General features: G+C 41.2%; 4 protein-coding genes across 9 annotated transcripts in view; 2 read left to right on the forward strand and 2 right to left on the reverse strand.

Annotated features, from left to right (window-relative positions):
* Positions 1-34068: 34068 nt before the first annotated feature.
* A1CF (APOBEC1 complementation factor) lies at positions 34069-73669 on the reverse strand. 4 transcript variants are annotated; one of them, XM_063132937.1, is made up of 13 exons: positions 73598-73669; positions 61582-61726; positions 59347-59481; positions 55307-55437; positions 53242-53480; positions 52555-52719; positions 50429-50526; positions 48402-48678; positions 45260-45444; positions 42681-42817; positions 41416-41549; positions 35897-36475; positions 34069-35722 (listed from the first exon to the last, which is right to left on the reverse strand). In XM_063132937.1, exons 2-12 carry the CDS (start codon positions 61678-61680, stop codon positions 36324-36326), a joined length of 1752 nt encoding a protein of 583 aa, XP_062989007.1. In that variant the 5' UTR covers positions 61681-61726; positions 73598-73669; the 3' UTR covers positions 34069-35722; positions 35897-36323. The 4 variants fall into 4 exon arrangements, with proteins under 4 accessions (XP_062989007.1, XP_062989006.1, XP_062989009.1 ...); XM_063132936.1 differs by having other exon boundaries at positions 45260-45468; XM_063132938.1 differs by lacking the exon at positions 34069-35722 and adding an exon at positions 39087-39187 and having other exon boundaries at positions 36390-36475; positions 45260-45468.
* Positions 73670-212943: 139274 nt separating this feature from the next.
* PRKG1 (protein kinase cGMP-dependent 1) lies at positions 212944-918736 on the forward strand. Of its 3 annotated transcripts, XM_063132952.1 has the most exons (18): positions 212944-213254; positions 263867-264033; positions 470438-470551; positions 653605-653710; positions 697322-697385; positions 738952-739029; positions 741662-741756; positions 794941-795006; positions 814623-814697; positions 871413-871509; positions 898784-898923; positions 900349-900438; positions 904733-904874; positions 906346-906509; positions 909599-909721; positions 909963-910025; positions 911291-911357; positions 915563-918736. In XM_063132952.1, the coding sequence occupies exons 1-18, from the start codon at positions 212944-212946 to the stop codon at positions 915659-915661; spliced, it is 2061 nt and encodes a 686-aa protein (XP_062989022.1). In that variant the 3' UTR covers positions 915662-918736. The 3 variants fall into 3 exon arrangements, with proteins under 3 accessions (XP_062989022.1, XP_062989024.1, XP_062989023.1); XM_063132953.1 differs by lacking the exons at positions 212944-213254; positions 263867-264033; positions 470438-470551; ... (4 more) ...; positions 794941-795006; positions 814623-814697 and adding an exon at positions 870755-871311; XM_063132954.1 differs by lacking the exons at positions 212944-213254; positions 263867-264033; positions 470438-470551; ... (4 more) ...; positions 794941-795006; positions 871413-871509 and having other exon boundaries at positions 814692-814697.
* Positions 918737-941917: 23181 nt separating this feature from the next.
* On the forward strand, positions 941918-945068 carry DKK1 (dickkopf WNT signaling pathway inhibitor 1). The gene is made up of 4 exons (XM_063133284.1): positions 941918-942145; positions 942289-942451; positions 943709-943846; positions 944805-945068. Exons 1-4 carry the CDS (start codon positions 941918-941920, stop codon positions 945053-945055), a joined length of 780 nt encoding a protein of 259 aa, XP_062989354.1. The 3' UTR covers positions 945056-945068.
* A 153007-nt stretch (positions 945069-1098075) lies between these two features.
* PCDH15 (protocadherin related 15) overlaps positions 1098076-1153433 on the reverse strand; it is a 451284-nt gene continuing 395926 nt past the window's right edge. The window contains exons 31-40 of the mRNA XM_063132951.1: positions 1149916-1150004; positions 1143304-1143480; positions 1134073-1134291; positions 1129645-1129653; positions 1128090-1128200; positions 1111103-1111124; positions 1109894-1109932; positions 1105268-1105341; positions 1104559-1104694; positions 1098076-1098889 (exon numbers count right to left, since the gene is read on the reverse strand). Of these exons, the coding sequence (XP_062989021.1) occupies positions 1098338-1098889; positions 1104559-1104694; positions 1105268-1105341; positions 1109894-1109932; positions 1111103-1111124; positions 1128090-1128200; positions 1129645-1129653; positions 1134073-1134291; positions 1143304-1143480; positions 1149916-1150004 (1428 nt within the window). The 3' untranslated portion in view covers positions 1098076-1098337. The remainder of the gene's footprint in view (positions 1098890-1104558; positions 1104695-1105267; positions 1105342-1109893; positions 1109933-1111102; positions 1111125-1128089; positions 1128201-1129644; positions 1129654-1134072; positions 1134292-1143303; positions 1143481-1149915; positions 1150005-1153433) is intronic.

Here is a 1153433-nt window from a genome sequence, read left to right on the forward strand (position 1 = left end):
TTTTTGCAGCCACTTCCGGTTTCACTTTTGGGAGACTGCAGGCTGGTGGAGGATTGTCTTGGAGAGAAGAGGAAGTGGGAGGGGAAATTACAAATGGATTTCTTTTCTTAGTGTGGCCAAAAGGAATGCATTTCCATGGAAAGAGAAAAGTAAGTAAATGTTTTAAAAACGGCTACATTTTAAATCGTTCAAAAACAAAACGTTCAATGACTGTAAAAACAACATTTCATATACTAGTGTAGATCCCCTCTGAGAGAATCATTCATACTGATTGACAGATCACCGAGGGGTGAAGAGGGTGAGGAAAATGAAAAAGCTATGCTGGAATCCTGTGCAGGCTTAATCAGAAGTAAAGTATTCTGAACATATATTAAGAAGTACAGGGACATATCTATTTATTTGTACACATCTACTTAGTTAATGAAACCAGGAAAATTCAATGGTAGATTGAAAAAAATAATCCATTCTGTGGATGTTGTTTGTGAAGCTGAAAACCATGTTGTTCACTGGCTTGGAAATAGCTTATGCATTCAAAAAGAGTTGAAGCTTTTCTGGCTAGTTTGATTAATCTCTGAAAGTAGAGTAGGTTTTCAACTTTGGGAGATTCGAGAGAGAGAGAGAGAGAGAGAGAGAGAGAGAGAGAGACACTATGTAACTCAGGAGTGGACTTTTTAAGCCCTGTATACACAGTGGATCCAATCCTACAAAGTTCAGTGATGACTAAATCCCACAGAAAGCAACAATCCCACTAAAAGCATAAGGACATAAGATCATTATGTAATCAGGTGGATCAGGCCAAGGGTCCATCTAGTCCAGCATTCTGTTCATACAGTGGCCAAGCAGTTGTTGACCAGGAACCCACAAGCAAGACACAGTGCAACAGCACCCTCCCACCCATGTTCCCCAGCAACTGGTGCATATAGGTTTACTGCCTCCGATACTGGAAGTAGCACATAACCATCAGAACTTGTAGTTATTGATAGCCTTCTCAAGGAACTTCTGCTATACAGCAGGCAGCTACATCATGGTTCTTTCCATACCTATTGAATTTGTGTGTTGCAGATGGGAGGAATTTTGTTTTAGTTCATTTTTATAAGGATTTTGTACAATTAGAAGAAGATTTTAATATTCAGAAGAGAAATAATTTGAGATTTCAAACAATTTGAATGTGGGATACAGAATACCACCATCGATCGGTTGAAAAGTATTGTTTGGTTTTTTAAAAAATAACCATATTACATCTGTCTTGAAACATCTACATTTACAATTGGTTTGATTATGGGCCCAGCAATTCCTTTCCTTCAGCATGCAGGTTATATTTCCTGCTTATCCTGCTTGCTATCCCAGCTTTTAAATTACAAAACGAGATGGAGTTTTCTTTGTTTCATATGCATAAAAATGTATGTAAAAGCCCGAGCTGTAATGCACTGGCTAGGAAAGAACCAATCTATGAAACCTTAATAGTTGTTGTTGCTGCTGTTGTTTTTAAAACGAGACCCACATGCACACCTGACCTTTCACAATCCTTGGCTGTGGGTTTATTTTGTACATAGGGATGCACAATCAGTCTGCCTAGGGTAGTCACTTACACCTTGCCAAAAAAATGCATCACAAAGAAAAGCAAACGAAACAGGACGCAGGTTTGCATGCCATTTGCATATGCTAATTTGCATCATTACGATAATTTAAACAGAAATAGAAATTATATCTTACCATAGTTGTTAAGAGAGTGTGAACAAAGGCACTGTGTGAACATAGGACCATAGGAAGCTCCCTTATGCTGAGTCAGACCCTTGGTCCACCTAGCCCAGTATTGTCGACACTGACTGGCAGCAATGGCTGTCCAGGGTTTCAGGCAGAATCCTTTCCTAGCTCTACCTGGAGATGCCGGGGATTGAACTTGGGACCTTCTCATGCAAAAGCAGGTGCTCTACCCCTGAGCTATGGACCTTCCCTGTGCCTCCTCAAGTCTGATGCCCAGGTGTTGACTATGGATGGGTAACTTCAAGGCCCCGACTCTCCCATTTTAGAGTTCTTTATCTCTCAGACTTGGACTGGGCAGTCTTTCCAAAAGAGGACACCTTCAAATCGAAGACAGTCTTCTGACATCCTTTTTTCTGGAGGACATGGCCACCTTAAGCGCTATGTGTTAAATTTGTAAGTTAACTTAGTTATAAGAAGAACCTTATTTGTAAGGGGATTTTTCTCTTTTACAGGGAAGAAAATTGGCCAACGATGACCCACCTCCTCTTATTGCAACTTCACCCTTTTGTTAGCAGTATTTCCAGGCCCACTGGCAAATCTTTTCTTCATATTTACAGGCTCGGGTCTATTGTAAATTGCTTTTAGTTACCCAACCCATTAAATATGGCAAAACATACAGTGGTGTAGCTTATTATGTCTGAATGGGATGCCTGGTTGTTTGACTGAACGAATGCATGTGCATGTTTGTAGTGGGGGTGGCTGTAGTTTTCTGTGAGTTTGGGGGATGATTTGGAGGTGATGTTCCTATTAAATAATGCATTTTAGACTCATAGACCTTTCTTTCCAATTTGTTTGCTATAATTGGCATGACGTATATTTTGTAACAATGGCGGACAATTGTTCATCCTTCTTAAAGAAACTTAAAAAAATTAACAGGGTTTGCTATCATCATCATCATCATCATCATCATCATCATTTCACTCTCTCTCTCTCTTACTTGTGGTGGTTTTTCTAGATGAACATGATGGGCTTTGCCAAGTCATGCTGTCTTTTACTGATTCAGAAATGTCCTGACTATTGAACATTTAAGTATGACTGCTTTCTAGATGTTGGTGTGCATGTATTTTGGTAGGCCTAACTTCTGAAGGTTTTCTGTAAAAAAAACAATGATGTCATGCTGGTGACTGATGTGACTAACAAATAATTGTTTCCTGTTGCCATAGTTCTTTAACTTCCATAGCCAGTGGTGTATATTTCTCTCTCTTTTCCTCTTCCTTTTCTGCAACATTTTTGTCATTAGGTATTGCAATTTCAATGAAGTAGGTGTGTTTTTCTAAGTTGTTTTTGACTGTTATGTCTGGTTGAAGTTGAAACCAGCTAAGAGGTGGTAGCCTTTAGTCCATTTTGTTCCATGGCTAACATTTACAGGCTAATAGTAGTTCATACTGTTTCTGAATGCTTGGTTGTTTGTTTGTTGTATACTTGTCAACTTCTTCATTTGTTCATTGGTAGCAGTATGCAGTAAGGTGATGGGGAAATGGTGTTAAATGTTAGGAAAGGTTAGACTATGGTAGAGAAAAGCCAGGAGCCACACTACTGCTTTGTAGCAGTATTGAAGTGTACTGACAACTGTTGGGGCCCATGACACATACCATATACTGCTTTCATACCACTTTCATAGTGTTATATCCTGCTTGGTGTAGATGTGTCATGGGTCCCAACAGTTGTCAGTGCACTTCAGTACCACTATAAAGCAGTAGTGTAGATCCTGCAGTGCAGTTCAATCCCTCTATAAAGTAATAGTGTGGCTCCTGCCTTTTATATACCGCTTTCATAGTGGAATACCCTGCTTGGTGTAGCTGAGCACACAGTATAGCAAAAGCTTCAACGTACAGCAAAAGCTACAAAAGTAGGAATGAGTGAAGTTTATTTCAGATACATTGAACGTCTCACTTATACTGTATTCCAGTGATTTTAACATTAAGCTGTTACGTAGAACAGGTTTGTCTTAATTGTGTGCTGTGAAATCAGACCTGTGACCAAGGCCATGTTTGGGTGGGCACGCCCCTTTGGGGGCTGGACATGTTGGTGGGCACGCCCCCTTGGGGGTTGGACATGTTGGTGGGCACCCCCTCATAGGGCGGCCATGTTGTCCTCCTTTTTGGTTTCCAAAATATGGTCACCCTAGTATACACTTACCTGGGAGTAAGCTCCATTGAACTCAGTGGGGCTTGCTTCTGAGTAGACATGTATAGGATTGCCCTGTCAATTATTTTAATTCCATTGAAATCAATGGGAAGAGTTAGTGTTGCTTTTTTACTAGATTTGTGAATGAAGCAACTCAGTCCTGAAATATTTATGTTAAATAAAGACCATTCATGTATTTATAAGCCTGCACAGTTTTATGAAGCATAAGATTAAAAGACTAAAATGCATTTCTAACGAAGTCTGCTGAAATTCTGCATGGGTGAGCAGATCCATTTCAAATATCACCTACAGATTTCCAAATAGCAAACTTACTCCAGATTCAAGACCGAAAGCAAGCTGGTGTCTGCCCCAGCAGGATCCCTGTGGATGATGCCTTCGACCACCTGGTAATTCAATATAACAAATGGCATCCTGCCTTATGGGCTTTGTCTCTGCAGCCCGAAGGCCAATTCAATTCCAGAGACACCCTTGGGGACGTCCACCACCAAATAATCCATGCACAGTTGAAAGGGCATGGGACCAGGGGAAGGGGGCATGGACACCTGGGGAACCCCAGAGGGCCAGATTAGGCCCGTAGGTCTGAGGTTCTCCACCCCTGCTGTAAAACTATCTGGTAATTTGAAAAGCCCATATTGATTTTCAGCCAGTCCCACTGTTCTCTTGTTATATCAAAGATCTACTTAGAATTCATAGGGCTGTTCCTAATGTCTTCTCCAGAGTCAGTGAGCTAACTAGTTAATTATTCACATTAAGGGGACTATGAAAATCAACAACATTTGTCTTCTGCGTCATCTGGATACAAAAAGTAACACTTATCTATACTGATGCTGATTGCAATCTTGGAAGCCAACAACAGATCTAAACTGGTGAAGTACATTTACAAAGTCTGGAAACAGAGGACTGAGGACCTTCGCACTAATTACTGCGGGTTTGAATTATTATTTCCTTCCAATCTGTCAAACAGGCAGAAGGATTTATGCCAAGATGTGTGTTTTGCACTGTTATACAGGAAGTGTAAAAAGAACCCTCCACCGCTATTTGGATGTGACTCTCAGAAATTCCATGGAGAATGTGCCAAGTAAGAATCTAATATGGAGTGATGAATTCATCAGCTTTCTTTTAACCATCACAAGAATCATTATTCTTCCATCTAAGGAAGAAATGGACATGCAGGTTACTTTCATTACTGAATGTTGTTGTTTAACAACCTTTTCTTCTAAAAGAATATTCAGATTGGCTAACAGCAAGATGATGATGATGATGATGATGATGATGACGATGACAACAACAACAACAACACTCAAGCAGTCAGCAGAATAATAGGTTTATCAGCCTCCATTAAAAAGCTTGCCTAAAATAGGGTGACCATATTTAGGAAACCAAAAAGGAGGACAACATGGTCGGCCCCCAAGGGGGCGTGTCCAGCACCAAGGGGGCATGTCCAGCACCAAGGGGGCGTGCCCACCCGAACATAGCCTTGGTCACATGTCTGATTTTACAGCACACATTTAAGACAAATCTGTTCTACATAGCATCTTAATGTTAAAATCACTGAAATAAAGAACAAGTGAGAGATTCAATGTATCTGAAATTAACTTCACGCACTCCTACTTTTGTAGGTTTTGCTGTACTTTGAAGCTTTTGCTATGCTTTGTGTGATACAGTCTCCCCTTCCCTAAAATATCTTTTCTGACTGTGTCTTCACTCATTGCAAGCTGCTGTTGTTGTTAACAGGGTTTGCTACTGGCTGGCCGGATGGCTGGCTTTTTTTAATTTCAATTTTTTAAAAAAGCTTGTGTATAATTGTCACAAGTTTCTCTACTCTAACATTAGGGTGGGTGTTGTGGCAGTTTACCTAAAGACTGGAGATCCCCTTAATGCCAACAGCTGAAACTGCTCAATATGCAAAACCCCAAAGAAGAGGTTTGACAACCTGAGTTTGAAGGATATGACTCCAGCAGTTTTAAAACACAATAATTTTAAAACTTTGAACTTTTAAAAAAATTCTAAAAAAACAATGCATGAACAGATCTGATTCAAACCTGGCATGGCTAAATCTCTCCTTAAGAGCTATCATGGTGCCAACTTTCAGACCTTTATCTTTTAAAAATGTCATTTTAAAAAAAATAATTTTAAAACCTCAAACTTAAAAAAAAAATCCTAGAACTCAATGGATGAACAGATCTGTTTCAAACTTGGCATAGCTAAAGTCCTTGTTAAGAACAATCATGGTACCAAGTTTTGTATCAAATTTGGTATAGCTGAAGCTCTACCTAAAAGCTATCATGGTGCCAACTTTCAGCTCTTTATCTTTAAAAATGATGGTTTAAAAATAATAATTTTAAAACCTCAATTTTTAAAAAATTCCTAAAAAATCAATGGATGAACGGATCTGTTTCAAATTTGGTATGGCTAAAGCTCTACCTAGAAGCTATCATGGTGCCAACTTTCATCTCTTTATCTTTAAAAATGACGATTTTAAAAATAATAATTTTAAAACCTCAATTTTAAAAAAATTCTAAAAAATCAATGGATGAACAGATCTGTTTCAAATTTGGCAAGACTAAAGCCCTTCCTAAGAGCTACCATCATGCCAAGTTTCATGTCTTTATCTTAAAAAATGACAGAGTTATAAGCATTTTTGTTAATTCCCATTAGAGCTGTTCTTTGGAAAAATCCGGATTTCCCCTCCCGGATTTGTCATCAAAAACCGGACAAATCTGGACAAATCCGGTCATATGGCCACCCTAGGCCAGGTCAACAAGATGGCTGATGGAAAATAATGAAGACAAACATCTGCAGTATCACAAAGGAGAAGATTTTGCCTTTCATGCTCACTTTTCCCACCTCAGTTAGAGGAAGGCACCAGAACAAGACCTCTGCCATTGACTGAAGTTCCTAAATCAGGACAGGAGGAGGTGGCTCAAGAGTACCCAGACCTGAAACCATTAGGGCTTTTGTTGGTCAGGAAAAACAAATCTTGTCTTTTGTAAAACAGATTTCCTTGGAATAATAAAAAGGAAAAGTTTAGTTTAGTGTGTGTGTGTATGTGTGTGTGACGTTACTTCAGCCAAGAACACAAGAATAGCCCTCCTGGGATTAGGCCTATCTAGTCCAGCATCCTGTTTCTCACAGTGTCCAACCAGATGCCCCTGGGGAATGTACAAGTAGGACACGAGGGCCTTTCCCACTGTTGTTCCCCACTGACTAATAGTCAGATGCATGCTGTTCTTGTTAGCCTATAGCCATCATGACTGGTAGCCACTGATACTATTCAATAGACTTATCCTCCATGAATTTCTCTAATCCCCTTTTGAAGACTTCAAAACTTGTGACCATCTTCAAAGTTGATTCCATGATGTAACTATGGGTGGGGGAAGAACTGCCTGTTAATTTTCCACTGCTCAGCTTCATTGGGTTCTCATAATACTGCTCCTGGGTGACCCAAGTGGCAATGGGCATGGTGGGTGGAACCAAATAAAGCATAAGTGGGTTCTGTAGGGCCCCAGCAAATGCCCTAATATTCTAAGTGATGACACCCAGCCTGGACTAGCCTTTGGCCTGCCAAGTTGTTGATTCTGTTCTCTTACTACTGTTTGATCTTTTTTAGTTTACTTGACTGCAGCTTTATCTGCTCCAAAACTATGTGCTTGCTTTTGCGCTTAACAGTTGTTTTATTGCATTTTATTATTGAAATCCCTCTCTCTCTCTTTTATTGGGAACCATCCTGCCAAAACATGAGGTTTAAATCCAAATAATAAATTAAGAATATGATACAAGCATTAAAAACCTGGTAGCAAAAAAATAGGAGAATGCTGAATTAAAACCATAGAAACTAAGGGTTCAAGCTTATATTTAGACAGAAAAAAAAGCCCTACAACTCCCAGCATTCCTCAGCTAGTGTGGCTGGCTGGGGAATGCTGGGACTTGTAGGCTTTTTTCTATCTAAACATACATAGGATTGTGCCCTAAGACTATTTTGTTTTTGTTTTTTCAATGTCAAAAGAGCCAGAAGAATGGATAAATAAGATCTGGTATGTTATTTTAATATGTAGCGACCACCAGAGTGCTTTTTGAAGAGATAAAAGAAGTCATTTGTCTCCTTTAAATAACTTTATAAAACATGTATCCTGTCAGCTCACAAAAGAGTTTAAAAATACAAATATTACAAAACAGATTCCAGAGGCGTGGCCAGGTTAGTCTGTTGTAGCAAAAACAATGAAGAATCTTGTGTCACCCTAAAGACGAAGGGTGTTTTTACATGTGGCATATATTGTGCACTTGAGGATGGAGTAGGCTTTCCACTTGGCTGTCACTCACCTTTCTTATTTATTTATTTATTTATTTATTTATTAAATTTATATACCGCCCCATAGCTGAAGCTCTCTGGGCAGTTTACATTAAAAAAAAACATTAAAAAAGTATACAAAATTTAAAACCATCAAAAATATAAAACAACAGTATCCATTTAAACAACATTTCTGGGGTCCATTAAAAAACAAACAAACTTAGCATATGTTGTTCAATGCTGTTCAATGCCTGGGAGAAGAGAAAAGTCTTGACCTGGCGCCGAAAAGATAACAATGTTGATGCCAGGTGAGCCTCATAGGGCTAGAGGCGAGCATCCTATGTAGGTCTGAGAACACAGATAGATTGATGTGGTCCAGCAGATTCCTGGGTCCTACGCCACAAAGGGCTTTAACGGTAAGTACCAACACTTTGTAAGTACTTTGTAAGTACCAACACTTTGGCCCCGTTCAGAAGACTCCTTAAACCATGGCTTTAACCACAGTGAATAAGGCTTTTTGCCTTAGTCACTAGGGATGTACTCCGCTTCTAATCGGACCGGCGAATTAGAAGCGGAGCGGGGTGCTTCGTCTCCCCTTAAGGCGGAGGCGAAGAGGATTGGGGGGCCGGCGGAGCGTGGCGAAGAGGATCAAGGTGAAGGCGGATCCTTCGCCTCGATCTGGAGCTCCGCCGGAAAGGTAAGTGGGGTTTACCGGGCCCTGCCGCTGTCGCTGTCGCCCATGCGGCAGCAGCGACAGGGCCCGGTAACACCCCCTCTCCCTTACCTGCGTCCGTCCGCGGTCCGTCGGCTTCTTCAGTTGAGCCCGCAGTTCAACCAGGAAGTCTGGGCCGCAAGTGCACTTGCGGCCCAGACTTCCTGGTTGAACCGTGGGCTCTAATTGAAGAAGCCGACGGACCGCAGACGGAGGGAGGTAAGGCCCCCCTCCCCCTTGTTCCCTTACCGGGCTCTGCCGCCGTCGCTGCATGGGCGGCGACAGCGGCAGGGCCCGGTAACCCCCCTGCCCTCCTCTCCCGGCCTTACCTGGCGCCATACCCCCCCACTGCGGAGCTCCGATTTGGAGCCGGAGCTCCGCGGCGAAGAGGAGCAGAGTATGGGTGGAGCGGCGCGGAGCGGGCCGATCCAAAATTTTCGGATCAGCCCGCGGGGCGGAACGGGGGGTCCGTGCACACCCCTATTAGTCACCATGGTTAAAGCAGTGGTTTAAGGTGTCTTCTGAAGACACCCTGGCTTTCTGGCTTAACCACCGTGGTTAAGCCATGGTTTAAGGTGTCTTCTGAATGGGGCTGTTGAATTCAGCCTGAGAGCAAACAGGGAGCAATGAAGCTATTTAACAAGATGTGACCACCTCCTGTTCCCCATCAGCAATTTAGCAGCTGCATTCAGAACTGCACATTAATAGAATGACCTTGCCATTTAGTTTCTGACGGGTTCTATGAATTTGCTTTCCTGACCGATCTCACGTTCCTTATGGTAGAGAAATATATGTTGACACTCCATGAAATAAACACATATTGTATAATGATGCACCAAATGAGCAGCTCTGAGGAAAATTCCTGTATTCAAGAAGTCTTTAATCTGCTAAGATTTTTTTAAAATGGGGTGGGGGTGACACACACACACACACACACACACCGTGTCAAGCCCTGCTTTCCCTGTACCTGATAGTATTAGAGAAGGGAAATACACCCTTTTGTGAGAGGCATCATGTTACCTTATAACTACTGACTCAAAATGACTTTTCCTTGTTCTAACACTTGGGAAAGTCCCCTTTGGCCTGTTTTTCCTGCTACCCAATGATAATCATCAGTTGCATATGTCTTTGCAAATGTTGGCTTCATATTTATATTTTTAATTTACAGTCCTGGGAGGCTGGATTGCCCTGTCACAGCGCATACACTTTGTTGACACCCTTACTTGTCTTTTTATACCTAAGCATTCGCTTTCTGTTCCTTCATTTCAGACTAACCTGCCATGTATTTCTTGACTATCCAAGTTTTAAAGCAGCATTTAAAAGATGTGTGTCCTATCTAGCAAGAGCACTTGAGTCTTGCTAGGCTTATGCCCAACCCATGCTAATATGAATCTGAATACTCATTTGAATCCATATGTTCATGCTCAACTGGGCTCCATTAAACTAGTTGGATACATCTTTTGATGCACATCCATGTTCCCATCCAAAGAACATAAGAACATAAGACGTGCCATGGTGGATCAGACCAAGGGTCCATCTAGTCCAGCACTCTATTCGCACAGGGGCCAACCAGCCATCGGCCAGGGATGAACAAGCAGGACATGGTGCAACAGCACCCTTCCACCCATGTTCCCCAGCAACTGGTGCACACAAGCTTATTGCTTTGAATACTGGAGATAGCACACAACCATCAGGGCTAGTTGCCATTGATAGCCTTCTTCTCCAGGAATTTATCCAACCCCCTTTTAAAGCCATCCAAATTGGTGGCCATCACTACATCTTGTGGTAGTGAGTTCCATAATTTAACTAGGCGCAGTGTGAAGAAGTACTTCCTTTTATTTGTCCTGGATCTCCCACCAATCAGTTTCATGGGATGACCCTGAGTTCTAGTATTTTGAGAGAGGGAGAAAAATGTCTCCCTGTCCACATTCTCCATACTATGCATAATTTTGTACACCTCTATCATGTCTCCCCTTAGTCTCTTTTTTTCCAAGCTAAACAATCCCAGTTGATGTAACCTTCCCTCATAGAGGTGCAACTGATAGTTGCAGAAGAGTAATGCTGGATCCCTTTCTCCAAGTTCTGCATGTTTTAGATTATTTTTAACCTTATTGTAGAGTACTTGGAATGGAAGATATTTTGTAGATGATGATCATAATGTCGGCAGCTTTCTGCTTTTTGGTGTATCCTTAGAGAATGCAAATAGAATTCTTGGATGTTATCCACAATTTTTTTTATGGATACACATATTTTCTGGGGACAAGTTACTAGCTTAGCAGAATATTTAATTAGCCATTTTAAATTCAATAACTGAAGAATAAACAGGATGATTAAAGGCAGTTCTACCTATTGCCTTTATGGATGAAGGAGAGATGTTTTCTACCCAACCGATTTGGGGCTCGGCTCTTTGACACACATTCCATGTGAGAGGACCATCATAAAAGCCAAGAAAAAAAATGAGAGAGAAACAAGCCATTCACCCCAAAAAGTGTGGAGAAAAGAAAGGCAACAGGGCACAGTTTGGATCTGAATGGTAGGAGCACTTAAAGGATTCAAGCGGGCCAAACAAGATGTTCTCCATGAGATGCTCCCCACTCAGATTGCAAGTTGGACCTCCTGACAGAACTTCTACAACGCTGGGAAAAATGTACAGGACTCTGATCACATTACTTGGCTGAAATGGTATCAAAATTACCAGGCTGCAGTGGGCTTGATGGTCAATTCCTGTTTAATGAGGATCCTACACATATTAACCAGCTGCATTACAGTAGCTTTTACAACTGTTGGCAATTTGGCTGAAATAATGCTTGGTTTATAGCGTTTGGACTCCCATTCCATGTTAAGCAGTTCTTGAAGTTTGAATAAAGCTGCCATAGGCTTGGTATGTCCTCACTAGTAAATTTGTTTGTTTGTTTGTTTGTTTTATTACATTTCTATAACACTCAGTAGCCAAAGCTTTCTTGGAGATTCACAAAAATTAAACCACAAAGTACAGCCTAAAAGCAGTATAAAATACTACCTGTACCTGGCGTAACATACGCAGTTGTAGCATATCAGCCTTGGGCTGCCCGCCCAGATCGCATGAGATTAGGCCGAGGCCTGGGCTCACAGCAGGCAAGCAGCCTCCCACCTGGCCACCAAGGGCCCCGGCCGTGCCTCGGTCATGATCAGGACTGTGGCGCTGCCCCCTTCATGGGAGGGGGAGCGAAGAGGCAGAAAGGGGGGTAGGATTACCTTGGAAAACCCGGAGGAGTCAGGGGAGGGGCTTAGCAACCTGTATCAGCTGACATTACACATTGTTACTGTTGCTTAGCAACCTGTATCAGCTGAAGCCTTTATGGAAACATACCTAAGCGTGTGTGTGTGTGTGTGTGTGTGTGTGTGTGTATAATATAAGAGCATAAAAGAACTTAAGTATAACAGTGCAAACAGCTTTAAAATGCAATAACAGTTTTAAAATAGCAAAGTTAAAAGACCATACTGCCAAAATACTGGGAAAATAAAAAAGGTCTTTATCTGGTGCCTGATAAGAGTACAATGTAGGCACAAGGCACACCTCTCTAGGGGGTTCTTTCCACAGCCAGGGTACCACAGCAGAGAAGACCCTCTTCCTGATAGCCGCTCACCTAACTTCCTTTGGCAGGGATTCCCAGAGAAGGACTCCTGAAGATGATCCTGACAGGTACATATGGCAGGAGACAATCCTTTAGATAATCTAGTCCTAAATTGTTTAGGGCTTTGAATGTTAATACCACCACTTTGAATTGGGCCCAGAAATGGACTGCCAGTCAGTACAGCTGAAAAGTATTGGTGTGATATGATCATGTCAACTAGTCCCCGTTAACAATCTTTCTGCCCTGTTTTTGACCAGTGAAGTTTCTAGAATGTTTTCCAAGGCAGCCCCACGTATAACGCATTGCAGTAATCCAGACGAGAGGTTATCAGAACCTGGATAACTGTAGCTAAGATATCTCTGTCCACATAAGGGTGTATTTGGTATATCAGCCTAAGCTGATAAAAGGTGCTCCATGCCACTGAGGCCTTACCTAGAACTAAGGATTATCCCAGGCAAATGGAGGGGTCGTCCCTGCCTGCTCCCGGGATCCCCTGTGTGTCATTTGGATGCACAGGGATGATCACAGGATATATGCCTGGTCTAGCCATGGCCTGAGTCCACCTGTGCCTCAAGTGGCAGGTCTGGGTCCAAGAGCACTCCCAAACTACCTGATCTTTAAGGGACGTGCAATCTCCACCAGAACATCACCTAGCCAGGCAGATGAACCACCCACTCTGTACCTCTATCTTGTCTGGATTGAGTCTCAGTTTGGTGGCCCTCATCCAGTCCCTCACCATGCCCAGGCATTGATTCAGAAAAATACAACAATGCAGAAGGCAGCAGTTGGAATTAACACAATGGGAAAATGCCAGGGAGCTTCGACTATTGGGTGGTATAAAAATGCAATCAATCAATCAATCAATCAATCAATCAATCAATAGCACACAACTGTTAAAATGTTAAATGATATCAAAACAACTGATATCAACGTGGTCAAGATGCACGTTTTTTGGCTGAGGATCTAAGTCAATCCTTTTTTGGACAGGTTTCTGATGCATGAGTTTAAGGCTGGAATTGCATCTCCGAAAGGGAAAAGAGATTTCCAACCCAGCCTTTCCCTTTTCAGGGAAAGGTAGGGGTGGAGAGACCTGCAGGAGAAAATTGGCAAGCAGGAGGTGGTTGCAATCCACTCCCATTTGTTTGTTTTTAAAAGCATTTCCCCCTAGTCAGGCTCTGAAACATTGTTGGGAAACATTTACTGGTGAAAACTGGTGTCAGGCCCCCCTTCCATATAAATGCCCTTATCCACCCTTGAATTTGCATTATTTCTGCAAACACGAGTTTGGGAACCTGGGTGTGGTGAGATAATGTGTGCAATTCTGCTCCACACCTTTCTGTTCAATGGCCTCTTTAGAGTTCTGACTGGTTCTAATCAAAACCTGGAGTGGATTTAGCACCCCACTGACATCAGTGCCCCCAGCCTCAACGTTCAGTGAGGCAAGACCTGAGGTCAATCTTACATATAATGGAGGTTCTCTCACCATTGGATCGTAGAGTTGAAAGGAACCGCAAAGGTCATCTGGTACAAGCTGCTGCCGATATTGGAAATCCACTGCTACGCCATCCCTGATTGGTGGCCATCTAGCCTCTTGTTCTGTACAGCACCATGAAAATTGATGGTGCTATATAAATAAATATTATTATTAATAATAATCTGCTTCTAGCCCTCTAATAAAATAGAGTCCATCAGCTTCTGAAGCAGATGGACTGATGGCCCTCATAGTACAAGCTATTCCCCAGTGGAATGGGTCCACTGGGGAGCAGCTCATACCATCAGGAAGAGCTTCCAAACGTATAGCCAAATCTCGAGCAACAGAAAACAAATTTGCTCCATCTTAGAATAATCATAGAATCATAGGCAGGTGGCTACTAGGAGGAGGGCTTTCTCCACTGTGGCACCCCGGCTGTGGAACGCGCTCCCCAGAGAGGTCCGCCTGGCGCCTACACTGTATTCTTTTCATCGCCAGCTGAAGACCTTTTTATTTTTTTAGTATTTCAACATCTAAATTTAAACTTTGCTGTTTTAATTCTGTATTTTAATCCTATATCAATTTCTGCTGTGTGGTTTTATCCTGGTTGTGCTTTTTATGTTGTATTTTGTATTTGGGTTTTTAGCTTGTTGGATGTTTTATTATGTTCCTAACGGTTTTAATTTTTGTGACCTGCCCAGAGAGCTTCGGCTATTGGGCGGTATAAAAATGTAATAAATAAATAAATAAATAAATAAATAAATAAATAACAGAGTTGGAAGGGGCCTACAAGGCCATCAAGTCCAACCCCCTGCTCAATGCAGGAATCCTGCATTGGCAGCTGGACAACAGATGGTTGTCCGGCTGCCTCTTGAATGCCTCTAGTGTGGGAGCGCCCACAACCTCCCTAGGTAACTGGTTCCATTGTCATACTGCTCTAACAGTCAGGAAGTTTTTCCTGATGTCCAGCCGGAATCTGGCTTCCTGTAACTTGAACCCATTATTCCGTGTCCTGCACTCTGGGAGGATCGAGAAGAGATCCTGGCCCTCCTCTGTGTGACAACCTTTTAAGTATTTGAAGAGTGCTCTCATGTCTCCCCTCCATCTTCTCTTCTCCAGGCTAAACATGCCCAGTTGTTCCAGTCTCTCTTCACAGGGCTTTGTTTCCAGACCCCGATCATCCTGGTTGCTCTCCTCTGAACATGCTCCAGCTTGTCTGCGTCCCTCTTGAATTGTGGAGCCCAGAACTGGACACAATACTCTAGATTTGAGGATGGCTGTCATATTGCCTCTTAATCCTCTCTGATCCAAGCTAAACATACCCAGCTCCTTCAACTTCTGCTCACAGAACTTGGTCTTCAAGCTCCTCACCACTCTTTTCACAGTCCTTTGGACATGTTCAAGTTTGTCCATTTCTTCCTTAAACTGCAGTGCCCCAGAACTGCACACAGTAATCAGATGAAGTACTTATCATGATCTGGACTCTGTACTTCTGTTGATGCAGCCTAGAGTTGCATTGGTGTTTTTAGTGGCTGCATCAAACTGCTAGCTCATGTCCTTCGAACCTTCTGCATCCCTAGTTTGTTTCCACATAATACCTTAAAACATTCATTCTGTGTTCATTCCTGAGGCTGTGACCTTCAATGCTAACCCATGTACCAGGGGTAGACAATCTTGTGCACTCCAGATGCGGTGCCTTCCAGCTCTCATATGCCCCAGCCAGCATGGTCAATGGTCATGGATTATGGCTGGGTGCCAGGTTGCCTACCCCTATCCTATGCCCATGTCATGCAGACTATATTGTGCCATAGCGACTCCACATAGCTTCTGGTACATCATATGCATGTGGCATGCCTCGTGGCATGTGGCTATGTTTATGGCATATGGATGTGGCATGTCCATGCACAATCCTATGCATGTGGCAAGGTTTGTGGCACAATCCTATGCATGCTTACTCACATGTATTTCTGGCTGTGTTAAATGGTGCTTCCTCCCAGGTAAGTGTGCAGAGCCTCGCAGCCTTAGTCATTACAACTTTAGCAGAGTAGCAAAACAATCATCAGTGGAGAAACAGAAACTGCACTGCTCTGAGTAACTACAACTGTTAATGTGTCAACACAGCCTCTTCTTTGGTTCAGCTTTGCACAGAAGCAGCAAAGGCAGCCACAGTAGGCAAGTAGATTTCTGCCATTAGTGGCTGGAGAGTTATTTTAAGCCCTTATAGAGCATCAGTTGTGTTTCAAGACGACTGTTTTATGATTTCTAGAAATGAATGGCTGTTAGGCATCTCTGGAATGCACTTTGGCACATTTTTAAAAAGTGACTCAAGGGGGTTAATGCTATCCTAAGACTGTACCAGTACGAATGTTACATAGCAGCTGTGCATTATCTAGTTCATTTATTTAGCATTTTTATCCCACTCTCACCCAAAAAGGCTCCCACAGCAGCTGCAATCAGTAAAACGTGACAGTAGGAAAATCACAACTGTTTGGGAGAATGTTGTCTGGATTTCAGGAATAACTGAATGAATAAGTGTCGGTACTGAAGGCAAGGTACCCTCTGACTCTCAGAGATGCACATAGACAGCTTTTAAAAATAAATGCTACGCTGTAATGAGCTCTGTTAACCACTGGGTGTCACTGCCATTCCACATAAAACCCAAACCCTTCCTAAGACAGCAGAATAGCAAGGTTTTCAACAGAAGGGCACTGTTGCATGATCCTTTTGAATAGCTGAGGAGCCTATGGCTTAAATAAACCTGTATTTTCCTCAAAGCATCTGAAAAGGGTCCTGCAACATGGCACGCAATAAGTCTGGATAAGGGAAAGATGATATCAGGGCATTTAAACCAAGCTCCCTTGGTGTGCCAGTCAATCAAGTCCAATTGAATACCTTTTTATGTGAAACGCTGGTTTTCTTTATGCAGAAAGTGTGTGTGTGTGTGTGTGTGTGTGTGTGTGTGTGTGTGTGTGTAGGTTCTCCTTCCCCCTCTTCCAGTCTGATATTGCACAGTCCAAAACAGGTTTACCACCTCATTGACTTGCTCCAAAGTCCAAAGGCCATGAGCCACGCTAGCCAAGGGAGAAAAAAGTGTCATAGCTGTTCTAGTGAAGGAAGCACTGTTCTGATTGTCAAGCTTCTCTCTGGCTATTGACATATGGGGTGCTGGCAGGACGGTCAGTCTGGGGATGTGCTAGAATCATGTACCTCATTGTCTAGCACGCATACAGATTTTGGATGTGGGCGGGCAATGGTTTTTCCTCTAGTTTCCTTGGCACCAGCTGAAATGGTTAACTACACAAGGTATAAAGGAGAAAATTAAGTTCCAGCACAATAAATGCTTTGGTACATTATGGGTGGCAATAGTTTAATGTATGCCCACCATCATGGTTCTCAAGTATAGAAACATTGGTGCATCTGGGCTTCATTTACCTTTCTTACAGGGCAATTGTTATATATGCGTATTCAGAAGTAAGCCCCATTGAGTTCAATGGGACTTACTCCTAGTTAAGTGAGTGTAAGATTGTAGGCTAAGGCTGCAATCTTACGTGCAGCAATTTGGGAGTAAGTCCTGTTGAACTGAATGGAGCTGGCTTTGGAGTGGACATGTATAAGTTTGCCCGTTACTGTAGTTTTTGCTGAAACATTGTACACTTGCCTGTGGGTTGTGGATAATCTGAGAGCCCTTAGGGTACGCTGAAAAATGCAGCACTCTATTTTACACTCTCAAGCAAACCTCTTAAGCAGCCCTCCTGTGCCCTGCAGGGCCATAGGGATGAAAGGACCTGACTTAATCCTTCGCTTTTTGTTCTCTGTGTGAAAATAAAACCAAATTTCTGTACCCAGGCAATTCTAATTCTGTGTCACCCCATGCTGAAACCCATGATCTGCACAAACTACACATACTGAGCAAATTTGCCATTTCTCTTATTCTGCATAATCCGTATTTTAAGTTTTACTGTTTTGCAGGGTAGCAGTGAGGGAGGAGCACCATTCGGTCCATGTTCTGTCCCCTGAAGATAGGCTCGGAAGTGTGTGGGCAAAACCTGCTAGAATTCCAGAAGCTAAAGGTGCCTGGTTAGGATTTTCAGTTGATGGAGGGATTCAGGGTATCCTTGCTGATCCTACAATTAAGGAGTGTTGAAGCATGCTCAAGGACCTGAAAGGCTTTGAATCCTGTGGATCCAAGGCCTCATCTAATCAGCCCAAACCATGCCTTCAATCTGCCCCCTTCACCTCTCCCCATGACAGAGTGATGCAGAACTTTCTGAGGAAGTTGACTGAAGAGGGAGGCTGCGAGGTCAGATCTCCTCTTCCAAGGACAGAGCTCTCTTTCCAAAGGCCATGGAGTTGCACCCTAAATTAATACTAGTTTTTATTTTTAGAATTTGTAGGCCTCTTTTCATGTGCATTATGCCACTGACTTACAAAAGTGGAGAGCCAGTCCTGCAGAATGTGTTGGACCTCTTGTTCATTCTATTGAGTGAGGGCCTAGTCTTTCTGCTCCAAAGTTCTGGCCTGGATGCACCACTGGGATTTCCATGGCAACCTAGAGAACGAGACTGTGTATTTACATTCCCTGGGGCAGCAATGGTTTTTCCTGCTTAACTCTCCCCCAGTCCTGTTGTTAGATCAATGTTCTTTTCACCCAAGGACGAGATCCAAACAGCCCTTAAGCACGACTCCATCATTCCAGCGACAGAGGGTTCAAAAGCGCTTTATTGATTAGTAATCAAGGCCTGGTCTCTTCAAAGGGAGCAATCAGACCAAAGACATAGGGAATATGGTACAGTATTAAAGCTTTCAAGGGGCAGGGCCCAGTAGCAGCATTAACCAATCAGAACATAACACTGAGGCATAGCTAATTATGCTAAACAGTCCTGTAAACAATACCTTTGGCCTGACAGTAAGTTACAGAGAGTTAACTTCGACACAGACAGCTGGAGCCAGGACTCTTGTTATATTAGTAATCAAGGATGCAAGGACGCACACAAGGAGACATTCTCATACAGGGCATTATGACATTTTGCTTGGTGTGCAATGGAGATTTACAGTTTCCTGTTAAAATGGAGGTGGTTCTGCTAACACTGTCACCCACCTTTTCCCACCCTCAGAGCTCACAATACAGCAGGTGAGGGAGGAGTGACTGACAGGACCAGGAGAAACAGACAGGGGATGCCACAAGAGATGCCACAGCAGCCATCTTATCTGCCGTATTTCTGGGCTTCGGCCTAGCAACCCTATACCTCCTATATGCCTCCTATAGTGATTTAAGTCAATGTAGGACTGAAATGTGGGAGCCACGTGTCTTCTTTTTACTGAACCCAGTACTCTGTTTGAAGGGCTCTCCTGTCCAATTCAAGTTAAAAATAAAGAACTATAATCAGAACTGTTTCCCATCAACTGTTAGCACCTGAATAGCAGACTGAACAGACAGGTCCATAGGTCACTGGGTTATCGTCCTCCAAACTATGCTGAGACATACTGTATTTCGATTTAAATTATGTGAATCATGTCTAAATCTGCATCTATACATATAAATTACCATATGCAATTTTTATGCAAATTTGCATCTTTTGTTTTGCGGGGTTGGGGGGCGATGTGTTTCCTCTTTTTTGGCAATTCATAAGTGGCCACGCTAGCAGGAAATCAGTTGATACTGTTGAAAACTCTCCGGTTGGCAGAGAACAGTGAATCCATCATAAATAAAGCTACCTCATTAAGGAGGCAGTGAGAACCTAATTTTAATGCTACCTGTTCCTCCCACTGGGAAGCTAAACACAACTTGGTTCACTGCAGACTTTGGAATTAATGCAAGGACGAGAAGCTATAAATATTCAGGTAGGTTAGAACATTCCTCAGCCTATTTTCTTCACTTAGATAAGAATGGGGGCAATAAAACAGAATTTGCTTGTGAAGGGATTATGTAGGCAAACCCCCTGGATCCAAAGCTTTATTTGGAATTGCATCCCACTTATTTCAGTGTGAATTTGCTGCCCTGTCTTGCCATTCACTATTTCCTTCCACATCTTGCCATTTCTGTACATTAAGAGTAATGATTGGCTGCTCCCTGCTCAGCATTTGGCAATTAGGGAAAAAAGAGCCTTCTAGGGCTGTCCCCCTCTGAAGGGCCAGTGCAAATGTTACCACGAAATGGTGAGGTCTATGAGGCTCAGTTCCCAGCCCCTGCCAAGAAGTTGGCAGTCTGTCACTCTTTCTAATAGTGAACCTCAGGTGGTAAGTGCTGCCAGTATTGGAGCCAAGACAGGTACACTGACAAACTAGAGGAATGTATCAGCATGCTCAGAGGAACTCCAGGATTTGCAGAAGTACAAAGAATCTTTCAAAAACACAAGGCAGCAGCCCCTCCACTCAAACAGGCGATGAAAACTGAGCGTGTTCAGTAGCCGTGGAATATTGTGAGACAGTTGGGAAAAGAAAACTGGAAAGGTCTGGTGGGCAAGAAATGGAATGCCCTACCCTGGGGGAGGGCATGGCTGGCTGGAAGCCTGAACTGGAGTACTGTTATGAGGAGGTGAGGACACACTCCTGCAACATATTGTTGCAGGTCTCAGTAGTATTTCTTTAATACAACAGCCCATAACTCTGAGGCAGTGCTCATGCTTTGAAATTGAAAAGTACCAGAATCAATACCAGGGTGACCATATGAAAAGGAGGACAGGGCTCCTGCATCAGTGACCAGATTTAAAAGAGGGCAGGGCACCTGCAGCTTTAACTGTTGGGATGAAGAGGGAATTTCACTAGGTGCTGCATGCATACAAATGACACCTACTGAAATTTCCATTTCAATACAACTGTTAAAGATACAGGAGCCCTGTCTTCCTTTTCATATGGTCACCCTAATCAATACCCAACTTTTCCAGTTAATGGATCTTGAGTGGCAGGGCTAGAAAAGTCCTCTGTCCTTGAAGAGCTGCTGCTGGTCTAAGCTCTTTATTCTATTAAGAGCAGAAAAATACTCACAAGGTAGGTATAGTTTCGATGTCTCTGCCAATATGGGACTGTAGGTGTTTCATTGCCTGATGCCTCCCTACTGCTGATCCTCACAAATTTCCAGTTTGATCCTCTGCTTGGGCCCATTGACTGGTCTTTGAGTTGGATATTTCCAAATGCATTTAAATAAGACACAATGGAGCAGCCATCACACAAAGAAAGATTCAAGTGGTATTCATGTGGTGTTCATCCTGTAGGTAGCTGACTGTAGAGAAAGAGGATGTCTTTGGTAGTCTTTAGAGCTGGCCACTTATGAATTGCCAAAAAACAGGGCATGCTGCATCACCAAAAAAGAAGACAAAAGCGGACAGCAATGTGCACAATGGCCTAAGTAGCTCTTTTCAACTCTATGATTCCATGATCACACTTGCATAGGTTAATTTATACGTATAAATGCAAATTTTGAAATAATTACTATAATTGAAATGGAAATACAGTACATCTCACCACCGCGTGGAATACTGTGAAGAGCTGAGGCATGCTGTCCCAGTGCTGCTGATGGGGCACTTCAGTCCCCTGGTCTCTTCCTTCTGCTGGTTCTTAATCTTTAAAGTGGACTTGGCTTAGTCTGCCCTTCAGATAGGCTGTCCTCTGAAAGCTCTTCAAATAGAGGACTGTCCTCTGTGAAGTCCTTGGTGATGTACCTGGTGGGGTAGAAGTAGGGTGACCATATGAAAAGGAGGACAGGGCTCCTGTATATTTAACAGTTATATTGAAAAGGGAATTTCAGCAGGTGTCTGTGTATATGGGGAACCTGGGGAAATTCCCTCTTTATCACAACAGTTAAAGCTGCAGGTGCCCTGCCCTCTTTTACATCTGGTCACTCTAGTATAACTCCTGCAGCTTTAACTGTTGTGATGAAGAGGGAATTTCACCAGGTTCTCCATATGCACAAATGACACCTGCTGAAATTCCCTTTTCTACGCAACTGTTAAAGATACAGGAGCCCTGTCCTCCTTTTCATATGGTCACCCTAGGTAGGAGTGGTGGTGATAGGTTTGAATGTTCCATCATGTAAAAATAAATATCACACACACACTGAAACTTGCACTTCAAAAGTAGCATGCCAGGGAGAAGGCTAGAACTTTCTCTTACATGTCAGTTTTGTATGTGCTGGGAATGGGGTAGGAGCATTTTAATGGAGCACTCTGGAGTTGTATAATCCAGAAATAGGGACATCACATGAGACTGTTGATCATGTAGCTTGGCTTTCAGAGCCAAGCTACACATGAAGGTGAGTAGCTTCCCTGAACTGTGCCACTTCAGACTGCAAGGGTAGACATTTCCTGTTGCAAATGCTCGTAACTGGTGGGAGAGAATCTTCCTGCATACAGAAACCTAGCACATCAGGGAAAAGGCAGGCTAGAATGCCAGTCCCTGATGTGCAAATTTCCCCTATGGAGTGATTATGGGCTTTTTTTTTTTTTTTTTTTTTTTGCAGGGTGGGGTGGGGAGAGGAGCATTGAAAGAATCTCCTGCCCTGCAATCTGAGATGGTGCAGTCCCAAGAAATGTTGCTGAATGTGTGTGTGTGTGTGTGTGTCTGCGTGCGGTATTCGTTTTTACATGATGGAACATTTTTAGTCCCTCCCCCACAAAAAAAGGGGGAATGTCCACACTAGAGCCCTACAGCCCCCAACATCCTGCCTTATGTCTTGGGTATCATTGTTTCTTTCCTTGACACCTCACAGTAACTAGGTCATTCTTTCTAGTGGAAATTCTGGCATGCAGGGCAAGGTTAATTGCGCTGTGCATCAGCATTCATTAATAGCCTGGGGTTATCTTTAGAGGCGACTATGGCAATATTACCATTGGTCGGCACAATAACTTTCATTGGGCATCATTTTACTCAAGATAGCAAATGTTAAAGGCTGGTGTGGAAATGATACAGAAACGTGAACTTTGGCATTTTTGAATGAACTGCAGCTTTCAGATGTTGGTGAAGGGCTTGTCGTTGGGGGCGCATAGTCTCCTGGTGAATGAATAGTTATTTGTTTTGCTGCTGTAAATGGGTGACATTAAACTCTGTAAAACAGGCCTTGGCAGCATGTGGCCCTCCAGATGTTTTGGCTGAAGCCATTCCAATCTCACTTCAACATTGGCTCCGCTGGTTAGCACTGAAATCCTAGGGACTGACTTAACAATGCCAAGATGTCGCTGTTCCATCAGCAAACCCAGTGGTATCGCTGCTGTGGGTTGGTGGCAAATAATCCCCACTGGGGAGGCAGTGTGGACTTTCTGGTGGCCAGTAGGCTTGTTGGGCCCTCCCCCTCCCCCTCCTGCAGCTTCTGGCAACCAATGTGAGGTCGCCTTTCACCCAGGAATGCCCCTAGTGCAGCGCTGGAGTGAGGACAGATGGCAGAGGAGCTGTGCTGACCTTGCTTGGGCAGGAAAAATCAGGGTAAGTCCCCGCCTTTTCTGCCGAGCATCTTCGGCTCTTTGCCCTGGGGTGGCTCTGAATCGGAGGCTGTGTCATATAACCAACGCAGTGCAGATTCGGAACCACCCCAGGCAAAGGCAATATGTAGACAGCCCTGTAGTTGCAGGCTCAAATCTCTGGAGGACCACAAGTTGCCCACCCTGATGTAAAACTTTCCCCTGGACAGGATTTCCCCCCAAAGTGAATCCAGTCATCTCTTACAAACCTGAATGCAGTTGCAGCTGGCAATTACAAATTTTCTTTGAAAGACACAGCTTTTTGTATTTAATCCATATAAAACATACAGAAAAAAGAGTTCACGTGTCATAAAACAAAGAAGAATGATCAACGACAACATTCACAGGGAATTAGATGGCATAGAATCAGTAAATCCAATTAGAAAATTTCATCAGGGGCATTTAGTACTTGAATATCATTTACAGTTCATTCCCATGGCCAGCTCAGTCCTAGCGAACTGTTTATCTCTATTGTATTTACCTTCTCTAGCCAAGTACTTCTGCTTATTTATACCACTGGTCAGTGATAGATGGTACACTGACTTCTGTTCTTTCTTTCTTGTAATATTAGTCAATTTTAACTGGTCTAATTACTTTTGCTTTGGTTCATCTGTCTTCTAGTGGTTTTCTTTCCCAAGCCAAACATTAGTGTTAATATTATTTCACAGCTATATTGCATCACCAGCACATCTTAATCAACTGCCATTCTTGCATGCTGCAGCAGAGATAGGAGGACTCCGCTCTTTTTCTTTTTCTTTTTCCTTGTTTGTTGTATGCTGTATATTAGAGATGAAATGAATTTTCTTCCAAAATTATCCTTTGCAAATTGTTGCTACAGAGCATCATCAGACGGGGGGAAGTCGCAGTTCCCAACTGTCACTTCTCCGCCCTCGCTCCTGTCCCATGATACTTCCTCTTTCTACCTGGAGAAGAAAGAGGAAGTAAACAAAGACCCTGTGGCCCATTCTGGGGCCATTTTTATTGTGCTGCTTTTCCTGCACACAGCAGGAAATGGCATCTCATTCCATTAAAAAAAAAGTCAGTTTAAAGGGGGGGTCCATTTTGTGATGGAAAACAAGCAAGAAGGGGCAGGAGGCACACAGGAGGCTGATGGCGTCGTTGTCTAAAGGATGCACGAGCATCCATATGTGGGCGGTAGTGAGCGTACAATAAAACACTCATCTGATTACGCTTATTCAATATTCCACAGATATTATCTGAATCACATTGAAGTATTCACTGGTTACATGATGTGTATTTGACACCCTGTGGTATCGGAGTGCAGTGTTTGATATTTGACAGCATTTGATAGTGGCATGCAAGAGTACTGCATCTATGACAAGTGTTTGATCATTAACTCATGACGGCATTTAGTCTATGACTACATTTTATATTTGCAATGTAAGGAAATTTAGCATTTGATATCAGACAGCTTATGAAATTGCATATTGGAATGCCTGCCGAAACAATCAAGAGATGCCAACAAGACATAGGGCATGTTTACACCTGCCAGATATCCCAAGGTCATCTCCAGGTCATCCCTGTGCATCCATATGACACACAGGAGATCCCGGGGCCAACCCGGGCCAACCAGGGACTTTCCCTAGGATATCTGGGACCATGGATTTACTGATATTGCCACGGTCCCGGGATCATCCTGAGGAGTGTGGGCAGGGAGGCTCCATCTCCATGGGAGTGGGGAGGGGAGCAATTTTGTCATCTCTGGGATGGGGCGGGTTGGGTGTTTTTTTTCCTTACCTTTTTCAATGTGACTGGCTCCTCTTTAAAAAAAATGGTGGCTGCGATGCCCCTCTTTCCTTCTGGGACATCGCACAGCTGTCAAGATGCTGGGGGTGGATCGTGGAAGCAGGTAGGTCTGTGATCCTCTCCCCTCCATCCCTCTACACTCTTAGGTGTAGACATCCCCATAGATACACATTACACACAGAGCAAGAGCAACAAACTTCTGTTTGCCACACAGCCTCCCTACTTGGTAGGGAGTTGGAATCCATCATGACTCTCTGCCAAATATAAGTCTGTGCTATGTTTTCAAACAGTCATTTGTTCACACTCTGTATTTCTAGATGTTGTACACTGGGCCAGCCCTACCATGAAGCATTAGGAAGCAGGAACAGCAGGCAGTGGAGTATGGGAAGAATGGTTCTCTCCACCTCCAAAGGGTCTGCTGCTTCTTGGTTCTGCTGGCTGCCTGCATGGCTGACCATCAGGCAGCCAGCAGGACCAAGAAGCAGCCGCTCACTCACCCGTGCACCTTTGCACGCACGCCTGCTCCACTTGTGCGCTTCTGAACCGAGCTGGCGGCCAGTGAGCTGGCTAACTTTTCCTGGCCTGGATATGCATGCCCACCTCACCACTGTGCTTCCTATGAAGTGTTTTCACCTTCAGGAGCTGCATGGCACCTGCGCAAGATTGGGCAAAGTATCACAAGAAGTCCCGGAAGTTCCAGGATCTCTCTTGATGCTTTGCCGGACGGGCAGGCCCTGTGCAGCTCATGAACATGGAAACACCTTAAGCGCAGCATGTTGGTGAGGTGGCACATGTATCTAGGCCAGGAAAAGTAAATTAGCTGGTGGACAGGTGTGCTGATCTGTGGGGAGGAAAGCGATGGTGGCAGGTCCCCACTTCAGGAAGTGACCTGCCTTGGGCCAGGCCAGGTTGTACATCAGGGGTTGGCAATTGCAGGAGGCCTTCTGGGGAGCATTTTGCCTCCACAGACACCATCCCCAGAAGGCTGCATTCTCTCCCTGAAAATCCCCAAATATCAGTGGCTTGCCTCTAATGACCCCGCCCCCCAAATTTCTTAAAAGAAAGTAAATGGCACCCAGAGCACTATTATTTATTTTATTTTATTTATTTTTCTTTATTACATTTATATCTCACCTTTTTTCCTCTTGCAACCCTGTGAGATAGGATACGCTGAGAGTCAGTGACTGGCCCAAAGTCACCCAGTGAACTTCATGGCTAAGTGGGGATAGAACCCAGATCTCCTGAGCCCCAGTCCAACATTCTAACTGCTACACCACACTGGCCATGATGATCACATTGTTTTTGTTTTTCTGCCACCATTGTATATGGTGTGTGTTGCCCGCCCTTGTTGTACACTTTAAAGTATAACATGTGAGAAGCCCAGGACACTGCTCGTAACAGTTCCCAGGAGGAGCTATCATAAGGAATAATGGAGATATGATAGATAAGACTGAGGCCTTACTTTGGCAAGTGGCAGTAATCAAGTTCCTAACATAGTTTCTACAACTTCATTCTCTCTTTTGTCAAGGGGGGAAATGACCCAATTTCTCCACTAGATGGCACAGTTCGAATTCATTTTGGTCATCATGATGTACAGTAACAGAGATGTAGAGTCCATATTCCATCCATTTTGGCCTTCGACCCAATTCAATTGAATTGCTTCATTTGCTTGCTTGTGGCACACCTTAGTGTACAGTAGAAACCTGCCAGTGTCCATCAAAAGAGAACGTAGCAATTGCTGACTTAGACAGAAATGGATGCTTACAGTTGACTCTTGTACCTTGCAATAAGCAAGGGATTTCAAATATAACATTTCATATTTCTGCTTTGAAAATAGTATCAGCAATTGCTTTTTAAGAACCAGGCGTTCAGATAGCCCTGGGTGTCCTGCTTGGGTGGCAAACACAGAGAAGAAAGCCAAGGGACAAGGGCCAGACTCAGGAACAAGGTAAAGCTAGCAACCCAAAACCAGAAATTTCTAGGTGGGTTCGGGTAGCTGGGTTCTACACAGTAGAGGACTTGTGTTGTTCCAGCAGTGGATAGATCAGAACTGAAGGGTTCTGTAGCTAGTCTTCAGAGCCCCACCCAACATCTGCTGCAAACAGCCCAGTCCTCCAGGCTTCTGGCTCCTGAGGTAGGGTGCTCATTCCTCCTCTTTTACTGAGGACAGTGCTCTGTTTGAAGGACTGCCAAAGGACTATTTTCTGTTTTGAAGGGCATCCAGTCCAAGTTCGGTTGAAAGATAAGGAACCATGAAAAGGAAGAGCTGGACCTATCAGCAGCACCTGAGCAACACACACGTCACCTGGTCAGTGTTGTCCATACTATGGCGGGATGTACCGTATTTTTATTTCAATAGTCATAATTGTTCCTTAATAATAATAATAATAATAATAATAATAATAATAATAATAATTATTTTGTAACCCACCCTACATCTCTGGGATCTCAGGGAAGCATATAGATAAAATCAGCATATGCAAATTTTATGGAAATGTTATGGAAACCAGTGTTCTCTTTGACCCCTTTTCAGGTGATGCACCACCTGCAATAGTGCCTGATCTGGGCCCTGGCACTGAGCCTGAGTCCAGTAACCAAGGTCTACCAGAGTCTGAGACCCCTGAGCCAGGACACCCAGGGATTGCAGCCCCTGAGCCTGACACCACTGAGGAAACAGCATCCTTGTCCCTAAAGTCCTCAATACCTGGGCAGGGCCTAGGGATGGAGCCCAAGATAAAAGCATGGTCAGTGACTGGGAATAATGGGACTTGTAGTCCAGCACACCTGGAGGGCAGCAGGTTGGGGAAGACTGATCAAAGATGTGCAGCCATCACATGTGCTTACAAGGTCCGTGCCACTAAATGATAGCATTCACACATGATATCAGGCCGCTACAATAATAAATTCAGTTAATACCATATCAAATAATTAAACATGGTGACTCTTTGGTGCCACTGCTGCTAATGTGCAAAAGCAAAGGTGAGCATGTGCTCGTTGCTCTGAGCAAACTAGCCAGGGTCCACCTCCCTGTTGTTGCTAGTGGTAAATACTCCCCTGTTGAAGATGCTGGTAATGTCACTGCAAGATTTTAAGAATGCTTAGGGGTCCCCAACCTTTTTTGGGTTGGTGGGCACATTAAATATTGAGTGTTGTGGGCTCTCTTACAAAATGGCTGCCATGGGGGGCATGGCTGGTCACAGAACTCTCAATTCCAAGAAGGCAAACTGGTGAGACTAAAAGGAAAATGATTTGCCCAAGAACCTAAATACAAAGAAGAGGTGGCGTCTGAGCTCCAAAACACAAAACATACAATAAACAAGGTGCTGGAGGGTAGCCCTTCACTTTGCAGCAAGCCAGCTTAAATTTTTTTAAAAATCTTAAGAAATATAATAAAAACCAGGAGGACAGAGAGCCTGGCGGGTGGCAAAAGTGAAGTCTGTGGGCACCATGCTGGAGACCTTAAAAGAGTATTTGAAGTGTTTTTCTTTAAAGAAACTTTTATGGATGGTTTACTAGCATGCCTGTATATGTTCAGGTGCAATGTCCTTTACTACTTTTGCATGGGCTGGTGTGCATGGATGCACATACTCCCTTCCATACTTCCTGAGATCTTGAATCTTTTTGGCATTCATAGCTGCTAGGCTGTAAGTGACCCCAGAGAGATCATTCAGACCAACCTTAAACCCATAACATACTTTTGAGTTCCAGCCATTCTATAAGAAATACAATGAGGCTGCCTGTGGAGCTGCCTGTGGGGCTGCCTGTGGGGCTCCGTGTGGCATTACGTTGGTTATATGATGCAGCAGCCACTGCAGAGCCATCCCTGGGCTTTTCCCCAAAGCTCCAAAGTAAAAAAGTTGGGGACTTACCCTGACTTTTTTCTCCGGAGCGAGGCAAGAACAGCACATCTGCTGTCAACCGCCACTCCGGAGTCACAGTGAAGGTGTGACCGGGCAGATGGCGACGTCTGATTTATTGCTGTCCACCCAGGCAGGGGGTGGGCCAGCGATCCAAACGGCTGCTGGAATGCCCTTGCTCTGCCTGTGACATGAGGAGAAGAGTCTCTCTTTTGCTGGTAAGTTCTCTGTTCCCTTTATGAGCTGGCTGTCAATATGCGGGGAAAGCCCAGTGAGGTAAGGCGGAAAAACCCAGGGAGGGACGGGCAATGGTGGCATCAGTTCTGATGATCGATGAAAACCCCACGCTTGCTCCCTGACATGGGGATTACCTGGCGCTACCCCGCCGGAGTGAAACTGTGGGGTTTTGAGGGTTCGCAGTGCTAAAGCGCTGTCATCAGGACAGCCCCTGTGACATAAGACATTCTATGAAGCATTCTTAAATGGGATCTTTGAAGGAAACCTTTTTGGACAGTTTACTAGCACATCTGTCTAAGACGTCAGTGCAGAATAGGATACTGAAGAGTAAATAAATGTAGCATTTAGCAAGTAGAGAAGAACCTTTAGCAGCATAAAATAGTGGTGAGGGCAGGGCATGAGGTCAGCGATTTTGATGTAAGAATGAGTCAGGTATAAATACACAAGCATTCCCATTCTCAATGGTGAACTGCTGGATCGCATGGGTTCAGGTGTCAGGACAGAGAAAACCAGTTCGTATACAGATGAACAGAAGCAAAGATGGTTACCATGGAAGTCGAAGCAGCTGTAAGTACTTTGGTAGCTGTTAAATGTGTAGAAAGAATAGGAATGGCGGAGAATTTAATTTGGCCCTTATTTTGAAGTGAAACAACCTAATTCACACTTTCCAGACTAATATGTGGATTGGAACATAGTTCTGTTTTAGATTGCACACTTTAATTTCTGCAATACAGTTTTCAGCTCAGAAACTGAGTACAAAAATGTGCACATTAGAGAAAGCAGTGTACAAAAATGTACATATTAGGGAAAGTTGAGTACAAAATAAATTCTTACACTAATGTGGAGACTGGACAGAACAGACTTACAATTGTAAACATTTGAAATTGATAGACAGGAAATAGCTTGCTTCATCTATCTCTACGGGATTTTTTTTAACAATAACCTTCAGGCCAAACGCTATAAAGGGGACGACACTTCTACGTTATTTTAGGAAATTTAATCATTTCTTAACATCCATTTGATTACACAAAACAACTTCACAGAATTTAACCTGACATTTTTTTCTTAATTCATGATTCACAATTCAAGAGTTGCCAGCATAACCACGTCCTCAAAACAACTGGTTGTTCCAAATAAAAGTAGTTACATCTGATTTCACAGCGCTGCATTTCTATACAAAGGTTGTACTACAAGTACGAAAAATATAAGTGCTTTTCATGCACACACTTCTTAATACTGTTTCTGTGTCTTTGGCACCTGTGTTATCTTACTTTCTATAAATAGCTTGTGTCGGGGAGGGGGAGTATATTGCTAAGAAATCAAAGTAAGACATGATTTCAACCAAATGAGTTGATTTTCAGTTTGCAATAGATGTGTGAACACAGTTATCCTGGGCAACTTTTACAAGTGTATAATTAACAAGAATGATTTAGGTTGAATGCACACATCAAGGCTACTTAAAGACAGACCACATGCCATCTTTTGCCGCACGGTGAGGTGCTACATTAGCAGCTCACCAGGGCAGATTTTCTCCAGGTCACTGCAAACGCGCTCTGCGCTCTGTCTCCGAATTCTGGGCAGGCAAGGAGAGAAGCTCCCAATCCACCTGGCGATTCCACTGTGCACAACGGGATTAACCTGTAGGGAGGAAATGGCCTTTACATAATCACAGCAACGTGTGTGTTGAAGAAGGATGGGCACACCTGTCAGTTTTACTTCCTTCCACATTCGAATTTTTAAAACTTTTAAAACTATGAAAAAGTTGCGAATTTTTGTAAATTCTTCTAAAAATGAACTGAAATTCGGACTCATCTGAACTGGCCAAATTTGACAGGTCCAGCTGTTCCCAGCATGGAGAGGACCATGATGTATTTGCTTGCCATGTAGCTATTAAAGACAAGGAGCTTGCCAGAGAATGAAGAGATGGCAAGCCTAATTCAGCCCTAACATGGCTGAATACAGAGGGATTCAACACCAGATTTTAAGAGCTGAGGGTTCAAAACCATCGGCCTAGATGAGCAAATCTTTCTATTTCAGTTTCTTCCACATTCACATTTTTAAAATCTCGCATTCTTTTTCTCCCAGTTAGGGAGAACTTTGTGAATTTCATTCAATTCATATCAAACCGAAACTGAAACTAAATTCTCCCCCATCCTTAGCATTGAACACAGTAGGAATGGGGCAATGGTTTAGTAGAAGAGCATGTGCTTTACATGCAAAAGGTCCCCGGTACAATTTGTGGCATCTCCAGCTTGGAAAAAGGGTCTTGGGTGGTAGGAATGGGAAAAACCTCAATCAGAGCCTGGAGAACTACTGCCCGTTGAAATGAGCCAGTGGTCTGACTTGGCAGTTTAATATATTTAAACACAACAAGAGAAAGTCATGCAATACTGCTTAAACCCCTCAGTACAATGACCAAGATTTTCCTCTGTTTTGTGTCAAAATAAAGAGTGCTGAAATGTCCAAAAGGGTGTCAGGAAGGGAATGCACAATGAGTTAAATTCAGTACAATCTAATGAGCAAGGAGTTTAGGATGATCTGGTTATTACAAAGACATACTTAGGGTGCAATGCTATGCATGCTTAGATAGAAAAAACCCCTACAACTCCCAGCATTCCCCAGCTAGCATCTGTCTAAACATGCACAGGACTGTGCCTTTAGGAAGTTTTAACAGCATTGGGATAATGCTGAGAATACATAGTATAGCTGTTGTACATCTGGGGTTGGTTCCTGCTTGCTCCAAGAATGACTGGTCACAACCTATCCCAAGCATGAGTAGTCAGGACTGCAGTATTGATTGATGCTGAGACTTTAATGTATTTTTATATTCTGTATTCTGCATTACATAATAAATCCTTGGGATTTATTAATTATGTGTGGTTCCTTGGATCTGACAAATAACTTAAGACTTGAGAAGTCTGGATCTAAATATGGAATTCCTCTTGTATGTGAAATAGAATTGTGAGGTTATTTACTATGCTTATGAAATGTTTAGACAACTGAAGATCCCTATTTGATCTGTCTTCTTCCTTCGGTTTATATCTGATGCTCTGTAAACATTAAATAGGACTTAAATAAGCTAAGTGAGCCCTATTTCTGTCATACATTCAGTTCATGCACTGAGCACCATAATGGAGAATGGGAGCTCAGAACCCATGTTACTTTAACCTAGTGCAGGCAAATCAGAGGTATGTGAGGCACACACAGGCTTTCTTTACCTCATTTATTTATTTATTACATTTCTATAATGCCCAATAGCTGAAGCTCTCATAATGCTCTGTGATGGCCCTTATGTGTCCAACCATCCATGAACACTATGGGTTATGAGGAAAACCATGGCCCCATTATGTTCCATGGGAATTCAGTGGACTGTTTTGAGCCATATGCATAGCTGCAACATATATGGTGGCAGCTTTTCAATAATGGGCTCCATAACCTGCTGAAAAATAATACAGAGATATCATCAGATCTCCCAAGCTTTCTTTTCTGAGAAAATTCTCTGCCACAGAGCAAGAACAAAAGTTGTCTGGAACACAGTGTAACATCAGACACGTGCTCTGCATTGTGGAAAGTGCATATTCTTAAATGGTCACATGTTACAGATAGGACAAGAATCCTTTACTGTGGGCAATAATTGGAAAAAATTATGTGGTGGAGGTTAAGGTTACCAGACCCCACATAGGAAAGGTCTCCAGTGGCTTTAATGGCTGTATGCAAAGAAGCGGGTGCAAAGTCCCCTCCCCCCTCTGCAGTGGAACCCTACTGAAAATCCCTTCCTACACAATGATTAAAGATGCAAGAGTCATAACATAGGGTGACCATATGAAAAGGAGGACAGGGCTCCTGTAACTTTAACAGTTGTAGAGAAAAGGCAATTTCAGCAGGAGTCATTTGTATGCATACAGCACCTGGTGAAATCCTCTCTTCATCACAACAGTTAAAGATGCAGGAGTCTTGCCCTCTTTTGTATCTGGTCACTCTAGTATAGTGCCAGCAACTTTAACTGTTGTAATGAAGTGGGAATTTCACCAGGTGCATACAAATGACACCAGCTGAAATTCCCTTTTCTATACAACCGTTAAAATATATTAGCCCTGTCCTCCTTTTCCTGTGGTCACCCTAAATTAATAGTCTAAAGGACATGGTAGCACATCTCAATACTTATTATCTTTGGATCACCAAAGTGTTACTGAGAAGCTGAAATTCTCCAGAATCTGCTTAAAAACAGATACTGTCCACACCCTTTACTGTTCTACCATCTTAGTAAAAAAAGAAGAGGAAGAAAAAAAAGATGGGATGTTCTATTCAATCAATAAGATCATTCATTTGCAAGAACAACATGCAGATGATAGCCAAGAACATGCTAGATATTCAATAAATGGTGCACTGAATCTGTGCCAGAAAAGCAATAAACAAGATTGTCTTGCTTTGATTAGAAAATCACTTTGATATTACAAAATGGCTAAGCCTCCCTTCTTTCCCTGTCTATTCCTTTGCACTGCAATCCTATACCCACTTACCTGTCAGTAAGTCCCATTGAACTCAGTGGGACTTACCTCTCAGTAGGACATTAACAAGATTGTACTGTTAATGATGTGCAGTGGGGTGGTGGTGGTGGAAATCACTGTACTTTCTATAACATGGGACCTTCCAAGAATATATTTTATGAAGAAGCAAATATGAGATTGATGGTCATGTTTGTGCTACACTGGATGGTACACATAAAATGTAATAATGGGACATGGGAGTGATTTGTACCAATGGGTTGTATCCAGTGTTAGCCTAAGTCCCATTCATTTCAATGAGTCTACACTAAAAGGACTAATATTGGATGGATACTACCCATTGTGTCCAAACAACCTTAATTTCACTATTACCAAACTTGCTTTGACTTTCTTTGAACTGTATTACAATGGTGTTTTTTTTTAATAGGGGGGAATCGATATTATCCTCCTTGAAGTCCACTATTAAATCAACTAGCTAATGGGTATTTGTGAAATGCTAGGATCACTTTTTATTCTGATAAAAGATAGAAAGCAGAACTGTTTTATATCATATGTTACATTTTAGTCTATGTAGTGTTTCCATGTGGTTTGCCAAAGTTTATAAAAGCGAAAACACACACACCAAAATCCAATTAAAAATAACTTATGATAGCAACCTAAACTGCAATCCTATTTACATTTACTTGGGAGAAAGCATCTTTGGACATAATGGGACTTGCACAGGATCAGGCTGTACAGCTTGCTTGAATATTTGAAGGAAACAATTTCAGAATAACTACTGAGCCCCTAAAAAATCATAACAAGAATGAGATGCCCCTAAAAATCCTAAGAAGAATGAGATCTGAATATGAACATGGGGATGCATTTATTTGTCTTTGAACATTGTTCTCATATTTCTAAGATCCTCTCCTCCCCTCTCACCCCATGAACTGCAGTTCTCAAAACTCTAACAGAAGATAATGCTTTGCAAATGGCACATTCCCCTTTGTGCCTTTGAAAATCTTCCCTTTTTTAGGTTGCAATCCTACAGATGCTTATGTAGGACTAACATTGGCTACTACCCTTAGGCTCCTAGGGCAGAATGGCTACAATCCAACATAGAGTTAATTACACGAAAGCCCATCTATTTCAGTGAGCTGAAGCACATGAGCTGCAATCTGATACACACTGAGCTGAGATATGTCATACTCAATAAGTTTTACATCCAAATGGACATTTGTAGGATTGCACTGTGGATGTTTGTAGTCTGTGGATATGGCTGCAAAGGTTACTAAGGGCCAAACTACATGCAGCATTATGTATTTAATGAGCACATGTTTTTTTTTTTTTTTTTAAATGCAATAACAGTGCTGGGGGAAATGGATAATTATAATTGCAGCTGGTAGTGGGCCGGGGGGGGGGGCGGGTTAGCCCTTTCTTCCCAGTTGGAGAGGTGCTTTCAACCAGACCGCAGCAGGGAAGAAATGGGCTAAACACCTCCCCTCATTGCTTGTAGCACCCAAGTAGCTGCTATTTACCTTTTAAAAAAACAAACTAACTACATTAAATGCATTCAAGCATTATTGCATCTAGCTTGGCCCTAGAATTATTATGGGAGTGAAGAGCCTGGGGACCAAATCCAGTTCTCCTAAGGTCTTAATCCAGCCTTCTGGAGTTCCTCAGATGGCCTGCCCCCTTTCTTTGGCCCCACCCCTTTCCCCACCCACCAATCATTTGGTGGTTTCATGGCTTTTGCGAATTCCTGCCCCTTTCTAAAAGATTGACATGCCGCTCCTGAGGCTTAGTTACTGGCAGTAAGCTACAATGGGCTGGCATTTTGGGTATTTTAGCCCCACCCCCTTTGCCCCACCCACCACTGGGATGCGGCCCCTGAGAGCTTTTACAAAATGGAACACAGCCTTTAACCCCCTCTGGATTTTGGCCATCACACCATCCTATGCAGAACTCTTAACTGTATTAAAATCTTTACAGCAAGAAGATCGTAGAAACAGAATAGTTCCACAGCTTCAAACATCTTTTCACTATTAAAAAATACCCCCTGAAAATGGCCACAAAGGCTCATTGTTTGTAAATACAAACCAAACAATGCACACAAGAAGTTTCTATTTCCTTCCAGGGTATGGTTATTTTCCCACCAGTATAAAAAACATACTTTAAGGTATATATCAATCAGTGTCTACCATTATGTACCATTATTAAACCGCTAATCTAAAAGTAAAGAATTCTTACCACGGCAGAATTTGCCCAATCATTAATTCTAAATCCTGAAGTCCAACTAATCATTAGCCTGAAGTAACTCCTGCCCCCTGCCACAACTTGATTAAAGGGAAAACATTATTTAAATAACAGGATATATATATATATATATATATATATATATACCGTATTTTCCGGCGTATAAGACGGCTGGGCGTATAAGACGACCCCCAACTTTTGAGAAGATTTTCCTGGGTTAAAAAGTAGTCTTATACGCCAGAAAATACAGTATATATATATATATATATATATATATTAAAAGGTTCCATAGCCATCACTACGAGTAGCTACTGCAAATGCTGGATAAGCTTCGTATGCTGCGTAGGTTGCCAGATCTTGTCCAAGAGTCACTGCTTGCTTTAGCTGAGTAGCTGCTACCGTTGCAGCAGCTGCATTAGCAATGTATCCTGTAGGGAGATGCAGAAAATAAAAAAGACTGTTTTACTATACTGCAGAGAGTGACAAGGATGTTTTATTCTTGTTTTTGTTCAAGAACAGCATAAACATTGGTGTACAAGTACCCTAATTTAACCGAGTATGTGGAAATTTAGCCCAATTGCAGACACTTAAATGTGGATCCAATTCAATGTAGTTATTCATAAAATAGTACCATAAGGGCGCAACCTATCAATTGTGCCCTCACTGTTTAAGAGCCCCCAAACTCAGAGGCTTCCGAGTTTCCTATGCCCTCCCAGGCAGAAGCCAGGAGGACAGGAGGAACAACAGGGTTGATCGTTGCCTCCCCATCCTCGGATCTCTTGTATTTTCTCTAGGCGGACTTTTCAGACGATGTAATGCAGATGCTTCAGAGGGAGACTGAAGGACAACTCATACCCTGGCCTCTCCGATCTCCTCTCCTCCCCTCCAACTGGAAATCCCTTTTCCTGAGGCTCCAAGTTCACTTTCCCAACCTTGCCAACAGCAAAGCAGGGAGGAGGTGGGGCAGATCTCCAGCTACACCTTCCAAGCTCAGAGGACTGTCTTCGAATCCGGAGGCCTGGTTCAGACAACACGCTAAACCATGCTGCTCCCTTAACCATTTTGTGGTTAAGCAGCATGGTTTAATGTGTTGTCTGAACCAGGCCGGAGGGGTTTTACGAGCCATTCTATGTTCCCTGAGACACTCTCCCAGGGACCATGGGACTGCTCTCTCCAGTAACATCTTTTGTATGTTATCTGCTTTATGTTTTTATGGGTCTTAAATATTGTATATCTGTTTTCTTAAATGTTCAATGTTTTTATCTTTTGTAAACCACCTAGACAGCTTCGGCTATGGGTCGGTATATAAATAACAACAACAACAACAACAATAATAATAGCTTTCGGCTGCAATCCTAAACACTCTTTCCTGCAAGTATGTTTTATGAAACTCAATGGGGCTTACTTCTGAGTTGACACACTTTTTCCAATTAGCTTTGCTTCATCAACAAATATGTAGACATCTCCAATCCAAAGAGAAGGACGGAGGGAGAGAGACATAGTTTAGAGTGATGCATTTTATATTAGCTTTGGCCAGCATAAGAGACTACATATTACTGGACTAGCAGAGACACCTGAACTGGAATAGACAAACTGTATTTCTCAGCCTTCCAAGTTATAATATAATGGTAGGTGAAGGTCATTGTAATTAAGCAGTAAATGGCACTGGGTTCAATAAAACATCAGTGTGTCTTACATAGTGCGGAAGCTTGAACAAGCCTAGACAAATTGATTTTTCTCTGTGGCAGGAAGCTGGATGGATTTTACATTTTTTTAAAAGCCCTGATGTTCCTGAATAATTCCATATTAATCAACCGTACTGATTGGTGTATATTTCCAGTAATGTAAAAGACAGCAACTTATCATCAGAGAAGTATAAAAACAGTGCAGAAAGTTTTAGTTATACCAAGAGGGAATCTACACGTCGTTGTGAGGGCGCTTACATGCGCACCCAGTGCGCCCCCACAATGACTGTGTAGACCGAGAAAGAAGAGACGGAGGAAGAGGCGGAGGAGGAGGCGGCTGGGGAACCGGCCACGTCCTTGCCGCTGCCGCCTCCTCCCCGCTGGCCTCCTGCTGCCGGGGTAAGAGCCACCCGGGTCGGAGAGCTCGGCTTCCGCTTCCGCCGAGCTCTCCAACCTGGGTGGCTCTTAGGCCGGCGGGGAGGCGGCGGCGGCGGGAGCAAGGATGCGGCCGGTTCCCTAGCCGCCTCCTCCTCCGCCTCTTCCTCCGTCTCTTCTTTCTCGGTCTACACAGTCGTTGTGGGGGAGCACTGGGGGAGCATGTAAGCGCCCTCACAACGACGTGTAGATTCCCTCCAACTGTAAATTGGATTTATGTCTTGGCTCCATATATCCCCTTTTTTCAAAATCATGCTTTCTGTACATTAATAAGACTCTAAGGTATATACTTAAATTCAGCATGCTCTTCTAACCAATTCATTGTTAAGGGTGTAATCCTATGCATGTTTAGACAGAAAAAAGCAAGGCTGGCTGGGGAATGCTGGGAGTTCTAAGACATGTCTAAACATGCATAGGATTGTGCCCTAATTTGATCCGTGTGCTAACAAATATTCAGTGTACCTACAGGATTTATTCATATGGATGTTTCTTTTCCATGAAATCACCCAGCTTTTCCATTCAGAAGAGAGAGTGACACACAGCACCAGAACTCTTCACTCATTCCATACTGGTATTTACAAGACTACTTTTTTCTTATTATTTACAGAGACACAGCAGTGTCCCTGTAGTTCAGGTCGGAGAGTAGATAAAGCATTCTACCATTATAAAGGGGTAATTGGGGTGATGGTCATTCTAACATTCATAAAATCAAAAATGTTTCACCAATCTTTCTGAAATTTACGTGTGCCAGAAAGAAATGCTGGTGTTACATACCCTGAAAATGTCAAGATGATTGGTGAAAGATTGAGAGAAGGAGGGGAGTTTAAAGCACAACCCCCCTCTCTGAATCAAAATGGTTCTGATAATTTAGGCTGGCGATTTTTTTTATCCACGAAATTTGGAGTATTCAGCCCCTTACCTAGTGGTGGTGTTTTCTTCCTCCTTAATTGTAGTTGGTGGAATGGCTTTTCTTTCTTTTTTAATTCCCTTCAGTTGATTTTTAATCAATATTTATTCATCCTATTAGAGTGAATACAGAGGCCTTCTTCAGGGATAACGCAACACATGCTCAGTAGCATCGCTCTCCCCCTCCCTTAGAAAGATTAGAATGTTGAAAATAAAATGGGCATCTGCTTCCTCGAGCACAGACATTTTTTTGTAGAATCACCAGTGTCTTCTCAGAAGTAAGTTCCATTGAGTGTAATGGTCTTACTCCCAGGTAAATATGTAGGGGATTGCAGCCTTTTTAAAACTGCCTGGAACCTTGGAAGGGGAAGAGTGAAAAATGTTACTGAGAATTTCTTCTCCTTCCCAGCACAATAATTCTACAATTAACAATTTGCTTACAATGTGTGCATGTGTGTTGCCCCTGCTAGAGGAATCCTCCTCAGAGGAGGAAGCAGAGCACCTACAAAGCAGGGAGACACATCAAGTACTGGCACCAGACCGGGAAGGGCCTGGGCCTTTAGGGGAGACAGCCCCAGGGCCTTCCCTGACAGGGGGAATGGACTCTGACTCTGGAGCAGAGGCTGAGCAACTCCCTGACCCTTAGGAGCGCCGTCACCTCAAGCGACAAGCCAGTAGGCCTGTAAGAAGGATTGCTCAGTTGCAAAAAATGGTCTCCTTGGGAGAAAGCAACTCCTCCAGAGTAGGGCTCTGGTCAGAGAGATCTGATGGACAGCAGCTGAGACTAGGTGGGGCTCGGCAGCCTTTGTTAATAAAAGCCAGCAGTGAGAGCTTGCTGGTTGTTGGAAACAATGTCTCACCAGCTTCTCTTGTTGCCTCACTGAGCCATTGTGCTTTGTTCTTGGACCTCTGCTTGACCCTGCTACTGGACTATGTATGTAATGGACTGCTTCACTGTGTTTGACCCTTTGCCTGTTTGATTACTTCTGCATTTGCCTGTACTTAAAGCTTGTCTTCTGGAACATTGGTCTGGGGTATTACCGGTCCTGGTGGTCTGCTGTATAACCAAGAATGCTACAACAGTGCAGGACATTCTCTCTCTCTTTGTGTGTGTGTCTCTGTGTTCTTTTATTCTTCATTTGATTATTGCTGTTGTTTATCAACCTTCCTCCCCCCACCTGCATTTTTTTAAAAAATTCCATGTATTTGATTTTTAAAGATTATTTCATTTCTTGACTTCATATTGTGATGCAGCCACTTATGGAGCCTTGGAGCTGGTCAGAAGGGAGGGGTGAGGGGTGCAGGAGAAGAGCCCCATTGCATTGGGAAAATGGGTGGGAAGGAGGAATACTGTGAGGAAAGTTTTCCCCTCCTTTGCCCACCCTACTCTTCCCAATCCAGTCTGACTGGGAATCACAATATGAATATATACTGCATGGTCTCTTATTAGCTATGATGGGTTTTAATGTTGATAACTGGGGAGGAAGATATGCATTTGCTGGGCACTGGCTGCCTCAGGGAAAAAACCTTCCCTTTTGTAGAAAAGACAATTGTCTTGCTTAGTTAGAGAAGTTTTAGTCTAGAGGAAAGTTCCTAGTGTTTAAACTCTGTTCAGGTGCGAAGAGATGTTTGTTTGCTGAATAAAGTTTTGTAGATTACTTGGCAGACCTCTTAATTGTCTCGCATTGCAGTCAGAGGGCTTGGAAACATGGTACTGTGGTCCAAACCCAAATGAAGGCTGCACACACCTGGGGCCAATCTACACCAAGCAGGATATAACACTTTTTAAATGGTATGAAAATGGTATATGTAATGTGTCCTGGGCCTAAACAGTTGTCATAACCATTATAAACCGTTATAAGCAGTAGTGTAGATCCTGCTGTAGCCAAAATTAAGGAAAACTATCATACATAGTTATACCATGCATGATCAGCAGAACGTTTAATCCTGAAATACCAGTGAAAATACAAGAGTTCAATTATGTCTGTCACTTTTCTGCCTTTAACATGTTGGCAGTTGTATTCTTTCTTTCTGTCTAAACATGATAGGATTGGTCCTTTAGTTAACTTACCTTAATTTACCTAAGGAACAAAACAGACATTACTCTAAATCTGGAACCAGCAGCTGCATCCTCCCCACACATGCACACACACATAATTATTCTAGAGTAGGTACAAGGTGCTCCATCTGAATCAAAGCTCCAGTGTGGCAGGTAGGGCCCCCAGGCTTTTAACATCTGGATAGGGGCCCCTACACCTGATTAAGAGTAAATATGTGAAAAAGACATAGCTGCTATACACAGATTTAAAGTAATGTCTGGGCCCTTCCGAGCCAGTACATACCTGGAAATGTTGCTGTAGCAGCAGGGGTCTCTGCTCCCTCAGTGGGAATGCCAAGGGTCTGAAGAGTATATTCTGCTGCATATGTTTTGGCTTCGTCTACATAGGCGCTTAGCTTGGGCGGTGTGAAGGGTTGCCTATAATTCAGTTGTAAACATTAATTGATTTCATTTGTCTAAGATTGGCATTTTGGGAAGCATACAGTTAAATCACTGACACTGCTTAAAATACTACCTGTTAGCAAATTCTTGTTAAAAATGGAGAGGGCATGGTTGAGGGTTAGAACAGTAATGCTTCAAGGATGCTATCCTAAACACACTTACTATGGATAAAGCTCCATTGGAAATGTGAACTTCTGATTGTAATATTTTCACTAACTGAACAAAAACAGTAGGCCAAAGGAGAAGGTTGTGGGTTGGGGATTTGCACTGAATAGTAACATTAGATGTGAAATAAGATGAGTGTCATAACATCAAGGATGACCTGACCTGAACCTGAGTTTCCTATGATTGCCTATGAAACAGTCGATGCTCCTATGGGTCCTACCTTGAATGTTTCCTTCCATATGGGGAGCCTTTACAGATCTGATCCTCAGGATGAGGCAAGGGTGGGCGACATGCAGCTTGCAGGCTGCAAGTAGCCCATGCTGACCCCTATGCAGCTCCCCAACTGCCCCTGAACCTTGACAAAAAGGTTTTTTTAAAAAAAGGCTTGATGAAAATAATGGCATCCGGAGCACTACTGAGTGCGAAAAGTACCCTTCTAGGCCCCCATAGCAGCAAGGGCAAGACACTCAGAACAAGTGTCATGTATCTACATTTAAGTAAAACAAATTATTAAAGCCCAGCAACCTATGGACTCATTTTCTTTTCATGGAACTTACACAGACATAAAACTTAATTTTTTAGTATGCGCAGTTCCTACCCTGGTGATGAATACAATTTATATTTATCTATTGTAAATGTTTATCCATATCATGAATGTTTCCCCCTTGTTGCCAAGTTGGAAATAAATGATAAATAATGCTTTGTATAACTGTGGGATTAAGGCCGGGTCTACACTACTGCTTTAAAGCGCTTTATAATACTTTTGAAAATGGTATATGGAGTGTGTCCTGGGCCCACCAGTTGTCAAAACTGTTATAAAGCACTTTAAAGCAGTAGTGTAGATCCTGCCTAATAAACATGCTAAATAAGGTTTTCCATCCCCAGGCCCCCCAAAATGTCCCACCCCGTGGATTAAACCCAGCAAGTGCAATAGTTACATACATAGTAGGATTTTGACTGGCCAAGGCAGGAACGGTGATTTTATATAAGAATAGCTGTCTTTGGTCTTGTCCAATGGTGGAATGAAGTTGATAGACAGGATGCCCCCAGTTGTTCTTCTGGCAGACCTCTTCTAATATCTAGTATGAACAATGTATTCAGTGATGACAGAAATTATAATTACAGTCTTGAAATTCATAGTCTAATATTCCTTTAATAGATTGCACAGACAATGTATTTTGGGTTACCAATGCCCTTCTTTAGTATAGGATCTGCATTCATGAGATAAGCAGCTGGTGGTCGGCTCTGGATGCTTCCCTGACCCTTACCTTGGTAGGTAGTTGGACAATGAGGGCAGCGCTTTTTCTGTGGTGGCACCTTGACTATGGAACCCTTCCCAGGAATATCTGTTTGGCACCCGCTTTTATTACCTAAACACCTAGGGCATGGCTAGATGGGGCGATATCCTGGGGATCGTCCCTGTGCATCCACATGACGCACAAGGGATCCTGGGAGCAGGGAGGGACGATCCCTCCCTTTCCTCAGGATATGGCCCTACCCTTCTATCCCGACTTTTCCCACGGTCTCAGGATGATCCTGAGATTGTGGGATGTGTGGGTGGCTGTCCCAGTTCTTCATGAGTAACCGGGCATGGGCCACGGAGCTCCATGCCCATAGGGGGTGGGGTGGGGGGAGCGGGAGGGTTTTTTTTAATTAAAAATACTTTTGCACAGGAGCGCTCCTGCACTCTTCTTTGAATCAAGAACCCCCCAAAATGGCAGGCGCGATGTCCTCTTTCTCCCTGGATGTCGCGCGCCATGTGTTGACTAAGGGGGAGGATCTTGCGATCATCATATCGCGAGATCATCCCCCTCCAGCCCCTCGTCTAGGCATGCCCCTGGTGAAAACTACTGTTTATTCTCTATCTTTTGATTATTTACATTCCAGTCTCTTGTTTCATTTATTGTAGATGCTAGTTTAGTTTGTTAACTTAGTTTTCTGGCTTAATGGAGAGGAGAGTGGCCCAGAGAAGAGTCCCTATATACTGTAGTTTTCTTTTAAAAATCATTTGATGATGGATTGTAAGATGCCTTGAAGACCTTGGGATGGAAGGGCAGTATATAAATCATGGATTGGATCCAAAGGGATCTTAGTGCTGGAGGAAGGCACTTCTGGTCATTCAAGAGGGGAATCCCTACATCTGCAACCCCTGTGCAATATCCCATGCCATTTCTGAAGTCACCACCACCACCTCAAGCCTTAGGATCAGCATTTTGGGAGGTACAGGGACCTGCAGCAAAGAGGAGGGGGAAGGATGTCCTGTTTTACATGCAAAGTTCCAATCACTGTTTATTGGATCCAAGCCATTTAAAATTATTTACTATAGTAATTTGAGAGGTTATAGGTTATGATGATGACTAAGATTACATAAAATATCTTAAACCTATCTGTTTTTGTGGTCCTCCCCTGACAAATCAATCTTGAAGTCCAAAGTGGGAGGAGGGCAGGTCTACATTGAAGTATAGCAAAGGTTGCTTAACCTGACTCATCAGCTCTCCTCAACTTAATGCTGAGTTCTAATCTGCAGAATCTTTGGTCGGGACACACTGTCCTCCTTGGCTCAGCCCTACAAACAGTATTTATGTGTTTTGCCATAGATTAATAATAATAATAATAATTTATTTCTTACCCGCCTCTCCATTTTGATCGAGGCAGGGAACAACGGTAAGTATAAAATACATAAAATACTGATGAAAAACATAGTGCACATTGTTAAAACTTCCTAAAATCATCCTAAAATTCCACTGCATAGCCGTACCTGATGAGATCAGTCTTTATACCTTTCTTAAATGCTAAAAGACTGTTAAGTTGACGAATCTCCTCCGGCAGGCCATTCCACAGTCTGGGAGTAGCAGAAGAGAAGGTCCTCTGGGTAATACCTGTCAGCCTAAATTTGGCTGGCTGAAGGAAATTCTTCCCAGAGGACCTGAGTGTGCAGGGGGGATTGTATGGAAGAAGGCGATCACACAGGTAGCCTGGACCCAAACCATGTAGGGCTTTATACTTTGTCCGAAAACTGATTGGCAGCCAGTGAAGAGATTTTAAAACTGGTGTAATGTGGTCACCCCTAGGTGTGCCAGTGACCAGCCGGGCTGCCATATTTTGAACTAGTTGAAGTTTCTGGACTAGGCACAAAGGTAGCCCTATGAAGAGCGCATTGCAGAAGTCAAGCTTCGAAGTTACCAGCGTGTGTACTATCGTCTTTAGGTCTTCTGACTCTATGAAGGGGTGCAGCTGGCGTATCAGCTGAAGCTGATAGGAGCCAGACCCTCCCGTTCTAGTGGATTTGTTTCAGATGTGAAGTGGTATATAAATATTGTAAATAAATAGAGTAGGGGAAACTAACCTTCTCGTGATATAACTATCTTAAAAAACAACAACACCCAACTGTGTACAATCTTAAAAGTGCTGTTTCAGAATTTGGCTCTGAACAGTTGAGCAGAAGAAACCATCTGAGTCACAATGTGTAGCAAAATCCCACAGCTATTTGTCAAAAGTGGAAGCATTTCTGTTCTACCCACCTGTGGAGCAAGTTTAATTCCTTGCGGCTTTAAACTGACGTGATTCATTGGCGTAAGTTCCATTCCTGGCAAAAGGTCATAGAGTTTTTCCTCCACTCTTTTTTCTCCTTTGAGCTGGTATCCACGCCCCAGGGCAGGGTTAGCCAAGTAGCCACGGCCTCCTAGTCCTCTAATTCCGGCAGCCCCTACAGGTACATTCATGTAAATTTCTAGGAATGTAAGAAGGCATTAAACTGAATCAAATCACAGGAAAATCTCCCTGATTCTTACTGTATTGGAAGGCTTGAACCCATTCTGATACTTGATTCAGAGATTGGAGGGAGAAACCCTAGGTGGATAAAATTCTACTGGGCATGGCTGGCACTACTGTTAGGCAAGGTGAACCAGCTCTGTCAGCAGGTTTTGGCAATACTGGGTAGCACAGTTGTAAATGACTTAGTTTATTATATGTTTTCCCCACCATATCCTTTAGATTTTATGCCTTAGACATTCATATTTCTTGGGCTGTCTCTGCTGCTTCGTGTTCATAGAACATAATTCACTGAAAAGTAGCCAAACTTGGAGCGCAAAAATCCCTTTATTGTATTTCAAGTGAAGGGCAATAATGCCCATGGTTATGTGCAAGGACCGATAGGACTGTATTGTTCTAACTTTGATAGTACCTTGTGGGCTTCTTGTTATTTTTAATATCTGCAATTTTAGCCTACGAGCTTCAGGCTTCCTAGGTTTCTTTTTTTAAAAAAAAATGCCTCAGTCTAAAAAACACGATGAACCAGGGAATTGCAGTCCGCTGCAGTGTATATCCACAAGATTATCCTTCCAACTCTATTGCTTTTGCATTAAATTCCAGCCCATTATTAATATCAGCCAGGTTTGGGGCTATCTTTTTTTTCCTGATGTGCCTGAAGATGCAGTACCTGGAAAACCCTGATTAATTCTCAATTACTTTCCCCGTTTCCTCTCTTCTGTCCAGTTTACTATGAAGTGTAACTTTTCATTGAGTTTGGGCATAGATTACTTTGATTGGGGGTAAGGACATTTCTAAATTGATTTCCATTTAATGGATAAAGATCAATAGCGACAAATTGGAATGATCAATGTCCCCAGGTATAAGTTTAAGCTTTCCATTTCTGGTGTATACATTTAACCTCATTTTTACCAACATTACATATATACATTTATTTATTTGATAAATAAATGAACCAGAAACCTTTGTTCTTTACCAACCCCATTCCTATCACACATTCCAACTGATTCACTCCAGTTGGAATTATATCTGGTAAAGAATTATGGGATGTTCACACCCTCCTGTACATCACTTGATATTTCATCCCTGAATAACTCAGCACCTGACAGCACTCAACAGAATGTATGATCTGATTCCACTGAAAACCATGGGTGACATTAGGGTGACCATATGGAAAGGAGGACAGAGCTCCTGTATCTGTAACAGTTGTATCGAAAAGGGGATTTCAGCAGGGGTCTTTCGTATGCATGCAGCACCTGGTGAAATTCCCTCTTCATCACAACAGTTAAAGCTGCAGGAACCCTGGCCTCTTTCGCATCTGGTCAAGACGACAGGGCTCCTGCAGCTTTAACTGTTGTGATGAAGAGGGAATTTCCCCAGGTACAGCATGCATACAAATGACACCTGCTGAAATCCCCTTTTTTATGCAACTGTTAAAGATATACGAGACCTGTCCTCCTTTTCATATGGTCACCCTAGATGACATGAATATTCTGTCTGCAATGCTTGATCAGTGATAATGCATTTAGGTAACACTTTGATGCTGCAGTACCAAGCTGCATGTATGTATTTTAATTTGTTCATTTTGTTGTTTATTCGTTCAGTCGTTTCCGACTCTTCGTGACTTCACGGACCAGCCCACGCCAGAGCTTTCTGTCGGCCATTGTTCATACTTGAACTCAAATCTTTCCCATCAAAAGTGCATTAGTGGAACTCTGGCTTTCGCCATGTTGGATGCTTAAAGTAAAGGGATCAGTATTTTGCAATATAAATGGTATGTGTGGGGAGCTCAATCTGGATCAGGGCCACAAAGGGGTAGGGTAGGGTTAAAGTCCCCCTATCTACCACACTAGGGACCAGATTAGGGCCTGTGTACCTACACTAAAGTAAAACTGAGAAACAAACAGCTATGTCTTTAATATTTGCTTTGGATGAACTATTGGGAGCTAAATCTTAGTCATATGTTGCATAATCTTTGTGCAATTCTGTTCTCATTTGGTTAAAATGGGCACATGCCATTTTAAAAGAAGTGGAACTAGTTTTAATGTGGACAACTAGCAATAATGACAATGACATATTTACTCTGTGTGTGTGTGTGTGTGTGTGTGTGTGAGTGACAGAGAGAGAGAGAGAGAGTGAGACATGCACACGCAGAGGAAGGGTGTGGCAAGGGTTAACTTAATGACAACATGCTTTTGGAACATTGCACAAATCCAAAACTGCAATGGTCTCATCTTTTGCCCCAACACAGCAATTCATGTGAACTGGTTCAAACATTCACTGCACAACCATTATACACCACATGCTGCATTCAAAGCAGGACGTTGGCGCACATATCCAGGGTCCCAAAGAGCAGAAGGAGCAGGAGGCCCCCAAATGCATCAGGGCTGGTTTGCAACATTTTGAAGGAAGTGGAATAATGAACATGATCACCTAAAGAGCCGGCTTCCCACTAGTAAGACCGTTAGGTTCAGATTCTAAAATTTCCTAACTGCACCACTGCTGTCACAATGCAGATCCACTGTGGGGCAGATAGCTATAGAAGTGAAACCATTTTGGTCAGCTTTAACCATGACCACGTTGAATTGTGTTCTGTTTCCAAGCACAATTCAAAGTGCTGGTGCTAACCTTTAAAGCCCTATATGGCTGGGACCTGGAAGAATGCTAGTTCCAAGCTGCTGGTACACTGAGGTCATTGATGGAGGCTCTCCTGGACATGCCCTCACCATTTGAGGCAAGGCAGGTGGCCACCAGGGAGAAATATGACATATTTGTACTTCCAACAATTGACCTACTTGTCAAGCTATAAAGGGTTTAAACAAAACTACCCCCCCCCAACTTCAGCTGGGAAATACTCTATATTCATAGTGAACAAGAACTGCTCAATAGAATTACCTCTAATGGATGGAGGCCTAATTAGGCCCCTATTGGTGAGATGCCCTTTAGCAGCAGCAGCAGGAAAGTGAAGATTGGGAATAGCAGCATAGGCTTGAGGTGCATAGAATACTGGGGCTCCCAGGTAGGCTGTAGCAGGGTCATATACATGCCCAAAAGTATAGGTATACTCTGGCAACACGGTTCCTCGGCCTCCTGTGCCTCGGGTATATCTGACGTAACTGTCTTTGTCTACTGGCTTGGCCAATGTGACTTCAATGGGAGAGCCATCCAGCATCTTAAGACAAAAAAGAGGTCCAGGTGGAGAGAGAGAAATGAGATATATTGATGCATCATTGTCATCATTAGATAGATTTATATCCCAATTTTTCATTAGAATTCTCAAAGGGAACTCAGCAGTCCAACTGGAGCAGGCTCTGATGTTCTCTTTCCATAAAAACAGCCTACATTTGTGTGATAAAGACTGAACTCTCCACACCTGGGACAAGAGTACTTCAAAGAATGTTTCCTTCTGTAGGTAGCTCCCAAGGATACAAGGTCATCTATGGAGGCCCTGCTGCATTTCCCGTCTCTAGTCACCTGTTTGGAAGGCCGCTGACTCTATGTAACAGCAGGTACATATGGGTATATACCAAAGGGGAAGAAGAGACAAGGGGGGGGAGTGTTATTCTTTGAAGTTGCTCAACATCTTTCAAATGATTCATCTTGGAGACAAAGCCTCCAGAGATACCTGCAGGCATTTTTTTTATAGAACAACTGACCACTGAAAAAGGCCCAGAAATCTGATACAAGGCCGAAACACATTGGGCTACTTCAAAGAATGAAACTACATCTTTTCTCAGCTTAATCTAAGGGCTAATCTACACCTGCAGCATTTTTGCTATGGAAGAGGGATGCTTCCGATTGTTCCCTGCTTCAGCGATTGCCACTCATGGGGCACACCTGCCCACGGGGCAGAGGTTGGTTTTTTTAATGACATGTGAGGCACGCAGACCACTCCATCAAATATGCTGCGCAGAGTATCGTTGTATGAAACACCACCAACAAAAAAACCCCAAACACACCTGGCAGTGAAACATGCTGATACCCATGGACATGCCCCTAACAGGTGATTGGCTGTTTGCTGAGCCCACAACTCCCGACGAACAGCGAACGGGAGCCACACCACACACGTACTTCAGAATGGAAGCGAGAGAGCCAGAAAAACTGCAACAAAGGCAGTCAGGGATATTCCAGTATAACTGAGAGGTGAAACCAAGATCACCGTGGAAGCAGGTGAACGTCATGTGCCCTGTTAGGGATGACTGCGCTACAATCCTGCAATAAATGGCTGGTGTAGACTCACCCTTTGTCTCTTCATTCCCTTGGCATAGTTTGGATGTTATCCAGTTGTGTTTGACACCAGCATATGGGTATATAACTTTTGAAAATCTCTCATCATGTAGATAACGTGGACATACACAGTTTCCATGCCAGCCCCATCCAATCTGGGTATTGCTGACATGGACACTGTCCACATGATTAAGTGGCAATCAAGTGCTACGTAGACCACAACACACACTGGAATGTTCTGGGAATGGGGAGATGGGGGTCATAATACAAAAACTGGCATATTATTTCCTGAAAACAAATTGCACAAGATCGAAGTGGAACAGTTTAGGTTTGTACTTTGCTGTTTGAACATTTATGGGACTATAAATAGCGAGCAGGCTTTTAGACTTACCATAATGGTGTGCCAGATGACTTGAGATCCAAACTTTAACAATGTATCACAAATTTCCATGACCAGAAAATCACTGCAGTGCAAACCAAAACCATTCAGGTCAAACCCTCTGGCAAGCCTTTTATTGCTGGCACGCAAACGTGCACACACACACACACACACACACACATGCGTGCGCACACACACACACACACACACACACACACACACACACACACACACCATCATTATGAAACTTTATTATGCTATATACAAGCCACTGCCTACATGCCTTCCAGCAAATACAAAACTAATCCTGCATTACCTTCCCATTTAAGATTTTCATGGCCTCCACTGCGTCTTCTCGGTTATTAAAGTGCACAAATGCATAGTCTCTGATTTTCTTTACTCGCTCCACTGATCCTGTAGAACAGATTTAGAGGTTAGGTCTGTCATGGATATTGCTAGAGTGGAAAGCTTGTGCTTGTGTTCTGTCCTTGGGCATTGATATTCCACTCTAATTCAATTATTTTGTTATTCTATGATAAATAAATATTAGGTTCTGGCACTTCAGACCATGAACCACTTAATTGTTCAATTTGTATTTATTTATGCTGGCTTGGCGATGTGCACTTCTGAGCTTCTTTTTGTCCGTTGGTCTGTTGATGTGGGATTTTGAAGTGCGTTACTAAGAACGGGTATGATGAACCTTTTTACACATGTCCTGTTCTGCATGGTGGAAGGAAGCACCATGAAGATATAAAGAATCACTGATGTACACGTGCAAAGCAGCCCCTATTCATAGTTTATGTGGTTCAATTGTTTGTAGACCCTGCCCTGGGGCAATTAGCTTAAGGAAGGCCAGGACTTAACTTAAATGCAAAATATGATCTGGTTCACACATAATGACAACCCAGAGTATGGGTTTTGCCTGTACCAGAGTATACCCATGATTTTTCTGCCATATGATTGTGCAAAGCACAGTTGTTTTTCAATTGGTGCATTGTTTCATTTGCTTTGCATGCTCCCTCCCTATATCCCAAATGCCTTTGCAGTGCTAGCATGTAGAATGGTCAAGATTTCTTTTTACCACTCTTCCCCCTCCCCCTATCACCTCTGTAGCCTAGCAAAACAACTCATGAACAACCCACGGCTCTGGATTCGCACATAACAAGAACAACCTATAGTTAAAACAACCCAACAATAAACCATGGGGCAGCGTTGCATAATCATTTTCAGCCACAGTGGCTTAAATAAGCCACTGTGGTTTGTGGCACATGCTTGGGACCAACAGGTGCCCATTCTGTAAGCCAACCTCCACTAATAGCTTGTCATGTTGTCTGGATGCAGAAAGGGTGGGTTGTTGGTGAGGTTAACATACCACCCAGAACCCATGGTCTTTTAGGGTTATGGGTGGTTTATTAATCATGCCAACAACCCACCCTCACCAGGCTCAGATAATATGGCAAATAATGTACCATATATTTAAATTTTCTCATTTGAACTTGAGCTGAGTGTCAACCAGGTTACTGAACCTCTATTGGCCTAAACCGGAACCAAACCAGAACAACTTCAGTTGTAGCTGTACCTGAAATGAATAATAATAATAATAATAATAATAATAATAATAATAATAATACAAATAAAAAAATAGGTTTGACTCCCTGATTCCTTTGCTGTCTAATGTTCCCGATTTTCTTCTCAATATTTTAAGTCTGTTTTTTTTCCTGGCTGTGTGGAAATTTCAAAGGGCAGTCTCCAAAATTAGTCCTATGTAGAGAAGACCTATTGAAATGAATGCAACAGTAAGTCTTGACTAAGTTAAGTCTCCTTCATTTTAATGGGTCTACTTTAAGTAGGACTAGCATTAACTATAACCCTAGGTCTTCCACTGGCCCAAATCATCACCCTGCTGATATATAAGAAGCAGGAGCTGCCAGCAACAAATCTGGTAGGTCTCATTTCAGTTTATTCAGGTCCGATACAGAATAGTAGACTAACATGTGTAGACTACTAAAATGGTAGAATTGGGAGCTGTGAACATTTTGTGTTTATGGTTCTGATTCCTAAGGTAGCTAGGTGTCCTACTTTACAGAAGACTGTTCTCTATTTGAAGTTGTCCTCTATTTCAGAGGTGGGCAGAAAGTAGATCTCCAGTTGTGCTTTAGGTTTCAGCTCTCAGAATTCCTGACCATGGGCCATGCTGTGAGAGGCTTCTGGGAGTTTAAGTCCCAAACACCTGAAAATCTATACCTTCCGCCCAACCCTGCTCTATTTGATGGGCTCAAGTCTGGTTTAAAGTCAAAGAACTGTAAGCTACTTTGTCTCTTTTCCTGACATTACTACTAGTTAAAATATTACACCCAGAATTACTTTTTCCTAGTTCATTGTGCACCCTGTATTGGTTTACTGACAAGCTCTGAGCAAGCTGCCGTTTCCCCAGTCTTTTACCTGGTTTAACGTTGTTGAATTCTTTTTCAATTGTCTCTTCAGTGGTTGATAACATAAGATTCCGCACATAAAGTATCTTAACTGATGACATTGTGTCTTCATCAACCTCGACCTCGGGTTCTGCCCAGTCAACGGCTATAGGATGTCCCCATAATTGTATCCTTCCTGGGTGAAGCCATTGGAATTCCATAATTAATTAAATATATATATAAGAAGTGAATGATTTTAGAGGGAGGAGAAGAGGGAAGGCTTTCTCTATGGAGATTTGTGGCTAAAATGAATATATCCTTTGCTCCAGAGAAGCTAAGACATAATGGAGCCCTGTTCACGAGCAATTGTTACTTTTATAGATATAGTATCCTGACATCTTGTCCCCCAAATCCATTTTGTTCTGCAATGATCATGCTCTACATGGTCGCTGCAGGGCCTGACAGTGGAGGCTGGTGGCTCCGATTTCAGTGGGGCTGTAAATCCATTCTGGGTTTTAGTCAGAACCTGCCAGAACTCTAAGGATCTATCCAACCTTGAATAGATCCTTTAGAATTCTGGTTGGTTCTGACTGAACCCCAGAATGAATTCATAACCCCACTGAAATTGGAGCCACCAGCCTCCACTGATTGTAGATTGCTGGCCACCTACTGCCCCCTTTCTATTTTATAGAACATGATAGAATTTTAGGCCTGTTACCTGGCAGCAGTTTGCGTCTTGCCATGGCAGCTGCCCGATGGCTTCCATATTCCACAAAAGCGAATCCACGGTTTTTGGCTTTATCGGCTGCACTGGGATACACGATAACATCGATGACCCCGTCGGTAACTTTCCTCATCTCTACTAAAATTTCTTCCCTTTTCTTGGTTTTCGGGATTCCTCCTACAAATAAACGGCAGTTGTCTACACTGGCGCAAACCCCTAGGAGACGACCATTCCTGCATACAAAGAACAGTTCCATTTTTTGTGGTGAAATAGGTTTAGGTCCTTGAGAAATCTTGATCACGATTACAATTTAGAACCTGTGGCGTCTAGGCAGCTGACTGATAAGTAAACCAGCCTTAAGTTATAAAGGGCTTCATATTTCCAATTGTTAATTATGACTTAGCAATCTGATTTGTGGATGAGGTGATATATTAGAGATAGGTTATTCCCATCTAAATTTTTAAGGTTTTCTATAGAAAACGTAAGGCAATCAGGATTTGGTTATGCATAACCAATATGCATGTTTTTTTTTGAGTGAGAAGAAATTCACGAAAGCACTCACCTTCAATTTTTGGGATCCTAATTTCATCATCATGATCATCTTAATCATCCTCATGACAATAAAGTCCTGGATACCAGTGATGCTTATTGGTGTGTATTTTGTGAATTGAGTCAGGGGTCAACTACTACTCCCAAACTGCCCTTCTATAGGGTGACCATATGAAAAGGAGGCCAGGGCTCCTGCATCTTTGACAGTTGTATTGCAAAGGGAATTTCAGCAGGTGTCACTGGTATGCATGCAGCACCTGGTGAAATTCCCTCTTCATCACAACAAATAAAGCTGCAGGAACCCTGCCCTCTTTTGTATCTGGTCAAGAGGGCAGGGCTCCTGCAACTTTAACTGTTGTGATGAAGAGGGAATTTCAGCAGTTGCTGCATGCATACAAATGACACCTGCTGAAATCCCCTTTTCTATACAACTGTTAAAGCTACAAGAGACCTGTCTTCCTTTTCATATGGTCACGCTACTTCTGGAAAATCCATTTGCGACAAATGTCACTTCTCTTCTATAGCTTTCTCACCTCAAACTGGCAACTGTGGGCCCTGAGGCGAATGGATCTGGCCCTGGGGTTTTCATTGACTGACCCATGGCATAAACCCTTGTTATGCTGTGTGTGTTTGGTTTCCTCTTTAGTTCACTGTTTCTCCATCTCCTACCCTCTAGCCTTGCTCTTTTTCTGCCTACCTGGCTGTCTGCCTGCTCCTCCCTTCCAGCCTCGAGCCACTATTTCTCGGCCTGGTCCCTCTTTAGCTCACTTTACACTAGCCAGGCCCCATAGCAGCCATTATGTGTCTAGCCACATACTCCGTGGGAGCCATTTTGTAGTGGTGCCCACAACAATTTCTCAAATTCCCAAATGTGTCCTTAGGTCCGAAAAGTTTAGAGACCCCCTGATCTACAGTATATGGAGAAGCAAGATGATTTCCTAATTTGATTTTAATTTTAGGTGTATATAATACCCTCTATAGTACCCCAGAGCTTCGACTGTGGGGCGGTATATAAATGTAATTAAATAAATAAATAAATTCCCTCTTCTTGGGGAAGAAGAACAGCTGGAATGCCCCCTGCCTTATAGGGTCATGTACAACCCAACTGCATTGTAGGAAGAAACAGGAGAGAGAGGGAGGCAACTCAGGGTAACACCAGGGGCCTGTGCCTGCTCCAGCTATCTGTCAGTGTAGACCAACCTTGCCCATCTGGCAGCTCCCAGTTGTCTTGTACTACAACTCCCACCATCCCTAACCAAAATGGTTGGGGGTGATTGGAATTGTAGTAAAACATCTGAAAATCACATTTCAGAAGGCTGGTGTAGGGCTGACTCAGTATTATGCAGTTTCCTATGTTCTTCCCATTGCTTTTGTTTTGTTTTAAGTGTATCTTGAGAGTATGACTTTTATTATATTTGTTGCATTTATTAATATTGGGAGCCACTTTCAGGACAACAGTCAAAAAGTGGGACACAAATCCATTAAACTAAAGTAAGTAAACTCGGCTTACCTGATTTCATAATTGTTCAGTTGCCTGATTGCATTCTTGGCCTCCTGTTTGTTGGAGAAAGTTACAAAAGCATAACCCCTGTTGTTTCCATTGAAGTCCATCATCATGCGCATTTCATAGATTTGACCAATCTTTAAAAACAAAGGATAAGCTCCATAAACCTCCTAGAAAACTTTTGTCTGCATTACAGTACATCTCTGGACAAAGTTCTGTTGTTCTTGCAATTTTGTTTGGTGCCTGTTTTCACTCCAGGGTAGCTTGACCATTGTCCTTGAGCATAAATCAGAGCACGAGATCTGCTTTCTGACCCATGTAGGCAGTTGAAATAAACAGAGGCATATGTCGAAGTCCAACCCATGCTGAGCTAGCACAGCTGAGCTTGTTAGCAAGGTAAATAACCTCTGTTAACACACTCTGATAGTACCTTGTCTGAACTTCAGTGCTTGTCTCAGGAATCTTAGTGTGCACACTTTCAATATAAGCAATAATTACTTGTACTGATTTTTTTTCTTTTTCTTTTTTAATTCTATTTCCATTTATGTCGAGAACAACAAGGATCAAAAGCTTCCTAGTCTGCTGACTCACATGGCAGAAACTCAACATAGTACAGCTTACTTGAATGAAAGTTATTGACTGGGTTCACACAACACATATAATTTGTTGTTGAATCATGAGTTGTTTTCCATGCCCGCTGAACATGCTCAGTCTTCACTGAGCTGGTTTTTTTGGGGGGGAGTCCCATATTTTTTTGGGTGTGTGTGTCCCATATTTTGACATATTTTGACAACCTAGGGGTGACCATATTACACCAACTATTATATGCAAGCGGTTTCATGTTCTTCAGGATGTGTCATTGCTTGCTTTTAATTGTTACATTAATCTGAATAATGTTCATTGAATTTATTTTATTTATATATTATTTATTCCAACTTGATTGTTGATTTTTGAGCCCCTGTTGCTATAACCCCAAGGAGAATCCATAGTTTTCTATCTATCTATCTATCTATCTATCTATCTATCTAGTTATATCCTTATTAGCATTATTCATAATCAAAGGAGCTAACACTCTGGTTGAAAACTCTATCATAAAACACAGACATTATGGAAAAGATTTAAAGTATTCCAGTCTTGGGCTTCTCAGCTCCAGGGATTATCTAGATCCATTTCATTCTGGCTTCAGGCCTTTTTATGACATCTCCAGGTCTCAGTGGTGGCCAGGAGTGTGTTTGCATAGCTGAGGCTAGTGTGCCAACAGCACCCATTCCTAGACATGTCAGATCTGGTCACAGTCACACATGTTTTAGACCCTGTTCAGATTATAGGCTAAGCCAGGGCAGTTAAGCATTTTGAGCTAAACATTATGGCTCAGCATGTCATGTGAACCATGACTTAACATGGCATGTGAACCATTTCTAACCCTGGAGGCTACATAACCACAGTTTAAACACTAACCGTTTGCTGCAAAAGGCCTGGCAGCCTAACCATAACTTTGTGTGTTGTCTGAACAGGCCCTTACTTCCGTTCCATTGTGACTACCGTAACATTTATTTATTTATTACATTTTTATACCGCCCAATAGCCAAAGCTCTCTGGGCGGTTCACAAAAATTAAAACCACAGTAAAACACCCAACAGGTTAAAACGCAATTACGAAATACAGTATAAAAAGCGCAACCAGGATAAAACCACACAGCAAAATTGATATAAGATTAAAATACAGAGTTAAAACAGTAAAATTTAAATTTAAGTTAAAATTAAGTGTTAAAGTATTGAGTGAATAAAAAGGTCTTCAGCTGGTGACGAAAGCAGTACAGTGTAGGCACCAGGCGGACCTCTCTGGGGAGCTCGTTCCACAACCGGGGTGCCACAGCAGAGAAAGCCCAAGAAACATGCTCTACAAGGGTCTGCCTTTGAAAACTGTTGAGAAAGTTCAGCTGGTCCAGAATGCTGTAGCCAGACTGCTGACCAGGGCCAGTTACAAGGAGCATGTGACTCCCTTGTTACAGCATCTTCACTGGCTACCAGCCTGTTTCCAGGCAGAATTCAAAGTGCTGGTTATGACCTATAAAGCCCTATACAGCTTGTGACTGCCTCTCTGAAAGACCACCTTCTCCCATATGAGCCTGCCTGGTTCTTAAGATCTTCTGGAGAGGCCCTTCTTTCAAAACTGCTGTCTTGAATGCTGGCAACCTGAGAGAGAGGGCCTTTTTGGTGGCCTTTCCCAGACTGTGGAACTTCCTCCTAAGGAAGGCTAAGTCTGCTCACTCTCTACTGTCCTTCAGCCAGCCAGCAAAGGCCGCTTTATTCAAGAATGCCTTTGGCTTATAAGTAGGATGCTACCCATATATTGATAGTAGTTCGAGATCAACAGCTGGATAGCCACCGCTCCCTCCCTCAGGCTTAATGAATTAATGTTTCCAAATGAACACGCTTCAGTGAATGTATCACTTTAGCATAAAGAACAGGTGGAACCACTGGTCTTTTTACGGATTTTTATAAGTGGCGTTGAGAAGGTGTAACATCAGAAAGTTACAAAAAGATACCCATGTCGGTCTGTTGCAAGAAAAACAGTGAATCCCGTGGCACCTTAAAGTCTAACAGTTTTACTCTGTACAGCACCATGTACATTGATGGTGCTATATAAATAATAATAATAATAATAATAACATTTATGGCAAGATGAGACAAGAACAGACAAGAGTCTATATTTCATTGGATGGAAGTTACCATTTGTGCAAAATATGCTCAAGGCGTTTATATAAAGCGGTGGAAACTATTATAAGTATTTGTCATTGGTTCCAGCTACTTGGGTGAGGGATGACTAGCTGGGGAATGCTGGGAGTTGTAAGGCTTTTTTTCTATCTGCACCTTTAGTAGCGGAAATGCCCATAACTTCAAATGAAAAGGGAACACGTGCACCATAATTACAATGGACCCCAGAACTGTTGTTTTTAAATGGATACTGTTGTTTTTATATTGTTATGTTTTTGATGGTTTTAAATTTTGTATACTTTTTTTTTTTTTACTGTTTACTGTTTTTAACTTTTGTAAACTGCCCAGAGAGCTTTGGCTATGGGGTGGTATATAAATGTAATAAATAAATAAATATTCAATTAAAAACTGCTCTCACTTCATTTCTATATCTCATGAACAACACTTAGAAGTGTTCAAGACTAAAAGGTATTTGTAGTATAATTTGTGAAATCACCCTTAAGCACTGCATACACAAATTTCTCCTGATAAGACATTCTTAGCTGAGTCTGTGGATTGTATCCTGGATTTCCCAAAAAACAGGGGGCTTACATGAGAATTGCATTTGCAAATTGGCTAGCTCCAGAAAGTGCTTAAAAACAGGTCAGTTCTTAAGCAAATTATCACAACTTAACTTTAATTTTCTTATATTTAACCTTCCTCCAAGGAGATCAGTAATATTTTAGCTCTGCAGGAACTACATAACAATTGTTATGCTGAAACATAGGACTTGCACAAAGCAACCTAGTTATTAGTATAACCAACCAGGGGTTTGGCTGTGGACTAATTCAGCACATGTATAGCCAATCAGGGATTTGACTATGGACTTTCCATTCTGTATATCCAACTAGTCATATTTATAGCCAATAAAGGATTTGACTATGGACTGAATATCCGAATAGGGATTTGACCCGACACTTCCAAGGCTACTGTATAGCCAATCAGGGATTTGACCCTGGGCTTTCTAGTCATCTGTATAGCCAATTTGGGATTTAATGCTGGGCTTCCAAGCCAGCACACTGGCTATTTCCTATATAACAGTGTCCCTACCTGAGATATTCTCCATCCTGGAAAATATGTTTATCCTAATGTACATAGAGGTCTTAGACTTTTGCCACCCTACTTCTCCTGAGAGATATCTCAGCCTGGTGTCATCCACATGGATACTGCACATAGTCACTCATCATTTTGACAACTTTTCCTTTTTCCTTTAGACAAATGATTCTTGCAAATAAACCCATTCCTAAAATATATGCAAGAGAAGAAAACCTACTAAATTTAAATCATTACTTTTTCACATAACGGTATAAGTTCATCTTCAAAGAGGTCTCGGGGTAACTTTCCAATGAAAATCTCACAGCCTCGTTCTGGCGGTGGTCCATCCCATCCTGGTGGTGGCCCTCCATACTTTCTTTGGCCATTTTCCTGAGTTGAAGAGAATGAAAGAGATGTTGAAGTCTGTGTTAATCTCAGCATAGCATGTCTCTTTAGGTACTGTATGTCACTGGATTTTCCTTGCCTGGTCCCGTCTTTTCCTGTTCTTGAGCCTTATCCTTATTTGGCAAGAGCCCTATTCAAGTACTCACCTTGAACAAGGTCGGAATGTGAGTGCTACTCATCATTGGTTCCAGCTACTTGGATGAAGGATGTTTGGATGTGATTAGAACTCTCCACACAATCATGCATTATCTGGGTTCCTGATTGTGTGGTAAATTCTACTCACTTTCAAGCAAATGCAAGTAGAATTCTCTTAGTGATTTGACATGGCAAGGTCGAACTGAATGGGACAGGGGCAACACTCCCGGAGATGTATTGGGCAGGGTCAGCACTCTCTAATTCCTTTAAGCCCTCACATGTTCTTTATTCCACTAGACATGTCTCAGAACCAAGGCCATGATATTTGGTGACCTAAGAGAGATTATGGGATTAGGGGTGGCAGCACATACAGCTGCCAGGGTTAGGGTAGGGATGAGGTATGGATTTAATTCAGTTCCCATTTCTGTAAGAAAGAACTTACCATATTGGCCCTTTCTGAATCAATATTTAAGTCAGATTCGTACTTCCTGGAATTTTGCAAGGCATTTTCCCAAAGCATAAAATACATTGACAAGTGCATAGAATAAGGAAAAATGTGGACGATTGCATATGTTGGCAAAAGCATTCAAAAATACAGGTAAGTAATTATTTTTAGGCCACCTTTAAGGGCAGAAGCCTTAAAATACATATACTAGGCAAAATTCCATACAAAAAAAGTGTATATTAGGAGAAAGGTGCATGAAGATTCATATGAATTTTCACAGAGACCTTTGTTTTAAGTCTCAAGATGATGCAGGAGCAGGATAGAATGAACTGAGGACTAGAAAAATGAGACTGGGCCCTTTCTACACCTCCTACCCTTCCGGGAGGGAGGGAGGGGAAGGATCTCACGATATTCTGCTCACGAGATCCTCCCCCGGGATCCATATGCACACACGACATCCTGGGAGGAAGGAGTGATGTTGCGCCCGCCATTATTATTTTTTGAAATAGAGGAGTTGAGCGCAATTGTGTTCCAAACAAAAACGTAAGTTTAAAAAGCAGCAACCCTAAACCCGCTCTCCCCGATGGGCACGGAGCTCCCGAAGACCTCCGTGCCGCGTTGCCATTTCCTGTCTCCTTGCATTTACTCATGAGGAGGTGGGACGAAGCTGGGGCAGGTGCCCACACATCTCCTGTGTTCCTGGGATGGTCCTGAGACTGCAGAAAAACCAGGAACCCCCCCTTTTTAAATTTTTCCCAGGGTTTCCCTGGGGTTGTCACCGGTTGACCCCGAGATCCCCTGTGCATCATTTGGATGCACAGGGATGATCCCGGGGGAGAACAATGGTGTAGAAACGGCCATGGAAAGAAACTAAAATGAACAGATCCATCCTTCTCGAGAGTTGTGTGCTTGCACTAGCCCTTTCCTGAGCTGCTGACACCATTGTTCAGATAGCAATGCTTGGGTAGTATCCAATGTTAGTCCTATGTAGAGTTGACCCATTGAAATGAATGGGGCTTAAGTTAGTTACAACTAACATTGGATACTGCCCCTCCTTGAGTGGAGAGCTTCCATGTGAAGTTGTCAGTTTATACAAATACTGCCTCCACCTTATCTCAAACAGGTTGTTGGAATGAAAACCTATTGGCATAGCCCATTTGCTCCTGAAGGTGCTAAAATGGGGACTGTATGAAGTAGGTCAAAGTTTTTGTGAGTTTCCTTAGGTGCAGCACAGCAGAAACCAAATGTCCATTGCATATAGTGCCATAACTTAAAATTTTCTAGGTTTTTAATACACCTTGTTAAAAAAAAGATGATTTACTTAAGAAAGAATCTGCCATTGAACAAACCCTCACTAAGCTGTTTCTTCTACAATCCTATAAATATCTGCTCAGATGTCAGTCCTGCTGAATTCAGTGGGACTCATTGTGTCTAGGACTGCAGCCTTAATTTACCTTCAAATGAGTAGTCTGAAAGTAGTAGTCATGTGACAGGGAAATGCCTACCTGAATCAAACTATATCCTGTGCGCTGAATTAATGTGCGGAGGGCAGCGTCGTTCTGTGTGCCAGCCAATCCATCCCCGGATTTTTGATTTGATTCCATTGTGAGTGATTATCACCAAAAAATCAGGTTAATTACGGGGTGCTCACTGCAATCAAATTTAAGATTTATTTATTTATTTACAATTTTTATATACCGCTCCCTATCCGAAGATTTTGGAGTGGTAAACAAATAGAACAAAATAATAAAAACACCATTAAAGGTTACATTTTAAAAGAACAAGGTTCAGATAAAACCGTGGCCAGGGAAAGTTTCTTGGAACAATAATGTTTTCAGGAGTTGCTGAAAGCAATACAACGTTGCCGCTTGCCTGACCTCCAAAGGCAGGGAATTCCATAGGAAGGGGGCCACCACGCTGAAGGCTCTTCTCTTGGTGGACTCCATTAATTTAATAGATAAATTAGGTAAATTAATATTTCTGTAAAGGAAAGCTCCATAATATTAGTGAAAGTACCATACATGAATCACCCAAAGTAATTAGAAAGCAAAACTAGAAAACCCAACACCTCCACAAAGCAAAGATAATCAAATGAGTCCCTTGGCACTGAAATAGATCTTTGTGGAAATCATTCACAAACTTAGGGTGCAATCCTATGCATGTTTAGACAGCAAAAAAGGCCTAATATTCTCAGCATTCCCCAGTCCTGAAAAGTATTACAACCAGAGCACATCTGCTAATGTGTGAATTTGGCCTTAGTGTTTAAAAAACAAAACTGAACTGAAGGTTGTATTCTCACCATAGAGAAGACTATGTTCACCAGTTGGTTGGAGGGTGCTCTTACACCATGTCCTGCTTGTTGGTCCCTGGCTGGTTGGCCACTGTGTGAACAGAGTGCTGGACTAGATGGACCCTTGGTCTGATCCAGCATCAGGGCACTTCTTAGGTTCTAGGTGACTCAGTCTGTTATCCAGGTGCTAACTGTGGATAAACAATTTCAAGGCCTCAGCTGTTCTCCCTCCTTATGACTTCACACCAGACTTGGATTGGACAGGCCATCAAATGGAGGACTCCTTCAAATAAAGTAGAACACCTGGCCATCCTAGTCACTAGCCCTCCTTCTTTACAAGTGCATGTTTTGGGAAAGGGGGGAAGTGATGAGCAGTAGGTAGCACTGCTGAAGGACAAGCTGGGTCCAATCTGTGGGAGGTCTTTGACTCATTATTTCCTGATCTTGGGGAAATTTGTTCCTGAATTCCCCTGCCCTGAGTGAGTACGACATTTTAGCACCATTGCTATTAGTGCTGTCAGGTTCTCCAAAAGCTCTGTCTCTGACCATTTTGCCTGATTTTACGCATTTTGCACATGAAACTAGGACCCTTGTGTTACGACTGCTAATGCCTAGCTGACGTTGTCCTAAGCAAGGAGGTGGAGACAACCTAGGCAAGGCTAATGCTCCATGTTCCAATTGGACGCCAATTTAGAAATTGCTACATCTCACATGCCCTTCATCCTTTGCCCTGTGACCAGAATGATAAGCGTAAGGTCTGGAGCCAAGTCAAACATAGCATAAGTGCATAGCAGGGTGGCCACTTGCATGATTAAAAAAGAAGACAAAGAGGATGCCACCTTGGCGAACACTGAAACCAGGTGAGCCATGTTCCTGATAAACCTGCTGTTGAGGTGCTAACTGTTGATGGGCCATTTTGAAGCTCTTATGGCTTTTCATTGTTAAAGTGGACTTGGATCAGGCAGCTGTTCAAACAGGGCAGCCTTCTCCAATCATCCCAGAGTGCAGGACACGGAATAATGGGCTCAAGATACAGGAAGCCAGATTCCAGCTGGACATCAGGAAAAACGTCCTGACAGTTAGAGCAGTACGACAATGGAACCAGTTACCTAGGGAAGTTGTGGGCTCTCCCACACTAGAGGCATTCAAGAGGCAGCTGGACAACCACCTGTCATGTATGCTTTGACGTGGATTCCGGCACTGAGCAGGGGGTTGGACTTGATGGCCTTATAGGCCCCTTCCAACTCTACTATTCTATGATTCTAATTTGGAGCCCACCAGATTTTTTCAACTAAAACTCTCATCATCTGTGATCATTGGCCATATTTGCTGGAGCTGATAGGATGTCCAAAACATCAAGAGGGCACCAGGTTGAGGAGGGCTGAAATAGAGGAGGCCTTCAAACAGAGCAGGGGAGGATAGAAAGCAAATCTCCTGGTGTTTTGGACATTGGGTAGAAAGTAGATTTCCAGTTGTTTTGGACTTTGGATCAAAAGTAGATCTCCAGATGTTTTGGAGTTTGAGTAGAAAGCAGATCTCCAGATGTTTTGGATGTCAACTCCCAGCATTCCTGAATATTGGCCATGCTGCCAGGGCCTCTGGGAACTGAAGTCCAAAACATTTGGAGATCTACCATCTGCCCACCCCTGAAATGGAGAACTGTCTTCTGTAAACTAGGGCACATGGTCACCCTAGTGTGAAGTTTTATCTTTATCTCATAATTCAGGCAGTTTGATCATTGTAACTTAAAACCAGGTCTGTGCAACTTCTGGGTCACAAAGTCAAATGCAGTCTGCCAGCCACATATAGCAAGTTACCAGGGGTTGATTAGCTTCCTGATTTTGCTACCTGCTTCAAATTAAATGTAAAACAAGGCGAGATGACAGACGCTGGCCACAATACACCTGATTGCGTTTGTTCCCCATTTGGCTTGGTAGGCCTGTATAATTGGTGACATGCTCTTTATCTCTTGCTTCCCTCACAGTAGCACTTAACACAAAGAGATTAATAAAGCCAAAGAAAATAAAATGACTTCTTGGAAATCTCTGTCTGCCAGCCCATTTCTTCAAGAGACAGAAGCTTGGCCTTTTTTGCCCTAGTAAGTCTGTGCTGCTTTGGTTTAAAACTAATAGCAGATGACAGAAATCATGATGATGACGAGCTACACTAGATTGCCAGCAGGTCTTGAGAGTTGAGCATTTAAAAGGGGCTCTAGAATCTAGCAGCTCAGTTCTCATTGAAATTACCTGGCCTTCCCAAACTGCTGTTAGTAGTGTTTAGGATAGGGTGACCATATTTGGGAAACCAAAAAAGAGGACACCTAGTGTGTGTGTGGGGAAGCAGCTTTCTGAGTCCTGCAGAAAGTACGTTATTCCCCCGCCACCTTAGAGAACCCGATTGGAGTGGAGGAGGGGAAAGGATTTCATTCTGCACCACCACCATCCACTCCAATTGGGGCCTTTTCTATAATGTCCACGAATGACCCACTTTCCCCTTTAAGATCTCAATTGGAGCTCGGGGTGGGGGAATGATGTGCCTCAAGAAAGCATGTCATTCCCTCCTGCCATGCTAATGGCAGCCTTAAAGAGGAAGGTGTGTCATTCCAGGACATTATTGAAAATTATAGAAAATCCCCCCTGACACCATGGAAAGAACAAAAACCAGGACAAATCCGGGGAAATCCTGACAGTTGGTCACCCTAGTTTAGGAGCTCCATCATACAAGCAGTTTAACGCACTCTTGCCACGTCTGGTATTGCAGCATGGGACTCACATGATGTCATCCCTGTCTTGCACTCATCTCACCTCTTTTCCTCCTGTTTGTGTATTATTTTGGTGCAGGGAAAGCCTGGATTATTTCCCCAAGTGGATTTAATGCACCCTTAAGCCTCCATGTATTACTGTCCTCTTGCTTTTTTCTTTGTTTTGTGCTTTGAATGGAGTCTTGCTGATGAAAGGGGAGGGCAGAGTGCTTCTCCTCCAGCAGGTTGTGTTGAACAATGGAGAGTTATGCTTAGTTTACTCTTCCAACCCTACCCTCGTTGCCTGCAGAAACGGAGCCCAGCCGATGAAATGTTAAATCAGTAAATTGCTACACAACAAAGCCAGAGTGAGCCCCCCAATCCCTGAGCATATCTCTATTTTTATGAACTGGAGATGCACAGCTGTGCATTATCAAAGTAAAGGAAAACAGATCCTCCACAAATGAAAACAGGTAGAATTTCTCATTGGTGGAGTATCAGGAGAATGGCTTGAGGGGGATTTTTTCTTTCTTTTTTTCTTTTCTTTTTTTAAAAAAAACACCTTAGAAATCAAGGCATGAACAGATCTGATCCAAACTTTGCATGGCTAAAGCCCTCCTTAAGACCTATCATTGTGCCAAGTTTGATCTCTTTACCTTTAAAAATTATGCAGATGTAAGCATTTTGGTTACCTTGAAGCAAAGGAGGGGACATGTCCACCTTTACAAAAGAAATTAGTTAAAATGATTGTTCATTTGCCCACCCTTTGAAATGAGGGGGGAAAATTAACTGTAAGGAGAATGTAGAGGGCAGGATGGGAGATTTCACCAGCATGGTAGCGTTCCATGTGAAAAGATATATGAGCTGAAAGAGAGCAACAATGCACAGAAGTGAAGGTGCCTAGTGCTCTACTTGCTAAGGAAATGGAGGGGGAAACTGTGGATGAAAACCAGATAAAAACAGTAGGTTTGATGGAACCCTAGGAAGCCTCAGTGATGCTGACAAACGTAGTGGGATCCAGGATACTCAAAAGGAAGAACTCTGCTATTTAGGGATCCCCCTCTCATCACCACAGCTCACCCCATTCAGCAGGGTCACCTGACTCTCTGTGTAGCATTCCCCGGGGGGTGGGGGGTGCAGAGGGATGCTGTGTGAAGGATGGGGGAAAGGAAGTCCACTTCCACCAGTGCAGATGATCCAATGTAAATTTGGATTCAATCCTGAGTAAGTTATTTATTAAATTAATTATTTAAAATATTTTCATCCTTATGGATAGGAGGGTGGTATATAAAGGGCATGACCAAACTAATCTTACCAATGTAAAATACAATCATGAAATACAAATAAAACATTGGATGGAGCAATCCTATGGCCCCTAGACAGAATCTGGGAGGCCGTGGATATTTCAGATTCCTGGATCAGAGGTCAGAGCCAGCGCTCTGATCTCGGACCCAGGAATCCAAGCTCCCTGCCTCCCCTCTTCCTCCCGCTTGCAGCTGGTGTGGAGAGAACTGCATCAACTCCCTCTCTGGGATCACAAAAGCAACCTTGGAAGAGACGTTAAGTAGATTGACCATATGGAAAGATGGGCAGGGCTCCTTTCCATATTGTGTAGAAAAGGGAATTTCAGCAGGTGTCATTTGTAGGCATGCAGCACCTGTTGAAATTCCCACTTCATCACAACAGTTATAGCTGCAGGAGACCTGTCCTCTTTTGTATCTGGTCACTCTAGTATAGCTCCTGCAGCTTTAACTGTTGTGATGAAGAAGGGATTTCACCAGGTCCTGCACACACACAAATGTATTTTTCTATGACTAAATTTGTGTAAAATTCCAGTAAGCAAAAAAGCAAAACAGTCATTAAGGATGTGGAAACGGTGTCACTCAGGGAAAGCTGATTTGCTGCAGAATCTGCAGGTCTTATTCATAGAAATCCAAATTCATTTGATTCTGTTGCCGATTTCTGTGACCTCCTAAGGTGGGACTATAATGCTGATGGGCATTACAGTCCAAAAGATCTAGAGATCACCATGTTGTCTGCCCCTGATCTACGCTGACAGTGTTTTTCACCAGTGTAGTGGTGTCTCCTATAGGCTCCTAAACTAAGCCTGTGTGCACCAGTTGCTGGGGAACATGGGTGGGAGGGTGCTGTTGCACCATGTCCTGCTTGTTCATCCCTGGCCGATGGCTGGTTGGCCCCTGTGTGAACAGAGTGCTGGACTAGGTGGACCCTTGGCCTGATCCAGCATCAGGGCACTTCTTAGGTTCAGGTGCCATCCTGCCAGTGGAGCAGCTCCTCTTCAGGGTTTTACAGCCTGTTGGAGTTTTGCTGACAGGTTATAGGGTTACAGCTCCAAGATTGTGGAGCAGTGAACAGCAGATAGGAATAACAACAATTTAAATTACAATTTTTTTTTTGAAAGAAACAGAGTTCTTATAGAACTGCAGCAAATTACTCATTTCTTATTTATCTCATTTCTTCTAAGGTGGATTCTGTTAAACTTTGGGAACTACCTGTGTTTGTAAACAGTTACAGGATGAATATTATCCTTTCAGAGTGCTTAAAGTATTTTACTTCCTAATACTATTACAGCTCTGAACTGCCAGTGCAGTGCACTAACGAAAGCAACTCTACTGGCCAGTTCTGTTTAGAGCACCTTTTCGTCCCCATTCAAAAGGTTTTTCAAAATGGGTACCTTCAATGTTGTTGTTGTTGTTGTTATTGTTATTATTACTATTTTTATCGAAGAGGTTTTAATCTTCTAGCTTTTTAATATAATTTTGATGCGGGCATAATCATTTCATGCACAAAGTTATATCTATATCATATTGAAGCCGCCTTTGTCTAGACATAGATTCAATTCCATCTCCGAGAAATGTGTCTCTGAGCTTTAACCAGCAGTGAACTTCAGACAATGCACATAAAATGAGTCTAAATTACTTTGCAAATGTAGCAGATTTGGATTGGCACGCGAAGGAAAAATCCTACTGAGACTATGACGTCACCTAAAGCAATGTTTGCCAAAAGACTGTTAGCAGAGCACACTCTTTTTTTGGAGCTGAAGTTGGAGACAAATTTTACTCTCATCACATTAAAAGAAAATTACTTTTAGAATGGGTAAAGGTGAGAATTATTTCTCAAAGAGGAGCCCACGCTGTGTGTTTCTGCCTGACATGCTGTTAGAAAAAACCTAGCCCAAAGCCAAGACTTGAGCAGAGAAGCAGTAGCCGCTTCCTTGGTGGGCTTGATACTTCACAATAGCAGGAGCCTTTAATTATTTACTACTTCTGGATCACCACCAGTTATCTTGTGAGATGCCTTTTAACATGGTTCCTGAATTTCCAATCTAAAGGGAAGCTTAGAAAAAAAGGCAAGTAAGTGGAGAACCATAAAATCATGCATGGTGTGGAAGAAGTGGATAAGGCGATGTTTTGTCTGCCTCCGTCACTATACTAGAACCTGAGGTCATCCATGAAGCTGAATAATGGGAGATTCAGGACAGATAAAAGGAAGGACTTCTTCACACAGCACATGTGAATTCAACAATGGAATCCACTACCACAAGATGTAATGATGGCCACCAATTTGGATGGCTTTAAAAGAGGGTTAGGCAAATTCATGGAGGAGAAGACTACCAATGACTACTAGTCATGATGGCTATATATTACCTCCAGTATTTGAGATAGTATGTGTCTGAATAGCAATCACTGGGGAACACATGCAGCATAGTGGTCATATCTTGCTTTTGAGTTTCCCATGGGTATCCGGTTAGCCACTGTGTGAACAGAATGCTGGATTAGATAAGCCTTTGGACTGATGGAACACAGCTCTTCCTATGTTCTTATGTTCAAATTATTTATTTCATATATTCCTTTACCCTGTCCTTCCTCCAAGGTCTTCAGTGTGATCCTCCACCATTTTATCATCACAAGAATCTTGTGAGGAAAGTTAGGCTGGGAGATAATGACTGGCTGAAGGTTATCTAGTGAGCTTCATGGCTGAACATGTATTTTAGTCTGGGTCTTCCTGCTCTAAGCCCAGCACTTTGGCCATTAAACTGCAATTGTTCTCTTTGTACTTATATGACATCAAAATAAAAGCATTTTGCAAGGAAACTGTGAAACTCTATTTCTTATTGTTCAGTGTGGCATTCACTTAAGAATAGGTAGGTGGTGGGTTATTATATATTTAAGAACATAAGAAGAGCCCTGCTGGATCAGACCAAGGGTCCACCGTCCAGCACTTTGTTCACACAGAGGCCAACTAGCCGTTGACTAGGAACCCACAAGCAGAATACGGTTGCAACAGCACCCTCCCACCCATGTTCTTCAGCAACTGGTGCATATAGGTTTACTGCCTCGGATACTGGAGGTAGCACATACCCATCTAGTAGCCATTGATAGCCTTCTGTTTCAGGAATTTTTCCCAGCCCCCTTTTAAAGCTATCCAAATTGGTGTCCATCACTACACCTTGTGGTAGTGAATTCCAGAGTTTAACTATGTGCTGTGTGAAGAAGTATGCCGTTTTATCTGTCCTGAACCTCCCACCGATCAGCTTTATGGGATGGCCTCGGGTTCTAGTATTATGAGAGATTTCTCCCTATCCACATTCTCCACATTATGCATAATTTTGGACACCTCTATCAGATCTCCCTTTAGTCTCCTTTTTTCCAAGCTGAACAATCCCAGCTGTTTTATCATTTCCTTAATAGGGGAAATGCTCTAGTCTCTTGATCATTTTAGTTGCTCTTTTCTGCATTTTTCCAGCTCTACAATATCTTTTTAAAGGTTTCTCTAACAGTATGTAATTAATTCTGCATTTTACTTAGTTTTGCTTTACCATTTTTAAAGAAATATTTGATTTGATTGCAGCATTAGATTATATGAAATTACATCCTACAGAATAATAGTGAGGAACCTCAGAGCTGTAATCTTTTCCATCTTGACCCCTTGCAGCTCTTACTTATGAACATATAGGACAATCTCACTGCACTGGTTCATAACGGAGATCATTGTTAGAATGGGAAAAGCCAGGGCTTAAAACAAGGACTTCCTTCTTGCACTGTTATGGCCCTTCCCTCTTGGGGTATATTAATTTGGTGTCAACTTCTTTTGGTTTGCACCACCATGAGCTAACAATGGGATTGTTCAGACATGCTAAACCATGGTTAGGCTGCTAACCCTTTTGCAGCAAATGGTTAGTGAGCATGTTTAAACTGTGGTTATGTAGCCACCAGGGTTAGGAATGGTTCACATGACATGCTAAGTCATGGCTCACACAACACCCTAAGCCATAATGTTTAGCTCAAAATGCTTAACCACCATAGCTTAGTGTGTTGTCTGAACAGGGTCAATAATATCAGTGCTTCCAAAATAGCTCAATCTCAACAAGCCACACTGAATATTATCCTTTCATTTTGATGTCTGGTTCTTGGTACCATTTTATGGTCTAGATGATTCATAATCTTTCACCATTAAGTATCTCGCAGGTGTCTTTCCTCCCCCCGCCCAACCATGGCCCCATCTGCAGGCACATTTGTCTTCGCTGTTCGAAGATCAATGCACGTTGCAAAGATAGAGATCGTGGAATTTCTTAATCTGATGGAAACACAGGTTTCTAGTGTATTCCCTTTCCCTCCAGCTGTGCTTTTGCTTCTGGAGATTGCTTGTTAGCGGCGCTCTCTGTAAGCTTAGTTACTGTTTCCATGAATAAGATAAGAAAAAAACGGTGTTTGTCTTCTGCAGATCAATAGAGCAACTCACTTGAAAATACTGAGTTGCCTGAGACGCTTGTATTCAAGCCATATTGAAATGGTAAAGAACAATCAAGTTTGAAAACAAGTCAAGAAACAGCCCTTTCATCTTTAAGTGAACTAAATGTGGAACAGAACTTAAAAAGTTCTGAACACTTCATAAACTGGATTCCATGATATGTGGGATTTCTACTACTCTAATGTCTCTGTAGATGTCAGTAAATAAGTAAATATTCCTTGGGCCTCAGGAAAAATTACTCGACCCCTAGGATTCTTCTCAGGGTGAGATTGGGAGTGAGCCTCAAATTCGTGTACATTTGCTCTATCCTCTGCTCCACTTCCATTTCCTTAAGTGTTGGGAGAAGCTTGCCAGAAGATCCCATCTCTGATTCCTAACGATGGTGGCTTCATAACCATGGTTTAAACACACTCACTAACCATTTGCTGCAAAAGAGTTAGCAGCCTAACCATGGATTAGAGTGTTGTCTGAACAGGCCCTATATTATATTTATATATCTGTATGTATCTCTCTCTTTCTCTCTCTTATAATGTGCTTGTCACTGTCAGTACTTTCTGCATTTAATTTCCTTCTGACTTCACAGTTTCCAGTTCCCCTCCACCCTTCACTATATACTGTACACTCTCAGTAACAACCCATACAGCTGATGAAGTGGGCTATACCCCAGAAAACTTATGTCAGAAAAAATCGGTTAGTGCTAAAGGTGCCAAAGGACTCTTGGTTGTTTTTGCTGCCATAAACTAACACAACACCCCTTCTGAAAATGTTCTGTTATTTCTCTCTCACATGCAAAGCTATATGTAAACAATGTAAGTTGTCACAAGGCACAAATTATTCAGGGCTGTGCAAAATCCATTTCACGATTTTTTTTTGGTGGGGGGGCTATGCTGATGGTTTTTGGCAGCCAATGGTTTTGTTTTTGGTATTTTGGGGTGGGATATCTGGATGTCTGCAGCCTTCTTCCATGTTCCATCTTAAGACTGCAATTAGACACAGACTCCATGGTTGGACATCAGCTACACTCTACCCCTTTTGCTTTGTTAATGTTTATCATCTTGCCTGATGCACCCTATTTTGTGAGCTTTCATTGACCTAATAAAGGTATTGACCAATTATGGATTATGGGATTTTCCTTATGTCCAGCATGACCACTTTTGCTTTTTTATTACCTTTTACTAACTCTGGTGTTTACTGTTGTTTTGTTTATCTTGTAAGCTACCTTTAGAGAGTCTTGTACTAAAAAATAAGGTGGCCTAAAATATTTTAATTAAGTAAAATAAAAAATAAAAAGTACACTCTGGCTTCTAAACGTATAATATGAGATGAATGTGGTTCATGGGAACAGCATAGTTACATGTTGCCCTTGGCTGCCCATAATGCTACAACTTTAGAGAAAAGCAATGCATAATACACAGAGGCAACATGAAGACAAAATATGAATTCTCTCCCATGAACTCCGTTTCTCCCCTTCCCTCTATACACACACAGTCTATACAGAATTCTTATTTGCAATTGTTCTTGCAATGCTTCTGTATTAGTTGCACAAATATCTTCATTCTCTTTCAGTCCTTGCTTTCAAAGGTGTAATATACATCATCCTCAAAAGGTGGCCCTGGGAAAACGCACTCATAATTCAATCAGACAACAAAATTAATTGGCTGAACAGATGCACTGGCTTCATGGTTTATGGCCCATTGCAACAACCTGCCTTATACCATTCTCACAACACAGACCCTTGCAGTGTCTTGATCCTCTTGTTTCTCATTTACAAGTATGTCTACGACTACACCATTCTCATGAAATGCTGAAATATGGGAAATTTAACATGGGTTTATCTTGTTTATTTTGGTATTTAGCTCATCTTTTTGAGATCTAAAGCTGACCTCAAGAGGCCAGCAGTAATCCACCAGGATTAAAAAATACTGCTTGTTGTATCTTGTATTGCATTCCCCTCCTTTTAAACTCAAGCGTATTGAAAACTATGCTGGGTGGTTAATCTAACCATAAACCTTAGATAGCTAGAAGAGGTGATTGCATGCAAACCAGACATCTATGGATGCTGATATAAACGAAGAATAATGCCTGTTATAAAGAGTGGCTGCTGTGTACGTGAAACATTCAGACACATGTAATGATTAGCCTCAGCAAGTTGTGCTTTAACAAATCTAAAGTGAATTGGAGGAGGAGGACGAGGACGAGGGCACCCCTTTTATTTCCCTCTCACTTCTTTATAAAAGAAACAACCCATTTTTCTCAGGTGGCTGTTTTGCCTTGCTGTCTTTCATATACAACTGGATGCAGGGTCTGAATTTGGCATCTAAAGCTATTGAAGAAAAGCTAGAGAAGGCAAACCATGAAAACCAGTTAAACAGCAAAAAGACAACCCTCTAATAGTTGTTGCTACAATGTTGATCTCAGCAACTGCCCATCTCAAATACAGGATAAAAGCCACAGTCCACTTCCCAACTTTACAGCTCTCTAGAATTATTACCAGCACCAGAGGGCTTGTATAGTAAATGCACCATTGCAGATAATGAACTCATCTACATCCTATAAGTCGCAGAACTCTAGACATTGGATTTTGACATTTCAAATGCCTCTCTTGTTCAAACGGATCTGAGATTAAGACCTCCCTGACAAGTTCCTACATAGCAAACATTCACAAGCCCTAATTTTAGAAAACGATCAACAGGGGGGAAACAGCGCAGACGGACTGTACCTGAGCAATTTCAGAGACCACCACCTGGAAAGGTTCTCCTTGATTATGCCGAATTTGCGACGTGTCAGTCAGGTTATTCCCTAATCATCATATCAAACTCCAAAGGTTCAGCAAACCCAGGTTGGTTTACAGTTGTTTGGGTTAAACTTTAACTGGCCCTATCTCTCTGCTCCGTGCAGCCCTTTGGCCGGATAGGTAGGTCATTGCAGCTCACTGTCTACACAAGCGACATATGTTTACAAAAGTCAGTGGTGGTGGACCTGAATAAATGTGCACAAGGTGAGAAGGATATCATTTAAAATTGGTCAGCTAGAATAGATGATATTTTTAAACACGTTAGGCACAATATTTTAACCCAAGCTAATCTACGCTATTACTCAGCTGAGCAACCCCTTGTAACTTGTCTTCAGAACTTCCGTCTGTTCTGATTGCTGGCTCTCTATTTTTAAAAATATTTTTTCTCCTGAGTAATCGCCTGTAGCATTAAATTTGCTGGTTGGTGTATGGCCAGATGACAGTCTCTCCTTTTCGCTTACTAAGAACTTGAAATATAAACAGAATGGCATAATCTTAGAAGCGGGGTGGGCGGATGAATGCATCTCAGTATAACAACATTATGTGCCTTTTATTAAAGCTGTTTGGAAATGGCCTCCTGTAATTCTCCACCTTATCTGTAGAAAGAAAAACTGAGAGGATCATTTCTCTGAATTACTCTAAGAAGAGGAGAAGTTTTCCAACAGTCTCTTAGGATGGGACCCACCATTAGCAATGGCAGTAGTACAGCCTCCCTTCTGTTTTCCTAAGGTTTTTCTTCCTTTTTTATTTTTATTTTTGCTGTTGCTGCAATTGGCTGCAACTGTGCTGGCAGTCTAGACACAATTTAGCCATGCCCTTAATGCTCCTGCACCTAGTGTCATACTGGGGCACTGTGTGTGTGTAGAGGAAGTAGTTGTCACCACAGAAGAGTAAGTGGAGAATTATTCTAAGAAAGTTCTACAAAGTGACCTTTCCCACCCTAGTTCCTGGGGTGTGAGGAAACGGAAAACCTCCACAACTTTCTTGTCTTCTGAGAAGTTTTAGCTCAGCTCTAACTTATATACCAGTTTTAAAAATTGCTTATCTCTAAGAAGAATTATACAAAGCTGTATGATGAACTGAATAGCATAGAGCACTTAGACCTGTATCAAAAATAAATAAATTGTGCTTTTTTTCTAGAGCATTACAAAAAAATATGTTTTAGTTAAACACATTCATTATATAAGGAACAGAGAGTGCTGGAAATCCAAGGGGCTGTCTATACACTCTGAGCTTTATCACACCAGCGTTATACTGTGCAATCACTGAGAATTGTGTGCAAAGGACTCCGAAGTTTTCCAGCTTATAATCTGCTTTTATTGTGAAGTACTCTGAAGTTTTCCAGTTTATGATCTGCTTTGACTGTGAAGTACTCCCATGCATCCTGCTTTAATTGTGCTATAAAGGGAAAAGAATCAAGGTATTTTGCTAGTAGTTTTCGACCGAATCATTTGTTGTTTTCCGAGCAGCCACTGGGGCGCAGGAGCAGGATTTGATATGTTTAAAGAAAATTTAAACAAATGCTTACATCTGTGTAAGCTTTAAAGTTAAAGACATTAAAATTGGCACAGTAATAGATATTAAGGAGAGCTTTAAGCATACCAAATTTGAATCAGATTGGGTCATCCATTGATTTTTTAATGATTTTTTTACATTTCCCCCCTTAAACCCTTTGCAAAGAATCTTAGGAGCACTGCCACCCAGGGTGTGATTTAGCAACAACAACGCCAGCTTAGCACTGTAGGGGATAATTCGAGGGAAACAGGTACGTGGGATGAAGCTTTTTGGTAACCCAGGGGTGGCTCCGAATCAGTGCTGCATTGGTTATATGACACAGCTACCAATTTGGAGCCACCCTGAGGCGAAGAGCTGAGGATTCGCAGCTGAAAAGTCGGAGACTTACCTGACTTTTCCAGCCCGAGTGAGGTCAGCAAGGCTCTTCCCCTTCTGTTCTTGCTCGGGTGCTGTGCTGTGGGGCATTCCTAGGTGGAAGGCAACCTCTCATTGGCCACTGGAAGATGCAGGAGAGGGACGCGCAGGCCCGACAAGCCTTATGGCCACTGGAAAGCCCGCTCTGCCTTCCTACATGCAAAGAACTTGCTGCCACCCCACACCAGCGATACTCCGGGTTTGGCAGTAGAGTGGCAACAACTTGGCATCGTGAAGACAGCTCCCAAGACAACCACCCTAGGCAATCTTATTCTTTTTCAATTTCTTTACAAACATGAAGGGGAAAATGTTCCACTACAACCACCAATTCAAAAGTCCGAATAACTCAAGCATTCAGTTTACATGAAAGCAAAAGAATTTTATTAAACTGACATAAATCGTATTGACTACGATGTTGGCAAACTGCTCGGTAGTAGGGCAGGCACGGCAGAGTCTGTAGTTGGCAACTGTGAGGCGATTCCTTTAAGAATTCTTCACCTTAACCAAGGCAGGAAAAAAATATAGCAGGGTAATCCTGCTTAACAGCTTTCCAAGTCATGTACTCAAGGTCAGATCTAGCAAAACTATGTCTACTCAAAACTGCAAATATTTAGTACAATTACGATGATGAAATGCTAGTGTAATTATGTTTGCATTTGCCAGCCCAAAGTGATTTCCCAATGCTTTATCAAATCACAGTTCAGGTGTAAGACCAGGAAGTTGTCAATGTTTCGAAGAAGAAGAAGAAGAAGAACCCTTTTGCATATTTTGCTCATCCCAATATCACTCTCTTTCACATTTGAGATGGCTCTGACAAGATGTTGTATCAGCCCTCTTGTTTTAACCCAGAATTGTGGCCACCTGGAGAAATCTTTGTGTTTTTGTCACAAACTTTTGTCCTTTTGAAACTTTTCTTTGAACAGAGTAAGAGCTCCCAGCTCCAAGCATGCAGGGTGGTGGCTTATTAGATCAGTTCCATCATAGCTGTTGGACCAGTATCGTCTGGGACCATGCTATGAAACCAGTCTCCTGGCCAACCCACTATTTGCAAGAGTTCCATTCAGTTTTCAGAGTAGGATGAACTCCAGAGTCCAGTAGGGAAGCCCAGAGAGAACGGGAGACTTCACCACTTTTTGCCCCGTCTCATCTGAGTCTGGCTGCTTAAATTCTCAACTCAATGCAGGCAGAGATCTGCTGCAGCTCCTTTTGAAATGGATGTATTTTCCTCTTTGACCCTTCATGGCCGCCGTAGTTTCCAACATTCGATTTACAAAAATGGAGAGTCCCAATCTTCATTAAAGATAGCGGTTCTCAGGGAGGACAGACAGCTGCTGGGTGAGAGCTGCTGGGTCAGTGAGTCCCAGCCACTTGTGTGGCTTGGCAGGAAGAGGGCAGAGGATCATCATCGCCCCAGATCAGACTGAAATGCTCAAAAGTGCTTTGGGCCACTCCAGTACCAATCTGGATGTGGTCTGAAGTGGCTAGAAGTGGTCCACTTTGGTTTGGGATTCAGATCGGGTGCACAGCTGTACTACAGTGTTTCGTGCTTTCATGCTTTACTGCTTTAGCACTTTGGCAATATACCATGGCTTCCTATGTGCAATATTGCTGTATGGTTCTATTTAGCAGTACGGGCATGGGTGTCTCCTTTCTGTGGAGAAAGACTGGCAAGCACACTTGTTGGTGAGATATAGAGCTCCATCTGATGAGCGTTTTATTGCACACTCATTACTGGGCACTCACGGAGTTTGCTCAGGTCCCTCCCATGATGTCGTCTGACTCCTGTGCACCTTCCGCCCCTTCTGGCCTTCCTTGCATGACAAAAACTCTCTCCATAAAGTCCAATATATTTTAAACGTGGAAGTTGCTGCTCTCTCCTGCTGTGTGCAGGAGAAGCAGCACCATTAGAACAGCGGATCCAATGGGCCTTGTGCTAGTAGTGTACTTCCTCTTTTGAAAGAGGAAGTAACTGAGCAATGAAAACATGGGCGGAGAAGCGTGCTCCCCGCAACCCCCCCCCCCCCAGTGTGATGGAGCTCAGTGAGAAAGTTCCAGACAACAGGCTCTGCTCCTTTTCTCTGGATGCCTGATATCCTTTACAATATATTTCATTTCCCTGAGCAGGGTAAGGTGGGGGGCGGGGGCAGGATTAAGCCTCTCATTGATGACACTTCATTTTGACTGGCGAGGCTCTGCCCACACCACCCCAAAGTAAGGCAGATTAGGTTGCCTTGTGACCTGTGAAAGCTGTTGTTTTGGGAGGGGTATAGTCTGCTTTTTCCAGCTCTTTGTGTTGCTGATTTCAGGAAAAAGTGGAGAAATGCTGAAAGCACACACAATTTCAGGGAAAAGGGTAGTCACTGCAGCCCTGCTCCCCCTCTCACCCAATGTGTGACAGCAATTTCTGGACATTGCTAGTGTAACCCTATGCATGTCTACTCAGAAGTAAGCCCCACTGAACTCAATGTAAATCAGTTTAAATCCAGATATTGATTGATCTCTTAGTGTATACTTTGCCTCTTGGCCAGTACATTACTTCATTTTCTTTACCTGGTGGTGGGCATCTAAACATAAGCGCAACATGCCTTAATTACCATGTCAAAGATACTTTGCATGTATTTTTAATCCAGTCATCACAACAGAGGGAAAATATACACAGTGGTCATGGAAGCAAATAGAACAAACTCTCATTGTAGCAAATAGAAAAAAGCCCTCATGGTTTGCTGGCCTCCTGCCACTAAAATCTCTTTGACATGCATCCTTATCAATTTCAGCTAAGAAACAACTGTGTTTAGGATAGGAGAAGATAAGACAATTCAATAGGCAAATCTCACTGAACAGACTTAAAATAAGTTGAAGAGAGTATTAAACGTATTGAATATTATTATTATTATTATTATTATTATTATTATTATTATTATTATTATTATTTCTATACTGCCCCATAGCTGAAGCTCTTTGAGCAGTTTACAAAGGTTAAAAACATTAAAAATTCAATATGCAAAATTTAAAAACATAAAAAACATAAACAGATAATATACACAGATACAACATACATATAAAAACAACCAAATCAGCCAAATCACAAAAAAAGTCCAGGATTAATTAAAACTCATAATGTGTTACCAAATGCTAGGGAAAAGAGAAAAATCTTGACTTGGCACTGAAAAGATAACAAGGTCGGCGCCAGGTGGGCCTCATTGGGGAGATCATTCCATAATTACGGGTGGGGGGACATCACCAAGAAGGCCCTCTCCCTTGTATCAATAGTTTAGATGAATACAATATGATATATAATCTTATGGAGTATTACATTTATGTTCATTGATTTCAGCAGGAGCTTGACAGCAATTGACAGGCTATAGGATATTTTGGATCCTATAGTTGACTTCAGAGGGAAGAATTAGAGCTGGCTGATCTTTGAAGGTGATAACTTGACCTTGGAGAAGGGTCTGTTTTGGTGGGTGGGAACAGGAGGAGACTGGGCCAGGATTTGTCCGGAGGTCTCTCCAGCCTCCTTCCCTCCTCCTCTGAAATGCCCCAGCTAGACAGGCAAAGAAGACTATCTAGCAAAAAAACTGCAAGGCAGGAGGACAGAGAGACAAAGTTCATCCCCACCACTCCTCCCACTCTGCATAGATTGATCATAACCCATAGGATTGTGTCCTAAGTCTATAGTGGACTGTAAAGTATAGATCTGGTATCTTCTCAGCAGAACTTAATGTGCACTTTCTTCACTGAAATAAATCTTTGACCAATGTAAGATCTTGGAAATGGCTCTGAATTTCCAAAACCAGCAGGGTTTATCACTGAAATCTCTTGTCTGAGCATTAAGCAATGCAATTACATGTTTGTGTTTTCAGGAACCAGACATAATTTTTATAATTTATTATTGCATATTTATTTATTTATTTTACAAAATACACACTGATGGCAAGACATGCAAAACAGAAGAGAAAGAAGAAAATACAGATCATTAAATTGTACATCCCTTGGAATTAAACTTAATGGGTCGGATCCAGATTTAGTCATACTTAGAGACCCATTAAAATCAACAGGCGGTATCCAATGCAGTCCATGCACTAGCATGGCCCAACTGAAGTAAATGCTTACCTCTGGGACAGGCCAGCTGAGCTCCCAAAAAGGAGTTCCAATAACCTGTTCCATTCTGCAAATTAGCATTTGACTCATTTCCAGGGTCGCTCTAGGACGCGCTAAGTTCCTGTTGGACTAGCAGTGGGTCCAGTGGCACAACATAATCAGCACTGGCACATGGGCAATGTTGGCTACTGCCCAAAGGGATTTAAGTTAGGCCTTAGCTGGACCTAAGGATTATCCCAGGCAAATGGAGGGGTCATCCCTGCCTGCTCCCGGGATCCCCTGTGTGTCATTTGGATGCACAGGAATGATCCCGGGACAATCCCGGGATATAGGCCTGGTCTAGCAATGGCCATAGTCATGGCTAACTCAAGCCCCATTGATCAGGATCCAATCCATTACCTTTAGACACACACAACCCCCACCCCCAAACACATTATTGTATCTATTTCATTAGTTTCAGAGAAGCAGGCTATTTTTATAGGAAGGTTAGATAATGGAAACTCAAAGTGAGCAAAATCTATTTTTGTCTTAACATAAGAATCTGGTTTCTTTTTGTTCATGCCTTACATTGTACTTTGTAAACAGGGACACTGCATCAATTGGTAAACAGGGCACAATGTTAATGGATTGATCCCTAGAAAACAAGATGACTTTCAAAATTAAAGATTCTCTGACGTTGTCATAGCATTCTTCACAAAGATGGGTTTGTGGAGGCTCGCAGTGCCACCCAATGCATGTTTACTTGGAAGCAAGTCTCACTGATTTCTGTGGAACTTACTTTCAGGTTCCCGTGGATAGGACTGCAAGTTCAAACAATGTTTATCCCAATGCCTAGTGCTAGACACATTCTCATAGTCCCTCTTCCGTCAAGCCATCTCTCTTTCTTCTGCTCCATGATACTTCTGAGTAGAGAATATAACTATGCCGGCTCCAGGTTTTTTGAGACACTTGGACAAGTCATCCTCAATGAATTCCCCCTCCCCCAGTGAGTCTATCTTCTCCCCACCATTGTCGCTAGCAGCTGTTGTTCCTCGCCTTTTTCTCATCATTGATACCACTTGCTTGCTTGACAGGCAGAAATCCAACGAGCAAGTAGGCAGGGGGATCTACTGCTCCTCCTTCTCACCACCACCATTGCCTGGGCCAGAGCAAGCAGGCTGAAGTGAACAAGCAAGTTGCAATGGTGGAGAAGCAACTTCAGGGTGCTCTTGCCAGCAGCCCCTGCAGTGGTGTGGTCCCTTGCAGGTGCCGAACCATGCCTACCTGTGACACTGGCCCTGCAGATCAATATGTTATAAGCTAACATAGAGTTAGGTGCAACTACTCCAGTTGAAATGAATGGGTCTAAGTACAAATTGTACTTGTGTTGGATTTGGCGTATGCCTAGGGTTGATACCGTGATAATAGACCCTTTCATTTGACAATGCACTAATGCATCAAGAAACAGCTGTCTGATGGTGCCCAGTAGAGAGTCCAGCCCTGGACTATAGAGCCAACTTTTGAGACATGGCTTTGGCATTATTTTGATTAGATTTCTTTCCTGCCACCCTCAAAGAGTCAACCTGGCTACAATACATGATCGTTTCATCTTCTACTGTAAGCCAGTAGAGTAGGTCAACAGGACCATGAAAGGCTAGCTCTAGATTCGAATGTATACAGTACAGAATGTATTGGGTTTTGTTCTGTTTTGTGGGATCTAAATGAAGGCTAATGTTTATATGGTTTGGGGACCATTAAGGTGCATCCTGGGGTCCCTGGAAAGGCATCCCAAGGGCCATAAGGTACTGCAGACGTACTCTTCCATAGAAGTCTTCCTACCTGGTGGTGGTGTGGTGGTGGTGGTTTCCACTGCCACAGCTGCCCTGCTGCCAGTGCTTTGCCAGTGGTAAGGACAAAGGGGGAGCATTCCATGGGCATCTCAGGAACAGATCAGGAAGGCTTTGGATGCACCAGACATGAACCCAGCTTAGGGTAGCCTTCCCCAATTTATTTGTACTTATTTATTACTGCCCTATAGCTGGACAACTGGTCTGTTCCAGATGTTTTGGACTTCACCCCCATCTGCCTCTGCCAGCATGGTCAATAGCAAGGAGTGCTGGGTCTTGTAGTCAAAAGTATTTTATTTATTTATTGTATTTATTATATTTGTATCCCACCTTTTTTCCTCTTGCAAGGAACCCAAGGTGGCTTATATAATCTCCCCTCCACACTCCATTTTATTTTCCCAGCACCGCTGCAAGGTAGGTTAAGGTGAAAGTCGGTGACTGGCCCAAAGTCACCCAGTGAACTTCATGGTCGAGTGGGGACTAGAACCCAGGTCTCCTCAGTCCCAGTCCAATGCTCTAACCACCATGCCACAAAACATCTGGGAATTTGGAAGATTGCTGGCTTAAGAAGCGGCCTTTCTTCCGCCATGGAGTTTCCCTTGACTGCCCTTATGGTCTTCTCTGTTAGGGTTTAATCCTTGAGTCTTGATAGGAAGAAGCCGGAAAAAAAATGTTCTGGGAATGGCTCTTGAAGATAAATAAGCCATTTTCATATCATTTATCTAACTAGCAGCTGAATCATCATGGTTGTAATGTGTCTTTTTGGGGAGGGGGTACTATAATGGGAGACACATGGAAAATCTGTGCTGAAATATATTTGTCAGAGCTCAGGAATGCATATGATACATTCTGTTTGAAAAAAGGCCTGGTGGATATTTTAAGCAGGGCCCAGCTTTCCTACGAAGCAAAGTCAAGTGGTGGCTTTCGGGCAGATTCTGGGACGGGGCTCTGCATTCCTGCCTCCAGCCTGCACACCCCTGCGTGTGTCATTTTGCCAAAGAAAGGACTGAGGGCTGTGTCTTGCTTTGACATTTCAATTTGGTACAGAAATGTCTATGGGTTTTAAGTAGGGATGTGCTCCGCTTCTAATCGGACCGGCGAATTAGAAGCGGAGCGGGGGGCTTCGTCTGCCCTTAAGGCAGAGGCGAAGAGGATTGGGGGGCCAGTGGAGCGTGGCGAAGAGGATTGAGGTGAAGGCGGATCCTTCACCTCGATCCGGAGCTCCGCCGGAAAGGTAAGTGGGGTTTACTGGGCCCTGCCGCTGTCCCTGTCGCCCATGCGGCGACAGTGGCAGGGCCCGGTAAACCCCCCTTCCTCTCCCTTACCTGCATCCATCCGCGGTCCGTTGGCTTCTTCAATTTTGCCCACGGTTCAACCAGGAAATCTAGGCTGCACTTGTGGCCCAGACTTCCTGGTTGAACCGCGGGCTCAATTGAAGAAGCCGACGGACCGCGGACGGAGGCAGGTAAGGCCCCCCTCCCCCTTGGTCCCTTACCGGGCTCTGCCGCCGTTGCTGCACGGGCAGCGATGGCGGCAGGGCCCGGTAACCCCCCCCCGCCCTCCTTTCCCGGCCTTACCTGGCGCCACTCCCCTCCACTGCGGAGCTCCGATTCGGAGCCGGAGCTCCGTGGCGAAGAGGAGCGGAGCGGGGGGTCCGTGCACACCTCTAGTTTTAAGATTGCCATGAGGCAATGGTCTCACGAGGCCAATGGCGGTGCCATTAAAGTGGCGGTTTCCTCTTACTTAATGCATTGTTACCATTGCACTGCATGGGAAAACAACATCACTGTTGCTGTTATTTGCCTCAGGCAGTCAGACATCTTGAGCCAGCTTGAGTTTTCTAATTTAGACTCAAGGGCAGCCTTCTCCAACTGGGTGCTGTCCAGATGTGTTTGACTCCAACTCTCAGCATCCCCAGCCGGCCATGGGCTTATATATTTACCTACCTTAGGAACATAAGAAGTGCTGGATCATGCTGGATCAGTCCAAGGGTCCATCTAGTCCAGCACTCTGTTCACACAGTGGCCAACCAGCCATTGGCCAGGGACCAACAAAGCAGGACATGGTGGAACAGCACCCTCCCACCCATGTTCCCCAGCACCCAGGCTTACTGCCTCAAAAACTGGAAATAGCACACAACTATCAGGGCTAGTAGACATTGATAGCCTTCACCTCCAGGAATTTATCCAACTACCTTTTAAAGCCATCCAAATTGGTAGCCATCACTACATTTTATGGTAGTGAGTTCCATAATTTATCTATGCACTGTGTGAAGAAGTACTTCCTCTTATTTGTCCTGGACCTCCCACCAATCAGCTTCATGGGATGGCCCTGGGTTCTAGTATTTTGAGAGAGGAAGAAAAATGGGCTTATATGTTCACCTGTCTTCAAGTAGAAACTGGACAGCCATCCAACTTTGGATTTCCTGCATCAAGCAGGATATTGGACTAAAAGGCCTACAAAGCCCCCTCCAACTCTCAATCCATGCCTCAATTTTGGTAAAGGATAAAGGACAGGACAGAACTGTCACACTATTGGAAATTCATCAGGGAACTGCATCACTCCTTTTTATCTTGTTTTCATTTGTCACATTGCACATTTTGATAACAGTCACCTTTTTTTAACTGAAAAGTCAGCTTAGGGCACATACTCCAAGACTTTTTAAAAAACAGAAAAGTGGGAGATAATATACATTCATACATGCATCCATATTTAAAACTACAGTATCCTTTGGACAAATTCCACATATTTATGTAATCTTTCAGCTTTGAGACGTATTCTTAAATCAGCTGGTTGCTCTTCTGTGTAGCTCCACCACCTGGCCTTAGCCATTTTTACCTGACCTATTCATATTTTATTTAAAGAAAACTGAAACCAGTGAATGGATTTCAGCACCTAAAGATATTTTTAGAAAAGCCATGTCATTTTTGTTCCAGCTTAATCATTAGTCAACAACAACAAAAAAGCCCCCAAGATAGAATTACTACTAAGCAAATCAGTGCTTGACCTAGAAAAATATGATGGATTTACAGAGCCTTCTGCAGCTGAAGAAGGCTCAGACTGTGTGACGCTGAGCTTAGACCTGCACTGTGGAGACCAGGGTTTGAATCCTCAATTCAGCCATGAAGCTCTTTGGGTGACCTTGAGCCAAATCACCATCTCTAAGCCTAACCTACATCTTAGGGTTGTTGTGAGGAGAAAAAGGAGAAAAAGTATGCTGCCTTGTGTCAGATAATATTAAAAATAAAAAGACCCGGGTATGGGTGTGGGTGTGGGTGTGGGTGTGCATTTTTAAATGCACCTCTGTGGAGATGGGAAAGTCTCCCTGCACTTAGAAAACTGGCACATCAGGGGGAAAGCACAGCCTTTGCAGAAAATGGCAGATTACACATAAAATGACTGCCATGCTTCAGAATTCCTAATCCAAATCTTGCACCGCTCTAGTGTGAAGAGGGGAAAAGGTCCTATAGCTCTCAGGATGCAGCCAATCAGACAGCAGCATTGCCTTCTCCATGGCAGTCATGGATTAAGACTGTGAGTGATGCGGTGTCATTTAGAGAATGGTGGACAAAGCCTTTGTTCTCCTTTAAGAATACTTTGCTGTCATTTAAGAATGTGCCCCCGTTTCCTTGTGCAGGTTGTTTACTTTAAATGAGAAAGAACATGTGTTCCTTATCTGCAGTCTACAGCCTCGTGCTCTAGCACTTTCCCCTCCTATCGCTGTGGGTGCTGTAGGAGAACAGGTACGATACACAATGGAGGAGGCACTGGAGGCTGGTGGCTCCGATTTTGGTGGAGCTGCAATTCTGCTCTGGGTTTCAGTCAGAACCAGCCAGAACTCTAAAGGAGCTATCCAAAGTGCTCAACTCATTTTGGGGATAGGGTAACCATGTGTAGAATCACAGCCTTAGAGTGTTTCCAGTTCCAGATATTCTAGTACGTTATCACTCAGCAATCAGACCAATCTAATAAACTCATAGACCAGAATGCAATAAGCCTACATCCACACAAAAGAGCTCAGTTGGATGACTCCATGCAGATAAAGGGCCTCACCACACCAGGCTGAAATCCAGCTGCTTTACCAGGGCTTCTACTTCTGGAATCTTCGTGCGATGAAGATTGGCTCCATTACATGGTCAGACACATATTTTGAATTGAGGAGGCCCTTTCTTAGTAAATTTTGTATGTTTTCTATGGGCATGTCTATACCTACTGGCTATCGGAGTGGGGATCCCCCTTCCGGGATCGTCCCAGTGTGCACACGCCAGCACAATGTCCTGGAAATAAGGAGGAATGCTCTGGCACCATGGTTTTTTGTTTTTTTTAAGAAGGAACTGGTCGCACAACTGCACGGGAGTGATCCTGTGCAAAATGTAAGTAAACAAAACAAAAACCACCCAAAACTCAGTGCTGAAAAGCGCCAGCAGCCATCCTGGTGATGGCGAAACTGCTGCCTCCCCCACATGGGCACAGACACACACATCCTGTGCAGCTCCATGCCCATTTGCAAAGCCCCACTACTTGCGGAAAAGAGGGAAACCCAGGAGCCTGCGTCACTCTGCTCACGGTCCTCGGGGTTGTCCCGGGGCCGCAGGAAATACCGAGATAAGTGCCATCCATTTTATCCTGGGGAAAGTGAGAGGTTGTCTCCAGTTGACCCTGGGATCAGCTGTGTGACATTTGGATGCACAGGAATGACCTTGAGCTGACCCTGGGATAAATGGATGGTGTAGACATACCCACTATGTTTCATTATACGGCTGCTAGATGGCACTGCCAATATTTTGGATTATCCTCATCTTGTTAACCCCAATCTTTTTGAAAGCAGGATAAAGGGGGGAAAGCGTGGCAAACATCCTGGAGGTTGAAGATGTTGTATAATGGACCTGCAAATTTCTGTGAGTGACCAAGCATGAGTGTGCAATACATCACTCATGTAGAAATGCACATCATGGTGGTGGGGAACAATTTCTTCACCATCACAGAGTACGCCTTCAATTGAGCTCTAGCCTGTGTTGAGTTGGATTTGCTCTACGTTTTCTGCTATCATTCTAGTTACAGTTGCACTCATTTCATTGCCCCAGCTCCCTTGAAAACCAGGGAGCTCATATGGATCTACTCAGTGGGCGAGGATTCTTGGGAGTGGCCAGACCATTTCCCCTTCCAACAGGAGGTAAACATATTTTAATTCAGGCTGACCTTTGGCATGCAAATTGGTCTGCTGCTGAAGAGGGCGAGGGGGCAGATTAACCCATTGAGTGTGATTTCGTTTTATTGCTCTGTTTTTAATTGTGTTTTTAATTGATTTGTTTTTAATGTTGTTTTTATTGAGATTGTTTTTAATCTGTGTTTTACTATTGTTAGCCACTTTGAGCACCTTTGGGTGGTGTGGGAAGAATGGAAAGGCTGCATAGATGTAAAATAAACTTTGATTTAATAGCTTTACAAACCAGTTGCTGTCCAAGTGTCAAATAACTTGATACGGGTTTGTATGGCAATGAGCAAACGCACAGAATGATCTCTTTCCAAACAGAGATTATCAGAGATTGGTTAATCTTAAATGAATGAGAGAAGAAAAACTATGATGAAAGCAAGGTCAAGAAATAAATAGAATGCGTAAAGCTGCAATCCTATGCACGTTTGGACAGAAAAAAAGGTGTACCACTACCAACATCTGGATGCATGCTTAACCTCATTTTCAACAGGTGATGGTTTTCCTTCTGTACACTCAAATGTTGGGTGGAACTGACAAGGTGGTTCCAAGCCATTTTGCTGCCTCAGGTAGAGCAGCAAACCTCCGCCACACTGCCAGCAACAAGTCAAGGTGTATAGTAGCCACGGATGGGCAAGGTATTTTCAAAATCCCACCTCTCCTCATCATTGGCCGTTCAAATAAATTAAATAACTAACAATTTGTTGCAGGATCCATTCCAAGAGCCAGCTAGTCCAAATAAATAAATAAATAAATAAATAAATAGCCAGTGATTATTCTGAGGTCTAAATTGCAGTAAATTCTCTGTTTTTACCTATTAAATAGAGAAATCAACCTGGAGTGAATATTATGCAGGGACTGGATTTTAGATGTGGATGCATATCCATTTTAAATAAAATAAAATAAAATAAAATACCAAGACACATAATTTACTGTTCAGAGAAGAATCCAAATGTTTCTAAATGTTCAGGAGAATGATTGGTTGAGTATTCTGGATTTAGCCCAGTACTAATAGTAAGTTGCTTGTGATGCAAGAGCAGTGACATTTATTTTTAGGTGTGTGCATAAACCACCAGTGTAGCCAGTATTTAGTATAATGGGCTGCAGCACACAGAGTAATCTACCTCTACTGTGGGCAGAGCAGTGTTATTCCATGCTCTTAATGTCAATGTTTGCTTTACATTTTTCCCTTCAGTTTAGGTGACTATGAAATACTATTTAGCCTTCATACCATCCAAATTTGTTCTCTCTTTTCAATCCGAATGTTAGAACTATTGGTATTTTGCCACGACTGCCATGGCATAATGATGTTTGGGAAATGCTACTATTTTCAAGTGTTGACTTTTAAAACAAACTAGGTGTGTGTGTGTGTGTGTATGTGTGTGCGTGCGTGCGCTTTTTTTAAAAAATAAGAGCCAAGTTTAGACCTTAAAAGTTTCCTTGTTTTTTTAAAAGAAATATGTGTTAGTTTAAATAAAAAATCCCACATCTGTGAGAGTACTTTTCCAGTCCTTTTTTCCAAACTGTAAAAGAAAGGCAATTGAAGTCATTGAACCAACATTTCACATTCATTAAAAAAACACTTTTTTTTTTAATAAAATTGATTTGCAAATAATTTTTAGAGAGATCTATGAAGCTGTGCTCTTACAGGTTTTTAGTGCATGAGAAATTCAGTGAAAATGAGGAGGCAGCAGTTGTGTGCAAACACTTTCAACACATGCTTTCAAAAGTTAATTTAAATGTTACCATTTTAGATGTACATCTAAGAATATATATAATATACCTAACAGCACAATCCTGTGGGATTGATGCTCTTTAGATGGAAAGGCTCCAAGATCGGAGCCCTCCGCCCATCCAAAGCCCTGCCAGCAAGAGCCAGGCAGGATGGAAGGAATGAAAGAAACCTTTTCACCTCCCATTCTGCTTTTTGTTAATGTGACGTAGAAAGGCATCATGGCCGTCTGGCTTCCTTACTGTGCTGTAGGCAGGGACAGAGACAGAGAGGCTTGTAGATACAGTAGATCCATATCTATCCTCTCCCTTCCCCTCCAGCCACCGTGCCCCATTTCCTCCCACCCCATCTCTCTTCTTTCGTGGCTGGGTAGGACATTCCTGCTCAGATTTCCTTCCCCAAAGTCATAGCTGTGTTTATGACCTGGGGTGAGCAAACTGCCACACCCTATGCTTCCTGCAGTTCCTTCTATGGAACCATTGGACTGTTCCCTAAGGGCACAATCTTGTGCATGCTTAGACAGAAAAAAGTCCTTCAGCATGCCCCCAGCCACTTCAGTCACTCTTGCCAGGGGACTCTGTAGTCACTGAAAATAACCAACTGTGTGCAACAAAGGATTGCACCCTAAATATATTAAGTGTTGGGTATTACTTCACTACTGTTATGGGCTGCGGACAACACAATAGTCAATGATGGGTTAATAGTCAACTCCATGGTTGATTAGTGAGGGGGTACACCCCACACGACATGATTATAATCAACTGTGGTGTGGATTAAGGCCAGCGTCGAGCTGACTATTAGTCAATGGTGTGTTTGATAGACACATCCCCCACCCTCTCCCTGCCCTCATCCTCCCGCTGGTATCTCATCTGCCATTGTGAGTTCTGCCGGCTGGACTAGAGTCGCAGCCACCACATCAGTCGCTCTTGCCAGGGGACTCTGTAGTCACCGAAAATAACCAACTGTGTGCGACAAAAGAGTCAACTCTGCCCGACACACGACACAATAGCCAACGGTTGTACAAATAATCAACTCTGCACAGTGTTAGTTACTTGCGTTGGTTATTTCAGCCGAATAACCAACTGTGGTGTGACAAAGTCTTGACAGATAACACAATAGCTCACCTTTGATTATTTAACTGACCATTGGTGATTGTGTCATCCGAACCCAGTCATTGTGTCTAAATATATGAAGTCATGGGTCTTTCTTCATTGCTGCCATAACTACTTGGTTTCCCTTCCCCTTGCATGTTAAATCCCATGAGAAAAAAAAAGAAGCAAACCAAAATGTTCCCCAGAAATTTAGATGTCTCACATTGATCCTAAATTTTGTGCTTTGCCCTTTGTGATAAGAGATTTATGTTTTTGTTTTTTATTTTGATGCTCTGGTACCTCTTTTATTGGCGTGTATTTATTTTATTTATTTATTTATTTATTTATTAGATTTTTATACCGCCCAATCGTCGAAGCTCTCTGGGCGGTTCACAAAAATTAAAACCGCAATAAAACACCCAACAGGTTAAAAACACAATTACGAAATACAGTATAAAAAGCGCAACCAGGATAAAACCACACAGCAAAATTGATATAAGATTAAAATACAGAGTTAAAACAGTAAAATTTAAATTTAAGTTAAAATTAAGTGTTAAAATACTGAGAGAATAAAAAGGTCTTCAGCTGGCGACGAAAGCAGTACAGTGTAGGCGCCAGGCGGACCTCTCTGGGGAGCTTGTTCCACAGCCGAGGTGCCACAGCGGAGAAAGCCCTCCTCCTAGTAGCCACCTGCCTCACTTCCTTTGGCAGGGGCTCACAGAGAAGGGCCCCTGTAGATGATCAGAATACTTCTATAGTGCTTAATATAATAAAATCTCTAAGGAGCTCACACTACTCTGCATATATAACATAATATAAAAACAGTATAAAATAATAAATAATTACGTTGCAGCAAACACAACAATAAAGCGGAGCAGTGTCTTAGCCCAAGAAGACCAGGGAAAACCTGTGTAAACAAATACATTTTCAAGAGGCATTTGAAGCTTGCCACATTTTCTTCCTCTCAAACCACACATGGGAGAGTGTTCCAGAAGGTAGAACCAGACAGCGTTCCAGAGAGTGGAATTTATCTTTTGGTGGTTCTGATCTAATTTAGGTATGTTTCCTTTGAATAATGGATTTCAAGGTGGCTCCAACGTTTTGGCATCCCTCGGCACAGTGCTATCCTTAGCATTTGCAGCTGCCATCTTAATCTTCCTGAAATGCAGTGGGGTGGAAGTTCTGGTTCTGGTGCACTATGGGTAAAAAGCCATTGTCTTCATTATACAACCAACCAGCCACGGCAGCTGCCATGACCTTGGCTACAACAGAAAGCATGGGTTTTTTTTTGTGATGGCAGTCATGGTTTTTTTATCCATAATGTACCATAATGCTATGCCTGAATACATACTACATTTCAGAGAATTAAGGGTGGATTCAGACACAATCTTATGGCCCCTGGATAGCAGCTGGGGTGCCATAGTATCCTATCCCATAGCTCCAAGGCTGGAGACAGTGTTCTGACCCTGGAGGAGGAAATTCACGCTTGAACCACCTCCCCCTTGCAGCCAGTTTGGAAAGAACCATACTGGCTGCCTCTTCAAGGTCAGGAACCTGACCTCAGAAAGGGGGTCTTTTGGTGGGCCAGGAACGTCGGAGAATGCAGAGCTATCCCAAGGCCTCTCCAGCCTCCTTCCCTCTCCCCTTCTTCACTGTTAAGATGGTAGCTTGGGCTGCTGAATGAACTGGGTCAGCGTTCAGGCACCACTAGCAGCATAGGCTCTAACCATGCTATCTGTATTGTGGCACTGGGTCTGATGGATGCTATTGAACTATATACTTGACATGTAACTGTCTTGTTTTCATAAAGTTGAAGAAGCAGTATTTTTTTAAAAAAAGTAAAATGTGAATGCAACAAACTTCTGTCTGTAAATGTATAATATACTGTACTTATTTATTTATTTATTTATTTATTTATTACATTTCTATAACGCCCAATAGCCGAAGCTCTCTGGGCGGTTCACAAAAAAGAGAGAGCTACCTGCTGCCTCTAAGCATATACTTGGTGACACATCCAGGCTTGCCTGTGTTTACTATATGAAATAGGTGTGTGCAGATTCAAATATTATTCTCTCCCCTGGTGCAACGATACTTGCAGTAACAACATAATGCAAATCACCAGAACTTCAGGAGTGTCAGAATGAGTCTAGTAAAAGGTTCATTTGTTTTTAATAGTAACCATCTATGATCCATTACATATGCATGTCACAGTGTAGTGCATGTGACTTCCATTGTTGGCTATGACAGAAATCACATATTGGGCACTTTCCCTTTCATAACTGAAAATGGGATGGAGAACAGAGTAGACATGTTAGATTGTAATGTTGGTTCACAGCCCAGATGTATTTATTCTTTATAAATAAGCATTCTGTGATACTCAGGATACTTTTGGTGTCTTTAGTACCATTACTGAGGTCTTAGAATTACTGATTTGCTTTTGAGATCTCAGCTACCTTGTTGTGTGAGCAAGTTCTCCGAAGCAAAATCTACATGAACCTTAAAAGTGTTCATTACTATGATCTTTAATTCCTAAAGCAGATACTTATGAAGAAAGTGTTTTAAAAAATTAAGAGCATTTCGAGAAATGTTTTGTCCATTATTTGTGGAATGTTAATCATAGGATAGGAGCATATCAAAAATTTATAGGGTGGTTCCAGATGAGGGTTTTATTGTTCAATTGCCTTGCCTTGTTCATGGATCCAGATGACTTCTGTCTTTTATCTTTCACAGAAAAGCTGTTAAGGCGGAAAAGATGGAATAGCTACACAATGTATTTTGATTGAAAGCACAAGGAGTCCTCCATTGGAAGCGCCCGTATTCTCATTCATTTCAATGGGAGTGATACATGGTTAATTAAAGGTTGTTAATATTGGCTGGATTATGGCCCTAACTTGTATAAAGAAACGTTTTTTAAAATTAATTTATGTACATGAACTTGGATTTCACTCTGTCCTTTTTCTCCCCCCCTTTTTTATATCCACAGTGACATTCTTGCATTTAGAGTGATTTTCATTCACATACACACTCACACACAAATTGTTCACAAGGATTCCCATAGAAGTAGTCAGAAAAAGCATCATATTTAGCAGACTTTCTCTCTCTCTCTCTCTCTCTCTCTCTCTCTCTCTCTCTCTCTCTCTCTTTTTCTGCTAATACTGAAAGTTTTGCTTAAAAAAAAAAGAAATTAAAAATTACACATTTAAGGTGTGGTTCTGCCTTATTCCTTTGATCTTCCCTCAAAAAACATTTTTGAATCACAGATGTACTTTGTAATAAATAAATAAATAAATAAAACTTTTATGGCTATATTTTGATCTCAACCACACTACTGCCATAAACCCAATTTACTTAAAATGAAGAATGTCTGCTAGTAGAGTCAACAACCTCTATTTCATAATTCTAAGACTTGAAACAACTTGACTTTTTCACCAAGAGAAAGAATGCTGACATATTAAGACTTCAGAAAGACTTTTATTCAAGCATTATTGGCAGGTCTGACAGATTCTGGTCACCTGCTCCTATTAAAATAATTCATACTAAATTTCTTAGCATTGCTGAAGTGTCTCACTTTTCCCATCTCCCCTCCTATGATATCATGCTAGTGAAATGATAGAATGACAGAATTAGAAAGGACACACTGGATCATCTTGTATGAACTACTACTCTTGAAAAAAATAATCCTATATCTGAAGCATTGGTGTAAGTGATCAGGGCTTCACACGCTATGGAAATGAAGTGGGATAATCCAAGGGCAAAAGTGTAGGTGTGTTGGAGCTTTTAATCCCTCCCAAACCAACTGCTTTTTTCCACCAGTCAAACTGAACATCGTCAACCTCATATGAGTGGGTTGGTCCCCACCCTGCTCTTCCCCTTGTTCGGGGAAAGGAAACGTATTGTGAGGGATAGAAAAGGAGCAGAGCTTTTTATCCTGCAATTTTCCTACATCCCACCAACAAGTGTGCTTGCCAGTCTCTCTCTACAAAAAGGAGACTTCCATGTTCCTCCTGCAAGATGGAACTATACAACAATATTGTGCATACAGAGCCATGGTATATCTCCGTATCAATAAAGCAGTGAAGCATGAAAGCACTAACGCTGCTAGCCATTGAAAATGATCGCAGGGAAGATGAGGTAGGAGGAGTTGTTAGGCTGCTAAAAGTAAAAAGGTGTAAGCAGGGAAGGGAGCTGCAGGAGAAAGCCCCAGGTGCCAATTCCACACTTTAGCGCTATAGCGATTTAGCTGTATGTGACTTTAGCAGTATAGCAAATTAGCAATTTTGTGATTTAATGATTTTGGAGGTTTAGTGATTTAGAGACTTAGAGATTTAATGATTTTAGAAAATTAGGCAGCTAAACCCAGATTGTTTACTTCAGAGGGGTGGAGAAGGAAAGAAGAATAAATTACAGTGAGTGGTGAAGTACAGAAACCTGACCTATATTTGCCCAGGTTACCGTGAAATGGTGGAAAAACACAACAATGGGGGAAAACATAGTTGAAAAGGCTCCAGCTCTTGATTGAAGTCACAGACAGGAAAAAAAAAGCACCCCTGGGCATGTCCATCATGCCAGATTTAATCCGGAAATGATGCACACAGCAGCTGAATCGTATGGGAGCCACATTGGGGGCCGAGGGTGGGGGGAAATGGACTAAAAGTGCTCTGTGAAAGTGCATCTCTCCCCAAGGCAATCTGCAGGATTGCTGCGGATTGGTCACTATGTCATGTGTTGCAAACCACCCTGAATTATCCCCCCTCTGCATTAAATAGGCTGTGTAGATTGGTCCATGGTGTGTGTTTGTGTGTCTAAGGCTGCAATCCTCTGCACACTTACATAGGAGTAAGTCCCAGTGAACTTAATGAGACTTATTTCTGAGTAGGATTGCACTGCTCTTTTTATAAATAACACAGGCCATAGCTAGACCTAAGGTTTATCCCTGGATCATCCAGGGGTCAAACCTGTTCATCTAGGTGACACACAGGGGATCCAGTGCTCAGGCAGGGGCGAACCCTGGATGATCCCAGGATAAACCTTAGGTCTAGCTGTGGCCACACACACACACACCCCTATGTAAAAAAATTGATGCTGTCTGGTTTATTAAGCTTTACAATAACACTTATATCACATTCTCAAGCATATCTGAATGAACCTGAGGGCAAGAAAACTGTTATTCACAACATCTACATAAAATTATATGGGTGACAAGGAAAAGCCTTGAGGATTGCATTTGGTCTGAAAGTCTGTTATGTTGGTGTAAGATTTTAATTGTAGAGGTGCTAATATATGCTTGAATTGCATTCCAGTATTTTAAATTTCACAGATTTTTATTTGGTATAGATTCTTAATGTTTCCTATTTAGCCTCAAGGCCCTTATTTCCTCTTCCCTCCACCATGTATAAATTATTTTAAGCAGTAAAATCATATTAATCTGATCATGCACCTATTTATATCTAAGCCCAAACTGGAACTGAGGCATTTTCTCTTGTGCATCAGCAAACTGCATGATGTAGGAAAACTGAATCCACTTTATTATCTTCAGGTCCATCGGTTTCTATAAAATGCATACTGTATAATGTCTTTTTAAGGAATCAACAGCAGTAGGCATCGCTTGCATGCTGTTATACAACGGACTGGAGTAAGACTCCAGGAAGATATAATTATTTGTATAGGAAACAGCCTCAAGCACATTATGTGTGGTGTTATGTCTAACTGGATCATTTTAGTGAATAGCAGTGTGTGTTTAACAAGGGTAAGGAGCTATGTGAAAGGATTATAACTAGGGGTGTGCACGGACCCCCCGCTCCGCTTCACTTCCAGATCCGCGATTTTTGGATCGGCCCACTTCGCTCCGCCCCCGCTCTGCCCATGTCCGCTCCGCTCCGCTTGGAGCTCCGGATCCGGATCGGAGCTCCGTTTCCCCCCCCCCCCATAGGCTTGCATTAAGCTAAAAAAGTATACAACTTTTTTTTCTGTGAAAGTTAGAAACCTCAAGTTTGGCACCATGACACCTCATGGAGGTATACACACGCACGCCAAGACTCAAGGCAATCCCATCATTCCCTGATTTTTGGGGAATTTAGGAAAATCCAACACCCCATTCACACCCCTTTCCATAGCTCCGTCAATTTGCACGTTAGAAACGTCAAACTCGCCACCATGACAACTTATCCAGGGATACACATGCATGCCAAGACTCAAGGCAGTCCCATCATCCCCTGATTTTTGGGGAATTTAGGAAAATCCAACACCCCATTCACACCCCTTTCCATAGCTCCGTCAATTTGCACATTAGAAAGTAAAACCTCAAACTCACCACCATGATAGCTTATCCAGGGATACACAAGCACGCCCAGACTCAAGGCAGTCCCATCATCCCCTGATTTTTGGCGGGGCTTAAACCTGCAGACATCTCAATGGGGCCATTTCAAAGGAAATCCCAACATGCCATGAATTGGGGAGTAGAGATAAACCTATATGAATCTTCTTCCACACTTGAAAAATGGATTTGGAACTTCCAAAACTCCAAGTGAGCACAGGAAGGACTTCTCCCCTGAGTCAAAGCCAGACACACACAACATCCCTGCAAGGCGGGCAGGGGAGGAGAGAGGGAAGGCAGGCAGGCAGGCAGCAGACATTTCTGGGGGCATAAGGAAGTGAGCCAAGGATAAGCCAGTAATGCATATAAAATGGAATAAATAAATAAATAAACAAAGGAGGGGTGGAATTAAAAGCAGCAGTGTTGCTGAATAAACAACAAGAAGAACTTTTTTAAAAAGGCTATATCTGTCTTTTACCAGCAATAGGGGGACGTGCCCAGGGGAGGGGGAAGCAGCAGTTGCCAATTTGACTGGTGGTCAACCAGTCTTTTAAGAAGCAAGGCTGTCAGTTCAACTCATGAAAGCCATTGCTTCACAACAGAAAAGTGGAACTGTCACTTCAACTCATGATAGGCATTGCTCCACCACTAAGAGAAGTAGATCGCTCACTTCAACTCATGATAGGCATTGCTCCACCGGGTTACTCTCTTTGGAAGGCTCTAATGGCCCTCCAAGTACAGGAGAGAGTGGGGGCACATCCACATGGGATGCCCTAGGGGAGCTCATCCCTTGCACCACATCTCTTCAGTTGTTCCCCAAAGTTAGGGTGGGTAGCAGTCCTGTGTTTCTATCTCTTATTCTTGGCTTAGTATATGATTTCACAAGTTGTGTTTGTGCATTTGGTGGGGCTACTGTTTTAAAAAACACTGGGAAAAGTCCGTTCAGACTAAGAAAGAGAAGTTCCCAGAATCCCAAGTTACCCGTTTTGCCTATCCCCACCTCCAACTTTGGGATCATGTGATCATGACCGGGAGTTGACTCTGCCCCTCAGCCCTTCGGAAAAGGTATTTTTCCCGCTGGTTTTTTTAAAAATTCTAACGCGCGACCCGCACCACGCAGAGAGGTGAGAGTAGTCTCAAAATGACCCCCATCCACGAGTCTCCAAGCACAAGAATTTTCAGAAAGATAGCATCAAAAACAACACAGTTATCCCCCTTTCTTTTCCGCAATGCAATCCTATGGGCGAAATGTTTCAAGATGGCGATAGAAGCGGAACGCGGAAACCGGAGCGCTCCAAAAATGGGTGCTTCTCTTCACCTTGCTTCTAGGGGTCCGCGGTCCGCTTCTACTCCGCCTCTGGGCAAGGCGGAGCAGGCCAATTTGCTCCTGCTTCTGCGCTTCTAATCGGAGCGGAGCACATGCCTAATTATAACTAAAATACTAGAGATGAGGATTAGTTACAAGGAAACATTGGATTAAAGTATCTTGTAAATACTTTAGTAAATACTAAAATAGATCGTCATATGATCTATTTTATCAAATAAATGTTATCAGTGGATTCCAAAGCACTTTTACTCAGAAGTGAGCTCTACTGACTTCAGTGGGATTAACTTCCTAACAAATTTGCTAAGGATTCTAGCCAAAGCAAAGTGGCCATACAATTGAAAAAACAATCACATTTATTACATTTAAAACATTTCCTCCAATGACATCAAGACAGTGTTGATGGTTCTCATTGTCCCCCATTTTATCCTCTCTATATAACCCTGTGAGGTAAGTTAGTCTGAGAGTCTCCATTTTCCAGCCCTACTTGCAGCTGGCTTTTCCCTCTCCGATTCCCACTTTCTACACCAGAAAGAAAAATAAGTTTTGCACCAACTCCAGAAGTTTATTAAGTAAAGAAAGAAAAAGAATAAGTTGTGAAGGGGAGCTGCTGCAGGGAAGGAAGAAAAATCTAGTCTGAATTTCTTTGGAAGAGAGGGAAAGATTTTGGCCTTAGCTAGACCTAAGGTTTATCCCAGGATCATCCCTGGGTTGTCCCTGCCTGATCCTGGGATCTCCTCTGAGTCATTTACATGAACAGGGATGACCCCGGGACGATCCCAGGATAAACCTTAGGTCTAGCTAAGGCCTTTGTTTTCTAGTCTTTCTAACCCTGGTTTTGAAAGCATGTTTGCTGTGCTGTGTAGCAGCCTGTAGAGAACCCAGGTTTATGGAGGACAATGCCATCTGAAGTATTAACTCTTCTTAATCTTACAGGAGAGGCAGGCTGCCACTTGCATATGTTCAGATGCACATTTGCCACATTCTTGCTGCCTAGTAGAAATATTTTTCATAGCCCTCAGTTCTGTCTCTTGGGCCACAGCTAGACCTAAGGTTTATCCAGGGATCATCCAGGGTTTGCCCCTGCCTGAGCACTGGATCCCCTGTGTGTCACCTAGATGAACAGGTTTGACCCCTGGATGATCCAAGGATACACCTTAGGTCTAGCTATGGCCTTGGTCATGCTGGTATAACACTGAACTGCTCTCCACAGGCCAATTACAATAGCCATTGTACATTTGGATTTCAGAATCATGCAACTCTAGGTCAAGAATTCATGAAGTAACTGGTTTATTTAATTAGGTTGGTGAATACAAAGGAGAGGGCCTTTTCAGTGGTGGCACCATACCTCTGGAATCAGCTCCCATCAGGGGTTCATCATATCCCTTTGTTTGCAGGTCTTCAGGGATACTCTGAAGTCCCATCTAGTTTTGCTGACCATTCCATAATCTGTGGGGAGGGAAGGTTTTCTTGGTATTATCTATTTTTAAAATGTTTTTGTTATACCTTATTGAATATTTTTTGCTTTTCTATTTGTTTTTGCATATTTTTTGCATATTTTGCATAGTTTTAAGTCTTAGAGGGTTTTTACTCTTAAAGGTGGCCTAAAATAATTTCAAATGTAAATACTTAAATGTAAGCACATGAGCACAACACATTTAGCAATAAACAGCTAATAAAAGCACATTCAAGGCAAACTATACCTCTCCTATGTAGATTATGTGTTTCCCTCTGGCTTAGCCAGGTGATCAGTCTTTTATCCCAGTAGCAGATAAAAAAGATGGCTCTGGTCGTCTCAGTATCAAGGAGGTGGGATCAGATACCCACATCCATGTCTCCTCTTTGGTTTCACAGCACTGGATAGAACAGCAAGCCAAGTGCCTATGATCACACGAGATTTTTTGGAAGATGACTGAGTTTATCTGCTTCCCTAACTCTCTGACCTGGCTTCAGTCCAGGCTGGTTCTTATAGGCAAAGGATCCCATATAGGGCAACCTAAGTATGTGTAAAGGTCAGTAGCAGCTTCCCCCATGACAACTTTCACAAGTACCTTCAGCTGGTGTTTAAACAGGTCTAGCCATCCTGCTTGCTTCAGATATGATACTTGGTGCACTTCTCTGCTTTCTCTATGACATCTTTCAGGTATGCTTTAAGGTGGATTCCTGCATTGAGCAGGGGGTTGGGCTCCATGGCCTTATAGGCCCCTTCCCACTCTGCTATTCTATGACTCTATGACCATCTTATCACACTGTCTATTAGAAATTGTTCAACCCCCTTGATCCCTCTGACATGGCTGTTTTGTTTAGATCTTTAGCCATATGCCCAGACATTGGCCACTTATTCCAGTGCCACAGTTTGGGGTGGGTGGGGTACCATTGTGCCATAGTATGACAAAATGTTGGGAAGTTACTTGTGTGTGCATGTGTGTGTAATTCTTTCATGCAGAGTGCGGCTGCAATACTTTATTATACGTAGGGCAACCTGGACACCAAAGTTATCAAGGAATTTATATTACTTTCAAATTTTTAACAGAAGGCTGCTTGTTTTCCAGGACAGTTTCATCTTTCATTGTGAATATTGCCAGAAGAACAGGATATGGACACTCATGAGTTAAATTTTCACAGTTCATTTCCCCCTGTAATATAATTTTATAAATTTGCCATAAACCAGGAAAAGGAGAAAACTGTGCTTTTTTTGACGAGTGCAAAGGTATAGGGCTTGTTCCCTTCTCTGTTAGTTTTGATTTCTTTGAACTAGCAGCTAGCTTGAAATATATCTGAAATTCAGCAGCGATTCTTTTCTGTTTGATTCCTGGATTCCAGCTGAGTTTTGGCAGCTGAGTGCTCCCTGATCCTACTACATAACATTTTTGAATTGGAAAGATTCCACACAGAAATCCTTGCGAAGTTCTTGACATCACCTAATTACAACGAGAACTTTAGTTCTAAATTTAGACAGCTGAAGTGATCAAATCACACAGCTTTGGTATTATGCCATCATTCTTTCCTGGCAACTTTCCGTGCCTCCAAACATTTCTTTTTAAGTCTTTTTACAACAAAGCAATCATATAAAAAACAACATATCCATGCAAAATGGAGCAACACCTGTGTTTCAGCGACAGCATGGCATTCATAACTCTGTGCTGGGGTGAGGTAGTGGAAGTTGCAGAAGTCATTAAATAATTGGCCACTAAGTTGATTCTAATGTACTTGTCATGTTCGTTTTTAAAATCCACACATTCTTTCTAACTCTTAGAGCCTGGCAGAGGTGGTTTGCATTGGAACGGAGTCCAATGTGTATTCTCCAGCTCAGGGTCCATGAGGTCAACAGTCGGAGCAGAAAACAGAATACGCTGCACTGTTGACCAGGCAAATGCTGAAAGCTACGCTCCTCTTCATAGGACAGGCCAATCCAGAGGCTTCATGCTGCCTGCCAATCAGAGGGGCCAATGCCTCACATCCCTGTTTTTTACATGGAAAGGCCAGAGCTTCATGGGAAAGCAGAGAAGAGAGAACATAGCAGAGTAACCCTTTCCCCTCTGGCTCTTTTTCTACATAAAATCACTCCTGCATCAGTTAGCTGTATCTTTACCACTACGGCTTATATTTTGAGTGAAAAAACAGGTGAAAGAACGAGTTAAGCAGCACCTCCTCAGCTTTTCTCTGATCAAGCTGGCAGTCTTCTGTGGTGGTGGTGGTGGTTTGTACTTTTTTTTAAAGAAAAATGCAAACCAATCGTTACAATTCTCTCCCATGTAATTTGGCCCCAATGGAAGTTCTAAATACAGCCCCATCTGTGGTTGCTCTATTGAGCTGGCCCCCAGCCTAAATAACTGAGGATCTCACTAACAAAATCAATACTCAGGATTCAACAAATGATTTTGGGTGCTTCCAGACAGAGGCCTTGTGCTACCAATCAGAAGGCATGGAGTAACTATTCCACCTTTTATTTTTCTTAACAATTTTCTGTGGTTAAAAAAGAAATGATAGAAGTGGTGGGGAAACATGGGAGGGGTGCAAGTGAACATCATGGTTTGGACCCCCTGGGTGGCCCACCCATGAAGCTGGAAGAGGGGTGAATTGCGTTGATCTCCCAAATCCACCCCAGAGAGCCCCCCGCCACCTCCTGCAGGTGCTCTAGAGAGCTCCACCAGCTACTTTCCCATGGTGCTTTTGGCTACAGCTCCTATCAAGCTCATGGCCACTGGTCATGGTGGCTGGGAAGTATGGTAGTTGCAGCGCAAGGCAACTGGAGGACAGCAGATTGTTGAAGGCTGCTGAACAAGATGAAAATAACACAGGCCAGTATAAAAACAAATCATTTTCATAAGAGAGCCAGCCTTGCATTGCATACATGAGTCTACACAAGCTTGTCAAAATTACAATGAGATTTGCACCGGAGTTCTTTCAGGTGGATTGTGCCCATAGATGTCTGGCGGAAGTGGAAGTGGAGGGAGGAAGACCTTCTGTAGTAAATGCCAAATGAAAGGAGCCGCCTTGAATCTTTAGTGTTGGTAAAAATGCTTGATTTGTGAAAATAACTTCCTATAAATAAAACAAAGCAAAAGAATTGAATGGGTTGTAAAAAGACGTTATATTAAAATAGCTTTCTTTCCCTTTGGATAATATTTCTTTATTTTCTTCCAATACAATAGATCTGTTGCTAGGCACGCACCAACACTTCTAAGAGCCAAGTTGTCTACTATTTCTCAAACCCTCCTGGGTTAGGCAGGCTCATTATTAAAACCACATCGTTCAATCCTTTCTTCTTCTTTTACTGTTGGAGTCATGCAACCTGATCCAACATGTTGTGTACAGGTTGGTCTGCTGTGGGGAAAGAACTGACCCTCTTCTGGTTCAGCCTCCACAGAAGAATGCAGGACAGGGAAAACCCTGCATCCAACAACTGGGGTGTGTTTGTTTATTCTGTTTTCTGCATTGTTCAATTGCATCTGTTTTCCTGTTTGAGACTCAGAGAACAGAACCTAAGCATTGCTTTGGTCTCCTCTTGCCCCAACAAGGAATCAGTACCATCAGACAGCACTAATTCTCTGTGAAGAGGAGGCAGAGTTCATGTGTAGAAGCAGTTACACCACTCACTGCCGTATTAGGATGTCTAGCCTCCGACTCGTCCTGCATTGTATTAAATTGTAGCAAATTCCTTTCCTTTTTTAAAAAAATAATAATTCCAGGTGCTCTCAATAGATTATAAAATGCCATGACATATCTGCTACATCTGTTACTCCAGTTCAGCTATTGGCTTGAGGCACAGCACACAGAGCTCCAGTCTCTGTACAACAGCCACCTCAGGTTAGAATAGCTTAATGAATGGCTCTGAGGCAGCACTCCAAATAAGGAACTGCCCCAGTTCAAGTCTCATCTCTGCCATGCACTGACAAGGTGGCAAGTCTGTATTGTCTTGACCTCTGTCTGCAATATGGGGATAATAATAGCAGGCTACCTTACAGGGTTGTTGTAAGGTTTACTGAGAGCTTCTCTACATTAAGCAAAAATACCTGTATCCTTACCAGGGCTTTCTACTTTCTGTTTCTTCGCAAGATTATGGTAGATTCCTTTATACAGTGGACATGTGGTTTGAATCAAGGAAAGTCCTTCCTAAGCAAGTTCTGTATGTTTCTCTGTGTTTCAATTTATGGCCTTTAGATGATTTTGTCATTCTAACACATTATAGTGCTGGTAGATTGGAATAATGTCCCATTTTGCATTATCTCCAATCTTTTTGAAAGCGAGATAAAGAGGGAAAAGTGCAGGAGATGTCCTGGAGGTTGACAATAGGGGTGTGCATGGACCCCCCGCTCCGCTTCACTTCCAGATCTGTGATTTTCGGATCGGGCTGCTTCGCCCCGCCCCCGCTCCGCCCATTTCCGTTCTGCTCCGCTCGGAGCTCCGTTTTCCCCCCCCCATAGGGTTGCATTGAAAGCTAAAAAATTAAACAACATTTTTTCAGTTCAAGTTAGAAACCTCATGTTTGGCACCATGACACCTCATGGACGTATACACACGCACGCCAAGTTTCAAGGCAATCCCATCATCCCCTGATTTTTGGGGAATTTATGAAAATCGGGCACCCCATTCAGACCTCTTGGGATAGCTCCGTCAATTTGCATGTTAGAAACCTCAAACTCGCCACCATGACAGCTTATCCATGTGTCCACATGGACGCCCAGACTCAAGGCAGTCCCATCATCCCCTGATTTTTGGCGGGGCTCTAACCTCTAACGCACCACCCATAACCCTAAGTCACGCCCCTTTTGATAGCTCCGTCAATTTGCACGTTAGAAACCTCAAACTCAGCACCATGCTAGCTTATCCATGTGTCCACATGGATGCCAAGTTTCAAGGCAATCCCATCATCCCCTGATTTTTGGGGAATTTTTGAAAATCGGGCACCCCATTCACACCCCTTTCCATAGCTCCGTCAATTTGCACGTTAGAAACCTCAAACTCGGCACCATGATAGCTTATCCATGTGTCCACATGGATGCCAAGTTTCAAGGCAATCCCATCATCCCCTGATTTTTGGGGAATTTTTGAAAATCGGGCACCCCATTCACACCCCTTTCCATAGCTCCGTCAATTTGCACATTAGAAACCTCAAACTCGCTACCATGAAAGCTTATCCAGGGATACATACGCACGCCGAGACTCAAGGCAGTCCCATCATCCCCTGATTTTTGGGGAATTTATGAAAATCCAACACCCATTCACACCCCTTTCCAATAGCTCCGTCAATTTGCACGTTAAAAAAACCCCTCAAACTTACCACCATGACAGCTTATCCAGGGATACATACGCCGCACGCTGAGACTCAAGGCAGTCCCATCATCCCCTGTTTTTTGGCGGGGCTTAAACCTGCAGACCTCTCAATGGGGCCATTTCAAAGGAAATCCCAACATGCCATGAATTGGGGAGTAGAGATAAACCTATATGAATCTTCTTCCATACTTGAAAAATGGATTTGGAACTTCCAAAACTCCAAGTGAGCGCAGGAAGGACTTCTCCCCTGAGTCAAAGCCAGACACACACAACATCCCTGCAAGGCGGGCAGGGGAGGAGAGAGGGAAGGCAGGCAGGCAGGCAGCAGACATTTCTGGGGGCATAAGGAAGTGAGCCAAGGATAAGCCAGTAATGCATATAAAATGGAATAAATAAATAAATAAATAAACGAAGGAGGGGTGGAATTAAAAGCAGCAGTGTTGCTGAATAAACAGCAAGAAGAACTTTTTTAAAAAGGTTATATCTGTCTTTTACCAGCAATAGGGGGACGTGCCCAGGGGAGGGGGAAGCAGCAGCTGCCAATTTGACTGGTGGTCAACCAGTCTTTTAAGAAGCAAGGCTGTCAGTTCAACTTATGAAAGCCATTGCTCCACCGCTAAGAAGTGGAACGGTCACTTCAACTCATGATAGGCATCGCTCCACCACTAAGAGAAGTAGACCGCTCACTTCAACTCATGATAGGCATTGCTCCACCAGGTTACTCTCTTTGGAAGGCTCTGATGGCCTTCCAAGTACAGGAGAGAGTGGGGGCACGTCCACAATGAGATGCCCTAGGGGAGCTCATCCCCTTGCACCACATCTTTTCAGTTGTTCCCCAAAGTTAGGGTGGGTAGAAGTGCTGTGTTTCTATCTCTTATTATTGGCTTAGTATATGATTTCAGGTTGTGTTTGTGCATTTGGTGGGGCTACTGTTTTAAAAAACACTGGGAATAGTCCATTCAGACTAAGAAAGAGAAGTTTCCCAGAATCCCAAGTTACCCGTTTTGCCTATCCCCTCCTCCAACTTTGGGATCATGTGATCATGACCGGGAGTTGACTCTGCCCCTCAGCAATTGAAAAGGTAACCTTTTCCCGCCTTTACCCTACTTTTTAAAAAAATTCTAGCGCGCGACCCGCACCACGCAGAGAGGTGAGAGTAGTCTCAAAATGACCCCCATCCACGACTGTCTAAGCACAAGAATTTTCAGAACGGTAGCTTAAAAAACAACCCAGTTATCCCCGATTCTTTTCTGCAATGCAATCCTATGGGCGAAAACCGCCGTTTGACCCGCGCTGTCCCTTTGTTGACCCGATTTTTAAAAATATATAGCACGCGACCCGCACGACGCAGAGAGGTGAGAGTAGTCTCAAAATGACCCCCATCCACGACTGTCTAAGCGCAAGAATTTTCAGAACGATAGCTTCAAAAACAACCCAGTTATCTATGGGCGAAATGTTTCAAGATGGCGATCGGAGCGCTCTGCGGAAAGAGAAGCGCTCCAAAAATGGCGCTTCTCTTCGCCTTGCTTCTAGGGGTCCGCGGTCCACTTCTACTCCGCCTCAGGGCAAGGCGGAGCAGGCCAATTTGCTCCTGCTTCTGCGCTTCTAATAGGAGCGGAGCACATGCCTAGTTGACAACATCATGTAAAGCATCCACTAACATCTGTGAGTGACCAATCATGAGCATGCAATAAATCACTCATGTAGAGAAGCCCTGAGATAATGTATGTGAAGGTCTTTGAACACTCTAACTCAGGAGTGGGAAACACATGACCTGGGAGGCAGACGCAGGTTCTCCCTATGGCCTTGAGTAAGGTCCCTACCACCTCTGTTGCTGCCCCACACTACTGAAATTCAGCTGATGTGTGCATGAGGGAAAGGAGGGGGGAGGGGAGAGAACGGCTCCTGAAACCCAAACTTTCTGATTTGCAAAGTTTAAAAACAAGATAGAATGAATCTAATTTGATGAGAAGCCTTCTTTCCACATAACTAAGCTTTCTCAAAAAGGACAGAAATGGGATTAACGAGGTAGGGTTCTACAAGTCTTCATACAGAGATGAGAGCTAGATCTAAAAGGCCAATTAACACATTCTAAACTCTGTGCAGTTTGTGAGCTCTGTGAATGTCATCACTTTATAAAACAGAATGTAAAATAATATCTAACTGGCAGGGACCCTTAATAGTTTCCTAGACATCCTGCTTCTCCTGTAAATCAAACTGCTTGGTTTCTAACCTTGGATAACTGTGAAGTCTCTCTGTTCAACCATGCGGAATAGGTCCTTAAACTGTACATAATGGTATTTTAAAATAATTCTATTGTCAGCTGTTAAGATAGGATTTATCATTCTGTTACATTGTACATGAGAGCTGGACGCATAGGGAAGTGTCCAATATTAGTCCTACGTAGAGCAGACCCATTGAAATGAATGGGACTTAAGTTAGCCATGACTAATTTAACTCTCATTTAACTCTCATTCATTTCAATGGGTCTACTCTACATGGGACTAACATTGGACACTACCCATAGATTTGTGCAGGGAACCTCAAGTGCGCCCCTTTCTGCACAGTTCAGAAAGAAATGCTTTGGGTCTCCCCCACTTTTATGTAGGGGCTCAAACACACATACCTTTGTTGACTCTCAGCATTATTCATGAACTGCCAGTTAATTGCAATGGGATTGCAGGAAAATAGTCTTTCAGGCCATTGCCTTGTCCTTTTCTGTCCTATAAATGGCTTTAGGTTATTTTGAGCTTGGTATACAGTATCCATAGTCTCCAAAGTCACTTAGTGATAATGCATAAAAGGACACGGTTTCTTTTGTCATTCTGCATTTTATATTGCAATGGTCATTTGCTTTTGTTCTTTGAATTGGCATAAGTGTGATAAAGGACTGCCAGTTTAGATCAACTGAACTTTATAGAACCCTGTACCTGCATTTGAGTGTCCCCCCCCCCTTGATCTATCATTTATATGAAACCTGTGGGTCGGCCCTTAGGGCCTCCTCTCCACCCAAGCTTGAACAGAACAGGAAATTTCTCCCAATGCTTTTGGAATCCAACAATTAAGTAGAGCAACTGGGTTGGGTACACTGGTGACAATATATACAATAGTCATAATGATAGTAATAACAATAGTAATATAATTTTTTAAAAATTATTTAACATTTCAGTCTAGTTAAAACATGTGTGTGTGTGTGTTGTGTATAAAAACAATGGAAACAAATACACAATATATATCGGACCAATAAAAACACAATATTGTATTATTTAATAACTATCTTTTAAATATTACAATAGTTTTTTAAATATTACAAAATTGTGTTTTAATTGGCCCGATATATATCGTCTATTTGTTTCCTTTGTTTTTATACATCAACTAGACTGTAAACTTAAATAATTTTTAAAAATTATATTACTTTCGTTATTATTATTGTATATATTATCACCAGTGTACCCAACCTAGTTGCTCTGCTTTATTGCTCCAAAAGACAAGATTACAAATGTGTAAAATGCTTTTGCTCATGCTTATCTCTTGTGGCCCTTGGCTCAGCCATTCCTTCCCATCTCTTATTTCATACTGCTGGCTCTTCCTTCCCTCCTCTTCTTATGTTGTTTCTCCTACCCACAGACACTGGCTTGGTTCACAGAACATGCTAAACCATGCTGCTTAACCACAAAATGGCATTCCCTTAACCATTTTGTGGTTAAGCAGCATGGTTTAGTGTGTTGTCTGAACCAGGCCATTGTCAAAATGTATACAATAAGCAGCATGGAGCAGACTTTTGAGGGCCCTGGGCAAGATACCCTCAGTGGGTCCCCCTTCTTCAGAGAGTCTATTTTCTCACTGCCATTGTCACCAGCTGCTCTTGCTCCATCTCACTGCTGCCATTTGCTTGTTCAACAGATGTAGAATGAGTGAACAAGTGGGCAGAGGCATCTACTGCTCCTCCTTCTCACCATCATTGCTGCCTGGGCCTGAGAGAGAGGCAGGTTGCAATGGTGAAAAGGAGAAACAAGTCCAGGGGTTCTTGTCAGTGGGTCCTGTGGCGTTACCCCACAATTGAGTATCTTGTATACATCTAGTTTAGTATGTCTGGTGAGTATGAAATGTTAGAAATGAGTGGGTGCGGTTTCTGATGTAATAGGTAGGGTGGGGGAAGGAGTATATAAAGAGTGACTGAGGGGAGGAGACGTGTTGTTAGGGAGTTAGGTTGTTGTTGGGAGTGGAGATTGGAATTGTTTGTGGTGTGAGAGGAGATTAATTACTAGGGATTTAGGATTGCTGTGGAGAGAGAGAGAGAGAGAGAGAGAGAGAGAGGTGGTTGGTGTGTATGTGGGGTTTGGATTAGGCAGGATTGGAAGCATTATATTTTCATTTAAAGCTTTTAACATGACAATAAATTTATTATTATTTTGTTAGCTACCAATTACCACGTGTCAGCTTGGCATTGTTTACCTGCCTCGCAGTTATCAAACACCCTCACCAGAATATACCCACAGTACGTTTAAAAACAGATCCTATATATAAACTGTTTCCCTCATAGCTAGGGGAAAGGTTTTATTTAACCCTCCCTCAGGTTTTCAAGTGGTGATGCTTGGCCTGAGAAGGGTTTATGTGGTGGGCCTAGAATAGGTGTAACGTCCCAGGTCCCTCCTTAGGAACTGGCCCCTTGGTTGGGGCCCAAGCATGCCAACCTTTGATGCTGGCCCTGTGTTTTGCTTATGCTATCTAGGAGGGGGTCATCTTCACGTACGGCTGTGAAAGACCCCTGTCTGAAAGAGTGGAGAGCCGCTGCTAGTCAGTGTAGACAACATTAAGCTGGATGGATCTAAAGAGTGACTCCAAACAAGGCAGTTTTCAATGTTCCTATCTAGCATATATTGGTAGTACTATATACATGAACAACAAATAAAATGTATTGTCTTTCTAATTGTATAATAGACAAATGCCTTCTGGGCATCAAAACATCTCTGAAATACCAGAGGTCATATTCAAGATATTCCTTGTAATGTATAGCATTTTGATTTGAAAATCAAGGTGTAGAAGAATCAAGGTATATACTGGGGAAAGGGAGGCAACTCCAAGAAAATAGAATTCTTTGCATTGCAGTCCATTGATTTCCTCTGCCGCCCCCCCCCCCCCCCAATAAAACCCAGCAGTATCTTGAATATTCTGCTAAAGCTACACAAAAGATTTACTGGCATGGTAGCTAAATGGATAACTGCAGCCACGGTATGAGTAATGTCTGTGTGCTTCTGTCTTGTAAAGTGATCTCCTTTCGTCAGAGGAATTTCTCAATGAGAAATGAAGGCACCCGCTCTTCCTGGTTCAATAGCTGCCAAGCCTTTGATATCTACTATCTGCAGTCTCTTTTCTGTAGGGGTGGGTCAGTAGGTAGTTGTAATGCCATTAGGAGCAGAGACAGTGTTCTGGTAATGTCGGCTGCCTAATCCTGTGAGGCTAATGATCAAAACAGCCACAGAGTTGTCACCCCTAAGCATAACCTGTGCTCATCTTCTCTGAAAAGCAGGGAGAACTGTAGGCTATTTTTGCAGCCCGGGGTGTAAGTGGGGGAAGCCAAGGCTAGGATTGAGGCTGGAAAATGCCACAGCTCAGAAATCTGTGAAGGAGCCACTGATCCATTCATGCTGCCTTTCTCACTGTGCACTGGACTCTTTGGAAGCGCACAGCGTGAATCTTTCTTATAGTGCACCAAACATCAAAGGAGCCAGTACAGAGTGAATTAGGCTGCACCCAGAGTCTTTTGTGCATTGCACAGGAGTTGGGGAAATGGATGCCATCTTCATGCTGGGCTGCCAGGAAGTACACAATGGTAACGTGTAGACCTGAGGATGGAGCAGCAATGTTCACACCTTGGAAGTGGTATCAACAGTGCCGGATCCAGGTTTTGGAGGGCCCGTGGGCAAGGCACTCTAAATGGGTTCCCCTTCTTCAGCAAGTCTACCTTGTTGCTGCCATTGTCACCAGCTACTATTGGTCCTCATCTTCTTCCTTGCCATTGCTACCGCTTGGGTGCTTGACAGGTAGAGAACCAGTGAGCAAGTAGGCAGTGGAATCTGGCTGCTTCACAGGCAGGTGAAAAGCAGGTTGAATGGTGAAGAGGAGCGAGTCCAAGGGGATCTTATCCATGGGCCCTTGCTGGGTGTGGGCCCTCAGCAGGCGCCTGCCCATGCCTACTCTTGACACCAGCCCTGGCTATCGATCTCCCTCATGTGTGTGAGAGAGAGACACTGTAGGCCCTCCTAGCAGGGGAGCTTACTTTGTGGAATTGGGACACCCTTTGATTAATCACATGTATAGGCCCTGAAAATTAATGTCATTTGTTGCAGTGGTTGTTATTTTGCAACCATGTCGATCTATGGCCACGTTGGGTCATTTGTGGAATACAGGCTTCTGGGATCTTGCTGTTTGCCCGTCTTATTTGATGGGCCTTAGCTCAGTGGTAAAGCACCTGCTTTGCATGCAAAAAGTCCCAGGTTTAATCCCTGGCACCTCCAGGTATGGCTAGAAAAATCAGAAATCTTGGCGAGATGCTGCCAGTCTGTGTAGACAATACTGAGCTAGATGGACCAATGCCCTGACTTGGTATAAGGCAGCTTCTTATGTTCCTAGTTTTCAATACTCCAATACAGCAAACAGTCAGAGAATAACAAAGCACAAAAGTTACATGGGCAGGATCTACACTACTGCTTTAAAATGGTTTATAACAGTAGTGACAACTGTTGGGGCTCAGGACACATTCCAGCTACAGTTTTCAAAGTGTCATATCCTGCTTGGCCCTGATCAGACTTCCTCAGTATGGTGAGATGGACTGTATTTCTGTTTAAATTATAATAATTATTTCTAAATTTGCATACACACCACACACCAGCATATGCAATTCTATGCAAATTTGGGTCCTCTTATGTCCTCTATTTTGGTGATACATGTCCTCTTTTTCAGAGATTCATAACTGGCCACCTTAACAGAAGTCTTTACGGGATTTGAACAGACCTGAACAACCTTACCCTTGTATTGTAGCCAGTTAGGTGCTTGACAATCTCCCTTTTTGTGTGTGTTTTCAAGAGGGCGGTAAAGCTATGACTGTAACAACAGCATGATGGGCTACCATACATAGCTGGCAACCTGGATTGGACTTGGTGCCTCACAAGCTGTGGAAGCCTGAACTTGAATAATGTTTGAAGGGTGAAGAGAGAGGTTGCAGTGTTTTCTGCTAGGCTCAGTTTAGCTCAGGCATTTATTCTTCTTTATGTTTTCATTAAGGGTGCCTCAGAGTAAGACAATGGATGCTCCATACATGAAGGGCTCTGAGAATATTCCAGAAGACAATCCCTCTGACACCACACTTAGGGCAGTTCCATGATCAAGGAGATGCCCTTTTCTGACTTTGCACATCAGGGGATTTTAAATAACTGGTCTTTTTTTAAAAAAAATCTACTTTCCATTTCCATTATAAGTTAATATACTTTAAATTAAGAAAGCTGTTTCAGTTTCCATGCCATGGTTAACGTGACCTATTAAGATTATAACCGAAAATAAAATGTCAAGTAGGAAAAGTAAAATTGTTCGTGTACTACTTAGATCGTACAAGATCATTCTCTGAGGGGCAATTAGGAATGAAATATTATGCCATGTAGGTCCTAAAATAACAACTGGTCTTGTGATTGTTTCTACCAAACTAGGCCAAGCATACACTGACTTCAAGAAGAGCAGGATAGAATCCAGTAGTTGGCAAATCAGTTCTCTACCAGCCACACCATTTAAATGTATTACACGTTACGGTGTACACGTTACGGTGGGAGGCAACAATGACCAATACTAACAAGTAATAAGACCCCCAGGGCCAGAAAATTCACACCTTTAGATTAAAGAAAAATCATGTTTGCTTACTGTCTCTTTGCTTCCTGCTTCTCTTATTATTTATTTATTTCATTTATTACATTTATATCCTGCCTTTTCATCCAAGGAACACAAGGCGGCATACATAATCCTCCTCTCCATTTTATCCTCACAACAACCCTGTGAGGTAGGTTCGGCTGAGAGTCTGTAACTGGCCCAAAGTCACCCAGTCTTCCACATTTGAAACCAGCTGAATTACATGGGAGGACAGCAGCGACCACATGGTCTGTAATTCAAAACTTCCCAGCTCGTATGGTTGAATGGGACAGGACCCTCTATTGGTTGTTTTGTAGTGCAACTTTGACTGCACACAACAGGAAATCTGAAGGTAATTCAGACAAATCAGGTTTTCCAAGGTTTATTTTTTAAGTGGAATAACCGAGGGAAGGAACAGGAGACATGTAGGAGGCTCACAACATAGTCAAAATGGCCCAAAAGGTTTCATGAGTGGCCAGTCATGAGCATGCTATAAATTGCTCATTTAAAGAAGCAAGGAAGGAAGGCCAAAATTGACAGCAGGGTCTAGCAGGGTCCGTGGCTTTTCCCGGCTGCTCGCTTACTTGCGAGTAGCCAGGAGAAGCCATGGACTGGGCACAGCGCTCATGGGAGCGCTGTGCCCATCAGGCTGGGGGGGGGAATCACAGAGGGGGGGAGATAGGGGCCGGGGGAAAGGCCGGACCTGGCAGGAGAGGGGGGGAAGAACAGGCACAGGCATCGGGCATGGCGGACAGGGGATGGGGCGGGGGAAGAAGAACGGGCACGGGCATCGGGGAAGTGGGGGAAATAAGGACAGGGGACAGGGCATCGGGGAAGGGGGAAAAGAAGGACGGGGACAGGGCATCAGGGAAGGGGGGAAAGAAGGATGGGGGACAGGGCATCGGGGAAGGGGGGAGGACGGGTGAGCGAGCGGGCAGGGGGGGCATCAGGCATTGTGTGTGGGGGGGGAATCAGGGGCAGGGGGAGCAGGGACCCTATATTTATTTTTTAAAAAACTTACCTTTTTGGTGGTGCGCTCCTGCGCACATGGCCCTTTAAGGGGGGGAACATGGAGCGTGCGACAGGGCTTTCCCTTGCCTCGTTGCATGCTGACGTCTGGAAAAGGGCAACGGCGCACGCTAGCTGTAGCGCGCCGTCGCCCGACTCCCGGCCGGATTATCCGGCAGGTCTAGCAAGGCCCTGGGTCTTTTAAAACACATCCCTTCAAATTCCACACCATCCTTCTCTTTTAATATCTTTAAAATACCCTACTCTTTAAATACATTTAAAATTTAAAGTTTAACTGCATTTAAAACACTCTTATCTCCAATCACTGCTTAGAGATAAGAACCAGGTTCCGCTACTTCATGTTTAAGACAGCGTCCTTACCCCTCTGCTGCATTCACCTCAATCTGGATCACTGCCTCAGCACTGCTCATAGCAGCTGCCTTTTCCCTTGGTAGAGGCTACACAACCCATAATGGTCCACAGGGTCTGAACTCCTGATCAAGAAGCAGCAATTCTGGGGAGGGGTGATATTTAATCTTTCTACCATTTCTCTGATCTAAATCCCCACCTCCAGCAAAGTTGCAATTTTGCCACTGGTTTTCCCATGGGAGAAAAGATTGAGCATGGTGAAAAAGTTTAGCCCTGACACAATCCCAGTGCTCCATTAAAATTTAAAGTTACCCCCGCCCCCATTGCTTTATTGACCCTGTTTGAGCTAAACATTATGGCTTAGCGTGTTGTCTGAACAGGTCCAATATAACAATGATACCAGAACAGGCCCAATATAACAATGATACCATTGGGAAACCCAATGGGATTTTCCTCCAAGAAAACATGCTTAGGAAAAGAATGCAAGTATGCTAAACTGTATGAATGACACTCTTATTTATTTATTGCATTTTTATACTGCCCAATAACCGAAGCTCTTTTTAAACTCCTTAAACTTGATGCTAGAAAATTTATCTTGCCTAACCTGTTGATTGCTCTTATCTTGCAGAACATAAGCATTGGTAATTACTCGCACTAGGATTTAATCACCTGATATTGGGATAGATATATAACTGTACAGGCACTCAAAAATAAGTAACAATAGATCCAGAGAGAAGCCTTGCAAGACAATCCTATGCATGTTTACAGTCACACTGTGTCCAATGGATTTACTCCGACATAAGTGTGCATAGCATTGCAGTCTTAGGCCACGGCTAGACCAGGCCTATATCCCAGGATTGTCCCGGGATTATCCCTGTGCATCCAAATGACACAGAGGGGATCCCAAGAGCAGGCAGGGACAACCCCTCCATTTGCCTGGGATAATCCTTAGGTCTAGCTAAGGCCTTAATCACTAAAATAATTGTTCCTCAACACTGGAAATCCTGGAAAGTCCCTTTGATTGAACAATGGCCCTTAATATTGGAGGAAAGTAGAATATGCTAGGTTTCGCACCACAGTAACTTTTGACTTGGTATGGCAAAATTTGTTATTAAACGAATCTGAACATCATTAGAATTCTAAAATGCAAGGTTTGTACTTAGTTTCGTTCTGAGCTGATTAGTTACTCTGTAGACTGTAGGTCAGGGAAGGGGAACTGCTGGCCTGTGAGGGTTCCCCCATCAACCTGTCAGCTTCATCCCCAATTCCTTCTTCAAAGCACTTACCTCCCATCAGCTGATTGGAAATAAGAGCATGCTTTTATCTCTAATCAGCTGCTGATTGGAGCTAAGAGCTTTTCTCTGCAGGGCAGGCCCTGGAGAAGAAGCTGCAGAGTGTGTCAATCCTGCTGACTTTTGAGATTTTGTCCTGCAGAAGCTTGCGTCTGACTAGATATGCTACTCTTACTTACTAGAGATACAGAGGTTTCTTATTTAGGAAGTGATTTGAAAGTGCGGTGGAGTGATTCAGTCCTGCTTACATCTGAGTAGACATGCAGAACCCTTGTCCTGCTTCTTCCAAGTAATAATCACACTTTTGCCCCATCCACTTTGCTTTTGTTCCTGCCCACAGATGAAATGCCCCCCCCCAAAAAAAAACATTCTCAGATTGAAATTTGGCTCATGGGCTAAAAAAGAAAAGAAAAAAAGGCTCCCCATTCCTCTTGAAGATGGATATGGGGGAAATCATGCAAGGACAGATACATAAACCCCTTTTTCCTTATCATGGATTCTAAAAGCAACAACATTTTGACCTAGAATGGAGAATTGATAGTTATACAATGACCCTGTCATAGATTTAATATTTTAAAAATTGGTTCTTATTAAACTTCACTTGCAGTACTGCTGCTCCCTAGTGATTCCAGATGTGTTAGATTACAACTCCCATCATCCCAGGGATGGTGGGAAGGCTAGCCTGTGTGATACCACCTCTGTCTGTCTTCAGCCTACTTCTCAAACCCCAACGTTTCCAGTAAACCAACTTTCCCCCACCTGGTGTCCATGAGATGATATGGATGACATCTTCTAGCATTCCTCACCATTTGCCTTACTGCCTGGGGATGATTTTATTTATTTTTATTTATTTATGACATTTTTATACCGCCCAATCGTCGAAGTTCTCTGGGTGGTTCACAAAAATTAAAACCATAATAAAATAACCAACAGTTTAAAAACACAAATACAAAATACAGTATAAAAAGCACAACCAGGATAAAACCACACAGCAAAAATTGTTATAAGATTAAAATACAAAGTTAGAACAGTAAAATTTAAATTTAAGTTAAAATTAAGTGTTAAAATACTGAGAGAATAAAAAGGTCTTCAGCAGGCAATGAAAGGAGTACAGTGTAGGCGCCAGGTGGACCTCTCTGGGGAGCTCATTCCACAGCCGGGGTGCCACAGCGGAGAAGGCCCTCCTCCTAGTAGCCACCTGCCTCACTTCCTTTGGCAGGGGCTCATGGAGAAGGGCCCCTGTAGATGATCTTAAGGTCCGGGCAGGTACATATGGGAGGAGGCGTTCCTTCAAATAACCTGGCCCCAAACCATTTAGGGCTTTGAATGTCAATACCAGCACTTTGATATGATGGGAGGAGTGCTGATGGGAGTCGAAGTCCAAAATGTGTGGAGGGCGCCAAGCTGGGGAAGACTGCACTTAACTAGGGTGACCATATGAAAAGGAGGACAGGGAATTTCAGCAGGTGTCATTTGTATATATGGAGAACTTGGTGAAATTCCCTCTTTATCACAACAGTTAAAGCTGCAGGAGCTATACTAGAGTGACCAGATTTAAAAGAGGGCAGGGCACCTGCAGCTTTAACTGTTGTGATGAGGAGGGAATTTCACCAGGTTCCCCATATGTACAAATGACCCCTGCTGAAGTTTCCTTTTCAATACAACTGTTAAAGATACAGGCACCCTGTCCTCCTTTTCATATGGTCACCCTAACTTAACCATTAGGGATGTTGGGAGTTTTAGGACTGATTTTCTTTCTAAGCATGCATAAGATTGCGCCTTTAAGTACAGTCACACCTATACATAGAACTACAGTCTTCTCCTTGCCTCTATCTCCCTTCTTCTCCTTCTTTTGTGTGCTTCTCCCCTAAAAACTACATTGTAAGCTTCTCAGGGCAGGGGCCTGTCTTTCTTCTTCTGTTACTCTGCTAAGAGCAATGGGGCCCGTATAAATAATAGTAAGAATAAGCATTACAAAGTCTTCCTTCCCATTCCATCACCTCGGTTAAAATCATCGCTAGCTCTGCAAATATGCCCTAAAACAGCAGGCAGGCTTAGAAAACTAAGAACATCCCCAGCCAGAGAACCAGTTTAGATCACTGCAATGTCAAATACCTTTCACCAAGTATCATTTTAGGTTTGTATTCTGGGACCATGACCGGATTCCCCCCCCCACCACCACCACACACACACATATCTTCCTCAATGCCTCAAGAAGCCACATTCACACACAAGAGGGCGCCCTTTTCTTTTTCATTTTGTTATTTTATTACTTTTTTTAAAAAAAGGCCAGACAAAGCCTTCAATCACTTGCCAGTAACATAGGATTCAAGATGTATATGCCTTTAGGGTTACTTTCACTTGGGGAAAACCAAAATGTGTCCCTCTCTCCCTCTTCTAACCAGGCAGGAGCTGAGCACCAGCTTAATTCTTTAGTTGAAAAATAGGCTTGACTTAAAATACAATTTGCCAGGATTGTATCCCACAGATTTGGGATTTTTAGAACAGAGTTTAAAATATCTAACTCTGACGGGGTTGACTCCTCCAGCCTATGAAGAAACCATTTTCTATGGTTAGGTAACCGTATTTTAAATAGTTAGAAATGCTTTCAACTCATCGTTTTAGAACAGATTCTTTTTTTTCCCATGAGAAGATCATTTTTTTTAATAAGCTCTCCTTAAATAGCAACTTGAACTTTCTTTAAATAAATCTCCTGCCTTCTCTCCACTTCGTTTTTGGCAATTGCCTGAGAGCAGCCCTTCTCAAATGACTTAGCCCGCACCCCTCAAATCCCTCTCCTTGTACCAAGGGTGGAACTGCATGCTATGTCGGCACACACAGGTTGTCAAACACAAATTTGCTTGGATAACACGAGTTTGAGGGCCAAAAAGGCACTTGTAGAGTAAAATAAAGACAGGGTTAAGTATTGCTTAACCTTTTCTCCTGCACCTGCCAGTTCCCCATTTGAGCATTGGTAGGGTGACCATATGAAAAGGAGGACAGGTTGTATAGAAAAGGGAATTTCAGCAGGTGTCATTTGGATGCATGCAGCACCGGGTGAAATTCCCTTTTCATCACAACAGTTAAAGCTGCAGGAGCCCTGCCCTCTTTTGTATCTGGTCACTCTAGCTGAAGAGGGCAGCTCTCTCTCTCTCTCTCTCTCTCTCTCTCTCTCTCTCTCTCTCTCTCTGTGTGTGTGTGTGTGTGTGTGTGTGTGTGTGTGTGTGTGTGTGTGTGTTTAACATGACCCAGAAATATTTGTGGGGAGAATTGGTAGGGAGGGAAGGGTTAAGCGCCCCTTTCCTGGTTCTCCCTGTGTTAGTGTTATACCAAATTACATGTTAAATTTTTCAGATTCATCTTTCTTAATGAACCAAATCTTCCACTAAAAGAAATTTCCAACTGAGTAGACAAAAAAAGAAAGAAAGAAAGAACCTAAACATAACTTTGTACAACAGTGTTATAGCTGACCACGGTTTTCCCCATTCCCCCATAACTTCTTTCTGCAGATCCATAAAAAATTGTGGAAGGACTTCATTCTGGGCTGAATTCCATTGTTCCTTGTGAATCAGTTCCTTGTGAATCAGAGAGTTGAGTTACCTGCTTGTACCGACACACCCAAATCTGCTTGAAGCAAAATTTGAAACATTTTTAAAAGCTGTAGAATATTTGCTCTCTCTTTGCTCAATAACATCTGGTTTTCTTTATATATTAAACATATATATATATATTTATTCCAAGGGACTCAAGGCAACATACATGGTTCTCCTTATTTTGATCCTCACAACAACCCTGTGAGGTAGGTCAGGATGAGAAATAGTGACTGGCTCCAGGGAGCTCCATGGCTGAGTGTAGATTTTAATTTGTCTCCCCCCAGTCCTAGTCCAACATAGTAACTATTACACCGCATTGGATCAATAACTGCAATTAATTGGCAATTGCGCTTCAGGAAACTGCAGGGGACAATGTTACCTCTTCTTCCATCTGCCACATTCACCATGCAAGCCTCTCTTTTTTTGCCGGGGACAGTGCTTCATCCATTCCCTACTTGCAACTCCCCCCACCCCTGCAAGGCAGAAGCCTATTCCTGTGCTCTTAAAAACAAAAATCAATGCAATTCAAAAGCAGTAACTTGCAGTCCCTTCAAGGCATAAGCACATATTTATAGGGAGCTGTCAGAATAGTGGTTTAAAAAAACAATTTAATCTAGTCCAAAGAGCAATCATGAAAGCAAGAAGTATATATGTACTGCAGGGGTGCAGAACTTCCAGCCTGAGGGCCCAGTGTGGTCCGGACAGCTCTCAGAGTTCCTCCAGGGGTGGGGCTTTGGATGGCCTGAGCCTGGGGTGGCAGGAGGAGCCAGCCTTCCCCATTTGGGTGAGTCCAACTGGCCCCCCAACCCTGTTGCTCTCTCCAATCGGAGTTTGGAGCTAGCAGCAGGGATGCAGGGTGGCCTGGGCATTAGGACTCACCAACGCCAGGAATGTGAGCGCTCTTCACCATAGGTGTGCGCATGGAGTGTGCCAGGTGTGCCCAGGCACACCCTAACATCCCAGCTTTTCTGTTCCCCCTCGAATCAGGGCTTTTAAAGAGAATGGGAAAGCACTTTCCTGAGCATCTGGAAAGTGCATAATTCCCCCCAGGCATGCTAATGGCAGCCGCCATTAGCATCCCTGGGGGAACAACGCAAGCACTGGAGGGGCGAGAAAGCGCGCTTTCCCCTCCTCCACTCCAATTGGGGCCCTAATGAAATGAGTTGTGCATGCCTATGCTCTTCACCATGCATGGGCAAGGTCCAGGCCACCCCTCACTCTACAGCTAGCTCCAATCCAGATTGGAGATTGCATTGGGAATGTATGGTAGCCTGGGTCTCTTTCTCCATGCTGAGAGGATGCGTCATTCCAGGATGAAGGAATAAAAGGTGGGTGATGTCCAGTGGCAGGGCCACATCCCCTGATATGACATGGCACTGCCAATAGGGAACATTGGCAGTGCCATGTTCCCTATTGTCCTCCAACCTGCAGGGGGTGGGAGCAGTCTGACCCTCCACCCCAAAATAGTTTTGCACCCCAGGGCCTTCTCAGTGGTGGCCCACAGCTACGAAACTCTATTCTAATTAACTTATGCTTAGCCTCTTCAGTACAGGCTTTTAAGAAAGCCTTGAAATTGCATATGTCCACCACTACCTTTTCCTAAGAATGTAAATAGCTTGGATGACTTACAGCAGCTTCTCATAATAACGGTACAATGATCTGATGTGCCTAATGTAGTTTATAACATTAGTACTATATGTTACTTTGTGAGGGCATGGCCCTAAAAAGTGGCCTATAAACACTTTAGTTACTGTTAGTCACAACTTACTTAAGTCCCATTGATTTCAATGGGTTTACTCGGAATATGACTAACCCTGGATCCAACCCAATATTAATTGTAGGCTGTTTGTGAATGGCTGTTCCAAATAATTTGGCCTTTCTGGAAGGTGCTAAATATGGTTGAGAGGCAAGCAGCTGAACCTTTTGAGTTGATGAAAAAGAAATGTTGTACATGAGTGACTAGTAGGAAATAGTATAATTATAACTACACAAAATAAGACTCATGCATCATGCTGTAAGGTACCTTTATAAATTGCTGATGAAACATAATTGGTTTTATTTTGAATTATTTATCTTTCCACTTAATTGCATCATGATAGTTTCTTCACAAATTGATATGTTGAAATTATTGATTTTTTAAAAAAATTAAAGATCAAGCAAGGCTAAAAAAAAAAGTCTCCATTTAAGGTTCCAGTGCTATTTAGAGGCATCTGAGTATTTTTGCCAAAAAAATAAATGAGATGTATTTCTTTTCAAACATGAAAACATCAAAGAGTACATTGAAAACAGTGCTACAGCGTGGCTGGTTTTTATAAGCTGGCAGTGATAGTATGAGCAGGGATTTCAAAGTCATGATAGCAAATCTACAAAGATAACTCACATATAATCGGAATGCCTGTGGGCATTCTTTATTTGATGCTATGGAGTTATTGATAAAAAGAAACCAAGGTAATGGGACAATCCTTACACAGCTCAGAACTCTCATGCCCTGGCTGTAATTCTTGAAAATTCTAGCAGTCAATCAAAAGTCACAGCCATATGTTTCAGAACTACAGTTTACAACCACTATTTATTTATTTTTTTATTATGAGTATGGTCACATGCACATGTCAAAGTATAGCGCCTGCAAACATTAAGTGATGGCTTCCATTTGTGAAGTGGTGATCAGAAACCCAATGCTATCAATGGTGCTTTAATCATGAAGTATCACCGTAAAGACCGTACCGTTCATTGGAGACTATAATTCATGGGTTCAGCAGCAAATCCATGAATGATCCAAATGTGTGCGAGCCAATCCAAAATCTTCCACTCCAATCTGTAATGTAGAGGTACAGAATCTCAGGCCCAGAGCCCAAATCTAGCCCTCCTGGGGTCACAATCAAGCTCTCTGGGATTTCCCAGATAGCGATGCTCCTTCCCCATGTCTCATCCTTTCCTTCCAAATAACAATCATTTGTTGTTTCCTGGCATCTGTGCAGTTCCTCCCCCAAATCTCTCTCCTAAGGTTTAGTTACTGCCAGTAAAAGCTTTAAGCTACAATAACCTGGTATTTTCACCCCTCCCCCTTTCATCTCTGGCTCCACCTACCAGAGGCATTGCGAGGTACTTGAAAGATCCAGGGCATAGGCCCATGACATAATGTTTCATGTGCATGCGTGTGTGTGTGTGTGTATGGGTGGATGGGCAGCTATGGGAGGTCTGGTGGGTCTGCCCACCAGGGGACCCCTCCCTGCTGTGGTGCCAAAAATATATATTAAAAATGGTGTGCAGGGTGGCCTCAGAGCATCAAAGGATCAAAATTAGTTTTTCCCCAATGGTAGCTGCAGAGCACTCAAATGGCCAAAAAGGCCACTCTAGATGTTATTTTTTTAAATTGTTTTTTTACTATTTGGGGCGGGGGTGTATGAGCAAGGGCCACATGTGGTCCATTTCTTGCACATTGCCCACCTCTGGTATATGTACATGTGTTTGTGTTTGTGTGTGTGTATGCATGCTAATTTAGAATTTATTAACATTTCACTGTTAGCAAAAAATAATTGAAATAAAGAGTGCCTTTGAGTATATGCAGAATGCTGTTCTCTCACCACTGAACAATTGCATCTTACGCCTCCTCACACACCTAGTAGTGATGGAATATATCCCATACAGATGACAGTATCAGCATTCCCTTTTTAAGGATTAAACACATGCCCAGGAGTTTTACTGTATAACAGCGCCCCCCCCGCCCCCCTGGAATGCAGCCCTTGGCCTGAAAGAGGTTCTCTACCCCTCCTGCACAAATAAGTTGTATGCTTCTGTGTTTGCTTTTCTTGCCAACAAGGGCAGAAGCTTACTTTCAGTGATGTTCCACAACCATAAGCTCAAGGCCATAGCCAACCTTTTTCCCTAGGTGAAGCTACCATATTTCCAGGGGAGGCTTCAAAAAAATGAATGAAAACTAGTGGTTGTTAGCATCTGAAATATACAAGTTGAAAAGTTCGGTGGCTTTTACTGACTCATAACAAGCACCTTTCTTAAACAAACGACAACTTCCTGTACTGGTACTGCAATTGAGCCTACTATCAGTTTTATATTATTATCTTGTATTATTCTTCTGATTGTGGTGAGATGGTGTATGGACGTGCTATTTTGGTATTATGTTAATATGTTATTTTGCTACTATTTTATTTGTTTGTGAATGGCCTAGTTGGCTAACAAGCAATAAAGATATTATATTATAACTTCCTGAAGGCTGCAATTCTATACCCACCTATTGAACTCAATGGGACTTACTTCTGAGTAGACATGTAGAAGATTGCACTGATCCACATTGCCCCTTAGCCCTTTAAACACCATGCCATCATGTTCACAATCACAGTAGCTAAAGGCGGATTTTATTTTCCAGGATCGCTTAAGTATGATCAAGGTGATGATGATCTTGAAAAATCCACCAGGTAGAATCTTGGGTAGGCAGAGCAGAGCTGAAAGGGTCATGTGGGTAGAGTTTGGAGCAAGGCCAGTTTTCTGTAACACCAGATGCCACTGATTCTTTTGTTCCTCTTCCAAAAATGTTTTTCTTTAAATGGAAATATTAAAAAATATATACCTTGGTTTGAAAACAACAACATACATTGGGTGAATCGGTGCTTCTGGTGGGTCCTGCCCCCCTGGCCCTACCCAGACTATACCTCTTGCAATAAGTATTGGAGATCTCTGGAAGAGCAGGTATCTTTCCTCACATGGCCAACGTAGGAAGGAAGCCACCCAATGAGCTCAGGTGGAACACACAATGTTTCAACGATGTACATTAGGGGGGCACATTGGACTAAAGTGGCCTGAGTATGTATAGTGGGGATTGAATTTGTTCCAATGTTTTATGCCAGCATAAACCCACATCTAAACACAGTTACTTGGACTGGACCCCATAGATTGTGTGGTCTTTTCAGCACAGGTGAAGACCTTCTTATTTTCCCAGGCATTTTACTATTCCATTTTCTGTTGTTTTTAAATCTGTTTTTGCATTTTTAACTCTTTACACTGCCACTGGTTTTTACTTTGGTTTTATACCATAGTTTTAAGTTTTCAAAAGTGTTGTGTTTTATCATGTTGGTTTTAACTGTTGTGAAACATCCAGGGAGCTTTGGCTATTGGGCAGTAGAAAAATGTAATAAATTAAATAATAGAATCATAGAATAGTAGAGTTGGAAGGGGCCTATAAGGCCATCAAGTCCAACCCCCTCCTCAATGCAGGAATCCAACTCAAAGCATCCCTGACAGATGGTTGTCCAGCTGCCTCTTGAATGCCTCTAGTGTGGGAGAGCCCATGACCTCCCTAGGTAACTGGTTCCATTGTCGTACTGCTCTAACAGTCGGGAAGTTTTTCCTGATGTCCAGCTGGAATCTGGCTTCCTGTAACTTGAGCCCATTATTCTGTGTCCTGCACTCTGGGATGATCGAGATGAGATCCTGGCCCTTCTCTGTGTGACAACCTTTCAAGTATTTGAAGAGTGCTATCATGTCTCCCGTCAATCTTCTCTTCTTAAGGCTAAACATGCCCAATCATTTCCGTCTCTACACATGTTTAAGATTCAGGCACATGGCCAGAGGAATCTTCTGGCAAGCAGGCCGAAGGAGATAGGGAATCTTAGCAGAATAGCCAGAACATAAATATAGGTAGCTTAATAGGCTTTAAAAGTTTTTAATTGATTACCTTTTTCTTAGTAAGCAACTGGATAGAATAACGCTTATATGCTCTTAGACATCCACAAATAAGAGAGATAGAGCAGCCTTCAGCAACCTGGTGCCTCCAGTTGTGTTGATTACAAATCCCAATGGCCATGCTGTCTGGGGCTGATGGGAGTTGTAGTGCATCTAGATAACACCAGTTTGGGGAAACTGGTGTAGGGTCATGGGTGGCTTTGAGTTGACAAGTCCTTGATTCCAGTCTTACTTCAGTCGTGAATTCAACAGAGTGACCTTACATAGTTAAAGAGCAGGAAGCAGCAGGTAGGAATAAATTGACAGTTAGCTTTTCACAACGGAGGGAAAATAAGCAGTGTTGTTCGCAAATGATCTGGAGTGAGTAGTGTTTTTGCCAAGTTTGTGGGTGGCACCACATTCTCGATTAGGAAATCCAAAGCAGACTGTGAAGAACTGCGGAAGAATTTCTTCAAGTGACCTGAATGGGCAGCAGAATAACAAGTGAAGCATAAGATAAATAACATGAATAAGTGTGTAGTAATGCATATGGGGCCAAAAAATAAAATGAAAATGTTAACTTCATAGATATGATATATACGAATGGGTTATGAATTGGCTATGACTACCCAGGAAAGAGTTATGGCGGATAGGTCACTGAAAATGTCAACTCAGTTTGCAGCAGCAGAGAAAAATACAAACTTGGTGTCAGGATTTATTAGAAAAGAGGTTGAAAAGAAAACTGCTGCTGTTGCCAGCTGGAGGGTTTAGGATGTGGTGGAGGTGACCCTCTACTAGCCTATTCTGGCAGAGGGGTTCTGTTGAAAGTGGGGGTGGAGAGTGGGCTCCACTGCTTTAGGGGTCCATGCTGCAACTGCCAAGAGCTGGGGAGGGAAATTTTTCTCTCCAGCAGTAACTGGTTCAAAGATCCAAAATAGGATGTTCGAAGGAGGCACCATCTTTGGACCTACTGGATTCAAAGCTGCTCCGTTCCCCTGAGATGTATTATTTATTTATTGTACTATTAATTTGATATATATTTAACCTGCCCAATAACAGGGGTTTTTTTGGGGGGTGGATTACACAGAGCTAAAAGAATACAACATGATACAAAAACAAACAAACAAACCCAGCAACATCACAGGAAAAATAGAAAATATATAAACACAGACAATCTATAATGTCTGGGAGAAAAGAAAGGCACCAAAAATGAAAACAGTGGAGGTGCCAGGTGAGCATCCTTGGATAGGGTATTCACAAATAGGGTGCCACAGCCGAGAAGGCCTTCTCTCTTGTAGCTACCCACCTCACTTCCTTTGGCAGGAGCACCCAGAGGGGGGTCTCTGAAGATGAACTATGGATCTGAGCAGTAGCCATCTAGGCCATCAGAGGTGTCAACCTAAAGCTCGCATAGCTAATAACCCACCCCTTCCCCCATTGCTTTCAATGGAAATTTTTTTAGGGCGCAATCCTATGCATATTTAAACAGAAAAGGTCCTACAACTCCCAGCCATGCTGGGAGTTGTATGACTTTTTTCCTGTCTAAACAAGCATAGGATTGCATTCTTAAAATACAAAGATCTATCAGCTATTCTCCTGCATCTGCAGGGCTTGGGCTGCCACAACAGACTTACCACTCCTTCGTGACCGCCAGTTAGAATTGCTCTGCCAATGCCCTTATACAAATCTATACACACAGCTCCATTTATTTATTTATTTAATTACATTTTTATACCGCTCAATAGCCGAAGCTCTCTGGGCAGTTCACAAAAATTAAAACCATAATAAAACAACCAACAAGTTAAAAACACAAATACAAAATACAGTATAAAAAGCACTGGAACACTGTTGTTCGTTTCTTATCTCCCCGTCTCAAAAAGGATATTGTAGCCCTGGGTGAGATACAGAACAGAGCAAGCAAACTGATCAAGCGGGTAGACAAGAAAGGTTTGGCCTTTTCTTACAAGAAAAGGCTAAACTTTTGGAGATTTTCAGTTTGTTTCTTTGTTTGATTGTTTGTTGAGGGTAAGAGATGACTACAGGGAGAATGACGTACGTTTCTAAAATTATGAATGGTATGGATAATGTGTATCAAGAGACATGTTTCTGCTTCTATCATAATACCGGTAGTTAGGATGATCCAAATAAATTAATCGGTGGTAGGTTCAGAAATAAAAGTCGGCAGTATTTTATACTATGCACAGTTAACTAATGGAATTAACTGCCTCAAGTTGTGGGAATGGCCTATAGCTTAGATCAGCTTTCCCCAATCTGGTGTAATCCAGATACCTTGGATTACAACTCCCAGCATTCCTGGTCATTGGCCATGCAGGCTGGGGATGATGGGAGTTGAGCTCCAAAACACCTGCTGGGCATCAGGCTGGCTTACATGATTAAAAAAAAAAAATGCTTGGACCATATTTCTGTATGGAGTACAGGTCTAACAATGGCTATCAGCTACGATTGCTCATTGTCCAAGTTCAGAGACTGTATACTTTGGAAGAGCAGACATTGGGGACCTACATGTGAGGATGGTTGTTGTGTCTGCTTGTAGACTTCCTGGGAGTTTCAGGCTGGCAATTGTTGGAAACAGATGCTCAATCTAATCCAGCTATGTTCCTCTTACAGAAGAATATGAGGAGCAGTGCTGGATCAGACCAAGGGTCCATTTGTTGCAGCATTCTGTTCACACAGCGGCCAACCAAATGCACATGGGGAACCCACAAACAGGACATGGGTGCAATAGCACCCTCCTACCCATGTTCCCCAGCAACTCATGTACATAGGCATACTGCCTCTGATACCGGCGGTAGCATATAGCCATCAAGACTAGTAGCCATTGACAGCTTTCTCCTCCTGGAATTTGTTCAATCCCCTTTTAAAGCAATCCAAAGTGTTGGCCATCACCACGTCTTGTGGAAGTGAATTCCATAGGTTAACCATGTGCTGCGTTAAGAAGTCCTTCCTCCCACAAATCAGCTTCGTGGGATGATCCTGGGTTCTAGTAATATGAGAGAGCGAGAAAAATGTTTCCCAATCCACTTTCTCCACACCATGCGTAATTACGGTCTTCCTATGTTTGTATATCAGGCAAGTCACCTCAGTTCTAACAACAACATGCAGAGAGTAATAGTGAGTCACTTTACAAGACTGTTGAAAGGTTGATTGAGAAAGTGCACTGGAAGAATATGAAACCCCTTGAAATACTCCCATCAGTGTTGTCAACTTGTCAGGTTGGGGAAAGCTGGTGCAGAGAATTAAAAAATAAACTAATTCTGGTTACAGGGATCTGTGTCACTCTTGAGGTCACGTAGGGTAGTTTCCAAAGTTAGCCCTGCCTAGAGTAGACCCATTGAAATGAATGTGGCTTTGGTTAGTAGTGGTTAGCTTAAATCCCATTCATTTCAATGGGTCTACTCTAGATAGGACTAACATTACATACTCCCCAATTGCTGCTGTTTTAAGCCTCACATCCTGAAGAGTAGCATCAGAGGGTGTTTGTTCTTTTACCCTTTCCTCTTCCTCCTGTGTTGTATGTAACACAGAACTATGGAGTGTGTGTGATGGAGAGCGAGCTCTTATCCTGCGCCCCAAGCTCAGGACCTCTGGAGGTGCTAAGGCCGGCTATTCTTATCATACCTCTTTCCACCAACCTTCCCTTCTTTTTCTTCTTCTTCTTCCTCCTCCCCCGAGTGAATCCGGTAGGTAGGTATCAAGGGCAGCAAGCCACAGCAGTGGCGGCAGCAGCAGCAGCAGGAGGGTAGCTCTAATTGCTTTCTCAATGAAAGATAATCACCGGGTCCCAAGAGAGGCTACCAGATTAGCACTCAACATCGCTTTGCCTCCAGTGATCTCAGCCCCTCTCATCCTGCTGCCTCCATTTACAGCCCATTCAGCAGTAAGTGGATCGAAGAAAGCCGCTCACCACCACCCATTAGTGACAGCAGATCTCTCCCCGCTACTTTGGACTTACTTTTTTTCCCCTCTCCCTCTCTCTCTCTCTCTCTCTCTCTCTCTCTCTCTCTCTCTCCCTCCTCTCTTTCTTAGAGGCTCCATTCACTCCGCGCTCGGCTGGGTCGTTGCCGCCGCCGCTCCTCCTCTGCTCCTTACGGGATACCAAAGTTGAAGCGCAGAGCGAGAGCGGATTTTTTTCTTTTCTTTTGGGAAACATGAGCGAGCTGGAAGGGGACTTTGCCAAGCTGCTGCTGCTGAAGGATGAGCGGATTAAAGAGCTGGAGAGGCGCTTATCCGAAAAGGACGAGGAGATCCAGGAGCTGAGGAGGAAGCTGCACAAGTGTCAGTCCGTGCTGCCCGCGCCCACCACCCACATCGGACCGCGCACCACCCGGGCGCAGGGCATCTCCGCCGAGCCCCAGACCTATCGCTCTTTCCACGATCTCCGGCAGGCGTTCCGGAAATTCACCAAGTCCGAAAGGTGGGAACGAATCGGAGATGGGGTGTGAGGAGGCTTCTATTTGGGGGGCGGGGGTGATAGGGTGTGTGTGTGTGCGCGCGCACACGCGTGAGTGTGTCACATCTCACACCCGTGTCTCCTTCAGCCCTAAAGTCTCCTTAAAGCTGGATGGCTGCAGCCAAGGGGAGGGCGGAGTGCTATGTTCCCTCCTCGCTGGGTCTTCTTCTTGCAACCCCCCCTCCGCCCCCAAGGTTAGCGGGGTGGGGACAAGACTTCCAAGGCTGGGGATGATGAGGATGGGGCGAAGGGAAAGCCCTGCCGTCACGTGCTGCCCGGGAGTTGTGGCTGAAGGTCCAAAACAAAAAGAAAGACCAGCAACAAACCGCCCCTGCCCTCCTTTCCCCGGGATCACCACCACGCGCCTCCAAAGCAAAGTTGCAAAGTTCTTGCAGGACTCCTTGGGCTGTTTTGGAAGGGCGTCCGCCCCCCCCGCCCCCCCCCCCTGCAGCTCTCGCTTTGCAAGCCCCAACCCGGGCGCCGAGAGCCTCCCTTGCTCCCCATCACCATTTGGCAGTTCGGCTGCCCTTCTATTTTTGATGAGCATGCCTGGACGGCCGGGCATGCTCAATCGCGGCCTCCGAAGCCGCTTGCCCTTCCTGCCTTTGCCCTTAAGACTGTGCAGCTCTCCCACAACGGGAAAAATGGAGGGGGGGGAGGCGAAGAGTGGGAACTCTTGGCGATGGGAAGGGAAGAGGAGAGACTTTCTGGGTTTCAAAAAAACGGAGGGGCGAGGCGGTGAGAAACCCAAATCCCTCCTTCTTCCTCCAGCGCTCCCCCCACTTTCCCGCAAGCATCACGCCTGCCCCAACCCTTCCCTCTCTCCAGTCTGGCTGCTGCTGCTTTTTGCAAAAAAAGAAAAAAAAAGTCCCGGACACCAGAGAAGCCCCATCGATCGGCCCCAGCATTAACCCCCCTGTGGACATTAGCGAGAGGAAGTGCAGAGCGCATTATATGCTTTTAAGTCGCTGGAAGCGCCGAGCTCCAAATGCACGTTGCAGGATATTGAATATCCCATTAAACTGCGACTCTCTTCCTCCACCGCCACGACCCCGCCCTCTTGCATCATCATCATCATCATCATCTGCTTTTCTCTGCCTGGTTTGAATGTTCATACCTGGGCGGGGATGGGGGACGGGGGTGCTTGAGGAACAGAGGTACCAGGCGCACGCAGGATATCAAAGCAGCATGCGATTGGAAGAGGCTAGGAAGAGGGGGGGTGGCGGCAGTGGTGGGGAGAGAAGAAGTTTTGGGGCTTTGTTTTCCTTTGGGGTGGCGGTGGTTCATTGCTGTTTTCATGCCGAATTTCCCAGTATTTAAGGGTTGTACCTTTGTGACAAATCTCCCCATAATATCCTTTAATGTTTTAAACAGGCACCTAGATTGTCTTGGGTGTGTGTTTGTGGGGGCGGTGGAGATCCTCCTTTTGCTGTTGATCTTGACAAAATGTTGATCTGAGGTTGCCATGGCAATGAAGGCTGGCAGGAGAGAGAGAGAGGGCATTGGAGTGGTCAGTGCTCAAGGCCTGAGCAAGCTGGCAGCTGAGAAACACAATTCATTTTACAACTCCTTACAACTTTCAGTTCACTTCTATATTATGCTGGCGATGCTGCAAAAGACTTCTGTCTGCTTGAGGAGAGAGGCTTTGGTAGTTTTCCTTTTACCATGCATGTTTATGATAGGATCCTGCATCACTCACTGCCATTGACGTTTAATTGTAGGCTCCTTGGAGCAAGGGCCCGTCCTATTCACCCTGTAAAGCGCCGTGTGCACACTAATAGGACTATATAAATAATGGGCAGCATCCAACAGAGTCATTCTGCAAACTCAAATAGCAGTAGGGGAGCCCCACTGAATCTTTCCATTGGTCAAACATAGCTTTAGTTGGATTCTCCTCTTGTGAGCACAGTTCAGAACCTAGTTCCCACTCGCACAACATCATTTGGATGGTACACAATAACTATCATTACTACTAGTATTTTTTAAAAATGTATTTTTTTAAAAATTAATTTAATGAATCCTATGAGTTTTAATTGATCTGCACATAAAAGGACAATAGTTCTGATGGGAAAGAAAGGGGGGAGGGGAAAGCGTGTATGCTTTGTTTGTAGTTGAAGCATCATATATTATTCTCAGTACCATCTCAGAAGAGGCATCTTGTGCATGAGAAAAATGCTGATGGTAAGATGGTGCCATGACATTTCTAAGTACTTGTTTTAAAAATAATTTAAAATGCTACTTTCAGGCATCTTTTTAATCTATCAATGAAACATTGCGGTCCTTTTAGGCCATCTGTACTTAGCATCAAGAAACTGCCTAGAACAGTCGGATCTGTACACTTGAAAGAATTACTATCTTCTACTTAAATGGCAAGAGAGCCAATTTGGAATGCGAGAGAAGAGGATGAGGTTGGCTGGATGAAGGGTTGTTACTGTTAGAAAGAAGGTACATGAGCGACAAAATTACCCAGTGGTCTCTATAAAACTGTGTAAGACACATCCCATACAAAAAAGCCAGAAGGGTGTGATTAAAAATTGGCTTCCTCACAGTGTCAACTGTGGCCTGAATATATGCATGTGTGTGGGTTTGGTGCAGCTTCTTAGGCTATTTCTGGTTATGGCGTCTGATCCCAAACTCCTAGAGTTTAGGAGGTGGGGTTGGGATTAGGGCAGGTTGTCAGCAGCTTTCATACATCCAGTTCACTGACTAGAGGCTTTTAAAAATGGGCGCTCTCGTCTCTTTGCTGCATTTTACCTTTTAAAAAAACCCTACTTTAATGACTAGGGTTAGTTTATGACTTTTGAAAGTCCTGCTTTCGAAGCCAGAGATTCACTTGAAAGAGAGTACTGTAGGTCTTGTGTTAAAATTAAACTGGTCTTGTAAATACAGGATTTTAAGTTAGGGGTTCCATGAGCCTGATATTCCCACTGGTAACGCCTTTGAAAGAGGCTTCGCGAGGAAGTGTGACTGCACCCCTCCCTGCTCTTTCCCAAACTGGGAAACTAGGGGGTGGGATGGAGAGTTAATTCACAGAGCCAGATTTATCTGTTCCATCAGATGTCAAGAGCACATTTTTTTCCTTCCAACATTCATTGCAACGATTAAGTCCTGACTTCCTCCTCTTTGTGGTTTACACTAGGACAGAGGGTAAACTCCCCCCCCCCACTCAGCGTTTGGACTCCTGCTTTCAAATAGAAGCCATGAAGTTTATTTTCAGCACACTGACTCACTGTAGCAGGGAGTTATGACAAGTATAATATATGGAGATAGTAATGGTTGGAATTGAGGGTGGGAGAGATCCACTCGAACATTTAAAGAAACAGAATGTCTTTTAATAACAATAGTCCGGGAGCTTTCTCTCACTCCTCCCACGCTGCATTGAGTAGATACAATGTTTGGCCCTTGGGAGTTTTCATAACTCCCCCCCCCACACACACCAGAAGTTATCTCAGTGGTATGACTTCCTGATATAACCCAACATAATTTTATACGCTCCATCTTTTGTAATGAAAACTATGGCTGAAACCTTAAACGTACGTTCAACATTGAGGCTGCAATGCTATGCCCATTTATCTCAAACACAGTAGGCCTTACTTCCAAGGAGACATGTGTAGGATTGTTCTGTAAAGATAAAATCCTAAACCTACTTGCATGGGAGTAAGTCCTATTAAAAACAGATGCTTCTGAGTAAGCATGTTTAGGATTTGAGCTACATGTCCAATTACATTCCATGGGATGTATTTCTGAAGTGATAAGATCAAGCTGAAAGGGAGTTTTCCTTGGATTTTGTTTGTAAAATATATTGTTAATGAAAATTATAATTAATAAACAGTGATGGATTTAGTACTGGTGACAGAGAGATGTACTGAAGATTCTGGTAGCTAAAATACATAACCTGAATAACAGTGAGCTAAGGGCCTCCCGCATCAGGGGGAAACTTATATTTCCAATTAGATATTGGAATCGCACAACAAGAAACCAGAGGATGAGGGAAAGGGGAGCACATCCCCACTCCTGATTTATTGTAACTGCATGCCACTTGAATATTTTAATTCTTCCCCTAAATTGCTGTAATACTCAAGCACAACTTTTGTTGTGCTGAGATTTCTTTGCTTACTGATAGATGTCTATGAAGTATTCTGAGAAGGTGAAATGCAGGATTGTTATTGTTGTTGTTGGTAATAAAAGAAATATATAAATTTGTTAAAGCCTTCATTTTGAATTATCTCTATGTGTCAGCCTAGGATATGCTAACAGTTTCTCTAAATATCCCCCCAAAATGAAGATCTGAAACTGATATGGAAAGTTGATGGTATTTTTTTTTTAAGAATGTGACTACATTATTGAAATAGTACCTCTTCCTTTCCCTCCCACAAGAGCCCAAATGCATTACTGAATAATTTGGAGCCCCTTTGGCAATGCATAGTACAGATTGGGCAGATTGCTTGAAAACCATAGTGAGGAGTCTGAATCCAATAATAGGAGCTGATCTGACATTCGGGCAATGTGACAGCTGGCCATTTAAGGTGTGGGGAGAGATGCTAAAATCTGCAGAGACAGTGAACTCCTTAAGTAATTTTGCTTCATAAGAATTGCTTCTGTAAAACACACACAAAAGGATTTGAAAACAACATTTCCAAAATCCATATCACCATGATAGCTTTATTAGGCCAACTCACAAAATACTCTGCAAACTTTTGAATTCTCCAGTACTCTTTGGCAAGCAAGACAGCAAACACAGTAAAAAAAAGAGAAAAGGAAGGAAGAAAAGGTGTTCACGCCATAAAGCCTGCATTTAGTTACAGTCCATGTACAGCTAACAATGGTCAATGTAGAATTAGATGCTATTTGATTATTTTCAGCGTTTAGCAGTCATGTTTGGTGACATCGACAGTCTGAGACTCTATCCAATTTATCATTCATGTTCACCACTTGATGACTAGCATCTTTGAATGAGCCATTACAGACTAACACAGACAAGACTTTTCCTGTAAGATTCCTCTGTAAGTCAGTGTGGATGCAATTCTATGCATGTTTATACAGAAAAGAAGTCCTTCAACTCCCAGCATGGTGGTTAGTTGTATGACTAATTTCTATCTAAATATATATAGGATTACACCCTTAATCATTTAAATTTATCTATGACTAAAAACAATAGTTCTGAAGCACATATACAACTTTCTTTCTTTGTAGATGATACACACATACTGTTGTCTTAGGCCAGCGGTTCTCAACCTGTGGGTCGCGACCCCTTTGGGGGTCGAATGACCCTTTCACAGGGGTCACCTAAGACCATCGGAAAACATATTTCCGATGGTCTTAGGAACCGAGCTACATAATTTTGCTACATAACAGTAGCAAAATTACAGTTATGAAGTAGCAACGAAAATAATTTTATGGTTGGGGGTCACCACAACATGAGGAACTGTATTAAAGGGTCGTGGCATTAGGAAGGTTGAGAACCACTGTCTTAGGCCCTTTCTACACCTAAGAATTATCCCAGGAAAATGGAGGGATCGTCCCTGCCTGCTCCCAGGATATAGGGCTGGTGTAGACATTCCCGTAGAACAGGCATGGGGAAGCCTCAGTATTTGGCCTACTAAGCTTTTTCCTGAGACCTGACCCCCTTTTGCCTGCCTCAGCAGTGAGAGAGGAAAAAGGCCTTCTCTCTGATCTTCCTCCTCCTCCTCAGAATTCTAAGATTTAGAAGAAACATTTCCTCCTATGTGAAATGGGCTATCTCTTTTAAGATAGTGATTGCCACCTGCCATTTTTATAAGAGAGTCCATATAACAGTGTGTCAGATTATGAGCAAGGAGACCCAAGTTTAAATTCCTGCTCAGCCATAAAGTTCACCTAGTAACTTTTATTTAGTCAGTCCAATCTCAGCCTAACCTACCTCACATGGTTGTTGTGATAAAGAAAGTGGGAAATTATGACCTCCTTGGAAGGCTGCAATAAAATTATTGTTATTTATTAAAAATAATAAAACATTTTTTAAAATTCTGCTGCTTGATTAAACAGCTCATCTTTTTAGTCAATCAAAAGTTTTAAAATATATTTATCTAATAGAATAATCAATGAAACAATACAGTGCTAATGTTCCTAATCTTTCACAAATTGCTTGGCTTAATTTAGCAATGGAAACTTTGCAACACTCTCCAACCCTAAAAAGCAAAACCACTTGCAAGCTTTTACTGAGGTTCTCCACCCAAATTCTCATCATAACTGCAGAGAAGTTTGGAAATGTAATGACAAAAAATAATCCCACAAAAGACCTAAAACTAAGATGTAAAGTAAGAGGTGCCTATATTCACTATTTTTCAGTTATTAACATTTTTAATTCCCTATACCAAAATTTCAAAGGGTCAGTTCAAAAGATTTCCATCTTTCAGGCAAAGAGATTCAGAATAAAAACACTTTAGGAGAAAACACATGTCCACAAGTATAGTTTGCAGTTCACCATGTTGGAGAAAATAACAAAATTATGTTAGACATGCGAATGAAATATGAAAAATATTTGTGACAGTCATGATGATACATATCTGTTGCATACCCCTGGATTAGTTCTTTTTAATATGTTGTACAGTTGGGCATTATCGTATGACAAGACATGAAATTCCAAAGATGAAGCATGTGGTGTGTGGGGGGGAAATACTTCCTTTGTTTGTATGATAGTGTTGGACATCCTCACTTCTGGTATTTGTGAAACCATAAACAAACACATAGTTTTGTAGTTTTTTTTTCATGTGGTGATGTTGGATGTTTCTTCCTTCTGGCAGTTGTGAGACCATAAGCCAAAGTATTGTAATTCCTTTTATCAAGACATAATTGACTTTAGATACAATTATCATATATGGTCAGTAGCCATGTCTGTTTCAGAATGAAGAACTGTAATCTGCTTGTTCTGAAAAGTTATGCTATATTGTTTTCCAAGTTATTTTGATCCCCTTTGTTTCCCAAATGTCTGATAGCTGAAGCACTTTTTTTCCTGAATGGAAATTGAAGGTACACCATACTCTTACACCCAGAAAGCTTTTCTATTAGTAGGTGGGCTGAGGTGGTGGGGTAAACCTCCAAAATGAGCCCCGCACTATTAGTGACATTCCAGAGGCATTCTGAAGCTCTGGCTACCAACTACCCTGCAACAGATGGCATTTTTTAAGTGTAAAGAGGATAAAAGTGCTGCCACCATGGCAGGTGCTTTCCTTTAACTGTTAAAGGAGAAGGAGAAAAAGGAAGGTGCTGCTGCTTCCACAATAAGCTCTCTCACCTCCTCTTAAAACATGTAAAATAGGCCATCACTACCCAAATTGTGCTCCTAAAGTCACACACAGACACACACAGCAGATCAGGAGAACTAGCAACGAGGAGGTTTGCTTCAGTTCTAATCTATATCTGGTGAATGGTAAAAACACACACACACACCCCAACGTTACCACTGTCAGGATAAATAGATGAGTAAAATGCAACCCTTTCCATGTTTACTCAGAAGTAAGTCCCACTATGTTCAATGGAACATACTCCCCCAATTCAGGGTTCCCCAACTTCTTTGGGTTGGTGGGCATATGTGGAATTTTGAGAGTGCCATTCTCACAAAATGGCTAACTTGGTGGACAGGTCCTGTCACAAAATACTAATTTCCCAAACTGGTGGCACTAAAAGAAAGGTAGCTACCCCAATACTCTAAGTACAAGGCAGAGGTGGGGTCTCAGCTCCGTGTATGAAGCTACTCTTTCGAACCAAAATAAAGGTGGTCCTGAAGAGAGCAGCACTCTACTTTGAATCATGCCAGCTTCCCAGTTTAGAAAAGAATGACTAAACAACCTTAAATAAAATAAAAATCAGGATAGGCAGGAAGCTTGGTAGGTGCTAAAAGGTGTCCATGGGTACATTGGTGCCCTGAAAACCAGGCTTTGTGCGGATGTGCAGTCTATTTACACAATTTTGATTTTATTTGTTTGACATGATTTCTAGTGTGTCCTTAAATACAAAACTCCCAGGGCAACATACAATCAGTAATAAAATTCCAGTTTGCATACTAATTTTCTCTATTGAGGTAAAGGTTGTAAAGCTCATTTTGTTGTTTGGGACAGTCAGCAATCTCTTTAAGGAGAACGTTTTCAGAGCATTTGTTTTATTAAAACCTTGTGGGTTGTTGTTGTTTTTAGCAGTTTGGCATAAAAATAAGGACATAGCTCATTGAAATTCTCTCTGAGCATCCTTTTTGCTTGAGGACTTCACACTGGGGAGATTTGTCTCCTTTTCTGTTTTGCCAACAAGTTCTGGTCAGGAGACTCTCTCTTGTAGCAACTTTCATCCTAACCAGAGATAATGGAAAGTATCATTTGACTATGGCCAAGCACAGTTAATCAAGAAAGCCAGTAGAGGCCGGTGGCTCTGATTTTGGTCGGGTTCTGATTCTATTATTATTATTATTATTATTATTATTATTATTATTATTATTATTATTATTATTATTATTATTATGCCAAAGAGTGTTAAATGTGCTTATGGGGTTTTCTGCCTCAGGTGCCAAGTTAGCTGTGTGTAATGTGCACCTGGACTTGTGTAGGCTGAGGTTCCAGGATTAATCTTGGAGACATATCTTTTCAGAGATCTCTGCAGACATTTTTTTTTAAAAAAATTAACCCCTGAAAAGCCCCCCAAAATACGATGCATTGGAGTACTTCGAGGAATAAAAAATTATTGATATAGCGCCCCTAACAGCTACCATTCAAGTCACATTGCATTTCCATGAAATAACAAGATCACAAATACACATTCAAATAAATTTTTAGAAGGGAAATAAAGCAAACTTGATAGAAAATATGTTTAAATAAATAAAATTTATTTTTATGTTTAAATAAATAAAATATGTTTAAAATATGTTTAAATAAATAAAAATCTCTAAATAAAATATGCTTAATAGTGGATCAGTGGATCTCTAAAATCAACAAACAAAATATGTTCAAAAGTTTAAAACAGAGCTGTGAGTGAGTTGTGCACAATAGGACATGCTTTAGCCATGCCACAGTTGCCCACTCAGGTGCAGTCATGGGAGTCCCAAACAACAGAAGGTTTTCTGAATGCAGATTGCCTCCAAGGGATTCCTCCTATTACAGCTTATTGTCCCTTGCTGGGGCTTTATTCACTATCCTTTCCTAGGTTCAGATCTTACTCTGGGTAGCATTCCAAGTGGTTAGGTCATGCAAGGGGATAATCTCCGCCCTTAGTCAGACACCTCAAAACACCCCCCCCCCAAGCCAAATTATATACTAAAGCAACTTATTAACATTTAACAAACAAATAGGGTAAGGGAGTAAACAAAAGATATACTAAAATGACAAACAAAACCTGCAAGCTGTCCTCTTAGCTAGCTTTTGTCTCTGTCACCTACATAGAGACTAAACGTTCCCAGGGAGGATCCCCTGCACCTTTCAACTCGGCTTCTGGTCTGGAGTGATGGCATGCCAACCTGTGCTGCAGCATGGGTAATTATATAAATGATGAGTATGTACATGGCATATACTGGGCAGGAGCCAAAACCATGATGGCGTCTTTTACCTCCCTGATTGTGCAAATGCAGTCTCCGTATTGTCATATTCTATGATAAGTATTATCCTGTATTAGGCAGGAACTCAAGAGAGAGCTTTCTAATTGGCTGTTCTCATTGGAACTCCTTGTCAAGTGAGTCCCATTTAGCCGCCACCACCTGTGATCTTCTGCCAGTGCGAGAGGTTGAGTCGCAGTGTTAAATGTTTGTTATGTTTTAGAATAGCTTTGGGTAAAAGTGGGCAAGGGACCTTGCTGGATTTATGGCTGGTGGGTGGTTAGTGGGGAGTGAGTGTGAATCCAATTGGTTTGAGTGTGTAAAGGGTGAGGGTGAGATATTAGTCCCTGCCGTCCGGAGTGTGTCATTCCTTTGTCCGTGTTTTTCCCCCAAACCTATTACGTGTCACCTTAATGTGTGGACCCTTAAGGAAGTGTGTTTGTGTGAAGAATAAAAGTGTTTGGTCCCTATCTCCTGTGTGGTGTCGTTCCTTGAGAACCTAGACTCCCAAAGGGTTAAAAGCGGCAGTGAAGGGGCATGTGTCTGGGCTGGCTGAGCCAGCTGGGGAATCGCTGAGTCAAGCCTGGCGGTTCCATCACAACATTGGGGTAAGAATCTGGATTAGGGGCTCTTTGGGAAGACATGCTTGTTTGGGAAATGTATGTCTACACATCTCTGGTCTGAACCTTATATTCCATGTTTGGGGAGTAAGCCTCTCATTAACAAGGGGTGATGAGCTGAATTCCTCTGGGGCTAGGGGAAACTCTTCCCCTCTAAGATCCTAGCTCTATTCCTGGTGGATGACAGGCTGCTGTCAGTCCAGTAGAGCTGATTCAGAAACCAGCACATTGCCAAATTTACAGGAGCACCGTGTGTGGGTAATGTTAGGATTTTGGTCTAAGTAACAGAGTGTCTCCATAAGGTTTCCAGAGAGGGTAACAAAGCTGAAATTCAGGACTTGATCCAGAAAGGAGTTTTATGAAATGGAATTGGATTCAAATCACAGTTATGTTACTGAAAGCTATCCCAGATAAGAAATGAAAGGAGAGAGAGCAGGGCAAGCAACAGAGAGCCAAGGCAGCTACATGGCTGAGCCTAGACAAATGGAAAGAAAGGAGATAACAGAGCAAAGGGAAAGAAAAGGAAGGCAGTAGCCTCAAAAACCAAGGAGGGCTGCAATAAGAGAGGGGGAAGGAGAGAAGCTTTTACATATAATGAGAGGGAGGGAGGGGAGAAAGATCCTCAGCAGCAGGTCAGACTGTTTGTCCATCTAGCCTAGTACTGACTATTCTGACTGGCAGCAGCTCTCCTGGATTGCAGACAAGGGTTTCCCCCCATCAACTGGTACCCTGGACCTTTTAACTGGAGATGCTTAGGACTGAATGTGGGACCTTGTATGCTGAGCATGTGCTTTCTCACTGAGTTATGTTACCTTTGCCCGAAGACTAGATTGATATCTGGAAGGATGGGAAGGTGGATGGAGTGGATGGAGTGGATGGAGTGTCAGTCTTGGACCAGTCAGGCCGAGTTTGAATCCCTACAAAGCAACAAAGTTAATGGGATGACCAATAACTATCCCTCAGCTTAACCTACTTGGTCCACCCAGTCCAGTACTGTCGACACTGACTGGCAGCAACTCTCCAGGATTTCAGGTGAGGATTTTTTTCAGGCCTATTTTGAGATGCCAGCAGTTGAACAGAAATTGAATTGCGAAGCATGTACTCACTGAGCCACGGCCCTTCACAGTGTGGTTGGGAGGATAAAATTGTGGAGCAGGGCGGAGAGGGAAATACAGACTGCCTCAAATTTGATAGAGGATGAGTCTACTTCCAACATCGACTTTGTTTGTTCAAAACCGCATTCTTTTATGTCTCTCTTAAACTTTTCCGCAATTTATAGGTAACAGAACCACTGACATATATCGCCATCCTTTAACAACCCTTCTCTTGTTTTTAGTTTGTACTTCCCTTGAGATACTTCCAATACGTCGCCGTACCTCAAACATTTGTGCCCACTAGACAGTTCTCTTCTATGGTAGGCCTCTTGGGCCAATACCCACATTGGTGTTTTCTGACAGAGTCTAGGTTTATATTTATTCTGTTAGATGACGAGTCTGATAAAACCATTCTCTAGTCTTTCTTGGGACTAGAGCCAAAATAAAGTTCTTTTACTGGTCAATGGGAATACAGAATATGAATTAGTTGACCGGTAGTTTTTGTAAACGTTTTATATTCAGTTAACTTTGCAGTCCCTGCTATTAGGAAATATTAAATGTCATTTTGTCAGAAGTTTGAAAATGCTATTTAAATGTGTCATCATCAGAAGCAGAATATATATATGACAGATAAAATACATTTGACAAGGCATCCTTATGATTATAATCAGTTTTATTTCATGCGCAATTTAACAAAGTCGTTTAAAACGCTTTATAAGCATTTTGAGAAAACAAGGCTAAAATGGAAGAGTATTGTTATTATATTCCATTTTTGTTTGTTTTATATAGCCTGACTTTTTTTTTAAAGTGGATTTAAACTTCACCCCATACAAAGGACTATTATATTCCTCTTGCTATATTATTAGTGTGGGATGGGGGGGGCGGCGATAGAATCTCAAACCAGGGTAAAACAACTAAAATCTCAACCTCCAAACTGGACTAAAATGGCCTGTGCTTCTAAATCCATCTTTGTACCTGGAAACACAGCTATACTGGTGGCCTTAAGATGGTGGCTGTATTCCTTCTTAGAGGAAAAGCTAGCCACGCCAGCATTTTGGATTGACTATTGCAATTCACTTCATAAGGTGCTGCCCTTGAAGACAACTCAGGCCTTAGCTAGACATAAGGTTTATCCCGGGGTCATCCTTGCCTGCTCCCTGGATATCCTGTGTGTCATTTACATGAACTGGGATGACCCTGGGACAATCCCAGGATAAACCTTAGGTCTAGCTAAGGCCTCAGTATCTTCAGTTGGTGCAGAGTGCCCAAGCACACCTCCTTAAAGTGTGGAAGTGGACACATGTTCAATCAATTACTACTGTGACTGCCAGTTACCTTCTGGGTCCCATTCAGTGTGCAGTTTAAAAACCCTTTACCTCTTGGGACTGACAGACTTCCAAGACTATCCTTGCCAATTAAGATCTTGAATGAATGTTCTGCCTGCTATGCCATCATTGTGAAAACTTAGTAAAAATAGCCTTTGAAAAAAGCAGAACATTCTCCATTTTTATCCCAAGGTTTGTACCTTAAAAGGACACCTGAAAATATTGTAAATAAAATAAATAAATAGGTCAATCAGAGCAAAAGCTTACATTCAAGATAGGGGTGCATTTGGATATTATTGCAGCTGATGACTTCTGTGCTGGATGATTGAATTTTGGCTCCTTTTCTGTTCTACTTGTTTCTATGGATTTTGATATTAAAATGGTGTTGTAAGTTGCCTCAAGTGTAGGAGAAGCAGGACAGAAGTATCACGAATTAATTAATAAATACACAACTTAAACAATTATTAATCTCTTAAAGCTTATATCATTATGGGTATCATTTTTATGTATAATGTGGTTTACTACAGTAGGAATATGAATATACAAGATGCCATAGTAGTGATTTTTTGCCAGAACAAAAATACCAGATACCAGAACATCTACCAACTTCATGATAGCTGGTGTTCTTATAATGTGTAAAGCATATGTTTCTTGTACACAAGAATATGGCAACACAAAGAAGAGTCAACACCTGATCACAGCTTCTCATGTACAGAAGCAGGCTCAGGCTGCCTATATTCAACAGCACATTAGGATTTCATTCAGTGAGCAAACTAGAACTCAATCAAAATTTCTCCGAATCTATGTTATTGAGAAAAACTCTTGAGATTTTTCATTTTCTCAAGAAGGCCAGAAATTTCTCATAATATTTCTAACCTTTTTGTGTGTATGTCTCTGTTTCTCCTTCTTCTCTCCCCCTCACCTCAATGCACACAATCTCTCAAAACAATGCTAGATCTGGGGTATTATGGAGAATGCAAAATGTTAGCCAGGGTGCCAATACTGCTGCAGTTGCTGTCACACCTAGCGAACACCAAAACAAAACAAAAGTCATCTCATCTTAGGCAAAAAGAAAGAATCTGTGCTACTGTCACTGCTAATGGTGAGTTCCGCATCTGAGAAACTGTTGGAGAATTTCTCTTCCCTCTGGAGAAATTCAGTGAAATGACCTCCCCAATTTCTCTGATTACAAATAGGGTGGAGAATGTTCAGATCCCATCTGCACGCAGCTCTAGAACAAACAGATCTCTTTGTGAGCACTGATCTGGTCAAATGGACAATTGGTGCCTGTGGCACTTTTGCAACCACATGTCATGCATCACTCTCGTGGCTACATCTACATGCTCAAATAATGTGGTACAGCCTTCCACTTTTCAGAATACAGAGTACAGGGAAGGCACAGGGTAGTCTCAATCCAAATTGGGAGCACTAGAATAACCCTCAGCTACAGGCTATGCAATTAGCTCAGCTCTCAGTGTGTGCATTCTTGGTGGAAGAGGAATTGCAATATCCCAATTACTTTAAAACCTTGAACGTTTGACAACTGAAGTTCCTCCCAAATGGAAGGAGTTGCTTGGAAAACCTTCCTTGAATCATCTGCAAGATTTTATCAACATCTCACCATTCTCTGTATTCAAACACACACAATCTGAAAAAGCTCTAAATAAGGGCCAAACTGGATATGATGTTAACTTGAAATTTCTTTGGTTGCTTTTTAAAAATTCTTTTTTACAGTTAATAACCATCTTTTCAGTCACTAATGGAGATTTCTGGCCCAGGACTAATAGCTGGGACCACTGTGGGGGGAGAAATGGTTAATTGCACACACCATAGTCCCTGGAGAAGACCTCTCCCATGTTGACTATTAAAAATAAAGCACCAGTGCACACACAGAACTTGAAAGGACACGTTTAATGTATCACAAATAAGTGAGCCCTAATAGTGAAAATTAATTCCTTAAAAAGTTGATCAACTTGCTACACTGGATGTAAACGGTGTATCATAGAAAAGTGCAAATCTTCGCATTTATTAGCAACATTTCATTGTTTTTAAAAGGTTAGAGTTTTGGAAATGTTGTGGTGAATAAATTGTGTTTAGACTTCACATTCCAAGAGTCCATAATTTCCCTAAATAAAGGGGGAGGGGAGAATGTAAAGAATGCAGCAGATCTTGAAGTAAAATTGGATAGAATGTGGCAGTGATGGTTGACAGGTTTTGCTATCCTGACCACAGTCAGTTGCAGAATCTATATTCTCACAGAATCCGCATACTCTATAATGATCTCTCTCTTGCTTCCCCATCTTCTGTTGCCCTTCGGATGGCCAGATAATTTTTCCAACATGTATAAATACGTTGTTTTAAAGCGCTAAGGTTAATTTCTTACTGGGTTGTCATACAGTTAGCCACAAGATGGCAGCGGGAGTTAAGGTTTAACATACATTGCTGGGGTGTTTTGGGCTTCAACAACAGACTCCAGCCTTTTTGACTTTCTTTTTTCAGGCAGCGTTCTCTTTGGTTAGGCACACATGAAGCAGACAATGGTTAAAAAGATTCTCAGTTTGCACTGGAAAATTTTCTGATGCCCAAGATTTATCTAATTTAGCATTTGTATTTTACTTGCATTGAATAAAAAACAAAGCTTTAAAAAGTACCCAGTGTTAATTTTTGGCCCCAATACACCACTAGTATTTGATCTGAAAAGTGTCTGGGGGAAAAATAATAAAGTACACTTAATGTGATTTAAGTGTTATATTATGTAGACTTTTTTATTGGAATAGCATGGCAATAGAGAGCCAGTGTGGTGTAGTGGCTAAAGTGTTGGACTGGGAGTCGGGAGATCCGGGTTCTAGTCCCCACTCAGCCATGGAAACCCACTGGGTGACTTTGGGCCAGTCACAGACTCTCAGCCCAACCCACCTCACAGGGTTGTTGTGAGGATAAAATGGTGAGGAGGAGGAGGATTATGTATGCCGCCTTCAGTTCCTTGGAGGAAAAATGGCGGGATATAAATGCAATCATAAAAAATAAATAAATAGCATGTACTTCCGTTACATTGTTTGAATTAAAAAAACATGCACAAATGTACTGAGAATACACTATTAATAACACACTAATTAATTTTAGCAACGCAAAGAACTGTGTATGATATGCTGACAACTACTCATCTGTTTCAACAGAGTTCAACTCTCTTCCACAAAGTTTGTTGAGGTGCCTTCAGTTTCGCTGTTACTGTTTATTAGTTCTTTTTCATTTTCTCATGCTTTTTCGAGGGATAATCCCTTGAAAAATATTAATGGCAACTTTGAAACTGCCAAGTTTTCCTACATTCATTTTTATTAATGAATATATGAAATTGAAGTTTTCCATGGAAAAATAAAGCACTGGAAAAAGTGTCAGGGAAAATGTTCTGTCCCATATTACTGCTAGTAAGTGTGTTTAGGATTGTAGCCCAAGTGACTATTATTATAAATTGAATGGGCCTATGTACTAGGTATGCATACCAAAGGAACAAATTCCTTTGCTTTAAAATAACCATTATATAAGCAGCCCACAAATGTATTGGTTTGGATCCAAAGGCAGAATTGGTCAGTGGAGACCCAAATTCAAATCCCTGCTCAGCAATGAAGCTTATTCAGTAGCATTGGGTCAGTCACTATCGCTCAGCATACCCTGCATCACATTCTAAAAATAGATGGGAGAATCATGCATGCCACCTTGAGCTGCTTGGAGGCAGGGCCAGCGCTACCATTAGGCCAACTAGGCAGCCGCCTAGGGCGCAGACCTCAGAGGGGCGCAGTGCTGCCCTTTAAGGGGCACAGTTTATACAAATTAGCTGTTTTAAGAAAAAACCTAATAAAAGGGAAATATAATAGTTCAGAAACTCTTCTTGAACAGCATTTTTGCAGGGGGGTGCAAGCAGCTCGCCTTGCCTAGGGCGCAAAATAGTCTGGCACCGGCCCTGCTTGGAGGAGAAGCGGGATATCCATGTAATAAACAAGTAAATCAAAGTTTGCCTTCCATTAATAAAGGAGGTATCCCTGCTACCTGGTTTTCGATGACATGACAAGCCATGGCTGAAACTTGAATAGACAGCTTGGCACTTATGGGCGCCACAGCTCAGCATGAATAAGCCTCGGTGGGCTGTGGTGTTCATGCAAACCAGGTCACTGAGTCAGGCCATTTATCCCAGTATTGATGACACTGACTGGCAGCAGCTTTCCAGGGCTTCAGGCAGATTCCCCCCCCCCCCAGCCCTATCTAGAGATGCTTAGCATCAAACCTGGGACTTCCTTCATGCAAAGCATTTGCTCTTCTACTGAGCCCCTCCCCTTTCCTTATTCACAACACTCATACCATAACACAATCCCGGATGCATTATAGTCCTGCACTGTAAGAACACTCTTCCACTAAGGCTTTCCCAAGAGTTCATCGAACAGTTCTATTTCTCCTTCCACTCATGGCTCTTTGGATCCAAACTGTTATTTTTGTGGTTCTGAAGTTTAACCCACGAGCAGCCACTGAACGTTCTGTGAATCTCTCCTCTCCACTGAAATATATTTTCCTCCCATTAACCAAAATCTGATCTAGGGCTCCTTAGTAGGCATCAAGTTGTGCAATAGCCAGGTAGTAAAATCAGTAGGACTATGTATCGTCCAGTTCTCCTTCATTAGTTTGGTTAGAGGTTCAGCAACTTCGAATGGTTTTGTGACTCAGTTCAGATACATTTTTAACAAAGTCTCTGATGTAAAACTTGTATAATTGCAGAGTGCTGCTTATACTATAGAACAGGGATGGACAATTGCAAGAGGTCCAGGGGCCATTTTCAGCTTAATAGAACCTTTCTGCGCAAAGGCAGTAAATGACTGAATAATCAGATGCTGGGGACAAAACAATGGTTATGCCCAGCTTGTCAGTTGATTTGACTTACAATTCATGGAAACAGAAAGGTGAACCTGACACACAGTAGTTTTGTCTAGCAAGATGATTCTTACGTACTGATTTTCACTTTTACTTTTATTGAGAGCCGAAGTAGTTACCATAACTATCACCAAGTAGTTATGGCAATACTGGTCAGTATGGGTACCTCTTTCTTTCTTTCTTTCTTTCTTTCTTTCTTTCTTTCTTTCTTTCTTTCTTTCTCTTCAAAAGCCAACAGCTTTGGAGTTGGAAGAAGGTTAGAAATTGGGAAAATAGCATGGGAGAGAAAGATTACGCCCCTCCCCTAGTACTAATGACTCAAGCCCATGTGCTCCCATCCCAATGTGATTTAGGCAAAGCAAGAATAGTTGGAAGATCAGATTACAAATCTCCCACATCACATCTAGTTTGGCCCATATGAACACCTGTACATTTTGCTCCATGGAAGTGAAGGGATTTCAGTCAGAAAAACAGCATGGCGGGATGGGGAAGAGTCCCCCAGCATCATAGTCCTCATCTGAATAAGTCAGTTTATGGCCACTCTGATGTCTAAAACACAGACATGAGAGATCTCACAGATGTACCACATCATGTGTGTACTTTGGTCCTTCAGTGAATCTGGATAGCAACCAATATATTTATTGGCCTTGTTTTGACCTTGTTTCTTGGAGTTATAAATACTGTGAGGAATAGCTCAAGAACATAAGTCCTAAGAAATGGACTTTTACATCACAATGTTGCTTTTGCATCTTCCTTGTAGTGATTTTCTCTTATTGTATGCTTTCCCACCAAAATGTTATTTACTACAATAAATAAAGTCAATGAATCTTAGCAGTGGTGATGCTGTGTGTATTAAGGTTGTCCCAATAAACATCCTACGAAGAACTGATATTGTGATCTCTCTTTTCTCACTTGTGGCAGTTTTTCTAGATGGTCATGATGGCCTCTGCCAAGTCATCTGTCTTTTACTGATCCAGAAATGTCCTGACTATTGAACATGTTTTAAGCATGACTGCTTTCTGGACGTTGGTGTGGATGTATTTTGGTAGGCCCAGCTTCTGAAGGATTTTTGTATAGTTCTTTGATGTGATGATGATGATGATGATTACCAGGGCACACCACATTTATGCCCTGCACATGAGCAGGGACTAGATCTTATAACCACTAAAAATCATCAGGAAAGTTAAAGGAGTATCCATTTTGCTTCTCTGAGAATATGTGCCAAAAGAGATGTTCCATCTGATTTTAGGATACTAATGCTGCAGGGATTTACACACTCAGGAAGATATCTATGTGTGAAGATAGCAGTGCAAATGATGTTGCTAAATTTTCCATGTATGCATCAAAGACAGAACAAAGCCTTATAAAGTCTCTCTCAAAAAAGTGTGTGTGTCTAGCAAGCTCAATTTGCTATTTCGTTGCAAGAAAAAGATCCATTTTCCAGTGATGAGGTACCACAGTAGGAAATGAGATATAATGAGGTCATGTCTAATTGACTACATTTTCTGAATCAATATTCCCTCAGAGCTTTTCCATTCAGCATTTTGCAAGGGGCAATTTCATTCAACTGTACCTGCCTGTAATCGCATTAATCCTCCAGAGGCTGGAAGTGAGGTAATCTTTTCTGATGTCATGGCTTGCATTTTATAACACTTGGTATAAATATTCTACAGTACATTAATGTACAAGCCTGGCATTGGAATTATGCTAAGGATAGGAATACCTTTTAGGGCTCCTCTAATCATGAGAGTTGCTTCCCCATATTTAGTTGGTTCCCGGCTTATCATTTATATTAGTTATGTGTAAACCACTCAGATGAGCTGAAAAAGCAGCCAATTGTACTCTGCTAATCAGACCTTTGTCCTTATGTTGCATTGGCATATAGATAAAGTACGACACAAGCAGCAAATGAAACAACAGGCATTGTTGTATGTACGTGAAACCTAATACACTTATTGCTTCATTTGGTTTGGAATGCTTTCATGGCAAGAGCCCGCTTTGTCAGGATACATGAATTAGTCACTTAAATGGGTAGGTGAAAAAACACACTGGGCATTGACCAGGATGCTAATTTGCATTACAAACACAACTATAATCACATTTCCACATGAATAGCATACAAAAGGCTCAAAGACAAAGTAAGGATCTCACAGAGTGTTTACTCCAACGCCTCCATATATGCAAGCACACCTAGGTGACCCACACTGCTTCTCAAAGCTGTTATCTTCCTGCACTACAATAACGCACCCTGGACTATTTCAGATACCGCGGGTCCTTGCTCAAGAGCCCTCAGGAGCTAAATTTGTAATTGGGCCAGAACTGTGTGGACAAAATGGTCGTTTGTTTGGTTGTTTCTTTACATAAATGGCCCAATTTCTTTGGTCTGATGGTAGTTACAACTTGTTGAGCCACTACATAGGCGTTGAGCTTTTCATTCCAATAGTATTTGTGGGGTGGGGTGGAGCAACATGGGCTGAATAATATGGAAAAGTCTTTGCTACAGAAACACCTTCAACTGTAATGGTTATGTTTATTGGGTTTTCTTTGCTATTATTATTATTATTATTATTATTATTATTATTATTATTATTATTTAGATATACTTGTCCAATTCCGCTGGACACAAATTGAAATAGGTCCAGAAAGTGAAGAAACATTGGAGGAGTTGGGTATGTTTGGCCTAGAGAAGAGATGGTGATGATAAGGCGGTATGATAGCCACCTTCAAATATCTGAAGGACTGTTGTATAAATGTTGGAACAAATTTGATAGAGCACATTTGTTTTCTGTGGGTAGGACTCAAATCAATGGGTTCAAATTACAAGACGGGATTTTGAAGAAAGACTACAAGAGCTTTTGCCTAATATCGTTGGAAGCTGTTGAGAATAATGGCTGGTGCACAGATGAAAATTGCTTCCTTTTTTCATCCTTGCCATCCCTCCTAATCATCCATGGATATAGGATCATGTATTTGCATTTTGGTAAATTTTTTGAGCTAAGCATTGCACTGCAAAATTTGAAGTGGTGCAAAATCTGAAAGATAACTGCATTCTAATTGCTCATTGTCCCAGGAGGTGCTGTTCATATCACTTCATATCATAGCTCACCAAAAAACAAAGCTGAGTTCCTGAAGTATCCCTCTAAACCAGTGAGAATGTGTCCATACATAACAGATAACCCCTGAGCCTTGCCTCAACTTTGCCTGTTTTAGCCATGGGATGGCTAGTCACAACCTGTGGTCCTAGTCTAGGCCTGAAACATTTTTTTTAATTTGGTTCCAGACTGTCCCTCTGTTCTGCCAGTTTATCTGACTGTTTGCTACATGACTGATTGTCTCTTGAATGTCTACCAGCTCTTAAATTTGAATGTGTAATAGGATTGGGAGAATTTACATCACAGACCTAAACTGTTTGAGTAGTCTTACCTTAGCCCTATTCAGGCATTCTCAACCTGAATAGAGAAAGTGCATGAGGAGAGAGGGGCACTTCAGACCTGTCCCCTCTGTCATCACATTTGTCACTCTCAACTTGTGGCGTCAATGAAAACGAGTACTTGCTGTATCTGAGCAAGAACCCTTATTTTCCAGAGTTCTTGCTTGCATGGAGAGCACTCCTCTTCAGACTGTTGCAAATATGATGGAGAGGGGTGGGGCTAAAGTGCACCATTTTCTCTCGTGTTTGCTCTATTCGGATTTGGAACATGTGAATAGGGCTCTCCTCTGCAGAGAATCCTGGGAAGTGTAGTTCTGTGAAGGGGGCTAAAGATTTCTAGCACAGAATTCTCAGAAACCCCACTAAACTTTAGTTCACTCAATTCTTTTAGGGAAGCCATGACAGCTAAAGTGGTTTAAAATCAATAGAGATTTGCAATACACTCAGGATAGTGATCCCAAAGTGACTTATAGTCTTTTGCTGCAGCATCACACATCTGCTTGCTTAAATCATGTGAGCATAATTGGTTAAACATACCTCTTATAATACCGTTACCTCTGGGACTGGGGACTTTCAGTCCTTACTGTCTACAGCAAGAAACCTTCCCTATTTCCTTATGCAGGAGCTCAGAACATAGGCAGCTGCCCAAGTTTCTAGCCCAGGTTTTTTTTTTAATGTGCAGTTAGACACAAAATGTGCAGTTGCGAAAAAAATGTGCAGTTGGAAATCTGATAATGTGCAGTTGAAAAAAAAATGGTGGAAAAAAAAGACCCGTGTTATGTGTATTTGTTTATTAAGAACTTAATAACAGACAAAGCCAGGGATGGCTTTTAACACAAATTATATAAGGATGTAGGTGAAAGAGCCCTTGATGGTGTGACTGATGTTGTTGGGTCCTGGGACAGTGTTGCCTGAATAGATGTGGAGGCAAAGCTGGCACTTGGGTCTATTACGTGGTCTGGTCCCTCTGTGTCTCTGTCCTGTGTACTATTGCTGGGTTAGCATCTGCTTCAGGTTGGGAGGTTGTCTGTAGGCCAGGACTGGTCTGCCTCCCAGGGCTTGTGTGAGAGAAGTGTCTGTGCTGATGATTGGCTGGAGTTCACTGATGATTTTTGCAGTGGTTTCAATTGGGGGCTGTAGGTGACAACCAGTGGTGTACTTCTCTTGATCTGCTGTCCTTCCTGGGTATCTGAATGGCCCTGTCAATCTGTCTTTAAGTTTAAGGTGTTACTAGTGTTGGTGATAATCTGTCCAGTCGTGAAAGAGAAATAATGTGTTTGGCTTGGGCAGGGGCGGCAGTGTGCAGTTACTGAAGTTGGAAAATTTGCTTTAAAAAACCCCTATTGTTGACACTGGCTGGCAGCTGTTCCCCCAGGGTTTCAGGCAGGAGTTTTTCCAGCTCTACCTAGAGCTGCCAGGGATTGAACCTGGGACCTTCTGGATGTAAAGCAGGCTCCTCTACCCACTTGGCTAAATCCTCTCAGATCTTTTAAATGATGTGTGGATTTTTAGCCCATTTAAACCTTTTTTTTCATTTTAGTGTTTTTTGAATTTACCAACTGCCTCTCTGGAGAAATCTCCATCCATGAAATATACAATAAAACCCAACCTCAGTAAAATACTCTCTCTCTCTCTCTCTCTCTCTCTCTCTCTCTCTCTCTCTCTCTCTCTCTCTCTCTCTCTCGAGAGAGAATATAGTAGAAGAGAATTGAAACATTTAATTACATCACTGGATCATATACAATACATATAATTTGATGATGGCAAGCTGGGCAGCATAATACTATGCATGTCTACTCAGAAGTAAATTCTGCTTAATTTAATTAAGTTCTGACTCCCAGGAAAATATGTATAGGATTACTGCCTCACAGTGCAATCTTATACATGTCCAATTAGAAGTATGTTCCACTGAACTAAGTGAGCTTTCTCCCAGGTAAGTGCATATTGGATTACTGACTTTGTCTTAAACATACCCTAGGATAATACAAAGGTTATAATGTTGTGTTTGCCCATTTTTGAGAGTAAAATTTAAATGGCCATATTCAATCAAGGGATTTTATGCACCTGAGTAATTATTATGCACTTAATCCAGTGAAACTAGGCATGTGACAGATACTTCCAAGAATCACAGGAAAAATATTTCATCCTGCCCATCCCCCAGATAAAACAGGATTGTTCCCAAGAGTATATGGTAAAATGCTTTCTTCTTACCCACTTCCAAATGACAGAAATGATAGGAGTTTCCCTTGAGGGAGTAATCCATAGTCGGCTTGATTTCACAGGATTTGAGATATTACATTTTAATGCAATGTTCAGCCTGCAGAGATTTTTCATGGCTTTGTTATGATTTTTTTGAAAATATGGTTATCCATAAACCTTAAAAATAATGTGGAGGTGCTTTAAGACAATGCTGTGATAAACGGCTTCAATTTCTCACATCTTTCATATGAGCTCATTTTAAATATCAGGAAAATGCATTATCAGTTCTCTGTATTATTGGCAAAGATAGCATTTGGACAGCATAGAACTCTATAGTAGAAGTCACTCTAATATGAGGTGAGGGGATGAAAAAGGATAAACATTGTTTTGAAATCTTCAGACCAGAGCTAAAATGGCTTTGTTAGCTCTGTCTAAGTACGAAGGCAAAAAATGCTGCGATACCTCCTTCAGCAGGATTCTCCAACCCTTTGTGAAGCATTTTCAGGGCTTTGGAGAGGCTGCCATGGGGAGGAAGGTTCCACCATCCCAGTTGCATGCATCTAAATCTGGATCTAAACCCAAGGGTATTTCTATAGGCTTCTTTATCCTGACCTAAATGCGCAGATTCACATTTCAGGACACATGACGCAGCTGTCCATTTGCTGCAGTGCTGGTTTTTTAACCCAATAATGAGCATATTTGTAGTTGTGATTTACCGTGACTTTTGGATCAAACTTTGAGTTTGCACCACATTATAGTTATGTGTTCTTGGGGGAGTTAAATCACATTTTGAAATGTAGGCATAACTTTGAGGGCAGGACAGAGTGAGTGGCTGATTTCCCGCCTTCCCACTTATTGTGTCCTCTGGCTGTCTCGTTCCTTCCTGCTGTTTTCATGTTGAATTATATGAATCTGCGGAGGTCCACAGACAGAGCTTTTAAAATGAAAACAAAGAGGGCAATGAGAGGGAGGAGACATGTTCAGTCCCCCGCTTGCATCCTCATCTGCTGCCTTGTTCCTTTCCCCGCTCGGTTTTCCTCCTATATGGGGAATGGGCAGATAGAGCTTTTAAAATTAAAACAAAGAGGGGGGAACAGGCAGCATGAGAGAGGAGACATACTCAGTCCCCCTCTTGCATCCTCCTCTGCTGCCTCCTTCCTTTTCCCCCTTGGTTTTCCTCATATATGAATCTGCGGAGCTCCGCAGATAAAGCTTTAGTGTTCTGTAGCCTCGTATGTGCATATGTGCACATGAATAACTGCTGCAGTGTGACGCTCTTTACGTAGATTTGTGCCTATAAATATTCAGGTTTATATTCAATGAGGAGCAATCTGTACGCTGCTCTGAGATCTTAATGATATAGGGTGGGATATAAATGTTTTCCTGTTGTCATATAGATGGGGGCCAAATGTCTCCCCCCCCCACTGTTAGAATTTAGGGTGCCCTAAATTGAATCTCCTGATCAGATAAAAAATGACCCAGAATTCAAGTTTGACAGGTATGTATGCCATGTGCCACTGAGAGGGAGGTGAGGTTGTCAAAATGACAACTTTGTAACTAGAAAAAGTCAGTGCCTGATATAATTTTAGTCCCAAGAAGAAATGACACCAGTTTGTTCCCTAAAGACATTCTCTAATTTGGATACTTTTTAATTGCTTTGGGGGGAATGACAATGAAATATTTAAACAAATCCAAACTCAGCCCACTGGTGGACCTCAGCATTATATTTCAGAATTTAGTTATACTGAAGATAGTAAAATGGGTTGAGTTCTTTTTCAAATATTACATCCCTGATGTGTGTCTCCCCCAGGAATTGCACCCTGAAATAAACAAGTTGTTTTTTGGAATCGTTGTCTTTGTAAAATACTTTTGGAATATGTGAAAGATTTTTATGTGCCTAAAAATAAAGAACTGTAAAGAAAACAGTAAAAATAATTTTCAAAAGTGTTAAAGAAATCAATAAGTTATACTCTGATATGAGCATGTTGATGAGATTGGGTATGAAACCACAGCCTAGGGATGGATGAATCCTACCATAATGGGCAGATAGAGTGGTCATGTTCCTTCTTCACAGGGATCAGTCCTCTATTTGAAGGACTGTCAGATGGCATTCCTCTATTTGAGGGCATTGTCTGTTTGAAGGACTGTCCAGGGACGGTAAGCCCTCTGGCAACTTTTGGTGATTGTCTTATCTGGAGGTCCTGCTCCTCGGGGCCTGTGCAGCTCTCGTGTCAGGATATAGTTTGCCTTTGGGGATCCTCCTAGCTCATCTACATGGAGCTCTGCAGCACTGAGTGGGGATGACGCAGACCGTTCCCCCCATACACTGAAGTGTAGCTTGAATAAGGGGGCAGGTTTACCCGGCCCCTGTGTTCAAGGGAGTGGCTCGCCCTTATTGGCAGGCTACGTGTCTAATAGATTCCCGCACTTTCACATGCAGATCCAGAGAGGGGTGAAGTTCCCTTATTTAAATGAAGAGGCCCTAGTTTATCCCAAGCTCTGGTGTCTGTGTCTTTATTCCATGCTTCCTTCTCCGCTCACAAGTAGATAAACCAGTATGATGTAGTGGTTAGATGGTAGAATTGAGACTGACCAGACTGTGGTTCAAACCCCCAAAGACCCATGAAGCTCACTGGGTGACCTCAGGCAAGTCTCTGTTTCTCAGTCTAACCTACTTCACAGGATTGCTGTGATGATAAAATGGATGTGGGAGGGAATTATGTATGCTACATAGGGCTCCTTTACATGTAATAAATAAATAAATACATTTCACGGTATGGCATGGGTGTTTAAAGAATTAGTAATTCCCTTGTTCTTTCTGTACGTGTGTGTGGATTGACTGGTGTTTCTAAATTGTGTTTAGAGCATGGTGAGCAGGGATTCAAATGTAGTAATTATTGTGAATTAATTTCTATGTAATAAAAGGCTGTGATAATGAAATACTTTGGTTTCATGCCTAGAATTCTAGTGCTTTCCATCCTTTGTTATAATTCCTCTAAAAAAATTAGCCCCACCTTTTTTCTCTTTTTTCTTTTCTTTCTTTTCTTTTCCTGCCTTCCTTTTTTCTTTCTTTCTTTTTTGTATATAGATTCTTCTGACAGATGTGACTTGATTCTAGCCTGGAGATAAGGTGGATGATTATAACACAAGCAGAAAGGAAAGTATGAAGCTGAAACAAAGCATAGTAGTTTTGCACAATAGTAGAGAGGAATTTCACTTCTGCCAATATATATATAAAAGGCACCATCAATGACATTCTCCCCTGGGGAATTTTGAGTCGTTTTTGCTATTGGTCTTCTAGCATTTATCACTGGTGGGCAGTGATGAAAAAGAGCAAAACATTGGATAAATAATACATAAAATGGTATGGATTTCCATTTTTCTCTTATGACTTCAGTTCTGTTTATGCTCTGCAAGTCGTACAAAGCATTGATCATTAGGATAGGCTGTATTTCAAAGCTGGCCTGGAGCCTGTTGGATCTTTACTTATTTAACAATTTCATCATCACCTGGAGCTTGTGGGGCTCCATCTGTGACAGCATGAAAACCACATAATAATGGCTAGAAGATGGAACTGTCATTTTTTTTCTGGAGACTTCTGTGTGACTTTGAGCCAATTGTTTCTCCTTGATTTTTTCTCTTTCTTTTTCTTTCTTTCTTACATTTCTGAATGTTTTATTTATTTATTACATTTACATCCCACTTTTTTCCTCTTTAGGGAACTCAATATAGTGAATGTAATCCTCCTCTATTCCATTTTATCCTCACAACAACAACCCTGTGTAAGTTGGGCTGAGGTCTGTGACTGCCCCAAATTCACCCAATGAGCTTCCATGGCTGAGTGGGGGCAAGAACCCCAATCTCCTGACTTCTAGTCCACTATACCACATCATTGCCACTTGGTTCCTGAATCTAAGCACCATTGTTCCAAATGGGCAATAGCAACAGTCATGGGTAGCTTCCAGAAGGCATTGATGAACTTGCTGGGCGTCCATCACACAAGTTCACGAAGCTTTGCCTGGCTGGCCCTGTTCCAGCCAGCCAGCTCGGCTGAGCGGTCACCGATGCACATGGTCCAGGGCCTCTGGAAAGTGTGCAATTCCCCCGGCATGCCATTAGCATGCCTGGGAAATTGTGCATTTTCCAGAGGCCCCAGAAACTGTGCTTTCCCTCCTATATGAGCTTGCCTAGGTTTAAATATTTTCTCAGGAGGCCTTTCTCTCAGTCACACCACCATCACAGGCATGTTTGATGGAGATGCAAGAGAGAACCTCAGTGGCTGGTCCCAGAGTTTGAAACTCTTTTCCAAGCTTGGCTCCTTCCTGTTGTCCTTCCACTGTCCAACAGAGACATTTTTCTTCATGTAGGACTTTGGCATGTAACCTGGTCTTCTGAATGGAGTTTGAGTTGGTTGGGATGCATTAATAGAAGTATAGCTTCCAAAGCATGCAAGATCCTGGTTCCTCACTATTCAGCACAGGTTAGGCCTCATTTTAGTATTGTGTCCAGTTCCGGTTGCCACATTTCAAGAAGGATGCAAACAAGCTGGAGGGGGTTCAGAAGAGGGCAACGAGGATGATCAGGGATCTGGAAACAAAGAGCTGCACATAGGGTTGGGGGACCCTCCTGGATGAAAAGGACTGACACAAGGGGCTGAGAGAGTAGTGGAAGAGACCTGAAAATTGGGTAGAGGCATCTGATACAAGTGGGGAGCACTACCCATGGAAGGTGCCTCCAGGACTGACTTTGATTTCTTGGCCTTCATGATTCCATCACAAATAAGCATGCTTGCTCCCCAGGAATGTCTCATGCTTATTCATGATAGACTAAGGTGCATGAAACAGGATGGTGGACAACCAACTGTGATATAGATTGTGACTTTGCACGGTCAATAATTGTGATGAAGAATTTTTTCTGCTGTGTTGCTACCTGCAATCTTTTGCCTGTAGTTCAGAACCTACAGCTCCATTATCCCCTGTGTAAAGTGTTAGCGATGAATAGAGTAAAATTCAATAGGAATTTAATAGGAATACAAAGCCACCTTGGTTTAGTTTATTAAAGAAAAATAATAATTTCTCATGTGTGCTCCCTCCAGCCTTGATTAATTTAAAAATAAGTTGTCTTTTTTTTCTTTGTTTCATGTTCATCTGTTTTTATTGTTGTTCCTTGACTGGAAGGGATTTGTGATCAAGGTTTTAGAATCTTGAGTTTCAGGAAATTCACTTACTTGGCCTCTGTTACTAGATCTCAAAGACTGTAAACTGACTACCGCTCTGCCAAAGCTTCAAGAGGGCATACAAGGTGAATAGGATTCAATGTTCATTTCACCCTCCATCAACCTTCATTGTCAGTGTCGAGATGAAAAAGCATCCAGAAAGGCAGCTTCTCAGGGCATCCTGGTTTTTAAAAAGGGCTTCATCTTCAGGAGAGTCATCAGTAAAGAGAGAATTTGGTGTATAATGTACCAGATTTCTGTTGCATCAACAAGCACCGCTGTTCTTCTGCAGCCACTAAGGGTTGAGGCACAAAGCTTGAATTACAGTCACCGGAAGGAAAAACAACACCTTCAGCTACTGCCAGGCCAAGACATTTTTGCTGCCTGAAGTGGAGCCCAAATGGTGTTCCCACAGCCCCACTTCCAGGGCCAACACTTTAAAAAGCATTGCAGAACAATGTACATCCATCCTTGTGGTTTCTTTCAGCATTTCCTCTTCTCTGCAGAAAATTTCGGTGAAGCTCGAGTAAATATATTATTATCTTCTGGTTTCTTGGGTATGTTTTGTTCTGCCAAAGTTTGCCAAAATGTGACTGTCTGCTCCTTGTTGCTTGCGTGTGACCCTCTTGGTGGACTACAAAATATGAGGGTGGTTGTTTGTTGGCTTTTGAGCATTTGTGTGTCATTGCTAGAAGAAGTTCAAGTTTATCGGGTGAATTTCACTCATTATTATTATTATTATTTATTTATATAGCACCATCAATGTACATGTCAAGAAATAGTGGGAGGAGACTAATCTCTATTTGGAGAGAAGCAACTAGTGGCAGTTCAGCCATCTGAAAAGGACAGATTCAACTCTTGGATGAGCTATGCATGGGATCAGTCTTTCAGCCTATTCCATTCGAAATTTTAATTATTGAAGGAAGGCATATGCTGATGATATTTTCAGATGATACAAAGGGAAGAGGCACTTGACCTTTTCTGATGTACTGCTCAGAGGCTACAGATGGGACTCTGGAAAGAGATTATGTGAGCACATCTATGTGGGAACATTATGTGGTAATTCACTTTTTAATCATCCATCAGGTACTTTTAAAAGGACTGCATCTAGGAACATGACACGACAGAAATCTGGGATCTTGTATGCTGAGGAAGGCAACTTGGTGTCCTCAAGATATTTTGGACTACAGCTCCCATAAACCCCAGCTAGGATGCCCAATAGGGATTCTGGGAGTTGTAGTCTAAAACATCTGGAGGGCACCAGGTTGCCTACCCCAATGTACACAGATATATCTGAATAATGTTCACCCCAACATATATTTCCAAATGGAGATGCTTATTTATTTATTTATTTATTTACAATACTTACATACCGCTTAATATAATAAAATCCCTTAATGCTCATGTCCTTTTAAAAAACAGTCTATCCAAGAGTTCCGCAATTATACAGAGAAAGAGCTGAAAATCAAACAGAATGAATCAGATTAACTTCTGTACTTGAGAAATAGAAGGGCTGAACTCCAGTAGTACAGAATACAAGGTCAAGCATCTGGAGACAAACATTTGCATCATTGGGTGGGAAAGAAGTTCATCAGGTGGAAATTATTAAAGGGGAAAGAGATTTCAGTGCATGGGGATTTTCTTTTTGTTAAACTAATCCTTCAGTGAGTTTGATGCCCACTACAGAAATTAAGACTTTTGTCTCTGGAGATGGTCAAAGAGCTTTATTGCATTATGGGCCAAAGTAGATCTGATGCTGGAAATTTGTGGTTTTTACTGTTTGTGGTATTTCATCCAAAACAGGCACCTGCAAATTAGATCAGAACAATGGTACTGTGGGAGGAGGCCTTCAACTCTTTCCTCCAGCACCATTTCTCCAATCTAAATCAGCCCCACTAGGACTAATAGCAGCTTTGTTGAGTACTGGCAGCTTCAGGGAATACTAGCACCAAGCACTGAGAAAACTGTGTCTGGCATACTATGTCCAGTCTGGGTCATCCAACTTGACAAACAATGGACTGAAGCAGGAACAAGTGAGAAAGAGCAACTAAAATGATCTGAGGAGTAGAAATGTTATTTTACAAAAGTTACTTAAAAACCTTATTCTGCTTAGGTTAGGGAGGAAAAGACAATGAGTGGTATATAGATAGCACTCCAGAAGCACATTAGAAAGGCAAAAGCAAAAAAGAAAGACCTCTCATTGGTTTTTAAATCCTCTGAGTGGAGTCCAGTTAAGTCCTCCCACTGATGGCATGAAAGGGGAAAGTCACCTTCATCCTTGTAGTCCCCTGTGCATCCTCAGAATCTGCTCTGGAGGGTTGAGGGACCCTTCAAAGACAATTTGGGGAATGCACAGGGAATTGCAGGGGGAGGAGGGGATGAAAAAGTCCTGTTGTGCTAGTGGACATCGGTTTGCATGATGCTGGACTTCATTGATAGATTTAGATTTGTATCAAAGAAGATTTTTACCTGTTAGACATGTACAATTCTGGAACAGTGTTCTTGGAGCACTTGCAGAAGAAAGGACAAGATTGCAATCTACCCCTCCTTATCTTTGTTACATGAATCTGAAACATTACATAAGCACTCCATCCAGAATGACTGGGTTCATACAACACACTAACCCACCCAGTGTGGGTTGTTGTTGAACCATGGCTTATCATGTTATCTGAATGCTGCACTTTTTCTGCAGGGTGGGTTATCATGTGCAGTGTGACTTGTTAACCACCCTGAACAACCCAACAACAAGCCATGGGTTCTCAAGGTGGCTTGTTCTAGAAATATAAACCAGAATGTACGGTTAACAAACTATCCTTTAGAAAATGTGCTGCATTCACACAACACAATAAGCCATGGTGGGTTGGCATGTTGTATGAACCCAGCCAATGGACTGTGAATGTCCATTGAAGGTCACCTGACCAAGATGAGAACTCTCTTGCATTCTCAAAGAACTTAATGTAGTTGCATTATTAACAACAACAACAACAACAACTTCATCTCTGTACCAGCCCATAGCCAATGGTTTCTGGGCAGTTTTCAACAATTCATAAAAATATTACAAAATGCAACATAAAAAAACTGTTTAAAATTTTTAACACAGAAAAATTAAAATAATGTAAATAGCTAAAAGCAATTTAAGTAAGCAATATATTTCGCAATAGAGCTGTTCAAAAACAGCAGATATAGATGCCTCATCATATACTATTAAATGCCTCGGAGTACAGAGTGGTCTTTACCTGGTGCAGAAAAGATGCCAGAGCTGATATAAATTTAGAGAATGAATTTATTCTTTAAACATCCTCCTCTGTGGCTTTATTGTTACAGCAGAAGGTCCTTCTTCTTCACCAAGGTGCATTCATATTTTAAGTACTTGAGCATACAGTTGTTGTGTCTGTCTGTTTATTTATTTTAAAAAGGAAGCTCTTGAACCTGAACTGTGACTACTCCATCTTTTCTCTCTATTTTTTACTTTGCTAAGAGATTTTTCTTTGCCTTGATATCTATATGCAAGCTAGAATTAATTTTACAATTACAACAGAACACTTCCCTTGAGTGTGATGTTAAGAAGAATAAATAGTTGCGAAACTCTGTTCGTATAAAAGTACAATAACAGAATTTAATTCCTGAGGGCATATGAGAGTTCCCAAAATAGAAAGGTTTAGAGAGAGGAAGAGCCCATTCCAACGGTCGACTCCCTTATGTATACAGCTTTCCACATTTCATGTACTCTGTTTCTTTATATCAGCTTGTATAGTGACCTTCCTATATGCTCATTGCAATGCCGTCTACTAGTTTGAATAAGGGTGCAATCCTATGCATGTTTACACAGAAAAAGTCCCATATTCCCCAGTCAGCCATATCCCTCTTCTCTTCTCTTCTCCAGTTGGCTTAACTCTGGTCTCCCTAGTTCTTCTTTGGCCAGTGAAGGGAGTTGGTGCATAAAATGAATCTCTGCTTGACATGTCAGTCAGTCCACCTGTTCAAATGGCACTGCAGGTTGCAGTCCAAGCTGCAGGTAGGACGGCTGTGTGGCCTACTTTAGAGAGGACAGTGCTCTGTTTGAAAGCCTTATTGTTCCAACTCCAATTTGAATATAAACGACCAAAAGAAAGGAGAGCAGGTGCCTTAAAGTTGCCCATCAATGGTTAGCACCCAGACAGCTGATTGAGGTGGCACACAAGCAGGCCTGGCCCAAGGCAGGTCACCGCCTGAAGCACCAGGGACCTGTTGCACCCCCAAGAAGAAGAAGCCATTCGGTCACCTTGCCTCTCAACCCTGCCCACTGCAACGTACTTTTCACAGTGTGGACATGAAGAACTGCATCGCCAGCTTGCTGCCTCTGTAAGGTCTTTCTGCCTTCAGAAGTCACGCACCACCTGTCCATCCAGCCCGGCTCCTGAAGGCAGAAAGACCTTACAGAGGCAGTGCGCTGGTGAAGTGGGTGCTCATGTCCCTGCTATGGAAAGTAAGCTGGCTGGCTGACAGGGTCAGGAGGCATCACATGGCGAGGTGTACAGGCAACAGAGTGGCTTCTTCTTCTTATTTATTTATTTTATTTATTTATTACATGTTTATACTGCCCAGCTGCCTAAGCTCTCGGGGAAGTTTACAACTAAAACCATAAAATCCAAATTAAAACTTTAAAATCACATAAAACCAGAATAAATTACAGTCCAGGGAAGGCTTGTTTAAAAAGATATGTCTTTAGGAGGCGTTTAAAAGTTATTACATTTTCCGCCTCCCGAACTGCACAAGGGAGGGTTTTCCAGAGGGTTTTCTTGGGCCAGTTTGCTGCCTGCATGGCCAGCGAGAAGCAGCAGACCCATTGCAGGGGGAGAGCACCACTCCTCCCCTTGTCCTCCTCCTGCTTCCTTCTCCGTAATGGTAGTGCCAGCCTTGCACATAAGTCACCTGGCCAGTTTTCAAAGTATGGTGAGATGTAGTGCATTTCAATAAAAATCATAGCAACATGTAAACCAAGACATGCAAACCTGTATCAACTTTTGTCCTTCCTATGTTTTGGCAAAGCATTTCCGCAAGAATGTAGGCTTCTATAGGTGGGAATAACCTTCTGGATATAGGCCATCTCCCTCCAGTTTTCCCTCCGTTTGAATATAGGGAGATTTTACCCAATGCAGGATAGAGTTCATTATGCTCCCATTTGAACCATAATGTGTAGTCAAAGCAAGGTCAGTTTGAATGGGAACTCCCAATTGTTAGCAAAGGGTGGAGAAAGGGTGAAGTTTTTTGCAGACTAGCTTCCTAACAGCATAGCAAAGGTTGCGGTGAATTGAGTCTACATAATGGGTAAGCAGACCTTACTCTTGCGTGATCTAATTGAAAAAACAACAACCTGGAATCCACATAGTCTGCCTATGTGTTTTAAAGTTACAGATCTTTTCACAGTTAAGGCATAACCAATCAGTTGTCAAGGCATCCTGAATCTTAGGCCTTAACTAGACCTAAGGTTTATCCTGGGATCATCTCAGGGTCATCCCTGTTCATGTAAATGACACACAGGATATCCTGGGAGCCGGCAGGGACAACCCCGGGACGATTATGGTATAAACCTTAGGTCTAGCTAAGGCCTTAGTTAAGAAAATAGTAACTTGCTGGAACAGTTCAAGGTCATCTTACCCCAATATTTATCAAATTTTTGCAAGAATCCCACTAACTTCCAAGCAGTTGGTAGTCCACCAGAAATTGGCTAGTGGCTGCCCACAACCTAACTTTTTGCCCAGTGCGAGTCAAGTTTAATGTACATTGCAACAAAGTTCTTGCCCAGATCTTTTTAAAAATCTGCACAGATATAAACAGCAACTGGATCCCCAGTGAGGTGCAAAAATTCCATGCAGCAATAGTTCTGTTTGAGAAGTCAAGCTTTAGTTACTAGTGATTGCCTTTGTCCTTTTCTTTGTTACAGATTCTCCTAAAATTCTGGTGCAGTTATGCACTGTACAGTATTTGCCAGTCCTCTCCCATTTGGCATGTGTCTGTAGAGAGGAACCCATAATCTATGGAAATTTCTAAAGCTGATTGACCTGCTATCTCTATTTTTATTTCTCTAAAGAGCTGGGGGAAATTGCTGATCCCTTATTACAGTTGAAGAAACAAGACAAACCAAACAGAAAATATAGAAAATATATAAGGAAACAACAACAAGCAGTTGTGCAGAAAAAGACAGCATCTTTTATCTTCGAAGCATTTTGAGATATAACAGTAAGGTGCTCCCAGATGAGACTTTTATTGTGCAATTGCCATGCCTCCTCATGGAACTTTATGTGGGCCCAGATGACATCATCTTCCATTCCTAACCCTCCTGTGTTTTTTCACCACTTCTTCCATCTTTTTTCTTATCACAGAAAATGTGTTAAGGAATGAAATATGGAATGGCTGCCCAATGCCTTTTAACTGTTAGTGCTAGGACCCCTCTGTCTGGAAGCATTCCTCCTCTTTTGCAAGAAAGAATAGTTGGATTCAGAGTAAGTTAGTTGAACTGAGGACATAGATAAGATAAGTTAGTGATGACTTAAGTTCCATTGAGTCAACTAACTTACTCTGGATCCAACTTATAGTCTTTACAATTAAAGTATGGTTGTTTTGTCTACTTACAACTAAAGATGCCTTATTTGAAAGGCATCCCATGTTGTTTTCTTGGGTGGCAGAGGATCAGAGATTAAAAGTGCAATTCTATACATATCTCATCAGAAGTAAACACCATTGAGTTCAATGGAATTTACAAGTAAGCGTGCTGAAGAATAGCAAAATGATTTCAAGAAACAAAATTGGTGGAGAGGTCGTTTCAAAAATTCTTTCTCCTCAAATTACTTGGATAGGGTCACAAAATGTTGTTCAAATAACTGTTTTTACCCAGCCCTCGTGGAAACTGTTAGCAAAAACTACCAAATAAGCAAGTAACATTTGTAACACAATGGGTTTCTGTGAATACAAGTAATTGCATATAAATGTGGAACCATAATAGATTGTATAGTTTATTTTTCCCCATTTGAAGATGTGATGGTATTAAGCAAAGGAAATGGGAACAAACACTGCATTTACTGAAGACAAAATAGGCACAGAGCAAAACATTGTCAAAACGTCTTGTTTGTGTGTGGATATTTTTGAGGAACTACTTCATCTTGATGTCACAATCCTTAACAAAACAACTGCCTTAAAAATACGTTGCTACTTTTATAACTAAATTGAGATGAAATGGTTACTGGAGAGTCCAATAGTGAGTCCAGCACCACCTCAAATAAGCCCAAGGCACCTGAGTGCTTTGGTACTGACCCGCTTTGTCCTTGGTGTGTCTCAGGCTAACCAGTACTGTTTTGTATTCAGGCCCAGGCCGGCCAAATTGGCCCACCTCAGCTCAGATTTGGGGCTTTAGCCTGAAGCAGTGCACAGCCTTATAAATAAACTGGACCTCAGAAGGCATGCTCACTGGTTGCACCAGCTCTGGCTAGGTGGACTTCCCACAAGCTGCTCCTGGGGCTGTGACCAAGGTACTCACTGCTCTGGCCATGATTGTACTAAAATGACATGGTTTTATTACTGTGAATCCAATACACAGAATATTACTTGTAACAGTGAAAATTATGGTTTTCTCACTGTTATATTATTATTTTCCTGCATCTGCTGTTGGAATTATGAACTGGCCAAATAAAATAGGTATATGAAGATAGCTTTTTCATATCTGATATTTTGCCTGAAGTGTTTTGTCATAGCAGCTTAGCAAAATTGTTTACTTTCTCTCACAGTTAATGTGACTCCCAAACGGGTAGGGTATTATAGCTACATGCTTCATATGCTAGGCACATTGGCACATAGTCACTTTGGTACAAGAAGCAGACCGCTTAAGCATTAGCCTTCATTATTGCTGTATTTTAGAGTAGATGTGAGAGAATTATTTAGATTCAGGACAACTGCAGGCGTAAGAACTATTGGCTATTAATGACTGTACATTGGAAATCAGAAGGCAATCTTTAGCAGTTACACTGACAATTAAACAAAGTTTGCAGTGCTGATTAAAATGGATTGTACCACAAAAGTATAAAATTATGGAGCAGTCTCCCTAAGATGGTTGTAGGAACAAAGAACCTCTTAAGTATAAATACTGCATTTGGATCCCTTTATGAATGCTCTGTACTGATGTGTGTGTGTGCGTGTGTGTGTAGTTTTTAACCTTGCATTTAACTTGTGCCTCAATTGGATCAGGTAGGGATCCTCTCACTAATATATTTAAGCATCTTCTGTGATAGAAAAACAGCCTATACATTTAGGGTGCAATCCTATGCATGTTTAGACAGAAAAAAGTCCTAAATCTCTCCCAACATTCCCCATGCTGGGAGTGGAAGCATTTTTTTCTGTCCAAATATGCATAGGATTGTGCCCTTAGATATTAATGAAATAAAGAATTAATTAAAGAAATTGCTTTGCCCAGTGTGTGTTGTTTGGGTCATCAGAAGCTGCCAGTTTTGCATGACCGTAGAATAGTGCAGCTGGTCTACCCTTGCACTTGGACCTTACAGCCTGGGTTATGTGGGTTAATTATGCTTCAAAAGTACAGGATCTTTGGGACAGTAAGTAGCAACATGATTACCTACTCGTCTCTTTTGATTCTCTGATTCAGTAATTGCTTTCTAATTACCCCCTGATTTACCACTTTTCTAGGACAAGCAGTAGAACCTCATATATGTCTCTGTCCAATATAAATGGACATTCATTCCACCTTCTGTTTCCCCCCTTTTGTCGATAAACACTTTTCTCTCATAAAGAACATTTAGATCCTTTTAATAGTCTCAAGACTTGTGCATCTACACATATAATTTTTCACTGTTTGATTTCAGCTGACAGAAATATATGCAAAATAGAATTTCTGTGCACACTTAATCTTGGTAGCAATCCCCACAGAACATTGTGGAACTTACTCCCATGTAAAAATGCAGAGGATATGTTAGATCGCTTTATTTGATATGAAATCCATACCATTGTTCTGAGTTTGAGATTGGGGCCATTACAAAAATTAAAACTATTTCCAATTATGTCAAAGGGGTGTCAAAGAAGAGGGCCTTCTTGGTTGCCATGGGAGGCTGGGTTCTCTCCCTCTCTGCTGTCCTTCAACCAACAGGCAAAGACCTGTGTGTAAGCAGGTCTGTTGAACTGGATGTTGTTTCAATTCCGTTGTTGTTGAGTTCTCAATTGTTTTTAATTGTGTTTTCATGTATTTGCTCATTCTTGTAAAAACAAGGTTGTAAGCTGCCTTGAGTGCCATCAGATAAATAGTAAAATAAATCAAATAAATAGTAAAAGGTTAGGTTACATTAAACCAAGGGTGGACAACTTAAATCAGAGATGGTCAAGTGGCCTTCCAGATGTTTTGGTATACAACTACCATCATCTCTAACAGTCATCTCATGTTGTACCCCACTGCTATTGAAGAAATGATGTTTTCTCAAGGGCAGGATTCTAGGAAAGCTGAGATTCCGTTTAACAGGAGAAGGTGGAAGGCTGCTGTGCTGACTTAGAGCTCCATCAGACAGGTGCGGGAGTCACGCTTCCCTTCCGTCGTTTCTCTGCCTCCGCTTTCATTGCTTGATACTTCCTCTTTCAAAAGAGGAAGTAAACAACAAGCACATAGCCTATTCAATGGGCTGTTCTGATCGTGATGCTTCTCCTGCACACAGCAGGTAAGAGCAGCAACTTCTGTTTTAAAAAATATAGCAGACTTTCTGGATGTCTTTTTGTGGTGCGAGGAAGGCCAGAAGGGGTGGAAGGCGTGTGGGAGGCAGACGTCATCATGACAGGGACCCGTGAGAATCCGTGAGTGCCCAGCAATGAGTGTGCAATAAAATGTTTATCTGATGGAGCTCCTAGAATGAAAAAAGAGCAGTTTAATATAACTTCCCCGTGATGCATTGGGAAAAAAGATTATTGTGACGTCAGTCTGGCGGCAGTAAGTTGGCTATTTATGAATAATCAAAACATGACATTCATCACTATAAAAAGAGGATGAAAGAGGACACACATTCGCATAAAATTTGCATATGCTAATTTTATGTATAGATGAAAATTTAGAATAATTATAATTTAAATAGAAATACAATACATCTCATCCTAGTGTGGAAGGCTGTATTCATCTGGTACTGAAAAGGTTGAATATTTTCATAGAATTTTGTAATGCAGTTCTAAAAAGAAAGTGTACAAACATTCATATATTAAGGAAAGTTGTGCACAAAAATATGTATATTAGTGAAACTAAAGTAGATAGCCAATCCTATGTTTGAAGAGGTTTTTCTCTTTGAGGGAGTGTTGTACCAAGCCTTGCCAAAGGAAGAGTGTAAGATTGTCTATATGTTGAGCGTTTGCCCACAGTGGTGATTTTAATGTTCCATCATGTTAATGGTTGCCATTTGTCTGCCGTTGAATAAGTTATTACAGACCCATAGTACATATGGGATGTGTCAGCTACAAAATGTCTATTGTTTTTGAGGTTTGATCTGGTAATTCTGGTTGAGATAAAGGCATACTGGTTACGAATATTATAACAGTGCAGCCTCATTACTGCATATCCCTCAGGAGTCTTGAGAGTTTCAGCACCATTGCCAGTAACCAGCCAACAACAGAGATCTCTGACCTTGTCCACAGCTGGGAACATTTGAGAATGACACCAATAAGGCACCATCTGGCCAACAGAAGGGGTGGCAGGACGAACATGCAGGAGTATCACAGAGTGCCATGGTGTTCACGATTTCCACACTGACAATGGAAGATGAGGATTAAAATTTACTGTGCTCATGACAGTTGGGCTCAGACTGGATGGGAAACGTTTCCAGATGGAGCTTGCATCTTATAGACTTGTGGTGATGTTCATGACTCAGGAAGTGGCAGCTGTGAGAGGCCCATCCCTAAGAGGATGGAGAAAATGGACCTTTTCATATGGCTTCTGAACCCCTACATTATCAAAGTGACATAGAGTAAAGCCACAGGGGTATGATAACTGCTCTTCCCCTAGGTGCATGATGGGAATAAGAATTAGCATAACTGCATGATGGGAAATCTAGGTCAAAGCCTGTCAAAAGTGCTCTTTTCTATTTGAGACAAAGGTGCAGTCCTATGCATGTTTAGACAGATAAACATCCTACAACTCCCAGCATTCCAGAGTCATCATGTTTAAGTAAAAGTTACAGTGTTATTATTCACATTCCAGCTTCCGCCACACTACTTATTAATTCTTGGATGCTGTAATGGGAATAAATCATGGTCTTGTCTTATGTCTGAACGAAAGAGATGAAATGGCTAGTGTATCTTGGCCTTTGGACATCCTGATAAACAAAACATGTTCTGCGATATTTCTGTGTTACCATCAATAAATTGTACTTCCTGTGGTGTTCCTAATGTGATAGCAACACTGGAAAACTTAAAGAAAAAGGTCAGGTTCTTGGACTTTCATCTCCTAGCACTCTAATATCCTTTGCCCCTAGACTGCCTGATTTACATTATATTTATAAAATTAAAGAAGCCTGCCATTTTATTAACTAGAGTTACTGTTATCCAGCAAGCCAAGTGAAAATCTATGAACTTTAAATAACCTTCATATAGCCAGCCATCTGTTTCAAATATTATTATTGCTGTGCTATCACAACTTCCTTTGTATTACAGTTCCTGGTTACCATCAGCTGTGTTTATTTCACTGTACTTTTCTGCCACATTATTTATGCACAAATGACCATTTATGGCCCAATCGGTAAGTTCTGTAGAATGACTGGTAGGTTCACAGTAATGAACATAGGCATATTTTGTGTGTAAGATTTGCTTTTGCTAGGGTCTTACTGGAAGGTGGAGCACTATGATCATCATTACCAATATTCTACTGTGCAGCTAGCTAGCTAGCACTTCAAAGAATCAGCCTATGACGCACAAGAAAGTCCCTTGCTTTAAACACAGTATAACGTCATGGGTGGGACACATGTCATTCATAGTCAAAGTTCGAAGCTACTTTGAGTCTGAACACAGCTGTCTCTTTATAGTTCAGGAAAAGACTAATGAATATTTTAACTATGAATATCAGAGTACTGTAAAAGGTTTTCCCATTGATTTTTAATGATACATTAAGAAAATAAATATGCATATATTACAACCTGAAAGATAAGAAATCTGTATACATTTCCATTTGTTGTGAATCTTTTCAAACAAGGTTTTGTAGTTGCATTAACTCCAGCTATTAGGAACAGATATCTGTCTGAGATTATATGAGTGGAGCCAGATCTCAATTTATTGGGCCCACAATCAAAATAAAGCGGAGACTTCTCAGACCAGAAGGACTGAGAATATAGGGAAGGTCAGGGTCTCCCACTGTAGATTATTTATGAACAGTATCTGGGAAGCAGGTTCAGGGTTGCTGCTTGCACATCAACAAAAAAAGACGATATGGGGTTGGGTAAAACTTTCATGTCCTAATTTATATGTATAGATGCAAATTTATAAAGTGTTGTTATCATTTAAATAGAAATGCAGTGCATCTCACCACAATGAGGGAGACTCTGACCAGGTTGACTTGTGCGCCTACTCAGTCTTCTACCCAGGTGCTAACTTTTGATGGGCAACTTCAAGGCCTTCTTCTCTCTTCTGATTATGGTTCTTTATCTTTAAACTGGACTTCAAATAGAGGGCTGTCCTCTATTAAGTAGGACACAAGGATACCCTAGGAGCAGTGGTGCAGTAAGAGATCGAACCTTGGGCCCTGCAGTACAAGATCCCCTCAGATGGCTGCCCAGAGAGTGGGAAGTGATGAGTTAAAGGGATAACATGGGTAGCAGCAGCACCTGGGCTGCCTTGGGCTTATTGGGGAAAACACATACACAAATGTGTTTGAGTTTTCGTGCAGATCTTCTGCCAAACAAATTGCAAACCAATGGGGGAAATGGGATGGAATGACCTTGTGCTTCAAATGGTTTGAAAGTTGTAGAAATCTAAATAGAGAGAGTTGTCCATCTCTATGAAGCCTTTAGAGTGGCAAAGACTGGTATAAATACTTGGACAATGGTCTTCTGTCTTTGACTGACTGGCCAACAGAGCAGTGACTTGTTTGTGGTATTTCAGGCTCTAATAGTCAGCATCTCCTGCTTAAGTGACAAATCTCAGGGATCTTCATCTGGAGAACACAACAAACAGGTCTAGATTTACATATGATGGGCCACAGTCCCAATATGGCCAATACCCCAGATGCAATTCAATATAGTAAAATTCAATACAATCACCTTATATAAACCATTTTGATACATGCCTATCAAAATACATTTTCAAATATCTAACTGCAAATACTATAACATCTTTTCTATCAAAGGCTAGAGAGATCAAGTATGTATTTAAAGACATTTTAAAAGCACCCACAGATGTAGCAAGCAGTATATTTCTTGGGAGGGAATTCCACAGAGTAGGGATGCAATGAGAAGCCCCTGTCTCCAGTGCTTCCTAACCTTATTGTTCTTCATGGCAGGTCAGTAAGTAGGGTCTTCAAAGAAGGTTGAAGACATTGGTGCAAATTACAACTCTGTCCATAAACCAGCTGAGTAACATTATGTTATAAATGTGAATGTACCTTTTGGGACTGCCAGGTTTCCCACTGGGTTGAAAAGGTTTCAGTTATCTAAACTAGTGTATAGTGTGCGCTCAATGGAGATACAGATTATTAGCCAACATTTCACACTGAGAAATAACATTCCAGAGCAGTAACTGATCAGTTAAAAAGTTAGATTAAATCACAGGCATCTGTAGAAAAACACCACCATGTTTGGATTATGATTCTGGACACTGGATTATTATTATGGCCATGTACTTGGATTATGCTCAAACCAAAATTATGTGGTTGGGACAGAAGGAGGCAAACCACTATGTAGAGAGGAAAATAAAACATGTCAAAGATCAATCAAGTAGAAATTCATAGTAATTTTGCTATAGCATTTTTGGTTAGACACAATCCTTAAAACAGTGTAATAGACAGTTCACTGCTAGCTAAGTGGGTGGACTGGTTTGTGGTGTTTTCCGCTCTGAAATGATAAAAGTGCCCTCATGAAATTATGTAAAAATAATGAACCCCTTGTAAACAAAATAATGAATATCAATGCTCTAGATCAGTGGTCTTCAACCAGTGGGTTGCGACCCAAAAGTCACAAGATCAATCCAAATAAGTCATGGCAAAGCTCTTGCTACCATGTTGGACAATTGTGAAATCGTGAAAGTGGGTCCCATGTTGCAAGTTAGGAGTCCAAGGTGGGTCTTGGGTCTGGACCAGTTGAAAACCACTGCTCCAGATCCATATTTTTCTAACACAACAGTGCTGGAGATGACCAGAAACTGTTATTTTTATGTTTCAGTCCATAGGGATGACCTGTAATTTGATGGTGCAACCCTAAAACAGCCTATGGGTTCTGGCTGGCTTGTCAACCACTCCAAGAAATGACCTTCGCCAAGTTTACACATAATGAGAAGCTATGGCACTTCCCCACTGTGCCCAGAATATTCAAAATAACAGCAGCTGCTGCTACAAAAACCAACCAACCAAACGAAAAAACTGCAGGGAAATTCACTCACAGTGGCTTTTCATTACAGGCAAACCACGTCAGTGAGAGACAGACAAGGAGAAAAGTGGAGTTTTGGACTTTGAAAGAATTTGGAGGGCTGCCCTTCTCAGTAGGTCTGTCATTGTTTTTGCTATAGGGAGTATTAAGCTGTGTGCCACCACCTATGCTCAACTGTACATTTGTAATTAAACTCATATTACAACATGCCAGTAAGCTCCCAGTGACTTTCTTCCAAATAAAACCAAACCTGTGTAAGTGTTGTACTCCTGGACTTTCTCACCACTTGAAGACGTTGGGACAAATGTAAGGGTATAATAACTACAGACAGATCCATTGTGAGTTTAAACAGCCTTACAGTTAGAAAATAAACATTAAAGTCTAGAGGACCCAAAAGTGTGAAGTATAAGTTAGAAGAAATAAATAAAGTAGGAAACAGTGATGGTAAAATAAGCCAGTGCAGAACAGTCTGTTGCAGAGTAACTGAATATGGTGTACAGCAGGCAGAAAGAACAGCCTTCAGCAACAGCGTGTATGTGGAAATTCTCTGACAATGATCAATGATGTGGCAATAGGGCTTTTATAAGTATGCTAGATTGTGCCTAATTTAATCTGTGATACATTAAAGGATATGCAAAATCACTAGCTCTAAGTATAATACATGACATGGGAAAATGTCTTCCACGTAAAATTATTTAACAAGTTACAGCAGTTTGCTTTTATTTTTTAAAATGATTTGAATGAAGATTAAGAGTTTCTAGAGGAAAAGCATAACATTTAGGCAAGAGTCAGAGAGGGCAACCCCCCCCCCCCAATGCTATGAATGAAAGGGGCTTTTAAATTTGGGGATGCATGTTGTGTTTTCTTTTTTCTTTTTCTTTTTAAAAAGAGCCTCAGAGAATTCTGAAAGACCAGATTTTCAAATAAGGTTTTTGACTGGTGCGCGTGTGTTTTAAACAAGCTACAGTACATATTCAGAGGGTCAAATTCTCAGTGGCATAGATATAAACTGAAGGTGGTGTCAGGCCTGGCAAGTGGAATGAAAAGCTTCAGTGTTTAATCACTGGTATTTTTATCAGTTCGAACCCTAGAGAAGAATTTCTGTCAAATCCACCCAACCGGGGGCGGGGGGGACGGGACCCAGCACAAATGTTAGGTATGGAGAAGCTTCTGAGGCTGGATTCCAAACAGAATTGGAATGCAATAAATACTTTTTGCTGCTGTCAGAAAGCTATATACAGAGTATCCGTTTTAGATGGCTGGAGTATGTCTGCTGAGACAGAAAAGTTCAATCACATAAACCTGGGGCTGTAAAAGTGTGAGGTGTGAGCCCCTTCATAGAGATGAAAGCAGTTGCCAGGGGAAATTGATGCTCTATCCCAAACCCCTTTTCTGACTATTACTGTGCAGCAACATTGGAGAAGGGTACAAGGTAGTGATTGTAACGCAATGGTAGAGCACATGCTTTGCGTGAACAACGTCAGGTTCAGTCTCTGTCATCCCCATTCAAAAGGATCAGGTAACAAGTGATGGGAAAGATGTTTGCCTGAAGTCGTGAAGAGTTGCTGCAAGTAGATAGTACAGGAAGGGTAGCCATGTGCCCTCCTTTACAGAGGATAGTCTTCTATTTGAAAGCATCCTCTAGTTGAAGGATTGTCCAATCCCAAGTTCAGTTTAAAGGTAAAGATTTCTAAGAAGGGAGGGACCGGAGGACCTTGAAACTGGCCATCAACAGTTAGCACCTGGACAGGAGACTGAGGGGAGGCATCATACAGGTGACCTGCTCACAGTATTTTCCACTGTGACAAGATGTATTGTATTTCTATTTACCTAAAGCCATTATTTTTAGAATTTGCATCTATCTCTATAAATTAGCATGAGCAAAGTTTATTCATATCTTTGTCCCCTTTTTTGGTGACGCATTTCCTCTTTTGTGGTAACGAGTAAGTGGACATCCAAAGGACAGGGTTGGATGAACAAATAGTCTGACATGACATGAGGCAGCTTGCTATACTTTTACTTCTGCAAGATGTAGTGGGGTTGTGAACCTCCGATCCAGGACAGAACTTAGAGGTGGAGGAGGGAGAGGCCAGATCTACACCAAGCAGGATATTGAACTATGAAAGTGTTATGAAAGCAGTATATAAAAGACAGGAGCCACACCAAGCAGGATATAGCACTATGAAAGCAGTATGAAAGCAGTATATGGTATGTGTCAATGGGCTCCAACAGTTGTCAGTGCACTCCAATACCACTATAAAGCAGTAGTGTGGCTCCTGCCTCTTATATACTGCTTTCATATCACTTTCATAGTGCTATATCCTGCTTGGTGTAGATTAGGCCATAGAGATATGTTCAATTTTAAAATTACATTTCTGCAATATTATCACATTTCTAGAGTTGACCATTCATTCAAAATTCAGGAAGATCTAAGCTAGATCAGGAAGGCATTGCATTTCTTTTGTGCATGCACTTTATGGTTGTGAGATATCCTGTGTTTTTACATACATTGTATACTTCAGAATGACCTCTGCTTAACATTTACAAACAGGTAATGAACTTAGGGACATCCGTCAAGTGTTGGATGTGGCTGTGAATCTATGGGAGATGAGACGTCACTGGGCATTTTATCAACTGTTCATCCAGCCTTGAAACCCTAAACAATGTGCAAATATATCTGACTAACTCCACCTGCATATTACTTAAACAACTAACTTAAGTCTAAAATGGACGAGCCAACATTCGTGCAGTTAGCAATTGTGTCAATGGCATTTTGTCCACTTTAGTTTTTAGGCTTTAATTTGGGAAGTGCAGTTTGCTTAATATTGTATTGTGCTTTTCCCTGACTTTGGGAAATTCTCTGGAAACTTAGTTGGATGTTTGTAAAATTGTAAAATATGTCTTCATGGTAAGAAAGAATAGTTGAGTGATGGAACAGCTTTCCTGGGTCATTCCCGTTGCTGAAGGTTTCATTGAGGTTGTAATCCTCTACTCATTTATCCAGGAGTAAATTCCATAGAACTCAATGAGATTTACTTTTGGGGAGACTTGTACAGGAGACTTGCATTGGTGGAGCCATCTGTCAGTGGAGATGTTAGGTTTAGGAAGTCTTGGAAGTGCAGAAGTTAACTGAAACCACTGAAGTCCTTTCCAAGTTTCTCTTCTTAGGCAAGCAGAGTCCTCTTCAGGTGTTTGCCCAAGAGGGTTTAACTGTCAGCATGGAGGGAACCAGGAGATTTGTGCTCTAGCCCCACCCCCTGAGCTCCCAACCTCCTTGTGTGGATGTGGAAAGTCTGCATAGGGATGTTAGAGAAATCCGCAATGGAATCAAATGAGATCAGTATTCTATGAATCTGATCCACAGATTCTACAACAGTCCATCTTTTCCTGAGTCACACAGATTTTGCAGACTTGCGGACCTATTTTTATACTTTCCAGAATTTTACACAACTTTAGTCATAGTAAAATACATAAAATAAAATACAAATTATCCAAAAACTGTGCATTTAGGTTAAAATGTGAAAATGCACATTTTGGAGGGATTTGCACATCTTAGGGATTTGGGCATTTTGGGGGGTTATGTGCAAATGCGAATTCATGCAAATTCAGGAAATTGGGGGGGGGGGAGAAATCCAATTCTGACAATGAGGGAACGATGGCCTAAAAGGCACCTGACAGTCTGGGAAACGCAGATGGTACACCCTTAGCTCTGCAAGGGCCCATGTAAATATGTTTGTCTCAATGCCCTTACATTGTCCCATGTGACTGGGAACTCTGGCTTATCAGGTTTCCTGATTACATGGAGCTTTGCATCCATGTTTGAGCCATCTGAGGGAACAAATGGCTGCTTTGGGCAGCTGAGGGCTGTGGAGCTGGAGGAGCGAAAGACACAGGCAAGGATTGAGCAGAGAAGGACACGAGGCAGCAAGCAAATGTCTCCTTTCTTTGCATAACCTTTCTTTGATGGTCAAAATCCTGCCTTGCCACCACTCTTCTGTCATCATGGCTAAGCCCCCTCCCTCATGAAGGGTGTAGTCTACCCTCCTGAGGCGACACTTGGCTCTGTCTGCCAAGCCTAATAACCGCAGCTGGCTCCTCATAACTTCCTTGAATGAAATAAAAAGGTTTAAATAATTAATATGCCATCAATAAGTAATGCTGGAAATAAGAGTGCATGAATTTAGCAAACTGACCATGATAATGAGTAATTATCTTTAATTAACCCATAAAGCGCACAGTTAGCGGGAAATTGCATCTGTTTCCAGTACTTTCCTGTTCTTATGAAAGTACACATCATAGTGTCAGCTGAAACTGGGTTTTTAAATATTGGTTCGGCAATATGAGGTATTATTTTTAAAAGACTCAGTATTATTTAGAGATGACTTGTGTGTGCACAAAGGAAATCCTTAAATTAGACTATCTGTAGTTAATTATTATTATATTTATTATTATTATTATTATTATTATTATTATTATTATTATTATTATTATATTTATTTGTATCCCGCCTTTTGCCCAATGCTGGGCCTCAAGGCAGCCTTACAAAGTTTAAAATATACATGGGGGGGGGGAGGGAAACAAAACCATAAACAATTAAAAAATACACAACAAAATTATAAGACATTAACATAGATGGAGGGCTGGATTATTCTCCAAAGGCCTGCTTGAACAAAAAAGTTTTAGCCTGCTTCCGAAAGCCCATCAAGGAGGGAGCCAGCCTAGCTTCCCCAGGAAGAGAGTTCCAGAGCTAAACTTTCTATGTCCATGTTAAACTATGATAACTGGCTCCATTACTTCTGAACACTTACACAGAAACCATATAAGCAAGGAAGCTATTTCTGAGGAATGTGGCTTCATTTCTCCCTCCATCATTTTGCCCACACAGACCAGTATGAGGAGAGCCCAGAAATATTTAAAAATCAAAAGCATGATGAAGCCAAAGTTAATAATTTTAAAGCCTGTTTGAAAAATTAAAGCTAATATAGAAAATATGTTTAATATAGCATCAGAAATAGCAACATTCAGAAACCAGTAGAACACTTCAGCCTACCAAGGCACTCTATCATAGATTTTAAAGTGGCCATTGCAGAGAAAAGGAGCTTCAAAGAGAGATTTCAGCAAGAAACTGCTAAGTTAGCATTGATCAACAGATTCAATTCTCTTGCAAATGCTTGAATCAGAATAATGGATTTTTTTTTATCACAGTCCATTTGTTAATTGAATTACATAGTGCCAGTAGTTGTAAGCAACATTAATAATGTGATTATCACCATCATTACTTTATGCATTGAAATTCCTTCTCACCTCACAATTCTACCCTGCCCCCCCCCTATAAAAAACCTGAAACTCCCCTTAATACTTTATGTGTTTGATGAAGTGGTCTATAGTTCAAGGAATCTTATACCAGAATAAATGTGTTCATTTTGAAGATGCCACATGACTCTGTTGTTTTTACTGCAATAGACTAACACAGCTACCATTTGGAAATAAAGTCCTCCTATTCATTTTAGTGCAAGAGAGATAAGCATATGCGTATCAATTGATTATCTTCTTTGGATTTTGTGGGCCAGTGGACAAAATGTTAGACCTGGGAGAGGAGCGTTCAGCTCTCTAACAGCTTTCTCTGGGAAATGAATCATTTCTGCAGGATGCAAACTCTACAGGGTGGAGATGGATAGATGAGGAATAGGCAGGCAAGCAACTGAACAAGGGATAAGATAAAGCCAGGTCCATTATGACAGTATCGATCCAGTGGAGGCCATGGCCCTAACAACTGCAATTTTCACTGTCTCCATTCTCTTAACTGCAGCCCAATCTGCTACCTCTCATTCCCATGAGCTTTGGAGCTTGAAGATTTGCAGAGGGTCAGGAACAGGATGGATAGGTTAGAAGGCTATTATGGGGATAAAGATGGAGAAAAGCTACCACTATGCAATTACTGGTAGCAGGGCCAGTGCCAGACTTAGGCATGGTGCCTCCCCCTTCTCCTCCCCATTCACTGGAGATCGCCTCTTCCTGCTTTCCCCAACTGTGTGCCTCCACCCCTCCTCTTCCATCCCCTGCCCACTCAGCTGCATCCTTCTCCTATCTGTCTGTTCACTTCCCTTCTGGCCATCTCCCACCAACTCACCAAAACATTTTACTGGCAAGTGGTGGTGCAGGGTAATCTAAGATCGCAGCTCGTTGGTGCAGAGCAAATCTCAGTGCCAGCTCAACTCCCATTCAAAAGTACTGACATGTGTGTGGGGGTGGGTGGGTGGGATATATGGCTCCTGTGGTGGGGAGTGGCACATTTGAACAGGTGTTGACCCAGCACTCAGTCCATTCTGCATCTGCTGCCTCCATGTTATGAATCGGGATTATCGGGGATGGTGTCCTATTTCTCAGAAAACTCCTGCTTTCGATGGGAGGCAAATGACGAGGCTTGCTAAGTAATCCACAAAGCTTTTATTAAGCAACAAACATCTCTTCTACCTGAAGAGAGTCTAACCTCTTGGAAACATCCCCCTGTCCGCTCAAGAAGAATAGGAAGCCACTTCTCAAACGCCCTAACTTCAGAGAGCCTGGTGCGGAGGCAGGTTCTGGCATAATCGAACTGACTTTCTCATGCCTTCCTTCCGCCCCGTGTGTTTGAGCTTCCGATGGACCCTAGCATAAGCTAGCTTGTTGGGATGCTCACCTCCGGAAGAAAGCTCACTTCCCACTGAGTGTGTAGGATTTGGCCTTGAGGAGATAAGCTCTGGAGAGGGCTGACTCCCAGCTTGGGTTTCGCCCGTGAGAGCTTCCTCCCCCACTGGTACAGGCTGGCTGGTGTCTGGTGTTGCATTTTCTAGTTCTGAATCTGATTCTGATTGATTATCTGAAACATCTTCTCTTAAAACAGGGGCAGTAGGGTTAGACATGACAGATGGGCCCTTCTGAGCCCCTGGGCCATTGGCAGCAGCCTAACTATGCCTACTCAATGCCAGACCTGACTGGTAGTAAACACATCTTTTAAGGAGCAGACAATACTCAGCATATGATGTTAACTGCCTGAGAGAAAAGTCTCGACATGGTGCTGAAAAGATAACAATGTTGGCGCCAGGTGAGCCTTGTCAGGGAGATCATTCCATAATTAGGGGGCCACCACTGAAAAGGCCCCCTCTCCCTTGTTGCTGTCCTCCGAGCTTCCCTCGGAGTAGGCACTTGGAGGAGGACCTTAGATGTTGAGCGTAGTGCACGGGTAGGTTCATGTCGGGAGAGGCGTTCTGTCAGGTATTTACTTGCAATTGTGGAGTTTCCAATTACTGTTGTTTTTTAGGCGTGAGAATGTAACATTCTGAACCTGATTAAAGCAAACATGGAAGGAAAGGGAGTGCTTCATCCCCACCCTGTTGTCCTCAACTCATGGGGGCAAAGATGTTTTTATTCAAACATGTATGCAGGTCTGCTGGGTTCCATGCTGTTTTTATTCTGTTACTGTTTTGTTTTAAATTGTGTTAAATTTGTGTTTTGAAGATGGCCCCGAAATTTCAGCTGGTGGAGAATGCAGATGCCTGAGTATTGTAGCGGCGGGACAGTAAGAGCATATAACAACTATACTTGTAAGGAAAATGGTGGAAGCTGTTTTATGCAGCTTCCTATGCACCACCAGGGGGTTTCTAGCCCACTCTGAAGCTCCTTGGTTAAACAGGCAAAATCACCCATCTATCCAAAAATCCAGCATGCCCAGAATATGGAAGAAAGGATCACATCTCCATAGGGTTGTGTCATTAGTTTGGCCCTTGAAGTGATTGTCCTAGTTCTTTTGTATGCCTTGAACATGTGCTTTGCAGATGTTCACCACTGTGAGCCAGCACACTGGTCACCCAACTACATAGTACTAGCAATACCAGGAAAATCTAGACACTGTCTCTTGAGCTTACTTTACTATCTTAAAATTGGAAAAAATATACTCAAGACCACTCTTACCTCTTGTTTTAGGCCCTAATTCTGAAACAAGTTCTTGAGCCACTTATGGGCTCAAATTAAGCTGTGTTGGGGAGCACATAAAGGGGGGATATACTGCAAAGGTGCTTAATTAATAAGTGAATGTAGAATTCTTCTAATAATGCTAATTGAGATCTAGAACTTACTAATGGCTTACTTATTCCTTCAGTAGTTATCTGCTTTATTCACATCTGTTGATGATTAATGGCCAAAGTCTTGCCTCAGGAAAACTGACTATTTTATTGAAGCAATATAAATTGGTATTTAGTATCTCTGGATGAGTTATGCTTTTATTGAGGCTGTGTTATGCTTTTATTGAGGCTGTGAAAATACGCCCAAACTTACTCGTTTAAAATACACAAAATACATTTCTTTTCCCACCCTCCCCCTTGCCTCTCTCTCTTTTTGGAGTAAAGGCACAATCCTTTCGGTTAACTAATTGACCACCCCTGTTCCTACAGGGGTGGTCAATTAGTGTGAAGCTTAAAAGGCAGGGACAAACAAACATTCCAAGTGGTCTGGAAGTGGTTTGAATATAGATTCTCTATCTTTTTTAAAAAAATGTTTTCTAATGCAGCAAATATGTATTCAAACCACATTCATTATACTTTAGAATATTATGCCCACTTTCATTGTATGGGGACTTAGATCTGGATCTCAACTAGTAGAGGTTTCTAGGCCATCTCTTCTGTGTTAGGGCCTGGTGGCTGAGATCCTTGAGTGGCATTCTTGTTTCAGAGGGTGTCATCCCAAGTATTCCTCCCATTTGTGTTAATTAGTATTGGTGGCAGTGATTTTAGGAAAGAACCATCTATGCCTTGAAAGCTACAGCAGTGATTAAGACCTTGGAGGCCCCATTCCTGTGTAGTGCAACTTGTGCAACTGGTGTTATGGTAGTCATAGTTCCCATGACTCCTCCAAGTGCAAGATATACCACACCTGCACATCCATGGCCTAGGTGAAGCATATGACTACCAAGTGAGGATAAAACTCTCTTACTCTTTCCTTTGTTTCTGTTGAGTATAATAATCAGAGGGTAGTGGGAAAGGCCTTGTTTGTGGTGGCATACAATAGAGCTCAGCATTTAATCCATGGTGCATCAATGATGACCTCCTCACCATGTGCCAGGAACTCTACCCTTATCTGAATCTAATTTAGAGTGCAGATTGATTATCTGCATGTTAGGAAATGATAGTTACTCCAGATTATTTCTGGAGAGGGGTCCACTAATCCTTAATGTAGTAGTATTAATATTAGGGTGACCATATTTGGGAAACCAAAAAAGAGGACACCTAGTGTGTGTGTGGGGAAGCAGCTTTCTGAGTCCTGCAGAAAGTTATTCCCCTGCCACTTTAAAGAACCCGATTGGAGTGGAGGAGGGGAAAGGATTTCATTCTGCACCACCACCATCCACTCCAATTGGGGCCTTTTCTATAATGTCCACGAATGACCCACTTTCCCCTTTAAGACCTCAATTGGAGCTCGGGGTGGGGGAATGATGTGCCTCAAGAAAGCATGTCATTCCCTCCTGCCATGCTAATGGCAGCCTTAAAGGGGAAGGTGTGTCATTCCAGGACATTATTGAAAATTATAGAAAATCCCCCCTGACACCATGGAAAGAACAAAAACCATGACAAATCCGGGGAAATCCTGACAGTTGGTCACCCTAATTAATATTCTAAAACATTTTTAGCCTGCTTAAAGGTTAAAGGTTCCACTCATCTGTAATGTGTTGTTGTTATATGAAGCATTTTCACCCTGCTTTTCATTCAAAGAGAGTGTGGTTTAAATGTGATCAATAACAAGCAAGACAGTCCATGCCTGCAGGTTTATAATTTAAAAGATACAACAACAAAGGAGATGAGAAAGTAAAGTAAAACAAACAAAGTGAGTTATCAATACTTAAAGTTAAATCGTAGTTATTATCTTGACCAGCTGGAATGGAATCAGTTCAGCTAAAGTAGGAGGCTGGTAGAGCTGGTCTTCCAGTAAAGCCAATGGAATGGCCCTGCTTCCCATCCCTCCGTCTGCTGCAGCCTGACCAAAGAAGGAAGCAACAGGATGTAGAGACATTGTCCAAAACGGAGGTGGTGATTACGGTGACAGAGGCTTGAATGACTGATTCTACTTGGTCAGGTAATCTGAAATTAAGCCATTAAAATATATTAAACCATTAATGCCTTTTGGTATTTCTACACCACTGAAAACATACGAAACTCCTTTAAAAACACCACACAGCTATCTAATGTGTTATCTTCAGCAACTTGCCTTTGCATTTTTCTGTCACCCACCCCACCAGATTTTGAACAGATACATTGCATGCTTTTACTCTAGATTACATCTCAGTTCAGGTTTGACTTGAAAATTTACCTTGTTTATTCCTAAGGCGTTTTGCTATTAAAAACAGAAAGTGGAAAAACTGCAATTGAATCAACGTACAGATGATTATAAGCTACTACTAGCTAGTTCAATTGCACTCTGTTGAAAACCTAATTAGAAAAAATAGAAATTATATATGGAGGGAGGGTACAAAAACCAAAGCCCCAAGAATGAACTTTTTTTAAAAAAAGGTATAGGTGTACAAAGAACAAGTCAAACATTGTATGCATCTGTGGAGAAAACCTGAAGCACTTCTCATATTGACCTGATTTGCACAATCGGCTGCGCCCATGTGGCTTAAATAGCAATGGTGTGTTGCAGCACATTCTGGCCACCATTATGTATATTCAAGCCATGGCAGGCAGTTGCTGCAGATTATTATGATGTGCAAACCTGGGTAAGGTAGCTCGTTGCTGTGAGTAACAAGGTACCCAGAACCCACGGGCTACAATACGCTTCTGGGGAGGTTTGATAACCACGGCAACAAGCCTCCCTGCCCAGGTTTGCATGTCATAATAAGCTGTGGCAAGCATCCACCTTGGCTTGAATATTCACAGTCGTGTATGACACATGCTGCAACACACCTTGGCTTATCATGCAAACATGGTAAAGTAGGGTTTGGCAACTTGTGGTGCTTCACATGTTTTGGTCTACAACTGAGGAATGATGGGAGTTGTAGGCCAAAAACATTTAGATGGCCACAAGTTGCCACCACTATAACTGACTATGAGTGAGTGATAAGAATGTTCTCTCTATATTTCCTTGCTCTTGTTTGTTTTCCCAAGTTTATTTCCCCAAGTTTTGCATGTGTTGCGATGAAGCCGCTACCCAAAAGTCAACCACCTTGTCAAACATAGACTAACAGGGATGGTATTTATTCATTTATTTGAATTATTTGATTTATATCCTGCCTTTCTACCAAGGAAATATGTCTGATGACGGCTAACAATAATAAAGACCAAAAGTTCAAATAATGATTGAGGGGCCCAGTATTGACATAGGAGTTATAAAGGTAGAGGTATCTTTATGTGTGTGGAGAGTCAGATGGCAGCTGAAGATGCAGTATAAATATGGTGTGGGGGGCAAATATGTACATAAATGGAAATTATTTAGGCATATAGTTGTGAATTGCAGCTTAGTTCTAAATATGCAATGTGCCTTTTAAAATTGCTCAGTGCTAAAATAGAAATGAAATGTTATCAAATTAATTTCATAAAGAGTTCCATCTTTATGACATCACAGACTTCCACCTTCAATTTCTTCTCTAGAAAAAATGCCTATTTCTTTAATTTTCAAAAGGTTTCTATGAATGAATCAAATCCTAAAACTAGGTTTGTGCTTTGTTTATTGAAGTATTGTGATGGCTCAAACATAGCCATGGAAAACAAGACGCTAGAGGGCACAATTGTACCTTACCATTCTGCATTTTTTTCCATTCCCAAAAATTAATGCTAAGAAAGAATCTCATGAATGTGATGCATGTTAAAGCTACAGTCCATTTAAGGAAAAAGATAAAATGCTAAAGAAAGAAAGACATAGGAAAAAGAAAGAAGGGGAATTAACTTTCAGTTTGTTTTATGCTAAAATAACTGGGCGGGGGAGGCCATCCACTTACTAAAAGGCTAAAAATACAAGCTATTTTTGAACAAGGTTAATGTATTCACAATAGAATATTGACATTTAAGAAAATGGCACAGAATTTACACTTTTGAATTTGAATGGCAGAAATGCATTGTAAATCTATTTGCCATTATCTAGCCTATCATTATGAAAAGTAGCTAGGTTTTGCAAATAATGGCCTTTCATGGTGTTATATCAGCAATATGACCAGTAACAAAATGTTTAGTAACTAAAGTGAGATAGCGTTTTTGACTTTGCCGATCTGCAGGTCTTACAAAATGTCATCAGAGCTATTTGGAGCAAAGAATAAGAAAGCACCATGAAAATAGGATGCTTGCTTTAGTTCTGTAACAGAACAGCATATTTTATCCTAAAAAAAGTGTGACCGGCATGATCCCTAAGCCCAAAAATTTATACTATGAAAGAAAAGTAAAGCCTTTTAGGAAGATCATTTGCTAAGAAGGTGCCACTTCATACTCATTAGAATATTGAAGGATGTCATCCATCCAAGGTAAAATTTTGGAACTGGAACCTGGGTAAAACTACATTTCAGTTGAATACATACTATCATCCTGGGAAATAGGCAGAAGGTCCACGTTGCAGGAACCTTGTTGAAACTAAATGGGTCAGGGTCTGGTCAGTGCCTAAACAGAAGACAGCCTGGAAACCATTCCATTTCCATGGAAGAAAGGTGAGATATAAATAATGTTGTTGTTGTTGTTGTTAATTATACAAATAATTATACAAATAATTATATTTGTATCCCACCTTTTGCCCAATACTGGGCCTCAAGGCGGCCTTACAAAATTTAAAAACATATACATTTTAAACCTAGGAAAAGAAATGTAATTTTTTTTTTTTACAATATTAAAACATAAACAATTTTACAAGTCCTTCAAATAGATGAAGGACCAGATTATACTCCAAAGGCCTGCTGGAACAAACAAGTTTTTGCCTATTTCCGAAAGTCCATCAAGGAGGGACCCTGTGCAGGACTGGGAGATTGCAGAGCAATGGAGAGATATGTAATAGAAAGAAAAACACACTACCTTCGGTCACCTCGCAATGATTAGGTATGGGGGGGGGAACATGAAAAGAAATTCAAAATATATTATAAAAAGCCCTGAGAATGACGCAGAAAAATTGAAGCATCTTTCTGGGTGGGGGGAGAAAACTTTCAGGAAATTGGACATTTTGGCACAGAACTACCACTACCACCAACTCTTCCCTGGAGGTGGATGCAACACTGCGCCCCCCCTCATTACAGGGCTTGCAGGGAAGGAGTAGTATCATAAGCATCTGCATTAGAGACAAGAGGTATCTAAAATCACTTCTCAGAAATGTAACATTTTGAAAACCACGGGGAAAGGTGCCAAACTCAGAAGAATGATAGCTAAAGCTGCCCAAAATTTCTCAGAAGACATTTTTCTCAGAAAAGAGCTGATTTTTTTTCTTTTCTCACCCAGCTAGAAATAAAAAGCCACATTGCAGAATTTTCTTCAAATTTTCTTAACCATTTTTGTGTGGTTTGCCCCTTCCCCCAATGCCCTGGAATGATGCTAGGTATGTGGTATTGTGTGTGTGTGTGTGTGTGTGTGTGTGTGTGTGTGTGTGTGCAAAACGGGGGCCAGACTGACAACAGAGTTCATGCTGTGGCCAATTGCAGTTTTGCAACATCAACAACAAACCCAAAAACTTTTAGGAAAAACAGGAGGAAGAAGTTGTGCTGCAACCCTTGCCAACGTGAGCCCTACCTGCGAAAAGTTGTTGGAGAATTTCTTGTCCCCTTGGAGAAATCTGGTAAAATTGTCCCCTCAATTTCTCTGCCCACAAATAGGGTAGAGAATTGGGAGAGGGCATTTCTGCATAGCTGTGCCAACCCTGCCATTAGGTGGTTTGAAGCAGCCCCACTGGCAGCTAATTTGGAGTCCCATGAAAGAGCAGCGAATTGTTATTTAATTTGTTGTTGTAATTTCACTGTAAAGGTGGTGGGGAATGCTTGTGGAATTTCTGCCTCTGGAGCCAAAATAACTTTCTGGCCTGGGTATTACGCAACTTAACTTGCGGAATGGGATACCATTTGCTGTTTTGCTTTGGGCATAAAAACGTCTTGGGGGTAAGCAACTTCTGGCCCTCCAGATGTTTTGGCCCACAACTCCCATGAATCCTCACCATTGGCTGTTCTGGTTAGGAAAGATGGGAGCTGCAAACTAAAATATCTGGAGGACTACAATTTGCCCACCTCTGATAAAAATGGATACCAATAGAGTCCATGGTGCCTCATGCGGAGTCCATGGTGCCTCATGTTAGAGAAATGGGGTGGGGGTGGATAAGAACAGTCACCCTATTAATTTTGCAATTCTGTCTGTTTCTACACCTGTCCTCCCGGCACCCCCCGGATCATCTCTGTGCATCCAAATGACACACAGGATCCCGGGAGCAGGCAGGGATGATCCCTCCACTTTCCTGGGATAATCCTTAGGTGTAGAAAAGGCCTCTATTCTTCCCATTATGGGTTAGAGTGACACTGAAATCTATTTTGCCCATATTGCCCATGTAATGAGACAGGTGGTTTGTTGTTAATCATCTCCTTCTCTGTGTTAGTTGGGCTATTTATACTGAGAGGCTGGCTTTTGATAACCTTATAATATAATTCATGTAACGTTGTTACATTGTCCCCTCCATTGCCCTTCATGCACACCCTCACTTAAATGAAGACACTTTGTGTTTTTAATCTTTTCAGATCGAAGGGTATCTAAATTACAACTAAAACCGAGGAGGTATATGTTGCTCTTTGCTTTCTCTTTCTATATAGCGGGAGAGGAGAAAGAGACAGATTTCACTGAGGAATGTATACTATATGCTATCTGGTTTAACATCTGGATTCTGAAACCCAAAGGGGAGAGACTGTATAGCTGTTTATTGTTGGGATAGGCAGAGACATCCCTCTGTCTTCTCTCCAATCTCTGCCCATCACAACAATGCACAGCTATACTATCTCACCCCTCTTGGTTGCTGTGAGGAGGAAGCAGTTGGTGCCCATCCTGTTCTCTCTCTGTCAACCAGATGCCCCAGGCACTATGTGCAACAACTCTGTAGAAGAAAGAATATGGCCATGGCTAGACCAGGCCTATATCCCAGGATCGTCCCAGGATCATCCCTGTGCATCCAAATGACACACAGGGGATCCCCGGAACAGGTAGGGACAACCCCTCCATTTGCCTGGGATAATCTTTAGGTCTTGCTAAGGCCTATGACTGCCTCAACAGAGTTTTCTTCAGTTGTTCCCTTGAGGTTGACTGGACATGTTGGTGGGGGAAGTTTCTGCCCTCTGGGGTCTCTGAGGGAGGTTGTGGGGAAAGGGTTTGCTTGGGACAAAAGGATGGATTGTGTCCGTAGCTCCAACTGGAGCTCAGTTAACAGCCATTCTGGTCTCTGTGTGGCTTTGTTGCATGTTGCTTCCACTCCGCTCCTGCACAAGAGCACATATGTACAGTGTGTCTTTCCTTTTGTGTTCTTGTTACCCAAATGATTTTTGTACTTCTGCAAAGCCTAGACCATCGATCCCTTCCTGTAGTGCGTGGATGGTGCTGTTTCACTACATAAGGACTGGAACTCACCCATGAACTTCAAAACAGAGGATAAGTGGGACCTGCAAAAAAATAATAATGTTGCAGCATGGAGTGCTCGGTTAAGTGTGTCAGCCAGTTAGCCAGCCATGTCTTCTTTCTGGATACTCTGTTTATTTATTTATTTATTTATTACATTTTTATACCGCCCAATAGCCAAAGCGCTCTGGGTGGTTCACAAAAATGAAAACCATAATAAAACAACCAACAGGTTAAAAACACAAATACAAAATACAGTATAAAAAGCACAACCAGGATAAAACCATGCAGCAAAATTGATATAAGACTAAAATACAGAGTTAGAACAGTAAAATTTAAATTTAAGTTAAAATTAAGTGTTAAAATACTGAGAATAAAAAGGTCTTCAGCTGGTGATGAAAAGAGTACAGTGTAGGCGCCAGGCGGACCTCTCTGGGGAGCTCATTCCACAACCGGGGTGCCACAGCGGAGAAAGCCCTCCTCCTAGTAGCCACCTGCCTCACTTCCTTTGGCAGGGGCTCACAGAGAAGGGCCCCTGTAGATGATCTTAAGGTCCCCTAGTTTTCCATTCCTCCCCCTGCCAAAAGACACATAGTATTCTGTGTCTACTTACCATGCTCAGTCTTCATTAGTCTATTGAGGCATGCGTGTTGCCCCATAGGATAGCTTTAGCTATTAGGTGGCATAGAAATGTAATAATTAACAATTAACTCAGCATTTGAGTTTGCTATTAGTATATACATAATGATGGCTGCTGACTTGCCAGCCATTCCTTTGTTAGGGAAATTGCTTGCTAATGCCCCAGGGTGGGTGGCGGATAGTTTCTCAAAGGGGTCTAATTGTTGGGAGATACCTGAAGATCACTCTCCTATATTAGCCATCACAACTTTTGACAAGCTGACTCCCCTACCAGGCCATGAGCCAATGGTCTGCTTATTAGTAAGTAGCCTTAGGACTTCTGCACTTGAAATAATAAGAATCAAAGTCTTCATAAGCAGTTTCTAGACTCTATGATTATACACAAATACTTGAGAACACAACTGCAAGATAGGCAGAAAGGGAGAAACCCTTAAAATATAATCCTATTTTAAAAGTTGGTAAAACTCAGTGATTTATAGGTCATTTTTGCTGAATATATAGGAAAGTAGTGGCAGTATAAACAGTATAATATAATTACAACATCTTTACTTGGATCTGGTATGTCAGGACCAAGGAACATTGCTCATTGTATATGCATATACACAAGAATGTTATGTTAAATGTTGCCAAATTTGGAATTTTGTGTAGGTGGAAGACAGAAGGAGATGTTCTTCTTAATTCCAGGACACTAATACAAAGAATCCTGGGGTGGGGGACATGCCTCTTCTGGTTAGTTGCAGCAGCCCTCTTACGTAAACAGTAATAAAGTCAATTCTGCTTTTTGTCTGGAACATTATTTTTTATGACTTCAGGATTATATGCACATTTAGAATGCATTTTCATTAAAACTAGCCAGGTTAAGAGTCTGACCACTTAAGTCAATTTACAACATCTAATATTTTTAACTTGTGATCAGAAGAATTAAAATGAGGTAAGGAGAAATTCAGGGTATGTATATCTCTTGCAAATGTGTGGTTAATCAAGACATGGAGGTTAAATATACACATTATAATTCATAAACTCATAACTGCCTTGCTGTTAATAGCATTTCTTAGTCTTGTGCACTGCAGCTCTTTCTTGATTTACCTTAGTAAATTCCTAGCTCTATGACCTCCACCAGCATCAGCCCTGTGCATATGGTGCTGTGGCCCTGTATTATCTTTACCCAGTGTCATTCTCATGCAGCAGAGAGAGTTGCCTAGCAACCACAATTCCTCTGCTATTTTCAGGCCAGCAACATGGCACAGGGAGGAATAAAACATTGGCTTAGCTGCTGTGATGTCACAGAGGTACTGGACATCCAGGACCAATGTAGCTGACTGCTTAGACGCGGTTAGGCAGAAAGTATATTGGGATCTACTGGTGCAGATCTGTGTGACTAGCAGGGTTTCTGATCACAACTGTTTAACAACAGCAACAATGAAAAGTCACACCCACACCCACCTTAAATTAGGTTGCTGAAATGAAGAAAGCTTGGGAGAAAACCAGGAATAGATTTGGGGGTAAGTGGATTGTAAACTCAGTTCTGGTAGTAAAAGTAAAATTCTTGGACTGAACATATTTTAGAGAAGGGGCAAGATTCAGAGCATTCTTCTTTTACAAGAAGCAGAACAGAAGTTTGCCTTTCCTATGCAAATGCATATATTTTTTGTACTCTCACCACATGAGATTTTTAAATGCAGGACTGCAATTTTGATCTCACTAATACCCTATTAATTTATAACATATCCACATTCCAGTTTAAACCACCTCCTCTGAAGACTTCCTATGTAACGCATGGGTGTAGCTGATTATAAATTATAGCAATGTGGAATATTGCTGGCAGGAGATGATAAGATGTTCAACTAGGCTTAGAAGGCTATCAAATGAGTAGACGGAACTCCAAACACCAGATGTTCATAACATAGCGAAGACTGTTGGTACTGGAAGCCAACAGGGGCAAAAGCAATAAAATATAAAATGTGTTATAAATAGAAAAATGACTAAGGAATCCATTTCCTGATATGTCATATGCCTTGTTGTTATGAATTGTGCTGTTGTTGTTTTTTTTAAAAAATAATGCTAATTTTATTTGTTTTATTATATTGTCTCAGGGCAACACACACACATATTGGATTTTATGAGAATTGCTGTAGGCTTTCAAAAATGGAAGGTGACATTTCTGGTGTTTTGAGATGTGTTACATTGAATGCAGATGTTTGATCTTAGCTGCCATAGCAAATAATGCCTTGAAAGTAAACAATGCCACAGTGGTAAGTTGAAAGCTAGTGTGCAAATACATTTGATATATTTTACTCAGCTCTGCTATAACCCATATTTATGCATGAGATTGGCTAACATGATATTAAATGGTGAATGTGATGTTTAAAAGCTGAAGTTTAAAGGTTTAGGAGCATTATGTTCTAGAGGGGGTTGCCATATAAGTTTATTTCTATTTAAATAATACTCTAAATAATTTGTAATAATAAAACTAACCTAATAATATAATATATATTTGTTTAAAAAACTTCAATATCATACAGCCAATATCAACACAAAACATAGCAGGTTCTAAAATAGGTTAGAATTAGTTAAAAAAAATAGGTCAAGCACCAAAGGCCAGGTGGAATGTGAAGTTGTTGACCTTCCTCTTCAATGAAAGTGTTAAGCACAAACACACAGTTGTTCCATGCCTACGTTGCCTTACATTTTTTTAAAAAAAATCTAATTGCCTAATTGCCTTGCAATTAAAAAAAGTCAGGGAGAAAAGGCTATGGAAGAATCAGGGGAAAAGGAGGAGGAGGAGGAGGAGGAGGAGGAGGAGGAAAAAGGAAAAACTGCTTTCTATTTATGCCATTTGGCATAAATTTGGATTCATTCATTAATGATGTTACAACATGCATCCAGATGATTATGCAGTGCTGGACAGCTGTGATTGCATTAATTCTGAAAATATTTGGAGGGATCTCTCACACTGTCCACCAACTTGTCACCATCTTAATTCAGATTTGTAGTGTTATTGAATACATGAGGAATGAGGTCAGGCACTTTGAAAACCAGCATCAGATGATGAGGATCTCCACCATCAAGAGTACCTCAGAACCGGTCTGTCCAGAAAATGCCTGGGCCGTTTGGCTCGAGGTACCTGCTCCGTAATCGCTAATGAAGCACCAAAATATCTGGATTCCCCTGTCATAGTTATGTCAAAAGTAGTGACCCCAGAAGAAGTGACTATTTGAAATGACTCTCAGCACCACCTTCACCATAGCCACCTGACACATTTGTGAGACTCAGCTCCTGCAAAGCCAGGCTACAATGTCTTGGGATCGAGGCAAAATAGGTGTATTGGCTCAAGTGAGGCAACCACATCCCAACCCAGTGGGGCCAAGGAAAAAGTGATGTACAGCAATGTATCCAAGCACAATAAGGGTGATAACACTCAACCACAAAGATTCACTTAGAGATGTAAAATAGACGCAATATATTAGAGATATAGGTGATATATATATATATATATATATATATATATATATATATATATATATACAGTTTGTAATCAATCTACAGAACAATATCTCCTAGCTGGTACATGTTCTTAAACCCCTTTAAACTGTTGGATTTGTTTAAAGGGGTTTAAGAACATGTACCAGCTAGGCGATATTGTTCTGTAGATTGATTACAAACTGTATATATATGTTGTATATATCACCTATATCTCTAATATATTGCGTCTATTTTACATCTCTAAGTGAATCTTTGTGGTTGAGTGTTATCACCCTTATTGTGCTTTGTTAATTCAACCACAGCCTTCTATCTACTTTATTCAGCGATGTCTCCAAGCAGCAGCAAAGTCATCTTTGTTGCTCAGAGCAGAGAGCAAACAGACCTCAGATATAGGAGTCAGGCCTTGCCACATGACCCGCTCCAGCCAACTGCTGACCAAAAAGCTTCTTTGCAAGACCAGTTTCTGGCCCTGCAGTCCTCTGTATTTGGAAACTTTGAAGTAGGGCTTGGGGATGGAGCACAAGATGAATTCCTACCTGACCGATTTGCAGTTCAAGGCCCATTGCAGTATTGGTCTTGATATGGTGGCAGAGTGTACTCTTTTACAGTTCCCTATTTGAAGAGCTGTCCTCTATTGTGAAGGGTCATCAAGTCAAAATTCACATTAAATATAAAGAACCATCAGAAGGAAGAGCTGGCCCTTGAAGTTGCCTGTCAACAGCACTTGGACAGCAGACTGAGAAAGGCCCACAGTCTGAAGTAGTACAGTCCATTTTTTGAACTTTCCCATCTCATTTTGCTACAATTGTAAACAAAGCCTTAGTGTCTGTACCTTTAAGAAATTGCAAGAACTTAGAATGGCAGAGCTAGGAAGGATCTATAAGTCATCAAGCAGGCTTCTTCTCAGCCGACTTGTAACTAATTCTACTGCTCCAGCTTTCCATTGCAGCTGGATTATACCTTCTCCAACTATGCCTACCTCCAATGTTCTATACCATATACAACCTAGTACCTAAGAGAGAGAGAGAGAGAGATCCTTAGAACAGACTAATAGACTTTTCTTGCAAGTCAGAATAAAGCAGTCTAGTATTATGCTAATCTGGAACCACATTAGCTTTTTTCTTTTTCTTTTAATGTACTAGCCTAATAAATGTGTTTCAAAACAGGCTACACTCAGTAAGTCGCAAGGCTTCTGACTGCATAAATTGTTTGGCTTAATTATCTCCTGTGTGAATGTCAGTATCTGTCTGTAAGACTTCTTTCATCTCAGCAAAAAAATAAAAACAACGCCCCCTGAAATCTGCATGAGGTTTATAGTTCTGTTCATGGCCCATTGCTGTATATTGACTTTTATCTCTTTCTCAATGACTTAGGAATGAAAATGGCAACATTATTAATTGTCTGGATTTGTCTTTTTAGGGTTGAGTTGAACATGTACGTACATAATTCAGTGTTGCATAACTCAACTGTCACTCAGTGATTTGGAAACACAAGAGGTTTCAGCACTACTATGTGGGCCCAACAACTCTTTACTTTAATATAGTTTATAGGTATCACTGACAAATAATGCATTTTTGTGAGTTGAAAGATGGGCAATGAGATACAAACTATTCAGAGCAACTCCCCAGCGTGAAAGATTACATTGGACAGAAACATGGATGAAGATCTTAATGGCATCAGCTTTGAACGATCACACTAAGGAAGGGCTTTGGCTGGATGCTATGGTGACTATTAAGTGAATAAGTCTTTGGTACATTTGAAGAATCCTGTATAGCCAGCTAAAGAATGACTGATGGTTTTCTAGTAATGCAAATTGTTTTGGCCTTGATGGTGTCTTATTAGGAATAAGGCCAAACGTAGAGGGAAAATAATTCCTATATTTTCCCTTTAAGATGGCTCAATCTCAAAAGATATTATTATTATTATTATTATTATTATTATTATTATTATTATTATTCAGAGCAAGGAATTATGGAGAAGAAGAAGTGATTGTATAATTTTATTTGCTAATTCAGTAATGTCTCAGTTTCAAATTGCATGACTGCCATTCACTTTTGCTGTTCTTACATTGACTAATGAGATTTAAAAAAACTAAGTATATTACCAATTATAGCGAAGTGCATCATTATTTTTAGGCATTGCAGCAGGTGTCTTTTTCCTATTATTAGCATCCCCTCTTCTCTTGTGTGAGCCATCTGCTTTAAGTTATCTAAATCTTTCTTGTAGCAGAATAACTTCCTTGGACAGGTAGCCTGGAACAAGTCTATGCTCATACAGTGCTATCTCTAAACGTTTTGTCTTGAATTAAAATAAAAATAACAATCCATATATTGAAATGAAATTCAGTTTCCTTCACACACTCATATACAATAAAGATTAATAAATGTGCAATATTACGTGCCTTGTGTTACTTAGAAATTGGTGAGGTTGACAACACAGTATTTAATACAAAAGCTTCAGATTTCTGTGTCAGTGCTTATCCTCTTTCTCTCTCATTACCTCCCAAAGGAGAGATGAGAACAAGCAGCTTTTTCTCATGTTCTTGCATTGGACGTTAATTTTTAGATGTTGAACAGGTAAAAGGTGAAACTAGCAATGTCTAGCATTTATTTCAGAAACACTAGAAAGGCAAAATTCACTCCATGCAATTGCAAATGTGGCATTAATCTTTGTAATTGAATTGTCTTGCCTAGAAAAATTTCCATGACGCAGTAGTCATAAAAGGCCTGCTGTTGACTTCTATTGTTGAGTTCATCCTTCATTCCTGAGTCTATCCAATAATGTCAAAATTGCACAATAGGTGCTTCACAACTAGGAGAGGGTGTGGAGAGGGTTTTTTGAGCTTGAATAGTAGCTAGAAACAGCCTGCCAATGCAAAATACAAGCAGGGTTGGAGAATAAACTCAGAAGTGACAACTGCTAAACTTCTCAGAAAAATGCTAAGTGTTCTTTATACAGCCATGCCCTTCTGAAAAGGCGTATGTGCTGGGAGGCTTACGCAAAAGCTACAGTGTAGTCAATACCACTTTAATATATGGTATGCCATGAAGACCTTGTGGAGTGGAGTTGCTGTGAGTCAGGCCATTCCTGGTTTGAATATAATTGCAGTCATGTCTCACTAGGATAGTCACCATTTCTTCAGTATCAGCCAGATATTTGCAATGTGAAGATAACAAAAATGGCCAGTCTTGGAGGGAAGTTGTAAGGATTACATAAGACAATGAGTTGGATCCAAATTTAGTCATACTTAGAAGTCAATGGGTCTAATCTAAATATGAATGAGTTTGGATCCAATTCAATGTATGTGAAAAAATTTAAACACTATAAATGTGTTGTGAACAATTGCTGTCATTATGTATCTACTTTTTCTCATCTCATTGATGTAGAAGTGCACTCTGAACAAGCAGAATGTTGCTTTCGTAGTTGTTCAACAGATGGCTGCATGATTCCATTCCCAGTGACCCTATCCAAGCTTGCCCGTTTGTCAGTTACGAAGAGCAATTTGCAAACTGAAGATGTTGTCCTAGCATAACATTGTTAAATACATCATCACTGCCAGGGTGTGAGCATATTCAGAGGATGTGATATATATTCAGAGCAAATGAAAATATAAAGTTCTGTACAGGATTAAAAAAAGAAGAGACATTTTACTTTTAAAAGGCCAAATACAGATCCCTTCAGTGATCAGTACAGATCTGATGGTGTGGAAGAGTTGAGGGGTTGTTATGGCTCTCACCAAAGGACTGAAGAGCACTCCATATGATATTCTAGATGCTGGATATTTTGGTCAGGGAGAGATTAAGAATGTGAATTCTTAACAAAACAAGAGGCTTTGATTACTGATCACAGCTAAGTTTAGCAATGCTTTTTCTCTAGCTTTCCTGCCAATTCCCTGCCATGTCTCCTGTTTCTTCTGCTTGATCATGATAATGATGTCAATGTGTTACACAGTGAGGAGCATTCAAGTAAGGCATAATTAGATTTTTTGCTTAAGCCTCCATGTCCTGATTTTAGAATGCCCATTGGTAGGGCACTTGTTTTGCAAGCAGAATGTACCTGGTCCCATCTCCAGCATCTCCAGGTAGGGCTGAAAAATCAGCCTAAAACTTGGCAAAATGCTGCCAGTCAGAGTTGACAATACTGGGTTAGATGGACCAATGGTCTGACTCAGTTTAAGACTGCTTCCTATGTTCCCAGATGCAGTGTCATAAGTGCAGTGGAGCCAGGGCTCACAGGGTCAAAGTGCCAGGACTTTTTGATAAGCCGGCATGATAATGTCATCTGTTACCTCAGGCAGACTTCCCTGTTTCATCACAGTACTGTAGGAAAATGGATTTTTTCCAGCAACAATATATTGTTGGCAGCTATGCCTGTTGTAATGTGAAGTACATTGGGGTGGCTTGGTCTTGAATGGGAAATAAAAACCCATTCAAAGATCTCCTTGTGATGGAAATAAAAACTGCTAGACCTGGTTTATCGACTATGACATAAAGCGCTTCTCCCTGGTGCAGGGAAAAGAAAATCCTGGAAAAACTGAGTACTTGTAGGCTGTTTAGGGATGTGTTGTTTCTCTCTTTTTCCTTTTCTCAAGGAATCCCAGGTTGCTTCAGCCAAAGTCCAAAGTATCAGCCACATTTCTGTAGTGTGAAGATCACAATAATGGCCAACCTTGGAGGGAAATTGGAAGGATTATGTGGGATTATGGGTTGGATCCTTACTTAGGTCTAATCTACACCAAGCAGGATATAGCACTATGAAAGTGGTATGAAAGCAGTATATGGTATGTGTCAATGGGCCCCAACAGTTGTCAATACCACCATAAGGGCGTTTCTGCTGCGCCCGGCAAGGCCTGGACGCGGGGAAGCTTTTGTGGGTGGGCGGGATGAGCACGAGACATGCCCATCTCTCATTGGATGGACACATCCAGGCCTAGATGGGAGGGTGTGTTGTGGCTATATGGTTTAGCCTTACCCCTCCCACCTCCTCTTTTGCTGCACGGCTCCCTCCCTCCCTCCCTGTAAATAGTGTGGGGTTGCCTTGTTGGGGGCCAAGTAGGAATTTTTTACTCATATACTGAATTGTACGTGAGTTTTTTCACCTACTTCACACTATAAGACAGTTTGGGAGCTTAAATAAGTTGATTTGCTAATTTGGTCACATTTATTTGGTGCTAGGTACAGGCATCCATAGGGATTCTGAACTGGTGAGCATTTAGGGGCGCTATTTAAAGTGATTGGTAGTTCCGAGGCTCCCAGTTTTGAGCCCAGCGGCCTAGCTAGGGAGATAAGACCTACCTTTGGGGCCAACCCTACTCACCCACTCTGAACCGGGCGGTCTGAGTTGGGGGTGACAAAGGAAGGCTCCCCTACCCCGACAGGGGAGGCCCGTGGGGAGACGCATGGCGTAGTGCCTCTCCACGGGTCAGGAATGACTCGCCCAATTGAAGCGGCCTGAAACAGGCTAAAATGGATGCCCGATAGGTTGCAACCCCCTCTTGCAGATCGATCAATAAATAAGTGGCCCTGTTTAAACCCACCTATGTTGTCTGTCTCGTTATTTATCCACCTACACTCCACAAAGCAGTAGTGTGGCTCCTGCCTTTTATATACCGCCTTCATAGTGCTATATCCTGCTTGGTGTAGATCTGGCCCTAGTCATAATTAGAAGAGGTGACCATTGCCCTGTTCACTGTTCTATGACTGTTGACAGATCCTAATAAATTCTGTATCTATGTGTGTATACGCAGAAAGATCAACACAGCATTTTTGGATTCTCCTTAGGAGTGTGGCTATGGCCCTTTCTCCAGGCAAACAGAGGGATAATCATCCCTGCCTGTTCCCGGGATCCCCTGTGTGTCATTTGCATGCACAGGGATGATCCCGGGATGATCCCTAGAAAAAAGGCAGGTGATGTCATGATTGTCATGATGAGTGCTTGCACATCAAAATTGACAATTAATATGGGGATGCTTTATGTCCCGTCTTGTTTTTGCTGCCTGCCTGCCAAAAATGGAGGCAGGATGAGGTTTGTCAAGTAGCTAGGAGGCCACAATATGTGGCTAGTAGGCAGCACGTGGCTTCATGGATAACAGATTGTACAGGCCAGAATGCCTGAGAAAATACATGGATGTTGATTTTTACCAGCTGTTAGCTGAAGTCATAAAAATGTCTTTTGACCCAAATAGACAAACGCAGCCCACAGCACACATGTCTGGCAACAATTTCTTTAGTTGTGAAATATTAAGTCTTTACTTGTAATCAAGATTTGCTAGAGTAATGTTTTTGCCAACCTGGTGTGATGCTATGGAGCAGCTTTCTGAAAAAGTAGTGTTGCATGTATTACTGTGGAACCCTCTAAAGTAAAAGCATATGGGCAATTCTAAAATGCTATATAAATGCCAAGTATTGTTATCTACCAGTATTATTAGTATGATTGTGCAACATTTCTGTCTTGGCTAGGTTTCTTAATCGCAGTGTATATATGCATTCATGTATGTACGTATGTATGTATGTACAGCATAGCAGGCTGCAAAGAAATGTTTATAGGCTAATAAAGCATGCCAGGAGCACCTTTCTGGCTTAAACCACTATGTGACACCAGCTCATGCCAACTCAAGAGATTTTTCAGCCTAAAGTACAGCCAAATGCCACCCCCCACCACTACCCCATGATCAAACTTTTTCAAAAGTCTTGCCACACCAATTTCTCCCTTCATCTGCTCCCATAATGCTGCCTGAAGAAGTTGCTTCACACTCTTGCAGGCTAAGGCCTGCCCTGCAAAAGCTCTAGGGCCACTGAGACATAGGAAAACGTATATACTAGTAGTTGCCATTGGCTTGGTTCCTAAGCGAAGATAACAATATGTGCTGGGGTGCTGGAGCCTATTTGGGGAGGGAACAATTTTTCCTTTTCCAACAATCTCCTGCTCTTCATCCCACATTATTCAGGAGACTCCCCCCTCCAAGCTGCTGGAGAGGTTTTTGAGGGGATGCAGGGGGCTGAAGGAGTAGATAGGGGCAGGACATCCCCCCCCCCTAAACTTCCTTAAGATAGGAAGTTTCTTAGGGTATGAACCCATGTGTTTTCCTCTTTATTATAGATGCTCATTTTCAGAATCTTTGGAAACTAAAGAACCAGCATTCTTATGGATTTGTATGAGAATTATAGATTGTGTGAGCTGTATGTGAGCAAGTTTCTATACCCAGAGCTGTCAATTAGTTGTTACCGAGCACCATAAGGGTATATGATGTTTCATAAATCACATCAGTCCTGACCTTCTATGCCTCTTATGGGATTATTGATTGAAAATAATATTTTTGGCTTTTTTCTTAATTAATATTCAGGAGACCCCACAATAGAAAATGCAGTTTGAATAACTGTTTGAATAAATCAATATATGATTATTCTTGGGGGTGGGGGGAGAAAGATACGGAATCAAGATAATATATGCACTTTGCAGCAATTGTCTTACATTTGGTGAGTTTTCCTGATAAATATAAAAGTAATTACTGTTCGGTGTGTGAGCATCATATGTAGAGAGAGAGGGATGACATGTTGAAAGGAAATATGGTCACTTTTATAGCACCTAGTTCTTTAGCAACAACTTTCTTGTGTGAGTGTACCTGAAGGAACTGACAGCTGCAATCTGGCAACCAATTTTAAACTGCTATACACACAACATTTTGTGAGTTTGCAGTCCCATTGTATTTGTGTCTCCAGCTTTTGCAGGTTGAATGGGTTTGATTTCATGGTGGAAAGTTTTTATACAGAAGTTAAGTATTTCTTCATCCATACACTATGGCCTTAATGGCAAACCCCAAACTGGGCAAACTAAATCCAATTTGGGGGCAATTTCCCTCCTCCTCAGCAATTCTCTGTACCTCACCTTTACAAAGGATTAAAAATGTATGGGGGTGGTGGAAATGAACACAAATTGCCAAGAGTTAGGACTATGAACTTTCAGAAACCTGGACATCTTGATTTTACCCAAGTTGCAGCACATTCTAGCCTTAACTAGACCTACTAGTTAGCCCGCGACAGAGGAGGGAAGATCTCACATTGTGTTTAACGCGAGATCCCTCCTCTTTTTACATGCAACGTGTGACGACCTCAGAATGAGAGGCGTCACACCCAACTTTTTTTAACTTAAAGGGGCAGCAGTGCACAAATGCTCGTGCGCATATGGTAAGTATTTTTTTTAATTTAAATTACTTTCCCTGCTCCCCCCACCCTATCCCCAATGGGCGCAGCTCCTGGCTCCTCACAAGGAAGCATGTGGAGCTGGGTCAACCTGTGGCGCCTGGCCACACGTTCTGTGGTCTCGGACTCAGCCCGGGACCGTGGAAAAACCGAGGCCAAAGGGGAGGGCGATATCCTGGGTCAAGGGAGGGATCATCAATGTACATTGATGGTGCTATATAAATAAATAAATAATAATAATAATCTCTCCCTGATCCCGGGATCCCCTCTGCGTCACGTGGACACACAGGGACGATCCCAGGGATCACCCTGGGATAAATCCCCATCTAGCTATGGCTTCTGTTGTCATGATTGTAATGGAAACTAGGGAGGGAAAAGTGTCCCTTGAGAAAAGTTGGTCAGAAAATGAAACCTTCCTTTTGAGCTTTAAAGACAGCTTAAATCTTGACCTATTCTTTTGTTTTGTTTAATATATATATTTATTTGCAAATATAACAACTTAAATATTAACATAATACAGAAACCATACATGCAAAGAATAATAGATTACATATGTTTTTTTTAAAAAAAAGAAGAAAGAAAATGTTACACAATCCAACACTATAAACACAAAGTACAAATTATTTAACATTGGTTATGACCTATTCTTCTGCAAGGTTTTTTTTTGTGGGGGTGGGTGGGTGTATGGGAGCAATAGAAACTCATTTTAATATTTTGAATGAAGGGTTTGACTTTCTTGTGTCTCTTATTCTGCCTGAAAGGAAATAGCTTTCAAGCATATTGTGTTGTTATGTCAGAGGGTCATCAGACGAGCATTTTATAGCACCCTTGTTACTAGCCACTTACAGATGTTCACAGGTCCTTTTGATGATGCTGTGCACCTCCCACCCAACTCCTACTCCTTCTGGTCTTCTTTCTGCAACAAATAAGATCCCAATAAATCCGATTTATTTATTTATTGGAAGCCATATGCAGGAAAAGCAGTGTGAAAAAAACGCCCACTGAATGGGCCACATGGTCATTGTTTACTTTTTCTGTCTTCTCCTGTGTGAAGAAAGAGGAAGTATCATGGGACAGAAGCAGGGGGAAAGTGATGGTAAGAAAATGTGATTCCTCCCCGCCCCCCCAGTCCGATGACATTCTAAGCCTGGTTGGAGACACTTCACTGCTTGACTCCAAAGATATGGCTGCTTCATGGCCCTTTGGCTCTTTCTACACCTAAGGATTATCCCAGGAATGCATTTTAGATAGGGCACAATAGTGAAAGCAATAATTTAACAATTTTGAACTTTTTCAAGCCTTTGGGGAGTGAAGAGTCTCTTATTCTTACCAGATGACTGATGGGTCACAGCATGCTACCACAACTGCACCAGGACACTACTGCACTAGCACAAGATGGTGCTCATTTCCTACACACATCACTGTGGCCTAATCCTTCCCTGCTTCCGCAGTCAATGGCGCAATCAAAGAAGCATTATGTCACACTGACGTGGAGAAGGAGGGTCGGGCTGAAAGGAGAAGGGTCGGGCTGAATCAATATTCTTGCACAGAGGCTTCTCACGCCAACTGTCCAAACTTCACTGATCCTTAAATTGCTCCAGATACTGCAACGGAAGCAGCGTCTTCACCTTTCCTTAGACGTTGACCAACTTTGTTGTTACAGTCCTTCTTTCAGGACTGTAATTTTATCGCGATAATATTTGCTATTTGATTTCTAACCTGCTTTCATTCCTGTGAGCGAGTTTCCCTTTAATATGCTGTGGCTGTGCAGACCCAATGCTTCCAGTGATTTCCCCTCCCCCGCTGCAAGAACTCTTTTCTGGGAAATCGCATTCAGCTTAAGACCTCATTGTTTGTGTGTTTGTTTTTATTCAATCATATCCCACCTTTCCACATATAGCACCCAAAGCAGCTAACAACAGTAATATCAATAAAAATGTAATTAATATTTTTAAAGTCAATTTTTTTAAAGACGTCTGTAAAAACAAAAGAAGAAGAGATAAACGCAAATGTTACAGAGGTAATATTAAAACATATTAAGATGAGGCATGAATCAAAAAATCAATCAGCTTAGCAGGCCAAAAGCCTGTCTAAATAAAAATACCTTCACCTGACAGGGCAAGGACATCAAAGAGGTGGCTGAGCAGACCTTCCTCATTAGCATATATGTGAAGTTAGATTTTGTCCCCAAAGTACATCACTTGAACGCAGTTTCATCCAGTTTGAAGTGATTTATTTGGAACTCTTCACAAATCTGTTTAGGATTTTACCATCCTTATTAATTCAGTGTCATCTGAAAACATGGCTCATTTAATGGAATTGTTTAATGGAATTGTTTTATATGTTATTGTAAAGAGCCTCAATGCCAGAAATGGTGAGGCGGCGCTATAAAAATGCTTTAAATAAAGAAATAAATTTATGAAAAATAGCCATACAGATAATTTAAGGGCCACACTTATTGCCCTCCATTTTGGAAACTGAGTATCCCTGTCCTCTGCTTCCTGTTCTTTTAAACAACAGCCAACCCATAGAAGGATCTATCCACTTATTCCATAGATGCTAACAGGGTGGCCACTTGTGAACTACTAAAAAAAGAGGATGAGCTTCATCAAAAAGAGGACAAAATCTGTGAAAAATCTGCATATGCTAACATGTATCATAGCAAATTTAGAAATAATTATTATAACTCAAGGAAAAATATATCCCACCACTATGGCCTGGTGGCCTATGTGCCTTGTTCAGCCTTCTGTCCAGGTGCTGTTGATGGGCAGCTCCAAGGTCCAGCTCTTCCTTTTGATGGTTCTTTGGACTGGCCAGCTCTTCAATTAGAGTACATCTTCAAAATAGAGAACAGACCTTTTGCAGCCCTTCAAACAGAGGACTCCTCTGTAAAGGACATGGTCATCATAGCTGCCATATTTCCTCAAGTCTCTTTGGTGCGGGACTTCTCAAAGGCTTTTTAAAAGTCTACAACAGCTATTCCCAGCCTGATGTTCTCCAGATGGGTTACACTACAATTTCCAGCATCATAGAGGATGCTAGGAGTTGTAGTCCTACCCATCAGGAGGACATTGGGTTCAGGAAGATTGTTCTACTAGATTACTTACTCTCTCTATAAAGTATATTAGACTGGCCCCCATCTACATACTTACTGTCACTATTAAAAGCTATTAAAAGCATTCTAAAAGATGGGAAATTGAGATTATTACAAGTTGTTAAGAACACTCACAGACGATTTTCATAAAATGTTTTTCCCCACATGAATACACATGAAGTAATAAATTTTCTTGGGAAACCATGCAGATGAGCACTTGGAGTACTTCCAGAGGTTGTAAGCAAGTCATTCAGAGCTTGAAACAAACCTCACGTTACAGAGGTTTACACAAAATAGATTTAATGTTCTTTTACCGCCCAAAATGAACCCACAAAGCTTGCATTTGATAGCTCTGTAACACCACAGGATAGCTTCAAACTAACTAGTGGCTGAACATGCCTTTAGAACAGGGATGTTAATCTCAGGCTGGCAGGCCAAATTTATTCTGCCTGGGCTTCCAGTCCAGTCCTCCGATTTTTCCCAGATGGCCACATCCACTTCCTGTTTCCCTTGGCTGTCAATCATTTGGTGGTTTTCTGGCTTTTGCAGTCTTTTCCTATTCCAAATGGCTGAAATTAGGGGTGTGCACGGACCCCCCCCCCATCCGCTTCTCTTCCAGACCTGCAACTTCCAGATCGGGTCCGCTGCGCTGCGCTCCGATCCACCTATAGTCCGCTCCGGTTTGCTGCGAAGCTCCGGATCCAGATCAGAGCTCCGCTTTCCCCCCCATAGGCTTGCATTGAAATCCAAAAAAAGCCTACAACTTTTTTTCTGTTAAAGTTAGAAACCTCAAATTCGGCACCATGACACCTCATGCATGTATACACATGCATGCCAAGACTCAAGCCAATCCAAGCCTCCCCTGATTTTTGGGGAATTTATGAAAATCGGACACCCCATTTTCAGACATGGACTGTTCTCCGACATTTTGAAAGATAAAAACTTGGAAGCAGGCACATCCACATTCATGGCAAGTTTCAAGCAGATTCCATCATCCTCTGATTTTGGGGGGGCTTTAACCTCCAACGCAGCACCCCTAACCCCAATTCACACACCCCTTTCTATATCTCCGTCAATTTTCACGTTAGAAACTTCAAATTCGGCACCATGACACCTCATGCATGTATACACACGCATGCCAAGCCTCAAGCCAATCCAAGCCTCCCCTGATTTTGGGGAAAATTTTGAAAATCGGACACCCCAGTATCTCAGGGATTTAAAGCTGCAGACAGCTCAATGGGGCCATTTCAAAGGAAATCCCAACATGCCATGAATTGGGGAGTAGAGATAAACATATATGAATCTTCTTCCACACTTGAAAAATTGATTTGGAACTTCAAAAAGTCTAGGTGAGCGCATCCCCTCAGACTTATCCCCTGAGTCAAAGCAAGACACACACAAACCATCCCTGCGAGGCGGGCAGGGGAGGAGGGAGGGAAGGCAGGCAGGCAGCAGACATTTCTGGGGCACAAGGAAGTGCGGCAAGGATGGCTTGTTTCTTTCTAAGCCAGCAGTAATGCATTGCAAACCAACCCTGCGAGGCAGGTGCAAGGAGTGAGCAAAGGATGGCTTGTTTCTTTCTAAGCCAGCAGTAACGCGTTGCAAACCATCCCTGCGAGGCAGTCACAGAGGAGGAGGACAGGCGAGCAGAGAGCCAGGCAGAGATATGCCATAGATCTAGTATGGGGGAGTCAGTCCCGGCAGATGCCCCACCACCGCAGCTCCCCGGGGGGAAGGCAGGCAGGCAGCAGACATTTCTGGGGGCACAAGGAAGTGAGCCAAGGATAGTTTCAAAGCCAGTAATGCAAACCATCCCTGTGAGGCGGGAGCAGCACAGAGAGATGCCTTTTCTTTTGCATCCCATAACTAGGAGGCTAGGAGGATAAGAGTAAAGCTTTGTGATCCTTGCTTCAGAGTTGATTGACTGCACTGTGATGATCACAGCCATTATTAAACAACAACAACAACAATAGCAATGTTAATAATAGCAGTACTAATTAATATTAATAGCAACAACAACAACAATAAGGAGTTGAACCATAATGAAAGCCTGCCTGACTTCACTGAAGAGGAAAAGCCAGGAGAGCTTGGGCTATGGGGTGTAATATAAAATGGAATAAATAAATAAACAAAGGAGGGGTGGAATTAAAAGCAGCAGTGTTGCTGAATAAACAACAACAAGAATTTTTTTTTAAAAGGCTATGGCTGTCTTTTACCAGTAAGAGGAAAGTGGACGTGCCCAGGGGGAGGGGGATATGCCAATTTTTGACTGGCCCTAAGTAAGTACCAGTCTTAAGAAGCTACCTGTCACTTCAACTCATGACAGGCATTAGCTTCAGTCTCTCCACTGGTTACTCTTTGGAGGGCTCTGATGACCCTCCAGGGTGGGAGAGTGTGTGCACTGGGCACATCCACATGCCCTAGGGGACCTATTCCCCTTGCACCACATCTATTCAGTTGTTCACCAAGGTTAGGGTGGGTAGCAGTGCTGTGTTTCCTATCTGTTATTTATTTGCTTAGTATATGATTTCAGGTTGTGTTTGCGCATTTGGTGGGGCTACTGTCTTAAAAAACACTGGGAAAAGTCCGTTCAGACTAAGAGAAGTTTCCCAGTATCCGAAGTTACTAAGTATCCCGTTTTGCCTATCCCCTCCTCCAACTTTGGGATTGGAGGATGCTTCATCAGGTGATCATGACTGGGAGTTGAATCTGCCTCTCAGCACTTCAAAAAGGTACCTCTCCCGCTTTTTTTACCCGCTTTTTAAAAAAAATATAGCAAGTGAACTGCACCATGCAGAGTGCTGAGAATAGGCTCAAAATGACCCCCAGCCATGACTCTCTAAGCACAAGAAATTTCAGAAAGATAGCTTTAAAAACAACACAGTTATGCCCTAATCTTTTCCGCAATGCAATCCTATGGGCGAAATTATCCAAAATGGCGGGCGGATCGCTCTGCGAAAAGAGAAGCGCTTCTCCTATGGCCACTTCTCTTCACCATGCTTCTAAGGGTCCCTGGTTCGCTTCTACTCCGCCTCTGGGCAAGGTGGAGCAGGCCAATTCGCTTCTGATTCTCCGATTCTAAGCGGAGCGGAACACATCCCTAGCTGAAATGCCTTCCCTAAGGCTTACTTACTGGCAGAAAGAGCTTTAAGCTAAAATATGCTGTTATAAAATACGCTGAAAGGTGGCATTTTGGCCTTGATGCTTTTGCCTTTCTGCCCCACCCACCACTGGAGTGCTGGACCCTGAGAACTTCTCCAAAATGGGATTTGGCTCTCAATCGGAAAGTGGTTCAACACCCCTTGCTTTAGACTACGCTCATCATTCCAAACCTCTCTCTACCAGAGTTCACTCTACAACTTCCTTGTTGTGAAATGCAGAGTTTCATTGATCGATTTCTTTAGCCCATTTTGTATCCCACATTTCTACTGTAGCACTTAAGGGAACTAACAAACAAAAAACAAAAAAACAAAAAAAATCTTATAAATAATAATACATAGGCTAAAAATAATCGAAAAAGAATCTCAAAGAATACCAAAGTAGAACTAGTTAAACTTCGCACACCAGAAATTTCATTCGCCAAAGGCCTGCACAAATAGAATGGTTCTGGCTTGGAATAGGAACAAAAAAGAAAGAAAGAAAAGGTCTGTGTGTGAACCTCTTTGCCCACCAAAGATAGTGTTCCAAAAGTCTGAGCTCCACCACGGAAAAGGCTATGTAATTGATTGCTACCTACCTACCTAATTGCTAATAGCAGGGTTAGCTAGAACAAGGCCTCTGTATTATTATTATTATTATTATTATTATTATTATTATTATTATTATTATTTACATTTATATACTGCCTCATAGCCAAAGCTTTCTGGGCAGTTTACAAAAATAGTGTTGACAAATTGCCCACCCCAGCCCTACACCTTGAATTATACCTGGAAACAAATGGGAAGCCAGTGTAGATCCTGAAGATCTTTGGAAGAGTGCACAGGTTTCTGGGCTGACAATAAATCTACGTTTTTCTAATATCCATTACAACCAAAGAATCGACACAGGGAAAATCTACACTAGCCGTTTATTGCAGGATTGTATCAAGGTCGGCACTAACAGGCCACATGACGTTCACCGGGTGACTGAACCTCCATCTCTCACTTTTACTAGAATATTTATTTATTAATTAATTACATTTCTATACCGCCTAATAGCCAGAGCTCTCTGGGCAGTTCACAAAAATTAAAAACATTCAAAGTATAAAACAACAGTATAAAACCATAATATAAAATACAATATAAAAGCACTACCAGATAAAAACAGCAGCAATGCAAAATTACAAATTTAAAACACCAAGTTAAACTTTATTTATGGACTGTTAAAATGCTGGGAGAATAAAAAGGTCTTCACCTGGTGTCTAAAAGCTTATAGTGTAGGTGCCAAGCGAACCTCCTTATCCCTGACGGCTTTTGTCACAATTTTTCCAGCTCTCTCGCAGCCATTCCAAAGAACGTTTGCAGTGTGGGGCCCCCTTGAGAGGTCGTCATGAGTTCTGGGCTGAGCGAACAGCCAATTAGCTGTGAGGGGCCTGTGCATGGGTATTAGCATGTTTTACTGCCAAGTTTTTTTTTAAAGTATATAAACATATCTCTGTGCAGGAGCGCATATTCAACAGTGTGCATATCACCCCCACGTGTTGCTATGAGTCTGCGCTCCTGCGCATCCCTCAGGAGTCAATAATTTTTTTCCCTGTGCCCTGTAGCCATCTGCCTAGCCCTTCCCACTTCTACTGCTACACATTTGGAACTGCTGTAACGGGGCACACTTGCTCCCACAACGGCCCACCTCTAATTGCAGTACAGATCAGTCCCATGTGCCCCGTGAGGGGTGATTGTAGAAGCGGGGAACCTTCGGGAGCATGCCTCTTCCGTTGCGAAAGGGCTGCAGGTGTAGATTATCCCACAGTGGGAAAGTATTTAATTGCATGGAGTGTGGAAAGAGCTTCAGATAGAATGACGGTGTTACTTTGTTGATGTTTTTAATATATATTTGTAACTGAATTAATTATCATTTGGTATTTTATCTGTATTTCATTATTGTTAGCCACGTTGAGCACTATTTTTAGTGGAAAGGCAGGATATAAATTTAATATATCCAGAGCTGGCAAAACAACAACAACCACAGCCGTGGAGACTACCTGATCCACATCCAAAAACACCCAAAGCGCATAATCTAAGCTTTCAGGGGATGTGTAACGGCATCCCAAGCTGGCAAACATCACCTTTCTTGTGCAGATTGAGTGTCTCGGTTTATTAAATCACATTGAGTCCATTGCTGACTCCAGAGTTCAGGGTTTCCATTGCATTTCCTTACATGGATCCACAGCAAAGGAGAAATACTAATATTCCACCACCACCACTTGACACCTTCCTTGTCAGGTAGAAACAGAACTGCCTCCAATGCCCCCACATGCACACAGATGGTAGTGAGACAAAATCCATGTTATTTCCAGTGAGAGGAGGAAATTGGCTTTATTTTCCCATTCCCATTGGGTGCTGAAGTTATCCATGTCCTGTGTGGTTTAAGAAGAGCGAATGAAGGTTATTCCCATTGGTTTCTGCAACCTGCCAGTGATCTCTTCTGCTTCTCATAAGTGAGAGATTGTGCCTACTTCTAGTGTAGTTAAAAGGCAGGGAATGAAGCAGAATTGTAGTGTGTGAGAGTGTGTGTGAGTGTGATGTGTGAGGGAGAGAGACTGCAGTGGTCTGTCAGGGTTATAGCTTTTGCGGCAGAAGTCAGCAGAATGAGAAGGAGGGATCCCAAAAGCAGCAGAGCTGACTTCTCATATTTAAAGGTGAAGTAATGCACATTACCATCTAAAGGAAAAGGCGGGCATAAGAACATTAACTCTGGAATCTAAAATTGCCTAACTACAACAGTATATGAGAGAGAGAGAGCGAGAGAGAGAGAGAGAGAGAGAGAGAGAGAGAGAGAGAGAGAGAGAGAGAGAATAAGCTAAATTCTCTATGGAAGTGCTAAGTTGTTTTTGAGGCTGAAACTAAGCATGACATGCAGTTGCATGTAACTTCCCCTACGTACACACACAATTTTAAAACCATGCTGCAATCTTGGATAGAGGATTATAGAGGGAGGATAGCTGCACACATGTGCGCGCGTGCACACACACACACACACATGGTGGGAAGGTAACTATACATTCCCCTCTTCCTCTCCTCCCCCCCAGCCCTGTGGGGAGTAAAACCTGCTGGGGTATGATTTTAAGAATAAAAACAGCTGGAGGATATCAACCACTCTTCTTATTGCTGGCCATCCATCCAAGGGTCTTTTTATTTAAAAAGAAACTAAACAAAACATGCATACATGCGTCATGGCCTCAAGAGTCCAGCATTTTCTCAGAGGTCTCCAATTTTTTCACCAGAATGCAAAAACAAACATGGATCTTTCTGTGCAAGATAGATTTGTAGGAGGAGATTAGAATGCTGTTCAGTCCTGCTCATAGATCTTTCCTGCACAATCCATGTCAATTTTCCATTTCGATGTGACATTTTTCATGAGAATTCCTCCATGGAGGAAAAACATCATACCTCATTGTGCTTCTGTTCTTGATAAAACTAGGAGCAAAGCTGCAGACATAACTACTTTGAAGTGTTCATTTCTTCACTAGGGGCGTTATATTTCCACTCAACAGCCCTCTCTCCAAATTTGTCAAAAGAAACAACACACTGACACATTGTGGTGTTTAGGAGTCATATGCAGCGATCATTATTTCAGTACATCAGACATTCTTGAGATGTACACAATAACTGGCTTAAGACAGAGAGAAAGGGAAAGTGCTCACCCCTAAGAACATAAAATTGCCTTGCTATATCTGACCAAAGGTCTATCTAATCCAGTACTGTCTCAAGCAGTAGCTAGCCAAATGCCACTGGGGACTCATAAGCAGAGAATGATAAACAGTCATCCCTGTTATTTCCCCATAGAATCTGGAAATCTGGGTATCTTACCTGTCAGGACCAGCCTTATCATTAGGCAGAGTGAGATGGCGGCCTTAGGCAGCAGTTGCTGAGGGCTGCAGTGAATAGTGGTGGGGTGTTGAGGACAGAGCTGTGTGTGCCACATGGCCCACTGTGACACACTGTATATGTCTTTGCTGTGTTAAATAGAATCCATGTAAGTTAGGGTTCATTGTATGATAGAGAGTGAAAGGTGGGAGGGGCTTGTGTGTCTGTGTCTGTAGACTGAGTTTATATAAGGGTAGAGCAGACAATCAGATAGATAGGGCCTTAGGGAATGATGAAACTACTTCTAGTTAGTGGGAGTTAGAAGGGGAAGAGTAGGCAGGGTAAGACCAAGAACTGAGTGATTGATTATAGGACATAACATCTCTTGAATTAAATAAATATGAATTTGTTTTTAAAATATGAAATCCCACAAATTGTTCATCTCTCTGCACTACCCATAGTCTTCATATTTCCTGGGTACTTCTCCTGTTCGGGTATATTGGGTGTCTCCTATACCTGTGAACAAAGGGTTGAAGCTTGTGGGTCAGTGAGGATAGCTGACCCAAAGTGGAGATGGACGGACCAGAGGGCACACAGGACACATGAGTTTTGAGATAAGATTCAGCTGCCAAACCACTATCTCTGTATGTGAGATGTGTTGAGGGCACCATCGTTTGCCTCAAGCAGCAAAATGTCTTGGGCCAGCCTTTCTGTCTCTGTTCTAGGAGTTTCCATGTTTCGCTGTAATAGCTACTGTCAGCAGATCTCTCTCTCCTTGAGATTATGTACTTGTCTCAGACTGCCAGGTCTGCTTCCCACATGCATGTACATCACTTGATTTGTTTACATTCCATGAGTGGTCACTGAATGTGACCATTGAAAAGGATTTTGTTTGAAGTGATGTGAGGAGACATTGGGAGTTCTGTCTGTGGTGATTTATCTGTGATAACCCATTCACACATGCAAGTGATCACATTAATGTTGCAGTCACTATTTATTTATTTAAAACATTTATATCCTGCCCTATATCAATAAGATCTCAGGGCAGTGTACAGATAAAAGCATACAGTATAAAACAGTAAATATACACAGCTAAAAACAAATTAAACCATAACCCAAGTTAAAACAATATATAATTTAAAAGCAGTAAAACTATTAAAAGTGTTAAAACAATGTGCCAACTTAGTGAATTCAACCATCAAAGGCTTTGTTAAAAAGCCATGTTTTCACTTGGCGCCGGAATAAAATCAGTGTTGGTGCCAGTCGGGCCTCCAAGGGGAGGGCATTCCACAGTCGGGGTGCCACAACAGAGAAAGCCCTCTCCCTTGTCCCATCATAGCGAATGTGTTGTGCTGGTGGGATGCGGAGAAGGGCTCCTCCAACAGATCTCAAGTCTTGGGCAGGCATATATAAGGAGAGGCGCTCCCTCTCTAGGTGAGGATCAGATATGTATCAATCTGCCCTTAGAACTGTGGTTGTAGCAGGGTTGGTGGATTGAGTTTGAATGTTCAAGTGTGTTCAAGAGCAGCTCCTCTTTTAGGCATGTGGTGGAATTTAAACTAACTCTAATACAGAGCTGGCAGGATTAAGATAACAGATTTGCAGTTTGAATTTGCCCATAAATGCACAAAGCAAGGTTTAAAAGATGCATGCAAGACCTGGGGGTGGGTGGGTTTGTACAGTGTATGTCTTAAAGCACCTGGCCGTGAGATGCATTGCACACACACTCCATACCTTGTTTGATTGCAGTGAGCGCTCTTACAACAGCATTTCCTTTCCAGGGATGGAATTGCAGGTAGGAAATAATACTGGCTAGACTGAGAAGGATCCAGGTGCTGAATCTGAAGCCATGCATCAATTGCTGGGGAGGAAAAGCATTAGTTTGGATCTTGGTGCAGAATTATCACACTGCACCTGTTTTCTCTGATTACACAGTCTGAAGGACTGAGGCCAAACCCCAGGAAAGATCCAGGTAGATGAAGCTCTTACTTTTCAATCCCCCACCTTGAATCAAAGAAGATAAGATGAAACCCTACAGTCAGCAGCCTTTTCCAGTGAACTAAGCAAGGTCCCTTTTAGCCCCCTCCCCAAGCTATTTAAAATGTTAATACTTCCCACCCATCCCCAGCCAATCAGTTGTTTTCCTTCTCAGATAACTGCCTTATTTCTTGTGGCTGTAATGGGCAAATAAGCTTACTATCCAACTGAGATAGAGAGGGACAAACCTTTGACTACCCTGAGAAAATTGGATGGCTAACACACACACACACACACACCTAATTATCTTCTCCAGTTCTCAAAAAATGAAAGTTCAGGTAGCTGGAAGCAGAGATGGAAAACCCTGGAGGTTGCTTTAGGCAGGTTGAAATGGTCTGGTAATGGTGGTACAATGAATATTTTAAATGTGTGTATCTATAACTGTTAGTGCATTTTGTCTGTCCTACAGAAGGAGCTTTGCCTAAACCTGGAGGTTGCATTGGACAGGCTGAGAAAGTCTGTCGAAGCTGTTACTAAGGGATGCTTAAAGACAATTTGGAGGAGGAGCCATTTCTTTCTCTCCAACCAACATGTGAATTTAATACAGAGAGTGTCTCTTGGCATGTGCAGAGTGCCTTGCCCTCAGTGGACACAGTCAGTCTCCAAACCTCTGAGGTTAGTTAAGGATGCAGTTCTTCCAGAGAGTGTACCTGCTAGGTAAATTCCTCCTGTGACTTCTCACGTTTGAAATAAGCCACTAGTTGCTGGGGACGGGGGTTGGGGGTTGGGATGCGCGCGCGCGCGCGCGCGCGTGTGGATGTGAGTATCCAGTGGAAATGGAACTTCGGCAGCGAGCTCTGGAGGTTGCCCGGGGCCAGCCTGAGACGGTCTGGCAAAGCGATTTACTACTACGGTGGCTCTTGAAAAGGCGAAGTAGGCGTCTGCGTGCGTAACTCTGAATGTCTACCCGCCCTACAAATGAAAGTGTCCTAAAGGCGGCACATTCCTTTGCAAACGTGGCGCGCCATTTCAGCGAGAAGTGCCTGGAATGCAACAAAGCCCACCCACTCACCTACCTCTGCTGGCGGCGGGAGGGGGGGCGGAGGAGAAGAAGAACTGCTGGCTGTGTAGTGGAGCGGAGTAGTAGCCCTCCAAAGAGTGACAGAGGGAAAGTGCATGTGCTACGGCATGCTGCAGACGCCCCTTGCTCGCTCGCTCGCTCGCTCTCTTTCCTTCCTTCCTTCCCTCCCTCCCTCCGTCTCCTCTCTCTTTCTCTCTCTCTCTCTCTCTCTCTCTCTCCAGTCTAGCTTGACGCAGGCAGATAGAAATCACTGTTAACAACCCAGCCGTCGGTGGAGCGGTGCCGATGGGGCACCATTTCAGAGGATGATGTTTCGCCTCCTCGCCTAACTCCCTGACCGCCGCGCCACGCCGAAGCAGCCGACCCTAAGCAAGCCAGGCTGGAGGCGTGCGTTAAAGGGCTAACGGGTTCTGCCGGCGGCGGCGGCGGCAGCAGGTCGATCGGAGCAGAAATTGGCAAAGTTGGCTTGAAGTGGGACAAGCGGCAGGAAGAGGAGGAGGAGGAGGCTGCGGCGGCGGCTACTTTGTGGGGCGGGGGGGAAAGTTGCAACGAGCGGAGAGGGGGGCGCAGGCAGGAGCTCCAGGGAGGAGGAGGAGGAGGAGGAGGCGGCGGCGGAGGTGGTGGTGGTGGTGGCGGAGGAGGAGGCGGAGGTGGTGGCGGTGGTGGCGGAGGTTGAGGATGGGGACGCTGCGGGATTTACAATACGCCTTGCAAGAGAAGATCGAGGAGCTGAGGCAGCGGGATGCTCTCATCGACGAGCTGGAACTGGAGCTGGACCAGAAGGACGAACTGATCCAGAAGCTGCAAAACGAGCTGGACAAGTACCGCTCCGTGATCCGGCCCGCCACCCAACAGGCGCATCAGCAAAGCTCCACCACCTTGCAAGGCGAGCAGAGGACCAAGAGGCAGGCCATTTCAGCCGAGCCCACCGCTTTTGACATCCAGGACCTCAGCCATGTCACCCTGCCATTCTACCCCAAGAGCCCACAGTAAGCCAGGGGTTAAGCGTTGTGTCCGTCGTGTGGCGTCCCTGTGGTGTAGCCTCTCTCCCCCTGTCTTTGTCTCTGTTGCCCGCGCTGCCCATCCACTCGCCTTGTGGATCCCCGTGCACCGCCTGCTGCTTTCCATCGCTTTTCTTCTCATCTTCAGAAATTACTCCCCCCACCTCCTCGCACCAGTCTGTTTTCCTTCTCTCTCTCTCTAAGCCCTAAACTCTTCTATCTTCTGGGCTGCCCACATTCCCAAAGCCACATTAAACTGCACACACTTCAGCATTCCTCTGTGGCCTTTTCACAGATTGATGTCAAGCCACCCCAAACCCCCTCGGAAGGAGGGGAAAATAGAGTTCCTAGAGTGTGAAAATATGTTTGTGGGGGATCCTCTCTCATTTTATGCCCTCCCCCCATCTCCAAATTATCACAGCAGTAACAGCATCATCAGACTGTCTCTTTCCAATGTGGTATGTGTTTCTGTCTGGGTTTATTTTTGTTTTCGTTGTGGCTTCTGCCCTGAATTTAACATTTGAACCATGCGAGCCGAATCACAGACATAAGCATGGGAAAAAAGTGCACTCGTTCTATCCACTAGGTATTTATTTATTTAAAGAGAGGTAGGGGTTTTGTTTTCTTTTTTTTTGCTAACCTGTTTTCCTGTGGATCTCAATTTCTTTGGCAGGCAGGCAGGCAAAATTATTTAGGGCAGGGCTTTTTTTAATCATCCCAGGCAACATTTTTTTTAAAAGGTGATCTTTTTCTGTGGGGTATATCTATGACTTAGTTGCTTTCTGCAAAAACTGCTTTGCACCTTTTTTTTTTCTTGCCTGCAACGCTAGCTGCCTCTAAACTGACTGTTGCTGTTATCATAAGACAGTTGTTAGAATGTGACTTAACAGCTTTCCCACTCATCCACTTTCCCCTTTCATTTCCCAGCAAGAACAGAAAGACCATAAAGATTTATACAACCTTTCATTGCCCTGTCAAAACCCAAAGGATAGGCTTTGCCTTTCTCCATCTCAGAATGCAGAAGTTTCTTCTTCCATTTTGAGGAAGAGTTCAGCTTTTGTTTGATCTCTCCCACCCTCAAATCCTGAGAGGTGGAAGGCTTTGGAGCTCTTCACTCTTTTCTCCCAAGATTTCCCTGCTATTCCTTACTGGTCTCATGTGTGTTTCTGTGTGTGTGCGTTGTGGGAGGAGGGCTGTAAAGTGGCGGAGGAAGAGCAGAAACGCAGCAGAACTGACCTTAATTCCACAAAATAAAGGTGCCAAGGTGCCTCTGGCCTCAGCACCCTTACCCCTTCATCCCAGATATATACCTAGACTTGTTGCGATTATTTGGTGGTGAAGGAAAGACACTCTGTGAACACTTTGCATTTATTTGCTGCTACATCAGATGTGCCAAGGCTCAACCTTAGCGCTCAAAATGTATGCTGTGGCAGCCCCATTCAATGCCGCAATCTACTGAGACAGGACTGTGGGGTTCTCTGGGGAAATCTCCATTTCTTCTGTCCCCTCTGGCTGACAGAAGCAGAGAGGTGTGTGTTGCATTTTTGCTGCCGGTATTTGTACACATGCGCTTGCAGGGTAGGCTTTCCCCGCACATACTTTAGGGTGTCCCTAGGGCACAGCATCACCAATGCAGGACTTCCTTCTGGTCTCTTCCCCGTTTGCCAGTGTTACTTCTACCCCACATTTCTCTTGAGTCTCTTTGGAGAAGTCTGGTGCACTTCACAGCTCATCAAGCCTACTGAAGGAGTCGAACCAACAAGGCTTTTTAAGGGAGGGCAGGGAGAAGGTGGCTTTTTGCTCTTTTTGACAACTGAAGATAGAAACTATGAGGTGTCACCAGCTGATGCTGCCAAGTGCACACATCCTAACAGTTTAGCAAATTTGAAGCAGCACGTTTGCTTCAAAAGAAGTAAGGTATGGGTTACAATGGTAGTCAGATATTGTGGATTCAGTTGGACGACTAAGTCCACGGAATTCAGTGGGACTTACTTTCATGTAAGTGTATCTAAAACGGAGTGTGATGGACTTCTGATTAAAAATATTAGGATTGCTCCACACATCATATACAGAAGAGCCTAGGAAACTGTTACTAATACAAGGTGCTTTTTAATGTTCTCATGGGGGATCTACACGACTGCTTTTAAAGCGCTCTAAAGTGCTTTGAAAACGTTTTGAAACCTGTATAGGCAGTGTGTCCTGGGCCCCAACAGTTGTCAAAACTGTTATAAAGCATTTTAAAGCAGTAGTGTAGATCCCCCCATTTAGTTTCAAATTATTTATTGGATTCACAGGGTTTTCCTGAGCTACAAAGCATTTCTTTTTCTGGTTCAAGGAAAAGGTTTGATGCAACATAAGCTGTGGTCTTCAAGACACATATTTTGGTGGAAATAAGGAATTTAAAGCCAAATTAAGGGTGCTTTATTATTGAGTAAATGTTTATAAGAACACACACACATACAATCAGGAACCAAGATTACACCACATCAACTCGTGTCACTTCGTTCAACACTCATAATAATTAACACAGGCTAGAATTGCTACTCCAGACAAAGGGCTGAATTGAAACTCTCAGAGGAATCCACCTGTGTGAAACACAAACAATTGTGTCAGAAGATAAAAAGTGTGTTAAATGATTTTGAGATTTCAGCTCTGGGTTCTTGTTGCATTCATACCATGCTTGTAAGCTTCTCTGGAATATTTAGCTAACAACAACAGGAAATCGAATGCTTCACTGGGTAGACTTTTGTACCCCCATCCAGTAGGCCTCTTTTTATGTTGTACTAGCACAACATTATGGCAAACTCACATGTGTATTTCTCCTTTGTCTCCCCACTTCTTTCTCTCTCTCTCTCTCTCTCTCTCTCTCTCTCTCTCTCTCTCTCTTTCTCTCTCTCTCTCTCTCACACACACACACACTCATACAAACTTCTGTGGCTCAAACTCTGGATGTTAAAGATGCTTCTACACAAATGTAGAATTGATTCCAAGATACAAAAAATGACCCATAGTTTGTGGCAACTATTGTGTGTTGGATCTGACCATTTTGGAAGATGGGAAACAAAATTTTATCAAGTCACTCCATCTTTGTTCTATTGCTGTTCAGCAAACAATCTGAGTAAATTCTTTCATTAGCTTTCTGTGCAAGTTCAGGCAATCTGGGTGTACAGTGGAGCAATCCAACAATTGTTTTGCCACATGGTCATCTGGAAAGTGTATTGAGCTGGCTTACACACTGAGCATTTAGTTTTTGTCCCATGTTAGGTTATCAAAGAGTCTGAAAGAAACATTGCAATTAATTTATCGACATGCAAATTAAATCACTGAATTGTAAAGGTTCACAGAGTTAACAAAACCAAAGATTTTTCTCACTTCAGTGTTATGTTCCACTGAGAGTACAGAATAAGTAAAATTCTGTTAGAACAAATGTCCCAATTTACATTCCATTCCACTGAGACATGAAACACTCAGGGATTACAACACTATACATGCTTCATCATCATACTCAAGAATAACCAGGGCAAAAAAGCCCAGGGGACGCAAGAAAAATATCATTTTGTTTCCATCTCCACAATTATCTTAATATACATTTTTTTGGGTATAGCGCTATTATGACAACCTTCCTTTCTTAATGTGTCTGAGAAAACGTTCTTCTTGGGACTCTCTTATATACCTAATGCCTACTGCCTTTCTGAATGTAATAGGTTCATGGAGGATGCAAGAGGGGATATAAAGGAATTGCTTTACTGCTGACCCTTTTTTATGCTGTAGACATGCCAATTAATTGGATTCACTGGAAGTCATATCCAAGACCACAGAAAGGGCAGTATAGTATACCTGTTGTGTATGGGGTGGGTGGGTTAGAGTTCATTTGGCCACAGCAGTCTTTCCCAAACTGGTGCCCTCCAGATCCCATCATCCCCGACACTGGCCATGTGGGCTGGTAATGGGAGTTTTAGTCAACGTATCTGGAAAGCACTGGGTTGGGGAAGTTTGATCCAGAGATTTCCCCCATCCAACTGGAGTTCAAAATTGAAATAGTGTATCAGGCCTTGAACATACAGACATGGGATGCTCCCTTATACACTTTTTGTCTCTCTAGACCAATATTTAGTGGAGGCTGGTGGCTTCAATATCAGTGGGGCTGTGAATAAGCTCTGGGTTTCAGCCAGAACCTGTCAGAACTATAAAGGAGTTTTCCAAGATGCTGATCCCAATCTTCAAAATGGGGTCACCGCCTTAGATAGCTCCTTTAGAGTTCTGATTATTTCTGATTGAAACCCAGAGTGGATTTACAGCCCCACTGAAATCGGAGCCACCAGCCTCCACTGCCAGTATTTTATATCATTCTGACCTCTTCCCAATATCCTTCTATCTGGTCCTTTTAGCTAGAGATGCTGAGGATACAATCTGGGAGATTTTTCATACAAAGCATGTGCTCTTTTGCTGAGTTATAGTTCCTTCAGAAGATTGGGCTGGAAGCCGTGGTCATCCCTATTGTTCGAATAACATTTCTGGCCTTCTACATATATTCAGGTTTAGATAAGGAAAAAGTTATAAACTGCATCTGTTTGTATGGTTGATAGTTTTGTGGCAACCTGCTGGATTTATGGCTTGCTTTGGAGTAATAAGTGATCAAGCAATAAAACGTAACGAATGACAAAATGGAAGGAAGGTCATGACCAAATGTTCTGGAGGGAGATGGGGGAACTAAAATACCTGTCGTAAAACAAAAATCCTGTTGCAGACAGGCAATAGGAAGCTGGGGAATGTGGGGAGCTCCTTACTGCCTGACATTCTTTGGAAATCAGGGAAGATCCATTGTGATGCAGATATGGAGCCTGAGCGCAGCAGCACACAACTTCCATCTGGCACATACTCAAAGAAATGCCCTGGCTTTCCTGATCTTGCTCCACTCTGTGTTTTTGAACGTCTTCAAAGGAGGTAGGGGGTGGGCAGAGTCTTGCTTCTGAACCTTCCCACTGTGCTGCCTTGCTTGTCTAGAAAGGACATATTTAAAGGACAGTTGTAATAAATCTTACTTTGAAGCATTTAAATAAATTTGAGGAAAATCATCTGTTCTTGTTTCACACTTGCACAAGTTTTTAATGGAGAAAGCTAAACCTCTGAAGAAGAAATATAGCATCGTTCACATGGCACTTAATTTCCTTTCATGACTGTCTTATAAATCTTCATGTATTCAGTTTGGTAATCATGAAAAAGTATATATGCTTTTTTAAAAAGAGAAATTCATGGTTCATGTCAAAACATACTATATGGTTTTATTTATTAGTAACATCGCAATTGCTGTCTGTACAGATATTTTTGCAAATACAGTTCATTTTGACAGATTTAAATGCAACATTCAGTACTCCCATGAGGTGAATAAAATACCTGCAGGGGTGAGAAATCTTCTAGAAGATATAATATATAGCCTAAGTATTGATTCTTTGAACACAATATGACCGTCAATCTTTTTTCTGTTTGATTTGGCTCACTGTTTAGCCATTTGACGTGATCATCTGTTTTGGGCTCATGTACAACCATTTAACTTCTCTCTCTTTGAGAGTTAACATTCAGAATCTTTGTTTCTATGGAATGGCCCTTTTTCCTGCTTATGGTCCCTTACAATTAACCATCATAGGCCAGACAGAGAGAGGGGCCTCATTGTATCAAGATTGTCTAATGTTTATGAGTAACATTTCCTTCTTACAGTATGAGCAATTAATTGGTACATGAAAGCAGCTTCTCAGTAGCCTGGATTGTAAAGAGTTATTAGGATTGTTATACATTAGCTCTTACTTCCATGTGAATACTGTAAGACAGCACACATGTTGCTCCATCTGTTTCATGGCTGGCCCTACCATTAGACTGAGTGAGGCAACTCCTTCAGGTGGCAAATGCTAGGGGGCAGTGGCGGTAGCCACCTAGCTGTTCTTCAGCCCCCTAGCTATTCCCCTGTGGCTTGTCTTGGACCTCCTGAAATTAGTCTTCTGCCTCAGATGCAGTGGTGGATGCTATTCCATCACCAGCATTGAAGTAAGATTCAACTGCCACTCCACTGAGCATCTGTACATGGAAAGGAGCATGAATGGGAGGGAGAAGACCCTCCTGTCCTTCTCATGAGGCAGAAAAATGTCTTGGATGGTCTTGTTATGTTGGTTGAGTCATGTAATTATTGCAATCTGGTTAGCCTGCATGCACTTTCCTATAGAAAAGGTGCAAAATGTTCCTGCAACTACATGGCAATATGATCCAAAAGGATTATAGATCACTATACATAGCTATAGGCATTCAGTAAAATTGCAAACTCTACCAGCTGAGATAGATGTTTAAAAATGGGATTTGACTTCACTCATTTGTTTCTCATAAGTGTCTGTGATAAAACAGAGATAACTTTTTAAAAAAGATTTCTATTTTAAAAAGATTCTGATGAATATACTCTTCTTCCCTCCCATAAAATAATGAAGTATTATTCATTATACTTTAGTCCTATTAACCATGGTTAATTAGAAGAAGTCAGTTCCATTAATTTAAGTGAGGCCTACTTCCAAGTAAATATACAGGCTACGTTGCACCGCTTTAGTCCCCTTAAAATCTATTGAACAAATATGTCATGATGAACAAGCATCAGTTGATTTTGTTTCACAGTTACCATTGTTCTCATTTGGAGCACTTTGCTGATATTTTATTATTAGGATGGATTTTGCCCTCTGACTAACCCTTAACTTGCAAACAAACAGAATGCAAAATGATTTTGAAAATACTCATTATGTACCTGCAGATGTCATGCAAAATGTTGGAACAGACTATAGACTGATTTATATGAATAGGGGGCATGGGAGGGGACTCAAAGCATTTGCATAAAATACATTTGTATTTACACTAGGAGAATTTAAATATCTGACAGAGGTGGTGAATTTGCAGATAGCTAGGGTCAGGGTTGGCTCAAGAGCTTTTGCTGCTGTGGGTGGGAAAGGATTACGAACAGGGCACATAGCAAAGGGTGTTCCAGAATCCAGTATCACTGAGGGTTCTGGGATTTGGCTTTGGGCATGTCTGAGAAGATCTGAGGGATGCCTCATGATTCCTATTTCTGTGCTACTGCTTTTCCACAACACCCCATGGTGAGATGTTCATGCTGTCCCATCAGGAGCACATGTATTCTCCACAGAGTGAAATGTGAGAGTTCTATCTGGAATGTTGTGGGGAAGTTTCCCTGTAGAGACAGTTCAGCCAGAGGTAGTAGGTGAACCTGAGCTTGTACACTGCTTCCAATATGATGGAACAAAACTTGAAACATGCCACTTCAGATGGCTGTCGGAATAGTTGAACTAGTCCAACCTTAGCCATCATGTCTGGGTGATTCATGGGAGTTCTACTCTATAAATGATAGAGGTATACAGAATGTAAGCATATATCTGTTTCTGATTATTAGACTTTCATTCTGAACAGTAGTACACAGACAGTTCAAGCCCAGCCACAAGAGATTTAACCAGAGGTTTAATTCACTGCATTGTACAGAGAATGAGAGTAGTTTGATCATTTCAAAGCATGTTCCTTTGCCAGTATCTTTCCATTTAAGGAATTCATTTAGAAATAATGCACTTTAAAATTGTTTTAGGCACTTTTTGAGCAACATTAAGAATGGGAGACAGTTGACAATTGTTTCATAACACATGGAAAAACTTCTATTTGGAATGCCTGGTTATAAACATTAGCAAATTTCAGAATATGGTTACAAAACAGAGTTATGTTTTGTGGAACTATGGCTTTTATTCTCTAAAGATTGTGAAGACTCTTATGAAGGAGTCGGCTATAATCAACATAAAGGAATATATTTCAAATATTTCTTTGTTAATAGAAATAACTATTGGAATTTGAAACAAAAATACAAACATTGCCATAATGTGGAGAATTGGTGTGCTCTTGTTACCTTACAAAATTGTAATGCAGTTTCTCAGCGCTGCAATTTTATACGGAGTTGAACGTGACTTAACTGGAATTTTGCAGTTCATCTTTTTGCATAAATAACTACTTATTCCAGAAGAAAATAAGCAGGTGTTGTTGGTTTTTTTACTCATCGGAGATTAAATCTTTAGGACATTGATAAGATAACCTCTAAACGCTCTTTGGCTCCAAAAAAGGGCTGGAGGAGATTTGTGTCCTAGAAAATTGGCTTTCAAATTGGGAAACTGACAGACCCTTAACTAGAGGCCCAGTGTCTGTTCCTCTAGAATATGAATCATCTGTCCTCCCCCATGTCTACTGAGTAACTGTTTCCAGGTTTATTGTGCATGTTATTTCACTGGAGACTGGCATCACTCCCTAGTAGAGATGGGCAGAAGGAAGCGGCATCTCTCTATTGTTGCTGCTGTTTGCTTATAAGGCTTAGGCACGTTTTTGTTTTGTTTTTTAATTTCTCCCTTGTCTGCTTAGCAGTGGAGGGTCTCCACAGTATCCTAGCAACCACAGGCTAAAACGCTTGGCTGCTGGTCTTTTTGCCATCTCTCTCTTTCTTTAGCCGTCTTCACTGTGTCAATGAGGTGGCAAGACTGGTGCTTTGGGTAACTCGCCTCAATGTTGAAGGGAGATCTATACATGTGTGATGACAGGCCCCCTAGTTTTAACAGTATCAAAGACTGTTGCAGAATCTGAAAGGTGCTGTTTACTGCCTAATTCCTTCCTCTTGCCTGTTCTCCTAGCATCCACTTTGGTGAGAGCTCAGCTGTATACAGGCTATTGGGCAGTGCAAGCAGGGGGCTGTCTCCTTAGATTTGACTTATTTCTCACACTCACTTCAGCTTAGGCCCACATTGCACATTACGGCTGCTGCATTCCTGCATCTTTAAATCCAGGTTTGTTCTCCTTAACATGCAAAAATGAGTAAAGTGAGATTTGGGCCTTAGCTAGACCTAAGGTTTATCCCGGGATCATCCCGGGATCATCCCTCTTCATGTAAATGACACACAGGATATCCCGGAAGCAGGTAGGGATGATCCCGGGATAAACCTTAGGTCTAGCTAAGGCCATAAAGGCCCAAGGCATCATGTGAGTGGTAGGGGGTGGAGAACCCTCTTTTCCCTGCCTGCTGCTTTTATCCCACAATTCTTCCCTCCAAGCATATTTCTTCAAGACACATTTATTTATAGTATTGGAGCCTTGCTGGGGTAGAAGTACCAAGGGCAGGAATTATGGATGAAGAGAGTTCAGCCACCCAATTTGCATGGCTTTTTGTTGCTTTCAGTTGTGCACACCTCACAGTCTGCTTTATGCATGAATAAGGCAGACATGTGTTTAAAGACTGTCACAGGTAGTTTGACCCTCAGTTCAATTTAACCAAAGCTACCTCAGAATTGGATTACTTTCGTGCATTTTATGTGGGGCTGCCCTTAAGGTTTCCCTCCCCAGAAGCTGCAGTTGGTGCAAAATGCCACAGCCAATTTCGTAAAGGGAGCAGCTTGTTGACAACATAATACACTGAGGGAACTATACTCACTGCCTGTATGCTACCAGGGCCATGTCTACACAGTGTTCCGAAGGCGCCCCGAAGCCCCTTGAGGGCGCCCCAAAAACGCTCGTGTAGTACGTACCTTAATCGTCCCCAGAAGAGGCGGAAGAGGAGGAGGCGTGCTTCGGCAGCGCAGACTGCGGGCGGGCCTTCAGTAACATAGCGTTCACTCTTTGGAACTCTCTATTCTACTACTACAAATTAAGCTTATCCAACCCTTTTAGGTTTTTTATGCCTATTGAAAACATACTTTCCCAACATGTATTCCCAGGAAGGTGATTTTGTCCTCTGTATGAAGACTTTTTAAATATATCACTTAGACATTTCTTTAACATAAGCATTCCATAATCATAGTTAAATAAACAAACAAACAAACACTGCTTTCTTGGTATGACAACATGTAGAAGTCTGATGGGCAGAATAGACTGGTAAAGCCTGTTTTGGTTGACAACTTTCTGTGCTACTGATGGTTAACACTTTTGTGTCAAACTAGAAACATAAGAAGCACGTCAGATGTCTCTTGCATGGGATAGCGTTCTTCTTCTGAAAATCCAAAAGCTAGATGTGCAAAGTGTAAGGCTTTGAGATCTTGGATGCCAGAAGAGAAGAAGGACATGCACAGCACTGGTACCTCCATGCACGTATACTTCAGGGTTTGAAAGTACATCAGAAACATTTTTAAATTCTTCAGAAATCTCTGCTTGGTTCTCACTAGTAAACCTGGACAATACCAGTTCAGATTGTAGATGAAGGCCACACAATTGATGCTGTTCCACACACACACAAATCCTTGCACGCAGAAATCTAGATGTCAGGGAACAAGGCTTCTAGCCTCACCTTCTGTCATCAAGTTTTCTATGTGGAAGATTTGTGCTTTGCATGGAGCAACATTTATTCATGTGAGCTTTCACATGCAAAACGCAGGTATATTTACCAGCTCAATGGGAGATAGGCTTAAGTGGTTATGGGGAAGGTTACAACAGCTGGGAGGGTTTAGCTTGGAAAAAAGGAGGGTAAGGGGAAATATGGTAGAGGTATACAAAATTATGCATGGTGTAGAGAATGTGGATAAGGAGATATGTTTCTCCCTCATAATACTAGAACTCAGGGTTATCCTATGAAGCTTATTGGTAGAAGATTCAGGACAGAAAAAAGGAAGTACTTCTTCACATAGCACATGTTAAACTATGGCAATCACTACCTCAAGATGTAGTGATGGCCACCCATAGGATGGCTTTAAAAGGGGATTAGATAAATTTATTTATTACATTTATATCCTGCCTTTTTTCCTCCAAGGAACCCAAGGTGGCATACATAATCCTCTCCATTTTATCCTCACAACAACAACCCTGTGAGGTAGGCTGGGCTGAGAGTCTGTGACTGGTCCAAAACCACCCAGTGAGCTTCCAATCTAGAACCCCAATCTCCTGACTCCCAGTCCAACACTCTAGCCACTACACCACACTGGCTCTCGATAGTAAGCCTATACACACCAGTTACAGGGGAACATGGGTGGGAGGGTGCTGTTTGTGGGTTCCTGGTCAACAGTTGATTGGCTACTGTGTGAACAGAGTCCTTAAGGGCAAGGTAGTTAGATCACTTTGCTTAGAAACTCCCCACAGGTTTGGACATGCACTTATTATGCCAAAGACCATAGATTTTTGAATGTAGAGTAGTTCCTTCCATAACTAGAAATCTATGTTTGTAGTGTCCTGCTTTGTCTGAGGACCGATTCATACATGACTTGCTGCCGAATGTGTGAACTGGCTACATGAAAATGCATTAAATTTGAGGGGAAGTCAAATATTGTTTGATCTGTGATGGTTCATCTACACATGTGAGCCATCAGTTGATACTACAACTTATCAACATGTATATATGAACCAGTCCTGAACTAAGCAAGCTAAGATTCATACACTTTCAGACTGCAAACAGGATTCCTACCTCCACTCCAATGCAATATATAACACCATTCTTCCAGTAATTTTCACTTTCCTTTGTGTCATCCTGAATCTAATATTTTTAATTATGTCCTTATTGGTTATAAAGGCCCTGCATTTCTTGGAAGCCGGTGTTTCCCTTACGAAGCAGTAGGACATTCACAATTGTGACTAAGTTGATCTAGACCCCATAATCCATTCCTTTCTGTGTCTCTCGACTTTCTTCCTGTCTTTCTAACTTGCAGAAGTTTATTTCCACAGATATTTTGCCCTTTTAAGGCAAATAGTTTGATCAGCACTGTGTCTCAATTTTAAACAGACTACACTAACAGTGACTTGAGTACCAGGATGTTAAAAGAAAAAGAAAACATACTTCATTTCCTCTATCCCTCCCCTGCAAACATCTGGCTTTCTGTATAAAGTCACTGAGCCGGGCAATGCTACTGAAACTGTTAATCTACAGAAGAGTACAGGACTAGGGGAAGCAGGCTAAAAAGAGATTGGGATGGATAGTAAAATGGGATTTGCTGGGTCCTTCTCAAAAGATTTCAGTGGTTTCTACCCTCCTTTTTAGTCTTTATTCCCTCCAAATTCCCCAAGAAAACTTTTCAGTTGTCTGCAGAAGAGCCAAAATTAAAAAGCCGAAGGCTGTAATCTTATGCACATTTACTTAGGAGTAAGCCCCACTGAAAACTTATTTTGGATTTAAGACTTATTTTGAGAAAACATACATAGGGTTGCTCTAGTCTGCACACCACATTTTGAAAAATAGGGTTTAGAAATACGTAGATACGTTCTGGACGTATCACTCACAATTGATCCATATGCAAACCTTGCAGCAGACACCTTCTCCCATCAGGGGCTGTGCTCTAATTCCAGTCTTAATTCAGTAGTATATTCCCCTTAAAAATGTGGAGACTGCCTTCTGTTTATTAGTAAATTTACACAATATTGGTAATTTTGTGTGGTAGTTAGTAGGGTTTAATTTGTAAGTCTGCTGCCTAGATCTCTCTGTCCATCCATCCAAATAAAATAGTTTGTAGAAGATGAAAAGTATTTACTGCATTTTTTAACAAAATCATTTCAGTTGCAGCTGTGTTTTATTTCACCTATTTATCCATGAAATGCTTCCCTTTAATCCACTCCCTAGTCAATTCATACCTCTTCCCCACCAAAAATGAACATGCTGCCTGAATCTTCTACTATAAAAGTTAGTTTTAAAATGATGATTGTCTTTTTGCATAATAACACATTGTATATTTAAGACTTGGATGCAACAACTCCACTATTAGCTCCTCAAATGCCACCTGTCTTTCGTTCTCCACTCTGTGTATCTCTTTCTCACTCTCTGTTGTATATTAACAGGCCTGCACAGTTTCTGACCCATCAAGCTGAACAAATCCACAACCTTACACTGTGGCTTGCCAGGTTCTTGAGAACATCTCCTCCTTTGTTTTTGCAGTTCTAGGAAGGCAACATAAATTATGCCACTATACATATGGGCTTTATCTGACTTGATGGAGCACACATAGGTGGGCACAAAGGGTGTGCCAGGTGTGCCCAGGCACACCCTAATGTCTCAAGCAATAAGAACTGAATTGAGGGGGGTCATTGAGCACGGATCCAAAGGTGGATTCAGACACAGTGGGAATGACCCTCAGGCTGCCCTCAGGCTGCCCTGCCTCCACGCCAAAGAAGCCCTGCCTCCAAGAGAGCATCATTGCTCCTGGAAGCAGGAATGAAAAGGCCAGTGTCACCACAAAGCCCCACCAATGCTGAGGCTTGAGCAGGGCCGGTGCCAGACTATCTTGTGCCCTAGGCAAGGCGAACTACTTGGACCCCCACAAAAAAATTGCCAACTTCGATTCACCTGTTCAAGAAGAGTTTCTGAAAAATTATATTTTCCTATTATTACGTTTTTTTCTTAAAACAGCAAATTTGTATAAAACTATGATGCTTAAAGGGCAGTACTGCACCCCTCTGGGGCCTGCACCCTAGGCAGCTGCCTAGTTGGCCTAATGGTAGCACCGGCTCTGGGCTTGAGAAGCACCCCCCCCCCACCTGCAACACCCGTCTCATGGTCGGGAAAGCTGAATGCAGATTAGGGCATCAGTGTCTACAGTGTTTAATAAATAAATGAATAAAAATAATGTCCTTTATGACAGAATATTCAATAAATGTTCATCTTTTTTTAAAAAAAGAAATCCCTGGGTGCACACCCTAATGAAATATGCTGTGCACGCCTATGGGAGAACAGTTGTTCAGGTCTGTTCTTGTACTTTCTAAAATTTTACTAGTAGGTCTAATGCTTCTGAGCTAAAGTTCTCAGTGTTGAAAGAACAGTTACAGCTGCGCTGACTAAAGGATAAATAGTCAAACGTAATCCTTCTAATAGTTTGGAGAATATGGAATATGCTCAAGGCTTACAAGCTCCCTCCTCCTCTTGTTTAGTTGGTTATTTTTGGCATAATCCTATGCATACTTTCTCAGAAGTAAATTCCATTTAGTTATACCCAAGTAAGTATGCATAGGATTGCACTGCTACTATTTAAGCCAAACTATACTTTGCTATAACATCTGAACTGGTGATTATAATTTGTGCTTGCCCTCCAAGCTAGAATTGAAATTCTAGAACAGCTTGCTATTCTAGTTTTCAGGGCAATCACAAACAATCATTTGCTAATTCAGATATTATGAGAATTGAAGATTGTGCTAAATAGAAATTAACTCATTGAATCTGCCAAATAATGCCAAACCAGGGTTAGTTGTATAAACCAAGACATACAGTGCTTTGAGATGAAGCTTTTATTGTGTCATCACCCTGCATCGTTCATCTTCAATCTGTAACCTTCCCATGTTTTCCCACCACATCTTCCATATTATTTTCTTATGTGAAAGAATGCAATATCACAGATATAACATATACAGCCCCATCTTCTTACATTGCAATGTCTCTCAAAACTCCTAAATCTTTTTTCACATGGTCTCAGTAGTCTATTTACAGCACAAAGACCTGGTTCGCATGATCACCACAACTTAAACAAGCCATGGTTGTTTAAACAAGCCTAGCTACAGTTATCCATGCTCTGATAACCTCTCGCTTGGATTACTGCAATGCGTTATACGTGGGGCTGCCTTTGAAAACGGTCCGGAAGCTTCAACTGGTGCAAAACAGGGCAGCAAGGTTATTAAAAGGGACTGGCTGGCGAGATCACATCACGCCAGTCCTTTTCCAGCTTCATTGGCTGCCAGTCCAGGTCCGGGCCCAATTCAAAGTGCTGGTATTGACATTTAAAGCCCTAAACGGTTTGGGGCCAGGTTATCTGAAGGAACGCCTCCTCCCATATGTACCTACCCGGACCTTAAGATCATCTACAGGGGCCCTTCTCTGTGAGCCCCTGCCAAAGGAAGTGAGGCAGGTGGCTACTAGGAGGAGGGCTTTCTCCGCTGTGGCACCCCGGTTGTGGAACGAGCTCCCCAGAGAGGTCCGCCTGGCGCCTACACTGTACTGCTTTCGTCGCCAGCTGAAGACCTTTTTATTCACTCAGTATTTTAACACTTAATTTTAACTTAAATTTAAATTTTACTGTTTTAACTCTGTATTTTAATCTTATATCAACTTTGCTGTGTGGTTTTATCCTGGTTGCGCTTTTTATACTGTATTTCGTAATTGTGTTTTAACCTGTTGGGTGTTTTACTGTGGTTTTAATTTTTGTGAACCGCCCAGAGAGCTTCGGCTATTGGGCGGTATAAAAATGTAATAAATAAATAAATAAATAAATAAATGGTTGCTTGTTTAAGCCAGGCACATGCCAGTGTGTGCTGGGTGACACCTGATTACCTGCCAAGGCATGGCTTGTTGTGTCATCCAAACCCAGACAGCCAGGCTTGTTTGAGGGGGAAACAACCCTCAAGCCACCCATGGCTTGTTTAAGCTGCAGTGATCATGCAAACCGGGCCAATCTCCATGACAAAAAATAACATTTAATTCTACCAATTTATACCTTATTTATCATATATCATATATATTAAAAGTGAACTCAGTCTCTGAATGTGGATCCATATGTAGTCCAAATGGCACCATTCATGCACAAGAGGGAGGTATCAGCAGGCTTATGGGAACTCCAAGATTTGCAGAAGTACAACAATTAAAAATCTGTAGAAAACCCCCCAGAAACCCATAACCACTAGGGGTGTTCACTCCGACCCAGAATCATCTGGTAACCACAAACATCCACAGAGCATTCGATCTTCCAGAGTGGAGATTAGCCGTTTCTAAACTCATCAATATCAGAGTGGAGATGGCCCAATCAGTGCTTCTAATGTCTCTGAAAATTTTCAACCATTTTGTGTGTATGTGTGTGGTGTGTCTAATTGAAAACCTCCCAATAAGGAACATGGGGTGATGGGGTGGGGCAGTATTGAGAACGGATATATTATTGACATCTCTGGCTAACCAATTAGGAATTGCTACTGCACTGTCCATGAGAGTGTTCTGTTCTCCAATCGGAGTGATCAGAATTTTGTCATGGTCCTTGATTCCACATACTCATTGCTGTTCTTGGTCTTGTGGCATTCGTTTTGGTCAGGGAGAGATTTTTATCTTTGCATACACAGTGCAAAGAGATGGGGTGTGTTTGTTTGTGAAGTGAGATTTAGAGGAGGAGAGAGAGGAGGGAGAGAGGGGACTCTCTTTCTTTGCAGAGAGAAAAAGAGAGAGAGAGCGACCTGTTTTACCCCCAGCATGTGCGTGTGTGCCTGCCTATTGTATTAAAGATTTTTTCCTCCAACGTGTCTGCCCATCCTGCCTTGCAGGGCTGGGTTGTGCTGTATTATTATTATTATTATTATTATTATTATTATTATTATTATTTCCCCTTAATCGTTTGATGTGCTTTATCTCTTCCCAGCAGCACTTGGCTTCAAAGTTACAAGTGTCTTCTTCTTGTACTTGTATATTTCTGTGTTTTAGGGTTGTGCAATACACACAAGCAGTACACAATTAATAAAGCACACTTTGATAACATTCCATCATGAGTCGTGGGAAACACTGACTGCTGCTGCAGTGCTGGTTCTGGCCATGGGGGAAGAGGAAGTGAAGGGCTGGTTGGTTGGTTGGTTGCGCCTTTCTGCTTGGACTCATAGACGTCAGCCACAGTGTGAAAGTGCTGCTGGACTGACATCGTCAACGATTAAGCTTCTACACCTGAGTCAGGCATGCTTTTTTTTTCTCAGTTAAACTATTCCTCCTATTGGCTGGCTGGACTTCCACTGGAGGGGGGGTTGTCATCCTCCTTCTCCTCCTATGTAACCTCGTATGAGGAAGCTGTTGTTGTTGCCTTGACTCGACTTGCTCCAATGTGCCCGACTGACAGTGGGGGAGGCATGCCTCCTCCTCCTGCAAGCCTCCTGTCCTCTCTGAGGTCGGGCAAACTGTGTGCTGCTGTTGTGGCATTTATTAATATATTTACTTATTTGTTATTGCACTAAGCGCTTTCCCACTGCTTCGTTTCTCTCTCCCCCATGAGAGGTGCCTGAGAGAGGACATTTTAGTTTAGCCTTTAAAAAATTTGCTATAAATCACCACATGCAGGGATCTGCTCCAACATTGGCATGCCTAAAGCCCTCTTTAAAAGCTGCTACAGTGCCAATTTTCATGTTTTTATCTTTAAAACTGAGGGAGCTGTAAGCAATTCTGTTAATTCCCATTGACGAGAATGTACCGGTTATCCCAAAATGGAATGGTTCTTCAGTGGGTAATTTGAGAGGTGGAGAGCGGGACCCGCTCTGGAAATCGAGGTGGAGAAACACCTCTATGGTGTTCTGGATCGAATTTCGAGGTGGAGAAGACCCACTTTGCACACCCCTAATAACCACCCTGTGATGGCTGAGTATGCTCAGTGGTCATGGATGCTGACCCACTGTAGAGGAAGAGACTGGAAAACTGGGCAGAGGGGAAATATAATGGAATATTCTGGAAGAAGACAAAGCTGGCACTCCATACTATAGGTCCCAAGGAATTTGTTGGAATCCAACAATAGACAGCAAAGTTTATTGAAATTGTACAAGCTGTCCTTTAATGGTGTTTTTTCCCCTTCTCTGAAATGCTGCTGTTAAGTGTATTTAGAATGTAGCAATATCTCAAAGATAGTTATGGAGAAGTATAATTTCATTAATTCTTTTATCTGATGGAACCAATGGTTATAGTCACTCTGGTTCCAAATTAGGCCAAGATATTGGGAATGTATTTTAACCATGGGATTCCCACTCCTTGTCTACTACATTTTAATGAGGCTGCTCATCAGCTTGCTACCCTTAGGCTGGCACCCCATCTAGACCCCCTCCCATTCTTGTAGCAGTAAACGTTTTGGTTACATTTTACTAATTGTTCCTGATTTGTCAATATCAAATTCCAATTATTATGTCTTGGGCTAAGATTGGCAAAGTGGAATGCTTAACATGCAGGATGAATGTTTAATAGAATTTCAAATGTATATTTTTTTAATGAAAGTAAGCTTCATCTAATCAGTGTCAGTGACAAGATATTATTTTCATTCCTGGTTTTAAAATATGAAAATGCATTCTGGAGACATAGAGCACGCAAACACATTAAACCTAATAAGAATTATTGAAGAAACTGGGGTCTTCATTACAGGGAGAAATTAATAAAAAATAAAAAAACACTTCCATTATAAATACATTATTATGTCATAAATCTGCCTATTACACTTAAATACCTTGACTGACACTCCAGTAGACACTGCAGATGAACAATCACTACTCAGTAAAGTGCAACTTCTACAGGGATCCCGTCTTTCCTTAGAAATAGATTCAGGCTACAGTACTTGTACTGATGTATTGCGCACTATAAGAAGAATCCTATATTGAAGAGGGAAAGGGCCAATTAACAAGACTTCTTTTACCTTTTCTACTTTATGCCATATTTGTGCAGAGGAACGGTGCCTTGTTTTTGACTACAATGCCCATCATCCCCCAGACAGCATGCTGGCTGAACGTGATGGGAGTGGTGGCAGCCCAACACATCTGGAAGGTTTCAAGTTGGGGAAAGCTAATACACACAACACACATTTCTAAAAGTCAGCTGAGCAACAGTGCAATACTATGCATACGTACTCAGAAGTGAGTCCCATTGAGTTTAGTGGCGCTTACATCCAGGTAACTGGGTATAGGAGTGCAGTCTAAACTTTAGTTTATGTAAGCAATGGTTTTGAAATACTCATATGTGTATTTGAAAATAAGGAGAGCTGTGTTCCTACCGCAAACATGTTAGAACAAAAAAACTATTAATGTGAAAATAAGTGGGTAAAACGTGGCCTTAAAAGGATGACTGTGAACGGATTAATCTGTTAACCTAGCCTGGGATGAACTCTGTCATTGCCGTTTGTAGTACAGAAAATTATTTTTAGACAGCATGCTTCAAGACTGTATCCTTAACAACTGCCACACTTTATAGGGGCTCTTACCCCCACTTTTAACTATGGGAAAGGTCTATTCCTTCTTTAAAAATAATGTTTTCCTTTCTGATGGGCAACAGCTGCATGCATTTTTTAAAAAACTGCACAGTATGTCCATGTAGAAATCACAAACTATGCTGGGAATAGACATTTTACGTTAAACAGAATAGAGCTATTCTGTTTGCATTTTGTATCTGGTCCGTATCCAGTTCTCTCCGAGAGTTTAGTGCTATTAGTCACAGGGGATACAGGATTTTACCTACTTATTTAAGCATGCATATATATCCATTTGTTTGTGTGTGCAAGGAACTTACAGGAGACTAGAACATAATTTATAGAGAATAATTTGACAACAAGAAAGTTGACTTAGTTTACGTTTTGCAAAGTTTTTATCATGTTGTGAATATAAAATTAAGAAATCAGACAAAATTCCGATGTTGGGGTATTGAACAACAGAGAATCTTGAAGCAGATAAAAAGATGCTGCAAAAAAGGCAGTTTTGGAATGTAGAGGAAGGCTGAAATCGGAAGGGTTGAAGGAAGGTTCAAAAAGAGAAAGAAAACGCTGCTTTTGGGAGAAGCTGAATGCTTGGAAAAGCTGAAAACACTAACTGTTAAGGTATTGCTGGGAAGATAGTGCTGTATTCTTAAAGAAAATAGTAACACAGTCTAGTTATGAATAAGCTGGTTTCCTAACAATAATACTTTTCCAGTAAACTTTTAAAATGTTGTTTAAACCTTGTGATCTCATTTCTTGTTGGATTATGCACCCTACGTCTAGAAACCCAGAGACTTTTAAAGTCTGTTTAATGGAGGTAGTCAAGGAAAATAAAGAATCCCACCTGGTGGCAGCAGAAAAGTCATTAGAAGTAGGGCTATGTACCACCTCAGGTCCAAATTCAAATCCAAGCCAAAATGGGCCCTCAGTCTGCTTTTCACAGATGGTGGCCTGTATTTTATGGTTTAACTATTGTGAAAGTTTTTATTTCAAATAATGTTATGCTGCTCTTTTAGTTAGATTTGAAATGATTTTATTCTGCTCTTTTAGTTAGCTGTAGTGTGTGTGTGTGTGTGTGTGTGTGTGTGTGTGGTTGTGTTATATCCTTCCTGTTTGAGAAGAGTTTTACCTTTAAAGATGCTATGTAAAACTGTATATAATGAAAAGTAAATTAGAACTTTTCCCTTTGATTGCAGATTAAGAAGTATACTATACGTTATGAGTTCTAGGGACCTTATTTGTTTATGAAATTTATTTCCCACCTTTCCACTACAACTACCACTCAAGGCGGCTAACAAAAAACTAAGATAAAATACAAAGTTGTAATTAAAATATAGAGGCAAATCAGTTAAGAATCTATCAGCAAAAACTAAATAGCACATACCAGATAAAAGTTACTTCAGCAAACAGCTTAAAAGTCAAACACCTTTCTGAATAAAAACATATTCATTTGCCAGCTGAAGGACAACAAAGATGGAGCGAGCTAGAATGGCCTTCCTTGGCAAGGAGTTCCAGAGCCTGGGAGTAGCCACTGAGGAGTCCCTTTCCTGCCAAAATGTGCCTCCAGTTATAGTGGGACAGAAGGACCTCTCCTGAGGACCTTAAACCCCGTGCAAACTCACTTCAAGACATCTCTTTAAAGACATCTCTATCCCATTGGTTCTTGCAGTTGCTCCACATGCCAGATAATCAAGTTCAGCCAAAGTAATTAAGTTTGGCTGGAGAGCTAATCTGTGGTTTATGTAGCAGCAGACTGCATTAGAAGAGGTAATGAAAGAAGTTGTACCTCCCGTAGATACTTGCATGCCTCTTTTCCCATCTAGAGTGCATACAGAATTATCCTACATGTAATAGACAATGCCTTTGAACAAAAAATTCTTCAGCTATAAAAGCACCAAGAGCAGAGCATATGGACATATAATTTCATCACTGCAGAATTTCCAAAATGGAGATAAGGGGAAACTTGTGGTGCATCAGCAAGCACAAGATTCCCCCCCCCCCATGCAACTGCTCGTTTCCTAGGAAACTGGTGCATAAGAATGTATACCAAAACTTTTAACACTGGAGCTCGGTTTCAAAACATATCAACAGACAATAGGTGTCAGAAACAATTATCTTCTATTGGATTTTTATGAAATTATTTGCTAGAGATGTTGAAATTTATAAAACTGTTATGACATTCATATTTTTTTTTCCAGATCAATTTAACTTTTTGCTTGCCTGGTACTAACTGTTATGGATATGTAACAAGCCAGTAAATCATGTATGTATGATAGTCAATTAAAATGGAAGAAAGATGTAAACCTAAAATTAATCTTGCTAGAACAGATGAGCAATCTAGTCCAGCAATCTGCTTAGCAGTTGCCTGTGGAAGTACTCAAGAAGGGCAAGATGGGTTTTAGTCCCCCCCCTCCCCGGCAATAGTATCTGATATCAGAGGTATACCACCTTTAAATAAACAACTATTTATTATTAACATTCTGCTAAAAAGTTACCAAGGCAATATACAACAACGTAAAACAATAAAACCATAATACAATAAAATAAGAACATTCAAAACAATAAAAACATTAAAACTACATAGTTTAAAAGGCTACATCAAAAAGATGCGTCTTTAAGCCTTTCTATGGGCCAAGAGAATGGAGGCCAATCATAATTTTTGAGGGAGTGCTTCCATAATTTGGGGGCAATACAAGAGAAAGCCTTGCCACGCATGCTCTACAAATGGGCCTCTGTGGGTAATGGTACCCTCAAATTTATTATCACTCCATTTCATGACAATACTTTATAAATTAACTCCATGAATTAGTGAAGAATTGTGTGAAAATATTCATGGTGTTCGCTATCCTCAGCACTTTTCCATTCAATTTCATTATAATAAGATAAAGAGCTTGGGTCTTCAAGAAAGGCAACAAACGGTGATATTAGAATGCAATGAAATGGAATGGAAATGGTTTGAGGACAGAGAAAAGGAAGTATTTCTTTGTACAGTGCTCTGGGTCATTTTAATTGCTCCCTTTGACAAATGTTGACAAATGCACTAACACTGCAATTCTCTATCCATGTTTACTAAAAAAAAAAAAGCCTTATTGTGTTTAGTGGGACTAATCATAAAAGCAGATTTTATGATTAAGATATCAGGACAGTTCAAATATTTATTTGCAGTTGAACTTGGAGAAAAATTGCATGCAGAGGAAACCTCTTTAATATATGTGATAGATCTTGTTTATGGAGAAAATGGTCATTTCAGTGGCAAGAAAAATTAATTGTAATTTTACAAGTGTGTGTTTGCATTGCATCGATTTAAAAATAGCACACATACTGTTTTGGATCAACATACTAAATCATTACAGACTGATGTAACAGAATATATACAAATATGTGTCTGAACAGGAATTAGTCTTTGGATGCAGAAACTATATTGGTTTCTGCAGCTTGGCAACCACAGAGTATAATTGATAGTAGCTTAGAAAAAATTAATTGCAGATGTAAAACACTGACTTGAAATCTTCTTCTCATCCCTATCACCTCACAATAACAGTCCTATTGTGTAAGTTGTAAAATGCTTATCACAACTTACACCATGAGATGTGGACCGGGTACAAAACTCCACCAAGGAGAACAGAAATTGATTTGCGAGTTTATGACCTAAACATAAATGAAGAAAAATGGTTTCATGGAAATGGGCACTGTTTCTTAATGGATAGATGAGATGAAAATGAATTCTGTGTTTCAGAAGACATAAGAACTTGAGAAGCGCCACGGTGGATCAGTGCAAAGTCCATGCAGTCCAAGCAGGACGAGACTGCAACAGCACCCTTTCATCCAAGCCCCCCCCCCCACATAGGCATACTGCCATTAAGTGTTTCGAGGATACCAACCTGTGTGCCATTCATGCCAAGTGGGTCACCATCATGCCCAAGGACATCCAGTTGGTTCACCGCATCTGCAGAGAGAGGGCTTAATGTGCCAAAACTCAGGAGTTTCTTAACCTACAAACAATATCAAACTTTCATAATGCCACAAGTGTCAACATACAATTTAACTAGTTATATCAGTATAATTAACTACCTGAAGGAGCATCTTCTTCCATATGTTCCTGCCCGACTGTTAAAATAATCCTGCCTGGATGCCGCCGCCCTCAATGATGCTAAGGGTGGCTACAAAAGGAAGAGCCTTCTTAGTAGTGCCCACCCACCCACCCACCCCATCTGTGGAGTATCCTTTCCCGGAGATCTGCCTGACATTCTTAACTCAGACACCATGCTCCAACCTTCTTCTTCCAGCAGGCACTTAATCTTTAACCTGTTGCTCTGATTATTAACTTTATTGCTGGCTTTTTAATATGTTTAATGTTTTTAATATGTTGATATTTTAATTAGTTCTCTTATTGTGTTGGTTGTTACTTTATAGTTGTTTGGGTTTTTTATGATTTCAAACTGCCCCAAGGACATTAGTTAGTTGTATGGAATATAAACTTCATACATACATTTGTGTTAACAGAAAAAAAGGCTGCTGTCCTGTGGCCCCTGGGATGTTCTCTTTGTGCCATAGGATGTGTCAAATCTCCCCCTCTAAGAACAGGAGTTGATTTGACCTTGGAACCCCCTCTCAGTTTTTTTCCCCCATGGTAAAATGCCTGATCTAAAGATATGGGTACCGCTCATGCACTTTATGGATGGGGAAATACATGAGTTTCTTCTTTAGAGGTTATACCAGAAGTCATAAAGACAGACTGTAATCCAAATTGTCGCCTCTGCAAAGCAGTAAAAACCACTAGTGGACATGGTACAACAACCATAATAGTTTGTTTTTCCACAGCGTTCCAGTTTTCAGTGACAGTGAATTATATTGATGAAATATCATGATACAAACATAACATTGACAAAAAGTCATGCTGTGATTTAATGTCTTTCTGCAAAACCTCTTATAATGAAGAGACAATTCAGGGCTGAAAGCTGCTGTTACAAATAAATTAATCATTTAGGACCTGATTCACCAAGGCATGTGACAATGGGCTGGTCTACATGGTTGCAGTGAGGGAAGTAAGGCAGTGTGGCTTGTTTTCCTTGCTTCACATGCCAGTCAGATTTCCCTAAATCTGAACCCAGTCATCATGGCTTGCTTGAGCGGGGCAGCAATCCTCAAATAATCCATGCGTTGTTGTTGGGTTATTTGAGGGTTGCTGCTCCCCCCAAACAAGCCAAGCTGCTTGGGTTCAGATGACATGGCAAGCTGCACCAGCGAGGGTAAATTGGGAAACCCAGCTGGTAGGAAACCAGCACAAGCCACTGTGTCTTGCTAACCATGCTTCAGTCATGTCATCCATGTCTTTTGGGGTTTATTTATTTTATTACATTTATATACCACCCCACAGCCAAAGCTCTCTGGGCGGTTTACAACAATTAAAAATAGTAAACATTAAAAGTATACAAAATTTAAAAACCATCAAAAACAGTATAAAAACAACAGTATCCATTTAAAAACAACAATTCTGGGGTCCACTAAAAACAAATTTAATGTTGTTAAATGATGTTAAAACGCCTGGGAGAAGAGAAAAGTCTTGACCTGGTGCCGAAGAGATAACAATGTTGGCGCCAGGCGAGCCTCATCGGGAAGATCATTCCACAGTCAGGGAGCAACCACTGAGAAGGCCCTCTCCCTTGTTGCCATCCTCCGAGCTTCCCTCGGAGTAGGCACTCGGAGGAGGACCTTAGATCTTGAGCGCAGTGTACGGGTAGGTTCATGTCGGGAGAGGAGTTCCATCAGGTATTGTGGTCCCAAGCCATGTACAATTGTGGTAGTTGAACAATTTGGTTTCTTCTCTGCCTACATTTCAGTAATCCCATTGTTAGTATAAATGGAAGCAGCAAAGGCAGGAGGAGAGCCATAAGCCTGAAGAAGAAAACAAGGAAAAATGCTGTATCATTTTCTCGAAAATGTAAGCACCTGGATCCTAAGATAAGTTAACTTCAGGAAGTTCACAGAAGGGAAGTTTCTGATCCTCTTTGCCCCCTGCAGCCCCCTGTGTCCCCCACCCTCTTTGGAAGTTTGTGGCACCGGGGTTCTACTGGGGGACAGGGGAGTGTTTTGTTTTGTTTTATTTATTTATTCATTTATTTATTGCACTTTTTATACCACCCAATAGCTGAAGCTCTCTGGGTGGTTTACAAAAATTAAAACCATGGAACCATTCAAAATATAAAACAAACAATATAAAAGCATAATATAAACCATAAACTTTCCTTCTGTGAAATTCCTTTAGTTAATGTATCTCAGACCAATCCAGGGGTAAATCCCCCCCCCGGGGTCCCCCCCAGAGCCTAGCTCATATAGTTTAGAAGGGCCCCATTGCCTCCAGAAAGCTTTTGAGGTGTGGGTTGCAAAATGGGGAGGTTTCTTCTGTGAACTTCCTCAAATTAACTTCTCTTAAGATACAAGCTGATATAATTAAAGTCAGGTTTGTTGGGTTGTTTCTGCTCCATATGGGAAAGGAAGCCTCAAAAGGTGGTTCACTTGCAAGGGGCAATAGGGCTCAGCCAGTGGTGTCTCCTTGTCCTAACATGGGAAAGGGCACTTCTGTAGAGCTCTATTATTTTTGCTGCTCTACATGAAGGGGCTACTGTGGGATGGCAGCGAAAAGCCAGTGCAGCTTGGCTGGCATAGTAAGGCTTTCTAGATCACAGATCCCATTCAATTATGGCTTAAATAGTAGCTTTTGAGAACTGGTATAACAGATTGATCTACCAGTATGCTCTCTATTAGTATTCCTTTTGATATACAGTTTTATTTCAGAGTATAAACACGTGCTGCCCTTTGCGATTTGAAATCAGGTTTCTCACAATGGGAATAACTTTCTCATTTTTTGGCCTTCCATAATAATGAAGTGGCTTAGTGGTTCAGGTTTTGTTCTTTTTTTCTTTTGTCAGTTGCTGGCATTGACATGGCATTTGGTGCCCAGAGATAATGTTGGCAGAATAAGGTCTTGTGTCATTTTAAGGAGAGAAATTGTCAAAGTCTAACACTCTCTCATACGCATTCTATTCTGTAGCCGTGCATTCTTTTTCAGTTGAAAATCTCCAGAGAATGAGGCTTTTCTGAGCTACCTTTCCCAAATCATTTGATAGATTTATTAATCTGGTCGCCGGAAGGAGCAAGGCAATAGGGCATAAGTATTTAATTGGGGAAATATGGCAAGGCTGCAGGACATCATATTTCAACCAGCAGTCACAAGCCTGGTCCTTTTTTCCTGTGCCACAATTGTTTGTTAGATATCAGGCACAAGGGGAAACTAGCTTTGATTCTCATACTGCCAGATCCTTGCTGCTACTAAGCACAACATCTGCTATACCTTCTGCTTTTCCAAGTATCATTATCTTCCTATCAACCATCCTGGTAGATTTCTTCCAAACAGCTGCTATGCCAAGACCAAGAACAATCTAGCTGTCCTTCATCACAACGGGCTGCAACTTTTATGGTGGTCTTCTGAAGTTTCAATTAGAGAGTGGGGAGAGGGAGAGAGGTTTGTGATGCTTCAAAGCATCAGATATTGCAAAGAACAATATTTGATCTGAGAAAGCAATTACAGCAACACATATTGTAAGCCAGGTAGGGAACCTATGGATGTCCAGATGTTTCTGGACTTCAACTCCCATCAGCCCCAGCCAGCATGTGTTGAGTCTAAGAACATCTGGAGGGCCAGATGTTATAAACTCTTAAGTATAGATTCTGCTAGTCAGTATATCAGTTGGTAATATCATACACAGTGAAGGTAAGATTATCCACTGTCAGCAATGGAACTGTTGTGTAGTGCCTTCTGAAACTTCAGCAACACTCTGAAATGCTTAATGGAAAAAAATGCTCATACCCTCTCTGGGGTAGATGCTATGGTTGGCAGGGATGGCCAAAGATATTTTGGTGCTGGAGGTTGAACAGCAATTGTTGCTCCACCTCTGCCTTCCCCCAGAAGTCATTGTGCATAATTCTCAAGGCTGGACAAGTTATTCTGCTAGCTAGTATATCAGTTGGTGATATCACACACAGTGAAGGTAAGAATATCCAATGCCAAGCAATTCTCAAGGCTGGATAAGTTATTTTGGTACCTGAGGCACCTATCCTTCTCCCTAGCATTAAAAATGCAATATTAATAAATTAAATAAATCATTTACTATCCATTCATGACTGCAAAAATCGCCTGCCTAAGATGGCTGCTCTACTCTGCCTAACGGTAGAGCCAGCCTTCTACAGAGGGTATAGTACTATCACAGGACATTCCATTATGGCCATGTTGCTACTATAGCTTAAATGACGTTCAATTGCTGCAGCTACAGGATGCCTTCAAGGAAGGGTGGCCAGGTGTCCTTCTTTACAGATGATTATTTTGGAGAGCTGGCAGAGGACGGCATTGTGGAAGAAGACATAACTGGAACAGTGAATAGGTACTCTCCACCCGGCAACATTTTGTTGCAAGTCCCTCATATATATCCAATATTTCATCAACTTTTATAATACTATGGGTGTTACTTTGTTGCAATTTGTTTAAGAAGCAAGCAAGGCTTCCATGAAGTCTGTCTGGTACACCCAAGGAAATAGTGTAAAATTTAACTTCCAAAACTACATTGCCCTAATCACTACAAACAAACAGACACAATGTTTTACTTTTAGATGCCACAAGGATGTATATCTTCAATTTGTCACACAAATCTAGTTTTTACTCACTGATTTTTTTTTAAAAAAAACTTATGTCAAGAGATTAATTGTGGACTGTACAGTATTATTAAGCAAGAGTATAAGTTTCCAAAGCATTGTGAGTAAGGTGACAATGCCTTTTTCTCCTTGAGTAATCACAGCTAGCAAAGGCAAAAAAAAGTATTATAAAGAAATCACTGTCTCACCATACTCATTCAGGAAGAAACAGCTGCTAATCTTAGCCAAGAACAGCGTATAATTTAGCTATTTATTTTAAATGATACAGGAAAGCTTCCTTATGACGTTCCTACAAGCTCTTGCTCTTCCTGTGATGTTTTTACTTCCTCTTCTGGACCCAAACTCTTCAAATACTTGCTATGATTGGATTCAACATTGTTTTGAAAGGATTGTATATGTGAACCAAAACACATCATGTCTTAATAAGGTCAAGACAGATGTGAGATCTATAACTGACAGTTATTATTTAGCTGGTAAGCAGCTGTGGAGGTTGGCATGGGCCTTGAGAGGAAGATATTTAATAAACTGCAAGAAAACTTTAGGTTATACAGAACTCTTCTTAGGGCTTAACTGATAGCAATTTTGAGTCTGCTGTGTACCCCTCTAGGCCTTATGCTTTAAGGGACTAGCAAGCAGATAAAGCAAAGTTGGGGAACTAATAGCTCTCCAGATATTTTTAGACTCCCAACTTCTATCAGCCCCAGCTACCATGGTGAATGATCAAGGATGATGGAGGTTGTTGTCCAACATCATCTGGAGGTCCACTGGTTCCCCAGCCCTGAGATCAAAGTTAGCTAAACACAAACAGGCTCTGTGTGGTGTCCATATTAAATCAGGGATGGCAGACTAATCTTTGCATGCTGTCTGTTTTTCATTTTTCTAGTTTTAAATTCTGTATTTTGATTTTTAATGTTTAATATTTTAATCTTTTGTAAACCATCCAGAGAGCTTCAGCTGTGGGTAGTATAGAAATGTAATATATAATAATGTAATAAATAATAAATCATTCCGTTTGCATTTTAATCTCAACTTACCCAATTTTGCTCTTTCAAACCTATAGATGAACTGAAGTTCAGTTATCCTTCAAAATTTGCACTCTCTAAATTTTGTGTATATCAGGGAAAGTGCATACAAACATGTGCATATTAATGAAAATGATGCTAAATGCATTACATTAGGAGAAATTGCTTGCAACACTGCATATGGTGAAAGCCAGTGTGGTGTAGTGGCTAGAGTGTTGGACTGGGAGTCGGGAGATCCAGGTTCTAGTCGCCACATGGCCACAGAAGACCACTGGGTGACTTTGGGGCAGTCACAGCCTCTCTGCCCAACCTACCTCACAGGGTTGTTGTTGTGAGGATAAAATGGAGAGGAGGAGGATTATGTACGCTGCCTTGGGTTCCTTGGAGGAAAAAAGGTGGGATATAAATGCAATAATAAACAAATAAAATATATTAGGGAAGATTGTATAGAAGAATGTTTGTATTAGGAAAAACATGGATAAAAATGCATATGAATTTTCATATGAGCTTTTTTAAATAAAATTCTACACTGCTGTAGAAACAAGACAAACTAAACTTAAAATGGAAAAAAATAAAAATTTGGGGAACCCAAATTGGCAGATTCATCCATCCCTTTTTAAAATCATAGCACATTATTTTGTGCTTTTGCCAAATGCAGAACACAGTCTGTGTCTATGGAAGACTTTGGGGACCCCAGTTATGGGATGCCCTCTGTAGAGAGGCTGACCTAGTACCCACATCCTGCTCTCTTCAGCACCAGGTGAAGCCTTTTTCTTTCTTTCTTTCAATTTTCCCAGGCATTTCAATTCTAAAACCTTTTAGTGATCTAGATCTTTTGGGTGTTCCTAGAGCTTTCTGTTTTGTGGCATTTTGGTGCCTCCGTAAGCTTTGTAATATTGTTTTTATTTTCTGCTCCTGGTTTTCTGTTGTATTAAATTTTGTGCTTTGTTTTATTTTATGGACCATATGGTTTTAAATTTTTATGATAACCCACCCAAATAACTTATGTTATTGGATGGCATGTAAATATCACAAAGGTGATCTCTATATAGTGACCCAGCATGCAGACATCCTATTTTCACCGTACCTACAGTATATATTTGCTTCTCTGCTTAGTCCATCACTCCAGTTAAACTGGAGGCAGCTTCTGGATGGTGTAATTTAAAGTGTCTATGACACAGGGGCCATTGAGGTGCAGCTACTACCAAGGTGAGATTGAAGGCAAGGGTGGCTGTATCCAGATTTAGACCTTCTAGTTTGCGGTCCTTGAGCTCAGTGTCTTGAGCTGGAAGGTGAAGCTTGAAGTGCAGCAAACAGAAAATGCTGCTCTGTTGACCAGTCAAAGCCCCAAAGTGCCAAGTAGAAATGAAATATGTCCTTTAAAGCGGCAAAGGTTCATTAGTAGCTGCTTTTCTGTTGTGAAACTCTCCTTTAGAATGCTGAAGTCAGGACTGTCGTTATAAAGTAAGTAATTCTGAGGAGACACATTTCAAACTTTTAGAATTGGTATAGAAACATGCGAAATCAAGATGATTGGTAATTAGGAGAAAGGGGTTGGGGCCCTGGGGAAGGGGGCCTGGACTTCTGCAGAATCCTAGAGAGCCAGATTGGGATCCCAGGTGGGCTAGAAGTGGCCTGCATGTCTTTGGTTCCACTCCCTTGGCCTAACATTGCAATCCTATATGCTAGGGATGTGCTCCGCTTCTCCTCAAACCGGAGAAGCAGGAGCGGAGCGGGGGGCTTCGCCTGCCCTTAAGGTGGAGGCAAAGAGGATTGGGGGGCCAGTGAAGCGTGGCAAAGAGGATCAAAGTGAAGGCGGATCCTTCGCCTCGATCCAGAGCTCCGCCAGAAAGGTAAGTGGGGTTTACCGGGCCCTGCCGCTGTCGCTGTCACCCATGCGGCGACAGCGGCAGGGCCCGGTAAAACCCCCCTCCTCTCCCTTACCTGCCTCCGTCCGCGGTCCCTCGGCTTCTTCAATTGAGCCTGCGGTTCAACCAGAAAGTCTAGGCCGCACTTGTGGCCCAGACTTCCTGGTTGAACTGTGGGCTCAATTGAAGAAGCCGAGGGACCGCGGACGGAGGCAGGTAAGGGCCCCCTCCCCCTTGGTCCCTTACCGGGCTCTGCCGCCATCGCCACACGGGCGACGACGGTGGCAGGGCCTGGTAACCCCCCCGCCCTCCTCTCCCGGCCTTACCTGCCGCGACTTCCCTCCACTGCGGAGCTCCGATTCGGAGCCGGAGCGCCGCGGTGAAGAGGAGTGGAGTATGGGCGGAGTGGCGTGAAGCGGAGCGGGCCAATCTGAAATTTTCGGATCGGCCCGCGGGGCGGAGCGGGGGGGGGGGGTCCGTGCACACCCCTACTATACGCACCATAAAAATTCCCTTTGAACTCAGGGAGCCTTACATCTGAATAGACATAGGGTGTGTCTATACCACAAGGGTGTAGGGGGAGGATTGCGGACTTACCGGCTTCCGCGATCCTCCCTGGGTGTCTTGATGGCCGCACGTCACGGCCACCATTTTTAAAAACAACAATAAGAGGAGTGCACTCACGCTCCACCGCAAAAGGTAAGGGGGGGAAACCCCAGACCCCGCTCCCCACCCCACCTCCACCAGGGGCACGGACTTCCGCAGTGCAGCTCTGTGTCCATTTCAAGTGCCCATTTCAAGTGCCCATTTCAAATTATTGCTGTTGTTTCCTGCCTTGATCCGGCCGGAGAGGCAGGTAAGAAAATAACAACAACAACTACTACTACTACTCATGGAGAGGACAGGACCACTGTGTGCCCCACTGCTCCCGGGTCAGGTTTTCCGTGGTTCCAGATATTCTGTGGTAAGTCCTTGCTCATCCTGGGTTGCCCCCAGGATACCCTGTGCATCATGTAGACTCACGGGGTTGATCTAAGGACCACTCTGGGATATAGGCATGGTGTAGACATGTACAAACGACTCATTTGGTATTCTCCATAGTAACTCAGGCCTTAGCTAGACCTAAGTTTTATCCCGGGATCATCACTGGGTCATCCATGTTCATGTAAATGACACACAGCATATCCCGGGAGCAGGCAGGGATGACCCCGGGAAGATCCCAGGATAAACCTTAGGTCTAGCTAAGGCCTCAGTTTCATGCAGTGTCATCCTATGCATGTCTACTCAGAAGTAAGTCCTAAATAGTACAGTAGGACTTTCTTCCAGGTCAGTGTGTCTAGGATTGCAGCATTAGTAAAACATGGTTTACTAAAGGAGACTTTGCATTTTAGTGTCAAGAATTCAGGATGCCTGTCTTGTGCTAATTTACGTCAGTTTCTGATGTCTTGGCACTTGGCTGTATTTGTTCTATTTCATTCCAACTGAAGAAAGTGCCAAATTGTTCTTTTCAAACGGCCAATTTCACTTGAACGTTTTGCCAAAATGGATGTAGGCAGAATGGTCATCTTTAAAAATCAGACAGCTTGTTTTTATCTGCAGGAATGGAAGTGAAGTAGTCTACACTCACTGAGCAAAGATCTGTTGCATTTTACTGCTGACCTAAGTACATACTTAAATTTTTGTAGGTGTTTTTTGTCCTGTTCTTTGTTCAGGCAGATTCATGTTCTTAAATTTTAACCTCATTTGTAGAATGAGAAGCAAAGCATGCAAGCATGGTGTCTCTAATGGTGTACTTGTGATTAAAAAGAAAATGACCAAAATGGCTATTTTCATTCTTTTCAGTAAGTCATGTAGTCTGCAAAATTTTATGTACTTTAATGCATTCAGTGCCAATTAGCAGATGTTTGAAAGCTTCCAGCATTGAAAAGAAAAACTTGCCTACAAAGAGGCTCACAGCTGACAGAAAAACTGTACATTTCTTGTGTGGTGGTAAGATAAAGCTCTCACAGGTCTGCAAAAAGCAACTACTTCATTGCCTGTGGTGAGTATGAATCTCCTCCTGGTGGCCACCCATGTGTCACAAATGGTTAACAGGTATGTGTTGGCAGGCAGGTTAATAACAGAGCATTTTTATGGGCTAGCAACTTCTGTGGTCTCATTTGCAAGACTGCAGACGCAAATCTTGCCGGGCTTCTAAACACAGCTGTTAATTCATAACTATAACTACAGAAATCCCTGGGCTCAAGATTGTCTTGAAGCTGCCTGCTCAGATTTGGAATACATGATCTTTAATTCCAGATATGATTGCATGGGCAGTGGTTAGCTAAAGTGAGTGGAATAACACTCACCTGCTCAGAGGAAACCCTTCCTTATTATCATTGCTCATATTTCAGCATGAGTCCTGGCATTAAGAACTGTTTCTGGACTGGAATCCTATTGAATGCTGACTAATCCACACAACTTTTGGGTGTCTGGAGTACATTTTAGTGCGGAGTTTGATGCTTGCTGTTAAAACGTCTAAATTTGCAAACTAATTAAGTAACTAATTAACCAGCCAACCAGCCAACCAACAAGCAAAAGCCTTATTCACCGTGGTTAAAGCCATGGTTTAAGGTGGTCCCTCTGTGTAAACATGCAGAGGACTGAGATTGTAAAGAATGATTTGCAAAAAAAGAATCGTACTTGATTGATTCAGATTATGTGGTCTGGAAAGAATGTGTCAGCTTCTCTGCTTCTGTACCTGGTCACTTACACAAAACAGATCCAATATTCTCAGCAAGGCTATGCATCACATTGGATCTGAATCCCAAATCTGAGGTGAATTGGGGTGATTCAGAGGGCTTTGAAACAGATCTGAATCAAATTGAAACAGGTCTGAAGCAGTCCGAAGTGAATAGGCATGATCCGAATCAATTCAGATTGATTCAGACCTTTTTTCAAGCACAGATAGACATGAAAATTGGTACCATGATAGGGCTTCAGTAGGGCTTCAGACTGCGAAGTTTGAAGTACATTGGTTCATCCCCTGATTTTTAGGATTTTTTTTAAAATTGAGGTTTTAAAATTATCATTTTTAAAATACACTGTCATTTTTAAAGATAAAGAGATGAAATTTAGCACCATGAAAGCTCTTAAGTAGGGACTTAGGCTTACCAAGGTTGAAGCATATCAGTTCATTCCCTTGTTTTTTGGGGGGAATTTTTAAAGTTCAAACTCAAACCTCCTCATTGGGTGTAGCACCTTGAGAAGTAACCAAGTTTCAGGGGGGAAATAAAATTATATATAAATACATGAAAATTAGCACCATGGTAGGTCTTCAGTAGGGCTTCAGCCATGCCAAGTTTGAACCAGATCGGTTCAACCCTTGTTTTTTTATGGAAATTTATAAATGTGTGCTTTATTATTATATACTGTTTATGCACAACACACAGCAGAGACACACGTGCAAAGTAGAAGACACTGAGAGACTAAACAACACAGAACTCACAGAGGAGGAGGAGGAGGATTGACTGTGCTGCTTACAGTGAAATAAGATGGACCCTGAAACTATCCTCCTCCTCACCTCCTATTAAGGGGATGCCAAAGCATCTCTCACTGTCTATGTTTTGAACTACCATGCCCGCCTCACAGGGCTGGTTTGTTTGCTTTCTGCCAGCCTGCCTCTCTGCTCTCCTGGTGATCTTAAATTGTTAATGCAATTGGAGGGAAACATAAATATAAACTAGTATATTTTGGATGCCAAGGTCACAGTGTTTCCACTATGGTGAGATGTCTAGATTTTGGTCCAATTTCAAATGCACATCTACATATATAAATTAGTATATGCAAAATTTATGCAAATGTGCCTCTTGAGCCTGGCCTATAAGCCCATGCTCCGAATGTTTTAACTATCTAGTAACACCCCTGGTTGTAATGTTAAAGAAATTAGAAAGAGAAGAAATCAGTATCTCAGGAAATTTACGTCCCCCCCCCATGAACCCATTTATGCTAACAATGATGGCATGAGGGATGTATGTGCCAAATTGTGCCTCACTTGGGGCACCAAAATACATTCAGATGGCTCTGCCTGGTGCACCTGCCTAATGGTAGGGCCAGTTGTGATTGATTTCCTTTTCGGCTGAAGTTATTCCCTTGAACTTTAGAGAACCTGTACCCAGGAGGTTGGGGCTGCTGAGATGAAATAAAATGGCATATATATGAATACATATCAAAATGTGCCTCCCTAACTTGTACCCCAAATCTGTCTTCAACCTGCCTCGTGATTGTGGTGGCCTTGATTTTCTGAGTTAGATTAAACATTGGGAGGCAGATTGAACCAATGAAATGTTTAAAAAAGTTAAATACTAGGAAGTAATAATTTTGCCATAGTGATGGTATATAGTTCTAATTAGGGATGTGCTCTGCTTCTCTTCGGTTCAGAGAAGCAGGAGCGAGGCGGCCTAATTCGCCTCCGGAAAAGGTGGAGGCGAAGAGAGTCGGGGGCTGCGGATCGAGGCAAAGAGGATCGCCTCAATCCGGAGCTTCGCCTGAAGGTAAGTGATGGGGAGGGGGACTAATCTGGCGCTGCTGGTGCCGCTATCCATGTGGCGGCGGCGGCGGCAGCACCAGGTAAGGGAGCAGGGAGGAGGGACACTTTCTTTCATCCATCGCGGGCTTCAATTGAGGCCCCGGATGAAGCTGGAAGTGAAGGCCGAGGCCTCTTCCGGCTTCAATCGGGGCCTCAATTGGAGCCCGCGACAGAGGAAGGTAAGGGTGCAGGGGCGGGGGCAGGGGTGGGGGTCTGGCCTACCTGGCGCTGCCGGCGCTGCCATCCATGCAGTGGTGGTGGCGCCAGGTAAGGGAGCAGGGAGGAGGGGTGCTTACCTTCCTCCATCGCGGGCTTCAATTGAGGCCCTGGTTGAAGCCGGAAGTGAAGGCCGAGGCCTCTTCCGGCTTCAACCAGGGCCTCAATTGAAGCCCGCGATGGAGGAAGGTAAGCGGGCAGGGTGGGTGGGTGGTTTCTCTTGCGCCGCCGCCGCCGCCCATATAGTGACGGCGGCGAAGCCGGATCTCGCTCCGCAGAGCGGAGCAGCGCGATTTTCCGGATCGGGACACGAAGCGGATTGGGGGGTCCGTGCACACCCCTAGTTCTAATAGCCTCATTGCAGTTGATTTTGAGAATAACATCTCTCTGTGCTCAAGTCCTAGAGAGTAGTGTTCTCATTCTTAGCCTCTTTTGGCAATAAGAAAGATGTCAGGAGTCTTCTCTCTCTCTCTCTCTCTCTCTCTCTCCCACCCCTCTCTCCTCTCTCTCTCATGCCATAAGCCTCCCAAAGACAAGCAACCTCCTTCCTGTATCCCTATAACTTGTTACTTTTGTCCTTCTTCCCCCCAGTTAAATCTTGTCAAGTTGTTTTACAGTCATGTTGTTTACACATTTCATTCTTGAATCTAATTCTTTTGCACACAAAAAATTGATTCTGCTGGTTTAGTATTGCAATAGCCACTGCAAAGTAGTGCTTTCCCAATCCTATTTGGGACAAAGGGAATCTGCTGCCACAAAGCATTGCTGTGTATTCTCACCTCCTTACAGGTGACGCCACACAGCCATGCCCTCTTCTATCAGTCGTTCCATCCCCCTTTGTCTATTTTTCTTTTCCAGATGACAGTCAACATTCCTTATTTACTGAGCATGCTCAGTACTAATTGGGCTGTATGGGGGTGGTGCCCTCAGGTTTGTAGGGGAGAGGTTTGTATTTCTGCAAACCTTGGGGCTCCCTCAAGCACACTGATATCTCATCTTGTTTCTCAGTGGCCTTCCTTTGGCTTCATTTCCACTGGCACTCACAAGGGGAGTTTGCTATTAGAGAGACCCTAATTGCTCCTGACTCTTCCTGCCTAAAATGATGCTATTTCCCCTATTGGCTCAAGTATGGTAAAAGAGTAAATTCTTTAGCTTGGCTAGTTCATGTTTTGTCCAAAATTTCATGGCACATTTGCCCCAGTTATCTTAGAAGTCCGCTTTCTTCTAATATTTATATTCTTCAAGTAATGGCTCTATGCAACTTAGATTTGTAGGATGATGGCAGACTCATTTTCATGGAGGTGTTTCTTCAATTCCGAACCCACTTGCCATATTTTCTGATACCAAGGAATGCTATCTTTGGGCCAAAGTACATGAAATCTCTTATATGACCTTAATCATATATATGAAGCAGGTACAGAACCTGCTTCCCAGGAGCTGAATGGAACACCCCAAAGCCTTAACTGAGCCTGCACCCCTGCTTTTTCTGCACCCTTCCCCCAGTGCTCCTGCTACAGTCCACTCTTTCCCCACTACTGTTAACACTGAAGATAGAGTTATCTTTCTGTGGGAAGAGGTGGAGAGAAACTTTTCCATTCTTTTTCCTCCCAGCCCTGCTCCAATGATCCTCATCGCTCTTTCTCCCCGGCTTCTACCTGCAAGGAAAGAGCTTTATGTATTAGGGTTGCTGATACTGTATATGTGTCTATGTGCATACGTGCATGCGCCCCCCTCCAGAGCTGCATCACATGCAGCCCTCAGGGCCAAAAAGGATGCACACCCCTGCTATAACAGTAACCCTTCAGAGTAAGCCGCACTGAACACAGAGTTAAGTCATATTAGATCCTCAGCTGGACCAAACTATTTGGTCATGCCATGCAAAATAATTTTTTGACAGATCTAGTCAAAATTCATGCTTGAAAAGCAAACTTTCAGATAAATACAAAGCTTAGCATGTCATGTGAATCATTCCTAAACATGGTGGCTAGGCTACATAACCATGGTTTAAATACACTCACTAACCATTTGCTGCAAAAGGGTTAGCAGCCTAACTATGGCTTAGTGTGTTGTCCGAACAGGCCAATATAATTCAGGCTTAGTAAATGTTTCTGTTTGCTTGCTGCAAATGATGATATATGTGTTTTTTATCATTTAAATTTAGATCACATTCTTTAAATAGAGGGAAATACAGTGCAACTCTATGCATGCATAGGATCGCTTCCTTAATGATGTTGTCTGAAAGCTTGTCTTCAGTACAAACTTCCCATTGACTTTTGGTGGGGAGAATTAGACCAAACTCTATTTTAGACTTCCCCAACCTGGCCATGATGGCTGGGAATGATAGGAGTTGTTTTCCAACACACCTGGAGGACACCAATTGGGGAAGGCTGCTGTCTATGGCCTTAGCTAGACTTACCTTCTATCCCACGACACAGGAGGGAAGATCTCATGTTGTGATTAATGCGAGATCCCTCCTCCGTTTACACGTAAGGCATGACGACCTCAGCAGGAGAGGTGTTGCACCTACCATTTATTTATTTTTTGAAGAAGATGGAGCACATGAATGGTCTTGCGCAAAAGTAAGTTTTTTTTTTAAAAAAAGAATTAACTTAATTTCCCTGCTCCCCTCACCCTACCCCTGATGGGTGCAGCAGCTCCTGGCTCCGTGCAAATAATTGCACGGAACTGGGTCAAGCCACGGCAACGTGCCACCCTTCCGCGGTCTCAGGCTCAGCCTGGGACTACGGAAAAAGTGGGCCCAAAGTGGAGGGTGAGATCATCTCTCCCTGGTCCTGGGATCCCCTGTGTACAGGGACGATCCTGGGGTTCACCCCGGGATTTCACCCGGTCTAGCTAAAGCCTAAGTTTGATACTCTCTGGATTAATCTGGAACTTCTAGTAGTGCTACAGAAACTGTAAATGAGCCTTGTTCAGTTTGAGAACTGCTGAAATACTTGTTTTTAATAAAATGAATATCTACTCTCTCCAGGTTTAGGCTCATATCAAATTAAATTCTCATTTGCAATAGCTGAATGCTATTTCTAACATAGTGATGTTAATTATATAGAAACTGATGACTGATAAAGTGGTTGGTGTATAACTTATTACAGTCACAATGGATAGTTTTAAAAACACACAATAAGATACATATCTGAAGTAGAGGTCTATCAGGGGAAATTAGCCATGATAACTAAATTTGTGCCTTGTTTGTGGATTTCCGGAAATGTTTGATGAGATGGGTGAACCTTCAGCTGATCCAGAAAGGCAATTCTTATGTTCTTAGAAGGAGTGATATGGCTGGATCTAGTAAATAAGTGAGAAACAGTGAACATGTTGCTATCATATAACGTAACATATTGCAAGGCACACATCTTATTGGATTGAGAGTAAAGCACTTAGTTTATCACCAACTTCTGTGTTCCTTTTATACTGGAACATGTTTATTTCTTTTAACATCTGGAGCTGCTAAAGCTTGAATGAAAGACGGGCCATTCACTTGGGCCATGGGTAGGCAATCTGGTGTCTTCCAGATGTTTTGACTACAACTCCCATCAGCCTCATACAGCATGGCCATTTCCCAAGGAAATGTTGTGTTTGCAAACATCTGGAGGGTACAGGTTGCCTAGCCCTAATTTAGACTATTTTGCTGTCGCTCCTCAGATTTGTGAAATATGAATTCCCATTCTGCAGCTGTGATATGGCACCAGTGTGTGAAGATATAAAACTAGGGTTTGCCCTGTGCTGGATACCAGGAGAGATGGGGCAGGGAAATAGAGATTCCCCCCCCCCCCCACAACACTCATACAGATTGTGTATCAAATTTCATGTCAGTGCTAGTTTAATATTTGCATCATTTTAAATGAACAAATTGGGAAATGAACAATGGCTATATTTACACTCTACCATTATGAAATGTTGTCAACCTTGGCATTTGTGCAGCCGTTTACAGTTGGTCTCAGAGGATTTTGTGGTACAAAACCCAGTTGAAATTCAAGCTCTGTTGTATGTCACTACACCTTATGCACCTCCTGAGCTGCTAAAGTCTGAGCTCCTTAACATGCTATATACTCATCAGGTGTTCAATCCATTTCTGAAGTTCTAATCCCTGCTCTTTTATGCTTTGTGATTGATTTTTGAAAGAGATGCTAATTAACTTTTGTCATAATGTTTATTATATGCGATGGATGCTATTAACCCTACAGGCAATTAAAAAGTCTACATTGTCCAAATGTTTTCAAAAGACAGTTCCATAAACAGTAATTGTGCTCTATATAATATATGTATTACTGGCAGATTAACTCTACTCAATCACCAGACTGTGAGCAAATTACCTGCTAATTATACTAGTCTGAACTGCTCTTGTTTCACTGTAGAGTACTTAATGGTGTTCTATATCAATGATCACAGTAAACCTTTCGAGTTTAATGAAGGGCAACAACAACAACAAAAGGTCTTAAAGGCATAATCCTATGCATGTTTAGATATAGTTGGCTGGGGAATGCTGGGAGTTCTAGGACTTTTTTTGTCCAAACATCCATAGGATTGCACCTTAAAGCTGCCTTTTGGTATCTTCCTTCTATGACCATGATCCTAAGAATATTCACTGGGAAATATGCATGTATGTATGATGTTAGCATTTTAAAATGGCTTTAAATTATTTTAATTTCTCTCTTAATTGCATTTTGATTCTGTGTGAAAAGACTTGGAAACCTGTTTGAAGGGCAGAGTATAAATCTCTAAAATAAATAAATAGCCATGGGGTTCACTTATGCTGTATTTTGTGGTTTTGATTTTTGTGAAACATCCAGGGAGCTTTGGCTATTGGGTGGCAGAGAAATGAAATAAAGAAATAAATACTTCCAAGTAACTTTATTCAGGAGTATCAGCTGTAGTGCAGACATGGTACCCATATTTATATGAGTTTAAATTCCTTCTTACATCCTTTATCAAGATACTGGGTTTATGATAATATTATGCCCAAGTTAGAAAATAATAATAATAATAATAATAATAATAATAATAATAATAATAAATTGTTTCTAACCCGCCTTTCCATTCTGATCGACGCAGGGAACAACAGCAAGTATAAAATACATAAAATATTAATCAAAACACAGTATATATTATTAAAACTTCCTAAAACATACTAAAAGCATCCTAAAATTCCACTGGATAGGCCTGCCAGAAGAGACACATTTGAAAGATTTACTAAGAACTAACATGATCCCTGATAGTTTCTTCTCAGAAACTGGTGACTGCTTATTTCATGACCCTTAGGGCTAATTCACACTTTATATCAGGCAGGTGCATTTGTGCCCACAGGCAGGAGCGTTGTCAGAGAACAACTAGAGTAAATGAGCTTCTGAATGATTTATGAAAATTATTAGGTGCAAGTGGATGTGCAACATTGCACTGTGGCTGCAAACAAAATGGTATGTCTTGTTCAACCACTGCCAAGTCAGTGGATGTGACAGTGGAGTATGATGGCACTGACTGTGATGAATAGGTTCATTGGATCTGCTTTGCCTGGAAGACATTTCATTATTTAACTTAGTTGTATTTGTTTATTATTTGTTGGATATACCGAAGCCCTCACACAAACTTCTACTAGTAGGAGATTGCTTTGATGTAAGACAAAAATCCCAAGATCAAAGGCCAGTCATGATCCTGGATAAAATTCTATCCCAGCAGCACCATAGTAATGTGTAAAATACCAGTGTAGAATTGCCATAAAAAGAAGAGTGTGGGTAGGTAAGAAGCCAGCTGTGAAAAGCATTCTCCTATATCTTTCCTGAGTGGGAAAGCTCCTGGTGTCTCCTCCCCATGCACCACTGCCTGCTATGGTCAAAATGAACCCTCCCTTCCTGTCAGATCAAGGACCCCAGGTTGCACTGGAATATGTTGAAGAGACACACAGCCCCATTCAAACACTGGATACATGGTAGGAATTCATAGTCAGTCCTGGTTCTTCAACAGATGCCTACAAGTGTCTTCATGTGTCTTTCCTTCACTCCCCTTGACACTTTATGCATTACTCCAGGAGATCCTGGGTATAAATGTGGCAGCTGTGCCTGTTGCAGTGAAATATTAATTAGGTATTATTTACAATTGGTATCAGAAATGTTCTGAAGCAAACTGGAAGGTAGATTTCTTATAAGATAACTTAACTCTTGTATCAGAGTTCAACTTGCAGGATGCAGTTTGCTCTTTCCCCAACCAGGATATGGTGGTGTATGTGTGCTCTGGTTTGTTCCAAATCCTACTCAAATCTGGGAGGTATATAAAAATACAGAAAGAAAACTATAAGTTGAAACCATCATTCAACCCCCTTGCAATATGTACACCTCATTTGTTTAACAAAGAAACTCCTGTAGTACTCTGATTTGGAATTATTTTGTCTCTCAGGTGAGAACTTGAAGCCACTTTCTCTAAAGGCAGGTCTGGTGGCAATTATGCCCTGAGGTGTTCAGTAGAAAAGATGTCACCTGACAGTGAGAGTCAACATCAAGGCAAGAGACACTGCAGCCCTCTCTCTTTGACTAGCTGTTCATATAGATGCTGCCAAACTAGATGAGATCTGTGTCTAAAGGATTCGTCACAAAAGCATATCCATCTTAAAATGGTAAACTTGTTTACTAAAGATAATCTCCCAATAGCTGAGTGATTTAGAATAGGTAAATCAAATACCTTCTTGCCTCAAAGAACAAACGAAAACCCAATAATGGAAGGTTCTTTGATTTATACATAATGAAAGCAAATAATTTAAATAATTTCATGGTTTATTTCATAGTTAAATGGAATATTGTGCGCGGGGGGGGGGGGGACTTATGGCTGCCCATACATGCTGGCTTGCAATGCCCATTTCATGGCTCACCATTGGCTATGCTGGCTAGGAAGCTGTAGGCCAAAACATCTGGAGGGCCAAAAGTTGACCACATCTGGAATATTGTAAAAGTTAAGTGCAACTATAAGTTTGTAGTTAATATAGCATGGAACCTAATATGGGGTCTAATACTTTCAAATTTGTCCCTAATCTTTTTATCTGTAGAAACTTCTAAATTGCACAAAACATAAACTGTGTTCTTTAAATGCCCTAGAGGAAATTAATCATAACTATTTGACAGGTACCTGAGAAAGAATGTTTATATGTGAAGGAAGGTTTGTGATGATGCTACCCTGACAACTGTTCTCATTGTCTTTGTAGTAAATTAAACATCACCACAGATGACAACTGTGTACTAGTAGTATTTTAATAAGTTATCAGCCTATGTGTGACTAAGGCAAAAAGTCACTGAGGGAAGATGATGCCATTGTTTTATTGTGCTGCAGCTGTTGCTGTTTTGGTTTAATTAAAATTTGTTAGTAAATGGTAGGATAAGAGCATGAATAAACTGAGCAATATAAGGTAGGGCCTGAGGAAGGAGCGGGACACACACAAACATCTGAAATTCAGCCAGGTTTCACAATAGTGCTTTTTAGACTTCCAAGGGTGAAATTATATGAAATCAAGATATAGGAATAGTGACTGCATGGCGATTCTAAACTGTTGTATAAACTTGATCAAAAATAGAAGGAGAGGGGTGTTGTTGATGTTATTGATGCCAGCTCTAAAAACAGTTTTGTTTTTTTAATGTGGAAATTAAAAGGCAAATATCCCTTTGAAATGTAATTTGCTGCTGTGAATTTTGAGGGGAATTTGAAGTTTAGAATTAATTTTAGGAATGCATTATTATCACTCCGTGCTACTGGGCTGGTTGTACGCAGAAACGATATAATTCTAGCAGTTCTACAAACCACTTGCATAGACCTATAGATTTTGGCAGTGTGACAATCATTTGGTACATTGTATGTAATAACAATTTTTATGCAGTATTCTGTGGAAAAGTACTTCTAACTTTTGTGTTTGTCGCTGACATGAAAACCAGCATGATTATTTTATTTTTATTTTTTTACCAGTGTAGTGTTGATATGCACTGTGTTTTGGAGATATGTCTCCTGTACTAGCAGAAATTGTGGCTACCATGATCTAGGGTTGCTTCCATTTTAGACATCTGGGAACTATCAGGTGTTCCAACTAGTGGTGTTCTATCCAGCTTTGTAATTTTAAACCCTGGAGCTATTCAGCCATTCCCAAACTGATGCTCTCCCACGTGTTGGATTACAATTCCCAGCATCCCTGGGCCAGCTGGGCTGCGGGACCCTGGACTTCTGCCTCAGTGTCCAACTCCAGCTAAACTGCTGGTTCAATCCACTGAAAAATGATCATTTCGAAGTTTGTTTTATGTTAGGAGGAAGTGTATGAAAATACTGTGCAAGTATATACTTGTGGGGTTTGTCTCTGGTGCATATGTCCACTCCCAACAGAACCATTTTCCCTATGAAACATATGTTTTTATTGTGGTCATTTTTAATGGACCAAGATTTGTTTACATTCCAGGTTTACAATCCTGGCTTGCAGAGCTACCATAAAAGATATTGGCAGAGTGCAAAGGCAAGCACAGGAGGGGAGACTGTAAGCCCAAACCTCAAGAGAGTGCCAAAACCTCAGCAGAGTGCTAAAACATGATATATGTGTGAACTCTAAGGATGGAGGAGAGACTTGTTTGGTCTACATTTTGGAGCAAACATGGGGCATGTCTAGACCTAGGGAGGGGAGGAGGAGGATCTCATGATATGGTGATCACCCCTCAGTCCAAATGTGCCGGTCAATGTCCTGGGAGGAAGAGGATATCGCACCCGCCATTTCACTATTTTTTAAAATTGAAGATGGGCGCACGAGTGCTCCATTGATTAGGTAAGTTTTTTTTTTAAAAAAGACCCCCCTCCCCCCTGTTGCCCGGTTCCTGGCTCCTTGCATTTACTCACGAGGAGCCGGGATGAAACCGGGACCGCTGCCCACACATCCCATGGTCTCAGGAAAAGTTGGGATTAAAGCCGTCCTGGTTATCCCAGGGAAAAGGAGGGATCCTCCCTCCCTGCCCCCAGGACGCCCTGTGTGTCATGTGGATGCACAGGGATAATCCCAGGGCGATCCCTGAGATAACCCCTCTTGTAGACATGCCCATAGCTGATTTGCACCTCCCAGACCCATGCTTGGATCGGACCAGAGATATGTGGATTAGTCCACCATTCTGGGAATGTTTCCACAGCTCAGTTCAACTACTTACAGTTAACAAGATGGCCTGAGGGCTGCCCTTTAGGATTTCCCTTTTTTATGCGTTCAAGCTGATTGAAACAGTTAGAAAGCATGGCATTTGCCATGCATGTTAAAGATGCTTGTAAAAATGCTCCGGGAAGTGGCCTCATGTCATTATTACATGCTATATCTTCCCGGATAATTGCACGAAAGGTACCAGTGGGAAGTAGCCACGTTCTGATTTATTTTCCTATACATTGCCCCTGGCCCTTCCTGTATCATTTCCACAAGGATTTTCAACTCAGGCTAGAACTACACTTTGTGTTAAATCATTATGAATGTGGAATAAAAAGTAGGATATAACACTATGAAAGCGGTATATGAAATGTGGATTGTGGCCCAACAGTTATCAGTGCACTTCAGTACTGATATAAATCAGTAGTGTAGATCTAGCCCCAGGCAGCAGGCAATACATTTTGTAACTTCTCAAAGAAAGTTGAACTTGTTAAAAAAAAAAAAAAAAAAAGGGGGCAGCCCTCAGATCACTATGTGATTATTATAAATTTTAACTAAACAGTGCAGATTTGTTTTACAATTTTCTTTAAAATCCAGATAGAAATGGGATAAAAAAGACGTAAGGGTGAACACATGTGAAACAAGCATAAACTAGATCTATTTCACCCCTACTTAATTGAGCCACAGATAGAAATATCGATGTTAGATCAGGGCAGGCCAAGGTTGCAGAGAGTAAAATGAAATGGAAAACTGTATTTGATCAGAAACATAAGAGAAGGCAGTAAGATAACTGAGAAGAATTTTGATGTGGTCAGCACAGTCAGCAGGCAAATAATCCAATGTGAGAGGAATGCAATAAAGAGAGGGAAAAGTTCCTGTATTAATGAGGAAACATTACAGGAATGAAGACTGAGGCTTTAGCTAGACCTAAGGTTTATCCCGGGATCGTCCTGGGCTGGGGTCATCCCTGCCTGCTCCCGGGATATCCTGTGTGTCATTTACATGAACAGGGATGACTCCGGTACGATCCCGGGATAAACCTTCAGTCTAGTTAAGGCCTGGAATTCTGACAATATAGGAAAAAACAGATCTTGGCATTGTGGCCTTAGCTAGACCAAAGGTTTATCCCGGGATCATCCTGGGATCATCCCTGTTCATGTAAATGACACACAGGATATCCCGAGAGCAGGCAGGGACAACCCTGGGATGACCCCGGGATAAACCTTAGGTCTAGCTAAGGCCTGTCTTACTTGCAGGGTGTGTTGTTAAAATGCCAACAGGCTGACTGGTATTGTGGCATGTAAGCCAGCAAGCAGTTCCCAACATAAAAACAACAAGAAATTAGAGTTTGAAGGACATTCTTGCCTCATTTATACTGATGAATCCAATGACCAGTTTCATCAGATGAATGAAGTAACAACAATGAAGTATAACAGATGAAAATGACCCTGGAAGGAAAGTTGACCCTGAAAGGAATAACTGAAACAGTTACTGCATACATTCTTCATAGGTAAGACAGCCATCCTAAATTCACTTACAGGAGAGTAAATCTCATTAAATTTAGTGGGACTTGCTTCTGAGTAGAGACATAAATAGGAGTGTGCTGTGTCTGTGGCCATAGCTAGACCTAAGGTTTATCCCTGGATCATCCAGGGGTCAAACCTGTTCATCTAGGTGACACACAGGGGATCCAGTGCTCAGGCAGGGGTGAACCCTGGATGATCCCAGGATAAACCTTAGGTCTAGCTGTGGCCTGTATTTACTATTAAAACACCTAAAGCGGTATCTTTTATCCTAATACTCAAAAGCAGTAGGGTTAGTAGTACAAGTAGATGTCTTTATATTTATATTTTCTCCACTTTAGATCTGCTATATGGGAAGCACAGCAGCAATCAGGGTTTACATATACTGAAAACTGCATATAGATCTCTGTGGAAGCACACGCACTGAAAGTTAAGCTAAGAACTGTAGCTTTCTTGGACTAGGTTAATGAGCACATATTTTGTTATGGAAAGTGGTGATCATTGTATATCATGCAAGTAAACTGACAAACCTTGCAGCAATACAGTGCTGAGATCGGGGTGTGAACAGCTACCATCCTGCTTCTAATTTTCATGACATTTATTATTCCTGTTTAATTTTGTTAGGACAGATTGCATATCATTCTCTTCTTCTTCTCCTCCTTCTCCTTCTCCTTCTTCTTCTTCAGATTGCTATCATAATGTTAAGAATCTCCATGCTGCCAAGTCCTACCAAACATAGCTAATGGAGGTGAAGAAAGAGATACACAGGCTGCATTCACAGTATAAACTATGGTTTAGCATTATGAGGATGTGCCATGAGTTTCCACTCTTTCTTTTCCTGAACACTTTCCCTCCCCTTCCCCTTCCCTGGTGGCCGGGAGATGTTAAGAAGGTATTGCTTCCATTTTAGTTTTATGTGCAGGTGCAGTTTGTTATGATGTCCAAACCTGGACAAACCATGGTTAATCTTAATGTTAACTATAGTATGTTGGAACAAGGCAACTTCAAACCATAATAGATGAAGCTGGCTTGTTTCAATGAAACGTAATTAGGATTACCCATATTTTAGTGATCAGACATCACAATATGCTGTGTAAGTTTTCGATCTTCTCACAGCTATATCAGAGGAGCAGGGAAGCTTGACATTCTCTGCAACTTGTCATTATAATGCTGAACTAGCTTTGGCTATATAATAAATAAACGGAATAAATAAATACAAATGCAGCTAATATGCAAGGATGATCAGTGTAGCAAGTAGTTCTACCTGGTATGCAGCCCAAAAACACAGCTCCACGGCAGGTTTCCTATTTACATGGGATGCCGGCAGAATCACAGTCAAATCACAGAACAGATCCGTGTACACAAATGTGGGCTATGATTTCATGGTGGTTTGTGGGGATGAGGGATGTCTTGTAAAATCCATAAGGAAGCATGCCTCAGATCCATATTTTTGTGTTATGGCAGCACTGATAAATGCAGCACCTGTGTTTTTTTTACCGTGCGGTCTATAGACATGAATGTATGTTTTATTGTGATCGTTCTCAGGAGGGAACCCCATGTAAAATCTATGCAGATTCAGGAGGATCCATTTTAATTCTATAGGAATCAAGTTTTACCCAGACCCCATGGAAAAGCAAAATTTGTGTCTGTACCCCACCCTGTCTCTCTCACACACTCTTTGTGTATATGTGTGTGGGTGGATGGTCTGTGTGTTTGGTTTGCTTTCTCCGTCCCTTAGCTTTTTTTTAACAATGCAGATCGCAAGTAGCACTTTTCACTATCAACACTTTTCACCACAGGTAAGCTGTGGGTTCTGTCTCTCTGTCTCTCTATGTGTGTGTTTCCGCTCTGTCCCTCTTGGGTTCTCTCTCTCTCTCTCTCTCTGTTACTCCACTTCTCCCACCCTGCTTTGCTCTGCAATGCATTGCCCAATTTCAACAATGAGTATTGCATTTTAGCGATCTAAGCTAGTCGCCACCTGCCATTGATGGGAACCAGGCAACTCCCTCACCAAAGCATGCTGCTTCTTGCTTGGGTGAAGATGTCCTGGGCCATTTCTACACCTGCCTTTCCCCCCGGAATCATCCCAGGATCATACCTGTATGTCCAAATGACACACGGGGAGCCCAGGAGCAGGCAGGGACAATCCCTCCATTTTCCTGGGATAATCCTTAGGCGTAGAAAGGGCCCTGGAGAATGACTGGAAGCAACAGGGCTGAGGGGGCAGTAAAAGCATTGTGGGTGCTATGGCTTATGCACCGGCACTGCATTGGGGAAAAGCAGTCTATAGGTTTTTTGAATGGCTGAAGGCAGTAAAAAAAATAAAAAAACTGGCCTTGTCACTTGCTGTTTGGATAACTATTCCCAAAGCAATAAAACTGGCTGTATTTCCCCCCCCTGGTTGGCTGAAGACTCTAAGGCCGGATCTACACTACTGCTTTAAAGCACTTTATAACAGTTTTGAAAACGGTACATGCAGTGTGTCTTGGGCCCCAACAGTTGTCAAAACTGTTACAAAGTGCTTTAAAGCAGTAGTGTAGATCCGGCCTAGGAAAAGGCTGAAGTTTTTGCTTTACATGTGACATAGGAAGTGCCAGTTGCACACACACATCCTCTGTTGTACTTATTTTAGTGTTTGAAACTGCCTTGACATCCTGATCAAATATTTATTTGGTATGTAAATGGCAATTCAAAGCAGTTTTTGGCTTTTGTTTTGGTAAAAACCTAGACTTTCACAAATAGACATGAATATATCTTTTGAACGATGCCATTTTAAAGTGATGTTCCTTAAGCCTAGGTTTGTTCACATTTACATTTTTCAGGTGCTCATCCCCACAAAATCCCTTAAGTAGCTTTTAAACAATTATTGTCTGTAATCTTTATGTTGTTCCTTGAATTATCAGATGGATAAAGATAGATTTGATAGACATTCTGGGGGGAAATTCAATATGTAAATTATGATGAGTAGAGCACTGTTAACATTTGCGCCTGAGTGACTCAGAGTAGGAGATAATCCTTCAAGTGTTGTGCTGATGCTTCATTAACAACTTTGTAAGACATTATGGAAAACAACAGAACTGTTCCCACCTGCATTGTAGAAATACTGCGCTATAGGGACTTTTGAAAAGGTTATTCAAAAGTTACAGAACAATTACAAGTAACATAATTGAAGAACCTGGCCTTTTAATGAGTTTTAAATGCATAATTACAAAAGGATATGTGGCTACTAACTCTAAAATATTCATTACATTCATTAAAACCAGAAAGCCTGAGGCCTTTAAAGTTTTCTGTAGGACGTAGATACTTATATAATTTTTTGATACATGATTTATTTATTTATTTATTTCATTTATATACCACCCCATAGTCAAATCTCTCTGGGCAGTTTACAAAAGTTAAAAACAGTAAACATTAAAAAGTATACAAAATTTAAAAACCATCAGAAACATAAAAACAACAGTATAAATTACAACAGTATCCATGATGTTCCTCAACATGATGTTGAGGAAAGTACTTGGGGGAAGAAAAGTCATGAGTTTCCAGAGAAATATATCAGGGCTCCAATCCTGTACATGAACCTTACACAACCCAGTGGGGATATGTTGGTCTACAACTCCCATTATCACTAACAGCCCTGCTATTAGTTGTAGTACAATATATTTGCAAGGTGCCAGGTTGAGTAAGGCAAGGAAATGCACACCGGTAGTGAGCCTGATAGAATTCTTCTTCTTCTTCTTCTTCTTCTTCTTCTTCTTCTTCTTCTTCTTCTTCTTCTTCTTCTTCTTCTTCTTCTTCTTCTTCTTCTTCTTCTTGCGACATGGTGCTGTACATAGTAAAAGAATAAAACATAGTAAAAGAATAAAACAGCAACACCCTGCCACATAGGCTTACATTCAAATGGAACTTACTGCTGACCAGACATGTAGGATTACACTATGAGGTATTGCTTTTTATAACAATAATATTGTTCATTTTGCAATGTCCATGCAAAAATAATTCCAAACACCTTACTACAAATTCTATATTTTCTCAATTGGTTATGATATTAATTATTCCGTTTCAGTGTCTCCTTTGTGGCTGATGTGCGTAGACCAAACAGTGAGAATGTTTTAAATGATTGCATGTTTCTCAAGGTTTATAAACATTTATTTATTTATTGTTGCATTTATATCCCACCTTTTTCCCTCTGAGGAACCCAAGGCGGCGTACATAATCCTCCTCCTCTCCATTTTATCATCACAACAACAACCCTGTGAGATAGGATGGGCTGAGAGTCTGTGGCCCAAAGTCACCCAGTGGGTTTCTGTTGCCAAGTGGGGACTAGAACCCAGATCTCCCAACTCCCAGTCCAACACTTTAGCCACTACACCACACTGGCTTATAAACTGGGAAAAAAACATCCTTAAAAATACATGAAAAAACCATCCTTAAAAGTCAGTTTTGAACATACAGATGTTCAGCATCTTCTACTTTTTTCACTTCTGTTCTGTTGATATTGTGTAAGCAATGAAATCCCTCTGCTTAAACACATCAGTGAGCATGCGTAAAGTCGTGACATTCACATATGCTGTTCATGAGGGTGTTACTTAAGACATACAGATATATCTTTCCTTTCTTGTCATAGGTCAAAGGATCTAATAAAGGAAGCTATCCTTGACAATGACTTCATGAAGAATCTAGAACTGTCTCAGATCCAGGAGATTGTGGATTGTATGTATCCAGTGGAATATGGCAAAGACAGTTGCATCATCAAGGAGGGAGATGTTGGGTCACTCGTATATGTCATGGAAGGTATGTTTAACAGTTGGTTCTTTGAAAGCTTTTAATATATATACTGTATGCTTTGCCCTTCACTGCTCTGGTTCTTCTCTAGCTTCACTCTGGCTTTGTTCACTCTCTCTGGTATTTTCCTCTCACTCTTTTATACCCTTTGCCCCCAAAACAGAAAGTTCCCACTTTGAGGAAATGAAACTTAACCAGAGAATGATTTGCTGCACTCTTGCTCTGAATAGTCCGAATGAAATGGGAATGTTGCAGGTCACATTCACTTTGCAGATACTATTATCATGCTTATATGCAGATTGGGTACTGGGCAGAGTAAATATTGAGTAGGTGGGTTGGATATGTTTTGGAGAACATCTAATGCTGAGTTGTATTGATGCAGATACAAGCTGAGATTGCTTCCTGCTTTACACTTTAGAGGATTGTTGTTGTTCTGTATATATCCAGCTCAGAGAAAGACACACATATTGTGCAGTTGCCTATGAAATTTCACTTTGCATATGTCTTTATCTAGATTGCATTTTAAATAATATTTGCATGATATTTTGGACATAGAGGTGATTCTCAAGACAACATCTCTCTTGTTCAGTTCAAATCATGTTTTTGAACTCTTTTAGTATTTATTTTCACTCTTTTATTATTTACTTTTACCTTCTTTTTCTTTTTCTTTTTACTTTCACTTTCTTTTACTTTTCTTTTCTTTTTCTTTCTTTTAGTATTTACTTGTACTTCCTGTATTTACTTGTAATCCCATTGTAAAATTACAGCATAAGAAAGGAGAGAGCATTGTCTTATGTGTCAAAAGACTAGAAATCTGAAGACTATGGCCACAGCTAGACCTAAAGTTTATCCTGGGATCATCCAGGGTTCGCTCCTGCCTGAGCACTGGATCCCCTGTGTGTCACCTAGATGAACAGGTTTGACCCCTGGATGATCCAGAGATAAACCTTAGGTCTAGCTATGGCCTAAATGTCTATATCTCATTGATTTCAGTACTCTAAACATGACAAAGGCCTTAGCTAGACCTAAGGTTTATCCCGGGGTCATCCCTGTTCATGTAAATGACACACAGGATATCCTGGGAGCAGGCAGGGACGACCCCAGGACAATCCTGGGATAAACCTTAGGTCTAGCTAAGGCCTAAGTCTGAACTCAACCTATTGTTTTTATTTTTAATTTTTGTTATATGATGTGAGAAGTTTTATCATTTTGTCACTCACAGCAAATATTCTAAAAGAGGAGACTGAAGAGACCTTTACAGTCTCAACAAATGTAGTTTTTAATCATCTGTAAATAGATAGGTTTAATATCCTATCTGTAGCCTGTGTAACAATTTAATTTCAGAGGATATGACGGGCTTTCAAGATTTGGCTGTTTTGTCTTCGTATTTTCACCAAATTTTAAAGCAGCTAGTGGCAAAGCTCCTGGTCCTGTATTTTTACATCTTTTATTTTGCATCAAGGGGTCTAATTTATAGATGTTTGTATCAAATGTTTCTTGCCTCAGTAGTCAAACATAGCACAGTACTACATTTTCTAATCACAACCTATTTTATTTGTAGGATATGAAAGGCTGCATATCTATGGGCTTAGAGACTTTGGCCTCTATTTTGTGGGCAGGGGGAGGTGTCACAGCCTCTCCTAAGAAGCCTCTAGTGTGCTGGTTTAGTGTGGGGAAACTAGAGCTAATGGATCCATTACAATCCTGGGAAGAATTCTGCTTGTCTAAATCCCGCTTCCAGAAGATAGGAGCATGATACAACCAAAAGTTATGCATTTTTAAGTTCAATTATTTCAGTGTGAGAGATTTATTTATTTATTTATTTATTTATTTATTGCATTTATATACCGCCCTATAGCTGAAGCTCTCTAGGCAGTTTACAAAAGTTTAGAACAGTAAACATTAAAAACAAATATACAAAGTTTAAAAACATAAAAAGCATAAAAACACTGGTATTGTATAAGATTTAAGCACACGCTTAACTCACCCACTGAAATCAGTGCTTCGCTTTGGCTGAATCATGCCCATGTATACCTTAAGCGTTTATTCCTTGTTTCAGTTGTTGAAATAAATAAAAAGAGGCTCAGAGCTGCAATTTATGTTTGAAATGTAATTTTATTCCCAATGCTCTAAGGTTGCTCTGGAAGTATGTTTTTTTAGGGGATATCCTAAAACTGTTTGTTTTTCTGCCATTTGAAGGCTAAGCCCTTTTTGTCCAAAAGGAATTCTCTGTTGTTTTGTTTTTCTCTTTGACTAGAACAATGTTGTGCACTATGAACTGATGACTGAGGGAGGTCACTGATCTAAGCTGTTTTTCTTATGTATAGAAGCAATAGCCATTTTAAGGTTAATGCTGCATACAGGAAGCAATCACTGCAAAACGTTCATTGCAATAATGTGTGAAGACGGAACTAACTACACATTGCGAGGAAAAAATGGGAGTACCTCCAAATGAAAGTGTTGGTACTTAGGAGGCACTTCCAAAAGAGAACTGGATGGCAAGTGGGCGGGCTTTAACCCAGCCTCTCAGGGAGGGGACATTTGCAAAGAAGAGGAGGATGCAGGGGGGTTAAGCTGCAAGTACTGCTCCCCAATTCATGTTATATTGATAAAGACGGGTTTAGGGACACTCAACACACACATGTAGCAGTAGCTAGGCAGAAAAGCAACTAATGTTTCTTGCATGTGGATGTACTAAAATTGAGGAGCATGTTTCTGTATTTAGACACCTAACTTTCAAAATGCACAGTTCCTAAAACTTGTGCTCTGCTGTTCTTTTCAGGGCAGAAACCAGCCAAACTTAAGCAACTTTTTAAAAAGTGTATTGATTTATATGGGCAAGTTAAGCACACATTTACTTAAAAGTGCTTAAGCTTTGTTGGATAGTGTGCATAGTAAATAGAGAACCTACAGCTCAGTCTTTATTAACAATATAAGTGTCACCCACACTTGCAATAGTGGTGGTCAGTGAGATGGTACACAAAATCTATGACCGAGAGGGAGAGGGACCCTTACCAGAGGGCATTGAAAGCTGGTGGTAGAGGCATTGGGATTGCTACATCATTAATGTGCAGGCACACCACTGTTGTTATGGTCGGCAACTGCAGTGCTGGGCAGTGCTTTTCAGTCAGCAGCCTCTCCAATACTTGTCTAGCTATGTTTCCTTGCCTTGCAATGCCTGCCGGTAAGTCGTGTCCCCTGTCCTTTCTTCATTTGCAGCAGTTTCTTATTTCCTAGTCCATCATCTTTGCACCTTCTGTAGACCCACAAGAGGAATTTCTGAGATATGTGGGCATAAATGGGGTGAGGTGGGGGGACATTTCTGCAGATATCTTGTTAAGAACTAAGGACCCTACGAAGACAACCGTATCCTAAGGAGAGTTGTGCTGATCAGGAATGTAAGAATTCTGGTCTATTGACTTCATAGAGTTATGAGTTTCTTATAATTGCAGCTAGTTGTTACTTAAGAATACAGCCCAGTCTGTTGACAGTCATCAGAACTGATGATGCCGAGAGAACCTTCAGCTTCTCGAATGTCTCTGGTTCAAACAGTTTTTGTTTGTCCATGTACCAAAGTGCCTTATATTAATAAAACTATAAATGAATTAAATATAATGTGACTTTAGACAATGTAATAGATAAGGAACAACTGTGTTATGACAGTAAGATCAGGTGCTTGATTCAACTAGTTGTAGGCATTTTCCTTTCAGTAATATAAAGCCCAATTTTCTTCAGAGTTTATTTGTGTTGATGCAAGAGGTTATTCATTTACTTACAATAGAGCAGGAATTTAATTAACTCACATATTTTGTTTCTCAATATTTGCATGTAAACTTAGGGACACTTCCATAATGCTCCCCTTTTCATATATCTTTTGTACTACCTGTGTGTGTGTCCCCCCGGATGCCCTCACCCAAGCAGAAGAAGCCACTTTTGACTTATCAGTGATCAAGGGGCTGGAGCAACTTCCCTATGAGGGAAGGTTACAGCAGCTGGGATTGTTTAGCTGGAAAAAAGAGCAAGTAAGGGAAGATATGATAGAAGTGTACAAAATTATGACTGTGTGGAGAATGTGGCTAGGGAGATGTTTTTCTCCCTCTCTCATTACTAGAACCCAAGGTCATCCCCTGCAGCTGATTAGTGGGAGATTCAGGACAGATAAAAGAAAGCACTTCTTCACACAGCGAATAGTTAAACTTTGGAATTTGCTAACACAAGATGTACTGATGGACAACACATTGGTCAGCTTTAAAAGGTGATTAGACAGATTCATGGAGGATAGGTCTATCAATGGCTACTAGTCCTGATGGCTGTGTGCTACCTCCAGTGTACAACAGTTGCTGAGGAACATAGGTGGGAGGGTGCTGTTGCATCGTGTCCTGCTTGTGCCACTCTGTGAACAGGATGCTGGACTAGATGGACCCTTGGTCTGATCCAGCATGACTCTTTTTATGTTCTCATGTTCGAACGTGATCCACCCTTCTATTGTCCCAGGTGAGATGCTAGCAATGATCCACAGAGACACTATACCAGACTAGCACACTGTGTCCAGTCCTTTTTGCTTCTTTTACAGTGCAAGACATGACTTCAGATTATTATTATTATTATTATTATTATTATTATTATTATTATTATTTTGAAAAACAATTACTTTGAAAAATATTCTGCTGTTCAACTGTAATGGAAAGGAATCAGTGCATAGATGAACCTTTTCTTTTGCAGCCCCTAATGAATTTTCCTCAAACAGTTTTAGAAATCTGTATGCAGTTTGCAGTATATGTAAACCCTGATTGCTGCTATGGAGTTTACAAAATCCAAAGGCGTAGCTTACAGACATTCTAAGCTCTGAATGCTAAAAAGTTTATGATGTCCACTGCTGTGACTCATTGTGCAACACTTCCAGTTAATAAAGTATATATGGGAAATTACACTAGATAGACTCTGTATGCGATCACATAGGGGAGAACTTGTGTGTTTTATGAAGTATTGTAATGGGATAAAAGATACCTCTACTCTAACCCTCTTTTGCGAAGAAGGACAACCAGTGTGGTGTAGTGGCTAAAGTGTTGGACTGGGAGTCGGGAGATCCAGGTTCTAGTCCCCACTCAGCCATGGAAATCCATTATTATTATTATTATTATTATTATTATTATTATTATTAATAATAATAATTTATTTATATAGCACCATCAGTGTACATGGTGCTGACTTGGGTGACTTTGGGCCAGTCACAGACTCTCAGCCCAACCCACCTCACAGGGTTGTTGTTGTGAGGATAAATGGAGAGGAGGAGGAGGATTATTATGTATGCCACCTTGGGTTCCTCAGAGGAAAAAAAGGCAGGATATAAATGCAGTAACAATAAAATAATAAATAAATCAGCCTCCATACACATCAGCCCACACACCCGAGGTGACAGATTTGTTATTGTTAAAGAGCTGAGTCTACTAATATGGCTGATTGGCCTTTGTGATCAGATAATGGGCAAGATGTGGCAATCCCTTTCAGAGATGGCATATGATGGGAGTGTCCGTTTGTCTTTGGGCCTCTCTGGTCCTCACATCCAATGAGGCTGACAATGTCTGCTGCTATTTTTAGGTGCTACCGATCAGTATCCTATAGAATCCCCTCTTTCGGCTCTTTCCTATTGACATTCCAAAAAAAGTCATCTGTCAGCCAAACTACATATTCTGCCAATCACAGAGGTTAGCTGACCCTGCAATTTTTCTTTACTACAGTGTAAGTAAATCTCCCGATCTTGGGGAGAGAAGGACTTAACCTTCCCCCCCCCCACCTGTCTCTCCCCCCACCCACAAATTCTACACATGCACACACACATATACTCACCTTAGTGGTGTCTTTTTTAAACCCCACTGCAAGGGTGTGCATAGAACTTCAGGGGTGAAAAACCAGGTAGGAAATGGAATTGGGATGGCATACACTTACACTGGAGTAAAGAATAATATCAGGCTCAGCTACACTATTAGCAGAATGTGTAGTTTGGCCCTGTGTTTACAGTTCAAACTCCAGTACAAGTGTCTAGCAATGGAGAGCACTTCCCTGCATGACAGTGACACTAATGAATCCCTTCCTCCGGGGCTTTCCCTCAGATGTTTTTATCTCACTGGATCCTGGCTGGGAGGTACTTTCCATTTCGCCAGTGATGTCTCCTAACTGACATAGCGACTGTCAGTTCAGCTTCCACCCCTGCCTCACCTTACCACTCTCCAGGCATGTTTGTTTTTCTGTGCATCTAGAGATTGTGCAGTTTCATTTAAGCTCTGAACTGAACCTGCATGACCCTAGTAAGTGCCTCAATATCATGGCCACAAATAACATAGCTATTAGGATGTAGACATATTTTCCATACTGGTTAATACAAAATGAGAACACAATTTACCCTGCTGGAAAAGCCTTTTTCAGTTTAGTAAATGAGTTCCATCTGATATAATCTCCATCTGAACCCATTGTTAGTTTTGTTTCCTCCATGACCATTTCCCCTTAACATGTTTCACATGTGTACTGAATTTCCTATGCTTTATTAATGATTTTGTTTACTTTCTAGTGGATCAGGGTTCAGGAGTTGGTTATCCATTCAAAAGAATGCATGATGTACAAAAAGAGAATATTTAGATTGAGGTATGGTATACATTGTATTTATATTGCAAAACTTCCTGGATTTTTCTTTATTATTGTCTTGCCCCATGGGTGTTCGCAACTTTAAAAAGCAACTTCTTTTTTGGTCAGTACTCATGTTTCTAGATATAAGAGTATTTCTCTAACTGAGAAATTGCTGAATAACAGCAAAAGCAACATTTTAAATCTATTGGGCTAGAACCAGACTAAATTATTTATTTACAATAATTATATACTGCTCAATATCTAAAACAGATTCCAAAGTGGTGATCATAGGTATAAAAAGTAAAAAGAAAGAAGATTAAAAAAGCAAATTAAAATGGCTCAATTTATAACAATGGAACTAGAAAAACAGCTAAGGAAGGCTTCTTGAAACAGAGTTGTTTTCAGGAGGTGCTGGAAGCAGCCTAGTGTTGGTGCCTGCTTGACCTCAAGGGGCAGGGAGTTCCACAGAGAAAGAGAAGAAGACACTGAAGGCTCTTCTTCTGGTGGATTTCAATCAGTCCATAGTTCTATGTAAATTAGTCACATTTTAACCACACTTCAGTCCCATTGAGATCAATGGGACTAAAATTAGTCACAATTTTAACCTGGTTAAATGGGACTAATACATGACTTAGTCAGGATCCACCTCAATGTGCTTTTCATGGTTATTCAATCTCCATATGAGTAATCAGTTAAAGGGCAAGGGATGTCTTAGCATGAATTCCCAGATACATTTCCCCCCCCCATCCACTTTTCTCCACTGCCCAGCTGATTAGTTATTAAGGTGAGGGCAGAAAACACATCGCTGGAAGACTGCGAAAAAGTAAACTGCATCTTGATCACTGGGGAGGGGGGTTAACCTTGACTTTCTCCCAGCAATTCTGATGAAGAGATCACTGTTTCATTGTTCTGGATCAGGCTCATCATCACTACGATATGTGAAAAAGCTTTAAACTCTCCAGCCCAGTGATGCCATCCCCTGATTGCAATGGGTAGTGAGGAGGTTTAGACCTCACCATCCCTCCATACTGAGAAGTGGTTGAGTGGTGGGAAGAATATGTACGTGTGCACTTGTATGTGTATGCATGCATGTGTGCCTTCTCAAATCTCTTGTGTCACATGCTCAGGGCCAAAAAGATTGCTTACCTCCTTTCTAGACAGGATTCAGAATTGGGGAAGGGCCCTTTAAGGAACACTGCTAACTCCTTCAGGGACATGGGGCCTAATGCAGAACAAGTCTTGCTTCCCTTTATAATGCTCAGATGGCTTCAGCACCCTATGGAGGGAACATTGTCCAATAGGTCAGCCAGCAGGGTGCATTGGGAGCTTTCCAGGGTCCTGATTTTTGACCTGCCTTGACTTTCACGTGACCGAGCCTCCAGCCTCAGCAGCACAGACTACTCTCACTGATTCTTTGCAAATTTCCCCTTGACTTTTCACATACCCCAGGATGTTCCATGTTACTGTTATGTGGTGCCAGACATGTGCCAAGCCTCTCATAAAGCCAGGATGTGACGTTGAAAAGTTCTTAGAAGTCAGACAAAAGTAGTCATGCAAACCCACTCTTTCTCCCTAATAGGATTGGCAACACCATCATGGTATGTAGCCATGCACAGCCCCTAACCATGGGCATTAGCTGCATCACCCAGAGCAGAGTAGGAACAGCCATGGGATGACAGCAATTATTCTGCCAGAAAGGTTGTAATGTTAATGAGTGGAAGGAGGTATCATCTGTCCCATTGTACTTCAGCAATGTGCTTTAAAGTAAAAGGTAGGATGCTGTACTGTAGACAGACTAGAGAGCCAGATGTTGGGTATGAGCAAGAGGTATGAGTCTCTGACACTGAGGCCTGATGGGAATCTAAGAGGCAGGGAAACAAGAACTGGAGTGAGCAGCCAGGTCGGTAAACTCCATTCTTACCACTGTCCAGGCAGTGCCCAAGTCTTTTATGTCCTGTCAGTTCAGGAGAAACCAATAGGCTGCCTGTGTAGGTTGTGTCATCCTGGATCCTGGGAGGACTTCACTCCATAGTTTGAAGCCCTGCCCTCAGAAAGCCAGCAGGACACAGTTCTAAAGGTCCCAGGTTCTCACCCCAGTGGCTCCTGACAGTGAGAGGTGTGATCATCCACCCTCTATGGGATCATCTGTCTACTCCAGCTTTATTCTTCTGCAACTGTTTACGGGCATAATAAATCAGTGTACAATACTTACATTGTGCCCAGATGTGACACCTGTCAGGTACGGTTTAAGGTAGATTCCTGCATTGAGCAGGGGGTTGGACTCGCTGGCCTTATAGTCCCCTTCCAACTTTACTATCCTATGATTCTATGAATGAGGATTTCTAAACCAAAGGTATTTCCCAAAATATTATGGAAAGCTTGGTTTATTTCTGGGCCAAGTTAGCTTTGAATATACACACCCTGTGTTCCTACAGCTGCTTCTTATCCACCCACCTACCCAGCCCCCTTTTACACTTCCAGTGACTGATCTCCCTAAGCTCTTCTTACTTTTCATCGGACCCCACTAGCTGGGCAGCCACTGTGCTTTTGCGGCAAGCAGAGAAGCTAGAGAGGTTCATCCCTCTCCTTGCTCTGGTGCATGGTGTGTTGCCATTGCAGTAGCAAAAATGCATCTCCCTGCCATGTCTTGAAGTGAGCCTTGTAAGGTCCTGAGATTTATTTTTCCAAGTGCGACAATATGCATCTTGATGACATCACTATTTAGGTTCCAAGGCAAGAAATGGATTTTACTTCCAAGACACTGAAAGTTCAGGGCATTGAAGGCTTTGCAGTTGTGGAACAGTTGGTTTTACTTTCCATGCTCCAACTTCATTGTTAAGTCAGTACATCCCATGAACCTGAGCAATACCTGGAGGTTACTTAGCAACCATGTCCTAGGTAATAAACTATTGGAGGAATTGTGTGTGTGTGTGAGTGTGAGTGTGATGTGAGTAAATGTCCACTAGAGACTGCTTGAAAGCATCAAACTAATTCACCATGACCTCTCAGAACAGCTGAATTCTACTTGAATGCTGAAACTAATAGAGAAAAGAGAGGGGTGAAAGAGAGGTATTCAAACAACAGGAGACAACAAATCTACTTACACGGTCTGAATAGTCCAGCACCTACTCGTTTTTTAGCTGGGAATAAAGCCAGTCATCCTTGCCACAAAGAACCTAGAAAGTGTAAATAAGTCTGGCAAAAAACATTGTTACAGTATTCTAATAGCGTTCTTTGGCTAAAACAGACTTTACTTTAAATCTGTGTCAAGTAACTACATCCTGTATCAATTTTACTATAGTTTTACTCTAGAAGGACCCCAATACAGGTCTTAACAGCCCACTTATTCCACCACCACCCCATGCTAGAGCCTTGATCCAGATCAGGGATGCTGCACCCATTCTACAGTAAACATTTTTTTTAAAAAAAATGTAGCTGATAGACACAGATCTAAAATAACACCTGTTTTGACCCTTAAAGCATTGTATTTCTGTTTATTCTAAGATACTTTAAAGAATCTTTTATGCAGTATTCAAAAAATCATGTTTCCTGCTACAAGGCAATAATTTTGGCTCTGTGTGATGCTCAGAGCTTACTGGTAGAGCTTAATTTTGTAATCGTAATGCAAAGCATTCAGTCTCTCTTATGTTCTGCTTTATTTGTATGCCTCCTTTGGCTAAACAGGTTCATCTTTCTGCAATCATTATTTTTAATTAAACTATTCACAAAGGTCATTATGAAAAGACGGCGCAGCATTTTAATAGTGCCAACCCTGCACTGGGTTAACAGGTATCAGATGTGTGGGTGTTGTCTCTTCTTAATGAGGATCAATGTGTTATTTCACAATTTGGAACTAGAAATCTTTATTGTTTTGCTCTTTCTTCCAATGGTGTCTGCATTAGCATGCCATTATTAACAACTGAATTATCAGAAAAAAGGAATTTTCATCACAGTATAATTGATAATTTCAATGATAAATGTTCATGTGATAAGCTATTATATTAATACTATTATTAATATAACGGCAGGGTATTTTTTGTTTTTTAACTTTACCAAAAATTACTGTGCCCATGAAATATGGGAACAAGAAATTAAATAACATTTTACTTAGCAATGGATGCTTTTGTAAAGAAAAGTCCCCCAACTTTTGATTTAAAGCAAATCAGATCCCCATATTGCATCTACATGGACTGGAGGTATCCAGATGATATCACATGAGACTTGAGCACATAGCCTTCAGGAATGTAATCAAATGCCTGTTCCATTTGGTCACCAAAGTCTACTTGTCTGTTTAGATTGCATCTGATCTTGTTTTTATATTATATTGAGATCCTTGTAAACTGCCTCGTGAAGTTTTCTTTTCTTTTTTAAAGTGGAGTCTAGATCAATAATTAATATTCTTATCCTCTTATCTGAAGATTTACTTACCTTTAAATAAATAATTTGATGAATCATTAAGACTTGATTCCAAGCATATCTCTTAGCTACTCCACATTGTTATGAAACCTGGTTTTAAAGGCTTTGAGTTACACCCCTGTCAATCTGGAAATTCCTGGTCAATGTCCAGGTTTTGTGGGAGGAGCTTGAGAAAGACAGCCTCAGTAGTCCCACCTCTTTGCCACTGCCACCTCTGGCCATTTGCTTGTCCTCTGCCTTTGGATCCAATCTGCACCATGCTCATAAGGACAGGGCAGGGCAAATGGAAGCACCTTTTCCTCCTTGCTCTTGTCACTGCTGAATAGGGCAGCTGAACACGCAACAACAGCAAGGAGGAGGGTGAGGAGCAAGCCATAAGACCTTGGGGTTTGGGGCCTCTGTTGGGTTGTGGTCCTTGGTGAGTACCCAGTGATGCCAACCCCTAGTTTGTTTCTGTAGTCAATGGAAAATCAAGTAAGGACTTCAATCAGCTATGCATGCTTGTCCAGAGCTAGCCGTGTCTTGCAGCAAAAAATGCTCACCTGCAAAGTCACTGCATCACTGCTGCTCTGCCAGTCACTGACTGTATCTCACCATTGAGAAGGCTGCAAGTGGCTATATGCAGGTGAGTTAAGCTTGACCTGGTTGTCTGAGATTCTCTGTAAAGTGTTTTCAAGAATATATCTTTTGCTGAACTGTAAGTAGACTTGTTAAAGAGAAGATGATAATCTAGAAAGCAGCCCAGCTAGACCACAGTGCAGAGGAATAAGGGCTTATATTTCACATTGTTTTGAATACCATTTCTCAATTTGAAGTCCAGAGATTGAGGATTACAATGCCCAGAGAATGTGAATAGAATTAATTTTATTTGTTAATTTCTTAAGACATTTATATCCCATCCTATATCACAAGGATCTCAGGGTGGCATACAGATAAAACCATACAACCAATATAAAACAATAAATATACACAGCTAAAAACAAATTAAACCATTAATAAGCTAAAACCAGTACAAAACTTAAAAACAGAAACCAACTAAAACAATTAAAACTATGTATAGGCTTGGTGAATATTAGCCAGCAAAGGCTTTGTTAAAAAGCCATGTCTTAACTTGGCACCAGAATAAAATCAGTGTTGGTGCCAGTCGGGCCTCCAAGGGGAGGGCATTCCACAGCTGGGGTGCCACAACAAAGAAAGCCCTCTCCCACCTCACACCATAGCATATGTCTCATGTTGGGGGGACGTGGAGGAGGGCTCCTCCAACAGACCTTAAATCTTGGGCAGGTTCATATGGAGAGGCGCTCTCTCAAGTATTGAGGTCCCAAGCCATTTAGGGCTTTAAACGTCATTACCAACACCTTGAATTCTGACCGGAAGCATATGGGCCGACAGTGCAATTCTTTTAAGACTGGTAAGTGGTCCCTGTAAGATGCACCGGTCAGCCGTCTAACCGCTGCATGTTGCACTAGCTGCAACTTCTGAGTCATCTTCAGTACAATGTATACTGTGTTTTGATTAATATTTTAAGTATTTTATACTTGTTGTTGTTCCCCACTTTGATCAGGATGGAGAGGCAGGTTAGAAATAAAATTATTATTATTATTATTATTATTATTATTATTATTATTATTATTATTATTCAAAGGCAGCCACATGTAGAGTGCATTCCAGTAGCCTAATCAGGAAGTTACCAGTGCGTGCACTATCATGGCTGGGTTATCCCTGTACAGAAAAGGCCATAGCTGATGGATCAGATGAAACTGACCCCAAGTACTCCGGGCCATGGAGTCCACCTGGATCTCCAGTGACATGGATGGATCTAGGAATACTCCCAAGCTACGCACCTGCTCCTTCAGATGGGAGTGCACCCAATTCCCAGACTCCGGAACCACCACTCTGCAGAGCTTCCATCTTATCAGGATTCAGCTTCCATTTATTAGCCCTCATCCAGCCCAATACAGCCTTCAGGCACTGGTCCAGCACCTTCACTGCCCCAGCTGACTCCAGTGACAAGGAGAAATAGAGCTGAGAAACATCAGCATACAGATGACACCCAACCCCAAAACCCCTAATGACCTCACCCAGTGAGTGGCTTCATATAGATGATGAATAGCAAGGGAGATAGAATAGAACCCTATGGCACCCCACAGCTTAATAGCCATGGGGTGGAACAAGAATCCCCCAATACCACTCTCTGGAATCGGTCCTGCAAGTAGGAACAGAACCAATGTAACACAGTGCCTCCTACTCCCATCTCACAGAGCCGATCCAGTAAAATACCATGATCAATGGTATCAAAAGCCACTGAGAGATCCAGGAAGATCAACAGGGTAGCACTACCCCTGCCTTTCACCTGGAGCAGGTTGTCAGTCAGAGCAGCCAAGGCTGTTTCAGTGCTGTAACCTGGCCTGAAACAAGACTGAAATGGGTCCAGATAATCAGTGTCCTCCAAGAAGGTCTGAAGCTGCCCAGCCACCACACGCTCAAGCACCTTGCCCCCAAAGGGATATTAGTGATAGGGTGGTAGTTCTCATACCTCTGGGTCCAGGGAGGGCCTCTTCAGAAGAGGGTGCACTACAGCCTCTTTCAAGGCAGCAGGCACCACTCCCTGACAGAGTGAAGCATTTACCACCCCCTGAACCGACCCAATCACTCCACCTCTGCTGGATTGAGACCACCCCAGCCAGCTTGGGCAGGGAGACTGCTGGGCTGTGGGGTGGGCGGTACACCAGCAGCATGCCTGTTCTGTCTGTTTGGCCCAGGACAAGGTGCAAACCCTCAAAACTGGTTCTAGGACAGATGGGCTTCCTTGTGAGAAAGATGGATTTTTTTTTTATTATGGACTGAAATCACAAGTTAAGACTCAAATCACAAGTCAGAGTTCTGTGATTCTTCTCCTGTATTATAAAACACTTAAATTCACCTTGACAAATGAGGAATCAGAGCAGAAAAGACCTGGTGGAAAGAGGCTGCTTCACTTTTGTTCTCTGAATGCTTTTTTGGCTCAAAATCACCTTCCCCGAACAGCTTTTTTAATCCACCGAGGGGGAGATCCAAAATTGTAGTATGTCTCCATCCTATAGTAATCTTTTAGTCAACTGTTTCAGCCAAACTCAATGGCAGGATTGGATTCTCTGTCCGAGCTGCAAAGATTGTAAAGTAATTTAATTAGTGTTCAATTCAGCTGAAAGCCTTTTTAGTAAATAACTGAGAATAATATTTCCTAAAAGAGCAATACACTTTTGTTGTTGTGTTGCAGATATATAGTTAATTCCAGAGGATATTATACAAGGTGAATGGAAAACCAACAAGTGGCCCATGTTCCCCAGCAGCTGGTGTACATAGGCATACTGCCTCTGATACCGGAGGTGGCATATAGCCATCAGGACTAATAGTTATTGACAGCTATAATGCATTTTGGGAATTATTGCCATATTGGCTTGCCTGAGAAGGCCAAGCTAAATGTTCAGGTAATTAGGCATAGTGAGCTATGTGTACTAGTTTCTTTACCTTAGTGTAAGCTCATGCAGCCTCAATTTGGATTGAGACCATTGTGCTCTGGGAACTCTTCCCCCTATCCACTTTCCCCATGAAATTCCACCATGAGGGGGTTAAAAGAGGGGGGGAGCCTCCATTGGCTGACGGACGTCTGTCTAGTGATTTCATGGCTTAAACAAGATTTTAACTAAGGACTTTCTATCTTACACTTCTAGTGACTATTTGAAGGTCTCTTAGGGCATGGCTAGACAAGGGGGGTGGAGGGGTATGATCTCACGATTTTATGATTGCGAGATAGTCCCCCTCGTCTACACACAGCGCGCGATGTCCCAGGAGGAGGAGGACATCACGCCCGCCGTTTTGGTTTTGTTTTTTCATCAGAAAAGAGTGCAGGAGCACTCCTATGAAAAAGTAAGGGTTTTATTTAAAAAATAAGACCCTGCTCCCCCTCCCACCCCCGATAGGCACAGAGCTCCTGAGGAGCTCCGTGCCCCATGCTTGGTTCCTGGCTCCTCATGGTTACTCACGAGGAGCCAGGACCAAACAGTGAAGGTGGGCCAAATTTCCCGCGGTCTCAGGATCATCCCGAGACCATGGGAAAAACTGGGATAGAAGGGTAGGGCCATATCCCGGGGAAAGAGAGGAATCATCCCTCCCTGCTCCCAGGATCCTCTGTGCGTCATGTGGATCCACAGGATGATCCCGGGGCAATCCCTGGGATATCGCCCCATCTAGCCGTGCCCTTAGATCTCAGTTTGTGTACTTGTTTACCGATTGAACTTACAGAGATTTATTTTTGAGTAAACATGTATAGGAGTGCACTTTAAGTTACATCATTCTTTTTTTTTAAATTCTTTTTTTTCTACAATACTTAAACATACACAATAACAATTAAAAAACAACAACACACTACATAAATGTTGAATAAATGTTGAATACATAATATCTTATCTGAATAACATAATCAAACTTAACATACAAGTGCACCCTCCACCTCGGGATCTCATTCCTGATTCCAAAATCTCATACTTTCTTCTGCTGGTGGTTTCCCACTTCCCTTAGAAAACACGAATATTAGGAACTGTTTCCAGATTCCTTCAAAATCATTTATTTTAGCTATACCTCTTCTCCATTTAATATTACATGTCAATTTATCATTAATAGCTATATCCCATACTTCTTTATACCATTCTTCAATAGAATATTCCCCTTGGATCTTCCAGTTCCTAGCTACAATCAAACTTGCTGCAGTCAGCAAATTCGTTATCAGTTCCTTAATTTCTTTTTTACATTTTAAATCTTCAAATAGTGACAGTAATGCAACTTTTGGTGTTCGTTCTATCTTCATTACCACAATTTCTTCAATCTCCAAAAACACCATCTTCCAAATTTTTTGTACATAGTTGCAATCCCACCACATATGTAAATACGTTCCTTTCCCCCCACATCCTCTCCAACAGTTTGCTGATTGCTGATTATTTATCTTGTTTAATCTAACCGAAGTTAGGTACCACCTCCATATAATTTTAATTTTATTCTTACTGACATATTTCTCAACGCCCTTTGTTTCCATAGTCCCTCCCAGCCCTGTTGTCCTATTTGTACATTCAAATCTGTCTCCCAAACCATTTTACCTGAAGTATCCATCAACCCTTTCTCCACCAATATTCTATATATTTCACTCATCAATCCTTTTGACGCTGTTCTTTTCCCCCTATCATTTTCAACTATTAATTCCTCAAACTTCATCAATTCTCTACAATCTCCGTTGTCTCTTACCCACTTTTTAGTCCACTGTTCTAATTGCCAATAATTTAACCAAGTTAATTTTTTATCTTTAAGGACCTCTTCCATATCCTCTCTTATATTCATTCCTCTTAACCATTCCCTTAATTTCATTTTATTTTTTTATATTAAAACTTTACTTAATCTACTCTTTAATTCCTCCAGGAAATTTTTTAACATTATTACCGGTGACAAAGGGGAGCTGCTCGGAAGCAGCTCCCCTTTATATTTGCTCCAAATTTCCTAGTGAAACCTTAAGAGCGGGTTACCTATGCTTTCTACCCATTTTTTTTCCTTCCCTGAAAAATACGTTTTCCAGATTGATCTCTGTATTACTTGTAGTTTTATCCTCCAACCAATCTAATTCTCCTATTCCTATAATTGCCTCCACAATATGTCTTAGTCTGTTAGCTACATAATATAGTTTAATATTTGGGAGACCCAATCCTCCCTTTTTTTGACTTAAATACCATTTACTTTTATTTACCCTCGCTTTCTTATCTCCATTACAATAATTATTTATAATACTTTGCCAACTTTTTAACTCTAATTCTGAAATTTTTATTGGTAGCATCCTAAACACAAAATTGATCTTTGCTAAAATCTTCATTTTTATTAATGCTATTCTTACAAACCAGGATAAATTTAATCTTTTATATTTTTCCAATTTTACTAAAATCTCTCTTTTTTAAAGTATTTAAATTCTCTTTCTCTAAGCTCTCTAAATTCTGTGTAATTTTTATTCCGAAATATCTAATCTGTTCCTTAACTCTCATTTCTCTTCCCTTTTCTTCCCAGTCCTTCTCTTCCTTTTTAGTATAATTAAATAACATCATTTCTGATTTGGACCAATTTATTCGTAACCCAGTAATATCATCAAATTCTCTCAATTAGTTACATCATTCTATAAGTGTGTGGGCACTAAGCATTTCCATATGCATAGTCATAGGACGTTGTGAATGAAAAGAGGGAACTCTCTAACACCATGATGATGAATATGATGGTTACATTTTTCTGGGCACTTTACAAACATTAAGAAAAACAACACATTCCCTGCATGCAGGCTCACAATTAAATAGACAGAATACGAAAGGAAAAGAGGCTGTGGAAGCAACAGGAAAAACAAGCAATTTCAGGAACTAAGTTTTTGTAAAAGTGCACAAATGTTGAGTCACTAGGGCAGGGTATATTGCTTTAAAACAGTTTATAACTGTTTTGACCAATGTTGGGGCCCAGGACGCACTCCATATACAGTTTTCAAAACGTTTTCAAAGTGTCATATCCTGCTTGGTGTAGATCTGGCCCAGGTGGAATAGCCACCAAGGAAAATGGTTCTGGGAGAAGAAAGGAGCCAAAAGGCAATTGCTCCCGCCATATGGATAGAATGGGCCATGCTCACCCATCCCTTGTGCTATGATGACTGTGATGGTTGGAATGGATGAGGCAGTGTCCTGTATGCAATGTTACATGTGTAGCAATGCATTTTTTGAGATAATATTGAGGTACATAAAATAACGTTTTGTTAGTATTGTTAAGTCGCAGTTAAAATGTGTCTCCGTTACTCCCCTTGTAACACAAGCATATCTAAAAAGAAAGAGAAAAGACTTTCCCTGTGATTTCAAGCCATTGGCTTTTTGTTAATGCAGTGCGAAAAGCTTGCAAGAAAAGAAAATCACCATAAATTATACATTAAGTGAAAGTAGTTCTACGGTTCCAGCAGTATTCCCTGAGATTTGGTACAAAAAGAGACGGCATATTTTGACATGTAATTGAAGGCCTTGTGCATATAAACAGGGATTTTTGAGGAGTGGGGTGGGATTTAGAAGTCAAATCCATCTGAGTGAAGTCAGACAGAAAGCCCTTTGTTCATCAAACAGCCTTGAAATAAAAATAAAAAATCGAAACATTTAGAAAAATTTGGCACAGCACCGTTTGCTTCAATCTGACATTTCTATTGCAAAGGTACAGTAGCTTGGTGATCTGTTGCTAGAAGTCAGGAAGCTGGTGCATTTTCAAAAGTGATTCAAATGTATTTACATTAATAATCTACAGATGCTGGTTTGCTTCTTTTTTATTATTTTATTTTATTTTGTAGAGCCTTCAGTCACCATGGATCATTTTTTCAGTAAAACTTGGTATGTGCATGAGCACACACACTTATTGGAAAGGCATCCAAGCAAATCCTTTGGAAGCAGCCTGAACTCCCAGCCTGCTTCTAGCAATCATCTGAATTGTTCATATATATTAAAGTGAACATGAAGGGAGTCTCCTCCACAAGGACAAAAGCTTTGGGAAAACAGGTGCCCCCTGACCTTTTCTTTCTTTTTCATTTTTACTTATGTAATGCTATTTTCATATTCAGTACAGAAAAGTTAAATCATCTCTCAGCTTCACAGCCACTTAGGGCGAGTGTTCCCATACTGTTTCAAAGAAGCTTAATGATTATGATTCCTCAGACGAATACTTATTAGAGACACATTTGTGCTAAATTGTGCTAACTTATGAGAACTGGATTGTCAGAAGAAGTAGAATACCTTCTGTGAAGCAGATCTGAGCATGGGGGAAGAAAAGAGCGCTCCTATGTATCAGGAACTATTACTTTTTTCAAGGCTATATGAGGGGGGAGGAATTGACTTCTCTGTAGGCTGCAAGTAGATCGTCTTACTCTGAGGCCTTCAGAAGTGACCATAGTCTTTTTATGGGCAAAAGAAGAAAAAAGGAATCAGGAGGGGGCTTTTTCCTTGAAGACTTTCATTCTTTTCTAATGTCTTCTTCTGAGGAATCCAGTATTGCCACATTGGTGTATGAGATGTTGGGTCAAATGCTTGGGGGCTATTTATTTATTTATTTATTTATTTATTTATTACATTTTTATACCGCCCAATAGCCGAAGCTCTCTGGGCGGTTCACAAAAATTAAAATCATCATAAAACAACCAACAAGTTAAAAATACAAATACAAAATACAATATAAAAAGCACAACCAGGATAAAACCACGCAGCAAAATTGATATAAGGTTAAAATACAGAGTTAAAACAGTATAATTTAAATTTAAGTTAAAATTAAGTGTTAAAAAAGGAGTGACTGCAAAAGTAGATCCTACAGTCTCTCTTCTCAGGACTCATCTACACCAAGCCAGATATTCCACTATGAAAGCAGTATAGAAAAGTCAGGAGCTAAACCAAGCAGGAGATAGCAGTATGAAAGCAGTATATTGTATGTTAATGGGCCCCAATAGTGATCAGTGCACTTCAATACCACTATAAAGCAGTAGTGTGGCTCCTGCCTTTTATATACTGCTTTCATAGTGGAATCCAGTATTGCCACATTGGTGTATGAGATGTTGGGTCAAATGCTTGGGGGCTATTTATTTATTTATTTATTTATTTATTTATTACATTTTTATACCGCCCAATAGCCGAAGCTCTCTGGGCGGTTCACAAAAATTAAAATCATCATAAAACAACCAACAAGTTAAAAATACAAATACAAAATACAATATAAAAAGCACAACCAGGATAAAACCACGCAGCAAAATTGATATAAGGTTAAAATACAGAGTTAAAACAGTATAATTTAAATTTAAGTTAAAATTAAGTGTTAAAAAAGGAGTGACTGCAAAAGTAGATCCTACAGTCTCTCTTCTCAGGACTCATCTACACCAAGCCAGATATTCCACTATGAAAGCAGTATAGAAAAGTCAGGAGCTAAACCAAGCAGGAGATAGCAGTATGAAAGCAGTATATTGTATGTTAATGGGCCCCAATAGTGATCAGTGCACTTCAATACCACTATAAAGCAGTAGTGTGGCTCCTGCCTTTTATATACTGCTTTCATAGTGGAATATCCTGCTTAGTGTAGATGAGCCTTCTGTTAAACATGCCGTTTTCTCTTTTTTCTACCCCTCAGTCATTCTTAACTATCCTAGTTCAAATACAATGTAAATGCATCCTTCCTACATACATTTTGAATCAGTTCTGAATGAGCCCTCGTGGCTAAATTCTGAAAAGTCGATTTTCATCCAGCCACATTTCATGCCAAGGCTCCTGGACCTTTCTGCCCAACAGCTTTGCCTACACACACACACACACACACACCCCTCCCAAAAGGCCTTTGAATCCTCCTTTGCTGCTGCTTTTCCTGAGCAGACAAAGCATGTGACTTCCATCTAATCCATGCAGTGAGAAATACCCTGCCCCATATTATTAGGTTTCTCCTTGGATGTTGAAGACCAATCATCCCAGTTCTGCCTGGCTGTATATTAATGGCACTAAGTATGTTGTTGTTGTTGTTGTTGTTGTTGTTGTTGTTGTTAAATAATGTGCAGAGATGCAACAACAAACACTAAACATTATTAGTCTCCATTATTTAATCAATGGATTCATAAATGGTCTATTGATGTAGTTTTTGATAACCAGGGCAGGATCTACACTACTGCTTTAAAATGGTTTATAGCAGTTTTGACAACTGTTGGGGCCCAGGACACACTCCATATACCATTTTCAAAGTGTTATATCCTCTTGGTGTAGATCTGGCCCAGGTGGAAAAGATATGTGGTTTAAACTCCTTTTTCCCTACCCTACCTTTTCTTAACTGGAGTCTGAAGTCTGATGAGACTGACGTGCACCAATGAATAAGAAAGTTATATAATGGCACAGAGGGCTGAACTGTTATTTTTTTATGCGAGTTGATTGAGGCCAAAAGGGAGACGAGGATATACTCATCGTGGGTTTTATGCATTTCAGTTCAAGGAGGTACATAATGAAGAGCTGTACAGTTCCCAAACTGTTATTGTTGTAACTGAAGGAAACACATCATGAGTTTCAAAGTTATTTACGTTTTCAGAGGGGCTTAATCATGACTTCAGTATGGATCAATTGAATCAGGAGGGGGCTTTTTCCTTGAAGACTTTCATTCTTTTCTAATGTCTTCTTCTGAGGAATCCAGTATTGCCACATTGGTGTATGAGATGTTGGGTCAAATGCTTGGGGGCTATTTATTTATTTATTTATTTATTTATTTATTACATTTTTATACCGCCCAATAGCCGAAGCTCTCTGGGCGGTTCACAAAAATTAAAATCATCATAAAACAACCAACAAGTTAAAAATACAAATACAAAATACAATATAAAAAGCACAACCAGGATAAAACCACGCAGCAAAATTGATATAAGGTTAAAATACAGAGTTAAAACAGTATAATTTAAATTTAAGTTAAAATTAAGTGTTAAAATACTGAGTGAATAAAAAGGTCTTCAGCTGGCGACGAAAGGAGTACAGTGTAGGCGCCAGGCGGACCTCTCTGGGGAGCTCATTCCACAACCGGGGTGCCACAGCGGAGAAAGCCCTCCTCCTAGTAGCCACCTGCCTCACTTCCTTTGGCAGGGGCTCACGGAGAAGGGCCCCTGTAGATGATCTTAAGGTCCGGGTAGGTACATATGGGAGGAGGCGTTCCTTCAAATAACCTGGCCCCAAACCGTTTAGGGCTTTAAATGTCAATACCAGCACTTTGAATCGGGCCCGGACCTGGACTGGCAGCCAATGAAGTTGTAAAAGGACTGGCGTAATGTGATCTCGCCAGCCAGTCCCTGTTAGTAAACGGGCTGCCCTGTTTTGTACCAGCTGAAGCTTCCGGACCGTTTTCAAAGGCAGCCCCACGTATAACGCATTGCAGTAATCCAAACGAGAGGTTATCAGAGCATGGATAACTGTAGCTAGGCTATCACTGTCCAGATAAGGGCGCAGTTGGTATATCAGCCTAAGCTGATAAAAGGTGCTCTTTGCCACTGAGTTCACCTGTGCCTCAAGTGACAGTTCTGGATCGAAGAGCACCCCCAAACTACGGACCCGATCCTTTAGGGAGAGTGCAACCCCGTCCAGGACAGGGCAAACATCACCTCGCCGGACAAATGAACCACCCGCTAACAGTACCTCCGTCTTGTCTGGATTGAGTCTCAGTTTGTTAGCCCTCATCCAGTCCATTACCGTGCCCAGGCACTGGTTCAGAACAGTCACTGCCTCACCTGGGTTTGATGAAAAGGAAAGGTAGAGCTGGGTGTCATCCGCATATTGATGACACCTCAGTCCACATCTCCGGATAACCTCCCCCAGCGGCTTCATGTATATGTTAAACAGCATAGGGGATAAAATAGAGCCCTGCGGAACCCCATGGCTTAGGAGCCACGGCACAGAGCAATAATCCCCCAGCACCACCTTCTGGAATCGGCCATCCAAGTAGGAGCGGAACCACTGCAACGCAGTACCTCCAACTCCCAGCTCAGACAACCTATCCAGAAGGATACCATGGTCGATGGTATCGAAGGCCGCTGAGAGGTCCAGGAGAACCAACAGGGTCGCACTCCCCCTGTCTCTCTCCCGACAGAGGTCATCCCACAGGGCGACCAAGGCAGTTTCTGTTCCAAAACCAGGCCTGAAACCCGATTGAAATGGATCTAGATAATCCGTTTCATTCAAGAGTGCCTGGAGTTGTCCTGCAACCACCCGCTCAAGCACCTTGCCCAGGAAAGGGATATTAGCCACCGGCCTGTAGTTGTTAACATCTTCCGGGTCCAGATTAGGCTTCTTCAGGAGTGGTCTAATTACCGCCTCTTTTAAAGAGGCCGGCACCACTCCCTCTCTCAAGGAGGCATTTACAACCTCCTGGACCCAGCCGGCGATCCCCTCCTTATTTGATGTAATGAGCCACGAGGGGCAAGGGTCAAGCACACAGGTGGTCGACCGGACTTGGCCAAGCACCTTGTCCACATCCTCGGGCCTCAATAACTGAAACTCATCCAATAAAACTGAGCCGGACGGCGCTCTGAACGCCTCTACTAGTGGTGCTGCATTAAGTGTGGTGTCCAATTCATGACGAATCTGAGCGACTTTATCTTCAAAGTGCCGTGCAAACTCGTCACAGCGTGCTACCGAGGGTTCAACTATCTCACGCCCTGGCCCAGAGTGTAACAGGCCACGAACCACTCGGAAAAGCTCCGCCGGACGACACCGAGAAGACGCAATGCTGGTGGAAAAGAACTGCCTCTTTGCCACCCTCACCGCTAAGGAAAACTTTTCCTGGAAAAGTCCAAGCAGATTTCCTTTTGTGCTGAAGTTTAGTTTATTGCTAGCATTGGGATCATAGAAGATTTCCTCTCCCCTCGTTGTAAATTTGATTGTAAATTTGGGGGGAAGGGGGACAAATTTGGGGGTGAGATGTTATTTCTTTTCTCTGTAGAATGGAACACAACTTCTTTTTCATGAGCTATCTGAATGCACGTAACAAGCATCTTGAAAGACCCATTTCTTGATTTGGCATGAACAAATCCAGTTTAATCTGTCCAGTCCGTTCTTATAGTTACATCATGCTGAAGTTACAGAAACACACAGTGGGAGTAGTTGGAAGCCCAGTTATAAAGCATAAAATGGGGATGTACAATTTAATGAACAGTTCTTGTACAGAGAGATTAATTTGGGCATTTCTGTGTTACATCATAATATTCATATGCAATAAGTCATGGAATAAAACTGCAATGTATCCTGTTTAAAACTGTTTAAAAGACACTCCTTTTTTCTGGAAACACTTCATTAACCTGTGAAGCTTCATTGACACAAGATATCATTGACTCAAAGAGATTAACAGGATTAAAAAAAGGATTAGCCATTAAGGAGAACATCCGCAGTTATAATAGATGGGATTAACAACAAAATTAGGGAAACATCCTCCATGCTTCAGGGTTGGCTAGGAGGGAAATAAGGCAGGTTTGAGTAAGAAAGGTGAACAGCTAGAGGTGACGTTTGTTCCATCTTGTGTAAGTAAAAAACACACATCTACAAATACTATTGCAGTCATTATTTTTAGCAATTCTTGCCACTCTTATTTCTCCCAGTTTGTTTTGTTTATTACTTGTTTGATTTGTCTTGCGAACCATCAGAGAGGTTGTATTATGGGGTGGCTGTATAGGATACTTGCTATGTAAGTAAATAATACTCATCTTCCTATCTGCAGGGAATTTCCATTCTCTTCTTTTTAAAAAATGAAAAAAAATCCTGTAAATGCATGGAAGAGAATCTGTGCTCAATCTGTGCAAATCAACAACACCCATTTATGTTTATAAAATGGGTGTGCCATGTGTGGATATTCAAGGGCCCTAAATGAAGAGAGGGCAGGGCTTATTCCAATACTATTGCAGAAAAGAGCAGGGAGTGTAAATATCCCCTTACATCACCACACAGAGCATGACCATGTTCACTGTTCCCATGCTCCAAGGAATCAGGAGAGTGTGAGAGCTCCAACATGGTGCCCATGGGAATCAATGTGGCCACAGACACCACTTTGATGTCCACCAGCCTTCCTTCCCCTCCTGACTTTTATATTATTTATTAAGAAAAATTAAACTGGGAGGGTGGCATACTGCAATACAAAGTGGCATCCTTGAGTAACATATATATATGGGTTCAAAATTGTGGTTTTGTGTTCTTGGGCAAGTTACTTTTATTTTAGCCTCAACCAGTTTGCCTTCTGGAAAGTGAGTGTTTTGCAAACAAGCCTTCCACTATGGTAGTCATTTTATGATTGGGCAAGTTCCCCATGGCAGCCATTTTGTGAGAGAACCCATGACACACTCTCAAAATTCCAAATATGCCCATCAATCCAAAAAGGTTGGGACTCCTGTCAGGTACTTGTTCTCAGTCAAACAGGCCTGCAACTTTGTGTGGCTGATGGGAAGGAGACAGCTCACTGCTTGCTTCCCTTCAGCCTGGTGCGAAACCCTGTGAAAGCTTATGGGCAGAATTCAGGGATGCGTAATCTGTGCCTTCAAGTGTCTCATGATCGAGAACATTCTGAACTCAATAAAAATTCCAGAAGGATGCTTTCGTTCATGAGGGGGACCGCCGTGTTGCTGCTTTAAGGATCAACAAAGAGGGGGGATTGGGCTCAGAGAGCACATTGCCTCTGACCCTGCTTGTTTCCTCTTCACCCATAACCTCTCATGGGTTCCTACTTGTAATTTTCTAAAGCCATCTAGTCTTACCCTATTATAATATATGAATAGGAGCACTGATATTTTTCTTAATAAGGACCAAAATGTGAAATATCCACTACTTTGTTAAAGTTTAGCAGACTGAATGTTTCTCACATATTTCAGGCAACATTTGTTTGGCCTCCTTGATATTCATGGGTTATTGGCTGCTAAGTTGCTCCTTTGATTTCACTTGAACTTATATGTGACTACTTCTCCATGAACTGGGCTTTTTGACTTCTTTGAGATAATGTGATGGCAATCAGTATCTTCCTATCCTATATGCACTAGGGACTATTGAGAGACTGGCTGCTGATTTATTAATATCTGACTGCACTAGAAAGTTTTGGTTTATCTGACTGTGGCTTATATTTTAACAAATGATGCATAATATTAGCTGATATTAGCTCCATTCAGAAGACTCCTTAAACCATGGCTTTAACTATGGTGGTTAAGCCAGAAAGATGGGCTGTGTTCAGAAGACACCTTAAGCTGTGGCTTTAACCATGGTGCATTAAGCAAAAAGCCTTATTCACCATGATTACAGCCATGGTTTACGATGTCTTCTGAACATGACCTGGCTTTCTGGCTTAACTGCCATGGTTAAAGCCATGGTTTAAGGTGTCTTCTGAACGGCCCCATTATGTTTTAAGACTTGCTACTAATATTATTGAAATGAACTGTTGTTTGAGATGTTACATTATGGAAGAACAAGGAAGCAAGACACTAATGTAAAGATCTTTTGCTAAAAATAAAGGCAGTGCACTTCTTTCATTAATTACACTTCAGTTGTGTTTTAAGTTTTATTTAAATTCAAGCATAGACTCCTCTTGACTTAGTGATGAGAGGATGCATTTTTTTAAAAAAACACAACCTCAAGCACTACATTTGTTTAATAGCTAATCCACTCTGATAAAAGTGTCAATGAACACAAGTGTGGTTAATGAAAGCTCAGTGGTTCAAGTTCTGGAGGAAACAATTCAAACTCTAATGATATTAATGAATATGATATTAAAGAATTGCCCTGCAACCCAATTAATTATTAATATAGAATTTTTTGCAGTAAGTAAATCTAGGAAAGCAGGTCTAAAATTGTGAGTAATAGAAAAGCCAAACATTGATATAATACTGTTTTCCCCATATACTCCATTAAACCTGAAGAGGAAAGTCCTCTCTTGGGCTAGGGTACCATCGCTGGTGGCAAACATTGAAATGCAGACTTTAAATTGCACTGGGGGGTGGGGCTAGCCAATCTCTGAATCATGTACAAAAATGACCTGCAGATTTTGGCAAAGTATTAATAATGTACAAGTGATACACAGAGTTTGCTTCAGGACTTGCTGGAATTCACATTCTTCTGATTAATCTTGACATTTTGCCCACCATGTCTTTAGCTTTCTTTGAGATATTAGCCTCTTGTTCCTTTCCTCTGCTTAAAGGTTAGGACTTCAACATGCAAGAAGAAGAAAAGAAAGATGTAAGGATGGCATGAACTCCTCCAAACCAAAAACGGACTAGATCAAACTTCTAGTTTCAGGACATGCTTTCCACATTGACTTGTCCGTCAAGGAACACCTCCTCATATACCGTGGAATTGTTCTGAGTAGCAGAGGATTCTGGGGTGTTTATTTTAGGGCACGGACTTAGTTCATGCCAGGCCTCCTCATTCATTGCACAATGAAACCATTCCCACCACCACCACCACAACAGTGCATTTTAGGAAAATATCAACAGTGCTAGGCAATTTGTCCACCAATACCATCAGACGCATTGAGGAACCTGCAGAACACAGTGTGGAAGACACTTTGCTGAAAGAGTTCAAAGTATTGACTATGTATTTGCTCAATGGTGCTTGTGCTACTATGATATACCTTTCTAATTAAAAACGATCAAACTGATCTGGCTGCATCCTGTTAAAGGGTTTTTGAAACATAATTAATTAGTTTGCCAGCTTTCTTTTTTAAGGAAAGAAAGTGTGACTTATGTGTTTTTCCTCATTTTACAATCGTGGTTGATGTTGCGCACCATTTATTTATTTATTTATTTATTTATTTATTTATTATTACATTTTTATACTGCCCAATAGCCGAAGCTCTCTGGGCGGTTCACCATGTCATTGCCTCCATCTTTCTGAGCATTATGGTCTCAAACAAAGCTTTCTATTATCAAGCAGATCAGTTAAATAATGGGCTCATTTATTTTCATGGGGGAGAATAGAGTCGCAAGAATGTTTCTTATTGTCAGTCCTCCTTACCGCACTACTCCCACTGTATAGCCATTTATTTAAAAACAACAACAACCCAGTTGAAATCTAATAGAAAACAGACTTCATAGTGGCAGATTACAAGAACATGTAAGCGTTCCTCTCATTGCAGTGTGTGCGTGTGAGAGAGAGGGAGGGAGGGAGAAATTGTGGACCAAAAGACACAAGACATTAATTGCATGAATGCAATTAACATGCCATTTTTTGTTATGTGAATAGCAGCTGAGGGGGAGTGTGACCAGCCTGGGAACCACATAGGGGTTTTGCGTGGGAAAGGGGAATCAATAGTTGATTCAGAGACCACTGTGGCAAGGAGTGAAAGAGTTAACTTTCCTCTTCCCATGGTTCTATTTATGCAACAAAAAGGGTGTACTGATAATTGCATACAGACCATGAACCTCACCTCCAGTTTAGCCCTGGGCCTTTAAATCCCCCAAGGCAGCAAGAGATAAGAGATGCTCACCCGACTGCGATCTCTTATCTCCTGTCTTCTCTTTCCTGCTGTTGGACAAAACAGGAGTCTTGCTTGTGCCCTGCAATTCAGTGAAGCCCAGAAACATACAGTGGAGAAAACTGTTAGTAGGGGAATTTAAAGATGCATTGCTTGCAGCCACTCTTCCAAAATAAGAGAGGCAATTAGAAGAGGTTTTCTTTAATTCTCTTTATGCTCCATTTAAAGCTAATTTACACTTACTATGTTGCATTTACATCGATGTTGCATTCCAATTATATCTAATTGTTGCCAAAGTTTATTAGATGTAAATCCAATCCCTAACATGCATGAGTTCAAAGGGATTTCTGTGACTATCAGTATATATGGGGCTACGTGTGAGTGTTTTGACTCTGCAGGTAGGCTTCCAGACGAAATGTTACTGGCCTTTCTGCGTGGAAGCCTTCGTAGTTGTCCCGAAGCCTTCAAGATGGACAGAACTGCTGTACCCAGTGCTGTTCCTCTACTATTTCCCAGCTCACCAAAGGGAACCATAGAGCAGTAGTGTTGCTATTTGAGCAGAGCAGAGCAATAACTCACTGGGCAAGCATTTGCTTTGTATGCTGAAGTGTCCAATTTCAGTCCTTGGCATCTCCAGGTGACAGGAGCAGGACTTGCTGTCCAAAGCCTTGGAGAATCACTGCCTGTCAAAATAAACAATATTGTTTGTTTATTTATTACATTTTTTAATACTGTCTGGGCAGTTCCCATTCATTAAAACTATAAAATACTAGACAATGAAATACAAATGATAAAACACAATATAAAAATAAAAATAACCAACAGAAGCTTGCCACAGTGTAAATTTTTTTAAATATAATACCATATATATATATATATATATATATATATATATATATTTAAAACTGGGAGAATAAAAAGGTCTTCACGTGGCACCGAAATGAGCACAATGTAGGTGCCAGGCGGACCTCTCTGGGAAGTTCATTCCACAACTGGGGTGTCACAACGGAAAAGCCCCTCTTCTTAGTAGCTGCCCTCTTTCAGTACTGCCCTAGATCAGCCTTCCTCAAACTGGTTTCCTTCAGACGTGTTGTACTAAAAAGCCCATCATCTTCAGCTGTCTGGGGATGATGGATGTTGTAGTCTAGGGAAAATCTGCCCTAGATGAAGCAAATGGATTGACTTTGTCTAAAGCAGCTTCATGCATTTACATGGATCACAGTTCTGTACAGAAGTCCCAGTACGATCATCCCTGTCCAGAAAATGTGAAACGTAGACTTGAATGAGTTTTCCAGAAAGCAAATACCTTATAAAATACTAATTGGTAATGATTTTCATAGCACAATATTCTCAGAAATAAGCCCCATTGAATCCAGTGGGGCTTACTCATAGGTAAATGGGACCTTATTGATTTTTTTTGTATATTAAAAATATTATAGATATATTAAGATTTGTGTCTTTTAAAATGTAGACAAACACGAGATTGAATCTTGACTCCGCAGGTTATGTACCAGCTGTTCTTTTTAAATGAGCTGAAATGTTTTTGCATTCAGAAATGAGTCTTTCTGTGAGATAATTGGGAGCTAGCACTGATGCCATTGTTTTAGAATAAAGAAAAACCAAGTGGGATCTACAACGAAATGCTCAAGTGTGTACTCATGTCTTAAGAGGTGCTCTTGTTGAGGGCCTCAACTAGCCTGGTATAGGAACCTTGCAGTGCAGTTCAGGCCTCTGAAGTGGTGGTGGTGAGTTCTAAGAAGAGGAAAGTGGAGAAAGATACTTTTTTCTTTCCCACTCCCCTGGTTTTTTCCCCTGCCAGCACAGAACCTGAGTAATTTGTAGCTATATAGCAGTGGGTGGGGTGGTTCTGGAGAGTGGGAAATGGAAAAGGTGTTCTTTTGTGCCTGATGACCCCCCACCCACCCCGCATATAGTAGGACAGGGCTCCTGTATCTTTAACAGTTGTAGAGAAAAGAGAATTTCAGCACGTACCATTCGTATGCATGCAGCACCTGGTGAAATTCCCTCTTCATCACAACATTTAAAGCTGCAGGAGCCCTGCCCCTCTTTTGTATCTGGTCACTCTAGTTATACCAGGTGCTGCATGCATACAAATGGCACATGCTAAAATTCCCTTTTCTCTACAGCTGTTAAAGATACAGGAGCCCCATCCTACTGTGTGTGTGTGTGTGTGTGTGTGTGTGTGTGTGTGTGTGTGTGTGTGTTCATCAGGCACCCTACTAGTAAGGCACCATTGCTAGTGGAGACCCACTGCTACACTGCCTCCTCCCCATTTAAGATTCAATCCTGGCTGGGTGCATGCAAGGACTTGTAGGACTTTTTTCTGTCTAAATATTCATAGGATTGCACCCCTAAGCTCCCAACAAGTCTGCATGCTGGGACATGGCTTTGCACATATCTGCGTAACTATTTGCTGCATTGCACAATGCTTCACTACATAATCAAGTTCATTATATACACACACCAAGGCATGCACAGGTGGAAAACATTAAATGTTCCCCATATCTGTCTTCAATTAAAAACACGACAATGAGTGACAATAAAAGGACACCTTTGGATTAACTGGATTTTTTTGCTGTTCTGCTTTAGCTTCTTATAAAATACTCTGATTGCTTTTTGCGTAGGATGGAGATTAGTAGTAACTTCAAAAGGGCTTTTCTTAAGACGAGGAAAAAATATTTAGAAACTGTTTTCAAGAACTGATTCACATATGGATGTAAGAGGGGAAATAATTATTTATATTCTCTTTTAGTTCACTCTTACTATCATTAAAGTAAAAATTCACACAACAAAATTGGTCTATTGAGAATATGGCTGGAATGACATGGCTATACAACTGCTTCAACATAAGCTATATGTTGCCACCATTCAAAGCATTCCTATAACTATCTAAGCTGGCTTGGAGTTGTACCTGTCTGTGCTGTGTGGGTTGTAGGCATGCTGGCACTGGATTCAGCTTGGATTGACTTTTTCCATGCATGGCAGAAACTTAAAGTGACACAGTTCGGGGTGGGTCTGTAGCTCAGTGGTAGCTCAGTGTCAACATGCCCATATTAAAAGTTAGAATCGGCTTCTGCCATATTGTCAAAAAAGGAGTCACTTGCACCTTCCATTCAGTGAGATGTGTGAACTATACCCACATCTGTTCCCTGGTGATGGGGAAGTATGTGGTTACAACTTCAAATATTGCAGTGGGAACGCAAAAAGTAAGTGAATGAGCTAGTTGTGCAACAACGCTTATTGTTGCTCCATAGCAAATCGTTTCTACTTTGGGATTCCCAAATGCGATTGAATTACAGTTCTAATGATCCTACAAGCTACTGCTCTTTTGTTTAAATACTTTTGTTTATTTATATCCATAAATAAATACCTCTCCAGAACTCAAGAGAGAAACCTCTCCAGCTGGTTCTTCTAAACCAAGGAATTTTGTTTTACAAATTTAACTTCCACAGCCTTAGTGTATGTTTCAAGATAGGTAGGGAGCACAATGTATAGAGTTAAATAAATAATCTATAAAGAAATGTGTTAGTGATTGATCTTCATGTACCTATATAACACCATTCTTACTTTAGTTTTCAACTATCAAATATATTTTGTGCTTAACTAGGGACACGGTCACAGGACCCTTCTCAGTGCATGGCTGCCATTAGAAAGTACAGTGTGTGTCAAGTTCCAGCCTCAGCAGCATGCACTGAGAGGTGTTCTGTGCCTATACTAACCCATGCTGAGCTCTACAGTGATGGGCTTTTAGCACCTTTCAACTGGACGTGTTAAAAGCTAATCTGTGTAGTGAACAGAAGTGGCAATCACACAACACCTCTAGGAACATAACAGGTATTTTCTGGAAGCAGACAAAGGCTGTGATAGTTATGCGACTGGTCTCTGATTTAGCCCAAATCTATTAAAGGCAACTCTATTAAAGGCAGTGGTAGTACAATATAGTATTCCAGTGGTCTTTGGGATAAGTATGTTACGCTCACTTCTATGCGCTAGAGCAGCCTTCTTCATTTTAATAGATATGTTGGACTATAACTCCCGTCATCCCAAGCCAGCTGGTGTTTGTAGTCTAAGGGCTCATCTACACCAAGCAGGATATTCCACTATGAAAGCAGTATGAAAGTGGTATATAAAAGGCAGGAGCCACACTACTGCTTTATAGTGGTAAAGAAGTGCACTGACAACTGTTGGGGCCCATGACACATCTACACCAAGCCGGATATAACACTATGAAAGTGGTATGAAAGCACTATATGGTATGTGTCATGAGTCCCAACAGTTGTCAATGCACTTCAATAACACTATAAAGCAGTAGTGTGGCTCCTGTCTTTTATATACCGCTTTCATACCACTTTCATAGTGGAATATCTGCTTGGTGTAGATGAGCCCTAAGACTTCTGGAGGGTGCCAGGTTGGGGAAGGTTAGCCTGGAGAGTAATCAGAAGAGTCTGATCCTACGCTCTGCTTGCTAGCACCAGTATAGAATAAGATGTGATGGTTGGCCTCACGCAGTTCAAGGGAACACTTGCCCTGGACCAATCAGTTAACCACATCTCTGCTTTGGTGTAATCTCTCTGGGAAAGCTCCTTCATGGTACATCAGCTTGGGAAAGCGCTGTGTGGCTTTTGTGGGAGAGAAGAGTGCAATTGAGAGGAAGTGGAGGAAATGGTCTATGATGTGACCGGTGTACGAAATGGTCTACACTGACATGACTGGTATCAGCAAGTTCCACTTTCCAGGAATTGTGAAGATTTCTAAAGGGAAGGATGCCGTGCTAAGCTCTTTGACAGCACAGTTGTTTGCTTGGTCCATGGCAACTAAAGCAGGGGAGATTGAGTTGAGCTGCCTGAAGGTTAAACCTCACTAATATATTGGCCTATTTATAGTAGAGAAGAAAAATATTGGAAGAAAGAAAATGGAAAAGAATACATGTGTAGGGTCTTTCCAAGCAAATGTCAAGGAAAAATTGGACAAGTTCACTATTAAAGCGAATCAAGATGTTAAATTAGCAATAGCACTCGAGGAATATGACATTTCCTCTCCAATTAACAGCTTGCTCGGGATAATGGCTAGCAATAGCCTCTGTGTATCATTAATGCTGGAGAAATGCCAATCTGATTTTTCTCCTAATTCTATTTTTGCTAAGGATTCTCAAATACCCTGATTCTGCCTTTCTCGTATATCTTTATTATTTTCCCATGAGCTGCACTGCCTATAAAATGTTCCCATCTTTTAGTTTTATGATAATACGTTCAACATCATGCTGTTACTCTATCACACTAAAGCAGAGGCATGGGAATTGTTAGCATTAGTCACATGTCGTTTGAGGAGTTGATACTTATACATTCATGGTGCTGTTTTACATTTAAAAGAGTATTTTACTGCAAGTTCCTTTTGGCTGTTTGAACCACAAGCCACGTTTCCAAGGAAGAACTGAATCATAAGCAGGAGCTCAGGACTGAAGCAGGAGCTCAGTTTCCACAGAGTGAGCAACGTGCATCAGGATAGTATGTAAGAGAAGCTGTGAATGTTAAGCAGCTTGCTGTCCCACTATTTCTGATCTTCATATAAAGTTGTGGGTTTATACATCATTCCTGATGAAGCTCAGCCATGAGGCTCACTGGCTGATCTTCGAACAGGAACTATCTCTAATCATAATTGAACTCAAAGGGATATTGTGAGGACAGCATGAAATAAGCCATGGGGTAGTTCTACATAAAGTAGGGCCATTCATTTCAATGGGTCTGTTCTGTGTAGGAGTTCCAATGGATATGGACCATGATTTCTTTGGGGGAAGAAGTTGTCATTTTTATTTTAAAAAATCATGCCAAAAATTGTGGCTCTGATGGTGAGAACAATGACAGTAGATCATCAGTGGGTGTTCTGAACCTCCTTTCTAAAAAGGTTAGTTCTAAGATTTGAGAGCGGACCTGACCTATTTGCATCCAAACTGACTCTTCACTTAGAGCTCCAACATGCTTTTCTAATATGTCCATCAATATTGGGTGTCAACCAGGTATCTGTCTCTCCATAGAGCAATGCTCTAGAACAAATGATAGCCATTACATTGGAAAGTAAAATAGGCATGTATTTTGTGATATTTTTAATGCACATTCATAGGTATTGGTTTCAAAATGTTTACCTTCCTGAAAACCTTTCCATATCAGTTTGTCTGTAGAGGATCCACTGACCAGGCCTAGGGATGGATAAATCTGTCAATTTCAGTTACTTGCAGTTTTGTTTGTTTCCATATTAAGATTCACATGAAAATTTGTATGCGTTTTGGGAGCCTTTCTCCAAATACATGCTTTTGCCCATGATACACATTTTTTTCAAGCAATTTTCCTAATATGCATTACTGAATATTATTTTTGCGAATAATTTTATTTTTGTGCACATTTTTTCCTAATCTATACATTTTTGGATTGGAGAACTCCATCACAAACTTCAGAGATGTGTGAATTTCAAAGGAAAACCCTAGTTCAGATCACGTATGGTTTGGAAAATGTGAAATTAGGTAGTTTAACACAATTCTTCCCCATCCCTAGCCAGTCTTCTTGAACTTTGCCATTGCTCCACATGAACTTAGAGCATACTCTGGAGTACAACCAGCACCTCTCTGCATGGCACATTTAAAGGGAACAAACTGTAGCAGCGCGGGCAAGCTACAGGGACGCATGTCTGACATTACCATTCTTCTTCTTAAAGATCCACTAATAAACTACAAGGAATCCCAGCAGTCAGCCCAAGACTTTCTGCTGCCTGAGGTGGAACAGAAAATGTTCCAACCCCAGCTCAAGGTGCAAATAGTCAAAGCTGGCTAAGTTATTTTGGCACCTGAGACAGAAAATCCCCGAAGCGCCTCTCCCTGGGAACACAATACAGTAATAACAAGTTAAGTAACTAACAATGTGCTGCCTTTTCATGACACCCTAAATCAGCTGTGTAAGGCAGCTGTTACACTCTGCCTAACGGTACTTTGAGCTCCAGGGTACTTTAAAACACAGCAGCTGAGTTCGGACAACATGCTAATCAATGGTTGTTTCCATTCTGTTCCTATTAACACGCTCCCCGCACCCCCCGCAGTTGATTAGTATCATCTGAACTCAGCCAGCTTGTAAAACCCACTGTTTTAAGAATGTTTGTCTGTAAAGAAGCCGCACAATGTTCAAATCAACCCATAGCTTACATCAGAGTACCAGCCTAAGTTTTGTTTTTCAGCATGTATAGGTTTAATCTCCACTAATTAGGTCAAACTTCATACTTGCTGATATTTTCAACATGTACCATATCATAGAATGCGAGTATCTTCTTTGTTGAAGCAACAGTGCTGAAAACTTAAAGGCTGATATAAAAACTATAGCAAGCCTTGGGATGTCAAATATTTTGTAATCTATGATTAGCTCTGCCATGTATTGCTATAATATAGAAGAATATAAAAAAGCAGATATTAATATCAGCAAACTGGATTTCCTAGGAAGTGACTTATATAAATGATATTTATGTTGCTATCAAACATTCTTACCTTGGTTTTGATTATAACTTTGTAATAAAGGCACACTGCAGTATAGGCTACAGTGTAGAATTATATTCAGAACGGAGCATTACTCAGCCAGAAAACTACTTCTATTCACAGTGAGCACTTCACTATTTTTATGCTAATCCATCCTTAGGTATTTAAAAAAATGCTGCCATATTAGACATTGTTAAGAAAGTATCGAACAAGGTTGAGCACTGCCTCTGAATGGCATAGTTGTCACTCCTACTCATGTGCTGTGCCAACAGCTTTAATGTGTTTAATCTATAGTTCCTCTCAAAGGAATACCATTTTATTGAGGAACATACATTAAAGTTCCAATGTGCGGAACTAATATGGCCTTTATTTTACTCTTATCCATTTGTGAAAAGAATTAGAATCTATAAATCATGTCATTTATAAGTGTCACTTAATTCCACCTCCACTTTTAGTCTGGAACATGGGTTGGTTCCAGGGCTATGTCGATGAGGCTATTTTGTCCTCCTCCATGGTTGTGAGGAGGACTTCTGCCAAGTCTACTTTCAGTTTCAAACAGTCTTGGCTTAGCGTTGTGTACAAACCATGGATACTAGCCAGCTGGGTCGTAGAGGTAACACTAATGATGTTACAGTAGTATAAATCACCACTTGAACTCGTGTTTGCTAAGGCAATGGGGAAAAAAGTGGCAATTTGCTGCAAAGTTTTGGTACCGCTGCTGAAATCTGGCAGCAGGTCGCTGCTTTTATCCAATTGCCCTAGCAAGCATTCATTATATTGTACTAGTATTTGTTTATCCAAGTGTGACATCATTAGCACTAGCGCCGCTCCAGTGTTGAGTACCAGTCCAAGAATCAAGGATATTAACCCAGTGTGGGATACTAACCCAAGTATCAACCCCAGAATCAAGATTAAAAAACCAAACACCTCTGATCAGATAATCATCATCATCAATTTGTACCCCCACTTTCTTTACACCAGGAAGCCCAAAGCAGCTAACAACAACATAAATACAAATCACAAAAAGATGAAAAGATGAAAAAAATATCTGACAGCAAAAATTCTGCAATTATTTTATTTTATTTATTTATTTACAAATTTTCTAAAATTAACCTATAAAGAAACTTTCAAATGAAGACTAATAACCATTTAAGTCAATAACTACAATATTAAAGCAAGAGAAAAGTAGGCACAATCAATGTACAAAGAGCCACCATACTGCATCATCCACCACCACTCCCCATGACAAATCTGCCTTCTCACCGCAGGTGAATAGAGACCAAAAGAGGGGAGGCAGTCCACACTGTCATCATACCATAAGCCAGTGGTGCACTGTCTTCAGGTTGAGGAGCAGAGACAACAGTGGCCTGGTTCAGACAACACGCTAAACCATGCTGCTTAACCACAAAAAACCATTAACCATTTTGTGGTTAAGCAGCATGGTTTAGCGTGTTGTCTGAACCAGGCCACTCTCAGCCACTCACTAGGCTTGCAGTTCCAAGCAGCTCTACTCAAGAGTCAGCTGGTCTCAGATGAAAGGGAAAGTCAGAGCAGGGTTTACTAAAACATGGGTTATTTTTTTTTTTTTTACATATATAATGTTTTCATTATTGTGTGATTCTGGTTACAAGGGTCAACTAATGTATCACATATGTACATTCAGAGTCAATATATATATATATATATATATATATTTAATTACTAAATTATACAAATTTATACAAGCCTGGGTAAAAATATTTAAACATGGGTTATGAAGATGGCTGGTTTAACGAACCATTGTTTTAATCCAGGATTCAAGATTCATACATTATCAAATGCGGTTCTTTGAAACTCAAAGTAAATTTTGCAGGATTCCTCTTCCAGGCCCTGTAGGAGAAAGGGAAGGGGAAGCATGTGAACCCAATTCTTTGCTCAGGTTTGCTCAGGCTCATCCATGTAGCACTAAACTATGGTTTAGTTTTATATGTGAACTGGCCCACTGTATATTACAGACATAGAGCAAGAGCTAGCAGGGTGTATCACAAGCTTCACCTGGATGTCTGTACTAAGTAAGACTAGCCTCTGAGTGACAGGGATATGGTTTTAAACTGGAAAAGAATCCCCCAACCATAATCTGGCCATTATTTTACTACAAAAATAAAAAAAATAAAAAAATTGTGAGCAGGCATGTTCATAAATATCTGGTTGTGTTGGGATGTAATGATCAATCATAATTTAACAAGCCTTGGCAACATGATCCCCCTTCCTTTCATGGGCGAATTTAATTACTACATACGTAAAAATGGTGTAACTATAATAACAAGTTATAACACAGCGGGCCTTCTCCGCTGTAACACCCCGGTTGTGGAATGAGCTCCCCAGAGAGGTCCACCTGGCGCCTACACTGTACTCCTTTCATCACCAGCTGAAGACTTTTTTATTCACTCAGTATTTTAACACTTAATTTTAACTTAAATTTAAATTTTACTGTTTTAACTCTGTATTTTAATCTTATATCAATTTTGCTGCGTGGTTTTATCCGTGGTTGTGCTTTTTATACTGTATTTTGTATTTGTGCTTTTAACCTGTTGGTTGTTTTATTATGGTTTTAATTTTTTTGAACCGCCCAGAGAGCTTTGGCTATTGGGTGGTATAAAAATGTAATAAATAAATAAATAAATAAATACAAGTAACAATGGTCATGAACCCACATAAGAGTTAGGCATAAGCGTGCCTGACTTTGGCCGTGTTCAGACATCGTGCTAAGCCAGGAATCCTAGCTTAATAAACCATGATGTGAACAACAAGCAACATGCTGGTTCATTCAGCCCATTTGCTCTCATTTCACTTCTTCCTTCACCTGAGCAGCCCTGAGTCAGGTATTAAACCCCCATGCCTGTTACTCAGTGGGCCTGTTCACATGATCATGATGGGGAAATTAAGTCATGGTGGCTTATTTCCCTCACTGCACGTGCTGGGGGATTTGCATAATTACCCTCGTCAGCACAGCTTGCCATATTGTTTGAACCTAGTGGGGCTGGCTTGTTGCCATGGTTAACAAGCAACCCAGAAGCAATGGGGTTCTGGTGTGGCTTGTTAACTATGGCAACACCCCACCCACACTGGGTTCACATGAAATAGCAAAATGCGCCAGCAAGGGTAATTATGGAAACAAACAAATAACAAACAAAAATACCAAATATGCAGCCACTATGGCTTCTTTCCCTTTCCATGATCATGTGAACACAGTCAGTGTCTAGGCCTGAATAAATTCAGCTGATGGAAAGAAACCTGTGATTCCTTATTACCTGTCCAGAACAGGAGGTGTCATGGTGTTCATGCTGAAACTCTTTGCATATACTCTTCTGGGAAAAGCAATCCAATACCAATGTATACAGGAAATAAGCTGTGTATCTTGTTGAATTTTGCAGTCACCCCCCCCCCAAGCTTTTACTTTAGTCCTTTTTGAAGGGGGGAGTGTTGCTGCTGGTAATGATAAGATTTTAAAATATCTGATTTGTCTTTATACTTCCAGCTCGGTTTACAATTATTGATGGGAAATAAAGAAATAACTTGGCTGATGAATGGGACATAAAATAGTACACCATTTCTATTTATGAGCCGCAAAAGGAATATGCTACAGAGTTGCATCATATTGCTTGTGAATAGGATTACTATATTTGCTACTGACCCTGCTCCTGCACCCCTGAACATAAGCCTAGCACCTAGAAAACTCTTTTCCTGCCATTTATCTCCATGTCATTAAAAGCTTTGCCATCTTAATTTCTCTGTATGATGCCGCTACTAAAGGCAAAATAGCACAGTCAATAGAAAGCTACTTATGCAACTGGGGAGCTAATTCCCGTTTGATTGGATTGCAGTAGCATTGGCCTGTGTGTGTGTAAGAGTAAGGAAATACAGAATCACTTAGGGCACAATTCTATGCATTTTTGATCAGAAGGAAGTCCTGCAACTCCCAATACTCCCCAAACAGCTGTGCTTCTGAACTCAGAACTTCTCCTCTTCCCCCACTTTGAGTGTGTGTATATATGTATATGTATATATACACACACACATACACACACCCATGTAGGATAATATTTCATGCATCTAATGAAGTGGGTTCTAGTCCAAAAAAGCTTACAGCAGATTTGTTTATATCTTTGAGGTCCTACAAGATTGTTGCTTTTGCACAGAACGGAGTGATCCTTTGCCTTCTTTCAGTATTGGGAATGGGATGAATAGGAGCTGAGGATTCACAAGTCATACCCTTGCATGTTATTGCCTTGGTTTAGCTTACATGCAAAGCAGCAGGGTATTTCATGTGTATTTCTATAGGTATCAGGAACTGCACATGTAAACAGGTGCTGCTTGTGTGGTACCTTAAGCCCTTCGGCCGTGTGTTGCCCCAGTTACCAGATCATTGGCAGTAACATTGATCATCAGTTTGGGTGCTGAAAGGGTTACATTCGCCTCACTTTACCTCCATCCCAAATGTATGATTTGTGATACTTTTGATGATTGGGCCAGGTCTGTTGCGTTGGATTAATGACCATGTTCTTTTGGAAACTTGCTTGCATTTTTTAATGGCAAGTTGGTCTGATGATGTTGTTTCACTTGCTTTGTTTAAGTACTTCTTGGATTAATTCCAATTAATAGCTTGCCACCTTGTGTGGCTCCATAAAAATATTTTGTGTTGGCTGATCCTTTGCAATATGGCTTACTAGTCATGTTTGTGGCATAAAACACACACACACACACACTGTCATAGATATGACATTGTCTGACTCCCAAAAGGCTTTTGATAAAGTCCCTCACCGTTCCTGAGGAAACTTAGCAGTCATGGAGTAAAAGGACAGGTCCTCTTATGGGTCAGTAACTGGTTAAAGAACAGAAAGCAGAGAGTAAGAATGGTAAATTATTCCAATGGAGGGAAGTAAATAGCGGGGTCCCTCAGGGATCAGTATTGGGACCAATTCTTTTCAACTTGTTCATAAATGATCTGGAATTAGGAGTCAGTAGTGGCCAAGTTTGCCAATGACGCAAAATTATTTACAGTATGTAAAATGAAAAAAGGATTGCAAGGAGCTCCAAAAGGATCTGTGCAAACTGGTAGAATGGGCATCAATATGGCAGATGCAGTTCAATGTAAACAAATGCAAAATGATGCACTTGGGGGGGGGGGAATCCCAGCTTCAAGTATAACCTGATGGGATCTGAGCTAGCAGTGACTGACCAAGAAAGAGATCTTGGGGTTGTGGTGGACAGCTCGGTGAAAATGTCCAGCTGCTATAAAAAAAAGGCTACCTACATATTAGGAATAATTAGGAAAGCAATGGAGAATAAAACAACCAATATTATACTGCCCTTATAAGGTCTATATTATACTGCCCTTATATAGTTGGAATACTGTGAACAGTTCTGGTCACCACACTTAAAAAAAGATATTGTAGAATTTGAAAAATTACTGAAAAGGGCAACTAAAATGATCAAGGGACTGGAGCATCTCCCCTATGAGGAAAGGTTACAACAGCAGGGATTGTTTAGCTTGGGCCGGATCTACACTACTGCTTTATAAAGTGCTTTAAAGCAGTACTGTAGATCCAGCCTTGGAAAAAAGGAGGCTAAGGGGAGACCTGATAGAGGTGTACAAAGTTATGCAGGGGCATGTGTATGCCATGCATATATCCCAAGGTCATATCTAGGTCACAGGGGATCTTGGAGTCAACTGGGGATGACCAGAGACTTTCCCTGGGATAACTGAAACCATGGATGTCCCGGTTTTTCCACATTCCCGTGACAACCCTGAGGACTGTGGCTGATGTGGCACAGCCTCCCGAGTCCTCAAACAGACATGGAACTGCGTGGGGTGGCTCCGTGCCCATGGGGGCGCGGGGCAGCAATTTCTCCATCCCTGGGATGGTGGGGGTAGGTGGGCATGGAGTTTGGTGGTGGTGGGGTTCCTTACTGTGCATGGCTCCTCTTAAAAAACAATGGTGCCTGCAATGTCCCTCTTCCCTTCCAGGATGTCATGCAGCCATATAGACATTGGGGGAGGATCACAGAAGCAGGTAAGTCTGTGATCCTCCCCCCTCCCTCCTGCTACACCCTTAGGTGTAGATGAGCCCCATGTTGTGGAGAACGTGGACAGGGAGATATTATTCTCCCTCTCCCATAATACTAGAACCCATTGTCATCCCATAAAGCTGATTGGTAGCAGATTCATATAAAAGGAAACACTTCTTCACATAGCACATAGTCGTCGAACTATGGAATTAACTACCACAAGTTGTAGTGATGGCCACTATTTTGGATGGCTTTTAAAGGGGGTTAGACAAAGTCCCGAAGGAGAAGGCTATCAATGGCTACTGGTTCTGATGGCTGTTTGCTACCTCCAGTATCAGAGGTAGTATGCGTATGTACACCGGTTGCTGGGGAATATGGGCAGAAAAGTGCTGTTGCTCTCATGTCCTGCTTGTTGGTTTCTTAAGAACAGCTGGTTGGCCACTGTTTGAACAGAATGCTGGACTAGATGGATCCTTGGTCATATCCAGCATGGCTCATCAGGAATATAATAAGTTTTTTAAAAGGCATAAAAACACATTCGCTATGCTTTTGATCTGCCAAGAAAAATAAACGCTCACCCATCAATAATGGATATAAAAAAACAGTGCCGTCTAATTGTTTTTCCTTTAATGTGACCGCATGCCATATTTGCTTAATCATAGCAGTGATGCAGACTGAGCAGCCGAGACCCTAAATCTGATCTCAAAGGCTATATGAAAGGAAAATGAGCTGCTGTGAAAACAGATGACTGCTGAAACATTTAAAATGTACTTGCCAATATCTGCAGTTTGCCTTATTATAAAAGCCCTTTGTCATAAATTTGGGCACGAATGTGTCTGAAAATTATTTTTTGCCTAGCAGTGTTTCAGTTCTAAAGTGTCATGAAGTCAAGTGGATTAGAGATGTGAAATTGAGTCCCGCTCACCAGTTTTGTTGCTGAATTAGAATTTTTGTGCAGCTCTATTTCAGCAACTATACTTAAAGAAGTTTGTAACACCATTAAAGAGGCCCAAACTGCTTGTGAGGTGCATATCAACTTTTAAATGTTTAAGGCTATTTACCGCCTTTCTTCTCTTAATTCCAAGTGTGTGTTGTCTTGCTAATAGAATTTGTTTCAGTACTTGGAAACAAATAGGCAAATCAAACACGGGGCAGTTTCTGAACCCTCTAGTTCAGTGGTTCCCAAACTTTTTCAGGTAACCGCCCCCTTGGTTCCACAAACTCATCCCCTGTGCCCCCTGCGTGCAGTCCTTTTAAATGGGAAGCACCCGCCGCAGGCTTATTGAGGGAGGGAGGGGGAAAAAAGAGAATGCCTCTGTTTTTCTGCCAGCGTGGCAGGGCACACCAAACAGGGCATGTCTCTTCATTAGCATTTTGGTGCTTTTGAATCATTTCAATTCACTGTTAAAAGGACTCTTCTTAAATGGTATTAATACATGTGTGGATTCTAACCCTATATAGCTTGGGACCAAACGACCTTCTCCCCCAAAAATGTCCCTGGGTTTTTATTCTCCTTGTTTTCTTATGTCTAAAGGCACTTGTTAAAACACAACTTGTTTTAAGCTTCTGCAATTTGTGGACAATTTTTTTTTAAAAACAAACAAACCCTGCTTTGGAGACCTAAGAAGCCTTACTCAGACTCAACTTCCATTTTTTCTAAAAGGAATTATGGTAGCAGTAGTAGCTCAGTGCCGGGCAGGTGTGTGTGAGAGTGTGCCCCCAGATGAGCAATAGAACATAGGAACATGTGTGTGTGTGTGTGTGTGTGTGTGTGAAACCTTTCTCACACTGTATGTCACTCCTGAACTTCACTACTATAACACTAGTACTATAGTGAGCTACCACACCGAAGCCAGTTGAAAAATCAATGGGACTTAAGTAGGCATAACAAACCTGAGTCCCACTGATTTCAGTAGATCTACTGTAAATCGGACTCTTAGCTAGACCTAAGGTTTATCCCGGGATCGTCCCTGGGTTGTCCCTGCCTGCTCCCGGGATATCCTGTGTGTCATTTACATGAACAGGGATGACTCCGGGACAATCCCGGGATAAACCTTAGGTCTAGCTAAGGCCGAAGTCAGGATTAATACCATAATGTTTGCTTAAATATTTTTTCTTTCTTAAATGTTTTTCTTTTCTTTTTTGGTGGTACATGTTTTACCCCGTCCCCACAAAATGATTTTTAGTGGTATAAAAAAATAAGAGGTCAGAAGAATTGTCCTGTAAGAATTAAATGGTCAGTTTCAGGCTGCCATCAATGCACACTTACTTCGAGAAAAACTCCACTGAACTCACTTGGGTTTACTTCTGTTTAAATATGTGTGGGTTTGGATCCAGAGTTCCTTTTCATGAACAGAAGAGCTCCTTTTATTGATGGATGGGACTGAGTTCCAGTGGAGACTTTTGCTGGTGAAAGAGCGGGAATACTATTTTCACTAATGCCTCCTTTCCCCTGTGCTACCTCCTATGCTGTTCTGAAGAGTTCTCCAATCCTCTGGCACAGCTTTTTTTTCACCACCAAGTAGCAGAGTTGAAGTTGGCAAAAATCAACTTTTTTTTGGCATGGCCCAGAACCAGGAACCCTCAGAGGCTGAAGCCTTCAGTGACAGGACTTCTGGGGAAGCATCAGTTCCTGGTCCTTCTGAAATGGGCCCCACTGCCTCAGACACCATGTTTTATCCATGCAACCCCCAGCAGGGGCCACTGTCCCTGACTCTGAGGAGTGGACCTCCAACTTCTCTAGTGAACAGGGATTCCCTGAGGAGCTGCTCCCAACTGGCTCCTCCCTCCCCCAGCCTTCCTTCACACCCCAAGAGAAGTCAATGTTTGCAGGAAAAGTCTGCTAACCCTTTAACATCCAGGTGCAGCACTTGAGGGGATGGATTTTCCAGAAAGACTTTCTTGGCCTTCCTACAAAACCATGCCCATTGTTCCCAGACCCTGCTGGGGTAACTTGTAGTTCTGTAGATTCAAGATGGCTGACTCAGGTCCTGAAACTAGTGGTAGTTCCAAATGTGACTCGGCCACATTGACCACCTTGTGCCTCCTTGCCTGAGTCATTGCTCCAGCCAGATGATGGATTCCCCGATGGATCATGACACTCCCTTCCTCTGGTAGGAATGCCCTATGAACACAGTTCCACTTGGAGGAGCTCTGGATCCAACCAATTGGATTGGGCTGTCCCAGCTTCAATGAGAGCAGGTTCAGATGTTGCAACTTTCTGCAAAGAGGGGAAGGGTACAAGAAACATTATGCATTAAAAAAAGAACATGGATCTCTATCTTTCAGCCAAAGTGTAATCAAGATGCAGCTGGCTGCCCCATGGAAATAGTGTCACATGAACGGGCTATGTGTACTAACAATATACAGGGTAATGCAAAGTGACTCTCAGAAGATTGTGGCTTCTCTTCCCATCTTGCTTTATAGAACAAGGGCTTAGTAACTAAAATTGCAAATGAAGACTTAGTTCTGTAAAACTATCATATGCCACTTTTCTAATTGTGGAGGTGCTGCTGAAATCTTCACAGCCGATCATATGCACATATTTGCACAGGTAAGCTGTCTTCAGTAATATCTGGGATTGGCGCTTGTAGCAACCACTTCATATTTTAATCCCTTTGGCAAATTAATATAGAGCAGATACATTCCCCCCTGCTCAGCTTTTTCTTGGATATGGAGCAAAGTGCTGGGCATACGATTTGAATGTGCTTGTGGATAAATGAATGAATAGGTCAGTGTACAGGCTTCAGACATAGTGGTGAATAATTGAAATTCTCTGGTTTGGTTTGTTGCTAATATGGGTTAATAAAATATCCAACTGGGCTCTATAAACAATATGCTGAAGACTCCTTTCATGAGCTCTGTTTGCATTTTGCAGGCTGCAGGGCTTGTTTAGTTTGGCTGTGTATACAGTCAGACGATTTGACACATACCCTTTAATTATACTTTTACGTGAGTTTCTCAGCAAAGTTAGTGCAATGCCAAAGTAACTTTTCTCTCACAGTCCAGTCTTCTAATGCCAGTTCTTTCACTTATGCAATAATATTCACAGAAATGATAGCAGGATAATTTTCTAATTAGCTTAGGGAGGGAAATCTAATTGATCATCATCATCATCATCATCATCATCATCATTTATATACCACCCCGTAGCTAAAGCTCTCTGGGCAGTTTACAAAGATTAAAACTCATAACTTTAAAAACAAATATACAAAATTTAAAACCATAAAAACAGATTAGATACAATATCCATCTATTCTGGTTCAGTTAAAAACTCAACGTAATTAGGTTGGGGAAATGGGCTGAGCCTCAAATTCTTTCTAAAAGTGGAACTGTGTGCAAATGGTTTCTCAAAATTCTCCACATTCTTTGTAGGTAAAGAAATTGGTAATACAATTTTACCAGATTTGTCCAGGGGAAGGAGACATTCTCTAACAGTTTCTTGGGGGTGGGGTGGGGCTCAGCATTAGCAGCAGCATCTTTGTCTCCTCTCCAAAATTTCCCCCCACCCTTGCAGCTACTGTGTTAGCAGCCTGGCAACCGTTTTGCATCCTCCTTGACACCCTGGACATGGTCCCATTCCAGGGCTTTCTTCTTCTTCTTCTTCTTCTTCTTCTTCTTCTTCTTCTTCTTCTTCTTCTTCTTCTTCTTCTTCTTCTTCTTCTTTTATATAGCACCATCAATGTACATGGTGCTGTACAGATAACACAGTAAATAGCAAGACCCTGCCGCATAGGCTTACAATCTAGCAAGCAAGGAAAAAACTTTACCTCTTTTCTGAGAGTTTCCTCCAAGCTTATAATGTTCGTACATTTGCACTGATAGTCGCATAGTGTGCTGTAGCAAAATACCTTACCTCCCTCCAGGAATTGTAGCTCCCAGTACCAAGGAAAAAAGGAGAGAGTAAAATTCTGGTGCTATAAGTATTTTTGTTCTTAAATCAGTTCTTCAATGTACTCAACGCATTTCGGACAGTGTCCTTCGTCAGGAGCTACGTATGAAATAAGTAAAACTGCCAATTAGACACACATTAACTTGAAAATGAAACCTCGAACTGTTCAAGGTTGAACATGTAAAAAAAAGTCTGTCAATTAAGTACATAAACCATTTTGAAAATGCAACATTGAATAGTTTAAGATAAAACGATGGACAACACCCATATGAAATAGTGGATCATCTTTATACAAAACCTAAGCTGACATCCAACATTAGAAACAAAACATTTGCCCATTAGCCTGAAATCACAACAAATGAACTGACCCGAAGAAGGAAATGGAGGAGAAAAACACTAGACTGTAGTACTTCCATCTTCAGGTCAGTTCATTTGTTGTGATTTCAGGCTAATGGGCAAATGTTTTGCAAGGCTCCTGTCACAGCGCACGCCTCCAACAACGGAAAACACACTTAGGGAAAATAATCCCGACTTTAGGAATTCTAGGGAAAGACAGAAAAGGCTGGGGAAAAGGTGGGGTGTAAGCAGGACAGGCATGACATCATGTGAGTACCGTGCTGCAAATCTGCACACCAGGCATGGCAAGAATGCACTAAATCACTGGTGTGATGGAGCTCTTAATAACATTGACCCAAATAGAGAAGATACTTACCAAATAAAAGGCTGTTTGGTTGGGTTTGTCTTGTCATGTAGTTTCACAGCAAAAGGCAAGGAACTTTTTCTGGGGACAGAGGCTGGACTGCCTCCCTGCCCCCCACCCACCCCATGGGCCATATGGGGTGGTTCCTGGCCAGAGCCACAACTGGAGTTCTACTTTACTCTGTGTGGGCTTTTCTGAATTCCACCTCGATGCTCATCCCAAGCTAGTTCATGTTCCTATCAGACCACAATCTTTGTTTGGTTTTTTCTTCGAATGAAAATTTGTGCATCTTTTCATGCATTTTTTCAATTGTGTGCATTTTTGAAATGTACACATTCTTCTCCCGTCGATTAATGCATGTTTGTGCTTCCCCCCCTTTTTAAAAATATATGCATTTTTTCATGCACGTTTTGGAAATGTACTCATGTTGTTAAAGTCATTTGGAGGCTGGGACTGCTAATCAGATTGCATGCTTGGAAATGTACAGACTTCAACTGCAGATTGCATTTAAGTCCCTGTTCAGGTCCAAGAGATGTGAATTGGGTAAATTCTGCTCCACAATTAACTGAGACAAATTTCTCATATATCCCTAACCAGGAAGGAATAGCAATCTAGGGCCTTAGCTAGACTGGGCGAAATCTCAGGGCGAACCTTTTTATACTGTATTGTATATTTGTGTTTTTAACACAAATACACAATGTTTTATGATGGTTTTAATTTTTGTGAACCGCCCAGAGAGCTTCGGCTATTGGGCAGTATAAAAATGTAATAAATAAAATAAAATAAAATAAATAAAAATAACCCCCGGATCATCCCTGTGTGTCCATATGACGCACAGGGGATCCCAGGATCAGGGAGGGATGATCCCTCCCTTGCCCCAGGATCTCGCCCTCCACTTTGGGCCCACTTTTTCCATGGTCCCAGGCTGAGCCCGAGACCATGGAACATGTGGCCCGTTGCTGCAGCTTGACCCAGCTCTGCGTGATTACTCTCGCGGAGCCAGGAGCCGCTCACGGGGGGCAGCGCTCCTCAGGAGTGCTGCACCCATCGGGGGTAGGGTGGAGGAGCAGGGAAATTAAGTTAATTTTTTTTTTTAAAAAAACAACCTTACCTTTGCACACTACCATTCGTGCTCTCTGTCTTCTTTTAAAAAAATGGCGGGCACGACGCGTCTCCTCCTGAGGTCGTCATGCCTTTCGTTTAAATGGAGGGGGGATCTCGCGTTAATCACAATGTGAGATCTTCCCTCCTCCGTCGTGGGATAGAAGGTAGGTCTAGCTAAGGCCTAGATCTACACTAAGCAGGATATAAGACTTTGAAAACGTTTTGAAGACTGTATAGGGAGTGTGTCCTGGGCCTCAACAGTTGTCATAACTGCTAAAAACCATTTTAAAGCAGTAGTGTAGATCCTGCCCTAGAGAGCCAGTGTGGTATAGTGGTTAGAGTGTTGGACTGAGGAGTCCTCATTCCAGTCCTCTCTCGATCATAAAGCTCACTGTGTGACTTTGGGCCAGTCATTGACTCTCAGCCTAACCTACCTCACAGGGTTGTTAGGATAAAATAGAGGGGAGGAGGATCATGTACATCACCTTGGGTTCCTTGGAGGAAAAGGTGGGATATAAATGTAATAAACAAACAAACAAACAAACTATACTAGCCTTGCAGTACATTTATAAGGGGATCCCTATATATCCTAACAGAGGGTCCTAGCCACCAGTATTTGATAGTAGAGGAATCGGGGAGGGTGGGTAGTGTTTTAGCACCTTTTTGACTTGTAATCAGTTGTACTTTTCTGGGATATGGACTATACTTTTAAAATAATTGCCATGTTAAGTTAGAAGATTTGCCCTGTGATTCTGTCCCCCCCCTGCTATGCTTTGGGATAGGATTCAATGGACCCTTTGCATCCTATCCTTCCAAATCCTATTTATTTATTTATTTATTTATTTCATTTCATTTTTATACTGCCCAATAGCCTAAGCTTTCTGGTGGGTCACAAAAATCCTAGCTTCTCTGTTAAAATAAACACCTGGTAGATGTTACTAATAGGAAAGTGTAGCTAACAGGAAAGTGCAGAGTTGGGTGGTGACACTGTTCCTTGGTTTGAAGAAAAAAAAGAAGAAAGTCATTTGATGTAACATTTGAAAATATTGCCTTGTTGTCCCTGAAAAGGTCTTGTTACCTGTGATGTCAGCCATGATTGTTTGGACTCTTGAGACTCTGCCTTCCCGTGGAGCTGTGATCAAACGATAGACTTCTGAGGACAGATGTCTGAATCTGGTTGACTTTTCCTGTGGTTTGCCTGGTTCTGGTGGAATATGTTACTCCCACCACTTGCCTATCCTTCTTTAAGACTTATTGTAGCATCAAGCTAATGGCAAAGCATCAGTGAGCCTTCTAGGCTCCCATGGGTTTCCTCCTTTTGACATCTTGTTGGCTGAAAACCTGAATACTGTCTTTGATTGCTTGTAGCTATTAAACCCAAACACTGGCCCTGTAAGAACTGTCAGCTCCTCAGACAAGGGTATGTGCTGGCAGTCCTTTATTTGTAAGGGAAAGGAAAGCAGTCCAGTTTCTTTTGTTTCCTTTTTCTTTTGTGTAAAGTTCTTTCTTTCCACTTTAGGGTATTTGAAAACAGCATGGAAGACTGATTTTGTACGTGAAGGAAAACATCAAGATATCTCAGACAGGAGGGCAAGTTCTTCTTTATACAGTGGCTGCAATCCTGCAGTGAGCTAGGCTGCTTAATTCCCATTGACTTCAAGGGGAGTTAAGTAGCATTAAGGTTGATATTTAAAAAATTGCTGAAGCATCCTTTAAAAAACAACAACTTTACTGTTGGCTGTACAGGACAAAACTCTCCCACCCTCACCCACATTTGCATAGGTTTCTATATCTTTGGTGAATATTTCTTAGGATATAATATTCCACCACTTTTATATTAACTATCACTCTTTCTATCGTATTTCAGATTATCGTATATCAACAGCCCACAGGCACTATAATATAATTCATTAAACAAAAAAAAACTATGGTTTACAAAACAACATTAAGGCTCTACAGTTTTCAACCAAGCACCAAAAAGCGGGGAAATTGGGAGTTAAGGCTCACCAGCCTTAACGCCACATCCTCTCTAAGGAGGCAGAAAGTGCCAGTGAAATTCTCATTCTCCCAAAGCAGTTAAACTATGAGGACAGGATGGAGAATATGGTATGCAGAAGTGACTATGAGGTTGTGGAAAACTGATGACAAACAACTTAGGACCACCTACTTCTCTTTTTTTGTTTTGTTTAGAGCAGCTCTTCCCCAACCTGGTGCCCTCCAAAGGTGTTGGACTACAACTCCCATCATTGCAAGGTGGAATTGACCTGAGAATTAACTCATGAGAAAATGAAATGGGCTGGATATAGACTGATCTGTCCACCTCTAACTTCTACCAAGAGACATTTTAACCAGTCAAAACAGAGGAAGACCCTTCACTGGGACAATAACATAACCTGCTTTAGGGATTATCTTCAGATGTCAAAACATGAATTTTAATCCCAGTGTTTGGTGTCTGACTCTTTCTTAAAATAAGGAAGTCTAATATGACCCTGTACGTTTCTGATCAGATTAAGCTGCAAATTTGAGGGTTGTAGAAACTCTGCTATTTGTCAATTTTGACACATGTTTCAATAATTTTGTATTGTAATTAAGTATCAGTGAATTGGATCCCAAGCCCCCTGAGGCAAGCTAGCTGCTATTAGCATTTGAATTGCTTTCTTGAGACGGACCAAACTTTAATTTTCAGTTTCTCAATACTTCTGCCTTCAAATTAATCAAATGAATTAAAGATGAAATGTTGATGGCTTAGTTTCTATAGTTACGAGAATCACATTTCTGAAACCTAAAGGCAAGGTCAGCTGCCGACTGATGTTTCAGTAGTCTGTGGTATTAATGTGCAGGTTGCAATATAAACGACAAGAGAGGTCAAATCTTTACAAAGCAGAGGAAGTATGATTAAGATCACAGCGTCTTGGAAAGAGGCTCTTTTCTTTCTGCCTGTGTTTATGGTTCATTGTCGAAAACGGCATTGTGCTAAGCAAAGGTCTCCTAGCACACTTACTAGGAAAAATGTCAGTAATAATGATTTGACTGGTGTAAGTGATAATCAGGCTGCATGTTATGGTTGGAGTTGTACACAAATGGACTTGCAAAAACATCCACTCTATTTTTGAGCAGAGAAATTGGAAGGACAATGGGTAATATCCGATGCTAGTCCTACTTAGAGTAGACCCACTAAGTCCCATAATCTAAGTAGGACTAGTATTGGATACTACCCCATTTCACCAAATTTCTCCAGAGGGAGAAGAAATTCTCACAGGTAGGACTCACCTTTGGCAAGGATTGCAACACAGCTTCTTCCTTTTTTGGTATTTTGTGCTGGTACTACAAATGGCAACAGCATCAACTGTGCTAGCCGCCTAGCCCTCCACAATGCAAATATGAGAAGGAAAGTGCTGTTATCTAGCTCCAAGGAAGAGGTAGAGCTAGTGCTATGTCAAAATCTGCCCTCCAATTTCCTTAAAGTCCTCCCTGAAAGAGGCTTCCAATTTTCTGTCTTGTTCTCAGGGTGTTTTATAATTTATTTTTAATTTCTTTGCTGGTGACTTTGATCTTACCAAATCAATGGAAGGTGGCTGAGGGTGGTTTCTTTCTATTGCACATCTCTGCAGACTCCCAGAAGGGCCGGCCTTAGGATAAATAGTGCCCTGGGCGAGGGCCTTTGGTGCCCCCCTGGTCACCTTTGCAGGGCTGCCCAGAAGATTTATGGGGCCTGATGCAAGTGTGATGTTGGTGCCCCCCTCAATGCACGTTGGCTGCCCTCCTTAATTCTGCTTGGTGCCCCCTTCAGCTCGGCACCCTGAGCAGCTTCCCATCTTGCCCACCCTAAGGCCAGTCCTGCCTGTCAGGTTGCGCGCACTTCCTGATCTGAAAATGCCCTGTGGGAGAATTACATCAGGATTTGTTACCCAAGGCTTTAATTCAATGTGGAAAGCCAAAAAGACTACAGGCTGCCAGAGAGATGTCTGTACAATGAAAGACAAGACACTTGTGCACACTCTTTGACCCCGTCCTAAGTAAGGTAAGCACAAGAATCCCGAATCTAAACCTGAAAATTTCTCTGAAGTGTTCTTCTACTTTGAATTTCTTTTTGAAAGCAATGTCTTTTTTATTTTTATCAAATTGGATGGGAATGGGGGGAACAAATCAGGGGGAAATGTTTGGCACAAGCACTAGTTGTGCTTACTGCATACCATGCAGCTATATATTTTGTTTTTCCTTAGAAATTAGAGGCATGGGGAGGGGGGATTAGTATTCTGATCACAGTATATGAGGATAGGAAATTTATTCCTTCCCTCCCCAGCAATGTTCAGGATGGAAATCATACACGCATGCACACACATAATTATACACACATGCAGGTACATGGCTTTGTAAAAACGTTCCCATCAGCTCCAAGCTATGCATTACATATAACATGTAGTTTGACTCTTAGGATGCAATCCTATACCCACTTGCCTGGGAGTAAGTCCCATTGAAGTGTGGAGTAGTCATGTATAGGATTGCATTGTTCATCTGGTTTTGATCCTTGTGGGAAGTAGATCTTTTTCATCCTGTTTTAGCCTGTGTTAACTGCTTTCAATCGTTTTGTTGTATGATTTGCTTGCTTTGGATCCATTAGTGCCCTTCTGCAAGCAGAAAGCCTCTTCCGCTCATGCAAGCACTGCTTGGGAGAAAATCCAGTTATTGTCTTTCCATTTGCACAAGATAATTTGTATTTTCCCCTTCTGGATTCTGTGGGCAGTATCCAATACTGCCACTGTGCTCTGCTTGATATGCTCCACAAGCGGGCCCCACCACTCAGGCAACCGAAAGCCAGCAGTTCAAAATGCAACCCTGGAAAGAAACGGAAACACTTTTTTCCAGATAGGGACAGGTCAGCAGAGCTTCCTTCTGAAAGCTCCACAGGCCTCCTCCGTTCAAGAAATGAGTGTTTCTGCTCATTTTGGGTTGCTTTTGCTCATTTTGGATTGCTTTCCAGAACCACTAGCTCCAACCAGCACTAGCAATGGGTCCCACTGGTGCACAGGTTTAACTGTGCAGAGTTCAAAACCATCTCACATGTGCAAAGGCGGCCTTAATGGCTGTGGCACAGGCAGTTCCTCCACTGCAAAGCAAGGTCCATTGCCTGGGATACAAGCTGTTCTGCAGTGGAAAGCACCTCAGCACGGCCAATGTAAGTCACCAAGCCCAGAGAACAAACAACACCTTCTGCTCCAGTGGGGAACCATTTGCATTCCAGTTGCATGATGCCTTAGAGTTCTATGACACAGTACACTTTGTTACATGGAGTTGGACGTTTTGTTACACTTTCTCACTAGCACTTGCACAACTGTTCAAATGAACTTGCTCTGCTTATAATTGAACTTGTTCTCCTTATGCTTCTTTGGATCCAAGTCATGATGTGTTATTATTTTTGTTCATTTCATAAACTGTCCTGAGAATGGAAACATTGAAGGGTGGGATATAAATAACTTGAATAAATATAAACAAGTTCTTGGTTGTAAGCAGCAGAAATTATATCTGAGAGCTAATTCAGGCAAGATTTTTTCACAGTGGAGAGTGACTTTTTTTCCTTTCCTTTTTTTGGGGGGGGTAGTTTGCATTGTTGCGGATGCTGTAACACGTGCTTAGGTTATGATTTTCTGTGTCCTGGATAACCTTCCTACAGACACATATAGAAAGATATGCTGAGTTCACCAGACCACTAAAGAGAAGGAGTGTGTGTGTGGGGTGGTGGTCAGATTTGTATATCTTGGGAATCCTGGCAGTGGTTAGGTCAGAGGCAAGCCTAGAACTGCAGCTTTTTGTGGAAATTAGCATAGAGAATAAACTGAGCAGTGGGTTTGAGCTGCACATTACCTCATTGACATCAGGGGTGGCACAAGCCATTTTGTTGCCAGAGGTGAAGGACAAGATGCCACCCATCTGTTCTGTGTACAAAAATCTGACCAGACTTCTATGACGCCTATTTCAACACTAGCAATAGGACAGCATCTTCTATTGCACCTGAGGATAGCAGGCTAGCTTAAGAGGCAAAGGGCAGGCCATATGGCCCACACTGCTCCAACATCTCCCCACACACTAGCATGTGCTGCCTGAGGCAGCCACCTCACTCTGACTAATGATAGAGCCGGCCTTGATTCGTATGTTTTCAAATCACTTACCAAGGCCAGCCCTACCATGAGGCAGAGTGAGGCAGGTACCTTGGGTGGCAGATGCTAGGAGGCAGAGAATGGCAGCATGCTGCTGGAGGGGTGTGTGCCATGTGGACTCTCCTGTGCCCCCTAAGCTAGCCTGCTGCCTTCAAGTACAGTGGAAGGCACTGTCCCATCACCAGTATTGAAGCAAGACTCAACTGCCAGTCTCATCAGGTCCTGTACAGTATCATCTTGTCAGAACAAATGTTGTGGGCTCGCCCTGCCACTTACTTTCTCTTCCAGGAATGCTTTCCTTAAGACCACCACTCCTCTCTGCATGTTTTCATCCCTTCCTTCCCTGAAGTGTACTCTTTTCCTTTCTACCTCAAAGGAAAGAGCCTTCTGTGAAGCGTCATTGTTTGATCTTTGCACTTGGAACATTGAACATACCACAATCATGCCTGAAATCAGCTGCTGATGCCTTGATGCTGGCAAGTTGGAGTAACTTGACGAATCCCGGCCCCATCCCTGAAGTGGGCATATTAACACATATTTCTAAAGCTACAGTGTTGTTTCAAGCCCTGACTGTCTGCAACCATATGAACATTAGAACATAAGAAGTGCCATGCTGGATCATCAGACCGAGGTCCATCTAGTCCAGCATTCTGTTCACATAGTGGCCAACCAGCAGTTGGCCAGGAACCCACAAACATTACTTATCTGCACAGTTACTGCAAGTTTGAAAATATATATCGTAGTCCTTCCAAATGCTTAGGATATCAGTAATACCGTAATGCATCAGACCAAAAGTTCAACATGACTGAAAGGCTGAGCTCGGACAATACAATTATCAATGGTGGGTTAATAGTCAACTCCACGGTTGATTATCCACATGACATGATTATAAACAACAGTGGTGTGGATTAAGGCCAACATCGACTTGACTATTACTAAACGCTGTGTTTGATTGACACATCCCCTGCCCTCTATCCCCCTCAATCTTCCCGCTGATGTATCCCATCAGCCATTGCGAGTTCTGCCATCTGGACTAGAGCAGCAGCCACCACTTTGATTGCTCTTGACAGGAGAATCTGTAGTTGTTGAAAATAACCAACTGTGTGGGACGAAATAGTCAACAGTGTCCAACAGATGACACAATAATCAACAATTGTCAAAATAATCAACTCTGCACATACGAACCCAGTCATTGTCACCAGTGTAGATGCTTCAAGAGTACTCTTATACCTAGGACACGGGTTATGTAGACAAAGAGTGTCCTCCTTGAAACAGTTTTACTAGCATTGGATGTAGCATTGGTAATACTCTGGAAGCATCTAGCACTGCTAACTTTCAGAAAGGATGAACTTTTTCCCTGACTTATTGTGGCTGATGGGTTTTTCCCGTATCTCTCTCTTTTTAAAATGCATCTAGGATTACCCACCTTGGCTTTAAATATATAAACTCATTAATTTAGACATACATTTTGTTTATTTTGTTAATTTAGCCAAGAGCCATTACACTGTGCAAATAATAATAATAATAATAGTAGTAGTAGTAGTAGTAATATTTTTATTTATTTATTTATTTGTTACCTGCCTCAGCCTCTGGATCGAGGAGGGGTACAACATAAATGCAAATGCCATAAAATACATATAATTAAGCAGCACATTATTAAAAGGCATCTTAAAATTCAACTGGGTAGCCCTGCCAGAAGAGATCAGTCTTTATAGCTTTCTTAAAATCCGGAAGACTGTTAAATTGACGAATCTCTCCTGGCAGATAATTCCATAATCTGGGGGCAGCAGAGGAAAAGTTCCTCTGGGTAATAATTGTCAGCCTTGTTTTTGTTGACTGGAGTAAATTCTTCCCAGAGGACCTGAGTGTGTGGGGCGGATTGTACGGGAGAAGGCGATCCTGCAGGTAGCCTGAACCCAAACCATGTAGGGCTTTAAAGGTGATAACTAACACTTTATACTTTGCCCAGAAACTAATTGGCAGCCAGTGAAGTGATTTTAAAACTGGTGTGATGTGGTCCCCCCTAGGTGTACCGGTGACCAGCCGGGCTGCCATATTTTGAACTAGTTGACGTTTCCGGACTAGGCACAAAGGTAGCCCTATGTAGAGTGCATTACAGAAGTCGAGCCTTGAAGTTACCAGTGCGTGCACTACCATCATTAGGTCTTCCGTCTCTAGGAAGGGGCGCAGCTGGCATATCACATAGCTTTAAGTGAGTAAGAAATGGAGTAACATACAAATGAAAAATTCAGGACATCATTTTGTGATGTGTCTTATTGACTTAGTGGTATTCCATGCACTTAACAGCCAGTGTGGTAATAGTTATTAGTGAGGCAGGTAGCAGACTTATTAATAGACTTTTCTAGCTTTCTTTGCTGTTGGTAATAGCTCTTCATTATTCAAAAAGATTTTGCTGCTTAACTTTCCCCTCCTTGTTAAAAGGCATACTGATTAAATAACTTCCTGTTGAAATCTTCTTCCCCTTTAGGAAATAGAATTATTTGCGCATTTGTCACAGGCTGATCCTTTTTAGTTGACAATTTACAGTTGTTGTCCTGGTTTGTCTTTCTCGAACCTTTCATTCCTTTAAAAGGATACATGTATTTCATTCCTGTAAATTAAACAATAAAACATGACCTAGAGAATAGCAGATAACACAGGTCATTAATTGGTGTGAAGATTGTGTAAAACAATGGGCTACATAAACCACCCTTGTGTTTCGCTCTTGTTTTAGCTCCTTTTGTTTTAATTTGTTCACTCTGATGAGACATAAAATCAATAGAAGGGACTGTACAGGCAGAAGTTTATGTGAGCCTTTATATATTTAATGCTGAGAAGAACCTTAAAAATATGCTGCTGAATTGAATGCTTCATAATATTATATTAATATAAGAACATAAGAAGAGCCATGCTGGTTCAGACCAAGGGTCCATCTAGTCCAGCACTCTGTTCACACAGTGGCCAACCAGCTTTTGACCAGAACGTAGTGCAACAGCCACTCATACTCTCCAAAAACTAGTATATACAGGCTTACTGCCTCTGATACTGGAGTTGCACTTAGTCATCAGGACTAGTAGCCAATTTATCCAACCCCCTTTTAAAGACATTCAAATTTGTGGCCATCACCTCATCTTGTGGGGGTGAATCTCAGAGTTTAATTATGCCTTGTGTGAAGTAGTATGACCTTTTATCTGTCCTGAATCTCCCACCAATCAACTTCATGGGTTCTAGTATTATAGGAGAGGGAGAAAAATGTCTCCGTACCCACATTCCCCACATGTCTCCACAAGAGATATGTCCGAGGAACTAAGGGGTTTTGCATTTCTTCCTCATTTCTTACCAAGAGTTAGATATACCAAACTTTGTTACAATATCAATTATAAAGTATTTTGCTAACGAGACACACCAATATAACCTTGTTTGCACCCATAGGTTGTTCCATCCCCTGATCCAGAAGTGAAAACTTTCTCCCTTTTAAATTAGTGCTAAGCCAAAATCAGGGCCCTTTATCAGAGGGCCTGCAAAATCCCCTGAAAGTTTTGGGTCGCAGAAGTAGCACAGATGTTTTTAGTTATTTATTTAAAACGTTTTTTTAGGTAGCAGTGGCAGCAGTTATTCCAGGCTTTGAGTCAAAACTGGTGATGGACTCACATGTAATCTCCAGAGATCCATTGAAGTGGCTTCTAAACTGTTGCTTTGATGAAACCCTTCAACATAACAAGCATGGCTGTGTCTCCATTTCCTGGTGTGGGCCAGCCTTTTAGATCCAGCAGCACAAAGTATAAAAAATTGGCCTACTATCCCCACATATTTTTGCAGATGTAAATTGTCTTAAACCAAAGAAAGTGGTTTGTGAATTACTCATTTTTACTATTCTACATCTACATCTCTTGCAGAACAATGCTACACACATTTACTCAGAGCTAGTAAGTTCTATTGTGTTTAAAAGTGCTTATTCCCAGGAAAACATGCGTAGGAAGCACAGTTATCCTTCAAGCTGGTTGAAAAAATGGAAACTTTAATCTGATCTAAACAATATCTGCAAATAGAAGGAAGTGAAATATTTTAACCAGTTCTTAAAAAAGAAAAAGGATGTTTATATTCGTTATAATATCAGTTTATTTTCCATAGATGTTTCCAAGTTGTTAAGTATGGAAAAATTATGAGAACTGGTCAACTTGTACAATAACAGGAATCAGTTCCTAATAAAATCAATATATTCTAAGGAAAGTACAAGTGCATTGTTTACATTTAGCAAGGTTGCAAAATTGATAAAATAACAATTTCCATAGTTACTGTTAGATTTATTCTCTCCTACATTGTGCCTGTGGCATACTCACAGAGGTTTGAAAGAACAACCCAATGTGTGTCTACTCAGAAGTAAGCCAAAGTGAGTTCTGTGGGACTTATTCCTAGGTAAGTGAACATAAGATTGTAGCCTTAATGTATTTCTATTGAACATAACTGTATATTGCCTGTCAAATAGTATGAATCAAAGGTCAGTACGTGGCATTAGCATACCAGTATCAAAATGTATAGAAATACTGAAATAGCTCTGCTAATATTTCCTTTGCCCAAACACATTCTATTCCAAATGGCAGGCAGCTGATATCAGATACGTGATTCTTCTACATTCATACTTACGTTTGACTTGGGAATGGTATGATAAAATGTTAGACTGCAAATATTTACTTCTTCCTGTCTTTCTGCCATTGTTTAGATTTTCATAAATTGTTAACATTATGGAAGACCGCCCCCCTACCCAAATCTATCCTTCATTTTAACATTTTGACTGAGTGCTAGATGCAATCATTTATCTCTATCGGTAAAGATTCATTGTAGAGAATGACTATGGGCTCCGTCACACATATTTCCCCCCCTTGCTTTGTGTCCGTGTTTTTTTTTAACCTCCGATGCTCTCACTTGTTTGCTCTTCCACTCCACCCCACCTCTTCTCGTTCTCCCTCTAGTCCATTGGTTGCTCCTCCCCCCCTTAACAAGACAGGTTCTATCAGATGAGTACTTCAACCAGGCTGTCTTTCTGCCCAACAAAAATGGAACGACTCTTTAGTCTGGCTCTTTGGGGGCATCAAGGGAGTACAATCCTGTCTCTGCAGAGATTTGGGCATTGTACAATTTTAAAAAACACTTTCGAGCCTGGGATGCAAGGTTTGGGTTTTATATTGAGGCTTGGAGCCAGCTGCTGGGAGAGATCGCTTTTCCCTGCCAGGACCTGATGCAATCCATTCAAGCCAACAGCAAGGCTCCCATCACAGCACATGCCCCCAACAAAGGAAACTGCACTTAGGGAAAATAATCCAGACTTTAGGCATTCTAGAAAAAGACAGAAAAGGCTGGGGAAGAGGCGGGCGTCCGTAGGACAGGCACGGCATCTTGTGCGTACCGTGCTGCAAATCTGCTCACTAGGCATGGCGAGAGTGGACTAAATCACTGGTGTGATGGGGCTCTATGTCTCCCTTGGTTTTGACACAATTGGATTACACGATAATGCCCCACTGGCTTGGTATGATGCATATGTTTTATCTGAGGTTTATTAAATAAAAGCTATAAACTAGAGAACTGGGTTATTGTTCACACAAGTAGCTAATACAATTAGTTTCCCAATAAATGATCTACTCAGGAAATGTCTATTTATAGCCATGCTCTGTAATGGAAGTCTCATTTTGAGGATAATTTACATGAGGGAATGCTTAGCCTCTCCAAAGTAAATCAAATCAGCATTCTTCAGATTTATTACTACCAGAAATAAATGAAGATCTGCTAAGCTTTCAAGCATTTGGGAATTCCAATGAGGTAGATTCACGTTATTTATCCTTGAATGAAGCCACCGGGCTTCCTTTACTTTCCGGGCCAGAAGGATGGGTGGAGGAGAAGGAATTCAGCTATAGATGTTCTCAGGCCCTGATGACTAGAGGCAGGAGGAAGGCAAAGTCTGCTCTGCATGGCCATGCTGACTAGGGGACAATGGAATTTGTAGTCCTACACATCTGTAAGGCACCAGGTTGGGGGAGATTGAGCTACTTCTTCATCCCTCTGTCTCAGTTCAATAAACACAGGCATCACAATGTGGACTTTAGGGATCCATTTTGCTAGGGTTCCCTCTTATCCCATAGGATGATCTAGTGCTGCAGCATTCAGCCCTGTCTTAAGGCTTGGTTTTAAAAAAAATTCGATGAGGTTTTGCTGAAGTTTCTTTTACCACTATTCATGTTGATAAATTCTCTCTTCAACTATATCATGGCGAGAAAGGCTAGGAAATGGTTGTAATTTCTCTGTTTCCACCATTAAAAATGAGATTTTAGCACAGCAAGATTACCAACAGTGACCACAGAGGTTCTTAATGGGAGATATAATTGGATCCTTTACGAGGAACCCACATGTCCCTGTGGCTCAAAGGAATTTGAAACATTGGACCATATCTTAGTTTTGTGCTCTGTTTGTAAGGAGGGTGGTAGTTTGGCCAATATTATTGATAAAATGGCCAGAAATGAAGACTGACCAGCTCATTAGCAAGAAACGCCCCTGGGCGACATCCAGTGTAACTTTATATATATGACAGATATTGCTAGAGTTGCTTTTCTGGAAGCAAATTATCTAACTTCAGTATGACATGGAGTAATTTGTCAGAATTTAACAGCTTGACTATTTTAACCTGTTGTTACTTTAAAAGATGCTACTGAAAGTGTTCTACTGTTTATGCTGTGATGACTAATTCACAATCAGCCACAAATAATTCTATTGTTGCTTTTAATCTGATTTATTTTATGACTTTTTAATGGTTGTATTGTTTTAGTTATGATTTTTTAATTATTATTAGGAACTGCTTTTGGTGGTACTGCCGAGAAAAGCACCTAATAAAGCATTCAGTTAATCAATTTGATAAAACATGGGAGAAGAGAAGAGTGGTAGTTCAAAAAGTACCCTATTTCTTCGATTCTAAGACACACTTTTTTCCCCATCTAAACATCTCTAAAAATGGGGTGTGTCTTAGGTTTTTTTTTTCTGTTGGTGGTACTGAAATTAGTGTGAATCTTATAATCAATGGCATCTTACAATCGAAGAAATACGGTAAGTAAGAAGGAGGATGGGAATAGATTTATGTTCACTGCATTCCTGACTTTGGTGGTAAGCAGGTATTCTGAACATTGTACATGTTGTTGGATTCCAACTTCCATAAAACCATGCCAGCATGACCTATGATCAGGTATGATGGGAGTTGTAGTCCACAGGTTCCCCATCTCTTGTTAAAGAGGGGTATAAGATCATAGGAGACTCTGACTTGAAATCTAATGGGTTTAGCATGGCTCAGGTGAAAAAGTCACCCCAGAGTAGCTGCAGCACCTGAATCAATTTACTTAGACATAAGTCCCTCTGATTTCAATTAGGGCTGTGCTCCACTTCACATTGGGGCGTAGAAGCAATAGCGAGGCGACCGGATTCTCCTCCAACAAAGGTGGAGACGAAGCGGATCGGGGGGGCTGTGGATCGAGGTGAAGAGAATTGAGACCAAGCGGATCCTCGATCCGGAGCTCCAAAAAAAAGTTAAGTGGGGGCATACCTGGCGCTGCCGCAGTCCGGTGGCAGCTTCAACTGAGGCTGAGGCTCAAACCGGAAGACCAGGCCACAACCGCATCCTGCCTTCTGCTTTGAGCCTCAGCCTCAGGTGAAGCCACTGCAGGAATGCAACGGACACAGGTAAGGGGGGAAGAGGGAGGGGGCCTTACCTGGCACTGCGCCACTGCAGTCCATGCGGCGACGGCGGTGGAGCCAGGTAAGGGGACAGGGTCTTACCTGCGTCCGTTGCGTTCCGGCAGCGGCTTCACCTGAGGCTGAGGCTCAAACCGGAAGACCAGGCCACAACAGCCTGGTCTTCCAGTTTGAGCCTCAGCTTCAGGTGACGCTGCTGCTGGAACGCAATGGATGCAGGTAAGGGGGGAGGAGGGACGGGGCTTTACCTGGCACCGCGCCACTGCAATCCATGCGGCGACGGCGGTGGAGCCAGGTAAGGGGGCAGGAGGGAAGGGACTTACCTGAGTCTGTCGTGTTCTGGAAGTGGCTTCAACTGAGCCTGAAAACTCAAACTGGAAGACCAGGCTGTTTGAGTCCTGCCAGACCACGACGGATGCAGGTAAGGGGGGAGGAGGGAGGGGGGCCTTACCTGGTGCCATCCCCACCGAAGCGGAGTGGACCATAGGCGGATCAACGTGGGGCAGAGCGGGCCCAATCTGGAATTTGTGGATCGGGTGCGGAGCGGATCGTGGGGTCCATGCACAGCCCTAATTTCAATTAGAGGTGAGTGAATCTAGGGCGGATCCACACTTAAGGTTTGGGACACCCAGACGGCGCATTAGGGCGTCCCGAAATCGATAATGTGTACCCTACCTTCAGCGTTGCAAGAAGAGGCGGCGGCAGAGGAGGAGGAGGCCGCCCCTAACGGGGACGGGATAAAGAATAAACCGCGCCCGGCGCCTTCGCCGGGCAATCAGCTGCCGCCCACTATCCGCCGGCCTCCTTTGGCCAGCGAAAGAGTCACCCGGGGCCCACCCGGGTCGGAGACCTTCGCGGAACAAGTTGCCGCCGGCTTCCGTCCGGGTCATAGAGCTTGGCGGAAGCCGGCGGAAGCTTGTACCGCGAAGCTCTCCGACCCGGGTGGGCCCCGGGTGACTCTTTCACTGGCCAGAGGAGGCCGGCGGGTAGTGGGCGGCAGCTGATTGCCCGGCGAAGGCGCCGGGCACGGTTTATTCTTTATCCCGTCCCCGCGAGGGGCGGCCTCCTCCTCCTCTGCCGCCGCCTCTTCTTGCAACGCTGAAGGTAGGGTACACATTATCGATTTCGGGACGCTATAATGCACCATCAGGGCGTCCCAAACCTTAAGTGTGGATCTGCCCCTAGTCTATTTCTGGTCTATTTGCAGGTGTTCACCCATAAGTACACTCTGTCCCATTTCCCAATCAATCAGTATTAAAAAAATCTGCGTGAAAACCAGCATTTTAATACATATTTAAGTATGTATTTCTAAATAGGCTTGGATCCTAACATAAATTAACTTTAAGAAAGTTTATGGAAGGAAAATTTCTCATCCTTTCCTCTCTCCTGGAAGCCCGCATGCCTCATCCCACATTGTTTAGGAGGGTCCCCCAATCATCCAGAAGGGATGGGGAACTCTTTCCACGCAGGAGACTTTCCCAGTTCTACCTAGAGATGTCAGGGATTGAACCTGGAACCGTTTACATGCAAAGTATGGCCATAGCTAGATGGGGCAAAATCTTGCGGTGATCCCTGGGATCATCCCAGTGCATCCACATGACACACAGGGGATCCCGGGAGCAGGGAGGGATGATCCCTCCCTTGCCCTGGAATCTCGCCCTCCCCTTCGAGCCTGCTTTTTCCATGGTCTTGGGCTGATCCCGAGGGGTGCAGAGCTCCTCAAGAGCTCTGTGCCTATTGGGGGTGGGGTGGGGTCAGCAGGGAATAAAAACTTAGCTTTTGCGCACAAGCGTTCGTGCACTCTTCTTCTTTAAGAAAAACAAAATGGCGGTTGCAATGTTCTCTCCCTCCAAGGTTGTCATGTGCCACATGTAAACAGAGGGGGAGATCTTGCGATATAAATATCGTGAGATCCTCACCGCTCCGTCGTTCTAGACCGGTAGGTCTAGATGAGGCCAGAGTCCTCTATCACTGAGCCTGAGCCCTTCTCCTAAATAAACCTAAAGTACATATTAGATTCTGGCAGTGCCTAATATGTCTCTTATTCTAATATGGCAGCCTTGCAAGCTGCTTTCAAATAATACATTTGATAATTGCAGTAAATCAGAGCTTCATTAATCATTATTTGCCTCTCTGTTTATCAGAAGACATTTTCGAAACTGAACTTCTCAGCTCCTGAACCAATTGTTTCCTCAGCTTTCTGGCGCTCATGGAGAATGAAATGTAATACTTGGGTTCCCACCTCCTAATAAATTAAGTGGTTGTCAAGTACTGCTGGTACAGTTACCAGAAGTACTTCTTCATCCAGTTATAGTAAAGACCCAAGTTAAGAACTTAGGAATGTAAATGCTTTGATTGCAAGAACACGAGCGAAACAGATCAGGAGAAATTCATGATCTGTGGGAAGAAGCAAGAGAAAGAAAGCTTAAATGCAATGGAGAGAGGGGGAGAGCGAGTGAAGAGAACACACACTTATTTGAGAAGACCGAACATCCTGATAAACTATTATTGGCTTATAATGGGGGTGGGGAACCTCCGGCCTGGAGTCCCAATCCAGCTCTCTGGGAATCCTCACATAGCCATGTTCCCTTCTCATGGCCCCACCCCCTTTTCCCCCAACCACCAATCACTTGTTGGTCTCCTGGCTTTTGTGCTGCAGTCCCCACCCCATTCTAAAGAGTTGAAATGTCTCTCCTAAGGCTTAGTTACTGGAATTTTTGGTATCTTGGCCCCGCCCCTTTTGCCTTCAGCCCCACTTGTCATTGTGTGGTGTGCCCATTTGACATAATTTATGATAAAGGAATACTGTATGTACTGGTAGGAGCTCTCCTATGACTCATCTGTATATTGAGACACAGGGCTCATCTACACCAAGCAGGATATTCCACTATGAAAGTGGTGTGAAAGTGGTATATAAAAGGCAGGAGTCACACTACTGCTTTATAGCACTAACAACAGTTGGGGCCCATTGACACATACCATATACCGCTTTCATACCACTTTCATAGCGTTATATCCTGCTTGGTGTAGATGTGTCATGGGCCCCAGAGTTGTCAGTGCACTTCAGTCCCACTATAAAGCAGGAGTAGATTCTGCAGTGCACTTCAATACTGCTATAAAGTAGTCCTGTGGGTCCTGCCTTTTATATACCACTTTCATATCACTTTCATAGTGGAATATCCTGCTTGGTGTAGATGAGCCCGCAGGCATGCTGATGGAAGGAGGCCGTTTTTGCTGGATTTCCTTCCTCTGCACAGCTCCTTGCATCCCAAAAATCTGCTCCAGAGAGTTAGGTGACCTCTGGAACAGTGGGGGGATGCTCCAGGAAGCTGCATAGCGGAGGAAGAATCAATTCAAATGATCTCCATCTTTTCTTTCTCCAGAGGAAGGCTCCGCATTTGCTTCCATGGAATAAGCTCTTCCATTCACAGAGTATTAATTCAGATCCATGCCTATGTAAACCTTCTGTAAAAGCAAAACAAAACCCATGCTATAATTTTTTGTTTTAAAAATGCTCATTCCCCTAAATCTGCACAACATATTATAAATTTGGACACAAAATAGATGTATACAAAAGCATTCTTAGATACGCTACTTAATTTTTATAATATTTCCCTACACTACATTTGCCCCCCCCCTCTCTCTCTCTTTTACTGCCTCATACCTTGAGTGGATATTTTCGATGAGCTTCCCACATACGATCTATTTCAGCCAATCTTTGGATACCCATTGGCATACATGAGAAGTTAATTTTGTCACATCATTGCAATGGGTTCTGCTCAATATAGGGACATGTGATAGGAGAGCTTCATTTTGCAGTGCCTGTGTTTCCTTTCACCTCAAAGTGTATGATTTTTTTTTTTTAAAGAATGCTTTTAGCCTCCTTGGTGGTGCTAATCCATTTGTCCTGCTGTGCTCACAAAAAGTGCTCTCTCCCTCATGCAGTGTTGTTGACTGTCGACTTTTGAGGAAAAAGCACCCTGTGTGGATCCAGCGAGTCAGGGTGGGGGTGGGGGTGGGGGAGAGAGAATGAAATCTAGTTGAAAATACATCAGAAAGTATCCTACCGTGAAAGCGGGGTATTTATTTATTTATTTATTTAAAAGTGAGTTTGCTAAAGCAGTATCCTGAGTCTCCCCAAAATGTGCCAAGTTTTCTGGTAACAGTAAGAATGAAAATTGTCAGGCTTTGTACTGCAGGCAGGTCTTACTTTCCATCCAGTTCGTGCTACGCTGTAGTTAGGAGACAGAATGTCAATAGGTTTGGCCAAAGAGTTAGCGGCTCTGAAGACGTTTTCTTGCCAAATAGATTTCCTGCTACTTGAATGACATGTACAAAAGCCTAGGAGTTCCAAAAGCCTAGGAAACCAAAGTGGGAAGAGTTTTACTTGCTGTAAAATTGAGGAGCACATGCAAACTTTGAGTTATGGTCTGTAAACCTATCCTTATCCAAAGCACGTATCACTGTCAAAAATGGACCCTTATCCAAAGCACAAAGTGTTAGCAATACATTATTATTATTATTATTATTATTATTATTATTATTATTATTATTATTATTATATCCCGCCTTTTTTCCTCCAAGGAACCCAAGGCGGCGTACATAATCCTCCTCCTCCTCCATTTTATACCCACAACAACAGCCCTGTGAGGTGGGTTGGGCTGAGAGTCTGTGACTGGCCCAAAGTCACCCAGTGAGCTTCCATGGCTGAGTGGGGACTAGAACCCGGACCTCCCAACTCCCAGTCCAACACTTTAGCCACTACACCACACTGGCTCTAAAAGTTTCGCAAGTATTTAGAAGCATGGATGCTTAAACACTTATTATTAACATTTATATCCCATCTTTTTTCCATCAAGGAATTCAAGATGGCTATATGTGGTTCCTAGGTAGTATCCCCTCCAAGCATTGACCAGCCCCAGCCCTACTTAACTTCATCAAGGTGGCTGTCTCATGTGCCTTTGGACCATGCCCTGGCTTTGGATTTCTGTTCCATCGGCTTATCTGGAGAGAGTGAGTTCACTGTCATAAACATAAAAAATACAGTTCCAGGCAGCAGGAGCATAGCGAGTTATGGCTTCTCTTTTGATTCTCCCCACTACCTTTTGTGGTTCTTTTGCTCTACTTTTTGTTTCTGGTTCTCCTTTGTTTCTCTGGCCAATTGGTCACCAATCTTGTCCATATATGGATGCTTTTCATCTTCAGGCTTGTTGAAAGCAGGTGCTGATAAGCGATAACAGGAGACTTGCAGTCAGTCACAATGACATACCTGATGCGAGAATCCCTGATGGAGATTGATACCTTGGCTCTCCTGTGCAAAGGCCTGATGTATTCAAGTTAGTGTAAAAGAGCTGAAGACACACATATTCACCTGACACAAAATGCACAGTTGGCACAAAAGCAATGTTCCTTGTGCCTTAGCACACAATATAGGATAGCATGGATGTTTGGAATGCGGTGGTGTGTTGAGGGAATGAAGAATTGTAAAGGCTACATTTCAAATTTGTTCCAGCTCTGGAAGTTGTATTATTAACATTAAATAATTAACAATATTCAGCACCAAAGCATATAGGTACTATGCCTAAAGTTTTGGCAGAGAAGGACATGAATTAGGTAAAGAGATTTTATTTATTTATTTATTTCATTTTTATACCACCCAATAGCCGAAGCTGTCTGGGTGGTTTACAAAAATTAAAACCATGAAAAGCATAATAAAACAACCAACAGTCTAAAAACACAATGACAAAATACAGTAAAAAAAGCACAACCAGGATAAAACCACACAGCAGAAATTGATATAGGTTAAAATATGAAATTAAAACAGCAAAGTTTAAATTTAAGTTAAATTAGGTGTTAAGATGAGTGGTAGAAAAGATTGCCTATGGCAGTTTCTCTTACCCAGGGAAAAAATTATTGGGCTGAGTTTTCTGCCTTACTGAGAAGAAATTGGGGAACAGTATCTGATGATTCACCAGGCTGAAGAAAATCTGGCTCCAATTACAGGTTTTAAGGCAAGATCCTTCAAATCCTGGGAGATTTTCCTATATCATTCAGTTTGTCATTGGCCACAAACAAATGGAAAGAGTTACCAAATGAACCAGAAGAGAACAAATAGTTTTACAAAGCTTAATATAGGTTACTTAGGCATCATTACAGGAAATGTTGAAGCAGAAGAATGCTCACTGATGGATACAATTCATTCTTAAGGCGCAATCCTATGGGATGCACTTTGACTACTCAGAAGCCTCCAAACTCGGAGGCTTATGAGTATCCTATGCAGAGTGGGAGATGGGTAATTTTTAGCTAGATGGGTAATTTTGCCCATCTAGCAGAGACTTCATGGAGGTGGAGGGAAGAAGGCTGGGGATGGCCGGGGATACCTTGTATTCCCATGTCTCCAGTCTCTTCCTCTTCTCACACCCAGAAACGCCCGGTTTCCTCTCCTATGAACTCACATTTATGAGCTCATAACACCAGCCACCTGTGGTGTTGTCTCCGTGCTGTCTGTGAGGGGTGAGGGAGGAAAAGGAGAGTGTGGTTCCTGGTTCTGGGCTTTGAGCCCTGGCTCTGAGCTTGGATCCAGGAAACTGAAATATCCTATGTCCACCAAATGCTATCTAGGGTCATAGGATTGCTCCTTCTATCACATATGTAACAATGGAACAGGATATGAAGACAACAGCTTATGAAGTTGCATCTTCCTGCCTTCATTATTGGGAAAAAACACACCTTGTAATTTACTTATTCATACAATGGATGAATTAAGCACAAGGGCTTTTGGATAATACCGTATTGGGCCAGTATGGGTCATGGAACTTAAAACTAGCTCACAAAAGTGGTTAGAAATAGTGGTTCCTTTCAGCCATTGTTCTTGCTACTCTCGGCTAGGGCTCATTATTCCCATATTTACTGCTATAGCTACAGTTTCAATAACCATTTTGAATGCATTGTGTATAATAATAATAATAATAATAATAATAATAATAATAATAATAATAATAATAATTTATTTCTTACCCGCCTCTCCACTTGGATCGAGTCAGGGAACAACAGCGAATATAGAACACATAAAAATGGATTAAAAACATAGTATACACGATTAAAACATCCTTAAAACATCCTAAAAACATTCTAAAATTCCACTGGATAGGCTTCTGGAATAGATCAGTCTTTATTGCTTTTTTAAATGCTAAAAGACTGTCAAGTTGACGAATCTCCTCTGGCAGGCCATCGAAATGAATGGAAGATACTTCAACCACACAATGCTTATCCCATTCATCTCAATGGGGCATATGCAGGAGAAATTCTGGTGGATTATGCCCCAAACGTACACGATCATTGCAAAAGAAATAGAAAAAAAGTTGCAATGCAGTTTCTATATTTACAACCTTGTTGCCTTGTTTTCCCTAATGTATAATTTGTTTATTTATTTTAGAGTATTTATATAGTATTACCCATTTTTAAAATCATGAAGCAACTTACCACAAATTATAAAACGATACATCATTATAAAAGCACAACAACATTTAGAGAAATTACCTTGTTTACCAAGGTAAATAAGAAAGTTTTTAATAATTGCTGAAAGCACATGATTGTCAGTGCCTGACCTATCGCAGAGAGATCATTCCAGAGGGAGGATGCCACCACAGAGAAGGTCCGCTGCTGTTCAGATGGGACTATGGCATGGACAACAAGACCTCCCCTGAAGATCATAATAGTCTAATATGTCACTATAGGGGAAGATGATCTTTCAGATAATCTGGTCCTAAGTTGTTTAGGGCTTCATATGTCAATAATAATACCTTGAACCTGGCTAGGTAGCAAACTGGCAGTTTTCAAAGATTACTTTGTAGGAACAGTCTTAAAGATTGTATTACTTTGCATGTTTATGAAGCTGCCTGAGCTGCAAAACTAGCATTTGAGGGCCTGCATCCGGTAAAGCCACCACTAAGAGCTATGAGATTAGCGGCCACCAGATACAGATTTTTTTTTGTGATAGCCTCACATCTCTGGAATGTCCTTCTCCAGGAAGTGTATATAACTCCTTCTTGCAGCCTTTGGGATTTAGTTATTCCAATTCACATTTGATTAATTTTAGTATACTATGCTTTTAAGAGAGGTTTTATCTGCTGCTGTTATTTTATTTGTTATATTTTATTTGTTATTTTAATTATTTAGATATTGAATATGGTTTTTACGATTTATATATTTGTATTTTTAATTACAAAGTTGTACTCTTTGAGAGGGTTTTTTCCATGAAAACTGGGATATAAATATATTTATCATAATCAAAAACAAAGAATTCACATTTTATATTTTGTTAATTTTTATATTAGACTATAATCCTGAGCAAATGTGTGCGAAGCATTTTCCTTTAGCAATCATAAATGCTTTTAGGACTGAAACTAGTAAAATTTATAGGGTGGAATCCTTCCTTAAAAGCAATAAAGAAAAATGAGCATGCTAGGGACAAATATGTATGTTTGGGGTAGTATATAGTTCTATATAGAGTAAACCCATTGAAAGGAATGAGGTGTGTGTTAAGCATGGCTAATTTAAGTCCCATTGATTTCAATGGGTCTACTCTACATAGGACTAACATCAGATGCTACTCTTTATGTTGTTAGTTCTAAGGACAAAGTGAATACAAATTCACCCAGTATTTGTACAGACTTTTGCCATATGGGAAGCAATATATTGAATAATGTGGAAAGGACTTTTATTTATTTATTCATTCATTCATTCATTCATTCATTTATTACATTTTTATACTGCCCAATAGCCGAAGCTCTCTGGGCGGTTCACAAAAATTAAAACCATGAAGACCATAAAAACAACCAACAATTTGAAAACATGAATACAAAATACAGTATAAAAAGCACAACTAGAATTAAATCCACACAGCAAAAATTGATATAGGTTAAAATATGGAATTAAAACAGCAAAGTTTAAATTTAAGTTAAATTAAGTGTTAAAATACTGAGAAAATAAAAAGGTCTTCAGCTGGCGATGAAAGGAGTACACTGTAGGCCCCAGGCGGGCCTCTCTGGGGAGCTCATTCCACAGCCGGGGTGCCACAGCGGAGAAAGCCCTCCTCCTAGTAGCCACCTGCCTCACTTCCTTTGGCAGTTGCTTGCGGAGAAGAACCCCTGTGGATGATCTTAAGGTCGGGGCAGGCAGATATGGGAGGATTTGCCAGTTCAAATGTCTCCTGCAGTGCATATGGATTAATGCAATAATGTAAACTTCTGTTATATAAGGATTCAACTTTTAACGCTGAAAAGTAATATAGAGGAAAACATGAGTGGTGAATAGGTATCTACATAATTAAAGTAGGTATGAAATCTGAATGTGGATCAGGTACCTCTTAACTTACATGATATTGTGACTTCTCTGTCAGCTCTTCTTTTGATATCATGAAAACAATTATGAACTTCATTTATGAGTTCATTTGTTAGTCTGTAGCTTCAGAAATGTGAATCTTCTCATACTTTAAAAGATAAATAGAGACAGTGTGGTGCAGTGGCTAGAGTGTTGGACTGGGAGTCGGGAGATCCGGGTTCTACTCCCCACTCGTCCATGGAAACTCACTGTGTGATTTTGGGCCAGTCACAGACTCTCAGCACAACCTACCTCACAGGTTGTTGTTGTTGTTGTTGTTGTTATTGTTGTTGTGAGAAGGAGGATTATGTATGCTGCATTGGGTTCCTTGGAGTAAAATGGCAGGATATGAATGCAATAAATAAAAATAAATAAATAAAATATATTTATTGTGGCATGGTCTTTCACAGGTAAGAATCACCCTGAGGTTCAGAAAGTGAACATGCTTAATGGTCTTAAATGTAAAATGAGATTATACATTTAATGGGTATTCAGAGGGCTTCTCTGCATTGAAACATAAACCCTGCACCCTTACCTGGGCTTCTCCAGATTCTTTGTGGGATTACGATTGGCACAATACATGCTTTGTGTTGTTCCCCCTGCCACTCTTTTTTTTTTGGGGGGGGGCATTTGCTTGTTGGGCAAGTTCTATATGTTTCATTTATACAGCCAGTAGATGGCGATGTGATACTGCACAATTCTAGAAATATTACTGCATTTTTGATAAGTTAAAAATGGCAGAATAAGGCTTTAAAAAATGACACAAAAGGCACAAAAGGTTCACAATGTCATGAAAAGGAGCTGCAAACTTCTGTGAGTGACTGACCATGAGTGCACAATAAAAGCCTCGTGTGAACAGAGCTAGAGACTTGTAAGCCACATTAAAAAGCTGTTGGCAGTTTTACATGTATTTATTGTCCCCTACCATGATTAGCAGATTTCCAGAGTTTGCCTTTGGATGCTGCTTCATGTAGAACTAGCAAATGGGCCTGTTGGGAATACTTCTTACGTTGATACAGTGAAGAATGCCAGCAGAGTTGGACACAATATGTCAGCCCTGAGTGAGTGAAACTATGCCTGGTCCCTGCCATGGTGCTCCCCTACAGCCCCCTGAGCAAGAGATCTTTCCACTCCATTCTCCTGAGGAGGAGGAGGAGGCCTCACTGAAAGGGAGAGATAGCAGGCATATAGCTCTTCTCCTTGGCCTAATAAATAGTCCTTCATGTGATACAGAGAACTTTACAAGCCATCCTACATAGCTGTCAGAGAGCTGGACACATTGTGCCCATCCCATCTGAGTGAAGCCATGCCCACATGTCCCCTAAAGGGAATGGTCTGTCTGCTCTATTTCCCTGAGATGGGGCTGCCCCACAGCAGTGGGGCTTGGCATACTAATCTTCCTGGCTTCAAACTGAATTGACTACAAAATTATGCACTGGTTAGGAAAATTGCCCCTAGAGACTGAAATGTCGGAGGTGTCTGTCCACTCCATTCCTGGGCGGGGGGGCTGCCCCACAGCAACAAAATGGGGGAAGGTCTATACCTCCGTCTCTTGACCTACTAATCTCCCTAGCTTCAACTGTATGGAGTAGGGATGGCTGAACTCACAGCTGCTCACGCCATGTGCCACTTACCACTCGCCCTGCTGGCCATCCAATCCTGTTCACTGTGCAAACCATTTATGCCTGTAATTTTACATAAGTGGGCCTCTTTATGGCCACCGTGTAAGGAAAATTGTGATTTATGGAAAAGGGTGAGCCATCATTGTGCACAAAATGGCAGCTCATTGGTGCAGCAGGGATCACTTCCCTTGCCCAATTCAGTGTGTGCCGAGTCGTGCAAATGCAGGGGTCTTTGGACTCCAGCCAGGGTGGCCAAGTTGGTGGGAACCCACCAAGCTCGAGCCCCCAATTGGATACTCGTGACATCTCTAGTATGGACTACAAAACCATGTGCTGGTTAGGGATGTCTGCACCTAGTGGCTGAAGATTTACTGCAGACTTCAACCACATGGACACATTTGCATTCATTAAAAGTAATTAGTGCACTTTAAAAACAAAATAACCTTGAGGTGCACATCTCTGGGGTCCCCTTAGCATGTATGCCAAGTTTCAGATGGACACATATCCTCTTTTATTATTATAGATACTGCTTTAGAAAAAAAAATAACATCATGTGTTTGTGTACCCACTAAAGTGGAATGACTTTACTACATATTTTGGAGGCTACAGGCAATCAAATTAAATCTGGCTTTAAATTAGTTTTCTCTGTAAACATGTTTATTTCAAGGTAAGATTTAGGGCTTTTTTGTTAGGGTAAAGGTGAAGTTGTGTTGTCCCCTTGGGAACTGTCTCTGGTTTTGATAATGAACAACCTCTGTCAATAGCATGTTAATTATACTAGTTAAATTCTCTTTGTTTCAGAAGCACTCAGCCTCAGAAGTTCTAAACAAAAGTCACCATCTGCTGCTAAATTATTTCAAGTAGCATCACATCTCAAGCCTTGATTGCACTGCTTCCATAGGTTATTTTAGTAATTGCTGTCATGGGCCAAGCATCTTGATAAAATATGTGTGCAAACAGACACAGATTCAGAAAATACTGTAAGTTCATAAATAGTAATTCATCTGGTCACTTGTAGTGAGTAAAAATTGTATTCAGGCCACTAGACCCAGACATTTTACAAAATTTGGGGTTCTTCTGTCAGCTCCTTTTTAGACCACAAATGACCAACATAGTGTTTGCAATCAGGTGGGCTAGTAAAAATTAGGGCTGTGCTCCGCTTTGCTTCGGATTGGAGAAGCAGAAGCAGATCGGGGTGCTTCACCTCCCCTTAAGGTGGAGGCAAAGAGGATCGGGGGCAGCGGAGCGTTGCGGAGCAGATCAAGATGAAGGCGGATCCTTTGCCTCAATCCGGAGCTATGAATAAAAGGTAAGGGGCCCTTACCTGGAGCTGCCGCCGCCCATGCAGCGGCAGCAGCAGAGCAGGTAAGGGGGCAGGAGGGACGGGGACTTACCTGGTCCGTCGCAGCCCATCGCTGGCTTCACTAGAGCCCGCGGCTCCGGGTTGAGCTGTGGGCTCTAGTGAAGCCGGTGACGGGCTGCAACAGACAAGGTAAGTGGTGTATGCAAGGGGGGGTTTACCTGGCCCTGCCGTGGCTGCCGCCCATGCAGCGATGGCGGCAGAGCCAGGTAAGGGGGCAGGGGGGAGGGGGTCTTACCTGCGTCCGTCTGCGGTCCGTCCACGGCTTCAACTGAGCCCGAGGACTCAAACCAGAAGACCAGCCTGGTCTTGCGGTTTGAGTCCTCTGGCTCGGTTGAAGCAGCCGACAGACCACGGACAGATGCAGGGAAGGGGGGAGGAGAGAGGGGGGGCCTTACCTGGCGCCACCAGCACCGCTGCGGAGCTCCGATTCAGATCCGGAGCTCCGCAGCGAAGTGAAGCAGACCACTGGCAGATTGGCGCGGGGCAGAGCGGACCTGATCCGGAAGTTGCGGATCAGGATCCGAAGCTGATCGGGGGGTCCATGCACAGCCCTACTAAAAATGTTTGTTGATCGATGACTTGGGGATGAGCTAATGCATGTTTGTCCTTTCCATTGCCTTTTAAGACAACTCTTCAATATATGGAATGTTTAAAATTCTTCAGTTAGTTCAGCCCTGACCTGGCACACTCCAGATGTGTTAGACTATGAGCTTCATCCCAAGTACCTGTTTCCCTGGAATTATCCCCATAGTGTAAAGCTGCTGCTGCTGCTGCTGCTGTTGTTAGCTAAATCACACCCCAGGCGGTGGCACTTCTAAGATCCTTTGCATACTAGGAAAAGGGTTTGGGGGGGGGATGTAAAAAATCATAAAAAATCAACTGATGACCCAATCCAATTCAAATTTAGTATGCCGAAAGCCCTCCTTAATATCTATTACTGTGCCGATTTTGATATCTTTGTCTTTAAAACTTACACAGAAGTAAGCATTTGTTTAATTTGCAGTTTAAAAATATCAAATCATCCTCTTACACCCCCAGTGGCTGCTTGGAGAACAACAAAAGATTCGTTCTTAAAGAAGTCCAAAATACGTCGGTTCTTTTGGCTAAGAAGCACAATTAAAGCAGGATGCATGGGAGTACTTCACAGTCAAAGCAGGTTATAAGCTGGAAAACTTTGGAGTCCATTGCATGCAATTCGCAGTGATTACACAGTATAACGCTGGTGTGCTGAAGCTATACAACTCCTAGAATCCACAGGCAATGGACTACAACTTTCAGCATTGGCTGAGGATTCTAGGAGTTGTAGTCTGACACATCTGGAGTGTGCCAGGTCAGGGCTGAACTAACTGAAGAATTAAACATTCCATATAATGAAGAGTTGTTCTAAAAGGCAATGGAAAAGCCAAACATGCATTAGCTCACCCCCAAGTCATCAATCAAAGTTGTAGTCCAAAACATCTGGAGAGGGCTGGGTTGCGGAAGCTTGAGTTAGATAAATGATCCCAGTTTGCCAGATCTTTGGCTGCAAAGGCTGCTGCCACCATCACATACCTTCAATCCCTCTCAGTTTGGAACAATGCTCTGGGCTTGGTGCAGATAATGGTGGTAGTGGGTGTCTCTCTCTCTGCCCCCCAATTCCCAGCAAGCTTAGTACTCTCAGAGGCCAGAATGATGAGTCTCCAGTGTTCCCACCTCCAAACAAAAACTGTTCCTGTAAAACTGCATTGCCGCTTAGGGAAGGGAGAAACACCAGATAAAACTATGCAGAAAAGGGCATTGCCAGCATAACCACCCTCTAGGTGTATTTGCTTCAGAAGTTACTCTATTTCAATAGTTTGTTCCTTGCGTTGTAGAAAATAACTGTAGATTTGTCATCCTGCTATGCTCTTAACCAATTTCTACAAACTGCCATTCCAACAGCCAAACAGTGACAAGTAATTTTGACAGAATAGGTTTTTCCTCTGCACCTGAACAGTGCTGCAAGATGGCAATAATTGACAGGCACAGAAGGAAAGGTGTGCATATTAACCAGCTCTGTGAGGGAAGTGCTGAAGAAGTGTCCAGCTGAACTGTTTCCAGAAGGTGAAAAGGTGTGATTTATTGCCGGCAACGCACTTCTGTCTAGACTCTGCCAGCTTGAGAAGAGAAACCTAACGCATGGGGCCATAATGGATTACGCTGACACCTGCAAAGAGAGAGAAAGGCCACATCCATGCATGGTTGTGAATGGTCTCCTTTTTTTAATTGAGAATGATAGCCAGTTTTTTGGAAACAGCTGTTTGCCAGATAGCCAGTGCTGCTGCCTGAAATTCTGTCTGCATGAATGCAGTAGGCTTTACAGTGCAAAGAGTGTTTAATGAGTTGAATATAATATAATTTGTAGATTGATTTCATTTCTGAATGGTACCCTCCGCCTAACAAGTGCCTGGGGTGGTATACAATAATAATAATAAAAAACCATTAAAAACTTCACACCATAAAACAACAGACACAGGAGCAGAACCATAAATAAGATAAAATCTGTGATCTACAATTAAAATTAGAATTAGCAAACAAGATAAAACATCAAAAGCTTGACAGAAGAAAATGGCCTTTACTGCTCATCTAAAATATAGCATTATGCTATTTGTATAATAAGCTGCAAACAAATCCTGTGTTACAAACCGAAAGTACAGTTTCGTTGTTAATAGAAAATGTGTAAGAAGCTTTCAACCAGTTGTGCAATTAGCCACTTGCAGAAATAAGTAGGATTTGCTTTGGAGTGGCATGAAAGGGAGCATGACATCTCTATTGTTGATGTGCCTCATGGGCCCTGTTATTTCATAGAGGAGAAAAGAAAGAAAAGAAGAATTTTACACTATTACAGTCAGTGGAAGGACGCTTGAGGATTTTGGTCTACATTTTTAAGCAAATTGACCTGATTCACATTCCCAGAATAATATGTGGATTGGAACACAGTTATCCTTCAATTTTCACACTTCTCTGAATTTTGCAACACAATTCTGAGTTGAAAAGAAGTATCAAAATTATATAGAAAATACATACAAAATGCATATATTTTGGAATAAAATGCATATAAATGCATATTTGTATGGCAAAATGTGTATTTTGTGGACAAATGTGCTCAATACAAATGTCCATATGTTTATTTATTTTTTAAAAAAATCACAGATTGGTGAAGAAACAGGATGGAATTGATTTTATGAACACATGTGACACTTACCTAACTATTTTTTCTTAAATTATAATTAAAGTTTGGAGTTGTCGCTACATCACATTCTAGTTTGGTGGGAACTATAATATATTGGTGCTACATAAACGATGATGATGAATGTTTCACTTTGCAAAAGACAATTCTAATTTTATATCCAAACTCATAAGCAAATACAATGAAGAAACAATATCGAAGGGCCGTGCAAGCGGTTGCTGTTTTCTTCTATTGCATTCTCTTCCCAGCTGTTCTTTGCTATGAAGTTACATAGAGAAACACCTGTGTAAACATATACATAGCCACAGCAATCTCCCAAATAGCAGGATTTTAATTTTATTTTAACAGCCGTCATGGTAATCACAATTGCCATCAACTTTCTCTTGTTGTGTACAACGCTGTTTGCTCTTGAACAACCCCTCATAACCTACTAGTCCTGATGGCTATATGCTACTGCCAGTAGTAAAGGCACTATGCCTAGTACATCAGTTACTAGGGAACATGGGTGGGATGGTTATCTGCTTGTGGGTTTCCCCACGGGCAGCTGGTTTGCCACTGTGTGAACAGAATGCTGGACTAGATGGATCTTGGTCTGATCCAGCATGGCTATTCTTATGTTCTTAATCCATACAAAGGGATGTCCATGATAAGTATGTGTGTCACCTGAATTTGTGAATTGACCCTTAGCAGTATCAGTGCTTGGAAATAGTGGTTCATTATTTTTATTTATTTATTTAATTAATTGCATATTTTTTTTCCTGAGGCCACCCAGTGAGCTTCGTTGCTGAGTGGGGATTTGAACCTATGTCTTCTCAGTACTAGTTCAGCATTCTGGGTCTAGCCACCACTAACATCCTTCTTGTTGCACAAATGCAGCTGTCTTTTGCAAGGTTACTTAGATTTCCATTCAGCTCAGTGCTAGTTAATTTCAGGTAAATGTGCATAGGATTTTGGCCTCAGAACCTATTTGGATAATTGTATACCTGTTTATTGTTTATATGTGGTGAGCATCAGAAGTCATTGAGCAAATGACATTGTGCAGCTTTCCCCAAACTGGAACTTTCCAGATGTTTTGGACATCAACTCCCATCAGGCCCAGCCAGCACGGTCAGTGATCAGGAATGCTGGGAGTTGAATCTAAAACATTTGGAGTGCCTCAGGGTGGGGGAGTCTGGCAAAATGTGCACACATTATTTCCAAAAGTGTTTCCAGGTTTATGTAAGGTTTAGAGGATCATGAAAGTTGGGTGTTCATGGATGCTTATGCAAATTTTCCACTTCACATGATATTTCAAGTATATGGTAGGAAGTTGGGTGTCAGATGGGTCTTCCGCCTTATTATATTTGTGACATTTCAAGATTGTCTGAACTGTCCCTTATTTATAGCTATACTGAAATTTCTTGTTCTTTAGTTTTCTTTCTCTTTCTTTATGACATCAGTTCACAGCCTTCAAATTTTGTCAGCTGAAACGTTTCAGAATTTTTAGCCCTTTGGAGATTCAGAACATCAAAATTGCATTACAGCAGTAGCCTGACAAGTGCCTGTTAGTGAAGAAACTACGGAGAAAATGGCATGAATTTCATTTGAGCATCATATGTATAGCACGAATGTCTAGATTCTAGACTCATATGGTTTACATGCTCAACACACTCGTGCAGAAGAACAAAAAGCAATCAGAAGGATTTTTTTTTCAAATATCCCCTTGATATAATTTGCTTTAGACATATTGTTAACACTGCTGCAGATCACCTCACTCTTGTTCTGTACTGTGCATCTGTAATACTGATGCTCTACCTGCTTCCTGCCACAATTGCTTCCATGGCACAGCTCTTGGATCTCCCCATCAAGGATTTAAAAAAGAAGAACTTGATTCAGCCCACATGGCACAGACAAAGTTGATTTAGGCCAAGGGGCATCTGGGTTCAGCCATAAAGCCCAATATATGACTTTGGACCAGTTATAACCTTTTGGGGCACAACCTTAGGCAAGTTTAGAATGAAAAAAGTCCTACAATTCCCAGTGTGCCCCAACCAACCATGCTGACTGGGGCATGGTAGTGTAGGCCTTTCTTCTGTCTAAACATGCATAGGATTGCGCTCTTGATATAGCATACCTCACAGGATGGTTGCAAGGATAAAATGGGAAGAGGGAGAACTACGGAAAAACTTGGAAGAAGGGGAAGAGTTGAAATCTAATCAATAAAATGTAGCCGGTTCAGTATTGTCAGTGCCAATGCTGTCATTGTTACTAAGCAAGTCTGTATCTCTCTCTTGTACCTACTTGGCCCAGGCAAGTGATAAATTATAGGACTAAGGCTGGTGCCAAGGGTTGGTATTATTGGGCACCTGCCAAGGTTCACACTTCAGCAGGGGTCCAACTGTTGACCATCAGAGAACCCTGGCCCTGTTGCTGCTCCTTTTGCCATTGCTTCCTGTTTATCAACTCTATTCCTCTAATCCAGAGGGAGGGTGCCAGCAAAAAATGTGAGTGCCCCATCTGTCTGAGAAAGGGGCTACGTATACAGCACAGGCTTGCTGATGCCTTAAACAAAACCTCACACTTTCTCTGCAGTGGGGTGGCGATGGCTAATCCTGATGCAGAGGGAGGGTGTGGGGTTTCCAGCAGCCACTGGCCCGCCGTGCCCGCCCCGTGCCCTCTGCCCAGGAGGACGGCTACCAATTAGGGTGCGCCATCTGCCCAAGAATACTTCCATTGCAACTCCAGAGCAAGGATAGACAATGGATGTGCTGTACTTGCCTCGCTCCAGGGGAAAAAGTTGGGGTAAGTCCTTAACTTTTTAAAGTTGCAACTTCACAGGAAAGCCCCGCAATGTCTGTGAGGTAGTTTCTGTGTTGTATAACCAATGCAGCACCACTGTTCACATACTGTGGGGCTTTCAAACCATCTAGGCAACCCTTAAGGGTGGTGACTGGGCTCAGAGGCAAAGCAACAGCAATTTCAGGGAGGAGGAGATGGGCCCACTGAGAGCTTCTCGTTCAAAGCCCCTCTTCGTGACCAACCTGGAAACTGCACTGTACACTAGATTATTATTATTATTATTATTATTATTATTATTATTATTATTATTATTAATTTATATAGCACCATCAATGTACATGGTGCTGTACAGAGTAAAACAGTAAATAGCAAGACTCTGCCGCATAGGCTTACAATCTAATAAAATCATAGTAAAACAATAAGGAGGGGAAGAGAATGCAAACAGGCACAGGGTAGGGTAAGCAGGCACAGGGTAGGGTAAAACTAACAGTATAAAGTCTGCACAACATCAAGTTTTAAAAGCTTTAGGAAAAAGAAAAGTTTTTAGTTGAGCTTTAAAAGCTGCGATTGAACTTGTAGTTCTCAAATGTTCTGGAAGAGCGTTCCAGGCATAAGGGGCAGCAGAAGAAAATGGACGGAGCCATAGAGGTGGATGCTGTACACTGAAACCTTAGATACATGCTGCAGTTCAAGGAAATACAGTGCTATCAGTAAAATTAAGCAAAGTTTGCTTAACAGTGTCCTAAGAATTTGTTAGTTCAAAGGTACATAAGTTAACTTTCTCTGGATGGTACCCATAATGTGCTAAAAAGCTGTGGGTTGGATTTTTTTTTTAAATAGCTGGCAAATGTAATGCAAACAACAGCAAACAGAGAAATAAAGTAGTTCACAAAAATAATAATGCTTGTACATAACCATTCTCATCTAGTACATCTCCACTTGTCCAAAGAATCCAATTCGAACACAATTCCATTGCAATAGGCTGGACTTTAAAAATGAAAGAGGTTCCAACTATAGAAGAATACACAACACACATACACCAAAGCAAATAAAAATGATTTCCTTTATATAAGACTAAGGAACAACAAGAAAAAATCTGCATAGTATGTATCTCCTTTCCACGGAGAGTCCTTGACTTGTGAAAAATAACAGTATTTGAACTTTAATGCTTACTGGAAAATTGACTGTACAAACATAAATTACAGTGCCAATAGATAGCTTGCTACAATGCAGATAAATGAAAACACTGACCTATTTTTTCTCTCTCAACTTATGTAGGACACACAAAGATGTGCAATCTTTATTAATATGCTTTGGCAAATATTTCATTAACTTCAAAGTTGAGGCAGAAGGTTAGGACAATTTAAAGGCTGAAAGGAGCAGTGTGGAGGGACACCCAGAACATCCAGGAAGGATATGCTGTAACATTTTGTTGCAGGTCCCACTTGTTCCCTCTAATAGCAAACTCAGGTGATTGAGTGCCTATTAGTTTGGAAACAAAATGAACCCACTCAAACAAAAGGCAGTGGCTTCTACATACTCAAAGGATGCCTCTGGTTGGAGAAGTAAATACATTTATGTATTAAAAGAAAATGACCTTTTAAAAACCCCAAGGAGTGCATGACAGGATCCTTTGAGCTTACACAATGTTGATGGCAGTTGAGGCTATATGGGCTGCAGGGGTCAGGGAGGATGTAAAGAAAGCAGGAATCAGGCAGCCTGTGTAAGTCTACCAATCAAGTCTATGGCTAAAACCAGTTTGAGACACAGAAGGGTTGTGTGTGCCATTTGAAAACATCACCCTCCCACAAAAAGCGAAAAAAGCATAGGCAGAGGCACCTATAGTAATTTATCCTGGAAGGGAAGAATTAAGGTTGTGGGGATGTCTAACATTTCCAGAACTGCATGACTCCATCCCCTGCTATATAGCTATAAAATTTGGGGTCAGCAACCTTTTCGTATTATACAGTATACTATAGCAGGGAAGGCTCAGGAGTTTGTGGAGAAGCAAATTGTCCATTATCCTGGATTGTTAATTGAAAGCATGTGAGTGGATGGGAAACAGTGGGCTTGCTCCTCCCCAACCTCCACCAATTCCAGGGTTAAACAACCTAGGAATTGGCTGTGATGTGTGAACCTGGTCAGTATGAGCTCTCTTTTCCTATTACATCAGTTCTTTAACTTCAGTTCATTGTAGCTTTAGTTCCTGGAGTCAGGAGCTAAAGTTGACCATTGTAGCTTTAACTCTTGTATTCAGTTCACTAACCATAGACTTCAGGACAAATCAAATTGGCAGTAATGCTATTTGTATGATGGAAAGTCTTTTAAAATCATGGGCTTACTGCTATTAGACTTTTAATAAATAAAACCCCGTCCTGGTAAAATGTATCTTTTCTATGTTAACTGCATCCCCCAGAAGCTAAAACTCTAATTCCCCATCAAGTTAAACAGAATGATCTAGGATTTTTCATTTTGTTTTATTTGTATAATCTGCCTATTTTGCCAACCATATGAAAAAATGTTACATAGAATAACCAGAGTCAATTATCTTCATTTCACGCTCTAGTGATTAGATCTTTCAGAAAATTTTATATTTTTAAAAAAAATTATTTAGCAAGATGAAAATAGAGGCTCCTTAGATCTACTCAAACAAGAATTAATTTCTTTCCACAACCAATGAATTGGATAGAACATGCTGTGGAGATTAAACTTTGCTGCTTCTGGTTCAGAAATAATGCAGTTTCCTATATACCTCTAATCCTCCTTTGGCTTAACATTTGCAATATCGACTCAATATAGAATTCACTCGAATTGTTGTCTTCATTGTCACACTCCAAAGTGAGTTTCACTTTACCAGAAGGAAGGAGCCAATGGTTTATTTAGAAACAATATTTTGTGCCATGGGTTGAGATTACATAGAAGTACATCACACTTTTATCATATATACTAATAGTGATCTCAATTATTATGGTGCAGGTCCTTTTGTAACTGAAACAGCACCACATACATAGGGTCGGCATTAAGAGTAGGCATGGTTGGGCAACTGTTGAGGGCCCATAGCCCAGTAGGAGTCCACTGACAAGAGCTCCCTGGAGTTGCTCCTCATCTTCACCATTGACACGTGCTTGTTCACCTGCCTCTCATTCTGTCCCAGAGTGATGGAAGTGAGAAGGAAGATCAGTAGATGCCACGGCTGCCTTGCTCCCAGGCTCTCTGCCTGTCAAGCAAGAAAGTGGTAGAAATGATTAAGAGGATGGAGCTAAGGGAGTACTAAAGGAGGACAGGGAGATTGCAGAGAAGCTGAATGAATTCTTTGCATGTGTTCACTGCTAAGGATACAGGACTCATTCCTGTGCCTGAGCAGATGTTTTCAGGAAGGCAGTCTGAGGAACTGAGGGCATGGCTAGACCTACTGGGTCTAGCGTGATGAAGGGGGGAGGATCTCGCGATATGGTTATCACAAGATGTCCCCCTCTGTCTACATGTGGCGTGTGATGTCCCAGGAGGAAGCGGACATCACACCCACCATTTTGTGTTTTTTTTAAAGGAGAAGGAGCGCACGTGTGCTTGATTGCAAAAGGTAGGGTTGTTGTTTTTTTAAAAAATCCCAACTTCAAGTATAACCTAATGGGATCTGAGCTGGTGGTGACCAAACAAGAAAGAGATCTTGGGATTGTGGTGGACAGCTTGATGAAAATGTCCACCCACTGTGCAGCCGCTGTAAAGAAGGCAAACTCCATGTTAGGCATTATAAGAAAAGGAACTGAGAATAAAACTGCTAGTATCATACTGCCTTTATACAAATCTATGGTGCGACCACATTTTGAATACTGTGTACAGTTCTGGTCACCACACCTAAAAAAGGATATTATAGAGCTGGAAAAAGTGCAGAAAAGGGCAACTAAAACGATTAAGGAACTGGAGCATTTCTCCTATGAGGGAAGGTTACATCAACTGGGATTGTTTAGCTTGGAAAAAAGGAGGCTAAGGGGAGACATGATAGAGGTGTACAAATACATGCATGGTATGGAGAATGTGGATAGGGAGACATTTTTCTCCCTCTCTCAAAATATTAGAACCCGGGGTCATCCCATGAAACTGATTGGTGGGAGATAAAGGACAAATTAAAGGATGTACGTCTTCACACAGTGCATAGTTAAATTATGGAACTCAATAACACAAGATGTAGCGATGGCCACCAATTTGGATGGCTTTAAAAGGGGGTTGGATAAATTCCTGGAGGCAAAGGCTATCAATGGCTACTAGCCTTGATGGTTATGTGCTACCTCCAGTATTCAAGGCAGTAAACCTATGTACACCAGTTGCTGGGGAACATGGGGGGGGGTGCTGTTGCACCATGTCCTGCTTTGTGGGTTCCTGGCTGATGGCTGGTTGGCCACTGTGTGAACAGAGTGCTGGACTAGATGGGCCCTTGGTCAGATCCAGCATGGTACTTCTTATGTTCTGATGTTCTTAAGATGAGGAGCAATAGCAGCTGATGACAATGGCAGTGAGAAGGTGGAGTCACTGAGGAAGGGGGCCCATTGAGAGTGCCTTGTCAAAGGGTTCACAAATATTTGGAGGTTGCACTTGGGGCAACCCCAGGGTGCGCAGAAGTACAAAAAAATCCTTAGGGAAAAAGCCGAAGGGAGCAACCCTCCTGCCAAACAGCCCAATGAAGGCTGAACATGATCATTGGGCAAGAAATGGAGTATGACAATTTGAGGGGATGAAATGGAGAATTGGTGTGGGGGAGCCATTGGAATGGAGTGTCTGGAATTCTAAGAAGGAGATCTCCACACTACAACGTTTTGTTGTGGGTCCACTTGTACATACTAGGACAATGTCTGTTCCCCAAGTGCTGGTCCTCGTGTAACCAAAATGGCACCATCTAAGCATAAGAGTGATGATGTATCAGTAGGCTCTGGGGAACCCCCAGGTTTACAGAGGTACCAAAAAGAAAAGAAAAAAACTCGGGGGTGGGGGGGGTGGACAGAAAGAGGGGGGAAACTCAAAACTACCCAAGTATGTGTTAAAAGTGTTATGAAAAGAGAACCAGCTAGCTGTTTTCTTTTTAGCAGCAGTGGTTAAAGTCTCGTGTGTTATATTAACAGCAAAAAAGGGGGAAGCTTAGGATTCAGCAAACCTATTAAATCCCTCTATTTTCTATCTTTTTGGAGACCCAGGTTAGTTCATTTCCTGTGCGGGTTTTCATGATAAACTGTAAGCTAAAAGTAAAACTGCCCTTTCTTCCAGACTTTTAGCATAGGGGTGGACACTTTGCAATGCTTTCTCTCTCTCTTTTTAATTTTAGCCCCAGGAAAAAAGTCTTGAAAGCTACAATCAGATCCAAGAGCAATACGCTCTCTTGCCTGTGTTTTTGCTCAGAGCTTTTAGTATGCTTAAAGCTGTGATGAATGCTGGAAATACTTGTACTCCCAGGAAAGATGTGTGTCTTGAGGTCTAAGGGTCAAACTACACATTATGTTCATTATGTAGCACATAGCTGAGCCTAATCACTTTCTTTTCTTTACTGTAACTGTGAGCTGGCATAATTCGAATTGGGACCAGTGTGGACTTGGAGGAGGGGATTAAATTCCCCTCTTGCCCATTTTCTTCCTGAAATTTCACAGCCCACAAAAAGTTTCCATTGGAGTCAAGTCTTCAGATGTTGTTGGACTCCAAGGCCTATCAGACCCATCCAGACCCATGGTAAATGGTCAGGGATGGTGGAAATTGTAGTTCACAACATCTGGAGGGCCACAAATTCCCACTCTGCTATATATGATACACATATGTAAACATATGTATACACATTGCTGCCTTTAGCCTCCTAAACATATGCTTAAAATAAGCGTACAACTTAAACACATAAGGTATGAAGTGGTCCTTGGATTCTTTGAATTTTGACACATTTTGGAAGTGCTGGAAAATAAAGTTCAGTGGTCAGGTTTTTTGTTTTTTAAAATTTGTAACTTAAACATGGATTAGGCAATATTCTGTTTTAATGAAGTATTCTCTCATGCATTTTTTTCTTATTACAAAAGCCATTTCTGCATTTTCTTTACAGAAATGGACTTGAAAATTCATGAACTAAGCCATGCAAAACAGATGGCTTCCATTGTAGATAGGGAAAGAAATCAAAATGTTCATGAACAGTGGCCTATATTTTAAAGTAATTATCTACTCTGCCAAAGGTGTCATAGGTCAGTTTCTCTGCTTCTGATGTGAGTAAAGTTTATCCTTGCCAGTTTTTTTCTATGAATAAGCTAAATGAAGATCAGCTACTTTAAAGAATATGTTTGGTTATGTACACGAGACACAGTTTTCAGGTGAGCTGGTGAGCCTCACAAGTGAATGTATGGTAAGCTTCCCATCTATATTAGCATGCTTTGTAAAGGAAAGGATGAATTATAGAATATATATATTTATATTTGTGGTATATATGTATTTTTCTGACATGTGAATCATAGAATCACAGAATAGTAAAGTTGGAAGGGTCCTATAAGGCCATCGAGTCCAACCCCATGCTCAGTGCAGGAATCCACCTCAAACCATCGCTGACAGATGGTTGTCCAGCTTCCTCTTGAATGCCTCTAGTGTGGGAGAGCCCACAACCTCCCTAGGTAACTGGTTCCTTCGTCATACTGCTCTAACAGGAAGTTTTTCCTGAGGTCCAGCCGGAATCTGACTTCCTGTAACTTGAGCCCATTATTCAATGTCCTGCACTCTGGGATGATCGCGAAGAGATCCTGGACCTCATCTGTGTGACAACCGTTCAAGAATTTGAAGAGTGCTATCATGTCTCCCCTCAATCTTCTCTTCTCCAGGCTAAACATATGCCCAGTTCTTTCAGTCTCTCCTCATAGGGTTTTTTTTCCAGACCTCTGTTCATCCTCGTTGCCCTCCTTTGAACATGCTGTAGGTTGTCTGCAACCTTCTTAAAGTGTGGTGCTCAGAACTGGACCCAATACTCAAGATGAGACCTAACCAGTGCCAAATAGAGGGGAACCAGTACCTCAAACGATTTGAAAGCTATACTTCTATTAATGCAGCACAAAATAGCATTTGCTTTTTTGCAGCCACATCACACTGTTGTTGGCTCATATTCAGCTTGTGATCTACAAGAATTCCAAATTGTCTAAATGCGCATAGACTAATACATTAAGCAGATCTAACCAGACTAAACACTGTCCTCGTTTGCTTGCTTGCAGCTGCTTCTGTACCACTTGACATCCCAGGATTTCCAAGCAGTTTACATAAAAACACATGCAATAGAATATATCAACCAATATAAAAACCATATTAAACAAACCGTAAAATAGAGCGGTGGCATGATCATTCAACTCAGGAAAAGCCTGAGCAAAAGCATTTTCAAGAGGTGTTTGAAGCTTGCCACGGTTTCTTCCCCTAGAGTTTCACAAGTGAGTGTGTTCCAGAAGGTGGACACCACTACCAAGAAGGCCCACTTGTGTTCCATTACCTGACAATATACTGTTGGTTGTGGAGTAGCCAATAAGGTCTCCTTGGAAGATCTCAGAGGTCAATTTGCAGTATGTAGGGAATGGCAGTCAGCTAGGTATTCTGGCCCCAAGGTGTTTTGGGCTTTGAATGTCAAAAACAAAACCTTGAACATGACTTGGTAGCTAATAGGCAGCCAGTGTAGTTCTTTTAACACAGGTGTAATGTGTTGCTCTACTGGATGCTCGCTGAGCATCTGTTGCTGCATTCTGCACTAGCTGCAGCTTCTGAACCAGGCACAAGGGCAGCCCCACACAGAGCGCACTAAAGTAGTCTAATTAATCATGAGGTTATCAGTACATGCATCACCATGGCTAGGCTATCCCTACCCAGGAATGGACAAAATTGGTGAACCAACCAAGGTTGGTAATAGATGTTTCAGGCCACTGAGGATACCTAGCTTCCAATGACAAGGATGGTTCCAAGAGCACTCCAAAACTACATTCCTGCTCCTTCAGAAGAAGTGTAACCCAGTCCAGAACAGGTGAATACCCCAGTTCCTGGACCTGGGAACCACCCACTCATGGTGTCTCTGGGTATGTCTATATCAGCCATTTATCCTGGGATCGTCCCGGGATCATCCCTGTGCATCCTGTGACACACAGGAGATCCTAGGAGCAGGCAGGGATGATCCCTCCATTTTCCTGGGATAATCCTTAGGTTTAGAAAGTGCCCCTGTCTTCAGTTAATTAGCCTCATCCAGCCCATAAATGCAACCAGGCACCAGTTTAGAATGTGCATAGCCTCTCCTAATTCAAATGTTACAGAGAAATAGAGCGGGGTGTCATCAGTGTATTGGAGACATGTTGCCCCAAATCTTCTAATGATCATCCCCCAATAGTTTCATCTAGATATTGAATAACATTAGGTATAAAATTGTGCCCTGTGGCACACACACACCCCAGTTCAAGTGTCAGATGGCTGAAGTACAGACATCTAGCGTTTTCTGGAATGGACCCCATAAGAGCTGAACCACTGTAAGATAGTGCCACCAACTTCTGGAGGCTGTCCAGGAAGATACTGTGGTCAATGGCAGCAAAAGCCAATGAGAGATCAAGAACAGGGTCGAACTGTGACTCTTCAAAAGAAGACAAGCAAAAAAATGACACTCTGCTCCTAATATCTTACCTATATTCTGGTCCTGGTATTTGCTGTGTTTATTTTAATTTGGCTTCTGTTAGAGTTTTCTGGAAAAGGATACTTATAATATTTCTGTGTGCCATTTAGAATGATCTCTACAGCTAGTCAATGGATTAATAGACTCTGATTAATTATCTGCTTTAAATAACTTTAACAAGAGGGTGTGAGTATACAGTTTCTCTTACCAATCCTTTCCCCTTGTTCGGTGTTTATCTGCATTATGCCTTATATATTTCTCTTAAGGTTCGGACAAGGAGTATAAAAGAAAGGAGCACCTTTAGGGAGCAGTCCACCAAGACAGAATATTGACTGTTCATAAGTTTGCTGGAGGACCAGCCAATTGCAATGAGGCCCCTACCATTAATTTAGTCACCTTTATTTGATTCCCGGTTGTAGGGAGGGGCATGCTAATGAGATAATAAATAAAAGAAGATGGGGCTGAGTATTGTGTTTTCAATGGGTAGAGTACTACTGTCAGCTGAGACTGCACAAGGCTGAGAAAAACCATCTATTGTTATCTATCACTTTGTGGACAACATGCCTATATGGACACTTCAAACTGGAGGTGTGTGGCATTTGACAAACAAAATGGCATTTGCTTAGGTATTACTGACTGGAAGGATGATCTTTAAACCTTAAAGTAGATCCATATCCCTGCCACCCATTTTGTGTGGAGAGAAGGCAAATGAATTGGAAAGGGGAGAGTAAGGAGGGAAAGGGTGAAGAAAACAGATGGCAGGTGGGTGACGGAGAAACGATAGAAGTAGAACTCTCCCTCACAGTGTGTACCAGCCTTTGCAACTCTTCTCGTCAAATGTGGGCTGTTAGGTAATTCAGTATTATTGTAAATTGAGGTTTTCTTGCATGAAATCTCTTCCATATAAAGTGACTAATTGCATTAACTGTCTCAGAAGAATAAGGTTTTGCTGATTTTATTTTTTTACACCTTACAAGTGTTACGTTACACCTTATAAGTGCTACTTACTGACTGGTGAACGGATGTTTAATGCATAGTTGCTGTTGAATTGTTAATCACTGAAGCCCCTCTCCAAGAGAGCAGATGCTTGATTATCTAGCTTTATTTGCATGCTTAAATGTTAAATGCTGTTAATCTTGTGCAGCACATGGGGCTCACAGATAATAGCAAACACTCCTCTTTGTGCCTTTCAGTTAAATCCAGGTAAGGAGGAGCTCCACAAGTTGCTGTGCGTGGTGAGGCCTGAGGCTGATCTGCATTATGTTGGGAAAGTAGTCCTTCTTGCCCTTGTGCTCTGCTGCTGCTGCTATCTCTCGGAGAGACATCATCATCAATTTTAAATACTGTGTATAAATACTATGCATGGATGTATCTGGACAAAGAACATAAGCTGTCCTTTAATAAGGGTCATATTCTGTTAGCAAGAGCAACTGCCTCACCTTGCCTCATGGTGAGGGTGGTTGGGACTGTGGGCAGTGGTACCTGGGGAGAAAGTGGCACATGGAACATGGATTTTCAGTGTGGACTCTTCGGACTACGTTTCTGTACGTCTGCAACCCCATTTAAATGTGATGACTGCTATGTGAAGCACAAATCAACTACACTGAAATATTGACCAAAACAAGAATCAAAGCAGCTATCATAACAACAAGGGGACCTGCAACTATATGTTTTCTTAAGCAAATATCTTATAACAGCTGTGGGTAACTTGTGGCTTTCCAGATGTTGTTGGATTGCATCTTTCCTCACCCCTCACCATTGGCTATGTTGGTTAAGGATGATGGGAGTTGCAGTCCAACAAGATCTGAAAGACCACAACTCCCATTATCCCACATCTGGAGAATCACAAGTTGCCCATCTCTGTCATGACCTCTATGAACCGCCATGAGGGAGGAGGAACAGTTCCGTACCTCATTGGAAAGGGGCATAAATAATATGTTTAACAAATTTCACACAGCTATTATCTTAGTCAAACTACTGTCTCCATGATGATTTCAGTGTTGGATTTCCTCAGCGTAACTGATGGGATATGGCCTAGAATAGGTTATTTTAGGCCACCCAAAAACTGTTCTGCTATGAGTCAGTATCCAGATTGCAAAATATTTAAGCTTTGAAAGAAGAATGTGGCTACAATGATCCCAAGGGTTCCAGCTGTGTTTAATTTTTAAAACGGCTTTCCAGCCACTGCTCATCAATTTCCAAGAGATTAAGCACTTTTTGGTGTTAGGTAATGTGATTCTGTTGGGGTGTAAAAACCTAAGACAATGACATTTGAAAACAGGATTATAGCATCATTGTTGGAGACATGCAAATGACCATAGCCATGTGCTTACATACAGCATAGAAAAATAACAATATTTTATGTCATTTCTGCAGTATCACATGTCTTGGTAAATCTAGGCATGTAGTTGGACAATTAAGGGTTCAATCTGGCTGGGGAATGCTTGTAGATATAGAATTTCCCCCCCTGTCTAAACATGTATAGGATTGTGCCCTAAATGAAAGGTCTGCTTCCCTGTCTTATCTCTCGGGGAGGTTCCACATGGTGATGCTTGGGGATAGCTGCTCCTCAAAGAAGGAGCTGTCGTATGGTGTACTACAAGGTGCCATCCTATCCCTAATGCTGTTTAACATCTACATGAAACCGTTAGGAGAGATAATCCATAGGCATGGGGCGGGGTGCTATCAGTATGCCGATAACTCCCAAATATACTTCTCTATCCCTTCGACAACAGTATCTGCTAAGGATAGTGTGTCTCCTCTGAATGAATGCTTGGAGGCGGTAATGGGCTGGATGAGGAAAAACAAACTGAAGCTGAATCCAGACAAGATGGAGGTGCTTACCATCAGAGGCCCCAACCTGGGTTTGGAAGTGTGTCAACCAGTTCTAGATGGGATTACACTCCCCTTGAAAGATTGTGTTCACAGCTTGGAGGTGCTTCTGGATCTGTCGCTCCAAATGATAGCCCAGATAGATGCGACAGCCAGGTGTGCCTACTATCAGCTTTTGCTGATATGCCAGCTGTGCCCCTTCCTAGAGTTGGAAGACCTACAGATGTTAGTGCACACATCTAGAGTGCACACATCTAGAGGCTCGACTTCTGCAATGCGCTCTACATAGGGCTACCTTTGTGCCTAGTCCGGAAACTTCAACTAGGGCAAAATATGGCAGCCAGGTTGGTCACCGGTACATCTATGGGTGACCGTATTACACCAGTTTTAAAATCATTACACTGCCTGCCAATTAGTTTCCGGGCGAAGTATAAAGTGTTGGTTATTACCTTTAAAGCCCTACATGGTTTGGGTCCAGGTTACCTGCAGGATCACCTTCAGAAATACAATCCACCCCACACACTCAGGTCCTCTGGGAAGAATTTACTTCAGCCAGCAAAAACTAGATTAACAACTGTTACCCAGAGAACCTTCTCTGCGGTTGCTCCCATACTGTGGAATGGCCTGCCGGGAGAGATCCGCCAACTCAATAGTCTTTATGAATATAATAAAGTATTAAAGACTGATCTCTTCCTCCAGGCCTACCCAGTCGAATGTTAAGATGTCTGGCTCTTATTTTAATAATGTAATTAGTTTTTATATGTTTTAATCAGTTTTATGTATTTTATAATGTTTTATATTTATGTTGTTCCCCACCTCGATCCAGAGAGAGAGGCGGGTAATAAATAAATATATTATTATTATTTATTATTATTAATGCCATAGCAGGGGAGCAACTTGTAAGTCAAAACATCTGGAGGGCCACAAGTTGTTCACCTCTGCCATAGAACAAAGCTGCATGAAACACTGCAAACACACTTCTAGAGAAATTACATGTGTTTTACAGAAAGCTTCCCTCTCTATGAAACATGTGGATGTTGTATTGAAAACATCTCCTAAAATCTATTATTTTCAGGGTCGAGCCAGACAAGTCATTAACTATGTCTTTAAATCTCATGTGTGGGATTCTTTTCCCAATGGCACAGAAGAAATGATTTAATTCCCTCTAGCCTGCATAGTGTTCCTGATCTGGATTGAGCCCCCTGAGGCTGCTGTTAGATTTTAAAAGAACTACAAACAGTGTGGGATTTTAAAAACTAACTCCCAAAGCATAGGATTTTGATCCTCAGAGAAGACATGCAAAAAACCAACATGTACTGCAGCACCATGGAGACCTACTGCTGTAATAGTGGGATTTTCTTTGTACTCTACACATTTGAAAGTGCCACTGCTCCTTGTATTGCAAGGGAACTTGAAGGTTCCGGGATTCCTGCTAGGAATTAAAGACTTTCAGGTAGTCAATATAGGCTACGGAAGGATTGTGTCTTCTTCAAATTACAGCATCAATGATAATTGATCTTTACAAACATATATTCCTTTAGCCATCCTTTCTGTTCTCACGTAATTACATTGTTTGTGCTCAAATAATGGTTTCTTCTGTGGTCAACCACTGAAGTTATGTAGCTAATAAGCAAAACAGAGAGCAATAGGTATTTGGTTTACAGGGCTTACCAGACACATCAAGTATATGTATGTTACCATGACACAGAAACATTTTGGATTCTGAAGACTGTGAGTAAAGGATACTGCTAGTTTGAAGTCAAATGTTTATTTTGTCACATTTACCAAGGTAACAGGACTAAATGTATGGGACCTCCGAGATTTAAGTCTTCCTAGATGGCTACTGCTAGGGAAGGAAGAGTTCCTTGTAAGACATTTCCATGTAGTGAAGTACTGCTGCTTAATGGGAAGTGATCCCATTAAACTGGAATCCATGTAGTGAGCCTGATGACATCAAAATGTCACATAACCAGACATGATGTTGTCACCAAGCCAATTCAGAGAGAGAGAAATTATTTCTGTCCTACCTCTGAATGTGCCAATATGTTGATCCTTATTTGAAGAATCCTCCCAAAATAATTAGTGAGGGGTACATTTGCACCTGACAAAAGCTTTCATGGAAAATGCCCCAGTTTTGGCCCAGCCGTAGTTCTTAATGACCCTATTCAGCTGACACACTGGTTAAGCATTTTGAGCTAAACATTAGGCTTAGCGTGTCATGTGAACCATTCCTAACCACAGTGTCTACACTTGCTCACTAACTATTTGCTGCAAAAGAGTTAGCAGTCTAACCATGGCTCCGTTTTTGGCCACCCATTTGGAGACAGTAAATTGCACAGGCATCTTGGCATTTTTTGTGTGGAGAGAAATTATTCTAAATTTCTAGGGAAGTTACTGATGCATAGGGATCTCAAACCCCACCCATTTATTTATAAACGCTCCAGTGATATCATTGACCTTTCTAGATCAATAGTATCTTTCCTAACTCTGCTACCAGGGATTCTTTGGAGAATACAGGGGTTTAATTTGGGATTTATACATAAAAAATCTCTGCAGTGGTCTTTCCTAAGGATGGTGCTGTAAATTTTTTAACTTTAATCTCTTAAATGAGCTCAATTGGCTTTCATCTCAATCCTCTGAGACCCAAACCCTTAAGTACTTTTGCAGAAGGTTTTCTCTAATTATTAAAGGAAAATGCAGATTTGTACCAAATGTTGTCAGTTACCGTATTCTTACACAATTATTATCAACAAACAATTTCCTTTACAAGCATTAGATCTCTCAGTTCTACCCAGAGAAAAACACACATACTCAAAGCAAGGAATACTTTGGAGGGAAGGGACACATTTTATCCAGCCCTGAGTGTTCAGTAGGACCTGGCCTGGGTTACAAGATTCCATATGAGAGAAAAAAAATAGATTATGTTTAAGGATATTCATGCAAAATTGTTGATCATGTTTAAGGATGTTTATGCAAATACATTTCTCTATATCTCTATGGGGTGGGGAGCTATATCTTGCAAGATTTGCTGGAGCCCTTCAGTAGCAGGGTTAGAACACAACCATCAATGTTACAAAGAGTGAGCTACTGGCACAGATACACCTCTAGAGGATGAGAGACACCCACTTCTACCGGAAACTCTAAAGCTTCATCCCACCTACACTTTTTTTCTGGATCTCCCTCGAATTATCCCATAGCGTATGAAAGCTGCTGCTGCTGCTGCTGCTGTTGTTGTTTTGCTCCATCACACCAACCTCCGTGACTCTGCCTTGCTCCGGCGCACGCCCCAGGAGGGCTGGGCTGGGCTGGGCTCCGCAGTGCTCGCTTGGGGGCTGCCGAGGGAGGCCCTGCTCCTCGTCTTCCTGCTCCAGCGCACACCCCGGGAGGGCTGGGCCTGCTACAGGCTCCACAGTGCTCGCTTGGGGGCTGCTGAGGGAGGTGGCTCTGCTTCTCCTCATCCTTCTGCATCCCCAGTGGCCGCTCAGAGTTCAAGAAGAATGGCACTTTCCGAGGGGCAAAATACATTGCCAAGAGGGGGGTAGAACCACAATCACAGCAGGACATAGTCGACGTCATCTGAGTCCTTCGCCGTGATAGCAGATTAAAAGGTGAACATCATGGGAGCCTTTTGCATGAAAAGCACACTATCAGCCTGGTGTGATGGAGCTCTAGGACCCATCATTTGCAACCTCTTGTCCCTGCCATGCTCTCTGTAGAACTACAACTCCCAGAGTTCTGCACTTCCTACTGGAATTACTTGTGTATAGTTAGTAGGACCAAGTAGGTGCAGCAACTGACAGTAGCAGCAAAGTGGGGCAAGTACCATAATAATCAAGAACATTTTGATCCCAGGGAACATAGCAGGTAGGATTTACAGGTCCCAAAATATATGTGAGTAAAACAGCTAGGTGTCCAGCCTCCACCATAAAAGAACTGAGTCTAGAACCCACAAAAGGAAACAGTGTGTGTGTGTGTGTTTGCTTGCATCCACGCTATACTGCTATGCCTGGCTATAAATACAAAACAGGCAGCCAGAAATGTGAGGAGCTTAAATAAAAAGGTGAAAAGAAGCTGCCAAAGGACACTGATCAATTTCCCAATATTTTCAACATAGCCAAGGCCTTTCAGGGAGAGGAAAGGAAGGCCCCCTATGTTACAATGTTGCACTAGGTCCAGATTTTTTTTGCCTGGACACTGCTTGGAAGTGTGATGCAGAGCTGTTTCTGTGTTTTATTGGGTAAACGCAACGGCCAGAATAAACAAAATAAATAAGATCAATAGTAGAAAAGAACTAACGGATGAAAACCTGGGGAGGGGCAGATTTTCCCGTTTTAAGTGAAGTAGCTTTAATATACATGAAGAAAAGGTCAGCGATTTTCATTTGCACTACTGATGGGCAAAATTAAGCAAAATTTAGAAGGTTGTGAATCCATTGTTAAAAAAACAGCTTGGTAGCTATAAACCAGAGTAAGCCTAACACTTGAAATGAAAATTGCTAAATTAGAGATGGCTTCAAGTTAAATATTACCCTCTTAAAGGCCAGCACAATCCTATACCCAGAAATCCATAGATCATTTCTGAGGTTCGTGTGTTGCTATGGTTATCTTTTGTGAATTACTTTCTGGGAGAATAGAATTTTCTTTCCACTTGTTTTTTATATGCTATAAATAAAGTTAACTTACTTAAGAGAAGACAGGGAAAATGGTGAAAGAAATGGATGCTATTTTGTTGCTTTAATTTAGAGTAAATAATTAAAGGAATAGGTTGAAACTAGAGTTAAAATGCATGAACAGGATGAAGGTTTACGTGAGACATCAGGAAGCAGCTGTTTTAGGTAGTGGATTCTATTTTACTGCCCCCAATCCTCACCCATTGGGTTGTCAATAATTGTGCTCTAGTTCAAAACAGGTATGCCATGGAAAAATCATATATCTTGGCTGAGCCTACCAAAGCATCATATAGATGGATAATTGTGGTCAGACTATCCCTGTCTAGGCAAAGTTTCAGCTAGTGGCAGGAAAAGATTCACCTATAGGTGCTTTCCCTGGGCCAGAAGTTAGCAAACATAGTTTTGTGCCTTGTCCCACTATGACACCATAGCTTGGCACAGGTCGTTTATTTGAATCACCTGTACCTGTGTGCTATTCAAGCAGTGGTATTTGAACATATTTGAGATATTGTAGAGCAGCCTTCCCCATCCTAATGCCCACTGGATGTTTTGGACTACAACTCCCAGCATTCCTGTCCATCATCCATGATGGCTGGGGTTGATGGGCATTGAAGTCTAAAACATCTGGACAGCACCAAGTTGGGACAAGAGGCAGTTAATCCCTACTAAAAGCAGTCAGCACGGCGCATGTACGACCTGTGAAGAATGAACATTTCAAATTTTATACATGTCAGCTAAAGTGTGACAAAATTACCTTTTGCAGTTAAATATCAAGGGTTAGGTGATCAAATGTCATAACCACTGGTGACTTTTTGAGATGATGGCTCTGCTGTTTTAAACTCCCTTCCCTTCTCCAAACCTAGATGTCTACTGCATTTAGAGAGAAAGGGTGACCATATGAAAAGGAGGACAGGGCTCCTGTATCTTTAACAGTTGCATAGAAAAGGGCATTTCAGCTGGTGTCATTTGTATATATGGAGAACCTGGTGAAATTCCCTCTTCATCACAACAGTTAAAGTGTAGGAGCTGTATTAGAGTGACCAGATTTAAAAGAGGGCAGGGCACCTGCAGCTTTAACTGTTGTGATGAAGAGGAAATTTATTCATCACAACATATATACAAATCACACTTGCTGAAATTCCCTTTTCAATACAACTGTTAAAGATACAGGAGCCCTGTCCTCCTTTTCATATGGTCACCCTGAATTATAAGACCCATTCAAGATCTGGCCTTCCTACTGAGAAACATCATGGGCACAGAGAAAGAGGTTATATTAAGCCCGCTTCGGCTTAGCTTTAGGACCTATTTTCAGTTCCATTGCTCAATGCTGCAAATGACAAGGAATCTTTGACTGTGTGCAGAGAATTAGGGTGAGCATATGAAAAGGAGGACAGGGCTCCTGTATCTTTAACAGTTGTATTGAAAAGGGAATTTCAGCAGGTGTCATTTGTATATATGGAGAACCTGGTAAAATTTCCTCTTCATCACAAAAGTTAAAGCTGCAGTTGCCCTGCCCTCTTTTAAATCTGGCCACTCTAGTATAGCTCCTGCAGCTTTAACTGTTGTGATGAAGAGGGAATTTCACCAGGTTCTCCATATATACAAATGACCCCTGCTGAAATTCCCTTTTCTATGCAACTGATAAAGATACAGGAGCCCTGTCCTCCTTTTCATATGGTCACCCTAAGAGAATGCTCATCACTGAGTAACCACATTTACTGAGCCTCCATTTCTACGGAGTTATGGATAACATCTTCCAGTGTTTTTTTGGGGAGGGGGTATGGGAATAAGGTGTCAATATGATATGCAAACACACCCTACAGACAGAGCCAGGGTAGCCTGAATTATCATGGGATTCACTCTGTCACTCTACAAGCTCCACTCCCTCTTGAAGGGAAAGCTGGCTTGAATCTTAACTGACATTTAAAACAAAAGAAATAAAGAAGGTGAAGGAGTAGTTCAACTGTATCTTCCCCCTTTTGATCAGGGGAGCTCTGCCTTTCGCCCCATAATGGTGTAGCTACCTTGGCTCATAACAGTATTAAAATCTCCTTTAAACAGCAAGAAAGGTGAATATGAATCAGTGCTGTATAATGAAGCAACTGATAGACTGAGCTATTGAGTCAATTACTATGGAAACAGGTTTTGTTTCTGAGTTACAAGTAGGACTATCATTGATTAAAATTTTCTCAAAAAATACCTGCAATGAGAATTTCATAGATGAATTTACATTAAGCTGTTGGCTGTGGTGAAACCTTAGATTATATTGATCATAGGGGTGTGGTTATACGAAGAGTTCAATCACACACTCAGATCAGAGCTGGGCACATCACTCAAGGCAGTAAGCCTGAATACACCAGTGTTGACTCGCATGGATATTGTATAGATGACCTGTGATGGCGGTGGCTTGAAAAAGTGCCTCTGCCATTGGAGAGATTACAAGTGGGACCTGCAACAAAATGTTGCAGTATGGAGTGCACTTTTTTGTGTTTGTGTATTTCCGCAAACCTTGGGGTTCCCCTGAATCTGCTGATATTCCCTTTTGTACATGCCTGTTGTTATTTTGGCTACAGAAATGCAGGCACTCTCCCGAAGATCAGAAACAGAATATAAGATACAAGTGGGGTCTTGCAAGAAAATAGGGTACACGTGTTACTTCAGCCTGTGGCTAAGAGGCTTGAAAAATAAAAAGTTAGCATTAAACAGGGGATTCTTTGCTCTAATGAGCCTCGAGTGGTAAAGCAGCAGTTTCTGCAGCTGAAACTCTCCCCACGGCCTGAGTTCGATCCCAGAGGAAGCTGGTTTCAGGCAGCCGGCTCGGATCGACTCAGCCTTCCATCCTCCCGAGGTCGGTAAAATGAGTACCCAGTTAGCTGGGGGAAAGGTAATAACGGCTGGGGAAGGCAACGGCAAACCACCCTGCTATAAGGCCTGCCAAGAAAACGTCAGCGAAAGCTGGCGTCCCTCCAAGATGACTCAGTGCTTGCACAAGAGGTTCCTTTCCTTTCCTTTCCTACTTTGCTCTAATACATTAGAAAGACTAATGTAAAACGTTAATGGAAAAATGAGTTAGAAAGAGAAGAAACTCTTCCCTGCTGTTCTCTTTTGGTGTCTTTGGGGTGGGATATGTGGAGCTCCTTCATGTATATAACATGTGAATGGGGTTTGGAACTATTCCATTTCAGTTTGCCACAGGTCGTCATGATATATTTAGCTCAGAACATATATTTTTTACCATGGCACCTTATGATTGTTGATGTCTATTCCTCATCTAAAACTTCAATAAAAAAAACTAGCTTTGAAATATTCTTCACAAAGACCAAGGCTGTTTCTACACCTGCATTTCCCCCAGGATCGGCCCTGGATCATTCCTGTGCATCCAAATGACGCACAGGAACGATCCCAGGAGCAGGCAGGGACGATCCCTCCATTTTCCTAGAATAACTCAGGTGTAGAAATGACCCAGGAGGATATCAAGTCCAGCCCCTTTCCCCAAGGCTCAGTCTACCTTGCTTAGATTATTCGGTATAACTGAGACACTAGCATGCCACCATGAGAGAACAGGGATTACCATTCCAAACTGCCCACAGAACATATCACTCTAGGCAGCTCAAGCATGTAAACCAGGCCCTTCTCCAATTGCCAGCTTGCGTTTCCATACTTTGCACTGGAAATGCAATACTCACAATCTACACAATCAAGTTTTGAACTTAAAAAGTAGAATTTTCATGACACGGTGCAAGAAAATAAGAGGTAAATCCCATCCATTTCAGTAGAAGAATGTAAAGTGCATGCCTAACTTTTTCCCTTTCACACCAGTGATTTTTTTATTTTCATTTTGACAAGATCCTGGCTACAGTTATTAATAGTTCAAACTGTTATTAAATAGTTTGCATTTTAAAACTTTGAATTGCCTTCAAATTTGTTTCACCACTACCAGCTAGTAATAATTGTGGAAGAGTTGCTGACAGCTATACAACAGACTTAGCCCTGAGGTACTGTATATTACTTTGCTACATTATTGAATTATTAAAGGATACCAGATATAAGCACTTTTTACCTCAGCAAATTTAGGAAATCACTTTCTTAGAAGACCTGTGGGGAATGTACACATTTCCCTGTCATCTGTTCAATAGTTCAGGAATTCAGACTTTTTTTCCAATTGAAGTGCCCTGATAATTAGAATAGATCAGATCATCCTTAAGAAAAAGAATTCTAGGTAACAGATCAGTGATTTGCACCTGTGTTTAATTTGGTACGATGACTTTCAGGACAAAAATCCCCCCCCTCTCTCGATTGTTAAGAAGGATAGACAGTGGAGCATTCATTAAGCTATTAGAACCCAGAACTCAGGTACTTAAATGTAAACATGCATTGTAATAAAAGCTACACTAATACACAGGTGTGGACGAGGTGGGGTGCAGCTGACCATTAATTTGCTTGACCCTTCATTGGTTATTATTACATCGAGGAGAAGAAGAATGTTTGGCTGGGTCTAGAAGGGGACTAATGGCTCTAAAAGGAGGTAGTAGTGAGATGATTCCTAAAGAAACTTTCCTCAGATCCCAAGGATTGTAATAGGTACAGGCCTAAATCCAATGTACCATCAGAAATTGCTGTGCAAACGTTCACTGCCTTTTCCCATTGCACAAGTGGCTGCACAAGCTCCAGTGAACCACTTTGTAAAACTAACATCTGTAAGCAGTTGCGCAAAAGGAAGTTCAGTTGGATTCTTTGGTTGTGCACACTTTGGGACTTGGATTCCATTAGTACAATGGCATTTACACCAGGGGAATGACACCATTGGATACAGCCCATTGGCCGGTCACCAATATTATCTTCTTGGCAAAGTGCTTTGGCACAGAGTCTATCTTGTTTGCCCTGGTGGATAACCTATACTGGGAAAAGAAATGGGATGTAGATGGGCCAAGACGCCAGGCAAATGGTGGTAGTGGAGCCTTCTTCTCACCACTGTCCAGTTGCTTGTCCCCTCTAAGACAGGATTAAAGGTGAATGAGCAGGGGGCAGTGGCAAAGCAACAGGGGGTGGGATGGATGGTCAGGCTGTTGGTATCAGCCCTGAAAAGCCATCAGCAGGTGCTCATCTGTGCAAACCCCTGACCCTGGACCTCTGACCAATGCAGGCTTTTGCACCGTATGGTTTAGAACAGTGGTTCCCAAACTTTTTCAGGTAACCACCCCCTTGGTTCCACAAACTCATCCCCAGTGCCCCCTGGGATTCCAATGGGGTCAGGGAGAGAGGGGGAAGGGGTTAACGATGACGGCAAGCCCCGTGCCAAGGAGCGCTTGGCGGGGCCAAAATGCTGCTGCAAGAGAACGCATCTGCTTAAAAAGCAGGTCAATCACAACAGTATCCTAACTTACTTTAAAAAAAAAATCTCCATGTTTTGCAAACCTCTGCTAGGAGGAGGCACTCTGAGGAGGGTCTTAGATGATGAGTGTAGTATATTTGGGTTGGGTCATGCCAGGAGAGGCACTCCATCAGCCCAAGTGGTCCAGAGCCATGCTGCCAACAAGACTCTCCTCAATCCACACATGTATTAATACCATTTCAGAAGAGTCCTTTTAGAGGTGAATTGAAATATTTCAAAAGCACCAAAACGCTAACAAAGAGACATACCCTGCTTGGTGTGCCCTGCCACACCACCTACAAACAGAGGCGTTCATTCTCTTTTCCCTCCCTCCCTCCCTCAGCAAGCCTGGGGTGGGTGCTTCCGAGCTCCTCTGGATCCTGCTGGTCTGGGCTGAGCAGCGGCAGTGGCGGCCGAGTGGAGGAGCTGAGCTGAAGAGTTGAGAATGAAAAAGGGACCGTACTGCACGCAGCCCTTTTAAATGGGAAGCACTCACCGCAGGCTTGCCGAGGGAAGGAGGGAAAAGAGAGCGAACGCCTCTGTTTTGCAGTTGGCGTTGTGGGGGACGCCAAGCAGGGTATGTCTCTTCATTAGCGTTTTGGTACTTTTGAAACATTTCAATTCACCGTTAAAAGGACTCTTCTTAAATGGTATTAATACATGTGTGGATTCTTCCCTTATATGGCTTGGGACCAAACTACCTTCTCCCATAAAAATGTCCCTGGGTTTTAAGACCTTCTGGAGAGGCGCTTCTCAGAAAAGACCACCTTGAGTGCCCCCCTGCTGCCCCTTTGCCTCTTAGTGCCCCCTGGCCTCTTAACGCCCCCCCATGCAATCCTACAACCCACTTTGGGAACCACTAGTTTAGAATGTTCTATCTATTTTAAACCTTATCTGCAAAAAGTCAGAATATTACATCAACGAAAGGTCTTAGCAGTTTCTGAGAAAACTAGTAGTCTACATTTCAGTGCAGATAATTTGCATCTGCATTTATACATCAGTTAACACCAGCCATACAGTTATGTATGTAAGCAATATTATACGCTATACAGTGTGTCTCTTTCCCCTTCCCATGGAGCAGAGAGAAATAATTTGAAATGCAGACTGTGCTAACGCTTTACCAAATGTATGCCAAGGCAATCTGGCTTTTTAAGAGGGCTTAGAATAGGTTAACTTGAATTTCATAAAACATTGTGATGTTTATCACCAGATCCAAGGTGCTCATTTTACTTATTATCATTATCTGAACAATTCTAAAATATGCTTCACTGAGGCTTCAGTCGCATACACACATTCCTGGGAGAGGGTCTCATTGAACTCGATGGGACTTACTTCAGAGTAGACATGCATAGGCTTACACAGTAAGCTAACCTGTATGTGACTTGGAGCACACTCCCACCTTGCTTGTGGTCATCTGACTTGTTCACCACAGAAACTGGAATTTTGCAAATTACCACAAAACATCTTGAAGCAGAATGAGTGGTATTATGGAATATTTCAATTTGTGCAGATTTAGTCAGATGTGGTGGTGTAGTGGAGCAAGAACACTGGGGAGTGCATCTACAGTACTTTTTTTTCATCTGCAGGAGTAGTATTTGCTGGAGTTGTAAACTTGGAATTAGAACTTGCTTTTCTTCACTATATTAGAAGTCATATGCAATAATATGTAATGTAAAATGTTCTTTACATTACAAATTGATTAGAAAGTTGCACTATTGCCCTATAGCCTGTAACAGAACTCAAACTGAGCCTCACCTTCATTGTGAAGTGGCAAGCTATGAATTACAATGGTGTTCATGTGTTACTTGAGTCAATGCTGTGTCAAAAACTGCCCTGCAATTTCTTGAAACAGTTCTTCCCTATGAAAGAGGGTTTCATTTTTCTGCTTTATCTCAGGGTGTTTTATAATTTAATTTGAATGTCTTTGGTGGTGTTTTTGAGCTTACCTACTCATTGTAAGGTGGCTGAGGTTTTTTTTTTCCATTGCTGTGCAGTCTCCCAGGAGGCCTGCACCTCCTGATCTGAAAAAGCCCTATTGGAGGATTACTCATGATGTCTTTCCCTGGGAAGCTGAGGAGGTTACAAGCTGCCAGAAAGATAATTATATAATGAAAAACGGGACATCTGTGCACACTCCTTGGCCACTTCCTGAGGAAAGTAAGCACAAGAATCCTGACTCCAGTTCTGAGAATTTCTCTGAAATGTTCTTCTCCTTTGAATTTCTATTCAAATAATTATTATTATCATTTATATACCGCCCCATAGCCAAAGCTCTCTCAGTGGTTTACAAAGATTAAACATTAAACATTAAAAAACAGTATACAAATTCTAAAACCATAAAAAGCATAAAAACAGATTACAGACTAGGACAGACAATATCTATTTAAAACAACTATTCTGGGGTCAGTTAAAAAATTCAACATTTGCTGTTAAATGCCTGGGAGAAAATTCTTGATCTGGTGCAGAAAAGATAACAATGTTGGCACCAGGCGAGCCTTGTCAGGGAGGTCATTCCATAGTTGAGGGGGGCACCACTGAAGAGGCCCTCTTCCTTGTTGCCATCCTCCAAGCTTCCCTTGGAGTAGGCACCGGGAGGAGGACCTTAGATGTTTAGTGTAGTGTACAGGTAGGTTCATATCAGGAGAGGCATTCCGACAGGAATTGTGGTCCCAAGCTGTGTCAGGCTTTATAGGTTAAAACCAGCACCTTGAATCAGGCTCAGAAATGTACAGGCAGCCAATTGAAGCAGGCCAGAGTCAGTCTTATATTTATTTGTTTATTTATTAATTAATTACATTTCTATACCGCCCAGTAGCTGGAACTATTGTTCAAACCTTCTGATTCCTGTTATCAATCTGACCGCTGTGTTTTGCACAAGCTGCAGCTTCTGAACTGTCTTCAAATAGAGCGCATTGCAGTAATCTAACTTGGAGGTTACCAGAGCATACACAACTGAAGCCAAGTTATCCCTGTCCAGATACGGGTGTAACTGGGCCACCAACCAAAGTTGGTAGTAGGCACTCCATGCCACAGAGGCCAGCTGAGTCTCAAGTGACAGAGATGGTTCAAGAAGAACCCCCAAACTACGAACCTGCTCCTTCAGAGGGAGTGCAGCCCCATCCAGAACAGGTTGCGTACCCTCTATCTGGTCAGAAGAACCACCCACTAACAGCATCTCAGTCTTATCTGGATTGAGTTTCAGTTTATTAGCTCTCATCCCATCCATTGTCACAGCCAGGCATTGGTTCAGCACATCCACAACCTCACCTGATGAAGATGAGAAACAGAGCTGCGTGTCATCAGCGTATTGATGACAACACACTCCAAAACTCCAGATGACCGCACCCAACTGTTTCATGTACATGTTAAACAGCATGGGGGACAAGACTGACCCCTGAGAAACCCCATACTGGAGAATCCACGGGGCCGAGCAATGTTCCTATCCGCCAAGTAGGAGCAGAACAACTGCAATGCAGTACCTCCAACTCCCAACTGAGCCAGTCATCCCAGAAGGATACCATGGTTGATGGTATCGAAAGTCGATGAGAGATCAAGGAGAATCAACAGAGTCACATTCCCCATGTCTTTCTTCCGACATAGGTCAACATACAGAGTGACCAAGGCTGTTTCCGTGCCAAAACCAGGCCTGAAACCTGATTGAAATGGATCCAGATAATCAGTCTCATCCAAGAGTGCCTGGAGCTGGCAGTTTCTTTTCTATTAAATTGAATAAGAATCGTAGGAAAAAATGTGGGAGAAATGTTCAGCTCACCACTAAGTAAAAGTGCTCCTTTTCAAGTGATTGGGAAATTGTGGACTTAAAGATATATATTGATAAATGCAGTCATCTTCTTTAGTACTTTTTGAACAAACAGAGCTCATTGACAATACTTGTACAGACTGTACTCCCCCCTTCCTTTTTTGTCTATTGCTTTGACCTGGCACTTTTATACTCAGAGAATGGATCTTTAGATTTACTTTCAAGGTACATCTGTGAGGTGCATCTGTAAAGCAGTTGTTATTTTTCTTTGACGTTTTAGCATATATACTGCTTAATCGTAGATATTATTGTGTTCTAGGAGAATGATAAAGGTAGCTATGTCTTTTTTTCCTTGGGATAGAGGGAATTGGTAAGAGGCTTATGTTATCCCAGCTGACACAATGTGATGTCTGTTAGAAACAATATCAAATGTAATTCTTAAGATTTGCTTGCGTTTACATGGCAAAGTGAACTCCCAAGGTGAATGTCTGTTGTCGACAACACCTGCCAAATTTAATATTTTGGAGCGTGGCTAAGTTAGTTTCCCCACCCCCACTGGAAAGGTTGTTTCATGCTGGTTGATAAGTCAGTAAGATGATTCATAATATTGTATATACAGTAGGAATATTATTACTCATTTTGTTTTTGATTAACTAAAAGAATATATAATTGGCCACTGTTTCTGGGAAGTGTGCCAGAAATCAAACATGACATAGTGCCAGTCTATTGCATAAGTATAGTATGTATGTATCTCCACTGTGCTTGGGTGTGAGTTTTCCTCTAGTTCATTGAGCCACAGGTAAGAGGCAGGAATGCAGCTCCCCACACCCAATCCTTTGGGCTCTCTTGTTTCAGTGTAGGAGTGGCACAACCTGCAATTGTGTGTGCCGCTAGTCAGTTAGTCATCCATGATCTATGACATCAGTACCAAATTTATTCAGCAAAGCTCCACCATCTGTTAACAACTTGCAAGACTATCATTAGTCTGATCACTAGTCATAATTAACCTTTTAAAAGCTAAGATTGGACAGGTCAGTTTTTGTTCTTCTCCTTCTTGGATGGCTTACTCTCTTATCCAAGTTAATTTCTTACATTCCAGTTGTGTTTCAACAGTGGTGCGCACTGAATTTATTTATTCATTTATTTATTTTATTTATTGCATTTCTATACCGCCCAATAGCCGGAGCTCTCTGGGCGGTTCACAAAAATTAAAAACATTCAAAGTATAAAACAACAGTATAAAACCATAATAGAAAATACAACATAAAAGCTCAACCAGATAAAAACAGCAGCAATGCAAAATTACAAATTTAAAACACCAAGTTAAAATTTATTATAGACTGTTAAAATGCTGAGAGAATAAAAAGGTCTTCACCTGGCGTCTAAAAGCATATAACGTAGGTGCCAAGCGAACCTCCTTAGGGAGCTCATTCCACAGCCGGGGTGCCACAGCAGAGAAGGCCCTCCTCCTGGTAGCCACCTGCCTCACTTCCTTTGGCAGGGGCTCGCGGAGAAGGACCCCTGAAGATGACCTTAGGGTCCGGGTGGGTACATATGGGAGGAGGCGTTCCTTCAGATAACCTGGCCCCAAACCGTTTAGGGCTTTAAATGTTAACACCAGCACTTTGAATCGGGCCCGGACCTGGACTGGCAGCCAATGAAGCTGGAAAAGGACTGGCGTGATGTGGTCTCGTCGGCCAGTCCCTGTTAGTAACTGTGCTGCCCTGTTTTGTACCAGTTGAATCAGATGCATCCATTTGTTTTAGCACCACAAGTTGCAGCAATTTGTGTAATTGCTTCATCAGTAGAAACTGAGTCAGAGGCTGAGTCAGAAGTATGACCTCTTCCTAAATGGAGCGATAGGACGGGGGTGACAGACACCATTTAGTACTTATAATCTGGAAATGGTGAGAAGAAAGAGAGATATAGGGCATGTCTAGATGGGGCGATATCCTGGGAATCACCCCGGGATCGCCCCTGTGCATTCACACAGGGATCCCAGGGGCAGGGAGGGATGATCCCTTCCGTGCCCCGGGATATGGCCCTACAGTTTAATTCTGTTTTTTCCTGTGGTCTTGGGCTCGTCCAAGAGTACGGGATGAGAACATGGGGCATGGAGCTCCTCAGGAGCTCCGTGCCCATCGGGGGTGGGGGTGGGGAGCGGGAGGGTGTTTTTTCCGCTCATTTTTGATTAAAAAACAAAAAAACAAAATAGTGAGTGCGATGTCCTCTTCCTCCCGGGATGTTGCTCGAGCGTGTAGACAAGGGGGATGGTCTCACGATCATAAAATCGCGAGATCATCCACCTCCACCCACCCCTTGTCTAGACATGCCCATAGTGGAGGAGTTCTCTGCCATCTCAATATGGTTAGGTTATTTATTTATTTCTATTTCTATACTGCCTGATAGCTGAAGCTGTCTGGGTGGTTCACAACAATGGCTTCATTTCCAAATCTTTTGTTAAAATGACATTTCCCCCTCTAAGCAGACCCCATCTAAAACATTTTGCTGCTGGAAGCAAAGGACAAACTGCCCCCCCCCCCCCCATTCCCTCTCCTTATGACTGGAGCGGCCGTTGAATCTTACTTCTGCCTGCAGGCCACATAGCATCCTGCACTACACCTCAGGTAGCAAACTAGCTTAGGGAGTCGAGGGTGGGTTGTGTGGCATAAACAGCTCTATCCATCAACAAAAGCGGAGTAGGCCAGGGGGGTCAGGAGGAACATCTGGCAGACTGCCACTGCTGCTTCCCAGTATGTAGGGTGGTTGCCTTACTTTGCCTAATAGTCGGGCTAGCCCTGTCTTTAAGTACCCCAGTATTTGACTATGAACTCTGGGTTTGTTCAGCTAGACTAAAATAAAATAAAAGATGGGCACTTCTGCCTGGCCATTAGGTAGGAACCAGATGCAGCCTTCCTATTCTATCAAATACTTCTCTGTAGTAGCCCCTAACTTTCCCCACTGCTCTTTAGTATGTGGAGAGTGGCAGTGGGAAATCAAGCAGGTGGTCCTGATAAGCCCTGTGCATTTGTAGAAAACTGTGCTCTGGACCCTACTCAAGATGTTCATAATATGTTACTGAATCAGCAGTTCTGCTTTAATGTTATTACTCGCAAGAAGGACGGCAGTGATATATATATATATATATATATATATATATATATATATATATATCCTCTTCCAGTTTTGCAGGCAAGATCATCAGTCAGAGGAAATCCTAAGCGTACGCACTAGAGAGTAAGAACCATTGACCTCAATGGGACATAATGCCAAATAAACCTGCTTAGGATTGCACTGTGCAGTACTGCTGTTCCCATTGGTGGCTGGTGGCTGTGATATCAGTGGGGCCACCAGCCACCAATGCTTTGCACTTTGAAAAGCTCCTTTGGAGTTCTGGTTGAAGCCTGGAGCGGATTCACCACCACCCTGACATCAGAGAGATCAACCTCTACTGGACGTTCCTGTATATAGGTATTTCATGGAAAACAACATGGATTTTGTTTGTTACATTTTTGTTCTTCTGACAAGTAGCCTTGATTTCTTCAGACCACAGCATTAAAAGTGGAATTAAGCAACACAGAATAGCTTTTTATTGTGGAGTTCCTTCACACATATGTACAATTTACCACACCTTATTTCTCATAGCATCCAATCTTTTCAGAAGGACTTTTTCAAGTTAAAAACTTTGATTGTTCTTTTCGCTTCCGAATACCATGTTAAATTTAAAATATGAGCTACGGCGGTTGTGAGTGTATTATACAGTATGCATATCCTCCTTGTCATCTGGCTAATTTATATAAAAAAGAGCTGCCTTGAGAATAAGTGTCAGGTTAATTACCCTACATAACTCTATTATAGTATAGATGAGAACTTGAACTGTCCTATAAATTGAAAGTGAGCTGATTGTGAAAGCTAGCTAATTTCAATGAGCACTCAAATTAATTTAATGTAAAACTGCGCACCAGTTTTTAACCATCAAATTGCTCATCCCTTCTACAGCTTGCAAGCGAAAGATAGAGCTGAAAGAATGAGTGAGAGATTGTCAGCCTCAAATAATAGAGATGATGATTTGTGTTACATTCAGGGAGGAGTAGCAGCATGGCAGCCATTCGGTTACAACAAAAGTTAGATAAAATTAAATGGAAATGCAGCTAATCATAGTAATTATTATTTTTTGTAGAAGAGAGTTATTCCCATCTACTCATATCACTGATCTGTGCAGTATTAAAAGAAAACACTTATGGAAGTTGGAGGTTGACCTAGTATGTAGGCATGCTGTCACTTGTAAATCTGTTATTACCACTGGCACAAGAAATTTATTTTGCACAGGCCACATTTAAATAAATACAACCAGAACAAAGATAGTTGCATATTTTCCATTCAGTCCTGGTGGACATATCGGATCTACTCCAGGGATGTACTGCCTTAAGCCAAATCTGGCCTGCCTGGAGTCCCACTCCAGCCTACTGGGGTTCCCCCTCTCCCTGACCAGCAATTATTAGGTGTTTTCCTGGCTTTTGTGCAGTTTCCCCTGTTACTAAACGGTTGAAATGTCTCTGCTAAGGTGTGCTTACTGGCAGTAAGAGCTTTAAGTTAAAATATGCTGGCATTCCCCCCCTCCCCCGTTCCTTTTGAATTTGGCTCTGCCCACCACTGAAATGCAGCTGCCCAGAGCTGCTCTGAAATTGAATTTGGCCCATAGTCTGAAAAAGGATCACTCATGATCTACTCCATACTACCTTTTCACTCACAAAGTCCTAATTCATTCATTCATTCATTCATTCATTCATTCATTCATTCATTCATTCAACTTTTGAGTCGCACTATAGCTTTCACAATGACATATTTAAATGCAAAATAAAAGCGTTAATCAATAAAACCCCAATTAAATACATTCGAAGTTAAATGTAGCAACACTGAATATCTGTCCCTCCAGATATTGTTCGACTTCGTTTCCCATCAGACCTAGCCAGCATAGCCAAAGTAAGGGGATGATGGGAGCTGCAGCCTATCGAGATCTGGAGGGCCACAAGTTGCCCACCTCTGTCCTAAACAGTTTCCCTCTATAACATTTTCAATATGTGTTTCCTCTTCTCCCTCATCTTCTTATATATACTCACCTTTCCCTGTAGCCATCCGTCTATACTGCTAATTTTCCACGTCACTGTATGCACTTGTGTTTTCCCCTTTTCTTTTGCTTCTATCTAGTTCTTTTAAAAAACCTTTCACTCTTGCCTTCTTTCATCTCTGCATATTCCTTTCTACTTTTTGCTGTTCTCTTCTGGCTTCTTCCTCTTCTGAGGCACTTTGTAATTCAGAAACCAGGTTTGACAAGACTACCAGGTCACTGAGTTAAGCGTTTGCTGTTATATGGGACTTTCTATCTTCATAAATGCATTGCTGTTGTCCAACTTTTAGTTAAAGGAAAAGGGGTGGGGGAGACAGCTCCAAACATAAGGAAGAAAAAAAAAAAAGCAAAGGAGGTACTTCAAAATGGTAATGTAAAATAGTAAAATATCTTTATAACATAATGCATTTCAGCTCAATGCATTTCAGCAAGTGTCCTTCGGGGACACCGAAAGAAAAGCATACATATGAATAAATGAATAATATAGCAACCATAATACAGAGTATTATAGAAATAGTCACTAGTTATAATTGAACAATCCATAGGTGGTAAGACTTACTGTATATGGAACATACCCTAAAACAGCAACCCTGAAGTAATCCTAAACGCAAACCAACATTAATACATCTAGTATATTTGTACACCACAATAAATAAATAAACCCTCAATTTTCTCATTAAAATGATTTGCTAAAATGATAAATCCTTTTATATGTTTAAATCCCTAAAAGAAAAGGAATTGTAATAAATCACAAAGGTAATCTCAAGATGGTGCCCGCGGGCTGCAATGTATCAGAATTGAGAGTAAGGTCCCTGCAGTCTCTGGTTATTCCGATTCAGAGTCAGAACTAGAACAGTTATACCAAAGAATAGGGCAGGAAACTCCCTGAGACTTAGGGAAAAATCTTCCCAAGGCCTTGAGAACCAGATGGCCTAGGCTGAGACACCGCCTCCCCCTCCATGGAAAACCTAGTCCCTTCCAAGGACAAGAAGTGGGGGCGTGACTTGGTTGATGCAAGGGCACGTTATGGTCTAAGTAGGTGGAGTTAGGGCTTGAGACGCTCTGCCAGAATAGCCTCTCACTGGAGCATACGCAATAGGGAGCCTCCCTAAGGGAGGACCTTAAGCTGCCTTTGAGGTTCACTGTAGCTGCCTGTCATCAATTGGGTGGCAACTTCTTTACCTTGCAAAAGCCTTTCATAATAGAGAGCTCAGGGTTAGCTATTTAGTCCTGGGGGCAGTCTGTGAATAATGAAGTGGTATTGTGGAATTTCTTCCATTAGCATATTAAAAGCCATGACTAGCTTGAAGTTTTGAATCTCTGTTATGTTGACTGTGTAGAGGGAGGGGTATTGATCCTGACACAATGTGACCCCAGACACCTTTCTTGGCATTCACCAAAATGCCCTACCTCTTCCACTATTTATTTATTTATTTGTTATATTATTTATTTATTTATTTATTTACACATTTTCTTACCAGCAGCTGAGATTGCTGTGAAAAAGGATTCTGTTGGTGTTGAAAATTGTCAGTTCAGAGGAGTTTAGTGTGTGGGGCTGTGGACGTGATCCAACAGGGCACCTACGCCTCCACTGACTGCAAGTAGGACCCATGACTTGCAAAAGGAAGATTAAGCGTTTGTAAGTAGGGTGACCGTCTGAAAAGGAGGACAGGGCTCTTGTATCTTTAACAGTTGTATAGAAAAGAGAATTTCAGCAGGTGTCATTTGTAGGCATGCAGCACCTGGTGAAATTCACTCTTCATCACAGCAATCAAAGCTGCAGGAGCCCTGCCCCCTTTTGTATCTGGTCACTTGGTAGGGCTCCTGCAGCTTTAACTGTTGTGATGAAGAGGGAATTTCACCAGGTTCTGCATGCCTACAAATGAAACCTGCTGAAATTCCCTTTTCAATACAACTGTTAAAGATACAGGAGCCCTGTCCTCCTTTTCAGATAGTCACCCTACTTGTGAGGCAACTGGAAACAAGTGAAAACACTCATTTTTGTGATGGGAAGTTGGTGGAACTCACATAAGGGAGCTCTGCTGAACTGTCCTAATCAAGAAATGAGCATTTCTGCTCATTTCAGGGCCCCTGGGAAGGACTAAATTGTATTGCCGAAGCAGTGTGTCCCACTCATGGAATGGAATTGACAGGACCTACCGCTTTTACAAGAGAATCAGCTTGGCGCAAGAGAATTGGCAGAGATGTAAGTGCCCTGTTGGATTCTGGTTCTCAGATTCCACTTCTGCTGTGTACTCAATATTTTGGGCCGGTCACTTGTCCTTTGCCACACTTTCCTTAGCAACCATTTTGTGGTGGTGCCCAGGACAGTTTTGCAAATGGCCAGATGCGCCCACAACCCATAAAGTTTGCCTTCCCCTGATGTAGAAAGTATGCATGTAGACTCTGTGTACCAAAGGGAGCCGCAGTTTCTCAGCGTTCTTGCTGGCGTGGAGCACCTATGCGCCTAAAAGTGTATACATAGTAGGCCTCCTTGCCAGCATCCCACAGAATGCACAAACATTGGGTCAGGGTAAGGGGGTACACAAATGCTGTGGGTAGGGCTGGCTGGGAAGTCACCCTGCCCCTCTATGTATTGGCTGTATGCATGGTGGGGGTCTCTTGTGAACACCCCTACAACGCTGGGGTGGTTTCCTGGCTTCTGTATTCATGTCATGTTTGGAAGTCGGCATTTCCAAGTGCTGAATGTCAAAACACAAATCTTTCATTATTTGCTAGAAATGAATACAGAAAAAAAATTGCCATCTCTGCAGTGACGTGATGTGAAAATGGAAGTCCAAGCTAACAGCTTGATGTTATGAGCTGGTGATAGGATATGAAATGGCAGTGAACCACTTAAAGCCTTAAGTACATGTCCAAAATATCCTTGTTCTTTCCTGCAATAAAAAGAAAAGATCAGGGATAAAGTAAATTGTACCACTTACAGTTCCATGCATGCCATTTGTCTCATTCTGGTGGGTCATTCCAATTGTTAGTTCCATTTAAGGAGAAATGCTTGAAGTTCATTTCTGCTCATTTTCATATTGCATTTTTTAAATCTTGTCTAGAAAGCAAAGGCTAAGTGGTGATGCTATTTTGGAAGAAAGGCTGTCTGAGAAATGAAGAGACTTACAGCCAGGAGGTGGATTTGAGGCTTCAAGGTACTTGACAAGAGTCCAAAAATGCATTCAGCTAAGCACTGCTGCTCTTCAGCCTTCATTAATCTCATGGTTCACTGCCCTTGCAGACTTCTGCTAATACTGGATTGTAACCGTCCAATGCTGTCTTTAAACCAAGTCTGTGCAATCTACCAAGTCAAATGCAGCCCAGCAGCCCTATAGCACTGGCTGTACATATATTACCTGTCAGGTGTTCGACAATCTGCTTTTCACAATCACAGGCCGGCTGCAAAATCAGGAAAGTTATCAAGGGGCTTAGTGAGTTATGACTTACACTGGCCTGCTACAGACTTTCCCCCCTGCTGAATGCTTATAAAATTTGTGAAATGTTTAAAAAGTGATGTTAAACCACTTTTTGGACCTCCTTAACTTTTAAAAAGATCCTGATAATGGAAGGCAATTTCAGTGTGGAGGGAGGTTTGTTTTCTGCTGGTATTGCAATCAAATGCTAAGCACAAACATACAAATGTTGCTTCAGCAGTTTTGGTTTGCCTGAGCTGGGCCAGGCAATACCAAGCATCATGCAATGCTCATGGCAGATAAAAATATTAAGCTCCTCTTCTGAGTTGGGCCAAAAGTTGTTGCATTGAATAAACTATGAAATTTGATGAAGGTCCTCAAACGTACCTTCTAATTCTGCCATGGAATCTCTTAAGCCATTGCACCTTCAGATCTGCCAGGGCGCGTTTCTAAAGACGGGAGTAAAAAGTGTAGTATTTCTTCTACACTGAAACTTGCAAATGAACACATGGTATGTGCTAATGGGAGTTAATGAACTAATCTTGTATTCTGGCTGTGTGTGACATTAGCTTATTTCCACCCCCACCCCGAACAATATCTATACTTCTATTCACTTCTCATCCACTGTGCAGCTTACAAAGGCAGCTCTATCTTTCATGTATAATTAGCTGACCTCGCTTTCCCAACAAGTCTGAGTCAGAGGGCAAAAATTTCCATTTCAGATTATTGTAGTCACTTTGCTGATATTATTTTATGAGGTAGACCATAAGGAGATAAATATCCCAGGTTCTGGGGCGGGGTATTAGAGGCAAATTATACTTACTTCACCTACATATAATATGAACTTATTTCACCTACAAATCTCATTTGTTTGGCCTTTGTACTACAGCTGCTATTTATGTCCCTTAATGAGGTGCCAGTGCTTTGAGTTATTACAAATAAGCACTATTAATTTTCAGACAGCGTAGTAGCTTCGTGTTATTTGCGAGGATGAGGTAGGTGTAATTATTGTTCAGGTCGATTGAAATGGTGGGTATTTTTCTACCTATCATTCCATGAATTACAAAGAGGAGTGGAGTGGAATAAGGTCTGGCTATTGTTTACTTTTATTTGCCCCCCACCACCACCAAAAAAAAATAGTTAAAGTTACTGTGAGAAGAGGAGGAATAAATTCTAGTTGTTTCCAACAATGCTGAAAGGACAAGATACAAGCTACCACTTAATTTTAATGTCTGTAGAAGCAGCTATTTTGTGGAGAAAAGTGAGTGTAGGAACTATCAATAGAAGCAGAAAAAAACTTCCTTTCTTTATTTCCTTTCTGAAAGCCTTCTGAAAAATGATGAGAACACTATATTAGTACATTTGGGATGGGCAACCCTGTCAGTTTCTCTTTCTCCTGCAATCAAATTTCTTTAACTCTCAAATTATTTCTCTCCTGAATATAAAGAGCTTTGCAAATGTTGATGAATTCTGATAAAAAATGAGCTGAAAAGAAGTTCATACTCATCTACACCAGCTGTATGTAATACGTACAGCTATTTGCAGCATGGAGAGGATTTGCCTGGCATATAGCAGTTTAAGATGAGGAGCTTGTGAGAATAAACTTCAACTAGTTCAAAATGTGGCAGCACAGCTGGTCACCAGTACACCTAGGGGTAACCACATTACACCAGTTTTAAAATCTCTTCACTGGCTGCCAATTAGTTTCCGGTATAAAGTGTTGGTTATCACCTATAAAGTCCTACATGGTTAGGATCCAGGCTACCTGCAGGATCGCCTTCTCCCGTACAATCTGCTCCGCACACTCAGGTCTTCTGGAAAGAATTCACTTCAGCCAGCCAAAATTAGGCTGACAGGTATTACCCAGAGGACCTTCTCTTCTGCTGCTCCCAGACTGTGGAATGGCCTGCTGGAGGAGATTCATCAACTCAACAGTCTTTTAGCATTTAAGAAAGCTATAAAGACTGATATCTTCCGGCAGGCCTATCCAGTGGAATTTTAGTATGCGTTTAGGATGTTTTTTTAGGATGTTTTAACAATGTATACTATGTTTTAAATCAGTATTTTATATATTGTATACTTACTGTTGTTCCCCGCCTCTATCAAAATGGAGAGGTGATAAGAAATAAAATTATTATTATTATTATTATTATTATTATTATTATTATTATTGGTTGCAACCCTAATTAAGCACTTACATGGTGGAATACACAAGGATTCAGAGCCAGATCTTTAAGAGCTATAAGCCTCAACAGCTCATCTTGGCCTCAGTGGAAGAATCTGTCACTTTTGGTTTATCTCACATTCACATTCATGTTCTTTTTGTCCCAAATATGGAAAACTTTGGAAATTTTGGTAAAATCCTATCAAAACCAAACTGGAACAAAATTCTCACCCATCCCTATTGGATTGTAACGAAGGTATATAAACTAGATGTTCATTAGAAGCCTTGAATCATTTGTTTATTATTCATTTATAATATTTGTAGGCTGCATTCAGAGCAAAATTTCCTCATGAGCTGGCCTCCATAAAAGATCACAATACATTATGCATAATAGAACATATAAACATAAAAAAAATTGAATCATCATTGTAATAATAATATCCATTAACTATAAAACAAGCATTAAAACTGGCTAAAACATTTAATACCATTTCAGTACCAGCTTATGCTAAGAACCATATTTTGTAAAGAGTATCCAAGAAAAACTAGGGAAGTTCTGAGCACTGCCATGTTTCTTGCGCCTTCTACACTGTAAAATGCATCCTCCACTTTGCAGCTGTTTGGGTGCAACACAGATTTCCAGACCTAAGTCTTCTACTGAAAGTTGACCCTCAGCAACTGGTCATTTTCATCATTGAGAAGGTTGATTAATCTCAGGGAGTGGTGAATTAACGTAATCTGGGCTCTTCTTTGCTCTCCACACAGCAGCCTGGAAGCCAGTAATTTATATTGCCACATAAATTGACCATGCTACAGTCTGTCAGGCTTAAAGTTGGTGCCATGAAGCAGAAAAAGTTGCTACATGTATGGAGTACTGAAAGCCAAAACAGGCATTGCATTAAATACGAGTCTAGCAGATATCTGTTCATTTCTAATCTGGGCCCTGATCCGTATCTTAAATCCCCCATAATCCCTAGAGTAAGGTTTGGATTGAAAGCTCTACACCTACTCTAGGTACAAATGAAAAAAAAAGAAGAAATCATAGCTGCTAGGCACACATTTAAAGGCATTTCTATTTTGGCCCTCAGATATTCCTAAGAGAGGTGTGACATGAAATGGAGTATCTCTTTTGTTACGATTAGGATATATTTTCATTTCCCTTATGAATAAAACTGTGGGCAAGCTTTCTGCCACAGCTTGATAAGAATTTGATAGTTGTGCCAGGAGGACAAGATAAAATTGCCTTAGAAGGTGCACCTGATTCACAGGATACCTATCCTTGATTTAGTTGATCTGACTAGCTGAGGAAGTGTTCCATTTCTCCCACACTGCTCTATGTGTGACCTTCCTGAAGGTGTGAGCACTGTGTAAAAGGATAATCATTATAGACCGAAGGATATTGTGCTTCAGTCAAGGGTACACAATAACTATACTGTTCTGGTAAAACTTCCAAATAAGTTCAAATAACTGGTACCCTATCTCAGGGCAGGGGTCTTGATCTTGATGACACAGCTGATATAGTGAAGAGCAGTTCGCTGATTTGCTGTATTTTTTTATTTTCGCAAATAGAGATTTGCGCAAATGCCAGCTGAAATTCATGCAAATTACAGCACTTGTGACTGCCATTTGTGCAAATCTCTGTTTGAGCAATTTTTAAAAAAATGCAGAAAAGATTCCCAGATTTTGGGAAAAAACTTTGGCACAACACACAAATGCAAGTTACATGGATGGGCAGCAGGACTCCAGATTTCGAAGTGATCGACAACCCTAATTGCTGCACTAGCAACAGATATTTATCAATTAGATGCTTAGGATTTATTTTCCCCCCAGCTTTTTTGTAAGATTCACTATAAAATAAATAGGAAGCACAAACTTATGTCAATCAACAGTTCTCCCATTTCAGGCTTGTGAAATGGAGTGATAAATAAAGTTCCACACAACTCCTTGTTTGCATAAATAACTAGGACTTGCATAATGACACGTTTATCTTAGTTATCTAAGTATCCATATTCAGTTGTTTGCTGGGTTATGATGCCTAGCAGTCCACAGAGCAATGGTAAACTCAGTAAAAAGAATCATCTTTCAAATTAAAGCCATGTTTGTCCGACCAACCTTGACAGAGTAATTTTAATTTGTATGCAGAAAATGCTTGTAACCCTCGTAGTCCTTGAGAGGAAATGGAACAGGATAGAATTTGCGATACATTTAATTGGTAGTTGGCATTAAGTGGTGCATCTTTAAAGGTTCAAAGAAAGATTCTTATCTTCATTCGTCACTTTTTTGGTGTAGTTTTCCTCTAATCTCCATATTTCTCTTCTGCTAATAAATATTAAGGGTTGGATCTTCAATAATATTAGAGCAGCCCCATTGAAATCAGTGGATCATATGATTAATTGTTCTAAGTATGAGTTTAATCCCATATTACGGAAGTGGGTTTGTAGTCATGCACCAGGAGTTTTCCTTCCTTTGCCCTGCAGCCTCCCGCCGCCACCCCCTGCCCCAAAATTCCTTGGAGGTTTCCCATCCTTCTGGAGAAGTTTCAGGATGTTCATGAAGGGGAACAGGGCAGGGGAAATTTGATCCACCAGCCGTATTTCTACTGCTGAAGGAAGGACACCATTGGAGCCAATGCTATCCCTAAATATGCAGTCAGCTCTAAGAACTGAATTAAAAGTGTTAGGGTTTTGTGAATATTGCTAAGTACACAGAAATCACAAAGTTATTTTTTAAAAACTTATTTATTTATTTATTTATTTATTACATTTTTATACCACCCAATAGCTGAAGCTCTCTGGGCGGTTCACAAAAATTAAAACCATAATAAAATAACCAACGGGTTAAAAACACAAATACAAAATACAGTATAAAAAGCACAACCAGGATAAAACCACGCACCCAAAATTGATATAAGATTAAAATACAGAGTTAGAACAGTAAAATTTAAATTTAAGTTAAAATTAAGTGTTAAAATACTGAGAGAATAAAAAGGTCTTCAGCTGGCGACGAAAAGAGTACAGTGTAGGCGCCAGGCGGACCTCTCTGGGGAGCTCGTTCCACAGCCGGGGTGCCACAGCAGAGAAAGCCCTCCTCCTAGTAGCCACCTGCCTCACTTCCTTTGGCGGGGCTCACGGAGAAGGGCCCCTGTAGATTATCTTAAAGTTCAGGCAGGTACATATGGGAGGAGGCGTTCCTTCAAATAACCTGGCCCCAAACCGTTTAGGGCTTTGAATGTCAATACCAGCACTTTGAATCAGGCCCGGACCTCGACTGGCAGCCAATGAAGTTGTAAAAGGACTGGCATAATGTGATCTCCCTGGCCAGTCCCTGTTAGTAAACGGGTTGCCCTGTTTTGTACCAGCTGAAGTTTCCAGACCGTTTTCAAAGGCAGCCCCACATATAACGCATTGCAGTAATCCAAACGAGAGGTTATCAGAGCATGGATAACTGTAGCTAGGCTATCTCTGTCCAGTTAAGGGCGTAGTTGGTATATCAACCTAAGCTGATAAAAGGTGCTCTTTGCCACTGAGTTCACCTTTGCCTCAAGTGACAATCCCTTTTGTCTCCAACCTTTTAAAACATCTTGAGCAATTTTTGAGACCAAGTAAGCACAGCAGAAATGTGAGAACATGACCAGAGGAGGCTGCTGACTCTGATTTTGGTGGGCTGTGAATCTATTATGGATTTCGGCTAGAACCAGGGACAGGGTACAGTACCTTGGATAGCTCCTTCAGAATTCTGGCTGGGTCTGACTGAAACCTGGAATAGATTCACAGGCCCACCGAAATTGGAGCCACCAGCCTCCAGTGAGTATGTCTGCATCCATACGTAATGTGAAATCATAGTTTAGTGTTAACATGCATAAATGGAAAAGAACCTACACAAAGAACTTAACTCAAGAGTTTCCCCTCCCGTCTACTTTTTTTCTGTATGGCTGGGAGAAAGAATAAGCTAGGATTCAGTTTAGCTTTAGCTAATCCCTGGGTTGTCATTATATGTGTTTTAAAGCAAACACTGGTTTGTTAACCAGTCAGCTAAACAAGCCAGGGTTTGTTGTAGGTTAATAGTTAGCAACTGTCTAGAGTTTATTTTTTAATCCTGATTCCACATTCGCATACAAGGAGAAGTCCGGAATTGGGCAAAATGAAACTGAATGCTGATTTATTCTTCCTTCTGTAAGTATGAGAGCAAGAGAGGGACTATGTGAGCATAAAGCTTTTCTCAGGCTCCAGTGTTCATGCATGTCACCCTAAAGAATAAACTGAAGGCCAGTAAACTGAAGCTGAATCCTGGTAAGACGGAAGCCCTGTGGGTGAGTAGTTCCCAAGTCTGAGAAATGGGCTCGTTGTCTGTTCTGGATGGAGTTGCACTCCCTCTAAAAGATCAAGTTTGTAGTTTGGGGGTACTCCTAGATCTATCATTGTCACTGGAGTCTCAAGTGACTGTGGCAGCTTGAAATGCTTTTTACTAGCTTTGGCTGGCCTGCCAGCTATGCCCTCTTCTGGACATACTGTATTTCTTCGATTGTAAGACACCATCGATTTTAAGACGCACATTAATTTCAGTACCACCAACAGAAAAAAAAACCTAAGACACACCTGCGATTCTAAGACGCACCCCATTTTTAGAGATGTTTCTATGGGGAAAAAAGCGTGTCTTAGAATCGAAGAAGTAGGGTAATAATAAATAACCTAAACCAGGGATGGGCAACCTCCAGGGATCAGGGGTTTCATTACCCCACCAGGAGTCACATCCCAGCCCTGCCGCAAAATTAGCGCAGCCAAAATTGCTGTCAAATTTGCTGTGGCAGTGTCAAAAAGCATGGTGGTTTTGCAAGGAAACAAGGAGTGTGGGAAATCTTCTAGGAGCACAATTCTGCTTACCTCTGTGCACCTTGTTTCATTGCAAAATCATTGATTTTCTTTGCTGCTTCCACTGCAGCAACAAATGTCTCAGCAGATTCAGGGACACCACGAAAACAGCCATGGGCACATGTTGCCCAACCCTGTGCTAAATCATGGTTTGACAGTATTTGCAAAACCTCCCTAACTTCATGAGAGTGAGCTACTTTTTATTGTCCCTGTCCTATAGTTTGATGGTAGCAGCCTATAAGCGCACTGGTTCTCCCCCTTTCTGTGGCTGGTGTTCGGGGGGCAACTTAGTAATGTCCTTGGCACAACAGGTAGTTGCTTATAATTGTATCTTGCTATTCCATAAATATCAAAAACAAGTTTGAAATGTAGCCTTAATCCTCTGATGCAGGTCTCTTTATCTGTGTAAAGCTAAATATGAAAAGTGAGCTACACTCCTCCACCAAAAACAGAAGAAGCTACAATAACAATGGGCCCATTCAGAAGACACCTTAAACCATGGCTTTAACTATGGTGGTTAAGCCAGAAAGCCAGGCCGTGCTCAGAAGACACCTTAAACCTTGGATTTAACCACAGTGAATAAGGCTTTTTGCTTTATTCACCATGGTTAAAGCTGTGGTTTAAGGTGTGTTCTGAACACAGCCCGGCTTTCTGGCTTAACCACCATGGAAGCCATGGTTTAACATGTCTTCTGAATAAATATAGAAATTAGCTTACATTCATATTTATGTTTTGATCTTTGGCCTTTCAATGAAAAAAATGGCTATACTTGCATTTATGATGAGAGGAAAATCACAGATGAACGCGTACATCATAGTGTTGAATAATAGCTCTTGTTGTGGAATTTTTGACCCATGTAAAAGAAAGGATAACAGACAATATTTCTGAGTTGAAAAGTATGGCTTTTGCTACTAATTGAAATCAATGATTCACTGTCTTCTATTTCTGCTGTCAAGGTTGCCGTGGGCAGTGTACAATCTGGACAAACCAACCCAGAGAGCTGTTCCTAGCAGGTTATAGGATGGATAGCCTTATTTTTAAAGCCTTTTACAAATTTGGCTTTTTAATCTGCCATTTCTTATTTAAATCTATGACAGCTGATTTTCTGACAGGTTGTTAGTGTTTGAAAACAAGTAGCATTTTGCAATTGCTTTCATATGCATCTTGGCAGGAAGTGAATTAAAATGTTATCTGAATAAAGATATTTGAAAAAGTATAAGAGCTAAGTTAACTAATGTGATATTACTTTAAATAATCATTGGATTAGATCCAGACTTAGTCATACTTAGTATTGATCCAGTGGGTGTGCTCTAAATATGACATTGGCCCTGGTTAGAAAACATGCTAAACCATGATGGTTAAGCATTTTGACCATGTTGTGTGAATCATGACTTAGTGCATAGTATCAACCATTCCTAACCATGGTGGTTATATAACCACGGTTTAAACACATTCACTAATTTGTTTAATGGCCTAACCATGGCTTAGCTTGTTGTCTGAACAAGCCATAAGTCTGGATCCAACCCATGGAATATCTTCCTTTCACCTATATGAACAATTCATCCAATATATGGTTAGCTGTTTCTAGTTGGAGCTTTCTATGAGTCAATGGATGAGGTATGGGTGACATGGGAGAACGGGTGTCTTTATGTCCCCAAACAATCAACTCTGAGGTTATTATTAAATAGTATAGTGCTGTACCATCTTAGTATGCATATGCTTCAAATTAATACTTTACCATTAACAAGAAACAGTGTGATCTTTGTATTTTCTTCTGGAACTGCCAACCATGCTATCATATCACAAATTCGTTTTCAAAGTCAGGTACCCAAGTTCCAAAATGCTTTGCCTTGTGATTTGGGAAGTGTTTGATGTTTCGGAAACACAAACCTACAGGCAGACTGGACAGTTCTCTAGATTGTGTCCATGGTGTACTGTCTATTTCCTATTTCCTATTTTTTTCCAACTTTTCCATTTATACCCCTACCAAAAGTAACCATTTTAGTTGATAATTGTATGGGTAACATGAACAAATGTTAGGTCTTCATATACTCTAGAATTATGTTTGCCTTATTAACAGCTATGTCAGATTGTTCACATTTATCGTGTGATTACCTAACAACAATTAATATTTCTTTGCGGTAACTAGATAGGCTTTTGCTCTAACTGATATTATAACTAGAGATACAGAAATGGATGAAACAGCAAAAAGTGGAAATACATAGCAGAATATTTTGTCGTTTGCATGTAACTGAACTCTAGCACTTTATTTAAAAACCTCAGTCACAATTCACTGAGGCTTCAGAAAGTGAACAGCTTACTGAATTGATGAAGCCCTATCAGCCACAGAGCTGACAGAGAAATCACCAAGTCAATATGGGGTTCTGCTTAATGTACAGCATTAATCTTTTTTCACAATTTGACAAAGCTGGAAGATTCTGGTCTTTGAGAAACATTATGCAAATACCATTAGATATCATTTTATTTGATATAATATCATCAGATGTGATTTTTTTAATGTCTAAACAGCCAGAACTAACATATTAAGGGTTGAATAAAATAAATAAATAAATAAATAAATAAATAAAAAATAACAATGAATGAGGAAATGTTACTACATTGCTTCATGTTAAAATATTATGTGATATTTATTTATTTAATACATTTTTATTCCGCCCAATAGCCGAATCATTCATCCAATGATTTTGTATTGGATGACTCAGCACCATGGAAATGATGCCTAACTAGTAGGAGGACTCGGAGAAATGTCACACTCTTAAGCATAAACTAGATGGATTGCAACATCTTGTTATGGTGCATCACAGAGATTCACATGACAAGCACTAGAGCAACTGTTCTCTCTGGAATTACACTCCAAATGATAAGCATTTATCAGGCAGATGGAAACAACCCGTGCACAATAAAATGAAGAGGAAATGAGATTATGCGGGGATCTGTGCTAGAAGTGTTAAGTAGATAATAAAGTATCTTCTGGGGAAGCAAATAAACACAAAATTAGTGAATTACAACGGTTTACATAGATTCCCATGAGTACATTCGCAGTTAAGAAACTTCATATTTTGTTCCTGCCATTCCTTATTTTCCTTGGTGTACAATGCATATACATCATGGCAGAAATCAGGGGATGGGGGAGATCTTTTCCTTAATTCCTCTCAGGCGAGTTTCAAAACTGAGAGAAGAAGGGTTTTTTCATATGGACTGGGCATTCTCCCAGTGCACTACTTCAAAGGTTATTCTGCAGGATACATTTCTTGAATGAATTATTTTGCTTTGGACAGCATTCCATTTTCTTAAGTTGTATTGATCATTGCTGTTGTTCACCTGTGATGAGCTGGCATGGTCTTGGATGTAAGTAAGATGTGGCAATTTAAGAAATTGTTGCTCTCATGATTTGTTGTCACTTACACAGGTACTGTGAGCTGCTTCTGACATGCAAGTGCATCACTTGATTTATCTAAACTTGATTGCTTTGTACTTGATGTGTGAAGTGATTTTATTAAAAAACAATGTTGCTTGTAGTGAGTTGTAGGTGATGTGAATGTTATTTTATGATGACAGATCTTTGGTGGCCTATTCACACATGCAATTTATTATTAATCAGAAGTTAAAGTGATAGATATGCATGTGTGAATCAGCCCTATGTTCATGATTGCAATATTGCCAGTACACTGTATGGAAGCATATACAGCAAGAAACTTGTGGTAGCTGGAGCAACCTGAGCCATATAGCCAGTTCAGATGTAACAAACTCAGTTTACTAAATCATGGTCTGTTAAGCCCCTTTGTCTCCTCGCCCGGCCCTTGCACATTGGCTTGAACTCTTCATCCTGTTTAGTTTATATCAATTTCCCACTACAAGCACACTAGAAAACTGGTTTAATCTTGGTTTAGATCCTGGTTAATAACCAAAATTAGGGCAAGAAACACTGTTATAGGAATGGAAAACAAGTTCTATACGGAAAGTTTGAAGGAACTGGATAAGCAATGACAGAGGAGATGTGATAGCATTCTAAAAATACTGAAAGTTGTCATATAAAAGAAGACAAAGACTTGTATTCGGCTCCCCAAGAAGGCAGGACTTCATCACATGACCTTAAGTTAGAGGGGGGTAGATTTCAGTTGAACATTAGGAGAAATCTCTTAACTTTAAGAGCAGGTTAACAATGGGATTGGTGTGCTCTCCTTCACTCGGGGTCTTCAAGCAGAGATGTTACTTTAGCTCCATATTTCCTGAATTGATCAGGGGATTTGGACTAGATGGATTATTATTATTTTATTCATTCACAGTTACTTGTTTTGATGTAGTGAAACTAACTAGGTTAGAAGTGCTGAACAGGGCACTTGAAAGGGAGGGGGAGGAATGTATTCTCTCCTTCAGAAACCATACATTATTAGACAGAGATCATTATGTCTGAAACAGCCCACTAAAAAAAGAAAGAAACACTTGGCGATGAAACGCACCAATGCCCATGCACACATCCCTCACAGTGGATTGGCTGTTTGCTGTGCTAGGAGCTTGCTCCGAACAGCAACAACTTCGTGAAGGGTAGGGGCACACCAGCCATAGACTTTGGGATCATAGCAAGAGCGCCAAAAAACGGGACAAAAGCAGTCAGCAATATTCCTGAATAACTGACTGGTTGCCCCGATATCACTGCGGGAGTTGGTGAATGTCATGTGGCCTGCTAGGGATGACTGTGATATTATTCAGGAATAAATGGCTGGTGTAGACAAGGCCTATGTCTTCACAAGAGAAAGTGTCGGTACCAATGCATCTGGTATGAAAGGAATGCACCTGAAATCTTAATGTGTATAGATAGTTTTGAATGGCATGTGGTTGAAGGGTGAGGTGCGTTGGGCAGAATTTTAAGACCAATGTAATATTTGGTATGATTAATTGGTATGAATACTATTTGGTATTCCTGTTTGGAATGCAAAAAAGGGAAATTAGTTACCTCTATAACTTCGCCAAACTGGGGCCTTAGCTAGACATACCTGTTGTTCCGGGGGAGAGGAGGGGAGACCTTGTGTTATGAATAACACGAGATCTCGCCCTTGTTTACACGTAAGGCACGATGACCTCAAGTAGAGAGGTGTCGCACCCACCATTTTTTATTTTTAAAGAGGCAGGAGCGGTCCACCGATCCTGTGCAAAGGTGTTTTTTTAATTTTTTTAATCAACTTTCCCCGCTCCCCCCACCCTAGCCCTGATGGGCGCAGTGCTCGAGTAATCACATGGAGCCAGGAAAAGCCATGGAAATGGGCCACACGCTCACGGTCTTGGGAAAAACCGGGTCCAAAGTGTAGGGATGCATCCCGGGGATAAGAATCCCCTGTGCATCATCTGGATGCACAGGGGCGATCCTGGGTATCAGCCCGGGATAAACGCTGGTCTAGCTAAGGCCTGGGTCTCCAGGCAGAATCCTGAATATCTTCCTAGTACATTTCTGTGTGTTTTCAGCTTTGGAAGTATCATCTACCAATTCTGAATTAGCCTTTGCACATATCTGTGCTGCTCACAGGAATCTTTGAAAAACGATGTTACTTAGAAGTGCAAAATGTTACATTGCAAGAGCTCTGTTGGCTAGGTGTGCATGTAGCCAGATACATTGCTTGCTCTGACAGGGCGATGTTAGATGAGGATATTGTATTGCTAATGACAAGAATCTCCAGCGAGCTACAGACGGTGATTTATTATGTAACGAGAGGTTAGCAGCAGCAGGATTTACATCTGTTCATGTAAAGCAGCCACACGAGAGAGGATACATAAAATCTGCACTCCCTGTTCTCTTCCTGAATGATAGACAATTCATCTACACCCGCCTCTCGGTTTTCTGAATGATAAGCAATCCAGTGAGTAACTCCTTTGTGGGTGCAATCTGAACTATGAAAACTATGGGTCTCAGACAGTTTACTGTGGATTAAAGCTCTAGTGAAGCCTCCCTTGAGAACTCATGAGTTCCAGTGTTCATGGAGAGCTTCCCTACCTGTTGTTGTTGCTTTTTTTGTTGTAGTCATTGTTGTTGTTGTAATCTTATCTGCTAAAAAGCCATCAAGGTAGAATACAACGATCTAGAAAATAGAAACAAGAACATTAAAATCATTTCCAAAGGCTAGATTGAAGAGATGCGTCCAAGAGAGTAGGAGCCAATCATAGTTCTTGAGTGAGCTCATTCCAAAATTTGGATGTGGCTACAGATAGGTGGCCTGCAAATATTGCTCCCATAATCTATTTTTAAATCCACAACAGGGTGTATTACCAGAAACTGGAATCAGCTAAGAAGAATGTCAGATACACTTAAGTCAGCTTTCCCCAACCTAGTACCCTTCAGATATGATAGACTACAACTCCTGTTATCCCCAGGCAGAACAACCACTGCCCATGCTTGTCAGACAACATGGGAGTTGTAATCCAACACATTTGGAGGGCATCAAGTTGATGGCTGGATTAAGTCATTGCTTATACTTTGGGTTCTGGGAAAGGAATGAAGAACAAAGGACCTGAGTGACTCATGCTCCAAACTGCTTGGCTTTTCCCCTGGTTAAGTGTTCTGCTTTTATAAAATATTAAGAGAGAAGATTTCAACAACTTATATTAATTATCACAAAGCCCCATGGTTCATACTGATAGTTTTTATCAAGCCCAACAGGAGAGGAAATGAATAGTTATCTATATACCTAATAACTCTCTCTATATGCTGCTTATTAGAAACACTTACATTTGAATAAATATCACAGAGCTTAGGTAGGATTTTCTTTATTATGATGATTCTAGAAGTGCTTTTGGAAACTTTTTTTAACAAACTTTTTTTTTTAACAATTAGCACAGAGCTAATTGAAAATATGAACTTTGGTGTATATCAGAACTGAATATCAGAAAGTTGCTCTTGAAACTCTGGCCATAGCTAGATCATGCCTATATCCCGGGATCATCCCGGGATCATCCCTGTGCTTGCAAATGACAAACAGGGGATCCCGGGAGCAGACAGGGACAACCTCTCCATTTGCCTGGGATAATCCTTAAGTCTAGCTAAGGCCTCAGTTCTTTCCTGCTCCTCAGTCGGTATAGAGCCAGGTAATATAGTAGTTGTTTACTATATGACCAAAACAGTTGTTTTCCTATACTCAGGTTTGGAGTCAGATTGAAACAGATCCTGGGCCGGAACTACACTACTGTTTTAAAATGGTTTATAACAGTTTTGACAACTGTTGGTGCCCAGGACACACTCCATAGACAGTTTTCAAAACGTTTTCAAAGTGTTTTATCCTTCTTGGTGTAGATCCGGCCCGTGGCCCACAGCCTGGATGAGTCACTTCCCACTCCACTCCCAGAAATCCATATACCAAACACTCTTTCCTCGCTGGGAACAGCAGCAGGGAAAGAGCAACCTGTATCAGAATGACTGGTGTGTGCAAGTCGGGTGTGCACCTGTGCACATATATGTGTGCACCCCTTATCTAGATAATCAGTTTCAGATAGGAACAGGAGAGCATGGAGCTGAACAGCCACCAGCTGTTAACAATACCTCAAATCTAGAAAACAGAGGTACAGGTTGATAATTGCCTAGTTTAGCTTTATGCGTATGCTCTAGTCAGGACCATGCACACTTGTCAGGGAGCCAGGCCCTGTTGTGACCTCTCATGATGGCAAAGCCAGGTTTAATGCCATGGAATCTATGAAAAAGCTCAAAATGTGTCTCATCCCTAGTAATCTTGCGCAGCCTGCTAAACGCTGCAGCGATACAAGAGTGAAATAAGGTGTTCTGTGTTCCAACAAAACTACCTCCTAAAAGTAATGAATGTACTTTACAAGAATGAAGAAGCTGAATAACGCAGAGTGACATGGTATCCAATAATATGAATGGGATTGCTATATTATATATGCAGACGGTAAGACACAGATGGAAAGTGGCTGACTGCACACACATTTCCAATGAAATTTGCTGTGCTCTGGAAAATTACAGGTCTCATTTTTCTATGGAAGAAAGTGTTAGTTCTCTCTCCATGGGATATTAATTAGCAAATTAAATCTGATCGTTTAGTAATGTGTTGCAGTGTCATGCCCAGATCCTTGCGAGAATGAGTTTCAGGCACTTTTGTTGTCTTACTGTTGGCTTTTGAATGTTGTTTTTGATAACATTATTCAAATATGATGCTTCAATGGACATTAATCATGTATATTGATATTAATTAGTCATTTAAATGCTTGTATTACATGATGCTTGAAGTTGTGATGCAGGGAAATTACAATGTGGAAGCTACAACACTGATAAAATACTGGTAAATTATACTTAATATGGCTGCATTCCTCCACAGGAAATTGAACTCAGACATACTCCTTAACAGACAAGGAGCTGAAAATGGGATACAGGTGGGGGGGGGGGCTTGTGCTTAATAAAAGATAGAGCTGAGCTAGTTAGTTGACCAAACTTGTAAAAATCCAGCCAAAGAGGCCTTTTTCATCACATTGCTAACTACAAAATTCGTTTTATCTGCTTTATTCTGTTTTGATTGGCTTCTGAAGCACATAGGTTAGTGAATTGATAATTCTGTTTTTGTTTATGTTATTCTTAAACATTTACCCTGTTTTTCATATCTCTAGGGTTTAAGATTTTTAAAATGCAAGAAGGATGCTTGATAGTGTACTTGGTTGTATTTGTATAATAGTTGCAATTCAAACCTATTCAACAATGTATACTTTTGGGTGGGGGCGGGGGGAGAGAATGGTCTATATGTCAGGGGTGCAGAACCTGAAATCACCAGATGGCCACAATCCCTTCCCCTAACCCCACCCTTTGACTACCAATTGTTGGGTGGTTTCCTGATGTTTGTGCAGTCCCCTCCCAAATTCTAAAAGGTTAAATGCCTGTCCTAAGGCTTAATTACTGGCAGAAAGAGCTCTAAGTTGAAATATGCAGGCATGTTTTGGTAGTTTGGAGGTTTGCCCCTTTGGCCACACCCCTTTCACCTTCGCCCCTGCCCATCTCTGGAATTTATTTATTATTTATTATTAAATATTTATACTACTCTCTGGGAAGTGCACAATTGAAACTGTAAAACTCAACAAGTGTCAGATAAATTTAAACCATTAAAAGTTAAAAAAAGGCAATATAAAACCAGCTAAGTTAAAATCCCAGGAAAGCCTGTGTAAAAAGGTACGTTTTCAGGAGGTGTTTAAAAGATGTTATGCCTCCCAAACCACATGGAGGTTGGTTTTCCAGAAGGTGGGTGCTGCTACAGAGAAGGCCCTGCCCCCTACAGCTTTTCCAAACGGAATTTGGCCATAGGGCTGAAAGAGGTTCTGCAGCCCTCCCATATGTGCACACATAATAGAAATATAAAAATAAGGTCTATCCGAATACCTTCCCAAAGGTGGGGTGGAAGGGCCATAATGAATCACAACGGGTACCTTGTAAACAGGGAAAGTTGGAGCATATAATACTCTCCTTTTATGACATAAACTTGCTGCTGTTTCACATAATATTATCATATTCTTAGGAGACCTGCTGGAATATACAGCCCATATGTCTTTCATGATGCAGTGACTTTTAAAATTTCTGTGTTAGCCAAGATACAGCTGAGCTTAGAGTAATTAATTGCACAGGGATTTGGCATAGCCCTTTTATGAAAGCAGCAAACAATTGTAAATGGCCCCAGTGCATTCTACGATTAAACAGAGCTTTATGACAAAACAATGTCAAAATAAAGTATCTGATTTATCATTGCAACATCATCAGCCCAGGAAGGGTTGAGAGCCAAAAAACAGGGAAGCATGTTTTGTTTCGAATTTCCCTTTATGACCATAACATTTTCTAACTTCAATGCTTGGGTTTTTTTTCTTTTTTTTTTGAAAAACTCATCCTGTGTAGAAGTGAATGCGATGGGACTAATAATGTATATTTTGAGTTGAGTAATTGCCATAAGCACAAACTACATGGCAAGCAAAATCTCTAGCTGGTGAAATGGATTTCCAAAAAGTTGTTTGCCATTATATTTCCCCTCCTGAGCTGAAGACTGTGAAATGTTGTTGGTAATCGAACATTTTCTAGAGCTAATATTGCAACTCAAAAGTTCTCCTACTTCTTACTTATGATTTTTTTTTTCATTTCCTTTTGCAATTTCGGCAGTCTACAAAGACACTTTTAAAGCTTTTAGCAACATTGGAAAAGGATCCTACCAGTACATTGTTGAGGTTTACCGGAAATGTTGCTTTGTTAAGGCATCAAAAGCGACACACACAACACTTTCTTGTGTTTATGTGTGATAGCCTGGCTTAGCAAGATTGCTTCCAAAATTAACTTGTAGCATCAAAGAGCTCAGAATGTTAAAGGTATTTGATGAAGTAAAATCTATTGATCTACCAAATCAAAATCTTCTGTGTGGTTATTTTACTTGATGTAGATTTTTGGCTTCAGACTTATGCAACTTGTAACTGATCAAGGTGAATACAGCCTTTCATCTAATCTGGACCAATCTGTAAATTTCAGTTTCTCGTTTTTCCAATCCTGATTTTTTTTAAAAAAAGTTTCCACATCAGTTCGCAATTTTTTTTGGGGGGGGGAGTCTGCATGAGCACTTGTATACATTTTAATCCACATTTTCCTAGTATATGTATTTTTGTACACAATTTGGCCCAATATACACTGCTTTTGAAAGCTTTCCCCCTGATCATTATATATTTGTGTATTGCATTTTTACTAATATACACATCTTTGTGTGCACTTTTGCCTAATATACCCATTTTTGTTTATATCCTTCTCATGTGCTGTCCCCCCTCATTTTACCCTCTGTTGTAATTATGCTGTTTAAATAAATTTCCATTGGTGCCACTCAATTATGTGGGTTTTCCAGAAAATTTTGAATTGGAAATTTGCATAGGGTCATTTGCATATGACAGTTTTCAGTTTGCATCACAAAATATTCTGATACCCTATGGCAGGGGAGAACAACTTGTGGCCATTTATGTATGTATGTATGTATGTATGTATGTATGTATTTCATTTCTATACCACCCAATAGCCGAAGCTCTCTGGGCAGTTTCTCAAAAAAACTCTAGGTGTTTCTTGCCTACAATTCCCATTATGCCTCACCATTCGCTATGCTGGCTAGAGCTGATGGGAGCTATAGGCTTAAACATCTAGAGGGCAATAAGTTGCCCACCTGTGCAAAATTAAACCACACTTAATGTGATTTAAATGGATACATTGAATTTTTAAAAAGGAGACTAGCATGTACCTCCCTAACATAGTTTAAGAAAAACAACAAAGGTATTGAGAACTATTGACACAGTAATTAATTTTAGCACCCAGAGAAATGTGCATATCCTAGGGTGACCATGTGAAAAGGAGGAAAGGGCTCCTATATCTTTAAGAGCTGTTTGCAAAAAGGAATTTCAGCAGGTGTCATTTGCATGCATGCTGCACCGGGTGAAATTCCCTCTTCATCACAACAGTTAAAGCTGCAGGAGCTATACTAGAGTGTCTAGATACAAAAGAGGGCAGGGCTCCTGCAGCTTTAATTCTTGTGATGAAGAGGGAATTTCACCAGGCGCTGCATGCATACAAATGACACCTGCTGAAATTCCCTTTTCTGTAGAACTGTTAAAGATACAGGGGCCCTGTCCTGCTTTCCATTTGGTCACCCTATCAGATATCCTGACAACCACTCATCTATTCCAAGGGTGCTGTGAAGCCCCCTGAAAATCACCCCCCTGCATAGTAGCTAGGCTTTTAAAAAAGCTTTGATTGGCTCTATGAGAACCTTTGCTGTGTGCGGGTGTGTCAACAGAGGGGATGGACAGGGAGAAACAGAGAGGGGGCTGGGAGAGAGATAGAGAATTGTGGGTGGCTGTACTGCTACTGATTTTGGGCACAGGCCTCACCAGCGGTAGTATCTGTCCTGGACAGATTCCCTAGAGTCTGGGAATCTGTCCTTCTGTTGGGGCAAAAGGTTGTCTTCCCTTCTTACCAAGGGATGCGTCTGTGGACAGCAAAAGAAAGGGGACAGGATTTTACAAACAGATATTTTCCATAAAATGCAGAAAATAGTGAAATGTCTGGGGCTTTGCAGGGAGTGTTCTTTTCCTCTTGCCCTTCTGCACTCAAGTAGAGAATTACTTTTAAAGCAGTGTAACCATGAACAACTAAAGGGATATATGGCTTTCTAGTTGAAGTGAAATTCACCTGAACACATGTGGATTAATAACTTGAGATCCTGCCTGAGGGAACAGACGCTGGTGGCCAGATTCACCATTTCTCTATGAAAAGCAAAACTGTATATTTCTAAATATATTTATGTATTGCTGTTGTCAGGGCTGAAACTTTGAGCATCATTAACTCAGTTGATGTTTTTCTGATATTATCTTTTTTTTTCTGCCAGTGTTAAGGAAACAAAGTTATACTTTTCTTTTCTTTGGTTCATTAGCAACAGATTAATAGTAATTTGATTGTCTCAAGAGTTAAAAATGCAGTAAAGCATTTTGTGGATAAGTATAGAGTTCTAAATATTATCCGGATATGCTTTATCTCCATCTTCGGACTAATAAATGCCTTCCTTCTTGTATGTGAAAACTACTACTGGTTGTGCCTAAGCAGTATATATCTGTATGAGATCAAACAAATGCAGAAGGGCTTTGTTTTCAAGAACAAAGAGACTAAAGAGACTAGGAAAGCCACTTTTCAGAAATTTATTGGCTTGCATCTATTATTTACATCTTCTTTTTTGCAATTTAGTTTCTCTTCCATCCTTTACAGAATTTCAGTTAAAAGGACTGCAGTTCTGTTAAGTAGTAAGAAAGGGCTTTTCCATCCTTTGCCCCTCCCTGTAAAAGAAGGGAGAGTTTGAAGAAAGTATTTATTTATTTATTTATTTATTTATTTGGGTGACCATATGAAAAGGAGGACAGGGCTCCTGTAGCTTTAACAGTTGTATAGAAAAGGGAATTTCATTAGGTGTCATTTGTATGCATGCAGCACCTGGGGAAATCCCCTCTTCAACACAACTGTTCAAGCTGCAGGAGCCCTGTCCTCTCAGCTAGAGTGACCAGATACAAAAGAGGGAAGGGGAAACACCTCCATATGGGGCTACATATTTTTGTGCCACTCTTTGGGGGCCACATGCCAGAGAGGGTGAGGCCAAACGAATAGGTGGGTCCAAAGCAATACTCACTTATTTCCCTTCTCTCTCTTCCCACTCCTCCACATTTTCCATACATTCTCTTCTCTCCCCTTTTCTCTCCTTGTTTCCTGAGAAAGGTGCTTCCCTTTTCAGAGCCCAGAGAGGAAAATTCAGTGATCTGACAATGCAGGGAGAGACCGTTTTCTCAGCAAAATATTGCCACTTGAGCAGTATTGCCTTTGAACAGTATTGCCTTTGAATGCACTGACATTGCAGCCCTCATCACATGTTATGATGATCAGGGCAATTGAAGCTAGTGGCTCCAAGGTCAGTGGCATGGTGTATCTGCTTTCGGTTTCAGTCAGAACCAGTCAGAACTCTAAAGGAGCTGTCCAAGGTGAAAAATGCCTTGGTTAGCTCCTTTAGTGTTTACTGTAGTTTGTATAAGAACAAACATGTTAATCACCTCACCATTGCAATTATGCCTGTGTTATCAAACAACACAGAGCCTCGTGTGGCGCAGAGCGGTAAAGCAGCAGTTTCTGCAGCTGAAACTCTCCCCACGGCCTGAGTTCGATCCCAGCAGAAGCTGGTTTCAGGCAGCCGGCTCGGGTCAACTCAGCCTTCCATCCTCCCGAGGTTGGTAAAATGAGTACCCAGTTAGCTGGGGGAAAGGTAATAATAGCTGGGGAAGGCAATGGCAAACCACCCCGCTATAAGGGCTGCCAAGAAAACATCAGTGAAAGCTGGCATCCCTCCAAGAGTCAGTAATGACTCAGTGCTTGCACGAGAGGTTCCTTTCCTTTCCTATCAACCAACAACAATTTGAGAATGGGTAATGATTGTTAGGGTAATGATCACTGTCTGTAGTTTCTCCATACACAGTTTACTTTTCCCCCAGCCAGTGTATATAAATCTGCCAATCTGAGGTTAATACTTCATTTATCTGATGATGTGGGTAGTGCCCATGAAAGCTTATGCTAGAATAAATGTGTTCATCTTCAAGGTGCCACAACACTCTTTTGGTTTTTGGTTTTTTTTGTGCTATGAAAAAGTAACATGGCTGCCCCTCTGAAAATTACACATGTACGCTGACGGGCACTTTCACAAGTTAGACTAAACATGCCTAGGAGGTGGAAGTGAGGACAGCAAGCATAGTATCACTTCCCTCTAGATGTACTATAACTTGTGGATCAAGGAAACAACTCACACTGCTCTTAGTAATCATCTATGTTTGCCTTTGGAAGGTTTGCATCACACTTCAAATCTCTGCTTTAGCGTGTTTCCTTTATGGGTTTACTGCTTGTGTGTAGGTGGGGAGAGAATAAACAGCAAGCCTGAACTTAGGGAAGCATATAATTAGCTAGCAGGAAGTAGGGGGAAGCAGGGAGAATTTCATATTGCATATGTTTGGTTGCTTTCAGTTTCAGGGTATGTCATTCAAACCCATAATAATTATACTAGTAGTTGGCTTCAGAATATATGCAGCCATCATTGTGACTATCACGTTGGCACTTTCTTTTTGCCTGTGTTTTCCGAAGGAACCAGGGCAATGCCTACTAGAAGCACACTGCTGTGTTAGGATTTAAGCTTCCTTTTGTGGTGTTAAACAGCTACATCTTAGCACTTCCTCCCATTTTCAATATGGCACGAACATCTTGTCTAAATAATACTCTCTCCCTCCCATGCTGCTTTCTCACTGCTTTCTAGAGCTGTGTTTGGAATTTGCAACAAATCCCTCCAGCAGGGGAAAAAAACACAAAACCCCTAATACTTGGGAAATACCATATAATATATATATATATATATATATATATATATATATATATATATATATCCATCCAAATCTGGGCTTGGTTTTTGCAAAACAGAATAATCGGTCAAAGTAAGCTTTCAATAAATAGTTTGAAAAGGTGTGTGATCAAATAGTGAATATTCATTAAGTCAGCAGTGCACAACCTTTTCAGCTGCCAGAGCTGCACCAAGTGTCTGCCAGGCTGCCATGGGCTGCATAGGTGTACATGCATGCACACATGCATTACAGTAGTCTGAGCTGGACTACTATAATGTGCAATACATGGGGCTGCCTTTGAAGACAGTACAGAAATTTTAGCTGGTGCAGAGGTTGATAGGGGGTGAGGAGATTAGATCATATAACACCTATATTGCACTAGCTGCAGTAGTTAGTCGTTTGTTTCTGAGCCTAATTTAAAGTGTTTGTTTTTACTTTTAAAGCTTTTGCCTTAGCACTTCCTCCCATTTTCAATATGGATGTGTGATACAATTTCTCAGCAACTGCTGGATCTATGTAATTTAGTAATGTATGTATGTGTTTGGGGCTGTCTGTTTGTTATTAATGTTTTTATTGGTTCTGGTCAATGACCCTAATAAATTTATTCAATAGGGCACGAACATCTTGTCTCAAATGATACTCTCTCCCCCGACTGTGGAATGCCCTCCCCTTGGAGGCCCGACTGGCGCCAATGCTGATTTTATTCTGGCGCCAAGTGAAAACATGGCTTTTTAACAAAGCTTTTAATGGTTGAATTCACTAGGGACATTGTTTTAACTTTTTAAATAGTTTTACTGCTTTTAAATTATATATTGTTTTAACTTGGTTTATGGTTTAATTTGTTTTTAGCTGTGTATATTTACTGTTTTTATACTGTATGCTTTTATCTGTACGCCACCCTGAGATCTTATTGATATAGGGTGGGATATAAATGTTTTAAATAAATAAATAAAAGGTTAGGAAACTAAATTACTTGAAGGACTGCCTACATCTATATCACCCTGCCTGTACTTTAAGATCAGCAAGGGAGGCCTTCCTCCTCTGCCCCCTGTGAGAGCAGTTAGGTGGGCATCTGCATGAGAGGGGTCCTTTCTCACAGTGTCCCCCTACCTCTGGAATGTGTCGCCATTAGAGGTTTGCCAGGCCTCATCATTGCAGGCTTTTTAGGAAGGCCCTGAGGACTTGTTTACTCTGTCCTTGCCCCAATGATGTTTTATCAGACTCGGATAAAACTGCAATTGTGCTGTAGGTTTTGTCTTACGTTGATGTTGTATTGTGGAACTTTTGATACTTTCATTACCGCATTTTTTTTTTTTTTTTTTTTTTGCTATTATGAATTTTATTGTATACATTTTATTGTTGTATGTTGCCTTAGGAGGACTCCCGCCTTGAAAGACAGCTTATCAATATTTCAAATAAATGAATAATAAATACATGGCATGCACACATACATTCATTCATGCCCATTCACTCTCTCTCTCTCTCTCTCTCTCTCTCTCTCTCTCTCTCACACACACACACACACATTTACATTCACATTCACATTCACAAACACATTCCCCACAGACATACACACCCTCTTTCCCCCTTTGCCCAGACTGCTCTCTCTCTCTCTCTCTCTCTCTCTCTCTCTCTCTCTCTCTCTCTCTCTCTCTCTCTCTGAGATAATGGGTTTCTTCCTCTTTCCCTAGCCAGCACTAGTATATGTGAGCCATGTGGGCCAAGGGTTATGCATCTTTGCATTAAATTAAGAAAAAAAGAGAATCTCTAAATAAATAAGGTTATTCCAGCGCATAGTAATTGTTCCTGATATCAGCCAGCAGTAAGCTGTCGAGAAGCAACTATGATTTTTTTTATAAGGTATAATGTAAGTTGAATGCAAATGAAGCAGCACCTTCTTAGAGTGTATCAAGTGTAGTGAATCAATTCACTTTTCACATTCTCTCACATATCGTTAATCACTTCCTTGGGAAATCCTCAGCAACTGCTGTGTATTTCTCTGAGATTACAGAGAAATGAGTCAGAAATATTTCCTTTTGCCCTTTTTAATTTACATGAACAAAATATTCTCAGCTTCTATCAGCGTGATTCACAAATTATTCAGGCTATTGAACTTAGTCTGAAGCTCCTAAGAAGGGTTTCCTTTGAATCATCCTCATCCTCATCATTGAGAAAGTGAGAGGGAGAAAAAGAGGGAGGGGGAGAGAGAGAGATGGAGAGAGAGAGATATGCTGGAGCTTAAAATTCATTCATTCCATACTGAGAAAACACTTGCCCTCCCAATAAACCCAACATTGAATTACCAGGCTTATCATCTTGATTCGTTAACTGATACTAAACAGGAAAATCTAGTTTAATGCAAACCAAGGCCTCAGCTAGGCTTACGGGTCTCGTGCGATAGAGGGGTAAGGATCTCGCGATGTTTTTATCACAAGATTTCCCCCTCTGTTTACACGTGGTATGTGATGGCCTTGGACGAACAGACATTGTGCCCACCTTAAGAAACAGAAGGAGCGCACGAGTGCTCGTGCACTCAAAGGTACTTGAAAAAAAAATTTCCCCACTCACCCCACCCCACCCCCGATGGGTGCAGAGCTCTTCAGGAGCTCTGCACCCCATGCACGGTTCCCAGCTCCTCACAAGTAACCTCAAGGAGCCAGGACAAACCGCGACGCCCGCACACACGTCCGTGGTCTCGGGATCATCTTGAGACCGTGGGAAAAGCGGGCTGAAACGTTAGGGCCATATCCCGGGAAAAGAGAGGGATGATCCCTCCCTGCTCCCGGGATCCCCTGTGTGTGATGTGGACACACAGGGATGATCCTGGGGATCACCCCGGGATATTGCCCTGCCTAGCTATGGCCTAGGAATGAAGCAGGTAAGGGGAGGAGACAGGGCCAGCTCTACCATTAGGCAGCATGAGGCAACCACCTGAGTAGCAGATACTGGTGCGCAGCGGAGGCTGCCTCCTGAGTGTTCCTTATGAATGCTCCATTGTTTCAGGTCAGAGCTGTATCTAAAACACAACCTGTCCTGCCCCCTCCTACTACAGGTGCAGTGAACAACATTACGTCCAGTGAAGTAAAATTCAACTTCCAGTCTAGTCAGCTTCTGCATGTGGACTGGGGAATGAGCTCCATCTTGTCCTTCACCTCAGGCAGCTGAAGAATGCGGCATTTGACTGACTAGGTGTATTAGGATAAGGAGTGAGACCACCAGAAAGGCCAGGGGAAAGAGAAGAGGAGGGTCAGGGCAGGGTGAAAGCAGAGCATATGAGCTGTAGGCTTGTTCCCAGCTTCATAAACTGAAGCCAGAAAAGTGTGCTCAAACTGGGTCAATAGGATTTCAAAATATCTGGTTACGGAGTGAAATCAAGGGATTTGAAGGTTTTGCTCGATGGTAGGAACGTGGTAATTTTGAGGATGGACTCTGTGGTGTTTTTTTTAAAATAACAAAACCTTATCAGTATGATCTATATGTTGATTTTGAAGTTGTGGTATGGATTTGAACAAAAGCTTCACTCATGACAGCTGTTGCTTTGAGAAAACTGTCTTGTTTGGCAATATGCAAACTATCTGTCACCATACACAAAAGTATAAGAACATAAGCATTGCCTTGGTGGATGATTGGAAACACTGAAATCCTCCCCACCCCGTAAAATTACATAGGCAGAATGTCCAAGTAATGTACTGCTTCTAGTGCTTACCTAGCTGCAGGTTACTGGGGCACAGCAGCCAGGCAAGCTGCAGCCTAGTCCCAAGCACACCTGCTTCTGGAAATTTTAGTATGCTTCTGACTGTCTGTTGCAGGGGAGCAACAACTGGAGGATCTCCTTTGGACTTCATTGAGATATCTGGTTAGCCGACATGGATAACAGGCGATAGTAACCTCAAGATTAGATCACTATAAGGGCTACCATTAAGGCTGCTCCAGAAGTTGGAGCTAGTGAAGAATGCAGCAGCTCAACTGTTGTTGGGAGCTGCCCGTTTTCAGCATGTAACTCCTTTGCTGAGGGAACTGCACTGGCTGCCTATAGGCTACTAGCTAGGTTTAAAGTTTTGGTACTTGTGTACAAGGCCCTAAACAACTTGGGACCAGGACAGAGCACCTTTTCTCTTACCAACCTTCCCGGTCACCAAAGTCATCAGGGGGCATGCTCCTGATGGTTCCACGTGGACATATGGTCCGATTGGAGTCCACTCAGAGGAGAGCCTTCAGTGTGGCGGCCCTTTTCTTTGAAACTCTCTGCCCCTGGAGGACAGGCAGGCTCCAACGCTGTGTTTCTCCTGGCGCCTCCTGAAAACAGTGGTTTCAAGAAGCATTCCTCAGTTGACCAGCAAAGTTCTTTATTGGCATTCTGTTTTTAAAAGAAACGTTGATATGGTATTTTAATCTCTTTCATCTTTTTACTGTTTTACCATTATGTTCATTGCTCCAGAATCTGTTTCAGATATGGAGTGGTATACAAATAGTGTAAATAAATAAAAATAAATAAATAAACAAGAGTATGATGGGCTAGTTCAGCCTTCTTCAAACCTGTGTCCTCCAGATATTTTTGACTTCAACTCCCATCAGCCCCAGCCAGCATGGCCAATAGTCAGGAATACTGGGAGTTGTAGAACCAGTGTGGCATAGTGGCTACAGTGTTGGACTGGGAGACGGGAGATCTGGGTTCTAGTCCCCACTCGGCCATGGAAGCCCACTAGGTGACTTTGGACCAGTCACAGACTCTCAGCCCAACCTACCTCACAGGGTTGTTGTTGTGGGGATAAAAAGAGGGAGGAGGATTATGTACACTGCCTGGGGTTCCTTGGAGGAAAAAAGGTGGGATATAAATGCAATAAATAAATATAAATAAACTTCAGGTTAGGAAAGGCTGGACTGGATGGACCTTTGCTCTGATCCAGAAAGACTCTTCTTACGATCCTTTTTTAAAATCCTGTGTTTATTTAGAGCTGTAATTCTGCTTCCAGTTATTGTATATCTCTGCTTCTGTCATGTGCAGTGCCGACATACCCTCTGACATACCCTCCAACACAATTTTCCGTTTAATACACAGAAGTCACTTTCCATATTGTAGTTTCTACCATAGCTAGTGGGCTGGCTCAGATGAGATTCTAATTGAGTAGAGTTAATGTAAGGTGGGAAAGCAGGAACATGTCCACCTGCTGCACTCCTTGGACATACATGCCCCCTCTCTGAGCCTGCTGGATATTTAGATGTGCATTGACCTGTGTGTATAAATACACATAGGACTAAATGGGCCTGGAGATTATGCATGATCCTGGAAAAGGGTGACCATATGAAAAGGAGGACAGGGCTCCTGTATATCTTTAACAGTTGTATTGAAAAGAGAATTTCAGCAGGTGACATTTGTGGCATGCAGCACCAGGTGAAATCCCCTCCTCATCACAACAGTTAAAGCTGCAGGAGCCCTGCCCTCTTTTGTGCTTTTGTAATATCTATTTGTATGTGTGTTTTACAAGTATATATAACTTGACTAATGGAGGAGTAGACAAACATCCAAACAGCACTGGTAGTAGTGCTAAAGTAGCATCTGGCTGTTATTTTAATAATGTATTAGTGTTATATGTTTTTAATCAGTTTTATGTATTTTATAGTATTTTTGTATTCGGAGTTGTTCCCCGCCTCGATCCAGAGGGAGAGGCGGTATATATATTCCTCAAAAGCATGAGCAGGTCCTAAAACTCCTCCAGACAGCTTTTTACCATCTATCTCTAAATGTTAGTCTCTTTCTCTGTCTGTATTCAAACTCTCAAACATCAGCAACCTCCCAACAGGTAGAGAATATAATGCAAACTCCAGTGAATTGGAATAGCCACTAAGAATGCAATCCTATGCATGTTTAGACCAAAAAAAGCCCCTTTTTCTGTCTAAACATGCATAGGATTGCACCTTAAGTTTCAAACGGCTTGAACCAGGACTTCATCATCAAGAATAAAGACCCAGCTATCCAGAAAGCTAGATAGACAGGACTACTTTACATAACCAAAGACCATGCTTACCACCATATTTCTAAGACATATGGGGTGAGATTCACAGGTCTGAGTCCACAAAATGCTAACACCAACTGGGTGTTTACCGTGTGACTTTGCTTTCAGATGTTATGAAAATGTCAGAATTTTAAATGGCTTTAGATACGATGTTCTTGTGATCCTGCTGTACCAAGTCCGTTTTCAAATAACTGTTCAGGATTAAGCGGCATGGCTCCTATTGACACTAATGGGAGTCATATGGCTAAATCCAAACAACTCTTTGAAAACATAAGGATTACTAAATCTCCTTTTATCAGGAAGAAAGACTGTTTCTTCTCTTTGTATTTTCTAATCTTTTTTTTTTTTTTAAAAAAACCCCACATTAATCCACACACCAAGTCCCACAGTTAGGATATTGCTAAAGAGGATGCAGATTACATTACTGGATGGGAAGGACGGGGAGGTGGAAACACTTGCAGATTAAGTCGGAAGCATTTTTAACTTTATTTTTCTCAAACAAATAAGAATAATAGGTAATGGTTCCTTATATAACACACAGTACATATGCAAGAGGTAATGGTTCCTTATATAATTCACAGTAATTATACAGTTCTACAAAAATACATTGAGGAAAATAAGAATTAAGGAGGGTAATACAGTAAAAATTTATGTGAAATCCTATGTGGATGGGTTGGCAATGTTTCCTGATGAGCCCCTGACCCCGCCCCCTGCTAAAGTATACTTAGGAAATATCCTAATTATATCCTGCTAGATATTATATTATTAGGATACATGTCTTTATAATAGCCTGATAGGACCCCACCTTTTACTTTTAGCACAGCATTGCAATCTTGTGCTTGTCTACTCAGGAGTAAGAACTACTGTGTTTGATGGGGCTCCCATCCCAGATAAGTATGCAGAGGAGTGCAGCCTTTTAACTTGTGCAGATACAAGGAAAAGCATAGAGGCAGTAGTCTCCAGTTGCTCACAAATACAACTAAATAATGTTAAAAGCTATAGGCTACTTGTATTTATGTTCTGGCAGTAGTGCAATGATTCATATACCCCTCAGGCATCCTTACCACTTCATTTTGGTTATGGGTCTACCTTTTTGGCCTTCAAATTAACCCAAAGGCCATCTTACCCTATAGCCTCTAGTGTCACAGTGACCATGGCTAGACGAGGGGGTTGGAGGGCAACGATCTCATGATTTTATGATTGCGAGATCATCGCCCTTGTCTACACGCGGCGCATGACATTGCGGCCACCATTTTGAATTTGTTTTTCTTAAAGGAAAAGGAGTGTATGAGTGCTCCACTGAAATCATTTTTTTTAAAAAAACAAAAAACTTGTGCTCCCCCCACCCCCGGATGGGCACAGAGCTCCTGAGGAGCTCCATGCACCATGCACTCGTGATACTCACGAAGAGATGGGAAAAAACTGTGACATTGGGCCACATATTCCGTGGTCTCGGGATCCCGAGACTGCAGAAAAATAAAAATGAATCTATAGGGTGATATCTGGGGAAAGGGAGGAATCATCCCTCTCTGTTCCAGGATGCCCTGTACGTCATGAGGACGCACAGGGATGATCCTGGGACAATCCCCAGGATATCACCCCATCTAGCCATGCCCAGTGCCTTTAGCACCTCCTGCTGACAGCGTAACAATTCAGCAGGAGTTTTACTGTAATTCTCCAGATGGCAAGGGTTCTGGAAGAGTCATGTTATTTCACAGCAGCAAATAAAAGACACCTAGTTATTACATTAGATGCATGAAGTAGGCTGAGAAGGTGGTGGGGATTCGGCAGAGGATGAACCATGTCACTGGTGTAAGAACTAACAAAAAGAAAACGTAAAGACTGATAACTTCATTGTGAAACATAAGTGCAATAAATAATGTAAATATCTGTGAATTGCTAAAGCCAGGCCCTTGAAGCTTACAGTTAAAAAGACTAGTTCAGTAGGGGTACGTTTTCCTTTCAGTTTCATTTGCAATATGGGGATAATAATACCTTCTGATTTAATTTATAGGATTGTTGTAAGGACTACTAAAACAAAAGACTGGATCAAACAGAACAAGTTCATTCATTAGTGTAATCCATAAATTGTTGTGCAAGCGATCGTAGAAGCCTTCCTACAACAAAGTATCTGGAACTGCATCGTAGTTTGCAAAGGGATTGCAAAATTAAATGTCTGTACATGGGGTACATGCAATTCTCTGCTGCGAAACAAGGCCTAATGGCTAGAGCTCAAAGAGTTTCTTGCTGCAGTGGAAGTCAGTTTTACTTTTTGCTTTTGGAAGGGCACCTTTGGATCCATGCTCAGGTGTTAAAAACATCTTAAATGTTGAAAAATGCTATTTAAAAATTGAAGTATGATGATTATCATAATTTATTATGTGTGAAAGCACATAAAATAGAATAGGCACTGTACATAAATGGGGGGAAACACAATCTAAATAAAATACACAACCTAAATAAAAACATGAAAAAAGGGAAGGGAACTGGGAGGAAGAAGGAAATAATGATGAGAGGTGTACTAAAATGCAGCAGAGCCACTTATTATGACCGTCACTATAATGTTCAAGTTTTGTGTTATGCTCCATGGTACTCCACTGCTATGTAAATACAATCATTATGGAAAGTGATCCTTGTCTTTGTGCTAAAAAATAATGCTGGCGAGATTGCTTTAAAATCTTTCCTTTTTATTTTATTTTTGCCATATTTATTTACTAGATTTTCTGTGAACAGGGTTCTTTCAAATCATTTCTGGCCTTTGATCTAGGCAGGACAACACTGTAATACCATAAAAAGATAGGAGGAAATGAATTTGTAATAGAACTTACGTTTTGAGGAGATATGTCATGTATGCCATCATTCTTCTGCCCCTCTCTGTCACTTTTACTTTGCCTTCCCATTTTGGTTTGGTTTATTTCTTAGTGAGAACAAAACAAACATGCCTTTTCCCCACACTAGAACTTCTCTTCTAAAAGAGACTAGCTAGAGCTAGATTCAGGGATCAAAAGCTTCAACGAAGAAACAAATGTCTAAACAAAGTAAGAATGAAGATACACATCATTAGGTGATATCTGTTTTTCATGATCAGATTCAACAAAGGGATGTTTCTTGAAGTCAGGAAGGACAAGGGTCAAGATGGTACATCGTAGGTGATGAGATAGAGTTCGAACACCGCAACCGCTATAGGCAAGGGCTCAATTCTGAAGACTCCTAGGCCTAATCCACGCCTGCCATTTACCCCAGGGTGGTCACGAGGTCATCCCTGCGCATCCAAATGATGCACAGCTGATCTCAGGGTGAACCGGGGACGAGGACTCAGTTCTCCTGGGACAGCTGGGACTGCTTTTTTCCTGTTTTTTTCCACCGTCTTGGGACCATCCTGAGTTCCGCAGGTGGTGTGGCTCTCTGTCACAGGGCCCTCCTTCCCCACGAGTAGCATGGATCAGGAAACGGGCACGGAGCTGTGCGGGGGGAGTCCGTGGGCATCGGCGGTGAGGGGGAGAGCATTTTTGTCAACTTTGGGATGGTGCTCGGCATCTTCCAGCACCAAGTTTTTTTTTTTTTAAATCTCACCTTTGCGCAGGATTGCACCCGTGTAATTGTACAAATGTCTCATCTTAAAGAAAAAATGGCAGCCTGGAACATCCCTCTTTACTTCCGGGACAACTTGCTGGCGTGTGGCCCCTGAGGGACAATCCCGGAAGTGGAAAACTCCGTGATTGTCCCTCCCCACTCCCAACACCTGCAGCTCCCCAAGGGCTGCAGGTGTAGATGAGCCCCAGAAGAAATTCTACAGGAGCTGACTATAGGGCCTGAGACTGAGAGTTAACTGGTCACATAAACTATTTCCAGAAATTGTCATTAAGAACTACTTACATGCGGATGATCCATATAGCATACGTCATATGGTGATACACCCTTGAACAAGCATCAAATCAAATCATTACGTAGTTCACAAAGTACATTCTGTGCTTAAAAGTGTTTTAAAATCTAGGAGCTTCAGTGCAGAGCTACTGTAGGGAACAGGATGCTGAACTAGATGTACCCCTCATCTGATCTATCAGGGCCAACTTATTTTTGTCAAGAGATACGCTTCACAAATTCACAATCTAGATTTCTGTTGTAGAATGGTTCCATAGCACCACAGTACTCAGCTTTCTCAGGGAACCAGCTCTCTAGATGACCTCTAGCCAAACGGGTATCTCCACAAGTCGTGGTGCTAAAGTGAGAGGGACCATTTAGGAAGTGCAGGCTGGAGCTCTCCATTGTCTAAGGCTTAATTTGATTATTCCTTAGCCATATCATTAGCTATTATAAGGTATATAAGATTGGGTGTTTTGTTGTGTCTTTGATTTTTGTGAACCGCCCAGAGAGCTTCGGCTGTTGGGCGGTATAAAAATGTAATAAAAAAATAAATAAATAAGTAAAATATACTAAAACTACTCTGATTTGTAGAATTTGAATGTTGAAAAGTAGGTCTTTGAACCATGCTGAAAACATGTGGTGTGTGTTCCCCATTCCCCCACCTTGGTAACCTGAAATGGTATCTGTGGCTAAAACACCTACACCATAGAGCATTTTTAAATCAGTCAGTTATTCAGTTGAGCATCACAGGAGATGACTGGGCAGAGCTTATGCTTTTCCACTCCGTCTCCCCAACTAGGAGCTTACTGAAGGCCTAGCCAGTTGCCTTCAGGTTCATGCCTGTTATCAAAGATTTGGTACCAGGCAGGCAAATCAGTAGCAGTAACCTCTGTTGTCTCTTGAAGAGCATGATGACACTTCTGGTGAATCTTCAGAATGTTAAAGGCTGTCAAGGATGCAAACCTTTAATGGATGGTCTCTGTGCCCATCTGAAGCACTAAGAAGATGGATAGAATTAAATTTCTATACTGTAGATACTGAGAAGAAAAGGAGAAAATACTAAAGATTACTCAGAAAGAAATGACAGGAAATCTTCTTCAACCTCAAAGGGCTGGACCTGCAAGCCTTGCTGATAGCAGGGCTTCCCTTAAAATTACAGCTCCATTTTGCCTTCCCAGAACTCTTTGAGGCCTAATTTTAAATGCGATGTATGGTGGGCCAAATTGCTCACTCATGTGGTGTCCCAAGGGGAAAACCACTCCAGCCATCTACCAACAACTATACTGTGTGAGACGTGGCAAACAAGAACTTTATTAATGATTTTTTAAAAAAGTTACTTGTAAGCTGCCTTGGAAGAATTTATACCTTGAAAATCAGGACATAAGTCATTATAATAAATCAATAACATAAAAATACTGTTTACATTCAGCTGTTGTGTGTGTAGCATTAGCGTGCTAAATGTGCAGTTCTATGCATGTTTAGAGAAAAAACAAGCCTTATAACTTCCCGGCGAGCCATGATAGTTCGGACTTTTTTTCCGATTTAAACACGTATAGGATTGTTTCCTAAGTGTGACATCTGACAAGGCTAGGGATCTCTGGCATGCTAAGACTAAACCTGAGAGTGAAATTTTAATGTTCAGCCAGCTCTGAGGACCATCACACGGCTAAACAAGTTTAGTTACCCAGTAGCTAAATCCTGCCTCAGCATTGTGGTGAAATGCTTAGTATAAACTGACTATTGCCCATAAAGTAATGCATTATTGTAGACAACAAAAGAGTGCTTCTCCCTCTATTGTGATTAGACTTCCATTCCTTAATCTGTATGGCAACATACGGCAATTGCTCTGTTTTAAAAATACATTTTTTTTCCTGTGGGGCAAAGCTGCCCAGCCCTTAATCGAGGTGTGTGTGTGATCTTTTCTGCCATTGAACACTTAGCTTTCATCGCTACCCTGTCATTTTTCCTTACTTGTGAAATATCTCTTGTCTGATTTCTTTGTTTCTGCACAAAGATAATAACACAGCCTCTGCAATGCAGTAAGCTTCAAAGATTTAGGTTGACACTTGCAAGCGAGTAAATTTGTACTGTGGCTAATGTTTCTTTCAAAAGTGTGTCATCCTTTTCCTTCCACAAGGAAAAGCATTCTTCCTTTTATTTATAAAAGGAGGGATTTATTCATAAATTTTATTCAGGTAAAGACTTAGCAATGGATTATAGTGGACTCTTGTCCAGCTAGCAACAGCCAAAAAACATGTATATTTGGACTTTGGCCTTGCAAGCCAGTTCTATTTATATATGCTTACTTGAGCATCATTCCCACTGAAGTCAATTGGGTTTACTCGTTCCCAGGCAGTGGTGTAGCAGTAAATTCTGAAGTGCAAGCACACATTATGATAGTGTCCATAGCCACACCCCCAAAGAGAGTCCAACACTGCTGGCAGAACTAGGAGTTTTCATCTGCTAGGAGCTGGTCATTACCCATTCAAGATCAAACCATCCCAAAATACTTTTCTTTACAAGAAGGGACAATATATTGATGCTGGGAAGATTCGTCCCCCCTCCCCCCAGCTACTGTGGGGATGGCAGCTAAGCTCAGAGTCAACAGGGAGTGTTAGATGATTTTATTATTATTATTATTATTATTATTATTATTATTATTATTATTATTATTATTCACATTTATATCCCGTCCTTTTCCTCCAAGGAACCCAAGGTGGCATATATAATCCCCCTCCTCTCCATTTTATCCTCACAACAACAACCCTGTGAGGTAGGTTGGGCTGAGAGTATGTGACTGGCCCAAAGTCACCCAGTGGGTTTCCATGGCTGAGTGGGGACTAGAACCTGGATCTCCCGACTCCCAGGCCAACACTTTAGCCACTACACCACACTGGCTCTCTCATGATATCAGTGTTCCTGGTAATTAAAAGTTCAGGTGCTATGAACCCTGGCTTTATTATTTTTATTATTATTATTACTACTACTACTACTACTACTACTTCTACTAATTTAATTTCTATACCATCCCATAGCTGGAGTTTTCTGGACGGTTTACAACAATTCATAAAAAAATACAACAGTCTACACCAATGCTCCCACATAACTTTGCATAGGATTGGTTTGATAGCAGCCGTATGGATATTTTGTTATATAAAAGAACAATAATAATGTTGAATCACTGGAGAAGAAATTGTTTAATTCATGTTTCATTCTTCAGGAGCTTTCCCCTTCCCCATGAGGCTTATTTTTCCCATCGTTCATTTTTATTTACTAAAATAAGCTAGTAATAGGCAGCTCTAGTTATTTTGGTGCCCCAAAGAATGCAGCTGTGTGTGTTTAAGAAGATTCCAAATTAGGAAAAGTCAGAGGGAGGCCTGAGAAGAAGGTTTATGAAATGCAGAGGGAGGGGAGAGGAATATTGTGGATAGCAGGGACTGTGGAGCTGCAGTGAGATTGTGCTTATTTGTAGGGGTCCCGACCAGATTCCTTAGCAAGCCGTTGACCATCCTTTATTGTACAAAGACTGGCACTTTGGACTACCCTAACTAAATGTTCTAATAATTTGGCTTGGTCTGCCATTTTACTTTGATCAACAGAAATCTGGTAAATTATCTAGCCCCCTCTATCATGTAATCCATCAGACTTAGTTCAACATAAAAGGAGATAGCACTGTTTTTGTTATTTTAAGAGCCTGTAACTGGGGGAAAAATGAAGCTATAAATGTGCATTTCAGATTTTCTCAGTGGTTGTCTAGGCTAGAGCTTTTATATTAATAACACTGATTTTTTCCAAGTGTCCTGCTGGCACAATACCTTTTGCATGATTATGCTTAGGAAAATTAAATCATCTACCCCAACTTTGGGTTTCCCATGTATGCATACCCAGTGTTTTTTGCAAGTAAAACTGTTCACTAACAATTAATATAAAAAAAATGTTCTGAGGCATGAGGCCTCAATAAATAGGAAACAAATAATTCTAATTCAAATAATGCTTTAATTCAAATCAAACTCTCTCATTTGAAGAGAAGAGAGCTCGTTTGAAGAAAGTGGTTAAAAAATTAATGACGTCTATTAATAGCAATCACAATTCTCCAAGTGCCAGAACAGCTCCATACATGCACAAGAAGGGAGGTATCAGCAGACTTTGGTAACTCTAAGGTTTTCAGAGGAACAACAAAAGCATCTTTGGGGTGGGGGTGGGGATGGGAGAGGGGGAAACAGAACAGAAAGCACCCTCCCCACAAACAGCTCAATGACAATTGAGTATGCTCAATGGCCACAGGATGCTGATTAACCTGGGTGGGTGGGTTTCAAAATGGGGGACAGGCACTCTGCACTGCATTGCACCATTTTGTTGTAGGTCCCACTTGTATATTTTTTAATATCATAGCCTCTTGGGCAACTTTACTGGGTTTCTTTCTAGGCTAACACTGTTGAAGATTTTGTAACATTTTGCCACAATATTGTTTTTATCTTGTTTGAATTACCGGTAATTTATTCAGCATTTAGTTATCTAGGCAAGTATAGCCAAACTTCTATTTTGTCTTCATCCCTTCCCCTGCCATTTCCACTTGTTGTGTTTCTCAAGAACTCTTGCTTTCTTGGGAGACAATACAGAGGCCTACTAAGTAAAGCTTTATTCAAGCAATAAACATCTCTTCCCGCCTGAAGAGAGTCTAATCTCTAGGAACTTTCTTCTAGGCAAAACTATGCAAACTAAGCTAGACAATTGTCTTTTCAAGAAGAACGGAAAGCCTTTTCCCAGAATGTGTTAACTTCAGGGAGACTGGTTCTAATACAGCTTCTGAAGAGATGCTAGCTGGGCTGACTGTCTCTCACTTTCTTTTAGCTCCACCCATTTTAGTCTGCAGCATACTCTAGGATCTGCTAGCCTCTCCATGCCCCCCCCCCATGGAAGAATACTGATTTCCCACTGACTGTGTGTTGTTTACCCTTGAGGAGGTAAGCTCTGGAGAGGGTTCAGTCTTAGCTGGTGAAGAGCCCGTGAGAGCTGCCTCAGCCTCACCCACTGGTATAAGCTGGCATGTTTCTGGCACCATCGCCTCTACTTCAGAGTCTGATTTTGATTGATCGCCTGAAACACCTGCCCCCAATCTAAGGGAAGCAGGGCTAGACATGACACCACTATCTCTCCTGATCCCTATGTTTAGGCTGCAGTCCTGTTCACACTTACATGGGAGGAAGATCCATTGAACTAAAGTCCCACTGAACTCAATGGAGCTTACTTCTGAGTAAACATGTATAGGTCACTTAATTAGATAGCTCTCTGTGTGTGTTCAGCTTTGTTTTCTTTCTTTGAAAATTCATCTCTTTCCTCCTTCCCTTGCGTCTTTTTTGGATGTTCATGCACCATTTGAGACAAATGTGATTATTTCTCTACCCTTTCGTTTGAGTCTTATCAGGAATAAATCTCTCTTAGTAAACACAGAGAGGTTGCTTTAATCCTGCAGGTGTCTGTTTAATTGAAAATCTAAAAATGAGTTGCACCTCATGCATTTTTCATTTATCTAGTTTTGAAAGACGTTATTCTCAAAGAGGTGATAATCTGGAGAAAGAAGAACTGAATTGAGGCCATGACACTGTTGTTTGACTGTTTCCATAGCAGATGACTAGGTTGCAGATTTATCCTGTATTTGCGTCATGGCCTCTGTCTTGTTCATCTCTGGCCCTCAATCAACAGATTAACTGATGCTGTCTTTTCAGGATAGCTTGAGCTTTTAATTAATTTTTCTGGTGTTACATCCCCTTTGCTCTTATCCCTATTTGAATAATAATAATAATAATAATAATAATAATAATAATAATAATAATAATTTTTACCTGCCTCTCCATCCTGATTGAGGTGGGGAAAAACAGTAAGTATAAAATACATACAATACTGATTAAAAACATAATATTCATTGTTAAAACTTCCTAAAACCATCCTAAAATTCCACTGGATAGGCTTGCTGGAAGAGATCAGTCTTTATAGCTTTCTTAAATGCTAAAAGACTGTTAAGTTGACAAATCCCCTCTGGCAGGCCATTCCACAGTCTGGGAGCAGCAGAAGAGAAGGTCCTCTGGTAATACCTATCATCCTAGTTTTGGCTGACTGAAGGAAATTCTTCCCAGAGGACCTGAGTGTGTAGGGCGGATTGTACGGGAGAAGGCGATCCTGCAGGTAGCCTGGGCTCAAACCATGTAGGGCTTTAAAAGTGATACCAACACTTTATACTTCGCCCGGAAACTAATTGGCAGCCAATGAAGAGATTTTAAAACTGGTGTAATGTGGTCCCCCCTAGGTGTACCGGTGACCAGCTGGGCTGCCATATTTTGAACTAGTTGAAGTTTCTGGACTAGGCACAAAGGTAGCCCTATGTAGAGCACATTGCAGAAGTTGAGCCTCGAAGTTACCAGCGCGTGCACTACCGTCTTTAGGTCTTCTGACTCTAGGACCCGCAGCTGGCGTGTCATCTACATTATAAAAACACCTCTTTTCTAGTTACTCTTTCTAGCCCCTGCTTTGCCCCTGACTTTAGTTTCTACTCATATCCCAATTGCTTGCAGCAACGATATGTTAGTCTTTCTATGGGAATGTTGCCAAAACCAAACATTCCTGCTGCAAATTTTAAATCTTCTTCTCTCGTACAAGCTATAGGCGTTCTTATTGTGTAAAGTGCAAACATGATGTGTAAAATAAATAACCATGCCTGTCTTCATGCTCCTGGTAGCCAATGGTGAGGCTGGAAGCACTAGTGAAGGAAGAAGCACCAGGCAGCAAGAGCAGCTAAAATTATAGCTCGCAGGAAAGCTGGAGAAATTGTCATTGGAATGCTGCTGAGTAATATGTATTCTGGTTCTCATTGAAATCTTGGGTCCATATTTGGAACTTGACTAGTTTTGATAAATTAGTAGCAAAGATGTCAGGGCAAGGACGGTAAACATGAATCCACAAATATTTTGGAGGCATCACACCTGGTAATTCATATCTGATTAGATTTTCTCCATAAAATGAAGATTGAGTTCAGCTAATACATTTTCTAAGCTAGAATTATCTAGTGATCTAAATTTACTTGCTGCCACCCACACAGTTTGTCGGTGTAGCAACACATTTGTTTCAGCTGAACTTTTCAGTGCCTAAATGTATTAGATGTCCATTCTGCCATTAAAAAACCCCAAGATGATCCATACCACAGATACTGTATGTGTAGGAGTGTGGACAGAATATTAGCAAGTACTGGCCCCTTGCCTTTCTTTCTGTTCATGCAATATGAGCTTCATAGTTTTCCATCTTAGAGTCCAGTCATAATGAGACTGAGCCCATGGATACGTGTTGGAGGAAGCAGGTGGCCGTGGCCTACAGCAGTCTAGAGTGAATGGGAAGAGCAGGCATAGACTGCATGATCAATTAGCAGGTTGAGAATTAGAATTCAGAAACCATCTTGGTTAAAGATGGGCCATCCGGGACTCTGGAAAGGTCCCAGAGGAAATGAGTTGTGCTTGCTCAAACTCTACACACACCACAAACATGCTGTTGTTTTTATACTGTTGTTTTTGATGGTTTCAAATTTTGTATACTTTTAATGTTTACTGGTTTTAACTTTTGTAAACCGCCCAGAGAGCTCCGGCTATGGGGTGGTATATAAATGTAATAAATAAATATAAATAAATAAAATACAAAACTTTCAAGGCAGCAGTGGACAACTTTGGGAGATCTGGGGATCATTTTCACCCCCTGGAAAGCTGCCCCTGTGGCATGCAGTCTGCCAGGTGACTCAAAAATTAATTTAATAATAATAATAATAATAATAATAATAATAATAATAATGAAAAATGGCATCTCTAGCCCCACATTCAGATTTGCTGCTGTGTCTATTTTTTTGCCACATCAGTTTTTATTATGTGAGTTTCACTGTTGTAGAGTGCCATGGGAAGGCTCCTGCACAGAAAGGTAGTCAAGAAATTATTATTATTATTATTATTATTATTATTATTATTATTAGTTTGCTTGTAAGCTCAATGTGATCATTTTGGGGCTCGTTAGCAGATATGGAGCCCTTAAAGTGTCAAATTTAGCTTTCAAACAAGCTAAATTTGATGCTTTGTAGTCCCACGGAGTTACTTTTTGGATCCAGGCACTCTGTTGCCTCTCCATTGTCTTTTGACAGTTACACAGTCTGTGTTGGTGAGCAGGCTCTGTGGAGCAGGAGGCCTTTGGGGGCCGTGATGCCCTTCAGTGGCATCCAGTTCAGTCACTAGGGGACTTGGTTTGTGCTTCTGGCTTGTGCATCTGGCTTGTGCATTTGTCTCTCTGTCTCTCTCCCTCCGTGTGCGTGTGTGTGCACGCACATCTGGGCTGCTGTTGGTATTTTGGGATGAGTCTTTTCCTTTTCCTTGTAGTTAGGCACATTTCAGATATCACAGCCAAACTTTGTGGTGGTGATGAGGTGTTGGAAGAAAGAGCTGTGTGTGCCACATGGCGTGCCCTTCTAGTCTGCCATCTTCTCCCATAACTACTGTTAAAGCAAGGTTAATTGGCAGTCCCAACAATTCCTGTGCAAGGAATTTGAGGGGGGCACCATCTTGCCCTCCTTCTTAGGCAACAAAATGTCTTCACCTGTTACTGGGCAGGTTACTAGTGCCCCATTTATTTATTTATTTATTTATTTATTACATTTCTATACTGCCCAATAGCCGAAGCTCTCTGGGTGGTTCACAAAAATTAAAACCATAATAAGACAACCATTGGCACTATTGAGTAAGACTGAACTGCCAGTTCAATTGGTTTTGTACATGGAATAGGGGGAAGATATTACTTCAAAATATCTTGGGCCAGCTCTTGTCCCAGTGATCAGTTTTCAAACTGATTTGGCCATGATCATTTCAATTTAGTCTTTTAAAATGTGTAGTTTTACAGTTTACTATTTTTAACATTCTTGTTTTTATTGTAGCAAGTTTTTGTTGTTTTAAATTGATGGTGTTTTAGCAGACAAGGCAGAATTAAAGGATGATGGTGGTAATAATTAATAATTACCATTCCACTGTAATGTAATCTAAGGAAATTGTGAAGCAACTGCCCTATGGTGCTCTTAACGTTAAGAAACACATGGAAAGCTCTTCATTTTTCTCTATATAAAAAGGTCAGAGGATAGTGCAAAGTCAAGTAGCAGTTGCTGGCAAGAAGTGTGTTAGTACTTTGTGAACTGCTGTTGTCTTTCAATTTCTGGAAATTCAAGGTCCACATGTGTTAAAAAAAGGAGCAAACAAATTTAACTTTATGAAATGTCTCTGAGCACATTTCAGTGTTTCCACCTTTAAAAATGCATTATTATTATTATTATTATTATTATTATTATTATTATTATTATTTATATAGCACCATCAATGTACATGGTGCTGTACAGAGTAAAACAGTAAATAGAAAGACCCTGCCGCATAGGCTTACATTCTAATAAAATCATAATAAAACAATAAGGAGGGGAAGATAATGCAAACAGGCACTGGGTAGGGTAAAACTAACAGTATAAAGTCAGAACAAAATCAAGATTTAAAAGCTTTAGGAAAAAGAAAAGTTTTTAGCTGAGCTTTAAAAGCTGCGGTTGTTCTGGAAGAGCGTTCCAGGCATAAGGGGCAGCAGAAGAAAATGGACGAAGCCGAGCAAGGGAAGTAGAGACCCTTGGGCAGACGAGAAACATGGCATCAGAGGAGCGAAGAGCACGAGCGGGGCAATAGTGTGAGATGAGAGAGGAGAGATAGGAAGGAGCTAGACAGTGAAAAGCTTTGTAGGTCACTTGCTAATTACAGAATTCTGGTCACTGTCAAGGGCAAGGCATGGTAACGACATGCCATTTCTTCCCTAATTTCATGAGAAAGTACCTTTGAGTATTTTAAGTTTTGGCTTTCTCTTTTTCTCCTGAGTTTGTGCATTTGTCTATTGCTAAAAATTTTGGTACACAGCCAATCAAATTCTTTCCAGCCACAGTTACCTAGCAACAAATACATAGCTAGAGAAATACAAATTTAAAGTACTTGCATCTTGATCATGTTTGAAATGCTATATGAATATGAGCGAAAACACAATATTGTTTGCAAAATAGATGGGAATGGGCTAGCAAACTTGATTGGCTCTAGTTCCATTAATTATCAATGTTATAGACAGCAAAACTAAGAATGTAGAAAATAGTGGTGAATACAAAACTGAGAATTGATATAAGGGCACAGATATAGCTAAAGATCCCAGTAAACCAATGGAAGAAATTAATAAAAACTAACTTAAATCCCTTTGTTTTCAGTGGGACTCAATGATGACTAAGTTTAATTAGATTGGGGTATGAGGTGTTGATAGTGATGCCAGAATGCTACAAACAATGCCCTTCTGCAGTATTCTAGACATAAGCATTAGGGTGACCATATGAAAAGGAGGACAGGGCTCCTGTATCTTTAACAGTTGCATAGAAAAGGGAATTTCAGCAGGGGTCATTTGTATATATGGAGAACCTGGTGAAATTCCCTTTTCACCACCACAGTTAAAGCTGCAGGAGCTATACTAGAGTGACCAGATTTAAAAGAGGGCAGGGCACCACAGCTTTAACTGTTGTGATGAAGAGGAAATTTCACCAGGTGCTGTATACATATAAATGACACCTGCTGAAATTCCCTTTTCAATACAACTGTTAAAGATACAGGAGCCCTGTCTTCCTTTTCATATGGTCACCCTAGAATTATATGTTCAGTTTCATGGTGTAAGCCAGGCAATAGCTTAGTGGTAGACACAGATGCAAAAATTCCCTGGTTCAATCTCTGGCACCTCCAGGTAGGGCCAGAGAATACTAGGGTGACCATATGAAAAGGAGGACAGGGCTCCTGTATCTTTAACAGTTGCATAGAAAAGGGAATTTCGGCAGGTGTCATTTGCATATTTGGAAAACCTGGTGAAATTCCGTCTTCATCACAACACTTAAAGCTGCAGGAGCTATACTAGAGTGAACAGATTTAAAAGAGGACAGGGCACCTGCAGCTTTAACTGCTGTGATGAAGAGGGAATTTCACCAGGTTCCCCATATGTACAAATGACCCCTGCTGAAATTCCCTTTCCAATACAGCTGTTAAAGATACAGGAGCCCTGTCCTCCTTTTCATATGGTCACCCTAGAGAATACCTCTTCCCAAACTCTGAAGATACATTGCAATTCAATGTAGACAATACTGAGCTATATGATCTGAGTCAGTATAAGGCAGGCTTATATGTTCAATCATGGCCTGATAGCTTATTTAGTCAAGCTGTAAAGTTCTGGGCTGATTTAAGTGATCCCTTTATATCTGTTGAACTCAACAGGCATCATTCAACTTTTTCAAAGTTTTTCTTCTCAGAAAGTGCTGAATTGTTATCTGGACAGATGATGGATGAAGCATTTACAAGGATTGGTTGACCCCACCAAAACCATTGGAGAAGTCAAGTCATGGTGACATCAATCTAAAAAGCAGCCATTTGGATTGGCACTTAATAGCTAGATGTTAAAGGCAGAGCAAGTGACAGACATTTAAATGGTGTAGTTATTGTGAATTAGTTTATTGACCTCAGTAAATCTCCACTGGATAACGTGATATGGAGGCTTGGAGCATTTGATTCATAGAGCCTTAAAAAAAAGTCTGCTTACTGACATCTATTACAGTTTTTAGATAACTTTACAGTTCATTCCCATTTTTTAAAAAAGCAATACTGTGCCCACCCTGCCACATATTGCTCATTTATGCTTGTGAATGATGTAAAGATGGCAATACTTGGTGCCTATACACACTTACCTTGGAGTAAGTCCCATTGAAATCAATGAGACTTACTTCTGAGTAGAATGCACAAGATTGCACTCTTAATCTTAATAAAGTGTGTGTCACACTACAAAATGGATTTGGAATTATTAACTCAATTAAGGCAATTACTTCCATATTTCATACCATCCTCTTATTATACATTCATTTTTATGTTGACAAGACAGCATACTGTGCTCAGAACATAAAAAGCATTCATTGATCATAACAAAGTAAGGGTAAGCAATCTGTTTGACACTAGGAATTACAATGGGAAGCATCTGATACTCAAATTTACCTCTGCAACTAGAGCTAGAATAAGATTTTACCAAGCAATTTATTTACAGTATTTTAAAGCTGTTTTATGGTTATGCCACCACAAGGCAATTTACAAAAAGAAATTTGAAGTGAGTATACGCAATACATTCCCTTAAGAAAAGAAGCTTTACATAATTTAAAATATTTCTTCTTAATGAATGGATTCACCCAGATTCTATTTTTATTTTTTATTTTTTAAAAAACCATGTAAAATTTATTTGAGTTTTGTGGGTAAACTTCAGCATGCAGAAGGACAAAGATAATTTTATTTGTCCTCTGGGGGTGGGGTGGAGATGTTTGTGGATGAGCTGCCCAAAGAGAGTTATGGACTTATTTTTGTTTCAGCCTGGTCTGAAAGATACTGTTGTCATATGTCTGCTAAGCCTTCCTGCCTGTGTGCTTCAGTGATATATTATAAAAATCACTTATCTATAGACATTGGGAGCCTGAAACCTGTATGGCCCTTAGTTTTTCATGGTCTTTGCAGGTCACCATGTGACTAATGAAATGACAAGGAAAGAGGCTCGAATGATGATGGAGGAAAATGCACTCCCAAGTCAGATTGATAATAGCAAAGAGGATTTTTATGTTCTAGTGCTGGGAGGGTGACAGAGACAAAGAAGTTGTTCTTTGCTCATGCTGTGACAACCAGCCGAACAGTTCAGAATAATGGGAAGTTTTACAAAAATCTAAATTGCCTTTTCTGTTCCACACAGTTAGGCTTTCTTTGATATCACGACATTTTGCAAGTGCATAGAGACACTTGTGATTTTGCAAGGAAGGAGGCACCAACTTAGGTCAGGGCATTGGCATTTTGGGTTTCATTGCTATGCACAGTACTTGGTTGGCCATTCAGTGTTTCATGAGTACAGCTGCAAGTGCCTTTATCTGTCTGTCTTCAGTCCCTTTCTTGTTTTACATTGGAAGTAGGTGTGACAGTACAGTTGCTCTTTCTCAGCCTCAGAAGCTAATACCTGAGGCCCTGCACCTCATGGGCTGTGTTTCCTCTGTTTTTGAACAGGGTAAACACTGGTATGGGAAGATATTCAAGTGTCTTCTGTCATGGCTTCTGTCATTAATGTTGTGGTATATGAAGAAGCTGTGCTGTAGCACTCCCCCCTGACACCAACAAGATGTGACAAGGCCTAGAAATGCTTGATTAAATGGTGGAAATGTTACCATGGGGTTCACTGTTTGCCTTTGCATTGGAGAGCCAATTCCTGTTCTTATACCATATAACATGGGTGAGCAACTTTGGGAGGTCTGAGGGTGGGAATGAAAAAACCCAAAAACAAAATGACACCCAGAGCTGCCATGGAGCACCAAAGAAACCCCAAAATTAGTTTGAGGGCCACACTGGGAGGCTGTGGGGGCCATTTGCTACCTGCAGACCACGTGTTACTCCCACCCCTTCCATATAAGGTAGTACTGTGAGGAAATGCTGGGGGAAAGTGGGTTATTTACTCCTCTTGGAGAATGAGTTGTTGCTGCAACTCATTGCAGGATATGGAAGCCATAGTGCTCTTGAACAGTGACGGGGAAAATGTGAATCATCTCAAAGATTTCCTTGATGAAGAGCTGACAATGGCCTGTTGGTTTCCTACACTCGCCAGAATCAATTTATTCTTCTGGATTTGTGGCACTACACCCTTCATTTGTGATAATTATTCATTGTGCCATCTTCTAACCTATGATTGTAAAGAAAATGTATCAATAAAAATAATCTCTACTCTAGTCAGTGGCCCAGGGCAGACATAGCATTGGTTCCCTGCAAACTTTGGGCAGTATCCAGTGCTGCCACTGCACCTCCACTGTTTGTGTTGCACCGGTGGAACCCACAACAGGCACAATGAGAAGCTATCACTTCCTAAAGCAACCTTAGAAATGAGCCGAAATACTAGTTTCTGGAATGAACAGTTCAGCAGATCTCCATTCCATTCCATAAATGAGCATTTCGGTTCATTTCCAGTTGCTTTAGGAAGTGCTAACCTCCCATTGTGCTAGTGGGTGTGACCTGCTGGTGCATGGGGAGCACTGGATACTTCCGTCTGGTTTGAAAATCAAGAACCTGCCTGTCCTCTCAAGTAGGGTGACCATATGGAAAGGAGGACAGGGCTCCTGTATCTTTAACAGTTGAATAGAAAAGGGAATTTCAGCAGGTGTCATTTGTATGCATGCAGCACCTGGTGAAATTCCTTATTCATCACAATAGTTAAAGCTGCAGGAGCCCTGACCTTTTCTGTCTCTGGTCAGAGGGCAGGGCTCCTGCAGCTTTAACTGTTGTGACGTAGAAGGAATTTCACCAGGTGCTGCACACATACAAATGACACCTGCTGAAATTCTTTTTTCTACAGTACTGTTAAAGATACAGGAGCCCTGTCCTCCTTTTCATATGGTCACCCTACTCTCAAGCATACAACTTGCCTTACTGGACTAAACCATTATTTATTGTTAATGCCTGCTCCGATGTTAATCACAGTTAATTTTAACTATGCTTCCCATTGTAAGAAGGATTTGAAACGGAGATTTGAAGAAGGGTTGCAAGTTGTGGTTAAGAGGGAGGCCAGTGAATGCACAGAGACCGTGGTTGGCGTGCAGTGGGCAGGTAGGGGTGGTCTCAGCCATTCCGAAGCTTATTCTTGTGCTAATGTGTCCTTGCTGGTTTATTAGATCTAGTCCTTCAATAATATTCGAAAATTTGCTCTTTCGCAGAGTGATCAACAACAACAAATACATAATACACATTCAATCATCTTGTGGAAGTTCTGCATTTCGATTTCACTTTTCTCTTTTAATGTGCATGCATGTCTGCCTTGGGGTAACACCATTCTAATTCATGTAATGTTCAGGAATCTTAAAAGGCTCTGTTGAAACATCAGCAGTAAAAACTACCTTATGTAACCAGCTGGATGTTTGCTAGATTTTGCAGTAATTGCTTCTTTTAACTCTTCTAAGTACTTGTCTTGGAATTTTATAATTGCAGAACATTACTGTTTGTCAAACATAAAGGCTTCTTTCTGTATTAAATCTCTGTAGTACTATGGGGATGGCTCCTAGTCTTTTATTCCTTGCTTACATTGAGTGTTATCTATGATGTAAGGAGAATAAGGCCTTGATAAACAGATTGGATTGTGTTGTTGGGGAAAATAGCATTTGGAATTTCCTCAATAGTATTGAGCCCAAGTTTTCTCCATTCCACATGCCTTCAGAAAGGCTGTATAAATTGAAGGAACTAAGATGATGAAGAGTCCTATCAGCTCTTCAGGAAACCTGTTCAGTGGGACTGTCTGCAAATAAAGGAGACCCTGATAAGTGAGCTTAAGTGCCAGGTGGGTACTGCAAGATGGAATGTGTGGTTTGACCATAAGAGAGTTGAGTTCAAATCTTTGTTTAAACATGAAGTTTAACTGGGTGCTTTGACTAAGTACAAGACATTCTAACATATCTCACAAGGTTTTTGTTTGGGTGAACTGAAAGAAAGGCTAAAACAGGAAAGAAATTAAAATACGTAAAGTTTCCTATTGATTTCAATGGGTGTTAAGTACATTCACTGAACGTGAGAGTGTACCCATTATCTCCTAAGAGCCATTTTAGTTAATTAACCTTTCTGTGGAATTCAATCTCCTCTGATTTATTAAGTAAAAGGAAATCAACTGTAGCAGTAATTAGGCAAAATTTGAAATGGTAAAGATTTGCAATTTTAAAGACTGTGCGCTCTTACCAAAGCAATTGTTTCTCATTTCAGTAATTCCTAGTGCTCATTTGGTCTCATTATTCTGGCTCCTTTTTCTGCTTTGGATCCTTCATTGTTGCCACACAGCAGCTGGTGGGGATAAATCTTCCAAATCCCAAAGATGCTGATATGCACAGCACCTTTTAAAAACAAGGCATGTATGGGTGAAAAGAACCCTGTGGTGTATCAGAGCATGAAAAATGCCAGCTGTCAGAACTCATACAACAAAACTGTTCTTGCACCATCAGGATTCTCTGAATTCTTTCAGCTTTTCAGTAGGAGGAATGGTTAGCACTAAATAGTGAGTATTTTTTCCACCTGGTAATCTGTTGTTATATACCATCAAGCACTGTTGGAACGATTAGCTCCATTATCACTTGAAATGAATAATTTCGCACATGCCTTGTTAGAAAAGCGCCTGAATTTTGATCTCCACAAGTACTGCTGTGTTGGCTGTCAGCCTGTTTTTGTAAAAAAATCCAGCAACACGAAAGTAAGTCACTGAGAGGTACTTTTAAGTTCTTGAACTGTATTGAAGCTCAATAAGCTCTGGAGGTCAGGCAGGCTCCAACCTTGTACTCCTTTCGGCGCCTCCTGAAAACATCTTTATTCCAAGAAGCCTTTCCTTAATATGCAGCCTTGAATCTCTGATTTTGCTTCTTTTAAATTTTGTTTTAACTGTTTTATTCTGTTTTTATTTTCATTTTATTTTGTACACCGCTCTGAAATTTTTCAATGGGGAGCGGTATATAAATATTCTAAATAAATAAATAATAAATAAATATTGCACCAATATTCAGGACTGTCCATTTAAAAGTTGGATAAAATGGTGGTAACAACTGAGTAGCTTGGTGAATTGCCTCTGCTCACAATATATGATAGTTTTCTTACCTACTTTTCATTGTTTTTTAAATTATGTTTTATAAATACAGATGGCCCAACACAGAGTCATGTATTCCAAATACAACATGCGCACATACCCATGGGTACTGGTTTCTCATACTGTGTTTCATTCTTGGAAGCCACTCTCCTTGATGTTAATGTAAAAATCCCTGCATTGGCTACTGCAAAGATTTTCCAAGCCAACCTTTTATTTACTTCTAACATTTCTAAACCACCCTTCATTCACAAGGGATCCCAGGGTGGTGTACCCAATATGAAAAACAAACAAATCTAATACCCACCCCACAAAATACATTATACATTAAATGACACATTAAAGCAACAACTCTTCAACCAGCAAGTATTTTTGCCACTTTGCACTAACTCTAAGCCTTGTACTGATGTTCCAATATCCTTTATACATATTTTCTTTAAGTCACATATACTATTTCTGTCTTCTCATTGATCCAGCCACATTTCCTTTCTCTCAGTCATAGATGTGGACTTCCATTCTATAAGTTAACAAACAGTCACCATTTCGGACCCTTCTCTGTGCTTCCTCTTCTTCCAGTATCTGTTCACACTCTCTTCATCAGTTCTGATGTCATTTTGTGTATGATCAGAGACCAGTGGATTTCTCCCATTTAGTTCCCCCCTCACACACACACAGGGGTTGCTCTGCCCTGAGTTCTACTCCTGACTTCTAATTTAACTGGCAACATTTCTAAAAGTTAATACTGGAATTAGAACATAATCATTTTGCCACAAATTCTAGGCTTCCAGGTTCTCGTCCCAATTCGGCCTTGAAACGCATTGGGTGACTTTGGGCTGCTCATTGAAAATCAGCCTAACCTACTTCACAGGGTTGTTATAGAAAGGAGGACCATGTAAAAAGCCTTGGTTCCTTGAAACAGGAACATAAGTGGTATATAAATGTAAATAAATAAAAACAACTTTCATTTTCTTCCATTCATTTGCATCTTCCGCCCCCCATCTGCATTATTCATGTGCATATGTGCAGTGATAAAATGCTGTAAAAAGTAATTTCAATTCAATTACCATATATTGGCAACCAGATTATATTTTGTAGTGTTTTACTGATACATATATTGCTTCTGAGCACTGGTAAATACTGTACAGGTCATATTGTTTTATTAATATGTTGACTAGAGATGATGGATGAGTCTATTTCCAGTCTGTGTTAGCTTCTCATGTAGTCATTCTTAAGTCTTTTCTGCTCCATTTCCGCATCATACTATGATTTTTTTTACCACATGAAATTTGCATCTTTAAGGGAACAATTCTATATGTTTTTAAACAGAAAATAGTCGTACAACTCCCAGAATTCACCAGCTAGACATGCTGAGAGTTGCAGGACTTTTTTCTATCTAAACATGACCTTAAATGTATTTGTATATTTATGTATGCAAATAATAATAATAATTTCTTACCCACCTCTCCCTCTGGATCGAGGCGGGGAACAACATCAAATATAAAAATACTATAAAATGTATAAAACTGATTATAACATATAAAAACTACTACATTATTAAAATAACAGCCAGACATTTTAAAACTCGACTGGGTAGGCCTGCCAGAAGAGATCAGTCTTTATAGCTTTTTTAAATTAAGAAAGACTGTTGGCGGATCTCTCCTGGCAGGCCATTCCACAGTGTAGGAGCAGCAGAAGAGAAGGTCCTCTGGGTAGTGGTTGTCAGCCTAGTTTTCACTGACTGAAGTAAATTCTTCCCAGAGGACCTGAGTGTGTGGGGCAGATTGTACAGGAGAAGGCTATCCCACAGGTGGGAGGCGATCCGCCAGTCTAGTGACATGGCAGATATCACAGCATGAAGATCCTCACTGAAGGAGGAGTCCAGTAAAAGCCTATTGGGCACAGCAGGAAACCATCTTTTAATTGATAAGCAGCAACCTTGCTTTGTTAGGCTAATTAAGCTTAGAGGATAGCTCCTAGCATTCACACTCCTCTCAGGTGTGAAGAGGTGTTATTTATTGAATAAAGGTTTTATGCATTGTACAGCGGACCCCTTCATTGTCTCACATCTTGGTGGGAAGGCTTGGAATCACAACAGTAGCAGTCTCCAGAGTTTTCTTCCACCTTTATAGTAGAGCTTCAAATTGAAGGGTCCCATTCCCAAGCTCTAGAATCAAAATTGATTATGCAGCTATTCTGTCTCCCTCCCCCCCCTTAATATTATTTTTGGGGAAAGAAAAAATTCAGAAGTAGCGGTGGGAAAACACAGGAGCTTTACAAATAAAAGAAAATGTTGTCTAGTTCCCTCATAAAATTCTGCGAATGAGGCACAGCGAGTGCACAATAAAAGTATCAACTGGAAGGATAAAAAATACATGGAGGCAAGGGGGCAATAGAGCCATAGCCGATTTGTGGGAACAGTGTGGAGGAGACTGTTTCCACGTAACGTTTCACAGTAACCAGTCAAAAGTTGATCTCCTGTTACTGTTAACACTGTAAATGAATTTCAATAGATCTCAATTTTCCAGGCTCCCTAAGCCCTGGAAAAAAGAATGGAATCCAAACACGGCACAGTGGCTCGTGGACTGGTCTTTATCAAATGTCAGGTTCTATGGATTCCTTTAGATTTTCAAAGCATTTCAGAAATATTTTCATGTGTTAGGTTCATAGATTGATATTATTTTTCCTCCATTTTGCTGACTGGTTGGCATGGCTCGTGGAAGAGGACAAATTGTTCAGTTGTATTTGCCAGCAGAAGCTGTCACATAGAAGTAGTGTCTGTTATAATAGCTGCTTTTACTAGAGCAGTCACAGTAAAATTCACTTTTGAAGTGCTGGGTTCATTTGCTGACTTCATTTATCTAGCTAATAGCACAGAAGGCTGCAAAGAAACCCATTCTCTTCCATGTGTTCTTTTAGTCTAAACATCAGAGAGCCTCCCATTAGTTCATGATCTTACTCTCCGTGGCTAAGGTCTCTGGCTAGTTTTAGTGTATCATTTTTATAGCAGTTACTCACTGTAACTAGAAAGGTAGTAACTAAAAAGGGGGAAATCTTGTGTTCCTTGAAAGATGCAAACATATTAAAGCATTTTTGGGGCTTCTGCCTTTAATCTGCATTTAAAAATTAGCCCAACATGTTTATTTATTTATTGAATTTGTATACAACTTAACTGGCAGGTGCCTTCAGGGCAGTTTACAATAATTTTAAAAAACACAAACCAAGGATATTCCCTGGTTTGGAAAACAAATAAAAGGTTTGGAAATTAACTTGAGTTGAAAATGTGGCCGCTGTCAAATAGAACTGTCTGTATTGTATTGTGGTTGTGGCAGTGAAGCTTCTGACACGGGTTGTTGAGCCGATCCACAAAATTCCAACTGTTCAGGGAACAAGGCTCTTTGAATGTTTGCAATCCAGCTTCTCTGAGAGAAGTAAAGTTGTCAGTCTGTCTGTGATTAAAATGCCATACATGTTTAGGACTGATGATAAGCTTTGCGGGACAGACAGGAGAGTTGAAGGAGATATCAGAAAAATAGGGAAGTGTAAGTGTAGGGAAATGAGGCACCCGGTAGAAAGAAGAGGGCAGAGTAGGCAGTGGTCTCATAAACTGGAATTTGAGGGACTGGTAGGTAAAGGAGAAGTGTATGTAAAGGAGAAGGATGGCTGTGGAAATGGCCAGAGGAAATAGGAAACTGAATCGGCTAATAAAAAAGAGGCGCTGAAGACATCTCACAGTTCTTAAGGTCAGGATGAAATACGCAATGGCAGGGAAAGGGGGACAGGGCTCCCAGACTGTGGAATGGTCTGCCGGGAGAGATTCGCCACCTTACAGTCTTTCTGAATTTAAAAAAGCTATAAAGACCGATCTTCTGGCAGGACTACCCAGACAAATTTTAAGATGTCTGGCTGTTATTTTAATAATGTATTAGTTTTATATGTTTTCAATCAGTTTTATGTATTTTATAGTATTTTTGTACTTGATGTTGTTTCCCGCCTCGATCCAGAGGGAGAAGCAGGTAAGTAATAATAATAATAATAATAATAATAATAATAATAATAATAACAACAACAACAGTCTGCCAAGAAGCAGACTGCATAAAGGGACAAAGTAGGATAAAAAAAACCCAGAAGCTTTGGGATGCAGCAGGTAATAGACACACAGAGTTGAAGAGAGTAGTATTCCAGGAGTGAGTAACAGTATGGCAAAACCTCACAGGCAAAACCTGTGAGCTATCGTGAACAGGAATGGCCAACTAGTTGCCTGGCAATACATGAAGTAATTGTCCTGGCCTCATTGTTCAACCAAGACTTGTTTCATATAATGAACAGAGATTCCACACTTCGTTATTACATCAATATTTTCAATTTTTTAAAACTGAAAATAATGTTCATCCATATATGTCATTTCATGCTTAAGTGCATGTGCTCCATAATTGTATTGCTGGATGGGACCCACTTTATTATTATTGAAGGGAGACCATGGCTCAGTGGTAGGGCCCTTCATTAAATTTCCAGCATTACTAGTTACAAGAATCAGGTATCAGGTGGTTGGAAATATCTCCTCCTGAGACCCTGGAGAGGCACTGTCTCTCAGAGTAGACAACATTCTGCGAGCTGAATGAGTAATCGGATCAGATCTAAGGCATCTTCCTATATTCCTCCATGAAACTGGCAATTAATGCCTCCCCTTCCCCATGACCACTGTCTGGAAAAATAGAACAGTCATGGGACTCTAGACATTGTTATCGCTGCTCCAGACTCTAGAACCTGGAAAGTTTGGTGTCCCTTTTAGAGTTTAATAGAAGAACACTGACTGCTTTGGCAACAAGATCCAAAGAGCAGGGGTGGCAATGAGGAAGGCTGGCTGGATTTCACATATTGATTTGAACTAGGCAGCCAATTTCTAGACTTCTAGTTTGTTTAATTGTAGTAGAATTACAGGTTTTATTTCCCCATGTATTTCTCATAGATGAATATGGAGGGTATATACCTAAGTAATAAATGAATACTGAAGCAAAATGCTGCTCAGAAGCAAAATGAGAAGCTTGGGCATAATGCTAAGAGTTCCTTAATTTCTTTTCCCTGTTAATTTATTGCCTGTCATCTTGGCATCTTTTGATGCTGGAATGCACACGTCTTTTAAAGGCCATCCTGGCAGATTACCTGGCAAGAGATTTGAATAAAGAGTCCAACTGATACATGCCAATTCTTCAAAGTGCCAAATGCTTAGATTTAGGCTCCATTCTCTAGTTCATTATTTACAAACCGAGTAAAACCAGGTCAGGTATTCTGTTACTTGTACTCAAAGTAAGGTTAAGAAAGCAAAAGACAGTTCATATTGCCCTGTTCTGTTAGCCCTGAGTCGTTGACAGTGGAGTGATTCAAAGTGAGGAGGAGGAAGGCAAAGGCAATCCATGGCCCACAGGGAACAGCAGAAGAAAATGTTGCTCTGTATATATGTCAGGGAGTACCAACTTGATCTGCTAGGTTTATTAGTTTAAAAAGTCTACCTTGCTGGTTTGGGTGGCTTCATTTCAATACCATTGTCTTCTCAGAGCTGGTTAAGTACACAAGAAGCTGCCTTATATCAGTTCAGTCCATTGGTCTGTCTAGCCCAGCATTGTTGATACTAAGTGGCAGTAGCTTTCCAAAGTTTCCGACAGGATTTTTTTCAGCCCTACCTGGAGATGGCAAGGATTGAACCTGGGACCTTCTGCATAGAAAGAAGGTTCTGTGCTCTACTACTGAGCCACAGCCCATTCCACTGAGCCATAGTTAGTGGTGCCCACATGCCTACCACTGAGCCATAGTTGGTTGCCTCAACATCTGATATATTTGATTCTTTAAAAACATCCTGATGTCTTTTTTGATGTAAGTTCTGAAAGGATTATCCCTGTTAATATGATCCATAACTATGGTGACTTAGCAGCTCTGTTTTCACAGAGCTTATTATGTCTAGCCTGTTATCAATAGCAAAGTTTGGGAACACATCACAGAAAGAAAATGTGCATGTTGAGGTGCTTTAGGTCAAACCACTAAAAGGAGAAGCAAGGGAGTAGGCAAGATTAAAAATGGCATACAGATGGATCAGTTAGACCATATCGGTCTACTGATAGATTTGGCAGATCTTGACTGTTGCTGCTTACTCTGATATCCAGAGATATAGCTTCAATAGTACACATTCTTCACTCTTAAAAAGTGGAACTAGTGTTCCTGATATGGACCAGAGCATTCTTATAACATGTTATGCACACTGTTAGATGATGATGCATTCACATACATTAAAGCAATGGGCACCTTTCTGGTATTATAACGTATGTATGAAATGGGCTCATCAACATCTATATGTGTATCATTTCCTAGGCTTATAATTGTTTTGATACAATCTTTTATACCATCAAAGAGATTTAAATGAGTAGGGATATTATTTAGGATTATCAGAGTTCATCTTTATGTATTTAATACTGCAGGAATTTTGTTCTTAGTTAGAGGTTATAATCTGTGTTTGTTTTTCCACCAACCTAAATTAAAACAAATGGTGAAGATAATTGACTAGTCATACATCCAGATGTTAAGATACTGATGGATGCTTTAGAAGTGTATTAATCCACACAATTGCCCTCTGCAGTTATAATTTGAAAACTTTTTCTAAGTTTGGATGACAAAATATTGAACATGGAATTGCTAATGGAGTTTATTGAAACAGCTTCACTAGAAAGGCATTCTGTTTGATCAAAACATCAATAAGGTCCCTAGATGAATTATAGTTTGATAGATTCCATTATTCTTTTTCCATCTGCAAAGAACAAATGGGAGGAGGAATCATTTTGAATGAAGGCTTGATGTGCTGAATTAAACTTCTTCCCCACCCCACATCAACTCAATGAGAGAACTCATTCACAACGAAGAGTTGCAAAAAAGCATTCCAGATTATAGAATCATAGAATAGCAGAGTTGGAAGGGGCCTACAAGGCCATCGAGTCCAACCCCCTGCTCATTGCAGGAATCCACCCTAAAGCATCCCTGACAGATGGTTGTCCAGCTGCCTCTTAAATGCCTCTAGTGTGGGAGAGCCCACAACCTCCCTAGGTAACTGATTCCACCGTCGCACTGCTCTAACAGTCAGGAAGTTTTTCCTGATGTCCAGCCGGAATCTGGCTTCCTTTAACTTGAGCCCGTTATTCCGTGTCCTGCACTCTGGGAGGATCGAGAAGAGATCCTGGCCCTCCTCTGTGTGACAACCTTTTAAGTATTTGAAGAGTGCTATCATGTTTCCCCTCAATCTTCTCTTCTCCAGGCTAAATTGTGCAAGAAGCATTTTGGGGAAGTAAATGTACAGATTTCTTAGTTATGGCTACTCCATCTTTGCTGATAACCAAGGATTTTAAGTTTGTTTTAAAAACTTCAGTTCAGCTCTCCTATAAAAACCCTGTGATAATATTTTGGCAGTACAATATTGTGGCAGTGCTTGAGCAAGCAGCAAAGCTGGTGACTATTACTATAGATTGCAGTGCTGAAAGAATCAATTATGTCTCTTTGCATTCCTGATCCTCTTCTTTTTCTTCTTTTTTTTTTTTTACTAATATGTAACAGGTTATAGGACTGTGCTGCAAAATGTGTACCATTGCAGTTTATCTAGGGTGACCACATGAAAAGGAGGACAGGGCTCCTATATCTTTAACAGTTGTGATGAAGAGGGAATTTCAGCACCTATCATTTGTATGCATGTTGCACCTGGTGAAATTCTCTCTTCATCACAACAGTTAAAGATGCAAGAGCCCTGCCCTCTTTTGTATCTGATGACTGTAGTATAGCTACCAAGTGATCCAGTATAGTGATGAATTTTCAGCAGGTGCTGCATATGTACAAATGACACCTGCTGAAATTCCATTTTCAATACAACTGCTACAGATACAGGAGCCCTCTCCTCCTTTCCATATGGTCACCAAGGCCATAGTTAGACCTAAGGTTTATCCCTGGATCGTCCAGGGGTCAAACCTGTTCATCTAGGTGACACACAGGAGATCCAGTGCTCAGGCAGGGGCGAACCCTGGATGATCCCAGGATAAACCTTAGGTCTAGCTGTGGCCTAAGTGTTGACAGCTGGTCTTTGTTCAATTTGTTATCTGTAATCTTGTTGAAGCTTGAAGAGGGGTTCCCCCCTTTTAGGGAGCCTCAGTATGGCCGTGTTTGAGAATCCCTTCTATAGGAACATTGAAATGGCTGTGATTGTAATTTGCACACATTGAAATCACAATCCTAGTTATAATTACTTGAGAATAAATCCCACTGTACTTTCAGGCCATAGCTAGACCTAAGGTTTATCCCTGGATCGTCCAGGGGCCAAACCCTGTTCATCTAGGTGACACACAGGGGATCCAGTGCTCAGGCAGGGGCGAACCCTGGATGATCCCAGGATAAACCTTAGGTCTAGCTGTGGCCTAAGTTTATCCAGCCTATATACTCACTCTTAAACCATTATTGAGGCTCATTTGTTTGGTTTGTTATGCTCAGATTCAGTAGTAGTACTGAAGATTTTTCTCAGTTCTATGAAACTGAGCTAAGTAAGTGTAACAGTCATCCTAGCTCTCAACATATTTAAGGCATGTCTACTCTGAAGTAAGTCCCATTGAGTTCAGTGGAGCTTACTCTCTGAAATTGGTATAGATTGTAGCCATAAATACTTGTTTTAAAAATGCATTAAATTAAGGCCTTAGCTAGACCTAAGGTTTATCCCGGGGTCATCCCTGCCTGCTCCTGGGATCCCCTGTGTGTCATTTACATGAACAGGGATGACCCCGGGACGATCCCGGGATAAACCTTAGGTTTAGCTAAGGCCTAAGGGTCTGGGCTTCCCAAATGCAAACACCAGTGATGTTTGAAATGGATGGTGATAGGTGGATATGCTTGTTTTCCATGCCTCCATCACCTTGCCTTATGAGCCTGCAATACTGTGGCTATGCGCTGCATCAGTCCTGCAACACACTGCATCATTTCACTTCAAATAACGCTGGGAGCAGAGTGGAAGCAGCCAGCCACATTATCTCGGCTCCCACGCTGCTTCTGATAGCATGGAAACATGTTTGATTACCCAACACATATTTGCAAAAAACATATTTGCACGTATTCGCCGGATACTGGATACAAGATGCATTAAAGCAACATCACAATCTGTAACTATAAAACAATTTACCGTTTTACAGCTCAAGAAACAAAATGATGCAAATTTATGCAGTATTTTTTTAAAATAACAATTCTAATAGGAACGGCTGGGAGATATGCCTTCCAATGGTTTCCCTCCTCTTTCATAATAGCCATCTGCTCTATTAAATTATTTAAACATTTAAATATCTTTTAGAACAAGAAATTTCTTTACATTGTTTTGGAGCGTGTTTCCTAAATAACAGCAGGAAGCTCTTGAAACCAAGTGAAACATTTTTGGTTAGCAAGTCAACATTTTTTTTTTATTTTCTTCTTCTATTTTAATTCTTAAGTGTCTCTTAGGATTAAAAAAAAAATCACCATCAATTGTGAAAAAGAGGTTTGAGGTACTGCTGTTTGTAAGTTATTACACAATTCATAGTGAAGGTCTGTTTCTTTTTGAGCTGATTTATACATGCATGTTTGTCTCTTGATGGCTGCACATGCAAATAAGCCATTGACTAGGACACACCAAACATAGAATTTTCAGTTCACCACACGTTGCTCCAAACATGATTCTTTTAAACTGAGCTGCATTCAACTGATAGTCATCAAAGGCTGAATAATCACAAACCCCCATCTGACGCATGAGAACCACTAAAGCATTTTTCATGCAGCTCCAAAAGTTCAGTGTTAAGTGGGAAGAACTGGTGATGCAGCTACTTTCCAGGCCAATGTTTCCCCTCCCAAGAATTGGCAACAGCTGGCACAGGAAAGATCAAAATTGTGGGGGCTTCCTACGGTTGTTGAAGGATTGGGTTGAGTTCGCATTTTTAAATGAATCAACCTAATTTGCACTTCCTGGACTAACATGTGGATCAGAATGCAGTTGTTTTTCAGATCGTGAACTTCTCTGAATTTTGCAATATAGTTCTTAGCTCCAAAAATGCATACAAATATGCCTATGTTTTGGTGTCAGGGGGAGGAGGTGAACAATTTAAATGTGACAAAACTTACGCTTCAACATATGCAAAATTAGACTGATCCATCAATCCCTAGTTCTTCCATCATGGCCTTCAGCCTTTCAGAAAGGCACAGGAAGGAGGTCATGGTGCAGTGATTCCTACTGCACTGAGAAGGAACTCCGTGTTGAGAGCTCAAATGGTGTCAATGCATCTGTGAACTTATTCATAAAATTGTTACATTTCTACATGTACTGTATATCCACAGCAGTTGTAGTGCATTTTCAGTATATTACACTATTAAAGGATAACCTGGATGTAACATTTTTACTATGAATGTTCAAAAGACGTAATCTACAGGAGGTGCCAGTATTGAAACTTCCTGAAACTTTGAAGGTTGTTAGATAAAGCATTCAGTCTGTGCACAACCAACTATCTCTAACCAGAGGCTGCAGGGAGATCAGCCACACCAGCAGTGGCCAATAGGTGATACTTCCTGACCCCGATAAAAGCTTCCATGTAAGGTTTGCCCACTAATCTGAGCAACTTGGGGGACTCTGCTCCTGCCAGGGATATTTAAAAGGTCAAAAAGTAAGCCCGTCCATGTTTGAAAAGTTGTAACCCATTATTTTATGTCTGGCTCAGATCTACCCAATCTGGACCAGACTTGAAACTGGGCTCACTCCCTGCCCCACCTACTAGCCCTGCTCTGCCAGTCCTCTCCCCTTCAGCAAGCAAGCAAGCAAAGAAAGGCATCTTTTTTTACCCCTTGCATGCAAAGATAAAACCCTTCCTTTTGCAAAGGACAGGATAGCTGGCAGCTGGAGAGATTCCAGCTCACTAATCAACAGACCGGCTGTCCTGCATGCTTGTCTGATTGCAGAAGTTGAAATGCTTCTGAAATGATGCAGGATGGACAGCCTATATCTACTAGTGAGCCAGACTTCCTTCCAATGCTGGTTATCCTGCTACTTTGCAAAGCTAAGGGTGGTGGGCAAAACTACCTGGGTTTTGCAAGCATTGCTTACAGATACTTGGAAAATCCCTCAGAGTAGAGTTTCGCCATCCCTAACTGGCTACAGATCCTCTGCTGCTGTTTTGGCTTTCCTGTGCTTCATCTCTGTCCTGTCTTTCTCTACCCAAAATTTGACAGCTGCCATGTCTAATAGTTAGGATTAGTGTATAAAGTTAAGTACTGTTGACTTTCCTATAGATTTTTGCTTCCCTCCTTCCATTTCATGTATGTGTCCTGTTTTCCTGTTCTTAATTCTTTTAAAGAAGCTCCCGAGTTAACAGATCAATGAGAGGGTTCAGTTACAGGTGGGTGTCATGAGGTTCCCACTTAAGCCCCAGTTCTCCAGGAGAACCCCAGGGACCAGTTTCCCGTTACCAGAGGAGATTGCATTGCTGTCCTTGGATTCTGAGGACTCTAGATTGTAAAATAACAGAACACCACAGCCACTTCCATGTTGCAGTCCAAAACTGTGAAACAGACCAAGCCCCTTTAAGGTAGAAGGCCTCAGTCAATAGGGAGGCGGGGCTAACTAGCCTTAAGGAAGCCAAAGTCATACATAAAGCTCAGTTACAATCTGTTTCTTGTTGGAGCATTATGCAGGCAAGCTTGTCTGGCATCCAGCCCCACCACCACTCAGAGCTCTCCATTTTGTTGCTTTATACCTATTTCTGTCTTTCTGGGAAACCTGATTCATGCTTGGTCAAAATCCACTGAAACAGACTTGCCCCAAGATATCACTGTAAACTGGACCTCATAGTGCCCAACTACAATAGGCCTAGTCTACAATAGGGCTTGCTGTCAGAAAGAGAACAGCACTTCCTTTTGATTTTTTTCTGGTCTTAAAATAAGCAGTGGTGGGGAGTGAGTTGGATTGAGCTTTGAGGGAGATTAAAAAAAACCTGCACTGATTACCCAACGCGAATCTACCCATGCTCCCCCATGACTGCTTTTAGTCACAAAGGGCAAAACATACAAATACAACATGAGTTCCTGTATGTTTTCCCCGTCCACTTCTAATAGCAGCTTTAGGAGAGAGATCTGATCATAGATCTGTGTAATATGCAGTTTCACCTTGACTGAGTAGGCCTTTCCTCTATGTAAATAGTGCTAAATCCTTTATTTTCATTTCATTTGTTCTTATTTCCTAATATGCTTAATTGGATATGTTCGTACAATTGATGAGTTGTTTGAACTACTGAAAATACCACCATGATAATGGAAGTCACCAGATGGTGCTGTTATACATAGTTTTATTACTTTTGGGGGGTAGTGCATGAAAATGATATCATCTGTAATGAGAATGTATTTTTATTAGTTTTCTGGGAAGTTCTACTGAAAAAAAACTTAACAGCATTTATTCCCTATCTTATTCTCTTAAGTTAGATGAAAATCTGTTTTCCCTAGAAAAATGCTTTAATGACCTCTGCAGCCCAAACAAAACATGATGCTGGGATTTGTATGAAAAACTTTTGCATGTAAGTTTGGCGGAAGGTGTTCTGTTTAAGGCGGCTCTCAGCTGCTGTCTGTGCAGCGTTAGAATTCTAGTATGGCACCTGCCCAGCAACAGATACTTGGGACATGCCTAGATGGGGCGATATCCTGGGGATCATCCCGGTGTGTCCACATGACGCACAGGGCATCCCGGGAGCAGGGAGGGATGATCCCTCCCTTTCCCCGGGATATCGTTCTACACTTTTATTTCAATTTTTCCTGCAGTCCCAGGTCAAAAGTGAAACTGTGCTGGCTGTGAATCCTGATTAGAACCTGTATGTATGCATGCGTATAGAATGTATATACACAAATTGTAGCAGTACATTTTTACTGCTGTATCAGTCCTCATCAGGCATTAATTCTCAGGCCTTGGTCAAAGCCAAAGATGACTGACTGTACCTAGAACTTGAGAGTCTCCATTTAAGGTTCTTTAAGGTTAAGGGTATTGAGCTGAAGTCTGAAGTGTAGCTGGAGGAAGTCACTGCTGAAGAGGCAAAACAAGAAGGCAAATATTTATAGCAGGCCCTCCAGAGGCTGTCTGCTAATCACAGGAGCTCATGTTGTAAACTTCTATTCACTTTCTCGTCTGAAGTGAGCTCTGAACATGCCATAAGAAATTTGATAAGTCCCATCCTCAATACCACGAGGGATCTGATTAGGAATGTATGAGAAATTTGCTTTGAGATTTTTGACGGATTTACCAGTTCTCACTTCCTGGACCTGAACCAAATTTGCAGTTGGAAATCCATACATTTCTGAGCTTGCAATACATCCCCCCCCCCCCCCACAAAAGGGTTCAGCAAAATGCACACCTTTGAAAAATGTGCCAAGAAAAGGGTGCACATGTTTAAAATGCACATGAATAAGCTTTAGTCAGTGGGTGATTGCATCCAAAAATCTGTGTATTTAAAATTGCACATAAAAATACATACACTGTGAAAAATGTATATGAATTTCTGTATAGATATTTTTTAAAAATGCAAGCTTGTGCAGAAACAGGTCAGAATGATATTCTCAGTGATGCTAAGTTTGATAGATCTGCCCATCAGTAGTCCTGGTTCAAGTCCTAGTATCCCTGACTGTCGTGAACCAAGATCCAACCTACATCATTGGCAAGCAGAAAGAGGAGAATAGTATTCCTCCAGATCCCTGAACTGGTATTTTTTTGTGGGTTAATGCTTGTCATTTTTGTGGTGGAATCACTCGGTTTAACTCAGCGATTCCCCGGCCGGAGAACGAGGGTCTGACTCAGCTAGCCCAGACACACGCCCCTTTACTGCCGCTTGTTAACCCTTTGTAGTCTAGGTTTTCAAGGAAACAATGCCACACTCCAGAAATAGGAGCCAAACGCTTTTATTCTTCACACTACACACTTCCATAAGGTCCACACATTAAGGTAAACACATAAGAGGTTTTGGGGGGAAACACGGACAAAGGAATGACACACTTAGGACAGCAGGGACTAATACCTCACCCTCAACCTTTACACACTCAAGCCAATAGAATTCACACTCACTCCTCACTTAACCACTCACCAGCCGTAACTCCGGCAAGGTCCCTTGCCCACTTGAATCCAAACCTAGACTAAACCAAAACAAACATATAACTCTGTGACTTAACCTCTTTGTTGCTCACTCCAACTTGTCTTTACACCACTCGAACTAAGACCCTTTCCCTCAGCGGTCGCGTGGAGCTTCTGCCATCCAGCCGGCCCGGCCTGGATGCTCTAACTTACCACGCACATGCTGGACTCCTGACACCCACAGGAAAGAGACTGGACCCTTAGCTGCCTAAGCCTTTTATCCTTTTCTGGGACCCCCTTGTCACCAGATGCACCCTTACCAATAGAAACCCCATAGCAACCCACACCTCTCCCGAAGGGAGGGGGGAATGCTTCCAGACATTGCATAGCTGCAACTTGTTACTCTCCCCGGTACCAGCCCGGGGAGGCATTATCAGATGCCAGGCACTTCTCGCCCAGCGTGACCTTGGCATTTCACTTGCTACTCCCTTTTCAGATACAAAGAAACCCCTCTCCCTCTCCCTTGGATGAAGCAAAATATGTTCTCTTAAAGGAACCATGGGCTTAGCCCATGGCAATTTTATTTATTTGGTTTTCCATGTTCGGGAGCTGTAATGGCTGAATATTTCATTGGTATGTTGCAATGTTTTCTGTGTTCTCCACAATGGACAGTTTGGCCCTGGCAGCACTACAAAGCTGGGATAGTAATACTAGCATGGAATACATGCTCTTGATGCCGTACATATAGCTGTAGCTCTGTTTTACACTTCAGCTTTAATTATCTGCTGAATTCCAGTGCAGAGCTCTTGCTGTATGTGTGTAGGGAGAAGATAAGAGTTGATGAAGAAAAAGCAGTCAATCTTCCATGACTTCCTTCAGTGGAAATCTGAGGAAGAACAACAACGCAGAGGCTTAATTTTAAAATCTTTCACAGCATAAATAAATAAAATGCAACTTTGACAAAACAATAAGCCAGAATTGCTGAGAATTATGGCTTATTGTTCAGAAGCAGCATGCTGATGCACACTGCCTGATTGCTCCTTTTTGACTCTATCTACCTGCAATGCTGTCTAAACTAACTAGGAACTTTCCAGGCAGAAAAAGCATAGTATCACATCCGAACCTGCCTTGTTGCTCCCAAACAAGCCAGAAATCATAAACAAAAAACAAACCCTGGTTTGCAATTCTGGCTTGTTGTGGGATACCTGAAATGTTCTTTGTTATTTTAGTTCCTCCAGCCAGTGGGAGGAGCCAAGCAGGAATGTTCAGGCAGCATGGAGTGGTCAACTTATCCTGAGTGATAAGCTAGAATTTTCAGCAATCCTGGCTTATCTCTACATCAGCCTTACCCAATCTGGTGCTCTTCAAATATGTAGGACTATAATTTGCACCACTGACCATGCTGGCTTGGAGGGCACCTATGGGCACCATTTTCAACACCTATGGAGGGCGACAGAGTTAGAATGGAAGTACTATATATTATTGTATGGAAGAGCCATGATAAATGGTGTTCCTGGATCCCACCCTCATTTACTTCATTCATCCACTGTAGAGTTTCATATGTTAACAGAACATGGACAACATGTAGTATACCAATATTTGTTGGAATCTGCTCCTGTAACATGCATGATTCATAGTGTAAACAAAAAAAATAAATCCAAGCACATACAGGGAAATGTCTTGCTTTGTTTCTAAGGCTGGTACAGAACAAATGTGTTTTCACAACAGAAGGGCAAGACTGCATGTTATGGAAAAGACAGGCCTGTCCCAGAAAATGATATCCATATTTCAAGTTCTTTCCTTCTATAATGTGTAACGAAACCTATCCTGTATCGTATTGTCATGTACGTCAGAAAGTTGAATTTGGTTTGTAGTGTGCTATCACATTTATTGAAAAAAATGCCCATTATCACAAAATGTTATATGTAAATCGTATTGTCATGTACGTAAGAGAGAATTTGGTTTGTAGTGTGCTATCACGTTTATTGAAAAAAATGCCCATTATCACAAAATGTTATATATAAAAAGAGATTTGTACCTCAGGGTTCCATTGCTTATTTTCCAATGCATGTGCATACACAGGCAAAATATTATCTGCATTTGCATGTCATGATAAGCAAGATTTCCTGAGAATCCTGGCTTATGGTTCATGAGCAGTATGCTTGTGTATGCTACTCAATTGCCCCTGTTTGCAACTCCCACCAGTAGGGGGAACTGAAGTAATCAGAAACTAATCAGGAAGCAAAAAATGCTTAACATTACATCCAAAAAAGGACTCCTGGCTTGTCAGTTCCAAACAAGCGAGGAATCATAAGCTAATTATAAAGGAAATGAAAAAAGAGAAGCTTGATAGTGAAACTAAGGCCGTAGCTAGACCTAAGGTTTATCCCAGGATCATCCTGGGTTTGTCCCTGCCTGAGCGCTGGATGCCCTGTGTGGCTCTTAGATGAACAGGTTTGACCCCAGAACAATTCTGGGATAAACTTTAGGTCTAGCTATGGCCTAAATGGATAATTTGGAAAGTACACATTCCGGGAGTGGATCCCCCACTGTTTTTTAAAAGTTTAAAAGCAGTCACTGAGGATGGGGGAATACAGTTGGGCCTACAGTGTTGGAGGGGGGGTTAACCCTCTCTTGTCATACTGTTTTCACAGGGAAAATTTCCTCCCCACCTCCAGCTGCTATTTGTCCCACAGTTAAGTGACGGAGGCTGCTTTGTTCACCTTGGTGGACGATCTACACCTTAAGCCCAGGTTAACTCTTATCACAAGAGCCAAATACAGATTCTTCTTCTTCTTTTAATATTTTATCTTTGCAATTTACAGTTCTGGTTTCATAGGTTAAATATTTCATCATATATATGCATTCATTTTCTATACAAATATATAGTCCTGCCTGGATTAAATGTTATATAACATTCACAAATTTAAGGGTGTCCCGGAATTTGATTTCTTTACCCATACCTATGCTGTCCATATCTCTATATATGCTGATGGAGGTGTTCTCCTATCTTTTTCTTTATTAACAAATTCAATAATTTTCCTCCATACCCCCTCAAATTTGTCTTCGCTTTGTTGTCCCTGCATTTTCCTCAATTTTGGGGTCAATTTTTTTTTCTAAAAGGGCAGTCTGCCAAACCCTTTGGTACCAATTGTCAATATGAAGCCCTTTACCATCTTTCTAATGCTTGGCTATCAGCCATCTAGCTGCCAATAGTAGATGGCTTATTAATTCCTTATTTAACAGCTTGCTGTTCACTCCTTTGAATAAATTTAACAATACAGATTCTTAAAGTCCATTTTCTCAATCCTTCTGGCATAGTATCCATTACTCATGGTGGCAACTGCTACTCTGAGTGAAGATGATCATATAGGAGGTGTTGGGAGATGCAGAACTCTGTATGCAGTATTTGTTAACATGCCCCTGAAAGTGGTAGAATCCTGACTACTTCATTCTATTGCATATGCTGGGTGGGCAATATTTTATACTCCATGTAGTAGAGTTATAATTTGCATGTACAAGCATGCTGTACCACATCATATTAGAGGAGGAGGGGGACATTTTAATGCTTTCTTATGTAAAACAAACAAAAACAGTCACCACAAGTTCATTCCAAGTAAAACAAACAAACAAACAAACAACAACACACTAGGGGAAATGGTTCTGGCATTCTCCCTACAGCTTTCTACTTGCAGGGTTGTTGTTTTTTACATAAGGACATTCTACAAATGCATGGTCTACTTTAGGAAAGAAGCCTTACTGACATGAAGGAGGCTCAGATCCACACTGAATCAGCCTTATGCAGGGCTACACTAGAGATCAATGCACACAATGACATGTATGTGTTGTTGCTCAAATGACTACTGCCACTCATGGAAGCATGACCTGTGGCTTCAGTTGGGAGGAAATGTTCATGAAAATGAACTCTTAATATTAAATAATATACTCTGCATAGGATGGCCATGCTGCTTAGGAAATCTTGTGATCAGATGGCCCAGTGTCTTTATTTTTTCCTTTTTCCTTAAAAGCATTCACAGGTTCAGAGGGATGAGAAATTAGTTCAGTTTACATAATGCGAACTTATCCAATTCGCACTTCCTGAACCTAAACATGAATCTGAACATAGACTGCTACACAAATAATACACAAATCCATCCTCTGTGTACATTTCAAAAAATGTGCCCCCAAATGGGTATTCTTACAAAAATGCATGCAAAAACGTTTTAGGATGGTTTTTTTAAAAAAACTGCATAAACATATGTCTAAATTTTCATGTGAAGTCCTTGAATTGGATGGCACAGCAGCAGTGGGCCTTCTTAAGCCTTTGGCCTGCTCGCACACAATGCACTGCTTTTCTGATCCAATTCCAAATTAGTATTGCTGCAGAAAATACATAGGTTGGCCTACATGGTTTCCATAGTGGGGTAAATAGCAGTTGAATTTCAATTGATGAAAGGATATAAGCATCCTTCTCCAGCCTGGTGCCCTATAGATGTGTTAGACTATGGATTCAAGTATTAAATTCCTTACCCACCTCCTGCCCCGTACCACTGTTCCAATTTTGTTTGGGGTTCATGTAACTGCGTTTCAGTGAAACTCAAGCTGTTAGGAGATCTGATGCAGGAGCTCTCATGTAATGTGTAATTTACCTAATTTCTTTGTCCCCCTTTTTTGGGAAGAGGTGATGAATGTCTCCTTTGGGGGCCAAAAGGATGTAAGATAATTTTCTGTAGATAGGCTCTATGTACTAACATGAAAGGCTTGTGTAGGGTTGGGATAGGAAACACTGGAGCTCTTTTTCAATTCCAGTGTGCAAAGAACGATGGAGACATTTGAATGTCTACCACAATTGGGTAGTACTTACCTGAAGCCCTGGTACTCCTGGAGACCTGCTACCAGTGGGATGAATCCTGCTTGGGTGTACACATAGTCCAAAAGGTGCTGCCTACACTTGATCCTGCCTGATGCTGCATCTTTGTTTTATGCAGAAATATTTATAGCAACATATTTTCTTTGATCCCGAAGTGGAATTCAGAAGTGTCATCTCTACCATTAACATTTTCTCTCACAATGATATCGGAGAGTCTTTCATCTGAATGTTACATTTCTCTAGCCTGTTTTGATCGCTGCTTTATTTTTTAAGGAGGCAGCCGAAAAAAAACAAAAACAAAAGTAAGTTTGAATGGGTTATGATAAAATTTCTGCTGCGAGCAGCATTTCTTATCTTGGAATTCTGAGATATCACTGCAAAACAAGATGGTAGAATAGTAGGTTAATTATGCTTCCTGTCCCCGTCCCCCCACAGCTAAGTTGTTCAATGACATTTATAGTGGGAAGGTGCATAGATTAACATTTCTATAATCTATATAACTATATCTATATCTATCTATCTGTCTACCTATATATGATCTCTATCTCTACATATGAACTCTGTCTCTCTATATGAACATGTACTGTAGCTCTTTCCCACATGTACGTGATAAATCATTTGCAGAGATACATGTTCTTGATTTTCCTTTGCTTTCTTGTCCTTTTCCACATGTTCACCCCCTACATAAATAGATTTTCTGAGCTTATTTCTGTTTCACTCCACTAATCTAATTCAGAAGCAGACTGAGATAAAAATTGCAAATGAAGAGCGATACACATTGACATGCTTTTGCAGCTCATTTTGGATACTGACAGTATGCTAGAAATGTTGAAGCAACTAATGTCTAAATGTTCATCAAAGGATTAAACATTTCTTATCTTTTCAGATATCTCTCACAGCTTCAGTTTTCTGTCAGTGTTAATCACTTGTTCTCATTCATTCAAAAAGAAAAAAGAAAAAAAAAGGAAGCATGCTCCTGGCCCTCGGACAGCTATTTATACAAATCAGACGTACATAAACAAATCAGCAACAAACCTATTATGGAATTACAGTTTGACTAACTGACTCGGGTTGCAATCCTATACATGGTTATGCACAATCCTATACATGGTTATACTCCATTAAACTCAGTAGAACTTATTATGAGTAGACCTGGCTAGGATTGCGCTATCAGGCTTCAATCTTGAGCGCGTTTACTGGGCAGTAGTTCCCATTGAAGGATTGTGACCATAAGTTCTATTATAATGGGTGACCTTTATAGGAAGAAATGATTGAAAAAAGGCCTTTGCATATTCTTATAGACAAGGTTTTTAAAAGTATGACCCATCAAACAAAACAGGAGGAATTAAGCCAGGAATATGAGATCTATGCAGAGAAAGACAGAGGAAGCAATTTCTAGCAGAGGCTACTTTTTGTTTTGTTTTTTGCTGCTATGGGGGAGGAGGTAGATGATTTAAACAAGATTGGAACAAAGATTTTGTTGCATTTACAACCCACCACGATTAATTTCTCCAGGTACCCATGATAAAGAATGGAATTATTTTTTTTGGACTGTATCAAAACTAAGAGTTGCATCTCCTTCTAGTTAAAAGACCTTCCCGGAACCATGTTATTTTGGAACTGTTATATGTAATGGTTGCACAGTTGGAACTGGAACAGTTGGAACAGTTCCACAAATATAACCATTTGGCAAATCTCTACTGGCTCTGCCTTCCTTCCTGGAACGTACCAAAGGTTTCCAATTGATACATCACTCATAGTAAGCATCAACACAGTTTACTGAAGCAGTGGAAAAAAGGCAAACTAAATATTGGGCAGTATTAGGAAGAACTGAAAGCACTAACGAAGATAATACCACACACAGTATAAGAGTGTGCAGAAATAGCTTATATTCTGCAATCATGCTGCCTCAATCACTGAATTGTATGGTAAATCCAGATGATATTGCCTTCAATTTGTAGCCTTTTCATGTTTTCCCTTTGTTTCCTCCATGATTTTTTTCTTTCCAAAAGAAGCCCATTCAGGAAGAAATAGTTGGAATGATGGCTTTTCAATTGTCATTGACAGGAGCCTTCTGTCCGGAAGCACCCTTTATCTATAGTGGGGCTGCCCATTTTGAATACCAGACTGGGCAGAGTTTCTGGTAGTAGATGGTTCATCAGTCAAGTTAGATGGTGTTCAGCTTGCTCTAAATGAAGCTGCAGTCCCCAAGGAAAAAATGTTACCCAGATACATATACAGATGTGGTTGAGTGGTATTTTGAATATTGGAATCCTTGGTCCTGCACACTTTTCCTGTGGCCTTTGCTTTCTACTTTGAGGCTGGAAGTACATAGGATTACAGCTATGTTATGATGACATTAGCAGTGGCCACTGATGAAATGGGACCCACAGGATTGGCCTGTAAGGGTCAGATTCCATGTTAAGAGGAAAACATGAGGTTTGCATTGTTAACCCTAATGCTGGTGATGGTGTGATGGTGATGGGGTAGTAGTTGTGGGGCAAATCAAGAAGCAGGAGAGGGTCCCATCTTGTCCTCTACCTACCAGTTCTCCCCTATATATCTCCCCCTGCTCTGCGTTCAGATGCACTGGCAGATACAAGTTGAAGAAATGTGTTCTGGGGGTTACAATCTGTAATTCAGTCCTAAAATGGGTGATTATGTACATTTCTAAAATTATGAATGGCATGAAAACACAGGGCCACTTAAGCAGTCTAAGCAGTCTAAGCATTCAAACATTATACTGAATAAATTTGTTCTGTCACTTAATGAGAAAAATAGGTTTAGCATTGGGGCATTTGGGGGAATATTTACCACAGCAGTGTTTTATTTTTTGTCCTGTATGTTGTCTTTCTAAATTAATAACATTTGAATATCAGATTGGATCAGTTTTTTTAAAAACCCAAAAGCAAAACATTTAGGCATCATTGGGCAGAATCACGCCAATGTATTCTTAAAGTTGGGAACACCGGACATTTTATATATCTTAACAGTGATAAATAATAGAATTTGGGTAGCATATTCCAGGCTATAAGGGAAAATAACAATTTCAGGGTTGGTTTAAAACGAGAAATAATACTTTGATTTTTGCAGGTCAAAAGCAGTACAGCATTGCTAACACATTACATGACATTTAGAAACCAATAGCCTTGGACAAAATAAAGTACGCAGCAATACCCACTGATAATTACATTTACAGCACTTCTGGGTAAAGTGTTTCTGAATGCCTCAGTGTTGGGCACCCCACACAGGAGACACAGAGCTAGTAGCATCAACATGGATGAAACAATGCAATGGAGATGGATCCCTCCCCTGATGCAAGGTGGCCCTCTTCTTTAGATCATTTCCCCCCACCTATGAGTTAGCATTACATCACTGAATCAGACATAGGGGAAGTATCTTGGGAAGAACAATTCTCTGGGGTGGGAGAGGGAGAACCCAAGGTGGAGAAACACCCTTTACCTATGACCTGCTCCAGTATTGGTGTAGTTTCCCTCTGTTTCAGGCGTATATTGGGGGAGTTTGTGCATGCCCTGGCAAACCTTTTTTTTGCCTTCTCTATCATTGGAGGAGCACCAGGTGCGGACCTTTCTGCAGAGGTTGCTTACAAGGTTGGGCCTCGGTTCTCTGCAGGTGGACCTCAGTTCTTGGCCCTCCCAGGGTCTGTAGAACTGCAGTCTAAATATCTGAAAGTCTGCAGGCTTAGTACATTAGCTCTATTGTGATGGATAAATAGTGTCCTGTGTTTTGATGATCTCAAGTGCTGTGGCAGCCAACAGTTTATTGTGTTGTGACATAGCTGCCACAACGTAACAGGGAACCCTGTGAATTAACCAGGGATTATTATTATTTTGTCTTGCAGGAGATAGCCAGAAATCTTCTTATTAACAGTGGAATGTGACATTTACATTCAGTTCCTAGCTTCATGTTTAAGCTGGCAGTACAGATAGCTTCTTCCATCCATTTAAATTGGCAGCAGTCCCTTCTTTATTCACAGCTAGAGAAAGCATGGTTAGCATCCCTTTGCAAATGTTGAGTCCCTCAGTTTTCACAACATGTTCGACTTCTTACCTGTCATAACTTATGTTTCTTTTCTCTTATTGTTTGGCCGTCCTTTCTTTAGGATGTTTTTCTTCAGAACTTCCATTATTATTTCACATACTATACTGTAATAAATAGAACAAAACTTTCCCTTGATGTTCTTGAAAGTGGTATAGGAGCTCCAGCTAGTGTGGAATGCTGCAGCCTGCCTCCCAGCTGGTTATGGAGAGACAGGAATATCAGGACCAGGACTGTGGCTGCTGTTTTTGCTTCCAGTTAGTTCCCCAGTGCAAGGGAGAACTCTTACCTCTCAACATCTCCCATAAAACTGCTCAGTTGGAAACTAGCTTTTGCTGAAACAACAGGTCTATTCAGACGACACCTTAAACCTTGCTGGTTAAGGTTTTTGGTTAAGCAGCAGGGATTAAGATGTCTTGTGCGATGTGTTTTGCTTAACCCTGCTCACTCACTAACCACACTCGTGCTATCTGCAGAGAGGTTAGTGGCTCTAACTGTGGCTTAAAGTGTTGTGTATGACAGCATGGCTTGTGGTTAGTGCCCAGAGAACCACAGTTTCGCTAACCACAGAGCCTGAAGTGTCGTCTGAACAGGCCCAAAATCTCTCTTATTGTGCTTTCTGCTGGACAACAATTCTGCTAGCCTGACCTTCATGATAGGAATGGCAGGGATGGGAAAGGGATCAAGTCAAGTCATAAAAAATATGACAATTTCTCCAAATGAGGATTATATTATTAACAAATGATAACAATATTTGTAATTAATTAATACATTATTTGAGAAGAATGTATTAGAGGGGTTTCCTCTTGCAACAACAAAAAATCAATTGCTATTTTTCCAGAGAAGACAGTCTATATCAAGAATGGGTTACAACACTTTGGGCAAAACAAAAAGAGAATCAGGAAGCCCAAAGAGTATTGTTTATGGGTTAGAAGGAATTGTAGCATCATCTTATTCAGAGGATTCATATTGTGTTTTAAAGATTTCATTCCTAGGGAGTATTACCTATTAACTAAGGGAATATTAGCTATTAACTACTCTTGACACCATTGCTATCTGATATATACTCTCTCTCTCTGTGTGTGTGTGTGTGTGTGTGTGTGTGTGCGTGTATGGAGAGAGAGAGAGAGAGAGAGAGAATCTTCACCAGGTCTGTATAATTTAAATCAATTTCAGTAGAGTGAGATAATATATTTTGTTGTCTTGGTATGAGTCTTCTAGAATTTTAACATTCAAGTTTTTCACTTCAATGTCAACATTTTATATCGCTCTGTTTTATTACATGCCATTTAATTCAATGGGAAAGATATGATTTTCTTAAGGTATAGTTACTACTGAAAGTTGTGACATGGTATTACTTAGCAGAGGACAAGTTACCGATTTTAAACAATTATTTGTGCCATTCTTAAACATACCGCTTTTTCACATTTATTACAATCATTCCCACAGTCAAGAAACTGAACAAAAAGGTAACCTGTCAATCTTTCCATTGTTTAATGCCAGTGGTGTTTGGCTCTGTATGGTGTTTTCAGAGTCAAATATCATGTTTGATCATACTGAATCAACATTACAAACAAATAAAAAGAGAGTAAAAAGTACATATTTCAGATATTAAATATCTAAGATATTGGATTAACTAGCAATATGGCAAATCGCAGCTTTATTGGTATAAATGTTTGCTTAGTGACATCTGTTCAATGTATACTGGATTGTACATTGAATTAATTAAAAGTGGATTTGTCTTTTTGGTTCCCGGGAAGATGTTCAGATACCTGATTGAATACTAGTATCCACTAGGCACAACTGCTATTCTGCAATATAAATAATAACTTTTCCATTTATTTATTTATTTATTTATTACATTTTTATGCCGCCCAATAGCCAAAGCTCTCTGGGTGGTTCACAAAAATTTAAACCATGAGGAACATAATAAAACAACCAACAATCTACAAACCCAAAAACAAAATACAATATAAAAAACAATTTGACGTATCCTGTTGCTGCTTTTCCAGTCCCTTGTCAGTAAAGAATGGTATCCTTGCTACAGCTCCCCCTGGTGGGTGGGAAGCTATTCATTGTAACACCAGTGCGGCCACAGCATCTCATTTAAATCTTCCCTTCCTGTTCCATAGCTTGTAACAGGCTGTTTTCTAGAATGGCACACTCTGGATCAAACAAAATATTTTTGTAATTGTGTATAGCTGAGTTCATTTGCTCTAGAGTAAGTTCCTGCAGCCCTGGTTCAAATCAGGGTAGTAGTCCTCTGGTGTGTGTGTGTGTGTGTGTGTGTGTGTGTGTGTGTGTGTAAGCTCCCTCCTATTTTCATTTCAATATTCCATTCTCCCCTGTGGGGGTGGATTGAGTTAACCCTTCTCCCAAAAACCTTTTCATTTACTTCAGTGGAGGTGTTTTTTCTTTTTAAAATCCCCTTTGGGGGGAGGGGAATTTTGGGACAAAGATGGGTGGAGGAAGAAGCTTAAAACACACACACCGCAGAACGCCATGGTCCCATTCGAATCAGGACATACACACTTACTCTGGAATAAATGAACCAATCACCCATAGGTCAGCTATGTGTGATAACAAGAATAGTTTGTTTGGCACTCTGTCTCATAAACACAGGTTTAGCTTACTAAGTAAACTTCTGCTTTCCCCTTTTATGTGAAAATGGTATTCAGTAAAGGATCTTCCTCCTTTGCATATATTGTAAAGGGACAAGGTGGGGGGCAGGCCTGACATGCATGGTTCACGTTTGACATGTGACAGATGTAGGTTGTTTCACATTTTAAAAAATGTATCACTCGGAAAGACAATAAAGCCCAACAGTAGTGCTATTCCATCCCCCCACCCAAAACCACATATTGAAAATGATTTGTTGAGCTCAGTGTGGGTGACCTTGAATAAGTCAGTTGTAGTCTCTCAAGGTAAGGATACATAAGCCAAGTACTGTTTTAAAAAAGCAGTTTGCATGCTGAAAAACTTAGAAATAATTGTGAAGAAGCAGACCCTTGAGCAAATTTTGGCTGCATACCAAACATGTTGCCTGCTTCTTTTCTTCTAATTTTTTTCCTGGAGAGACTGGTTTGGAGCAGCTCCTGCATGGTTTGTTGTGGGATGAACATGGAAGCCTGTATATTTTAGGATAACGAGTTTACTGTATAGAGTGCTAGTTTCCATGGAAAAAGCGTGTGAATACAAATATAATAAATGAAGTTACATCTATGTAAAGCAAAAAAAGAAGCTGCAGCAAAACCAGGTTATGTAACTCTAGCACATTTATTATAGCATCAGCTTTCCTGGAATAGAATCCATTTCATCAGATGTACGATGGTTCTGATGAAGTCGACTCTGGTCCACAAAAGTATGTGCCATTAAAAAATGTTAATTTTTCATGTAGTACTTGACTCTTTGTTGTTGTTTTGTTGAAACAGAGTGACAGGGCTACACCACTGGAAGTTGTTTTAGCAGCCAAGAATTTCATAGCAAAGATGCAAAATTCAGCAACAACTATAGATTTTTGTTCTTTTTTTCTGTTTATGTGCTAAGTACTAAGGGGAGTATGAAAATAGCGGTGCTCTTATTACACTTGCTTTGTCTTTTCTCCCTTTCCCCAATGACTTTTGAATTCAGAAAGTTCTACCTGTCATGAAGAGAACTGAATCTGTTGTGCTTTTATTACACTTTTGATATGTTATTAATGTCTCAGATATTGCTTTTTGGGGAGATGACTTTTTGGATTATTTCCAGGGAAATAGGGAGTCAGGTTTGGTTAAGCAAGTTATTTGCCAAATACTCTTTGAACAATGTTATGAAAATTAAGCAGTTCAACTCAATGCTCTTTTGTCTAGTTGTCTAGAGTTGTGACTGTTATTGTAGTCTTTTAGGCATGGTGTCATGAGCCAGTGGTCTCAACTAGGACCATGATAGAAGAAAGAATGGCTGGCTGGATCTCTGCTGCACTGCATCACCATCACTGCATTTGGCCAGGGGTGATACTGTATCTACCAACTCATAGGATCCATGTGATATAAGAGCCAATACAATTTCCACTAGTATTATAGAAACCTGATGATTCTGGCCCGGCTCCTCCATCAGACCAACTTGTTACTTAGGCATAGAGCTACTGAGATGCTATCGGACTGCCATACTCAGTAGATGAAGCTATTGCATTTTTGAGTCAGTACATTTTCTCCTTGTTGGGTAAACTTCTTTACTTTAAGTGGGGGTGAAAATGGGAAAATCTTGTTTTTCTGTTATAATATATCATTTCCTTTTATCCAATAAGTATTATTTGTTACATTTCTTTTATTTTTACTAGTTTATACATAGCCCAGTTAAGTAGGAAGAGGCATTAGGAGATTTGTCCTTCATACCAGCCAGCCCTTACGATTGGAGCAATTTATGAATGGCAGCCAAAGTCCTATCTATCTCTATGTCCTTCTGTGACATTATGGCAGTTCAGCCTATAACTGCCAGAGTTGTAATCTCCTTTTCCACCACAGCCCAGAATCTCTTCTTGCATGGAAATGCAGATGTTGAATATGTGGCAGGCTAAACATAAACTTTATATCTAATGAAGCGGCATCTGGAACAGAGCTTTAGAAGAAAAGATAGTAGTTGTATATCTGATGACAGGTTGGAGGTCACATTTGAGCCATTTGCTTTTGTGTGAAACTGTTCTAATAATTCTTTTCAGCTGAGCATTATTATTATTATTATTATTATTATTATTATTATTATTATTATTATTATTATTATTTATATAGCACCATCAATGTACATGGTGCTATGTATTGAAAATATGTTCGTAACAGTAAAGATTATTTAACCAGATATGTATTTATTTAATTAGCAAATTTAGCACTCTACTTTTCAACCAGTCTCTCAGATTGGCTGACATAGAACTTAAAATTTAAATACTAAAAGAATAGAGAAAGATTGTGTCAGGAAAGCCATCCTGGAGAGGGAGTCCTAAAGACCGTGATTAAAATCCCATTGGAGTGTAAAACCTTTTAAACTTTTGAATAAGTAATAATAATAAAAAGTAGGGAAAAGTTAATTTAGTTTCAGGACTTTTTCCCATCACAGCAGGACTGTGATGGGGTGAAGGTATACCAGTGTTATGTCTATCTTCTTCCAAAAGAAACTTGGCCTTCATGGAATTTGGCCTGCCTATATATAAAACCTGAAAATTGTGTAGTTACCTAGATCCATTTTTTTGGCCATTGTTTTGCCATTTTTTTTCTTTTCTTGGTATCTGAGAATTTATGCAACCCCCCCACCCCCAAACAAATACATATCTACTATAAGATAAAATATAATCATTATTCTGCCAACATGATTGCCCATGAATGTGTAGAGGATGTCCATTGTCCTTGTCAAAGGGATAATTACAACCTTTGCCCATGTCTCATTGTCTCCCTTAATGAGAGATTGCAATGTGTTCTTCCCTTTTTCATTCAGAACAGTGCATAACAAACATGTGCTTCATTGTCACAAAATGAATTAATTAAAGTTGCTGTGGCTGGTCAGCTCTAATATTTCATGGGGTTATTATTTCTAATGCATGATTTTTTTTAATATAACCTTGGAAATATTTATAAGACACCTTGAAAAGTCAGGAAATGAAGAGCATAAACCAGAAGCTAATAGAATGGGAATTGTAGCTAAAATATAAATTTAAATGGTATAGTCCAATGAATGCGCAAAATGTGTCTTGTCTTTACAATCTTTATCAGAGATACCAACAATAGTGTTCAGAAAAGAAACTGATCTCCTGAATGGAAATTTCTGAAACAATTCAGGAATCCAATAGTTTCAAAATGTTTTTATTTCCTGAAAATAACACATAGAGCTAGTAAAATTGTGAATAGTTAACAAAGATTTTAATCAAGGTCAGATCAGGGAGCTAAAATGAATTGTACAAGACAAGTCACATAGAATCCATGTTATCAATTAGAAGAAGAGAGTCCCAGTCTTGGTTTCTAAGTAAAATAGGAATAGCAAGAGGAATTGCTCGGGTATAATAGGTTTATTGTGATGCTTATTGGCTTGGATACCACAAAGTTTTGGGTTTACATGGGGCCTTGCTAGACGAGGCCTTAGTGCGCTTTGAGGCCCGGTTTCCCTGCTGTGCATCCAGATGACGCACAGGGGAATCCGGGGTCAAGCCGTGTTCAGACCTCCCTTAGCTTATGGCGCGCCTTTAACTTCTAGCAAAGTCTGTGGCTTTTTGCAGCTACTCGCTTACTCGCGAGTAGCCGGGAAAAGCTACGGACTGGGCACAGTGCTCACACGAGCACTGTGCCCATCGGGCTGGGGAGATCCCAGGGGGGGACATAGGGGGGAAAGGCCGGACCGGCAGAAGAGGGGGATGGTGGAGGGCGACACGGGATGACACGGGATGACACGGGATGGCGGAGGGTGACACGGGATGACATGGGAGGGTGACAGGATGACACGGAAGGGCAACACGGGATGACACGGGATGGCGGAGGGCGACACGGGATGACACGGGAGGGCAGAGGGTGATACAGGATGGCAGAGGGTGACACAGGGGACGGGGACAGGGAGGGAGGGCGGGGAAAGAGTGGGCAGGAGGCATGGGAGGGTATCAGGTGCGGATGGGGGGCTTAATTAAAAAAAACCCCACCTACCTTCTCCGGAGTCTTCGGGGCTTACGTGGCCCTTTTAACAACAACAACAACAAAAATGGCCGACGCTACAGGGCTTCCGCAGTCCCTGCGCGTCGGCCGTCTAGGAGGCGGGGTGGCGCACGCTAAAGTTAGCGCGCCGTCGCCCCGCCTCCCTGCCGGATAAGCCCATGATCTAGCAAGGCCCATGATCTCTGAAAATAGTTTCTCCTTTTCTCGCAGGGCTGGCCCTAATATTAGGGTGAGGTGGCCACCTTAGGCAGCAGATGCATGGGCTAGGAAGTGGTGGTAAGGTGTGAGAAGACATAGCTCTGTGTGTGTGTGCGTGCCACATGGGCTCACCTGAATGCCCTAACCTATCCTGCTCTAAGATTCAAGATTTGGCTGCCAGTCTGAATGGCTTTTGTACATGGATTGAGGACGCACTGTCTGCAGCTCATTTACAGATAACTGCAAAACTGCCTTGAAGACTGCATCAGGGAAAGGTAGACCAACAAGGAGAAAGGCTGCTTTGTTTTTTCCCCTCCCCTTGTTATGTATTTATCTCAGCCTGGCACATCATCAGTTTGGCTTGTGTGCCTGGGAAATGCTGGGAGTTGTAGGGCTTTTGTCCAAACATGCACAGGATTATGCCCTAAGTGGAAAAATGGCAGGAAGGAAAGAGGTTAAGCAACAGGTTTCCATGGCTCTTATTAAAGCTTCCAATCCTGCTTTTGAGTTTAAATTTATTTATATATTTAAAAAGACTCAGCTCTTTAAAAAATGGAAACATGGGCTAAAAGGGAATGAAAATTGGTAAATGCTAGTTTTTTGTGTAGATTGAAAATTACTGAGTATATATAATTGTTTAAGTGTCTGCTTCTATTGAAATTTGCATTAAGAAATTCTGTTTTATGGAAGAAAATAGACTGCAGCATAAACAATTGTCATCCGTTTATGGCAACAAGCAGTTCAGATTGAGAACTGATCTGTTAGCGTTCTGGTTTTGCTACTGGGATTTTGAAAGGGTCACCATTTTTACCTCCTTGTTTGCTAGCAAAGCCTTATATGATTTTTTGAAAAGTGTTTGTACTTGTCAGTTTGGGTGACAGACTAGAATTTTAAAGCTCCATTGCATTCCTGTTGCACAGAGAGATGATAGGTTACAATATTACAAATAGCCAAAACCATTGAAGTGGAAAAACATGCCAGATTAAAATCTTAATGCAGACCTTTTTAGATTCAGTAACGGCCATATTTAGTCTCCATACTTTATTCATGTAGCATTTATTACCATTGTTCACTGCCTTGGCCGTCAGTCCCAGGATCGCCAAGCAGCTTAGAACCATTAAAATCAACAATAGCTTCAAAAAGGATTATTATTAAAACCAAATAGCTCAGCATAAAGAAGCAGATTACAGTATGGCCTGAGTAATCTTGCGTATGGCAGTTATGCAGGAGAAAAATATGCTGCCATTACTTTGGTGGGTTGGTTACAATATCCTGAACTTTCTCAGGACAGGATTGGAGGGGTAAATGCAAATCCAGAAATTGCAGAGTGGTACAAAAATAGTAGCCATGCCCCCATTGTCCTTGGAAACACCACCAAACACCTCCCGGGCAAATTCAGAAGCTGTGTTGATGACAATGCCCACATTACCCAGACAAGGAGGGAACCAATGAACTCAGCTCGAACAAGACATGTCCCCAGGATACTTCCCACCATCACAGCACACACAACAATGTCACACTGGAACAAGTAGGTTGGCAATCCCACATAGTAATCTAGGAGCATCCTAGTCATTCCTGCTGGACATGGTGGGATGGGCATCCCTTATGGCCTGCATAGAATGGAGTGTGGGAAAGCTGCCTGTAGAGAGAGAGGGGACACACACACGGACACGGACACACACACACACACACAGTTCTGAAGGACCCTGAAAGATTGTTGGAAAGAGGTATGTGTATTTGCTTCTTTTTTCTGGCAGAAACTGGGCTCAGCCTTACTTTTTGGCTCAGCCTTACTTAATATAGGCTGGTTTGTTTAATATAGATGAGTTAGGCTGGCTCAGGGGAGTATTTAATCACAACCTTACACAAATATGTGCCTATAGGTTGTTGTCATTGCTACTTATACAGGCTTTTGAAATATCAGTATTTAATATCAACATCTGTCAGTAAATGCAGGAGATCCCTGATCAGATTCGGTTGTAGTGCCAGTAGGCATCCTGCTGACTCCAGATGTTTTTAACTTCATAACCAGCATGTCCAATTGCTAGAAATTTGGAAAATTATAGCACATAACATCCCAAGATCACCAGCTTGCCTACCCATGTGCTAAACTATGGTTCAGTGGTCTTGTTTGGATGTAATACTCAAAATGGTTTAAAATTCTGTAAAAGAGCCTCAAGCTCATACAGTCTTCTCTCCCTGCCAGCATGTAAATGCTAAATCATAGTTGAGCGTTACATTCGAATGAAGCCGTTGTGGCATAGGACTCAGTGTTATAAGAATGCACCAACCATCTTTTTGTTCCTTTTTTTCTTGAGAGTCCACGTAATTAGATAGTCTTCTTCAAACTGATGCCTGAGAACATCTTTTACTTCTGGAATGAACTCAGGTTTACCTACTTTGCTTACAGGAACAGTAGTGCTGCCTTATTACTTACTCTGCAATGTTAATATAATGCTCTCTGCATCACCTTTTTAAAAAATACATATAGTGTGCTTTGAGTATTCTTTTCCCACTCCCGATCTCAAATCATATAGGCAGGATCTACACTACTGCTTATAACGGTTTATAATGGTTATGACAACTGTTCAGGCCCAGGACACATTGCATATACAGTTTTCATACCATTTTAGAAGTGTTATATCCTGCTTGGTGTAGATTGGCGCATAGTCAACACACTTTTACTGCGGTGTGGAAAGAACTTAGGCTGTTGCTAGACAAGGCGTTAGCCCAGTGTGAGGCCCGGTCTCCCTCCTGTGTATCCAGATGCACAGGGGATCCCGGGGTCAGGCTGGGCTAAGTCCTCCCTTAACCCGAGATAACCGGATGCGGTTATAGCCCGGCTTCTCCGCAGCCCCGGCCTGAGGCCGGGGCTGCGGAAGGTGTAGCAGGGTCCTTGTCTTTTCCTAGCTGCTCACTTACTCACGAGTAGTCGGGAAAAGCCACGGACTGGGCACAGCGCTCATAGGAGTGCTGGTCCCATCAGGCCGGGGGGGGGGGGGAAATCACGGCCGGGGGCGTGTGGAGAGGGCATTGGACATGACGAGCAGGCAGGGGGCAGGCATGACGAGCGGGGACGGGGGACGGGCATGATGAGCGGGCATGATGAGCAGGCAGGGGGCGGGCATGACGAGCGGGCAGGGGGCGGGCATGGCGAGCGGGGACGGGGGACAGGCATGATGAGCGGGCATGATGAGCAGGCAGGGGGCGGGCATGACGAGCAGGCAGGGGGCAGGCATGACGAGCGGGGACGGGGGACGGGCATGATGAGCGGGCATGATGAGCAGGCAGGGGGCGGGCATGACGAGCGGGCAGGGGGCGGGCATGGCGAGCGGGGATGGGTATGGCAGACGGGGGAAGAAGGATGGGGATGGGCATGGCAGATGGGGAAGAAGGATGGGGGACGGGTATGGCAGACGGGGGGAAGAAGGATGGGGACGGGTATGGCAGACGGAGGGAAGAAGGATGGGGACGGGCATGGCGGACGGGGGAAGAAGGACAGGGACAGGGCATGGCAGATGGGGGGAGAATGGGTGAGCGAGCGGGCAGGGGGGACATCAGATATTGTGTGTGGGGGGGAAATCAGGGGCAGGGGGAGCGGGGGACCCTTTATTTTTTTTAAAAAAACCTACCTTTCTCGGAGGTGCGCTCCTGCACACATGGCCCTTTAAGGGGGGAAAAAATGCCAGACACGACGGGGCTTTCCCTTGCCCAGTCGCGTGTTATGTCTGGAAAAGGGCAACGGCGCGCGCTAGCTGTAGTGCGCCGTAGCCCCTACTCCCCACCGGATTATGTGGTAGGTCTAGCAAGGCCCTTAGTTTAAGTGCTTTTAATTCTGCTTCTAATACAGTCATTATTCAAAGTGTTTTGCTGTCACCCAAATACTTTTCTTCACCTCTCTCTTCAGCAAGCTAAGACTTCTCATCTGGGCTTTGCACTAGAATTTTTCACCTAGCAAGACCATTTTAACTGCACATATATATTTCCAGATACTGTCAATCTTCCGTTATGTGCCCCAGGCAGCTACTTGCAGATTTTGAGGCTCAGCTCTCCTGTTGCCTTTATATATTTTGAATCTTTTTTCGCCCTCTAGACTTCATAAGGGTAGATCTCAGCTTTGTGTAACCTTCAATAATATAGCTTTGGGGCTCAAATTCAGGAATTGTTACCTCTTAAAAGTTTCAGGCCCCAGAGACTGTGTGCGCCTTTAAGTTTTCTTAAGTGAACTCAACATACCAAATTTGAAATGGTTTTGAAACTTCATTGGACTTCTCAATTCCTGCTTAAGTATTAATGATGGATGAGGAAATGAAAATGGAGGCAACCTAAAGGTACCTTTTTACAAAGTGGAAGAAGTTTCGGAAATAATGTGCAACGGGAATCCAAGTGTCCTTAGTGTTTTGCTGGAGGTCCTGAGAGGAACATATCCAGGAATAGGTCTAAAAAGGCCCAACGAATCAGGGCTGAAATGCTTTGGGCTACATCAAAGAAAAAAGGCTAAATATTTTTTCAACATCCTGAGACTCTCTTCATTCCCACAGGTCTAGGACAGCCTTCCCCAACCTGATATGGCCATTGGGAAGGAGGCCATACCAGTTACAGGAGGTGTCATGAGCACATTTCAGAGAATGAAACTAGATAGGCTTGTCAGGAATGTTTGTAGAATCTACTGGGACATAGTGGAGAAAGCTACACATAGAAGCTACACTTAGTATTCTGATTTGTGAGCTTTGCACATGCAAGGAGATTTTAAGGTGGAAGTATTATTCAAACATATGATCCTCAGTGCATACATAGGAGGTGGAGTTCATAAGATTTATATTAGCTTAGACTATTGGTCCATATCTTTTTCAAACAGTGTTTTACATGTAAAAATAAAAAGATTTCAACTTTGAATTGTGATTATTTCAAGGGATCTTCATGTTTTAACTCTGCTATCTTTATTAGGCTATAGGTTTTAGAGTGCTTTAACAATGTTAAAACAAAATAGATTTTTCAGAGTAGCAGTGCTTAATTATACAACTACAATAGTTAATACATTATGGTTAATATAGAGATGCTATAGTGCCACCATTTCCTAAATGGTTTTAAAATTCAGACAGTTTGTTGAAACTAAAATAGGTACATTGAGCCCCATCAACTGGACAAAGATCAGGCAAATCCATTGGGAAATGCCAAGATAAAGCAATTTAAAACATTTCCCTTTTTTGTATTTCCTCCCTCTTTGCACCTCCCCCCTAAACATGTCCCTTACTTTCCCCATACTTCAACAGACTCTCTTTCCCCTTTAAATCTGTCCAAAAATGTGGTAAACAAATTTGCCTGCCACCAGACTAAGGAGACTTTAAGTGCTGAAGCTGGTAGGTTATGGAGAAGAAGTAGTGTTGTATCTGTGTGTTGGGTAGGGATGTCAAAGAAATCTGCAATGGAACCAAATGAGTTTGGATTTTTATGAATCCGACCCACAGATTCCACAGCAGACCAGCTTTTCCCCTTTGGGAATTTTATACAAATTTTGTCATAGAAAAATACACAATAATAATAACAATAATGGCCAAAAATGCACTTTTCTCCCATAGGCTACAGCATGAATATGTGCATTTGGGGGGAATTTGCACATTTTGGAGGAAATTGTGTATTTTTGCAAATGCAAATTTGCCCAAATCTGGAAACAAAAAAATCTGATTCCGTCAAGGGCTGGATGGCAGAACCAAAGGTGCCTGACAATCCGTGAAACACAGATGGAACAGATTTTACACTATCCGTACATCCCTAATGTGGGGTAGTGTAGTGTAGTGTAGTGTAGTGTAGTGTAGTGTAGTGTAGTGTTGAGTAGTGTTGAGTGTATGTAGTGAATGGGTGTGGTGTGAGCATGTGTGCAAGAGAGAGGGAATCTGAATGAGAGAAGTGCTTGCATGTTGTGTGTGTGTGTGTATTGTTTGTATATGAATCTATAGTCATAAGGAATTAGTTTCCATAGTGGAAAATATGATTGAACATTGCATATCCTAATATAAAAGCTGAGCAAAGTGGGGCAAACAAATAAACAAAAAATTGAAAACTCAAGCTTTAAAAAATGTGCCTTAAGGGATTAAACATTTCTAATTCCTTCCCTGTCTTGATTGAGACTACAAAGGATAGTGGGAGGGAACTCCCTTGTGAATGAATCCCTTGAATGTGCATCTCATGAGGGTTGAAGTGTTGGCAATGCAAATATGGGACTGCCTTGTGTAATGTCACACCGTTTTCCTTCCTTCTTTGCATGGAGAAGGATCCCTCCCCCCATTTCTAAGAAGCAAAGTGCCAAGGCTCACACCGGCAAGGAGACACTGTTCGAAGTTCTGGTGGGGGAGAAGACAGACAGCGATTATTTTGGAGATGCAGCAAACATACTCTACACATTATTGTCCTGTTACTTTGCATATTTTAATGTTCAGTTCTAGTGTTGCAAAGAGATTGGAGCACTTGCACAATTTAGGCTCTGGGGCAGAGAAGAACCTACAAATTGTTGCATACGCAGAGATTGGATTGACATTTTGTAGGTGCAATGACTTTTAAACCATTTTTAAAATGTTAGTACTTAAGTACTTCCGAGAGGTACCAGCTGTCTTGGAGCCCATTACACCTCCTAGTCCTGGATATTAAGTGTGGTGAAGATGTGGTTACTCAGTAATGTGGGAAAGACACTCTACACATACCGATATGATAACTTTGCATCTGTACTGCATTAAACGGTTGGTGCCTAATGGTCATTCTTGCTGTAACTTTGCTTCATTAAATTGCTTGCATCTGCCTTGTTCCTGTCATTCTGCATAGCTTGTTGGGTTGATGTAAGGATTATAACGATGATGCTTTTCAAAATAAACATCAACGAAGACATTCTTTTTAATAAATAAATAAATCATTATTTAGGCACTTACAAATTCATTCAGGCACCAAAACAGACTTAAGCTGTAACCAAGTGCAATATATGAGATTGCCAAATATGTTCACTGCTTCTGGCGGCCAAAGCAGCATTATTTTCCATTTTTACTCTGGTATAAACACAAGAAGAGTGAATTCAGGTCAAGATCCTAACATGAGCGGTATGGTGGCATTAACACACACACCCCCGGCTGACTGAGATCAGGGGACCCACGCCAACAATTTAGATTACAAAATAGTGAGCCGCTTACATTAATAGATCACTGTTTTGCAATACAAATTGCAGCCCCCCGCAATCCAGTCCTAGTCCAGGGTTAAAGCTCCCCCTTCTACCCCACCATCCTAGGGTCCTGACCCAGAATCAGGGCCATGCTATTACACAAGAGTGAGAAATGGGGGTGGGGGAGACATAGTTGTTACCCATGTCTTGTAAAGTAATCTACTTTGCTCTAAGGCACAGACGTTAGATCCAGGACACTTGGCTTAACTTCTGTGAATTCGTAGGTACTTTTAACTTTTTTGTAAAATTTATTTACAATAATCCTTCAGGGAATTAAGAATTCTCTAATGCTACATTATTGTATGATATCATCCTGATTTGCAATAAAACTTGACAGAAGGCCTGCATAATTTGTGAGCGGCCAAGCATAACACAACCCTAAAGCTGTGATTGGTGGCCTGCCGGCACGCCATGAATTTTCTTTTTTTTTAAAAAATTACAAATATACTGCATAGTTCAACAGAGGACTTAGGGTGGTTTATGTTAAAACTATAAAACATAACAAAACCAAGCACAAACAAGTACAATAAAATCCAAAAGTGCAGTAAGAAAAATAAATGGTTATAAAAATAGCATAAAATACTTCTCAAAAGATTTATTATTGCTAGTTCTATCAAATTTCTCCTAAGATAAACATGCCTTAGCTAGCTTCCAAAGTGTTAAAGCAATAGAGACTGAAGAACTTCCTTCAGAAGGGAAATCCAGTGAGGGTGCCATTACTAAAAAAAAAAATAAGGCCCTGTCCCTTCTCTGAACTCGGAAGCAGCATTCGGAGTAAGGCTTCACTCAGATCAGAGTGTGGGCCTGTTCAGACAACACACTAAGTCATGGTTAGGCTGCTAACACTTTTGCAGTAAATAATAGCTAGTGAGCATGTTCACACGACATGCTAAGTCAAGGTTCACACAACACGCTAAGCCATAATGTTTAGCTCAAAACGCTTAGCACGTCATCTGAACAGGGTCTATGTGGGAATGATGTTTTGTTTGTTCGTTTGTTTTGCAAAAATGGGAAGACATGGTTGTCAGTCATCAATCAAGCAAGTGATAGCTGATAGACTTCATCTAATGTTGTATTTTATAAGTAGAGAAGTTCAACCCTAAAGTGCTGACAACAACAAATGTTTAAACTTTTAAATCCCACCAGAATTAAGAAGATATATAGTGTTGAAGGTGCCTCTGAATTAAAATAGCCTGAAGAAGTTTTTTGGTTCCATAAAACTCTATTAAGTGTAAGCAGCAAAAGTGGAAGCTAGTAATAAGCCATTAGATTATTGGCCGTTACAAGAATTACATGGAGATTGACATTCTTAGAGTTGGGCTAATCTGTTTTTATCCCCATGCTCACAAGAAACAGAAAATGATCATTTAATTACTGGGAGGGGGAAATATCCTTACAATAAATGGGAACATTGCAATAGAGCTGTTTAGTTTATAGCCCAATTTATTGGAGAAATCCAAGTGCAATTCAGCTAAGGATGTTATTTAATTTTTAATTGGATGGACTCTATGTGCTAAAAGTACCAAATGTTCTTACCATAACACAAAAACAGCCTTTAGCTTATTTTCTCTTTTATTCTGGAGCACAAGAGAATGTGTGCCCCCCCAATAATAAATGGGGGTTTTGAGGCTCAGGGCTTGCATTCAGATTGATCAAGGAGAATCGAGACAAGAAGCAAGGATCCAGCAGCTTTCACCAAATGGAGTGTAAACTCAAATTATTAGACATGTTGCTTTCCATGATATTTGCAGGCCCCTCAGAACACCCAACCAGGCAACTAGCAAATCGGAAATGAAGGTGCAGCTGTCCTCCATTACTGTAACTCCTAACAGCCAAAATAGACAAGACACTTGAATTAGTCATCTTTTAAGGTTCAGAAATCAGCATATGCAGGGCTTTTATAAGGACATTCCAATTTACCCTCAAATTTTCACTTTAGGTGAAACCTGGTATCAATTTGGGGAGGAATCTAGTCCTGTTAAAATGATTTGCTTTCTTTGACATTCCTTGGAAGTTTTGCCAAGCAAGAACTTCAAATTTGCCTCAGCATTTCACAATAGGCAAAATTCAGCGGCAACTCTGCTTGGGACATTGATTCTAACATAGGCACTATTATCTTCCTTAATGGAAATGCTCATTGTTAGTCGTTTTTGACTGTATTGCTATTTGTTCTTTCTGTAAATGCTGCTCAGGCCTGTGTTGTCCAAAATTATTCTTACAGGCTCTTGACCCAGTGAGTTAATGACTATATTTATTTGTTCCATTGTTTTGGTAGTCTTAAACAAAGGAGTTATTTATCTGTTGTTCCAGATAAAAAACAAATTCTGTTGTTTATTTGGAAAGGCTAATGTATGGATGCTGGCAATGAAATTCTCCTCCCAACTGTGCAACAGCCGTACAGCAGTTCTACTTTGGTTGTTTTACTTCTGACAGGTGTAACATATTTTTGAAACTGAGAGAATGGTATGTGATAAATAAGCTAATGGGGATTTTCTAACACTTTGTTTATACAGAAATGCAGGCTATTTTACCCACAGGCATTATTTTTGTTGCATATTTTAAGAGATGAATGCACTCCAAATTCTAACACTTGCAACTGGTTAAATGGAGTGCTTTTAAACTAGTTTTACAATCACTCTCTATGTACTGAATGCCTGAACAGTAAAACCCTGGTGAAGTTTTTGATTCATATAAATACATATATCTATAATCAGGATTTACTGTGAGGATATTTAGGCATTCAATATATAGTGACTGTGTGAGAGAGAGGGGGTGTCAGGAGACTTGCCTTCCAAATTATGTACTCTGACTACAGTGCAAAATCCCTCAGCACACACAAAATGCATAGGCTCAGTATGAATGTATAATATGTAGTTAACGTTTGTGGGACAGGGTGGAGACAGCTGCTATGGCCCTTCATCTCACCTGTGTCCATTATTCATGCATTGAATGACTAAAGGATCTATTGACATACTATATCTTAAGTGTGGCGTCACCAGCCTCTGTGATATCTATTTAAGCCTCTCCTTCGCTGCCAGCCCCTATTTTTTTATCTTCTGAAAGAATGAGGGAACAATAAACTGTCTTGTGTGTGAGTGTGCATGTGTATTGTCCAACTGAAATAACGCGAGTGGCTGAGCAGACATGGTTGAAATAATGAAATAAAAGTATACTTTATTTATAAGGTAAAAGATTTTAAAAGACACTTGAAGTTTGTTCTAAATTGTCCACATAAATCTACCTCCCTTCACCTCCCAGGGAATACTAACCACCTCCAAATCAATAACCCCACTTTCCTAATACTATCCTGATGCAAACCTCTACTAAACCCAACCCACTCCTACATTCACTAACTCCTAATCCTGACTAACTCTCTAACTAACTACCAAATTGTCACTTCACTCCTCTCTCTTTCTCTCTCTCTCTCTCTCTCTCTCTCATCAACCACCAATCAGACAAGACCATTCACACTGCTCACCATTCTAACTTCCCTCCCACTTAACCATTTCCTGAAAAAGAAAAGAATTGGCTGCAGCAAGTCCAACCCTGAATAAACACTTAAATGTACACAAAGAAACAATAACATATAATACCATTTTGTCACAGTAAGTCATAGAGGTAGGGAAATGCTTGCCAAATTACCATGCACACACGAGCCTCCAAGTAAGCATTGGCTAGCATCATTCAGCGCAGGCCCAGATGGAGATTCCCATGTGTGACCATCCCTGATACTGCACTGTGTGGAGAAGCTTTTGTACGTGCGGATGTTATTTGTGCATATTGGAGATCCCTGAAAGAACCTTTTGGGTGAAGGACTCAAATGTTTGTAATGGTTCTAAACATGTGATTTAACAATTCAAGCCCTATGCACGATCGTTAGGATCCACAGTGGCCACGTCTACCCTACTGCTTATAATGGTTTATAATGGTTATGACAACTGTTCAGGCCCTGGACACATTACATATACCGTTTTCACACCGTTTTTAAAGTGTTATAGCCTGCTTGGTGTAGATTGGCCCAGTGACATGTTCAGACCACTTTCGTGCAAATTCACTGTGCTAATGTTTTTGTGGTACCCAGTGACTCTTCAAAGCTGCTTTTAAAAGTCAATACATTCTCCAGCGTGGCCTTAGATGTGTTGTAAGAAGCTGCAGTACAAAGAAGAAATCAAGGAAGTCCTGGTGCAAAAATAGAAGCATGGAACTCAGATGGGATTCGTTCGATCTTGCCCACTTCTCTGGAAATAGGCATCATAATAATGATCATTTCCTGACTGAACAGCATTTTTAACCATTGGTGTTGTCAATAACCAATAAATGTATTATTTGCTTTATTGCTATCATTAACTTGCCTTTAATTATATGGTTGTGGTGTTAGAAAACTAGAATATTCACAGTACGTTCAGCATTTTACAAATCAGAATCTCCAAAATCCTCCCTGTGTAAAATCCTGTTCCTATTAAATGCCAAAGCAACAGTAAAGAAGAAAGCTACCTTGATAGACAATTTCTTTAGAGAAATCAATACTTCTGATGGTTTTAGTTTAGCTGATGAATACTCACTTCCCTTTTTATAATGCGTTTTGGTAGCATCATAGAAGTTAGCCTTAGGTATATTGTTCCTTATATACTTGTGAAAATCCTGTGTTGCCATGAGGGGTAGAAGTATGAGAATGATTAGATTAAAAAAAATGTTTCCTTGTTTCCCTTACAACTTGAACAACTTTACACATTTAAAAGAAATATACTACAAGTAAACGGCAAAGGTGAAAACAAAAAAAGTTTTGTTTTTTTTTTAAAAAATATATTATTTACCATTTCTTGATGTTTGAGGATGAAAACACGTGACATAAGATATTTCTTTGTCTTCTCTCTCTGGTATCCTTTCAGCTCATTCTCCTCAACTTCTTTTCCTCTTCCCTTTCCAAACTGCCCAAAGTTTGAGCTTTGAATTTTTTCAAAGCTTCAAAAATGTTTGCATGTGTAACTGCTCAAGCTTCAGTTTAAAACAAGAATGAGCAAAATCGGTCTGGTAGATCTCAAGTAATAAGCTTTTCACTACCATATTCTTACATAAGATAATATCAAACCATTTCTCAACCAGTGTGTATTTAGTAAAAAAACTGTATTCATTCCATTGCTTTCTTATGATATCTTATTAGCTAACACACCCTGCACCTCCAACATTCAGCTAGTATTGATTCCATGGAAGGAAAAAGGAAGGACAAAAAGAAGGAGGGTAAAACAACAACAACATGAAAAGCAAAAGTAAACAACTGTGACTAATTAAAATAATTAAAGTGAATGTATCAGTGCCCTCTCCACTGCATGTAATCAAGCGTTGACTTGTATGAGCAATGTCAAATCTAAATTAAGTGTGTTAAGAGGGTCCCTGGGGATCCTTGGCATTAAACATGCCTAGCACATACAAATGTCCTGGGATCTCATGTCATTTTGAAGAAGAGAAATTGATCATGGCTTATTCCCTCCCTCAGCTTGATATGGAATGCCCCCTTCTACACATATGTGAGTGGTGTTGATTTTTTTTTTTAAAGGGACTTACTGAAGTAAATTACAATTTTGGGGAATGTAAAGCTACTGCAAAAATGCAAATTGTGTAATGGTGATGGGTCAAAATAAATTATTTTGACAATAGTTGCTTTGTTATAGGTGAAGGTATTCAGTGATTAGGATTTTTTCCCCTTTGAAAATGAGCAAAAGTTGTTCTTCAGATTACTATATAGGCATGCAATTTGGCAAGCTGAATCATGATTGTAAATTAAAAGGGTTCATCTGTAAGATCTGTGCACTCTAAGTTAACGTTTTATTTCTTAAGGAGCTTTCAGAAAACACGTTCGGAAGTCAATGTCAAATACCCTCTTGGAATTCCAATGACACCATTCTTTAGCAGAGTTTTAAAAGTTGATTTATTACTGTATAAGCCAGCCTTTCCAAACAAGATGCCCTCCTGATGTACCAAACCTGGAGCTCTGGCTTGTTGCTATCCTTACAAGCCAGAGTTATAAGTCAAGAAAAAGCCTGATTTAGGACACTAGCTTGTTAGGAGAAGGAAAACCCGACTTCCGGGTTCCGACATCATGTTAAACAAACCACGGATGTAGAGCCCCTGGCTTGTTTAGCTACTGCCACTGGCAGGAGAAGCCAAGCAGGAGCAAATGAGCAGTGTGCATCTAAAGAATTCCGATTTATCGTTTATCTGCAAACACCAGGCAAGGAATTCCCAGAAATGCATGTTTAAAGAATGCTGCTAAGGAACATTTTTATACAATATGAAACATTGGTGATAAAAAAAACCCCTATGTTCTTTTTCCACAGATGGAAAGGTTGAGGTGACAAAGGAAGGGGTAAAACTCTGCACCATGGGGCCTGGAAAGGTATTTGGGGAACTCGCTATCCTTTACAACTGCACCCGGACAGCCACTGTCAAAAGTAAGGTTATTTTGGAGTTTTTGATCATGATGTAATGTTGGCAAATACTGAGGTTGGCAAATAACTGGACAGAATTCAGTTATCAGTGTCGGGAAGCGTTCATATTTTTAAAGCACTAAACTTTCCACTGTTACCATTTTATCATTCATATTTATTCCATTCAAGCTAATATTGAATAGTGTATCATGGGCATGACATTTGCGTTTTGTGTTCCAGGAGAATGGACTTTTTACAGAAAGTGGGTTAGAAATACATCATTTTACAGCATCTGTTAGCATCTGTTAGCCAGTAAATGTTTTTCTTCAATCAGGAACCTCAAAAATGTCTGTAGCTGATATCTGTAGTAGGTGAAATAAAGGAGCTGGTGGAAAATGCAAGACAATGTGTTGATGGAAGAAAGGGATAGCTTTTCACTTATTGTATCATTGCTCACTTTTATATGCTCTTCATTTCCAGTTACCTAGGGCAAACAAACTGAACAGAAACCGTTAACGTGTACAGCTAGCTGCTTCTTATCCCTATTATTCCTCACACCACGTCCCTTATTATTCGCCTTCTTTCCAAGATGTTTTGTGTCTGGTTTTTAACATCGTCATTCTTTCCTCATTAAACTGGAGCGATGGTGAGGTCAGAACTATTGTTATCTTGAAAGGAGAAATTCTGGAGAGAGAAATAGGTGGTATTTATTAGTCATTTTTTCTTCCCCCTTCCCTACCATGGGTGTTTAAAACGCATGGCAATTATGCATCTTCTTCTGTAGGCAGCGGCTTTGTGCATAATGCTATTTAGAATGCTAACAAGTGACTTCAGTGTAATTTCTTTTGCTCATTAATGCATAAATAAGTGAATGGCAGTCATGATTGTAATTAGCTTTATATCCCTTCCAAAGCAGGCTGACAGGGGAGGTCACCAGTTAGCATTTCAAGGCGTTTCAGCTAGATCTAGATAAACACACTCAGTTCCTTGAAGTGCAGAGAGCTATTTAAGAAACATCATTAACTAATAAATTTAAATTATTACTATTGCCTGTGAAACTCTGATTGGAACATCTGTTTTTTCTTCTGTCTGCAAGATAATTCGGCTTACTTGTTGCAACTCTGGAAAGGCATATGTTAGGAGAAGAAATGGCCGTGGTGTGAAAACAATGATAATGTTATGTAATCAAGTTTAAAAACAAAAGCTGAATACTCTTTAAAAGTTTGTCAGTTCTGACGAAGCTCCTTATCTTCCCACTCTTGCCAGTTTAAAATCTCCTCTTAATTTTCCACAGGGATGAAAGGTGTTGCAAAAAGCTAGGCATTTACAGACTTGGCGCTCATCAGTGCCTCTGCTCAGTTTTGCAGGATCACCCCCTTTTCCCTTCCACCACTGCTCACCCCATTCTGACTCTCAATGGTAGCATTTTGGGGATAATAGTAAAGAAACGTCCACTTCAACCAGCCCATGTGTATGTGCCTAATTTGGATCCAAATCATTGTATTTATCAGTGACAAAACCTGTGGTGATTTGTGAGTTATGGTTGAACTGGGAAATAATTTTTCCAACCAGCCTCCTTTCAAAGCACAACACACTTTGGGCGAAGGAACCAGCACGTGTGTGGCAAGTAAAGAAGGCCAGTAGCCCATTAGGGTGGACACATGACTGTTGAACCACAGGGCTCTGGGGCCTATCAATCAACAGCCTGAATGCTCGGACCTCTGAGATATTATATATGCCAAGTCAGAGTTGCCCCGTCATGTAACTCAAAAAACACCGTTGGTTTTGCCACTGCACAGGTCTTGTTAGGAAAGTTTTTAAGACACTCTTGCCTCCCCACAAGTATTGCAGCACAGATGTAAGACCATAAAGGCATGAGGAGAATCTGGTGTTTATCAACACTGGGAAGATTTCCCCAAATTTAAGCATGGGGATATACCAGCTGCCCCCCCCAATGGATTTGCTAAGAAGAATATTGTAATCACAACTGATCCCCCCTCCAAGACCTAGTTCATGCTGGGGGTTGGTGCTTGGGGGTGAGAGTTCATGCCTGGGTAGAGGTCTGGAGGTTGGAGCTCTGGTTAGGGACAGTAGTTTGTGGAGGAGTCATGCCTGGGCCTGCTGGGCAGGGGCTTGTGCTAGGAATGGGGTTGGAGCTCATGCTGGGGGTGGGTATCAGAGGAGGGGGTTCATGGTGGGGAGAGCTTGGTTGGAAGCTCTAGGTTCGAGGAGGGCAGATGGAGGCACAGATTGGAGGGGTTGTAACTCGGTCTCTGAATTGGAAGCTCATTCCTCAGTGGGGTGATGTCTGGGATGGGGCCTCAGGGGGGTGATATATGGGGTAGGGGATAAGGGGCTAGGGTTGGGTGCTTGAGTATGGGGGGGATAGTTCATGGGGTTTTGTGACCCCTGAAAGCTCACCACACAGATCCTTGCATGAGCACCCCCAACTGCTCTCCAAACCTACCCAAAGCCTGGAGCTCCCACCCTGAGCCACCATCTGTAGACACTCACCCTGAGCACAAGCTTCCACCTGTGATCCCCCCCCAGATACCAAATTCCAGGTGCCCGTCCCTCATATGAGCCCCCACTGTCACACTCACTGTCACTCCACACCTTGCATGACACCCAACTCCTGAGCTCCTTCCACATGCATCACCTCCTGAGACCTTATTCTTCACACACAGGCATGAAGAATAAGGTTCCTCCCAGCTTGGACAACAGGAGCTTAGCTATGCCCCCAAAACTAACTTTGAGGATTAAACAACCTTCAAATAACCCTAAAAGATAGCATGGGATATTTGAACTTCATTTGGGTTGTTACCAGGTGGTTTGGGTTATTTTTTTGATTATTACCAGGGCAAATCATAGCCTCCAAATAACTTAAAAACAATAACAAAACTGTTAAGTTGTGTGTGGGAATGGGGATATTGAGTCAAAATACAAAACACATAGTCAAAATTCGTAATGCTTAGTCAATACTATTTGCTTCTTTTTCTTTCTTTTTTTTACGCTGAGAGAAGCAGCAGTGGAATTAACTAAGCATTAACAAAGTGTTCCTGAAGTCCAGTTCCTAAAAGCTGTTGAAAATTAAACAAGCCTGCTGTGTGGGATGGGATAACCTTTGTAGGATTTGCTGATTAAAACATAAAGCCGGATGAATGACTACATGTACAGCGAGAAAAATGTGGAGCCTTTACTGTTTTCCAATAACATTTTTTTAAGGTCACAAATTGGTGCAGGTAAGAGTTTGATGTCACAAATTAAGTCACATGGGATAGTCTAGATGAAGAATGCAAAATAAGGTAGCTTGAGCTGTAGGGAAAAGTGACATTTCCACAAGAAAACTGCAACCATGAAGGGTTGGGCATGTGTGGGCAGCGTGCCTTGAATGAGAAAACAACAACGGTACACGTGCTGTCCATTTTTGACATGCTAATCAGTTCTACTGATCAAGATGAAATGAGCTCAGATTACTTTTTTCCCCCTTTCAATCATGATTATTTGTTCCGGTATGAAAGTCTTCAGCTTGTTCATTAGGTCATTAGCTCAAGTCATTAATAACATCTCATCATGATAAGCTTCTGAAGAAAAACGGTTTTGAGCTTCAGAGAGGGAAAACTCAGATGAACCGTTTATTCTGTTCTAAAGATTAAACAAAATACTTTAGGCGTGTACGTACAAGCAAATAAGTAATTAGTTTGTTCAGTTTCCCTTTTGTTCCTGCATCATAGAAGGTTGGACTCAAAGCATCAAGTACTGGGACAAATGGCTTTAGTTATAGTGAAATAAACGAAATACCCAGTTTTATCTAACCGGCTCTTAACAAGACCTCTAGAAATCCCTCCTTCTTCTTAGACATGGATGCCATTCAATTCAGTGTTCTGATCACCCTTGGCTGTCCTACTTAGTACAGTGGAGGCTGGTGGCTCCAATGTCAGTGGAGTGGTGAATCCTCTCCAGGTTTCAGTCAGAAACAGGCAGGACTCTAGAGAAACTATCCATGGCCCACACATTGGATAGCTCCTTTAAAGTTCTGACTGATTCTGACTGAAACACAGAGGCGATTCACCATCTCACTGACATCGAAGTCACCAGCCTCCACTGACCGAGTGTGTACAAATTGGAAGAACCCAAGTCAAAAGAGAATCTCTTTGAAAGTGCATGTGGAAATCCAAAAACTGAGGGGTGTGGGTAGGGAAGCAGGAGTACCATTTAGAGGACAGGGAAGGGGGCAGCAACTTCTCCTAGTGTTTCTGACCACATGGCTTGGGAGAATCTCTATTTTTGGCCTACTCATTGGTTGTATTCATTGGCACTTACTATAAACATGTGAAGTGTCCTGTATACTAAATATGTTTGACAAAGACACAAATCTTTCTGCCTCCCCCACCCCACCGTGGATGACTATTTGTCCTGTTTTGATAATATTGCTATTACATTATTGTGAGACTAAGAGGACTACAACACAGTATTGAATTTCTATCTTGAATTTTAAACCGTTAGACCTCCCCACTTCTGCCCCCACGATCTTCCTTCTACTGAAATCTGAAATGTGTTCCTGTGGGGAAGTGAAGCAAACTGTATGAATAGAGCTGAGTCTAGATTTTGCATAGATACGGTACATCATGCCTGTTGTGCATCAAAAAAGGAGGCCTGGAATACCGTGAAATATTGTACAATTGATAGTACATCTCACTTGTTGGTAGTACATCTCACAGTTTGGCCAGTAATAGTGGTACCTCCTGAATAATATTGTAATGACATTTAGAATGTGAGCAATCCGATTTTGTGCCCCAGAGGTATTCACTGACTGATGTTTGCTTTTTAAAGGTCACTGCACCTAAGAAACTTTCTTACTCTTGGCATCCTGCTCTTCAGAAACCACTAGATATTGATGTTTCAAATCATCTTTTGCATTCCCGTACACGGCATTTGTAAATGTCTGTATTCATACCTGCAGAGTATGGCACCTATTCAGTATTGCTGTGTCTTGACTGGCTTTGCACAACTTACCATTCTTTTCTTTGCAAATCAAATAGTGGCCTATATGACAACGTTATTGTTGCACGTTGTATTGATTCTCCTTTCCAGTAATCAGATGTCCAAAAGCAGGCCTGCTTTCTAAACAAAATGAAGAGTGCCTCTTGCAGGGTTCAATAGTTAGTTACCTTTAGAGCCAGTTTTTACACTTGACAGCTCCGTTTGTTCACATTGAGCGATGGGTCACTGGTTCAAATTCAGTATAAAGTAGGCTCCGGGTAAACATTTTATTACTGAAAAGCCATTCTCTGGCCCCTGAGAAATACGATATTAATCCCTTTCTTGTTAATATCTGATAGGTATTCTAGTTGAAAAAGCCCAATGTCATTACTCTGAATAATTTTATCGCTGTCAGATCCAGCAAAAGGGAAAAAATGGTTATGATGGATATGATTTACAAGATTGCCTATTTATCTCTATAAATACTTACACTCATCCTTCTCCAAAACCCTTCACACTGCCAGCTGTGACCAGCTGCTGAGGCTCGAGAGCAGTCAGGCCCAGGCCTGTCCTGGCACTGGGCATGTCCGATGGCTGATTGGCCACTGTGTGAACAGAGTGCTGAACTAGATGGACCCATGGTCTGATCCTGCATGGCGGCGGCGGCGGCGGCACCACCACCTCCTCCTCCTCCTCCTCTTCTTCTTCTTCTTCTTCCTCTTCTTCTTCTTCTTCTTCTTCCTCTTCTTCGTAGCAGTTTAAGTGCTAACACTTCTTTAGAAGATTATTTGCATTTCTAATTAAAGGCTAAAGGGTGCATCACAGCCTTTGTTAATGCTCTCAGTGACTGTTAGGGTTTGCAGATCAAAAAACAAAATCCTCCCATTTCCCCAGCCTTGTTTTTAATCTGGGTTCTGTAGTTGCTCCAGTTCCCTACAGACAGAACTCTTATCTCTACAACTTTTGAATTTGAGCGAATCTGTTACAAACATTAGTAAAACTGGAAAGCCTTGTTATGACTTCATTCACTTGCCAGAAAACAGACCTAATTCATTAACCTGGGAGTGGCTTGTCAAAGCCTATTATCAGTTTTAGTTAAATAATACAATAATTCAGAAAAAAATGAGATGTTTGTACATCTAGATACAACTAGTTGGTTATGCAAACGTTAATAAAGAGTTTCAGTTCCTTATGTTTCCTTATGTTCTTTCATTTTTTCTTAATTGTACGTTACTAGTGTTCATTGTGCATAGACCCATATTTTAGCTAATCTGTCTTTAATTGGTGGAACCTTTGGTTATCTCCAATATTCAATGTAGACAATTTTCACTGCTGTGACAAGCATTTGTACACAATTACCTAAGCAGTTAAGAAGAAACAACAATGCTTCTAGTTGTGTAGAATATCCTAATATAATTTTCATGACTTTCACCTTTTCCTAGGTTTGGGTTTGGGGTGGGGGGGAAACATCTAAAATGACCTGTAGGCTCAACTCTAGCCATGTTGACATTCCCCAATACTTGTGGAAGCAATGTTTCTTCCTCCTCCCATGGACAGATGCCAAAACCGGAACTAGAAAGTTAGGAGTAAAAGTTCTCGCTGTTGCTTTGCTCCTCAGTCATCCTGCATAATTTATACCTTTTCCTGGACCTTTTAAAAGAGATGTTTTGTGGTGGTGGTGGTTAAAAGAAAGGTCTTCACAGGCTGGCATACAGTTTAGGTTTGAGGGCTTTAAGAACATTAGAAGACTTGTGCTGGATCGGACCAAAGGCTTCTGTAGTCTAGCATCTTGTTTGCACAGTGGCCAACCAAATGCCTATGGGAAGGCCACATAGCATCCTCCCACTCCCCCAGCAAGTGGTGTACAGAGGCATCCTGTTTCCGATACTGAAGTTAATATATAACCATCATAACTGGGAGGGAACTCTCTCCACCCCTGTCGTCTTTGTAGTGCCCTTGATGTTTCAGAAGCTACCTTCTACAACCCCGCTTTCTTCCTTAATAGCTGCTGCCTTCCACAGAAATGCTGACAGTACAATACAAATGCTGACAATACATTTCATGTATGCAATGAAATTAAAACAAAGGTGGAAATGGTTAGCAGCAGTAGTGGCTATGGAGTACTGCCATAGCCACATAAGAACATAGGAAGCTGCTTTTTTACTGAGTCAGACCTTTGGTCCATCTAGCCCAGTATTGCCAATATTGACAGGAACCCAGTGTTGTCAACACTGCCTGGCAGTGGCTCTCCAGAGTTTCAGGCAAGAGTTTTTCCTGCCCTATCTGAAGATACCAGTGATTGAACCTGAGACCTTCTGCATGAAAAGCACGTGTTCTTCTCCTGAGCTACACCCCTCCCCTCTTCAGAAGGTTCAGGACTCATTCAGATAGTAACATGGTTGCTTCAGCAGGCAGTTGCACACCTTCTTTGTGGCCAGATTCAGCTCAGATATGGTACACTAATTCGAGTCTACATGTACAGGTATAGTGAAAAAGCTGTGTCTTTCTGCTTGTATGAGGCACAAAATGGCAAATAAAAAGTGTCCTTCTGCAGCTCCTTAAAAAAGGCAGAATCAAAAACAAAGTTGAACAACATAAGATGTTTATGAAAATATTAAGTTGGATATGGATGGTGCAGAGGAGAGAAAACAGAAACCAAGGCAGATGATTTCCTTCCAAATTTTGCATGCAACAGGCATGAGATTTTGTGATTGAAATGGTTCCAAATAATTATGGAAAAGTGCATGCATTCCACAGTCTCGGCAGAAAAAACAATTAAATTATAAATGTGACCATTTGCTGTGGTTCCAATAAAGTAGCATGACTGCACTATCATACTTACTTTTCACCACTCTAGAGAAAGTTGATAGATTAAACTCCTGTACTAATTGTAAACCTACGCTCAGTCTAATAGGAAACTAAAACAGGACTCTAGTGGGGGTGGAGATAATCATCTCTTATTTCCAAGCAAAGCTCTAAAATTTACTGTTGGGAGACAATTTACGGCTGGGGAGGGGAAATCAAACAAAACACTCAGGGCTCATCTACACCAAGCAGGATATTCCACTATGAAAGTGGTATGAAAGTAGTATATAAAAGGCAGAAGCCACACTACTGCTTTACAGTGGTATTGAACTGCACTGCAGGATTTACACTACTGCTTTATAGTGGTACTGAAGTACATTGACAACTGTTGGGGCCCATGACACACCAAGCAGGATATAACACCATGAAAGTGATATGAAAGTGGTATATGGTATGTGAAAGCAGCATATGATATGGTCCGTTGTCAGTGCACTTCAATACTGCTATAAAGCAGTAGTGTGGCTTCTGCCGTTTATATACCGCTTTCATAGTGGAATATCCTGCTTGGTGTAGATGAGCCCTCTGTTAATCAAAATGGAATGCTTGCTGGATAAATTTCTGAAAAGGGCAGAATTCAAATAGAAATAGTGTTTGATTTAGGGAAATGCAAAAGGGGCTCCATTAGGAAATCCACTGGTACTTTTCCGGCTCTCCTTTGACTTCCTGGCTACATGAGAAGCAAACCTGAACATCTACCTACCTCATAAGGTTGTTGTGTGGATAAAATGGAGGGGAGCAGGGTCATGTATACTCCCTTGTGCTCCTTGGAGGAAACGGTGGGATATAAATGTAACAAATAACATAAACCTCCTCAGTTGATTTTAAATATACATTTCTCACTGAAATATTTACCTCTGGCTGTATACAGCTCAAACACTTGTTGATGACAAAGCTTCTAGGTAAGAACATCTTACTCTTCTCTCCATTTAAAAATTCTTTTCTCAAAAGGATGAATCATGATTAAAGCTGTGAATTTTATCTGCGGTAGGGAAGAATCCATTTTTAAATGATAGCTGATATAATTATTTAAGACTGCACATTTATTTTCAAACATGACATCCATTTCAGAATTCTTTGCTTAAACGTGGCAAAGGTGTTGAGCCTTGTGGTTCCTATGTCATCGCAGCAAGGTGCTTACTGCAAAGTACAGACAAATCTTAGATGGATGAGAAGCCATAATCAAAGAATGAAGCAGTCTGGGGTGGGAGGGTGAGTTAAAAAATTGATAGAACATCTGGGCCGATTGTCTATGAAATGCATTTAAGGAATTATTAAATGTGATGGCACAGAGATCAGAACTAGACTGGAGGGAAAACCTATGCAGAAAAATTAATGGAAATGATTCATGAATTAAAAATTCATTATTGGCAAGTTATTTATTTATTCATTTCTATTCTGCCCAATAGCTGAAGCTCTCTGGGCAGTTTACAACATTTCATAATACTATAAAATACAGTTAAAAATGCAGCATAAAATACAAATGTCCAAAATTTAAAACAATTTAGGCAGCTAAAAACAGTTTCAATGAAATACTAGACCTGTTTAGAGGATTAGCATAAATGGCCCATCATATGCCATTAAATGCCAGGGCAGTCTTAACCTGGCGCTGAAAGGATGACAATGGTTGTGCCAGGTGGATCTCTGTGGGGAGCTCATTCCATAGTTGAGGCGCCAGAAAACATGCAGAGAATTGGATCCAGAATGTGCCTTCCGTGAGAGGAAGGGACCTTCAGCAAGAGGGAGGTCTCCACACACGGAAGGTCTCATTGTCCAATATTTGGGGATTCCTCTTTCCCCCCACACCACAACTCACCCCATTTAGCAAGGTAAGTTGACTGTATAGCATATTGACAGGGCTAGAGGGCTTACAATGGCAAGGATGGGATAGGGAAGTCCACTTCCCTCAGATCACTTAATTTATTTTAAAATCAAGATCTAATCCTATATTTTGATTTGAAAAACATTAGTCTTCGAATTAGAAAATGCTTAGTCTTATTTAATGATATACTAGGTGGGTTTGGATATATGACTACCCCATGGTTTGGCGTCACATGAATGAGCATTAGGCCTGTGTGCTGCCCCCCTTCCCATCTTTCAGGGCTGCTCTGACACAATCAGAAGCTTTCATTTCCATTTTCAACTAAAATACAGTGTAGAGTTACATCCAAACCTTAAATAAGGGTTAATCTTAACTGTGGTTTATTAAAGCAAGTCTTCTTCATGAATGATACATCCAAATTCAAAGCTGAAGTCGACTTTTTTCAGTAGGTTATAGTTAATACTATCAGTCAATCAATCAACCAAAGTTTATTGAATAAGTTGTCAGACCGTTTCACACACAGTAAACATGTGTTAAGAACAAACAATAAATACATGAATTTTAAAACCTAAAACTAACTTTTAAAAAGTCTAAAATTGAAATAATAAAATATTTTTAAAGATAAAAGTACATATAACTTTTGGGGAAATGAGATTTAATGCTCCTATTGAGGCCCCACATGAATTAAAAGCTGTTATCTGGCTCATTTAATGAGACATTTTCCGTTTCCCTTAAACTGGCTACCTTAATTGCAAAAAGGGCAATTCTCTGAGGCCATGGCTTGACTAGGCCTAAATCCTGGGATTGTCCCGGGATCATCCCTGTGCATCCAAATGACACACAGGGGATGTCAGGAGCAGTCAGGGACGACCCCTCCATTTGCCTTGGATAATCCTTAGGTCTAGCTAGGCCTGAGTCCCAACCTGGTTAGATCCTTGTAAGAGAAAATTCAGCTTGTCCTCAGCAACCCAGTTTCTCATATGGCCAAGAAATGGAGACAAATAATGTTCCCTACAACTGGAATAGAACCGGCATTCCAGTAAAGAGTGGGCCAGAACTTCCACTTCAAATGCACCATGTATGCAAAGTCTATCTTCTATTGGAATGCCCCAGAATCTTCTTTGTTGCATCATTGTGTCCATTTGCTCAAATCAAAGATGGACAGAAATTGGGCAGAAATTGGGTTTTAGCCATCACCAAATACTAACAGCAGTTTGTTCAGGTTTGGACATCATTCTAAACTGGAGTTAGTTAAAAACTGAAGCAAAAGCATCCAATCACCTCCCTGCGACAGAAGACGGAGGGGGGCAGCTGATGAGCCTGAGCCTCAATCACATAATGCCACACTATAGTTTAGCATGAACATCTGAGGAAGGGCACTAAAAGCAACTAAAGCATTTTCTTTATATGTTGCATATGGCAAATTTTACTTAAAATGCATGGTCTTTTGAAATGGGTGGAAATCCATGCTAATGCTGTTTGTTTTCCACGTGATCTCAAGGGCTTGGTGTATGTTACAATGGTGGGATGGAAATTCAATTGTGTTTCTTATAACTAGCTTTCCTGCTAGTAGGCATGAATGGTCAATCGGATGAATTTGAAGCAAGCTGAAAATGTTTGCACAATATTATTTATTCCATTCCATTCCATTCCATTCCATTCCATTCCATTCCTATATTTCCCAATAGCTGAAGCTCTCCGGGCAGCTCTCAAAATTTACAAACCATCAAATACGAGATAACAAAACGTAGTATAGAAAATTTAACATACAAAATTTAAAACTATTTAAATAGCTAAATTATTTCAATAATACAAAGCATAGAAATAGCTTTTCATTAGTTTCTGATGACTAGGAGATATTTCTTTAATGAGGACAGATGACTGGTGGATATTTTGTGACACACCCCTCATGCCTTAGAGATAGACAGAAAAAAGTATTGTGCAGAAATGATGCCACACCCACTCCCTCATGATACATTGTTCCAGGGGATTCTGGGGGAAGGTGGCACTAGGAGCGCGGCGTGCGATGTCCTGGGAGGATGGAGGACATTGCGCTCACATTTTTAAAAAAATTCAACACGAGCGCAGGAATGCTCCTTCATAAAAGTAAGTTTTTTAAAAAACAACAACACGACCCTCACGCTCCCCCACGATGGGCATGGAGCTTCTGAAGAGCTCCATGCCCTGGTCCCAGCTCCTCACAGTTACTCTCAAGGTGCTGGGAGGAAAACGGGATGCCCAGCCATACCTCCTGTGGTCTCGTGATCATCCCGGGACTGTGGGAAGAACTGGGATTAAAGTGTAGGGCTAGATCCTGGGGCAAGGGAGGGATCATTCCTCCCTGCTCCTGGGCTCCCCTCTGCATCATGGGTGGGTGGGTGGTGGTTGAACACGCTAATAAAAGCTTGGGGCAGCCTTTTTTATTTTTGCCAAGGGATAAGAGACAGCTGTGTAAGCACGGGGTTCACTTTTAATCTGCTGAACTTCAAAGAATTAGATAGATATGACAATCCCCAGGATATTGCCCCGTCTAGCCATGCCCTAGGAGATGATTACAGACGTGAACTTTTGTTGCTGCCATTCTCTGTAGCATCAGGAAGGAAGAGAGAAAAAGAAGACAGACAGACAGACAGACAGACAAACAAACGAACAAAAAGCTTTGATTTTGCTGATAATGGTAAGCTCCCCAAAAGCTGCTGGTGAATTTTGGCACTCCCACTGCATTTCTGCACTCCAGATTTTACCTGTCCTTCAAAATCAAGCTTCTCCTTAATAAAAAAAAGAGAAGCTTTTGTTGTTGTAAATAATATGCTCCAGCATAGTAATGTATTTTACCAATACATTTATTCGATTGGCAGTAGAATATATCTTACATTTCTTCTGGGTTCCAATATAGATGGCAAGAATGGTTGCTGCACTCCTACTGCCCATATAAATTATAGGCTTCTACACACCCCTGAACATTATTTTCTCTATTGAAAGTCTTTTATAGCAGTAAAATGAGTTCTGAAATTGAAAATCATTGTAGCGATTATATTAAAGAAAATGGGTTTGGATTTCCTGCTTCTCCAAATTAGCACCTGATGTTGGAAACTGGTATTTCCACCTGGTGTATCAATTAAAGGTGGGCTGAAAATCCCTTCCCCTTTTGTGGGACAATGCACTGCCTGGCTTTTGTGGGGTGCTGAAGTATCCCGAAATTCTCAGCGTGTTTGTGTATTAGATTAACTTATATTAACTTACAAGGTGGATGAAGAGGTCCCCCTCTTTTTAATTCAGCTTTTAAAAAGGCTCACAGCTGCTCACTGCAGCCTTCCAGGAACGTAGCATTGCAACATTCCAGGAAACAGGCATTCCTGGAGTTGAGACTGTGCCAGGAGGCTGCCAAGCATCCCTTGTGGATGCAACAAGAAGCTGTGAGGCTTTTTTTAAACTGCAGAAAAGGGGAGGGGTGGAGAAAACTTCTGACACATTGGAAAGTTAATGTAAGCTAAGCCAACACATGCAAACTCCAAAACATTTCGGAAACTTTTCCCACTTTCCCTCATACACACACACAGACGTACACACACACACACACACACACACACACACACACTCACTATTTTTTTAGTTTTTTATTGTGAAATTACAACAAAAACTAAAGTCGTAGCATGGTGGAAATGTATAATTGCATAGTTCTTCCTTTTTTCTTTTCTTTTTAAGGACCATGGGTGAGTGGGAGAGACGCAAAACCAACCCTGTCCATTTATCATAGTGGAAAGTGGGGGGTGGGGTGGGGGGGTGGAACACACTCATAAAAGCTTGGGGCAGCCTTTTTTATTTTTGCCAAGGGATAAGAGACAGCTGTGTAAGCACGGGGTTCACTTTTAATCTGCTGAACTTCAAAGAATTAGATAGATATGAATGCAGCACAAGTCCCTGCTGCATTTATCGTGTAGGTTTGAATTGTGGTACAGTGCACAGTAGATAAGCCCTTCGTTTCATTGTTCCATCCATGCTATGTCTAAAAGTCATCTCTCTTTTTTTCCCAGAGCAATTTTTAGTGAATACGTAATCCTAGACTCTGTATCACAGTTGGAGCTCATTAGGACAGCTGATGCCCTCTGGAAGAGCGATGTGGCTACTGAGGCTTACAATAGCTCCTCTGTGGATACAATAATATCCATCTCTAGAACTCTGTAATTCCATGAGCATTGCACACACACACACACACACACACACACACACACACACACACACGATATCCAATGCGCGCGTGTGCACACACACACACACACACACACACACACATTGTCCCTCCTTAAAGTATCCTCAACTTTTCCGGAAAGCGAAGAAGCAGAAAGCCATTGCTGAACTAGAGTACAGTATTATAAATTATTGGAAACCTCCATAAGGACAGCAGTGAATAAAAAGAAAAATCATAACCATGTGCCTGTAGCTCAGAGCAAGACTCTTAGAAATGCTGGCATTCATTTCAACTTGTATCTTCCCCAAATATGATGTCAGTTCATCACTTACTGTCATAGTCCAGGAAAGTGAACACTTAAGTCATTATCTCTTTGCAGTTGCGTAAAATTCCAAAGGAATTCAAAACTTCTATGAGAGTCAGATGAACTAGCAATCACAGTGTGCATTTTTCATTATCTTCTGCACGGTTTTCAAATCACAGTGCTGCAAGGCGGGGAAACCCAGAGGAATTACATAGATGAAGAGACTATATTTTAAAAATTAGAAAATGTCAAGGAAATTCACAGAGATACCGTGGATAGACAAACACTTCCAACTCTTAATAGGCTGGTGTTGGAGACTAATTTTACATTTGGGTTTATTACTTTTTAGAGTGGCTACATGCTGTTTTGGTTTTGGTTTTAGCTCTGCAGAAGACATGTAGAACAGAAAAGCAATGGTTTATAAATTTCTCACCGAGACATCGCTTAGGATCTGGAGCTTGTCTGGTTGTACACCAATGCAGCGTGTGTGCCTATAACTATGCTCGATAATAAAAATGATTACCTTCTGGATGTAATTTCTATGAATATAATGGGTTGCTGCTAAATTATTTTTCTGTGCTTTGAAAAGCATTATCCATTTCACTTTGTGGGGAAAACAGTACAGTACCCTCATCTCTAGGCATTAAACTTGTAAAAATATTTATCAGCACTTTTATTATGCCAAAGGCAGCTAAAGTTTGGGAAAAGTTTGTGAACCGCCCAGAGAGCTCCGGCTATTGGGCGGTATAGAAATGTAATAAATAAATAAATAAATAAAAGCAGCAGTAATTGATACAACATACCTTTGTTCTTTCTAGTATGAGCTTGTTAATAAGACATTTTCCCTTTAGATAATAAAATCAGCAAAAGAGAGAAAGACTAGCTGTTGTAAAACTCTTGTAAAATTTCCCCAGAAGACGATTGCATGGATCCAAACTGCATTGGGAATTCTGGAATAAAAAAATCTGTTTTTCAGTAAATTAGCTTTGATCTTCTGTGGAAGTACGTAGGGATGTGAAAATAAGTAAAAGTCTATATTGTCAAGGTTCTCAGATTTCCACCTTGAAACATGTCCCAATTTATATCCATAGCAGGTTGTGAATTTCTTTTTTCATCAGCAAAAAAACTCACGTATTTTCCATATGCGCACATACATTTTGCGCATTTTTGAAAGAGATGTTGCTCTTTCCACTGTGTTACAGTGTTGACATTGATCATCGTGGCATAGAATTTTCTTATTTAATCTTACTTGTCTTCCAGCCTCCTCCCTGTTAAAATTGATATAATGGTGCATATCCTGTCTTAGTCTATGAATTTTATACTCATTATTGAACACTTAGTATGCCTAAAGGCTAGCAAGTACTATAGATATTAATATTAAATAAACAAACAAATAATGGGTTCTAGTACTTTAAACGTTGCATGTGAAAAGTTTAGAATAAACTTTTTAAAAGACTGAGAAAGGAAGGATATGATAGACCATTAGTCTTCAGCCTTTTCAGACCCAAGATCCACTGTTGATATCAACCTACAATATGATACTCACTCTTAAGTTTTGCTGTATACATTCGTCATCCTCATGCGACTACTTCAGAAGTAACTACCTCTACTGAATAAACGTTTGTTTCTTACACTTAGAATTAACATTGTACCCCAGTGCTATCCCTCCTCCCTCCTCTATGTATCTGATTGGTACTCTGATATTAAATGCTGTTTTTTGAGTTGGATGTAATGGGAATCTGTGATTTAAACAAACCACAATAGAAGAACCAAAGCTGTTGCACAAGGAGGCAATGCTTGTGAGTGAGGGGGAGCACACAGACACAATGTTTATTTTTAGCTTAATGAATCATGGTTTATTAAACCAAGATTGTTGTGTATGTACTGAGCCATTTTCTGTCATTTCCCCTCCTTTTTCTCTCTGCTTCTGCTCCTGCTCCTGCTCCTCCTCCTCCTTCGAAATTGAAAGAAAAATGGTAGTAGTGCCATTGCTTTGATCAGAGTTAGGTTTGATAAAGCCCATTTGTGGGTGTCAGGAACTGATGAGACTGCCTTAAGTGGTGAAGCACATGTAACCGCAGGCTTTCAGTGAAGTGTCAGGAATGGCATGCAGCTGCCGCATGTGGTGAATCATAAACTGAAGAAGGTAGCTTCTCAGCAAAGAACCTTCTAGACCTAGGCAGATTCTGCCTACCCGGACTGGCCATTGGATCCTTTTGGGAAGGAAGCAGGATAATGGGCTTCCTGTGGCAGCTGAACGTTTCTTACACAACAAAGTTGACCAGAGCCTCAGCATATCTTGTGTTTTTAGCCTTGTTCTCTAGATCTGCCTTCTAGTTTTTCCTCTCATCCAGATTGCTCTTTGGTCCTGGCTCCTAGTGATTGTGTCCACACTGCTGCCCATAGCCCAGCCCTGACAGAGGCTCATGAATATTATGACAGATGTTAATAACATTTTGAATGGAGTGAAGAGTAATTTCTCCTCCATTCTAAGCACTCAAACTTTAGGTCATTAAATAGTACTGAAAGGCCATAAATTCAGGCTAGACAAAGGCAAATACTCTTTCACGCAATGCATAATTAATTTATGAAGTTCTCAGTGACAGGACATGATGGTTATTAGCATAGAGCATTTCAAGAAAGGGATAGGATAAATTCATGAAGATGTATTTCTATGTCTGTTAGCCACAGTAGTTATGGGCTGAAACTCCATATTCAAAGACAGTATACCGATGATAATTATTAGATGCCAGAGTTGGGTTACATGGGACTTTGTTTTAACACATCATGAAAGACTTGGGGCAGATAAGGAAGTTGCATTATTTTGTTCTTCCACAATTATCTTGTTGTTAGTTCCTAATATCATTTGGGCAAGGAAATCTCTTTTAAAGCACACTTTGTATTAAAAAAATGTTTCATTTCTTTCCGGACATAGTTACCATGCATTTGGCTAATTGCTTCCGTTTTCAGTCAGGATTTCTTTGCGTGTCTTAAAGCCGAAAAACAAACAAATGTAAAAACAACCCCAAGGGTTGCTCTTTCTTAAATTGTCAAAATTACATTGTAGCTTAGTTCCCTTTGTGTATATTTGTGCTTAACAAAATCCAGTTTCCCCCCCAGTTTTAACTTTAGATTTTCTTTTCCTCTTGGGAAGCGTTTGGGTTTGTTTTTTTGTCTGTGTTTTATTTGTCTTGTGCCTTTACTTGAGTCATTTGCTGTTGTTCAGTACTCATTATTAGAATTACTTGTTTGCCTCTAGCATTTTCAGTGTTCCGACTTCTTGGCTTGTTTCATGATACAGTGAACAGTTTCACTTAACTTTATTACATTTTCATCCTCTGTGCATTTTCTGTTTGCTTGTTGACCTCTCTTCTGTGTGGTCTATCTTTCTTATTAAGTTTCCCTTCCCCTGAATGTTGTGGGTTATATTTCCCAATTTCCATAATTGCAAACTTTTAATAATCCAGCGCTTAACGAGGGCTACAGTCATATGCATATTTACCTGGCTGTTTAATTCAATGCAGCAAAGAATGGACTGGATGGTTAGGTGTCAAGAATTCTCGTCTCTGATCAGTGAAAACTAATGAAAACAAGGTCAACATTTAAATTATTCAAGTCCATATTTCTAATCCAGATAATGTATTCTTTGTCTATGGATATACCAAGCATAATGTAGTGATCTGAGTGGCTGCAAATACTCATAGAATCATAGAATCATAGAATAGCAGAGTTGGAAGGGGACACAAGGCCATCAAGTCCAACCCCCTGCTCAATGCAGGAATCCACCCTAAAGCATCCCCGACAAATGCTTGTCCAGCTGCCTCTTGAATGCCTCTAGTGTGGGAGAGCCCACAACCTCCCTAGGTAACTATTGTGGCAGCACTTTTTCCAACCATCACGGTAATGACAATTGCTTCCTATTGTGTTCTCCAAACCGTTGTTCAGATGGTTCAGGAATTAGCTGTGTGCACGCATGTTCCCTCCTTCCCCTTTCCTCATTTGTTTGGCTTAATACACATCCTTGATTTGTACCAAAAATAAACCTTTGCTGTGAAATCTGAACTGCTAAAGTGGTTTGTGCAGTCCCTCAGAATGTGGGTACCTTTAGTATAGGGAGGAAAAGAAAACCATGGATAGGAAATAAAATGGTGTGATTTTTCCTTTTTGCATCCTGAAAACTCACCCCCTCCCTCTGAGCAGAACTACAAGGCTCTTGTTCTGTGCTGGCTGCAGCCCTGAAGAAGAAGCTCAGTATTCTTGGCAACCCAGCATTTTATTGCAGGGCCGTTCTTGTCTATATCCTATGTCCGAACTTGTCATGCGCAGATGATATTAATGCATTTACTATTATTGCAGAGAACTTATTTAGAGCTTTAATGAAAATGCATGCTCTGTGTAATTGTGCAGAGAAATTAGCGTTGGTTCAAAGTGTGCCCATGCGGAAGACCAAAATGATGTTTCTAAAGGAGAAATAACTCACGTTTCTGTCTTCCATTGATTTAAATGAATATGTACAAAATCTGAGCATTCGTCCTTTATGCAAATCTGGAATTTCTAAGGTGATAGGGTGTGTGAGTGAGTGAGTGTGCATGTGAGAGCATGGCCTTTTCTACACCTAAGGATTATCCCAGGACAATGGAGGCATCATCCCTGACTGCTCCTGGGATCCCCTGTTTGTCATTTGGATGCACAGGGATGATCCCGGGGGGAAAAGGCAGGTGTAGAAACGGCCATAGATAGAAAACTGACATTTACAGATGGGTCTTTAACATGTCTACTTACTTCCTATGCATTCCTATACCTAGGAATCCAACCATAAGAGCACAATGATACACTTAACACAATCAGAATGTGGGAGCAAGAAGAGCCCCAGGAGAGTCTATGGTAATGAGAATGGGAAACTCATCGAACTAAATGTGTTAAGAAAAAACGCTCCTGTTATTACCATTACTAAGTAACCACTACTATAAAACAGGTTATAAAGCACAGAAGTGAAACTATGGTCAGAACTCAAGCCCAACTAGAAGGCAGATATCAGAAAAAGCAACTGCCCAATGTCAGCTTGATTCAGCATTAAAAGTATGTAGGCAGGAGAGAAGGAGCCAGATTTCTTTGATGACTTGGTAGAGTTCAGGAAGGGTGGCTGTATGCTAAATTGGCAGCATCAATGAAGCCTAAGGTTTCCTAAAACACAGATTACGGAAACCCGCTGTCAGATGCTTTTACAGCCATTTTCCTGGGTTTTAAATGACTACTTCTGCAAGATAAGTTCTCCATTATGTGGGAGAGAGGCCTTTGTATGTGTGTTCCCCTAAGAGGCCTCACTAGATCACAGGAGGGAATTAATTTATATTTTTGGAGATGCTCAAGCCATTTTATCAGATGAAGGTGTTACAATCCAATTTAATGGCAACAGTGAAAAGAAGATGCCCATAGGTGCTTTGTGAGACTCATTGGAAGTTTAAGATGCAATTAAAGCTATTTGCAGCATTCCAGGGAGATGAGGGAGCAGGAAATTGAAGTTTTAGGCCCTTATGATGTGTCTATTTTAAGCAAGTGAGACCTCCTACTGAAGTCAAACTGAGTGGCTTCATTTGAACACTGCATGTGCTTAAAATTAACCTATTACTTAAATACCTAACTCATTTAGGATCTGAAAAGGGGTTGTAATGTGGTTTCTTTCCGTTTTTCACCAGTTGTCTTTTAAGAGATGAGACTCAACAAAGCCTATCATTATAGACATGCATTTTAAATTTAAATTATACGGTGAGCATGTAGCATTATAACTTTTATGGATCTTATATGGTTTTCTCTCAGGCCATAGCTAGACAGAGCAAAATCCCAGGGCGATGTCTGGGATCGTCCCTGTGCGTTCACATGACGCACAGGGGATTCCGGGATCAGGGAGGGATGATCCTTCCCTTGCCCTGGGATCTTGCCTTTGAGCCTGTTTTTTCTGCGGTCCCAGGCTGATCCTGAGACCATGGAAAGTGTGGCCAGGCGTCGCGGTTTGTCCCAGTTCCTCGCAAGGAGCCAGGACCCAGGCACGGGGCGCAGAGCTCTTCAGGAGCACTGCACCCATCGGGGGGGGGAGCATGGATTTTTTTTTTAAAAAAAATACCCCTGACCTTTTGCGCATGAGTGCTTGTACGTTTCTTCTCCTTTAAAAAACAAAAACAAAATGGCGGGCGTGACGCCTCTCCCTTTGAGGTCGCCGCGTGCCACGTGTGAACAGAGGGGAAGACCTAACAATAAAAATATCACAGGATCTTCTCCCCTCCGTCTTGCTAGACCAGGTAGGTCTAGCTAAGGCCTCAGTACTACTAGGTAATGCTAGACATATATGTTAAGAGTTATTATTTTAAACAAATATTCCTGATTGCATTGCTCATGTTACTGTGTTATGGAATTTGTGGCATCACTTACTGAAAAAGCTCAGGATTGAAAAACTAGTTCAGTTGAGCAGCTTGTTCCTATGGTCCTACAAAGATGTCCTTAGTTGCACCTAGTTGGTATCTAGGTATCTTACACTTGGTCATCAGCAACTTGGGTTAATAACTATATTTATTTATTTTTAAAGAACCTGCTGGTTTAAGCCAGAGTCATGTTGGCTCTAGCTCCACAAAGCTAGGAAATTGGAATCTAAGATTGATGCCTTAACAGACATGCCCCCCTGATCAGTAATGATGTTGTGCAATGCCACAAGTTGGGGTGCAATACCTTAGAGGCTTGCAGATTTCAGGCATGCTGGCTCAGCACATTAGATACCTACAGCTCCATCCGTCTGGAAGCACTCTTAGGAATGGAGCCAATGGTATCCTTCTGTCAGTGGAACAGAAGGACACTATTGGCAGGCTGGTGGCAGACTGAATTTCCTTATCCCAACCCAAATCTGCTCCAGAGGGTTGTGGGGCAGGGGGTGGGTGACATCTCCAGCACAGTGACCTCTGCACTGATGATTGCATAGTCCAACTAAACAATGGACAGATTAAACCTTTTTGTGCCTGTCTTTCAGGAACTACATTTCTCCTCACCTAACCCCCATACCCACACTTTTTGTTTACTGTGAAAATCCCTGGGGAAAGCTGGAGGGGATCTACACTAGTATATGAAACGTTGTTTTTACAGTCATTGAACGTTTTGTTTTTGAACTATTTAAAACGTAGCAGTTTTTAAAATGTTTACTTACTTTTCTCTTTCCGTGGGAATGCATTCCTTTTGGACACACTAAGAAAAGAAATCCGTTTGTTCTTTTTCCCCGTCTGCCAATTTCCCCTCCCACTTCCTCTTCTCTCCAAGAATCCTCCACTTACAAACGATCCAGCAAGCAGCCTCCCAAAAGTGAAACTAAAAGTGTCTGCAAAAAAGAGGCTTGAAAGAAAAAAATGGCTCCAACTTTGGGCGCGGAAATTACATAAACATGCCCCCCAGGAATGCAATTGGCTAATTAAGAACTACAGGAAACCCATTTAATACAATGAAATCGGCCACATCATACCAAATAGAACGACTTATTTCAGAGAAGTTCAAAATAAAAACCGGAGAACAGACAACAATAAAACATCACAAACTGAACGTCATGTGGCGAAATACTACCAAACACACACTTAAAAATGGTAAGACATGTTCTAACTTGACTAGTGTAGATCCCCTCCTGCTGTTTGAATAGAGTTATTCAAACATAGTGTGAATTCCCTTCAAATTAATGGTATTTACGGTAATTTGTCTGGATTGCACCTGTGTACACCTGTGTAGTATGAAATAGCTATATCTTTTTCATTTTGCTACAATTTACCATTTCTTATAGATATAGCTTTCCCATTAACAACAATTTTATCTGTTTCGATGAAGCCATAATTGTTTCAAGCCATATAAGCTCTTGTGCTACGTACAAGTATTTTTTTTAAAAAAAGTATGGTTAGATAGCTAAATAGAGCTACGTTTTCATTCAAGCCATGAAGAAATGCTACTATATCTGTAGCATAATTCCTCTACAGGAGTAGCATTTTCATCTTTTATCAAGGGTTTAAACAAGATAAGGCTTGAGTAGTTTTGATAAATGAGAATTCTGAACTTTGGTCAGATATCAAATATTTGCTTTAAGCAATCTCTGACACATAAGAAGATTCAGTGATATATGCCTTTCACATTATGAACGTGTCTTACCATTTTTAAGTGTGCATTCGGTAGTATTTCGCCACATGACGTTCAGTTTGTGACGTTTTATTGTGTCTGTTCTCCGGTTTTTATTTTGAACTTCTTTGAAATAAGTTGTTCTATTTGGTATGATGTGGCCAATTTCATCGTATTAAATGAGTTTCCTGTAGTTCTTAATTAGCCAATCGCATTCCTGGGGGGCATGTTTATGTAATTTCCGCGCCCAAAATTGGAGCCGTTTTTTTTGTAATCGTTGTAAACTAAATAGAGGACAACAGGCACCCTTTCTATCATTATAATTTGCTTCTTTAGATCATTTAAAGTGTACTAATTGCTAATGTCTTTCTGTTCATATTTTCTCAAGAAGCTATTATTATTATTATTATTTATTTATATAGCACCATCAATGTACATGGTGCTGTACAGATAACACAGTAAATAGCAAGACCCTGCCGCATAGGCTTACAATCTAATAAGTTGTAGTAAACAATAAAGAGGGAAGGAGAATGCAAACAGGCACAGGGAAGTGTAAACAGGCACCGGGTAGGGTGAAGCTAACAGTATAGAGTCAGAACAAACTCAATATTTGAAGGCTATAGGGAAAAGAAAAGTTTTTAGCTGAGTTTTAAAAGCAGTGATTGAGTTTGTAGTTCTCAAGTGTTCTGGAAGAGCGTTCCAGGCGCAAGGGGCAGCAGAAGAAAAAGGACGAAGCCGAGTAAGGGAAGTGGAGGTCCTTGGGCCGGCGAGAAGCATGGCATCAGAGGAGCGGAGAGCACGAGCGGGGCGATAGTGTGAGATGAGAGAGGAGAGATAGGCAGGAGCTAGACCATGAAGAGCTTTGAAGGTCAGCAGGAGAAGTTTATATTGGATTCTGGAGTGAATTGGAAGCCAATGAAGAGATTTCAGAAGTGGAGTGACCTGGTCAGAGCGGCAGGCCAAGAAGATGATCTTAGCGGCAGAGTGGTGGACAGAGACCAGCGGACTGATGTGAGACGAAGGAAGGCCAGAGAGAAGAAGGTTGCAGTAGTCCAACCGAGAGATAACCAGTGCGTGAACGAGAGTCTTGGCAGAAGAGACAGACAAAAATGGTCGAATCCTGGCAATATTATACAGGAAGAAACGACAGGATTTAGCTACTGCCTCGATGTGAGGAGTAAAGGAGAGCGAGGAATGGGTTTATTTTGACTCCTTAAAAGAGACTGATATAGCTTCTACCTTGCTGTAACCTTATGCTGGTACTATAATAGTAAATATATCCTTGTCCAAACCGAATAAATGCCTCCTTCTGAAATCCCTTTTTCCGGTTTATTTTCTGAAAATATTGTTAGGGGAGCAGCTAGAAATGGCTGAGAAGTAAGTTTGCAATTTGCAGAGTCAGAAAAGATTTTAGAATGTGTGGAGTCTGAGGAAGCCTTCTGAAGCTTTTCTGCATAGGGCGGGTGGGGGTGAGGTCTGAAGGTGGAGGATCCACCATACCCATAGCTCTGCTGGGCTAACACTGGCAGGGCCGAAGAGAGAGGAGCTGTGTTTTTCCAGTTTTGTCCCTCTCTTCAATTCTCCCTCACTTTCTAAATTCCCTTCCATTGATTCCAGTGGCAGGGAATTAATCAATGGGAGGTCCAAGGCTAGCATAGATATGCTGCTAGTTTGGAGGCATGCCAGGGGAACAGGAAGGTTTTCAATCCAAGACTTCCTTCACTTCTCCACAGCACACACATGGAATGCCGCCTTTTTGCCATTATTGACGTCAGACCTCCAATCTATTTATTTATTTATTAAATTTATATTGCGCACCATAGCCGAAGCTCTCTGGGCAGTTTACAAAAGTTAAAAACAATGAACATTAAAAAAGTATACAAAATTTTAAACAATCAAAAATATAAAAACAACAGTGTAAAACAACAGTATCCATTTAAACAACAACAGTTCTGGGGTCCATTAAAAAACAAGCAAACTTAGCATATGTTGTAAAATGCTGTTAAATGCCTGGGATTTAGATGAGGCAGGGGCCACGTAGGTTTCTGCGGGACTGAGATCTTCCCCTCTGAGGACAGACTTCTCTCTCTGTCCTCAGGGAGGGAGTGACCGAACATCCTTTTTCCCCTAGGACACCCCTCGAAGGATCATAGGATCGCAGCCTTAGTTTCAATGACTTAAAAAAGAAGTGCATATGTTTTAAGTTATTAATAAATTGACTACATCATATTAATAAAATTAGTATGCATATTAATAAAATAGCATACTTTGTTGTTTGATTATGTATTGATGTATATATGTGTCATAGAAGGGTAGTACTATAGACAAAGCAGTGCCTTCTGTGTAAAAGAGAACAGAGAATGATGATCCTTCCAGGATGGTGCCTGACATCTACAGCTTTTTAGTAATTATATACTTTTTTTAAAAAAGTATTGTCTGAATAATTGGTGACATCTTTTAGGTTTATCAAATAATTTTCATTTTATTAAGCTAATAAGTTCATCAATTTAACAATGCAGCCCTAGGAAATACATTTAATGAATAGACTTGTATCCTGGAGACTACCTAGCAAAAAGAGCAGTCTTCCACTTTTGTCTGGCTATTTCTCTTAACTTTCATACTGAGCCTTTAGCTACAGTCCAGACCACACCCTTGAACAGACTCCTACACAATTATTTTGAGTTAATGTAACGGATATTTTGTGGGATTTTTAAAAATGATTCCTTCCTTCCCCTCCCAAATTTATTTTGTACTAATCTTACCTAGGCCCTTTTTACACCTAAGGATTATCCCAGGAAAATGGAGGGATCGTCCCTGCCTTCTCCTGGGATCCCCCATGGGTCATTCTGGATGCACAGGGATGATCCCAGAATGATTCTGGGCTTGTTATTGGGGTAAATATTCCTTTTCACCATGATTTTCTAACATGCCAAAAAAATAAAAAATAAAGTTGTTGTATTCCTTCCAGCCCATACACTTTAGTTGTGCAAACATTGGCCTCAAAAATATTTGCATTTTCACAAGTGTCATCTTCAATTGCAGATCAGGGTTGCTCTCATAATTTCACATGATGACAATAATGATGAGTCCCTTTTCTTACATTAGGAATTCTTGTGCCCTAATGTAATTCTGAGTGTGAATAGACTTTTCCCCATTGTTCTGTGACTCAAGGAAACTTAAGCAGAAGTCCAGATCAAGTCCGTCTGCACACATGTGTGTATCCCTGCCAGATCATAGTGCTAATCATTGGATAGATGCTATCACAGATGTCATTGATTTTGGCTATGCTTATAAAGCCCTTGGTGTTGGATCAAGCTAAGAATCATGTACAACATGCTTCTTCATTCAGCTAAGATGATTTCTGTGTAAGCCTGCTTCAAAGTACTTATGTTGCTAGCTCAATCAGGGTGAGAAGATATATCATCTAGACATAGATTGTGCCAGTCGTCTTAAGTACCAGACTGTGAAAACTAGCTGAACTGGAGCCTAATGAACTGCAAAGGGGTTTCAGATCAATACCAAAAAAAAAGTATATATATATATAAAAAAGAACAAGTGGACATGCCATCTGATTCTGTATGTGATGACATTGTACTACTGGCTGTACAGCATCTGAACTGTACCCTGTGGGTAAAAAAGCCAGGACCAAGCAGGAACCAAAACATCATAGACTAATGATGACTGTAACCTATTAAACACTGAATACCAAACAGAACTGTTTGCATGGTAGTTACATGAGCCAATGGTGCTTACTTAGAAGTAAGTGCCACTGAGTTCAATGAGACTTACTCCGAGATAGAAAAGAAAAACAAGAAAAAAATCTTGCACTAATCTTCTCTGCTGCTTAGGAGCGTTTTCTGATTATGTTGCTTCGTATGTGCAAGCTTATTTACTTTAAATGAGCTATTTCCCCCTCCCTGCTTCTAGAGAAGCCCTTCAACACCATAAACAATTAGCTTGAAATGAGCTTAACCCTTAGTTTCATGCATATCTTCTTTAAAAAAATTATAATTAAATCATGTCTGAATAAATTCCTTTGTTCTCTTTAGTGTTCATTTGAATTATTTTAAGCCTTAAAGTTAACCTCCTCCTTTCCCCTTGCTTAGGACAATATCCTTTGAGGGGTAAGCAAAATTTGTTTGCAGTACCACATAATGGGCAGCTTCGCATGTCAGTTTAAGGCTACATGGCTTAAAAAGGGGGTTGGATAAATTCCTGGAGGCAAAGGCTATCAATGGCTACTAGCCCTGATGGTTGTGTGCTATCGCCAGTATTCGAGGCAGTAAGCCTGTGTGCACCGGTTGCTGGGGAACATGGGTGGGAGGGATGCTGTTGCTCCATGTCCTGCTTGTTCATCCCTGGCCGATGGCTGGTTGGCCACTGTGTGAACAGAGTGCTGGACTAGATGGACCTTTGCTCTGATCCAGCATCAGGGCACTTCTTATGTTCTTATGTTCTTATATTATTTATGTATTATTTATTTAGAATATATACCGCTCACCATTGAAAAATTTCGGAGCGGTGTACAAGATAAAATGAAAATAAAAACAGAATAAAACAGTTAAAACAAAATTTAAAAGAAGAAAAAACAGAGATTCAAGGCTGCATATTAAGGAAAGTCTTCTTGGAATAAAGATGTTTTCAGGAGGCGCCGAAAGGAGTACATGGTTGGCGCCTGCCTGTCCTCCAGAGGCAGGGAATTCCACAGGAGGGGCACCACCATGCTGAAGGCTCGTCCCCTGGTGGATTCCAATCGGAGGATGGATCTAGGTGGAACCACCAGGAGCAGGCCCTCGGATGACCTCAATGACTGGGCAGGTTGGTAAGGGAGAAGGCGCTCTCTCAGGTATCCTGGTCCCAACTTTGTACACAAGTACAAGAACCTTAAACCTGGCCCGGTAGCGAATGGGCAGCCAGTGCAGTTCCCTCAGCAGAGGAGTTACATGCTGGAAAGGGGCAGCTCCAGTCAAGAGCTGAGCTGCAGCATTCTGCACTAGCTCCAGCTTCCAGAGCAGCCCCACATAGAGTGCGTTGCAGTAATCCAATCTTGAGGTTATCAATGCCTGTACCACCGTGGCCAAGCTATCCCTGTCCAGGAGAGGCCGTAGTTGGCGAACCAACCGTAGATGGTGTCTGTGATCCATCTCACAATTGGGCAATTGATCTCTGCAGTGTGGTTTATTTCCACCCTTGCCTTTCCTTCCTCTATAATCCTCATGCTTGGCCAGAAGGGTATCCCACTTCACTTTGCAATGGATGCCATATCCTGCTTACCCTCACACTGAAGCTACGTTCCTCTCTCTGATTGGTCATCTGTGTGCTAGGTTCTCCCAAAAGTAAGTGTATATAGGCAATAAAACAAAAAGACAACCCTAAAAAAACTGGCTTCCAGAACAATATACACACAAGAGTGGAGTAAAGGTGATAAATGCATCCACCTCTTAAATTGGGAGTGGGAAATGCTCTTGACATAGGTATCCTGGCTGTGTGCATTGCAGCTGTATTGAGAAATTTTGTGTTTTTAGTTTTAGGAAAAATCCGGATTTCCCCTCCCCCTCCCGGATTTGCCATCCAAAACCCAGGCAAATCTGGTCATATGGTCACCCTAGTGGTATAGAAATGTAATAAGTAAATAAATAAATAAATAAATAATAAACAAGCTGTGATTAGTCCTTCCCCAGAAGCGCTTCCCCTCCACGTATTGCCTGCTCACCTGTGGCAGTGGCACATGCTGTGTGGCATCCCGGTCAGCTTGCCTGACATATACTTGGCCAGTGCCATCTTCTCAATATTGCCAGTCCTGCTCCTGATCAAGGGCAGGGACAGCATAATTCAGTTGGTGGCACCAGTGAGTACAAGATAGACACATGGGGTGGGGTACTTTGCTTGGTACTGCTGCTGGATCTGCTCCCAGCCCCTGCTGTGGATAGCAGGGAATGCAGAGGTAGTGTGTACTGAGGAGCACACGTGTGCTCACAGATGTGCTCACCTGAATTAAACCAGTACCGATGTATTTGTGTCGGAAGTAGGGACTGCATAATTCAGCTGGTGCCAGTGCATTTAGGTGCACCACATAGGCCTGTTTTTCCTTCTGTCCCCACTGCCACCCAACTCAGCCACTGCAGTAGGGGTGGACCCTGGCATTTGCCTAAGTATTCGAGTTCTTGTATCAGGCACTATATGGTGCAAGTACACACATATGGTATAATAGCTGCATTAAATAGTTTCTGCCTAGAAAGAAGTAAATGTAGAAGGAATGTGCAGAAATATCCTAGCTTAGCCTCAGGAAATGATGCCATTGTTCAACTTCTAAATTAAACACTTGAGTCATTAAAACTAAATTTTCTACAGGCTGACAAGTTTTAGGATGAAAGTTTCTTGTCTTAAAGATCCTCGGGTATCAAATTATCATTTCTTTAATTTAAAATTATCTTTTAACAATTCATATGTCAGTGACCAAGTGGTTTAAGATTGCCCTTTGGCATGCAAGTATTTTATGTCATTGCATTCTGATCTACAGTATAGTTAAATGAAAAGTAAATTATGTATATTTCAGTTAAAATAGCTACACCTTTCAACTGAAAATATGTTCCTCTTCTTCTATTTCAAAAAGACCACATTATGAAATTGGTCTCATACTGTAGGTATAGTTTACTGGAGTGTATTAAAAATGACTCAAATAAATGAGAAGGAACTGATAATGCCTATGTATTATGTCTATGTACAGTAATAAGGAGAAGGTATATATATATAAGCAAACCTTGAAATAAGTTAGCCATGCCACTCTCCATTACCCAAGTGTCTTGCCATATGGAAGAAAATTACATATACACTTATTTCTGACTAGTGTTCAACACACTGAGATTGTTAGAGTAATGTTTAATATTATGCAGGAAGTTGAAGCACGGAGACTATTATTGCTTTCCACCATGTCCCATGTAAATCAGTAGATAACGAAGTGTGTACTATGCAAATTTAGATATGTGAATAATTTACCCGAGGGGTGGGGGGAACTTGAGGCTATTTTATAGCCAGTCACTTTTTAGGACACTGTCATTTTACTACTATAATATTTTAATAATGTATTCATATCTGCAGTGCAGGAAGAAGAAAATATTTTCTTTGTGAATTAGAAGTTGGAAATTGTGAAGTAACAGTAATGCCAGTTGGGGGTCAGAGCAAGTTGTACCTACCTCAAGGGGCAGATCTTGAGCATAACAAAATTGTTAGTTATTTAATTTACTCTTGTATGTTTACCAAGGGTGGAATGCTGGATTTTCTTTTATTGGACTGTCTCTGCTTGAAGAAAGGGTATCAGATTCTCTTTTGTTCCAAAAAATGTTTTGGGTTTACTATTAAGCTGGTCGTAATGAGCCTCCTTCAGTTAGGAAGATAACTGTCTGAATCCTGGGGGCAAGTAGATAAGGACTCCTTGACCGGGGGCTTGTGTATACAGCTTCTTTACCCCAACTTAAATGTGCATATTCACATTTTAGGTTACATGACGCAGCTGTCCATTCGCCTCAGCGCCGGGTTTTAACTACAATAATGCGTATATTCACATTAGCGATTTACCGTAACTTTTAGATTGGGTCTGAGTTTACACCTTGTCATGACTATGTGTCTTTGGGGGAGTTATGTCAGATTTTGACATGTGGGCGGAGCTTTGAGGGGAGGATAACGTGATTGGCCCATTTCCAGATTTTGCACCAATCCGCTGCCTCCTTCGTTTGCACCGATTTTAGTTTGAGGTCTCTCTGTGGAGCTCCACAGAGAATGCTTCTTAAAACAAATTTATTCATATATATATATATATATATATATATATATATATATATATATCTAATTTCTGCACTGCCCAATATGCGAAGCTCTCTGGGCGGTTCACTAAAAGAAAGAGGAGGAAATGGGCAGCCAGACGAGGAAACGTGTTCTGCTACTTCCTTCCTTTCCCTCTGTAGCCTCGTCTCTCTATTCCCCCCCTCCCCACTCCTGGTTCGTGGAGGCTGTTCATTTGAATTTCCTTACAGGGTTTTGCTATTTACTGTGTAATCTGTACAGCACCATGTACATTGATGGTGCTATATAAATAAATAAATAATAATAATAATAATAATAATAATAATAATAATAATGTGACAGGAACAGCTATGGGAACAAAGTGGGAAACAGGCAGCCAGCCTCGTTCCTTTCCCTCTTTGGCTTCTTCCTCCCCACACCCCACACCCCGGCTCGGTTTGTGTGTTATATTAGTCTGCGGAATTCCGCAGATAAGATGTATAGCTTCATTGGCTTCAACTCTTTATCATCATATATGGGATAATGCAATAATGCGCATTCATAACTCACTATAAAAATAATAATTCAAGAAATAAATCGCTGTTGCTGCTGCAGTGTGACGTTCTTTACCTACATTCGAATCAACAAAAAATCGGGTTTTCATTTAATGAGGAACAATCCCGCTGTTGTATAGATGAGGGCCAAAGAAAGGATAGAGGACAAGGGAAGGGAAGTTTTTTCAAGGAAGTCTGAGTTTGAGAACAGTTGAAGCATGGAATGTTGGGGTGTCAGTTGAGGTGAGAGCAGGAACAAAATGGTTGGCAGGGGCAGAGGAAATTGTTTTGATCAAACCCCCAACAGCTGGGGAGGGGAATGCTTGACATGCAGTTACCTTTCTCCACTGTACAAGGATATTTTCAGAAAGAAAGTGGGGGAAGGGCACATCTTTTCTCTTTCCCATTCTCCAAACACCATCCCCTCCATACAACTATCACATGCTTACATTCTTGGCTAAAGTCGCCCTCTAGCACTATATAGCATAGCAGAGGAAGACTATGTGTGTGGGGTTAAGTAATAAGAAAGGTGTTTATCCTTTCCCTCTTTCTCCCCTTTCCCACGATAAGGTTCCCATTGTAGGCTGCCTGTAGTTCTGATCAGATCACTCCTCTGAGAGGAGCTGAGAGGTGAGAAGGGCTGCTTGTTCCATTAAATAGCACATCACAGATTCACAGAACTGTATGTTGGAAATGCGCTCTCAGGACCGTGAATTATTGGAAAATGAGAGTGGTACAGGTTAATGTGTGTAAGTCAATACCTGCTTTTAAAATTTAAACAATTGCTGTACTCAAAAGCATGATTCCACTAAACTCCCAAATTCTGAGGAAAGGTTGTCGAGGGAAATGCAGTATGTGTTTTCCATATATTGTACTGTAATACCAGGTGTGGTTTAGTGCTGTTGCAATTTCTTGCACTGAAACATTAAGATAGGAAATGTATGAAAAGCCCTTTAGAGTGTGACCTTGTGCATGTTTAGACAGAAACAACTCCTATAACTCCCAGCATTCCCTATGCTGGCTGGGGAATTCTGGGAGTTGTAGAACCTTTTTCTGTCTAAACCTGCATAGGATTGCATCCTAAACCATCTTGTGAACTGCCCAGAGAGCTTTGGCTATGGGGCGGTATATAAATTTAATGAATAAATAAATAAATAAATAAATCTTAGTTTATCTGGCATTTTTTTTCAAAGCTTACAGCTACTACATGCTGCTATAAGAGACCCCTTTTTAAAGATTCTTTCTTCTTCACCACGACTCTTTCAGATCACATACTTAATATGATGATGATGTTCTATTTGCATCTATTCAACTGGTCACTATAAATAAGGAAGGAAGAGAAACCCATCCATGAGGCAAGTGGACTCCCTAGTCGTGCCATGTTGTGCTGATGTTTCGTTGCTTGTCAGGGTTGCGTAGGAATATATTCACTTAAGTCCAGTTTGAGTCATGCATAGGTACTTGTGATTAACTGTAGTAGTGGTGAGGTGGATTTGGATGGGCATCTGAATGCATGTCCTATTGAAACCACAGTAACGTGCTGCAGATGGATGACATCCAGGGGCATATCCTTATTTACATTCTGTACCAGCTAGGCATTACAGAACTATGCATGCCTGGATGAGGGCAAGGTAACATCAGTGAAGTTGCTGTGATAATAACACCCCGTCTTAATACTAAAATCCACAAACAAATACATCATTTTTCTCTGTCTCTTGCAAATATTCTATCAAAGGTCTCCATTCCAACATAAACATAGTTGTTGATCTTTCTCTCATTATCGCTGTGAGTTTTGCCATTTCTGCCAATTCCAGCATCTTCAATATCCATTCATCCATGGTTGGTATTGTTGGTATTGTTTCATTTTTCCAGTTTTGTGTGTATAACAGTCTCGCTGCTGTACAAAAATAAAGTTCCCCCCTTCTTTTTTAGTTGTTTGTCCATTAATCCAAGTAAGAAAGCTTCCGGTTTCATTTCTATATTTGCTTTTAATATTTTTTGAATTGAAGAACGTATTTGGGTCCAAAATACTTTGGCTTTTTTACAAGTCCATCAAAGATGATAAAAAAGTTCCTTCTTCTTCCTTGCATTTCAAACATTTTCCTGAGGCACACTTATACATTTTAGCTAATTTTGCAGGTGACATATACCATCTGTACATCATCTTATAAAAAATCTCTTTAAGTCTTGCACATAATGTAAATTTCAAACCCTTTCCCCACATACTTTCCTACTCACCAATTAAGACATTATGTCCAAAATTTTCCGCCCATTTTATCATACATTCTGTCCCAGCTAGGTGTTACAGAACTATGCATGCCTGGATGAGGGCAAGGCAACATCAGTGAAGTTGCCAGGGTAATGAGGATGCATTTCTTGTTCCTCCCACAACCTTCCCCTTGTGAACACATTTGCACTCTTTCACAATGGAATTTGAAAAATGACAGAAAGTTGGGACAATCACTTTGATTTGCAAAATGCACACGCACACACGTATGCATGCATACACACACAGAAGTATCGAGTGCTTCTCTATTTTGAATCAGCAGCTAATACCTTTTCTTTATTTGCAGTTTTCGCCAAAAAAAAAATGTGTCTTGATAGGTTAGATTTAAATCCCTATGAAGTGAAAGCCGTTAAAAGCTCTTGGATATAGGATAAATCAATAACACATCAAATAGACTTTTGAATAAAAATAGTTATTACCATTGCTAGAGAGAAAACCTCATTATGTTTCAGGAATTAGATCTCCTTTCTGAAGGTAATTAGAATGGAAAACTTTTATTTGTCTCACGACAGCTTTCAAGAACCCCTAGACGATAGACTTTGACAACTTTATTTGTTTCTTGATGATGTTTTGGCAAACCTTTACATCTGTGCCGAAAAGCAATCAGTACTTCAGATGTGCTGAAGATGGTTTCCAATCTCCACAGCCCCTGTACCATATTACATAAAATGAAAGGAGACAAAAACATTATATTATGGTAGAAATGGCAGGCAGAAACATCACAAAACCCGTGCATTGATAATACTTTGCTCACTATGTGTGATTGAATTTAAAGTAGTATAGACTTTACCAGCATAGACTGAAAAAAGACTATCTGGGATCCAAAGAGCTACCTAGGTTCACAAAAGACATTTGTTTTTGCTGAGTGGATTTTAAATTATAGCTTTGGAGAGCTGCCTCTCAACTCCACTATATTACATAAATCTTAAATATATAATTCAATGTAGGGAATTAGGTGGTCATCCCTTTCCCCCCTTTTTTTTATAACATAATTTTTATTTTCTAAACTTTCAAACAATACAAACAATACACTATAAAACACTACTCCATCATACACAATAATACATACTAAACAATTTAATAAACATATATTTTAACTGAATTTCATTTAATCTAATCATTGATTAACATTAACGTGCTCCCTCAACCCTGGGATCTTATTCTAATTTCCAAAATCTCATTACTTCCCCTGGAGGTGTTTTCGGTCATCCCTTTTTGACCCCCTTCCCGTTGACTGATTCTCATGAAACATACTTCATTGGAAAGCTCTTGACATGCAGATTCCACAAATAAAAATAGTTTTCACTATAATTCAAAGTTGGGAATTTACTTATGTCTATCAGCTTTAAAAAAAGATTTTGGCTGTCTTCTATAACAATGTATATAAAGTTTTATTTTTTAATATAAACAAATGTCAAGTATAATGAAACAAACATAATTAATTGCAACTTTTAGCAAAATGAAATATGAACACAAAAAAGTCTCTGTACACCTTTATAAACACAGCTGCAGGCCAAAGTACAATGATACACTAAAGCATACGGCCTGTAAACAAATTATCAAGGGGTTAAGGGACACCTACATTTAAAAGTAACCTGGCCAAAGTTTAGTTATCGCTCAGAAAGGAAGTCTCCAGTTGTTATATTTAATGAAACAGCATTTAGAATTCTCCGTTACTCTTAGTTAAGTTAAAACTTTCATTAGACTTGATTTTTGCCCATGAACTGTGTTCGCAGGGAACCAACTGGTGGTTCTTAAAACTCATCCTAATTTCTAAAAAGAAGGGCCATAGCTCAGTTGTAGTGCACAGCTCATGCTTTGTATGCAGAGGGTCTCAGGTTTAGACCCTGACATCTCCAGTTAAGGCTAGGAAAGAATTGTGTCTGGAACCCTGGAGCCACAGCCAGCCAGTTTAAACAAGCGAGACAGACCAATTGTCTCATTTGGGCTAAGGCAGCTTCTTGTATTCCTCAAGGGGCTTCTGTTTTGCAAAAATGAGTCTAAAGTCATCAGCCTAATCTATACCAAGCAGGATATTGCACTATGAAAACTGTATGAAAGTGGTATATACAAAGGCAGGAGCCACACCAAGCAGGATATAGTGGTATGAAAGCAGTATATGGAATGTATCAATGGGCTCCAACAGTTGTCAGTGCACTTCAATACCATTATAAAGCAGTAGTGTGGTTCCTGCCTCTTATACACCACTTTCATACTGCTTTCATAGTGTAATATCCTGCTTGGTGTAGAGTAGGCCATGTTCGGCCTGCAAAATTAGTTTCATGCTTCTTTGAATCCTGGGACTCATCTACAACAAGCAGGATATTCCACTATGAAAGTGGTATGAAAGCAGTATATAAAAGGCATGAGCCACACTACTTCTTTATAACAGCACTGAAGTTGACTGCAGGAGCCACACTACTGCTTTATAGTGGTACTGAAGTGCACTGACAACTCTTGGGGCCTATGGCACATCTACACCAAGCATGATGTGACACTATGAAAGTGGTATGAAAGCAGTATATGGTATGTGTCATGGGCCCCAACAGTTGTCAATGCACTTCAGTAGTGCTATAAAGCATTAGTATGGCTCCTGCCTTTTATATACCGCTTTCATAGTGGAATATCCTGCTTGGTGTAGATGAGCCCCTGGCCAACATTTCTAGGAAACTCATGTCAGAATTTCTTATCTGTCTCTCTATCCTCACCTGTTCCAGGACATCAAACTTTGGCAGTGTTGAATATTTTGCTAGAATGTGCTACCTCTGCTCTAGTCTCACCTATGTGCAGTAGAGACAGATGCCTTGCTAGAAATTGCTAGCTTGAACTCTTCCAGGATATCGAAATCCAGCACAGGCAGACATCATGTCATGATGTACTGCCTTTCGCCTCCATTCTACCCTGGTCAGGTGTTGGAAGCCTATAGCTTCCCTCCTAAATTTTATTGTTTCTGGACCATGACTATTTAAAATTACTCACATTTGTTTTAATAGCTTTTACTTCCATGAAAGTATGCTTAGGACTGCAGCATTAATTAATTAATTTTACATTTTTAAAAAATAAATAAATAGTATAATCACGTCTGAAACGGAGAACCTCATTTTCAACTTCATGGCATAATCTCTGTATTGTAAAACTTGGCATGAGGGAACTTACTAGAAATTGAGCTGAGTGATTCCTAGCATGACAGAAAATTAATGTGGAACATTTAGAGTGTGCACTGAGCCACTCAGTGACAAATCTTGTTTCCTCAAAGAGAGCTTTTTTCTGGACCTTGCTACGAAAAACACATATCCCTGATGGGCAAGAATGAAAATTACATTTATGAAACCAAAGTATTTGAAGCACTACAAGTGCTCTCAGAGAAGTAATTCTGAGTGCCAATATCAAAGGCATGTTGCGCTGTTCTGGTAATGCAGTGATTTGTATCCCAGTACCTTTAAATTCTTCAAGAGAGCAAGAGTTTATATTTAACATAGTAGTTACAAGTTCAGTTGCTTACCTACAAGTGATATTTTAATATACATAGAGATGCTGCCAAATATAGCTATATATTTGTATGTCTGTCTATGGTAGTACCGTTGTTGGTAGACAAGGGGGTCTACCAGAATCTGGGAGTACTGGAAGCTATCTATTTCTTTCTCTCTCTTGATTTTAAATGGGGTAAAAGTGAGCTATTTAGTGGAATGATTTGTATTAGGAACTACAATATTTGTGTTGAGATCAGAATTTATAGTTTTAGAAATTGGCTCTATCATAGAATATTCTATCATAGAACATTGTTTTCCCATGCCTACTGTTGCCACCATTGTTAATTTAATTGAAATACATATGCATGTGAAAATAGCCGCATGACTGCAATACACATATATACAGGCTAGGTTAGTTATGATTTAACTAAACTTAGTTAAACTATGGTTTGTATAACGGTTTGGGGCCAGGTTATTTGAAGGAACGCCTCCTCCCATATGTACCTACCCGGACCTTAAGATCATCTACAGGGGCCCTTCTCCGTGAGCCCCTGCCAAAGGAAGTGAGGCAGGTGGCTACTAGGAGGAGGGCTTTCTCCGCTGTGGCACCCCGGTTGTGGAATGAGCTCCCCAGAGAGGTCCGCCTGGCGCCTACACTGTACTCCTTTCGTCGCCAGCTGAAGACCTTTTTATTCACTCAGTATTTTAACACTTAATTTTAACTTAAATTTAAATTATACTGTTTTAACTCTGTATTTTAACCTTATATCAATTTTGCTGCATGGTTTTATCCTGGTTGTGCTTTTTATATTGTATTTTGTATTTGTATTTTTAACTTGTTGGTTGTTTTATGATGATTTTAATTTTTGTGAACCACCCAGAGAGCTTCGGCTATTGGGCGGTATAAAAATGTAATAAATAAATAAATAAATAAATAAAATATTAATGTCAGAAACTGAACCCATCTTCAGATTAGAGATGGCCAAACCTGTCAGTTTTGGCTTCTCTTAGATTCTCATTTTTTCAGTCTTAAGTTTGATTTATCCTGAAGTTAGAGAACTTTTTAAATTTCTCAAACGTTTATATACATTTTTGTGTGCGTTTTTCCGAACACATGCATTTTGTATGAAATTTTGCCTAATATATACTTTTTGCAAGCATTTCCCCAGTATAATGCTTTTACAAATTTAGTATACACATTTTTATGTGCACATTTCTCTATTAAAACTATTTTTGCACACATTTTTGATTGGAGAACACCTTTGCAAAATTCTGAATAGTGTGAATTTTTAAGTTATTTCACTTTGCATATTGGTTTGAAAATGTGTCATTTGATAAATTCACCAAACTAATTCCCTATTCCCCATCCCCACCACTGAATAGTTTATTTGGAGCCAATGAAGAAGGATCTCCAACTACGGTTTGAAGCTGGTTTCCAAATTGTAGTGTGTGCTAACTGCGATTTGCTCTAATGTCTGAATTCACAGACTATGGGCAAACCACAGAAAGGCCATTGCACCACCTCAAGAGGTTGTTCCACCATGAACATGAGAGTAAACTTATAAAGCTGAGACCTGAGATGATGGGAAACAGACAAGGAGACAAGCAGCACAAAACCATAGTTTTCTTGTTGTAACTCTGGCTGTATTTATAATTAAGAACCATCAAGCGGTGGTTCTTAATTATACTTAGCACAAACTATGGTTTCTGACTACATCTGAACCTGGCCACATAGACAAAATCCATTGTATAGCATCCTTAGTGATATTCTTAATGCTTTTCACAAAATAAATAAATTACCAAAAAGTGATAAAACATCTACAATTTTAGATAAGTCCACAATCCTTGGTGTACTTTTCCCTTCACATAGTGAATTTCTCCCATTTAAAACAAAAGTTGCATCTCATTTATACTTCATAGAATACACTTTTGCACCCAGGAATGGTTTCTAGAATACAGGCAATCAATCAGCTCTTCATTGCTCTGATCCACTCCCACAAAACACGCTCTTTGGTCATGCCAGCTATGTTATATATATAATTCACATCTTTCTCCTTCAAAATGTATTATTATTATTATTATTATTATTATTATTATTATTATTAATTACATTTATATACTGCCCCACAGCCGAAGCTCTCTGGTTGGTTTACAAAAGTTAAAAACAGTAAACATTAAAAAGAAATATAAAAAATTTAAAACCATAAAATACAAACAATATCCATTTAAAAACAATTAAGTCATGACTGGGAAAGATTTGGGCTTCCACTTGTGTATTTTGAAGGAGAAAAGTTGTGACTTGTGTACATTGGTCCCTTTCATAAGTGATGGCACATGTATTTTGTCCATGGGTGCAAAAACTGTTGTATGAGGCAGTCTTGAGTCCTATTAATTAATTTCTAAAATCAAATCACTCAAATATGATTCCAACCCACCAAAAAACGTTATATATGGTAGGACAAGTGTCCCTAAACAGAGGTGTCTTCATTTTCTAGGTTATGCTTTGAGTTAAGAGTTATAAATTATATTATTATGAAATTTATCAGTTTTGGAAGGAAAGTTGAGCTTTGCTTTTGCAATTATAATTGGAAAATAGAAGAAGAGTTTGTGTCATTGAATGGCTAGTAGCTACTGGGCCTATTCATACTTCTAGAGTGGCATGAAAACCGTGGTGGGCAGGATCAGCTCCCAAACAAGTGGCAAAGACCTTCATAGTTTGCCCAGCCCATGGACTTCTCATAATCACATATACATATCATAGTGGTATTCGATCACATCACACATGGAATTGTGAAAAGAGTCATACTATGAGTTTTAAAGTGGCACAGATAGCTGCCTTGACACAAATGTTTAGGATCAGCATTACTTGGGCACTTGCAGGGAGCAACTGTTTTAATTTCTGTTTTGACCTGTTTTAGCATATAGTTTGCGCTGTTCCGGTATTTCAGTGAGGTACTTTTCTTGCCTTTTTAACCACTGTTAACAATGGTTGAGATCCATTTGAATTGAAGAATAGCTAATTAAATATGTGTCATGTTCTAGAGATCTCTAAGTAGAAGCAAATGGCCGCTGGAATTTGGTAACATATTTCAGGCAATGCTATTTTTTAAAAGGAATGAATATAATACAGAAATTGCTGGGTGGTATTGGCTGTACTTGGCTGTGACGTATCTGATGATGGCTACTTTCAAAAGGAAGAGAATATGTTGAAAGGATTATTAATTTGTGTGTGTGTGTGTGTGTGTGTGTGTGTGTGTGTGTGAGAGAGAGAGAGAGAGAGAGAGAGAGAGAGAGAGAGAGAGAGAGAACTATAACATGTCAGTGCTGTGCATGTAATTTTGTGAACAGTGCAGATTTAACCTGCTGTTTATTTTGAGAAGGTCCTAAATCTGCATTCATTATTTAATGCCTTTACTGTTATTTACAAATCATGGAACTTCTTTTTATGAAGAATGAACTGAAGCATAAATCATATAATATAACTTATACAATATCAGTGTAGTGGTTAACTTTGAGGCTTTTCAGCTATGGAAGGGCTTTTAGGGAACAATGTTAGGGAAAGTCAAGGTCCAGAATTTCCAGAAGTCAGCACAAATGGATTTTCAGAGCCCTTATGGCAGCTAAAAGATTGACATTATGATATTGGAAGGATAAATGTTTACCTCCCATAATACAATGGACTGAGGACTTTACAAAGCTATCAATGTTTGAACGGGTGCTATATAGATGCCACTTGCAAGTGGATAACTACATCAATATTTGGTCTGCTTTTCTTGAAACCTATGCATAACTCACCCTCCCCTCTTTTTTTTTTTTGGTTAAGCATGGTGTATCTGATGGGAAAAAATGATGACAATCCTATGTATGTTTGTTTGTTCTTTTTTTTCTTTTCCATGATTTATTTTCGGTTCTGTTTTGTTAACTTCACAATAAAAGGGGCAGGGGGAAAGATCCAGAATTTCATGTTTATACGTAATTGTTCTGGTCTCCTTTACTGGAATGTGTATAAGATCCTTACCCAGTCCATCCAATAACTAGTTATTTCTCATACTAAACCTTGAAATTGGAACTTTAAAATGCTTAAACTTAGGTGGATCGTATCTTGTTCCTTAAAAGCATGGGCACCGTTTTAGGGCTCATCAGATTTTTCTGTGATTTAAAATTATGTTTTAACACAATTTTGAAACCAGAAAGCACAGCAATGAGTCTTAGCTGCTTAATCAACTGTGCAAGGATCATTGTGGTGTGATGGTCGATAAATAAGGAGACAAGACAACAACAGCTGGATTTAAACAGGGCCACATGTTATTAAATGATCTGCAAAAGGGGGTGAATCCTACCGGGCATCCAGTATGGCCTGTTGCCAGGCCCCTGAAGTTGGGCGAGCCATTCGTGGCCCAAGGGTAGGTGCTGCGTCTTTTGCCTTCCCCTGGGCCTGCCCCTTGTGGGGTCGAGGGACCTTCTTTTGTCACACCCTATCTCAGGCTGTCCAGCTCTGAGTGAATGAGTAGGGTCAGCCACAAAGGTAAGTCGTCCGCCTAGCGCCTACACTGTACTCCTTTCGTCGCCAGCTGAAGACCTTTTTATTCTCTCAGTATTTTAACACTTAATTTTAACTTAAATTTAAATGTTACTGTTTTAACTCTGTATTTTAATCTTATATCAATTTTGCTGCGTTGTTTTATCCTGGTTGTGCTTTTTATACTGTATTTTGTATTTGTGCTTTTAACCTGTTGGTTGTTTTATTATGGTTTTAATTTTTGTGAATCGCCCAGAGAGCTTTGGCTATTGGGCAGTATAAAAATGTAATAAATAAATAAATAAATAAATAAATAAATAAATATCTCCCAGGTGGGCCATGGGGCTAAAAGCTGGGAGCCTCAGACTTACCAGTCACTGTGAACAGTGCCATGTGAATGCTCACCATTCCCACTCTGGATGCCCGTACCTAGCATCAAATAGCAAAATGTGACCAAATTAGATAACAGATTAACCTAATTAATACACCCAGACTGTCTCACAGTGTGGAGTAGGCAAAAAAACAACAACACTCCTGCACAATTCAGTACAGGAGTAAAAAATTCCTACTCGGCTCCAAACGGCAACCAGCAAGCCCACACTGCCTACAGGGAGGGAGGGAGGGAGCCGCACAGCAAAGAAGGTGAAGGGAGGGAGAGCCCGCAGTTTCTGGGTTCCTTAACCCCTCCCCCATGTGGCACCATACCAGCACTCAGCCAATGCTGGCTGGGCACATCTCCTATCTCCCCCGCCCACAAACGCCTCCCCACGCCCAAGCTATGCCGGGCATGGCAGAATGGCCAAAGTTGCCAGAAAAAGGTAGGACTGTTATGGCTGAGTTTTTTTTATGGAATTGATTGTCTCCTGTACAAGACTAACATAAATAACTATCATAAAGTTACAGGGTGACTGCAACATAAGTGTTATAGCAAATCATATCAAATCTTGATTCTCCAGTATTCAAAACATTGTTCTGATTTTATCTGTATGACACCCTGAGAGCCCAGTGATATAGGGTGGGATACAAATGTTTTAATAAATAATAAATACAATATAATTCTATTTTGAAATCACATTCACAAAAGGATCTTCAACAAACTAAAGCTGTAATCCTATGCACACTTACCTAGGAGGAAATCTCATTGAACCAAGTTGGCTTCACTTCTGAATAAACTCATGGAATTTCCCTGTGTGGCTGCAGTTGTAAAGGCAATTTATTGGTAGTCCTCCAGCTATTTATTTTGAGCTTATCCTATCAACAGTTATAGAAATACTCCATAAATAAAGAATTACTGAGTTTAAGTCCCTTTTGAAGATCTTATGAATTAAAAAGGTTTTGTTTCTGCATACTCAGAATCACTTATAATAAGTCCCTTCTTATTAAATTATTTTATACTGCAGATGGGTGGATTTAATTATATTTAATTAGGTCCCATCCATATGGAATTACTACTCTGTTTTCATTCTTTGGAAGACCCAGTTCACTGTTGTAATAATAATGTTTAGCTTCTATTTAAAAAAAGAGACACTTTGTATGAATAAAGCTCCACTCACACAAGGTGCTGAAGACCAATTATGGGCAATTCTTCCTTTTTCCCAGTAGTCCCTTGTGATATAGCCCCTGCTGTTCAACAGCAGCTTTGGAGGGCTGCAGAGGGGAGAAGGGTATGGAAAAATCCAGTTCCCTGGACCTTCTTCCACCCACACATCCTAGGATCCAATATCCTTATAAAGTAAGTTTGGTCAGTGATATTTTCCTCATATTTTTGATGAGCAGCTGAGGCTAAGGGAAAGTGGTTTTCCTAAAATGAGATCAAGGCCTTAGCTAGACCTACCTGTTATTGTGTGACGGAGGGGTGAAGATCTCACGATGTTTTTATCATGAGATCCCCCCTCTGTTCACACGTGGCACATCATGACCTCAGAGGGAGAGGTGTCGCGCCTGCCATTTTAAAATTATTTTTAAAGAGACCGGAGCGCACAAGTGCTCGTGCGCAGAAGGTAAGTATTTTTTTTTAAAAAAAAATTCCCTGCTCACCCTACCCCACCCCCAATGGGTGTAGAGCTCCTGAGGAGCTCTGTGCCCCATGTGTGGGTCCCGGTTCCTCGCAAGGAACCATGAGGAGCCGGGACAAACCGCGGTGCCTGACCACATGTTACGTGGTCTGGGGGTCAGCCTGAGACCGCGGAAAAACTGGGCCTAAAGGGTAGGGTGAGATCCCGGGGCAGGGGAGGGATCATCCCTCCTTGATCCTGGGATTCCCTGTGCTTCATGTGGACGCACAGGGATGATCCCGGGGATCAGCCCGGGATTTCGCCCCATCTAGCTAAGGCCTAAGAGAGAAGCAATATTGAAGCCAGGAACTTCCTGATTTATAGGCCTTAGCTAGACCTAAGTTTTATCCCGGGATTGTCCCGGGGTCATCCCTGTTCACGTAAATGACACACAGGATATCCCAGGAGCAGGCAGGGACGACCCAAGGACGATCCAGGGATAAACCTTAGGCCTAGCTAAGGACATAAACAACTTTCTTAATCACTTATAAAATGGGTAAGGGTAGAATAAGAAATGTAGTTCCTCAAGTTGTAAATGGAAAGAAATGTTTGAAAATGAATGATAAAAGCATTTTTGAAAGAAATGAATTCCAGAATAGAAGTAACTTCTTGAAGATGTAGGCTTGATTATTATTATTATTTATTTATTATTATTTATTTATATAGCACCAATTTTAGGAACATAAGAACATAAGAAGAGCCATGCTGGATCAGACCAAGGTTCTAGTCCAGCACTTTGTTCACACAGTGAGCAACCAGCTGTCAATTAGGGACCCACAAGCAGGACATGGTGCAACAGCACCCTCCCACCTATGCTCCCCAGGAACTGGTGTATATAGGCTTCCTGCTTCTGATACTGTAGATCAATGTCTTGGTGCGCATTCTATGCAAGTTTATACGAAAATGTCCTACAACTTCCAGAATTCCCTAGCCTGCATGGCTGGCTGGGAATGCTGGGAGTTGTAGGACTTTATTTTTTGTCTAAACATGCATAGGATTTCATCGTTAGAGATTCTAATACATAATAAATGCTCACTATCTTCTTTGTTGCAATACATGTGAGCTTCCTTTCAGATCTGGGACATTTCTCCTCTTCCAAACAGCAGGAATGATGCCACAGATCTTTCTGTCCCATTGCTGGCTGGATACAATAACTGCATTTGACACAAGATCCCTGGAGTGCATTGTGTTCAAAATATTTTACATAGAGGTTTTCTGCAAACCTGTAGCAAACACCTTCAGATAGTCAGCTTGGAGAAGCTTTCTTGAGTTCACTCATCATTCTGTTCCCTTTGGAACACAGAGCTTTAATACTTTGTAGAAAGGAAACCAGAAAATGTGTAGCCTATGTATCTAACATTTCAAGGCATATTTCCCCCTCTAATATATTTTATCAAAGCTGTTGAGAACGTGGGCAAAGATGAAGTGCTGTATACAGCTTCCAATAGAAACAATAGGGTTGTCACTAATATCAGCAGTTCAGACAGTATTGATTTTACAATATATATTTACCTATTTTTAAACCTCTGCCATTTCTTTAATGTGCTACAGATGTAAGTTTCAACAGTGGCTAGTAAGTAGAGACATTTGTTCAAACTGGCAAATGTATGTAAAAAAACAAGTACAAACGTATTTTAGATATTCAAACATATTATTCCGCAGTAATATGTATGTATAAAAATTTAATGATAGGTGAAAATATTACATTATGTAATTCTATTTACCAGCCGCAGCTTTATTACTCCAGTATACACATAGACATGTAGTAATTAGTACTTAATTTTGTAACTATGTGTATCTTTCCCCAAGCAGTATGAATAAAAGTACTAATCCCATTATTTTATTAAGGGTGCAATCTTAAACATGCTTCCTGGAGTCCCATTGAATGGATGTTTGAGTAAACATGCTTGTGATTCTACTGAGGAACTAGGGCCTCAGCTAGACCTATGGGTCTAGCGTGACGGAGGGGTGAGGATCTCGTGATATTTTTATCATGCGATCTCCCCCTCTGTTTACACGCAGCACTTGACGGCCTCAGAGAAACAGGACGTCACGCCCACCATTTTGTTTTTTTAAAAGCACAACAACAGAGGGAGTGCACGAGCGCTGAAAGTTTAGTTTTTTTTGTTTTTTTTTTAAAAAATAATAATTTCCCCACTCCCCACCCCACCCCCAATGGTGCAGAGGTCCTGAGGAGCTCTGCACCCCATGCGTGGTTCCCAGCTCCTCGCGAGTAACCACGAGGAACTGAGACAAACCATGATGGTGGGCCACACTTCCCATGGTCTTGGGATCATCTCAGGACCATGGAAAAATGCGCCTAAAGGGTAGGGTGATATCCTGAGGAAAGGGAGCGATCATCCCTCCCTGATCCCGGGATCCCTGTGTGTCATGTGGGTGCACAGGGATGATTCTGGGATGATCCCCAGGATATCACCCCGTCTAGCTATGGCCTAGATTTCACTGAATATGAAGCTGGCACTTGGGCAAACCAGACATGACAAGGAGATTTGTGGAGTGTTTTCTGACAGTGACTTAGTACATAGTGCTAAGTCAAGTTTTCTGGCTTGTGCTAATATGTGCAGACCATTCACCCCCCGCATTGTTCCTCATGTGAGCACATAAACAAACCAGAAATGGAAACTTTCATGTCACATATGTGACATGAAACTGTTTGTGTTACAGGATCCTGGTTTGTTGCTCCAAAGCAAGGCAGGATCACAGGTCAGCAATGGTTCAGAATGTGTAGTTGGCTTGTTTGGGAGTAACAAACCAGGATCCCAGATTCAGACATAATACAAAGGTCTCAATTTCTGGTTTATTTGACTGTGAGTTTACCATTATGGGTGAATGTAGCTTGATTTGATTTGATTTGATTTATTACATTTATACAGCCCCATAGCTGAAGCTCTCTGGACGGTTTGCAAAAGTTAAAAACAGTGAACATTAAAAAGTATACAAAATTTAAAACAATTAAAAACATAAACAGTATAAAAACAACAGCTTGTGTTTCTTTTTAATTTAAAGCAGCTGACAGGACTAAAACTTTATTGGAGAAGCAGTGGCGAAAGGATAACTCTTTCCTGGCGGGCTGTGAATCACCCACAAACTGCTTTCCTCCCATCCATATAACTCACATCTTTGTTATTTTGCCACTGGGCAAACCTCACTGTTTATTTGACTGTCCATTGATGCATGTATAAGAGAAAAATCCCTTGCTGACTCATTAAAGACATATGCCAAATGGTCTGTTCTTCAACAGATAGATGACTTGCTTTTCAATAATGACTCCAGGATACAGAGCTCCAGTTAAAGTTAAGAGGGCTGGTAAAGAGCTTGCACTTCTTTACTGGCTTGAGCCAAAAAACCAGCATAATTTGTAAAGACACGTAATGGGTTGTGTTTCAGATGTACGATGGCCCTTTTAAACAGCTGCTTCTGTTTTTAAAGGATTTCTGAGGGATGTGTGTTTGTGTAATAGATAATGGCTATACCAAACTTGGAACACACTTTTTTCCCTACATGGGAAAATATATATATATATATATATATGTGGATCTTGTAATTTTTTCCAGTAAAGGGAGAAAAACAGATTATTGGGGATTTAAATGACCTGCAGCTTCTCCAGTCAAATTTACCCCTTCCCCAGCTGATTTAACATCAGAAGAAGAAAAAAACTGCCAGTAGACACTCCATATGTCTCCATGTCATGGACTCCCAGTTCTGCATCTCCAGTCACATTTGCCCCACCACCACCAGGTGCTTTAACGTAAAAACCAAAACTGTCGCAATGTACTCCATATGTCTCCATGCCATGCATAGTTTAGGCCTTTAGAAGGCAAATTATAGAAGGCAAACTGGTTAAAACTTAAAAGGTGGGCATTCAAACTTTTAGGATGAATGATCAGATAGATAATTTGGTCATGTGCGATAAGCAATGCAAATCCCATAACCATTGACCTGTGGACATATTTTGCATGCACGTGTTTATTTTTAAAGACTTTAGATCCCCCCCCACCCCACCCCACACACTTATGTTCTGTTTCTTTTCATACATTTTCATTCTGTGATTTCTGGATTTAAGTTCTGAAGGAATTTTCTTCCTGACCACACATCTTTTTTTCTTGGTTCTGAATAACATCTCTTTTAAAAAAAATCATTCAGCAGGATCCTTTTCCTCTCATGCGGACACCTTTTGCATATATAGAGGGAATCCTCTCCTGCTGAAGCCTCCTCTTCCTCTCTTGGTACTGAACAGGACTTGCTGCTGATGTGCAGATGCGCCAATTCATTGACAGTTCTAAGAGTTTTATGTACAAGCAGAATTCCTGTACCCATATCCGAATGATCTGCTCTTTGGTACGTGTGCTACATGTTGGAAGAGGCTATGCATTATAGGCCTGGACAGGCTGGACTGCAAAATGCTTTTTTCATACAGAAGATCTTAGGTTCAAGCCCTAGTATTTCCAATTAAAGTTAAGAGGGCTGGCAGTTCCTTCTGCCTGAGAATTCCAAGCATCACTGCCAGTCCAAACAGACTGTGTTGGGGTAGATAAGCCAATGGTCTGACACCTATTAGGCAAGTTCATATATTCATGTTCGCTTAGGAGGAGGGGAGGAGGATAAATAGATCCTGTGCTAGGAGCAGACTGTGTCTTTTAAACTTGGATTTAGTGTCAGTTTAAGTCATTGTTCGCATTATCTGAAAGTTTATGTGCTGTGCACGCAAGCCTGATTGATGGGGGCTGAGCACCCAGAAGCCTGATTGATGGGGCTGTGCACCATAAAAACCATTTTTTCTTATTATTTTGTCAGGAGCTTCTACAACCAAAGTTTACATCTGAAGAAGAATTTATTCTCTGCCAATAGCTGCTCTTATAGTCCCTTCATGTTCTTTGTTATTAAAACGTTCTATTTTTGGTCTCACTAACTCTGCTGCAAATATTACCGTATTCTAAGACACCATCAATTGTAAGACGCACACTAATTCAGTACCGCCAACAGAAAAAAAGCTTTGATTCTAAGAAATAATAAACGCACCCGCGATTCTAAGACGCACCCCGTTTTTAGAGATGTTTATATGGGGGGGGGGGAAGTGTGTCTTAGAAACGAAGAAATACAGTGCTGTAAGAAGCAGCCCACAGTCTGGAGAAAGAATGGGAATAAACTGGCTGCTTCTTTATCCTCTCTGCTCATAATCACAAATATCTCTACCAACAATGAAGAAAGACCAGGAGACACTAGCCCGTTTCAGGTGCTCTCTCCTCCAGTGCCATCACATGAGAATAAGAGTGAGGATGAGCTCATTGGCCCAGATCCTCCCACACATCGCTGTTACCATTCCTTCTGCATGTTGGTGACTGAATATCGGCTGCAGGAAACCTTTCCTATTCATGTAGAACTCCGGAAGTTCAGGGTTCTAAATTGCACTGGGAGAAAAGGCTTCCCAATGCAGAATTTCAGCCTGCTGTGTTACAACAGGAATGGGGAATCTCAGGACCAGGGCCCAAATCCGGCTTTCCTGGGGCACCAAGCCAACCCTCTGGGGTTCCCTCTCCTGGTACCACTCCCTTTCCTCCAATCACTGATGGTTTTCCAGATTTTCTGCATCCCCCCTGCCCCACATTCTAATAGGTTGAAATGTCTCTCCTAAAGCTTACCGTATTACTTCGATTCTAAGATGCCATCGATTCTAAGGCGCACCCCATTTTTAGAGCTGTTAATTTAGTGGAAAAAGTCCTTCTTAGAATCGAAGAAATACGGTAGTTACTGGCAGCAAAAGCTTTCAGCTACAATACACCAGTATTTTTGGCCTCTACCCCTTTTCTGTTGGGGTAGATAAGCCATGCCCCCTTGCCTTTGGGGGCACATTCCAGTAGTGGAATGTGCCCCCCCCAAATCTTCAAAATTGCCTATGAATGTATGAACCACCCCCTCTCCTGGAAAACGAATAGAAAGTCTTTTTTCTTGCCTTGAATTTCTGCAAGTATTTCATTTGAGAAAGCCCCAGATTTGGCAACTACCAATACTTTCATATACTCTTCATTTCCATATTCCCTTCAAACCCTCTGTGGCTACAGCAGTCCCTTAATGACAAACGCTATGTTGAGGCCACCTGCGAACCGCCACTGGCCACCGTGGGCTGCCCAGCAAGGCTGACAATGGATACCACCCTATATATTTAGTTAGTGTCCATGTCCATGTACTTGAATTTTGGGTGTGTATGTGTTAGTTTTAATATGTTGCTGAATTTTTAGGATCTCCACATTTGTTGCCCTTTTACATTCTGACATTTTCTTTTGTGATATCCAACGGATACTCATCATTTTGGCAAAGATTGCAGCAGGTGTCAAAGTCTTGAATGCTTGTTTCCACTATAGGAAACACTATTCTAGTTAGCCCTACTGGGCAGCTGTTGTTTGTGTATTAGCAGCTCATTGTCTAAAATTTGTTTGTTTTTGAATCTGACTGGGCTCCAGGAAAACATAAATAGACATCAGATATATTCTAAAAAGATATAATTCCATCAAACCTTGAACCATATCTTTAAGCTTTCAAAAATAAAATAAAATGTAGAAATCATATTAAAAGTTCTTTTCTCAGACATTTCCCTTAATCTTCCTGAAACCTGTCATTAGTTTAAATAGCTTTGTTCATCAGCAGAGCTATTAATAAGCAAAAGAAAAACAGGGCAAGAAGAATGCCTATTTAGCATGTGGTAGGCAAGAAACTCCGAGACATGAATGTAATTGCCTCTGTTAAATCTTCAGCAGGACACACATTTGCTAATGAATTATTCCAGGAAAATGGATGTGCTGGGTGAGTCTTCTGTGCAATTTGAATGCAAGCTCAGTCTGTGATTATTTGTGACATTGACCATAAAAATTGTAGTTTCACCAAAAGTAATAGATTAAGCATAAATGCATTTGGTGACATATGAAGAAGACACTAGAAGCGAATGAAGGCAAGCTGATTTCCCCCAATTCCTAAGGCCAAATTTTCATTCCAACTCCAAAGATTTGTTAAGAATTGCTGGCTTAAGTATTAGGTAAATTGTTATTGCTCTTTAGATAATGTCATCAGTATATATGGTGCTCTATATAGCAGCATTAAAAAAACAAATGAACGCCATCAGGTCCTTGCTCCAAGGAGCTTATTACCCACATTTTGACAGTGGGCCATACAACAGACAGGACAAGAGAAAGCCAATGAAAGGGAAAGACGAGAGATAAATGTTAGCTACTGTTCTTAAATGTATTTAGTTGAGGAGAAGCAGGAAGGGAACTTAATACAATTGTTAGTGAAAATTCTGCCGATGGATTGCGGCTTCAGAAAAAAGAATGTGACATAGGCCCATTCTACATCTAAGGATTATCCCAAGGAAATGGAGGGATTGTCCCTGCATGCTCCAGGGATTCCCTGTGTGTCATTTGCATGCACAGGGATGATCCCAGGACAATCCCTGAAAAAAAGGCAGGTGTAGAAATGGACATTGTTCAAATGGAAAACCATCTGATTGAAAATAAGCTCAGTTTAAATAGAAATTGGCCACTTAAATCACAGATGGAGCAATCTTATGGCTGCTAGATTGCATCTGGGAGGCCATGGATATTTTGGAATACTGGATCTAAGGTCAGAGACAACTCTCTGGCCTCGGAGCTAGGAATCCATGCTTTCAGCCCCCAACCTTTGCAGCCGGCACAGAGAGAACTGCCTCTCCAAGGTCACAAAAGCGACCTTGGAGAGGAGGTGACGAGTGTGTGTGCTTCTTTGGGCGTGGACAGGACAGAACTGGAGAGGCCAGCGAAACTGCAGAGCAGGAGGAGCATGGAGGCGAAGATCTCACTGGGAGGTTTTTGCGCATCAGGATAGGATTACGCCCTTATATCAATTAATGCAATCATTTACTTACCGCAGTAATTTCTAAAACACATACTGCAAAAGAAGTGTAGTGTGTTGCAGAAGAAATTCTAGTGTCACAAGGAGTCAATCAATTCAATTCAATTTTATTGTTTATGATCTCAGGTCAGCAAAAAACAAATACTCTTGTGAGTCCAAAGTACCTATGTCTAGCAAATGCAGCCTGCTGCGTCTCGTTGTTTCTTTTGACCTTGTCTTGTTCTAATCGGCCTCTTCTTGGAGTGGTAAGGAGGGTGAGAAGTTTGTCCTGTTGGGTTTTTAATGCAAATATAATAAATCCACACCTCCGAAGCCAATGTGCGAGCTGAGGCAGAACTGCATATCAAAATCCATTTCCCCCCCAAGATTGGCAATGCAAGTCATCGGGGGGGGGGGGAGTGCACACAAATGTGCGTATTATTGAAAAGTGTGCACAATATGCATATATTTGGTGCAGTTATGTACTGAACTGTGGTACGCAAATCAAAAGTAGTGTGTACATTAGAAATAGGCCTACAAAAATTCTGTTGATTATTGGAAGAAATGTGCACAACCCCCCACAAATTTCTACATGGACTTTAAAAAATAAACCAACTCACAAACACAGGTGGAAAAGGCATAGAATGAACTTCATCCTGAAAATCCAACAATTTCTGCGAGAACAGGATGGTCAGTTCCACCCATCCCTAGGAAATGGGTAGTTCTGCCCCATGTCTACCTTAGGTGTAATCAATCCCCATAGCAGATAAGCAACAGCATTATATGCCCACTGAGGAGGAACAATCAGAACAGTGAGTCATCTGGAAAGTGAATGAGTGGGAGGACAGCAATACCGATTCTGACGCACTCAGAAAGAAACACATTTGGGGTGTAAAAAGTGTGCCTCCAATTTTAATTCAGGGGGGAAAAAATCTATCAGAAATACCATACAGCATTTGCGCATGCATTAATTCCAAGTTAAAGGTGGAGCAAACAGTGCAGCATGAACCAAGTGAGATGGAATGAGCAGTTCTTTGAATGTATATCAGGTGTAGGGCTTTGGCTTGAGACTTTCTCTGAACACACTTGATTCCAGTTAAGGCAGCTAAATTCCACAGGTCTTCCATTTTCAAACATTAGGGAGAGTTTAATCTGCTTGGAACAACGAATCTCGTACAAGAGTCACTGCCCAAAGATAATCACTCACAGCCGAAGGTATAAGGCCATATTAAAAAGATTACAAATGCAAACTTGGCTGATCTGCTCAGAGTATGCTATAGTTGGAAACCAAGCTGAACTAAAACAGAGCCTATCAAAGTCAGAGATTTGAATAGCTTCTCTTGGCAGTGTGCTGCCATACATTTCTTTCCAAGAAATTCAAAGGAATCCAATCTGTATGAAAAGGGCAGGCTGTTATTTGCAGCCAAAATAAACAAGCTTACTTGGTGGATGTAGTGAGTTAGTTAGTGAGCAAAATTGTGAACTTCACAGAGTTCTTAAATGCTGGTAGTAGACTTGTATAATTGGGCTTAACTAGCCTCTTCAAAATTAATTGGACAGGCCTTAATCTATGGCTTTCACCTTGAAGTTGTTTTGACCAGCTGTATGATCTCAATGAAGTGAAAGAGATGAGAAAGGGAGACCCCCTGCTTCTGGGAGGCTCCCCCTCCCCCGTCAACTTCTCCTGAATCTGGCCTGTCATCTCCTCAGCTTAGGAAGAGAAAGCTATAAAAACTAGGGTGACCATATGAAAAGGAGGACAGGGCTCCTGTATCTTTAACAGTTGTATTGAAAAGGGAATTTCAGCAGGTGTCATTTGTATATATGGAGAACCTGGTGAAATTCCCTCTTCATCACAACAGTTAAAGCTGCAGGTGCCCTGCCTTCTTTTAAATCTGGTCACTCTAGTATAGCTCCTGCACTTTAACTGTTGTGATAAAGTGGGAATTTCACCAGGTTCTCCATGTATACAAATGACACCAGCTGAACTTCCCTTTTCTATGCAACTGTTAAAGATACAGGAGCTCTGTACTCCTTTGCATATGGTCACCCTAATAAAAACAAGCAGGCTAGTTTTTGTCTCCAGTCTCGCTTCAAGAGTAGGCCTAGTGCTAGGCAAGTTGCTGCTGAAGCGACTATCCAATCTGTGTGCCCGCCTGAGAGCTTAATTTTTCTGCCCACCTCGCCAGTGCACCTCCTGTCAGGGGTTTCCATCTTCAGGTGTTGCGTGGCACCTGCACGAGATCGGCCAAAGTATTGCGAAAGGTTCCGGAAGTTATGAGAACTTGATTAGCTGGAAGGAGGTGTGAACTTTATTTGCATGTGTATATTCTGCATCCATTTTCTATCAATAAACTGTCATCCTTTTTCACAAGTAGCTTGTTTCATCTTTGTAATCAAAAGAATCTGATTGATGACTGAGATCTGACAGAATCAGGACACCAGATCACACAGCGAATATCAAAGGATAAATAAAATCTCTCTTAATAGATATGTCATTTAACAAACAAACCCCCCAAAAAACACTGGCCACAGCTAGACCTACCAGTCTAGCGTGACGGAGGGGTGAAGATCAAGTGATATTTTTATCGTGAAATCTCCCCCTCTGTTTACATGTAACGCGTGACGACCTCAGAAGGAGAGGATGTCATGCCTGCCATTTTGTTTTGTTTTTTAAAGTGGAAGGAACGCTCGTGCGCAAAAAATTTTTTTAAAAAAAATTACCACTCCCCCCCACCCCCAATGTGCAGCTCACAGCTCCTCGCGAGGAGCTACGAGGAGCTGGGACAAACTGTGATGGTGGGCCACGCTTGCTGCGGCCTTGGGATCATCCCGAGACTGCGGAAAAAGCAGGCCTAAAGTATAGGGCCATATCCCGGGGCAAGGGAGAGATCATCCCTCCCTGATCCCGAAATCCCCTGTGTGTCATGTGAACGCACAGGGATGATCCCAGGGATTGCCCCATGATAAAGCCCCATCCAGCTATGGCCATAGTCAAGGGCAGAGTTTAAAAAGTTAACTTAGCGCTGGTTCACACAAGACTTTTTTTTTTTTTTGTATTGCAAGCAATCGGTCTCTGAATTGAATTTGCATAGAACAAAACATAATGTATATACAGCAGAGTGATGAATATATACTGAGTAGCAATTACTATCAGGAAATGCCAGCATGATAATAGGAATCACTGCCATCCATTTCTGTGATCACCTGGCTTGCAGTTTAGATTTATTCATGTGAGTACTTGCTCTGAATAGTGAGTATTGCCTGCATGTAGAACTAAACAGGTTGTCTGCACCACTCAACCCCTCAGTGACTGCAACATCCTTTGAAATTGATTGATTAGGAAAGAAAAATCAATTAGTACGTTAGTAATTGCTCTCTTCTCCTTATGATCCCAGTCAGGTCTTCCATAATATCTCTCTAGTGTATTCAAACTATAACTTTCCTCTTCTTCCCAATTATCCACTGTAACTGTAGTCAACTTTCTCTTAAATCTCCAACTATTCCTTCTTTGATTCTATTGTCATACAAACATGACTTCAGTAATCTACCTTTTTTTTTTACTTTTTACACAAGCTGTGATTGTGTTTCTACACTCACTCTGCCTCTGTTTGCTTCATCCTGTAATTCCTGGTTCTTTCTAATCTTTAACACCAAATTCCTCTGTTTTGAACTCATCCTTATGTGTAAAGATTTCTTCTTCTTCTTCTTCTTCTTCTTCTTCTTCTTCTTCTTCTTCTTCTTCTTCTTCTTCTTCTTTTTAAAAACAACAACTTGATTTGGTGTTGTCTTTGTCAAGATAAGTGTTTCACATTTTTGGTTTGTCAGTGTTGATATAATAGAGGTACAAAGAAAGTTAAAAGGAATGCTTAGAAGAGCTAACACAAGAAGAGTTTGGCTAGATCAGACCAAAGATTCATCTAGTCCAGGATCTTGGAGCCAACCGTCTTATCCAGATCCTGGGGCCAAACTGAGATTCTTGGTTTGTTGCTCCCAAACAAATCAAGAATTGTAAGCTAACAACAAACTCTGGCTTGTAATTCTGGTGTGTTGATGGAGCAGCAAGCCAGGAATCCCAGTTGGACAACATAGGAGGAGCAAAGTAGGAGCAAATAGATGGAGTACACCAGTGTGTGGCTTTTCACAATAAACCAGGAGGGGATCTACACTAGTCAAGTTAGAATGCGTCTTACCGTTTTTAAGTGTGTGTTTGGTAGTATTTCGCCCCATGACGTTCAGTTTGTGACATTTTATTGTTGTCTGTTCTCCGGTTTTTATTTTGAATTTCTCTGAAATAAGTCGTTCTATTTGGTATGATGTGGCCAATTTCATTGTATTAAATGGGTTTCCTGTAGTTCTTAATTAACCAATTGCATTCCTGGTGGCATGTTTATGTAATTTCTGCGCCCATTGGAGCCATTTTTTTTTCTTTCAAGCCTCTTTTTTGCAGACACTTTTAGTTTCACTTTTGGGAGGCTGCTTGCTGGATCATTTGTAAGTGGAGGATTCTCAGAGAGAAGAGGAAGTGGGAGGGGAAATTGGCAGACGGGGAAAAAGAACAAATGGATTTCTTTTCTTAGTGTGGCCAAAAGGAATGCATTCCCACGGAAAGAGAAAAGTAAGTAAACGTTTTAAAAAACTGCTACGTTTTAAATCGTTCAAAAACAAAACGTTCAATGACTGTAAAAAAAAAAATTCATATACTAGTGTAGATCCCCTCCAGAATTCTCAGATTCTGGCTTATTGTGCCATGAAAATGTGGCCATTAGTAAACAAACATCAGAATGTAGATAGTAACATGCCAAAATCAAACCCTCCCTCTTAAAACTGTGACACTATAAATAAGTTTCATTATAGCTGTTATAGTTTTGAGAATAAGTTAACTGTCTTGTCACTGATTAATTTACTACACAACTTGACTCATCAAGTGAAATGCAACCTTCCAGCCATATATGAAAGGCCATTTCATACTTAGCCTGCAAGCTCACTTCCCTGGAAGTAAACATTATGTAACTCAGTGGGACTTACTTCTGAGTAGTTATGTATAGGATTGCACTGTTAATGAGCCAGCTGATTCTGCTGCCTGTCTGGCACTGTAAAAAGTGAGGTTATCAAGAACCTGGAATATAATTAGGAGGCTACCTCCAGCTTCATGGGTCACAAGTTATGCAGGCTTGATTGGTATTAAAAGTCAACTTAATTTCCTACTTATGTTCATTGCTTATTATAAGACTAATATTATTGTGCTTCACCACATGGTTTTCTTTTTTCATCTTCTGTAAGTGTTGAATGCATTCCAGAGACACTATAAACCGATAGTTTTAGAGTATATTATGCAAGTAATTGGTCACCTCTTTGGAAAAGACGTTCATACATCATGTGTTTGACAGCTGTGAACACAAACGCAAAGCAGATGCAAAAACCATTTTGCTTTAAATTGCTGAGATGATTCCGAGAGGATAAGATAGATGATGGATGTCACTGAAATGGCTGTACCTATCTGACATCAAGTCACTCTTTTCCAAATCTAACTGTCACTTAGCAACTTCTAACAGTGAGTAATGCCTTGCATGTTAAGATGAAATAATACAATTACTGGCATTGCTACTGTTGATATAAAATAGTGAACTACCTGCCTTGATTTTCTTCATAGCATAGCAGACTGGTATCTGAAGAACAAACAATACTTGTTGCATTATATGCTTTTTTTTTCTGAAGAAGGACCTACATGTGGTCTGCAATGGGTTGGAGCCTTTTTCTTTCATTGAATGAAACATCCTTTTTGCTTTTGGCTTTTTGGCCTTCCTTGTGGGGAATCCTCTTTTTGTTGGTTTTTGAATTCTCCTTTGATCTATGTGTTGTTAAGCATGATTGGTCTCTCACTGCACTTGTCATAGTGATTGTGAGGTCAGTGGCCAGTCCCTGAGCTAGGGCACAGCAGGGTCAGAAGCAAATGGCATGCTCCAAGGAGGCCAATAGTCAAGGTCCTGAACAGACAAAGTGCCAGAGGCAGATGTTGTGGTCTAAGATGGGCTGGTGGTCAGGTTGTAAAGGTGACGGGGGCCATAGCTAGATGGGGCTTTATCCAAGGGTGAACCCCAGGATCATCCCTGTGCATCCACATGACGCACAGGGCATCCTGGGATCAGGGAGGGACGATCCCTCCCTTGCCCCGGGATCTTGCCCTCCCATTTGGCCCTGGTTTTTCCGTGGTCCTAGGCTGAGCTGGAAACCACGGAATGTGTGGCCCGTTGCTGCTGCTTGACCCAGCTCCTTGCGCAATTCCTTGTGCGGAGCCGGGAGCTGCGCACAGGACGCAGCGCTCCTCAGGAGCGCTGCACCCATCGGGGGTAGGGTAGGGGGAGTGGGGAAAATAATTTAAATTAAACAAAACTTACCTTTAAAAAAATTTAAAAATGGCGGGCGCAACACCTCTCCTGCTGACGTTGTGTGTAAACGGAGGAGGGATCTCGTGTTAAACACAACGTGAGATCTTCCCTCCTCTGTCGCGGGATAAAAGCTAGGTCTAGCTAAGGCCAGAGAGATAACAGAAGTCTCTTTAGCATCTTCTCCAACACACTGGGGATCTAGGCCTCAGACAGTTCTTACATAAAGCTAAGAGAGTCCTTCCAGTTGTCCTGGGTCCTCTGGGCTGACTGGCTAGGCTGCCAGTCTCCATTCTACCAGGGGCCTGCTATGGAGCAGCAAGGCTGAGCTAAGGCAATCGTCTCTGCTGGCAGAGACTAAAGGTGCCTGGGCTTCCTGCCTGAAACCCGCACCAAACTTCTGCCAGTGCAGCAAACCCAATGACACCTGCAACTTTCTTATTCCACATGAAAGAAGACTTTCCCACAGTCCAACTGCCCCTATTTACTAGGCCCTTTCCCTGTTTTCTGTGATGTGCCCCTAATAAAACAATATCCATATTTTGCCCTTGTAGGGAAACACACACACTACAGTTCTTTCAGTTCTCTAAAAATTAAAGATTTTAGGGTGGTGTGAGGACAGATGCATCTTTACTTTAGCACATTCACATGGGTCACAAATTGCTTTCTCTCTATTGTAGTAACCACCTCTTTAGATAGTAAATGTTACTGAGAGTATTTGAGTTATTATTATATTTTTATTTATTTATTTATTTATTACATTTATATACCGCCCCATAGCTGAAGCTCTCTGGGCAGCTTACAAAAGTTTAAAACAGTGAATATTAAAAAGAAATATACAAACTCTAAAACCATAAAATACATACAAAAACAGAGTTACTCAGGTACAAGCAGACCCATACAATGTCATTACAAAGGAGCAGAACTCCAAAGTACTGGTGTGGCCTGTCATAATTACACCAAGGAGTATCAAAAGCATGTGAGCCTTCTCTAATTAATTGCAATGCCGTTTAAAGAAAAGGAAATGCACCTTGACCGTTTCTACACCTGCCTTTCCCCCCAGGATCGTCCCGGGATCATCCTTGTGCATCCAAATGACACACAGGCAGGGACAGTCCCTCCATTTTCCTGGGATAATCCTTAGGTGCAGAAAGGGCCCTTGTGTCAAGGAGCCAGGGCTATTGGAGAGGGATTGAATACAACAGGTATAGAATTCAGCTGTGTGTGTAAGAGGTGGGAAGAAGAAGCTCAGATGGGAATACAAGCCCTTCACATGTTAGTTCTGTGTAGAATGAAGGCTCATGGGGGTGGACTAGCATCACACTGGCTGGCATACCCTGCCCCTGCCCTATACATATTTGTTGAAATGTTTGTAGAGATCCCTCATGCATGGGATGATTTGGGCTGAGGGCTTTCTCCATGCAATATTGCCGACTTGTACATACGGGGGGGGGGGGATTTCACTTGGTTGCACATTGGTTGGAGGAAGATACTACTACCATGATGCCAGTCTCCTTTACTTACACATAAGCGGGCTTAGTTGTGGGCTTAGTTGTGTAGGGTGACCATGTGAAAAGGAGGACAGGGCTCCTGTATCTTTAACAGTTGAATAGAAAAGGGCATTTCAGCAGGTGTCATTTGTATGCAGGCAGCACCTGGTGAAATCCCCTCTTCATCACAACAGTTAAAGCTTCAGGAGCCCTGTCAAGTGACCAGATCCAAAAGAGGGCAGGGCTCCTGCAGCTTTAACTGTTGTGATGAAGAGGGAATTTCATCAGTTTCTGTATGCCTACAAATGCCACCTGCTGAAATGCCCTTTTCTATGCAACTGTTAAAGATACAGGAGCCCTGTCCTCTTTTTAATATAGTCACCCTATAGTTGTGTCAAGTAAAAGAGTCCCTTTTTCATTGTGAAATGTTGGCGAATATGGACACACATGAGAATGAGCAACCAAGGTGCTGATATTTGCAATTCTGGACAAGAGATAACATACATTAGAAACTTCTAATCCACAATACACATTGACAAGAATGAAAGTTCCTTTCCTGCTTATTTCAGGAAGCTTCATATAGGACAGTGGTGGAGAACATGTGGCCCTCCAGGTGTTGTTGAAAGTGTAATTCATATCAGTCCCAACAAGCACAGCCAATGGTGAGGGATGATGGGAGTTGGAGTCCAACAACATTTGGAGGGCCACATGTTTCCACCCACCCCTCTGGCATGGGAAGAGCCTCTTAAGAATGATGCCAAATAAAACTCAGTTTTGATCTACTTCAGAATCATTTTTGCTCTCTCTCAAAGTGGGATTCCATCATCTGACTCATCTGAAAGAAAAGGTCCAAGGTGAAGTGAGGCTCAGCAAACGTACTGAAAGTCATAACAATCTGGTCATCTGAATCCACTTTGAATTACATGATGCTGATTGGAACACAAGGGATCAAGAAAGTGGAAATGGGATAAATGACATCACACAACATGATTCACACAAATTAATCAACATTTTATTTTAAATAAAATTTTCATGACGTTAATATTGGGAAATGACCTTATGAATCATACCTCAATAAACAATTTAGACTGTTGCAAAATGAAACATGACAATATTCCTAATAGTATTTCAAAAGCACTGATATGTTCCCAGGGAATTATTCTCTTTTTTTATTTATAAATAAGCAAAAGGGATTCCATATTCCACTTTCCTTCAAAGCATGGGACGGCAACTTGTGCCCCTCTAGATGTTTTGGCTTACAACTCCCATCAGCCCTTGCCAACATAGCCAAGGGTGAGGGATCATGGGAGTTGCAGGCCAAAGCACTTACGTTGCCCACTCCTACTTTAAAGAAGCTGTAGTAGTAGTATATGGTGCTTCTAATAGAATATTTTAATCTTTATCCTTGCATTTAATAAAAAAATTATTATGGAGGAGCAGAACTCCAGACCACTGGTGCAGCTTGTCATAATTATACCAAGGAGCTTAAAAGGCATGCAAGCCTTCTCTAATTAATTGCAGTGCAAGTTAAGACATGTGTAATGAAAAAATTAATAATTAACTGAATAACTTCCCTTTCTGCATTATTTTGTCTTTGCTAAGGCAAGGAGACATTATCCATGTTTAATGTTTAAGTGGATAATGAGTGGCTAGGGTAACTGTACATTAACCATATTTCTCGAAAATGAAGCCTCCAGAACTAGCATCCACAGGTGGCTCTACAGTGAATATATTATTCCAGTAAATGCTTTATTCTGTTCCAGGTGGCCTTGAAGTTCTCCAAGAATGCTCTAGAGATTTTAGTGAATAATGCGATTAACCTATGAAATAAACATGTTCGGATGGAACTGGTAACAGCATTTCGAATGCTTGCATGGTTACAGTTGAAACACTTGTCATCAAAGCACCACTATATCTGGTTGTATCATTATTCCTGTTCGGTAGGCAAATGCGCTTCACAAATATAAGCCAATTAAGAACTCTCCATGTGCACACATGTTTGCAGGGAAGAGAAGGGATAAATCATATCTACTCATCTTTTTTTCTTTGTTTTGTATTACATTCCTTTACTAGCACTACCCAACTTTTTTGAAAAAAATCAAGGCAGTTTATGACAGAGAGATAATAACAATGTTAAACTGCTCATACAGAAGGGTCCCCACAATGGGGCCTGCGGACACCATGCCCCCCCCAGAGGGCCTCCAACAGCACCCACAAAGATGTCCCTTCCCTGCCCCCTCATCAAAAACATTATTTTAAGAAAAGCCTTGGAAAATGTTAGGTAGGGTGACTATATTTTGGAAACCAAAATGGAGGACAACATGGTTGGCCCCCAAGGGGGCGTGCCCACCAACATTTCCTGCCCCAGGGGGCATGTCCAGCACCAGGGGGTGCCCAACCGAACATAGCCTTGGTCAAGATAAAACATGCTTGTAGGGTGTTTTAGGTACGGACATCCTGTCATTAAAACCTGAAATTCAGAAAAGAAATGTGACATTCAGTCTCATTTGTACTCAATCTAGAAATGCTGTCAAGTCCGCGCGTGCGCGCGCGCACACACACACACACACACTGCACAAAGTATTGCCTGCCACTGCTACCCTGGTTTCCCCAGCCAGCTGCAGCTACTGCCATTACCATCCATGTACAATTGAGTGCTGTCAACACCTTGTTCAGAGGAAGACCCCTCAGGGTGAGGCTTCTGACTTGGCAGGCACTCCAGAGAGCCCTGTTCACTGTTTTCTTGCAAATGCAGCAGCAGGAAAGCAGCTGGTGTGTCTCTCCAGGGAGCCCCACCAGGTCCAACGCCTTACTTTAAAGAGTCATTCCTCAGAGCAAGGTATTGTAGGTGAGGTGGCTTCATAGACTTCCTGCGCTGCCGTTACTTTTCCACAACAGCAGCAGATCCCGCTGAGTTACTTCAAAGTTTAAAGTTATTTTAAACAGTATTTTGCCACCATTGCAACAACGAATTAGCTGCATAGGTGGTTGGTGTGGCCACCTTGTCCAAAATGCATTGCTCTGAGGAAAGACCTCTCAGAGTGAGGTATATTGATGGACAACGTTGCCCATGCTGTCGCCAGAAAGAGGTGGCAGAGGCAACAGTATTCTACGGTATCAGTGTATACATTGTCTTGCACCAGCCCTGTACATGATTAATAGACAAAATCTTGCCATTTTAATTGAAGTGAACAAATTTAACCATATCTGTTCTGTTAAAAGCTGTAGGCCTTTCCTATTTAATACATGTAAGGATTAGTTAGAGCTGGGCTGGCTCTGCTCTTTGAAGCTAGCCATTTTTCTCTCACAATACTCTGACATTTAAAATCTTTTGGCAAGAATCTCATTTATTATGCATTGTCAGCCTAATTCATTATTTGTGTGACTTTATAGGCAGAAAAAGAAATAATGGATTATATCAACTACATGACACTTAATGAAGATAAAGAGTAACTTAATTTCCATATTAATTTCTCAGACTAAAATGACAGTAGGTAGTAGCATAACCTTTGGGGTCAAGTTAATTGTTTCAGTTATGGGTGTCTAGACAAAGAATACTTTAAGTTTTCACATGCTCTGGATCCATATTATTCCCCACCCCTCTTCTGAAAGTCAATTGGGGAAAGAATTTTAAAAGTTGAAGGGCAGCGTTTCTTATAAGAGCAATTTCCTTTTGCCATAGTGATTTAGGAGAATGTGCACGTTAGAGAAATATTGTAACATTGGTTTCAAAATGTCAGTTGTGGTGTGAAGAGTCCCTAGGGTCAATTCTTCTCTTTATTCATATGTGGGTTCTCCCATGGGTCTCTTGTTGCCTTAGAAACAGTTGTAAGGTGTTTTCTTCATGTTTGTTTTTATGCTCTGCCTTTTCTTAGCTTGCAAGCGTTAAGGGTATAATACAAGTGTTCCAGCGTTAAAGCTAGGGTGCCAACATTTCTCATTGGCGATATACATACAGAGACTTTGTAATCCATTTTCTTGAATTAACTTGCAGTTTCCAGACTTTTTCATCCATAGGAATAGTGGCAGTATTAGTAGATTCAACAGACCTTTTGGGCCTCTGAAGAATACTTTATCCTCTGCCAACACTCCTAATGAGAGCAAAGATAGTGTTGACAACATGAGAAACATAAGCTCAGGCTAAACCATCCCATGGAACAGAGGGAATAAAAAACAATCCCTTTGGGTTTCTCATTGTATTTACCTGTTTTCAGCTTTTTAAACAATCATATTTTCAATGTCTGTACAACAGCTACAATTTTGTGAAATGTCTGTACAAAATACTAATCACATAGTGTTTAGCTATGCATTATTGTTGTATTTACCGTAATGTAAATACATGTGGCAACGATTCAGACCATGGACCCTGGGACTGGAGGATTAAACCTTCCCATCCCCTATCTGTTTTCTGAAATTTCCTACCGCCGCTCCACCCCACTGGGACATTAACAAAAGGGGGGAAGGAAGTCCTCTAGTGATGCCAGTGGAGATACTTGTTCTTGTAATTCTTCTCTACCCCCTGAAAGCAAATGGCAGATGGTGCCTGGCATGGTTTAATCTTCCTTTGTGGAAGTGCGATGTTTCCAATCTGAAGCAGGGTTGTGCATGCTTACTCTAGAGTAAATATATAGATCGTCCTGAGCTACTTGCTACATGATTAGCATAACTTGTTGTTTGGCTAAGGCTGCCATCCTATGCATTCTTACCAGGGAGTTCTTCCAATTGAACCTGTTGGCTTATTTAAAAGGACATTTGCATAGGCTCAGGTAATATATCTTTTAATAGAATCCATGATCTCCAAAACCTTACAGGCCAGCAGGCATGCGGGATTTATCTGGTTTCATTCCCCCCCCCTTTTCATTTGGGTTTTAGGTACAGTAGCACTCAGCACTGTACTTAATGGGGATGAGGGTGAACTTTAAAGTTAGTTTGGTACAGAGAGGAGCTGCAATGAAAGTGAAGATGGTGGTTGAGAGCTCACTTGTGAGATCTTATGTATGCTGCTGGATCCTCAGCCTTGCCCAATCTGGCATCCTTTAGATATTTTGAACTACAACTTACACCATTCCTTGCCACTGGCCTAGTTGGCTGAGGCTGATGGAAATTGTAGTCCAACGCATCTGGAGAGTTGTGTTCTCTGGTCTAGATGATTCCCCAAGATGTCTAGCAGCTGGAAGTTTAAAGCAAAATAAATAAACAAACAAACAAACAAAATAACTTTACATAACTTTAGGATTGAACTGATACATAGGCAATGTGATGTGTGTGACATGTCACTCCAAACTACAATAAATGACCAGCAATCGTACATCCAGTTTATAATTTTTTACAAGAAATTATTTATAAGAAACAGATTTTAAAATGTGAAATGTTTGGAATAAAATGCCAACTTCAGTCACCAGTTCACAAAATAATTTGTGTGTGTGTGTGTGTGTGTGTGTGTGTGTGTGTGTAGGCATGAGTGCGTGTATGATTCTTTATCATCGCTTTTGGTGACTACAGTCAAAATTATCTAGAACTGCTTTTCAAACTTCCACCTTCAGAGAAATCCTTACCACAACATTTAGTCTGATGAGGAACCTGTTGCAAAGGATTCTTGGTGATATATGCACACTCATTTCACTAGATGTTGTTGCCCTATTGTGCTGAGAGTGCCCATGAAATGTACTACACATAACGTAGTATAACAATTGTGAAAAAACTGAGTTGTACCCAATATTAATCTAACTTAAGTCCCAGGGTCTGTCTACATGCGGGGAAAGCCCCATGATGGCTATGGATCTGCATGGTGTTGTTTAGTCGATGCAGACTCAGCTTCACAGCCACCGTGGGGCTTCCTCACAATGCTCCAATTTGAAAAAGTTAGGGATTTACCTTGATTTTTTCAAAGGGAGCAATCTCAACACAGTGCTTTCACCATGTAACATCGCTCCACAGCCAGTCCAGGGCCAAATCCAGGGCAGAGCCTGGTGGAAGGCAACCAGCAATTGGTCTTGTTCCACCAGGAAGAGGGTGGAGGCATCTCTGGGCCTGGATGGCCCCCCACAAACCTTGCGTTCCCTCCTCAGTGTCGGGTTTACCCAATGCATCCTAGGAGAGGAAAGTGTGGGGTTGAGAAGGGAGATTGCACCAACCTGGCACTGTGAAGACAGCACCCCATTCATTACAATGGTTCTACTCTAGGTAGGACTGGCATTGGATACTATCTTCTATCTACTACCTTCTATCTTTCAAGGATACTTGTTCACCCTTACTGACCTCCTTGATGAGAACTCCCTATTAGATTTCTAAGGAATCCCAGAGTTGTCCTAAACCAAGTTGAAACACCACAGTTTATAGCCATAATCCAATCCAAAATTGTATGCCTATAAGATCCAATGATTTCATTACCATCAATTTTGATTTGTTGGAAAGAGTCCCTGGTCCCATCCACTGCTGCTCAGATACCCAACTTATCACTGAGGGAGTTTAATTATACCAGCCTTCCTCATTCTATTGCCTTCAGAAGTGCTGGATTACAAAACCTGTCATCCTATAGCCATGCTGGGTAAGGGATGATTGGAAATTTATTCCAGCACACCTGGAGGGCAACAGTTTGGGAAGCCTGAATTAGACTGTGGTTATGGACTTTTGGGTTGTGATCCATAACAAATTGATGGCCTTTAAACCGGGCAATTTTTGTAGTAGTATTTTAGTGTGATAGCCCAGTCTTAAAGTAGTAAAATATCTCTTAGACTTTATCCAAGTATTTATCTTGTTCAGATACTTAAATATAACATAGCTGCCTTTTTTCTCCTCCTTGGAGTTTCCCCCCTCCAGGACTTGCAGGCAATAAAATGTAATTTAATCTTATCAGCATATTCCTTGCTTTAGGGACAGAAAAGAGAACTTTTCAAACATTTGAAATTTGTCTTTTTCTTTTCTTTTCTTCTTAATTTTCTGGATTTTGCCTTGGATTCTATCACCAAAATTTGAATGTAAATTTAATTATATTTGATTTTTGTTGTATATAGATAGTCACATGGAAAAAAAATGCCTGCAGGCCTCAGAGCAATTCCAGGAAGAGAGAAAGGCTCTCTGTTATCAGTAGCTGACAGTTCTATCCACAGAGCAACATTGTCATGGGTCAATGCTACAGAGTTTATAAATACCGGAAATTCTAATAAGCTTAGATTATGTCACTGTTTTGTTTTTCATTCTGCTCAAGAGTAGCAGTTTTGCAAGGCCATTTAAAATATGTCTCCAATGTGAAAATGGCATCAAAATATCTGTGCAGTTATGTACCATCATAGGAATTTAACTGTTTTCCCTGAAAGACTGATTCCACAAGATCCCCTAATGTGTTGTAGTAGATTTTGCCGTTGGCATATTGTTCAGCTTGGTAGGATCAGATCCAAAGCAGGAGATTTAGTAGGCTTTGATTCTAGGAAGGACATCCTTCTTGGCTACAAGAGAGAGACACCTAGCAAGTCATAAAAAAAAACACCTATTGATAGTCCTGCCTCAGTTACTTTGTGCCTGTAAGATGAGCGCCTCCTCTGGTACTGTCAGTTGGTGAAGTATATTTTCTGGGGTGACATGTTGATTCTGGAAGAGGGTCCCTAAAGAAATTCAACTGATGCCAGCACTACAACCTTTTTGATTCTAGGCAACACATTTCTATTTGCCCAGGCATTTTATATTGGTTTTATTGCTTCAGTTCTGCTTGGTAGTTTTTACGGTCTTATTTATTTATTACGTTTCTATACCGCCCAATAGCCGAAGCTCTCTTGGGTTATGTTGCCTCTTAGTTTTACTTTGTGGAGGCTAGAAGTATGTGTGTCATTGTGCTTTTATTATTGTACATTGCCATGCAATCTCTTAGGGTCTAGGCTGGGTTAGAAAATGTTGAAATAAATAAATCCATCGTTATTTATTTATTTATAATTTTCAAACGTAGCAATAACAAACAAACACAAAAGGGGAGTGGAGCCAAGAAAAAGAAAAGAAGGAAGGAAGGAAGGACATGTCATAAAACATATCAAATACACAATCATGATTTACATCATCCTTAATAAAAAGAAAAAGAGGGGAAAGGAAGGATTTCAAATACGTACATTAATGTGATACTTAAAATAAATAAACTCATACTTCTTCCGTGATTCATGTGTTATGTACCTTCTAGAGCCAAATGGCAAAAACGGCTGGGAAAGCTTACCAAATGTCTAAGAGTATGTGGGTCTCACAACTTGACCTCACTGGTTGACTCAACACTACAATTGTCAGATTTAGTATGGGCCTCCAATAATTAATAAAATCAAGTATCAGATAGATATCATGCCAAGCCTATTACACTAAAACACGTCCATGATTAACTTAGAGTGCCATAGGAACCAGGAAGAATTAAATTCCCAAGTTACCTGAATAAGTATGCCAGTTAATGTCAACCAAAATACAATTCAGTACCCCTAAGAAGGACTGTTTCATTAGTTTAAAATTTGTACAGCAGTGCAACAATGACAGTTTCCCTATACTTTAGCTGACATCAGAAGTATGTGTTAAGGCTATCAATATTAATTTTATCTGAGAGTTCTTTTTCTCATTACTGTGGGTTTATTCTAGAGATGACATAAATTGAAAGACAGAGTGGGATAGGGAACATTCATTGACTGTAATTGGTTGTGAAGGTACACTCTTCTTCACCACTACATTGTGAATACTGCTCTTCGCGTGTTATCAAAGAGAAATTTTCTTTTGCTTGCTTCTCAACTTCCTTGTTCTTTGAAGATGGAAAGCAAAGGTCTCAGAAGGGACACACACACAAATCACAAAAGAAAAAGTAAGCTTTCTCATTGTAGTGTGCTGATCAACGCACCATCCATGACATTCCTTGAGGGCCAGAGGGATTCTGCAACATAGGCAAACTACAGTAATCACATACGGGTATGTATAATGCAGCCCTGAATTTTTATTGTTGTTGCTGGAAAACGGCATCAGGCAGCTGAGCAGAGAAATGGCAGGAATAGTGAAGATGGGAGCTACTAACCCTTTCCCTACCAAGCATTTTCCATTCACAATTGCCTCCCAAGCTGCCCTCCCCCTGATTCCACATGCTCAATACTCCTTATAAATTCACATAAATATCCTTGTATCCTTGTAAGTACATATCTTAAACCATGTGGATGTTTGAGTAGGGGAACAGACACAGAACACAACAGCAGGTTTCTGTGCGTGTGCGTGCATACACACAAAGACACACTGCCCCTTCATTCAAAATGGCAGCTTCCTGAAGCTGCTGTATAGCAAGAAAAACAGGGGCGGTGTGACACAGATTGGCATGTAACGTGTAGTTTCCTGGTGGTAACACAGATGGTAACACAGATTCATAGGCCATGGCTAGATGAGGGGGGGTTGAGGGCGATGATTTCACGATTTTATGATCGCAAGATCACCCCCCCAGTCTACACGCAGTGCGCAACATTCCAAGAGGAAGAGGACGTTGCACCCGCCATTTTGTTTTTTTTTCATTGGAGAAGAGCACACGAGTGCTCCTGTACAAAAGGTAGGTCGTTTTTTAATTAATTCCCCCCCCCACTGCCCCCATCCCACCCCTGATGGTCACAAAGCTCCAGACAAACTCCACGCCCTATGCCCAGCTCCTCGCGGTTACTCACGAGAAGCTGGGACAAACCAACCCCCAGCCACATATCCCACGGTCTCAGAATCATACCGAGACTGCAGTGGCGAAAGGTTATGATGGTATCCCAGGGCAAGGGAGGGATCATCCCTCCCTGCTCCCAGGATTCCCTGTGCATCATGTGAACGCACAGGGACAATCCCGAGGCGATCCTCGGGATATTGCCCCATTCCATCTAGCCATGGCCATAGTTCCTTCAATCCACCATTTGTGGAGGGGAGGGGATTCACGTTTCTGTGGCGAGTTTAGAGTGCTGAAGGGATGCTGGGGATTATAGCTTTTTTTCCTACATAGGATTGAGCCACAAGGATTGATTAAGTGATGAACATGCTAGTGTGAACTACATGTTTGATTGCCTTTAATTAATGCTTGCTAATGCACAAAGCATCGGGTTTTCCTTGGAAGCAGTAGGATAATGGTGTAGAAAGTAGAGCTATTTCCTTAAGGTATTTTGTCTGGTTTATACTAACTGATCAGATCAGTATTAAATTTAACCAAGTCATATCTATAGAGACCGGTAATGGCTCTTTAGGTCTCAAGCAGAGGTGTATTTTAGCTCAGCTATTACAAGTGGGACTTACTTCTGAGTAGACATGCATAGGATTGCACTGTAAGTGATGGTGTTTGCGATTAAATCTGGCCCATACAAAATATGTGCTCTACTAGGGATAGAGCCCACAAATTTGCCCGCCTCGGTGGCTGTAATTCAGGAGAGTAACCTGGGATCTGAAGCAGTTATAGCCTGCGCACATATAAAAATGAAACATCCTACTTTCAAATGTAACGCCTCTTTAAAGACTTGTAAAGACGAACAAAACAATTAAAAATGTGTGGCATTTAGTCTCTGAAATAGGCCGTGACAGTTGAACCTTTTAGTAGATGAGCACGATCATTATGACTGATTTAAATTTGCTTAGCCATAGCCTTTCAAATCACTTTTAAATGGAGATTGTATGTAAACGAAGCACTTGCCCTAGCAAGCTCGACAGGACATAATGGGGCTTTCATGGAAGTGGTACTTGGTGGAATACACACATTAAAGGTGCAATCTTGTGGGAACTCCGTGAAGCCAACACGGCGGGAGGAGCAATGGTGTCTATTTTTGCCTCCCTGTCGTCCAGTCACTTTTTTTTTTGCTAGACAGGGTGTGTGTGTGTGTGTGTGTATGTAACAACAACACTTTACAGGGGAAGGAAGAAGGCTGGAAAAGGCTCAGGATACTTGTATCCCGGCCTGACTAGTCTCTTTCCCTCCCCGCCCACCAAAATGCCCCCTTTCTCTCCTCTCCGAAGTTGTTTTCCAACCCTGGAGGCTAGCCAGTGCAGTTCTTTCTGCACAGGCTGTGAGGGAGTAGGGTGGAGGATCATCTCTGACCTCCGAATGGGGGAATCCCGATATCTTATGGTCAGTGAGACAGTGACTGGGTTTGTATGAGATGCTAACATATCACTGGTGATTGCCTATGATAGGTTAGTGTGTCGTGCGACTCTGGACCATTCTTAACAGGGTAGGTTGTATTTCCCAAGCAGCTCTGATAACCCGTGATCTGCAGTAGAGGGCATTTTATCCATGATGGGTTGGCGTGTTGTGTGAACCCAGACATACCAACTTATTGTGGGTAAAGGGCATATGGCAGCAAGCTGCTTGGCAAAAGCAGCAGAACCCCCTGCTGCTCTTGATGAGCAGGGCTATGATCACCATTCGCAATTGTGGCCAAGCCACTGTCTGTGCCCATTTCCTCTTGACAGTGACAGCCCAGCTGATTCTTCCTTCCTGGCTATGATCGCAATCCTGGATGGAGCCCTTTTAAAACAATTTCCCCAGTCCTGTCTTTGCGCACAAATGGGACCTGTAAAATAACCCAAAAACAAAAACAAAAAACACATTTCCCAGTGTCCAGGGAATTTGAGCAAATGTTTCCCCCTTTTAAAAATATTCCCCCTCCTGTTTCCTGCTATTATGCCATTCCCCTTCCCCTTAAAGTTGTCAAAACCATCTTTAGGGTTGAGTAGAGATGTGTGCCAACTTTTATAAGAAGTTATGGGGAGGGCGGGATGCCAAATGGGAATCCCCCAGGTAAGCAGATAATTTTAAAACTCCCCTCCCACTTCCATCATCCCTCATCATTGGCTATGCTGACTGGGGCTGATGGGAGTTGCAGTCCAACAACATTTGGACTGCAGTCCCCTATACGTTGCCCAGTCCTCTTTTAAATGGTTCCTATATCACTGGATTTTTTATGCTGACCTGATTTGAATATTTTATTATTTGCTGCATTTTTATTGTATGCCGCCCTGGGGATGAAGAGTGAGTTAATAATGGTTACAAATGAATTACTCACATCAGTTACTCAGAACATGGTAGGACATTTATGGGACGACATGGAATTACTAAAAATTGTGATTGCACTGTAAAAGATTTGTGAGAATAACTGAGAAGACATAAAATGATACAGCAGACATTTGAAATCACAAACTTAACTGCTCTTTCCCAGCACACCCTGGCTCCAGAAGCAGCTCAATAAGAAGGACTTCAAAATATGCTGAGGGTTGGGCTTTTGTTTGTTTCTGTGTGATGGAGTTTCATACGTAGTGTTGTATCCAACACTGGCCCCATTCAGAAGACACCTTAAACCATGGCTTTAACCATGGTGGTTAAGCCAGAAAGCCGGGCTGTGTTGAGAAGACACCTTAAACCACAGCTTTAACCTTGGGGGTTAAGCCAGAAAGCCTTATTCACCATGGTTAAAGCCATGGTTAAGGTGTCTTCTGAACATGGCCTGGCTTTCTGGCTTAACCACCATGTTTAAAGCCGTGGTCTAAGGTGTCTTCTGAACAAGGCCATTCTCATTCCACTAGCACAAATGATCTTGCAGAAACCAAGTTCTGAGGTATGTGCAACCACTTGCACAACCACTTGGACAACTGCTTGCAATTCTTAAATTTACAAGCTGGTCCACTTGCACAATGGGAAAAAGAAGTAGATCCACTGGTGCAGCAGTTTCTTCAGCTGATGGTACCCTGGATTTAGGCCTTACGAAGGAAAGCATAAGATTTTGTTCAGATTTTACGAAGGGAATGAAATGTGGCTTGTTAACTGTGTAGATTTTGTCAGATTACCTCAGGTTAACTATGAAATTAGTGGCAAATTCAATTGGTTTTGTTAATAGAATATGTGAAAATGTTTCATTGAAGGGAGGGTAATTCTCATATAAAATCTCTGCCAAAAATAATGGGTTGTGTTATGATTAAGAATCAATTTTACATTCTCCATGTATCTATAAACGATTTGCTGCTCCACTGTAGCATGGGATTATTTAGCTGTCATGTTGCTGTTGCATGTCCATAATATTCTTTGAGAGTGACAACTTGATTTGCACTTTCCTGTTCATGCAAACAAAAGTAATTTGTTCTTGTTGGAAGGGGAAAATAAAAATACCAAACAAAACACCAATAAAAAACAAACAGCAACAACAGTCAATTTGTGAATATGAACAACATTGTGGACAATATTCAATCCAGCATTTTCAATATGGAGATAATTACTCTAGAAATATCTGTGGCTAGTCAAAGAAGAAAATAGTTGAGGTAATAAAATATGTAAAACAAATATGGGGGCTCGTTTGGGAAAGGGGGTGGTTAAAGCCCTTTTAAAACCGCATTATGTGTCTGAGTGCTTGATCTTTCCATGTCCAAACCCGATGATTTAGTTTTATGGTACATAAAAGTAGATTTGTCAAGTTAAACAGAAATTATTTCAGTCATAAAATAGCTGCAGAATAATATTTATTTTCCTGCATATAGATCCAATATCAACTGACTATGTGGATTTATTTTGGACAACCTCATTAGCACCTAAACACCATTAGAGGTCATGCTGAGTGTACTTCTTTCTCATTTTGGTCATTTTGTGCAAAATTCACATGCTTTAAGTAAATTCTGAACGGCATTTGATTTTATTATTTGATTTATATATACCCAGCATGACTTTTTCCACCCATATGATTTTTCCAGTTCACCTTACTAGGAAGACATGGCATTGTGCCTACCTATCTTTCTGTCCTCATTTTTCAGTACAAGTTTGCTTAGGATTTTCCTGTTTCTATGATCCTTCGCTGCCTGAAAGTTTTGTGCTCTGTTAAACAAATCTGTCCAATAGTTTAGATATGATTTTTGTAAGCAGTTCTTAGAAATTCTAGTTTCTGACCACTAATGAATATACCTGGTGTACATTTTGTTACAATAGTCACTTAAAAAATTGCTTCTGACATTACAAAGAAAAGAAGTGTGGCGACGAATTCCAAGGTCATTGCTTCTTACAACACACACATGGTTTCATACTGCTGAAGAAATTGCTTTAGCACAACTGGTATTTTTCCCAGCTGTGACCTATGTAAAAATTGCTCTCTTATTTTCCTCAAATGGATCCCCTACTATATTGCTGGAAATACACATACCAGTAGGAGGTCAGCATCATAAAAACCAACATCTTTGATCCTGACGAGAAGTCTGGAAAGTTAGATGATAATAAAATGTTCTTTTCTTAATATTGTCTGAACTAAGGTTTAAACTGATCATGTAAGAATTTGTGCACCCCCCCCATTACATTTTATATGTAGGAAAGGCATCACTGTCCCAATTTAGTGATTGTGCTTCATTGCTGACAAGCTCTGACATGCTCCTGTCTACTGAAGTGAATGATCAAATCGTAAGCATGCACAAATTCCCAGAAAATACATTAACACAGGGCTAAAATTGTACCCTGTCAAGCCTCAGTATAGATTATTTGTTTTACATTTTTTAAGTGAATGCTCATTTTGTTAATTGTTGGACCTGCTGAAAAGCACTGTCTAAAAATAAAAATTGTAGAGAACTTTGAATTTGTGCCATAACTCTTTTCAAATCTGTCATTTCTGATTTTTTTTACAGTTAAAAGTAACTGTCAAAGTTAGGGAGATGAAAGTTTGACTGTAAGTATTCTGAAATAAGTTTCTAACGTTTACCGTCATCTTAAAATATCAGATTTGACACTCCTTCCTTCTGCTATATAGTGGAGATGACACATGGATCTTACAAACACCTGCAGATCATTACAAGTGACATTTCTAAGCAGGCCAAATAGAGATCTCTCAGCTGAAAACTGCTGATGGTGGCTTGTGTGCACTATATCTTACTCTTGAAAATATCAAGGGATTGCTACCAAATACCATCAACTTTGGGAGTCAATAAAACAAACAAAAAATGTCTCCTTTCATGTAGGTAGGAGACTTGACATCCTTGATTAACTTTCTCACAGGCGATTTTGGTTTCCCCAGAATGTTCCTAACAGTCATAAGTCATGGATCTGTAGGACTACAAAAGATGAACTTTGTCCACCAACACAGCACTTATGTCCTGAACATTACTGGATACCAACATCACTTCCTATATGTCACTCCAATCGTCATCATCATCTAGATAATAAAACCTATTATTATTATTATTATTATTATTATTATTATTATTATTATTATTATTATTATTTACATTTCTATATCACCCCACTCTTTGGGTGGTTTACATAAGATTTAAATAATTAAAAGCAATATACAAAATTTTAAACCACTAAAACATGAATCTAAAAACAACTATAAACAACTTTAAGCTATGAAACTAAGGACAGATCCGGGATCAGTGAAGCTCATCACATATTGCTAAATGTCTGGGAGAAGAGAAAAGCTTTGACCTGGCGGTGAAAAATAGGAATGATGGATCAGGCAGGCCTCATCAGGGAGATCATTCCAATGTAGGCACCTGGAGGAAGACCTTAGATATTGAACATAGTGTGAGTAGGTGCATGTCAGGAAAGGTGTTCCATCAGGTATTGTGGTCCCAAGCCATGTAGGGCTTTATAGGTTAGAACCAGCACCTTGAATCAGGCTCAGAAACATACAGGCAGCTAATACATGTGGGCCAAAGTTGGTCTGACATCTGTAGTTAGTTCCTCAGATGGGAAATCTGGTTCCCATTATTAATCTGGCCACCGCATTTTGCACAAGCTGCAGCTTCTGAACCATCTTCAAACGCAGCTGCGCGTAGAGTGCATTGGAGTAATCTAACTTGGAGGTTACTAGAGCATAGACAAGTGAAGCCAGGTTATGCCTGTCCAGATAGGGGCGTAGCTGGGCCACCAACCGGAGATCAGTACAGAAGTAACATTGATCTTTCAGTATGCTGCAGAAGACTTGCGAAGATGAGTCTTAAGTTACTCCTTCAGGGGAGGGTGGGCAGTACTCTATTCAGGGCCATTTTAACCAGAAGATGTAGCCCTGCCACCCTAACTCAGATGGGTCCTTGGCAGAAACTCTATCTCCATGGCCTTGTACAAGCCTAAGACTGAAAAATCAAGTGAGGACCTTTTAACAACCCAGTCAGCTCCTCCAGAAAGTGGAGAGGGGCTGAGGAACTAACTACACATGTCAGGCTACATAAAACATCAGTTGATTTAATCCCCTGCGGTAACAACATTCTCCTACTGTCTTAGCCGTGGAAAGCTTCAGCCAGCAGGGCTCATTTGTACGAGATCCTTGTGATATAGGGCGGGATACAAATGTTTTAATAAATAAATTTGGGGTTATCTGTGGTCTATTTTTAATTGGAATAATGTAAGAAACCTCAGACCATGTGGAAGGAGTCCATATCTATGGTTTCTTTTCACTTCAGCATTGGCCTTCCTTGTGTCTGCAGTTTGTTACATTACCTTTTCGCCTTACTGCATAGCATGGGAAGCGACAGAGTTTCGCATGCTGGTGTGAGTTGTGGCATGGAGTCTTCCCACATGGTTAGGAACTTCTGACATTAGCCCAGCAACATGGGGAGATGCATGTGCTGCAGTAGCTGCCGCTCGGGAAATTGCCTTCTGTAAACTTCTCTCAACAAGTACGTTGAGTCTACTGGTGTCGGTGCCCTCCATGCACTGTGAGCCCAACCACTACTCTGTTTCTGCTGCCCTACCTATTCTATTACACAACTAGGGACCACAATACCTGGCGGAACACCTCTCCCAACATGAACACTACGCTCAACATCTAAGGTCCTCCTCCGAGTGCCTACTCCGAGGGAAGCTCGGAAGATGGCAACAAGGGAGAAGGCCTTTACAGTCCCCCCACCCCAATTATGGAATGATCTCCCCGACGAGGCTCGCTTGGTGCCAAGATGGTTATCTTTTCGACTCCAGGTCAAGACTTTTCTCTTCTCCCAGGCAGTTAACAACATATACTAAATTTTTAACTAACCCTAGAATAGTTGTTTTAAATGGATATTGTTGATTTTATTATTTTGATGGTTTTAAATTTTTATATTTGTTTTCAACGTTCACTGTTTTTAACCTTTGTAAACTGCCCAGAGAGCTTCGGCTATGAGGTGGTATATAAATGTAATAAATAAATAAATAAATAAATAAATGCTTTTCCTTGTTTTCCATAGAATCAGGTGTGTGTAATACATATTTGTCAGTCTTTGAAGTGCCACAAGACTGTGTGTGAGTGTTTTCATTGATGTCTTGTACAAGACAGTGAATGCTACCTTAACATATATTTTTTTAAAAAAAGAAGGATCTCTCATAACTGCAAATGAGATTATAAGTACCTAAGCAATGAGTGCATTTATGCATAAAAATTAAAATACTTCTTAGAGCTGTGAAAAATTATTCTTCATATCTTCTGCATAATGTTCCCAAGGTAAAGTGGCAGATGTTTGAGTTATTAAATCTATTCCCTAAAGCATGATTAACGTAAAAATTAGGAAGGTTTCCCTTCTTTTGGATGTGTGTAGATATCGAGAAGAGCTCACATACTCATTTATGAGAAAATTAACTCCATTTAAACCAACACAGCAGTATTACAAGGTGTTTTCAGCTGTGGAAGTATAATTTGTGGGGTCAGGAGGGTGTGTGTGGAAAAAAGATGGCAATATGATGGAATCAGTCATTGGAGTGTTGTTTACATATATTGATAAACATCTTATATACATGTTATCATTTGCTAATCTGACTGTTGTTAGATGCTTCTTGGAGGGTGTATAATTGCTGATTACTTATTATAATTGTGAAAAACTTTCTCTGCCTCTTTAATCTGAAAATTACAGCACAATAGTATGCACGTCTACTCAGAAGTAAATCCCATCCTGTTCAATTTGCCTTATTCCCAGGAGTTTCTATATACTATTGTAGCCTTATATCATCATTACAACTGTAGATGAGTCACTTAGAATACAAAAAGTACATTACAGCATATTAAAATGGTTGTAGGAGAGGATAAAAATGCCATATTTTATGGTAGCCACAAAGTCTGTCTACCGTTGTATTTTCTGCTTGAAGATAAGCAAAGGTGGTTATTGTTTTTAATTAAGATTTGCAGGCAGTGGTGGTGTGGCATATTCTTCTCTTTGTAATGGAAATATTTAGTTATGTAATATTTAAGTGTGCATAAACCTTGTGAACATGGCACCTCTATAACCAGATAAATGAAGCTGGGCTAAAACAGGACTTGCTGTATAATCTGACCAGACCAAAGTTCTCCTGGATCAGGATGTCAGGTGAAACTACAGAGGAAGGGCCAGCATCAAGGGTAGGCATGGTTGGACACTCTCCAAAGGCCCACAACTCAACAGGGTCCCAGTGGCAAGAGCCTCACTCCTCTGCACCATTGCAACCTGCTTGTCCTTCTGCACTCCTCTCCACCATTGCAACCTGCTTGTTCTCTGGCCCAGACAACAGTAGTACTGAGCAGGAAGAGCAGTAGATACCACTGTCCACTTGCTCACTAGCTCTTTGACTATCAAACAAGTAAGTGATGATGAGGAGCAAGAGATGATTCACTGAGGGAGTGTCTTGCCAAAGGGCCCTCAAAAACCTGGAGCTGACACTGCATAGAGCCAATCCATTGCCACTTTCTGATACAAAGTTCTCATATCTGTCTGGGGAACTGTCTCATATCTGTCATAGTTCCCCTCTGTCTGGGGAACTAGATGCAGATGAAGGTCACTAGGTTTTGCCACTGGGCCACAAGTCTACCATCTGCTTGCCTTGCTTGGACCTGTGTGCCTGGCACAATCTGTTCAGGACTTTTCTAATTAAAAAGAATGAGTCGAATCTGAAATTAGTGTGATCATTAGCATAATAAACAAAACTTTCTTCAATACATTTCATCTCCCTCACCGAAAGACAGAAATTCCCGTTGATTCCATTTCCAAAGAAACAGTATCCAGTCAATTAAATAATCTGCTATGTCTAAGTACTTTGCTTTCTTTACATTTCCAGGGACTGCCTAGATGTCTTCAAAGCCCCACAGTGGGTGCAAATCAGCGCTGCATCAGTTACACGACACAGCCGCTGATTCGCAGCCACTGTGGGGCTTTTCCCCAAAGGTGCATGTTTGAAAAATTGGGGACTTACCCTGACTATTCCGTTCGAGGTGAGGCATCAAGATGGGGGGCATTCCAGGGCAGATAGTGACTGGTGATTGGTTGCCAGAAACTGGGAAGAGGGTGAGGGAGGGGTAGGCACCAGTACCTGGATGGTTGCCAGGAAACCCCGCGCTCCCTCCTGGTGTGGGGATTTCCTTCTCCCGCCCTGCAGCAGGGAGACCACATGTTTCAGGGGAAAGGAGTGGCAAAGCAGCCCTGTGAAGAGAGGCCCCAGGATGAACAACAGAATGAGGTTTTCTCACATGTTTCCAAGGAGGAGAAATGCTAATACAGATCTTGATATCATACTACTTTTTATTAATGCAGATGAAAACATCCCTGTTAGCGCTCCTTGCTTAGCGGGGGACCAGGGATGGAGGCTCGACTAATAATTTTATAAGGAAACATCTGTGTTAATTTTTTGTTTTGTTTCTGAGCTTTTTGAAAACATGTAAGCGGTATGAAAGACAGGTTCTGTGTCATAGATATTTAAGAAGGTTATTGCCTTATGAGGTAAATAGTCAAACCTTTCAACCCCCACCCCCACCCCCACCCCCACCCCACTACAGTCAAGTCCAGCCATTTTCCTGGAATAAAGAAGAATTCTTGATGGGGGGGGGGCAATTTAATTTTTTTTTGGTCACTCCAATGTTTTTAATTGAAAGAAGTAGATGAAGAAGAAAGAGGAATGATTTTGCTGGAGGAGGAGGACTTAGGCTTTATTTATTTATTTTAAAAAGATGTCTGTGCAGTGGCAGTAGGTAAAGAAGTAGTTTAGTATATATGTTCCATGATGCAATAGGAGAAGAGGAGGTCATGTGATGTGAGACTTCAATGGGTGGGGAGAAACAGAATGATGGAATGCAAAGTGATATGCTAGCTTTCAAGCCATGCTGAATATACATGAAGATGGGAAAAACTGAAAGACAAGAAACAGAAGGTTACTAGAACAAGGGTGAAATCAATTTATGGTAGCACTAGTGGGATGGGGGAGGGGGGGGGAGAAAGGGGAAGGTTGTGAAAAGTTTATTTTGCCCTGGCATCCAACAGTATAAGAAGGCCTGATTGATCATAGGTAAGATATGGAAAAAAAATGCTGCTTATCCTTTTCTTTTAAATCTGGAAACTGATTTTGTGAAATGCCATTTATTCCAGGCCTCCAATTACCTGTGCTTTGACACAGACAACTGTAAGACCCTCAATCATTCTGGTTTAATATCCTACAATACCCATCATTTGGAGGTCATAGACCAGTATGCATGTAGAGTGTTTGCTCTGATTTCCTGGCAAGTTTAGCATTAAAACATTTAATCTTGAAATTTATCTGTACCTGGAAAGAAAGCCTGTGCTAAAGTCAGTAATGTTACTATTAGAAAACCTTTTGCTATTTCATCACAAATGGAGACATTCTGATTGCATTAAATGAATAATAGATGTCAGTAGCAAACACCGTATCGATTTCAGTAGGATCAGGGAAAATTTCACTCTAACGTGATTTAATGTCTCTAAATTGATTGCAGGTGCACTAGTTAAGTGGTAAGTGAATGGTCTTCTTTGAAAGTATTTAGAATGGTTTGGATGATGCCTTCTAGTGGACTATTTCTGTTAGCAAGACAGATCCAGAACTCATCTAAAAGCAGAAATATGATGGATGGAGTTAAAGAAGGTGCATGCTAGCATATATGTGCACTGAATAAAGGTGCTACAATCAGAGAAGTTGAGTAGGTGTGCATTGTTGACAAGTATTCATCAGAACAAGCCTATGGAAAGTAGCTAAATCATTAGAACAATCACGTCACCACTCAGGTAAAAATGAGGATATACAAGGAAAGTTATTGGCGCTTGTTTTCTTTGGTAACAACATAGTAAGGCAAACATTTGGGTAATTACTCTCAACCTACTATCTTAAGCAGTATATTACACTGTAATAAATTTGTATTGCAAAAGAAGTTGATATAAAATGAATATTTGCATGAAATAATTAAAAAAGAAAGCTTCCTGAAGCTTTCTGATCAGAGCCTTCTCATATTTGCATTTTTCTGCAGCTATTATAGATTGGGCAAACTTTCCAATCCAGTTGGAATGATGAGGATCTGTATTGTGTTCTCTCCTGGGGCACTCCTGAGAGACACATTATCTTAAAAACATGTATCTTGAATCACCTGCTGCTGAGCTTGATCATTCCCCCCTGTCTCTGAGTGATAAGCATCAAGTAAGGCTTCCTCCAAGCCCCCTCCATTAGTAGGTGAGCCAGGGCAGCAAGAGTTGACAATCCCCACGGGGCCATTTAACAGCATGTTTGTGGGTAGTTGCTGGCCACGATGGAAAACACCAAAGGAAAATTGAAATTGGTAAGTTGTATTAAAATGTCCTATGTAAAGAATATATATATAATTTTGAAGTTATGGAAGTGGTATTGGGTCAAACAGAAAAGTAAAGATGAGGGCCAAAGTGTAACACAGGTTAAACAACGTTCAAGTCCATACTAATCAATGTTCTTAAATGCATTTAGCTGTTCTCTGTGTTTGATCTGTCCCTACTAGGATAAGGGTAGGCTAAAAGAATGGGAGGGGAGCAGTGAGAGCAGAGTTATTCACAGCAACAACCCAGAAGCCTGGGATTATCATCTGACCTATCTGGCCTTTTGGTGGTGGTGGGGAAACACTTCCTTGCTGGTCTTCCTGAGGGCATTTCTTTCTCTAGAGGGATGTTTGTTTCCCCATTGTTTTTCCGGAGATAACAAAGTCAGTTTTCTTCTGCCAAGCATTTTATGATGTCTGGGGGTGTTTAGCGTTTTATTCTTTGGGTAGTATCCAGTGTTAGTCCTGTGTAGAGTAGACCCATTAAAATGAATGAGATTTAAGTTCTGTCTAACTTAAGTTTCATGCATTTCAGTGGGTCTGCTCTACATAAACTAACATTGGATACCCCCTTTATTTGTGATATGCTATTGTATTGATGGTTTGATATGAATTATTGTAATTCTTTATTTTATTATTTTATTATTATTTTAATATTACATGTCCTGCTTTGGGAGCTGTCAATTGAAAAGCAGCAGCATTTATTTATTTTTATCTTAATCTAACATGGCTTAACCTAACCTCCTGCTCGTTGGCCTGATGCCTCTTAGGTCATGCTCCTTCCCAATCTGATGCCTTCCAAATGTACTGGAGCTGGACTAAAACTTTCAGGTTGGGGAAGGTCGAATAACAGGTTTGAATTGCTGTGTTGGATTGTGGACAAAATGTTTAGGCCTTAAGATAAATGTTTAGGCCTCAACAAAATACATATCTCAGTTTTGGAAACAAAACTATATATTTTGGACTAAAAATGCCAATACAGAAAGGCATCCGTATTTTCAAAACAAGAGTTTTCAATGTATCATCTGTTTCACTGCTCTCAAGGAGAAGGCCAAACATTAACACAAGGCAATTGTAAGGGATTAGGGTCAGAGTTAGTGTTTGACAGATTTGGCCTTGTCTTGGGATATTATGCTTTAAGATTTGGGTATTTCGCTTTGATCATGGATCAGCAGGTAACTACCCTATGCCTGTCCCAGATTCTGTTCACCTGTGTCACCTAGGAACTGAAAGGTTCCAATATTCCTGGAATTAAGTAGTTTGAGAAATACAGAGGGTTTTAGAAATGGAGTACTTTTCATCTTTTGCATTAAAATCTCAAGCATTTTATACATTTACATTTGATTTAAGAGTATGGAACAAATAAAAGTAGTATACAAAATACAGTTCAAAGCTTTTTAAGTTTATCTAGGAGCATTGCCTTCAAGGATTAGAGCATCTTACCCAATTACATTTCTGAGCTTGTAGCAAAAAGGAATAGGAGAGTCCATGAGGACTGGTGGCATTGTCCTGTGAGAACTGATGTTGGGATCTGGGAGGAAAGGTGGAATGTCCTCTAGTTCCTGTATTTTATCTCTCATATATGAATGATTTCGTATCAACTGTTTACATGTGTTGCTCACAAAACAGGAATTTCTCTAATCATTAGTTATTATTCCACCCCACCCCACCCCCCAAGTTCTCAGCTATGGTTTTTGGAAGATATGTATTTATTTCATTACTTGTCTGCTTTCCTGAGCTTTACCCCCTTTCAAAACAGGATGCCACTTCTTTCTCTTTTGTAGGTCCAGTTTACCTTCTTTTTTTCTCTTTTTTTACAATATTTTGTGTTCATTTACTTGCATTATAACCTGGATATCTGCAATAGTTATTATTACTTTCCCAACCTCCTTATCTGAAACACATTTTGCTTTTTCCTGAAAATGTCATCTTCCCCGTAGCAGGCTCCTAGGGCAGTGAAAGGTATAGTGAAAAAACGCAGCATGTCAACACAAACACCCCTGTCGGAATGATTTGTTAGACTCAAACTGCTACAAACTTCATATGGTAATACATTTTACTATATCATTTATTTGAGAGAGATACACATGTAAGAAATATGGAAGACCAAATAACTTTATTTTGGACTTCAAGGCACTGCTTGGGTCCCTGAATAAGTTTTATCATGTTTATTTGATGTATAAAAAATATCTTTGCGAAAGAGCCTCTGTGGTATCCCAAGCAACCACACCACCCCTCAATGCGCCCCTTACCAGCTGCTTCTGCTTCTCATCCTCATGGGATGCAAAGGCTTTGGGGGCAAATATTTGTCATGGGGTGGGGCAAAGATGTTTTGATGATATTTCTTTCTTTCTTTCCCTGTATTTGAATTAGAAAAGCAGTTGGAACCTTATCGTGCTCTAACATCCCTCCTTAAACTATTGTGTGTGGCCAGACCATCTGTGCCGGGGGTTGGGGATTTTTCAACATTTTTATTTCTCAAAGCAAAAGCAAAGGATTATATGAAAGAAGATGCTATAAAGTCCCTTAAGCATAGGCAAGTTGATGATGTTTTGGGGTCCGAATGGAAATTACCTGAAAACAGGTTTCAGGTTATCTAAGCAGCAGGTATTCTTCCCTCCTGCTATTATATTATAGATATATAAACACATACACAGCACAGAACATCAGTTAGCATATGAAATCAAGACTGATGTGTTTGAGAATCTGAAAGGTAGAAGTTCCTTAAGTTGTGTATAGTGGCGAAAAATATAGACCCACGAAAAAAGTAAAGTTGTCTAAGTGATGGCAGTATTTCTTTCAAGAACATAAATCTGGCCCCAGCCTCTCAAAATTTCACAAACTCTGATGTAACTCATGTTGAATGATAGTTGCAAGGCCTTGATTAGGCAGAATTGTATCACTGGATGTTTTTAACAATGTAAATTATGTTTTAATTCAGTTTTATGTATTTTATCATTTATTGTTGTTCCCCGCCTCAATCAAAATGGAGAGGTGGGTAAGAAATTATTATTATTATTATTATTATTATTATTATTATTATTATTATTATTATTATTATTATTATTATTATTATTATTTTATAATTATTATTATAAAAATGACCATTTAGCATTTTTATTTCTTACCTTCACAATTCTCCCTCTTTACAGGTGATAATTTGAAACTTGCAGATAACGGCTGTGATCAAAAAGAGTATGCAAGTCTATACACCTAACATTATATTGGTTTGTCTCCTTTGGCAGGACACCAGCTCCTCCCCTAGCTCCCGCCACATCCCAGTTATAGGAATTTGCGGAGGGGGGAGAGGGATGGTTATCATTCTGTGGCACTGTTGTTTGGTGACAGGTGATACCCGAGGCCTTCTACTGAGTGTTCCATGGCCTCAGTGGGGGGATAAGGCCATCTGTTAGGCCAACTTTCATCACTCCAACCAGTGTTGTATGGCTGGGGGGTGGGGTGGGGGTAAGTGACATGGGTTGGTCTACCCTCCCCCAAAAGGGTATGGCCTGGGTGTGGCGATCGTTTGATGCCATTCTCCAGACATAGAATGCTTTGCCCGATATAACACCTAGCTAGTGGCTGGTGTAGATTAAGGCCCGCTCAGTTTCCCTTTGCAGATTTTTAATAAATGTGGACCGAATTTTATACCATATACAGTTGTCTTGTCTCATTATTTCCCCCCCTCCTTTGCCTGCAACTGGCAGTTCCTTGCATACACATCCAGAGGCAGGTTGTTGAACTTGATAAGCTGGATTTGCGGCTTCCCTGGGGCCATTCAATGAATCTATGTCTGATGTGGGAACTGAGCCCCATGTTTGTTCAGTGGATGCTTAATATATACCTTACCCCTGCTATTAGCTATATTGAAATTCTGCCTTTGGTTCCCAGGATACAGCTAAATGAATGAAGGATGATTCTAAATGATGGCGCATGAATACTTCCAGTCCTGTCTGTCAGTCTACATCCTGTGGGTTTGTTTGGCCTCCTGTATGGGCGTCCCCATTGTGAGCCTAAGTGAAAGATTCAGCATGTGTTATGCAAGTTACCAGCAGGGGCTGTTCCTAATAATGGCATGGGTCACCAGGTGGTATTGATAATGGCAGCATCAGTAATCAGGTGGTAGCCTCAAATGGTGTCAGTAATGACAAGAGATAACCATATATTTTTTTAAAAAAAGTACACCCTGTACATAGTTTTATTACAACTCTGAAGAAAACAGGGCTGGGGAGAAGATAACAGGCTCCCATGTGAATGGGGAACAGATTATTTCTTCTGCTGAATATCCATTTCTTGACAGCACCATGATATAAGTGCACTGGTAACCAAAAAGTTAAAATGAAATGTTTTCTCCTGAGTCTTGAATGAGGGTCTCGGCAGAATTTCTTCCTTCATTCCATCACTTTCTGTTCAAAACACAATCCCTCGTGTTTAAGCATAGCCATAGAATTGGTGCCAGCTGTGGAATGCCTCCTTGTCATTTCCTTGCACTCATTTCAAATCTGTAGTTAGGCCAAGACTTGAAGTCAGAAACGGCAGGTTTCTAGCATTATCTTTTCATACTATGTACTCATGCTACTTTTCAAGTGGTTGGTTTTGGGAAAGTATCCTGACTCCTGAGGAGAAAGCATTGCAGTAACCTTAACCTTCAGAAGCCATTTCTAAAAAGTAGCAGAAGGTTGCCGAAGAGTCTGCTTCCTGTAGTTGGATGACTGAACAATGCTTTTGATGTTTGATGTAATTACTTCCCACTTATGGGGACACACACACAGAGATACATAGACACAAACTGAGTGTGGGAATTATTTCCCCCTAGCGCTGTCCTGATGTGTTTGGAAGTATTTGTGCATATTCCAACTATATGCATGGAGCCCAATCATATGGGATGCTGCATGTTACATTGTGAAAACTGACAGTTTGCTGACCAGTAATACGCAATGCTAATACAAGTGTGTCACCATTGCAAAGCCAATTTTAAGTTAAAGGTTGAGCAGAAAACAAAGATTTGAAAATCTTGCAATGTATTACTTGTATTCTTATTTATTGTTTTGCTCAGCCAGGTATGAATATTTGTCAGGACTCACCAGGACTCAAACCTCAGCCCAAATGAAGCATCTGGGGAGCTGGATCCTTGGGTGGCCCCTAGCAAAAATGGGGACTTTGGGATCTCAGTAGTTCTTGGGGAACAGCCAAAGGCCACTTCTCCTGAAGACACCCTGCCAAAGGGGGTTCCAAAGCTATTAACCTCATTGTTCCCTTTCAAGAGACCCATTCTAGCTCTGGACTTTTCAACATCGCCTCCGGGACCACAGTAGTGGCAGGGAATCTGGGCTGAAGCTCAGGTCTATTGACATAGTACTTGACTAGCAACCTAAGGTCTGCCATCCACAGGACTTACTCAGGAGGAGTTAGAAAGCTCATGTGTTTTCAGGATGCTGGCTCTGTGCAGGACGAGACAGGGCCATTAGACTTTCTGTAAAAACAATCAGTCACTGGCTAAATAAGCGTCAGCTTCATATGTGTTAGATCTTCAGCCTTGTAGCTCCAGCTCTTTTCTCATTTCTCCTTGCCTGGGTTGAACACAACATTTTATTATTTTCTGTAGAGTGCAAATAGGGGTGCTGCATGCCTAGGACAATTCATGGAGTTCATGGCAAGGGGAGATTTAAAATGGGGCCATCCTAGTTGACAGCTCAATCTCTGTTTTAGCCATTATGCTACACTAGCACTGAAAACAACTTTAAAATAGGCTCCATTGTGTACTTCTGTCAGGGTTCAACCTGTCAAGATAAATGCTTATGGGGGAAATTTGCTGTAAATTAAGCAGACATTCAAACAGAGGGTGGAGAGAATTCAAGATGGCCCTGTTCAGGTCTGGCTGCAATGGATTTTCTATGTAACATGACAAAGATTTTATTTATTTATTCATTCATTACATTTCTGTACCACCCAATAGCTTAAGCCATAACACAATTGTGGATGCTGTGGGGCTTGAACCAGCCAGGACACTCATACTGAACCTAAAGCAAACTTCTGTTGTCTCCATCATATTAAGTGCAGTGTAGCTGTATAAAAGGAACTATTAATTTAAACGATTGTAAGGAAGATTCATTTTGTGTAACCAAAAAATATGCTACTTATCCATGAGCAGACTCCATTTGGTGCAAAGTTGGAAAATATGTTTCAGGATACACACTGCAAATTCAGAAAATGATCGGAAAAATAACATGTCAAAATTTAATGTGTAAGTATGGTTTGCATTATTTTGGATTTTTGAAATAAATTTCTGCTATATGACACAAGTAACTAACTCTTAATAATTAAGAATTAATGATGCAATATAAATGTAAACTATTCTTGCAAACTGAGTCCATGAGAAACCCTGTTACATGTCTCTAACCTACATTTTATTACTCTAGATCATAAATTTCAGTGGTTTGCCTAATGACTCGTTGCTGATCATTATTACACTGGCATAAAGTTTCATTTCCATCAGTTATCACTACATAATTCCACTACCAAACTCAGAAATAATTGGCATTTTCTTTTTATATACTAGAACTAGGTGAAAGAACACAAAATATTAAATATCAGTTTTTAAACAGTACAATTTTGTAAAAGCCTTAAAAGAAGACACATATTTAAACCTAATTACTCTTGGAAAATGTAGTTGCTATAACAACATGCTGCTGCTTTTGTTGAAGCATCTTTTTATTAATGTGTTTTTAAAAGTTTGGTTGCCATAACAACAAATGTATTTTTGCTCAATTGCCATTGTTTTTTGCTTAAAAAAACACCAACAAAATAAAGCAAACACTATTGAATGCTTAATTAAGAATCTGTAGTACCATTTACTCTCTTAGGCTGCAGTACTGTAGCTATTTACATGGGAGTAAGCCTCATTGAACTCCATGTGGCTTACTTCTGAGTAAACATGTAAATTTTTGCGTTATTAATGTCATAGTTAGCTGAATGTTCTATAATAATTTTCAATCCAAATTTTAATATGCATTCATTACAAATATCCTTCAATTTTTCTGATTTTTATAGGTCCTATGTTAACCCATATTATTTGTTTCCAGTTAATTCCTATCTAGTGGGGTGACCATATGAAAAGGAGGACAGGGCTCCTGTATCTTTAACAGTTGTATTGGAAAGGAAATTTCTGCAGGTGTCATTTGTATATATGGAGAACCTGAGGAAATTTCCTCTTCATCAGAACAGTTAAAGTTGCAGGAGCCCTGTCCTCTTTTAAATCTGGTCACGCTAGTATAGCTCCTGCAGCTTTAACTGTTCTGATGAAGAGGGAATTTCACCCTCTTCAATTGACACCTGATGAAATTCTCTTTTCCATGCAACTGTTAAAGATACAGGAGCCCTGTCCTCCTTTTCATATGGTCTCCCTATATCTAGTAAAACTAGAAACTGAAGATAGTTTCACCCCATGTGCAATTAACTAGAAATAAACATTATGGGTTAACATTGCATTTCTCTGATTTTTGCAGATCCTATCTTCTAGGTTGTTCATGACTTAGTTTGTCATTACCAGAACTGCCCCCTTATTCTGTACATGCTTTCGTTTCTGTGTGTAATGTGCAACGCTTTCTCGTTTAAAATAATTTCTCATCTATGAGTAAACATAATGCTGGACTAAACAGGCCTTTGGTCTGATTCAGCATAGCTCTTCTTACGTGAAAAGAATGTATAGGCACAGGACACTAATGCCCAGAATTTGAAGTATAGACACCTTGGCCACTCCAAAACCATTAAAAAGAAAATAAGAGTAACTTTTCCTCCCTCAGAAAAACATTGGCGAGATTAAGGGCAAAGAGAGAGGTCCACCTTCAGACAGGGAGATATGACCTTGTATTCTCCACATGGCCTTGTATTCTCCACATAGCTGCTGCAGAAATGGCTATAGTCTTTCCTTTCTCACATTGGAAGTCCAACAACAAGAAGTGGTAAAAAGAGGCATGCCATGGACATGCTCCCCCAGACGTGGTCCCCCCAACTGGCTGATGATCTACACCAGCTCTGGAACTGGCTTAGATCAATATCCACCAATGGCTTACATTGGGAGGGAATTCATTAAAAAATGGCTCTGAGGAATGAGGGGGAAAGGTGTAAATGCTGCTCTCCACTCCCTTCGGCCCTGCCATGGGGGGAGCGAGGAAATCTTTTTTAAAAAAAACCGTACCTTTCACCATTTGTGCGCTCCTGCATAGCCAGCCCTTTAAATCTTTTTTAAAAATGGTGGACGTGACAGGTCTTTCCTCTAGCTCGTCGCGCCTGATGTCTAGACTAGGGTGACAGCCCGCGATAGTTGCATCGCGGGCCCTCCCCTCCTCTCGCCTGGATTTTAAGGTAGGTCTGGCAAAGGCCTTTGAATCTGGCTTGTTCAATAAACCATAGTTAAGATTAACCAGGATTTAGATATATCACTAAACTGTAGTTAGTTGAAAGCATAAGTGAAGACTTCCAAACTCCTTGTGGCCATGCCGGAGGTGGATAATAGAAGCCGAAAATGGAGGCTCATAGTTTAAAATTACATCTTGATGAGGTATGTGCATGAATTTATTTATTTATTTATTTATTACATTTTTATACCGCCCAATAGCTTAAGCTCTCTGGGCGGTTCACAAAAGTGAATGGCTTTGAGCATTCTAAAATAACATACACATTCTAAATATTATTTTGTTCATTGAGTACATCTTCAACTATTCCTTATTTATTTAGATTATCTTTGCCTTTTGTGTCCTTTTAGGTACTAGAACTTGGCTTTAGAAAAGCAAGGGGCACGCAAAACCAATATCACTTTAATTTCTGTTTATTGTACTACAACAACAGAGCTTTCTCTATCAAGTAATGACATGTAAGAAGAAAGAAAATATATTGCTATTCCCATTCATCTGATCTTCATACTAATAGATGTCAGGGTTCACATTGTCTGTGAACTTGTGCTTTAAGATTATATCATATTTCTAAAGTAATATTGCCACCACTTCTACGATGAATAGAGTTTCCCTATTTTAGTTATTTGTAGTAACCTTGGTTTAGCAAATATGCATTTTACAAAAACCAAATACTGTTACTAGGAATAAACTCTCGTGGGATGAAAGGTTTTGAGATGGCTCTTAAATTCTGCATGTACATCATTTGAATACCAGGAATAGATGAGATTCTGACAGCATTAGAGCTGATAGTATTTTTCAGCTGACAACACTATAAGTGTTGGGGGGAGGGGGGAGGAATACCCTACCTGCAGTAATATTCCTTGGATTCCTGGGTTTCTTTTTCAACTGGCCTTTTTGAGGCTGTTCAAAGGAACATGCCATAAATAACTAAAGCAAAGAAAATAGTTTGGCTAAATTGTTTTTATTTAACTGTTCAGTGTGATGTTGGTAACTCATCATTGTCTTGGTTACATTTTATCACATTGATAGTTCTCAGCCTCTGCCTGCCATTTCTCATTTACCAGGCACCAAATCAAAGCATGCAGCATGATTGTTCTAGCATGTGCAATGATGGAATTTTCTGCCTTCTTTTTAACTGACTGTCATTTTTCATTGTTTCTATTTTGCAAATAGCCAAGGGTGGACTTGGGGGAGGCTGTTTCCCTTCAGCTTCACCAGTGGAATTTTAAAGTGGAATTTTGATCCTGACGACTCAATGGGAATGTGGTCATCGTTAAGATTTCCTGCAGCCACTGAGGGGATTGAAGGGATTTAAACAGGGTAACCCAGCAGATTGCAGGAATCCACTTAGGAGTCTGCTACAGAAATTAGCTGCGTTATGTATGCCTGGAATTAGGGCTAATATGTTCTTATTTACATTAAGTCTGATGTTGTGAATGGACAAGTTTGGATGTTTTTTGAAATGAAACGAAATTCTCGTACAATCTAATCTGTAGTTTCTTGAAATGATAAGCTATAAACATATATTTACAACAAATGGAAAAATAAATGCTGTGCTGGATTTGGTCAAAGACCTTTCAAGTGAATTATTATCAGTGAAGCATTATGGAAAAATTGGTGCCAGAAAAGGCAGCTGTTGCCATAATTTTAGAGGGCTGTTGTTTTTCCATTGAGCTGAATATTCTTCTAATTAATAATTGATTATTTTTCAGCCAAAAGAATGCTCTATGGAATAATAGTTCTTTCCATATACTGTAGGTTTATTAACACAAGCATTTAGGGGCTAAATTAAACATTCTAGGGCTACCACGTTTCAGTGTTTTGTTTTGTTTTAAAAAACTTTATATCCTACTCTACGTCCAAGATGACTCCCAGACTGGCTTAAATATTTTTTTTTTAAAAAAAACCCAATCCAATAAAACACGCAAAACCCCCAATAAAACAGTAGAGTGAGCAAAATGGTAGAGCAGGCATTGTATGCCAGTGTTCAGATAAGCTACAGCACATCACCTGAAGATTTAAAAGTTCTTGAAAGCCGTGGCAAATAAAAAAGGTGGCAGCAGAAATGTGTTCTTTTTAATTTTCTTTTATGTTTTTATCCCACTTATTCATTAAAAAAAAAAAAAAAGCTGAAAGCCGCTAACAAAGCATTAAAATTTGCCTGGAAAGCTGCTGCCTGTCAGTGTAGTAAGCATGACAGTACTGGGCTAAATGGACCAATGGCCTGGCTCTGGATAATGCAGCTTCCCACGTTCTGATATACAATAAGATCATACTAAACCAAAGAAAGCTGCGCTACCAATACAATTTCATTGCAATACCCAGACGAAAAATTGAAATAATAAACATTGAAACAATAAACATTGTTTAAATATTCCAAAATCCTGCACTTAGTTGTGGTTCCAGACTGAAGCTACACTTTTATTGTTCATTACTGCATGTCATTCTTGCTGCATGCCTTAATTCGTGACTCCTTCACTTCCTGGCCTATAGTGTGAGTTGTATTGGCGGCTAGGCATGCAAATAGATCTGAAATGGGATTGTGCTTCAAGGGGTGTTGGATACCAGTTAACAGACAGTCAGGAGCGGGAAAAATAAATTAAATTAAAAAAAAAAAACTTACCTTGTGTGCATGAGCATTCGTGCGCTGCTGCCCCTTTAAAAAATAAAGAAAATAGCAGACGCGACGCCTCTCCTGCTGATGTTGTCACATGTCACGTGTAGACAGAGGGATCTCTCATTAACACAATGCGAGATCTTCCCTCCTCCGTCGTGGGATAGCAGGTAGGTCTAGCTAAGGCCTGTATGTGTGTTGGCTCCGTACAGACAAACAGGAACCCTGAAAAACAGGATCTTGGACTGTGCAGACTAACCAGTCTAATTACAATCTATTTGAATGAACAGTTGAACATGTGTATGTCTGGTACTGAGATTCTATTCACTCCTATTCATTGTATCCAGTAATATTGACAGAATAGCGCCACTAGTTATATAAAACTGTTTATTACCTATAGTTGCTTAACTTCTTCCTTTATTGTTATCTTAATTATTTTTACTAGATTTACTCTGTGTCCCTCTTGGTTTCTCCATTTGCAATTGTGCTGAGTCATTTCCTTCTTATTACCTCAATCTGTCTCTTTCCTCTGACTCACTGAGTTATTCTTCTGGTCTGCTTTCCAGACTTCCTTACTTAGTTCCACCCACATTGATACAAGTAGGGGCTGGAGAAATAGCTGCTGATATCATAAAGACACTGATATCATAAAGACATTTTTCTCCCTCTCTCAAAATACTGGAACCTGGGGTCATCCCCTGAAGCTGATTGGTGGGAGATCCAGGACAAATAAAAGGAAGTACTTCTTCGTATAGCGCATAGTTAAATTATGGAACTCACTACCACAAGATGTAGTGATGGCCACCAATTTGGATGGCTTTAAAAGGGGGTAGGATAAATTCCTGGAGGCAAAGACTATCAGTGACTACTAGCCCTGATGGTTGTGTGCTACCTCCAGTATTTGAGGCAGTAAGCCTGTGTGCACCAGTTGCTGGGGAACATGGGTGGGAGGCTGCTGTTGCACCATGTCCTGCTTGTTCACCCCTGGCCGATGGCTGGTTGGCCACTGTGTGAACAGAGTGCTGGGCTAGATGGACCCTTGGTCTGATCCAGCATGGCACTTCTTACGTTCTTATGTGTCCAAAGCAGTGCTATTCCCCCTGCATTTTTGTAAAGACAAAGACATTCGTGGAAGGGGGTATCTTCCATGGAAAAGCTGAAGGTTCCCTGAACATCTTCCATTCCATTCCATTGTGTTTCATCTATTCCTATTCAATGACATCTCTTTAGCCCACACCAACAAAATTGTTCATATGTGTGACATTATTAGTTAAAATTAGGTATGGATGTGTTTCATCTGGACACCAAATAAAGGAGCCTGGCTATTTTGCCCTTCTATTCTTCAAGATGTAGCAACGTACATAGTAGATGGAGATGTGTTCAGGCATGACTGTTGATTTTGCTGCTTTTTAGATAGGTTCCCTGTTGTACCATGCCTTAGAAACTGTAAGCCAATAAGAAAAGACGTTGAGAAATATGTTGCCAGATCCAGGACACATTTAGACTGAAGCACTAGAGCATGTAATGCTTGTAATGTTCTGAGATGCCAATCATGGGCGGTTTTTCCCCTGTTGCTAAGTGTTCATAGACATCTTTGCACTTCACACTTCAGTCACTTAATGTGAATATACCATTTCAGTGAATTGCTGTCTGCCTAACAGGGATACATAAAGATTTTAAATGTTCTAGTAACTTAGGTCTTTAAAATTTAATTTGCAGGCATTGTGTTTTTTTAAAAAGTATATATCATACATAGAAGATGTAGGTGAAGGGCCAAAAGGTTTGCATAAGTTACAGGACCTTTATATCAATATTGTTTTAGGATGCTGTATTATACCCATTGTCGAAAGATAGTTAAATGAAAACAAATGTTGTATGCCATTTACTGCATATTTTTTCCGTAACTCCACATATGTCTAAAAGTGAGACTAAAATGTAAGAACAAGAACAACCTCTTCTGGGATAAAGATTCCTCTGATCTAGTCCAATATCCTGGTATGAACAGTGGCAAGAAAGATACCTCTGAGAGCTCACAAGCAGAGTCTGCAAGAGGCAGAATCATAAATCAATAGAAGTTTAGAGTTGGAAGGGACCTAGTCCAACCTCCATTGCAGGAATCTTGCCACTACAGCATCTCAAAGAGATGGCTATCTAGCCTCTCCTTAAATACTTCCAATGAAGGCAAGTCCATCATTCCCTGAGGCAGGCTCTTACCATTCAGAAGTCTTTACTACTATTTAACTGAAATTTTCTTCCTTGCAATTGCCTCCCCCCCCCCACTTAATTCTGTACATGCCCTGTGGAACAACAGAGAACAGCTCTGCTCCATTTTCTGTGGGACAGCCTGCCAGATTATTGATTACACTTCCTGTATTTTTAGACCTTCTTGATGCATGAACAATCCATTTAGCCATCATGCCAAACCATTGTAAATCTAAGCCATTGATAGTCTGATCTAATCTAATCTTTAAAAGCTATCTATGCATACGATCATCACCATCTCTTGTGGGACTGAATTCCATAAATTAATTGAAAGAAAGTTGCCATTTCTTAGGGACATAGGGAACTCCCTTTGACCACAAGCTGCTTTAGACAGCTTGTCCATCCACCCCAGTACTGTCTATTCTGACATTCAGTGGTCTCAGGCAGACTTTTTTTTAACACATCACCTGCTACCTGATCCACTTAGCTGAAGATGCCAGGGATTCAACCTGAGACTGTTTGCATACAAAGCATGTGCTCTTATCACTGAGCTATAGTCCCTCCACAATAATTATGTGTCAGTCTCTAATCTACGCATAAGACAGTATCATGGCATTTAAAAGCACAAGGCCTGAGCTGTGGAATCAAATTCAAGATTGCAGCAAGAGTCCAGATTAGTAACCAGACACAGGTTTAGGATAAGGATGAACAACCCCGTTGCATGAATGGTGATGCTCAGGACATGGCTGGGCCACCAAGAGTGGCAGGGTAGCAAGGTGGAATAAAACAAAGGTGGAATAAAACACCCATAAAACAAAGCTGGTATAACGAACTGGTAGCCCAATGATTTACTCATATTATACATTGTACATGCAAATTCATGGAAAGCTAGACTCCCTGGCTGGCTGGCTCTTTGGGGACAGAGAGTAGAAACACTGGTGAGATGGTTGCTAGCATCAGGCTCCACTAGCCAACCATGACATCACTCCTCTCTAACTAATTAGCTTATTGAAAGCCAACTCTGAGAGGCTGGGAGAAGGTACTGGGAGAAGGTGTGGACTGGAAAAGGTACTTCTTCTCTCTGCTCTTGGGCTATTTATTAGGGCTATTTATTCACCCAAGTGCTAGCCAGTAAAAACAGCTACTACTACTATTGGGTGAAGAAGTCAATGTATGCCAGTTTTACTGAGATTTTCTGTAAGCCTATTGATAGCAGAAACTGAGCGGGTGGTCATGTAAGCTGGGATTTGTGTGAACAGTGAACACTTACAATTTCTTGTGAATCAAGGTATGTTTCCCTGACAATTATTTTTTCTAGGAGAAGGAGTTTGTGAGTAACTACACAGTATTTCGTAGATATTCTATTGCTACTTCAGTGTTCTATAGCTACTTTAATGCATTTAGTTCAGTCAGATCCCTGATAGTAAGAACTGGTATTAAATGGTTGTAAATATATTAGCATCAGAGTGAATAGACTTTTTTCTAGCTATGTGCCTGATGGTTCTTGAGTAAGTCTGGTTCGTGCCCATCCGGAATGGTTTGGGTGCGAGGCGGTTGTTGCGGGCAGGGGGGGAGGAGGTGGAAATAAAGAAGAAAGGCTTACACGCGTGCCAGGCACGCGCGCAATCCACGTGAGGCAGGGCTCACCCCCGCGTGGCTCTGGCCTCTTTTGATTTCGGCCCCCACCCTCTCTCCCTTTAAACCAGTGTGGGGAAAAACCAGTTGCCTACTTTGCAGGAGGGGCTGAGTAGGAATTTTCCCTGTCTTCTAGCGATGCTCAGGTTTACGCCTACTCCATACTGGATTCAATCTTTAGAAAGGATGGGTTAAATAGTTTAATCTTAATGGCAGGGTTTGTGCGGGAATCGGGAAAGGCAGAATAGGGACGGTGAGCACTCCGGCACCTTTATGGTGATTGGCAGATCAGAGGTCCTGCTCCTCGCAAGCTTTGCAGCTGGTTTGCCTTTTGAGACCCTCTGGCATCATCTACTCGGCTATGCAGCCAGAGTGGGGATGATGCGGAGTGGTATCAACAAACACTAAGTCTAGTTGAAAGAGGGGCCGGGTTACCCAACCCCGGTTTTCAACTGAGTGGCTCGCCCTGAGGAACAGGCTAGAGCCTGTAGCTAAACCGATTAGATTCCCGCACGTTCACACACAGATCCATGGAGTGAGCATCTCCATGTGTAAATAAAGAGGCCCTAATTTTACCCCAAAGCTATGGTGTCTGTGTCTTTATTTCTGGGAACTTCCTTCTACCCTCACAAAATCATTTGCAATGGCCCCTTCAGCTACTTAGTTTCCAGGGCCACTATACTAGAAGTAGAAGGCTAAAGTACCTGAACCTGAGCAAATATTGCAGGACTAGACATCAGATCTGCATCCTGTACTTGCTTTGATGATAAGTTATGGTTATCAGTAGCTTTTCTTAATATTTCTCTTGATCTAATGAAGGTGGCGCATACACAGAAGTTTGTTGCTTTTAAATTCTTTTCTCCATGTAAAAATCCCAACACTATATTAGAGAATGCATTCACAGTTGAATCGTCCTCTCCTCATACTCCTAATAACAACAATATTTAATAATAATGTTATTATTTATGTATTTTTATCTAGCCTTTCCTCCAAGGATGTCTCTCCTTACTTCCCCTCCCCTCTTCACAACAGCTCTGTGAAATAAATGAGACTGAGAGATGTTAACTGGCTCAAAGTTACCCTTTGTGGCTGAGGAGAGGATTGAACCTGGGTCACCCTTGGTTCCAACCATCAAACATTGTAGTTTCTACAGCAACACACACACACAGTGAATAGCATTTGTTGTGTGTAGATAATGTACATGGATCATGGCCTTTTAGTGTATTGCCCATTGTGTTGCTTGAAGACACCTTTGGAAAAGAGACATAGCAAAACATGTCTAAGCTTTAAAATGATCGAAACATTTTTAAAAGTAAATGATTGGAATGAAAATATAAATGCTGATGATAAGAACATACATTGGAGGTGGCAGCTGTCCAATGGCAACATGCTTCTCCCCTACCCTAATCTTATCATTGTCTTTCCTCAACTTATTTTATTGTTGGATCCCATCACATCTCATAATTTAACCTTAATCATGTGCAATCCAGCCCCGCTTTTAGCTCCTTGGTCTCTTTTTAAAATCTCATCTCACATATAAATTCTGTCATGCTGCACATTTAGCCTTAAAAAATGAACGTATGATTGCCAATGGTACCTTTGAGATAGAGGAGCAGTTGGACATTTCATAGAAGGGAAGATAGATATTTTCAGCTAAAGAGAAATATGATTAATACAAGAGGGGGAGAGTAACAGGCAAAAGGATGAAATAGCAATACAGCAGCAACAACAGATTAGAGAATAAAAGAAAGGGATAGGGAAAATGCAGGGGAATGCATGAGAAAGTAGATGGCAGAAGTAGGTAAAATATTGCTTAGATGTTGAATCCACCATACAGTTGTTCCAGCTTGTGGCATCAGGACTTGCCACCTGACCACTTTAAAGTTGGGATCTTGGCTCTTCACATCTGATGCTATTTTCAAAGTAGACTCAGGGAAATTGAGCTTTTGACCAGATCTATAATAACCTGACTGTGATCACTGTGCTCTTGTGTCCTTTTAACATTTCTGAGCCAGGGCAGTCCTCACTACATATGGGTTTCTTATCATACTAGCAATGCGATGGTAGAAATTGCACCTGTGAAATTTGCTTTGAATGGTTTTGTTATAAATATTGTGGTTGCCATTGACTGTTACCACCAGGAGATCCCTCCATTAGCATAATTAGAATATGTTCTTTAGAAGTTCTTTTAAGATTTAGTAGTCACCTCAGAAAGGAGGCCAGCGATCCCATAATAATAGAAACTGCTTGTATTAGAATTTTTAAAGCCTGTTACCATATTTCCTAGGTTTCATAAGCTACAAAAAGACGCAAATATTAATATGGGCAACAGTCATTATTCAAAGTATACATGGGAAATTCGACCACAATGGAATCCACCTGACAATTTGGCAAGGAAAATTCATAGCTGTAGTGGTGTGTTTTAGATAGGGGTGTGCTTGAACCCTATGAGAAAGTTTGCTACACATTAAAAGAACAAAAACGTCCTCACAAACTTCCCTCAGATATTTTTACCCATGCAAGGATCACCAAATTTGCTTCAAATTTTACTTTATGATGCAGCTCGGTAGCTACTCTGGTTCTAAGTGATGAGAAAATACATGTTTGGCAAATCCTGTAAATCAAATCACTCAAACTCCCACAGTTACAATTGCTTAGATCAGGAGTGTGACCCTTCAGTTGTTGGACTTTGACTCTGCTGAAGAGCTGACATAAACATTTTCATCCTTTGGCCTGTTATAGGAACCATAAGCTGTGCATTTTCCTGGCTATGAGTATGCCTCAGTGTGTTGACCAGGATCAATGTTTTTAATTGTATTAAATGACACAAATGGTAAGTGAGCATCTCACCAAGGAAGCATGCCACTCCTCGACACCTATCCAGTCATAGACCCACAAGTGAATCATCATCAACCAAGAGTATAGGGCTGCACAGAGGAGGGTGGGCAGCCTTAATGAACCAGGAATGTAGGCCTTGTGTTGCCTATCGGAGAAGGATTCTCAGGATACTAGACTATTCAGGGGATACTGTATCAGAGGTGGTTTCTCTATCAGGCTAGGTTTTCTCAAGTGAATTCCTGACATAAATACCTATGATGGCTTGCCTCTATAGAAAGCTTATGAGCTCTTTCCTAGGCTAAAGTAAGATATATAATCAACACAGTTTTGAGCATGAGCTTTGGTGAAATCAAGCCCAGTCCCTGCTGGCTGGAGATATAAATAACTCCTAAAACAGTTGGATATGCAACACATGCCAGACAGAAACATGTAGAGCCATATTATAGCAAACATGAAAGGTTTTAAAACAAAATTGGCCCAGGCCCAAAGCAAGAGTAAATGGCTATCTCTGTGCATCTTTGAAATGAAACTCAGCAGGTGGAAGCATCCCGCACATCTGAAAAGACATTGCGCATCTGTGTGCTAAGGAAGTTTTTAAAGCCCTGCTGCTTTCTCTCAAATAGCTGTAATTATCTCTGGATCCCAGGAGGAAAGGTCTTAAAACCCTTATAGGACATTGTCCATAATGCAGCATCTTTCTGCAAATTATTGTGAAGTTGGTGACTGCAAAAATGTGATGTTATTTCTCTAAGCGCATTCTTGGAAAAATTTAAATTGATTATATAAAATGTGGTTGCTGTTACCTTTTCAATTAAAAAAGCCAATCTGTGTTAGGTCTGTTAATCCATGTAACAACTATTAGAATCAAAGCAAAGCAAAGAAAACAGAAAAAACCCTTCGGGACCGAGTATTGATCTTCTGTGTTCTTAAAAAAACACGTATCCACCATTTAAAATGAGAACAGGGAATGGGAGAAAGAGATAAATGAACAACTCTGCTAGAATATATATATATATATATATATATATATATATATATATATATATGGCCTCATCTACACCAATGCATGCATGAAAGTGGTATATAAAATGCATGAAAGTGGTATATAAAAGGCAGGAGCCACATCAAGCAGGATACAGCACTACGAAAGCGGTAGATGGTATGTGTCAATGGGGCCCAACAGTTGTCAGTATACTTCAATACTGCTATAAAGCAGAAATGTGGCTCCTGCCTTTAAATACTGCTTTCATACCACTTTTTTGATGCAATATCCTGCTTGGTGTAGATGAGGCCTATATTTCACAAGATGAAGCCAGTCATACATGCTCCGGTAACTTCTCAGTTTGATGACAATAATGCGGTGGAGGTGCTGTTGAAAAATGTTGAGAAACTTCAGGTGGCTCATCATGTGGCAGCCTGCCTTTTACCTGACATAGGCCACAGAATATATACAGTATAATATCGATCACAGGGGTCTTCAAATGAACTGCCTCGTACATTCAGTAGAAGAAAGAAAGGGGAGCAGGATTGCACCCCTGTGCTGATACACCTATGCATTCACTGTTAATGAGAAAGGGGCCCTACACACATACAGTTGTAGCTGCATAAGGCTTCTTTCTCGCTAATGCCGAATGTCCGGCTACCTGGGATGTCCATAGCCAGTGGATGTGATCCTGCTCTCCTTTCATGTACTCCTAGGATGATCTGAGTCACCATAGCCATAGCCCATTCTTATTCTTACAGTACGTTTGGGATAAGCTAAAGAAGTTAAGGCATCCTTAAATAAGGCTAAAATAAATAAGCCTTGAGCACTGCAAAGAAATGGGGGACACAGAGTTATTACTTGACCTTCTCTTTCTGGTCTTCTACAGGACCCAAAACTTATTTGGAAAAAAAAATCTTGGTCACCACCTTTCTGGATGTTTCAGCCTGCAGGTGTCATACATTTCTTATTTTTTTTCATAAAAGGTATCTCAATATTAAATGAGTAGCAAAAATTTAAAGCCCATAGCTAGAGCAGCATGGATGAGTGAATTGTGAAAAACCAAAGATACCAGGTTTAATTAAAAAATAAAATTGAATTTCTCTTAGGAACTTAAAATTAAATGGTATTTCAATGGAAAAATAGCACGGCAAAATGAAAACCACACACAAAAGTTAGTAAACAGGATTTCTTAGCCATTTTAACGCTATTTGGGTAGGATTTCAATTTCCAGGCAGGGTTTCTCAAGACTTATACTGTTGTAGGAATCCTTTTGTTCAAGGTATTTCGAGGTTAACTCCCAAACTTGAATGTCTCAAGACAAGGAAGAACACCCTCTCCTTGCTATTTTAATCCCCCACAGGATTGAAAATTATTGAAATCATAGAGCTGTGTACCAATGGCCTCTCAAAATTCTCAACCCCATTTGAGCACAGAGAAATTGGAGGGACCCTTTCACTGAATTTATCCAAGGGGAGAAGAAATTTGCCAGGAGTTTCTCAGAGTGTGGCTAAGAGTTGTGGTGTGGTTTTTTGCAGTTGGTACAAGCAGCAATTTTGTTGAGAGCCTGACCACAATTTTGCATCCTCCACAGTGCCCAACTCCAGTATTGCTCATGGAACATTGTGAGCCAGTTTGCATGATCACCACAGCCCACTGGGTTTGAATGATCAATGCAGCCCACCATGACTTATTTAAGCCACAGTGAGTTGTGGTGTGTGCTGTTAGCTATTTTGAATATTCAACCCGTGATGGTAGTTCCATGGTTTGTTGTATCATCCAAACGTGGGTGGCAGGGTTGTTTGGGGGTTAAACAAGCATCAAATATCCCAAGGTCTGTTGCAGGGTTATTTGAGTGTTTAATATTTAATATTAAACTAAGGTCTGTTGTAGGGTTACTTGAGGGCGTTGAATATTCAAAATGGCCACTGGCACACACCACAACCCACTGTGGCTTAAATAAGTCATGGTGGGCTGCATTGATAATTCAAACCCAGTCTCTCTCTCTCTCTCTCTCTCTCTCTCTCTCTCTCTCTCTCTGGGCATGTCTATACCAGGGGATGGAAGGGTAGGATTTTGCGATATGCTGATCATGTGATCCTCCCCTTTGTCCACGTGTGGTGCACCATGTCCAGGGAGAAAGGAGGATGTCATGCGTGCCATTTTTTTTTCTGAAAATGAATGCACATGCACTCCAATGAAAAGGTCAGTAAAAAACACACCACAAACACTCCTGCTCCTCCACCCCCCAATGGGCAAGGAGCACCTGAAGAGCTCCATGCCCTATGCCCAGTTCCTGCCTCCTCTCATTTACTCGGAGGTGAGACAAAGCTGGGACGGCCAAGACCATGGGAAAATCAGGCTTAAAGCCATCCCGGTTATTTATTTATTTATTACACTTATTTATTTATTACACTTATATACTGCTCCCATAGCCAGGGCTCTCTGGGCGGTTTACAGAAATTCTAAAATTGAGCTAAAAACAAGTATAGAACATTTCAAATTTTAAAACACAGAACATACACACATAAAGAATTAAAAACCGTTAAAAAACTAAACGTGTGGGTGATTAAGATGTGCTGCCATATGCCTGGGCAAAGAGGAAAGTCTTAACATGGCGCCAGAAAGATAGCAGCGTTGGCGCCAGGTGAACCTCATCAGGGAGATCGTTCCATAGTCTGGGGACCACCACCAAAAAGGCCCTGTCCCTCATTGCCATCCTTGGAGTAGGCACCCGGAGGAGGACCTTTGTTATGTGGATGGTCTAGACATGCCACCTCTCTCTCTGTGTATGTATGTGTAGGGGAATGGTATCTGCCCCCAAAATGGTGGGGAATGTTCTGTAAATTCTGCAAAGTAGCCTTTTTCTAGAGAAAGAAATCTCAGAAAAATGGCTTCTGAAAAATTTGGGCCCTGCTCTAGTAGGAACGCTTTAGCCTGTAAGAGAAAATGCTAACCCATTCCTGGAGAGTATGCAAATGAAGTTTCCAAGGAGAACCTGGCATAATCTGGATATTTTTGTCCAGTTTCCTGCAATGGACACTGTTTGCAGATGCACATACCCATTCAAAGAAGATGTTGTGAGGAAATGGTATGCTGGTGGTAGGGTTATCTGGTTAAGCTCCCCAAATTTAAAAATCGTAGCATCATATGCACAATATTACTTTGGCCTTATTTATTCCAGTAGAATTCAGTGCACAAAATATACTCTGTATTGTCCATGTGGAGCAAAATTCAGCAAAATATAGACGTGCCTACACCATATTGAAATCCATGGAAGATAATCACCTCACTGAGAAAATTAAGCTAGAAGTAAAGCGTTCATTTTGTAAGATATAGGCAAGCCTTTGTTCCCATGAATTACAGACATTATAGTTCGGGGACTGGTATGGAAAGGACCTAAACAAGTGCTTTATAAGGGAAAAGCAAGACATTCACACAGCTGAGTTTTAAAAACAGATTTCCAAGGTTCACGCCTCATAGAAGTGAATATGGAATTTAATGTGATTTGCCGTCAGAAAACCATATATTTCTGCGTTTGCGTTGTTGTTTGCTGAGAGAAAGAAAAAATGTGTTTGACAACATGCACACATTTCTAAAATGTGCACAAACATTATTTGGTCAATGTGGGCAGGCTTATAAAACTGTGTACATTTGAAATATGCACAAAAAATACCCCCAAATAACACTCCATACAAAACCAGGGCCAAATGAGTGCATGGTGGGAAACTGAGTACTGTGACAAGATCAAAATCCACAGGTGGACCCATCCAATGATTTATGAGAAGGAAGTCATTGTCTTACATAGGGCTTACTACAAGAACAGTATGCATGGGATTGCAGGCTACATTGAGCACCATATTAAGTATGAAAATACATCTAGGAAAAAAGTTCCTCCTCCCAAAAAGAGAAAAGTGAGTCTGTGAGGTTGAATGGTAAGAATTGTTCAAATATAGAAAGAAAGCTACATTGGTGCTTCCTTATTATTGTCACTTCTCCCGGGGTTTGCTTGTGTAGGAAGAAGACCTATGTATCTTCCGTCTTGATCCTAGTGTAGCTATTAAATATCTGCCATTATTTGACCCTAAACAGCTAGAAGTTAATTGAACTTGGAGCTAAAGTAGAATTGCCAAGGCACAATTTAATCCCTTGACAAAAATTATGCGTAAAATGGAAGCATCCATTTAGCGGATAAAAAGGGAGTATGAGAGAGACTATTATTAAAGTATTTTATAAATAATTTTCCTACTCTGAAATTATTTCAGATTCACCAGAGTATAACTGTATGTCATGTGGCTGAAAACAGACAAAACAAGTACAATTATGTTGGGCCAAATATTTAAGTAAATTATATGTTCTTTACCAAAATCTAATTACAATTTATGTTTTATTAGGATTAATTGTTCCTATTCCATTAAAAAACAAAACAAAACTCTCTTTATCTCCAAGGTAAGAAGCCTCGATCAACAATGTTATGATAATGTCAGCTCTAGGATTCCAGCCAACCACAATTACTATCCAAACTATAATCAGAATCCATGGTGTTGTTCCAAACCTGGTCTTAATTGATTCTGATGAACAGACAGTAAAAGCAGAGTTTGGGTCAAGAAGGGATTTGCTGTGCCACTGCCGTGGTACATTGGGCATGGTCTGTGGATGAGATAAGATGCCCAAGGTAAGGCAGGAAAATAGTAAGAGAGAAAAGAAGGGCTATAATTGTACTCACATGGAACATCATTCATACAAAGTAGCCAAAGAGCAAATTGGGAAGAAAATCAAGAGCTTCACAGGTGCAGTGGATGGGGTTGCACTTCCAGTGTCTGTCTGTTCATCAGGATCAATTAAGACAGGGTTTGTGTTGGGGGCAGGATATTTTAGCAGATATCCAGGGCTCCACTCATCAGAATGAGCAGGATGTCCCCCAGATGTAACAGGGCTGGTTTACCCTACTTTGAGATGTGAAGTAATACATAGTGTTGGGCCGTGTAAGACCTGCAGCACTGACTAGAGCAAGTAAATAACCGGATCGCAGGAAGAGAGAAAGTCAGTGGGAAGAAAAAACACTACTTATCAAGGGCCAACGAGTGAGTGACCCTTTTAGATAATTTGCTGTAGCATGGAGGCTAGAATCCTCCAGAGAAACACCACTGGCATTTCCTGAGACCTGATGTTGTTTTTAGTCCTGACATCCCCACCAATTCCTGCAGCGCTTTCCTTTCCTTTTGACAACATAATGCGATAGAATTACTTTCCAGAAGGATTAGCATTGAGCGCATTTAATTCATTCACCTCTCCATGCTACAGTCTGTTGTAAAAAGCTGTGGTTCTGAACAGCGTGCAAATGTTTAGTGTCTGTCTGGGTGACTGCCTGTCTGGGTGAGAGGCAGACTGGACTGACGTCATACCACCTTTGATTAACAATACGAGCATTCAGCCGCATCCAAATCTGTTTTCAGAGTTTGTGGCATTTCCAAAGGGCTAACAAGAAAGGGGACAGAAGGACTTTGGGGTGCTTGAGCTTTATATCTTAATGCAGGTTTGCAGGAGGCTGGAAGGTGAAGTGCTGAGGCACAGGGAAGTCAGGTATGTCTCTGGGAACTGCACATGACAGTGGCAGGCTCATGTCTCTATCAGGCATCAGTAAAGGAGTGAAGGCATGGCAGAAGGGGTAGTGGTAGTGGTGGGTGGAAGAAGGAATGAGAACCCACCATCACCTGCTGTTTCTCTGCTGAAAATCACTGCCTCACTTCACCACTCACTGCTCTGGTGGAGGTCCACACATACACAGATAAAGTGGAGATATATTTTTCAACTTGATATTCAATGCCTGTTCCATGTCTTTATCTTTTTTTAAGATAGGAAGTGTGAGGAAATACAAAATACAATGTACCACGAAGCAAGGCTACTTCACATGCTGTACTTACTAGATTCTACAGGATTCTACTAGATTCAGATTCTGCTAGATTCTGCTAGATTCTACACAGAGGAGGGCCAGGATCTCTTCCCGATCATCTCAGAGTGCAGGACACAGAATAATGGGCTCAAGTTACAGGAAGCCAGATTCTGGCTGGACATCAGGAAAAACTTCCTGACTTTAAGAGCAATATGACAATGGAACCAATTACCCAGGGAAGTGGTGGGCTCTCCCACACTAGAGGCCTTCAAGAGGCAGCTGGACAAGCATCTGTCAGGGATGCTTTAGGGTGGATTCCAGCATTGAGCAGGGGGTTGGACTTGATGGCTTCATAGGCCCCTTCCAACTCTACTATTCTATGATAAGAATGAAACTACAAATTGTTGTATTGTTAAACATAATTTAGTTAATTGTTTTCTTCTCAAAGTAACCTTGTCAAGCTTGGGGAAGTACTATCTTATCCTGAGTGACTGAGAGTGTTCACAATAAATTAATTACATTGCACTAAGAGATGAGATGCTATATATTGCTGTTAAGCATAATATAAATGGCCAGAATGAGAGAGATGATGAGCCAGAGATGATTGCTCTGTCCAAATAAATATGTGGGACAATCAAATCTAAATTATCTGTTTATTTTACTGGGGGAAAATAGCAGATGGCATTTTGTTGAGCTGGTGTTTGGTGGGGTACATGACTGACCAAAATGAATTATTTAGAAATCTTTTGGCATTGTAACCTATGAGGTAACCTGCCAGATATCTGAGGTTTTGATTTGACCTATAAAATGTTGTATTGTAAGGACAGAGGTAAAGTATTTCTCATCCCTACCAGGGCTTTGGATATCAAAAACAAACCTTGAACATGACTCGATAGCTAATAGAAAGCCACTACAGATGTTGTATGTGTAGGTCTAGGTGCTCCACTGAGCCTAGACCTGTTGCATTCTGCACTAGCTGCAGTTCCAAACCAGGCACAAGGGCAGCCCCACATAGAGTGCAATACAGTTAACAGTGCATGTATCACAGTGGCTAGGCTATCCCTATCCGGGAATGAGCATAATTGGTGCATCATCCAAAGCTGGTAATGGGTGCTCCAAGCCACCGAGGTCACCTGGGGCTTTAATGGGAAAGATGGATCCAGAAGCATATCCAAACCATGGACCTGTTCTTTCAGAGGGAGTACAACCCCATTCAGAGCAGGTAAACAACCCAATCTCAGATGTTGGAACCACCCACCTATAAGGTCTCGGTGTCAGAATCCAGGTTCAGTTTATTAACCTGTATCCAGGTTAATAAACCTGCAGCAGTTCAGAACGTTCACAACCTCTCCTGATTCAGGAGAAATACAGGCCCAAATGCCTTGCCCAAAATCTCCTTAAGCTTTCAAAAATATATCTTAATGAAGGGAATTCATTCATGGTGAATTCTGATATGAGCTGACCTTATCCACACCTCTTATATTTATATAGTGATTGGAAAACAGTTATCCTTCAGATTTCATACTTCTCCAAATTTTCTGTTTCAGTTCTCAACTAAAAAAACATGCTACTATACATATAAAATGCATATTTTAGAATAAAATTCATTTAGAAATTTGTAATTTGAGATAAAATACATTTGGAAATTCATTCTTTGAGATAATTACAAGTTTAAAAATACAAATTTTCTCATGGTTCAAAAAATCACAGAGCAATATGGAAACAGGATGGAACAGAATTATGAATAAACACATGTGCAACTCACATTGACCTGAAAGAGACAGATCAGTCCATCCCTAATATTAACTCCTTGTAGCTTGAACCTCTTTTATCTTATTGTATTGATTGTTGTGTAACTTCTAGTATATTTTACAGATAAGGCCAATCTCTGGAGAATTTGTCCATTTGAAAAGAATATGGGCTAAACATATTTGGAAAAATGAGCTGAGGGCAAAAATTCTGAGGGCCCCAGAGCAAAAAATTCTGAGGGCCCCAGAGCAAAATTCATAGCCCAAGAAACATTGGGATGAAAATACTATGCGAACCAATTTTTCCTACAGCTATCACCTGATTAAAGAAATTATTGAAATTGTTTTGTAGTAAACAAAACTTTAGTCAATCAATCAATTTTGATTTGAATATGAATAAACTATATTGCTGAAAGAAAAAAAGTGTACATTGTTTTTAAATGGTGTATCATCTTTAAGGTGGCTTTCCCTCAAGTATGAGTGTGAAGAAGGAATGTCTTCTCGTAAATGGTGCTTCTATCTTACAGTTTTGAAAATTCTAGTATGAAAAATAGTGAACAATTAAAAAATCTGCCTCATCATTAACCAGAGGATTGGCAATCAATTAATGTAACTGGTTAATTAACTAAATGTTGCTGATCTACTTTTTTTGCCTGGACATGTGGTAGGAGCCATATGCTACCGACAAGGCTAACACAATGTATGTATTATGCTCGAATGTGGGGTGTGTACGTGTGCGTGTGCGTGTGTGTGTTTGTGCTTATGAAAAAACAACCAGTTTAAGATTAAGAAGAAGACCAAGAGATTCTTATGATCTTTCCTTTTGGTCTGCATTTGTATCTGTTTGTCTTTCAAGCAAGTGTTGCTCCTGTGTTAATATTACTAAACACAGAAGCAAAGTAGACAGCATGATAGCCATGACAGAACTGATACATATTGGGACTTCTAAGACTGATTGGTTTCATCTTTTGACTCATATGTTTCTGTTACTACTAAGACAGTATACATGCTTATATTTGGTTTTATCAACTGTGGTGATAAAAAGTTTCACTTGTCAAAATATATTACACCAAAGAATATTTATGAAAATTGGAGTCTAGCTTTTTGAGATGATAATGTCTAAGTCTTTTGACTCAAGGCCAAATACATATAGATAACAATCAATGGACAAGGCAGTAATCTACTTAAGAATGCAACACTAAAGCTTTGACAAATTGCAACAAGTTCAGACTAATAAATGTCAAAGTGATAAGATGCTTGAAAGGCAATGGTACTAAAAACTGAGATCTTCATTTGTAGAACAGCACAATAATACTGGGATTATTATGGCATCTCTCATCAGTAAAGTTGTTGTGGGTGAGGGAGGACGCATGAAAGAAGACACAGACACCAGAGCATTGGGTATAACTAGGGCCTCTTTATTGAATAATTCTGTTAATCCAACCCTCCCCGGATCTGAGTGTGACAGTGCGGGAATCTCACATCTCCTCAGGCCTACTGCCTGCCAAAGGGCGAGCCACTCTCCAGGCAAGAAGCCGTTTCACCGGCTCCCTGCCTGTACGACACTCTGAGAGTGTGGAGAGACCATCCCACTGCACCCCCCGCCCACTGCCATAAGGGACAGTGGGTAGATGCAGTCAGTATGGTCTCCAACTGCACGCCATAGCCTGACTCGCAAGCCGCACAACCCCGAGGAGCAGGACCTCTGGCTATGCAGCTCACCGCCCAGGGTGCCAGTGGGCTCACCGTCCCTGTCCTAGGTTTAGATTCCCGCACCTTCCTGCTCACAAATTAACCTACTTATAACCCAGATCGCCCTAACGCTCCTAGTATGAAGTAGGCGAAAACCACATTGTGGGAAAATTCCTACTTAACCCTCCTTCCAAAAGGAGCAGCTGGCTAATCCCAGACTAGGAACGGGCGGGAGGGTGGGAGTCGAAAAAGCGAAAGAGGCCGAGCCTCGGGTGGTGCAGCTCTTATAGCTGCGGCGCCACCCCAAGCACACGAGGCTCGCACACTGAGCCACGTGAGCACTTTGCTCCTTTCCAGCCCCTCCCAACCCACAACTGTTGCTTTCCCGCCCAAACTTTCAGTTGGGTGTTAAGCATATTTGTGGGTGAGGGAGGACGCATGAAAGAAGACACAGACACCAGAGCATTGGGTATAACTAGGGCCTCTTTATTGAATAATTCTGTTAATCCAACCCTCCCCGGATCTGAGTGTGACAGTGCGGGAATCTCACATCTCCTCAGGCCTACTGCCTGCCAAAGGGCGAGCCACTCTCCAGGCAAGAAGCCGTTTCACCGGCTCCCTGCCTGTACGACACTCTGAGAGTGTGGAGAGACCATCCCACTGCACCCCCCGCCCACTGCCATAAGGGACAGTGGGTAGATGCAGTCAGTATGGTCTCCAACTGCACGCCATAGCCTGACTCGCAAGCCGCACAACCCCGAGGAGCAGGACCTCTGGCTATGCAGCTCACCGCCCAGGGTGCCAGTGGGCTCACCGTCCCTGTCCTAGGTTTAGATTCCCGCACCTTCCTGCCACAAAAGGGGACCAAGCCTCGGCTTAGGTCCTCTTTCCCCCACCGACCAGGGAAAAAATCCCGCAGTCCCACACTCAGATCCTGCAGGAAAATATCATTTCCTACATCGGAAAGGTGGACCCCATCTGCCCTATAAAGCTCTGTTCTGTCCGGTGCAATATCGGGGAGCGGGATGACGCATCCCCGCTTTCCCCATAAAAACGCTCTAATTTCTCTGTTCACCTTGTGAACCGCCCTATTTAAAGCTTTGATATTAAGTCCCTCACGCCCATGGCGCCGAGGCAACATGCAAGACCAGACGATCCACAACAGTGGCCAACGTCTCCAAATATAATCAAAATCCTCTTTAGCCTGTATAATCAGAGCCTTTCCTTTTAGAAGGCCTAAATCATTGCCTCCCAGGTGAATCACCAACACCTGTGGAGGGCCAAACTTAACGTCAACTGTGATAGAGTATGCCATTGACCTCCCCATCTCAAACCTCGCCGTCCAAACTCAGTGAACGACAGCTGCCAGTCCAAGCTTCAGCAAAGACCCATGTCTGCCTGAGACGCTCTGCGACTGGCCCAGAACACCACACTGTGTTCACATTAGAATCAGGGGAGGTTCCAATCTTGTATGAAATAGACCTCCCCATCTCAACCTCGCCGTCCAAACCCAGTGAACGACGGCTGCCAGTCCAAGCCTCAGCAAAGACCCATGTCTGTCTGAGATGCGTGTGACTGGCCCAGAACACCACACTGTGTTCACATTAGAATCAGGGGAGGTTCCAATCTTGACTCGAATTTTAGTGGAAATGAAAAACCATTAATTCCACATCCAATTAGTAACGCACATAGATCTTGAAGGCTCTGGAACGCCATCTACCTATGGCCGAAATCTTTAATTCAGGCATCCCAGCCACTGCCGCAGTAGTTGCTGCTCCAATTTGGAAGGAGTGTGTTCCAAATTGGCAATTTATCCAGTCCCATAGCCTGTAATGCCTTTTTGGCTACAGACCAAAATTGGAACTTGGTCACTGGGTACTAGTCCACATGTCGGAATGGTAGCCCTGCCAGGTCCTCTAGTAAACGAGGCTCTCATTGCTGCTACTGGGCAAATTTCAGAACATCTAGCAGATGCTATTATACTAGCCTCTAGCTCTATGATCAGTCTTAGATTGCCTAAATGCAATCCTAATCTCGTCCCCAAGAATTGAATGTCCTTAATTTGAAAAGCTTTGTTCGACATGTCTTTCATAGAGAATGCCAGTACCTCACTAACTCGGAACACACCAAAAAACATTATCAAGGCACTGACATGAATTAAATCCTGCTCATAAGGTGATGAACATATTGCTATCTACTGTTGGCGTAGTCCCAACAGTATATCCGGGGTAATTGGCTTGCATTTGTCGGAAGGGGCTGGGGCAATACTAGCCCCAGCCCTCAAGCATACGCTTGAGTCTAGTGTCCGAGGTGTGTGCCCTCGAACCCCATAGTCTTAGCCTCATATGACAAACCTGCTAATTTCCCTTTCAAAGTCCTGATGGCTACGCCTCTACCGTGCGAAGCCACGCGGAACTGCATTATGTGTTCCATGGGAATAGGCCATTGAGCTGCTAAATTTGAGGAGATCAGAAAAGCGTGGAATTCTCTACCTGCGCGCTCATATAGCGCTCAGGTACCTGGGGCCACAGACCTGTTCATGGCTTCTAACGCTTCGTCCCTCCAAGATCCCACAAGTGTCTGGGCATGGGATCCGGAAACTATCTATTTGCTGGGGCCAATTCCCGGAACCTGGAAATCTGGTTGCGCGACAAGGCATCAGCGATTCCATTATCCAGCCCGGGAACATGCCTTGCATAAAATGTGATATTGAACTGGAGGCAAAGGAGCATCAAAGCTCTGACTAGTCTCCTTACCCGCTTGTTTTGGAAGATAGAATTGACATCATGCACTGTGGCTTGGTTATCACACCGAAGTGTATGGATGAATTGGAAAGGAGGTCAGCCCATTGCTAGACTGCTATGACAATAGGAAAATATTCCAGCGAAGTTAAGTCACGGCGGATGCCTTCCTCTCTCCAACCTATGGCTATTGTTGAGCGCACCAGCGTTCCTTAAGGATCACCCTGAAGCCATATGACCCAGACGTATCTGAGTGCACCTGTAACTGAACTTCTAAAAGAAAGTCAGCACTCGAAAAGGAATGCCATTGAATTGGTTCGAAAAAGACGCCTATACCTCCAGGTCAGCTCTCATTTTAAACAATACCCGTATGCGATGAAGAGGTCGCTTGACCCCTTTCATCGTATCGTATAATCACCTGGACGATGCCTTTCAAGGTGCTATCACTCTGTAGGAAAAATTCAGGTAGCCTACCAGCTCCTGAAGTTGCCTCATAGTGATCTTATGGGCCTTGGATATGGTTTCTACGAGGTCTTTGAGATATTTTAGCTTATCTCTGGGCAGACTGCAAGACTGCTTACTGAAATCCAGCAAACCAATCAATATTCTCTCAGGGATTTCTTGGGCACAATGCCCAGGTGAGAAAGCCTCGAACGAGGCAGGGGAGGTTGTGCAAACGGGTCTAAAACCCTACCAGCCATCACTTCCTTTAGAATTTCTCTAAGGCCTAATTGCCCAGGAAAACTCTAAGGCCTCTAAGGGATCGAAGGACCCTGAAAAGGAATTCTAAAGCCAAACCTAAACCTCTTGAAAAGAAAAGACGTGACATCCTGACGTATATAATCGTAAAGCTAAGGATAGTTCCTGGATCTAACTTGGGCTGGGGCCCTTTTGTAACAGGGCTGGATACATTGGGCTTGCTACTAGGGCGGAATTCTCTTCCACCCTTGGAGTCTTTGATCTTGGGACATCCAGAGTATGGGTGATCCCCACCACAAATAGAGCATTCGCACTTGAACTTGCACTGTGTCCGCGCACACGTGCCCTTGGAGTTAAACTCCCAGCACAATAATCGGGGTTGAGCCAATTGCTCGTCAAGCCCTTTATGCTGAAAGGGCCCATCCGGGCGTGATAGAATATGCCCGCTATCTGCTCTTTCGCCAGAGATTGGTTTAGCTGGGGTCATAATTGTAGCCAAAATCTGGCTCTTACACATCCCATTTAACTTCTGGGTTAAAATGGGCTTTCAATCTGAAAAGCGTCCTCATACCCCAGCCATGCTGGGCATACATATTCAGTATAACATCTAAATTATATCCAAACGTTTAATTAACGCTGTTGCCTTTTCAGGGTGCTTCAATAAAGCCCCTCTTATGAATATTATATATCCTGCCGACTAATTGGCCCAGGTTCTCTCAACCTTTCTCTTCTTACTGCGCTCCTGATTTCTTTCATTGTTATTATCTTTGTCTTTCTGTTCTTCCTCTCAAAATAAGAGAGAGACAGATCAACAAACTCGCCCTTCCAAATCTTTCTTTGGTGGCATGTAATAAATGATATCTGATAGGCGTAGAAATTGCTCTATAAGGGATATTACACCCTTTAGCAGAGGAATAAGGATCACACCTTGGCTCCTCTTTATTGGTTTCTAATTCAGTTTGTATAGTTTGCGAAGCTCTAATTGGCACAGGAACAGTGCATTCAATAATAGTGGTTGCAGATGTCTGGGTCTCAGAAACTGCTTGCCTGGTAGAAGTGAGTGTGAGTTGCCAAACAGACATACATGCTTCTGGGGTTGCCTGCGGAGGGGTTTCCATTTCTTGTGTATCTCCTAGCTCACTAGGTCTAGAAAAGGCCAGAATGGGCTCATGGCCCACGGGGGCGTTCCCCCAAGTGCAACTGGTAAAGGTGTATGATCTGCTGTGGTGCACTGATACTCACTACGCGAGGAACTTGCAGATGATGCCAAGGTGGACATGGCCACCGCTGCAGGTTCTGTAACTTGGGAAGCCTCGGAAGCCTGGGCTGAAGTTGATTCAACTTGTGTGATGTTTGTTGCTTGCATCGCTGTAGATTGCTCTGCAAAAGTAACCTCAGATAAGTCACTGGTTCTGTTACTCTTACGCTTATTACCTTCGGACCGTGGATCCTTCGCCTTTAGTTGTTGTTTGAGTGCAGCATTGTCTTTCTCTAGAGCAGCAATGCGCTGTAAAACTGGAGACATAAAAGGTTCCTCATCGTCAGAAGACGAAGATAAAAGTGTTGGGATAGGGCGCTTTGTAGGCAAACTGGGTGCTTTGCCTTTACCCTTGCTCCCTCCATACCTTTCTTGGGAGGCATGATAACAATATGAGGTGAAGCCACACACGCAGAAAGAGAAGAGAGGAAGAGGGGGAGAAGAAAGGAAGAGAGAGAAAGGAAAAAATAAATAAATAAATAAATTATTAATTAATTAAATTTTAACCATAAATTCAATTAATTCAGATATTCAATTAGGATCTCTAATTAATCAAAATCAATTTAATCCACCTTAAAGAATCGATTTTAATTAAACCTAACTTGAAAAATTAAATTCAATTAATTAGATTCCATTAAACACAACTAACTGCTAGTCTAATTCAAACTGGTGATTTGAACTTGAATAGATAACCAAATAAAATTAAAACAAACTTAATTGCTAAATGGGAAATAAATCAAGACCGCAAAATGAACTCAAATATATTAATTTAACCCTTAAACCTAAAGAAATTCAAACAGAAACAAACACTGGCAAACTGCCTAAGGAAGGGATATAAAGCAAAAGTGAAACTAGACTGAAATCGTTCAAAGCAATTGAAGCTCAACCCTGCTCCTCCTAGCTACAACCAAATAGCTGACGTAAAACATTTAGACCCAATGTCCACAGCCACGTGGCGAACAAGCCAAAGGAATAAGAGGTCTGCACCAAGCCAAAACCAAGAGCAGGGCACTTCACCGAAAATAAAGGGAGAACAGCGGGAACGGAATACAAACAAAGGAAACTGAGATCAGGTACGGGATACCAGCGCGCGGGAACGGGTGATCGTTGGTGGTATAGATGCACCGGGCCGCCCCAACGCACCTCCCCGGGAGACTTAGCCCCCAAAGCTGCAGGTCTCCAGGTCGCTTACCGCGTTCAAGGCTGGGCGAGAAGCCCGCCCGAAAGGCGCCCTGTCTCACCCAGCTCCCTTTAACCACCCCCCTTTGCTCCAAAAACTGCTTTTAAATGAGAATTAAACACCGCTCGCAAAGCCGCCGCGCTTCTCCGGTGCTTGCTGCGGGAACGAAGCCACCTAGCCTCAGAGTTGCTGCCGATGCTGCTGTCGCCGCCGCCGCAGAGAGCACCTCCTCGCCCGAGCTGCCCGATAGCCAGTCGAAAAAGCGAAAGAGGCCGAGCCTCGGGTGGTGCAGCTCTTATAGCTGCGGCGCCACCCCAAGCACACGAGGCTCGCACACTGAGCCACGTGAGCACTTTGCTCCTTTCCAGCCCCTCCCAACCCACAACTGTTGCTTTCCCGCCCAAACTTTCAGTTGGGTGTTAAGCATATATTCTATCACATGAAGGTACTTATTACTTGTTAAATTTCCTTTAGTGACTTTTTGAGAAGTTATGCGCATCCTAGAATTAAGAAGCCATACACGCACCCCCTCCAATTTTTTTCTAATGGCAGCTCACTAATATATGGTGATTCTCATACATCCTACTGTGCAATTCCAGTGTTGAGGCATTCTAATGTTGCCATTTATGTACATCTTAGCATCAGTCTGTAAGCATTTAAATAGCAAAAGTATAAATGTATCTAGATTTATCCCTTGAAGTACTGTTCATACGTAGTTGCATAGTCTGGCTATCATGCCCATTTTCTAATAATTCAATAATACAAATTTTAATACCACATTTTGAGATCAGTTTTGTTTTGTCCATGTTGTCACTTCTTGGCTGGCTGCAATTTCTTCACATTATAAGAGCCCACAAACATTAAGAGACTGCAAGGACTAGGAAAGTAAATATGTTTTATTGCAGAGTGCTTTTATCCTTATTTGTTTAACCACCACTTTGATATTGAATTACCAAGGAGAAGATGCAGCTAGATAACAAGATACCCTTGATTTGTCATGTGCATTTAAGCAAATAAATGCAAAGCATAAAATGCTTTCTTAAGTGTGGCTGGGAGAATGCTTTCAATGTATAATGCTTTATGGAGCCTATAAAAGATACAGTGATTCATCTTAATTGGATACAGGTAGACGTGTATATTTCTGATCTCAGATCCTCTGGGATGTTTCAAGCTATACCTGATGTCTCTGAGCTCTACGGGGCCCAGAGCTCTGAATTACAGAAAGCAAGCACAGATCTCTGAATGAGCAAGCTAGAAGGAAATAAAGCTAACTAGAGGGGAACAGAATATTAGAGCTACAAGATAATGAATAAATATTATACTTACATCATGGTTGTCAGCCACAATCCAGTGGACTAGTTATATGGGTTTGTATAACTGATTTATGTAGCATCGACACATCCATCTCTTTTATACTCTTTTCAAGAGTACCAGATGTGGAACTTTTTGTCCCACTGCCAAGGAAGGGAAGAATTTGGTAAATCCCAATATTGGAGTGGAATATGACATATTCTTTCTCTTGGGTCACTCATTTCACACAAGAAATTAGGGACTAAGCAGAGAGGAATGAGAGGCCAGCTGTTAACCAAAGTATATATGATGTATCTCCCCAATGTCTTCTTCTTTATCTCAACGCACACACAGGGGGCTGCTACTTTGATAGGGGAAGTACTGTTGGGGAAGATGGGATGACCATTTCTCTCTGCCCTGTTCCCCCGATTTGGCACTCACAAGCTGCTATTAACCATGTTTGGAGAAAAAGGCGGTACAGGTACCTCTCTTTTCCTCCATTGGAGCTTATAGCAGCTTCAAAGTAGAAAGAGCCTCTGAATATCTCTACCATAATCAAATTAGCTCATGCACACACACACACACACACACCATAGCTGTTTTGTATGTTCTTTCATGTCATATGTAATTTGGCCCTGAGTACTGGTTTCTTTTCACAATCTCCAAGAAGCCACACAACCTTCTAAAAGAGGGTGTCTCCTGTTTCTTAGTTTTGGACATCATTCTGAATGCTAAAGACATAGAGCAGAACCCAACATCTTCACTCCTTGAACAGGAGAGTCCTTTCTTGAGTGCATCGTGGCAACAGTTGCTTATTATTTTCGCTCACAGCACATATTCAAGGATCTATAATTAAATCAGCAATAGGCTGTGCAGCAATGAATGTATTATCTGCTATTACCAGGTGTCAGGATTTCAAAGTCTTATATTCTGCTTAATGTAGATCTGGCCCAGAAGTCAGCGAAGAACCTTCCCAGGGGCTTATTGACGAGGGGGCCAGGCTCAGAAATCATTTCTCTCTCCCCTGTGGGAACTCTGTTGGAGGGGGAGGAAGCATTGGAATTGATAGATGCCAGAATCTGCTGCAGAGTTAAGCAGGCAGAGCTGAAAGGAGGTAAGAAGCATCCCACTGAGGAGATTGTACCAGCATACACATGGGCTATACCAGTGTACACTGGCACAAATAAGTGATGTCATTGGATCAATCAATATACTGCTGAATCAAATCCACAGTTGAATTGTCAGCATGGTCCTGAACATGTTTAGTGTGAAGTAAGTCCTAATTCCATGTAAGTATAAATCCATTTACAGACTAGGGCCTTGCTAGACCAGGCCTTAGCGCGCCTTCCAACCCGGTTTCCCTGCTGTGCGTCCAGATGACGCACAGGAGAAAGGTCCTTACAGGCTAATTTAACTGATTTCAGGTCAACACATTATTACTTACTAAAGCTTCAGGCATCCAAGTATTTCAGGGTGTTCTATGCACACTAAAGAACAATTAGACTGGAGTGTTGCTTGTATTCCATTTAAGTAAGGCCATTGCTAGACCTAAGGTTTATCCCTGGATCGTCCAGGGGTCAAACCTGTTCATCTAGGTGACACACAGGGGATCCAGTGCTCAGGCAGGGGCGAACCCTGGATGATCCCAGGATAAACCTTAGGTCTAGCTGTGGCCTAAAAGGCAGCTACTTTCAAGAAATGTTGATGCATAGGTCCACACAGCAGGTTAGGATGGAAGAAAACAGAACTGGTTTCTTGGACCTAGGGAAAGAGTGGAGGCTGGGATAAAGTCCTTGGCTTAAAGAGTGATATATGCTGCTGGTAATTGTGTTGGAACCAGGGTAAGTATTCACGGATAATGGAAAACCTATACTGAATCTCAGACTAATGCACAAGTGTTAAGTAACTGTGGTCTTCTAAATAATGCATACTAGGGATGTGCTCCGCTCCGATTAGGAGCGTAGAAGCAGTAGCGGATTGGCCTGCTCCGCCTTACCCAGAGGCGGAGTAGGAGCGGACCGCGGACCCCCTAGAAGCAAGGCGAAGAGAAGCGGCCATTTTTCGGAGCTCCGAGTTCAGGCGGAGCGCTCCGGTCGCCATCTTGAAAACATTTCGCCATAGGATTGCATTGCGGCAAATAATCACGCATAACTACGTTGTTTTTGAAGCTATCATTCTGAAAATTCTTGTGCACAGAGAGTCGTGGATGGGGGTCATTTTGAGACCACTCTCACCTCTCTGCATCGTACGGGTCACGGGCTATATTTTTGTGAAAATCGGGTCAACCGCGCGGCTCAAACTGCGTTTTCGGCTTTTCGCCCATAGGATTGCATTGAGGGAAAGAATCGGGGATAACTGGGGGGGGGGGGGGTTAAGCTATCATTCTGAAAATTCTTGTGCACAGAGAGTCGTGGATGGGGGTCATTTTGAGACCACTCTCAACTTTCTGCATCGTACGGGTCGCGGGCTATATTTTTGTGAAAATCGGGTCAACCGCGCGGCTCAAACTGCGTTTTCGGCTTTTCGCCCATAGGATTGCATTGAGGGAAAGAATCGGGGATAACTGGGGGGGGGTTTAAGCTAGCATTCTGAAAATTCTTGTGCACAGAGAGTCGTGGATGGGGGTCATTTTGAGACCACTCTCAACTTTCTGCATCGTACGGGTCGCGGGCTATATTTTTGTGAAAATCGGGTCAACCGCGCGGCTCAAACTGCGTTTTCGGCTTTTCGCCCATAGGATTGCATTGAGGGAAAGAATCGGGGATAACTGGGGGGGGGGTTTAAGCTATCATTCTGAAAATTCTTGTGCACAGAGAGTCGTGGATGGGGGTCATTTTGAGACCACTCTCAACTTTCTGCATCGTACGGGTCGCGGGCTAGAATTTTTTAAAAAATCGGCGGGAAAAATACCTTTTTCAAAGGGCTGAGGGGCAGAGTCAGCTCCCGGTCATGATGATCCCAAAGTTGGAGGAGGGCATAGGCAAAACAGGTAACTTGGGATTCTGGGAAACTTCTCTTTCTTCATCTGAACGGGCTTTTCCCCGTGTTTTTTAACACACCTCGCAGGGATGTTGTGTGTGGGGTGCCCGATTTTCAAAAATTCGCCAAAAATCAGGGGATGATGGGATTGCTTTGAAACTTGGCGTGCGTGTGTATATCCCCATGAGGTGTCATGGTGCCAAACATGAGGTTTCTAACTTGAACAGAAAAAAAGTTGTATAATTTTTTAGCTTTCAATGCAAGCCTATGGGGGGGGGAAACGGAGCTCCGGATCCGGATCCGGAGCTCCGGGCGGAGCGGAGCGGAAGTGGGCGGAGCGGGGGCGGGGCGGAGCGGCCCGATCCGAAAAATGGCGGATCTGCAAGTGAAGCGGAGCGGGGGGTCCGTGCACACCCCTAATGCATACATGTAAAGCCTAACAGTGACAGATATGATAATGCAATGTGTCAAATAGACAATACAATGGGAAAAGACAGTTTAGGTGTGAAACCATATCCAAAGGACAACTAAACTGTACACTTGTTTCTAGAACATGGATACTAGCCACAGTATAAAATTGTGTGAACTTCCCTAGTTCCCTGAAAGCTGGTATGCCTCTATTTTTCCTCCTTGATTTACAGATGGCCACAAAGGGCCTGACTGTGCATTTCTTAAATACTCAAAAGATCTACTACAGTTCTGAAAGGCTATGAATGGAGGATTGTAACCCATATTTTTGAGTCATAAACAGAAACCCTTTAATTTTCTTTGTAACATAACTCATGTCTTCTGGTATGACTGCCTCAGTTATTTATTTTCCTGAGGGAAATATTGGTCAAATGCCTCTCTAGTGAAAATGAAAGTATTCAGTCAGGAGCCTTAAGAAGCTACAGTTTAATACAGTAAGAGTATGTTTTGCTGCAAATCAACAAACAACGTAATAACATCAAAAGTATTATATTTTGTCCAGATGTAAAGCTGCTGCAACTCCCTTCTAAAGAATGAAGGCAATGTGAAGCTATTCATCCAGATACGGTGGCTAAACTCTTAATATGTTGGGTTCTTTAATAGTGACACATCCATGTCACAGGAGCTTGACATGAATGACTCCATTTCAAGGGAAGGACACATTGCCTGCTGTACAAAGCTTGAAGGTTAAAACCTAAAAGCATTTACTTGGCATTGATTTATTTCTAAATTTGTGTATGTCATTTCTACTGCCAGCCCTAGCTGACTATGATTAGACATACATAATAATGAGTATGGTTTCATCTGCTGTGTTAATAACAAAATAGGACTAGACAGCCCCTCCCTCCCCCAGCAAAAGTAGTTTAACAAAATCTAGTGGGGCACAGTTTGATAAATTGCTGCAATTATCAGGAATAATGTGATAATTAGTTTTTAAAGATAGCTTTATATAGAAGAATATATAATCTTGTTCCACTACAAAATTAATGATAATCGGTTTACAAATGCATCTACTTCAGGTCTGACGGTGGAATTCAGCACCCATGAAAGATAATAGTTCTTACAGTTATGTGGAGGGATAATAGCCAGGGCTGTGTGGATAGAAGCATATGTTTTGGTGTAAAATTCGGCACCCTAAAATCTTTAGCTTTTATTGGTATTTTGGTTGAAAGTATGTCGGCAGTGTCTGCTGAAGCCAGACAAGGCATGATAAGATTGCTATTGCTCTATATGGACTTGTATGGTTCCTTTGACTAGCAGAAGCAGAATTAATTCTACAACATAAACAAACAGATGGAAGCCATTGTGGTGTAGTGGTTAGAGTGTTGGCCTGGGAGTTGGGAGATCCAGGTTCTAGTCCCTTCTGGGCCATGGAACCGCCCAGAGAGCTTCGGCTGTGGGGCAGTATATAAATGTAATAAATAAATAAATAAATAAATAAATAAATAAATAAAAACCCACTTGGTGACTTTGGGCCAGTCACAGACTTTTAGCCCAATCTACCTCACAGGGTTGTTGTTGTGAGGATAAAATGGAGAGGATGATTATGTACGCTGCCTTGGGATCTTTGGCGGAAAAAAGGCGGTATATAAATGCAACAGATGAATAGATAAATAAGTATTTTTATTTTATTTTATTTTATTTTATTTTATTGACTTTTTTTTTAGCCATAGAATATATGTGTGTGTGTAAGTTTGTGTTTTACATACTTGTTTGATATCTGCCAGCTCCAGTTAATATGATCCTAAGGTTTGTTGCACTAATTCAGTGCTTCTCTGTGCTCACTCCTCCTGACATTTGGTTCCTTGGAATTAGTTCCTTGTCTTCATTATGTGATCCTGCATTGGTCTCTGCTAATGCTTGGCTGCCTGCACTTGCATGGAGGGTTCTGTGTCTTTTCTAGCATTCTGATGTTAGATGCCATGTTAATGCAGTATGACTTTGAGAGGGGCATCTCAGACCACTCCTTCCATATGCAACTGCTCAGATCCTTAGGTATTCTTCAGAGGCCGTCCTCTGGGTGCCCCTGCCAAAGGAAGCTAGGCCTTCTCAGTTGTGGCATGCTGCTTATAGATTTGCTCAGTTCCTTTGTTGTTATATTTTGGTGCCAGCCTAGATTATTGCTAGATTATTGATAACTATTTACTTGAGAGGTAGTGGACATAGGTTGCCTGGCAGTGGAGATTCCGGCATACCTTCCACCAATACTCCCAAGTTGCACCCTACAATATTAGATGAAAAACCTCTAGAGAATATATCAGAATGATTGACTTCACACAGACTTAGAAACTCAATAAGACTGTTATAACTTTAAAACATTTATTAAACAATTTAAAGAAAGTTAAACAGAGACCTCCATTCAGCAAAGCTAGTTGCTAGGTCTTAGGCCTAGCAACTAGGGTCAAGCTAGTGCTGGCAAGTCATCTTAGGTCTTGATGGTTTGAGAGAAGAAAGAAGAATGTCCTTTTCCTGTTTGTCTCTTCCTAAATACTCCTTTTTATATCATCAATTCCTCCTTCTGATGTTCTCTAAACTTTTAAATTCATTGGACCACATCATCAGTTTAGACCATCCTCTTTCTAGAATGTTCTGTATTTTCTGGCATTCTTGTTTATCTCTAAACTGGACATTACTTCTGCTTTTCATGTGGTCAGCTGTCTGATTTACTTCTCTGTTCTTCTGGACATCGGAGTTTTCTAAACCGCAACTCTACCTTTCCATCACCCTGAACCTTTCACCTAGTTATCCTAAAAGCAATACATACAGTTAGTAAAATCACAAGTTCTTATGACTAATGTCTTTGAGCAATATAAAATCATATTTCAGCAGGCCCTATCTAAACCAAAGCATCTAACCCTTGATACAGTGTTTTATGTGTATATGCCTACTTGCCCCTTTAATATTAAAGCATTACCCCATCACCTGTCCATCTATTTAAACTCATTCTATGCTCCCCCAAACTTATTTCCCAATGCTATGCTACCAAACCCTTATAACCCCACTCTTACACATATTCAGTAAAACTGTGAATGAAGAAAAATTCCTTCAAACCAAAGACTTTCCATAAGGCATTTTGGAGACCTAGTTCTGTATTTTTATGGCTGCTTTATGTATTCCTGTGTTTTTTGTTATTTATATAGTGTTTTAATCTTTAAAATATTTGTATTGTATTTTATATTTTAACTGTTGAATGACATTTTAGTCTTTTAACTGTTTGTAATCTGTTCAGAGTACATTAGTTATTGGGTGGATTAAAACATAATACATAATAAATAAATAGTGGGGCTGGAAGTCATGACTAACCAAAACCCATTCATTTCACTGGGTCTACTTTAAATAGCCCCAGTATTGGATAGAACCCTTAGAGATCCATTATGAGGCATACACTATTAGCATTAATCAACAAGTTCTACCTTATCTGAAACATTATTCCACTGTTGAAGGATCTATTGTGAACAGTCAGGCACATGGTTCCACCGACATGACATTTATTGCAGAAATGGGACCTAGTGTTTGAACATCCTGTTTTTTCCTGCTCAACAAGCATGTTCTTCACTAAGTTTTGGCTTCATTATATTCAATAATGAATAATACATTTAGTTTCAAGCATAACTGTAGCTTGAACACTTTCATCCAGCATCTCCTTTTGACAAGTACCTTAGTTCAATGTGCTGATATGTATAATGGCTTGATAACAAAATGTTTTGCAGTCTGTTGTGGCTAATAATTAGATACTGGAAAAGTTCTGTTGTTCTAATGGTTTGTAATTTTGCTTTGGAATTGTTTGTAATTAGGAATGTATGGGAATTTTGTTTCTGCTCACAAAATGTGAACATGCCCTGTTCAAAGCCCAAATGCGCATGTGAGCGCAAACACGTTTCCAATGAAAATTTTAGCAAATTATCAAACACTTGCTCATGTTCATCTTGTTCCTGATTTCCAGTTTGATTCGTGCAAATTCCCAAATTTGCGCAAATTCTATTATTAGACTTAGGCCCTTCTATGATTAGACTTAGGCCCTTTCTACACCTAAGGATTATCCAAGGAAAATGGAGGGATCATCCCTGCCTGCTCCAAGGATCCCCTGTGTGTCATTTGCATGCACAGGGATGAACCTTGCTTTCCACGATAGGGGAAATTTGTGCAAATTCCAGGAGATTTGCACAAAACTCCAGTTGGCACAAAGTGAGTGGCAATTTCAAACAGGAATTAGGCATAAGACAAGTGGCAAGTCCAATTTTGGAGAATCCTAGCATTGTTTGTTCAGCCATCCCTATTTGTAATCCACCCAGAGAACATTGTTTATTGGGTGGATTAAAATTATAATAAATAAATAAAAATAAATTCCTTGAGCAGGTAAAAAAATGATCAGATTAATTCAAGTCTGCTCTATTTGTGACTGACCAGCATAAGGCAATCCACTACCCATGTATGGCAGCCCACTAGGGGCTTGATAAGTCACCTGTTTCTGCTACTCTTTGGGAATGGGGGATGCTCAGTCACTTAGGAGTTAGCAGTACATGGCTGGTGGTATTTAGTTTGGTGGCTTAAAGTCATTGGTGAAACTCTGGCAAAGGTTCTGATTCCTGATTATGCAAATTACAAAGCATTGGTTTGACATACTGACTTGATTTTATCATGAACGCAAAATCACTGGAGTGTAAACCTCTCTAGAAAAGGGAGGATGTAATTTTGCTTGTTTCCCTTCAATTAGAAGAGTCTCAAATCATTCTACATTCATCCACAAAACACTGCAATTATGCACATTTATTTTGTCATACAAACAAATACACTGCTGTCTAAACCAGAAGCAGGAAAATTGAATATGCTTGATGACTAGCATGCTGAAAAATTTCCATCTTATTTTTTCCCTTATAAGTTGTGGCTTGTAAGATTTGCTTGAAGCCGAAATGCCTTGTAAGTTGCAAGTTAACAGGTTTAAAGATCTTAGTATGAAAAGCAATTTGCCACTCTTGATAGCATCCCAGTTTGAAAACTGAGTAGCAAGCACAACTTACTCCCTGGGTTTTTAAATACTATTTTCACTAAAATATACATTCCACAGTGTAGATAACTAGATATGCATACTTATACCACCACCATTCAGAAAAGTACCATGCTAATTCTGACTTATAAATCCATTACGTACACTTTCTACAATATATCCGACAAGTAGGTTTGTGCAATGTAGCTTGCTTCCTCGAGGCCAAAAGGAACCATGTAATTGAACTTAGCATACTGTGCCATCCCACTCATGATCTCAGGGTGACATACACGGTGGCTTTCTGCTGTCCTTAGTCCTTTACCCAACCTCCACTGGTCCTTCCCTCTGCCTCTTTCTGGTGGCCCATGCTTCTGCCCCTCACAACACGTCATGATTTAGATCATGGCAGGATCTACACTACTGATCACTGTTGGGGGCCCCAACACATTCCGTATACCATTTTCAATTGTTTTCATGGTGTTATATCCTGCTTGGTGTAGACCTGGCCCATATATCACATTGATACAGTTTTTCTTCTGTTATACCCGCAGCTGTGCTTTTCAGGAACAGCAATAGAAACAGGCTATTAAGTAACTGAAACATGGAATCAACTGCTTTGCTTGGTTTAATTTGTAGCAGTTTGTATCTAACAAGTTGAAATATAATCTATTATTAAACAAGAAGATTCAGGGTGAGTTTTCCCCAATCAATATTTACAATTAGCTTTCTGTGGTTGTTTGTCTAAGTTTGGGAGTAGACGTCTCAGTTGTATGCTTTTTTAAAGTGTTTTTATTATTATTTTAAATCTCTCACACTGTGCTTTATGAGGTCAGTTTATGATTGATTAAACTGTTGTCTGGGTGCTTTACCAAAGGCTTATTGCAGTTGAACACAACAGGGAAACCAGTGTACTCACGTGAGCTTCCATAGCAAAGTAAAGCAGAGCTTTGGAGCTATTCCTGAAAACCACTTGAATCTGAAGTGCCCGGAGACACTTCACTGCCATCCCTTCAAGGGCTAGAATCACCACCAGATCCAGTGCACACACACACACATTAAATTATGTGGTATATTTGGCAGGTTAAGAGTTCAAGAGCTGAATTAAAATAATGAAATTTGGTATCTTTTCCTTTATATCCCTTCCCACCTAGAATGGCATTTTTTGTTGTATTTGACCCCCACTCCCCTGTCCCTGCTCTTCAGGAAGCACTCCCTTAGTTCATTCTAATTGGACCTGCATGCTGAATAATTAAGTGCTCATAGAGACCTAATCAAGCTCATGTAATTAAAAGGGGTTTGTAGGATAATATTAATGTAGTCATTTCTTAGATGGCCCTTCGGTATGCAGGACAAGATGTTAGTTTGTTCAAATCTATGCTAATGCATCTATCTATTTGTGACTAAATTTCTCAAAGGTTAATTAGATGTAGCATTTGAATCTTGAAATTCTCTGATGAGTAGTCTGTGATATTGTGACATTAGCTTCAAAGCGATCGTTCCAGTTTTTTTAGATATAAATATTAATTATAGGTTTAATGCATAAAGATGTGGGGAATTACCATTGCAATTGCAGTGGGCAAGTATACACAAACACTGAAAAGAGGGACAAAATTAAGCTTTTGGTGACTGCAAATAGTGTTGATTACAAAAGGCAGAATGTAACTTGCTGATGACTCTCTAGAACAGAATGCCAGGATTTTAACCTGGAGGACTTGGGTTAAATTTTCACCTGTGTATTCAGTAAGAGTTTAGCAATTTATTCAGAGACTCAGGTGAATGTAACTCTTGCTGGGCTGTCCCACATCAGATTGCAGGTGGATGATCAAATATTTCAATGCTGCCTTAGAAAAACAGCTCTCTCGACCTGCACATGTCAGACAGCACCAGAGTCTGGGTCACATTAGTCTTGTGGTTATGTTGTTCAGGACTAGCTGAGTAATTGTGTCCTGGTCTTGGGTTGTCTTCCGTTGAAAGAAAATAAGAGTGAATGATTAAATTCTTGTTTTCTCCTTTTGAATTTATATATACTGACTGTTAGCTTGGGCCTAGAACAGGAATACTGTAAGGTAATTCTGTGAAATGCTTAAAATGTGTTTAAGAATAAACTCTTGAAAGGAAATACGGGAAATGTTATGTTATGTATCTATTTTGTTAGTCTAGACCTGAATGCCGGCTGGCCTTCCAGAGCAAATGCTTAGCAATATTATTTTGACATTATTTTGTTCATTTATTTACAACATTTATATATCACTCCATATCTATAATAGATTCAGGAGAGGCAAACACAGGAATAAAACAGAAAAAGAACACCCTATTAAAATTCTTCAAGTTAAACAGAATACCAATAAAAAAGGTGGTGGGTCAGTTGAGGAATGCTTCCTGGAAAATTGCTGTTTTCAGGAGGTGCTGGAAGCAGCACAGTAATGGCTCCTGCCTGATCGCCAAGGGCAGTGAATCCCAAAGAAAAAGGGCCACCACACTAAAGGCTCTTCTGGTGGAATCCAGCCAGGCCATGTGGAACCACCAGGAGCATGCCCTCCAATGACTTCAGTGACTGGGCAGGTTGGTAAGGGAGAAGGCACTCTCTCAGGTTAAACATTAGGAAGTCGTTTGCTTTTGCAGCAGATAGGAGGCATGTACCACTTTAATAGTGCAATAATTTAAGGAACAGGACAACAGTTAAAAACTCAGCAAAGAACTCAATACATAGCAATGTAACACCAGAATGTGACAGTGCACACTTTTGTTCTTGGCTAGCATTGATTACTAGAAGTCTCTGCATATATGCAGTGTGCAACATGTCCTTCCTTCTGCTGGACAAAGCAGACTCACTGCCACCACTATTTTTTCCTTATTTTCAGACAGCAGCAGAAGAGATCCTCCTGGTCTCCTTTGTTGCTGTTCCACGATGACTTCTGAGAATAGTAGCGCAACCGACTGCATGGCACCACTTTTGCTTTAGGCTTGGCAATATTTGATGGCAGATGTCTGAAAATATACTTTGCAATTCATGAGAATGTGATCTCTGATTTCCACAATTCTTTTGGTTTCAGTGGAGCGTTGATTCATTTTCACTCACTTGATCTGGCCCTGCAATCCTAAATAATCTGATGCATATCTCATAATCCCAATTAACAAAGCAGAACACTCTTATCACATCTACTGGTCAAGTAGACTATAGTGCTTCATGTTAAGCTGCAGCTTTCCTCCCACAACCAAAGGCTTTGGCAAGCATTTTTAATATTATAAACAGCGGTGATGGTACGCAGAGAGGTGTTTTGTTCACATTTTCAATCCATCAGCCAACCACCATTTTCCAAGGCAAAAGATTTGCAAAATTTGACTTGGCTGCAAGTAAGTTGAGATCTAGGCATCAAGACCATTTAAAAGTATCGTAATCTTTGCCCTTTTTATATGTGCTGAACTAGTACCCCACTGGGGAGCTCTTAATTTATGTTAATGTGATTTTGTATTTTTATATTCTTGTATTTTTGTTTAGTATTTTTATTTTATTTTAAACTATCTATTTTTATTCCATTTACTTTAGCTCATCTTTTTACTTGTATTTTATTTTTCTAACTATGTCAAATTGTGATGGCTTATCACTTTCAGCAATAAAGATTCCATTCATTCATTCATTTTCCAAGTAGGGAAACCACATTTTAAACTCCCCTGGTACAGCAGAACAGGGATTTGAACTGATGGTGTAAAACTGACAACAGAAAAGCCCTGCTAAATGTATACGTCTGTTACATGCACATTTGTGTGTCATAACTGTAGAGTGCGAAGGATAAAAAAAGTCCACCAAATATTATTTTAGGATTGACTAGTGCGAGCTACTTAGTGACCATACTGGATCAAATGATGCTCTTGTGTAATAAGTTTTCTAAGTTTGCTCCTAACCTGGTTAGACAAAAAAGTATTCATGCTTCCAAGCTTTTTTGCAAGGCACATCTCGGGCTCATTACAGATTTCAGGGAGCCTAGAGCCTAGAAGCCTCAGCAGAAGAAAGCTCCGTTTTTCATCTAATGATCAGAGGTTTTATGCTTAGCTTATAAAAAGGTTGCAAAAGAGGTCACATTGCTGGCCCGTTGAGAAATTCATTTTTGTCAATACCTTCTTTAAACCCTCTTCCAATAGATTTGAAAGGGAAGGAAATACAATGTCAGTTTGAAAAGGCTAGAGTTCAGAAATGTGTGTAGATTTTAGGCTGCATTCTTTGAACTGAAGATGAAACCTGCTATGAGGCAGAACCCCCAAAGGAGTGTTTAGCAACTTTATGGGCTGACTTTGTTTAGCAATTTGACAGACAACTGACTAAAGTTCCTTCATCCTGTTTACTATGCCCAGCAATAGTGCGTTTGCCCTGGGGCCATAGAAGCACCTGAAGGGGAGCTAGATTATTTGGGTCCTTTCTGAGTCTTTGGTGTGATAATAAGATTATGAGGTATGAATGCTTTCCATATTTTCCCCTTGAACCATAGTTTATAAAACTACAAAAGCTGGCCAGTTAAATTTCTCACAAAGGCTAGCAATTTGGAATGATTAAATAACACGGGCCTTGATATGTCACTAAAAGTGTTCTAGACATAATGGCTGGATACTGTATTTTGTGGTTTCTTCAAAAGATTTAGAATTGTTCCAGTTTGGGTTTGTCAGGGATTTCAGGACGTGAACTTTCAGGACCTGACTTTCTGAAGTAATTGGAACTATCTGTTCTCAGGCTTCAGAACTCTTTTCAGGCACAGACATGGTTGGCATCAAGGGTAGGTAGGGTCAGGCACTTGCCAAGGGTCCACACCCTCTCAGGGCCCACTGACAAGAGCCCTCTAGAGTTGCTTCTCCTCTTCACAATTGCCGCTTGCTTGTTCACCTGCATCTCACGTTGGCCCAGACAACAGTGGTGGTGAGCAAGAGGAGCAGTAGATGCTAATGGCTATTTGCTCACTGGTTCTCTGCCTGTCAAGCAAACAAGCTAGCAGTGATGAGAAAAAGGATGAGGAGCAAAAGGAGCTGGTGAGAATGCTGGTGAGAATGCTGGTGAGAAGGTTGACACACAGAGGGAGGGAGCCCATTCAAGGTGCCTTACCCAAAAACCTGGAGCCAGCATACCAGAACAGGTATGTTCACAATGTTCCCTAATGATTGGCATGCAGTATGAAGCCCTGAGTGAAGAATGTCCTCCCACTTTCACAGCCTTATCCACAGACTGCAAAGCTGGGAAAGCCTTCTTTGGCAACATTCAAGGACACATGGAAGTATAAAAGATTTTGGGGGTGGGGGAGGGACTTGCAACATCTTTCTTAAAGCTTTTCATTTCTTCTTACACAGTGGGAGGGGTGCCATCTTTCCCCCTCCCAAAATGCATCTGGACTGATGCTACATCATGACCCAGTGCATTGTGGGAGAAAATGGCTGCCCAGCTGGCCACCAACAGCAGCCTTTTTTCCTAATTCCCCTGACTCCACAAAGTTTTAGAAGTTTGGCTTATTCCCCTTTCTCAAGCATTTGCTCCTCTCAGCCCTGACCGACCTGAAGTGTGTGTGTGTGTGTGAAGTGTGTGTGTGTTTAATATACATATTAAAGGTCAAATAATTGCTAATGAAACCTTTGGACTGGTAGTGTAAATACTTAGAGGCTATCTTTTGCCCGTCAACAAAACAGTACCTTTTGCCTGCTGTACTCTAGCAACTAGGTAAAGCAAGCCAGAGAATATCGCCTCCCAATCTGGTATTGGATAGAACATCCTACAGTGTATGTGGATCAGTTTCAGCAAATTTAACTATTTCTGTAAAAGTTAACCAAGCTGAATATGAAGCAAACTCCCCAAAAATTATCTTTCCTAACCTGGAATAGAATGTTAAGCATTATGTAGAAGTCTGAACTTCAGTCTGTTTGGCTTCTTGATTCTGTCAAAGTAGAATATTATAAATTGCAAGCAGCTTTACTGCTTGAATCCACTGAACAGTCATCTCGGGAGTTTTAGTGTTTTCACTGCAACAAACAATTCTATATCCTCACCTCCCTATAAGGTGATGCTGATTTTCAGATCCCTCCTCTAATCTGATGTAATCCAGTGCAACAAAGTGAATACTTCTTTGTAAAAGGTTCCAACTTTTGCAGGACTAAAGATGGAAGTGGAGATCTAAAATGGACACTACTTAGGATAAGATTCAACCTGGAACAAATGGCAAAAAAATTACTGGTGAAAATATCCCCTAATAATCTTGAAGGGATTGAGATATATGTTTTAAGAAACAGCTCTACAGTTGATTGGATCCAGACATAGCATTGCTTAGAGTAGGCCCATTGAAAACAAGAATTAAGATAGTCTTGATTAATTTAATTCACATTGATTTCAATAGATCTACTCAGAGTATGACTAAGTGGATCTACCCAGTATTTACAGAGTTGTAATATTTGTATTCCATTGCATTTGGAACAATGTAGATAAGATACTTAACTTCTTTTTATTTGGTTAATGAGAAACTCAGTTTATAATGCTCTGAAGAGTTGCTGATCATTTTGACCTTATCAACTAAATTAAAACATTTTCCAACAATGAAATGTTTTGTTTCCTGGCATATTAATTGCCTTGGATGACTCTTACATCTTTTTCTTTGTTGCTTTTGCTTGGCTCTTGATCAGTTTCTCTAACAAAAAGCATCAGATGACTGAGGCCACTTAAATTAATTCTGAATAACCGATTAAAAATTCCTGATTTTGTAATTTCACAGAATTGCTAAGAAATGCTGCCAAAAAGGGCTCGAGCATGAATATAAACAGAGTGTAATGGAACAAGAAGCATTGCTTATTTGGATGTGTGCTGATTTCAGTGGAAGTCGAAAATGTGGTGAAATCATTTGCACTGAACACATCACCAAAAAGAAACAAAAACAGAGATTAAACTGAAGCTCTCTCTTGTTGTGTGCATTTGATTTATTTCATCTTAAGAAAATAATAGATTTGCAATAAAATATATGAACAAAGAAAATACCGTTCACTGATGATAAAAGAGAAAATGAATTCTTGAAATAATATTCAGTATATGATTACATTTATGATTAAGCGTGTGTGTGTGTGTGTGAGAGAGAGAGAGAGAGAGAGAGATGCAGCCTAGTTCAGGATCCTGAATTTGGTAATCTAGACTCTTTCCATTTGTAAGGTAATAGCTTTTTCCTATTGCTTATATAGTAGTTGTCACAACATTCAAAATTCTAGCTTTTATATACTGCTGGTGATGTTTGTTCAAGGGAAGATTTTAAAGAAGTTGTTAGAAAATTGGAATCATTTTCTATTTAAACTCCTAGGAAAGGGCATGTTTTGATCCTCATCCTGGATGTGTAGCAATGGCTTTTCATTTCATTAAAACAAATCATTTAATTGTAGCTGTTATGCATGTGACAAACAAGCAGATTAAGATCACTGACTCCAAATTAAAATTATAAATACAAGCAGAAAAATGGATAGAGCTATCTTATACAAAATTAGTTCAGGTGAATATGATGAATAGTTAAAAAAAACAGCTCTATCTTTGGGGACCAATCTTGGAGACCCCTCCCCAAGATCCCTTTTGGAGACCCTCCCTTTTTGGGGAGCAGGGTGCAACAACCCCTATTTACCCTTGAAATAGATCTGGCCCAATGCTTCCAGCACCTGCCACAAAAAAAGTTCAGACAAAGATAAAAAGCACATAAACACTACAAACAACAGTGTTGATATGAGAAAGGAGCGTACACCCCTGCCACAATGCATAGACTAATCACACAGATTGGTAAAATTCCTTCCTAGCCCTGTCAGTTGTCAGCTCTGTCCATAGCAATAAGGAATACTGAAACTAAAAGGGCAGGAGTGGAAGTTAGTGATGCTCTTGACTCTTCTGTGGCCTTAGCTAGACCTAAGGTTTATCCTGGGATCGTCCCAGGGTCAAACCTGTTCGTCTAAGGCCATAGCTAGACCTAAGGTTTATCCCTGGATCATCCAGGGGTCAAACCTGTTCATCTAGGTGACACACAGGGGATCCAGTGCTCAGGCAGGGGTGAACCCTGGATGATCCCAGGATAAACCTTAGGTCTAGCTAAGGCCTATATGGCCCAGGAGCAGACCAGAAAAGGAACTCTTCATCCTGGATTTGCCTTCATAGGCTCAGCCCCAGGAACCAACCAGCATTGTTCATTGCCCCCAGGGTCATTCCGAGGAACCAGACTGCTCCCTTCTTCTGTGTCCTGCACAGCAGTGTAAACAGGGTCTCACGTAAGTGGAGACCCAAGCTTGTGAATGTGGTCCATATTGGGCAAGACAAGAACTCAGCAATACTCACTATATTCTTGTGTTACAGTTCCATTGCAAATGAATTACAGTTTTTCCCATAGCATATACTTTATTTTGCAATAAAGAACATTTTCATTTCAAAGCTAAAGTCATATTATCAGTCAAGAGCAATGCCATGATCAGTTATTTTTGCAATAAACACAATGAATAATAGTTGTTCTTGTTCAAAAGGAGCTACACCAATTCCTCAAGGACAGAAGCTTGTGCATGTATACAATGGTCTTCTACATAGTGGCTGGCTGAAAGTCAATTATGCTGAAAACATAACAAATGGAGCATTTTTTCAATGCACATAAAGATGCTAGCACTAAGATGTGCTTTCCAAAAACGGAAAAGACTGGAAATTAAAACGTCCCAGCCAAATTTCATGAATGTCTGAAGGTAGACATATGTCCCCACTGACCAGAGAAGGTAGGCACCACGTAGGCTTCTCTAGGGAAGGCATTCTTCTGCAAGTGGGGGGACACCACTGAAAAGGCTATCTCTTTAGTAGCCCCCAACCTCTCCTCAATTGGCAGTGGCAGCTAAAGAAGGGCCTCATAAGATTATCTTGGATTGCAGGTAGGGATTATGGATCTTGTTCTATCCTTTCTATCTGTGTTTCACAGGTTATCAGGCATCTTTCATTCCATCATCCACTCATTGATGGAATAGGATGTTTTAAACAAGGACTTCATTCTAGCACAAATTAAGATGTACGCTAATGTGCATTTGTGCAAGTCTGCATTAGTATTAATTAACACACATGCTAAAAAGAATTCCTGATGAGATTGTACGAAGATTCTTTTTGTGTGGCATTGTACTTATGCACACATGCACTCCTGCGCATTGGTAAAACATCACTTGACCTTGCTGAGGACATGGAAATGATCATTAGTTTATTAACAGAAGCAAGGAAGCTGTTAATAATCTATAGCTGGAAAACAGTAGATCCATCCCTAGGCACTCACATATTAATGAAGGTGGGAGATTTGGTATATATAATGAAATTGGCCAATATTAATATGAGAAGACAGTCAGATTAGCTGTGGTTTTAATTTTTGTGAACCGCCCAGAGAGCTTCGGCTATTGGGCGGTATAAAAATGTAATAAAATAAATAAATAAATAAATAAATAAATAAATAAATAAATAAGCAGATAATAGGTTGATTGAACAACTGACAATTTTCATTATGATTTGGAAGAATAAAGTGAGCCTTCCACTTGTTCCCGTGATCCGATTCCCTCTCGCATCTTCATTAATCTTATCCCTGCTATCCTCCCGTCCTTGCTTCACATCATTAATTCTTCTCTGTCCTCTGGTTCATTTCCTTCTGCTTTTAAACATGCTACAGTCTCTCCCATTCTCAAAAAACCCACTCTTGATCGACTATCTCTGTCTAACTACCGACCTGTCTCTCTGTTGCCCTTTGTCTCAAAGATCCTGGAACGTGTGGTCTACTCTCGTTGTCTTGACTTTCTCTCTAGTAACTCTGCTCTGGATCCCTTTCAATCTGGATTCCGTCCTTTGCATTCCACTGAAACAGCCCTTACCAAGATCACCAATGATCTTCTTACTGCCAAGTCTAAAGGCCATTATTCCGTTCTTATTCTCCTTGATCTAACTGCAGCCTTTGACACGGTTGATCACTATCTTCTCTTAGATTCCCTCCATGACCTTGGACTCTGTGGCTCTGTCTATAACTGGTTCGCCTCCTATCTAGAGGGTCGCTCTTTCAGCGTGTCGGCTAACGGCAGCTCGTCCTCCTCTTTTCCCCTTTCTGTAGGGGTTCCGCAAGGCTCGGTGCTTGGCCCGTTGTTGTTTTCTTTATACATGCTGCCCTTGGGCAAGCTTATTCAATCTCATGGCCTCCAATATCACCTGTATGCCGACGATACACAATTATATCTCTCATCTCTGGAACTTTCTCCTGATGTTCACGATCGTATCTTGGCATGTCTTTCAGATATCTCAGCCTGGCTGCTTCATCGTCGTTTGAAACTTAATATGGCAAAAACTGAACTGCTTGTTTTTCCTCCTAAACCTTCTCCTCACCTCTCATTCTCTCTTACTGTCAACGATGTCACGCTTACTCCAGTCAAGGAAGCTCGTAGTCTTGGCTTTATATTTGATTCCTCGCTCTCCTTTACTCCTCATATCGAGGCAGTAGCTAAATCCTGTCGCTTCTTCCTTTATAATATTGCCAGGATTCGACCATTTTTGTCTGTCTCTTCTGCCAAGACTCTCGTTCACGCACTGGTTATCTCTCGGTTGGACTACTGCAACCTTCTTCTCTCTGGCCTTCCTTCATCTCACACCAGTCCGCTGGTCTCTGTCCACCACTCTGCCGCTAAGATCATCTTCTTGGCCCGCCGCTCTGACCATGTCACTCCACTTCTGAAATCTCTTCATTGGCTTCCAATTCACTCCAGAATCCAATATAAACTTCTCCTGCTGACCTTCAAAGCTCTTCACGGTCTAGCTCCTGCCTATCTCTCCTCCCTCATCTCACACTATTGCCCCGCTCGTGCTCTCCGCTCCTCTGATGCCATGCTTCTCGCCTGCCCCAGGACCTCCACTTCCCTTACTCGGCTTCGTCCTTTTTCTTCTGCTGCCCCTTACGCCTGGAACGCTCTTCCAGAACACTTGAGAACTACAAACTCAATCACAGCTTTTAAAACTCAGCTAAAAACTTTTCTTTTCCCTATAGCTTTTAAATATTGAGTTTGTTCTAACTCTATACTGTTAGCTTCACCCTACCCGGTGCCTGGTTACACTTCCCTGTGCCTGTTTGCATTCTCCTTCCCTCTTTATTGTTTACTACAACTTTATTAGATTGTAAGCCTATGCGGCAGGGTCTTGCTATTTACTGTGTTATCTGTACAGCACCATGTACATTGATGGTGCTATATAAATAAATAATAATAATAATAATAATATTTGTGCCTGTATTTTTAAAATAACTTTTGCCATTTGCTATTTTATGTTTTTGTGGAGTGATTTGTAAAAAAGTATATGGTTTCATTACTTGATTTTTTTATTACCCTGCTGTATTTAAAGTTTAACATAAAATATTTATTTAAACAAAATATATCCCACACAATGTCGATAGAGCCATATGCACCACCACACTGTTTCTTCTCTTCAGAGGTGTACATGAGCATAAAAAGGATCTCGATGCAGCCATGCACATGATTGCTTGTTTCGCTTGCTTGCATCAATGGGCATGTGCACATTGTTCATGTGGAGGGAGAAAGCCACGAATGAACTGAAAGCAGTGGCAAATTGCACAGGGCTTTGTAAGAATTCAAACATTTAAAAACAATAAGAGAACAATGGAGATTTTTCTATTAGCTGCCTTGAGTTAGACCATTGGTCTGTTTATCACAATGCTATCTATACGGACTGGCAGTTCCTTTCCAGTGTTTCCAACTACTTGAAGATACCAAAGTTTGAACCCTGGACTTTCTGTCAAGTATGCTGTAGGGTGGATTCCTGCATTGAGCAGGGGGTTGGACTTGATGGCCTTTTAAGCCCCTTCCAACTCTACTATTCTATGATTCTATGATTCTGCTTTAATCACTGAGCTACAATTCCCCCCTCCCTTATTCAGTGGTACCACTTTGGGGGAAAGACCAGGGGCTTGTCTATACACCCTATATACCCTGTCATGGCTGCATTGTTTATATAACACAGCCGTCAACTCGCAGTCATATGGGCTTTTCCCCCGAAACTGCGCTTTTTTGTGGTGGTGTTTTACCATGGCTTTTTCAGTCACTCTGAGGTCACCATGTTGTTTCCTCGACTCAGTTCGAGTTCAGCAAGGTGCAGATCTCAGGGCAGGGGCAGATTTGACAAGTTGAATGGCCACTATGCTGCTGCTGCCAGTGCTATTTGCACACAGCCAGCGGCCGGGTGCCCCTGTGTGCACAGCGCCCCTGTGTGCATGCTGCTGAGCCTGGAGATTGTCTCGCATCCCCCATTCAGGAGCTTGTGCAACCAGTTGTGCCACCTACGCTAGCAAGATTCAGAGAGATGATGCCACTGAGCTGCTTGGGTGGTTCAGCTCACAGGCAGGCAGGAAGTCTGGCAGCTTCCCTGCCTCCCATTGGAGGAAGCAAGAGTTGGGCGACAGGAGAGGCTTTGGCCGCTCAGGATATCACGCCTTTTTCCTGAGCATCCCCTGCCCCCTTCAGCACTCCCTCCTGCCATGTAACCTGATCAATTCTGCCTCACAGTAGCGATGCTGTGGGGTTTTGAGGGTATCAGTTTGCAAAGTGTCATCATACAGATGGCCCCCAGGTGATTGAGAGCTCCAGAATTTGGAGAGAGGTTGTGATAAGGAGCACTACAGAAACCTTCCTTAGAAGGCAGATTTATTTTCTAGACTCAGGCTGCCCAAATTGTTTGCCATCTGGTTCTTCACTTCTTGAGTGAGGAAACATGTATTTTTAGACACTTCTTCTGCCAGTGGTTGTATATTTAAAAACAACAAATGGATCATCTTTGCATTTTCCATCCTATGCATATGTGAATGTTTAAATGACCACCCGGGCTTGTTTGGCGTCGTAGACGTATGTGTTTTGACAAGAACAAATTCCTCGAGGGGGCACAACCAGTTTTACAGTATGCAAACAAGTTCCAGAGAAGTGGTTTGCAGCGTATCTTTTATCCCTCCCCCATGATAACATTCTGTTGTAGTTTCAGTGCTAATAATGACTCTCAATTATTTATTATTATTATTATTATTATTTATTTATATAGCACCATATAACATATAAGTTTTGTGCTAATAAATATAGGTACTGAAAAATTACATTTTTCTGATAACCCTACACAGGACTAGGATGTCCAAGTTAAGTTCCTATGGGGCCTCACATACCTATGACATGTCATTTCGTTGATGTATAAAACGCCATGGAAGGAGGTCAAAACAGAATATAAAGTTGTAGGGTTTACAATATATATATATATATATATATATATATATATATATATATATTATACCACTTTGGGTATAAGTTATGATATGCATATGATATTTAACATTCAGCCCATATATATGTACCACAAGCTTGTATAGTAAGTTTAGCAACAAATTTATTTTATGGTAAATAAAACCTGATTCCTCAGCCGTGCCTTTAGGCAGCCAAATATGCAGCCAAATGTTTTTTCCCCTACCCAGCAGGCTCCCTAGTGCTTTGTTACAAAATACAGTGAAGGGAAGAAAAAAAAGAAGAAGACTGAATAAGGAGCTGAACATGTTTCAGATTCTGTTATCTCAGAAGTGCATAAGCGATAAGTTTGTAACCACTGGGCAAAAATACTGATTCTAAAACCCCTAAAAGGATATTGATAGCAGTACATTTTTAACAGGAATGTTCTGACTATGAATAGAAGCTGCAGTAAAAGGCCAGCAGTTCAAATAGATGGAGCACTCTATCAATGTTATTAAGAAGCTTTATCATAACCGTCTGTAACACGTGCATTTTATCATCATCTGCTCTTTGTTCCTCTGTCATGGTTAGGGTGGCCAGACACAAACACGGGCAGGGCTCCTGCTGCTTTAATAGTTGTGTAGAAGAGGGACTTTCTTCTGTATAACTATTAAAGGTGTGTGAGCCTTTGTCTTCTTTTGTATCTGAGCACCCTTGTCACTCTTTGTTACTGGAACCCATCTTTGGGAGACCCCTCTAGGGAGCAGAAGTGGTGAGTGCCCAGTTTGGTGCAGCCCTGCCAATTAATGGGAGTAAACAATCCATTAATTGGCATTATGTGTGAACCAGGAATAGTATTCAATGTTTTTCCAATTTAGAGAAGACACATTGAATTGAATGAGATAAATTAAATCCATTCATTTCAATTAGGACTAACATTGGCCCTTTCTATACCTAAGGATTATCCAAGAAAATAGGAGGGACCATCCCTGCCTGCTCCCGGGATCCCCTGTGTGTCATTTGCATGCACAGGGATGATCCCGGGACGATCTCTAGAAAAAAGGCAGATGTACAAATGGCCATTGTATGCTACCCAATTTCTGCTGTTTTAAGGCTCACATCTGGAAGAGGAGCATCGCCCTTTTCTCCCCCCCCCCCCCGTGTTATATCACTTAACACAGAGGGGAAGGTCTAGGAACCCACAGAGAATCCTCCATGGAATTAGTCCCAGCTGTCTTAAGGATATGATCATGTGTAGAAAAATAACATGGGGACTTGAGGATCTTGGAGTGTTTCCAGGTGAGGCTTTCATAGTGCCATTGCTCATTCACGGGCTTGTATGGGGGATCAAGACGTCATTGTCTTCCAATTGTAACCCTCCCATGTTGTCCCACCATTTCTTCCTCCTTTTTTCTGACTCCACTTCTGCTTTGCATCGGGTTTCATCAATAGCCCAGGAACAAAACCCAGAGTTCCAAGTTCTCACGTCATATCAAACAACCCAGGAATGGGGCGTTCATAGGTTGTTGATGAAAACAGATGGAAAGTGGTGAGAGCATGGGGAGTAGTACACTTGCTCTGTCTGGCACAGCACTGCCAGTTAATGGGGTAAACAATATATTAATTGGTGTTATGTATGAACCAAGGGTAGTGTCCAGTGGGAAGTAAACCATTGAATTGAATGGGATAACTTGTGTCCTTCATTTCAATGGGACTTCTCTAAGTAGGACTAATATTGCATACTACCCTAGCCAGGAGTTTTAGGAAGTACACATAGGTTCTGTCTGATATTTTGCAGTGTAGAACAAGATTCTCTCTCTCTCTCCCTCTCCCTCCTTCCCAAGGTGCTGTCTTGCAATGCTGAAACAAAATTCAGTGTTGCTACACTTGCTGCAAAAGAAGAAGAAGAAGAAGAAGAAGAAGAAGAAGAAGAAGAAGAAGAAGAAGAAGAAGAAGAGAAATAAAGGAGTGTCTTAAAATGGAGAAAGGATGCTTTATAACTCAAGTGCCAAAGCAGATGGAGAGCAAACGAAAAGTGCATTTTTAAGTGGTGTTTCAGTTAGAGATCATATCAGGCCTGAGCTCTTGAACCTTCACAGATTCTTAGTTGAATCTGGCTTGATAGAAAATGTTAGTTTTGGCTGATATTACAGTGCCTGCAACACTTCCAGGGTACTTCAGTTAACATAACTCTGGCTTAATCAAAATCTGTAGCAGCTGGGTATTTGCTCTAAGATTTTTTTGTGTCAAACTTTCAAACCTTCAACATTTATATGATTTCTAAATACTCTTGCTAGATCTGGTAAATAATCCAGCTTAGAGATAAAATGTGTAGGTTCCATTTTTCTTAGGGATCATTGACAAACTCACCACCTGGATTGATTCCAAACAAATCACGCAGAGCCCAATAATTCATACAACGTCCAGCAAAATCCATTAGAATTCATAGGTTCTCCTTTGGGCCTTTGTAAAGGGCTCAAAGCATCAGCGTATGCTGATACTTATTAACACAGGCAAAGACTCTTCCAAGATTGTGGAACATTCCAAAGGCATTTTCTGAACTGGATACTTTTAGGATAGCTAAACATTCAGATTCTTGGGAATTGTGCAATTGTAGCAGATCCAGCTGTTGGGCAAGGGGGTTCGTTCCCCTGGAGGACCATGCTCAATTTGTCCTTCAGAGTAGAATCAGACTCGTAGACCTTCGGCAGATACAACTCAGCTTTATTTCTCGAGAAAGGCAAGACACCAACAAGCTAACGCCCTGCAGGGTCTGGCCCCGAACAATCTAAAGGTATTTCCTTATATTAACATACAAACAAAGGAGATGAGTCACAATCATGTGAGGTTACTTCAGAATCACGAGTTTAAGCGCCACGTCACTGTTGCTGGGCAGAGTTTGCACTCGGCACTCAAAGTTTGCGCCCCGCCCGCTGTTTTTGCACTCCTCACTCCGGAGCTGACAGTCCTTATATAGTCATTCTTTGCACTCAGAACTCGAGGCTATGCTCCCGGCCCCTACCTTAGGCGCGGCTGTGACACGTATACAGGATCTTGTGATTAGCTGATTCAAGCAGACATTTTGCAATATATCTAACACAGCCCTGCCATTAGGCAGAGTGAAGCAGCTGCCTCAATTATCTCAGTTTGAGTGTCGTGAAAGGAATAACACATCTTTAGTTATCCAATTTATTCTTGCATTTTTCCTGCCAGGGAGATGCTTGTAGGACTCTTTGCTTCAAAACAATTTGAATGCCGTTGAGTCTTGACTGTGGTGGAGGGAACTTGCTGCTCTGCCTCAGGCAGCAAAATGTCTTCAGTTAGCACTGCTTATGAAGCCAGGCTCTGGGAAGCTCGCTGGCCACAGCCTTAGTTACAGGAAGCAGCACATTTTCTGTGTCTGGATAAAAAATAGTAAATGCTGAGCTCAGGTATGTAGAGGAAGGCTAGCTTGATGGTTACTCATTGGGGTTGAATAGCAGCCCCACATTGGATGCTCTTCACTGGTCTTGGGGACTGTTTCCCCAACCTTGGTTCTGTTGACTTTCTCCTGTGATCAGAAAGTGGCCTAGAAACTGCAGAGTTCTCAATGCCTCAATCCTCCACATGAAAATTCTACAGAATGTTCTGCATCCCATGATTACATTTGAATTTTAAGTTTAATTAATCTATATGGGAAATCTAGTTCACAAAACTAGGAAGAAGTCATGGGTTCCATCAGGGATGGTTCTTCCATTAGGCAGAGTGAGGAGGGCGGCAAATTTCTAATTGATAGATTTAATACATTTCTTAGTGTGTAATCCTATCGAGATAAGACAGCAGTTTCCGAAGTCGGGGGCTGCAGAGTATTCAATGCAGGGCAGCTGGACCATGGAGGTGATCCTCATCTCCATACTCCAGCTGCCCTGCATTTTTGCTAGATGGGTGATTTCATGCATCTAGCTACCACACCTCTGAATGGAAAGGAAGGAGGCTGAGGGGAGCAGAGGAAGCAGCATAATGCAGCTTCCCTGGTCGTCTCTGTTCTCCGCCCATGGGATTGCCCCCTTTTCCCCACCTCTATGCTCCACTTCCAAGCATGGAGACATAGCCAGTGTGGAGAGACCCACACTGGCAGGCAGTGGAGCTCAGTTTCTGGGCTTCAAGGTCAGACCTCTGGTTCCAACCTCATATCCCAGAAACCACACAATCCTATGTCCCCTCAAAAGTTGTCTATGGGACATAGGATTACTCTCCTGGCCCCCTTTCAAGCATGCAGTCTTTCCAAATGCTGAGTGCGGGTGGGGAGCAGCGGCAAGGCATTCGAGGGCAGACCTGCTTTGCACAACCTTAACCAGCCTGCTGCCTTTAGGTGGGGTGGAGGACGTTGTCAGTGTTGAAGTAAGATTCAACAACCAGTCTACTCAGATTCTGTACATGAAATATGGTGGTGCTGGGGGCAGACACCACCTTTTCCTCTGCCATAGGGCAGGAATATGTCCTGGGCTGATCCAGGTGGTGCTCATACCATTGGTTCAACAGAACAAAGCTTCAGCATAATCATCCAGAAAGTGTTGGGTACAACTCTGCACGCATGGAATTTCCATAAAATGATTTCTTCACTCATACTACAATGAATTTTATTCTTCTAAGGTCTTAGATCTTTTCTGCATAAATTTCTGGATCATGTAAGCAGGCTCCCCAGGTACCTATTCATTTGCCCTAGAACAAATGAATAAGTACCTGTGTTGATGAAGTCACCCCTCCAATAGTCTGGGAGCATCTAGATGTGCAAATCTGTTATTTTCCCTTTACATTTTTATATATTTCTGTATGCACATTTTACATTTCTGCATATTCAGTATGTTATATTATGGTGCATGCATGTAGTATTGCTACATGTGTGTGCCTACCTGTCATTGGTTTCCTTTGGAAGGAGGACACTGCTGGTGTATTGCTGTTTAATATCTCCATTTATTTACAAATACACAGTTTTCATAGCGGGAAAGGCATACACCTTAAACACTCCCAACAGGCAGGCAGAGTCCCCTGTTCTCATATTAGAACTCTAGGCAAGCAGCTTACAGAGACCAAAACTCAGCTCTCTGTGTCTTTTTGCAGTCTGCTATTTTTATCTTCACACTCTGGGGGAAGGGGGAGATCTCCCCTTTAAGGTCTTTCCCAGCCATCCACAAAGGCAACCCCTGGTAGCAATCAGACACTCTCCTGAACAAAGGGGGCTTCTTAGTAACTTTGCCATGATTATTAAGGCTCCCTGGAGCAGTTCTCCTAGATCCATTAGTCTTATTCTGTCCACACATCCCTTACCTCAAACCATCCCATCCCATCCCATCATGTATGTGTATATGTGAATGGAACCGTATATATTCTGATTTCTTGTGCTGGGAAGCACGTGGTTTCTAACTAAGGTTGTAGTCCATTGAACACAGTAAACTCTACTGAACACTGTGGGACTTACTTCCAAGTAGGCAGGTAGAGCAGTCCTCCCCAAACTAGTGTCCTTCAGAAGTTTTGGGCTACAACTCATGTCAGCCTCAGCTTGCATGGCCAGTGACGGAAGTTGAAGTGCAAAACCTCTGGAGGACTCCAGGTTGGGGAAGGATTTTTATCTTCTGCCGCACGCCCCAGCCTCAGGGTGGGATGAATAATTTTTAAAACCAAATATAAACTCTAACCATAGCGAACATCAAGAAAATACATGCATAAGATACTTTTTAAGTAGGAAAAAATGTTGGTCTAGAGTCTGCAATGACAAAGGATTAATTTCATGGGTTTTATAAAAGGGATTTCAATAAGAGTCTCGTTACATTAGAAGAATAAGGATCTGGAAACAAATCAATACTAAAGTAATATCAAAGTTGATATGGTTGCTTGAGAAATGATGGAGCTGCCAACATTCATAACCCTAATAATTTTGAATTCGTAGGCAGTCTGTGTTTTGATTGTGTGAAGCTTAGTACAGCTATTGGTCAATTTAGCAGGGGTCTCCTCAAAAGAGCCCTCATTCCACACAGTTATTTTTAGGCTGAAATTTCTGCATGAGGTAGTCACAAGAATTGTTGGGTCTGTCTGCAAGTCAATGTAAATTGCCTGTCTAACCTTCCAGTATCAGTCTGCCTGACACTCAAAAAGCCCTCCATCTGGAAGTGCCCTAAGAATGAATAATTTTAAGATAAAGCACTAACTGCTTTTTACCAAAGGACTTTAGGTCAGCTTTAATGTGAAGAGCAATAAGGAATAGCTTCCTTTATTAAAAAAAGGCTGACACATACAATGTAACTCTGCCTAGGAGGAATGAGCAGTTAAATTTAATTTCTCATCAGTATTATCTCCTGTCAGACAAAAATAATCTGTACATGTTTTCTTAATACTTTTGGACTTGAAGTAAATTAAGAAAAATGCTTGTGCTTGTGATGGTGGCATTTTTATTCAGTAGAAATATAAACAACAGAAACGGTAACCCAAATCCATAATACTATGATATCCAGCAATGATATATGTATGTCTTCAGTTGACTCATCAGAGCACGTGCTCTATTATGCATACAGACCTCTTGTGTATACAGACCACCCTATTCCTTTCAATAGAAGTTAGATCTGTAGGGAGTTAGATCCGCATGCCCAAGGCGATAGGCACCTTTGTCTACTGAAATGAATGGGTGTATCCTTTCATGTGCTCCACACATCCGTTACAATTTCCTCTGTTCCACCTATAAGTTAATTAAGGATTGGGCTAGCAGTTTGATAAAATTCCTTTGAAGCCTCTCGCTTATTAAGTCACTTAAAGGACTAAGAGTGCAGTTGTGTATCCAACTCCCTGCCAGGCTGAAACTGACAAGGTAGGAGGAGATCTTCACCTCCCTGTCCTTTGATTTTTGCATTTTCTCTAGATGGGCTTCTCCCCCCCCCTCCCCGTTTAATAATGGTGTTTGGAAGGGCAGGGAAAGAGGCTAGAAGATGCTCAGGATAACTCGTATCCTGGTCTTTCCTGTTTCCTCCCTTCTCTGTCCTCTTTTCTGCCTCTCTAATGGGGAATGTTGCGGAGATCGGCATAGTATCTCTTGGGCACCCTTACTTTAGACAGCAGGATATACTGTCCATGGCTTGCTTCATATAAACAGTAGCTTATTAAAAAAAGGGCAGTGATTGGACTTCATGATGCTAGAAAAAGAAAACGGGAAGAAAACCCAGGTCTGAGTAAATGCAGTGAACTTAGAGAGTATACATTTGCTTTTAACACAATTGTCGGTAATGGCCATTCTGCCATGCCCAGCCTTGCCTGGGCATGGGGAGGATTTTGTGGGTGGGGGAGATGAGCGAGACGTGCCCACCTGTCATCGGTAGACCACATCTGGTCCTCGAGGCAGGGAGGGAATTGGGAGTCCATAAAAAGAGACCTGCCCCTTCCTGCCTCCTCTTTACTGCCTGGCTCCCTCCCTCCCTCCCTCCCTGTGTACAGTGCGGGCTTGCTGGTTGCCATTTTAGGGGCCGAGTAGGATTTTTTTTACTCATGTACTGAATTGTGCATGAGTTTTTTTGCCTACTCCACACTATAAAACAGCTTGGGAGTAGTAAATAGGTTAATCTGCTTTAATTTGGTCACCTTTTATTTGGCGCTAAGTACGGGTATCCAGAGGGATTGCAAATTGGTGAGCATTCACAGGCGCTGTTCAAGATGACTGGTAAGATCCAAGGCTCCCAGCTTTGAGCCCCACAGCCTAGCTAGGGAGATAAGGCTTACATTTGGGGCCAACCCTACTCACCCACTCTGAACCTGGTGGTCTGAGTAGGGGGTGACAAAAGAAGGCTCCCCTACCCCACAAGGGGCAGGCCCATGGGAAGACGAATGGTGCAGTGCCTGCCCACAGGCCATGAATGGGTCACCCAACATGAGGGGCCTGTAAGCAGGCCATGCTGGATGCCCGACAGGTTTTCAACCCCTTTTGCAGATTGCTAAATAAATATGTGGCCCTGTTTAAAACCCAGCTATTGTTGTCTGACGCGTTATTTATCTACCTACGTACCACAACACTACATGTACAAGGATTGTGAATTGTTACTGGAGTAGGGTGACCCTATGAAAAGGAGGACAGGGCTGCTGTATTTTTAACAGTTGTATTGAAAAGGGAATTTCAGCAGGTGTCATTTGTATATATGGAGAACCTGGTGAAATTTCCTCTTCATCACACCAGTTAAAGCTGCAGGTGCCCTGCCCTCTTTTAAATCTGGTCATTCTAGTATAGCGCCTGCAGCTTTAACTGTTGTGATGAAGAGGGAATTTCACCAGGTTCTTCATATATACAAATGACACCTGCTGAAATTCCCTTTCCTATGCAACTGTTAAAGATACAGGAGCCCTGTCCTCCTTTTCATATGGTCACCCTATACTGGAGTTACCAATAAAGCCAAACTCATGGGAGAGCCAGAACATATGCCTACCTTTATTCAGTATGTTTTGGCTTTCTTTGGTACAGTTCCTAACTTGATTTTGAAGCATTGCTAGGTTTTCTCTGCTGAGAGGCCATTAGATGTTAGATGTTTATGTAATACTAAATACATGCAGGGCCAGTGCCAGACTATTTTGCACCCTAGGCAGGTGAGCTACTTTCACACACACACACACACACACCCAAAAAATGCCAACTTTGATTTTTAAGAACATATGTTTCCTGGAAAAAAATAAGAAGCACAAAACTTGAAACTGCTAAATTTATTTTAAAGTGCAAGAAATGTGTGAATTATAGCAAACAATTTGGAAAGGAATGTCTATGGGTCTAAAATGCATTATTTAATAGGAATATCACCTCCAAATCATCCTCCTCAACTCACACACGCGTGCACACACACACTCAGCATCACTCACTCCAAACAAACACACGCATGAACACATGCATTCACTCAAAGACCCTATTCACCCATACATTCTCTCTCTCCCGGGCGCGTTCCCGGGCGCGTTCCAGAAGTCTGAATGTGGAGCCGCCCCACCCCAGTATCCCTGGCTTCGCTTCGGCTGGGCAGGCACGGGGCACCATCTCGCCCACCCAGGCCCAGCTGAATCCTCGGGCCGGGCTGGCTCACAGCCAACGCACATGAGTGCTGTGCTGTGCCCGGTGCCCCTCTTAGCTTGGCGCTCTAGCTTGGCGCCTGAGTGGCCTCCATGGTAGCACCAGCCCTGCATACATGCTATTTGTTTTTCTCTCCCCACCCCTCTCCCTGTATGTGTGTGTTTTATGGTGTGATCCTAAAGTGTGGAACTTACTTCTGAGTAGACACACACAGGATGGCACACACAGGATTGTCTTTTTTGTTGTTGCTAAAATGTAAATCAGCTGCTTTCCTCTCGGTATATTCACATATGCTATGAGTTCAGAATCTTCTTCTTCTTCTTCTTCTTCTTCTTCTTCTTCTTCTTCTTCTTCTTCTTCTTCTTCTATTAAAGCAGAGATGGAATTCTAGTTTCTGTCTTCTATAAGATTACTATTGAGGCTTTTTAATATACAACATTGTTTAATGCAGTTTCAATTGGCCTTTGTATGATTTGGCAGGCTTCATAAAGTGAAAAACCTCTGGAGTGACTTAGCTTTATAATGTGGATTTTGTTCCTTCCAAAATCCTTGTATTTCGATAGCCAGGCTTTTAATTAGTATCATTTATATGTGCCTCTCTGTAGAAGCGTGTGTGTGTGTGAATAGAAATGGTTTATATATTCAAGTTTTCTGTGTCCAGATTTTTAAGTGCTGCTCTGATCAAATGGAAAAGGATGTGATAGGGACAATGAAGAGGCAAAATGAAGCAAGTTACATCTTTGCATCTGTTCTCAGCATTATCCATTGATTTTAGTTATGTGTGCGATGTGAATGAGTGTTTTCAGAGGTAAAGTGTGTACATGAATTTACAGGCAAAGCTAATTAGTCTCAATCAGGTGAACCTAATTATGAATTGAGGTGAAGAGGAAGAACAGAAAATTTGCTCTGAAGAAGTTCCTTTTTAGAGTTACGAAGCTGGAAGGGCTCTTGAGAAAAGTAGGCGTGAAACATCCCATGGAAAAACACAGCTGTAGTTTGAGAGAAAAATAATAATTCTAGATTTGTATATAAATGTACTCTGTTTTGTGATCTACAATAGGAACTGAGTGTGTTTTGCTTATTTAAAGTTCCAAACTCAGAAGACTGACTAAATAATCCATTTCATATGGGTCAGTATAATTTAGGTGGAAATCTGAACTTAATGTGACTAATTTACTGTGGTAACATGGACCTGATTTGCATAATCTTTGTTCCATATTAAAATGGGAAAACTCAGCATGAAGGTGAGGCATGGAGAAATCATATTATGACTTATCCTCACATGTGTTCTCTCCAGAATTGCCACATCCTGGAGAGAACACAAGTGTTTTCCAGGCCTACCACAAGAGGCTGTATTCAGCAGACCACTTTATAGTATCATAGTTACAAAGAAATGTCACCTATTGAACATTCTACATCAAAATAGGCACGTAAGTAGGGTGACCATATGAAAAGGAGGACAGGGCTCCTGTATCTTTAACAGTTGCATAGAAAAGAGAATTTCAGCAGGTGTCATTTGTATATATGGAGAACCTGGTGAAATTCCATCATGGCACCTGCAGCTTTAACTGTTGTGATGAAGAGGGAATTTCACCAGGTTCCCCATATATACAAATGACACCTGCTGAAATTCCCTTTTCTATGCAACTGTTAAAGATACAGGAGCCCCGTCCTCCTTTTCATATGGTCACCCTACATGTAAGTATGCTCCCATTAAGAATCCTGAGGATGTGGGTAGAAGACCTTTCATGCAATTGCATGGGTCTGAAGAATTAGAACATCTCCATTTTATAAAACCTCCCTTTCAAGTCCTCTGATGCAAGTTCTCATAGGTTCTTTTAAACCTCTAGTCTTTGAGTGCTAGGAATAAAGCTTTAGATACTTCATACAAAACAGTAAAGCTCCAGATAATACACATCAGCTTCCAGCTTCTCTACTCTGTATTCTTACTAATGCCCTTAGTAGACTCCTTAAACATGATGAAACTAGTAGAAAAACTGATTGAGGGGGAAAAAGAAGTCTACTGAAGCAGCTCAAGAGATACTTATTCTTTTGATAGCTTCTAGTTTTATCTGCTTCTGTGTTGCGTATTGTCAAGATTAGATGTGAGGATTCCTACTTTCCATTCAATATTGTTGGGAGGGGGCTAACTATATAATGCCAAATAGCTTTTCAGAAAGAAAAATGTACCTTTGTTTTTGTTTTTTTAAATCACCCATTTAAACAAAAACAAAAACCTGAATGTGTAGTAGAATTTGTCTCAAGTAGTATAAGAGAATGGATCTACCAAGTAGGGATGTGCTCCGCTCCGATTAGGAGCGTAGAAGCAGTAGCGGATTGGCCTGCTCCGCCTTACCCAGAGGCGGAGTAGGAGCGGACCGTGGACCCCCTAGAAGCAAGGCGAAGAGAAGCGACCATTTTTCGGAGCTCCGAGTTCAGGCGGAGCGCTCCGGTCGCCATCTTGAAAACATTTCGCCATAGGATTGCATTGCGGCAAATAATCGCGCATAACTACGTTGTTTTTGAAGCTATCGCTCTGGAAATTCTTGTGCTCAGAGAGTCGTGGATAGGGGTCATTTTGAGACCACTCTCACCTCTCTGCGTTGTCCGTGTCGCGTGCTATATTTTTTTGAAAATCGGGTCAACCGCGCGGCTCAAACTGCGTTTCGGCTTTTCGCCCATAGGATTGCATTGAGGGAAAGAATCGGGGATAACTGGGGGGGGGTTTAAGCTATCGTTCTGAAAATTCTTGTGCACAGAGAGTCGTGGATGGGGGTCATTTTGAGACTACTCTCAACTTTCTGCGTGCTGTGGTTCACGTGCAATGTTTTTTTGAAAATCGGGTCAACCGCACGGCTCAAACTGCGTTTTCGGCTTTTCGCCCATAGGATTGCATTGAGGGAAAGAATCGGGGATAACTGGGGGGTGGGTTTAAGCTATCGTTCTGAAAATTCTTGTGCACAGAGAGTCGTGGATGGGGGTCATTTTGAGACCACTCTCAACTTTCTGCATCGTACGGGTCGCGGGCTAGAAGTTTTTAAAAAATCGGCGGGAAAAATACCTTTTTCAAAGGGCTGAGGGGCAGAGTCAGCTCCCGGTCATGATGATCCCAAAGTTGGAGGAGGGCATAGGCAAAACAGGTAACTTGGGATTCTGGGAAACTTCTCTTTCTTCATCTGAACGGGCTTTTCCCCGTGTTTTTTAACACAGTAGCCCCACCAAATGCACAAACACAACCTGAAATCATATACTAAGCCAAGAATAAGAGATAGAAACACAGCACTGCTCCCCACCCTAACCTTGGGGAACAACTGAATCGATGTGGTGCAAGGGGATGAGCTCCCCTAGGGCATCTCATCGTGGACGTGCCCCCACTCTCTCCTGCACTGGAAGGCCATAGAGCCTTCCAAAGAGAGTAAAACGGTGGAGCAATGCCTCTCATGAGTTGAAGTGAATGGTCACTTTTCAGTGGTGGAGCAATGCCTGTTCTGAGTCGAAGTGAGCGTTTTACTTCTTCTCGGAGCTGTGGCTGTCAGTGTCTTGAACTGGCAGCTACTTCCCCCTCCCCCGGGCACGTCCCCCTATTGCTGGTAAAAGACAGATATAGCCTTTTAAAAAAAGTTCTTCTTGTTGTTTATTGAGCAACACTGCTGCTTTTAATTCCACCCCTCCTTTGTTTATTGATTGATTTATTCCATTTTATATGCATTACTGGCTTATCCTTGGCTCACTTCCTTATGCCCCCAGAAATGCCAGCTGCATGCCTGCCTGTCTTCCCTCCCTCCTCCCCTGCCCACCTCGCAGGGATGTTGTGTGTGGGGTGCCCGATTTTCAAAAATTCGCCAAAAATCAGGGGATGATGGGATTGCTTTGAAACTTGGCATGCGTGTGTATATCCCCATGAGGTGTCATGGTGCCAAACATGAGGTTTCTAACTTGAACAGAAAAAAAGTTGTATAATTTTTTAGCTTTCAATGCAAGCCTATGGGGGGGGGGGAAACGGAGCTCCGGATCCAGATCCGGAGCTCCGGGCGGAGCGGAGCGGAAGTGGGCGGAGCGGGGGCGGGGCGGAGCGGCCCGATCCGGAAAATGGCGGATCTGCAAGTGAAGCGGAGCGGGGGGTCCGTGCACACCCCTACTACCAAGTATTTCCTCTCTGATGAAATGGAGAGCCTAGTGCATGGAGCAGCCAGAACAGACATTCCTTATCCTGGAACTGTGTGAATCAGCCTAAACACACATGTGCACACAACATACATGGTGGTCTTAGATTTCCAGCATCTTTATGTTCAAGTTTTCCAACAACCATAACATACAGAAAAAGAAGACAGTACAGGAATATATTTTCCCTGTGCTCCGTTCATTCTTTGCCTTTTACTACAAATGTTTCCGTTCTTTTGCTTTTGATAGTCAAGGTTTAGGGTTGTTAGCTGGAGAGGTATTGAGGTTGTTGACTTCACTACACAAAATATCTCTCTGAATGTTGTTTTTCTAGTTGTCTGTCTTGGCTTCTACTAGCAGTCTTGTTTGACTGGGTTTTCTTCTGCAGCTTCTTCAACTGCTTTACATTTGGGGCTTTAGGGGTTGGCTGCTGAGGGAGAAGTGTGCATCTTGGTTGAGTCTCCGCCTTCACTCTTTTCCTCATAAGTCTGACTCTAACTTGTTTATGCATTTCATTTCCTCCTCCACTCTGCCTCATCTCTGAGTATTCTTTGCAGCAGGTTATAATGGATAGCAATCAATCTGCTGTGTGTTAATTCAGTGAAGAAGGAAGTGTGTGAGAGGAACTGAGGGGAACTCTCTATGGGTGATCTTGCTGACTCTAGCCAACAATCTCTGGGATCATGTAGTTCAGGGGTGAGCAGGTGGTAGATTTTCAGATTTTTGAGACTACAACTCCCAGAAGACCCTGCCAGCATGGCCATTGGTCAGGAATGCTGGGAGTTGAAATCCAAAGCATCTGAAAATCTACTTTCTGTAGTTGACTATGATGCTTCCCTTTGCTTTTTTGAGCTTATCCCTTCCTGAGTTAGGCCTTAGCTAGACCTAAGGTTTATCCTGGGATCATCCCAGGGTCATCCCTGCCTGCTCCTGGGATCCCCTGTGTGTCATTTACATGAACAGGGATGACCCCGGGACGATCCCGGGATAAACCTTAGATCTAGCTAAGGCCTTAGTTATTTGTAATTTACTTTTTGTCTAAAACTCTCTAACACAAAAAAACAAAGTATACTAAAACAATACAAAATCATTTATCATATAAACACATGGCAATTTTCAAAAGAATGCCCCCAAATATTAATTAGCAGTAGCGTTGGTCATAACAGCATAAACAGCATGAAGAAAAGAGATGTTAATCAGGACAACCCAAAAGACTTTTCGAAGAAGTCCACCTCAAAGATTCTACAACTGGACTCTGTATGAGTAATATTATTACAACAGCTGTTACTTTGGCCGTTTTCCCATGGACACTTTTAAAAAATTGATTTATAATTTATATTATTAAAAACAAATATATTTATATTTGCAATGTCAGTTGATATTTCATAAATAATACAGCATAGGTACTTCTGTAGGGGTATTCACTACTGTACACTACAGACATTCTTTATGTACATGAGGACTAAGGCTATGCACTATCCTTTACAGAGGTGTATGCACTTCTTTTCTCATTATATTTTATCTCCTTTTTCAATGAGAACAGAAGTTTAAAGTATGTTTATCAAAACATCCATCATTTTAAGTCATGTTGCATTTCTAACGTACATATCAGTGTAACGCTTTTAACAGCAACTAAATCCTCTTGGAAAAATCCAAACTGATGTCTATTGTTTAGAGAACAAGCCCACCACACTCCTAAGTTTTGCTGTGTCAAATACAGAAAAGACATAGCAGCTAACCAGGATTTGAAAATCTGTGGTACATATGGGAGAAGAAAGAAAGCAATAAGGTCCTGAAGGAGGCACAGGTGATATGTCCTGGAATATATCCAAAGACAGCTGAAGGTTTCCTGAAGCCAGATTCTTGGTGTGTGTTTTTTAAAAAAGCAAAAGCAAAACAAAACGTTCCTCAAATGATGTAGTCTTGTATTGTTTCTGAAAAGTAGTGTGTGCCTCAGGAAACGTCCAGCTCCCTTTCCAGCTGTTATAAGTGAACTCCCTGCATAAGGATAATATCTAGGTGACATAGTGCCAAGTAATGTGTTGCATGAGGAACAAAGTGATCCTGAATGGTGCCCTATAGCATGGTATTAGTAGAACCAATTAAGAGTACCTACCTTCATTGCTGAATTACTGCCTTTGTGTTGTTGGGTGAATCTCAGCACTTCACTTATTCAAATTTTAATGGGTACATTTTACAGATTTATGTTGCATATCTGTAATGCTTGAGGCATATTTGTGTTGTTGTTTTTTAAATGCCAGGGAACTGCGACTAGTCATAGTTTTCTGCAGTGTGCCTGAGGTTTTAAATACGTATCTGTACCGTCAATGGAAGAAAATGTACATCTGCAGTTTGTAAAATGTGAATTAATTAATTCCAAGGGTTTGTGACATATGGGTCAGTTCCTGGGGGTAAGGTGAGTGTGTCACCACATCCCCAGTTTTAATCCATTTCATGACTTGTTTCAGTGTCTGAAAGTATGTGTAGATTTTAAAATATATATATTAGAATAAAAATGCAAAGAACTATCACAAGTTGCTCAAACAAGGGTCTCACAGTGCAAATCATTCCATTTCTGATCTGTGTCATTTCACACGTCCATTTTGCCCCACCCCCTTTTTGCATTAATTGCATTTTTAGAAAAAATTGCAAAAAATATACATTTAAATATTCAGTTCTAAATGTATTTTCTCTCAAAATACACATTGTAATGTACTGTTATTTTTTGAGCTGAGAACTAGAACTTCCAGAAAGTGTGAGAACTGGTAGAGACATACATTTTGATCAGTACATAAGCACAGGAGGTACAGATCTGGTCGGTTTATATTGAAAACCACAAAGATGAAATTCCTAGAAATCCCAACCTCACAGTTGTTTTGGAGGACTTCTCTCTGAGCTTGATTGTGCTGTCCCTTTTTCACTATAACTTTAAATATATGCATCACATGTAATGGAGTTACACCTAGAATGGGTTGCACAGCTGAGGTTGTAATGCACTGCAGGCTCTGTGTTCACATTAGGCATGGACATCTGTAAGGGAAAGCCTATTGTCCTGCAAGGGAAAGCCTACCATCAGCTTCGGTTAATACGCCAGCTGCGCCCCTTCCTAGAGTTGGAAGACCTAAAGATGGTAGTGCACGCGCTAGTAACTTTGAGGCTCGACTTCTGCAATGTGCTCTACATAGGGCTACATTTGTGCCTAGCCCAGAAACTTCAATTAGTTCAAAATATGGCAACCAGGTTGGTCACCGGTACACCTAGGGGGGATCACATTACACAAGTTTTAAAATCTCTTCACTGGCTGCCAATTAGTTTCCGGGCGAAGTATAAAGTATTGGTTATCACCTTTAAAGGCCTACATGGTTTGGGTCCAGGCTACCTACGGGATCGCCTTCTCCCATACAATCTGCCCCCCACACTCAGGTCCTCTGGAAAGAATCTACTTCAGCCTGCCAAAATTAGGCTGACAAGTATTACCCAGAGGCCCTTCTCCTCTGCTGCTCCCAGACTGTGGAATGGCCTGCCGGAGGAGACTCGTCAACTTAATAGTCTTTTAGCATTTAAGAAAGCTATAAAGACTGATCTATTCCAACAGGCCTATCCAGTGGACTTTTAGGATGTTTTAATAATGTATACTATGTTTTTGATTCAGTTTTATGTATTTTATACTTATTGTTGTTCCCTACCTCAATCCAAATGGAGAGGCGGGTAAGAAATATTAGTAGTAGTAGTAGTAGTAGTAGTAAAGTCTTCCCCAGGTTCTTGAACACTGATTGTGCAGGCTTATAGAACACCAGGAGTCCCTACAGAAGCCTACAAGCATCAGCTTTTCTTTGCAGCTGTCCGCAGCTAATACATGGAAGTTGGGGGCTGCATCAACAGTGCCACATAACCTTGGGAGCAGGGCCATAGCCATAGCTCCACTCTGCACATGATTCTCCTTCACTCCTTTCGTCGCCAGCTGAAGACCTTTTTATTCTCTCAGTATTTTAACACTTAATTTTAACTTAAATTTAAATTTTACTGTTTTAACTCTGTATTTTAATCTTATATCAATTTTGCTGCGTGGTTTTATCCTGGTTGTGCTTTTTATACTGTATTTTCTAATTGCGCTTTTAACATGTTGGTTGTTTTATTATGGTTTTAATTTTTGTGAACCTCCCAGAGAGCTTCGGCTATTAGGCGGTATAAAAATGTAATAAATAAATAAATAAATGAAGCACATATGAAAGGGGCTTAAGGGAATTAGTTGCAAATTCTTTACAATGGACCATGCAAAGGTGCCTCAGTATCTCTTGTCAGCTGGTTGGTACTGAGGTAGATGGAGTCCACAGTTGCAAGCTGCTTGGCAATCAGGAATACTTGGGATTGACAAAATTTTCCAAACTTCACTTCAAACCTTGCTTTGGTTTGCGCCTTTTCTTATGACCTGAGCCCTGTCTTGATGAGGAGAAAGCCCTGGGGTGGATCTGCAGTGGCGCTTGGTCATTTATATGATGCAGCAGCCATTGCGGAGCCATCCCAGGGCTTTCCCCAGAAACTCTGAATTTAATAAGTCGGAGACTTACCCCAACTTTTTTATCTTGGAACGAGGCAACGATGGCATCTGCTGTCTGTCACCTTGCTCCAGAGCTAGTTCGGAGGTGTGTCTGGGCAAATGGAGGACCCTGATTGGTCACCATCTGCCCAGACGGGACAGAGGCAGGCCAGCAAACTGAATGGCTGTTAGCCCACCTCCGTGCTTCTCCAGCATGGGGAAAGGGTGGTGTAGTGGCTAAGGTGTTGGACTGGGAGTTGGGAGATCCGGGTTCTAGTCTCCACTCGGCCATGGAAACCCACTGGGCCAGTCACAGACTCTCAGCCCATCCTATCTCACAGGGTTGTTGTTGTGAGGATAAAATGGAGAGGAGGAGGATTGTGTACTCTGCCTTGGGTTCCTTGGAGGGAAAAAGGTGGGATATAAATGTAATAAAATAAAATAAAAGCTGGGGAAAAGGTAAAAAAATTGGGGCTACAAGCCTCTTGATATTCTTGTTCTCTGTGTCTTTGAGAGTTCACATACTGTATGTACATCTGTATGTACCTGTATCACCTGTATGTACATCTAACTTTGCATAAAAGTGCAGCTGAATGTCTACAGTGTTTTGATGTCTTACAGAAATGAGCCCCATTACGTTCAATGGGACTTACTCCCAGGTAAGTGTGTATAGGAGTGGAGCCTAAGTCTGTGTTGACATCAGTGGACTTTAATTAAATGTCATCAAGGACAAAATACCTTTTCTCTTCAAGATCTTTTTCCTCCTATAAAAGAGCCTGCTGGCTATTGAAGAGCTTCCTTAGACCCTGTTCAGCATGATTCTTATTTCAGACAATGATTCAAACAAGTCATACTCTTTGTATCTTTTGCTTTAGGAAAAACATATTGTTTATCATGGCACAATGGTGCCTTCATATAATAGCAGCAGATTTCTATCCACTGTCTGTATTTATTAGTAGTTCATGTTAGATGGGCAGCCCACACAGTTTCAAAGAGAGAAGAAGGGGATGTATTTTTTTCTGAGTGCCACACTGCAGTGTATCTTGAAAAGCTGCTGCTTTCTGTAATGAAACGTACAGAATTGTGTTTTTATATGGCATGTAGTCAACAGCTAGGAAATAGCCCTCCAAGAATAAAAACCCCTTGACACAGAAAATAAAGGAAAACGACTACTTAAATCTGAACAGTGCTTTCTTAATGTCTAGATGTCATGGCAATAGAAGCAACATGTGACAAGGAGAACCTGATATTTCAGGTTCTGGCCAGGAAAACAAGAGAAGAGAGCTTATGTTTTTAAACATAAATGGTATCAGAAGCTATATAGAGGATGGATCTTAGTGAACTTAAATGAAATAGCCCTTGCAGAGACAGCCTTGGTGGAGATGTAACATTTCCCATCTCTTGCTCATAGTTAAGAGATCAGATATTATTATTATTGTTATTGTTGTTGTTATTGTTATTATTATTATTCCTCTTGCAAATAACGCAAGGCTGCTTTCATGGTCTTCCTCCTCTCCATTTTATTCTCACAACAACTTTGTGAGGTCGGTTAGGCTGAGAGTGAGTGGACCAAAGTGACCCAGTGAGCATCATGGTTGAGTGGGAACTAGAACCTAGATATCCCAAGTGCTTGGGCTCCACTACATGACACTGGCTCTCATATGCACCTTTGTTCCTTCTTCTAGTACAAATTGCCCCTGCATTTCCCTTAATGTCTGCCTCCCTGCCCTTAACTATGGTTCAGCAATATATCTGCATAGATACTAACAATAGCTAATGCTATCCCACTTCCCTCAGACAGGGTTTAATAATAATAATAGGGTTTGAAAAACAGTTGCCCTGGTTTAATAGGGATGAGTGGACACCTCCTCACACAATGCTTGCCCGATTCCCACTGACCATGTAACCTTGTCTGGCGCACAGGGCAAGCCACTGGATGGTCCATGGACACGCGGGGCACAGTGTCCTGCTTTCCCACGAGCCACCATTTTGTGCAAATTTACCATTTATGCCATCAATTTTGCATAAATGGTCCTATTTACATACACCATTTTTCACAAAATGCTGATTTCGGTAAATAATTCACCCATGGTTTTGTACAAAATTGGGGTTTACAGGAAAGTGGGGCACACTACGCAAGCTGGAGTCCAGGGAGCCAACCTGGTGAAGAGTCCCAGAGCTTGAGCCCCCAAACCGAATTCCTCCAACATGTTTAGTTTGAAATCCTGTTTGAAAACTAGGATTGGTCAGTGCTGAACATTCATCTAGGTACTATCCATGGTTATAATGTTGATAAAGGAAAGGGTGGGGGTGAAAATTATGTTGGAGTAAGGAGTGGGACACTGAAGTAGGTGAACCCACATTCCTGAACTCTCAACTATGGTTAAAAAATCTGCAGCAGAACATCTGCACAGGTAAGACTAGCAGAGAGTGACCATGCATTTTAGAGTCCCTTACTGTCACACTTCGAACAAGCACAGACTGATTAACTGCGAGGGAATGTCCAATCCATATACTCAGATGATATTACCTCTAGGAAAAATAGATTTTTCTGAAACTGACCATAGCTATCTTTTTATAGTATAGCTGCCCTCTTGTAGATAAGATAAAGCTTGGGCTGAAAGCCCAGGAATCCTACTTGGGGAATCACTGAAAACTGAGAGTTTGCTAAAAGTGATCCAGCTTTATCCCTGTGCATTTGTCTGGATTCCTGGAATGGAGCTCTAGCGATAGTGACAAATAGTAGCACAAACAACAGAACAGAAATTTAATGGAATCACATTGGAACACTCATTATTATAACATCTAAGGTCCTTCTCCGAGTGCCTACTCTGAGGGAAGCTTGGAGGATGGCAAAAAGGGAGAGGGCCTTTTCAGTGGTGGCCTCCCAATTATGGAATGATCTCCCCGATGAGGCTTGCCTGGAGCCAACATTGTTATCTTTGCAGTGCCAGGTCAAGACTTTTCTCTTCTCCCAGGCATTTAACAGCATTTAACAACATATGCTAAGTTTGTTTTTTAATGAACCCCAGAACTGTTGTTGTTTAAATGGATACTATTGTTTTATAGTGTTTTTCTATTTTTGATGGTTTTAAATTTTGTATACTTTTTAATGTTCACTGTTTTTAATTTTTGTAAACCGCCCAGAGAGCTTTGGCTATGGGGAAGTATATAAATTTAATAAATAAATAAATAACTGCAGAATATGGAGGTGGGGGGGATTCCTTCCCAGCAGCAGCATCCACTGGTTACAGCCAGCAGTAATCCCATAATGGTCACTATAGCCCTGCTTGCCCAAACCAGCTCCTTTTGTCAATCCATGTGTAAAGGGCAGGTCAGTAATCAAGTGCAGGATGAGTACTAGGAACTGGCTTTATAGTGCAACTGTTGAACATTCTAGCGATGACACCAGTTCTCATTGACAGCCTTGTCTATAGAGGAAAGTCTATTCAAGGCCTAAAGTGGTCTTTGGGAAAAGGGTTGTTACCCATGCAAATCAGGTTATTAAATTAGGCAGTATAATTTCTTTCATGCTGCCAGTGAAAATAACAAGTGCACAGATGCTTCCTAAGGATGGGTGGAGAGCTCCAGGATCACTTATAGGTTGGAGTAAGTACAAGAGTCTTACAAGAGTAACTTACAAGTGTAAGTACAAGAAAGCAGGTCTTAGCTGTCAAGTATAGGGAACTGGAGAGAACAAGATATTTGTATAATGAGCAGGGCCATGTATTTTCTTTGTGGAAAAGAAAAGAAAAGATGAACGGTGTGCTCCATCCCTACAGCTTGTGTGTGGTGTGGGTAGCTTGGCTTATATTGTTGTTTTGTTTAATTTATGGAATGTAATAATTGCCTCCTACAAAAAAACAAAAGCCATAAAAATACAAATAAAATCCATACAAGGCAAAACAAAAATATACAGTTAAAAACAATAAATTGAAGACCAGTTAAAAGCAACAAAGACTAAGGGTGCAACCCTATGCATGTTTAGACCCTAACCCTCCAGTTCCCAGCATTTTTGGACTTTTTCTGCATAGGGTTGCACCCTAAAGTTAACACCACAAGAATTAAGAGGCAGATTGTGAGAATTATATTCCAATTTACCATCACTCCCCATTATGTTGAATTCAGGTGGTAAGTGCAGACAGGTTGTAGAAAGAAGTATCAGTGTGCTCAAGCTTCAGCATACCCAAGATTGGCAGTAGTATTTTTTTTTAAAAAAACAACTTGCTAGTGGTGTGCCGGGGGAATTATGCTCTTTCCAGAGGCCCCAGAAGTGTCCTTTGCCTTCCCCCTGCACCAAATTGGGCCTTAAAGGGCGTTTAAGGCCTCGATTGGCTCAGGGGGGATTTGATGGCCGCCATTAGAGTTGTGGGGGAAAATATGTGATTGCCCCAGCCTTGGGGAAATTGTGTTTCTTCCCCCCACCCCCACTGCTGGGCACCTTAAAGGCCTGTTAATAAGGCCTTTAAGGCCCCCATCAGCATGGGTGTGTGTGTGAAAGAAATGCAATTTCCCCAAGGCGGGGGAAATTACGTATTTTCCCCTCCACTCTGGCATTAGAGTGGAGGGAGAAAATACACAATTTCCGCAGTCTTCGGGAAAGTACGTATTTCCACCTGCTGTGTTAATAGCCACCACTAACGCAATAAGGGGAAAGGACAAAAGTGACATATGTCAGGGTGGAACCGCTCTTGAAAGCTGGAGAACAGTTGGGTGCAGGACTGTCCTGGTGCTTCTGAGCACCAGGACCCCTTCTGTGCCCGTGAGGGCTTAACGCATATAGGCTTCCACTGCCCTCATGGGTGGATTTTTGCCCCAGTGCTACTAGTACCATCCACTCTAACTGGCAGAGGATCTCCAAAGTCTTGGGAAGAGGTCTTCCCCAATTCTTAGCCAGAGGTGCAAGGATAGAACCAGGATTGGCCTTGCTATACAGCAGGTTGAAGCAAACTGTATGGAGAAGGGGATAGATGAAGGCAGGAGTTGGCATCTGACTAGTACAGCAAGACATTATAAAGTATTTGCCTAGCAGGAGAGGGACATGGAATGAGAACTAATTGGGCTCCACTTCCAACAGCAAAATGCCTTAGGCTAGCATTGGATAGGTCCTTGAGCCTTCAGCAATCAACGTATATGCTTCTCCAGTCAGCTATTGACTTTCCCCTTGCAGATGAGCAACAGCGCAATTCAGATCCTGTCTGTAGTGTTTTTGCACCATGTATTTAACGGTATACAATTTATCAGGCAGATGCCTGACAGGCAATATTCATTTTTAAAAGCTTTGTCACCCCCACATACTGCAACAGCATAGCCTTGAAGCCCCAAGCTCCCGCCCCCAATGCTGCTTTTTCTAGGGCTGTGCAGCCACCCCCCGATCTGCCTCAGAGGCCGATCCAGAGCCTTTGAAGCAGCTGAGGTGGCCCGAAGCTTCGGAGCCAATCGGCTTCAGCTTTGGGCTGCCTCGGCCTTCGCCCGAACCGCCTCGGATCCAGTTCGGAAGGGTCTGAATCTCCCCAATCCACTTCAGATTCGGGGATCGGATCTGAGGTGGTGCACAGCCCTAGTTTTCCCCGTTAGCTTCAAAAACACCAGACTTCTTTGGCTAGCAGAGGAGCCAACACACAGGCTTTAAAAGTGTTGGTTTCACAAGAGGTGTCCTGCATTCCTAGCAGACATTGGTCTCCCATTAATTCGCAGTAATGGTCAATCCACTAAAGCAACAGGGTGAATGGCTCAGAAAAAATATTTTTCATTCACAGTCAGGAAGCTTTTGCTGTTGGGTGGAAGGAGTTAAGGTTCCTCCTTGAGAGATCCTCCATCCCGCCAGTACATTAAAGATCCTGCTTTGGTTGCTCAGGGCTTGCTTTTTCCTCTTAAGTCCCAACACATTTTTGTGGGTTTTCTAAATAAATAATAAGGGTGCTGTTGCTGCAAATGGTTTATGTGGGATGTGCATGGATCAGCCTGTACTACTGAGATCATCACCTCTTCTCTCTCCCTCCACCCCTGGCAGCTGGCAGCCAACACACAGTGAGAAGTTCAGGGTTCACCAGGCTAGTGGGATTTCAGCAGTGACCCCAGAGGTGAAGAGCTTTATGTGCTATTTCCAGCCCCTAAGCCATACAGTCGCCCGGCAGATAAAGATTGCTTGGTGCAGACAAAAGTCCGGGGTTAAAGCAATAAGCACTTGATTGAATTCATGGGAGAATAATTGTGAAAGCCCTTGTTATTACCCACCGTTATCAGTTATCATCAGAGGTAGCTGGAATATAGTCCCTGGCTTGCAAAGCTTGAAAAAGACTTTATTTTCCTTCAGGAAATAGCTACACTGGCAGTAGCTCCTTCCTCTAATCCAACTGATTTCTTTTCTATTATGATTCGTATGAAGAGAAAGGAAGGTGCAATGATTACATACTGGCATCAGATCCAATCTCTTTTCGCTAAAGGCAAGTGCTACGACTTCAGCAAAGTTGTTGCCACCTGTGCCAGATGCATATTTTCTACTTGGATTTCTCTCTTGAGCTGTCAATTACTTTATATTAGAGCCGGGCCAAATGTCTCGCAGTGATTTTTTTGGAAAGAATTTTGAGGGATCTTAGGGAGGGGATGCAAAAGGGCAATACATTGTGGTTGCAGGAAAATGAAGGGATTTTCAGAGGCTTTTCCTTAAAAATAGCACCATGCTTATCTCTTTTTTTCTTTCTTTGCCAAAACAGTTGCAGCACACCCTCAAATATGTCTTCCCCACATTGCTTGTTGTTACGTGATGTGCTCTCATTTGACCCGCTTATAAGGAATCTTTAGACATTGGCAATAGAGCATCTGTGGCTAAGTAAGGCGATTCTTACTCAAAGAAAGCCCCACCATTGAAGAGGATAACACCACAATGGCACATTTATTGAGGTTTAAAACAGATTCAAATGCACAAGCTAGTTTTGGGGAAATTAGTGGAGCAAGCGGAGGCTTAGAAATAGGTTCAAGACTGAGACCTAGAGCCTACATACACACAGCAGGGGAAAGAATCTCTAAAAGCCATGTACCTTTCCCTGGGTTGAAGCCCTTTCCTGTAGACATGAACTGGTGAGCCTTGCAACTCCTGGTCTAAGGTGAAGAAGAAAGAAGGAGAATTTTTATTTTATTTATTTATTTATTTATTTATTTAAGCATTTTTATGCCGCCATTCAGCCAAAAAAGGCTCTCACGGCGGCTTACAAAAGTATTTCTTGACAGTCCCTGCCCACAGGCTTACAATCTAAAAGACATGACACAAAAGGAAAGGGGACTGGGAGGGAGGAGGAGGAGGGGGAAAAGGAAAGCAAATTCAGGCACTACAATCTTAGTTGTAAAGTTCAGCAGTTACAGATGACAGCAGGAGGGAGGGGGCTCTCAGCTGGAGCTGGACCCAGGCACGGTGGAGAGGTGCTTGGCTGCTGCTCCCTCCCTCACTGGTGGCCTCTCCAGAGACAGTTGGTAGCAGGAGGGAGGGGGCTCTCAGCTGGAGCTGGACCCAGGCACGGTGGAGAGGTGCCTGGCTGCTGCTTCCTCCCTCACTGGTGGCCTCTCCAGAGACAGTTGGTAGCAGGAGGGAGGGGGCCCTCAGCTGGAGCTGGACCCAGGCACGGTGGAGAGGTGCCTGGCTGCTGCTTCCTCCCTCACTGGTGGCCTCTCCAGTGTGAAGGAGAAGGAGCCTTTCCTCTGGGAGGAGAGACTCAGCAATTTTGGCAGCAGTGTGGCACTTTACCCGGGGGGGGGGGAGTGAGGGTAAGGCAACTAGTGGTTTCAGCAGCATGCCCCCATGCCTCTGGGAAGAGTTGCCATGACTCCCAAGCCCTGGGTTTTTTATACAGTTTAGAGTAAAGCAGTGATATTACTGCTCACAAGCACCGGAAGTGATGCTCCTTGTTGTAGGAGAAAGACATAATAAAAGAGGGTATTTTGAGATGATGGCTATACTTGCCAGAAACATCCAAATCAAAGATGACCTTATACACCAATGACTGTCTTAAAAACAGGTGTCCAGGCTAGAGTTTAACAATAGGAACACATTAGCATGTGCATGGCCAGGTATCACTCCAGCATTCATATTCTGCTCAATTTTACCCACCTTTGTCTCTGGGGAATGCATTTTAAGAGGTCTATTAGAAAATGGATTACGTGACCCTAGCCTTATATGATTGCTCTCAGGCACATTACTGTGCTTCAAGGTGGAGTCAGTACTGCTCACTGACAAGAGAGCTACTTTGTAACATTGTCCTGAATGGCGCAAATAGCATTGTTCCAAGACTACTGTTGGGAAACACCCAATGCAACACAAAACTACAGTGGAAATTAAAATGTTTCAAGCAGTATTAAAGCAGAAATCATTGGACATTTCTCAGCATTTAAAGCATCTTCTGGGTAGTTGTAATAGGGATGGTAATCAGGAAACCTTTAATTAGAAGTAATGGCTTAGTTGAAAAAAGATGTCTTGTAATTTTTTAAGACCTCTTTTTTTTCCTCTGTTATGGGTATAAAAATGTGTAGCTCTTTTAATTTATTAGTGAGTGTGACTAAGTATTTATTTGGCAAGTTGCATAGCCCTTTCCATTGTGGGTTAAGCAATCATTTGCTTTGTATTGTTGTGGTTAGAAATATTAATTATTTTATTGTATTTCTGAATTTGCCTTCCAAATACAATTGGAAGGTGTATTTGAAGGTGTACATTGATGGTGCTATATAAATTAATAATAATAATAATAATAATAATAATTGTTTGGAAATTCTCTCAATTATCATGCTGTGAAAGAAAACACAGATGAGCAAGGCAAACCTTTAATATAAATGGACTCTCACTACCATTTCTCGAAATAAAGAGTACATTGGAACAACAGCTGTGTTGGCTTGGAAGATTTAAAAAAAAACACCACTCATTGCTTTGGCTTTGACTTTTGAAAAAGGCTCATTTTGTGTCACATTATCTTCAGCTGTTCCACCCTGTAGGGCTGAAGTCTATTATAGCTCTCTCCAGAAATGTAAACCCCTTGCTGTGCTTTCTCTGAAGCAGTGTTCTTCAGCTGGTGAGGTTTCCTTTGTCTTTCTTGTTTTAATAAGTATTTGTTCATCATCTGTAGCAAATGTTAGCACCTGGCATTTGTTTCATTACTAATTTTGTAAAAGATTAAAAATACTTCACACAGCTGTATGTGGTGAGACTGAAAGGGAGAATGATATCACTAAATGAATAATATCACTCTTCCATCTATTAACAGTTTAGCTCGTGTCACTGTGCTTGTTACTTCATACATCCACAGTTGCCTAGAGAGTGTGCCATATTTCCCTGCCTCTACTTTCACACATTACAGCAATGGACCCAGAGTCTATATCTCAACTCAAGTTTACAAAAACGTTTTGTTTAGTCCAATATAAATGTAGGCAATATTGGACGAACATATATTTGTCAAGCAGTGTTTCACGCATGGATCTCCATTTGCTTGATAGTTCCTCCTCTAGGTTGTATCCAATGCAGCAGATGTGCCAGGGGAATGCTTGGTCCATGGTATTGTCTTTCAGCCATTTTTATTTTAAAAGCTAAGCTTAGCTTGTTGTGAAAAGTGCTTATTCATGTCTTCCACTTTCTGAGCTATATGCCTGAACAGGAAATATCAATCCATGTAGGAGCCCAGAGACCCCACCTCCAGTGTCTCCCATCTTCCAGTTGTAGAGCAAGAAGGTCTACTGGGAGCTTCTACTCATGTTTGATCCAATGTGAGTAGAACCTGCCATGCTATGGGAAACCCTGCTTTATCAGGGTTCCTGATCACATGGGGGTTTCTATTTTTGTACAAGCAGGAGCACCCTTTAGACCTTCCTGCTCAACACTGGAAGCATGGGAACAGTGAGCTATGGATGAGGATGTTGGAGGTAGTCCTGTGTGCCCAACACAGGGTAATATTTCCTGTACTTGCAAAACAGACAGACAGAGCACCTGTTTCATAACTTACTGGTGAATGGATATGGCTGGAATAGTCCTTAGTTTGATACAGCAAAGTCCTTAGTTTGATACTATTTTGTTATCATCATACAGGACCTAGTGCATGTAAATCATGATCAGTAATGATAAGAGGCAACCCGCTCACCTCACAGGAGTTCACTGAGAAGAACCAGAATCAGACAGGAGACAGCTGCACTGTCTCTTGTTTTCCCAATGCATTTCAACATGAGCCTTTTATCAAGGGAAAAAACTCTTAAAGGCTTCTCAGAAGGATTTCCTCTCCCTTTCTTGGATGCTCCAGATTTTGAGGATTCATAGATCTGCCACTGCAAAGATGCAAAAACCTTTAATCCTCAGTTTTAAGATGACAGAGAACATTAATATACCCATAGAACATGTTGATGCTCTTTTTTTTTAGAAGATTGCTATGTTTTGCAATCATGTTGAGATGGACCTTGATATTAGCATATATCTTTTATTGAAAATATTGCATGTAAACAAATTTGCTTATGTAATTCTGAAATAACTGTTTTTGACAATTGTGGCTTAAGAAATGGAGTAATTGACTAATTCCAGTTGTCTCCCAGTCATCAAGATCAAACAAGTAAAGAAAAGTAGTAGTCTCCTGAATTCTTAGCACCCATGAAACTTGTTTGAATGGACATTGTCCTATTAGTCAAACTGCTTTCCTTGCAAACCCTATCTTCAATTATGTTTGTCTATATGCTTGATCATTTTATGTGTAATAATGCTGTCCACCAATCTATGCCAATCTGACTAAGCTAACTGGCCTGCAATTTCCTGGATCAGTTTTTAAAAATCGGTTTTACATTGGCCACTCTCCAGTTTTCTGCTACAGAGTCCAATCTTAGGGTCATGTTGCATATTATTGTGATGTGTTTATTTTTGATTTGATGGTAAGTTCTAGAACTTCATCTCTTGTCACCCCTATTTATGTCTGTTCGTCAGACTCCCTTCTTGAAAATATCAGTTCAGGCAGAGGGATTTGCCACTATATCTTTTGCAGTGAAGACAGACACAAACATTCAATTGCATGTGTATAGGGCCTCCCTGTGAGCTGGAATCCCTGTCTCTCTCCCTCCATGGCGGCTAATATCTGAAGGGGCTCCCGTGTCCTTTATAACACATAATTCTGTCTTTAGTCTAACAGCCTGATCTTAACATATATGCTAGGAAGCAAATCTCATTGATTTCACTAAGCCAGGACTAACTTTTAAACCAGCAAGCTTAACTCTTGAACGATAGCTTTCCTAATAACACAGCATCTGTAGTCTGAAAGTGTCCAAATTAATTTTCTCTCTTAGCATCACGGTCCTAAATGTTTATTCCAACAAATCTGCCTCCAGCACCTGTGAAATATTATTTCCATCCCACCGCCACATCCTGTTTTGTAACACCCTGCTATTTATTTATTTATTTATTTAGCACCATCAATGGACATGGTGCTGTACATAGTAGCATTGTAGTTTTTGCTGTGTCCTTTCTTAAACATTTATGTGCAGGAGCCACAAATTTTGAAATCAGGCTATAATTATTTTTGTTACCTGTATTATATGATATTCTTGTTTTTATTTATTTTAACTGTTGTTGTTTTAGTATAAATTACTGTTGTAGGTGAGTTATTGTCATCTGGTGAAACTATCATTGATTTGGTATTGTTCACTAGAACCAAGTATATTGCGTTTGCAGTACTGTTCAGGTGATGCACCATTCTGTAAGATCATCAGGAAAGACAGTATTCGATGGCAAAGTAGTGAAATTGTGAATGGAACCCTGGGGAACCTATTAGACTTTGTAGTAAACTTTGTACTTTAAAGTGTCAAGTGCTACCATGCATAATATAACTGTGAGAGGCAGCGAAAGTATGTTCTGATGCTTGTTATACTGTGTGTAATGAATGAGATTTTCTCTCTCTGTTTTCACTGAAGTTTGTGGCTCTAATTAGATGGAAGTTGTGTTGTTTTTTAATAATAAAAAAGGTGTTAGAATAATAAAAAGTGGAATTGCTGTAAGATGCTAGTTGTAAGTTTCTGAAACACAAGAAAGCCATGTCGATGACCTTATCTGATGGTGGTTGTTGTTGTTGTTGTTATGGTTATTATTATTATTATTCATGACTTGAAGTATCCAGCAGAGCTGGATTGTAAGTGAAAGTATCTAACTGTGTAAATGGATTTCCACATCACTTCATGTTAGTCTGCTTGCTTGAATAAGCTTTCTAGGTTGTGAGCTTCTTAACCATTTCCCATATATCTGTCCAGCTAATGATGCCACATCACAAAAGAGCATCTCTTAGAATGGAAAAGACGTGGAAATAAAACCTGTTTTGGTTATTATAAAGTATAATTAAAGGTCTCCCTCCCCCAATTTGTTCAGTCATGAATATATTTTACAAAAGTGTTTGTTTGACTGATAAGTCTCCGTGGCTTACTTCTTTTCTCTAATCTGTCTTGTTAGCCTGTATATTACTTTGCTTGGCAGTTGTAATATACATTCTGTCTTGTAGTACTTTGAATGTTGGATGTGGTTGGATGTTGAAGTATCTCTTAAGCCATAAAGTTTCTGGATGGATTTGGACAAGCTGTTCCCTTCTGTAAAATGTCAGTAGGCTTTTGTGAAGGCATTTACTATAATTAGTTTGCAGACTGAAAGATGTTATGGACATTATAAATGACAAAAGTTTAGGTTAAATCCTAAACACTTATTCAAGTGTTATTCTCTTGTATTTTTAGTGAGAATTATAAACACAGCATCTTACACCAAATTCGGCGGATGGATGAGTGAAAACTTAAATGTTTCATTCTCGTTAAAAAAAAAAAAGCCTGGAGAGTATGAAAAATTGCATATTGGTGGACTCTTCATTCATTTATTTTTTAAAAAAATGATTGAAAGAAACACATAAAGCATTGTTTCAATTTTTCTTATTTGTATGGGTTGAAAATGGAATCCATGTACTTGGTCCATATTGAGAATTCAAATACATTGTAATGATCTGAGTCCTGCTGGGATTCTAATGATACAAAATTGATACATAGAAAGATGTTCAAGGAATTCTGCCAGTCTTATCAAAAAATGTCTTTAGTTTTTATTAAAAAATCTTCAGATGTTTTGCCCCAGCAGGGACCATCAGTGTGCCTTGATTTTTCCTTTGGGTAAATCTAATTAGACAACTTGAGTCATGACTTTCATTAACTTCAGATGCACTCCCTGAAGTTACAAGCTGGTTTTCTGGACAATCACACACTGTAACTGTAAGTTCAGGGCCCTCAGGGAGAGAAAGGGAAGATCTTGGTTTATACTGGGTGAATTGAGAATTAGAAAATGATTTGGGATATGGCATCCAACTGAAAGGCAGGACAAAACTACAGATCAACAGAGGCAAACTGAGCTCAGTTTAAAAAATAACAACAATGACAGTGAAAGGGGCAGAAATAATATGGGAAAGTTAGTAGAATAGGAAGTGGTCTGGGGAGAATGTGGAACAGGGAACGGTTTGTAGCAACAGTAAAAAGAATGGAAGCATGCAAGGGCCGAATGAGAAACGAATCCTTTGAAGTCCTTTGTTGTCAGATTATCAGGGTCTCATATTTCTCAGTAAACTTTGAACACACTCCTATACAGCTCAGGAATGGGGTGAGACTCCAACTGTTGCTTTGGCCTTAGCTAGACCTAAGGTTTATCCCGGGATCATCCCTGTTTATGTAAATGACACACAGGATATCCCGGGAGCAGGCAGGGACAACCCTGGGACGATCCCGGGATAAACCTTAGGTCTAGCTAAGGCCTTTGTATCTTCTTTCTCTCGCAGTAGCATCATAAGCCATTTCACCTCCAGGAAGTGCTTTGGAAGAATACAGGTGGCTGTGTTCTTCATCAGTAGATTTCTCATCTCAGCCAGCATTGACTCAGGCATGCCCCTCATATGTAACCTAATTTATGAAGACCTATGGCTCCTCTTCATCTGCTATCTTGAAAAGATCTTTAGCTTTTCTACTCTACCACTGGTGCTGCACAAGAGAAGCTTCCCACAATTTTTCTACTAGATATGAGAAGTAACCCTTTATCTCACACTCATCTGCTATTGGTGTAGGTGTTACTGTTGCATGGGAGTTCCACAACATCCCTCCCCTCTGAGTAGGATCAACAATTGCATGAGAGAAGAACATATATATTTCCTCCTCCAGCTACGGTGCTCACTTCCATTCACTCCTTTGCTTGTGAATTGCTAGCCACACTACAAGCTACTGTACTGGCTTCCCAGAAACAGCTGGTACCAGAAGTAGTGCTGTATTGAGCAGGCTTGAATTCTTGAATATTTGCATACAGGAGTGGGAAAAGTCTCATTATTGTATGGAGGCCCCCAGATTCTGGTAGATATATGAGAATTCTCATATACATGGCACAGCACTGGGATCAGTCCATGGGCCTGAGTATGCCGGCAGACACCTCTCTTGGAACCCAACAGACTTCCTGCCTTTCTTGGTTTTATTTTATTAAGATTTTTTAATTAATCATTTTTAACTGAGAGGCTGGCATAGGGCCTGCTCAGACAACATGCTAAGCCATGGTTAGGCCGCTAAACCTTTTGTAGCAGATGGTTAGTGAGTGTGTTTATGTAGCCACCATGGTTAAGAATGGTTCACATGACATACAAAGCCGTATCGTTAAGCTCAAAATGCTTAACCACTGTGTCTTAGCATGTTGTCTGAACAGGGTCATATAACAAAGCAAAGGGCTGCCCTTCAGCACCACCTTTACTTTGGTTTGAAAGAGTGGTTTGGGGTTTTGGAGCTCAGTTGCCACCTTTTGCCTGTCTTTAGGTTACTGGGCAAGTTACTTTTCTTTTATTCTCACCAGTTGGCCTTATGGGAAATTAGTGTTTTGTGACCAGCCATGCCCACGATGGCATCCATTTTATTAATGGGCAAACCCGCTCTCATGTTAGCCATTTTGTGAGAGAACCTATGGCACACCAAATGTGCCCACTGACCCAAAACTGTTGTGGACCCAGGACAACTGTTTGTTGCACCAAGTCTGCCAAAAGGTAAGAGATGTTATAAGAATGTGTAGTGAGTAGTCACAGTAAACAAGTATCGAATAAGATAAAGAGGCCAATGGTTGTCCAGAGGTAGAAGAAGAATGGCTTCTACTCAAGAAAAATGGCTTCTACCACCTCATAAAATGTTTATGGTATTTTATGTGATTCCATACGTTGTTGATGACTTTGATAGGCTAAACTTAGGCTCTCAAAATCTCTGAGTAGCTCTAGCTCTTAATCTCATTTACACTAAAACACAGTTCCTGGCCACATTAATTTGTTATTTAATCTAGTCTTCTTACTAAGTTACCTATTGGACTTCTTTAGAAGAATGTTTTCTAAAATGAATACAGGATTTGCATAATTTTTTAGTATGGTAAATAACTATTCTTCAACCAGAAGCCGCTAAGAAGATTTATGGAAAAGAAATGCATTTACTACAGACAGAGCTCTCAGCTACTCATTTATCATCCATATCAGTTTCCCGTGTGCTTATATTTGCATTTTATTGTATTGTTTTCCTATGTTTTTCATACTACCATGAATAGTCAAAATATTTTACAAAGAGGATTCTACTGTTATGAAAGATGCCTTAATAAAAAGAACTCAATCTAATGTTACCTTTTTATAAATGTATATATTATATTCATTGAGTGCTGTTTCTGTAGCACTAGTTCCCTGTGTAAGGACACCTAAAAGTTGGGAAATAAAGATGATTCAAACTGAGATTAAGATAAGCAGTAGCTTATGAAGTTGGACAAATCATTAATTTAGACCAGCATCTTGTTTCTGAGAGTAACCAATGGATGGAAAATTCCATGGACAGTCATTCCTACACATCTTCCAAAAATCAGAGATTGTATATATTCAATTATAGCCCTGTCCTGTGTGCATGACTGTCTTTAGACAATTTGCAGCAGCAACAACAAAATACTAATGAAACGGTTGCAAAATATATTTCCCCCTTAAACACCAAGCTCTTTGTAGATCCTTGTTCATTTCTGTGGCGACTTCGACTCTCGGATGGCCTAGTATTTGTTACCCTGTCCATGGTCTTCACTGCACTCTGGATCCTGGTTTCCATAGGCCTCAGCTAGATGAGGGTGGTGGTGGAGGGTGACAATCTTGTGATTTTATGATTGCGAGATCGTTGCCCTGGTTTACACATGGCACGCGATATTGCAGCTGAGTTTTTTGTTGTTAAAGGGCTCATGTGCAGAAGGTTTGTGTTGTTGTTTTTTTAAAAACTTTCCCTGCTCACCTCACCGCCGATGGGCACAGTTACTCGCAAGGAGCCAGGACAAACCGCAATGGCAGGCCACACTTTCCGTGGTCTCGGAATCATCCTGAGACTGCAGAAAAACTGAGAAAAAAAAGGTAGGGTGATATCCTGGGGAAAGGGAGGGATCATCCCTCCCTGCTCTCAGGATCCCCTGTGATCCCCGGGAGGATCCCTGGGATATCACCCTATCTAGCTATGGCCATAGTCTTCATACCATCAAAGCTATTTTACACTTGTCTCTGGCTCTGAAACTCCTGAGCCTCTTTCCTTAGTTCTTCTTGCCACTATTGAGCAAAACTACTTAGGGTTGCCAATATAGATGTCAGCCGGCCTTGAAAATATTTTTAATAATTCTTTCTATGAGCAGAGCTTCACGATGAAGGGACCCAATGTTTCAACCTGCAAGTTACATTTGATTTACATTTCCCATTACAGAAATAACTCATATTGTGCAGGGATGTTCAGGGTATACAAAATCTGTTCTGTCTGTGTTTCATGGATTGTCAGGCACCTTTTGTCCTCTCCTAGACAGAATCAGATTTTTTTTGGTTTCTGAATTCACATAAATTCGCACGTGTGAAAACATACAGATCCCCACCAAATGTGCAAATTCCCTCAAAATGCACATTTTAAGATATTTTTCTACAACAAAATTTGTGCAAAATTCCTGAAGGTTAGGAAAATGGTCTGCAAGTCCACAGACTCTGCTCAATGGTTATGTAACAAGCCCACTGCAAAATATGCAGGTCAGATTCATAGAAATCCGAACTTATTTTTGGTTCTGTTGTAGATTTCTCTGACTGTTCTCAGAAGTTAGGTAGAAACAGCTTTCATCTGCAGATGAATATGGACCTGAAGGAGAAGCAAGAAAGCTCTGATTTCATGTTATTGAATTGTTTTACTTTTAGAAAAAGGACTCTATGGTGTTCACAGGCAAAAGATCTCACTCTGTCTTTTCAATATTAGTTGTCTGGTCCAAGCACTTTGACTTGGGAGTAAATCTCTTTGATTTCAGTACAATTTAGTTCCATATTACTAATGGCATGCTCCGATTGGGGGATACCAGGAATGGGAGAGATTGCTCTTGCAAGATGTCTGAATTTACTGGATGCAGAAAGCTTTTGAAATTAGGCTGAGGGCTGCATAAAAGTAGGCCAAGGGCTGTGTATTGCCATAGGGCCACAGGTTGCCCACATCTGTTCTATATGGTTTTATCCTGCCAGTAATACCCAAGTATTAATGCAAAAACTCCCTCTGGGCTCAGATCACAGGAAGAGCCAGGGCACAGAAAAGAAATTGGCCAGTTCTTATGGGTGCGGCCAACTGTATGGGGCAATGCCAGACTCTTACTCCTATCCAGTCAGGATAGCCTTTGTTGGTCTTGTAAGCTGTTAATGCTCAGCCTTTAATAACACAGCAAGAGGAAAAGCAAAACAAGTGTGTGGGAGATAATCCAAAATAATAAAAAATACTTCTTGGCTATAAAAGGGCTTTGAGTTACTGCATTCCCAGAAGGCCACATCAGGACAACTGAGGGGGGGGGGAGCAGGGGATTACTTAATTCCTAGGTTAAAGTATTTCCCCTCCCCTTGTGCTCTGACTGACTCCCCAAAGGAGAAGGCTTATGCGATTGTGCCATCCTGGTTTCTGGCTTTCCAGGCTTCTCAGCTTTCCTCTTCAATTCCAGTTTCCTGACACCTCTGAGCTAATAGAATTTAGAAAACCTAAAAATAGTGTTCTTTGGAGGTGGGGGTGAGTGATTAGAAAAGGAGTAAGACCTCTGGTGTGTGTAGGAGTTATTGTAGAAATCAAAAGAAATGTTGAACAGAACTGTACATATTCTCAGAGAGAATCTGCAGTACTTCAATGGGATTTTCTAAAAGCTTGTCAAGATGATTTTTATATCGTCCATGGATTCTTGCAGTTATGTAACAAGTCTTTCATCTCATATATTTACTTCAAAGTCATATCCAAGCCTGTGGACCAAAATGCCCACTCTAAACAAGATGTTAAACCAGCTTATTATAATTTTTTTCCAGTTCCTGTAGCATCAATTTCTTATTTATGACATGAATTTATATTATGTTCATCCTCATTTTTAAATCACGGGATTTCTCTTGCCCTCTTATTTTATGCTAGAGAAAGCGTGATATCTAAACTTGTTCATGCAGCTTTTTTATTTGTTTTATTTTCCGTATCCTACTAGGAAGTGAATCCTAATATTAGGAAGTACAGTTATGATGTTCTACCTTACTCAGAAGAAACTAAAAACAAACAAACAATGCTGTACTGTACCACAGTGATTTTTAAAAATCCTTTCTTAAACTTAAATATAAAAGATTTCTAGGAATACAAGGGACAGAAGAACACAACCTCCTTTTCTCTAGGAATACATGGGTCAGGTGAACAAAACCTCCCAAAGAAATAAATGGTATACAACCCCATTGTTTAAATGAAGAGTTTGCATGCTCTTGAATTTAACAGCTTTTAAAGAAATTATATTGACATGACAGCAGTGGTGGCGCTTTACAAAGACAGGGGTGAAGGGGGAAAGGGTTAATTCCACCAGTGGGCCAGTTTGCATGATCACCACAGCCCACCATGTTTTTCCCCCTACTCAACTATGCTGTTTATTTGTTGTTTCAACCATCATGGTCATATCAACCACACATGTATAAACCAAAAATATATAAATACAATTTACACAAACTCAATAATAGTAAAAAGACACTGGAGTTCTTCAGACAACAAGCTAAGCCATGGTTAGGCTGCTAACCCTTTTGCAGCAAATGGTCAGTGAGCATGTTTAATCCGTGATTATGTAGCTATCATTATTAGGAATGGTTTTCACAACACACTAAGCCATGGTTCACATGGTACGCTAGGCCATAATGTTTAGCTCCAAATGCTTAACCACTGTGGCTTAGCATGTCATCTGAACAGTGTCATTAATAAGACTTTACATTAGGAAATGTCCCAGAATATATAAAAGTAAGTTTTAATACAAAGGATAAAAATAATAAAAGAGACACTGACAGAACTTTACATTAAAAGATGCCCATAAATATATAAAAGTTAAAAACCACTGGTACGTTAAAACATTCATGTTAAATTTCAGAATTACTGTTCACCATATTGACCTCCACAAATCTTTTTCTCAATTTTGGGGAAGCCACAGCAAATCTTGCAACTCTATCTGTCACAAACTTGTCAACGTCAGGGAGCAGATATATAAATTTAGCTTGATCATCACCAGCAAATATATCCTGTAACAGAATCAAGATAAACTTTGTCCTAGGTTCATAATACAAAGAAAAATCTAATAAGTAATGATAGAGGTCTTCTACTATTTGTGCACCACAAATACAAAACCTCAGTTCTACAGGTATTTTACAATGTCCCTCTAAATATTGAGAAGGCATAGTTCGAAAACGCAATGCCCGAAATGCATTTCTAAATTAAGTAACTCTTGTAAATAACTCTAGAAAATGCAACTGTGGGGAAAATGATGATTTCTGAATTGCCTCTAGATCTTGTTGCAAATACACCCCTCCCCACTTTATTCTTTATATGTCTCTGAATCTTGAGAACCTGGGGTATTACATCAAAAGCTAACATTTGCTGTTTACAATTCGCTACCTCAAATTATCCATATTAAAAAGTTTTAAATAAAATATAAACAGCTACAAAAATATAAAACTATACTGGAATAGGCCCAGTCTTAGCCCTAATACTACTTGCTGGAGTAGAAGAGGGTATACCAAGTAGTGTTATAAGGAATTTATTTTGGGTAATTTCCAAATGGTTTATTTCTGCCAAGCCCCAAATTTCTCCCCATAGGTTAACTATGGGAGCCTTTACCTACACCAGTGGGCCAGTTTGCATGATCACCATGGCAAGTACACCAACCCACCATGGCTTAAATAAGCCACAGTGTGCTGTGGTGATTGTGCAAACCCAGTCACTGACTAGGTTTACAAAATCATGGATGGAAAATAATCCACCCTGCAAGTGCCATCCACAAGCCATCTAATTAGCTGTTTGAGTTCCGACGGTAGTTTTCAGACATAAAAATAACAATAAAAAAATAAAATATCAAACTAATAGTGAAACAGTAAAATCAGAAATACTAACACAATTAAAAATTTTAGTCCTGGGAGAAATGCATACATCACAAAAATGCATATAAATTACTGTGTGGCTTTTAAAAAAAATTAAGCCTAAGAGTGTGACCTGAAAAATCTACAGTCTCGGCAAGACCGGGATTGATACATTCTTCTATCTCTACTTTCAGATACCCATTCCCAATCTGTAAAGGCCTTTAAAGGAAGCACTAGCATTTTGAATTGTGCTTGGAAATGGACCTGCAGCCAGGTCCAACCCCGGTGTAGTATGTTTCCCCACGCCTGGTCACAGTTAGCAATCTCGCTGCTGTATTTTGCACGCATAGTTTCCAAGTAGTCTTCAAAGGCATACCATGGATGACTGTGCCCAAGTGTTCTCTCTCCAGGTAAGGTTGCAGATGAGTCACCAGCCTCAACTGGTAGAAGTTGCTCTAAGCCCATAAGGCTACAATCTTCCTGATGAGGCCCGCCTGGCACCAACATTGTTATCTTTTCGGTGCCAGGTTAAGACTTTTCTTTTCTCCCAGGCATTTAACCGCATATATTGAGTTTTTAACTGACACCAAAACGAGCTTTGGCCTGGCTGAGTGTTTAAAAATTGTTTAAAATGTTAGTTGTTTTTGTTTTTAAATTTTGTTTACTGAACGTTAATGTTCAGTGTTTTTAATCTAATCTTTTTAATGTTTGTAAACTGCCCAGAGGGCTTCGACTATGGGACAGTGTGACTTTGGGCCAGTCACAGACTCTCAGCCCAGCCTACCTCACGGGGCTGCTGTTGTGAGGATAAAATGGAGAGGAGGAGGAGGAGGATTATGTATGCCACCTTGCGTTCCTTGGAGAAAAAAAAGTGGGATATAAATGCAATAAATAAATAAATAATATAAATATAATAATAATAATAATAATAATAATAATAATAATAATAATACTTACATCTCTGAACAAAGCTGTATCTAGGAGCACACCCAAGGTACAAATTTGATGCTTCAGTGGGAGTAGTACCCAACCCGGAACAGATTGAACCCCATCTCCTTGAACAGACAAACCACCTTACCCACACAACCATCATTTTGTCAGGATTAAGCACCAGTTTATTGGCCCGTATCTAAATTGAGTGTCACATGGCATAAGAGTCAAACTTAGGATTCAATTTCAAACTGCGCTTGCAGTGATTTCTCCCTCTCTCTTTTGTGGGATAAACAACACAAGGGGATAAAAGGAGCAACAGAAGCTGGGAACTCAGGGAAGTAACAGTTCTGGTAATAGTGTGGGTAAGTCTGGCATTCATTTTGATATATTTGCACTCTGTGCAGAAAATACCCGGTTGACTTATTATAAGTAAATCCACTCAAATGTATAATCACAAGTGCCACAACTTTAAAAAAAAATGTTTTAGAACTGACTGAGTTATAGCTAGAAGGGGGGGAAAGTTGACATTATAATGGTGTGCCTCACTTGAGTATGACCATGGGCATGTTTCTGTCTATTATTAAAATAGCTTTATCCTTATTGCTCTAAGCTGACTTGAGAAGCATACATAGATTTTAAAAAATGAGTGGCAATCCATCCTGAAATATGAAACTGAATTAGTCTTCTGTTTGTATTTTACAAACAGCTGAGATTGATATATATATATATATATATATATATATATATATATATATATATATGTAATAGAAAACAGTCACTTTGGCATTCTTAAGCCTTGAATAAAAAATGACTGTGAAAATGAGCCTTTGACTTGCATGGGAAAACATAATTTTTCCACCTTGTAATGTGGCTTGTTCCAATTGTAGACTTTTTCTTCAGATGACATTATTTTCTCATTCTATTTTTGATACAGTGTAAATACAGGTCAGCTTACATTTATATCAAACTAAGGTTTTCTTTTTCTTATAGCATTGTAAAAGGCTTGAGATTTATTGCATTCTGGAGTATTTTAACTAGATCATTTGCCAGGAAATAGTAAACATCAGATCTCACTATCCTGAACAATTTGAAGCAAACTTACACTGGAACATTTTAAATATGTAATTTAGAAGATATGCTCAGAACACAAAAAATAATGAGTAAAATCTTTCACACCTGACTCTAAAGACACCCTTTGCTTTCTCTGTATGTATAATAGGGATGCAAATCCTACTTTGGCTGGAATGTACATTTTATTTTGTACATCCTTTCCATTGGTATTTTACCACATTGACAATATTCAGATGTAAGAGAGGTGATAACAGTCCAATTCTGTATCTCTGTTCAGAAGCAAGTCCCACTGAGTTGAATGGGGCTTTTCTCCCTGGTATAGGGTTTCAGCCTCAGTCATGTTTAAACACACGTACAGCTCCTTGTAGTGACTTGTAGGTCTTGAGAATCACCTTCCAATTCCTGGGTGATTTCAAACAGACCCCCACAAGTCCTCAACACCAGCTCTGGTTGTAATGCTGTGTCACGATTTTACTGAATATACATTATTTTGATCCATTATATTCAGTGAAGAAGTGACATCATAATCTTTTAAAGAGAACTGATTCAAGTTGTGTTGAAATGGGCTTTCAAAACTCTCCATCCTATTTGTGGGATAATTAATAATAATAATAATAATAATAATAATAATGATGATGGGATATTTTATCAAATTTCTCCAGTGGGAAGAGAAATTCTCCAACAGCTTCTTGGGGGTGGTATTCACTATTAGCAACTAACAATAGCACAGCTGTTCTTTTGTTTGGTTTTTTGATGCCTCCACAAGTGGCAGCAGCAGCGAATGTGTTGGCAGCCTGATCACCATTTTATATCCTCCACTGTGCCCTGGTTGTAATGTTGTTTCAGGGCATTGTGTGAGGGGGAAATGGCTGCTGCCAAGAAAAAAAAAATGGCAGCGAATATTTGGAGATCATTTCTGCAAAGAAAAGTCTTCTGAGAAACTCCAGCTCAGCTCTAGAATACAGTCCTTGGTAGCTCCTAGAGATTTATTATTCCTTATTTTGTTTCTTTGTATAGTGCCTAACTGTGTGCTAAGCTGTTAACTTTGCACAATTCAGCAAATATTGGTCTCCTATATTCATTTGCAACTGAAAGGGGCAATTGTTAAATAGCAACCATTAGGTGTGATTGATTAGAGGTCAATCTAATTTTCCTTTTAATAAGTAGCTAGTGGATTGGTTACATGGTATAAAGACTTACAGTTGAAAAGCAGGAGTCTTGTTTTGTGCCAAATGCACAATAAATTGAATTCATTGGGCCTTTTATTATGAAAGACATGATAAACAAGTTTGAGCTGAGCAGGTGCTATAGAGCAGTGACCCTATGAGATTTTTTTTTAAGATTGCAAGAGAAAAGGATTAACATTTCAGAAGGCTTTTGCTGATCAAGGAGGTATGAGTGACTGCTTGTGGCTTATCTCCTCCTCTTCCCCTTGAAGTGTATTTCAGAGATACGCAGTATCTTCACAGACCAGGGATAAGTGCACATGAATCTTATGGTAGCAAGTGAAATTTACTTTCTGACTAAGCATTTCACTGTGATTCCATGCACAGTATTGATAAGATGCACCATGAGTGTTTATGAAGTGTAAATAGAATGCCTAAATAATTGCAGTAGATTTGACTGTACCACCACAAGTTTCGAAGAACACCTCATTTCTGACTAGATAGAGGGAAATCTCCTAGGCCATGGCTAGACCAGGCAATATCCCGATGATCACCCCAGGATCATCCCTGTGCATCCACATGACACACAGGGCATCCCTGGAGCAGGGAGAGATGATCCCTCCCTTGGCCCGGGATATCGACAGGCCCATTCCCCCCTGCTTTTTCCACAGTGTCGGGATGATCCCAAGACCAGAGCAAAGTGTGGCCAGGCGTTGCGGGTTGTCCTGGCTCATCGCGAGTAAGCACAAGGAGCCAGGAAACGGGCATGGGGCACGGTGCTCCTCAGGAGTGCCGTGCGCATCGGGGGTGGGGGGAAGGGGAGGGTTTTTTTAAAAAAACAACAACCTTACCTTACTCGTGTGTTCCTTTTCCTTTAAAAAACAAAACAAAATGGGGGCTGAGGTGTCGCACGCCACGTGTAGACGAGGGCGACGATCTCGCGATCATAAAATCACAAGATTGTCGCCCTCCAACCCCCTCGTCTAGCCATGGCCCTATTCTTTCGTATTAAAAAAGACTAATTATTAAATGTATGAGGGTAGAAGTACATTACCTCTTAATTTGGAACACTTTATCAATGAAAGCTATTAGGCTTAATGCAAACATTGGTCGTTTGCAGGAGGTGCTCAGTTCTCACTTTAACCTGCAGATGTCCCACCAGTTGTTTACTTTATTCCCTTACCTGGGCACTGAGGCCTAATCTACACCACACAGGATATTGCACTATGAAAGTGGTATATAAAAGGCAGGAGCCACACTACTGCTTTATAGCGGTATTGAAGTGAGCTGACAACTATTGGGGCCCATTGGTACAGACTATATACCACTTTCATACCGCTTTCATAGTGCAATATCCTGCTTGGTGTAGATTAGACTTGAAACTGTTAAACAGCCTGGCTGAAAAATGATTGCAGGCAGGGAATGTCATTTTCAGTTGAAAATTAGCAGGCACATGAAAAACGAGGGCCAAAATAGGCATTACTTTCAATCTATGTCTAGCAACTATGCCTTTTTCTTTTTCGTTTTTTTACTTTAGAGTAGATGATCTCCCAGATCCTAGTATGGGGGTAGATGTGGACCAACTGCACCTGCTCTAGAGTAAAAATGAAAAACAACAACAGCAACACACACACACACACACAGAGTTGCTAGACAGATTTAATGTAACATCTGTTTTAGCCCTTAGCAGACAAAAACCATCCTACCAATTCTGCCCTGCAAACTTCTCACATTCATATCACATTAATCATAAGATACATGTTTGAGAAACAATTATAACACGTATTTCTTTCCTGAGGTTTTCCCCCCGATTAATTCAAATGCAGATTATTCCAAACTGTTTTCACTTCTGTCGTCTATAAATACATACACATCTCTTCATTACGCTCATAAAAGACCTGTTCAGGTTAAAATATAAAACAAATGGCAGAACACAGAAGAACAATTTCACTAATACAGTCATACAGTTGAATTCTTATACGCATTCTGTTAATAGTGATCCATGTCCTCGGTTATGCTACTGCCAGGGCTATGTTTTCCTTTTTGGTTATATTTATATGTGTATATAGGTAATATTTTTAGAAAAGCTAGCAGATGGCTATTGATGAGTTTTGCAGAATGCATGAATGCACCAGAACATTTTCATTATCTTCACTATTTTGGGTGTTTTTTCCTCATTATTATTACAATTATTGAACATTTGGAATAATTTCGAAAATCAGAAAATCTGGGTGAAAGGATATAGCAGAAATGGCAAACTTCAGTGGCAAAATTCTAAGTGACTACTTAATCCATCCTCAAACGCATGACAGCACACTGCCTCAATTCATTCTGCATTCACTCTATCATCTTGCAGGCTACTCTGAGCATTTGCTATGCAGCACCATGCCAGTGGTCACACATTTATTCAGGGCACTGAAAATCCCAGCTTGAAAAGATAAATGACAATCAAAACATCTAATGCAGGCAGCTTCCAAATTGCAAGTGGGATCATTTGGGTTTTCGGCTCTGATTTCTCATCTTTAGATTGCTCTGTGTCTAGTCTTGTTTTTCAGGAATACCCTTTCCTCCTCTTGGTTCTAGTGAATTAGCAAGCTTTCCACATGTACATGGAGGAAGAAACATAAATATCAAACATTAACTTCATGAATGGGGAGGACAAGGAACTTCTTTGGTGATTTCTTCTTGATATATTAAAGCATATTAGTCCATCTAAATCACTTCCCATTTACATTTCCAGTGTCCACCGGTGGCCATTTTACTGGAAGCTCACAATTCCGCCATCGTTGCGTACCCATGATACTTTTAGGTATGGAATATATGAAGGTGCCAGTGGGTCTTCCAGATCTTGGGCAAGAACTTTCCTAGTTGTCTTCTCTGAAATCCTTTCTACTCCAGGAAGTAGAGAAGATCAAATCCAGGAACTTCTCCTTATATCTGGGGCATGTCTAGACGGGGCTAGGTGCTGCACATAAGGAACAATCACTACTCAGATTATTTTAAGTCTACGTAATGAGTGCTTGTATTTTAAATTCTTTGAACTTTCCTATTCTTACTTTGGTGCCCAACAATTAAAAACAAATTTAGTTTAAGATTTAAGCAAATCCTGATAAATCCTGATGTGATCACCAGCTTTGAGGGGTGCTCTTGGATCCAGAACTGTCGCTTGAGGCACAGGTGAACTCAGTGGCAAAGAGCACCTTTAATCAGCTTAGGCTGATACACCAACTGTGCTCTTATCTGGACAGAGATAGCCTAGCTACAGTTATCCATGCTCTCATAATCTCTCGTTTGGATTACTACAGTGCGTTATACATGAGGCTGCCTTTGAAAATGGTCCGGAGACTTCAGCTGGTACAAAACAGGGCAGCACGTTTACTAACAGGGACTGGCCAATGAGACCACATCACACCAGTCCTTTTCCAGCTTCATTGGCTGCCAATCCAGGTCCGGGCCCCATTCAGAGTGCTGGTATTAACATTTAAAGCCCTAAACGTCTTGGGGCCAGGTTATCTGAAGGAACGCCTCCTCCTCCCATATGTACCTGCCTGGACCCTATGATCGTTCTCAGCGGTCCTTCTCCGTGAGCCCCTGCCAAAGGAAGTGAGGCAGGTGGCTACTAGGAGAAGGGCCTTCTCTGCTGTGGCACCCCAGCTGTGGAATGAGCTCTGTAAGGAGGTTTGCCTGGCACCTATGTTGTACTCTCAGCATTTTAACAATCTATTAATTAATTTTAACTTTGCTGTTTTGACTCTGTATTTTAAATTTGTATTTCTGCACTGCTGCTGATTTTATCCTGGTTGTGCTTTTATATCGTATTTTATATCATGTGTTTATACTGTTTGTTTTATACTTTGAATGGTTTTAAATTTTGTGAACCACTGAAAGAGCTTCAGCTATTGGGCAGTATAAAAATGCAATAAATAAATAAACAAATAAATAAATCTGAGGTGGAGTGGCACTCCAGTTCAATATGTAACATTTATATTAATTGCCATATGCAGATAAGACTATTGGGTTTTTGTGTTTGTTTTTGTTTTCACAGCTTCTTCTTACAATTCTTTTTGTAGTCTACATACTTCACTTCACATCAGTTGTGAATGGGGCATCCTTTCACTTCTTCTCTCAGCCAAAGTCACTTCTTTTCACAGCCATATGCAAGGAAGTGTATATGTACTAATCACAACTGATGGCATCATGTATACTTTGTTATATTGTGTAATGGTACTTATATGAGTTAGAATCCCCGGTCAAAGTCCAGCAATTTCCACTGTTAATTTACTAACTATATCATTTAGCTATCTTTTGAAGTGGTCATTGAGTGTCACAGAGTTTGTATGAACTTACCTAATGATGGTTCTGATTAAGAAAATTACATTTATATCTTTCTTTAACCACTCTTTGAGGATATGACTTTTTCCAAAGAATTGTATCAAAATGCATCATTAATTCTTTGAATCAAATGATGACAATAACTGGTTGTTTTGGGGTCAGGATAATACAGGTGAAATCCGTTGCCTGGTAGCTTTTGTTACTTAGTTTTTCATTTTAAAGTTTGAGGGCAGAGCGTTAATCATTCTCATGCTTTCTCATTCCCTCTGCAATTTGAAAAATTGTGTTATTGTTTTTAAAGAAGAGAATTTGCTCATTAAACTTCCCCCTTGTCTTTTTTTTTTCCAGCTCTCGTAAATGTGAAACTTTGGGCTATTGATCGGCAATGTTTTCAAACAATCATGATGAGGACTGGCCTCATCAAGCATACAGAGTATATGGAATTTTTAAAAAGGTATGGCACTTTCCCCCCTTCTTTTAAATGCACACTAAATTTCCCGCCCTTACGATTTGAGTTTGTATGTGTGTTGTTTGCAGTGTGGAGGTCGATAAATAACGAGACGAGACATGTACAGTGGGGTTGAACAGGGCCACATTTCTTTAAGATCTGCAAAGGTGGAAATCCTATAAGGCATCCAGTATGGCCTGTCTTCAGGCCCTTCTAAGTTGGGCAAGCCATTCATGGCCTGTGGGTTGGCACTGGACCATTCGCCTTCCCCATGGGCCTGCCCCTTGTGGGGTATGGAGATCTTCTGGTGTCACCCCCAACCCTGGCCGCAGGGCTCTGGGTTGGTGAGAAGGGTTGGCTTCAAAGGTAAGCCTTATCTCCCAGCCAGGCTGTGGGGCTCAAAGCTGGGCGGCCTTCAGATCTTACCAGTCACCTTAACAGTGCCTATGAATGCTCACCATTCCCAAATCCTGCTCTGGATGCCCGTGCCTATTAGCAAATGTGACCAAACTGAGAATCAGACAAATCAACCTATATAATACTCCTTAGCTGTCTTGCAGTGTGGAGTAGGCGAAAAAACTCATGAACCATTCAGAACATGAGTAAAAAATTCCTACTCAGCCCCCTAATGGCAACCAGCAAGCTCTCACTGCCTACAGAGAGGGAGGGAGGGAGCCGTGCAAACAGAGAGGAAGCTGGGAGGGGTGAGTTCTCTTTTATAGCCCCATTAGCCCTCTCCCAGCCTGGTGGCACCTTACTGTGCTGAGCCTATAGCTGGCAGGCACGTCTCGTCCCTCTCCCCTGCCCGCAAAGGCTTCCCCATGCTCAGGCTGTGCTGGGCCTGGCAGAATTGCACTTTTGTGAATGCAGCGTAATGAGCATTCCCTTCTATTCATCATTTTTAATTTTCTGTTTATCTGCATGCATGCCATAAGAGTTTGAAGAAGGGAAAATAATTACTGAACATCTTCATTATTGTTCATTTCATTTCTGTTTACTTCTTCTCAATGTAACTATTTTTCTGCATGGTTGTTTGTGGTAAAATTTACACCGACATTGAAATACAATAAGCATATAAAGATAACTTTTTCTATGAGTCAAAGATCTCTCATTTAATAAAAGACATATTGAAGAAATAAAATAATTATATTTCATAAAAATGGTGTATGACCTAATTTGTAAGCTTAAAACATATTTTTGCATATCTCCATACAGAGGCAAATCTATAAAGCTTCACTGAAACAAAAGTTTTTTGCTTCAGGCATTTGCAAAATATGGGTCAAATGAGTCAGAGAAGAAGAAAAGCATAATGATATGTCTTTTTATCCTTTAAACTTGAATTTAATCTATTAAAACCTACAGTCCTAAAACATAATAAACCTTCCAGCATATACATAAGATACATAGTTTCACAATAGTTAAGTTGATTAATATTTGTTCAATATATTGTCTTTTAATTAAAATTATCAAAGATTTTAACAATGTGATACTTGTTCAGAGAAAAAAAGAGGACCACATGAATCCACTAGAAGAACATAAGTAGCCAATAAGTTACCCCATGTTGCCTGAGTAACATATTGGCATTTTGCCAGAGGTCGCTTATGCTAGCACTACATCAATGGCGTAAGTGAAGTGGCAGTGGGCCCATTCAGAAGACACCTTAAACCATGTCTTTAACCATGGTGGTTAAGCCAGAAAGCCAGGCCGTGCTCAGAAGACACCTTAAACCACGGCTTTAACCACAGTGAATAAGGTTTCTGCTTTATTCACTATGGTTAAAGCCGTGGTTTAAGGTGTCTTCTGAACACAGCCCAGCTTTTTGGCTTAACCACCATGGTTAAAGCCATGGTTTAAGGAGTCTTCTGAATGGGGCCAGTGTTGGATACTGCTCAGTGTGTGTAAGCACATTGAAGATTGGGTTGTATACCTTCTCCCCTGCTCTTTAGTGCCAGGTGTTCAGTAGATGAAGTTGAATTCAATATAGTAGTTTTTCTATTTCTGTTTTAAATCTAGAATTATATTTTAAATTTTTGCACTGCAGCTAGGTTCTGTTTGGCTATTATTTTTTATTTTTTTGAATTTTTTATCTTGTATTTTTTTCATCTTGTATTTTATGGTTTTAATTGTTGCAAACTGCCCAGAGAGCTTCAGCTGTTTGGCTGTATAGAAAAGTAATAAATAAATAAATAAATAAATAAATAAATAAATGATTGAAAAAATCCCTCTCCTGAGAACAGCATGTTCTCACCATAAGCTTCCAATCCAGTGTCCTCTGGAGTCTGTGTGTGGCCAACTGCACATGGATGCCCTACATGCGCAGGCTTCCTGATTCACTTCATCTAAAGGTAAAGCTCTGCACATTCATGACTCTACTGAATGAATTAAGAATTGGAAGCATATGGGCATATGAATTTGCCTTATTTGCTAAATGATAGCTTTAGTCAACCGAATAAGCCTAGTAATGTTTATTCCAAATGGCTAAAGCTCTGAGGCACAGGTCTTTCCTAGGATCTTCCTTTTAATTGGAGATGCCAGGGATTGAACCGGTGACCTTTTGTTTTCAAAGCATGTGCTGTACTACTGAGCTATGGACCTTACTTGTGGAGACTGAAGTCTTAAAGAATGAATTACTGCTTTTCAGCTGAATATCTGAATATTTAATTCAGCAAGATAGTGCTCATAGCCTTTCAAAAAGTAGCCCTTGATACTTTATCTATGTAATATAGTTTGTTATGGCTGAGACAGTAATCATTATGGCAAATTTTGTAGTTGACATGGCTCACTTGCTTAAATTATCCAGAACTATTTCCATTATTTGTCTCAAACTTTGGTCTGGATTGTATGGGTTAATGGGTTAGGTAGGTTGATGGCCCTACTAATTCTGAACCTTCCATGCTTTACTGCATGATTATTCTTTATCAGCAATATGGGCCTCTGGTTTGCAATATAGGACACTTTGGTTTGAAAATTTGTATTTCTTGGGACTTCCATATAATGGGTTGGAATGAGTAGAACCATTGAATCAATGGGACAAGTTAGGCATGACTGATGAAGGCTAGTTTTGTTAATATTCACAATAAAAAGGAGGAAGTTTAACAAAAAAATTTAAAGTGACTGATCAAGGCTACAAGTCATCATGGCTTTATATTTTCCCCAGTATCAGGGGCAGTATGCCTCTAAATACCAGTTTCTGGAGAACATGTGTGGGAAGTTGCTATTGCACCCATGTCCAGTTTTCCATAGGCATCTGGTAGGCCACTGTAGGAACAGAATGCTAAACTTAGATTGGCCTTTTGTTTGATCCAGCATGGCTTTTCATATGTTCTTATGACTAAGACTAGACCTGCCAATATCCTGGGGATCGCCCCGAGGTCATCTCTGTGCGTTCACATGATGCACAGGGGATCCGGGAGCAGGGAGCCATGATCCCTCCCTTGCCCTGGGATATCAGCATAGCCTTTTAGCCTGCTTTTTCCATGGTCTCGGGATAATCCTCTGGAATGTATGGGCGGGTGTCACAGTTTGTCCCAGCTCCTCATGAGGAACCAGGGTTGTGGGGGGAGCAGGGAAATTATTATTTTTTAAAAAAAAAAAAATACACCATACCCTTTTCTGCACAACTGCTCGTGCATTTTTTCTTTGAAAAAAATGGTGGGCACGACGTCCTGTTCTTCCTAGGACGTCACGTGCCACATGTGGACAGAGGGGAGATCTCGTGACAACCACATCGTGAGATCCTCACCCCTCAATTGCGCTTGACCAGGTAGGTCTAGCGATGGCTAAGTCTAGATCCAGTCCATTATCTTCCCAAAGATACAGTGCTCTTTATGTCTATTTTTATTTACCCAGGCGTTGTGGATTATTGTATTGTTAGCTGTTTCCATAATTTCAGTTTGTTTAAGGTTTTATTTTGTTTTAAATGTTGTGGATGTGTTTATATGGATGTATAGACACCATCCTGAAATCCAGTTTGGGATAAAAGTTTATAAGTTTTTAAAATGTGAATATATATTAGATGCATCTAAAGGAAGAATGGACAAATAATTCTATTGATACAGCATGTCACTTTAGCACATGTCTATCCATAAATCCAGTCCATCTCACTTCTGCCTAAATTGTGAATTTTTGTGTGATTAAAAATTAAATTTAAAATGTGCATTTACGTATATATTTTAAGTACATTTTCTTTCAAAATAATATGTATTTTAATCTTTTTTTTTTTTGAGCCAATAACTTCTTTGGAACCTATGGAAGTGTGAATAAGCTCTGAATTGCACATTAGTCTGAGAGTTGCAGAATAGAACAGTTTGTATCAGAATTCACAAAGATCAAAGTATAGTAATCAGTAGTATTACTCTAGACAGGGGTTTTTTTTTTTTTACTGTTATAATTCTGCTTACAGCTACTCATTTTAAAATATGTTTGACTCTTCAATGCGGATATAATCAGTGATCTATATAATTAACGGTCACAGTCAGCATATCCTGCACAATAGCCCATTTCCACAAGTACCATTATATGATCGAGGATGCAGCAATGTGGAATATGGACAGTGAAAAATAGACTGGATATGTAGTCTGGAAAAATCTACAGAAATGCCATATATTCAAGGAAGTTGGCAAATCTGAACTCTTAATTTATTAAAGTTGGTTATTTTAATAAGGTTTTAGCACTTTGGAACATTCCAATAATACTATGGATTCTACTCTTCAGGCTATTTAAGAAGATCTATGTAAAACTGTTGTCTTGTTTTTCAAATCCCTCACTCTTCCTAAGCATTGTCACAATAACAAACCTGTCACAGCAGCGCTGTCTTACATGATTCCAACCTATAATTCTATAATAGGAAGAAACAAAGCATCGTGACTGGAGTGGATATATTTTTTCAGTTTGACAGAAAACAAACAGGGGAACTTTAACACTAGGACATGGACTTTGGTCCAGCAAGTCATGTTGCTGAAATTCACAGACTTGCTCTGCTGCATTGAGCCCCAAAGCACAGAGAAATGACAAATGATTTACTGAGATGTGCAAAACATCAAGCTGTGAAAACTGAAGAAAGTACAACTGCAAACTCATAGTAGGATCAGATATGCCACATAGATTTTGCTTCTGATCAAATTATTATTATTATTATTATTATTATTATTATTATTATTATTATTTCTTTCTCTGAAAGCTATTATTAAGGCTTCTGAAAACTGTTGATTGGTGGATGTTTAATGATGAATTCTTTGCCTATTAACTAGCACAACAGCCTTTTCAGGACTGATGGGTGGGGTAATCTAATAAGCCTAGCTAAAACCTAGTTCTCAGTGAGGTAGTGGGTAAATTCAGACAAGTTAGTTAATGCAGTGTGAAAACTCCACTCAACAGTTGAGTTTTTAAAGGGTACTCCCCACACAACATGTTCTAACTCCACCATTGTGTGATTGTGGGCTACCATGGAGTTGAGTAAAATCCATTGTGATGTTTGATTGACAGTTCCTCCGCCAACTCTCCTCCCCTGGTCCTCCCTATTGTATCCCATCAGCCATTGCTGGAAAAAAAAACCCACAACCAATCCCAGCAGTTCTCCTAGAGCGGCATTCCTTCCTTTTGCCATTGTTGCCAGTGAACTCTGTAGCCAGTGGGAAAAGACAATGCAACTGAAAACTCCACAGAGCCTGTCACACAACATTCAACAAAACCATTGTGCAGGAACTCTCCTCTGCACAGAGTGGATATTCTGTGTGGAGTATTTTCGTGGAGTTTTCCCGCCAGACAACACATTTGTCAACAGTGGTATAAAAACTTCATTGTGGAGTTCTAAAACCACTGTTGAGAAACGTGTTGTCTGAACTGAGCCAGTGAAGCTGTTTCTGGACCATACCACTTGGGGGTAATGCTTGGAGCAAGAGAGGAAAGGACAACTTAATAATGTATGTATTGTCATTTGTATTTTAAATGTTTAATATTACAGCAGGTTTAATTATATATTTTTTACTTTTATATGGTTCTCTTTATTTGTTTTAATTGTATATGTTTTTAAATTTGTAAAGCCGCCTTGAGTCCCAGGATTAGGAAAAAAGATGGGATACTACTACTACTACACTGCTTATTTAAAAAGACATCTTGAAATAGTATACAACATATTGTAAATAGGTTTGGTATAAATTGAAATAATAATAATAATAATAATAATAATAATAATAATAATAATAATAATTCAATTTATACCCCACCTATCTACAAAATACCCGAGGTGGCATGTTGTATACTACTTCAATATGTCTTTTTAAATAAGCAGTCTAATAGTAGTAGTATCCTATCTTTTTCCCTAATACTGGGTCTCAAGGAGGCTTTACAAATTTAATAACAACAACAACAACAACAACAACAACAACAACAACAACAAATAAAATCATCCAAAATTATAACATTTAAACATAGAAATTACAAAAAAAAAATCAAAATATAAAATCTTCAGTCAAAACACTTAAAAGCAGAGAAGTAACAGTAAATCAAACAAGCCAACCATTGATACCTACCCATTTTAGCAAAATCATAATTCTTTGTAGGCTTCTAAAAGCACTAATTAAGAAGCCCAAACAAATGGTACTGGGCCATTGTCCTCCTCCCTGCAGGTCCCTTTGATTCAAGTACTGGGGTGGGGGGGACACATGAGGGGGGAAAATGGAGCACCATAAAAAAAAGAGATCCCTAAAATAGAAAATTAGATATTAGGGAAAGGGTTCTGTCTGTTCATTGACTTCTTGCTTTTGTGTGGAGATTTGTATGAGGAGCAATATGTTAGTCATGATGAACTAAAGTCCCAATTCTTCTTAGTGGGTCTACTCTAAGAAGAACTGATGTTGGATTTTACCCGCTGAAGGCTAGTCTGTACTTATACTGATCTATAAGAATGAAGAGCATTCTTAGAGTAGAAACCATGGAGTCCTTTCTCTCTCTCTCTCTCTCTCTCTCTCTCTCTCTCTCTCTCTCTCTCTCTCTCTCGTGTGTGTGTGTGTGTGTGTGTGTGTGTGTGTGTGTGTGTGTGTGAGAGAGAGAGAGAGAGAGAGAGAGAGAGAGAGAGAGAGAGAGAGAGAGAGAGAGAGAGAGGCCATGGCTAGACCAGGCCTATATCGCAGGATTGTCCCGGGATCATCTCTGTGCATCCAAATGACACACAGGGGATCCCGGGAGCAGGCAGGGACGACCCCGGGATGATCCTGGGATAATCCTTAGGTCTAGCTAAGGCCCAAGAGAGGCAGAACTAGAGACATTAAAAGTTTCACCTGTCTGTATTGGTCTTGAAATCTGTTATTTCTGAAATTACTGATATATAGGGACATAGCAGTTACTGTCTTATTCCTTTGTTGTCTTTGGTCAATGCTGGGGGGAAATGTGACTTGAGTACGCTGATTAAGTTATTATCTTGCCTCTGTATTGTGCCATCAGCTGCTGATAATTACTTTTGTTGAGCTTGGTTTCCATCTGTCTCTGAAAGAAAAAAGTCGATCTCCACAGAATCCAAGCTCATTGTTCTGAAAAGATCCCAAGACACCAGTTATTTTCAAGTTGTACCATAGGATATGTATCGTACAAGACGAAGTGTCTTCTATTTCAATGTTATACAAGATAACTTAATCAAAAGTTTCAGTTGCAATCTATGTAACAGCAAAACAAAAGAATAGCTTTTCAGTATTATGCTTGTTTCTGTAACCCATCCCTTTCACTCTTAAATTCCTTCCATTTTGCAAAGCTCCTACGTCATGACTTTAGTTGGCTTTCTCCTAATCGGAAGCATCTGCTATACTTCAGATGTATGGAGGGAGGGATCCATCTATTTTCAGTCTGTGTCCATTTCCTATGTGTCTATTCATAAGGCTGTCCTATCCTATTTATGGATCCATCTGTGAGTTAAAAAATAAAATCAAGAAACTTTGCATTATTTTATAACAATTTTTTTTTCAAAATATACATATTTGTGCACATCACGGCCTAAAATAAGTGTTTGGTAGGCCTTTCCCCCTAAAAAGCACATTTTTATACATATCTTGATACGTTTTTTAAAGAAAAAAAATGCAAAGTTCATAGAAGTGAGAAAATGAAGTGTGTTCTGTGTTCCCATGTATTAGCCAGGGAAATACAAATCAGGACATTTCGCTTAAAAATGTTGATCAAATGAAATTCTCAAGTATCCTTGTTCAGATGAAGATATATTAACGACAGTCTATGTCCATTGCTTGTCCTCCTTGGTTGGTCTGTGCCAATCATACTGAGTACCAGATCCTCTCCAGGGTTTCAGACAGGAATCTTTCTCAGCCTTACCTGAAGATCCCAAGAACTGAACCTGAGATCTTTTCTTTGCAAAGAATGTGCTCTACCGCTCAGCTACCGTCCTTGACCATATACTTTCACCAGCCAGTGTATATTTGCATCCTAATTTATAAGACAGATTCATCTCAATGATTTTTACTTTAGCCTTTGAATATATACATACCAGCTGGTTTCCTGCAAACACAGTTCACAGAGAAAAATAAAACTTCACAAAAGATTTAACTTAACTAAAGGTATACAAAGACGTTTAAAGTTATTTTGTTAAATGTAACAACTGGAGACTTCCTTTCTGAGCAATAACTAAACTTTGACTGGGTTACTTTTAACTGTAGGTGTCCCTTAATCCCTTCATGCTTTGTTTACAGGCCATATGTTACTGGCATATCATTGTACGTTAGCCTGCACCTGTGTTTATAAAGGTGTACAGAGACTTTATTGTGTTCATAATTATATAATTATATGCCTACATTATATGCTTTTAGACGACAGGTGAAGACCTTTTTATTCTCCCAACATTTTAACAATCTATAAATTTTAAATAACATGGTTTTAAATTTGTAATTTTGCATTGCTGCTGTTTTTATCTGGTTGAGCTTTTATATTGTATTTTATATTATGGTTTTATACTGTTGTTTTATACTTTGAATGGTTTTAATTTTTGGGAACCGCCCAGAGAGCTCTGGCTATTGGGCGGTATAGAAATGTAATAAATAAATAAAAAATAAATAAATAAATAATTGCTCCAATTTACAATTAATTTTGTTTGTTTCATTATATTTGACTTTTTTATATTTAAAATAAATCTTTATGGTACGTTGCTATAGAAGACAGCCTAATTCTTTTTTTTAAAAAATTATGCACCTAAAACTCCTGAATTTGAATTATAGTGAAAAACGTTATTCCTGGAATCTATGTGTCAAAAGCTTTCCTATGATGTATGTTTTCATGAGAATTGATTAACAGGAAGGCAGTCAAAAAGGGATGACCAACTAACTCCCAACTTTGAATTATATATAAAAGATTTATAATGTCTCTGAATCTTGTTCACCAAGGCCACAGCTAGACCTAAGGTTTATCTTGGGATCATCCAGGGTTCGCCCCTGCCTGAGCACTGGATCCCCTGTGTGTCAACTAGATGAACAGGTTTGACCCCGGACGATCCAAGGATAAACCTTAGGTCTAGCTATGGCCCAAGTTTCATTATACTGAATATTTCTTCAGCTACTTACTATCCAAGTTTTAGGACTGTGCGAGCCTTGGGCCTCAGATTTGGAGTTCCGAGGCCCCAGTGGCCATTTTATGACAGAATTGACATTTTACTGCACAATCCAAGGATTCTGTACTGTTGAACGGGCCTACCACTCCCAGCATGTATCCTGGGAGGGATTGACTTATCGGGGGCCAAGAACAGCAGGCACTTGTGGCCTCCCTGCTGCCATCACTGTGATCACCTTCCCACTGACATGATCCAGAATGCGTCAGTCCTTGGAGAAGTTACTGCATGTTCCGCAGGCGCCCCACAGCTGCCTGCTTCCCCCAAGAGTCAATCACTTCTGAGTGTGTGGATCTTGGGGGAAGCAAATGGATGTAGGGTGCCTGCGGAGCATGCAGCAATCGCTCCAGGGACTGGTGTACTCTGGATCTCGCCAGCGGGCAGGCCATCATGCTGGCGTGTGGACAATCACGTCAGCAGTAGCTGTGATCATGAGTACCTGCTGTTCCTGGGCCCCAGTAAGTTGATTCCCTCAGGCAGTGTGTGCTGGGAGTTGTAGGCCCTTTCAACAGTGTGGAGTCCATGGGCTGTGCAGTAAAATGGCGGTTCCATGATAAAATGGCCTCTGGGCTTCACAACTCCACATCCAAGGCCCGAGGCTTGCAGAGCCCTACTAATTTTATTTTGGAAGAAGGAATGGAAACATTGGTTTATTTTAAAGGAGATTTCCAAAATTATGAACCCAAACAAATGATAGCTGACTAGTTTCAGTGTCTCTCAGAACTAGAATTTTATCTCTCTCTTTTTTCAAAGTGATTATGCTTTGGATTTTAATAGAGCTTTTCTTTTAAAAATTGTCAAGATTAATTTGGTTGCAGACTTCACAGAGGCTGCTCATCCTTAATTTGAAAGCAAGCAGTTATGTGACAGAAGTTGAGAAGAGCTTTCTCAAACTGGCCTAGTTTAGATGTAAATTCTCCAGATCTTCTAACGTTCCACAGACCCATGCACCCTGTCTTTCCTCATAACTTTCATGCCAATTCCCCATCCCTTCTGTGGTTCACTTCCACCCTCGGTTAGCATGATATCTGCAATGCTCAGCTAGATTCTATTGTATGCTAATGCTAACCAGATTCATTTGTAACCCCACTTCTGACTATGATTAAGAGCACAACTGTGGATGGCATTAACTATGGTTAGCACAGATTTACATATAACACCATAGGAAGGGGGAAATTATATATAAAAAAGGAAGGATGTACATAAGCTTGCAGCATACTCTCGATCTCCCAGTCGTAGTTAGAGATTTGTAATCAGCTTCGGATTAAAATTGTGATCTTTTTGCTGCTGGAAGTGGAACTCAACTGGCACTGTCATCCCGATAAGCTCAACACTTAAAGAAGTCTTGCTGCACTGTTTAGACACCATTTCCTGCTTTTCTCAATCTCCTTCATTGTCTTGCCTGAAACAGGTCACTTGTTAATAGCAGTTATGGCCCCATTTGCTTAAGGAATGAGGATAATTATGCTTTGGTGGACCCTACAGCCAGTTCATACATCTCCCATCATTTCATTACCCAACAACTGAAAGTCTGAATACTCTCCAGTGTACCTGAAACGTTTTAACATTGTATGGCACCTCTACCCATACTTTTGGATCTGTAATGGCTCTTTCACACATGCATGTCTTCACTTACGTTCAAGTAATAAATATGCATAGGTGAACAGGGCTTTATGCATTTGCTCTAAGGAGTATGCCCTGAAGGTTTCAGCATTCACAATCCCCCTAGAGTCGAGGAAGAGTGTACCTTGTACTAAACTGCTTGATGCTTTGAAGATCACTTCCTGCCTAAAATTATTCACACATAGCGCTGTCAAGTAAGGGAAAAAAAGGATGAAGTACGATAGAAGGATTTATTTCACCATGGACAGGTCATCTTTGAGTCACGTGTTATGTGTGAAAGTGCATACTTTTTCCGACATGAAATGGGCTCTCAAGGGAGTACACGGCACAAGTTTTATACGAACAGCAGGCCACTTCTTGATTTTCCTCTCCTATTCCATATTGCGCTTTTACTTTAAGTGCAGCTGGAAGTCAAGACACATGAGGATTATTTTGAAGGCAGTTTGCTTGTAAAGAACTGAAAGTAAAAAGGTGTTTTTCAGTAAAACTCTGAGCACAGACAGGCAGTGGAGCAAAACCAAATGAATGTGCCAAAGTATCAAGCTGTCAATTTCACACTGCCCATTTTAATACTTTTTTTTTTCTTGATCAGTTGGCTTTATAAAAAAATAAATAAAAACAGCACAGGATTGGGATGACATTTTGACAATTTTACCTTTTGGTGTGAAAGTTTAATAGTCACATCTCAGCTTAGCTAACACTGAGCAATGACTAATAAAATATGTAAAGTGATTTTATGGCATATTTTTGAACACATGCGCTACTTAATCTGGACTGTGTCTTTTGAGGGGGGCGTCCCCAAGGGTGTCTCCTGTAGTGCTAATATGCTCCAGCAAAAGAGGAATTCATTGAGAAGTGAGAAGGATTGTTTGTGCCTGTTCTGTCGCATATTAAAAATGGATCGCTGCTTTTACACAGGAGGAAATTTGAATAATGGAAGCTAGCAACTTTTCTTTAACAAGTCTGTCGGGATTTATATAACATACCTTAGGCCTACTTACAGGTAGTAAAATGATTTTAAATTAGATATTCACTGTATTCAACATTTTGATTAGTAGAGCTTTCGCTGGTTCTGTACTCTCATTATAAAGTTCAGGGACATCTATGAAACACTCACTTTAATGCAAATGGGAGCTACAGATGAAGAATCCATGCATATCAATAAGAGATTATACCAGGAGCAAGATGTGATTCAGGGTGAAAGTCAGTTAAGTTCAGAGTTAAGTAAGAGGTTTGAACCATTTAAATGGAAGAAAAGCAAAGAAATGGCAAAACAGAACACCTGCCCTTAGTGGCCAGCAAGTGAATTGGATTGGAAATCACATTTAAGATTAACAAATGATGTGTGAGTGCGGAGTGGGGGAATGAATGGATTAAAAGTATCTAATTCATTCTTGAGTTGTCCAACACACAATGCCAATGGGCTCTCTTAGATGAAGTAAGGCTGAAATCCTATGTATGTTTATGTGTAATAAGCCCCATTGAATACAGTGGAACTGACCTCTGTGTAAACATGTATACGATTGTGCTCTAAGTATTACGGCTGTGCAAGCCTCAAGCCTTGGATTCGGAAATCCGAGTAGGAGGCCATTTCATGGCAGATCCGCTATTTTGTGAAGGAACTGCCTTTTTCTTGCACAGCCCTAGGCCCCGCATACAACCTACAACCCCCAGCATGAAGTACCTGGGAGGCCTGTACTTACCATGGCCCAGGAGCAGAGGGAATACAGGAAATAGCTGCCACCATCCCCAGGTTCTCCATGCGATCGGCTGCTTCCCAGGGCGATCAGCTGCTTCTCATGGCGATCGGCTGCTGCTGCCTCAATCAGGAAGTCTCCATTGACCTTGGAGGGGTCCACATGACTTCCGCAGGTGCCCTACAGTAAACACATCCCTGAACCTAAAAAGGTAGCTGGTGCTGTCCAATCTGAAAGAGCTGAACATCTGTGAGATGTTAGATATGTGATTTCCAGTGTCGTGTCAGGAATCATATGTGCACCCTCATGCTCTGAAACACTAGGCACTATTCACTCAGCAGAAATGAGTGCACCAAAGCCAGTAATATCTATGTACTGGTCACCGTTACTGGATTTAGGTCACTCTGTTCCTGAAATATCAAATAATGCAAATTTTGTCAAGTAGTTTCAGGGGGCTTCTAAATGCGGAAATAATCTGTCCTGGAACATATTATCAGTTTCATATATCTTTTCTTCCCTCACCTATCCTTTTTGTAAGATTCTCCCTCCTTCCTTCCTTTCTTGTAATTCACATGCTAGGAAGCTTCCTTGATAAAATTTCTCTCTTAAGATTTCCTTCATACCTGTATCCAAATGCAGCTAACAACAACACAGCTTCCCCTAATGGAAATGAACTCTGGTTCCTTAAAAACAACAACATCACAGTTTCAAACAATGAGGGAGTCATACATTTTAGGCAATGTCTTGTAGCGAAAGAAGTAACTCTAAGATAGAATTATACCATGTATGAAGACAGTCTAGTGAGAATGGCAATCAAGTTCTAGGACCCTGCTATTTACAGTTCAGTCTGTGGGTTGATCTAAAAGGCGTTTGAAACATGGAATCCTCAAAAATATATACACACTGTTCCTTAATTCTGTAGCAGTTGAACAGTTTCATATAATATTACTCTACAGCAACATAACCATATGTTTATTGTGGTTATATAATTATAGCTTCCTCATCAAATGCCATCAACACTGATTGCTTTCCTTTATTTCATACAGCAACCCCCTTTGCGTGCTCAACTTCCTTTTTAGGGATATATTATTTTGTGTTCTTCTGTATCTCCACAGGTCTGCCTAATAGTTTAAAAAGAGAAAAGAATATGCTCCTTTGTTTACACATATGCATACCACTCACTATGTCAATTATAATTTCCACCTGTGAATCAGCAACAAATAATTCACAACAGGCAGGTGGTTGAAGGTTCCTGTGATCCCTAATGTCCATCTGTGGGGCAATTTGGGGCTTTACTGAAATGATGAATTGATATGTCTGGTAGGAAACAGCTTGTTATACAGAATTGTAGTATATAAAAATGAAAACCACAGACTGTGCAACAGAGGCCACAGGTGGTAGCTGGTAATAAGGCATCTGTGGATGCTAAGATTTCAAAGTATTTGACTTTTTTTTTTAATGTCCTTGTCAATACAAACCAGGAGTTTTCTTACCAAGATAAGGTCTAATTTGCCAGAGGGACTGCTGTGTTAGAAGATGTAATGTTAGAAGATATAATTTCAAAGAAAAACAAACCAAGACCTTTACTGTAAGTGCTCTTTTCACCAGTTTTGCTCTAGTGGCTTCTACGGAAAGACAGAAACTTCTTGTTGGCAAATAAATAGCATATGCTCTGGTTTTGTTGAAATGCACTCACTTAAAGGCTTAATGACCTTTGAAATTCCATAAACGTAAGTGATGACCCAGTGGAGCTGTGTATGCACATGCAAAGAAACGAGGGGCAAACAAGAAAGGTTTTCTAGCCCATTTTTATCACATTAGTTCTGAAAGACGACCGGTCAGACACTTTAAAAACCAAATAATGGTGTGGATCTTTGTCTATTAGGACTGCTGGAGTAAGAACTATAGTTGGAGTGGAGAGGGGTGTTAAAACTTCACACATAATGCCGACATATACATCCACAAATCCTGTAGATTGCCATCAAAGAAAGACTGGAATTTTAGAAGCAGTCTATTAATATTAATACTAGCTATTAATACTGGCTTTGAATAATGGTCAAACGCAAGGACTAGTATTTAATGATAATGTTAGGCCCTGGGATGAATCAAACAGGAAGAACAAATATAAGGCATGTCTAGATGATGGCTTATCCTAAGGATCACCCCGGAACCATCCCTGTGTGTCCACATGATGCACAGGAGATCCCGGGGGCAGGAAGGGATGATCCCTCCATTTCCCCGGGAGTAAATGCAAGAAGCCGGGCATGAGGCACGGAGCTCTTCAGGAACTCCCTGCCCATTGGGGGTGGGAGGGGGAGGGGATCTTTTTTTTTTAACTTACCGTTATCATTGGAACACTCGTGCGCTCATCTTCAATTTAAACAAATTGTGTGTGTGATGTCCTCCTTCCTTCTGGGACTGAGGGGGAGGATCTCGTGATCAGCATATCGCGAGATCCTTCCCCCTTCCCTGCTCAGTGTAGACATGCCCATAGAATAATTTTTATTTATTTATTTCCAAATTTTACCATATTTGAACAATCTTTGGCATGGTGGAGTGGGCAGCGAGCCTAGCATATACTCTCCCATGCTAAGGCAACAGTCCACAATCTCCTGGTTCTGATTTCTTAAAAGGCTTCGGTCAGCAGCAAGTGGACTGCAGAGAAGAGGGAGCCTCAAAAGATGCACTTGAAACTGTTTGTTAAAACCCAGCATGCATTGTGTCAGGGTCAACCCACGTAGTTAGCATATTATTCTAAAACCAATTACTGGGGTGGCAGTGGGGAATATACTTAAAAATGCTAAAATGTATGTCAATATCAAAGAAATAATATGCCAAAGCCTCTACAATGGGCTGAATTAAAAAATAAAATAAAATTGCAGCAAGTGATTGCAGTTCCAAAATACAAGGCTCCTTGAACGTTGGGCTCACGTGCTTCCCTCTCCTCATCTTTCATGAACCTGATGAGATTAAAAGCTTCTGTTTTGAACTAACCACAATTCCTTATTTTGTTGGAATTTGGTTGCTACGGCTTGTTCAAAGTGTGATTAGTTAACAAATCAGAGATATCACACGTTGATACTGGTTTGTTTAAATTAGCAACAAATTGCTCTGAATTCAGACATACCAGGAACTGTGGTTAATTCAAAAGTGGAAGCTTTGCATAACTTCCTCGCAGTTGTAAAAGAGAAGATGGGAGGGAGCTTGTGAATTTGAAGTTTATTGTTCTTCTAATAACAAACCATGGTTCATCATTATGTTTGAACTGAGCTAGCATGTAAACTCTATTGTAGAAGTTTGGGATACAGGAGAACCAAGATCTACCTTATATCCTATTTGCCTATAAAGTATCCATAAAGACTCCCTTTTCGCTAGGTTTCAGGTCCCTCTGTCAGTATGCAGGACTAGATGTTAGGAGTCAGGGAATTTAGTAGTTGATTGGGCTAAAAAGTGGAGGCTATATATTTATATTGTTGATGTAAGAAGCCAATGGGACAGTCTTCTCATTTTGCAGGTTTCTTCTACCTTCATCTGTCTGTTCCTTCATCTTTGTCAACCTTGGGACATTTCAGCTAGTTCCCCCCCCCCTTTACTCAGAGAGGGTTATAAAAATATCCTGTAACAAATGATAATTTGTCAAGCTGAAATGTCTTTAACTATGGAATTGTGACAAAGCCAGCAATGTTTTTGTGAATTTTTGTGAAAGCAATCCACCTTGGGAGAAATAACAAATGTATAGAGTAGGTGATATCGAGAGATAGATGGATAGTAGCCTCTCTGACAAGGAATTGGCTCAATTAGACAGCAATTTTTGTGTAATCATATTGGTCCTTTAGGTGTTCAGCTGTATCTTCAGATATCACAGAAATAGTTGTAAGCAATCAAGTCACCTGTCTCACACTATAAACAAGAAAGATGGGGTCACAGCTCTGGTCGCCGAAGGTTTGGGGATTTGCTCTTAGGTTTTTCACTTCTTTCAGGTGTATGGTTGGACGCTCTTGCAAAGAGTTATATTTGATTTTGATCTCCCAAGTTATTTCCTGCACTTTTCAGATTCATATCCCTTATTTTCCCCTAATGCTGCATCCTGCCATACATAGAACATCTTTGGACATTTATATGTTCTGACTGGCAAGAGGTTGAAAACACTGCATTAGCGTGGGGTGTTGGTTTTTTGGTTGTTGTTTTTTTGCTTCACATTGATGTCAAAGAGCATCCAGTCCTATTAGTCAAAGTCAATTGCATTCTGGGCCTGTGACTAATGCCTTTTTTTTGTCTAGATGGTAAAAAACCACTGTCAGAAAATAAAGGGCGGAAAATATATACAGTTGCATCCAATGATTGCACAAACCTGTTTTCTTTCTTGTGTAAGTGCCAAATCCAATACTTTGATTCTGCTTGTGCTAACTATTGTGCACAAGCTGTTCCACAACTCTTAATGATTTCATTAAGCTAGATGTTGAAATTGTTAAATTCTCCCGATCAAGGGAAGTAAATAGTGGGGTCCCACAGGGATCAGTATTGGGACCAATTATTTTGAACTTGTTCATAAATGATCTGGAATTAGGAGCAGTGAAGTGGCCAAGTTTGTTGATGGCACCAAATTATCTAAGGTTGTTAAAACACAAAGGGATTGTAAAGAGCTCCAAAGGGATCTCTCCAAGCTGGGAGAGTGGGCATCCAAATGGCATATGTGGTTCAATGTAAGCAAGTGTAAGGTGATGTATGTTGGGGCAAAAAAACCCACCCCAACTTCAAGTATAACCTGATGGGATCTGAGTTGGTCCCACTAAACAAGAAAAATATCTTGGGGCTGAAAATGACAACGCTGTGTGTGCCCGCTGTAAAGAAGGCAAACTCCATGTTAGGCTTTATAAGAAAAGGAATTGAAAATAAAACTACTAGTATCATATTGCCTTTATACAAACCTATGGTGCGACCACACTTAGAATAATGTAGACAGTTCTGGTCACCACACCTAAAAGATATTATAGAGCTGGATAAAGTGCAGAAAAGTGCGACTAAAATGATCAAGGGGCTGGAGCATCTCCCCTACGAGATAAGGATGTAACAGCTGGGTTGTTTCGTTTGGAAAAAATGAGGCTAAGTGGAGACATGATAGAGGTGTACAAAATTATGCATGGTGTAGAGAATGTGGATAGAGAGAGAAATTCCTAGACAAGAAGGCTATCAATGACTACTAGCCCTGATGTCTATGTACTACCTCTAGTATCCAAGGCAGTAAATATGCACCAGTTGCTGGGGAACATGGGTGGGAAAGTGCTGTTTCACTTTGTTGGTCCCTGACTGACAGCTGGTTGGCCACTGTGTTACCTGTTGGCATTCTCTTCCCCTCCTTATTGTTTTACTATGATTTTATTAGATTGTAAGCCTATGCGGCAGAGTCTTGCTATTTACTGTTTTACTCTGTACAGCACCATGTACATTGATGGTGCTATATAAATAAATAATAATAATAATAATAATAATAATAATAATAATTGATCATAGTGCTGGACTAGATGGACCCTTGGACTGATCCAGCATGGCTCTTCTTATGTTCTTATGTTGCTTGCATTAATTCTACTAGTTATTCTTCTAGCAGTTGTGCAACCACTAGCAGAACAAGTCCAACTATAGTTTCCCCCCCCCTCGTAGCATATAATTGGATATAACCCATGATTTTGGTTGCCTTTTTTCCAGCTGGGGTCATGATTCATGAATGGCTAAGCTTGTGCACCAGGTTACAGCTACACACTATATAGAATACTAATACCTAAAATAAATCTATGCTACTTGTTAAAGCTTTGCAGATACATAAAATCTACAAAGATTGTACTTTGTCCAGAGCAACTATAGGAAATAGGTTTACACTTTAATTTTAATAATGCCACACTGGGTGTGCCTTGATACATCAAATAGGAAGATTCGGCATGGAAGAAGAAGATAACTGCTTATTTTAAAGAGGGAAATCTATTGAAAACAGCCTGCTTTCAGTGTCCGACAAAACCATAAAAATAGACTGCTATGGTAACTTGATACTAATAAGCAGGATGTGAAAGTGACAAGCATGTTGTTAGTACTGTCCCCTCCGGTTTTCTTGCATATACCATTCCATAACATCAATCTGAAATGTTTAAGTAGGACTGAAAAATAAGTAAGGTAAATTTTATTTTAATTATTATTAAAGACTGATGAAGAGAGTCAGGCATAATTAAGGGATTCTCCTATTAAGACCAAGAATAAGTTCACACCAGTAGAGAGTTCCATGCCATAGTTTTCCACTCTGCATGAGTACAGAAAAGAAAGAGTCTTAGGCCTGATCTACACCAAGCAGGATATTACACTATGGAAGTGGTATGAAAGCGGCATATAAAAGGCGGGAGCCACACGAAGCAGGATGTAGCACTATGAAAGCTATATATGGTATGTGTCAAAGGGCCCCAACAGTTGTCAGTGCACTTCAATACTGCCTTAACGCAGTAGTGTGGCTCCTGCCTTTTATATAGTGCTTTCATATCACTTTCATGGTGAAATATCCTGCTTGGTGTAGATTAGGTCTAAGAGTCAAGATCAAATCTAGTCTGCTGGCTCTCTGGGCTGATGACAATAAAGACAATCTACAGCAACACAAAAACTCAAAAGTCTGTGAAAAGCATCGCAGTACCTGACATGGCAAGTCCTTAGCAATCCAAAGTTCCAGTTAAAAAGAGAATGCATTTGCAGGTCCAAACAGAGAGGGGTTGGGGCAATGAAGACAAGAAGTTCTTAGCAAAGGTTCCTTGCCTTTTGCATCAGCTTAAAAAGGGAAAATATGACTGTAAGATACCTCCTCCAGACCACTTGACAGATAAGACTGTTGGGCCTTTCAGCAAAGCCCATATCCAAACAGGGGTCTTAGCTAGACCTACCATTTAACCCACAACAGAGGAGGGAAGATCCCGCAATGTGTTTATCGTGAGATCCCTCCTCTGTTTACATGTGACGCATGACGACCTCAGAAGGAGAGGTGTCGCACCCGACATTAAAAAAATTTTTTAAGGGGCAGCAGCGCACGACCACTCTTGCGCTAAAGTTATTTTTAAAAAAATTTATAGTACTTTCCCCGCTCCCCCACCCAACCCCTGATGGGTGCAGCGCTCCTGAGGAGCGCTGTGCCCTATGCGCGGCTCCCGGCTTCTCATGAGGTATCATGCAGAGCTGGGTCAACCCGCAGCACCTGGCCACATGTTTCGCAGTCTCGGGCTCAGCCCGGGACCATGGAAAAACTGGGGCCAAAGGGGAGGGCTCTATCCCAGGGCAAGAGAGGGATGATCCCGGGATCCCTTGGTCATCATGTGGATGCACAGGGACAATCCCGGGGTTCGCCCCGGCATGAAGCTCCGTCTAGCTATGGTGAGGGCATCATTGCTCAGTCCTTCAGTTATGGACTGAGTGACCCTTCAACCTGAGTGACCCTTCTGCATACCCCATTTTACTTCTGTCAGATTCTCATGGAGAGCTTCCACATCCCTGTTTGTCAATGCCAAATCTTCAGGTAGATGTAGGGAGTAGGGCGGATGAATGCTGATAGAAAGAAACGCACAGAGATTCTGACATTCCACAGGCTGAATAGGCACAAGCTGTTCCAGACTACTTCTAATTGACCCCTGGCAATAACCTACAAGGCCCACTGCCGTGCTGAAGCTAGACCCAAACATAATCTATGTTTACATCCAAGAGGAAGCTGGGGGTGGATAAGAAAGCTGTGTGTATTGATCTATTTATACAGCAGGGCCAAAATGTAATCTATGTTACAACTCCATTCTAATTTGGAAAATTGCTTAATAATAATGTGGAATGCCACTAAATATAATGAAGATGTGTTACCATTGCCTTGGGTCTATGGCTTATATTTATTAACATACAAAGCAGAACTGTGCTGATTTTAAACTATGTTGTTTTTATCTCTGTCCAAATATATTTGTTCTAAATGACTGGTCTATGACTTCCAGGGCATGAAGTGGAACTGACTTGCTGTATTTCAAATTCAAAGAGGAATGGAAATATGAAGGAGCTTTGTTGACATTTTTGTTGTTGTGGTAACTTGGGTGCAGATTCCCTTTCTCCCCAGACTTTGTGTTCAGCTACGCATCATGGCTATCTATTTTCTTTCTTTTTCCAATTAGCAGTATTGACACTTGGAAAAGAAGAGAGCTATCCAAACAAATGTAAATTGACTAATTTCCTGCAATTATCCTGTCAAATGATTATGTTTGCTCCCATCATGCAAGTAAATTGAATAGGATAAAATAGTGGCTCATTACAGTCATATGTATGTGTATGTTGAATTTCATACATAAAGACCATTATAGTTCATTATCATATTCTATAATATGTTTCAGTGTACAGAGTGTTGTTTTTCAGCAGCAGCAGTCCCTGACTTTTTGGAGGTCTCTTTTCTTTAAGCTGCATTGCTAGAGAGCATGACAGGATAATGGAGTCTAAAACCATTACAGAAGAAGTAGTATGGAGCATCTCAGTAGACGTTCATGCAATACACATTACTCTAGATCTCCTTAACTTTGGACCATTTTAACTGCTGTTGGTCAAAATAGCATAGATGCCAGGCGAGCTATGAAGTCCTCTCCAAAATCTTGGTTTGCCTTATATTTTCCTGTCATGAAATAAGCTGCCTTATTGGGTCAAATGAGAGGCAGTTGTATCATGGCAGCAGCTACTGTAATAATCTGGGACAAGGACATATTTTTCAAGGCCAATCTAATTACTTTCCAGTAAGAGCAAACTAGCAGGTTGCCCCAAGGACAGTTTATTCAGTGAATGCCAATTAGCTTAGTATGCTCTTTCCTGTTTACTCGGGTGTTTGATTATCTTGGATGTGCTCACCTGTTCTTCTTTTGCCACTGGTAACCACATCACAAAATCGCACCAGTAGTAAATATTCCCTTTCTGTTCTGGTTGCATTTTCCTGCTTCTTTGTAACAAACTTATGTAATTCCCTATGCCTGTCCCAAATTGCTGTAGAAAGGATTCCCTGCTCATAGAAAGTTTGTAGATACATGTTTTAATAGAATTGGATATTCCAGCATTTTGTATTATTTATTCCAGCATTTGTATTCCCCTCCCCCAAACATGTTTCTGATAAGGATCTGCTCACAAATGCAACTGGCTGTCCTTCTTGCAGCATGGTATCCCCTAGACCTGTTTCTGATGCATCCCACTGAAGCATTAATGGCTCTTCTTCATTGTAATACTTCAAATGGGGGCTGTTGCAATTGTCTCGTTACCTTTTGGAATGCATCTTGATGTTGCTCCATCCACTCCCACAGTGTCTCTCAATGTGTCAACTGCCTCAGGATCTCACTGTTCTCTGAGAGGTGTTTACAAAACTTAGCTAAATAGTTGGTCATTCCCAGAACTCTCTGGACTCCCTTGTCAATTTGGGTTCTTGCCATGTATCGAATAGCCCTTCTGTTTTCTGGATCTACCTTCAAAGCCCTTGAGATCAGCAAATGGTCAATAGACAATACTTCCATGACCCAAAGTCTGGATTTCCCCCCCAGAAATTCTATCCATTTTCAATCATAGTTACATACTGCTGTGAATGCAGTAGGTCATCACCCTCTCCCACTGTCAGCACATCATTAACTATTGCTCAAATTCCAAAGCTTGTGTCAACATGTTTTGAAATACCTCAGGGGCAGGACTGATGCCCACTGGCATTCTTAGTTAGGGATCTTTTCCAAAGAGTGTGATGAATGTTGTCAAATAACTGAATTCTTTATTCAGCTCAATATGCCAGAATCCCTTTTTGACATTAAAGAGGAAGATCAGTCTTGCTTTTGACAGATCTGTCAATATATCTTCAGTAGTGGGCAATGGAAAATGACTTCTCTGTACTTTATTTACAAGTTTTGGATCTATGCATATTCTGATTGTTTTTTTTTAATCACCACCAGACAGCTTATCTAGTTTGTACTTTTCTTTACCTGTTGAATGACTTAGCAACTCTTCTTTCAGAGGCTGTATTAAAGCTACCAGTACTTTCCTCTTGTGTAATTTAAGTGTCTTCACACTTGTATCTATCTCTGATTTGTAAACTCCAACTAGCTGTCCCTCTTCCTCAAAAGACATCTCTATGAATCTTTTCTTAACTTCGAGCTTCATCTGGATTTTCCATCACTAGACTATCTATTATCTATATGTTCTGAAATTGTACCTTTATCAGTTTCATAGCCTGGACCACCCTCAGGGCATACAGTGGTACTCCTGTCTGGTCACCTACAACCATAAATTTTACCTTGTATTTCTCGTTTGTCTTTGGGTTAGAAATTTTGAGTTTGCATTTTCCCACTGGATTTGATGTAATGTGATTATACATTCTTGAAAGCCGATTAGTGTCTTCCAGTGGAATACTGGGGTTCACTCAGTGGATGGGGATAATACTGCAACTGGCACCAGAGTCTAATTGAAATGGTAATGCTTTATCCCCCAGGATTATGGTTGCATATATTTGTTTATGTTGTCCTGTTGGCTTTTCCTGCATGTTTTCAACTTGATGTGTTAACCCACAGAATGTCTTCCAAACAAACCTAAGTTATATTTAAACAAAACTTTTCCATTGAGCTCTTCTAGGCAGTGGCCTCTCTTTCCTCAGGCCGGAAACAGTGGGTGTTGCCCTTCTACTTCCTGGTTCCTCCCAGGAAGCACAGTTGACTCAGGCCAAATCCAGCACTATATTATTATGGGAGGCACTGAAAAGAAATATTCTTCAAGCTTTCAAAACTATTTATTATATTTAGCAAAACACACACCCTTTGAACCTGAACCAATCAAATACCTAATTGCAAGGATAGAATATTCTGGTGGCTGGGCAATTGGTAATTAATTATCATAGGGAGATAAGGAGAGAAACTGGAGGATTAGAGGATGTCACTTCATATATAAACAACTGGCAGTGCTTTGAAAGTTAATTAAAGAGTTCTTTTTTCTTCAGTATAAAGCTCTTTAACCTGTGGGTTAGAACATTACCATAGTGTGTCATATCAGGAACATCAAGAAAGACCTAATGTTCTCTTTAGCCTGTGTTTCTGAAATACTGAAGTGTTTGATCAGGCAGGGAATGTAAGACATTACTGTTAATTTTCTTGATCATGTTTGTCTCCTTTTCTTCTTTAGGGGAGTTGTCATCTCCAACCAGTCCATCTCTCTCTCTCTCTCTCTCTCTTTATACTATTAGTCTTTACTTCTTTCTTGCTAGTGATAATGGGATCTTCAAAAGGCTAATGATTCAAAGTTTCTTTCCAGGCTTAGACATTGCTTATTGGTCTTCTCCTTTGCTCATTACAGTCTTTGTAACCTATAGCTTGTATGTGGACAGAAGAGTAAATGGAGTCAGAAGAGTAAATGGGAAGATTGTAATGATAGCTAGGGTTGGGGAAATCTGCCTGTTTTGCTTTCTATAATTTTCTCATTTTTTAAAGCACAAGTTTCGACATCCCATTTCTGCATCAGTTTGCAAATTATTTATTTATTTATTATTATTATTATTATTATTATTATTATTATTATTATTATTCAGTTCGGATGCCTTTTGTGTCCATGAGAATTCAGACTTTTTTTCTTTTTTTTTGCAACTGCTTTCCCATTCCTTTTTGTATGCTCTTTTTCTTTGCGTATGCATTTGTGCTCAGAAAAGGCTATCACAAAATTTGGGGAAGAGCAAAAATGTAAAGTTAATTGCATTCTGGTTTACATGTTAGTTCAGGAATTGGAAATTAGCTCAATGTGTAATAAAAAGTGAATTAAACAGATTTCTCTCCCATTCTTCTCAATAACTAAATTCCATGATAAAAATACAACAGTAGTTTTAGGATAGTCTAAGTTCAGCCCAAATCAGACTAATCTGGGCTATGAACTGCTGAGGGCACAGTCACAGAATCATAGAATAGCAGAGTTGGAAGGGGCTTATAGGCTATCGAGTCCAACCCCCTGCTCAATGCAGGAATCCACCCTAAAGCATACCTGACAGATGGTTGTCCAGCTGCCTCTTGAAGCCCTCTAGTGTGGGAGAACCCACAACCTCCCTAGGCAATTGGAATGGATAAATACCATATGAAACTATAAATGATTTCCCCCTCTTCCTCCATCCTTCCTCCTCAATGAATAGCCAGAGCCATGTTATTATTATTAACCTGATTCTTGTGCAGGGCAGGGAATGGGGCTGAAGTGACTTTGTGTACACCTATACAATTATATGTGGCTTTTCTATTTCAAGGTTAGCTATAATTGGTTCGGGCAAAATAGTATACTGAGAATAATGACCACAAACAGTAAAAAACCAAACAAACAAACAAACAAAGCAAGCAATAGAAACTTTGTTGCTATGGCAATGATTTAATATCCAGTTTAAAGAATGTTGAGGGTGACCTAATGCAATGGCCGTTAATTTTTTTTTTTTTGCCATATTGAAGTACCCCATTCAACTTCAGTTCTTAAATGTCACACATTATTTTTGTGTTCTTGATGAACTGAGTTCATACTGAGTTTATACTGCTAGTTTTACCCTACCCTGTGCCTGTTTGGTGCATTCTCTTCCCCTCCTTATTGTTTTATTATTGTTTTAATTAGAATGTAAGCCTATGCGGCAGGGTCTTGCTATTTACTGTTTTACTCTGTACAGCACCATGTACATTGATGGTGCTATATAAATTAATAATAATAATAATAATTAATAGCAGCCCCACTTAGTTAATCCTGCTTTTGTAGCCTGAGTTGATATTAACACTTTTCTTATTTAATGGTACACACTTCTAACTGAGATGGCATGCTATTTCATATCTTATGTACATGTGTCTGTCTGTCTGTCTGTCACTCATGCTCTCATTCTCAGAGAATCTACTTCTTGATCCTTATGGTATTTCTTTTACACTGAAGATAATGACCTGGTTAGCAGCGTCAACCCAAGGGTTGTGTTGAATGAGCTAGCGTGCTCTCACTTGCCTCTTCCTCCTCCCAGCAGGAGTGAATAAATGACCCAGGGACACTTTGTCCCTAGATTGTTTAGTGTGCTGTTCAAAACCAGAACTCTGATGTGTCTCTTCTAAACACTTTGAAGTTGGAGCCCAGGGTTGTTTAGCTGCTGCCGCTGGCAGTGGAAATGCCCAAACTGTGGTTATGAGCTCCCTGATTTGTTCACAACACAGTTTTTTTAATAAACTAGGTAGTCATTGCATCCAAATTCAGCCATTTTACATATTTAGCTTTCAGATAAATCTCATTAATTTTAAAGTCATATCTATACTAGTTATTTCAATTAGTCATTCTCTTTGCCCAGGGAATCTCGGTAACTGTAGTTACACAAGTACACAGAATTTTAATTCTGGGTGTGTGGGTGGGCAGAGGAGTGATACAGGTCACTTGGTAATTTGAGAACTATTCACCTTACATTCAGTTATGCTAGGTTCATATTTAATATAATTGTGTGCTGGAAGTATGGGAACATTGCCTTAAAAAAACTTGCATGCTTGTGGAGTGAGAACTGTTGAAAAAAAGTGCAAATCAACCCAAGTGAATAATCTTTATAATAGCCTCGGTGGACATGCTGGTATCTAGCTGGTGAAAACTACTAGTCAAGGATATATTTGTTGTCTTGAGGATGTAAGAAAGTCAATAATAAAGAACTGTGATACACATCCATTCACAAATTAGAGGTCAACATTTGATAAACCAAAGTTTTGGATAGTTTCTAGAAACCCTACTTTTTGGATTATGGAAGCCATGTCTTAATAAACTCAAAGCAAATGTTGTTTCCAAATGTTATTGGAAAGCAAATTAGAAATATGGGGAAGTGGGAATTAAAATCTGCTTTATACCAAACCAGGCATGTTTAGTGATTAAATCCACCCATAATTTGTTGGTAAAAAGTGCAAGACTTCACTAACTTTTTAAGTGGTATGAAAGAACTACTATAGCTGTATTAAACCATGTCTTCTTAAGCAACTATCGGTTCTCCTGTTTTTAAAGCCTTCTGTACAGAATGGCAAAGTGATGGCTAAATTCTGTCATTTCTGAAAGTACATTGACAGATATTTTGACCTATCAATTTACATGAAAGCAGGATTTCATCTAAAAGTACAGAGCATGATTTGGAATTGATTTGATATTTTGCATTTTGCCACAAAATATGTATAATTAGCTCTCTCTAAAGGGTTTAAACTGGCTGATGAACTAGGTTATCAGAAAGTATTAATTTAAACACAGATCAGTATATACAATTAATAGAAAAATAAGTATAAAGGAAAGAAGCAAAGTCCAAATAGGACCTTATCAGAAACCGTATGTTTAACATAATGTATTCTATAAAAAAATGTGATTGGGGTTTGACTGTGAAATCAGGGGGAGCCCAATTTGCTCATTTTCACTGTGGCAAAAGGGGTGGATTAGTCACTGTGGTAATCTACCAGGAATGAACAGCAAGACTGCTGTTCATGAGTGCCTTTGCTGAGATGTTTGCATGACTTCTGAGAACTCCTGCATTTCTTTAATGTGTAACATGAAAAGTCACCAACTGAAGCCGAAGATACAACATACATTAGAACAGTATTGAAGGATAGCACCCTCCTAGTTCAGCATCTTGCTTGTGGCAGTAACTTGAAAGGAATTGTGCATCACAGCTAGCAGCATTCTAAAGATTAGAACATGAATATGTACTCCAATCTGAGATGATAAAATGCTAGTATTGTCAAATGTAGTAGGTCAGTACCCCAAATATAAGGACATTTACTGGGACACAATTCCTTTTGCTTCCAAATGAAATTACCTTCTCATAGAACCTGGCACTCAGCAGAATTTCACACTGAAATAAATATTCTTCTTAAACGTCCTTTTCAGAGTTTCATTTTTTAAACAGTGCTTTGTACAGGAATTGTCCATGGCTAGGAAACAGAGTGAAAAGGTTCACATTCCTAGACTGAGTTAAAGCAGTGATGTCCAACTGATGGTCTGTGGCTGGCTACATCCAGGAGTTAGTTCCATTTCTCATGGGCCTCCTTCTATTCATTCCTTGGCAAACTGTAAGTGTCTGGCCTGGCTAGCAGTGCTTCCCCTGTGGAATGGGTAGATTACACCTTCTAATAATCTAATTAGAATGTACACAGCATAGACTTGGCAAAAACTGAATGAAAAGACTATTTCTGCTGTCAGGTCATTGCCTTTGAATTGGAACATTTGCTTATGTGAGGGCTGAAGTAAGGCTAATAAATAGCCACTGCAAAGCCATTGCCAAATCTCACCTATTGAGCCAATATTGTGATACTGATTATTTGCCTTAGCCAAATAATGACCCTGACACAGAGAAGCGATTTTAAATGTGCTTAAGGCACATTGGGTAGCATTTAGAATGTGACCTAATTTAGTGTTTCCTTGAATGCAAATACTTCCTTGAATTAAGGTTGACATATCAGTTGGAGCGGGTGCTCTACTTTGTAATACATTTCTACCAGTTTCTTCCTAAAGTTAGAATTACTTCTAGGATCTCAGCTTATCGTTCAGCACAAGACAAACACCATTTGGTGTTATATTAGAGGATCATTTCATATAGCTTAGCACAGATGGTGAGAATAACCATTCATTTGTAGCACAGTATAATATTCAGGCCTCCCTCAACCTTGTGCTCTCCAGATGTGTTGAACTACAATGCCTATGCCAGCTGGGAATCATGGGAGTTGCAGTCTAACACATCTGGAGGTCATAAGGTTGGGAAAGGTTGGAATATATAGACTAAATTTCATATGGTCCAATACGTAAATCATGTAGCAGTGGGAGGAACACCTGGTCAGAGTCACTCCCTGCAGTCATTCCTGGGAATTTCCAAAATGATGGGGATTTTCATATAATATGTGTCTTAGCCATTTTTCATATATTTGTTTGTCATTTGGTGATTTCAGCCTGTTTTAATGTCGTAAGTGTAACTATCATATGGACAATGAGTTAAAAACTAAACAGGTGGATAGGTATACATATGTCCCAATAATGGCATTGTAAACATGCAATGCAAAGTTCAAAGTCAAGGTGTAACCCCCATGTCCTGTACGTTTGATGGCAAATGGGCTAAAAAAGTTAAGTTGTCATCATCCCCATTATTATCATAGATAACGTCTATGACGTTGGCCAGTACTTGTACATTTTCTTCATCATCACCAGTGTCACTGTTGAGGGCAGTCTCAGACAAAATGACCAACTTCACACAATCAGTGAGGGAAAGTAAGCCATCCTGGTTTATTTTCCTGGCCCCCGTGTAGTGGTCATGTGTTGACTAATTGCCATAATTACCCTCGCTGGGTGCAGCTTGGTTATGGACACCTGAACCCAGCGAAAGTGGGTGGCGGAGGTGTTTTACAAACCACACCGTATCCCATGACTTCTTGTAAGGTTGTGGTGTGGTTTGTAAACCATCCCTGCTACTGCTACCCACCTTCGTCAGTTCTAGAGATGACAAGCTATGCCTGGAGAGGTTAATTATGGTAATTAGGTGGCATGTGCTGGGAGAGAAAATAAGCCATGGTGGCATATTTTCTCTCGCTATGTGAACCCAACTGATGTGTAGCAAATAGTATGATAGGAAAGGACAACCAACATGATGAAGGGGCTGGAGCAACTCCCCTACCTGGAAAGCTTACACTGAATATTTGGAACTTTTTCGCTTAGAAAGGGAAGGGGAGATACATAGAAAGATATATAAAAAGATGTATGGTGTGGAGAATATGGATAAAGAGAAGTTTTTCTTCCTCTCATAAAACTAGAATCAGGAGTTTCCATGAAACTGAATGCAAGAGATTCAGGACATAAAAAAAGAAATATTTCTTCACACAGCACATAGTTAAACTGTAGCATTTGCTATAACAAGATGTAGTGCTGGGGACCGACTAGCATCAGATAAATTCATTTATTCTTACTTTTTAACACTTATACCCTGTCTTTCTTCCCTCTTGCAAGGAAACCAGGGCAGCTAACATGTTCCTCCTGCTCTACTTTTTATCCTCACAACAACCCTGGGAGATAGGTTAGGCTGAGAGTGTATCAAAGTCACCCAGTGAGTTTCATGGCCGAGTGGGGACTAGAACCCAAATCACGCAAATCCCAGTCCAACACTCTAACCACTTCATGAGACCATGGCTACTTTATTTATTTATTTATTTATTGCATTTATTTATTTATTTATTTATTTATTTATTTATTTATTGCATTTCTATACTGCCCAATAGCCAAAGCTCTCTGTCATGATGGCTATATATTACCTCCAATATTGGAGGCAGTAATATCAGATCCAGTATTGCAGGCAGATCGTATTACTCCAATATTGAAAGATCACTAGTTGTGAATTATTTTCAATTTAAGGCAAATGTGCAATCTTCCTCCTAAGTATGGCCCTCATAATGCTCATGGCCCTCATAATGCTGAGGAAGCCTCCATAGGGTACTCATCAAATTTTTGTTTTCCCTTTTCTTCCCACTTGAAACCTCACTGTACCTGCCACACTAAACTATCTTAACCCTTTAACCAACTTGATCATCTGATCAGGGTCAGAATAAGCTATTCCTTTCCTGCCCCTCCCCCTCTCTTCACACAGTCAAACATCCCTATGCAGCTCTGTCAACTAGGCACCAGTTTCACCAGCAAGCCAGTTTCATCCTGGGTGAGTGGGTTTGCAGCCATTCCATTTGCCTCCTCTTGCCTCCAGGAGCTGAGTGCAAAACTGTCACCCCAGCCCACCAGCAAAGCCAGGGGTGTGGTAAGTGCTGGCATTGAGGTTCAATGTGCTGTTCCATAAGGCAACCCCTGAGACTTATAGTCTACTGGTCTGGAGGTCCAGGCATCATCATCATCATCATCATCATCATCATCATCATCACCACCACAGTATAATATTATCATTATAATGAATAATTAAATTTAAATGCTGAATTAAACACATAAACCATTTGTTAGTTATAAGGAATTCACAGAAGGTAAATGTCCTGAATTGCAGCACAAGAAATCAATGATGACTTTTCCAGCTGTACTTGAAAACCCAGCATATGAAAAGATTGCAAATACAATGACATTTCTTAAAATAGGCAAGAGACTTGCTGACAGTATATTATTGCCTTGGGCAAATCCCAAAGTTGGTATTCTTCCTCTCTCTGCACAAGTATCAATTATTGATGCATTCTGCTTAGGCTGGCCTTTAAGTTGTGCAGGTTATATAAACAAGCGGATGCTTGTTCTATGATATGTTAGACGGGAGGCAGAGGAATTATTCAAGCAACAGCTTTCAGGGAATCCTGCCACACTAATTGAACTGCTCAGTGAAAACAGCATTCAGACAGAGGGGTCTGTGAAGCTACATATTAGCCATTCAAGAAATATGGAACCATTTTTAAATTTTTATTTATTTGCAGGTATTTGTAAACCACCCACACCTACAGATTTCAAAACGGAGCACGCAAATCATAAAAATCTAACTTCTAAAACTAATACATAGAATCAATAAATTATATTTACAGATCCATAAGAATAAAATATCCAGTAGCCTAATTACACCAGGAAGAGTTGTATAAATAGATATGTCTTTAACATCCACCTAAAAAAACAAAAAAAAACAAAAAAAGTTGGCATATGTCTTATCTGTTGTTTTATACTGTTGTTTTTATACTTTTGATGGTTTTAAATTTTATATACTTTTTAATGTTTAGTTTTTAACTTTTGTAAACTGCCCAGAGAGCTTTGGCTATGGGACGGTATATAAATTAAATAAATAAATAAATAAATGATTCCACATAGAGGGTCCCACCACACTAAATGCCCTACTCTGGACAACCTCCAGAGCACGTGACACCACCAGAAGGCCTTGCCAGATAACCTCATGGACTGAAATGGTCCACAAGGGTCAAGGTTTTCTCTCAGGTAACTAGGTCCCAAGTTGTTGAAGGCTTTACATACTAGCATCTAAAGCTTTAACCTGCCCCAGTAGCAAACAGGCAGCCATTGCGAGGGGTAATATCAGCACAGGTACTGCTGGTAGGTTGTCCCACTTAGCAGCCTGGCTGTCAGGTCAATGATACCTGACATTAGGTCAGGTATCATTGACCTGACACTAGCCAAAGCATTCTGCACCAGCTGCAGCTTCCAGACCAGCCTCAAGAGCTGCCCCACAAGAAGCACATTACGATACTGACTCCACCTTGGCTGTAAGCCTCCCCAAACGGGGTGGGTGGGAGGGGATCCAGAAATAACTCCAAACTGAGCAACTGATCCTTCAGAGGGCGTGCTACCCCATCCACAACAGGAAGCTAAGTATGCCATACAAGTATAATTTCTTTTTAAACATTTTTCCCTATCCATTTTTTTCTGACCATAATTCCAAAGGAAAACTTATAGATGCTTTGAGGCTATGCTAATTATATTCAAATTATAATTTTGTAATTAGGAAAAGTATACAATTCTTTGTGTAAGTTGTTGGATGTTTCAGAGCACTAAAAAATAAAGAGACAAATGACTTGTATTTCTCCTGCTGAAGTAATGGCCAAAATATATATTGTTATGCTGATACATTTCTGCTGATTATATATTATATATTATATATTATGCTGATATGTGGCAGACATATCTATTGATTTAACGTATCTCTAATATCTTGTATGGCTACTATCTGTTCATATTTAACCAGCTTTGTCTCCAAAAAGAAAAGAAAAGAAAATTGCTATGCAGTGATGCCTTTCCATGTCGGAGATTTTTTGTTTCTGCTAACAGCTTTGACATTCACTAAGATGAAAAAGCTAGTGTTGTCTGTGATTCTGAGCTTTAGCTTGTCTGATTTTGTTTTTATTATCTCCACAGTGTCAAAATGCTAAGTGGATGAGGTTTTGGGATTTTTCTTCAATGTGTATTCTGTGGTGATTTTATGGGGATTAGGTGTTCATTTGCCCTGGACGAGGTCCTCATTGGCAGGACAAAACTATTTTTTCAGTATTTTATGGTTGTGATTGTTTGCTATCTAAAGAAACATTTATGCACAAGTTAAAGAATTTTTTGGAGCATGTTCTTCTTGCCTTTTCAGGGGTAGGAATTGCTGCAGATACACTGGTACACCTAGCGGTGACCACATTACACCAGTTTTAAAATCTCTTCACTGGCTGCCAATTAGTTTCTGGGTGAAGTATAAAGTGTTGGTTATTACCTTTACATTTTACTGTTTTAATTCTGTATTTTAATTTTACATCAATTTTGCTGTGTGGTTTTTATTCTGGTTGTGCTTTTTATATTGTATTGTGTATTTGTGCTTTTAACCTGTTGATTGTCTTACTATGATTTTAATTTTTGTGAACCGCCCAGAGAGCTTTGGCTATTGGGCGGTATAGAAATGTAATAAATAAATAAATAAATAAATACCTTTAAAGCCCTACATGGTTTGGGTCCAGGCTACCTGCGGGATTGCCTTCTCCCGTACAATCCGCCCCACACACTCAGGTCCTCTGGGAAGAATCTACTTCAGTCTGTCAAAATTAGGCAGACAAGTATTACCCAGAGGACCTTCTCTTCTGCTGCTCCCAGACCGTGGAATGGCCTGCCGGAGGAGACTCGTCAACTTAACAGTCTTTTAGCATTTAAAAAAGCTATAAAGACTGATCTATTCCAGCAGTGGAATTTTAGGATGTTTTTAGGATGTTTTAATAATGTATACTATGTTTTTAATTCAGTTTTATGTATTTTATACTTACTGTTGTTCCCCACCTCAATCTAAACGGAGAGGCGGTTAAGAATTATTGTTGTTGTTGTTGTTGTTGTTGTTGTTGTTATTATTATTAAATCTATAGTCAAAAGAATTGTATTTATTTATTTATCCATCTTTTCAGAGTAAAACATTCATAAAGCATATTATATTTTAAAAAGCAAAGTAAATCAGCAAAGTCTAAAAAAGCAGATAACGTTAAGTATATAATAATTTATATAACAAATAAGATAGCAGCAGCAAATAAAATCTCAGTTAAAAGCACAAAAATTAACCAAGCGCTGAATGGAATAAAAATGGTTTTTAAAATCCGCGTAAAGGTCAGCAAACAAGGGGCCATATGTACCTCCTTGGAAAGGGCATTCCAAAAATGTGGGGACTATCACAGAAAGATCTGATTGCATATGCTGTTCTTCTTCTTGTGCATAAATTGCTTCCTTGGAACATGACAAATCTCAGCTATAGAATATGAAAAACTCTTTTTCCTAATTGATATAACATTCCAAAGCAGATAACATAATGAAGCTCTGAATGAGTTATATTTTTTGCATCAAACAACTGATATCTTTACAACCACTATTCCTGGATAAACTTATAGTGTTTATATGTATATCTGCACATACTTATGTATAAATATACAGATCTAATAAGTTTACATACCTACTAGTTAATTTCCCTTTTACTTAACATCACAGCAGCTGTTTTAAAAACATACTACTTCTCAAAGTTCGCAAAGTGGGAAGAAATAGAAAAGAGTGCCTTTCATATTGAGTTGTTATCAAAGAAAGTGAGAGTATTTGGAACAAAGTTCACTCTGGTGCTGTACTTGAGCTGAGAATTTATTGAAGCTAGACTTCAACTAATGGAGATAGGAGTTCTAATCATATTGAGCATTTATACACCAATGACTTATTGCACTTCCATGACTGGCCACCCATTGAAGTTTGCAGGTCAATTACATTATGTCGTCAACCTCCAGGATGTCTCCCACGCTCCCCCCCCCCATTATCCTGCTTTCAAAAAGATTGGAGATAAAGTGATAAGGGATGTTAATGCGATATATCAATACTGCCATCTAGTAGTTGTATAATGAAATGTATAGAATTTACCTAGATAGGAAGTCTTTGGTTCAAAGCATGTGTCCACCTGTGTAAAGGAGCTGATCTATCCCACAAAGAGTCTGGAAGTACAAGCCCTGGTATATTGCAGGATAAAAAGCCTGGTGTGGTGAAGTCCATTGTCAACCTTTGAAATGGAGTCTAGTTGTAGCTCATATTCTTAGTGTGACTACAGTTTCTTCCTTTTATAGTAAGTAACAACCACAGGCTTTTTTTGTGTTAGTTACTTAAATGAGAGCTTAATATAACAAGGCAGGAAATAACCATTCAGAATTAAACTTTTTGTTTCCTTTATAGCTGTTTATTTGATTCTATAGACAGAACAAAAACTTGTGATATATGTTAATATATAGAGGAGGCTTTAGGACTCATCAAGCCTTTCTACACTAACACAAAACTAAGGTAAATTGATACATTCGGTACTGTAACTGCTGACACTTCATTTAAGAGAGGAGTTCATCTGTTGGCTCCACTATTATTTCATCTCCATATAAATCACTCTCAGGCCAGGCTATCAGATGGAAGTACAAAACGATCCACTCTAATGTAAGCTGATGACCCACTCCTAATTTGTCAAAAGCTAGTCAGTTTATGTAGCTTATTTAAAGAGTATGTTGTTTTCTCTGTCAACACGCTGAAACTCAGAATTAAAGTATAACATAATTATATATAACGCGGAGAGTTGAAACAAATCGTTATGACTAACTTGGTACGGCAGATGACGTTGCTCATGCTGGTTTCTAGCTGGTGGTGAGCATGAAGAATGGTCTTACGTAGGCTGGCCAACAGCCCATGCAGTGACAATCTTATGAGTGTAATCATGAGAAGTGATTGTTGGAATACAGATAATCAACAAGGAGTACTGCTATGCAAATGTTCCACATGCACAACTGAGAGCTAACAATAAGGAAGATGCCGCACACATTTTTATCAGGTTCTGGATCACATAGAAGCTTTGACTCACACTCAAGTGACCATGAGTAGAAGCCCCTTCAGATCTTCCCCCTCAATGCAGGAAGATCAGTCACTGGGAGGGCAGGAATGGGAATATTGAGGGCAGGACATGTGTGCACACCCATGTCCCCTCCCACTTTTAGCCTTCCCATGAGCAAACTGAATGACTGCATAGGACTAGTGGGAATGCACGTATTGTAGGTGTAAAAGAAAAAATCTTTCTTATCCTTGCTCATCCTGATATAATAATTAACTGCCATTATCATAATATTAAGGAAGCAATTCTAGCAACAATTACTTGGATGTAATTCCCATTAAACACAATGGGATGTTTCTGAGTAGATATGCATAGTGTTGCGTTGTAAGACCCCCATTAACAAATCAATTACATAATTTTTAATAACCTAGCAAAAAGGTACACACACTCAAAATATAACAATTGTTTTAATCCTCTCTGTCTGTCCCATAGGCTGGACACTGGAACATGTCCATTTCACATTTACTTACTGTTCATTTACTTTTACTTTACATTTACATTTACTTACAGATCCATGGAGGGGAGAATTTCACAATTTAAATAAAGAGGCCCTAGTTTATCCCAAGCTCTGGTGTCCGTGTTTTATTTCTAGGACTTCCTTCTCCACTTGCAAAAGATTAAGATCACAAACCAGCCAAAGTTAAAGATGTGCTTGGCTCTCCTGTTGAAATAAATGGGTCTTAAATGTGTTTTACTGTTGCTGGATCATGCTTTAAGCCTCTAAGCCATTCCAAACATATTCTAGTATATTTAACCCTAGTGATTCCTCTCAATTTTTTAAAATTGTTTTTTTAAAAAACTAAAATTAGTACCTATAGTGTCTACAGCAATGGACGTTACATATGGGATAAATTAATATAGGGCGTTTGTGGGGTAATGGAAGGCGTTTATTTATGAGTACAATATTTATGTCCTGCTTGGCAGAGCTTTAAAAGCTTTGCAGACATTGTATTTTTACTCTTTCCAGAATAAATGGCTGTGAACAATTTTAATGCCTCCTTAGCTTTAACACAGCAGGCAGGTTGTCATACAGCAAACACAGAAAGAATGAATGCTCTTTTCCCAAAAACAAAAACACAAAGAATATTACTGAGCTTCACATGAAAAGCACTACTATAGTTAATGCCTGAAAATGTGTGATCCACATTTCTTCATCTTGTTTTCAGACTTATTTGGTACCAAGTAAAATATATTGTGATATTTTGCTATGAGATTACCTAGCTATTATCGATTATAATTGTTATCAAAGTTCAATATAGCTCCAGCCTTATCACAATAAGGTTTGAATAAATCTGTACCCGCTTTACAAAATCTTCATATTCTGTTTTCCAAGACCCACCTAAAAGTACGTAACAAGATTTTAGGAAGTAAGTAACTTTTATACTGCTTATTTCTACTGAGCAATTATAAAAGCAAGTGCTTTAACACTCTTAACAGGAGTGAAACCATAAAGCTAAAATTATTCAAGTCAAGGAGCCCGAAGTCATTACTTATACTATTATCGATCATGTCTCTTGTGATAACAGCAAAACTCTGTCCATTTGGCATTTTTCCCGTCCCTTTTGACAAATATCCATATGGCTAGCAGACTGGTAAAGGCCATGGTTTATTGGCTTCTGCTGTTAAAATTCAATTTCCTTACACTCCCTTGAACAATGAAGAGGCTATCCATGCAGAAATCCCTGAGGACACAGTGTAACATCTTGTTAGTGCCAACATCATTCTTAGATACTGGTGCTGCCACGTAGAAATGTGCATATCCACCTGCTCAGGGTTCACAGTCTGAATTATACTATACATACAGTTCTTATCACACATCATTTCTGTTCTCAGGTTACTTGCTTTAAAAGGGTGGGGTATCTCTCTTCATTTCAGATGTCTATGCATTTTTGTAGGAAGGCGGCCTATGTTGCATACTGTTCCTCCCACTGCTCTTATAAATAACTTTATGTTTAAATACTGGAGTCTTGAAGTAATCTTGTGTCCAATAGATCTAAACATGCTTAAATTGACCACCAAACAATGTGACTATTCTCCTGGGATTCAAGAAGGGATTCATTTCTTCTGCCTTACATATTTAATAGTGAAGGTAGGTAAATTTAAACCCTTGACTTAATAGTCTTATGGGACAACCCTTTGGAAAGATACTCTGGTCTAATAATGTTTAGTTCATTATTGATACACATCTGTAAAGATGACTGGCTTAAGGTAAATGCGAAAGATATGCAGGGCAGCAAAATTCATACTAAATGGTTTATGTAAAATATAAGTCCCAGTTATCAGCAGATCTTCTAAGTTCAACTATAGTCCTGTGTTTCTAAAACTAGGGCCTCGTCTACACCAAGCAGGATATTCCACTATGAAAGCGGTATATAAAAGGCAGGAGCCACACTACTGCTTTATAGCAGTATTGAAGTGCACTGACAACTGTTGGGGCCCATTGAGATATACTATATATCGCTTTCATACTGCTATATGCTGCTTGGTGTGGCTCCTGCCTTTTATATACCACTTTCATAGTAGAATATCCTGTTTGGTGTAGATGAGCCCTAGGGAACCTGGGCTTTCTTGATAAGATGGGGAATGGTAGGAAAATGTCCCTGAAGGTGATGAGTATTCCCATACATTACAAATTGCAATCGCAATGGAACTTTGGCCTATTCTAGTTTGCATTCTTAGTACATGATGTGAGGAACATTGGCTTTAAAACAGTCTCCATATCCTTTGCAATGTACAGAAGACACTTCATGGCAGACAAATATATGTGAGATCCTTAGCAGACAAATAAATGCTAAGGATTTATGTTTCACGAGGGAAAGGAGTTTGAAAGCCAGTGGTCTTGTCTTAATGGCCAAGGAGAAACTTTTATGTGTGCAGTGCAAAGCATTGTAATTTCCCTCTGACATTGAAGGAAAGGTGAATCTTTTCTGATTGCTTCTGATATGCAGGAACATCCCAGATAGTTTTATGGATGGGCCATGCTGTCCAAACATTTGGAAATACTGCCATCTCCTTAGTTATCATGCTGATGTTTCAAAGGAATTCAGGCACATTTTAATTCATGATTCCAGTATGGAATTTGAGGGTGGCATCCAACAATGTCATCCCATTAATGCAGATTCCACTGCACTAGAATAAGGGATGCATTGCACAATGCTAATAGTGTTAGCTTGCACAATGGGTTCTCGGGGGGAATCCTATAGCACAAGTTAACACTATTGATGTTGCACTGAAAGTCCCTTTGCTAGCATAACATAATTTGCAGTTCTGCAATTATGTCATTGGATACTCTTCCTAAGGTTATACATTCTCGCAATTACGTATTTTTTTCACTGACTTTTCTTTTTTAATATAGATTTTTGTCTATGTGGTATGAGAATGCTTTCCATTAAAAAATGTTACATTTTCCAGTCATTTAGAAACATTCTGGGCCTATGTGTACTGTTAACAATCCTTGTTACAAGCTTCCTGTTTACTATGCTATTAATTTTGTAACTCTGGGATATCATTTATTTGGGACTTGTGCTTAGTCAACAATTCTAATTGCTTAATTATCTGCTCTGTTGCTGAAATAACGCTTTAAACATTTCCCCCTCCCATTTTCCCTACTTAGGTGTGAACTTCATTTGCTCCTTAGCCTAAGCTTTCAACAATAGGATTTTATAGCTCATTAAGATAAAGTTCGTCAGATGCAGGAATTGATTTAAATGAGTTCAGCAGCAATCTGCACACAAGTCTTTTCTCTATGGGTATCCCCTTTGGTAGTTCTGTCTTTATCCATTATGAATGGTTGAAAAATCATTCGATTTTCTACCCGCAATACAATTAATCTGCTGAGCTAGGTTCTGCTAATTATGACTGTTAATCTGTAATTCAGAGCACAACAGGGGGCAAAATTAACCAATTTACTTAGCAACTTTTACTGTGATGGTTCATTTTTTCTCTTCCTTTAGAGTGACAGTGAGGGAGGGAACTGGTGTGAATATCTAGTCTAGAAGAGATCTGGGCCTTTTTGAATTTTTACCATCTATCTTTTCACTTGCTGTAGAATGGACTTGTGCAACGTTGCTTGATATCCTTTCCAAATCATAGATAGCCAGCCAGCCAGCCATTTTACTTTCTATTCACAATCCGTTAGATTTGCACTGAAAATAATATAAACAATAGCTTACATTTTAAACTGTTTCCTTTAAAATCTTCAGCTATGGACAGTGATTAGGTTTTCTGGGGGACGGTGAATACATTGCAAAATGTTCTGAAAAGTTTTCTGCAAAAAGTTATGCTGCCCTACATGAACCGAAATCTTGGTTTAGGAGGTTTATTTAACTTCCATTTAATAAACAAAACTGAAGCATTTTTTGATATTAATTTTATGGAGTTAAATCCAATATTAATCCTTAGACCTATAGAAATCAATGGATTTAAACAAGTCGTTACTAACTTGAGACCCATTCTTTTCAGTGGGTCTACTCTAAGTAGGGCTATCATTGAATTTAACTCATGCTGTATAATATCTGATGTGTGTGTGCATGCAATTTGATTAGTGGGGATCAGAATCAATAAAGTGCATGGTATGGTTTAAAAGTTATATTTAGACACATACAAAACTTTGGGACATGTCCAGAGGAGGATGACAAAGGCCAGATCTGCAACTTGTGTCAAAGCATTATGATGCCATCATGGTAACGTTATATCCCTCTTCAGCATTTATACCTCGTAGGACACACAATGACATTTATTCCATTATATAGGATAATGTGGAATAATAAGCAGGAAACAACACTATGAAAGTAGTATATGGGATGTGTGAGGCCAGATCTACACCAAGAAGGATATAACACTATGAAAGTGGTTTGAAAATGGTATATGAAACGTGTCATGGGCCCCAACAGTTGTCAGTGGTTACATCAGCTGGGATTGTTTAGCTTGGAGAAGAGGAGACTGAGGGGAGACATGATAGAGGTGTACAAAATTATGCATGGTATGGAGAATATGGATAGGGAGACATTTTTCTTCCTCTCTCAAAATACTAGAACTCAGGGTCATCTCTTGAAGCTGATTGGTGGGAGATACAGGACAAATAAAAGGAAGTACTTCACACAGCGCATAGTTAAATTATGGAACTCACTACCACAAGATGTAGTGATGGCCACCAATTTGGATGGCTTCAAAAGGGAGTTGGATAAATTCCTGGAGGCAAAGGCTATCAATGGCTACTAGTCCTGATGGTTGTGTGCTATCGCCAGTATTCGAGGCAGTAAGCCTGTGTGCACCAGTTGCTGGGGAACATGGGTGGGAAGGTGCTGTTGCACCATGTCCTGCTTGTTCATCCCTGGCCAATGGCTGGTTGGCCACTGTGTGAACAGAGTGCTGGACTAGATGGACCCTTGGTCTGATCCAGCAGGGCACTTCTTATGTTCTTATTATAAAATAGTAGTGTAGATCTAGCCAAAGTTAATGAGGACCCTGGAAAAAACGTTGAATGAGTTGGGTATGTTGACCCTGGAGAAGAGGTGATTAAGAGGAGATATGATAGGCACCATATTTAAATATTTGAATGGCTGTCAGCTAGATGACAGAGCAGATTCGTTTTCTGTTGTTTCAGAAAGTAGAACCTGAAACAGTCCGTTCAAATTACAAGGAAGGGAATTTTGGCTAAACTTCTGGATGGTACAAGCTGTGTGACAGTAGAATAGACTGCCACAGAAAGTTATGGATTCTCCTTTATTAGAGGTTTTTAGGCAGAGGTTCGATATCCACCTCAGTGGTGTTGTAGTAATTTGCCTGCATTGGACATGAGCGGGACTACATTGAACTTTGAGTTCCTTTCTAACTCTATGATTCTTTAGTTGGAAATTAATTTTATTAGACTACTTGTAAATATTTTAAGACCTGACAATTCTGTAGCAATCACTTTCATTTCAAATCTAAATCAATATTTAGATTTGAAGGCACTAAAAATGGTTCATATTAATTTTAGTATTTTTGAAGAAATTTGTGCATACATGTGAAAGTCACGTGAAAAGGGTTGATTAAAGTTTGATTTCAAATTTAACTACTAATGTATCCATTCTAGTTTTCAAGTTTGACATGTACTGTATTAATTCATTAGGTTACTAATAAATTTTATGAAACAATGTATTTCTAAAAATGGAACATTTTCATGGGGGAAAAAACATATTATTGAACAATTTCCTATCACATATCACTTTGCCTCTGCTCCCCAGGTGCCTTGCATTTTAGCTATATGGGTGATTTTGCCCATCTAGTTGAGGCTTCAGGAAGGGGGAGGGAAGGAGAGCAGGGATGGATGGGAATAGCTCATAGCCCCATGTCCCCAATCTCCCCCCCCCCGAATGCCTCCTTTTCCCCATCACTGCACTCCATTTCGCAAGCATGGAAAGGTAGATGCCAAGGTTCTCTCCATGCTGGCTACGACAGAGATGGGAAAGGCAGTACAGTTTCCTGACTCCCAGCTCAGCACCCTTTCTAAAGATTAGGGTCAGGTGAACGAACAGTCCTACATCTCCCCAGATGCTGTCTAGGGGCACAGGATTGCTCCCTGAACTGTTTTGATCATGAACGACAGTTTTAACCATTAATACTTTATTGTTGGTAGAGCTCTCAATCCTCATTCAGGATAGAACTATGTGTTGTGAACATTAGAGAGAAGCTATTAAAAATGCTATCCATGTGGCATGTGCTTCCCCCACTCCAATTATATAAGAACATTTACCCTGTGAGTTGTGACAGCGTGAGATGATGCATCTCTTTACTTCTGTTCCTTATACAGTGGTGGCCAAAATTGTGGGCACTTTTTGAAATTTTCATGTTTTGCAACTTTGCATGCTTATAGAAAATGTTCTGTTTCACGATATTCAAATGTTTATATATCAATTGAAAGAGAATTTAATGCTGAATTCAATACAAAAAGCAGAATGCAAATATCTGCAGTACAAAAAGTTTTGCTTACTTTAGTCTAAAAACAAACACAGGTGTGATTGAGTGAAGAAGCAGATTGGAATTGCAAACCCTACTGGCCAATCACAGTCCTTGTTCTAGGGACCAATCACATGGCAGTAGCTGCGATACGTCATGTTTCCAGTTGGGGAAAATCAGTTTTGCTGTTTGTTCTGTAACAGAAGTACAGTTGGAGATCGTGCGATTCTTTGAAGTATTTCTCAAATTAAAAGTGTACGTACGTTCATCATAAATAGAGCAAAGGCACCAAAGAAAAAGTTGATTGGACAACCAGGAAAAGAAGCAGGACTGTAGTATTACATGAATCAGGTCTTTCAATTGATAAATAAACATTTGAATTTCGTGAAACAGAACGTTTTCTATAAGCATGCAAAGTTGCAAAACATGAAAATTTCAAAAAGTGCACACAGTTTTGGCCACCACTGTAGTTGGCTGGCAAGGATAGACAAACACACAACAGGAAGAAGTCACAACACAGGGGTGAATGATGCTACATGTTACAGGGGAGAAGGAGAGAGCTCAACATGGTGTGGGTGTGTGCATGCCTGTCTATGTGCACAAAATTTGAAAGGTTACACAGAATGTATTTTCTGTTTCCTAAAACTGTATTTTCTTTTATTATTGCTAGTCTGATAATAAAGACTTTTATGCTTGTAGTTAAATTTAAAAATGATATTCAGCATTCAAGATTTGAAAAGCTACTGCACATGTTTTAATTCATAGGATTTTTTTTAAAAAAATAGACGTATGCTTTGCTCTTATAAAACATTTCTCAAGTGATAAAGACTTCCTGAAAGTAATTACATCAATACTCATACAATCTTTCTTGCTTTTTATTACAGTGTTCCAACATTCCAGAGCCTTCCTGAAGAGATACTCAGTAAGCTTGCTGATGTCCTTGAAGAGGTATTTGATTTTAATTTGGGGGCATAATATGACTAAAATAGCAAGTCTTTTGTTGCAAAAGTATTTTATCTATGCCAGCCACCCACATAGTTTTATTCACTGGGACACCTCTGCCGAAGTAGGCTATCTTCTTTGGGGTAATGGTGTTTATGGTACAACTGTTATCATTTTGGGGTGTGGGGAATGAATTAGGAAAAAAGTGGCACATTCTATTTCAGTAGGGATCGTATTTCTAGGAAATACAAAATTTACATTTTTCTTAAGGCTTGATCACACAACACTTGGTTCATGTCTAGACCTAGGGAGAGGAGGGAGAGGATCTTGCGATATGGTGATTGTGAGAACCTCTCCCTCAGTCTAGATGCGACACATGACGTCCCGGGAGGAAGAGGACGTCGAGCCCACCATATATTTTTTATTGAAAGTGAGTGCACAAGCACTCCATCACTAAGGTAAGTTTTTTTTTTTTAAAAAAAAAAAAGTTCCCGCTACCCCTGGCTCCTCCTTTGTGAGGAGCTCGGAAGTAACCAGGATGGCTGCCCACATGTCCCGCGGTCTTCGGACAATCCCGAGAGTGTGGGAAAAGTCAGGATTAAAACCATCCCGGTTATCCCGGGGAAAGGGAGGGATCATCCCTCCCTGCCCCCTGGATTCCCTGTGTGTCATGTGGGGTGATCCCCGGGATAATCCCTTGTGTAAACTTTTATTTATTTATATTTATTTGTTGCATTTATATAGTGCCCCATAGCCAACATGCCCTTGGAGACCACAGCAACCATGGTTTTAAGATAGTTTCTGTTAGGTAATATGGATGTTGTTTACCAAACGCTAACCTCAGCATAGATTGGGATTAGGCATTCAATTAGTTATAGCACTGAGCTTTGTAACTGAGTTTTTGGAATGGTGAACTCAGGCATTCCTTCCCCAGTGCATTATAAGTTGAATCCATGCCACCACTAAAGTTTAGGCCCAGCTTTTAATGGACTCAGAGGTACCCAAACTTACCCTTGCTGTGGATTGGCATTGGAGAGATCTCAAGGTAGCCAAGGCATCAGCCAAAAAGCATCTATAACTTTATGGGGATTATAGATTTTAGTTGCTCCTGGCTAAATGCAATGAGCCAGGAATAACTGATTCCCACAATTGATTCTGCCATTCCCCGACTTCATGGTGGCAATGCAGGCTCCAGAGCATGTTCACAAGCATACAGTTTGAGAAAATAGGAAGAACAATTATTGTTATGGGATCATAACATAGGGTGACAATATTTTGGAAACCAAAAAGGAGGACAAGATGGCCACTCCAAGGGGGCGTACCCACCAACATACCCAGCCCCCAAGGAGGCATGCCCACCCAAACATGGCCTTGGTCACATGTCTGATTTCACAGCACACAATTAAGACAAACCTGTTCTACATAAAATCTTAATGTTAAAATCACTGAAATAAAGAACAAGTGAGACATTCAATGTATCTGAACAGATGCCCATTATTGCAATGTTAGACAAGTATCTTTCCCTCCTTTTATCCAAATATCTCCTGAATTTACACTGCCTCAGTGTGCAGAGAACAGAAATCCCCCAAAGAAAACTGCCCAAAGAAATGACTTAAACAAGTCCCATTGATTTCAATAAATACTCCCAGATAATTGAATATAGGACTGCAGCCTCTTCACATCTGTTCACCTGACTCTAGCAAGTGCAAGTCTTTCCTGTCAAGGATAACTATGCACTCACAGAACCTGGCCTCATGGATCATGCAGCCAGCAGGTGCTCTCCAGGAAGATGCTTTCAGAGAGTATGAGATCCAGACACACTCAAACAAGTCAAGCCAAGCTACGCTATGTTGGGACAATTCTGGGACAAGGCAATACTTTGCAACCAACCAGACGTAACAGTCATAAACAAAAAAGAAAAACGCACATACCTAAATGACAAAGCAATACCTAATAACAAAAATGTTGCAGAAAAGGAAGAGGAAAAGAGAGGAAAATATACACAACTGACTATGGAAGTTAAAGAACTATGGTAGCAGGGAAAAGTTACAATTATTCTGTTAGTCACATCTGTCACCAGCATCACATCAATATTTTTTTTAGAGAAAACTAGGCCTACCAAACACATCCACACCAACATCCAGAAAGCAGCCATACTTAAAACATGCTCAATAGATAAGAAATTTCTGAAGCAGTAAAAGACAGCATGACTTGTCACTGCCTGTCACTTTCATTTAGAAAAAAACACCACAAGCAAGAAAAGAGAGATAATAAGGACAACTCTGTTATTTTTTAAAAAAGATTTTTTTAAAAAGAAGGATGAACAATTACCAGCAACTGTTACAAAATATACATCATGCCAATTATTTTAAACGAGCTGGAGAGGAAGATCTATGGGTCAAACTGGAGAGGAAGGTCTATTTTTTAATTATTTAAAAAATTAATTACTTTCTTCTAGCACCAGCTAAAGAACTACTTCTTCCTTTTTACTACAGAGCAAGTAGGCACAAATCACGCAAGCAAGCGAGCCAAACCACATACCAAAGAGGATGGCTAAAAACAAATTTCCTTCATGACTCAAAATTCCAGCAAAGGTTTTAGGAAATCTTGCTCATATTGGCATAGGTGAGATATTTTGCTGGTCAGAATTTTCCTCAGTAGAATTCCAATAGAAATACCTTAATGGGAGGCTTGTTGGTGACAGGTTACATTCCTTCATAATGCTACAGTAATTGAATACACATGAAACTCCGGTGCACTGTGTGACATTGGAGTGTGCCACACACATGGGAGCTTCTAATAATGGATATTAGTGAGAACCACCAGCCAGTTGCCACAGTAATCAGAGTATTTTATCCAAATAATAACATTACTAAACACCAAGAAGCCATTGTTTATATGTCAGACTGTTCTGGATCAGCCAATAAAATTTGCTCCCATAGGAAGCCACTTTTTTATTGTTAAACAATCATACAGTTTTCTTATTTTCTTTGGAGTTGTTGAAGAGATCTTGAACTTGGACTGGGCAGAGCTAAGGATGGTTCAGTGGTGGAGCACAAGCTCTGCTTGCAGAAAGTCCCAGGTTCAATCCCTGGATTCCCCAGGTAGGGCAAGGAAGGAATCCTGCCTGAAACCCTGGAGAGCTGCTGGCAGTCAGTGTCAACAATATTGGGCTAGATGTACCAGTGATCTAACCCAATATAAGGCAGCTTCCTCTGTTCCTAAGACTGTGTGTGTGTTTGTGTGAGTGCACACCCTGCTTTCACCTACATCCTTTATACTCAAGCTACCAAAACTGAATGTGTGTTATCTGTATTTTTCCTATGATAAGTAATATGTTTTCTTACCAGACGTATATGAAGAAGTCATCTCTTTTTTCTTTTTTTCTTTTTTGATGATGATGATGATGATGATGATGATGATGATGGGATGTGGGGCTGGAGGACGCTTTTCTACAGCCTCTCCGTGGGACTAAGGAGCAAAAAAGCAGCGTCTTTTTCGGAGCGGCGGCATCAGCTCCCGGCTGCAGAGCGGGGAGCGCCGCAGCAGCTCCGGGGCTTATTCTTTGTCCTTAGGCTGCAGGTTTTGGCCCGATTCAGGGCCCAAAGCCTTCTCCACGCCTCTCTTTATCTGCGCAGAGGAAAAGCCCGCGCTTGGTTCCCCAACCCTCAACCGGGCTTATCCGCCCTACCCTCCCTTCTCGGCACAATCGGGGATCATGGGGGAGGGGGTGGGAGAGGTGGAAAAGGGCTGCGCTTGGTCCTCCCCCCGACTGGGCTTATCCGTTCCCAGCCGAGGCGAGCCCCACGCATGGCGGGTGATGGGATGTGGGGCTGGAGGACCCGTTCCCAGCCTCCAGCCTTCCCCAGCCTCCAGTCTCCCAGCTCCTTCCCCCCAGTGACGCGGGCTTGTCTTCTGTACTGGCGCGCTTGTGCCACCATAGAGGAGAAGGGGAGAGCGTCCCTGGGGGGTGGGGGCTGGGAAGCCCGTTCTTGGAGAACAGGTCTTCCAGCTCCTTCCCCCCAGCGACGCCGGGCTTGTCCTCTGTGCTGTCGCGCTTGCACCACCATAGAGGAGAAGGGGAGAGCGTCCCTGGGGGGCGGGGGCTGTGAAGCCCGTTCTTGGAGAACGGGTCTTCCAGCTCCTTCCCCCCAGCAACGCCGGGCTTGTCCTCTGTGCTGGCGCGCTTGCGCCACCATAGAGGAGAAGGGGAAAGCGTCCCTGGGGGGCTGGGGTTGGGAAGCCCGTTCTCGAAGAACCAGCCTTCTCCTCTGTGCTGGCGCACTTGCTCCACCATAGATGAGAAGGGGAGAGCGTCCCTGGGGGGAGGGGGCTGGGAAGCCCGTTCTCGGAGAATGGGTCTCCCAGCTCCTTTTCCCCAGTGACACCAGGCTTGTTCTCTGTGCTGGCGTGCTGGCGCCACCATAGAAGAGAAGGGGAGAGCGTCCCTGGGGGACGCAGGGCTGGGCCAGGGCTCCGATTTTCCCGGACATTTGGGGGGATTTTGAAATCTCCCCCTGGATCCTGCTTGGGGGCGGGATTTCCGGTCTTGTCCAGGCCAATCCAGACGTTTGGTCACCCTATCATAACAGGTCCTCTGGGCTTGGCCTTCACAAAATTTCAGAGAAGGAAATCTCAACAAGATTGAGTCAATTATTAATAAAGCCCAGAGGAGTATGTCTGTCACTGTCACTGTATCTAATTGTAACCAGAGCTTTTTGAGCAGTAGTGTTTGCCTGAGTTTAGCATGTGGTGTTTGGTATGCATATGACCAACTCATAGTAGTACTCCTAGACACTAGGGGTGTGATCCGCTCCGATTAGGAGCGTAGAAGCAGTAGCGGATTGGCCTGCTCCGCCTTACCCAGAGGCGGAGTAGGAGCAGACCGCGGACCCCCTAGAAGCAAGGCGAAGAGAAGCGGCCATTTTTCGGAGCTCCTAGTTCAGGCGGAGCGCTCCGGTCGCCATCTTGAAAACATTTCACCATAGGATTGCATTGCGGCAAATAATCGCGCATAACTACGTTCTTTTTGAAGCTATCGTTCTAGAAATTCTTGTGCTCAGAGAGTCGTGGATGGGGGTCATTTTGAGACCACTCTCACCTCTCTGCGTTGTCTGGGTCGCGTGCTATATTTTTGTGAAAATCGGGTCAACCGCGCGGCTCAAACGGCGTTTTCGGCTTTTCACCCATAGGATTGCATTGAGGGAAAGACTCGGGCATAACTGGGTTGGTTTTTAAGCTATCGTTCTGAAAATTCTTGTGCACAGAGAGTCGTGGATGCGGGTCATTTTGAGACTACTCTCAACTTTCTGCGTTGTCCGGGTCGCGCGCTAGAAGTTTTTTAAAAATCGGCGGGAAAAATACCTTTTTCAAAGGGCTGAGGGGCAGAGTCAGCTCCCGGTCATGATCACATGATCCCAAAGTTAGAGGAGGGGATAGGCAAAACGGGTAACTTGGGATTCTGGGAAACTTCTCTTTCTTCATCTGAACGGGCTTTTCCCAGTGTTTTTTAAAACAGTAGCCCTACCAAATGCACAAACACAACCTGAAATCATATACTAAGCCAAGAATAAGAGATAGAAACACAGCACTGCTCCCCACCCTAACCTTGGTGAACAACTGAATAGATGTGGTGCAAGGGGATGAGCTCCCCTAGGGCATCTCATCGTGGACGTGCCCCCACTCTCTCCTGCACTGGAAGGCCATTAGAGCCTTCCAAAGAGAGTAAAACGGTGGAGCAATGCCTATCATGAGTCGAAGTGAGCGTTTACTTCTCAGTGGTGGAGCGATGCCTATTATGAGTTGAAGTGAGCGTTTACTTCTCAGTGGTGGAGCAATGCCTGTTATGAGTTGAAGTGAGCGTTTTACTTCTTCTCAGAGCTGTTGGTGGCTGTCTTGAACTGGCAGCTACTTCCCCCTCCCCCGGGCACGTCCCCCTATTGCTGGTAAAAGACAGATATAGCCTTTTTTTAAAAAATTCTTCTTGCTGTTTATTGAGCAACACTGCTGCTTTTAATTCCACCCCTCCTTTGTTTGTTTATTGATTTATTCCATTTTATATGCATTACTGGCTTATCCTTGGCTCACTTCCTTATGCCCCCAGAAATGCCAGCTGCATGCCTGCCTGCCTTCCCTCCCTCCTCCCCTGCCCACCTCGCAGGGATGGTGTGTGTGGGGTGCCCGATTTTCAAAAATTCGCCAAAAATCAGGGGATGATGGGATTGCTTTGAAACTTGGCGTGCGTGTGTATATCCCCATGAGGTGTCATGGTGCCAAACATGAGGTTTCTAACTTGAACAGAAAAAAAGTTGTATAATTTTTTAGCTTTCAATGCAAGCCTATGGGGGGGGGGGAAACGGAGCTCCGGATCCGGATCCGGAGCTCTGGGCGGAGCGGAGCGGAAGTGGGCGGAGCGGGGGCGGGGCGGAGCGGCCCGATCCGGAAAATGGCGGATCTGCAAGTGAAGCGGAGCGGGGGGTCCGTGCACACCCCTACTAGACACTAGGCTGGCTGAAAAGCATAGTTGCTACTAAAGATCCAAAGGGTCATGAAGACAGACCCTTAGGTATCTTTTCACCTGGCTTAACTTTCTCTCCTTTGTCTTTGCTGATTGTTCTGGGTCTACAAACGTGACCAGCTTATGACACTAGGCAACAAACTAACTCAATCTAACTAACATTTTCAGTCATTTATTTACTTGAGATTGAACTCAGTTTGCTTTAAAATGTATTGACTTTAGGCAGTTCCTCTGCTAGCTTGATTCTTCTTGGAATTAATAAATGTTCCACTGACAGTAATGGAGTAAGTGACTTGTTTTTCTCTGTTACTCTTGTGGCCTTATGCCTTCCTTCTACTCTGTAGTTTTGTCACCTGTCCGTTGAATTTTGATGAGCTAGGCTTCATATAATCCCTTGCAATTAATGTATACTGATGCTAGAATGTTGCTGAAACATTTTTAATGACCCTCAGGTCCTAGGGAATGTGAGAAGACTTGTGCGTACCCATTCAAAATGTATTAGATACATATTCATTTCACACCAAGCAACTTGTGAATGCTATTTGTGATTTGTCTGCCTAATTAGTACTTTTGCACCTGCACAATTACATGCTAGCAAGTCCTGTAGGCACAATTAATGACCAGTAATGTGGCATTTTGTGTGTGTTAATTATATGACATCTATACATACAAAACAGTGTTCTGTTCTTATTATTATGGATTTTTGCATGCACTTGATCTACACTAGCCAGTATTAAAGCAATGAGGGAACATAATTTGAGCTTCCAGCTTACTTCACACAGATCATTCTTGACAGTTTAAAACAACTTCTCTTTTAAATCTGGCCTTCATTAATATTTATCAGTTGTCTCTTTTCCCACTTTATAAGCTGTACTTTTATTCTAGCATATGGACAAATCACCCATTTAGCATGAAAATAATAGCTTTCTCTTGGGGTCTTTTACCTTCAGTTATGCAAGGGGTGTGTGGAAATACTAATTTTGAAAAGGGAGCTTCAAATTGTATAATATATAAATAAACTGTTGCTTTTAAAAAGTTATGTATATGGGAGAGGTGGCAAATCTGCAAAACCAAGCTATGAACTGTGTATAGGATTAGTTCTATACAAGAGGTAATTCTATCTCAACTTCAAATGGACAATTAAAAAAATACTTTCCATTGCTACATAAGCTTCAAAATACAGCAGATTGATAAATGTGGCATAGCAATATAAAAATGACAACTTCTGTGCATATATTGCAAAACCCAAACTACCTTTTACAAGGAACTCTTGATGAAAACAAACCACACACACCTTTTAAAGTTTTCTTTCTATCCTTATTCAAATTTAGATACTTGAAATTTCATATGCATACTGTGGGGACCCTAGGGATGTGCACCTTTGAGTTATTTTGTTTTTAAAACATAATAATAATAATAATAATAATAATAATAATAATAATAATAATACTTTTATATAGCACTTTCTTACAAAGTGCTGTACATGGGATAAAATAGGTCAGCAGTTTACAAAAATGCAACAAATACAATAATTCTAATAAAAGACCTTAACTGGATTTAAAAGAATATAACAACAAAACCTTAAAATAAAACCCTTTTTAAATTTTATTTTAATGTGTCCACATGGTTGAAGCCTGCAGTAACGTCTTTGGTCACTAGGGACAGACCTCCCGAACCAGAACATGGCTTTGCAGTCAGTTTGAGTAGGCTGAGAAACAGTTATATGGCTCCTCCCTCCTCCATAATGTGGGGCAACCCCTCAGGGGAATGGAGTACACAGACTCCTCCCTTATGGTGCCATAGGGGTAACAGCATGGCAGGGGGCATGCCTAGGGGTATCAGCAGACATGGCTTCACTCAGACAAATTGGGCACAATGTATCCAAATCTGGCAGCTGCATAAGTTTGCTTGAAGGCTTCACTGGATCAAAATAAGGGCTATCCCAACCCATGTGAAGCCTGGTCCAGCTGACAGTAAATATGTTTTGAGATGTATTTCTGAAAACAACCTTACTCAATATGGTTTGCGTCCAAGATGTTTAAAGATCATATTGCAGTACTACTTTGAGTCTCTTATTCCACATATCTATTTTGTTTTTACTTATGGGTAACATTCTACATATTTGATAGAAATCTGTCTGTAATGTTTCATGAAAATCAAACAGAGGGGTCCATCGCACCTTTTCCCCCCAGGTACGATCCGTGGTTTCCACCTCTTTTTCATTAGCACGTTAAGCGCTGGTCCCTTTCATGTGCTTTCCGGGTATCACCATTGTTTCGGTGAAATCTCTTTTCTCTTGTTCGCTCTTCCACTACTGCACCCACCCCACCCCACCTCATCCCCATCTCCTTCTTCCTTCAGTTCATTGGTTCTTGTGGTTGGTGAACATTGTGATGTGCATGGGAGCTCTCCCCGCCCGCTCTGGTTTTGTTGTTTAGTGATTTAGCAATTTAGCACTTCATCAGCTGGATGCCTTTTCTGCCTTTAGAGGTGAGATGATGCTCCCTTCTTCACACACCCTCTCTCCCTCCCTCTCCCTTCCTGGTTCATTGGTTCTACAGAATGGAGGAGAACCACCCTGCCCTCTTTTTCCATCAGCAAGACCACCCTTCAACACACACGACCCCAAGAAGGGACGTTCCATGACATAGTGCGAGGACAGCAATACATGGGGATGGAAGGGCGGTTTTATCCCACATGGAGAAAAAATACCGTACTTTCCCCACCCCAGAAAACCACAGAAAATGGAGGGGATAAGGTGAGATGACTGCAGAATAGGGACAATGTCATGTGACGATCATGAGGCAAAACGGTAAACAGGACAAGATGAAATTGCAATAAAACACTGGTGTGATGGAGCTCATATTTAAATTATCTACCTTGCTAGTTTAACAAGAACTGAATGAGAACAGCTGACTGGCAGTATTTGAGGCAGGGAATAATCTCTTCTTTTTTAGTAGCGCAATTTAATATCCTCTTTCTCCTTATGAAACTCTCTGAATAATCTAGCATGGCTGCACTGTAGTTCTCTTACAAACCCTTAGCTAATACCCAGGAGTAAAAGAGCTACTTTAAATTGCTCATTATACAATTCTCATGTGCTAATGTTATTGTGAGGATGGTAGCAAAAAAGACTACTATGAAATAATATCACACCTTTAAAGTTGAAAAAACATGTAAGATTGTTTGATTTAGCATGCTGTAATGGACGTAAATTAACAAAGCACCAAGTAATTATTGTACAACTTCCTTAACATAATTGAGTTAATTTTAAAAATATTTTTTCAGTATAATAATAATACACCTGCATTATTACTATTTTAAAAAAGAGTTTAAGGCAGCAATCCTATGAACACTTCCCTGGGAGAAAGTCCCATTGAACTAAATTTTTGTTGGGTTGTCTAACTTTTGTAAACCGTCCAGAGAGCTGCGGCTATGGGGCGGTATATAAATTTAATAAATAATAAATTTTACTACTATCTGCATAAAAAGCATTAGGCTTGACTTTTTGAGATGGTGGAGCATGACTTTCAAAGGCCTGATTTATCAGTCTCGTTTTGTTGATTTTTTGTTATATTAATTTTATCACATTCTGATTCAAACATCTATTAAGTCATTTACCAGTTGTCATAGTTGTATGCCATCAAGGAACTGGCCTTTGTATGGAATGATGTTCTCTTGCTCTTGATTTCAGCCTCATCCCAGTGCCACAGTATGTAGTACTCCGAACCACTCACTGGCCTAGTTCTCACCAAGGTGTAAAACAGTGTGTCAGGACTGTACCACTTTAGACAGAAGATGGGAGCTAGCATGATAGAATTCTGCTAAATACAAAAATAATCCCTTTTCTCTCTCCCATTCATATTCATTGTATATGCATGAATACACACACACACACACACACTTGAGAATTCAGTCTCATGAGTCACGATCTGCATTTTGAAGTTTTACCATTTTGAATCAAGCTTACCATTTCAATGAGAACTAAGCAATTGTAAACTTTTTTCCTATTCCTCTGGTATGCCCAAACCTCCCTTTGCTGTCCCCCCCACCCCCAACAATGTGAATAATGTCTGTTTGGACAAATATGAAGTTGCTTACAAAGGAAGCCTCAAGGGCTGGCTTGCAACCCTTTGGATCTGTGCTCTATTACCCCATGTGGTACACCACTCATGTCTGCAGACTGGAAGAGTCCCTGGACTATGATGTGCTCTCAGGTTCCAGAGATAGCCTGGAGAAGAGAAGATTGAGGGGAGACATGATAGCACTCTTCAAATACTTAAAAGGTTGTCACACAGAGGAGGGCCAGGATCTCTTCTCGATCATCCCAGAGTGCAGGACACAGAATAATGGGCTCCAGTTACAGGAAGCCTGATTCCGGCTGGACATCAGGAAAAACGTCCTGACTGTTAGAGCAGTATGGCAATGGAACCACTTACCTAGGGAGGTTGTGGGCTCTCCCACACTAGAGGCATTCAAGAGGCAGCTGGACAACTATCTGTCAGGTATGCTTTAGGGTGGATTCCTGCATTGCACGGGGGGGGGGGGGTTGGTTGGAAAATGTGCTGTGTTCAGACAACATGATAACCCACGGTTCAACAACAGCCCACTCTGGGTAGGTTAGAATGTTGTGTGAAACCATCCTATGTTATATTTAGGGGAGATTCTCTTTGCAACTGTCCCTGAGCCTTTTTTATAAGGAGAGCTACAAAAGAAGCAGATAAACTAGTTCGGTAGAAATTGGTCTCATAACTTTTCTCAATTGGAAGCTGATTTTTCTCAGGATGTAGATCAATAGTACTGGCTTTGTGCAGCTCACTTGTTTCTCAGTTTTTAGCATGAGGCCCAGTGCTATGCATATTTATGTGGAAGCAAATGCCATTGAATTCAATACAACTTATTCCCGCAAAAGTGCACATAAGATTGCAATTTTAGTTACATAATTATTATTTTTAATTATCACACAGCATTTACATTTATGAAATGATTATTTTTATTTCTTTGTAAATGTATATCCAACATGTGTGTGTGTGTGTGTGTGTGTAACTCAAAGTGACTTACAACATAAAAATCCATATAAAATTACACACACACACACACACACATCAAAGCTACTAAAATCCATTACTTACTATAAAACCAAGAGTGGGATAAAACACTTCAAGCATAAATATAAGGGAGACAAACTTGAACTGAGTCGATAAGCCAGGTGACATTTTTAAAAAGTCTTAACAGCTTGCCATTAAGCATAACAGAGGGAGGCCAAATGAAACCCTCTAGAGAGAGAGTTCCACAAGTGAAGGCACTTTTCTGAAAGCATTTTTCAGAATGAAAGCAAAAATGCACAGGCTTTGGTTCATCTGTTCATTGGGAAAATGAATCATCCTTACAACCTACCCAGGTACACACACTCTCTCAAGCACTCTACAGGGGATAGATGAAGGAGCTAATTAACGTTTTAATATCGTGTCCATTGGAGAGAGTGCTTGATTTCTGCTCCACCCATCCTATCCCTCCCCACTGTTCCTCTGGCATGAGTTATATCCATCACTAATTATAGGAAAGGTGAATGAATGCTTAGGCGGAGCAAAGGCACAGCATTGCAGTGTTTGCCAATAGAATATTTATAAAATATATTTGTGACTACGTGGCCTAATTAAATTTCAGAAAAGTTAAAGCAGTTTTAAATCCCATCTGAACTATTTTTACCCTAATTTATACAACCACCACCCAATTTAGATCTCAAGGTTTATTTTAGTTTGCTGTTTATGCTTGCAGTTTAATGGTTTGAATATCAGTACGCCATGTGCTTTTGATGAAATCCATGGCTTTGTTTAAAATAAATACATAATAGCTGTATTTCATTGCTTGGTCAATAATTTTGTTTCTGTTTTAGCTACATGACAAAAATGCTGACAAGTTGGTTTTTTTTAATGCCTATCTAGAAGTTAGGGTTGACAAGTACAAAAGAGGAAATTATGTAAATCTTTTACTTGTTTGAATTCATACATTTACAAGATGTGCATATACTATAAAATCGTGCCAAAGGCAAACTGAATGAACTACAAAAGAATTATGAGACACCATCTTTGCATGGATAGTATTTATATTCTGCTTTAAATAAATTCCCCAAAGACCAACGTGATACTTCTCTTTTATCACTTGACTGATGATCATATATCTAGTTGCTAATAGTGCAATACTAATGTTGCTAAAATTGTAATCCTACATTCATTTGAACTGGTTGTAAGCACCGTTGAAACAAACATCCTTACTATTGTGCTGCATGATCTGTACAAAGATGAGAGAAATGGTGCCCGTAATTATACCATCTCACATTGCAATTCTGTGCACAGTTACCTGGTAGAAAACCCCACTGAACTTGGAATTAACCATACATAAGACTGTGCTGTAAATGTAAAAAGGGGTGGTAAACATTTAGGAAAAGGTACTTATTGGAGGCCCATTGCAGGCATCAGACAGACAGCTAATGGATAGCAAAGTACAGTAGCTGGAAGACTAGCTGGAACGAAGTACAGTAGCTGGGCAAAGACCTATTACACCACTACTCCCTCATATTTCCCAGTTGGTGCTGCATCAAGAAACGAGCAACAACCTGCAGGGACACAGTTGGACTAGTAAGCCCCAACTTGAAGTGATTGCATCTGCTACCAGGTGAAACATGGAAGCATACATCTAGGGAAGGGATATTTATTTGATTCCCATTGCAGGGAGAGGGTTGTCACCCAATGGGGGTTGACCTTGAGTGATATCAAAGAGGAGTTCACCCTTTTGGTGTTTGCCTTTGGTGCTGACGAGAGGGTGAGGGTACCTATTTCTTGTTAGCTGCACACGCTTGGCCTGTGGCTTGATCAGGAGAGAAGTTTGAATGATCTCATGGTAGCTGTATGCTTCCTGGCATTAATGTCTAATAAACAGAACCATGACAAAAGTAAAATTATAGAATCATGGTTTTTCAGCTGTAGCAAATAGTCCAAGAAATTGCATTTTGGACAGAATACTTTTGCTTACATCTAAAACATTGTGGTCTACTCTTTCCCTATTGCTGATCACCAATTTCTTCTCATCTAACACAGCTATCAATAGTTTAGCGTTCTACCCAAATAAAATAAGTGAATGCATGAGTTTAGTTATTTTATTTATTTATTACATTTATATACTGCCCCATAGCTGAAGCTGTGGAGCAGATGGCGCAGGAAGAAGCAATAGAAAAGAACAAGGAAAAAATGTGTTTATTCAGCCTTAGCTCAGAATTTAGAGAACTTTGAATTTACTCATTGTGACCCACTGCAACAAGATGTGGTGCTGGCCACCATTTTAGATGGCATTTAAAGAGAAGTATGTCAAAGACTATTGGTCATGATAGGATGGCAGCTCCATGTTCAGTGAGGCACTCAATACCAGGCATTGGGAAGAACTGTGGGAGAGAACGGTTGCCCCAAGTCTTGCTTGTGTGCTTTCATGGACATCTGGGTGGTCATGGTGGGGAACAGGAAGGATGCTGAACAATATGGACTATTGGCTTGACTCTACAGAGCTCTTTTTGTGTTCCAGCATTCTTTCTTCTGGTGTAATCCTGAGTGGTTCTACATGAATAGTGGTGGCAGAGTCTATGTAACAGTTATGTAATTAAAACACTGAAGAGCAGAGCCTAATTTTTTATTGTAAGTTATTCATATGTAACTTACGGAGGAGAATTCCAGGTAGTATTAAAAGAGTGAGATTGTGTATAACTTTTCATTATGCGCTCTCTCTCTCGCTCTCGCTCTCTCTATATATAGTGAAATGTATTACAAAATTATACTCTTCCCTTTTTAAGACTTGATATTTTACAAAAAATCCCCCAAACAGTGTGTAGGAATGGGGTGGCCACTGACACATCACCAAAAAAGAGGAAAATCATCACACACATACACATACCCCAAAAAAGGAAAAAAATATTCACATATGTAAATGTATATGTTTAGTGCAAATCGGAAATATCTTCTATTTTTAAAATAGAAATAAAAGGCTTCTTACCATAGTCGATAAGACTGACCTGTGTGCTTGTTCAGTCTGATACCCAAGCGCTAACTGTTGACGCACAGCTTCAAGTCTCCCCCTTTTATGGTTCTTTGATTTTTAACCAGGCTTGGACAGCTCATTAAATAGACACCATCTTCAGATAGACTGTCCTTGACCATCTCTTCAAAATAGATAACTGTCCTCTGTAAAGTAGGAGACATGGCCACCCTAAGTGAAAGCATCCTTCTATAAACCTGCTGCTGCTGCTGATTTTCCCATGAGTAGCTGAGAAAATGAGAATAGTAGCTTTTTGAGTTCACTCTTAACATTGAGCAACTGATAAAAGAAGGAGACATTACACTAAACCATCTCCAATTTGGATCAAACCCAGGATTAGTAGGGATGGCTGTTGTTGTTACCACATGGAAAAATACACAGCAGTGGCTTAAGACTCACCCATTTATCATGAATGTAATGCAGGATTATCCCATAGCACATCTCCTTTCTGTCATTAGTTTTAGCTGTCAGCAAGGTGGACCACTTAACACTGTAGAACCCTCAAGGCAACAGTGAAAGTGCACAGCGTCACGCTTCTTCCTTGCTCTCTCACCCAGGGCCCTGTCCTCCAGATTCTACCAGCAATCCTCTCACTGAGCCTCAGAGCCAGCCATTACTGGTCTGGGCGATGGACATTCATAGGTTTCCGAGTGTTGCAATGAAGTCCCGGTAAAAGCTGCCTGCAAAGAGGCAAACGTAAACAACCTTCAGCTCCCCTTGCCGATTTCCATATATCAAATGAGACAGAGAAAATATCTCATGAGACGCTATGATTATGTCCAAATAGCGATAGCCACAGGTCCTGCCTATTGCATTCTTCGAACAGTTCTAACCCTCAGTTTTGACAGTCCTGACTAATTTCTAAACGCACACAAACGTCCAAAGCAACTCATGGGATCTCCCATGCGTTTGTTTGCATGTGTGAATGTGTTCAGTAATTAGCATCCCCACATGGCTGCTTTGAAGATTAGATAAGTGGCACTGGGAGACGGGAGTTTGTTCTTTCCACTGTGCCATTTCAGCAATCTAAACTGAACACGTACATGGCTGCTATTAACCCCTGGGAGTCGAGCATACAAATTCCCAGATGGTAATTGTATGGCTTCCCCTGTGGAGCTAATATCAGCTGGAGGTGGGGAGGCTTTTAGATAGGGTAAATAGCACAGGAGGAAAGGAATAAACACCCCCTCGTCCTGCCCCATTTTGCTAATCTTCAAAGCAGGGATGTGGGGCTCCTCAGTATTTCAGTTTTCAGGATTTCTCATTCCTCCCAAACTCTTTTTTTCTTCAGGATCCCACCCAACATTTCTTGAGCTTTTTGAAATTGGTTATCCTAAAGTCCAAAGCACATGCTTGACTCAGCTCAGCTTTCACAACCCTCTCTGTCATGAATTCCAAGGTGATATGGTCACTTTCGCCTGAGGTTCCTGCCGTGATGTCATCTACCACTACTTCTCTGCTGGTTGGAATTAAGTCCAGAACAGCAGATCCGTTTGTTCCTTCTTCCACCTTCTGGGAGATGAAGCTGTCAAAAAATTATTGGATGTTTCATTCTTTGCAAAAGTAGACTTCCAGTAGATGTCAGGACAATTGAACTCCCCATAACTACTACTGCTTGCCTTTGTGAAACTGTTGTCATCTGTTCTAGAAAAGCACCATTCATGACTTCCCGTTGGCTGGGTGGCCTGTAGTAAACTGGACAAACTATATCATTCTTGTCTCTCCCTCCCTCTTCCTTTACTAATGCTTTCAACAAGGATCCCATTCTCAGAATCATTCTCAGAATTCCCACACAGGTGTATACACTCCTTACATATAATGCTAGTCCCCCTCCCTTCTTGTTGGGTCTGTTCCTTTTGAACAAGGTATACCCTTCACTTGCTAATATGCCAGTCATGAGTTTTATCCCATGAAATCTCAGTGATAACTATCTGATCACACTTACCATCTTGTGCTTGAATTTCAAGTTCACCCTGTTTGTTTCCCATGCTCCTCCATGCGTTAGGATATAGACATTGGAGGCCATGGCTGTAGCACCTTCCCAGGCCAGATCTACACTAAGCAGGATATAACAGTTTGAAAATGTTTTGTAGACTGTATAGGGAGTATGTCCAGGGCCCCAACACTTGTCAAAACAATTATAAACCATTTTAAAGCAGTAGTGTAGATCCTGCCCCAGGTTCTCTGCAATATTTACCTACAAATTACTGAGTTCCACCTCCACTGCTAGTCTCCTGTTTTGTCCTTAGATGCTTATGGGATCTAACAACCAGAACAGAGAGCAAATACCCTTCTCTTGTGGTTGTTCCCCCATCAAGTGTTAGTGAGATGGTCAAAGGCATTGTGCCTCTGATCCTGAAGGTAGTATTTAGCCATCATGACTAGTAGTCATTGATAGCATTATCATCCATGAATTTATCATATGGCTTCTGTTTTCCAGTTTTGTGATGCAGGAACAGACAATATACTTTAGAGCAGCAAGGAACTTTAAAGGACTCCGGTGCAGGAAGCAAAGAAAATGTTGCAAAGCTCCAGATGATTAAATTGCAGCAGGGATTCTCCTTTGCAGAGTTCACAGCATAATATTTTAATTTTTTCACTGAATGAGCAGGAGAAATCTCCACCCTCATACCACACTGATTGTGCCTGCAAAGGGGGTATTTAAAATGTGGCCACATAAAAATCTGTTAAGAGGTCGTTCATTTGTGCTAAGTGATCTTGAGTGTCCCACCCTACCAAATAATAATAATAATAATAATAATAATAATAATAATAATAATAATAATAATAATAATTTTATTTATTTGTTACCCACCTCCCCTCTGGATTGGGGCGGGGTACAACACAAATAAATATACCATAAAATACATACAACTAATTCAAACATTTTAAACCAGTTCTTATGTCACCTTTTGCTTAATGTTATTCTCTCTTTGGCGTGTGGGATCTATTCTGCAAGCGCTCAGTAATTTCACTGAAGTTGAAGCCTCATGGTCCAAGCACCCTGTTTGCTTCTTTTGCCAAATGACAGCATTTCATGTTGGATTTATATCTCAGATCAGAAAGGTTTATGTAGTGCTGTGCAATAGATTTGGCCCTTTCATTCTGATTTATTAGTTGACCCTGGCTTCTCTGAGACAGGTGTGATATTTTATCTTTTTGTATAAAATATAGTAGCTCTGAGAATCTTGCTTCATATTGGCTTCATCTTCCTGTCCCTGTGAAAATGGATTATTGCTCTGTGTGACCTAATTTATATTGTGAAGTAGTGCTGAGGATTAAACAGAAGGGTGAAACGTTTCAAAGGATCTTATTGTGACTCATTTTTAAAAATGATTTCAGTTGGAATTCAAAAAAAAAGTCTATCTTTGCCAAAGGCCCTTTAAAAATGATATGGGCTAGTTTTTAGTAATGAGGTTACTGTTGTGTCCAGGCCTCCTCCTTCTCAGTCTTCCTAGACAGTGAGAAATTAAACCCAGTATTAAAAGAGAATTTCTTCCATTTCAAGTGTTTCCTTTTTGTTGTCTAAGGCATTCATAAACTGAACCCTACTCTATATTATTATAAGATTGTCATGTAAAAACACCTTTTCCTGTATTTGAATTAAAGATTAATTATTATAACTATATTTTAGCACAGCTTTATGTTTATCTTACTTACTTAACCCAAATATCGTTGCTCGCAGTGACACCTATTGTTGTATGCAGTTGTCTTTTGTTGTCTCTTACAGACAATTTACTTATTTATTTATTTAAAACATTTCCAACCCACTTTGAAACAAGAATCTCAACATACCTTGCAAAACAATATATAGGTTAAAACCAACAGTAAACCAGCTAAAATATATAAATAGTACAGAGTTGCAAAATGTGCAGCCTCTGGGCCATATGTAAGAACATAAGAAGAGCCACGCTGGATCAGACCAAGGGTCCATCTGGTCCAGCACTCCGTTCACACAGTGGCCAACCAGTTGTTGACCAGGGACCTACAAGCAGGACACAGTGCAACAGCACTCACCCACCCATGGTCCCCATCAATTGGTGTACATAGGCTTACTGCTTATGATACTGGAGACAGGGCCTGATCTATCATCTCTGTTAAGAGACCCTTAACTGTTTCCATTCAAGCTGGTCATTTTAAAAACTTTGTAACTTTAAGAACAAATGCCTGTGTTTGCTTGTTTTCTCCAATTGCAGGATTGGGAACATGCTAAACCATCTCTGCCAGCAAGGTCTATAGATAGAAATGTGTAATTGCACTGTAGTGCTTTAGCGAATGAATGCTATAGTGCTTTAGTGAATCAGTGAAAGAGCCCTACATCTCTGTATGAGGTTTGATCCATGGTTTTATAGCTGCACCCGGGATTTTCGCTCAGTTGTGAGTCCTTGTGCAGGGCTTTGATGGTGCTTTGGGTGCCTCCTGACTAGGGGAGGCTGTCTATTAAGTTTGGTCCAAATCCTGCAAACCTCCAAGGTTTTATAGCTGCTACCCCCTTTTTGGTGCACCTGGAATTTTCACTCCTTAGTGAGTAATCTTGCAGGGTTTTCTTGCTGGATCAGGTGCCTCTCAAATGGGGGAGGCTGTGTTTGAAGTTTGGTGCCGATCCTGCAAACTCCCAAGGCTTTCTAGCTGCCACCCCTTTTTGATGCACCCAAGATTTCACTCATTATAGCCCCTGCTGCGATATAATCAATGGGAAAAACAGCACCACTGCTCAGGTGGGAGGACTGCAGCAAGACAGAGGGTGAGGAGAAGGATCAGATTAGAGGGTGGGGAGAAAGATCAGATTATAGCCTAATAAACTATACCCAGTAACTTATTAGCTCAGTCATGTGGCGACACATTGTGGACTAATTCTAAAATAAGCTTCTCTACCTAGCTTATTAAACTGTTGTGGACTAAAGTAATGTCTGAATGTAGCCTAACTCTGCCTTGTCACCATTTAGCACACAGTGGGGTTGTATCCCTCCTTCCCCCCCAAACCCCACAGTGAACTTTCAAACCTCCCCAACCTCCTACAGACTCACCCAGTAACTTGAAAAGAACATATCCACCCATCTCAATGGCCTTCAGACCCCCTCCCCCAGGAGCACATAAACGTATCTTGCGGTAGCTACAGCTTCAACAGTGGTGGCTGAAGAAAAGAAGTTATCTCATGCCCCGCCCCACCCTGGATGCTGGCACTACCCCTACCCCCCACAGGGGTACTGTTACATATACTGTAACAGCTACATATACTGTATGTGCTGCAGCAAGAGTGCACACACATGGCCCTGGTCAGATCATTGGTATTGGTACTGATCTGGTTTTCACAGAGAGACCAAAGGGAACAGGGGAATCTAAATAACTAAATGATGCTCTCAGTTGTCTGACAATGGGTCCACACATGCAGCAATGGCACAATTCCTCATTCAGCTACAAACTAATTGGTTAACTAGTTAAAAGGGCCATCAAGTAACCATTATTGAATGGTTTATATATTGTATTTTGTATTTGTGTTTTAAGATTGTTGGTTGTTTTTATGCTATTCATGATTTTAATTTTTGTGAACCACTCAGAGAGCTTCGGCTATTGGGCGGTATAAAAATGTAATAAATAAATAAATAAATAAATAAATAAAAGTCAATTGACCTTGTATTTTGGGTTATGGCTGGCTGGCCTACCGCTGTAGAGAAACCCTTATTCTGTTTATGTTTGTGGTTTAAACATAATTTTTGGTTATTAATATTTCCTCTACTCAGTCTGTGTGGCTTCTGTGCAAAATCCAAATCCAGGGAATATCGTTATATATAAAACTTTCTACTATGTAATCAGCCTTGTATAATTGCAGTTAATTGATTGACCCTCTTCTTTTGCATGCACCACCGGCAGTGTGATTGGGTCTGCATGTGGTTAATCTGAAGGGCCATAAATGCTTGATGCCCTCTTCTGCATTCATGGGCCACCTGAACCCCTTGGCCGGGTAGTGGTGGAGAGGGCTTTAGGAGAAGCACTCCTTTCCTGTTTTTATGCTCTTTTGTTCAACTGAAAGTAAAAGGTGCTCCTCGAACACAGCTTGCTTATGAATCTCTTTAACTGGGCCATTTTTCTTCCACATTTGTTCTATATCTTATTTTGAATGACATTTAATAACTTAATAAAGTGTATCCTTATTTCAAAATTTCAGTCAGCCTCTGGCCTTTAGTCAAATAGGTTGATATTATAAGCATTTTGTTCAAAATAATAACTTTTTTTTTTCAATAGAAGCAAGGTTCACCATCATTTTTTTAAATGCATCCTTTCAAAACATTCTGGGCATTGAAATGTCACCAAACGGTGCCAAGTAACAGCACACAAATGGCAACAAAAAGTGCATTCAACCAAAGTCAGCAGAGCATGTTAGTACAGCGGCCAGCATCTTTACCTGTCACATGGAAGACTGGGTTCAATTTCCTGATGGGGAGGGCACATAGCGCAGTCTTATCTCACATGCTCTTCATACATAAGAATCCAGGCGCAGCATCCGGCACCTCCAGATAAAAATATTGTAGGCAGCAAGGCTAGGAAAGATTGCTGGGCATGGAAAGCTGTTGCCAGCCAAGATAGGCAGCTTTCTATGATCATGTGCAACCCTTTTGTGTTCCGCATAACACAACACCATCTTGTTAGGCAGAAATGCAAAACAGTTTATTCATGTATCATTTGCCTGGTGAAAAGCAACTTTTCATTGGGAAATGGGGGAAATACTACTATGAAATGCCCTCATAATAATGGAAAGTATTGTCATGGGATAAAATAGACAGAATAAAACAAGCTATGTTGTTCTTTTCTAAAGGACTTCCTATGTGCCTTTTAAAAGCACCTTTAGATGTTTATTACGACAATAGAGATATCTAGCTGTATAATATGTACGATTAGTGATTCCTCACTGTTACATACCAGCTGCAAGGGCAAGTGTCAGATTTCACATTATTATTATTATTATTATTTATTTATTATTATTATTATTATTATTATTATTATTATTATTATTATTTATATAGCACCATCAATGTACATGGTGCTGTACAGAGTAAAACAGTAAATAGCAAGACTCTGCCGCATAGGCTTACAATCTAATAAAATCATAGTAAAACAATAAGGAGGGGAAGAGAATGCAAACAGGCACAGGGTAGGGTAAGCAGGCACAGGGTAGGGTAAAACTAACAGTATAAAGTCTGCACAACATCAAGTTTTAAAAGCTTTAGGAAAAAGAAAAGTTTTTAGTTGAGCTTTAAAAGCTGCGATTGAACTTGTAGTTCTCAAATGTTCTGGAAGAGCGTTCCAGGCGTAAGGGGCAGCAGAAGAAAATGGACGGAGCCGAGCAAGGGAAGTAGAGGCCCTTGGGCAGGCGAGAAACATGGCATCAGAGGAGCGAAGAGCACGAGCGGGGCAATAGTGTGAGATGAGAGAGGAGAGATAGGGAGGAGCTAGACCGTGAAAAGCTTTGAAGGTTATCAGGAGAAGTTTATATTGGATTATTATTTAGAGTATTTTTATCCCGCACCTCAGCCAAAAAGGCTCTCGGAGCAGCTTACAATTGATCAGTAAAGACGACAGTCCCTACACTCAGGCTTACATTTTAAAAAAGACATGACAAACAAGGACAAGGGGATGGGGAGGGAAGAGGGAGAAAATAAAAATAAATTATGGAGACTGTTCAGGCTGGTGGGAAGGCCCTGTTCCGTCCTCTCATCTCCCAATGGAGGGGCAGATCAACAGCTCCTTCTTCCTTACAGGGTGAAGATGTTAGCCCTGTAGGGGTGGGGGGGTTTCCAACTGAAGCAGGCTCTGATGGTCTCTGCCTGCTCCAGTCTTCCTTGCTTCTTCTTCCCCACAGGGTGAAGATGACAGCTAGCCCCGTGGGGGGGGGGATTTCCAACTGAAGCAGGCTCCGATGGTCTCTGCCTGCTCCAGCCTCCTCATGTTTGGACTGTCTCTATGGCCCTTTCTACACCTAAGGGTTATCCCAGGAAAATGGAGGGATCATCCCTGCCTGCTTCCAGGATCCCCTGTGTGGCATTTGAATGCACAGGGACGATCCTGGGGGGTGGGGGGAAGGCAGGTGTAGAAAGGACCTAGGAGCACAATAACTGGACTTTTAATCCCCTTATTCATGATATTTGATTGTTCATCAGCAGTTTACTACTTTGATATTACAGATGCCTAGCATTAGAAATGAAATATTAGCTGTCACAGTGACTCTACGTGCTTGGAGCTACAACATGAGCTGCCTACATCATTTTTCTTTTTTACTAAATCTCTCTAGCTGGGTCAGAATTCACAGCTGTGCTGCAGGGGGGAAGCCCCTGTATCTGGAGTGGGCCAACGTTTAGATTCAAATGGAGGAAAAATCCTTTGAGTGCTGCGGAGGCAGCTTGGTTGGCATTTGCAACTATTATATGGTGCCATCCTACTTGGAAAAGATGTTCCAACATTAAAGCAAATAAATCCTAATGTATCTTCATTGATTTATTTGATTAAGAAATAGAATAGATTAAGGAATACCGAGAGGGTGGAAGGCAAAGAAATTGCCTAGTAACATGAAAATAAATCATAATGTTCCAGCAGGCAAGACATTTCAAAAGGGAACTAATTGTTGATCATATTGCAAATAAGTCAAGTATAATCTCAGACCTGATTCACGTGAAGCAGGTTAGATTGACAAGTTAGTGATGTCTACCAGTTTACATTATTATTATTATTATTATTATTATTATTATTATTATTATTATTATTATTTAAAAAAAACAAGATTAGATAAATGCCTGTGGGTAGGTCCATCAATATCTATTAATAATGATAATGAAATGGAAACTTGTGAAGATACCAGGTTACCTGACTTAGTGTTTAGGGCCCCAAAGATGGGTGAAAGAGATTGAGCCTAGCTGTAGCGATGGTGTCCCAAGAGTGAAAAGTTCACTCTGGCCTCTGGCCTGGGTCCTACACCTGTACAAAGGCCAGGGTGTTACCTTTGGCTCATTTGGCTGCTGCACAAGAAGGAAGGAACACATGGTGTTTCAAAAAAGTGGCTGAGGGTCGGTGGCCATGTCTCCTATGTTACAGTTCTCTATCGGAAAGGCTGTCAGTGGACAGTTCTTTATTTGAAGGTGCTGTCCTGTCCAATTTCAGTTTAAAGATAATGAATCATAACTAGAATGGTTGCCCATCAATATTTAGTAACTAGATAACAGTCTGAACAGTCACACAGATCACCTTGTCAGAGTCTTCCTCGCTAGGGAAGTGTATTTTTGTTTAACTTACTAGTTATTTCTAGATTTGCATCTACGTGTATAAATTAGGACATGCACATTTAATTCAAATCCATGTCTGCTTTTGTTCGCTTTTTGGGGGATGCATTTCCTCTTTGGGGGTGATGCTCAAGTGGCCACTCTAGCTGTGTGCAGGAAGAAGCAAATTATGGGAGTTGAAAGTTGGGCTTTGAAAGGAACAGCTGAATGCCCCCATCAGTCATTCCCAGAGGAGCTAATGGCTGTTTCCTGTTGCTGTTGTTGTTGTGGTTGATTTATTTATTACGTTTCTATACCACCCCATAGCTGAATCTCTCTGGGAGGTTTATAGCCGCTGCCAGCCTTCGCCTATCTCAGAAGAAGATTTCTTGTGTCCTTAGCTGGCTGCTTCTCCCTGTGCAAGCTAGTCAGGACTGACACTTGATGCAGCCATCTTCGGTTCAGACAAAGCCATTTTCCACAACTATGTGAAACAGTGGGGCAAATTCAGAGATAGGAACCCTAATTCCCTTTTCTGAAATGAATGAATATTTACTAGCAAACTTACCTGGAACTCAAGGTCTCTTTCTCAAGGCCTAACAGTAGTCAACACGCTCCATAAATTTCCATGTTCAGAAACATTTATTTTCCATGTTCAGGAAAATAAAAAACAGAAAATGGCTACATGCTTTGCTTTTTAAGCTTCACTCATATCCTAAAAAATATTTTACTTAATGAGCAGACAAGGAATCATCTAGTATTCCTAGCCTAATTATGAAATCTAGATTACTAGTCAGCAGACTGATTCAGCATTATTGCTACAAAATAAAATGTGCTTTGGTACAATCAATAGTCATAAATCTGATTTGAGTATATGCTAGAATCCCTCCCCCAGTGTCTGATAATAACTGTGGCCCCTGCTGCAAAGGATGGCTAAAGACCCGACATATGTACAGGGATTATTCATGCACAGTCTTCACAATGTTCAGAGACAGTATTCAGAGACAAAATGTCTACCAGCTCAAAGATTTCCTAACTTGTTGCCATTGGAAATAAGACTGGTTAGGTTTTCATCTTCTGCTCTGGATTCAGGCATTTATGAACCTCTGCCTATGGGCAGGGGTGGAGGGATTTATGTCATACTTTAAAATTAATTCAACTATATTTGCAATTCGAAAAGAAAGTTAGTACTTCTTTTCATTATCATGGCACCCTACTGTTTTACAAGAAAAACGTGTATGAGTGCATGGGCGCCTATTGAAGTCTCTAATTTTAAAAAGCAGCTTTAGCAGACTAATGTTTGTGGTGCTTTATTGCAAGGTTGTGAATAACAACCAAGTTTATCTGTGATTACTGCAATCCAGAGAGATGTATTGTGAGGCCTCCATGTACGTTAAAAGTTCCTCCCATCTGCAAGAGTTGTTCCATTCACTTTGATGGATGGGGGCAGCTCCATGCTCATAGTGAAGTGAACATGGTGCAGTTTTCTCCACTCAAGTCACTAGGGAAAGCTTTTGTGTTCAAAAGCTCTATCGGCATGTCTAGATGAGGGTGGTGGAGGGGTTTGATCTCTCGAATTTATGATTGTGAGATCGTCCCCCTTGTTTCCGTGCATGTGCGATGTCCTAGGAGGAAGAGGACGTCACGCCCACCATTTTGTTTTGTTTTTTTAATCAAGAATGAGCACAGGACCACTCCTACACAAAAAGTAAGTTGTATTTTTTAAAAAACAAACAAATACCCTCCAACTCCCCCCACCCCACCCCCAATGGGCACAGAGCTCCTGAGGAGCTCCATGCCCAGGTAAAAGCAGGTTGGAAGGGTATGGCGATATCCTGGGGAAAGGGAGGAATCATCCCTCCCTGCTCCTGGGATGCCCTGTGCATCATGTGGATGCACAGGGACGATCCCATGGCGATCCTCGGGATATCACCCCATCTAGCCATGCCCGATGTATGCCTCTGAGTGTAGTTGGTTCTCTTGAGTTATGACAAAGATTACTTTGCACACATTCTATGTTTCTTCTCATTTGCATACCTTTGAAGGCTGTGCAACTCAGCAATACTTTTGTTTCTCTCTTAGATTAAGTAAGAACTTCTTTGTTGATACCTGCATACCTTAAGGCCCCATAAGTTCTATAGCAAGACTCACTAAGCTCCCAGGATACAACTCTATCGCTGTATGTCAGTGAGACTGTATGAACAGCTCCAATTAATCTTTTTTTTTCCTTAAAAAAAATACAACTCCCTGTAATTTACTGGAAAATTAGTTTTGTTCCTTGTGGCAACACAACAAAAGTGACAGAGTTAAGCAAATGAAATGTGTTCCAAATTAAGAAAAATGTAGACAGCAAACACTGATTTACATTGTCCAGTGGATAATCCTTCCATGCAAAATAGATTTCCTATTTAATATTTGTGGAAACTGATATAAAGATTTATGGGAGGAACGTTAAAGCTTGATCACTGTCATGCTTGCTATCTGAATAAGTTGAAAAGTTAAGAAATAAGCATGAGATAAGAGATCATAAATGAAAATAGTCTTTTAAAAATGGCTCATGAGCCTCAGCATAACATATGCAGAGCAGAACAAGAAGAGCTCCTTATTCTTCATATGGGCCCTATGGATAGGATGCACATGGAGCCTCCTTGATGTTTTCCATAACCCTGCTAGAAGTGCATGTACCTGCACAACACCAGTATGTATTTGCACCTCCCAGATAAGCTGATCATGGACTGGTTACATGAAGGAGAGGGGACAGAGCAAAGCTGTGGATCAGGATGTGGGGGGACTGTGAAGGTGTCACAGCGTCCACCAGGGGTTGTGGACTCACCAGCCCATGTCCAAGAAAATGAGACAGAGTGCTCTTCAACATTTTGATTAATGATTTGGCGAGGAGGTGCAGGGAACGCTTATCACATTTGCAGATGACACAAAATTGGGTGGGATAGCTAATACCCTGGAAGACAGAAACAAACTTCAAAGTGATCTTGATAGGCTGGAATGCTGGGCTGAAAACAACAGGATGAAATTTAATAGAAATAAATGCCAAGTTCTACATCTAGGAAATAGAAACCAAATGCACAGTTACAAGATGGGGGATACTTGGCTCAGCAATACTACAAACGAGAAGGATCTTGGAATTGTTGTAGATCACAAGCTGAATATGAGCCAACAGTGTGATATGGCTGCAAGAAAGGCAAATGCTATTCGGGGTTGCATTAATAGAAGTATAGCTTCCAAATCATGTGAGGTACTGGTTCCTCTCTACTCGGCCCTGGTTAGGCCTCAACTAGAGTATTGCATCTAGTTCTGGGTTCCACAATTCAAGAAGGACGCAGACAAGCTGGAGCGTGTTCAGAGGAGGGCAACCAGAATGATCAGGGGTCTGGAAACAAAGCCCTATGAAGAGAGAGTGAAAACTGGGCATGTTTAGCCTGGAGAAGAGAAGATTGAGAGGAGACATGTTAGCACTCTTCAAATACTTAAAAGTTTGTCACACAGTGGAGGGCCAGGATCTCTTCTTGATCCTCCCAGAGTGCAGAGCATGAAATAATGGGCTCAAGTTACAGGAAGCCAGATTCCGTCTGGACATCAGGAAAAACTTCCTGACTGTTAGAGCAGTACGACAATGGAACCAGTTACCTAGGGAGGTCGTGGGCTCTCCCAAACTAGAGGCATTCAAGAGGCAGCTAGACAGCCATCTTTCAGGCATGCTTTAGGGTGGATTCTTGCATTGAGCAGGCAGTTGGACTCGATGGTCTTATAGGCCCCTTCCAACTCTGCTATTCTATGATTCTATGATTCTATGATCTGCTCTTAAGTATTACTAACTCTGGATCCAAAGAAGGAATGTTAATGTATATGTTTTTATTATAATTTATTATAGTTTTTGTTCAAGAACTGTACAGTTTTTAAAGCATATTGATGTTTCTATGTAAAATGATACTTACTTTCAAGTTTTGATCAAGATCTAGACACAATAAGCCTAAATATAGATTATACTCTCATCGCCAACTATCAAATGTAATTATAGATCTGTTCAAGAGTTTTATTCTCTAAGGTGCTTAGGCGCTCAAAGAAACCCTCCTGCGAGTTTTAAACATTAAGCGTGTGAGTAGCTCCCAGACTAGAAGAGCTCATATATAATGGGTTTAAATTACAGAGTACTGTACTCTTAAAGCCTATGCACACAAGCATCTCAAAAGAAAATTAACCAAGGTTAAGTAGTTTGAAGAGTAGCCATTACATCACTAATATTCATAAACTGATGGAAGTCATGAATTATCTTTTTATATATATAAAAATATAGACAGTCCTGGAGTCAGATGTAAAGCTATATATGAGCTCTTTTCTTGCATGGTTGGCTCTTTTCTTCCCCTCTCCATCATGGTGAAGATTTAATGATACTACGTTTTCCTCTGACAGGCATTAGATCTCTGGCACTCAGCTCTCTTTCCATCTGACTTTCAGTGCTTGTTCTTTGAATTGCTCTATATGATGTCACTCTCCCAAATAATTATGGCATCCCCTTATTCTCTTTGACACCTGTTCCTTTTTTTTGGCATACAGACCATGCTGTCCTACTAACCTTTGTCTTTATCGCCTTCTCTTATTCTAGAACAAGGATGGACAACCTGTGGCCCTCCAGATGTGTTGGCCTACAACTCCCATCAGCCTTAGCATAACCAATGGTGAAGAATCATGGGAGTTGTAGGTCAAAACATCTGGAGGGCCATACAGTTTCCATCTCTGTCCTAATGGATCAACAAATTTTGGAGTCAGATGTGATAAGTACTCATTTTCTGTTTTCTTTCTCTGTTTTTATTTCTATCTCTACTGCAAAATACTGCTCTGTTAGATCTTTTATCCTGTCCTAATTAAGTGTTCTTCCTTGTTCTCTGACCACTCAGTTTCTGAATTTGCTCTCTTTGACCACTCATTTTGCTTACCATCTCCCCTTATTCCATCTCCCACCGTTTCCGAAATCCCCATGGGATGGATCACTTTCAATTCTCTACTTTTCTTTCCAGCATACTGGACTCTTTTCCTTCCATATCATCTCTTGATTCCATCCTCTCCTTGAATTGCGTCTCTCGCTTCTTTTCAGGATGTATCTCACTCTTTCTGTGCTGTCCAAACCTCCTAACTCTAACGAGACCCTCAAAGACTGCTTTCTTTGCTTGATAAAAGCTGTTTATATTCTAGAAAACTAGCTGTGGTGTATCATTTGAAGTCTTTCGGGGGGAAATGTGTGTGTGTGCAACTTGATGGGTTATCAATTGAAAGACGCAAGATACAAATAAGTGGGGGATTCATTTTAATAATGCGGATGTGACATGTATCTTGTTTGTTGAAATATGAGGAATAGCAAGTCACAAGCTGTCTGGCAGTCCAGTTATCTAGTTCTTTAAACCAACCTGGGCTGGCTGCCACCTAACTGTCTAATGACATTTAGCAGATTTTTTTACCCTATCACTACCAACTTTCTCCAATTCATAGAAAAACCAAAGAAATGGCTAAAATATCTTTAGGCTGTTTTGGAACTAGGACAGGGTTTCTCCTGCCATTAGACAGTAGCAGGGGAAAATGTGAAGGGCTTGTATATTCTCTTCTCATACTTCTTGGTGAAGTACGCAAAGGGGAAATGATGATGCTTTTGACGGAGGAGATTTTTTAAGCAGAACTGGCTTAGGAATTGGTTTTACGATTGTTTTTAAGAACTTATTTTATTGACTCTACTTTATATTGATCTTTTTTTTATTGTAAGGCACCATGAAGGCCTGTTGGCTAAAAGGCAGAATATAAATTTAATAGAAAAAAAATAAGCGTAGTGCCAAGTCCTACTGAAAAGTTTCTCAGTATGAAATACAGCCATCACTTGCCTGCAAATGTATTCATCAGTAGGCAGCAGACCTCCTAATAACAATTCTGTCTTTGTTAACTGCTTAACTATTATTCCCCTGGCTGCCCCATATTCCTCGACTGATTACAAGTAGCTGGAGGAATTAAATTATCAACTTGGAAACAACTATCTTTGATTATGATTTATTTTCACCCAGCTTAACTGATTGCTCATTGACTTAATTGTTCATCTGGGATTCAATCCTGCCCACGATTATGTGCACATAAATTTCATTGACAGGATTGCTGCCCTCTTTCTAAAACTCCTAATTAGTTTTTCTGGTGGCATGATGGTCCACCAGCCTAGCTAGATGATTAGTCCCATTCAGTTATCATAAATTACTGTGATGCTTAGTGTGCTCTGTTAATTGTTTGATCAAGGGATTTAGCCATTGGCATCAGAGACAATAAATGAGCACTTCCAAGTGTTGGAAAGTAACCACAGGGCACGGGCATCAGCTTCATGCCTTTCTTCTGAGCCACTGTCAGGTAGTCACAGATCCTGTTCAGATGACACTCTAAGCTATGGTGGTTAAGCATTTTAAGCTAAACATTATGGCTTAGTGTGTCATGTGAACCATTCCTAACCAAAAGAACATAAGAATTTCCTGAGATCAGATGCCAGGTTTATTATTCTGGATCATAAGGGTGATCCATAATGAAACACCCTGATTTGATAACAGCTCACAGTAGTCTCATGAGCAGTGAGTACAGAAAAAGTGTAAAAGTGGCAACTGCCATGAGTTCCAGGGATGCAGAAATTCCTGCTCACCCAATGCCTTGCCCCAGTTACGTGAACTTTACCCTGTTGCTCCCTTCCCAGTTTCCACTTAGCTGGTAGTTGGCAGTGGCAACTGGGTCTCACTGGAGCCTTCTCTGCAAATCTGGCCTCCGTCCATCTCTGGCTTCTTTAAAGCTAGAATGGCTGTGACCCTGACAATAGAGATCTTGGGCAATTGACTGAGTCCTTAAAATGGACATCAGACACTCTGAAAAACACATATCCCAGGACTCCTTGCCCTGAGGTGCTGCCAAGCCCTGAAGTATCGTTTCTGTAGTGCTTAATGTCTCTACTAAGCACTCATGGGAAAATTACATTTTCTGTAGTATCTGGAGCCTGGGATGCTGCCATTGCAGCTCTTTAGGCTCTTAAGAGAGAGGTGCTCAAATTAAATTGACCAGAAAGGTGTGAGTTAAGCTAGCACCTCTGCCATGATCCAAGTCCTAACATCAGTTAGCACTGATGCAGATGCAATGCTTCTTCAGGATTATACCTATCATGGAAGGAAAGGGGCAGTTTTTTGTATGAGAGAGAGAAGGAGGGGGATGCACTCCTTCCACATTTCTTCCTTGTCAATTCCCATCTGTGTTCCCAATAGAAACGTTGATATATTTTCCTGGAACAGCAAGCTCTAATGCCACATTACAAACTGCTTTTAAAGCACCCATGAGCCTGAGGCTGCCATTGGCAAGTGAGGACTTTGTTTTATTTCAAAGAGCTTTTCCTGGGTATGGATTATTGTAGGACACCGGTTTTAATTGGGAATGCTGCTACTATTGTGCGGTTTTGTAATTTTATTACGATATTTTATGAATTTCATTTAATAGTGTTATAACTGTTTCTATACTTCGGTTTTAATGCTTTTATAATCTGTTTTGACTATTATTATTTTCATTATAAAGATATTACTGTATAAAAACAATCAATGAGAGTCCTCCTAAACATCTCCATTGCACTGTATTAGAGGACTAGTAAAGGATGCTGGGTCCAAAAGGAGATACAAGGAGATATACTTCCATTGGATTCTGTTGCATTACATTGTTTTGTTCAGAAAACTCCCCACAAAAGTTTAGCTTCCAGCTAAAGCATCTCAGCACCAGTTCTTAAGAAATCCCCGTTCAGACATGCCCTATATCACCCAAAGTATTTTCATAATGTTGTTTTAGTCCAAGGGGGGAAAAGAAGAAGAAGCAGCAAGATAAAGTTGCAGTTATTTTTGAACTACAGTGCAATTTTACATGTAGGCCATAGCTAGACGGGGCAAGATCCTGGGGCAATCCCCGGGATCATCCCTGTGCATCCACATGACGCACAGGGGCTTCTGGGAGCAGGGAGGGATGAACCCTCCCTTGCCACAGGATCTCACCCTAGCTTTTGAGCCCACTTTTCCCATGGTTTCTGGCTGATCCTGAGACCGCAGAAAGTGTGTGTGCGGGCGATGCGGTTTGTCCCAGCTCCTCATGGTTACTTGCGAGAAGCTGGGCCCCGTGCATGGGGCCAGAGCTCCTCAGGAGCTCTGCGCCCATCAAGGGGGGGGGGAGCAGGAAAAATAGTAAACATTAAAAAAAACTTAACTTTTGCACTCAAGCACTCGTGTGCTCCTCTCCTTTAAGAAAAAAAAAAACCAAAATGGCGGGTGTGATGTCCTCTCCCTCCGTGGTCATCACACGAACAGAAGGGGAGATCTCGCGATAAAAATATCATGAGATCTACACCCCTCCATCGCACTAGACCTGTAGGTCTAGCTGAGGCCATACTTTCTCAGAAATTAGTCTCACTGAGTGCTTCCTCCCAGATATAGAATTTCAGTGTAGGCTACTTAACAGTCTGGGCTACTTCTTCCATAACTCACAGTCACCTTTTAAAAAGAATTTTTAACCATTTTTGGATTTGACTTTGCACATTAGAAAATTATTAAAACAGTGACAGTTGTGATTGTTAAAACAGAAGATGTGCTTAGCAACTATGTCTATTGAACTTTGCAGCAGAAGGGGATATTTATTTATTTATTTGTGCTTTTTATATTGTATTTTGTATTTGTGTTTTTAGATTGTTGGTTGTTTTTATGCTCTTCATGGTTTTAATTTTTGTGAACCGCCCAGAGAGCTTCAGCTATTGGGCGGTATAAAAATGTAATAAATAAAATAAAATAGATTTATTTATTTTATACCCTGCCTCTCTACCAGGAAATGGTGCTCATATTTAGTGCACATATCATTCCCCATCTCTTCACAAAAGAGAATCATAGGTCACAATCACCCTCTACCTGCCTTCTCTCTTCGCCCAAGCTAATTCCTCCCTTTCCATATCAGCATTAACTATGATGTAAGTTAATTTGCATTAAAACTCATGTAATATGGTATCTCTACAAGGGATGTGCGTACAAGCAAAACTCACTCATCAAAGTTCCCCCAATTCTACCTCAAAGCTCTTTCCTTCTCGTGTCTGTATCAGATTGTGAGCTTTATTTTTTTCTTTAGGCATGAAAATTTGAGCATATTTTTCTAAACATACACATCAATTGCATCTTTGAAACATACAAATTCTTCTCCCATTGATTAAAATGCTTTTGTGCACATTTTTCAGAAGTATGCATTTCTTCCTGGACATTTTTTCAAAAGTTCCCGTACTGTCAAACGCTTCTTCTTTTTTGGCCCGTGCCCATGAATCACATCGCCAGCTTAGAAATGTACAGACTCCAACCACAGAACATGTTTGAGTCCATGTTTGTTTTGGGAGGTGCAAACGAGGTAAATGTGAACAAAATGAACTGCAACCAATTTCTCATACAACCCTCATCTGCACAAATGGTAACCAGTGTTTGAAGCTGGCTTTCAAACCCTGGTTAACACTAACTTTGATTAGCATCAGTAGAGCTGTGTATATTGGTATGTCATGATAAACACTGATAAGAAAATGGAGGAGAGATTTTGTGTGGCGCAGAGCGGTAAAGCAGCAGTTTCTGCAGCTGAAACTCTCCCCACGGCCTGAGTTCGATCCCAGCGGAAGCTGGTTCTCAGGCAGCCGGCTCGGGTCGACTCAGCCTTCCATCCTCCCGAGGTCAGTAAAATGAGTACCCAGCTAGCTGGGGGAAAGGTAATCACGGCCGGGGAAGGCAACGGCAAACCACCCCGCTATAAGGCCTGCCAAGAAAACGTCAGCGAAAGCTGGCGTCCCTCCAAGAGTCAGTAATGACTCAGTGCTTGCACGAGAGGTTCCTTTCCTTTCCTTAGAAGAGAAAGGGAGAGGAAGCCTATGGGCCCTCTGAGTTTGCCTTAATTATAAGCTTATTGATCCTCCCAATATTTCTTATAGTGTACTTTAGCAGTGGTCTCTTGAGTACAACTGTGGTTTAACACATGTTTGTTTCTTCGTGCTGTTTTAGAGTTTCCTCCTAAATCCTGGAATAATCATGTAGAATCCTAACTAATCATATTTTAATGAAAAATATCCCCTGAAGGTTTTAAGTAGTAACAAATGTTTTTATGATCCTTAGAGGACTTGGGTAAGTATTTAACTTTTCTTCTGGGTTGTGTTTAAATAAAACCAAAAGAGGCTACATAGTTGTTTGAGTAAAGAAAACAAATAACAAAGAACATAGTTGTTTGACTAAAGAAAACAAATAATCCACTGTGGTCAAACAACATAAAACACAATATTAGGGTTTTGTTAAGTACTTCACAAAAATGACCCATTTAGGGATTCCTGTGCATATACAAACTGCCATTAAACTCAAATTGGCAGTTCCATTAAGGAAGAATGGTGGGTTTGTAATCCCTCTGAGAGAGATAGTGCATAAAAATTGCTGACTAATCTGTGCAAGCGGAAATTATGCTCCCTGTTTTGCTCATTGGTGTATGCAATAAACTTTTCTAAACAAGTTAATGGGAGATCCAAGAAAGTGTTGTTGGCAACACTGCCTAATTTTTATGGACAGTATGATTGTTGAGTGTCTACTGTTAGTGGCAAGACCCCATAGAGGGCCCTATTGTTCTTGCATGTGAGGAGGATATATTGGCTGTTGTGGAAAAAGTAGAGTTGAGTTCACATAAGGGTTCTGGGTTTGAGACACATGGCAGATCAAAGAAGGAAAATTGAGTCATTTAAGAGAGTAGGAGATTTTAGGGTATCTAAAATATTTCAGAAAATTTAGCCTCATCTTATTGTCCTGTCCTTTATCCTCAAGTGCTGGTGTGTGTGTGTGTGTGTGTGTGTGTGTGTGTGTGTGTGTGTGTGTGTGTGCATACACACATATGTATGCAATACCTAAGCAGATTTGAAGTTCTCAGGGACTGGTAAATCTTGGTGGTGTTTATGTAATATTTGTGCATCTTTTTCCCATCCTTTTTCATTTATCAGATCGACTTGATAATTTAATTTCATAGAGAGGGCTTGCTTTTCTTAACCTTAGCAATTCAGCCTCTCTAGTGCTCATGAAATTAACAGACTAAAAGTTATGCATCTTCTGTATTGTTTACTATGCCATGTGTACCATCACATGGAAATAGTTTGAAACATGGTTGCGATCGGGTAGAATGGAGAGGAATTCAGAAAACACCATAATGCTATTAAACAAGTCAGTGGTTCATTCTCACCAGAAATACGGAGTGCCATATTGGTGACCTCATCTCAGAAAGGATATTGCATGACTGAATGCAGTTCAGAGCAGGGCAGCTAGAACGATTAAGAGCTTGGTGTCTGAAAAGAGTGACAGTGTCTCTTTTAGAAAGGAGATTAGGAAGAGGAGAAAAGCAATAAAATTGTACAAAATATAAGGACCAGAGAGTGCTGCTCTTTCAGGGGTAGATGATATAAACATTAGAAAGGAAAATACTTTTACTCTGGGAAATAAAACACTAGAACTGCTTGCCTGAAGTTATTATCATTGTCAAGAAGTCCGTTTATGTATATTTAAAAGGCTTATAGCCATTTTAGTTTTATGCTAACAGTTCATAGAGTACCTTCCCTAAAGCATTTCTTCCAGAAATATTGCGGAAAAGGAACACAGAAGAAAGCAACAACACCAACAAAAAATTCTGCAATATTCTGGATTAGTCCAGGGCATAATTACCTATAATGTCTATAAAATTTTATTCTATTTAAATATGCTAAAGGCCCTCATATATTTTTCCCTCAGCAAAACATTTACATTTTCACTCTGTTGTTAAAAAAGTCCTAATAATACACATATTTATACTAAACAACCAAATAAATGGAATGTGGTAACTGATACTTTATCAGAGTTCCTCGATCAAGCCCTTAAAAACAAGAATCTATATATATATTTATTAAATTTCTAATCTGCCCAATAACTAACATTCTCTTATTCACAGTGAGTGGTCAGTATCCTTGAATTCCAAATAAAGCCACAGTGGTCACATTCCAAAACAATGGTAGCTGTGCCTAAAACGATAGGTTTAAACAGGCTTAGGGCTCAGACGAACAAGATGCAGGAAATCACTCAAACAAAGTTTATTATACAGACCTGTTCAAGGAACAAAGACATGCCAAAAACAGTCCAGTTTAACATAAGATAAATTACAGTATGTGGACTGAATAAATAACAAAGACTTTAAAATCATGAAGATAAAAATGTCATATGCCAAATTATAATAAACGGACTATGATATATGATGCAATAGATTAAGTTGTGTGAACTAAAATATAAAGGATAGTAAATTAGGATATACATATACAAATGTGATATATATATATATATATATATATATATATATATATATCCATATCCATCCTAGGGAAGAGACAACACAAGTTGAAAGAGAATCATTTTATGTGCTTTTGCAGCCAAAAAAGAAAGAAAGAAGTCTGGCCACCATTTCTGTTATTACCCTATTTCTTCGATTCTAAGACAAACTTTTCCCCCCATATAATCTCTAAAAATGGGGTGCGTCTTAGAATCGCAGGTGTGTCTTAGGTTATTTTTTTTCTGTTGGTGGTACTGAAATTAGTGTGCATCTTACAATCGATGGTGTCTTACAATCGAAGAAATACAGTATTATTATTTCTCATCTGCTAGTAACTAAACCAGATGTCATTCAGAAGTCCTACCAGGGTATTTCAGTAGGACAGGAGTTAATAGATATGAAAAATCCATAATCATATTTTATCCTGACATTTTGATTATTAGTTTTTGAAAAGCAGTTGATGAGGAGGAGGTACTACTTTGGGGGAGACGAATTAACTGCTTCCCCTATAGTATTTTTTAAAATCTAAATCATCCTCCCCTCTTTACCCTAGTGGGGGAAACATATACTGTTGTTGTGGCTGGATTCTATGCAGGATCAATTTAAAATATTAATTTAACTTAAATTTAAACTTTGCTGTTTTAATTCCATATTTTAACCTAATATCAATTTTTTCTGTGTGGTTTTAATCCTGGTTGTGCTTTTTATATTGTGTTTTGTATTCGTGTTTTTAAAATTGTTGGTTGTTTTTATGCTTTTCATGGTTTTAATTTTTGTGAACCACCCAGAGAGCTTCGGCTATTGGGCGGTATAAAAATGTAATAAACAAACAAATAAATAAATAAATAAATAAATAAATAAAATAAAATCAATAAAAAATACTCATACAAATTCAGGACTCTTGACAGCCACATTCCTGAAAATGTTGTCTATATGAATGGGTGCAAGAATATATCAAGCATTTATTCGCATGGACCTAATGCTGATTCAGCAATTTTTGTCTCACCAGCAGGATGGTACAGTCATCATATAAGATAAGCTTCCCATTACAGGCCGTGTTAGAAACTACTAGAATCATATTTTGTAAATATATTGACCCCATTCAGAAGACAACTTAAACTACGGCTTTAACCACAGTGAATAAAGCAAAAAGCCTTATTCACTATAGTTAAAACCTTGTCTTCTGAACACGGCCTGGCTTTCTGGCTTAACCACCATGGTTAAAGCCATGGTTTAAGGTGTCTTCTGAACAGTCCCTACATGTATTGTATGATTCGATAGAAGAGAACAGGCATAACTCCACTAAAGTTAAGCAGTTTGAAGTTACGTCGATTTCAGCAAGATAAATTCAAGCAAGTTGTTAATTCTACCATTGATATGACAGGACTAAAGATGTTTAAGTTTTATTGGCAGCTGTCTTGCACTATTAAAGTATTGACGTTTGTGGTAATGCAATGAAATCTAGGTGGCAAAGAACTCGCAAACAACTTACAACATGAAATTGGCTCCATGCCATTGAAATTTCAAGCAACCACAATGTGGTTGCTTGTTTGTGTGATTCAGGTTTACAAGAGGTTTTGTTCCATATTGCCACAGGGATTGAGAAGCTAGTTCACATTTTATATGACAGGCAGTGGTTATGAGTGCCTACACAGAAGCATTCCAGAACATTTAGGGGCTCATGAAATCAGTTTGAAGTCTTACAGCACTTTCCTCCATCATGAACTCAGAATTCTACATCTTGCCTTAAACTTTAATTCAAAATAATCACATTGAATAATTTACAAAAGAAATTAAATTAAGCAAAGGAATAATGCAAAATCAGAATTGGCTATTATGTCCATTCTGTCACGGCAGAGACCACTTGTGCAACAGGGCTTTCGTGCTTCTGAAATCAGCAGAAATGGTTGTTTCCGGAATGGAGGAAGTCAGTGGAGCTCTCAAAAAGGAGCTCCACTCACCTGACCTAATCCGGAAATCTGCATTTCTGCTTTCTAGGGTTTTTTTTAGAAGCACAAACGCATAGTTGTGCAAGCAGTCACTGCCACAAGCACAATGGAAACAGTGGAGGCAGTAGCCCTATTGGATACTGCTCAATAGCTTGTAATTCAAGATAGCTACAATTTGAAAGAATATCTCAATATAGCAGTAATTTTATTGTTATGATTTAGCATTCATTGGTAGCAGAATAGTGTGTGTGTTTGTGTGTGTGTGTGTGTGTGAGAGAGAGAGAGAGAGAGACCTATACATGATTATAACTGCACAATTTATTTATTTATTTATAACATTTCTATACTACTCCCTATCCAAGGATTTCAGAGCAGTGAACAAATGAGGTAAAAGAATAAAAACAGAATAAATCCATCATTAAAAAAAAATCATTTTAAAAGAACAAGTGCAGATTAAATCACGGACAGTCATTCTGGGAAAGCTTCTTGAAACAATAATGTTTTCAGGAGGCACCGAAAACAGTACAACGTTGGCACCTAGTTGACCTCCAATGGCAGGGAGCTCCATAAGAAGGGGGCCACTACACTGAATGCTCTTCTTCTGGTGGACTCTAATCGGGCCATAGGTCCATGTGGAACCACCAGGAGCATGCCCTCAGATGATCTCAGTGGCCCGGCAGGTTGGTGAGAGAGAAGGCACTCTCTCGGGTATCCTGGTCCCTAGTTGTTTAGGGTTTTGTATACTAGTGCTAGAACTTTAAACCTGTCTGATAGCAAATAGGCAGCCATCATGACTGCTCAAAAGTAAGCCCCATTGAGTTCAATGGGACTTTTTCTCAAGTAAGTAGGTGCAACATTGCATCCTAAGTTACTATACACTCATGCATATTTCTATATACAAATATTTTCTTTTTGGAAGTTTGAAATCCACTCTGGGCTTTGGTGGATAGGGCTGGGTATAATTTTACCAGATAAATAAATTTGTAATCTCTAGTTTTTAAATCCGCCTCAGAGCTGCTTGAAAATGTATTCCAATTACTCCATTAAATATTAATGGATTTAGGGACCTCCATTTCCATTTGAATACATTTTCCTGCATTCCCTGCTCCAAATTAATTTGAGGTATAATTTCTGTTATATCTATTCTTCAGAGCAATAGATGAATTTTAGTCAGTTCTTCCAACTAAGTATTTGTTTAACAAATGTGAAGGACTAAGGCCATCCCCAGAGTATAGGAGGTGGAAGCAACAACTGCTATAGTGAGTTGATGTAGAACCACTCAAAAACCATATTTGTGTTTCCTGGGTAACCAGAAAGTATTGGACTGTCATTTGGCATTAAAACTCACACGATAGTGGAGCAAGGCAGGGAACATGTGTGACTGATGTGATGCCACATAGCGCACCAATCAGAATAAGGTAATATTGCCTGTGGATTGTCTCTGATTTAAAAGAAAACCAAGTAGTCAGGAGGAGTTGGAGCCAGGTGAGCAGTGCTTTCTCTTTGTCCTGTACTGAGACTGATATTGCTAGATTGATCTTGCCATAGTCCCAACCAGAACAGCTAAATTAGTTAACTAACAAACAGCTCAGATTCTTATCTAAAATAAGAAAGGACACACACCCCAAAAAGGAAGGGAAAAAACAGAAAGAAAGATTTTAACTAAAGGTTATATACAGCAAGATTAGTAAATAGAGATCAGTGATGGAAATAATCACTTGCCAAAAATAACATCTCAAAAAGGAAAATAGAAACCCATTAAGAGATCCTGGTGAAGCTGGCTTTGGCCTGGATATGAGCTTCAGGGGTTATAATATTTCAGAGAAGGGATAAGTATTATGAGGCTCTGGAATTCTTCTCCAGAATCCAAACTGGAGAACAGTTTTTGTTTTCCCACCATCTCCCATCTCAGCCCTCCAAATGAAACCTTTCTCAGAGAAATCCACTTTGAGCGGAAGGACAACTCGGAAGTGATTAAATAAATACATTGTGGGACCTTTCAAGTCTCTGTGAATTTCTGGCTGCAACTGTTAACTTCAGGACTGAGTGGGTTAGGTGGCCAAATTCGGGTTCGCTCATTAAAAAACAACTGGCCTTTTCCCCAATTCCTAGTGGAAGCCATGGGAGCCTGGCCACCTCTAAAGACTTGATGCTATTAGGAAAACTCTGTGTGTGTGTGTGTGTGGGAGGGGAATTACCACCACAAGCAACATTACAAAGGCCTGTAAGGACTTCAATAATTTTGCAACTAATGACAGTGTGATATAGTCTGATGGAATTTAGCTATGACCAAGATGGAAATAATTTCATTTTAGTCATTTTAGTCCTTGGCATAGTAGATTTTTAAATGACATAAGATACAAGTCTTGGGTAAAGTTTATTAAGGATTTTTAAAAATAAAATATGTACAACCGACAAAAAGCACACAAAAAGCACGTCAGTTACCAAGCTGTATGTACAAAATACTTCCATGAGATGGACAACCTTCCTTGTATAAAGCTCGTACCCTTATTCTTCTCAACCTTCTATGAAAAGGTTATATATAGACAGAGATCATTGTTAATGCATCAGATCTTTCCATAAGTTGACATGAGATGCTGGTGTAGTGAATTCATCAGTATTCCTATTAGCATGGAAAATAAACGGATGCCAAATTGTGTAAAAGTCTCCCTCTTTTCCCTTATTATTCCCTAAAGAATGTACATATAAATGAGGTTTTCTATAAGCGCAATTAACCATAGTTTATTCCTTCATTGTGGAACAGACAAAGCATTTTGATTTCTCCAATTTTGTGCAATAATGAATCTTGCTGTTAAAACAAGAAAAACTGATCAGGTCTTTATTATTATTATTATTATTTATTTATTTATATAGCACCATCAATGTACTATGTAATATTGCTATTATGTAATAGCAATTTGTTAGCATCTGTAAACAGGGACAAAAAACCCGAAGTGGGAGATGTTTGGTTGGTAATTATCTCTATTTTAGCAAGCACTTTACTCCAAAACTCAAACAGCTGAGGGCAATGCCACCACATATGAATATAGGAACCTCTGTCTTCCGCACAGCACCAGCATTTATCCGGGGCATCCCTATTAATATAGATTAGTTTGGCAGAGGTTAAATACCAACAACTCTCAAGTTTGAGATAGTGCTCCCTTAATTTAGCAGACAAAGAATACATTGGAGGTCTCTTCCACACTGCCTTGAAAGCATTGGTTGCTAGAGTAACATGCAAATCTTTTTCCCAGACCTCTTTTGAGTTTATTTAGGCTTGTTGCATTCCTTAGGATTACTTTATGAAACATCAAAGCTGTAAGGTGGGTGACAAATTCTGATTCCTTTTGTTCTTACCATTTTTTTAATTGTATTTTTTTCTGTAGACACACTATGAAAATGGAGAGTATATTATCCGGCAAGGTGCTCGAGGGGACACTTTCTTCATAATCAGCAAAGGCAAGGTAAGCTCCTGTGGCACGCTATTTAAAGCAAATGTCATAAGCTATAGTTGCATATTATGGGGATGAAACTACAGCCATTGCTTTTTCTCATGAAGTCCCAAGGGGGAATACAATATTTCACATTTAATTAGATGTTGTGACTTCATGTTGGCGATAGAAACTGGGCTTTTCAGATTAAAAAAAATCCTAATTGTACATCTTGTACACTTCTTTTTTTTTGCAGGGATCATGTGGCTTTGGAGCTGTTGAAACTAATTTGCATGTTACTTTCCCCCCCCCCACCCCAAATACAGAATGAATGACTCCTGTGAACAGTTCCCAGATCTGTACAAAAATGTAAGCTCATTGATTATGATACAGCAAAACATGTCCAGGATAGCTGTGTTTAACTGAGCTTTTTATATCTGTTTTGACACATTGGCTCAGTCAGGCCACATAAGAAACTGCTTTTGAAATGCAGCATTTTAAAAACTTGATTCATTTAGAAATCCTGAATCATAATCATTAGAGGACTGTGCAGATTAAAGATGACTGTGAAATTGTCACATCTCAGGCTTGGATTTGAGCTGTAAATTTCTCTAAATTATAATAAATTCTGAGCTGGAGAAGCATTTCAACCATCTTCTCCAGCTCGGATTTTAATCTAAGTTAGATAATTTTGGGGGATTCAACCAACCATCTGAATCCCCCAAACTTCCTCCTCACCAGCCTTCCAATCCCACAATTTCCACCCCTTTCCCTTAAATTACACTTACCACAAGGTGTGGCAGGAAAATTTTGTAGTGCCCAGTGGAGGCTGATGGTTCCTGATTCAATTGGGACAGTGCATTCTGAGCTTCAGTCAGAGCCAATTAGAATTCTAAAGGACCAGTCCAAAGTGCTGAACCATATCTGTAAAATGGCTTCAGCACCTTGGATAGCACCTTTAGAGTTCTGACTGAAACACAGAGCAGATTCACTGCCCCAGTGAAATAGGAGCCACCAGACTCCACTGGTAACAGCTCTCCAATCAAGGCTAGATTATGAGAGCATCGTATTCTAGTTCTAGCTTGCTTGAATTAGCTTCCTGTTCATTTTCTATTGCGATTCAATGTTTTGGTTATCAGCTTTATAACTTTAAATAGTCTGCACCGTATGTATCTTAGGGCTCATCTTCTCAGCTATGTTCTTCACTGTTTGCTGTGTCCGCCAGATATTTCTGTATTTTTCCCTGTCTTCTGTCTCAGCTGTTCAGTCTGCTCAGGACCATGGTAGGGACTCCAGTGGTGGTGTCCACCTAACTGAACTCGTTTTTCAGAGGTATCCTCTCAGTCCTTACCATTGCCCTTTTTTGTTATCAAGCTTACATTATATTTAAAAAAAATCAAAGGATAAGTAATTGATTAGTAATTGATTTAATCAGTGTTGACATGGTGCAATTTATCTAATTACATGTTCTGATTTATTTTAATTTTATTGCTGCTTTTTGTGTTATTTTAACAATTGAAGTGTGTTCAGTTTTGTTTTTATTGAATTTGGTAAGTTTTATTTTGGAAGCATGAAACAAGATTAGTATGGAAACAAAATATAAGTTAAGGGCCAAAATTGCTGAACTTGCCTCTTATTACAGAGAATGTGTTTGTTAAACAGAAAAGGATACAGGACTCCTTGCTAGAAATGTACAACTCTCAATCTTACAACTCTCTCTGTCCTATCACGGGGACTTCCTTTGAGTAACATAATCTGTTTGCAGTTCTTCTCTTTATTGACTACTCGATGTGAACTTTGCTTTAAATATTTGCTTAAAGTGGAGGCAAATTAGAATTAGAAAAGACTCACTGGTAATTCTAATTGAACGTAATGACCATAGTGTTGGATATATGCATTAACTCAAAATGTAAGTAACATGAATGTGCTAAAAGTTAATAAAGTGGTATTCTTTATGTTAAGTATGCTATAGATTATCCTTATCCATCCCTGCTACATTGCCAGCAATTGATCCCATATGGATGGTGTTCATATGTATTCAGATGAAAACTTAGGGTTTACATTGGTAAAGTCAATCAGGAAATAAAGTAGCTCAAGGGGAGCTTTAGAAGGTTTGCCAATCTGTAAACAAAATGTAGTTTTGAACAACAAAATATCATAAATGGTTTAATACTGCCATGATGTGGTTCCAAAATATAATGGGCAAAGTCTTATGGATATGCAAGACTAAGAGAATGTCCCAAATCCATCTCTAGTTATGTGCAGCTAGTCATAGATAACAATTAGTAGCCCTGGATGGGGATATGCTTTCAACATCAAAAGATGCTTCTAGCAAATTCAGTGGGATGTTTATCCGGGTATTTGACACTTTGATGTTCCAATGATAATAAAGCACTTAAACAATGCTTTTTCCTAAATACTCGAAGTTCTACACTTAAATTATCTGAGAAGTACTTGCAGTAACCCAGTATTATTGTCCTCGTGTCCCATATGGAAGATTGGAAGATGCTACAGTTGGAAGATACTGGTTTGCCAAAGGTCACCCTAAGAGTTAATTGCTCAGCTGAAATTTGAACAGAGAACTTTACAGCTTATAGCTCTTGGTCTTATCCGGTGCACTACACCGTGTTTTTATCACTGTTGTTTTTGTTGTTTTTCTAATCAGGTAAATGTTACTCGTGAAGATACGCCTGGGGAAGATCCAATCTTTCTCCGTACTTTAGGAAAAGGAGATTGGTTTGGAGAAAAAGCACTCCAGGGGTAAGTATTAAACCTTACCTAAATGTACAATTTCAATTGGCTTCAAGTAATATTTAGCTGATTTGTCTGAAGCAGCTGCAAAATTAGTTAGCATTACCACACTATAATGAAAGCTGTGCTGGAATTGTAAGTTAGAAATAAAGGAAATAGACTTCTCTGACAAGGATTCACTTACCTTTTTTGCATTCAAGGCGCAGACTGATTGCATATCATTTACATGTCCTCAAAATTATATGTTAACTTTTGTTAAGAACCAAAGTAATATACATCAACACATTCTCTATTACTTTCATTTTCTCTATTATTTTACTTCCCCCCTTCTCTATGTCGATCTTCTTTTGAACATTGCACCAAGTGAAAAATGCTTAAAACAAACAGCAGCTGGGTACGGCAGGTAAACAGACTTTTCAGATTTGAAACAATCACTTTGGTGAGCACTTTATGCCTGGTGAGGCAGTTTACCAGTGGCAAACTGCTGGTCACTGCTGCGGAGTGAGCAGTGGAGATGAGGAATTCCCATACATGGAAGTAGTGGTAGAGGCGAGGGGTGTGTCACTCAGCATTGTGCACATTTGGGATTGCTGACTGGGTAGGCACCCCTAGTATGCACTGTTGGCCTCGGTTAGTTGACCCTTCAACTGCATCCTTGCATGGCACCACCTGCTTCCATCTCTGCCTCCCAGCATTTACCAGCGTCGAGGAAATCAAGTTGTGTGGTCTTTCATCTGTGCCCACCCTCTATTGAGATAGTGGCTTTAAGCCCCTTCTATTATAAATTAAAGCTTTTGTAGCAGTTTCAGTCAACGCTTCTGCAACTACAATATATTAGGTAACACTTGCTCAACCAACTGAAATATTAGTCACCAGACAATGCGCCGACGAAGACAGGAAGGGTGTGTCACCACAAATGAATGGATGGTCAGGTTTGTCAATACCCATGTATGAGCTGTTTTTCTAGCCTTAGAAGCATTGCACTCTCCATAAAAACCTTGCCTATCATTGGTTGGAAAAGCTTACCTATTACTGTATTATGATTGGTGTATTGTATGAGGAAGTTCTGCCATTGTTTCTAAAGGTGTTCGACTATAAGTATATTATCTTTTCCTGGAAATAGTGGGCAGTTCCTTGGACCTGCCACCTTGCAGCACTACAGGTTGCTCATAGTAAACTTTTCTAAGATGAGAGAAATTGTGTCTTGGAATCCTTTGACCACCATTCAGCAATCCCATTAGAGGTGACCCACCTTTCCAGGGTTCCTCCACACCAGTAAGGGTGGGAATTGTACTCTCCCTTGCTTGCCTCACATTGATGGACAGCAGTGGCTAGGAACATCTGAGAAATTTGTTACAGTGCATTTTTTGTAAGGATTTTTCCCATTTCATACCTTCCAGACTGAACTCAAATTCAGACACCATCTGCAGTTAAAGACAACACATTTCCGAGTTTGCAATGCGATTGGCATATGGAAAACATGGATTCGACACTGTGTGTAGATTTGAAAAATGAGCATGAGAAAATGCATACTTTTGTAAAATATGCACAAATACACTTTGATCAATGCGAGAAGACTGAGTACAGTTCAAAGATGGGCACAGTTGATGCATACATTTGAAAAATACATACAAAATATACATGGATTTTCATGTGGGGGGGGAAAGATGCTCTCAATCTGATACGGGCTTGAGTTGGAACGAGCTTTGCAGTGGAATTTGAAGAACTTCAGTAAATTTGCATTTTGCAGAACTTTACAACCTTAGCAGTAGCAGGTCTGACTGACAATCACCTTATGGACCACATCTGCCATCTTTTTTCAAATGTTATCATTTTAGATAAATAAAAGTAGACTTACACATAGACTAACATTTGTATTGATACGATTTCAAAACTGTTACATCTTTTAACTGCAAGTCTGTGGATTGTTATTTGGAAGTAAGCCAAGCTGAACAACGTGGGACTAACTTCTAAGTAGAAAAGAACAAATAACAGCACAATCCTATGCGTATCTACTCAGAAGTAATTGGATTCATTGGGACTTACTCCCACATAAGTGTGTATAGGATTAGTAAATTCTTATTTTCTCATTACTCTGGGAGGTTTCAGGTTTGTTCATTTCAGAATTCATAAAGTTTGAATTCCTCAGGCGTCCATACTTCTAATATTATGCATTATGCATTAGTGTTTACCAAATGCAGAGTTTTATTGTACAAATCCATTATTTCTTGTATGAAATATATAACACATATTGTCTTGAAGATGTTTGAGTGCACAAGCTGCCACACTATATTCTTCCCATTATATATATAAAAAAGATCCTACATTAAATTATCTTAAGAATTTATCACATCTTATGAGAATAGAACAAGCAAATCCATTTCTGCAAAAGACCAGATGTTCAGAGATGAGGGGCATGGATAGACGGGGCAATATCTCGGGGATTGTCCCAGGATCGTCCCTGTGCAACCACATGATGCACAGGGCATCCCAGGAGCAGGGAGGGATGATTCCTCCCTTTCCCTGGGATATCGCCCTACCCTTGCATCCCGCTTTTTCCCGTGGTCTCTGTGAAGGGAAGATTAATTATGCAAATGCTTTCTGAAAGAAAATTTCTGGGCTCCTACAGGACCCAGGTTGCTAGTAACTTGGTTTTGTTCGAGCAAGCTTTGAGGTCAGCAATACTAGTTAAATTGCAGAGTGATATCTACTTCTTAATGAAATATGCCGGTGAATAGTGGTCCAAGATAAGCAGCTGGCATATTATTTTCACAGATTGGATTGTTTTCCCACCTGCGTTTTAGCATTTAAGTTTCAAAGACTGTTTGGCATTTTAGCTGTATGTTGTCCATGGAGTCTCGTAGTGAGAAAGACCTTCAAAACCAATGCTGTGAATATTTACTCTGTGATTAGAAGATGTTACATTTCCTGAAATGAGAATTCTGACTTGGGAATCTACAACATAGACATTGCTGGAGTATGGCTCCTTTCTACATCACACCAGCAATGTCAGGTCTTGGGCCATATACAGGGAGAGTTGAGAACTTTGTTTCCATAAGAACTTACCACAATTCTCATATTTTTTCATAGGCAGGATGGAAAGATAGGGTATTTAAAAAATTCAAATGTGGAGGCAAACAAAACTGACAGATCCAGCCATCCAGGCTCAGGGCTTTGAGTGCTTACTTTTAAAATTCTGGATTCGAATGCCATATCTTCGGCCATGTTTGAATTAGGGGAAGACATAGTACTCTACCTGGAAATAGCTGTACCTATTGGATTTGGGCGGTGCAGCTGAATTAGAATTTTGCTTCGGTTCCTTTTTTTATAAGATTTTTACCAAAATCCTCATGTTTTCTTTGTATTTGGCATGGAAAGAACTTGAGATTTTAACAATTTGAATGTGAGAGAAAGTGAAACTGAGAGATTTGTTCATCCCTAGTCACCTGAAAACAGCTCACACCGTAGGTCCTCTCCATGCCCCAGTTCTGGAAGAGGCTTCTGGAAGTGTTGATTTTGCTTGAAATTGCCCCTTTTCTTCCACGACACTACTTTTTTTTTGCTGCTGCTGCTGCCAGGGCAAGTTCAGAGGCAATGGGAGCTGCAAAAGAAGCTGGGGGCCACAACCAGCCCACCCCATCCTGAAAAGAGCAATCTGAATGGAGCAAATTGCATGCACAGGAGCTCTGGGGTGGGGTGGGGGGCACATGCTGCATTTTGTATTAGAGCCACATATATAAAATGGGTTATTTGAGTGTGTGTAGTGCAAAAATGTGAACTGAAAAGAAAATAAGTCAGTACAAAAACAATGCGGTGATCCGGGGTGGGGGATCTTTTGGCTGAATTACAGGCCCATTACACTGGGGAGGGGGTGTCATTTGATGAAATACTATACGAATTCTGTATATGATGCAAAAGACGGAATGATCCAACCAAGTGTAAGCACCTTAAAGTCATATTAGTTCCAACTCATGTACATTGATGGTGCTATATAAATAAATAAATAAATAAATAAATAAATAAATAAATAAATAATAATAACTCAAGTGCATGCTTACCACTCCCAGTTAGGGATGGACGGATCCACCTCCACCTGTTTTCTCCAGGTGCTCAGTGATCCGCCCCCCACTCACACCCCCTGGGCCCAATTGCGACCCCCAGCCCTTACCAGAACTGTCCATGTGCGCCCAGCATCCATCCTTCCATTCAGCAAGTTGCCATTTTGCGTAAAAATAGTGACTCATGTTTTTCCGTTATTCAAATCTTACACAAATGGCAGCCGGAATTGATTGATGTTGCTCCAGTGCAGGGGGGGGGGGGGACTGGAAGTAAGCAAAACTCAAAGTGCAGTGATTTTTATTTTTATTTTTAGCCAAGGGCAAAAAAGGAAGCCAAAAAGAGCTGCCTCATTTCAAGTTTTGAGAATCAGTTTGCAAAGTTGTTGACTTAGACCTAGAGGTTATGAAACCTGCCTGCATTTTTAGTTTAGAGAATAATAGCCAATCAGAGTTGGAGACATTGGCCCATCTGCCCAAGAAAGCCAAGCAATCAATTGGAGTGCCAGTGAGTGGAATCCCAGTAGCACTTGCAGTGCCTCAGTGGAGGCAGGCATGCAGCTCATGGGTCATGTCTGCACACTGACATCCCCTCTGACAGCTGAGCATAGTAACAGGGGATGCTGGCTTGTGGGGGGACGGGCAAATGCCATGGGAATGACAAAGGCAACAGTGGAAGGAATGTGTACTCACCAGGCGACTACGCCTGTATTATACCATCTTAATACTCAAAAAATTATCATGTGCTGCCAGATCTACTTTCATGGGGTAATGGAATCTCTGTTGATGGTCACTTTAATTTTTCTCTTGTCTGATGGGGCAGTGCATTTGAGACATGCACTGCACCATTCTGATATATATTGTTTTGTGTTGTTGTTTTTAAACTTGTTAATGCCCTTTTGTCCACAAGCTTTGTTATGCTGTTCCATGTGTGACATTTTCCATTATAATAGCTATTTCCTATGGTCGGATAAATATCTACAATGTGTTCTGCATCATTATCACACACTGGTAACTTAAATTAATGTCACAGTGGTCTGGTGTGTTCTGTATGCAGACAAGGGAGGTGAAACATTCCTACATGATTTCTGTCTTCTATAGGAGTTGGCAGGATGAACTGCTTACTTTTCATGCAGTTTTGCACTGAAACAGCCCCTGCCTGGTATCTTCTGGTCCTCCCTACGTGTCCCTGTCTAATGTGCATTTCCTTTTTGCCTATACTCACTAGAGTTACAAGAATTTACCATGGACAGTAAGGGGGGAAATGCATTATGTAAGGTTAAAGCACCTTCAGATCTAGAATTTTTTAGAGCATAAAATCTATATACAGTTCTGTGGATTGTAAAAGATGCCAAAGACAGTCTCTTGAAAGCTTATAAATGAAAGCCTTTGCCCGGAAATCAATATGAGTTAGAGCACTAATGCATTGTGGCTTGGGCAATGCTGCTGATTTTTATATCTGTGTGTGTGTGTGTGTTTGTGTGTGTGTCTGTGTGTGTGTGTATGTTTTAATTATTCAGCAGCATAAAGACAAAGATTACATTCTAATCTGACCATCTCTCCTTTCTGATCAAGATGTAGTGAGGTCTTCTGTGAAGTATTTATGTGTTTCCCATTACTCACAAAGCTGAATACAAAGTAGAACAGGGTATTCTTCCCTGCTATATAGAGCAATCTTCCAAAAAGTACAGCCTACAGGAGCTATCTCACAATGCAACAGATCAAATAGGTCCTTGTGCAGCAGAAATAGGTCTTGTGCAGCATAATCAATAATTTGTATGCTCTACTTTCACTTGAGCCCAGCCTTAAAGTACAAGAGTTCATTCAGCAGGACCGAGTGGGGGAGTTACTGCCAAATAGGAAATACTGGGAAAGAGCAGAGCAATGGGTTTAAATGGATCATAGATAGCAGTGATGCATTTTTGGAAGGGTGCTCTCTAGAATTTTTCTGAGTCTGGGTGATTCTCTGTCTCCAATGTCATGGAAGAATGGCCTTCTATAGTCTCTCTATAGCTTTATTAGGATAATCAAAGTAAAGCTGGAACAAAAACAGTTGGTCACTAGTCAATCAGTATTCAAAGTTTTGAATAGTTTCATTTGATTTTTTTTTTTAAAAAAACATATTTATTTCATATGAAGTTTGTTGACAACTTTTGAAAAATGACATAATTGACAGTCTTTAAAAACCTCACTGAATACTGAGAAATCGCTTGGAATTCAGCTTTTGGACATTAAAATCCATTGTTTGCATGTATACCAGAAAATCAAATTTTCATTTGGAATCTACCACTATTTTTTTATTTGGTTTTACAACAGAGTTTGAGGGGGGAGGGAAACATTCCTGTCAGAGACCCACAGAGAAGGGTGATAGATTATCTCTTAAATTACTTTCATCTAGCTGGCAGAGTGATTTTTTCTGCTAGAGTAAAAAACTCCAATTGTAGAAATACCAATGATAATCCTTTAGGAAGGGAAGGGACCCCAGAAACAGCCCCATAAGGATGCATTGATCTGAAATGTTGAGTGACAGAGAGGAAAGAAACTCTCAACTTGGTGGGAATAGGGAATAAAATGGAGTGGCTGGAAAGGAAGAAGGGGGAAGAAGCACATAGATATAAACTATTATAGAGAGAACTTCCTGATTGACTGGATAAGACATTTCCTGGATCATAGTGAAAAGCTATTTTAAAATGTCACCAGGGATAAAGGGAGAGCTGTACATAGGAATCAGTGGAGAAATCTAAGGTTTAATTAGTTGGGATTGGGCACCAGTATGTCCACCCCTATCCCATCTTCAAAAGGTAGTGGCAAAGAAAATGTCCTGCTCTTATTTACTCAGTATAATTTTTTAAAAAAAACACACACACCATTAATGCTAATTTCAAAGCAAATGCAATTCGTTTTCCATACTGCAGCCTGGGAGAAAGTGGTTTATGACAGCTCTGCAGTGTGGTTCACACTGAATACTGCAGATCAGGCTCTAAGGGTTGTCCAGAGATATTAGACCCCAATCACAGCTTTGGGGCTGGGCTAATGCCAAGAGAATATAACAACCAAGCAGTGTTTTTTCATCCCCACATTGCAGGGTGGATTGAGAGAGTAGCATACAACAACCCTGTAGTGTAGCTCACTGTTATATCCCTGTTGCAATTTGAAGAGTAGCTTACAGCAATGTAGTCCACCATTAATATTGCAGGTCTGAGGTGGAGCTAAGGCGCATTTAGATTCCCAGTTCAAAATCTTCTACATCTCTCAGGTTGCACCAAAGTTCACTCTACGGAAAATGCTCTCTCCTACCTCACCCAAGCCAAATCAATCACTCAGTTCCATTCACTTGTGTGCAAAGTTCCTGTACTTTTAAATATTCAAAAACTAACTAAATAAAAACAACAATGTGTCCTGTGACACCTTAAAGACTAACAATTTTATTATGGCATTAGCCTTCAAATTGTGCATGTGAAGCAAGACCAAAGTTATATCAGGGACTCACCTTTTTGTTGTTGTTTTCGATCTATTCAGCCACAGGCTCAGGTAACATACACACACACACACACACACACACATCAAGAATCCACTCTGTATTTGCATGGCTCCCTATTTTTCTCTTCATTTGACACACAGGTGTTTGGGCGTATTACAAAGCACCGTTTGGAACAGATAATACAAGTTTTAATTTACTAAATTCCTTGCCATTTCTCTCAACCTATGCTATGCCTGGATAATTGTGCATTTTAATGCCATTTGAATCTAAATTTAGCATTAAATGCCATTTGATGGCATTTATCATTAAATGCCCTTAAATATCAACATGGTATCCATAGCTGCTGATTCCTTAACACAATTATCTTCAATTTCTGTGAAGGGTAGGGTTTATTAGACAATGTTTCAACAAATCTAGAATTTATTTTAGCAGTTTTGTTGTAGTATAAAGGACGACAAATGCTAGAGTTACCTAGTCTGTAGTTTCCATGATCCTTGGGGGAAGGCTTCTGACGGGGTGTGAGGGATCAAGTCAAGTTAGGGAAAGCATTAGTGTATATTGAGATGTTACAGAAAACTATTAACAGCCACTGTTCAAGCTGCATTTACATCTACAACCTGAAGAACCTGAAGAACATAAGAAATGCCATACTGGATCAGACCAAGAGTCCATCTAGTCCTGCACTCTGTTCACACAGTGGCCAACCAGCCATCGGCCAGGGACCAACAAAGCAGGACATGGTGCAACAGCACCCTCCCACCCATGTTCCCCAGCAAGTGGTGCACACAGGCTTACTGCCTCAAATACTGGAGATCGCACACAACCATCAGAGCTAGTAGCCATTGATGATAGCCTTCACCTCCAGGAATTTTTCCAACCCTTTTAAAGCCATCCAAATTGGTGGCCAGCACTACATCTTATGGTAGCGAGTTCCATAATTTAACTATGTGCTGTGTGAAGAAGTACTTCCTTTTATTTGTCCTGGAACTCCCACCAATCTGCTTCATGGGATGACACCGTTGGGTTCTAGTATTTTGAAAGAGGGAGAAAAATGTCTCCCTATCCACATTCTACACACCATGCATAATTTTGTAAACCTTTATCATGTCTCCCCTTAGCCTCCTTTTTCCAAGCTAAACAATCCCAGTTGATGTAACCTTCACTCATAGGGGAGATGCTCCAGCCCTTTAATCATTTTAGTTGCCCCTTTCTGCACTTTTTTCCAGTTCTAGGATATCCTTTTTTAGCCTAGAACTGTAAACTGTATTCCTATGCAAGCTGCCATTCTGACATTACAAACAAGTTCTTGAGGTAGAAGTTCCGAAATCATTGTGCAGGTAGTTGGTGGCATTTGTGTGTGATGAATGTCCAAACCCACTGTGGAGAGATTTCTGATGCTTCTAAGAGTCTGTTTGCCTGGATCCATAAATGCAGCTTAATTTTGCCTCAAATACACCAAGTACTTATAGGTGTTTGTCCTGAGCAGATTAGTAAAATGACTGAAAATATAAACAGAAGGGATGAGTGGGAAAGGAAATCCTTGGTTATAGTTGCTTCAATTACGATTTTCTCCTCCACACTCCTACAAACAGGGGCAAACCTGTGAGTAATGAGATATGTGAATGTACATATTGTGCTCAAAATGGAACAGACTATATATTTGTTTTTACCATATGTTTCTCTCATGTTGCAAATGCAAGGCATGGGAATCCCAGCAGATTAAGAAAGAATACTACAGTACTACCACTGGACTGGCAGTACAATTCTACATCCCTACATTAGAAATACGATCTTACTTTTATTCAGTACAACAATTAAAAATACTAAAGCTACATTGTGTATAAATAACTATTGGGCCTCCTAATGTAAAAGATACTAATTGAGACACGTATTTAGTGGCTTCATGGGGAGGGGCAAAGAATTTCATAAGGAATGGAATATGGAAGGTAGTTAGATACATTTAAAACATCTACATAGAATTCATGGTTTGGCGTATTTTATTTCATTTGATGAAGTATAAGCATGCGCTTTCTATACATTTTCCGCAGATACTAGAATTTATTTATTTACTGCTGAATAAGATAGGTTCTCTGGCATAGGCGTGCACAGCTCATTTCATTAGGGTGTGCACCTTAAAAGCCCCGATTGGAGTGGAGGAGGGGGAAGTATGCTTTCTCACCCCTCCACTGCTTGCGTTGTTCCCCCAGGGATGCTAATGGCAGGTACCATTAGCATGCCCGGGGGAATTATGCACTTTCCAGATGCTCAGGAAAGTGTTTCCCATCCTCTTTAAAAGCCCTGTTTCGAGCAGTGGGGGTGGGGTAGGAAAGCTGAGGTGATCCTGGGAAATTCATGTGTGCCTGGGCACCCCTGGCACACCCCATGCACACCCTGCTGGCACACCCCATGCACACCCCTATGTTCTCTGGATGGTGTACAGTAAAAATTTAAACATTAAAAAGCAATAAGTCAGAAACATAAAATGCAAAACAGACTAAAACCAGCGATAACATAAAGGAAGGATGAAACCAGCAACCATTAGTACAAAATACCTCAAAAGCACTAAAAGGTTTTAAGATGGAAAGGCCTGTGAAAATAAAAAGATCTTTGCCTGACAATAGAAAGACTACAACACAGGTGCCAAGCAAGCCTCTCTAGGGAGGGTATTCCACAACCAGGAAACAAACAAGGCCCTTTATAGAGCCCACCCATCGCATTTCATTTGGCAGGGGCACCCATGAAGGATGATCTTAATGGCATTAGAAGAAATCTTAAAGATTCGGGAAGGTATATATTACAAGAGGTGTTTCTTCGGGTAACATGGCCCCAAGCCTTACTACCTGAAATCCTTCAGCTGGACATGCCGTTGATTGTACTTGTACCTTGTGCCTGCAAAGCTGTACCCTATCATTGAGCCATCTATCTGCCCTATGATAACATTACAGGTACTGTACCTGTTATCCCAGATTTACTTGTTAATGATCATGTTATTCTAAAACATCATAATAATTGTAGTGGTTAATATTGTGACAGAGAATATAGGACAAAGCTGCAGATCTATGAACTGGGGATATTTTCTTATGTTTAAAAATAAACTTCCAACATCGAACATATTATCACTTTGGGCAGGGAGATTATAGTTTCCTTTTTAAAACATGAGTTCAAGAACATAGTTTACACATTCTATCTCAAATATTAAGGGTATGTCAGCAGCTTAAATAGCAACCCTGATGAGATTACAAATAGCATCTCATACTATTTATATTCTCATTTGTTCCAAGTTTATTGATATGATGTCACCATTTGAATTCTTCAACTGGGAGTAAATTATTTTAAAATATTAATTAGTATCTGAAACCCAATAGACTATACCATTTTTTTTAATTGGCTTATTTTTGACATGTAAATCTTACTTGCCTAGGCATTCTGGAAAATGGCAAAAACAAAAATACATTTTTATTATTGACAGTGTCAGCAGAGACTAGTTTAACTGAGTTCAAGGGCATGATCCAGCCAGAGTGAAGCACTCTAACATACCATGGAGTTCAGTAGGAAAGTTAAGTACCTGCTTAACTTACAAAACAAATACAAAATCTTGGCACATGATCCAGACAAGTCTAATTCTTACTACTTTCATGGGAGAGATGAGCAAATTATTAACTCTCCCACTGAACTCAGGAGTGCTTAAGGTTAGGGTGCTTAAGTTTGGCTGGATCCTATATTTTGCAAATTCAATACCTTTGTGGTATTGCCCTTTATATCTGCTATAGTACTTGGGTCGGAGAGGTTTGGGATAAGAACATCTGACTGCAAACGTAGGGTTTGGATTCAGGTCTTGAATATGCTAAAGGTTTCTTCAGGACAAAGACTATGGCAGGCAGCTCAACTGAAAAAGAAACCAGATATGGAGTAACAAGAAGTCTCAGAATAACACATGGAGGCCACAATCACCCTTAAGACCATCAAAAGGCTTAAGTGCATTTACTTCTGTGTTGGACTGTGGCCAAAATGTATGTCATCTCCTTTCTCATCTCCTATTTGGATTTCATCTTTTGGGTACTTCTTGGTGGGTTCTGTTCTGTAAAGCTACTAGCCCTGATGGTTGTGTGCTATCTCTGAGGCCCAGTATTGCGCAAAAGGCAGGATACAAATAAATATAATAGTAATAATAATAATAATAATAATATCATCTCCAGTATTCGAGGCAATAAGCCTGTGTTCACCAGTTGCTGGGGAACATGGGTGGGAGGGTGCTGTTGCACCATGTCCTGCTTTGTTGGTCCCTGGCCGATGGCTGGTTGTCCACTGTGTGAACAGAGTGCTGGACTAGAAGGACCCTTGGTCTGATCCAGCATCAGGGCACTTCTTCTGTTCTGATGTTAACACCAACTACAGTTTTATATGCCATGTCAGGCCTTGCTAATGGCTAAGTATGGTTTTCTGAATGATTCATAGTGCACTATCCATGTCTACTCAGAAGTAAGTTTCATTGAGTTCAGTAAGTCTTACTCCCAGGTAATTGGGTATAGGATTGCAGCATCCAACAATTGATTCTCCGTGTCCATGTTGCAATCTGTGCTTGAGAGAAACATCTTCCTCCATACACATAGAAATCATGTGAATCAGCTCAGTCATCATGGTTTCGGCATATTTCAGAAAGCGTGCATACCTAATCTGGCAGACCTTTCCAGTTGGCATACCTAGAAGAGAATTTTCATCCTGGTTTTCAAGCAGTAAAGTGAATTCATTGGGAGGAGATGTGTGTGGAATGGATAAACCTCTTTCAAAATTATTAATCATCTAAAAAGACTGAAGTAACCACATTGGATGTAAGTAATGCAAGAATAAAGGAAGAGATTATTTCTCAGCTTTTCAGCAAGTGCCTTAAGTCAAGACTTTTTGAAATTATGTGCAGATGTCTGTGTGCTTTTATGTAGATTTCTTGTACAATAAAGCTGAACCACAACAATTCATTCCAGTTCAACAACATTAGCAAATACAGCACTAAGAGTAATGAACAAATGAATATAATATACACTGGAGCTGGAAGATCAGTGAACACTAAAACTGGAATCTTTTGTGCCTTATCAGCTGTCTGCCTTCTGTGCTGAATTTCAAATTGCCACTTTGCATTTCAAAAAACATGTTTACATAAAACACAAAATAATGAAAATGCATTAGATCCTCAAAGGAAACAATCACGTTAATAAAAATTCTATGAATAAAACCTGCTTTCTATGTATTGTAAAAGGGAAAAAATGCCAATTTTAATTGACTTTCTGATAAAAACTAGATCCCTTTGCAAAGTCTATTAGAAGATAAATTATAGTTCTATTTAACATGCATGAGTAGCTCATAGTTCTTTCAAAAAGAGTAGAGTAAAGTTTCCCACTCCTTTTTTTTTATCGTATAAGCCAAGCACTTTTATGAAATGAAATTCAAAGTCAATACAAGCCCTCAAAGTTAGAAGGAAGCAGGATGCTTTTTATCAGGAACTACCTATTAAGTATTTTATACTCTTGGCCTGATCTGGCATTCTTTTGTGGGTGCAAGAGCTAACTCTAAGGGCTGCAGGCTATACTCACGTATCTAGCAGTAAATCCTAGTAGGGTTTAAGTCTGAGTAGATATGTGTAGAGTTCCTCTGTCAATCACCTATAAGTTCCCAACAGCTTCTCTATTCACTTCCATCATGCAGAGATGAGCTCTGCCCACACAAAACAATGGGCACATGGAGTTGCTCATTCCCTTCAAGTGAATGGGAAAGCCAACGCTTGCAAGAGCTCTGTGTAGGAATAATTCACCACTGGCCCTTCAGTCAGAGGACTCATGTAGACCTATGAGCCTTGTGGGACAGGGGGGATGATTTCATGCTTTCCGGCTTCCATGACCCTCCCTTAGCATCCAAATACCAACACAACATCCCGGAAGTAAGGAGGGATGTTGTGGGCACCATTTTTTCCCCATTGAATGGAGATGGGAGCGCAATTGCACCCCACCACAAGTAAGTTAAAACAACAACAACACCCACCCTTGATACTGCTCCTCACCCCCTGATGGGCATGGACCATGCCCTGTGGAGCTCCATGCCCGTTTCCAGCACCTGATATTATTAACTTTCAGATATAAGGGCTGGTTCAAATGTGCATTTATAACACCATTTCCCCATCTACTTTTGATGATACACAACTCCATCAAAGTGCTTCAAACTGTTTCAAGCAGCACTGTAGTCTATTCACGTTGTGTGTGTTTTGCAGCACCCTCTGTTGATAATCAGTGGGCAATGTATACAAGAATTACAGATTTAGTGAGTCTCATAATCTAAAGACAATTAACCATGGTGAAATTGGACAGAAAATCTATTTCCCTGGGGCTATTTCCATGCAGGCAAAGCCCCACGGTGGCTGTGGATCTGTGCTGCGTTGGTTAGATGCCACAAGCACAGCTTCGCAGCCACCATGGGGCTTCATCACAATGCTGTGATTTGAAAAAGTTGGGGATTTACCCCGACTTTTTCAAATGTTGAGACGTCAATATGGCTCTTCTGCTGTCTGATGTCATCCTGGGGTCAATCAGGAGTCAACCTGGGGATGGTGCCTGGTGGAAGACAACCAGAGATTGGTTGTTTTCCACCAGGAAGAGGACGGGGGCAGCTCCAGTACGCCAATAGCCCAGAAACCCCATACTCCCTCCTTGGCATCAGGATTACCCCACGACGCCCTGGGAGAGGAAAAGTATGGGGTCTGAGAGGGAGATGGCGCCAATCCGGTACCATGAAGACACACCCCCCCCCCGGTCAAACACCTCTAAGAATGTGATACTTTGACAAACATAGGTAACTTCTTATGAAGATCAATATTATTTTAAGGTATATTTCCAGCTAAGATAGACATGCATTTCCACAAGAAATATTTGATTGTGCTTCTTGTTTCAGCCATTTGGACCAAAACAAAGTTATGTATCACTGAAGAAGATTATAGAGGTGGTTGTTTGTTTGTTTGTTTACTATGTTGTTGCTGCTGCTTTAAAACAAATTTAACAACCCCAAGTCAATAGACAGACCATGCAGGTAGAATAAAAAGAGAGATAATATTTTTGAAATGCCATGCCCTTTATAAAACTTATATTGAATTTTAAAATGAGATAGTTCTATAAAAGTGGAAGATAGATTAATGATATAAGACTATAATACAAAACTATAAATTTGAAAAAGCTTAAGTGGAAAAAGGAGGATCAAATGATTAAGAGGAAGTTTGATATTGCATCTTAATCAAACATTGCATCCTCATGATATTTTCCCCATAGTTTCTATCCCTCCCTCCTTCCATCCCTCTATGTCATATCAGGCATGTCTGAAGGCAGAAATCAACAACAGGAGGTCCCAGGCCCAAATCTGGGCTCCTAAGCATCACCAGCTGGACCATCAGCTGGACCACCAACTGGCAACAAACATGGAAGAGGGGTGTATGGGGGGAACCGTAGCTTTGAAAATGGAATTTGTTGGCAGTGCAATTTGGGGAAATTGGGGAAGGGACCAATAGCCTAGTGCCTTCCCCTTGTCAAAGTGACCCTGTTAGTAACCCAATGGCTAGCCTATATTTTCTTCCCATTGACTCTTACGCATGATTTCTGCTTAGAAAGAGACAGAAAGTTAAAACCAACTCCGTTCCAAATTCAGCCAAGAAAGCTTTATTAGGTTAAGACATAATTGAATGCCTTCTTCATTTCTGTGTTGTGTGTTACCCAGTTCCAGTCAGTCTTATGGAGTATCTCCAGAGAAAGCAAGAAATTGAGTGTTTCCAAGAAACCTCTGCAAGGAACTGGGAGACAATGGAATTATCCACATTTGGGCTTGGATTCTAAGATAACTTAGGCCTTTGCTAGATGAGGGTTTAGCCTGGGCTGTTACCTGGGATTGCCCCTGTGTGTCCAGATCCCGTGCTCAGGCAGCGCTCAACCCTCCCTTGCCCCAGGGTAATGGGCTCCACCTTTGGCCCGGTATTTCCACAGTCCCGGCCTGAGCCTGGGACCGCAGAAGGTCTAGCCCATTCTGCCGCTTTTCCCGGCTACTGCAATTACTCACGAGTAGCCGGGAAAAGCGGTGGACAGGGCTCAGAGCTCTGCTGGAGCACTGGGCTCATCGGGGCACAGGGGAGATCAGAGCCAAGGGGAGATCGGAGCCAGGGGGAGATTGGGGGTGGGAAGATCGGGGGGAGATCGGAGCTGGGGGGAGCGGGGAAACCTTTTTTTTTTTAAAAAAAGAAAAACTCACCTTGGTCGTTGGTGTGCTCCTGCGCACCCGGCCCTTTAAGAATGAAAAAAATGTAGGACATGACGGGGCTTTCCTTTAGCCTGTCGCATCTGACATATAGACTGGGGCGACAGCCTGTGCTAGCTGCAGCGTGGGCTTGCCCCTCCTCCTGACCAGACTTTCAGGTAGGTCTAGCAAAGGCCTTAAAGAAGGAAGGAAACTTTCCTGCCCCCTACCTCTCAGCAGCCCCCATGCCCTACCCTACACTGTTGAGGAACCCTTCTGAAAGGCTCAGCAAGCAAGACTCCCCCTCAAGGCAGATAATAGGAACCAAATAATAATGGGGAATGAAGCCAAAAGCAAAAAATGCAAGTTCAATCAACTGACAGGCCAAATATCTGCCAGAAGAAATGAAAACAAACTTTAGCGTTGATCAAAATATAATCAGGTAAGAAGCCAAATAGATATCCCAAGGCAGTGAATTCCAAAGCCAACAGAGAAATCTCTTTCATGCATTCTCACCACTTCAATAACAGAACTTTCCAGATGACCTCACAGAGTGGACAGCCTAAGAGAGTGGGAGACAGTCCATTAACTTCTCTAGAGCATTTCTACACAAGGGAAAATCCCGCAATGTACTGCAGCTTTCTGCTTCTGTTTTCATCCCACAATCACCACACGTTCCCTTTACACACACTTCCCTTCTCCCATCCCCTTTCCCCCCTTTAACCAGGAGTTCTATATGTTTCATTTAAACAGCTACAAGATGGTGATGGACTGCCTCTTTTATACAAACGATTTCCTCTTTATATGCTGAAACTGGAAGAGGATCTTTTTGTTACTAGTATTTTCCATTTCAAATTAAGGTGAGGAACTCCTTCTAAAGAATGAGAGTGGCACTGGATGTTTACAACTTCATGTAATCAACCCAGAAACTTCTGTGAGTGGCCAGTCATGAGCATGTTATAAATAGCTCGTTTAGCTCATCCTAAGCCACTTGAGCTTTAAAGGTAATAACCAGGCTTAGAACTGAGCCTTGAAATGAACCAGAAGAAGTTTTGAGGTACAATCCTATGCTCATTTTCTTGGGAATAAACCCCATTGAATTTAGCAGGATTTACTTTTGTACAGGGCATGTACGGGATTGCATTATAAGCTCTAGAAATCTGGCAGGACAATGGGGAGGAGCAAAACCCTGAGGGAAGTAATTGGAAGTAAATAACACATTTCTGCCAGTAAATCACACATTTCTTAGCTCTTGGGCCTGTTTATTTTCCCACCCATTCCACTGCCATGCTTGTGGTATGTATGCAATGCATCCCAGATGGCTTTGCTCTTACTTGTGAGAGTGGCTGTCAAAGTTGCCTGAGGTATTAAGTAGACATTGCGAACCAAGGAGAAAAGTACTGGTAGTGCAGTGAGTGCTAGCCTGAAATGAGTCTCGGAGGAAACTGGAAATGGAAGCAATTAAAGTGTGCAGAGGGAGAGAATGCAAATGTAGCTGGCAAAAATGTTTCAAAGCTACTCAAATCACAACATTTTCAATACAGAGTTGAGAATAATGCTTAAAATATTACAAGTAAAACTGCAGATGCAGAGAGGAGAATTGTGGCACTTTCCAAAAGGGGTCTCTGAGGAAATGGGCTCTGATACATGAAAGTGTATGCCACAATATGTCTAAAGGGATCCTACTAGACTGTTTTTTGTGTTTAGTAATTTTTTCCCCTAAAATCATGATATTGGAAATGACCAGATAGCTATCTTGTCCAACCTTTGCTGAAGCAAAGACCCTTTACTCCTATGTTTGTTCTCTCTCTCTCTCTCTCTCTCTCTCTCTCTCTCTCTCTCTCTCTCTCACACACACACACACACACACACACACACACACACACACACACCAGTCATTCCATTCACATACATTCAGAAAGATCACATTCTGGCTCTCTTTTCATCCTCCCTGGAAAGGCCTCCCTACCAAAGCTGCAACTGCTGTGTTGTGTTCATTTCCCAGGGACCCTATTCATTTCACAGATGCTTGCATAAGGCTCCTGCCATTGAAACAAGCACTAGTGGTGAATTGTGCCCATGGTGTTTAAAAATAGATAGATTGTGCTATTAATAAGCAAAGTACCATGTTATTTTAAGTAAAAAGGAAATCTGAGTATGTCCTTGCAAATGCATAGCATCTTATTATGGACCTCAGTGAGTGTAAATGCTTTCATTTTTTTATATTGAATTAGTTTTCATCTCTTTATTTTTCTCATGACAGATATGTCTACAATAACCACTTCAGCCATGTGTAAACTCGTCCCTAAAATCAAGTCTATTTCAGGGTTTGGATGGTCACATCTGCCTGTTTCCATTTCTGCATCATTCAAGCTTCTTCAAGCACATGCTCATTCTGTCCCATTTCTGTATCAGTTTACATTATTTTTTAATAAAAGGTTCACATGAAAATCTGTGCTTATTTTTGTGGGCATTTCCACTAATGTTCATTTTGTACACATTTCCCCTGGCGTATGCATTTTACTATGCATCCCCCCCTATTGTATACATTTCTCCAGTTATACACATTTTTGTATACATTTCTCTGAGCTGAGGATTATAATCCAGCAAGGTATTCCATGGGCTCTGGTCCACAAAAGCTTATGCGACAATAATTTTGTAATGGTGCAATCCTATCATGCTCAGACAGAAAAAAAGACCTACAACTCCAAGCATTCCCCAGCCAACTGTGGGAGCTGTAGGATGTTTTCTGTCCCCAACATGCATAAGATTGCACCCTTAGTTGTTTTTTCTGTAACCGACAAAAAAGACTACCACTCCAAAAATTACAAATATGTATAAATTTATAAACATTTATATGCATGGCATAATATTCAAATCCATGGCATTATCCATATTAATGGCTATCCTCATTAGGTGATGCATTAACATGGTGAAGTGTTAATTTGCCACAATTCATTTCAGTTCGCTTTTGCTTGTTCAAGGGTCATGGTTGTTTACCAGAATAAGAACTGTAACTACGCAGTTTGTTCGGAACACGTTGTGAGTTTCTGGAATGGATGTTGTGCTGCCAAGTTCTGCTGTAACCTTCACAACTGAAATAGTGGCAGAACCTGGTAATATGACCTCAAGAAACATTAATTATTGTGTAGCTCACGTAGCACCATTTCAGAAAAAGGCCTCAGCCTTTCCCTTGAATTTCTTCATAGTGGTGATAGCTGTGTAACTGAGCAAAAAGAATGCATTTCAGCTTCAAATGGTCAAACAACTTTTCTTATGAGAAATTGCTAGTTTTCTACTTGGTTTCAAAAGTATGTTGCAGATGGTGATCATGGTCACATGTACCGAATTTTTATATATGTCAAGTCATTGTGGCCTTTTTGAAATTCAGAAAGATAGGGCTGGACTGGACAGTGGTGGAGCAATCCATGTTCATTCAGGCTGGAAAGATAAGCAGGCAAGCAAGTGAAGTATGGCATAATGTCGTACGTTATTTTGCATACATTTGCATTTGTCTGAAATTACTCATTTTCCTCCCATTTTTGAATTTGTTTTCATCCATATGTTGATCTAGCAAAACACAAAAAGAACTTTTCTGTTTTAACCTACTAAAGATTGAGACAAAGTCCTAAGAGGCAGGAACAACTCCTTACAGGTTTTGTGTGCTTCTGAAGAAAGAAATAATGAGAGGAATAATTTCTCTCAGGAAATGAGCTATTTATCGTTTGTTGTTGTTCCCCACCTCGATCAGAATGGAGGGGCGGGTAAGAAATAAAATTATTATTATTATTATTATTATTATTATTATTATTATTATTAATGCTTTAGGGATCATCTACATCTAGCACCCTTTCGAGATGGGGAAGGGATGATCATGGGCTTTCCAGCTTCTGAGATTGTCCCTCATGGGGCACACGTGAGGAAAGTTTCCTGGGAGTAAAGGAGAGCCGTTGTGGGAGGACGTGCTTTCAAAGGTGTATCAGGAGAAGTGGGCGGGACTGGACAGATAGGTAAGGGGCATGGAATTTTTTCTTTAATATCTCCTCTGAGATGCGCACCAGTGCAGACACACAGCAATGCGAGGGGGGATAGGTATTGTGTTAAAGATGCACTCCTGTGCATCGATATGTTTGTGTTAAACACACACACACACGGGGCCAAAACATGCCAGCAACCAATCAAACAAGTGCCCAAAATGGCGGCCGCCCACTCCCGCACATGTCTGAAACTGATGGACATGCCCTTGACAGTGGGTGGCTGTTCACCAAGCACCAAACAGCTTTGGGAAGGGGGTGCACACCAGCTGTGGACTTTGGGATTGCAATGAGAATGCTGAAAAAAACATGGCAAAAACAGTGTGCAATATTCTTGAATAACAGAGCGATCATCCCTAGATCACCATGGGAGCAGGTGAACGTCATGTGGTGCGGTAGGGAAAACCTTGATATTATTTCAGAATAAATGGCTGGTGTAGATTAGGCCCTACTGAGCATTTAGAAGGGCTTTTTGGTGGACCTTCCCCCAATTGTATTCTAAGACAATGTGTCTGAACATTGAATTATATTGTGTAATCAGCCTTCTGCAATTGCCCTTATACAAATCTATGGTACCATCACACTTAGAATACTGTGCATGGTTCTGGTCACCACACATAAAAAACGATATTGTAGAGCTGGAAAAAGTGTAGGAAAGGGCAACTGAAATGATCAAGGGGCTGGAACATCTATGAGGAAAGGTTACAACAGCTGGGATTGTTTAGCTTGGAAAAAAGGAGGCTAAGGGGAGACATGATAGATGTGTACAAAATTATGCATGGTGTGGAAAATGTGGATAGGGAGACATTTTTCTCCCTTTCTCATAATAGTAAAACCTGGGGTCATCCCATGAAACTGATTGGTAGGAGATTCAGAGCAAATAAAAGTAAGTACTTCTTGATGTCTTTAAGGGGGGGCTCGATAAATTCCTGGAGGAGAAGGATATCAATGGCTACTAGTCCTGATGGCTAAGTGCAACCTCCAGTATCAGAGGCAATAAGTCTATATGCAGCAGTTGCTGGGAAACATGGGCAGGAGGGTGCTGTTGCACCCTTGTCCTACTTATGGGTTCCTGGTCAACAGCTGCTTGGTCACTGCAAGAACAATCTGATCCAGCATGAGTTATGTTCTTAATCTGGTCTGATCCAGCATGGCTCTTCTTAGGTTCTTAATTTGGTACCCTTCAAATGTTTTTGACTACAAACTCCCAGCATTCTTGATTGGCCATGTTGGTTGTAACTGATGGGAGTTGTAGTCGAAAATATCTGGTGGGTACCAGGTTGAGGAACGCTGTGTAGATAATTGGTGCTGGGATTTCTTGTATCAGTCCAGTGTAGAGTGGCTCCTTTCATGGTTTGAAAAAACAAAACACCATGCTTTATGCTTTCCCCAAACCGTTTGCCTGATTATTTGTCAAAACAGTTAGTTCTATTGTTAAAACAAGAAAGTGTTCCTGGAAGGTTTGTTGTTGTTGTTGTTGTTATTATTAGTTAAGATGACACATTTAGGAGTTACTGCCCACTCACGGTTTTTCATGGGTCCCTTTGACGACAACGTCTGCCTCCCACACGTCTACCACTCCTCCTTTTGGCCTTCTTTCTGCAACAAATAAGACCCTGGTAAATGTGATTTGGGGGGAGGAGCAAAATGTGCCATTTCCTGCTGTGTGCAGGAAAAGTGGGGCAATAAAAATGCCCATTGAATGGGCCACGTGGTCACTGTTTACTTCTTGTTTCTTCCCCTGTGTGAAGAAAAAGGGAGTATCGTGGGACAGAAGGAGGGGGGAATTGATGGTAAGGAAACACGATTCCCCCCTCCCCCCGGTCTGATGACTCTCTACAAGTGTGACATGATACAATATGATGAAAGTGGTATATTCTTGAAAAGTATTTTAAAGGTCAAATCATAATAATTATTTGGGTTTGCTTAATGTCATTTAACTGCAGATAAAAGCAAACCCCTTAAATAGTCAATTTCAGAGATATTACTAGCTCTCTCTTACTTTATTGAATTATTCCTCTTGGAACTCTGGCTTTCCAAACCCTCTTCTCACATTGGTGCATTTACTGTTCCTCACACCAGGGATTGGGTGACAGTGCAATTATAATTAAGAGATCACTCATTTCTTTCACTGTGGTTAGCTTTAGGACATAACATCAATGTAATATCAATATTTCTGTCACTGTAATCGTGCAGAACACAATTGCAGCCTTTGTAAAGTGGTTAATGTTATCTCAAATCCTTAATGATTACAAATGAGTCCCTACAGAATCTGTGAAATATTATTATTATAATATTATATATTATTATAATAAATAGAAAGAATACATTTCAAACCTCTGCACCCTTGGATGGAAGCAACATTGGATTCACTGGAACTGGAAACAAAGGCCTATGAGGAGAGTACAATCCAGATGTACTCTGGAGAGTACAATCCAGAGAAGATTGAGGGAAGACAAGATAGCACTCTTCAAATCCTTAAAAGGTTGTCTTGCAGAGGAGGGCCAGGATCTCTTCTCGATCCTCCCAGAGTGCAGGACATGGAATAATGGGCTTAAGTTACAGGAAGCCAGATTCTGGCTGGACATCAGGAAAAACTTCCTGACTGTTAGAGCAATACGACAATGGAACCAATTACCTAAGGAGGTCATGGGCTCTCCGACACTAGAGGCATTCAAGAGGCAGCTGGACAACCATCGTCAGGTATGCTTTAGGGTGGATTCCTGCATTGAGCAGGGGGTTGGACTCGATGGCCTTATAGGCCCCTTCCAAATCTACTGTTCTATGATTCTATGATTCTTTGACTTACTTCTCAGTAAACAGACAGGAATTGGATGGAAGGACTTCACTTATGGAAAGTGGCTCTGCCCAGTTTTGGGGATCCCCATATCCCCCCCACACACACCACAGCTCACCCCATTTAGCAGGGTCACCAAACCTCTGTATTGGACATGAGGAGAAGGGATAGGATAGTCCACTTCCACTAGCTCAGTTTCACTCTCCTAAATCTGCATCCCACCATAAGATTGATATCTGATTGAGAGAAGGAGCAGGGAAAGATATTAATATTGTATCTATGCATGCAAGTGTTTAAATTAATTAGCAACCGTGTATGAGTGCATATATGTGTATTTAAAAAGTAAATCAAGGACTAAAATGCTTTAGCAAACCTCCTTTCCATAGTTGCAAACCAGGGGTGGTTCTTTCTCTATACAGCAAGGCCAAGCAGGATATTTCACTATGAAAGCATTATGAAAGTGGTATATAAAAGGCAGGAGCCACACTACTGCTTTATAGCGGTATTGAAGTGCACTGACAACTGTTGGGGCTCATTGACACATACCATATACCGCTTTCATCCTGCTACATCCTGCTTGGTGTGACTCCTGCCTTTTATATACCGCTTTCATAGTGCTTTCATAGTGCAATATCCTGCTTGGTGTAGAGTAGGCCAATGTATTCTTTTCACACATACACTGATTTTTGCAGCAATACTAAATGCTATGAAGTGTGAAAGAAAGATGGACAGACATCTTCAAGAAGTTGGAAACATGTACTGAACACATGCCAGAGAGCCATGTTTGACACGTGGCTCACTCACACATACCCAGTGTATGTGTGTTGCTATTGGGAGACTTATCTTTCCTTTCACTCTTTGCAAAATCGCATATATGGAATAAAAATACTGGTCCATATAGCCCAGTACTGATTAGCCTGATGGCTTTCCAGGGATTCAAGCATAGGTCTTTCCATGATCCTTTAACCTCTTTCTCCTCTGAGAGCAGATTTGGCCCCTGGGCCTGAGTTTCCTCAGCCCTGCTTTAACTAGAGATCCCAAATACCGAATATGGAAACTTCTGTATATAAATGCTGTACCCTACCATTAAGCTACAGACACATCACTTAAGCACTGCAAGCACTGGTGTACATGTGGATAGCATTCTTGACAGATGAGGACTGGGTTTGCCCAACATGTTAATCCACACTCAGTGGTTGAGTATGGGTTGTTGTTGAACTGTAGGTTGTTCATTGAACCATGGGTTAGTGTGTTGTCTGAACACAAGACATTTTCCACAGGTTGGCTTGTTAAACATGCAGTATGGCTTATTTATCTTGAATAAGCCACCTTGAGAACTCATGGTTTATTGCTGGGTTATTCGGGGTGGTTAGGAAGCCATACTGCATGGTTAACAAGGCACCCTGTGGAAAATGTCCTAGATTCAGACAACACGCTAAGCCATGGTTCAAGAACAGCCCACACTCAGACACTGAGTGTGGGTTAGCGTGTTGTGTTAACAGCCCAAACGTGTTAACTGCTCTTAGTCCTCAGATAGGACAGTCCTGATGTGCAAGCCAAGATGAAGATGCAGATCCTTTTCCAACATGAATATCCTCATGAGTGGGCTGGTTTTAGTTGGGTGCTTTTTGTGCATTGTGCTAGGCATTTGCATGGAATGCCACTGACAGGATTTGTCATTTTAAAAGAGTGTCATTAACTTCATTGCGGAGTTGCAAGGCTACAGGAGTCCATTTGTGTAGGATACCTGCCTTTCAGATACGCAAAGAGCCACATCCTGTGAGCTAAAGGTTCCACTCATCTCAGAGAAATAAATTAACAGCTTGACATTTTGCAGAAGGTCTTACATAAGAGACTCAGCAATACTTTGAACATAGAATTCTTTTGTACTTGTTGGTTTTTTGCCCTACTGTTACAAAATAATTACAAAAGGTTTAGGTTTCATACTAATGCCATTGTATGCTTGTGAAAGAGTTGACATTTTTCAAATACCCTTCCAAGCATGAAGGCACAGAGGAATACAGACTAATTTAGGAAAGCATATTATAGCTTAACACAGTTCTTGTTGTTATATCTAAAACATCTTTGTTTAACCTTCTGCTCAATTGCACTCTCATTTTTATGGCACAGGGAATAGAACGCAGTCTCCCCTTGTGTGCTGAACTGGAATATCAAAATGAAAGAGTCAGAGAACTATTCCAATTTTCCTGACTATTTGTGTATTAGTGACCTCATTGTGCTTCATTGTAGCAAGACACTGAAGACTTTCTGACGGGGGACTATCGTGTTCCTTACCATTGCTCTCTTCCTGGTTCTGTTTGAAACAAGCACAATTACACGGAGAAGAGAACAGTGACCACGTGGCCCGTACATTTCAAGGGGACTGCGCCCTCTAGTGGGCATTTTATAGTGAAGCCTCAGAAGAGTCGGGGTTTCTGAGGTTTATTTTGTGACACTAAAACAGAGAAAAGGAGTGGGAGACGTGCAGGAGGCTGACAGCAGCATCAAAAGGACCTTCGAACATCCATGAGTAGCCAGTAACGAACATGCTATGAATAGCTTGTATAAAGAAGTCCATTGACACCAGATAAACTCTGGCTGTGTTTCCTCCTCCTAAGGATATCATGACTTGAGGCTGTGTGATGTACCAGTTGGAAAGGACTCCTATTGAAACAAATCCAGATCCAGACAATATGAACTTGTCAGGGGAAGGACACTAAAACAACAACAACGACAACAACAACAACAACAACAAGGGAAGGGTTTGTTTGTTCTGGAGTTCAGCACCCTAAATTCTCACTGATGTTAATGGAAGATTTCTCCCATTGAATAAAGTAAAAGTACTGGACTTTTGCTGAATAATGTTCTACATTTTCTCAGACAGTTGGAATTCCATCTTGAGCTACCTTTTAAACCTTGTGTGTAGACGGGATAGCTCCTTTGGTGTTCTTACTGGTTCTGATTGAAACCCAGATTGAAACACCCAGCCTCTGCTGCACTGCAGATCTTATGAAGGGGGCTGGGTTTCTGCCGTAATATAAAACCACTACATTACTTGACCTCCATGCCAGATATGCTTTGTTGTTGTTTATTCGTTCAGTCGCTTCCGACTCTTCGTGACTTCATGGACCAGCCCACGCCAGAGCTTTCTGTCGGCCGTTGCCACCCCCAGCTCCCCCAAGGTCAAGTCTGTCACCTCCAGAATATCATCCATCCATCTTGCCCTTGGTCGGCCCCTCTTCCTTTTACCTTCCACTTTCCCTAGCATCAGCCTCTTCTCCAGGGTATCCTGTCTTCTCATTATGTGGCCAAAGTACTTCAGTTTTGCCTTTAATACCATTCCCTCAAGTGAGCAGTCTGGCTTTATTTCCTGGAGTATGGACTGGTTTGATCTTCTTGCAGTCCAAGGCACTCTCAGCATTTTCCTCCAACACCACAGTTCAAAAGCGTCTATCTTCCTTCGCTCAGCTTTCCTTATGGTCCAGCTCTCGCAGCCATAGGTTACTACGGGGAATACCATTGCTTTAACTATGCGGACCTTTGTTGTCAGTTTGGTGTCTCTGCTCTTAACTATTTTATCAAGATTTGTCATTGCTCTCCTCCCAAGAAGTAAACGTCTTCTGATTTCCTGGCTGCAGTCAGCGTCTGCAGTAATCTTTGCGCCCAGAAATACAAAGTCTGTCACTGCCTCCACCTTTTCTCCCTCTATTTGCCAGTTATCAATCAAGCTGGTTGCTATAATCTTGGTTTTTTTTTTGAAGTTTAACTGCAATCCAGCTTTTGCACTTTCTTCTTTCACCTTTGTCATAAGCCTCCTCAGCTCCTCCTCACTTTCAGCCATCAAAGTGGTGTCATCTGCATATCTGAGATTGTTAATGTTTCTTCCTGCGATTTTAACTCCAGCCTTGGATTCGTCAAGCGCAGCACGTTGCATGATGTGTTCTGCATACAAGTTGAACAGGTAAAGTGAGAGTATGCAACTCTGCCATACTCCTTTCCCAATCTTAAACCAGTCCGTTGTTCCGTGGTCTGTTCTTACCGTTGCTACTTGTTCGTTATACAGATTCCTCAGGAGGCAGACAAGATGACTTGGTATCCCCATACCACCAAGAACTTGCCACAGTTTGTTATGATCCATGCAGTCAAAGGCTTTAGAATAGTCAATAAAACAGAAATAGATGTTTTTCTGGAACTTCCTGGCTTTCTCCATTATCCAGCGGATATTGGCAATTTGATCTCTAGTTCCTCTGCCTTTTCTAAACCCAGCTTGTACATCTGGCAATTCTCGCTCCATGAATTGCTGGAGTCTACCTTGCAGGATCTTGAGCATTACCTTGCTGGCATGTGAAATAAGTGCCACTGTCCGATAGTTGGAACATTCTTTAGTGTTTCCTTTTTTTGGTATGGGGATATAAGTTGATTTTTTCCAGTCTGATGGCCATTCTTGTGTTTTCCAAATTTTCTGGCATATGGCATGCATCACCTTGACAGCATCATCTTGCAATATTTTAAACAGTTCAGCTGGGATACCGTCGTCTCCTGCTGCCTTGTTATTAGCAATGCTTCTTAAGGCCCATTCAACCTCACTCTTCAGGATGTCTGGCTCTAACTCACTGACCACACCGTCTGAGCTATCCCTGATATTATTATCCTTCCTATACAGATCTTCCATATATTCTTGCCACCTTTTCTTGATCTCTTCTGTTTCTGTTAGGTCCTTGCCGTCTTTGTTTTTGATCATACCCATTTTTGCCTGGAATTTACCTCCGATGTTTCTAATTTTCTGGAAGAGGTCTCTTGTCCTTCCTATTATATTGTCTTCTTCCACTTCCGCACATTGCTTGTTTAAAAATAATTCCTTATCTCTTCTGGCTAACCTCTGGAATTTTGCATTTAATTGGGCATATCTCCCCCTATCACTGTTGCCTTTTGCTTTCCTTCTTTCTTGGGCTACTTCCAGTGTCTCAGCAGACAGCCATCTTGCCTTCTTGGTTTTCTTTTTCTTTGGGACGTTTTTTGTTGCCACCTCTTGGACAATGTTGCGAACTTCTGTCCATAGTTCTTCCGGGACCCTATCTACTAAATCTAGTCCCTTAAATCTATTCTTCACTTGCACTGCATATTCATTAGGAATATTAGTGAGCTCATATCTAACTGATCTGTGGGTCTTCCCTATTCTCTTTAGTTTGATTCTAAATTGTGCAATAATCTGAACTAATAAGCAGTCCTATCAGTTAAGAAATAAGGTTGTAGGTTGAGCTATGTAGCTGCAATCTCTCTGTTCATCTTTGCTCATCTCCACATGTCAGGAACGATCTCAATAACCTTCACCTATATTAAAGAAAGATCCATTACTGCACTCAGAATTGTATGTTGTAAACACTTCAGAAACACCTTTTTTGTATAGCTCTAAAAGCTCTCCTTTGGCGGCCTCACATGATACTGATATAACCATTGTTTATTTACAGGTACAGCAGTTAGCAAGTAAACACACTATCAGGCAGTCCTACTCCAAAAGCAACATCAATCTAATCTCTCAAAATGGCTTCCTAGCCAGAAACCCTAAGCAACTCTGGTCAGGGCCGGTACCAGACTATTTTGCGCCCTAGGCAAGTCGAGCTACTTGCACACACCCCCCAAATTGCGCGGAAGTCCAAACGTGTGTGCTGAGTGGAGAGCTGGGACTGACTCACTTTGATTTGGGACCAAGCCGTCTGGAATTCAATGGAACTTAATTCCGTGCGAATGCAACCTGCTATGCAGCCTGGCGTCCTGATCCCCTCCGCATGTTTACTCGGGGGAATAAGGCTTCAGAGTAAGGCGGTGTAGGCGGATCGGGCTGCACTGGTGCCTCCCGGTGCAACACTTTCTCAGATGCAAGTCCTGTTGATCCACGCGCACAGGATCAGGAAGCAGGAGAGTTTGCCTTGCGAGGAGTCCACAAGTCCCTAGCTTTCCTGGGAGAAGGGAGAGGGAATCCCGCTTGCCCGCCTGCCTGGACATCGCGGCCTGTTTGAGGAGAGAAGCAAGGTGACCTGGTGACCTTTCCTCGGGAGTAAGGCAGAGGCTGGCTTGGGCCAGGGTCGAGCTTGCCACGTGCTTTTTCTTCTTCTTCTTCTGGCAGCAGCCTCCTGGCTCTGGGAGGGCGGCTTCCAGGCAGAAGTCCAAACGTGGAGCCCCACCCCACCCCCATGTCCTTTGCTTTGGCAGGGCGGGTGCAGGGCACCACCTCACCCACCCAGGCCCAGCTGAATCCTCAGGCTGGGCCGGGCTGGCTCACAGCCAACAACGCACATGAGTGCTGCATGGCACCAGGCGCCCCTCTTAGCTTGGCACTCTAGGCGGCCGCCTGAGTGGCCTCTATGGTAGCACCGGCCCTGACTCTGGTTGCCCTCAAGTCCAAACTTCCAACTATCCTGGCAAACAGAACAAATGCCAACTATCTTTCAATTCCCACCCAGACCTCAGTAAGTTACCTCCCTCTTTACCCCATCAGACCATGCCAAGCCCAAGGAGACAGCTATGTTGCATCATGTCTATAGCAATGTTTTTTGTAAATGTGTTGTAAATTCAGAAAATATTAGTACAAGGAAGACATCCATAACCAGCTCCTAGATTTCTTTTCACAATTTTTTCTTCTCCCCCACCCCTGCATTTTAAAATTTAAATGCAAGAGACTTTGCCTAAAATCAGGTCATGAAAGTGGGGAGGGGGAATCCATGTTCTTAACCTGGCTTTTTATTATTATTATTTTGTACAAGTTAATCCAGAGAGCATCTGTTTTCGTTAGCCAGCCTTTGATCCTGGACTTTCCTTTTGCTATTTAATTACATGAAATTCAGCTCATTAACATGAATTGCAAACTCACTGATTCCCCAATAATACGGCTTTGTTTCCTTCTCGCCAAAGCCTTTGATCTTCTTCCCAGATTTAGTTATCACTGCATCCCAAGGCTAGGCAATTATTCAAAAAGGATTGATTCTCATAAACTTTCTGTGTACAGGCTGACCCTAACAACATTATTGAATATAGTTGGGGTGGAGGTCTCCACTCTAGCCCATTTCTCAAATGCTATCCTCCCTTCCTTTCTCAAATGTCCCTTTTCCTCACTCTTTAGAAAATATTGTCTGGCAGATCTATAAATGTTATGTTCTGATCTCTGACCATTTCTGCTGTTATTCATGCCTGTAAAGAATGGTAGTATGACATTCTTATTTCGGGTATTAAGGGTGGGGGTGATCTCAGCAATAGTTAGTTTCAGCAGCTTAGGCAATGGGAGAACACAGAATAGTCCAGCTGAAAGACAACTAGACAGAAAATGTCCAAAGATATAGAATATTGTCCAGAGGCAGAGTGAGGTCTGAGGCAGTTCTAGTCAGATCACAGAGCCAGGGTATAACAGAATTTACTAATTTCATTTTTATTTGCCACAACCATTCAGTATAGTATACATGGGGGTTATCTATTGAGTCAGGAGCTTTGGAGTGCTACATTGTAAACTGCCCAAATAATAATAATAATAATTATATATATATATATATATATATATATATATATATATATATTCACAGGATGCCTCCTTACACCTGGGATATGCTCTTGGCTCTGGAAAGAGAGAGGGAGAGTAGAAGAGAGACACAAGCCTCCTGAGAGAGTGATGGATGGAGAAAGGATGTGGGTGGGTGTGAGAGACAGATAGACTGACTGACTGACTGATGCCATTGCTCTGCTTATCCTCCTAAGTAAATTTGGGAGAGGGGAAGGGGTCTAGGCATTCACAGGAAGTTGCGGGGAAAAGAGCCAGTGTGGTGTAGTGGCTAAAGTGTTGGACTGGGATTCGGGAGATCCGGGTTCTAGTCCTCACCCAGCCATGGAAACCCACTGGGTGACTTTGGGCCAGTCACAGACTCTCAGCCAACCCACCTCACAGGGTTGTTGTTGTGAGGATAAAATGGAGAGGAGGAGAATTATGTATGCCACCTTGGGTTCCTTGGAAGAAAAAAGGTGGGATATAACTGCAATTAAAAGATAGATAAAAGATTGCCTAAACCATTGATGTGTTCTTTTTGTGTGTGCTCAAAAATATTTGATGAGGTGTTGTTGTTTTTTAATGCTCTGAAGATTGTAAAAAATGAATGGCAATTGAGGTGAATTGAGAGTTCACACATCACAAAATGCAAAACATATTAATAATTCATTCATTTCTTTCATTTTTATACCGCCCCATAGCCAAAGCTGCTTGGGCAGTTTACAAAAATTAAAAACATAACAATGATGTGTAGGGCTGCTGTTGTGCGGTGTACAGATTAAGCCCTAATAGAAATGTTCAAGCCCCTCGGTTTAGTATAAGCACTCTCCAGTTTGAAGGCCTGGCCCAGTGTCACAAAGATCTCTCTCTCTCTCTCTCTCTCTCTCTCTCTCTCTCTCTCTCTCTCTCTCTCTCTCTCTCTCTGTCTCTCCCCTCTCCCTCTCCCTCTCCCTCTCTTTCTCCTTGGATAAAATGTTTAGAACCAGACAGACATGAACCTGTGGATTATGCTAATGATGGTTTCATGCTGAGGGATAAAAGCAAGAAATATTTCCATATCATCAAACTGGCTCACATACCTTAAAATATATATAAACAAGTTGCAGTGCAGCTAAACAAACCTTTCTGAATCCATGTAAGCTTTGGGCCACATTTGATGTTTTTGCCATCTTCAAAGGTTGCCTCAGAAATGTCTCCCTGCAGTCTTCCAGTGGTTTCTTAGTTGGAAAGTGTTTACATAGGGCAGGAAGTGGCATCAAAATTCTGTAGTTGGGTTCTTGAAATACAGCCAGAGGCTGTGAAAGAAGCATATACAGTTATTGTTTCTGGGTAGTATTACACATTTGGGGTTTTTCTTTGTTTTATGAAGATAGATCAAAGAGGCCTGTGTTTTTCTCTCTAGTTTTACATGATTACTTTGCTGTTTCCTAAGCCAGCCTTACCCCAACCTGGCACCCTCCAGATGTTCTGGACTTCAACTCCCATGAGCCTTAGCTAGCATGGCCAATGGTCAGGAATACTGAGAGTTGTAGTCCAAAACATTTGGAGGACACCAATTTAGGGACAGCTGTGCTAAGCCCTTCACATGCAAATGGATACATAGTCCTATTCCTTTAGTTAGAGATACATCTATGTAGAATATAAATTTATAGCAACATCTTCCAAAGCCATAATTGCAATGGACTTTACTGAATGACATGCATATTGCTTTGCTTTTTCATAGTATAGTTTCGAACTTCAAAAATATTCTGCCTACTGCAGAGATCTTTAGCATAATATATATATTATGCTTAATAATATATATTTAGCATAATATTATGCTAAATAATATTAGCATAATATTATATATTATGCTAAAATCAATTGTTCACCCATAATACTAGCAATAAGCCAGGTATCAAAAATTACTCAATGGGAATCAAATACAGTGGTCTTACTAGAATCCATGTGCTTAAAGAATAAAATCTGTTCCACTGAATTATTCTCCTGGGGAAAAAAGAGTTTGTTTAAAATGCATAAACAAACTCTTTTTTCCCCAGGAGAATAATTCAGTGGAACAGGTTTTATTCTTTAAGCACATGGATTCTAGTAAGACCACTGTATTTGATTCCCACTGAGTAATTTTTGATACCTGGCTTATTGCTAGTATTATGGGTGAACAATTGATTTGATCTACTGAAGTAGAAAGCAGTTAATAGGAGTAATTGGTTAAAATTAAGATTTTATGAATAATTTGTGTGAAAATCTTAGTACTCCTGTTGCTTCACCTGACCTTTTAAAGAAATTTGAAAACCTCAAGTGAAAACTTAAGTTCCTATGCATGTTGCAGAAACCCTATTCAGGTGTTTGGGAAAGTCTATCTGTAGAGCTGCTGCAGGGTCAAGTATGCCAGCATCACCCTCTCCATCACTTCTCATTCTGCATTGAATGAGAAAGTCTGAAAAGTGAATGTAAGAATGTTCAGCTGAACATGGATACAGTCCTTCCCATGATGGGGCACCATGTTCATGTAGAATTCCCAGTCATGGTGACGAGTGTAAATGTGTTCAAGTGAACACATTTGCAGTGCCCTCTCAGAGCTAACTGCTCAATGCAGGACGGTCAGGGGTGGTGGGAGCAGTGTATGTGGGCCTTCTCCCCCCCCTCCCCAAAGTATACATTTTTAAAACACCTGAATAGGGATAGTTTCTCTTTATATTCTGATTTCTTAGCAGTTTCTTCTCTATCACCTACTACAGTACATATTTCCAGGAGAAAGTCTGATGGCCAAAGTGTGTGTTAAGTTGAGAGTTGGCTGCCTGTAAGTTTCCAAGCCCAATACAAGATACTGGTTTTGACCTATGAAGCCTTACACAGCTCAGTACCACAATACCTGATGGAGCACCTCTCCCAGTGTGAACCACAGTCCCAGGCTGAGCCTGAGACTGTGGAACGTGTGGCCCGTTTCTGCAGCTTGACCCCACTCCACGTGATTACTCACAGAGCCGAGAGCTGCGCCCATCGGGGTTATGGTAGGGGCAGTGAGGAAACCAAATTAAATTTTAAAAAACACTAACCTTCAGTGCACGAGCGTTCATGCGCTGCTGTCGCTTTAAAAATTAAAAAATGGTGGGCACAACGCCTCTCTTCCTGAGGTTGTCGCACCTTATGTGTAAACGGGGGAGAGATCTCGCATTAATCCCAACGCGAGATCTCCCCTCCTCTGTCCCGGAACAAAAGGTAGGTCTAGCTAAGGCCTATGTCTGATCAGTAAGCTTTTTATATGTTGCTATTTCTCAACACATATTCCTTTAGTTGACTCTATGCATTAAAAATACTGTTTTGGAAGCTTACATAAAATTTGGCAGCTCTCAATGACAGGTATATATTGTTACTATTATATGAGCTCATAATTCCAACAGTTTCATTATCAACATTACAAGCTATGCAATCAGGCTAGACTCCCTTTCTGCAGAGAGTGTTTGGTAAGAGAATAATGAATGATGAGTCTTGTGACACTGTTTCCACAGTGTGACCCAAAACTGATCAATAAACCATGAGCACTAGAGGGATTCGTCTTAAATCTTGGGTTTTCCTTTAATTATCTAGCATTTCCTACAAACTGGTCATGACCTATGTGACTGTGACACCAATTAAATCATTCAGCAGGAGACAGAATATTTTTTTACTAGAAAGTAAAAAAAAAGCACCAAATGGGGCTTGGCTAATAAGCAACATGGCAGCCTATGAGTAACACATTTCTGATTTTTTTAAAAAATCAATTTTTGAAGCTAGAATAAAAGAAAAATGTGCACATTTTGATTTGTTCCATGGCTCCCTGAAGTAAAAGTGTATTTCAGCATTTGTACAAATGTTAATATATTCTTAAAGACACCAAGGGATACTACACAATAGCTTCTGTTTGGTGAGGTCACCCCCTCCTAGGGTAGTATATAAATATGATTAATAAAACAAATACTTATTTATCTTCTTTCTAGATCCCATGGCTTCCTTGAAGTGGAGTTAGTTAGAGATGGAAAAAATCAGTCTCTTTCTAGTCTATTTCAATTACATCTGTGTTCACTGATAAATCCTTTTGGTCCTGTTTCCAGTTGCGTTTTTCAAATCTTTCTGTAAATTCATATATAAATACATTTTTTGAAGATATTTCTCAAAAAATATGTATTTCTAAACATATTTCATCTCAGAGTTGGCATTTTCATATATTTTTTGAACTGAGAACTGCATCACAAAATTCAGAAAAGTACAAAATCCAAAGGATAATTATGTTTTGGTCTGCACATTGGTCTGGGAAGTACTGATTGGGTCAGTTCACATTAGAATTCACAAAAATCAGATTCCTCAAATATCCCTGTTGCTGTCAGAAGTGCACACAATATGCTAACAAATTCTAACTGCATTGTCAAGTAGTGTGGAGGAAGTAGCCCTTTTATTCAACTTTGGGAGGAACTGTAAGCTCAGCGGTAGAGCATCTGCTTTGCATGCAATTCCAGTCATCTCCAGGTGGGGATAAGAAATAAAGCTTGGAGAGAGATGGACTCATGGGCCTCATCTACACCAAGCAGGACATTGCACTATGAAAGTGGTATGAAAGCAGTAGATAAAAGGCAGGAGCCACACCAAGCAGGATATAGTGGCATGAAAGTGGTATATGGTACACGTCAATGGGCCCCAATAGTTGTCAGTGCACTTCAATACCACTATAAAGCAGTAGTGTGGCTCCTGCCTTTCATATACCGCTTCCATACCACTTTCATGGTGCAATATCCTGCTTGGTGTAGATGAGGCCACAGTCTGACTCTGGATAAGGCAGCTTCCTGTGTTCCTCATAGGTCTTAGCTAGACCATATTCCTGGGGAGAACCCTGGGATCATCCCTGTGCATCCACATGACGCACGGAGGATCCCGGGATCAGGGAGGGAACATCCCTCCCTTGCCCCAGGATAATGCCCTTCCCTTTGGGCCTGCTTTTTCCATGGTCCCAGGCTGAGCCTGAGAACATGGAACGTGTGGCCCATTTCCGTGGCTTGACCCCACTCCGCGCAATTACTCGCGTGGAGCCAGGAGCTGCGCCCATCAGGGAAACCAAATTAAATTTTAAAAAAACATCACTTTAAGAAAATTAAAAAATGGCAGGTGTGACGCCTCTCTTCCTGAGGTCGTCGCGCATTACGTGTAAACGGAGGAGGGGTCTTGCGTTAATCACAATGCGAGATCTTCACTCCTCCATTGCGTGGTAAAAGGTAGGTCTAGGTAAGGCCATGATTCCCCTATTAATACAATTCAGCATGGTGTTTGTTGCCTGGTCTCATTGAATTGAAAATGTCTACCTTACCAGGCAATTTGATCTCAATTTGATCTACTTCTGCCAAGGCGTAATTAAAAAATGGAACCAAAAGGCTAGTACATGATAGCACAAAGGAATGTGGCAGGCTGTCAGGAAATGCATCCAATACAAAGCTGTTCTTCTATGAAAGCTAAGTAGATAGAAGGTTGTGGTTGAATTGATAAAGCACAAATAGGGTGATAACACTCAACCACAAAGATTCACTTAGAGATGTAAAATAGACGCAATATATTAGAGACATAGGTGATATATACAACTTATATATACAGTTGGTAATCAATCTACAGAACAATTTCTCCTAGCTGTTACATGTTCTTAAACCCGTTTAAAACAAATCCAACAGTGCAAAACCTCCACAATAAAAATTAATAAAGAAAAACAATGTCGCAGCACTGAAAATCCACAGTAGCATTTTATGTTTTTTCAAAACTACCTGAGAGCAAAACTTTTAAATAATAATAGTTCAGAAGTATATCACTCCACACATTAACAATGTCAGTCATCTAAACGACATTCATAAGGCGTCTATTAAATATTCATAATAAGGCATCTAATAAAACAGTTGTCCGGTACGTATCCTGTTTAGAAGTATCTTCGTCAGTTGGACGCAACTTGTTCATAAAGGGAGCCGTGGCTGTACATTTAGGGTGGAACCCGACAACATTGTCACCATATCATTTTCACGTTTCAGACCGCCAGACAATGCTCTCAGGAATGTGGCAGGCTGTCAGGAAATGCATCCAATACAAAGCGGTTCTTCTATGAAAGCTGCCTGTTAAAAATTGCAACCAAGTGGTTTCATATTTATTTATTTATTTATTTGCTGCAATTTTTATATCACTCAACAGCTGAAGCTGTCTGGGCGGTTCACAAAAATTAAAAACATAAAGTACAACTTAAGTATAAAATTTAAACCACAATATAAAACCACTATCTAAAAGTACAACCAAAATAAAACCGAGCTGCAGTGCAGAGATATAAAATACAGATTTAAAATACAGTTTTAAAACATCCAGTTAAAAGTTAAAAGACTAGGATGGTAAAATGTTAAAATATTGGGAAAATAATAAGGTCTTTACCTGGCTTCGGAAAGAGTATAACATAGATGTGAGGCGAACCTCTGTAGGGAGCTGTACAGCCGGGATGCCACAGCAGAAAAGGCCCTCCTCCTGGTAGCATCTACTACTGCTATTTTGAATTTAAAAAAAAAAAATCACTAGGAAAGTGAAAATTTGCTATCGTCCATTCCTTGGAGTTGCATTTGATTTACAACTCAATGTCATGGGTATCTATTGAAGAATTGCCACTGGGAGGCAAGAGAATAGAATTGACAGGAACTTTGCAATTATAATGCTCTAAGACAAATAATATGCTACGCACAAGTGGTAAAAAAAGAAAGTATTTTATCTCTATATTTTCATCACTATTAAATCTGTGTTTATTCATTCTACCCCCTTGAGATGTTCTTTCTCCCAGCCTGGTTATTTTCTCTGCTGTTGTGCTACCTGTCTGTCAAATACCTTCCAGAGCCTTAACTTCATGGAAATCAAACAGAAAACATTTCAAAGTGCTCAAAGTGTACCAAACAAAATGTGCTCAGATCTGAGGGTCTAGGGCTATGTAAGTCAAGATTTTTTTTTTAATCAGCTACAATTCCAGCAGAATTTTAGAAGCAGGGGGAGCAGAAAGGACTGAGTTAACTCCTCCTCCCACAAGTGACCCCTCCTATGACTGAGATTGTATTCATTCATCTATTTTTCAGTTGCCCAATCACTATCATTCCCTGACTGACATACAAAAAATATTTTTTTTAAGTTTTCCACATGGAGTTGGATGACTGTTCTTAGTCATGCTAAGAACAGACCCATTGAAAACAATGGGGCAAGTTAACAATGCAAGGCTCCTTGGAGGAATGGTGGCATACAAATGTAATAAATAAAGTAAGCCCCATTGATTTTTATGGGTTTCCCATTCTACTGGGGGTATGGGTGCAGAAAGCTGCTACTTACTAAGTACTTGGGGGCAATAGTGCTTAAAGTGGGTCAGAGTGATGTATCTTTGACATTACACACTGTGGATGGATTTGGTACCATTCGGTTGCCTGCCTACTGCTGCTTCCTGTTACCACTTTTCCCCTACTTCTTTGCCTTCAGTGCCCTTGGCCTGATTTGTTCCCACAGCCATTTACTTTGGCTGCAGAGACGCACATGACTTTTGTTGACGATGTCATGATCTCTGATGTGGCAACATCATGGATGCCCATAAACACATCATATTAGGCCTCATGTACACCAAGCAGAATATTGCAGTATGAAAGTGGCATATAAAAGGCAGGAGCCACACCAAGCAGGATATAGCACTATGAAAGTGATATATGGTCTGTGTCAATGGGCCCCAACAGTTGTCAGTGCACTTCAATACCGCTATAAAGCAGTAGTGTGGCTCCTGCCTTTTATATACTGCTTTCATACCACTTTCATACTACAATATCCTGATTGGTGTAGATGAGGCCTTCGTCTCTCAACTGATCAGATTAAACTACAGTGAGGATAAATGATAAGGAGCTCAGTGAGGTCAAAGAAGTAGCAAAAATGGTGTTGGGAAAAAGGAGCCAGGAAAACAAAAGGTAACATCAAAACAACACAAATGTTTACCAATATTAGTATGTGTTGCTTTTTTTTTTTTAATAAGTGCCAAAATTATAGGTTTTATTTTTGGTGCACCCTTAATTAAAACAGATCCTTCCATTTTAAGTCAAACCCAAATGACCTGCAAAAGAAATGGGTCAGGACCAAACTACACAGCAGAGAAAGCACATTAGGGCTTTGTCCGCTGTGGCCCCCCGGCTGTGGAACGAGCTCCCCAGAGAGGTCCGCCTGGCGCCTACACTGTATTCTTTTCGTCACCAGCTGAAGACCTTTTTATTTTCTCAGTATTTTAACATCTAAATTTAAACTTTGCTGTTTAAATTCTGTATTTTAATCCTATAGCAATTTCTGCTGTGTGGTTTTATCCTGGTTGTGCTTTTTATACTGTATTTTGTATTTGGGTTTTTAGCTTGTTGGATGTTTTATTATGTTCCTAATGTTTTTAATTTTTGTGAACTGCCCAGAGAGCTTAGGCTATTGGGTGGTATAAAAATGTAATAAATAAATAAATAAATAAAATTTAATGAATTTTTACTAACATACTCCTTCAACAGTCCATTACGGTGTGATTATTCTCTTTCTTGTTTATGTTCTCCTCATATCTTAATACATTTCTGGATTTCCTGTATATATTTTTGCAAAGTAATATGTGTGAGTTTGGCATTACCATTGTGTTTAAAGTACAGGGTGCCCCCTAGTCTGTGATTCATATGGTCTTTTCCTCCTTCTTCCAATACATCAGAGAGCAGAGCCCAGTGGCTGATGGGAGATGTCTTACTTGATGAGAGAGGGAGGAGTTAAAAATATCCTCCCCCTAATGCTGCTGTGCTGGTCATAGCTTGGAAAGGAAAGGTTGAAGGCGTATGTTAGGGTGGGTGTGGAGAAGTGGGAATAGCCTTTCAAGGTTGTTCATCCCTGGCCGATGGCTGGTTGGCCACTGTGTGAACAGAGTGCTGGACTAGAAGGACCCTTGGTCTGATCCAGCAGGGCTCTTCTTATGTTCTTAAGGTAGACCCAGCATAGATTCTTTCTTGGTAGCAGGGAGATAGAGATTTCCCTTGAAGGGGACTTTTTTTTTAAAAAAAAAATTTTTTTAATGCTAATTAAAAATATGGTTCGGGTCCAGGTTATTTGAAAGAACGTATTCTCCCTTATGAGCCTGCCCGTGCTTTGAGATGTTCTGGAGAGGCCCTTCTTTTAGTCCCACCTTCTTCACAGGCACGCTTGGTGGGAACATGGCAGAGGGCCTTCTCATTGGCTGCTCTGGTGCTCTGGAACTCTCTTCCTGGGGAAGCTAGGCTGGCTCCCTCCTTGATGGGCTTTCGGAAGCAGGCTAAAACTTTTTTGTTCAAGCAGGCCTTTGGAGAATAATCCAGCCCTCCATCTATGTTAATGTTTTATAATTTTGTTATGTATTTTTAATTGTTTATGGTTTTGTTTCCCTCCCCCCCCATGTATATTTTAAACTTTGTAAGGCCGCCTTGAGGCCCAGCATTGGGCAAAAGGCGGGAATAAATATAATAATAATAATAATAATTGCTATGAGAGTGAGGGGAGATGAGTCAGTGTCATAATGTGCAGTTAAGCTCAAAGAATGATGGGATATAATCTGGGCAATGGGCAAAACACATGGCCTTTTATCAGGAGAAGCATAATAGGGGTCTTTGAAGGAAATACACAGGGGGAAAACTGGTGTGACTGCAAAAACATGTAATTTGGGTTGCAATACAAGGAATCATATAACTGTGAAACCAAAGAAGTGTGTGGCAGTGAAGATGCATTAAAGTGAGTTTGGACCTCAAAGCACAGGGCTATCTGACAGTTGCTGTGCATCATACTAAAAATGTTTGACACTTATGAAGTTAGTCTCGTTTTCTTCTGTGCTTTCTTTCCTTATTTGTTATGTGATGTTAGTGACCTAGAGAATCCATTTGACTTATGTAGATATGGTTAATTATGTATTACTTTTTGGAAATGTCTGTGAAACTTAGATGAAATAAGGAAACTGTAATCTTGTTTATTTTTGTAAAGTCTAGAACTTTAATAATTTAATCTGTAGTGCGTGGTAGATTAATGTGTTGAATTAATCAGTTACTCAGATCTTACTTCCTGTTTCTTAGGAAGAAAATTAATTGTATCTACTCTTGCATTTTTATAGACACTCAGTTTTATTGGATGCTTTGTGATACGAATGACACTCTCGACGTCCAGTATAAAAAACACATAAGTAGGCTGGTTACAGTAAAATCTAAGGATTTCTAGAAATGTTTGAATAGAATAGTGTAATTTTTTGAATAGAATAGAGTAAATAGGTAGTACTGTACAACTGAATGCTTTTAAGTACAACCAGGATAGGGGGAACAAATGTAAGTTGCATGGTGGTTGTAACCATTGTACATGCTTGCAGTTAATACATTGTACTGCTCTTAGAAAACTGCAAAACATGCTGTTCACCCCCCTCCTCCTCCTCCTTCTTCATCATCATTATCATCTAGTATTTTGCAAGGTGTTTTTTTAGCAACACACTACATCAAGGACCAGGAACCCCTTAAAGCAAATTTGTATTTAGTCTGTTATCAGTTCGTTACATTTTTAGAGTGTGCCAAATTGTGATCCTATTGTTTAATGTTAGTGGTCGCACTCCATCATCTTGTTTCATTCAAGTAAGGCAACTCTGTGTGCAGTGCACATCTTCATTGGCGCCTCTAGAGGCATGTCTACCCCTCCTGGCATTCCAGGAGGGAGAGGGGAGGATCTCACGAGATCCTCCCCTTTGGACAGAGGGCACGCGCAACATCCTGGGAGGAACTAGGGATGTTGCACATTTTTTACAGAAGATGAGCGCACAAGTGCTCCAACAGGAAAGTAAGTTTTTTTTAAAAAAGTGATTATGTGTTCCCCCATCCTATCCCGATGGGCGTGGAGCACCTGAAGAGCTCCGTGCCCCGTTCCTGGCTCCTCGTGTTTACTTGCGAGGATCTGGGATGAAACTGGGTCAGCCACCCACACCTCCCACGGTCTTAGGACAATCCTGAGACCACAAGAAAAATCAGGCTAAAACCATAAAACTGGGATTATTATTCCCCCTGTTATACAATCCCAGTTATACAGGGGGAAAGGAGGGATCATCCCTCCCTGCCCCCAGGATCCCCTGTGCATCATGTGGACACACAGGGATGATCCCGGGGCGATCCCCAGGATAAGGCATAGTCTAGACATGCCCTAGGGAACCAGAGGTTGACTTTGAGACAGAAGAAGGCCTTTAGATCATGGCAATGTGGCATCTTCTTCCTGTTTTTTATTTATTTATTAAAGTTAAACACACACACATCCATCCAATAACCAATCTTCTCTGAGTGGGCTATATGTATTTAAGTAGGAAGGTTATATCATACCAGATTTTCACAAGTAGGGTAGTTATAACATACCATTATAACCTTTCTCAGGAGAACCTAAGTGTCCCTCATCTCCAAACAGCACACACTGCAACCAGTAGTACTATTCCAAGTCTCTTCCACTCCCTTTCATTTGCCGCCGGCCCTACTAGCCAGTAGAGGCTTAACATACAGGCAGAGCATTGCTATGGGGGTGGGGAGGGAGCGTCTGCAGTAGAAGTATCACCACTTCCTAAGTTCTGCTGTTATGTCAGGCTGGAAGGTGAAGGTGGCTTTCCCCCCCTGCCCCTCATTTTAATGTTGTCGGGGTGGGTGGGTTCTTCCCTTTTGTTATTTCCTCTGAATAAAAGGGAAATAATGCCAGCTCCAGGGCTGGCATAGATTCTCCCCCTGTTCCAGGGGCTGCTCCCCTGTGCCAGTAGCCCCACTTGTCATTTTTGAGCCAAATGAAATTATTTACCAAACTGTGCAACGTAAGCAACTGGTCCATTGTCCATAGCTAAATTCTTATTTTGGCTTTGCAGAAGACCTTTGCCCAATCTGCATTGCAAGTCACTTGAGGATTTTTGATCTGAGATCCAAAATAGTTTGAGTTACACCAGTATCAGAGACTTTTTCTGAAATTGCAGTTATATATCTATTTCTCTAATACACAAGAACTCTTGGGAAGTGCACAGCTAGCCCCACCGGTCACGGTCCATGTGTGGCTCCTTCTGCTTGTGGCTGTGATGCAGCATTTCAGGGGGCAAGCCCAGAAATGAGCAGAAAATCAGGTCTCTGGCGACCTCCTCTCTTTCAGAAATGAGTGTTTCCGCTCGTTTTGGAGCTTTTCCATAGAAGTGATAAATCACAGCTGAAAGTGGTAGGGGGCCCAAGCGGACCACAACCAGTGGGGCTGACCACACACGCAAGTCCCCAATTTGCTACTGCCCCTCCTCTCCTCTTTGTATAGCTTCTGCCCAAAACAATAAATACACGCTTGAGTGAATACATTCCTAACAATATAGCACCAATATGCATTCAATCTGTATTTTAGATAAATGTTTCTTTAATAAGATATATATTTCAACTCTTAATGACACTTAATATGATACTATTTGAATGCTGAGCAGTTTATCCTTCACCTATAACTTAATTTGCTGAAATTTAGGCTAAAACTATGATTAAATACCAGCTGAACTGCCATCCTAAACTTCAAATCAATCTTTATTACTTTAGCCAATTGCCATTGTAAAGACATAATAGCATTCCAGAAGAAAATCTACAAAGTTTACACACAAAAAAGTTTTTAAAATAATAGATATTATATACACTTTAAATAATTAAAAAACAACAACAAACTCTCACTTAAATATCCTACTCTGTCCTGGTAGGACTTTAATACTAAAAACCCTTACTATTAACATACTCCCTCCTTTTATCAACTGTCATCATCTTGACAATCAGTCATACAACTGGCCCATTCCTTCTTCATAGACAAAATGGCACTTAAACAATTTGCAAAATCAAATATAATCCAGTATGTCGGGTTTGTAGGGAGTAATACCAATATTTCCTCTCCTGCATAGCTTTTTTAAAATCCTCCAAACACTTCACAATGAATTTCTGTCTTGGGGAATTACACAGGTTACAATGTGGTCTAAGGTCTCCACCTCAGACTGAGCACATAGGCACAGACACTCTTTCATGGGAGTTCCTCTAGATCATCCTGGTGTAACAGCAGAAGAAAAGCTATTTATTCTTGTTAGAGTGATTGCCCTTCAGAGTTGTGGGCATATTCACTTAGATATATACACAGGGAGGGCACACCTGATATCCAGACTTGGGTTCAGAGGAGATGTTCTTTGCATATTTATCTCAGCCAGCAAGTTGTGAAAATCCAAGTCAAGTATGCATTGCCTCACTCGATCTAAAGCATTTCCCTAGGTCTGTGATAACAGAAAGACAGGGGAGAATCCTAAATTACTATCTGTCTGGTAGCAGATTTAATCCAATCATAACATAGGGGATCTGTTTTTAGAATATGCACCAACCCAAAAGAATGTCTGTGTATTATCCAGTGTCTGACCCTACAGGTAATGATCAGGCAAATGGCTCCATCGATGCCAATCTGGACTCCCCCTACCCCGCCTGCACATACTCTAGAGTAAAAATGTAAAAAGGATGCAGTGGCTAGATTTAAATCAATGTCTATTTAGTTGAAATGCACATTTGAATAAGTATTGAAATGAGAACCTTTGTGTGAATTTAAACCTGCCCCCTACAGAAGAATGCAGAAATAAGTCCTAGATCACATATGAAAGTAACACAGATTGAATCTCCATTCCTACCTATATATTGCATTGATGAGTCACATACTGATCTTGGCCAGGTTCTTCTACATGAGTTGGCTAAATACCTAGTGTTAACCTGTGTCTTTTCTATATTTTATTATACGCAGACCAGCACATACCTGAGACACAGGCTTCCAAATGATTTCCATTAGAAGTTGGCAAAAAGACAAAGTGGATGCCTTATTAGAAGGTTGACCTGATTCTAGGTGCTGAAAAGTAAAATGAATTTGTCTGGTCTGAAAAGGAAGGTCAAAACATTGAGGAACCTACTGTTTGATGTAAGATGCCATTTACAGAACAGTTACATTCAGTAACAAGGCATTGTCTGTGTAAAACACAGGAATCAAAATCCATCCTTTCCTTCTGGGAATATGGCATGTGACAACTTTAATTGTTCTCTTAACACTGATATCATATGCCCAGCAACATAATTTCCTGTAGGCTGTACTAATGTCATCCCTCACCGGAGCTGGAAACTAGTTAATTTCTTTTCAAGTCAGCTCACTTGCTTGCATGGGATTGGTAAGGTGACACAGTGGCGCTGTTTGCGTAAAAGATTTATGACACTTCAGAAGGAGTGTCTCCAAAATTTCATTTTTGAGTTTATTTTAAAAGCTAATTTACTGGTACTGATGTACATTCAAATTTTTAAGGTATTGCTATTACTTGTAGTGATGATTTCACTATACACACATTATCCAATATTCTTTCTTTCCTCTTTCCCCAATTCCTGCAGTAGAACATAGGTGGTATATAAAAGTCAGGTACATGGGTTAGATCCAGACCAAGTTCGAGAACAATCCTATGGTCCTTGTACAAGCTTCCCAGAGACCCTAGGACTGCTGGGAAAACCCTTCCAAGTTTGGAGACAGACCAGCCCTTTTCGATCTTGCAGCCAATGTGGAAAGAACCACAGCAGCTACCTTCCAAGGTTGGAAAAGCGACCTCAGAGGAGGAGGAAAGGGGATGTTCCAGGGAGAGGGAAGGGGACCAAAGAGGCCAAGATACGAGATAGCTTGAGCCTCCTCCAGCCTCCTTCCCTCCTCCTCCATAGCATCTCTAGTGGAAATCAAAGACCACCTCTTCCTCTTCTCTTGCCCTGATGGCTTCAGCCCGGCACGGCATAGGAATCTTGGAAGATTCCAAGTTCAGAGGCTTCTGAGCAATGAGGATGCAGTCAATAGGATTAGGCATGCTTTCCTTTCCTTGAAAATGGACAAGTTAGGTCAGGCATTACAAGTACTGATGCACCTTTTCACTTAATAAGTAATAAGCATTGGTTAAGCAGATAGAAGAAGCCTAGTTAATTTCAGCATTTACAGTATTTATTTATTTATTTATTTATTGCATTTATATACTTCCCCATATCCTAAGCTCTCTGGGCGGTTTACAAAAGTTAAAAACAGTAAACATTAAAACAAATATACAAAGTTTTAAACATTAAAAGCATAAAACACAGTATCCTTATAAAAACAGCTATTCTGGGGTCCGTTAAAAACAAACAAACTCAGCATATGTTGTTAAATACTGTTAAATGCCTGAGAGAAGAGAAAGGTCTTGACCTGGTGCTGGAAAGATAACAATGTTGGCGCCATGTGAGCCTCGTCGGGGAGATCATTCCATAATTGGCAGGGCACCACTGAAAAGGCCCCCTCTCCCTTGTTGCCAACCTCTGAGCTTCCCTCAGAGTAGGCACTTGGAGGAGGACCTTAGATGTAGAGTGCAGTTAGCGGATAGGTTCACGTCGGGAGAAGCGTTCCGTCAGGTATTTGACAAGATACCCTATAATTTGAATTGGCAATGATGTGAGTGGCAAAAAAGAAGCATTTTAACTTAAAAACAACAACACCTGAAACTTTAAAATTCAGTTTTACACAAACAGTTGAAACAACACTACAAGTGTTTCCAACGTACAACCTCTGGTTAATGATCAAGACGAGTTCCACTCGGTCTCATTGTGCCTTGTGTTGTACTCTGTTTGTTCTCCATCCAGAAAAGGGTGTTTGGAAGTATTGATGACAGAAGAAAAATGCTTACTCCTTTGGGATATATATATATATATATATATATATATATATATATATTCCTGGAAGAAAAATATTTTGGGCTGTATCCAACTATGATGGATTCTATACAAAATGGCCACCAATGCTTCAGAATTTTGAAGCCGAAGTTTGCACAGCCCTAATGCATACCCTGGACGCTAGCTCTGCTTTGCTTGTGTATTTATTTTATTGCATTTTTATGCTGCCCAATAGCTGAAGCTTTCTGGGCAGTTTACAAAAAATTAAAATTATAAAAACCATTCAAAATATAAAACAAACAATATAAAAGCATAATATAAAATACAATATAAAAACACAGCCAGGAAAAAATCAAGCAGCAATGCAAAAATTAATACAGATTTAAAATACAAATTTAAAACAGCCAAGTTAAAATTAAGTTGCTAGACTGTTAAAATGCTGAGAAAATTAAAAAAAGGTCTTCACCTGGCATCTTAAAAAGTACAGTGTAGGTGCCAGGCAAACCTCTTTAGGGAGCTCATTCCACAGCCGGGGTTCCACAGCTTAGAAGGCCCTCCTCCTGGTAGCCACCTGCCTCACTTCCTTTGGCAGGGGCTCATGGAGAAGGACCCCTGAGGATGACCTTAGGGTCTGGCAGGTGCTTGGTGGTTTTTGTTTTTAGAAGGAGGTGTCATATCTAACCCTACTCCCCCTAGTTTGGAAGAAGGTGTTTCAGGTAATCAATCAGAATCAGACTCTGAAGTGGGGGAGAAAGCTCTCCTGAGATCTTCACCAGCTGGTGGTGAACTCTCTCCAGAGCTTATCTCATCAAGGGCAAACAATACACAGTCAGTGGGAAGCCAACATTCTTCCGAAGGAGAGAGCACTGACAAGCTAGCTGATCCTAGAGTAAGCCGCAGGCTAAAATGGGTGGAGCGAAAGGAAGGTGAGAGAAAGCCCGCCATTGCGTCAGAAGCTGGCTCAGAACTAGTCTCTCTCAACGCGTCTTAGGAAAAAGCTTTTCATTCTTCTTGAGCGGACAGTTGTCTCACTTAGTTTGCATTTGTTTTGCCTAGAGGAAAGTTCCTAGAAGTTAGACTCTCTTCAGCTGGGAAGAGATGTTTATTGCTTAAATAAAACTTTGTGGATGACTTAGCAAACCTCGTTATTGTCTCCCAAGAAGGCAAGAAGTTTTTGAAAAACACGACAGGAGCCTTGCCGCTCTCTATAGTTTCTCAGCCATGTCGTGTTTCCTGGAGTGTCCATGGAAACTCCAGCAACAGGGCTGAGAAACTGCAGAAAACTGCAATGCCCATTTTAATCTGCCCTGTCACATTTCCTGGAGTGTCTAAAGGTAGGTGTGCTTTCCATGGGCACTCCATGGGCTGACTGAGCTGTGAGGTGCGAGGGTCAGATTTCCTCACCCCACCACAAATGGTTCACAGGCTGAAGTCCATTTCTTTCAATCAGTAGGAAATCAAGCCAGCCTCTATCTGCCCTGGACCCATTTTCTTGGTCACATTAAATTGTGGCAGAACATTGTGAAGTTATGTAGACAAACAGAAGATATCCATAGTTGTCAAAAACAAAAGGCAATATATGGACTTCAGATGCAGTTGTGGTATAATTTCAGGCTATCATTATAGTACCAACATTTACTTTTGCTTCCAAAACATTAGAAGCCATCATCTGGATTGCCAGCATGATCACATGCTGGCAATTTCCTCCTAGTAAAGGAGGGAAAGAGCATAACATTCTCTGAAAATTCTGTTTCTACGTAACTCCTGTAACTGTACATTTAAAGGTGACTTGAAATAGCATGGCAGATACTGCTATCTCCATGATGCTAAATCCTTTCATTTGAAATCCATGGCAAACAAAACTAAATATGGGGAACAGAATCTCATTTGGGGAGGGAGGGATGTCGAATTATTGCACGTGGTTGTGCCAATCAAGGAAATCATCACTTGTATTTTAACAAGTAAAAAAAAGTGCCTTTTAGAATAGTTATAGTCTAAGAAGGGACCTACAAATTACTTTTGCAAACGCATGTTCCCAAAATTGTGTTTGCCTGGGGAGTAAAGGATTGGTGGGAGGGTGGTACTTAGATAAATCATTTAATCTCAGATCTAGCATATCTGCCAGCTGCAAAAGAATGCAGTCACACTAACACATGTAAAGCGAGGATAAATGTGACTTGGCACTGGAGCTTCTGTGGTGGTACTCAATAAGGGAGTTAAGAAAAAGAATCTGACAGCATGGAGCTGCTAAGAGGAATCATAAGGAGATGCATGACTAAATCATGATAAAGGAGACATTTCAGAAACATCTGATTTGGAGACTGGCTGATGTCTATGAATTGCACACCACTGACATCATTTTCTTCTGTCTGCTCTCTAATTTGAATCTGCTTTGGTGGATAAAAAAGATTAATATTGTCAGTTCAGCATAGCCACCTGCTTGGTGCAGATTGTGTGCAGCAGAAGACTATAGTTTCACTGTCTTAATCAAGGGTTCCCTTGAAGAGCTACACTTAACAGGACTTCAGTGACAATTAATAGAAATGCTCAGGAGACATGGCATATGGTGCTATAAATTATGTACTCTAGCCTAGTGACTATTAAATCCATTTTCATTCCATTCCCTACTTCCTTCTACCCTTCCATATGGTACAGAGCAATGAGATCTTTAGTTTGTGAAATTTGCAGCTACCTGTAAAGGATACTTGCATACAGTGTCCCCCTCACTCTAGTTGCTAATTTTTGAAGCTGTATGGTCAAAAGAGGTTTAGGGCTCAATCTTATGAGATCCTTGGAGGCTTATGAGTATCCAATGAACAGCAGGAGGTGCCTCGTGTCTCCTGTTCTGCATTTTAGCTAAATGGGCAATTCACCCATCTAGTGGAGGCTTCAGGGAGGGAGAGGTAAGGCAGCTGGGGCAGTCATAGCGTATCTCATAAGGCTGCTACCCCAAGCTCTTCCACCCTGCCCCTGGGAGCCCGCCTATTTCCCCATCTCCACACTCAGTTTTCTAAATGTGGAGAGGTACCTGGTGCAGTTTTCCATGTACCAGCTACGAGGAGATTGGGGAGGTGGAAGGGAGCATGGTTTCCTGGCTCTGAAGTTGGAGCCCTTTTTCCAGGAGACTGAAATATCTTATGTCCCCCAGATGCTCTTTAGGAGACATAGGATTGCTCCCTTGGCAGATTAATTTGCAATCCATTTTGCAACTACTTACACAACCAGTTGTGCAAGCGTGATGGGCAACCACTTGCACAAAGGAAAGGTTCGGAGGAGCTCTGCTACCACTATTCGTGGAATGACACCGTTGGATACTGCCCACTATACTTATTTTTAATTATTTTTACTTAAAATTGTTTTTAGCTGTAATCCCCTCAAGGCAGTGTACAAGATAAAAACTATGCAAAGTGTGCGCACTAAAAATTACCAATACAAATCAATAAAAACAGAAATTATCAATAAATCCAGCAGTTCAAGACACTATGCCAAGGCCAGCCAAAGCAGCTGATTCTTCTGAGGTTTCTTGAAGATCTGCAAAGAAAGGGCCTGACAAACCGCTGATCGAAATGGATACCGGCGGTGCCCTGTTTTACCCAGCATTCTCCATATATCCACTTGTCAAGTAACTTTTTCAAAAAGTTGTTATTGAAATAGAAGATGGATGTTACACTTATTTTCCGACATACAAATAATGTCATATCTATCTCACAGGGTTGTTGTTGTGAGGATAAAACAGAGAGGAGGAGGATTATGTATGCCACTTTGGGTTCCTTGAAGGAAAAAAAAGGTAGCATATGAATTGAATGCAATAAATAAATAAATAAATAAATAAATATTAAAGTTACTATAAAGGCTAGCTAAACATAATTGAATTACATTTAAGAATATTATTACTCAGCAATCACATGTGTTCTTTAGTATTTCAGTTACTGGTCATATAGTTTGGTGGCCTATTTTCTAGAATTTTAATGCATCCTGAACTTTTATTTTGGCTGTACCAAGAATCTTCAATTTGATACTGAAGAATAAAATGTCTGTTTCCCAAGGAACTTTAGGAAACTGCTGAGCTAGGTAGGATAGCAATGAAAAGGGTTTGGTATGCAGATTAGCTCAGTCCCTTGTGTGGGTTAATAGGTGTCATGTTTAAGTATATGCTGGTATAAAGCATTTGCTGCTCAGTCTGTTGACGGGTGAACGGCTCAGTGCACCAGAGCTGTTAAGAACGTCCTGGTGATGAGAGCGGGTGCCCTCCAGTAGATGAACTCCGTACTTCTTTGTGCTCAGCAATAAACTCTGCTTACATTTTCCAGTGATGCACTGGAGTTACTCCCAGAGCAGCTGTGACCTTTTCCAGTCTAGAGATTTTAAGTTGGATGGTCTGTAAAATTCCAGAGCTAGTCCAGAGTGCAAGGTAGGGTCGCTGGACAGAAAGACCCAGTAGTTTTCCCAGTAAGGGAAAAGGTAGATGCTGCAAACTCTTGACTATGGGCTATTCAGACAGTGAAAGCGACTCTGAGGATGAGTGCTATCTCTCTGGAAGTAGTGATGAAGATTACAGTCTTGAAGCTGAAAAAACGTCAGAGTTAGTGCTCACCAAATTCTATTTTCATTTTCATAATGATTTTATGCTGAAGATTTGGGGCTGGGCTGGCGGTGCTGTGTTTGTTTAGAGTGGTACATTGTAATTTGGCTTAGACTAATAAAAAAAGGACTATTAATAACTTACTGCATGTTTGGAATTGGTAGTATTTCTCACATCTTAACCTACTAACTTACATAAATTGGAATTAACCTAGATGAATATTATGGAACAAAATAAGAACCATACATTGGACTGGAGAGAGAGAGAGAGAGAGAGAGAGAGAGAGAGAGAGAGAGAGAGAGAGATGTAGCACAATGTACTTGAGTTAATATTTCTATAGTTTTGGTCAGTTTTTTAAAGTCTGAGTTTAATTTCTAAAATAAGCGCTAGTAAACTCTATCATGTCCCAGTTTTCATTGCATGTGTTCCATGACTGGGGGCTGGGGTCCACATCATAATGTACTGCTTAAAAAACAACAGCAACGAATATAAATTCTGTGATTTGTCTTCCTGCTTTGGCACCACAAAATCAATTTTCTCTAGGCAGCATATGCTGTGTCATCAATAAAGATAACCAAAGGCAGCAATAAAGATGCATATACAGGGCAATATGTAAACAGAACATTCTGCACTTAGCCTTTCTTTGGCAGGAACCTGTCAGGATTTATGTGTTATTACATGCTTGCTGGTACTGTAATGCTATTCATATACATCCGTTTTGAAAAAGCCATATTGTATTCCCAACATGACCAATACTGCATTTAGATTTATAATGCCAAGGGTCAATTTGTATACTTGCACATATTGGGATAGTAGCATTTTCACTGACAAGAGAATTATTTTGTAGAATCTCTTTTTGTGGAACACGATTTCTATGGAAAATTATAAGTAATTCCCAAAGCAATATTCCAAATGGCCTTCAAACAGCATCGCAGCAGTGCAATGGTGATGCTGAAAGTATTATAGCATATATATTTTTAAAAAAGAAATAAATCAAAGTTTCTCTTTCTGTGTGTGTGTGTGTGTGAGAGAGAGAGAGAGAGAGAGAGAGAGAGAGAATATAGTAGAGGCTGGTGACTTCAATTTCAGTGGGGCTGTGATTCTATTTTGGGTTTCTGTCAGAACCATCCAGAACTCCTAAGAAGTTATCCAAGGTGCTGAACCCTTTGGGTGAAAGAATTTGGCACCTTGGATAGCTCCTTTGGTGTTCTGGTTGTTTCTGACTGAAACCTAGAATAGATTCACTGCCCCACTGAAATTGGAGCCACCAGCCTCTACTGCATATATACAGAGAGACTGAGACAGAGAAACTTATAAAGGATTCACAATACTTTTGTAATATGAAGATACTCCATTCACACACACACCAGTCCCTGTCCTGTCCCACCCCCGCACTCCAACAGACAGTCAGGGCATGTCTAGATGAAGGGTTATCCCGGGGATCGCCCTGGAATCATCCCTGTGCATCCGCATGACGCATAGGGGATCCCAGGGGTAGAGAGGGATGATTCCTCCCTTTCCCCTGGATAACCGAGATGGCTTTAATCTTGACTTTTCCTGCATTCTCGGGATCGTCCCAAGACTGCGGGACATGTGGGCAGCCATCCAAATTCCGACCTGGCTCCTCGTGAGTAAACATGAGGAGCAGGGAACTGGGCACGGAGCGCTTCAGGAGCTCCATGCCCATTGGGGGTGAGAGGGGGAGCAGGATCTTCTTCTTTTTAAACTTACCTTTTCGATGGAGTACTTGTGCGCCCATCTTCAATTTTTTAAAAAAACAAAATGACGAGCGTGATGTTGTCTTCCTCCTGGGACGTCGCACGCCACTTGTGGATTGAAGGAGAGCATCTCACCATATCATGAGATCCTCCCCCTCCCCTCCCTAGGTCTAGACATGCCCTCAGTGTTCTGTGGCCATTGAGCTAATAGGTCTTCATTGGATTGTTTATGATTTCCCCCCTTAAGGATTCCCCCCTTAAAGTTGGTTGTAGTTTTGAAATCTTGAGGTACCCTCAAGTCTGCTGATACCTGCCTCTTGTGCAACGATTGGCACTTGGAGAATGAGTTCTTGATTAGTATATATGATATTTTATTTATTTGTTTATTTATAATGTTTATATACCGCTGAATATAATAGAATCACTTAGCGGTGCCTTTCAGCCATTTACATTGCAACCCACCTGCTATTTTCATCCTGAAAGGAGCAGGCCCACATTTAAGTATATGGGTTTGCTGCCATCTCATGTAGTCTTGGATGTAATCTTCTGAACAACTTGTTTGGTATTTGCTCTATTCATAAAAACGACATGAAAATTATGTTGATGAGATGGCACTTGGTTAAATATTCATGCTTCTTATGTGGCCCATGGTACTGAATTAGCTCTCCATTTCAAGAGAACTGAATTGCAAAATCACAGACACCAATCACCAAGATAAATGAATTTATTAAAAGGCATGTAAATGACCAAGCAGCTTATCTACTGGGAAAATGACTTCTTATGCTAATGTTTTGTGAACATTTCTAAAGTGTGCCAAGATTTTATTTTTATTTTTTTTAAAAAAACCAAACACATTATTTTCTGTAAATGCTTTAAATGTAATACATGTCTAAAATATAATACCCATTTGAAGGTGCATTATTATGCTAATGTTTTACAGTACTGTAGAGACAATTGGCAGATTACTATATAAAATGTATGTTGTTGTCCTTTCAGGGAAGATGTCAGGACGGCCAATGTTATTGCTGCAGAAGCCGTTATGTGTCTTGTCATTGACAGAGAGTAAGTATGCCATTTTTTCTAATTATCTCAAACTGAGGCTCATGGTAGTTGTCCATTATGAGCTGCCATTGCTTATCCTTCCTATACTTGGGGCAAAAAACACTTGAAATGATCCCCAGTTTAATTCCTATGAGGTCTCAAAAACATTCTTTCATTGTTTTCTATAAGTTCCAAGTTTCCTGGAGATGATGATGATGATGATGATGATGATGATGATATAAAAATACTGAAGGGTTAATACTCCCGAATTTAATTGCTGCATCAATATGAAGCAATTATTGTGTTTGTAAATGAGATTTTCATTTATACTGCAATTTGTTGAATGTGCAGTGTTTCATTTTTCCTCTATTTCACTTTAATCAGGGTTTAAATGACCCCAATACCTCTTCAATGAAATCCTCAAATTAAAGCACATATAAAAAGGGAGGCAGGGTGAAATACTGGATAGCCATTAACTACATACATTGTAGCAAAACACTTAATTATTTTTAGTATTTTTCTGGGCACAATTGTGAATCCAAATGAGTAGGAAGGTAAATATAGAGAGATACAAATATATAGTATTTATTGAAATCTAAGAAAACACTGCTTGAAATGAAATATGTCAGCTATTTAATTTATGACCCACCAAAATTGCACTGGGGCTGTGTCCAGCATAAACAGATGGGGGACGTTAGGATTGTCAACTAAATAACTTTTGTGGCACATTTACAAGGAAAGTTCCATGTTAAGTAAAGCAGCCATTATGCTGTATAAGTCCATAGGGAAAGAAGGAAAGTAATGAAACCAATTAGACACATTTGGCAGATATTCACTGAGGAAAAGCCGCTAAATAATTACTCATATTTTATTTGAATGATTCTGTGCAAACATTTTGCCATTGGAACTTAATCATAATTAAAATAAATAGGTAGTATTAATCCAAAATTAGTCTTTAATCATTTGGTAATTAATTTATGGTTCTTGTGGCTACAACCAAATATATATATATATATATATATATATATATATATATATATATATATATTCTTTTGCTGCTGACAATGTCCTTGAAGTAGCAAGAGGGTGCAGATATAACTTTCAACTCCTAAGACTTGAAGTTAATCCACTGTATGCCAGAGATTTCAACAGCGTTGTGCGGTTGAGTGTGACTGCATTAATGCTATTTATAGTGGAATATGTACTTAGTTGTATTGTGACCCTGGGGATTCTGATTTTGTTGTCAGCGTATCTGTTTCCAACTCTCAGTTAATTATATACATGAGGCTAAGTAGAGAAACTTGTCATAGATTAGTGGTAGCCTATTAGGCTTTGTAAAAATAAAGTATATGCTAGAAGCCTCAGTTAATAGCATACATCAATACTTTCAGGATTTTGCCTCACACAATACATTGAAAATGCAGCCCTGAAGACATTTACAGTATATCTTGCTGAAGTCCTCATAAAATCTATGATCTCAAGCATAAATATATCCTTGTTCGCATCAGAGCTCCTTTACACAAACAGAGCTCCTCTAATTAATTTATAGAGTTCACTACCACAAGATGTGACAAGCTTAGATGGGTTTAAAAGGGGAGTTGACAAATTCATGGAGGTTATGTCTAGTAGTGGCTATTAGTCATGATGGCTCTATGCTACCTCCAGGTTCCACTGGGTGCCAGTTGCTAGGCAGCAAGAGAGAGATGTTTCCTTCACGGCCTGCTTGTGGGCTTCCCAGAGGAATCTGGTTTGCCACTGTGAAAAGGAGGATGCTGGACTTTTGAGTAGAACTGGATAAAAATATTCAGCTGAACATTTTTCAACACTTTTGTAAAGTTTGGGGAGGCAGTGAAAGTTGTAGAATTTTTAGGTGGGATATACTTTTGACAAGGCGGCTGATGGTTTCTTTCTTTCTTTCTTTCTTTCTTTCTTTCTTTCTTTCTTTCTTTCCTTCCTTCCTTCCTTCCTTCCTTCCTTCCTTCCTTCCTTCCTTCCTTCTTTAACAAAAAGCCTTGCTTCTGTGGTGACCAGCTGGTCCAGCTGCACAGAATGTCCCTAGGAATGACACTACATCATCAACTAGCATCAATCCCAGGGACATTTTGACCAGGAATCAGCCACAATGCTGCTTGTAGCAATAACCGGGCTTTTTGTTTAAGAATGAATGAAAAAAGAAGAAAAATTAACTCTCAGCTGCCTTGTTGAGAGTATGTATATGCCTCTCTGTCTCTGTCTCTGTCTCTGTCTCTCTCTCTCTCTCTCTCTCTCTCTCTCTCTCTCACACACACACACAGAGGCTGTAGCTAGAGCTATGGTTTATTCTAGGATCATCCTGGGTTTGTTCCTGCCTGAGCGCTGGATGCCCTGTGTGGCACATAGATGATGATGATGATGATGATGATGATGATTTATTTATTGCATTTTTATACCGCCCAACAGCCGAAGCTCCCTGGGCGGTTCACAAAAACAAAAACAATTCAAAGTGTAAAAAAAACAGTATAAAAACATGAGATAAAATACACATTAAAACAAATTTAAACATACCATAAAACATCTTGAAAACATTCTAAAATTTCACTGGATAGGTCTGCTGGAATAGATCAGTCTTTATCGCTTTTTTAAATTCTAAAAGACTGTCAAGTTGACGAATCTCCTCCGGCAGGCTATTCCACAGTCTGGGAGCAGCAGAAGAGAAGGTCCTCTGGGTAACAGTTGTTAATCTAGTTTTTGCTAGCTGAAGTGGATTCTTCCCAGAGGACCTGAGTGTGCGGGGCGGATTGTACGGGAGAAGGCGATCCCGCAGGTAGCCTGGACCCAAACTATGTAGGGCTTTAAAGGTAATAACCAACACTTTGTACTTCGCCCGGAAACTAATCAGCAGCCAATGAAGAGATTTTAGAACTGGTGTAATGTGGTCACCCCTAGGTGTACCAGTGACCCGCCTGGCTGCGATATTTTGGACTAATTGAAGTTTCCGGACTAGGCACAGAGGTAGCCCCATGTAGAGCGCATTACAGAAGTCAAGCCTCGAAGTTACCAGCGCGTGCACTACCATCTTTAGGTCTTCCAACTCTAGGAAAGGGCACAGCTGGCATATCAGCCGAAGCTGATAGTAGGCACTCCTGGCCGACACATCTATCTGGGCTGTCATTTGGAGCGACGGATCCAGAAGCACCCCCAAGCTGCAAACACAGTCTTTCAGGGGAGTGTAACCCCATCCAGAACCGGTTGACACACCTCCAAACCTAGGTTGTGGCCTTTGACAGCGAGCACCTCCGTCTTGTCTGGATTCAGGTTCAGTTTGTTTTTCCTCATCCAGCCCATTACCGCCTCCAAGCATTCATTCAGAGGAGACACACTATCCTTAGCTGACGCTGTTATTGAAGGCATAGAGAAATCTATTTGGGTGTCATCAGCATACTGATAGCACCCCGCCCCATGCCTCCGGATGATCTCTCCCAGCGGTTTCATGTAAACATTAAATAGCATTGGGGAAAGGATGGCACCTTGCGGTACACCGCACAGCAGCTCCTTTTTTGAGGAGCAGCTATCCCCAAGCATCACCATCTGGAAACTGCCCGAGAGGTAGGACTGGAACCACCGAAGGACAGTGCCTCCAATTCCCAATCCCCTCAGGCGATCCAGAAGGATACCATGGTCAATGGTATCGAAAGCCGCTGAGAGGTCCAAGAGTACCAGCAGGGACACACTCCCCCTGTCAATACTCAGGCGTAGATCATCCGCTAAGGCGACCATGGCGGTCTCAACTCCGTATCCTGCTCTAAAGCCAGTTTGAAATGGGTCTAGAAAATCTGTGTCATCCAAAACTGCTTGGAGTTGGTGAGCAACCGCCTTCTCGATCACCTTGCCCAGAAATGGAAGATTTGATACTGGTCGATAGTTGTTAAGATCCAGAGGGTCCAGGGTGGGCTTTTTTAGAAGTGGCCGTACCACCGCTTCTTTTAAACATGATGGAAAACTCCCCTCCTTGAGATATGCATTAATAATACATTGTAGTTGTAATCTAACTGCATCTCCTCCCTGGGCGACCAACCAAGAAGGACAGGGATCGAGAGGGCAAGTTGTCTTCCTCACTCTTCCAAGCAGCTTGTCCACGTCCTCGGTACTCACCAACTGAAACTGATCCAGTGTAATCCTGCTCGCGGAGTTGCTGGACACTCCATTGTCAGCTTCTGCTATAATGCGAACAGGTTTGACCCCAGGACAATCCTGGGATAAATCTTAGGTCTAGCTACGGCCATACACAGAGTCCCTGGGTGTTATCCCATTATGCCCAGCACTAGTGATAATGCAATTGCATTCGGGTAAACCAGAACTTGCACAATGTAACTAGCACTTGCTTGAGCAACGAGTAGTGATTTGCTGCTGAATTTTGACAGTGAAATTCAGCAGCAAATCACTGCTCTTTCCTAGTACTCCAGCAAGTGTTAGTTATATTGCACAAATGTTGGTTTAGTGCAACATTATTATTGCTAGCACTGGGGCACAATTGGATATTATTTCCTGGTATTTTCCCCACAACTGCGTTCATGCGGAACGAATGGTCCCACAAAGATAGGTGACGTGTGTAAATTCCAATCAACCCTTCTTTTATTCTGATCTAGCAGGGCTTGCCATATGTTTCATTCACTTCAGTGGAGGTGACAACTCAGCAGGAGCAAAGGGAATGCACCCACAGAGCTGCTCCTTCTATTAAAGTGAATGTGGAAGGCTGCTCTCACAGAAGCTCTGAATTAGGAAAACTGTGCAGATCAGAAAATGTTACTCAGAGATAACTGAGCATCTAAATCCAAATGATTACAACTCTAGCAAGCTCCAAGATTTTCCCACATGAGATTTAGGCCATGGCTAGACCAGGCCTATACCCTGGGATTGTCCCGGGATCATCCCTGTGCATCCAAATGACACACAGGGGATCCCGGGAGCAGGCAGGGATGACCCCTCCATTTGCCTGGGATAATCCTTAGGTCTAGCTAAGGCCTTAGATCACCTTTGAGCTTCTTCACTATTTATTCACAAGTGTGGTATTATTAAGACTCAGTAGAAAACACAAAAAAGACATTTGCTGCCAGAATTAGTATTCTGGCTGATGTACATGGTATATTCCTTTTACAATATAGATTACAAAGTAGATTTTATATTTTACATTCATATAAACAAAGCAAAAAATCAATCAACCAAAGCCTCATATAAGAAAATGGTTTGGATCCAGTTTTAGTCATTCTTAGATTGAGAACTCTGATCTTCGAGCATTCTCAGTTGCACAGTGAGCATCTTCAGGTACAGGAAGCTCTCCACTTCAGAAAATTGTTTTCCACAAGTACAGGGTGATGAAAGTGCGTGCCTTACCTCTTACCTCTTTCAGAATGCCTACTGTCTCATTGAGCTCCATGCTTATTTCCCATTAGTGTGCTTAAGATTGAGGTCTACCCACTCTGCCTTATTGCTGATGTTTGCTTATTTAACATTAGTATAAGGCCCAGGGCTTTATATGTTCTATTATTTTTGACACAGCAGTATTGTGGAGAAATGTGAGGCGAATATTTTTGATTAGTTGTATTTGTTATTAATCAGTTTGCACCGTATCGCCCTCTAGTACAAGGGGCTTGCTTATCATTGAAAAACAGCACAATCTTTTTATGGACCCTCCCAAAGTATTATTCTTGTATATTAGTATCACTATTTCATAGTGGCTTGGCTTAACTTGAAATAAGTTTGGTTATAAATTCCTGCATGAGCAATTGGAAACCAGAGTATGAATTAAAAGTCGTTTAACTATTTCAGTATGCATGCTTTTTACATATACATAGTTCCAACTTCAACTACTTATTTATTTCTCTGTTGAGCCCTGGCAAGTTGGCAAAACCACTTTTGGAATGCCTTTGAGTTTGAAACAACCCGGCTACATGCATTGAACTAGCCACACCATTTTCTGGATTGCTCCCTTATATTTACTTTGATGGAGCCTGTACTGTAAACAGAACTGTTAGCTCTTGGTTTGTTCACTCATGCTTTCAATGATCGTGTTTTCACTCTCTTGTAACTTTGCCAAACGCTAATATTAAGAACCTAAAACTTTGGTCAAACATCCCCATGCCTGAATGTCATCTTCAAGATTTATTTTGAAGGATAAAAACTCAACATTAGGGTAGAAGACTACCTGGAAAGTGCTTACTGGCGGGAGGGGGGTTGTTTAAGCCTTAAGAAATTGAAGGGTAAAAAATGGTGGCACCAAAAAGTAGTGAACTGTAACCATCCCATGTTAACAACAAAAGTATGTGATAGGCGGGTAGTACTTAAAATAATCTGACCTAGTAGACTTGGGCCTCAGCTAGACCTAGTGGTCTAGCAGGACGAAGGAGTGAAGGTCTCATGATATTTTTATTGTGAGATCTCCCCCTCTGTTTACACGTGGCGTGCAATGATGTCGGAGGGCAAGGATGTCACGGCTGCCATTTTTTATTTTTCTTAAAGAGGAAGAGCACACGAACACTCGTGAGCAGAAAGGTAGGGTTTTTAAAATTTAAACTTCATTTTTCCACTCTCCCCACCCCACCCCACCCCCTCAGGAGCTCTGCGCCCCATGTGTGGGACCCGGCTCCTTGTGAGGAACTGCAAGGAACCGGACAACCCGCAATGCCCACCCACATATTCCACAGTCTTGGGATCATCTCGAGACTATGGAAAAAGCTGGCTCAAAGGCCAGCTTTGAGATCCCAGGGCAAGGGAGAGATCATCCCTCCCTGATCCCAGGATCCCCTGTGCATCATGTGAATGCATAGGGATTATCCCGGGATTTCATCCTGTCTAGCTATGGCCTTGGTATAATATAACAGTAATAGATTTATCAACTATTCCAACAACAGTTCTCTGAGTCTGTTGTTTTGGTTTCTTTTTAAAGCAAGAAAATTTCATTAGTGCTTACAGGATGTTGGTGTTATGAACTGAAATGCAGTACTCAGAATAGCTTGTGGGCTCAAAAGAAATTTCCCTGTCATTGAGATATTTCCAGCAATTCTTCTTTTGATCTACTAGTCAAATGAGTGAACGTGTTGCAGTCCAAACCATGACAGAGACAATTGAAAAGTAAATAACAACATAAGAAGAGCCCTGGTAGATCAGACCAAGGGCTCATTTTGTTTAATATTCTTTTCTCCATAGTGACTAACTAGATGATTCCAGGAAGCTAATAAGCAGAGCATGAAGACAAAGCCCAGCCCAGCCCCCAATGTTTGCCCAACGGCAACTGTAACGAAAGATTAACTGCCTCTGAGCAAGGAAGCAGTCTATCTCTGAACATTAATTGTGTCTTTCTTCCAGAGACTGATGTTTACTTGAACACATTTTTAAAAAGAGGCTACTTAATAACACGTGCCTACTCAGAAGTAAGACCTACAGAGTTCAGTAGGGCTTACTCTCAGGTAAAATAGGTACAGGATTACAGCCTTAGGGGGCAATCTATGTGATTGGAGACTTCCAAGAATCTGATGCCTTGCCGGGGTCTTGCCAATGGGGGAAGAAAAACAGCCTCTTTGCCCTCCTCTGTTACTTTCTTTTCTTGACAGGCTTTTAAGCCCATTTTGGTGAGTCGCATACCGGTGGTTGGGAGTGGAACCGAAAGGCCTTTGGATCTGGCAAATCCACAGCCTTTCTTTCCCCTGCCCATCAGACCTTAGTAAAGCTTTCCATAGCCACTGGGTGGGGTGGGGGAAACCTGAGTGGGGATTTTCACCTCCAAGGTTGTATCTCAGTCCATGGTCTTGGAGAGGAAATTCCCACCTCTCAGACACAGTATTGGGGCATAGGATTGCTCTCTTCATATATGCAAATGAATTTCAGTCTTAGCCATTACAGCAGGGACTTCGTAAGGGGAATTGCTCATCCTCTCACCAAAGCATCCAATGCTGTTCATTAGTGATGGAGTGAAGAGGCACATAGACATTAACATTTCATTTATCTTTACTTCTTCTGGATTCTGAGGTTGGGGAATGGCGCTAATGGCCCATTTCCCCAAACTGCCTTTTCCACCACCACCCATACTTAAGCAGAAAACATTGCCTGCCTCCCCTTAGCTGCTGCATGGTTAATAACATCAGGAGATTCTCTTTCCCAACCACAGTCAAATTCATGGCAAAGCGTTTGGAGTAGATGTTATATTTTATTATGTCCTGTCAAATTAAAGGGAGTATCTATCATTATGCCAACTAGTTTTATGACACTACAAGAGAACTTTACCAGATGCTCTAGCTCAGTTTTTATTGGCTTCCTTATTCTATCTACTTTCAATAGCATTTATTCCTTCACTGTTATCCTCTGTTCATCCCAAACACTTAAAGTAATTGACTGTCATAATACAAACACATTTTATTCATGCAATGTGAGTTTCAGTCACTATTTAGAATTCAACCAATTCACTTTTATTTTGCACTATATGTGATTCATTTTAATCTCTTTCAATAAATTACATTTTTCCTCAAGCTTTTTGAAGCTTTATGTTTAAAAGGGTAACTATTGCATCTAACTATCTACATTTCTGGAAAATCATTACTACAGATGTAAAATTCCCTTCACACCCCCCCCCCAAAGAAGTAATGGGAAAAAGACTTTTGGGGGGGGCAGAACGCACAGGAAAACCTCAGAGATTTGGGAGGAAATTTAAAAATGTGCAATACTTATTTTTAAATGCTCTTTACAGATCTCAAGTCACTTGTTGATTGAGGAACATAAAATATATGATGTATAATTTGTTTGTTCATTAAATTGACATTAACATTAAACATTTTAAAATAAAATTGCTTAGTAAATTTGTAATTACTGGGCATGGTTCAATAGTGCCCTACCGCTGGTGGCCAGCATCACGGTCCTGGTGTGCACGTGGCCTCACCAGTGGAGGCCACAATGTAGCACTTCTGGGCCAAGCCCCAAAATGAGCAGAAATGTTGGTTTCTAGAAGGAGCAGGTTGCGCACACCAGGGCTGGTGATGCTCACCCCCAGCGGGTAGCGCACTTATTGGATTTTGCCACTATGCTTTTAAATCTAATATATCAAAATGTGATAATTTTTTGAGCAAACCAAGTTATACATAACACATTTTAGGATCCTATTTGAACGAGAAGGAACTTCAGAAAGTAGTCTCTGAAACGTTAGGATCCCAGAAGCCACAAAAAGCAGGAAGTACTGAAGACAAAGGAAGGCTGATGTACAGCATCTGTTCCTGTTTGTGAGGGAGTTTAGGGAACTGCTGAAATCTGTCCCCATTTGTGGGGTAGGGAGATCTTGTCTAAAAGAAAAGGCTATTGAGAGCTTATTAACCTGTATAACACTCTCTTACCCATTAGGAATAATATCCAAGCATACTTAATTTAAGGACTTTTAAGCAACCTCAACCTATTATTTGAAGAGGAGTGACATTTTATTCCTTTTTGTAAATAATTCCACCAAATAACCATCTTAAGTTTTGTTCATTTTGAAAGGTTGTCTCTAGTGGTTCAGACTGTGACTGCAGAGTGGGAGGAGCGACAGAGACATTTTTCTCCTCCATGCTCTTCCTGCTCTGAATTTTGGCTAGATGGTCTTTTTGCCTGTCTAGCAGGGTTGCGTTGAAGCGGGAGGGAATGAGGCTGCGAGGCCCAAGGATACACTGTAAGCCGGCCTCCCCTCCCTGCCCACCTGAATGACCCCTTTCCCTCCTTTCCAAAATTGCTTTTGCTTGGTCAGAGAGGCAGCTGCTGAGGTTCTCCCTGCACTGGCTGCACGGGGCAGGAGAAGAAGCTGGAATCTTGGATTCCAGGATATGAGGCCAGAGTGCTATCTCCAACCTTGGATCCAGGAATTCAAAATAGCCTACCCCGCCCCCCCCCGACTGTCTAGGATTGCTCTCTCCAGCATTAAGCTGAGTATATGTGCTACTTGGGGGAGAGAGAAAATATTACTTCTTTGAGTCCTCCAGCCTATACAGTTGGGATCTGTATTGCCACTTCTCCCAACCTCTTAAATAGGAAACTTTTATGACTAATTGATATGCATGCATATCTGTGAAACATTAAAGAGTAAAAGCTGTTAACGTATGCTTCTATGCAAATAAATTTAAATTATGTAGTTTTCCTTTAGCATTCATTTCCATCTGTAAGACATAGATGATTGCGACCAGGTATATAATAATAGATTATTAAGTAATAACTCATTTTATTTATAATATATGTTTATGGGTTTTGTTTTGTTTTTGTAATTGAAGAGGAGTGTCTCCTACGCTACATCCGTACTCTGTTTTATTTTGCTGTAAACCCTATTATGCTATCACAGGATTTTTCCCATGCAACTTACAGTGTTCTATTGCATGTATTTATTTGACTCTGCAGGATGATGCATAAAAATAATGGGATTCTTTAGCTTTTGCTTCCCTAAATAGTGGGAAGTCTAAAGCTATGTCAGCAGCAGTGGTTACTTTTGCAGCAGAGATCATTGGGGATTTTGGGTGACTTTGTGAAACTATCTTATTTAATAATCTATTAAATTACACCTCACCTTCCCACTAAAATAGCACTTAAGATGACTAACAATAAAATGACAAAAACGGTAAATGTTAATTAAAACGTTAAAACCCATGAATTAAAAAGGTATCCAATAAAATTTAAAAAAACATGCAATAAAACACAAATTCAAATGAAAATAAAAGCCAAATAAAAGCACATCAATAAGACAGAAATAATGGCACCCGCCAAATTTGGCAGCAAATCTGCTTAGATGCCAAAAGCTTGCCTGAACAAAACAAAGTTTTTGCCTTAGGGCAGAATGTGAACAAAGATGGAGCTACCTTGGCTTCTCTAGGCATGGAGTGCCAAAGCCTGGCAGAAGAAGGCCCTCTCTCATAAAGGCCTGAGAAAGCTCTCTCTCTCATGTTCCCTGCACATGTGCCTAGTGGGACCAAGTGAAGGGGTTCTCCTGAGAATCTTCAAACCCAGGCAGGCTTATATGGGGGAATGTGATCTTTCAAATAGATTGTTCTGAAACTGTGTAGGGCTTCAAAGGTTATAACCAGCACTTTGAATTGTGCCTGGAAACAGCCCTGTAGCCAGTGACACTTTTTAACAAGGGAGTTGCTTGCTCCCTCTACCTGGTCCTGGTCAGTAGTCTGGCCGCAGCATTCTGGACCAGCTGAAGTTTCCAACTATGAAAGTATGTTTGTTAGGAATTGGTGGTGTGTGAACAGAATGCTAGATGAGATGGACCCTTGATCTGATCCAACATTGCTCTTTTTAGGGACTTACAGATAGTTGGACTCCCAAGGCAGTATCCAGCTCCACAACGCCGTGACACCACTCAAAGCATCCAACAACTTCAATTCAAAACTACTCAGTGTTTCATTAGGCCTCTGGCTTTAACCATCCATCTGCTTTCACTCTTGCCATTTGCATCACTGAAAGAGAGTTGCCAACTCTTGAAACCCACCATTTTGGTACCAGCAGTTTTTAGAGTCTAGGGGCATAGTCCAGCACAATCACTGTCTATTCACCTTAGGAGCATTGCTAAAACAGTCGGAGCAGGGAAGAGAATCTTATCTTGCATATCTGGCAGCTGGCCAAAGAGGATATGAAACTAAAAAGGAGACACACTATTTCCCCCAGGTTTGACGGCAATTCAATACGGAAATGCCAGCTTGGGTTTAGAGGAGATTTTAAAAGCAGGTTATATTTCAGCACAATGACGTGCAGTAACAGAAACAGAGCTGTGTCTATATTGCTGTCCCAGAGTTATGTCTTCTTATTCCTGATTTGTAAGTCAACCCAATGTTTTATATATAGGTGGGCATACACCCTTGTTTGTTCATGTAGTGCCATTGTAGGCAGCAGTCAAGTGGGGTGGGACTCATGTATCGTTCGCCTGGTTTATGGTGAGCCAGTCGTGTGAAATGACTTTCATATGCAGTAGTGGGCCACTGCATGCCACTACAAAGGCATCAAAATGCAGGTGTGTGGTAGAATGCATATCTAGATCTGCATGGCTGGATTTGCATATGGCCAGCCCCCACATGAATGGGCTAGGACCTGCTGACTGAGCAAATTTTGAGCGGCCATCCCAGGTCTGCTTTGGACCTTTAATAGCTTGAACTGTTCTAATCTACTAACTAACAGGTCTCACAAGAGGCTCAAAGGCGGTAGCAGCCATCTCTCACTCTGTTAATGGTAAATTATCCTCAGTATTTAGTAATTAGATTCTTAGATACTGGATACAATGCACTTAATGATATGATAGTACAATATATTTCCCAGAGTGTTGTAATTCTGAGGCTTGTTCAGATTCAAGCTGATTGGCTGCTTGCAGTCCCTAGCCACCGCCTAAATCCATGTCTTTCAACTAGGTTGATGCAATCAATGCTGTTTAGAAATAGCATTGGGGCAGTGACGGGGCAGAATGTTACTGCAGCCGGCATACCTGTGGCTATAACCGCTTGTGTGGATGTCTGGCTCATGTGACCAGTGTCATGGCATAAAACATCCCAAGTCCCTCCTCTGACTTTACACTGCTTGTAAGTAAACTGCTTGTGAGCATTTAATTTCACAAGAAAACTCTGTACAGTAATGGCAATCCATTTATCTATGTAATGACTTCTTGAATTAGTGTGCTGTAGAACTTAATTAGAGACTGGGCTAAGAACAGAGACCTGTGTTTAGTAACAGAACTCTCAACTACCGAACATGATTTGAATATGGAGAAAGGCCAAGTCTTAGTAGCAGAGCATGTGTTTTGCATGCAGAAGGTCCCAGGTTCAGTATCTCCAGGTACGACTGGGAAAAATGGTTGTCTGAAATTCCTGAGAGCTGCTGTCCATCAGTGTAGACAATTCTGAACTAGATGGACCAGTGTTCCGACCCCATATAAGGCAATTTCCTATATTCCTTTGGGAGTTAAAGGACAAGTGTGCATTCCATATAGAGACTGATTTGGCTGTTCTACAGCAATATAATAGAAGATAGAATCTAAGAGCTTTATCACACCAGCGTTATACTGTGCAATCACTGCGAACTGCATGCAAAGGACTCTGAAGCTTTCCAGCTTATAATCTGCTTTTATTGTGAAGTACTCCCGTGCATCCTGCTTTAATTGTGCTATGAAGCCAAAAGAAGTGCAATATTTAGCCACCAGATTTCAAGCGTATCTTCTGAGCGGCCACTGGGGCACAGGAGCAGGATTTGATATGAATTAAACAAATGCTTACATCTGCGTAAGCTTTAAAGATAAAGACTTCAAAATTGGCACAGTAATAGATATTAAGGAGAGCTTTAAGCATACCAAATTTGAATTGGATTGGGTCATCCATTTATTTTTTTACATTTCCACCCTTAAACCACTTCCTAGTATGCAAAGGATCTTGCCACCCAATAGCAACAATAACAACAACGCTGACAGCTTAGCGCTGTAGGGATAATTCGAGAGAAACATGTACATGGGATGAAGCTTTCAGGCAAAGTTTGCCAAACTTCTAGCTGAGGCACATTTATTATTGTCTGATTTATAATTGGAAGCACACTTCACTCTTACACCCAAAAGGTTTACTTTTACAATGTAAATATTATTTATATATTTGTCTGCTAATTTTGCATTGCAACAGGTATTCACACTATCCTGTTTGGATAATTACAATGCATTATATGTGGGTTTGCCTTTGAAAATGGCTCTGATTCCCAGCTTGCCTCTGCCAAAAATTCCTTCTCCTTCATAGACACCTTCAGATTGGGGGAGCATCAGAGAATGGCCTCTGGGTCATCTTTAGGTACTAAAATCTCAAGCCTAATAAAGTAGGACTTTATTAGACAAATACAGCACTTTGAACTGTGCCTGGAAATAAATAAATAAATAAATAAATAAATAATAATTCTTACCCGCCTCTTCATTTTGATTGAGGTGGGGAACAATAGTAAATATAAAACACATAAAACTGAATTAAAACATAATATACATTGTTAAAACATCCTAAAAACATTCTAAACTTCGACTGGATAGGCCTGCCGGAAGAGATCAGTCTTGATAGCTTTCTTAGCCAGGTAACAAAGCCTGGAGTCACAACTGAGGAAAAAAGCCAAGAGTCAGAGTTAAGAAATGCCAGGAGGGCCTAACAGCCAGCCGGGTGGGCGCATGGCCAGTCCAGAGCACGTTAATACTTTACTAATAGGAAGGTGCAGTTCTGATAGCTTACCATAGAGGGCAGCCTCACACAATTCTAGCCCTGCCAGCTCCTGACATTTTCGAGCATCATTGCCTTTAATTTATTTATTTATTTATTTATTTATTTACATTTATATACCGCCCCACAGCCGAAGCTCTCTGGGCGGTTTACAACGGTTTAATTCCTTAATTAAATTATTTTTTTCTACTACGCTAGTTAGCACATCCTCACAGATAATCTAGGAATTATTGATCTAAGGGAATATCACCCAGAATAAGCCACTCCTGCATTTCCCTTCCTTGTACAGCTCCTATATCACCTTCTCCTTTAAAGTGCTGGGCAAGCCAACCATGGCTTTCCAAAGTATTTCGGGTATCCTGCATTATATCTCTGTAGATGCAAAAAGAAGTGTATGCATCTGAGAATATGCAAAATGCCCTTCCCTCTTATCCAGGTATATCTGGTTTGTGGTGTCTACGCAGAGCTAAACCACAGTACCACCCCAAAAAAAGAAAGAAAGTTAAGCCATTGCAAATTATCATATCTTAATTTTTGGCTTCTCTATCATATTTTTTTAGCTAATCATGTTTTTCATTATTATTCAGAAAATGTTGTTTGATTTATAACTTAATGGTGCCTGGGATGCACAATTTGCTGCAATTAGCCAAGGGTGCTGGTGTTACACTGATTGATTATTTAGAAAATAAATATGGTGTGTGTGTGTGTGTGTGTGTGTGTGTGTGTGAGACAGAGAGAGAGAGAGAGAGAGAGAGAGAGAGATCTTCTTAATTATGAATCATGAATAACAGGTAAATAAGGAAACAGATTAATGGCTAGAGAAAATAATAAGGAAGCATATAATTCCACATGCCCAAACTTATGAAATCCTTTTGCTGTGGCTTTTTTTATATTTGATAGCTTGCATTTTACGATTGAATGGAAAACAGATCCAAAGCAGCAACTTTTTATCATTAATTCAGAGAATTACTGAAATTATCTTTAGTCCCCTTTGGCTACAATCCTATACCCATTCCCATATTGAACTCAATGTGACGGACTTCTGAGTAGGTATCTATACGATTCTGCTGTATATTTCATTCAGGACAACTGAATGAAATATAATTCTTACCCTATTTCTTCGATTCTAAGACACACTTTTCCCCCCATATAAACATCTCTAAAAATGAATCGCGGGTGTGTCTTAGGTTTTTTTTTTTCTGTTGGTGGTACTGAAATTAGTGTGCATCTTACAATCGATGGCATCTTACCATCGAAGAAATACGGTAATTAATTGTATCTTGATACTTCTATTGTGATAATGCTTAACATTCCCACCTCATTACTCAGAGTAATACCTAACCATAAGAACTTACTTTTCTGACCCATGCCTCCAATAAATTTACATTCCTTATTCAAGCCAAAAATATGAATGATAAATAAGTATTAATATTCGATCTACCAAAGATTAATTTCTTAAATATTTTTTATTTAAAAATACAATTTTAGTTGGTAATAATGTATGATCCTTTCCCTATTTTTCCATTTAAAAGGGGGGGGGAATGGCCCTCCTACTGTTGTATTAGCAGTCAGCTTTTGCTTGTTTCATTGATATATAGTAACACTTGGAGCAAGGTCTCCATGATATCAGATTAGAGATGATTTTTAGCAAAGACATATCCATTGTTTGCTTTGATAAGTAGGTGAGATAAAAGCCTCTAGGGGGGAAATAAGCCTGGGTATTTTTGCAATATGCTTTCATAAGTAATCATGAAAGATCCAACCCATGTCAAGTATGCTTTACAATATTAGAGACTAACAAAGAAGCAGATAGGTTTACACACGATCCCATTCTTATCTACTTATTTGTTAGTTCACTTAGGGGACAGTTATATTTGTTTCAGCTCCTCCAGAAGGCTGTCATTCACAGATAAATCTGCTTTCCATGTTACCTGGCCAGAAATAAATTTGGTCCTCGCTTGTGATTCTTCTTTCAGCCCTTTTTTGTAATAAGTAAGAGCCACCCAGAATCAGGCAGGTACACAAATGTCTTAAGAAGGCAGCTAGGCTTAATTATTGGCCATAGAACTATCCGCAACAGGCCAAACTAAATGTGAGGCTAAAGGCATTGCTTAGAAATACTGTAGTGGTTTTTAATTCATTCAAATGGTGTAGGGAGGTTTTTTTTCATCAGGTTGAGAAGGGGGGGCAACCCTTTCCTTCCTGACACATTCTCCACTAACTCTCCCCCCGCCCTGCAACAGCTATTAGCTTCATAAGGCAAGCGGTCACAAATGCCATGTCTGGTTTAGACCTGGGATTGTAAGTAAAGAGAAATAGGCCTACTCAGTCATTACATTCAGGAGAATAATCAACACGACATCATTCTCAGATTCGTGCTCATTCTTCCCTCTCTTCATTTCTCACAGTCACAAAATTATCTGTGTTCATCTGAGTGTGGGCTCTCCATATCGATTTGATTGAAAACAAATCAGGACACTGGTTGCAAGGGGCATGTCAGGTTGGTAAGGGAGATACTACATTCTAAACTAAAATGCAGCCTAGTTACTTTTTCCTCATGGAGAAGGGCATATTCTCCATGAGGAAACTAGGGCCTCAGCTAGACCTAGCGGTCTAGAGGGACGGAGGGGTGAAGATCTCACAATATTTTTATCATGAGATCTCCCTTCTGTTTACACGTGCCCGCCATTTTGTTTTTAAAAAATACACAGAAGAAGCATATGAGCGCTCATGTGCTCAGAGGTAAGGTGTTTTTTAAAACACACACACACACACACCACAAATTATTTTCCCCCTCCCCCCACCCCACCCCAATGGGCGCAGTTCCCAGTTCCTTGCGAGTAACCACGAGAAGCCAGGACAAACTGCGATGCTCAGCCACACGTTCTGCGGTCTTGGGATCATCCCAAGACCATGGAAAAAACGGGCTGAAAGGGTAGGACGAGATCCCGGAAAAAGGGAGGGATCATCCCTCCCTGCTCCTGGGGATCCCCTGTGAGTCATGTGGATGCACAGGGACGATCCGAGTGATTGCCCTGGGATATCACCCCGTCCAGCTATGACCTAAGACTTTTTATCAAGTTAAGATGCTTTAGAATATAACGACTCTGACCAGAGTAAGAGAATTAGGAAGGGGGATATTGCAACGTTCACAACGGATAACCAATGTAATAACAGTCAAGAACTGATGTCAGGGTTGTTGAGGCCACATCTGAATTATGAACCTACCTTTCAGGAATTCTGGATACTGAAATTCTTCAAAGGTGTGAATCCTTCCTACAAGAAAATACTTTGCAATCAAAATTACATTTTTTTTCTGTGTTATCCTAGGGGAAACTATGACATTGGTATAGGTTTTATTGTTGAATTAATAAACTATTGTTGATAGTGTGCCCTCCAATAATATTTTGAATACTGAAGAGAAATAAGCTTTCAAACTAAGAAATGTTATTCTTTATTAACTTACCAGGTGTCTTCAACTAGTATATCAGTAATGGCAGACAAGCTTCCTAAAAGATTGCTTTTGCACCACTGGTTGTCTTCCCCAGGAGGTCAGAGATGCAGAAGTCAGATGGGTGTGTTCTAGGGCACACACTCAATTCTTTAAGAGCAACAAGAAGTCTCAAGAGGCCTGTAACAACCTATTCTAGTTATTAAGAAGCTCCTTTTTTCCTTTATAGTTTTGGACCACCCAAAGTGATGACATGCCTGCTTTTCCAAACCTTTTAATTCCTGTTCTCCCTTTATAATTCTTTTATTTCACATGTCATACTATTGTTTTAGATGATGAGGCCTCTTACTAAATTATTGATTGGGAAAAGGGTTCCCTTGAAAGTTTGCAAACTACTGCTGCTGAAGACAAAGAACCAGTAGTCAGATTTAAGGTTTGCTTGGTTAATAAATATCTATTTTGATTAAGATAACTCACTTAACTTAACTTAACTTAACTTAACTTACTTCAGTCTTAAAAGCTGTTCCTAAAATTAGGTGGAATAGTTGGATCTCATTTGTTGCCTCTTTACCACCTCATTACCACCATCCACTGATTTTTAATTGCATATAGTGAAATTAATAGGCTGGATCCAGGGTTTCCCTCCAACAGTAGGAGCACTCCTTGAGTGAATTTCCCCTTAGGATGCTCCAGCTGGTAGTGGAGGGTGACACATTATTTGCTGATGGCACTGCAGTTCCCATGCTGTTCCAGAAGGCCATCCAACCCTCCAGAGCAGAGGGGGTTGGAATCAGCAAGGATCCCCTTCTTCATCAGCAGAAATATTCCCCTGGATCAGAAACCTTCCCCAGACATAAAAAAAAGCCCTTCTGTCCAGGGGAGGCAGATGCCGATCCATAGCATTGTTGATTTAGGGTGCAATCCTATGCATATTTAGACAGAAAAAAGTCCTACAACTCTTAGCGTGCGGAATGCTGGGAGTTGTAGGACTTTTTTCCCTGTCTAAACATGCATAGGATTTTGCCTTAATTCCATTTCTGAGAGAACCAGTATGGTGTAGTGGCTAAGGTGGTGGACTGGGAGTCTGGAGATCCGGGTTCTAGTCCCCACTTGGCCATGGAAACCCACTGAGTGACTTTGGGCCAGTCACAGACTCTCAGCCCAACCTACCTCACAGGCTTGTTGTTGTGAGGATAACATGGTGTCATGTCTAACCCTACTGCCCCTGTTTTGGGGGAAGGTGTTTCAGGTAATCAATCAGATTCAGATTCAGAACTAGAAGAGGTGGCGCCAGACACCAGCTAGCCTGTACCACTGAGAGAGGAAGCTCTCACGGGCGAAACCCCAGCTGGGAGTCAGCCCTCTCCGGAGCTTATCTCTTCAAGGCCAAATCCTACACACTCAGTGGGAAGTGAGCTTTCTCCCGGAGGAGAGCGTCCTGACAAGCTAGCTGATGCTAGGTTCCGCTGGAACTAAAAAGCTCGGAGCAGAAGGAAGGCGTGAGAAAGACGGTCTGACTAGGATTGCTCCAAAACCTTCCCCCGCACCAGGCTCTCTGAAGTTACGGGCATTTGGGACAATTCTTGAGTGAACAATTGTCTTGCTTAGTTTGCATAGTTTTGCCTAGGGGGAAGTTTCCAAGAGATTAGACTCTCTTCTGGTAGAAGAGATGTTTGTTGCTTAATAAAAGTTTTGTAGATTACTTAGCAAGCCTTGTCATTTGCCTCCCATCGAAAGCAAAAGTTTTCTGAGAAACATGACACATGGAGAGGAAGAGGATTACATACGCCGCCTTGGGTTCTTTGGAGGAAAAAAGCGAGATATAAATGTAAGAAAGAAAGAAAGAAAGAAAGAAAGATGTCTGTGTTAACTTCTTCATCATGTTTTGGTAGTTCCTTGACAGGACTTACATAATGAGTAATGTTTGAAATGCTTTAATTATATTACAGACATTTTCTATAAAATATGCCTTTGTTTTACAGCTCTTTCAAACATTTGATTGGGGGCCTGGATGATGTTTCCAACAAAGCATATGAGGATGCCGAAGCAAAAGCAAAGTAAGTGTCAATTAATGCCTTTCACTTTTTAATATTCTTTTCAACATGCTTGCCTTAATGCTACATTTTTTTTAAGGAGGCAAAAGAAATCCAATTAAGGTAGTTCTTGAAAGCATTCCTTCATAAAAGAAAACCATAAAAAAATAAAATGAAAGAAAATCACTGCTAGTAGTTAGTTATTTTTTTTATCATGTTAACTTCCAAAAGCACAGAACAGATTACATGGCATTATTAGAGAAAATAAATAAAGCCATACAAATGATAATCCACAAGGCCACAATATGTGGCTCTTGGGCTGCATTTGGCTTGGTAAGTCAGAGGTAATTAAGACCTAGGCTAGTATTTGTGGGATGTACAGAATCTGTTCTGTCTGTATTTTGCAGATTGTCAGGCACATTTTGTTCCGTCATCATCCCACGGATGGAAAAAGGTTTTTTTTTTCCCCATTTCCAAATTTGCGCAAATGCAGATTTGAGCAAATTTGTACATGCACATGTGCAAATCCCCCCACATATGCAGAAATCCCCCTCAAAATGTACATTTTCACACTTTAACATATGGGGCAAATGTACATTTTGGGCGGGCTTTTTTTTTTTTTTTTTTTTAAAGTAGTGTATTTTTCTGCAATGAAAAGTTAGGGAAATAGTTTGCAATTCCGCAGACTGTGCCTGGCAGGAAAAAGCCAGCCCACTGCAGAATCTGCCATTCGGATTCATAAAATCCAAACTCATTTGGTTCCTTTGCAGATTTCTCTGACTTCTGTGATAGGTCCCAATGTTGGTGATTGAGAGAGAAAATAGGCCTGCCATGGGCTAGGAGGAGCTCATTCTCCTGGTAGCCTAATACATCAGCAAGGTCATTTCTGAAGGACAATTTCATGGACATAAGGGAGTGCAGGTGGATCCATTGTTGCCCTTGAAGCAAAGCTGTTGTAGCCCAGGTTAGGGTTATGTGGCCTCATGGTAACAGCACTTGCAGCCTCTTGAATGTTTGTTCCCGAGACCAACTGCATGAGGAACAAAGGAGAGAGCAATGGGAAGAACGACAGTCTGCTTCCTCCCCCTGGCTCATTCCCTCCATCCATGGGTCAGTTTCCTGCTGTACCTGTGCATCAGTGGGAGTGACCACATTGGGCATTTAGTCATTCTAAAAGCAACTGGGAATCAGTGGAAGCACCTGTTCCAGAACAAACAGGTAGATTAGTGGAGCTCGCAGGAGAGCATTTGCTTGTTTCTGGGTTGCTTTTACAACTGATAAATCCCGGTTGTACCATCCGTCACTGGCTGGCTCTACACGATCAGCAGGAGTTCAGGAGTCCAGTTGGATACTGTCCATTGTAAATTGTTGCAACTTCCCACATGTAGTTGTGCAAACTACAGCTTTGATATGATTGAAGAAAGCGGACTACAAAGATTGGTTGGAAAGACTAGCTAATGAACAGTGTTTCAGTAAACATACTTATTAAGTATAGAAATAATGTCTCCCTGACAGACCAGCTGTAAGCACTAGTCTTATAACTTGGAGAGATGTTCTTGCTTCTCAAAAATCCGTATATTCCAGCAAATTGATGATAAGGGCTGCTATAATTGCCACTTAGACATTCTTCTGCCTGAATGATCTTAATAGAAAGTCTTACAACTGTGCATTATAGTTTAATCTTCTCTATAATACCAGAATGAATTCTATTTATTATTATTTTTGCAATAAACGAATAGAGACAAAGGTTGCTGAGAGGTGTAAATGGGAAGATGCCTAAAAAATCTAAAGTTTAAATAGTAACTCCTTATAACATCTATAACTTTGGTAGATTATTTTTGATAATTCAACAGCATTTATTACATTAGAAAAGCCTTATATGTGCTGTTAGAACATTATGAATGCTCAGCAGGCTTCTGTGTGTGCAATCCTAGTGGGACGAGGAATCATACACATAAATTGGTTCTTTGAGTATTACTTCTTTTCTTGATCCAAAAGCCAAGAATATATGAGGAAGAGAGGATACTCAAGTCAGCCCCTGCATGCCAGTTCAAATGATCACTGCAGTCCGTCATGGATTATTTAAGCCATGATGGGTTTGATGTGTGCTGGAGGCCATTTTTAATATTCAACCCATGGCAGGAGATTGGCATGATTTATTGTGTCATCTGAATCCAGATGGCAGGAGCTGTTTTAAGGTTACACAAATAACCCTGCAACAGACCATTGTAGGTTTTGGACAACATGACAAAGCATGCCAACCCTCCACTGGACGTTGAATATTAAAAATGGCTGCCGACACACACACGCAAGCTACAGTGAGCTGTCGTGATCAGGCAGAATAAGTCCCTGTTTTATCTTCCCTGATTAAAAAAAAAATCAGGTTGGTTTCAGAGGGATGTGGTCTATGTGAATTTATTGGATTAGTAATCTGGTTATCCTGTTTGCTAGAAGTATGGTTCTTTAACGCAATGTGATTTTACATGGGATGTCCTATATGGCTTATGTGCATCAGTGGGAACTTATAGAGATCAGTATGAAGGTGATGATAATGATTTTAGCTAGTGAGTAGTGTATGTCACCTTAATTTTACTTTTATAGTCAGTATTAGCTAATCCAAAGCGATGCTCATTAGGCTCTAAATACTTCTATTAGACTACTACTACAAGTACTACTACTGTAACCCAATTAAAGAATCTTAGTTGATTAATTATCTCAGTTTGAATTTTAATGGTTTTAAGGTACTTAAATATAACTATATATTGCACTCCCATGCAATCCTAAAGGGGGTGATTTAAATAGCCACTTTATTGGCTCCAACCTAGTGGCCTTTGGACTTTGTGAAGTTGAACACACCAGTGCTTTATGCCTCTAAAAGTTACAAAGTGAAATAATATTTCCAGGGGAAAGGTATATTTATGAGTTAAATACCGGAGAAAAATTTGTCTGCCCTTGAATGCAACCACATGAAAAAAAGCCCATGAACAGATCAATAAAAAGAATAGAAAAGCTGTACCCAATAGAGGAAGCAATACACCTGCTTCCTAAAGGTATACTTTTCAATAGTTCCTTTGCCTGTACTACATATGGCAGAGCTCCTCTAAGATGTTTTTTCATGTTCCTCTAATTGACTTCAACTAATTGACTTTCAGGGGAATATATTTTAAAGTATCAGGCTGTGAAATGACAGCAGGAGACACAGTTCTGTCTAAGCCAGGTGCTCACTTGCTAATAAGATAAGTGGTGTAATGTTATTGCATTCTTTTGTCAGCTTGCACTAGAAAATACCACATTATTGAGCATTGATCACAGTGAATTCAAGGAGTGTTCAAATGAATTGGCTTTACTTCTATATACATTGATATTGATATGCTCTACATGTACAGGTGCCTCCCATTTTAATTTTATACAGGAGGAAAACCACATATGCCCAGGTATTGCTTGTTGTGCAGTGTTAACCTACGTGCAAGGAAAAGGCAACTTCCCTCAACACACAAATCTCAGAATGTGCATCTGAACCACACTTTTTTCTTAGCCCTCCTTCTCTAGAGGTGGCATCTGAAAAAACATTTGAGGCGGGGAAAAGGGTTGGTTGCACGGAACGGACAAATTTAGAGTGGCTTCTTACACATCATCAAAAAAGAAAGCATGCACTACCAAAAATCCATCAAATTTTGCATCAAATTTCCATATGCCAATTTACATGTATATATGCAAATTTAGAAATATTTACTAGATTTAACATGTTAGAACAGGCAATACAATGAATTTCCCACACAAATTACCCCAAATAAATTCTTTAAAATACAAATTATTCTGGAGAAAACAGGCAGAGAAAGAGAGAGGATGTTAAACCAGACGGAAGGAAGTTAGATATTTCAGTTCTCTAAAAAAAAATATATGTTGCGTTAATTATACAGTACATGAATTATGTCTGGAAAAGCGTTCCTATTAGCTTCAATTAATTAAAGATGGCACCATTACAAGAAAATCTAAACAAAGTAATTTCTAATGCTATTTAACACTCTTTTTAAATTAGTAATAAATGCATATTTTTGCATTTATACTACAAAACAAACTCCTTTCATTTAACTCATTGCCCATGAAACTTTGGTGCAATTTTGAATGTATAATTGCTTTCTGAGTGATGCAAAATTATGGTATATTTAGAAGTTGGTACCTTGCATAACAGTACATCAAGCAATAGTACAATAGCAAGGCTTATACAGTTTTCAGCTACTCTATCCTCTTTCAAACCTTTTGGAATACTTTCATAAAATTCTCCCCTAACATGCAGAAGAAGCTCTATTACTTTTTATTTTGGCTAGTATTAATACGAGGCTTGAGGTTCGATTGAGATTCCTTCCCTTTAATAGCATGGAAATAACAGCGGCAACTGTTGAATTTCTAACACTTATGCAGTTCTGAAAACCCTCAGGCTAGTGATGGTTCATGAGTGAGATGGGGTGGAGAGGACTAACTGGCAGGGTGTCCGTGCTGCATAGTGCATCTTCAAGGACCTCTGCCTCCATGGCCTCTTCCATTAGGAATGCTCATCTATTAGCATGTGGGTGCTCTCTCGCTCTTGGTGCCAATCAGCAGTTGCAGCTCAGTAGTTTGTTTCTGCATGCAGAGTCACACATTGCATGAGCCACCTTTGCAGAGAATGAAACACTACCAGGGGAAAAAAAGACCATAACCCTACACAAGGTTAATTCTCACTTGGCCATCCCCCCCTTTTTTTAAAGAAAACGCCACTTTATCTGCTATAATACGAAGCATCACCTAGGGATATTAAAATTACACCTGCTTTAAGCTGCCTTCCTATATACATCTACTTGGGAGTGGGTCCATCTGAACTCAATGGGCCTGTTCAGACAACAGGTTAGGCCACTAACCCTTTTGCAGCAAATGGCTAGTGAACATGTTTTGTTATCTAGCCACCATGGTTAGGAATGGTTCACATGGCACGTTAAGCCATAATGTTTTGCTCAAAATTCTTAGTGTGTCGAATTTTGCTCAAAATTCTAAGGGTCATTGAAACTTACTTCTGAGTAGACATACATAGGATTGCTCTGTTATTCGCTTCGCGCAGGGGTGGGCAACTTGTGGCGCTCCAGATGTTTTGGCCTCCAACTCTCCTCAGCCCTAACCAGCATAACGAGTGGTGCAGGCTGAGGGGAGTTGTAGGGCAAAACATCTGGAGGGCCACAAGTTGCCCAACCCTAATTTAGCATGCATGTTTGGTCTCTGTGAAGGAAGGCATTTTAGTTTTAGAATTGGTTATATCATTTGATCAAATACGGTTCCCTAAATCATGTCATGTATTTGTTCTATGGATTGTTCAGGAAGCAATTGAATGGCACAAATTTGGCACTTCATGGTGCAGCAGAAGTGAAGCTTGCAAACACAAGTACTTCTCAGAAGAGGGGGGAAGTACATAAAGAAATACCACAGTTTGCTGAGTTGAACTGGATAAGTTGAATCTTGCAATAAATTGTATTTTGTTTTCAGACGCCATCTGGGGTCTGTTGCTTCCATAATACCTATGCTGTAATATTCTAAATCACACTACTTCAGTGTTCTTCAATATCAATCTGTATACACACTTCCTGTCTCCTATTTCAAGGCAAACTATACATTATGTGTAGTTGCATGATTTGTTTTTAAAAAGAAGAGCACCTTTGGGACACTGGACACTGGCGAGGCAGGAAGGAATTGCTGATTTCTTTTCTGTCAGCTGTTTATTTCTTCAACCCACACATGTCTGGCCTGGCCAAGATCAAGGGAGAGATGGTGAACTGTCTTTCTTTTGTCCCATGTGTGGGAAAGCCACTGGAGAGCTGTGATTTTGAACTAATAAATGGGTTCAGGGAAAGGATTAGCAGCCCTCACCTGTCCTCTTCGCAAGATTCAAGCCTTCCACAGATAGTTTTCTTTTAAAAAAAAACATAGGGAAAAGAATAATTTCTCATAACGTGTAGTTTGGCCATAAAGACACATTTAAGGTTCTAACCCTGAACACAGTGGGACTTACTTTTGAATAGACATGTATAAGTTTCCACTGTAAAGTCTGTATAGGATTGCACTACAAAGTATGTGTTGTTGTTTTCTTAAGTTGCATATAATTTGTAATGTTTAGCTTTGGTCCCATGCGGTATGTACTTGTTTGCTTCTGTTGCATGTCCAGTTATTTCCTTTAGGAGTTCTCTTCTTTTTATTAATTTATTTTGTATCCAACCTTCTTCCAAGGATCTTAAGGTGGCATATGTGGGTCTGTTGTGGATTTGCATTTTATACATGCCACAGTCTCTGAGAAGGGTTACATGGAAAGATGATGGCTGGATCAAGTCTCCCTGTGAGTTTCATGGCTGAGAAGGGATTTAAGTTAAGCTGCCCCATGTCCCAAACCAAATGCTCTATCCTCCAACATACCACACTGGCTTCTGCACTAGGCTGTTTTCCTTAATACAATTGTTATTCTGTTGCACAGCTCCCTAGAGCAATGTAGGATAGATGGAAAGGAAGCACTAGAGGCAATGAGAAGCTGAACATTTTAATCTTTAAACAAAGGAAATATTCAAATAAGAGCAATGTTTGCATTTTTAAAGCACCAGCAGCTAAGGACATATCTTGAAGGCTGAACATGTTTTCTTCCTTACCTGTGAAACTTCGGTAAACTTGCCAATGAGGGGGGAAAAGGCCAATTAAGCTAGTTCAAGGGAAAGCTATAATGAGAAGCTGAATGTGTTTATTGGTCCTTTATTCCCAAATTAAATGTCTTTCCAGAAAGTAATGATGCTGCTCATTATGTTAATGGCTGGAAATAACAGGAGAGCTTTTCTTCCTTTGCAGAAGAAGTATTTTCTGGCTTATGTGAATGCAAATGTTTGAGCAGCTTGAAGACGCTGCCTTCTATCCCCCTGAGTCGACTGTTTTGTGATTAGCTCATGGTGGAAGCCATGTTTAAGTATCACTGTAGCCAACATTGGGAAAGTCAAGATTGATTTGTACTGCAAAAGGACCACCAGGTTCATGTGAGTGTGGCTTATAGCTACTTCTCCGAGCAATGCAGGTCATAAAGATTGTTGTAGTTAGGGTGCTACTTTTGAACGAGAGCAGGCATATTGCGATGAAAGCAAGGTGAGCGTCACAATGCTTTATTTCTTCTATATATCTCACGTTTGAGAATGCATGAATGCAGGTCTGAATGCAGGAAGGTTCTACAGTTGAGAAAGAAACGCACCACTTATGAAGGAGCCTGAACAAAAACGCCACATATATAGAATCCCTGTGTAAAGTGAACGCTTGCAATTCACTGCAGCATCAGAGAAAATGTCATTTGTCAGCAGGGACATTTACGATGTAGTTTTCCCTGACTTGACTCTACATCAGAGGGCCAAACTGCATATTATGTAGAATTCCATATAGGTTTCCCCCCACTTATTTTAAAACAAAAGACAGCATTTGGAGGTTGCAATCTAAAATGGAAGAATGATGACTGAAGACAAGGGTGCTTAATCTTTTTCCTATCAACCATTTTCCATTTCAAAATTAATCCCTCTCCCAAGTTAACTTTTCCAGTTCTTTTTCTCCCTGCAGGGAAAAAAGGTAACAGGAAGTTGTGTATTTGAGGGTGGTTTTGTGAGACATAGGACTGGCAATGAAAGAGCTGAGCATCCCATTCACCCTCCTTCTGCTCTGAATTGCAGTGTCCCAGGAGTTGCTTCTTGATTATAGAGAAATTAAGTGAAAAAATAAATGGAACTCCATATAATACATAGTTTGATCCAGATCCTACATAAACAAAAACTACTGGGTTGAGCCAAATGTATGATCAGAAATGGGCTACTGTGTGAGAGAGCAAAGCCCATAATGCACTGAAATCATGGCAGTTTGACGTGAAGAGAAAAACAGGTAGTGGCAATTAATTTTATAACCTGAAATTTTGTCAAATTTATAACTGAACCTTCTTCAGTTATTCTGATGCTTTGTTCCTCATTCATAAGATCATTAAACAAAATAAAGCAGTAGGCTATGTTATTCCAAAGTGTTGTCATTTTCAAATGTCAGAAAATAAATTTGCCAGACTAGAAAGCCTGAAATTTTCCTAAAATTAATGAGAGAGATTATTTATTCATAAAATACCTTAAAATTACTAGGTACAGAAACTTAAATATAAAAAAACAGACCTTGCCCCAAGGTTTACAGTTTAGAAGTAGACAAGACCAATTAGAGAAACAGTCAGGGAATGAGAGAGTACAAGATCCCTCTTATTTATTTATTTATTTATTTATTTATTACATTTTTATACCACCCAATAGCTCAAGCTCTCTGGATGGTTCACAAAAACCGCCTTGTTAAGCATTCAAGAGGCAGCTGGACAACCATCTGTCAGGTAGGTTTTAAGGTGGATTCCTGCATTGAGCAGGAGATTGGACTCGATGGCCTCATAGGCCCCTTCAAACTCTACTATTCTATGATTCTAAGAGAAAGACAGGTCAAATGGGAAAAATAAAGGTCTTAGGAAGGTGCTTAAGTATAACACCCGAGGAAGAGAGTTAGATATCCGGTGGTATTCCAATAGTAGGGACCCACAAGGGAAATGGGATACAGATGAGAAATAAAGAGGATAATCCTTGGTTTAACTAGAAGAATGATATCTGTCAAGCAAAGACTTTGAAAGCAACCATAGGAAATTTAAAGTGAAGATGAAGAAGCCAACAAACAGGACAGAAGAGAAGAAGCCAACAAACAGAACAGTACACTGGTGCAATGCTGTCTGGGTAATGGAGAATATCGGATGAGTCACATCATTTAAACAGTGTGGAGAAGCATAAGAGAAGGAGCAGGAGGCCAAAAAAAATGTCACAGAAGAGGTGGGCACTGCTCCCACACTCTCTGTGACATTTGGACAAATCACTGTTGAAGGTTTTTCCACCACCACCACTACATTATACACTAGATTCTCTTGTATAATCTAGATCCTGTACTTTACGTTAGGATTTAATTTCAGACTTTAAAATGTGCATAAATCTTAAATGCAATGATGGGGAGAACTGCTACTTTATCGACTTGGCAGAGTTTTTCGGCAAGAAAATAAGCCCTAAGTTAATGTAGCAGAAAGATCCTAATATGTAAATTTCTCCTGTTTAAAATGCTCCCTTGGTAAAAATTGAAGAAAACACATGAAAGATTAGATTAATCTTTTATTGGTGAGAAACTGTGTTAAAAGAGGCCAGGCCTGAAAAATGATAAGGTTCACGAGCGGGCAGAATGTATATACTGGAAAATGCAAATTCTGCACTACATTCTGTAAATTATATTAAGAAGACTTGTGCAGATATAGTCATTCTGAATCAACTTGCTTAAATGGAATGATATTCTTAACTTAATTCTTAGATTTCTGACATTTCTTTAGAAACCTTAAAGAAACATAATTGTGTCTGGAGCAAAATATAAGTAAATTAATAGGAATGTGCTCAATTGGGGACACGAATACTGAGGAAGAGATAGCCATATAAAACTGAAGACTTTCTAGAACTCTTAAGTAGTTTTAAATGTTTTAATTAGTTATTTGTATTTTATGGTGTTTGCATTTATGTTGTACCTCACCTCGATCCAGAGGGAGAGGCGGATAACAAATAAATAAACATATTATTATTATTATTATTATTATTATTATTATTATTATTATTTGCAAAATTTAAAAGCAAATTTCTACAAATGTCCTCTAGTGTTCACATTATCATCTTCCTGTGTGCTTTTTATTGGATGGCACTGAAATGGGATAGATACCTGTAGTGTGGTATCTTGAGGGGGAATGGTTTAGGTCAAAGAAGATGAAGGAGTCAAAGCCAGACTTGGGCTGAGGAAATATAATTAAAACATTTGTCTAACCAGTTTAGCAGAACTGCCCAATATTAAAAGGCATGACTTTGGGCATGCTACTGGGCAATGCAAACAATGCAGGGAATTAACACAAATCGTCCATAAATTAATTCTGCCTTTAAGTTTACTGCCAAATTTGGAATTTAAGGAGGGAGGATAATATGGATAGCCTGATCCTATAAATCCACTTTAAATGATGGGGGGGGGGGGGCGGGGAAAACACTAGTGGTGTAAAACAATACCCTGACACTTTTAGGCAGGACAGTGTGGGTAATACCCAATGTTGTTCCAGTGCTAGCGCTAATGGTGTTGCACTAGCATAAGCCAATCATTGTTCCATGTAATTAGTGCAATAGGGATAAATGACAACTTCCTGCCAAAATTTGGCAGCCGGGCAGCAAAAAGAAGGTGTGCAGAGAGCCAAACTTTGGTGGCAAGCAGCCACTTTTCCCTGATGTGCTAATTACATCACAGAGACATTTCTGGGGTAAAAATCAACTTCTACCAGGTGAGTTTTATATGGGTGGGTGGCTTCCAGACAGATACTTCCAGTCCTGATATAGGTAGGCATGCAATGGCATTTTATATTAGAGCAACATCATAATACCTCAGCATATATTCTAGGAGGAGTGAAAAAATTGGTGAACTATTCATTTAGATATCTTCAATAACTGCAATAATAGTAGATATGGAGAGTACTTTGGTCCTCCATCTATGTTAATGACTTATAATTTTGTCGTGTATTATATATATATATATATATTTTACATTTCTTTTCCTAGGTTTTACAATGTATGTTTTAAACATTGTAAGACCGCCTTGAGGCCCAGTATTGGGCAAAAGGCGGGATACTAATAAAAATAATAATAATAATAATAATAATAATAATAATAATAATAATAATAATTAAAGTTAGTGATGATAAAGTCCCATAGAAGCTAATCCAGTACATTAATAATGTCTACCATCAATTTCATGATTTCAAGAGAACTTTGTTATGACTCACTTTTGCTGGATTGGACTAGTTTTCCCTTTAAATTACACATCGGTCAAATCATTGCAAGTATTAAGAATATGTGCTAGAGTTACTTGTCCAAGAATGGGATGTTAGAAACCAGCCTACAGTTGTCCATCACTTAAGGGTCCAAGTCACATTACTACCTCTTCAAAGAGGCTGGTACCACCCTTCTCTCAAGGAAGAATTTACAACTGGCCATCCCTGCTTTTTAGATGTAACAAGCCATCTTGGGCAAGGTTAGAGCATACAAGTGGTCAGTCTAACTTATCCAAACACCTTGCCCATCCTCATCTGTCAATGTCTGAAACTCATCCAAGCAGTCCCAGTTGTCAACCTATGAAAGTCCAGTGCAGTTGAGGAGGATTGCATCACCAAGCCAAAGCCGAACCAATAACTCTACCTCAAACATCTAGCCTCCCAGCCAGAAGTTGGCTCTCCCAACTCTTGATGTTCTGGCTGCTATGCTGGTCTTTCTCCACAGGTCTTGAATCACTGGGGAATAGTTCTCTAGCTCTTGCCCTTTGGCTCATGCCACAGGGAGGGATTCTACACGTCATACTGAGGGCGCTTCCATGTGCCCCCAGTGCGCCCCCAAAGCAATCGTGTAGCTTGCCTTTCGAAGAGATGAGGAAGAGGCGTCCTTGCCGCCGCCGCCACCCAAGGACGCCTCTTCCTCATCTCTTCTCCAGGCAAGCTACACGATCGCTTTGGGGGCGCACTGGGGGCGCATAGAAGCGCCCTCAGTACGACGTGTAGAATCCCCCAGGGTCACACTGGAGGCTTATAATACCTGGACTGCTGTTGCTCCCTTCACATAAGTCCTACCAAGGTCATATTACATGTGTCTATTTTTAAAAGTCAACTTATTCACAAATGATTTTACATTTCCTTAAAAACAGCTGAGACATGCTTTTTACTAGAATTATAAGAAAAGTTCCTGAGATATGCATTACAATTTTTCTGGGATAAGTCTGTTATTAGAAATAGAAGCTGTGTTCTTTTAGCCGAGGGAACTCCTTAACATATCAGATGAAATGAAACCATATGTAAGGATAACTCAATTATCTCTGCATCTGTTCCTCTAAACATCGCTGAGCCTTCATCATCTTACTCATGAGAAGCTGCGTTAAAGTCAATGAGACCCTTGAGTAGAAATTAGCTTCAAGATTGCATTCTTAACCCATATCTGCAAAGGTGAAAATCTTTAAGTTGATTGTGTATTATTAGCAGCTCCACAGTGAAGTGCAATCAATGTGCAGTCCTAACCATGCTGCACATTAGTCATGCTTTGCAAGGAACATGCTCCACTTGTGTGTGCATGCACAATTGCCAAAATAATGGTTGAATATAAATTAGACCTGCACCAAGTATTAATTATTAGTATTTGCTTTGTTAGCCACTCAATATTCAGTATTCACTCAGAAATTTGCAGATTTGTTAAAATCAAACAATTGCTTAAAAATTGTTCTCCTTGCTAAATATTATTTATTTATTCATTTAAAATATTTATATCCCGGCCTATATCACTAAGATCTCAGGGCGGCATACAGATAAAAACATACAGTATAAAACAATAAATATACACAGTTAAAAACAAATTAAACTAAGATCCAAGTTAAAACAATATATAATTTAAAAGCAAGAGATACAGTTAAAACAGTTAAAACAATGTGCCAGTGAGTTTAACCATCAAAGGTTTTGTTTAAAAGCCATGTTTTAACTTGGCGTCGAAATGAAATCAGTGTTGGCGCCAATCGGGCCTCCAAGGGGAGGGCATTCCACAGTCGGGGTGCCACCACAGAGAAAGCCCTCTCCCTTGTCCCATCATAACGTATTCCCATTGTTTTGATGCAGTTTGGTGTCCTTTTGTTCTCTTGGCGGCTGCCTTTTCTCTTTTCCATTTTTCAGCTTAATTTTTGGTCTTGCGAGCCTTGGACCCATTTATTTCCTTTGCTGTTTCATCTGATTGATTGGTTTGACTGTGATTTTGTTAACTGTTTTGGAGGCATCATAACATTAGATGCAGCATTGTAACTGTTGGCAAAATCTCAAGAGTCACCACAGCCGACATGGTTAAATGCAGTGAGATGGTGAGGGCAACATAAAAGAAGAAAAATGCTGCTAAATAGCTTAGAAACAATGTAAATGTGCTTAAAATTTGAAATATTGTAGGTAGTTTTCTTTCAGCCCTAAGATAAATGTGGTGGCATGCACATCCGACAGTTTACACGGCTAACTATCTGTCCTTAAAACTGGCACAGCCATTTGATTTCTACATCAAGCAAGTATTGAAGTAAGTGTGCTTTTCTCTCAGTGTTGCTTGACTGTTTCTTCCTATTGATTTGTACAGATTTAGCACAGATTACCAAAGAATTATACTAGTTCAACCAAGTCCAGTTCAAAATGTTGTGAATTCTGATAGAAATTTTGAAATCCTAAAGAACCAACACAACAACTGCAATACTCAATAAACTCTGTAATATATAATGTTCAAGTGTGCACAGTTTTGAATAGGGGTGTGCACGGACCCCCCGCTCCGCTTCACTTGCAGATCCGCCATTTTTCGGAGCGGGTCGCTCCGCCCCGCCCCCGCTCCGCCCACTTCCGCTCCGCTCCGCTCGGAGCTCCGGATCGGATCCGGAGCTCCGTTTTTGCCCCCCCATAGGCTTGCATTGAAAGCTAAAAAAGTAAACAACTTTTTTTCCGTTGAAGTTAGAAACCTCACGTTTGGCACCATGACACCTCATGGGCGTATACACACACACGCCAAGTTTCAAGGCAATCCCATCATCCCCTGATTTTTGGCGAATTTTTGAAAATCGGGCACCCCATTCACACCCCTTGGGATAGCTCCGTCAATTTGCATGTTACAAACCTCAAACTCGGCACCAGGGCAGCTTATCCATGTGTCCACATGCACGCCAAGTTGCAAGCAAATCCCATCATCCCCTGATTTTTGGCGCGGCTCTACCCTCTAACGCACCTCCCATAACCCTAATTCACACCCCTTTAGATAGCTCCGTCAATTTGCACGTTAGAAACCTCAAACTCAGCACCATGATAGCTTATCCACGTGTCCACATGCACGCCAAGTTTCAAGGCAATCCCATCATCCCCTGATTTTTGGGGAATTTATGAAAATCGGGCACCCCATTCACACCCCTTGGGATAGCTCCGTCAATTTGCATGTTAGAAACCTCAAACTCGGCACCAGGAGAGCTTATCCATGTGTCCACATGCACGCCAAGTTGCAAGCAAATCCCATCATCCCCTGATTTTTGGCATGGCTTAACTCACCCCAAATTGTCCCATTCTACAACTACGTCAATTTGCACGTTAGAAACCTCAAACTCAGCACCATGATAGCTTATCCACGTGTCCACATGCACGCCAAGTTTCAAGGCAATCCCATCATCCCCTGATTTTTGGGGAATTTATGAAAATCGGGCACCCCATTCACACCCCTTGGGATAGCTCCGTCAATTTGCATGTTAGAAACCTCAAACTCGGCACCAGGAGAGCTTATCCATGTGTCCACATGCACGCCAAGTTGCAAGCAAATCCCATCATCCCCTGATTTTTGGCGCGGCTTAAACTTTTTAACTCACCCCAAATCAAGTCCCATTCTACAACTACGTCAATTTGCACGTTAGAAACCTATCCTTTGGTCCCATGACAGCTTACCCATGTGTCCCCATGGACACCAAGTTTCAAGGCAATCCCATCATCCCCTGATGTTAGGGGAACTTTTGAAATTTGAACACTCCAGTATGTCAGGGATTTAAAGTTGCAATTGCAGACAGCTCAATGGGGCCAGTTCCAAGGCAATCCCAACATGCCACGAGATAACCCTAAATCTTCTGGCACATTTGAAAAAGGGATTATTGAATTTGATAAAGTCTAAGTGAGCGCAGGAAGGACTTCTCCCCTTAGTCAAAGCAAGACACATACACCATCGCTGCAAGGCGGGAAGGGGAGAATTATTATTATTATTATTATTTATTTATATAGCACCATCAATGGAAAGCAGGCAGGCAGCATGCATTGTAGTGCCGCAAGGATGGCTTGAGCACTAACGCATAGCAAACCAACCCATAAGTGGGCGCAAAGTGAGGCAAAGATGGCTGGTTGTTTCTTTCTAAGCCAGCAGTTACGCCTTGAGGGGCACAGAGGAGGACGATTGGGAGCAAACCAGGCACCAGGCGGGCAGAGAGGCAGGCAGAGTAGGCGAGGAGTCAGTCCTGGCAGATGCCCCACCACAGCAGCACCCCGGGGGAGGCGGGCAGGCAGGCAGGCAGGCTGCGGGCATTTCTGGGGGCACAAGGAAGTGATGGCTGGTTTCTAAGCCAGCATTGCAGTTAGTCACGCATTGCAAACGCAAACCATCCCAGCGAGTCGGTCACCGAGGAGGACAGGCTAGCAGAGGGGCAGGCAGAGTGACATGTCATAGATCTAGTATTGGGGAGGAGTCAGTCCCGGCAGATGCCCCAACACAGTAGCACCCTGGGTGGGCATTGGAAAACGCCATCTTGTGGGTCAATACTTCCCCCACCCCATGTCCTGCAGGGTTGCCTGCCTAACCCTTGTGGGGATGGGAGATGGAGAGCTTAGAGTGGCAGTGCCAGCAGCAGCCTTCGGCTTTCCCCTGGAACCAGTCGCCTTGCCCGCCTCTTTCCCCAGCAAGATCGCCTGGTGCTGCCTATGAAGATGCATCTTCATGCTGCTGGTTCCATAATGCCCTGTCGATGAACCCCTGCTTAGGCTGAGTTTGCAGTGGCGACAGACAGCAAAGCGGGGATCCGCTCCCAACTCAAAGTGGTCCCACACGATGCTTGTCTTTCGTTTCTGTGGTGACACCACCAATTGCCCGCCTGAGCTCTCTGGTGTTGCCACAGAAACAGGGGTGTGGGATGAGACTGGGGAGAGAGCCTCGGCCTGCTGCTGCTCCTCCTCAGCCCCCACATCCTGGAGGCCCACCGCCTCCTCCTCCTCCCCCCCCTCCACTGTGCTGAGGACCTCGTCTAGGTCCATCAGCGGGCTCGTGGGCTGAAAGGAGAATGAAGGAGTTGGGGATACTCCTCCTCCTCTAATGGCACTGCTGCCACGTGCCTCTTGCAAACGGGCACTTTTCCCATTCCCACCCTCAAAAAGAGAACGCCGGGCACAAGTTGCAGAAGAGAGTGGCTCTGCCTGCTGCTTGTCCTGCTTCTGTTTTGGAGCAGTCAGCCAAGGAGTTGCCCGTTTGAGTTTCACAGGAGGAGAGGAAGCCCTGCTGGCAGACTGAGCCTTGCTGCTTTCAGCACGCCTGCTTTCTCTTTTCATGATGACTAACAAAATATTAATACTACTAATACTATGTATAAGGTACTACTAAGAATATGTATAAGAAGAATATAATATGTTTAAATGTAGGGAAATGGGACAAGAACAATAAAATATACTACTACTAATATGTATGAGAATATACTACTAAGAATATCTACAAGAATATAATAATATGTTTTAGAATATTACTAATAAATGTAGGGAAATGGGACAAAAAGTGTGTGTATGCTTTCAAAAGAAAGCTTTCACAAAAGCAGAACAGTCAGGCTTTAATACAGGGAAGGGGGGGGCAACCAACCCAACCACACACTCCAAAATTCAAAAATAAAGTTTATATTAAATCAAAGTAAGGGGAAAACACAGGGCAAACTAAGCTACAAGTCAGAAAGAAGCAAACAAACACACACACGCGCCAAACTAAACCTATATTAAATTAATCTATCTCCAAAGCAGGAGCACTAGCTAAGTAAGTGTTCCCTCCACGAACGCCAACCCACAAAGAGACACAAAACAGAAAGTTCTCAGGGTGGGTCTGCCTTAGTCCCCCCTCCAACGCTGGGATTGGAGGAGGATGCTTTCTGAGGAGATGAATTCTCATCAGGATTGGGAGTTGAATGTGCCTGTCATCGCTTCCAAAAAAATAATAATAATAATAATAAAAAAAAACCCAAACCCCGATTTTTAAAAAAATATTGCACGTGAACCACAGCACGCAGAAAGTTGAGAGTGGTCTCAAAATGACCCCCATCCACGACTCTCTGTGCACAAGAATTTTCAGAACGATAGCTTAACCCCCCCCCCAGTTATCCCCGATTCTTTCCCTCAATGCAATCCTATGGGCGAAAAGCCGAAACGCCGTTTGAGCCCTGCGGTTGACCCGATTTTTAAAAAAATATTGCACGTGAACCACAGCACGCAGAAAGTTGAGAGTGGTCTCAAAATGACCCCCATCCACGACTCTCTGTGCACAAGAATTTTCAGAACGATAGCTTAAACCCCCCCCCCAGTTATCCCCGATTCTTTCCCTCAATGCAATCCTATGGGCGAAAAGCCGAAACGCAGTTTGAGCCCCGCGGTTGACCCGATTTTTAAAAAAATATTGCACGTGAACCACAGCACGCAGAGAGGTGAGAGTGGTCTCAAAATGACCCCCATCCACGACTCTCTGTGCACAAGAATTTCCAGAACGATAGCTTCAAAAACAACGTAGTTATGCGCGATTATTTGCCGCAATGCAATCCTATGGCGAAATGTTTTCAAGATGGCGACCGGAGCGCTCCGACTGAACTCGGAGCTCCGAAAAATGGTCGCTTCTCTTCGCCTTGCTTCTAGGGGGTCCGCGGTCCGCTCCTACTCCGCCTCTGGGTAAGGCGGAGCAGGCCAATCCGCTACTGCTTCTACGCTCCTAATCGGAGCGGAGCACATCCCTAGTTTTGAACATGTTACCAGATTATCTCAATTAGTACAAGTGGCTACTATTAAGCTTCACAACAATATTATCAAGCTTTTATTTATTTATTTTTTACTATGTAACCATTTTAGGTTTATTTCCAGTTTGTTTATTTTGTAAATTCTTTGTTTATTTACATCTGTATGTATTATGAAATGTAACATTTTCAACTTAGTCCTGTTCATTTAGATTTTACAATATCCCTATTTCGTCTCAGTTTCCATGGAAACCTGAATTGGTATGACAACAGAGAATACAGACATGAAGACAGTTCTTCAAGGATATAAATGATCTCAATATAGAATTCCATGGATTATATACCCGTCAGAAACAATCTAGGTATTAGCACTTGAGCTGTGTGTGCATTCTAGAAAGTAACATTGCAAATTTTGCAGAGCAGCAGCAGAAGGGACATAGCCTAATTTACTAGTCTGCTTTTATTAGCAATTTGTGCACCTAAACTCAAAAAGACTGGCTGGAATATTGGATGAGGAACGTAGAAAAACAACAACCATTTGATTATAAAAATGCATACAAAGTGGTGCCGGGGGGGGGGGGGAGGGCGGTATCAGGGAAGGCACTGGCTTAACACATTGGACTCCCACAAGGTTCAGAGGGACTAAGGCACTCCCTGCTCATCTAAATGGCAGACTAGGGGAACCAGTATGTATGACACAGTCCAAACACTAGGTTCTTCCCATGCATATTTTTACTTCTTTTCCCCAGTATATCTTTCAGCAGTTCTAATTTAGTACTAACAAATTGTTCCACAAGTTCTGTGGAAAACTACATATCTAGAGTGGCTCTAGCTTCAGTTGTTTGTCAAAACAAGTGCAAGCTTATATGTAGTTTTTAATAGGGATGTGCTCCGCTCCGATTAGGAGCGTAGAAGCAGTAGCGGATTGGCCTGCTCCGCCTTACCCAGAGGCGGAGTAGGAGCGGACCGCGGACCCCCTAGAAGCAAGGCGAAGAGAAGCGACCATTTTTCGGAGCTCCGAGTTCAGTCGGAGCGCTCCGGTCGCCATCTTGAAAACATTTCGCCATAGGATTGCATTGCGGCAAATAATCGCGCATAACTACGTTGTTTTTGAAGCTATCGTTCTGGAAATTCTTGTGCACAGAGAGTCGTGGATGGGGGTCATTTTGAGACCACTCTCACCTCTCTGCGTGCTGTGGTTCACGTGCAATATTTTTTTAAAAATCGGGTCAACCGCGGGGCTCAAACTGCGTTTCGGCTTTTCGCCCATAGGATTGCATTGAGGGAAAGAATCGGGGATAACTGGGGGGGGTTTAAGCTATCGTTCTGAAAATTCTTGTGCACAGAGAGTCGTGGATGGGGGTCATTTTGAGACCACTCTCAACTTTCTGCGTGCTGTGGTTCACGTGCAATATTTTTTTAAAAATCGGGTCAACCGCAGGGCTCAAACGGCGTTTCGGCTTTTCGCCCATAGGATTGCATTGAGGGAAAGAATCGGGGATAACTGGGGGGGGGGTTAAGCTATCGTTCTGAAAATTCTTGTGCACAGAGAGTCGTGGATGGGGGTCATTTTGAGACCACTCTCAACTTTCTGCGTGCTGTGGTTCACGTGCAATATTTTTTTAAAAATCGGGGTTTGGGTTTTTTTTTTTATTATTATTATTTTTTTGGAAGCGATGACAGGCACATTCAACTCCCAATCCTGATGAGAATTCATCTCCTCAGAAAGCATCCTCCTCCAATCCCAGCGTTGGAGGGGGGACTAAGGCAGACCCACCCTGAGAACTTTCTGTTTTGTGTCTCTTTGTGGGTTGGCGTTCGTGGAGGGAACACTTACTTAGCTAGTGCTCCTGCTTTGGAGATAGATTAATTTAATATAGGTTTAGTTTGGCGCGTGTGTGTGTTTGTTTGCTTCTTTCTGACTTGTAGCTTAGTTTGCCCTGTGTTTTCCCCTTACTTTGATTTAATATAAACTTTATTTTTGAATTTTGGAGTGTGTGGTTGGGTTGGTTGCCCCCCCCTTCCCTGTATTAAAGCCTGACTGTTCTGCTTTTGTGAAAGCTTTCTTTTGAAAGCATACACACACTTTTTGTCCCATTTCCCTACATTTATTAGTAATATTCTAAAACATATTATTATATTCTTGTAGATATTCTTAGTAGTATATTCTCATACATATTAGTAGTAGTATATTTTATTGTTCTTGTCCCATTTCCCTACATTTAAACATATTATATTCTTCTTATACATATTCTTAGTAGTACCTTATACATAGTATTAGTAGTATTAATATTTTGTTAGTCATCATGAAAAGAGAAAGCAGGCGTGCTGAAAGCAGCAAGGCTCAGTCTGCCAGCAGGGCTTCCTCTCCTCCTGTGAAACTCAAACGGGCAACTCCTTGGCTGACTGCTCCAAAACAGAAGCAGGACAAGCAGCAGGCAGAGCCACTCTCTTCTGCAACTTGTGCCCGGCGTTCTCTTTTTGAGGGTGGGAATGGGAAAAGTGCCCGTTTGCAAGAGGCACGTGGCAGCAGTGCCATTAGAGGAGGAGGAGTATCCCCAACTCCTTCATTCTCCTTTCAGCCCACGAGCCCGCTGATGGACCTAGACGAGGTCCTCAGCACAGTGGAGGGGGGGGAGGAGGAGGAGGCGGTGGGCCTCCAGGATGTGGGGGCTGAGGAGGAGCAGCAGCAGGCCGAGGCTCTCTCCCCAGTCTCATCCCACACCCCTGTTTCTGTGGCAACACCAGAGAGCTCAGGCGGGCAATTGGTGGTGTCACCACAGAAACGAAAGACAAGCATCGTGTGGGACCACTTTGAGTTGGGAGCGGATCCCCGCTTTGCTGTCTGTCGCCACTGCAAACTCAGCCTAAGCAGGGGTTCATCGACAGGGCATTATGGAACCAGCAGCATGAAGATGCATCTTCATAGGCAGCACCAGGCGATCTTGCTGGGGAAAGAGGCGGGCAAGGCGACTGGTTCCAGGGGAAAGCCGAAGGCTGCTGCTGGCACTGCCACTCTAAGCTCTCCATCTCCCATCCCCACAAGGGTTAGGCAGGCAACCCTGCAGGACATGGGGTGGGGGAAGTATTGACCCACAAGATGGCGTTTTCCAATGCCCACCCAGGGTGCTACTGTGTTGGGGCATCTGCCGGGACTGACTCCTCCCCAATACTAGATCTATGACATGTCACTCTGCCTGCCCCTCTGCTAGCCTGTCCTCCTCGGTGACCGACTCGCTGGGATGGTTTGCGTTTGCAATGCGTGACTAACTGCAATGCTGGCTTAGAAACCAGCCATCACTTCCTTGTGCCCCCAGAAATGCCCGCAGCCTGCCTGCCTGCCTGCCCGCCTCCCCCGGGGTGCTGCTGTGGTGGGGCATCTGCCAGGACTGACTCCTCGCCTACTCTGCCTGCCTCTCTGCCCGCCTGGTGCCTGGTTTGCTCCCAATCGTCCTCCTCTGTGCCCCTCAAGGCGTAACTGCTGGCTTAGAAAGAAACAACCAGCCATCTTTGCCTCACTTTGCGCCCACTTATGGGTTGGTTTGCTATGCGTTAGTGCTCAAGCCATCCTTGCGGCACTACAATGCATGCTGCCTGCCTGCTTTCCATTGATGGTGCTATATAAATAAATAATAATAATAATAATAATTCTCCCCTTCCCGCCTTGCAGCGATGGTGTATGTGTCTTGCTTTGACTAAGGGGAGAAGTCCTTCCTGCGCTCACTTAGACTTTATCAAATTCAATAATCCCTTTTTCAAATGTGCCAGAAGATTTAGGGTTATCTCGTGGCATGTTGGGATTGCCTTGGAACTGGCCCCATTGAGCTGTCTGCAATTGCAACTTTAAATCCCTGACATACTGGAGTGTTCAAATTTCAAAAGTTCCCCTAACATCAGGGGATGATGGGATTGCCTTGAAACTTGGTGTCCATGGGGACACATGGGTAAGCTGTCATGGGACCAAAGGATAGGTTTCTAACGTGCAAATTGACGTAGTTGTAGAATGGGACTTGATTTGGGGTGAGTTAAAAAGTTTAAGCCGCGCCAAAAATCAGGGGATGATGGGATTTGCTTGCAACTTGGCGTGCATGTGGACACATGGATAAGCTCTCCTGGTGCCGAGTTTGAGGTTTCTAACATGCAAATTGACGGAGCTATCCCAAGGGGTGTGAATGGGGTGCCCGATTTTCATAAATTCCCCAAAAATCAGGGGATGATGGGATTGCCTTGAAACTTGGCGTGCATGTGGACACGTGGATAAGCTATCATGGTGCTGAGTTTGAGGTTTCTAACGTGCAAATTGACGTAGTTGTAGAATGGGACAATTTGGGGTGAGTTAAGCCATGCCAAAAATCAGGGGATGATGGGATTTGCTTGCAACTTGGCGTGCATGTGGACACATGGATAAGCTCTCCTGGTGCCGAGTTTGAGGTTTCTAACATGCAAATTGACGGAGCTATCCCAAGGGGTGTGAATGGGGTGCCCGATTTTCATAAATTCCCCAAAAATCAGGGGATGATGGGATTGCCTTGAAACTTGGCGTGCATGTGGACACGTGGATAAGCTATCATGGTGCTGAGTTTGAGGTTTCTAACGTGCAAATTGACGGAGCTATCTAAAGGGGTGTGAATTAGGGTTATGGGAGGTGCGTTAGAGGGTAGAGCCGCGCCAAAAATCAGGGGATGATGGGATTTGCTTGCAACTTGGCGTGCATGTGGACACATGGATAAGCTGCCCTGGTGCCGAGTTTGAGGTTTGTAACATGCAAATTGACGGAGCTATCCCAAGGGGTGTGAATGGGGTGCCCGATTTTCAAAAATTCGCCAAAAATCAGGGGATGATGGGATTGCCTTGAAACTTGGCGTGTATGTGTATACGCCCATGAGGTGTCATGGTGCCAAACGTGAGGTTTCTAACTTCAACGGAAAAAAAGTTGTTTACTTTTTTAGCTTTCAATGCAAGCCTATGGGGGGGCAAAAACGGAGCTCCGGATCCGATCCGGAGCTCCGAGCGGAGCGGAGCGGAAGTGGGCGGAGCGGGGGCGGGGCGGAGCGACCCGCTCCGAAAAATGGCGGATCTGCAAGTGAAGCGGAGCGGGGGGTCCGTGCACACCCCTAGTTTTTAATGTCCTTAACTTTGAAAATGGATATTAACCTCCTGTTAATCTCATTCCTGCTATTCTAGAACATTTGATTATGCCATTAAGGATCTACAACATCTGAAGACTGTTGCAGAAATTAAACCAAAGTGTGTCACTCTATACCACTCAGATAACATGTCATTATTTTTCGAATATATTTTTCACTGAATTTTTTTAAAAAGCGGCATTACCATTTTTTCATGAGGCACTAATGTTTTTATGTTTCATTACTATGAATCACACAATTGGGATGGGAGATAAATTAATTTGGTTTGTATTTTGATACAAACTAACCCTAATCCGCACTTCCGTCAGTCCTCAGACCTTCCAGTGTGCAGCAGAGGTCAAGGTATCCTGACAGTCGGGATCCTGCCATTGCACTCTGGCACAGATGAAGAGTCTTCAATAGCACCTCCATCTCCACAGAAGTCTCAGGCTACAACATCAGGAAAGAGGCCTTGAACAGTCTAGCCAGGCCCTCAGAGATGGGCAGAGCTGACCACAGTACAGAACTTTTCAGCCTACAAAATAATCTGCCCCCTCCCCCTTCCCCATGTTATAAGTTCCACAGAAACTCTGAGAACTCTTAGATTCAAAGAGAGTCCCCATTGTGCTACAAAGGAAGTGTATAATCCCTTAGCAATCCCAAAAGGAACTGGGAACCAACATTTTTGAGCCAAAAACTGCCTTTCTGGGCCACTTTACAGGTGACACTTATTAAAATATACAGCTACAACTTTTTTCAAAGTGTGCACCTAAAATATAAAATGTGACAAAGAGATTTGCAAACAAATATATCATCCCAAGTAGTCTGGGAGATGTGATTGGCTGCACCTCCCTGTTGAATGTACAGTTCATAGTAAACTTGGATTTGTCTCCGAGTATTGTGCAAATGACCTGTGTCGCAATCCTAAAATTAAAGTTTTGGATGTCCTTCTGGCCATTCCGATAGATGAAATTGCTCCATAGTACTTTTCCTGTTATTATATGTCTTTTGTCTGTCTCCCATGCTATTTGTTTTCTGTTCATCTGACATATTGTTATGCATTATTTTCTACTGCTCTCTTGATGTCTTGAGCTTGTGTACAATTATTATTATTTGTTTTTTCTTCTATTCAATTAGCGTGTAAGAAAACTGTCACAGAGCATTTTTCTTTGTTTTCCTCCTTGGAAGCAACTGTCTAGGAAGATAGTAAGTGAGACAGATTTACTTAACAAAGTCCTCGGCAATGAAAATATATCTTTAAACAAACCTACATTATTCATGGATTGCCACATGTTTTTTTACTAACAGATGCAATTGCACAGTTGGTGGAGGCAGCCAAAGCCTGAGAACTTTGGGGGTGGGCAGAGGTAAACCAAATGCAACAAATGTCATGAGTCAGAGATGCACTTCAGTACGGCTCACTTGAGCCCTGAATCATAAACGGATGGAGCCTTCAGTTTTTAAGGGTTTAGGTTGTTGTTATTATTATTATTATTATTATTATTATTTATTTATTTATTTATATAGCACCATCAATGTACATGGTGCTGTACAGAGTAAAACAGTAAATAGCAAGACCCTGCCGCATAGGCTTACATTCTAATAAAATCATAATAAAACAATAAGGAGGGGAAGAGAATGCAAACAGGCACAGGGTAGGGTAAACAGGCACTGGGTAGGGTAAAACTAACAGTATAAAGTCAGAACAAAATCAAGTTTTAAAAGCTTTAGGAAAAAGAAAAGTTTTTAGCTGAGCTTTAAAAGCTGCAGTTGAACTTGTAGTTCTCAAATGTTCTGGAAGAGCGTTCCAGGCATAAGGGGCAGCAGAAGGTTGTCAATGCAGGATTACCCTCCATGTTACATTCTGGCCAAATGAGGCTCTTCATTATTTTTGAAGGGGATCCAGAATCTGTCTTCTGTTGATGGAAGGACTTCATTCATAGAAAGGGTCTCCACCTGATTTTTTAGGGAATCTACCCCAACAGGCAGGCTGGAAGGTGCCATAGTGAGGATGTGTTGGAGAAACCTGCTTCCTCCAGCACAGTTGCTCATGCATAGAACAGGCTTGCAAATGATCATTCAAGGGGTGTTCAACCACCCCTTGCATCATTCATCCAGGCTATCTTCCTTCCTCTGTCTTTCCTATTTTCACCTCAGTCTTGCTCCAAAGCATGTTATTCTCTGCCTGCTGCCCTCCAGCTGTGGGGCTATCCCAAGGTTGGATGTGGAACTGAGAACACTCAAAACAAAAAGCCAGTGCAGACACTTTCAGCATCTGTGGCACAATCAGGATCCTTCCATGCATATCTTATGGAATTTTGCACCACTGCCTGGACTGAATATGGTAACCAACACTGTCAAGTATGGAGAGAAGATGCTGAAGACAGAGGCCATGGGTGACCTATGATGTATAGTATCCTATTTGATGAAGAGCTTCTTAATGCGTTGGTGTATCAGTACTGTAGCTCTCCTGACAATAGGAGGCTAGTTTCTCTGACTAGAGACAGAGATGCCTCCCTATCTGTAAGAGGTTACTATTTAACCTGGAATAATGCAAACAAGAATGTTCCCTATTGCAGCTTAAGGCAAGCAGACCTCAAGAAAGATTTGTTTAATCATGTGTTATCCTGTACTGTCACAGCTTGCAAGGATCTGCAGGATTATGGCCTTTCAGGGGCAGGAGCCAAGTATTTGCATCAGTGGGGCTTTGGTGAATGAGGCAGTGAGTAGACAGCAATTGAGTGGGTCCTACAAACTGAGAGAGCCAACCTGAAGAGAGAAAAAAAGATGGTTCATTGTCAGTGAGGCAGGCTAAGGTCGATTTGTTACTGAGTGCAGTCCAGGCAGGCGAGACAAAGTAGAGAAGAATAAGTAAAAGGGAGTTGATATAGGGTTGCCAGCTTCACAGAAAAAAAACACTACCTCGTTTTTTGCTTTGGTAATTATCATAAAATCTGAAAGAAACAAGAGGTAAAGCTATGCCGCCCTCCTCCGGCCATTGTTTGAGCTGTATGCCATTGTTCTGGGACCAAAAATTGCTGGTATCTTCATCTAACCACCTGACACAGACAGCTCTGCCCACCCCCATGCACCACTCCAGTGCCACATTTGCTAAAGGTAGGGGAAGGCAGTGATTGATCAGGGCTGTAAAACATGGCAAGGGCTGGCATGGTAAAATTGTTTTATAGTCCAGGAGTTTTGTTGTTGTTTCAACGAGGAGAGCTGAGAAACTAAGGCTGCAATACTAAGCACAGTTACTTGGGAATAAGCCCCATTGAACACAATGGGACGTCCTTCCAATGAGACTTAGGGCATGTCTACACAAACTCTATATCCTGGGTAGTCCCTGGATCATCCCTGTGTGTCCAAATGATGCACAGGGGATCCTGGGGGCAACCCGGGACGACCAGGGGCTTTCCCTGGGACACCTGGAACTGTGGAAAACCCAAGTTTTCCATGGACCTGGGACCATCCTGAGGAGCGCGGGCCATGTGGCTGCTGCTCCCGGGTCGTCCGTCCCCATGAGTAGTGGGGCTCTTAAAATGGGCACGGAGCTGTGGGGAGGGGGGCAGTCCATGCCCATTGGGGGTGGGGAGCAGGTTTGGATGTTTTGTTTTTGTTTTGCTTTGTAAAAAACTCACTTTTTTGGTGGAGCACAATTGCGCTCTTCTCCTGTTTGTTTTTGTTTTTTTAAATGGCAGCTGCGACATCCCTCTTTCCTTCCAGGATGTTGTGCAGCCATTCAGACGCTGGGGGAGGTAAGTCCACGATCCTCCCCCTCCCTCCCTCTACACCCTTAATGTATTTTTAATGTTCACTGTTTTTAACTTCTGTAGACTGCCCAGAGAGCTTCAGCTATGGGGCAGTATATAAATGTAAATAAATAAATAAATAAATAATAGACATGCCCCTAGTCTCTATCCCTGTTACGAAAGCAACACTGGTCCATGGCCTTAAGTATAAAATATGAATTAGGTATAGGATGCATGCATGTCTCACCCATGACTTTTCTCCAAAATGTTCACATGTAAGTACCCTGTAATGTCTCAATTGCCTTGGAAACAATTCAAAGGGAAATACTCCATTTGAAACAAACATGTAGCCTTCCTCCCTGATGCAACACTCATGTATTTTGCACTCAGGTCTCTTACAAATTATCTTGTGAAAAGCAGACCTAACAGTTAGTATCACTTGGTTGCAGTCTTTCACCACTCTCTGTAGCCGTTGGGTTTAGTGCATCTGAAGCATTGGGACCATTGTTGAATATCAGGCTTGGCTTGGATTTTTGCTTTTTCTCATATGTGAGCCAAGAAGAGACGAAAGCATAGTACATTTCTTCAGGTAAAGAAGAAAGATGCTCTGCCTCCGGCTCAGCTTTGAGAGGTATTAGTCTTGATAGCAGCTTTGTAAGTGAAGTGGACTGAGCACTAGTTGAGTAAATGGCCCTTTCGGCTTCAAGTGTCAGCTGGAATTCAGGGGAGTCAGACAGGGTTTATTAATGTTACCTACCTTTGTCTATTTACTTTTCATATATGAAAGAAACCCTGTGCAGTTACATTCCATGGAAAGATTAGTTTTAGAATATCGTATTGAATTATCTGGAAAGGAAACCATAGCGACTAGTTCAAATGCCCTTTTTAGTGACATCATGGGTCATACAACATTACTTTCAAATGTAATTTGGTTTTGTTGCAATGGAAATAACATGGATTTATTTATTTATTTATTTATTTATTTATTTATTTATTCAAAATATTTCTAGGCCACCTTTCAGGGCAGGAGCCCTCCCAAAGCAACATACAACAATAAAATTCATATAATAAAATGAATATAATAAAAAACAGCAAACGTTCCAATAACTAACTAACAGTAGCATATGATGGAACCTACAACATAACTGTAGCTACAGCCCAGTCTGATAAAACATGGTCGGGGCAAGGCCACCATAAACAAGCAAATCTTTAGGACCTGCTTAAAAGCCTACAATGATGGAGCTTGGTATTTATTTATTTATTTATTTATATACCGCCCCATAGCCGAAGCTCTCTGATAGACCTGTGATGGCAACTTATTCCAGAGGTATGGTACCAATGCGGAGAAGGCCCTTTTTTGTATACTTGCCTACCTAATTGCCCCCATGGTTAGGCAAATGAAAAGGCCCTCTCTTCCTGATCTTAAAGTGTGTGCAGGTTGATACGGGTGAAGATAGTCCTTCAAATAATTTGGTTGAAAATCATTTAAGACTTCAAAGGTTAACACCAGCGTTTTAAATGGGGATGAGAAACACATCAGAAACCAATGCAGCTGGTGCAGTTTAGGTGTTATATGTGCTGATCGCCTCACTCCCACCTCATTTTGCACCAGCTGAAGTTTCTGGACCATCTTCGAAGGCAGCCCACATAAACCACATTGCAGTAGTACAGTTTAGATGTCACTAACGCATGGATAACCAAGCCAAGGTCTGGCCTCTCCTGAAAGGATCTCAGCTGCCACACACTCCTGGAACCTGCAGCCACCCGGACTTCCTCAGTTAGCGTAGAGTCCCGGAGGACTCCCATACTACTCACTCAGTCTTTTAGGGGAAGTGCAACCTCATCTAAGTCCTGTTCTAAACCCCCATACAAAGCAGTTAGCTTCCCAATCTAGTCTTGTCTGGATTACATATAGGCTTGTTTACCATCATCCATCCCAAAACAGCTTCCAGACATCATATCAAAAGTTCCACCACCTCCCTGTAGATGGAAATAAGAGGTAGAGCTGGGTATCATCTACATACTGAGGACACTTCAGCCAAAACTCCAGATAACTTCCCAGATCGATTTCATGTAGATGCTAAAAAGCATGGGGGATAGGCACTTCACAAACTAATGGGCATGGGGTAGAACAAACGTCCCCCACCACCACCTTCTGAGACCGCTCCTACAGGAAGGATTGGAAGCACTCTAGTACCCTGCCTCCTAAGCAGATAAATGATACAGAAGAATACCATGGACAATGGTATCGAAAGCTGCTGGATTGGACTTCATCCATTCCCTGGCATAAATCATCCACCAAGATGACCAAGCTATTTCAATCCCATAACCAGGCCAGAAACCTGATTGGAATTGATCTAAATAATCAATACCTTCCAACACTACTTGGAGTTGTGCAACCATCAACCACTCCAGCATCTTGCCCAAGAATGACAAATTTTGACATGGTGGTAGTTATCTGAAACCATAGGACCTGAATTTTGTTTCTTCAACAAGGGCCTTGCCACTGCTTCTTTGCTGCATTCTTAATTATGTCGCATTTGCTGTAACATATTAATACACAATCCCTGGTAAGTGAGTTAATGGCAGTGATGGGAATGTGTGGCCCTCCAGATGTTGTTGAATTTCAACTCCCATTATCTTTCACTGTTGCCAAAGCTGGGTAGAACTAATGGGAGTTGCAATCCAACATCTGAACAACCACTCCTGGCTTATGGTAAAGGAGGTTTCCATTATATAGTAGCATAAAATACTGCTAGATATTCGTACCTATAGCTGATCTTTTGTACACGGTACCATCCACCTTTACAAAGTGTACCTAAATAAGATTCATCAGGATATTCCATAGTATTTCCACTAAGGAAATGGCCTTGTTTAAATCACAAAGACAGACTTATCTTTGAAAGCCATTTAGTAGACTGACTCTTAGGCCAGATCTACATCAAGCAGGATATAGCACTGTGAAAGCAGTATGAAAGCAGAATATAAAAGGCAGGAGCCACACCAAGCAGGATATAGCACTATGAAAGCGGTATATGGTCTGCGTCAATAGGCCCCAACAGTTCTCAGTGCACTTCACTACCGCTATAAAGCAGCGGTGTGGTTCCTGCCTTTTCGATACCGCTTTCATACAGCTTTCATAGTGCTATATCCTGCTTGGTGTAGATCTGGCCTCCGTCACTGTCCTCTAATCTTGAACATCCTAGTGGTTTATAATGTTGTTGGTGTGGATTTTTCTTTCTTATTGTATGTACAATATTGTATGCATTTTGCTCTCACATGTTCTCCAGGTTTATCAGTGACACATATGTCTTTCTGGGGCACCATTTCAGAGTTCAGCCTCAGTGGTGATGGTACAGGGGGCAGATTAGAGAAGCGTTGGGAGGGGGAGATTCTCAGCAAGATCTGAAGGCCCACTCTTGGATATCAAGATGATATTGCAAAGAAGCAGTGTATTTAAAAATCATTTACAGTGGTTACTTTTTATATTGGATAATAACTAGATGAGCAATGTTATAAATATAGGTTGAACAGTCACCCTTGATCTTTAAGCACAGGGATGGGTTTGCATGACATACATGCTTAGTACAAAGGCCATCATATTGGTTTATATCATGAACTTTATAACACTAGTCAGTACGTTTAGCCCAGGAGCTGGCCAGATATTTAGTTATTGCTAAGCAATGATGATATGGATAGAATATGAAGGCATGGCACCTCTAATATCATTGCATGTCCCGGTTCCTATTTCCTTCTATGAAAAGCAGAAATATTATATATTAAAATTGAATCAATGATACATGAATATCTAAAGAGAATGTTATTGTCAGTGTTTCCATAATTCCCCTTCATGATTTCTCTATACAGTGGGACTGTGGGACTAGGTGCACACTTTGCTCTCATGTAATCATGTAATCTCTAGTTTTACCATAAACACACACGGCATTTCGGGGTGCCATTTTCAGTTTTTGGCAGGAAGCGTAGTGGGAATGTTAGAGTTTTCAGTACTACTCATCAGATAGCAGCTCTATTTTACAATAAAGTATCATACCCTAAAAGGCCTGAGGAAGTTCAGACATTTCAAGTGCATTTCCAGCTCTACATTGTAGAAATAGATACTAATTTAAAACCACTAGTGCTAATATCCGGAAACATAGAAGCCATTAAGGCTCTGCTGGGACTTTCGATTGACAGTGTGCCCATTAATGGAAGGGAAATGTAGAAAGATAATCTTCTGAAGAAAAGCAAGTGTAAGGTTAAAGAGCTGTTCCCTCACCACCACCTATCTTTTCCCTTCATTTGAGAATTTCCCCCCTGCAAGGCTAATTGTAGCATGATGTGCTTCCAGACAGTGCTTTTATCCTGCAATTGCCCTGCCTCAAACACAGAATTTCATGGGAGGGGTGTGTGTCCAGACGACATTGTCTTCTATTTGTAACTCTCCTAGGTTTCCTCACTGCTTATCAGGAGAGAAAAAAATTCTTAAGGATGAAAGGTCAGAACAGCTGTATAACGCCTTTTGACTGGCCACACTAGAAGTCCATGTCAGAAAACACCCTTGGTGATATAGACTGGAAAGGTGGCATTCGAAAAGCGTACTTGTAATTTTCCCCTCATGGGGTTAATACCAGCTGCATTTCAATATATATATTAGTAAAGCCAAATACAAATTTTCTGTGTAATGTGTAGTTTGGCCCTTAGGAAAAAATTACATTTAAATTGAAGAAGAGATGGATAAAAAAGCACCAGAACTTAGAACTGGCAACATCTCTTGTGCGGTTATTTGAAATCAACATAAGCAATGTGAGAACAGGGCCTTTCATTTTAGTACTTTCCATAGTGGGACGTTTCTCATGGACAGTGCCAAATCTCCTAGCGATAGCACTACTTGACTAAGCTTTGTGACAATTTTATTATCCGAAATAGTTGTATAGACTGTTCATTATGTTTCATTGAGATTACTGATAAAAGTATTTTATATTGAACAACAGTGTTTTATTAGAACATTAGTATTATGCTGAAAAGATGAGGTCTTCGCCCTACTGTAATATATTTGAAGATATACTGACATTTTTGAACACCTAAATGCAGTATTGCTGTTGTTTTTAAAATAAATATCAGTTGGTAAGGTTACTTGTAAGAGCCTTCCCTCAAATGAGGGTAAATCCATCTTACATGAATGAAATTTACAGAAGAGCTGATGATTTCTTTCTAAAAGCCTAGAACATGTTTGCCCCCCAGTGGAGGTATAAATAAGTACCTTTATTGGTTATTTGAAGTCAGTTAAGAGAACATGCAAAGAATATTTCATAGCTGCCAGTTGAACAATATTAACAATTACAATTTTGCTTTACATATTCACTTACTCCCTGAGCTCAATCATTATTTCATTTTAACATATATTATCCCTGTATGTATTTGTACCAATACCTGACCAACTTCAAATCAAGATAATTTTGCGTCACACTCATTTTTTATAAGCTCACATGGCAACTGTAGCCCTTAAAAACACCCTGGAATCCTGCCAATCAACTGTTTAGCAGGAAAGAGTGGTCAGTGGGGGATGGTGGGCTACACTGAATCTAGCCTCCACTTTGCACCCCCAAAAGTTGATTGGCAGGATTTCAGGTTGTTGTTGTTTTTAAAAATGCTATGACTAAAGCCTCTATTGATGGTTTGGACAGGCGATCCACACACTGTGTCCATTTACAAACCTATTTCCTCATCCAGCATAGATGCCTGCTTTGCTTTTAATGCAATTATATTTTTATCCTGCGTTTCGGACACATATTGGCCTCATCTACACCAAGCAGGATATTGCACAATGAAAACAGTATATAAAAGGTAGGAGCCACACTACTGCTTTATAGTGGTACTGAAGTACACTGACAACTGTTGGGGCTCATTGACAAATACCATATACCGCTTTTATACCGCTATAACCTGCTTGGTGTGGCTCCTGCCTTTTATATACCACTTCCATAGTGCAATATTCTGCTTGGTGTAGATGAGGCCATTGTCTCCCCCAAGCGGCTGACATATATATGAGTCAGGCTTACAAACGAAACAGTCAAGAGTAGTAGAGTGCAGGGGAAAGTAAATGAGAGATATCAGTTTGACATTGCCAGAACCAAGTGGCTGGTGGTCCCTCTTGATTAGAAGAGCTTCAACTGATACAGCAGACCAGGGACCTTCCCTGTTTTTCAAGCAGGGACCACTTTTTAGAGTGACCAAATGTTGAACAATACTGAATGACAATACTGTTGAAATTAAGCATTTTTATGTCCTGTTGATTCAAATGTTTAATAATACCATCCTGTGTATGTTTACTCAGAAGTAAGTCCCACCTATGTTTACTGGCAAGTTTCCCATTAAGGTATTTCCATTGGAGTTCTACTGGTGAAAATTCTGACCAGCAAAATAACTCAACCTATGCTAATATGAGCGAGATTTCCTAAAACCTTTGCTGGGTCATCATACTTGGGATCAGAAATTTTGAGTCGTGAAGGAATCCCCCCGCCCCCACAACATAGATAGTTGTTTTTAGCTGTCCTCAGTGGTATGTGGTTTGACTGACTTGTTTGAGTTATTTGTGCCTACTTGCTCCATAGTGCAAAGGAAAAAGTGGGTCTCCAGCTGGTGCTAGAAGATAGTAATTAATTGTTTTAATAATGCATTTTGACCCATAGAACTTCCTCTCCAATTTGTTTGATATAATTGGCATGATGTATATCTTGTAACTATTGCTGATAATTGTTCATCCTTCTTAAGAAATCTTTAGAAAAAAAATTAACAGGGTTGCCTATTATTATTATTATTATTATTATTATTATTCTCTTTTCTTGTTCATGGATGTTTTTCTAGATGAACATGATGGGCTTTGCCAAGTCATGCTGTCTTTTACTGATTCATAAATTTCCTGAGTACTGAACATGTTTTAAGTATGACTGTTTTCTGGATGTTGGTGTGGATGTATTTTGGTAGGCCTAATTTCTGAAGGTTTTCTGTAAAAAAAATAATTTAAAAAATTGATGTGATGCTGGTGGCTGATGCGATTAACAGAATAATTGTAACTTTTTCCTGTTGCCATGGTTCTTTAACTTCCATAGCCAGTGGTGTATATTTCTCTCTTTTCCTCTTCCTTTTCTGCAAATTTTTTATCATTTGGTATTGCTTTGTCAATGAGGTAGGTGTGTTTTTCTTTGTTATTTTTGACGATTATGTCAGGTTGATTGCAAACTATTGTCTTGTCTCAGAATTGTTTTCTCCCAGCAAGATAATATATGAATGCATAGTGTGGCTTAGCTCGACTTGTTTGAATGTGTCTGGCTCTCCTAGACTCTGAAATCATCTTTCTGGTGAGTGCATAGTTGTCTTTGACAGGAGGGGCTTGCACTTGCTAGAGTAAAGTGAACAAATGTGAAGAGGCTGCAATCCTGTATTCATTTATTTGGGAGTACGCTTTGTTGAAATCAGTGGGATTTGTTTCTTTCATTTTGGGGGGCAGTTTTCTTTGGATGCCTGATTGGGATTTCTATTCTCTGCACACTGAGGCAGTGTAAATTCAGAAGATATCTGGATAAAATGAGGGAAAGATCCTTGTCTAGCATTGTGACAATGGGCATCTATTCTGTTTTTTCTTTGTATTGCTGCTAACCATGGTCTTGTTTACACAGCTAATGAACCAGAGGTATAATGACAAATTTTTAGATTAGTTTCTCATTGATAAACCAGAAGTTGAAACAAGCTAAGAGGTACTAGTGAGAAGTGACTGTAACAAGCCTTTAGTCCTTTTTGTTCCATGGTTAATGTTTGCAGGGTATATTCTTTCTGAATACTAATTTGCTACTTTGTTGTGCTAGATTTTTCTGTACTTGTCAACTGCTTCATTTGTTCAATGGTAGAAGTATGCTGAATCTGTGAGTATGGATATGAGAAAGCTGTTAAATGTTACAAAAGGTCAACCAGTGGAGGAATTGCAATCAGAAAATATATTTGAGGGAAGAGCAGACTGTATCACACATAGTATAGCAAAAGTTCAAAGTACAGCAAAAGCTACAAAAGTAGGAGTGAGTGAAGTTGTTGTTGTTATTATTACATTTGTATACCGCCCCATAGTCCAAGTTCTCTGGGTGGTTCACATAAGATGAAAACACTTAAAAACAATATAAAACGATTAAAAAACCACAAAAAAAAGCAAAATACACATACATTTAAAACCAGTATAACAACTTTAAAAACGATGAACCAAAAAACACACCCAGGTTAATCTGAGTTAATCTCAGATACATTGAATGTCTCACTGGTTCTTTAGTTCAGTGATTTTAACATTAAGATGTTGTGTAAAACAGGTTTGTCTTAATTGTGTGCTGTAAAAACAGACATGCAACCAAGACTATGTTCAAGTGAGCATGCCCTCTTTGGGCTGGACACCCCCCCTGGGGGGTGGACATGTTGGTGGACACGCCCCCTTTTTGGTTTCCAAAATATGGTCACGCTACACTTTGTCTCTATGCTATACTATAGTATATGCTATACTATACATTATTAGAATGTAAGCCTATGCGGCAGGGGTCTTCCTATTTATTGTTTTACTCTGTACAGCACCATGTACATTGATGGTGCTATATAAATAATAATAATAATAATAATAATAATAATAATAATAATAATATGCCCTGCCACTGATACCACTTGGTGGTCTTTCTGGGCCATGAGGCCTCTCTGTTCCCAGCCCCTGCCCCAGTCAAGCAGCAGAGCTGTGCACTAGCTGGAGGCCTTTTCAGGACTCGGTTGGAAATCTGTTGGAGAATCACCTCCCCACCCCCCTTCACGACATCCAAGCAAGGTCTCAGTCACCAGGCAAGCAAATTCCAACAGAGGCACTGTTCTTTGTCTCCTGCCCAACCACAGCAAATTAGCTAATTGCTCCCACCTCCCCAATTATTATTATTATTATTATTTATTTATTTATTTATTTATTTATTTATATAGCACCAATATTGTACATGGTGCTGTACAGAGTAAAACAGTAAATAGCAAGAGCCTGCCGCATAGGCTTACATTCTAATAAAATCATAATAAAATAATAAGGAGGGGAAGAGAATGCAAACAGGCACAGGGTAGGGTAAACAGGCACTGGGTAGGGTAAAACTAACAGTATAAAGTCAGAACAAAATCAAGATTTAAAAGCTTTAGGAAAAAGAAAAGTTTTTAGCTGAGCTTTAAAAGCTGCGGTTGAACTTGTAGTTCTCAAATGTTCTGGAAGAGCGTTCCAGGCATAAGGGGCAGCAGAAGAAAATGGATGAAGCCGAGCAAGGGAAGTACAGACCCTTGGGCAGGCGAGAAACATGGCATCAGAGGAGCGAAGAGCACGAGCGGGGCGATAGTGTGAGATGAGAGAGGAGAGATAGGAAGGAGCTAGACAGTGAAAAGCTTTGTAGGTCAACAGGAGAAGTTTATATTGGATTCTGAAGTGAATTGGAAGCCAGTGAAGAGATTTCAGAAGTGGAGTAACATAGTCAGAGTGGCGAGCCAAGAAGATGATCTTAGCAGCAGAGTGGTGAACAGAAACCAACGGACTGATGTGAGAAGAAGGAAGGCCAGTGAGAAGAAGGTTGCAGTAGTCCAACCGAGAAATAACCAACGCATGAACAAGAGTCTTGGCAGAAGAGACAGACAAAAACGATCGAATCCTGGCAATATTATACAGGAAAAAACGACAGGATTTAGCTACTGCCTCAATATGAGGAATAAAGGAGAGTGAGGAATCAAATATAAAGCCAAGACTACGAGCTTCCTTGACTGGAGTAAGTGTAACATCATTGACAGTAAGAGAGAATGAGAGATGAGGAGAAGGTTTAGGAGGAAAAACAAGCAATTCAGTCTTTGCCATATTAAGTTTCAAACGACGATGAAGCAACCAAGCTGAGATATCTGAAAGACATGCCGAGATACGATCGTGAACATCAGGAGAAAGATCTGGAGATGAAAGATATAATTGTGTATCATCGGCATACAGATGATATTGGAGGCCATGAGATTGAATAAGATTACCCAAGGGCAACATGTATAAAGAAAACAACAATGGACCAAGCACAGAGCCTTGCAGAACCCCTACTGAAAGGGGAAAAGAAGAAGACGAGCTGCCATTAGCCAACACACTGAAAGAGCGACCCGCTAGATAGGAGGCAAACCAGTTATAGACAGAGCCACAAAATCCAAGGTCATGAAGGGAATCTAAAAGAAGATCATGATCAACCGTGTCAAAGGCTGCAGTTAGATCAAGGAGAATAAGAACGGAATAATTGCCTTTAGACTTGGCAGTAAGAAGATCATTGGTAATCTTAGTAAGGGCTGTTTCAGTGGAATGCAAAGGACGGAATCCAGATTGAAAAGGATCCAGAGCAGAGTTACTAGAAAGAAAATCAAGACGAGAGTAGACCACACGCTCCAGGATCTTTGAAACAAACGGCAACAAAGAGACAGGTCGGTAGTTAGACAGAGATAGCCTATCAAGAGTAGGTTTCTTGAGAATAGGAGAGACTGTAGCATGTTTAAAAGCAGAAGGAAATGAACCCGAGGACAGAGAAAAATTAATAATATGAAGCAAGGAAGGGAGGATAGCAGGGATAAGATTAATAAAGACGCGAGAAGGAATCGGATCACGAGAACAAGTGGAAGGCTTCGAAGAGCGCAGTATTGTAGACAGTTCATCAGCTGAGACCGAAGGAAACGCAGAGAAATTTGCAGGAGGAACTGACAGATGAGGAACAGGAACTGGAAGAGGAGCAGAGCTGTCCAGATCAGAGCGAATAGTTTGGATTTTAGCATTGAAAAAAGAGGCAAAGTTATTAGCAGACAGATTGGCGGGGAGAGATGGTGGATTAGTTTTCAGAAGAGAATTGAAGGACGCAAAGAGCCTCTGAGGATGCCTAGCATTTGACTGGATCAACGTTGAGTAATACTGCTGTTTGGCCAATGAAATGGCAGAAGAGAAAGAGGAGAGAACAAATTTGTAATGGACAAAGTCCGCCCAGTCCCTGGTCCTACGCCAAAGGCGTTCAGCTGCCCGGGAACAAGAGCGAAGGTAGCGGAGGAAAGAGGTGAGCCACAGTTGGGGTTGAGAAGGGCGAACTATCCTAGTTGTAGATGGAGCAAGATTATCAAGAGTTGAAGATAAGGAGGAATTAAAGAAGGAGACAACTGAGTCCAAGGAGACAGCCGAAAAGACAGAAGGAAGAGAGGAGGCTAGAGACTGAGAAAAAGCCTCATAATTGATAGATTGCAAGTCACGACAAGAGCGAGAAGCGGGACGTGAAGGAGGAGGATTATGAGTAATATTGAAAGAAACTAAGTGATGATCTGACAACGGAAAGTGAGCAGTAGAAAAGTCCAAAACAGAGCAATTCCGAGTGAGAACAAGATCCAGACAGTGTCCAAGGGAATGTGTGGGAGCATCAGACCAAAGCTTAAGATCGTAAGAGGAAGATAATGAGTGAAATCGTGGAGCTGCAGCGTCTTGAGGGTCATCCACATGAATATTGAAGTCACCCAAAATAAGAGTAGGACAGTTAGCAGAGAGGAAAAAGGACAGCCACTAATCAAAATCAGAGATAAATTTTGAGGACGAGCCTGGGGGGGCGATACAGAACTGCAATCTGCAGTCGCAATGGAGCGAAAAGCCTCACCACATGTACCTCAAAGGAGGAAAAACAATGTGAAGGTGGAATGGAAAGAGGCTGGAACTGGCACAAACTAGATAATAAAAGACCCACACCACCACCCCGACCCTCTGGGCGACTAGTGTGAGAGAAAAAGAGTCCTCCAAGCCACATCATCATCATTATTATTATTATTATTATTATTATTATTATTATTATAATATACCGCCCCATAGCCAAAGCTCTGTGGATGGTTTACATAAGAGTAAAACATTAAAAACAATATACAAAAACTTACAGCTGAAGAGTGGCAGGTCATCTGACTCTTTAAGCCTCAAGCCTCACACAGTAGCCCAGATAATAGCAGCCAGCCCAGTGCTAAAGCAAACAAGTTAGATTCCCTGCTGAGAATGAGCAGAACTGCAAAAAGGAGAGTGTGGGAGAAAGTGGGAGAGGGAAAGAGAGAGAGAGAAAGGCGGAAAGCTGCATTTGAGCTGATAGGGAGCTGTCAGTGGCCCTTGCAGTGAAGAACAATGCAGTAGACCCCTTGTTCCTCTCCGTGGTAGAAGCCAGAATATGCTTCCCCTCACTTCCGCAATCGAGGGGGAAATGGCAGTTGGAACCAAGTACTCTTCCTGGCAGGAAGGGGTGAAACAAGCTTCCTGCAGCTGTTCCTTTCCTGTCCAATACATGAAGATGGTTTGTTTTTCTCCATGGCATCCCAGTGCAGCATCTCAGCGGCCTTGCTCAAATTAACGTTGATATGCTACTTATGTTTCATTGTTAGGAAATATGATTGAATGCTTTGTTAACACTGGATAATTAAGGAAGGTGACCTGATAGAGATGGCAATAAATAAATAGGCACCATAATTATAAAGTCAAGAATTTTGTTATGTGAACACAAAAAAATATAAGCAAGTCTGAACATTATTAGGTGCTTTAAAACTGGGAACATGGCAAGATATGTTTTTATTTATTTTTGTATTTATTTATTTATTACATTTCTATACCGCCCCATAGCCGAAGCTCTCTGGGTGGTTTACAAAAGTTAAAAACTATCTTTGGTTTTATATTTGACAGTTAGATTATTATTTGTTTAGTTCTGCCAAAATTCCCTAAATACTAAATGTATCATACCACATTGTGGTTATTTTATCTCATAAACCTGTGTGGTGTGGTAGTGAATTCTTTGTCACCAAATGCATAAGCTCGAGTACTATAAATTCAGTTATATTTGTCAAGGGAATGTTTCCAATTGATTTTGAAGGGAAATCTTTGAACAAAGGACAGGTTAATATGTGCATTTCCCAAGAGCAAAAGATCTGAACGGTGCAATATGACTTGTTCCCCACTGCGATTTCAATCAATACATCGTTATTAAAGAACATAAAAAGCAGGACAAATGAATATGCACCACACCAACAGGTTATGCAGGATAGAGAGATGGTATGTGATTTCCCCCTCCTTTTCATTTTTTTTTTGTTTCTCTTCTTAAAAAACAAATAAAAAGAGCAATTAAGTTATTCAGCAGAGCATTACTGTTGCCGTGGTGAACATTCATTTATGCAAGCCATGCTATCTTGCAGTCTCCAGACTACAGACAAGAGGCCCATCAAGTATTTACATGCTTAGGTGATCAGATTTAAGTTTGCGGCTTCTAATTAACAATGTGCAATACATTTATATCCTCATGAGGCTTGGTAAAGAGGTAGGATGGAATTAACTGTACAAAATTACTACAGTTGACCAATTAAGTGCTCTTTGCCATTATTGTAATATGAAGGCTCCGCCCCTGTTTGCTGGCTTTTTTTGCATACATATAAAGAAAAGGCAGGTATCGCAAGGAAAGAAGAGCAATATGTTACAGATTATAAATATTTAACAGACATCTGATCTTCTTTTCTTTCTTTTTAGTCAGCATGAGCAATAGAAAAACCTATGGAAAAATTACAAAGTGGCGATGTTTGGAGGAATTCCAACAGTTACTATGGTCTCTTTATATTTGCCTTTACAATACATACATACATACATACGTATGGGAGGCTTCCATAAAGATTTATAAAGCTGCTTGGGAAACATAGGACTGCATGCCCTTTCTAAACCCCCCAAGAGTGCCTGGGCAGCTTCAGGTAAACTAGGAGCTTGTCTATATGGCTTGTTTACCCTGACTTAAATGTGCATATTCACATTTTAGGACACATGACGCAGCTGTCCATTCGCCATGGCACCGGGTTTTTAATGCAATAATGCGCATCTCCGCATTCGAAATTTACCGCAACTTTTAGATCACGTCCGAGTTTGCACCGCATTATGGTTATGTGTCTTTGGGGGAGTGAAATTGCATTTTGACACGTGGGTGGAGTTTTGAGGGTAGGACAATGTGATTGGCCGATTTCCCACCAATCGGCTACCTCATTCCCTTTGTGCCCGTTTTAGTTTGAATTCTCTGATTCTGTGGAGCTTTGCAGAGAAAGCTACTTAAAACAAATGTATTTTTTTATTTATTGCATTTCTATACCGCCCAATAGCAGAAGCTCTCTGGGCGGTTCACAAAAACAAAGAGGGGGAAACAGGCAGCCAGAGGAAAGAGACATGTTCTGCTGCTTCATTCCTTTCCTTCCACCCCTACCCCCGCTCCTGGTTTGTTTTATGAATCTGCAGAGCTCTGCATATAAAATGTATAGTTTTGCTCCTCTCTCCTCCGTAGCTTCATATATGCGATAATGCGCATGTGCGCACTTATAACTCACTATATAAAAAATCAGGAAATAAATCAGTGTTGCTGCTGCAGTGTGACGCTCTTTACCGACATTCAAATCAATGAAAAATTGGGTTTATATTTAACGAAGAGCAATCCCGTTGTCATATAGATGTGGGCCAGAGCAGCTTTTAGGTCCGAACAATCAGCAAATGGGCAGGAAACAGTGTTGCATTTTAAGGTGCTGGGGCTAGTAGTGCTTCCATGTATTTCACTGCTTACTGTTGCCCCTCCCTGTTTTTGCTTAGCAAAAGGCCTTGTCTACCCACAGATCCTTGAATGTAGAGTTTCAGTACATCATCGACTGGTAGTCATGCTTAGAGTAGACACACTTTAATCAGTGGGATTTACCTAAATCATGTTTTACTAATCCCTATTGATTTTAATGCGTCTACTTTAAGCATGACTAAGTATGGACCCAACCCATCATTTACTATTTATAAAATAACTAATAGGTGCTAGATGCTGTACGGAAATAATAATAAAAATACAACCCCTGACTGAAGCCTTATAGGCTAAAGATAGAAATAGAGAGGAACAAAGATTCTTCCAGATTCAAATATTGCACTATACCGCAGTATAAGGCAGCACAAAGAATATATATGATTTTTCCTAAGCAAGTGATTTAGGAGAACTGCACTAAAGTTTGGAAGAAAAAGGTGGAGAAATGGCACCATTTTGCACCTGTTATTACAATTTTTAGAACCCAGTCATGTGATACAGATTTTATTGACAGACAATTGCAGTTTTTCCACTTTTCTTTGCACTTTGACAATACTTGTATTCCTTGCAAGACTAATAAAGAAGTCAGAGTGGCATGTTCTAGTGTTTGTTTTTAAATGAGGATAGATGAAGAAAATGAAAACAAGTTCTACCAAGCTGGCATTTAACAGTTATTATGTGCACACTATTATTTTCTTTGGCATAATAATTTGAGACCTTAGCATCTGGAATGAAGAGAATCTGGGAATTGCAAAGAGTAAGCCATTGACCCAGAAGTTGTTTTGGAGTTATGGGAAGGCAGTAAATTTATCATAGCCAAGTCCAATTAATATACATTGCCAGCCCATTTGCTTTTCCTCGTTCTACTTGGTGTCTCATGAGGAACAAAGCATTATACTTGGCAGCATATCGTTGAGTATTTTTTTACAACCTACACCTGTATTCAGCCAGGAATAAACCAAATACCTCATGCAAGCCCTATTCTCTCTCTCTCTCTCTCTGTCTCTCTCTCTCTCTCACACACACACACACACACTTCAATAGCTTTTTTTGGCTGAAATAGGTTTATGCTATCAAGAGTCTGGGTTTTACTTTATCCTTGGCATCAATATCTAGGCTCAGAATGGATGTGTGTGAGCAAAAGGAATTCCTTTCCCCATCTTCCTTACGAGAAACAGTGGGAGACTGGAGCCAAACATAAGAATCTCAACATCATTACCTGGCGTGGGTGGGAATCATTTGTTTTTAATGTGTGTGTTTGTGCAGCTGGACTTTTCAACTGCACACTTGCCATGGATGTAACTAGCCCATTCCACGCTATGTGTGTTTTTAATGTGCACATTATGAGTCTCATAAGACCTTCTTTAGCATAGGTTCCTTAAAGCCCCATTGGAACTACCCAGGGAAGTGGTTAAGAGGTTTGAGAATTGGAATTTTGAAAAGTAAAATAAGGCAATGACATCTAGAGGAAGAACGATAACCTCTGTTGATCCTCTGAGATCAGTAAAGGTTATAAAATCTCATTCCAGAGAGGTAAAGCACACCGAAAGAAGGATGATCTATATAAAGCAAGAACCAATTACATTTTGACTAACAATCTTTCCTACTGTTTATTACACATTAAAAGATTATTAAAGAGAACATTCTTTGTTTCTCTTTGGCAGCCAAAGTGAATCTAGGCAGCATTTTGCTAGTACTGTTTTAAGGCTGGCAGTAGTTGTCATCTGGGCATATTTACAAGCTGCTGGTACAAGTCAGGATAAAATAGATTAGGTTAGGACATGATACATTAGATTAGGGCAGCACATATATCTATATACTAAAAGAGGAAACATTTCTGTTGAGAAACAAAGCATTAAGAAGCCTACAGTGTTCTGCATCAAGTAAGAAACACTACAGTGGCTGGCTGCCTTGTCATGAAAGGGACAAAAAAGAAAGAATTGAATCAAAGGAGTAGGGGAGAGGAGAGAATAAGTGATGGGGGGAAGAAATGCAGACCTACTTCCCTTCCCCAAACTCTTACCTGCCAAATTGACAGGCTTTAACTAGCTGTATATACAAAGTAAATAGTAAGCAGTGAACTGATTCACACATTACATTTTAGTCTTTTTCTAAGCTCAAAGAGTTCAGGAGCACTCAATGATCAAGGGAAGCTCCGAAACATGACTCTCAGCCTGGGCTTCAATGAACTTTCTGCCACTATATTTTAAGACTTCTGACCTTATATGATCAGGCCACTTCCATGAGTATGAACTTGCCCTTGGAAACACGTGTCTTAATCATTTAAAGTGAGATTATTTTTGTGTTTAGTGTTTAGTTTTTCTGTCTCCCAGCTGGTTGCAATTCTTTCTACATAGCAGTCTACTACATGGTTGAATTAAACTATGCTGTTTATCTCAAAGGATGCTATCTAACAGATGTCTAATGTTTCCCAACACATCTCCTTTATTTGCTAAAACCAGATCCATAAACCTAAATCAGTAACATAATTACAAAGCTCAGATCTCATTTATCATTTTGTGAGTGATTAGGACTGGGATGCCTTTTAAATGAAATGGAAACATTAAATATAGTGCTTGCAAACAATATGCCTCTCGTACTGTTTTGCTTGTATGTTCTGCCATTTTCTACTATAACAATGGGAATACTTGGAGGTTTGCATTGGTGCACTCATTCGGAATGTCATCAGTTGTTTTAGCAGATGTACTCCATTTTGATTAGCTACACTCCAGTATGCCATTCACAATGAACTATTTGATAAGAGGAGTATAAAATTAGGAACTTAAAATCAGGGCACGTTTGTAGGAATGTGCTTGAGGGGTGGAATCACCCCACAGCATCAAACATGCCATCACAAGTAAGAGATACCAGGTGAGGAACATTCATGGAGGTCCCTGTGACGGGCCCAACTCCTCACATGGGGCAGAGAAGACAACACTTGGGGTGCCCTACTCCATCTGCCCATCCCAGGTCTGGGAGAGAAAGATGTTCTCACAGAGACCAGCCTTCACAATTCTTGATCCTCTTCTCTTCACACAGACTCAATTTTCATCTCTAAAAATTGTCCATCCTTTGCCCAAGTGTCAAATAAATATTGATCTGTTTATTTAATTCAACTGCACTGATCCTCTCATACCGAGACTAGACACAGTTGCTTGCAGTTGTATTTTTGATAACTGTGGCCGTACCTAGACCTAAGGTTTATCCCAGGATCATCCTGGGTTCGTCCATGCCTGAGCGCTGGATGCCCTGTGTGGCACTTAGATGAACAGGTTTGACCCCAGGACAATCCTGGGATAAACCTTAGGTCTAGCTACGGCCTGTATTTGTGGAAACCCCAGAATCTACTGTGGCTTTGCTAGTTTGACAGGTCTATAAAAAATGCAAGCCACTGCTGTTTGAACGGCTGCTAAATATGGCATGCCTTTTTAAAGTTGACTGAACTAAAATGTTTTTTAAAATGATCAGTTAAGTTGCTGCACATCGTATTGCCAGTGTATCCAGCACATTTCTGCTTGCTAGCTGTCAACACATTTCTGTCAACACATTTCTGCTTGCCACCAATTCCTTCCTCAAACTCTGTAATGTCTTCCTTTATTAAGATCAAAATATGGTTTCTGTTATCCTGGTCAACCTAAATATCAGACACACAAACATACATGTGGTAATATCTTCGGATTGTAATCCAGTTGGTATCACTCCATTGACTGAATGCTCTTTGATCCAGCAGAGGATTCCATTAGCAGAATGAGGAGGGACGGGATTTTTAGCAATTGCTCCTCCCCCTGCATCCACCCCTGCACCCCCCAATTTGAACTGTACGTTAGGTAGGGCAGGGTGCTGCAGGGTATAGAGGGAATCACTGAAAATTGCCTCTGACCCTATTCTGCTGATGGAAATCTCCACTGGATAAGAGAACATTCCATCAACACAGTAATACCAATTGTAGAATTCACTACTGCAAGGTGTGGTGATGGCCACCAATTTGGATAGCTTTAAAAAGGGTTGGATAAATTCCTGGAGAAGGCTATCAATGGCTACTAGTCCTGATGGCTAAGTGCAACCTCCAGTATCAGAGGCAGTAAGCCTGTATACCCTAGTTGTTGGGAACATGGGTGGGAGGGTGCTGTTGCACCAGGTCCTGATTGTGGTTCCCTAGTCAAAAGCTGATTGGCCACTGTGTGACCAGAGTTCTGGAGCAGATGGACCCTTGGTCTGATCCAGCATGGCTCTTCTTATGTTCTTATATATACAATCCAAATAAAGTTAATCATTAAAGTTAATCATTCAGTGATTAAGCCCTATTGAAATCAATCAAACAGGATAGCCTAACTGCTTTCAAGGATACTTAGTCATGACTAATTTTCTTTGACTTAGGCAGAGCCCAAGTTAATAACCATATTGCAGTTGCTGGGGAAATGGCATATTGTCACTTTATTCTGATTCCACTTTTTCACATGACATTACAACTTGAACATTATAATGCCGAAAAATGTGAACATGGTAATACATACCTATTTCTGAAATGAGGCTTTTCAATAATACAGCAGATTTTCATGAGAATTAGTCATTTCCGTGTTATTGTTGTATATTGGGAACACAGCATATATCATCATCATCATCATCATCATCATCATCATCATCATCATCATCATGACAAAGGTGCCTTGCTAAAAACAAACAACAACCCACCTTTGCCTTTGGGGGGGGGGGTACATTCCACCCACCTACTTCATTCTCCTCATCAGAAATGAACAATTTTAATTAATATTTTAAACATTGATTAGACTGGCACTCATTGTTTTAATGCCATGCTCCCTTGTATTCAAAAACAATATACAGAATTTTTAAATTGATTTCATAGATACATAAGAAAGTACAGTGTATACTAGTGGATATTTTTCATGAAATGCTGCACAACATTTAAGAGACTTTGCAAAGGTCTTGGACTCTCTATTAAAGGGACAATGAGTTGTACATTCTGATAGTATGTTATGTAATGATAAGCACTTTCAAGTGTTTGACTAAGCAATATTGACACATAAATATTAAACTAACTATATCACAACTGATGATGTGATTAGCACTTCAAAGGATTTTTAAAACATATTTTTTATAACGTGCACATATGTGTGTTGGATGTCCCCTTGCGTTGTGTTCCTGCCTTTTGTTATGAAAACAACTTTGCTTATACTTCACTGGTCTGATTATAGATTTTTTTTCCCCTTCCCACCTCCGTCTTTTGGCATATTTCCACAATGCTTCTTTCTGCATCCCTTTATTATTTATTTATTACTTATATTTTTATACCGTCCAATAGCCGGAGCTCTCTGGGTAGTTCACAACAATTAAAACCATAAAATACAAAACAATAAAATCCAGATGATAAAATACAATATGAAAGTTTAAAATGACAATATAAAAAACAAAGTAATAAAAGAGAAGCTAGCAGCAAAAGATTTAAAATAAAGTACCAGAAATCAAATTGAAAAACTAAAATGCCTGGGAGAATGGAAAGGTCTTGACCTGGTGTCAAAATCAGCACAACGTAGGTGCCAGGTGAACCTCCCTAGAAGCTCATCCCACAACTTCCCCTTCCTAGTTGTCACCCACCTCACTTCCTTTGACAAGGGATCCCGAAGGGCTGCTGAAGCTGATCAGGTGTATATGAGAGGAGATGATCCTTCAGGTAGCCTGGCCCCAAGCCATTTAGGGCTTTGAATGTTATTATACCCTTTATTATGCTATTTGAACCTTTTACGTTATTACTGGTATTTTCTCTGCTTAACAATATATCAATATCTCTTTCAATTTTTTTTTTCTGAATGTGTTTTCCCATGATTCCCCCATGCCCCACTACACCTTTTTATCAGTTTTATTGGACTATTTGGTAACAAAAGATAACTTTGCTCACTTTTTCCTCCTCACTTCATTTGTTTTATATATCATCACTTTCTAGGGAGGGTATTTGAATACCTTTTATATCTGTTATTTAAATAATCCCCCCCCCCCGCATTTCACTGCATTCTTTCTATGAATTTTCTCAATTACTAGTGTTTCCTTTTTCCTCCTTTCTTCAGTGTAGGCACTGCTGTCAGCAGTTTTTCTCCTCATAAACTCATATTTTGACACTCACATTCATATTTTTCATTTCTTGCTAATTGACAGTGCCTTATTTTCGTCCTTCTTTCATTAGATGCACAATGTTTTCATCTTTATTCCTTTGATAATGTTGGTCTCATGCTCCCTTTCCCCCCTTATTCTCTGTGGATGACTCTCTATCTTTCATCACTTTGCTGCTATATTCCCCCTCACGCCCCCTTCTCAGAAATTTGTCTGTGATTCAGTCTGTATTGCTTCTTTTTCTTACTAAAGGCCAAAACAGACATTACTTTGAAGATGTAGCAAGTGATGACACCCTTTTGTTTCTGTTTTACTCTAGAATAAGTCCAGAGCCCCTTGTCCAGACTGGGTCCCTAGCATGGGAGTTAAGGGGTTTTAACTGTGCCTGAAGTTTACATTCCCAAATAGTGATAAATTAAAGCAAACGGGAAACTATCACTACTCCCTCCCCACCTTCCGAATTTGGATTGGTCCAAAGAGGGATGAAGGATTAAAGGCCTCAACTCCCCCACACCAGTGTCCTGATTTGGATCAGGACCCCTGAACTTGCTCTAGAGGAAAAAAGAAACAAAAACACATAGCCATTAGCTAAATCTTCCAAGTAATGTCTGCTTTGGGACTTAGGGCTCATCTATACCAAGCAGGATATTCCACTATGAAAGCGGTCTATAAAAGGCAGGAGCCACACTACTGCTTTATAGCGGTAGTGTGCAGTGAAGTGCACTGACAACTGTTGGGGCCCATTGACACATACCATATACCACTTTCATAGTGTTATATCCTGCTTGATGTAGATGTGTCATGGGCCCCACCAGTTGTCAGTGCACTTCAATATAACTATAAAGCAGTAGTGTGGCTCCTGCCTTTTATATACCACTTTCATAGTAGAATAACCTGCTTGGTGTAGATGAGCCCTTCGTCTAAAACAGTTTTGAAGACTTTACTTTTGTGTTTCATACTTATTATCGTTTTCAACTATAACTGTCATCCAGCTCCCCTCCCCCCACCTCACTCTCACACACATCACGGTCATGATTTCAAAAATGCTTCTAATGTTCTATTCTTATTGGAAAAGTTTGTTCCTGCACAATTCTTCTCAGGTTTTCTGCCTTATACCGCGTCAGACCATTAGTGCATCTAGCCTTTTAATTGTGACTGGCAGCACCTCTCCAGGGTTTCAGGCAGAAGCTTATCCTGCCCAGCTTGGACATGCCAGGGATTGAACCTGGGACATTGTGCATGCAAGCCAGATGCTCTACCACTGAGCTATGACACGTCTCCCGTTTGCCTCCTTTTGGATTTGGTTTTTGTTAGGTTTGTACAAAGGTAATATTTTTCTGTACACTTAACGTGGGAGTCCTCTGAGTATGCAGAAATACCTGCCTTATTTGGAGGTGACCCAGTTTCATTGCCCTACTGGTTGGCACAGAGCCACCAAATTTACTATTTGAGGGAATGATTTTGTGATCTGTACACCAGCGAACTAACAATACAAATTTAGACTGTGCAGGGGTGTGGAGGAAAGACAACAGATGGGAAACAGGGAGAGCTGTGAGGGATGAATGTGAATGAATGCAGTTATGCATACTTAGGAGGAGGGCTTTTTTTCTTTGCTTGCTGCTTTGATTTCCTGTTTTACTCATAAAATGCTTCACTGCCCTGGAAGGAGATGTGAATATCACTTGTGCTGTTGTTGTTTTGTTAATAGTTGCTGACGTGGTTTCCTGATCCTGGCCACTGTTGTACTTAACATTGGAATACAGAGCCCCTCTGCTGCTGTGCGACCTCTTTGTCTGAGCCCATAAAAATATGTGTCTCCTCCTGTTCCCCCATACACCTCATGTACTGGCAGGTTTTTCTCAGTCTATAGGACTGCACAATTCACAGTTAGATTAATTATGTCTTACATTGTAAATATTTGATTACATGGACACTGCAGTGGCCATGTAGTTATAGGCGGTGAGTAGATTCAGCATTCCACCATTATAAAGCCGTAATTGGGGGGGGGGGGTTCATTCTAACGTTCATACAATGGAAAATGTTTCACCAATCTTGCTGAAATTTACATGTGCCAGAAAGAAATGCTGGTTTTATATACCCTGAAAATTTTAAGATTTGTGAAAGACTGAGGGAAGGATGGCAGTTTAAATAAAGAGGGGGAGAAAAACACCTCTCTGAATCAAAATGACACTGATAACTTGGGGTGGCGAGTATTTTTGTTCATGAAATTTGGACAGTTGAGACCCTTACCCATCAATCCAGTGGTGGGGTCTGCAATTTCATAATTCTGCCACTGTGCTTTGAAAAATATCCAGTTATAAAAAATATCACCTGCCATGTCCATGGGCCCTGGAACTGGAATCATGCTGGCTGCCATCATCAGAATGTTGTCTTCTGCTTCCAGTGTGCTTGTTGCTGTTGAAAGCAGTGCTGCTTAAACCCTCCTTGTCTTCAGAATAATAGATTTACTTCTGACACCATGCTTTAGTAGTGCTTCCTTAGCCCACAGAAGGCCTACTTGCTGTGATTAAAGCTTTATTCAGAATGAGACAGGATCTGCTGAACTTCAATCGCAGCTTTTAAAGCTCAGCTAAAAACTTTTCTTTTTCCTAAAGCTTTTAAAACTTGATTTTGTTCTGACTTTTATACTGTTAGTTTTACTCTACCCTGTGCCTGTTTGGTGCATTCTCTTCCCCTCCTTATTGTTTTATTATGATTTTATTAGAATGTAAGCCTATGCGGCAGGGTCTTGCTATTTTATTGTTTTACTCTGTACAGCACCATGTACATTGATGGTGCTATATAAATAAATAAATAAATAAATAAATAAATAATAATAATAATAATAATAATAATAATAATAATAATAATAATAACTTACTGAGGCTCCACCCTATACCAGGGTCTTCTTCCACTGTTCTTGGTGGAATGGCTTTTCTAGTTTTTAAAATCCCCTTCCGTTGATTTTTAGGGATTATTTAACCCTTCAATGTTTCCCTATCTGAAGTGATAAAGCAACGCATGCATAGGGGGGGCCTCAGAGCTTACCAGAAGGGAGGGGGAGAAGGGAGGGGGAGGAGTGAAACTGCCGCTTTGAAGAGAGAGAGGCAGAGAAAGATTTCCTGGCACTTCCTGGTCTTCGTCCACTATTTCCTCTTCCATTCTCACAAGGCCATCTCCCAGGATCCTTTCTCACGACGTGAGGGAGTGGCTGGCAGAGACTCCCAGGACCTTGAGGCTGCGGTTGAGCCAAGGCCCTGTCTGGGCCCTCTCCTTCCCCACAATGCTGGGGAGGCCAGAGAGGAAGAGAGAAACAATCTGCTTTGCTTGGAGTGGGCAATGATGACTTGCAATGATGGGAGTTGTAGTCCAACACCTTTGGAGGGCACCAGGTTGGGGAAGGGCTGCTCTAAACAAAAAAAGAGAAGTAAGTGGCCCTAAGTTGTTGGTCATCAGTTTTCCACAACCCCACAGTCACCTCTGCATATCCTATTTTCTATCCTGTCCTCATGGTTTATCTGCTTTGGGAGAATGAGAATTTCACTGGCACTTTCTGCCGCCTTAGGGAGGATGTGGCGTTAAGGCTTGTGAGCCTAAACTTCCAATTTCCCTGCTTTTTGGTGTTTGGTTGAAAACTATAGAGCCTTAACGTTGTTTTGTAAACCGTAGTTTTTTGTTTGTTTAATGAATATATATTAAGTTCTGTTTTGAGGAATACATTCAGATAGAATTTTACTGTTCTTTTTAATAAAAGTTTTCTTTTCAATACTTTTAAAATAATTGCTTTCTTGATAATTTATCTATCCAATTTATATATTTAATAAATTTATTAACAGAGCAGTCCTAAGGTCCCTGGAATAGCATTCAAGGGACCATAGGATAAGTCGTAGACACTTTGAACTCCATCAGAAGAGCGTTTCATTGCATGCTCGTTACTGGGCGCTCACAGATTTTTGCAGGGCGCTCTTACGTCATCTGCCTCCTGTGTGCCTCCTGCCCTTTTTAGCCTTCCTCACGCCACAAAAAAAACACCCCAGTAAGTCTGACTTATTTTTAAAAATGGAAGTCGCCACTACCTCCTGCTGTGCACAGGAGAAGCAGCGTGACCGAAACAGCCCAATGAATGGGCCATGAGCACATTGTTTACTTCCTCTTTTGAAAGAGGAAGTAATGAGAGACAAATGCGTGGTTGGAGAAGCGACGATAAGCAAACACGATTTCCCCGTGTGATGACCCTCTTTGGCTGAGTCAGTATTCCATTCCTACCTCACACCCCTCCCATGCCCATGTGCAGCCTTTGTGGCAAGAACTGCAGAGGCTGCTTCCTGAGGTCACAAAAGCAACCTCAGATGATGACTTCAGGGAAGGTCAAAAAAGAATGTTGTGGGTGGGTGAGAAAGCTAGGAGAGAGAAGAGGCTGGGATCCACTGGATCCTATGGCCTATAAAACCCTGCCCCTGGCAGCACAATTCCTCTAGACAGGCTCAGAATTCCATTTAAAGGGGGGAAATACGAAGGATGGAGACACCAAAATTACCTCTTTAATTCTTCCTGTCCTGTGCGCAGCAGCCCACCATGGCACAGGATACCCAGAAGCCTCTCAGATCAGAGGTGTCTATGCACTGAGTGGCAATCCGGTAGGATTGGGCCCTTAATTTATATTCCATCTTTCCTTCAAAAATGGTGTTCAAGGCATTCTGGGATGAAGAAATTCTGTGTCAACTAGCAAAGCCAATAAGCCTAGAGTGTCCACTATACATTTTGTAAATCAGTATTTTAACTTAAATGTGGAGTTTCCTGCTGAAGAGAAGTATTTGATGAGCTTAAAGTGAAACCAAAAGGGTTTCCCATTGGGCTCCTCTTGTGGCTGATGTTGGCATGACGAGACTTCTCACAGTTGGAATGGCACATGGGGCATGGACGGAAAGTGTTACTCCTCATGTATGGATGGCCAGCACAGGTAGGGTAGTCATGTGTTCTTCTTTACAGAAGATAGTCCTCTATTTCAAGGGTTGTCAGCAGGTAGTCATCTATTTTAAGGCATCCTCAATATGAATGGTCCAGTCCAATACCTGTTTAAAGGTAACTATAAAATATTAGAGCAGGGACCTTGAACTTGGCTATCAACAGTTATCTCCTGTACAGCAGACTGAGCAGGCAGGCACATAGGTGACCTGACACAGTATACCCCACTATGGTGACAGGAATTTTATTTCTGCTTTTATATTTAAATTATATTAATTCCAAATTTTGCATCTATACTTATAAATCAGCGCATGCAAATTGTGTGCAAATCTGTGTCCCCTTTTGGGTAATGCATATCTACTTTTTTGTTGGTGCAAAAGGGCTTTTGGGCAGGGACTTCTGTGTGACAGCAGTGAGTTAGTGGCTACATTTTAATTAACTGACCCTGCAAAATACAATGTGGGCAGTATCCTACACTGCCCTTGTGCTTGCAGAAGAGACTGCTAGCACAACTGGAACAAGTGGTTCCCGAACAAACCGGAAATGAGCGGCAATACTCTTGTTTCTGGAACAGGACAAGTCAGTAGAGTTCACTGACCTCCCCCACTCATTTCCAGGATTATTTATGGAACCACTAATTCCTGTAGTGCATTCCATTCTGCTGGTGCAACAGAACTAGTAGAGGTACAGCAGCAGTATAGGATGCTGCCTTATGTTTGGAACTAATGCCGCATAGGTATATCCTTGGGCTTTTCCACAAGACACAATTAGGTGAAAAAAGTGATTATGTAATCTGGGAATACCTGTGAGTGTCATATGTGAAATGTCACATTTTCTCTATAGGTAATCTTTAAAGTAGCACAAAGTTGGGTCGTATCCAATATTAGTCAGACTGGTCTCCTTCATTTCAATGGGTCTGCTCTAAATAAAACTAACACTGGATACAACCCCTGATATTTTAACAACATAGCATTAGGATGGATTGGGACAACCTGTTATCAACCTGCTATCAGAAACTTGGTAGAGATGGAAGAGCTAATATTTCCTGTGACAGGATCCACAACAGTATTAGTAATTTCAGCAAAGTTGTGTGACAGATCTGACTTTCCATTCAAATAGAAATAGCACAGCATCAAATATAGTAGGAAAAGCTTTAAAAAATCTAGCACAAATAACAGAATTAAAAATAGATCTGTGAAGTACATTGACAAAACACCCTTCTTGACTAGATTTCAAAGCCTGCCACCATATATGTTTTTTATAATTCAGATATAAAGAGATTTGTAAATTGATCTTCCATTTGCAACTCTTTAGCTTTCTAGCCCTTTAATATGCACATCATGACGAGTGTAAAATGATCAATAAGCAACTGTGTCAAACAAGGTTATTCCATGAACCACCGCAGGCTCATTGCTGATTACCTTCCAAGATCCGATGTAATGCGGTGACTATAGATGCAAGGTTATTGAAAGGACCTCGTAAAGTAAAGAATCTAGTAAACAATAACACAGAGTTCAAATTATTTGCTATCAGAACCTTTTCAAATAGGATTATCATGACTCTGCAATATATTTTACAGAGTTCCCCCACCCCCATATTCTTGTCTTGTTTTATTATGTATGGGATCCTGTTACCTGTAAAACTGGGGAATTCTAGCAAAACATCTCTTTCCCCAACTCCCACCTCACCTGCCATGGCCCAAGCTCGAGCAACACCTGATTGGGGCTGCCAAAATTATGGCCTCATGCCACCATTTTGTTTGACATTATGTGTATGCTGCAAGTGCTCATATCAGCAGGAAAGCAGCAGCAGCAGCAGCAGAACAAGACCTAGAGCCTTTTCCCTCTGGGCCCACTAGGCAGCAGCAAGATGTAAGGGGTTGAAGAGCAACAGCTGTATCCTAGCAATCCTTGACTGCTGCCACTCCTCACTACTAAAGCCTTTTCCCTCTGGGACCACTGGGTATTGGAAACAGAGAATAGAAGAAGCTACTGGGAGAGCTGAAGCCTCCATTCCCTTTAAGGCTAAGCCAACCAGTGTTTTGTGTATCAACCCACTGATCAGAGGGCACACATAAACATGGCGCTAGCCCTGTCTCGCCCATCCAAGCAAGATTCTTTCTCTAAAATAAAATGCAATCAAGTGCTTCAGAGGGAAAGGAAGGTAAATCAGTTACATTCCATTTCTGAATTAGATTAGTTTCTACAGTGTGACAGGTATGACAGACTGGTTATATACATAGATTACACAGGCAGATAGGAATATTTACGAAGATCAGTACAGTACAACATTTCAGTTTGACTGCAGCGATGTGAATAAAATGCTGAAAACTTAACCTAGTCACCTAATGGCTTAGGAGGAATTTGTATGTGCATTTAACATTTCTAATCTTTGATTAAAAACAAACAAACATAATGCTATAAACAGGCCAGCGAAGGTCTGTTTTATATACTCTCTAGAACAAGCTGATGTGTGTTACTGAGTAATGACAAATGACAAAATTTAACAAGGTTGTACACAGTTGATAAAAGAAAATGTCATCAATACCAAACATCTTTAAAAATCCAAGTGTTTAATCCTATATAAAAATATGGTAGTGTAAAGCTTGTTGCTTGAGAACTACCAGACCGATTTTGCTCACTTGTTTTAAACTGAAGCTTGAGCAGTGTGGATGTGCAGAAAATTTTGAAAGGTCAAAGATGTTAAGAGCTCAAGCTTTAATAGCAATTCATTTCCTCCACTGCAAGTTGGCAGGGCGGCCCTTCTGCCAGTGGATGATGGAAAGCCAATCTCAGCAAATCAGTTTAACGCAAAGGCAGGACCCAGGTGCAACCACACAGTTAGGATGTCACTGCCAGTGGGGAGAGGAAAGGGGTTGGAGGCAGGCTGTTGGTGCGCATGAGGGAGGGGGCACATTATCCATTAGCCCCTCTGTGGTGAGGAGCAAAAAAGCAGGAAAGGAGTAAGATTACTAGTGCCCATGGCAACATGGGCTTTACACTAGTATTTACATATTTATATTAAATACAATAATTCAATATCTGTGTTAAAAAAATAAATACAATTTTTTAATATTTTTAATATAAATTAAATATAATTATAATTATATTAAATATAATATAATTCAATATATGTGCTAACAAATTAAATACATTAGCCAGGATTCAAAGCACCATGTAACTACTTCTGCATGCCCGTAGGGTCCCCCCTGAACACCCTCATACTGCAGGATAACCTGTTCAGAGAGCTAGAAGATTGACATTGGAGGTCTGCTGTTTGAAAGGAAAACACAAACAGACAGGTCCAAGCTGTTGACTGAGACCCAGAAAAACTTAAAAAGTTGTGTCTTTTTAACTACAATGAGTTAAAAAGACCCAGCTAAATAAATCCTCATTATTTTTCACGTGATTGTTTCCCTTGATTAACCTGTTATGACCTTACTAGTCTGTTTTGAATTGCTTGAGAAAGCATTCTATCTTTACATAGTAAATATTACTGTAATATACCATTTTGAAGAACAAAGCTAATGGTTGAGTCTTGCGTCAGGTGTGTGTGTGTGTGTTTTTCCTGGAAGCCAAATAATTCTCAGATCAAACTTTAGTAAGTGGGTGAAACCTGTTCTTCCATTTACCCTCTTAGCCTTTCTAAAAATACTGTAATCCCCGACAAGAAACTATTTTAAGCGATTTGTATGCATGGGTATACCCATGGGAGGCTTATTTTTGGCATGTGCGCATGTGTCGGCTTCACATGGCTCACATAGCTAACACTGTGTACTTTTTTATTACAAACTACTCTGTGCACAGACTAAAGAGGCAGCTTCTGGATCTGGGGACCACAAGCTTTTGGAATTTGTATGTTAATTTTTTAAAATGTAGGCGGAGAGAAAATGGTCTTTTACAAATGTTAATGTGTGTCTGAAATAATTCCTTTCAGACATCCCCATACAAGTTTCTGAGCTTATTGGATCTGATTTCATAAAACCTGGCTGTGATTTCTCTCTGGGGACCTTAATGATCTTGCCACTTTCAATAAACATTTATAGAAACTCTGCCAGCTTGTGGATAAGGGAAACTCATATGAAAGACTTTATCTTCCAAAATTACTAAAAGGAAAAAAAAAACTACCAAAAAACCCTCACCAGAAGACTAATAGAAACTGTCAAGATGTAGCATTCAATTGATAAGTGAAATTGAATTATAGTGAAAAGCATTTGCATTACAGACATGCTGTTGGCACATCTGATTCTTTTATTTTGAAAAAGAAAAAGGAAAAAAAGAAGGCAAATAGAATGTGGATCTGGGACCAATAAAACGATGGGTGAGAAAACAAAGAAAGTTTAACAGGCAAGATGGAAATTAAGATGGTAAACCCCATTCAACGCTCATGTCATCTGGGAACAGAATTACATAGTACTCATATATACACATCTAAGAAATTTCCATTTTTTCGCATAAAAAAATCCAGATATGAAGCCGAAGCTGCCTTCTTCGCCAACCTGAAACTGTCTGACTTCAACATCATTGACACTCTTGGAGTTGGAGGTTTTGGAAGAGTTGAGCTGGTAGGTAACTTCTTTTTTGTGAACGTTTTAAGTCTGTGTTTTGAATTTGCTTATGTTGGGGCAGGGGAATGATTGGGAAGAATGTTTAGCTTATCCTTGTCATTTTACTTGATGAAGAAAATACTACTGAAGGGAGAATTGTAACATTGACAGTAACTAAAACTTTGTGATAAACTTTGTGATAGCTGCAAAAGGAAACTTGAAGAAATTCCTATCACTGCCTTAATGAGTCTGGATTTATCCCTGTCCAGTGCGCTCTTGTATTTAAAAAGTGCTACAGCTGGGGGGACGGGGACATTTCAATCAAGATATGAAAATAAAGAATCGCATGGGTTCTGATGGGACAATTTAAGAGGAAACAAAAATGTTATCTTCTTCATATTTGCTCTGCTCTTGGTCTTTGCAATTAAGGTAAAAACAATTATTTCAGACTTGTAGTAGAATGCTGAAATAACAAGAAATAATTGTTTTAGTAGACTGTTGCTGTTTTAAGTATCAGTTTAGCTTTGTGCTTTCTATATATTTTTTGTCTTGTATCATATTTTGTCTGTATTGTTAGCAGCTCTAGGAACATAAGTGTATGCTGACGGTGTAGGATATAAATAATACAAGTAAATGAATAAAACTCTGTGTGTGTATGAGAGAGAGATCATTAATCATTTCTGTTTTATGTAGATGTGTGTATAAAATATGCATTCATTCATTTCATTTATTGCATTTTTATACCGTCCAATAGCCAAAGCTCTCTGGGCAGTTTACAAAAATTAAAAACTACAACAATATTTAACAATGTACAAATCAACAATATCACAATAATATTCAAAATAAACTAAATACACATGTACAGCAAAACAAACCAGGTAAAGGGGGGGGGGAAGCCTTCAGCTCCAGCCTTGCTTTAATGTCTCCAGGTGTGGGGGGGAGGGGAGCAGGTGGAATAGCTCACCCTTGATGGTCCAGCATTTCTCCCCCAGAAGCAGCACCCCAGAAATATACACAGAGAAGAATATGAAATATTATTAGTTGGGTGACTCATTTGTGAGATCATGTGAACAACAGATTTATAGTAGCAAGGAGGACTCCCTGACATGGGACACCTGTCAGACTCTTAGGAACTCCTTGAAGTTATGTACAGTGCAGTAAACAGATTTACTGCTGCCTTTGCAAAAGTAAAGGGATATCCCTTCCATAAAAGTAAGGCAGGGAATCCTTCGTGACCTCAATTTCTTCTCTGCATGGACTAGAAGGTTTGGAGCGCAATCCCTTAGTGCGCATCCATATTTGCAGTTACCATTTAAGGCTTAAACTTTAAGCAGACAGTGGCCATGTGCCAGAGATCTTTGCAAAGGCTTCCAGTCCTACTTACCAGTGAACCATCAGAATGGGACTTACATCCATGTGAATATGCATAGGATGGTGCCATGATTCCTTTAACAGCAACCCCTTACACTGCTTTTGAAATGGACTGGGGTTTCAGAAGAGATTTTTATATGGCCTCCAAACCTAATTGGGGGCACAATTCAGAGGTGCACATACAGTGCACCCACATTTACAGTTACTATTTAAGGCTAAAACACCAATCAAAACTTTCATTGGGTATGTACAATTCTTTGAACATGCCTAAATAGTGTCAGCCAATCTTCAGTGTAACATTCTCCCCCCCCCTTCAGATTTCTTTATCAGCACCTCTCACACCAAACTTCAATGAATTTAAAAATCACTTGAGGGTTTGGAAAGGGTAAGTGCTTATAGAGAAATGCTTTAAGCTTACTCTGGTGTGATTGAGTCACACCCAGACATCTAAATCATCCCTGCAGTGGGTTTTTGGGTAAGAAATAGCATCTTCTTTCCAATTGCTACATACTTCACGTCTAGATCTGACGATTCCATCTGGGTCTGCAGGCGGAGCCTCAAAGGGTTGTCTGAGGTGGTAGAAGTGGCTATTACTAAGTGGAAACTTGCAGATAGCTAGCAAGTCATCAGGACTGAGTATCAAATAGCTGGGGAACAAGGTAGCAAATGTGACTTTCAACGGCATGGACTGTCTTGTTTTTGAAATAGCAAGCACAGGTGATAGGGACAGACGGTCAGGGTCGCGGTGCAGGGGGACGGGGAGTTAAAGCTTTTCCCCAGCTCTGCTATCCCAATGAAAATAGTCCCCTGATACTATTGGCTCTGGGGAGGAGCTGCTATTGGAGAGGGGGGGATTTTCTTTGGGACCACACTGCAGGGGGGAAGCTCCTTTTCTGCACCTCACAGACCCAATCCTGATTGCCCTCCTGGGTACCTGCTATTTCAAAATGATAGACAGATGTGTTAAACGCATCCACATGTTTTATATATCATCTTGTTTGGCTTGATAAACCATCAACTCTCTTTTCTTCTGCCTCTCCCAGTTTGTGGAATGGCTTGCCGGGAGAGATTCGTCAACTTAACAGTCTTCCAGAATTTAAGAAAGCCATGAAGACTGATCTCTTCTGGCAGGCCTACCAGTTGAATTTTAAGATGCTTTTAATAATGTGCTGCTTTTAATAATGTATTAGTTTTAAATGTTTTAATTAGTTATATGGATTTTATGGTGTTTGCATTTGTATTGTACCCCGCCTCGATCCAGAGGGAGAGGTGGGTAACAAATAAATAAATAATAGAGTTCCTTAGCTCTGAAGCTTTTTTCATACTCATATTCTATGATCCATAGCGCCACAAAAGTCTGAGCTGGGGGAAAAATATTTTCTGAATTTCAGCGAGTTAGCATTTGCTATTACAAGTGTAGGTATATTTGAATTTCTAGCATAATCAGCGTTGTCTCCACAGAGGTAACAGTTTCTATTTAAATGAAATAAATGTAATTAATACAATGTGTTCCTGTGTAGGTCTGAACCTTTTAAAGAATTTACTATGCAGTTATGGGTGCAGAATGTCTTGTGTTTGTAAAGAAATCCATCTTCATCTTTTGTCCAGGGCTGTCTCGTGGTATTTAAGTGCTCTAGGCAACGTACACTTTTAGCACACACACTGCCACACTACTGCTGTTAGTTTCTGAACAGCATAAAATTACTCTTACTCCCAGGTAAATGGATTGCAGTCCAAATATATTTACTGGAAAGAAAATGTCATAACTTTCATTTGCACTTACATCAAAACAACCCTGTGGAAAATCAAAGCATTATATTGCAAGCCTATATATGACTACTCAGAAATAAGCCCCATTATCTCCAGATAAGTGTTGTGTCTAAAATTGTAGGCTAACGCCGTATCCTTGACCATACTTGGTTGAAATCAATGTGATGTGCTTTCCAGATAAACCTGGTTAGACTCTTGTTATGTCATGTTGACTTGGAGGGAACTTTTCACCCTAGAAATTGCTTCACCCACAACTTCTGCAGCACCTGGAGCCCATCCCCAGCACAACTCAGAAAGTGTTTTTCAAAACCAGGCCTCAAATTGTGTGTCCAGAGATATAGAAATAGTACCAAGGGTGCTTTCCAGCTGTTCTCTGGGTGGTGGGGTGTGCCAGTTTGAATGCATCCCACTCTAGCAAACTCTGCAAATTCCTGCAAGTTTTGGCCATCCATAACCTCCAAAATGGTGGGGGTTGGGTATTTTCACCCCCATGTTCTCACTAGAACAACCTGAGACTAAAAGAGGAGAACATCACTACCGCCACTAAAGCTTGACATTTCTTTCTTTCTTTTTTGCATCCGGAATCCTCTTCTGCTCTGGGCTGGCACAATTCTCACACTAAACACTTGGAAGCTTAGTGAAGGCACCTTCATGGGGCTGAGATGGACTGAAAGGGGGGGGGGGAGAAGCAGCCAACAAGGAAAATGCACTCTGTAATAATCATGCCCAATTAACAGCAGTCAGCTGGTGCCCCAGTTCTGCTGGCCCATGAGGCCATCACCACCTTTGCCTCGTCCTTACTGTGGACCTCTTTCTGCATTGGCAAAGTAGTATTTAAGATATTAGAAGATATCGCTAGAGTACACCAACCTTAAAACTCATAGCTGTTCAGTTTGTCTCTCTGGGAAAACACTGTTAAAGGGGGGGGACCATTGCTTAAATGTTGGTTATAGTAGTATCTTGAATTTTGTGGTGGGATTTTCCCCATCCCCAAGGTGTGACTTCTCTGCCATATAATCTGTGGTGAGGATGAAAATTGGAATGTCTCCGATTCAAACCTAGTACTTGCTGCCTGACTGACAAGAATGCATTGGCCTACAGTTTAATGTTCAGATGTGTTTTGTATAAATATATGGATGGTGTTCCAGACACCTCTGTGAGTGTCGATTGTTTTGAGAAGGCCTTCCCTGAACCAATTTAGATGCTGGTACATGTCCATTAAACGAGGCAGACAGTTATTTAAATTATTGTCAATTCTAAGATTAGAGGGGAATTTGGGGGGGGGAGAATTTAGGGGTTTCTTTAGCAGAAAAAAGCCACAGCATAGTAAGCCAGATCATAAAACCTATGCAGTGAAAAATGTGAGCTGTCATATGCAGTAATGGGGTCTCTCCTGTGTAATTTGGTTGTCTTTATAAGTTAATAGACATTTCCAGTAGACTTGTATTACTATTCATGGAGTTTCCTGGCTTTTTTTTTTTTTTTTGGAATCTGACCTTAGACTCATATTACTTTATCTCTCCATGGATCCTATTTTTGTCCTTTTCTTCACCTCAAATGGCTGGCAGTATTCATAAGGATCTTGTAGAAAGAAAGAGGCAGAAAGAAAGTTGTGACATTTTCAAGCAGAGAATATGAAGGGCTCGCAGCTTTGTGTTTGAAGTGAGAGAAATCACAAATCTCCCTCCACACAGCACAGCTCCACTAAGCACACACAACTCCAAGAGAGAAACTGCTACTATAAATGAAAAAGAGAACACTCTTTGTTTCTGCTGCCATTTTTATCTTCCTGAAGGAGACAAGGAAAGACTGCTCACCTAAGCCCCCATATCTGATTGGCAAGATCTATGAAGACGGATCTGGGGCAAGACCAAAAAAAGTCAAATAAATAGGAGCCACCAGGAGAAAGGGCGAAAATAAGAGGGAAGTTGATATTTCCTACCTTTTGGTCTCAACAGGATTACCCCCTCTTAGAACACAGTGTATTTGGTACTAAAGAAGGGATTTCAGTGTGTAACTACAACTATAGAATAATAGGTAAACCTAACTAAGAGAAGAAGCTCTAAGATGCAACATTTATATCAGTATGAATAAAGATATCTTAATGTTACACCAAGTCCATCAAGCCCAGTATTGTCAACACTGGCTCCAAAATTCTCAACATCCCAATGAAAGAAGCAAAAAAATTCCCTCTTTCAGAGGGGAAATGAAGGGGTTGCAAAAGGGCAGGTGGGGTTTCAGCACAGCACAAGTCATTAGGTGCCAACACATGCTAGCATAAAATCTTTAATTGGTTGACATAGAAGTTCATGAAATACAGTATAAAACCCAATGTAAAAACACTTAACATATATATTAAAAAAAACTTTACAAAGACAGTAAAACAGAGCAGTGTGGTTATAAGTCAGGGAATGCCTGAGTAAGGTGCCTATTCACGGTATCTAAAGGTCGCCATAGTATCCACTTCTTGGGCCACACACAGGAAAGTATTATTATTATTATTATTATTATTATTATTATTATTATTATTATTATTATTTATATAGCACCATCAATGTACATGGTGCTGTACAGAGTAAAACAGTAAATAGCAAGACCCTGCCGCATAGGCTTACATTCTAATAAAATCATAATAAAACAATAAGGAGGGGAAGAGAATGCAAACAGGCACAGGGTAGGGTAAACAGGCACTGGGTAGGGTAAAACTAACAGTATAAAGTCAGAACAAAATCAAGTTTTAAAAGCTTTAGGAAAAAGAAAAGTTTTTAGCTGAGCTTTAAAAGCTGCAGTTGAACTTGTAGTTCTCAAATGTTCTGGAAGAGCGTTCCAGGCATAAGGGGCAGCAGAAGAAAATGGACGGAGCCGAGCAAGGGAAATGGGTGGGTGCCACTACTTCCAGAGGGTGGGTGCCACTACTTAGAAGGTCCACTTATGTGTTGTTATGTGCCAACACAGCGTTGGCACTAGAAAGACAAATAAGGACAGAGAAGATTTCATTTGTCGATTTGGTTTATATAAGGGATGCAATTGGTGGAAGTGTACAATATTTCTCTTAAGGGTCCTTATAGTATACAAGCCATCTACCCTAAAAGACCTCACTAATCATAATTACAAACATTTCACTAGTTCACAATAAATATGAGCTATTTGGGTAGAATCAATCACAGCTCTGCCTATAACAACAAGTTTTACAACACCGAGGACAAGCAGGTTTTCATTCTCTTCATAAACACAAACAATCCACTCCCTTTTGCCTCTTATTCCCAGTTTAAAAAACAAGAACATAAAAATGATACTTCGAGCTGCCCTCAATCTACACATCTATCAGTCTTGATGGGATCCCCAGAGTTACCATCATAAGTCTCTGCCAAGTAAGTAGAGGCTATTCCAAGAAATGTCTGTCTCATGTTTCTGTCCAAAGCTGAAATAAAAGGAAGTAATATACAGTGGCCAGACATCCTGTTTTAACAGAACAGAAATAAACATAGTCAGTCCTGACATTTGACTAAGTGATGACCAATAGGTTTCCACATTTTATGCCTGGCAAAATTACCTAGTGCATCATACCATATGGATCCTCCCTACTATGTAGAGTTCATAAACTAGAATGCCAAAAATTAAGTCTAGCCTTTAATAGCACCTGTGTAGATGATAATTAAAGATTAAAAATAAAAAAAATATCATTACTGGTAAGACTCTGCTTATCCATAGAGAACAATTGCCAGGACTCTGCTGTAAGCAGCTATCAGAGAGGATCCTGGATTTAGGAATCAGGAGCCAGGAGTTATGCCACGAAGTCAGGGCTGAGGGAGAAAGTCAGAAGGCAGAGCCAAATAATGTATCAAAACACACCACAGATAAGAAGACTGTTGTTGCTCAAACCAACTCCTAGCCCAGAGAGGAACACTTTCCCAATGGCCAGTCTGGGAGCTCAGAGCCTAGAAAAACCAGTTCACTACCATTCCTTCCTGGAGAGGCAGGCCCAGAAGGTGGTGCTGGGGGACTTCTGTTCGACTCCTTGGCCAGTGAAGTCCCTCAGAATTCCGTTTTGTCACCCATGCTATTTAACATATACATGAAACCGTTGGGAGAGGTTTCTGGAGTTTGGGGGTTCAGTGCCACCAGTATGCTGATGACACCCAACTCTACTACTCCTTTCCACCCAATTCCAAGGAAGCTGTTTCGATGCTAAACTGGTGCCTGTCAGCAGTAATGGACTGGACAAGGGCAATCTAGACAAGACAGAGGTGCTCCTGGTCAGACAAAAGGCAGATCATGGAATAGGGATCCAGCTTGTGCTGGATGGGGTTACACTCTCCCTGAAGACACAGGTTCACAGCTTGGGTATACTTCTGGATTCAGCCCTGAGCCTGGAAGCCCAGATTTCAGCGGTAGCCAGGAGTGTATTTGCACAGTCAAAGCTAGTGTGCCAACTGTGCCCAATCCTAGATATGTGACACATGCCTTAGTTATATCCCGTTTGGATTACTGTAACACGCTCTATGTGGAGCTGCCTTTGAAGAGTGTTCGGAAACTTCAGCTGCTTCAAAGAGCTGCAGCCAGACTGAGGCTGGTTACAGGGAGCGTACAACCACACTGTTACAATAGCTCCACTGGCTTCCAGTCTGTTTCCAGGCACAATTCAAAGTGCTGTTTTTGACCTATAAAGCCCTATACACCTCGTTTCCAGGTTATCTGAAAGACTGCATTCTCCTTTATGAGCATGCCCATGTCCTGAGATCTTCAGGGGAGGCCTTTCTCTCAGTCCTACCAACATCAAGGGTACGCCTGGTAGGAATGCGTGAGAGGACCTTCTCGGTGGCCACACGAAGGTTCTGGAACTCCATTCCCCAGGAAGTAGAGTAGCTCCCTCCTTGCTACAATTTCGGAGGCAGGCAAAAACTTTTTTGTGCTGGCAGGCCTTTGGGTAATAATCTAGACCTTGCTAAGTGCTGGATTTTTTTTCCATTTCACATTTGTCTTTTAATCTTTTAAATGTTTTAATACTGTACATTATTTAATTATATTTTAACTTTTGTATATTCTATTTATATGTTTTAATTGTATATGTTTTAAATTTTGTAAAGCTGCCTTGAATTCTAGTATTGGGGAAAAGGCAGGATACAAATAAATATAATACATAAATAAAGTACTCCAACTGCAGTTCTGGTGGCTCACCACATGGAGTAGCCACACAAAGAACCAAAGGTTCTGAGTGTAAGTTCCAGAGGGACCAGACAACAATCTACAAACATGAATGTTGCTTATTAATATTCAGAATATCCTTTTTCAAACTTCCTACCTTTAAAAGGGGGTTGGATAAATTCCTGGAAGCGAAGGCTATCATTGGCTACTAGCCCTGATGGTTGTTTGCTATCTCCAGTATTCGGAGCAGGAAACCTGTGTGCACCAGTTGCTGGGGAACATGGGTGGGGGGTGCTGTTGTACCATGTCCTGCTTTGTTGGTCCCTGGCCGATGGCTGGTTGGCCACTGTGTGAACAGAGTGCTGGACTAGATGGACTCTTGGTCTGATCCAGCATGGCTATTATGTTCTTAGTGTCAATTTGCCTTACCCAGAAGACTTTAGGGCCTGTTCTAAGATGCACACATAATTCATGCAAGATGATGGCCTGGCCAGGCCTACTGGGCTTTGCCATTGTCCCATTTGACCTCTTTGGCAATGCATTGTATGGAAAGGTTATGTAAACTACCCAGAAAGCTTTGGCTATGGGTTTGTATACAAATGCAATAAAGAACAACAACAAGTGAGCAAACTGTCTTTGATAAAAGCTTGTCTGCTATTTCTGATCTTCAGATCAAAGAACCCCTCATAGGTTTCTTGGGTGCCCTAGAAAAACAGATTAAAAATCTCAGTATCACATATAGCAGAAGATAGATTGGGATCTACTGGTAAATCTCTGGGTGATTTACAGTATCACCAAAGACGTTTTATTTCCAGATGTTTAACAATAGCAACAACTCATCCCACCCTGCTAAAATGAAGAAAGCTGGTGTATATATGTGTTTGTGGGTGTGCCAGGAATGGAGTTTTGTGTGAAAGAGCTATGAGCCCACTTCTTGTACTGAAAACAAATTCCTGCAGTAAAATTTAGTCTGAAGTGCCCTGTTCCTTAATTGTCTCTGTGTGTCTGTCCCTCTTTCTGAGCCACTGTTTTGCATATGTTTCCAGTTGGTGGATCTCTGGGTGTTAGGAGGGAAACAGCATAAATCCTGTGCCCACCCTGACCCAGAGGATTCAGCACATAGGTCTTGCAGCACAGTTCATTAGTAAATTGTACACCTAGAAGAAGAACAAATAGCAGTGACTTGCTTTTCTTGTTAGTCTTAGTAAATTCTTATGAATCTATCTGTAACTCTAATTTTTCCAGAACTCTAGCCTGTGCATTGCTTAGAATCTGTTTGTCTTCAGGGGTAATGTCTCACATTTTACCTGTATTCACAGAGAAGCTAGAAGCATTAGGAAGTAATCCAAACAATCAGTTGAAGTGGTTATTATGACATAACAAAATACTCGTAAAAGATCAGTTGGTAATGCCGGCCACATTTTGAAGGCTACATTCATATGATTTGAAAACCCTTGATGCTAGTTTATCCATGATAGCCATTTCACACAAGCACTTGCCATATGTGAATGAATTGCTTTCAGCTGACCTTACTGCAAAAAAAAAAAAAAAAGGTAGACTGAGATGTTAGCTACTAAAATGTCCAAAACTAAAGAACCAATAATATTATCTTACGGACTTACTAGAAAAATAAAGTTTAGCATTTTAGTTTAGGTTTTACATGTCAAATCAATCTCATTAAACTCCCTAAACATTTGTAAGTAGAGAAACTGAATTAGAGTATATCTTTGTTAGATCAATAAAGCCTTAAAATTCCTTGACTGTAGAGCTGCTATGATCCTTGTATCTCAGCCTAGAGTTTTTCATTTTCAAAATTGATTTTAGAATTTGAAATCTGTAAAAGGATCTGCACTCCGTTGGAAGGCAGAGTAAGGAAATGGGAATAAGTTTCCTCTCCAAATAAAAAGTAAGGTTAAGTGGCTCTTCCTTCTGTCCAAGAGGAGTATCTAAACAAACATGGGCCCAATCTACATGGAAACAGTTTCCGAAGCGTTTCTTGGTTATATCTGGATTTTCATGAAATCGCTTTGATCCGTCAGCAGCACACAAAACAAGAAAAGTAGAGTACACACAACCTAAAAACCTGCTTTCTCGGGTCAAATGGAACTTGAACTCGCCATACTTCAGGGTTGGGTAGGTAGAGGCCAGCAAGTAGAACTTAATGTCATCAACCATTTAGGTGCTGCTCAGTGATTGAGAGAGGATTGCTCCCCACCTCTTTCAATCTCCCCTGCACAAGGAAATTTAATGAAAGAGATGGATTATGTCCCATAGTTTACCCTACACCTCTCCCCACTCATCCACCAAGATTGTGAATCAGTAATACTGGAGCCCTGCTCCTGCCATGTGTTACTACCCTAGTACAACTCAATTTTGACTATCGCTAATGTGAAATTGAACAATTGTGCAATGACAGGGCTATGAAGAAGCCTTCTTTCTACACAAAAATGGAAAAGGGCACTGAGAAATAGTGCAAAGTAAAAATAAACAGGAAAGGCAACCAGTGAAATAGCGGTACTATGTAATAGTGCTAAGTGGGGAAAGAATCCTGTGCCCGAAGGATTGGCTGGGGGGGAGGGGGCAGCCCCACCCCTTGACCAGGTTACAGCCAGGTCACAGACATACCCCTAGGCGTGCCCACTGCAGCTGAACCTCATGGGAACCACATTTAAGGAAAAAACATGCACTAAAAGGACTTTGTGAAAATGTGCCTTTTTGAGAGGGAAGCTGTGTGGTTGCTGAGGAGTGGGATGTGCTCTCAATCTGCACTAAATCAGGCAAGGACTAGAGCTCAAGTAAATGTTAGGAGTTACATTGGGAAAATCTTTACAAGTTGAGAATGTTTTGACAAAAACAAAAATATATACAGCCAGTTCAAGTCATATACGAATTTTCTAGGCAGTTTGGCTATTTATCAGGTCCCACATGTCAAAGCTACTGATTCCAAAAAGCTTTCCATTTACCTCTTTTCTCATGAGTACATCAGATGGTATCTGTTGCAATGCCTGTCATTAAAGCATAAAATATTGCCGCCAGAGAGATCCTGTTATTGACTTGTTCTGTACAAATTTCCTCAGTACATAGGTACCTAGCTCAGGGTTCCACTTCAGAAGAACATAACATCCTATACTTCCTGTTCATGTAGCTTGTGTAAATTAGCAGATGCTTATACAACTGTATTTCAGACATCCACCGTGTGTGTGTGTGTGTGTGTGTGTGTGTGTCCAAAATAGTTCTCTGGAGCTCAAGAATGTGCATTCACTTCCTATAACCTTTCAGTCACAACTCGCTGTGGTCACTTCACATATCATTTGTCGTGATACCCCCAAGATCAATGCCATTAGTGCATGCATTGAACTTGAAGCACTAAGCCATTAGTGCTTCAAGTTCAAACTACACGCACACATGCACACACCACAAAAAAGAAGCAGCAAAGCTGGGTAGAGGAGCTTTGTTATAACCTATTCTTTCTGTACCCTCTGTATACTCTACAGCCCAGACAGCCTCACATTATACAACTCCTCTCTCTCTCCTCACCCACCCCTCTCTCTCTGTATGTGTATATGTGTATGTAATCCATAAATTTGACATAGGAGAAGAGTGTCTAGATAGGGGAAATCTTGATTTTTAGTTCTATAAGGCAAATGAAATGAGATTCCACTGGCATTATCATGGACAAGGGGCAGGTTGAATCCATACTCCAATGATGTCCTTGAGAATGCTTCTTTACTTCCTTTGCAGAGGGGTGGATTTGACCTAAATGTGTGTGGGGGTAGGTGGGAATTTTACTGCACCCAACCCATCAAAGAATGCTGCTTCACAATCCTAGGCACAAAATTTATCAGTATAGATATTTGTATGAACTTGTGATTTCTCCAGATGAGAATTTATGCACTTCCAAGTTTGTACAGTAAAAAAGCAATGATAGATATAACATATTCCAATTAGCTACATTAATTTACTATTTAAAATACGTGATGTTCCTGTGCTTGGAGATAATATTTATTGCTTCTGTTAATCCTGCTGGTCAGCTGCTAGGATTAATATAACTCTGTACGTGTTCTTTTTAGCCTGTCTATATTCTAAGTGCTGCTATAAGTAACAGCTGTGGCTATTTTTGACTGTTAAGATGCATATGTTTTGGAAGTCCATGAATGTGGAAGATACGCTTTAAACAGAAAGAAAGGGACTTGCATTGCTGATGCTACCTGGCTTTTACAAATCTTGACAAATGTAGATCATAGGATGATTGGGCAGAGCTGTACTCATATTGTATGAAAACCAATTGTGCTCTGAAATCCATTCTGTCATAATCTGCGAGTATATTCACATATCACTAGCTGGGGGGAAAAATTCCCAGCAGGGAGGTTTTGGAGACATGTATATCTGTAATCAAATTTAAATCTGCCACAAGGACAAAAATGTTTTAAATGTAAATGTATTGCAGTTGCAAAAAAGCTCCATTAAGTTCAGAGATAAACCCCTAAGCTAGGAGAATCTTATTTACACTAAAAAGCAAGGAAATTCAAAATAGAAAAAAAGAAAATACTTTCCTCTATGGTCATGGTTTAATCTGTGTTGAAAAGTCCAAATTCTGCAACCAGATCACCCAAATTCTGTGCAAGGAATAGCAGGCTATTCAGAATGAATAAACCAATAGCATTAAGTAAAGTTATACAATTTTGCATCATTTTATTTTGCTTTTCCTAGACACAGTGGGGATGAACATAGAGACATGCAAGACTCTTCAATCTAATCCCCAGCTAGCCACATCTCTAACTTTTCAGATTTCATTCAGTATTTCACACATACTTTGAAGCCTGCCTTCCTCACCAGAAGTGCTAGAAACGTTTAAAAAAGAAAAGAAAAGAAAGAAAGAGAGTTTAGTTGAATTTTAACTGTATCACACTATGCACTTTTTTCCTGCTCTTTCACAGAATGCAGACCTGGTCTACATCTATTCCGTAAAATATTTATGCACTATAAATGTTTAAGGTTCACCTTCTACATATAATCATGTCTTAGAAGTATATAATATATTTTCAACTCTGTCTCCCTTACCCCCAACTCCCCCATCGTTCTGCTGAATATTAGCTGTATGCCTTTGGCTGGAGTGAGTATAAGTAGTTTATTTTCACGTTCCTGTGGTTCCCATTGTTCTTAAGCAAGTATCTTCTGAACTTTATAGATGTTTTCATTTCTCTTGCTGCTCTCAGCCTTAGTGCAACATATTTAAATTATCAAGCTAGTCACTAAAAGCACATTCAAAGAACCTTGGAGGTGGGTAGGTTGAACTCTCAGATCTTGAAGATGAAGACTTACCACACTATGGACATTTTTTTGATTTAGTAGACAATGCATCTACTAAATTAAACATATTTCCTGTAATGGAATGTATCCCCAAGAGATACCTTTTCTTGCACTCGCCGCCAGTTTCCCCGATGCAATCATCCTTCACCCATTGTCCACTTACCATTCTCCTTCCTGTCCCATTATCCACCACCAGGGAAGTCACTTCATAGTTAGTGCCCCTCCCTTCTCTAACAATAGTTTTGATTCCTCTGTAGTTCTTCTTCCTTCCCAGTGGAATGGTCATGCATTGACAGCCTCGCCAGTGTCATGATGTTGTTGTTGTTGTTGTTGTTATTATTATTATTCACTATAATTGAGTGTGTCACAAAATATAAATACCTAGGAACTTGGCTCAATGAAGGTAATGAACAAACATAAGAGATAAATGCAAGAACAGTGTTTGCCAAAATGAAACAACTGCTACGGAATTGGGACCTTAATCTTACACTAAGGACTCAGATGGTAAGATGCTATGTGTTTTCAATAATATTTTATGGAGTGGAGTCTTGGACACTTAAGAAAAACAATTTGAGGTAGAGATCCAAAATATCCTATGCCCCCCTGGTTCACCTTGATAGATGCCTTTTTCTTTCAAAGACTTCAGGCCAGAAATAAACTATCCCCCAAAATGTTTTCACCCCATTCTTTTACCTGCTTAGTCCCAGCTCAGTTGCCCCAGCAGCTGGTATGACTGTTGCCTGAGCATAAATGTTGTTTTCGCACATCGAGACTGATGTCCTGCAAGATCCATGATTACAGCTTCACACGATCAAAAGATCAAGGTTACCATTAGAACAAAACAAATGTATAGTGAGTGTTGGAGCATATAAAAGTAACATTTGGAATGGTTGTATTTTTTTTTTTTAAAGACACTAATCCTTCTCTTTGCAGTCCCATATTTGGTTATTTTTTTAATATCAAAAGGAAAAATAAAAGCTGTTACTACTAGGTGCTGTATCCTATAAAAACAAACGTTTTGCCATCCAGCAAACTTGTCTCTTATTTTAGTACAGAGCAGTACTCACTATTTCCTACTCTATGTTCTCTGAGTCAAAAGTTATATTAAAAAAAATTAACCATACTATCAAAGACAAGCTCATGAACCACACTACAGTGTAGACTTCATTTTCTTGGTTCATTAACTTTCATTCCTTGCAGGACAGAGATAAATAATTACTAACGATGTCAGTGAAATTTTTATACCTGATCCAATATTCAAGGGTAACCCTGATGAGTGAGAGAGGTCTAAAAGTTCTTGAGCATTCACACTATTGTTTGGCTTGATATGCCATATCCTCCCTCATAAAATAACACTATTATAATTATCTACTTTATATATGTGCTTGGAGCATGATCTAATTAAAGTTAAGCACTTTTTGTCTTACTGGTTTCAGTGGGTGAGAATGAAGCACACACTTAGTTCTCCCAACAAGATCAATTTGTGCTTAAGGATGCAATCCTGTGCACACTTACCTGGCTGGAACAAATATGAACTCAATGTAACCTGTGAGTAGACAATGCATAGGATTATACTGCAAAAGTGCTTAACCTCAGCTGAACTGTAGCCTTCATTTATATTTTTAAGCTTTTTACTAGCCTAAATCCATGGATGATATTCACAATACAAGAGAGTTTTAAGTACAAACTCAGGTGAATGTATAAAGCACAGAAGTATAGTAGTTAGGGCTGGTACAAGACATAAAGCAATCTGGGGCAGATCAATCCTGTCATCTCTCCTTCCTTCTCCCACCTGCACTAACCTTTTAAATGGTTTTTGCTGCTACGTATTCCTGGGTTCTCCAAAGCCATATGGCCCCTCTCAATGCCATATCTTACGAATACAGCCAGAGCGAGGCATTGTGGGTGAGATGGCCCCAGTGAGCTTCAGTCTGGCTGGCTAAACTAAGACAAGGCCTACCACTCTTGAGTTAATTATTCAGATTTGCACTTGGGATTTCCTTACTCCAAAATCCTTTATGAAGTTTTCAAATATTTGTTTTAATCATTTGATAAAAGTCTAGCAAAATGAACATTTATTTACTAGGTAAGTGTGTGTGTGTGTGTTTCAATGATAGCTGTCTTAAAAGAAAATAACAGAACTTGCATGCAGTGAGTGTAGGATACTAAATACATTTAAGCACCATATAGCAGTGTAGCAACTTTCTTGGAACGACTCCAGCAAAGAAGCATTTTATATGAAGCTGAATGAATCATAAACACATCAAGTAAATGAAATAGGAGCACGGGAGAATATTTCCCCTAATTTTAGCACCTGCTGACCATATTGATTTTATGTACACTGTTCAGCTAACTCAACCACTTAACCTCTTACAAAATTGATTTAAAAATACAATTAGGGTCCTGTAAATCAAATGCTCGAAATTATCAGTTGCAAGTGTTCAAATCAATATTTTTTTAAACCTTGGAGATATGGCAAACTCTTCTGTAGCCAATTCCAAATCCATTTTGTTTCTTTTCAAGTATATATCACATGAATAGACTTCCAAGTTGTCACCAAAAGGTATCCATAAAATGTTGATTCCGTGACTTGAAGTGATACAATAACTAACATGACGTGCAACATGGGGCAGCTACCACATTAACAAGATTTGGCAACCGTGACAGGAAAGCAGGTTCTGGCTTTTGTGAGCTTTGCACTTCAGTGGGCTACTGATGGCGATCTACAAAAACAGCAAATCATATAAAAAAAACTATTCCTGGACCCTCTATACCACTTCATACTAGATTGGTTAAATCACATGTCTAAACATGCCCTGAGATCCTGGTGATATAGGGCAGGATACAAATGTTTTAAGTAAATAAACATTTCCTACAAATAAAACGTGCATGCACATATGAAACTAGGGATGCTTCCAGGTGAGGCTTTCATCACACCATTGCCCTAACAACTCATTCATGGAATTTTATGAGGGGCCCTAAGCTTCCCTTATTTTCCTACCGCTTTTTCTACCCGTTTCTTATCATGGAAAAGGGGGAAATGACAGTAGAGTTGCACAATGCCTTGTCGTTGTAGCACTAGGAGTTCTTCAACCTGAATCACCCTAGAATTCAGTTAGAAGGCATCTAGTCAAGCCTTCTTCCTTCCTGACATGCTAGAGTTTTTATATCAAGGCAATCTTGTTACCTAGGAGCTTACAAAAGCCAATTGCTAACCTACAGTCTGAAACGGTACCATCTAGGAACACTTTCAACATGTGAATCGCTGGTAATGAAGACTAGTCATCCAACAAGACTACAGAAATTGGCAATGCTCCATCTGTCCTGAATCAGTTTTAGCATTTACTGTCTGGGTACAACTAGGCCAGACTGATTCATTTCAGGCTGTGATCCTACCTGAAGTTGTTAGATTTTTCATTTCATTCATAGGGTCTCTTCGGATGAACATTTTAAAGTGTCAAGATATGGGTGAGGACATTTGCTTGAGAGTTTTTTCTCCTCTGTACATTGTGATTTGTGGTCATGTTATTTCTTCCCCACGTGCTTAAATCGTGATCTATTCTGCCACTCTACAGCTTTGGAAGGTGATTTGTCTTATGCACAGCCCAGTGTAGCGTGTCAGAGATCTACAGACCGATCAGTAATTTTTACCAATTTCCTTGTCCTTGCAGCCTCTTCCCTATTAACATTCCCCAAACTAGAAACATATTAGCCAGAGCCTTTCCTTTCATCATCATCATCATCATCATCATCATCATTATTCCAACAAACGATATAGCATAAAATTCAGCAACTGACACCAGGCAAGAAATAGCCTATAAACAATGACCTACATATAGTGATACAGATCTATAAAATGTAGGGCTTAACTTCCTCTTGAGGATCTACCAATCAAGATTTAATTGAGCAGAGACACCACACTGACAACAAAGGTCTGCATAGTTAAAGCAATGGTATCCCCCGTAGTAACCTATGTCTGCTAGAGCTGAACCATAAGGAAAGCTGAGCGAAGGAAGATAGATGCTTTTGAACTGTGGTGTTGGAGGAAAATTCTGAGAGTGCCTTGGACTGCAAGAAGATCAAACCAGTCCATACTCCAGGAAATAAAGCCAGACTGCTCACTTGAGGGAATGGTATTAAAGGCAAAACTGAAGTACTTTGGCCACATAATGAGAAGACAGGATACCCTGGAGAAGAGGCTGATGCTAGGGAAAGTGGAAGGCAAAAGGAAGAGGGGCCGACCAAGGGTGAGATGGATGGATGATATTCTGGAGGTGACAGACTTGACCTTGGGGGAGCTAGGGGTGGCGACAGCCGACAGAAAGTTCTGGCGTGGGCTGGTCCATGAAGTCACAAAGAGTCGGAAGCGACTGAACGAATAAACAACAACAGATGGTTACATGTGATTGTGGAGATTTCAACCCCCATTGCTCTGGTTGGCTAAACAAATCCAGTGTTTCCCGCATGTGTAAAAGTCATTATCAAGTGCATTGCACATGCCCCTTAGCTCTTTGGTTAATTTCCCCATCTTTCTACAATGGTCTACTTGTAGATTTCCAGAGTGATGCAATTTCCATTCTTGGTGCTATCCAGAAAAATGTTAGTACATTCTTATGCAGTAGATGCTTGTTGTCATTTGGAGATGGCTCAGTTTCTTATACAAAATTTCACAAATCTTAAATGTGCCCTTGCACATGTTCTCCAAGTAACAGGAATGACAAACTAATCTCATGGCAGGGAGGCCCGACTGAATCTGGATTTCCAGCTGAAATATTCTGCAGTTCTTCATAGTGCAGAAATATTCTTCTGAAATATTCTTCTGGACACTCTACAGAGGAGGGCAGGGCTCCTGCAGCTTTAACTGTTGTGATGAAGAGGATGTCACCAGGTGCTGCATGCATACAAATCACACCTGCTGAAATTCCCTTTTCAGAAAAAAACCAGAGATTTACCCCAACTTTTCAGGATGGAGTGAAATGAACACGGCCCTTCAGCCATCTAACCTTGCTCCATCCTCAATGTGGGGGAGTGGACAGGTGGACAGCGACCCCAATTGGCAGAGGGTGGGGCAGCGAGCTGAATAGCCACTGGAACAACCTCTGCTGCCTTCGGCATGGGGAGAAGGATTTCCCTTTTGAAGAGGAGACCTTTGCGTCTCTGATTTAAAACATTGTAAAGAAGTTAAGGGATGGATGGGGGGGGGGGAGCTGTAAACCCCATGCATGCTTGTTGTCATGGGGATTACCCAGAGGAGTGAAACTGCAGGGTTTTGGGGGGATGCGGTGCCAATGCAGCGCCGTTAAGACAGCCCCCTGAATTGCTTAACTGTGGTTTTGCAGGAAGGGATTTGCTGCAGGATGGGAAGGAGCTAAGCAGAACGACTGCACATTCACGAGACTGGATCCTGATTTGTTAACTGCAGTTAGCAGAGAGAAAGTATTACATCTTCACTAACCTACCCCTTATGTATATCACAGCCAGTTACTGGCTGGTTCTTTTTCTGGCCAGCTTGCATACTATTAATGGTGAACAAAGCCACCATATTTTTTCACAGCACTATGTATATTTTTGGCATACACAATTCTGATTTATGCATGCTAAGAGGCATGACACAGACGAGTCGGCTGGCCTGGTCACCTTGAATATAGTGCAGCAATCTGAGCAGGGATGCATGCTGATGGCTGGCTGAATTGGCTAAATAAGGTTCTGGTTTAGTTAAATGTCCATGCAACATTTTAGGCTGATGGTGTTTGATGAAGCAAGGCATTTCAGAAAATAAATGGACACAGCTTTTCTCATGTTTCTGCTGGTGCTGCCTAATTTATTTTTAACCAAAGATTCATTTTGCTTATGCCATTAGACTACAGGCCCCTTTGCCCCTCCCCTCTCTGCAAAATTTTCCGTTCTATTTGCATGTCTCATATACACTCATGCCACAGACATTAGTGTGGGATTTGAGTACCAAGGTTACTTTTAGTGCTTTATTATGCATGAGAGAGTGTTCTTTTACAGGAAACAATAAAGAGGACGTGCACAGACCTGTGCTGTGAGCAATCAGGTTCAGATCAAGTCCTGTTGCCTCTTTGTATTTTGCTATTCAGTCCATGCTCTGCAGAAGGAGACCTTCTATCCGAGCAACAAGGAGACCTTCAGCAGAAGTTGTAAGAGTTTTCCTACATATGGGTCAAATATGCAAATGGAAAAAGGGCATGAGTTCAGGGCCTATTATTGATATTTGACATTAGCTTTAGAATTGTATGTGATTTTAGTAGATTAAGTACACAAAAAGAGTCTTCCTGAATCAGATATAGGTGCCATATGTTGTTCTCTCAGACAGAAAAAATGTCTTGGGCCAGCCCGTTTCATTGGGGGGGGGGGAACCTATCAAGTATTGGTTATTTCTCGGTTGGACTACTGCAACCTTCTTCTCACTGGCCTTCCTTCTTCTCACATCAGTCCGTTGGTTTCTGTTCACCACTCTGCTGCTAAAATCATCTTCTTGGCTCACCGCTCTGACCATGTTACTCCACTTCTGAAATCTCTTCATTGGCTTCCAATTCACTTCAGAATCCAATATAAACTTCTCCTGTTGACCTACAAAGCTTTTCACTATCTAGCTCCTTCCTATCTCTCCTCTCTCATCTCACACTATTGCCCCGCTCGTGCTCTTCGCTCCTCTGATGCCATGTTTCTCGCCTGCCCAAGGGTCTCTACTTCCCTTGCCCGGCTTCGTCCATTTTCTTCTGCTTCCAGAACATTTGAGAACTACAAGTTCAATCGCAGCTTTTAAAGCTCAGCTAAAAACTTTTCTTTTTCCTAAAGCTTTTAAAACTTGATTTTGTTCTGACTTTATACTGTTAGTTTTACCCTACCCAGTGCCTGTTTACCCTACCCTGTGCCTGTTTGCATTCTCTTCCCCTCCTTATTGTTTTATTATGGTTTTATTAGAATGTAAGCCTATGCGGCAGGGTCTTGCTATTTACTGTTTTACTCTGTACAGCACCATGTACATTGATGGTGCTATATAAATAAATAAATAAATAAATAAATAAATAATAATAAGTACTTCCGAGTCTTCCACACTATGCCACTTGGCCATTTGTAGATAGGGAATGAAGAACTCACAGGGCTCCCACTTTCCAGAGGCCTCAGAAAGCATGATTTGCCTGGCTCCCTGTCCCAATGTCAATGGCGACCTTAAAGGCCCTCTTAATCCAAGAGGGCCTTTAAGGCTACAATCAGCACAGCGGGGAAGTTGCACATTTCCCCCCTCCATTCTAATCGCAGCTGCCTTTAAAGACCCCATCAGTGTTCTTAAAGGGCCCCCATCGGGGGGGGGGGAGAAACACTATTTCCCCAGCCTTGGGGAAATTCCATATTTCCCCCACTGGGGGGAAGGGCAAAGCTCGCACAGGTCAGGGTAGAACTGAGTTCTGCCCCCACTGTCCTGCAGCCAGCGATGGGGCGAAAACCTGCCAAGTGCTTCCGTCAGGGCCCAAGAGGGCCGGATGCAGGGGCATCTGCCCCATCGCTATTTGCAGACCTATTCAACTCCCAGCCCCACGCATTTGTATGAGTCCCCAAATTTCCAAAGAGCCCCAAACCCCAACCTTCAAAAGAAACAGTGCAAAGTAAGCATGTTGTGAGTAAAATGTACAAGGTAAAGCTTGCAAATTTGCTCTTGCTTTGAAAAATCTAATCCAATTGCTCAGTTTGGTCCTATGATCACAGAATTTGGAATGATATAGTGCAGAATGTCAGAGTCCTTATCAACATACGTACCAAGAAAAGAAAAAACTTTTGGTTATGGAGTTTTTCCTCCTCCAGAAAAAATATTTATAGAAACACGACTTTATGGAGTCTTTTCCAAAAGTTCCATCTATAATGAAAAAGGACACTGTGTAGAATGGCCCTGGTGTTTGGGTATCAATCAAGTTTTGTCTCTGGAAAAGCTACAAGAAGCTCTTGACTTGTATTTGTATGACACTGTTCAAGATGGATGAATCCTAATAACATTAAGGAACTCACAGTTAGCACTCCTGTGCATATTGCTTTGGAGGGCTACACATCCTACGCAGATTTCTGCCCATTTGTAGAAAAAGTACCTTGCATTAGAAAAGTTGCTTGTGTGGGCTGCATTCCTTACTCATGACAAAAATCTGATATGCTTTAAAAAAGATTATTCCCACTGTTGTCGGAACAATTGCCTCTGGTTGGTAATGTAGCCTACAGAGGGAAGGACAATCGGTTTTATCTCAAATTTTAGAACTCTTGCACCTGGATCCAGCTAGAGGCTATACACCCAGAGGTGCCAACTATCTGGAAGGGAATCATGTCTGCAAATGTGTGTTGCATATACAATTTTCTACTCTGATGCAGCAGCCAAGGCGCTGGACACAGAGCCTAGTAAACAAAAAACTGGAATCTGCCATTTGGAGAAAGACTGGAGCACTCGAATCAGCTTTGTCTCAGCTCCCCTTTCCTGCCAGAGAGATAATGAATGGGATTCAGCTTCTTTTACCAGGATATGTGTGACTAGCCTTGGGTCTTGCTTATGCATTGCGCTGCATATGTCTTGTGAGTTTCAGCATTATATTAGTCCTGGTGTTCATAATTTCCCATTTTTGGCAGAGGTTGCCAGCATTTTCAGTCCGTCATGAAACTTACATTGCCTGGCAGTCTCAAGAAGGAAGACACCTGTTTTTTTTCAGATGTGACATTCATTTGTTATTTTCATATAATGCTGATATTTAATACAGAAACTCACAGGATCAAGGGTAGTTTTACTTCCTCAACTAGAAGGGAAAATGTTTCCTTTCAAGCTTCCCTGGCGAAATTTCTGCATTCTTCCTATACATTTGCATTATGCCTACAAAGCTTTAAAAGAGAATAAAAATTAGTTCTGCATTTACTACATAATCCATTTCGCATTGCCAAATTGCCCAGGCTTCTCTCAGAATTATGCATTCAATAAAAAGAACAGATGCCAACATGAATAATTTCAAACAAAAGCCAGTGCACAGTCCATGTTAGTAATGCAGGCATTACAAATAGGATTTGTTTTCTTTTGTTATTTATTTTCCATAGCTGAATAGCTTGGTGACAACCAACCAATACATAAACAGAAAATCACTGGGAGACCTTATAAAAAAACCAAAAAACCAAAACCATCACCCACCTAATTTGAATCACGAGAGTTTATTATTACTGAGCCTCATTTGTTTTGGTACCCCCTTGCAAGCATCCCTCACTACTGCCGACCGTCATTTAGTTTCTTCTGAATTATAATAAATATTTGTAGGCTTAAGAATAGTTTTCAGAGCAATAATTGGCGGATTATTTTGTTATGAAGAATCAACCCAGTCAGGGCACGATCCAGTAGCCCCTTTCATTTCATTATTACATTTCTAAATTGCTCAATAGCCGAAGCTCTCAGCTCTATAAAATTTGTACAAAGATTAGAAATTTTGAAATACATTAGACATCGTATAGAAACCACTTACCTACAACCATAAACAGACAGCAGAAAGCATGGGAAGTCTCTGCACTTGAATGTATCATAATCCTTCCCTCTCTCACCATGTCAGCTCTGTGGGAGGTGGGCAGCTATTGTTCCAGGCCCACCTGCACAAATAAAGACATTCATGGTAAGTCAAAACCCTCCTGTGCCTTAGGATGAAGACAGAAGCATTATTTTAAGAGCTGGGGTGTTGTTGTTGTTGAAAGCACCACCAGCACACCGAATGTCCAATTCAGTTTAGTGTTGCGGAAGGCCCAAAGAACCCCATAGATACTTGGCTCATGACTTACATACTTTTCAAACATTATGTAGAGATTTTAGTTAGAATTCAGGTGGAAACGTTTTTGCTTAGTTCTACTATGGAAATAAATGAGATAGATCATGAGACATATGAAATTGCTGATTTTTGGCTTTAATTTCTACCCCCTACCTGATTCAAAGATTTCTAGGTGGCTTGCACTATTTTTTAAGAGGGTTAGATCCAGGATCTGTCACCCATGGACAGAAGAGCTCCTTTAATGGAAGGTGTCTCCATCCAGTTTGGGGGGATGCCCTCCCCACCACCACCATACCACAGTTGATGCCATTCATAGGGTCCATTGCCCCTCTGTATAGCATTTCCAGAGGCCCACAGGAACTAATGTAGGGAGGAGAGGAGGTCTGCCTTCACCAGTCCAGCTGCACATGCTTAAATCTGGACCAACCGAGCATTATTAATTCCCATCTGCACTGCTTGTAAAATAGCTCTTTTGGCTTTAAGTGATCTATGACAGAGTAAAGCCCTTCTCCTCTCTCCCACACACACGCATGAAAACAATCTCATTGTATTGTGGAGTGTGTATGAATAATGCAACCATGTGGGTGAGGCTATTTTGTGGGGTTTTACCCGATCCTAGCTGTGGGATGCTGGGGTGTGCCCGTCGGGTAGGAAAGATTCAGGCAATCAACTCTGCTCGTATGGTATGCAATATTTACAGATACTAACAGACACTCCCAGTGGTGTGAAATTGCAGCAAGAGAAAGCAGCTCCCGCACCACTTGATATATGTGCGAAGTGGTCCTAAGTAGTGAGTATCTCAGCTCTAACCATTTCTGTGCAACTAAGAGCTCCATCAGACGAGCGTTTTGTTGCACGCTCGTTATTGGGCACTCACAGATTTTCACAGGTCCCTCTCACAACGTCGTCTGCTTCCCATGCGTCTCCTGTCCCTTCTAGACTTCTTCATGCCACAAAAAACCACCCCAGTAAGTCTGACTTATTTTTAAAAATGGAAGTTGCCGCTACCTCCTGCTGGGTGCAGGAGAAGCAGTGTGTTCAAAACGGCCCACTTAATGGGCCAGGAGTACATTGTTTACTTCCTCTTTTGAAAGAGGAAGTAATGGGGGACAAACGCGCAGGCGGAGAAGCGACAGTAAGCAAACACGATTTCCCCCCATGTGATGACACTCTAAATTAAGGATCACAGATAACTAAAGTCCAGACTGCATGATTTTCATCTCAGTAGCAAACCACTCTTCTCATTCCACCATAACAATTAGCACCATTTGCCACATGAATCTTCCAGTCACAGTCCCTTTGCCTTGCTGGGCAATGCAAACTCTCCATGTGTCCTAGAGATGATTTATGACTAACTTAAGTCCAGTTATTTCAATGGGCTTACTCTAAATATGCTAAGTCTCAATCTAACCCATTCTGTATTTAAAACACACACACACACATCTCCTTCTGTTTTAACTGTTGAAGCTTTATTGCGATGCAGGCTGTCTACAACCCAATATTGTCTCTGAAAACTAATTTCCTGGCTCAGTTTCCTTAAAGGGTACTCTTAATTTTGCTTGCCTCATCCTAGTCTTAAAAGCCAATTTGCATTGCACAAGTTCACTCCTATTGAAGAGAATGCCAACTGAATTGAAAAAGAGGATTGAGGCAGAACGCTATGACAAATGATCAAATTGTCTCTCTTTTAGTGACTGCAAGGAAATTGAGGTTGAAAGAGAGTTTTCCTCATCTGCTGCAGACTAGAGATGTCAAGCCATCTCAGAACTCGGGGTTGTTAAACAAATCAGCTTATAGTCTGGGGCTGCATACAAATGTGTATTATTCGAGTGCTCGTGCTGTGTAAGTGCTCTCACTGCAATTCTATTCAGGCAAACATTTTCCAGTTTTCAGCAGAAGTCAGCTGTGCACAGTGCTGACTGGTGGCCATCTGCGACGTCACAAATCCAACTTTTCCCCCACTCCATCCATGGAAGAACCTTTTAGCTCCTTCAGCACTGACTTTTTTAAAAAATACTAAATGGTGTTTTTTAATGTTTGTTTTCAAGTTTTCATAGCCCTCCAGAACTATGTGGGGAAGTAAACATTAGGCAACCGATTCAGTCAGTCAGTCATTCCATTTCTACATCATCCAGTAGTCAAAACTCTTTGGGCAATTCACAAAAATTCAGCATTCAAATTTATGATTATTATGTCTATCCAATGGATTTTGGCAGGTGGGGCCCTACACATTGGAGGAAAAAGAACTGCAGTGACTGATTTCTGTTTAAAGACACATTTGTCTCACTTTCTGGGAGTCACTTATCTTGTTTATTTATTTATTTATTTATTTATTACATTTCTATACCGCCCAATAGCCGGAGCTCTCTGGGCGGTTCACAAAAATTAAAAACATTCAAAGTATAAAACAACAGTATAAAACCATAGTACAAAATACAATATAAAAGTGAAGACAACTTGAGTGAAGTTGTCTTCTTTGCTCTCTGATGTCTTAGGTTACTTCAATATAGGATATGTGCTTAATCTCATTTGACATGAAAAGAGTAATTTCCTTCTAGACTTACCTAAAAGAGTTCTCTTCCCACATATATTAAGTACATCACACATAGCTATGTACATATCTTGTTTTTCCTTAAATTATTACAAGGAGTTCTTACTGAGAAGGCAGTGTGTTGGATGGATAGACCGATCTCTTGACTTTTCTATTATGATTGGAATGAAATTCCTCCACCCAGGCACAGCTAAGAGCCTAAGAAATAAAGGCAGGGAAATTCTTATTGGCACCAATGGATAACCCCCACCCACGATTGGGATTTCATTTCAGTTGTGGTGGGGAAGTAAAGAAAAAAGCCTCCCCTCTCTATGAGTTGCCTTCCCAGCAAGTATCTTCCTCAGGGTGCCTATAAATATTTAAAGAAAAACAAGGTACATGGCTGCTTGTTACATATTAAGCAAACATACACTTTCGCCCTTACCAAAAACTCAAAATCGCTTTCAGAGGCCCTGTTCATGATTTCCCTGCCACATGAAATGAGGTAGGTTGCTCCCTGGTAGTGGCATCCATATTGTGGCATATTGTGGCATGCGTCCTCAGAGAGAATCACCTAGTGCCTTTTTGTGGTCATTCTGGTGCTGGTTGAAGGCCTTCTTACTCTCCCAGGTCTTTTAACACTCTCATCTTAAGGGTGTGAATTTTAATCTACAGATTTTATCTTGTATGGGATTTTTTTTCTTTTTTGCTGTATAATTTTAATTTTCTTTGCTGTCATGAAGAAATTTTATTCTACAGTTTTGTGTGTGTTGTTCTTTAGTATTTTACATACTGTAAGACGCCTAAAGAACATTGTTATTGGCAGCTAATATAAATATTTTAAATTGATAATTATTGAATCATTATTTGCCTTAAGATGATACGCATTACAAACCTTAAAAATAGAGAGAGATTTTCAGGTCAAGTTATGCAGATTATCAGAGAAGCGCTACTTCATGGGAAGACCAGGTGGGGTGAACTGGAGAATTTCTAAACTGGCAGAAGGTATCACAGCAACTGGAAGCTGACGCCATTGCCAAAGAGCCTCCAACTGAATATCAGAGAAGGCAGGACACAGAAGACACAGATAGTTGATAAGTGTTGAAAAGGGAAACTTGTTAGTCCATCAACAAGAGCAGCGATTTGAGACAAATACTCATATCTAGGACACTTTAAAAACTATTTGTTTGCGTTACCAGCTGTTTCGCTGTTTGCATTTTGACAAACTCGTTTTTTTAGGTTCTGGATGTTAAAATATACTAACGGTATTAACTTGTATCATCATTTATACTTCAAACTTCTACAGTATGGCTATTTGCGGAGTTATGTCCACTGATTCCAATTCATCTTATTTTCTGTTTTCCTCAAGGTCCAGTTGAAAAGTGATGAATGCAAAACGTTTGCAATGAAGATACTAAAGAAACGCCACATAGTGGACACAAGACAGCAGGAGCACATACGCTCAGAAAAGCAGATAATGCAAGGGGCTCACTCGGATTTTATTGTGAGGTACAATCCATTTTCCATTGTGCAGGAGCATGCATCTCATTCACTTTCTGCAGCATCAGAGGATTAAGGATAGGGAAGTAAGAGGCTGCCTTCATGGTGCCAAGTTAGCAGTGCTCCGCCACCAAACCCAGTGCTTCAGAGTGGTGGCAAATAATCCCTGCTGGGGGAGGCAGTGTGGGTTTTCCAGAGGTCATTAGGCTCTCCAGGCCCACCCCCTCCCGTGGCTTCCAGCAACCAATGGAGATTGCCTTCCGCCCAGGAACACCCCCAGGGTAGTGCTGGAGTGACGACAGACGGCGGAAGAGCTGTGCTGACTTTGCTTGGGCAAGAAAAGTCAGGGTAAGACCCCGAACTTCCAGCTGCGGATTCGACTCTTTGCCCTGGGATGGCTCTGAATTGGCAGCTGTGTCATCTAACCGACGCAGCGCAAATTTGGAGCCACCCTGGGGCAAAGACAATGCATAGACAGCCCCTAAACCATCTTCAAGATTGCCAAGATTCTCCAAGCTCTACCTTGAAGCTTGGATCACCTCACTCACTTTAAAATGTGCACATATTAAAAAGTATGCATTTTCCAAATGTGAACAAAAATTCAGGAACACACAAGCTTTTTCTGAAAAACTCCTATGACAACAGCGTCTGCACATAGTAAACTAGCTGACTGGATTAAGCTATAACACCGTATCCTGACACAGAAGTGGTGAAGGAAAACATTCAGATCCGCAACATTCCATTTGCAGTTTAGAGACTACAGTGAAGGGGAATGTATGGGTCAATCACTACCAAGGCAGATGAAGTGCCATTTAATGTCTAGCAGATGGGACAGAAACGGGCGACTTTCTCTCTTACCAGGGAAACACCTGGTTTCCCCTATTGGGGTGGGGGAGCAGAAATTGCACCAGCATTGAGGGGGCTGTAGGGGTCAAAAAAGGTCCCTGCAGTAAGCAAGCTTATCAATTACCTTCATGATCCACAATGTTAGAACACAACAACTGCTTAAGTTGGATCAGGCCAGGGGACAAGAACTGTCATGGCAGGGGACTGATGCACTGTTTAGTGCAAACCTATGCAGATTTACTTAGGAGTCCTACTGAATTCCATGAGATTTATCCCAAGTAAGTGTGCATAGGATTGTGCAGCTTCAATCCCTCACAAATGGTATCACTGCAAAACTCTTTGGGGTTCAGCACCTTAGCGTGCACACCCTTCAAGCCAGAGAAAGGCAATTCTACATGCACGCACACACACACACACACACTCTATATATATTATGTGTGTGTGTGTGTGTGTGTGTGTGTGTGTGTGTGTGTGTGTATATATATATATATATATATATATATATATATATATATATATATATAGTATTTCAGGTTCAAGTAGGTAATGATAGCATACATTACTGTTTTCTTTTTCCTCCCATTATAGGCTATATAGGACATTCAAGGACAGTAAATATTTATATATGTTGATGGAAGCCTGTTTAGGTGGAGAGCTTTGGACAATTCTCAGGGACAGGTAAGAGAAATGTTCTTCGTGATGTGAAATGAAATTCACCCGGTGTAATCAATGCGGTCACATGGTCGATCTGCATGATTCACAGTGAGACTGTGAATTCTAAAGCCTTTCCCCAGAGTCTGAAATTTTGCGCTCTGGCTGAGAGCCAGATTCACATATTACTCATTCCAATAAGACATTTGCATGTGTTTTCAAAGGCACAAGAGTCATTCTCTTATTTTATCCTAGTTAGCTTCATTCCAGCAGGAGCCTCCAAAATCCTGCTTTTAACTGATCCTTCCATTGCTTATGTTTTAGAATCCGGCATTTCTTTTTTGAAATGGCAAGTTATCATCTACTATATGTTATTTAGGCTACATCCTACAATGCTTATTTTGCAAAATATCTGCATTTATATGGCCCATCTCTGCAGTGCTCATGCATGAGGGTTTTCAACCTAACCTTGTGTTAACACAGCTAACAGAGATGACTGTGGAACATGTACATGTTGTGTGTCATGTGGCTACTCTCTGCCTTTAGCAACTGAGTGCCCAGTCTTTTCCAAGACTTTGGGAAAATAGAGTAAATTGACCGTATGAAAAGGAGGACAGGGCTGAAATTCTCTCTTCATCACAACAGTTAAAGCTGCAGGAGCCCTGCCCTCTTCTGTATCTGGTCAGTCTAGCTCCTGCAGCTTTAACTGTCGTGATAAAGAGGGAATTTCACCAGGTTCTGCATGCATACAAATGGCATCTGCTGAAATTCCTTTTTCTACACAACTGTTAAAGATACAGGAGTCCTGTCCTCCTTTTCATATGGTCACCCTAAAGTAGAGCTAATGCGGTGTGATAGAGATGTGTTTCAAATCCTGGGTACTCCCCGGGCACCCTTGGACAAGTCTCAGCTGCCAGACTAATCTGAGGATAAAGTCATGAATGTTATGAAAAATTTCAGTTGTGTAGTACGGCACTCTATTGCACAAGCCAGGGATCAAGGCATCTGCCATGTGGATGACTCTTCAGTCTTTGGAGCTAACTACAAAGACAACTACTTTCAGCACTAACCTGGATTAGACACAACCTTCCAAATAATCTGCTATTAGTAAAATCACATTGACATCACCATAATTTAGTCTTTGTTCATCGTAGATAAGTTAGTTTGACCATATAATAACCACCATAGATTCTAATCATGTTGAATGTAAGTTCCAAACTCAGGCCAATATTCCTGTGCTTGATTATGGTCAGGGTCCAAAGCGCTACTTCAGCACTGTCCAAAACTTTGCACGTAGCCAGTGGGATTTTTGAGTCCCCCTCCTTTGAACAGAATACTGACTGTCTTTGCAATGCCTCTGATGGTACAGTCTTATACATGTCTACTCAGAAATAATTCCCATTGGGTTCACTGGGGCTTAAACGTAGCATTGCAGCTTTACATTTCAATCTTACACAGGTCTATTCATAAATTACAAGTGCAAAAGCAAGGAAAACCCCGTGGGGGAGTAAAAAGAAACCAAAGGCAAAGGTAGAACCAGGCGAATCTGGTTCTACCTTTGCCTTTGGCTTCTTTTTACTTCCTCTATTCATAAATTAGCCTTAGTGAGTTCAAGGCTTACTCCTAGATAAGTCATAGGTAAGTTTCAAAGGTTCTTTGTCATATGACATCGAAGAAGATGCACAAATCCAAAATCCCACTGGATTATGAACAAAGTCCTGTTGCATGTGTACAGTAAGTTGCATAGATCTTAGCTCTGGGCGTAGACTTTGGATGTAAGAAACTAAACTCTGTGCATTTAGTCCCATTTATTTTATTGACGAATAATATTGCAGGCTTTTTTAAATAATCAGGCTGTAACTGAGGACTGCTTCATACATGGATTGTTTTCCAAGCTTCTTCCCAGTTACAAGTTTAGTGAAATGTTTTTGTTTTAAAGAAAGCCTTTAGGGTATCCTAATCCTGTTATTGACATTTGATATTTAAGTGTCTAGATTTTTGCCCTTCCAATGGATTGATCTATTGTAGTGTTTTCAATTTTTTATAATGCAGTCTGCTTTGCTGCTTTGATTATTGTTTCAAGCAATAAGGTGGGGCAATCAAATAAATATAAGTACAATACCTATCCAGTGGAAGCCATTCACTGGTTTAGCTTTGAGTTATTAAGTCTTGAGTGATCGAGTGATTAGACACTTAGCATTGTATAGCCATGAATGAATCAGCATTTATGCATCTCAATGCATTTAGGCTTGGAAGTAAGTCCATTGAACTCAGTGGGGCTGACTTCTGAGAAGGCATGTGTAAGATTATACTGTTAATGAGCATAAATTACTGAGAACTGCATCTGTGTTAAAATATGTACCAATTGATAGAAATTATAGAAGTAAAAATAAATAGCAAAATGAGATAATAAGTATTGTATTCAAAGTTAGCCAGTAGTATAAATAGTATAGAAAAATAGAACAAAGATGGATAATGATAGAAAAACAAGAAAAGTGATTTTTAAATTGTTTTCTGAAAACACCTTTAGTGAATAGCTACAAAAACAGAGAAAAGTAAAATCCAAATGACCAGGAGCTAAGTTGGTGTGTTGTTGTTTTTAAGCACCATTATTTGCGGAAGTCTTTGGAATTCTTTTAAAGTATTTTTCTTCTATACTCATGGTATCTACTGCCATCTAGCTTTCAAAACAATGTGTTTTTTTACTTCCTTGGGGCATCCATTAGTAATTGAAACAATTATACAGGAAAATATTCAAGTTGTAGTATCTTTAAATATAATTTCTTAAGCCAGATGTAAGGCGGAAATAGAAACGTTTGAAATTCATGATTAAAACTATGATTGGAACTCAGATGGTTTAACAATTTAAAAGAGAATGTACAGTATATATTGGGGGAATGTATATATCACATGATAAAATGCCATATAAATGGCATCTGTTCTTTCTTTCTTTCTTTATTACATTTCTATACCGCCCAATAGCCGAAGCTCTCTGGGTGGTTCACAAAAATTTAAACTATAATAAAACAACCAACATGTTAAAAGCACAATTCTTAATGATTGCATAATTATTTTAACACTTTCTAAGCTTTAATTTAATGTTTAAAGTGCTTACTCTGAAATGAATTTCAGGGATGGGAGTAGCAAGCAAGATTGTTGTAAAAAAAGAAGTTTGCATCTGCAATATCTATTTTTTTTTTAAATCATTCTGCCAGCAAACCATTTCTAAGATATTATTTGTTTACTGGTTATAATAAAGATGGTCTTATTGTTATAGATTGTAAACGTTAGTTAAATTATAATATCGAGCAACGGTTTTAGGTTTTGTGATATGCTCATGATAAACTTGTGATATTACTGCCCCTCTTTCTTTCTACTGGAATAAACAAAAATAAGTGTAACATGTGGAGGAGTTATCTGTGAGGTTTTTGTTTTGTTTTTTGTTGTTTTTAAAAAGCCCTCAACAAGTAAGCAATCAAGCAGAGAAAGATGATACCACCATAACCCTACAGCTGTTTCACAGTACGGTTTCTCTGGCAGCCAGTGGGTTGCTAGTCAAGTCATTAAATGCATGAAATATGCTCTCCTGACACCGCAAGCCCTTCAGGTGGTTCCATACACATCATGTTGCTGAAAATGGTTGAACTATGATTTTCCGTTTGTAAACTTAATGCTGCCCATGGAGAGCAGTGCAGTTACTCAAAACCTAAAATCCTGTATGTTTTTAAATAATTGACTGCACTGCCTCAGAGTAGTTTTACACTCTGCAAAAATAGGCCCTTCTTACCTTAGACATCAGATTAGCTCTGGTCAACAAGGGAGGGTGTCAACAAGGCTTGAGTTTTCTAAGGGACATGGGCACAATTCGGGTCAAGGGGATCTTTTATGGGAGGATTAGTGTTTGGTAACCCCCTCCAGTAGTTTGAATTATAATTAGGCTCAGCAAACAGAATTATTCTCCTGCCACCCTACAAAGAAATTTGTACAAAGAACCAATGGGTGGGAGGGTGCTGCTGCACCCTGTCCTGCTTGTTTGACCTGGCTGATGGCTGGTTGGCCGCTGTGTGAACAGGGTGCTGGACTAGATGGACCCTTGGTCTGATCCAGCATGGCAAGTGAGTGGCTGCTTCTTGGGAGGAGAAGGAGGCCGAGGGGGGAAGGTAGTGATGTGGCATATCCTGCTTCAGGCGGCGACCTGCCTTAGGCCGGGCCTGCCTCTATGATACTGAAATAATGTATGTGAAATTTTAAACACTCAAAGAAATGTTTGTGAGAAGCATAAATGCCAAGCGTGATTAGTACCACTCTTTTCCTTTTGCAGAGGTTCATTTGAAGATTCTACAACCAGATTTTATACAGCATGCGTGGTAGAAGCTTTTGCCTATCTGCATTCCAAAGGAATCATTTATAGGGACCTCAAGCCAGAAAACCTCATCCTAGATCACCGAGGTTATGCCAAACTGGTGAGCGCTCAGGATGCTTTCCTTCCAAGCAGCAATAAAATATTACATTGCCATGCTCACTGCATTGTAGTTAAGGAGCTGTCGCCTCTTCCATTATAATAAAAAGCCTTCTCTAACAGGTTTATAACTGCTATAAAATAGTACTTCTGGCTGAAAGGTGGAATTCAGCACTACAATTCCAGGATAAATCAGTGTATAAAGAGAACTAATAAAAACAAATTAGTCTCACTGTTCTTGAGTCTTAGATGATGCAAAAGTTGAAGTTCACTGTTGGTTTTAAATACCTTTTGTAGTCTTATCCTCAGAAATTTCTTCTGTGGTATTGCGTGATCCTGATGCTTGTTAAAGATTTTAATATCTTAGCATTTCATTTGAAGCAAGAACAAAGGTAGAATTATGCTGTTCATCAAACCATGCCGTTATCAGTTCTTCAAATAGTCAATTATTTTAGCTCCCTGGCTTGTGCTGTATTATTATTGATTAAAAAATAATTTGGCCTCACACTTGCTTTCTTCATATTTTAAAGGCTCACCCTTCCCTCCTCTGTGGGAGTGGGAGACAGGAACAAGAATGCACCAGATTTTGAGCGCTTACACAGGTTAATCACATTAGCGGACTGCATTTGAACACTAAGCCTTGAACAAGGCGGGAGGGAGGCTAGCATTCAAGGAGAGCTTTCCAGAGATTTCCCACATGCTGTTAAATCCCCCCAATACATACAGGTCGGCTAAAGAACATCACTGGACTTCCCCACTTTCCTAGAATTCCAGATCACTCCTAGTTAGAAACATTCCTCCTTGTGTTAGAATTCTGACTACTGAAAGGAACATGAGGAATGTGGAAGGGAGAAGTGTCATGTCCTCCACTCATGAACCCAAGTGGCAAATTATCATGAACCCAAGTGGCAAATTATCATGAACCCAAGTGGCAAATTAATGTTGGCACTATGGCACTCCTAATTGAAGAGTAGGTAATATATGGTCTGCAGGCCACATTAGATCACATTCAAGCACACATATGCACCATACATCCTTACCCCCTCTTAAGCTTTGGAGACTGGAGAGAACCCGACATCCTGGGAGAAAGGGGGTGAATACAATCCATGGGTTGCCTGCCATTGTCCTACATTATTTAGATGACTTAGCTCCTAGATGAACAACCAATTATGATAGATCAAGTAACCATTGATCACCTATAAAACTAGAAGTCTCAGATCATTGTTGTCTTAACTAATGTGAATTTATTTTTATTTATTTTAACTATCATAAATTTGAGAAGTTGTTCCTACGTTTACTTTCTGTGACTGTCCGAAATGACAATCAACATTATAACTGAGGATTTTCCCATGAAACTTTTCCTTCTGAAGTGGTTTATTCTAAGCAAAACATTGTCCTCACTTCGAGCCCTTGTGCCTGCGTAATTGCACTTTATTTTTTTCTTCCTTGATGGGTGTGTGAACCTTTTTTCACAGGTCGATTTTGGCTTTGCAAAAAAAATAGGATTTGGAAAGAAAACATGGACTTTTTGTGGAACTCCAGAGTACGTAGCCCCAGAGATCATCCTGAACAAAGGTCACGACATTTCAGCAGACTACTGGTCACTGGGAATCTTAATGTATGAGCTCTTGACTGGCAGGTATGGGCATTGAACTGGAGCTGGTGATAAAAATAGATCAGCAAATTAGAGAATATTTCTGCCTTTGTCACTTTGATTAGGAGCACTGGAATTCAGAGCTGGCATATGCAATGATGACCAAAAAACCCCTATAAACTTATTGTTGAGACTGATCATTATTATTTTGCACTGATTCACAGTCAGTATTCTAATGAATAAATAGTTTTGAACAGCCAGGAGATGAACAGCAAATTTAAGTTCTATGACTCTCAGTTTCTGGTAATTCGTTTTTGTACAGTGAATACCACATGCAAAATCAGCCTGAACACATCTATAACCCCATCAAACCAGGTACTCATGGTGGCATGCAGGACTGTTGGATTCATTGTGTGGTAGCCACTGCACACAAACTGGGAGGTGGACGTTGGAGCTCCAAAGTGGAATTCATTTTGAGCATTGATGTCCCGCTATTCAAGCCTCAAGTGGGATCTCAGACCATTTTAAACAATAAAACCAACATAAACAAAGATAAAACCCAGTCCTGAAATGAAAGGTCTAAAATGTCTGGGCAAATCAAACCGGTCTTCATACCTGGCATCAAAAAGACATTAGTCAGTGCCAAGTGAACTTCCCTAGGGAGCATATTCCAGAGCCAGGGCACCACCTCACCTATGAAGATGGTAAGATCCAAAGGAAGACCTACAAACAAGATCATAACATACAGGCAGGTTCATGAGCAATTGGCAACCAGTGATTCATCTGCATCAGCTCAAAAGTTATTTTCAAACTCAAAAGTTATTTTCACACTTAAAAGGTTTCTAATGTGCTTGTTCAAATTAAGAATGGCTACTAAGAAAAATCACTACCGAACTGTAAAAACAACTGCATATAGACCACACAATTTCTTCAGGCAATCTCCTTTCTTGAAAATTTCCAAGAGGAAGAGCATAAGCATGTGTTGATTTAACTTCAAGGAATCCAGCCACAGAAAGCTATAAGTTAGACATAGACCTATGGACTTAGACTAGCAAGTCCTGGGTCCAAACCACTTTTCTGTAAAGCATTCTCTATCAGTTTGCCTCTGTAAAATGAGATTAACAACCTATCTCACAGAACAATGAGTTCTTTTAAAAAATATTATTAAAATGTGGTACAGAAACCATTTTGTATCTTGAACTCTTTCATCCTCCCGTATCTTAAAATATTTTAGAATTCAGCCAGTAGACAAATCATCACTTGATGACTAAGTACCTTTAAAAATACACAACTATCAAAGAAAATTTTGCTCTGAGTTTTAGCTCATACAAGACGAACCAAAGTAAATTCATGGCTTCATGGTATAGGCTCTCATTACTTTAGCAGTAGCAAACTCCAGTTTACATAACATGCTAGGCATTATAATATTATCATCCCAACTCCTCTTTGGCCATAATTAGTGGCACTTCTTAGACCAGGAGTAAAGAACCTGTGGGCTTTCAAACGTTGGACAACAATTCCGATCATCCGTGACCATTCTGTCTGGGGTTGATGGCAGTTGGAGTCCAGCAACATCTGGAGAACCTTATGTTCCCTAGCCATCTTAGAACATCAATCATTTTAGAGATTCCTTATTCTCCAGAAACTAGAGAGCGATATCAGGAATTATACACCAAGGTATAAAATCAGAGAAGCGTTTCTAACCCAGGAATCATACATGTGTCATGAGCGACTGAGATAGATGCCGTAGAGACTTCATTTGTTGGAACAAGTTCTTATTTTAAATTATTTAAAAGTGAGCAGCATTAATTATTTAATTATAATTTAAAAAACAGTGAGCAGCATTAACTATCTCATGGCCTCCCTATTAGTCCCACTCACTCTGTGCAACAAAGCGAGGTGGAGAACATGTTCCATTAAAGGCAATTAATATGATGGTGTGTTCAGTAATTTGTGTGCATTAGATGCTCTTAGTAAGCAACAGTTGCTCCTAACATTCCTGGTTGTGAACTGCTGAGAATTGGCATAAGATGCAGAAGTTAAAGGAAACATTAGTGTAAAAGATAGTATTTCACATAGTCTGGGTGGCCATAAGGCCCTCTGTCCTTTCCTTTTTGTATACTTTAAGCATACAGTGAGGGATGGATTCAGAAGATAAATTTTCAGAATTGTTGCATGTTAAGATTCATAGGGTGCTAGGCTGTTTGAAATAGTCAAATATATGGCTGACTCCAATGCATTCATACTTCTGGAAGTGTCAGGTAATAGAGTGGCCATGTATCCTACTTTAGAGAGGACTGTTCTCTATTCAAAGGGCTATCGTGGACAGGCCTCTATTTGAAAGCATTATTTGTAGGACTACCGTCCAGTCCAAACAACCATCAGAAGGGAGCATAAGGTGTCATACTATAACCATGCCTAAAAAGATGCAACTGTTACTGGATGTGACCCTTAATTTCGTGGCAGTTTGGAGCTTGTATGGACATCGAAAACCCTTCCTGACCATTGGCCATACTGCCTGGGGCTGATCAGAGTTAAACCTTGGAAGCTGTCTTATACTGAGTTAAGACTATTGGTCCATCTAGCCCAATATTGTCGACACTGACTGGGCACAGCTCACCAGGATTTCAGGAAGGAATGTTTTAGTTCTACCTGGAGATCCCAGGGATGGAACCTGGGACCTTCTGCATGCAAAGGAGGTGCTCTAACCATGGAGCCTGTCCAAGTTGAAGTTCAAAATATCTGGAGGTCATCAGGTTGGGGAAGGTTGCTCTAACTCTAAAACTGTGAAAGTAATTGCATCATGATTGTTTTAATGGTAAATAAAGAAAACACAACTAGTGCCATTTCATTACTCTACAATTCCTGCTTCCGTGAAGAAATCCATGATTGCTAATTGGTGCTTAATGGACACACATGAACATTAGCTTGGATAGACTTGGTCCAACTGCCCTTGGCCAACGCAAAAGTTATTCTGACTTACATAGTCTGAAAAAAAATACTGAAACACTCTTTCAGGAATATGACACAATTTGCTGAAGTTACGAAGGAATGTATATATCTTTTCGTCTAGTATGTGACGATACTTTAAAACCAATTTTAACGTTCAGGTGCTTTTTCTTCTTTTTCTTTAGTCCTCCTTTCTCAGGCCCAGACCCCATGAAAACGTATAACATCATACTAAGGGGGATTGACATGATTGAATTTCCAAAGAAGATTGCCAAAAATGCTGCTAACCTAATTAAAAAACTATGCAGGTAAACACTTTAAATGCATTACTATTTCTGTCAAGAAGTGAATATGCATCACACAAATTTTTCTCACAATTGCTGTATTTTATGGTCTTTGTTGTACATGTTGTTTTTATTGTTCTGATTGTTAGCCAACATGAGGGTTAGCTGGACAAAAACGGTGTCCAAAAGAACATTAAAAGAAACATTAGAAAAGGAACAGTATTGCTTCCCATCAATCCCCTCTTCTTTTGTTTTGTTTTTACAGGGACAACCCATCAGAAAGATTAGGTAACTTGAAAAATGGAGTCAAGGATATACAAAAGCACAAGTAAGTATGTTTAAGATGTTTAAGATAGAAGAGGCATTTAGAAAAGGTCATTATTCATATAGCACCATCAATGCATGTGGCCTTTTACAAGTGATACAAGTAACAATAGGCCCCCAGCCCCAAGAAACATACAATCTAAAGGGGGAGGAAAGGATGAGATGCAAGGGCGACAGGGAAAAAATATGTGCAAATTCAATACTTAAAGCTCCATCACACTGGGGGTTAACACGCTCCCTGCCTTCGCTTTTCCACCCGTGTTTTTGTTCCTTAGTTACTTCCTCTTTTCAAAAAAAGACGTACAGAATGAGCACAAGGCCCATTGAGTCTGCTGTTCTAATGGCGCTGCTTCTCCTGCACACAGCAGGAGAGAGCAGCAATTCCGAGTTTTAAAAAAATCAGACCTAATAAGGGTTTTTTTTGTCATTCAAGGAAGGCCAGAAGGGGCGGAAGGGGCGGGGTAGGCAGACGACGTCATGTAAGGGACCTGAGCAAATTCCTTGAGTGCCCAGTAACGAGCGTGCAATAAAACACTCATCGGATGGAGCTTTTAGTCTTTGTAATGGAATTAAAACAAGTTTATTTTAAGCTTCTTATGAGGAAACTATTTGGAATTTAAACCATTTTTATACATTTGGAATCTAACCCAACACATGGCTTTTGAGCAATTCATATTTTCCATGGGAATGTGTATCATGTAAGAATGAGGAGAGTTTGACTGGAGGAAAGTGTAATGGTGTACCCCTGCCCTTTAGTGTGTGAAACCCCCTGAGATGCTAAATGTAATGGAATTACATTTCGGGATGCTTGCCCATCCATAGCCTTAAAATGCTGTGGTGAGGAAAACAAACTTTGTAAAATGTGTGGTTTCTTGCATAGTGATTTGCTATTGTCTCCTTCCATGCTGTTCCCATGTTTATGGGTAGTCCAACTTTTCCTTTCCTTCTAGATCTTTCCATAAAACTACTTTACCACCTGCTTCACTTACTTTATCCCATCTCAGCTACTCCTTCCTTCCTTCCTTCCTTTCTTCCTTCTTTCCTTCCTCTTTATACCTCCCTTGCTAGCTTGATTTGAGTCCTTTTTTTGCAAAACCATGCCACTTCTCTATTATGTATAGGACTTTGCACACTGTTAGAACTTAAAATATTACTGGCTGCATAATTGCACATTCAAGATTTCAAACCTTTTATTGTTTTACTAGGCTCTTTGAACATGCTACACTGGGACCTGAGCCATGTATCTCCTTTGTCTTATCTTGTCTTTAGGTGGTTTGAAGGCTTTAACTGGGAAGGTTTAAGAAAAGGTACTTTGACACCTCCTATAGTACCAAGTGTGAGTATACCCTTTATTTTATTATTTGTTCGTACATGCTAGATACGGTAATTGGAACTGTGAACAGAGACTCTGTGGGAAACTCTTGCTGGTAAAATAATCAACAGCTCTGATCCAAAGCTCCATATGTGCTCAAAGTGTAATGGAGCTCCCCCATAAGTAGGGCTCTACCTGACTTTGTTTTCAGGGAAACATATACGAAGAGTGAATGGAGAGCTGCCACTAACACAACGGTGAAGCCCTCATTCAGGCTTTAGAATCTGTGCATACATGAAGAGGCCTGGACTGAGATAGAGTTCCAAAGATATTTGTTTTTCTTTTCTATAACAAGCCTGCTTGTTCTTCTTTCCTAGCCAGATCGCTTTTGTGTTTCTTCTTTTACTTCTTCCTCCCATCTCTCCAGCATGGTATTTATTTCATTTCCAATTGCAAGTGGAACAGCCTTGCAATTCTACACCAGTGCCCAAGGCTCTGCCTTTCCTTTCAAGCCAAAGGCTATTTAACAGTAGCATTCATACACGACGCCCACAACTACATAACTGCTCCAGCCCCATAAAGATCCAGTCTATCCCAAATGACAAACCAAGGACTAGTGTGAACAAAGCTGATGATACAATCCAAAGAAAAACTACAGTAGCACCAAACAACAACAACAAAAGCCCACACCTCTTTGCTATTTGGAACCTCTTCTTTGTGGTAACACCCTCCTTCCCCAGTCACACTAAATGTAATTCCAAACATAGTGCGTTGTGAGGGCCTGAACCTCAGGGGTCATCTACACCAAGCAGGATATTCCACTATGAAAGTGGTATATAAAAGTCAGGAGGCACACCAAGCAGGATATAGAGGTATGAAAGTGGTATATAGTATGTGTCAATGGGCCCCAACAGTTGTCAGTGCACTTCAATACCACTATAAAGCAGTGGTGTGGCTCCTGCCTTTTATATACCACTTTCATAGTGGAATATCCTGCTTGGTGTAGATGACCCCTCAGAGTCAGGGCACTAGGCACCTGCAGTCCACACATTGCTGCTAGTCCGGGTGACTAAGCACTATAGCTATTTCTGTTTCAAAACTCTGAACTCTGCACTAGGATGTAACTCTTAATAGAAATACTTCCTTGTTTGGTAGTACTATGCCTGCAGATAGAAAAGCAATGGGGTAAAGTTCTGATCAGACAAATCTAAAAGGACAGAGCTCCATGGTAACCATATCTTGCAAGATTCATCTTTTGGGCCTATAGACCTTTCCAAAAGTGAAGAGTGAAGAAAATAGTTTAATTTGATACATCTTATTTTAGATTGGATTTGTGTATTCACCACAAATATTCTTAGTTGCCCAACAGCCCTTTTTCGTATACAACAAGAAAGGGCTGTTAGGGATCTGAGAATATTGTGGCATTTGAAATATACTATGACTGAACCTAAATGATATTTTTCCAGTGTATGGATATAACTGAACTTCATTTGAGTGTCAGGTTCAGATTCACAAACACAGTGGATTTTACTTCAATTACTCACTATTCCGATTTGGTTTCAGGAATCCATTGTGACAATCCCGACCAAATTCGGAAGCAGCCTCCTTCCATCCATGGCACATGTGATATATTGGAAAACCTTTCATAAATTATATCATTGCCTAAAACAAATAGTAAATTACACATGCTAAAAGAATGAATTTAAAAGTGTAATTTTCAGATGTACAGAGCTTTGCTGTGTATTTAGGAGTCATAAAAGTTAGGTTTCTGTGAATAGTAACTTCCCCTCTCTCGTTAGTTTCTGACTCTTATGTTCTTTCCGGGTTTAGTTTCCTTTGGATGAGAGAGCACTGGAGACTTAAGGTGTCTTTGTACAAGCACAGCCTAAGTGGAAGCAAGCAGGCACTCCTGAAAGAACAAGCTCCCCCTAGAGATACCCTGATTCAATTAAGGCTCAGCCTTAATTATAACAGATCCCCACCGGAGACGCCCTTAAACCCAAGTTGTTTTGCCTTCAACCAACTCACAGCTTTCTGTAGTTGTGGATTTGGCCTTTGCTGAGTGTTATCAATCTAGAGTTCCAGTATTTAGAAAGCTCTGGGCTGCCAGTTAACTACCCCTCGTAGCTGATCAATACACTGCAAACAAAGCGTACACCAAAAAATTTTTTAGGAGGATTCAGTTTTGGTTTTGAACTAACAAGAACTGTAAAGGAAAAATCATTTGATCCATAGTTGTAGCATCACATTAGAATATATTGTGTATATAAAAAAACATTTTTGTTGTTAAACAGAGCATTGCTAAAGATCCTTGGATCTTAATAGCTTAACAGGAAATAGAGTTGCCTAAACATTTCTTGTTCTTAGACTTTTAGTCCTAGTATCTTAAAAAAGAGAGATCTCATTCTGAGTACCAAGTTCACCATTCAATAATGAACAGGCTATTCAGATGATAAGTACACAGGCCTGGTGAGTTCATGGAGTTCTAAAATTTATACTTTTAAAATTTATACTTTTTTGTGTAGGAAAAACATAACTAATATTATCTATTATTGCATAAATTGGGGCTCACAGCCTTAATTATTTCTTTGTTATTAAACATTATTTAAAATTGGATCATACCTAAAAATGCTTACACATACAGCTTTCAGGCTAAATAAGATCAATTTTGAATTATACCTTTTAAAAGATAACTCCTTACTCAAAATTTGCCATTTTGCCAATTAAACTCAAGTCTATATTTTTTTAGACATCTGTATATGAAGCTTTTTGATGTGTATACTTTGCACAATATTTTTTGTTCGTTAATTGATAAGCGAAAACTTTAAGTACACTGGAAAAATGTCATCTCACAGCTTTTCATTGCACAAATAACTTTTTGGCCCAAGTAATAGGGCTTTAACTCAACATTTTCTCTTTGGATTCTATCCAGGTCAACTTGACCATTATTTTTTATGCCAGTTATCTAGAATGCATTGCAAACTTGCCTGTGTCTTCTCTATTGACACCAGTTACCTTATTATTTATTTAATTCTCTGGACTCCTAATGACCTTTTATGCAATATGCTTAATTGCCTGGGGCTTGCAGCTCCAAGATAAGACAGCTTTTGCTTTTGGGATAGGAGTGGGGGTCACTTTCTTCAGTAATAATTTTGAGCACATTGAGGGCCATGCCGCCAACCTTTTTTGGCAGATCCATGACACTCTGTTTCTAAATTCAACACTGTCAGCTACTCTATCTTTTTTAAAATGTACTTCTATAAACAAAAACGTTTAAACATACAATTTCACACCTACTTATCACAGAGATGATACACGAGGGGGAAATCTACTAGAGGAGAAATCTCTTTTTTTCCATTGACCCAATAGAAAAATTAAGATCATGTGAAATATAGATCTTACAGATTAATGAAACTATTATCCAGATCACTTATGACTTATACCTAGTTCATTTTCAATATAGTATATCACTGACTTCACTTTTCTAATATCATATATTTTTTGTATTAATCTCGTTATGGAGTTTACTGGGTCTTTCATTACACTTCCAAGAAAATTCTTCTTGCAAATATAATGATATATAAAACTGGTTGTTTTTTATCCAGTGGAACCGCTGCGTTTACATAATTAAATAAATACAGCATCAGTTCAGATTCAAGTCTTAATTGGGGAGGGGGGAATATAACCCTGATCATTACCTTCCTGAATTTTGTTGCTTTCTTATACCACATAGGACTTGGTTGTTGTTGTTTTTTTATCTTGACAAATCCAGCACTTTCCTTCTCCCCCTTTATATACTTTATTTATTTTCCAGGTTGTTGAATGCCATGGCATTTGTTTCAAATCTTACCCCTCTCTACAGCCATTAAAACGTTTATATTGTTTTGTCAAATTCTGAACCACGCTCAGGAAACATTGGAAGGCAAAACACATTCACAGTAAGGCAAAAACACATTCACAGAAATCAGTAACAAACAACTTCATGACAGTACTGTAAACTGAAACTGTAGTCACTATGTCGTATCATAACTCTTGTCCTTTTCAAAGCTTTTCTGTATGGTTTGTCATTCTCCCTGGCAAGCAAGAATTCACAGGGATCTGTATATGTTTGGCCTAAGGAAGACATGACTCTAAAATCAGAAAACTGTCCAAAGTTCCCAAACAGCAGTTTTGGCATGAATCAGGAGCAGCAACCCCCCACCAATGGTCTATTTTTCTTCATTGGACAGGTTGCATCTCCAACAGATACAAGCAATTTTGATAGCTTCCCTGAGGACAACGATGAACCACCACCTGATGACAACTCAGGATGGGACATAGACTTTTAATGTATTTCTCTTACCTGCTTCTGCCTTGCTGAAGACAGCTTCCTGAGACATGGCTGCCAGCAGACCTGAAGGAATGGGGAAGGATTAGTGCTCGGGGTCACCATGATGCCTTGATTGATGCTGCTACAGTAACTACAGTGGCATTAGGACTTCTTGCTTAGATGACAATAGTGCTCTTCACATGTTTTCTGTTTGAACTTAACATAGCAGTTGACATGGTGGTCCTGAAGCAAAGCCTTTTTCACCGGTAATTAAATGTGTTTTCTATCACTGTTATGAACTTGCTATGCTCCAGTTGTAATTTGAAAGTTGATAGACTAAGATGCACATAATTCTAGCTGCAAGATCATTTTCTTTATCGCTAATTCTATTCTGAAATGTTAAGTACTGTAGCTTATTCTACACTGTAGAATCTACAGTATAGAATTTGGGGTACTCCCAAACCGCAAAATGAGTGTATTGAGCCTCTTAAAGTAGGCCAATGTATCAAACCAAGGAGGACCACGAAGCTATTGGTCAAGGAGCTCATGTCAATGCAGTGCTATGAGTTGTCTTTCTTTTCAAGCAGTATTCATGACAAGAATGAATGTTCCCTTTTTTCCCATTTTTAATTTTTGGAGTGCTTTCCCCCTCAACCGATAACAAAAGCACAAGTGCTACAGTTTCTGTTGAACTGTTAAAGCAAGTGTGGGTCAGATGGTTCTCACACGTGTTTGAAAACATGGTATACCTAACCTTTAAATTTTTTTGGTACAGCTACATAAGAGCATGTAGAAAATTATTCATAAAACTACTCATTTTACATATATATATATATAATAAATATATTATAAAAAAGAAAAGAAAACGTGCTTATCAAAAGGTCTTAGAAAGGAAATGACAGCACCCAGCTGGTCTAATAGGCATTAACACTGACTTTAAAATAACATTTACCTTTTAGAACCCAATGAGGGAACATGCAAGACCCACTCCATACTATATAGGTGCTATGTACATTTTTCATCTGTGGAATAACCAAGCATTCACAATATTTTTTCAAGGGGGGGGGGGGGAAATGTAGCAAGAGATAGGATTGTCAACACACAGAGACACAGCCACATTTTTGCTGCTCCTCTGCACCACCATCATCATTTTGCTTTTCTATAGATCCTTTAATCCCACTGCGATGTAGCTATATTTGATTACTTGTTTCAAAAGTTAAGTAGCTCAGTTCTCTCTGTGAAGCATAATCATATAACCATTCGTGTCATCAATCATGGGGTGCAATGCAGTTGAAATAGAGCACTTCAAAATCCCAAATATTTCTAAAAGGAGAATTAAGCACATGTACTTTGGGTGAATCATACCTACTAGCAGTGAGTCTACTGATGCATCAGTGGCACTCTACTGGCAGGAATAGATTATAGAAGTTAAAACAATGATAGCAATGTCAGTGAAGACTCCCATGTGTTTGTTTGTATGCTATCTACCAGCACCTGCACATTTCCAATAGACTTATACCTTTATACAAAGTAATTTAACGGCTAAAGCAGCCTTACATATATGATTTTTTTTATCAGCTCAGTAAGAATATCTACTAGCGTACACTTCAAAAATGCCATCGCATATGAAATGCTGCTGAAAATGAATCCTCCAACCCAGACATTCACATCCTTCATTTCTTTCAATGTATCACCACCATCTCACAACCTACTCCTTCTGAATCCAACAAAAGCCGTTTTCATCTCTGGTTTTCCCCTTTGATTTAGTTAACCAGTTAATTTAGTCGCTCTAATTATTTTGTATCCATATTTCTCTGCATCCCTCATCCTTACACCAGCCCCTTTATTTGCTTTGTCCTTTCCAGTATTTGGGGCTACCGCTCAATTAGCTGGATCCAGGGTTACTTCCGTTCCTATCCCACTTACCTGAGAGCCCCATTGCATTCAGTGAGACTTACTTCTAGGTAGACATGTTTGGGATTGCACTGTTAGTTTCCTTTGAAATCAATGAGACGGGAGCCATGGCTAACTTCTCCCATTGTGTTCAATGGTCCAAAAGTTCAACTAACCTACAATGTAATCTCAGAAGACCTATTGTGTTCAATGAGGCATACTCCGAAGTAAGCATGTATATGATTGCAGCCTCAGTTTGGCTCTAACCCAATTTGTTTAGTGTAGCATTTCAAGCTCTGTCTCCAGACTATAACATGTGCTTATTTTAGAATTATATTAGAGAATGCAGTGCAATTTTGTTTTCAGTATTGTTCCCCCCCCCAGAAGAGTTGCTGAGAGACTAGCTTCTTAAAAGAACGTTCTGCGACAATCCCCCCAAACTGGGCTTCTTACAAATTAATCAGTCCTCTGATTAATATTTTTAGTTTCCTGATGCAAACAGGCTTCTGCTCTAATATATTGGAAGACAACAAGTAGTTTTAAGGAGAAAGAAATAGATATGGACTTCCTTGCATTCTCACACATTTGATACGAACATAACTCTGTCCGAAATCATTCCTGTATGACACTGGTATACGTTAGAGCAAACTTATGGTCTCATTTCAGTTTCACTCCTGATAGAAAGTACCAAGGTATTTGAGCTTTAAAAAATGTTTTTTCCACTATTTGCAATAATCTCCACCAGATATAATTATGATGAAACACAACCAGGAGAATTGGTGGTCATATACAACGTAACAGCCTAATCCTGGGAAATAACACTCTGCTTCCAGTATACATAGAATCAGGTGCAGGAATCCTTGCGATGGCACTAGGGTCCAACCACAGAAAAAACGTAGCAGCACCATTTGGACTGTGCTTCAGAGCTTCCAAGCCATGCACCACTAGAACATGGCAGGTCTTTCCCAGACCTCACACATGCGCTTCTCTATACACAGCTTATTATGAGCTATTTAGGGCAGTTCTGACCAAAACTGGCTAAGTCGGAACTATACAAGCTTTTGGACAGGGCAGGAAAAGACGGAATACGTTCCGTTTCCTAAGTGTTGAGTTGTCCTGGGGCTAGATGGGCACAAGTCATTATTTGCTTACTAAAAGTTATCACTCATTTTTCCAAAATTTTCCAAGAAATGCATAAAAATATATAAAACATCACAGTTAAAAGTGAACGTATAGCAGAAGTAAGTCTAGTAAAAATGAATAAAAAATAAAGCACTGGTACTGCGTGAACCAATCATACCAGGCTGCTGGACAAATAACTTCACTGGATTCCAGAAATTTATTACAGAACCCACATTTGGCAACCCATCACCACATAGCTTCTGTCATTCAAAATCTAGCCAACCATTGTGACAATCCCAGATAGCATCATAGTAGTAGTAGTAGTAGTAAAGCTTTATTGTTTCAACCAATGGTTACAACAAACATAATAAAAACAATGCTAAAACAAATCATACATTCTGCAAGGTCAGAAATTTTACTCTATACATTTGGGCTGTAAGAGCGAAGTTGGCCAATGCCAATACAACAGTCTTGTTATTGCATGTAAACAAAAATTCATTCTGAATCGGACCAGCTGGACTTATTCTAAAAACAAAACAAAACCCAATTTGTTCTAAATAGGGCAGTAGAACAAATAATGAGAGAGATCCTCCACTTTGCCACTACGGCAAGGGCAGAGTCTTGAGGCATAAGGAATTTTATTAAAACACCCTTCTAGCACTGCTAGCATCATATTGTTTCCAGGCAGAATATTAATTCTTGATCTTGTCCTTCCAAATTTATTAATTTATTTTTGTAATGAATGCTTTTTTTTTCTTTTTTGTGATGGATTTTCCTTGATTTCACTCTTTGCCAAAACTATTAAGTTGGATTCCCTTTGCTTGAAGGTGCAGGAAAATAATGATATTGGTTATCCTATTTCCCTTTTCTTCACATTCATGAGGTTGACAGCATTATCCAACAAGTGAATGTATCAACTGTTTTTAAGAATGACACGGAGATTCATTAGCTCAGGCCCCTAAAAGGTATAGTCAAGTTTGGCACTTTTTAAAATTATAAATCAATAAGAGACAACAAGAAGCACTGCACTCATTAACCCTGTGCAGCACAGCATTTGTTACAATCGTGTATGACAAGTCCGACACACATATAATTCTTAACGTTTAACACTGCCTGAAGCAGACATTTGATATTAGGGCTAAAACAATACCATACTTCTCTCAGTCAGAAGTCACCTTGTTACTACATTAAAGCTGAAATCACTTTCACAAAGCACTGCCCACACCCCACCTCTGACAAGTGATGTGCCTACGCGGAACTAAAATGCGAAACTTGTTCGTTTTGATTAATTGACTAATTTTCTGGGTTCTGTACATGAGAACATGCTGTCTCCAGTCTAAACAGTTCTGATGATAATAGGTCATCCCAAAGCCCTCAGCTGAAGAATAGTCTCTCTCTCACACACAGACACGCACGCACAAAGTTAAAAAATATTTATGCAAGGAAAGTTTTAAAGTGAGCTTGGTATGAATTATTATGCCTGATTCCTTCCGTTTGTCCTTGAGCCACACTCAGTAATATATAATTGGTGTGGTGTGCACTTAATACAAATTTATTTTATCATATGACACACTTGCTTTTTCTTTATCAAATGTATTTTAAATAACTTAAACTAGCATATGTATATTAGTAAACCCTGCATTTATAAGTAATATATTTTATTTACATATATATATATATATATATATATATAATCATAAACACTCATGTTTCAATGTACCGTCCCTTACAATTGGTCCATATGTTATTCTCTTCATGCAGATCCCACCGACAATGGCATCCTATGATGAGTTTCCCATCCACAGCTGTAATATGAAGCAGTACTCAACACAACTATCAGGGCCATAATGTTGCAAGTTTCCCCAGCCTTGTTGCAATTGTTAGTGGACACAGGAAAAACTAGCCACAACATGGACCCAGTCCAGATGATGAGCTTCACATTACAGCTGGGAGTGGCAAACGTGCCATGGCCACTTTAGGAAGAATCTGCCTGGCAAAAGTAGCATGTGGACTTATTATTTATGGCTGCAGCCCTCAGATAAACTTGCTCGTGAGCGAGGCCCATTCATTTCGGTACAGTTTATTCCCTAATAATATGTTTGGATTGGGAACACTGCTCCCTTTAATATAGGGGACAATGGTCTATCTGCATAAAATAAACTTGCTGTCATATTTAAGACACGTTTGCTAGAACTGGGTTCCAAAGGTACAGATGAGCTGTAGCTTATTACAGCACTGCATCATCCACAAAACAATTATTTAATAATAGGACCACAAGCAAATATTTATGTAAATAGATATTTTTCCGTGTTGATATTTTGTGGTACACATATAGCTTTTTTTTATTTGGAACTTCATTGCATTATCTTTCATTTTCTTATTTGTAAGGTAATGTTTTTAGATCAACGTAGACTTGAATTAATGTCATAATTGTCAGTATTACTGAAACTTATGTCAACTGTACCGTTGTCCATCTGTCCCATAGTTTAGAACATCATCTAGTTATTTGGCATTGTTGCAAGTGCCTTAAATTCATGGCATCCTATAAAAAAAATACGAATTTGGTGTTATGCTGCATGACAAAGACAAACACACCTCAAAATGTTGTCCTTTCTTAGCTTGCTGCGTTTTACAGTTCTTTCGGCTAACAGTTTATAAGCCTTTATTATATAATACTGATGAATTACAGAAATGATGAAGTTGTTCTCTTATTTCTGTTATAAATGTACCAGAGCTGTGTATCTGTTAATGAGATACAGCGTCATTTCTGTGAAATGTATAAATGTATGTGCAGGTCAAATTAATATATGACATACTATCAGTCTGTATACAGGTATTCCTGTTTTGCTAAGCTGTGCAAATTTTAAAACTGTAGTGCAGTAAAAGTTCTAACATATCACATTTTATAATAGATTCCATTGCAAAAATGTTCCAATCAGACCAAGGATTAGCAGATTGACTGTAAAATTGACACCAAACAAAACTTATATTCTTCTCATTGTGAAACCAATGACTGCAAAAGGGGGTGAATCGTGTTGCACCACTGAACAAAACAGGACCAGTGCTTTCTGTGGGTTGAACCCAGACTTAGTCATAGAGCACCCCCACGAAAACCAATGAGACTTCAGTTAGTCAAGCCCCATTGATTTGAGTGAGTGTATTTTAAGTATGATTAAATCTGGATCCTAACCTATGAGTTCTTGTATATGCAAACCATTTCTGAGACAAAAATCTCAGTAGTACCTAGAAAGCTAAACACTGAAAGTGTGTTTTTAGTCCTCTTCCTCTGTGAACAGTCCACTCCACGACACTGAGACATTGATGTTTCAGGCTTTGATAGCAAAGCAAAATCAATTCAGAGTTGCCTACTACCGTACTTATTCCAATGTATGCTGTTTTTACACTGGTAGTTTCCTTTATAATCTTAATAACTCTTTTTTTCCCTTTGGTTTTCTTCTTACTATGGATTCTACATGAAAGAGGAGGATTTAATTTTGTTTGTCCAAGATACACTTTCATCAAATGGTCATTGACCAGTTGCACTCTTTTGATGTAGACTGAAAAAAAACTTTTTACCATAAACTTAACTGCTTTTGTTTTGCTCTGTATTTTCCCTGCAGCTGTAATTGCCGAGTGCCTGTTGTATACTTTATAGAGTTGAAATAAAAAAAATTACTTTTGAATGGTTTTTGCCTTATGTCACATTTCTAGTTTCTGGGGTATTGTCATCTGAAGAGGAACTCCAGTATTTCTTTCTTGTGTCCCCTGTCCCCTCTGCACAAAGTTTGCACACTGAAAGCCCACGAGATGGTTTTTGGGGTGACCAGTGTTTCCCGTTTGTCATTGGAGTTTCTTTCGAAACCGAAGGCTAACATTAGCTCAAGAAAACACGGCATGTTGTTCAGTACCTAGCATCTTCACTAAGCTGTGGTTTCAGGTCTCTTGTCCTCAAGCCAAGGCAGAGCTTGGGCCAGTCTTTCAAAAAGAAGAGAGAAAACATAAAGTGGTTTATTCTGCTTAGATTGACTACAGATACTTTTACATAAGCCCAGTAGAAACAACTGATCAAAGTCCTACTGCATTCATTGGAATTAATAGCTAGATTGAGCCAATTAAGTAATGGAACTGTAACATTTTATACATTCTTTAATCATTATTTGGTTCTCTTTAATTGATTAGAGGGTTGGAATTCATCTAACATAATTTAGGTTTATTTTTTTAATACGTTAATTGTTGTAACAGATGTACAGTGCATGTTTTCTCAGAAGTACGTTCCAATGGATTCAGTGGGGCTCGTGTGGGAATCTGGTCCAGAAACAGGCTGCCACTCTGGGAAAGGGCCCTGTCTTATCCACCTTATGTCAGAAGGTAGGGGCTATTGCACTCATGTCCTGCTTGTGGACTTCCTATAGGATCTCGTCGGCCATTATGGGAACAGGATGCTGGACTAGATGGGTCTTTGGTGTGAGGCAGCACAATTCTTCTTACATTCTTAAGACCTGGAGCAGGGCCTCAGGGGCTGATCTTAACCCTGAGCAGGTTCGTGTAGGAATAGACCATCCCTCTTATATCAGTTACTGGCAGGCATTTTGCCAGAATGATGATAGGAAAGTAGCACCAATAGCACAATTGAAGTAATGGTAAACAATGCCACCAAAACAGAATTTTAAAGACACGTTAAGGCATTTATGGGTGGATGGGTATGTGGGTGTGCATGTGCGTCAGACAGACAGACAGACAGACAGATGCAATCTCAATTTATTCTAGAAATAATTATGACATGTATTCATTTTTTCCTCTGAAATACAGCCCCTCTAGCAATACAAAATCCAAGAAATAATTCCGCAATTCTATCATTTTGCAAACAACTGACATGATGTATGCCCTAGAAGTTGTGTAACACTGTAATGATTTTCCATTTTTACCTAATTTCTGACCTTATCTGCCCTTTCATTCCTTGCAAGACCTGACAGTATCATGCCAACAATAACGCTGCATGTAGGTGGTCAGTTATCACATTTCTGTAATTAAAGGATTGTATTTATGAAATAAACACCCAGCTCTTAAGGGAAATTAACATTTATAATCTGTACTGCTTTGATGAAGTAAGTTCTGGTTCAATTTTGTGGGTTTTTATTGTTTGCCACTTTCTGCCTTCAAAACCATTTTCATGCGGATGATAAGCTTAATGATATTTTTATCTATCCTCAGTGAAGGAAATCAGTAAAATGAATTGCCTGCACTCTCTGGGAATATTGAGAAACTGTTCAAAGGAATCGGAATGAATTAAGCAACATGGCTCAGTGCAGGGGAAATTAAGACCTGATTGAACCCCCTAGCTATGAATGCATTTATCTCAGTGCCACTGTGATGCACCATTCTCTCCTTGAAGATTAGGTGGCTGCTGAATCCTTTACCGATGCAAGAAGGGGTCATATGATTGGGAGCAACTGTCTTATGCAATTCATCTGGAATTCTATTATTGACATGTGTAGAGCAGTGTTCGAATCTACTGGTTTCATGGGCTGAAGTGTGCCTATTTCTGCATAGTATCAGACTCAAAGCTCCATCACACCGGGGGTTAACACGCTCCCTACCTTTGTGTCTCCCCCGGTGTTTTCCTTCCTCAAGTTACTTCCTCTTTCATGGAGAGCGAGGCCCATTGAGTCTGCTGTTCTAATGGCGCTGCTTCTCCCGCATACAGCAAGAAAGAACAGCAATTCCGAGTTTTAAAAAAACATCGGACTTAATGAGGTTTTTTATCACGCAAGGAAGCCCAGAAAGGGCGGAAGGGGCGCGGGAGGCAGAAAATGTCATGTGAGGGTCCTGAGCAAACTCCGTGAGTGCCCAGTAACGAGCGTGCAATAAAACGCTCGTCAGATGGAGCTTTCAGTGGCTGCAATCCTATGCACCTAGGAATAAGACCAATTGATCTCAGTGGGGCTTACTTCTGAGTAAACATGCATAGGATTGGGCTGCAAGAAGTAAGCAAAGAAAACACTTTCACTGCATGGTGCTCTAAACGAGAGTTTCAGAAACAACATCTGAATCAATGCATGTTCCTCTCCTAGTATGATTCCGTTGCCCATCCTGAAGGTAAAATTTGCAGACCCAAAGTACTACAGGACACAACATTTTGAGCCTCTGAGCAACTGGTGTGGAATTCAAATTGTGCCATCATGTGTTGAACAGGTCCAATGGTTTGAAGTCAGCATGGATTTAAAATAAAAAGCATGTTCACTATTGACTTGAAGGGTCATGTGAACAGATTGTGATTGAATTATGGATAATAAATTCCAGTTACTATAGCCCTTTATCATTTCTTCAGGAGAATTTTCATAGTCTTTCGCTATTTTTAAAAGAGAGACAAAAATAGGACAGGGTCTTGGTAATAACTTGTTATTGTTCTTTTCCTTGCTATCACTATAAAGGAATAAATTACTTGCAGGATGTTTGTGAGGCTTTTTGGTCACATTGGCTTTTTCTCATCATAGCCTAAATGAAGCAGAAATGCCCAAATATTTTAAGTGCCTCCTTCCAGTATCAAATTAAAATCTTTCATGTGGTCTCATTAAACTGGGATCTAAAATTTGACATGCTTACTTTAGGACTGAGATGGAAGACCTTAATATTTTGGTGGAAGGCCCTACAATGTTTACCTGGTAATGCCAATTCCTTTATGTACAGCTTAAAGATAGGAAGTTAAGTTTACACACCCATACCCAAAACAAAATCAATTCCTATTAGGAAGATTTTCAAAAGTGTGCAGTTCCAATTCAAACAGCATAACAAACCCTTCCAATAACTGAATGTTTGATTAATTTAAATCTTCCCGAAGTGGGGAACCTTAAGTGTACTCATGTTTTCAGCAGCATATAAAATGAATTTAGTCATACCTATTCTTGGGGTATAAATTATTCATTTCTGACACCACAGATTATGGCTGTCCAACATAAATGAAGGAAATGAAAATAGTGGGCTCTTTTCCATAAACGTCTCTCCAAAGAAGAATGCACGTCAATCAAGCCCATTTGTCTTATTTAAATTTAGTTAGTGGAGAGAAGAAGAAAAATGTTGGGCTTTTTTTTATCCTGGTCTTCCGATTAGGTGCACAAAACTCTGCAGACTGATGTCAGTTATTTGTGACTTGTCCAAAAATGAGAATATTCCTTCCAATTACAAACCAAGCTCTTCCTGATTCCTTTTTTTTTCCTCATGAAATTTTATTTTATTTCAAAATAAGGTTAACAAAATAAAGGCAATAAAAAAGAACTTACAGAATCATAAATCAAAATTACTAAAGAAACAAAGAAATTCAATAATTATAAATCTTATAGCTTCTCTACATGAGTGATTTATTTCATGCTGATGATTGGCTACTCACAGAAGTTTGCAGATCTTTTACATGACACCATCAATCTCCAGGAAGTCTCCCACACTTTTCTCTAGTAATCTCGCTTTTAAAAAAAACAGAGTTAATTTAGTATTTAAAATGTTCATGGGATTAATTCTACCACTAGATGGCACTGTTTCATTTAACTTTAAGAAGCATTGCCCAAAGGGGAAGTTTTCAAGTACAAATCACATGGTTGCCAATAGTCACCATTAAAGAAGTCTATAGTGAATGTAGAAAGACCTGAGGAAAAAATGCCTGGAAAGGATGTGGGTTTTTTCCTTAATGTAGAGACATCCTTAGTCTATAACTGATATGATTATGGAACATCTACAATAAAACGGTCTAAGTAGGGAGGTCAATACTTAATGAAAATAGAATTACTACAAGTTCTACAACATATAAAAGAAGCATGTGAAACTGTATGTCATTTTGTGTGTTTATGTGTATTAATCCTGAAAAAATATAGGCAACTGTACTTTGTTGGAACTTTATCAAACATTTGAAGTGCCACAACATAGGATCACAGTGACTACCCTAATAATAATAATAATAACAATAATAATAATAATAATAACAATAATAATATATTCATTTATTTCTTACCCGCCTCCCTCTGGATCGAGGCAGGGAACATTTAATACAAAAATATAAATCATATAAATCAAATTCATAAAACTGATTAAAAACATATAAAACCGATACAGTGTAATAACTGGACATCTTAAAAATCATGCCAGGTCAGCTCCCTCATCCATGGTCCTATCATAGATCAGTGAAAACTTATTAAACTGAACTGACATTCACCAACACGCTGACCGGGCCACAGGGTAGAGTAGCCAGGACCCTCTGGAATGGGGAGAGGATTGGAAAGGGGAGTGGCTTGTAGCCATCTAACCCCCCTGCCATTTTGATGGTACCTTCTCCCCCATCATTCCGTGCTGTCTGCTGCTCATAACAACCATTATAAGGGAACCTTCCTCCTCCATTCTATATATTCTGGATTGTGAGCCACTCCTTTCCCAGCAATTTGCAAATACAACAAAACAAAACAAAACCAAAATAAAGAAAAGAAATATAAAAGTACCGTCGCACAAACAGCAATAATTCTGCAAAACCAATAGATGTAAGACAGACTTGCAGAATACAGCACTTGGGCCTAACGATGGGGATGGGCGAACTCCCCTGCATCCCGTTTGACCTCTGCTCACCAGACTCCCGCCTTTGCCTGACCCCCGGAGACATGTTGAGCAAGCTGCCAGATGGTTTCATGGGCGCCTGGTGAGAGCTCATTGCTGGTGACAGCATCACGAGCTGTGATTCATGCAAATTCGTGTCTGCAAATATTTATAGTAAACAGAATGTGTACATATTTGCACCCATAAATAGTGCATTTTGTGTAAAATTGCAGGCATAAAGGACCATTTACACCTGCAATTTTGCACAGATTGCGCTATTTGTTTCCATAAATATTCAGAGCTGAGAATTTGCACAAATCAGGATTTGCACTTTTTTTAAAAAAACAAACAAACTGGGAAACCACAAGCTCGCCCGACTCAGAGTGCACCAAGTTAAGCCGGCTGGCATCCAGGAGCTGGCATCCAAAAGGCCAAGCTGGCAAAAAGTCCCTGAGCTCTACCCCCAAACTGGATTCCTCTGACATCCCTAAAGGTAAGTTAGGCCAAATAAAGAACAAATAAAGGCCAGCAATAATAAACACATGCCAGCACTGCCAGTCAGAGGATGTAAGTTTGCCTCTGTTCTTCATATTTGCCATCTCATTTTCCGCCTCTCCTCTCTTTAAATGGGAAATTCCTGATTAGGACAACCATAGAAAGACACTCAATGAGCTGCATACTATCTCTATCAAAGTACAGCTCTGCTGAAACCACTGTGCTGCACAGAGAGCCAAAAAGGGAGGTCTGGTGTTAACAGATGTGGGGACGGGGTTGAACTGTCACAGAGTCTTGACTTTCACTCCTCATTCTTAATTTTAGCATCTTGGCACTCAAGCCAAAAGGCAGCCTCTTCCTGCCAAAGGGATCCAGTATTACATTGGCTACAGCTGGATTGGCTCTCTTTTTCTTAACATGCTGGCTGCAATCCAGTAGATTCCGCGATGAGCACATAAATCCAGGCATTTTGTTTCATTTTGGGTTCGGCATTCTGCTCACTCTCCCCATCCTCCTTCCCTGAAACTGCAAAGAACTCCAGAGTTTAAGTCGTAGTTTTAGCAGGGGAAGTGCTGCTGAACTAAAAACAAGCAAAGAGCTCCAGCGTCCTGCCTGATCTTGTTTGTGAACCGTCCAGAGAGCTTCGGCTATTGGGCGGTATAAAAATGTAATAAATAAATAAAATAAATAAAAATAAATAAATTGTGCAAGCTGTCATAAGAACATAAGAAGAGCCCTGCTGGATCAGACCAAGGGTCCATCTAGTCCAGCACTCTGTTCACACAGTGGCCAACCAGCCATCGGCCAGGGACCCACAAAGCAGGACATGGTGCAACAGCATCCCTCCCACCCATGTTCCCCAGCAACTGGCGCACACAGGCATACTGCCTAGAATACTGGAGATAGCACACAACCATCAGGGCTAGTAGCCATTGATAGCCTTTGCCAGTCATAAGAGTCATTAGCTGATCTTGAAATTAGATCCATTGACTAAAATGGAATTTTCATCTATGTAGATTATTCAGGAAGACTGTCACAAAGCAAGCACCTGAATAGATCACATGCCTGAACAGATCGCATGCTTAGCAGTAGAGAGCGTTGTATCTGGGAAACAGAGTGACTAATGCTACTCATATATATATATGTACTCGGGACAGGACAACCAGTGTAAAAGTGAAATTTCACCCATGGCTCTTAGAGCTTTTCTACACGAGTCTGTTAATCTGCTGTATCTACTTTTGGTTTTGTTGAGACACAAACACTGCACAAAGAGTGTTTCCTTTCCTGCTTTTCTTTTACATAACCTCCAAGTGGCACTGTGGTATAGCTGAACAGTTCAAATACACAAGTGAAAATATGTGTTTTCTTTCACTTCGCATATTTTCCCTGCGCTAAAAAAAAAACACCCAACCTTAACAAAGTGCTCTTTAGCCACAGAAGCAAAACTGGAGGGTTATGACATCATCTAAAGAACCCATAAACAACCATGAGTAAGGAATGACGTGCACACAGTAAATGCCTATGAAATGCCTATGAAAACTTATTTCCTCAAGTCCCCTCATCACTAAAGTTACTTACAGTGCAATTGCATAGAGGCCCATTGAGAAGTAATTCCCGCCGAGTTCAATGGAACTTACTCCCAGGTAAGTGTATATATTACGATTGCAGCCTCCGTCTAGCCTGACAGAGTTCATCAATTCTGCACACAGCATAAGCATTTTCATTCACAAGCTCTTTAAAACATCTGTCTCAGTGGTGATTGTCTCATCACTTATTAACTTTCTTCGCATTAATGGCAACCGCCCCAGTGTAGAAAGGCACTAGGGGCTTGTCTACACTGAAGTAAAAATCCTGCACCCTTATCAAGGATTACTTCTTTCGGAGTCTTTGCGGGATTACGACCAGCACAATATATGCACTTCTTCCCCCTGCTTTTTTGATGTGGCGGGGGAGAGCTGTTTGCTTGTTGGGCAAGTTCCCTATCTTCCATTTATACAGCCATTAGATATTGCACAATACCATCAATATTACTGCATTTTTGGCAAGTTAAAAATAGCTGAATAAAGTTTAAAAATGACAGGAGAGGCACTGAAGGTTGACAATGTTGTGAAAAGGTCCTGCAAACTTCCATGACTGCACAATAAAAGTGTCATGTGAAGAGGTCCCAGATGATTAGAACTGTGAGCTTTTCAGTCAGTCCCTGCTCCTGTGGCTTTAACAACAGATTGGTAGACAGGTGTGCTGTTGAAGGCACAGGAGCATGTCCTTCTGATTTTCCCCGGTCTGTCGGAAAACCTCGATAATGATTCTAACAAGCAGGCTATCTCATGATAACAACAATCATTGTCTGTATAACACAGTTGCATGAATCAGCTCTTATCTGATAGAACCTCAACTTCCCTAACATCTCCGTATAGAGTACACAATACCTTAATGGATATTGTGCAGTTGGCTCAGTCCTTTCTTGTAAGAGTACCAAAGCTAGTGAAGGACTGGGTAACACAGAGCAAGGGAGGGCAGAAAGTAGATTTCCAGTTGTTTTGGACTTCAACTCTCTGCATTCCCAGCGACTGGCCATGCTTGGAGCTTCTGGGAGTTGAAGTTCAAAGCACCTTCTGCCCACCCCTGTCAAAGACTACTAGAGGACAATTATTTATTCATTATTACATTATAAAACTCATCTTCAGCCCATGGATTTCAAGACAGAGTTCTCTCTCACAACAACCTTCTGAAGTCGGTTAGGCTGAGGGTCACTCACTGGCCCAGGATCACTCACTGAGATACATGGCTGTGGGTAGAACCTCGTTCTCTCATGTCCTAGACCCACATACTAACCAATAATAACCCTGGCTCTCAAGGTGGAAGTCTTACGGCCAAATGAGATGCAGAGCAGACCCATGCTAGGATCCATGTCTTTGCGCCATCGTGGTGGATCCATGGCTTTCATGGTTCTGTCCGTGCAGGCTGATGAGCTCTGTGGTGTGATGGTGATGTGAAGGATTTGCTCTGCAAAGATCATATGAAATCAAGAAGATTTGGGGTGGGTGGGTCATAGATCCAGCTTTTATTTTCTTCCTGTTTTTGCTCTGTGGCAGCACCAATGAGTGCCGGACCCATGATTTTTATGATTTAGTGCTTCGAGGCAGATGTGCTCTGCAATGTGGTTGTGGTTTGGGGTATTTCCCCTGTAAAAATCATGAAGATCTATGGCTCACATCCATGCTTTTGCGCTGTGGCAAAAAACACATGATTTTTATAGTTCAGTCTGTGGAGGCAGATGTGCTCTGTGGTGTGACGGTGGTTTGGGGCGTTTTTCTTGCAAAAATCGTGATGGTATTTCTTGTAAACATCATGAGGATCCGTGGCTCAGACCAACGTTTTTGCACTGTGGAGATGCTGGCGACCGGCAGAACCATGATTTTTCTGGTTCAGTCTGTGAAGTCTGATGTGCTTTGTGATTTGGGGGCTATTCTAAATAAAAGTCATGAGGATCCATGCTTCAGATCCATGAGGATCTGTGCTTTGGATCCAGCGCAAACAAGTGGCCAATCCATGATTTAAATGATTTAGTCCATGGAGGGAGAAGTGTTCTGTGATGTGATGGTGGTTTGGAGTATTTCTCTTGTAAAAATCACGGGGATCCATGTTTTTATGCTGGGGAGGCACCCTCGAGTGGAAGATCCATGATTTTTCTGGTTTAGTCCATAGACAGACAGATGCAGATGTGATGACCATGGCTTGGGGGGTTTTCTCCTTAAAAATCATATGAAATCATGAGAATCTGTGTCTCAGATTCATGTTTTTGTACCGTGGCAGTGCCAATAAGTGATGAATCTGTAATTTATGATTTAGTCCATGGAGGAAGATGTGCTCTGTGATATGACTGTAGTTTGGTGGGGTGGGGGGAGATGCCTTTAAAAATCATATGAAATAAAAGGATCTAGTTTTATTTTATTTTATGAATCCGACCTTTTCCCAGTCCCACTTTTCCATATGTATCAATTCCGGAATCATTTAAAAGAGCCAGTGTCTTAAACTCAGTGGGACTCACTCCAGACTGAGATCTCACTGCATCTGCAATATGGTCACTTAAATTGGCATGTCTGCCTCCCTTTTGGTCATTACAGGGTTGCCACCTTATTTAAAAAAAAGATGTCTATTCCTTCAACTCCCCATCCACACTCAAATGCCAATAGGGTTATAAACTGATAGGGTTAAAACCCCATGGTTTTTTTTATAAGGATACTGTTGTTTTTATGCTTTTTATGTTTTTAAACTTTATATATTTAAAACTTGGCATATTTGATTTTAATGTTTACTGTTTAAAACTCTTGTAAACCGCCCACAGAGCTTTGGCTATGGGGCGGTATATAAATGCAATAAATAAATAAATAAACGGCCAGGCCTGGCGCCTTGCTCTGCAAGCATTAGTGGGTTATAATGCTTATCACCATACCGTAAAAGCTTCCCATAAAAAGTTGGCAACTTATATCCAGGAATCAACCAGTGCTGATTCTCGCACACACGCGTAGAAAACCAATCCCCACGGACGGACGGACGAAATCTTAAAGTCTCCACGAGAGGGAGCCAAGCGCGTACGCTTCCCCCGCTTCCCGCGGCACGCTTGCGAAATCGTCGCCAGGAGCCGTCGCCGCTTTCATCTCGCTCCGCGCCCGCCTCTTCATTAAGCCCACCGAGCGGTCTGTTTATTTGCCCGGGATCTGACCGGGGCAAACCAACAGCGCTCACTGTCGTGTGAATGGATTTGCAGGCGGGCGGGCGAGCGGGCTCGAATGTGCTGAGCACGACGTCTGAGACGACAAGCCGAGCGAGCAAACGGGAGTGTTTGTGGAAACGCCAGCCGGGCTCAACGGCTCATTAAGGCCTGGGGTCTCCGCGCTGTTTGATCTCCGCGCTTCAAAGAGAGGCCCCAGCAAGCTTCATTTGACACCGGCCGCTCGCCCGGAGATGGCTTGAGAAAACAGCGCGGGCGCCAAAGGCCCTGACGGCGGCGGCGGCGGCGGCTAAATCGCGGCTTCCAGGCGAAGAAGCCACTCTTAAGGGCGGCCTGGTTGGGTCGGGGTTTGATGTTTTTTTTAGTTAGTGGTACAAAACTCTCGCGCGCACACACGATCTGCCTTCTGTATTTCGCCAAGGAGAGAGGCAGCTGGCGGGCTTGCTTGGTGGTTTTGCAACGAAGCGTTTCTCCTCTGCCTGGTTTCGGGTTTAGTGGCCGGTCAGGAAACTCCAGGCCAGAGTGAAGGGCCTAGTGAGATTTCACCCGTGGAAAGCTTTCAGCAGCGGACCCTCTGCATGCCCAAGGAATGTGCTCTTTCTAGAACATTTCCCACCAAACTTAATAGGTAATTGGAACAGGGTTTCATCTATTGTCAGATGCTAACCAAGCACAAAGGAATGGCAGATGCAGTTCTGCGCTCAGATTCATTGTGCTGTGGTGATTTTTGAGCTGCAGGAGCATATCGTGACAGCCCACACTGCCACATCTGCAAGGAGAGGTCAGGAATGCAGGCACCTGTGTTCAGGTACACACACACACCCCTCAAGGAGCAATAGCAGCATTTCACATACCACCTAACTTATTAGGCTCAGCTACAGAATAGTGAGCTGGCAAAGGGGAGTATAGTGGTTAGCATGTTAGACTTTGGCCAAGGAGACCTAGGCCAGATCTATACCAAGCAGGATATGACACTTTGAAAATGTTCTGAAAACTGTATAGTGTGTCCTGGGCTGCAACAGTTGTCACTACTGTTATAAACCATTTTAAAGCAGTAGTGTAGAACCTGCCTTGGAATCATCACATCATATGTAGGTTGGGTAGGTACACATGATCATCTCAGCCCATTGGGGCTTCTTTAAGCCACAGTGGGTTGATGTGTGTGCCGGCAGCCATTTTAAAAATTCAGCCCCTAGTAGGGGTTTGCCAGAATTTCTTATGTCATCCGAACCGGGGCAGCAGATAACCCTACAACAGACCATGAATTATTTGAGAGTTGTTTAACCCTCAAACAACCCCTGCCACCAGGGTTCAGATGACACAATAAGCCATGGCTTGAATAGGCAACCTGGCACCTGCAGATGACATGGCTCAGTGTGGCTTAAATAAGGTACGGTGGGATACGGTGATTTTGTGAACCAACTCACTGCCTGAGCCCAGCTTGCCTAACAGGATCATGTGTCAGGACAGTTGTGACCCCAGACCTGTCCTCAAAACTTACAACAAGGGCTGACTCCAGGTTTTTGAAGGCACTTGGGCAAGACACCCTCAATGAGCCCCCATCATCAGTAGGTCTACCTTCTCACCACCATTGTCACCAGCTGCTATTGCTCATTGTCCTCTTTTTCATCATTGCTATCACTTTCTTGTTTGGTAGGCAGAAAAGCCAGTGAGTAAGAAGGCAGTAGTATCTGCCACTCGTCCTTCTCACCACTATAATCTGGAATAGACTGAGAGGCAGGTGAGGTGGAGCACCTCCAGGGATCTTGTCAGTTGGCCCCTGCCCTGGTGTAAGCCATCAGCAAGTGCCCAACCATGTCTAGTCTTGATGCAAGTCCTTCTCACAACAAATGCTGTTCCACAACTTAATCACTCCTGGTGTGAAGAAGATACTGGAGCTACACTCGCCTACATTCTTACTCCACTACCCCATTGCACAGGTCAAGAACAAAGCCAGCAATTATCAAACTGTGTAGCATATAGAGACTAATACATGAATTTAAAAACCAACATCCCCGGTGATCACTTTGATACCTTGAAGTATATGAGGTCAGTATTGTTTGACTTCAATATAACCTCCAAAGATGAAAATACTTCTCCTGTGGCCCATATCCCTCCAGCAGCAGTCTCAACAATGTCTATAAATATGCATTTTCGCTGGGAGGTAATTTCACTTTACCGTAACCTTGAAGGAAATTTCCCTTAGGCCAGCACCATTAAGCAAAGTGCAGATGACAAAATACTGGTAGCAGGGCCAGATCTACACCGAGCAGGATAGAACACTTTGAAAACAGTATATGGAGCGTGTCCTGGTCCTGAACAATTGTCAAAACCATTATAAACTGTTATAAAGCAGTAGTGTAGATCTTGCCCAGGACTGGTATCAAGTGTATACATGATTGGGCACCTGCCAAGGGACCCCACCCAACAGGGGCCTACTGCCAAGAGCCCGCTGAACTTACTCCTCACCATTGCAAATTGCTTGTTCACCTGTCTCTCAGTCTGGCTCCCAAAATGGTGGTGGTGTGAAGAAGTAATACATGCTGCTGTCTACTTGCTCACTGGCTTTCTGTCAAGCAAGAAAGTGGTAGCAATGATGAGAAAGAGGATTAGGCGCAATCTGAGCTAATGACAATGGCGGTGAGAAAGTAAAGGCAGGGGGCGCTTTGAGAGTGTCTATCCCAAGGGTCCTTCAAAACCTGGAGCTGGCACTGACTGGGCGGTGGGGAGCAGTGGCATTGTGTTGGAGGACAGAATTGTGTGTGCACCATACAGCCTGCCCTCTGCTCCTTAAGCAAAACTAGCCTGCTGCCCTCGGTTGCAGTGCAAGATTCTGTCCTATTGTCAGTGTCTGCAGTAGATGGAATGGGGAAAGAGTACCATCTTTTCCTTTGTCTCAAGTAGCAAAATGCCTGGTTCTCACCCCATTTAAGGCAAAAACTACTAGAGATGAGGTGGGGAAAGAGAGTAAAGTCTCCAGGTAGCCCAAACTATCATCCACAGAGGAGACTGCCTTAGGGCCAAAATACACATTATCAGTTGCATAGTTCTGGCCTTGAGTGCAGGGTGCAGGGCCTTTCCCCCCTTAAAATTGCCCATGAAGAATTGATCATTGAAATGCCTGATCAGACTGTCCCTGTGCTGGCTATTTTTGGGGGGGGGGGGGGTGAAAATCCTGAATTCAAGGCCAGAACCACGCAGCTAAGGTAAAATGTGGTTTGGGCCATATAGTCTACTACTTCCTTTGTGAAACTTGCCTTGCCATCTTCCAATCAGTGTCTGGCAAGATAGGGTAACACTCCTGCATCTCTGTATCAACTGTGATTGATTCAATTATCCCCAATGCAGCTCTGTATCAAGTGTGATTGATTCAATGCAAAAGCAAAACAAACTTCTCCCAGAAATTTGGCAAGGAGAGCAGTATATTCTGTTGTATCTGTGGTGTGCGTACATATGTATATCCTAGAGATGTCTGACCTGGCCATGGTGACACATGCCTTAGTTATATCCCAATTGGATTACTGTAACACACTCTACGTGGGGCTGCCTTTAGAGTGTTCGGAACCCCCAGCTGGTTCAAAGAGCTGCAGCCAGATTGTTGACCGGGGCTGGATACAGGGAGCATACAACTCCCTTGTTAAAACAGTTCCACTAGCTTCCAGTCTGTTTCTGGGCACAATTCAAAGTGCTGGTTATGACCTATATAAAGCCCTATATGGCTTGGGTCCAGGTTATCTGAAAGACCGTATTCTCCCTTATGAGCCTGCCCATGCTTTGAGATCTTCTCTTTCAGTCCCACCATCTTCTCAGGCACGCTTGGTGGGAACATGGGACAGGGCCTTCTTGGTGGCTGCTTCCCTGGAGACTCTCTTCCCAGGGAAGCTAGACTGGCTTTCTCCTTGATGGGCTTTCGGAAGCAGGCGAAAACTTGCTTGTTCCAGCAGGCCTTTGGAGAATAATCTGGTCCTCCATCTATGTTAATGATGTATAATATTGTCGTGTATTTTAAACATTTATGTTTTAATATTGTGGGGGTTTGTACATTTCTTTTCCTAGGTTTTACAATGTATGTTTTAAATTTTGTAAGGCCGCCTTGAGGCCAAGTATTGGGCAAAGGGTGGAATACAAATAAATATAATAATATCTGTAAACAAATTGCAGAATGTGACAGAAGATATACAAGGTAGGGGAAGCTTTTGCCACCAAAATTCCATTTCCAGTGTGCATTTCCTGAGCACTCAAATATCTGAAGACTTTGGAGGCGATGCAATGAGAAAACAGTGCTTCGTGCAGGAGGAGTACCTCTTTGCCCTTGTGAAAGCAACTGAGTATGGTGTGTATGCACAAGAGAGAGAGAACAGAAATATAAAACCTCCTACCTGAGGGTAGCCTTCACTGCACACATTTAATATTCACTGTGTTAGATACCTAAGATGCTACCTACATCTCTGTCCATCTCATTGTTCCAAATACTGAGGGACTATTTTTCATAAACATTTTAAAGTGATTGTCCTCTGTTGAAGCAAGACAATTACAACAAATGTGCTATGTCCTATACACACCAGATCTACACCAAGCAGGGTATAACACTTCAAAAGTGGTTTGGAAACAGTATATGGAATGCATCATGGGCCCCAACAGTTGTCAATACCATTATAAAGCAGCAGTGTAGACACCCCACCCCACAGCAGAACTGTGGACCTTGATGAAAATCTCACTACCTGCCCAATCTGCAATGCACACCTTCTGCTAATTGTCAATCAGAATTGATTACCAGGATGGTGACCAGTCTTCTGTGATTTAAAGACACACACACAAGCCTAGAATCCCCATTGCCATATAGTTGGTTTTGTAGGCGTACCTATTTCCATCAGGTGAATCATATGGTAGGTTTTTCCAGAACAGGGGTTGCCCACTTTTTTCTTGGTAAGGCTACTCTGCTTTAAACTCCTCTATAACAGGCAGAAATCCTGCATCTCCATACTGGGGAAAGCTTCATACTCTGAATCTCTGCTTCTCATGATGCTAATATTGGGGGAGGGGACGTTTGCCTTGGCAAGCCTTTGCCGAAGTACTTAGAATCCAAAGTGCAAGCTAAAGAAAGATTTAGTTTTAAAATGCACTTAAATGTTACAATCTCATGATTTAATAAAAGCTTTTGATGATAAGACATTTAGTGCTCAGAACTGGAGTGCTTCTCTTCTGGCAACTATCAGCACCCTAACTCTGTGTCTGTGCGGGAGCAGGGGAGGAAGAGGCAAATCTAATTCAAGAGGCCCAGGAAAGAGATTAATAGCTATCTGACTCTGCAAGATACCCCCCCCCCTCTAGTCTACACCTATGAATATACTTACTAAAGATAACTGTTCACACTACTGCTGAAGTCAACTCATCAGATGTATCCAGGAAAGCTTGCTCCAAAATAAACATGATGCAGTGTTATTCTATGCATATCTTCTTAAAAGTAAATCCCATTGAGCTCAACTGGCTTTACTCCCAAGTATAGGAGATTTAATCTGTAATGTGCTATGGAACTCTTCCTGTTGTTGGTTTTGGCTTTTTATTATACATTCAGGTAGTGTTACAGCAATTGCATTCAACAGCACTGTGAAGTTGGGTGGCCTGTCTCGTGCACTGGATTATGCACTCTAAGATTGTATAGCTTAGCATATGCAAGCAGTAGACAATTCATCCTAATTACTTTATCTCCTAACTCTGTCGCCTAGAATTTAATTCCTTCTTGTTGGAGTTTTGCTTTTGTTTCAGAGCCCTTGATGTATAAATCAACCCACTCAGCCTGGCAACCATTCTCTCCCCCCTCCCCATTTTCCTGTTAGTAATTTGTTCTGACTGTTCTCGAGAAGCTAGGTGGTATTAAAGTGCTTCCTTTGTTTTATATCAAGAAGGTCCAATGCAAGAATGCATTAACCTATTTCTTAGTAGCCCCCAGGGAGAAAATCCTCATGGAGGACTTGGCTAGGTGTGCAGCAGCCCACTAAATAAATACCTTGGCTAGAGAGAGTTTTTGCCCTCATTAAAGACAGTGCTTGTAACTGTGATAGTTTGAATGGTAGCACCTCTTCAACTGGGATTGTTACCTAAACAAGGGTAAGAAACATTACAGAAAACATATACTACATCATGCATTACTGTGTTTTTTAATCCAGAACATTTTGACTATTGATAACTCACCATAATCAAAAAGTTGACTTAAAACTACCTACACACCTTCATTTTCAAAAACCTTCCCCTTTAAAAATCTATCTTCTTGTCATGAACACTAGTGGTGTTCTTGCAAGTTGTCATCCCTCATCTTGAAGCAACTTACATACCTCATCCAATCTCTCTACCCTGAATATGGTTTTGCAAAAATGATGTTCTAGGTAGATTTTCAGTTCAGTCCTACTTATAAGTAAGTTCCATTAAATTTAATGGAGTTTATTGCCAGATAAATTCAAGAAAGCTTACTCCCAGGATATTAACCTGAAACACTTAACAAAAAAATATTAAAAGCCAATGTTTTATTATGACCTTTCAGATCTATAGTTTTTGTTGTGAAAGTCCAAGAACAACACTTTATCTGTTTACTGTCATACAATAATGTTGTATGAATGCTTTGCATTTGTTACAGTGCTAAAAATCTAAAGCCAGTATCTGAATATTTGTATTTTACCAAATATTGGACTGATGGAGCTTCTGGCATAATCAAAATTCTAAACATACTTACCTGGGATTAAGCCTTATAGAAACCAATGGCCCTTATTTCTGAGTAAACATAAAAAAGATTGTTTTATTTATTTAAAACATTTGTATCCCACCTATATCATTAAGATCTCAGGGCGGCGTATAGACTTTTATGATGTAAAAAGTCTTATATACTTTCAGCACCGTAATTTCTCCTGAGATGTAAAACATTGGCTAATTGGCAGATTTGATTTCATAAAGATGAAAATAATTCCGGGGCATTCCTGTTGATTTTCTGGTATAAATGCACAGGCACCACTAATTTAGGAACAAAAGTGCTTGCAAAATGGTTTGTGGATCATATGGCTAGCACCAATTATAGTTGTCCATCTTTGAACTCCTCACCCCACCTAACACTCTTAGAAGATCTAGGAACAATTAGCAACTCTCTAGGCCTTCAAAGAAGCATGCTGTTCAGAGAACTCTTTATTGGCATGAGCTAATCAAGGTATGTAGTTTGAGAAGATTTGAAGGACGACAATGTTTTTTGTTCATAGCGTAGTGGTCATTTCATCTCTGCTAGGTGTTTAACCAGCCCCTTCAATGACTGACAAATTCAAAAATCTGGTAAAAAAAAAAGAGAGAAAGAAAACATGATAGGGTTGGTTAATCGTGCCTTTAAATTTTTCTCTTCAAATTCCACAGAACAACTCATCCCCTCTCTAATCTGCAATTAACAAATGCCAGTCTATGGCCTATTCGCCTTGCTTCTCAGTAGCTCATCAAAGAGCAATCAGAAGGCACTGCTCCCATTGGTCCATCTCTTTTGATGTGGAAATTGAGTCCTTTTATATATCTTATGCCCTTGCTGAAGGTGGAAGGGCTGGATGTGAAACATCAAGAGAAGCCCAGCTGTTGACAATTCACAACCTCCTTAGATGATTAAAGAACTAAACTGTATCTTTAAAGAGAAAACCTAAAGATGGCAGTGGGTGGAAGTCTTATCAAATCAGACTGAAGCTTTATGTGCTGCAGTTCACAGATCATTTGCATCAGAGTTATCCCATTGAAGTAAAAGGCTCTGCCACTTATGGGACATCAGTCACCCCAGAATAAATGACTTGCTTATTTGTAACTCATGGATTCAATCACACCAAAGCATTTTTATGACTGTCACCTTTGATTTTCTCTAGCATAAGCTGCTGAGCCAATGTTCTATAGTGAAGGAATGTTGCCATGTTCCTTCATCCAGGCTCTAGCTCCACAACATCAGGTTATTCTTTTAGCACTCGTAGCAAATCTCGTTGGAATCTTTTCCCTTGAATTCAATTTAACTTCTTTCTGACACGCACAGGGGTGGACTACAAGGGGGGGGGGGAATGGCACGACCAGGGCCGGTGCTACCATGGAGGCCACTCAGGTGGCCGCCTAGAGCACTCACTTGCATTGGCTGTGAGCCGGCCCAGCCCGAGGATTCAGCTGGGCCTAGGCGGGCGAGATGGCGCCCCACGTCCGCCCAGCTGAAGCGAAGCCAGGGACATTGGGGTGGGGGTGGGGCGGAAGTTTGGACTTCCGGAATGCGCCCGGAAGAGAGAGAGAGAGAGAGAGAATGCGTGGGTGAATGGGGTGCATGGGGTCTTTGAGTGAATGCATGTGTTCATGTGTGTGTTTGTTTGGAGTGAGTGATGCTGAGTGTGTGTGTGTGAGAGTTGGGGGGATGATTTGGAGGTGATATTCCTATTAAATAATGCATTTTAGACCCATGGACATTCCTTTCCAATTTGTTTGCTATAATTGGCATGACATATTTCTTGCACTTTAAAATAAATTTAGCAGTTTCAAGTTTTGTGCTTCTTATTTTTTCCAGGAAACATACATTCTTAAAAATCAAAGTTGGCATTTGGGGGGGGGGCGTGTGTGTGTGTGTGTGTGAAAGTAACTCACCTTGCCTAGGGTGCAAAATAGTCTGGCACCGGCCCTGGGCACGACCCCATCTTATCTACATTTTACTCAGAAGTAAGTCCCACTATATTCACTGGTGATTACTCCCGAGTAACTGTGCCTAGGATTACAGTCAAAGCCCAAGTGGAAGTGCGAGCACGTATGTACTTAACACCCCTGGTTGTGTTAATGTTTAGTCGGAAATAACTCGCACTGAGATCAATGGGGCGTCTTATTCCCAGCAGAGAGGTATGCACAGAAGTGTAGCCCGATTCTCTGGGCACTGTACTGGAGCTACTAAACTAAAGGTGCACCGGATCGGGCACACTGTTTGAACAGAACATCTCCAGTAACTGCACGCTTGAGTGCAGCTTCGTTGGCTGCCAGGAACGTCTCCCATATGGAATCTTGTGTGTGTGTGTGTGTGTTTAAATCAAACCAAGGATTCATTCATTCATTCATTGCACCGCAGCTGTGAGAAATTCCCCGCCGTCCAATGAGCGCATGGCTTTGCAGGGGTGCGTCGTAGCTTTCTTCCCCGCTTGATGATCCCTTTGTAATCCCATCCTCGTCCGTGCTGCCTGCCCTCTCCCCCCACCCCACCCCACCCCACCCCACCCCGAGGGGGCGGGAATACTTGAGGACCCCGGGGAGTATAAAGCCAGCGCAAAGGAAGCCAGCTAAAACACTTGAACGCGCTCCGAAGGATACAAGCTCTCTGGGAATTAAGTTCGCGCTCGTTCCGGAAAAGAGCGGATCGGTGAGTTGCTCATAGGTCTGGGAGGATTCGAACCCGCGGCCAGTCGTACTGCTACTATTCTCCCCGTCGTGAAGATGTTCGTGCCGCGTACAGACACATCCTACCGTTTCTTTGCGGTTGTGGTGGCCGCCTTCGTTTTTCCCTCCGGGGTTGCGGCGAGCGTCCCGTCCAACGTGCTCCACTCCAACTCCATCAAGAACCAGCCGCTTGGCGGCGCTGTAGCATCGGCGGGCTCCCCGGTCAGCACCGTGCCGGGGCTCTCGGAAGGAGGCAACAGGCACCAACCTGGGGATGTGCTTCAGGTACGTGGCCGGCTGGCTCGGTGGCTGGGAAAGGGGCTGCGGGGCTTCTCGGCGTCTTCGAAGTTTCGAAGCCGGAAGGTGCTTCCTCCCCCCTCCCCGGCTCTTGCTCACCTGTGTTTCTCCCTCCCTCCCTCCCTCTGCAGCTCTCTGCCTGCATCGACGACGAAGACTGCGACGCCGAGGAGTTTTGCTCCGCCACTATCCGTGGGGGCGTTCCCGGAGGCCAAGTCTGCCTCGCCTGCCGCAGACGCCGCAAGCGCTGTCTCCGCGACGCCATGTGCTGCCCGGGCAACTATTGCAATAACGGTGAGTGTTTCTTCGTTCGTTTGTCTGGGACCGGCCCTACCTGGGAGCGAACTGTTGGACATGGAGAAAACGGGGGCCAGAGGGTGTTTAACACATCTTTTGTGCAACCTTTCTCCAACGTAGTGCCCCCCGGATGTGTTGGACTACAGCTCCCAGTATCCTGGGAGTTGTAGTCCACTACATCTGGAAGGTATCAGCTTGGAGAACGGTTGCTTTTTTAGTCGCTTGGAGTAGAACTTCCCCCAATTGTAGTCAAAGAGACATGTAGGTATTCAACACCACCCTGAAATCTGCCTGAGTTGCTTGCAGGTGTTGTATTAAGGAATGTGGTCCATCTGCTGCTGCCCCACTTGTGAAAGGGCTCCTGTTGCTTTAATAGTGGTGTGAGCAGTAGGCCTTCTCTCAGCAAACCATTCCCAGTTCCTTCCTTGATAGGAAAGTTTGACCTATTGGCTTTTTGTCAGATCTGCTGCTGTTTGGGCGGGGCGGGGGTGTGGATTAGCTACAATAAATCCATAAACTGCTTTGAACAGGTAGGCTTATTTCTGTGTAAAAACGCATAGGCTCTTCCTGATAATGAAGATAGTGGTTTTAATTTCACCAACAAGCCCTGGTCCTCTTTCAAGTGAACTGTAGCCAAGTCAGTGGTGAAGGAAAAGCTGTTTGTACTTGTTAAGGAGATACTCTACCATGGTTTTTAGAATTAAGCATAAACAGATGAGCAATGGAGCAATGGCTCCACCCTGAAGTTAGTCCCAGAATGGTGTCTTGTCTCAAATTAAGCTTTGAAAGGATTCTGGGAGATTGATTCACGTCTTGCTTGTGTTTCCTTCTTGCTGTTCGTATTTATGTTGTGGTGGTGTTTGGCGCAGGTTCAGATGGTAGGGGACAGGAGTAAAATCCAACGTAAGTAGTATTTAGGAGGGCTGCATCATTTCAGGTAGACCCATTGAAATGAATGTGACTGACTAGACTAAGTCCCATTCATTTCAGTAGGTATACTCTAAGTAGGATGTCTCCTGGATTTCTCCCAGGAAATAGGACAACTGCCAAAACCATTAATTGAGTAACTAGGCAGTAGTGTTTGAAATTTCAGAATGAAAGGCAAGCAATCTCTTTCTACGTATGTGTTCTGCATGCTAATGGAGACCGGAGGAGAATCTCCATTCTCTACCATCTGACTGTTTAGTCTCCCTACAGAATACTATAAAACTGTCAGTATGTGTTCATGGAATTTGGTTTTGTTTTTCTTACCAGGAATGTGTACACCATTGGAACAAGACCCATTTTATCCTGGGGACATTGAAGAGACCATCGTAGAGAATTTTGACCACGACACTTTGGATCCTCATCACAAAAGAACTACATCTTCATCCCAGTTGCACCACCTGAAAGGTAAGGATGTTCACAGTGAGCAACTATATAAATGAGAAGGTGGGGGGAAGAAGAGAGAAGGCTGGTCACTGGAAACGATTGAGATTTTCAAGAGCTGGAAGCATGGTAGATCTTGAGAGAGGTGTATTTAGAATAGGTGGCATAACATTATGACACGGTCTACTCAAGTTGCTTGTTGTGAATCAATAGTTTTGGAAGACTGATGTTACTTGTTACTTCAATCATTGCAGAACTTTCACAAACTCAGAGCTGCATGTCAGTCCCTTTTAGGCCTTCTCATGCATACAAGACCCTTTAAACAGTTGCCTTCATCTGTTAAGGCTTTCTCTTGAAACCCATGTAACAGTATTAGTCTCAGCATCTTAAGTAGTCATATTTTCAGCACTTGAGAAAGATTTATGATTTCCAGAGGGAAGTTTGCATTTTATGCGTGCGCTTTTCCAACAAGGTTATCCATTGCAGTGAAAGATACGCTCACCGTGGTGCACGCATGCCAACAATTCCTAAGTAGCAACATGAACAGATCACATAACATGATAGTGTTGCAAGGGAAGACTATACCCCTTGCAGGGAAGAATACCTCCCCCTGCAAACTGGAGAAAATCCTTTGCTGATGTGTTTGATCAATTCATTAGCTTGCAAACTTTCTGCCTATACTGTAGATGATATTTTCTGCAGTTGCTTATTTGCTAAGGGATCCTAATTGTCTGAAACATGGAAGCCCTGTGCTTCTAGAGTGCAGAATTGGCTTATGTGTGGCGCTGGCCAGGACATGTGGGCATTGCCATCCTTCTGCATGTGAACCAAGCATGCACCCAAGTAATGGTGGAGAATTTGTCTTTCAGGGGAGCACTCTGGAAACCCATTGGTTTAGTCTCTGCTTTGTTGCTTAAGAAAAAATGGGACTGAGTGTAAGCAAGTGTGCTATGTTATCAATTATCTCTTCCTCTTTCCTAAGGTCAAGACGGTGCTATGTGCCTACGTTCCTCAGATTGTGCTGAAGGGCTGTGCTGTGCCCGCCACTTCTGGTCCAAGATCTGCAAACCTGTTCTTAAGGAAGGCCAGGTGTGCACGAAACACCGCAAGAAAGGCGCTCATGGTTTAGAAATCTTCCAGCGCTGTCACTGTAGGGATGGATTGACTTGTCGGGTGCAAAGAGACCACACAATCAGCAACTCTCCCAGGCTACATACTTGCCAGAGACATTAGCTGCTGCTTTTTGCTAAACCTGATGGGACTTAAGAGACTTCAATGATATGTTGGACGCTCTTTCTATGGCAAATTACCTCCGAGGACTGACACATTTCAGAGTTTACACTAAAGTACTCCGGCAATTTCCCCTCTCTGAAACTGGAGTATGTGGCATGTTTCTTTAGGGAACTATTTTTCAAGTGACTAATTGCAGTAAATTACTGTGTCTGTAAATTCTTGGGTGTGGCACTTAACTGTACATGATATGGAATTTTAACTTTTTCTAAAGTGCTCGATCTCAGTCTATTGTGACATGTGTTGTACACACTGGTTTTATTGTATTGAAATTATGAATTGTTCACATTTTACAAGTGAAATAAATTTGTTTTAAGTATGCTTGATACCTGGTGATGCTTCTGTGGATTGCAACAACTGGAGCTGTTCTATATGGTATCATATGATTATGAGAGCAGACAGATACAATATAAAACTTGGCAGGGAATATTTTTACGGGCTATAGAAGTGTTCTAACTAAAACTTAAGGCACATGTCAGTTTGATCAAACATTTGGGAGGAGTTTCAAAGCTTTAGTTGTAGGTGTGCAGAACACATTAGACACTGTGTAGGATTTGTCACTCCATGGTTTCTGCTGGTCCACCAGGCATGAGAGGGACTTTGTTAGCACAAAAAAATACACCCTGCTTCATTCCTGGAAATGTCGGGTATATGCAATAGTTCACAAGAATAGGAATGCTGACAATTGCCATCTGCACTGTGATCGGGTAATTTAGGTGTGTTTTAAAACACAATCCCATAGTTTCACTATGCCAGCTGGACTAAGTTAAGTGGTTTAGCTTTATAAGACTCAAAGCTTCAAGTGTGCTAGAGTTCATTGAAGTAAGAATACTATGTACATTTGAGAATATTGCACGAATACGCCAATTTGGGGAATCACTATAGATTGCTTTTTAAAGCATAGCTATGGCTATGAAGGTTGCTCTCCAATCTGTATGAAGAGAATTATTCCCATCGCACTCTCCACTTACATTTCCCCTCCAGTTTTAGATAATTAGGAATATTTGTGCTTCCAAGAATGAAACTTCCATTGATATCAACTTTAATTTATTTTAGCATTTTTATCCCACCCTTTAGCCAAAAAGGCTTTCAATGCATTTGTCATACTTCACACAAGTTTCAAGGTGGTTAAGGTGCTACCTAGTACGGATGTATTCGTTCACCTGATTTTGAATTTGCATTTTTGAAAAATCAAGGAAATGTAGAAATGTAGCTACTTTGGGTACCTCCCAAAGCTTTCCAAGACCTTGTTGTTGGGTAATTTGTTAGTGGTCTCTTGGAAGGATGGGGTGGGCTCTACAACTGCTCTATAGCTTGCAATAATGTTGCGCTTCTAAATCCATTGTGCTTGGTTCTTATTTTGCCCAAAGTCAGTCAGAAGCTAGGACTCTTCCAGTTAGCCAATGCTCCAGTGTTGACGAAGAAGGCAAAGTGATCATATGATTATTGCAGGATGGAGCTTTCCTTATTGCATGAACACAGTTTATCCTTGAAGCTAGTCTTAATACATGTCCCAAGTCTAGTGCAAAGTGTTTAAATAGGGCTTCTGACATTACTTATAGTTCCTTCTCCCAGATGGATTTGATCACTTTTTTCCCACCCTCCATCTTAAGCGGATGACTTGGCTGTGTGACACTTCTCTGGAATACGTGCTCTTTTGGCAGCCTGTGCTGGCACTTGTTAAAGGTGAAGACAGCTATCGTGGGGGTGGGGGGCGATTTCTTGTCTCTATCAACCACATTCTTTATTCTTTATTTTTTATTGACAAGCCCTGCTGCTGCTGCTTTATCGGATTCTCCAGTGAATCCAGTTTTCTCTCAAAAGCTTCAGTCAATGGCTTGAAGGGTTTTGCTCTGTAGATACTTATCTGGGTGATATCAAAGCACAGGAAACGCAATTGTTATGACAGACTTGCCTTGTGGAGCAAGTGGAGGGGTGGCGCATATTTAACCGGAAGGATTCATTGCCTCCCCCCCCCCCCCCTTTCCAGGCCTTTTTCGTCCCCAGGAAGATGCCGTTCCCTTCACAGTAATCTGTGGCTGGGGTGTCAGGAAGATACAACAGAGGAAAGGAAACAGGAAACCGCTTGCTGCCAAATGAAGTCAGCAGATCGTTTGGAGGGAGTTGACTGTTAGCTCCTTAGAGGAAGAAAAGCTATTAAGCAACCCCTTTCCTAACCACATCCTTTCCCCCTTTCCATCCCCCCAGTGCCACTAGCAATGCTTCACCTGGGCATCCTTGAGAACGGTAAGGCAGGATGCAGTGCTGGCATAATTTCCATGGAAGAAAGGGAGAGGTTTCTGTAGGAATGTCAATTAATTATCCTAAACCAAGAATGAACCTGAATTAGGTGAATGAGTGGTGGCAGGAGCACAATCTGGTTCTGAAGTCTGTTGTGTAAGTGAAAACTTTCAAATATGTCCATGAAGCATCTTTAATATGGGTTATCACTGGAGAAATCCTGTTGGCATTCCTTTAATTACTCCAAGTAATGGTTTGAGGATTGTATTATATATATTTCAAGAGGTGCAGCTAGAAGAGAGCCAGTGTGGCGTAGTGGCTAAGGTGTTGGATTTGGAGTCGGGAGATCTGGGTTCTAGTCCCCACTCAGCCATGGAAAGCCACTGGGTGACTTTGGGCCAATCACAGACTCTCAGACCAACCTACCTCACAGGGTTGTTGTTGTGAGGATAAAAACAGAGATGAGGAGGATTATGTATGCTGCCTTGGGTTCCTTGGAGGGAAAAAGGTGGGATTTAAGAGTCTACAGTTCAACTCATTTCTCTGGTTTTCAGATTGTGCATCTGAATACACCACTTAGGGACTACTTTCCTTTGTGTGTGACATTTATATAAATGAGTGGCTCCTATGCATGTAAATTCAATGGGATTTTAAGTTTGCACATTGTAGCCCAATTCCATGGACATTTAGGCATGCCTAATGAAAGCAATGGCTTTAATGCTATTCATAGGATTGGGCTGTTAAATTCAATTGGATATTTGAATACTGCTCCATGATTTTTATACGTGGGTATAGTCTGTTGACAAAGTGTTCAAGCAAAGCAAACCAGAGGCTGAATGGGCTTGGAACCAGTGCTCTCTTTACTCCTGTGAGATTCTCCGTTTTCATCTGCACCTCTTTCTATTTCAGTAGCCTATATAAGCTCTGCTTGTTATGCAAACCATATTAGCACATTGATGTGGGTTGTCTCCCAGCTGTGGTATCTTTTTGAAGGCAATTGTATTTTTTTTATAGGGAAACCCACCACAATAGTTCTGCAGACATGAAGGATACACAATGTTACTTGACTTCGTTTGCATCCCATTTCAAGCTGCAGCTCATACCTTAAACTTCCCTTTAACATCTAATAGAACTTGCATAAAATTAAATCCTATTGCCAGTCGAAACAGTGGCCAGATCTACACCAAGCAGGACATGACACTTAGAAAACAGTTTGAAGACTGTATAGGGAGTGTGTCCTGGGCCCCAACAGTTGTCACTACTGTTATAAAAGCAATAGTGTAGATCCTGTCAGGGGCCAGTACTGCCTTGGCTTCCCTGCTGGAGCACAGTGCTGGACTAGATCTACACAATTGTTTTTATCGGTATTGAAGGGCACTGATGATTGTTGTGGCACATAACAATGCTAATAATACAACTACTATTAATAATAATAGTTACCTGCCTATCCCTCTGGATCAAGGCGGGATACAACATAAATGCAAATACCATAAAATACATATAATTAAAACATTTAAAACTAATACATTATTAAAATCAGCACAGTATTAAAAGGCATCTTAAAATTCAACTGGGTAGGCCTGCCGGAAGAGATCAGTCTTTATAGCTTTCTTAAAACACGGAAGACTCTTAAATTGACGAATCTCTCTCTGCAGGTCATTCCATAATCTGGGAGTGGCAGAGGAAAAGGTCCTCTAATAGTTGTCAGCCTTGTTTTTGTTGACTGGAGTAAATTCTTACCAGAGGACCTGAGTGTGCGGGGCGGATTGTATGGGCAAAGGCGATCTTGCAGGTAGCCTGGACCCAAACCATGTAGGGCTTTAAAGGTGATAACCAACACTTTATACTTTGCCCGGAAACTAATTGGCAGCCAGTGAAGAAATTTTAAAACTGGTGTAATGTGGTCACTCCTAAGTGTACCGGTGACCACATTACCTATTCCATATACTGTTTTTCTAGTTTTATATTCTACTTTTTATTCTGTATTATTCAAAATACCGCAAACAGCTGTCATTGTGTGTGCTTCGGGATATAAATGCTCAAGAGGGATATAGCATCACCATGATGGGATTGTATCAGTATGACATGTGGTGTAGATGTGGCCCTGATGGGTCCTTGACAGCTATCATGGGGCACTAAAGGAATCCTCTGAGGAGATAATAAGGGAGTTCTATGAGGGTTGAAGAGATTCAGAGGGATAACTGAATATTTGACAGGAAAAAGAGACTGAGGCCACAACAGCGGGGGGGGGGGGGGAGCAGCAGCCCTTTTTTTCCTTACACAGCATTATTTCTTTCTTTTCTGCATATAACTCAAGAAGTGACAGAGACTGAGGCCTACAGCAGTATCAATATCCATATATGTGTAGCCAGTGGCAAGGCTGAGCGACTCCATCTGGGTAACTATTTTAGTTATCCATGTGGATAATATTCTAACCGTATACTTTACTGAGATTCTCTGCTTGCTTCCTCCCCCATTCACCCCCCTTGTTAAATGGACCCTAATCCCCTCCACGCACACACATTCTATTAAGTTGCCCACTGCCTTTCCTCCTATACCTTACTGGAAACATGGGGCTGGTGGGCTAGTGCCCCTTCATGCTATTTTGGTTTCTCCCTCATCCACCTCGCTATATTTTGAACTCAGGTGTCGTAGTCTGCAGTAAACAGAACTTTCGAGGACAACTAGCAGCAGTGATGGTAGTGATTGATTTTCGCAAGGAAACTGAAGCAGTGTCCCAATCTGGATTGGCAACATAGTCTGAATTGGGGCCCTTGTTTTTTCTTTCTTTCCCCTCGTCAAAATAAACGGGCAGTTTAAGCAAGCTTTTTTTAAAACAACAACAACAACAACATGTAAAACGTATTGAGCCCTGAGTGATATTAAGAAAATGACTATGTATTTGAAAAAAAATGTATATATTCCACTTTCTTGCAAATAACTCATGACAAGAAGGGACAAACATGAAAACTAGATTTAAAAGTAAGCAGCAATACTGGAACTGAAAGGTAAGAGGGAACCAATGGAATGAACAGTAAAGAAATGACACAATTAGATATTGGATAATGCAGGCGGTAGAATACTGAAGGGGAACTGAAGCTGGAAGAAAAGACTACTGGAAAACAAAACATGACTGTAATCCAAAAGAGAAATGATCAAAGCCTGAACCAGTGTCTTTAGCAGGTGATTCTTGTACCTTGTTGGGTTGCCTGTGTTTTTTCTGTGCTCCAGTGACTCCCTCCCGCCCACCTTGGCACTATGCCTGAACCCGCAGCTCTAGTTAAGATCAGAAACACCCTGCTTTTATCTCCCCACCTTGCCTGCCTGCTGCAGAAAGCACCCGAAGTAAATGCCTTTACTTTTTTCTTCATTGCTGTTTTGGGATTGCATTAGATGTGTGCCTTTTTATACACAGGTCCTGGTATTAATCTACAGTCACGACATGGCTGAGTCAGAGGCGATTGCTCTAGCAATCTAGCCTGCCGAACACTATGCACCAATTCCAAATTGCACTTACCCCTGTCATGCTAAAATCCACATTGCTCCTAGAAGCACCTCTACCAGATCTGTTCTCAAAGTCAACTTGGGGTAGTTAGATGAAGTACTTCCTCTGCATGAGGGAGCTGATTCAGGGTTTGAACAGAAAATCCAGTACCAAAGGCTTGCTGACAAAATATGTTTTAGGGAGAGCGTTCATCTCAATGGAAAACTTGCCCATGTTATGATTTCAGCATCTGAGGGCATGGCTAGATGGAGTGATATCCCGGGGATCGCCCCAGGATCATCCTTGTGCACCCACATGACACTCAGGGGATCCCAGGGGCAAGGAGGGATATTTATTATTATTATTATTATTATTATTATTATTATTATTATTATTGCACCATCAATTTTCATGGTGCTGTACAGAACAAAATAAAACAAAATACAAAACACCCTGCCATATGGCTTACATTCTAAAATCACAGTAACAAACTAACAGGGAGGGGAAAGGCCAAACAGCATGGTGGACAATAAAACAAATAATAAAAACTAGTATCGTCACACTACAGATTATAAGCTTTTGAGAAAAGAAATGTTTTCAAATAAGATTTAAAAACTGTGATCGATGTTGCAGTTCGCAAATGCGCTGGAAGAGAATTCCAGGCATAAGGGGCAGCGAACGAAAACGGGCGAACATGAGCGAGAGTAGTAGAAACTCTTGAGTAAGTAAGAGACATAGTGTTATGAGAGCGAAGGGAGCGAGCAGGACAGTAAGGTGAAATTAGAGATAAGAGATAGGGAGGAGCCAGACCATGACAAGCTTTAAAAGGCAAAGGGAGAAGCTTAATTGAATTCTGTAGGAGATAGGGAGCCAGTGAAGGGATTTTAGAAGCGAGGTGACGTGATCAAAACGACGAGCCAGAAAAATAATCTTAGCCGCAGAATGATGAATGGAAACCAGTGGGGAAAGATGAGAAGAAGGAAGCCCAGTCAACAGGAGATTACAATAGTCCAAGCGGGAAATAACCAAGGCATGAATGAGAGTCTTGGTGGAAGAGATCGATAAGAATGGGCGAATTCTAGAGATGTTATACAAGAAGAAACGACAAGACTTCGCTACAGCCTCAATATGGGAAGAAAAAGAAAGTGAAGAGTTAAAAAAACTCTTATGTGATCTGTCCCGTGCCCTGGGATATGGCCCTACAGTTTAATTCCGTTTTTTCCCACGGTCCCGGGCTCGCCCCAAGACCGTGGGACATGTAGCCAGGCGTCACGGTTTGTCCTGGCTCCTCGTGAGTAACTGCGAGGAATCGGGAGCCGGGCACGGGGTGCGGAGCTCCTCAGGAGCTCCGCGCCAATTGGAAGCAGGGTGGGGGGAGCAGGAGCATTTTTTTAAAAAACAACAACACACCCAACAACTTACATTTTTGTAGGAGCATTCCTGCACTCTTTCTTGATTAAAAACAAACAAAATGGTGGGTGCGACGTCCTCTTCCTTCCTGGATGTCACGCACACAGACGGGGGGGAAATCTGGTCTCCACCCTTCTCATCTAGACATGCCCTTGGTTATATTCAGGGCTGGCCCTACCACTGGGGAAAGTGAGCGGCTGCCTCAAGCGATGGGTTTTAGGAGGTGGCAGAAGGAGCAACCCCCTCCTCTGGCCTTTTCTCCTGAAACTCCCCACCACAAGGATAGCTTGCACTGGATAAATACAGCAAAAAAGGGAGGTGGCAAAGTGTGCACAAATCCATAGGATATATTGTACTTTATAGAGAATATTTATCCCTGATATGGTTCTTTCAGTCTTGAGGGGCATAACGTTGACACTATTGGAAGAGCAGGCAGGCAGCCTCTGGGGATTATGTTTGCTCGTTCTATTTGATCAAATCTTCCTTTAAAGCGCACTCTGTGCATGCTCAAGGTATGCACTTTGACTTGGGGGAAGCACCATTCTAGAGGAATGGACAGCTGATGGGGATGTATTTCTGTTGTTTGCACTGCTGCAGCGTGCATCAGCACGGGGGCAAGGCTAGCCTATGCTGCCCTGTGACTAACATGCACTCTTTTAACATTGGTTGAGGGACACCTCAGTCATTTGTTACTGAATGCTATTTGCATGGACGAAAGCGCAGGGCAGGACTATCACTTCCATGCCCTGCTCATGGGCTTCTAGGAGCCATCTGGCTGGCCACTGTTGGCCACAAGATGCTGATTTTTAGTCTTATGACCAGGGTTCTTCATGTGTTATGTCTGACATTTTCTTCCCATTGAGCGGTCTTATTTTGAATTTCTCTGTTGATAAATGCATTTGAATACTCTTTTCCCCAAACATTTAATGTAGAAAATAATGTATTGTTAGGGATTTTGTTAGGACCTAAACTAAAAATGTGATTCTGTTGAGCTTTTCGGTGGAGGGGTATATACACTGCTTTGATGGCAATTCAGGTGTGTTTATTATTACAAAAATGTTTGTAGGTGCCCCAGAATTTGGGCGTGTGCTTCCTTTCTGCTCATTATACAACACCTAATATGTATCTTTCCCTACTTTAAAGATAGTTTACCTTAAATGTTAAGAGGGTTTTGGCATGAGGCTGTCAAGTCTTTTCAACATTTATTTTCATATAGTTAGTTGTTCTTAAAAGAGTACTTTGATAAAATAAAGACAAAACATCAAAGCACTCCATAATAATAGTGCTTTATATTTATACAGTACCATTAACCATAAGATCTCAAAAGTGTGTTGTGGATCTTAAATAACAAATACAATCAGATTCAAATTATCATTTCCCTGAGGTCACATTTTAAATTTGCAATGAACTTCCTCTGGAGTAAGTGGTTTGTAGATTTCTGCCATACGGGTTCTGAAGTAATTATGGTAAATCTTTTCAATAGTCAAGCACCAAGTCTGCAACCCTGTGTGCACGTAGCTAAGAATAAGCCCCATTACACATAGTGGGACATATTCCTGAGGACATGGATGGTCATTAGTCATATCCAAACCTCTGGATTTTCTTTGTAATAGAGCTGTATAAAATCATAGAATAGTAGAGTTGGAAGGGGCCTATAAGGCCATCGAGTCCAACCCCCTGTTCAATGCAGGAATCCACCCTAAAGCATCCCTGACAGATGGTTGTACAGCTGCCTCTTGAATGCCCCTAGTGTGGGAGAGCCCACAACCTCCCTAGGTAATTGGTCCCATTGTCATACTGCTCTTACAGTCAGGAAGCTTTTCCTGATGTCCAGCCAGAATCTGGCTTCCTGTATTGAAAGCATTAATTGATTAAACTATGAGATCAATGTATGAATATGAAGATTTTCGTTTGCTTGTAAACTAGAGCTACTTCAGAAGACACCTTAAACCATGGCTTTAACTATGGTGAATAAGGCTTTTGCCTTATTCATTGTGGTTAAAGCCATGGTTTAAGGTGTTTTCTAAACAGGGCCAATAAATCAAAAATTAGGGCTGCAATCCTATCTACATTCATCTGCTATTATGGCTGCAAATGGATACACCACAATTCAGGCTGTGCATTAAAACTCACAGTCTTCAAACGTCTAATAGTAGGCCAGCTCATTAAGTTAGTGGTATTACTTTTAGAATAAATGGTGGGATGAGCAATCCTACGGGTGATAGTGGTGAGGTCTCAAGGCAGAGGAACCACCTTATCCAAAGCCCTGCTGGGCTCGCAGTAATGGGGCAGAAGGGGAAAAACAAGAATCTCTCTCCTCCCTTCTAAACGGTTTCCTTCCCATTGATACTAATGGAAGGGAAATGAACCACATCAGCTCCAGGACTGGTGTAGCTCTCCTGGCCCATTCTTTTCCTTGAGTGTATCATAGCCATGAGAGGGCTTTGGATCAGCTTCATGGAGAACATGTGCGAGGTCAGATCTTCCTCTCTGAGAGCAGACCTCCTTGTCAGGAGGGTGGAATCCAAAAAGTCCCATAAGCTGCGATGCCCTTCCATGGAACCTAAGGAACAAACTATACATCATTAGGGTGACCGTATGGAAAGGAGGACAGGGCTCCTGTATCTTTAACAGTTGCATAGAAAAGGGAATTTTCAGCAGGTGTTGTTTGTATGCATGCAGCACCTGGGGAAATTCCCTCTTCATCACAACAGTTAAAGCTGCAGGAGCCCTGCTGTCTTTTGTATCTGTTCGCTCTAGTATAGCTATAGTTATGTGATTCAACTTCCTAATTTAAAACAATATTGTTACTGAGATGCAGTGGGAGGAGGCTGTCAATTTAACCTACCTACCTCCCCCAACCCCTGCTGTTTTCCTGATAAAGACTTTCCCTCCCAACTGCTGTTGCCCTATAGAGGAATAATATAGGCACCTTAGTGGGCTGGTTTGAATTGGAAATTTTGATGGGAGTGGGTGATAGTGATGACCTCAATCTCCCTGCTACTGCTTTGAAAAATAATTGGCAGCCCCCTTGCATCTGTATTTCTGTTTTTAAAAAGGCAAGAAATCTAATCATGGATATCCCATGTAATGTGCTATTTGGCCCTCCATCTTTGCATCCTGGATGGAAATGGAACTATTTTGACAATGTTAATAAATGCAGTATTCTCCTAACTAAATGACCAGGATCTACACTACTGCTTTTAAAGCGCTTTAAAGCACTTTGAAAACATTTTGAAACCTGTTTATGCAGTGTGTCCTGGGCCCCAACAGTTTCAAAACTGTTATAAAGCGCTTTAAAGCAGTAGTGTAGATCCCCCCCCCCCGAAAAAAACCCACCAGTCTGGCCTGCTCCTTGATCAGCAGGTAAGTAAAGCATCGACCTTATCACTTTGTAATAAGGTGCTGTTAGGGGATAAAGCTGCTATGAGAGTAGGGGCCAGTTTAAAAAGTTGTCACCCTTACAACTAACCACAGCCATTGTGATGATTATTCCTTCTTTTGCAATGGCATAAATGTCTTTTTTTAAATAAAATGAATGTTTCCAAATACATCTGAAAGCAATATGCTATGAAGTCCAGTAAGAAAATATAATAATACCTTAATTAGGACCAGGCTATATTTTCAGAGCAGTATGCAAGCTGTCAAGTTTCACTGAACTCATCCATGATTCTCTATCATTTATCCATGATTTATCAATTGGACTACAACTGCTATCATCCCCAACCACGATGGCATTATGGAAGTTGTAGTCAAACTCATCTGGAGGACACCAGCCCCAGCAGGCTTCAATAGATTTTCAAGGGTGGGTGGGGGGGACCTTTAAAGGCAAAGCTGAGTATATGGGCATAGTGTTAAACTCTTTGTAGCTTGGTGCACTGTTAAAGACTAATCTTATCCATGTTTACTCAGAAGTAAATCCCGCTGAGTTCAATGGACCTTGTTCTCAGATAAGGGTGTATAGGGATTACAGCCCTAAAAGAGTAATGGGGAAAGTCTTGGAAGACATGCAGCCCAAAACATACTCATGATTATTAAGAAGTAATTTCCACTGTGCTCAGTGTGCCTTATGCCCTAGTAAGTATGCATGGGGCTGCAGCCTTAATTATGTTACGCATCCCCAATTCAAGAACTACATGTTTTCCCCCTGCTAAAATCAGAGTATATATTGTTTGCTTGTAAAATATGTGCCTTTAATTGGATCTTGTCCACAGAGTGTGCTGAAAACCAGGTTACTTCTTCATTTGAGCCAGCTAAGAAAGTGATATGTACAGGCTTTAAAAACACACATACACACTTCACAAAAGAAGAAGAAAAAGCAGGTGTATTGCTTTATGAAAGGGAGGCGGTAATGATTAAACAAAGGAAAAGAACAAGGTAAACCACCTGCTTAAGCTGTTCTCTACACTCTTCTAATTTGGCTACAGGGCTGTGTAATTGGATCTTGATCCCATTCGAGGTGGGAGAATGCATGCAGGTGGGCAAATATCTAATTATTTCATTTCAAATGAAAAGCTGTAGTTGTAAAGAGAGAGCATGGACGTCGTTCATTAAAGCAAACAATTATTTTCAACCAAGTCATTACATCCCTGGATAATTCAAAACAGTCTGTCTCACATGCATGCATGCACGTTTACGTACACACACACACACACACTTAAATGTGCTTGATTTGTTCCCCTAACTAAAAGTCTCTTAAAAATAGTACTGGGAGTGGGGAAGTAGCAACAGGAACATCAGCACTGCTTGCCATTGCTCTTTGGACACAGAAGAAAACAGAGGATGACCTGCTTAATTCCTTGTACTTCAAAAGAACCTCAAGTAAACACCATTCTTACCCTTATTAAGAAGGAAAACAATGAAGTCATATCAGGGATCAAACCACTCTGAATTCTCTAAATTTCTGGCTGGAGCTCCAGTCTGGATCCATTTGGAATGTGGATCGAGGGTAGGATGACGCATGCGATAGAAGGTTGTGTAACACCTCTAGCAAAAAAGGCTAGTGCAGAAGCATGATGCGTAAGAACAGCCAACAAAGCTCATGGACCGGGTTTGCATGATCGCGCAGGGAAAATAAGCCATGGTGGCTTCTTTTCCCTCCCCGTGTATGCTGGCCACCAGTCGCCTAATTGTCATAATTATCCTTGCCAGGCATGAGTTGTTATGATGTCCAAACCTGGTGAAGGTGGGTGCTGGGGCGGTTTACAAATCTCCCTGAAAACCATTGCTTGTTCTAGGGTTGCTAGAATTATTTTTACAGTCAATAGATGGACTGGTGAAAGAAATAGCATAATATAATTCTATGATGAACTACTCCAGATGTTGGCTGTTATCCCACACTCAGAGAACTCAATTGGAGTTAAAGTAACCTATTTGCTACATGGTTTTTCTTTCTTTCTTTGCCTTGAGCAAAAATTTACAATTAAACTTATTTGAAAACCATGTATTTATTATGAACAGTAATGTAATTTCAGTATCTCTCACTGCAAGCATTTGGGAGCAGGGTATGGAATTGTAAACATTTGGGAGCAGGAGGCACTAAGGAATGAGAGGGACTAGGACCTTATTTTCTTTCAAATGAAAGTTAAGGTTCCCAGAATTCTGCAACATCTATAGAAATCCCTTGGACATGATAACAGGGACAGGCACTTTTCTAGGCTTTCTGCATTTGCTCACTGGAGACATACTTATAAACATCAATCAGGTATTTGTCTTGAAGGGCAGACCGGAGGAACATTGAAGTAAGGAGCAGTTTGGCTGGCAACAAATAATGAACGGAACTAAAGTATTACCGCTGGAGACGGCAGCTGTCTGGTTTCTGAGAGACAGAGTGCATTAGCTGCGTACATAGAAGGCATGATTTCTGTAAACCTAATTTAGTTTTCTTTTATGAGTGGACAAGACCTGGGGCTGTAGAAATGCAGAGGGATTCAAGAGGAAATGAAAGTTCAGGTCTGACAGGTTATGTGTGTGCAAGAATGATGAGTCAAGGAGTTTGCTGTGTCTGGAGATAAAAGATAACCTGATGATATGTGCATAGCAGAAACTACTGTTGAACTGATGATGCCGTGTTGTTACCCATCGGTTGGAGAAAGGGTGGAATACTCAAATCGCGCTAAAGGTCACATTAGTATATTGCTGCCTCAAGAGGGCTGTGCTGCTATGTTAAGCACAGAAAGCATTTATGTCATATTTTAATTTGTAACCCATTCTCTGTTAACCTTCTCTTTTTATCTTTGGGACCCATAACACAAACTCTCTGTACGATTACAAGTCTCGCTGAACCTGATTTTTCCATCTCCACTTCATAGGCTACTGACTGTGTTCACATGATCATGGAGGGAAATTAAGTCACCATGGCTTATTTTCACACTCTGATTGTGAGAATCCACCCTCTGTCTTTTCTGTCTTCATTCTATATCATACATTGACCTGGTTTGCATGACACAAGAGTGGTTAATAAGCCAAGGTGGCTTGTTAACCATCCCCCATACATGCCAGCCTGATTACCTAATTGCCCTTGCCAGCTGTGATCTGTCCTGACATCTGAATCCGCTGATGGTAATTGGTTGGGGTGGTTAACAAACCACCCACAACTCTACAACAAACCATGGGTTCTGGGTGATTTCTAACCATCCCAGCCAGCCACCATCACCGGGTTTGGATGGCTCAAGCTGTGCCTAACGATGGTAGATAAACTGGGGGTAGTTAACAAACCACCATAACTTAGTAACCACTGTTTATTTTTGACTTCATAACCAATCCTGTAAGATAAGTCACTATTACAGAGGCTGAGAGACAGTGGTTTACCTAAGGCCACCTGGTGAATTAGTGACTGCGTTCGGACAACACATTAGTCAATGGATGGTGGAGTAGTCAACTCACTTACCCAGGGTTCATTGTACTCAAAAGGAGATCACTGGAGATTTATGGCATTTCTGTTGTGTAAGGTTTATTTACACATTTGTACAGGCTTAGCTTTATCATTCTGTCTCCCCCCCCCCTCAATTTCTCTAGGGAAACCCATAGTGCCATATGATTTCCTGTAGAGAGCAAAATCAGCTCTCTGCCTCCTTTTCAGATACAGTTCCAGCACAGACTGCCTGCTACACCCACAGATCTCACTCATCCCTCCCTTTGTCTAGAAAAGATGAGTCATCCCCACCCATCACCTACACCTTCTTGGCTCAGCTCAGCTCCCTTTGAAACTGGTCATCAGAATGTTACCTGCCATCCACTGTCTATTGTCAGATCTTTGAGAGGTATTGCCTCAAGGCACCACATGGATAACTATGCTTACTGAAATCTTAAGAGTCAAGAATTACAGCAGTCGGAAGTTGACCAACTCATAACAGTATGAAGTAGCCTCCAGAAGAGATTCACTTCTTATCAAGAGAAGACTTGCTTCAAAGGTGATATCACTGCTCTTCTTGGTGGGGAAAATCATCAATATACAATAGGCTATTTACTTAGGTCTGGTGCTTTTATGTCTCCCCATGACATTAGAATAGTCTAACCTGAATCAAACAGCTTGCCTTGACTAATGAGTCAGGCATTTAGTACAAGAGATATAGCTAATTTCCAAGACAAGGCAGAGAAAGGATGAAACTCTTCAATACACATTCAGTAGCACAAAGCTGATGGGATAGGCTTAACCCTTTGGAAGATGGCTACAAAATCCAACAGACAGCATATGCATATTGTGATAGATGTGACAAACCCATCTGGGTTTGTAGGTTATGATGCTATGGGCACTCTAAAGGTGGGATAAGAAGCATTGAAACAAATACATAAGTTAACCTTCTCATATCTTTATGAAGCTGTGCCCTGCCAATTTATCTCCATTTTAACATGAACCATATATATTTTGACATGACTTCTGTGTGTGCGCGCGCACCATGAAGCACTGATGATAAATGCAGATAAATCTCATCAATCCCATCTAATCCCATTGAGTTCAAAGAGGGAGGGAAACAAAAGCCTGTGAGCTGAAATCACTGGGACTTAAAAAAAATGCTTAACTTTGGCTAAACCATACCTGCACCACTTGGGAACCACTAACACATAACCTAGCAGCCATGTATGGCAGCCCACCAAGATCTTAATAAACTATGTGTATATGTGCATATGCACTGCTTGCCTGGGACTATTCAGATAGATGTGATTATCAAGCATCTAATGGGACACTATAAATGGGCTGTTTTCACCTTGATATGTCACAAGTTGTGCAGGGCTGCCCTACCGCAATAGGCTACAATCCTAGACACATTTTCCTGGAAGTAAGTCCAATTGAACTCCATAGGACTTCCTTTCAAGTAGACATGTATAGAATTGTTTTGTTAGTCACAGAGCTTTCCTACATGAAACATTTATTGTGCCCTCATCATTTCTTATGGTTGTTTATGAGTTCTTCATATAATGTTGTAACCCACCAGTTTCGCTTCCGTGTCTAAAAAACACTTTTGGTGAGTTTTCTTACAGTGGAGAAAATGCACTATTATGTATGAAGCAAAAGAATACACTTTTTCCACTTGTGTATTTCTACACAGTGTATCTGTGCTATCCCTCTATACCACAGTGCCACCTAGAGATTATGTAGTGAGATTATGTTATTTATTTTTGTGAACCGCCCAGTGAGCTCCGGCTATTGGGCAGTATAGAAATGTAATAAATAAATAAATAAATAAATAAATAGTGGAAAAGCAGGAAAGGAAATGCTCTTCATGTAACACTTAAATATCAATTCTGTGACAAACCTGAAAGTAGATACATCAGATTAACAGCCTCATGTAGAAAAGCTCACAAACATTGTGTCCATACCATCCAGTGTTTTGTAGACAAAATTAGGAGGAAATTCTTGGAACACTCCTATTCTTATACCAGGAACCATTGTGCAGAAACGCACATATCCCGCACACACACCACACACAATTATGAAGAGTCAACTCCATTTACTGTCACCTGTATTCAACTAATTTAAAAGCCAGCTGGTGGCTTTTATTTAAATAAATAAACTTATTTATTTATTTATTGCATTTTTATACCACCCAGTAGCCGAAGCTCTCTGGGCAGTTCACCTGGGTAAAGATATACTAGGAAAACATAATTGTCCTACAGTATGTTCTCAACAGTTCAAAATATTCATGGCAGAATGTGCAGTGCATGATGCCTTCGTGTTCGTGTCTAACACATTAACTTAGAAGTGAGGTATCACCCACCCACTCACTAAGAGGTTGAACTTGTAGCAACCTTTGAAGACAGAGCTCAATCCCAAAGAATGACAATATTCACAACTCACGTTAAAAACATTTCAAGAAGGCATCACTGCCAAAGGCATAAATAGGGGCAGTGATCACACAAGTCTGGCCATAACATTAGGCAGAAGGTGACAGGTGGCCAGTTTCCAGTTATTTAGGCCCTCTAGGCCAGTTGGTGTTTTGACCCCCGGTGGACATGCCACCATTGTCTCTCCCTCTCCTCTCTTCCCCAACCCCCAGCCCCCAACGCCCCTCTTGCTCCAATATGACCTCCTCCTTCTTCAGCCACTATCCTTTTCCTCTTTACTCTCCTGCTGCTCTCCTCCTCCTCCATGCCACACTTTGAGGGGTCCTTCCTTAAACTGAGGCATTCTGAGTGAGATGGCCCTGGAGATCGGTTGTGCCATGACAGCACTGGCAATCTTCACAGCCACTTTACCCAGAAAGTCTTGCTTTAAGGAAGGACTCCTCAAAGCACATTATTTAAGCCTGGCTGGTTCTGTGGTGAGCCCCATCAGCTGCTTTGTGTGGTCACTGTGGCTCTCCAGAAAGCCCACCTGATCTAACATTTTGGGAGATTCCTCAGAGTGAGAGATTGGATGGGTTGGACTTGATCTCTGGGTGGCATGGATGGGTGGGCAGCCAGCATTTTGTGTGGGTGGGGGGAGAAGCTGGAGCACCACCACCATCAGAATTAGGCGTCCTTGGCAGCTGTCCTGTTCACCCCCTCCAAGGTGGCTTCCTTAGGTAGGAGATGATGAGGGGTGTGGGGTGAACAGACCTGCATGTGCTTTGCTGCCTGCCCTGCACCCCAAAGCTATCCTGATATCCTTAGATGCAGTGGAGAACACCACCCCATTGCTAGTGTTGAAGTAAGATTCAGTTGCCAATCTGGTCATATTTTGTATATAGAATGAACAGGAGTTGCCGTCTTTGATCTTTGCCTCAGACTACTCAGTGACTGGGTTCACACAACACACTCGGTGGATGAGTATGGGTTGTTGTCAAACTGTGGGTTAGCATGTTGTCTGAACCCAGGAGATTTTCCATAGAGTGACTTGTTAACCATACAGTGTTAACCATACAGTGTGGCTTATTTTTCTTGAACAAGCCACCTCGAGACTCCATGGTTTGTTGTAGGGTTGTTCAGGGTGGTTAAGAAGCTCCACTACATGGTAAACAAGCCACCCTGTAGAAAATTTCCTGGTTTAACAAACAATCCACAGTTCAACAACACTCAACTACTGAGTGTGGGTTAGGGTGTCGTGTGAACAGCCCCTGCTCAGAAGACACCTTAAACCATGGTGGTTAAGGCTTTTTTGTTACTAAGAAAGCTTTAATCACCATGGTTTAAGTGTCCTCTGAACAGGGCCGATGTCTTCAACCAGCCCTAGGGAGCAGGGAACAGGCCCTGTGTCTAGTAAATCAGGACAGGTGGACTGTATGTGTCTCAAAATGGTAGTCTTTGGATCTGATGACATATTGGCGTGCATACCTGCAAGCTGAGCCCTAACGTTGCACAATGGAGTACTTTTATTTTGGGTTCTCTGCTTTGAGTGCCTTCAGCTTCTGGCTCTGCCTGTTACCCTGGAGAGGCTCTGCATAGTTACCTTCACTGCTCCATCAATCTCTTATTATCCGCGTGCTTTTGGCTGAAAGCAGTTTTCCAGTGAGTTGTTCCCCAGCCCCTCCACAGACATGCACGCGCGCACACGCACACACACAGAGGTATATGTCGCCCTTAAATAAACATGATTATACCCTATGTGAAACTACAGTTTTCTGCAAATGGTAAAAATAAAGCATCCAAAATGTAGAGACTTAAATTAGATGTGGGTTGCCCCACAATTTAACTTCTAATTGGCTTGTGGTTCTTCCTCAGCTACGAACTGACTCTGTTGATTTATGGCTCATGTATTTGAGGGAGGGGGAGTTATGATCTCTCCAAGTGGGACTAAAGCACATAGTGACTGCAAAAACTATGAATGTTTTGTGTGAATTAGCTATTGTCTGCATGTTGAAGGCACCAATATTATGCCTATTTTCCTGGAAGTAAGACCCAATGAACACAGTGGGACTTACTTCTGAGTAAGCATGGATAAATAGACATGGGCTATTTTTTGTGCGTAATCATACATATGTAGGTGGACTAGTCTCATTTATTCCTAATATAGCTGTTGTGCTAGCATTGGAGGGTCAACAATACTGGCCCCATATTATTATTATTATTTTAAAAAAACCTGTTACTGGGCCTGATCCATTTGGGTGTTCCCATCCACCCCCACCCCCACCCCACACACAGCACTCAAAGGCATCAGAAGGCAAAGGTTTAATCTTGTACCTTTATTTTTTCTAGTTGTTTTAGAAACTGAGGATTGTGTCTAGACTTAGTCATGCTGAAAGTAGACCTATTGAAATCAATAACTTAAGTCATGATAACTTGTCCCATTGATTTCAATAAGTCCACTCTAAGCATGACTAAATATGGATCCAACCCTGAGTGTTCTCACATTGCATAATTTTCATGCAGAACTGAGAATGCAGGATGAGCCCTTTAAAAATGTAGGAAGCTGTGTGTGTGTGTGTGTGTGTATCCCTAACCTTGAATAAGAAATTCCCAGGGAGGCTGGCTGACATAAAGAGCTTTTCTACACAAAGCATTTATTGTGTGCTCACTATTCCTTATTAATGGTTATTTACATGTTCTTTAGATAATGTTGTGACTCTTCGGTTTTGCTTCTGTGCCTAAAGAGCACTTTTAGGAAGGGTTTTTTTTTAGAACAGGGAAAATGTGGTATTATTTGTGAAAGGGAAAGAAAACACTTTTGTATTTGCACATCACTTTTGTATTTGCACTATTCCACTATACCACAGTGCCACCTAGGGGTTAGGTAGCAGAAAAGCAGGGGGGGAGTACTCTTTGTGTAGAGCTTGGATTTCAATTCTGCAATGAACTGTATACAGTTCTGGTCACCACACCTAAAAAGGATATTATAGAGCTGGAAAAAGTGCAGAAAAGGGCAACTAAAATGATTAAGGGGCTGCAGCAACTCCCCTATGAGGGAAGGTTACATCAACTGGGATTGTTTAGCTTGGAAAAAAGGAGGGTAAGGGTAGACATGATAGAGGTGTACAAAATTATGCATGGTATGGAGAAAGTGGATGGGGAGGCATTTTTCTCCCTCTCTAATAATACTAGAACCTGGAGTCACCCCATGAAGTTGATTGGGGGGGGGGGAGATCCAGGACAAATAAAAGGAAGTACTTCTTTACACAGCGCATAGTTAAATTATGGAACTCACTACCACAGGATGTAGTGATGGCCACCAATTTGGGTGGCTTTAAAAGGGGGTTGGATTAATTCCTGGAGGCAAAGGCTATCAATGGCTACTAGCCCTGATAGTTGTGTGCCATCTGCAGTATTGGAGGCAGTAAGCCTGTGTGCACCAGTTGCTGGGGAACATGGGTGGGAGGGTGCTGTTGCACCATATCCTGCTTGTTCATCCTTGGCCGATGGCTGGTTGGCCACTGTGTGAACAGAATGCTGGTCTAGATGGACCCTTGGTCTGATCCAGCAGGGCACTTCTAATGTTCTTCTGTTCTTAATGAATCAGAAAGCAGATACAGCACATTAGCAACTTTGTGTAGAAAAGCCCATTAATGATTAAAATTATATCTATGTTTTTTTAATTATCCAGAAAGCATAACTTACAGGTCTCCTTTCCAGATTACGTTTTTGGGTGTGCAGTTAAAATGGGAGGAGGCGCTAACGCTTTCCATACCAGTTGGTATTCCTTTTTTCTCAAAAGGGAAAAAGATACAGAGCTTTTCTATACAAGGCCATTAATCCTCAATATCTACTTTCATTTTCATCGCATAATTGAGATCTGAGCTGTATACAAGTTCTGTTCTTTTCCTGCTTTTCCACTACATAATCCCTAGGTGGTGTTGTGCTATAGCAAAACACAATTACCCAAGTAGGAAAATACATTTTCTTTTACTTTCACAAATAATACTTCATTTTCCCCACTCTTAAAAAGTAAACATGGCAGTACTCTTAAAAAACAGAAGCAAAACTGGAGGGTCACGACATCATCCAAAGCACCAGTAAACAATTGTGAGTAAGGAATGATGAGTGCAAAATAAATGCCTCGTATACAAAAATTCACAGATACATGGATATCACATTGATATACTTGTCAGGCAACTGTGAAAGGTGTACACTCAGTGGTAAACTTTGTTTGTTTTTCTCTCTGTAATTTACCAGCTCACAGTAACTCTTACCCACCCACCCAAATCTTTATTCAGAAAAGAGCAGTATTATCTATTCTTATAATTCAACTACACTGGGGAATGCTGCAACCAACCACACTAATTCTTTGGCAGCTGTAGAAGTAGCTAAACAACAGGAACAGGAAATGACTACCCAAACCTTGCCAGCTGCCAGCAACATCCCCAACCTGTCTCAATGACTTTCTACTCCAACTTGGCTAAAAACTGTGATCTTGAGTTAAAGATAGCACATTGCAAATAACATAGGATAAAGTTTGGTTTGAACTGAATGGACCCTTAGTTTTAGTTTACTGAACTTGGAATAGCCACATGGCTTGTTTATTTATGGCTTGACAGTGCAAAATGCTGGGCATCTACTCTAAGGTGCCAGGCACCCTCAATTTTCTAAGCACAAAGAGAGACCAGAAGACCCTTGATAGTAGGTTGCTTGCCTTCTGGTGTGCACAGTATATTTAGGGATCCATTGAAATGAGAGGCTGTAGATGAAATAAGGACTTAGCATCCTTCCTTGAAACCTTGAACACATGTATCACTGACAGACTGGAGGCTAGTTAGGCCAAGGCCCTAACTGGAATTCAGCATCTACTACAATTCTAGAGATTGATGTTTGTAGATCCAACCTTTGGGTTGTTATTAATCATGTTCCATTTCTGCCAAAAAGAAGCCCGTGTGTAACCAGGACTTTTGGTACAGCAAGAACATGGTGTATGCAGTCTGCCATACTTGCTTTACTGTCACTTGTTCTTTTCAGAGTCCATTTTCTACGGTTCCCCAATCCCACCATGCCCCAATGCAAATTATTGTGCATTTATACCTTACCTCTGTATCTGTCTCTTCCCTTTGTTACATCCTGATTTGGCTTTACCTAGGGTGACCAACTGTCAGGATTTCCCCGGATTTGTCCTGGTTTTTGTTCTTTCCATGGTGTCAGGGGGGATTTTCTATAATTTTCAATAATGTCCTGGAATGACACACCTTCCCCTTTAAGGCTGCCATTAGCATGGCAGGAGGGAATGACATGCTTTCTTGAGGCACATCATTCCCCCACCCCGAGCTCCAATTGAGGTCTTAAAGGGGAAAGTGGGTCATTCGTGGAAATTATAGAAAAGGCCCCAATTGGAGTGGGTGGTGGTGGTGCAGAATAAAATCCTTTCCCCTCCTCCACTCCAATCGGGTTCTTTAAGGTGGAGGGGGAATAATGTACTTTCTGCAGGACTCAGAAAGCTGCTTCCCCCCACACACACTAGGTGTCCTTTTTTTTGGTTTCCCAAATATGGTCACCCTACTTTACCACCCCCTCCCCCACCCCCACCAGCACTCCAACTTTGTACTCTTTATTCAAACTTGCTTGAATCCAAATTATTCATAGGCATACAAGCATCAAGTTCGAGGGCTGATCTTTTCTTGATTTGTTGCACAGCGGTTTTCCACTGTCTCAGCACTGGTCTACACAACTTCTGGCCTTCTTTCTGGATTGTTATTTGATTTTACACGCTTCTTGCCCATAGCAATAAAATGCATCTGGCTCTCTGTTGGTGGTCTCACATCCCTCATGAGTGTACAATTTAAAATGATAGCATGATAGCTCACATGATGAAAGTACAGCGTCTTTGGGCTGCTACCACAAAACTATGCCAAAGAACCAAGTGTAGGATCTTAGCAGGGTATCAGTGCATTTTAAGCATTGCCATTTCTTATATTTAGCTAGTTCACAGATGTACAGGAATAGCTTGTGCTGACATGAAAGGAGCCTATTTATTAAGAGCTTTCCAAATCACATTAGATGTTAACAGCTGCAATTACTTTAGAAATCTAGTGCATTCACTTTTATACACGAGAGCTTAAACAATTATGTATTATTTAATGGCATATTTTAACATCCTTGCACCCAGATTGTATTATACAATAGGACATAAATGCTACTTTTCCTTAGTGATGAACTGGATGACATACGTGGGCACGACCCAAAGTCCAACCAAAGAGCCTGAACATCTGTAATCTGCCATTGAACATTCATGTATGCAGATTGCATGGGCATAACTGTTGAATAGCGCATATGCATATAAAATACAGTGTGCTGCTAGATTGTGTGGTCAATGCCCACATCTCAGACAGAATTGTAAGTGATCTGGGCCTATAAGCACTGGATTTTCTGGACATAGCCTAGGATAACTATATGGAAAGGAGGACAGGGCTCCTGTATCTTTAACATAGAAAAGGGAATTTCAGCAGGTGTCACTTGGTGAAATTCCCTCATCATCACAACAGTTAAAGCTGCAGGAACCCTATTAGAGTGACCAGATACAAAAGAGGGCAGGGCTCCTGCAGCTTTAACTGTTGTGATGAAGAGAGAATTTCATGCATACAAATGACACCAGCTGAAATTCCCTTTTCTATACAACTGCTAAAGATACAGGAGCCCTGTCCTCCTTTTCAGATGGTCACCCTACTTTAGAATATGGTCACATGTTGAAGTCTGATAGCATCAGAGGCAGGCAGAGCGGGAAGCAAATCTATTATGCCCCATTAGACATAAGTGTTATGCATCAACCTGTTTTTAGTCTTTTACTAATGTGAATTTATCCTATGTTCATCTCTGAGTTCGTTTGTGTAATTTGCTGTCGGCCCTTCTGAAGGGCTGGTAACCTCTGAACAAACTTTCTTTACTAAGTTTATACCTTGTAGAGCTTTTCCTTGTCCTTAACATACAGTCTGATTTGTATTCCTAAAATGGTTTGCACTTTAACGCAGTAGAGGCCAAACATCTTGGCATGGGCCATAGCTCAGTGGTAGAGCACATGTTTTGCATGCAGGAAGTCTCAAGTTCAATCCTCGGCATCTCCACATAGAGCAGGCAAACCTCCTGACTGAAACCCTGGAAAGCTTCTGTTAGTCCAAGATGCTGGGCCAGATGGACTCGTGGTCCAATTCAGTACAAGGCAGCTTCGTATGGTCTTTGGCAAGTCTGCCTTGAGTCAAATCCAGAGGACAAGATAGGAAACCTTTAGTGATCCAGAATTCTTTATTCCTTCTTTTATTTGCTATTAGGTGAATATTTCTGAGAGCCTTTAGATATTCAAATGTTTGATATGCAAACTATTTTGATTTGGTTTAATGCTTTGTATACTATATTGTCTTTATCTGCCAGATTGAGGGATTTCTTGGTTTGGTTTCTTAGGCTCTTCTGTGAAGGTTTGTATCATGTTATGGATTTCTTCCATATGCTGCATAACAAAATGTTATCGGTTCAAGAGTATGTATCGGAGACCATTAACATTTGAAACTCCAGCTAAATTTCATCCCATGAAGACTGCTCATTGCCCTTCAGGCCCAGAAAAACGTTCTTGCTTGTCCTGCGTCATAGTTCACTGTCTACTGGTTGTAGCTTTTGTAGTCTCGTAAGAGCCATTCTGCCACACCCAACACAGCCTGGGTGTGGGGCAGCATTTGTGAGAGGGGGTCGAATAGAGATGTCAATATTGGCTCTGAGCAGGTGGTGCCACCAAGTGGGGAGGGGTATAACACTGGCCTATAAAGGGGCACTTACCCCTCCCACTTTCCTTCTTGTTCACGCAGCTCCCTCCCTATATGCAGTGTGGGTTCTCTGGTCGCCATTCAGGGCTGAGTAGGAATTTTTTGCTCATGTTCTAAATTGTTCATAAGTTTTTTCACCTACTCCACACTGTAAGACAGCCTGGGAGTATAAATAGGTTGATTTGACATTGCTTATTAATTTAGTCACATTTGATGATAGGCAGGAAGGAATGAGCATCCAGAGGGATTTTGTAATGGTGAGCATTCACAGGCACTGTTGCAGTGACTGGTAATTCCTGAGGGCTCCCAGCATTGAGCCCCGTGGCCGGGCTGGGAGATAAGGGTTACCTCTGAGACCAATCTTTCTTACCCACCTTGAGCCTTGTGGCCTGGGTTGGGGGTGACACTGGAAGGTCTCCCTACCCCAAAAGGGGCAACCTGTGGGAAGGTGAATTGTACAGCGCCAACCCACGGGACATGAATAGCTCGCCCTACTCAGAAAGGTGTGAAAACCAGGCCAAACTGGATGCCCTTTCGGTTCCCCCTTTGTAGATCTTTAATAAAATGTGGCCCTGTTTAAACCCAATGTTCTTTCTGTCGTCTCTTTATTTACTGACCTCCGTCTCACAACTGATTGCATGCCAGCATGATCTCAGTTTCATAAAGAGGGAAAGGATAAGTGGGGGAGTCACACAGGTTTCACCTTGTTGTTTCCTGAGGCCATCAAACTTCAGAGTTTCTCTACATGTGCAATTTATTGCATGCTCATTACTGGCTTTTCATGGAAGTTTGTGATTCTTTACATGAAGTCGTCAACCTCCAGGATGTCTCCTGCATATTCCTCCAGTAATCTCACTTGAATAAATATCACAGATAATGCACTACTTAAAAATTCTCACAGTATATCATGGGCCACTAGATGGCACAGTTTCATTTAACTTTATGGAGCATTGCAAAGAGGGAAAGTTTTCAATTACAAATCACATGGTCGCTGTTAGTTACCATCTAAAATAGCCATAGTCAATGCTGAAAGACCCTTGAAGAAGAAGAAAACAGTAAGGATGTGTGTTTCCCCCTTAATGTAGAGATACTCTCATAAGTAACTAAATGTAGAGATACTCTCATATGTAACTAACAAGGTTTTGTCTAGAAAATACCCATATGAACCCTTCATTTACCCTCTTCCTGTACCTACTATAGGTCATACACTAACCTGTACGTGGCTATGCAAGGCAGGCATCAAGTCTGATAGCTTGCCAAAAACAAAACAAAAGAAAGGCAGAGCAATCCTTTTGGGTTGGGTGGATGAGGAAGAGAGAATCTGATGGATGGACTGTCTGTGGACAACCCACTCTCTCTGCCTGTGGAGGGGGAGGTCTACAACATCCAATGGCCTCTCAGCCACCCTCCTGAAGAACTTAGTACTGTTCCCTTAAGTCCCCTTAATCAGTGGTTCTCAACCTTTTTTGCTCCATTCCCCTCTTTCACCATTGTTCAGAATATAATTTCCCCCTTCCCAAGATAGTCTAACTCAAAAGGTGCATTCCAAATAATTGAAAATCTTTTATTTTTTTTCTATATTTGTCCCATTTAAAGGGGCAACGGAAAGCATGGCCCCGTTTACATTCTAAGCTCCCATGCTTTGCCCCTTTAAATGGGAAGCTTGAAACTTCTAGGATTGCGAGGGAGGGAGGGAAAAGAGAGCAAAGGCCTAGCTTTTACAGACAACATGACACTTTTCTGGGATGTTTTTAATAACATGTGTAGGAAAACATAATCTACAGGACTTCATATTTTGCTGAATATTGGTCCCAATTCCCCCCCTGGAACCCTAAAATTCCCCCCTTGTCGAGAATCTATGTGAGTAGTAAGTAAATTGAAAGAAGAGTCACCACTGGTGCTTCATTGGCCTCATAGGTCTGTGCCCAGAACTATTAGTCTATGAGCGAGGATGTAGTCCTCTCTCATAGACTCACAGGGTTGGAAGAGACTTTGGAAGACATTTAGTCCAACCCCCTGCTCATTGTAGGATCTGTAACGTGGGATGCAGCCTCTGCTGAAATCTTCAGAGAAGTAGAACCCAGTATCATCTGTGACTGTCCATTTCACTGTTAAACAGCTCTTACCAATAGGAAGTTTCTCCTAATGTTTAACCAAATTCTGGTTCCCTGCGATTTTCATCTATTAGGTCTAGTTCTACCCTCTGAGGTTTAGTCTGTCTCTCTCTCTTTCCCTACGGTCTCTTTTTCTTCTTCTCAGCTCACAGGTCAGTGACACAGGCCACTGACCTGTGCCACAGGCTGTTGGGAAATGTAGTCCATAGACTTAGTAGTCCCATTACAGTCTGTTGCATTCTTTAATTTCAGTTGATATCCACAAGGAACCATTTTCGCATCTCTTTCCCAAATGTTCTTTACTTTCACAAGATGAACTATTCTTGCTCATAGATGTGCACAAGTCCTGCATGTCATTCTCATGTGATAAACACACGTGATGAAACAGACACAGATGTGTGAGTTCATCACACATAAGCTATAAACAGGGCTCATATAGTTTCCAATGTAAAAGTAACTCTAGTGTCAGAAATTTATTTATTTATTTATATATTACATTTCTATACTGCCCAATAGCCAGGGCTCTCTGGGCGGTTCACAAAAAATTAATTCAGATTGTCCGGTGTAACTTGCAGTGCTGGTCACTATGAAGCATCAAACTATCAATACAGATTTTGCCTTTATACCATTTTATACAGTTACCATCTCCTTCTCGGGATGCTTCAATGAATTTAAGCTCCGGATGTCACATTTATTATTTGAACCTGAAGCTTGGTTTATTAAGAAAATAAAAATTACATTAAAAATATCTCAACACTTGGTTCTAATGAGCTCTTTCGCTGGAAACTATAAGTCCCTGCTGTAAAGTTAAACTGACTGAGTTGGACAGTTCAAAATTAAAATGATTTGAAAATGTAATCTTCTCAATTCCCAGGACAGGTCATTAGCTACTTTTATATCATTTAATTTTACTAATAGAGCAGAATTTAATGTTCTTCACTGACAAGAAAGAACAATTAACTATAGGAAAAAGCAGATTGTTCTCATCAGTGAAAGGGGAAAAGAAATTAATGAATAAAAAAGTTTCTATTTATGCAATTAAGCCTTCTACAATATCAGCATAAATTCTAATTTAATAATTAGCCTCATATTTGGCGCAGAACACCAAGGAAGGGGGATAAGGCAGAATGCTTGCTTGAATGTACAAACAAACATTTCTTCCAGCTGGGATTATGTTTCTGGAATCTATGGAGGCAATGTTTATAGAGGAAAAGGGATGATTATTGCAACTGCACCTAGAAATAAAGAGGTAAGACATAAGAAGTTGGGTAAAATTAGGGCCACAACCTTATTAAGTTAACATCAAGAGAGTTTTGCCACGGTGAAAGCTGGGTGGATCTTCGTAAGATTAGCTAATAAGAGCAAGTCTGACCCAGAGACACTACAGTGGTTGTTCCTGGCTTTTGGTCACACCTTTAGGGGTTGAGGGATGCATTTGCCTGTTGAGTCCCACAACTTTAAGCGCTCCATCCAGGCTTCAGAGGGAATCCTTTCCTTGCTCCAAGGCTAGCAAGTCATGGGAACCCTTTTGTCTTGAAGATACTTTCAGGTACTTACTGGTGACCCAGTCCCTCTGAGTCCTACCTGCACTGCCCTGCCAGTGCCTGCCAGAAGAGGGGACCACCACCACCATCCAGGGAAGAGGGAGAGCCACCTGCTGCTGCCTGCCGCTGCTGCTCTGGTGCCACCACTGCCCTCTCCCTGTTGAACTTCTGCTCAGCAGACTGCCATGCCCTGCAGGACCAGGCCCCCAGGTACTCAGCCAGCTGCTGCTGCTGTCCTCCACCTGTCCCCCTCTCTGAAAGGGGATACATAAGCTGGCTGGCTGAGGTGTCCTGGGAGAGCCAGGGCCTGCAGGAGGAGGGACTTTCTTTCTTTTCCCTGCCTGGCTTTTTGTGGGTCTTGAACTATGTGCCTGGGAGAGAGGATACAGAGCCAATTGGGGGGATTTGAGGGGGCTCCAATCTGTGTAATGACAGGTAGAGGAAGATATGGTGTCATGAGGAGGGCTTGCCAGGTAAGGGGAACATGGCCCAAACAATTAACAGCTGTGCTATATTCCAGTCCTCCCTGCAACTACAGGTCTTTTGGTTGCCCTGTCGGCAAGCCCTCAGGCCTCCAGATGCTGCTTTTAAATGCCAGATCGGTGCATAATAAGACCTCCCTCATCCACGACTTAACTGTGGATGAGGCAGCTGATCTGGCATGTATAACCGAGACCTGGGTGGGTAAGCAGGGAGGACTCAGTCTCTCCCAGCTATGCCCACCGGGGTACTTGGTTCAGCATCAGGGTAGACCTGAGAACCAGGGAAGGGGGTTGCTGTGGTCTATAGGAATTCCCTCGCCATGTAACTACTGGTCTGGAGTGTTTGCACCTTGTGTTGGCTCAGTGGGACAGATTAGGGATTCTGTTGGTGTACCGCCCACCTCGCTGCTCAACAGACTCCCTAGGTAAGCTGACAGAGGTGGTCTTGGGTGCACTGCTGAAATCCTCCAGACTGTTGGTTCTGAGGGATATCAACATTCATGCCAAGGGCATATAAGGCAGTGTTTGAGGCTGGGGAGACCAACCCCCTTATTCCCCCCCCCCCACAAAAAACTTTATCATTCATTATTACAGTGAGCTGAAGAATACCTATTTTTAAAATCACATTTAGGAGCATTCTCTATTATAGTAACATGAATGGGACCTGCAACAAGATGTTACAGTGTAGTCTTCCTCCTCAAAGAAGTGCTCATTTCCAGAGTTCCAGCCAGCCATACCTCTAACCAGGGCGTTTCTGCCCACCCATCCGTATGTTTCATTTTTGTTTTCCTACTCCCACTCTACATTTTGTGACTACTAAGCATACTTAAACCTCACAGGCCTTTTTTTGGGGTGGGGGACATGCAGGGTGGGAATGAGGGTGTATATATGTATTTCTGCAAACCTCGGTGTTTCCCCAGGTATACATCCCTGTTGTTTCTCCATGGCACTGTTTTTGCTACAATCCTGGTGGCACTCACCACCTGAATTTGCTGTTAAGAGGAGTGATACTGAACCATGAGTATTATCTACACTGATAATTTTGATTTTCTACTTGAAAGGTAAGTTCTCAATTTTCGCCAATCGTAAATTGATCTCAAGCAGGACACAGTAGTACATCATCAACTCCTCTATTTGAGAAAGCTGGAACTTTGGTGTTGTGTTTTTTAAAGCTTGATCTTCATTATGCCTGATATTGCAGAATAATTTTTGTTTTGAAACCAAAGACATCAATTACAGATGACAGTACCTTTTACATTGTTATTATTAAGAACAGGCTAAAACTGTCTCTACTGTGATGTAAGTTTTTGACTACTCAATAAAAATTAACATCTCAGAGCCCACATTAAGCCCACAGTCATACCTGTTGTCTCCAGAGAGGTCATCCCAGCATACAGATCTGAGTACTGAGAAGAGAGTCACAAGTCCATCCATGATTTCAACACTTTTTAAAAAATCATTTAAGCTGGCAAGTGACACTCACTTTCAAAATACTCCACATAAGATAACATTGAGAACAGCCTTAATTTGCTGTAGGATAAGAAATCAAAGCCTTGCAAGATAAAATGATGTAGAGAGGGTATTTGATTTGGTTGTGGACTGAGGAATGCCAAACAACCAGTGTGTGATAGGTTACTTACAAATTACAATACTAGCCGAACAGTAGTCATGCCAATGACTGTCTAGTAGATTCTAAGCAACCACATTCCATATATCATTTTTTTGTCTTGTTCATGCATGCATGCATGTGCATCATTCACTGGTTGTAATATCAACTGATGACTTGCATGAGCCAGTACAGATTGATTGATCACAATGTTCATATCAATCTATTTCAGTGGAAACTGTTCAACACACAGCTGACACAAATGATGAAAGATCAAATGATCTACTGTCATATGTGAACCAGCTTCCGTTGCAATGGATGCAGAGGCTGAAGAGTGGTGGTACAGAATCATATATTCCAAGCAACAGAATATTGTAATGAGAAAATGCAGTCTACCTGCAACAAAAAAGTTTCTTTGAGGAAAGTTGCACAATCCCCTTGTAATTAACAGCTGCTCAAAAAAACATTGCCCAGTAAGGCGATTAGATGATGATGATGATTTTTAAATCAAGATAGAAAGATGATAATAGCAAATGAATGTATCCATACATATTTACATTCATGTTTGTATGTTGTATTTGAAAGGATGGGATGAAGAATGAGCAATCACTGGTTTAACAGTTTGATTTGGGGGTTTGCCTTTTAGTCTAATAGAAGATTAGTCATTGGCATTCCAGTGTATCCCTGGAACAGACCATTCAAACTGCCTTCATTAATGTTAATAGTGCAGTTAGGTAACTATGATTGTAATTAGGCCAATATATTTGTAATTGTAACCTTCAAGCAGTTATTAACCTCTTTCATCATGAGCTCATGTGGGCAAAGAAGGAAAAAAGTATGGAAATTCTTGCATAATGGAACCTTACCTTCATCCTGGAAGGAAAAAACAAAGCAAAAACATTTCCCTTTACTTCCTTGTTTTAGATCCCTGATCATAAATGATCATGTATGAGCCAAGACAAAGCGGGAAAAGATGTTGCGGGAATAAACGAGTCCAATGTGGGTGGGATGTAATAGATAGTACATGAAATCATAGTATTTATGAGTTTCATACTCCAAGAACATAATTGTCATGCTGGATCTAGTCAAGCGTTCAGTCTCCTGGTAAACTCCAATGAACAGGACCCTCTCACACTATAGATATGGGGTGCATTCTAACCAAAAGATGTGTACAGTTGTTTGAGTTCTACTGAAATCAAAGGGTTATAGGCTTTTTGGTACTTTCCAAAACGATTTTAAAAGCGCAATCCTATGCATATTTAGATAGAAAAAGATCTACAACTCCCAGCATTCTCTTGCCAGGCATGTTGGCTGGGAAATGCTGGGAGCTGTAGGACTTTTTCATCTCTAGACATGCATAGGATTGCATCCCAGGAAGTTCAGAAAGCAATTGGAGAGCGCCTTCGAAATGGTCATTCCTGCCAGCTTTTTCCTCTGAAGAAGGCGAGTTCTTGTGATCAAAATGCATTGAGAATAGTTGTTTGTTAAATAAATTATTAGAAACGTTTCAAATTAAGTTTTTTTTCTTGGTTCGTCAGTGCACCTAATTTTTTGTATGTACACTGTTTTGAGTGGAATTTGGGTTCCTCTGGGAACTGCTCATTTACCACCACCACCACCTGGGCCAAACGTGACCAAGTGTTTTCAGGGGTGATGTAAGACTCAGTGGCAATGGTGGGGTAACAGGAACACTGAAGGCTTGGAATAGAGGGCTTTTGTAGGTTTTTGACTAAAGGATCATAGGAAATGAGAAGCCATGGCAGTGGGGACTTGGATCACCAACTGTGGACAAGGTGACTGAGTGAACTGAAAATGTATCTGGCCACTAATTTCAGGTAACAGCATGTAGAATTCTTTGCCTGGGTGTATTCAAACTGTTCCATGTTTATTAGGTGTTAAACTAATTTTGGTTCAGTTTGATGAATTCCATCTTTTTGAACCTCTCCCTGCCTATGTGACGAGATGCATAGGATCTCAAGAGAAGATTGCTTGCCATGTACTGTCATTCAGCCCAAGATGCAAGAACTTTGGGCTATCATTTATGCCAGCCACAAGAGGTACGAGTGACAATATCACGTCATGACAAATACTGGGGTGAAATATTTCTTCAGTAATCTGAGATATTTCATTGCAACTTGGAAGCATCTTGGAAATTTTGAGGGCTATTCTAAGTGACTTCGTTGCCACAAGTCATTACAAAGTGTATGTCGGGAAGGAGGAATGATTGCCTGCAGAAGTCCAAACTGTTACAGAGATTAGTTTTTCCTTGTAAAATGATCCTCACCTTTTACCGTGAGTACACTGTGTTTGTAGAAACAGCAAGCAACAAAGCTTCCAGCTTTCCTTTGGTTTAAACATGCTACTTTTCTGACTCACTACATTCTTTAAAAATAAGCATTCCTTTCAAAATGGTCAAGATGAAAGTTAGAAATCATTTCCAATTTTCAAAAGCCAATGACAATTGAATGAAATCTGGTTAAAGAATACTAGATGTGAAAGCTTTGTGTTTGCTAAGTGGACTAGGCTTTTATCTTCCAGCTGCGTTCTGCCTACACATTGTTTGTTGCTACTAAAGCAGTAAATGTTGTTTGGCTTCTGTGGAAAACCTAAGGCCCAGGAAACTTTGAAGTATTTTCTGTGACTTAATGTCACCTACTGCTCCCGTCTACAAACTGAGATAAACCTGATGGACTCAAGGTGTCTGGCCTAATTCCTTTATTGACACATTGTCTTGTCTTCAAATAATTGTGTAAATGAATGTGTCCAGAGAATAGTGCGTCAGTAATATCCTTCCAGATAAAGGTGGTTGTTTATGTACTGCTTCTTTGCTTCTTAAGTTCTTAACAATGCCCAGATCTTACAAATTAGCACCTCACTAAGATCAAAGCGTTTTTCTTTTCTTTTTCTTTCTGCAATTACTTGTTTGTATGGTGGAGCCAAAGGAGACACTCCTAAAATCTTCTTGACCTGGCTGAAGTCTTCATTTTGATGAGGGCAAATGGTGGCTCTCGTTCACTGATAGCACAGCACAGCCTTTTTGCATTCTCATTTAAGTTATACAGATGCTTTCAGGACCCAGTAGAACACCCAGAGTTTCATGGCTTTTGGAAACAGCAGGAATTAAACAAATTTTGTCCATCTCAATATTTAATTTCCTCGATTCCTGAAAATGGCAGCCACATTTGTATATATTGCAGTGAATGGCATAAAAAAAGTGTGAATACATGAAAATCCAGAGATTCAGCAGAATGTATTGATAGTGATCTAATTTTGATTGTCATTGGGGTCCATCCAGAAAGGGGCCTGTTTTGGGACATTCACAAAATTAAGTAGGATCATCCATTCACATGGAGAAACAGTGTATGGACCTGGTCCCATTGCTGCCATGTCTGGGAAGTACCACAGCTAGATATGAGATTAGAATCTTTCTGCCTCTCCCCCTCTTTCTCTTAAATGAAACCTTAGTGCCCAGATTTAATCCGGAAGAAGTTTCAGTTCCTTTTTCTACTCATGTCTTAGCTCTTGGCCTGATGGAGGTTTATGCGATTGGATGCCTATGTGTCTATGGCAAATAGTACATCCAGGATCCAATAGGCTATACATAGACTTGTGTTCACGCACTGGAGCGTTTCATCCTTTGCACGTCTGAAGTTGGGGGCCTTTCTGGAATGGCATCCAATGGAGTGCAAAAAATTGCAATCAGAAGTGAAAATTGCCAATATTCCTATCTCTAATGTGGAAACATTTTAGGTATGCACATGACACTCCTTTGGATCCCAATTTATGTGAAAACCTGCCCTAAACATTATAGTTAAGTATTTTCAGGTGATTCATATTGCTAAATGAGAGGCACTACTTGGTAGTTGATCATTGGTGTTGCTACATGAAAGGCACTATTCAGTGACAGGTAATTCCTTGATGTTAATTTTCTTCTATTCCTTCCATAAAACACCACTTCCAAAGCCTTATCATGTTCATGTGAATATTTAGTGATGTTTGCCATCTCATTTCTGGTTACCTAGATAGAAAGTTGACCTAAAATGTGTCAGCAAGACAGACCTTGCAAAATTTATCACAATTGTCTGGTGTGGCTTTAATCATTTAGTAAGGATGTACAGATCATGTAAAATCCATTCTGTCTTCATTTCGCAGATTGTCAGCGGCCTTTCATTCCATCATCCGATTATGGCAGAATAGGATTTCCCCCCAATTTCCTGAATTTGTGCAAATTTGCATTTGCGGAAATATGCAAAAAAAACCCACACATGCTCAAATCCCCCCCCCCATGTGCATTTTTATGTCTTAGGCTAGGGAGGAATGTGTATTTTCAGCCACTTTTTAAATGTTACATATTTTTCTATGACTAAATTTGAGAAAAATCCTTGATGTTATTTTTTTAAAAAACTGACCCATGGCAAATGCTCCCAAGCACTAAATAGCCCTTTCCTGTAGTTCTGTCCTTCTGCTAGAGATTCTTGTTCTCCCCACCCAGAAACTTCAGGTGAACCTCTATCCTAAGTAATGGTAGTTCTTTGTAGAATCCTTTGTGGGATTGTGGGTGCATTTGGAATTTTGCAGAAGTGTTGAGGGCACCATCCCAAAATTGAATGCTGTTGGGATATGGCTGTTGCAGAGCTCCAATGAGCTACGAAGTAGAGCAGGCAGTAATGGACTGATTATGGTTTTGGAACACAGGATGGAGCAATGGATTTTTGTTGGTATGGATTGTAAGCCTATGCGGCAGGGTCTTGCTATTTACTGTTTTACTCTGTACAGCACCATGTACATTGATGGTGCTATATAAATAAATAAATAATAATAATAATAATAAATGGAGGCAACTCCAGTTGTCCTTCCAGTCACTCAGGCAGGCAGGCAGGCAGGCAGGCACGCACGCACGCACACACATGGAAACACACTCACATGTACACATTAGTTTTTTGGCCACTCACTGGAATAATCCAAGCCATCCTCAACATGGGGCTGTCTTCACAGAGTTTTTCCCACAGCTTGGCTGTGTTGTGAGGTCCTTTGAGGCACAAGATATAATGGCTAGAGCACTTCTATCTGGAAAAGCCACAGCAGCAGAGAGTCCTTTTACTCCATTCTTTTTAGATAAAGCGGCTCCCAGGTGCTTGATCTGCAAAATGCCCCCATGCCTCTTTATTAGATCCTGGGCATGCCTGTGACCTGGCTGTGATGTGGGCTGGCCCTTCCCCCATTCACTCCTTTAGCATTCTCACTGAGAGACGTTTATATGCTTCCTGCATTAATTAACTCTGGAACATTTTAATTCACTTCTCTGATGTGTTGTTAGCTCTGTGCAGCTCCAGAGTTGCAAAGGGACTGTGTTAATTCACTTCTGTAATGTGGTGTTAGCTCCAGAGCTGCACAGGTCCAGAGTTGGGAGCTGTGTTGATTGGGTTTTCTGATACAGTGTTACAGCTGATGTGATACTTTCTGGTGTGGGATTTATTTGTGTCGGTACTCTGATGGGGTTAGTTACTCCCCATTTCCACTCATTAAACTGAAGTGGCAGGGGGAACCTGGAGAGGGGTGGGTAACAAGCCTCTCTCCAGATGACATTGGTTCTACGCACCCCCTCCCCAACCTGGAAGTATGAGTTTTCCTGCACTGAAAAGCTCAGCTTTTTAAATGGCTGGCTCCGCAATTAACAATGATGGAGTGGAGCCGATTTCAGCACACTGCAGAGACAACAAGAATGCGTGCTCCTCCCATGGTCGTGAGGATGAGGCCCAAGGAATACCCCTACCCCCAAAGCTTGGACTTTTAATCTTCCCCTTCACAATGAGGTTCCTGTTGCTGCTGCCTCCTCATCTCTCTCCCCCCTCTCTCTCTGCCCTCCCTCTCCCTCCTCTGGGGCAGCTTGCAGCCCAGCCAGACACATGGCCAGGAAAGTGGAGAAGCGGGAAGCGAAAGAAGGAGATCATAGGAACTGCTCTCTTGGCCTGCTCACTCGCCATCTCCCTTGCCCTCTCTATCTCGGGACAGTGGAACTTACAGGAATGGTGGTGGATGGAAGGATAGGGTGACCGTATGAAAAGGAGAACAGGGCTCCTGTATCTTTAACAGTTGTATAGAAAAAGGGAATTTCAGCAGGTGTCATTTGTAGGCATGCAGCACTTGGTGAAATTCCCTCTTCATCGCAACAGTTAAAGCTGCAGGAGCCCTGCAAGAGCTATCCTAGAGTGACCAGATGCAAAAGAGGGCAGGGCTCCTGCAGCTTTAAGGAGGATAATCTCAGGTGAGAGAAGGCTGTCACAATGGCTCTGGAGAGCTTATGGGGAGGGGGGGGTTGACAGGCAAAGGTGCACCCATGGGCATCACATTGCCAGCGGCTGTGCTAGTGCATACATCTTAGGCAAAGCTTGGAAGTTATACATTTGTAAAATGGTTTATCAAAGGAAAGGAAAGGATTTGTATTTTGTAGCATCCTGAATGTGACTTTATAAAACGTGCAGAGTAGATCCATGCATACGCATATCACCATGACACTATGATACAGTCCTGCTTTGAAGAACATTGGTGTTTCTCACCATAATGAAGATGGTTTCTGATTTGTCTTCTGTTCTAATTTGCATAATATCGACGAAGCCTTTGATACTAGTCTTCTCTGTAGAGGCTTTAAAAAGAATACCAAGGCCCACTCATTAATTTTTCTCCCCCTTGGAGCCTTATAGATAACTTTGTACCCACATAGGCTTCTATTAGGAGTTCAATCCACTTGTCCACTTGTAGAACAAAGAGGGAAACATTTGAGAATGGAGCAGACCACCCATACATCAGCTGTTCTACTGTTGGTTTACAAAAAAATCCCTCTTATGCACTTTATTATTTTTAATCTCTTGTTTGTGGTTTACAATGTTCTGCTGACTTCAATTTGTGGCCATTCACTAACCACCAGTTGTGATTCTGCCAGAAGCTGTCCCCATTTCAGAAGCTCTTCTGGGCAGCCACAACGATTTGGAGAACTGGGATGCAATGGAATATTTATTGCGGGATTATTCAGCTGTTGAGAAACCTAGAAATCTTGGCAGTGCTCTAAAATGGCAAATGCCAATGAAAGAATAACAAGCAGGAATAAGCTTCTGAACATTATGCAACAAATCTAATTAAGAACATAAGAAGAGCCCTGCTGGATCAGTTCGAGGGTCCATCTAGTCCAGCATTCTGTTCACACAGTGGACAACCAGCTGTTGACCAGGGATGAACAAAGCAGGACATAGTGCAACAGCACCCTCCCACCCATGTTCCACAGCAACTGGTGCACACAGGCTTACTGCCTCGGATAATTGTTTTATCGTGTCAAGTCTGGGTATGGGTAAATGAGATAATCCAGTTTGGGTATGGGTAAATGTGATGCCTCTTGGACAATGGTAGAGACCGGAACATGCCTTCCTTCAATTCTTCAGGCCTAAGGTAACTGGGATGTGTGTGCATGCCTCTGTGTGCGGGAGAGGGCATGGAGTGCCTGGAACCAGCAAAGAATGCTCCACATTATCCTGGTTCTGTCTTGGCTTATGAAACATCTGAGCTTTACTGTACTGCTAGGGGAATCCTCTTTTGAATTGACTCGTGACGGTTTGTTGCATACACCAGTAGTTAGCAGAATACATAACTAAAGGACAGTGTACATTGAGTCCACTAGATTGCCTCTAGAATTCATTTGCAAGTACTGGTCTACTGTCATGATTCTAGCTTCGGAATGAAACTGAGGGCCTCAATCAGTTTAATTAATCATATATAAACTCAGCTGTGTATGATTTAAAGTAATGTTTAGGTTGTCCCTGAGGAAGCAGGCGGTAATGTGATCATTAGTAGCTGCTTTTATTGGGGAAGAAAAACCTTGATAATTTTTGAAGTTCTGTTCAGAATTTCAGCAAAATTTCCTGACAAGACTGAATAAAGTACATCATCAAAATTGGGGGGGGGCAGGGGAGAAAGAAAAAGGAAGGGAAGATATACCTGTCTGAAAATTTGAATAAAAAGAGTATGTCAATTTTCAGCATGTTTTAACTTGTTATATCTGTGGCATTTTTATGGAGTCAGTTTACAGTTTAGATCCCCATCTTGTGAGTAGCTCATGTATAGCAAGTTTAAGGTTATTACCTCAACAGGTGTCATTTTTATAAACTTTATAACCAGCACCAGCTCCAGGTTTTTCAGGGCCCTTAGGCAAGACATGCTCAATGAGCCCTCTCCCTCTTTCAGGGCTCATCTACACTAGGGTGACCATATTTGGGAAACCAAAAAAGAGGACACCTACTGTGTGTGGGGGGAAGCAGCTTTCTGAGTCCTGCAGAAAGTACATTATTCCCCCGCCACCTTAAAGAACCCGATTGGAGTGGAGGAGGGGAAAGGATTTTATTCTGCACCACCACCCACTCCAATTGGGGCCTTTTCTATAATGTCCACGAATGACCCACTTTCCCCTTTAAGACCTCAATTGGAGCTTGGGGTGGGGGAATGATGTGCCTCAAGAAAGCATGTCATTCCCTCCTGCCATGCTAATGGCAGCCTTAAAGGGGAAGGTGTGTCATTCCAGGACATTATTGAAAATTATAGAAAATCCCCCCTGACACTATGGAAAGAACAAAAACCAGGACAAATCCGGGGAAATCCTGACAGTTGGTCACCCTAATCTACACCAAGCCGGATATTGTGCTATGAAAGCAGTATATAAAAGGCTGGAGCCACTCAAAGCAGGATATAGCGGTATAAAAGCGGTATATGGTATGTGTCAATGGGCCCCAATAGTGGTCAGTGCACTACAATACCACTACAAAGCAGTAGTGTGGCTCCTGCCTTTTATATACTGCTTTCATAGTGGAATATCCTGCTTGGTGTAGTAGAGCCCTCAGTCTACCATCTCACTGCCATTGGCATCAGCTCCTTTTGCTCCATATCCTCTTTGCCATCATTACTGCCACTTCCTTGCTTGACAAGCAGAGAGCCAGTGAGCAACTAGGCAGGGGCATCTACTGCTCAGCCTTCTCACTACCACCATTGCCTGGGCCAGAGCAAGAGGCAGATGAAGAAGCAGGTTGAAATGGTGAAGAGGAGGGGCAAGCAAGTCCAAGGGGCTCTCAGCAACTCATTTATGCTGGCTGTACTAATAATGGTGGAACCTTTTTTCTTCTTCTTAATGACGTACCTTAACTAAAGGAGTATTAATAGCTGACCAGGTGTATAGTTTGTTTGTTTTAAAAAAGTTAACTACCCACCAAAAACACAACTACAAAACTTAGAATCTCTACCTATAAAGTGGAAAGTGTGTGTCGTGTATGTCCTGAAATGTTTACCCACTTCCACATACAGTACTTTGTTTAAAATAGATACTGTTTTATATTGTTGTTTTTATTTTATTTTTTGATGGTTTTAAATTTTGTATACTTTTTTTAATGTCCATTCTTTTTAACTTTTGTAAACCACCCACAGAGCTTCGGCTATGGGGCGGTATATAAATTTAATTAATTAATTAATTAATGCTGTTCACCCAGGCAGGTCTTCATGTACATGGATCAGGAAAAAAAATCTAAAAATGTGAATTTTGGGGTTTAAAGTATTTTTTAAAGAATTTAATAAAACAAAACCTAGGTTTATGCCTACAATTCCCAGCATGCCTTGGGTGGAACTCCCAGCATGCCTTGAGTGGGAGGTCAGACTTACTGGCCTTTGGCGGCCATTGTGATTCCTAAGCTCAGTCTCAAGCAGTCAACCCAATTCCACATAAAAGGAAACAACCCACATAAATGGGCTGCATCCATTTGTGGTGCCTCCTCCCACCTGCCATGTGTGGTTTTAAAATCATAACTAGATACAACAGTAAGACTTTGAGAGGCCAAACTCCGGACATGCTCAAAGGCACCTATATTGGTTTTCTCAGAAACTGAGGGAAGCACATGCGCAGCCTTCACCCTTAAGAGGGAGGGAGGGAGGGAAGAAAGGGAAGCACTCTGTGCATGCCCAGAAACAGGCTTGATGAAGGGTGGCAAGTGCCCGGTCCTTCAGTACAGGCTCCTGAAGGAGCACTTTGTGGGTGAGAAGTGTGGGCTGAGGCAGTCCCAGCAGTACTTGGATGGAGTTGTGCACATCCACTGAGAGCCGCTTACCTCCCCTCCTTGGCGATGCTACTCCTCGATGCTGTGTCAAGGAGCAGCATCAGCCATGAGAAGAGGAAAGTACGTCTCAGAGGACATCGCACCTGAGGGCCACCAAAGGCATGCTGGGAAGTGTAATACTGGCATCACTATCTCTCAATCCTAACTTGGCCCCCACTAACTGACTTTCCCCAACTGCCACTAACTCCGCCCACCATTCCATTCTAGCCTCAGCTGTCAGTCATTCCTCCATTTACTCTTCAATTTCAATAGCCTTGGGTTGGAGAGAAGATTTATCAGGCTGTGGCAGCCATCATCTGGAAGTGGTTCACTATCCTGGGACTGAAGGGAGAGTGCCTGGGTTGGCTTTCTCAGTTACTAGGCCCCATCAGAAGCAGAAGGGAAGGAGGTCACAGCTCTGGGCAAAAGGCATGCTGGGAGTTGTAGTTTTTGTTTTCTGTGAGAATAAGGAAAATAATTATGACAACTTCAAGACGGCCCTGGCCAGGCATTGAGGGAGCGAGAGAGAGAGAGAGAGAAAAGAAACTAATTTAATTTGTTTTAAAGTTAAAATGAATTTAATTTGTTTAAAGGTTAACTCACAGGCCTAGCACTGGCCTGCTACTTTAAGTTGGTGGATCCACTTCCCTACTACTATATGTTGTTCAGATATCTGGGCAATGCCAGGTATATTTTGAAAATATATTTTTAGGTTTGCATCTTTTTTAGCTGGTAGAAAGGGTGTTGTTGTGTTCTGATTGTTTTTGAAGTTTAGATGGCTGCTCTGGCCAAAGCATGATGGGAGGTGTAGGCATTTCAGGTAAAACAAAAAATGTGGTTGATCACGAAGCTCTAATTTAAAATACAGTTCTTATCAACACAATTTCCCATTTATTCTTACAAAACAATTTACTAACTCAACCAAACTAAAAAAACACAACCAACCTAAGGATGAATAAGTTGCATAGAAATTGATTATATATCAAATAAATGTTATAAACATTATTCACGGACCCAAGCAACACCGGGCATATCAGCTAGTACGAAATAAAAATGTTAATGAAAGTAAAATACATTTGCTGACAAGAATGTATTTAATAAGACGGGAGAGGAAGCTATAGGAGCAATTCAGATAAGTATACAATTTAAGGTAAGTTTATAAAGGGAAAAAAAGAGATGGTAGAGTCCAGTTAGTCAGCTATCCATGACTGTGCAATTAGGCTTTTTCAATTCTGGCCTATCTGCTGCGACCGAAGCCCTGGGCTGTAATGCAGGCAGCCTGTTCTCTCCCTTGCTGCAAAGCTGCTGCTGGATAAATGCTGTGTGAGAATATTTGGCTGGAGCTCTCTCCTTCACTGGTGTTTTTTATTTACTTCCCCTGTGGTCTCCTCTGTCTCTTTTCTCTCTCAGATCTTCCACGGTCTCTCAGACTTGCCTCGCAAAACAAACCTCTTCAGTGAGCTTCTCTACAAGAGGCTCTTAATCCACTTTTTCTACTTTTGGTCGCATCACAGAATTGAGATCCCTGTATGAACAGCATTTCTTTTCCTGCTTTTTAGCTATATAACCTTGATATACTGGGAAAGCACAATTACATAAATGGAAAAAGGATTTTCTTTCACTTTCACAAATAATACTGCATCTTCCCTGCTCTAAAAAAAACCTGCGATGAAAGTGCTCTTTAGACACTGTGCTCTATTTGTCCTTCATGAGATTACACATCACATAGTTACAAAGTGTTCAGTATACACTGAAACAAATGAGAACTAAACTAGGGAGGCATGCAGGCCCTGCTCTTTACGTCCTTGCATCTTAGAGCTCTTTGCAAATTTAGTTCACATGTTTGTAAACCTGTTCAGCTGAATACACCTATAAATATCTGAATGTGATGACAACCCACTTTCAGAGCAGCCAAAACAGCCATTGGTCGTGGGGCGTGTGTGCACACCCACACCTCTTCCCTGTTTAGTCCTTTCATGTTGCAGGAAAATGCCTGCATAGATCTTTAATCAGTTCACACAACTATATGTTAAATAGGATTCCAGTAGTTATGTACAAATCAGGTATTAAGGGATATAGGCAGATTCTGACAACTATCTGAATGTGTGTACATCCAGTATAGGACCACCCCTAAACACAGATAACAAACCCTGCAACAAATCCAGATGCCAACGCTGTTCCCATATCTACTTGGACAAAACTATTACAGGACCTTATCATATCAGCCACATCATCAGGAATTCATTCATCTGCTCATCTTCCAGTGTGATTTCTTCCCTTCTGCACTCTACAGAGGACAATCTCCATGCAAAAATGGACGCAAATCTGATATCAGAAATGGCAATATTCAAAAACAGTCTGTGGAAACAGTCTACAGCCTGTCATTCCCTTAATGGAGGAGTCGTGCCCTTTTCTTCCTCTCCCAACCTCCGCCCACCCCCACCCAGTATGTAATATCCAAGCCTAGGGAAGAAACCAGTCCACAATGTGAGTTTCCTAAATGTACAGCATCTGTTTTTGTTCTTTCTGCTTCTCAAACGGAATTTGAGTGGACAGCTGGAGAGCACATGTACTGTCGGCTTGCTGTATTTATATTATTTCAAGGCACTTCACAACTTCCATTGCCTCCCTATAGTGCTATTATTGGTGGAATGTGACTTTTGAAAAGGTAAATTTTATAGCCAAGACAGCCTTGCCTAATACAATTCTCTCCAGATTACCATGTTTGCTGGTACTGACGGAAGTTGTAGTCCAAAACATCTAGAGGGCACCATGTTGGGGAAGCCTGAACTCATAGAAAGGTTGTTTTTGTTTATGTATCTAAAAGAAAAGGAAATACCCTTATGTGATAAAGCATATCAAATTTGTTTTCTGTCTCCCATACGTGAATATCTATTTATAAAAAAATACAAATGACGAAAAGAGGCCCAACAATTAATACATTTTAAAATATATACTTTAAAAACAGAGAACTACTAACAAAGTAGAAGTTAAAATTGTGTTTTGGTGCTTTGACGGCATTCCAAGCATCACGGCATTTGTCCGAAGTTTACATTTTGTTGCAAATTATTTCCAAAGTCTAATATTGATAGACGCTCATTGTTACTACTCCATAATTGTGGACTTCTTTATCTCGGACCTTACAGGTACTAAATATTTTAAACAGGCTGCTGACCTTTACTTCAATCTGTGACATAATGTCTCCGAGAACTAAAAGCCTTTGCTATTGCTGCAATGGACGATGCAGCTAATTGGAAGACTGTGATTCAGAAAGACATGGTCAAAGTCTGTTTTCCTTCAAGGAAGACAACCTGAAGGGATGCTCAAATTTCCCCTTATATATTTGAAGTTTCACTCCACAAGGAGGTAATATGTCTCAATTCAATTGCCACGTCTTGGAAATAAGCCTTTCACATTTATTGGGAAAACTGCCCTAGAATCTTAGTATAATATTGTTTGTGCCTCACTTATTAATGGGTCTGTGATTAAAACTGAAAGCAGAGGAGTAACTCGAAGGGCATTCCCATGACTAAGGATGCAATCATATGTCTACTTATCTGGAAGTAAGTACCAATGGGATTTGTTTTACAAGGATCGCTCTGCCTAAGTGATGATCTGAGACACTGACTTGACTCACCTCTATTTGTTTATTGTGTTTATTAATAATTCTATACCGCTTAATAGAAAAATCTACAAGTGGTTTACATACAAAAATGCAAAAAACAAACACCCCACTGCTAAAACACATATATAATGCAATATAACAATCAACAACAATAATAAATAAAATACAATAAAACAGAACAGCAAGCCAAAGAAAGATTGTGTAAACAAGTACATTTCCAGGAGGCATTTAAAACTCATCACAATTTCAGCCTCCTGAATGTAATGGGGGGGGGGAGTTTGGGGGGGGTGTTACTGAGAAGGCCCACTTTGGTGATGCCACATGGCAACATTCCGTTGCTCATGGAATGATCAACAGGGCCTCTTCTGAAGATCTTAAAGGTTGGACAGATGTTTATAAGGGAAGGCAGTCTACTAGGTATCCTGGTCCAGGTTATTTAGGGCTTTGTATGTCAGCAACATGGCTAAGTACCTAATAGGAAGCCAGTGCACAGTTGTTGTGGTGGTTTACACAGGTGTGATGGGTACATAGCTGTGTGCCCTGCTGAGCATCCCAACTGCTGCATTCTGCACTACCTGTAGCTTTCAAACGAGGTGTGAGGGCAGCCCTACCCAGAGTGCATTACAGCAATCTAATCATGAGGTTACCAATGCATGAACCACACCGGCTAAGCTATCTCTATCAAGGAACAGGCATTGTTGCCTCACCTACTGAAGGTGATAACGGAGTAGGAATAGATCCAGTAGATCCACTGATATCCATATGCAGGAAGGCAGACAGACAGATTTCTTTCCATTGCTCATTTTGATTGCTCTCAGTGATTGCTCTTGGGTGACTCCATTGCTCTAAGTGGTGTTCTCCTGATTTACACAGATTTAGCAAAGATGCTGACCATCTAGCAGCACTGCTGTAGCTGCACTGAAGAGCCTGCATTGACCGGAGGGTTGGAGTACATGATCTTCAAGGCCCCTTCCATCTCTATTATTCTAGCCTTCTGTGCAAGAGTGTGTGATCTGGTCAGGTTCAACAGCAGATGCTCTTCTCAAATGTCTGCATTCCTGAGCAATATACTTTCTTTGTCCCTCCACTAGTCCCACTTGGGTTTTCCCTCATCACAGAGAGTGCTACTTGTTGCAAATACTTAGCGCCCCAGCTCAGCAAAAGTATAGCAGAAGTGCTAGAACTAATGTAAACAGAGAATTACATTATTACAGCTGCATGTGGTGTTATAATTAAATAAGACTGCAGCAGAGCCATTGGTGCATCATATGCGCCACACTGTCGCCAAAATTGCAGATGTTCAGCCTTACTTTTATTAAGCATGACAATGCCCAGCAGGATCTATTTTGTCTGATTATACTCAAGTGGAGAAGAATAGTAAAAGGCAGGATAATTAAAAATATATGCCTAAACAAAGGATGTGTCTACAATTCCTTTTTCCAGGGCTTTGAAATAGTTCAAATTCTCTGTTGGCTCATACGTATAGGGAACCAAAAGGATGTCTTAAATTCAGACATATGTCTTCAGTCTGTTTAATGTGCCAGAACAAAAAACATTGTTCAAGACCACCGTGAATTGATCTCTTAGTGGCGGCTTGACAGAGCACTCCTCATTCTGAATCTACATTGTATGCCATTACATGTGTGAGTTTTTGTGGATGGATGCTACAACATCTTAGTAATGCATCTGGGAGGAATATTTCTGAACTGCAATAATTGCCCACTGCCCACCCCCCGACCCCCCGGAGTAAAAACTAGGAAGTCCTTGCTGACATTCTCATCTGAGATCTTAATTTTAGAAAGAGGTTTCTTTTAAAAAAAACAAAAACTGAAAAACCAAGAACAACAGCAACACCATACACACACACTGAACTATTCTCTGACTTCAAATTATGTGGTTTCTCAACTGGCTGAATGAGTAAATTAAGATAGACATGTTTGTGTACTAAATGATAGCCATTTAGCAGCAGTAGTGGCCGCAAATGCAAACACACATGGATGGAAGCTATCCATGAATGGATTTAGGCTGGAGGTTTGGCTAAGATCGCGATCCCTCAGAGCACAATGGCTGTGCTTTGTTTTCCTTTCAGGCTCAGTGTGTAAAGGCCAATTTGTGTGCTGGACAGGGCAATCCTAGAGATGGTTGGTGTGTATGCAATGCATCCAGTCCCCTGCTAGGTGCCAGCTGGCAGGGCAGAAGGCAGGGAGGACTGGCGTCGGCTGCTTTTCCAGCTGGTTGGTTGGTTTGTTTTTAAGCAATTTCCTTCCCATGGTGAGCAATGGGAGGGAATGAACTGAGACCAGCTCCAGGGCTGGTCTGTGTTTTTGACCCAGTTGGGGGGCATCATTGAGGGCTGGGAGGCCCTGCAGATCCAGAGGCTTCCCCACTCCTGCTCACACCACACCCTCCACATTCTCCTTCTTTTCCGCCTCTCTGACATCAGAGAGGTGAGGGGCACAGCACTTTGTGTGGGAGCTGGAAGACAGGGAACTGAGACTGGATCTCCTACTAAGACAGAAGCTCGATCTCCGACCTCGGAGGGGCATTTCTGATCTATCCCAGGGACTGCAGGATTGCAGCCTCAAGTCTATAAGGGCAGAATATGTGTAATCAACTATTCCATTACAGGATGTTTCTGTTGAGAGCTACTTTCCCTCACAGAGGTATCCTGTCAAGGGCCACATTTTGGCAGTGGGCAGGACCAGAGTATGTAAGGGACACTTATATCTCTTTTGTGCTAGGGAGGAACCTAGGGGGGTTGTGGGCTCTCCCACACTAGAGGCATTCAAGAAGCAGTTGGACAACCATTTGTCAGGAATGCTTTAAGGTGGATTCCTGCACTGAGCAGGGGATTGGACTCGATGGCCTTATAGGCCCCTTCCAACTATTCTATGATTCTATGATTCCCTTCTCCCTCTCCCTCTCTTGTTTGCAGATGACTTTTGACATTAGGCTGGGAGCCACATGAAATTAGACTGAGGGCCACAGGTTGCTCACCCCATGTATTACGAGTGTATATATATTAAATCTACTAAAACTACAGTTGTATGAAAATATTCAGATATAATCATATAAACCACACAGCCAGTATTACAAAATTCACATGTCTGGTTATCATCAAATCCAAAAGGTAATTGTTTGTATGTTCCTTTTCCTCATATAGAACCACAGATTTGGAGGGACCTTGGAGATCATCTAGTCCAGCCTCTGCTTAAATACCTCCAGTGAAAGAGAACCCATGACATCTTGAGGTTGTCTATTCCATTACCAAGCAGCCATTACTGTTAGGAAGCTTCTCCTGGCATTTAGCGAAAATCTGCTTTCCCTAAACTTCCAAACACTGGTTCTAGTCCTGTCCTCTGAAGAAAGAGAAAACAGCTCTGTCCTATCTTCTGCCTGACAGCCTTTCAGAGCTTTTCTACACCAGGCATTTATTGTGCACTCATGGTTCCTTGCTCATAGTAGTTTACGGGTTCAACATTGTGATCTTCCAGTTTCACTTCTGTTTTAAAAGGACTGTTCTGTTTTTGTTTTTTAGAGCAGGGAAATGGCATATTACTTCTAAAAGTGGAAGAAATTTTGCACTATTCCAGAAATATAGCACATCACCATCTAGAGGTTATGTAGCAGAAAGTCAGGAAAGGAAAACCTCTTTGTGTAGAGCTTGCATCTCAATTCTGTGATGAAACCAAAAGTAGATACAGTGATTAACAGCTACATGTAGAAAGGCTCTCAGATATTAGAGGACCACTGTCATGACTCCTCTTAATCTCCTCTTCTCCAGGGTAATCATACCTAGTTTTTTCAACCATTCCTTATAGGACTTGGTTTCCAAACCCCTCATCATCCTGGTCACTTACCATATATGCCATACTTACTTATCATTTTTTTGGCAGGCTGAGCAGACTCCAGTCAGCTGTTTTGAAGAAGTGTGGCATGTGAGAAAGATACACTCACAAATGGCTTAGAGAATATTGACAGTATTTATCTATCTAATTAAATATGACTAATATAGGACCACAATGTTAATCAATTAGTTGGTTAGATTCGTCAATTAAAAATGGACTATTTTGTTTCCAGTTAATTAATGAACCTTCTCTGGATATGTCTTTAACACTGAAAGCAACAACAGAAAAGCATCAGTTTAGAACCTTAGCAGCCATAGCAGCAAATGTGGATGCATTAAGTGAAAGAGAATGCAAGGCATAGATAATTAATATTCTTTTTGTGGTTCATCTCAGAGGGACAGTGGGAAAATAAATTGTGGAACAGCCATTGTGTCAACACAAACAAATAAGATAAGGAAAATTGACATATGGGGTATGGCAGGAAAAGAAAATTAAATTATGCGTTCCTTGGGACAGAAGAAATAAAACTCATGGAGCCCAGAAGAGGAAGGGGATATTTATTTTCAAAGAAGTTTGTATGTCAAAATGAGATATGAAAATGCAGAGTCTAGGGTACTTTTAAGGTGTTTGAACTGGAGGCCTTGGGAAGAGACACCCCCCCCCCCAAACACACACACACACATACTTGAAGTCCTCTTTGCTTTTAAAATATGATAGACCTAGTTAATGGTTTTATTTAAAAAAAAACTAATCCTGTGACACAAAGATGGAGCCTGTGGCTATAAGTGGACTCTGGGCTTGGAGCCGATCCGAATACCTACTGCTGAGACAGGAGCCAGCCAGCCGTTATGTCTGCAGCCAGGAAGCAGCGCTGGCTGACATCTCCCACTGGGAGGCAGGTCTCTGGGACGGAGCGTCTGCTGCTGTTAGGGAAGGAGCCGCTCAGGATTTAAGAACCTGATGTCTGTCCCTTTACCTGCAGGCTGCCCATGGAAAGGACAGGAGGGCTCCAGAACTAGAGACATCTCTGAAAAGTAGGGGAGAGGGATGCACATGGCTTCCTCACAGTTTTCCCTTATTGACAGGGCTCAAACTATGTTGTCTTCATTTCTTTCCCTTCCCACGATCATGTTACTTCTCAATTAGAGATGCAGGAGTAGGAAACAGGAGTACCAATGAGAAGGACGGTGTGGAGTTTTAAAACATCTTTTTTCTGTTTTAATTTCAATTTCGGTAGTGTGTTAATATTTCCTGAAACCTGTTCAGAGCTTCTCCAATTGGGTGGGCTAAGCATCCAGATAAATGAAGAATAAAGTTGGGGACCCTTAGCACATTGGAAAAACTCTTCTCAAGAAGTTTTGTGAACTTCAACACATTTAAGGGTACAAACTTGCCTTATTTCATAGTATCTATTTGATCCTTGCTTCACGTACACTACCAATACAACCTCAATTGTGCATAATAGAATGAACAGCACTCGTGATAAAGGTATATTATTATTATTATTATTATTATTATTATTATTATTATTATTATTATTATTATTATTTCTATACCGCCCAATAGCCAAAGCTCTCTGGGTAGTTTACAATAGCACTGATGCATGTCAACTACCATGAGGGTTACTTTATATCTGGTATTAACTCATGTAAGGGAGCTGCATACTACTGGGCAGGATCTACACTATTCATTACACCGTTGTTTAAGTGCATTGTTGCGTCCTCCCTTGCTATGTTACAAAATGCAACTTGAGCCCAGTCAATCGAAATACCTTTTCTTCTATCGTTTTACCCCGGCACACTCTTCTTTAGAACGTTCTTCATTATGCTCATACCGGCTCTGAAGTAAACCTCCTTCTTCCGGTGACTCTGAGCTAGACCTGCCGGGATAAGCCGGCAGGGAGGCGGGGCGACGCGTAGGGACGAGGGAAGCCCTGCAGCGTCTTAAAGGGGCCACGTGCGCCCCGAAAGATAAGCGGTTTTTAAAAAGAATTAAGCCTCTGTCCCCTCTTTCACCGCCCTCCCTCCCCCTCCCCCTCCCCCTCCCCCTCGTCGCGTTGTGCCAGCTCTCCCTCCCCTAGAAAAGCCCTCACTTGTCCTAATCAGGAAGCAAAGACCATGGTCACGAGACATGACTTTGAAAGACGGCATTGAATACAATGAAAGGTTGGGGCACATTGTTAGTTTTAAAACGATTTTAACAGAAAGTGGAACGGTTTTAAAAGTCAGAAGAAACGTAACAACAACAGCATCACGTGACTGCTCACGTCATCTCTGCCAACTTGTTACGTTTCATCTAGACAAGTGTAGATGGGCTCCTGGTCACTTTATGATATACTATTGGTTTATAACCTTAAAACAAGCCTGATACACAGTAATGCACTCTCTGATGTCCTCCTCTGGAGACTTGCACATAATATTATGCACACCCCAATTCTCTGAGTGGCAAGCAGTTTCAGGGGTTTCATTGTGTTTATCCATTTGTTTTCCTTTGTAAGGCGGTCACTGAAGGCTTATGTCGTTTTGTAATATTTGTGTTTTATTTATGAATGTACAGGTTGAACATAAGTGGAGGTTCAGACAAAACAGACACTGTTCCCACATCAGAGTTCTAGTGGGGGCTGGCAGCCATCTTCAAATGCTTGCAGATTGTAACTCAGCTTGATATGACCAAAAAAACACTACAGAGACTATTGGGCGGTATAGAGATGATGATGATGATGATAATGATGATGATACTTTTTATCACGAGTGCTGTTCATTCTCTTATGCACAATTGAGGTTGCAAATTCCTTAGGAGCAGGGAGGCAAAAGAGGCCTTACATTCAGATATTTGTTGGCTGATAAGGTCCATCGGCCTCTATTTTACCTATCAATGAATTGCCTGGTCAAAATCTACTTGGCAGATGTCAGGCATTTATTTTCTCTTTTAGAATCAAGAACTACTGAGTCAGAAGGGGACCAAGGAAGATTATCATTACGAATCATATAACAATAACTAAGCCTAAACTGAAAGTTTCATCAAACTTTTTCAGCTTGAATGGATGACTTGGGAGAGGGGTGAACATTTCATAAAAAGCCCTACTTTGCCACAGCTTCTTCACTGCCTCTATGAGGTCCTGGCAAGGGTCACCACATTTTCCACTCCTGATGGGCAGGTTCCCCCCTTTCTTTTCTTTTTCTTTTAAGAACATAAGTGGAGACTGAATACTACTCCCCATACAAATGTAAACTCCCACATAAGAAGAGCTGTACTGGATCAGGCCAAGGTCCATCTAGTGCCACTAAGTGCGGTGAACACTTTGCCCCAGTTTGCTTCTATGAAAATTGCACAAGTTCTCAGCCTGCAAAAAGTGTGGGGAAGTGAGCGGAGGGCATTTTGGCTCAGCCCTATCAATATCCAATGCTAATATCCCTGGTGCTACTCCAGTATCACCAGCAGAACTTGGCCATGTATAAGTGATGTCTTATGCTCTTAGAAGAGCGCCCTCTGCCACCCTCCTCAGGACTCTGGCTGAGCTGGAACCAGCAACGATTACTGCATGGTTTTCTACATGCCAACAGTGTGTCATTGCTCTCTTCAGCCAATGAAATGCACAGCGTCATTATTTCTGCTTTGTCAAATTGCAACAAAAGGTTTGATTCAGCCAGGTTGGTCACCGGGACACCCAGGGGTGACCATATTACACCAACTTTAAAATCACTTCACTGGCTGCCGATTAGTTTCCAGGCAAAGTATAAAGTGTTGGTTATTACCTTTAAAGCCCTACATGGTTTGGGTCCAGGCTACCTGCTGGATCACCTTCTCCCGTACAATCTGTCCCACACACGCAGGTCCTCTGGGAAGAATTTACTCCAGTCAGCCACAACTAAGCTGGGAACTGTTACCCAGAGGACGTTTTCTTCTGCCATCCCCAGACTGTGGAATGGCCTGCCAGAGGAGATTTGTCAGCTTAAAGCTCTCTCTGAGTTTAAGACAGCCATAAAGACTAGTCTCTTCCAGCAGGCCTACCCAGATGAATTTTAAACCTAAGAATTATAAGATGCTGTGATTGTTATTTTAATATTGTATTGGTTTGATATGCTCTTTTAACTAATTTTATGTATTTTATTTTTTTTAGTGTTGATCCCCGCCTCTGTCCAGAGGGAGAGGCGGGTAATAATTAAATAAAATTATTATTATTATTATTATTATTATTATTATTATTATTATTATTACTACATGGCAATGCTTTCAACAGAATTAGGAGGAGGAGGAGGAGGAGGATAACACAAGTGTTTCCTATTTTTTAGATAAGAAAATGCATGGTAGGTTTAATAAACCCACCCTTGAACCTTAGCCCTGGGAGAAATCCATCCAATTATCTGGGCTCAGTATGTTAGCATGCATGCTATCAATTACTTTGCCATGTGTTCCTCTATCACTTGCTCTTCTTAGAAAACATTTTGTTCAGCATGCAGCACTTATCATGTGAGGCCAGAAGGAGGTAGCACGCCCCCTTCCCACTTACTGTTTGCTGCCACACTTCCTCTGCTATTAAATTAACAGTTGGACGTTAAGCATCCTATTTAAGGAGCCTGGGGGAGAAAAATGCCCGGAAGTATTTGTTTACACTCCAGTGGACCATGTGGCACAGAGTTCTTTTCGATGGGAAGCTTGCTATAGCACTCTGCTGTATTGATTTAATTCTTTTGTAGTCCCCAAGCCTTCCCTTTTGTGTCTGTCTGTACAATTGCCAGAGCCAGAACATTAGCCACATAAAAAAAAGAAAAAAAAAGATTACATCAGTCTCATTAAGTAGCAGTATCTAGGAACATCCGGCTGAGGGCATTTTTGGTGGAATGATGGAATTAAAGGCAATTGAGGAGGGAATTGGAGAACTCCCTTTCCTTGTGGCCATCACTTTGTACCAAAAGACAACCCAGTTGGGATTCCTGTTCCCACAAAAGTATTTTATTGCTTCCAGTAACTGTCTGCAACTTTATCTCAAATTAGAAAGTAGGTCTCCCTATTATTCCTGATCTTCCTGTGAAAGCATTGGCCTTTTGATATTCAAGTTCTTTCTGGAATGCTCCAAGATGATGATGATGATGAGTAGATAACCATTCTTTTGAGCTTAATGTTCAGACATAAATATTTCCCATTCCTAATCCTCACAAGAGAAGTACTCTTAAACTTGATCTCTAGCTTAGTTTCCTACTTTATATCAAAGTTTTGAAAAGGCTTGGGCCATAGTTAGATGGGTTATATCCCGGGGATCACCCTGGGATCATCCCTGTGCATCCACATGATGCACAGGGAATCCTGGGAGCAGGGAGGGATGATCCCTCCCTTTCCCCGGGATCTCGCCCTACCATTGCAGCCCAGTTTTTCTGCGGTCCCAGGCTGAGATCGTGGAAAGTGTGTCCAGGCGTCGCGGTTTGTCCCAGCTCCTCGTGGTTACTCATGAGGAGCTGGGAACCATGCATGGGTGCAGAGCTCCTCAGGAGCTCTGTGCCCATCAGGGGTGGGGTGGGGGGAGAGGGAAAAGTAATTTTTTTTAAAAAAAAATTACCACTTTTCGCACAAGTGCTCATGTGCTCCATTGCCTTTAACAAAACAAAAACAAAATGGCAGGCGTGATGTTGCACACTGCGTGTAGACAGGGCGACAATCTCACGATCATAAAATTGCGAGATCGTCATGGTAAACCCCCCTGTTCTATCTGAAGCCTTAAAGTACATGCATTTTAATTCCACTCAGTTTTGTGCTACTTTATAAACGTCTTATGCAATAACATTGGCATCTTCCAGGCATATCTATCTCTTTTGTTCCCTTAATTAAAAAAATGGTAAGGAAAATGTGGATAGGGAGACATTTTTCTCCCTCTCTCAAAATACTAGAACCCAGGGTCATGAAGCTGATTGGTGGGGGATCCAGCACAAATAAAAGGAGGTACTTCTTCACACAGCGCATAGTTAAATTATGGAACTCACTACCACAAGATGTAGTGATGGCCACCAATTTGGATGGCTTTAAAACGGGGTTGCAGAGTGCTAGACAAGATGGACCTTTGGTCTGATCCATCAGGGCTCTTCTTATGTTCTTATACTAGTGGAGCCAGTGTACCATGGACTCTTAGTCGACCTCCAGTGGTACAAAGGCCACCCCACCAACAGAGCTCCTTTCCTACATGGAGACCATCTGACAGGCTGTAGGGTTGAAGATGAAGTCACAGTGGGCCACAATCCTATGCATATTTAGACAGAAAAAACGACTCCAAGCATGGCCCAGCCAGCCGTGGATTTTATTTGTAGGACTTTATGCACAGGATTGTGCCCAATATCAATTTACCTGCAACTTATTGCTACCTTTGATGAATGTAGGTATCATGGCTGCATAAGATACAACCATATTTGGCATCGAACGTAACAGAAGAATAAACAATGCATGGGGTTTCAGTAGCTTAAGGATTCCAGTGCTTTGCCTGGTAATAGTTTATAAAACAGGGGAAATATTATAAAGAGGGAGAGAAAAGAAGCATTTCTTCCATGTGTTTGGGGGATTTCCCCCTCCCCCCCCCCCATACAATGGCATCTGATGAAGGGGGTGAGAAGAATTAAATATGTTTCACGGGGAAGGAAAATGATTACACTGCATGTATTGGAGGAGGAGAAAGTTTATAGAAATTATATGTGGTTTACAAGAAAATAATCCTCTTGGATGTAGCATAAAACAAGCTGACAAACTAAATAAAGCAATTCCACTGAATTGTGTTTATCTTTAATCGTTAAAAGACCATAGAAGCTCAGAGTTTGATCGGATGTTTGCCAGAGGAAAATATAGGATAAACCTATGCAAGATGTTTCCTGAAGAAAAAATGACGAAGTATCTAGCATTTAGTTTGGAAGTTACAACCTTTATGGCTACCTTTTAGATATACTGTGTAATTTAATGATTTATGTCTTGGAAGTGAAAACACATTTATAACCCAGCCATCCTTCATCCAAAGAGATCAGACGTTTCCACTATTTTATCTCCACACTAACCCTGTGAAGCATGTCAGGTTGGGAGATAGTGAACTTCTCTACACAATTTTGTTATAAATTTTTTTTATAAAACCCCCAAAATTCTGTAATAAATCAAAATTGTGCAATAAAGCAGTGTCAACTGCTGGCAGTATAAATGACACATATGGGAAGGAAGCGGCATGATGGTGGGGCATGCTGGGAGTTGTAGTACTCTATTTCTGTGTAACCATACATTGTGGCCAGTATCAACTTGCCTGCAAATTATTGCTACCTTTGATGAATGTAGGTGTCATGACTGTATAGGATACAACTATATTTGGCATTGAATGTCACAGCTTAGTGCTAGCCAAAACATATTGTACAAGATCCAAGGAAGCATGTAATTAGTTCTACATACTCAAGGAGACTTTGGCACATGCTACGTAAACAGAAGCACATCATGCTGCAAGATAAGGCTTCTGAAAAACTATAAGGAGTTACAAAAACTGTTTGGGACATGGTACATAGATCACTCCCACCCTATCCACCCAAAGAGAATTTGGGCTTCTCTGCATAAGGCTTATATTGTTTGATCAAGATTGGTTACTTACAGAAATTTTGGGGGCCTTTACCTGATGTCATCAATCTCCAGAACCCCTCCTGTGGTTTATGATCTTCATCTCGTCTTTGTAAAGCATGGTGGAAATCCATTATTTTCCTAGGAAGTGCTAAGAAGCACTTTATTTGCTGGATGTACTTCCATAATCACACTATAACAGAAATGCCATCTAACAGGTGTAAAAAGAAACAGAACTTGTCAAGAAAACAGGAAAGCACGTGTCGGCCTGTGTAAAGGAGCTGAGCTGAATCCCACAAAGAATCTAGAAGCAGAAGCACCAGTAAGAATCTGTGTAGTGAAGCCCTAAGTATGCTTAAGTCCATGGTTGTACCTAAAGTAGTTCTTTGGATCTTGTACTTTTCCTTGGTGATCTTCAGTGGCACATATTTCTAAGAAAGTATCTATGATCACAGCATTATGTCCTGTTCCCATCAAGAATTACAACTGCTCATCAGTGCATAAGGTTAGGTACTCAGCCTCCCTTACCAGTGTTTAGCACAACATTGGTGGTGGCAGGACTTGACCAGAACACAAACTCAGCTCACTATAATTCCACACAAATATCCATTCCTGGTTACTCAAAACTTCCTATATTTCAGTTGTACATAGTTACAGTTTGGGGGAAGTTGGGGATCATTCATTGCCATGATTATTACCCAGTCGAATTTTAAGATGTCTGGCTGTTATTTTAATAATGTATTAGTTTTATATGTTTTAATCAGTTTTATTTATTCATTCATTCATTCATTTATTAATTTCATTGCATTTATATCCCACCTTTTTTTCTCCAAGGAACCCAAGGCAACATACATAATCCTCACAACAACAACCCTGTGATGTAGGTTGGCTGAGAGTCTGTGACTGGCCCAAAGTCACCCAGTGGGTTTCCATGGCCAAGTGGGGACTAGAACTCGGATCTCTTGACTCCCAGTTAAACATTTTAGCCACTACACCACACTGGTTGTATGTATTTTATAATATTTTTGTATTCAGTGGTGTTCCCTGCCTCGATCCAGAGGAAGAGGCAAGTAAGATGATATTATTATTATTATTATTATTATTATTATTATTATTATTATTATTATTATTATTCACAAATCAAATCTATTTTCTGCCCACCCCACCAGTAGATAGGATTTTAGCTGTGTTGCAATCCCATTGCCAGATATTATTTTTAAGGGTGCAGGTAAAAACATATGTATTGGGGGGGATTTTGTTTTAATGATACATTTCCTTTGTGTAAATAGCATTCCTCCTGCTGTTGTGATCATTCTGTTGATATGTCACTACCACAGGATGTAGTGATGGTCACCAATCTGGATGGCTTTAAAAGGGGGTTGGATAAGTTCCTGGAGGAAAAGGCTATCAGTGGCTACTAGCCCTGATGTGCTATCTCCAGTATTCGAGGCAATAAGCCTGTGTGCACCAGTTGCTGGGGAACATGGGTGGGAGGGTACTGTTGCTCCATGTCCTGCTTGTTCATCCCTGGCCGATGGCTGGTTGGCCACTGTATGAACAGAGTGCTGGACTAGAAGGACCCTTGGTCTGATCCAGCAGGGCACTTCTTATGTCTAGAAGTTCTACCTGCCTTAAAGTAAAGGTAGATTTAAGGGGTTGATGACACTGTTATTTCTATATAGTGAAGATTATATTCATTACACTAGAGGCAGTCTACTATATTATATAACTTGGTACTGCAACGTTTGGCTTACTTGTCCAGTACATGGCAAACTTCCCAGCTGATTTTCCTGATGCTATTTCTCCCTTGGTATTCCATGTTTTCCAGACCACTGTTAGGACTTTTTTTTTTCAGTGATTGTAATTTCTGTGTACTATTGTGTTACGTGCGTTCCAATCTAGCAGTATTATAACTCTTACTGGTGGGAGTAGCTTCACAGAACCTGTGCAGAATCTTTCCCCATCTTCACCATCAAGCAGAGGAAAGGGATTTGTGGACTGGAAATCCATAATTGCCCTTCGTTTCCTCTCTGACTACAGGGGAGATTGATCAGTCATTTTTATTTTGGAAAGCTAGTTTTCAATATGCACCTACAGTTCCACAGCTGTAAATAACCACACAAACTTTTTATTTTAAACCCGGTGTTCCTGCACAGCTGTGAAGATGCATATGCATTTTTTTTAAAAAAAAAATGAAACTGAAATAGCAGCCGAAACCCCAGTTTCTCCCACAATTTACAGCACTGTACTGTGTCTTATGCCAGGCACAAATGAGAAAGCACATGTGACCTTAGGGGTGGGGAAACACCCGCTTCTCCCACAATTACATCAGTAGCGTTGGCGTGTGGCACTTGATTGCATTATAAACCCAACAAATACTGTGCTGTATTCATTAATGTGTCACCACAGAATACCAATTACACATATAAAAAATACTAGTGCAGCAATGCCTTGGAAATGAAAGGGGCTCCAGTCTAGCCTCTACCTAAAATGAGAGCCAAACTAGATGTGAGATGAATTATGTGTAAGCATTTAATGCACACATTTAAAAAACACCTTTACATAGCAGCCAATGCAGAATTGGAACTATAGTGTGTGGGCAGGGGGTGGGACGTGGTCCCCTCCTCAAACTGATATTGTTCCTAGCTGCCAATGGAAACTTCTCTCCCGGAGAATTTTCAGTGGAACCAAGACACAGAGAGGCTTAATCCTCCTCCTCATTCTCGCTGGTTCTAGTCCTACCCCCTCTTGGCATAGCTGATATTTAAAGAATTAAAAAATGCATGTAAAATGCTTTCACAGATTTAATATCAAGGGTAGCTTGGCCTTCCAATTTATGAAGCTTTTTTCGATATAGTTTTCAATGGCCAGTGATCATATTATTTGTAAATTTTATCAAGTCACACTTCAGAATTGTCACCTGATAATATATGTAAGCAGCAACATTGGATTTAGACATTGGATTCCTGTCCCAGAAAGATGATGGTGGTAACAACTCTACTGTTCATGTGCGCTGACTATTTTTGTTAACATTTCCTGCTACAGAGATGGGAATTCAGTCCATCAGTAATAGACTCTCCAGATCACTAGTGATTTATCTGCTTTATAATAGCAACTGATTTATTAGACAGTGACTAATGGAGTCCTGTGTACATGCTAACCTATATTAGAATCTTCATCAGTATGAAGTTCACTGCTTAGCTGCATCAATATACAGCCAACATCCTTAAATATAATATATTTAGGGGTGTGCTTAACACAGACCTATACATTTTCTAGCCACATAGCATATATGGCATATAGTCTTTTAAATATTATGTGAGTTGTATGTTCAAATGTGTGGTTTGTGTCATAATTTTATATTTGATCATAGCTTGGGTGGATGAACATGCTCTTGTTAAACTTCTTTTCCTTCTCTTGCTAACAGTAATAAGGTATATCAAGTATACATGGTGTTTTATACCTTACAAAGGACATACATCTTATGTGCTTTGTCATTGATGGGTTTTTATTTCATGGTTGCGATCAACAACCTACAGCAATCTAGTAACATTTCCTTCCGCTGATCTTCCACGCAGACCCATATAAGTATTACATCACACATGTTCCTCCTCCACCATATGGACAACATATAACCAGGAAGTAGGCCATCATTTAGCTGGTCTTGTTGGTAACGTTGTTACATTCCTTTCATGGTGATCAAGACGTCTCCCCCACAACGTGTAGGAATTCTATCAATGAATACGGAAACTAAGGATCAAAAACAAGATCCGGTGCTTATATGGATTGCTGTTAACATTACCACTGATTACGCAGCTCTGAAATTGCCCTCTCTTGCCCGGACTACCTTCTGCAAAGTTCAGAAAGCAAGTCCACAGCTGTTCCCATATGCTTTTATGGTAATGCTGAAATAGACACTAGTGGCACATTAAAGGCGAAAGACACAATATAGCTGCTAGAGAGAGAGAGAGAGAGAGCTTCATCTTCATGGTTTTATCATACAGCTCAGGAGCTCTGCCCTTTAGCATGTGCAAGCAATGTGCCAGATCCTTATGGGGAATTGAAATGTCTGCACACCTTTTTATTCCATTTAGCCCTCTTTTTTTCTTGGATCATAAGTGGGAACTCACTGGCCCACAAATGCTCTATGTAGTCTTGGAAACCCCAAGGTTTCTGTTTGAGCGAACTTGGTCAGGATCACTTGGGGGACTGGAGAGGCTTTAACTCTCCAGTGATCCTTGAATAGACGTGTGTGTGGGTCCACTTGTTGCTGCCCTACCCATCACCAGCCAAGCCAATTCATGTGGACCCTAAAGGGCTACACAGCCACTAACATGGCCCATCTCCCAACACAAGTTGCCCACTCCTGTGATGTAGAAAAATGTTATTTAAGCTCTGAGCAGCTTGCAACAAGCAAAAAGGGTGAACTAGATGGAGCTAAGGGTGGCATAAAGGGGAAGTATCCAAATCAATGATAATTCTAAGCAGAACAGTTCATTAAGTTCATCACAGCTAATTTAAGTGTCATACATTTCACTCTACATAGGACCAACATTGGATAACACTCAGGTCTCCCAAGAACCCCATCACAGCTGAGTTTACTGCTTGTACAATTAGGTAGTTCCACTTCTGCCCAAATCATTTGTTGTGGGATGAGCTGTCATCAGCCAGAGTGTTTATAGGCTGGAGCTTATTTCATTAGATATGTGTACAGGCATTCTGATAAATTTATATTCAGGGGGGCAGCACTAGTTACATACTACTAATGCAAACTGTGCAATATTATCAAATTGATTTCATTCAAATGGCCGGGGACTTACAAATCCAGAAGCTTTTCGGAAACATAAACTATGTAATCCAGATAGGCAACAATCAAGTCTGGATACAGAGATTGAAAAGGTAAGTCCCTTTTGCTTCAACAACAGGAATAATATCTATACTTTTCTGAACCCCATTTTAAACATTCTGGATGTTCTTAATATAGCAGGATCAACATGCCTCGGCATTGAGAACAGTCATTTCTGGTTTCTGAAGAAGATAGAAGCTGAAGGGTCTAACCAAAACTATTATTTATTTATTACATTTATATACCGCCCCGCAGCCGAAGTTCTCTGGGCGGTTCATTCAAATAGGGTGACCATATTTTGGAAACCAAAAAGGAGGACAACATGGTTGCCCCCAAGGGGGCGTGTCCAGTACCAAAGGGGCGTGCCCACCCGAACATAGCCTTGGTCACATATCTGATTTTACAGCACACATTTAAGACAAATCTGTTCTACATAACATCTTAATGTTAAAATCACTGCAATAAAGAACAAGTAAGAGATTCAATGTATCTGAAATTAACTTCACTCACTCCTACTTTTGTAGGTTTTGCTGTACTTTGAAGCTTTTGCTGTACTTTGTGTGTTACATTCTCCCCTTCCCTCAAATATCTTTTCCGACTGTATCTTCACTCATTGCAAGCTGCTGTTGTTGTTAACAGGGTTTGCTACTGGCCCCAGATCTGTTTCAAATTTGGTATGGCTAAAGCTCTACCTAAAAGCTATCATGGTGCCAACTTTCAGCTCTTTATCTTTAAAAATGACAGTTTTAAAAATAATAATTTTAAAACCTCAATTTAAAAAAAAATTCCTAAAAAATCAATGGATGAACGGATCTGTTTCAAATTTGGTGTGGCTAAAGCTCTACCTAAATCCTTTCATGGTGCAAAGTTTCATCTCTTTATCTTTAAAAATGATGATTTTAAAAATAATAATTTTAAATCCTCAATTTCTAAAAAATTCCTAAAAAAACAATGTATGAACAGATCTGTTTCAAATTTGGTATGACTAAAGCCCTTCCTAAGAGCTACCATTGTGCCAAGTTTCATGTCTTTATCTTAAAAAATGACAGAGTTATGAGCATTTTTGTTAATTCCCATTAGAGCTGCTCTCTGGAAAAAAATCCGGATTTCCCCTCCCCCTCCCGGATTTGCCATCAAAAACCCAGACAAATCCGGGCAAATACGGTGATATGGCCACCCTAATTCAAATCTCACCAACCCTTTGTTGTCGTTCCCGCCACCGCCTTTCTCCTGGTTGTTTGTGTCAAGCTACTGTTGAACTACATTTAGGGAGCCATCTCTAAGTCTTCCTTGCACAAAATGTATTTAGTATTAAAATACAGTGTAGAGCAGGAGGTGCAGCAGAGGCAATCTTCACCTCCAGCATTCCCCCTGCTCTGCAATTTAGATAGATGGACCAATGCTCTGACTATGTTTCAGGGATAAATGAGCCCAAAACTCTGTATAATGCAGCTTCATATGTAGCTTAGCTTGAGCTTGATAGTCATTTGCCTCCCTTTGCTCAGTTTTAAGAAGTTCAGGAGATCTTTTGCAAGCCCAATTTAGCACTTTTTGGAGGAGAAAACACTACATTTTCTGGGGCACAGCAGGCTGTGGGGTTTTCTGATGAATCATGTCCCTTGGCAATTATGATAAAATCCAGTCTGGAAAGCTTCATTGTGAATAGATTCACTTGTGGGCAGCCTCTTGGAACCATGGAGATACCTTTTTCTCTAGAGGTGGCCTTGTGCCTATACTTTCAGAGATTGTTTTCTTCCTTTCTCAGTTCAACGTTAGGTATAGCTCTGCTTACTTACCAATGCTGGAAAACGTTTTCCTTTGGCATCCTCACATTGAAAACATTAAACAACTGTGAAGAACATGGAGCCAATGTTGCTGCTCCAATGGTCCCTGCCAATGAATCAAGAGGAGGCAGATGATCTCAAGCTGAGATACCCTTCACATGAGTACTCTGCAGGGCACATTGAAATTATCCATCAAATCTCCTAAAGAAGAACTAGTTTTGATGTTCCTTGGATCCCTCAACTCTGAACCTGAACGCAACCTTTTCCTTTTCTTTTAACTATTTGAATGTTTACATTGGCCAACACATCTGGCATGTAATATCGATGCGAGAACTTACTGAAGGCAGCAGAATATAACCATTACCATCAAATATCATTTCTTTGTTGTTTTGACCTCTTTGCCTTTCTGGACCAAGTCACATCATCTGCGGCAATCTCAGAGCTGTTAGAGGCTCATGTTGCTTGTGGAAATCTGTGCCCTTTTTCTCTAGAAAGATAATAAGTAACAGACCTCTAAGTGTCTGTTGAAAAGAGGAGAAAAGCTGCTGTCTGCTTCATTATTCCCTTGGGTGCTCATGCTATTGTTAGGCAGGAGACAAACCATCTGCATCAGCAGAGACTTACAATGGCACGCACTAGCGACAAGAGACATAACAGTGCAACAGCGGCTCCTGTGAGGCTGAAACCAGTGATATATATTGTGTTGATGGGTCCATTATTGCTACTTCCACTGTATTTTTTAGTAGTAGCAACCACCATTTAAACCCATGTTTGTTCAGTGTCATTAAAAACAATTGGAAGTATTAATGTACTAAAGACATGTTTATTGCTACCTTAAAAAAAAGGAAATTTAAAGGTAATGGGCGCACTGACAGCAGAATAAGCAATTGGCTTTGTAGGTTGCTTTGTCACTATCAGGTTTGATTGGTTAATGAAAATATTATCAGTGCATCACTGTTGTTGACTCATTAAGGCATTTTGGGATAAAAATATAAGAGTTGACCAACAGTTTAAATTAGAGAAATACATTGGAGATCATCAGATAAGTGTTTTATGCTTGTTGCTGTTTATGTTGTTGTTCCCCACCTCGATCCAACCAGAGAGGTGGGTAAGAAAATTATTATTATTATTATTATTATTATTATTATTATTGTTATTATTATTATTATTTTATAGTATGCTCGTTAATGGGCACTCATGGATTTTCACAGGTCCTATTCATGATGCTGTCCACCTCCCATGTGTCTCTAGGGGCATGTCTACACAAATGGTTTCACAGTAGTGGCAAAGCCATCTGGGGGCAAATCCCAGAAACTCCACTGAAAAAAAGTTGGGCACTTACCCTGACTTTTTTGGCAGTGGAGGATTGTCACAGCCCCTGGAACCAATGCTGTTCAACTTGTCCATAAGTGTTCTGGAATGAGGAGTGAGCAGTGAGAAGGCCAAGTTTACTGATAACACAAAATTATTTAGGATGGTAACAACCATTGATCATTTGGGGCATTTCCAGCTTTTGTACAGTTTTCCCACCATTCTAAAATGTCTCTCTGTCAGGCTTAGTTACTGACAGTAAGAACTTGAAGCTAAAATATACTGGGTAGTTTGGGCCCTACCCCTTTACCTTCAAAGAACCCACCTACCACTGGAATGTAGCTGCCAAGAACTTCTCCAAAATGGAACCTGGCCCTCAGACTGAAAGAAATTCTACACTCCTGCCACATATCAGGAAAATACAGGTGTCCAGGTATTTGTTCCCTTTCCCACATGCAAGGTGAATGAAGGGGAAAGTAGTACTAAAGCAGTCTTTAGATTCCTTTACACATCTGGTGACACGATAATCAATATCCTACAGATCACCAGCAGGTCACAATCCTGAAACCACTTACTTGTAATTAGGCCCACATATGGTTCTACTTTTGCCTTCTTTATAAAGGATGCTTTTCAACAATCGAGTTTCGTTGATCCCCGACAGTGCAAGCAGTAAATGTTATAATATATCACTACACTAAATGGATCGCAATGCTCCTAAGATTTGGGTTGAAACCTGTTACTTAATGGGGAGTATTGGTTGTAAACAACTAGGAATTTGGTGACAGTCACCTTCTGAAGTGTGTGTGAACTTGAGAGCGACCCTCAAGGGCTACTTATGTCCAGTTTCACTTTCTTTCTTGTCTGTCATTTTACTTTTGTAGAGACTAGAGCCAAGGAAAACCCTGCTCTGGTTCGAATAAACTACTCAACTTGTCACACTGGTTGCATATGGAATTATTACAAAACCAATGACCTGATATGTTTATAAGACTTTTCTATTGCTGTGATATAGTATGACATACATGGATGAGAATTTTCCTTTGCACACAACTCTAATCTGCATTGAATTCTGTGCCTGCAGGATACGATCCGCTCTCCTCCATTTTTGAATTGGACTTACAAGGCCAATGTTCTCCCTTACTCTAGCTATAATGATTGGAACCTTGATTCATTAATACCTCTGCCAGATACATGATGTAAGAAACATAGTTATAGCTCAAGACCTTGTCTTATATCATTAGCTGGATCTTTAGCAGTTGTGCCCACAATGCTTCGATTGAAAAATTGCTTTTCAGGAGCTGTCATTAATAAAACACCAGTATAATCAAAAACTCAGTTCTTGATTTATGCCCACTATTGATGCTCTTAACTTTCAGTGCTTACCAATTGGTTTCTATTGTTTATAATGAGAGCCGATACATTTAAACCAAAGGCATCTTGCCTCTGTTAGTTTAGAGACTTCCTTGCTGATTTTTACTTCTTTATGTTAATACTAAATGAACTTCTCTTATTGTTCATGTTTTCTCTCGTCTTGGGTTATTAATTACTATGGCTGTGATGGGCTTTGATTTATTTAAATCAAAGCAGGCCTATCTGGCTTCAGTTATTCTTAGTTTAACTTCAGAAAGACGTTGTTAAGAAATCTTACTGATACAAAGCACATCTGGTTTTGATAATTGACATCTGGGCATGCATGGCACCAGTCTGCTCCAAAAACATCCGCAGTTTACCATGCATCATTAGATGCATGCATATTTTGTCTGTGGCACTAATAATGCTGAATTGATTGGGGGGGGGGTAGAAGCTGCAAAGCACAGGATACTTTCAACAGCACAGACTGTCTTCTAAGTCCTCTTTAAGGCTTCAGAGACACAATATCATAAGGAGGCCCTTCTAAGCCCAGAGGTAAGTTGATATCATGTGCTGAAAGGGTTCTTACACACTTTGGAAACTGGTATTTTAATACTAAATACATTTTGTGCAAGGAAGTTGTCCTGAAATTGATAGAACCTGCTCCTATATCAATCATTCCTGATTGGCGTGTTCTTCCCTTAAGGATATGGAGCTACTTCATTCACTACACATGTTTATTTATTTATTTATTTATTTATTACATTTCTATACCGCCCAATAGCTGGAGCTCTCTGGGCGGTTCACAAAAATTAAAACCATTCAAAGTATAAAACAACAGTATAAAACCATAATATAAAATACAATATAAAAGCTCAACCAGATAAAAACAGCAGCAATGCAAAATTACAAATTTAAAACCATGTTATTTAAAATTTATAGATTGTTAAAATGTTGGGAGAATAAAAAGGTCTTCACCTGGCGTCTAAAAGCATATAATGTAGGTGCCAAGCGAACCTCCTTAGGGAGCTCATTCCACAGCTGGGGTGCCACAGCAGAGAAGGCCCTCCTCCTGGTAGCCACCTGCCTCACTTCCTTTGGCAGGGGCTCACGGAGAAGGACCCCTGAAGATGACCTTAGGGTCCGGGCAGGTACATATGGGAGGAGGCGTTCCTTCAGATAACCTGGCCCCAAGCCATTTAGGGCTTTAAATGTTAATACCAGCACTTTGAATCAGGCCCGGACCTGGATTGGCAGCCAATGAAGCTGGAAAAGGACTGGCGTAATGTGGTCTCATTGGCCAGTCCCTCTTAGTAAGCGTGCTGCCCTGTTTTGCACCAGTTGAAGTTTCCGGACCGTTTTCAAAGGCAGCCCCACGTATAACGCATTGCAGTAATCCAAACGAGAGGTTATCAGAGCATGAATAACTGTAGCTAAGCTATCTCTGTCCAGATAAGGGCGCAGCTGGTATATCAACCTGAGCTGATAAAAGGTGCTCTTTGCCACTGAGTTCACCTGTGCCTCAAGTGACAGTTCTGGATCCAAGAGCACCCCCAAACTACGGACCCGATCCTTTAGGGGGAGTGCAACCCCGTCCAGGACAGGGTAAACATCACATCACCTTTAACAGGGTTGTTAAAACCCCTGTGAGGAGATGGCTGGAAGATAACTTAGGAACATAGTCCTCGGTAACCATAAAACTATCCTCCAACCACACATTTCAAATGAGTTGATCTTCCTTCTATCCACTTTTTTCATTGTTCAATTTTCACATCCATACATGGAGATCAGAAATACCACGTTCTGAATAATCCTGACTTTGGTTTCCAATGTTATATCTTTACTTTTAAGGATGTTTCTTACGTAGGAACATAGCAAGTTGCATTATAGCGAGTCAGTCCATTGGTCCATCTGTCCCAGTATTGTCAGCACTGACTAGCAGTAATTCACCAGTTTCAGGCAGCAGTTTTTTTCCTGTCTTACCTGGAGATGCTTGAACCTAGGACCTTCTGCAAGCAAAGCAGGTGCTCTGCCACTGAGCCACAACCACAACTTGGAGCAGTCAGGTGTATGTTTCAGATGTGTCCAGCCAATCAGATTCTTTGATGAATCCTGACTACTTGTCTGATATGGCAGTGCTAATAGTAGCCATGTTTAGAACTGGGGATCTCCTGATCTAAGTTCTTCTGCTGCCCCTCATGGTGAGGGTCTTTAGACTGAAACAGCTGTTTTCTCCTCTCACCCACATAGTGCTACTCACTGGTTCTTCAAGGCCTAGCTTGCTATAAATACTTCCAGTCACACCTAAGTCTGTGCTGTTGACAAATCTAGATTCTAATTTAGTTTATTTGTCTAGGTACTTTTAACTATCAACACTCCCTAGCTTTCTTACATATTCTCCAGTCTGCTTGTCTTCCCAGTCCTGACTATGCCTGTTGCAAGTTCTACAGCAGCAATTCCTGTCATCGCAGGAACTAGAAAAAGTGCAGCCACGATTGTTGAAATTGCTGCCAGATGCTGTTAGTGTAGCTGTAACCATGTACAGTCTGGTTTACATTGAGATGTGATCATGGGATGGACATTTTATGGATGACAGTAAGAGATTGCATAGACATTTTAAAAGATGGAGCTGCTTGCATATGTGAAGTAGCTCTTAGATAACATAGGATGTTATGCAACAAAGTGTGGTAAAGATGTATACATGATTACAGTGAACAACAAGGCCATTGAAGTCTTTGGATCCAAATGGATAAAGCTGTGCTACTCTGAAGAATTTTGATCTAGAACCAAATTTCTCAACAGACTGACCCAAGTATTTCATTGGCCTCCATAAATAAGATTATGAAAAACAAATACCCGCCCTCAGAATAATAAGAAAAAATGATATTTTATGAGACTTGGAAAGCAATACAGAGGAAATGATAATGGAGGTTGCAGGCTGAGATGTTAAGTGATATTACAGTTATATTACATTGTTGTTTGTTTGGTTTTTATAATGTATGTTGTTGAAAGACAATAAAGAGAAATCCATAAAGTGCTAACAACACTATAAAAATAAACATCTATATTCATAATCTCTTTCCCTGGCTTGTTATTTCCAACAATTCTCTCATTTTCTTAAGGCGGCTGTTGAAGAAAATTTCATTAAACAAATAATACAAGAGAAAAATGAGCCAATCTAGAAATATAGTATTTCCCCCACCCCATTCTTTTTTTGTTTTGTTAACTGTTGAATGATAGCAAGATAACCTTTGGAAAACTGCCCTTGTTGAGGTTTATACTACATAAAATGATTTCCTGGTTCTAATATCTTATCTCTATGGCTTATGCAGTGTGGATTTAATGGGTAACTAAAATAACTATAAATTGGAAAAGAAAATGGGACAATCTCTCAGAGAAGTGTTTCCATATGCATCTTGGGGGTGGGGGAATGCTTTCCACTAGCTATTAGAAACATCTCCTTTAATCTTGGTGGGTACAATCAATAAATGATAAGAGTTCCAAGTACAAGACAGGCCAGTTCCCCCAAGACAACTTCTTCAAGTTCATAAAAGCAAAGGACACAAAACAGAATTAAAACATTGTGCAGTATTTGCTGCTAATCACCCCATCCTCTTTTAAGTTGCGGAGCCTTGTGTAATCAGTTGGTCAGATCACTTCCTGAAAGGGCTATTTTCAGTTTTGACAGGATGTCTTTCTGTTTGTTTCTCTCTTCACTAATTGGAGGTCAAATTGTGTTGAGTTTATAACAAAACAGAACTACATGTGCAGGGATCTAGTTCTATCCAGGCCATATCAATGGTCAGAACTGAATTTAACAATAAGACCATTAACCGGTATGCTTCGTCATTGTGCCAACATTTATGGATCTGGGGATGCACAGTAAAGTAGATAATTCTTCAGTAATTCATCATACTATTCTGTCAGAGTGTACTAGGGTCCTAAAGAAGAAAAGAATTAAGCCACAATGCTGCTAATAGAGGAATTTAGCTAAAATGTTACATCAAATGCTGATTAGTTTTATATGACCATAAATCTGTATTCTGCTTATTTTAGTTGGGTAACTTCAGATTATTGTACCAGTGTGGGATTTAGGAATAAACCAAATAAGCAATGGCTTAGGGCATAATATTATGAGGAGCCTTTAAATATGTTGGTGATAACTAAGATGAAATAGTTTTTGCTTAAATATGTTGGGAAGTCTGGTGTAAATTACAGCAGAGTTGCCTTATATTCAGAAAGTGTGGCAATGCAGCATTTAGTATTGGAGAGGCAATAAGCGCAAACTAGAGCCAGTTTCTAGGAAGTTCACAATGGCCTGGTGCAGACAACATGCTAAACCATGATGCTTAACCACAAAATGTTTAAGGGAATGCATGCATTCCCTTAACCATTTTGTGGTTAAGCATCATGGTTTAGCATGTTGTCTGCACCAGGCCATCAACTGACTTTATTAGTCCTTTTATATACATCTTCAGAGAAGGCTATCTAACACTGTTTAATTACAAACACCCCCTAATACTGGGTGATACCCTCTCATTACCCTTCCTATTATAATGTAATACATTTTTCTCTCTTTATTTTTATGGTTTGGGGCCTCTAAATTTTGATATTTGACAGTTATTTTAATATTGTATCAGTTTTACATCTTTTTAATCAGTCTTATGTATTTATTGTATTTGTATCTAATGTTGTTCCCTGCCTAGATCCAGACGGAGAGGTTGGTAAGAAATATTATTATTATTATTATTATTATTATTATTATTATTATTATTATTATTTATTAGGTTTAGGGGCTGTGCATGTCTTAATCCACCCTGATTGTACCTGAATGATGAATTCAAGCCACTGTCTCAGAGACAGTCTACATGTTACACTTCAATAAAAAGCACCACAGCTGCATTTGTTTAACCTTAACAAGCATTTTCTATAGGTACTGAAGTCTGTAGTGGCATAGGGTATTATCTGGATGTCTTCAATATAGTTTCCAAATGAAATTCAGGATGGGAACAGCCTTGAACCTTAGTCACCCTAATGAAACTCTAGACAAAGAAAGAGACAGGGGAAGTGTGACCTTGTTCATGCTCGTGGGCTTGCTGTGGAATAGGAGGCAGCACCTTGTAGGGTGATTTCTAAAGGTAGTAATAGGAGATTATTCATGTGTTGCATGGGAATTAGCCTGTGGGGTTTCATTTTGTCATGCTATGAACAGAGGAAACTGCCTTATAGCAGGTCAGATGAGTTGTTCACCTAGCCCACGATTTCCTCTTCCAACTCAGCTAGATTTCACTACACTAAGCAGTTTATAACAGTTTGAAAACGGTTTGGAAAAGGTATATGTAATGTGTCCTGGGCCCGAACAGTTGTCAAAACTGTTATAAAGCAGTAGTGTAGATCCTGTCCAGGACTGGCCCATGTTCTTTTGGTGCCTGAAGCAAAGCAGCAAATCTCACCACCACCCCAGTCAAGGTGTACAGTGCTGACTGGTCAAGTTACTTTGGCACCTGAGACATAGGCCAGATCAACAACAAGCAGGATATGACACTTTGAAAATGGTTTGAAAGTTGTATATGGAGTGTGCCCTGCGCCCCAACAGTTGTCACTACTGCTATAAACCTTTTAAAAAGCAGTAGTGTAAATCCTGCCCAAATCAGCTGCCTGACGCTGTCTAATGATAGGGCTGGCCCTGAGCTTGTCACATTGCCTGCTACCTGAACCTTTGTAAATAGAGATAGCAGAGAAGGATTAAACTTGAGACTTCCTGCATGCAAAGCATGTGCTCTACCACAGAGCTATGGTCTTTCCCTGTGTGATCACAGTTCCCTCTTCATCAGATGTGGCAGGGTCGTCTATGAATGACTTCCTGAAATCAGTAATGGACAGGATGAGGGTGAATAAATGGAAACTTAATCAGGACAAGATGGAGATGCTCATGCTGTCATCATCCCTCGCCCCCTCCCCCTGCCACCCCGATCTTTATTTACTGACTATGCCTCTTTGTGATGTTCTACACCCCCTTAAAGGGCCAGCTCATAGTTTGGGAGTATCTAGCATTGCTTTTAGACATGCAGGGGAAAGTTGTAGGTAGGAGTATATCGTTTCACATTTTGCTGATTCATCTTCTGCACCCCTTTTTGATATCTAGGACTTCGCCACTATCTTTATTCTATGGTAACTTTTTGACGACTGTTACAGGGTACTGTGTGTGGGATGGCCCTTGAAGACAGTTCAGAAATGTTAGCTAATTTAGTGGAGCAAGACATAGGGTACGTATAACTGTAGGGTGACCATATTTTGGAAACTAAAAAGGAGGACAACATGGTCGCCTCCCAAGGGGGCGTGTCCAGCACCAAGGGGGGGCGTGCCCACCCGAACATAGCCTTGGTCACATGTCTGATTTTACAGCACACATTTAAGACAAATCTGTTCTACATAACATCTTAATGTTAAAATCACTGAAATAAAGAACAAGTGAGAGATTCAATTATCTGAAATTAACTTCACTCACTCCTACTTTTGTAGGTTTTGCTGTACTTTGAAGCTTTTGCTGTACTTTGAAGCTTTTGCTGTACTTTGTGTGTTACATTCTCCCCTTCCCTCAAATATCTTTTCCGACTGTATCTTCACTCATTGCAAGCTGCTGTTGTTGTTAACAGGGTTTGCTACTGGCCCCAGATCTGTTTCAAATTTGGTATGGCTAAAGCTCTACCTAAAAGCTATCATGGTGCCAACTTTCAGCTCTTTATCTTTAAAAATGACAGTTTTAAAAATAATAATTTTAAAACCTCAATTTAAAAAAAAAATTCCTAAAAAATCAATGGATGAACAGATCTGTTTCAAATTTGGTATGATTAAAGCCCTTCCTAAGAGCTACCATTGTGCCAAGTTTAATGTCTATATCTTAAAAAATGGCAGAGTTATAAGCATTTTTGTTAATTCCCATTAGAGCTGCTCTTTGGAAAAAATCCGGATTTCCCCTCCCCTCCCGGATTTGCCATCAAAAACCCGGACAAATCCGGTCATATGGCCACCCTATATAACTGAATTCCATGGGTTTGCTTCCTGTATAAATTCAAGGTGTTCATGTTCACCTATAAGGCCTTGGGCATGGAGGACTTTAAGGCCTCCTTCCTCAACCTGGTGCGCTCCAGATGTTTTGGACTACAACTGCCATTAACCCCAGCTAGCATGGCCTATAGTCAGGGATGATGGGAGTTGCAGTGTAAAGTGTCTGGAAGTTGCCATTCTCAGGAAGACTGCTGTAAGGAATCCCTACACCCATGAGGTCTTTGAAATAAAACCAACCGGAGAACTATTGTTTCAGATTTATCCACTGCTGGAAAGACACATTGCTTTCGACTAAGGATTAATTGTTTTCAGTGGTGGCTTTAGTATTCTGGAACTCCATCCCTGGGGAAATTAATCAGGGCCAAGCTATTATTTTTAGGTAATTTGGGCAAACAAGTTTATTTAATTATTTATTATGCCATATATATCTCACCACTTTTCCTCTTGCAATGAAACCACAGCATCTTGCATAGTCCTCCTCACCATTTTATAATCACAAAGACCCCATGGTTAGGCCGAGAGTCTGTGACTGGCCCAAAGTTACCCATTGAGCACCATGGCCGAACGGGACTAGAACCTGGATCACCCAAGTCCTGGTCCAACATTCTAGCCACTGCACCACACTGGCTCCTTATTCTCTTTCTCAGTGTGGTGCATTTGTCTCTGCTTTGTTGCTAGTATGGGGGTAATTTTGTTTGTTGTCTTGGTCATTTTAAATTGTATTTGATTGAATTTATTATGATGATTGATTGTTTTGCTGCTTCGGGGTCCTTTCTGATGAAAATGCAGCACTTGTAAACATAAATAAATGATAAACACTTACAAGAAGCAATATATGGTCTGACTCTTCTTTAGTTGTTGGCATCCTGTGCACTGATATTCCAGGAAATCCCTACCACATCTTCTCTTATTACTGCATACTGGGGCATACTTGCACTAAACTCCACAGTAAGCAGCATAGTGGTGACTCCATTCCACCATAGGAAAAAAAACAAAACTCCAACGTTTTTATTTCTAAACAATTTGATTTTGGTGGAATCCCTGACTCCAAATTTATAACCTCAGATCCCACAAGATGATAGAATTTGTACTGTTCCTTTGCTGTTTCAGAGAGAGAGAGAGAGAGAGTCATTACTGTTTAACTATTAGAAGTTCAAGGTCTTAGTTCAGAACCTGTAGGCTGAACTGTGTGCTGTGCTGCTGTTAAGCGAGATGGGAAACAAATACTTAATCAAAAACATGCTGAATCCACTTGTATAAGCTAGATGTCTTAGGGAATTGTGACAGAGGAGGCTTGGATTAATCAAGGTGTTTTCTTTAGTTACCAAATACTGGAATTTAAGATTTGCAGTAATTATGTTGGAAGTAGCAACAGGCATGCAGACAGAAAGTGAAAAATATGATATAGTATTGCAAGAAGCTGTTTGAGCAAACTTTACAACAGGGGTGCAGAGAACCTCCATCCTGGGGTCCCAATTTGTCCCTCCCAGGATGGCCACACCCCTTTCCCAACCATAAATGTTTCTTGACTTTTGTACGTTCCACTCCTTCCCCACTCTAAGAGCATCTTTAGACATTTTATCACATGTTTGCGACTGGCCGCTCACGGATCTTCGCGGGTCATTTTGATGACTCAGCAATCCTCCTGTGTGTCTCCCGCTTCTCCTGTAGTCTTTCCTGCTACAAAATACAACCCAGAAAATCCGTTTCTTCTTGGCTCTGATGGTGTTTGCAGGAGAAGCTACACTACAAAAACTCCCGCTGAATGGGTCACGTGGTCGCTACTTGTTTCCTCTTTCTTCCCCTTGTGAAGAAAGAAGAAGCTGATCATCCCTATTGTGGGACAGAAACAGGAGGCAAAGCTACAGGAGGGAAACGCAACCCCACCCATCTGAAAATGCTCTAAAAGATTGAAATGCCTCTCTTAAAACTTAGTTGCTGGCAGTAAGAGTTTCAAGCTAAAATATGCTGGCATTTTGTGGGTTTTGGCTCCCTTTTTGCCTTCAGCTCTGCCCACCACAGAAATGTTGCCTCCAAACTGAAGTTGGCTCATGGGCTGTGAGAGTTTCCGGGCCCTTAATTTAGAGTTGAGATGCTCAGTGTTTCCCCAGGAGCTGAAATTAGGGGGAGGGCTTTGAATTTTCAGTGGGGTGAGTGCTGAGTGGCGAGAGCTTCCATCCTTGGCAATATTGACTTAGGCTGTATGGCACCAGAATGACAATTAGAAGACGCCTCACAGTCATGATGGTTTATTTAGAATTCAGTTAACAGTTTTAATTAAAATGAGCTAAGTTTCCCTCCTTCTTGTTTTCTTGATGTGTTTTTGTTTGTTTTCTTTTTCATGTTTTCTTCATGTAATTTTGCACAGCTATTTGAATGAACTTTTTGAATATAGTGCATTCATTCATATATCAGGCAGAGGGCAACATCTTTCAGAATGTAAGCCCAGAAGCTTATATAACTGTAAAACATGAGCCAAAACAGACATTAGTGCCCTACCATGAGTCTGGCTTGCCTAGCTGCAGGGTGGGGGGAGGAGGAGGGAGGCATTGCATCTGGGGGGAAGAGCGAGACACTTTTCTTGCCCCCATTGGACGAGGCAAGGTGGTGCCACTGGCTGGGGGAGCCATTTTCTGTTTTCTTTCAGTTCTTTTGACTCTGCCCTCAGCCTCTTCAGAACATGGCTCCCTCCCTCCCTGGATGCAGCGTGGGCTACTCCTGGTCATCCTTTCGGGCATCAAGTAGGAATGTTTGGCTCTTAGTCCGATTGGCTGGGCTGGGCGTCTTTTGGCCTACTTCACACAGCAAGTGAGGCAAAAGTGTCTTCGGCTAATCTGGAGGTCTGTTTAATTGTTGTCAATTGGTCACAATTTTCAGTTAGGCTGGTGGGGGTGGGCACGATGAGGGAATTCAGGGATGGTGTGCATTCTTCTGAGGCATTGGCACGGTGACAGGTGAGGGCCTCCTGCTGAAGGTTTTATGGCCCCAGTGGGGGGATAAGGGTTACCTGTGAGGCCAACCCACCTGGTGTTTTACAGCCCGGGAGGGGGTGACAAGGGAAGGCCTCCCCTACCCATAAGGGCCAGTCATGTCACTTGATAGGAATAGAATGTCTTCCCCCCCGCCCAATAACAGCCTAGCTAGTTGCTGGACCAGTTAGTCCTTTGCAGATCTAATTTGAATAAATGTGGCCCAATTTTATACCATACCTATGTGTCTCATCTCTTTATTCCCTTCCCTCCACTCACAATTTTTATTTCCATGTTTAATTTGCAGCAGGCACAGAGGGTTTGATTTGTAGTGTGGGGAATAGTGGGTCTTTGACCATTACCTGCCCACTGTGGGTGATCCAAATTCTTGCCTCTTCAATTTCTACTGCAAAATGGACCACTACTTTGCAAATGGATAACTATTTTGCAGTATTTTGCAGGAGCTCTAATCTGGAGGGAGATGCTTAAAACTCCACAAATCCCACACTAGGGTCCCCAATTTGGATTGGGCTTTCTGTACTAGAGTTGAAATTGGCAGAGGGGAGACCTTTAAAATAATGATTGTTTTGGCCCCAGGATAGCCTATTTGATAACAGGAGAGAGGGGAATACTTCTAATACTGTCCTCCTCTTCCAGAAATGGTTGAAGACATTCCTACCCTAACTAGCATCAAGAAAGCTGTGGTAACTAGGCTAGTAATCTACATTGCTGCTGAAGTTGTTGGTATGTGCTCTGTGATTTTTAAAATGATTTTAATATTCCATTGTATTGGTTGTAATTTCCTAAATTATTTAATTTATAACAGAATCCTGAACTGCACTGCACATCACTTTCATCAATCCCCAGTCTTCAGATTTTTCCATATTAAGGACCCACCTTTAATCCTACCCTTAAACATTAAAAGAGAGAAATGGTGGTGATATTGTTGACATTTTCAACTTCAGTTCAGAGTCCATCATGGTTGTGGACCACCACAACCCACCAGCTGAAAATCAATAGACTATCAGTCCAATATAAGAGCTTGTTTCATTCATGAAGTAAGCTACTGCTTGCTTCCTTTCACCTTTTTTTGTATCTTTGGTCCAATCTTTTTTCTAGATATGTGAACTTAGGATCACAGGTTTTGTCAGCAAAATTCTTTAGTAGTATTCCATTTTGCATTCACACATAATGCTAAGCTACGGCTTCTGTTAGTGATGGGTTGTTGCTTTATGAATTCTCTTGTAGACAAGCAAACAGATTGCAACTTTCCCCCTACTTCTGGTCTGTTTCTCTCCTGCCTATTTTGCCAAGCATCAGACAGGTTCCATGTTCAGGCTGCTCTTGCTGAGTGCCTCTGTTTCAGGGCAGACAGCAGCAAAAATAAGCGAGGGATAAGCCAAAATGTCTGGGATCAGACATTACAATAAGCCATAGTTTAAACAAGCCAGACTTCATAAGCCATGAAAAACCATGGGTTCTATTGTGTTTTATAGCTGGTTAACAAAACTTGGTTTGTTTGCGGGATGGGTTCAGACACAATAAGACAGATTTCAACAAACTACACCATGGCTTAGTGTTATGTGTGAACTAGACCCATCTCTGTGCAACATACATCAAACATACATGTAACCTTTGTTAGCCAGGAACAATGTAAATGTGGCATTATGGGCTAACACGAATAGGAGGAAAGCTATGCAGCTGATACTATCTTGAATCCATTAATCATCCCAACAGATGGAAAGCTCCTACATGGCATTCCCCAGTCCCTACAGATGTTTACTCTACCCGTTCAGAACAACTTCTGCTGGCTCTAAGCCAGTTCAAATTCATGATAGCTTTTAGTGGGGGAAAGGAGAAAAGGAAAGATTGCTGTTAGTACATGAGCTGAACAAGAGTTGATTAATACCTTTGATTTGAAAATGCATAGTTTATAAAGAAAGGAAATAATTATATTGCTTGTTTGCTCATACATAGTGTAGATAAGCGTTTCACCTACATTACCCATAACATGGCATGACATTTTGACATTAAGTACTATTTATGTGTCCCTTATCAGGCCCATGCTTATGATAAAGCAACTTAATGGCAGCTTCAATACCTGTAATTGCTTGGGATACCATAGCATTAGGCGGAGAACTATAATTATCAATTCACTGAAGGAGACAGCCTTGAAAACCAAGAAGCTAAAGTGTGCAGTATGTAAACTACTTAAGTACAGGCCTCAACTGCTCCTTTATAAGGTTGGTCTCTTCGAGCAAGACGCCATTAGTCCTATTTCTTTCATTTCTTTCTACCTATTTACTACTCTGCTTGAATCTTGTCCAGAATCTTGTCGTGTGCATCTCTCATCTGAGATGTGAAGTCCAGGAAACCCTGAGTGATAAACCCATATAATTCGGTGATATTGTGGCAAAATTTCTCTTTAGGTATACGAAAATGACTTCTCAAGACTTTGGCATAGCTTGATTGCTAGTGGCTACTCCACTGGAATTTTTTGACATGCCTTACTTATCTGGGTGGGGACTGAATGACAGTGTAGCAGTTTGTGTTTATTGCCCTTTTAGCAGCTAGATAACACAACAAAATCCTGGAGGCTGCAGTTACTTCTGTGGAATGACATTGTTTCTATTTATTTTTATTTTATTTCATTTCATTTCTATACCACCCAATAGCCTAAGCCCTCTGGGCAGTTCACAAAAATTACTGCTTTTTGTACTGCTTCTTTGTCTGTTTATTTTCCACACAACTCAACTTATAAATAAATGGATGTGACAGAAACATGAGAAGACTCTCCTTAGACTTTATCATTTATTATTATTTAATGGGTTTTTTAAAACCTCCCTTCTGAATAAATTATCCTCCCGAGGTGGTTTACAATACTCAGCAAAGCAATATAGTCAGGTTACACAAAGTATTAAAATATTAAAATAACAGGAGCGTATAAATAAATAAGACAATCAGAATAAAAAAAATACGCTCGTCTTCAAAGGAAACAACAATATTAAAAAAACAACAGCAGTTAAAATGGTTATAGCACTAGAAATAATCCAAAAGTCTTTCCACCATTTGGAAAAGCCTCTCTCGTGTACTTTGGGAGGCAGAAAATACGGCATCTCTTAAATGCCTCCTGAAGACTCACACGTTTACTTACATGTAACATGTTCCCTGGGCTGTAAGTAAATTAGGCCCCTCAGTTTTACTGCTCCATTTTACTGCTCCTTTATTGTAGTTGGAGGTGTTTTAAATAATGCTGTATTTTAATATTGTATTTTAATGTTGTGAACCTCTGAGAGATTGCATTATATTCAGTGGTATATAAATGCAACAAATAATAATAATTCATAAATTAATTAATCATAGTCTTCCCCAGCCTGGTGTTGGACCACAACTTCCAGCATGCAGAAAGGGCACCAGGTTGGGGAAGGCTGCTTTAGGACCCTCTTGAGTACCAACAAGCAGAAAGGCAGACTTCTATTTCTGAGGAGGAATTTTCCAGAGGTGCAAGGAAATGGACAGTGTGAAAGGCTGCCTTTGGACTTTTGTCTTGTTCATGGAAATAGGAAACACAAAACAATATCAAAGTACAGGACTGGTAGCTAGATATAGGGTGACCATATGGAAAGGAGGACAGGTCTCCTGTATCTTTAATGTTGTTGTTGTTTATTCGTTCAGTCGCTTCCGACTCTTCGTGACTTCATGGACCAGCCCACGCCAGAGCTTTCTGTCGGCTGTCACCACCCCCAGCTCCCCCAAGGTCAAGTCTGTCACCTCCAGAATATCATCCATCCATCTTGCCCTTGGTCGGCCCCTCTTCCTTTTGCCTTCCACTTTCCCTAGCATCAGCCTCTTCTCCAGGGTATCCTGTCTTCTCATTATGTGGCCAAAGTACTTCAGTTTTGCCTTTAATACCATTCCCTCAAGTGAGCAGTCTGGCTTTATTTCCTGGAGTATGGACTGGTTTGATCTTCTTGCAGTCAAAGGCACTCTCAGCATTTTCCTCCAACACCACAGTTCAAAAGCATCTATCTTCCTTCGCTCAGCTTTCCTTATGGTCCAGCTCTCACAGCCATAGGTTACTACGGGGAATACCGTTGCTTTAACTCTGCGGACCTTTGTTGTCAGTGTGGTGTCTCTGCTCTTAACTATTTTATCAAGATTTGTCATTGCTCTCCTCCCGAGAAGTAAACGTCTTCTGATTTCCTGTCTGCAGTCAGCGTCTGCAGTAATCTTTGCGCCCAGAAATACAAAGTCTGTCACTGCCTCCACGTTTCTCCCTCTATTTGCCAGTTATTAATCAAGCTGGTTGCCATAATCTTGGTTTTTTTGAGGTTTAACTGCAACCCAGCTTTTGCACTTTCTTCTTTCACCTTTGTCATAAGGCTCCTCAGCTCCTCCTCGCTTTCTGCCATCAAAGTGGTGTCATCTGCATATCTGAGATTGTTAATGTTTCTTCCTGCAATTTTAACTCCAGCCTTGGATTCGTCCAGCCCAGCACGTCGCATGATGTGTTCTGCATACAAGTTGAATAGGTAAGGTGAGAGTATACAACCCTGCCGTACTCCTTTCCCAATCTTAAACCAGTCCGTTGTTCCGTGGTCTGTTCTTACCGTTGCTACTTGTTCATTATACAGATTCCTCAGGAGGCAGACAAGATGACTTGGTATCCCCATACCACCAAGAACTTGCCACAGTTTGTTATGATCCACACAGTCAAAGGCTTTAGAATAGTCAATAAAACAGAAATAGATGTTGTTCTGGAACTCCCTGGCTTTCTCCATTATCCAGCGGATATTGGCAATTTGGTCTCTAGTTCCTCTGCCTTTTCTAAACCCAGCTTGTACATCTGGCAATTCTTGCCCCATGAATTGCTGGAGTCTACCTTGCAGGATCTTGAGCATTACCTTGCTGGCATGTGAAATAAGTGCCACTGTACGATAGTTGGAACATTCTTTAGTGTTTCCTTTTTTTGGTATGGGGATATAAGTTGATTTTTTCCAGTCTGACGGCCATTCTTGTGTTTTCCAAATTTGCTGGCATATGGCATGCATCACCTTGACAGCATCATCTTGCAATATTTTAAACAGTTCACCTGGGATACCGTCGTCTCCTGCTGCCTTGTTATTAGCAATGCTTCTTAAGGCCCATTCAACCTCACTCTTCAGGATGTCTGGCTCTAACTCACTGACCACACCGTCTGAGCTATCCCCGATATTATTATCCTTCCTATACAGATCTTCCGTATATTCTTGCCACCTTTTCTTGATCTCTTCTGTTTCTGTTAGGTCCTTGCCATCTTTGTTTTTGATCATACCCATTTTTGCCTGGAATTTACCTCCGATGTTTCTAATTTTCTGGAAGAGGTCTCTTGTCCTTCCTATTCTATTGTCTTCTTCCACTTCCGCACATTGCTTGTTTAAAAATAATTCCTTATCTCTTCTTGCTAACCTCTGGAATTTTGCATTTAATTGGGCATATCTCCCCCTATCACTGTTGCCTTTTGCTTTCCTTCTTTCTTGGGCTACTTCCAGTGTCTCAGCAGACAGCCATCTTGCCTTCTTGGTTTTCTTTTTCTTTGGGACGTTTTTTGTTGCCACCTCTTGGACAATGTTGTGAACTTCTGTCCATAGTTCTTCCAGGACCCTATCTACTAAATCTAGTCCCTTAAATCTATTCTTCACTTCCACTGCATATTCATTAGGAATATTAGTGAGCTCATATCTAACTAATCTGTGGGTCTTCCCTATTCTCTTTAGTTTGATTCTAAATTGTGCAATAAGAAGTTTGTGATCTGAACTACAGTCAGCTCCAGGTCTTGTTTTTACTGTCTGTATAGCTGTCCGCCACCTTTGGCTGCAAAGGATGGAGTCAATCTGATTTCGGTGTCGGCCATCTGGTGAAGTCCATGTATAAAGCTGTCTTTTCGGTTGTTGGAAGAGAGTGTTTGTTATGCACAGTGAGTTGTCCTGGCAGTATTCTATCAGCCTATGTCCCGCTTCATTTTATTCTCCTAGACCATGCTTACCTGTAATTCCAGATGTCATTTGACTGCCCACCTTAGCGTTCCAGTCTCCTGTAATGAAAATAACATCTCTTTTTGGTGTATTATCCAGTAGGTGCTGCAGATCCTCATAGAACTGATCTACTTCTGCTTCTTCAGCATCTGTGGTTGGGGCATATATTTGAATCACTGTGATGTTAAATGGCTTACCCTGAATTCGAATTGAGATCATTCTATCATTTTTGGGATTGTATCCAAGCACTGCTTTAGCCACTTTATTATTAATTATGAAGGCTACTCCATTTCTTCTGTGATCCTCTTGTCCACAGTAGTAGATCTGGTGGTGACCTGATGTGAAGTGGCCCATTGGGTGTCAGTTCACTGACACCCAATATATCTATATTTAATCTTGACATCTCACCAATAACCACATCCAGTTTGCCCTGGCTCATAGATCTTACATTCCAGGTTCCTATGGTGTGTTGATCTTTAGAACATTGGATTCGTCGTTCACCACCAGCACCGTCGGCCGCTAGCCGTCCTTTCGGCTTTGAGCTAGCTGTGTCATCACATCTGGGGCTAGTTGAACTTATCCTCTGTTCCTCCCCAGTAGCATTTTGACCATCTTCCGACCTAGGGGTTCCATCTTCCGATGGTATACCGACATATCTCTGGTTGTACTGATCCATTTAGTTTTCACAGCAAGAATACTGGGGTGGGTTGCCATTACCTTCCCCAGGGATCGTATTTAGTCTGACCTCTCTACCATGACCTTCCCGTCTTGGGTGTCCCTTCATGGTTTAGCTCATGGCATCCTTGAGGTGCTCAAGCTCCAGCACCACGACAAGGTAACGATTGAAAAGGGCACTGTCATTGCATGCCAAGGCAGCCAGTGTCAGAGATCCCTTAGCAGACTTCAGGGTTTGCAGAGCACATCAGAAAGGGCAGATACAAGGCTCCCAATATCTACTGCTATGCTGCCTCCACTCCTTGTTGCCCTAACAGTAGGGTGACCATATGAAAAGGAGGACAGGGAAGAAAAGGAAATTTCAGCAGGTGTCATTTGTATGCATGCAGCACCTGGTGAAATTCCCTCTTCATCACAACAGGTAAAGGTGCAGGAGCCCTGGCCTCTTTTGTATCTGGTCAAGGGCTGTTGTGATGAAGAGGAAATTTCACCAGGTTCTGCATGCCTGCAAATGACACCTGCTGAAATTCCCTTTTTTATACAACTGTTAAAGATACAGTTGTATATCCTACTAGATATATGGAAGATTTCAGTTCATTCCTTAAGATAAAGTGCCTCAGACTAACATACAAACCGCATAGGTGTGCACAACACATTTCATTAGGGAGTGCAACCTGGGATTTTATTTTATTTTTTATTTTTTAAAGGTGATCATTTATTGCATACTCAATCGTAATGGAAATTATTTTGTTTCATTTATTCATTAAACACCATAGACACTGATGCCCTACTCCACATTCAGCTTGCCTGACCGTGGAAGGGCCATTACAAAGGAGGATGGATTGAGGAGACGCTCCCCAAGCCCCAGCCTTGGTGGGGCGTTGTGCTGACACTGGCTGGAAGAGAGGCTTAGGAGGCGATATTAGTCTTCAGAACTGTGACATGTGGATTTATGTACCTTTAAGAGGCCTGTAGCTGCTAGTCTCCAGGTCCTCATTGAAGACTTGGCCTCTGTTTCATCCACTTGGTGGTGTGAGCCTTGCTGCAGGGAGTTTGGTGTGTCACTGTTCCAGGAGGTTTCAATAATAAAGGAATCCAGCAAGGAAAAGGCTCTGAAGTTATTGCCTGGTAGTCTAGGGGCAAGCAGCAGGCTGAGCAGGTAAGCTCACCTGTATGGTCCCTATGCCTAAGGGATACTACAAGAACCACCTTCCCCTGGCCTCTTTGAATTGTGGCTCCCAACACAGAGGTTCCCAGCAGAGCGATTTCTTTTCACTCCTGCTGCTGGGAGTAATGGCACACTGTCAGGGGCAGTGGTAGCGTAGCGGCCAGAGGACTGTTTCTGCTCTGTGGGTGACATTTCAGCATGGCAAGCATCCATTTAAACATGCAAGGTTGGTAGGCACAGCCATGCCATCAGAGGCCTGGTGGGGGTGCGGCTCCTGGCACAGTGGCTCCCAGCAGAGCAATTCCTTTTCAGTTCTGCTGCCAGTACTCTCCCAGAGGCAATAGTTCTTCATCATGGCGGCGGAGCAGCTGGAGGGTAGTCAGAGGTTCCTGCTGCATCTGGATCCCCCTCTGGATCCCTCTTTAATGGACCCTTCAATTCGACACTTATTGCTTGAGACACACCCGGCACACCCCTTGTGCATGCCTATGCCAAATCAACAATGGGAATAAGAAATGTTTATTCCCTAATTGTCAGAGGAAGGTTGCTGATTGCTAACCTGAGCGCATGGGTATGAATCAGGGAATGAATAGTCACATTGGTAGAGAGGCTCCAGTTCTTTTGCTAACTTCAGATGGTTGAAATTCAATGTACTGCTCTATGAGAGCTCAATCTTTTGGTCCATTTCAAACAGTTAAACATGAAAATTTCTTTATATAAACGTAGCTGGATACAAGCAAGTGATTTCAGTGAAGAATAATCCATAAGCAAAGAATGTTAACAAAAGCATAAGGGTTCCATTTACAGTTGTTAACAACAGTTTTTGTGTGTGAGAGAGTGAGGTTATAATCTTATCTGAAATTTATTGAATAAATTATATAAAAGGGATTTTTTTTAAAACGCCCACCCACCCACACCATGAAGTGGCAGAAATTGTTCAAAATAAAATAAATAAATAAAATTTAATTATAAAGCTTTACAACTAAATATCAACTATAGTTGAAAATACCACAAAATAGCTGAAGAATATGAGATAGTAAATGCACTGTACCCTTTATATGTAACATTGATTAATGGCTATAAACCTACAAACACTACAATTTTTTTAAATTTTATTTTTAAAAAATCAAAATATCCAAGGTGTATCATTTATCAAGTAATAACATATCAAGATGGGTATGTAATTGCTGGAAAACCAGCTATTTCCATCATACTTTCATTGTAACTTGTATTTTACCACACATCAAATGATTTCTATAGGGATGCTTTAGGGTGGATTCCTGCATTGAGCAGGGGGTTGGACTCGATGGCCTTGTAGGCCCCTTCCAGCTCTGCTATTCTATGATTCTGTGAAGGTGTGTGATAAAATGGTTATCTGTATTCATTCATATTCAATTTACTATTCAGTACAATGGAAGTTGGGAAATTTATCCTGCCTGCCTGAATTATCCAACCTACCTGAATACTAATAACTTTTTTAAATCACAAACTTGAGTGGTATTCAGTTTATTTATTTATTGTATTTTTATCTTGTTCCACAGCCAAAAAAGACTCCCTTTTTGGTATCTAGACCAGAAACCCTCACACTGTGTAATCCATGTCTATGTTAGTGAAATTATAATAGAGATGATCAGGCAAATAGTCGTACTCAATAACAATCAAGCCATTTTGATGGCAGATACCACAGGGTCAAACACAAGATTATCAAAATTGTGTATGAGGTTTCCCTCTTATTTTCAAGCATCACCATTGTAAATCATGTGTGTATATAATTTGGCCAATCCAAATCTTCCCTTCCTCTGATGCAAGTAGTGTTGATACAATAGAAGGTATTCTTTTGGCAGAGAATGCTCATCCATTGGAAGAAGACAAACTTGGATCCAACTGAATGTATTTAAGATATGTTCAGTCTTTCGGTACTATTTCTGCATTTCAGTATGAAATGGCAGAGGCCTAACTTCCTGAATGCACAGGAATGACTTATAGTTGGCTATGCCTGTATATAACACATATACACATGTAGGACACTATGTCCCATTTTCCAAAGCTAAAATAAAAGAATAATAAATGAGTGTTTGTTTGAGACCTCCTTGCTAATCTTCAGATTTCTCCTCTTTGATAGGATGCCATGAGAAAATTGCTTTTCATGGCATTTCCCACTACAAGCACATGGCTTTCATCTGGGCTGTAACCACAAAAAGAAAACCACGTTTTATGGCTTGAGAACACCAAGGAGCGAAACCATGCTCATTGAATTTCAAGCTAGAGGAGACAAAGTCTAGATTCACTTGCATCACTGACTTCTCACTATTATTATTAAACTAGATCAAACAGGGCCAGCCAAGATTAACATGAAAGCAACACATATGTCAGGCAGGGGGAAAATAAAGCATTATTATTATTAATAATAATTATTTATAAAGCACCATCAATGTTCATGGCGCTGTACAGTATAAAACAAAACAAGACAATCTGCCATATGGCTTACAATCTAAAGTCATAGTAACAGACAGGGGAGGGAGGGGGAAAACCAACCGGGGTAGGGGGCATTAAAATTAAAATATAAACTAGTATGATCATGCTACGATTGAAAAGCTTTTGAAAAAAGAAAGGTTTTCAAGCAAGATTTAAAAATTGAAATTGACGTTGCAGTCCGCAAATGCACTGGAAGAGAATTCCAGGCATAGTGGACAGCGAGTGAGAATGGGCAAGACGAGCGAGAGAAGTGGAAACTCTTGGGCAGGTAAGAGACATGGTGTTATTGGAGCGGAGGGCATGAGCAGGATGATGAAGTGAAATAAGGGACCAAAGGTAGGGAGGAGCCAGATCATGACAGGCTTTAAAAGTGAGGAGGAGGAGGAGGAGAAGGAGAAGGAGAAGGAGAAGGAGAAGGAGAAGGAGAAGGAGAAGGAGAAGAAGAAGAAGAAGAAGAAGAAGAAGAAGAAGAAGAAGAAGAAGAAGAAGAAGAGGCAGAGGCAGAGGCAGAGGCAGAGGCAGAGGCAGCAGCTTGTGTTGGATTCTATAAGAGATAGGAAGCCAGCGGAGGGATTTTAGAAGCGGGGTGACATGATCAAAACGACGAGCCAAGAAAATAATCCTAGCTGTTGAATGATGAATGGAGAACAGTGGAGACAGATGAGAAGAAGGAAGACCGGTCAACAAAAGATTACAATAAGCACTGAAAAGGTAGTGTAGAAGGTATAGAGTATAGGGAACAAAGTTGGGTGACACAATGTAAACTTTACTTTTGAAAATTCACAGCTATATTTTGAAAAGGTGATGCCATCTTGAAGCATACATATAGTGTACTATATGTGGTTTTTTAAGGGAATACATTCCCACACTGACTCAAGGTGGTTAGTTACAAGGAGAACTCTATGACCCATTTCATACAGAACAGTGTGTATCCCTGCTTCTTTGCAACCTCTGATTGGCCTAATGATTGTCTCATGATGTGCAAACACAGACACCTTTAAATATCCATGGGTTAAACAACCCAAAGTTAACCTGCAATTAGCTCTACCCATAATTTCTGGGTAGACGCGCCATGCAACAATCGCTGATCGGGGGTTGATTATGCAAAGTGGCAGCAGCATGCACCAGACATGCAACCTGGCAAATTGTGGGTTAATTACCCCATGATTTGCCACAGTTATGTGTGAACAGCCCTATGGGTTGAATGCAAATGTGTCTGTCTACCAGCAGAACGGACTCTGCTGGTGCAATGATTTCCCTCTCCCAAGCTGTCTCCCATGCCACAAATCTACTTCAGAAAATTGGGGTAACCTCTGGAACAGATTTGGAGGTGTGTGTGTGTGTGTGTGTGTGTGTGTGTGTGTGTGTGTAAGATTTAAGGGAAAGTCTGCTGAGGGACAGAAGTCTGCTCGCACAATATTGGAGGGAACCCACATCATTAGTGACCAGCAATTTCTCCAGAAGCCATGTCTTGATTCCGAAATATTTGCCAATTTTTAATTTTCAAGGAGAGTATGCTTAATCTAGTTATTCAGGGGGTGGGGTGGCAATACTATGTAGGTTTATGCAGTTATATTGTCATTCTTAATGTATTTTGGAAAATGTACAATTACCTCTTATTTTCCATTTTCTCCAAAATTACCTCTCTTTTGACATGTATGAAGTTCACCTTATTATGTATAACACAATCCACGATTACGATAAAGTGAAATTATTTTTTTAAAGACCCAAAGAGTTTCTTTTTAAAAATGTATGTTTATCCTGTGATCCCCCAACTCCCCTGTCCACACCAAATCAGTGTGGGAAAGGTCTACTCCCCCATAAATATTTTAATTGCATGTAGTTTAGATAACATCTAGGAAGATAATTTACAGTTTACATTTTGGATAGGCAATGTTGTTAGGTCCAATGCTTGAACTATATTGAAGTGATATTTTATGGTAACATAATACAGTTTTATACGTATCCAGAGGCCTGAGGACTTCATCTTTCCCTGGCACTTCCTTCTTGTGGATGGCTACTTCTTTATGACACTAGCCATGTGTGTGTGTGTGTGTGTGTGTGTGTGGACAGGCAGTATCATAATCCTCTATGGTAGCTGTGACTGAGGAAGAGCAAGTGATGGCTAAGTAGTGGTAGAGGTAGAAAAAATGTGATGACAGAAGGGTGAAGACAGGCCCAGTATCTGTTTCCTGCACCCTTGGGTAGTTGTACCACTGGGTAGATGCCAAGGTCCCAGTACCCTGGTAGGGGCCATTGATGCTGACACCTGATCTGGCTTTCTTTGCTAAGCAGCTGGATGTGACCACACAATTTTAATTTCCCACAATGCCCTGGAACAACACTACAGCAAGGGCATTGTGAGAAGTTAAAATGGTGGCCCCTGCTTAGGGTTGATCTGAGTGCTGCTGCTGCTGCCAGGTGAACTCCTAGGGGCCCACCAATGTATGAGAGGGCCTACCAAAGGGCATTCTGCAAAGGGCTCTGGGTGAAAAGAGAGACATTGACTAGATTGTGCACCATATGTGTAACTTCTGATTGTGATAATGTTTTAATCTCTTAAAATTTTGTGGGACATGTACTAATTAGTTGTTACCATATATTGTTTTATTCATAGTCCCATTTTATTCTGTCGGTTTGGGAATATTATATGTGCTCATATTGTTGTGTTGTTTTGCTGGTCTTGTGACCGTAAATAAAATTCATTCATATGTGTAACTTATTGGAGACTTGGGAATAATAACACTCTTTTATAGAATATGCAGCATTACTGTGTGAACTCTGTCACACTACTGCCCAATGGCAGGCAATTTCATTCTCAACTGTGCAACAACATTCATAATGCCCTTGAAAGTGACTGTTTATCACCATGGAAAATAGAACATGTCTGCTATTCAACTAGAAGTGGTAGTGCGACTTGTGAGTTTGGGTCTCAATATCATTTTCTTATGGCTTTAATTTTTACAGATTTTATTTTGGATCAAAGAAGCACATAAAGAGCCATCCTTAACTGATTCCAATATATCACCAATTAAACTACTTTTCCCATAGTTCATTTTCTCTAAATCCAATTACAGTTGTTTAACCTTGCCATGCGGTTTGTGTCGTTTCAAGAGAAATGTAAGAGGAAACTTCAGCTCTGCAGAAAGTCATGAAAATCCAGTCAAAGATTTACTGAATACAAGCCCACTGAGGAATGTTTAGCATCAGGAGGTTGTTTGCCTTCTGTTAGAAACCACAACTGGCAACCCTTGCTTAATGATCCATCTTAATTATTACCATAGAAAATTAAAAGATTGAGTCTGAATATAAAAGGCACTTTCCCACAATGAAGTTATCTTTCAGAGTAATATCAATTACTACTGACCTGTGAAGCCAACTATCAAACAAGGTAGGCCCAAGTCACAAAGGAGTAGTTTTACCAAGCAAAATGGTGGCATTGTATATCTTGAAAAGGCAACTCTCTAATGATAGATTTTACAGGGTAGAATTAGAGGGGCTTTTCAAAATTCCTACTGTGATAAGCCCAAGGTGACTGGCAATTTGGTCAACCACAAACTGGAAGTTCTTCAATGCCACACAACTGGAAAGTCACAGAAGCTACTCTTGCTCAAGTGGTAAAGAAGCCAGTAAGCATAGAATCTATTTTATAAACTGTCACATTTAAAAAATGTTCAATGGTGTGTGTTTTTGTTCTCTGAACTTTTATAAACTCCCTTGGTCAGCTTCAGAAAGGAGGTATAGGAATACATTAGATAGTAGATCTGATAGATAGAGCTGGATTTGGGCAGCTCTTTAAATAAAAATGTTTTTAAAAACCCCATTTTTTCTGTTTCTGTGAATGTGACTAGTCTGCTAGTAAAGATAGAACACTGGCCATTATTGTAATCAAAATTAATTTATTGTGCACACAATCCATTCATTGTTCATTACTATGGTTCTCTACTTGGCAGAATAACTGATAGTTTTGTCCTTTTTCTTTCAGTGTGCAGTTTTTAGGCAGTAAGGTTTATTCCTTTCTCACATTAAAACTCACAATGGTTCCCTATAGGTAGGTCTCTATTATTATCCAGCTAATAATAATAATAATTTGCAGCTGAGCAAATGATTTGACCAAGTCTAGTCAGCCCTTGCAGCATATCATGAATCATTACAACCTCCCCCTTCCCACCTCTTCAGCACAGCTAATAATTACTGATGCTGCTGTTTCTCGGAATTAGTCGCCTCATTAGTTGGAACTCATGTGTTGGTAATGCTCACCTTTGTTGCCAGCTTGGGTCATGGTCTTAAAAATTCATTATTAATTTCAGAATAGATTACAAGCTTCAGAGTATGTGGAGTCTATATCCAAACTATGTGAATGCGTTGAGTTGCCTGGTTGAGCCCTTTTCTCTCAGGAGGAAATGTGCTGATGTCACTTTAAGCGTTTAGCAAACAGTTCGCATTTGAACTCTTTCCACAATCTAATCCTGTTCAAAGAAACATAATTCTTATACATCATCAAATACTGACTTATATCTCGCTTTTCCATATACCGATCGGAGAAACAAGTAAGCATGATGTGTAAATGCCACATGGAAACAACCAATCAGGAAGGGGTACATTATATGGTGATGCATGACATCATGACTCCTTGTGTGATTCCAAATTACAGATCCCAATATGTACATGTGTAAAAACTTGTGTGCACAAATTGAAATCTCAAATTAGTGTAGAGCTCTTCTCTGAGATTACAGGGATGAATTTGTTGTTAATGAAGAAATAGCAAATTCATTTGCAGTTACTTTGCCCATCACTACTAATAATGGGACAGGAACCTCATCTTCTACTGAAACTAAGAAACTCAAAGATATCAGAGTTGAGGTTTAATTTAATAGAATCATAGGGTTTGACCAGAGCAAAAGGGCTATGACTGGTGGGTAAAAGGAGCTGTTAGTATCTAGTTACACCCATGTGTATATGTGCTACACACACACACACACACCTGCCAATTGAGGATAACACTTCATACATCTGATGAAGTGGACTCCAGTCCACAAAAGCTTAAGCCATACTAAATTTGTCAATTTTTACAATGGCACAAATCTCTTAGCTGTTTTTGCCTAATTTTAGGATGTTAGGAAAGTAACGGTTAAAAAAACTTTTAATCTGGTTGTAATTCTAAGAAAATTAACTTGAAAATTAGGTACATGCAGAACTGCCTACAAAACTCCAATTTATAGAAATTTGCATTTGCAAATCTAGGTTTCAGAACTTTGAAAGTTAAATTCTCTAGAGAAGGGAGAGAGAGAGGCAGAAGAGAGTTCAAAGATATACAGTCTTGTTGAAAGTGATCTGCAAAATGAGAATTCCTGCCCACCCAGTGTATGGAGTACACAGAGCTTTGAAAGTGCTACAGTTACTGAAATCTATTTTCAATTATATTTAATTCAGATGTAGCCAGGGAGGTCTACTGAATAGAAAAGGCAGCTTTTAAAGGAAACATCCTGTGAACCACATTAGTGTAAGTTTGTGTGCGTGCACACATGCATGTTTAAACACACAAAATAGGAACACACACACTGGTGCTGTTTTTAGTCTTCCTTTCTTGTATTTCACATGCAGTAAGGTATTAGTTTTGGCAAGACCATTCTTTCATTTTCTCCGTTCAAGAGAAGCTAAACAGTTAAACCTAACTGCAATCTTGTGAATGGCTGCCCTGCATGTTATGCCCCTTTTAAAAAATCAGGTTAGTCTGCTATGTTGTCTTAAGTACCTTTTTGCTCAAAGGCTTACATCAAATGGCTAAGCCTGACCACAGAAACTGTTTTCACTTCCAGAGATCATCCATCCAATAATACAGTGCCTCTGAGCATGTTCAGAGTGTCTTTGCCAGAACACAGGCTGACAGAAGTTCCTGCGCCAAAGCAACTTGTGCTTCAAGACCCTACATGTGTGAATAAGGAATGAACAGAGCTGTTTACAGCAAGGTTTTAAATTCCTGGTAGGCTATATGCCAAACTCATTTTAAAAATTAAGTGCCGTGATAACTAATATGGTGGTTTCTTAAGTCTTATACCTATCGCCATACATGAGTGTACTTACTGCCTTTGGTTGGCCAACAATTGAGAAAATGTTCTCTGGGTATAAAACAGAATAATAGGACAAGAACCATGTCCATCACCTCTCCAATACTGGAACTTGGATGTCGAGGAGGAAGAAAAAGGGGAGGGTTCGGGGCATTGGTGTGGAGACTCTACATTTGAAGGAGGACCCGTAGCTCAGTGGTACACAGCACCTGTTTTATATGCAAAAGGTCCGAGGTTCAATCCCTGGCTTCTCTAGGAATCTGGAGAATCTTGTCTGAAACCTTGGAGAACTGCTGCAAGTTGTCAGTACTGGGCTAGATGGACCCATGGTCTGACTCAAAGCTCCATCACACCGGGGGTTAACACGCTCCCTACCTTCGCTTCTCAGCCAGTGTTTTCGTTCCTCAGTTACTTCATCTTTTCAAAAGAGGAAGTACAGAACAGTTACAGTTTATTTTTTTCGGTCATGGACCAGCACAGCAGAAAACATCATCAGCACTAAAATTAGAGAACCCCGACAAGATGCATACAATAAAATACATGCATAAAATACATACATAAAAACACAGCAGTCTCAGCCTGAATCTAAAATGCGATAAAACTCTTCAACATCAATTTCCATTGGCTTATGGCAGCCGCACAAAAGCTGGCCACTTTTAGAATAACCTGAGGATTCTGATCCGATAGATGTTGTTTTAGGTAGTATTCATCCTGAGTGCCCAGTAACGAGTGTGAAATAAAACGCTTGTCGGATGGAGCTCTCAGTATAAGACAGCTTCCTATGTTCGTATGTCCTAGCCCACAATCATGTCCCAGCATGGAGAAACATTTAGACCAGACCTGCGATCTAAATGATTTCCCTTCCATCCTGCCAGCAGGAGCCCAGCATGGCTTTGGAAAAGTTGAAATACTCCAACCTCAGATCCAATAGTCTTTTAAATGGTTAATTTCTACCGTGGTTTCTGTGCTAGTGTTTGTGAACACCTCAAACGTTAAATAATAGTGCATGTCTATAATTTCCATCTAGATTTATTGCTTTTTTAAGGGGAGCAATTCTTCACCAGAAATTTCCTCACACTGTCATATCTGCATTTCTAGATGTTACCACAATTGCCCTTTTTGGTTTTGGAACCTTAAAATAACAAATATATTCAGCTTTTAGGAATCTGAAGATGAGTTGATCAGACTTTTAACTAATCCTGGTATGTCGAGGAATGCAGAATGTAAGCTTTAATAATTATTGCAAAATCAAAGGCCTCTGTGATATGCCTTTTCCAGGAATGGAATACGCATACTTTTGTTGGAGTATAATGCTTGATAAACGCTGCTAACTTACACGCACAATTCCGTTCCTTCAGTTACCTTTTTGAAGTATTATCACATGAAATCCATGATCTTCATCATCATCATCAGTTTAAATGTTTTATTATTTTCTAAAACACAAACAAATAAACATTACAAAAAACAAAATCAAACATCAACATAAAAACATTCAAAACATACACAATTAAGATGGACTTCCGATTCCCTCCACAGCAAAAAAATCTGCAACAATATTTTCTCTTACTCTATAATTAAAAAGAATTTCTCTCTTTCAATTTAACATTTTCTTCTCGTTCATTGAATCCACAGATAAATAATTTTTTTCTAGTCCCTGCAAAAAGTCTATGAAATGTTTCCATTTAGTTATAAACCTAGATGTTGACTTTTCTCTGATTATTGACGTAAGTTTTGCCATCTCCTCCATCTCCAACACCTTCAACAGCCATTCATCCGTAGTAGGTAATATTGAGCCTTTCCAATTTTGTGCATATCGTAGTTTTGCTGCCGTAGTCATATACAAAAACATAGTCTCAAATTTCTTTTTCATCTGGTCATCCATTAAACCCAGCAGAAAATATTCCGGCTTCAATTGTATATTAGATTTAATATCTTCTGCATCAAAGAATGAAGGAAAGGAAAGGAACCTCTCGTGCAAAGCACTTGAGTCATTACTGAGTCCTAGAGGGATGCCTGCTTTCTTGGCAAACTTTGTAGCGGGGTGGTTTGCCATTGCCTTCCCCAGTTGTGGTTACCTTTCCCCCAGCTAGCTGGGTACTCATTTTATCAACCTTGGAAGGATGGAAGGCTGAGTCGTCCTGAGCCGGCTGCCTGAGAACCAGCTTCCGCTGGGATCGAACTCAGGCCGTGGGGAGAGTTTTTGGCTGCAGTAACTGCCACTTACCACTCTGCGCCACACGAGGCTGAATGAATTTGTATCCCAAAAGTTTTGGCGTTTTTACAAGTCCACCACATATGGTAAAATGTTCTTTCTTGCTCTTCATATTTCCAACAGGTTCCCAATACATTTTATACATTTTGGACTTCATCATCAATAGCAGCAGCAACAACAACAGTAACCAAAAATCTGGGAAGTTTTTTATTCGTTTTTTTAATCTATACTGACTGTAGATCAGGTGTCTGTGCAGGGACCTTTTAAAAAAGGAAACTAAAATATATATGTGCAAGTAATGGTGCAATGCTGTGGTCCCTGACAGAGTGTCCGAGGGGTCATATTATAGATTGCACATCCCCCTCAGAGGGTAGAGTAGAGGTCCAACCTCAGAGGGGAACCTATGACCTTGGAACCCCCATCATAGTCCTCGTGGAAACCTCTTCAGGCCTTATCTTATTATTCAGGCAGCGAAACTACGATATGCATATTGGTGAGGGAGGGAAGGGATAGATCAGTGGGCCATCACTGGGAGTGTTGAGAGAGGCTTTGGATCGAAAGCCCTTCCAGTTCCAGACATGCCCCCAGAATGAAGAGGACAACCGCATCAGCCCTGGGTTGGCTTAGTTCATTTCCTTCACATTGATGTTGATGGGAGAGAAACAGTTAAAGAAACAACAGCAAACGTAACTGGAAAAAAGGAAACTAGGGATGGGGTGGGGGGAGAGGTAATATGTGGGACATATACCATTGAATGCTGCCTCTCATTTTCATTTTAGCAATTACATTTTCACTTTGGGATACCAAATCCTATTTCATGGGGTTAAATTGCAAACACCATATTTTCTTTGGCAGAACTTACTGTTGCATTCTTAAGTGAATATTTCTATAAGCTTCCAAAGATTTAATTTTAACCCACCTTATTTTACTAAGGCCAATTTATTAATAAATGCAAGAAGAAAAGAGAGAAGATATGGAAACACTTTGCTACAGTAAGTACCCCAAACTGTTATTTAGTGATGCTGAAAATTACTTCTAGGGAATGATGCTAGACTACTGGAGAAGCCTATGGATCCTAGTTAAATGAGTCCCATTTGAATTGCAATTGAGATTTAAAAGGGCAAAAATCTAGCAAGCTAATAGATGTCAATTTAAGTAAAAGCACCAGACCATGCATGATCACTAATATCAGACTCAAACCATACATTTGGCTTTGGACACTCAGAGATTATTAAATTGGTTTTGCATATTGGATGGTGGAAGTCGAGCAGAGAAACATAATTTGATAGATCAGTGAGAGAAAGTATATTATTACTGTCACAGCGGTGATTGTAATAATGTTAATGTTCAACTGTAAATAGAGCATTCCGCCCTGTTAAATGATGGTAGGGTGGGTGGGTGGTTCTAACTTTTATCAATCAAAATGGTTTTACCACACTTTCTGAATTTTTCAGGTGCCAGGAAGAGGTTTTGATTATACATACTCTGAAAATTTCAGTGAAATCAGATGATCAGTGAAATTTGACAGAGAAAGAACAGTTTAAAGACAAAAAGCAAAACACAAAACACTCTCTCTGTCATAAAATGAGTTTGAAAAAATGGGGGTTTTATTTTTTTGAAAAAAAAGTTGGCGCATATTTTGCAGTCACACTTCCTGAAAAGACCAGAATGCTTTAATCCAAAACATTGAAGACTTTATATTCTTCTTGTCTTGGAGCTGGTGGGAAACATGCCCCACCCACCCCAAAAGTTCTTTTAATTTAGTTTTTTTAAAATAAGCTTCTTCTTTTTAACATGTAATAAGTGACAGTGAGGCTAACCATAGGCATGGCCAGTAGCGTGATCTCTCTCTCTCCCTTCCCGTCACAGGTGATTTATAAAATTGAGAGGAGGAAAACTTTTATAAGGAAAAAGAGATGGAAAGGAAAAACAGAATATGACACTGGTGGGTTGGGATGGGAGTTGCATCTGCTGAGAAAGGATGGGCTGAGTCTACTGGGATACTAGCACATGAGGACGACTTTCCTCACACTCTGATTTCCGAGCAGATTTAACCCCACTCCACCAGCCCCCCAAACAGTTCACTGAATGGAACTTGATAAAAGCTGGGAGGACTCCTTTAGTTCTACTGAAGGTTTAGGCTAAAGTGGTTAGATTACAGCCACTGACATTGTGCTGGCTATAGTTCATTTATTTACAATATTTATATACTGCTCCCCATTCAAAATTTCGGAGCAGTGTACAAGATAAATTACAATAAAAACAGAATAAAACACCTTAAAATAGGTTTTTAAAAGCAAAATGAAAGGTGAACCGTGGCTGGTTATTAAGGAAAGGCTTCCTGGAACAATGACGTTTTCAGGAGGTGCCGAAAGGAATACAAAGTTGATGACTGCTTGACCTCCAAAGGCAGGGAATTCCATAGGGGGGGCACCACACTGAAGACTCTTCCCCTGGTGGACTCCAATCAGAGGATGGATCTATGTGGAACCACCAGGAGCAGGCCCTCAGGTGACCTCAGTGACTGGGCAGGTTAGTAGGGGAGAAGGCCTTGCTTAGGTATCCTGGTCCCAAGTTGTTTAGGGCTTTGTACACAAGTACAAGAACCTTAAACCTGGCCTGTTAGTGAATAGGCAGCCAGTGCAGTTCCCTCAGCAGAGGAGTTACATGCTGGAAAGTGGCAGCTCCAGACAATAGCTGAGCTGCAGCATTCTGCACTAACTCCAGCTTCCACAGAAGCTTTAAAGGCAGCCCCACATAGAGCGGCCAAGAACACAGGAAGTCAGACCATTGGTCCATCTAGCCCAGTAATGTTGACAATGCAGGGTTTCAGGCATGATTCTTTCCTGGCCCTCCCTGGAAATGCCGTGGATTGAACCTGGGAGCTTCCTTATGCAAACCGTGTGCTGTACCCCTGAGCCACGGGTCCTCCCCTTGGCCATCGAAACTCGTGCCTTTAATACAGTTCATACAAAGGGGGGAAAGGAGAAAAAGTCCAACCTACGGAAGCTCAGTTTTGGTGTGTTCCCAACAAAAACCACTTCTCCTCCTGCTGTGGTCGCTATTAACATTAGAAGGCAAGCTCCCATCAACCACACTTACTTACTCACTTACTTCCTGCATGGGACACATGAAAGGGAGAGACCAGGGTAACAAAGGATGACTACAAACTTTGAAATAAAAAATTAATGCGTTACAAGTTGCCAGGAAAGCCAAAATAGTCTATGAGGCAGGTTTGCACAATTCTTGATCCATGATGATCACAGCCCACCTAAAATATACATGCCCTAAGAAGAGCTTGATAAATTCCTTACAGAAATAATGGGCAGCCAAAGGGCTGTGAACTACATTTAACTTCAGGCCTTATGGTAGAGGTCAGCAAACGCAGTCATCTGCTAGGATCCATACTATGTTCAGGAGCTCACTGTCAACCAGAGCCCTCTTTAAACAGTAAGCCCCCATCTATAATCTCAAGTGGTATTGCCCAGATACTGGGGGCCTTGCTAGACCTACCGGATAATCCGTCTGGGAGGAGGGGCAATGGCGCGCTACAGCTAGCGTGCGCCATCGCCCTTTTCCAGACGTCAACACGTGACGGGGCAAGGGAAAGCCCCGTCGCGTGCTCCACGTTTTCCCCCTTAAAGGGCCATGTGCACAGGAGCGCACCGCCGAAACAGGTAAGTCTTTTTTTAAAAAAATAAAGGGTTCCCCGCTCCCCCTGCCCCTGATTTCCCCACACACACAATGTCTGATGCCACCCCGCCCGCTCGCTCGCTTGCCAGTCCTCCCCGTCCGCCATGCCTTGTCCCCATCCCCCTTCTTCTCCCCTGTCCCCCCTTGCCATGCCTTGTCCCCCGTCCCCGTTCTTCTCCCCACCCTCCTCCGCCCTGCCTTGTCCCCCGTCCCCCTTCTTCTCCCCCGTCCCTGCTTGCCAAGCCTTGTCCCCTGCCCGCTCGCCCATGCCCACTCGCCATGCCCTGGCTCTGCTCTCCCCCCCATCTCTCCTGCCGAGTTGGCTCTTTCCCCCGGCCCCCATCTCCCCCCCGTGATTCCTCCCCCCCCCGGCCCAATGGGCACAGCGCTCCTATGGAATGCTGTGCCCAGTCTGTGGCTTCTCCCGGCTTCTCCCGAGTAAGCGAGCAGCCGGGAAAAGCCACGGACCCTGCTAGACCTTCCGCAGCCCCGGCCTCAGGCCAGGGCTGCGGAAAAGCTGGGCCATATAAGCGATTCCGCTTATCTCGGGTTAAGGGAGGTCTTAGCCCGGCCTGACCCCAGAATCCCCTGTACGTCATCTGGATGCACAGGAGGGAGACCGGGCCTCACACCGCGCTAATGCCTCGACTAGCAATGGCCTGGGTTGTCACCTCACTGATGGACTCACAAATGGATTCAAATAAGTGGGGTGGATGAGTTCTGGATTCAGATGACAAAACTAAACAGAGAATCACTGAGCTATACATTGATCAGATATATAACTTTACGTTGCATTATTGTATATTTCAATTTATATTTACTTGCGTATACATTTGTAGTACATTGATATTCTGCTTTCTGCCACAAGGCTCTCAAAAGGTACACATGAAAGACTTTAGCCATACAGCATCTCTGCTTTATAAAGTCTGAGAAAGTCTGTGGAAACCACACAGCGCTAATGATAATTGAGATCATATGTTCTTTATCAAAGCTTTCTCAAGAAAGCAGCTTAAGGGGGAAACCCATAAATCTGTGTCTTGACCACAGTCTACCAGTCTTCTTCCACATTGCAGTCTTTAGCTAATTTGTTGCTTTGATTAATATTGGAGTAGAAAAGTCCATAAGAATTATTAGCAACCATTATTTAATAAGCAGGTCATCACATAAAAATAGGCTTAATTCAACAACAAAATGTCAGCTACAAGATCCAGTTGAATTTTAAAAACTAGAAGTAGCTTATCTACCTTTTTAAAGTATATTTTTGACATGCTGGTGGTGTTTGACCAGCAGTGGAAGAGACAAGGACAACAGGGCACGTTGGGGGGTGTCTGAAGATCCACAGGATCTCAAGAACCCCCCACTCCCCTGACATCCTCCTCAAAAGGAGCTTTCATCTGGACATTCTTGGAGTTAGCATAGTTAACTCATTCAATTAACTGCAATGGGTTATGGTGGGACATGGTAAGACTCCCACTCTAGCGACAGAGAACTGGCTGGGCTTCAGAATTGGTAGCAACTCCACCTTGGAATTTCCCCTCCGTCAAAGGATCTGCTCTACTTGTCTCTACTCTTACCCCAAACCCAAAAATTCAGAAGGGAATAAATACTGCCATGTGCATAACTTAGAGACATTCTGGGTTGTATTCAGTGGTGTTTATGCAAGGCGAGGGGGGACCCCAATTTTCTCCACTCTACACATTTTAGGCCATCGTCCCCAATGGAAATCAGATCTCAAGGTTATGTGGGGGGCTTTGGAAAACCATGGGTTTTAGCACAGAAGGCTGAAGTGGGAGAATTCAGAAAACTTCATGTGCCTCACCTTTTATGAGTAGAAGCGCTTTCCCATAATGCAAAGCCACCATTCGATATATCTCCCTCCATCTATGTACACCGCAGAATGCAAATAGGTCGTATTAGACTTTTTGCAGTTGCTCCTTTCCCCCCAACTTTCAACATATTTAACTAAATGGATTGTGCAATGGGATTTTGAACCAGTGTTGGGTGCATTAGCACACTGTCAGATGAAAGGGAGGAATAGGAGGAAGTAGTAACAGGACAGACAAAAGATTACAATGGAAGTAGCTTAGACAAGTCTGCATGCCTGGAAAGACAGAGAAGACAAATGGCAGAGGTATGTTGCTTACTAAAATGATAACCTTCAAGTCCCAGAACCTAGAATATGTTAATGCCAAAGGGGAAAATGAATTACATGGTTCATATTCTGAAAAGAAGAAAGAAAGAAAGAAAAAATAGGTGGGGGTAAAGCTTAAATCCCCATTTCAGGCACGCTGCATTCCCAATCTGAATTGGGGCCATGCATGCTTACTCTGAAGTAAAGAACCAATCTCGCATAGCAGAGGAAAACATTCAGTTTGGTCTTATTTAGCAAAGCAGAGTTAGATTTTTCTGTCCGCCCCCACCCCTCAATAAATATAGTCAGCACAGTAAAATCAAGCTAGAACTAACTCTTTCTCTCTCTCTCTCTCTCTCTCTCTCTCTCTCTCTCTCTCTCTCTCTCAGTAAATGTTGTGTTCAAGCTTGATTTTACTGAATATAGATAAAAACACAATATATCTATCTTTTACTATTTTATATATTTGCTTTATAATATTTTATACATTCACTTTAGTAAATATAGTAAAAGATAGCATATTTGCATGTCACTTACATCATGCCCTGGTCACATCCAGTTTGGGCAATTGCAATGTTGCTAGACAGAGTATCTCATTTAGGTAGGATGACCATATGAAAAGGAGGACAGGGCTCCTGAATCTTTAACAGTTGTACTGGAAAGGGAATTTCTGCAGGTGCCATTTGTATATATGGAGAACATGGTGAAATTCCCTCTTCATCACCACAGTTAAAGCTGCAAGTGCCCTGCCCTCTTTTAAATGTGGTCACTCTAGTGTAGCTCCTGCAGCTTTAACTGTTGTGATGAAGAGGGAATTTCACCGGGTTCTCCATATATACAAATGAGCCCTGTCCTCCTTTTCATATGGTCACCCTAATTTAGGAGGGATGACAGTAGGTACAAGCTGTGCATTAGCTCTCGTAGGGGTGTGTGTGTGAGGCCTCCCCATGGGGTGATCAGGTTTGTTGGGACTACAATGCATCTTGCAGATGCTGGAGAACAGCTTATCTTCAACCCAGAACTGTTCCCTACCCCTCTACTAAGGTATTCTGTTTTCCTTACAGTATCTGGTCTCACTCCCAGAAGACTAAGGGGCAGACTGGTGGCACTGTCATTGCATGCCAAGGCAGCCAGCGTTAGGGATCACATAGCTGACTTCAGGGTTTGCAGAGCACATCAAAAAGGGCAGATATCTACTGCTATTTTGCCTCCACTCCTTGTTGCCCTAACAGTAGGGTGACCATATGAAAAGGAGGACTGGGCTCCTGTATCTTTAACAGTTGTAGAGAAAAGGGAATTTCACCAGGTATCATTTGTAGGCATGCAGCACCTGGTGAAATTCCCTCTTCAACAGGGAAGCCCTGCCCTCTTTTGTATCTGGTCCCTCTAGTATAGCTCCTGCAGCATTAACTGTTATAATGAACCAGGTGCTGGATGCTGAAATATTCTTTTCTTTGCAACTGTTAAAGATACAGGAGCCCTGTCCTCCTTTCCATATGGTTATCCTACCTAAAAGCAGTCTGCACATCACCATATGAAGTGAAATTTTTCTGGGCTGCTTTCATTTTAGCATTTTTGATGCCATAAGGACTGGGGAACTAGTATCAAGGCTCTCCAATCAGGGAGAATTCTCACTTGTGATGACGTGGAATGGGAATCATCTTTCTTCTCTACTTGATTCAAAAGTTCTAAAAACTTCCACAATATACTGAAATTGTTCCCAGAGGTCAACTTTTGGGGTCTGCAGGGCAAGTTGATCCCAAGGAATGTGTGGCAGGTTGCAAGGCACCCTGCAGCAGCCATTAATGCGGCACAAGGTCATCTCACAGGGATATCAGTCGTAATGTACAATGCCTGGGTGGAAAGGCAATAAGGCAACCTGGGATTCTGGGGAGAGAGCTCCTCACTCTGCCACGATGGCATTCATCTCTGGCCTGGGAAATGCGCCCCCTACTTACACAGTGTGACCGGAGGTCTTGCAGATTTCACTTATGAATTGTGTGGGGGAAGGAAGGGAGGCCAAGTTAAGCTAAGCCCTTCCTATGGCAGGGATGGAATGGAGGGGTGGGTGGGAATCAGGGCCCATAAGGAAGGAAGTTAAAAATTCAGAATTTGGGGCGCCAGGTGTTGTCTGGAGACCACCCTAGAGAAACTGGGCAACTTATGGGAGAAGGTTTTGGAGAAGAACCATGCCAAACCTACCAAAGCCTCAGCTAGGGTAGGTAGCTCATGTGTAAGCCAAAAGCACAGGGGCCAAAACATGGTGTGTACAAACAGCCCAGCCTCCCTGAATGAGCTAGAATATAGGCATGTGCTCTGCTCCGATTAGAAGCGCAGAAGCAGGAGCGGATTGGCCTGCTCCGCCTTGCCCAGAGGCGGAGTAGAAGCGGACCGCGGACCGCGGACCCCTAGAAGCAAGGCGAAGAGAAGCGACCATTTTCGGAGCGCTTCTCTTTCCGCGGAGCGCTCCGATCGCCATCTTGAAACATTTCGCCCATAGATAACTGGGTTGTTTTTGAAGCTATCGTTCTGAAAATTCTTGTGCTTAGACAGTCGTGGATGGGGGACATTTTGAGACTACTCTCACCTCTCTGCATCGTGCAGGTCGCATGCTATATTTTTTAAAAAATCGGGTCAACAAACAGGGACAGCGTGGGTCAAACGGCGGTTTTCGCCCATAGGATTGCATTGCGGAAAAGAATTGGGGATAACTGGGTTGTTTTTTAAGCTAACGTTCTGAAAATTCTTGTGCTTAGACAGTCGTGGATGGGGGGCATTTTGAGACTACTCTCAACTTTCTGTGTCCTTTGGTTTGCGTGCTATGTTTTTTAAAAAAATCGGGTACATTTACAATACAAACGGTAGGGTAAACCCGGCTGCGGCGCGGCGGGGTTTATTTGAAGCGATGACAGGCACATTCAACTTCCAATCCTGATGAGAATTGATCACCTCATGAAGCATCCTCCAATCCCAGCGTTGGAGGGGGGGACTAAGGCAGAGGCACCCTCAGAGCTTTCTGCTTTGTGTCTCTTTGTGGGTTGGCATTCGTGGAGAGAGGAGTTAGTTATAGGTGCTGCTGCTGTGTTTGGACTTTGGAGATAGATTAGGATTTAGCTTGGCGCGCGTGTGTGTATTTGTTTGCTTCTTTCTGACTTTTAGCTTAGTTTGCTCTGTGTTTTTCCCTTACTTTGATTTAATATAAACTTTATTTTTAAACTTTGGAGTGTGTGTTTGGTTGGTTGGTTGGTTGTCCCCCCCTCCCCTCTCTTAAAGCTTGACTGTGTTTCATCTTCCTTCCTTCTATATACCAAAAAATACAAAAAAATACAAAAAAAAAATTATTCTCTATTTCTTCTCTGTTACTTGGACTCTGTGTGTGACTGTGTGATTGTGTGAGCGTGCTGTGTGTGCAGTGCACTGTTTGTGAAGTGCAACAGCCACTGATTGAGCATTTCAAATCCTGTTTGGGCAAAGCATACACACACTTCTTGTCCCATTTCCCTACATACAGTAGGATTAGACACATGGATTAGCTTTCATGGTGCCAAGTTTGAGGTTTCTAACATGCAAAATGACAGAGCTATGGAAAGGGGTGTGAATGGGGTGCCCGATTTTCATAAATTCCCCAAAAATCAGGGGATGATGGGATTGCCTTGAAACTTGGCATCCATGTGGACATGTGGATAAGCTATCATGGTGCTGAGTTTGAGGTTTCTAACATGCAAATTGACGTAGTTGTAGAATGGGACAATTTGGGGTGAGTTAAGCCACGCCAAAAATCAGGGGATGATGGGATTGCCTTGAGTGTGGGCGTCCATGTGGACACATGGATAAGCTGTCATGGTGCCGAGTTTGAGGTTTCTAACATGCAAATTGACGGAGCTATCCCAAGGGGTCTGAATGGGGTGCCTGATTTTCAAAAATTCCCCCAAAATCAGAGGATGATGGGATTGCCTTGAAACTTGGCGTCCATGTGGACATGTGGATAAGCTATCATGGTGCCAAGTTTGAGGTTTCTAACGTGCAAATTGACGGAGCTATCGAAAGGGGTGTGAATTAGGGTTATGGGTGGTGCGTTAGAGGTTAGAGCCGCGCCAAAAATCAGGGGATGATGGGACTGCCTTGAGTCTGGGCGTGCGTGTGTGTCCCTGGATAAGCTCTCATGGTGACGAGTTTGAGATTTTTAGCATGCAAATTGACGGAGCTATGGAAAGGGGTGTGAATGGGGTGCCCGATTTTCATAAATTCCCCAAAAATCAGGGGATGATGGGATTCCCTTGAAACTTGGCGTGCATGTGTATACCCCCATGAGGTGTCATGGTGCCAAATGTGAGGTTTCTAACTTGAACAGAAAAAAAGTTGTTTACTTTTTTAGCTTTCAATGCAAGCCTATGGGGGGGAAACGGAGCTCCGATCCGGATCCGGAGCTCCGAGCGGAGCGGAGCGGACATGGGCGGAGCGGGGGCAGGGCGAAGCAGCCCGATCCAAAAATCGCAGATCTGGAAGTGAAGCGGAGCGGGGGGTCCGTGCACACCCCTACTAGAATAGCAGTGTCTATGGTCTTGAGACCTGCTCCCCTTTTCAATCTCTTTACCATACATGTAATGAAGAGTTGTAGCCAAGTTGTAACCCAAAATCAGTGTCTGCCTCTTCCTTGTCAAATGCAAAGAACCCTTCCAATCTGTTTCCAGGCACAATTCAAAGTGCGAAAGAGCAGGGTTAAAATGCTTAACTTCTACAAGGCAGGAACTACACTACTGCTTTAAAGCATTTTTTTAACAGTTTTGACAACTGTTGGGGCCCAGAACACACTCCCTATACAGTTGTCAAAACTGCTGTAAAGCGCTTTAAAGCAGTAGTGTAGATCCAGGTTACTTCTAGTCCAGGTTGTTCTCCAGTACCATGATGATGATGATGATGATGATGATGATGATGATGATGATAATGATGATGATGATTTCATTTAATTAAACAGGTGAATTATTTTTCCACCTACATTTTGTAATGTCCGTGCACTACACAAAATAGCTGAGTAACACAGCTCAAGAACTGTGGCTATTTCCTCTCCACTCTCCTTTGCTCTTTAAACGTGGGTGCAATTTGAGCTTTAACTGCTAGCATTGTAGACCTGCTGGCACCATTAACAAAAGGGGAGGGCTCTGACACTCAGAAAAGATACTATTTATTTCACTAGCCAACAAAGATTAAACAGCAAGCCCTATTATTAGTGCTAGTGCTACCCAGATTTACCATATGATTAATCATTGAAGTCTGAATCAAAATTCTGGCTGGCTACGGAGAGTTTTTCCAGAGCTCATTAAAACTGCCTTTTGAATAGAACTTGTAATTTACCATTTTGATGCTATCAGTAAACTCTTTGATTTAATATTTCTTGCCAACCTCCCAGGATGTAAAAGTGTGTGTGCATAGGAGAGGAGTCTATTGTAATTTACAACTGCCCACTCTTTCCCAAACATGTTAAGGAAAGAGGATGACAACTAAGAAAAATATTTTCATCTTGCTTGCAAAAATGATATGCTTTTTAATAAAAAAGGGACTCAGATGCAAAACCAATATGCCACTGAAAAGCAAAGCAACCAGCTAGAGTGTGCCATCTTTTACGTTGACACTTTGCAGATGGGAATAAAAATGTCAAGTTTGTTAAACATGATAGTGAATTAAACAAAATGAAGAGCTGGGTTTTGATCCAATTTAAACTCTATTATTTGAAACAGTGTTCTCTAGAGACATCAGGTATTTATATATCTAGATATCTTGATCCAAGTAATGTGCCCAGGAAAAACCTAAAACATTCTCGTATTACATATCTTCAAAATAATACCCATATTGCAATATTGCACCACAAACACTAAACTTTTACTGAATGAAACCATGATAAAAAGGAAGCAAATAACCCAGGCTTCAAAGGTTTGTTTACAAACTTTCAAGATTCAGTAAGTTCCAGACGCAGTATCCCCCACTCTCTCACACACACTTTAGGAATATGCATGGGTCAGTATACATCCTGTCCATTTACGCAGAGACAACACCTCTGGTAAGTTTCTCTTCCAGTGAGGTTAATAAGCAGATAGTGGAATGACATCCCTGTACTTTTGACTTTGATGCTAGGACAAGGGAGGGACAGCAGGAATGTCTCCTCATTGGCGTCAAACAGTCCCCCTGAAGCACGCATGCAATTTAAATTATTACAAGGCAATGTTACAAGTATGAACCCTGGTACAAAATAAAGTAATTACATTTAATTAGGCAGCCAAGGAGCGACAGCCAGCCACTCACTGCCTTAGAGATTGCCTTTTGTTGACTTAACACAGGACAGGTATTGAATGAAACTTCAAAGTGTAAGTGGCTCAACGGCTGCTTAATTAGTGGAGGCAATCTTAGAGAAAACACAGCAAAACAACAACACAATCCTGAACTTTCCGTTTGCCAGGGAGTTCAGAGAAAGACTGTTGTGTCTCTTTTGTGGATGACCCCGCATTAGGAGGGTTCTTCTGTTAAGAGCTTGATTATGCACTTATGTTCAAACGCGAAGATTTTGTTTTTAATTAGAGTAGTGCTTCAGAAAGGTGCTAGATTGACAGGCCTAAAAGCTGGGGATTTCTGACTAGCTCAGTGAAGAATTTGTCTGCAAATAAGTGGTTTCATCATAAACCACTCCTGTCTGCTACTATGATTAAGCACAAATACCTATTTTTCACTAGCGATAAAAGTCATAGTCATAGAAGCTACAACACGGATAAATTAATTTTACTGGGGACATAGAAGTGAGCATAAGAACCCTACTGGATCAAAGTTATATCCAGGAAGGCATCCCAATGCACATACCAACGTATGCATATAGAGCTCCACACAGTGGGGGTGGGGCCTGGGCCAATCAGGACCTTCCCTTTTGTGTAGGCTGTCTATGTGCAGATATCAGATGTGCAGATGGTGGAGGAGGATGGACATTGGTTTGCATCAGTATGGGGCATGGCTACCAAACAAGTCCTGGTGACCTCTGCAGGCAGACATCTACTCTACCATTAGGCAGGCTGAGGCAGTTGCCTCAGGCAGTAGATACTGTGAGGTGTTAGTAGAGCTGGGTGCCACTAAGCTACAGCCGCTAAATTAACTTTCTGCCTGCAAGTGCAATGGAGGATGCTATCTCATTGGCAGTACCGAAGAAAGATTCAACTGTGAGTCCAGTTGGCTTTCATAGATGAAATGAGAGGGGTTGCCATCTTGTTCTTCATCACAGGCATCAAAATATCTCGGGCTAGCCATGCCTGCAGGCATTCTTTGAACATGTGAAGGGCGGGTTATCTAGCCCCCCCCTCTAAGTTTCAGTTGGAACTAAAATCATCACCCTAGGACAATGACACTGCTCCTCAACTGTCCTTAAATGACCAGCACCCTTATGTACTGCTAACAAATTGCCATTGATGAAGCTTCAAGGCAAAGATGGGCAGGACAGAATACATCATGCTAGATAGCAGAATGAGCCATTGCTGCAGAGACCAGGGGGCTTCTTTACCCTGACAACATGCAGATTCACATTTCAGGATGCATGATGCAGCCGCCCATTCACCATAGCACCGGTTTTTTAACCCAATAATGCACATATTTGTAGTTGTGATTTACCTCGACTTTTGGATCAACGTTTGAGTTTTATAGTTACATGTCATTGGGGGAGTTAAATCAAATTTTGAAATGTGGGCATAGCTTTGAGAGCAAGAGAAAGTGATTGGCCGATTTCCCTCCTTTCCACCTACTGCGTCCTCCTCTGGCTCCCTCGTTCCTCCCCGCCATTTTCATTTTGAATTATATGATTCTGTGGAGCTCTGCAGATAGAGCTTATAATATTAAAACAAAGAGGGGAGAATGGGCAGCCAGAGGGAGCGGACGTGTTCAGTCCCCCTCTCGCATCCTCTTCTGCTGCCTCGTTCCTCCCCCACGCCTCGGTTTTTCTCTTATATGACTCTGCGGAGCGCCACAGATAAAATATATAGCTTCACTCATCTGTACTCCGTAGCATCATATGTGTGCATGTGAGCATTAATAACTGCACTACAAAAAAAATTTCAGGAGATAAATCGCTATTGCTGCTGCAGTATGACACTCTTTGCCTAGATTCGAATCAATGAAAATTCGGGTTTATATTCAATGAGGAGTCGTATAGATGGGGACTATAGCTCCCTTTCTTTTTGCGTTATGAAGTAAAGACTGGCAAGAACACTCACGGTACTGTTTGATGTATTACATATACAAACCAAATCTTCTACATGTTCCAGCCTATTGAAATTAATTGTCTTAAGAACCACCCTGGCAGGCTGTCACACAGCATATTGTATGTTTTGTATACAAATTAATAAACAATCGTTTTGGAATGTACATCAAGGGAAAACACAGGCATCTGATTGTGATAACTTGCCTTCCACGAACCAACCCCATTTGCTGCCAGATCAATAAGCAGTAAGGGTGACAGTTTCTGAGGTGACGAACGGCTAGCAGTCATTTAACCGTGCTGGAACTGTCGCCAAGCATCTCTCATGCTAATGGAAAACACACTCAGTCAGTTGTGCTCTCTGCTTCCTTGTAAGTGTGTAGCCACACAAGAGCAGTGCGTCTCTGCCTTGCCCCAGGATCTCTGTCTTCCCTAATACCCATGGAGACACCAGCCTGCTTATGTCGTGAACCACATCTGTACCACAAGTTTTATTTCTCTGTACTGGGGTTAATAATATTTGATGGAGGCACCAGATCTCTCTCTCTCCCTCTCCCTTTTTATCCCAAATATGGAGTCTGCATTCATGGAGAGGAGGTTTGGAGATCCAAAACGCGCCTCAGACAGTGATGTGTGCTTCCCCCCCTTTAAAAAAGAAAACCCAGCAAGAATGACAGTGTCAAAAATCTCTTATACGAGATTATAAAGTGCATAACTGTGGCAGGCAATGTGGTGCGTTCTAAGTGCTTTACCCACTGCTGCCGAGGGCGATGCTTGGCTTTCCCAGCTCTCTGTTTTATTAGCACGGTCACATCCTCCTCCGTGCTAAGAAAAGACTTCATTTCTATTATCGCCACTCTTGACTAATAGCCTTTCAGGACTTCCTACTGATGTTACGTTTGCCCAATGCAGGAGTGCTTCTGGAGGGATTCCAGGGAACTCATATGTGCAAAGTCGGGGTGTGGGGAAATGTGATGTCAGAATCAAGTATTCACAAGGAATTTCTTACAACAATTTCAAGAGGAAGAGTCACCATGAAACATGTAGACATTTCAGATCTACTTCCTGAAGACCCAATGTGGAAAACATGCTGGTTTTAGTTTGTATTCCTTTATAGCAGGGGTGGGCAACTTGCGGCCCTCCCGAAGTTTTGGCCTGCAATGCCCATTAGCCCAACAGCATAGCCAGTGATGAGGGATGATGGGCATTGTAGGCCAGAAAATCTGAGGTGTTCTATGGTATTAGATAGACTCTATACTATAGAGCAGTGTAGCCAGTTTGCCCCCTAACTAGTTGGTGCCTGGTGGTCCCCTCTTACAGGCTTTCAAGCACTAGAAGCAGGGGTGGCATTGCAATCTATAGTTGGGTGGCCCTGGGGCATTCTGGGAAATTTGTCACTAGACAACTAGGTGAGTTTGAATGTACCTAGTTCAGTGGGAGTCAGGGTGTGCCCAGTCCCAGAGTAGCCATCAGTTCCGTTGGGCCCTGCTGGTGTGCTAGAGGCCCAGCAGCTGCCTGAGCATACTGGGTGCTGACACCAGGTCTGAACTGTAAACCAGAAAGTCATTGGTTCAAATCTTGCCTCTATCATGAACTCTAGCAAGTGGCTTTAAGAGCTCCATCACACCTACTTTTTTTCCCTGGTATGCATCCATAATTTTCACCTCCAGTTGATTAGTGCATCAACCACTGTTCACTTTCATGTGCATGCATGGTCGTGCTATTTCACCTTGAATTTAGCACCTGCGCTCGCTTGCCTCAGTATGATTTATGCAGGAAAAGGGGGAGGTTGGAGGAAAGAGAGCCTGGGAAATTTGTGTCTACCCAGAAATCTCTTAATGCCTTCTTTGGACAACAAAAGCGAGCTGTGAGGTCCTTTGGCGAGCAAATTGAACTGGAGAAGCCTACCATTTCGCAAAGAGAAAGGGAGGAGTGAGTGTGGTTGTTTATTCTCTTTAGGGAGATGGTCCAGGGTTAGGGAGCCAAGGGATCAACCTTGTGAAACTTGGAGCCAACGGGAGAACCTAAACTCTCTCTCTCTCTCTCTCTCTCTCTCTCACACACACACACACACACACACACACGTTTTCCGGGACAGAGAGCAGATTGTGCTAATCTTGCACAATGACAGAATCAGAATCAGGCTGCCTGGGACACTAGCCTAGCCTTTCTGGGAAAAAGATCCCAAGAGGCAGTGGCCATACGAGGGCCGGAGGGAGTAGCAGGGCTGGCAGCTCCTTCCATGGGACTCCATGGGAGACTCCACGCGCCAGGATATAATGAGATGAAAAGGCACAGAGAGGATGGTCAAAGGGGATCTAACTGACTCGAGACTTCTCATTCCAGCTCACAGATCCCAGTGATTGGGGGGGGGCAGTGCTGAGAGGGGTGCAAGGACAAGACCTTGTGGTGCCTGGTTTCCTGATATCCTTTCCTCCCTCGCCAACTCCCACAGGAGGCAGCCGACCTGGGGAATCTCTAATTCCGCAAATGCTTTCTTTCCCCTTCCCTCCTCCCAACCCCCAGACCATCCATCACGCTGCTCAGGCACGTCCTTCTCTTTTGTCAGGAGACCACCCCTCAAGGCAGGTCCAATTGGCATCCACTGTCCTCCTTTTCACCGTCATCATTGATTGGGCCAGAGCAAGACAGAGGTTAACAAGCAGGTTGCATTGGTGGAGCTCTTGGTGGTGAGCCCTCTTGGGGTGTGAACCCTCTGCAGGTGCCTGCCCTGCCTCCAAAGAAAGCAGCTGTCTGGCACCCCCTTTTCCAGCCACCAAAATCCTTTCCCTTCCCCAACAGGCATCACTGTGGATCGAAGGGCCCTTTCCAGTGAGCCTTTGAAGAGTACCACCCTTACGTTGTCCTATATACTGCTGGACCATAAGGAAGGCTGCACAAAGGAAGATAGATGCTTTTGAACTGTGGTGTTGGAGGAAAATTCTGAGAGTGCCTTGCAAGAAGATCAAACCAGTCCGTACTCCAGGAAATAAAGCCAGACTGCTCACTTGAGGGAATGATACTAAAGGCAAAACTGAAGTACTTTGGCCACATAATGAGAAGACATTATACCCTGGAGAAGAGGCTGATGCTAGGGAAAGTGGAAGGCAAAAGGAAGAGGGGCTGACCAAGGGCAAGATGGATGGATGATATTCTGGAGGTGACGGACTCAACCTTGGGGGAGCTAGGGGTGGCGACGGCTGACAGAAAGCTCTGGCGTGGGCTGGTCCATGAAGTCCCAAAGAGTCAGAAGCGACTGAACGAATAAACAATATACTGCTACTGGGTTTTTAAGTGTTTTAAGTCCTTTTTAGATTTGTTCTGCAGATTTATTGATATACTCTGTTGTTTGTTTGTATTATTGTGTATTGTTTTTACAATGATTGCAAGCGGTCTTAAATATTTGTTTGAAAGGTGGGGTTTAATCGATCAATAAGTATGTTTTTGATGGAATGCCTACCTGGACGGCAGACGCTGATCTGGATGCACATTCTGAAGTGGGTGCTCATTTGGGTAAGCATCTCAGGCCTTAGCTAGACCGGGCTTTATCACAGGGTGAACCCCGGGATCATCCCTGTGCACCCACATGACGCACAGGGGATTCAAGGATCAGGGAGGGATCATCCCTCCCTTGCCCTGGGATAGAGCCCTCCACTTTGAGCCTGAGACCACGGAACATGTGGCCTGTTGCCGCGATTTGACCCAGCTACGCGTGATTCCTCGCACGGAGCCATGAGTGCTGTGCCCATCAGGGTTAGGGTGGGGGGAGCAGGGAAAGTAATTAAAATTTAAAAACTTACCTTTAGCGCACAAGCGTTCGTGCACTTCGTCCTCTTTAAGATTTTTTTTTAAAATGGCGGGCGTGATGCCTCTCCTCCTGAGGTCGTCGCATCTCACATGTAAATGGAGGAGGGATCTCGCATTAAACACAACACGAGATCGTCCCTCCTCCATCCTGGATTAAAAGGTAGGTCTAGCTAAGGCCTCAGTGTGCCTTCAGTTGAAAGAAATGTAGCATGGATAGACAAAGCCTAATCTACACCAAACAGGATATTCCACTATGAAAGTGGTATGAAACCGGTATATAAAAGGCAGGAGCCACACTACTGCTTTATAGCAGTATTGAAGTGCACTGACAACTGTTGGGGCCTATGACACATCTACACAAAGCAGGATATAACGCTGTGAAAGTGGTATGAGAGCAGTATATAGTGCTTGGGACCACAATACCTGATGGAATGCCTCTCCCGACATGAACCTACCTGTACACTGTGCTCAACATCTAAGGTCCTCCTCCAAGTGCCTACTCCGAGGGAAGCTCAGAGGATGGCAACAAGGGAGAGGGCCTTTTCAGTGGTGGCCCCCCGACTGTGGAATGATCTCCCCAGTGAGGCTCGCCTGGCGCCAACACTGTTATCTTTCAGGCACCAGGTCAAGACTTTTCTCTTCTCCCAGGCATTTAAAGCATTTAACAACGCTAAGTTTGTTTTTTAACAGACTCCCAGAACGGTTGTTTTTAAATGGATATTGTTGTTTTTATACTGTTGTTTTTATGTTTTTAAATTCTGTTCGCTGTTTTTAACTTTTGTAAACCGCCCAGAGAGCTTCGGCTATGGGGCGGTATATAAATGTAACAAATAAATAAATACATTCATAGTGGAATATCCTGCTTGGTGTAGATGAGCCCAAAGTGTACATTTGGATGCACATCCAATGCACCCCACGGACCTTCAATGCCTCTCCATTACATGGACCTTCGAGGGAAAAGTGTGGCTCAGAGAATGTGCATGTTCTTTGAGAACAACCTCACACCTGCCCCTGAGCACTGGTCTATTCTGCCAATGTTCACTAGTAACCTGGGTAGATTTGGGAGCTTTTAAAAGCAACAGGCGTTTACACTCATCCTATGGGCCTCCCTTCCACTTCTAAGAATTAAACTACAGCCCCTCTGCCTTTCCCTGTTCTGGCCCTATGCGTCTGTACATGAAATATCTATTTTACTAATGGGGGCGTGATGCTGCAAATATGGGACCCCACAGTCAAGAAGGAATTTGGCTTTTCTTTTGATGCCAGTGCAGTTCAGCAGTAAACACCAGTAGCAGTTGTGAATCACATTGACAGAGAGCCGTTATATGATGCCTTGCAGGATGACCCATTTAACAAAGTAAGCTCAACACTCATGCAGATCTGTGGATGACAGCTGTGAGAGTGATTGTTCCAGGCTGCAGTGTAGATCTATCCGCTGTGAATACTTCAGAACGAGATACAGGGCAACTGCACATTTATACAAAAGATGATGAATAACTGTCCCATGCTAGAGCAGCAATGGAAGGAAGGAAAGGAAGTCTTACCTTACTAACCATTTAGAATTCCTTGAGGGCTTCTTGTCCACAACCTGTATGTATAGGGTGGTATAGAAGAACAGATCTACACAACATGTAATCCATCAAGCCCAAAGCAACCCATCAACTGTGAGTTGTATCCAATGGTGTCATTCCACTAGGAGCATCATCAGAGGAGCTTTTATTGTACGCTTGTTACTGGGCGCTCACAGATTTTCATGGGTCCCTCTCATGACACCATCTACCTCCCACCCCTTCTAGCTTTCTTCGCATGACCAAAAACCCCCACCCTAGTAAATCTGATTTATTTTTAATTGAGCAGGTGGTTGGACTCAATGGCCTTATAGGCCCCTTCCGACTCTACTATTCTATGATTCTATGAAGTTGCTACTATCTCCTGCTGTGTGCAGGAAAAGCAGTGGGATCAAAATGACCCACGTGCAAGTTGTTTCCTTCCTCTTTCAAAAGAGGAAGTAATGAGGGACAAACGTGCGGGTGGAGAGCGATGATAAGCAAACTTTATTTCCCCTTGCGTGATGATGCTCTAGTGCAAAACTTCTACCACCTGAGGAAATCCTGTTTACATCCTTGCACAAGTGTTAAATCCAATACTTTAATTCTGCTTGAGAAAGCTGTTGTACAAGCTGCTCTGCATGTCTCATTAGAAAAGGTATTGCTAGGTCTGACAACAGTTGTGCAACTGCTAACAGAACAACACCATCCTGTAATTTTTCCACGAACATGAGGTGGATACCACCCACAAGTAGCACAACTAGTCCAAGCAACACCTTGTTTCATGAAATCACAATGGGTTGTGCAATGCCTTGTGAAATGATTTGCAGAACAGCTTGTGTAATGGCCTATAATGGCAGAATCAAAGGATTGCATTGGACATTTGCAGAAGGATAAAACTAGGCTTTCTGCAAACAGCAGAAGCTTTGCTCTAGCACAATGACACCTTTGGATGCAAACCTCCATCTCCAGAACCAAATCAAACTTATTTCTACTCCAGCTGGATGCTATTCATGGCTGGAAGGCTTCCTTCAGCTTGGTGGGTCAAAGTTGGACAGGCTTGCATTGGATATTATAGGTAGAGAACTTCAAAAAGCTTTGGACAAAGTCCAGACCTAGAAGTTTTTAAGAAAAGATTGGGCCAACTCTTAGACCCAAGGTTCTGTTCTCATATGGACGAATGGGTGGCATTTCTCCTGTCAGTATGCATACACTGTAACATGTAACAATATACTCCAAATCAATCCATTTGTCCAGCGGTCCCCAACCTTTTTGGCACCAGGGACCGGTTTCGTGGAAGACAATTTTTCCACGGACCAGGGCTGGTGGTTGAGGGGATGGTTTTGGGAAGCGCCCCCTGCCTCCCTCACTCCAGCATCCTGGCTTCACTTCGGCTGGGTGGGCGCCCAGCCGAAGTGAAGCCAGGACGCTGGGGCGGGCGGCTTCGGAATGGCGCACCCGGAAGTCACTCTCCCAGAGCGGCTTCCAGCTGGGCGCACCATTCCGAAGCTGCCCCACCCCACCCCAGCGTCCTGGCCTCGTTTCGGCTGTGCAGGCAAGATGGCGCCCCGCACCCAGGTACGCTGGGGTGGGTGGGTTTGAAAGCAGCTCACCTGCGCAACCCTGTTCCTAACAGGCCACGGACTGGTACCGGTCCATTTGTCCATTTGGAGTTTTTCTATCACACATACAGTTATGAGCATAACAGAGGCAGCTATCTTTTCCTCTTCCATGGCTAAAGGATCATATCCAAGAGAAGCATCTGACAATCCAAAGATGGGTCCAGCAAGAAAATCCTGATGTCCTTTGACTTTATAGAAATGAAGTAACCCTGCAAAATGACTTATTCAGATTTAAGTCTGTTTTGTGCATCCTGCCTTTCTTTTGATGCAAAGGTATTTCCTGTGCAATGTCTTCTGCAATTTTGTTATCATTCCATAGGAAATCCTATGATAAAGGAAATCTTCAGTCCTTTAAAGCTCATATTTATGATTTCCAACATGGAATCTTTAGGTCAACTTCTACATTCCTTAACCAAAATTCCCTTTTATGTCAATGGCAGTATGCAAAGCAAATGCTTTCAAAATGGCTGAGACAACTTCGTGGAGGATGCATCAATGGATGATCGTTAGGCATAAAAGCTAACAGAATCTCCATGTTGAGAGCAGATTGGGCTTTTCTATACATGCCACTTATTGTTTGCTTATCCTTCCCTACTCACAGTTGCTTATGAGATCTTTAGATGATATCATGACCCTCCTGTCTTGCTTCAGTGTCTAATCAGAACTTCCGGTGAGTTTTTTTTAGAGAAGGAAAATGTGGCATTTAATTGTGAAAGTAAAAGAAGATGTGATTTCCTCTTGTGCATGTGTGTTATTCTGCTATGCCACAGTACCACCTAGAGCTTATGTAATGGAAAAGCAAGAAAGAAAACATTCCTTGTGTAGTGTTGGGATCTCAATTCTGCAACAAAACTGAAAGTAGATACAGTGGATTAACAGCCAATTAACAGCCGTGTGTAGAAACGCTCTATATCTCTGAATATCAGATGCTGGAGAAAAATGATTGTGGAGGTCTATTTCTTGTGTACTTCCTGGAGAGGACTGATTGGAAAGAAGGTGCTAGGCTTTCCCCAACCTAATGCCCTCCAGAAGTGTTGGACTACAGCTCCCAGCATTCCCTGGCCAGCCATAAAGGGCACCAACCGAGACGGATCCTCAGTCTAATTCAGCAGGGCTTTTACGTTCAGCAGGGCTTCCTGTGCTTTTACGTTCTTAAGCAGAAAGGGAGACCCTGGAGATGATTCAGATATTTGAGACACCTGAGTGTGGTTTTCGTTTTCCCCTTCAAGTTCTAACATCCCAGCCTGAATGATTACTTCAAAGGGAGACTCATGAATATTCTTCTCAAATATGCTGTGTTTCATTCATAAGTGCGCAGCCTTTGCCTTCCATACAAGATAATTTACTGAATTAATTCTCATAAGTGACTGTGACATTCTAGGGGGTCCCCTATAAGAGTCTGGCCCTAAGAGGTCATTCAGTAAATCACTCAGCCTGACTACAGAGTCCAGACTCCATTTAGCCTTAACCAGAATAAACTGTTGTCACCACCTAAGCCACTCGCTCTGACACCATCTGCCATTCGATCACACTCCCCTGCTGTCAATCATTCCTCCACACATACTTCTGTACAGTGACATTTTTTCATTTTTTGCTTTACTTAATCAGCACCATGTACACTGATGGTGCAATAATAATAATAATAATAATAATAATAATAATAAGAAGAAGAAGAAGAAGAAGAAGAAGAAGAAGAAGAAGAAGAAGAAGAACGGAAACCTCCCAGTTTCCAGTCTCAAGTATCTACTGATAGTATTCTGACTATTGATTCATTAACAGTGCAATCGAATACTCAGAAGGAAGTCCCACTGAATTCAATGGGACTTACTCTCATAATAATATAAGTAGAGCAATGCTGGATCAGGCCAAGGGTCCATTTAGTCCATCACTCTGTTGGCAACCAGCTCACAAGCAGGACACAGGTGCAACAGCACCCTACCAGCCATGTTTCCCAGCAACTGATGTATATAAACTTACCACCTTGGATACTGGAGGTAGCTCATGGCCATCAGGACTAGTAGCCATTGATAGCCTTCTCCAGGAATTTATCCAAATTATTTAAAGCCATCCAAATTGGAGACCATCACATATCTTGTGGTAGTGAATTCCTCTCAGGTAAGTAGGTTTAGGATTTTAACCTTCAAATGCTTAAGATAATTTTTTCTCTGCATTAGTAACTCCTCACAGTCTGTATAAGATACAGCTTCTCTTTTTGGTACGATGAATCTCAGCCCTGAATTCTACCATGCTGGACTTCAGCCAAAAGTGCTAGCAGTGTAGCTGTAGCTTAAATACAGAATATTTCAACAAATCTTATAGGGATCCCTCCCTCTGCTAGAAAACAGATGCCTTTGCTTGAGTCACTGACCAAGAACTATGATGATAAGAGAAGCTTTCAGAAAATCTCAGCAATGCATGGACTACAAAGGTATTACAAGCTGTTTTCTTTTGGGATTCCATTAGATCAACCCTTTTCATCTCTTAATCAATCAGTTTACGTCCGACATGCATTCAGTTTAAGTGTCTTCTTGTAAGTTTAAAGCCTTTGAAGAATGCTGTCCAAAGGAGAACAACACCATAACATATTTCAAAGTATAAGTGGTATTAAGTACCACTATGTTTCTTTCAGTATTTATGTCTGATATTATTTAAACTTTATACAGTATCAGGAAAAACATAATGCATATTAAATATTATATAAGATAGTCTAACCAAACCACATTGATATTAATAACAATAACCCCTTGCATCAGAGACATTTTAGAGAGACTTTTCATTGGTTCAAGGTCCACATTCCCTGGTTGGTGGCAACACATTCTTAACAGGGGTAATATTTTTCCTGGACCAATCAATGGTTGAAGCCCTATTAACAATGGCTCTACCTACTGAGTCACTCTTACACCAAGTGAGACACAAAGAGAGGGCTGTCTAATACCCATATACTCCAGTATAAATAGTAATAGAAACTCTGGCACTGCTGTCTCCTTACATGCCTCAGCTTGTCATTCACCCATTTGCCTGCAGTTGGCAATTCATATGGAACTTCAACTGCACAAGGAGAAAACTTGTAAGGGTCCCTGTTGCAGTTCATGTTTGAAGGACTGGGGTCCTCTTGTGCCTTGGTTTGCATGAGGTGCTTCATAGAGGTCCTTGGGATGATGCTGATGATGTTTAACAGCTGGTTGCTCCCAGTATAATGCCACATCTCTGCTGGGACAATCCTGGCATGTGGTTTGTTGTTTATTCGTTCAGTCGCTTCCGACTCTTCGTGACTTCATGGACTAGCCCATGCCAGAGCTTTCTGTCGGCCGTCACCACCCCTAGCTCCCCCAAGGTCAAGTCTGTCACCTCCAGAATATCATCCATCCATCTTGCCCTTGGTCGGCCCCTCTTCTTTTTGACTTATGTTGGATTTTTTCAAGGTCAGATATCTTCAAGAGTGTGATCTAAAAAAAGCTTCTGTATAGAAGATATCTAGATCTGGAAGACGATACGTGATTAAATGTATATTCTGAGCAGGCCCAGGATTTGGGGTGGGGTGATTGTTGCAAATATCTGGCATGTTTTGCTGCATCAATCAGCTGTGTAGTGTGCCTCTGCAAGTATTATAGCCGTGATCTTCTGTTATCAGCACCTGCCTTAGCATAGGCATTTGAAAGCATTGGCCAGGGCCTTCCACTGCATAAAGCACCCAGGAATGGCAGAAGAGGAGGAGGGGGGCAGTGGAAGGATTGATGCTGAAGCAAGGAAGAGTGATGTATAAAACAGAGGATGAGATGGAAATATGGGGGGGGGGGATCTTCAAAGAAAACTGACAAAAAGTTTGGTGAAGGCAGAGAGAAGCGCTGTGCTTACCTGAATATCAGCAAACCAAGGTAGCAGCAAAACAGGCTGTGGAAACTAAGGTGGGGGGGGATGACAGTTACTCCCCCCCATACACCCAACAGAGGATAAGAACAGAGCTGAGGGAGAAGGGAATGGGAAAATTCATCAGAATCTTTGGGAACAAAGTACTGGGAAACTCCCTCAACACCCTTGGGCAAATTCCCTGACCCAGCATCATGCAAATGTCTGGTATAGCTTGTATGTAATCAAAGACTCAGAATTCCCCTTTTCCCAGCTGTTCTAGAATCTGGCAGTATACCTGGGTGCATGTGGAAGCTGGACATTATCACTTTCGGGGATAACGTCCAGCATTAGCTCTTCAATGCTCATTTTGGACCATGGTTTACCGAGGATAATGTAAAGATCTGCCTATTTATGATCAAGTGTGCTCACTTTGATTTAGAGTGGCCAGGAATCCTACTTTAGAGAGGACAGTCCTCTATTTGAAGGACTGCCAGAGAACAGTCCTCTATTTCATGGTGTCCTCTTCTTGAAAGGCCTGTCTGGTCCAAATCCGGAATAAGGATAAAGTATCATAAGGAGCCAGGAGAGCAGAAGCCTTGAAGGTCCTCAGTAGTTGGCACAGTTAGTACCTAAACAGCAGACTGAACAGCACACATGGTTACCTTCTTACCCACCATAGTGAGATGTACTGTCTTTCTAGTCAAGTTACAGTAATTCGTTCTAAAAATGCATCTCTATATATCAGTCAGTATATGCACATTTTATGCAAGTGATTGTCATCCTTTTTGGTGATGCATGTCCTCTTTTTTTTGGAGATGTGTAAATGGCCACCCTAACTCGATTCTGAATGGGCTTGGGCAATAATGAGCTTCCACTGATAATTTCTTGGGGAAAGCATGTCTATTTTCTCAGACTTCATTTCTAGTTTGTAACATTGAATCATATACATTAATTGCATAAATGGTAGTTGCTGACATCTTGGTCAACTGACTAATCTATTGGCCTGAGTCAGGGGTTTGGGGTTATGACCACCACTAATGGCCTCCAAAACATTTCTGCCTAATTTGTGCAATATCAGTAAGACGTGAAAAACCACCCAATCTGGGAGTCACTAGATACCCTCTTTAAAATAGTTAGCTATTTGGTTGATCTATGGGTTATTGTCTTTGAACTTTGGGGGGCACACAATCTGTGGTGTGCTTACCACAGTGGAGCACTGAATTTGCCCTAGGATGAGAGGAGCCCTAATGAGAGTATCAACCATTCCGATAACAGAATTTCTAGGGTAGAAGTCATTTTGGATTGTTGGCTGGATGGGCTAGTCTGGATATTCAACTCTCCTCTCCTTTTCCAAATAATTTTATCCAGGAACAAGAGATGGATTTACATCTGGACAGAGGAGAGCATAATGCACCTAAAACAGTTGCCAGAAATCTATTCAAAGAAAGCTGCAGGAGCCCTGTCCTCTTTTGTATCTGGTCACTCTAGCTATGATAGGCCTCCTGCAACTTCAGCTGTTGTGATGAAGAGGGATTTTCACCAGATCTACACTAAGCAGGATATAACACTTTGAAAATGTTCTGAAGACTGTATATGGAGTGTGTCCTGGGCCCCAACAGTTGTTTCTACTGTTATAAACCATTTTAAAGCAGTACTGTAGATCCTACCCATGAACTGCATGCATACAAATGACTCCTGCTGAAATTCCCTTTTCAATTCAACTGTGAAAGATACAGGAGCCCTGCCCACCTTTTCATATGGTCACCCTAGATAGAAAAACAAAAGTTCCCTAGGTTGACTGGTCCTGTTATGAAGCTCACAGCAACCAGTGACACTGTGAGTAAGGGGTTAGGTTAATATTAACAGACTTCTACATACTCCCTGGTGCAAGTAGTTTCATAACAATCAATGAGAGTTTCACTGAGACTCAAGGTTAACATTAATATGCTTTGGCAACTGACTTTGTGTTTCACTTAGTTTCACAGCAATCAATGAGTTTCATCAAGAGTAAGATGCTGAACATGAAAGAACTATTACACCTACAAGACATCTCATCTCATCTGCAGATGGACAGCACATGATCAAACTCTCTTTTTACTTTCCAACCCAGAGAAGAACCACTTTTGGCACTCCATTTGGGACCCCACTGAGCATCACAAGGATGACCTATGCTAGGGGTAACCAGGGGAAATGCAACCCCCTGGAACTTCCAGCAAATTTTGATACCATCAACCAAACTATCTTTCTGGACAGGCTAACTGGGTTGGGGATTTTGAGGCATGGTATTCTGCTCCTAAATGAAGAGTAAATTGCAGAAGATTGTAGGACTACTGCTTAGCTCCATGGCATTTATGCCACTGGGTTCTTCAAGGTTCCATCTTGTCCTGGTATTTTGTTAACATTAGGGCTGAGATTTCTATGGCAGGAACCACAGAGCCTGTTCCTAGAGCATCCTCTCTTTTCTCTGTGTGTTTTTTCCTGGAAAAATTCCAAGTAATGAAGTATGGCAATGGTCTTCAACTGGTGGGTCACGACCCAAGAGTGGATTACGAGATCAGTCCAAATGGCTTGTGGCAAAGCTGTTGCCACCATGTTGGGCTATTGTGAAATTTTGAAAGTGGCCCCCATGTTGCAGGTTGGGAGTTCGAGGGGGTCTTGGGTCTGAACCAGTTGAAGATCACTATGTCAGGATCCTTTGGCAAGAAAGATTAGAGCACAGAGCAGGGGCAGGAGCCAGGATTCCTGGATGACTGGGTGGTTTGAGAACTCAGATTTCTGGGAAGAGGAGTGTTGGTTTTATCTGATCAAGGCAGAGTCTCTGAAATACTCTTGGCAGGAGTTGGAGTTCAATGAGATTGTGTGTGTGTGTGTGTGTGTGTGTGTGTGTGTGAGAGAGAGAGAGAGAGAGAGAGAGAGAGGATGTTGTTGTATGTCAGTGTGCATGCATTTATGTGCATACATGTGCAGCCCTGCCTCTCCAGCAGACGCCTGATGTGGCCAATGTGAGCACCTCCATGAACACCTTCACAGTCTGGAGGTGCTCACAAATTTACTTTTGTTACTCCAGGCCCTAGTGGTATCGGTGGCATGGAATGCCTTATGCCAGCTGAGGCTAGTAGGTTTGGGAGCTGGGTACCTGAAGGATCACCTATCCCTGCATCAACCTGTCCAAACACTGAGGTCTCCATTGGAGGCCTTTCTCCAGGTGCATCTGCCCACTGAGGTGAGGGAGGTAAAACTGGGAAGAGGTCTTTTTGGTTGTGGTACCTTGGTTATGGAATTCACTCTCCAAGAAAGCTCCTGATGCCATTTTGGCACGAGGCAAACATTAGTTAGTTAGTTAGTTAGTTGCGGTGCAGTCATCTATGCTTGTTTGCTCATATGTATGTTCTATATTGTTCGGTGGGGCTTTCTTCCAAGTAAACTCATCTAGGATTGGAGCCTTATTCTCTCATGGCTTTTAAACTACTCATAGGTTTGTTTTAAAGCTGCAATGTTGTTGTTTGCTGAGTTTTAATCGGTTGTCAATTTCTTGCTCTATTTTTTTAACATTGTGGCATTCACATTTTATATAATATTATTGTTTTAAGTCTTTTAATGTTGTGATCCTCTCTGTATATAAAACAACAAGGAGTCTTATGGAACCTTAAAGACTAACGATTTTATTCTGGCTGTCAGATCTATATACACATGCTGGGGGTACAGGTGGAGGGGTGGAGGAGCAGGAATGTAAGCCATCTTGTCAGAGGGATTTGAAAAGCAAATATATATATATATAAAAGTACAGTCAGTGATGATTGCCTTGACAGTTGCCATTCACAAAAACCTGTTGGGTGGGAACACAGCCATCGTTGCAAGACTGAGCCGATTAACACCCCATGTCCTTATTCAAAATACAGGAAACAGAGTTGGATCTCTTGACGAATTGTACTTCAGCAGTTTCACATTGGGATCTGTCTTTGAAATTCCTTCCCAAATACATTTATGCTGAAAGATGGGGCACACATTTATTGTAAACACGGCTCGAGACTACTATACCTGATGGAGCGCCTCCCTTGGCATGAACCAACCTGCATCCTACGTATAGCACCCAATGCTTCCCCTGGGTGCCTCTTCCAAGGAAGGCTCAGAGGGTGGCAACAAGGGAGTGGGCTTTCTTGGTGGTGGCCCCCCAATTATGGAACGATCTCCCTGAAGAGGCCTGCCTGGCAGCAACATTACTATCCTTTCGGTACCAGGTTAAAACTGCCCTCTTCTCTCAGGCATTTGGCAACCTATAATAGATTTTTAATCAGGTCCTGATTGTCTTTCATTGATAGTTTAAAAATTGTTTTAAAATACATCTTCTCTGGGTATGCACTGTCTATTTATATGTCTTTGTGTAGTTGGTTTTGCACACTATAATATATTTTTAATCATTGTAAACTGCTCAGAGAGCTTTGGCTATTGAGCAGCATAGAAATTTAATAAACGAAACGAAACACATACCCATATTTACCTAGACTGTCAGAATAGCATGCCTAATGTATTGATGTTCCCATTATAGCGAGCCCACACAAGGTACGACCCATGAAGCTGGTGGCATCGCACTAGTCGTGCATGTGGATCATCAGGCTCTTGCTAAACACCATCATTTTGATGCTTGCCTAGAACTTTAAAAACAGCTGGGCTGTCAAGCACTTGACAGGATGCCACACATGACTGACAGTGGTAGCTTTATCACACCAGCGTTATACTGTGCAATCACTGTGAATTGCCTGCAAAGGACTCCGAGGTTTTCCAGCTTATCATCTGCTTTGACTGTGAAGTACTCCCATGCATCCTGCTTTAATTGTGCTATAAAGCCAAAAGAACCGACGTATTTTGCTACTACTTTTGGAGCGAATCATTTGTTGTTTTCCAAGCGGCCACTGGGGGTGCAGGAGCAGGATTTGATACTTTTAAAGCTTCAAATTAAACAAATGCTTACATCTGCGTAAGTTTTAAAGATAAAGACATCAAAATTGGCACAGTAATAGATATTAAGGAGAGCTTGAAGCATACCAAATTTGAATCGGATTGGGTCATCTGTTGATTTTTTAATGACTTTTTTACATTTCCCCACTTCAACCCTTTGCAAAGGATCTTAAGAGCGCTGCCACCCAGGGTGTGATTTAGCTAGCAACAACAACAACAATGACAGCTTTGTGCTGTAGGGGATAATTTGAGGGAAGCAGGTACGTGGGATGAAGCTCTGGGTCTTAAATCTTGGAGACCTGTCTTACAGTTTATTAATTGTTTAGACAATGTAATAAAGCTGTAGCTGTGTATGATAGGTGCCCAAGGCTTCCCTTTGCAGCTCTCTGCAAGACTGTTTTTTCTCTCTGTCTCTCAAGCTACAGAGGGATGTCTGTTTAAGCCTTAGCATACCACTTCATTTCTGTTCATGTATAATATACGGCTGTAATGTAATGCCAACTGTGAAGTCCTTAAAATGTATTTTTGCCCTTTATAATGTGTAGATTTTGACATGAAACCTCAAATTTCAGTTACGTTGCTGGGGAAATTGCCTGTTTCATTAGACGTGTGGTTGAAGAAGTTGCAAGTGAACAAACAGAGGGCATAAATGATTAAAGATTACATTAAAAAATCGCTTCCTCCAATTTAAGGAAGTGAATCACTGTTGAAGTGCAGCTAATAGAAAGCATATCGGAAATGCAGACAGCACCCTCTGCTGACTAGATTTGGAAATCAAACAATATGAATAAATGTGCACTTAAAGAAATGGCCCTGATCTGGTGTTACAAGCCCCAGTAACACCAGATCAGATGAACATTAACATCTATTGCTTGTTAAATTAGTCCATCTCACCCTTCAGATGATCTGACTGGACATGCAGTCCTGCCTCCTAGTTGGGACTTCTCACTCTTGGGAAAGGAGCATATCAGAAATATTAATTAGTACTGCTGTTGTCATCTTTTGAACCAGATGATGTCATTGTGCCTTTAACAGTAGCTGGATCAGCAGCAATTATCAGTTGGGATTCATATTTATTTTAGTGGACAGGGTGGCCATGGGCACTGCTTTACAGTCCTCTGTTTGAAGGGCTGTCCAGTCCAAGTCCAGTTTAATGATGAAGGACCATCAGAAGATATAACTGGCACCTTGAAGTTGTCCACCAACAGCTAGTACCTGAAGAGCAGACTGAATAGGCACAGTCATATTCATCCCCACCATGATAAAATGTGTTGAAATTATAATATGTACCTCTTAATCTATATCTATACATATAAGTTAGCATACTGTAATTTTATGCAAGTCTGCATCATCTTTTGTCAATTTTTTGATGATGTGTTCTCTCTCTCTCTCTCTCTCCCTCTCTCTCTTTTTGCAATGCCACCCCAACACCCCCAATTCTGCATATTAAGACCTTTATCACACCAGCATTATACTGTGCAATCACTGCGAATCACATGCAAAGGACTCAGAAGTTTTCCACCTTATAATCCGCTTTGATTGAGAAGTACTCCCATTCTTCCTGCCTTAATTGTGCTATAAAGCCAAAAGATTCGCCGTATTTAGCCCCTACTTTTTGAGCATATCTTCCAAGCCGCCGCTGGGGAGCAGGAGCAGGATTTTAAAGAAACGCTTACATGTGATTAAGATTTAAATATAAAGACACCAAAATTGGCATAGTAATAGATATTAGGGAGAGTTTAAGCATACCAAATTAGAATTGAATTAGGTCATCCATTGATTTTTTATGATTTTTTTTTTACATTTCCCCCCTTAAACTCACTTCCTGGTATGCAAAGGATCGCTGTCGCCGGGTAGCAAAAACAACAACAATGGTGAAAGTTTAGTGCTACAGGGATAATCCAAGGGAAGCAGGGACGTGGGATGAAGCTCTAAGTCACTGCTCAAAGGCAAAAGAGCAAGCTAGGCCTAATTTGTGCTTTTGAATCTTTCCTCTGCCGAGTGACACACTATCATCTCTTAGTGGATTCATTTCTGCAAAGGTAAAATCTCGCTAGCTTTGAAGTCCACTAGACAGAATAGCCACATCTCAACTATAAAGCCAATCCTTTGAGCCGTGTCCGAAATTCAATATTTTTTGATGGTAGTAAAATCTCTATTAATTCTGAAGAATATTGGCTTAGAGTTGGTATGAACTATGTTCTCTTTCAGTCTATGGAGAGAGGAAACTGTTAACCAATATTGAAAGCATTTTTGCAGCACATGAAATTCAGCCCTGCCCTCTTTTGTATCTGATCAAGAGGGCAGGGCTCCTGCATCTTTAACTGTTGTGATGATGAAGGAATTTTACCAGGTGCTGTTGTTTTTATGTCTTTGATGGTTTTTAAATTTGTATACTTTTTAATGTTCACTGTTTTTAACTTTTGTAAACCAACTAGAGAGCTTTGGCTATTGGGCGGTATGTAAATATAATCAATCAATCAATCAATATAAATGACTGCAGAGGCCACCAGTGAGGGAGGAAGCAGCAGCCAGGCACCTCTCCACCGTGCCTGGGTCCAGCTCCAGCTGAGAGCCCCCTCCCTCCTGCTACCAACTGTCTCTGCAGAGGCCACCAGTGAGGGAGGAAGCAGCAGCCAGGCACCTCTCCACCGTGCCTGGGTCCAGCTCCAGCTGAGAGCCCCCTCCCTCCTGCTGTCAACTGTAACTGCTGAACTTTGCAACTAAGATCGTAGTGCCTGAATTTGCTTTCCTTTCCCCTCTCCTCCTCCTCCCTCCCAATCCCCTTTCCTTTTGTGTCATGTCTTTTAGATTGTAAGCCTGTGGGCAGGGACTGTCAAGAAATACTTTTGTAAGCCGCCGTGAGAGCCTTTTTTGGCTGAATGGCGGCATAAAAATCCTTAAATAATAAATAAATAAATAAATAAATGCATAAAAATGACACCTGCTGAAATGACACCCTTTTCTATACACTGTTAAAGATACAGGAGCCCTGTCCTCCTTTCCATATGGTCACCCTAGTAATTAGAAGTGATACAACTGTGGGGGCAAAAATCCAACTTACAAACAACTTCTCTTGTCAGGGTCAAGTCTTCCAACAGGACATTTTCCCAGTGGACAGTGAAAATATTGTGAGGATTGTCTAAGACAGAAAGCTTGTAAATCCTCCAGATGGGAAAAATATATCCCGAGAGATTTTATGACATGCAACAATAAATTTGTGGTATATACTATACTTTATCCTAGCAACAGAGTGAATATAAGTAAAAACTACAAGAACTCTCAAAAATCAGAATAGGAGAACATATTCGTTATATTAAATGCTGAAATGTGGGAGTACCGTTAGAAGGATAAATCCCATTGGATAAGAGATCTTTCTTTGGGGGCAATAGAGATAAGTTATGAAGATATAGACATGGTTCTTTTGGGAAAAGAAGTCAGGTGGATTTTGAAGTTAAATATAATGACTAACTTTGGGCTAAATGAGTCTCCTGACCTTGCAATTCTGCTCTAAAATACAGCTGTTTCCAATTAGGATTCATGGATTTCTTCTCCCACTCCTCACAGGAGGCTGAGTATGAAGAGCAAGCGTTATGGAATTTGGTCACACTGAATCAGTTTGCTTATTCCTGAGTTATGTTATCATTCAATACATGTTATGGTTATTTATAGTTTGGAGCTTTGAACCTCTTTTTCATCAGACTTTTTAATAACAATTGTATTGCTATTGTTGTAATTGTCTATATTTTTAAAAAAATACAGGGACATGTTTAAATTTTATGATATACCTTTTTTATTTTGTTTTTTAGATTTTCCTGTAAAAGGATGTGCCTACATGTGGTCCAAAACATATTGGAACTCTTTATTTTTGTAGAATAAATGTCCCTTTTGCTTACTCCATTGCTTGTGACTTTTTGGTGTCCATCCCTAAAGAACCACTTTGGTTTGGTTGAATGGATGAATTTCCAATGAGTTTTAAAGTCATTGCCACATGACTGTCAGACCTTCATTCTTGTTTTTGTTAGCAAACCTGATGCCCTTTTGAAGTCACCCAGGCATTGGACTCTTCAAACAGGCAGCAACAGTGCTAATTACCAAATTGCTGTCATAGAGGTCCCTTGGGAAGAAGAAACGTGGCACAGTGGATGCCCTTGCAATTTCTCATAACCTCTGTTATGTTCTGCTCCATCAGTTTCTTCCATAACACACTGTTATTCCACCAGCCGCAGAAGAAGGCCGTCATAAATCATGCACTTAGACGTCTTTCTCTAAACAAGAGGATGATGCAGAACCAGGATGACAGTATTTTTAAGCAATAGGAGTTGAATACTCAGACAGTACTGTAAGACAGGAAAAATACTAAATGGAAAAGTAGGCATGAGAGAATGCAGTGAGTGTATGGGATCTTCATGTTCTGGTTGTTTGCTTCCAATTTATTTCCTAGATTTGTTTCGCCTCTAACATCAATCCAGAGAATGGGCTGTCATTGAATCATGGGTTGTCATTATATGCAAACCCTGCACTATGGTTTAACTATGGGCTGTTGTCCACAAACAACCCAGAGTTCACAAGCAAATAACAAACCATGGGTTCTCTTCCTGGGTTGTTCATGGTTAACAAACCATAGTTAAACCATAGTGTAGGGTTCACACATAATGGCAACTCATGAATCAACAACCCATGATTCAATGATAACCTATATTAAACCCATACTGTGTGCTAAATTCAGTGTTGGCTTTAGGTAAAAACACCTTTTTAGCAAGCATTGCCTGAATAGTTGCACCACACAGCGCAAGAGGTGTGCCCCTCTCAAACCTATAAGCCTCTCAAAGCTATAGGTGTCCCTGTCATCAAATGCACTGCACTGCGGAGGAATAAGAGTGGCACTCTTGCACAGCTGGCTGGCTGCCCGCCACTGCACTGCTGCTGTGATACTCCTATGTACGTACAGGATTGCACTTTGGGGGAATTAAAATGGCGGAGAAGGGTAATCTGGGCATCTGAGTGACCTCAGCCACTGACAGTACTGAGGGGGGAGGGATGCAGGCTCAGATCAGACTTGGCGCCAATGGCAATGGGCCCCACTAGTTCTGAGCCCCCAGCATTTGCCAGAGGATGTCGTGTGCTGGTGCAAGGCCTAGCAAACAATTTTGGCCCCCGTGTGCACCTCCAGGTGCTCTATTGGCACCCTTAACAATGTTACCTCTCAAGCAGACCCTTAGGTTGCCTGTGCAGCTGGTTGGGCCTCGCTTCCTAAGCTCTAAGAGATCACACAGAAAGTAGCTTTGGATACTAGAGGTTATACAGATTATAAAATGGAAGGTTTACAAAGCATAAGAATTGAAGGTAAAAGTGAATGACAAAACAGCACCATGTAGTGTCTGAAAAAAGTAGAAGCAGAGGAAGAGCAGGAGCAAAGGCTGAGAGATGAATAGGGTGAAATCCACAAAAAGATTGAATAAAAGACCAAGAAGAAGAAGTACATATACTGCTAAAATTAGGGTGGCCATATGGAAAGGAGGACAGGGCTCTTGTACCTTTAACAATTGTATAGAAAAGGGAATTTCAGCAGGTGTCACTGGTATGCATGCAGCACCTGGTAAAATTCCCTCTTCGTCACCACGGTTAAAGCTGCAGGAGCCCTGCCCTCTTTTGTATCTGGTCAAGAGTGTAGGGCTCCTGTGGCTTTAACTGTTGTGATGAAGAGGGAATTTCACCCGGTGCTGCATGAATACGAATAACACCTGCTGAAGTTCCCTTTTCTATGCAACTGTTAAATATACAGGAGCCCTGTCCTCCTTTCCATATGGACACTGTAGAAATTGTAATGGATATGGTCATAATATTTAAGACCTAAACATCAGGAAGGAAAGGATCCAGAAAGGCAATGGAGAAAGACAAGGTAATTTTTTAAAAAAGAAAAGGTAAATAGGAGGAAAGTTCAAAAGTAGAAAAAAAGAGTTATGGACAGGATTTGAAACTGATTTGAAGAAAGCTAATCCTGATGGTGTGTTTTTTGGGGACAAAGTAGGTGTGAAAAAGAAAGACCACCTGAAGAAAGAGCAGCAGAAGTAACTATCAAAAAGAGATAATCAAATATTAGGTAGAGAACAAAAATTCAAAAGCACTCTTGAAAGACAATGGGCCACAGGGGGCCGGGGGGGGGGGGGGAGAGAAAAGAAAAGGTATTGAAATCAGGCTCAAATAAGTATTACGCTTTAGGCAAGGGGGGAAAAGATTAAGAGAGATGTCAACAGATGATAACAGTGACAAGCCAATAAACCAATAAGAAAAGACAGAAGAGAGCAGCTGAATTCCAGTCGAAGCAGATGGCAGATAAAATGAGCTGAGTTGTAGTTTATGCGATAAATCCACAACAGTCATTCAAAGGATGGTACTGAAAAGTTCAGCAGAACATAGAACGAAAAAGTTCACACCACTTTACTAGAAGAGAAGATGGCAAATCTTATTGCTCCAACAGTCACCTAGGGGGAAGTCGTTATGTTCAAAACTTATCATGATCTGCTGCGTTCTGTTGTTTTCTTTGATACCCAATGTGGAACTGATGTTTTTTGATCATCGTAAGTTGTCTCATGCAGTACATTGACAAAGCCGCCGCTCTCTGCTGTTTGTACAAGATTCAGAATCTGAAAGTCAACTATAATGGAAAGGAAAGCAGAACAACTTGTGGCAAAACACTTTAATTCTGATGGCCATGGACACGGCAATATTTTTTAGAGAGCAACCATCTAAGTTGACCATCCTTGAAACAAGGGAAAGCTTTTAGATTTATAGGTTGGGCACATAGGCCTAGACGGGGCTTTATCCTGGGGTGAACCCTGGGATCGTCCCTGTGTGTCCACATGACGCACAGGGGATCCCGGGCTCAGGGAGGGATCAACCCTGAGCCCGGGCACCACTTGTAGCCTGGTTTTTTTTTCACGGTCTCGGGCTGAGCCCAAGACGACGAGCATGTGGCCCCTTAGCAAGTAGTTTTCTGGCTCCTTATGATTACTCATGAGGAGCCAGGAGCCACAGATGGGGCTCAGCGCTTCCCAGGAGCACTGCGCCCATTGGGGCCAGGGAAGGAGTTAGCAGATGGGAGGGAAGGAGATTGCGGATGGGGGGAAGGAGATCGTGGATGGGGGGAAGGAGATCATGGACTGGGTGGGAAGGAGATCATGGATGGGGGGAAGGAGATCACGGACAGGGGGGGTTGGGAACATTTTTTTAAAAAAACAACAACCTTACCTTTGCACAGGAGCGCTCCTGTACATCCGGCCCCTCCTGAAAACAAAAAAAAACAAAAACAAAAATGGTGGGTGCGTGTAGACTAGGGTGAGATCCCGCAATATTTGCATCACGGGATCTCCCCTGGTCAGGCCCGGATTTACCAGTAGGTCTAGCAAAGTCCATAGACTCCAAATAGCCTGAATACCATCTCTTGGAAAGTTATACCAAAATTCTCTTGCAACCTGGGAATTCCATCCATAGTAATAACTTTCTATAACTGTCACCCTGACGTGTGTGTGTGTGTGTGTGTGTGTGTGTGTTCCAACTCTTATACTAACTGTCACTGGCAGCAGAAGCCGAAACTGACAGAAATTAAAGAATATATACTTATCACCATTTTGCCAATTGATATTCCTATTCTCCTCAAGACGTGCAATGTTAAATGTAGATAGCTTGACTTAATGCAGGTAAATTTAGAAAATGTATATTTTGACCTTAAAGTCGATTTCATTCTAGCTGTAGAGAAACAAATACTCTCCAGTTTATTTTCAAATGTAACTTTTGGAAACACCCTCACTTTTTTCATCTACCTCAGTAAACTATGATCTGGAGGAGAAGCATTGCTGAATCTGTCTGGGCCTCTCAGACTCACAAGTAGATCCCACAGAAACCACAACAGCTCGATTGGAGCCAGGCAAGTAAACACCCAGTTGCCACTGGTGAGAAAATAAGTTCCAGGGCTTGGTATCTGTGTCTTATTAACTTCCAAGCTTGAGAAAGCCTGACTGCTTCATGTATACAAGCCAGTCCCATTGCTCCACTGTTTAATGTATAATACCTAGAGCTATAAACTTGCAGTGGAAGGTGACTGCTTTTATAGTTTGTCAATTCTCCAGCCAGCAGCTTTGCAATTCAACAGAGAATAAGGATGAGACGGGGTTTTGCAAGGCTCTGGGAAGGCTGCCATGAACAGGGCCACAAACTACAAAGTGCAGGCGCTGAACTGAAACCCATTTACCACTTCTGTAAATGCAAAACTTTTTCCCAAGGCAGGAAGTTTTGAAATAGCCAGTTTTGTAATAGCAGGATTAACTACACCAAGGGAGGGAATATTTCTGTTTAAAAATAAGGACGGTAACAGCTTTCATGCACCTTAACCAAGTTCCATGCCACAGAGTCACAGGTTCAGATATTGCTATAGAATTCCCCCACCCTAAGCCAAAGGAAATAAAATACATTTTCTTTTGGGACCTGCTGGATTGTATTTGGTTTAGCTAGCTTTCCAGCTGTGTGGTTTTTTTTCTATTAAAAAGAAACGGGCTGAACTTCATATGATTGACTGCAAGCAGAGTTTTGAACAATGGAAGAGGATGAGGAATGTCAGCTAGTGGAAACTGTTAACTCCTTTACCAATGCATTGAGTTATATTATAAGAACTCAAGAAGAGCCCTGCTGGATCAGACCAAGGATCCATATAGTCCAGCATCCTGTTCACACCGTGGCCAACTAGCTGTCGACCATGAACCCACAAGCAGGACACAAGTGCAACAGCACCCTCCTGCCCATGGTTTATACTGGCTTACTGCCTCTGATACCATAGGTAGCACATAGCCATCAGGACTAGTAGCCATTGATAGCCTTCTCCTCCAGGAACCTATCCAAACCCGCCCCCCCTTTTAAAGCCATTCAAATTGGTGGCCATCGCTAAACATTTCTTTTATCTTTCCTGAATCTGCCACCAATCAGCTTCTTGGGATGACCCCGGATTCCAGTATTTTGAGAGCGGGAGAGAAATTTCTCCCTATCCACATTCTCCACATTGAGCATAGTTGGTGGTGATTATAATTGGGTAGGTCCTGTTTCCATCACTTCTATAATGATTGCTATTGTTTTTATCATTGTAAATGATACTGGACATATACTGGATTTTCTAATGGACTATGTTGTTAGGTTGGGCATTGTGAAGCCCACCGCTAGCGCAGTGTTCTTAAAGCCATCACAAATGAGCAGAAACACCCGTTTCCAGAATGGGGAAGGGAGGCCTGCGGCCTGTCTTGATTTTGAAATGGGCATTTCCAGGCTTGCTTTGGGCAGCTCTTATTATTATTATTATTATTTTATTTATATAGCACCATCAATGTACATGGTGCTGTACAGAGTAAAACAATAAATAGCAAGACCCTGCCGCATAGGCTTACATTCTATTAAAATCATAGTAAAGCGATAAGGAGGGGAAGAGAATGCAAACAGGCACAGGGTAGGGTAAACAGGCACTGGGTAGGGTAAAACTAACAGTATAAAGTCAGAACAAAATCAAGTTTTAAAAGCTTTAGGAAAAAGAAAAGTTTTTAGCTGAGCTTTAAAAGCTGCGGTGGAACTTGTAGTAGTGGTGAGTCCTACTGGTCTAACAGAACGAATGGAAGCTCAGCGGCAGTATGGAATTGTACTCTGAGTGGTGTGTCCTGGGTTTGTTTGTTTTTCAGTTGTACTCCTGGATGATTGGTCCTGATGGCCTTTGGTTTTGTACCACTGCTGATTCATGTGTCTGTGGCTGGCAACTGTCAGGACCCTGCACTGGTACAATTGTGCGACTTCCAATCTCCTTAAGCATGCTGTATGGCAACCCAGGGCCAGGTGGTAAAGTCAGTAAGGCGCGGATTGAGAGACTAGCTCTGGTGCCGATAAAAGTGATTAAAATCTTTAATAATTCTGGTCTGTGTCCAGAATGCTCAACGTTTCGAATTAAAAAAATCCTTCCTCAGGAGCTGACGCTGGAAACCTTATTCTTATATGTTAAATATTTTCTGGAGCCTTTTTCCTTTTTGAGCATTCGGCTGAACGCTCAAAACGGAAATAGACTCCAGAAAATATTTAACATATAAGAAGGTTTCCAGTGTCAGCTCCTTAGGAAGGATTATTTTTAATCCAAAACGTCGAGCATTCTGGACACAGACCAGAATTATTAAAGATTTTAATCACTTTTATCAGCACCAGAGCTAGTCTCTCAATCCGCGCCTGCACAGTGGTGCCTTCTTACCCTGCCAACTACACGCTTGTAAAGTCAGTAAGACAATATCTTAGCTGCACATATGGTAGTGTAGATTAAGAGTGTCTCTACATTATTATTATTTTAAAAAGAAGAGACTGCTTTCTGTTTCCATATTCATTCTGGGATTGCAATCGGCACAATTACATGGGCGGCCATGGGCGGCCCATGTGGTTTGCATCTAATACTTCCTATCTCTGAGCTTCATCATACCAGCATTCACTGTGAATTACATGCAAAGGACTCTGATGTTTTCTACTTTATAATCTGCTTTTATTGTGAAGTACTCTGATGCATCCTGCTGTGTTTGCACTGCTTCCCTAAAAGAAGCGCAGAAAATAGGATCGCAGAAAGAGCGACTCTTCTTACTCCCACACAATCCCAAGGCTAATTTTAACATACTTCCTTGTCCTTCTCCGAGCGGCCACTGGGGGCACAGAAGGATGATTTTCAAACTTCAAATTAAGCAAATGCTTACATCTGTGTACGTTTTAAAGATAAAGACATCAAAATCAGCACAGTAATAGATATTATGGAGGGCTTTCAGCATACCAAATTTGAATCAGTTTGGGTCATCAGTTGATTTTTTAATGATTTTTTTACATTTCCTGGTATGCAAAGGATCTTAGGAGCGCCGCCACCCAGGGTGTGATTTAGCTGCTAACAACAACAACAACAACAACAACAACAACAACGACAACTTTATGCTGTGGGGATAAATTGAGGGAAATAGGTACATGGGATGAAGCTCTCTGTGTCCTCCATTCAATTCAATTAAAACAGTGATATCTAGTGGCAGAATTATAGTGCAATGCCACCTTTACACAGGGCCAATTTTGCATATATATGTGTGTGTGTGTGTGTGTGTGTGTGTGTGTGTGTTTTAAAAAGCTAATTATCTCTGTGTTTACTGACAGCAGGATAAGGTAGGGGGATAGTGCAGGAGATGTCCTGGCTGTTGATGATGTCATGTAAATGATCCACAAACTTCCGTGAGTGGCCAGTCATGAGCATGCTATAAATCACTATTTAGAGACGCCCTAAGAGATGGGAATAAACCCAAACTCCAGTTCATTTGTTCAGTTATAAATATATTTTTTCCCAGTCCTATTGGAATCAATGGGGAAACTTGCATAATTGTACCCTGATGATAAAGAACAGTTGTCTCAAATTGAAGCCTAGAATTTTGGAATTGGGGTTTGTTTCACAACATACTAAAGCAATTGTTCAAAAGACAAATATGCTATTAAATTTATTCTCTCTCTCTCTCTCTCTCTCTCTTGCACACATAGACACGTGCACTGTATGCAAATAATTAAGTTACTCCTCAAAGAATTCCACCAGGTCAAGGACCATTAAACCCAATGGGGCAAATCATGGGAGGGTAATTTGATAACTGGAATGGCTTATGTAAATAAGAAAGCAACTGTTAACATTTTAATGCACATGAACCATTGGTTAAATTTAATCTGGAACAGAGGAAGTTATGGGGGAGGAACGTACTTCTCGCAAAGGACCCAAAAAAGATTAGGAAACTGTTTGTTTTTAATAAAGCCCACACAGCTGGCCAGCTGGCAAGACCTTTTATGGCCAAAAGGGATGGTTTTCTCATGACTCCTTTCAACTGCTGCACAAAAACTACCCTTCAATTTTGTTTTGACAGATCAGTTATGAAATGTGTTTTAAAGGCCAATTCATCATTATAAAACAGCCTATGAAATCAGACACAGCAGCTGCCAGCCTGTATTGTTATGGTGAGTTTTCAGACCACAGGCTCAATGGTTTTAATGGTTTTGCTAATAATAATAAAATATATTTTCTCTTAAATAGGAATCTAAAATTAGAAACAGCCCAGTCCTTGTATGAGCACAGTATGCCTATCTCAAAGCTTTTTCATGGGTGTAGCTTGATTAATTCCTTGTCCTGTACTGACCTCTTCTGGAAACTAAGACTATTGCAGCCAGCTTCAATGAATGCGTTAAAAAAAATAAGAGCTGGTTCTCAGAGAAACAAAACTGTATAGCACAAATGTAGGTACGTCGTCTACTCAGCCATCAGTCCCATTCAGTTGCTTGGATTTGCTCCTAGATAAGTGTGTGCAGGATTGCAGCCTTAATTGCATTTCTTTAGAAACTCAGGAATCTTAGGACTGTTTGTACTGCCTTCCGTCTTCTTGTGGACAGTGTGAACGAACCCTAGCGGTTGTGACATGGGTCCAAATCCCCACTGTGACACAAAGCGTACTGGATAATCTTGGGCCAGTTACTATCGCAACACTTAACATACTTCACAGAGTATTTCGGGGGATAAAATGGGGGGGGGCAGGGGAACCTAGGGTATGCTTCCTTGAGTACTCTAAGTTCCTCCCCTTGGAGGAAAGGTGGAGTATCAATGTATTATTATTATTATTATTATTATTATTATTATTTATTTATTTATTTATTTATATAGCACCATCAATGTACATGGTGCTGTACAGAGTAAAACAGTAAATAGCAAGACTCTGCCGCATAGGCTTACAATCTAATAAAATCCTAGTAAAACAATAAGGAGGGGAAGAGAATGCAAACAGGCACAGGGTAGGGTAAGCAGGCACAGGGTAGGGTAAAACTAACAGTATAAGGTCTGCACAACATCAAGTTTTAAAAGCTTTAGGAAAAAGAAAAGTTTTTAGTTGAGCTTTAAAAGCTGCGATTGAACTTGTAGTTCTCAAATGTTCTGGAAGAGCGTTCCAGGCGTAAGGGGCAGCAGAAGAAAATGGACGGAGCCGAGCAAGGGAAGTAGAGGCCCTTGGGCAGGCGAGAAATATGGCATCAGAGGAGCGAAGAGCACGAGCGGGGCAATAGTGTGAGATGAGAGAGGAGAGATAGGAAGGAGCTAGACCGTGAAAAGCTTTGAAGGTTAACAGGAGAAGTTTATAGTGGATTCTGAAGTGAATTAGAAGCCAATGAAGAGATTTCAGAAGCGGAGTAACATGGTCAGAGCAGCAAGCCAAGAAGATGATCTTTGCGGCGGAGTGGTGAACAGAAACCAATGGACTGATGTGAGAAGAAGGAAGGCCAGAGAGAAGAAGGTTGCAGTAGTCCAACCGAGAAATAACCAGTGCAAGAACAAGCGTCTTGGCGGAAGAGACAGACAAAAATGATCGAATCCTGGCAATATTATACAGGAAAAATCGACAAGATTTAGCTACTGCCTCAATATGAGGAATAAAGGAGAGCGAGGAGTCAAATATAAAGCCAAGGCTACGAGCTTCCTTGACCGGAGTAAGCGTAACATCATTGACAGTAAGAGAGAATGAGAGATGAGGAGAAGGTTTAGGAGGAAAAACGAGCAATTCAGTCTTTGCCATATTGAGTTTCAAACGACGATGAAGCAGCCAAGCTGAGATATCTGAAAGACATGCCGAGATACGATCGTGAACATCAGGAGAGAGTTCCGGAGATGACAGATATAGTTGTGTATCATCGGCGTACAGATGATATTGGAGGCCATGAGAATGAATAAGCTTGCCCAAGGGCAACATGTATAAGGAAAACAACAACGGGCCAAGCACCGAGCCTTGCGGAACCCCTACTGAAAGGGGAAAGGAGGAAGACGAGCTGCCATTAGCCAACACGCTGAAAGAGCGACCCGCTAGATAGGAGGCAAACCAGTTATAGACAGAGCCACAAAATCCAAGGTCATGAAGGGAATCTAAGAGAAGATCATGATCAACCGTGTCAAAGGCTGCAGTTAGATCAAGGAGAATAAGAACGGAATAATAGCCTTTAGACTTGGCAGTAAGGAGATCATTGGTGATCTTAGTAAGGGCTGTTTCGGTGGAATGCAGAGGACGGAATCCAGATTGAAGTGGATCCAAAGCAGAGTTACTAGAAAGAAAGTCAAGACAGCGAGAGTAGACCGCCCGCTCCAGGATCTTTGAAACAAACGGCAACAAAGAGACAGGTCGGTAGTTAGACAGAGATAGCCTATCAAGAGTAGGTTTCTTGAGAATGGGAGAGACTGTAGCATGTTTAAAAGCAGAAGGAAATGAACCAGAGGACAGATAAAGATTAATAATATGAAGCAAGGAAGGGAGGATAGCAGGAATAAGATTAATAAAGACACGAGAAGGAATCGGATCATGAGAACAAGTGGAAGGCTTCGAAGAGCGCAGTATTGTAGACAGTTCATCCGCTGAGACCGAAGGAAACGCAGAGAAATTTGCAGGAGGAACTGACAGATGAGGAACAGGAACTGGAAGAGGAGCAGAGCTGGCCAGATCAGAGTGGATAGTTTGGATTTTAGTGTTGAAAAAAGAGGCAAAGTTATCAGCAGACAGAGAGGCGGGGAGAGATGGCGGATTAGGCTTCAGAAGAGAATTGAAGGACACAAAGAGCCGCTGAGGATGCCTAGCATTTGACTGGATCAGCGTTGAGTAGTACTGCTGTTTGGCCAATGAAATGGCAGAAGAGAAAGAGGAGAGAACAAATTTGTAATGGACAAAGTCCGCCCTGTCCCTGGTCTTACGCCAAAGGCGTTCAGCTGCCCGGGAACAAGAGCGAAGGTAGCGGAGGAAAGAGGTGAGCCACGGTTGGGGTTGAGAAGGGCGAACTATCCGAGTTGTAGATGGAGCAAGGTTATCAAGAGTTGAAGATAAGGAGGAATTAAAGGAGGAGACAGCTGAGTCCAAGGAGACAGCCGAAAAGACAGAAGGAAGGGAGGAGGTTAGAGACTGGGAAAAAGCCTCATAATTGATAGATTGCAAGTTGCGACAAGAGCGAGAAGCGGGACGTGAAGGAGGAGGATTATGAGTAATATTGAAAGAAACTAGGTGATGATCTGACAACGGAAAGTGAGCAGTAGAAAAGTCCAACACAGAGCAATTCCGAGTGAGAACAAGATCCAGACAGTGTCCAAGGGAATGTGTGGGTGCATCAGACCAAAGCTTAAGATCATAAGAGGAAGATAATGAGCGAAATCGTAGAGCTGCAGCATCTTGAGGGTCATCCACATGAATATTGAAATCACCCAAAATAAGAGTAGGACAGTTATCAGAGAGGAAAAAGGACAGCCATGAATCAAAATCAGAGATAAATTTTGAGGACGAGCCTGGGGGGCGGTACAGATCTGCAATCCGCAGTCACAATGGAGCGAAGAGCCTCACCACATGTACCTCAAAGGAGGAGAAGCAATGTGAAGATGGAATGGAAAGAGGCTGGAACTGGCACAAACTAGATAATAAAAGACCCACACCACCACCCCGACCCTCTGGGCGACTAGTGTGAGAGAAAGAGAGTCCTCCAAGAGAGAGGGCAGCAGAGATGGCAGTATCATGGGCAGGAAGCCAGGTCTCAGTAAGAGCAAGGAGGTGGAGAGACCTAGAGATAAACAAGTCCTGGATGACAGGGGCCTTAGAAGCAAGAGAGCGACAGTTCCATAAGGAACACGAAAAAGGCAGCTGAGAAGAGGGGAGACACCGGATAGGAACTAAGTTAGGAGAGACGAGATTGGAACGAGCCATAAGGAACAGATATGAGGAGAAAAGAATTGAGAGGAGACAATGAGAAGATCGTATCCTGAATCAGAAAGTGGCAGCGACCGGACCGTGGCTGGGGTTTTCCTCCAGAGTAGAAGTTCCGCTTGCCCGGCTTCGCGCCCATGGCAGAGAGCCACAGGCCGAGAGCCCTTGTGCTCTCGCGCTGAAGGCTCGCGCCTCCAGCAGACAGGAGGCAGAAGTACCTGAAAAGGAGAATCCTGAAAAGGAGGAGAGGAGCAGAAGCTGCAATTCAAACAGACCAATCCCTGTAAGTCAATGTTGCTCAATGGCTTCTCTTGCCAAGCTAAGTTGCAATTCACAGCACAACCAACAGGGATCTGTCTGAAGAAACAGAGGCTATTGCAAGTATGGCAATCAAGAAAATTGGCCATTATGCAAGATAATTCAAGTATTTTGCTACTGTTTAGCAGGCCTATTATAATGGTCCCAATTTGGAATTATATTATACTGGCTGGTTACCCACAAACACAGTTCACAGAGAAAAAAAATCAAATTTAACAAAAAAATTAACTAAATTTTGATTGGGCTACTTTTGTAGATGACACAGGCACCCTGCATCCCTGCCCCCCAGTGCCAGTTGGGTGCACTTGTAGACCCACACTCTGAGTGCCCATGAGTTAGGGTGACCATATTTTGGAAACCAAAAAGGAGGACAACATGGTCACCCCCAAGGGGGCGTGTCCAGTACCAAGGGGGCGTGCTCCACCCGAACATAGACCTGGTCACATGTCTGATTTTACAGCACACATTTAAGACAAATCTGTTCTACATAACATCTTAATGTTAAAATCACTGAAATAAAGAACAAGTGAGAGATTCAATGTATCTGAAATTAACTTCACTCACTCTTACTTTTGTAGGTTTTGCTGTACTTTGAAGCTTTTGCTATACTCTGTGTGTTACATTCTCCCCTTCCCTCAAATATCTTTTCCGACTGTATCTTCACTCATTGCAAGCTGCTGTCGTTGTTAACAGGGTTTGCTACTGGCCCCAGATCTGTTTCAAATTTGGTATGGCTAAAGCTCTACCTAAAAGCTATCATGGTGCCAACTTTCAGCTCTTTATCTTTAAAAATGACAGTTTTAAAAATAATAATTTTAAAACCTCATTTTTTAAAAAAATTCCTAAAAAAATCAATGGATGAACGGATCTGTTTCAAATTTGGTGTGGCTAAAGCTCTACCTAAATCCTATCATGGTACAAAGTTTCATCTCTTTACCTTTAAAAATGACGATTTTAAAAATAATAATTTTAAAATCTCAATTTTTAAAAAAATCCTAAAAAAATCAATGGATGAACGGATATGTTTCAAAATTGGTGTGGCTAAAGCTCTACCTAAATCCTATCATGGTACAAAGTTTCATCTCTTTAACTTTAAAAATGACGATTTTAAAAATAATAATTTTAAAACCTCAATTTTTAAAAAATTCCTAAAAAATCAATGGATGAACGGATCTGTTTCAAATTTGGTATGACTAAAGCCCTTCCTAAGAGCTACCATTGTGCCACGTTTCATGTCTTTATCTTTAAAAATGACGGAGTTATAAGCATTTTTAAAATTCCCATTAGAGCGGCTCTTTGAAAAAAATCCGGATTTCCCTTCCCCCTCCCGGATTTGCCATCATAAGCCCAGACAAATCCGGGCAGATCCAGTCATATGGTCACCCTACATGAGTTCCCATGAGTGCCAATGAGCTCTCGGCAGCTGTCTGCCCTCATCAGGAGCCTCCATTACGTGCTACAATGGAGGCTCCGGAAATTTCTCATTCCCCTCTCCCCATTGCATAAATGGTGGCTGTAAATCCTCCATTTACGAAGAGTGAAGGTGCAAATTGAGTGTTCACGCCTTTACTCTTGCATAAATGGGGCCTTCATGGCTGCCATTTACACAACAGGGTTCATGGTTTTATGTTTTGCATATCATTTTTAATGCTTTAAACTTTTGTAAACTGCCCAGAGAGTTTCGGCTTTGGAGTGGTATAGAAATGTAAACAACAACAACAACAACAATAAACCCATAACCTGAGAATATGGCTATCATCATTAGTAGAATAGCAACTAAAACTTTAAAAGAAGTATTTTACAGTCAAAAAATTTCTATGTTCCACCAACACGGGGCCACTTTTGTGCAAGATGGAGATCAGATAAATGTTTTGGAGCCATCGCTTCCATGGTTTTACAACGTCTTCATCATTCTTGCTGGATGTTTACTCAGTCAGTAGAGTATGGATAAATCCAACCCTGAGGCAGCCCTGTGAAATGTTCCGGTTCTAAAAGCTATTTAGGGTGGCAGCTTTAGCTCAATGCAATAGTTTGCGCTGATCCCTACAATTGCACTTTGAGCCCTCAAGCACCAGCGATCAGACTTTATCCTGAGCCTATATTTTACATCAGCATCAACTAGGAAGATTTTTATTTTTTTTATTTTCATTTTTTTGCCGAGGTTGTGGAATAGAACATCTCCTTAAAGGGCTGTCGGCTGCAAAGACAGGGAAGAAAAATGGATAGTGAATCATTCATTAGCAAGCAAATGGAAAGTTCAGCATGAATGAACCATTTTGCTGAATCATCACTTTCCTTTCCTAATGTAAAATGTAGCAAGGCAGGAATACTACGCTTGCGGCAGCATTTCAAGCTGTGACATTCAGCCCAGTGAGAGGAGAGGAAGAAAGAGTTAGGGGGGAAGAAACCAAAGAATCTTCACAAACATTTACCTCTTTCATGCAGGACGCGGGCCTAGGCCAGGATGACCCTTCTTCAAAGGAAGACCCCAATGTCACAATGTCCGAAGTCCTTATGGTGCCCCTTGACTCCAGAGCTACCCCAGACACCTCCAGTATCTCAGAAGAAATGAGCCCCCAACTCACCCGCAGCAGCTGGGTAACCCGCAGCATCAGAGGGGGAGGTCAAACTTCCTCCCAGCCCCAGGGAATGCTGGTGTCAAAAGATGCAGGTTCGGAGAGACATCTGTCATCAAGGTGTGCTCCTCAAAGCCCTGGCAACTGCCTGAGTGCTGATGTCAGCCTTGAATACTAACGCTAGTAAGTTCTGGCATTGAGAAGATGCAGCATATAAGGAGATAGTAGAGATGCGAGTGTAAGCTGCATTTGAAAATGGGCAACTAGAGACCACATCATGGCTGTGTCGAGGAGCATGTGGAGAAATCTCAGCATTCATCGGCTTGTCCACAGATGCAGCCCCTTCTTCTAGAAACTTCAGTCGTCACAGAAATGTCTGTTGGATGGATCAAGTGGGGTAAGTAAGTGGTTGCTGATGGACGATCCACACATTAGGAAGCTGCATACCCAGGTTTGCTGTGAAGTGTACGCTTGACAGAGAGCTTTAGGCAGGCCTGGCCATCGGAAGAGTGTACCTATATTATGCGTGTATTTCCAAACATGCTCAAGCTAGGGAGGTATTTGTTTTGGTTCATTTTTGACCAGAATTTTCACAGTTTGTACCTTCCTAAACTGAATGGGAGCCTGCATACTAAGGCTGTGCATGGACACCCCCCCTACACACATTTAGGCCCAGATCCGGGTGCTGCACCTGCTCCGCCCCCTGGATGTGCCTGCTGAGCTGCCAGCTCCTTACCGTCCATGCTTCTTCAAGGGAGTCGCCATTTTAAAAAACAGACAAGTCGCCATTTTTAAAATGGAGACTCCCTGGAAGAGGCGCCGTCAGCGGCAGGCACTTGCAGGTAAGGAGCGGGGGCTCGTACAGCTTGGTGGCTGCATCCGGGGTAGATGTGAGCAGGGGCAGCTGTTGCATGGGTGCCCAGGAAAGCTGGGCGCCTGGCCATCCAGGCTGGGTTGCGGTATCATCTGGATGGGTCCAAAGTGCATCAAAGCACATTGCACCCAATCTGATCCCCTTGGCCCTGATACGACCTGCTCCAGGTCCAGACCAACTTGGCTTGGAATTTGGATCCAGAGCCAAAGTGGTTCACAGCCCTGCTGCACACAATCTGTGGTTGAAGCACAAACATTTCCATCTTTAAAATTCAATTTGCACTGGGGGGGCCGGCAGGATGCATTTGAAAAATGCACATGTTTGAGAAATGTATGTGAAAAATGTGTACTTTTGGAAAATGCACACAAATGCTATCGTCAACAGGAGAAAAATGCACCCATATCAAAAATGTGCAGAATGATCCATACATTGAATGAGCTCCAAGTGGAATTTGGCCATCATCCCTACCAGGTTGGCCCCTCCAAGTGCTTCATAATTCTATTCTCTCCACAGGGTATGTTTTGTTATTAAAACCTACGTGGTATGAAACACTTTCTTTGCTGCTGGGAAAATGACCAGAATCAAACTGCAAAGTGACAGTGAGTCACGCTCACCGGGAGGATGGGAGGTGAAAGGTTCTGCAAGCTTCAGTCATTCTCAATTTTGTACTAAGCAGCCCCATGCCATGACGCTCAGCCAAGACTCGAATGGCTCCTGCAAACAAACCCCAAGAGTTCTACCACAGGACACAACACTAATAGCTAAGAAAAGAGTCCAGGGCCATACCTAGATGGGGTGATATCCTGGGGCAATCCCTGGGATCGTCCCTGTGCACAGGGGATCCCGGGAGCAGGGAGGGATGATCCCTCCCTTTCCCTGGGATATCGCCCTACCCTTTCAGCCCGCTTTTTCTGTGGTCTTGGGATGATCCCGAGACTGTGGAACATGTGGGCCGGCGTCACGGGTTGTCCCAGCTCCTTGCGGTTATTTTTGAGAAGCCAGGACCTGAGCATGGGGTGCAGGGCTCCTCAGGAACTCTGCGCCCATTGGAGGGGTGGGGGGGGTGGAAAATAGTTTTAAAAAAAACACCTCACCTTTTGCACATGAGAGCTTGTGTGCTCATCTTCTTTAAGAAAACAAAAAACAAAATGGCAGGTGCAACGTCCTGTTCTTCCGAGGCCGTCGCACAATAAAAATATTGTGAGATCCTCACCCCTCCGTTACGCTAGACCCGTAGGTCTAGCTGAGGCTCAGGTGCCTCAGATGTATCACCCTGCAGAAATATGTGCAGCTAGCTGTGCTTAATTGGCTTTGGCAACAACATGTCTACCATGTAAGAACAGGAGGCAATGGCAGTGGAAGTTTCTCTTGCCATTTCTGCTTATATTTTCTAGCAGTGTGCTGAATCCTGCCCCCTATTTGGAAAACGTTTCCCTCTCTCTGCAAAGGAGGCATTGGCTTTTTTCCCCTGCCTCTTTCGTACAGAGGGAGAGAATTTCAGAGATTTTTTCCATGGGGATGAGGACACCATTTCCACATACCTTTTTCAGTGTAGCCAGTCCTTGAGGGATCTTCTTTTGATTTTTTAATTTAAAAAACAATACAAAACAGAACACTTGGAAGAGCCTGGCAGTTCTCCCTGAATGCCTACTGGAGACCATGTGACTTCTCCCTCTCCAATAGAGAACTCCTGGGCTCCTGCAAGTGCTGTATGTGTGTGTGTGCATGTGCGTGTGCGTGTGCTTAAAAAGAAAAAAGAAAAAGAAGACCTCTCAACAACTGCCTATACTTAAAAAAAAGATATGTGGAAACCCTGTCTCCCTCCCTCAATGAGAAAATTTTCTAAAATTCTCAACTGTCCCACCACTAGACAATAAAAGGCTGAAAATGAAAGAATTGAAATTTTCAGCACAACACTAATATTTTCTATGGTAAAATAAATGGCATTGCCATGAACACACCCACACATATGCGAGGTTCATGCTACGGCTCCTTCCTGTCTGCCTTAATATCATGAGAACTCTTAGACCATATTGAAGGAACACCCAACCTGTCTCTTCCTCTTGGCAGCATTGATCTGGTTTTGGGGATGGGTGTATCTGAGCATGTGGGAAGGGACCAAGTTGCAACTGCTTCTGAGCTGCTAGTATATAGTTTTTCTATATGAGGTTGTTACACTCTGTTAATCTGTGGCATCTACTTTCAGTTTCATTGCAGAATTGAGATCTGAGCACTACAAAAGGAGCATCTCCTTTCTTACCTTTCCACTACATAACCTCTAGGTGTCACTGTGGCATAGTGGAATAATGCGAATACATTAGGGGAAATCCTGCTTTCTTTTACTTTCACAATTAAATAGCACATTTTCCCTGTTCTAAAAAAAAACCCCACCCCACATCCAAAGTGCTGGTTAGACACAGAAACTAAACCAGAGTAACAACGTCATTTAAACAATGCATAAATAGCTATGAATAGGGAATGGTGAGTGCAAGATAAATGCCTAGGGTAGAAAAACCCACAATGTGTGATTTGGTGTTTAACAGCTATTTCTTAGTTATTATTGATAACCCTCCTAAAAGGCTTTCTGAGTTTATTTCCACTCATTCGTTGTAACCATACAGAGAAAGTAATTTGTTGTAAGCATACAGAGAAAGTCCATAACTCAGGCACAGAGCACATGCTTTGCAGGACAAAATGTAGATTCATTTGATCATACTCACCAGTAATTACTGCTGATCTTTGAGAGCAACCTTCATATATCCTTGCCAATACATCTCCAGCCTTCAGCAGCAGCATTATTTTGCCTGCAATGCACATTAAGGACTCTGTTTTGTGTGTATTCCTTAAACTAAATTTAAAAATGAAAACCTGTTTTGTGCTTGGAATACGACAGAACTATAATCCCTTTTGACCTGAACAATTGATTTTTATTATAATACGTGTGATTGCTGTTTACAGAAAGTATTGGCTATGACAGCGGAGCTGAAAAAGGAATATTGGGTAGCAGGTCTTAAGAAATATGTTCTGTCTGTGATTGTCTACTCTCACATGCAAGCCATCACATTTGTTGAGTGATAAACACACTTGGGGCTTTGCTAGACCTGCCGGCTTATGCCGGCAGGGAGGCGGGGCTGAGGCGCACTACCGTTAGCGCGCCTCCCCCAGCCTTCCACACACACGACGCGCAGGGACGTCGCGTCCCTGCGGCATCCGCCATATTATTATTTTTTTGTTAAAGGGGCCGGGTGCGGCCCGAAGACGTCGGACTGGTAAGTCCGTTTTTGGTTATTTTTACCGGGGGGGGGGGGGGCGAAGGATGGCAGGGTGGGCGGCACGAGGGAGGGCGGGTGAGATCGCGCCGTGCGCCGCCCGAGCAAGCAGCCGCGCGGCGCTTGCCCGGGCAATGCCTGGCCGGTCGGCTGCTTTCTTGGGCGGCGCGCGGCGCGATCTCACCCGGCCTCCCCCGTGCCACCCACCCTGCCATCCTTCGCCCTCCCCTCTCTTCCTCCCGCTCCCGCCGATGGGCACAGCACTCCTATGAGTGCTGTGCCAGGCAGGGCCGCAGCTTTTCGCGGCTCCTCGCAAGTAAGCGAGGAGCCGCAAAAAGCCGCGGAAGTCGCTAGACGTTCCCCAGCTCTGGCATTCACTTATGGCGCGTTGAAGGAGGCCTCAGCGCGGCCTGCCTCCGGATTCCCCTGTGCGTCATCTGGACACACAGCAGGGAAACCGGGTCAGAAGGCGCACTAAGGCCTCGTCTAGTAAGGCCCATAAAAAGCATCTCTTTGGGATTGTCCTTAAATTCTGTATGAGATGAAAGAGACAAGGTTGGAGGAACTTGTCCCATTGTGCTAAGTCTCAGACACTCAGGGCTTCTTCACATGAGCAAAATAAAGCATGCTCATGACTGGTTGCTCATAGAATTTTGTAGGTCCTTTTGACGATGTTGGCAACCTCCTGCACATCCCCCATACCTCCCCCCAGCAATTCCATTAAAAAGAAAATGCTTGTGATATCCCAATTCTGCAGAAGTATCTTGGGATTTTCTACCTATAGGGGAAGTTGCACTACAAATCACCCACTAGAGGGTGCCATGCCATTCAGGGCTATGAGCAGCGACAAGAGGGGAAGTTTTCCATTATAGACCACATGGTCACCCCTCTCTACCCATGTAATGCAGCCCCATTACATTGCGCAAGCAAAGCAGAAAGCAAAACACAATTTCACCTTAATCTAAAGAAGCTCTCAGAATACAACAGTAAGACCCACAGCTGGACCAGATCTACACCTTTTGTCAACCCTACCCTGTGCCTGTTTACCCTACCCAGTGCCTGTTTCCATTCTCTTCCCCTCCTTATTGCTTTACTATGATTTTATTAGAATGTAAGCCTATGCGGCAGGGCCTTGCTATTTACTGTTTTACTCTGTACAGTACCATGTGCATTGATGGTGCTATATAAATAAATAAATAATAATAATAATAATAATAATAATAATAATAATAATAAATCATTATGATCCCATCATGGTAACACTAGATTCCTCTTGTACATTTATACTTTGTAGGACACACTATGACATTTGTTGTGGTATTTTTGATAACGTTGAATAAAAAGCAGGCAATAACACTATGCAAGTGGTACATGGAATGTGTAATCTGTCCCAACAGTTATTAGTGCACTTCAATACTGCTGTAAAGCAGTAGTGTAGATCTAGCCCTGCTGGTGTCCTTGAGATTCAGTATAGCTTCAAGGACAGCCCTTCTCATCTTCCAGGGATTCTGAAGTTACTGTGGCACCAGGGAGAGTCCTCGTGGTTCTCCAGGCAGAAGGAAGAAAGGCAAGGGTATTTCTTAATTTTATGCTCATGCCAGAAGAAATAAATGTATTCGCCAGTGGAAAGCTGACAAATGCATTTGTGCAACTTAGGTTATAGAAAAGAATGTGCAATTGTGGGTGGTCTGGGGGCCATTTTTGTTCCTGGACACTCCTTTGGGTTGGGCTGCAGTCCATGGGGCAAACCCCATAATTATATTTAAAAATCCTGAACACATGACCCCACCCCACCCCACCCCAGTTTAAAGCTGAAATTCAGTGGCAAATTTCTCCATAGTGCTATAAGAGCTGTATTTTGATTGTTTTCAAACTAAATTTAACTCGTTTGGCTCTCTGTAGCTGGTAGCAATGCCATTTTTATAATTAAAGAAGAAGCAAAGGGCAGGGGCGCTGCATGAGGCCATGGGCTGCATGTTGCTCACCCCTGGCTAAAGGAAACTAAATCATGCACAGAAAAGGGAAATTCAAAGACAGACAGCAGGCAGGACACAGAAGGTGATCAAGTGCATGACCAGATGGGTGGAAAGAGGGTGAAGAGATGAAATATGTGACTATTAAATACTGTATGGGTAAGGCCAGGGGATAAAAAGGAACATGAAAGAATATCAGTGACGGAATAGGAAAGAATGCCAGTAGACTGTGGCCATACAGAGTGAAAGAGATGGACAATGCTTTAAATGCAGGTCTGAGAAACTTGTGACCCAGCAAGCTAAACAAAGTCCTCCTGTCATGTAAAGTGTCCCACCAGGGGGTTGTTTAGCCTCCTGTTTGGAACTAGGTAAAACTGTGGCCATTGCAAGGGTGGAGGGGGAATATCACATACTTGACAAGCCTCAACCTATGGCTGGTGGACTGTGTTCAGACTGCTGAGTGACAAATTCATTAAGCTCACTTTAATGCAAGAGGGTTTACAGGATTGATTTAATGACTCTTAGAGAGTGAATCTGTGCATATTTAGACAGGATAAAGCCCTACAACTGCCAGTATGCATGCTAGGAGTTGTAGGCATTTTTTTCTGACTAAACATGTGTAGGATTGCACCTTAAGTAGTGTTTCACTGTTTAAATTAAGTATATTCATTTATTGTTTTTGTTGTCTATATAAAATAATGGCTATGACTTTGGCTGTGGGGCAGAAAGAGTAAAAAAGGAAAAAAATGTATCTCTCCTTGACTCTAACCTGGGCTTCCTTCCCTCTGCCCCAGATGTGTGGTAGTACATTACAAATTGGCAAATGAAAGGCACTCTTTACATGTTCGAAGGCACATTGTTTTTATTACTTCACATGTTCAGATTCTAAGGCTACGTCCTGCTGGGCTCAGACTGAAATTAAGTCTTGGACAGAAATGTTCACAGGGCTGACCGGGGAGGTTTTTTCCTCTTTGATGTTGCTTAGATAATTAATAAATCCAGAGAAACCTTTTTACAAGAGTGCTGCAATGCCTTGGTGTGGATATGCTTCCACTATTGCATCAGGGTGTGGATAGTCAATTTGGGAGGCCATTGCATCAAAACTGTGGGCATTTCCATAGGTGCAACTGCTTGTGAAAGTGGAGATGAAACTGCAGAACGATTTGCCATTTTGGTTGTTTGCAGCACAATGCCAGTCTGTGTTGTATGCAGAATTGCTCTATTATGTGTGGAAGAGGATCATGGATTCTATCATAACATTAGGCTGTGTTCCAATAAAACCAGACAGAATTGCAAAGGAAATGTCAGAATGTCACATTTTCAATTTTCCTGGTTATAACACAGATGAAATAACTTATATGCAATAAAACACTTCTTCGATATTTTTCAGACCTTTTTTGCCCATGCCAGATCATTTTTATACAAACTAAGCTCATTAAAGTTTCAGCATTTATTGGTATTTAGGGTGACCATATGAAAAAGAGGACAGGGCTCCTGTATCTTTAACAGTTGCATAGAAAAGGGAATTTCAGCAGGTGTTATTTGTATATATGGAGAACCTGGTGAAATTCCCTCTTCATCACAACAGTTAAAGCTGCAGGAGCTATACTAGAGTGATCAGATTTAAAAGAGGGCTGGGCACCTGCAGCTTTAACTGGTGTGATGAAGAGGGAATTTCACCAAGTGCTACATGCATACAAATGACACCTGCTGAAATTCCCTTTTCAATACAACTGTTAAAGATACAGGAGCCCTGTCCTCCTTTTCATATGGTCACCCTACATTGGTCTTTGCATTTTGATATGGAATCTTCTTGGATTGGAATCCAACTTGTAATTTTTTTTAGCCCAAAGGCAATCCGTAGCTGAAAATATATGGATCTGCATTCACTGTTCAGTTACCTTTTGTGTCTTTTTGTCTCATTCAAGTACCTGCCTCGTTCCCATTTTAATTCTGCCTGCTGTTGCCATAAGGTAAAAAATATATTGATTAATCATGAATGCTGCAGACAAGAATATTATATAGAAACAAACAAAAGTGCTGGAAGGCACTGGGCGGGGGGGGGGGGGGGAAGGTTTTGTCAGAGAAGATGATAGAAATACCCCCCTTCCAAGATTAATTACCACAAACATCCCTGCTATAAATGATTTTGCATCATCTTTAATCTTTCATTCTATGCATCTACATAGAGGTTATTGCATTATATAATGAGTATATTGCTGATACCAGGGGCCTGATTCATGTCTCACTTAGAGCAGTTTTATAGCTTAAGAATTCCATTACGGAAGCTTCCCAGCAGTTGTAAATTTACAAAGCTCCATTGGCTTCAGTAAAGTTATGCTGATTTACCCCAGTTGAACATCTCATCCATTGGAAATATTTCTAATTTATGACGCTATGAGGTATGGATTGTTCCCTTTGTGTATTAAACAGCCCATATGAATGGGAGATTTTTTTTTTTAATGTACACCAAATATATCGTGCAGCATTTTATGCTGTAAATGTATCAAGGCTGAGGCAGTTAAATAATGAGAGGTGCAGTTATAGTGAACAATTTGACATCCTGGGCCCGTTTCTAATACTGTGATGTTTCCACACACCCAACTGCAAGGCGATATATCCAGGAACAAATAAATGTAGCTTTATACCTGTAGGACAAAGAAGCTGTACCTGAGAAAACAGTAACTCCTTAAGGGCCATGTCACATGTCGAAACTGGGCTGGCATGTTGAGGATATGTGTTGGGTCAATCTTAGGTTGACCATATGAAAAGGAGGACAGGGCTCCTGTATCTTTAACAGTTGTATCAAAAAGGGAATTTCAGCAGGTGTCATTTGTATATATGGAGAACCTGATGGAATTCCTTCTTCATCACAACAGTTAAAGCTTCAGGAGCCCTGCCCTCTTTTATATCTGGTCACTCTAGTGTAGCTCCTGCAGCTTTAACTGTTGTGATGAAGAGGTGATTTCACCAGGTGCTGCAGTCTATCTGTGCATAGTTTGTTGATTCAGCCATGTGATTGCTGGTGCATATGTCTGGCTCACTAATCAGGTCACACTCACTGCATCCACCTGTCAGTAGGCTTGCTAACTAAAAAAAAACAAAAACACAACACTGTTCCCTGGAATGGAGCTAAAGGGTGGAGTCAGTGCAGAACCAGTCAGGGCAGAGGTTGAAGAAGCGTGGCACATGAGGGGAACAATAGATAGAGCCTGGAAGGATCAGGGGCTTGCTGGTTTTCAAGACCTCCTTAAGAGTTACTGGCTTGGCAATGATCAGCCTACCTTTAGAAGTGATGCAAATGTCAGACTGAGGCTTCAGCTAGATGAGGGGGCTCAGAGAGAGGTGATGTCATGATTTTTTGATCACGAGATAGTCACCCTGGTTCACACACGCTGCATGACATCGTGCCCGCCATTTTGTTTTTTTGTTAAAGGGGACGGAGTGCATGAACACTCGTGCGCAAATTGTATTTTTTAAAATAATAATAATAATTCCCCCCTCTCCCCCCACCCAACCCCCGATGTGCCCCGTGCCTGGCTCCCGGCTCCTTGGGTTATTCACGAGAAGCTGGGACAAACCGCAATGCCAGGCCACACGTTCCACAGTCTCAGGATCAGCCTGAGACCGTGGAAAAAGCGGGCTACAACTGTAGGGCCATATCCCAGGCCAAGGGAGGTATCATCCCTCCCTGCTCCCAGAATACCCTGTGTGTCATGTGAACGCACAGCCACGATTCCGGGGCAAACACTGGGATATCACCCCGCCTAGCTACGGCCTGAATGTAAGATGACACACATCTCACAGCTGTGTCAAGCTATCCTGAACTTTGCATGGATCCATCTCATCCTCATTCCCATCTTAACCATTTCGCCATGTGCAGTGGCCCTAAAAAGAAGTCTCAGGGCCATAATGGAAAACATCTTGTGCAAATTTTAGTAGGAATAGAGACAATAAGAGAAGCAAGTACTTTTTAAAGCTGCATTGCTGAATGGAAGACGTGAGTACATGTACATTATCTGATACTGCCATCCACAGGGTTCAAAAGATGTTACAAACTGCTGGATATACAGAGAGGAATTGCAAAACCTATCTGAGACTTATAAAGGATTTTTCATTAAGCCACCTGGAGAATTGGTTATGGACTAAATGGCTCTTCAAGACTGCAGAGGAAGGCATGGCAAGAGCCAATGGCTACACTGCTGGATACATTCTTATTAGAAATAAGGCACACTTAAAAAAAATAGAACCAATTTCCAAGGCAGCTAGTGGTTTTCTTCATAGGCCTAATCTACACCAAGTATGATATTGCACTATGAAAGCATTATGAAAGCGGTATATAGAAGGCAGGAGCCACACAACTGCTTTTTAGCGGTATTGAAGTGCACTGACAACTATTGGGGCCCATTGACACATACCATATACTGCTTTCATACCACAATATCCTGCTTGGTGTAGGGTTAGGCCAGAGTTGGTTACCTTCAAATAAAGGCTAAACCTTCACAAGACCCAGACTAACCTTAGAATTGCCCGACATAAGAAATCTTTGCGCAGTGTATAGTCATCAAATTTATCAACCTTGGGCAGCTGAGTCAGAGCTTGAACTTAGCCCACATACATCAAGTATGTAGGATTATCAGTAGGATAACTATGTAGGGTGACCATATGAAAAGGAGGACAGGGCTCCTGTATCTTTAACAGTAATGTAGAAAAGTGAATTTCAGCAGGTGTCAATTGAAGAGGGTGAAATTCCCTCTTCATCACAACAGTTAAAGCTACACTAGCTATGGTAGAGTGGCCAGATACAAAAGAGGGCAGGGCTTCTGCAGCTTTAACTGTTGTGATGAAGAGGGAATTTCACCCTCTTCAATTGACACCTGCTGAAATTCCCTTTTCTACATTACTGTTAAAGATACAGGAGCCCTGTCCTCCTTTTCATATGGTCACCCTAACCTTAGCTAGACCTAAGGTTTATCCCGGGATTGTCCTGGGGTCGTCCCTGCCTGCTCCCGGGGTATCCTGTGTGTCATTTATATGAATAGGGATGATCCCGGGATAAACTAAGGTCTAGCTAAGGTCTTAGTGCATCTTTGTAGGCTGAAATAGTAGTGGCTGCAGATTAAGTTTCTATGTGCTTTACAGACAAGTCTAACAAGTGTGACTGTTACCTTTTCAGCTACAAACATTAAACAATCCATTTTCCCTCCCTGTGCATTTAAGTAGTGGTTTGATGATTATTAAACAATAACTCCAGAGCCAACAAAACTAGTCCATTTTAATGAATATTTCGTTCAGTGAATTCGGAGCCTGTCAAAAAGAGTTGTTGAGAAGAACAATTAATTGGTACAAATGTGAGTGCAAATTTTCTAGGTTTTCGCCCCTGTTTGTTTGTTTGTTCCTTTTACTTTAAAGCATTTTGTTCAAAGTATACAACTTAGGTGCACAATACAAAGTTCATACGTTTTTTTTTCTCGGTGACGATAAAAAGTGTACTTTTATTATAAATGGGAGTAAAAATGAAAATGAAAAACAGGTGTCACAGTTTTGTCATTGGTATGTGAAGGTTGTTCCAAGGACCCATCCAGAGTTCCTCATCATCTGACTGTGTGTGATCGCTGGGTAATTCCAAAGGCTCTTTGATATCCTCATTATCAATAATGGACTCTTGCTCTTCTGTGCTTTTCAATCTATTGCCTCCCGATTTTGTTGCTATGTTGTCAGTGTCTGCAGCTGAGGACGCAAAGGAAACACTACATGGTCTTGTGTTCAGTTTGTCACTAGATGATGCCCCTGTTAAAAATGTGTTCAGGGGGACGTTCTCCTCATGTGTCACTGCCAACTTATCAAGTTTCTTGAAATGTTTCCCCAGCCGCACAGGGGATGTGACCTTTAAATTGTTTGAAAGGCAACTCCGTCGGGTTCTTATAACTGACCCATTTTGGGCAATGTAGATGTTGCCATTGATGTTAGTTTGAATGTTGGGGTTGCTGAGGCGATTCCTCTGGCTTTCTGGAGCACTGTCCTCTCCAGTGGAGCTTGTCTCATATTCAGGATCAACTACCAACTTGATCCTTTTCTTTCTGGCCCACTGCATGACAACAAAAAGAAAGACAAATTATTTAAATACTTTATAGTTTGTTTGCTTTGAATGCATAGCTTTGCCAGCTCCTTCATTTCCACTAGAAACCAAAATTAGGTAAGTTAGATTTGTGGCAGTCTGTCTCTCTAATAATCAGTTTAACTACATTAAGAAGCTATATTGAGTGGTCTTGTTAACTGCTATGTATTAAGATTAATACATGAACGCCTTGGTTTTTGTCCTTTCAAAAATGAAGTAAAGAGTATTTAAAACAGTATCTATAAAAAAGAAGAAAAAACTAAGAAAAACTTTGTGTATCAATATTCCCCATAAACATTTTAAGCTCTCATCTGTCACTGGACGCATGTAGGACACAACTAAGAACTAGTTTGTTTGTTTGTTTTTATCTTGTTGAATGAGGATTACAAGGCAGCCTTTGTCTAAAATCTCCATCTCATGTTGTCATTTGTATGATAAGCTGAAAGTAATTTCAAGTTAATATGCTTGAGTTTGGCTTTGGCTATCTCTACATGAGCGATTTATTGTATGCTCGTGATTGGCCACTTACGGAAGTTTGCAGGACTATTAAATGATGTCGTCAACCTCCAGGACATCTCCCACTCCTTCTCCCAGTAATCCCATTCTAAAAAAACCCTAGATATCCCAATTCTTTTGAAATATCGCAGAATTTTCTAACTTGTGCAGCTGAAATTGTGCTACAAAGCACCCACTAGAGGATACTGTCCCATCCAAGTATGTGAGCAATGGCAGGAGGAGAAGTTTTCAATTACAGACCATGCGTTCAGCAATTCAAACCATATGGTCACCCCTCTCTGCTCATATAATGCAGCCAATTACAATTGTGCAAAATAAGCAGGAAGCTCAAAGCCTAATAAGACAACGTGATTTCCCCTTAATGTAGACATGCCCTTTGAATTTATTTTTGTTAGCATGACCACCACACAAATGGATTCCAATCTGGGAAGGGGGCGGGAAATGGTAGAGAAGGTAATCACACTGAAGTATCAGCTTAGGAAATGGCAGGATGTTATCTGCTGGGTAACTCACGAGAGTTGCTTGACCCCACAAGCCATGGAACAGCAATCGCTAATCCAAAGCTTGAGGAAGTAACTTTAAAATCTTATCACTTGATACACTCACCTCCATGATCAGATACTGAGAGCAAATTAAGCTCTATCCATGACAGCTGCACTATGAGACCGAACTGCACTATCAAATTTATTATAAAAAAAATACATACAGATGTACTGGCCTTAGATAGCAATAAGGATAGTATGTAGGCTAATAGAGTAAATATTTGGAAAACCATTATCGCTTCCTTCTAGAGTTAATTATTTGAAATACTATGTAGTAATGTCAAGTGCTCTCCATGAGCTGACATTTTTGCTTCACAGGACTCATTATAACAAAAGCAATGGTATTTTGGCGCTCAAAAGGCTTTCCTTCTGAAGCAGGGTGTCAGTATTGCCAAGTAAGAACAAATACCACATGAGACCACATGATGTCTTACAGCATGAAATGCCAATATTTCACCCTTTAAATTAATGGAATTATACAAACCTAAAATTTGGAGTTTAAGATTATAGCAACAGAATCTATGTACTTATTAATTATACCTATAATTGGCATTTTCCAAATATGAGCATTAGCCATGCAAATTTAATGAGAAACCATCAGCCTCCTTCCATTGGTAAATAATAAAGCTAACTATTAGTTTAGGAAGTAGCAGTGAAGTCATAGGGTTTTTTTTTGCAAATATTCTACAGTGAAAAGATTTTTCAAAAGCAGCTGCTTTCTAAGGCACACAGACATCTTTAGAAAATGCAAACCATGCAGTGTAGAAATAGACATTCTCCACCCTCCAAATGTTTAAACTCACAGCTAATTCACGCATGCATACTTGCTGCTTGGTGGCTACAGCATCAAGAGCTAATTTGACTGTGTGAATTAACCATCACAGATCAAACACCGCAGGCAGAATGGTTGTATTAGCACACAGCACTTCAAACACAAGACTATTCACTGGAGTTCACGTTCATCTGCCAATCAGAAAGTGCTGAGTAGCCAAGTGGGAGAGAATTGCTCCTGATTTGTATTGACTAAACCAGCTCAAAGAATAAGACTTGCGATAAAAGTTCTTGTAGCCTAGGAATCTCACTCCATTATCCGAAATCCTTGCACAACAGTATTTGTGTATATCCAAATTCCTGAAGTCCGTAAAGCCATTCAGATAAGATCCTGCAATTTGTCTTCTGTGAAATGTTTCTATTAACGGAAGGGGCAGATATTACAGACTGGTTTCCAATTTGTGCCCACCTAATTTCTTATGCCAAGACTAAGACCTAAGGTTTATCCTGGGATCATCCAGGGTTCGCCCCTGCCTGAGCACTGGATCCCCTGTGTGTCACCTAGATGAACAGGTTTGACCCGTGGACGATCCAGGGATAAACCTTAGGTCTAGCTATGGCCTAACATAAAGTTCCTTCACTTCAGAAAAAGCAACACACAGAGCACAGCAAGCCAAAACCACACCTCACTATAAATTGTCTACCTGTCCATCCTTTTTCCACCCCCTAAAAGGTTGTGGAGTCACTACGATTTTCTGACTCTGCAGTAGCAGGAATCCCTTTACGCACTCTTCTCCTTCTATTTCTTCTTTTCACAACAGTGTCGGAATCTGTTGTGGTTACTGAGCTCCCTATCTCTCCCCTCTGTTTGCTGGAGATAGTTTTATTGGTAGAGGAGGCTTCATGGTCACCGGACTCCTCCTCCTCCTCCTCCTCTTCTTCCTCTTCTTCTTCAGATAATTCTTCTATGGTGTCATCTAACTCACTTCTAGCTGTAGATGATCTATCCTTGAAACTGGAAAGAGAGTGTTTCTTTTTCCCTGCCCTGGGGGCAAGTTCACTGCTGATGGAACTTGGTGCCGATGATGACATTTTCGACTCTGTCTCGTCTTCCTCAGTATCTGAAACTTTGCTCTGAGAATCGGATGTTTCACCTTCTGAGTCACTACTGGATGAGGATCCAGATGAATCGGAACGTTCTTCATCAGAGTCCACAGTGCTCTCCGTGGTTTCATCTTGATCCAATGTCACTTTCAAGTAGTCTTTATCTGACTGGGATGCAGAAGTACTACTTGCTGAGGAGGACGAAGACTCAGTGCTTGAGGAAGATGTCTTTCTTCTCCTCTTCCTCTTGCCATAGTCAGTCTCTTCAGACTCGCTTTCCGCTGTGATGCTAATTGAAATTCCTGACTTTGATTCAGATTCGCTCACTTCCTCAGATGCACTAGTGCGCTTCAGTCCACGGCCAAGCTTCTTTGTTGATACCGTGTCACCTGCTGATTTCTGGTAATAACTTCCCTTAATAACCATGCTGTCTTCTCCATCCGTTTGGCGTGCTGCCATCAGCTTGGCATAATCTGACTCTTTGCCTATTACTTTCTGTAGCACCATTGGAAATATCTTTGCTTTTTTCCATGGAGACTGGGCTGCCTCTGTTGTTCCTGGCCTGTGGGCACTAACTGCTATTCGACTCAACTGCATCACTGCCTTTAATTTCTTTCTTCCCTGGCGGGGCCCTTCTCTTACAGCTTTCCTTTCACTTATAGCACTAATAGCTACTGGAGCCCTCGGTCTTTGGCTTACTCCTCTGCCTGGAACTGGAACTCGTCTTACCCCCTGCAAATTATAAAAATGGAAGCACTTTACGTGTTTAGAATGTTAGAATACCGGGACTAGGGAGAAATAAACAATTAACATGCAAGATTTATTTAGAACTAATATAAACACATGGATTACACATTTATACATAATCCCTGGAGGAACTATCAGTCTAAAGGAGCTGAAAGTCTTATGCTAAGCAGTAGCTTTTACCCCAGTTGTTTGAGATGCCACTTCCCTGCATCACTTCATCATGGAGCTATTTGGCAACTGCCATCTTTCCCATCATGGACACTTATTTTAATCTATTTCCCGAGGAGCTGTGCATGTGCAGCATATTGGCAGTTCTTTGGTTGGAAGATCTAACTTTTGGGTATCTCCAAATGGTTTGCAACTTGGGGCAAGGGGCAATCCCACGGCAGAATAACTTGGATTGTCCACAGGTATTTATCTCAGGCCATCTTGATAGTTTATACGTTATGAAAGGCATTTGGATATGCACCAGTTACATGAAAAACTGTAACTTTATTGGTTTTTAAAGATCACTCTGGCCACTAGAGGGTGCTACAGAACTGAAAATGAATAGAAGATGTCAAAAAGAAACCTTTAAAAAAATCATCTTTAGGGGTATCACATAGGTTATATAGTTTAGTTGGGGCAGATCTACACCAAGCAGGATTTAACGCTTTGAAAACGGTACATTGAATGTGTCCTGGACCTGAACCATTGTCAAAACTGTTATAAACCGTTACAAAGCAGTAGTGTAGATCCTGCCCAAGTCACTAGAGTAAAGCTGTAATGTACACTACAGATCATATAGTGCAGATCCAAATCTCTGGATTGTGTGTTTACTCACCCTAGCAACACTAGTCATGCTAAGGGAGGTATGGGAAAGAACCAATGTGCGTTTGGCGAACCACGTGACCTGCTTTTGCATTCATGACTACTGTGGTATAGAGCCACAAAACAGGGAAGTGTTTTTCTTTTTTAGTTAACAGCCATGCCTGGTAACATAGCAATAGGATTTGAGTCATGCTACAAGATCCACCAGGGCTTGGAGTGAGGAATGCCATGGAAGAAGCAGTGGTTGCTCCTTCTCCTCAGCACTGAGATATCTGTCAATCATCTATATCTGCTGTCCCAGAGGGAGGACACAAGCCAAGAGGACTCGATCATCCAACTAAGAAGGGCGATAAGAAAGGTGAAGAGATGAGAGATGTTTGCTTGATTCTCCTGGTTTCAGTTTTCATATAGACTATACTACAGTATTTTAAGTGCCGAATAATCCAGTGGTTCATAACCTTTCCCGGAGACCCTTGAGCTTTAATTTTGACTTTATGTAAGTGGCAATTTGATTCCCTTCTTTTAAAAAGATATCTACTCTATTATTATTATTATTATTATTATTATTATTATTAGCTTTTTGTTTGAGGGAAATCCAAACACTGAATATGAGAACATAATGGCTTGAATCTGAAGATAAGGAAACAAAAGGAAAGTTTTGCTTCTTTCATTAAATGAAAGAAGTTCATGGAAGGAAGGCTCTGCACCCTCTGGACCCTGCGGCTGCCGTTATCCTCTGAAAATTCTCTCTGAAGAGTCAGGCGGATTTTCCTGAACAATACGGGATGTCATGTGAACAAATGGTATAATGCGACTAACTATTGTACCAGCCCTCCACATGCTGAAGAAGGCCAGAAATGCCCCGCAAAGGTCTTCCTAATTTTGAAGAATTCCACCCTCCTGACCATTGAGAAAGGCTTTTTTAAATTTTTATTTTAAGAGATGCCGGCAGCTGCATGGGAAAGAAGAGGGGTGCAAACTTTTCCTTCTGTGGACTTCCTTCCACCAGTTATCTTAGGACTCAAGCCTATGATTTTAGAACGCACACATTTCTCACAAATAGTATGCATACAGTAGTAGAAGTGTCAGTTAAGAGATCCCTGTATTTAAAAGGATCACGGAATTGGAAGAAAAATATAAGAAACCTACCTCTGCTTCTGCCGTAGTTCCCTGTGGACTATAATAGTAGCCGCCATCACCCTCAACAACCACCTCGCCATACTCATCATACATTCCAGAAGGAGACAGCAATCGGCGACGACTTCCGTATTGAGGCAATTCGTACCTGGGGGAAAAGCCAGGTACAGACATCCTCTATGTTTGTATACACGTGGATTCAGTGTACTCACAACCACACAATGGGAGGATAAGAGTCTCTTTAAAATGACAACATCTGGAAGAGCTGTGCACGTGCAGCATATTGGCAATTCTTTGGGCACACCTTTTAGAGGTCCCTCCTTGGGAAGTACCTAGTTTTACATTTATACTTCTATAAAGTTGTTGTTGTTGTATCCCACCTTTTGCCCAATACTGGGCCTCAAGGTGGTCTTATAAAGTTTAAAACCTACATGGTAAAACATAGGAAAAGAAATGTAAAAAAACCACAACGTTTAAAATACACAACAAAATTATAAGTCATTAACATAGATGGAGGACCAAATTACTCTCCAAAGGCCTGCTGAAACAAACAAGTTTTAGCCTGCTTCCGAAAGCCTATCAAGGAGGTAGCCAGTCTAGCTTCCCTGGGAAGAGAGTTCCAAAGCACTGGAACAGCCATGGTGTGCACATTTGCCCCAAGTAAATGCAATTAAGATGCATCATTTGCAAAGTCATATAGAAAATACAGAATGAACAATACCCATGTTCATAACTGTAGTAGTCCTGTCCATAGTACTCTTGGCCAGGGTCAATGCCAGATTCCATAGAGAGTTGCTGCAATTCATAAGAAATAGAAAAAGCAAAATTCAACAGGAATACACAAATCCATGATGGTTGAGGTTAAAGAGCTATGAATACAATATGTCAAAATGGGTATAAGCAGAAAAGAAAGATACAAGTCTGTAGGTTTTCTCATCCTCAACTTTTGTCATTGGACTAATAATAATAATAATTCAAAAGGGTTTGCTGTTTGAGTGCAAGTACCGAAGTGTGGGTGAAATAAAAGTTCTTCTATACTTCTGTTGTATAATTATCACTTGGCAGTCTGATAATACAAGGTCAATGGGCACTTCAAATGCATTTTAGGATTGTGTCTACATCTATTCAGACTTAAAAAGGTGACAATTGGTGGGAATCTACACTGATGTTATTCTAACGTTTTGAATGGGTTACTGTGACGCACAGCGTCACGTGACCCTGGGTCTCTAATGTTGTAAATGAGTTGTACTTACTGGTTCTATTTCGTTGTCCCCTTTCGCTGTTGCTTAGTTGTAGCGCTGCTACTGATGCATGTGCCTCGTTCTATCGGTAATTTTCCTCTTCCTCTTCTCTGAGAGTAGCAGAGCTGCTGGGTTTGCTCCGCCCACTTCCTGTTCTCCTTCCTTCGCTTTGCCCCGCTTGCTGTCTTATCTGCTACAGCAGTTGGAGCTTTATCACACCAGCGTTATACTGTGCAATCACTGACAATTGCATGCAAACGACTCAGAGGTTTTCCACCTTAAAATCTGCTTTTATTGTGAAGTACTCCCATGCATCCTGCCTTAATTGTGCTCCTTTTGCAAAAGATTCGCCCTAATTCCGAGCTGCTGCTGTGGGCGCAGGAGCAGGATTTTAAACAAATGCTTACATCTGCGTAAACTTTGAAGATAAAGACACCAAAATCGGCACGGTAATAGATATTAAGGAGAGCTTTAAGCATACCAAATTTGAATCGAATTGGGTCATCTGTTGATTTTTAATGATTTTTTTTAACATTTCCCCCCTCTTTGCAAAGGAGCTGAGGAGCGCTCAAATCACTTCCTGGTAAGCAAAGGATCGCTGTAGCTCCATGCAGGAAAATTAACACGGTGCTCTGCTCCCAGTCCAAAACTCTAACCAGCAGGGTTTAAATGGTGTGTTTGAAATAATCCCATCAGCTGGGGCTGCCAAAAACAGGCCTCCCCTTCTGTGCTGCTAAAACTTTTCAATTTTTGACTCTGACTAGACCCAGACCTTCCTAGCGTCAGCAAAGTGGCTGGTTCCTATGTGTTCAGGTAATTCCCTGGAACTTGTGTTAAGATGTTTTGGGAGGGGGTGTTGTGTGTGCTTTGCCCTGCACTGCTGGCTAGGAACGAGGCAGGAAGTGGGCGGAGCAAACTGAGCAGCTCTGCTTACTCTCAGAGAAGAGAGAGAACAACGGAAAGGATTTAACAATGTGTCCTGCAGTAACATTACAGCTAAACGTAAGTAACGCTAGTGTGCCCCGTGATACAGAGAACCGATACAGATCGATACAGGGATTTCTCCGCTGTGGCACCCCGGTTGTGGAATGAGCTCCCCAGAGAGGTCCGCCTGGCGCCTACACTGTACTCCTTTCGTCGCCAGCTGAAGACCTTTTTATTCACTCAATATTTTAACACTTAATTTTAACTTAAATTTAAATTATACTGTTTTAACTCTGTATTTTAACCTTATATCAATTTCTGCTGCGTGGTTTTATCCTGGTTGTGCTTTTTATATTGTATTTTGTATTTGTATTTTTAACTTGTTGGTTGTTTTATGATGGTTTTAATTTTTGTGAACCGCCCAGAGAGCTTCGGCTATTGGGCGGTATAAAAATGTAATAAATAAATAAATAAATAAATAACAATGTTAGAAACGGACACTAGCAACGTTATAAGACTAGTGTAGATCCTGCCATGGTATGCATTCATGCTAAAGCTGTTTGCTATTGTGCTATACACACACACACACACACACACAAACACACACAATTCTTTGGAATAATGGGATTATTCTGAATACAGTATTACATTTCTCACTAAAATGTAACCTTTGCATTTCCTATTCATACTCTTTTTACATTACTGCTAAAGAAATGCTTCTAAACAAAGAGAGAGATCAATTTATTCACAGCTTGCAAGAACTGATTCATGTCGCAACAACCCAGAATTTTGTGAACAAGTGGGCATGCTGGTTCCAACTCTGGCTTGTCTTTCCCCTGACAAGCCAGAGTTCCTGATTTGCAGATCTTACTAAACAAGCCAGGGACAGAGCATCTCCGGGTTGCTTAGCTACTTCTGCTTGGGTTAAGATGACTTGATGACTTGATCTTCTGAATGTGAATACAACAAGCACACGAGGAAGGAGTGCCCCATCCAGCCCCACCCCTCTCCCTTGTCGTATTTGTCACCTTCAACCTGTGGTGAAGAAGAGAGCCTGCTGTAGCCATGGAAGCAAAGAATGCAGATTTTAAAGTGTTCTCAGTTGTGTGGAAACCTTCCATGGATATAGAAGCTTCCACGCTCCTCTTCAGACTGTTGTCCTTTACAAGTTACGGAAACTAATATGACAAGGGATTGGAGCAGGACTGCTCACATGTTGGCCCTATGTGGGTTCAGAACATCTGAATAGGGCTGATGTTACCCTCATAATACCTGAAACATTGTAGCGTCCAAGCAGGCCTATATTATTCTGGCAGGATCATAACACCTCTGCAAAGTGAGCTTGATAAAGGCTTTTGTTATGGCCTCCCTCAAATTTAATGCTTCAGGTCCTGAAAATTGACTTAGAGGTAATACTTTTTAAATCTACAGACTTGTGTACTTTATAGGTGGGTTTTGGGGAAGTGAGCATTGATCTAAGGATGTACCTGTAACTGAATTGCTGAGCATTCAAGTGTATCCTACATAAAATATTTCACCAGTGAATTATGGCCGTACAAAACAAAATGGTTGATATAGCTCATGAAATTAATAGATCCTGATTCACATCTCTAATGTTTCACACAGAAGCCGTGTGTTGTTTTAATGTGCTGTGTCAAGCAATATGTCTAGCTGGTCTCCTAGTTTGGTCTTAGTAAGGGCCCAGTTTAGGCATCTCGGTCAGCGGTTAACATCAATCCCATAGTAGGGGGACATGATCAGGCCTTCGGAATGGGCAAATCTGACATGGTATGAATGACATCTTATGTGACATGGCGAAAACGCATACAATCTATGCACGATAAAACCTAAGTGCATAATCTTTTCCTCGCCCTAAAGGGCCAGAAGGATCAAACATGTTGTGTCAATGCAGTGTACATACATCGTAAGTGTTCTAGATAATGGAACATTTGTGTAAGGCTGGGTATAAGTGCTTCCAAGGCTTGGACCTGGCCCCCATCCTATGGTTCATGCCCTCAATGATCGCAAGCCCTTGAACCCTGATCATCCAATGCAGAGTGGAGTGGGAATAAGAAGTGGGCTTTTTGGCCCATCTAGCTGGGATGCTTCAGAGACAGAGTGAAGGAGGCTGGAGAAGCTTCAAGATAACTCATATCCTGGCCTCTCCAGTCTCTCCCCACTCCTTCTCCCCTTCTACAAGGTCAAATTCCTGACCTCGGAGAGCAGCCAGTCTGTTTCTTTCCATGCAAGTAGTCAGGGAGAAGGAGGGGAGGTCAGAGCTCTGGCCCTCCCTCTGAGTTTGGAGCGCTGTCTTTGACTTCAGATGAGGGAATCCGAACAATCCCATGGCTTCCTCAGATGCTGTCTAGGGACCATAAGATTGCTCCCTTAACCACCCAGAGAGCTTTGACTATAGGGCAGTACAGAAATGCAATAAATAAATGAATAAATAATAATAAATAATAATAAATTTATTTCTTACCCGCCTCTCCGTCTAGACCAAGGCGGGGGGAAACAATAAGTATAAAATAAATAAAACTGAATTAAAAATATGATATACATTATAAAAACATCCTAAAAGCATCCTAAAAACATCCTAAAATTACACTGGATAGGTCTGCTGGAATAGATCAGTCTTTATAGCTTTCTTAAATGCTAAAAGACTGTTAAGTTACTTAGATACTGGGAACCTGAATGTCTAAACTACATGGTGCCTTTTATAAGTAAAGCAGTACCAAGTTTCAATTAACTTTACAAAGTCTTTACAAAGACTAAGGAAACGGTTGTTTGTACTTCTAGTGAAGTTAATGGAAGTTATTAGGATTATTAGAGCAGAAAGGATGTTAGTAATTATCATTCAAATCCTTGAGTATAGCTTAAAACACTGCAGCGAATTGTGCTATTTTGGACTGAATGAACTCTGTTTTAGTGACAACAGAGAGGCCACTGAACTACATCAACTTCAAAATGACACAACTGAAGTCACCAGGATGAAGTGCGTGAAACCAAGAAACTTGTTGGTTAATCTTAATAAATACAATGTGGAGAATGGATAAAATATACTTCCTCTCTTCTTCAGTGGTAAACACAGACTTGTGCCAAAAGTAGAAATGTGTCAGAGAATGTATTCCATACAAATGCTTTAAAAGTTGTAGAACAGCAAGCAAGGGAGAAAGATGTACCTCTGGTCTGAGAAGGGAAGGCCTCAGCAATTGCTGTTGCTGACAAAGAAAATTGGAAACAGAAATAGCTTTATGAGACAGATTTAATGGGAAATGCAAGTAATTTATTTTGAGGTTGCAAGGTTACAAGGTAACCTTTAAACCACCATAACAACACCATTCTTTGCTTAGTACTCTAATGGCTGAAAAGTTGTTCCGAGCTCATTTAATTCTATTGTAACTGCGGGTTTTTCTGAAGGTAAAAGGGCAGAGACACTGCAAATCCAAAGAAAGAATATACATGTGTGTTAAATTTCCCTTTGCTGCCCTGCAGTTTCCAAGACCCCTACTGGCTCTAAAAGTTGTCAGCCTTTAAAGTACTGGTTCTCAGTAAAGTCTCAGTTTTCAGTGAAGTCCTCTTCTTATGAGACATTCTACATCCATTCTGGACAGATTCTTGCGTACAAAACACACATCTTAGGTCAGTTTTGAAGAGTGTCCACGTGTATAAATTACACCTTTCCCTTTCAAAATGCACCTTAATGTCGAACTGATAGCCCCAAATTTGCATTTATTTCTGGAGGGGAAAGCCACAATGGGTATACATGGCTGTTCATTCAAAATGGATGTGATCTGTGTATATTGTACTCCAGGAATGTGTCCCCAAGTACAAAACGTCTCTCATGTCTCAGCTTTAGCTCTCCGACTCCACCGTTTCACTTCTTCACATGACTGGCCATCAAGCACGAAGGAAAAACAACAACCAGCTGTCTTGTCCATTCTACCCCATACAAGAATGACCACAGTCTCCTCCCAGACATCCCAAAAAACAGATGTGTGAGAGAAGTAATGAACCACTACATCTTGTGGGCACCAAGAAAGCTCTCTTCCAGGGCTCAGCCTTTCTGCCAGCATTATCATGTGTTAATTAATAAGAGTATGTGATCACTACCAAAGTCTGGAAAATATTTCATGTAACAGGTAACAAGCAGATCAGAGAGCAAGAAGCAGCTGCCGCTGCCATATCTGGAGGCCCTGACAGGACTCCGTTTGATCTAGCTTTGCGCATCCTTACTCTCACTGATAAAACAGGTTAAATTACTGTATTCAGTGAATCAACTAATATAAATCATTCTAATCCAACAGACAAAATTATCTTGGCTATGCTGAAGAAAAGAGTTGTAAATTGTAACTCATTATTTTAAAAAATTCAGGGAGGGTGTGTCTTACCTCTTGCTGTGCATATCCTCGCCTGAATTAAGAAAAAGAAAAACAGGAAATTAATTCAGTTATTAATGTTGTGGATGTAAATATGCACCCTACAAACCCCCTTTCTTTTCCTTTCCTCTTTTTGTTTCTTTTCTTTTTTTAAAGGTGGAAAGCTGTAATGACTTTACAATAAAACACTGCAGGCCCGACATCATGACTCACCAAACTCTGTGGTACCAATCCAAAATAATCAAGATGAGGGCTATGGCCTAGGCTACATGCTCATGCGCTGCCTTTTCCTTGGCTGTGCTTCAGGATTTCAAGGCAGAAGCCCCATGTTCTTGAGACCTAATTTGGCCTGCTTTTGTTTAAGAAGGGTATTAAAAGCATCAATGTATGGGCAGCTCTGGGGCAAAGCCACTGAAAAGAATAAGCAAGATGAGAAGAAGCTAGTTGTTATGGCAACAATATGTGAAAAGACCACAAATATACTCTGCTAGAGGACTACTGTGAACTTGTACAGGCTATTACTGCAGACAGAATAATAGGGATGCAAATCTTAAAGCAACCAAGTAAGGCATGTTTCATCTGGTGTGGGATGTCTACCATATCCTAATCACAGGACATTTTTTCCCATCCACCTCCTCGTCCCCTGGTAATCCAACAAAGCATAGAAGGAGCCTTCTATCTATGTTTGGGATCTTCCCCCCATAGTTCACATCTTCTGAATCTTCCCCTTGCTTCTGCTGTCCTTGATACTTCAGAAAAAAGCCACTTCAGAAAGTTAGAGAATTTATAGGAGTGGCCTCGATCAAATTAGAAAGAGGTGCAATAAGACAGGAAATTGGAAGAGTCTCAGAGCAAACAAGGAAGCTTCTGGGCATACCGAAGGATCAGTTTGGAAATTTTCAAAGCTCTCTTGAAACAACATTCTGATGATGATTACTCCTTGAAAATTAGGATCTGCATGCCACGTATAATTGCCCTGCAATTTATCAAAATGCTTAAAAACACACTTGGGAAATTTCAAAGCTTTGGGGGAGTTTAGATGATGGAGTTACTAAACATGGATACATATTTGGTAGGGATACGTGAGAGGGCCTTCTCAGAGGCCACTCTCAAGCTCTGGAACTCCTTGCTGAGAGAGGCTGGGTTGGTCTCCTCTCTTTGTCCTTCCACCAGCAGGTTTTTATTCAAGCAGGCCTTTGGCATGTAAGCTGGTCTGGTGTGAGTTTTAAATGGTTGGGTACTGTCTATTTCTTTTATTGCAGTGGATCTGTTTTTATGTTTGAATTAAGACTTTGTTTTTAATCTGTTTTTGTTATTGTTAGCACCTTAGGTAACATTTTTGGCCAAAAGGTGAGATATCAAATAAATAACACTAAAACCAGATCCCAAATGCTATTGAAATCAATGGAACTGCCTAAGCAACTCTATGTATGACTGTTAGGATTGTTCACTTGCAACCTGGATATTGAAGCTATAGCCTTAAATGAAATGGGAGGCAAAGACTACAATTCTATCAACAGTGACCTGGGAATAAGCACCTTTGAATACAATGGGACTTATTCTGAGTAAATCTATGCAGGAATGGGCTGTAAGAAGCCATAGCTTTTCCTACCTAATTATATTTTGCTTTCTGTTTCAGGAAGCGGGGCTCTGGATATGGTGTGTACTGGGAGGGGTGGCGGTGGAGACAAAAGGGCAGAAGGGGAAGTGGGCAGTAGATACCATAGCTGCTGAATTGACTGCTTCATTGGGAAATTAAAGGTATAGCATCCATATCTCAGTTTGCAATTTTGAATCCCTAATTGCAGGGAGAGGATGGAGAACATGTGGTCCTCCAGTTGTTGTTGGACTTCAACTCTAATCATTCCTCACCATTGGCTGTACTTACTAGGGCTGATGGGAGCTGCAGTCCACCAACAATTGCAGGCCCACATTCTCTATCTTTGCCCTAATGTATACACAAGCTATATGTCCCACTCTAGCCAATGGGATCCAGTCCCCACTAAGTCTACAGAGGACTTCTGATGTGGAGGCTTCATTATGCATTTATGGACCATAGATTTAGGGCCTTGCTAGACCTGCCGGGATAAGCCGGCAGGGAGGCGGGGCGACGGCGTGCAAACTTTAACGCGCGCCGCCCAGCCTCCTAGACGGCCGACCCGCAGGGACGACGGAAGCCCTGCAGCGTCGGCCATGTTTTTTTTTTTTTAAAGGGGCCATGTGGGGCCCGAAGCCGCCGGAGAAGGTAAGGGTTTTTTTTTAATTTAATCCCCCCCATCCGCCCCCCTCGCCGTCTCCTTCGTCGCCCTCCGCCCCCCCACCATCTCCTTCGTCGCCCTCCGCCCCCCCACCATCTCCTTCGTCGCCCTCCGCCCCCCCCAACATCTCCTTCGTCGCCCTCCGCCCCCCCCAACATCTCCTTCGTCGCCCTCCGCCCCCCCCAACATCTCCTTCGTCGCCCTCCGCCCCCCCCAACATCTCCTTCGTCGCCCTCCGCCCCCCCCAACATCTCCTTCGTCGCCCTCCGCCCCCCCCAACATCTCCTTCGTCGCCCTCTGCCATCTTCCCCCCCCCCCGGATCACCCACCTCCTGGCACGATGGGCACAGCGCATCGTGCCAGGTCCGTGGCTTTTCGCGGCTCCTCGCGAGTAAGCGAGGAGCCGCGAAAAGCCGCGGAACTCTCCACACTTTCCCCAGCTCCGGCCTGAGGCCGGAGCTGGGGAAAAGGCGCGCCATAAGCGACTTCGCTTATGGCGGGTAAGACCAGGCCTCAGCGCGGCCTGTCTGCGGATTCCCCTGTGCGTCATCTGGACGCACAGCAGGGAAGCCGGGACAGAAGGCGCGCTAAGGCCTCGTCTAGTAACGCCCTTAGTCTGATTTAAGAGCACTTAACTTCCTCTGGATTGATCCTTTCATATTTTAATTGGAGCTTGTGTTTTTATCCCGATATAGACATGCTTGAGACAGAGCAAATGCTAAAAAAAAAACCTACGTAAAGTCTAAACTAGTAGAGAGACAGCAGATGAGGGAAACAATTTAATTACACCTAAGGGAAAAATAAAGAACAGTCTGGAGGATCAGATTTAATTTTTAATATTACCATCTGCAAAGCTTTTCTATTAGGATTCAGCTTGTGTAGTGGATTATCAGCGGTAAATTATTGCTGTAGTCCATTTGATAGGAAAGTAATGAACACCTAAAATGAAGATTTATCACCGAGATTATCAATGACTTTTCGAAACCTAAGAACTACTGAATCTCACAGCTCTGTCCTCTTGCATGACATATTCCCTGCCTCCAGGATGTTTTGAAACTATCACTGCTACTGATTCTCAATAAAGTGGTATTGGCAGAAGACAACTTGCACTGTGAAAATTATGGGCAGCAGGAGGGGAGCTTAACCCTTCCTTCCTTCCTTCCTTCCTTCCTTCCTTCCTCATTGCTTCCCCCACCCCATGCAAGCACCCCCCCACCCCCGCAAATGAGATTCCAGGCCCATGGAAACATGCATCTAAAGCCTGTCTGTAATGAAATAGGCTGGGTAGGAGATAATTTCCAGGGAGAAGCAGCCAATAGGAGGGTGGTAGCTTAACCCTTTTTTGCCCACTGCTTTCTTCCTACACAAACACCCTAGTTGGGGTTCCAGGTACATGTTCACAATCCAAACATGGGTTTGAAACTCCAACTGGGAAAAATATGGGTAGGGACAGGTAGAATTCTTGGATGAGGAACAGGATTAAGCAGCCTGCCTCCCGCCTGCTACGTCTCTGCAACAAATTGTTCTTTCCCAATGCAAAAGAAAAGTAGTGGCAAGAGTTTCAATGGATGAGGTGGCTAACCCATAGCCTCCAAGGCCAGGATGTGGCAATTCCCAAAGCAATTTCATATTCACATGGGAGTAACTGATATTTACTTCTGGTGGCAGGTTCTCATGTCTCATCCTCTCTGGATGCTGCTCCAGAGGGCCCAACCTTCAGGGGGCTTTTTGGAAAAGCTGCCACTGGGAAATTGGAGCAAAGTAGATGGTGTGCGCACATGTTGCATTGATCTAAGCTGATATGTTGACTTACAAGCAAGTTAAGCAAACCTACTGCTTTAATTTACATTCACGGACTGAAATATTAACAACTAAAATTATTAACAATAAAAGCAAAAATAGTATGTTTCTCATTTTAAATGTTTTTTTTTTAAACTTGAAAATGTATCATCAGTGTTTTCAAAATGCTTGCTATATAACCATCCTGAATCCTAGGGTCAAACCAGGGTAAATCTAAAGAAATAAAATTTCTTATATACATGTGGTCACAAAACGAAGTTTTGGGACTCTTAATTTGTGCTTAATATCTGCTGTGATTAATATTGGATTTTGCAAGACACACTTTTCCCCCCATATAAACATCTCTAAAAATGGGGTACGTCTTAGAATCGCGGGTGCGATTATTATTCTTAGAATCAAAGCTTTTTTTCTGTTGGTGGTACTGAAATTAGTGTGCATCTTACAATCAATGGCGTCTTACAATCGAAAAAATACGGTAATTTGAATTCTTGATAATGTCAACTTTCAATACTTTTTTCTAGTCATTCTTATTGTGAATAAAAACTTGAAAAAGGCATTGATGGTTTTTCCTAAATGTGCAAACTGCATAGTCGTTCTAGTGGCTGGAGAGAAAATTATAGACCTATCTCCTGCACAACTCCAACATTTCCCAATTATAATTCCATCAATATCAGATGAGCAAAAGTTATTTTCCATTCAAGAAACAAATAACGATACACGATAATGGCCCAAACACATAGAAGATGGCAAAAAGCTTGCTGTACAACTCTACAGTTCCAAGATACAAGGAAACATTATTCATACAACTGGTTGAAATGAATACTGGTTGAACTCTCTGCAAAGTTTTGCTGATACAGATGTAAAGAATCTTCCATTTGTCAGCTAACAGTTATCTGCCTGGTCAGATTCCTATGTCTATTTCTCTTTGGCTTACTTTAACATATTTTAGTTATTATCTTATAAAAAACCGAAAGGATAGATCAAAATCAAAGGCAGTGAACAGAATTTAGAATTAAAACATGCTATCTTTACCTTTGGAGAGAAATGTTTCACTATTTAATGGTTGAAAGATACTGTCTGTCTCAATATTTGATAAATACTCCAGCTCTTTTCAAATGGCCCATGGAAGGATCATTTATTTCTCTTTAATCAGTTCCATTCTACTTTGACTATGTACAGAATAATGTGTTCCAGAAACTTGAATGCAGCATAGTAGAGCCATCTTTTCCGGTTCCTCGGGGGTCTCTGACCAAACAGTGCTTCAAAAATGACTTGCCACATGGAACAGGCTCAACCAGGCTGCATTTTATGTGGCTGTCACACACCTCACTGCATGTGCAGATTGGTCTTCAAGGTTAGACTGCTAAAACCTTAGACTGTTAAAACACATCCATGACACTCCAGAGTGGCTTCAAAGACATTATTTGTTACATACTATAGATACTTATAGTAGATCTCCCTTTGGTATAATTCCTTTTACACCTGTTTGTAAATAAAGACATAGGATGGACTGAAAGTTTACACACTTTCCCTATGCGAACTGCATTTCCACATTCCAAATCTCCCCTATGGAAGATATATGTTCACCTGAAATGGAGGCAGCCCATGTAAGTGAGCTTCTTTTCTGAGATTCAAACTGTACATTACATTAATTGTGTAACATGTTGCTGAGGATAATCTCATTGAACACTGGAAGGATTCTCCCTGCTCCCGCCCCTTCCAATTTCTCCTGTGGGGTTAAAAAAAAGTCTCAAATGGCATTAGGACTTTTTTTCCTTTTTCTTTCACCATGGGGAGAATTTCATGGGGAAAAGGGAAGCGAGGAGTTTGATCCTCCCCTCCTGGTGTGCAATAGTCGCAATTCGAACTACTATGTGTTGTTTGACCCTTAATGTTACAGAAGAAGTGCAAAACAGGAAGTGTGATTCACTTTGCATTTCAATTTTGACTGTACAAGGAAGAGATAATGTGCCAATTGTGAATTTAACCCCCTACCCCCTTCAAGGCAGTGGCTGAAGTGGGAGAAACAAAGGAAGTAGTATTTTTTCCAAGTTTGAAAGAAGAAGTTAGGCCATACTTAATGACGACCACCTGAAAAGTGGTGGGAAGGTGTCCATTCCATTTTGGGCACAGCCTCAAGGTTAAATCTATAGTTTTCTCTATAGAAAATGAAAAATTATGTTGGAACATGTCATGATTCCAAGCCCTCCCGCTGTGATGCAAGACAATAAAAAGTTCTGCTGAGTAATCCACGAAATTTTATTCAGCAAATAAACCTTTCTTCACACCTGAAGGGAATGTAAACACTAGAAACTTTTCTCTAGCCTTAAACTTGGCTGACTAAACTAGGCACTTGTCCTTTCAACAAAAGGGAAAGTCTTTTCCCTGAGCCACTTCAGGGACGATTCTTCTGACGAAGTCCTTGGTGAGAAGATAGTCAAGCTGATCGCCTTTCCCTTGCTTTCAGATCTGCCTGCTTGATCCTGCAGTGGGCTCTGGGAGTGGCCAACTCCAAATTCCCTTACCCCTCTGAGGGAAGCTGAGCACCCACAGATTCTGAGTTGTTAGCATTCACTCTGATAAAGTCCGGTGAAGATTCATCCCTGGCTCCTGAAGCGCCTGAGAGAATCTCCTCCCTTTCTTCCTGTGTTGGCTGGTAAATTTCTAATACTGTTTCTTCTGGTTCAGAATCTGATTCTGATTGATAGCCTGAAACCCCTTCCCCCACGCTAGGGAAAACAGGTCTCTTCCTCACAGAAAGTTTGAAATCTCGAGGGCTAAGGAGCATTCTTCAGCATGACAGAGTGTTCATTTCACCCAGGAGATTATTTTCAGCGGAACTAAAGAAACCTTTGTAAACAGGTTTATTGTGTATGAGCTGACCCACTTGCATATGGAAGGTCACACATGATTAGAGATTCATTATTCCCTTGATGAGATTCACTAGAAACTAATTTTGAAAGGTGATGGCCATTTGGTTCTGAATAATTTAATACTTAAACACCTCGCTCTTTTAAAATAGATTTCCCAACTCTCTTCTGGTCAGACTATGGGCATGTTTACACCAGCCATTTATTCCGGGATTGTCCCGGGATCATCCCTGTGCATTCAAATGACACACAGGGGATCCCGGGAGCAGGCAGGGACAATCCCTCCATTTTCCTGGGATAATCCTTAGGTGTAGAAAGGGCCTATATCAGTCCTTCCAACCCACATGCCTTAAGTCAGGGTAAGTGGCTTTATTGAACCAAAGATACTATCTACATGCACATTATAAACGCAAGCCCATAGAAGGTATTTTTTAAGAATCTCAACCTGAGGCATTAACCCTTGCCTTTAGTTCTGGGGCATCTTCAGTTTTACCTTCAGCGAGTGGCAGTAATTGAGTGACTTTAAATTCAGGCTGTCTCTCTTCTGTGCATCTACTCAGAAATCAGCCACATTGCATTCAATGGGATTTATTCCCAGGCAAGTGAGTATAGAATTGTAGTTTTAAACTCTTTTGTCCCATGCTGGGAAGTACCTATAAGCTGCAAATATTTACAAGGGGTGGTTGCTGAAACAAACTGCCTAGTCACACAAGAAGTGACAATTACCTTTGGATTTTGGGCTTACATTTTGCAGGTCTTAACTGAATGTGACTATGGAGCTAACACTCCCTGTGTGCTTGCTGCTCCTGTAAAAATAGCTAGGGATAGATGAATTTGTCAGTTTTGCTTTCTCCTCCATTCATTTTTTAAAAAATAAATCTTAAATTCTTTCCACCTTGAATATGAAGAAGTTGGCAATTTCAGATAAATCCTTAAGAAAAACTGAAATTTAACTGAAATAAAATTCTCACCCTTCTGCACCAGCCAAATAGATAGCTGGAGAGCATGATGATGTACCTGCCTGTATAGCTGTTAAAGTCGAGGAGCCTGCCCGAATAGAGAGGTGGCAACCTTAATTCAAGACTAAGGCCATAGTTAGATGGGGCGATAGCCCGAGGATTGCCCTGGGATCGTCTCTGTGCATTCACATGACGCACAGGGGATCCCAGGAACAGGGAGGGATGATCCCTCCTTTTCCCTGGGATCTCTCCCTACACTTCTAGCCTGCTTTTTCTGTGGTCTTGGGCTGATCCCAAGACCACAGAACGTGTGAGCAAGCGTTGTGGGTTGTCCTGGCTCCTCACGAGTAGCCAGGAGCCGGATATGGGGCACAGAGCTCAGGAGCTCTGTGCCCATCGGGGGTGGGGTGGCGTGTTTTTCTCCTTTAAGAAACAAAACAAAAATGGTGGCCACGATGTCATGCACCGCATGTAAACCAGGGTGGCAATCTCGTGATCATAAAATCATGAGATTGTCGCCCTATTACTCCCCTCGCCTAGCCGTCACCTAACATGGTAGAATACGCTGGGATTCAAAGCTATGCACTCAAACCCCTGCGCCTGGATGGAGAGACTGACAGTTTCAGTTTCTCCCACATTCAGATTTTGTAAAATCTCAAATTCTTTCCATCCTGAATATGAAAACATTTGAGAATGTTGGGAAATTCTTATAAAAAATGAACTGAACTGAACTTCTCACACCTCACTGTTCAATTTCTTTCCAAGTTACTATTTGTATGCAACTTGAAACACATTAATACTGCAACATGATAATTCTCCAGTGGTCTCTGGCACAAATGAAAATGACCCTGTAAAAGCAGCCCCGAACAGATAGCTCAAAACAATGTTTAGCCATATATTATAGCATGTCTGTAAAACCTGAACATTTAGCCAGCACTACAGCATTGTTTTCCATTCCAGTGACATTCTGAAATAATGAAATAAAGCAATTTGAAGCTTAGAGATTTATTAACCTCTTTTTTGAGTAGTTTTTGCTGTTCCTGCAGATGTGCTATATTCAAAGTGCTCTAAAATGTTAAACCTCTGTTATAGCAAGAAAAGAAAATGGATTGATTACTGTCTTCCCTACCCGTTTGTCTATTATTGCTACTCATGACATAAGCTGGACCTGAAATCAACTCTACCTTGAATGGGAGATTTTATTAGGCACAAAACATTTCTAACGTGTCAGCAGAACTCAAGTGATGAAGTTCATGGCGCTTGGCTCTGGGACAAAACAGAATCTACCTTCAGCAATTTTTGATTGAGCCATCCATACTTGTCCCAAGTGCCGCTGAAGAAAAAACCAGCCTCTGAAGAATTGCAGCATATTTTTAGACCTTTAACTAAAGTACCCTTGTAATTACTTGTCTGTGCCTGACTGATAATATTAGCCCAACAAACTGGTTTTAAACTTCCAAAGTTCACTCCAAATGCCAGACTTTGGCAGTGTTTATTTTAAACACCATTTTAGCATGGTTCTTTAATTTGAAGTGTGGGTGGGAGGAAGGAAGGGGTACGGTGAGCTGAATTAACTTACACCTTTTAGGACCGAAGTAGAGGTGACAATGTCTTTTTGTTTGGTTAAAAATGTGTGCTGTTTTATATTGGAGAGCATGGTTCTGTGATAAGGGACATAACCCTTTCCCCCACAACTTTTCCATGATGAAAATAACCCCATTCCTTAAGCTGTTAGCTGCAGAGTGGAAAGGGGAAAGATATGACTGCAGGTGCGATCTTACGCATGGAGTTGTAGGATAGGGTAACCATATGAAAAAGAGGACAGGGCTCCTGTATCTTTAGCAGTTGTATTGAAAAGGGAATTTCAGCAGGTGTCATTTGTATATATTGGGAACCTGGTGAAATTTCCTCTTCATCACAACAGTTAAAGCTGCAGGTGCCCTGCCCTCTTTTAAATCTGGTAACTCTAGTATAGCTCCTGGAGCTTTAACTGCTGTGATGAAGAGGAATTTCACCAGGTTCTCCATATATACAAATAACATCTGCTGAAATTTCCTTTTCTACGCAACTCTCAAAGATACAGGAGCCCTGTCCTCCTTTTCATATGGTCACTGTATTGTAGGACTTCTTTTCTTTCTAAACATGCATAGGATTGCACTCTCAGTGTGTGTTTTATTCCTATGTGCCTTATAGCAGCTTTGGGTTGGGGTTGGGGGATAGAGAGCTTAGGCTATTGGGCGGTATAAAAATGTAATAAATAAATAAATAAATAGGTTAATGGGAAAATGCATAACACTTCCATCTCCAAACATCATAGCCCTAATCCAAATCATACCCCACTCCATGACAAGAGATCTGATAATGGATCTCTTATGTCACATCTACTTTGGCCACTAGCCCAAATTATTATTATTATTTTCTGTTACCACCACACATTCAAAGGCCAGACAGCTAATTTAATGAAATAAAAATGTAATAAATAGGTTGCTTTAGAGTATTTCAAGCCAAACTCTTGCTAACTTTAAGCTACCACACCACCGACTTTTATAAATTCCTCTTTTTATAATAATGACTCAAATTACTTTATTAGATTTGACAGAATGAAAAAAAATCACCAAAAGAAATACGCTGAGCGACATAGTATGCAGAATGGAGAAATGTTGTCTTTTAATAGGAAGATTTTTTTTTTTTAAAAAAAATGCTTTTTACACAAAATAAATTACAAAAGTGAAGTCTTAGAATATGCAGTGTCAGTATATAAAAAAGTAATAAAAGGCATACTGCGGATAACAGAAAGGATGAAGAAAAGGTGGAACGGCAAATAGAAGAACCTTTATCAAAGCTACAACACTGCCTCCATGGCACAAAGCTCACCAATCTACAGAAGAAGATGATACATGATTGTAATAACTTTAGCTCCCCCCAACCCCCCTTTTTTTGCTGAGTCTGTTTTTCCTTCTATCACTTGTTTTCCATCAGCATCCAACATTTCACAGAGAAAAGTTAAGATCTCTTCCCTCGTGAACATTTTTTATGTAAAAGCAATAAAATGCACCCCTCTCTCTCTCTCTTTCTTTTTCACGCTGCAGGATAGTTGCTTTGCTTGTTGATACAAACTCATTGGAGAAAAGGATTCAAAAAAGACAAAAACAGGAGGGTAACACTTAGCATTACAGCTGTGCTAACATGTGTCCCCAAGCACATCGTTTTCAGTTATGGAATGTGTCCTTTTTCTCATGAAATATTTCACAACATATTAAGATATAAAAGCATCATTATTATTATTATTATTATTATTATTATTATTATTATTATTATTATTTAAAAAATAGTAAACAAAGACAGCACTCCCTTTGGGCAATAAGTCAACATTACTAAAACAAACAAAGTGGAACAGCTAGAGAAGAAGAGACTTATCAAGGATTTGCAGCTTGTGAAGTGAGGGAGGAAAGGGAAGGGAAAAAAGAAAAGAAAAAGAGAAACTCTCAGGGATGATGAATTGGATCTAGAATACATGGGGTGGGTGGCATGTTGTGCAATAGGACCAGGCCATGCATCATGCGACGCACATGCAGTCACACAGGGCTGTCATAATGCAGTGGACTGAGATGGGAATCGCTTTTCAAGTTCCTCTACTATGCAGCTCAAGTTTCCATTCTGCTGGCTGTGCTCAGCCTCAGCTACTGGCTCCGTTCTTGGCAGTTCTGGCGTTGGAATTGGCTTTAGCTTGGCGATGTGCTTAGGTAGAATGTGGTTCTTGTCTATCTGGCTATACATATTGGCCACTGATTTTTCAATATCTGCTAAGTTCTGGATATTTTTAAGAATCCCCTTCAGCTCCCTGCGAGGAGGAGCAGGGGGGCCAGGCGCAGAAGCCTGAGATGGTGCCACTTCTTGTCTGGAAGGGGACTCTGTATGTTTCACAGGGGATAGGAGCTGAGGGCTTAGAGTAGATGAGGAAGAGGAGAAAGAAAGCCTGGGAGGGGAAGGAAATGGAGGTGGTAATGGGGGAGGGGTTGGGGGTGGAGGGGGTGGTGATGGAGGAGGAGGGGGTGGGGGAGGAGGGGTTTTGGGTGGATCTGGAATGGTGTCCATTACTTCTACTTTAGGTGGTGGGGTCAAAAGTTTTGGGCGAACTGGTATTTTGATCCTAAAGGAAGGAGGGGTAGGCTTGTGACTTGGCGGAGGAGATAACTGTTCAGGAGCATCATGATGAGTGATGATTACTGCAGGTACTGTGGATGTTTCAAGTTCAGCCACCTCAGAACAAGGCGTGAGGGAGGAAAAAGAAGGTGAGAGATGGACTGGAGATGGAAGGAAACCTTCAGAAGACAACTCTAGCATGCTCTCCCCATCTTGGGTGCAGCTGCTGTTGGTTGGTGAATGTAAACTCTTCTTATCACGGGATTTCACTTGTTTCATTTCCTGCAGAGCCTGTTGCTCAAATTGTCTTGCCTTCTCTTTGACTGATATCTTCGTGCCAATGATCTTTTTGAAGATTGGACTGCTAATATCAGACCTGCTATGCTGGATTTCGGCCCTTTCATTCTCTGCTCTGATTCTTTCCTGCTCCCACTGAACTGGGTCCATTATGACTGTCTTACTCAAAGCATCAGAAATGTGTCTTCTGGTAAGGCGGGTTGGTAACGTCCACGCCCGATGAATGCCTCCCAAAGGGCACCCTAACAGAGCATTTTTCATGGCTAACATCCTAGGAGAAAAGGGAGCCAGAAAGTCTTTTCTTTCTTGCAGAAACTCAGAATAGGCTGAACTCTGGAGTGCACCCTCCATGTACAAAGGGTTCTGAGTTGTTAGTGGGTTCTCATCAGACAAAAACGTAACATTACTTGCAGATTTGGGAAGGTTATTGTTCAGCGTCCCATTGATATTTGACTGCTTGTGGGCCTCAATAGCACGAGAAGCAAAGTTGCTTATAGCTCTCTGACGGTCTCCTTCTTCTAAGACTGACTTTTTTCCCCTGCTTTGTTGAAAATGGTAGAGAAGAAAAAGACTTGAAAGGAAAGAAGATAATCACAGGTAAGGAAGCATGCATGGACACTGATTCTCATGAGAAAATATAATCTGAATGCAGTGAACAAACACAGTGATGTCTAAAGTCTTCTAAGGTTATCTAAGAATCTAGATCTAAAGCAATTAATCTATATGTAATTAAACTACTAAGGGAAGGCACTTGTTTATTTACTAAGGGAAGTGATTTACTTCTTCACCAAGGGAAGAGGAAATAAGAAGAAAATAAATAAGATAACGTTTGACAAAGAGGAGTTCTTAATTTAAACAAATTCCTTACAAAAGTTAGTGCTGTGTAGAAGATGAAATTTTCTCCAAAGGCTAAAAAGATGTGGCTAAGAAGCATCCTGTGTGAGGTCTATATGTGGCTCCATGCATATAATGTGCTCATGCACATTCATGCATAGAAATAAGGAAGGAATGGTATCAAAGAAATGCAAAGTATAGGGAGTGGGTTGTGTTGATATATGTAAAATACTGCAAAAGCAGTAGGGGACTTTTATTTCTTGACTATTATTTCTTATTTTTGCATGGGAGCTAATGCATAAATGGACACAGCCACATCAAAAGTTTTCCATTCATTTCAGTGTAGGGGACAGAATTCTGTTGAAAGATGCACTTTGGAATGAAATGAATGGGAGTACCCACATGTATATGATCTCAATTGTTTGTTGATGCAACCACGAGGATCTGGATTTGGATATGGTGAGAGGGTGCTCATGTCCTGCTTGTGGGTTTCCTGTGGGCAGCTGGTTGGCCAACTAGGCTAGATGGACTCTTGGTCTGAGCCAGCAAGGTTCTTGTTATGTTCTTATATTTGGTTAATAATGTGCTAGAGGAGGCATCATGGTCATAACAAAGTGGTTATCACTGTTCTGGCTGAAACATTGCCATTTGGGCAAGAGATGGATTGGTATAATTAAGAAAAATGTAAAGCTCCAACAGATGTGTAATACAAATGAATATGAATATAACAATATAATAACAACACACACACACACACACACACACACCAGTAAAACCTGAATAGTTTTAAGGCTGTCCAATCAAAGAAATATTTACTACAGTCTAGGCCAAATGTACTTGTAGGCCACTGATTGAAAAATATATTTATATATTCAGGTTTTAATGTTTTATATTGATATGTGTGCCATTGTTATATTGTTATATACATATATATTTGTATTAACAAATTTGTTGGAGGTTTCTATCTTCTTTAATTTTGTCTTTTGTTGATGGTACATACTGTTAAGGACTGTTTGTGCCTTGTTGTTTATTTTACCAGATGGATTGGTGCCAATACATCGATTTGGGTCACACGGCAAGCTGTGTGTTGTTTGAGGGTTGTCTAGCCCTCAAACAGCCCCTGCCACCTGGGTTCACATAACACGACAAGCTACAGTGGGCTGTCATGTTGTTTGAACCAGGTCAAAGTGAGTTTGCACTCCACATTCCAAGTGGGTTCAGGAGAGGTCACCTAATCATGGGTAGTTGTGGGTCACTATAGAAGGGGCATTGTTGGTGACATATTATATAGTCTGCATCTGAGACTAAGAAGGCTTCTTTATTTGAAAAGTATGTTTACCTAAATCAGTCCACCAAGTAGCATTCCTGTGCAAGCTTTATCTATTCCATATTGCCCATATTGGCATATCCTAACTACAATATGATGAGCTAAATAAGATGGCACTTTGGTGATTTGATGCTTGCAAAGCTTAAGCTGCTTGAAATAAGTTTTACTGATATTAATGGACCTTCCAGTAAAAGATAAAAATTCAGGATCGCAGCCTCCATGTTTTAGGGTTTTGAAATGTACCAATGATAGAAACAAGCTGAAGGGAATATACTGTAAATGACTGGTGTTTGTACACAGTGTAATGACACTGCTTTTAGCCCTTTGTCTCTACTTCCCTTTTGAAAGTAGTAAACCACATGATTTAGAAACAAATGTCTCTTAGGTACTACAGTACTAGAAAAAGAAAATAACTGCAATTCTAAGCTTAAAAAATCAACTACTACTTCCATCCACTTCCATATTTCCCACAATGGTGTGAGTTTACTTACTGATGCCTATGTATCCAAAGACAGAAGTAAGGGGAAATGAGAAACAAAAGACATGTTGAAATGTTAGTCATGTATGTTCAGTTTACTCTGAAGGCCAAAAAAGAGGGGGGGAACAGTTGGAAGTGAAATGAACAATATAGGGAATTCAGAAAAGTAATCAGAAACAGAAGTCTTCTTCAGAGTACCTATCACTCAAATTTGGAGACATCACGTACGTACTGAAACTTTGTATCAAAGAACGAACTGAAATGATAGAAGAATTTTTACAAAATCCAGTTTCATCAAAGAGGTTTTGATATGACACAACCAATCAAAGCACAATGTCTTTAATCCAAATAAATAAATCTGCCGGTGACTTCCATATGCACAATGAGACGCCTGAAGACCATCCTTGTTCTCCTGAAATGTCCCCAGTGTGTGGTGCTGAGTTAAATGAAGAGGAAAGACTGCTTTGTCTGCATAAGCACTTTCACAACTCTAAAAGACTCTTTGGATTTTGTCCTATGTTATATACAGGACATTAAATTAAGCAACATTTGGCGCAATCTGTACAGATCTACAATATTCCTCAGCCCCTGTTACAACCCCATCCTCCCTCTTGATACTGTCTCCCACTTATTACTAGAATGTTACACTCAGGATGTTTTCAGGGACTAAACAAATAAGGAAAAGAACCAATGGAACTTTAGCCAGTTGTTGTATAGTGACGATGCCCTTTCTTCACCATTGCCATTTGAATGCACAAATTAAGAAAACACGCACATATGCCTGAAACAGAATATCAGTCCGGACTGGGCGAAAACAATCTTTGACAGCCAACCCATAAGTATACACAAATGCTATCCTTTCTGGTTGTAAGACATATACCTTCCTTTAATTCTGTTGAGCAAAATCCAGAGCTTGAGCTGCAATCACCCAACCCATGAGAAAGAGGGGCTTCCTACGCTGGGGTGGTGGTGGTATCACAGTTCTTGGACCAGATCCAAGCGCTAGAAGGTAGTGTTTGGTGCGGTGGAAGTGGCTCTCAACTAGACCCTCCAGCAGCCAGTCTCCAGCACCTGACCTCCTGCATGTCAAGGCTGCCATCTAGGCTACACTACCAGCCAGCTTGAAGACCATCAGCTAATTGTCCAGGCCTATTTGGATTGTTAAGGACCCACAAAGCCCTGGTCTCAGAACAAGCATTGTAGCCTGAGTGGCTTATCTGTGAAAAAAGCCGATTCCTGTTGTCTTCTGTGGACTTCATATTTGACCCTATACCCCTGCCTATGGTTCCTCAGATCCTGATTTACCTTTATCAGAATCTGACCTGGTTCTGACCACATCTCCCTCCTTCAGTCCCCTAGGTTGAGAGACAGCTTCCTTGGGTCTCTGGAGCAGAGGCATGATAGGAAGTCAGATACACTGGCGAGAAGTGGCCGCCCTGGATCCAGTGACAGTGTCCAATGCTGGGAATCATAAAGCTCCTTTGCTTCCAGTTTCCCCCCTCCCCACCACCTACATTCCACCTTCCTAGAGATGTGCTTGTTCCCAGTAAGTGCTGCAACACCCCCTTTCCTGGCACAGTATCCCCTTGGGCAATCTCTCATCTCATCATAGCTTACCTCTCCTCACACGCTCTAAGCAGAAATAACATGCGCATGGAGCTAGCCCAGGCCTGACAAGTTGAAGACTTTGCTAAAAGGTGCCGCAGGAGGAAATGCCATTACCAGGGCCCGGCATGCTGCCCAAGTATGCACTGGGCATAGCCATGGTGCAAAAGGGAGGAAGGCTTGCATGTTTGCTCTGCTCTACAATATCAGACTTAACAGAATTTCTTTTGCATGCGAGGACACATCACTACACATATGGTGCTCTAGATCGTACAGTTGATGTTTAGTAGACTGTTAGTTCTTTCTTAATTGTCCTCTGTTCTTGAAGAAAAATACTTTCATTCACATAGCAACAATAATTGGAAACTCTGAAATATCACACCATAGACTTTGAGCTACTAGCATTTTAAATTTCATTGAAGACTTACATAGTGCTGTCACCGAGTTCTTCATAGAGATTATTGGCAGGAGCGCTTGCTGGTTTGCCAGCTGGTAAGGCCATCTGGATTCGAGCTGTCTTTGCACATTCAGCTTGTCTCCTTTGGTGAATCGCATGGGAAAGAAACGAGAAGTGTCAAAAATGCTCTCTAAACAAGATCACATTGGTAGCAACTGCTATGTAATGTATATTTATTGCAGCTTTTCACCTCACAGTTGGTAACGATACTAAGAATATGATTTTAATACATCACAGAACAGAACAAAATCTGGTCCCTTACTTTAGAGATACTGAGCTGTTACAAAGAAATAACATTTTTCAAGATTGGTTAGAAAATTTGGAAGACTTGACTCATCAGCTCCAGTGGCTGAGCAGATAAGACTAGATTACCTCAGAATGTATTACATAATTTTTATTTTTTAAAAAATGAATGTACTACTGATCTAATCATCTATATATTGATTAGGCCATGTTAGGTTAATACACTGGGATTTGCTCTTAATTTGATTATATACTATCTGGCTGTTCATTTCCCTGCAATCTTTGGTCATTTTCAAGACTCAGCTGTTGCACACACAGAGATACACACACACACACACTGAAGCAAAACATGCCACATACATTTCTGATAATTGCTTTCAAATTCAAACTTTATGAAATGGCTGTACAATTAATCTGCCCCTTTAAAAATGTGGACATACTCTGAAATCTGTCGGTTTTATAGTTTGACTTTATTATTACTTTTCTGTAGAAATACTTCCATAGATATTAAATGCTGAATAGGGAAGCCTGCAATTGTAAAAAGAAATTCCTGTCAACCTCCAACAGCTATAAGACACATACCTGGCCTAGGTGAATGTTGGCTTCAGTGAGGTACCCAGGAGTGACAGGGCATTAGGGAAGCGTCTCAGATGGCAAATGCTGGGGGTGGTGGTGCGTGAAGTGGCAATATGAGGGGTACTCTAGAATTGTGGCACCATCTTGCCCTTTGCCTCAGGCAGCAAAATGAATTGGGCTGGGCTTTATTGATTGATTGATTGATTGCATTTATATCCTGCCTTTTTTCCTCCAAGGAACTCAGGGCAGCGTACACAATCCTCCTCCTCTTGAATTTATCCTCACAACAACAACCCTGTGAGGTGGGTTGTGCTGAGAGTCTGTGACTGGCCCAAAGTCACCCAGTGGGTTTCCATGGCTGAGCGGGGACTAGAACCTGGATCCCCCGACTCCCAGTCCAACACTTCAGCCACTACACCACACTGGCTCTCACTGGGCATGGCAGCCATGATGTGTTACCTCCCAGCTCAGCATAGGCTTTGGGGAAGGTAGTGAATCCAAGATGGAGGCAGGGCCCTGCTATTGTTCTAAACCTGACTTGGAAGAAATGTCAGTGCTTTTTAATCCAATATGTCCTACTGACAATAAATGTATTCCTGTTGAACATCCTGTTTTTACTTGCCAAAATGATCCAAAGTGAATCCTTAGCACAATCACTACCTTTCATATGCAAGGTATTTGAAAGAAGGTCAAAAATGCATACTTACTCTTTAAATCTGTTTTGCAATGCAGAATGGTAAGACAGAAACAAAAAAAAAAGATAAGGTGTGAATTTCACTTAGAGCAATAATTCAGAAATGTGAATTCCTATAAACTTCATAAGGCATTGAACGTAAGCACACCATTTTATTAGAGCTGCAACTGTAATGGATTAATCAGTTAAAGTAATCAATTAAAAGTAGTTTAGCGTGCAGTCCTAGACATGGTTAGACAGGAAAAAAAGCCGTTTAACTCCCACCGTTCCCCAGTCAAACATTCTATGCATGTTTTTTGGTATAAACATGCATAGAATTACACCCTTAATTGACTAATGGCATCCCTGATTAATCAGGCAACACATTTTAAAATTCATTATTTTAATAAGTACTATTTAAAAAATACAAATGGGAGACACCATCTTAAAAGAAGCATTCCCTGCTTCATCCTCATGCAGGAGCAAATTCCTCTTCTAAAGCAGTGCCAGCTATTACATTTTTTTTTTTAAAAAAGAAAAGTAATAGAGTTTTTTCCCTCTTTAAAACAGCCATATGTGAATTTATGTAGATTTAGGCTGAGATCCTATACACTCTTACTTGAGGGTAAGCCCAAATGAACTCAGTGGGACTTACTACTGAGTAGACATGCATAGTATCGCACTGTTAAAGGCACAATCCCATTCATGTTTAAACAGAAAAAGTCCTACAACTCCCAGCATTCCCCAGCCAGCCATGCATAGGATGGAGCCCTTATAGATTAAAATTAATGTGACTGACCTTTAATGGGGGAAGGGACAACCTCATATTTTATACGTTAAATCAATTAAATATCAAAACAGTTCCCTCTATTTCCTCTCCACAGACAATTATGGAACACTTTCCCAGCTTCTAGGTATCAGCTGGGCATGTTATGCCAGGTGCACGGCCATTAGCTTTAGAAGGAGGCCTGTCCCTACTGTCAGAGGACAGTCCCCTTCTTGAGAGCATCCTCTGATTGAAGGGCTGTCCAGTGCAGCTTAAAGATCGTGGGCAGTATCCAACTATATGTCATTCTGCTAGCAGAAAATTGGTCCTGAACTATGTACAAGAGGAAAATCCAACGAAAGTTCCGTTTGTGCAAGCACAATTCCACAAGCGGTTGCACATTATTCTTGGGAAACACTTTGTGCAGCCCATTGCACATGACTTTTGTGCAACCCATTGTGCAACCGGTTGCACATTCCATTTGCACGATGCGCTGTACAACCAGCTGCTCAATTGCTTGCACAAGTGTAATGGGCAATCTTTTGCATAACTGAAAGGTTCAGCGGAGCTCCAGTGGTGCTATTTGAATTTGCGGGATGATACAGTTGGATGCTGCCCAAAGAACCATCAGAAGGTACAGTAGGAGCCTTGATTTAGCACCTGAACAACAGACTGAGCAAGGTATAAAGGTCACATAGTCACAGTCGTCCCCAGTCTACTGAGATGTATTGTATTTTAATTTAGATTATAGCAAATATTTCTACATTTGCACTTATAAAATCAGTACATTCAAGTCTAGGCCATCTTTTGTTCTCCCCTTTTTTGGTGGTGTGTGTCCTCTTTTTTGGTGAAGTTTAAGTGATCACCCTAGGCTCTGGTGCACTGGCTTATGGACAAGAAAGAATTAGAAGGACTCCAAAATGCCCTGAGGAATTTGCACCCAGGAGGGGATGGATCATACTTAATCATTGTTTTTGCAATGGTCAATTATTTCTTTCCTTACTTTTATTTTTGTAATCACTGTATAATCCATAAAAAAAAAATTGCAAGAAAAAAAGCAATTATTAGCTTAACACAGTCTCTACAAAACTAATTATTAAAAACAGCTATCTAAACTTGACTTATGATTTTATAAGTTTGGAGGCCAAATAAGAAGTACGCTTTATAATTTCCTCCTGATTTTAAATTATACATAGAATATTAAAGGAATTTTAATAATACTAATAGGGCTGCTCTACATTTTGGGGTTGATTACGAAGGTGCCACTTTCCTATGATTAATTCACAATCTTTGGTTTGTAATTACTTTTTTCTTTTGTGTAGGATACTGAAATTTCAAAGTGCCACTTAATAGAAAAGAGCATTGATAATTTCTAGGATTATTTACAAGCAGGCTCTGGGCAGTGCTACAACAATGCTAATTCACACTGGAAAATAAGCAATGCAAAATTCATTAAACTTTACTGTTCTTTTTGTATAAGCTGCAAAAATTAATTCATTCAATATTAAGCCGATCAGTGGGCTGGAAAGTATTGAAAAAATGTTGTTATGACACATAAGTTTTAATATAAAGCCATTCTTAATATTTCTACTTTATGTGCACCAATGATGACAATTATGTTCATTCAGCTATAATCTTTGCACTAAATAGCAACCTTGAACAGTTACTTTGCCAACTTTGATATCTGGTCATGAACGCATAAGAAAGCCAAAGGAAGAGGAAACACTTTTCCTGTATTGTTTAAGTACAGCCCACAGCCCATAAATGCTTAGTAATATTCCCAGAATTTTGGCTTTTATTTAGAAAAAAAATCTCAAGGACAGCTTAGATACTAAAGAACACATAAGCCCTCTTCCAGTGCTCATTTCTCTATGCACAGGTCTCCCTCTGCTCCCTCAGTGATGGCTGCACCAGCAACACTCCTGAGGTGACACATAATTGGGTAGCATTCCCATATATACATTTCCTGTTCTTGCATTGGAAACCCTACATACAATGAAAATCATCCTCTTCAGAATCAGCCAGTCATGAGTGGGGCAATCTTAAGGGGGCGGAGTTAGCCTTGCATGTTCTCACAGAGCCTTTTACATGTGCAGAAGTGAACTTCTGAGGCAGGCTATAAAAAAGACATGAAGTGGAAGATGGAGGAAGAAATACTGCCTTGCTCACATTTTGACGTAGGCATCTGGACTCTGTTTCAGTCCCCACTAAGAAGTGGATCCATGTACTGAGGATCGTGGGCAGAAATGCTTTCTGTCCCAAAACAGAAAGCATTTCAAGCACACTTCTAAGGATTTGCGTAAAGGGCAATGAGGCAGAGAGAGGAAATTAAGAGGGAAGGAAGGTCTGGGTAGAATGGATATAAGCCAGTGATGTACATTGAATAGAAACCTATGGCCCATTAGCCCAATGGCATTAGCCTGTCTAATGGTAGTCCTCTATTGTTCTTAGGAAAAAGCCTGAGCACCACCACCGAGCGTTCATCACCACTGGGCTTTCTCCCCAATTGTAAGTTAGAACATTGAACATTTTTCTTGGTGAGGAAGGGAAACAGTGTAGCCTAGAGCCTATTATTTCATTATCATCATCATCATCATCATCATCATCATCATCATCATCACCATCATCATCATCCTGAGCCTGTGTAACACTATCTCTTCTGCACACAAGAAGCTAGGAAACCCTTTCTGAATTATTATTATTATTATTATTATTATTATTATTATTATTATTTGCAATATTTATATAATGCTCAATTATCAACATAGATTCCAGAGCGGTAAACATAGGTATAAACAGTAAAAGGAGATTTAAAAAGCAAATTAAATTGTTCTATTTTAAAAACACAGTGGCTAATCAGTTGAGGAAGGCTTCTCAAAACAGAGTTGTTTTCAGGATCAGCCTAGTGTTGGTGCCTGCCTGCCCTCCAGGGGCAGAGAGTTCCACAGAGAAGGGGCCACTACACTAAAGGCTCTTCTCCTGATAGATTTCAATCGGGCCACAGGTCCACGTGGAACCACCAGGAGCATGCCCTCTGATGACCTCAGTGATTGGGTAGGATAGTAAGGGAGAAGGTGCTCTCTCAGGTATCCTGGTCCCAAGTTGTTTAGGGCTTTGTACACTAGTACCAAAACCTTAAACCTGGCCCGGTAGCGAATAGGCAGCCAGTGCAATTCCCTCAGCAAAGGAGGTATATGCTGAAAAGAGGCAGCTGCTGACAACAGCCGAGCTTCAGCATTCTGCTCTAGCTCCAGTTTCCAGACCGGTCTTAAGGGCAGCCCAACATAGAGTTTCTGTAGGCTAAGAAGACTAAGAAATCAACAGACCCTATTGTGGGAAATGAGTTTTATTGGATTCCAGGTCCAAGAGCTCTTCCAGTGGATTCCCCGCTGGGCTGACAAGTGTTTGAACTGAGCTGAGTTTGGAGGAAGCTATGACCGTTTCTACACCAGCCCAAAAATCTGGGCTGGTCATGGCCGAGTCCCTGTGCATTCAAATGACACACAGGAACTCCCAGGAGGAAGGAGGCTTGCTCACTCTGCAACGAAAAGTGGTATGGACTCCTCAAATGTGTATACTGGAAAAAAAGACTGGAAATTGTAAAACATACAACCAAACTTACTAGTGTACAGTCCCTCATCTGTTATATATAACGAGTGCTATGTAATCTACAGTAAAGAAAGCTGGCATACTTACTGTCTGTAGCTGACCATAACTATTAAGATAGCAGGCATGCAGCAAAGGATGATAATGACAGCCAAAGCCAGCAGTGCCCCTTCTGTGTAGCCCACAGCTTGTGCCTGCTTCTTGACGTTGGCCACCACATCTGGAGTGCGGATTTCCAAAATACGTCCTCCTTGCCCAAGGTATGGCTGAAATTCTTTATTGATATCTAGAAGCTTGCCATCCAGAAATCTTCAGTATTAAAAAATACAACAGAGAGGACAACAAGTGCAACAGGAAAGATCATAAGAACATTATGATCGCAAGAACATTATTATCACAAGAACATTCGAAGAGCCATGCTGAATCAGACCAAGGGTTCATTCAATCCAGCATTCTGCTCACACTATGGCCATCCATGGAAAACCAACAAGCAGGACATGAGTACCACTCCCTCCCTGGCATATTTGACGCAGCTGAACTAATTATTGAAAAATATGAACATTATTTTTTTCCACCCTCATTTGCCTTTTTTTCAGTCGCATTTTCTTCTTCCTTCTTTGCTCTCTCTTAGCCCCATTTGGTCTCTCTGCCATTTAATCTGATTGGCTGCAGTCATATGCAGGGTTGTTTATAGATGTGACGTCTGTGGTGGCACTGTGACTGACCTAGAATCATGGCACCATAACAAAACCACATAGGTCGCCGTTGGTAATCAGATCAAATGGCAGTAAGAGCAAAGAAGGAGGAATAAAAGAGAGCCAGGACACAGCCACCATCAAAGGAACAAAAGAGCTTCAAACAACATCAAAACAAGGCAAACATGATCACAATGAGGGTAAAAAATGGGAGGCGAACCCATTCCTAGTCAGGAAAATTGCCCCATCACATAAAAACACGAATATATTGAATGACAGAAAATTAATGGAGTTCTACAAGCAGGTTGTTTGTTAGGGGATTCAACGTTACCAGTATCCTTCCTAAACTATACTCTGAACCCTAAAACTGGAAAATTCAGATGCAATGCAAGATGAAAGCCTCTTACTGCACATTAGATACCGCACACTAGATGATGCTCGTGTGCGCTAGATGAAGAACTTGAAGGACTTTTGCTTTGCCAGCAGTATATTTCTAGGAGGCATAACACTGTGTCTATTAAAAAGTCTGTAAGCAATTTCTCTACAAAACTCTATTTTAAGGTTTTTTATAGCTCAACCAGATGAAACCCGGCATACTGTACAAAATGAGACAGGGGACTTCTTCTTCTTTTAAAAAAACACCTCTTAAAAATTGGACATTTTCAAGAAGACTGCTAGAGAAATCATCTCTCTTTCTCTTTTTTGTTCTCATAAAGTATAGTGCAAGCATTTTTGATCTCTAATAGTGCACCTTTTCTGGTACTTGCAATGGGATACTAACTCTAACGGGAGTTAGATTAGCAAATACCTTCACACACATCTGAACATTCTCAAGAGAGCTTCAGTTATGGGGTAGTATAGAAATGTAATAAACAATTATATTATTGATCACAAGCACTGCAAAACGACAGCTATAAAAACCGGTCAGTTTCTGTCTCACTGTTACAACACCTTTTCGGATCAGCAGCTTAGCTTATTTGCCTAGTTGGACAGCACTTCTGCTTTTTTCAAAAAAAAGTTACCCTAAAGACCCTCCCTTGTGCTGGATAGTTCCCCTGCCACTCAAGTAGATGGCAAATCCGAGAAATTATCACTTTTCTCCTCCCAGTGATCATGAGCAAGAACACTGGAATAGGATGAGGCTTTAACCTTTACCCCATCCAAATGATTATAACATCACTGGGAGGGGGATTGTTGTTGTTGTTGTTGTTGTTGTTGTTGTTGTTATTATTATTATTATTATCATCATCATTCCTATACTGTCCCATAACCGAATCTCTCTGGGTGGTTCACAAAGATTTAAAACAATTAAAAACACATTGTACAAAGTGTAAAAACTATTTACATAAAAACATAAACAGATAGCACAGGCACAGGCAACATATATATAAAAACTATTTTAAACACTCAACCATATGACAAATCCAGGATTAAAAACTGATTAAAAACTCCTGATGTACTGCTGATTAAAACTCACGATGTACTTCTGAATGATTGAGTAAAGAGGAAGTTCTTAATCTGGTGCCAAAAAGATAACAATGTTGGCACCTGGCAGGCCTTACCAGGGAGATCATTCCAAAATTCGGTGGGGGGACCACCAAGAAGGCCCTGTCTCTTGATGCTTAGGTTAACCTCATCGGAAGGTTAAAGCCTTCAACCCCAGCAATCATTAGCAGGAGTCTGGGGTGGAGGAGGCTTTTTCTAGAGAAATGTTTCCTTAAGACCATTTAGGGCACAACCCTCATAGAATTGTAGAGTTGGAAGGGGCCTATAAGGCCATCGAGTCCAACCCCCTGCTCAATGCATGTTTAGACATCAAAAAAATAAAAGTTTTTTAAAAAGTACTACAACTTCTCACATGCCCTAGCCAGACATGCTGGGAGTTGTAGGGCTTTGTTTCTGTCTAATCATGCATAGGATTGTGCTCTTAGTGGGGGGGAAAGAATCTAAAGGCTAAAAAAAAGGTTCAAAAATATCACTGTGTGCCATTCATAAGCACCAGTCACTATTGAAACATTAGCTCACAATGGCTTCAGCACACTACTTCCATGTTAAATCAAAGAGTGTAGGAGGCAACCTTAACATATGCAATAAATAAACACATAGACCAAATGCTAATGTCTGAACCTCAGGTTTATTGCAGTAAGTGGGAAGCATTTTAACATTCTGGAAAGCCATCTCTACACAGCCTTCCACCAGGGATCAGTTTTCTGTCCCTCATTCAGAAAGTAGGATTTTCTACAGCACTAGGGATGTTATCACATGCCTGTTATTACTCTCAGTTTTCCTTTCTGCCAGGACTCCATTCCCTGAAGGTAGTTCTTTGGATGGGAAGGTCGTGAGGGATGGAAAGGAGAGAGAAAAACAGGTGGATGAGGAACGGGGCCTGCTCTTCCAAGGGACCACGAAAGCCAGCTCTGAAGTCATCCTGCAAGTGAAGCAGGGCAAGAAGGGTCACTGAGCCCCCTCTGAAGCTTCTTATGGCAGGATTAGGAGAAGGAAAGCACCTGTCGGAGTCGCTTTTGAGATTAGGATAAGCATCTGAGTTTATCTGAACCAAACCTCTGGAGGTTTCCTGCCACAAGCTAAAACATGTTAATGCTTCAGATTGGAACCCTCACTTCATCTCTCTCCTTTACTTCACTAAGCTGACATTCTTTCACCTCTACCCCTAAGCCAAGAAAGTATTCCCTAGGATTTTGCTGATTTAATTTTTTTTAAGCTTTTGAAAGGGGGGGGGGAGCGCTGACTGTGCAAGTGCGAGATTTTTTTTTTTAATTAGGTTGCTTCTAAGCCGGTGTTAATCGGTAGCTGTTCAAAACAAGAAACTGCACAATTCCTTCACCTTTTTTATTATTATTTTTACCCTTCTTTAGTACAAAGTCTGTATATTAAATTAAGATGTAATTATACAAGATGATATAATGATGGCTGATTTTTCTAACATGATAAATCTCTAAAATCTATAGTAAGCTGGTTGTATTTTTATGAACAAAGGCTGCTGCTGCTACTGCTGGTGGTAAAGAATAGTTCCATTTTCCTATTTGGGTTGCCATCCTGTGTATATTTACTTGAGAGAAATTCCAAGTAAACATGGATAGGATCAAGCTATCAGCTATGTAAACTATCCTGCTGGTGGTAGTACTACTGAGCAAGCGGAACATTTCCCACGGAAATACCACGGAAACATCAGCCATGTATACAGCTCTTTGCACATCTGATGAAATAGGCTATTATTCATCACAGCTCCTTCTACAATAAATCATTTACACTGAAATCCTCCACATATCTCCTCAGAAGTAACTCTCACTGAAATTAAGAAGACTTCTGACTAAACACTGTTTGGTCAGATCTGTACATCTATTACAGGGATGGGGAACCTCCTTCTGCCCAGGGGCCCAAATCAATTCTGGAGACATTTTCAGGCAGCTGCATTCCTGTGGTGGGTGGGGCAAAGGGTCGGAGCCAAAATTACTAGCGTCTTGTAGATTAAAGCTCTCATTGCCAGTAGATAAATCTCAGGAGAGGCATTTCAACTTCTTAGAATGGGGGCGGGGTAGCAACAAAGCCAGGAAACCATCCAGTCATCAGTGGTTGGGGACACTGAGCATCAGGGGAAGGGGAAGCAGCCATCTGGGCAATCCTGAAGGACTGGATTGAGACCCCAGGAGAGCCAGATTCCCACCCTGGGTCATTTCATTTTGCAGCTCTTTGGGTATTCTGCTCTGTAGAAAGCTGAAAACTGATATTTAGTCAGTATTTGGCGGGGGCAGAGGACGAATTAGTTATGTTAGTTAGTGATGAAGAGGAAGAAAGGAAGTCACAACAGAGGAGATGATGTCAGATGGGATACATTCTCTTAGTTTAAAAGGAAAAAATACAGTTCGTGGCATGTGGTTCTAGGTGTTAAAAAAAGGAAGCAGTCCTGCTGCCAATATATTAGCAGTAGGGGTTTATGGATTTTGTTAAATCCCATCTGGGTTTTACGGATAGTCACGTGTTTTTCATTCCATCATCCACTCATTTATTTATTTATTTAAAACATTTGTATCCCGTCCTATATCACCAGGATCTCAGGGCGGCATACAGATAAAATCATACAATATAAAACAATAAATATACACAGCTAAAAACAAACTAAACCATGAATCAAGTTAATACCAGTTTATAATTTAAAAGCAGTAAAAACAATTAAAACAATGTACAAACTTGACGAATTTAACCATTAAAAGCTTTGTTAAAAACACACACACACACATTGACAGAATCTTATTTTTTCCATATGAGAATTTTGTTCATTTGTGTAGGGATTGGGCCCAGAACATCTGCAGATGTGACCCAAGGAGGTATGGGAGCTTAGGCTAGATCTACACTACCACTTTATAGCAGTATTGAAGTGCATTGATAACTGTAGGAGCACAATCCACATTGCATATACCGCTTTCATAGTGTTATTGCCTGCTTTTTATTCCATATTTGTAATGATTTGACACAAGATGTAGACCTGGCCTTATTCTGAGTCAGATGGGGAGGGGGAAGGCATTTTAGACTTTGTGAACTGCCCAGGGAGCTTCGGCTGTTGGGCAGTATAAAAATGCAAATAATAATAACAACAACAACAACTGTTGAGGCATTAAGACTGCAGGAGTGGGGGGCTGGTGGGGAGAATTACAGTGACGGAGAGGATGAAGCTCAGCTGCTGTCTAATCATCAGGCCAGGCCGGGCAGGGATGGTGATTGGTTAAAAAAAAAAAGAAGAGGAATGATTTTATGGAATTTGTCTTAACCAGGATAGACAAAAACGTATTATCCTGGTTAATGGGCTTAAACCTACGAGGGATATTCTATTACCATAAAGGGGAACCCATTCTGAGCCCCTTTGATACTGTCATGCCTCACCTCGAGGGAGATTCCTCCGATGAGGAAGAGGAGAGAACCAGCTCAATGTGCTGCAGCCAAAGCCAGATGGAGATTTGGAAGCTTCGGCCAACAGCAGTCCCCTGGGACCTCTAGAAGAGCAGTCTGGCACCTCCAACAGCATTCCAGAGTTTTCTCAAGAGCAGGAGTCAGAGCTGGACATACAGTAATCCAGCCGGCTGAATGCCAGAGAAGCAAGCAACAGCAGCAGTGGAGGGAGAGAGCACCGCGTGCAGCCTCACTTAAGAACAACATAATGGTCAGCTAAAAAACAGCTCAGGAACAGTCACACCTCTCTGCAGGCAAACCATCAGTTTCCTCAGCTCCCTGACTTTGCTTCATGAAGAGGCCTGGATTCTTGGACCCACGGCACTCTCTTAGACCACTCCTTTGAACAACGCTTGACTGCTACAATACTTGGCTACATGACCTCTTGGCAATTGACAACCAGACTGTTCTAACTTTGCCTTTTAGCTTCATCCCACATACCTGTTTCCCTCGAATTATCCCTACAGCACTAAGCTGTTGGCGTTGTTGCTACCGGGCAGCAAGATCCTTTGCAAACCAGGAAGTGGGTTTAAGGGGGGAAATGTAAAATAATAATAATAAAACAACGGATCACCCAATCTGATTCAAATTTGGTACGCTTAAAGCTCTCCTTAATATCTATTACTGTTCCAATTTTGATGTCTTTATCTTTAAAGCTTACGCAGATGTAAGCATTTGTTTAATTCATATCAAATCCTGCTCCTGCACCCCAGTGGCCGCTCGGAAGATACGCTTGAAATCTGGTGGCTAAATATTGCACTTCTTTTGGCTTCACAGCACAATTAAAGCAGGATGCATGGGAGTACTTCACAATAAAAGCAGATTATAAGCTGGGAAACTTTGGAGTCCTTTGCATGCAATTCACAGTGATTGCACAGTATAATGCTGGTGTGATAAAGCTCTGCGTCTTCCGCTGCATTCCTGGAATTCCCTGAGAAGACCTTGGCTTGGACTGACTGCTCACAAGACCCTGCCCAGGGCCCTTACCCGCCTTAGAACAGGACAAATACATAGCTGCCTAATAAAGAGGTGAAGTTTGCTGGCCAGCAGATATCCAGGTAAGCTTCACAAGATAGTTGAAATGTTGGATTTCCAGTGTTTGATATATTCTACTTAATAACTTGAAAAGAGAGCATAATTCTAATAAAATGAACGAATGCATATTCAAATATGAATTTAAGGATGGGGCGGGGAGGTGATTAGAGGCTGAAATGCTACAACATTGTGAAACCTTTCATGGGTATAATCACCCTGCATATCAACACTACATCAATACAGATTAAAGTATCCCACCATGCATGCAAATCCGCACCAGTTTCTGGGGAGCATGGGTGGGAGGGTGTTGTTGCACTTGTGTCCTGCTTGTGGGTTCCTGATCAACAGCTGGTTGGCCACTGTGTGAACAGAATGCTAGACTAGACGGACCCTTGGTCTGATCCAACATGGCTCTTCTTATGTTCTTATATTCAAATAATTCCTGTCCGAAGCAATAGCTGAGTGAATACAGCTGGTGATTGTCCAGACTAAATATTGTAAATGCAACAAAATACAGTCTGTTCTTTCTTCTTCGTGTTTGTTTGTTTGTTTGGGAGTGGGGAGGAAGAGTGAACCAATATTACCAAGAGGTTAGAAAGAATAAGAGAAAGCTAATGTTTTCTTGTTTTGTTCTGCATGTTCGAACATTTGTCACTGTCAGTGTATATTTGCTACCTGTTCCACATAATATTAGAATATAAAGCAAAATTTTCACTCTCTTTTCGAGTAACTATTTGTAACCTCTCCCTCCATCCATCATGTGGCTACAGATTGCACCTCTTCTTCTCAAAATCAACCAGCTTTTCTACTGGACTCATCCACACAGGGTTTGGAACTTTGGGGAATAGGATCCCCCCAATGAATCACAATTCACAAACTAACCCACAGGTATCTGATTCTTAGATGCATGACTGACAGATTGTCTTATTCCATCACTGAGCACTGTGGCCTTATGGGAGAAGAGGTATAATAAAATGTATGCAAAGCAGCGGCAGATGCCAATACGTTTGAGAAAGAATAATGATCTCCCTCTCCCACAGATACAGGGCAGCAGATGAAATAGTCTTGGGAATTAGGGTGAAAAATAAGAGTCTGTGCAAATGGGAGAAAACACACGCAGGCACACACAGGACAGGGAACAACCTAAATTTACTGACTGTCAACATTCATGTGAATGCTGAGAATCTCAGGCAAAGTATGGGAATGGCTAAATATCCAAACATACACCAGTAGATGTTTGACAACCACCTAAATGGGAGGGTCAGCATTCATATGTATGTTAAAAATGCAGGTTAGATAGATATAGATACCATTCTCAGCACAAAACACATCTAGGATTGTCAGCATTCACATAGTCACTGCATTTTGGACATTCACTCTAATGTATTTATATCAAGATATATGGTCCAGTTCTCAGATGAGATGGTGAACCTGTGTCTGAACCCTACCACTTCATACTACGGATGGAGGTATGCAGGACTGAATGCTCCTGCATACAAAAATGAACACACAGAAAACCAACATGTCAGGGAGAAGGTTACACTAGAACCTTTCCCCTTGATTTCAAGTTTTCTATGTACAGTGAATATTTTCATATGGAACAGCATTCAGTTATGCGAGTCTCCACAGTCTCCACCGTCCAGACACAGGCTTGCATCCTCAGCTGGTTGAGAAGCATATGTGCTTCCTAACTCTGAGCCCTGGTGTCCAATTTAGCTGGCAAGAAGTCTTCTTTCTGTGAATTCAAACAGATAACTCCTTCTGTTCCTGGCAGGGTGAACTGGGGATGGGATTCTTTTTCCTTACTAAAAAAATTGGGCAGTAAAGGGTAAATTCCAGCATCCAGTCCAAGAATATTCATTTCTCTTATCACCAGTGGGTAGAAAACGTTGGAATGAGATTGGGGAAGTTCGTACACACAGCCCCTTCACTCCTCTCTTTGCATGAATTGGCAAACAAGTTAAGAAGTCTATATTTAACTTTAGTTTCTTGTTTTATAAGAAGTGGGAAACTGTCATTAATAGCTTTGAAACAAGGCAGGTTATTAAGCCAAGGCAGGATCTAGACTACTGCTTTATAACAGTTTATAATGGTTTTGACAACTGTTCAGGCCCAGGACACATTTCATATACCATTTTCAAAACATTTTCAAAATGTTATTTCCTGCTATGTGTAGATCTGGCCCAACTTCAAACTATGTTTTGATATCCTGGCTGGTTCTGAAGCTGTTAACCATAATTTCCTGGTTCAGACAAAATGGGAAACTAAAGTTAATTGAAGACAACCTTGTTTGTTTTGTTGGCTCACAAGAAGATTCATTCGTATCCTAGCTTATTAAATTAAATTGTGATTGTCTGAACACTGAGTCAAATCCTAGCAAGTTTCACAAAAGAGCTGCAGTTGCAAGGCTACTCAAAACTTTCACAAGATCCCTATTATGGTTATAAATATTAAGTTACATATGCCAAGAATGTATAAGTACCTAAAGGTTTGTATACTTTTTGAGATACACCCCCCCCACACACACAAACCATTTTGCTAGTCAACGTGATCGCGACAAAAAGAAAAAGAAGTATTTTGCAAAATAAATATTCAAGATGTTGCCATGATAATATTCAATACATACTTGAAAAGCTCATTTCTCATTATAGCCCGGTTTGTTTGAGGATCAATTGCGTAGACCATAAGATCAGATTTAGAATAATCTTCTTCTGAATAGCCATCTCCAAATCTGCGAGCACCAATGGATTCTACCACAACCTTTGCACCAGGAATCTGATCTTGGATATAGCGTTCCAAAATCCTGATAATGGAATATAGTGGAAACATCTTTTGTGAGTTAGGGGGTTTGTTTTTCTGTTATTGTATATAGACAAAAGCTTAGATCTAATGGCCCAAACTAAATAGACCCTAAAGCACTGTAAATAAAATCCAAATTTTGAAGTTCACAACTCCTATGGAAATCTATAGCAACATAGAAAGAGCTCTCAAGCACTGTGCCCTTAACTCTACTTCTTTGTATTTATGATAGCATTTGAGTTTTAAATGGCTTTGGGGAAATTCCGATGGTATTTACAAATAAAACTGTTAGCATTATACAGGAGTCGGTTTCACCTCTTCATAGAAAGTTAATAAATTCTCTCACACAAAATATGCCCACAATGAGTTGTAGTGGAATATTTCATGGGTACCAACAGCATGACAGTACAGAGCAAGTAGCAGTACATCCAGTAGTCCTTAGGACATAAAGTAAGCTTTGTACCAGTGGGAAAAATCGGGAGTGCTGAGCTGACAGGTTTACCACAGAATGATAAAAAAAGACCTGCAGTTAAACCGTAGGCATTATATAGAAACTGACAAACTGTTGAAAGATAGCTTAAGAACAGAGCTGTGAGGATACACAACGTATTGGGGACATACAAAACATAGTTCAAAATTGTCCTGCATCCAACTAGTGAGATCTACCCATACAAATGTGGCCTGTACCATGAGGTAAAAAGAGGAATGCCTGCCTCCCCAGCAAGACACTGCTCCAGTGGACTGGTTATGTGCAAAAGAGGAGTAAGAGGCCCCAGGAGAACAAAATGCAGTGGTTTCCTCACATATCTGATGAGTATGCCTTGCTTCGCTCCTGGCTAAGAAAAAAAGGATTTAGATACAAAAACATAAGCAAAGCTAGCATGCAGAAGTGATGCCTTGGAAAGCATTGCTATATAACTGCAATGCAAAAGAGAGAGGGAATACTTCAGTGCAATTCAAGAAATTTAGATGTAATTGCATTCAAGCTCTCTATAGATGAATGGAATGCCCTAGTCAAAAGCTATTATATTCTAAATTTGGCTGGGCAACCTGTGGCCCTCCAGAGGTTTCTGGCCATGCTGGCTAGGGCTGTTCAGAGCTGTAGGCCAAAACATTTGGAGGGCCACAAGCTGCCCACCTCAGTTCTAAATGTTGGTTGAAAATAAAATAGCTGAACATCTTTTTTGTTAACACAGGGAAGAAATGGGCTCTGCACCCTGTTGGGTTCACAGGTGGGTTTTGTTTTGTTTGTGTATAGAACTAATCCTTGCTTACTCTTCAAAGAGAGAACCTTTCCTTTAAATGTTTCTCAACTATAAAAGAACTTATATTTAAGCCACTTTCTAAATCTGACAGTCCCAAAAACCACTCATGTTTTTGGAATTTAGAACAATTTAGAATGAATGGGTGCACAGAATTGCCATTCTTAAGATATACTGGAAATGATGTAGCTGTGGTTGACAGAGTGTAATAATAATACTGAACATTTATACAGTATTTTAGCGTTTTCAGTGCACTTCACATACATTACAACCAATTTACTCGTTGCTTTGCTTTTTGTCTGTTTCTGCCTCATCTCCTCTCTACTTCTTGCTGAGTTCAGCAGCAACAGCACACAACCAAGGCTTACAGCCAGGAGTGACTCCAGAAAACCGTTTGGGAAAGCAAAGAACATCGGCAAAGAACATTATTAGGGGAGCAAGGATTTAATCCATGCTATATAAGAGGACCTTAATGACTGAGAGTGACTGAAAGTGGGAGGAGCAAATGGGATAGCGGCACGCTACCGCTTGGACTCATTCCAGTATTATTTATCTCCATATTACAGGCTATTGTGGAATGGCCAGGGCTGAGGCAGAGAGTAACTCATTTACCTGAGGCAATCTTATGAGTTTGTTCATTCCTCAGGTGAGATTTACACTAGGATGTAGCTCTGTAAACAATAAACATTGCTGGAAAGGAGGGTGGACAGTTCTAATTTTAGAAAGTATTTTGTCCTTGGACTACGTATTCTACAAAAGCACGCTTTGCGAAGTTCACACAAGATTTAGTTCTGCCTGGCCCACACAAGGAGCAAAGGAACAACTCTGTTGAACATTAGTATAGACCTCTCTTCTCTCCGCTGTGCTATCAGTGCTGAGTCACTACTGTTCTCCACACACATTCTGTCACGGCTTAGCTTTCACTTAAAGGAGAGGCCGTACAGCATCTTTTGCTGAAGAATCCAGGAACTGACCCCTGGCCATGGAACCTCTCTTCAAAGTGAACATTTAGGCCATGACAGTGCACAGAAAGTCAACAAGGCAGCATTGTGAGGAAGGATGAGTAATACTATCCTCTAAACCCTGTTCTTTATAAGCAAGACAAGCAGGGTTGTGCTTTTTGATATCTTAATTTAAAAGCCTCCAAACCTCTCTCTTACATTCAACAGCTTCTGTCCCACAATGATTCTTTGTTCACCCCGGGAAGAAAGAAGAAGTAAACAATGACCACATGGCCCATTCAGTGGGTGCTTTTATCGCACTGCTTTTCCCACACATGGCAGGAAATGGCGGCACATTTCACTTCCCCCAAAATTGGATTTACTGGGCTCTTATTTTGTTGCAGAAAGAAGTCCAAAAGATGTGGGTGGTGGATGGCATCATCAAAAGGACCTGCGGAAAAACATGAGTGGCTAGTAATGAGCGGGCTATAAAATGCTTGTCTGTTGACCCTCAATATCTTTTGGAGCATGGAGTGAGCGGCAGTGGGCTCTGCCTCCACCTTCAATTTTTTGCAGAAGTTAGGTTGGAGAATATGTGGTGGCCGGACTTTAGAATTCCCAGCCTTATGTGGTGTGTTTGGCTATCATCCTTTCAACATCCTATTATTTCCTGCTGTGCCTTTTTTGAAAATTGAGTTTGCATACACATTCCCTAATTATGGGCAGTAGCCAATAGGACACTAGCGCCATTGTAAATTATGTTGTGCTAGAATAAAGGACCTTGAGCACAATACCAATCATGTGAGCTGGTGCAATAGGTTTTCTAGGTTATCTCATAATGTCAGCTAACGCTATTGGCATTGTGCTAGAGTTCCTTACTTTGGTAGAGTGCAGTGTGACATTTATGTTAGCGTTAGTATCTGAATAGATACTGCTTCATATGTTTTTGATTGATCGTTAAGCAATAAATGATTTATTGCATTTTTATTGTATTTTCAGAAGCTGTTCACCACTTTGGGGTCCCCTTGGTGTGAAAAGTGATGTACAAATGGCTGATCATCATCTGAAGGCAAGGTGTAGTTAATAATTGAAGATCCACAGAAAGGGAATCAAGGGGAACATGATCCTCTCCCCTTTTTCTGTGAAAGCTGGTTGCCTTCACCACTGAGATTGCCATCCTCATGGCAAGGATTCCGTGTCCAGGCCACACTGGCTCAGCTTGGATGTAAGGACAACTGAGCAGTTATTAACCCATGGGTTGTTGGGACTGTGCAAGAGCAAGATGCCTCCTGGTTGGTCGCTGCTTCCACTTTGCTCACAGTTTACAAAACAACCAAGGAACACCCCATTTCTGGATTGCTTGGTAAACTGGAAACAAAATGAAAGCAACAAGTGGTTGGGAGGCAGCCCCTGTGCATCCCCAACTAACCATGGTTTGTTTAACCCATGGTTGATCACTACTTGAGAACTGGGTCAATATGTATTGAGTTTCTCCTTTCACTGTCAATGTCAATGGTGGCTGCCATCCAAGATGGTGAAACTTGCTCTACTATGACTTCAATACATTTGGTGTGTTTTGCTTCACCATTGAGCTGGGTGTGGGTGTGCAAAATTTCCTGCTGGGATACTTATATTTCTAGTAAAGGTGCAGATAAGCTCTAATTCTCACTCCAACAAAGCCATCACTATTCATTCATTCTTGGAAAACAGAAGACCCATTGGGGGTATTAATGTTTCATTATACTGCAAGATTTTTCCCCTCAGCACTGAAAACTGAAATTTACAGAGAGATTATTATAATAGACCCAACAAAGCCCTAACACTGTATATTGAGTTTTGCTTCAAGATCTTCACCATGCTGCCTAAGATCTTGGAATCCCTGTGGAGGATCAGAGGCTGAGCATCCGTGTATGCTGAATAAGGATTTGAGGATATTAATTCTTCATTTAAAAGTAGATATTGTAAAGCCCAAAGAAATGTCATAAGATGCAGCAACACAGCTGCCTGTAAAAGTCACAGTCAGCTGTAAACTCTAATTTTCACTCACAAATGTTGAATATACATACTTTTTCAATGTTTGTTTGAAAGATACCTTAACAGTAAAGTGGGGTGGGGGACAAGAGTGTGTGTGGGAAATGGAAAACCAGCCTGTAACTGGGAAAATTTCTCTTGCTTGTAAATGTCCAGGCGCAAACACAAATGGACGATTTCAGAAAAGATATTGGGTTTCCAAGAAGATTTACATAGTTAGCCTGAATAGTCAAGGTGAAGACCCTAAAATATCTATTGAAAATCCTAATATATCTATACAGCTCCACAAACACAGTTGCATAAATTTAATTCTTATCAGCTTTGGAACCAAATGAAATGGCAGTTCCACTTTGTCCGCCACCCCATAGTTTTAGAAGCCCGAATGGAAGGATACCTTGCAGTAGCTAGTCTAATGTCATCTCTTGGTCATGGTATGCATGGGAAGAAAGGCTGCATGAGAAATCTGTACAGCTTCTTGGAAAAGAGGGATTTTAGCTAGCTAACTCTCCACACATTGCTCTGGAAAGGTACTGTAAGTAATAAGCAACAGCTGTGCAGGATAGAGAGCTGTATTTACTTTCCCATCCTCATTCTGCCTTTCTCAGTGAACAGCATCAGGACCTTACTTATAGGACCTTTCCTGTAAGTAATGTGTGCACAGCTGTTCCATCCTCACATCTTCATCAGTGCTATTCAGGGTTTCTAACTAGTGTTATTCTTGTACTAACCTGGCTGCTGCAGAAGTGTACGTTTGGATTGGGACCAACCGTACAGACTGTGGGCCTTTCCACATAATTGGTTTTGTGTGCAATAAATGTACCTACATCATCCCTTTTGTTTGTACTTCTGTTGCTGAGAGACTCTGTAAGTTTTGAGTACTCAAAGCACAGTATATTGTACCATCGACATTGTGTCTTCCCTTGCTGCCTGGTCTGTTAAGTAAGTGTCCCAACTAGTGGGCCCTCACGGGGCATAATTAGCACAAGCAGCACAGATCATTCTGTACATGACTGTCCCATTTTACAAACCATTTAAAAACTTATTCCAGTATTTATTTATTTTATTTTATTGCCTTATGGATGTAAGCTGCCCAATGTCCACTTTTGTTTGAGGAAGGTTTTTAGTCTGTTGCTCTGAGTTTATCTTAGTCAGCTGGCTCTTTGAAACTGTAAATGTTTTAAATGTTAATGTCTTTATTTGTCAGAATGGAGCCCGGCTCCCTGGTTTAGTTTCAGTTGCTGAGTCAGACTCGAAGGCAGAACTAGAAGAAGCCCAGTCAAGATAGGGATCGAGGGAGGAAATTCCCCAAGACTCTCCAGAAGTCAGAGAGGAATCTTTCCAGGAACTTATCAACCAGAGGCCCAGGTTCTGAGACTGTCTTTCCTCTCCCTCCCACTGAGAACTCAGCCTTTGTCAGAGAGGGAGGGAGCATTGGAACTGACAGATCCCAGAGTCTTCCGCAGGGTCAAGTGGATGAAGCTGAGAAAAGGTGGGAGTCGGTCTGCTGGACTAGCTGCACATCCAAGCAATGACAGCATAAGCGCTCCAAACACCCCAGGAGCCAGGCTGGACCGGGCAGCAACAACAGTGTCCCATGTATTCTCCTGGTTGCCATCTTAGCTTCCTACAATGCCCTGGATGTTGCTCCTGGAACAACGCTAAGCCCCGATTTGTGGTGTGGTAACAAGTCATGGGCTGTTGTTGGGCTATTTGCGGGTTGCTGCTTCTCCCCTCAAACAAGCCATGCCAGTGAAGTTAATTAGGAAAATTTGGGTGGCATGCAAGGTAGGGAAACCAGTTCTAAGTCTGGGGCATTGTAGGACACTAAGATGATGATGGGCAAGTCACTGAGCATTCAGGGTCTCAGAGAAAGAAAGAAAAATTAAAGGGGAGCAAAACAAATATAAAGGGGGGTCCTGGGTCAAGCATCCATGGAAGGCACTGCTGGAACATGCCAAGATGGGGCTTGTCCAGGAAATCTCAGCAGAGGAGTTGAGAAAATACTGAAACAGAAGTAAAGAAACTAAAAAGACTGTTTTGGATTTAGCCATAGTCTTTCTTTCTTTCTTTGCCTGATGTTTGCAATTTTACTAACTGATCTTTCAGGAAAGATTGTTCAGTGAAGTTTTAATCATGGATATCTTCCAATGCTTAGCTGAAGTGTTTGACTCTATAAGATGTTTACGGAGTGAGCACATCCATTACCCAATGAGCTGATCCTTGCTCTGTTCCACAAGGGTAGGAGGAACATTTGAGACGATTACTTGCATATCCAACTGGTTGACCACAGAGACCTGGAAATGGAGAAGCAAAATGTAATTGAGCCTGCAAAACATACATGATCTCAGAATAAGAGCAACACATCACCTTTGAGATTCTCCACCCTCACCTGTAGCTGCCCTTGATGTGGAGCTTTGATGGGGAAACTTGCAAGACAGCAGCAGCTGGGTCGTGGTTAAAGTAACATCTAGAGCAGCTCTAGGTTTCTTTCATTCAAAGGAATGGGATTTAATTGTAGGTAACTTTGGCTGGATCACAGCCTTTGTTTGACGTGGTTTGCCATCATTCAAACAAGCCATAATTTCAAAAGTAACACACATCACATATTCCTTTGCATTTTATAACCTTTACTTTTTTATATCTATTCCTGTAACACGATGCCAGACAGACTGTGCCCGAGTGCCTGCTTATATATGCAAATTAATAATCTGAATTACTTATGTGAACCTAACTGTTTAAAGAGTTTGAACCACAAAATTGACTGCCAGGGATACTGCTTGTTTTTTGAGACTAAAGTAGCAATCATTTCCTTGCAAGCTCTATTTCTCAGATCAGCAAAGGCATCCTGTAATAGCAAAGCAAGCAAAGTTGGAAAATCTCAGCTCATATTTGCTTCTGTATTTCCGAGACAAAGCAGGCACAGTGAGATCTACAAGAGATCAAGCTGTGTTTCTTCCTTTGCTTCTCGAAAGCAGAATAGCATCAGTTGCAAAGATGGTGCAAGGGAAGGAAAGCAGCTTGAATGAAGGATGCACGATTTATGCCAAATCCATTCTGTCTGTGCTTTACGAATTGTCGGGTGCTTTTTGTTCCATCATCTGCTGCTCGAGGAAATCGGATTTTTTTTGTCAATTTCCAAATTTGTGCAAATGCCAGTCCTCTGCAGGAAAAGACAATTCCCTGCAGAATCCGAAGGTCAGATTAATAAAAGTCTGAACTGGTTTGGTTCTGTGGTGGATTTCTCTGACATCGCTAGCTTGAATGGATTCTGAAATGTACATGGGAGTGAAAAAGCAAGTAGACGAAATTCCTGACTTCCTCTGTCACACAAAGTCTTGCTTCTTTCAGCTGGCCTGGATGGGAAAGTGAATCAATCAAGCTGCAGAACATAGACAAAACCTGAGAGTAATCTCCTCTACAGTTCATGAATTAACCAGGTAAGTGAAGGTAAAATGAATTAGCAGCGTAGCATACAAATCTCGCATGACCTATAGTAGTGCTAACAAATCTGTTATAAACAAAATCAAGCAGTTCCGTATACAGATAAAACACAAATAAAATATCAAACATGCCATCCAGAACCCAGAATGTTTCATCTTTCAGCAAACACATACATACCAATATACTTAAAAAATGTAAAACGTGAATGCAGCAAACTTGTGTTTGCAAACTTGCATACTATACATCTCAGGGAACTATCATTGCCTGTGTAGTGTCTTGATGAGTGTACACTTGGTGGCAACTCTATGTTTGCCTCTTTGTAATGTCTGGATGGAACATAAACCCAAATGATGTCAATGGAACTTTCATCTCTATAGGATTGTGATTGAATTGGATGGCCAGGCTGGCAGGCAAGAAGTTTTAATCTTCATGAGAGTGAAAATGTCATTTAGTATTCCCCTAGGCTATGAAAAGAAAAGTTCCGAACACTGAAGGTCTTGATGGAGAAAGTAAAATCAGAAGTCTCTGTTAAATCTTGGCCACTGTCCACAAAGACTATTACAGCAAATATTTGTCCTTCCTTGACTTACTTTGGAAGATTCTTCTGACATCCTTTGAAAAACTAGGACAGTACAAAACCTACAAAAAATCCTAAAATAACAAGCTTGGTCAATTTTGCTCTCAGAAAGTGGATGAGGAATCTGAGAAGACAAACAAGCTTACAGATATGCAAGAATGTATTGCTTTATCAAATCATAGCACTTAAAATACTAAAATGCAAGCTCTGAACTGCAGTTCAGCTTAAAACACCTATCAGACTGAGATTCAGTGCAGTGTGTTGGCTAGAGTGTTGGACTAGGAAGTCCTGGGGCAAAATCCACTTGGACTTGGAGCCCATGTCAGGATCAGGTCTGGTCTCAGAGCCTGAAGAAGTAGGCCAGCCAAGAGAGGAAGTGGAAGAGGAAATTCTCCAAGACTCTCCAGGGGTTGACAAGGAATCTTCCCAGGGGCTTATCAAACAGAAGGTCCAGGCTAAGGGATCATCATTCCCCTCCCTGAGAACTCAGACTTTGCCAAAAGGGAGGAAACATCAGAACTGACAGATCCCAGAGTCTACCACAGGATCAAGCAGGCGAAACTGAGAGGAGGTGGGAGACGGTCCAGTAGGCTAGCAAGTCACCAGAGGTTACAGCTTGAAGACCCTTCCTGAGGGAGGGGTTCAGTAAAAGCTTGTCAGGCACAGCGGGAAACTGTTCATTTAGTTGACAGTCAACTGCCTTGCTTTGTTAGGCTAATTAACCTTAGAGGATAGCTCCTAGCATTCATACTCCTTTCAGGTGTGAAGAGATGTCTATTTACTGAATAAAGCTTTGTGGATTGCACAGCAGACCTCTTTATTATCTCACATCTTGGTGGGAGGGCTTGTAATCATGACAGTCCTGGGGCTAGACCCACACCAATTCCTTTCCATCTGCTCTTTCCCTCTCGCAAGCAGCAGGTCCCATCATGCAAGCAGGGCACACCACCTGCTCAAGGGAGATGTAGTGCTTTCTAGGGGAAATCCCGAAACAAGTGGAAACACTTTTCTGGAAGGAAGCAGGTTAACAGAGATCCCTTATGTAAGCTCTGCTGATTTTCCTCCTTCCAGATACTAGTGTTTCTGCTCATTTTGGGTGTTAAATTGCCATTGTACAAGTGAAGAGGGCCACTTGCGCAACGGAATTGGTGTAACGTGAGATAATCGGCAGGGGTATAAGCGTTTCATTGGATTGTGCTCCTGGGTTGAAATCTAACCCAGCTATTATTGGATAACTGGTGAATATCTTCCAGCCCAACCTACCTTCTGTACCTGCACCTGGACTTTTCAGGTTTCCTTTTCTACTGCAGCCCCCTAAAACCCAGTCCTGAAAGTCAGGGGATTATCTAGAGTAGCATTCATTGTGATGGGGGGATCTGTATCTGGAAGAGATCATAGCAAACTGCCTTACACCAAGTCGGACTATTGGTCCATTAAACTCAGTATTGTCTTCAATGACTGGCAGTGACTCCAAGGGTTTCACTTTTCCAGCCCTCCCTGGATTGCCAAGGATTGAACCTGGGATGTTTTGCATTCAGAACATGTGCTCTGCCACTGAGCTATGATCCTTCACCGAGAAAATCAACTGCCTTGCTGTCTGCACACATTGGCTCCCAGCCAGGGGTATGAGAAAAACAGGAGTTAACTCCATATACTTGGCACAAGACTAAGATAAAACATAATAAATAATAAAATAGATGTATTG

This window comes from Elgaria multicarinata, chromosome 8 (genome assembly GCF_023053635.1).
Source record: "Elgaria multicarinata webbii isolate HBS135686 ecotype San Diego chromosome 8, rElgMul1.1.pri, whole genome shotgun sequence".
Classification (NCBI taxonomy): domain Eukaryota; kingdom Metazoa; phylum Chordata; class Lepidosauria; order Squamata; family Anguidae; genus Elgaria; species Elgaria multicarinata.

Bases quoted from the DNA above. Each gene is read 5' to 3' on its own strand.
- A1CF (XM_063132936.1), bottom strand. From the start codon at position 61,680: ATGGAATCAAATCAAAAATCCGGGGATGGATTGGCTGGCACACAGAAC. The intron at 55,438-59,346 runs GTAATGATTTAA...TTGTTTTTAAAG, and splicing joins TTATACCGTTATGTGAAAAA to ATTGGTCAAATCTATGAAAT. The intron at 45,469-48,401 runs GTAATTCTATTG...TTACATTCCTAG, and splicing joins TAGGCCTCCATCCATTAGAG to AAATTTACATGAATGTACCT.
- PRKG1 (XM_063132952.1), top strand. From the start codon at position 212,944: ATGGGGACGCTGCGGGATTTACAATACGCCTTGCAAGAGAAGATCGAG. The intron at 739,030-741,661 runs GTAAGCTCCTGT...TTTTCTAATCAG, and splicing joins TCATAATCAGCAAAGGCAAG to GTAAATGTTACTCGTGAAGA. The intron at 900,439-904,732 runs GTAAGAGAAATG...TTCCTTTTGCAG, and splicing joins TGGACAATTCTCAGGGACAG to AGGTTCATTTGAAGATTCTA.
- DKK1 (XM_063133284.1), top strand. From the start codon at position 941,918: ATGTTCGTGCCGCGTACAGACACATCCTACCGTTTCTTTGCGGTTGTG. The intron at 942,146-942,288 runs GTACGTGGCCGG...CTCCCTCTGCAG, and splicing joins AACCTGGGGATGTGCTTCAG to CTCTCTGCCTGCATCGACGA. The intron at 943,847-944,804 runs GTAAGGATGTTC...CTCTTTCCTAAG, and splicing joins CCAGTTGCACCACCTGAAAG to GTCAAGACGGTGCTATGTGC.